The following is a 1,145,692-nucleotide window of genomic DNA, read 5'->3' on the forward strand; positions in this document are numbered from 1 at the left end:
TACCAGACGTATTAACTTGAAATGTTTATAATTGGCTGGGGTAGTTGTGTCCTGTGATGTAGCTTGCACTGGATCATTTTGTGAAGAGTTCCTCATATTTTCTAATATCATATTTAGCCTTGTAAAAGACCTGCAAATAATGAAAATAAAATGATGTATTATACTCTTTCTTTTCCAGCCACTCACTTTCAGACCATACAGTGTATCACTATTGTGTGTCTGAGTAGGAGCCAAATGCAGGGTAGTTTAATTATGGCCGAGGTCATACACAAGTGAGCAATCCAAAAAAACAGAAGCACAAAAAACACGTTTCAAAAAGCCAAAGTCCAAAGATACCGAAATTAGGTCCGATAACTACGAGGCACAACTTGAAACATGAATAAGGCTTTTATTATTATGATACTATTCATTTCATTCTTGCCCCGACCAGGCATTTGTTGAAGTCCACAATCACACACACGCATATCAGGACATTCAGCTCGTCTGTGTAAATTTAGCTCCCTTGTTTCTTTCAGTTCTTCCCGGTCCATTGTTTGTTCATGTCAGTGTCACAGCAGTCATGTTTTGATTCCAGTTGAAGATTTATTGAAGTTTTTCTTTGTTACTTTGTTTAGGTACCTTTTCTTGAGAATGAAATATCGTTTTGAGACTCCTGCACTTCTGCCTTGCCTCCCTCCTCCACATTTTTGGGCTCATCTTCCTTGCTTTCTCTCACCACACCCGTGGCAGATCTTACCCAGAAAAGACAAAATGTCTCATTGCTGCATATGTATTATCATTTTGTGTACTGATCCCAATATGCGATTGTGTACAGTCATTTTGACAGTATGATTCCATAGTGTACAACTGACTGAATTGTGACTCATGACATTTTGGTTATTACTAGTACTAGTAGGCTATTAGATAGTGTGACGCAAACAACATGAGACTGCAGCGCTGCTCCTGAGGGGACGCTAAAGGCCGTGGTCTCCTGGCTTCTAGCTCCCTCAGTGACCAATTTATTTTCATCTTCTTCGCTCTGATAGGTCTGCTGCCTTTCCGTTGCATCATGAAACTGTGCACTCACTGTGGAGTTCTGGAGCAAATTGTGGAAAAAAAAAATCCACTCATGTTGCTGATTGTGGTGATTAAGAGCTATCGAAAAATGTCAGTCCAATCATTCTAAACAAAGGTTTTTTCCAAAAAATCCGGCTCTTCCTATTTTAGATTTATATATTGTCACTATCTAAAAGCATTAGGGAAGAAGTGTTTGGTATTGGGAAAATATCCTTGTTTACACCATCAAGTTCCCTAATAATTGTATTTGATAGGATAAGATTTGTCATAATAATACTTTTGTTCATCTCACTGATTAAAAAAGCACATCTGCGTGAAGTCAGAGCAAGTGTAAGACAACAGAGCATCTTTGTTCATACCACACGATTTGGATTATAATCTTTGAACTGAACAGCCATCCTACAGTTGTGTGTTTTATTGCATTGTCTAGTGTTGTTGTTTAGCCTACTGAGAGCATTTAGTTTCTGCACCACTTCCCAAACAGTTTTCTTTTCAAAGTTTTGACATCCTAAAATGAAAAGCATGCCAAACAACTTCCTGCTGGCATTGTGTGACAGTAGAGAATTTTTAAATTCATTCCTGGGGGGACAAAAGCAGCTCTCGGTTTATCATGTGCACAAGCGAGCATGTTGTTGTTTTTCCCATCAAAATGTGCATCTGTACAAAAATCCAATGCTCTGTTTTTAATATGATAACATTGTTGTTTTATTGTTTTGTAGCACTGTATTTTTATTGATATTTAAAAAAGGTATTGTGTACGTTTTTTTTTTTTTAATTTATAAGAATGCACTGCTTTTGGGAAATCTAAGCTGACAATATTGTTTGGTTCCAAGTCCTCTTGGCATGAAACGATGCACCCTTCCCTGCTTCCCACTCAGTGACAGACAGCCATATATCTCCTTAAACAAATTTAAATTTACAACTGCTGCTGCAAGCTCTGTCTCACGAAGCACATTGATTATCTCCGACACGTCTTAATTCCTCACCAACTGTCTGCTTGAACAGAAACTAATCTTCCTCAAACAAACCTTCAGTCAATTAGAAGTTTTACATTCCAGCTTCATCACTTAGCCTCTCAAAAACTCATAACTCTTAAGCTTCATACAAGTGTCAGGTTTTTTATTGTTCTCAACATTTCTTTTGAATGGCAGTGGTGTCTTTGGATGAATTAAAATAGTAAATTTAAAAGTGTCTTTCTATATTCTTTCATTGGTAGCCCTTATTTCTGATGAATTATTGACTTGGATCAAATTTTCAGGATTGGAGAATGTGTAATCTTGTCCCTTTTTTTCTTATTTGTTTGGTTGGACACCACTCACCCATCCCACTGGCACTTCATATTGCTGCCATCAGGGAGGAGACTGCAGAGCCTTTGGGCCAAAACCAACAAACTCAAAGATAGTTTCTTCCACCAGGCAGTCAGGATGCTCATTTGCCTCTCTGCTTTTCCCCCATTATTGTTATTCCCCCCTGGCGCCCAACAACATTGACTCAAGACCACTTTAAGCACAGTATTTGTCTTGCCCTTGCAGCACTCTGTACATTACCCAACTAATTATTCCGCTACACTGTTGATAAATGTATTTAATTGAATACACTTTCCATAATACTCAACTGTGTACATTGCTGCTCATAATATCAATATCAAACATCTTTGTTTACTGTATATATTTATTTGTCTACTATAGCACTGCAGGTGTGAGAGGAACGCTATTTCAGGTCTGTTGGATGTCATGTATGTATAACACATCTGACAATAAAGTTACTTAAACATGAACTTCATGCCTCGTATGTTTACTTTTTGTGCACCCTCCTATGTTCCTTCTACATGGCCATTTGTTTTTTCGCTCATAGCGTAGCTTTATTTTGTGTTCCTCTTTAAAGCTTTCCTCATCCTCCTACTCACCAGCCTGTCTCTCCGGTGGTATCCTGATGTCAGTTTTTTGAGAGATTTTTGCTCTTTCAACTTTTTCTTTCATCTGTTTTGGATCAAGTGGATAAAAGTCCACCTTCACTTTGTTGGTGGACAAAGTTTTCACTCGAAGAAAAACAAAAACAAAACTATTGTCTTTATTATTGAAGTCGTTAAATCACATTTCTTTTAAACGCCTTGTGAGGAGTCCGTGGAAGATTTGAAGGTAAAAAACAACCCTGCTTGCCAATTGTGTACTGAAGTTGAACTGCAGCCAAGGCGAAATTTTTATTCTGTCTGCGTTGCCAGGGATTTTCAGGAGGATAGAAGATTCAGGCCTTTTTGAATGATAAGGGCGGGGTTCCAATAAATACACTGCCTTTCGCTGTTTTGGCTCAGGGTAATGTCGAGTGGATCTCAACAAAGCCAAAAAAAATTGCCATCCATCCATTTTCCCGGCTTCATTCGCGTCGCGGGTGGGCCAGAGCTTTTCTCAGGTATTTTTGGCCGAGAGGCGGCGTGAACCCTGGACTGCTAACCATACGATTGCAGGAAAATAACAAAAGAAATACTGTATACACATTCATATTCCTACATGGGCAATTAAGAAGAGTCTTCAATCAACATACCATCCATGTTTTCGGAATCCGTGATGAAGCTGGAGAAAACCAACGCAAGTATGTGTGTGGGGGGTGGGTGGGAGGATTGTTGCAACCTCCACACAGGAAAGTGAGTTTTAGTTTAGAGTTACTTTAGATCCCATTTTTACAGCTCAGGAGAAATGATATACTGTAAAATGTTATCAACCACAAACAACGGTGTCATTTGGAAATTCAATTTAATTTGTAAACAGATAGAATGAACGTTTTTTTAATTAAATGTAAAAAAAAAATCAGAATAGTACAGTACAGTACTGCAGTAAGAAATTAACTCAATATTTTCCATACGATTGAAATGTTCTCTTTCCTCCTACTGTTTATAATTCAGAAGCTTTCAATACTGCGATCTGAAGCATAAAATAAATAAACTTAATGACTTGAAGATTTTGCACATGACTGGTAAAGGAAGACTACAAAAGTACAAAACGGCTGCAGACAAGTATGTCATTGAAGCAAACACTGATTAAGAGTCGGGAGCATCTGCTGATAATTGGTGGTAGAAAAACAAAATGTGACCTTTGACCCCAGTTATAACTGAGATTGGATGGAAGCTGATAAAAACAAGTCATAGAACTAGTTGACCTCTGGCCTCAGCTACATCACTGTCAAAATATAGAAATCCCAGAGTGATTACATTCATGTTCTTGAAAAAACAGCAAGCTCGTTTTGCCATGAAGCACTTCCATTATGTGAGTTGCATCTTTCTTTAGCATCAGCAGCAAAATAAAATACAGGAAACATTTAATACAATTTGGTAAAAACTTATTGGAAATAACCTCCAGACAAAAATTATAATTATGTCACTGGCTCTTGTTATGTAATTTGTAGAGAGAGATTAAATGGAAACGTTGCATGATCATCATAGGTTTTGTTGATCATGCTGCTTTCGTGTATGGTAAGATGTACAAGTAGTTAATAGTGAAATATAGTCAGTTGTAGGGATTGTGAGCTACTCCCATCTTAACGGGGATTCTTCTATTTTGGTCGAAATGAATTTTTGGGGCACTTCTATTTATTTACTTATTTATTTTACAAAAATGAATATTGTGATGTCGTTTGGATGCACTCTGATATTTCAATTAGTGCTGTATTACTGTCATGGACTACAGTGATTGTATCATATACTGAGGGTAACCTTTCTGATATCCCAAGCTAATGGAATTAAATCAATTTACTGGCAAACTGTTTTATGAATCCATTTAGGTTGCCATGAGATTAATAGGAAAATCGAGACAGGTGATTTAATTTTAAGAAGTTATGGCCAAGGTCTGGTAAAGAGGAACAAAAGAGAACAGAACTCTGGTGGATTTAAAAAAAAATAGAAATAAAACAAAAACAGTCCAGGAGTAGGATTTTCTCATGATAAAGTAAATATCCTTAAGTAATATCTCCACGAGGAGAAGGCGCATGCACAAATTACACAAAACAGATATTTCACTTCTGACTCACAGCAGCTTGAAATGTAAAATTGAGATCAACATTCATTTTCTCAGAATAAAGTTAATTTATCAAGTGATTTACACAGTTCCACAGAATGCATACAATAGTAGTAATAATAATAATAATGATGATAACAAGTGATTGTGCTTTTCTAACCAAAGTAGAACAAACCATACAAGGACAAGGTGTACATCACTTATAAAACATGAACACTGTCACATCAAATTTCAATTTGAAGCACTTCTGTGGCAGTAAACGAATTTACAAGATGTCTGGAAATGACACGAGCATTTTAGAACACATGAGAAATTCTCATCATGTACAATATTTTCGTAGAGACTCACATCAGCCATGTGCATTTATCTTATGTCACAGGGTGAGCCTTTTGTCCAGGCCCGTGGCAGACGCTCCGCCAAAATATAGTTCACAAACATACGAAACATGAGCACTTTTTTTTTTTTTAAACCAACACTGAGTGAGAAATTAGGGATAGAAAAAGAGCATTTATTGTGCAGTACTTTTCTTTTCTGTGTAGTCCACCTGCACCCCAATGTCCTCCAGTGAAGCAGCTGTAAGATGTTCAAGGTGTCAAAGATTCTCAACTTCTCAGGAACTATTAAAAAAAGAGAGAGAAAACCTCAGGTGTGTTGCAAATATACAAAGTAGTATTTACTTTAGTCTGGATGTGAAATAGCTGTGTACTTTTTACTTCACATTATTTTTATTTTTTTCTAATTAGCAGTTGTATTTATTTGGTGGCGATAATGACATGTTACGGATACACAGTGGAGCCTCAGAACCTTGCACTGATGCAAAATACATTATTTTGGGTGCTGGAACGGCCTTAGTGCATTTCCATTCATTTCAGTGGGAAACATGACCTCAGTTTATAAATGTTTCTGATAACAAACAGTCAAGGAACTAATTGCATTTGACAGCAGATGTTTCACTGTACTATAAGGTGGATTGGATGTTATGGATGTTGGATGTTATATTGTTGTCATGAAGTCTGAAAATGGAGGCTCCCAGGATCCCATCAGGATCCCATCAGCTCACCTCTCTTTGCCAAATGGATCTGGATTCACTGTTGTACAGTACATTGTACATTATCTCTATAATATCTTTGACGGTTTTGTCTATTTTACCTCCCAGCTTACCTCATCTACTCCTGCAGACTGCATTTGTACTGCGTGTTTGATCCTCACGTCTTCAGACGCCATAAAGATGGATACTTTGGAGTCATTGGCCTCACTTTGAGCTGGACCTGATGGGAGAGACGGAGAAGTGTACAGAAGAATGACCCCACGTTCTAATCCACATCAAAATGAAGCATTTAGGGGTCAGAAATCTATCAAATGCACACATTGCAAAGGGAACAACACAACACAATCTCCCCAGTACCTGAGTGCTGTTTGCTTTTGCTGCCTGCTTTCCCCCTGGGTAGAATCTCGTGTATGTCTTGGCTCTCGCCCTCTTCAAATGGAGCCTCTCTGACTCGGTGAGTCCCGGTGCTGCCTCTTCGGCCCCGGGCTTCTCCAGAACCCATCCGGGGTAACGTGGCCCCCCTTACTCTCAAGTCGCTGTGGGATAACTGACCGGGGAAATTCAGAGGCATGAACAAGTCTGGAGCAGAGAGGGGGGATGGGGGACAGAGGAGAACACCCACAAATCCAAATATTTAGATCTCATGTAATATTTGTTGGAGCACATCCTTGTATCAACTTCATGTTTTACCGTCACTGAAGGCATCTTTGGGATGGTAGCTCGGTTGTAGACATTGATTCTGCTTGCACTTTCTGGGCCTTTTCTGCATCATTGCAGGACTCATGTTGCTGTCTGTAGACATGGGACTGCTGGGTCGCTCACCTGAGATTTGAAATGAAAAGAAATAAAGACACTTTCAGATTATTTACAATGTAAAGTACATATCGTCTTAGAAATGTATGTCAAGCTGTTGTTAAGATTCTAAAAAGATCTTTTGTTGACTTATTCTGTAAATGCCCGAGTACGCATGCCAGGCCAGTAGATGGCGGTGTCCTTCTGGGGAGTTCACTGTGCACCTACTTGATTTTCCTGGTCTTATTCATCATCAAGCCACCCAAGCTATATGAACTATTCAGTTTTCTTGTATACGTTGTTCAATATTTCCGATAAATGAATGTAATCATAATCCTTATTAATTCTTATCTTTGTATTAAAGAGATGGGCCAACACTATCTTGCTCAAAGGTACTTCTTCATTGTGCCAAGGAAGGAGGGGATTGAATGCCAAACCCACAACCGCCAGGGTAAGTGACAAAGCCATGTTTGTTTTGACGTGTTGTCTTATTCCTGCAAAAAGCCATCTGGCTAAAATACTTTTGAGCGCCGTGACGTCACCTCACCTGACTCCTCTGGGTATCTGCACATACGCAAGCCTTCTGCCTGGCTGAAATCTCCATCCGTGAAGAATGATCCGTCTGAGGTGCTTACGACACTGGACCTGCCTGATGATAAGTTATCCTCAGATGCAGAGCCCCAGCTGTTAACCATGGACCCTGTGACCGATCTATCCAGCTCCCCCGTGCTGGAGGCGGGGGTCTGTTCCAGCCTGTGGAAGAGCAGCTTGTGCGGGGAGTGGTGAGGTAACTTTTGTTTGTGCTGTTGGGTTTGGTGCAGATGGAGGTGGTTTTGATCGTGCGCTGTCTCCTCCCCTGCGTCCTCGTCTTGCTCGTCAGCGTCCTTGTACATGGGGGTGGAGCTGAGTTTTGGGAGAGAAAGGGAAATGGTGGCCGTCCATTTTGGTAGCTTCAGAGAACATTCATAATTCAAGCACTGAACAGCACCTGCTGTAATTAAGTACATGTGCACTTTCTCCCCATGAGGTTTTTCCAAAACAAAATTATTAGCAACAGTATCCATTGCAGTTCTACAACCACAATAAACAAAAAAGAAAAACACGATCTATCAAAGATTACCACAATTATGCAGTGGCAGAATTGTTTATATGTTTTGTATTGATACTCCTTAGACTCTTTACAGGCTGTATTAAATATGTCTGAAATAGTTTATGCTGTAGGTTTGATGAAAATGGTTACCTGGGGTGCTTGGTTCCATCTTGCAGACCGTTGCTCATGGTGATTCCCTGTGGATGTGTCGTACTTTGGTGACTGTAAGACACGTCGGAGGAAGATGACTCTGCCCCTCGAATTGGTGGAGTCGGGCAGCCATCTGTTCTCCGTTCTGCATCAAAACTGAGAAAAAAAGACATTACAGCGAATTAGATAAAAAAACAAACAATTATATTAATTTCAAATCATTACACAACGCCGAATTGTGAATTAAATTCCTGATTTGGTGGTGGCAAAAGTGAAGTGAAAATAGTTGTCCTGTTGACTGGTAAAACCCGAGTTCATTTACTTTTTAAATCCAGATTTATTTGAATGTACTATTCAATGGAGAGCATACATAGAGACATGTCTTGCACGCTTGTTTTACTCCAGTATTCTTATCTTGACCACAACTGGGCTCGAGAAACGGTCGTTGCATTTCGAAAGGGCAGCAGGCAGATCCGAACGAGGCATTTGTTGATAATTAAAATTCAAGCGCACCTCTTCTCCATGGGGAGGCTGTACTCATCACCGTTCCAGGCAATAGCGTGAGGAGGCGAAAGAGCATCTCCCCAGCTAACAGCAGTATGTTTTGGAGTCTTCATGCCCCGTGGTCCTTTCTTTTGATTTTGACTTCCTAAGAAATTAGTAGAAGAGTCAAAGTTCTGCGGCCTTGGGCTTGACTGGTTTCAAACTAGTGAAGGTGTGACAAGTGAGGCCCTGAGCGTTACCTGAGGTGCTGTTGCTCCCCCTGTCTGAGCTGTAATGCGAGCCTCCCATGCTGTGATCTTGGCTATGGTTGCGGGCGATGGTTTTGTGATGGACTAAGCCTTCATTTACTTGCGGATGATCTGAAGAAAGAGTAGTGTTAAAATATCTAACATCTTATTTTACCCTCGCAGTCTGATTGGATCCTACTTTACCTTTATTTAGAACATTTTGCTCAATGATGTTGTAGTGCATCTGTGTGGCCATCTCTCTTGGCAGCGGAGGAGGGTTTGGAGGCTGATTCCAGCAGGGCACGTCAATTGACTCCAAGGTATGAGCCTTGTTTTTAATACTGGCCTGGATAAGCTGGGTGGTAGCATATGGGATTGGCTCATATGCATCTGATGAATCTCCTCCTGGACTTGCATAGCACAAGTTGGAATTGTTGAACTTTTTGATCTCATTGAGCTTCTCGCCGAGATTCACGTCGGTATAAATAGCTGTCTCCGAGCCATGTTTGTTATCTGGGTGCTTTCCGTAGTTAGCGATGCAATCGGCTGAAGAGAACAAATAACAGCAGTATTAAAATAAAAATGAAAAGGCCAAGTAACGAGCTGTTTTGATGGTATGTCAGAGACGTGACGTGCACTAACCTGGTCGGCTGTATGTTGTCATGTTACTGTCACTGGTGCCGTTGGCATTATTGCAGCAGTTGATGCCGCACTCCTTTTGATTGGCACATGAATTTGGCCAATTGTCTGGCATCCAGAGCGGGTTCATGGGTTCAGCCATGCCGAGAAAGCCAGGTCTGCAACAAGGAGAGGGCCATCACTCAAAACCTGCTCTACTCACAGATCAAATGAGAGCACACAACGCTCAACATTTACAACAGGTAGACAACGCCTCCCAGTGTTTCTACAATGCAGCTGCAATTCCATTGCAAAAGAACCAAAATACCACTTGCCTGCCAGCGCTGCACACAGATTCTCCTCTTTGATATGCAACTGCAAAATAAGGCAGAAAACATTCATTTTTGATGAGCTGTCACAAACAGGAAGTGCCGGGGGCAAAGAACAAAACTGACAGACGGCAAAAGTCGAAAGTTTATACCAACTTGAGTTAGGGTATAACGTCTGACTAGGTTGCCTCAATCGTCGTGGAGGCAGCAGACATGCTTTCAATGTTTTATTTTAATGCCACAATTGAATCTGAAGAACATTTGTGCCTTACATCTATTTTTGATAACTTATTATAATTAGACATTGCATCGATAAAAGCAGAAAGACAAACATGGAAACTTTTTAAGTGTGGACAATTTCAGGACACTTGTTTCTTTCAACGTAAAGTAAAAAATCCTAAATGGAGAAAGGAAAGCCCAATCCTCCAAACCTTTTGGATGAACTAAATCAAAGATTTTGGGTCAGGCCCTCTCTCACTTCCTACATCAGTGACCTCTGACCACACAAAAGCATTTTGAAAGTCTTCTCAGAAGATTGGGAGTTGTTGGAGCAGCAAATGAGAGACGAGAGCAAACACAAATTTTGACTTCTTGAAATTTAAGTCTCAATACTTTTGGCCAGAGTCTATTATAGTCCTATATATGTAATTGTCTTGAACAACAAAGATCCACACAAGCGAGGTAACTAAATTGTACTTACCTGTTGGTGTAAATGTGAAAGACGGCACTGTATGGACACATAAAAAGAGTTTTAGTTCATGCAATTCTATGGCAAACAAGAGCAACAGCTACTCATCTATGCCGTGCTGCGTGCCCACCATCAATATGATGGGTCATCGAAGATTTTAAAAGCATCCTATAAATTGTCAGTATCTGTCATAAACATGTGAAAAGGTTAAACGGAGGCGTGATGGATAAGGGAAATTTAACAGGGATCTTGAAGCAAAGGTAACGACAGCTTGACAAGCTTGTGTGTCCAAACACAGCTGTGAGAAAATGACATGTTAAAGCATCTAAAGGTCAGCCTTTAAATGTCTGCGTTATATGTGCGCAGCCAGTTGTAATTGTGTCTGAAGTCTTTGTGCCTAAAGAATCGTTTGAAAGCGGCATTCACTCCACTTTGACAAAAAAAAAGAAAAAATATCATTAATGTAAGTAGATAAAATGTGGGTACTTATATTTACACTATACACCAGTCATTCCCCATGTACATGGAAAAAGACGACACGCTGTTGCCGACCCCGAACGGGACAAGCCGAAAGGAAAAGAAGACACGAGTCATTCCCCAAGGTTAAATAATTGGAAAATATAGTTATAGTATTACGCCAAACGATGTAAAAAAGAGGAGATCACAGACCCTTGCGGATGCCGGTGTACGTGCTGCTGAGGCCACTTCGCTTCTTACGGTGACGATACAGCCACACGCTGAAAATCATAAGGACCAACCAGCAGGTGGCGCCAATGCCTGCGATAAATGCCGGCTGCTTCACCACGTCGGAAATGTGCGAGAGGGCGTCCTTTGCCCCGCTGAGATCCATCATCTGACCAGCAGAGTCTAGGAAGCATCATACAGTCCACATTGGGCAACATCCACAGACATTTCAGAGTAAGATCGTGTCATTCCCCGTCAATGGCAAGTAAGCTGACTGAATTGATGATGCTTGAAATATGAATTCTCATTTTGTTGATTATGGAGTTTAGCATTGTAAAATGTGCCTGCATGGTACTCAGTGACGCATTGGGGCCGGATAGGGAGTGAAGACCACCCAGATTCACGCACCCACCGAACTCAAAAAGTGAATCAATATGAGCTTGCTCACAATTCTGAGGTTACCCCGGCTTTAATGAAGACTCTAAATTGTCCACTGGTGTCCATGTGAACATGAACACTCATTTGCGTGCGCCCTAAGACTGCCTGTCAACCAATACCCAAAAATGAGCTGGGATGTTATGGCAAGACATTTGACACTAGTATGCTTCCCACTGTGTGGAAATAGTTTCAGAAGGCCCTTTCATTTTTCAGCATTGAGTAGACAAAACAAGCTCCCTAAAAACCTCTGACATTCGAATAGATGAAGAAATTAAAAATACAAATCTGATGCATAGGGACGACCACCTCAAAATCGGACCATGTTCTGTAGGAGTGATAGTGCTGCAAATGCTTTTATGCATACTGTAATTTCTCATGTATGATGTGCAAAGTTTTCCAAAAATATTTTCAAAAAGTCAAGACAGCGCATTATATTTAGGTATAGATTAAAATTAAAAAGAAAAGTACATTGTATAGTTGTAAATGCAGTTTGCCATTTTACGATTGTTAGCGTAGCATATTTGTTGCTACTCCGCCAAACATCAGAAACGGCTGCCCGTGAGTTAGTTTTAACTTAAACTAAGATATAAAATGTCGACTACAAGGGTTAGTTATGCAGCCTCCTGAGGATGTGAGCAACCCCTGAAGGAGCGCGACTGTTCAAAACAACGAGAGCTCAAACAATGTCGAAACGGAATGAGCACATTTAAAAAAAAACAGAGGGCACACACAATTAAAATACTCACTTTTTTTAATCTGCCCATTACACTCGTATCTCCGTAGATTGAGCTCTCGTTGGTTTGATAGCGACCTGACGCCGTAGAAGAGCTGCTGCAGATTGTAGCCAAATGGAGAGCAAGAGGCTGCACCGTAAGTGCTGTGACGCTTCGGCCACAAAGCGCTAACAGTAATGAGGAATAAAGGGAACCAAAACTCTTGGGATTCACAAAGTATTTCCTCACAAACACCATGGATGGCACTGAAGATGCCTTGCTGGGATCACTGCTCATGATGGAATGCAGGAGGCACCAGAACTGGACCAAGTCATCAATGATGTTTTCCACAGCGATGCAGCAAAGGTAGCTACTGTGGATCTTTTTCAGATTGGAGATGAGTCAGATGCTTCTTTTGAAGCCAACCTCAGCCCCAACATCAGGACCCGTTTTATTCTGGGTACTCGTTCTTCACTTGAAGATAAACAGTGCTAAATTATTCAAAACTGTAATATGTGTTATCAACAATATTGATATCCCATGATTGAGAATATATTTTAGTTACAGTAGTTGAGGAATTCTGATCTGACAATTACAGGGACCAGGACAAGCGTGTCTTGCAGCCTTTCCAAGATGTATACTGTATTACGGCCACATATTATTCATGATTGTGATACAGACAATTCTTTGAAAAACAATACAAGTACAAACAATAAAAGTACAAAGAAGTCCAGATCATTCCTAATATTTTGAGCATACAGATAGCAGCAAATTGGCCATGCGCATTGTAATCGGTTGAAGGGTTTTCCTGATTTTTAGGTCAAGTTTGGGGGTGCGCATTATTCTTAGGACGCATTAAACATGAGAAATTACCGATATAGTGTCTAATCACAGTTTGTCTGTAGGACAAACTTAGGATAGAAAATTAGGACCCTTACCAAACTGAAAGAACACTGTTTTGCTCTTGACCCCAGGTCCGGCACCATTGCTTGCCGCGACCTCTACACCGTAGCGAATCCTCGGCGTCAGACCGGCAACAAGCAGCGAGAAGGTGTAGCCGTCGACTGACTGGTTGATGTGGTAGCGACTCTCATTACCCAGACACCAGATCTGTCAGGGGGAGAAGGTGAGGAAAAGACGATGACAGCGATTGCCTTAGGGACGCGTCCGACAGCACCGAGTGGCATCAGTGGGACCTCAAAGCCAGAGTTTAGACTTGAAATGGAATGTAAGTGTGACACCGGGGAGCGAAAGGCTGGGTATCCTTTTCATACCTTGTAATCCTGAATGACTCCTGCCTCCTCCGGGACTGGAGGCGGTTTCCACGATATGAGGACTGCAGTGCCATTGGTATCAACTTTTGTGATTGTAACGTCCCGGGGAGCTTGTTTTGGTGCTGCAGCCATGGGACAGATAGAGATACAGTATGTAAACATACATTATTCAAATAAATGCCATTCACGGTTCAAGATAATACACATTTTATCCTCACATATTCCCAAATTAAAGGCGCCACTTCAAAATCATCATCATATTTGCTAAGGTAGAAATGTTTATGCACCGTTTGAGTTAATACCAAAAGTTGCAAGTTCACCTAATGAAGTGTCTCTGTATACAGAGCAAGTTCTAATTGTGTCGTAGGTATCCAGTCCACAAATAAAAGATCGATCCGCTACGATAACAAGACAGCTAAGGGGAGAGACCTTCGCTACAGAATGAGAAAACGCACCTTCTTCCAACGTTCTGATCACCTTCACTTCACTGTCGGCTCCCTGGAACTCGTCAAAAAAGGGACGCACTTTGAACTCATAAATGGCACCTCTCCTGAGCTGACCGATCACCACTCCGTCCTTATGTGGAGCGCGTACGTCCAGCGCACTCCACTGACCCTCAGGTTGTCCGTGTTCAGCCGAGGGCCTGTACAACAACTTGTAGCCTTGGATGTACAGCGAGTGCTTTTCAACCTGGTGCAGAGAAAGAAAAAAGAAAAAAGTCCGTCAATTCTATTTCACAGCGAACAGACTGCAAATAATACACCTATCAATCCAAATTAATTAAAAGGATCTATGAAAGGGCAATTATTTTTTTAATGAACCTCATGTATTGGATCTCCCGAGACTGTCAAGGTAAGGCCCAAACACTATTCATTTGTTGCTTTTAAGGAGAGTAAAATATGGACAAGCACACGCACAGATGAATTTGCAAGTCTAATTAATTCTCGTTTCTGGCAATAGAGCTTTGTGGGTTTGTGTTGAACTCACCTTTTTGTATTTTGCTGAAAGAATAGTCTACTCAAATGAACAGGAGTAAAATACAGAAAGCAATCACTATTTGGTCAGGAACAGGCCTTGAAAATTTTGAGACAGCTCAACAGTTTCTCAAGGATGGCTTAAAATAAGGAATAACCTTACAAAGAATGCCTTTGAGTATATTTATATTTACATAGTGACCAATAGTGTTTTTAAATGAAATACTGTGTTATACTATAAACCATAGAGACAGACATGTATGGTGATAGAAAATTGGGATGTTGACTGAAGAATTTCAAGATAAATATAAATGATCCTGAATTATTCACAAAATTAATATTCGTCACCATTGTTGCTTTTTCTTTTGGCCGTCACATATTTTCCTCATTGCTTCATTCATGTGTCGTTGAACTGCAAGATGCCTTTCATTGATTCGATTTACTACTTATTACCTGATGTTCTTTTTAGCTGTCTTTGCAACAGAAAGGTTTTTCTTATTCTGCCCAGTGATGTTTTTTTTCCTCTCTCCTATTCGATTTTTGTCATTTTGGAGAAGCTAATTCACACTGAATGACGCTCAAAAATGAGGACCTGATCAAAAAGTAACCCTAGCAACGGAAGACAACACTGAACACATTGTAGGTCAAAGAATAGCCAAAGAAGCTTTCTTTGCTACCCTTCTGTACATCTTCATTCTCAAACAGTGTGAAAATACGTCAGTTCAACTCACCATCCAGTTAAGACGGACCGCGGAGGGCGACACAACCGTGGGTGTGTTTAGGTGGATCACCACATCGCCCAACTCCCTTTGGATGTGATGAGGATCTGTTCCCTCAGCTGTAAAACTGATGTCTTTTGGTACAAATGAGACAAAACACTGGAGTTATGTTCAGATGTGAACTCAAATTGTAGAGTCTGAAAATGGAAGCGGAATGGTCAAACTGGCTGAATTTTATATCAGTTCCAAATCGTATACTTGAAGGTCCTCAATACTCATTTTCTGCTCATGTTAATATAATAGAAATTAAATTTACTGAGACATTGAGTAAAATGTTACAAGAGCTCTGTGTACCAAATTAATATGTGGCAATCGGTTCGCCCCTCACATTCCTTGGGAGAGGCTTGAAATAAGTAAATATTGATCCAACTGACCGAGTGTTCGGATGGAATCTGAGATGGGGCTCGGGTCACTGAGGCCATAAGCGTTGACTGCCCTGATCAGAAAAAGGTAAACGGTGCCCGGCTTCAGGTTCCCCACAACAAAGGTCTGCATCTTCACATGTTCGGCCAGGGTCACCCATCTGCTGCCTAAATTATAACTATAGAAGAAGTGGTAAGGACAAATTGTATAGCATAAAAAAAACATGTTTATAGTGTATGGAGAATGCAAGGACCTAGCCAACATGGGGCATAATCTACACATCTCACCTGAATGCCTCTATGAGATATGAGGTGGGTGTTGCCCCCCCACTGGGGCTGGTTTTCCATGAGAGAGTGACCGAAGTGGGGCTAACGTCAGTTATTTCGGGTTTAGTTGGAGCCCCGGGTAACAGGTCGGGGCCTGAAGGTCGGCTGGTCTGGACCACGACCCCCAACTCTGACGAACACAAAATGCAGAAAACCTCATTAAAAATTGAGTTTTTCATTTAAATGCATTTGATTGCCCAGAACATCACACCCCCCCCACACCCCCCCAAAATTTATTGTTTTCTCACGTGTCCAAATGAAATCCTCCCAGAACCGTTATGGCTTTTTCATTCTTTAACGAAAGGGTACCAGCTGTTTTAGATATGTCTGTGTATAGATAAATTCCCCAACTAAATGGTAACTAAAACGGCCCTTATGCAACCTTTCCATACCCTCCACTTGTAGATGTGCTGACCAGGAGGCCTCTCCATTGGGATTGGAAGCCACACAAGTATAGAAGCCTGTATCTCCGAGCTGTGTAAATACAATAGTCACCAAAAAAAATATCGGTTATCTCGGCTAAGTCAGCATATGATACGCAACTCGATGCCTTGCCTTCGTGTAGCGAATCTCAAGGGAGCCGCTTTCTGCTATGGACAAGCGTGTGTCCGCTGGTGACAACGCCGCACCATCTTTCTTCCAGTGGACCGAAGGAGGTGGCACGCCGGCCGTATGGCAACTCAACACCACGGTGCTGTCCACGGGAACAGTCTGATTGACCGGGCCCTGTCTAATTACAGGGGGAGGCGGTTCTGAGCCGGCTAGGAAAAAAAAATAATTAAGAAAAGCAAGCAAGGACATGAATGCTTATTCAAAGAATTCTGCACATTTAATAGTGAGGAAAGGTTTTCCACTTTTTCCACACAACAGCCACTCTTAATAGCCATTGTTGACACAACAAAAGGCACTCAATTAGTTGATGCTAGTTAATTCATTTTGAAGAACAATATTTTAATATTAATATTTTATTTTGTTGCAACGCGATACACACGCACACACTGAAGGACAATCAAATTTTGAACTTGAACACCTCAATTTTGTTGAACTGTGTGTTGTGTATACCCCTTGTGGGTATCTTTTTGTTTGTTTGTTTGTTTTTACAACAGCCTCAAGAATATCGGTGCTGATGACAATCAGTGACGTATTTGGGGCACTTTGCTCCTCTCCGACTATTCCATCGATCACCTCCGTTCGCGACGAGATCTTGTGTGTTTTTAGTTCCGAGTGATTCTGGGGCAGGTGAGTTCACTGTTTTCTGTTTTAATGTTTACCTGCTTACAGTAAGTTACGTTTGAGGGTTTTTTTTTCCTCCAGTTTGTGTAGTTTCGGCTTGCATTTTTGTATTTTGATTAGTTATAAGACCATCCATCTATTTTAGGTTATATCATTGAATATTTATCTAGATTACACCAATTTTTTGTCTTTTTTTTTGTCCTACCTTTTTTTGATTTTTCCATCTAGGTTTGTATTGGCGGTCATCTTGCTCGTTGATTTAATAAACTGCTTTTGTGCCAGAGTTGAGGTCCACTTGAACACTTGAAATCGGAATAATATTCCTTTTTTCTCTTAAAAAAGTAACCACTTAAAAAAATATGTATTGATTACATCAAATGGCTGAATTTTTAGACATAAAAGATGAAAGTCTTTGGATAATAGTTGTAAAACAGGGAAATGCCAATAAAATTAGAATCCAATGTATGCTGAGAGTTTAAAAAAAAAGAGATATGAAAAATATTTAGAGGAAGCAAAAGAACAATAGAGAGATCTGCAACTCGTGGAGGAAAAAATAAATCAACTTATCCCCTCCAGCAGAGCAACTAATCATTCATTCGACAGTGGGTAGTGATAGTGGAGGCTTCAAGCGCGTTACAAAGATAACGCAGTCCTCTTCACTCCCTGTCTTACATTTTAAAGCCCGGCACAATAGGACAGGGGTTCTAAATAAATAAGACTAACCAAAATAAGTTGATGGAAACATGCCTTCAAAATTGCCAGAGGTAATATCGACCGGTTATTTCCATACAAATGTGGCCATCCAAATCAGGATGAAAGATATCTAGCGGGATGGAGAGACAGTAAAGTCCTAATAGATCACAGCAAAATGGGGTGGGAATTTATTTATTTATTTTTTTTTTTTATTCCCATTACCTCTACTAGCTTTCACGGTGTAGATGCCTCATTTTCTTTTTAAAACCACTGCATCAGTGCTATGAGGAGTGAAAGATGCATTCTATCTCCAAAGTAGCAGTAAATATCAAGAAAACCCCGAGGCAGTCTCTCTCATTAATTTAAAATATATACAAACGTAGAGAGTCATGCACACGTGAGCACATGGGTCATTTAATTGGGAGCCTGTAGATATTGCTGGTGGTGTGTAATCACTTGGGCAATACATTTAAATTGCTTTTTTTCCCCCCTTAGCTCTCTCAAAGATTTTTTTCTTGTATGGAATTATGTGTCGTAGCAATAGTAGTACTATTAGGAGTAGTACGGCATTGCAGTAATTTAATAAATTTGAAATATCAACACATCTTTCCAGAGAAATGTAAATTAGATCAGGATGTACTTTGGTGTGTTGCGTCATCTTAATCATTAAAATGAGGCACTTTTGGCTTAATTCAAAACTGTAATCACTTCGGGACAATGTGTAGGTAGCAGTAAATGTCAGGTGACAAATGTTTAAGCTTTGCAGTTTGACCTTGGCAAAGATTATTATCCTAATTTCAAAGAGACTATTTCTTTGTATCCTTTTTTCAAATGTCGTTTTATTTTAAACTATTTTAGCGGTAGTAAGTCATAGTGGTATTTACGGGGGGTCGCAAATATGCGGCTGTCTATTGAAATGTAAGTCATAAAGTGTCACGCCCATAAAGAGAGGCGTACTGACTGTTTTGACGGTAAGACCACTTTTGATCCTTACATAGAGAATGCATTCAACAGTAAGAAGTGCAGCAGCAGGGCGGATTGCTATGGTGAAAAACCATGAAAACTGGAGAGCTCGTGACTATGACATCATCTTTCCTCACTCACAGTCAGTAACCTCCAACAATGCTTTGGTAATAACGCTGCCGGCGATGCTGAGAGCCTGGCAGCTGTACAAGCCGCCATCGGAACGTTGAACATCGGTGATGGTCAAACTGCCCAGCTGGGAGACAGACACTCGGCTGAAGGGCTGGGGTGCTGAGAACAAGAGACTCTGCACGGAGAGTTAGAATACACGCATGAGACGTATTTATGTTGGTCGACAGAAAAGGTGAAGGTCATTCTCACCTCACTGCCCTCCCTCTGCCAGAAGATAGCAGGCTGCGGGTTGCCAGTGGCCTCACACTGGAAAGTGACGGTCCTGCCGATTGGTGCCACCTGGTTCCTGGGCCGTAAGACAAATGCAGGCGGCACTGCAGATAAGGAAGCGTCACAATTACAACAAACAGCTCAAAACATACAGTGTTCACAAAACTTACACATGCTCAAACATCAAAACAGTAATTATCTACCTTTTTTGGGGGGGCAGAGCTAAACCACAACATACGGTATATAAGGATGACAGACAGCTGCTGGCTGATGGCGGGTGAGAGATGGATGACAAACTTACCGGTGTTGACTATATGGGAGGAAAACAAAAGGAAAAAAAGAGCAATGTGATGACGATTGGAGGTGCAAAACGTCATGTGACGTTCTAACGCGTTACAAATCATCCAAGTACTGTCCATGTGTTAAATTGGGAAGCACAATGCCACTTGAAGAAAACCTGTAATTTAGGTGAAATAAAATGAGAGAGTGCACAACAATGCCGAGGGATTTATTTAGCTAAGCAGAGGGTTGGAGGGATTTTGCATCAGGATACCTACACTTGTCACTCAACATATATATTAGTGGACCCCCACTAATTGAGGGGGGAGCCATCGGACCAGGCCACGAATTGTAATAAAATGATTAACAATGGAGTGGAAAAAAAAGGCCTTTGCTTTCTGTTTTTGCAACCTAAAAATCAGGGATAAGCAGGGATAAACTGCCAGCAAAACTACATTTTAAAAAACTGAATGAGAAAAGAAAAGGAGTAAAAAAAAAAAAAGAAAAGAAAATCCATGGGTGCTGAACTTTGATTATGCAGGGGTCAACTGTACGATGTTTTTTCAGTGACGCAAGGATTTTCACATTGCGATTAAAATGTATTTGATTATGGTAGCAAGTGGATGGATAATCCACGTTTGTAACCTGAGAAAACAGGATTAGTCAGTTCACTCTAGCCCATACACGTTTCTTGTCAATTGTCAACTATTTGTAGTCTAAAAAATGCTGCAACATCAGAATGCTACTGTAGAATCTAAAATACTGGGTCGGAAATAGATGGACTGACCGTGAACAGTAAGCGTGGCAGATGTTTCCGATTTGCCAACCATGTTCTCCACCACACATGTATAGGAACCCTCATCTGAAGACGTCACTTGACGAACAATCAAAGTGTGGTCTTCTAGAATTTCATATCTGCAAGAATCGAGAACGTAGAGGCATCACGTGATGGAAAGGAGAGCTCGGACAGTGGTACCGCTACCTTCATGTATTTTACCTGCCCTTCGGCAGCTCAGAATCCTCTTTCCTCCAGCGAACAGTGGGAACAGGATCACCTTGAACCGCACAGTGGAACTCGGCACTCCCGTCTGCCAATACCACCGCGCTGCTGGGCCGCTTGAGGAAGGTGGGGCGCTCTAGTTGGCAGCAGGCCACCAAACAGTTCAGTTTAATATCAGTGAAATTAAAACGGAAACATGTTCCTCGGTTGCTACCACACTAAAGTCATCTAAGGATGCCCGTCTGGATGTTGCTTGGTGCACTGGGGCGCCTTCCTCAGATCATAGCATTGTCCAAAATATCCGAATGAATTACTGTCAATCAAGTCATCCTACCCATGTCCGAGTCAGACATTATTAGCCGTGTCTCAAAATAGATCAAGTAAGAATACAATGACGCCACTGAGACCCAAAAATACATCGTTGTGAAATTTGGAGAGTATTGGGATTGGAATTATTTTTAAAGTGTCTTTTTATTACTCACTTCCATGTTGCATTGAGCTGGTAAAAGACCTCGATAGCAAAATTATACAGAGCCCTAAATTGGTGATTTCTTATTAAAGCTTCATTTTCAGTTTCATTATGCTATAGAATTTACGTTGCTTTGTATACAACTGTTGATAATCTTCACATTCACACACAATTTATTACTGTCTTTTTAAGAGTCTAGTAATTATCATCGGTCTACCTCAAAGGTCACAAGTGCTGTGCAGCATTCTCAACTACAATGACCTTTGACTGCTTTTTGAAAGCTTATCCGCACAGCCTTGAAAGGCTTCATGCGGCTTTCGCCTGAAGATTCCACAGCAAAAACCAAGGTCATCTCACCGTGATAATGATAAGAGCGCAATTCCGATGGGAAATGTTGGAAAATAGAAGCAGGGGATTTGGGAATTATGGCTGAAGGCTAAACTTTTAGCCGCGGAAGGTAACAAGATGATGATCTTTGAGGCTGAGGTGGTTGCTGCCTGGTTTTTGTTTTACATGCATTGCTATTGCTGTGTACATTTTTAGCTTTGGGAACAGTGCATAATCAATATAACTAGTAACTTCTTATGGCACAGATTTAAAACAGCAACTGAGAGGATATTTAAATGGACTGATGCATGGTAGCAATGGGGGAAATAGGTTTTAAAAGTGCTCTTTTTTACCAAGCACGGTGAGTTCAGCGATTTCACTCTCACGCTCCCCGACCATGTTGGTTCCAACACAAATGTATTTTCCTGCGTCGCTCTTCCTGCTGTTGGTGATCATCAGCTTGCCACTGCGGATCTAAACAAAAGCACAACCAATATTGACACAGCTGTGTTTGCGCAAACACTTAGTAGCATCAGTCCATGCATCATTTGTTAGTCATTTAGTGTGAATAATTTTCCCAGAAATGGAGCCCTTTGTAGTAAAAACGTATTGCATAGCATGGCAATGTATATTCTTGGTCCGTGTGAGATGCACATCATTTTGCGCCTGCGGCTACAAAACATTTACTTGCATATTCATGTTAACAAACACGATAATTAACTTTATTATATGATCATTTACCTGTGTACAACTGTTTGCATCATGTGCATGTGCTCTGCCTTCAGTCTTTACAAAAGGTCAACAGCTATAGAATTACATAATTCATAACGCTGAACAAAGATCCACTGTCTCTTTGTAGAGAGCTCCCTCTGATGTTCTGTCGGCCTACTTTACTTTTAACAAACTTTGAAACTTTTCTCATAGCAGGGCACACGCACACACCTCGTGGTGTTTCCATCCGTTGAATATACTATCCAACCCTGCAACCCCACAGGGCACAGAAGCTGCCTTTATGCTACTTTGAATGTCAGCCTTTGCACAGAAGATAATACCACAACAGCAGTCTTTTACTGCAACATCAACAACCCTCTCTACAAAAATGAGCACTTTGGCTTTTATAATAATGGGTTTTTTTTTCAATTCAAGGACAATCTCTCAGCTTCTGTTAATACTTAGAGGAGGTCAGGTGTTCAAAGGTCAAAGCTGCCTGCAGTCTATACCGGCGAGGGTATTCGGCACCATGTCGAATAGCACCTAGTGACCGCTCAACAGCATATAGGAAGAATTCCTCATGAAATCGATGCTGCAGGGATATATCCAAGTTATACCAGAAAGACCTCCTCAGCCACAACTACAATAATTTTTCACAAAATTATCTGCCAGTGATGCGGTTCTCGCATTTCAAACGTAATAAACTCTGCATGTTTGTAGGCATTATGTGCATCTCCAGTAATTGTAAAGGGTGAACTATGAGAACCGGTATGCAGCGGATTAGTCAAAGATGTTTGCTCTCTTGGAATAAGATACTGTGGCTAAAAAGATTATTACGCAGGTATTTGTGGGAACTAGGATTGCTGAGTCCACAATGTTCAGATGTATGAACCCATTTTCAAATTAGGCGCAGTCCAATGACATCAGTGAACTGGTAAAACCATCTTCGACCAACTTTGGTGGTTTGTTGTACCACTGTACTTTGCAGCTGATTAAAGAGTCAACTTTTTCCACCTCCTGGATTGACCATTTCCCATTTTTAGCTGCAATTTTAGTGCAAGAAAAGTGGTTTGTTGAGCCTTCATCTGCAACCCCATAAACCTCGAAATCCAGTCCTGTCCTTTACAAATAAGTTGTGTAGCTACAAACACACTGTAATACCTTGATAGTGAACATTCAGAAACAACTTATTGTCAACCGCGCAAGTAAGGCCCAACACTAATTAAAAAGATCTGTAAATCACAGTTTTGCGTTTGAGAACCCTGTAAATGTGTTGTAAATACAGTAAATAATGTATCGCTTTTGTTACAAAAATCCTTTTAACACCCACAACGCAGGGGGGGATAAATCACTTTTGGTGGACTCCTCTATTTTCTTTGAAAAGTAAACGAAGTCTTTTAGGTGAACTCTTGTGGCAAAGTCACATTTCCATAGTTAGGGAGGACAAAGACAGCCGCGCAAGGAGTACAAAGCAAAAGAAGCCTTTGTATTTGTCTCACAGGAGCCTCTGCATGGTTCTGATCCCTGCCTCTCCTGAAATCATAGCTAGCTGCTCTGTCCATCACAACCCCCCAGAGAGACGCTACCTGTCACTATGCACTAACTGAGCTTTCAAATATGCAACACATCAGCACACACCACCTTGCCAACAGGTTAAATTAAATGCAGGATTGGCCCACCTTCTGGTGCACAGAACACAACGTGCTAGAATACACTGTATTTACGCGCAATGTGCAAAGTCAAAATCTTCTTCTTCTTCTGTTCCTTTCGGCTTGTCCCGTTAGGGGTCGCCACAGCGTGTCATCTTTTGCTATCTTAGCCTATCTCCTGCATCTTCCTCTCTAACCCCAACTGCCCTCATGTCTTCCCTCACCACATCCATAAACCTTCTCTTTGGTCTTCCTCTCGCTCTTTTGCCTGGGAGCTCCATCCTCAGCATCCTTCTACCAATATACTCACCCTGTCGCCTCTGAACATGTCCAAACCATCGAAGTCTCCTCTCTCGAATCTTGTCTCCAAAACATCCAACATTGGCTGTCCCTCTAAAGAGCTCATTTCTAATCCTATCCAACCTGGTCACTCCGAGCGAGAACCTCAACATCTTCATTTCTCCCACCTCCAGTTCTGCTTCCTGTTGTTTCTTCAGTGACACCGTCTCTTATCCGAACATCATGGCCGGCCTCACCCCTGTTTTGTAAACTTTGCCCTTCATCCTAGCAGAGACTCTTCTGTCACATAACACACCAGACACCTTTCACCAGCTGTTCCAACCTGCTTGGACCCGTTTCTTCACTTCCTTACCACACTCACCATTGCTCTGGTTTGTTGACCGTAAATATTTGAAGTCGTCCACCCTCGCTATCTCTTCTCCCTGTAGCCTCACTCTTCCCCCTCCACTTTTCTCATTCACGCACATATATTCTGTTTTACAAAGTCAAAGTACCATACCGTAATCCGTTCTTCTCTGTCGTCTAAGTTCAAACCATTTTTTCTCCACGAGATTGTGGGCTCAGGATGTCCACGCGGTGGCTGGCACTCCAGCACTGCAGGCTCGCCCACTGCAACCATGACGTCCACCGGGTTCTGTCTGAAGTCATCACGTAAAACTGCAAAAAAAAAAAAAATAATAATAATAATAATCACAATCATAACAAATAAAAGCACCTGTGTATTGTATTTATTGCTTCAAAGATGGGGTGACTGAAATATGCTTAATATTCAACTAACATACACTACTGTGAAAATAATAACAGCAAACAAACAAAATAACAGAACACCGAAACTATCCAGATGCCAGCTCCTATATATCTCTAAAAGTAATACACAGATGAAGGACTACAATCCTACAGTGTATGGCAGAAGCTCCCGTAGGTCCACAAACATTAAACAAATGGTTACCCAACATGGCAGAGAAATTGCTTCAGAACAATACCAATCGGTGAGCTTGAGACAGTTCGCTTGCTAGCAGCGCCAAGTCCAAATGATCACATTTCAACCACAAACAGCCTGGACACAGGAAACGTGCTTGCAGCCAGAAGCTCAACTAGAGACAAAGGAAACTTGTCCAAAGTTGTCCAACAAACGACTGTGATTTGTGGTCGTCATTGGCAGCTCATTCTCAAGCACAATGTACAACACATGTCACAAATCTTACCAAAATACAATCAGCTAAAAGTAAGACATTTGCTGAGTTGAGACAAATGTGCGAGGTGAACTTTAAAAGGGAATCTTAATGTGAAAGGCTCCATATTTGACTTGATTCTTGATACTGATGAGGTGAAGCGTATATGTTAATGCCAGCGCCTGCTTGAGTGACTGAGCTAAAGCATGCACCGTCTTAAATTACACGGGTGGGAAAAAAGACTGAGTTGAGCCGACATACCATCACAGAAACAGCACAAGAGCGGCGGAGTTCTGTTAAGGTGAAAAGACAGAAAACAATAGGGAAAGGCTTAATCACTCCCAGATGGATGCGAGCACCTTCATCCGTGGATTTATTTGTCCATCACGCTGGACTAATGGGGCAGAGATGACTGATGAAGCCCTGGCTATATGGGAGCACAAATTGGGATGGCCTCACAATTGGAACTATTTTGACCTCAGCATTCTTAAGGGATAAATTCTGCTGCTGCGATCCACAGCGCAGCCTTCTGACAGACTGTCTAGTACAGTTGACTGAGTGCTGATTGGAAACAGCTGCCCGAACAGCCCCTTTCCCATCTCCACCAATAGCGCCGTGTCACATGATAAAAAGCATTCCTCGTGGGACACAAAAAAACATGCTTGAGATTACTTCAGACAGGAAGAAAGTGAGACAATCGCAATAGTGCGTACTGCAGTGTGCATCGGTATATGTGTTTGCTGGTTGATTGGGTGATATCTCCTGATGCTCATAGAAATTGGGTTAAACATCTGAAAGATGTGACTAAGCCAAAGATCTATTTTTGGTTTGTAGTGAACTGACTGATGCTAATCTGCACCCGTCCACACTACGGCTCTGCTGACCTTACACCATTTTGCCTGCACACGTGAAAGATGTCTTGTAGTTTGAAGCCTAAAGTCTGGACGTTGTCTGAAAATTGTGGCTCTTGGCCCAACTTAGTTGCCGAATTGTGGGCGGAGAAAATTGCTGTGTGTAGATCGGCAGCACTGTGACATCACAGTGGGCCAAAACTAGAACAGCTTGCTCACAGACGCATTTCTCAAAACGGGCAGTTAAGAAAAGACGCGCTTCATGGGTGGGCAGATGCTCCGCAGACCAAACCATCAGTACAAGCAATTCAAAAGTCAATTTCCATACATAAAGTCATATGTCCCTGTCTTAATGGAAGCCTCTAAAAATGGTGAAACTTCACAGGAAACCATCGCGACCCCCAGGTACATGCAACTTAATCTAGGAATGAGATAAAGGCAATCTGATTGGATATTTATGAATCACAATGACATCACGGTTTAGCGATTGGTTCATGAGGTATACGTTGAGACTAAGATAAGTGCGGCACATTAAAATAATAGCAAACTTGCGGAGACCAACGTGAGAGCCATTAAGTACTTTGCTCTTAGAATAAATTTTAATGTTAAGTAATGGGTTGCTATCAAGCGCAAATAAAATAAGGGAGAAAATAGAGGTTTTATTAGTCAATAAAGCTGGTGTCGATGCTTGTTCTTTAAAAAAAAAAAACGTTAAGTCTGTCTTTTCAATACGCAGTGATGTTTGTAAACATGTCTCCGCAGACAAGACAAATGAAGTATTTGATGTGGACTACATCTGATATTTACTGCTGTAGCTTGTGAAAATGAGAGCATGCTGACAATGAATAAGCGGACAGAGGAGAATGCCACAAATAGCACCAAGCTCGAAATTCTTTGATGTAATAATTACGATTGTCTCTAGTTTATACTCCACTCGAAGCATTTTTACCCAATCGCTTTGGACTTTTCACAGATGCTTTGTTATTCTTCAGCAGCCCGTCACTGCGCCAATCCAGTTTGCCTGTTTAGTTGGAGCTTTGCACCCCTCACTTTCTGCATCTGATCCCCTGCAGATGTGAATCTCATGGCCCACTTCAAAGCAAAGGCCCTTGGCCTCTCTTGGCTGGATCTGACAGCGTCTGACTTGTTAGTCCTCCAGAGCCTGAGCCTACTGCGGGAGAGTGCCAGTAATCCTCTCGGCAACTGGACCAAAGAGCAACGCAATCATATCCAGGGATGGACAGTGCCCACAAACACACACACGCACACAACAAGCTTATCACCTGACATCACTGCATGAGCTTGTCAGAGGAAGCGTTGGTCACCACAACCAAAACTACCCTGGTAATTGCAAATGCGCGCTGTATTCAGAAACAATACCTCACAGTTTTCTCTCTTTTGTCAGGATCTTAGACAAAGAAGCGTGATCAAGTTTAACAAAGCAAAAATCAATTGCTTGTTTGTCCACTTGTTTGTTCGTTATCGCCCTACCTTCTGTGCATAGAGAATTTTGACAGGCTTTTAGAGTCTCAAAAATGGTTGTGTTCCAATAAAGCATTTGGATAGCTCCACTATAGTTTTGTTTTGTGTTTGTTTGTTTGTTTGTTTGTTTTTTACACATTAAGTGTTATTCCCCTACATGTTCGCCACCCCTCCAAAATGTACCGTGGAAATTAACGTGTTCGTTTCGCTTAACCAAATAACATCTAACAAATGCCATCCCACATTTTTGCTGTGGTCATAATGAGAACTAATTCCTTTTTGCGTTTATTGACCCATTTATAACTTTTTACAAAAGTCTGGAGCGTGATTACCAGTAGTCAAAAAGAAGTAACACATATACATATGAGCAACTTCAAGGAGAGTTGTAACTCTCACTCAGAAGCGTGTTAATTAGAACTGATATCAAAGCACATAACCAACATTTGTAATTGAGCGTATTCTGTATTTTGCAACCTGCCATTCACAACAGAAATATTTGAACACAGGTTTGTGTTTATCCCTGCAACAACAATCACTCGAAAGGCAAAGACCAAAAATAGCTTTGGGCGGTGCGTGTACAAAAAAAAGACACTGGCACTTTTGTTCTTCACGTATTATTAAATTTAGAATCTTGGAATGCTGGAAACAATAGCAACCACAAATGAGGAAAGGCGTATTCAAATAAATGCTTTTCGCAAGCAAATTTTTAACTACTGTACTGGTTTATCATCAAGACAGAAGATCCAACTATAAGGCGCTCAAATGTGAGATTCTTGAATCATGATGTGTTCTGAACAGACCAAGGGCTGAAAAACTAGGTCAAAGTCAAAAGATTTTCTGTGTCACAGCTCAGCTAATAGAATTATGAATCTGAAAATATTGTACTGGATTACACATAAATAATAGAGTTTTGTTTTTTTACATGGATTGATCCCAAATATATGTTTCAAAGAATAACAAGTATTAGGTGTTATTCTTTGCTATGCTGTTTTAATGCTTGTTTTTATTTCTCATAAAGATATTTCAGCTCACAGATACAAACCTGTGTTCAGTAAAACATCCCAGAATAGTGAATAGTGAAAAGACAATCAATATTTTGACGCAATAATGAATGTTTCCAGCGTTATGCAGTTTGTGCAGTCCCGGCAGACAAAATCCTGGAATTTATTCTGAAAATGTATTTCCTGACCTTCTACCCTCACCTCAGTGTATGAGCGTCACCCCCCACCTGCCCCCCAACCAGCTCCTCCCCTTCTCCGCTGCCTTGTTCCTGTGGCAAAGCCGTCCAGAGGGACGGAAAGCTGCAGGAGAAACAGCTGCTCTGCAAACAATTCAATGTGTGCAGTCCGTGTGTACTGTCGGTGGTCAGGCAGGCTTGGGGCAGAGACACACACACGTACACGCATGCACACATGCACGTGCATGCACACACGCACACACACTGTTCCTGTATGTCTATATAGCTCCCCTGATCTGATTTCTTAGTCAGGTATAACTTTCAATTCTTGACAGAATTTTTCTTTGTCTCCTATTCTGTTCTGAGGGAAACATTTTATTGACTCAACATGTAAAAATCCCATGTGACGACATTCGACAGGTACAGAGTTTCTAATCAGGTAAAATGAATATTGATTTTCAATTGTCCGATCCGAATTGAATATGATGGAGACTAATCGCTACGTATTCTAACCAATCCAAACAGATGCATTTACATTTCTATGTTATACCACAAAAACCAAATCAGATACAAGTGATAAAAAAAACCACTGTAAATCAAACAATTTCCTTGCCAAAGTCAATATATATATGATGAAGGTTACACAATTGTCTGTACATTTGAAATATTCCAAAAATAGGAACGATCGGGTAGAATAGACTTGACCAACCTAAGAAATAGCAAAGCTCTTTCAGACATTTCACTGTTGAATCCATTGGCTTACCGAATGTTTCAAATATTTAAAATGACATTCAAATAGTTGATTTTGGTGAGGCCAGGCAAAGATTCGTGTTTCCTTTATAAGTCGTACAGTATGTGTGTCTCGAGGAAGCCTGAGTGGATTCAACAAATTTCATGTGCCATCGTTATGAGATGGCAAAGGCTACTGTATCATCATTTGTATGTGTGGGAGCTTTGCTTTTGATTGGATTTACTTGGTTGCACTTGATAAGCTGCTATTTGCTTTTGTGTGTGTGTGTGTGTGTGTGTGTGTGTGTGTGTGTGTGTGTGTGTGTGTGTGTGTGTGTGTGTGTGTGTGTGTGTGTGTGTTCTCCCACTACCACTTATGTGGTTGTACAGCTCAGCCAATCCTGTTTATATATACTCTATATGCAAAACATATTACTGGACAGTCGGCAGACATTAACAGGCAGTTCACAGGATTATAGTACAGTAATTAAAACAGTGAAATCTTATCCTTCTATAAGACAGAAAACAGGTGAGGGTGAGAGTGACTAAGAATGTAGAGAGGGCAGAAGCAGCCAGACGGAGATATGAAGCAGATTAGCAGAATTAGTGAAGTGGTTGTAAAAACTGGGTGAAACAGAGGTTGAACAGCTCTGATAATGTTAAGAAAGTTGTCAATCACACAAATACGTTGTACATGGTTGAGTTTCCCAGTTTCGCTCAAATGATTTATGCAAACAAGGAGTACAGAAAGAGAAAGAAAAAGTTGTGCTCTGTAAATTGTTGCCATGTTATGACAGTGATGAAACTAACAACTTGGCTATTCTTGAATTTGCTCAAATCTCTGTGAAGTATAGCACTTTTTTAAAAAAATCTAAATTCAGAATTTATGCGCTCCATGTACTGGAGTACGGGCAAGTGAAATGAGCAACTCATTTGATTAACGATGCATGTTTAACACATTTTACACATCCAAGTTTACAATAGAATGGAGTGAACATGCCCACCATTTTTTTTTTTATTTGAATCACGAGATGATATACAGGTAGGTAGAACTAACACAAACATTGAATGTTAAAAATATCTCTCTTGTTTGAATTGAATGCAATATGTGAGAGTGGTATGCCAATAGCTGCCCCCACCTCTCAGGAGACACCCTAAAAGGATATCGCAGACATCTGGCCTTCTAGCCCAAATAATGCATTTCATTATTGTACATAAGGCCTGTTCTTGGTGTGACATTTTATCAGAATCCTAAATTAATTGTTGGAATTTGAGGCAGTAGAATAATACAGGAAACACGTCAGTGAGAACTCGAATAATAACGTGGCCAAAACCAAATCAAGTCTATTGTGAGTGGTGGAGAGAGATAAATGTAGCTCTTTCTCTGTGCAGCGTAAAAACACATATTGTCAACCTTTAACCCTCTCATTAGTGTTATCCTGCCAATGCAGGGTAAATTGTCATGAATAAATCCACTTGGAAACAAGGACTTCGACATAGTCGCATTACCATTTCAATAAGCGTGACACACTGGGACTGTTTGAGTAATTGCAAACATTAGTAAGTGCATAAAATATGTAAGAGAAGTGGGCTTCTGTGTCAATTCAAAAAGAGAGAAAAACATTTTTAGATTTTACAGCTGGTAGAGAGAACGAAAATGAATCCGCCTTCCGCGAGACAGACTTGTCTTTGTTTGGGTAAAACAAAAGATGAGCACGCAGCAGTCAGACCTTGAGACAAATGTATTCAGGCATACAACCCCTACACAACCTTTGAGCGCTGTGACCTGAGTGGAGGTGTTTGGGAAAAATGTCCTTGGGCTATAGAAAGTTCTAAGAGTATCTTCCTGAAACTGTACGCAAAGTCTGTTGTTCGCCATCATCATTAGAAGCGTTGCCACAAATGTAACGTGTACGCTTTAAACAAGTGCTATGAAATGAATGTAATTCCGACCTGGCCCGTGTTCGTGAAGAAGTCAAAGAGAGTCTATATCGGAATAATAAAAGAGAAAAGTCGATGAGGGAGTGCACCTGCAGGTCACAAAAAGAGGCGGTGGCGGAGAGGAGGATAAGTATGAGTAGGTGGAGGAGGGCGATGTGTTCTACCATGTAAGCCAGACAAAGACATACTGTACAAGCACAAAGGAGGCAAACAAAGAGTACAGAAAAATGTAACCCAGAACTCTTTTTTTTGTTCCTCACCATGAATAGTTTTGTTCACTTTTACTGTGGCATTCAATTTATCAAGTTTCCATTCAGATTATGAAAATGTTATGATGTCAAAAAAAAAAAAAAGGTATGATGTTAGATTTGCATAGTGATGATCGCAGTGATGATGACTTCATGTGCCACATTGCAAGTAGCGGCAAGACCAGGGTTTTCTTTTGCAAATTTGACGGTGACAACGAAACGTAACTCAAGGAAACACGGTTTACTTGTGTGCTACTAAAAACATCATTTTTGTAATGCACGGTTCTGTGTTGGCAAGCAGAAGAGCAAAGATGAAGATGATCATGTTTTCCCAGTGTACAGTTGAAACCAGCAAAGATGCAATAGTTGCACAGGCCAAATTCACCACATACATCCTGATCAAGGCGGTTTCAAATGTGCTTTTGGATTTAAATGGAAAAAAAAATGAGCAGAGCACCGTTAACAAAGAAGCCTTTTTGTTTGTGTTCTACGGGAAGGTGGTTGTTTGTTGTCCCATAAAAGATGCTCTCATGCAAACAAATCACACATAGAACAGACATTCACAGGTACATCTGCATTGTAATGTACCCTCAAGTGACCTAGTCTTTCCCACTGTCATCAATCTGAGAGACAATTTAAGACCTAAGAGACAAAGGGAGTCCCGGCAGGTATATAATAGTCTTCATGAAGAACTGATACAAAGGAACATCATACAAAACATACAGGACACAAGCACATACACTAGGACATAACTAATAATGAAGTATTTAATCATATCATATTGTTCAGGACAGCAAGTGACACTTCACAACATAAACGGCATTAGTCGACCATGTAAAAGTGCTGAAAGTGCCTGTGCAGATAACAGAAGTGCATGACGGGAGGACATTTAGTGAGGCGGAAACCATCTCGTACGTTATTTTCTCATAGCTGATGGGCATGTAAAGAGGATGCAGAGCACATACCAAACGGTTGAATGATGACTTCTCTCGAGTTACTCGGTGCATGGATGTGTGGACGGTATTAATGTCTTCCATTATGCGCACAGTGATGTAATAAGTGTTCGAAGCGGATATCTTTTTGTTCATTCAATGATAAAGACATCGGGGGGATCTCTGAAAGCAACTTCAGAAAAAAAAAAAAACTTCGTGCATGAGGATTATTTTGCTGTAACCTTTGAACGTCACCAACAGGCTGTTTGATTTAGGGAACGAAATTGTGTTTAATGGCAAGCTTGTTTGGTTTGGACTGGCTGTGCAAAGCGAAGAAAGACCGGCGAGAGAAATCAACAAGGGGTGAAAAGAGAAACTTTAATGATCTCTCTGGGGAGATCGAGTCGTCAGCAGGCACAGCCAAAGGTGCTCGATAAAAACGGAAGCGATGCGAGCCATTGCGGCGAGCAGACTCAATTAAAACAACTTGAAATAATTGGAATAATTCAACGTATACAATTTTGTGTATTAGACGAGTTGTCAAATAGATAACAAGGCAGATGGGAGCTCTTTCGAGGTACAACACACGTCTCCTGTGAGATTGTTGGCTCATCAAACATTGAAAGTCGCAGATGGGAAAGAAGATAGTACCAACAGCTTGAGTACAGGAGGCAGACCTGGAACCGAGGCGCCGCTCAGCCCCATTAATTGGAAAGAAATGGGAGGCCTCTGAATAAACACATGCCACAAGAGGGAGCCTGGCTCATTTTTAACTCCCTCCGCACTTTATCTACTGAGCAGTTCCACAAAGATAACTTCGAGACATGCGCTCTCCACACCACCCTCCATCTTTCGCTGTGTGCCCTTCCGTTGCTGTGATGGCAAACCCCATCTCAGGACTACCAAATGTGACAACATGCTGTGATCCCTCAACTCTAAGCCCGCCACTCTTCACCTCTGCCTCTTTTATATTCGCCTCACTCACTCTCCTGGATTTTTTTTTTTTTCATCCTCTCCCTAATTATCTCACAGGGCTGCAGCGGTAGACCCGACCATCCCCCACAACGTTGCAAACCCGCAAACGGAGAGACCCTGATGAATAATTTCACGTTTCTCTTGCCTCCTTTTCTACATGTTCTCAAATTGATTATTGTACAGAAAGCCCGCTGGGTAATTTGTCTTTCTGACGAACATCGTCAATGTGTAGGTGCGGGGGGGTGGGAGAGACAGAATGCTCAAAGTGATATGCAAAAGCAAGTGTAAAAATATGTGATTATACCAAAAATGGTTGGTTGGATTGGAAGATTTGTGGCTGGTTTTGCTTTTGATTGGTGATTCTGTTTGATGTTGTGGTCTGAGGCGCATGTACTTGTGGAGTGCAGACATTTGTTGAGTGGTATGCAAATAAAAGAAGATCCGTAGAGAAAGGTTGACTCAAGAGCAGGCGTTGGTATGCATAGGAAGGCCCTGACAAAGTAAAGCTATTCCAGCAATGCACAGCACCATTTCTGGCTCTCGAGGTTTATAACTACCCCATAAGGCTATCAAGAAGTTCCCATTCAAACAGACATGACTAGGATCAAGGCGGTATGCAGGTCAGGCAGGGAGGAGGGGAGCCAGTTGACGTTGCACAGTTGGAAGTCATCGGACCGGGTTTTGTTATTGATATGAGAATGGGATGATAGTGAGGCGTCAGGGACCACACCCAGAATCTTAACGTGAAGGGGAGGGGAAAAACAGGAGTGACCTGCTGGGATGGAAAACCTGTTGACGTTGGATCATGTCAATTTCGTACCAAAGAGGAGAATTTCTGTTTTGTCACTCTTTAATTTCATGAAGTTAGAGGCCAACCAGGAGTTCACATCAGATAAGCAAGAGGTGAGAAAGGAGGGTGGAAGTGAGACGCTGGCTTTGCAGGAGAAGAAAGCGAAGTGTCATCCGCAAACAAATTGAATAGAATATTCTTGAATACTATGGTACTTTTATTTTGTATCCAAGGGCCAAAACTTGGAAATTTCCCTGGAGCTCTGTGATGGCTTATTGGACAGTCACACTCAAATATTCACAACATTTTTTTTTTCAAAATGCTTCTGATGAATGCGAAGAGTGACACTCAGTGCGGTTCACTTGACAAGGAAAATACTCAATAAATAAGATGCTCAATTCCAGGAAAGGCAAGCGGATGACGTTCGTTCGGACCATTTTCAACTGTACGAAAAATGAGTGATTGCACCAAATTTGGAACATTTCTCCTGCAAAAAATGTCAAAAACCCCAAATTGTACGGAAACTATTGACATCTAATAGCATTTTGAGCTGTGTGAATACTTTGTCTCAATATTTGATATGATAACCATAAATATACAACTGCGCAATGCGGCTTCATACATTCATCTGTCAGCGTTTGTCCTCCATATAAATATGACTTACTGGATGATGTCAGCCTCCCACCCTGGCAATCGAAACCCAACGATGACAAGAGCAGCGGGAATCTTTTGGGCGCCACAGGAAAGAGAGCGCCTTATCATTAGCAGAAAATATTTGCTGAATAAGCTGTGCTGAAATATAAGTATTTATCCCGAAACAGTCCACTGGTGACTCGCCTGACTAAATAAGAGCAGTCCAAGATGAGGTCAATCACCAACTATTTTGGTTTCGGTACATGCAAAACCAAGAATTTGTGTTGCACTTCAAGTAATCGGATGCTAAAAAGTTCCACATTTGCAATTCTGGTACAAGCTCCACAATCCAGCTTTGAACGTGTCAGCTAAGGGCCCCCCCGTGCCTCCCCGTCCCCACTCTCGATCTCCACCCCCATCTCCTGTATGCACAACTGTACACCCTCATCACTTTCCATTCTCCTTCGTGCTCCCCTGTCTTCAAACTTCAGTCTCAGTGCGCTCTCATCTTCTTTGTTTCCTCCAAGCTATCTCAAAGCTTTGCACCTTCTGTATTCTGCTCTCTCCTTCTTTAAGCTTGCTTTAAAAATTCTTTCAGCATCACTCGATTTCCCTTACTGGTGTGTGTGTGCGTTTGGGGGGGAGGTGCTTTTTTCCCTATTTTACCGATCCTGTTGTGGATTCTCTTGCCACCCCCCCCCCCCCAAGAAAATAATAATAATAATAATAATGGAATCCATGTCAGCAGAATACCAGAGTGGACCACAAAACTGCACTGTGGCTTTATGTCTGTCTTTCTCCGACTGGGTGTCTGCTCCAGAGACACAAAGAATTAAATGGAAGCAAATTGAAGTACCCTCTGTATGTGTTTTACAGTAAAAATGGATCTAAACACTGGAGGCTGCATTAACACAAACTCAGTCCAATTTCAAGTGCATGAAATTTAAGAGGGGAGTTTATTTGGTGAAGGCTCAGTGTTTGGACTGAGATTTAGTTTGTTTGGGTTTCACATGTCCTTAACACACAATACGAGACGATATGTGTATTATGTTCCACATTGAAGCATCTGGGAACCATCCTTACTGGCTACTCCATTAATCTAAAGTATAGCTCATGAAATCTAACTCAAGAGCTACCATACATAAAAATCTGCCATTTTCAAAGACAATAATTGTCAGCTTTGAGCAACTATCAGATAAAGAAGAAACAGTATAGAGTTTGCATGAATTACAGTGTGATACTACAACAAAATGGATTCTTGTTCTAGAAATATTAATAATTATATATTTGGTATCGTCTTTAACTGCAAACTCCTCGTGAATCGCGTTGTGTACACTTGTGATCCAGTGATTGCCCATTTTAGAAACAACAAGCCATCCACTCTCTGTTAAGTATTTGTGAAAAAATTGAGGAAAAGGAAAGGAAAAGGTGTTTTTGTTGCTTTGAGTGTGTGGCCACGTGACGGACGACCTGATAAAGGAGTGAAGGGGACAAAGTGGCACATCGCTGCTCTGCTACAGTCTGCTCGCTCCCAGACAATTACTGACAGTGACAAATTGAGCTGGTTTCCAATTATTTGGCTATCTGTCATTTATGTCACAGAACACATGCTGACACACACCCCCTGTAAATCTTTTATTCCGAATACATAACACCAATCTACTGATAGATTATTCTTCTAAGCAACACAAACAAATCAAGCATGCTGTTACTCAGTGAGTGCCAAGTGTGAAATTACCCTCATACAGCCATTAAGCAGGCACTTATAAAAGTAAGCTCACTCAGTGACATCTGCACACACTTGACAACGCTGTGCAAATCAAATGGAAGAATGCAGAGAAGAGCACCACCTTCACTTATAAAACAATAATCTATTCTGCTCCGTGAATAGCAGGGATAGCCAGGGGGACTGATGGGTTGAAGGCCAAGAAGAGTCACACATTTAAACTCTTGACATGCGATAAGGCAGCGGGAAATGACTGAGAAACGCTTCTTCTACAGAGATGAGCCAGTCGCCTGCCAGTCTGTCGCAGATTTTCCGGACGGCCAGAGATTGACCAAGTGAGGAGCTCTCACATGATACGGGGTCCGCTCCGCTATTAAACATCTGCTGACGCCTCTTGCACGTCTACATCAGCAGATGCCAGACTAAGTGTCCCGTACACAAACCAGAATGACACTTTATAGCAAACACATTGAAGAATTCTCAGTTATGGAAGAATTCGAAAATCAAATTTCCTGCATTTGACCGAATTTGGTGGTTGAGATTACCGCATACTTGGAAGGATAAAAATCACCATAGCTGCCATAAATTCCCTAGGTGGGGATTATTTGCAGTTGCTAAGAAAAGATAAAATTCTACATTTTTACCCATTCTGTATTGTTAACGCATGAGTCAGGCACCAAACACAAAATCGGGGAAATATATTGTTTTTATTAGTTGCAACCGTTCTCGTTAACAAATCTGTATCATCCATCCCACTCACAGATTTTAGCACCCATCCATAAAACCCAGGCTGCTGATTTTGTCAAATCACCAAACACACCACCAACAGCGATGTTGCTTACTGCCAAGGAGCCAGTCGTGAATGACGGAGGTTCTGGATTTAATTAGTGCAGCACCCATGTAGATTTAAAACATATTTAGAAATACAGGTTGGTGCATGTGTGGAGACGCCCATGCACACACATACGCACACCACATTCCTACCTGATGACATGCATGTGCTGCCACACACTGCACGCCTGAGCGGAAAAACGGAAAGGTGGCTCTTTATAATCAGCTTCTTTCGTGCTGTTAATTTAATTGATATAAGCAATGGCGCAAAGCAAACGTCGAGGTTGGCTTCCTGCACCAAGCGCACGAGTGGAGACAGCTGCCTTGATGCGCGGAGGGCAAAATGGGACATATTGCGAGGTAAATTATTTTTCAAATGAGAATGGTTAATAAACATACTGTCATCCTGGAAAGAGGATGATGCAGATGGAAGAAAAGCCAATCACTCTCACTTTGCTCTGTGACTATTTATAGGAGTTATTCATAGCCATTGAGCAAAAAATAAAAAAAAAATAAAAAAACTGACAAGAAAGTATGAAAGCACAACGGCAATCTCACAAAGAGGTGAACAGTTTAGATTAAATATATTTCCCACCCAGGTCTGTCTGACATCTCAGATGCAAAATTCTGGAAGAAATGCATGGTTGTGTCCAAGCATTATTTATACAGTAGCTCGTCCATGAACGATAATATAGTTTGGCTACTCGGAGCGCTTGAAATAAAATAAAATAAATAGTGGCCTTTTGTCTTGGCTGTAAAGAGTAAATAAATGCGTTATGTGAGGGTGCTTAGGGCATTTTCTGTCACTCAGAGCAAAATAAAGAAAGTGTAATCCTGCACTATTATAGACAGATATCTAATAATTAGCTCCCTCTAATCCCTCCAGCTGTCTCCCTCTTAGTAGACTGAGCCTTGTCTGGAACCAAACAAGAAGGGGAAAAAAAAGAAGGAGATGGAAAAAGAAAAATGCTTTTTTTTTTCTCTCTCTCAAAGGAAATCTTTTTGGCAATGGAAAGTCAATGCAAATGATGTCCTTCTGTCTGTGAGTTTTTGGGCTCCAAAGAGGAAGACAATGTTTGGAGTAGATGTTCGGGTCAAGTTAACGTTACTGTCAATTATCATTTCAGGCAAGTGGGGGTTCCAAACACATTCCACTTCCCACACAACACATTGCGGGGCTATCGTTAACTTCCTGTTAATTCTGCTTATGAGATTCACATTGCACCAAGTGTCTAATTGGGTTTGGTAATACACAACTTCTCTTGATGCTAATAATACAGTATAGGGGAATGTAAAGATAACAACAGTAGGGACCACACATGTTGACAGCAGCCATAATAAAAATTACTAGTGAGTTTTCCATGTTCTGATGAGACCTGATTACACCCAGTAGGTGTCGATAATGAAGGTAGGTCATGTTTAATAACATCTATTGAAGCGCGAGGATGATGATGGTCTTTCCTGAGGCCTGTGAGCGAGTAGTTCTGCACACACATCAAATGGGACGACTTTTAAACATGGCAGCAGGCTGTATATACTGTAAACAGCGTACAGCACATTCCCCGCTGTGCGTTCATGGGAGTGTGAAACGCTTCAGCCTCCCTGAAGTAATTTTGTTCGTCTTGGTATGTGCCGTCGAGGAAGCATTTATATTCAGCATGGCGTGATGTTTACTCACAGACACCATACAAGGCTTTGTTTGTGAACACAGTTGGGGGCAAAAAAAAGGGTCTTTTGCCTCAGCAACTACCCCAGTGCGACACGGATGAACACAGCTAAACTATTGATTGAGTCACATCGTGGTTCGTGATCTAGCCTAACAGAGGGACGAAAGAGAGGAAGTGTCGATCGAACTGCGGACATCTTTGTAAGACTGGTACCTACTAGTGTCTTCACCTTTTCCGCTCTTAATATTCTCCACCTACTGAGAAATAGCTTCCAAAAACCAGGGCAGTCCATTTTATTCAAGACGATCACGCCATGTTGTGGTTACATAAAATAATGAAAGGCCTTCTTACTGTATATTCGTACAGCTGGTCGGATTGACTGGCACCAGAAGCGTTCATTATCTCCTGATTTTCCTTATCTACTGTATATATCGATTAAATCTTACATTATTTCAGCAATCGCTACTTATAAATATCGGGACAGAGAGAAACTTGGTAAAAGAGAAAATGTAACGTCCAACTTACTGACTGAACATGCTGCCAATAAAACTCAGCAATATCTGACAAGCGCAGGTTTCCAATGTCAATTAGAGTAAAAAAAATGTCATCAACTGTCAATAAAGAGGGGCCTGTAACTGAACCAGCTGTCAATTAAAATGCTAATCTTTACGCACTCATAATTACAGCGCAGACTGACGGACAGGTAAGTTGCAAGGTTCCTCATCTTTGTGAGGGTGGCTGTGGATATTTTATTGTATGCTGACATTTTGGAGCAAGACCTTTCGCAAGACATTGGATATGACTGGAATATATGGCATGAGACATTTATAATAAGGCCAAAAGATGAAGGGCTACGGAAGATCAGTTCATGCTATGTGCAACAACAAAAAAAAAGTTAGTTTTTTTGTTTTCAGTACACCGTCATGGATTTTGTTGAGAACCTGGGAAAAACAAGTTGACAAGAAATGACAAAACCCCCATAAAGGATTTAAGAAAATACACACAAATTCACTTGCTCAAATATTTGCTATGGGACATTTATTCTCCACTGGGTTAACTCTCATTAAAATGTCAACACTGCCGGCTTAGATAAGTGAATATTTATATGAAAGAATCCACAGATTTGTTCCAGTCGACGATCGCCCGCCAATTTTTTCACTCTGACTCTGAATTCCACAGAATTGCTCTGTTCTGATAATAAGAAATGTGGTGTCGTTCTACAGCTGCTCTTAAAGATAACAGATGGAGACATGACACTGATCTAGCACCAGAATGCAGCATGAAAAAAATGGAGCAGCATCAGGTTTAGATTTGCATTACCTGCGAGTCGTGTACGTGAAAGTGAGTTTTGGATGGGATTAACTGGATGATTTAGAAGTGCTCCAGGCTATATCGCCATGAAGATCCATTTAATGATCTCTTGTCTCTCTTCAGTGTCTTCTAGCTTTAATTTACTTCTCTGGTATATGTTGTGCTTTGGAGAGCAAAGTGTAATCTCTTGCTGTATTTATTTGTTGAGCTGCATTGTTGTATCCTGAAAATAGCTTCGGGGTTTCTGCCATGATTGGTGAAGCAGACTTCCAGTGAGAAAATTGTGGGATTGTGCAAACACAAAGGGGGTTGCTTCATGAAATGTACTGTCGCTTGATAATTGGTGATATAAGTGAATGGATAATGTACATGTAAGCATATTTTACTTTTGTTGGTACACAGACCATAACCCTGCTCATGAAGAGAAACTGATCCTGATTTTGTTTCCAGGTACAACTGCCTCCACCCACATTTCAAAAACACGAATGTTGAGTTCTTCAAAGATTGTAAATGTCTTTTGTGTCAATTTGGGAGTTAAAAATAAGTGAATTCAATTAAATTGCTGAGGAACATAAGGTCACCCATCTTATTTACTCTCTCATAATGAAAATGAGACCTTGAAAATGTGCATTAATGGGGTGGAGGGGAGAAACTCTGTTTGTGGATGTGATGGAATGCTCCACGCTTGACAAACACTGAGGATGAGTATAATGAATTATGATTATAATTACGCATGTAAATTAATGGAAAAAATAATGAAATTCCTTCTCCTGCAATGTCAACAGGACACAATATTTGAGAGATATGATCCTTAAAAAGCAATAAAGGTGAAAACAAACGGATAGGTCCTATTTGGGATGTACTCGTGTTTACAGTATTGCATTTGTGTCCACACATGCCGACTAAGTTTCAAGTCGACAATGTAGCTGAACATCCAAGTGAAATATATTTTGCAAATAATGCATATTTCGTTTCAGGGGGTGAAATTTTCCTAATGGGAGACGCATCACTGGTCACCAAAGCTTGAAGCCAGTACTATTGGTAAATCAGCCACAACAGAAGCTCCATCTCCAACCTGTCTACAACATTCGGAAGTATTCTCATGGGAGAAAGCTGAAGCAATGTTCTGCAAACAGGAGGACGGGAAATAAGCTGGAAAGACAGGAGGCTGAGCTGACAGCCAGGTAAGAACAGTAATGGCTGTGCTGCTTTGGAAATGTTCCCCTCATTATTCACAATTCCACTGAGGAAGCACTCCTCTTTCTAACTCTTTGTTCCGTATGTTGCTTCATGTTATAAACCTCCACATATACGCAGCCAATTAAAGACGACAGCTTTGACGTTAAGCAGTAGGAACTAGACAGCACCCAATATGTATAAACATTTAATGCTTCCATAATATTGTGCTGTTTTTCTGTCAATTATTCACTGAGGACTGGATCACATATAATGTCCATCCATCCATTTTCTTAGCCGCTTATCCTCACCGGGGTCCCGGGAGCGCTGGAGCCAATCCCAGCCGTCAACAGGCAGAAGGCAGGGTACTCCCTGAACTGGTTGCCTGCCGATCGCAGGGCACATAGAGACAGAAAACAGTCGCACTCACAATAACAGAGAGGGTAATTCAGAGTGTCCAATTAATGTTGAATGTTTTTGGGATGTTGGAGGAAACCGGAGTCCCCGGAGAAAACCCACGCCAGCACGGGGAGAACATGCAAACTCCCCACAGGTGGGCCAGGATTTGAACCCCAGTCCTCAGAACTGTGAGGCCAATCCTGTGCCACTGTGGCCATCCTCACATCTGTTTTTTTGTTTTGTTTTGTTTTTTCAGACAAACCTAATGGTACATTTGAGCAGTCTTTATTTAAACGATAATCAGATAAACTACGACAAGCATTCCCAGATTTCATTGGTGAAAACTAGAGATACAATATATTGTCGTTTTGTTGCCCCACACGAGGGCTGTGCCGAACCTGAGGGCTTCCTCAGCACGCGTGAGCGAAAATTAGTATGTTAAGGTGGAAAAAGGTTACTTGAGTTTCTCAATTCAGACGAGACTTCACAGATTTGATGGGCTCTGATTTAATGCACAAGTTCAGGCAGTAGGTTCTCGGCAGTCAGTGTCGCTTTTAATCTAGCGAATATTGCTGGCGGCATATGTTCAAAAAAATTGTTTTGAGATGTGGGCTCGCAAAGTTCAATTATAGAAGACTTCTTTGGTGTAGCTGCCGTATATATCCTGTCTGTCAGGAGCCAATTCCAAGTCGAAGTGCTTCAATTTGGCCTTGAAAAGAGACAGACTGGGAGAGAGGGGGTGCGAGAGGTGGGGGTGATTTTCAGGGTTATTTACATAATGTTACACAAATAATACAATCCCAAAACTGCTTTCTCTCAATTCAACTCATTTTAATAGCTGATGTAAAAGATTAATAGAATGAATTTCCATCTGTCAATATGGATAAAAACACTATCATGATAATGCTGAGTTGGATTTGTTTGTTTTAGAGATTGTGAGCATGCAGATGGAACTCACACATAGCATGTTGCTGGAAATTAGTCTAGGTGTAATGACGTAATATAGAGCCACACTCAGATGGAAGACACGCCAACATTCAGCAAGCCTCATGAATTTAGAGGAAAAATATTGGGCCTGTGACAAAACGATTTTGAATTTTGGGGAGGCAAATCATTGTTTTCCTCATGAATGAATTGCACCGTATGCGATTGAAACGCCTCCAAAACTAAACAAGTGTATTTTTGTGTGTATGTGTTCAGTAGCCCTCTTGGTAACAGTTTGCCACACTAAATAATTTAAAAAAAGAGTGACAATATGACTTTGGACTGACTCAGCATGCATGGAGTTCTATTGGAACCAGACCAAATCCAAGTCTCAGCAAAGACATTCAAACAGAATTTGCATGTGAGACAGAGGAATGGGGATTTTTGCATTTGACCAAACACTGTTCCTCCAAACAATTACACAAAAATACACAAACCATCAGAAATTATACTGAACACAATTTGGCAAGAGGAGTAGTGGAATAACGTTGCACATACAGAAGCACACTAAATTGGCCTCTTCAAATCTATCTTTGACAGACATTTGAGGGATTGAAACCACCATGCTGTTCTTTTTTTCCCTACTGTGGAACAACTGTCTGTCCTTGTCAGCAACTTGTTCTCCAAAGATAAGCGGCACAAAGAGAGAAAAAGGGAGAAAACATGCACGAACTCAACAAGGCAAAGAAAGATGTTGGCGCATGTGACAGTGTGCCTCCTGTGAGGCAACCATTAACAGTTAAACTCCAGAACTCCTTCCATCTTACAATTACAACTCGGCACGTTTTGGTTTTCATGTCAGGGCAATAATACAGTTTTGTTTTTTTTGGGTTTTTTTTGCAAGAGCGAGCTCATTTCATCGCAGTGGGTACCATGCGATCCACTTCTAGCAGATCGTATAATTTAATAATACTGCAAATAAATCACTTGAACACCAGACTTTTCATGCAACTGCCTTTCTACACATGCCCTCAATATGGAGATATTGTGCCATGCAAAAGTGTGACTCAAATAGATTCTATTTGATTTGTTTTATTTAATAGAGGAAAAAGAAGTGCTGAGGAAGCAAACCGCATCACATAAAATTAGCTCAAATAGACAAAAATAATAATTGAAACAGTCACATGTATGCAAAAACAACAAGAAAAGTGTTTCATAGGTGAGAAAGCCTCAGTTGCAAAAAATTTGAAGACAATGCTGTACAATTTGTATATAGCACAGACATGAACCATGTGTTCCTTGTCAGAAGCTCTCGTCTCCCCTGTCCCCCCGCCCTCCACTTTTTTTTTTCTTCAGTAAGCTCCAGTCTAAACAAACTCTTCCCATTCGCCCTGACACCTTGGCACAAATCTGGTTCTTGGAAACACTTATCGGGGATCAAGCAAGTAAAATTGTTTGGATGACGATCCCTGCACAATAAACAGAATCCAGCTGTTTTCTGGCATACAATTTGCTGAGTGATCAAACCGCATTGCAATGGTAGAAAACAGGATGAAGAGCATGCAAGCATTCCCAATGTGAAATCAAGACTGATTTCTGCTTTGTGGCTTTGGCTCAAGGACATGAATTTGTCAATCACACAATATCACTCCTTACCAACATGGGAGGAAAAGAATTTTCCTCAGAGATAACGCTTTTGACGACGACTTAAGACTTTGATTGCATTTATCCGGAGAGCCGAGAGTTTGGATGTTGTCAGTGACAGTGACAGTTATTTGAAGTGGGAAGTCATTAGTTAATGGAGGGGCTGGCAAAAGAGGGAACCCTGACCTCGAAGAATCCTCTTCGCTCTTCGCCGCCTTCATTCGCTCGCTCATTGACGCCGAAAGATTCCAATCAAAGAGGAGCGGACGGGGAGGCGGGCCGGGGGTCCCGCCGCACGCTGTCAAACTCGCAGTCTGACTGAGCCCACGATCCACTTCACAGAGCGTCTTCACTTCACTGAACATGTCCATCATCTTAATGCATTTGCCTAATTATCAGGATGTTTTCTTCCTGCCTTCATCTGAAGACTGAAAGGCTACTTTCAGGGTGTTCAGAAATAAATTGCATGGAAAATGAGCTGGAGTCTGCCCTAAGTATCATTTACACTAGCCAGTAGTCATATATTTAAAATCGTTGTCATGAATCAATTCTTATAATAAACCGTACCAAGTATTCAAATTTTTGTCGTTGTGAACTGATGATTCTGTATTTGTCACAAACGAGCTAAAACAGTGGACCAGGATGCAATTGTGAATCACATCATGTTCATTATTGCCCAGGCTTGACAACTCATAAGACAAACATTATTATTTAAAAATATTGTAGCTCTGAAAGGATGAGATCTTGTGACGCTCTCCCTCGTGTTCTACACAAGTTGTAGCCCATTAAACTAAATGGGGGAACCTCGCCCGTGTTCCAGGTTGATCTATAAATTTATAAGCTCCTCCTCAGGGGTTCATTGACAAATGGGGAGCAGTCAGCCAGGCACGTGGCAGCGCCACAGTTGGGTCAACAGCCTCCCTATGTGGCACCAGGTGTTCCATGTCCATTTCATCCTCATCCATCCAGCTAGCCGACATTTCCACTCACATTCACAGATATGTGCAAATCTCCAATTAGCCAAACATGCACATGTGTCGGGAGGTTTTTTTTTTGTTTTTGTTTTTTTGTTTTTCCAGCCAGGAAATATGGCAAGTAGATAAAAACAGTCTGGTAATTGGATGTGAAAACATCACTTATATGAGTTGTTCTGCAATGCTGTTCGCTTTGTGGAGAATGTAGTAAACAAGCTTAGAGATAGCAGAGTACAGCGGAGAGTGCCAGAAAGCGTACATAAAAAGCAGCAGCCACTCAAAGATGAGACCTACACAACGGTTGTTGTCTGCATGTGAACGTGCAAGAAGAATTGAAACTTGTACCAGAAGTTGCAGTTTAAAATTCAGTGAAGACTTTGCGTAAATAAGCAGGAATTCGTTTCGAGTGACTTTTGTTTCCACCTCTTATGTTTTATCTTGTTTGAATTTCAAATGTTGGTGCTATTTTCATTGTTTGAGTCATTTGGTTTCGAATGGTCTCATTTATTGGTACAGTTTATATGGGTAGAATTCTGTAAGATTCACTTCTCAAAGGGAGCCTGTTACCAAGGAAACTCCATCCATCTATTTTCTTCCAGTTCTCTGGAACCTAATCAGGGAGGCCCATACAGCCATCTCCCTAGCCACTTCATCCACGCCCCACAGCTCGTGACTGTAGATGAGGGTAAGAACGTAGATCGACCAGTAAATCGAGCACAAGAAAATGCCACTATTTCTTCTTGTTACTTTTAACAGGGGACAACTTATTTAAACTTTGTCGGAAGATACTGGGTTTTGGAAGATTGTGTGAAAGCCTTGTTCTTGCAGTATAAATACAATAAAATAAATTCCAATATTTATATACTATAAATAAAGAGACAAACCTGATGTAGCGAGGAACTACTATATTGAGGCATCTTTCTCAATGTTAGAAGGTTGGCTTTCTTGGGGCTCATTAGTGTACTCGAGAGTTGTGCCTTGACCTTCATCCATGCCATGAGCCACACTTTCTTCAAGCAAATGGCAATGTCCAATTAGTTTAAGAATAGCATTTATTCCTCTCGCTTACTGAACCTAAAACAGGTCCGCTATCCAATAACCTTTAGAGTACACAGGCTGTGACTTTGGTTTCACCTCAATAAAGCGCCGCGTGATTGAATCAAGTGGCTGAGGTCAATAGGACATATGTTCATTTCCCAGGGTCTTCTGGGGTCCCTGCAGGCAGAAAAAATGTGCTGAGTGTCGTCTGTGACATTTATAGGCTAGGAACTGAGTTATATGTCTTCCCTCCTTTTTACTCATTCAATTCCAGTTTTCAGGGAGGGCTCCTTTCCGTGTGTGTATGTTTGCTTACGGAGCATTTCAAGCCGTTGGTCACGCTTCAGGCTCGGGCACGTTCAACATCTGTCACTATCTCGACCACGTCACCTCAATTTTCTGCAAACAACTTTCACTTCCTACGCCTTGAAGGAAAGACAACACTTGGCCCTTTCGCTCGTCTGCTTTTGTTTTCCTCTGTCACTTCTTTCCCGCTGTCGCTGTTTTATAGTTGTCAGAATCATATGCTGACTTTTCTTAGCCGCCATCCCCAATTGTCAGAGGACTATATTTCAAAAAGGAAAATAAAATGTGACTATTTTGACTTTACTCTGTATAAGCTCGGGTTTCGGACTCTAATTATGATTTAACCTACACAGTTGCTGCAACTGAATCTAAAGAATTAAATCCGACTGAAAATAAAACATGAATGTTTAATTATGACGGAGACTGATAATTCAGTTGACTTGACATTCGGTCTCTATGTACATACACTTGTAAGATATTTAAGCACTTAAACTGCCATAGCTCAATGAAAAATGACTGCTCAAGTTGTCTATTGACAGAGGAAGTAGCCGGGTCAATCCTGACTGAAATTCCCCACTGATTCATATTCTCGTCTTAAAAACCCCTTACCTCTGCAGAATTTGCTAAAAGGCATTTTGTGTTATACTTACCCACTCCCATGGTGACCCGTGAATCTGTGTGACCTCTACGGCATGAGACAAGGAGACATAACTCATCCAGGCAGCTTCAACAAGTCCTCACTGTGTTGTAGCTCAGCCTTGGAAGCTGGCAGTAAATTTAGTCAACTCTACAAGTAATGAACTCTCACCCTTGGGGCTTTGCTTCTCTGGGTTGAAGTGCTGACCGAGAATTATCCTGATACCGTTTGACCCTCTCTTTCATTATAATTCAAAAGGGGGAAGCTGACATGAGGCTGGCATTCTTATTCTCAAACCCTGGAGACATAGCATGATTAGAGGTGTGCAAGCTGACACAGCTGAGAAGATCAGGGGATAGACAATATAGAATGAGAAGCTTTCAAGCATGTGAGGTCTGCGAGTGTTAAAATCTCATCACGTTCATTGCATCTTTACGTTTGTTGATTCTAAAGCGGGTCCAGAGTTAAAGAGACCGAGATCCTTTGAGACACACCATCTGGCTTTACCCTTTCGTATGGTCGTAAGATCTTTTTCCCTTTGCCCACTTGCTGCTCTAAAGGTTTCACTCCATCACTGCTGCTCGTGTGCGTAGTCAAACACACAAACACACATTTGACTGGTAGATTCCTTTGTCAGACGTCTACAACGGGGAAAAGCTGTTTAGAGCCGCAACAGCACACACTTGACTCTGCAAGTCGACACTGTCACCTGTTAGAACACACACAGGGATTGTTCAAACCTGCAGACTGGAGCTGACACACAGCTGCTGCATGGGCGACAGCTGTGTTGCGCAGTCACCTCCCAGGTCTTTCGATCTATAAAGTCACCTTCAGAGCCTGGGTCTTTCAACCAGGTAGGGGAAAAAAAGGCAAGCATTGAGATCACAAGATGACTTTTTTTTAAAATTATTATTATATTCTGGAAAGGATCACCTATCCCTAACCCTTTTCAAATGGCTGAAGTCAGTGAAGAAAACATTTTGTGTTGTTTTTTTAGTATGAAACTCAAGTAATGTAATTTTCAAGATATTCTACATTAATCACTTCTTGTATTAAAAGTATCACGAAGGGGTTTGAATTCACCGTCTATATCCTGATTGATTATTAAGCTTGACAAAAATGAATGACTTTCAAATTGAAAACACATCATTACTCCTTGTACAATTCTGAAATAAAGATATGTCATTGTTCAAGAAACAAATAAAATCAAAGTGATTATTTGAAAACTATCTACTGAACTGGAAAAAATAGATTTGCATGTTTTGGCGGCCACTTCTCGCTCTGAAAACATTTTTCTTTTTGGTTTAAAAAGGCTTATTTTAACCAGGATCGATTGCTGTACCATGGCCAAAAATACAATACGGGTTGGTTTTGCGTAAATCTTCGCCGGCTGGGACCAGCTGCCTCCTTTCCCCTTTCCCTTTGGAGTTATAACAACATCCACAGCTTGGGGAAAGGTTTCCACAAAATGGGGGTGTTTGTGAGTGAGAGTTTGCGTCCATCCAAATGTGTTTGACGAAATTTGGAAAAGCAACCCTCTCCAAAATGTTCAAAGAATTGGCAAAAAAATGTCTGTTGCATGAAGTCTTGAAATTGGCACCAGTGGAGAAGTGTGAGTGTGTGTGTGTTCCATATTTCTTTAGTACTGTATCGAAAAAGCAACACGGTGTACGAAAGGAAAGCGTGAGAACTTACTGGCTACTTCCAGTGATGCATTGTGACTGATTGCCTGGCCCAGGTAGTTACGGGCCACGCACACGTAGCTGCCATCGTCGGGCTTGCTCCTCCGTCCGTGGACGATGCGTAGGAAGAAGAGAGAGCCGCTAGGCAAGAGCATGCGGTGCGAGCGAGGGTTGTCTCGGTCGGTCTCCACACGCTCCCCGTCCTTGTACCATTCTACCGTAGGGGCTGGACGGCCCTCTGCCTTACAGTTGAGAGTGGCTGGTTCCCCCTTGGACACAATCAGGTCAGAGGGGTGCTCAACAATGCGGGGAGGGGAGTCTTCCTGGCGAAGACGAGACCCTGAGGGAAGAATACAACTTGGTTAAGCATTACACGCCACGAGGGTTCCATTGTAATCACTCTTATAATGATGAAAACAATGGTAAGATCTATCAAAATGAGTAAAGCATTGTAGTAGTAGAGTATTTAAATGCAGCAGCTCTGAATGTATTACACAAGGCATATAATTATTGTTTTGCAAGTATTAACAATATTCTAGTTTGACAAGGTGATGATGACACAATCTGCACCGCTCATGAAGAGCTTTCTTTCATTTTCATATGATGAAGCCCACTTGGCATTCTTTTTTTTTTTTTAATCAATGCTAAATTTGGAAATAATCAGGCTGTCTTTCAATTTCTAGAATTGTATTTTTTTTTAAGATTTCATCCAAACTCATCACACACAAACAGGATAACTGAGTTTGTTGTGGATTACACTTTTTTTCTGATGATTATAAAGATTTTACTGTATTTTACAGTTTTCATTACCCAACTAAACACCAAGTCCAATGGAAGCAGAATAGAAAGTGAATGAATGACTGAATGAATGAATGGACGGATGGTTTTCCGTCACCACAGCATTGATAACCATTAAGTCAGTCTGAGCAGTTCACTAGAACTATGAACTATAAAAGCACCTATCATACCTCAGAGAGACACTGCAAAAAAGTGTCAATCCTCCTTCTCTTCTGTAGATACCAAGTGACAATGAGTTCCTGTGAGGCAGAACCTCCCTAATGTGGCCCACCTTCAGCTGGGCTGCATGTCTTCCTCAAAACCTCTCGACATCAACATTTCGCCCACCCTTCTTCCAACAATGGGCAAAACACAAACCCAAAACCCTTCAGTATGAAGTAAAAATGGGAAGTATGATCTAGTTTTGGGTAGAGATTCTTGATGACCACTTGATTCAAAAATGTTCTATATCAACTGTAAGTGACACAGCTGGTGCATGGGCTGAAGTAGAACAGGGGTTTTTTTTGTCCTTAATGGCCAAATAGGGATATAGTTCATGTTATTTTTTTGAATCGGATAGCTTCTGAATGCACATCTCCCAATGCAACTGCAGAGTAAATAGACAAATTGAATGTGCTTTGTCAATGTGAGCCCGATGTCATCCACCAACACCGTTCAATATTGTACTCACATGAAACAACGCACCTGCCTTCAAGGACAGTGGAAGTATGCTCTGAATGTGTGTATTTTGTTTAAGATTGTTCATGCTGTTTATGCTCTTTACGATGTTAACTAGAGAAATTCTACACTATACATTACTCAAAACGTTCATTTTTTTAATGTAAACTTAAGCCATGAAGTGTAAAAAGCCTTTTATTGCAAATGTGGTGTAAAGATAGCTGAAAAAAATAAGACAAAATTAGGAACAATTCAAAAGAGTTGTCTATTAATGGGAGAAGCCAAACAAAATGGGGTTCTCCTTAGCTGTTATGTTTTCTACCCCATCCCGGGCACTGGTCCCAACAATGGAATAAAGAAGGCTTCCATTATGGTCTCCAGTCCCTATTTACAGCATACGTGCATCTTTCCTCGTTCTGAATTTTGCTGGGCTGCTGCCTGTGGGTTTTAGCAGCACCCTAAGCTCTCTTGGCAACACAGACAGACAATATCAGCCTGTCGCAAGCGAGGCCTCACAAGATCAGGCCTTATCTGTAAAGGGCCAGCAGCAAAAGAAATACAGTATGCAAAAAAATGTGCACACAAATGCACAATTGTGCACACACACACACACAAAACTAAGGTCATTTGTAATACCTGTGCTCCTACAAGTACAGTATGCAGTTTCTTTTCCGGTCAGGCCATGCCTGAGGCAATGCTGCTGGCTTGAAGTTTTCAGGAGAGGCAAGAAAAGAAGAGTAACAAGAAGAGCAGTTTCAACAGTGGGGAAAGAAATGAGGAGACCCACAAGAGACTCAAAGGAATGCTGATGTATGATAAAATATACAACTACATTTCACATTTCATTTGTGTACGCTTGATAAATATTGGGGATGTGGGGAGGGGGTGAAATGAACACTGAGATCATGCTAATAACATGGGACAAATGTTAATGTAATTTTCTACCATGTTGGTGGTCTTGGCTGGACTCACCAGCAGCGAAACTTTGAAAATAACACTGCATGTATTTATGTATGGAAGCAGAGTGTGATGACTGCATCCAAGTCAAATTGAAGCTATTGCTTTGAGGTCACAAAAGCTGTCAGCTCGGGATGAAGAATCCCACAAGGCATAACCCTTCAGACGTGCTGTCTGACACGGATGCATGCAATAGTCCAAAATAACCCGTTTTACAGCTCGTGGTTTTTCCAAACATGCGAGAAGAGCGCTCTGAAAATGCTGGCTCCTGGAAACTTAAAGCTTTACAGATCAGTGTGGCCCCAAGAACTGTATAGGCAGCAGAGCCCCACTTGTGGGAATGATAAAATCCCAACCTGGGGCAGTGTCAAATTATTACCTGAACTCAAGTACCATCCTGGAGCACTTCGAATCAGGCAGCCAATAAATCCAGGCACTTGTTCCAAGATTCTTAAGCAATAGCAATGAGCCATGTCTCGTTAAAGACATTTCAGTTTGGCTCGGGAGATGTAATTTAATTGTCTTTTCTGGGAACAATGGGATCTAATTTGGATCAATGTCCATTTTTTTTAACAGTAAGACAGATATGTTTCGAGAGGTGGAGATGCTTGTTTTGTCTCATCACCACCATTATAAAACTGGCAATCAATTTTTGTTGGGGGGAAAGCATAAAGAGGATGATGATGACATTTAGTTAATGACAACCTCTTCATAGGCAAAATGTATATCATAGAGTATAGAATAGAACAGTATACCGCATAGCACACAACTGCATCATCTTTAGTATGTCATGGCACAAAATTCACAAGAGAATTTAGTACAATAATTTTATGATAATGGGGCTCATCAACATAATGAAACTGAATGTTTTTTTCAATGAATTGTCTTGAAATATTATTCCTCAATACCATTTTCCAAATCCTAGTGAAATATAATGCGGCAGGAATGTGTGTTAAAAAATGACAAATGCAGGAGACGGACGTGCAGCAGATTAAAGACTTCCAAATGCATGTGTCATGGCTATAATACTTTTTTTTTTGTCAATTTAAGAGAAAAATCATACTTCTACAGATTTGAAATACAATATTTAGAGTGACAGCTGACATAGTATGACTTTTAAGATCCCTTGAGGGATTCGGTTGAGAAGACTGACACCACTGGACAGCTTGATAAAGATAAACCTACAGCCAGAGGGCGCTTGGACTGGCTCCGCTTCTGTCCGGCCGTGTCCGACACCAAATCCTTTATAAAATCTTGATTTGCTGTTGCACTCGAGATTAGTGTTGAATAAACAAGTGATCGATATTGATCTTGAGAGATGCTGCAAGGCAGCTTTTCTTGCCTCTGGGAAGGGGCCAGCCTCTGTTTAACAGTCATGGCCTGTGTTGTGTTAACACGTTAATAAATGTAGGAATCCCCACTGTTCCATAAAAGTAGAAAACATACGAACACGAACTTCTCGCTTTCCTCAAACCTTGCAGACAGACACACTCTCCAATTTGTGAGGGGAGTGAAGGGGAAGCCAATAAATTCCAGACGTTTTTTCTCAGGTTGTATAAATGGCGATGAAGTGGAATGATTAAACACCATCATTCACAAATATCCAAGAGAAGGAAGAGCCTTCTGCACCCACACTCTCTCACGACATTTGATCCTCCTAAAATTACATTTGAGGAAGGACTTTGTCAATATTTCTCTCCACTGCCATGCAGATTTCGAACAACACAAAGGCCAACTACAGACGTTCCTGGAGATGAAAGCCAAGTTCATGGATAAAATACTAACTTTCATGAAGGTATTGCAAAACCAGATGTTGAGAAGAAGCCAAGCCAAGTGAACAAGCAACCACAAATCATATGCAAGATGGGCATAGTGTAGATAGAACAACTGATTGAACAAAAATAAAAGTGAATGGTTTCCAACAAAGTTTTGATGTGCTCATGACTATGATAAAAGAAAATAAAGTCTTCAATAAAAAAAAGCATATCTTGGGAGAGCCAGCCCAAAACATAACTGATTCAGAGCAATTTTCTAAGGAATAAACACGCAGACTCAACATCCCAAAAATGACCAATTTTTACTTGCATTGCCATCTGCTAAATGTTCACTAAGCAGGTAACGTCTATTTAAGTCCCCAGGGCAGAACCACACAAGAACATTGCTAATACGTGATACAAATCAGAATTAATTAGGTCAACAGAAAAAAATCCATCACCTGTATTAGTTTTTCCAATATACATAAAATTCCTTCGCCAATCTGGACAAACACGATACAGGGGCTGCATAGCTGATGTCCTTCTCCTCGTTCCATTACATGTACAACAGAAAGTCCAATCTCAGTAATTCATCTGAACTAAAATTCACAATTCCAGTGAAGAAAGCGGACATTGAAGTGGCCCAGGAGCTGTTGGTCATTATGAAGTAAAGTAGTGCAATATACAGGACATTCATGTATTGCATGACTTATGAGTACCATTCCTGTATATACACTCGGAATTTCAAAATCAACTGCAAAGTATTTACAATAACCTTCAATTGGGTAGAGCAAATTCATCAAGATGTAGTCTCTGCGACTAGGCACACAAATAAATGCCACATATACATTTGACATTTACAATATACAGTAAAGAACATACAGACAAGCCTTTCTTCAACATTGAGTAGTTTCATCTCCAACTAATTATTACATCAAATGTGTACCAATTTCATGTCAACTACATTCTCTTGGACTCATCCCTACTCCATAATTATTCCTGGAATTTGAAAAGCATAAGGAAAAAAAAAATAGACCAAGCTGAGCCCGTTTATACAACTACAAACGTGTTATTGCAAATATTACAATACATACCACACGAAATTTGTGACAGAAAGTTTGACAGCCCACTAAAATGAGTAGAATAGTCCAAGGTCAGGGTGGATGTTCCAGACAGGTGCCAAATGGAAATTTGTGGACAGGGAATTCAGTTTAATTGCATGCATGATGTGACTTGACCGCCAGGAGTGTGTTTGGGTCATCTTCCCATCCGCACTGTTTGAATAAGAGTTTCTTCACTCATTCAATTTAATACAGATTGCTTTTTTTTCATTATTAGATTTAAATGGTGTCATTGTGTGACGTACAGTTTGTGAACATCTGGATGACCTAAATTCGTTTATTGACTGAATTAAGCCTCTGGTATAAGAAGCCCAGATGTGAGCTAATTTTCATGACTCAATAGAAAGAGACTTTGCTCAGTAGATCTGACTGTTGATTTTGATCCGGATTTCCCATTTCGTTTATTTATGTTGGAATACATATTTCATTAATTGCTTCAATTAACAGTAATTTTGGTTTGGGGGGGTGGGGTCTTCTTTTTTTTTAACTCACTCCTCATTATACTGCTTGCTCTTGAGGTGTTTATTTGGTTTACTTACTTGTGAGGAGGATGCTTCTAGACATACAGTATAAATAGCATGTTCTCCCCGTGTCTGCGTGGGTTTTCTCCGGGCGCTGCGGTTTCCTCCCACATCCCATAAAACATGCAACATTAATTGAAACTCTAGATTGGCCCTAGGTGTGATTGTGAGTGCGACTGTTGTCTGTCTCCATGTGCCCTGTGATTGGCTTGCAACCCGTTCAGAGTGTACCCCACCTCCTGCTTGTTGACAGCTGGGATAGGCTCCAGCACACCCCGCGACCCTTGTGAGGATAAGCGTCAATGAAATTGAATGGATGGACAGATGTGCTTGTGTGTGTGTGTGTGTGTGTGTGTGGTGTGTGTGTGTGTGTGTGCGTGCGTGTGTGTGAAAAATATAACTCAACTCTACTGATTGTGCAGTTTTGATCACGTGGTTCAGCACTACTCAATAAGTTGTTAATATTAAAAATCCTCTCTATATTGTTTTTTTGTAAAAAGTAAAAAAAGAATCTTTTAACTAATTTCTAAAGATTACATTACATGCAAAACCATATCAATCAATCAATTCATCATAGAAATCACACAACTCTTTATTGCACCATGGCAGGTTAAAGGTTTGTGTTGAAATATATTCCGACTAGATGAGTCATTCCATCTTTCTGCCAGGAGCTTCAATTTTAAGCGGCATACAGAATGGGGGATAAAAAAAAAAGAAAAGAAAAGCTTCACAACCTCCTGATTACCTTTTGGAAGAAGAAGCAATGCTGCCACAGCAATAAAGTTGTGCAGCAGAAACCAATGTCAGAGTTCAGCAAGGATGAGAAATGGCTGCTGGAAGTCTATAATATCCTGACCTTTTCCCACCCACAACAAACCCGCTTGTGTCAGTCAGCTCCACTGAGCAAATAGTCTTCAAAATGTGAACTTGACAAATTGCTTTGCACTCCCCCGTATGCTCTGATTGAAAAGATCTTTTTTCTCTCTTTTTACAGGAAAGACCACAATCATTTCGTCCAATGAGGTTTCAAACCATTACCATTAGCACTCTCAACTTTGAAAAAGGTCTACAAGATGGTGATAAAAAAATAATATATATATATATATATATATATATATACATATTTAGAGTTAGTAATCTGAAAATGTAATATGGTTTTGTGGTTTAATGTGTTTTATTTGGATGTACTGGTTTCGGGGGAATATTAATATTAGAGGTTCTGAAGAATGCAGGACGGTAGTTGCTGACCAAATGGAAAAAGTGAAGAAAATAATATGGTAATAATAATGAAAAAAATACTTGTGCAATAAAAATGTGAATCCTAAACCAATAGAGATCAGTCAACAGAAGCACTTAAATGAATGTTACTTTCCCATGTTAACACTTTAGCCACGGCCACACGCATTAACACGAGACTGACTATAATAGATGCATTGTGTAGTTAACAGGACTAAAGAAATAATTTGCCCTCAAATGCATATGTAGAGTTCTTGTGGAGAAGTGAAAACATCTTGGGCATTTTATGGCACAGTAGAAAAATGGGTTCAATTAGCAACATGGCTCTTACTTGGTTTCAATTGGTAGCTTTGGTTCCTTGGTACTCCAGAATACAAAGTCCAGTTATTTTGTGTTGTCAACATTCTAAAAAGAGATTCTGTCCGTGAATGACTGCTGGATGGCCCGCTGCCAGCGGTTATCACTTTGATGCAGTGACGTGATAAGTGCCCCAAGCACAATGATAATCTAAATTTGCCGAGATTGGCAGCAGGGCCCAGATGGACCCCGAGGGACTCTCGAGTAAGAGCTCCAAAACTTTGATTGCGATTTGAAAATCTGCTGATTTGATTCTTTTGTATCTTAAACGTAACTGAAGGATTGCGTTAATTACAAGCTGTGGGCATATTTTAATGAATCGGAGAGACAAATCAACACACGGCGGAAAGGGCTTTAAACACAACTGAAAAGCGAAATTACTGCGAGGTATTTTAGATGATTGTGGGTGACCATTTCTGTGGTGAAATAAACTGTCGGCGCAAAAGGTTGAGGCGATTAATGACTGCCTGGAGTTTCCGTTTTAATCTCTGCGTTCGTACCTTAAAAATCTGTCCAAGAGTTAATTACAATGTTTCCAAAATATAACTGCTACGTACGCGTATCGGAGGCTCATCCACTCATTGCCGCAATCCCAATGTGTCTTCTTTTCCAATTTGCCCCCCTCATTAACCTGCAGCAGTTTATTTCAATCATATGAAATGTTAATTGCAAGAGTTCTTAGCTGAATGGACATCAGACAGAGAGCTTTTGGCTATATTGCACTCCAATCAAACAGCAGAGAAATGAGATTGAAAACAAGGAAATTAGCTTTGGGAATCAACAAGATTTCATCTTTTTGTTCTTTGATCTAAATGTCAAAAGAATGAGTACATGTCAAGAGTGGAGACATCGTAGATATTGCGTTTTGTTTATGAGTGGATATTTATGAAATGAGTCACTGTCCGGGTCTTCGCGAACATTTTACACCAACCTCCACCACCTCAAAAAATGTTCAAGTGCAACTATTATGACTCAAATTGTAACGTATTATACACAACAAAATGACTTTAGGAGCCACACCATTGTTATGAGATTTGTCACTTGTTTTTTTAACATATGATTCGTATTTACTGTAAACCTGGGTAAAATAATTGGTTTGCAAGATGTCTGGTTGGAGGAAAAATTGATTCCTTTTTTGGAAAAGAGCTCTTCAGTCGTTCATCAGTTGAAAAACAGCGTACAGATTTGAAGATTTGAAGCTCTCGCCCTTGTTCAACAAAATGAATCCACAATCATAAATCCATAAGCTTGAGTCTGGCCCATGGATTGATAGGTAAACTCAAAGCAATACCATCTAATAATGCTGTAGATCTAATTAAATGCATTAATGTTATTCTCTCTGTGAGAGAAGCTCTGGTGGGAAAAGACTCTTTCTGCTGCAATCATGGCGCAGAGGGCTTTGAACATTGTCAGTAATGACAGACGAATGAAGGGGAAAGATGGAGGAGACGGCGAAGAGATGACTTGCACCACTCATGTTCCCTTTATCATAATGATCCATTTGGGTTGTTGTTTTTTTTTTTTTCTGTTTTTTTGCAATTTATGTGTGCATCTGATGTGAGAATTTGTCCTCTCTGGGCGTGAAAGTGAAAATACTGTGGAAGATTCCCCACAAAAGCATTATTGATGGTATTGATTATAAAACGCCCCCACTGGCGAGGAGACGGCTCAAGCAGATGCAACCTCAAGAAGCATCTCTCGGAGGTCATACTATTTCCATGACCTTTTAAGCTCTTTTTTGAAAATATGAAGTCACCCGGTGACTGTTAAACCCACCTGATAGGCAGAACGCATTCCTTCTGAAAGCACTTCAATCATCGCCAGATTCTCTTCCATCGTACGTGAACAAGTTGCAGGGTCACAGGGGTAAAACATTTTGTTTCATTTTGGCGAATAACCACACATTAAAGATCTTACAAGTATCTTAAATTATTTAAGAACACGTGGATAGGAAAGACCTCCACAAATTGTAAAAGTGGAAATACCGTATGAATCTATTCAGGAATGAAAAGCCTTCATCAGTTGCTATAAAAGGTGTAATATAAGGGATACTAAGTTTTACCATTATATTAAACACTTGAGTGACAAGACAGAATGTTGAAAAGTGGGATAAGTGAGGTGCACGATTCAAATTGTGTATTATTTGTTAAGCACTTTAAAGTGTTGTGTTATGTAGAAATACTCCATGGTAGATATCCCTTTCTTGTTCTTTCAGAGACAAATGACGGACACAGATGAGATGCTACAGCTGTGGGAGGTTCCTTAAGGCGAGGAACCTGCAACCCTGAGCATGGCAGGCAGTAATTGATCCCCTTCGAAATTAGGAGTTATGCGTGTGTCTTGGAGTGCATGTGCATGCTTGTGTGGAAGTGTGATGACCTGTGAACTTCAACACCCACCCCCTCACTCCCCCAAGGGTTGGTAACCGTGCTCAGACTCCACAAAGCACTGCAGGAAATCGGTGAGTAAACAAGGGAAGCAATCATGAATCACAGATTTCAGCACAGCAGTCAAAAACACACTTGGATAACAAGCTTAGGCTAACACCATTACAAATGTATGAATGCATATTCATTCAGAAACAAACACTGGCCAAAATCTTCTCTGGAGTATGCAAACTCTGAGACATTATTTGGATAATAACAAAATCCAACATTGATTATTTTGTGATATTCTGTTTCTTTCCCTGTGTGGAGGCATACATTCACCAGCCACAATAGTCGATGAAAAAATATACATTTAAAAAACTAGTAACAGCGAGGTACATTTTGTTTTGTAAATGATTGGGCAACACGCAAGTTGGTGGTGACTCGAACTGGGATTTCAGTGAGCATGGAAAACCGAATAAAAATTTTTGGACTTGAATCGGAACAAATCTTAAAATACCATTTTACTTTATTCTGACAGGAGCTGCTACTGCTGCCATATCTCATTTACTTCAAACTCATCTTGTTAAGTTCCAACAATTGAATGTTTGAGGGAAAAAAATCCCTCTAATATAATTGGTTTCCAGTGAAGCCTATTAAATCCAGTATTTGTCGGGAGGGACTGAAGGAATCCGACAAATCCATCTGATCGAAAAAATGAGACCACACCACATTGGTGTACAAAGATGTCCCATCAGCCCCATCATCCATGGCGAAAAAAGGCCTCATTAGCCGAGAGCCTCAGCTCATCACTGTCAACTTCGGGAGGACCCCAGAGAGTTGTGTTAGCTTGAGAGAAGCCGCGATGAGCTAGCTCCCGCCAATCAAGCCAGCTTTGCCCAAGGTATAACGTTCTGTAACAAGTGTCTGTCAGAATTTTGGGGTACACAACTGAGAGTGCCACACGCCGAAAAAACACGAGTAAACCCATATAAACCCTAACCTCTTTGCTACCGATACTAGCAGCTCTGCGAGATGTCCTTTGCGGAGCTTGAGCACAAACCAGCAATCGAATAATACCCCCAAACTCTTCTTTTCTCCTCCGACATTGCTAAAAGTCGCGCACGCCACGCCGCTGTCAGCGGTCGCGTTCCAGGTCTGCACAGCGATAATACCTTAACGATGAGACAGTTTATCGCTGAGGTTGATTTATTGCTTTTCTTTAATCCCTACTGCATATTGACTTCAAAATGTTGGTCATTTTCTGGAGTAAAGTCAAAATAAGATGATTAAAAAGATCAAATGTCCTGCTGAGAAAGCACTTACTCATCCATTCAGATGCTGTTCCACATTAATCAGTTTGAACCCCTTATTCATTTGTTGCTTTGTCCTTTTCGCTCAATGACCGCGTCTAATTAGTAGCACACAAATTTGGAGGTAACTCCAATTCCTCCCAACAAAGAGCTGTCTGCAAGGATAACACACGCTAGCACATTCATTTCCCACCATGACTCCGTGATTAAAACCAATGTTTACAGACCATCCACACAAAGCAAGTAAGAATGGCAAGGCGAGTAGCAGCATTCCTCCAGGGATGCATAATTAAGGTGCGCGGGACAAAGCCACATAGACAAGTGCATGTTTTTAATGATGGGCGTTTATGTATCATCTGGCATCCATTACTGGTGGCAGCTTTATCAAGCCACGGATTAAACTCCCAAAGTAATTCCAGGTGGCCGGTCACAGCACAATTGAATTACTTAGCCTAAAATTTAAAGAGCTCAGTGTTTAAATGATCATGGGTTTTATGCTGGAAGTCTAAAATACAATCGAAGCGTTACATTTCTAACCCAATGTTAGTAGAAGCAATCATTTTTAAGTAGAGATGGCACTCACCAGTCATAACATTAATATCGGGGGTCTTTCGTTTCAGTATACTGCACCTTGTTTAACTACATTAAACAAGTAAAACACCTCTTGACATGATTCAGTTATGTTTTATCTTGTAAATTCTGACAGGTGAATAAAGATAGGTACTGCTTCAAGTACCCTATTCCTGTTTCCTAGTCAATCAGTGAGTTTTTGCGATACCGCAAATGCTTTATTCCAAAGACGAATCTCCCGAGAAGCAAAGATGTTAGTTTATTCCTTGTTCGATATTATTGAGTCATTCCTGAAGGGCAAGCCTTTCTTGTCAGGAATCTTCTGCTGAATAAATCAATGAAATTTGCTGCTTGTTACAGACATTTTCTTTAATTTTGAAGTATCTGCATCTTCAAGCCACGCTGAAAGTCAGCCTGAGGCCTTTTTCTAGTGTAAAAGACAGAAAGGGGAAACCTTTTAACAAGAGCGCCTGTAAAAGTCTGGGGTCAAAGTGGTCAGACCAAGTTTATTTGTTTTGGATTTGTAAGAACAACAAGGCAGAAACCTGTTGTTGTGATGTTTATTTTTGAGCTCTAGATGTGGAGAAGGTTTGCATTTAAGTGTGTGGCTATATTTGAGCCAAAAACAAAGAAGATCAGAAAAGATCAACTCAAGCTCACCACTGCGGTAGAGGAGCTATCGTTAGTTTTTAATTAAGTTATGTTATGCAAATAAAACCATTATTGAGCAATCCAATCAATTCTGAAGTTGATAAATCCCCTCAGCCCTAAAAATGCTGCACTAAATAAAGCCGTCACTCAGTGATGACATTTACAGTGAATGTTTGTGCATGCAGACTGATTGAGGCAGGTGCCAACAGAAGATGGGAATTTTTTTTTTCTCCCACCCTACTTTTGCCTTGTGGTTCACCACAAAACTTGAGGCAAACACCAGATTCAATTGTTAATCACTAACACATCGGTTTCCATCCACAAGTGGTCCCACTCCTTGTGAAACTTGAAAACAACCAAAAATTTCATTTATCTGAGTTGCATAAGTCGTTGGAGCATCTGGTTAGAGCATTGACCGGAGTTCAAATCCTGGCCCTGCCTGTGTTGAGTATGCATGTTCTCCCAATGCCTGCGTGGCTTTTCTCCAGGCGCCCCAGTTTCCTCCCACATCCCTAAAAAATTGCATTGATTAGATACTCTAAATTGTCCCTCAGTGTGATTGTGAGTGCGACTGTTGTCTGTCTCCATTTGGCCTGCGATTGGCTGGCAACCGGTTCAGGGTGTAACCCGCCTCCTGCCCGATGACTGCTGGGATAGGCTCCAGCACGTGTGAGGATAAGCAGCTAAGAAAATAGATGGATGGATATTGCAATATTATGACCAATTCTCCAATTAATATAACACCAATGGTGTGACTTTTCACTCTCTTATATCATTTACACCACACAAAGGTGACACACCCATTCTGCATTGCAACAGTATGAAGCACAATCCAGCCTCAAAGAATGAGCTAACAACCTTGTTTTATTGTTAAACGCCCTTAAGGAGAGACCCTTGAAGGTTTGAAGTGCTTTTTAGTAATTCGGCCACTCAGCGGATCAGCAATGACAGTGCACAGGGGCCTGATTTCCTGCCCTGTTAAAGTAGCACAAATGTAGTACTTTGACTGGTGCAAAGGGACGTACCATTCCAATGCAGTCGCGCTTATTAACCAGCAGCAGCTCTTGTGCCCACTGAGAATTGAAGATAGTAAGGCAGCCGCACACAGGCCAATGCTCTTACACTTTTACATAATCTTCTTCCCCTATTCTGACACCTTTTATGCAATTAAACTTCCTCTGGTGAGATAAGAGCTGAACAAAGCAGTTTTGCAAAAAAAAAAAAAAAACAACCACAAAAAAAGCTATGTGGATATTAGGGGGTGCATACTGATGCCTGCATAGCCCCAAAGAAAGCACAAAAAAAGGTAATGTGGAAACGTTCCATCCAAACTTGTACCCTGAGCAGTACAATGACTTTTTAGTGAGGTGGTACCAAGGAACGGTCTGCTTAGAAAGAGTGACTTTTTTTTGTATGTGCATATTGTGCACCAAACTATATCACTCTCATCTTTTTCCAAGGAAATGACTTGTCTGGAAATATAAAACACTAACAGTGACAACATGCACCATCCCCTTGCAGTCCTCATCTCATCACTAATCACTTTTCACACTGCCAAAAAAAAAAGAAAACCTTAAAAGTCTCAAACATGCATGTCGTAGATACCTGAACAAAGGTGCAAAACCCCCAACAGATAGTAAATCCCCTTGAAGCAGGCAGGCATCATTCAAAGGAGCCGCAATCGGAGTATTCCACACTTTGAAGGCGTGTTGCTTTGCAGCTAGTTCATCTAAATCCCAATTTGCGCGGCCGGGTTGCTGTCAGGCGGGGGTCGAGTCGAATCAAATAACGCGACAATGAACCTCAGAGCGGCTCCACGCAGATGAAGATGCTCGCTCAGTCTTAAAGTTCAGATGAATTCCCGGTCGAGTATCCCACTCGAGACAAAATGGGTTTTCTCCTCTCGTCTTTAAGTCCTCACTTCCCAGTGGCGACAGCAGCTTGACTGCATCCATTGCCCGACTCCAATCGTCATTTCGCACAGGAAGGAAACGATCTCCTGGCAATCTAGTTGCATCTACTTTTTCTTTATTTATTTCTTTATTTTCGGAGCGTGGGTTGACTGCGGAGTGTGGAGCGAGCCCACGCGAGACTGCTGCGAAAGTGGAAGCGGCTGCCGCTTGGATTGGATGAGCGGCTGCACGTCGGCGTCGTCAGTGCGCACACGAGGCTTTTGCTGTTGCTCAGGACAAGAGATTCTTTTCTGAACCACAGATGGGTTCCAAAGGCATCTCCGCCGCCGCCCCCATACCCCCCTCCCCCTCGGAAAATATTTAAGTTATTTAACAATTTCTCAAAGGATCTATCATGATCACCCTGAACAGCTACTTGGTGCTAGCATAAAGGATGTATCTTAATGCATGAAAAATAAGATACAAAAATGAAATGGACATTACGAGTAATTTTGAGTATCTTTCATTTTCAGCAGTGACATCATTTACTACTACTTTGAATTTAAGAGTTATGTTGTCATTAGTTTATAGAATGAAGCTAAAATTTTAATTGTACTTTAAAGATATACCTTTAAATTGCAAAACGGGACAAACTAGAAGTGATATCTTTTTTATTTTTTTATTTTTTGGGGGGTGGGGTGGGGGAGGTCACATGGAGCTCCATTTCAAAGCAACGAGGACCAGCTCAAGATGTACTGTAACAGGAAAAGGGGGCATTGTGTTTCTCAAGATGACCAAAAATCGATTCATGTTCTCACCCCTGACCTCTCAGCATGCCCTTGGGGAAATTAGATATGATTGGAATTGCATTAGAGTTCTATCGCTGAACATATTGTTCCTCAACATGACACATGTTGACAAAATCGCCACACGTGTTTGAATGAATTCAATAAAGCGCATACTAAAATGAGGGAAGTTCCCCCCTGAAATTATAATTGGATGCTTTGGTCACCAAGCTGTAGCTTCAAGAATTTTTTTTTTTGTCGAGATGTAAGCACTCCCCCTACAGGTTGAAGAGCCTCAGTGAAGACAGTTTTTTTTTTATCATGTTCATCAAACACACCTCATCTGAAGGCTGTATATCTAAAAAGATGTATTTTTTGGGGGGGATGGGGTAGTACCTGGAGAAAATCCACATATCAAACTCCACACAGTAAGTGATAGTCTGATGTTGCCAAATTAAACGCTAACACAAAAACATCCAGCATTTTCATTTTTTTGTTGTTGTTAAATTGTTGACTGTGAATGGCTTTCTGGCATGTTTACGTTGGAGACATGCAGCTCCGTAATTAATCTCATTCCACAAGAGCAAAAGAACAGGTCCACCAAAGCGCAAATAACGAGAGGATGTCTTTGTTGCCATGCCGCCTCAACAACAGGTGTCCTACCGAAACAAGGCCTCATGAATTTGGACAAATATTTTACACCATTCGTCACATTCCAAAGCTTTGGAATGTTTTTTTCTGTGAACAGAGGCAGAAAATAGAGAAGACACAAAGACATGTTTGTCTTCATGGCAACACAAAGTGGCAAAGATTTTGAGGAGATCGTGCCAGGGACAGAGACAGAGAGAGAGTTTTTCATTTCAAAGTAAATGTCAGGAAGAGAAAAATTTCACAGTTATGTTCGAATAAACCAATGTGCATTGTTCCATAAATAGTTTTGTGAACATAATATGTAGCCCATTGATTGCAGACTTTCAGGATGATAATAATTCATTGAGAGCACTCGCTAACAGCATTTCTCACTTGGTTTTTTTTTTTTTTCATATTCATGTTCCCCCTGCCTCATATCCACCTATTTCTCATCTATGACAGCTTGTTGGCGTTTTCTCCTTCCTTCACTCAATTATATCTTTGCCTGTTTGTCACTGCACATCACTGCAGTTGCTTCGGGTCATACAAAGCATTGAAGCAAAATGGGAACGAACCTTCACATTCCTCCTCACCCAGATCACAGCAGGGGATTCTCATGCAATAGCTGCATCTCTTCTCTTCTCTCTGTGTCTTTCTTGCTAAATGAGCAGAATGGTAGCCAGTCTCATTCCACTCTTTAAAGAATGAAAAGCCTTTCAAGTTCTTACAGACTCGCTGTTATATTTATTTATTTTTTCTGGCTGCAGCATAAAGACTCACAGCTTTAAAAAAAATGTTTTTCATCTTTAGAGGAGAAAAGAGGAGATCAAAACTGTTTCATCCACCATGAAAAATAGCTGGTATAAGCTCCAATTTAGTTGCTGTTTATGCTGTAGACACAACATTGGCTGTGTCCAGTTCCTATTTTTTTAATAACTGGGATTATTTTCAGTCACCACAGGAAAACAAAGTCCTGTTCCTGGAAATTAGTCATTATTATATTTTTAAGCATTCATTTAGCCCAACCTGAAGCAACACCGTGTCTGGGCATGTTTTGTGATGATTTATTTCAAAATAAAATAAGCCCTTAGTGATCAACCAGAACTAATAATCAATTCGACAATGAGCGCTAATCAAAATCATCTGTCATAGGTCATAGGTCATTTGTCGAGGATGATACGCTGCAACACCATACCTTTGTATCCAAAGCTGCTGTCTTGGTCTGCTGCAGGTTCCAATTCGGGTTTTGGAGTGATTACATCATTGTGTCTTCTGTATTGATCTGTTTGAAAGGTACAAAAACGAAAATCAATGACATGGTCACTCTGCCTCATTTTTACATACGTGCCTCTTTGTGTGTGTAAGTGTTGAAATGAATCTGCAGCAAAGCAAGAAATGATCAGAAATGAATGAGGAACATTAATTTTTAAATAAATAAATGCATAAATAAATTGCAAACCCACTTCAGAGTGTAACATTGTCTGCACAGAAAATCTGAAGTGCTACGCTAGACAGACACCTCTAAAATATTGTAATATGTTTTTGTGTTAAGGTTATGTACCAGGTATAACCTCACTGGACACAACATTAGGTTCTCCACATTAGATGTACTTGTATAAGAGCTGGATCAAAAATATCCTGCCTTTCTGTAATGAAGATTTGACACAGTGTGTTATTTTGTCCACTTAAAGGTGGTGGAGAATTGGAAAAAAATATATATGTTAGTGTCCTATTGGCAATTTTAGGATGTAAAAGAGCATTTTGGAATCAAGGAGACACTCTAAATTGCCCATAGGTGTGATTGTGAGTGCGACTGTTATCTTTCAGGAACAGTACTGGGTCTTGCTTTACCTTATTAGTCCGCAAGAGGTCAGTGAAACTGCGTCGACAAAAAGCTGTTCTGCTGTTCCGAGTCTGAACATTGATGAACATCGTTAAATAAATACCTCTCTGGACGTATCAATCCAAACAAATAATTCCTATAATTTATTATCTTCAATTGCTTCTAATTCAAATGTATATGTGTACAGAAGCTGGTGCTGGGGTCTGAATTTATTTTGTTTTCTGAAGAAACACTTATTTTCAGCCATATATGAGAGCGCCACTTTTTTTTTTTTTTTTTTGGGATGATAAATGAATGATTAAAATGTAGCAAACTGAGTAGAGCAGTTTGGTGATACACGAGCACATGTGCTGGCTCCTTGTACATTTTCTGACCTGACAAAATGTTCACGGCATGGCCGCGCTCCAATCGCTCGGCAGCAAGCAGGCTGATGAGAACCAATGTGGTGGGAAAAGCCGGCATGCTTCTTGGCTGGCCAATTTAATTGGGGCTTAGTAGACCTGCAACAACAACAACAACAACAAAAAAAAAAACTTTCGACTAGGGTATAATCAATAATATAAGAAATAGAAGCTGTAGTCTATGTGATTGTTGCTGAACACATTTTCGAATATGTAAAGAATTTGTTTTTTTCAAGTCATTGCTATAGTCACATGTTGGCAACTCTTGACGCCAGCCGTCCTGCTGCCTTGCACCATACAAAGTCAGGCTCCTTGAGACAGAGCAATGGACTTGCTTCTAAATCCTGCACGGAGTCAAACTGTAATTCTTTCTTCTTCAGTCTGATCACGTCCTGACAGAGTGAAGAAATGCAGATTACCACAGCTTCACTCTTGCTTATCTTTCCATGTCCCCACCCAAGTACACCATAAATCTGCTCAATCAAGCATACTCTGGACATTTGGTCTCTTATTGTAATAACATATGTACGTTTATACCTAGAGTACAGTGACCCACCAACTAATTCGATACATATGCATGATCTATTAAGAGCAAATACAAGCGCTGCTTTTACAATGTTATTGAACTAAAGAAAAGATGTGATTAGAGGACATCATGAAGGGAGGCACTGCTGTTCAACAGCGCCAGTGGCATACTATTTTGAGATGAAAGATGAAATTAACGTTGAGTTGCTTGGAACTAACGAACAAGATGATGTTTGGGAAGACAAAAACAGGCACACGACACCAACATCAGAAGCTCATGCCAACTGTGTATGGCGGAGGAGGCATCATCGTCTGTGACTGTTTTGCCACCTCATGGCCTGGATGCATTTCTCTCCTCGACAGAAACTGAATATGCAGTTTTAGCAAGAGATTTTGGGTTGAGTTTATTGTTGCCAAAGGAGTCTCAACCAGTTATTCAACGGAAACGTTTGCCTTTCTCCACTTTTTTCTTACCCGCAATGTGGCGTTTTTTTTTTTTTTTTTTTTTTTTTGTGTTCAGTAAAAGGACAACATAGAAACGAACTGTAGTTGTCTGTGTGGCACTAGTTTAAGAACGTGTCAATCGTTGTGACTTATATGAGGGTGACATAACATTTTATGACCATTTTATACAGTAATCCAGGTCATTCCAAAGAGTTCCCATACTTTTTCTTGAAACTGTATATTTCCAGGCACTCCGAAATGCAGGATCATTGAGGAGAGAAATGGACAGCTAGTGGCAGCAGAAATAATCAGTCAGTTCTACTGATCAGCCATCTGTGCTCCAAAAAAGCTTCGCATCTCATCCCGTCTGTCTGATGGACAGCCAGATTCCCGGCATGTCTTGGCGCCCACCGCCCACCATCATCATGTGCCACTTTTATTGTTCTGCAAAATCAACGTCGGACGCCAGAACTACAAATACTCTATGCCAAAACACTTTAGCAAGTGTCCACCCATTCTAAGACACTACCCAGAGAAGTGTCCATCCATCGAGGTGTAGGGACTGTGACTGTTTGTTAGTGTAAATCAAAGCCACCAAGTAGCTGCATGTTATTACTATAGATGTAAAGTTGTTGCGTACATCAAAAGCAAGAGCATCTCACAAATATGATATAGTCTAGTTCATGAAATTGTGAGGAATCTTGTCAACAAATGTAGCAGCATGGCATATCAGCATGCTCGACACATCAATCGAAAAAAAATCTCATAAAGATGCTTTGAGGCAGAAAGAATAATATCCTACAGCTATTCTATATTCAGTATGAATGATATTAATATTCAGCAATACTGTCTCGAAAATCTTCATATAAAGATAATATTTGAGCAAGGGAAATTGCATTTTGGACACTGGTGAAAATTAAATGTGACTGGTAGTAACGCCATTGCATTATTTAGTCAGCTCAAGCACACGTCTTATAAGAAGCATAGACAGAAAAATGTCAGAATTTTGTCAAAATAAACCCAAAATGGAATTTGTCTGAATATCTGTGACTGACAAATGAGTGGGGGGAGTGGGGGGAACTCCACATAAATGAAGTTGGAAAGTTCATTTAATTGAAGAGGGAATATGTCATGCAAATTAAGTAACAGTACTTATATACAAAAAAAAAATTAACACTTCCACAAACATATTACGTTCTTGTTTTTTTTTTCTTCTTTTAACTCAACTTACATATACCTAAGCCGCACAACCTAAATAAATTCCACATTCAGTAGCAGGCCTTCCACTTTTACAAAGTTTGGTCCCACTCTCGCATGAAATCTTATTGGATTGTGCAGGGCTACCTAATAAAGTAGCCGGTAAATATATTGTGCAGTAGAGCCTTTCCTGCAAGTATACTACAAAGGCTCCCTCGTGAACAATAGAACAAAATATCTGTTCGACTGATCTTCTCGAGCACTGAACCGAGGGCGGATTCTTCTGATCAAAGGTGGCGGGAGAGCTGATTTAGTTCCTCCCTCCCTTCGACAGCTGGGGAATAATCACAGCTCACCATCTAACATATTGTCAATAAGAAAGAGCAGGAGCTCCCCACGTAGCGCCCAGTACACATCACAATACTCCAGCAAGCACCAGAGCGTGACCAGCATCAGTTTTCGGAAGCACCTCAACCCCCTTGTCCAACCTCCGTAACGACCGATAGCCCATCTTTACTCGCCTAAATCATCCGTTTGTATGGAAACAAACAAACAAAAATAAACAAAAAATTTTTAGACAGATTCTAACATCTGATGTGAATTAAATTTACGTGCATATGTCAAGGCCTGCTGCCAATCAAGACACTGAAAAAGAAAATATATAGACACCAGGCTCCTGTCAGTACTTTGTACCAATCCATGTTATTTTATTGGTCCATCCATCCATCCATCCATTTTCTGAGCTGCTTATCCTTACGAGGGTCAATTGAGTGCTGGAGCCTATCCCAGCTATGTACTGTATGCCGACTCTGTATCCTTGACTGTGCACATTAAGAATTTTACATTTGTAAAACTCATGTACAGTACACCCCCACCCCCCAAAAAAGTCACAAAGAGTATGACTTTTGAAATAATTATATTTACTTATGCTTTGTGTGGTATCTTTGATTGAACCCGATGATGGTACACTCTGTTAGATGAATGGTAACAGGTGGATACACACATTTATTATACCTTCTGCCATCTTGTGGAAAAAAATGAAATTGTTCTCCCCATCAGTATAGTCACGGGCATAGATCGATGAGCAAAGACGTTTGTAATCATCCATCCATCAATCCATCGATTGAACCCAGGTCCTCAGAACTGTGACGTCAACGCTTTCCAACTGTGCCATTGTGCCGCCCTTTTTATGTATTTATTTGTTTATTCATTTATTTATTTGTCGTATTGTATTGTGAGGTGGGGGAGTGATTGGGCTCGACAGATAAACGTTTTCATCACTGTCACTCCACGTATTACGAGGACTATCGGAGCAAGACAACCGGTTTTCAAAGAATGATAGCTTACATCTGGAGCTTTGTCAATGCTCATAGTAACAAGTCCCACTCAGCTAAGGGGCCATTTTGGGGGAGGGAATCTAGCCCGAGGGGTAAGGGATGATCCCCCGAAAGCAGCCTCAAGCTCTGCTGACCTCTGGTCCCAGAAGATGAATGACCCAATATGTCGGATCCTAGCACAAATAAAATATGCTGTTAGATGTGTCTGATGTTGAAATTCACTCAAAATGCACACGAGATACTTGAAAGTTCAGTCGTTATATATCAGTAAACAATGACCACACGCAATCTGCCTTTTAGCACAAAATATCAGTTATTTCTTGGTAAAAAAAAAAAAAAAAAAAAAAAAAAGATTGGCAATCTAATATTTACAGTTGTGGATTCATGAGTCAACAGTTGTATGCGTGTGTTTGAAGTGGGGGAGGGGGGGTGTAGGACGTGATCCGAGGAGTCTGGATTACTTTGAATGCAATTCCTACATATCCAAAAGCCTAATCCCTTTTGGGTTTTCAAGACCACTTAAGGGTTTTCTGGATCAGAAGCCGAAAAAAGGAACTGAATAATAACCCTAAAAGTAAGGGGCAGCTGTAAAGCAATGGCCTCACAGTTCTGAGGTCCAGGGTTCAATCCTGATCCCGAATGGGTAGAGTTTGCATGTCCTCCCCATCCCTGCGTGGGTTTTCTCCAGGCACTCCGGTTTCTTCCCACATCCCAAAAACATGCAACACTCTAAATTGCCCATAGGTGTGAATACGAGTGCGGCTGTTTGTCTGTCTCCTCTGGCCCTGCGACTGGCTGGCAACCAGTTCAGGGTGTACCCCATCTCCTGCCCGTTGACAGCTGGGATAGGCTCCAGCACTCCCTGCGACCCTTGTGAGGATAAGCGGCTAAGAAAATTGATGGATGGATGGATGGATGGATGGATGGATGGATGGATGGACCATTCAATGACTCAAAATTAATTTGACAAATTTTTAACTTTTAATATGTACACGTTATGGCTCATTCCTAATATCTCCTAATTCTTTCACATTCTTTGAAAATAAATCCATCTTGGTTCCTGTAGAAACGTATTGATTTAAAAAATCCTGGCGTAGTAAAGCATCCCTCCTTCTACCCATTCTCAATTGCGCTTATCCTGTTCAAGAATCTATCGCAGCTGACTACGGGCAACCCTGAATGGGTCGCCGGTCAATCACAAGGCAACATAGTAAAACAGAATATCACAAATTATTTTAGAAGCATGCTAATTACTGTAAATTTGTTTTGTAACTTTCTAAATAAAATAATGAATCTAAATGAATAAGCAGGAAAAGGGATGATATCACCTCATCATCAACACGCCTACAAGAGGAAACTCTAATAAGATACCAAGCAAGACTTGCAACTTCTCAACTTACCCTCACAGGTGATCCCTCCGATATGACCACTCCGTTTAGTGGTATTGACAAATCTGCCGGTGTGCTTCTTTCAGGCATTTGAGCATTTAACAATGAGAGTTGAAGGAGAAAAAGAAGGTGCAGTGTGGACCTGCAAAAAGAGGAGTCACAAAATCAAAAGATGCTGCACCATACTGAAGGGAAAATCCTTCATAATCCATCTGTGATCCAAGAGGCGCTATCAGATGGGGTGCATACAAATTGCAAACCTACCTCTGCAGCAACCTAGGTCCACTTTTTCCTCAGGGTCCTAAGGCTGCACAATTACAGAGGAACTTACACAGTTTGGCGCTTGAAACATGTCAGCTTTTGCTGTGGATTCACTATTTTTGTATTCTAATTTCATTGAAAATAAACAAATATCAAGCATTTGTAACATTCTTATTTTGTCATTTTTGCCTCATCATGGACTTGACAATCAATATTTTCCATATTGGTATTCATCCATAGATAAATCCAGGTATATTGTTCTTTGTTTTTTGTTTTTTTTTTTTATATAGTTTCCTGTAGAGACTGTTTTAATGTGGACAACCACCACTGTAGAGACTGCAGAAATGCATCTTACTGCGTCCTGCAGCAAAACAAGATTGCCTCTGTCTCTTTCACTGAATGAAACTGAATTAATTTTCCTCTCTCACTTCTTCTTATCGAAGTTCAGACTGGGGAGGGGAGCAAGAAGCCAGCATGCACAAGCCACAATGTAGAAACCCCACTTCATCATGGAGAAGAAATATACATTTCGTCGTTTGTGTTCAAACCCACGTCTGTGGTTCAAAAAGTCAATAAAAGCTGTCTTTTTATCTATTGTGCCCCCTTCAGCATAACCTCAGTATATATATACATATAATAACACCCAGTGTTCCAAAATTGATTGAATCACTTTATAATTGATTATGGGTATTCTCCTAATTTGATTTATTGAAGAAAAACATGGCCACAATAAATGATAAATAGAGTCTTTGCTGTGTGTAATGATGTGTGCAACAAAGAGGGAAAAATTGATTTGAAAACGCAGTTGAATCTAACCCTACAGACACGCACACACATGCGTGAGGGCTCAAATAGGAAGAATCCTCTTTTTATTCTTTTGCGTGTTGCGTCACATTCACATCAGCTACTGAGCAATTAAAATCCAGTTAGACCTCCTTGTTGTCCAGATTTAAGTCGAGCTTTTTATCGGAACAGAAGGTTGAGAACCATTCAACAGCTCCAGGGTACATACTGTAGATTCATACACTATAACAGAAAATAACAGTATTCAACACATGCCCACTCAGGTTTGATATTTTTTTCAAAATCATTGTTATTCAGTTTCACTGGCAAAATTATGAAAATATTTCAAGACTGATTTTGAAAAAAAAAAAAAAAAAAAGCAATTTGTTACAGCGAAGACCGAGTATGAACAGATCTCTTATTAAATTCCTTCACCTCAGTCACCGGTGCAGTTTTGAATTAACCTGAAGTCAATAGCACGGCCATCTATCATTCTTGCGGGAGCCGACTTGGGAGTGTGCTCTTGCACAGATAATGATCTCCTGAGGAAACAAGCTTTCCTCTTGCAAGAATCTTGCTTAACGGCTCGGAATTGTATGAGCAGTGCAGTTTGATCACAGGTCAAAAACCAACACTTTCTTGCAGTTTAACGTTGTTTCATTGTTGCATAAATGGAAATCACCTTGATAGCAAGAAAACCTAAATCTATGACAGTGATTCCCAGCCAGAGCGGTCATGTGGTGTAAAGCATCTTCAGGGTAGATCAGGAAATCAGCCAATATCACTTAGTTTGCCAGAAATATTTATATTTACTGATTAGAAACAGGGCGGCATGGTGAAGCAGCTGTAAAGCGTTGGCCTCACAGTTCTGAGGACCGAGGTTTGAATCTCCAGGGTCTTGACTTCCTGTGTGGAATTTTGATGTTTTCTCCGGGCAGTCCGGCTTCCTCCCACATCCCAAAAACATGCAACATTAATTGGAGACTCTAAATTGCCCCTAGGTGTGATTGTGAGTGTGACTGTTGTCTGTCTCCATGTGCTCTGCGATTGCCTGGCAACCAGTTCCGTGTGTACCCCACGTCCTACCCAATAATAGCTGGGATTAGCGCCAGCACTCTCGCGACCTTTGTCAGGATAAGCGGCTCAGAAAATGGATTGATGGATGGATGAACCTATCGTGCAAGTTTTTGGAAGATGGGAGGAAGCCAGAGTACCCACAGAAAACCCACTGGGAGAATTTGCAAACTCCACACAGGAAGGCCAGGTGGGTGTGTTAACCAGTAGGCCACAATCTGGTCAGGAAAATTATTAGGTAGTTAGATTTGAGGGGAGATAGCTGTGGAAGTGTAACAGATGTGCTTTTCAATTGGGTTACTGTAATTTTCTCACTACATTAATGCAATAAAAGTATTGAATGTTGTGTTAATAAAACAAGCACACTAATGTCATACTGATGGCACTGATACGCCAATAATTTTGTGATCCTTTGCTTTTTCTTAATTTCTTGTTTTGTTTTTTTCTTCTAAGTAACAAATATAATTTGCTGGTTTGTCTACACAATAGTGACTGTACCAATTTAGCATGTGAAGTTGCTTTCATGAGGGGGAAAAGTTTTTTTCGCTAAACTGATGTGTGAGCCTTCTCTTATAGTTCAACTCTGATTTGCGTTCATATTTATATGATAATATTCAAATCCCCATTTCCATCTGCTTTGGTTTGTGTTGAGTGACACTTCTGCAAAGACTCAAGAAGCCAAACAAAGCTATTTTTACGGATGGGCCATTATATAAGAGCTGCATGGGGAATCTGTAAGAATGCAATTCAGGTGTCATTGCCCTTTTGTCATGTGTCTCGTCGTCAGGAATTCATTTTCTCTGCAGCTTCACTTCAAAATGGCATTCTGACACCATTTACATGGAAATCATTTCGCCTCTTCATCGGTAATATTGGTCTATGTGCAGACAGGACCTCAGAGACCCGGGCTATTAATGAGGGGACAACAAAAGAAAGAGAGGGATGCATGTTCCAAGGTAGAAGTTAAGGTTAGGGCTTGAGTACTTAGGATGAAGAAAGAATTAAAACGTTTCTTTCTTTCTTTTCTTTCACTATCTTTTCTCAATCACACACCTGTGAGCATGATCACGCGCGTACACGGAATAAAGAACAGGAAAAAGTGTTTTATAGAATATTCTGTCCGTATACATTTGCATTAAGAGAGGGACTGCGGAACTGGCTCTTTGATCAGTGTTTAAGGAGATTTTGTACATTCTATGAATATGATTGTTTGACGTGAGGGATGTTTTTTTTAAATATCGAAGGAAAAAAAATGTCTGGATTAATACTGCCTCCACATGGCATGACTGCAGCACTACTCAGTAGGAAAAAATGAGATTTAAGTCATTGATCACATTATGACTGAGCATGAGGTATGGTTTAATCAACATCTTTGAATTTACCCCCCAAACTACAGCAGAAATGCAAGTCCAACCCACGTGTTTTGTTTAAATACCCCCCCCCAAAAAAGTGTAAATGCAAAGAGCCCATCAGTTCCCCTCTTCTTGAAAAGCAAGACTTTAAAAAAAAAAAAACACACAGCTATTTCAGTTTCACATCCTGTGCAAATGATTTAAATGTATGCAATAATGTTTTTCCATGTGAAAAACGAAATGTGACTAAATGCAACAATTAAGTGCATCCATCCATTTTCTGAGCCGCTTATCCTCACGAGGGTCGCAGGAGTGCTGGAGCCCACCCAGCCATCTTTGGGCAGGATGCGTGGACATACACCCTGAAGTGGTTGCTATAATTAATAATTACATATAATTCAGTAGACTGCTTTTCATTCGTCTTTTAAAGATAAGTCACCAAGCTACTGGAACATATTAATTATTTTTTATGTGTTAGTGTTAAGGCAAGGTTGTACAAATTAGAAAACATGGAAAGCATGTGAAGATTCTGGTTTTGTCTCAGTAAAGGTTTCCAATGAGTAAAATGGGATTGTCATAAAGCTCAAAGGCGTATTGTCACATTTAGTTTTTCATTCGTATATTTTTGGAAATGCCTACAAAACTAAAATCAGATAATAATAATTAATGATGTTCCCTGCGATTGGGTGGCAACCAGTTCAGGGTGGACCCTCCCTCCTGGTCATTGGCAGCTGGGATAAGTTCCAGCACTCCCGAGACCCTGGTGAGGATAAACGGCTACGAAAATGGATGATGATGATGATGATGATGATTATTATTATTATTTTAATTATTATTATTATTACTGCCAAACGGTCATGCGCAGTTGCGACGTATGGGTCGACGGCGTGACGTCATGAAGCACATCGTATGCGTGACGTGCGAAAAAGGATAAACAAAAAGGACGGAAGCCTCCGGCTACACAATCGCGGTAAAATCGGTTCAAAAATTAGCTCCTGAGCTACGTTTAGCTACTACGTGCGCCCTTTTGTTGTCTCGCTGGGCAGCATTTGGTGTGAGCAATCATGGACGATGCCATCATATTTCGTATGAGTGCGTTTTCCGAGCAAGGCGGGAGGAAATATATGGAGGATGTTGTCGAGATAAGAATTGAATACGAGCCGACGTCGTCGGCGGCTAGCGACGACTACGCAAAGTCACAGAGACACGGGGGACAGGACACCGCCGAGAGGGACTCGTCCAAAGCCGCTGAAAGCGAGCTTCAAGCGGTAGACGCGGCTCCCGAGCCCGGCCCGGGGTCTGCGATGTGGCTTGAGAGCCTGGACAGCGACGACACCGGCGATCGCAGCGCGTCGCTATCCGGCCAAAAAGTCGACGAGCGCATTGTGGACACTCGGAGGTCCGTAGCGTTTTTCGCCGTGTTTGACGGCCACGGGGGCCGGGAAGCAGCCCATTTCGCTAGGGAACATTTGTGGGATTTATTAAAGAGACAGAGGGGCTTTTGGTCCAAGGATCACTTAGAAGTGTGCGCTGCTCTACGGAAAGGATTCATCGCCTGCCACCACGCGATGTGGAAACAACTACGTAAGCTTCTCCTTACAAGTTTTATGTGGTCAGTCACGCCTGTATAACATATTGGGCAACTGTGTAATATGTCTTGGGCGTGTTTTAATGGCGAGAGAAGGTCTACACACCGGCCAAAAGAGAGAACGATACAACGCTAAAAGGTATTTGGCAGTTTGCCTTTACTCAGGTACAGACAGAGGTGGCAAAGTTACTAACAATCTCACCCAAGTATATCCTAGTGTGTATAAATAAACGGGAAAAAGCACGGATTCAGTTGAAAACTGAAATATTTATGTATTGTAACTGGCAAAACACACAATATTTTTCCTCTGTTATCGACTTAAATAACTGCAAGTTTTTAGAATCATATAAAAATTCCTTGTTGTTTTGAACCAAGCGCTAGCTAAATAGCTAGCTAGCTAGTGGTGGTGCCACATCTGTGCTACCAAAACAATGTGTACTTCTATCTTAAACCTGTGCTTTACAAACACAGGAGTAAAGTGCGACCATCATTTAAATACAATTGCATAGTAGGTCGAAGTGTTGTAAAAAAAAAAAAAATGCTTTTTCATTCCTAAAGTCAATTTTATATGACCCACTGTGACATTATGCAGTTTGAATATCAACCCTGCACTTAAATGTAAAATAGTAAAAAAACAAAAACAACTGTAATCATTGTTTTAATGTAAAATAATGATTCGATTAAAAAAAAGAATTCCACACAAAAGTTAAATTAAAATTCTACCCAAATCTAAGTTTTAAAACAACCAGGTTTTACAGATTAAATGCAAGCGTTGTGTTCTAAAAAAAAAATAATAATAAATGTATCACCAGAGGGTGTCTAAAGTTACGCTTGTCACTCAAAAACTCAGGAACTCATTCTTCAAGTCCATGGGAAGGTGGTCACCCTGCACGGTCCAAGCCTAAACCCATTTACCCACCATACCTTGAGGTGAGAATTGAGTGCGCGCATCTAACCAGAAAGTTAAAAGTCCTGGCTGCGAATCCACTAGCTGCCGCTACTCTTAAGGTTTGAATAACATACTTCTGCACAAAGCACGCGAAACAGTAACAGTCGCCCCGTCAGTATGTCATCCCTGGACTCCTCTCTCAAGGCCACTGCACTTAGGCTTGACTGTGGGTTTCTTGGTCATGCCTGAAGAGTCAGGCACAAGGATGACATGATAGAAATTAGATTGTTGTTTTGCTGCTGTCTCAGAAACCACATTTGTGTAGCAATTGAGCGAACATAATAGCCCACACATCAATAAACAATATAAACAACAGAGTGAAGATGTGTGTGAATAACTGGCTCTTTTAAATGTTTTGATACAAGGTGGCTTAATGAAGTAGTTGTTGACAGAAAATAACATCAAACATTTATCAAGCAGCAGCACACGTTCCAAAGCCTTGCCCAAATGTGAGAAACGCAAAGGACCCCATCATAATGTTACAGGTTGGGAAGGAGGGAGGGAAGTAGAGAACGTGCCGGCAACCGTTTTGAGCTGGGGCTCAGAATCTCCGTCCTCCACGGCCAGTCACAGATAGACCAAAAGTTGGAGGTCCCTTTAAAATGGAGGAAAAAATGATAAGAAAACTGCTCAGGGAGGCCGCAGAAAGGCTGACAGAAACATTGAAGGAGCTTCAGGAGTTTCTGGCAAGTACTGGCTGGTTAGTAAGGTTTGACAGAAAATCCTACTAGAACAGTTGAGTTCATTACCGGTAGAATGTAATGACTTCAACTACTTGTGAAGGATTTCAGTTTTCTTCATTTTCTACAAGTCAATATTATGATTTGAAAAAGTTCATCTTGGTCTTGTTTTTTTTATATCACAAAAAGATTGCGTATGAGAAGATTTGTCGACATTTTGTGCATCTGTGTGTTCATCAGTCGCAGTATTGCCAGTGTAAAAACTCGGTGTTTGTGTTCTGTTACTTTAAAAACAAAAAATACCAATATTTATTGTGTACTATGTGATATTAGCAGTCATCACCGTTTCTGATGCCGCACTTAACCCTTGCTCATTATTTCTGCCAATATCATGTTAAGTAATTGATTATAGAAATATCTTGAACTGTACAGATTTTTTGCTACATCTACATTGCAATGACGAGATGAACATTTGTTCTACATTTTTTCCCCCAGCAACTTTGACCATATTGAATTACGCGGTTTTGTTCCTTGTTTGGTTTTCTTTGCAGCGGAGTGGCCTAAAACAATTACAGGCCTGCCCAGCACATCAGGTACCACAGCGAGCGTGATTGTGATCCGTGGCGTTCACATGTATGTTGCTCATGTGGGAGATTCTGCAGTGGTGGTTGGAGTGAAGGAAAATGAATCGGACATCACGCTTCAAGCACTTGAAGTCACACAAGACCATAAACCTGAACTTCCCAAAGAGAAGGAAAGAATCGAGCGACTGGGTGGTAGGTGAGTATTGAAAACAACTGTATTGGATTCCATGTGAGGACTTTGGTTTAAAATCCTGACTTCACTTTCCATGACATGTCTTGATGTCATCAGATTAAAAGTGTAAGTTGATTCCGGTTGTGACAATAGCCAAAATTGGTTTAAAATTCAGGAACTATTATTGTTATTTTGATGTAAGTTGTTTGAATGTAACTATATTAATTATCATGATCTCCGACCAGTCACATCGATGAATCATTGCCATCCATGAATAGTCTGTATCATATATGAAATTCTGTTGTTTACTGCAGTGTAATGAAGAAATCAGGGGTGAACCGTGTAGTGTGGAAGAGACCCCGACTTACCCACAACGGACCTGTGAGGAGGAGCACAGTCATCGACCAGATCCCCTTCTTAGCGGTGGCGCGATCTCTTGGTAAAGACAGTTACTAACTTACCACAAAAGTAATACTGCTTATCTGTACTGCAATTTGGTTTCTGACAAATTTTGTACACTGTTGAAAGGTGATTTGTGGAGCTACGACTTCTACAGCGGAGAGTTTGTAGTGTCGCCTGAGCCCGATACCACAGTGATGACCCTTGACCCCAAACGACATCGCTACATTATCCTTGGCAGTGATGGTCTATGGAACATGATGCCTCCAAAGAATGCGGTCAACATGTGTCATAGCCATGACAAAATGGTGGTGCGTAATTCATAAACAACACTGTATGACAAAACATATTTTTGGCTTCTGGGATTACAGTTCAGGGGCAAAAATCCAGATCATATCGTGATTTCTCTTTTTCAATTTAGGGACCGAAAGGAATGTCTTGCGCTTGCCGGTTGGGCTGTACTGCGCTACTTTTTTGGAAAGAGCGCATGCTTCGCGCAGATAACACAACAGTCATTGTACTGGCGCTACAGGAGCGCGGCGGCCCGACGATCCCGATGCATCGAGATGAGATTGTGGTGGACATGGCTCAGGGGATTGACCACATTCCTTTCCCGGGGACCCAGTGTAACACATATGAGATTCCGCAGGTCAGTGTCACACTTTTTAATTCATCTTGACCTCAATCTGGGATTGTTTTTTTAAGGATGAACCACTGAGACCGAGAAGCAGAGGAGGTTGTCAACGACAAGACAGATCTATCGCTAGAACATTAAGAACATCAGATTTTTTTTTTTTTTTTTTAAAGACTGTTTAGTCTCAAAACAAATGCTAATATGTTCACGTGTTGAAATGTGGAGGTTCACAGAACCAAGTTCAAAGGGCATTTTGACCAGTGGCCCAGTGGTTCATCATATCGTTCTTTTGTTTTCGGGGTCAACAGGCGGAGCGTGAGGATGGCATGTTTAATGAAGAAGATGAGATATATGGAGAAGAACATGAGGGATGGACATGCCTGGAGTGGTAGTCAGGTGACTGCTCATAAAAATGTGTCAAACTATCAGATAGATTAGTCATTTGCTTTTGTTTTTATTTTATTAAGTTGAAATGCATTGTCCTTCCAGATGATTTACCTCTCAAATTACAAAAACAAAAAACTCATTAGCATATTACAGGACTGAATAGGAATAATAGTGATAATTGTGGTCAGATCACCCAATTAAAAATATAATCCTGAATTCCAGATTTCCCCCTGGAACCCCTTTATTTCTTTTGTTTGACTGAGACATTTTGAACACTTCAAGACTATGTCCCGGTCCACATAGCAAGGCTCATATAAAGGCAAGACTTTGGTGAGGAAGAACTTGCTGTAGCCTGAACATGATTTCAAGTTCCAATAGATGCCCAAGAAAGTCTTTTTGAGATGAATGGAAGCTCTTCTGTCATTCCATAATTCTTCATCTTATATTTGTTCATTCTTTTTTTTCTTTTAAACTTTGTATCCAGTTCAGGGTCGTGGGTGAGATCGAGCCAATCCCAAGTAACTGTACTTCTTAGTCACTAGTCTAGAGCCCAAGTCCTCTTACTTTTTGATTGTTCATATAGCAATGCCATATATAGTACTTCGCACCCTCAAATGTTCCTTTTTTAATATTGTTCGCATAGTTACCAATTTGGCTGCCGAGTGATTAAAATTGGTGTACAGTATAAAGAAAAAACTGATATCATTGCTCTGAAAAGAATGTGTGCCGCATCAAACGCTTGTTTCCTAGTGAGACTTTCAGAAATGTTGAGATACGTGAAAGTGAACGTTTGCGATTTGCTAATGTAAACCAATTGAGTACATCTAAATCGATAAGGTTTGATTTGTTGTTGTTGGACTGTTTATGTTCTCCAATTGAGTCTGTTCATTTGTAATGGCTTCCATTTGTCTCATTGCTGTTTTATATTTGAATAATTTGAAGATTGGAATTCTCCATTGTTTTTAACGATCATTTAATTGTTGCTTTTTATTTTCCAGCGGCAAGAAGCCGAGAATGCCTCCTCTCTCCTGAAACAACGTTCTAAGACTCTGGAGCAGGCATTCGGGGTGTATGAAGCAGCTTTCTGTGCCACAGCGCACGTCTTGCCCGATGTCGATTCTGCGGGCTCTCCGGACTCTACGCTGTCCTCTCCCTTAGACGGACCACTGAATGTGTTCCAAAAGCCAGACTCTGCAATTCGAGTGGACTGGACTTCTGAGTCGTCTTCTCCGTTGAAAAGGTCTCAGCGCTCTCCACACATTGGCCCCGAAGGTCATCAGCGTGGTCAGTCCCCAGACAAAAGTTTGCCTCATAAGACACCTCGCGGAAAAAGTGAACAATTGTGTGAAAATCACAAGCAGGAGAGCGACAACACAGCCGTACAGCAGCAGCGCAAAGCTTTCTTGTGCGTGTACTGAGTACGAGAACCACAAGCCTCCTTCGAGATATTTTGACTTTATTTGTATAAAGTCGCTCGTTTGTAAATATCTGGCGAATGTTGATACTTTGTTGTTACATATTCCTCATTTTACTACACATCCAGCCCCATCTTCAGATTTTAGTTTTTACGGAAATTATTGAGTTATTCATTGTGAGCTATTTTCCTACAAACTCAATTTCAATGAAGTTGGTACATTGTGTGAAACATGACTAAAAATGGAATACGATTATTTGCAAACCATGTTCAACCTATATTTAATTTATTCCACTACAAGCACAAGATATTTAATTTTGAAAATGCTAAACTGAATAAACTGTTTTCAAGCACATCATCATAAACTTTGAATTTTATGGCTGCAGTACATTCCAAAAAAGCTGGGACAAGGTCACGTTCACCACTGTTGCATCACCTTTCCTTCGAGGCGTCTTTTCTCCGGGATGTTCCAAACACGTGTTTGATGAGCATCCCTCAACTTGCTTTTTTGCCATATCTCCCAGCTTTTATGGAACGTGTTGAAGCCATAAAATTCAAAGTTAATTGTTATTTAATAAATTTAGCAATTTGAACATATTTTCAATTAAATATAGGTTGAACATGATTTGCAAATCATTGTGTTCAGTTTTTTATTTGCTTAACACAATGTCCCACCTTCATTTGAATTGGGCTTGTACTTATACACAAATATAATGACAATAGTCGATATCGAAAGGATATTTTGAAGGCTAAAAATGTCACTAGTTCCTTTAGCAGTTTGGAATAATTTTCCTCTTTAGAAATTAAAGTCCATTTTACCTGCAAATATTCTCTTTAATCCGGGTCATTTGACTCTCAGGACACTGAATCGATCGGAACAGGATTCTCTGTAGTAGTTCTGTCCTAACTAAGCCTCGTTCCACGGAACGAGGAAGCCTGCTTTGAAGGGAAGCGAATCGTCTTCGAGGACAACAACAGTCCTTTGACGATCGATTCACTGCCTTCAGAACAAAGACTGCTTTAACATTGTTTGGATTTTATCAATTTTTCTCAAATGCATCCAAGTTTCAGACAAGTCCTGAGCAACAACTACATTTATAGCTGTTTTTAAAATAAATTATTTTATTGTATTTGTCCCTCTGTTGTTTGTAAAGCTGTTGACATTCTCTCTTGAGGTCTGTGAAGGTGGAAAATGTCACCCAAATCTCACCTTCAGGGTGTCTCTATACAATTAGGAGTGTGTTGAGTAGCTCTAACTGATAGGACCTACCTCCCGACTACCACAATCGCATATGAATTTAGAAGCTAACCGTACAAAAAGTTGAGCAGTATATTGCCTTCTGCCGTTGTCTTTGATCAACATTCAACAGTAAAAATACTATATTAGCCACAAAAAAAGGTTTCCATAATTTGATTACAGTAACAGTATTCAGTTGGAATGAGTCCCCATCATTGCATCGATTTTGACTTGTTGATGTGGTGGCAGAGCTACGGTTGAAGTTGATTAGGTTGCCTTTTTTTTGTTACATAAATTGTTGCCTTAGCATAATCAAGAGGGTGCTTTTCATACAAGGGAACCAGATCTTGAAGAATTTCCCGGATGCTTCGACCTGTGTGGTTAAACTTTCTTTATGTATCATGCACCTTCAGTTTTCTCTCGCCAAGGTCATAGGAGAGGAACTCACCCTGTGACGTGGAATCCACACTACAGTTGCAGCCATTTTGTTTATTTTGTACAGTACATCATTATGCAATAGCATTTTGTACAGTAGATTATTATGCAAATTAATCTGGTTTCCAGAAGTCTGGCATGCTCAGATCTACTCTGTGTTGTGAAGTTTCCAGAGCCAATGGATGTTAATGGACGTGCTGTGTTTTGACCATTGCAACACTTGAGTTTCGTATCACCGCCACTTCTCAGGACTAACTGTATGCGGTACATTCTTTGAAAGTGACTATACATACACTGTCTGTGTTGTAATAAAGTTTCCATTTTACAGTGAGTGCTTTCGTAGCTGCAGGACACTTGCAATGATGTCATTTGTCGGTAGATGGCAGCAAAATTGATGGATTTAAAAAAAAGGTCACCACTGTTTTCAGAATGTTGCTGTCATCTCATTTTATTGTGAGGGAGGACTCCATTAACTCCCCACACATGACATGCAGTACACACTTGTGTTGCATTTTGACTTATTATTCTTGTGCCGGCGGAGCAACTGGTTAGAGCACTGGCCTCACAGTTCTGAGGACTGGGGTTCAAATCCTGGCCCCACCTGTGTGAAGTTTGCATGTTCTCCCCGTGCCTGCGTGGGTTTTCTCTGGCCACTCTGGGTTCCTCCCACATAATAATAATGTCTACAAACGGATTCGGGGATTACCGCCACGACGGCCACGGCCCTCCCACAGGTGGTGAGTTAATGGGAAGGGGGACCTAAGTTACCCTTTGGGGCTGTGCCCGGCCAGGCCCCAAATGCATTCAACTTTGAGACCCACCTCCATGAGAGGGGGCCGCTGTGACTTGCGTCCAGGCAAGTGAAACCTACATCCAATTATTTTATTCATCATAGTGGTCTTAAGCCGTGCTTTGTCTGGCCTCTGGTGACCCTCCCAGGGTTGAGAAGCCCCAGATAACTTTGCTCCAGCAATCATTGGGACACACAAACCCATGCGATAATATGACGGCTCAAGGAGGGGGTGTTTTTAAACCTTGAGTTGAAATTGTTTTGAAATGTTTACCATTTACTTCTATTGCAAACATACGGGCAAAGATGACAAAAGTGATGATCGCGGTGTCTTGGCCTGAATATTTCATTGTGTGTCAGCCCAACATCTGCTGACCTACCTCGCACGCAACTTCCCACTCTTGCTGCGTACACTGTCACTTTGCATTAGCCGGCACATCATCACTAGTGTCTCCCACTTGTCTCTCGACTCGTCTGCTCTTATTCCCAACAAACATGCATCTACAGCAAACCCAGCGGGAGTTAGTTTAACACTTAATGTTTTTTTTTGTTCTTCATCCATAACGTCATTCCCACCTGCTTTGGACCACTACTCTCAACATTTCTGTGCAGCTTCCCACTTTCCTCTCTGCGCCATATCTTTCGGTGGAGCCTCTGTTCTCCTCGCGTCTGCTGCCCTCCTTCTGACAGTATCAGTGGTGTTTCAACAGGGTTTTAATGGTCTGTCGTCTGGCACTCTTGGGAGGCTGTGGGGTAAATACTAAAAGGAGGAGGTCCTCTCAGGATAATGGGAGATGACATGACCTCGTTTCCTCTCCTGCATATCAGCGATGTGATCGAAATGGTCTTCTTGATTTCATGCACCCTCATCAAATATAATAATACATAAAAGATTGCTCTTTCACTCTTGTAAAGGAATACCCCCCCCCCAAAAAAAAAAAAAAGAAAAAGTTTTGAGCTTGTGTCAGTGGTAATTTTGTCTTGCTTATCTCCAGCTTCATGGGCCTGACTTTTATGGGCATTCTGTGAGTGCTGATCTGACGATAACAGCAAATAAGGGGCAACTTGTTGTGCAACAATGGGTCATGGGCTCTGGCTCCATGCTTAACACATCCAAACTGTGTAGTCTGTACTCTCTCCGCATTATCACATGGAAGTGTATGGGATAATATTCAAGCGATGCGTCCTCTTTACAAAAGAGTCCCCGCCCACGCTTTAACCCGAAGGGCAGAAACTTCCAGTAACTTCCGTGACAAACCCACACACCCATGAAAACTAAACACAATTATAAACTGACTGTCTCTGTCAAAACTGAGCATCATTATCTGGTAGGAGCCAATTATGGTTGTGAGTGGAAAAGTGTGGAAACTTCTTTGCCCATGGGAGCATCATGTAGACTTGGGATCAGTGTAATAAGCTAACTGAATTAGAGCTCAGTGGGTGAGAGTTCCCTTTTAGTGTTTGTGCTGGCTGTGAATCAATCTTTAAAATGCCAGCGAGCTCTACTGGTCACTATTTAAAAGTTTTGTGGCTATGGGTAAACAGAAAACCCATCCTTTTTTTTTAAATTCATCATTATTTAAGTAAATTAAAGGACTTGCAAACCACACAATTACATTCATAACATTAATGGAACAAATCTGAAATGTAACTTGTGTCCTTTGTTGTTATCATTCCCTCAATTTTCCCACGATCGCATTAAGGCCTTTTCTATAACATTTAAATATTCTTGTTTGCTGTATAGAGAGAGCAGACATTCAACATTTCACAATATTTCTGTACACGTTGGAATGAATGCCAAAAAAAAAGTCATGTTAGGTTTCACACTGATGAAAATCTCAGTAAAAGTTCAGTTGACTTTGATCATGCACTTTATGAATTTTGATGCACTCAAGTGGGAAAGATATGGATGACCTGAAGTGTTTTTTTTTTTTTTTATTGTTGTTGATTTTGTGTGTGTGTGTTTTTTTTTAAGCACCAGCTTCTGAATGTGCATTTGCCTTTCCAAGAATCACTCTCATTGTTTCCCTCCTCACCTGTAGATTCATTCAATTCCATTTCTTGCGCCAAGTCAAAATATTCATAGCGACAAAGGTTTTTGGAGCACGATGCCTGTGGAAATTCTTGCTGTGGTAAATATGTTGTTCCGTGTAATGAGACCTGACTGATTTTGCAACTGGATTTAAAGGGTTCCTCGGGTTAAGATTCTTATCGGTCTTTAAATCGCTTCAAACAGATAGCCGTCCAGTGAGTGAAATGGTTTGAGTTGCACTTTTATGTCCACGATAGAGTTCATCAAGCAACGTTGGGCATGGTTTATTTGTCAGTTGATTATGGAGTACCATAATTAGTGAAAGCTCTGTTTTTGTAATATGTCGATTCAATGTCGACAGTGGTGAAAAAGAAACCGATACTGCAAATGTTTGTAAACTCAAGCACCTGAGCGTGAACCAAGTTATTTACAGTTACAGGGGGGAAGGTCATAATATTGATGTGAGCGACGGTGGAGACTTTCCAAGGATAAGTGAGTAACGTTTTTTGCACTGCCGTTTTGTCTTACTGTAAATGTCTTTGTGAGAAGGTTATGGTGTGTGTTTGAAATAGTTGTGTTATGGCAGTTGTATTCGCATGCACAACCATGGCAGGATCATGATTAATCCGCAGCCATCGTCTTGTTCCCGTCTGACCTCCAGTAGTTTCTAATGCTCTTACTCCAACCAAACCTTTGAATCCTGGATTGAAATGTCATAGCGGGCCATGATGTGATCCAAGGGTGAGAAGTGTTATGCAGGTAGATTCCAAAACTGAGACCTGTGTTTTATTAAAAGGTCTGGCTGACCCACTTAACTGGATTCTGGTTGTCTACGCTTTGAACTTGACTGACTAAACGATTAATCCGTGTGAAACAAGTATATTTCATTTAATAAGAATATCCCCAGACTCCATTATGTCCGTCCGCATTGCTTAAATGATCAGAGGGGAATGGGGTGTTTTGACATTTTGGTCGGGTGGATTGCAGTGTTGCAAAGTAACAACAACAAAGTAAAATTAGTTGATTACATTTTTCAGCTATGCGTACTCTTTAATATTTATTTTACTGACAACTCTTTTACTCCCTATTTTTTGAAGACATATGGTACGCACTTTCTACTCCTTTGTCAAAATAGACTACTATTTCCAACCACTGCAAATGACAACAAGTGATTAAAAGGAAAAAAAATCAAATAGAGGAAAAGTTAACATCAGTTGGGATCTTGATTGATGGCGATGTTATGGGGTGGAGAAAACGGGGAAAACAACTATATGGAGGAACGGAATTTTGAGAAGTAAAAATATTCCCTCTCTATGGCCTTAATGAAGAAGTTGCTATAATAAGATGTATTTATTGTTCAGCGTTTTTTTTATTTTTGTTGTGCTAACTTATTAAAATGAGTCTGGTGTATAACTACATGACATGAAACATTTTTTACATTTTTGTACTTGAGTTTTCAGTCTTTACTTTTTTTTTTAACTTTTACTGAAGACAGGGTGTTGAATCAGTAGATTTACTTTTACCAGAGTCCTATTTTATACAAGTAGATGTACTTCTACTTAAGTTAACAGTGTGAAAGCACCTTTGGCATGTCTATTAGCTTGTGAGTTATTTACTTAAGCGCATCACAAAACCACATAATCAATTTCCACAAAAGACTTTGTTGGTGGAAGATGCCAAGGAAGGACCTTATCCATTTTAGAGCAGATGTGAAAATATGTAACCATCGTAACTGTTGTAACCATCAGATAGAAAGACGGGCAGTAGTGAATCTACATACGATAGGGGACAATAAGAAAAGTCGGTCTCCTTTTGTGTTATTAGACTACGATGGAATAATCCCAGACATTTTTAAAGTGCACCCATCACAAATGCTCAACTAAATTATGACATTACAGTATTATTTGTGCGCAAAACATTGCTCAGGGACTTGAGGGTGGAGTCGTTTAATTTAAGTTGTGCACACATTTAAAGATGCTCAAGAATGCAATGACAAGCAAATAAAGATATGTACAGTACAGCGCTTTAAAAATGATAAAGGATTGGATTGTTAACAATTGATTTAAGTCTGTTGTATCTAGTTTTTGCTTTTCTTTATGGTTATCCTTTAAGAGCATTGTGCAAAAAGGGATGGTTCAAGTAAGGCTTAAAACAGCATTGTCTAACGTTGTGGTTGTGGATGAAAAGGTAATCGTTGGACAGATTTAAACATTAATTACCTGAACCTAAACATACCTTTGAAACCATCCAATTGCTTTTGTACTCGGCTTGGTGTCAGCAGTTATCACATTAATGTGACGATGTGATAAATGATAGAGAGCCTGCTGGGGTGCGTCATGTTGAACATCCAGAGGATTCTGTCCCGTCAGTATGTGTGAATTTCTTGACACAGCTCCCGACCAAAATAGACTTTAAACATGCATTTTTAACCGAGCACAGTGAAGGGTCCACTTTTGGGACTCCTCTGAAAGTGTGGCACTTCTTGTGGAATCATTGTGATTTTTTTTTTTTTTTTTTTCAGAGTGGCCACATCGCAGTGAGAATGTATTTGAGATGGACTTAGTCAGATTAAGAAAAAGAATAAAGAGAGAAAGCAGTACTTTTTGGCGTTAGCATACTTTGTTGTTGTTGTTGGAAAATATATAGTAGTAGCATAGCATAAATATTCCGTTTCGCTGTGCACCGTGCCCACCCAACCACAACATTTTGTGGAAATAAATTTTTCAGTAGATTTTTTTCCTAACCTTTTACAAGTAAACAAAAGGGAATATAAAGAAATAATGCTCGGAGGTGGACTAAGACATTTGCACAGTATAGTTTGTCATTCAAAAATGTTAGCATTGCTATTTTCTTGGAGGCAGTTTTTTTGTTTTGTTTTTTTTGTTTTATCCTGCACTTGCATTGATTGTGCACGGCTACCTATTGAATGAATGAGTGAATACTGTGTTGGTCCCAATGACAAGTGATAAATCATTTTATTCACGTGGTTCCTTTTCCTTGGGAAAATGTTTACGTTGAAGCAATAAATCAGAGGGGAAGATGGTCAAGGCCAGTTTTAGACCTCTCAATGGAATGACAGTCATCTGCTATATCGTTCAGATCCGAGTGAGGTTTTGCCTTCTTTCGCGCTCCAAATCTTTTGGCCGTCTGCAGCTTTTGATGGGGATGGTCGTCATAAAGTTATAATGATGATACAATCCCACATGCCTGGAGCCCGCAAAGTGCACTCAAGCCTAGACTTTTGGTTTAGTGGATATTTCCATGCAACACTCCACATTGATGTAACGGCACACATGCACTTACTGTACAGTGCACGTTTGTGCAAGTCTTGTGCAACTTTTTAATGACAACACCAAAACAAAATGTATGAGCCTTTATTTAATCATGGGAGGTTTCACTAAATGGTTGGTATATCGCCACCCAATCCACCATATCATTAAAACATTTCTGCAAATTCATGATAAGAATCTCTCGGAATAACCGACACTGAACGCCTGTGACATTCGATCCCTCAGGCAGCGCTGCATTAAAGTCCATCATGAGTCTCGACGGGATGTGCAGACACTTTGGAGACACATTGTCAGCAAACAGAACAGAGCAGAAATGGTGTTGAGATAGTCTTACAGACTGCTGTGACCTGAAAGGTGGATATTTTTTAAATTCTTTATGATAATCTAGGGAAATGATCATCTCGACTTTTCTGCAAAGGTGGTTATGGAGAAGCACTTACTGCCATCCAGCAAGGCATGAAAAACCTGGTTACGCATGTGTTTTTTTTTTTCTACTATTGAATATGCAGCGATTTGTATTTATTCCGGATTTTGTGACGAATCAAATGATTTGAAAACAGAGAATGCAAGCATAAAACAGTTTTGAGAAAAGAAATAAAACCTTTGTGTTTTACCCACAACAGTTGCAGTAGCACTGCTGTCAGTGTCAACCATGGAGAATACTAGAAGAGATGAACTTGATAGGGAACGCAGGTTTTCACGCTTTTCATCGCAATACTCAGATATGAGTATTAAAGTGGTCACAATGGTAAACTATTACATTTTAATTGTTAAAGTAAAATTGTTGAAATAATTCCCTTTTCAGAAAATAACCCTCAAAATGGGGTTTTAAGGACTTTAGTTCAGGGATTATGATAATTTTCTTAAATTGGCAAATTCTTTTTAGTTGTTGATAAATGTATTTTATACTTGACAGCTTTCATTCCTGCACATGAGAAGAAAGCATGTTACATAGGGGCAAAACTGCACTACTGCATGCTACCACTCCCATTTATGACTTCATAAACGTTAAATACAGTCATTTGGGCCGTGCGTAGTACAAGTCGATGTCCACTAGTGCACAGTTTTGCATCAGTACAACTAGTATGCCCCAGTCACTTTCCTAGTGTGTAATAATAATCCATCCATCCATTTTCTGAGCCGCTTATCCTCACTAGGGTCGCGGGAGCGCTGCAGCCAATCCCACTTGTCGTCGGGCAGGAAGCAGGGTACACCTGGTTACCTGCTAATAATAGTAGTAATAATAATAATAATAATAATTGTAATACAGAAGTAAAGGTAGTAGTGAGGAAAACCCATCATAGGAATACAATCGTTCTACTAGTGTGTCCTCGTCATTCTACAACTTGCTGCATTGTTTTACCAGTGAGAACAAAGAGTAATAGTCCATGCATGAACAATTCAGAACACCAGGAGGAAATCGCAAGAAAAAAGCTCCAGAAATGTCTTTCCATAACCACCCGTGCGTGCGTGCGTGCGTGCGTGTGTGTGTGTGTGTGTGTGTGTGTGTGTGTGTGTGTGGTGTGTGTGTGTGTGTGTGTGTGTGTGTGTGTGTGGATAAGCATTTTGGAGAAAAAAAAAAAAGAGTGACACAATCATCGTGAATAATACATTCCCCAAGCAAGTCTCCAAAGTCTTGAAGTGCCTGCAGTCCAGGCAGCTAAACTCCGCCCATACAAGCACACAACTTCAGTTTCTGGAGCTATTTCAGTGTTTAGTCAACTGTGCTGTCCTCGCTGGAGCTTCTCTGGAGTTTATTAACAATCGCCTTCCTGGATTTTACGAACTCGTGGATGTTTTTTCCCCCCATCTCTCTCTCTGTGTCTCTTTCTCTCCAAACAACCCCACTTTTGGGGCGTATGCGGCAACGTGCGTCCTGGGCAGGCGGCCCGAACCACGATTGCCCCGTTTGATGGAGGCAAACCTTAATGCACGCTGGCCATGGCTTATTATCCTTTCCAAGTTCAGCGATCGGCTGCTTTGCCCCTTCCAGCCTTTCTGTCGGCCGCACAACCCTGCCCCCCCGCTGAGGTCGAGCCCGAGCGTCAGGTGGGCTCCGAGGAGGGGCTGCACGCAGCACTCACCCGCCAGCAGCAGCAGCAGCACCAGCACCAGCAGCAGGCAGCCCACTTACGCTCCCTGAAAAACCTTCAGTCTCCGGACCTCTTGTGCGACGAGCCTAAAGTCACGCTGGAATCGCAGGATTTATGGAACGAGTTCCACAAAATGGGCACGGAAATGGTTATTACCAAATCTGGAAGGTGAGAGGTGCAAAGTGGTCAAGAGGAGATTAATCCGATGTAATTCATGAGAAGCGGGAAATCTGATATGAATGGCAATTTAATGATTTGACCTATTCAATTGCATCAAAACGCGAGCTCTGTGGAAATATTTGGCTTCCCTCATTTTCATGCCAGCCTAAAAATATTCATGCCGCAGTTTAAACTCGCCGCAAACTCCAGTCACTATACTCAACATTGTTGTCAACCAAAACGGATTATTATTATTTGTTTGTTCTGCAGGCTAAATCATAATGTTGGAGCTGATCAAATAACCGATCGATAACTTTCAAAACATCATCCGTCAAAAAAAGTTCTGTTTAATGGGAATAAAAGAGGAGAAACAAAAAGTGCCAAACCAAGTAAGAAGACTGTGACAAATACGTGACACAAGCGCAGACAGGGTGACAGAGATGACAATAAAATCTCACGCCAAATTTAAATTATGGAATTAAAAAAATCTTCTTAAATGTAATTTAACAATATTTACTGAAGTTTTGTAATTACTTTTTCCATTAAAAAAAATGTTTACTCATCATCTCTTACAGGAGGATGTTCCCACCCTTCAAAGTGAAGGTTGATGGCCTCGATAAAACGTCCAAATACATCCTGCTAATGGACATTGTTGCAGTTGATGACTTCCGTTACAAGTTCCACAACTCCCACTGGATAGTAGCCGGAAAAGCCGACCCAGAGATGCCAAAGCGCATGTACATTCATCCCGACAGTCCGTCCAAGGGAGAACAGTGGATGAGCAAGCCGGTTGCCTTCCACAAACTCAAACTCACCAACAATATATCGGATAAACATGGATTTGTAAGTAGACGCTTGTAATGTTCACATAAAGAACCAATGACTGGAATCAGGTTTAAAATGGCTTTCTTTGTCTTGACATTCCTAGACAATTCTAAATTCCATGCATAAATACCAGCCCAGGTTTCACATTGTGAGAGCCAACGACATCATGAAACTTCCATACAGCACATTTTTGACCTACGTTTTCCCGGAGACGGAGTTTGTTGCCGTCACCGCGTATCAAAATGAGAAGGTACGACACGCAAGTCGTCACATTGTTCTGAGCAGTTCAAAGATTGCGGACTTCATGCAACCTGTATTTTGTGTGTGTTCTGATATTCCAAATGAATAACTAGCAATTTGTCATATGTTCTGCAAGATTACACAGCTAAAAATTGACAACAACCCATTTGCCAAAGGATTCAGGGACACGGGAAATGGAAGACGGGAAAAAAGGTAGGCCGACTTGTATCGGTGCAAAAGCCTCGGTTGTCCTCACGGAGACCTCATCTCAGTTTGCGATCCGCAGGAACAATCCTTTAAATATCTCTGCGCCGGATGAGAACAAAGCAGACTGCGCTGATTCGGATGATTCATGGGAACAGCCCAGAACCGGTGACCCGTTTCGCTCTCCTGGGGAATCATGGCCTGTGACATCCACGCCAAACTGTGAAGGTGACACAATGACAGTTTTGTTTCTGAGCAGGGTTGTTGTGTGAATTTTTGCACGACACACTAATGTGTTATGAACACAAAGTCGCTCAGCCACTGATTAATTTATAAATAGTATGCAAGACATGAATAAGTCACTGAATTTGCATCCTTCAGTTGCGGATTATTGTTACCATGCATGTTGCCCTAAATAGGTCCGTTGTAGGTCAGTGCATGGATATTTTTTCAAATGGCAGCAGCAGTACCAGATTGTTCTTAAATCCTGTTACGAGGACCAAACTCATATTTGACAGACTAAAGATGCCCACAGAATTTCCTGATAGCATGTGAAGAACAGTTTCCCATAGTTTGCCATGTTTTTGTTCATTTCGACCACGTGAAACTGAATCCACAGCACCTATTCTCATTTTTGCCTTTGTTGCTTCAAGACAATTCATTTCACAGAATAGACTGAATCACTCCATCAGTCTTGCGATAATACAATGTCCATCCCGTCTCTGAACTTTTAATTACCTTCACTGTAGAATTTGGTAAGACAAAGACAACAAAAAAAGATTTCTTAATTTGTTTAGAATGTTTCAAATTCATGGTAATATTCTTTCCTTCACTGGATATGTGTCATTTTCACACGTGGGCTAGGAGGCGATAGCTGAAGGCATCGCGTGCAACGCGAGTCTGGCCCGGTGTCAACAAGTGTGTTTGCAGTAACATGAATGATTTAGTTTTTGGGGCCAGTAAGATGAAGAGCACAACACAAGGAGAAAATTGTTCAAACGCAGACCTCAACAACAAATGGGATTCAATTTGAAGGGCCCAAGCTGTAAATCTGGCGCCTTGAATTTAATCGCACACTTGTCTCGTTCTTTTCTCCAAAACATTTCACTGACTGTACGCACTCTGACCGAGCCGCAATTAAATCAACACAGGCTGAAATGTGCTGCAACTATTTTACTCGCGATCACTCCCAACAGATGAGAACAACACTGGAAGCGATTCAGATATGGATCGACAAGGTGAGGATGCCGGGGAAACCTGCGGCTCTCGGGTTGCATCTTCATCTCGGCGGATGGCGAAGAGGGACAAGAAGGAGCCAGCGACGTCACGTGAGAAGTTCTTCATGGAGAACGAATCCTCCCAAAGGTGCAAGAGTCAAACAAAAGATGGCACACCCCCTATGTTAGTGGAAACACAGAGCTCATCGTCGCTTCAGACTGCGGCTCTCTCAAACAGCCAGCAGTGTCTTGAGCTTGGACCACCTTTGCTGTTTCACCAGGGACAGTTGTCAGTGAAGACAGGTGCTATTCACTCCACATCTATGGGACATCTGTTTTCCTCTTGCTTGGGATTAAATGAGTCAGAACACGCAGGTGTATCTTCTCAAAACATCACCTCACCATCTCCGTTCATGTTTCACCTGTCACAGCATGTGTTGGTGCCACAGGTACGTTGACGATGGTACCCTCTTGCTACCATTCAAGTATGGATTGAATATTGACATAACGCCACGTTTGTTCAAAAGCAGATCACACAAATAGTTGAAAGGGATAAGAATCTACTCAGATATTTCAGAAATTCCCAAGGTGTAGATGAATGCTAGAAATCCATCTTTATCAGATTCAAGGTGTGTTGGAAACATTCGGGTACTGGTGTGAAAAAAGATTTTCAAAACTGAACTACAAACTACACGTTTCCCCCTTCAATTTGGGCTATACGATAAAGCAGCACACAAAAGAGATCCCGTGGCGTTTGCTTCGTTCAAAGCGTGACAAGAGGCGAGAGTTGTGCCACTGCTTCACCATGACAACACTTGCTCACGGTGCCCTGTTGCTGGCCAAGAAGAGCACTGAAGAGACCTCCCGACTTACCTGACATGGGTCCATGTGATGTCCTCCCCACCCCCCTTCGCAAGCTCAAAGAGGTCATCAAGGAGCCCCCCATTTTGTAGATAGGGAAGACATCAAGATGGGCGTAAAGATCCTGGAAGAATTCTTCCAGGATTGCCCGGCGCCTGGGAACGTGTCTTTGACTCTAGGAGCATTACTTTGAACGGGAAAACATGCAGTTTGGATTTGAAGCACGCACTTTGTTTATATTTGACTACACCAGTCCTGGGACTTTTCTCACGCATCTTGAACTCGAATTATTATTTATAGCGCTGTGAGCAATGAATGTTTAAAGTTAAAAAGAGATACTTTGGCTGAACAATCTTTTTTTTTTTGAATGATAAGACTTTCAAATGGTAATTTGTAACTTTTATTTCAATAAACAGGGGCTGTCACTACCACCCTTTGGAGGGTTGCTCACATACCCATGGAGCTACTTGACATCACCTGCTGCAATGACTGCGGCTCTCCCAACTGGTTCGACGACATCAGCGTTCCTGAGAAATCGCACTTTTCACAGCTCCCTGCCGTGGTTGCGGATGAGCCCCTATCAGATCCCAGCTGCTGCCATATCGGGCCAAAAGCCGCCGACAGCGACTTCTAACTCGACTAAATTTGAGCAGTACAAGCTGTACAGCCAAGAGCCCAGTCCGATGTCTGATAATCACAACAATAACAAGGCCAGAAGCGAGCAGACTGTTTCACTTAAAAATGGTCACGTTTCCTCTGATGGACTCCAAAGCTTACAAAATGTTATGTTTGATAAATCACTTTCTTTATAACTTCTAAACACCTCTGAATGTTTCAAGTCATGAAAACCTGTTGAGATCTGCATTGCATATTTCATTGAAAATCCAGGTCAACAAATCATTCCAAATTAAACATCACAATATAATCACAAGCACTAGTTTATCATAAAAACGTTCTACAAGATCATTGCGTGTCTCCCGTGGGAATGTTTGTTAAAATATCACAGTGAGAAATAACCTGATTGATATTTAATGGCACATTTCTCATGAAGAATGTTTTGTTTCGCTGAGGTCAAGGCTGTTTATAGCACTCCACAAATATTTTCACATGATTTGATTATTTTCTAGCAATCACTGATGGGGAATATGGGGACTATTTGTAGTACAGTGATATTGCTATTCCTAATTTTAATGACACGGTTGAAACCTACCTATTCATGTAAATATTGATTTTTGCCTTTTGCTTTTGTTTTGAAATTCCACATTGTAATATGATTTTGTAAGGAACGTTTCAAACGTTTTCTGTTAGTCACCGTTATTAAAACTGCCAAAGTTGTGAGGACATTTTTTCACCTGTTTCACCTGTACACGTTTGCATTTTTTTTTTTTAATGTAGCTCAGCAGCGCTATGCACTCATAGGCAAACTCAGGATTCTCGTGTTTTCACCAATAAAATAAAAACACTCACATACAGTATCATGTTGTTGTCTACAAAAGCACTGCTGCCTTCTGGCAAATTACGTAATGAAGGCACCACTACATATGCAGTAACGTTCATTTGACATACACAATTATTGCCTGTTTGAAAATATAGAAGTAGAAATGGCGATATGTGCACTTCGTTAATAATTTATAGTATCTGTTATGAAAGTGCACACGTTTTGTTGTGCCTCTTGTTCAAGTTGGGACAGAATATTCATGGAGGCATCACACACAATTGGAGTCCTTGGCGCCAAGAGGTCAGGTAGTCCCCCAAGAGGAAAATTGAACTGGAAACACTCCCTTGCATGTACTGTTGTGTGAATTTTCTTCTTGACTGAGCAGGGCTACAAACTGAGAGAACATGTCCACTGGCTCGGAAGACGTGGCAAGCAGGTCAACAGCCAAGTTTGATCGTCAGCACAAAACTTTTACAGTTCTGGGGAGATTTGGTGGGTTTTAAGGTGTAAGGGGATTGGAGAGGCCTACAGTTAACGTACACCTGGTGTTCCAGGACTCTAGGATCAAAACAAAAGACTCGGGGCTGAAATTGGTGATGGCTTTTCCAACTGTGCACTCACCGTAAAAACCTGACAGAGGGATGGAATGAAATCATGTCTTTCATCTGTCCTCTGTTTGGACAAAACCACTTTGTGCAAACACCAGCCATAAAATTAGATATAATTCTGCCTTTATATAAAACAATAGAACAGCCCACTACTGATTTTACTTGACTTTGATATATATATATATATATATATATATATATATATATATAATATATATATATATATATATAAAATGTACGCTTAGCCTGACTTTTGTGCAGTCAGCATTTATTTAGTTCCCACTTATGTGACGGGGTAAAAACGAGGGTGAATGGTTGTCTGTGTTTCCTGCTGACTGCCGATCAGTCCAGGCTAGGGTGTAGTTTGCCTTTTGCCAAAAGTCAGCAAGGATACAGTCTGCAGATGTGCATTACGCTGAGGAGGATTTCAAATATTTTGCTGACTTAATTCAGATATATGAGAATTATAATATCAGAAGTATGCTTTAGCTGGGATAGCCTCCAGCACTCCAGAAACCCTTGTGAGGATAAGCGGCCTAGGAAAAATGAACTCTACTAAAAACCCAATCTGAATGTTGTTGTTGTTCTGAACTTTAAAGCCATCTAGTGGATTACAAAAGTACTGACGCTGTGCAGACCTGTAAAACACGAGGTTACGTGTCAGGCAATAAATGCGTTTTATTTTTCTCAATAACAATGTTTTAATATAAAATTTAATAATCACCATAAACTCTGGTTCTTGTTACTAAATGATAAAATATTATCTGGGCTCTTATTAACTCCGTTTTACGACTTTAAGAATTTTACATTTCCTTGACAAAATAATTTTGTGAGAGTCCGATTCCCATTGTACCCAGGCTGTTATAAAATATAGTGTTTCTACTTTAACTCAGTGAAACGTTTTGTTTTGTTTTGTTTTGTTTTGTTTTGTTTTTGTAGCGTTTTTATGGCTTTGTTCCGGCACGTGCTGCCACCACTTCCGGGAGAGCCTCTCTGAAGTCTTCCTATCCCCGCCCATAGGAACACTTCTCATATTTCATTGGTTCTCGGAATGAACACTTTCTAGAGCTAGAAAATATAGATCTGGCTACAGCGTCATTGCACGAATTGCAAGCGGAATACAGTAAACTCATCTCTTTTTTAAATTAGAATGAAAAAGATTTTGATGGATCTTCTTGAGGAAATAATTGAGTTGTATTGTTGTCTTTACCATGTTCTCAGGTTACAGGTGTTGTCCTGTTTTGGGTAAATATTTTAACGTGGTATTTTTTTTTAGTTTGTATAGCATATATAATTATTGGAAACCCCATTATGACAAAATATACTGTACAGTAGTGCCAAAGAAATGATCTTACTATTGTTTTCATACCCGCACGCGGAATTCTAGCAGCCATGTTGGATGTGGAGCGATTGCTTTTTCTATCACACGCGTTTCTATGTCGGAAGTTGGGGTTAGAGGGGAATGCACAGAAGTAACCTGGTTGTGTCTCGTCGTCACATCACCCCATACTCTGCTGTTCAAAGCCACTGAACGGGCAACTGTGACCTCATCATGACGTGATTTTCACTACGGACATAGACTTGTCTTCCAGACTACAGTCATGAATTGAGCTCTTCAACTGAACTGTTCAGAATTGCGTGCCGATTCATCTCCTCCGGTGAGTGGACGTTAAAGAGTTTTTAAAATGTTGTCGGACCTGCCATGACCGTCATTCATCATCTCCCGAATGCGTCTAGAAAATACCTTTCGCAGTACACCGGCTGTTAAAATGAGCTTTTGTCGGCTAGCTAGCAAGTTTATAGCCCAAATGTGCTTTTGTGTCTTGCAAAAGAATGCAAAGATGAGCTACTATACCAGAGATGACAGTTTGGACAAAAGCTACCTGACAGGTTGTCCTTTTTTTTTTTTTTTTTTTTTTTTTAAACTTCGTTTGGTTTTGCTAATTCCGTGCATATTTGAATGGTCTTCGGAATCTCGGGGATGTTTCCCTCGGTTTGATAACAAGTCTGTGTGGTTAGCAGTGCTCTGCTCGTTTTTCTGGTCCTTCCAGCAGCCTGGTTGCAGGGAAGGGAAAGGAAGTTCTGACTTCAGTTGGAGACCACCGATGGCCACAAGTTCCCACAAAATTACATGTGGAGTCCACGTGTATGAATAGCGTATAAAATATGTTTAGCAATTTATATAGTAAAGTAGGGTTTCTTTGGGAACCGTTGCAACTGTCGTTTGCAGGTGGAAAGCATCAGTACCCGTGTGCATCAATGCTTTTACTACAACGTTATTTGCTATTTTATAAGCAATGTTGTTTCCTGAGACTATTTAAAAAATATATATATGTTTCAGTGGGCTATAATCAACGTTATTCATTCTTTTTCTCCCAAGGGGTGTGAAAAAATATCAAAAAATGCAAGAGTCACTTTGGCATTCTTCCTGTTACATTTTGGTTTATTACATGCTAAAACCAATCCGTCAGTGTAGGTAGATATGCAAAACAAATACGTTCTTTCTTCTTCATGACATGTTCATTTGTTTAAAATACAGCCTGGTGATAAAGTCAAGAGGATTTCTCTGGATTTCTGGGCCTCCGACTTGAATGATCCTCATCAGAATTTAGCAGAAGCAGAATAACATTTCCACATGCAGAACTGATACGAGAGTCAACTCTACTAAGATAATCTTGATAGCCAAGCAAACGGGTGTCAAACGATTGTGATTCGCGCAACTTGCTGCTGTGTCTGATATGTTATAGAAATTTTGCAACTAGTTTTAGCGTTATGTGATTGTGGAAACAAGGATGTAAGTGATGAAAACAAATTCATTTCTGCTCTTCTCTTGCCTTGCCACTCTTTGTAGTAAATTAAGAGTATAATACAAATGACGCAGGCTGTCAATTCTGAATTTTAACATACGCAATGGACTGTTGAAAGCGTAGACGGTGAAGAAAAATAACCCCTCGTCTACATGGATTGAAGTAAAGTTGGACGCCAGTCAGACGATCCATGTCTGGGTTATGGTGTTGCAACAACTATTGCGTTATCATTGTACTGTCTTTTTTTTTTTTGACCAGACAAACAGCATGTCATGCCAGCCAACTGTATGCCGATGTTCAGACTCCTGACTGTCATTGATAACTTGTGCTGCCCTCTTCCATGTCCAGTAGTTGCAGCCTGTGCGTGTCACCCAGCAATGGCACAGCCGGAAGACGCTGCCAAAAAGCCCCCAGTTATAGCGGCAGCACACCCCCACTTCATTGTGGGATCGGTGTCTGAGGATAATTCTGAAGATGAAGTTCAAGGGAAGCCGGATGTGCAGATGGAGGAGAAGGAGGGACGCTCTTTGTCACCATCATCTGGGAGCTCTGATAGCACAAATGACATGAGCTTTGAGCACCTTGATGGTTCCATGCACAACAATCTGAGGTTAGAAACCACAACTTTCTTTCGGCTTGTCCCTTTCTGATACTGGTTATAAATAATCCACTTTATTTTGTTTTGAATACTGGTCAGATTTTTTTGAAACTTTTCTATTTCTCAATTTGATTTATTTGTAACAACATTCAAGAAAATGTTTTTTTTTTCCAAGCAAGAACATTAATCATGATCATTTAAATCCGAGAGCCCTGTTGATATTGTTTATCAGATTTCATTCTGGTTGGATTCTCCTATTATATAGTATAGAAACTGTTTTGGTCTTTATGGTATAATTGCTAAAACAGTTAAACTAGTGCTGGCATAGAAATACATATTCTATTTCAATTTTTGAAGGTGTCATTAAAATCAATTACGGTTTGAGGACGTGTTGCCATTATTATTCCTCAGTTTCCTGTAATTGCTTCACTCTGCACTAAGCAGCCTGGAATAATTTGGGCTCTATTTACAGTACCAGTGTGAGAATTAAAATCCAGCCTCCAGCTTCCAACATAAGATCTTTAGTGAGGGCTCACTCGGGAGTTTCACGCCTGTGGTCTGCTCGATTTGGAGTATGTGTGAAAAATGTGGTTTCACTGGCTACTCGCTGCTGAAAAGAGTCTCTCTGTATTCCCTTAGTTGGAAAGTTGGGGTAGACTTCTTGAATCTTGGTTGAGAAAACATCTATGAATGTTCCATCTGCTTTGTTAATGGTGCTACTCATTTTGATAAGCAAACGGCTCTTTATGTTCTGATAGTTATTTTAGCACCTGTGGTTGAATTCCCTTTAGTGCCTTGGTCTTTAGAGTTAGATTTCACATCTCGGTAGAATGACCAGTTTTGTTTCGTGGAGGCACTATTAGGGAAATGCAACTGCAATAAAAAGTGGAAATAGTGGTGTTGCCTTCTCCCACATCTTGATTTTCACTCTCAGTACAACATCTTTTGCTCCTCAGTTGGCCTTAAATAACAGTTAATACAGCAGGAGTGTTTTGTTCTTCTGCTGGTAACTTTGAGTGTTGCAATCATGCAAAAAAGATCAGACCACAAAATCCAGCCAGCCAAACGGGCTCAGGCGCTGGAACACCCTCCAGTTCAGTGTAACGTCCCTCCCCCTGTACAAACCCCTTTTTGGGTGGAGCTTGAGGCAAAGAACTGGTTTATTTTGAAGAGTTTTATAAATATGGTGTCGCTGATCAGTGTTGTCCATAAAATGAAGCTCCCTCTTGTTAAGAAGATCCTATTTTTCACCCATTTTGTTTTCACCATCTGTTGATTGTACAACAGTAGTACCCCCCCAAAAAAATATATATATAAAAACTTTCCAAGAATGTGGAATGTGTCACTGAAGTGTGGCTGCTGTTGAAACTGTTGAACGAAGTAACTATCACAAGTATGTGGTAGTGATTACGTGACGCGATGGCTGTTGAGGATCGTGCACAATGTGGATTGTTGATCAAGCAAACACCAACTTTTACTTTAGTCTGCTGGATCCAAATGCCAGTGGTTCAAATCCTGTGTCCACAAACGTGGCTGTGGACGTACTTGAAAACAGCAGTGCACACCTGGTGAAGACCAATTGGAGAACATTGGCATTGAGCATTTTTTTTCTGTTCCATGCGTAGTTAATTTATATATTACCATTAACGTATGTTTTTACTTCTCTAAACAGGCCAAGCATGTCTGGGCTGCACTTGATAAAGCAAAATCGCGATCGCCGGCGTATCGATCTGCAGAGGGACTTCACTGTGGCATCTCCTGCTGAGTTTGTCACACGGTTTGGTGGCAACAAGGTCATTGAGAAGGTAATTGTCGTGGTTATATGTTGCAAAAAAACAATAACGCCATCTTATGATGCTTGTCTTACTCGTTCGAAACACTTGAAATTTGTACCCTTTGTCATGTAAGATGATTGACTACTTCTTTGACACCAACCTAGAACAGTACTGTTTTGCTTCTCCAGGTGCTTATCGCTAACAATGGGATCGCCGCAGTCAAGTGCATGCGTTCTATTCGCCGCTGGGCTTACGAGATGTTTCGAAACGAACGGGCAATCCGATTTGTGGTGATGGTGACTCCGGAGGACCTGAAAGCCAATGCTGGTGAGGATTGCCCAAACCATCCCTAAACTTAAAATACATTTTATTCAAGAGAAAGTTACTTTGATATCAGATAGCACAGCAAAACATGCGTGACAAATTCAATTAACATCTAAGTTTTATCTGAGAAATTAATCCAAACGAGGCTTGAGGGCTGTAATGCTATCGTAACTTGACAACATATTTTAAGAATCCCTAGAAATCATGCAAAGATGGTCTCCAGAGGTTGTGGTAAAGCTATTTGACTTTAATATTTGTTTTCTCTGCCCTCAGAGTACATAAAAATGGCTGATCATTATGTGCCTGTGCCTGGAGGGACTAATAATAACAATTATGCCAACGTGGAGCTGATTCTGGACATTGCCAAACGAATACCTGTGCAGGTAACACCATCCATTTAATAAAACTATTAGCACTGCAATGGATAAAGTTGCTTCTTGATCAATGCTGCCTTCCTGGCTGTTTGGTGTGAAGTTTCTAATTGCTTATATTTTTACAGGCTGTTTGGGCTGGATGGGGCCATGCCTCAGAGAACCCCAAACTGCCAGAGCTGCTCCATAAGAATGGCATTGCTTTCATGGGTAAGATATGTTTGTTTGTGTGTGTGTCATAACGCAGATTTTATTTCTCTGCTGTATTTTCTTTTGTTCTACTGCCTACTTCTTCCTCAGGTCCTCCTAGCCAGGCAATGTGGGCATTAGGAGATAAGATTGCTTCATCTATTGTGGCTCAAACAGCTGGCATCCCCACCTTACCATGGAGTGGAAGTGGTATGCTTTGCTCTGAATCCCATTCATATTTACAAAAACATGATTTCTGCTAGAATCTGTTCTTTGAAAATCATTTTTGTGTATTATTCGCGCATCTCCTCAGATGCATACATAATGGGGAACACTGAGGCATACACATTCAGTTTTTCACAACATGCACGCTGATATCACAGCATTTGCTAAAAGAGCTTAGTATTAATATATGTAATATGGCTTGACATATAGGCCCAATATACTTCTTGTTTGTTTCTCCCAGGCCTGACAGTCAAATGGTCCGAAGTCAATCAAAAGAAACACATTATCAATGTTCCTCATGACCTTTATGAGCTGGGCTGCATCCAGGATGTAGACGATGGCCTGAAGGTAAGCGTGATGTCAAATTAAACATTTAGGGCCTCCGATGAACTTTTTTTTAATCTACCGACAGGCTTCTGAGAAGATCGGCTATCCTGTTATGGTGAAGGCCTCAGAAGGAGGGGGAGGTAAAGGCATCCGTAAAGTCAATTGCGCTGAAGATTTCCCAAACCTTTTCAGACAAGTACGTTCAAATTAAGGAGAATGTTTAGGTTTCAATTCATGATTGAATTAGCGTAGTAAATATTTTTTACTGCATGCGGCAGGTCCAGGCAGAGGTTCCAGGTTCCCCTGTGTTCATCATGCAGCTGGCCAAACATGCCCGCCACTTGGAGGTCCAAATCTTGGCAGATCAGTACGGCAATGCCATTTCCTTGTTTGGCAGAGACTGTTCAGTGCAGCGGCGACATCAGAAAATTATAGAGGAGGCGCCAGCTACCATTGCCACATCTGACGTTTTTGAGGATATGGAAAGGGTACAAACCTTTATTAAACAAGACCACCTAATAGGGGACAGACCTCCCCTAAACCCAACAATAATGCTGGATTGCTGTCTTGTGGTATACCTTTCATGATTTGCAGTTGATAATATTCCACTCATGTAAGTGCTGATAATGCCATGTTAGACCTTCAGAATCTTGTGAATCTTCTTTGGCCTGTCTTTATCAAAAGACAAACCAGTCAGTTGTGTAAAACAACAAAAAAACCTGTGGTTTACCTGAAATACATATCCTTCCTTGTACTTGTTGGAAGTAATTTTACAAACATGAAGAATTAATGAAACACTGGGATAAGCTCATGCTCAGTCCACAAGACTGTAAGCAATATAAATAAAGTATAAAAATGGATAGATGCTTGATGCATGTTAAATGTTTACTCTATCCAGTGTGCTGTGAAGCTGGCAAAGATGGTGGGCTATGTGAGTGCAGGCACGGTGGAATACCTCTACAGCCAAGACGGCAGCTTCTACTTCCTGGAGCTCAACCCTCGTCTCCAGGTTGAACACCCCTGCACGGAGATGGTGGCTGATGTCAACTTGCCCGCAGCCCAGCTGCAAGTGAGTTCCCTGGGGAAAAAAAAAAGAAAAAGACAAGCTGTACACCAACAACAATCTGTTGGGCATTGCTGACCGTCAGATAGCAGACAGTATTTATGCTTGAGTGCATCCAATACTCTAAGTTAGATATGGCCTCCATCTCCATGGCAACTAACTGCCCAAGAGAGACCTCATTGTTGCCGAGGGAGTGGTTGAAGCTGCAATTGGTCACATGGTGTGCACTCGTTGTGTTCAGGATTGTGCGTGTATTTAGGTCAGTGGCAGTCAAGCTGAAGGGCATTGTAGGGAAAGCCGTCACTTTTGAGCTGATCGGCCATCTTTGTCAGGATTGACTCATTTTTAGTGAGAAAGTAGCGTAGTTGACTCATGTCTGCAGGGGAGATAAACGTCATATTTCCCCCCCCAAATCTTCCTGCCTTACTTTATTGTGTTCATGATTGAGATATTAGGTGACATTTCAAACGGCAGTCACTCCAAAAACGCAACATGAATTCGCCCAACGTTCCAGGGGTGCACTTCAGCTACACAATCATCAGTACCTGTATAAGATTTGATTTGCTTTCCTTTTTTTTCTTTTTTTGCAAGACTATTTAAAACGTATGAGCAGTATGTACTGTATATTGTCAAGCAATGCAATGTCAGAGAGAGAGGGGAAAAAAAACCTGGAGTCAACTGCCTTCATTGGGTGTATTCTATACCTCACTGTAGATTGCAATGGGCATCCCCCTTTACCGAATCAAAGACGTCAGGATGCTTTATGGGATGCAGCCATGGGGTGACTCCCCCATCGACTTTGCAGTTCTATCCACAGCCGCCTCCCCACGTGGACATGTCATTGCAGCTCGCATCACCAGTGAAAATCCAGACGAGGTATGTTTCTTGCTCATTGAATTGTGTCTTTGCCAAAGTTTCTTGCCATAGTTTCTGGATGTTCTTACAAGATTTTCATCACTTACGATTGCAGGGTTTCAAGCCGAGCTCTGGAACAGTGCAAGAGCTGAACTTTCGCAGCAATAAAAATGTGTGGGGCTACTTTAGTGTTGCAGCTGCTGGCGGACTGCATGAGTTTGCCGACTCCCAATTTGGACACTGTTTTTCTTGGGGAGAGAACCGCGAAGAAGCCATCTCGTGGGTGTATTTTTTGTTGTTACTCCATTAAGAAACTAAAATGTGGAGTACTTGCAGTGCAGTATTTTCATAGGGGAATTTGTGATTTTCTAGGAACATGGTGGTAGCTTTGAAGGAATTGTCTATCAGAGGAGACTTTCGGACTACAGTGGAATACCTCATCAAGCTGCTGGAAACAGAAAGCTTTCAGCACAACAGCATAGACACGGGCTGGCTGGATAGGCTCATCTCTGAGAAGATGCAGGTATGCACAGATGATCTTTCCTCAACCACTGAGTGCTTCTCCCCAAATGATTGAGGGAGACAGCATTAGGTATACAGTTCACATGCTCAGGCCACAAAATTGTTGAAAGTCGAGTGAGGTAAATTGTTGATATGGCGGAATTGTGTCTCATTGACTTGTGGAGTTGTGCTTAATGAGGTGTGTTCTTAGGTTGTAAAGACTATCGACATAAATGAGCCACAATACAGCGCGTGATGTTTTTCTTGTACTGTGCTGTTCTAAAAGTGTCTGTTTCATTCAGGCTGAGCGTCCCGACACGATGCTGGGTCTCGTGAGTGGAGCTCTTCATGTCGCAGATGTTAATTTAAGGAACAGTGTGTCCATTTTCCTGCATTCTCTGGAGAGGTAAGTGTGTGGCCATCATATTTGTCCATTTCACATGAAACACTGGACCTTCAGGACTCAACCACAATCCACAAATTACATGTTGATGTTGCTTGTTTGATTTGTTTGGAGACACTGAAGGAGTTTTCCCCATTAGGAAATGATAGAAATGGATAGAATTAAACAGTTCCATGGGTCAGTAGTTCTGGCACTGTACAGCTTTTAAATAACAGATGAGTAGCTAGTTAGATATTGCATTAAAATAATATGCAAAAAGGATTTCTAAATGTAACTGATAATCCCTAACTATGGATTTCTGTTTTGCAATTTTTTTGTCGGGCAGATTTCGGATTCTCATTTTACCTCTTTACTTCATTTTCTTTTTAATTTTAGGTTCAATTCTTAGTTCAAGTCCAAAGTGTTGACTTTGATTACAAAAAAAGACACTGCTCATAGATTCTGTGTATTGTGATCCAGAGGGCAGGTGCTGCCAGCGCACACACTTCTCAACACGGTGGATGTAGAGCTGATCTATGAAGGCATTAAGTACGTCCTGACTGTGACTCGCCAGTCACCCAACTCTTATGTGCTCATCATGAACAACTCCACAGTCGAAGTCGATGTCCATCGGCTCAGTGACGGAGGTTTGTTGCTATCCTATGACGGCAGCAGCTACACTACCTACATGAAGGAAGAGGTAGACAGGTGAGATAAATATATCCATTGGCACTTTAGCTGCACCACTGCAAGATATGCTGCATGTACTTATAATGTCAACTGATGATATCCTCAAAAGGTATCGCATCACCATAGGGAACAAGACCTGTGTTTTCGAAAAGGAGAACGACCCGTCGCTGCTGCGATCGCCCTCAGCGGGAAAAATCATCCAGTACACAGTGGAAGATGGCGGTCATGTGTTTTCTGGCCAGTGTTATGCTGAAATAGAGGTACGCTTTTTTTTTTTTTTTTTTTTTTTTTTTTCGCCTACAGAATGTACACATTGTCTGCATTTGTCAAGTGGACTGTATTGATGTCAACTGCAGGTAATGAAGATGGTGATGACTCTCACCGCTGCTGAGTCTGGTTGTATTCACTATGTGAAGAGGGCTGGAGCATCACTAGAGCCCGGTTGCGTCATTGCCAAACTTCAACTGGATGACCCTACGCGAGTACAGCAGGTCAGGGAGATGGCTATCTTGAGAAGATCAGCCTTCATCTCAGGATTGTTAGCACTTTAACCTATATATTATTGCCTAGCCCAATGTAATTTTACCATTTCATGTTTTTTTTTAACTTTGTTTTGTTTGCCCGCCAGGATCTGTTGCCTCCTTTTAATTTAAGATCAGACTATTGTTACTTCATCAGCATTTCTCTAAAATGTCAACAAGATGCAGAACAAGTAAAAAATTTCCTGCGTGTTTGCCAATGATTTTTGTTTGTTTTCCAGGCTGAGCTGCATACAGGTACCTTGCCCTCTACCCAGGCTGTTGCTTTACGCGGGGAGAAACTACACAGAGTTTTCCACAACACACTGGATCACCTTGTTCACGTCATGAATGGCTACTGTCTCCCTGAGCCTTTCTTTGGCGCCAAGGTGAAATCTCGTACAACACCTGGAAAAAATAAACAAAGAGCAACACAGAATGTAGGATGTTCCTTGAATACACAACTTTTGTATTACTAGTTGAAAGAATGGGTGGAAAGGCTAATGAAAACCATGCGTGACCCTTCGCTGCCACTTCTGGAGCTTCAAGATATTATGACTAGCGTCTCGGGTCGCATCCCCCCTGCTGTGGAGAAAGCCATCAAGAAGGAAATGGCTCAGTATGCTAGCAACATCACCTCGGTGCTCTGCCAGTTCCCCAGTCAGCAGGTGTTCCACTCTACACACACGTACACAATTGCAAAACCACACCCTTCCCTGTTTAAAGGATGGGCATAATAAAAACATTTGTTTTATCATTGACCGTTTTGTCAATCATGTACATGGATCTAATATCTACATCAATACGAAAAATGTTTTGCTTCTGAGGCGATGAGCCAGGCTGTCTCATTTAACATCAATGTGTGACCGCACGAACGTGGAAAAGTAGTCAAAAATCCCCCACACACACTCCTAAACCTTGTTGAGCGCCTTTTCAGAAGAATTGAAACTATTATAGTGGTAAAGGGTGGATCGACATCATATTAAACCATATTGTATGTGAGTTTTTCAGTTTGCAATGGAGCGTAGGTTCCAAAAAAATAAATGAATTCACAAATACTGAATGATGACAATATAGGGGTTTACTGTATTGTAGGAAATTGGAAGTCTTGCAAGCTCAAGTGTTTCTAGGCTAAACTTCATTGAATGTGAAGACTTAAAACTTAGAAACTAGGGCAAACCTGGAAACTCTTCAGAATGCCTCCGGAAGAGCTGGACGAAGTGGCTGGGGAGAGGAAAATCTGGGGTTCCCTGCTTAAGCGATTCACCCTGCGAAACCCGACCTTTGATAAGCATAGAAAAATGGATGGCTAATTGGTTATTGAATGTATACCGTGAATAATTATTCTAAAAAGTAATTCATATTCCTAATAGGTCAATCAGTAAACATTTTTCATTGATTCTACAAATGAACATATTTAAAAGTAGATTATTGGTATTTTTCAATGTAAGGCTGTCAATCGCCACCTCTGCTTCTTTAAATTGAAAAATTAGGTCAATAGAAATATATCATTGTTGGTGGGCTTGGATGCTTACATTGGTTATTTCCTGACTTTCCAGATTGCAAACATCCTGGATAGCCATGCGGCGACTCTCAATAAGAAGTCTGAAAGAGAAGTCTTCTTCATGAACACGCAAAGCATTGTTCAGCTGGTGCAGAAGTGAGTGCTGTAGTCTTTTGCTCAGCTCGTCAAGATAAGTCAAACATTGACATTATACCCAAAAATTAACCATCTGTCGTTGATTTGTCTTGCAGATATCGCAGTGGGATCCGAGGTTACATGAAGGCAGTAGTAATTGATTTGCTCCGACAATACCTGAAAGTAGAGATCCAGTTTCAGAATGGTGAGAAATTCTAGTAAAGTACCATTACTAGCAAGAGCCATACTGGAAGATACAATACTACTTCTCTCCATTGGATGGCGCTCATAAACAACAAACATCTCTGTGGCTGAAGTTTCTCAGTATTTTGTGGTCCATATGTGTTTGCTTTTTTGATAGGACACTATGACAAGTGTGTGTTTGCCCTGCGTGAAGAAAACAAAGGTGACATGGCTAATGTGCTCAACTACATCTTCTCCCATGCGCAAGTCACCAAGAAGAACCTGCTGGTTACAATGCTAATTGTAAGTGTACATCGTATTTTGCAGATTTGTGGATGAAAGTATTTTCTCGTATTCACATATAATCCACCAAGGTGTCATTTATTTGGTGAAATGGCTTTTTTTTTTTTTTTTACAATTGCACTGCACTTAGGCTCGTGCATTTATTGAAGCATTTGTGTTGTGCATCCTCTCTTCAGGACCAGTTATGTGGCCGAGATCCCACACTGACAGAAGAACTGATGGCCATGTTGACTGAATTCACCCAGCTCAGCAAAACAACCAATGCGAAGGTGGCACTTCGTGCACGCCAGGTTGGTTCTTCACTTTTAAACAAAATGACAATGCAGAAATAACTCAAATATATGGGAAGACATTCGGGAATGACTGTTATTATTGGTAACAACGTGCAACATTAATATACAGTTATTGGCCAAATTGTGTATTTTCCATGATATACACCATACTTATTTTTGGAACAAATGAATTTGTGAGGGGGGAAGAAAAACTTGTGCACAAAATAGAAGAAGAAAAATCCTATTTGTATTATTGTAGGCCATAGAAAATATCGATTGTGAAAGGAAACTTAATGTTTTCTAAGAAAGCTGTTGGGTTTACTCATTTATGTTGAGCACTGTATGAACATAAAAAATCAAATGTGCGACGATCATAAAATTCAATGAGGTATGAAATCATTCAGAAATTCATTCTCTGCAGGTGTTGATAGCGTCTCACCTTCCCTCTTATGAGCTTCGCCACAACCAGGTGGAGTCCATCTTCCTCTCTGCTATTGATATGTATGGCCACCAATTCTGCATTGAGAACCTACAGGTAGGCAAGATGGGCTGTAGATTTGATTTACACCTGCAGAGTAAGCATTTACGAATGTTGGTTTGTCTTCCAGAAACTTATCCTTTCCGAAACATCAATATTTGATGTCTTGCCCAACTTCTTCTACCACAGTAATCAGGTTGTCCGAATGGCCGCCCTTGAGGTGAAATCATCATTTCTCTCCGTCGGCCGACGCCTTTGCCCTAATTTATTTTTAATGCAGAGTACTCACAAATCTACTGATAATTACGTCCGCCTTCATATGCTCATAACTGCAGGTTTATGTGCGCCGAGCATACATTGCTTATGAGCTCAACAGTGTGCAGCATCGCCAGTTGAAGGACAACACTTGTATAGTAGAGTTCCAGTTCATGCTCCCCACCTCGCACCCAAACAGGTATCACACATGCCCAAAGGCTAACAGTAATTTGCCTCACTTTGCCTCCTACTTTTCTCTGCACACACAAGTCAAAATGTCTAATTGTGATGCTAAGTGAGTTTTATATCGTCATCTTAAGCACAAAATTATTTGTCTCCTCCCTCTCAATTTCATTTGGTGCATTGCCTTCTTTCATACATCTGTTTTCCTGAAGGATGTTTTTTTTTTTTTGTCACATAGTCTTATGGTGGCATAATAAATTTCAACATGACCAACTAAGAATTGAAATAACGTCACGTGGAAGATAGTGAAGTTGCACAGTTTCATAAGTCAAGATGCTCATGGGTGGATGTTTCTATTTTGTTCATCCACTGTGATGCTCAGGTTACTCATGCCGTTATTTTCCCCGAGCTGTGGCCCATTGTTTACGTGTAAATACTCCTTGTTTGGAAAGGAAGTATATTGCAAGACTGGACTGGTTCATCACAGTTTTCCCACTTGCAGTACCTTATGTCATCTTGTCTTCCTCGGAGGGCACTGTTGCCATAGATTGGTGGGAGAAATTTGAGGATTGTCCTTGCATGTTCAGCATTTAACATCCTCGTAGTGTGGAATCAGGATATTTCTGTTGCATATGTTAGCCCGGTGTGTGATTGTGTGTATGAACAAATATATTTTTTGTCTGCTTGTTATCACTGTGCACAGCTAGTCTGGGAGTTAATTGAAGGAGGCCATCGGTGTTCGCATACCAGCCACAATATTAGGGACACATGCATACTTTTGAGCGGCAAGATTTTTTTTATTTCTTTTGTTTTGAAAAGTAAAATTAATCTACCAGTTTTATGGATTATTGTTTTATACACAGTTGTATAAATTTGTACACCTCTTATCAAGCAAATTCTTAATCTGGATGGAAAAAAATACTGTGAAGGATTATCTCAGACAGTGTTGAGCAGACGTGAGCATGAAAAACTAACTTGTGATTCAACTCCTATTGGATTGAGATGGCTTTTGCTGGCATACTTATTGTTGTCACCAGGATATGTGCGTCCTGCATGTTTGTGTGCACTTCATGTTCATGTGTCATGATTCTGAAATAACCACAATGTTTTACTCGTTTCTAAGAATAGCATGAAGGTGAGGCTCTGCCTGTGTTGAGCTCAACAGAGACAGCCTAAAGAGCTCATGATGCATGTTGTACAGGGAGCAGTCAAGAAGTGACATGTGTGCGCAACCTTTTGCCACCCGGCCGGGTGCATTCATTTGGATATTGAGCAGTGCATAGTAAACTGTTTTTTGAGATGGACAAACACATTGCTCCTACTTGACTGTCTTCCTCTCCTGATGCCTGCCACTAACCTCATAGTAATCAGTGTCGTTTGATTGCAGAGGGAACATCCCCACTCTAAACAGGTATTGTAAACATTCTTTTTATTGCGTAGACCACATGCATAGACTATTAGCGTAGCTGCATGGCCAAACCACAAATTCACATGACGAGTAATGTTTCAGTTAATCAAGTTTGGTGCTCTTTCAAATTTCACAAATATAATGATACTGTTGGTCTTACTGGAGAGTTACTAAATACAGCATTTATTAATTTCATTGACGTCAGCACACCCCTTGCCTTAGAGTCTCTCTACGTTATGCTTTTTAGTGTCTGTGTGTGAAAATTTGTGATATACTAAACAGTTGTGTGTATGTGTGTGTCTGTGTACTTTGATGTTATCGAGATTTTGAATAACAATGTAATTGTCCTACTAGGAAAATGTCTGCTCCTTCAATCCTGGACATTATAAAAGGCCCAAATGGCACAAATTTGGAATCGCTGGGCAGGTTTGATGCAAAACCCCTGAAGTCCTCTCATTGGGTGTAAAATTTGGGATATCATACATTAAAGAATTCCTACTTAAATGTCCTTCTTGGTGTTTTTGCAATTTTTTTGTTTTGAGGGAATTTTGGTGTTGTGTCTGAGCGGCAAGTGAGATGGAAAAAAATGAACTTTGGCTTCAATGCGTTGTACTCTCGGTTGTTTTGATCATGATTTGGGCACACTCCAAATCTACAAAATTAGCCCTGGATATCTGTGTAAGAATACTTCTATGACTTTATTTGACCCATTTGTCCAGTGGAGCCTAGGTCAAAGATCAACAGATCATGTTCATTTTCAATTTTGCAACTTTTTTTCAAATTTCTTGGATTTTGATTTGTCAGAGCAAGAACCCATTTCATTCTGAATTGTATTAGGCTAAAATGTTTGGCTTAACTGTGGCCAAAAGTCATTTTTTTCATCACTCTGTATGCAATGTTCAGTGCATTTCCCCCACTAATACTCAGCGATTACTCTGTGGGGGCTCCATGGGGAATTTTTGGGTGCTCCAATTGGACTGACAAGCAGTCTATCAAATATTCCTTCTACTCACTCTATGCAGCCGCTTCATTGTGCAGAAATATAATGACAAAATATTTTACTATCAACCTTTTATTATTTAAGCATCATTTAATTTAAGGAATGGGAAACAAAGAGGCCGTCCTCAACAGCGTTAAATTTAAGCTTGGTTTCAAACCTCTTCCACTTGTCTCTTTGAAGGTGGATGGTAAACTGTCTTGTGGAGGAATAAATTCTTATTCAGATTGCTTTCACCACAGGATGTCATTCTCATCAAATCTGAACCACTATGGAATGGTGCACATGGCTAGCGTGAGTGATGTTTTGTTGGACACATCCTTTACGCCCCCCTGTCAGCGGATGGGCGCCATGGTCTCCTTCCGCTCATTCCAGGAGTTCACCAAGTCAGTGTGTACTATTTGAAATCATTCAAAACAGAAATGGGAATATACTGTGTGACTAAAGTAAGGTTGACTGTTGTTTCAGGAACATAACAGATGTGTTGAGTTGCTTCACAGACTCTCCTCCCCCAAGCCCGACCTTCCCCGAGGGAGGTAACCCCGTCCTGTATGGTGAAGAGGACAACAAGGTAACAAAAGCATATTGTCGTACATTGATTACTTGCAATGTCACTGGAAATGCTGATTTTAATTTTAAAAAAAATCCCCAAAAATCCTCATGCAGAGCATCCAAGAGGAACCCATTCATATACTGAATGTGGCTATAAAGACCGACAGTGACATGGACGATGATGGCCTGGCATCCATGTTTCGGGATTTCACCCAATCAAAGGTTAGAACGTTCCGCAAGAAGGCTGTTGTCAATTTAACCAACTTATTATGGGACTGATTATGACGTTCTTTTTTTTAATTATTATTTCTTTTTCAATCAATCTCAGAAATCTCTGCTGTTTGAACACGGAATCCGTCGCTTGACTTTCCTTGTGGCTCAGAAGGTAAGACGTTCTGCATGTCTTTCTCTAGTTTTATATCTGTTTTCTTTACCTTGCATGTCATCCATAATTGTATAAATGGCTGCTATTAATGTTCACTATTTGTCCAAAACTCTTTTTGTATATCACTAATATTACTGTAATGATTTTTCATATAAACTTAGTTTATGTTGTTCTTGAAATAATTTGAAGTAATTCGCACTTTAAATTCAGCCTTGTCTCTCCTGTATCTCCTTTTGCATGCCTTGCTTTCGCTACACTTATGATGACAGGATTTCAGAAAGCAAATCAACTGTGAGGTGGACCAAAGGTTTCACGTAAGTAGAGACAAAGGGGACTGAGGGCAGCAGGCTAAATGATTTTTTTTAAATAACTGCCAAAAGTAGTTTGCCTTGGGGGGGGTTAATCCGCTGTCTAAAGAAAAACAATTACAGGCCATGTATACTATAATCTCATAATAACCGTAGCATTGAGTACACCTGAACAATTGTCAATTTCCAGTAATTTGATTGCTGGTGATTCGTTATTTTGTTAGGCAGGTGTCTCTCTGATTCAGTGCATTTCAACACTACTGTAGCTTACAATAATGAAGTGTAAAATACAGTACCATGTCATCTTTAACTTTCTCTTTTTAAGGCAAATTTATGTTTTGTATTCAATTACTTTAGAATTGACAGATCTGTAACATAAAAAAAATAAGTGTTGGGACAGTTATATGTGTGTCCCAACACCAGTATTATTGTGATTACTGCAATAATGAGGACATATGTGAAAAATGTCCTGCCTTTTACCCTGATATTGTTTGAACAATAGGCTTTGATTTTTTTTTTTTTTTTTTTTTTTCATAGGGCCTTGTGCGCCTGCTAACAAATTATACTCAGTGGTGTCAGTGCCATTTGGAGGCCCTCGTTACATGGATTTCTTTTTTTTTTTTGGGGGGGGGGCGCTCCGCTTCAAAAATATTTTCCTCCACTGACTATTTACTCAACGGCATGTGTAATCAGTGTTAAATTGTGTCAGTGAAGCTTTCAGGTTGTGTGCAATTGCTGGCCTGTTGTTATCATGTAGCATGTGAGATGAGAAGGGCATCTCCAATCGGGCTGGCATTGTTGTGGGACACTTCATCTGATATCATTCAACTGGGCAACCAAGCATTTCCAGAATCAAGAGGCTCTGAGAGAGAATTATGTTTTATTCATTCAAAAAGGGAACCTCTAGGTTTCTACAGAAATTAAAAAAATGCAATGCATTTCCACTACAAATAGCTTTAGCTCGTTGGGGTTATATTGTGCATAATTGACTACTGTTTTTGTTGTGAAATAACATGTTTTATTGTTCTCCTTTCTTTCTTTCATTTCCTACACAGAGAGAGTTCCCCAAATTTTTCACATTCCGTGCCAGGGATAAAGTAGGTGCCTTTTATGATAAACTTCTGTTTTGCAACATGATTATGGTTCAGGAATTTTGGGAATTAGGGATCAGCTAACCTATTTCACCAGTTTACCACCAGCTCTTTACATTATAGTAACTATTTTTAGGTAGATTGTCAAAACATTTTTGTGGTGTGTTTTTTAACCACGGGGTGCATCAGATTTCTTCCATTGCAGACATTTGATGTCTCCTCCTCTCTTACCCCTGATAGTTTGACTACAATGACACGAGCAAAACTCATTAAAGTAATGAACTCTTTAATTATGTCTCCCATTTAAGAGAAATGACACCCATTAGCGGCTCTCTGAGAATGAGATTGCCCACGATTTCATTTACTTAATGCTGTGTGTAGCTCTTAGGCATCTTTCTACTTTCATTGGGGGCCAGTGTTCTTGAAACTGCCATTGATATCATCTTGGTTTATTGCGGTATTACCTCATATTTACGTTTGTGTGGAAAAAATGTAACATTGTTTAAAAGAGTTTGTTGCATTTTTGTTTGATGATGTCCCGTCACTTTCTCACCAGTTTGTGGAAGACAGGATCTACCGCCACTTAGAGCCGGCTTTAGCTTTCCAGCTGGAGCTCAACCGCATGCGCAATTTTGCCCTGACAGCCATTCCTTGTGCCAACCACAAGATGCACCTCTATCTGGGTGCGGCACGTGTGGAAGTGGGAGCAGAAGTTACAGACTACCGTTTTTTTGTGCGAGCCATTATCCGCCATTCTGATTTAGTTACAAAGGTGAGAAATAGAGAATGTATCCTCTATGTGCCGTTCCACAATTCCACAAAGGAATTCTACTTAATCCTCATTGATTGTTTTTTTTCTTCTTCCTTTTCCTTGACTAGGAGGCTTCTTTTGAGTACCTTCACAATGAGGCTGAGCGCTTGCTTCTTGAGGCCATGGATGAGCTTGAGGTTGCTTTCAACAACACAACTGTGCGTACCGACTGTAACCACATATTCCTCAATTTTGTCCCCACAGTCATCATGGACCCTTCAAAGGTATGGGATGCCAAACCCTTCTAAAATAAGAATAAGAATTCAGGTTCTCTTTGTGTTTAGCATCGGTTTCTAACTAATATGCCTCTATCATCAGATAGAGGAGTCAGTGCGGTCCATGGTGATGCGCTATGGCAGCCGGCTGTGGAAGCTACGCGTCCTGCAAGCTGAACTGAAAATTAACATCCGCCTGACTCCAACAGGAAAGCAAATCCCCATTCGCTTGTTCCTCACAAATGAATCTGGTTACTACCTGGACATCAGCCTCTACAAGGAGGTCACTGACGCCCGAACGGGACAGGTGGGGCCCAAAGACCGCCAGGTGGGGCACTTATACATTTTCCATGTCATCCGCTTGTCAACTAGTCACTGGAAAAGTGCTTCTGTTTCATCTTGGATCCCTTGTCCTCCAAATTTAACAGCCTTTTAGTTTGAGGTTTTGGGACACACAGCAGAACATTTCTGGTTTTAACATATTTTGATATGGACAGTAAGGCCTGTATAGGGCCTACCCTTGTTGACGTTCTTTCCAGTCACGTACAGGTACATCTAAAAAAATTTGAATACTGTACTATGAACAGGTTCAATATTTTTTGTCACTCTTTTCAGAAAGAGAAACCCATACATTATTTAGATTCATTAAACTCAGAGTGAAATAATAATGGCCTTTATTTCTTGCTAGTTGATCATTACAGCTTACAGATCATGCGAGCACATTTTTTGATGTCTCAGAAAATGTTAATATTGTGTAATAGTACAATATTGGAAAGTCAAAGTTGTCACCCCATAATCAGCCAATTGACCCTAAGAACCTGCTAAGTTTTCCTTAGCCTCTAAATGGTCATGTGTAGTAGACTACACAATCGTTTGGAGGTCTGCTGGCTTGAGAGGTACACAAGATGTTCACTGACACCTCCACAAGGAGGAGGGTGAGCCACTAAACCACATTGCTAAAGATGCTGGCTGTTTACAAAGTGCTGTATGTGTGTGTGAGTTACATTCAGAAAGTTGAGCTCTGGCATAATAAATAAACGTGGTTGGAACATCCCTAGTTGTTACATCTGGGTTTTCCTCTTGAAATGAGTGTCAAAAAAAATTTGAGGTTTTTCATTAAATTCAAATTTTTCAAGATGCCTGTATGCGTCACGTCATCTGATGAGGTAAGTTATACTTGCAGCCTCTTTTCATCATCACACTCATCCCTTAGGTAGTTTATATGATGATTTTGTATCAGAAAATAGAAAAACACAAAGGTCACACTTACCTTCGCATCTATGAGCAATTTCAAGTCTTCAATGCAATGCATGTTTTTTTGGGGGGGTTTGGGGGAAATGTTCGAACCCACAAGCTCTGAAAGTGAAACATTTTGCCCCACTTTATACACATTTTCATTTCAACTTGGAATATTTGAATTTAAAAAACGACATTCAATATGCGTACAGCCAAAGCCATTAAGTGGATGACGGTGGAATACCTGTTGCAGCTTTTAGAGAAAAAAAAATCTTGTGTGTGAGGACAAGACATCATTCCATTCATTACATGAACTAGCTGCTTTGTGTTTCAGAAATGTTCATTGTCACCCAGTCCCCATTCTCATGAAATGAATCAACTAAATGTCAAGATGGACTAAGAGGCTGGTGTATCTTTAGTTACTTTGCCTCCCTTTTTGTGCAGATCATGTTCCAGGCATATGGAGACAAGCAGGGTCCTTTGCACGGCATGCTCATCAACACACCTTACGTCACCAAAGACCTGCTGCAGTCAAAGCGCTTTCAGGCACAGTCACTGGGCACGACTTATGTCTATGACTTTCCAGAAATGTTTAGACAGGTACACAACCAATCTACGCTTTTCTCAGTTCACTTTTTTTTTTTTTTTATATATTTGTGTTCAAGCACCAGCATTTGAATTTAAATTCATGGTGATGCTAGACTGGGTGAGAATAAGAAACGTCAAGCATGATTCACTGACTTCCCTGAAGCAGTAGGGACACCTGATGTCATTGTAGCGCTAGCATATGGATTACATTTAATTGTTCATGGCTGCTTTTGATGCAGTAAATTTACCTGATGGACTATTGTACCTCTTTACCCAGGCTCTGAAAAAGTTGTGGCACTCAAGCCAAGCATATGCTTCCATACCCAAGTGCCCTCTTCCCTCTGAGTTGCTGACCTTCACTGAGCTGGTACTGGACGCCCAAGGTCAACTTGTCCAGATGAACCGACTGCCAGGTGGCAATGAGGTTTGTTATTGTGTTGATGCATTAGTTAATGATACATGTATTCCTCAAACATGTGAGGCAATGTGTCCTGATACACCATGGTCTATACTATCTTTGAGTTAAAATATAACAGGCAAAAATTTCAGTTTTCACTCCTACGTTGTGAGGTAGTATAAGTCGGTCTGTATCCATTTTGTTTCTTTTCATCTAGATTGGTATGGTGGCGTGGCGGATGAGCCTCCATACACCAGAATATCCAGCAGGACGTGAGATCATCGTCATCAGTAATGATATCACACACAAGATCGGTTCATTCGGGCCTCAGGAGGATTTACTGTTTCTGCGTGCCTCGGAGATGGCCCGAGAGTGCGGGATCCCTCGTATCTATATCGCGGCCAACAGCGGTGCCCGCATTGGCTTGGCTGAGGAAATCCGACATATGTTTCACGTGGCCTGGCAAGATCCAACTGACCCATACAAGGTCAGTTACGTCGCATTCCGGTCCTGCTTCAATTTTTCAGACTGCAATTTTGAGCAAACTGTAAAATGCCATTTGACATCAGATGTCACCAGTATCGCTGAGCTGTCTTCATATTCCTCTCTGCAGGGTTTCAAGTATCTTTACCTCACACCTCAGGATTATAAGAAGGTCTCAGCCCTGAACTCTGTCCATTGCGAACATGTGGAGGATGAGGGAGAATCCAGGTATGTTTCTTGATTGCCTATCTGTATACATGGTGGTGTTAGGAAAGGATTATGAAAGCTGTTCTTAGATCAGTCAAGTGTGTATAATATTGAAGATAACAAGGGCAAAAGTAGATTGCGAGGCTATTGCTGGGTCACCCCTTGGATAAAATGTGAACCACATTATTTGTTGTCATACAGGTACAAGATCACCGACATCATTGGAAAGGACGACGGGCTGGGTGTGGAGAATCTGAAAGGGTCCGGCATGATCGCTGGAGAATCTTCTGTGGCTTACGAGGAGATCATTACAATGAACCTGGTAAGAGCACGTTTGTGCAAAATCCGAATGGCTTTTCGCTGTCAACAGGATATCAAGGACCCTTAATGTCCATCGTTTCGCTCAAAAGGTAACGTGCCGAGCCATTGGAATTGGAGCCTATCTCGTGAGACTCGGTCAAAGAACCATTCAGGTGGACAACTCACACATCATCCTTACTGGAGCTGGAGCACTTAACAAGGTACAACAATGCCAAAATCAATGTTACATATCAATATTTCAATTGCATCTTAACCATTACCGTTCCCTTCTGATGCTCTTGTCACCTGGTTAATCGGAGGAGAGAAGGCATATACATATATCTAAAATAAAATGTGTAATGGATTTTTTTTTCAATATATTCTAAAATCTCTAAGACTATTTATATATTCCAATAATATCAGAACAATGTAGGGGGAGCCATTCATCATTTTATTTAGTTGGTTAAAAGAAATTGTTATAGTTATTTTATATTGTGAAACAAATTACCCAATGTTGGAAAGAATTTTACAGAATACAACAGTAATTGTCGTGTGTAAGAATACTGGAGCTTTTGTCTGTAAACGCTTCCTTCTAAATTATTATGTTCCACTAGGATACCCCCGCAATCCCAGACCCCCTACCTTCATCGTTAAATAATTGAAAGGGAGCCATGAAGTTATATTTGCTTTGCTGGAGGCTGCAAAGCAGGACATCCGTATGATTTGTTTTCCATCAAAATGAATGTTTTGCAGTGACAGGTTTTGTGCTTGTTGTTGATTGGTGTGAGTGCTCATGTTTGAGCCTGCACACTTTACTACATCTCCCATTTTCCCCATTTCTCCTCCCATTCCCTCTCCCTGTCAGTGTAATAAGATGTCTCCATTTGAATTTAATTGACAGGCTGCAACATGAGAAATCACTCAAATGGCAGGTTGATGACACACCTATTTCCTGAAGACTCTGTTGTTTTTAGACAGCTCCACTGTTTTTCTGTTTGTGAAAAGACAGGTTATTATTAACGTATCCACATCGCAGGTAATGCCTAAACGCTCTAGGTTTAAACAGAAGATGTGATTGTATTTTTTTTTTTCATAAGATCTTCAGCAGAGATTGCCTCTCCCCTCCATTCTTCACGTGACTTCCGGGCTATTAACTGAAACTTAATTGAGAGCAGGAGGCTGCCACCCCAAGATCATCATTTAATTAGCCTCTAGAAAGCTTCCATATTTTCATGGGCTCTGGATAGTAACGACTAGCACAAATACCCCAATGAGCTGTTCCATCGACTTGGCCTCCCTTTTCTCTCTCCTGGCGATCTCCCTCCGTTTCTGCTCCTACATCCCCTTCCCGTCTCTGCGCAGCGGAATCTTAATGAAGCCGGGATGGCCGGAGGCTCAGAGGCTTTGTGTGTGTCAAGGTGACTGCAATCTTTCTTGGGGCCGCAGGCTTTCCTGACAGCTTTAGGAGAGCGCCCTAGATTTGTAGCCAGATACATAACCATTAATGGTAATAAAGAAAGTAAATGATGGCTGAAAAGGTGAAACCCAAGGCTAGGAAGTGAGCGCTTCTGATTTTTACTGAGCCATGTCAGGCCCCAGCCACCTGTTCCTGCCTGCTTATCAAAATAGGGTGTGCTCAGGTTAAGTTTTTATAGCGTTAGGTTGGTTCAGCGTCACTTTGCTAGGTAAAAGTAATTTGGTTGATTGTATTGATTGCACAGTCATGGCAAGTTATTGCAGTTTTAGTTGTTTTTTTTTCCCCCTTTCTCCTGTGGCATGTCCACCATGGTCATCAAATGTGCTGTTGTGGGATTTGTGTGCATAGTGTACATGCACAGCTCAAGTAGGCAATGTAACACTGTTGGTGAAAAATTCTGGTGCCTAAATGTTTTTCATGATTGTCTGTGTATGTCCACATTGCCAGGTGCTGGGCAGAGAGGTTTACACATCAAATAACCAGCTGGGTGGAATCCAAATTATGCACAACAATGGTGTGACGCACAACACAGTTTGTGATGACTTTGAGGGAGTCTTCTCTCTTCTGCAGTGGCTCTCTTACATGCCAAAGGTAGGATTCAAATATTTTTTACTTCAAAGGATTTCCACTGCATGATAAGCTTAATTGAAGCTTTAAAAGAATTAATAATACTGATAATAATTATAATATTTTCAGTGCAAGTTTAGTCCAGTGCCCATTCTGAGTGCCAAGGACCCAATCGATAGACCAGTTGACTTTGTGCCAACAAAGGCACCCTATGACCCTCGTTGGATGTTAGCTGGTCGTCCAAGCCAGAGTGAGTGCCTTTTGATGTGTCTTTCTGCAACATGCTGATATGGCTGTATTTCTTTTTTTTTTTTTATTAGTTTTGATCAATAAAAACCCGCAAAGCACTGAAGCCTCAAATAGTGAAGCGCAAAGTAGCGAGGAAACCTTTTTCGTGTATTCACAGGGTAGGCTAAGTTCATGGCGTACATACAGGTCATGACAACGGTTTCTTTATGTTAGTGAAAGTCAATATAAAGATTTATCATGTCCTGCAAATGTGACTGACATGAGTGAGAAGTTGCAATTATTCATTTCAAAAGAGCCTCTGGGTAACCACTAAGAGAGAAACTGTTAAGTCTGCTATCATGCTGTAAGAGACAAGATCAAGATAGTAGCAAAATGGATGTGGCTGTGTTTCCCCTACTGCAAGCTAGGACTGCAGGTCCTGTAACAGTGTAATTATAGCTTGAGACCACTGAGATATTAGAAGATTGTGCAGAAAGAGGCACATGCTGGTCGGGATGAGCGGCAAAACTTAATTGAACAGCAACCTTTAAGTCTATGGCGTGTTTCTCAGGGTTAGCAAGTGGAAAAACAGCATCACAAGCCTTTTGTATCCAACCATCCATCATGTTTTCTCCCAGGATTACTGATACAGAGCTAAAACGCGCACACATTTTCCCATTGTGTTAAGAAGAATCTCATGAAAAGTAACAAAGAAAAAAACTTTTTATGACTAGTGATTCAAGTTTAAATTTGATACAAATGATCCTCTCTGTTCATTTTAATCCCTACAAAACTCCTGTCATTTTATATGAAGGTCCAAAAGGCTCCTGGCAGAGTGGCTTCTTTGACCATGGCTCCTTTATGGAGATAATGCAGCCATGGGCTCAGAGTGTGGTGGTGGGCAGAGCTCGGTAAGCCCTAAAGAAATACAAAACCAAACATGAGAATTGATTTCTTATGTTCGAGTTGGGTTTCCTCACTGCCAGTGTGCTGGATGTCAGTTCTTAATAAAGTATATCCACAGACTGGGTGGGATACCTACCGGAGTGGTGGCTGTGGAAACAAGGTCAGTGGAGCTGTCAATCCCAGCTGATCCAGCTAATTTGGACTCTGAGGCCAAGGTGAGGCAGGTCACTCGCTGCATATACCCAAGTATGAGCTAAGTGTCTACACGTGGCGTGATTGTGTTGTTGCGGTGTGTGTGTGTGTGTGTGTGTGTGTGTGTGTGTGTGTGTGTGTGTGTGTGTGTTCAGATCATCCAGCAGGCGGGGCAAGTGTGGTTCCCCGATTCGGCTTTCAAAACAGCCCAAGCTATTAAGGACCTGAACCGAGAGGGGTTGCCTCTCTTTGTGTTTGCCAATTGGAGGGGCTTTTCTGGAGGAATGAAAGGTATCTGACAAGTTAATAACACCCAGAACCTGCATGGATAGGCATAATGTTAAGGGTCCAAAGTTATAGGATTTTCTTTACTATGATTTGAATTCCATAACGCTTGAGACCTTGTGTACTGTAATACCAAGTGCATTACTCACTGTCTTTCAAGAAGAACATTTCCTAAATTTCTTTCAAGTTTTATTTACTAACAGCATTTCTAACAATTGAAATACTGTACAGTGCAGTCTATGGATAATTGTGAAGCCTACCTAATATATCTATAAACAGATTTATTATTAAGGAAATATTGCAAAGTAGCCATATCGGAATACAAAAAGCAATACTAAGAATGTTTTGTGTGTGTGTGTGTGTATTCTTTTTTTGCATTATCACAACACTTAAAAATGTGAATGTTACAACCAAAGTTGTACTGCATTGATTTAATTTTGCCGACTACAGCAATTACACTTAATTTTTGAACGGAAGTCAACTTTATAATTTTGTAATCCTGATTTCATTTTTAAATGCACCCTTTTTAGACATGTATGACCAGGTATTGAAGTTTGGGGCCTACATTGTGGACGGGCTGCGGGAGTATAAGCAGCCCGTGCTGGTTTACATCCCCCCACAAGCCGAGCTGCGGGGAGGATCCTGGGTGGTCATAGATCCCACCATCAACCCCCGACATATGGAGATGTATGCTGACAAGGACAGCCGGTAAATTGGTTCGAAACGAGGTTAGATTTACGTTGGCCTTCACACTTTGCCCACTCAAACCATTTGCGTGCTCAGCGGTGGAGTGCTGGAGCCCGAGGGAACCGTGGAGATCAAGTTTAGGAGAAAGGACCTGGTAAAGACCATGAGACGAGTCGATCCAGTCTACATGAGCTTGGCAGAAAGATTGGGTCAGTCATCATCTTCAGTTCCAAGTAACGTTCTTTAGCGGTCGCAGCCGACTTAATTTGTAGTCTTTCTCCCTCCCATTCCTTGTCAGTTCGAAGCAGAGGATGGTGGGGGCTGTTTACCTTCACTCTTCTTCATTTGTGGATAGTATCATCTTTGCTGCGCTCCCCTGAGAGACGTGTCAATCACAGCTGGCTTGGATCAATTATCAGCTCTCCTGTCTCCCCGGCAGAGCTTATTGATTCAAGTCACAGCTCACAGGAACTGTGATCCGATGCTGCTTGCGTTTGCCACTTTGGGCAAACTGGTGCAGTGTTATTGAGGAGGGTTTGAGAGAAACAGATCGGAATTGACAGAACTCAGTCAGCAGTGGGAAACTTCAGTGAGACAAAAAAATGAAGTGTGTTTTTGAACAGTTTATGGAAAGTTCTGGCTTCAAGAATATTTGTATATGATGTATATGTATATGTATATATTAGTGTATTTGTGTTAAAACTCCTTGTTCTTCCCCAAAGGAACTCCAGAGTTGAGCCCTCCTGAGCGCAAGGAGCTGGAAATGAAGCTAAAAGAGCGAGAAGAGTTTCTGTTGCCTATCTATCACCAGGTGGCTGTTCAGTTTGCGGACCTGCACGACACTCCCGGTCGCATGCAGGAGAAGGGCGTCATCACGGTAGGTGCTTTTCTAAACTAAGGCATTTCGACCCGGTTTGGAGCAATATATGTGCCTGCAAAGCCCACGTGGGAGTCTCGCTGCTGCACCTGCCCACATCACCGGGCTGTGAGTTGTCCAAATGATTTATATTGTGATGATGCAAGTGAATCGCTTTGAAAAATACAAATCGGACTTGATAGGCTTGCTCCAGTTCTATGCCTTTGGTCTTTGGCGTTTCATCTCAAGCACACATGCAGTCTTGACAGAATTTTGGGAGGACTGTGGCCGCAATGTTAACTATAGATTCAGTCTTGCCTAACCACCTCACTGGAAAACTAGACGGAACTGCTGCATTTTTATCTGAAAAGCCAATGCAGAATTTTACTGTGTCATAATCAGATTTGAATTACACTGGTTTTAATGACAGTTGGACCATCGCTGTTTTTATGTAGCATCAAATTTCACAATAATTTTAACAATCCTGTTGGTGACGTTAAATGTCTACATTGTTTTGTTCACAATATGTTTGTCTTATAACTCTGTCAGGATATCCTGGAGTGGCAAACATCGCGGCATTTCTTCTACTGGCGCTTGCGCCGCCTCCTCCTGGAGGAAACAGTAAAGAGAAAGATCCAAGCGGCCAATAGCGAGCTGACAGACGGGCAAGTTCAGGCGATGCTGCGCCGCTGGTTTGTCGAGGCGGAAGGTGCCGTCAAGGTAACACTTTGCTGTGCATTTTTACTGTGAAATGGTTACGTTGGTTTAAGATTGTGAATATAATGGGACCTTCCATTTTAAAGTACAAAAGCAATACGATCACCTTCTTGTAATAATTGTTAGGTTATTGCTAACATTTTTTTGCTAGCAATTCATTTTGGGTTTTTTTCCCCATTTACTTTCAGAAAAAATGAAACAATGGGAATTGTGATAAAGCATTAACAACATATTTGTCATTCTCACCAGGTGTTATTCAATATAATTTAGCAACTGTTTATTCAAGGTTTTTAGTTGTTGCAGTGCTAGCTAACTTGCAAAACTTTTGTTCCAAGCCTCATGTCATCAGCCAGTAGTTATGCTTGTGTCAGCTTGCGTTGAGGACTACAGAAGTCTAGGTCTAATATTTACTGTCGAGAGGCTGAAATTCAGAGGATTAAGATAAATTTAAGTTAATCTCTATTTCCATAATCAGTGACCAAAATTGTTCACATTTGATATTGTTTAAATAATCAACTAGTTATTGATTAATTGGTGCACCTTCACATAGATTTAATTTCAATTCTTCAAGCAGTTTGAATCTGTTTCATAAAACTTTTTTTTTTCCATCATTCACATATGTTTTAGTTGTCTACAACTAGGTATTTGTCGTAGGTTGATGTCATTTCTCTTGACTTAAAATGCTCATTTAAAATCTTGATCCATAAAGTAGTGATTAAAAATAACATGAAACGAAGTTCCTCCAGGCCCAGCCTCAGCGGAGCAGCAGGCAGGAGCTGTCAGGAGCCATGTTCCCTTCCAAGTGGCCTTCCCGTCTGTTAGAACGCTAACCCCATCAGAACTCACTGTCTTAAGCCACAATTAATCAGAGCCCTGGCACGTGCTGATAGGAGAGCAACATGCTGTCTCTTAATTAAAAGCAAACAGATTAAAAATGATTAATAAGGGCATTAAATGTTCTTGTGGACCTCAAGCAAGGCTATTCATATAAAGGCAAGGGCCTATTAAACCCCTCCACCCTCCAATCTTTAAGCCCCTCCAGCCTGGCTTTGTTTGGGATCAGAGATGCTGGTACTCATGAATACTAATATTTCTATCGGGCCCAAATCAACAAGAGACATCATCCGTCCACTTTGTGCTGGTCCACTTTTGTTTGTGTTGATATTGATTTGTCCTCACTCAGCGGGGTACAATTTTGGAGGCTTGATCATTTTTGTCGTGATCACCACAATGGTTTATCCATGATAATGACATCGCGCAGGCCTATCTGTGGGACAACAACGAAGAGGTGGTGGGATGGCTGGAGAGGCAGCTCGCCGAAGACGAGGGAGCGAGGTCGGTCGTCGACGAGAACATCAAGTACATTCGGCGCGATCACATCCTCAAGCAGATTCGCAGGTGATTCACAAGCGCAACAACAGTTTTGCAGAGAACTGGGCAATACGGACAAAAAGTCAAATCTTCCAATGTAGTTATTTTTATTGATTTTATTATTATTTTTTTTAACAACACTTCATCCTGAAGCAAGTCCAAAATTATCCTGACAAATAAGCTTAAATTTCACTTCATGAAGAAATGTCATCATAGTTGACACACTTGACATGTTTTGTTGATGTTGTTTTTGATCTTTTTCTTCCAGCTTTGTTCAAGCTAACCCAGAAGTGGCTATGGATTCCATAGTGCACATGACCCAGCACATCTCGCCCACACAGAGAGCTGAGGTGGTGCGTATATTGTCCACTATGGAGACCTCAGCCTCGTCCTAGGGCTGAGGCCACAGCCGCCTGGCTCGGGTTCCGGGCTGGCAAGTATGGTTGGGAGGAGCCAACACGAGTGCCCCTCGGCAGCCGCCAGGGAACCGATGAATCGTTGGTAATGACTCTCGGATTTCTCGTAATTTGTCTTAACAATCAGTTTGTGTAAAAGTACATATTTCGTGTTCACGTTCCATCAACTGCAAATGACTAATACGAAGTATGACCTGGTGTGGGCCTTGAACCAATGCAGAACTGAACTAATGAACTGGAATGTTGTCATATTCCAATACATACTGCTTTCTGGCAACATGTTATTAAAGTAATTTGAGGACATCGTCTGCAGCCTTGGCAAGAGAAGGTCTTTTAAACTACCAACAAGGGTGCACTTAGTTACTGAGCAGAAAAATAGCAGGAGTGTGATAACCCATTTGGACAGAGGAGCACAGCAGGGAGTAAAAGGAGGCCTTTTTCACCCCGACTGCTTCCCAGTTGTCCTGCCGTGAGCACAAAACTACAGCTGTCCCTTCACGCTGCTCCACATGCACTTTATACTCCTTTGCTGTTCACATTGCATACACAACCAAACTTGCTCTCTCTGTAAATGTAGTATTCATTAGTCGTGCACACTGTTACGACCGTGCACACACACACACACACACACATGGGTGAACATATTGAAATTTAACGGGATATAGTAGTTACCACACAGAGTTGATATTAGCATGTTTTTTTTCCACATTTATTTTTTGTCATCTCTTGCTGTCCAAAACAATCATTGAAAATAACTGTATTATTAATTTTGTAATAGAAAATATTTTTAAATGCATGATGAGATCACCTCAGTTCAATGATTCATGTCAAGTCAGCAAATGTTTCATCGTAATCCATGGTAACTGTTTTATTTATATTGTTTTGTACTAAATGTTGCTTATTTTTAATAATTGTATCCTCAATTGCAGATTTCCTTTCCTGATTTTTCTTTCAAAGGGTACCTTGTGAGAACTATGTGGCACAAATACATAGACGCTACATTAAGTGACAATGAGTAAACAGCACTGTCATGTTGAACTCAGTCCTTGACATCACTGCCTCATTATGTTGATCTGACAATGTGAAAACAGCTTTGTGCTCAGTGCTGTGCCCCCCCCCCCCCCGCACTGACGTGTACTGACGTGCCGGCCAGTTGCTTTTGAACGCACTGGTTGTAACCTTAAAATGATGGTGAAAGAATGACGTTAGCAATCCAAATAAAGCATAACCCGTTTAAATTGTTTGCCGTGTTTTTTTAAGAGGTCTAAAAAAATATGGACTTCAACTACATTAGCTTTTTTTTCTTTTTCTTTTTATATACGTGATGATCTCCAGGACAGATACTTGCATCACTGAAAGCCTAGTTAAATAGTAGCAGTCAGAACGGGGAGCATTACACTTGGGAGACATTTTGTGATTACTCGAAAATGATACTCTTCGCATTCCTTAACCCAAAGACGATTAAAGTGGCTTTTTTTCACCCCCTTGCCTTTTAAACTTCAACAGTCTTAAGAAGGATGAAAACGGATCAAACAAATACTGAGGGAGCTATCTCACCCTTTTATTTATTTAATTTTGTCTTATTTCATTGGTATCATCCCCTTGGCTCTGTCAACTTTGTTATCATGCCACCAACAAATATGTAAGACAAATTGAGTTGCATGTGCCCAATACCCACAACAATTACGAGCAGTCCAAGAAGAAGAAAGTCATTTGGTGTTATAATTGGAAATGTGTGTTGCGTTGTCCCCCTTGTCTCCCACAGGGTTTTGCTCATTTGTGGTGGTGTGCACGGCGGGATAATTCTTTTGATCAGTCACAAAATGCAGATTCATTTTCTTTCTTCCTCCGTCACTCGAGTGGAGGAAATGGCATTGTTTAGGAGAACTTTCACCAAACCAAAGCGTTTCTTTTACATTGTTAGAATTTTTTTTGTGTGAGGGGTAAAAAAAAAAAAAAAAAAGCAGAAACAAAACCAGATTAACCTCAGTGTTATTTAGCCAGAAACGTACATATTGTTCCAGTATGTTTAAAACTAGTGATTTGCACTTTTGCTTCAGACTACATTGGTCCTGATTTCAAATCCTGGCTCAGGCTTTTCTTGGGATGTTATATGTCTGCATTTGTCTTTGCTTTCAACAGTGGTGTCCACCTTGGTCATCTCTCTTGAAGTCCACGTTTGCTTAAGCAACGAAGGATGGTGCAATCTCACAATGGATCTGGCTTGACCTTGGAATTCACCTTAAATTTCTTTGGAGATTGTTCTGAGCTCTGCAGTATAATCTATCTCCAATTTGAAATCCTCTTGGATGACATCTTGGGAAATTGGCTCAGGGCCAGTGAAAAATGTGTAACTATAGTTACAAGAACATCAAGCTGCTTGGTGATGTTCATTTGGCCTTTACGATTAACATGCTTGTCTATCATTTTGTTTCTTTAAAATGTGTGTGATCAAATGATCGTCAGCCTGCAATTTCCTGCAGAATTTTTGTTTTCTTTGAGAAACTTGCAGTAGAATTTGGTTGCAGACAGTGCATTACTGTTGTCAACAAAGATGAATAAGGCTCTGACAAAGATTTTAGCAGCCTTTCCATGTGATGTACTATACATGGTGTATCGTAAGTCTACTGTACATATATCATGATTGTGATTAGCTTTTTTCCTTCAGAAACCTGACTGGAAAAAAATAGTTCTGGAAAAAGATGCCTGCAAAGAGATTGAAATGGAGGAATTACGATAGCTCAGTGGGGAGACTCAATCGTGCATCTAGGGAGAACCATAATTCCACATTCATGTGTCTCAATGGCTCGACAGCACTTGAGAGACAATACATCTGACCCAGATGCAGGATTCCAATTAGTCGGCTGTATGCAACAGTTGAGATGAAACGCGAACAGGGTCTTTACGGAGCCCCTGGGCTGACTGATTACTGCCTGAAAACAAAAAGTCTTTTGCCCACGATTAAGAGTCGACTGACACACGGGGAGTGTGAGGCTCCAGCCGTTCTCTGTCTCTCTCCAGGCTGAGAGTCTGGAAAGGAAAGTGCCTCTCAGCTTGCCTGACTGCCTTTTTATGTTGGGACTACATTCCAAAGTGTACAGTGGCTCGTTCGCACTAAGATGGTTTTCAGATCTGTTTTATAAATTGAATAACTCGTCTCAGCTTCATTGTTCGCTATTTGCAAATACACATTTGCTGGTTTTTGGGAAGGGGAACCTATTTTCTATCATTTCCCCAAAAACCCACCTATATGCTGCTTCCCGCCCGCCTCAGACCATTGTTGTTAAAGTATTGCTTTGCTGACACCTTGTGGCGATTTATTGCTAAGGAACTATGATGAAGTGAGTTCAGCAGCTTTATTTTGATAGAGTATACCCCGGCTTGCTCAACAGCTAAATACTGGACACGTAGATAAACAAAATTCACTCACGCATTCACAGTTCATCTTCATTCAAGAGTGAAAAATCCTAAGCAAGCATACGGGGGAACCTCCACTCTTAATCTCGACCTGGGATTCAAACCCAGAACCTCAGAATTGTGAGGAAAGTGTACCATTTTTGGAATATGTATAGTACTATAGTACTTCCGCTTTAGTTCACTCCTGAACCTTAATGGTCTGTATTGTACCGAGTGATGTTTTCCAAATGATCTTGAATTTGAAAAAAAGACTATGCAAGTCCCTGGGAAACACCGTACATACCGATCTTAAATAAAAACCATCAGATTTACTGTGCACCGCTGTCAATAAATGTATTGAAAGAATAAACGAGCAGAGTCATGAATAATTTGGATTACGAATGAATCCTTAATTTCAACCGAGATGCGTGGCCATCAACAATGTCCAAGCACATCTGAAAAGCAGCTTACGTTCCACTGGAGAGCAAAAAGGGTATTAGTGTCCCAGTGTTCTTGCAGAGAGGGAGCGAGGATGTGAATCTCTTTGGGGGCAGCCTGTCAGCCAGCTGCACCACGGGCTTAATCCCCAATCCATGTTTAAAATGTGTCACCGGGGTCAAAGATTTCAACACCCGGTGATCATCACCCACATAATGCACACATTGTCATTCCGCCAGGGCTTGGTAAACATTGGACGAGAGCTTGTGACTCAGGAAAGATGGGGACCGGGCCCAGGCGCACCTGCTTTAGCCGGGAAGGAGACAGGAGAACAGCAGATTTTTCATTTAATCTCCCTCCCTGAAGGTGCGTCACAGTAAATCACGGTCTTTCAATATAAAACCATGAAATCCACAATGTATAATTAGCAGATAAGATGTTTTCAAAGAAAATTTGAAAGAAAAATGGCAAACAGGTCCACACTGGAAAATGTGAATGTGCCTGACACAACAAGAGAATGTGTTTCCTATACACTGCGGCTCCTCCTCCCCTCCCTCCCCTCACACGTCTGACATTAACATTCATGGAGCCAGTGAAGTGTGGCGAGCCGTTGACGAGATGTGTGGAGGAGGAGAGAAAAGGTGCCGGTGGAAGTGGGGTGGGGGTGCTGGCTGGATACGAAGAGGGATGAAGCGTTGAGGCCCTGACTTAGCTTAGTGGGGGGAGAAATAAAAACAGGCATGCTAGTGAAGAATTGTAGGAAAGGTCAGCAAGCAAGGTGGTGCATCTTGGGCCATAGATCACCATTATTACTGTGGGTCATTGTCTGCTACAGAAATTATAAGGGCAGGGTAGACCGTCTGCGTGGCAGGTGGAAAAGTGGGCAAGGCCAAGAGGAAATTATTGGGAAGTGATGCTGTGTCTCTGCACCCCCCAGAAAAATCATGACAGGTTCGGATTCAAACCTGTCATTTTGTTGGATAGTAGTTATGAGTTTTTTTTTTTTTTTTTTACATTTCAATGTATATTGTAAACAATCCTGTAAGTGAATTTGCAGGTGAACTAATTATACTATTCTTGTGGCATATTATGGTTATTAGAGCATTTTTTTTTTGTAAATGTTGCGGGAAATTGGACCAAAAGTTAACACATTCAACCAGACACATGCACAGATAGCCCCAAAGTGGTGATTAAGCACCAGCCCTTTTGGCCAAGATGAAGAAAGCGAACCCAGCCCAACCCGTCACCCCGACAAGCTCCCCTGTCAACAAACACTTTTTAATCGGTAAAGTTTGTCAACACCAAGCCCCAGCTTTCCTCCAATCAGATTACATTTTCTCTATAATGTCTGTGCACGTGCCTGCCTTCAACATATCACGCTCCACAAACATGGCTTACTTTTCCACTAAAAACACGATACGTTGCCATTGAATTGCATAAAAAGTGCAACCAAAAGAGTGTCGATTTACTGCAAATTCAACAGAACTCACAAAATCCTCCAAAATCTTTATGAAAACTGGTTACAAAAACAGCTGCCATTGTCACTTTATCTATAAAACATGTGAAGCTCCCACAGTTTTAAAGCCTTTTTGTATATTTTTAACATGACATATTCATACTTTGGCATTGTCATTGCTAGTTTTTTTGTCATGAACAGAAAGCTCGATATGAAATCAATAACACCAATTTCATAATCCTGCCTTTACAACAACAAATAATAAGAGTAGTAATGATTATCTAATATTTACCAAAAAACATGAAACGGTAAAGTGAAAATATTTATGACTAATATATTAAATTTACTAAACACACATGGCTACAGTGTGGCTGACAATGATTTCTGCATGAAGTTAAATGCAAACAGTTCAGACCCGCAGACGTGCAGCAGTCTTCTTTGAAAGGACGGCGCTATTAAAATGCATACATTACGGCATATCAGTGGTCCGTGTAAAGCCATCTCCCTATGGAAATGTTGGGTTACACTTCCTCATGGGGTCTGTACAATGGTTGCATGTGTGACCAATGTCCTCTGGGCCTGAAGGACAAAGACAACCCGCCGGGGGGTGGGGTGGGGGGGGGGATGTTGCAGCAGCCGCTAATGTGCCACTTTTTAAAATAGACATGAGATGTTTCAACCTTGAAAAGTGAGAAGTAGTAGTAAAAAGTGACAGGTCTTTATATATATATATATATATATATATATATATATATGTAAATGTTTATGTGCTGAAAGTACATTGAAATTATGTAGAAATTGTGGGTGCTATCAGTGTAGGACTTCACTCCCCTCAAAGCGATACAGACAGCAAAAATATAGACTTGGCGACCACCTCCAACCTCCACCAGGCCACACACGCACACACATGCACATTTTCTACCGAGCAGACTCTTTTCCCATGGATCAGTGGTCCCCAACCCCCGGGCCGCGGACCGCTACCAGTCCGTGGATCAATTGGTACCCAGCCGCCACTTGGGTAATGATTATCCAAGTCTGAACAATCTTTTGTTTTGAAAAATGACCGGATCCTCTTGGTTACATCTCGGTCACTTCAGCGCCAAATTTTTACCCCCACAACCTGGCAAAATGAGTAAAAAAAACACATCCTTGGAAAGTTTCTTTTCAAAGGGGAAAAAGCTCAGTGAAGAGACAAAAGAAGAGTCTGCAACTTCCAAGAAAAGAAAGTTATCAACAACATCAAAGCGCCCGCCCTTCACTCGTGAATTTTTGAGGAGCTTTTTGGACGCGGCGTACACACGTCTTCTGTTAAACACGGAAATGGGAAGTTGTCCAGAGCAAAATCGCTAGCAAGAGTGTTTAATCACAAGAGCCGCTGCAAAGATTTCTCTCAGAAAAAGAAGTCGCCAGCGGCAGCACATTCATTCTCCCAGCTGGTGCACGATCACCTTTCTTTGCAATTAAAAGAGTCGAGCGCTACTTCCCAACCAAAAAGCACCCGCAAACTGCCATTTATCAACAAACGAGGTGAATCCAGCATGTCTGCGCAACAAGAAGATCAACTGCTGGTGATGGCAAACGACGGTGGCTTTAAAGGCATTTTCGAGACAACAACTCTGCCCGTGTTCTGGATTAAAGCCATGGCAGAATACCCGGAGATGGCCACCAAAGCACTGAAAACCGTGTTGCCATTTCCGACATCTTATCTGTGTGAAGCGGAGTTTTCTGGAACGACAGCAACTAAAACAAAACGGGAATAAACTGGACATAAGCAACACATTTCGGGTGTCATTGTCTCCCATTACCCGCAGATGCGACTATCTCGTTGCTGAGAAACAAGCTCAGGTGTTGCGATTTGGCGAGTTAAAACTTTCATGCACTTTAAATTCATTTTTGTGGCGTATCTATCTTATTTTGAAGGCATGTTGTTAGGACGACCAGTCAGAGCGTTGTGGTCGCCAACAGAGTGAAATGAGGCAGAGGGGAGAGGAGAGGAGAGGAGATGGTTCAAACTGACCAATTTGTTCAATCTGTTGAAAAATGCAGTGTTTAGCCAGCCAGCCATTTTCTTTGCCGCTAATCCTCACAAGTGTCGCAGGGACTGCTGGAGTCTATCCCAGCTGTCAACGGGCAGGAGATGGGGTACACCCCGAACTGGTTGCCAGCCAATCGCAGGGCACATCGAGACAAAAAGCTGCACTCACAACCACACCTAGGGGCAATTTAGAGTGTCCAAGTAATGTTGCATGTTTTGGGGATGTGGCGGAGGAAAGCCCCGCAGGCACGGGGAGAACATCCAAACTCCACACAGGTGAGGCCGGGATCGAACGGCGAGGGCAACGCTTTACCAGCTGAGTGTGACTGTTTTCTGTCTCCATGCGCCCTGCGATTGGCTGGCAACCGGTTCAGGGCGTACCCCGCCTCCTGCCTGAAGACGGCTGGGATAGGCTCTGACACTCGTGAGGATGAGCAGCTCAGAAAATGGATGGATGGATGGATACAAATATTCTCAACAATATACACCCCAGTAAAATAACGGTGCAAAGATGTAAGCGACATCAAGCGGTTCACAAATTTGTTTGTGAGCGAGCCCGTAGCACCTTCCTGGTTTTAGCACTAACATTTTGATTCTGGGGCTTGTTCCACTGCAGCTGTGCTGGTTTAAAAAATAAAAAAAATCCATCCATTCGTGACACCTATTTAAAAACATTACACTGAAAAAGGCCAATTAAAACACAAGTGACTTATATATATATATCGTGTTTAGATCATCTTTTGCCCAAAGCAAAATCCAATTTCACAGGTTTCTACTTCTATTTTCGCATGGCTATAACAAAACACTGTCGGAGGGTGTCGTTTTTTTCCATTCCAACCGTGGAGTGTCGATGTCTAAGTCAATAATACTTCAGTCTGCTGATGTCAGTGTAGCCCGAAATTTAATCCATTGTCTTTATAATCTCTAAAAATGTAGCGCAAGTGATATGGCGATTAAAGTTGTAACAAGCGTATCTGCCTCGACTTTTGTGAGCAAATGACTTGTCAATAGACATAACACGCTCTTACATCTTGTCAGCCCTTGGCCTTCCAGATGGAAGCAGCATACAGAAAGGGAGAAAGTAGGAGGGGAACACTTAGGATTCTGTCTTCTTCAACTTTAATCAAAAGTACACTGACGTGCTGCAGCTCCCTCCCTCTCTGTCATAATAATGGGCCGCTAAAAATTCAGGAGGCAGGCTCCACATCAATCACTCGCCAGATTTGAGACCAATGCAATAAATATGTAAATGAGGAGAAGCCAATGTCTCGTAGCTTTGAGATCAGCACAAGAAGGGGAAGAAGGGGGGGAGGGGGGGAACTGTATTAATTGCCCGTGGCCAGAGGAATCCTATTACTGTGGGCATTGATTATAAAATTGTATGTGTGAGTGATTTTCATGCAGAAAGTGGACTAGCAAGCCCAAAGCCAAAAGTAAAGAAAGGGTCAAATTACCAAATTGAACCAGATTGTCCAAGTGACTCAAAGGAAGCTGCAATGACAGAAAGGCCAAATCAAAATTCACCTAAGATTGCAATTTGAATTTAAAAAAAAAAAGAAGAAAAAAAGCACCCATCAAATTAGAAAAAGACGTCTGCAATCTCTACAGTGAGAAAGTGTCAACATTTGTAAATGTGACTCCATTTAAGATCTTATTTCAAGCGCTTTGATGGTATCCTATCAGCGTACAGTTCAAGAAAAAATATGTAAACCCTCTGGCACATGCTTACATCGCTGTTGACAAATCCATGAGAGGTAAAAACATTCAGCAAGAATTCATTTGAGACGGGGCACCCAAGTTTGTTGACTTTTGGACTTGGGGGATGTTTGAATGTGAAACAACGTTAGTCAGAAGCTCCTTTTTGCGCTATAATTCTACAGCGGGAGTCATTGTGCTTTTGATTGTTCGGTGCAACCTTTCATCTAAATCACGGGTGTCAAACTCATTTTTGTTACAGGCCAGATTGTAGTCACAGTTTCCGACAGCGGGCCGTTATGACTGTGAAACCATAAAAAAAAACTTTAATCACCTCATATTTACACAGGCAATTTACGAACTATTTTGGAAATCAGAAATCAAAGGAAATGTTTTTTTTCAAAGATTGTTTTATGCTTGGTAATAAAAAAATGTTTTTAATATCTCACTGATATTTATGACATATGACAATTTGAAATATTGGTACAGATTTTCACAGGAATCATGGAAGTCGAGACACGTTATTTGCCTTCGCGGCCCAAATAAAATCATGTGATGGGCCGGATTTGGCCCCCAGGCCTTGTGTTTGACACTGATCTAAATGATACAGTTTGAGACCCCCCCTCACTCCCAAACAAAAAAGTGCAAAGTAGAAAAAAGATGATTATAAAAGGATAGTTGCATTTAAAGCTATACTAAAACGACACCCGTCTGACTTGGGCGCTCGCAGTGTGTTTCAGTTTCCACTCAGCGAGTGTAAATCAGGGGCGCTCGATGTGTCGATCGCGTGACGTCGGCCCATCATCCATCTCGTCGCTTGATTCAGGTGTGGCCAATTCGTCAATCGCATGCACATAAAGGCGTGTTCTCGCAAGCTGGCCTCGTATTTACGGTCTTTCTTTTGCTTTCTCCATGGCTGTCGCGCCGATGCGCACGTTCCCGCATCCCCCAGCCCCCGTCGGTAGACCGTGAGAGGCTGGCTGCTTGAAAAGTAGATCTTGGGGTAAACAAGTCTGGGCACCCCTGGTATAAATGGTTGTCTGTCTGTCACGATATGTGCCTTGTGACTGACTGATGACCAGTCCTGGGTCTCCCTTTCACTCCAAAGTCAGATGGGAGAGGAATCAATTCTCCGTGACCCAGAACGCGATACACAGTATAAAAAAAAAAAAAAAACTCGGTGAATGGTTTATCAATATGGTTACACCTCCAATCTGCACATAAACCTGAAAAATAACACATAGACAAAACAAAACAAAACAAAACAAAAAACCGAGAAACACAGAGAGCACTGTATATGTACTAGCTGGTTATACTGAAACAAACAAAAGTATTTGATAGATAATATTTTATGCCTCTGAAGAAAATGTCAATTTAAATGTGTAATACATGGTACGCATTTATACTTTTAAAGTGGAAATCTGAAATATAATTTATGTAGAAAATAATAAAAAGACAAAAATATATTTGTTGTCATAGCTCTGGCTGGAGCATCCAACGTATTCAGCATCCAATCATGAGCAAACATACGTGAGCATTCCAATTAACGGCAAATAAAGTTCAAAAGATCGCGTCTGATTTCCCCGGAACATCGTCGGAAACGCTCATTTGAATTTCAATCTGTACACAAAGCTTCACCAAATGCTTGTTTCTGAATAATATCAGCGAGTTCCAGAGCAAAGCAAAAGTTCCAAAGCGGGATCAGCAACGTTTATTGTCCAAATACGGCGCTCAAGGTTTATCCGACTGTTACTATAAGCACAGTCAGCTTGCTGTAAATTGATTTGCTGCTCTCGTGTTTGACTTGCAAATCTCTCTCTTAATCAAGGCATTTTGCTCAGATAAACAGGGATTAGTTTGATTAACAGCGTCGCATAATCTCCTACCAGGGAATAGAACCATAGATGACTTTCCATTGTGCTTAATTCACAGAAAATAAAAACTATTCGAATAGCAGTTCGGGTTGCTTTACTTTTATTTTTGTCAGGAGTTCTTCTCCTTCAGGATAAAATCGGCTCCTATTTCGCAATTGCACTTTGGCTTTGTTGTTCTACTGATCAAAATGGAGGCTGTTTTCTGTTCTTTGTGCATTTGGCAATAAAGACGTTCCATTTGATTCACGAGATGGTGAAAAACGAGTAAGGTGCACCACACGCAGGACGTATTACGGCAAACATTGATATGTAGGGAGGAACTAATTGGTGATACGATGACACCCGCACATGCAAAAATAATTGGCAAACTTGATCAAATCCATTTTGTGACTTTGTAAAAGGTTTGCCTTTGCACTCACATACAGTATACTCCATATTTGAGAATTGATCATTGCAGAGCATTGCTATATAGAATAAGCTTCTGGGATATTGCTCAAAAATACTGAAATAGTTTTTTTTTAAGTTGAATTTATTGTTCTTGGCCGTTCAAACGGTTTATGAAAATAATATCTAACTCAGGATGGCACCGTGACGCAGTTGTAGCGCATTGGCCTCACAGTTCCAAGGACCCGGGTTCAATCCCGGCCTTCCCAAAAACACGCTTTGCTTTCATTGGAGACACTAAATTGCCCATAGGTGGGATAGTGAGTCCGACTATTGTCTGTCTCCACGTGCCCTGCGATTGGCTGGCAACCAGTTCAGGATCTACCCCGCCTCCTGCCCAATGATAACTGGGATTGACTCCAGCTCTCCCGTGATCCTCGTGAGGATAAGCGGCTCAGATAATGGATGGAATATCTAACTCCCCAAGCTACTTAAAAATGGTGTTTTAGTGTTGGAAAAAATAATCGCCATGTTCGTGGAATACTATGTGGCATTGTGGCATGCCTCACCATTTGTTGTGTTTTAGTTAGTTTTAAAAAAAATGTTAGTGTAGAATAAAAGCTTCTTTTTTGTATGATTTCCGACTCAGTTCTCTACTCTACTTAGGGAAACATGATTTCTCCTTTCTCCTTTGTATGATTTCCCGCTAAATATCGTCAGAACTGATAATGTAACTAAGAAGTTGATGTTATCATCGATGTATCCATACACCAACCTATTGTGTTCTTTTTATTTTATACACCAAAACCTAAAAAAATGACACGTGTTTTCGATAGATACAATTCCTGATGGTCCAAAACAAAACGCAGTTTTTCTTTCCTCTGCAAAGGAGCACAAGTCGCCAGCCGGGCGATGCGGTTGCCAGACAACATTAGCAAAGTCGAGCAGAAGCGTCGTTCTCTCCTGTCAATATCGAAACAACAACGTCCGCGGTTTGCTTTTTATGCCTGTGTGTAATATCAATGTATGTGTTTCTCCAACTGTGAAATTATACACTTCACCGGTTCTACTGATTACATGCCACGATTGATTTTCCTCACCTTTGTTTGACAAAAATATACATATTTTGGCTCGATTAGGTCTTTTTCTCATGCCGATATACCACAAATATTGTCTGTGCATCCAATTTGGTTACGAGGCGTGCGAGGTTGGACACGTTTCGTGAGGAACTCGCAAATGAAAGTGACTTTGCACTTGTTTGGATTTCCCCGACATAATGCGCAGCCTCCATTCACCAGCACAGTGTCGCCATTTCACAGCCTCCGCCCGGCTTGCCTTGCCGCAGTCGTTTGCAGACGTATGTACCCCCCCCCCATTCCCCCTTGACCTCATCTGGATTGTGCGAGCAACACATTGGAGGAGAAAATGAATCTTAAAAATGTCCCCTCGGTGAACGCTTCCTTGCAGTTTATAGTTTACAACCCTCCGGGCTTTCTGCCTCCCCCTTCACCGTCCCCCTTTCCTCCTCCCCGACAGTTCCACGGCCTCACTGGTTCCACTCAGTGGTCTTTTCTGCGGCCTTTATGGTTCAGATATTGACTTTTGGCATCAGACAATCAGAGACGCTTTAATGCGGCTGTCAGGTCGTATTTGCAGATGTCAAAGCGTCTTTACAGAAACTACGACGACGTAGTGGTAAATTGTATCCTGGAAGGCCATTTTTGATTACATCATCTCCAACAACAAAAGAATCTGCTTCCAATAAGATGTTCAGTAGCGGTTTCCATTGATATTCTTCATGTTTGATTTTCAACTCTTATTTGCAGCGACATTGATGTGGGTCGTCGCCGGAGATCCACCTTCTGATAGGTTAAAAATACTTTGACGCCAAAAACATTATTAACGGTCAAACACTCAAAAGTGTAGGACAAGTACCAGGAGTAGTGTCCAGACTCCCTCTAGTGCTATGCAAAGGAATCACTGAAATGAACACAATTTTAAAAATTTGAATGGAAAATTTAATCAGACATTACATTGAAGGTTATAGCTATGTGTACTCCCCCTGTTTTAAATATTTCGGAGTACATTTTTTACTTTTGAAGTACAATATAGTTTTGCTTCAGTTCAGTTGTACCTACAGTCATGTTTAAGTACAAGACTTTTTAATTTAATCAAACCGGTTTTAAGATTTTATTGATATTTTTCATATCGGCAATGCATTTTTATTTGAATCATTTAGGTGGTTTTGCACATTTTATTGCGTAAACAATGAATTAAGAAAGTAATAAATGGATAAATCTCTGGAAATGATCGCCTGTACCCAATTGGAAGGAAATCACAATGACCCGTCTCTGGTGAGCTATTTTTAGAATTGGCCCAAAAGGGACACGTGGGCTGCGTCTATCTGCTGGCCACGGCCTCCATGTTGGTGTAACGCAACAACCCAAAATCAAAATTCAGCAACTAAATGAAGTTGTTTTTTTTAGGGGGCGGGGGGCAAAATGCATTTTCCACATTGTTTGCACACGTCATCCACAACCCAGTAAATATTTGAGTGTGTGGGTGTGTGTCAACAGAAGAGAAACGGGAGCTGCTAACCTTTTTCTGTGCGATGCCATTTGTTTGCTTTCATTTTAAGATTCATGCGAGTCGCTCTCCAAAGAAAAATAGCAGGCGGGCAAATATAAATTGTTTTTGGACGCAGTTCAGCTTCCTCACAAAGATGTTTTTTTTCCTTCATATTGCAGAATAATGAAGTAACTTGACTCAAAGTGTTAGCTTGATGGCTGCACGGTTGCTTCTGCCTCACAACTGAGAGGTTCTGGGTTTGAATTTTGTCTCAGGCTTGAATTTAGGATTGAGATCAGAAGTTAGAGGTTGACTGAACTCTTCCAACAGTTGTCTTCTCACAGTTTGGGCAATCACTTTCTATTCTGTGCATGTTGACGTTTCGTCAGTTCGTCCCTCGGTTGGCCCAAAAAAAATAGTCCGACATTCATGTTATGGGCAGGTCCCGCTAAAAGGAATATTTACGTTCCATCCGATCCACATCATTTTATTTGACTTCATATTTAAAATGACACAGTAAAACATACAAAACTATTCCCAAAACATGTTGACATACTGTATGTACTGCAAATGCGAGTGTTTGAAAGGGATTCCAGTTGGGCTTTGAATTAGGGGAGCTGCTTGCATCTCAAGTCAATTTCTACAAAATAACAATAACCAGAATGCATTTTATCATACAGTTAATGGTCAAAAACATCTGTCTCAGCCTAATTTCAACAATCATCTCATGACAAACATCAGCTACTCCTGGCATTATGCATACAAATGTGTGTCTTGGATGTGTTTATTTGTTTGTTTGACTGTAAACATCGTCATGAATTAGCCACAATTTCACGAGTTGTGTTGTTGAACACTGGTTTTGTGTGCGTGTATGCGTGTGTGTGTGTGTGTGCATATTTCCAATTACAAACTAGCACAGCGAGCAATCACAAACATAGTTACCGAGGTTTAGTTCGTCCGTGCGCTCTGGAATCCATTTCCACAATCACTCAGCTTTTACACAGTGTTATTTAAATTGTGGGGACTCAAAGTAAACAGTTGACTGCCCTTCACTAATATTCTTTTATTTATAAGCGTGAACTCATCGTCTTCATGAAAGCGCGATCAGCCCCTATACAAATGCGTTCTTTTCGAAATCTCATGTCCTTTTGAAGGCAAACCCGTTTGGACACAACTGACAAATGCAAAGCTTAGACAGTCCTGAGAGAGCTTTTTGGTCAAAAGCAATAATGAACTTCACAATCTCAATCTAAACCCTTGTAGTCACCATTAGCTGTTTTTTTTTCAAAGTAATTTCGAAAAGATAACCAAAAGAAAAAAAAAAAAAGTACAAAAGACCATGGATGCATGAATGGACTTACATGCATCACATAGATATTGATATGAGATGGCATACATTTCTGTATGTATGTTTATTGCTCCATCAAAGAGGTTCGGCACAATCCAGCACTTAGTACTAGTGAGTCCCATTGGAATACTATCAACTGTAGACACGCATGGAATCACACTCAAGAATGGAGATTGTATAAACAAATAAATAAATGACTGAACAAATCAAATAAATAAATAATTAAATAAATACTGTTATAAGTGGTGATCTGCCTTCACTGTGGTTGGCGTTACCATACAGTTCCTTCGCTCACCTCGGACGAGGGCTGCGACAGTTGGTTGGTGTAGCCGCTGTCGCCGAGGGCGACGGTGGCGAAAGGCGTGCTGGGCCCGCACATCTCGCTGGAGATGCTGTGCATGGAGCTCGGTCCGTTGGGCTCCGGGCTGGGGGAGTTCACCGGGTGGTGCGACGGCACCTCGGGGTAACACTGCACCTCTCCGCCGGGGCAGTGGTGCCCCGGGTGGCGGTGCTCCATGGCGCCTAAGGGCGTGCCGGCAGGGATTGCGGAGGGCACGAAGCCCAAGTCTGCTGGCGTCTGCGCCTGGGACGACGGTGGACCTTGGTAGTACTCATAATTGCCACCTGGGCCATAGTATTCACCAGGATAATCTGCATTTGGTCAAAAGGTACAAGGAGAGAAATTAGACATCCAGGTCCAACTTTTAGTGCACATGCACTGAAAAAAAACCCACCAACAAAATCTCTCCTTATTTTTAGTCACAACTCACCTGATTACACTTGAAGTAAGACTCATCACCTAAAATGTGTTTCGAACAATTCTCACTTTTTTTTAAAGAACTTCCGCCAATTGGCAACATTCTTTCCACTCATTCCAAGTGAAATTGTGCTTGAAAGAAGTGAACATTTTACTAAAGTCAAATCAATCGAGTTTGACCAGCGATAAGACAAACACTGCAACCCTCGTGAGGATAAGCAGCACAGATAATGATTGGGCGGATAAGACATATTCTCGGTAAGATTCTGAGTATTTACATTTGCCGTGTGCACTCCGAAATTATCATGATGCTCTGCTTTCAATGACAAGTTCAGAGAAGTATTAACATTGCAGGAAACAGTAGATGGCCACTAGATTAGGTACAGTATTTGAACGCTCTCATTCCATTTCAAGAACTGACCCACGTGCTCGACTGTTGGTGAGGGACTACTTTTGAACAATTATTGATTTAATTTTCTTAGCTGCATCTTATGGACAGGAATTTTCACATTTTGAAGACCACAATATAGAAATACCTGATCAACTTCAATCAAAACAACAATTGTCGAACAGTGGGAATCACTATAGTTTTGTCTTTATGAAGGAATTTGCAAGTCAGCTTTACTGTGAAACATGCAAAGACCCGATAGGAAAATAAGCATTAAACCGATCTATAGTGTAAAATATTCACACGTATCCAAAAAAAAAAAAAAAAAAAAGATTAACAAATGTGAAATGGAATGCAATTATACAAAGTCAGGTCCAATGTGACCATGACTCCTAAAAAATGATCTACAGTATATTTGCATCGTGCACAATTGCTGGAGCTCACCTCCATAGTAGGAGAAGTGGCCCAGCTCCGCGGTGTCCATCCTCTCCCCGAGAGCTCGCATCCTTCTCGGGCTGCGGAAGAACATGTGCCGCCTGGCGCTGAGCGCGCTCAGCTGCTTCATGCGCCTCTCTTTGGACCGCCGGTTTTGGAACCACACCTACAAATAAATCAAATCAATACACAAAGAAATAATAGGTGACACAAATGCATCGGGACCATATTTCAGTAGACCGGCTGCACCATAATAATAATTATAATAATAACCATCATAGTAATGACCGGGATTTTCATTCCGCATTTGCAATGGAATAATGGTCATCTTGCGTTAAAAATGAAAAAAAAAAAAGTGGGCTGCAGATTTTACTGCGTAGAGTTTTTAGAAAATGTGACATTTGACTTGTGGCAATATAAAGAATTACGTGCGTAAAAACGGGTGTTTGCGCGCAAAGATCGTTGAGGGGGGAAAAATAACAATAATAATAATAATAATAATAATGGATTATTTACCTGGATGACTCTCATGTTGAGGCCGGTCTCCCGCGAAAGCTGCTCCCGGATGTGTCTGGTGGGCTTCGGCGTGGCGGCGAAAGCCGCTTTCAGGGTCTCCAGCTGCTTGGCCTTGATGGTGGTCCGAGGCCCGCGTCGCTTGCCCACCGCGCCCTGCTCGTCGCTCTCGTTGGGGCACAAGTCTTTGTCCGACAAATGGCCCGCTTCCGAGTCCTTGCAGTCGTCCTGCTGCAGGTCCTGCGAGTCCGGAGACAAACTGGGCTCGCTGCACGTCGTCACTGGCAGAAGACGAAAAAAATAAATAAATACAAAATTAAAAAAAAGGCCGCACCTGTGCCAACTCATCTGCATATTGACTCTTACGTTATATATGAAATATGCTACATTCGTCACGTGATGGTTTTATCCTGATCCAAGAGGAAGTTTTGGTTGCAAGGTGCAGTATTTGTGTTTAACACTAATGTACCCGATATTTACACAGACGTGACTGAAGTCGAACATTATTTTTAAATTGCTGCTAAAATTAGCGGCATAAAACATTTTCATAGCCAATATTTGCTTTACATGCTTAATATTTTCGTGTCGTAATTTGAGTTGCAGAGGCTTATTATTTCAAACTGGAATACTTTTTTATATGACTGTCTATTATGCGCGAATTAAACCCAAAGTATATGTCAATGACCTTAGAAGACTGGACTGTGATGTATCAAAATCGTAGACAGAAGTAAAGGAAAAAAAAAAGAAAAACCGAAGAATTAAAAATATATATCAGGTGATGTTAGTGTGTAAATTGTTTTTTTAAACTGAAAATTATAACAAGTGCATTAAAATAATTCAAGCAACATCCTACATCGATAAGAAATGTGATGCGAATGTGGTGTTACAATTACTACAATAATAGTAATGATAAATGCTAAATAATAATAATTATTATTATTATTATTATTATTATTATTATTGGACTTACCTGAGAGGTGAATGGTGTCTTTGCCGTTGTTGTTGTTGTGGTAGTCCTCCTTACAAACGAACTTGAATTCGTCCAGGATGTAAAGCTCCTCGCCGGTGGACAGTTGCTTGTTGCACATCACGCAAGTGAAGCAGTTGAGGTGGAACACTTTGCTCTTGGCCCTGCGGACCAGATCGCTGGGCAGAATCCCCTGGGAGCAACCTCCGCACTTGGTCCCAAATCTCCTGTGGCGAGCAACAACACACTTATTCGGAAATGAACCCATTTATTATTATTATTATAATTATTAATTATTACAACAAACTGCTATTACGTGGTTTAAAGCCTTAAAAACAGAAAACAGGTGTAGTATATTACATTTAAAGGCAAACTGAAAACATCTAATATCCAACATGAAAATACATTATACGTTGGCTATCAATTTGAAATGCAATTTTATATTCGTTTACATCCAGCATTCTTTTATAAAAAATTATAATAATGATGAAGTATTGTCACCTCTTTTTTCCAGTTTATGACACCTAACGTTAATTTACATCACATAGATAGATAGATAGATTTTTATTTTTTTACCTAAAGAAGTCATTCTTGCAGTAAAGTCTTCCTTCTCGCGAGAAGCACTTTTCCGTCAAAGTGCACTTGCATTCGCAGCATTGCACGCATTGAACGTGCCACGGTCGGTCCAGAACTTTCAGCAAGAACCGATCGACAATGGGTTTTTCGCAGTTGGCGCACTGGATCATTGTGCAGAGTTGATTCCAAATAAATAAATGTGTGTATATATATTTACACACAGTGCTTTGGGGGGTTTATTCCGGCGAGTCACCTCGGCGTTTTTTTTTTCCTCCCCTCCAATTTATCCAGAGATCCCCGTGCGTCCAAGTCAATGTGAATAACGACGAGGATTATCCAAAGGATTTAAACATGTCAAAACAATCCACAGAAGACCAACAGCTCCAAACAACTGGTCATCTGTTGAGAAAAGACTGGTACACAACATTTCTGTCAGCAAACACGAAAACACAGTGGGCCAATCAAGATGATCTCAGAGAAATGGCGGAGAGTCAAAAAAAAAAATCAAGCTACGCCTGCGAGTCTTTAAATCCTGGATTGAGTCAAGAAGATGGCGAAAAATAACCAGGGCGTCTGTCAGCGTGTCCAACCTTGCCATTTGGCTCCCATTTTCCCCTCTGTTGTAATGTCAAGATGCAGAGGGGAACTAATCAGCTCGACGCTCAGCAAGCGGCCAATCACCTACCGTGACACCTGTGACGTCACGAAGACCAAACCCAAATAAGAACTCGACTCCAGTATTGAAATTAGTCTTAATTGAAGTCAACGACTATTTAAAGTATCTTAAATTAATTAATAATCATAAAGGTAAATTAATTATTGATATACATTCAGAACTAATTGAAATCGAGAAACCCATTTGTTAGCTTCATTTTTTTTATTTAAATTATATTAATTTCATTTTATTTACAGTATTTATTTTATTGATTGTTTGTACATTATACGGTTGTATGCTCGATGTTCAATAAAAAATAATAATTAAACAAAGCCTATAATTGCCATCCCTCTCAGGGAAAACACCGTTTATATTAATTGACATGAAGCTTGAATATTTTGTCAGAGTGCATGAAATTTTTGACCAAATGCAAATTGTTTTCCATTTCATTAAAGTGATTCTACAAATTGAAATAGCACATGACAAAAGGAGCAAATAAAATAAATGACCCCACTTATTTTATATGCAGTCTACAAAAAATAAAAAAAATAAAAAGTGGTATTAGTGTAAAATTGAATGTATCCAATGGGCAATCTTTTCTACAAGCATGTTTTATACTTTTAATGCACGTCATATGTTGTATATGATGACGCTGTCTCCAAAGTCCGCGTCGGTATCAGTGCTGAATGACAACATTTGAACCTACACTGTGATCCTTCCACTAGTCGTGATTTGCTTTCAAAGAACAAGACTGATTAGCAATAATCTTTAAATTTACATTTTTGATGTGATCTTACTGCTTACATGGGTATGGCAATTGCATGTTTGATACTAAAAAAAAAAGTCAACTTTGTAGTTTTCATTCCATAGACAGGATATGTTTTTACACAATCAATAGTCTGCTCAGTACAGTTCTACAGGCAGATTATTAATGCTTTTAATTATTTTTTTTTACATTCCATAGATTAGAAATTGTTGGTTGGTACTTATGGTTGATTCCACAGTATATATGGCCAAAAATGTATTTATGAGGTCTAACGCTGCCAAAAGAGTGAAGTGACACCTCTATGGTGAGATTCATCATGTGTTTTAAAAGAGCACAAAGACGATTTGTCTTTTGTGCAGCAAATAAAGTGTTTGCATGCCACTGTATAGTGGTAAAGAGTCAACCAGGAGGAATAAAGCAAGGATTCCATTTGCGTTCCAAGGGCCAAGCGTGTTTTCTTGCGTCAGGTGTTGATGTGCCACCGTGGCCGCGTGGTTTCTCTCAAGCACTGGAATTTGGCACGGCGCACACTTTTTTTTGTTTTGAACAAAGAGTGGGTGAGGGTGGGCATGTCATTAGTGTTTGTTAATTGCTGCTAATTGGCCTCAACAATATGATGAGCCCACCCACTGGGACCACTCATACGAACAAATAAAAACAAAATGATTTAGCAAACGCTAACAGGATTGGGTTCAAGCACAAATCAAAACGATATTAAGAGGATAAATGACAGAACCTCATGAAGAAAGTCACGTAAACACAATACATCCATCCATTTTCTTAGCCGCTCATCCTCACAAGAGTCGCGGGAGTGCTGGAGCCAATCCATGCTGTAAACGGGCAGGAGGTAGGGGACACCCTGAACTGGTTGCCAGCCAATCGGAGGGCACATATAGACAAACAGAAACCCCACGCAGGCACGGGGAGAACATGCAAACTCCACACAAGGAGGGCCGGGATTGAACCCGGGTCCTGAGAACTGTGAGGCCAACGCTTTCCAGCTGTGTCACCGTGCTGAGTGCGTACTCTAACACATACTGTGTAAAGCCATCATTTATGGAAAAATAAATTCCATTATTGACAGTTTACTGGCTGACTTCAAAGCCTTCAACATCTCCTGGATTTGAATGGGGTGTGCAGGAATAGAATAGGACAACCTGACATTTCCAACATCGTTTTCTGCATAAAATAATGGATATATTGCTTTTGAGCAACACTATGCTTATACAAAAACCTGGCAGAATGAAGAGCGGCAAGAAAAGATACAGCCGTTTAAGGAAAAATACATTTTCATGCATTTCATAGTTACACATTTCACTATAGCAGCTTTGATTGTGGTGAGGTTAGAAAACAAAATTTTAAATATCAAAAGGTTAAAGGATTAGGAAATGGAATTGTGGGAATAGTTTAGGAGTGGTTGTTGCCCGTTTCGGCACAGCAGCACACAAATCCGCAAAGGTCTGCTGCGAGAAGTTTGGTGTTAAAAAAAACAACACAAAACAAAAAAACTGGGGCCCTCACCTCAACAACACAAAACACGTTCGGACTGAACCGGGGAAGGCGTCGCGATACTTTGGAAAATGGCGCAGGCATCCACAAATTTGGTTTGGTGGCGTTGTGGGAACTGTGGGAAGAACAACAACAACAATCAGGAGACCAAACTCAGGGCGATGACAAAGAAGAACGAAGGATTTATTTGCAGATGTCCCATCTGAACACTCCAAACTTGAGGCAGACTGATAATCGGCAGTTAAAAGTTTGTGAGATTGTTCAGATTCTGGGAATGCCCTGAACTTTTTGTTCTCAGTGGAACTTAAAACAAAGATACGTGAAAGATTAATACTTTGGTGAAATTCAGAAAAACTTTTGTTTACCGAAGGAAACATAAGGCAGCTCTATATTTATTTAATTTTTCAGTTACATCAAAAAAAGATGGCAATGAGCGGTCCTTGCACTTTTTGTTAGGATTTTAACATGAATATTTCTATTTCCTAAAACAAATAAACAACAATAAAACTTTAACATGTTGCAAATTTGAAAATCCGTTTATTAAACATGCTTAAAAGCATTTAAATAATGCTGGGAGTTTGTATGATTATACATGATGTCACCAATAATCTCCTTTTTGCAGCATGTGATTATCAGCTCCAAATATTATCGGCCTCCGCACTCACTGCCATTGACGGCCATAGAAGTCAAAAATCTCTGTTAACTTAGAAGGCTGGCAGTGAATGAGTTTTACCAAAGACAACTATTTTGTTCCAGTTTTTTCCCACTTCAAACATTGAGTGCTGATCACGTTACATAATATGCTTGAGAATGGGTCTTTTCCACACTCAAACAACAAAGATCAATACACGTCCGTGTTGTCATGGAAGTCTTTTAGTTCCGCCTATTTGTAGCGAGGCCCTTTATGATAGTTTAGGCTCTTTATACTCCTCTTTTGAGCCAATCGGGCCCCATGGCCTGAAAGATTAAAGGCTGTATACTTCATGACTGTAACCGTTACCCAGCACTGGGTGGATGTGGACTGGTTCCAAGAGCGGGAAGGCCGTGTGAGGGCCAAGAGAGTGATGCGCCCGAGGGGCCGTTCTCTGAGAGGGCCCAAGGGATGCAGGGCCTTCAGCCTCCTGGTGATGATGGTGATTGATGCAGACACAATTCAGACACCCCAGACGTTACAGCAAATTAAAAGGCTATTTTGTAAAGTTATAAAGGAGCAGAATGGCAGGGCGGGGCCAAATGGGAAGGAGGGGGGGGGGGGGTCCTTTCCACGCTGCCCCGAGCTCTGTCACACCATCAGCTTCTGTTTAGCTTCCTCAGTGTCATGTGTCCCTCAGGGATGCTGTCACAAGCCTTTCACACTGACGGTGCGTACGCCAGTGCCGCTTGTGCACAGATGGGAGTTTGTGTGCGTGATGAAAGGATATGGATCCGTCCGCCAAAGCTAAGACTGTACTGGAAACCGGTGGGCAAACATTGCTGATTGTTGACTGTCTGCCGTATTCCGACAAGTGTTGCAACGACACGTTGCTGATGTCATGGTGTCTGTGTGCTTTTTCTTACTTTTAGGATGAATAAAGTTCTCGTTAGCACACAGTTGTTGTCCATTACCGGATATAATGATCTGGCAATGCAGTTTCTCTATCCGTGGCTGTCCTCGCTGCCATTCTGTAGTCTGTGAGCTTTGTTAACTTGAGACCCACTTCTATAGTGTGTGATGCAGTTTTTCCTTTAGTCATCACAACATCCTGTCTTGCCCAAGAAGTATTTTGGTCAAAAAAATGAAATTTGGGCCAGCATCGGTAGGTAGGTTAACATTGGACCCTGCGTCGAAACATAACATTAACAACTGTCTGTACAGTACTCACGACAAATTGTTGCATTTTCTTGGATCAGCATGATGACATCTTCTGGACGTTGGAGGATGACCATGTCGGGGAACCTTGTGTTTCAAACAGCGTACAAATAAAATTCCTCAATCTGTTTTTTTTTTTTTTAACCCATATCATTGCTAAACCTCAACAGCTTTTCCATCACCACATTTGCCAGCCCCATTGTGAAAATGGGTCATTCTCGCAACTAACAATCACACAAAATACAAAATAGTCCTCATGTATTGTTTTGCATCAGTTATATGCTTTTGGAAAGTGACTTTGTGTCTTTCCAAATAATGTGCCTAAAGACAAAGCAGAAATATGGCCTCCCACTCCAATGTATTAGGTCCTTATCTATGTGGTTTACGAATCATTTATCTTCAATTTGAATGTAATTGACCCGGCTGACCTGAGGATGCGCACGTTGCTGGAGGTGCGCCCTGCCCCGGAGCGGGCGTGCGTGGGGAGAGGAGATACGAAGCCAGACTGCGTGAGGCGAGGCAGAGCAGCCTGCAGGGTGGACAAGTCGCACAGCTCAGGTCAAAGTAGTGTCAAGTGGGGACTGAGGCCAGCTGAGCTCGCCATGCCGCACACATTGTGCTCGTCAACGCAGCTGCCGCCGGTTATCGGAAGTGCCGGCAAAAAGGGGAGGCCCGCTTGGCCTGGGGGGGGGGGGGGGGGTTCTCCAGTGTCGCCGTGTTCATGCTTGGGGGAAATCAAAGAGGTGGGGGATTGTTGGACCCTGCAGACATATGGTTCTGCTTGCAGGAAAAGAAGAAGAAGAAGAAGAAAATGAAAGGCTTTTCCACAGAACACATGATAAGTCTTTTACGAGCAACTCCCCTGTTTCCCATTTGTCAAGAGGAGACCAAACAAACATTTGTAGTTAATATTCTACTTTTTTTTAATATTGGCTCTTTACGTATATTACTGTGGAAGTATGTTTCATGCAAATGAGCGTTTGATATTACAAGTAAAATCAGACCAGTCACAAAATCACACGAACGAACAAGAGCCAATGCGAAGGGTTCAGACTGCCAGAGAGCAAATCGTTTCAAAAACGAGAGATTTTTTCCACTTTTAGTTTTACCCCTGAAACCTAGACCGGTGTACAAAGGGTGGCGGAGTTGGGGGGAGTGTCATGCACCTTGGGGGTCATCCAAATGGGTTTCACAAGCCTCTATCTCTCCGGCGTCGGTTTCAAATCCAGTTTTGCATAGGACGCTGTATACTGACTTTTTAACCAGATGCATATATCCAGAATTAATCACTGGCAAAAAGACTCACAGATTCATTTTGAAAATTATGTGTGTGCGTGTGTGTGTGGAGGGGCGGGGTTGCACCACTCTGATGTACACTCATCGCGCTACGTAGGCCTTTGCATGTTGCACCAGCGTGACTTTTTTCTTTTTCCCATCCCTCCAGCAAGGTCGTGGCAGCTCAATGAAGATTTGGGTCCCCTCAATCTAAAAAGAATTACCCCAAAGCCCCTTGAAATTGTTCATGCCTTAGCGATGAAGAACTTAACATTACTTTTTCCCAAGATAAACATATATACTATGATCAAATAGAATACAACTAAAAATTAAGTTCATGGCGATGGGTCTGATGCTCCAGAAAGATTGATGAAGGCACGATTGGAAGTGTTTGGTGTGAGAGTGCTTAAGAACCCTGACATCAAGCCAATCGAACACATTTTTTGGATAAAACATAACAGACATTGTGAGATATCAACTCTCCCAAGTAGAGTTTTAGTAGCATGTGACCTCGGGAACATTCTTTAGGATAAACTGACCAAAATCTTTAACACGCATTAACATCTTGTAGAAGATCTTCACTGAAGATTTGTTAGACCTTTGATTTTGGTGTCATCATTTGTCTTTTGTCCACTGGCGACAACGCAAGGGGGGAGCCAACTGTATGAATCGATCTACTCCCGCGCGATAAGTCACGGAGGATGTGTGATATGTACACTAGCGAGTCGATGGGACATATTAGTCAAACAGATTAAGAGAGCACAAAAGTGAGGTACACCGACGGTCGGCGTGCGTTTGTGCATCTGTCATACGCACGTCCCGGGCTGCTTTTCGTCTGTGTCAGCAGCTGTCAGTCTCTGATCTCCAAGTCGTATGCAAGCGGGGGAGTCACGGATTCAACATAAGAATACAAGTGGACCGCACAAGTGTCACAGACAGACTGCGTCCCGTTGCCGCCGCCCACCCTCGTCTTTTCAGCTGGGCCTTCTCATGCTCGCCCTTTTATCAGGGCCAGCTCTTTGGGACTGGGCTTTTCTCAATGCGCAAAACAGATGGATGTCTTACAAAAGGGACTGGCTTCTTTGCAAGCTGGTGTCCTACATGGCTGATTACACCTAAATACCAAAACCAGAATTGATACAGTGACTCGTGCTCATTTTATGCAATGAGCTTTGGAGGGCAGGCAGAGGGGAAAATCAAACCAACTTCTATTGTAGGAAAATGTCAATAAATAATCTAAATTACAGTACATGCTGTGAGATGGATCATCTACCAACCACCATGATAATATTAATTCGTACAAAAACGGTATGTATCATGTACTAAGTAGCTGACATTGGTATTAGAAAGCTCTCACAATGATGGGGTTCAATTCAAAATCATTTCACACCAAATTTCACAATCATCAATACTGTTCAACTATTTAAACAAACCTAGGTGCTTGTGTTCATCAAATGCGACTGTTTAAGAAACAGTATGCATAAATATAAAACGGCATGTACAGATGGTGAGATTATTAAATCTTAATGAAGCAGTATTGTCCCATTTGTTCATGAAATCTGTTAAAAAATCATGGTGATGTTACGATGTTGTTATGTTATACTGCAGTTTTCAGAGTCAGTGAGAAAGTGAACCCTCGAATACTCATAGTTCAGGGCCAGAAGATTCATTTTTTTTTGTGGGATTTTCTTGGGGGTGGAAATGATCCCGTAAACACTTAACGGTAGTTTCTCCGTCCTCATTTAAGAATTTCTTTTTTTTTTTTTCGGGTAAAGAACACTCCCCTCCACACCCCCAGCTATTCGTGGCCCTGCACGGTTCCTAGCCCCCATGAGTAGCTGGGGTCCACTGTATTATGACAGAAGGAAAGCTTTACTTTCGGACCTATTTCAATCAACAGAAAAGAAAAAAAATAAGCATCAACAACAACGACGACAAAAACCTTGCGGACTTGTTATCAGCAGCTGCGTCCTTCCCCTCTCTCTTTCTGGCTGCCCTCCCATCCCTGTCTGGCCTCCCAGATATGCTAATTGCTATGTAAGAATATCCTGTTAGATAATTAGCATATATTACCCTGCGTTCATCTCCGGATTAATTCTTCGTGTGCATAATCGCATTTGCGCTTCTTTTCCAGCCCTGTGTTATAGGTGAGACGCGGGTAAATACGATTTCGACTTCGTAGTGTGGTATGCATTAATGGCTCTCGGAACTCCTCGAGGACATTGTCTGCAGACTGGCAAGACTGAATGAAGACAATTATCTCGCCAGTAATAAAATGATTGCCGGGCAGTTTATTAGTGGGGTTGCAATCCAACCGAGGAAGATTCCATTGTGAAGATCCAGATCCATGCATTAAATTTTATCGATCACCGGTTGTTTGTTGATTTTGATGCTGAATTTGGGGCCGTTTTCTTCCACAGCGAAACAGCAAACTGCACTTTTGCTGTTCTCCCAGCAAAGTATTTATATTTACTGCATTGCTTGGAATATCATTTTAAATCTCAGTTATTCACTAAGGTATCAGGTATGACACAAATTCATTTATTGCATTTTGGAAAAGAGCTCTTCATTTATAATATATTAATGATATCGAGGCCAAATAAAACTGAGCTGCGAATTCTGTTTGTTGTCTCTCGAGTTTGAGTCTTTTGAAAAATGGCAAAACTATCCGCCACCATTAAAATACTAAATACTGTACTTTTCATTGGATTCCAAAATCAATCTGGATGCTGTTCTCTGAGCTTTGAGTTAATTTTAAACATTTCTTGACCTATACTTGCATAGGATTTCTGTGGTGTGTGATTTTCTGCATCTTAAAAGAAAACTAATAATGTTGTCTGGTTCATTGTAAGAGTTTGAATTGCTGAGAACGTGTGGCCAATTGGCATTTGAATCATATCGCACAAGAACCATGCATGTATTGATAGCCACCCTTACTTTTATTTATCTCATTTGAATATATTGAGTCAGGCCATCTGTAAGCCATTTATCTACATCCAAAAGCCGTTAGAAGTGCTCTGTCCTCCCCCCTGGCCCTGCCTCCAGCCTTAGAGGTGCATACAAATCAACATGCATGTGTTACAACATGTGAACAGACTCATGCGTGCACACCTTTAGAAAACACGCCTGCAAAAAAAAAAATCAGAAAAAGAAGAAGCTGCACTATCAGCTAATTTCATCTTCCATTCCCCCCCCCCCAAAGGAAGGGAGACATTTTCTATTTGAACCGCCTAAGTGAAGCTCCAGCGTTTGCACATGTGCCCAACACTGATAATTAGTTTTATTGGTGGACTTCAGCGGCTGTTTTTAATATGTCGCTCCCGGTGACTTCCCCTTCAGCAAAGACCCACTGAGGTTGTCACATGTGAGAAGAGTAATGGGCAAATTTAACACTTCGCCGTGGCACACCAGAACGCTGGACCTGGCTCGTTTATTTCCACAGACGATTCAACATTTATGCTACGTGCTGGAACTTTACTGGCAGTCAATAAACCTGCAGTGAGAGAGAAGATTTTGAAGGATGTCATATGTGACAACGGAAAGGAAGGGAGTGCAGACATTTATGTTAATTCTGCAACCTTTATGGTTCATAGATTGTGTACATTAAATTCACACTTCTGTTTGGTGGGAGATATTAAAATGTCTCCCAACAGAGTCTGAGGCAGGACAGGGGGGTCTTCATTTACTCCCTTCGCGAACTGGATGTGTGGCCCACACTCGACCATCACAGAAGGAGCCGCTTCCTGCTTTACCGAGGGGTGAACAAGGAAAGTTCACACACACACACACACACACACACACACACACACACACACACACACACACACACACACACTCACACACACACACACACACACACACACACACACACACACACACACATCGTTATAAAAGAATGTGCCTTTTGCAAACTTGCTTGCTACCCCCTCCCCGTTGACCTTGTGTACTTTGCGAAATAAAAAAAAAAGTGAGAACACGGAGGCTGATTCACAACAAGGTTGCAGATTGTAACTGTCCTGTCTCTCACGTTCTCCTCATGAGCTTTGAAAAGCCATTTCCTCGTCTCTTTATTTTGCATATTATTCCAGCAGTTAGGTGACAAACCCGACAATGGAAAAACCAAATAAGTCATTCCTCTTATTTTGGGATGTTTACTGGAAAAGGTTTCTGTAACACAAGCTCCTCTGAAATTGTGATATTTAAATTAAAATGACTGTAGACTGAGCGAAGATCGTGGAGCCGGCAGGGTTCAAGCTGATGATGTTTCTCGTATACATGGAAAGAAATGCAACGTGACGTTTTGACACATTTAGGGTCCAAATCAACAACGCTAACCCGTTCTATGGTGTTTTTCTGTCATTCCTACCTGCAATCGCTGCACTGCTGTGGATAAAAGCGCAAACAGCCAATCATCTGCTGCTTTTGTCACATTCCGCCCATCAAGCATGTGACATGCGGCAAGAATAGCACCCGTCCCCACGCCCATTCCCCACCGCAGCCGAGATTCTGGCAAATTCTGTGTCAAAAATAAATCCAAATACCACAGTCTTGAAACGAATAGTCTTTGTCATGTAAACTCTTAGTCGATCCCGTCTGCTTGCTTCGTGGCACTTTTAGTGCAACGTCAGTTGTGGTATTGCTAGATGAAGTACCAATAGCTAATTCACACTTGACAAGCACCATGCTTGGGAACCACAATGTTTTTGTCACCAGTAATTGGGAAAATAGGAAGTCATGGTTTTAGGGAGGGCTCCCAAACAGTAGCGCAACACACCTTTTGTCAACGAAGTGAAGTGACAATTTGTCAAAATGTAGAATACCTCTCAAGGGGGAAAAAAGTACATGCTCTCAATTACACATGGCATTTTTTTTTCTACAATGCCGGAGAGAAGGACCTCATGAATCGGATGTGGATCCTCACCCACTGAGCTGCGAGCGTGTCGTGTCTGTGGGGAAGTGGATGGCGAGCGTCGGGGGAACGTATAGAGTGAAGTGCTAATGGAGCAGCTGATCTCACCCTGAGCGTCTGCCAGTCCCAACGCTCTGTGACTCTTGACTAAGACATATGCTCATGACAAAACATGTCGGCGGCTCCAGCTTTGGCACCCCTGCTGCTCTTTATTCAAGCCCCCCATTAAACCTCTGCAGGTTCCAGTCCACACTCCCGGTTGCAAATTTCTGCTTCACTTCCAGGAAAACAACTGAAAGAAGGTAGCGAAATGTCTTCAAGCGCTTTGACATCACAGAAGACCGTTTTGCGCACGTCAACGTGTCGCATCTGAAATGTTTGTTGAAACTGCTTCATCAACACAGATGTTACCATTGCCATGTCAATAAAGCTATTTGGAGGCGACCACACATGTGACTCGTGTGCGCGCAAATCACAGAGCTGGAGCAGCAGAAGGAGCAAGACTCATTGATTCGTCACGTGACCTCAGATAATAACGCCGGACCGCTGATCAGCTCTCCACTGCGCCTTGCCGCTCTAAATGGTTTGGCTCTACCCTCCAGAGATGCAGAGAGATGTGAATGTGAACGGTCACCACACTCCTCTATCAGGAGTGGTCAGAGATCAGCATTGCTCCCCCGCTCCCATCTTCCAGGGGAGTGACTCCCTCCAATTGCCATGTCAGTTTTGATTCACTCGCTCTTTGACTTTCACCAAGACCATTACACGGTGCCTTTTCTGTTCAAGGAGGAAGGAGATGATCAAGCAAAAGCCGAGATCCCTTCTTTCCTTACTTGCGGTCATCCCCATTGTGGCTGACAGAGAGGATTTTTGTCTTTGCTGAACAAAGGTTTCTTTTTTTTTTGAAGGAATGGAGATGGGGAGATCAATTTCTCCCATTACTCTCAGTCACAAAGAATGAATAACGTGTGGGCCTTATCCTCTAAGCCGTGGTGCGGTGGACAATCATTGAATATTGTCATTTGGGCCTCAATCACCGAAGACTTGTGGGCTGTGGTCAAAGGGTTTGTGTTATGTATTGATCATCTTCATCCACTCTGTCTCCTCTGTGTGGAAACGAGGTAAATTGCACTCAAAGTGAGGGAGGCAGATGTATGCAAATGGGCTGCGTTGTTGATAGATACAGTCAAAAATGAATGAGCCCGACTGAATTTAAAGTGCTGCTTTCTGAAGTTTGCACAGTTTCTGGTTTCAATATTTGTTTGAAAGATTTTTCTTTATTTCTTTTCCGTTTTATTCATGCCTGTCCTCTTCCTGTCGGCCTTTTTGGAAATAGCGTCATTGTTGGTTGGCAGAGAGCAAAGAGTGAAGATGCGTACGGGGTGCAGGTAATGTCATCGATGATGATGCACGATGCTGATGTCATCAAAAAACCTCGCGCATCTCCCTAGGATGAACTGGCTGAGGATGACCTGCCCCTTCTTTGTTTCTCAAAGTCAACACTTGTTCTGCACCTTTCGATCTTGGACACCCAGTTTTTGATGCCGTATTGCAGCTTCCCCATAAATTTGTGGCAAACCTTTGAAAAAGTTTAGTTGATCTACGGGTGCCTGGATAGCTAGGGCAGGTATTGAGTTGTGGAAAATTGTGGCATAATTTAGACTATTGTCTTTTTTCCAAAAAATAAAATGTGTTTATGACGATAGTGTTAAATTCAGCAGAGTGGCTGAACATTAAATCACATCCAAATTATTTTATGCATGCCTACAAATATAAAATACAAATCTGGTGGATGCTTTTTAATTTTCCTTTAATAGCTATTCTGTTTTGAGCATTATTTAAAATCAATTGAATCCACCGTTAATCCGTGGTCGGCACAGTGTGATCCACTAATGCGTCACGTGAACGGAATGTAAATGACATCTTTCTTATGAAACATTCAATATTCATGGTGTTAACTGCCTGCAAGTCTCAGTCAAATCTGCTCCTGGTAAAGCAAATACTTTGTGATGGAGGATATCACTCACACTGGGCTTTGCATTCGACAGGTTTTACGCCCCATTACTTTCACTATTCGGATGCCGAGCTACTCTGAGATATGTAAATAATAGACCAGAAGAATACCAAGTGTGTGCGCCACAGCTGAATAACTTTAGACTTGGGGAAAAAGAAGTCTCGGTAAGGAGCGGCAGGACCCAGCCTCCAAACACATAAATAATTTCAAATACTGCGCTATGTTGAATTACAAGTGGCCTAACTTGTGATTTATTTATTTTTTAAGTTGTGAGATGAATGTTGAGTCATTGATGGTGTAGCGGTTGTTGTTGGGTTCAATTCCCGCTCAGTGATGGTGTTGTTATGTGGCCTGCGACCGACTGGTGACCAGTTCAGGGTGTAGTCTGCCTTTTGCCGGAAATTAGCTGGGATAGGCTCCAACACTCCCACAATCCTTGTGAGGATAAGCGTCTTGGAAAATGGATGGAGATGTACCTTACTCAAGCTTTTGCTTTGTGTGGTGAGACCAAATGGGACATTTATGAGCGAGATTAATATATGAGTGTAGCTAAATGCAAAGGATAGCCGCACTTGTCGATGAAGTTGCAGTCGTTTCTTGTACGGGATGAATGAAAATACTCGCAAAGAGCGTTGAGAAGACGCAACCGCTCAACTAAGCACCTGGTAAAAGACCAAGTCGACTGGCTCGAGCTGCCCCATTGAATTAATACTGTTGTAGGAGCGCACACACACACACTACAGTATGTGACTTCCACGTTGAATACACTTTACAAAACCATTTTATTCTTTAACATTGTCTCGTTTTTTTTATTGTTGAGCTTTTACAAGACATTACAAAAAGGTGAAGGGTGTGGAAGGGATTTAACGCATTTTAATTCATTTCAATGGGGAAGATTGAAAACCAGTTGGAACCCAGTTGTTCCAAGTTTTTTTTCTGTTGTTGTTGTTTTCGCAACTGGGAATCCTGTGGAAGAACTTGTTCTGTACGTAACAGGATGTATTATTAATGTGATTATGATGTCATGATTAAAACAAATTCACTGATAGTGTGGTGTTTTTCAATCTTTTTGGTGAAAAAGCACATTAAGTCCTGTCTACTGATAACTTCGCAAATTACTCACAGATTGACTTTGTACGGAATGTAGCCTGGTTTACTAGAACACAAAAGTCATTGTATTCACAGGAAGTCATGACTTATTCTGCTGTATGAATGGCAACACGTGTATTCAACAGGTTAATTCTATCTTCTGCCACCTAGTGGAATCGCATTTAACTGCCATCCTTGTACGTCACTGGCAGAGACAGATAAGAAAATGTATTTGTAGAAATAATTTTCAGACCAGTTCAGTGATACTGGATTATTTCCCAAGGTACATCTGACGATCGCTGACGGTATACTAAAGTGCCGCGGTACAGTTCAGGGAAAACCGCTGCTACCTTTCATGCAGATGGTGCGAGTTCAATTCCTGCCTACTGCCGGTCCCAGGCTATTTTATGATGCACATTTCTTTCATCTCGGGGCTTATGCAAAGAATTCAAGTTGCGAATATAAAGCACCGGTGAGCTGAGAGACAAGCGACAGACAATGCAAAGGGTAAAATGGGACAATCTGTCACAACTTGGGATGAATGGAAATTGACCTCCGTCTCCATCCAGCAGCACAGCAGTATCCTCCACCACCATGGATGACATTTCTCTCATCAGTCATGTTCTATACATCTGCAGCAAATTACTCCATCAGACTTAGCTTGCACCTGTCTGTCAGACAAATGGAACAGCTGATGTCTCCTAGACAGGTGAGTGACGAGAACGAATGTGGAAGGGGGAGGGGGCGGGGGATATCCAGAAGCAATAGTGCGAGAGGGAAGATGGGGATGGAAATGAAAGAATTGGGCGTGAGGTTGTGGGCCGCAGAGCCCATTTCAACTTGTATTCCCTGTGTTGGAGTCCGGTATCAGTCAATCTGAGGTTAATTCACGTTAGAGAGGTTTGAGAGGACAGCCGGTCGAGTAGAAATGATGCTAGAGCACACACGTGAACAAATGTAAGGCCTACTAAAATGAGTTACCCCTTGCTTCCATTCATCCATCTTCTGAACCGCTTATCCTCACAAGGGTTGTGGGCGGACTTCACCCTGAACTGGTCAGTCAGTCGCAGGGCACCCCCTGCTTGCTCTAATATTCAAATATGTTAAAGTTAACTCGAAATTGTAGTCTAAAAAAGGGATTATTAACTCTACCCTGGTAAATAAAGCATAGCCACACCACCTGCTACCATGCAAATAAGCCATTCAAGCCGTGTTGTCGTGTTTGGAACGTCGCAAGAAGAACACCAGAAATTCACCAAAACAATTTATTATTTTCTATCTTGGAACAATAAATATTTGTGACAAGAAAAATGTATTTTTTTTTTTTTTAATAACCATCTTGTGTCTATAAACAGTGACAAAGGAGCTGACTGGAGGTGCACCAGGTTTATCCGGAGCAGGAAGTGGAGAAGGTCGAACAGATGGCGAGATTTGGGCTTCTGCGGGGAGTGCATAATGTGCCGTGAGGTGGCAATGTCTAAATTAATATGATCTGTTCACCTTTGATATATAAGAGGATTATAGCTAATGTTCAAACATGGAATTGTGAATAGCCTCGGATGAGAAGTGACACTGAGTGGAATAGTATTAGCTGCCCCTGAAGGACTCATTGTTAACTTCTTGCCTAATCCTTATTAGGACTCGCAGGTCTAAGGGAAGGGTCCGTGGCCACGGGGACATGTGCCCCCTTTGTGCCGCTGATGGTTAATCATGCTGTCATGGCAGGAGGAGGGGAACGCCAGTGAAAGAGAATGAAGGATCAAGAAAGTATATAAAGGCCCCCCGCCCTTAATGGGTGTTACTGAGTCCTGCCGAGCGCTGATCCGCCTTCGTGGCCTTCAGGGTGGAGTGCGGATCGCGGCCAGCCACATTACGCTCAGCATGTGCAAGTCAGACACCAACAATAGAGTCATCATAAGGTACAGATGGCATCAACGCATATCCCGGCCCATCAATTCACTTGAAATGACTTTTAACAAATTATCAAATGCAACTTTTTTTTTTTTTTTTTTGGTTTCATCTCTCCGCATCATTCGCACATTTGTTGTTGTATCTGTATTACTGCGCTACTTTTTGTCACTTAAGGAGTGTGTGGTTTTGTTTACTGTATGTCTTGAGTGTATATTTTGTGATGGCGGCCTGTTTGCCGTACACTAACAGAAGGGGAGCAACTATCAGAGACAAATTTGTTTGTGTTTTCACATGCTAGATTTAGAATATGCCAATAATTCTAAAACTAAGGCCAAGTGATCATACTGGACAGAATATAATGAAGCACATTTCCCTGTATTTTTATACATTCTGCCCCACATCTTGTTGGGAATGGTACGACCTTTTCTTCCTCTGGGTGCGCTCGTTCCGATAACCTCTGCCCCCCCCACACTTGTCGCGCCATAGTTCAGCAGTCTGACCCTGCAACGAGGCGGCAGGGACAATGTGGCAACTCTATCATGTAAATGAAAGCGTTTGGAGTACCGCTGTAAGATCAGAGAGGACACTTCGAGAGCACCTCTGCATTGTGGCATCACAAAGAGCAGCTGTGGCATTCCCGGAGACAGACCAAAGGTCAACATGGCTACAAAGAGAGGTGCACGCATAGAAAGCAAATCAGACGTTCATAGTGAAAGAGGAAAGGTGAAGAGTTTTATGTATTTTTTTTACTCCCAAGAAATACTGCCACATTATCCTTTCTTGCTAACAATCGCCCTTTGTCAGCCAGGGGAAAAAAAGTATGCAATACCGTATTGTGTGTCTGTAGAAAGCAAATTTCTTTGAAAGACAAAACACTTGATTGTTGGGCAAATGGACTTTATAATGCATTATCTACGCTGCACCCATAGTAGAGACGGCACAACTGTGGCAGCACCATCCGACTGATAATTCCAGCGCCTGCAGAGCCAGCAATCAAAATACGATTAAATTATGAAGTGACACACACTGAGCTTGTTGCGAAACCCGCGCTTGTTTGTTTTGCCGTCATTAGAGGCCGAGAGCTGGCAATTGTCAACGCAAACAGAGCTGCGCTTCTTGTATGTTGCCTGTCTCCCCACCCCCCGCCACCAGCTTCGCTCCCCCTGCCTAACGGCGCATAAAGCGGAGATGAACTAGAACACCAGAAAAGGTGAAGATGCACTCTCCCTACACAGTCCTCAATGATTAGCAGAGAAAGGCTGAAAGAAAAAGACTGACTATCGGTTTTGAAGGTGCTAAATCTTCAATCAGCACAACCCTGCCCCTCCCCCCAATATTACAGCAATTTACTGAGCAATCGTAGCCGGAGAAGAAAAAAATCTAACCTTTGTGGCTTGTGTCAGGATTACTGGATTACAGTGTCTTGGCTCTTGGTGCCCAACATAGGCCCACTTGAAGGAGCAGCCCAATAAATTGGATTGCGACATCAAATCATGGCACATGGTTTAATTCTTTACTCAACTACAATATTATATACTACTGTTTTTTATTTTTAATTTATGATTGTTATTATGATGATGATATATTTAAAGCATCAAGAGATGCTTTTGCCATATAAGCTCTTTAATGTACAGTATCTGGGTATGCTGTAGCAGCGGATAATTGGTTGAAAAATGATTACTAATACTGAAATGCAAAGATTTGGTGGACAGTTTTGACCTGCAGATGGGTCAAAGCGGACCAGGTAGTGGGTGAATGTTTCCAACTCGGGCGACCTCAACAATGACCTTTTCCCAACCAATCTATTTCCTGTTGTTGGCTTTTTTTCACCTGTCTGTGTCAGGCCTTTGTTTGGAGTGATGCAGCACTCTGCCCCCCAGCTTTTGTTTATACTCACAAAATTGGGCCTGTTAAAGAACAGAATCCAGCGCCAATCTAACCAACAATTCATCTGCGCCCTTTCGTTTACTGAAAAGAAATAGGCCTATATTGTTCCCATTAAATGTGTTGTACAGTACCTCGAAATAAATAGCATGATTGCAGTAGTTAGATGGGTAAACGCTCTGTAAACTGCCATTCGAGGCTAGAAGACAGCGCACAGACAGCAGACACGTGCTGTAACCACCTCCAATTATCCATAATAGCGGCTCCATTTGCTAACAGCGCCCGGCTACCGCCAAGTATTATTTAAACAGTTTGTGGAGTTTGATGGGAAGTCATTTTGTCATTAAACTGCTCCATTACGTTTCAAAGTCCATCAAAAAAATAAAATGTTGAACCTTGCTTGACTTCATGAGGTGAACTTTTTGGGAGAAATGTTGTTTTGGAGTGTGGCAAATAATGCTGCTTGTAATATCACCTTTGGCTAGAAAGATAGACTGAGAAGGCGCAGCGTACGTCGCATCCCAATCGATTCCTCCTTGATTACCAGTAAGAGCTTCTCAATGGAACTGCATCACAAGTGTTCGAAGGAGCGCGATGAGACCTCTCCGAGCCACTTCATGCTCAAACCACGATGAATGTGCGGTCGGTGTGTAACTTGCTCAATGCCACCAGTTGGGCCTTGACTCATGACACTAATGTATTAATATTCTCAGCTTCCGCTCCTATTATCTCTGTTGTAAATTTGAAAGCATTCAATCTTCAACATTTCTAAATATATGATCGACATGCTTTATATTTCATGACTTTTCCTATTTTAATGGGAAAATGTGGTTCAACATGAAATGAAAACGATGATCTGTTTTCATAGTTTTTTTACAGGCTCATTGAGGTGAGCTGAGACATTGCCATGCTTCGTTCAGATAGACACCGTTACAGTGTTTGCTATCAAATAAAAAATTGCATTCTTTTTGGTAACATTTTTCACTGAAAATGTAATTGTAATCCAGGATGCGTTAGGCCAAAAATGAAAGTCATGCGCGCATGCCTCTATGTATGCAGCCGGCATGTTACCTACCGGTAGTTGCAATATGTCAAAAAAGATTCTCTACTGATGTACTAGATGTAAAAGTTTGTTTGGGTTTTATCATTAGGAAAAATCATTTGTCTTTATTAATAATCCAGGGAAAATGTATTTGGGCCTCAAACCTCAACCTCATGAAACGGGCAGTAATTTTTTTGCATAATAATTATATTCATTTCTATGTGTGTATTTAATTATGTTTGACTTAAAGAATTGCCCGTAGTGGTCATGAACATGACTAGCTCCAATAACAAAATATGACTGAAAATGTTCTAATACATCAGCGGGTGTGAAATCGGGTCGAAATGTATGGATGTTATGTTTGTGCCAGTAATTACCAGGATTACTCTGATTAACGTATAAATCTGAGGAAAAGTAGTCCAGATCACTGGAGCAGCACTGCATGAACTCAAAATGAATCAAAAATACCATCCAAGATTACATTAGCCTGTTCATGAAGTAAGGCCAGAGAGAACATCAATAGTCAAAATGAATTCATATGTTTGTCCAACTAGTTGACAGTGATGTGTTTTAGCAATTAAACTAATGTTTACAAATGACGCTAATCACAGAATTTTTTTGTATATTTGTGTATAACGTTACAGGAAGGCAACGCTACAAAACCTTTCATTGTATTTTCCTCCTCTGTATACTTGATGAGAAATACATGTTCTCTTTTTATGGAAAGTACACGCTCATTTTTGCTGCGGTTAAAACCGAAAGGGACTAATGACAGTCATTTGGAAATACATTTGCTGTAAAGCGATCAATCAAATCACATGGTTAACATATTAATGCGTTAATATTTTATGTTTAATTAGAATGAAATATTTATCAGCTTTTGGTTGCAGGTGCTGATAATCATTCTTATTTCTTATGATACATCGGCTCTCTGGCACCCTCTAAAGAAAAACTACGAATCTCTGTCTTTATCGGCTCCCTCAATTGAATCTTTCTCGATGGATTTTAGTTTATTCAATCCTCAATTAGTTCATGCATCAGCAAATGCTAAATTTGCCAAATTAATTTAACAAGCTGTCAAATTTCATGTTAATAATCTACGTTAATATCCCGCGGCTGTAATGATATTGAGGAAAACCAAATGCATTTTCAAAAATTGTTTCCTTGTGTTTAAATTTCAAAGCAGCTTTTTGTGTTTATGCACCACAGCAGCAAATATTTTCAGTTTTGGATGCGATGAGCCAAAACATATGTAAGTGCTTGTTCATGATAATCATTGTTTTCTTTCAATTTCCTGCTGCTTATGATTCTCTCTGGTGGTCTCAAATAAAATGGGGAGGAAAAAAAGATGCATACGCGTAAGCTTTGCAAACTGTGCGTTGTTTACTCCTCTTTGCATCTCATGCATCCAAATTATGCAGCAACACACACTTTAGCTGCCACCCTAGAAGCCCTCAAATCAGGAACTTCCGATAATGACAATGCGTTACGGTGGAGCGATAAAATATGGAAGGCACAAAAACAAATACACACAAATGAAAAAAAATAATGTAAGCAGGCTGCTGTTCCTCTCACGGCACCGCAGATCTTAAAAGGAGAAATCGTGATTTATGTCAGTGGTGGGAGCAACGCTGACTTGAGCAAGGGATGAAGGTACAAGTCAATAATGATAAATTCCCCCTTTCTCTCACAGCGGCCAACCCCCACTATTCACACTGAAAAGAATTCAGCGCCACTTTTATCATCAGAATTTCCCTTCTACGCTTGTATTTTACTTGAAGAGCCTTCTAGAGTATTTCTTTGTTTTTGTTTGTTATTGTGCATGATTTGTATATTTGGAAATCAGGCGCAGTGTTCATGATGGATTCCAATGATCCAGAGCTTGAAGCCGAGCCTGAGCAATCTGTCTATGTCAGCCGTCTCCCATCAGCAGTGTACAACGTGGGCCACACAGAGGACACGGAGAGAAGAAAGGGCTGCCGCGTAGAAGTCGAGCATGTGCACCATCTCATCACATATTCAAGAAGAGAGATATGCATAAGAGAAAACAACAAGCGCATGAGAATGTTTCAATTATTTTCCATTTGTTGGTCTGCGTGGACCTCGTTTTGGTTGGCAAACAACTTTTGTCGTGAAGGACGGTTCAAGGCATTACAATTAATCGGGCAGAGCGCGTCTGGTGCTTGGAATTCTGCGGGCGACGTCACTGATATGGAATTGTAACCACCAAAAATATGGAAGAAACGCTTATTTGACTCATCAGCCACTTCTTTTCAAAGTATTGTAAAGTCATTTGATTCGTAGGCGTGGGTAAATCGCATCGAGACTCCGAATGGCAAAAAGAGATTGTATTGGCACCTTCACCACCTTTTTTTTTCCAGTTCTGTCACTGTATTAGTCTTTAATTGAGTAGTGACAGTAAGTGGATCCAATTTTGTTTGCTTGACATTTCTACTCTCCGTAATGATCTCGCTCTAATTGCTATTGAATTTGGCATCAATGGCAGCTTGATTCTTTATAGAATTATTGAACTGGCCATCAGTGAAATATCAGATGAAAGTGAGCGTGGCGATATCAACGTTCATTAGTCACCCATCATCAGTGGGGATGAGCAATGGCAATGATTTTCTACCAACGAGACCTGGGAAATGTACAAAGAAATGATCCTGACTTGAGGTGGCAACCTCACTTGTTCTAAAATGTTTGAACACACACACACACACACAAAAAAAAACAATTTATTCTGGAATGGGATTGGGCAACAACAGTTAGTATAAGATAATAAGCCCTGTTATTGATTGTCCTATCTTAAGTATATAGACATGGAAATGGCCTTTTTTGAACTCATCATTCTATCATTCCCGATCATTCATTGGGGATCCATCAATGTCAGGCCGGATTTCTTCTAGGGCAGACACTGAGGGCTCCATTTTCTTGCTTCGCCCAAATCCAGAGCTGTGTTTGCCGTACAGTCGTTTTTCTACTTGCATGTGCAACGACCAGCTGGCTCTCCTGTGCGTAGTTCTCCTTTCTACTCGAGCAGAACCCGCGCAGAACAATCGCGAGAGATGAGCTTTGTGGCTTTCCCCGCGCAGTAACTTTTTTGGGACGAGTGGACGGCAAGCCACGCAAAAGTTGTGAGCGGGATTGTGAGAATATAAAGTGGCCTTTGGTTTCGCCAACTCGGTGGGGCGGCGTACTCCAGACGCTTTTAAAACTCTGGCGTCTACGTCATAACGGCCAACTTCAGTCCCGTCCAACCGAAGCAGCTTCTCTCATTGCCTTCAAAAAGTGTCACAACAGACTTGCATTCGGAACAGGGCACAGCTATACGTGCGTGAATCAACGTTCCACCACTGACTACTTAAATGTGTCGGTTGACCTCATATTAGCTATCCTCTCCAATGATCATGATTGTTTTTTAATTTTGGGGACAGTCTCAGACTGTTTTTTTTTTTTTTTCAGTACTACTACTTGGTCATTTCCCGTATTTGGGCTGGCAATGGTTATTGAACTGCTGCGGTGACACGGGACTGACTTTGTTAATTCAACTACTGTTGGATTACTGGGAATGTGGCTGAATCATTTCACATCTTTGAGGGCACCAACTACAAATGTCAGTAGACATACTAAATTCTCTTCTATTTTGTATTTCACACACCGAATTCATATAATAATGCCAAAGGTGAAATCACTATGTAGACAGTCTGGTTTTCCAGGTAGAGATAAACATAATTTCACTTGTCATGCATGTATGTATAAAAAGAAAGTCATTTACTTGATTGGCAAATAAGACGGAACCTGCTTAATATGCCGAAGTGCTTAAGTCAATAATTGTGCCATGAATAAGTCCCACTGGCCGTTTTATGTTTGCAATGCGGAACACACACATTCTTTAGTCTTAAGCCTCGAGCAAACAGGACAGGGTGCTTGACGTTTAGGCTGAATAAATTATGATGCAATTTAGATTGTGTTCTTAGATGAATTCAGATTATTCAGATTTTTTTTTATATAAGCCTATTGTAATTTCTTTCACAATGCTGTTGATTTAATCACTAGTTATTATTGTACAGTAAATATAGTATAAATGTGTGCTAAAACAAGTAATAATAATTCATTTTTTATTCCTGGGTACCTTTGTGGATGATCAAGAAGATCATACAATTGGTAAGTGCCAAACAAATTGAGGCGCGGTGATATTGGGCTACGATTAGCTTTTTAAGAGCTGGAGAAGAACGAGAAAAGGTAGCTGACAAAAAGGAGCAGGAGCATGTTGAAAATACTAATCAAACATCATTTACAACATGCTTTTATTGAGGCTCCTTAGAGAGCGGCTCATCCCGCTTCTTCGCCATGGTAACCAGGGATTCATTTCAGAGGTGTCATGCTGCATTATCATCTCACCGGTTCATCCGCTCCCCTCCGCCCTCCGGCTTGCTTGCTTTTGTCCGCCCTCTGTTCAGAGCCCTCAATCTCAAACCTGCTCAGCGTCCTGGAAGGAAAACATCTCGTATAAAGCTCCATCTCGCTTCATGTGCCCCCGCCCCCCTCTACACACACACACACACACACACACACACACACACGCGTACACACAAATACACTCGGATGCCGATCTCCTATTCCAGCATGTAATCTTGTTTTAATAAGCCTTTAAAAAAACAAAAAGGCACTTACAAACATTTTTGCAGGGTCATGTTTCTTTCCATCGGTCCACGAAGATTGACAGTTTCGTTGTATTATTTCACTATTGTATAATCTATGTTGTCCGAAGTTCTATATTTGCAGCAACTTGAGGGTAATCGCTTTTGTTCTTGCTCTGTGCAAAAAAAGGAAAATGGAAAAAAAATGTACTTTTTGTTCCAACTCCTACTAAAATTTTGTGAGAACAAGAACTCTGTTATGTTCTTTGACGTAATAGACGAGCCTGAAAACATTGTCTAACTAACATCTAACTGCAATCGTGATGAGTTATAGAACTTTCAGAGAAAATATAATATTGACGCACGCACACACACACACACACACACACACACACACACGCGTACACACAAATACACTCGGATGCCGATCTCCTATTCCAGCATGTAATCTTGTTTTAATAAGCCTTTAAAAAAACAAAAAGGCACTTACAAACATTTTTGCAGGGTCATGTTTCTTTCCATCGGTCCACGAAGATTGACAGTTTCGTTGTATTATTTCACTATTGTATAATCTATGTTGTCCGAAGTTCTATATTTGCAGCAACTTGAGGGTAATCGCTTTTGTTCTTGCTCTGTGCAAAAAAAGGAAAATGGAAAAAAAATGTACTTTTTGTTCCAACTCCTACTAAAATTTTGTGAGAACAAGAACTCTGTTATGTTCTTTGACGTAATAGACGAGCCTGAAAACATTGTCTAACTAACATCTAACTGCAATCGTGATGAGTTATAGAACTTTCAGAGAAAATATAATATTGACGCACGCACACACACACACACACATGTGCTGTGCATATTAAATGACACACAATTCACATAAAAACAACATACACTTTGCATGTGCAAGTGTTTTCATTTGTCGTCTTGATAGCTAATATCGATAGTTCTATTTCTAAAAGTGGAGTCCTGTGTCCTTTCACAGGTCGGTGCAAATTCTATAAGATTGCTTTCCATCTTTATTTTACAGTGCTCAACATGAGTACACCTGTGGTTAAAGTAACTTGCTTTCAGATCAATTTTGCAGTGAGCACAAGTAGACTTTTTTAATTGTATTTTTTTGATGATGATTATTAACTTACTGTACATGCGGTTGAAAGGTCTTGCGGGGTTAAGGTTTTGTACTATATACAGTACGTGTACTTAGATGAGATGGATCTTCATACAACTGTTTTTCTGGTGTCCTTTCGCCAGTCAGTGAATTGGGCAATTCGATGATTAAAAAAATACGTACATTATGAATGAATAAATCTATGTGGATGCAGTAATACATCCAGAATACTGAATACAAAAATAATATCATGATCACACTTCACAGTTATGTGTTACTGGGCCATCATTTTGTTCAGATGTGTTGATATTTTTTTCTTTTTGTAACAAAGAAACTCACCATGAATTCAGCATTTGCTCGGAGACAAGCAAAGCCCTAAATACGCCTCCAATGTACATACATGCAGAATACTGAAGACAAAAACTGTCATAATCACACTTCACAGTTGTGTGTTACTTGGCCATCATTTTGTTCAGATGCGTTGATAGTTTTTCTTTTTGTAACAAAGGAACTCACCATGAATTCAGCATTTGCTTGGAGACAAACAAATCCCTAAATCCGCCTCCAATGTTTTGCTCCATCAACACATTTGCCCTGATTTTGCCACTGCTTGTAATGAATTTTACACACAGACGCAGGCACTTTTGCTAAATACTACTTTTGAACGAGTCATTAGCCCCAATTAAACGGTGTCTCATGAAATGTATCCCACAGTGCACGGAACGTGTACTGTCTGCGCCCCGCAGGCTGCGCACACTTAGCGGGAGGTCTAATGGTCTACTGTATGAAGTGCCATGCCCCCGTGGTCCCCACTAGATTGTGAGCTGCTCTCATTAGAATTGTGAGCCCCCGTGAACAACGTGAGGCCCTCATCTACGGTTCCGTACTCATCAGACCACATGAGCCATGCACGTGCATGATATTTGCTGCGACTAGTGGCTGCCCTTGCAAGGATACTTCAATCGGTTGTAGACTGCCACCTGCTGGTACAGACTGGCAATGCTTAAAGTCCCGTAAGCAGGGATGTCCAAACTTTTTCCTTCGTGAGTTGCCCTAACAGAAAAATGGAAGGAAGCAAGGACCACTTTTATATTCTTTTCCTTTTTAGGTGTTTACTGTAATAAGGAAGTCCCTGCAACCTTGGCTGGGGTGGTAAACATGCTCACATTTGGTACTTAAGTAAACATACAGATAGTAATGAAAAAAAAAAAAGAATTAAAAAAAAAAACTCAGGTACAAGTCGTCTGTCAACTCTAACTCCAGTAAGAATTAAAAACTACAGACTGAAATGTCCTTGAGTACAAATGTAAAAAGCAAACTGGATTTTTTTTTTCATGGTGCTGTTTTTATAACTTGGCACAGGGTAGGAAAAATAACTTGTCTACGCACAAAATAGTTTAAGTGTTTCATTAATTTAGTGTAGAGACAAATAAAAAATTGTCACTGCACCCAGTACAAAAGCACACGTTCCCATAGCTTTGCTAACATCGTAAAATGAGTAATAAAGATTTTTAATTACCTTGGTAATACATTTCACCTGTATGTTTTTGTTTAATTGATATATTTCATTTTGTCCCTCATGGAAATTAATATGGTGGCCACTGTCAGTGGCAGTGCGGCGCCCTGACGCCCTCTATTGGTCACCCTCTATTGCTAGCTAGATGTTTATTTATCTATCCATCCATCCGTTTCCTGAGCTGCTTATCCTCATAAGGGTCGTAGAGGGGCCGGGATGTGATTGACTGACAACCACTCCAGGATGTACCCCGCCTCCTCCTCGATGACAGCTGGGATAAGGTCCAGCACTCCCTTGTGAGGATAAGCAGCTCCAAAAATGGATGGATGGATATTTCTCTTGTTTGCTGAACCTCAGATTAGCAAAAACAAATAAGGTCATTTTAAAATGTATGAATTGTTGTTGTTGTCTCAACTACTGCACCAGTGAATGTATGTCACATTATTTGGCCCTCTGAACTAAGTATTCCACTCGTGTTCAAAATAACATCACATCCGACAAACTTTTTTGGACCACTTGTCGCATGACTGGTAACGGAATGGTATGACATCACATGTGCGAGAAGATGGTTCAGTAAGATTTGTGTGGTTATAGTCAAGCAGGACACAAGTATTGGACAGGCAGTTTATTTACAAAGAGCAGATCCAGACACGCAAAGAAAATACAGTAATATTGCAAAGTTGACAAAGAAAGCTTGATGGTAGGAATGTGGAACGAACAAATTTCATAAGCCCCCTCCCCCGCAAGGTCTGCTACTGAGTTAGGGCATCAAAAAATACAGAAAAATCAAGTGATCACCTTCTGTCATCAGCAATTTAGTTTATAAAAATACCACCATGGTGATCCACAGATTCACAGAGTTGAACTTGGAAAGACATATTTACAATATCCTCAAAGAATAAGATGAACAGTGCAGAGGCAGATCCCAAAAGGCAAAGCTTGAGCAATTCAAGGTCTCTAAATTGAATCTTTTTTTTTTTTTTTTCATTTGTCCTGTAAAGACCAGACAGACAAATCAGTCAAAGGGCAGTTGATATAATCTGTGAAACATTTGTATATACATATTTGTAGGGCATACAAAGACTATGCCTTGAGATGGAATACTGTATACAAAGGCCAAGTATTATGCCAGCGGAGATATCTGTATATGCCACCGTGCTCACATACTCTATGTGGAAAGACTATTACTCAATCTAAAGTACAGGTATAACCAAACAATATCACAATCAGAATTTGAAAATAAATACACAGATAGTTTGTACGGTGAGTTGATTATTTGCTTTATTTGCATGTTCCATATGTTTAATCTACATGTTCTGCAAACTGTTGACATGTGATATTGGACGCCATACAAGTAGCAGTATTGTTATCCTTGTTATTGCGTGTATCGGTGGCTTTCAATTTGATTGCGGTGCGTGAGTTTTGGGCCCACACGGAACCCACACGTGGCGGCCACTTTAATAGGCACACCTGCACATGTATGATGGATGGAGGGCATTTTAAACCACTGCCAACTATAACCAAAAGTGATCATAAAACATTTAATTTGACGTCTCATTGAAAACTGAATTTTTTGTTAATGTGGTTCTTGTATTGCCTGTTATAAGACTGTAGGAGTATACCTAATAAAGTGGATATTGAGTGGAAAAAAAATGTAAAAATCTCTCCCTCAGCCACTTGCCGTTATCGTAATATTCTTTGTAACTACTGTATACAAATTCTATATAGCAGAATACTGTCTGTACTTTGCAGGGACATTAGTAATTTGTTATTGAAGGCTTTTATAAAATATGTGCTGTATATAGTTCAAAGATATTGTTGAGTATTTTAGGCAGATCGTATATGTGGTACAGCTGCGTTTCTCTAAAAGGGGGACATGATGTTACCCAGCAGTACTTTGCATTCTGAAGCCAGCAAAAAGTATTCCTAAACAAGACTCTGAAAGGGCGTGACAGGTTGGACGAGGTAGTCAAAATGATGGTCTGGTGGCTCAGGTGACAGTGAGTAACAGTAGATGTGCTCTCAGCAACGGGCGGAGATCTCACCTCATAGTTGTTGCGAAGTGGAGCCAACGTGAACATAGTGACAGGCTGACAGCGTTAGTATCTACAATGTACCTGCCAGTGCTGAAGGAGAAGAGGATAGGAGTGGAGGAGACGATGCTTTAGAAGCAGTCAACAAAAAGCGGAGAAAGAAAAAAAAAATACAATTCAGTCATGCATTCCGCGGCGATGGGTGAAATCATGGAGGTAAATGAAGGGACGCTTTTAAAAAAATAATGGGGGAGACGATTATGTCATAAAAGGACCAAAATTGCGCAAAAAAAAAAAAAACCTCGTTTGTCATTTTAACATTTGTGACATGATGGATGAATAATAATAATAATCATGCTTCCACACGTGTGAGCGACTATCCCGCAGTGCCCAAAAGTGTGTGGAAGAAATTGTCCAACAACATTGGGATGCAATAGGAAAGAAATCTTGAGCCAGAAAATCCTCTCATCGAACAACAGCAGCCTCAGACAATGCCAAAGTTTTGAGCTACATTTGATGCGGACAACCACACGCAAATGGATTTGAAATTTAAATTGGAATTGAAAAAGGTGACAGAGGGCAAGTCAGTAATTCTCCAAATGTGGGACGTGGGCTCCCTCCAGTGGTACGAGAAAAAACATCACTGCCCATGTACTGTTAAACTGTCTTAATATTAGAGTATACTCAGTCCACACACACGTGTACAGTAGCATGTAATGTTTTTAAACTCATTCAGGAATTTAGGTTGTCAAAACTTGAGTGCTTTATATTTTAAATAAATATTTTTTTCAAGTACATACAGGTTTCTCTCTTGCACTTCAGTGGAATTCACACTGTGCAAAATGTTAAAAATACCTTGAATTAAGATTAAGTCCACATTTTGGAAATTAACCTCTTATGAAAATTCATACTTTTTTTTATCTTTAGGTGTATTACTTTTCTGTAATGTTGGTCGTGCAGGTGGTGTGTGTTTGAAAATCACCCTGATAAATGATTCTGTTTTCTCCAAGTGTAAAAGAGACCCCCGTAATCCCAGCAGTGACGTTCTCTCTCCACATTGTCGTTATTATTGTATAGGCACGTACAGTAAATACCACTTGCCCTCCATTGCTTGCTGCTGGAAATGGAAATGGAAATGGCGAGGGGAAGGTGAGTTGTGGGCGCCCTCTTCTGGTGAAACATGCAATGTCAACAAGATGGCCGGCCAGACAGGAGACGATTCAGGACAGCACGCTGGTGTTTTGAGAGTCCACGGCTCGCATAGTCATCACATCTGTACTTACGCCTCTGTCATAGATTGGGTTGTCGAAAGCGGACTCCTCTGCCATGTTGTCGTACGGCGGCGATGACGCTGGCACGCTGATAGACTTCCCTTGGAGTCTGGACGACGGCCACGGCGGGAAACAACGTGTTACCGTCGTTGGCAAAGGTCATGCGTGAAACGTTGAGTGCGGCCACTTACTTTGCTGCACAAACATAAATCCCAAGAACAGCCACCAATATAATTGCAGTTGGGATGAAGACAGCCAGAGTAATATTGGTTCCCTCGATGCCATAATCTGGATTGACAGCTGTAGTGTCAGAACACACAAAAACAAGAACAGATCATTACTACAAAAGATCAAAATATTTTGTAGTGATGCATCAGTGTTGCATTTTTCAAAGCATCACTCACCGCCCAGCCTGTGTTCATTCACATATTGACTCGAGGAAGCTGCAAAGAGACAATTAGTCAGCATTGTCGTCTTTTTGCTGTCGCTGCACAAAGCGCACGTCACACTCGAGCAGAAGCTCGCGAAAGCGCGTTCTCTCGTTATGGCCCTCACCTCGACAAGCAGGCGGCGTGCCGTTCCACTGCGACGGATGTCCGGGCATGCAGTAGATGGCGGCCTGGCCCTGCAGCTCGTAGCCGGCGTGGCAGGAGAATGTCAGCGTCTCGCCTGCTTGGTAAAACGCCTTCTCGGAACTTTGCGCACTGGTGGAGGGCGCGCCGGGGTTCCTGCATGGCTCGTACTTTTCAGCTGAAGGCAGAACAGAACGCTGGGAAGTACCGATGTGGTTCGCAGCAATGGATCGGGTCAACTTTGACTCAGGTGTAAAGAAACCAAGCAGGCCTTCTTTATCTAGCCTTGAACTTACGAAGACACTTGGGCAGCCGATCACTCCACTTGGGTTTGGCCGAGTCCCGGTTGTAGCAGGTGAGGAGGCTGCTGCCCGACAGGACGTAACCCTTATTGCAGAAAAACTGCACCGAGGAGCCAACGGCAAAGCGGGCGCCGCTGTTCGCCCGCCGGCTGTGCGCCACGTTTCCGGGGTCCTGACATGTCATCACTGGTGTGTGAAAAAGGGAAAATATCAGCAGTTATTTTTCAACAATTTGCTAATCCTTTTGGAGTTGGACATGATGCTATAAATCAGACTCAGAACGCAACCCTTTCTCAGCAAGAAAACTATTACCGCGATTTTGCTGACTGGAGCAAGAAGCTTTTTTTCAGGGACAACCGAGGTAGATTTTTTTTTCTTCTTTTACCACCATAACGTGTCATAGTATATAGTATGCAGTGGTGTTATTCTATTAATTTCTGCATTTCGGGTAAAAATCATTGCCAGGCTGATCAAAGAGAAGGAACATGTACTCTATGTACTGATGTGACCACTTTGCTTGCTGTTTGGTGTACTGGAGATTACATTCTGGGTACCTTGGCTAGCATGCAGGATAAAATAAAAGATTAAAAATGTTCTTGTTTTGAAAAAGAAAAATAATCGCTGAAAGGAAAGCCGGCAAGCAAGTAGCGGTGTCAGACAATAACTTTGCGATGTTTCTCACCTTCCTGACATTTGGGCAGATCGCCGCTCCAACTGAGATCCCACTGGCACATGAGGATCTCGGAACCGGCCATCTCAAATCCAGGGTAGCACTGGTACGTGACTACCGTGCCGTGGATGAGGTCAGGGTGGGACGTGCTCTTCCAGCCGTTGGCGATCTCGGGCAGCTCGGAGCAGGTGTCGTTCCTCGGGACCTCTGCGGACATTGCCCGTGAAATAGGAAGCGTGCCGAGCGGATAACGGCATATTCAAAATTCAAAATCTGTATGTTGGACCGGGTACTATTACAAACACTACCATTCCCAGTAATACTGAGTAGTGTCGGGACAAAATATCGTTATAGCAATGTAATCTTTTGTTCTCTTTTCTGACACAATATCGATACACTGTAATCAAGTATCAATATTGTTACAGTCTAATGAAAACTTTTGGAGAAAGATTTTTTTTTTTACACTTTTACAGTTTTCAGTATGGTACTTTTTATTTATTTTATTTGGTGAGAAGAAGCTGTTTCCTTCCTCAACAATTATCGTGAATATTTTCGAGGATTTACTTCCATCATTGTGCAATTCCTGTATCGTAACGTGAATTGCAGTATTGCAAAATACTGCACTAATAACATCGGGGACTCAGTCTATGTTTTTCACTTCTTGTGTCAACTTGGGCTTTAACTAAAGAGAGAAAATAGAGAAAATTAGTTAATTTAATTTAACAGTTAAAAAAAACTGGAAAATCATCCACTGTATATAGTGATATAAGATTTTGTGTACATCGCATAGCAGTATGCAAAAAAACTCATTAATATCACTGTATCATATATATATATATATATCATAATAATAATGAGTTAAATATTTGTATTTTTTCACTTCATCATCCAAAGAGAATTGTTCAGACAATGGATGAGCAGCAATAGTAATTGCTCTCTTCTGATGAGCTCGCATCCCTGTTGGGTCAAGCAGTTTTTCACGATCACTCTAATTTAGATAAAGAAGACTCTCAGTGACGTCACAATTGTGATGCTTTCTCGCTCGGTTAAAGCATCTCTCAGAAATGACATGCTAGAATTTCATTGCTAGGTCCTAACCGACATTCGCCTGTACACTATGTAAATCTTTTTAAAAGAAGAGAAAGGTGATCCTTCTTTAAGCGTGTGGGGGGAACAACAACAACAACAACAAAAAACCCCATCATGTAACAGCAGGGGAGAGGAATGCAATATTTTCTATGTGAACAGAACAGGAGCGTTTTGGGAGGCAGATGTAAACAAAAGCTGGAGATGTTTGCCGGCAGGAACGCAGCAGGCGGCTCTGCGCCAGTTGACGCACGGCGACGCGCGACAAAGAACACAAAGCCGCCGACAATTAAGTGTACCCAATTACTGTGTTCCTGTTTGTCACCGTTATCGAAGGCGGCGCACCTGCGATGAGACAGGCAAACAGCTACAGCAAAGAAACAATGCAACAGGAGGAAAATTCAGGCCATTCAGACCCCCCCAGAATCAATACCCACATGATCAACTTGCTGTGTTTCGGGGCTGCTAAAATCTTACCAAAAAAATGGACCACAAAGCCGTTGTTGTAGCCGTAGATGTTGGTGGCGGGGTCGGACTGGAACTGTACGGTGACGTCAGCCATGGACGTGTAGAGCTTGAAGTGAGGACGTTTGCCGCTGTACTGGCCAAGAATGTTGGCCGACAGGTCGTCGCCATCGTAGAAGGTCAACAGGTCATTTTTCCCCAAATTGAGTCTATGACGCACATGGAAACGGGGATTATTTCTCCATGAAATTGATTCCATTGATGACATAAGTGTGGTGCCTTAAATGGGACGTTAACTATCAATATCAATATTAGCATCTCTGGCATGCTTGCCCATCCATCAAATGTGACGTTAAACATCCATCTTTCCATTTTCCCCATTTCTTACTTTGTTCAGGGTCATGGGAAGCTGTAGTTCATCCCAGCTGACTTTAGGTGGACAAAATCCAGAATTGCTCTCCAGCCGAATCAAAGGGCACGTTGAGAAACATATTTACAACTAATCAAACTCACAATGACGTCATAAGTGGCAACTGAAGCCATGCTGCCTCCAACTAAGTCTGAAGCACATTTGAATATTAAAAGTTTGCTTTTATTTATTCAATGTGTCAGTTCAAAATACACGTCATGCATTACAAAAACTTGTCAAGGATCGCTTTTAAAGTCAGGTTTATTTTCACCAGGGTCCTTGATGTAATCATAAACAGGAATTCTACAAAATTACATCTATTCAATTTATTTAAATCGGCCGCGACACACTTCATAGCTCACTTAAACTTAAATCTGTTATTTGGACACAGAAGGACCAGACTATTTGTGTGTCCTTGAATACAAACCTCTTTTTCTCTTAAAATTGAAACCATATTTGCGTAGAGTTGTGTAAGTACAGTCAGAAGGAAACAAATAAACTCCCCACATTCATATTCACAACTTCATCCACATAATTTCTCATCTCCTTCCACAACACGCTTGAACGAAAATCAGCAGGATGCACCACTTCATCTTTATTTGCATGTTTCATGGTTCTGTATCCCAAAGCTGGGAGGTGGGGGGTTGAAATACTGTGAAACATGCTGCCAGTCCAAATTGAAAAATAACACCAGCAATACTTCAGTCAATTTGAAACACAAAACAAATATCCCTCCCCCCCCCCCAAAAAAAAGAGCACAAAGGGCTCTATATCTTCCATAGTTGTGACCAGTAACAGTGAATTCAAACGATAGCGTCGTATATATCTATCCATCCATTATCTGAGCCGCTTATCCTTAGGAGGGTCGCGTGAGCGTTGGAGCCAATGCCAGCAGTCATCGGGCAGGAGGCGATCAGGGTACACCCTGAACTGCTTGCCAGCCAATGGCAGGGCACATGGAGACAAACAGCCGCACTCCCAATCACACCTCGGGGCAATTTAGTGTGTCCAATTAATGTGGAATGTTTTGGGGATGTGGGAGGAAACCGGAGTGCCAGGAGAAAAGCCACGCAGGCACGGGGAGAACATGCAAACCCCAAACAGGGGAGGCCGGGATTTGGACCCGGGTCCTACGAGTCTTTCATAGAAGCACAGCGTCAGAGTCACTGACTTCAATTCCCTTGTATTAATTGTGTCACTGAATTTCGTGGACGAGAGGCACCAGCAGTCCATCTTCAAAACATAAACGGCTCAAAGCTAACTTCAATCCATACTGCACACTAGTATAAATGTTGTTGCAGCCGCATTGTTTCCCCCCCCCCCCCCCCAGACATTCTTTCAGTTCAAGGTGTGGTGTGTGTCGACCACTGGCCATGTTAACAAAGCTTCAATGCATAAAGGAACCTTATCAAGCACCAAAGGTCTCACAACAATCAGACGGCTGCAGACAATTTTGTTTATCTTCCAGTCAACCATCTTATCTGGTGTGATTGGCTTCAGCCTCTCAGGATCTCAAACATGCGGCTGCTGTGTTTACCTCGTTCTTCTTCCGTGTGGATCGTTCAGCACTTTTTTTTCTGTTTCCTTTACACACACACACACACACACACACACACACACCCAAATGATGTTTTTCTCACTTATTTTAGTCTACTTCATTCATTTAAGCAACACTGGCTTTTCTCCGGGCATTCAGGTTTCCCCCCCACATCTCCAAAACATGCATTAATTGGAGACTCTAGGTGTGATTGTGAGTCCGACTGATGTCCATCTCCTTGTGCCTTGCGATTGCCTGGGAACCAATTCCGGGTGTACCCGGCCTCCTACTCAATGACAGCTGGAATTTGCTCCTGCACTCCCACGTTAAGATAAGCGAATGAGAAAATGGATGGATGGATTTGGATGGGGAAAAGGTGTATTCTGGAATATGACGTTTGTGCCAACTGTCCTGGATCTTTTCAAAGACACCCTAAACTTCAGGGTTTGCCTTGCAGCTATAGGTGGCAAAAGGCTGTGAGGCGTACGTGCTAACCGGTATTTGTACTTCATTACTTCCCAGCACTGCTAATAAGGAAGTGCACTGCCACAGCTCAGCAAATTGACCAACAGATTCATCATTAACTCCTCCCACACACGACAGCAGGTTCTTAATGAGAGAAACAAGTGAGAGCTAAAGTTAAATAAACAACTGGAGAAAGTTGTGCTGCCTGCAACATTGTCCCTCATGACCTGTTCGACAATGTGTCGGTTCTGGTCTGGGGATGCCATGCACGGTAACGGTGTTGCTGTTAGGTTGCCAAGATAAGATGCTCAGGTAGAATCTCGGACCACAGGCTATTTCCATGTCAGCGGTTCTACGATGGCAGAGGTGTTCAGTTTATTGTCTCCTCCTGAATGCAAATCAGATCTGAATCAGCAACATGCATGGGTACGCTCTTTTAACAATTTTTAGGAACTGATCCCGGCATCATCTGTCCTCACACATATAAGACACTTCCTCATGTGTGGACAGACAGCAGTTCACATTGGGCAATTTAGTCTTAGCCAGGCATGAATGTTTGTGAAAAGCATTAGGAAGTCGGAGTACCTGGAGGGAAACCCAGGCAAGCTCGAAGAATGACTTTCAAGATACGCAGTGAACGACCAGAGTAGATTATTCAAGCCAAGAACCTCTCAGCTGTGAAGCAGACATGCTCAGCACTACCCTTAAAATTTCAGCAAACTATAGAATAATAAAATAATGTGATTGTGAATGCAGTTCAGTTCAAAATGCTCACGATTTTTCTTTCATCATTTTTACATGATTTGTCTCTCTCCAGGAATCAATATCGATTATCAAATGGAATATTTCATTTGGCAAAATGGGATTTCTGTTTTCCCTTCATTTTTGAACACTATGACAGACCTAATCATTGCTTTAAAGTTTCACACCAGTATAAGTAAGTAAGTTCAAATTTCCTTTCCGTTTTCCTTTTCCTGTCCATTAAAATTTTAGCACATATCAATTAAGTCATTAAAAAAAAACACTAATCTCGAGCTTTCACAGGACAAGACAAGTGACGATGACAACAAGTATTTTGATTGCTCCTTCTACACCTTAATAGAAGGAGCTTGGTACCTCACCTTAGTCAGACAAATTATTGTCATCTTGGTTTTGCAATTCCAGACAGCACAGACACGAGTCCGGAAAGCAAAGCGTCCTTCAGCCAAGACGTGCACCATTCAGGAATTTGGGACTACATCATTACATCTTCTCACTTGTAACGACAGCTTAGCGTCATGCAGCGCCGACCGATTTTCCTAAAAGCTTTGTATTCTGCCTTCAGCAGTGCGCTTGGTTTTTGCGTATTCAGCTTTTGGAAAAAGAAAAGGCATAAATGGTTGCATGACAATGGCATCGGCTGAACGGTGTACATCAATGAGCCTTTTGAATCTGACCTGCCAAGTCTAAAAAGCTCCAACATTATCCTGAAAGAATCTAAATTGCTTTCAGTGTCATGCTTTGAAAAGGAAATATTGTAATTTTTCCTTATATTTGACAGCTAAATTGCTGGCTTCTATTTCAAATAAAATCTCAGCAGGTTTCAAGTGGTTGTGTAGTACCGCCAGCGTCCACAAGAGGACCCCCCAAAGCCAATCCAGTGTACATAATGAAACAGCACCCCGTTGTGTAATACGGTACCGTGAAACATTTTCTTAAGCCCATGTGCAGGTGCAAATCAGCTGCAACCTCTCGTCTGCCGCCCTGCTAATTAGTGAGGAGCCAACCCTCCTGTTTGGCCTAAATTAATCAGTCCTCATTATGCACGCTGCTCCTCTGTCATTTTCAGCACAAGCGCGGTGATGAATGATAATATGGAAAATGTTCTCATTAAATTGAGGGGGTGTGGACCACATTCGCCCTCCCTTTCTCGTTGCAACAATGAGACTGCACTCATCCACGAGAGCCTCATGTCAACTCACACCCGTGTGACAGAAGCAAACATGTATAACCAAAAAACAAAACCAAAGTCGTTTTCTGCAATTGTAAAGATAAGCAAACGCTGTAAATTCCAGACAATTTCAACCTGAAGTGCTCTGGATGAAAACAAGATTACCACTCGTTTACTTTTCAGGTTTTTTTTTCCCCCCACCAAGGTGAAGTGGTTGACTTTGAACATTGGATATTAAACACTCATAATCACAGCAGCAAGTTGCATTTAAGTCACCCAGACCGACATTCTTCAGTATGAGAGACAACAACTGCCTCGTTTCACTTCTATGTGAAATTTAACACGGGAAACTTGCAAAGGTGAAAACAAAATGGTGGGCCAGGACTTGTGGACCTTATCGGAATGTGAAGATTTTTACTTTGTCTGAATTTGTGCTAAACTTTGACCAAGATGCACGTTTTACTTGGCAAATGAGAATATGTACAGTATTGTCGTATGTAGGAATCTATCAATAAAGTCTATACTATTCATCTATCCACTTTCTTTGCCACTTATCCTCACAAGAGTCATGGGAGGGATGGAGCCATTCCCAGTTGTCATAGGGCAGGAGGCGGGGTACACCCTGAACTGGTTGCCAGCCAGTCTCAGGGCACAGGGAGACAGACGACGATCAAGTTCACAACCACAGCAAAGGGCAATTTAGAGTCTCCAATGAATCCAAACACATTTTGGGGATGTGGGAGGAAACCGGCAATCTCCACACAGATTCGAACTCCAGTCCTCAAAACTGTGAGGCCAACGCTCCCGCTAGTTGCTCCACCGTGCTGCAAGTCTATCCTATATGGAACAGAATTGCATGAATGTCTAGGTGTGTACAGACGACTAGCATGCCCAATAACCGACAATAGCCTGTGATAGGGATTGTCTGTGAGTCAATTTTTCTACAGCCTGCAGCAGCAGTCCCGCTGGTTTAAATTTAACCTCCCTGTGCCCTCCTGTGTGCAAGTGCTTCAGGCAATAACAGCATCACTTATACATTATTATTATTTTTTTTTTTTTTGCCGTATATGGCAGCACCAAAGGAGAATCATTCTGATGAAGAATCACTTGTTTGTGCTTTGCCCATGGAGCGCAAGAATATGAGGAACATGTTTTACGATGTGGTCTTTAAACACTGTTTGGTATTATCGCGACGAGGGGAGAATGTGTTGGAGGGGACGTTAGTGTAAGAGTAATAGCTCAGGGAGGAACAATGTGCGCCCGTGCTGATGTGCGCCTGTCGAAAGTTGACATCTGTGTGCATGTGTGTTGAGTTCCAGTTGGGAGGGCTGGATAAGTGGCTCAGGGTAGTTCACTGCCAGAGCATATTCATTTCAAAGCCAACTCTGAGACACACCAGGGAAACGAGAGTAGGAAGGCTTACTGGCTAATCTGGTTGGAGAACGAGCTGGAAGCAAGGCAGAATGCTTAATGTAGAGGATGAAAAAAAAAATCTAATTAGCAACTGCAACTACAGAAACACTTTCCCATGTGCCCGTCATAGTGCGTCGGCGTGATCGGGGGTGGGAGAAAGTGAAGCGGAAGAGATGGCATGTGTTTGTGATGACGCGTTTAACGTCTGGAGGTCAGCGTGACCCCTGAGACCGCTCTGTGTGAGTTTCCGCCCGTACGCCCAGTGCCCAGCGCCTCACACTTGAATATCGAGCATGATCCTCTTGTCCTCTTCCACATGGATACCCCAGATGCAGTCCTGCCCCTTGTCGTAGGCCTCGGGCCAGTTAGGAGACAGCACCACACCGGCAGAGTCGGTGATCTCGCCGCTGCAAACGGCTGCGGCACAAAAGACGCATGCGTTAACAAGGCAGGTGAAGTCACCACTCGAGTTATAAGACAAATAATCTCACTTTTAAAACATTAAAAAGCACGACCAAGAAGTAAAACCAGGAATATAAATTATCCTATGCAAAGCTTAACCTGAAGTAAAACATGACAATTACACGCGGGCTTCTTCACATTGGGAAAAAAAAACCTAAAAAAATTCTGCCAGTAAACCACCAGGTGACCGTGACCCAAGAGGGTCCAAGTGATTTTTTTTCTCATTATCTAGGGCCCAGCTTTACAGGAGAGCTTTTCAATTTTGCTGTGCGGCAAAATGAACATGCAGCCTACACTAGCTTGCGATAAGGTCAGTGTAGATCGTGTGTGCGTGCGTGTGTGGAAATTTGCTATGGATGACATAGTCTGGTTCACACACTGCGTGTCCTTCAGGACCGTAGTTAACATGACTAATGTGCATTTTCATCAAAAAGACAAAAAGAATGAAATTATGGTTGTGTTTCTCAGCTTTCTTTTTAAATCCTGCAGTGATAAAGTACAAAATGAAAGGTTTTGGTCATCGGGTGGATTTAATTGCCTCAGAAAGAGTCCAAAAGGTTAAATCAGATAGCTCACCCCGACAGGCTGGCTCGGTCTCGTTCCACTGAGCGTTATCGGCATCTACGCACTCGATGACCACAGAGCCTTGCTCCAGCGTGTAACCCGGGTCGCACGAGAACTCCACCACAGCACCCACGTTATAGGTGGAGTCACTGCTGCTGAAATTGCCGTACTTCACAAAGGGCTCATAGCACATTCCTTTTGCAAAAGCTAAACGGGGGCACAAAAAAACAAAACAAAAAAAGGCTCAGTGGTTAGTAGACGATGCAACAGTTTTATTGGCAAACCGCACAAGAAACTCACCTTCGTATCTGATGGCTGCACCAGTGGAGGTCAGAGTCCCGTCTGTGGAAAACTCTACGAACAGATAACGTCCTGTGCTCAGAACTCCCTCGATGGGCAAATACTCTACTTCGTAGGAGTCGTACACTGGAGGGGAATCAATATTGTTGCCGTTCCTAATCAGCAATCTACAAAAGAGAAGGGATGATGAAAATAGATGAACGTTACCCTTGAGTGTTCAGAGATGCATAAAAGATGTGGAGCTGTGATAATTCTACAATAACATTGTCTGCCACCTCATAATGAGGTGAATGGCCATATATGTCATGACAGCAATTTATGCTTCCAACTTCTCACTTCTCTCTGTTGTAAATATATATATATATATAGTGTATATTTGCAAGACAGGGCACAGAGGGAAAACGACCACATGTATTGCAAAGGTGTTAAAGAAACCTTCTGACCTCAGATGTTTATTTTTTTTTGACAATAGAGAAGTGTGACCGTGATGCCGAAGAAGAAGAAAAAAATGTAATGATGAGCTAAGAACAGGAAATGGAACTGGGAAAAAAAAATTGCAACGTAGGAAAGTGGTCCAAGTATCTGTTTTGAGTGCTCAATACAATAAGGAATGTACGTGACAAGAAGAAAAAAAACTACAAAGAATAGAAAGAAAAGTGTTCATCTGGATATTTGTGATATGATAATAATAAGTTTGGGAGAGCCTATCCATTATGTTCGAAAAACTCACCTATTTGCATTTTTTTTAATCTCAGGTCAAAGCACTGTGCAATATACAAGTATTGCTTTGCTGCCACCTTGTGGCATCTTCAAGAGAGGGGAGGCGCTTCATCGCTGCCAGCCTTCCCAGTTAACATGGACAATTGACTTCTCAAGCTGTCAATGGCAGTGAATGTGTTAAACACCCACTAATTCAATAAAAAAGTAGTGATTTGATGTGGTCTCATGGCCTCTACGGACCATTATGAACCTTTTTTTTGTGTGTGTGTTTTTCAAATACTTGCAGACTTTCACGATATACGACAGGGCTCAATTTTTATCACACTGTTCACTGGAACGTGGGCAGCATAAAGATTAAACTATACAAAGCAAACGGCCTTCAAAGCTTTGTCACATGTTTTGCCTGCGTTGGCCTTGGAGGATTTAATTGTCTCTTTATCCTGTCGCCTTTCTCAGAAAAATATCTGCAAAGTAACTACAGGCATGCGGAAACCACATGCGGACCGGCCGGCTGGAGAGTGTGCGCATGTGCATGTGTATTTTATCCACCTGTCATCATCCTCTGCCAGAGCGACCTTCTCAAAGTGAATGTGCAGCCGTTGGTCCTCGGGGGCCTCCAGCACCCAGTGGCATGTCAGGTTGTTGCTGTAGTTGCCAGGAAATCCAGGAGAAACGATGCGACCGTGGGTGGCGTTTTTGATCATTCCGCCACACGACGCTGTATGGGAGTGTGGGAAGGAAAAGGACCAAATGAGCCACAGGAACCACACAAGCTGGAAGGTTCGGAGCAAACGTCTTCGGACAGAATGCGCGGACCTCCGGCTGACTGTGCGCCCGGTCCCCATTCAAAGTTTGATGGAGATTGGAGGACTCCGTGTGAGGGATTTGTTCAAAATGGCAGCAGCGCCGGCGCTATCGTTTCAGAGCAGCTGTACCAGACGCCGAGTAAGTCCGGATTTGGTCGATGAGCTTTTTTTTTTTTTTTTTACCACCGGGACAGGGAAAATCATGCAACCCAGTTCTAATTAAGGCGGCCAGGTGCTAAGTGCCTGCAGACAATAACTGCCTGTGCTGCTAATCGTATGAAAACACACTCATTTGGCCCCGGATTGTACACTAATCAACACAGTAGAAATGGAGCAAGCCAACACCTTTTGTTCATCAGAATTTTTTCTTTCCTTAAGAGATTCTCATGAGCAGGAATTTTAAATGAAATGGCATTGGATACGAATAAAGACTGCAACATGGTATTTGCGTGCAAATATTGTATATAGTTTACAGAGTATTATCATATTGTAAAGGCATGTCGTGGTAGATTTAACTGCGATTGTCGCAGTCAGATCGGGGCAGTTCCCACACAGGGACCACGTGAATGTGAGGGTTGTCCAGTCCTAGGCGTAGTCCGCTTTTCTTCAGTTTTCACCTCTCCGTGATCTTGAACCAGATCAGCTCCACAGGCAATCGAAGGCTGTGTGTGTGTTTTTTAAATGCACTGTATTTTTCATCCCCAGTATGTATTGCCTTACCAATGCATTGTGGCTCCTTCCCTCCCCAGTAAGGCGTGGTGGCGTTGCGGCAGGTGAGCATCTTGAGACCTTTCAAGCGGTAGCCAGTGAAGCAGTTAAAGTACGCTTCCCCACCAGCATAAAGGTGCGTCACGGAAACTTCTCCGCCGGCAGGCTCCTTGGGCGATGAACAGCTCAGTACAAAGGCTGAAGAAAGGGATGGGATGCAGAAAACATTTGTGGATATTGTGCGATTTTGAGGTTAAAAAGAAAATGCTGCAAATGAAAGTTGGATTTAATGCTAAAAAAAAAAAACATACAGTAGTTCTGATGAATATAGATATATATATAAAGCAATAATCACACAATAATGACACATGCAGCCAACAAAATGACAAATGCATATTCATAATATTCATAATTCCAGCTGTTTTCATCGAGTACCGCAAATATGTAGTCAGACAAGGCAATTTAGAAAAGTCAAGTCTTTAAGACGAACACTGTACAATGAATCCTGATTGCAAATGTGATATTTGAAAGATGAACATCCTGTGTATGTTGTCGTAGTCATGGTTCCCCCAGGTTAAGCCAAGACCCGATTGTGCCTCTTTGAAAATAAACGAAGAATAAGCAAGAGGACGAAGCTCTCTGGTGGGAACCAAGTCTAATGGAAGCTATTAAACAACTTCTCTTCCCGTCTAATAACCACACGGTTCGACCTCATTAGCGTCAGCCTTTTAATGACAGCACTACAACTTTTAAAGTCTGGGAAATGTGTGCGCACCAGAACAAGTAAACATAATTAGACCCGCAATGGCTTTGGACAATAAACGCTATTGTGTAGCAAGCAAAATTACAGAAATAGTTCCAACGTTGCACATACTTTCAGTACAACGACTTTATGCTTAATGAGCTGCTCCAAATAATTAATGACAGCTAGTATAATGGCGACAAAAAAAAAAGGGAACATTGAAAGATAAAAGATCTGCATGACTGCGCTCCTAAAGTTAAGATACAGTGGAATTTCCATACTTCACGGTCATTAAGTTGCAATTCACTATTATAGTCAAAGTCAATCGTAAACAACCTTCAAAAACATTTATGGCTGCATTTTAAACATTAACATACATCGTGTGCAAAGTCCAAAATAAATAAGGCCACAAAATCACATATTTCTCTGAGGTGACAAAACAATGTTATTTCTTTAGATATCGGTCTTTTGACTTGCCGTCCACCAGAATCATTTAATGCTAAGATGATTCGCGGTGTGTGTATTTGTAGAATGGCTACGTGGATGTTGCAGTTGGGCTCGATCCAGTCGCGCTGAAGTATATTACGTGCTTGCACTGAGAGCTTCTCCAGTGATTTGATTGACGGATTATGACAAATGTGGCTTTTCTCAAGACAAATATGGCAAATTCGAGTCCATCCATTCATGAGGGAAGCTGAGTGTTGCTGGACCGTCACATTGGAACACCTCAATCGCATCGATTGCCTGCATGCTTGCATACTCAAGTGATGATTGCTAAACTGCACAAAAGATGATTTTCTTTCCAGACACTCATTTAGGAGATGAAAACTTCATTTTATGAGACATATAACTTGGTATTAAACATGCCCGTCTCTGAAATGAACCTCAAGGGAAAATAGCCGTGAGTGCCTAATGGCCATAAAGCGCTTGTAAAAGTGCCGCTATCCCTTGTTTTAATTGAATGACTTATGTTTTTCTTTTACACAAAGCATTTCTTTTCCACCACTAATAAAGCTGCAGCCACCAGCAGCAAATCGGCAAGGCGCACCGGCCTTGGGTCGTCCGTTCAATTTGTCGTTTATCACTAGCTCCAATGAGCCTAGTTATTGCTATTATCTTAGAAGCATTTACATCCCTATTGAGCGAGCAGTGGAAGAGCTGCGGGCAAAACTTGAAGAGCCAATTCCAGAAGTATTAAATTTGGCGCCGCTTCCATTCCGCTAGATGCGGGGGCCATAAAGCGTGATTATTTAGCTATTACAAATAATAGCTGTACCGCACGGGCTGCCTGCGAGATTAGCCGGAGGAAGCGTTTGGGCCACAGGAAACAAAAGTACGGCTCCGCATTTCCAGGAACGGATTCGTTTGAGAGGAGGTCACCGAATCAGATCGGGTTCACTAAAGGTCGGCCTTTATTCCACAAAAAAAAAAAAAAAAAAAGAAATTCATCATTTTCTGTACGGTCGAAATGTGGGTCCACTGCATATGTAGATTATTTTTGTGAAATCTGCAAAATAGTCATCTTTTCTTTCATTATTATATCTGATTCAACATTAAAGCATTTCAGTCAATCGAAAAATTATTTGGATAAATGTCAGAAAATTTTCTTGAGTTTAAAATTGTATCCACCCTATTTGTAGTCTAAAATGTTTTTTGAGTAAATTTTGAAAAATTCTTTTATTTTGCTTCATTTTTCTATCTGATTAAACAGCAACGCATTTACATCATTTTCAAACTTTTTGGGTAAAACATTCTATTTTTTTTACATTCATGCACATAGTTTGTTATTGTTAGTCATTCATGAATGAGATTCTGCAGCCTCTCATAACATACTTTTAATTTTAAACAAATTGTTACAATTGATGGAATTTAACGTACAATTTGGCCATTATCAGAAATTATTAAAAAATATTAAACAACTGTGTTTGTATTTAATACAATGACTTGGAACAACAAAGCAGTGTGTAGAATCTTCAGAACTTGTAATGGCCAAGATGTGGCGTAATTATTTCAGTTCATTTCATTCATTTTCATTCCCTCCAAATTGTCATGATCCTGCCGCTCCAGCACGAGCTGTGCGGGTGTCCACGCAGGTGAGCCGATTGGGATGTGCACACCTGCGCCTCATGCAGCCTGATTATGCTGTGGATTTATATGACCGCGATGACAACTGGCCGGCGCCAGTTCGTTGATCTTCATATCCCGTTCGTGTGCTCCGGTATCCCTGATTGAACCTGTGTGTACCGACCTTCGTCCGTTCTCCGACCAACCTTGTAAGCCTGACTCCTTCGTTACTTCTGCCTGCTTCGATTGTTCTCCTGTGTACCGACTCCTGCCTGTCCGCTCACCTGCTCTCTTCGCCCGACGTCCCAACTACCGCTGCTGCACCGGACTGCCTGCTCGATCCCCTACCTCTGCATATAATAAAGGTGTCTCCTTGAACTACCTTGCATCTTCCGAGTCCTGCATTTGGGTCCTACTCTCGTTCCGATGGGACGTGACACAAATGAAGTTAAAATGCTGCAAAAGTCATATTCAATCAAAGATGACCCCGCAAAAAATGAAGCAGAGTCTAATTTGGTAGGGCAGATTTTAATATTTCACAGACAAGGCGCAAAAAGACTTCAGTAAAGGATATAATAGTTCACCAATGATTGCGTCCTTCTGAGCTGCTCAGAGCACATCTCCAATGGAAGATGACAGAGATTTTCAATTGCTTTTTTTTTTTTTAAATTTACATCTGCCAACAACTCACGATGCATTATGTTGTCAAAACAAATCCTGTTGAAGCTTAACGTTCCTGAACTTAAAAAAAAAAAAAAAAAAAAATCTTGCTACTGCCCTGTGTAAAGTGGAAAAATGAGTCACATGAACGTCAGATAAGCTGACGCATGGAGTCGTTGAGAGTGTGTGGGTCAAACTTTGTAGGTGTCCGTTTAAAAAGATGAGGTGGAGGCAATGTGAGCTCAAATGGTTCTGCTTTTAACGTTAGCACATTTATGCTGTTATACTGCAGATTTTCGCAGATTCAAAAATCAATTTCAATTGCAAATATTGTTGCCCAAAATATCTTATGCCAATTCAAAATATGAACAAGCTGAAAAATATTAATCAAAATCCTGGCTCCGCCCCTGGCCAGAAGGTTCTGGGCGAGAGACCGCAACGGGGAGTGTGGGGTACTGCTCTAGGTCCACAAGTGAGTTAATAAAGATTTGAGATGGGTTCAGACATTGCTGTTCCTGCTTTGTTTGAGCAAGAAACCAACATAACAACCAAAAATGAGTAATAAATACATTTGCTGGTTCACAAAGGAAAAAAAAATGCAAGTGGTTATACAGAGAGTTGTTTGGTTTTGCAGTGTTAGAAAATCCAACATCAAATGATGCCGTGGTAGCGTCAGACATGGTTCTTTATGAATTAAGCCATTTATATATGTATACTGTCTAAAAACTTGACCTTTAACATGGAAGTCCTTCTCTCTCTCTTTCTCTCTCACGCACACACACACACACATGCAGAGCGGTCTTAGCAGTGGAGTATCACAACAAAGTTATAAAGGCATCCATCAGTCGGTCGCAGGCGGTGCCGATGCTGCAGCGGATATTAATTACTCCGAGCCGAGCTGGGAGCAACACGGCACAACTCTGTCCGCCCGCTTCTTCCATGCTTGTCCAATCACATTTCTCACAGCCGATTATAAAGGACAAGGTGTCGCCCAAGCTCGGTGGGGAGATGAAGACAAATTGATATATATGCCGTGTCTCCGGTCCGTGCACCCTCCCCATTTAAAATCAGCGCAACAAAGTTTGCTTTCATGTGGTTAGATTTGATTTAAGTTTGACGTTGAAAGACACACATGAGCGGTGCTGACCTCTGGCAAGGTTGAAGCGTTCTAATTTAGACCAACAACAGACTGTGCCAATAAATCCAACTCAGGATTCAGGCAACTCACGGAGAAATTAAGAAATTTGTCGAAACATCCCTCACGATAAAAAGACTAATTAATTCTTGGATGTGCTTATCTAGATTTGCACAGGCAGTAATTCCTTCTCCCAGACATTGTTGCTACTTTTTAATGGAGTCTCAAGACTTACCTGTTCTGTTTGGCGTTTAACCGATTCCTTTATTACTCACTTAGACAATTATTTTATCAGCTCATTTGCTTATTCACCGTTGTTGCTCAGGAAATATTAAGAATGACGGCAACAGATTCGAAGAAGCATCCGGGGCCATTGGCGTCAGAAAAACTGTCTAATCTGATAAAAAAAAAACATGCGAATAAGGGCCATTCTTTCATTTATCAATAGCTAATTAATTTCAGTTCACAGCATGAGAGGAGCCATGGAAATAAGTTGTTTTGACAACACTTGTTTTCTCTGAATAAGAAAGAAAAAGTGACATCTGTAACATTTTTTTTCTTTGGCTTTCAGTTTGAATATTTAAATTAATAAAAGACGAAATTTGTGTAGGTTTTTTTTTTTTAGGTAAATGAAAAATTAAGTATTGGCTCAGATGACATACTGTAAATGTGGTTGCTTGGATTTTTACTTGTCAATCAAGTATTTACCTAAAAAAAATAAAATTGACACACAAAAAGTCCACCAAGTTTGGAGAGAACCACTCTCACAACACTTCTAAAATGACTGAAATGTATTAATTCGTTATCTACCATTTAGCCTCTTCTGGGGTAAAGAGTGAGCTAGAGTTCAAAGGTGACTTGTTCACCATGGACTGGTCACCACAAATAGACAAACATTCACACTCAAATTCCCACCAATTGGCAAATTAGAGTCGGCAGCCATGCAAGATGGGAGAAAGACTGGACATGGACGATGCAAACTCCACATAATGAAGACCAAACCAGGATCCAAACAAAATCTCACATGTCCAACTGGACAGGTCATTCCCCTGAAATGTATTGGAGAACCGATGGAGAACAATACATCGTCGAAATGCGACGAGCCATATCGTAACTGGACTGACCCCTCAATGTTATCATCAGGTCTGAACACACACAGCAACCAGCAGAGATGAGCTGATTTAGATCCCGTAGTCAGCAATGTTTTGCGCGATGCCTTTCATTTTAGAGCTGATGAAAGACTTGCCGTAATGTGCCGGAATGAATGTTTTGTTGACCGGCTCCACCATCAACCCAAATCGATGGGCCACGTAATTGGCGGCCACTTTGCGCGAGTGCTAGGATAAACAGACATTGTCGTAGAGATGGAAGATCAATGTCGGGCACGCACGCAAAGACACACACGCTTGGCAAGCTAAAGACAAATTTATGAGCCGTCATACGATATATGCTGCCAACGATTTATTCCAAGAGCTTTTTCTTGCTGTCACTAGTTCTTATTTAAGCACATTTAAAGACTTCTGTGTCGTTGAAGTGAATGAAAAACCTCCCTGAGGCAGTGCAATAATTGCAGCAACATGTGATATTCATTAGTAATTATTGTTCGACTACGGGTGTCGTGTTGAATTTCACTTTTGAAAATCTAAGAAGGCGAGCTCACAATATGCATCCAAAGATGTCTACTTTATGGCAATGTAGGGCATACTTTGGAGCAAAACAACAAGGTAATACTAATTGCACAATCTTGTAGTAATCATACTATAGTCCACCCAACGCGTGTAATTATGAGAAATTATAATAGCATCTGACCATTTCGTCATAGATGACATCGTGCACCATTGTCTCACCTTGGTAATGGAGCTGAAGGACTCCCGAGTTATGCTGTCGGTCGCTACGGAAACGGATGGAGATCTGGTTGCTCCGACTGAGCAGCACAAGCCCTCGAATTAAGACAGACTCATTGGCAAGAAGGAAGGCTTCTCGGCCACCCGTGTCCTCCACAGTCACTTGCTCCCCCTCCGACACGCTTGCATTCAGAACCTAAAATAAACCACAGAACATGGCTACACGTGGAAAAACCTTCCGATTGTTTGCATTTCACTGGTGTGCAATTCAACCATGCACATCCTCAGTCATTTGTCCCTTTTAAATGGATATATTTTCACCCATGAACCAGAAGAAAATCTGTTCATGTTACAGTAATTGTTAGACACATCATATGAAATCCCCGATCTCTGAACACATATTTTTTGCACAAAAGAAATTGATTTATCTGTCAGTATTGCACCACGGCCAAATGGTGTTATGTTTCTCAGCATATTGGTGAATACGTACACATTTTTCTGAATATTTCAATATAACTAACTTGTACTATTTTACTATTTATGTTTACTATAACTGGCTGGCTTTTCCCATACACACACACAACACACCTACAAACATATTTTATATATACATATATATAAACATCTGCTTTTATCACTTTGGAAACACAAATGTGCCATCTTGCAGAGAAGCCCACTTCATGCTCTGAAAGCCAATGGAGTCATTGTGAGCTCAGGTTTTGCCACGAGCTGAAAACGTGTCGTCAGCCAAGCGAGTTGTGCACTGGAGTGTCAGTGAGGTAGAAAGACTGAAAGAGTTGAGACAGTGGGCAGCGTGAGCAGCGGAAACCGTTGTGGAATGCTGACAAACGATCACGGGGGCTGGATGCCGTGCTGACAATAAGCGCAGAGAGGCTAATGGACTCTTCAAGAACTGAGTTTGGAGGTGACTTCTGGAATCATCCATAAGGTCAGACACTGAGATTGATTTGATTTTTATCACGGGCCACCATGACACTGCTCTCTGCTCAACTGCTGGTCTTCAAACCGCCAAACGAGGACAACATTTAATCATTGATTACAAAATAACCTCGAACAGGCATAGTGACTTCAAAAGGGAAAAAAAATGCAATAAGTCTCCACATTTTTTTTTTTAAGTTAAGTAATTTGGGTTGGAAGTTGAACCAAATTTTGTGACTCCGATTCCGTTATCATAACTGTTTATCGATCTGATTCCTTTGATTCCAATGGGTAAATAAGGAAAATGACAATATAAATCATAAAAATATTATTACCATTAGGTGTATTTTGTGATACAGTAACACAAAAGGTGATTCTGCAAATATTCAGATACTACTAAAAGCAACTTGCATTACCCGTCCTGCTGTGTTTGTGCTTAAAATATGATTTTATAACAAGAGATCACAACATCATCTGGCATTGCTGCCAAATACTGTATAAATAATCCGTTTGCCAGATCATTCTATGCATCTGATCAATGAAGGGGGGCACAGCTGCTAGAGTAATTTCTGTGACCTTTTTCACAGTCAGAGCTTTGACCGTCACAGCCATCAGCATCATTCATGATGGTTAAATAGCGTGATAGCTTGACCGGGTCTGATACCCAGTTATAAACGAGTGGAACAAATTGAGGGGATTTCTCAATCATTTATTGTGAAAGCAAATTTATAAAGCTAATAGACAGTAACATTTGAAATTATTGGCTGCTGAGGAGAGATGTCTTTAATGTTGTGCCGGCATGCATTCAATTAAATGTTGCTCTATTTGAGTGTCTTCCTGGGGGGTTTTAACATATTTGACATATCCTGTCAATTATCAAAAAAACAAAAAACCAGCAAAGATGACAAGAAAATGTGAGCACTTGGTTGAAAGAGACAAGGGAGGCTTACGAAGGACGCAGAGGGATGCAGCCAGCATGGAACATTTGGACTGCGCCCTCGAGGGCCCTGTCATCCGTCACCTTCGCTGGGACCTGTCACTGCAGCCGGCAACAGCTGTCCTGCTTCAATTATGAATCATTGGCCATGTCGGGCGACATCACACTGCCTTAAATTCGCTGGTACTCCAACCAAATGCCCAGAGGGACAGCTCTCTTGCTCACCTGTCCATTCTCTCACTGCCTATGTGGGTTCCTCTGCGCATTTTACTGCCTGACTTCTCCTTCGACACGATTGGTGGAGCTTGGATGACAATCAACATTTATGCGATGCGGGGCGAGTTCCAAATTGTTCGGTTGGAGGATTCATTGCTTCCATTTGAATGGAATTTTAGCGTAGTCATGGAAAGAATCAAACTTATACGTTAAGATTCTGTGGAATTACTGATAATTGATATTTTGGGACAACAGTTTTTTTTTTTTTTTAATACCCATGTATGTAGGCATATTGTAGCATTGCGTCGTATAATCTGTGTGTTGTGCTCCGGCAGTAATGTAGTTATTCCTTTTAAATCACATTCACTAGTTTGCTAGAATTTAATGATGTTGTTAATGCAGAATAATGCATTACTACCATGGACATTTTGTGCATAGAAGGCAAGTAGATGAATGGATTTTGTTCATATAAATTGTGTTGTTTTGACTGCAACAAGCTTTTACAGATATTATATTGCTTGGAATTCATGCAGTCTGTTATCACGGCTTTTACTTTAATTACCAGAGGTGGTCCGTATACTGTCATTAGTTAAATGATCTGCACTTTGCAACACGTGATTCATGTGCACTTAAAAAAAAAAATACAAATTCAAATGGATAGCACAAACACTTCTCATGGCCCCTGCCTCTTTGAAAGAAACAATATGTTTAACGCATCGCATGTTCGTGCGTAACGTGTAATTTGTAAGTAAACACTCTATGAATTAACTTTGCTAAGAGGCTGAGGCCCACCGATAATTTATTGTTCAAAAACATCTGCTGGGGCTCCATAATGAACATTTACAGTGACTCACAGGAGCCATCGCTGATGCTGAAATGAGGAGTATGTAATCAAACTCATCCCACTATACATGGAAATTAAATGACCCTGCGGCAGGGGAGGAGGGGCGGAAGGGGGGATAAATCAACATCTTTTGGATTCAGCAGCTGCGAAGACCTCATTACTATGACGAAACCTACTGACCGTTACACTGACGCGTTCATGAAGGGTACCCGCCTCGCCGCCCTCTAGTTTACGTGTTCATTTCTAAGCCACCTTCGGGTGCGGTTTTGTGAATGTCTTGATAAATTCATTGGGAAAAAAAAAAAAAAGACTCATTCCAGTGCTCAGTACGTGAAAAACATTATCTCAATCGAACAGTTACCTCCATACAAATAAGCCAGGGCCATTCCTCGTTTTACTAAAACAATGATTCCTTACCAACCTGCCAAAGCCCGAGTGCTAATGAGAATATGCCAGAGCCTGTGGCTGAATTCAAGAACAAATTGCTTGTTTTGACTCATTTCACATTTTGGCTGACATATGTATTCACTTGTGACAAAACCCCAACACCATATTCTTACCATGCTTTCAAACAGCGTATTCTGAAGTTTTCTTCCGTCCAGATAGTGAAAGAATAGAACCAATCATGCAGTACCACGAGGTTGTTTCTATTCTACATTATACTGTGTTTAGATTTTGTCCTGTGGTGCAGCTCCCATGCTAAGAGATGAGATTGTATTTGCCTTCATAACAATTGGGAGTTATATCGTTGCTTATTGTCAAAGCAAAGAGTCAGACGATACCGCGCTCTCTGCTGCTCCTGGTTGGGAATGATGCAATGGGTTAACCCTCCTTGTGAAAGCAGAAAGACAGAAGCCGACCCGACATCAATCTTCCACCTGAGATGAGCTCCTTACTTTCCAATAAACTGTCCCCGCTTTCTTCAATGCCTCTCCAGCCATGACATTTGAGTTTATTTACAGCAGGGTGCACTTCTCCATAGACTTCCATCCTTGCCACACGGATTACTTTTTGTATTTTCAAAGCGTGCATCTTTACTCTCCTTTCTCCATGGTGACACTGTGTGTTTGCGAGAACACAAGCCCTCTGCCAGGCCTCGCCCTCGCCTTTATGACAGCTTGATGGGTGCAGCGGCAATTAGTGTCACCTGAAGAGCATTCCCCTCAAAGATGGCTCGGCCTCATGAAAACTCATCTTGCCAAAGCCCTGACGCCCCTAAAAGCTCATCAAGATCAAACCCATCTTTACGTCCTGACTCACTCCCGAAAGGCACAACATGAAGAAGGCTTTCCTTCTACAGCCCCGTCATCTCCTTCCAAAACGGATTAACACAAGCGGTCGCCGGCTCTATTGCAAAGTGTCACCTTCTCATGAACAAATCTATTGTGTACTCCAGGCTGCAGTCAGTATATTCTCCTTTTTTAAGGCACCTGGGTTTGCACACTTTTCCTCTTTGCGTATTCTCCTGTCCAGAAACCTGTCGTGTGTAGCCTGGCTCCGTCTTGAGTTATTTTCAGAGAAGTGAAAATTTGCAAGTTACAATGACTACTTTATTACACAATGTAGCACTGTGTCATACATCCTCAGTGTTTTCTCATGAAAAGGTATGCAGAATAGTGAGAATATATATACAAAAACATAAGTGGTCTACATGTGAGATATTTTATACAGCATATACTGTACTGTATAATGTAGAGTTACGTATGCATTTTATTGATGCATTCAGATGTTATAAAAAATTGTTTATTGCCAGTATTGCTTGTAATTTCATTCAAATTTCCCTTTAAATGTCCTCACACCTTAACTATGTAAAACTTTAGAGCAGACTAAATGGAATAGTACAGAACAAACTTTATTCAGCATACCATAAGTTATCATAATTTTAGGCATTTTCAGAACTTCACAAAAATTATGGAAAATGTTCATCACTGAATTCTAAATAAAAGCTGTCAAAAGTCTCTTTTGCGTTTACATCAGGCATACCTCAATGTTTTGCCTAGTGTGTGTGTGTGTGTGTGTGTGTACTGTATCTTGAGTCGAGAGACGCGTTCATTGCTGTCCTGCTCATGTGACGAGAGCGCTTGTCATCAATTAACAGCAACAAAAGCAAAGTAATTCCCCGCCTCATCAGTCACGCTCAAGCAGGGTCAATGATGTGGTCATTTTTTTTTTTCCCCTTTGGTAAATATACACTGAAATTAAAGTGAGCGTGCTCGGATCGATGTGGCTATTCACCCGGATCTGTGAAGAGGCTGTGTTAAGTGTTAGTGCTGCTTATTAAAATGATTATTGATCGGAGTCAGAAGCGCCTTGTCACCGACGTAGCAACACCAAACAATTGTTAAACCTCTAAAGGGTTAGCTGTAAACATACAACATGCTTCATACACTGATGCACCTTGAGTTTAATTCCTGAAGGCCGACCGCATACCAAGCAGTGCGTTAAAACCAAGTATTCAGTACATCTATTTTCTATACTCCTCACAGTCTGGACAAAACGGCATTCCGACACTTCCTAAATCATTTTAGAGCAACACTGATGTGTTGTATTGGTTTTCTTTTAAAATTGCTTTTCCGGTATTGTCATATCATGCAATTGGCTACAATTATGTTGAGGTCAAACCGGATGAAGAAAAAAGCCGTCTTGGGTTGAATTAATCATCTGGAACTGTTGAGTCCCATTCATTCATGAATGCACTGGCTGAAAGTGCTGAGTCAAAACAACATGCATGTTTGATGCTGATGGGCCAAGAACAATCGGAGATTACATATTTAATTCAAAGGTCGAAAGAGCCAAGACTATTCAGCGTTGAAAGTTTTCCACTAGACCTGATGCTGATTGAGGCATTGAAATAGGCGGACAAATGGGAAAGCTGTGACATTAGTATGGAAATGGGAAACAAAGAAAAGAATTGAAGTAGAAATGGGATTCACAGTATTGACCACAAAATCTATCCCCACCATCTTCTTGAATGCTGCTGCCTTAAGCCTGTCAGAAAATGGAAACACTCCTCCAATCATGCTTTGTGGCAGTGGGAGAAATTGCCCGCCTGGGCTCCTAACCCCCTTAAATCTATCAAACTCTCTGAGCCCCACAGAATTTATTCTTTTCCCCAAGAATGCAGACTTCCATGAACCAGACCTGGGAGGACAATGTGCACACAGAGATGCGAGGACCTTGAGGCAGAGACCCGTAGACGCTGTAAGTGAGCAGAGGATAGCCAATTGGAACAAATGGCTGACAAAAAGGTGACAACCAGCTCATCGACAGGATTCATGTGGCCAAATTAGACGCAACTTTCCAACTCCCGTAAACCTCCAGCTGTCCACCAAAACGGTTTTTCCAAAATTGATGCACTGCAGAAAAGGTGCACGATATCAAGGATGAAAAAACGAATAGGATAATACTTAATGTAAAGATAGGCGTATTATGTTTAAATGATAAAATATATTGATTTGGTTGATGTGTTAACTACCTAACATAGAGCATGTTCTCCTCGTGCCTGTGCTGGTTTTCTCCGCTTTCCTCCTAAATCCCAAAAACTCACATGGTATGTTGATTGTAAATGTTGAATTGTAAATGTGTGTCTGAATTATGGTTTGTCTCTATGTGCCCTGCGATTGGCTGGCGACCAGTTCAGGGTGTACCCCACCTCCTGTCTAAAGATGGCTGGGATTGGCTCCAGCATTCCCATGACCCTCGGGAGGATAAGCGGCTAAGAAAAGGGATGGATGCACATTTTTAGTAAAACACTTTGCATTAAAGGCCAATAAGAATGTACATTCACAAATAAATGAATGCCATTGTCTTTTGTATTTTGAAGTTTCCATGTTGTTTGTTGCTGATCTCTTTGATGTGAAATAGCTTCCAAACGTGTCTGAATTTTATATTGAAAAATAATCATAAAGTGGCCATCAGAGCAGATGGGAAAAGCCATGAAATGCTGTGAGCTGCGGGAACAGAGATCCAACAGTTGGTCGGGCAAAATGACAAAAAACATTGTCTTGATACATTTCACTCATGACATTCTGAAAGTGTTACAAAAAAAAAAAGAGGTCACATTTATTCCTTTTATGTGACTGTCTGACTCTGATTTTTGGGCAGCAACTGACTCACTAATTAATGCAGCAGTGTGAATTGATAATATAAGAGTAATGAGAAAAAACATGTCCTTGAAATTGGCTCACTCGCATAATTTGCGTCATGCAGATTTTCTGATGAGCGCCCTTCACAAGAGTGGCAAGTTGCCAAAACACTTCCTTGCACCAAGACGATTCTCCGCTAGAGGTTGCGGCCTTATGTCTTGTGTATCAAGTATGATTCTATTTTTGTGTCGGTTAAATTCTGCCAAGTCCCACTGGTTAGAGTTGACGTGAGAGGGAAGTATTTGGTGTTGCATTTCAACCTTCCATCTGATTCCGGAACGTTTCCGCAGTTGTGCAGAATCCACGCATGGAAACGAGCGTTGATGTGGGGTGCGGGAGTCCTCCAGCGATGGTTGGGAGAAAATGGCAAATAAACTCATCAGGAAAGTGAAAGCAATCAATTTACTCGCTCCACTGACAGTTCATGGCATCGTTCTTTCCTTATTGGATACTGTGATTAAAGGGAGATTAGTATCATCAAAATGACTTTGCACAGCACGGTGAAAAGTGGAACTCTTGAGATGAAAGGAAAACACATCTAAATAGAAGTGCCCAATAGATCCATTGAATGAAACAAAGGACGAGATTTGTCGTTGTCATGGCATCAATAATTACTCACAGCTGTGAAAATGTTGCAAATATGAAGTTCCTCTGCATTTCTGCAGGAAAAACTAAGGAACAATAACGAGAAAATGTGTAATCCGAGCCTGCCACGAGTACGCCAAGAGACACGGATTGCCTCCAGGCGGAAGGAGATGACTGCCGGTGACTTGCTGCAATGCACGCGTGCCTTCAATGTGACATTTCAAAAGAAACGGAGACCGTGGCTTCATTTGGTCGTGTCATGCGCTGGTCAACGCAGTTCAGCCTTTGCAATCAATTCATCAGGATGGAGGACAGAAGCTCCCTTTCCTTCGCTGCCGACTTGAATGCATCCAGTGAATATTTTGTCAAAAAATGCACTGGAAAGTCTGTGATGGTTCACAGCTATGACATCAAACGTTGTGAAGTCTTTGCTCAGGTTTGCCTGTGTGGATATGTGCAGGTAAGAGTCTCTGTGGTACTCTCTTCAGAAAGTGTATACTCAGTCAAGACTTATCTTAGCTCTCCAGAGGCAGGGAGACAAAGCTCGCATATAGTTTCAAGTCTCCGGTGGTAAATTAACTGTTTGATGAAATTGCAAATGCCAGGCAGCACACACACATATAAACACAGAAAATTAATTCTTATAACCTTTATAAAAAAGACTTTCTGTACAAACATTGAACCTGAGACTTTCCCTTATCCTCCCACACACCCAAGCAATTTTCTGGCTGTCTATCTTCATCAACCCACACACGACCAGCAAATATTCTAAAAGCTAACACCAAATATGTCAGTGCACTTTACTGGATTAACCCATGCGCCCTTATTTCATTTGTTTGTTCATTGTGAGTGTTTTATAATGCAAACATTAACAGTTATTAGGCCTATTATGAACAATAACAGTCAGACACAATTTATAATAAGCAACAATATCGAGCCACTAGTAAATAAAAAGGGTCACTTGCATTTACAAAGTGATAGCTCCGCAGTAATTAGATTTGAGTTTCTGTCCACAATTTGGAGCCGAATGTAAGGTCATATTTTGCTTTGATGCACACAAGTTGAGTCAGGTAAAAGCATAAACGTGCAAGATGAGAGAGCTACAGTAGCAATTTGAGGTCAGTAATGTCTTTTTTGGTGCAAGGTATGAGCTATTCACCACATGAATTATTTCTCTAGTACGTTGTACTATGTTTTCAATGTCTATCCATTATCTATCCATGAAAAATTAAACACACAAATGTTAGAGAAGCACTAAGGGTCAGTTTGGTACCAAATTCTGCCTACTTCAGGAGGGCAAAAGATGCTTACACAACTTAATCACTTAATCAAAATCCTGGGTAATATATCCGATGCTCACAATACTGACATGGGGTCTTGAGCACTGACCTGAACCTCGATGCCGTACCCCAAGTAGACGGTAATCAAGTAGTTGCACTCCATTGCAGTGTCAGGCCGCTGCAGGATTTCAACGTTGCCCTCGGGGTCAGTGAAATTTAGGCCGCACGGTTCTGTGGGAGAGAGCGAAAAGACGTGTGATTTCCTTTTCCTGACTGACTGACTCCTGCTGACAGCCCACCTGTGTCTCTGTGGCCATGTTAGCTCAAACTATCTGTGGATTGGTCCTCCAGCTACGGCATAGTACAGGCGGGACAAATCAGATCGTCTTAGACACATGAGCACCTCTGTTATCCCAAGTGGAGGGTTAAAAAGCTGTATGCGGCATGGAAAATGAACAGAAAGGATGCTGGAATCTGGCGCTTAATTTTCTTCTCTTCTGAGATGCGTGTGTCAAATCACAACAGGGAGATATTCAAAACTTTGAATTTCCTTTGGGGTTTGGATTACTGTGACATGGCCGATACTTATTTCACAGTCATCTGAACGCCCTTCTGTTTTCCTCAATGTAATCTCCGAAATTAAGAGTCAAAAGAATTGAGTAATACTCTCACCAGATGTTTGCACCGTGGTGATGGTTGTCGTCGTGATCACGGAGGTTGACGTGGCAGAACCCTCCGCTGGGGACGATGAAGTTAGGCTTGGGAGAAGCTTCTTGAGACTGCTTCTGTCATTCAGTGGCGTTACCTTCGGCTCCCCTTTCCCCAGCAACGCAGAAGAGGGCGCGAGGTCCGCCTGGTCAGAAAATGCCCTCCGAGTGTGACGGTGATCTTGTTGCATTGATAAGGAAGCGGCGGCTGTGTTGTCTGGATTCGGTGTCGCTTGTGTTGTCAGGGACTGTGTGGTCGGCTCAAGCTCGCCTCCTCCTTGCTTTATTTCCTCAGAGGACTTCTGGAGGAGAGGCATCAGAGGTCTCGGTGTTGGAGTGAACGTGGTAAGTGGCGAGGTGCCAGCTGCAGTTGCGGTCGATGCGATGTCGGAGAAGGCAGGAGCATCCTCGTGGGGAACAACTCGAGTGGCAGGGTGCGCCGCATCTGAGGCTGACACGGGGCCCGGTCTGGTAGGATACGCCGCCGCAGAGCCGTCGCTCCTGAAAAAGTGCTGGTCTCCCTCAAAGTCCCTCAAGAGAAGGTGCTCATGAAGCATCAAGGCTCTAAGGACGGGCCGGTGGTCTGGGCTGTTAATAGGCAAGGCGGTGGTGACCTGGATAACCTCACCCTCTCTGTCTCCCATTGAAGGGTGTGACACGTGACCCCTGTTCAAATCTCCAGTCCTCCACCTGGAGCCGTCGCTCTCATTTGGACCTAAAAATAAAAACAATTCTATCAATGGTTTCCAGCAAATATTCCGAGCAAAGCAAAGCACATTTCAGACACAAGGTATTTGAAAATTAAAGGGAATAATACAATATATCTTAAAAATAAAGAAAAAGGTCACATTTTACACCACGCTATACATATCGACCCGCCACAATAATACTCAGTACAATTTGAAATGATTATATCTTCTCTGTCTTATTTCTTCTGTATGTGTGTGTGTGTGTAGATTGGGAATACTGTAGCTGTGTTGATTAAGTACAATGACATCATCCCTGCGCTCCAGTGTCACCAACCCATGAATCAACTGGAACATAACGCAGTAAACAAAGGCGCACAGTGGAGAACAGCATTTTTGCTCTTTGTTCTTGTAGATTACAAGACGACGAGCTTTGTCTGCATAAAGAAAAAAAATGTTTTGCCTTCCTCCCATTTTCCCACAGAAGTGGCGTACGGCTGTCAGCCACGAGTTTGACATCTCGACAGCCTTTTGGTTGCCGCACAACTGTGTGACATGACAGGGAAATAACGTTGATGCAATTGTGTTCCTCTACATCCGTTAGATACAAACGTTTCTATGTAGCCAAAAAAGTGTCAATTGATGAAAGATGAAACTGATGTTTAATTCAGTGAGTATTAGAGCATTTAGTAGTCTTTAACTCTTGTATAGTTTATCCAAGCGTTTAATGTCTAATTTTTGGACAAATTGTTAAGAGTCACAACAGAAATGTGACGCAGTGCCAAAACAAAATATGTACTCCTCATGGACTTGTAGTATGCTGATATTTTCCCCCTAACAATGACAATCTTTCCATTTAATTAAACACAATTGAACTTAAGTCAGAAAATAATCACCAACCTCTCAATAAAGCAGTCAATTAATGTTTCATTAAAAAAAAAAAAAACCTTTGATAAATCAAGGCAGTCATTTAATACGCGAAAAGTAAACAACACATGCCTGACGGGATTATTGTTGCACATTTGACTTACATCTGTTAAGGTAACATCTGAAATTGGCGGACATTGTAATCACTACCAGTTAAGTGGCAGCTCATGCCACATAATTAAATTGTGTCTCCACAAAGTATCTTCGCCCAACACACCCATACACACCCACTGTTTGTCCGAGGAGTTCTGACAAATAGATGATTTACCAAACCCTGCTAATATTCATGTCCTCGGTAGCTTTGACAGGAACAAATCAATAATTATCCAGATTTTAAAAAGTCCTACATTGAAATGGAAATGGTGGCTTGTTTTTCTTCACATCACATTATGGAGACAGGACTTCAATTATCCTTGTAAAGTGAAGAAGAAATATAATGTGCGTAAAGTGAAGTTGTGTTTTGTTTTGGTATATTTTCTCTGGCTAAGACAAATACCACTGAGTGCCTTTAAGTCTGGAGGTCAGTTTTCCATCAGTAGAGTTTTTATGCATGGTCGCACTGAAATTGCATTTGCTTTTCCTGCATAGGAAGTAGAAGAAAGCGAGCAAATATTTGCTCTGGAAATATGACTGGTACGTCATTGATCTTCCGAGGGCTTTGAAGATCAACCTTGCATCCAAATGTCATACGGGACACATGCCTTAGCTAATATAAAATAGACCACCAGAGAAGCTCCGATCTGCCTCAAAAACTTCATTTTGAGAGCACAGTCATGTTCAAGAGGAAACATTAGTGCTGAGAGTTACTGTACGCAATATTATGATTGGGCTTTTGAAGTATATTTGATTGATGCAGGGCGAACAAACAGAAACGTGGTCGCCTCGTTTCATAGACTTCCTCAATGAGCTGGAGAGAAGAGCCTTGTTCGACCTTGACTCACCAAAAAGTCTAAAGACAGATTTACTGGAAACGTATGCAGCAGGCCTCTAACAATCACCACATGCAGAAATAAAGAATAGCCAACTACTTTAGAAAGACACAAAAGAACAGCCATTTGTCATGATAGTTATTGCTATTGTCCTACTTATTTTTGGCTCCTCTCTCTTCACGTCACTAGCGCTGCGTTTTAAACTTTTGACCGTCAAGCAGGCTCCAAGCAGTCAGAATATCGAGTGGTGTGGAAAGATGTAGTGGGGAACTAGGTTAAAGCAGAGTTTCTCATACAGAGATCAATACAAAATCAATGTGTACAGGTTGGAGACCCCACTGTGGTGATTACTGCTACCACAATGTTCTCTGAACTCTAATTGGATGTTTGCGGTAGAAGTTTCAAACAGTAAGAGCTGAAATCTTGTTTTGTTTTCTCCTGCACTTTTCCTACTTTCGCAATGTAAATGCAATTCCGTGAAAAACACCAATTCCACAAAAACTGTTATGAAAGTCACTGTTTCAAATCAATACTGCGCTACATATTTGTATAGGTGAGGAGAAGTCCAGCAGAAGAAAACTGCAAAGCTTGCACGGCTTGGAGGTTTCATACTTGTCAAAATGTTACTTGAAATGCCAGTCAACACAACGAACAGACAAATTTTAAATCTTCTTTAGTCCAAGGTTATTCCCATTCCACCCCCCCCCTAAAAAAAAATTATAGGCAGATACTTTTAAATGAAACTTATCAGTTAATGGGAGAGAGGTTTCCTCAGTAGCAGACCAAACAAAAGCGTTGAAGAGATATGATGGGAAACGTTGAGATAATACTGTTTTGACACAAATTTGAAGACTATTTTTGATCAGGTTTTATGTCAGCGATATCACACAAAAACATTCACCATAAAAGTCACTCTTTTCCGACACACGCACACAAAAAAAGTCAAGATTCCGGGTGCATTGTTCTCTCGTTGGTGTGCCCATTTTCAGGTTTTGAAAAGTGTTGTCGAAGTCACTGAAAGTTTGTTGAGTACAGAATATTTGGCTTTGAATGCAATGCAGACTTCCATTACAATTAATACTCGCAAAGTGTAATTCTGCCAAAGATTACTGACTCCTATTCCCAAAGCACGGAAGGGCCCCTCTGACACTCAGTTCAATCCAAAAATGGAACATCTCACTCTATTGCCAGCCAATTTAAATTCATTGCGCTTGAAGGACTCCAATCAAGTGTAGATGTACTGTAATACGCTGCTTTAAGCATCGGAGTGTCTGAACAAGGTGATCTTCATGGGCTCTGTCAGCTTCACAAGATGGGCGTACCGCCATCATATTTAATGATCCAGCGATCGATGGCTGAAAACCCCAGAGTGACGATTGATGTTTTCTTTTGGGAAACTTCGATGAAAAACACATTTTTAACTGCTACTGGTTCACAACGCGACACCGCTGAAGCTCTGCATAAGTGCCGACGATATTGAGGATGAGTACACTCGCGGGCGTGTGCTCATTTACTGTAGTAGAGCTCCGGAAGCTAAAAGTAGATCCCTGAGCTGAAACACTTAAGAGGTTATTTGTGCAACTACATTAAGTCACATGACACGAAGGTTTGTTAATTAGAGCGTGTTCATAAATTAAAGGTGGTGACAGCCATGGCAGAATGAGATTACTCTTTTCGTACTGCTTAGTGTTCTTATTCAGAGTAGTGGCACTAATACAATAAGATGCAATTTATTGTATATGGGAAAATTTAGGTGGTGAAACGAAAAATTCATTTTCACTTTTATCGGGTCTCGCGGGTAGATATCGACTTTAAAATAGTGCGGGAAGAATTAAGCTTTCATGAGACATGAATGGGACAAAGAGTGCAAACTGAGAGCGTTCAGGAGGAAAAAAAATAAACAATTCTTTCATCAAAGGTGTGTCCTGATGGAAAACGACAGGTACAAGTCCTTGTGATCTCTGGTGAGCTGGTGGGTTATGATTGCTTTCATATGGAACTCAACCAACTCACTCAAATTGAAAGTTGTATTTACTCTGAGCTTAACGAAAAAAATTAAGTGTTACAATAGACATCCAAAACAATCTAACATTTCTCCTCACCATGTTTGGATTGGTTTTCTTTGCGCACCCGGGATTCCTACCGTATCCCGAACATATGTCTGATTCCTGGAAGACTCGAAATTGTCCGTAGGTATGAATTTAAGTACAATTGATGGTTTGAGTATATGGGCCATGTAGCTGAATATCATCCAGTACAGCATTGCAAAGATATAATAGGACTACATTAAAATATATAAATAAAAAGATCTCCTGTAGTTACTTGATGTTGAGAGAAAAAATGCGTTATCATAATTATAAGCGGCCTTAATACTGGAAGCACAAGCTGTGATACATCTCCATATCCATGACAATCTTTGTGACTGTCTTCACCAACTACAGCAACAGAGTGAGCAATCACGAGGGACTCCTCCTTAAGATGGCAAGAGACAAGCTCCTCTCTTCAGTTGCATATCAATGGAGTCATCAGAGAACACTCAGTGCATGGAGAGCGCGTTAATAAGATGGGACAAGCCGCACTTGAGGCGGGCTGCTGATCGACATCAATCTCCTTTATATCCAGCGGCTTTATTTCCTTATTTTTACACAGAGCCTCGAGACAAGCGAATCAATCGACAACTTCCACCGGGCTCACGTTCGCATCTTCCAGAAGTCGCGGCGCAAATCCTCGGTAGAGGTTTCCATCAGGAAATGAAAATGTCCTCGCTTTGGCACGTGCCCCATACCTGTAGCGTTTGTTTGGACTATCGCGAAATAGAACGACGACGGGACATAATGAGCTGAATCTGATAAATGATTCCATTAGTCGACTTAATGAATTGATAATTTAATAAGGCTTGTGGGTGTCACAGGTGCACGGAAGTGGAAATAAATAAAGTGTCGGGAGGAAAATGCAGAAAATTCAATTAAGAGAGTGCCGGCTGGGTGAACAAGGTAGCTTTTTTCTTTCCTTCTTTTTTTTTTTTTGTTTTTTTGGAGAGAAAATAAAGAATATTGGGTTAAGTCTAACTCAACGATAGCCCAGGTGACCTTGCGTAATCTGATTTTAAAACATCATATTGATTCATTTTCAATACACAGTATCTGGCTGGTGACTTGTGAAAATAATAGCATCATACAACAAACTCTCCCTCTCCTTTTGCCCTTTGACTTCATTGAGCGGAACCCTAACTTTCTCTGTCATTTATTTTGTTTCGGTTCAATGAGCTTCGTCCTTCCGGCTCCAAACAAACTGTCCTAATAGAAGCTCATAAGACCTGACCTTTAGCCGGAGCAGAATAAAAACAGACCTGCACAGTCCACTTATTTGCATGAGACACACAGTATAGCTGCAAAATGGAAATGGGCCACTCAGCATGCATAGCAAAAAAAGCTTTTATGTGGTTTGTATTATGTCGAGTTGTGAATATGCCATTCAATTTCTTCCATGCATATTTAGCTTATCTTTATCAAGCACAAGTGAACCAATGAGAGTACATCTTGTTGCCTCCTGTTAGCAACCCACGTCTCACATAGAAGGATTTTATTTTTCCTTTCTTGTAATTCAATTTTCCAATGTTGCTCATTCGAGAAAGTACTCGTAGAAAATGTCTCTTACACACTTCATTTCCTTCCATTACTGTCATTTATCTTTTCATTTTCTTCTCATTTACTCCATGCTAGAGTCAATTAAGAATAGAGCTCGGGGTGAAACGAGAACCACAACTTTAAAATGGATTATTGTAATGAGTTACATTTAAAATACAACATGCTTCGGAATAACAATTACATACAAATTACTTTTTTTCCCTCAAAAATTTTTTATGTTTAAATGACAAGTAAACGGTGAGTGACCTTCAAAACTCTGTATTCAGCATTTGAATCAGAAATTTGGAACATGTTTTGGTGATTATGAAAGCTGTTTATGGTAAATTATGTTCACGCACTCTTTAAAATCCAATGAAGTTCAATTTATGGAGAAGGCGCTGCATCCTTTAAGAAATCATTCATGAATTGATGTTAGTGCTTCTATCTAACGGCACAAAAGAAAATATTTGTTGCCCAAATCCAAATGAGGTCCGCTTCACCATTGGTCTGCAGTCCAAACTGATGAACTCTATATTTACAATTATCACTTACAATCTGCATGCTGCTTTCTAGAGCTAATTTTGAAGACACTTCAGGGAACTCAAACAAAAACAACAGGGATGGATGAAAGGACAAAACTAACGAAGCACTTTGTCCTCGTTTTAAGGCATTCCAGTGAAAAATATTTTAATATCCGTCCTGAAACTCTAAACAAACAAGAGGCAGTGGGGTGATGAAATTGTGATAGACTTCAGGGCAGACATTTATATGCTGACCGTGTGTAATTTTGAAATGGGTTTTGTTTGTTTTGGCAGCAAGGTGTCAGAGAGCAAATCCAGGTGAGTCGAAAAACATAAACCCTGTAAACCAGAACGCAAGCAGCCCGTGGGGAGGCACAGGATAACAAATAATAACGCTGACAGTGATATATGACGCTGCTCCCCGTGGCACTCTGAGGCATACATGGCTTGTTTCTGAGTGGAGAAGGCACCATGGTCTTGATTAAAATGTGTACTTTCCCCATGGCTCGTCAAGTCAAACGTGCCTTCACTTTTTTGGGAGATGGATACATTAATTGATGAAGCAAGATCCTCCCTTTTGACTGAACGTAGTGGCGAGGGCAATAGCAAAAAAAAAAAAAAAAAAGCTGTAGATGATACATCACAAAAATACAAGTGAAAATACTCATAATAATACAATTAAACAGGGTTTAATTCCCAAACATCCAAATTTTGCATCGAAACTAAGCTTCACTGTAAAAGTCAAATGCTTTCAAAGCAAAGTGGGAGTTTTTCCTCTGTTTTTTTTTTTTTTTTAACACTCTGTCCTTTTGTGTAAACAAGTCATTTGACATATTTGTCCCCCGGTGTGGCTTGTGTATATCAAGCTGACACCGAAAAGTGCAGCTGCAGCTCTAGAGGACAATAAAGTGTGCATGGCGCTTAATCACGGAGAGCTGGCAAATGTGTTTTAAACATGCAAAATAAGATACAGTGGCAAATTCATCAAATTCTGGCAATGGGGCAGTAAAAATAACTTCATAGACATGCAGATTAAAGTATACAGATGCATTTTCCCTACGGTGACCGGTCGGATACCGTTTGGGATGATCTAAAAATAAACAAACAATAAAACATCAAAATCATGATCAGGAGATAAACAAGGAGACAGTGGGAAAGTCTTATTTCTCATTTGCAATTTTTATTATTTATTTCTTTGCATCTCAACAGTCCCCATGAGGTCTTTATAGACAGCAGGTGGTGACAACGCCCACACCAACACTCACTTTTAGAAGCACTGCTCAAGACTTAACGTGAATATTCACATCTGCATGTTGGTTTATAACAAGCAAGTGGTTAATTTCAACATATTTTCTCTTGATGCAAGTCATATTTATTCCAGTATTACTTTAAAGTAGGGTGAATGCTGTATATGTTCTCAACTGTGTCCAGGCCATTTATGGGCTCTAAAAACTACAACAGTTTGAAAATAACGGATCTCAAAAAGGGAAATTGCATTTCTTTTTCTCCCAGATAATGGCAAACCCGATAGAGGACTACAGTTGCTTACGCTATTAGTTGCTTGTGTGAGGGGCTCAGTGTCGAGCCGCTGCTCCTCTGCATTGAGAGGAGCCACATGATGTGGTTGAGCTGGGGCACCTGATTGGGATGCTTCCCAGACGCCTCCACGGTCAGGTGTTCCGGGCACGTCCCACCGGGAGGAGACCCAGGACACACTGGAGAGGCTAAGTCTCTCAGCTTGCTTGGGAACGCTTCAGGTTGAGGATTTTGAGGCTAAAGTAAAGCTACTTTTACAACTTCCTGCGTTGTCAACAGCCGAAGATGCATACTAAGTAGAACAAACTAAATTAATTTACATAAAGCAATTTATAGATTAGATGTCAAGTGATGATAATTAAACAGCTTATCAGCATTTATCATTTGGCTTCTGGCTGGTTCCGCAAACTTGACCCAAATACTTCTGTTTTCAAAGTAATGCGGCCTGACAGCAGCAGTATCATGCATGAAGCCAGACTGAATAATTCAATGTGTTTTTTAAAAAGGACAAAAGACTAAGGGAGAGTGACAACTTGTCAGCGGCTGATAAACTGGGCGAATGAATAAGAGATGAAGACACTTTGCTGGCAGATGTTGGCAACACCGCATCACCCACACCTTTTTGTTTTCAAACCAAGCATTTATCCCAGAAAGAGCACAACTAAGCATGTAAACGAAACAAACAGGTGCTGCAAGGGAATGAGGACGTAAGACTGGGGCAGTTCAAAATGGGGCCACGGAGATAGGTGAGGTTAAAAAATAAATAGATAAAAAGTTTCATGTTGACTAACATCGGCTGCAAATGCCTTCGGCCACAATGTGACTCACTGCGGCTCCTGTCAAAGTGAACTCTGACCATGTGTGTCCAAAATGGCAGCCACGCTGAAGGGGAGTTACATGGGCGAGTGAGAGGGTGCGAAGCGTAACCAGGAGCAACCAGCAGCCACACTCTGCCATGATTTGACAGTTTATGGTCAGTGCGTTTATCACAAATGTCAGCCTTTATCACCGCTCGCCTCGATCACATGTGGGCTGCGCACACTCAACGTGGGCAACGTGGCACATGGACGGAGAAAGTCATCAGGTCTTCAGCTGGATCTCGAGATAGTCAACGCGGCATGTACAAAGTACATGCGGGAAGCGATACTTTTCTTAAACACCTAGAAAACTCCAATTTTTGGAAAGCACTTGTGTGAATAAACACTTTGTTTATTTGAGAAGAGCACCATTTTCACGACTTCCATTCAAGTATCATCCATTGATATTAAAGAGTTATACAGTTGCAGGCTGCAACATTTGTCTAGTTAAACCAAGTGGAAACGTCTTCAAAGTACCAAGGACCCATGAAATGGAAACAAATCCAATGTGACTCCTTTGCTGTTATATTAACAGCTTTAAAAGGAAAGTTCCAATGCCTGACAGACTCAATCTTTCAATCACGCCTACACTGATTTGTTTTTCCCGCTAACCATTTGGGGCTTGTGATTTGCATTTAATAAATGCATATTCACTGATATGGAATAGATTTGTCCTGTGACCTTAGGATTGAAAGGATTTTCCATAATAGGTTTAGCTGGGGGGTTATTAATGAAAAAAAGACAGTTGAATACATGTACAGTATATAATCAAATCCACATCTCTCTTAAAAATGAATTGCAAGCACTTTGCTCTCTACTTTGATAATGTCCTTTGAAAAATGTGTGTGAATCCAAATGATGACCCTAACCATCTCCTTTTTTAAATTTTTAAATTACCATAAGGAGTCAACTTTAGGAACGATTTTCTTTTCATGCTTTTCTCTGTATTGCGTGATTCAAATACACCATAAGGAATTACTGGAAGTAATGGGCCGTACATACGCGTCATTACGCAAAGTTACAGTACACAGTGTGAAATTTATTTTTCATTATTGTGAAAAGAACATTAATAAGATTTCTAACGGGCATCAGGAATGCATGTGACATTTGCCTTATGGTTTTGATGGATGTCTTTTTACATGGAATGTCAATTCTTTGCTCAGTTACTAGATGTTTTATCATGGTGTCTGTTTTCTCTATGTCCTATGAGAAAAAGTATTTCAGAATCCAAACAAACTTCAGATCACTCAACATGTCGTATTTACTGTATGATTTAGATTCCGCCAATAGGGATTCGGCTCCGTTTACATTTACGATCCTTGAAAATACAGCGGCTCACTTTGCTTTCAATGGCAAGGATTTCGGTGTTTTGCCCTTCTTTTCCTTTATGTTTCAAGTCTCCTGAAGTTTTGTCACGGTCTAACACAGTGTCTGTGACGGCCCGTGTGGGGGGACGGTGCTGACGAGACCAGAGGTTTAAAGGCGCAATACGGTTCGCCCCGCTGCTGAACGGGGATGTTAATTCCTTACGTCCAATCCCATTCGCATTCTGATGAGGTCTCTCAACATTTGTCACGTTCATGGATGAAACGTGCACGCGGGGCCTCTCGTTTGTTGCCAGGCAGCATCGAATGATGCTCCCCTAACACTGGTACGGCTCCGGAGTCGGCGCTGTTTCAGGACCGCGCCGTTTTGTTCACGGTGGCCTGAAATGGGACTGCCGGGGGCAAAAAAAATAAAAGTGTTGAAGTTGAGCGTGACTTGTGGATATCTCAAGCAGTTTAAACACCAAATAATATATTCATGCATCAGAGATACGTACATATTGTCGGGCCATGTATTTACCGTGGAGTAACTTCTTACACAAACTCAAACTCAGACAGAAAAATGTGTACATCTTCTAGTTAATCTGATGCGGTGGGGGTGAGGAGGGGGGATTCTTGTCACAGTGGGTCAGGGTTAAGCAGTCTGCAGCATCATAGAAAATATAACTGCTCTAATCCTTTAACTCTTGGAATATACCAGCTCAGAGGACAAGGGGGGGAAAAAACGAGATCCAGCATCACGGGAAAGGGCGTCGCCGTCATACATATTGCTTTTTTGTTTTGTTTACATTTGAGTATTTTGGTCTCATTTGCAAATAGCGTTCCCATTCGCTCACTCGAGATTTCTTTTGGCAGGAGTGCTTGAAATGCATGTCGTTACAACCATAATTTCTATCCTCTCTTGGTTTTAATTAGGAAATATCCTGGCCACATTTGAATTGCCATTACATGCATAAGTAAACATCCAGCATTTATATTTAATGACAGATGATTTTTGCAGTCAGGTGTTTAAACAGGCCTGTACCATACTTAAAACAGACGCTATCATCACAACAAAGTCACCAAGCATCCCCCCCTCGATTCCCGCTACCTGTCAGCTTGCTTCTGCGAGGAGAGCGGGGAGTACAGCGCTTGTGGGGCACTGATGCGGGGGTTGAGTAAGCAAAGCAACCCGACACATCAGAACGTCAGCGCTGCAAGCGCTGCCAACCGCAAGGTTGAAAAGACAGCGACCTTTACGCACGGCTGTTCAGCGAGGTTATGTAAAATGGGATGTCAATTCAGCCCATAAGGTAGCAGCAGATAATCGCGGCTCCGTATTGTTCGCCAACGATGAACAAAAACAACAAAATGGGAAATGAGATCAGATGATTACCTAATTTAAAATTGGCAGTACTGAAATTCTAGACAGAGAGGAGACAAAACATAATGAGCAAATTGACGTAGTAGTGCATAAACTAGTGACTCCGCGAGTGGAAATTCTTTGGTCTTTCCAATCATTTTTTTTTCTTCCCTATATTCTGATCTCCAATTAAGTATGAAGCGGTGAAAGCCTCTTTTGTTCAGTCTCCTAACATCCAACGCACAACACGCTTGGGTGACAGAATTGAGGTCTCACGTCACCTGAGTTCCACTCGTCGCCATTTTCCCTATTTGACTTTCGCAAGAGACGCTTGTAAAACGCAAGGATTTCCTTTGGCATTTTCCTAAGCCAGAAGCCAACTGTTCACTGAAGTACACTTAAGTTCTCTGCCAGCCTGCATCCAGCACACTCATTAAATAGCAGCGTTGCTGATGACTGACTTTCTGGATCAAGACAGGCAAATGCCCGGGAGACTTTTGATACTTTTGCGCTTTCTGCTATCATGATAGTAATTCTCATCCATAAGTGCTTATTATCCAAGTGCTAATTTTTGCTATTTGACATTCCGCACACAAGACTCTACAGCAGCGGCCGTAACCTGCCAACAGGCTTGTAACACGCTCTCTCTTATCAGCATGTGTTGTCCAGTAGCGTCTTTTACAGATAAAACTATTTATCTTTCTACGACTCACGGCTAAGGGCAGAAGGTTTCATGTTGCTGGTACAGAGGGAAAAGAACCGATGAGTCGATTCCCCTACAATGCTGTAAAGATTGGCAAAGACGTTGTTTATGGCTCACAAAAGGTCACCGGGGCCATAAACAAAAGTGGGTGCAGATGGAGCTCTGGGGTAATAAAATGACTGAAAGGGTGACATTTCAGGCAATGAGTGACAAAAAACAAGAAAATCTGAAATAAAATGGAGTGAGGTGGGGGAGGGGAGGGGGGACATTATAAAGTCAAAATGGCAACTTTTTGGTCATTTTATGAACTGTACTGAACTGATTATGTTTTCAGCAGATATTTCAAAAGAATTGTGTTGTGAGTTTAAGGTGATGATGCGTCAACTAATATTCTAAAAAAAAAATTATAATCCCCTCCTACTCCAACAACCAAATCAAATGAATCATTGGAACATGTTTTTTATTTTTTCATACCCTAGCCATGAACTATAATTATCATTACACAATGTGTCTGGCACGACTCACATGTTAGTGGAGTGCAGTGCATTTTTTTTTTTTTTTGCAACATTCTTAAAGCGCGAGCTACAAATGAGGTTGTCATAATATCTAAAGTCTTTGTTTTTCTCTTGTTAGATTTAAACAAGACAAAGCTGCACAATATACAAGACAGTCATCTGCCCACTGTAAATCTCTTAGTGTATTATGTATTATCACTCATTGTCAGACTAAGATAGACTGCATGGCTACAATGAAATATCTTGCAACAGTCCTTTATAGATTTCCAAGAATTAAAAATCAAAATGAAGGTACTGTTTCTTCTCAGAGAAAAAGGTGATGGTGACAGATTGACAGAAGGTCATCCATCGGTCTCTCAGGTGTTACTTGAGTAAGAAATAAGAATTCAGAAGGAATAAACTAGAGACTGGCACTGCCTTTGCATACTGCTGATGCTGCAGCAAGATGTGCAATGGTTTTTCATTTTGTCTGTGATTGAATGCAATTGTCAAGATAGGAGCAGAGAAGTCATAAAATGCATGCATACCAGCAAAGCAATCTCAGACAGGCATATTTGTCTTTTTTTTTCCGCAGAAATTTTTTTTTTTTCAGACAGGTGCCCATATGCTGAATGCTGAAGCCTGTTTGGTGGAAAATGGATATGATGAGGTCATTTTCGTTTATTTGCAAAGTGTATACATATATATATATATATATATATATATATATATATATATATATATATATATATATATGTGTGGGGGGTGGGGGGGGGGTTTAAGATACATTGTTTATTAGAGCAGGAAGGCTATTTGTACTCTGTATAGATGTTGCTTTCACTCCTGAAATTGCTGAAACCCTAATTGATTAAAACCTTTGAGGAGGACAAAAGGACAACAAAGGAGAGTGACAGTCAGACAGACAGCAAGTGATGTTTAGAGGAGACGGCAGGAGAAACTCCGGCCATCCTGCAGAATTTTAATTACTGCGCACGGCAGCACTTCTCACAGACTAATCTCCTCCACAGTAGGATTTATGGCCACTACTGATGCTGACAAAGTGATCGCTCGAGGAGAGATGAAATATTACAAAATAAAGCATGAAACCGTATATGGGTAACACTTCCTCCTCCGGCAAAGTTGTTTAATGTTTATTACACTAAATTGAATTGCTTATCCACATATTGCTGTTGTGTAATATTGTTGTGTGCGTGTGTGCGGGTGTGTGCGTTTTAATCACTGTATTGTGGAGAAAATGTTGCACTTATCTTATCTTAGTTTTGGGCCTATTCTGTAAACGGAGTATCCAAAACAAATTGTGTGTGGGGGGGTGTTTATTTAAGGTTTCGCACTGCGCACAAACTAAATTAAAAGTGTTGCTTTGCATTCATTAGTAATACTTTAAAAGAGCCTCCAATTTAATTAAAAACAAGGGCCTGACAAGTGCTGACAAATGGCAGGCATACGGCATTCTTTAAGATGTTTTACTCTGCCTGTGGGGAACGTGGATGGGGGATGAAGAAGACAACGTCACAGGGAACGTGTTTTCAAGCAACATCTGGCGAGACTGTCCGCCACAGCATGGAGTGAATGATGATGAAAAATGGTCGACTTCATACTGTTTTCAATTCCAAAAGGCAGGGGAGTGACAGTTGTGTGAGTGAGTGGACAGCGACGCAGAGGACACGCTTCATCTTCTACCACAGGTGATGGTTGAAAAGATGATTTAAAATTTCTTTTGTTGTCTAGCGCTATTACATGAAAAACTACAGGGGCATTACATTTTGTGGAGTGTTCAATAATGAGGCAAGGAACAACCTGTCTGACTCGTCAACGAATCGACTTCGCTTGAAGTTAGCCTGAAGTCGACTAATTGCCAATCACGTGTTTTGGACACATAGGCTTCGCTGAAATCAACAGCTTGGGTGTTTGGCATAGAAAACTATGCCGGTGCCTCAAAGTGAGGGAATATTTTACTAAAAATGAGACTGGTAGCATGCTCACTTGTAAAAAAAAAAAAAAAAAACGCTAAATCATGATCAAATATAAGAAAAGCACAAGTGCTTTGAAGGCCCATCTGAAAAGGCTAACACTAATGGTAGCTGACGAAGAGCCTTCAATCTTCACGTCAGCATATTCACAAAACTGTGACGGGAGAAAAATAGTAGTATTTGCCTACGCAATGAAAAAGGGACAAGCCATGGTCCATCAACAACCACTTCATTGTGGTTAATGTGTCAAAGAAACCATCCAAAGCAGAAATGATGGATTCCCCACCGCTGTGTGATTTCCAAGACCTGCAGTCAGGACATCCGCCTCCCCCCTGTTTTCACTTCTTGACATTTCTATTATTGAGAGGCAGAAACTGTAAGATAGCGTGCCTCTGCAAGCGCACAATATCCGCTCCGACTTAATCCGACTGGCATTTCACTAGCCTTCTCGCTGTTCTCACACACACCAAAATATTTGATTTGTAATCCATTTTGGATTGGATTACCACAGTGTGCCTGCTTGAAAATGTTGGTCTCATCAGTAGTTATCATCCATGCCATGTTTTTTTTTTTTTCTTTTTTGGGAGGGGAGTCTCTTAAATGGATTAAAAAAGGCTTGCTTTGCTTGTTGGGTATGAAGAGCCATCGTTAAGAGATCTGCTAGGAAATTTCCAAGTCATTGATGTTAGTCAATCTCCCACTCCTCTTTTTTTCCTCAGTCACGCCCCATCAGACCTGCTTGAGACCATCAAGGGCATTAATTGAATTGCAGTACAGTTTTCCCCGCCTCCAAACAAATCAGAGTCACAAGCAGTCAGCGTTGCTTTTAATTTCACACTCCAAAGTCAATTTCACAGCTCATGATCCTCATATGTTTACATGCAAAGTATATCATCTCTGTTATTAGTGACACCTTCTGGCTACCGCACAATGAAAACACACCCACAACTTTTAAGGATGGGAAGAAATGTGAGCTCTAGATTTCATGACTTCTTATACAATAGAGGACCGTCTAAATGTTGTGAGAATGAGCGACTTATTTCAAAGCGGAACCACCAAGTAATATTGCTGATTGGAGCGGAGAAATTAAGAGAAGTCACATTGGAGTTGATTTTCTTAAACCGAACGTTGTACAAATTGTATAATCTCAAACAAGCGCCGATGGGATAATGCTCCAAGTAAATTCCACTGTATATGCTGTATATCCTTTTCACCTTTCTTTTCAATCATTTGAGTTCCAGCCAAAGGGATTCCTGCTCTCAATTTGACAAATGGGAAGGAAAAGTATAATTACTGGAAAAATCAGAATACATACTGTAGTTGTGTGACCAAAATAAAAGACCAGCAGCCCCTTTGGTGGTGTGCCTACCTAAGAACGGAAGCAAAAACATCTGCTCACGCAACTTGTGAACTAAAAAGTGTGCGGAATCCAATACAAGCACAATTGAAGAAGGCTGCACTGAACCACTAAATTGTTAACAGGTTAAAATTGTTCATCACTAAAACCGAGTTCTGATCGGTTCTGTGTCCAAACTGTCGATTGCAAGTTGAAACATCAGTTTTGTTTTATTTCCACACGAGCACTCTGCGCTCAACTGTATGGGCTGCTGCGACGTGCGTGGCAAAGACAATGAAAGGGGAAAATATAATTACAACATTTATACAGTAAGTCACCTCTGACAGACGGCGGTGATTGGTGGGTAGGGGTGTCCGTGGTCCGACTGTCTGGGGCTCACGGGGGTTAGTGTCTATGAACACCCCTGACAGTAAGTACTAGTGCTGCCAAGTTGAGAAGCTGAATCCAAATAGCGGTGTGTACAGCTGCACTAACAGCATGTTTCACCATTCGGGGAGAGGTTTGGCGACATCCGCAAAGAAGGGAGCCATTGACTAGAAGTAGGACAGCTTGTTGTGATGTTGTTGTTGTTGTTTTTTTCTCTTCCTTGTTCATTGCGGTCCAAGTTGTTGTTAATCTTAACCAGTGAACCATCAGGGTTATCGCACTCGAAGTTTTGTCTTCACTGATGTTGTGTACGACTCATATCCAATTTGAGGATGGACGAGTGTCTCAGTACCCAAGATGCATCTGCAGGAATCCAATTTGATTCACATTTCAAACCACCTCCACACATAGTTAGGCTCTGTTTTGCAATTTAATGGGATTTTTTTTCTGCTTCGGACTTCAGGTAAGGTTGATATGGCTAACACATGAGTCGATTTCAGACTGGCAGTTTGTAAATAAGGACTTGACAGGCGCAATGCATTTTTAACATGTTCTTGTTACTATATACGATTTATAATACAATATAATGTCTGGAACAATCGGGATGGTCGGTCCGAGGCCTGCCGGACTTTTCACACACTATTCAAACAATCCCTAACTTTACCCATATCGCTCTTCGCCTTGCCGCAATTCTCTGGGTTGGACCTCATTATTGCCCCAGATACAGTCTTCCTGCTCATCTTGCTAGATAAACTGACACACTTGAGCAATTTTTAAATAAACACATTACCATACCGGTACTTTACGTAACTGCTTTGTGCATGATATTGGGATTCAGTACCTCAGGCATGTCCTTTGTGCATCATCAAATCCATCCCAGAGCAATCATAAAACATAACAACCCTGGAACATTTGCGAAGAGTTCCTGGAGTCTCTTCAAAATGTTACTTCTTTCAGCACTGCATCAAAAGCAGATTTGCTTGTATGACAGAGAACTATTTATTTCGTGGGATGAACCTAGCTTCTGGTTCCAGAAAAAGTTACTCCGAAACCCGGGGTGCTTTGACATTAATGTGTAACATTTTTTGTGGTTAGAATAGGCAGCCCTCAAGCTAATTTATAAATTGCATGAACTGTTATTCCCTCGATGACATTTTGCCTCCAGGTTGAAAATAAATGCGGGCTATACCTCAATGTACCTGGAAGCAATAAGACAAACATTCACAATCCACAATAATTGCTGTCATGAAAATAATGAATAATGAAACCAAAATGAGCTGTTTATATTGGGCTTGTTCCATTTTACACACTCCATGCCGCTGTAGAAAACATTCAACTCCATTGTCTTTAAAACGCCTGAAGCAGGGATTACTGTGCTTCTTGCATTGTGGCCTATTCCTAATCCCCTTTGCTTCCCTTAAATGTAGTGCCACTGCTCCATAATGGAAACAAGGTGAAGGAAGAAGCCCATATTTTCAACAAGAAAAAAACAGCAGGGACGGGTTCATCCTGAGGGATCGTCTCACTGATTTCCCTCCAGCCCTCGCGGACGGCTTTGCGAGCCGCAAGGCGAGTTTTGAGGGCTCTCATTACAGCTGCGTCCATGTAAAGCTGTTCACAGCCGCCTGAAGCTGTCTGCCGAAGAAGCCAAAATCAAGAGCGACAGAAAGAATGATGGATAACCTTGTCTTGGCTACAGATGGCTCCTGCAGGGGATGTCCCCTCGAGAAGGGTCCCCCGAGTTCCGGGCCACATGTTGACGGGCCGCTTTCCTGACGAATAACATACGGCGGCACGGAGCTGTCTGTAAAAAGGCCACGGACGAAGCAAGACAACGCGCAAAAATCGTATAATCAATTAAATGAGGCATCTGGCCAATACTCAAAGGTACATTTTTTTAACAATCCTTAAAAATAAATAACAAGGCCACACTCATGGCACTGTTTTGGTTGGTGCGTTTGGATCACTGGGCAAACTAGCACTCGGGTCTTTATGAAATACAAGCCATGCATTAACATTATTACTTATGATGAAATTTAACTCTGAAGAGTATTGTCCAACCTGAAATCTGGATTCTACTGTACAGAGTGGATCAGAAAATTGAGTAATTGCAGCTATTTTAAAGTATATATGTTCTAGATTTTCCAATCAAACTCACTCCTACCGCTTACAATCATCTGTCATACCAATAAAGACATACAATTTGTACTTCTAGGAAAACGCGGCGTTTAGTCAGCTTTCTTCAAAATGTGCAGCTCCATTTTTTCCCATCACATAATCTGCTTTTAAAGCATACTACATCCATTTACAGTGCATATGTAACATTCGCAATTCATGAAGTCTAGTACTCTGAGTTTTGCAGGAGTAAAAATTATCCATTTTTGCTAACCTTAATTATGCAAGTGGTCGCTGGTTGGCTAACCCAGCTGAGATTGGACAAGATCCAGGGTACGCTCTTAACACAATGCTATTCCGGTGTTGGACCTCTGAAACCACAATAATAAGTATATCCTCAAACTAGGACCTCCCTGACAGTGACAATATGAAGCAAGCGTCATTACATTCGTACATGTTTGACGCACCTTTTTTACTGGATCTCATTCAACTGCACAGATGCAACAAATAACCTGTATAGCTCGTGAAGTATAACTTTTGGAGATTGTTCATTGGTTTTCACAGTTGCGGCATGCTAGATCATTTCAAATATATTTTACTGTTAGTATATTTGTTTACATTGTGTTGCGACCCAATGTATTGTCTGCTTACAATCTGAAACGCTATGTCTTTGTCTGCCTGGGATTGGCCGCCACCTCAGACAATCCCTCAGTGATTGGCGCCCCATTCCTCTGAAATGACCCCCATGGGCTCAGCAAATTGGCCTCCTACTCAGTCAGATGATTGGATGCTAGGATCCCTGTCCACGAATCAGCTGCATCCGTTACACACCGCACGATTCGCTTGCCTTTTGTCAGGGCCAACTATTATTTAATGTGAGCTGTCAGTCACGGCACCTCTTGGTTGTTGTCACACCTCCAAAGTGATATGAGCTTGGATAAATATTTTAATTGCGTGTTGCATGCTTGTATTGGCACTTGTGTGTGTGGGTATGTGTGTATTTTTATTATATTTAATTAAATTTGATGTACTTTCATTTTGCCGCACCCAATGACCAGAAAATATGTTCCTGATAAAATGACTCTTGTTTCAACTATAGTAATTTTTTTTGTAAAATCTTCTAAGAAATGTTGTTCAAAGACTTGTCATTTATAATACATGAAACAACTCCGATGGTTTACTGACCATTGTCTTTTTGTTTACTAAACTGTAGCTGGACTTACATAGCACAGTTCTAGCAAAACCGTACCGATTTATTTTGCACCCTTCTAAGACAGTTCTGAAAAGCATTGCATTATAGCTAAAAGAAAGAGACAACTGTAATCAAATGTGAATAAGTCCTTCATTATATCTGGATTAAAATCAGACACGAGTCAATATATCTGCCGATGCAACTTTGCCAGAACTGGACAAAGCAAATCTATCTTTTAAATGCAAGCCTGACATCATCAAAATGGGCCATTAAAGACCTGCAACACAAAGTTCCAAGCGAGTGGCAGATCAACAACAAAAATAACCAGAGGGTTAAACATGACCTAAACAAGCCGTTACCATTAACTAAACAAAAACAATTATCAGTGGTGTTTTGTATGAGGTATTATTCTATTGCAGTTTCCAGCAGTCAAACCTACAGGGGTGGGCATGCGGTTGTTTATTTGCCTTTCGGGCGTGTGCAAGTGCAGCTGTTCAGTAAATGTAAACACAGGGCTACAAATCACTTGAAAATCAATGACAGTAGATACTGACATAAAAAAAAGGAGCTAAGCGCTAATGCTAACTAACACAGCCTTGTTCTTAATGGTTTGGAGGTTTGTTTTCAATGCACCGGGGCTCGCTCCTACAACTTAAACGGCCCTCACTGAAGCATGCCGAATGTCGAGGGCAACAAGACGACACGTATTTTCTGCACATGAATTGATATATCCAAATGAAAACACACCGTGGGACCACTAGTGATAATTCAGGGCTGCCCTAAATAAATTTTCATTGCGAGTGGCTCAATGGCCTCAAGAGGACATGCACTGTATGTCACTTTGATTGCAGGGGCTGGAGGGCGGCCGCTAATAGAGTGCACACGTTTGATGAAGGCTTTAAGGTCAGGTGTCTTTGAGTCCTGCCCTTTGAATAAGCCTCGCCTTGCTAGCCCGGGCTGGCTCGTTGTTTCAGGTACGGCTAATCAGAGACGTTGGCATTGGGTCCATGCAGTGAGACCTGAATAAAACATGAAGTAAAAAATGCAATCAAGGTGAGGGCATCGGCGGCTGTCTCTGGCTGCTGGTACGACCACTCCGACTATTCACCACATGTGTCCTCATACTAATGACAAGCCTAAAAGGAGGCAGAGGGCAACCTCTTCTCATAATCAAAGTGTTTTTATTCATGACATGTCTATTAATTAGTTTGGAATAGTCAGCACTATGTGCTCAGGAGAATTTAAATTGGCTGAAAAGGATTTGCCCTATCTCAGTCGAGCCAATGATTTCTTGGCACGCCTTTCGAAACAGAGAGGGACAAAGAGTTGGTCGGGGGTGTAGATGAGGAGACAAGGACAGAGAAAGGGGCAGGCGTCTGTCTGTCTGTTTTCCTGGCTGGCTGGCTGGCCTCTCTCGCTCTTTCACAGGGACGGACTCGGAGACCTTATAAATCACCAGGCCCAGTGAAATTGAAACTGTCACTGGCATTGCTCCAGTAACGACACACAGCATGCACTGTAAATATATTTTTTTAAACTATATACACTGTTATTGTATACAAGCACGATGCACGGTCACATCATGCTAGTCGGTAGCCACCTTAGCCGTCTCCGTTAGAGGAACAAACATGCATTCACTATTGTCAGTGATGATTTTGAAAGGTCACTTCCAATATGAGGCTATTTCCACTTCGGGTAGGACTTAGATAATTATACGTCTTGCACGACAGATTAATCTCTGTCCTTTGTCACTCACCTCCACAGATAAAAGATGATTAATATATCCTCATGTCTGCTGTCATTAGTGCGGTATTCCTGACAATAGTACCTGAGCCAGCGTGTCATTTTTCTCAGTCAAACTGTGTCAAATCTGACACACAAACAAAAGAGCTTTATGATTACGGCGAAAAATAGACACGTCTTATTGACACTTGTCAAGACATGATCTACAGTGATATTTTAGTCACGCTAGATGAAGAAACAGGAGACTAATTGTTTGCTAAATCTCATTTCATACTCCCAATGTGAAATCAGGCAGGCACGGAGAGCAACATGCAACAATGGCCTGGCTCACTGCGTAACATGAAATTATCTTTCCTCGGGCTTAATTATTCATTAAGGAAACATAATTAATTTAAGACGCTTCTCTCGCACGGAGGTTTAAAAGAAAGGCCAAGAAGGACAGCTTTATGCTCAATGATCAACTGAACGTAATATACAGCCAATATGCTGCAAAGGTCAGGAGCTTTTAGTCAATACCATACCATACAAATCCTTGCCAACAATTATTTGAGGCTCAAAAAATGTACTACCACTATTACTACTTGAATGTCATTTAAGTCATTTAACTCATAGGTCTACATTTGAACGTGCACGTTTTTACACTGCTTTCTTGAAATTACCTCAAAGACAGCAAATTCAGATCATTAAGAGGATCCGGCTTCATTTTCCAGCCTGCAGTTGAACACTTCATTTAGCAAAGCCCACTTACTGAGTTTTAAAGGGCTGGGGGGTTTGGGGAATCCACACAAAATCTAACAGTGAACCTTCTCATCCATTGCATCTCCAGGTCTCACACAATTACCGGGAACGAAGGCTAATTACGCACAGTGAGCACACAGACACCAACTTTGCCCTCTGTTGTCCTCCTTCATCTTCCCATCCCTCCCTCGATCTTCAGCCCTCGAACGAGAGCATCTTAGCGAGACAGCGTGGGCTTTGATCTGTCTTCTCCTCGATGCTGAGCTTTCAGATGCATGGCGGGTTTGTCTTCGCTAACAATTCCGCGGGGAACCCGAGACAAAGAGCAAACATACCAGAAAGTGCCTTTTGAGATCCATTTGCAGTAATGACACAGCTGTCTTTCGGCTGAATTCATGGATTGACCCTTTTTCATGTTTCATCTTTTGTGCTACTCTATTGTAAAAAATATATATATATATTATGGTCTTCTTTCTGTCATGCATCTTTACTGTTGTCATCATGCTGCTTAATATTTTGGATCTTCGCATTTCTACTCACCTAACAATTTGTGTTCACGCTTTATTTTATTTTTCCATGAAAATTATTTGAAGCATTCCGTGCATTACCTGCATTACCATGGAAACAATCCTTTTTTTTCTTATTTTGCTAGGTGTATCAACACGACAAATCTTTTTGCAAACATCTTTGGTTTTACTGGAGTACATAATAAACTATAACACGGGATTACATTGAGTTTTGGGATGATTGTGCGATGTGAAAATTATATTTATATGCTACATGACAGAATATTGAACAAGAGCTAAAAGCTTTGCAATGTGTATTTTACCCCCGCTCCTTCATATTATAGCCTAAAACCATCATTAAAAGAAAAATAAATCAGTCAATGAGAAAAAGTTGACTTCATTATTTCAGTGCCAGCTGTTTATTTTCCTGTAAGTGGGATTTTTGCAAGACATTAATTTTTTTTTTTTTGTGGGGGAAGAGCCTGTAGTGGCATTTTATGGGAAATCAGTCAGAATAAAAGGCATGCGTAGACCTTTCAGAATAGTATGAACGCCTGCCTTTCAATTTTAATTTCAAATCAATTTTAAACCAACAAGCTTGTACTGTGAAACGTGAGCTTGCACATTGAAATCTTTCTCTAGATTTTATTAAGTAGATTCAGTGAATATTAAAGAGGGAGGGAGTCCAGAGAGTAGCAAGACAGTATATTACAGCAGACAATTACTGTATATACATGGACAATATTCCATAGCTGCTAGATAGAGTCTAGTCTATTATTTTTGTAGTTACTGTTCTTGTTTGTTTTTGTGTAACATTTTTCCTTGAACTATGAGGACTATTAAGAGCAAGGATAACTGTATATAGAAGGCTGGACACACACATCTATATGAACATAGAGCTGTCTGTCCCCTGGAACCCGCGTATTACGTTTCGTCACTACCCTTAAATGTGGGTCCACGCGAACAGCCGGCGTTCGTGGCTCTGAGCCAGGAATCGTCCCTGCAGCCTCTCAGCCGAAGCGGCTTTGTCAAACTCAGTTAGCCGCCTCCGAGGGGAAACACCTCCCTTCGCAGTCATTCTCAAACTATTCACATCGTGCCCCTGCCTCTGCCTGAGCCACCTCATCAATCCACGTTTCAACAAAGGTAAACAGCCTCACACCTTCCAGATTGGCCTTTGCTGTTTTGTTGACACGACGTATGTGCGAACCACCCACACCTCTGGCGAGCGACTCTCAGGACACAATGTGCTTCATTTACAGAAGGTAATTGCACTGGAGCCAAGTGGTGAAGATATATATATATATATATATGTTCACTTTCCTCAAACCCAGTGGAAGAAAGTGACACATAATAAACAGAAGCATTATCTGAGCGTGAAAACAGTCACTGATTTTGGCCTCATGATTGCCAAAGTCATTTTTGCGCAAGCTTGAAAACATCGCATGGACTAGAAAAGAAAATGTGCATTGAAATGGCTTTTTAGACTGAAGTTTGAATCATTTTGTTTTGCAGACTTGCGGTTTTGCCTTAGGTTCAAGATCCACTGGTAAAACTGGCGATTCTTCTGCCCGCATTACATTGTACAATTTTATACTTTTGAGGGAACAATCAACCATTGTCGCTCATGAGCGGTCTTTGTACATCTCACAGTGAGACTGGAGCAAAGATGAAAGATAGGGCCATCGTGCAGCCAAAGACGGGCCGCCGTGTCAGCTATTCAGCGATGTCTCTTGATCCCGTCACTGACAGCGGGTCAACCGATACCAACGCTACGAGAGGATGTGAATGTCACCGCGTCCGCGTAGTCACAGGCACTATCACCTGCGCTGAACACAAAATCAATGGAGGACAAACAAACGTTGGATACAAAACTACAACGTGGCCGAGCGGGCTAAAGCTAACGCTAAGAGGTTTTAATAACGCGAGTTATGTGTGGAATCCTACGTTGGCTCCTTTTCTTCAGCCACTCCTTTTTCCTCCTATTCTTTCTTTTCTTTCGGAGGCACAAAAACACCACTATGGGGAGCTCTAAATTTTCAGCTTGGTGTTGCTATGACAACAACCAGCGGCGAACACACACCTGTGATTTCAATAGTGCTGTGTTCGGAGCAAGAAATTCACTGTTAAACCGCACTACATGTTTCATTGTACTGTGTGGTTCAGTAAATGAATGGTCGATATGTCAGGTTATGTCGCGCAGTGTGTCGGGCTTTCATTTTAAAAAAGTACGACCAAAAAAAAAAAAAAAAATCAAACTGTGTTAAACACGTGGCTTTGTCTGTTTGACTCTGACCTGTTGGGTCTTCCTGGCCTTTATGTGGGTGGTAAGTTATTCAGAAAACAGTATATCAAGTGTGACTGATAGGAGAAAAAAAAAGAGAAAGTTTTTTTCTCCTTTTTCATGTCAGCGCTGTTCTACTTTCGCAAAGTCAACTTTGAACCTTTTATTCAACAATACACGTGCGCTGCTAATTACGGCGCGCGGGAAGAAATAATAAATTGTCAAACTACAAATGAAAAGCAGTCAGCACTAGTGTTGAGTAAAAAGGGATATGAATGTATAATATATCTCCACTTTTTTTCAAGGTTGCCTGCTGTTAAATCATTTTCTTTCATTACTGAATCAAGTCCTGTGATTGTGCCGCTTATATTTTTTGTAGACTAAAAGGGGATTATCAGATCAAATTGGTTGCTTCTTCTGAAATTTTTCACACCACTGATTAAAAAAAGGGGCAAAAACCTTTGTTTCATTGTGTCTAAAGATGCAAATGGTATGTATTATATTCTATTTCATCAAAATATAAGTATCATGGTTTTAAACATAGGGAAGAGGAGTGAGCATTGTCTTCATGGTTAAAACAAACATTCATCCATTTTCTGAGCTGCTGAGCCCCACAAGGGTCGCTGAGAGAGCCAATTCCAGCTGTCAACAGGCAGGAAGCGGGGTACACCCTAAACTGCTTGCCAGCCAATCGCGGAGCATATGGAGATAGACGACATTCGCACTCTCAATCACACCGAGGGGCAATTTAGAGTCTCCAATGATTGTGGATGTGGGAGGAAACCGGAGTGCCCACCCAGAGAAAAGCCACGCAGACACGGGGAAAACATGGAAAATCCAAACAGGCGGGGCCTGCTGCGTTTCCGTGGCGCCGTAAAAAAGAAAAAGGCTAGTTTTTTTAACATATTATTTTTAAATGTCTATTTTCAAACCAAAAAGTAATATGTAATATCTTTTTCTGCACTCCATTTGAAGAGTATTTTGTTGCGACATATTAAATATTAAATACTGACGTCGGGTAAACCTGTCAAAGTAGTTGCGATCTGGCAGCGCCTCTGCAGGTTGTAGCAAGTAATACATGCCATTGTTCAAAATTGATTCAAAGACACGATTGCCCAAAAATCAATCAATAATAATTAACAACCACAGTCAATTTGTGATTGGTTGATTTGGGCAAGTTAACCAGGGTTGGTGAGAATTTGTGACAATTATAAGCAAATAAAACGTTAAAACAAACCAATCACTGAGCAGGTTGTGTTGTGGTACATCCGGCTGCCTTTTGTGCAAACAGTACGAGTTCCTTTTCCTGCCAGGATTTAAAAAAACAAAAAAACTGGGTGGGCTATGTCAAAAAGAGCATCTGGCGTAAAAATTGTGCCAAACAAATCATACGAGTGACTCGTCGTGGTGAACCCTGATTAGACAATGTGAACGTCACAGCAACAACAATGAAGGTGCATCTTGCGGAAATGGTAACACCCGTGCTGCATGTGAGTGAGCGTGTGTTGTGCAAATAGACATAGAAAAATGAAATCTTTTTCATTGCCTCATCATTTGCATAGATGATTTTATTTTACATGGTTTGTGCATTATATTGTTGAGATGGCCCAGCAATTTACCCCTCCCCCTTTTGGAGTTCAACCATTTTGCCTCCATTTAAAGCGTGACCTTTACAGTTTGCTGTTAAGAGAATCACACGAGGGAGCATTAAATTGATATAAAACATTTGTCCCAGTCTCCGTTTACTGTGGCCGTGCTGCGTGAAAGGCCGTGTCCTTGGCAAGAATCAGCTCTTACTGTCACAATCCCTTTTCCTCTGTTTGCCTTTATAATTCACATGTGATCCCAGCACACGCACACACACACACACACACACACACACACAAACAGCCGGCTTTATGAATGGAATATACTGTATGCTCCTTCTGGCAAGATGCTGAGCCATGTTTAGTTAGTGATGTCTGGATTAAATAAGTCAAACAGGGACTGGAAATATTATACAATAATTAGCACGTATTTAACATCATATTCCACATGTGTTCTCCCCCCCCCCTCAGATGGACTGAGAGCATATTATAAAAAAGTTTTTGTGTATTTTTTTTATTTTACTGGAATAAACAATTGATCATTGTCATCATCTTTCCCATCACATTGCGCAATGCAAAAATTATTTTACGTGTAGTTGAGTCCATTAGTACACTATTATTTTAAAAAACTCATGTCAGCCCAACTCGGGGGGGGAGGGGGGGGACTGTAAGTCATCCACATACAAAGCCTTTAAAACAATCTCTCTGTTCACATGAAAACTCATTGGCAGCCTGTTAAGTGAAGTCAGAAACGCAAGCGCAACTGCACATTTTGAATTCCGCTCCCAAATGCAGTGATTACATTGAAATGTCCAAATGTATGCATTTCATTTTATCCTAAAATGATTTGTTTTCAATCAGTCAATTACCCGTCCACTGAAACTTTGCATGCAAGGTGGATGCTTATTGGGCAGGCAGTGTCGTTACATGATATGACATCAAACAATATTTATGAATTGCTAATATACAGTATTGTAATCTAACACATGTAACGATTGTAAAAATATGTAAAGATTATGAATTCAATCTGAAAAACGGGCTTTCTGCTCTGACACCCTCTGAAAACCTCAAAATGTTTATCAACTTGGCACTAGGCTCCGGCCATATTAGGTGCTTCTGATTGGAGCTCCTTTTGGCCAATTCCCCAGGGGGATTTTTTCGAATTTAAAACCCTGGATTTCGCTCAAGACTTCCCAGAAAAATAGATGACTTCTGCTTCAAAATCAGCCCTTGAGTCTTTTTTATGCCTTTTGGGGGTCTCTTCATGTGTGGATAGGCGAAGTTGGTATGTTGAACATCTTAAATAGATATTTTCATTAGATTCATTTGACACTTGCAAAATCTTTTGTGTTTTAAGGCATGGCATGGCCTCCAAAAAGACAGTCATCGGAAGAAGAATAATAAACAGCAATTACAAGACAGCTTGGTGCTCAGGCCGTAATGATAATGACAATGCAGCTCTTTTATTGACTCTCATTACAATCAGTTGTGGCCTGTAAGATTGGCCATGAAGCAAATTATTGAAAAAAAAAACAAAATGCTAAATTCCTGCTGCCGTCCTGCGTTGTCAGAGGATGAAGGCCAGAGGTTTTGATGTCATTCCAATTGACGCTATCACTCTGCACATCACATCATCACTCTAATGGCAGTGAAGCTGTTTCAGATTCTATGTGTAGCTGTGACGACGGAGGTTGAAACTTAATGCAGCCGGTCTCGAGTGCTGTTTGGCCAGTCCGCTTTTGAACGTCAGCCTTTGTTTACTTCACAAGATAAAACGTAAAAAAGGCAGATTCAAGCACAAAAGCCCATTCCACATAAATGTCACGATGTCGCCGTCATCAATGTTCGAACATACCGCGAGCTCGACCTGCATGAGCGACCTCTTTGACGGTGTCATTTGAAACAGAAGATTATTGTCGAGGCAAAATTAGTCTGCTGTTTTTATCCGCGTCACTTCTGAGAAGTGTGAAGTTTGTGTCATCATAAGCACAGAATCTGCTCAGCGGTGAGTGCTGCTGTCCACCTGCGTCGCAGCTGTTCCCTCGCTCTGTGATCTGTTCTTTAACGGTGAGTATTCTTCTTCAAAGGCATCTTGCTACGCTGACATATGGAAACCATGACAAAGGGTCAGCTTTCCATTACCACGAGAGGCACACAAGTCTCGATCGCAACCGACAGACAATTGCCTGACCACGCAGCAGTCGCACCAAGTGACAACGTTCGATATTTTTCAAGATAGGGGTCGATGTTTGAACTTTTAAATTACACAAAAGGCTCCCCAGGGGCCTTATTTCAATACATCTCTCCAAAGAGCGACTTAAAGACATCGCAGCCTGACTACTCTCTCGGCTTCGTGCAGACTAAAAAAAAAAAAAAACTCCATCTGGAACATCGAACTGAAATGGATGTGCTTTCAGTCACAAAGGCCTCCAAAAATACGTCGTCTCCAACAGTTTCAGCACACACCGGAAAAATATTCATTTCTATTTTGTATATTTGCGGGTGTACGCACTTGTGGGGTGGAACTCATTTCGCACACCGAGATGACTTAATTTAAAGACAAAATGTAATGATTGATTTATTATGGTAATCCATTACATTCCTCAGATATATGTTGTAATTGAATTTCAGTTGCTTTTGGAAATTACAACTTGAGTTAAATTTGAAGGTTAGCTGTAAAAGGTTTTTTTGTAATTGGCTTCCTCTGGTCACGTGACAGTCTATTGCCGTCTCAAACATGACGTATTTTTTCAAAATATGACCTTGAATCCATCGCTTTGTCTGACATTTTGAAAAGGATACACTCAGTCACACTTGAACACATAAAAGAACATTCATCTTTAAAATTTTTAACTTTTTTAATGGATTGTTCACTTATATAGGTTCTTATATAAAATAATATTGTACGTCATCCTCAGTTAGGAATTCAGAATTCAATCCAAAGTAACTGTCACATTTGCTAAATCCTTACAACTAACAAACCATTCGGCCACACCTCCCACATGCATACATGTGCAATGAAAACATTTTAGAGCGACTTTCTTTCTCGTAATCATTTTAAAATAAGCAGCAACACCTCTTTTAAGGCATACCTGTTTGGTACTGGATCGTATCAGCCGGTTGTAAAATGGTTTGTCGTTTTCCCAAAGTAATACATCACAGTAAATCTGATGGAAACAGATGTGAGCACAAAGAGTGGAGTGGAGAAGGTGGGGGGGGGGGGCATTTAAATTAAAAGTTTCTCCAGGCCGTGCGCACTTTCCTCTCTTGTTTGTCTTAACTATTTTCAATTACTCTCCGCGATACAATTCTCTTCTTTGATCTATCCACAACAGTGTTATCTTTCTCTACTACTTATAATATGTTTACTCATCCCAATGAATTCAATTACATCTTTTCAGAGGAAATTACTGCGGGGGTGGCACCACCCGCCAGAGGTCAGGACTAACTGTGAATACTAAAAGTACTCCCCCAAACGCATTACACAGCCTATTACCTGCTGCTTTCCACACAGTGCTGAGCCACCCCACTTGCGCCTTCCCGCCGCCACAGATGAAATGCTTTCTAGATGGAATCTGGCATCGAGAAGAGGGGAAGAGTGCCGGTGCTGTCCCCGAGCCTAATCGTTTCCGAGAGGCATCCCCATTGCAGCCACAATGCACGCCCGTCTAGATTAAGGAGGTGTGTTCACAGACCGGCTGAGCGTGAAAGGTGCCGAAAGAAGCCTCGGCCTGGGGAGGGGATGGGGGCGCCTACTCCCTTTTCTTTTTACGTGGCCGGCCGGCGCGATTGATCGGGTGCCAGACCAAAGGCGATGTAGGGAGAAAGTAAGCTTGTGATGTGCTCCCTCGACAAAGTGGCAGAGATCTCTTAATTTAAAATAGTTGTTATTTTTTAGCTCAAAATAATCATTTGAAACATGGGCACCCAAGCGACGTGGCCGAGCGGTTTCTGAGTCCATTACGCTACCTGCGGGAGGTCCTGCTCCTCTATGCTCTTGTCGTTTTGCCAGGAAAACGTCATAAATGAAGCAGCTCCTGTGGCCTGCTGCAAATTCCATCCACCCCATGTGGTTTATCATTATTAGCGTTTCAGGGGTGGGGGAACACCTTGGACGGATGGCAAGGCGAGCATACAGTATATTGACAAACGAGCATTGATGCTCAAATTCAAATTTACAGACATTTACAGTCTTTAATCCAGCAAAGATGCGTCTTTTGGGGTTGTAGAAGGAAGTCGGAGTACAGAGAAAAAAAGCATTGGCAAAACCTGGCTTCAGATTCAAACCCAGAACCTCTGGACTATGGAGGAGATGTGGTCATCACAAAACCTTCCAAATCATTTTTTTTTTTAATTATATTCTCACAGAATTATTTAAAAGTCAATTCTAGCCCATCCAATCCGTGATGCTGATTATACAAACGGGGAGGGAAACGCTTTTGGGGAAAATCCAGCAGCAGCAGCAGCAGCATCAAATCATCATTATCATCATTACAATCTAGATTTAGAGATTATCAAATACACTCTAGATTTACTTGACGAGCGGAAATGGGAAAAGAGAGCTGAAGTTATATGAAAACTGTACACTGGTGTTTCCAGACCTGCATTTTGATGACGTTGCCTTTATACGGGTCTTCCTGCCATTACTTGTGTCTGGAGTACATGGCACGAGCGCTCTACTGAATTGACCTCAAGCAATTGGCCTGGTCAGTGAACCCCACGTGGAGTAAAACCACCATTAAAGTCTACGCTCCAAAACATTCATCGTTTAATTTCAAACCCGCAAAAGGGGTGTGCAAAGGCAAAATCCTAAAACTTTGCCATTGTCCAAATACTTCTAGATCTAACTGGACAAATATAAACGACAACAAACGTGAACTGTACGTGCTTGTGTTTTTTTTTTTTTTTAATTTAGGAAAGATTAGGAAATTGCAATAAACTCATTCAACATCGTACTTCAAGCGCCTTCAGTGCTTAATCTCCATTAAGATTGAGCAATTAGATGACTGATGTTGATTGCGACTATCTGCCACCGGCCACGTGATCCTAAAACAGAAGTACTGTATACTTTGCTTTCTGACAAATAAATGTTCACACTTTTTAGGGAGCAAAACATGCGGCTGGGACTCAAATTAGGATGCATGCAACATTCTGCTGGGGCGAGAGAGGCATTTGCACATGAAGAGATGAAAATGAACCGCATTCAGTCAAGCCGTGAGCTCCACCTCGGAGGCGGCGAAAGAGACGGGGACGGGCACGGGCACAGAAAGGGCCCCAGCAAGGCGTGCGCCGCAGTCTTGAAGGGTGCGGAAGGGGGCTTCCTGCTTTAATGACTCTCATTTAGAAGTGACAGGGCTGGCTAGAATTAAAACTAATTATGACTCCGCACAGATGCTGAATAGCCCGTGATGATGTTAATCACCAGCAATGCTACAAACAGGTGTTGCGTGATTTCTATTACTTCCTCTGAAATTACGGGCGACGCCGCTTGCAGCAACAATCTGTCCCAATCTCGCGCGGTCCCCACACGTCGGCACATTTTTAAGAATATTTTGGACCATGAGCAAGCCCTGAAATGCAAGAAAATGAGAAACTAGTCTTTGACACAGACATTGAGTTAAAATGTACACGTGCAGTATTTGGTTTCTGATTTTCCCCCCAGTATTGTACCAAGTTCCCATACATGGAACATATTAGTTAAGTGCCAGGAAGTGTTCCTCCCATGGTTGGTACAAACTCATTTGAAATTATATGTTAACGTACTGTACATGTTTTTGCACATTTTTTTGAACAAAGGTGTGATTCTTCAAGAAAAGTGGGTTGTGACACTGCGACAAAAATGTGAGTCACCGGGTGACAACAGCTGACACCCTGTAATACCTCAACATGGGTAGAAGGGAAACAGAAATACTTGAAGGCAATATTAAGTGGGAATTTCACCTGTTTTAAATAATTGCTTGAAAATCATTGTATGTTTGCCTGCTTGTGATAAAGGGAATAAAAATTCACTAATACAGCCCCAGATGACGTACTTTTGCGTTCTATGGTATTGGGAGACCAGGGTTAAACCATAAAGGGAATTAAAAGAGAACCTCGGGCGTTCATAAATGCACATTTACCACTGTTGATTTAAATTTAGCACAGTGATTGAAAAAAAAATACATTTCTGTGCAAGTACAGCCCTGGAGAAAACAGTTTCTCCCCCTTCCCCTAATATGAATATGCGCAAATATTGAATAACCTTTGCAAATCTTCTAATGTCTCATCCAGTATGAGGAACTCGTTTCTGCCCTTAGACAACTAAGTCGGAAGTTATTATTAGCACGTGAATTCCAAGGCTCCATCTCGGACACATTTTTCATACCTTGAGTGGGATGTCATGGAGCGCGCCGCCAACTGCTCATAACTCATTTAATGAGCTTTAGGTAACATAAAAGATGTCTTTACTCTCTGACTCCCAGCACACAGCTGATCATTGTTAACTGGAGGTGATAACGCAGCAGCATAAAGACAATAGGCCCAGTTGTACAGTATGTCGTTAAAAAATTTAAAACTCTAAAAGTGTATCACCAGGGCTGACAAAAACTCAACATTCTCCCCCCGCCTCCCAAACTATTGGAACGGGTCAAAAGATAATTTTGTGCTCAGCAGGCTTTTAAAACCTATAAAACAAGTGTGCACTCTGGAAACATTGTTGACAAAATAATGATGTGATGGTTACATTTTAATGATTGCTTGTAACTTTTGGTTCATATTTTTGTCCTAGTGAAAACCATTTACAAGAAGCAGCGAGCTATTGAATCAATACATTGTAAATCTTAGATAATCACATGAAATGAATATGGAACACAATGTTTGTATGCAATGGGTAGAATGTTTGTTTGTCCTTTGACAACAGTTCCAGTTTCTCACATGGCCCCCTTTGGAACATAAATTGGGCAACCCTGCAATTCCGCCTGCACTTTGGAATGAAAATATCATTTAGCATTAATAATTGCAATGGTACGAGGCAGAGTCTAAGTGAGCAGATGTCACACTTTGTTAAAAGTTTCAAACTAATTATTTATGTGTTCTGCATGTCGTGTTGTCACAGAGGGTTTCGGTTATCAAGCTCATTAAGCAATCTCGGCAAAGCTTGGGCAAAGCAATCAAGTAAAAAAGAAAATACATTACAGATGAATATCTTGTTCTTTCTGCGTTGCAAATAAAAATGTCATGTCCTGACTTTGAACAAAAACAACCCAAAGCAAAACCAACTGCTTAACAAAGGAATACGAAAGTGTGCTTGTCTGTCCGACTGTACAATCCAAGTCAACGTAATCTAACGACAAATACATTTATAAACCAGCCATATTATTGCATCCGATACCATTACTGAAGATTGGCGTGAAAAACCCTGAACAAGAAAAGCAGCATTATCTCACCAATAAAATACAAGTTGGGTAGGAAAGAAAATGGGAAAGCAACCTTTCTTGACAGTCATGCATGACATCTGCAGTATGAGCCCATCATTACAAAGATGCCCCTGCAACTGAAATCCTCAACAACAAGTGACATCTCAAATTCCAGCCGCTGATGTGCGCAACTCATCTTGGCAAAGGAATGTCTTGTGTGTGCTTCTCAAAGCGGTGAAAGACGGCGTGGGGTCCCTGTCGGGCAGCAAATTGATTAAAAAATAAAGAAAGAAAAACAACGATGGGACGATGGCAACGGGCAGCAGCGCAAGCTCCAGCATGCACGCGGCTCGACCCTCACAAAACATCCAAACCTCAATGATTAAAAATTGAAAAACTATGAGCAAGTGTTTGCTGGCTAAGCAGCAAATTCACTAATGGAAGCTGTAAAGTTTCATTTTGCCGCTAAAAATAGTCGTTGCCTGCTGCATTTTCCTTCTCCCTGGAGTTTTGAGCACTGAGCACACGGTGCAGGTGTGTTGTTGGGGATGAAAACACTCAATTATTTCTACGTCTTTCTCAACAGCCGTTGAGCGCTCTGCATTAGCGTTTACTCAATCAAACATTCATGGAACCAAAAATGTCGGAGCACATTCGCTCCACCTGATATTCAATCAGTGGGTGCTTGGGTTTGGTTTGGCGATACCGTGGCCAGCACTGCACTAGAATTGCACCTCGTTTTCGTTGGGCCCGGTTAGGGCAAATGAAAGAGGATACACAATATGAGAACCTTTTCACACTTCTTGTTTTGTTTCGTGTTGTACCCATTTTTCCTTTTTCCATTTTCTACATGAACCGTGCAAGGCGGCACTTGCACAGGATACCAAAAAAAGTCTTTCAAAAAATCTTTTCACTCAGTCGTTGGCCACAGGAGCACACGCGCACAATATATTGCCATTCAATAACGAACACAAATAACAAAAATGTGGATTATCATCATCGTCTGCAGTGATTTTTCCAATATGCCCTCTGTGATATGCCACCCTTTTAAGATTGATGCACAGAAATGCTACCGCTAACATTCTTGGGTTTTAGACGATTTCCTCATTTTAGAAGCAAATGATGACATTCTCATGCTGCATTATAGAGTATTTGAAACTTGTAATCATGCATGCAGCTGAAGTTGAGAAGTCAGCTGGAAGGAGGAAGGAGAGGGCAGATGGGCAAGACCAAAATAATTAGGACAAGGCCACTGTGCAGGAATCCATGGCCACTTCCCGCAAGCACTCAACTGTGCCAAACAGCTCGGTCAATAATCTTCAGCAATTCCTAAGGATTACAGTCTTATTACTAAACACCGTCTGTCACACAGACCTCAGCGTCCAAATAAGTCCGTCTCTGGCTGCGTGTTTCTTTCTTTCTTTCTTTCTTTCTTTCTTTCTTTTCACTCCCATCATATAACAAGCACCCCATGCATGTCAAATTGATCACATGGCAAGGATGAACACAATAGTCTGCTGGATTGATTTTTACACAATTAAAATGAGTTTCTCAGTGTGGTACGCTTTGTTAGAGAGTCTGCGTGCGGGGTTTTTTTATTTTATTTTATTTTATTTTTTTTTTTTTTTTGATCGGACCAGCAGTAACTGAATGTACATTTCCTTGTAGTTGTAGATCAGTTTGTGATGAGTAATACTCTGCTTGCAATGAAGAGCCTGCACAATTTAGGAGGTTTGCATTGTGATGATAGTGATTCACTGATTGCTGTGTGTATTTTTAAATAAGATGATTGGTTATTTCAGGAAAAAAATGTCAAATGCTAATGTTGTATTGTTTGTTCCTAATTGCTTTATATAGTCCCCCCCCCCCCCATTAATCTTAGTTCTTAATTAGCCATTAAGTTTGTGGAATCAGTCACTGTATGATTTTAAAACACACGTTTAGCTTTGTCATTTAGTTTCATTTGCTCCTATCCTTGCCGAGTGAACACAATAGTTTACGCTATGTCTAGTTGTTTAATTAATATCTGTTTGTGATTAAAATGATGAAGTTTCTCAAACGGGTCACTGGATGACTTCAACACAAAGATTTAGCTCCTCCTTATTGGTTTCATTATCCCAGATACTTGCTTATTTTTCCATTTTCCAAAGCAAAATGATTTTCTTTTCTTTTTTGCGGATTTTGCTCCCAAAATCAAATAATGAGACGTTACAGAGAGCAGGCACAGTTGCACACCTTAGCGCCGAATCACACAGCGGCTGCTGAGTTTGACGCACGCACAACAAACCGAAAGAAAGTGCACGCAAGTTCCTTACCTCGCCCGTGGCTCGTGGCCACGGCAGCTGCGAGAAGCCACAACGCCAGCATGCTCGCCAACGCGCAGTCTGCTCTTGTAGGATTCATCGCTCCTGAAGTCGAGGTCGCGCCGCCTCAAAATCGCGTCCTTGTGTCGGAGGAGCGGGCGGAGAGGGGGAGAAAAAAAAACAGCAAACGGTGAGATTTGAACGTCCGTAAAAATGCAAAGTTGAATCCCTGACGTTTTCTCCCCCCGCTGTGAGACGACAGCCGAGAATAATCAAGCGCAACGCGGAGGGTCCCGCTTCGATTGGGGACGCTCGGTAAGCGGATTGTGGCTGCTGTGGGGAGCTGGCGGCACGTTGGACCGAGACCGACGAGCGAGGCGTCAGCACCGAGGACAGCGCTCGCTCCTAGCGTCGGAAAACGGAACAACGTGCCCGCGTGTCATGTGACACCCACTGGACACTACATTAGGTACACCTGGCTGAACCGGCTAATGACGTCCGATAGCCAGCCCGCTAGCTTTGTCGTTTTATTGCCTCTTTTAATGAGCCGTTCTACACCAAGTCATTTATCAGTAAATGGGGACGAGTCATGCATTAACATCACAGTTCAATTCCACTTAGAGGGACAGGCAACTTTACATTAAATTTACTTGCAATGCCTATTTAGGCCTTATCAAAATCCACACGTAGTTATACTATAGTTTTGTTTGAAATACGGAAGCACAGAAAAAAAAAAATAACTCCATCCATCCATTTTCTATCTCCATCGATCTCAGCTGACTTTGGATGATTTTCGAGGCAGCAAGATAAAACCATGTAAACAAAAACGAGCATTCATAAAACTCACATTGGCATCTGTGCCATACATATTTTGGAAATGTGGGTCCAAGCTGGAGTACCAACAGAGCAAAAAAAAAAAAAAAAAAAAAAAAAAACATTAAAATCACACAATGGAAGCCAGAAGTCTGGACTCAAACCCCCAACCTCAGAAGTGTGAAGTGTATAGGCTAACCACTGCCCTACCATTAAAATAAATCCATCCATCCATGCATTTCCTGAGCCGCTTATCCTCATGAGGGTCGCGGGAGTGCTGTTGCCTATCCCAGCTATCAGGGGGGGGGGGGGGGGGAAATACACCCTGAACTGGTTGCCAGCCAATCGCAGGGCACATAGATACAGAAAACAGTCGCATGCATAATCACATCTAGGGGCAATTTAGAGTCTCCAGTTAATGTTGCATGTTTTCGGCATGTGGAAGGAAAACGGAGTGCCCGGAGAAAGCCAACACAGCCACGGGGAGAACGTGTAAACTCAATACAGGCAGGGCAGGGATTTGAAGCCCGGTCATCAGAACTGTGAGGCCAACGCTCTACAGCTGTTCCAAGTTGCCGCCCCATTAAAATAAATTTTACATAAAAAATTTAATCTTGCTGGAATTAGTAACTTTGTATGCGTTACAATTTAATTATTTCAAATACGTTATGCAGTCATACCAGCATGGTTCCCAGCTAAGTGATTAGCATGTCTGGGGTTGAGGGTTCAAATCCAGGCTCTGTCCTTTCTATGTAGTGTTTCCCTTTCAAAGGGTCACATTTGCTGTCATGTTTTACATGCTCCCTCCATGGCTGAGCAGCACGGACAAAAGTGTGTTACCTCGTATTTTACTTGAGTTACAGCTACACATCCAGAAATAAAGTAAGCAAAGCAAGCAAATCCCTACGGGACATTGAGTCTTTTTGACTTTTGACCTCCCAGTCAAGCCAGGGAAAACGACACAACGGCTTCTCCCGAGAAATCAATATTACCAACTGTATGACAACAGTTGTCAAATGTTATTTGTGGAAGACTCGTTAGCTTTTTTGCGCTGCCACACAGCACTTGGGGCCAAGGCTGTGCAGTTTTTATTGCGTGGCCTGCTGTAACGCTCAAAACATATGGATTGTCCATGAGCCACGTTTCTTTCACCGGACTTTTTTTGTAACAAATGAGTGCACTCTTTATCATTATTATGATTATTATCATTAGATTTTATGGATGGTACACAACGCACTTTACCAAGATTGCGTCCCCGTTGCATTATCGTGGTCGTAGTTTGAAGCCCAGTAGAAGTGCACGCCAATATACTGAGTAGTGTTTCTAAATTTTGCTCCTCGCGTAGCTAAAAATATCACTAAAATACTAATACAGTACCTCCTTCTGATCTGACAGCTCCAATTACAACACTGTATTGTCGTGTTATTTGCAGAGGCAGAAGTTCAAATGTAATGAAGGCTGTAGTAAGTGCATTTTCCGCTGCTACCTTGAAAAGGAGCTCATTATTGTCAGTAAATGATTATTAGCATTTATCATTGAATAAATGTCATCTCAACTGGAAGTATAATTCAGGACAACTACTGGACGGGTAGACAAACTCGACCTGAATCACTCAAGCACATTTTGTGTTTTGTCACTTGAACAACACGTCATACCCTTGTGTTGTGCATTCTGAAAACCAAAATGCAAGCAAATTAAGAGACGAGAGCAGCGAGGAAGAATAAGGATGTGAATAAAAGCACTGGAGAGAACTTATTCAAGGTACCAAAATAGTATCAGCAAGCAGATGTCATGTTAAAAATAGACCCTCGTTATAACAAATCATGTATTACGTGGATGAGTAAAACACACACCTCACTTTTGAGTTTTTACACCTTAAGCCAAGATGGATGATGGATGAATCTCAAACTATATGTTTACACCAAGTTTCATCAGGCTCTGATTAACACATTTCTCCCCCACCCCCCCTTTTATTTCAGGTTCTTTTTGACTGTCTCTCCTTGATAATGGCACCAATATATTGCGTCTTTATCCAGTATGACACAACTAAGATGACATCTTCGCGTTGAATGAAGCATATTGAAGCCTTGAAGCAGCTCTAAGGTCTAGCTGGCAGCCATACGGTCGCAGGCGAGCTTTCATTCTGCTAATGGGTCGAAGGGGGGGGTGGGGGTGGCGGGGTGGAGGGGAGCAGTTAATGAAAATCAGACCCTTGAAATAAAATGACCAATGTCCCAAGGTAATGAGGCACACTGCGGCAGTGAGCCTTTACAAGCATTAAGGTAATTTCATATGGCAGGATTATGTAAAAACATCTAATGATGCTGATTAAGCCGCAAAGGACTGACTGATTATTACATGCTCAGCTAACGAATACACTGACTACTGACTCAGAGCGATGACTGTGATATTCAGATGGACCACTGATGCGATTGCTTGCCAAATGCTATCAGTTGGGTCTCGTCCCGCACAGCGTCGCGAGCTTCAAATTACAGCCCGCGGTAATGTTGCACAATATCACAGTCACAAGACTCGCAAATGCATGCCGGGCTAATCATGGCGCATTACATTCAGGAGTAGAGCGTTGTGACCTCTTTTATCCCGCAATCAAAATTATTGTCCTAAAATCGGTCCTTACCTTGCTGCTGTAACAGCTGCTTTAAATGACAGCTGCCTTATTCAAGAGGTAACCATGACAGATTTTTTTGTTTGTGTTAATGATGGTTCTTAGAAAATAATACATGAATGCTGTGGCGGCTTAGTTCTATATTTGATGAGATGAAGCAATCATTCCCTTTGTGAAGAGATCGCCCGCTACGTCACCAGGAGTCAAAAACGCTGCAAGAACGGCCTTCCTTCTTGTAAAATAGCGAGCGTGAAAACCACACATAACAGTCAAGAGGAGGAAAGCCAGTTTACATTTTACCAGAAACTTTGCACAGATAAAACCAAGGTCCATTTTTTGTTATGAGATGAACAACTCATAATCTAAAGGATGTCTCAAACGTGGTAGCGGTAGTGTTATTGCACGGAATGTCATCCAAATGCTACCCAACTGACAGGACAGCGCTTCACAGCACAGATGGATGATGAGCCTGAAACAGAGGAGCCAAAAATTTGACTCGAGTTGTCACATGCGCACTCTGCGTGGAGCGACGCTAAAACGCGACCCTTCCTTGTCAAATCTTGTCGCGACAGAGGCTGTAGGTAAATCCCAAAAAATCTGACTGCACTTCAAGTTGATATTAAAAGAAAAAAAGAGGAATATATTATAAAAGGAAAGAGGCTGAACAAATGTATATATTGAGATAACCAAAGAGGGGCTCTGAGTTGGCTATTATAGCGCTTTAATCGTGATATTTTTGGTTGAGAAGATTGGCGGTAGTCACGGGTTGTTTTTTTTGTTTTGTTTTTTTTAACTACATAAGTGTAAGGTGTAAGTTACCGTCAAACATTGCGTCAGCCAGGGTGGGGCTTCCACTATGAACAGCAACTACTTTCATCATGATGGCACAGTGTTAAACGGTATATTTAAGCATATTTTTTCCATTGTTTCTATGGCAATTTGTCAAAATATGTCTATGCTAAAGTAACTCCATGGTGCAAAATATTTGAGACGTGCTCTGTAGAACGTAGGAGAATAAAAACACAGTTAGGCAGTGGCTCAGTTGTGACTTTGCAATTTCATCTCCAGCCATGGCGGACAATCAAAGTACAAAACGGAAAACAATTTTAACGAGAATGAATACTCACAAATTTGGCTATTTCAAGTAAACATCAATACTGGCAAAACATTTCTTTTTATGGAACTCGGAACAAGGCATCCTCTCAAAATACAAAGTGACATGAAATTATGTTTTCCCATTAAGAGAAATTGTGCTTGATTGTCAAAGTTATTCTCTTGAATATGGCGACAGTGATGGATCTCGGAAAAAACGTGTTTCCAGGCAGGATTCATATACTATACTGTGCAAGTGTTTTATTTATACAATCCATAATTCTGTTGAGGGGAGGCAGTCTTATGAAAGAATAAAAACAAGAGAAGGCCGGTGTAGAATTGACTCATTTTGCTGACTGCTGTTTTTTTACCTTTTCCTTGGGCAGAAATACCTCTAGGCTTTTGCTTATTTAATTCACAATATTGGAAAATGCGACTATAGAACAATAAGGAAGGTAATGAAACATAATTGCACTGTTATATGGTACTATGAACCTTGTTTTTTTTTTTTTTTTTTTTTTTTTACTTTTTGGCTTTCTAGTGCGTTTAGATTTGATGCATGTGAGTCAACACAAATGTCGAACAAAGCAAAGAAACAAATCGAGATTGAATAGATAATCATAGCAGGCAGTCAAGAATACCATACAAAAGCACTAAATATGGAACATCAGTGTGTCCGTTATTAAAGTGTCAAAAGAATGGCTGCAATAATAGCCTGAATGTGTTATTTTGGCGCATCTTTGCACAGGAGATGCTCACCTCATCACTCATGCGTGCGAAGGCCTCATAAATATTGTTTGTGCAAATGTGCAAATTGGCAATACAGTATTAAAAAAAACAAAAAGAATTCCATGTTTACCGATGAGGATCGAAAACCACTCTTTAATTAAGTGTTGTTTTTATTTCTTATCCGCCACACGCTGGCCATTATTGTGATGAGCCAGCCCATTTCCACTTTGATGTCAAATCTTTCCTTTTTTTTCCATTACTGTAATGACCCCGTTTTCATGTCATTTTAATGTCGAATGTCTTTTTTTTTTTTTTTTTTTTTTTTTTTTACTCAAACTGGGCTTCCTGAAGACATCAGATCAGGTTGTACATTAAGTGCATATTGTGTTCCCTCCATGTGTTGGAACCTCGTTAATTGCACTTATCAGCATGTACGGCATTTGGGGGGCAAAGCAACCTCTCGGGCAGGTTTGCTGCTCACATGCCAGCATCTATTTTCTGAGGGTGTGAGGCTCCACTTGAACTTTGACCTAAAACATTTCACATCTGCTCGGTGGTTTTTGTAACCGTCAATAAGACGAGTGCTCAGGAGACATGCTGCTGGGAGGAACGTCATCTCGTGCATTTTCTTATTTTTGTCGTTGTGGGTCCTGGCTGAGGCTGCGACCCAGAAGCGCTTCGTCAACCCCCGCCTCTCCCGATCATTACTCCTCCCTGACGGCTCGGGAGCAGCACCAGTCGCGCCCATGCGGAGCCGTGCCAATACATTCAGAAGACTATGGTAATGAGCCCAAAAGGATTTCTGTGCTCCATGCTGTCACTTTAATGACTCCAAAATTAACACTGTGCAGGAAATGCTCAACACCTGCTGTAATAACGTTCAAGATAGAAGAAATATGTCAACAGTAATACGGTTACAAGAAAATGTGTGTAACCCTTCTTGTCACGTGTAATTAGAACCATGGAGCGCCAGATACGGCACAATGAATTACTTTGTATTTTAAAATGCTGAAGCTCAAAATTTTGTTGCTTTGGTAATAATTAGGTCACTGATGATAGTATCACCAGGTACCTGGTGTAATTCTGGGCCCTATTTTTTTGGGGAAGGCGGGTTGGTCATTTCGTCGAAAAACGCAGCCCATCGAATGCGTTGGTGGGTGCGTTTACAGCAAGCAAGCACACTTATAAAATGCAGAATGAGCTGTTGATCATCACTGGAAGCTTAAATGTGCCTCCATCAAATTCACCAAAATCGCCATGGACCAGCAGTGTACTTTGCGCCAAGCTTTGACGTGGTCTGAGGAGGTCTGAATTCACAGCGACTTCCTCGATGCGCCTGAAAGCCGAGCTAGGATCAGACCCGTCTTTCAAATTGACAAACACTGACAGTAAGCCTTGGACTTGTATGAAAACCAGGACTGCGCCAGCATTTGCTCCCGACCACAGATGCACTTAAAAAAAAAAACAGAGCCCTCTAAGTCCATTTTTATAAACAGAATGAGCAAGAAAATTGGGAATGGTGTATTTACACAAAGGTTTCACACATACTGTGGATAGCATGGACACACACAGCAAGAAATTGCCATCCCTAGTGTCAACCTTTTGACAGAAGCTTTGACATGTTGTCCCGACTTGAACATACACGTCGCCGTTGACTTTCGCTATCCCGCAGTGCACCCCTCCCTCTCCTTGACCTTCTCTTTTGATTAGTCAGAGCGTGTCCCGCGCTTCTGAGCATGCTGATATTGCACGGCTCCAAGGCTGCATTTATCATGATGATAAAGCACTCAAAGGCAACAAGCCCAGCATCTCAAGGCTAGCGGAAGCAATGCCTGACAAGTGACAAGCCACACAAACCGCCTTCGCTTTCTTGGTCCGCCCACACCAGGTGGCACCTGCACACTACGTTGCACTCTGGTCGGTCACAGGTTGTCGATTTATGTCACACGATCTCTTAATGAGGAGTGAAAAGAAGGGAGGCGGGTGGGCTTGTGCGAGACAGCCGATCTCCCACACATTAATGTACAGTACTTCTGTTGCACCGAGTTAAGCAGTGTCGCAGTAAATGTCAAAAGGTGACTTAAGACATGAAAGGACCCAAAATTCTGCTACTTTAGTGGCATATATTTAACAGACTGAAAATGTTAAATAACACAATTTTAAGACACAGCAGCACTCTGGATGCATCGTCCAGAGTTCTGAGGTTCGAATCTCACCTGCTGCCTGTGGGCCACACCTCGAAAAACGCACACAAGCATTACAACTGTTGTTGTGTTGCATTGTCCCAACATACAGTAATCACACTTGGGTCAAAATAATGCAAAGACGCAGTATGGGTTTATGATTTTGTTTGATTTTTACGCAGTACAGTTCTATTTGACCAACTGAAAATGGCATTCGGTAGTGGGGTGAAGCATATTAATGGCTTTTCAATTGATTTGGATGGGGAGTATTGATTTGAAATAGGAGTAAACGGAGTTACAAGCTTGGTCATGATAATGAATAATGCTAATTGCGCTCTACATATAGAAAATATTCAACATGTTTTTAATAAATCTTCATTTATTGAACTGAAGGAGTATATTGTTGGTTTTTAGAGGAACTACAAAACATTTTTACCCGTTTTCATAATTTATGTACATACGGTTGTATGGCTGCAGTAATGAGATTTTCCCGACTCTAGAACTAATAAAGGATTACTTTATCTTAACTTGTATCATATGTTTTGATAACTAATACCTCCACAAAGCCATTTTATCTGCCATTCCAGTTGTAGTGTTATGTTATTAGCAGTTGCGACAACAAGAGACAATGGTCGATTAGACGTTTATTTTTCCGGCTACACTTTTTGAGTCCATGCAGAATATAAATTCTGTGAAATTAAGCGACTACAATACTGAAGAACATTTGACTGGAATTCTGAAGTGCGTCGCTGATGGAAATTAAAAGGCTCAGACGGCAATATTACTTTATAGCTCCAGGGTTTAATTTTATTTCTGTACTTCCAGCACACTTATTATTCAGTGCCGCTTCAGAATGACACCGAGGCAAGATTCAAGGGGAAGTCATGGAAGCTTTTCAACATATCAACCTTGTACGTGTTCCATTCTGCTCTTTCATCAACATGAACTGGTTTCGGGAGGTTTGCATTTGTACAGTATTTCTGTACATCAACCAATAAACTGATTTACCAATGACGTTGGTTTGACTTTGTTTGATTCGATTTCTAGGAGACAATCGAGCTCATATTTTCCATTTTTAGACAAGAGGAGAATACACTCTGACGCATTTTTTTTTAGCTTATCCCCCTTAAATATAATGAATAGTTAAGTGAGAAAAAGTGGTCTGTGAGAATCAGCAATCATTCATTTCTATCCATACTAATTGTTGTAAAAGGCAACTAATTAGCTGAAATGTGAGCTTTGCTGATGGTGAGATGACTCGGTCTTTTCACTATTTAGTGTTTAGTGTCAAAGGACAAAGCACTCAACAGAGTAAAGATGATGAGTTCGGAGTGATTTTTCAATGATGACTGTGGTATTTTATTTCACCTTCAAATGTCAAGAAGCATAAATGGTGTTTCCATAATTAAAATTTAATTTAAGTTGTTGGGCTTTATTGTTCCACTGATCATGTCGTTTGGATTGGATCCAGAAATAGCATGAATTGTAGATATTAGCAATCAAATCACATCATGGAAACTTTGATTGTCTGTAAAAGCTGACGGACAAGATTAAAGTTACCACTGAATAAAAACATCTATATTTGTCCCATGTAGTAATCATCAATAATAATAATAATAATCATTGTTCATATTCATATGTAGTAGCCATTGAACATTGTTGAAGATCCCACATATAAGTTCCTTTATCAGTAATAAAATATCACTAAGATGCACGGGGGGGGGATAGAGGCGACGATAATGATTCCTGGGTTAGTAAAAGTCATAAAACGGCATGCCCAAAATAGCAAAAGTATAAAGCATAAGTTAAATATCTATCTATCTATCTATCTATCTATCTATCTATCTATCTATCTATCTATCTATCTATCTGCTGTATCTGTCCTGTATATATTTTCCTCTTGAGTCCTCACTAATTAGATTGTTTCTGTATTCCAGATCATATCTCCTTGTAGATGCTTAAAACTCACCTTTGTCAGAATGCCTCCTTATCGATCATTAAATCCAAAACGATGAAAGCTTCTCATCAGCAGCTCCAGAGAAGCAACTGATCTCAAGAAACCACTGTGTTTCCATCACATGCGTGATTGGTAACATTGTTGATGGAACATTATGATTGCGGCGTGATGACTCTAGACACAAATCGGGTGACAAGCACGTCTTCCGAGAGGTCAGAATTAAATGTAAAAGAGCTCTGTGGGCTGCTGAATTATTGAATATTTTATCAGCTGTGCACGTCCCTTTTACATTGTATCCATCCAATCCATTACAAAACATTTCCAAAAGTAAACAATATTGAGACATTTTCCCAAAACTGCATGGAAAGTTAATTTGATCTGTAAACATTTGCAGTGAATGGGTTTTTTTTGTGTGTGTGTGTTTGTAGGTTTGTTGTGCTGATTTCCACAGAGGTTTCATCTCAGATGTGAAATTTTTGCATTCTACCCTGTTATTGTCTAACCGTAGCAACATCTCAGCAGCATTACTGGAGCTGATTCTAAAGACGATATGATAGGTCCAACAGAATAATGCAATACCAGGGTGACTGGTGTAAAAAAAAAGAAAAGAAAAAAGAAAAGATTATATATATCAACGCTTTTTGAACTTTAAAAAGGAATGTATCAGGGAAAAGAATCTTGTGCAAAAAACAAAAAAACAAAATTGAATATCCCGACCAACCAAACTGTTTTTGTTCAAAACAACCAAATGCATTCATGCACAAATGCTTTTAGTCTGTTTATTCAGATGCAATTGTGATTTTAGTGGAATTGGAGGGAACAGGGGGCGGGGGGGATCTTCAGACGGATGATTGTGATTTTTTTTTTTACCTTTCATCACAATAGAGCGTTATTCATCCACATTTTAAAAATGAAAAAAAATGGTCACCGCAGTCTAAGTAGAGTTCAACTATTTCGATGTACTAATATACGAGCACCGATTCGAGACTTGAGCATTCTTATGAAAAATTGCCAGAACCTGGGTGACTACCAGTCGCCTAAGTTGAAACAATGTAAAAAAAAAATAAATAAATGAACGGATATCTCCCCAAAACTTTTGTTTTTGTCCTGAAAAAAATCTAAATCAATCCAGAGAAACCTATGGGTGATAAGGTTAGCAAATAGGTGACGGAGTAGCCGCTTCTAAAGGGACAGACAAGGACCCAAACCTCAACTATTGGGTTCAAATTTAAGAATGATATGTGTGAAGTTTGATGTGACTTTTGATGAATACTTACCTAACTGATAAGCCTTCAGTGTGTTATCCCTTTTGCCTTCCAAAGACCACGTCAGCGCCATTCATCTGAGCGACAGAAAAAACAAGTTCAAGCGATGGCAAGCTTTTTGAGAACAGGTAAATAGACCAAAGACTACATTTGAAAAGATTGGAAATCAAACAGGATCAGTCAACAAATGGTACGCAATGCTAACATGCTACCCTTTAGGTGAAATCTAGCATGATCAAAGTGATTGCATTGCCAAAAAAAAAAAAAAAAAAAAAAAGAAGGGCTCATTTAGTGATTTTACCATCAGAGAACACACCGCCTTTTCCCACCCGGAAAAAAATTGCCAATGTCCGAGTGGATTGGTCAAGAAGAAATGACACGTTTGTTTTGCTTCACTTTTGCCTTCCTCCCACTTGTAAAAAGTAAATACTGTAGTACTTTTTCTGTTGCTACCTTATTAAATGCGATTGACCTGTTGCAGTTGTGACCTCGTCTGGAGATAGATGATGTCTGTTGTTTGTTTAGGAAAACTGCTTACAGCCATGTTCTGACCTTACCCGAACTCACTCGCAAGTGCAAGGCCTAACTTTAAGGCATACATACTTTTACCTTGCTCAAGGTTTATCAGTTGTTGTTTCCAAACTAGTAAAATAATGATAAAGAAACTTTTTATCATTTTGAAGGTGAAAACTTAGTCACGCAATTGTTGTTGACCAATTCTTTGCAAATATTATTAGTTTGAAATGCTCTAATTGGCTGGCAACAAGTTTCGAAGGTAGCCCAAAGTCAACTGGGATAGCCTCGAGCCTGCCTGCAATTTTCATCTGGACGTGTGGGATAAAAAAAAAAAGGATTGATGGATTGTTTTAGGTGGTCAAACTTGTCATCGTGTTTGCATTGGTTTTCCTTGGGCACTCCATCTTGCATTAACATTCATTTGTGAGAGCTAGCTAGCAAGAAAGGCAGGTACCAGGAAGAAAGGAGGCGGCATGTTCCAGCTAGTGAAGGTTTAAGGCATCGAGATGGGTGCGAAACTGAGCCGTGTTCTACCTTTGGCCACAGATCCTGGTTAAAATAAGCCATCTTAAACTAAAAACAGAAACTTTTCAAGAGGGAGAAGCGGCAGCAAACTGTGTAAACATCATCTATTTCTGGTTCAATAGTTTTCATGTAATCAGACTGGATCAATTTTCAAGCAATCAGATGGTTTAATTAGTCGGAATGTGACATCCTATTTCGGAATAGTACAATCGATACTGATTGGGAAGTCACTTGTTACCGTCATTACATTACATTGAAGAACAGTTTCATTACTTTGAAGGGTGATATTGAGCAGAATTTCAATTTCAATTTCCACACGATTCTTTCTGTTACTGAATTTTTTTGTTTTGCCTTTTGCAGGAGTGACTTTCTCCAGATTTTGATGGGCCAAAACAGTTACCCAATTTTTAAACAGCTCAGGGTTACAGCACGACCTGTCGTCTCGGCATTCACAAAGCCTGAGAACATGAGTTGTCTCGATGTAGATTTTTTTATTTTTATTTTTTAAGAGTGGTGTGGGGGGGACAGGAGTCCTGACAGTTACTATTTTCAGGCCATTTGGAAAAAGCACGCGCAATAAAGATTGGCATTTTGGAGCTGGGGGCTTTAACATCGGCTGGCTGTGCAACCAGGAGCTGAGGGGTGAGATGTATGCGGGCGGAATAAAGTGACCTGGAGGCAGGAGCAGAGAAGAGTGATAATAAGAATCCATATGACTGCCACAAAGTGATGGGCTTACCTGGCTATGAATATTTCAGACAGCACTGAGGTATGTTATTACAACCCAGCAGGAGCACTCACAGCACGGGCCAAGACACGTGTGCCATGACGAGGTAGGATGGAGCACAGGTACGCATAAAAAAGCAGTAATCAAAAGGAACACCATTTCAATCGAAGAGCAAATTGTTGACAATGATCAAACATCATTTCCATCATCGAAAACTCATCTATAGTTACGTATTATTGGAAGGGGAATCGGAGATGTGCATTATTTGACTTTGACTTCAGGCAGAACACATGTCCAATGTTTGGTTTACATATTGGCTGCAAACGACTACAGCAAATCAATTTTACTGGGCTCGCTTCCAATAAAGAGTGCATTTTGATATATATCCTATATGAGTTTAACAGCAGCTCAGTCTCAGGGTACGATCTATTTTAAATGAGATTGTCAGCACCAACAATGACAGAGGAGACGCCTCAAACACACTAATTATGACTCTTCATGCGGGAAGAAAAAGTCGTTGGCAATGTCGGAAAACAACCAAGAATAATTTTGAACTAAAACTAACACTACTTTAGGCAAACATAAATTTTGCATTTCTGTATATGAGGTCCAGGAGAAATCCCTTCAAATTGCGGCTCGCAACATCTCGAGACGCATGCAAAGCTCCAAGCAAGGAACAGCCGGTCTAATGCATTAAACATCGGCCTTTAGTCATTCATCAGAAAAGACAGGTATTAACCTGTATATGACCTGGAGCGCAACATTAATATTCAGCAGAATGTGCTGTTTGGTTGAATGTGTCCAAAACACTTGGCACCTTAAGTATGTGACAAGTGATTAAAAGCTGCCCGTTTTATGACCCTGCGGCCTAAACATTCTCGGTTCTTGTGGACAATTTGGATATCGTTCATTCCCTAGATCAGCATTTTCTATCGCGCTTGTCCTCACGTCACGGATTAGCAAGAGACACTCCCAACTGACTGTGGCCAAAAGGCAGAGTACATCCTAAATTGACTACAGAGCAAGAACCATTCACAACTATGGACTAGCTAAATTTCAAATAATATCAGTTAACCTAAAATGTTGTCCGTTTTTTTTTTTTGTTTGTTTGTTTTATGTGCGTAAAAACAGTTGATAGTTTTCAAGCAAAATCCAAATAAGCATGGGCAGCACATACAAACTCCACACAGGGAGGCTGGAGACGTCATTAAACCTTTTTGTTTAGGGAAAAAGACAAGCTGCGCTTGTAGCACATTTTCAGAAAATAGCCAAGCAAATGAGCTGGTTAGGGTCAAGATTCTGATTCTCTTGCACAGTTGGGCATAAACCAGCCAGCGGCAATTTAACTGTGATTTTTTTGCTTTGAGTTGCCATAAGTTTCTTTGCTAAATACATTTGGCAAGCATTTTCTGTACTTACTGAAATAAATGGACTATATGCACATATGTATTATGTAGCGTATGATTTATGACATATATAAGATGAGATTCTCCACAGAAAGCTTGGGAAGGAAACCCATTTGGACCGCTTGAATTCCCGATCTTGTTCTTTCTCGTGGCAATAGCTAAGGGAGGAAACTGACACACATGCCTTTTGACCTCCCACTCGTGAACACCACCCCCCAAGATAGTTGAAAATCTCCACTTGCAAAAGCCACTGCGGTCCCTGAATCGGAGATTCGACATCCCGATGGAGCCACATTTCCAGAAGTCCTGAATAGATCTTACCTGGGAGTCTGAGGAGTGTGAACCCCCGGAGTTGGAACGCAACCCTTCGTATGCAGCGATTAATGAATCTTCCTCAGATGATTCGAGAAACCTCAGAAAACCAGGACAGTCTCCATCCATCCATTTTCTTAGTCGCTTATCCTCACAAGGGTCGCGGGAGTGCTGGATCCTATCACAGCTGTCAACGGGCAGGAAGCAGTTGCCAGCCAATCGCAGGGCACGTAGAGACAAACAGCCGCACTCGCAATCACACCTAGGGGCAATTTAGCGTGTACAATTAATGTTGCCTGTTTTTGGGATGTGGGAGGAAACCGGAGGCACAAGGAGAACATGCAAACTCCAGACAGGGAGGGCTGGGATCGAACCTTGGTCCTCAGAACTGTGAGGCCAACCCTTTCCAGCTGCTCCGCCGTGCCGCCCCAGGACAGTCTCATTGGATATATTTTCATTGTTTCAATTGTAATTCAATAAAATAAAATTAATTTTTTTTGGATCCATCTTTGACGAGTCTGTTGTTGTGAAAAAACAGAATCCATCAGGGTCTGCGTTGAATTATGTATAAAAAAAAAACTAAAAGATTACTGTATATTTGTACTTTCAAAGAATATTATGAAGAGCGTGTTGTCAATGAAGGAGAGTCGACTGGTAAACGAGGTTTTGACCTTTTTAGTTCATGCCAAGAAAGTTGGAGTCTGAAAAGTTAAATGGGGTTCTAACCAATAAGGAAAATGCGAAAGAAGCTCCAATCTTTTTTGGAGAGCATCTCTCAATCTGCTTGGCTGTTTTGTAGAAGACACAAAAAAAAAAACCTGTGAATACTTTGAATGCACTTTTATTCTTCTCTTTAAGTAATATTTTCATGTTTAAATGAATAACTTTGCATTTTAATAACAACTTTGTATCTTGTTTTGGTCATAATTCACCCTGTGGAGGGGGTGAACACCTGAATATTGTTTGTTCAGGGATAAAAGATGGAATAGGTTTACCATTTACCGAGTGATTCAAATGAATTATCTCGCGTCGAGACCTTCTAAAAGATTGCTCAGTTTGCGAATGTGATGCATTTGTGTTCAGCTTGGCCACACGCACATTTTGAAACACGACCGACCTGATAAATCCTCAAATATCTTTAAGGGTATGGAGCTGCCGTAGCGGCTATTTGTATTTTCATACATCTTACAGAAATATTTATGTATCTGGAAAGGCCAAAGTCAATATTTCTCCTGGTGAATTCAATTATTCATTGTATTTTTCATCAGGATAAAAATGCCAGAGCAACAAATAAATAAATAAGTGTGAAACTTAATGAGTCTCACCTGCCTGGTGGAGATACAATTCAGATTCTGTTAGCTTTTGAATTAACATTATTAGCGTTCTATCTTGCTGATGGGCACGGAACTAATTCGTGCAAGGCTCCCTGGAGGACATTCCCTCGGAAGAAGTCGTCCTGCAAAATGGCCAAGCAGGTGTACACTAAACCTTTTGTGGTGTGCTCAAGCAGAGCAGGTTTTAACACCTCTTGGAGACTCGGCAGGAAGCCAAATGTACTGTGTACGTGGATGTGTGCGCGTGTACATAAAAATGAAAAAGACAATGGATTTCATGCATTCCCTGGTCGTGAAGTAAATGTAAATGAATCAAACATTTGTTAAGTTAATCAACTGTATTATTCGTGGTCATTGACAATGGAGTTTTTCCACATATTTCCATGAAAGTCCTTTTCGGAATTGCACCTTGTTTGACCATTCTGTCTTTCGCACTTAGTTGATTGCCTACAGTGACAGGTGCAAAACAACAAAAACAAAAAGGGGTGGAAAGATGGATTGAACTTTCATGACTAGGTAAATATTTTAGCGTTGTTACTGGTACTATAAAATTTTTCACTGTTTTGAAAAAGAAAACTGCTTCATAGAAAAAAATTTGGGATTTGCTCCTCTTTTTGTTGCCAAATGTGTGAATTGTATCAAGAAAACACATTGATACGTGGTTATTTTGGTGTATAATCCACATGCTGATAATTATTGATTTTTTTTGACAAAATAAATTCTCAGATCTTCAAACTGGACATGTATGTTGGTCAGTGAGTATAATTGCTGAAGAAATGCAGGTTGATGAGTGATGGATTTTATTCTTTGAAATCTGAGACTTTTAATCATGTGAATTATAAGGATTGCATTGGTTTGTTTGCCTTGCTTAGATATCGTTCACATGATATTACAAATTTGTCGATCCCTCCCTTCTGAAAGTTGACACCTGAAACCTTCAAAAAAAAAAAAAAGAAAAGAAAAAAAAAAGGCTTTTAGCCGTTCTCAGTACAAAAAGTCTTCGTCAGCACCAACGCGAAGCCAATGGTTTTCACACAAGGCGATTACTTGTCAGGACTCGTTTGTTACCCAGAGAAGCTGAAGGTCATCTATCAATCACGTTGAAGTGGATAAATGGAGACCTTTTGTAGAGTGGAATTTGGCGAGAGCGGGCGATTGAGTGGAAGTGATTGGTGTCTGAAGTGAAAAAGAAAGTCCGACCCAAGCGCGTACAACCGTGATGATCGTACCCGATCAGTCACTGCGATGCTCCACTGTGAAACACTATTAGACAAATTAAACAAGTGAGCAGGGACAGTAAAACTGGGAACAGAAATCCAGATATTGCTGCTGATGACAAGTGCGGCAATGACTTGCTGATGATTTCTACTGTGTGTCATTCTTGAATTTTCAGGTTCAGTGGGTTTCACAAACCTGATTTATCTGGTTTCTTTTGCCTCGGGTTCCCTGGGCCAGCTCACATGTTGTACCTGTACCATGTTGTCGATGATGAAAACTCAGGTCATCATAATAGCAGATTCATGTTTATGTCTTGATTAATAGAAGAGTGGAGGCTTTATTGGTTGTACACTAATAAAGGAAATGATGTAACGCATACTGTAGCCAATATAGCAGATGTTTTAAATTATGAATGAAGAAAATATTGGGGTATAGATCCTCTTGTTAGAGCTAACACTGCATATTGTTTAGGTGACCAGGTGTTCCAGGCTGCTGTAGAACGCCTTTACACTGGCTTCCAGTCAGTTTGAGAATAGATTTTAAAGTTCTGCTACTGGTCTATAAATCACTAAATGGTTTAGGTCCTGAATACATGAAAGAGATACTAAGAAAATACAAACCAAGTCGGGCTCTGAGATCGACTGACTCTGGTCTGATAATGGAGTGCAGAGTCCAAAGGAAACATGGTGAAGCAGCATTTAGCTATTATGCTGAAAAAAATGGAATAAATTTCCAACAGAGGTGATGTCAGCCCCAAGTGTGATTGTTTTCAAATCCAGATTAAAAACTATTCTTTTTTTCATGTGTTTTTTTGGTGTACTTCCACTTTTCAGTCATATTTCTTGCACTAAAAGCTGTTTAAATTGTACTTTTTCTAATGTTTTTATTGATGTATTTCAATGTTTTCATCATGTAAAGCGCATTGAGTTACCTTGTGAATGAAATGCACAATTCAAATACATTTGCTTTGCTTTTAGTCCCATCACAACTACAAACCCTGCAAACAGTCATTTGGTCGATCTCCACGCAGCACCAGTTGTAATCGTTCACCGTGTATGTCGGTCATTACACACCGCGTGTATCTGTCTAGAAGAATAGCTATCTCGCTGTTTTCCCTGTTTTATGATTGTTCGATTCCACCGTGCGTTCTACCCAAGTCAGACTCATTCAGCACTTGAAAATTCAAGTAGGAATCATTTGAGCAGCACCTAAGCATGAAGAAGTGCGAGAGTTGAATGACGGTCTCCTTTAGTTTGCTGTCGGCTGCTATGGGAGATGCAGCGGACATACATGAATAATCTGGAAGTCCTGTGAACGGGAGATTATCCCTCGGCGGTGCCATCAGCTCAAGGCCAAGTTGGAATTGAGGCTAAAGCCGGCACAACTGGAGAAAAAGAAGCAAAGTTCTTTCCCCAACTTGAAATCAGCTTTGGTGTTTTTGCTTGATGCCTTCCATCTTTCACATTAGAGTGACCCGCCAGTGCATTGTTTACCCAAAGAGAAAGTATAGGTTTTCAAAGGTCCAATTCAGATGCCAACCTTCATGCCTTTTCGACTAATAAAGGGTTGTTTTCACCACCCATCGCATGAAAAGCTTTGAGGGAATTGCTATGCGCCGCACCGCCACACTTTATTGTAAATGAAGTGTTGATTCTGAGCTAAATAAATAAATAAATGCAATAAAATAAACGCATGCTGTCCCAAAGTTGCAGATTCCCCGAGGGGGGAACTGAATGACCTGCCAAATCTAATTTCTCAGTGTGTCTATTAGCCAGAGTAGCTCTCATGGAGAGGGAAATGTATTGTGTCAGCGTCTGGTGAGTCGTTTGGTTATGGCGGTTCGGCGAGTCATTGTTTAGTGGAGTGATTTGCACGCCATAGAAGAGGAGAAATAGCAGAAAAAAAGAAAATGACATTATGGGATAGTTAGAAATTAGATATTTGACTCCAGGATTGAACCAACTGCCTCCACGGTTTGCACCCAATAAAAGGTAATGAGGTGTGCTGATGGAATTCCAAAACTCGGAGCCATAAGTGGACACAAGAACTTGACTACACGCTGAAGTCATTTGCAAACGATTCAGTAATTCTGGTCAGGAGGAATCTCCTGTACAATACGTTCCTTCCTAACTCCTGGGGAGGTGAAAATAACATAGATACCCGTACATCATGCTGCACACATTATAACAATATAGATTTTTTTTTTTTCTGGGCGAGCAGACATAATAAGATAGCTGTGCCAAATATATTATGTCATCCTTTCATGGTACTGTACGTTTCAAATCATTGAAATACATGTTACTATGGTAATCCCATGAACGGCAATGGGGGGGCACCACAGCTTTCAATGAAAGCTTAGGAAAGTCACAAAAACATGCGCCAAAATCATCAGGAGGTTTTTGTGAATTTCGTGGCATTGGTTCTCAAAGTCGATTCAGACTGGAGAGCGTTTGTAAATGGAATTAACGTTCATATTCATCCTCAATCAGTTTGTTTGGATAAAAACAGGACAGCTAGGTATATCCCAACGATACGTTTGCTTTGATCTGAACGGGGCTGCATGGAAGGGGAAAAGAAATAGCATTAAGTGAATCACACAGTGTAAACACCGCCTAAAGACGTGCGTGCTTCGTATTTTCCTTGTCCTTCCTGAGGTCAGCTTAATGAAGGAACAGCCTTTTGTCATTTTGGAAAATTAGCAGCATAATGTCTTATCTATGAATTAATTATCTATATCGCTGTCATCCCTATCCCGAGGTATTCCAGTGATAATCCGGAAAGGGTGAAATCGAGGCACTGGACGTTTCTCATTTGTTAAGGATGTTTCACATTTAATTTTATGAGGGACTCCCAATTTATGCCTTGGTGTGCGTGCCCCCTGGGGGGTGGTCACAATAGCGTGTTGTTCTTGGCCGCCATTCTTTGGAAACAACCGTCCTGCATTCCAAACACCCAATCACTCAGCCGGTGGCAAAACATTAGGTGATTGGAGATGCTTCAAACCCCTTGCAAGTTTCGACCTCTCGTCTGCATATAAAAATGTCTGGCCATTCCTACCCACAATGATTGGCTTACTTTACCGGAAGAATGGCCATAACCAGCTGTTTTGCCACCAAGTGAGGGAACGAGTCATTCACAAGCCACACCGAGTCCAAACAAACCCTAGGGGGCATTAATAGAGAGATTCCAAATGTAAAATTTGAAACGAGAAAAATGCAGTAACCTCAACTCAACAAATCTTGACATGGATAACTATGAAGAAAGGGATAAGGGAAATTTCCTTCGATTGTGATCCTGACCACAATCTTTTGGTTTTGGTTCAAATACTCTATGATTCTCTGATAAATGCTATAATAAATGCTGATAATTTGTGTTAAAAATGTCTTTTACTTAAAGTGAGAATAAAGTGCAGTACAATGCATTAGACGTCAACAGTTGAAACAAATCTGGAAGCTTTACTCAGCCTTGTTCTAAGACTCGGATTCCGCCGTGCTCTGTCATGGATCATATTTACACTCGGACAGCAGATTAAGACTCGGGGGATGAACAAGAGGCTGAGGTCACTTGACCAAACACAACCTGTAAAGACCTGTGGGAAGAAGCCAGCAGCCACATATCATGTCAGAGGCCATTCATCAGCCGGGTCGCTCCATTTTGTGGTGGCCACTTTCAGAGCTCTCATGCGGTCCCTTGAGGCGGGGCTTCCTTCAGATCCACTTCACTTCTCATAAAGTCGACACTTGGATCATCGCACGCAGAATGCATCCACACAGACATCTGATTATAAAATGTTGCAGATGTAAACTTGAATTTTGGTTTGGATCTAATCATATCTGCAACAATGTGTCATTGTCTACAATCCAGTAGTGACAGAGCCAAGTATTAAAAAAAATGAAATAAAATTTACGAAGCAATCAGAAGATGTCTGGCATTGTAAAAGTGTTGCAGAGGAAGTGTCATATATTTTTTCTTAATGGAAATGATCTGTGACCATAAATATTGAACAGCTCTAACATTTATGATAGTGGGCCTTGACTGTTTTCCAAGCAAATCGGCTAGAAAATAATCTCCTTTAATATAATAATAATAATAATCACTCAGCAATTTTCTAGACACATTGAAAATATGGTCTTTGCTAAATTTGAACGTAAGAGAGCAAACATGCTCAAATTTGGGCTGATCGTCAGTCCAATTTTTTTTTTTTTTTTCTTTGTGACTGTGTTTTAACGTTATCTGTAAATGTCATTCATTGGCGGACAGGAAGATTTCTCCATGTCAGGGCGTCAAACAGGGTGAAGCGGACACCTCTGAATACGCTGTACTTTATGACCAAATGCTTCTAGATCTTTTTAAGGTGGAATTGACAAACATTGGTATTTGTCCAGCAATATAATTTGTGACTTAATCAGTGATTTTCGATTGGCTGGCAACCAGTTCAGGGTGTGCCCCGCCTGCTCCCCGTTGACAGCTGGGATAGGCTCCAGCACTCCCGCGACATTCGTGAGGATAAGTGGCGAAGAAAATGGATGGATCGATTGATGTAGAGTAGTAAGTTCCTTTTTTCAAATCACAGTTTCCATCCATTTTTTGAGCCCTTTATCCTCACAAGGGTCGCAGGGATGCTGGAGCCAGCCAATCGCAGGGCTCATAGAGACCGACAACAGTCGCACTTACAATCGCACCTAGGGACAATTTGGAGTATCCAGTTGGTGCATGATTCTGAGGATGCGTGAGGAAACCGGAACGCTCGGGGAAAAGCCACGTAGGCACGGGGAGAACGTGCCAAGTTCGCACAGGCGGTGCTGGGATTTGAACCCCGGTCCTCAGAACTGTGAGACAAACACTCTAACCAGTTGTTCCACCGTGCCGCTTCACAGCTTCCAATTAATGTAAAATGTGACCGACTTGTAATAAGGGGAAGAGCGTTTACATTATTACCACGGTGACCTTGGAAGTGTCGACGATGACACAGAGGAGGATTTCCAATGCAGCAAAAACCCCAATTATTCCCTTATTCTGTTGCCTTAATGAAATTGAATGTTGAAGGCAGAGTAGCGTGCGCGTGTGAAGTAACGTGCGACTTATTATTCCAGAAAAATATCAAAGTTACATGCTCAGTCACACTTCAGTGCTGGAGATTGCAAATGTCCGCATCTCATCCCTCATACTCGCACGCGCAATGAGACGGAGACTCCAAAAAGAAACGGGCCATGTTAGCTTACTCACCAGCACCGCGCTCACTTGATTACATCATTGTCTAACTGTCAAGCTGTGCCAAGGTTTAACAAACTACTTCAACACTTTATACGTTTTAGAATGTCCGTTCAGCTTTTAATCATTTCTATACAATACCTTGCCGCTGGTTGGGTTTTTTCAACTAGCTGATGCTTCAAGGATCAGATGTTGGTAAAAATCCTGAAAAAAACATTTAAGAAACAACGTTACATCAAATAAATAGCTAAAACAATAACAATATTGGCTTTGGTCATAAGATGACTTTCACTGGATGTTTTTTAACACTTGTGCAGATCTACAGAATGTAAACAAGGCAACTGGTGACCAAAATATTTAGTCTGATGAAGTGTTTCCCCAAATGTATTCATCTCAAGACCCAAATTATTAAATATGATCTCTCATGCCACCCAAGACAATAACAAAACCCGAATCAGATAATTTGCCCCAGAAGCAATGTATCTGCTTGATGATCAAACTGAGTAGGTATTTGACTTTTTGGCAACCTCTTTTGGATCTCGACCCTAGATTGGGAACTGGGACATCCTGGTGGAGTGTGTCATCGCGGTGTTTGGAGCGATGCCAAACATGCCATCTGCTGGAGGAGATGTGCTTGTGAATTCTGCAGTAAAACGCATTGTTAACTCCTACTATCTTCGCTTTTACGGCTGTGATACTTGCTAGTGCTAGAATTTTGGTGGCAAAGACCAGCAGGCTGCCAAAAACTTGGCTCCAACTCAGGAACCTGCGCCAGTTTTACTCATTGATGAAGTAATTTGTCATTTATTTAAAAAAAAAAAAAAAAAAATCACATTTTTCGGTTAGTCAACAACATAACCCAGATGAGCAGTGTTCTGTTGGCCGTTCAAAGCAGTCACCTGATAGCAACGCGCAGAATGCGTAATGAAGCACAACTGGAAGTTTGGCAACATTTCTCAACAACAGCATGACTCACAAATTGGAATTGGGAGCTGGAGATTCAAGGATCATTGGAAATACAGTTAGAGTGCAGCAGTGGAGTGTAGGAAATAATGAATGTCAGTGAATACAAAACGGCAGTTCAAATGAGAGTTTTAGTACTTGGCATTGAACTAATACACAACATAATAGTAATCAGCTTTGGATAAAACACAAATGACATTGCTGCACTTTAGTTATTTCCTGTTTATTATCTGTTTTCGGTATAATTGCTTAGCACTTGGGTTACTCAAAACAATACATGCTGCTTCTATACACCATTGCAACAGGGGGGAAGGTCTCCAGTTAACTTTTATGCTTTATAAATCACAAAGTTCCTCTGTCTTCACGGAGTCAAAGGCATTTTATTACTTCATGACAAATGTAAAAGCAGATAATGGTCTGACATTGATATATCGAGTTTGTTGAGTTCCCTGGAAGTAACACTACATGCAGCCAGCCCGGGGAGCTCCCGCTGCAAGTGTGGGCCATCATTAGGCTGAATTAACATGAATGCAGAACTCTACAAGCGGATTCTTTGGACGGATTACACTAATGTTCACATGGAGAATGGAGTATAGTATACTCACGGCTCCTAATCCAAAACAATGATATGGAACCTGGTAGGGGCTCGTGATTAATAGTATAACTTGGCTTCAGTTGCATTTGTGACCATTTTGTAGGATTTTCTGTGTTACAATTTCAAAGCACAACTCCTCATAGGCTACTTGTCTGTCCTAGAATGTTCCGAAAGCAAAAGTCCTGATAAGTTGCTTGAATGTACTTCTTAAGAATACTTTCCCCAAAATAATAGTGTATGCCGTAACTAAAGCAGGCTTTGTGCTCGTGGAAAATGTTCACACACATGACCAATCACTGCCTAATATATAGCTTTTTGAACAGAAAATAACATTCTTGCAGCTTAATGAATGATTTAAATAGTGAGTTATGTCCAATCTTCCAAATTAAAATAATAGAATTCGGCACAAACAAATAGCAACCAAGTGTAAATTTCCCTGAAATTTTCGGAACAACTTCTTTTGTGAACCGTGTGACAGATTGGTTTTATACTTTAACACTGAGAGGAACTTGAAAGAACAGCAATTTTCACCCTCCTGCGATTGCCCTAACTGCGGACTAGCATCTATTCTTAAGTCTTCAATTGTTGCAAGACAGCAACATAAAGCAGTGACAAGAAGCAGTAACAGTGTTTTTGCAGAAATGACGAAATGAAGACATTACATCGAGATTTTTTTTCCAACCTTGGTTCATTGTGACGCTGCAGAGCAATGAATTCAACATTGAAGTCTTCCCTCCACAGCATTTCAGCTATTTGTTTTCAAGATTCACATTGTGTTTCGGCACGAGTAGGTGCAGACAGCAAAATATATCAAAGATTTGCCACAGCTGAAGTTGTGATTCACTTTTATGGTAGCTTCCACACAGAGCGAGGAAAATGATTGCATTGTCCCCCAGGCTCTGCAAAGGCCTATGCAAAATGTAAACACTGTTTGAGGCTAGCTTTTTGAGCCTCGTTACAAGGGCTTGCTACTGTGCAGTGCTCATTAGAGTGGAAATGATATGTGCAAACAAAGGGAAGCACCCAAGCGGTGCACTCGGCAGCATGTTTCCCCCCATCTTAGAATTGCAAATGAAGGCAGCCACCTCACCTGCTCCCCGCAGACAGCATCCCAACGCCTCCAATCATCGCCTTTTTGGTGGCAGGTATCCATCAAAGCATGATCGAGCCTAATAATAAAGGGGAATAACTGCTTAAACACATCCTCTCCGTTGACTAGACCCCCACTAATCCTTCCCGCCTCCAACCAAGGTCACAATATGGAGATGCTTGGCAAATAGAGCTGTTTTGCAACAACTGCTGTTATATTAAAATCTGACTGGTTTTGGCCTCTCTCCAGCTTCTTTGTTATTCTAAAAGGTGCATATTTGTCCAGAGTTGAGCAGGGTCTTATTGGAGGAGACAAGTAATTTCCATTCATGTCAGGGAAGAACACAGCTGCATGTAAATTACACATGACATGTAAAGCATGTGCGGGAACCAAATAGTCCAGTGTTGTACTTAAAATTGAAATGATGTATTATGTAAAATAATGCTGTACGGCACCACTGCTCACGCAATGGAGAAGTAAGAGTGACCAAACAACCCAATTGGCGGGGAAAAAATGGATAGAAAAAGGATACATACCTTTGTATGTTAAAAAAAAAAAAAAACTAGATCATTTTTAACCTTTTTACCTTCCATGTGACCTATCTCTCAAATGGAGAGAAGAACAAAGATTAAACAAATGAGATAATGTGGTACACAAACTTTCTTGAAACTAGGAAATTGCTCATATTCAAAAGGTATGTTAAACAGGAGTAAGGACACACCTGCCAAATTTAATGTGTCTGATTAACCCCAAATAAAATTCACATGTTCTGGTAGGCTTTTTCTGGCATTTTGTTGCTTTCAGGCTCATGCTTGAAATATTTGCGCTAACACTGACTTCTATTTGGAATTGTTTAACTCGTTCATTGCCACTATTGGCCACATACGTTGGGGAAAGGGTGTTATGGCTTGGATGTTTGTATTTGTAAGCTAAGGTATGGAGTGATGACAATATTATCTGTTTGATGACTGTCTTCAGTGCTTTCATGGTATTTTCAATGCTTTGGGGAAACGTGTGCAGCCATTTCCCGGCTAATACGGTAGCTTTGAACAATGAGAGTTCTCTCATGCTTGGGAATCTCTCTGTGGATCGTGCCTTGGGGAGTGAAATGTGACAAAAAATGCCTGGAAAAGCATACTAGAACAGATTTTTATGCTTATGCGGTAATTAATCAGAAACAATTGTAATGATGGTAGGTGGCCACTGACTACCATTTAACAGGTTTCAATGTAACTAGTCAATTCTAAACACAGCCGCATCTCCAGTTGTAAAAGGGTGTGCATACTTGTGCAACCACATTATGTCTGTCATTCTTATGTCCCCTCTCTAAAAGTATTGGTCACATAATTGTGGAAAAAGTTTGTAAAGATGTTTTAAAAACAAAATGAAATGTGAGCCGGGGTGTCTACACTTTCTATACTATATGAGAAGGCGTTTCCTCCATAAACACAAACTTGCTCAACTCTGCCAGTCTAATGACTTCCTGCTCCAGCGGTTTGGGAAAGTGTTAGAAAGCAAAATAAGTCAAATCAGAAGCCGAATTTAATCTGCCACTAAATGGAAAGCCTTTAAGCAGCCACCCAGAGGGTGCACACAAGCGGGGTGAAATTGCATCAAAAGCTCTCGGGCAGAGTGAAGGACAGGTTGTGTGTCAGGACGGGGATTATAGATTGGTTGGATAAATAAGGATTTTTTTTATTTTGCTCCAGCAAAACATACTGAACGTGACTATCCAGCAAAGTGGTGGTTCTAGAAAGCATCAATCCATTTCAGTCAACCTTCTGTATTTACCGCATAAGGATGGAGATTGACGGGGAGGAGGATCACTTTGCTTTCTTTAAAAGGCCTCCAGCTTAGTTTGCACCTTGGAGTTGTGCAGTATACATATTGAAATGTTCAGCGATAACGTGAGCAACAGCATCAGGCTGCATTCCCTGCAGCTCGGCTTCATTCATTTCCGTGAATTGTTTGTTTCCTCCCGTCTCTCTGGAGAAGCTGGCGGCTGCGCTGAGAAAATACTCAGGGGTCGGGGTTAAATTTAATTAGACGCATCCAATTGGTGGAAATGAATTTCCGACCTGTGAATGAATGTGAGGGAATCAAAATTGGTGTGATGCCTAAATCACAGGACGTTGTCATTGATTTTGTAACAGATGCATTTATTTCCTTGAAAAAGCTCATTTTATAAATAGTGATACATTAAAAAAAAAAAACTGACTCCTCAAGCACTATGTGTAACGGCAGCAATAAATGTTTTCATTTAAACTTATTTGGGCTCACTGACATCAAAGCTGTCTGCGTTTCTATATTTATTATTCATGTGTGGCGCAAAGAGAAGATGGAAGAAGAAAAAAAAAGCAAAAATAAGACATGAAATGCAAATTAGCTTCTGCTAGGAAGCAATGCTAATAGCAAGTCACACGGGGCATTTGTTTACACGGGTGCCGACTGCAGGCCACATGCACGATACGAGTCTGCTTGCTGGGACATCGCTCCAAATCATAAGTTTACAATCATCATAAGGCCCAAAATAGAGTGTCCAAACAATCACATCTGTAGTTGTACTAAATATAATATGCAGTCTCCCAATAAGTATATTTGACTGCATTCTATGAATAATAATTCATACAAATTCTGTATGATAATAATGTATATGGTTGACTATAGTTTTACTCCTACAAAATGAGTAAAAAAAAAAAAGAAAAAAGTCAACATAAGCAATCTGACAAATTAGAAAATAACAACCATTTCCTCATCTTGAGGACTCTGTAATGGCCAAAATCAACAAATTACACAAATTTGATTCTCACATCACAAGAACAAAAATATTCTGCAGGTTACTGGAAATATTCACAACTTACATAAACTATGAAACAAGTAGAAACTTCTCTTTTATATAAAGACATTTCAATCTTGCATGTGACTTCATAACAGATGGTAAATTATTCTATGTCCAAAGGTGGACTACGGTTTGGTGATGTTCCAATCTTCTGCAGGTATTAACATTGAAGACAGCTGCAAAAAAATACAAATCAATTACATGTAAATGAAGAACTTATGCTAATTAATTTAAAGAGGACCTAATTCTTCCTATTGAGCTCGCCCCCATTAACAGGACAAGAGATAAGGGGAGTCTTAGGAGTTGGTCAGACTTTCTTGGAGAAGTCCATCCAGAGCAGGCTTATCTAAATCCTCTTGGCAGGGCTGAATAGACAGGAAGTGCAGAGGAACGCTTAAATTTGCCTGAAGAGCAGCCCTTTTAAAATATACAAGTGGCAAGAACCGCCCTCCCCTGGCCCCTAAATATCTCGGCTTCTCTTAACTTTTTCAAGGATCACATAAAAGGTAAGCAGACATAAGCTTCAGAAGCAAAGCGGCTTTCGTGAGGATGAACAAATATGACAGAATCCCCAAATTAAACAAACCCGATGCGTTTTTTTTTTCCCCCCAATGGGATGGAATCCCTCCTGCGTATTTTTGGTTTTGTCTTGCGAGCGCAAAGTGACCCGAGTTTTGCGTTACGACGTGCACTCGCCGTGGCTCGGCCTCAGCAGCTGCCTGTCGGTGTTTAAGTCCGCTTCGTTGTCCTCGTCAGATCTCCCGGGGGTTGTGTGTCGCCTGGACAAGGACGGGCTGTGAAGGTCAACACATACGGGGACGCGTGACTCTCTCGCATACTGGCAATGCAGAACAAATGAGATGTTACAGCTCCCATGCGTGAGCACCACGGCAAATGGGAAATCATTTTTCTTTTGCCTACCCTACAGAACAGGGTTATTAATTATTCTCAAAAAAGTCCGTGAATATTTAAGGGCAGCGCAATTCAATGCAGCAATTTTATCATGTCACGATTTTTTTTTTTTTTTTTTTTTTTAAGTTTGAAATCCCCTGTTTGCAAGCTTTTGATGTCGTCCATTCAACGCCGCAAAATGATGGCACAGTGACACTTTGTGAAAGAAAAATAGCAAGATACGAATTGGTAGAAATATAAATGCTTTATTATTATTGGATTTTATTACTTTTAATATTTTTCTATTTACCTAATAGAAAGTGAATACACTGTATGTTACTACATGATATTGTACAATTAAGGCTAACTTTTGCATAGTTTTACCCATGTCTGAATATGTCCATACAGTAAACCCCATCTGTATCGTGGCCCCAATAATTTGCTTTTTACAGGTATTACAATTATTACCATTTTTTTAGACTGTTTGTACAGTATTTTTGTATTATTCATTGTTCTTGTTCGCCATCGCCTTCTCAATATATTACTTTCAAATGTGCTTGTATTGTTTTAAAAGTGTTTATAGACCTTAAAAACATGCAAGTATTGTAAATGTTATTAAAAACATGTCAAGGGTGTAAACATACAGTGCGGTGGAACAGACAGTAAACCACTCAATGGAAAGAATAGTGGAATAACACTCCAAATAACGATTGTTACAGTCATCAAACATACGTGGTTATTTTTCACCTGTAAAAGCTCCACGCTCCTTAGACATTATTAAATCAATAAAAGACGGCACAGCATAAAAGTTCCCAAGCTTTGCTGATGCCTTTTAAAACTAAGAAATATAGAAATGGAATAATGTAAAATTGATTTGAAAGGGACAGCTGAGATTCCAAGGTGTTGATTGCTTCTCTGGTTTAACTGTTGCTGGAAAAAAAAAACAAGTGCGACATGTTGGCCAACGTGCGTTCACTTTCCTTTCGGTAACAAGGAACAAAGTAATGACGATGGCGACCGTGGAAGCGTGTCTGCTTGAACAAAGGGACCAAAATGACCGCATGATGCGTTTTAATTATTCTGCAAAATCGATCGAAAAGGCAGGGGCATAGGAGGAATGCTGCGCATGTCATCACAGCATGTGACTCAAACGGGTCAATCACGAGAGATGAGCTCCGCAGCTTTCTCCATGCAGCAACCTTTTTTGGACGTGCGCGCAATAAGCTACGCAGAGCTGCTCCATCGGGCAGTGCGTGGGTCAGGTGATGCAATTTGGGCGTCGTTGGCCACGGGACTGCAGGAATATAAAGTAGCCTTGCAGGTTTAAGAAACAAAATAACCAATGAAATCACACAGCAAATGTGTTTCCATATGAGAAGAAATAGGACAGGAGTTAGTCGGTTAGTTGGCTCAGTGAGTGATCCAGGACGTGTTTCAGCCTCCGGGGTTATTGTCATGCCAAGCAGATCACCTTCATTTGTTGCCATCAGTCACTGTCGGGCCTGTAGAGGTACTTCATCATCAGGTTATCCATCTTCTTCTGTTTCCTCTTGCTATTCTTCTTCCTGGGTGTTCCGCCGCTCACATTTCCCTTTTCGTCTTCAGATGGCAGTTTCGGGCTCTTTTTAACACTGTTCGAGCTGCGGTAAGAGACTGTGGAGTCTGACGAGGACGATTCAGATGATTCTGATGACGAAGAGGAATCTTCAGACTCACTTTCTTTTTTCTTGGATCTCTTCTTCTGCTTTTTACCCTTCTTTCTTCTTGAGCTTTTCCTTCTGTGATGGTCGTCAGAAGAAGAGTCATCCGACTGAGTGAGCTTCCTGTTTTTCTCTTTGCGACTTGTACCAAAGGTGCTTGATGGCCGAGTGGAATAGTCCAGAGCAGAACTGGATGCAGAGCGGAGCAAGCTGGATTTACCGCACCCAAGCCTTTCATCCTTCCTTCCGTCCTTGCTCGCCAGGCCCTTCTCATCTGCTTCTTCATCACTGGACTCAAGCTTGCTACGCTTGAACTTGATGGGTTTGAAGCTGAGCACCTCATTGATGGCGGCCTCCAAATCAGGGTCTAAATAATTTCTATGTGTGACCGGCTTGATGTCAGACGTATCTGGTGGGTTGCCATCGGAAGAGCGCGGTCGGGCCGGGGTAGAGAAACTACGGGGTGTGGAACGAGGACTATAACGGGAAGTCCCTCGTTCAGGAAGAACTACACTTCGGCCATCCTCATTGTCATCATCATCTACATGTACACCGAACTCACTCAGGCCGCAGCTGCGAGCGAGAGACAGGCGAGAACTGCTGCGCTTGTCGTCTTTCCAGGAGTTACTACGGTGCAATGATCCTGGGCTAGAACGACTCGCGCTGCTGAAGGTGGACTTGATGTCGTCATCATCCAACATCGCCCTTCTGGTGGACATCCTGCTCGGAGCCGCAGAAGAGATAGTGGAGTCCTTATCAAACTCAGGGCTGCTTCGTGAGGTCCAGCGTGACTCCAAACCTTTCCTCGCTCTGCTGGTGGCCTCAGAATAGGCCATAGAAATGACAGAGCCTTTGTCATCAAAGTCTTCCTGTGCTTGGCTCTTCTTCCAGTCCTCCTGGAGATCTCCAGATTTGGATTTGCTTATACGGATTGAGCTACGGTCAGAGGTGTCCGGATTTTCTTTTAGCGCATTAAAGAGGGAGCTCTCGTCACCTGTCCCGCCGATGGAGTCTTTAAGGTTTGAACGCTTTCGATAGCTCAGGGAGCTCATGACAGACAAGGATCTGTTCTGATCTACGTCTTTGCCATCTGGACTTCCATCACTCGTTTTTTCCTTAACCTCTTTCACATCTTTGGCATCTGCATTTGCAGCATATCTACAGGGTGTCAAAACATACGATTAAACCAATAAACGATGCATTTCCGTTTCAGGCAAAGAGACAAATTTCATGTGCAGCATATTGTTCCTAGAGTTGGTGTCCTGGTGCTAATCTGTGATGTCGGATGGAACTCAAAATTTGTCACGTTCATTTTGTCCTTTGCAGGTTGATGGCAAGGGAGTGCCCCCTCCCTCTGGCCATTGCTTTTTATGTACATCAAGCATTGTGGGCAGTGTGGGAGTCAACAAGTGAGAAGATCTATGGAAGCAGAGGCATCATTTAGCAGACGCGCCAACTGGCCACAGGCCACTTCAATAAATTTGACAGCAGCCTCTTCGCTATTCCGCCTGCTGTCATTAGACAAATTAGTGGAAAGGACAGCAATGACACCTAATCGCATAAATTAGCTGTCCTTTTTTCTTCCCTCCAGGTAATGTTGAGCCTTTTTAAGATTAGTTATCTCTCTAGGAATTTATTTTTGGGTGTAATTGGTTTCTCTGCATGTCAACAGGATTCTCCATCGAGGACGGCTGGGAACCCATTCATGGCATATTTTTTTCACAGACGTATATTTTACATTGTCGTGCAAAAGTCTCAGACCACTAGCTTTCTTTTAATTAGCTTTTACATGGCCTTCATTTTTGACATACTCAAATGGTAAATAGTGAGACATGTACAGTTTGGAGCAATATATTAAATAGAAAGGCCACGGAAGAACTCCAGAGGCGTGATCTGTCATCCTCCATGACCTAGAAAGTAGGTGCCCGTGAATATTCTCATTCATCCAGGTCATTTCATTCTCCGAGCAATGAAATCGATTGCAACTGGACTGTTCCAGTTGTCTTAGAAGACAGTTTTACCTCTCATATGGGCAGGCTTCAGCAGTTGTTGCAACTACACTTGTAAGTAAGGTCGCCTCATCATCAAAAAGATGGAAAAACATTTTTTTTTTTCTGTGAGAATTCGATTGAACATCATCGTTGCTAAAACATATTGACTGATGGCCAAAGATTTATGCATACTACTTTATAAAGGGCATGACAGAGTAAGCAAAGGAACTCCTCAATTTAGCCCTTATCGGAAGGGGTCCATGTGGTTATCTCTGATGAGGCAAAGAGGATGAGAGGAGGAGGAGGAAGCACTAACCTGGCACTCTTCAGACTTCCGTCATCCGACTGGGCCTTAGAGGAAGCTTTGTTCTTTGAGAGCCAAGACTTGACCCCATCCACACGCTCCTCCACCTCAGAATCTGTATCTGTCTCTTGACCACTGCCAGCACAAAGAGGTTTGTTATTGGGAAGTGCCAGACAACGAAAAAAAAAAAAAAATTGCAAAACTAACATTCATTCCAACAAGTCCTGTTCTTATTCACACTTCTTGAACAATTACTGTATTTAACAAATTAGTCGAGACGATTTCTGCCCTTTTGCTGCTTTACTTCAAAGAGACAGGTTTGAAATATTTCCCCAAGTAAAAGCCCGAATGAATATGAATGAAATGAATATGTAGCAGTCTAAGTTGATGAATTACGCAATACTGTATATGAAATGCTCACATTGTAATAGGAAGTTATGGTGATGCATTGCAGTGCAGACAGAGGAAGCATAAATCTCATGCCATTACTCAACATGCATTAAAGGACATGTATCATTATTTAGGGAGAATGCAGATGAAGCCCTTGGCGGAATAATCATCTTGTTTGGCTCCTGGCTGTTAGCATCTGTGTGCCACGTCACCCGATCCCGCTGCTTATAATGGAGCACAGCCATGAGCACCCAAAGGCCCCGAACGCTTGACATAACAATCAATATAGAGACCTGTGGATCAAAGTTGGGGGGGGGACTACAGATTCCACCTGCTCAGACTTCATCTTCTTATGCATGCCTATAGATTCAATGGGGAATTTTCAGTGGGGCTCACAATTTGTATTGCTAACGTAGTTGCACTTTCTGAATATAAATTGTTGTTCTGTATGTCGTACCAGGGAAGCACAGACTGCTGGAGAGAAATTCTTTTTGTGTTCTACGGATTCGGCCATTAAAGATGATTGTGATTCATAGGATGCAACTATTTAAGATGTGCATCTTCCAGCAATAACAGTGATAGAGTCAGATTGTTAAAAAAAAGAAAATTAAAAAGTGGAAAAAAAAAAGTTTCTGTGGTTATTTGGAATATTATTGAGGATTATAATAATCCTCAATGGTGGCCACGGCTCTAATAAACGGAATAAAAATGAATTACTTTTCAGAGTGCATTGCAATTATAACACTGAAGCGACAATTCTACAAACCTCAGCCTGTGACGCAACAATTTTACGCAAACATTTGTACCCCTCCAGGGCTCCTCAAAAATTAAGACACCCTACTAGAACCAAACAACCAACAAACTCGACTCTTGAGAATGCTGGTCACTCATAAGGTCATGCGATTTTTTTCAGTTGATAATTGATCTTACTTGGCTTTACCCCACACTCAGAATTAGTGATGAGGTAGGGCAGTAAGTCAATATAAGATATTGTTATCTTGGGTATCCAATACTAAAATGGTTAAGATTCAAAAATGCCAAACATGTATTGTCTTCCAAGCGTAAAATGTATGACTGTATACTTTTTTAATGGCTGCTCGGAGAAAGGTTTGATGAATGGTTTCATCTTCATATCATCTCTTCATATCATTCACAGCCAGAGATGATGTGTCTCATCCAGGGAAAATGTCTTGTTCTCACTAAATGCTGGTATAATTCATCCACAGTCTACAGACGCCTAACTATCAATAAAAGTGACAAGATCATCCATCTTGGCGTATTTGCTGATTACGAGGAAAAAAACTTTATTCATGACGGTGCAAAGTGATAACTGTGCTGGTAAGCTTTATCAGGTGTCCTCATACAAAAAAAATCATCACCAGTGTCACCATGGCCGCTGTCACATATTCGCTCATTTTCCCCTTTCAGAACAAACTGTTCCATCTCGATTGCGAGGGAGGATCTGTGCTGAAAAGCTCTTCTCCTAATGCTGAAGTGAACGAGCCAAATTACGAGGTCAAATTAATTTAAAATGTTTTACAAATATATATATATTTTTTTTTCCCCCTCATGCCAATTAAAATAAATTGAGCCCCAACCCCAAAAATAAGATGATTAGCGCAACATCACAAATAACCCTGAAACGCATCCAGAACGAAATCCCTCGCTGGCTTCCCACTGTAAAACACAAACCGCTGTGAAATAAAAGGTGGCTTGCAATTGAATGCTGTGCAAATGGTGTCAGAACCAATTTGTCCTTGGCCCTGCACTCCTTGCTAAGTGCTCCCGAGGCCTGCAGATACAAGCAAGCCTGAAGAATTTGAAAGCAAATGTTAACGGCTTCTGACAATCAGCCTTGGCTGGTTGTAAATCTTTGTCACAATGACTCAAACTCAGCCCCAAATCACATATGGCTCAATGTTACAGCTTCAGCACCGCACATTTTAAAAGTCAATTACCAGACAGATTGACAAGTCTATTTACATTCAATAGTGTCTCTTGCACGTCGTACAGTTTCTTCACCTTGCCTGTAATGCGAATCCCCTTCAGAAATTCAACTCCAAAGTATTGATGCTTCATTTTGATTGAGATTAACAGACTGTTTGTTACTGTAGTTAGTTGTCAGTGGAGTAGAAATGCACCAAGAGTCATTTCGCGTCATGCGACCGGAAAAGCCTTGGAAACACCTCTCCACACGATGCGGTGCATTTGTAGACACTACAAGACTGCACCAAAAGCACCGCAAAAATTAACTTCATTTGGATAATCCACTTGAAAATTGGAGCAAAAATCAGACTCCTCAGGCACACGGTAAATGTCACAACTATGCAATTAAGCAATTAATTTCTCTTCAAAAGAACAAAAAAATAAAAAACATCTTGTAAATGGAAAATGGCAGGTCGATTTAGTAGATTTTTTTTTTATGTTTTAATGCAGATTATTTTTTGCAAAGCTGTGTCCGCACTTTTCACTTCACACACACACACACACAACACACACACACACACACACACACACACACACAACACAGAATAATGTTAAGGACAATACCAAGTGAAACAAACAAATAACGGCAGTTGATGAAGATGAAGGAGAAAAAAAATACAGACGATAACAATGCAGTATTACAGTCAACCTGCTATAGTTTTCATTGTGTGGGTTTCATTTTTCCACAGCTTGGGGAATAAAGAATGATTCCAATAAGTATTTGAGCTGTTGTTCCCCCAAATGCTATCTACATATTTTGCAATAAATTAAAATGGGCTGCAAACTGCAACACAGTATATTTGCACATGAATATGAGTGAATTAATTTATCAAGCTGTTAATGTTATTTAGAACGGCAATTCCCAAAAATACTGCACTGTTGTCTCAAAAAAAAAAACTGCAAAAACAACCACCATGACAAACACAAAGAACGCATTTTCCGCTCTCACGTTTTGTTCTTTCTTTTCTGATACTTTGTCACCATGTCTTGCAAACTGCGGGGAGAGTGTGGACGACACCAAAACGGGGAAACAGAGAAAAACAACAGGTGAGATATGCTCACGACATATTACAACGCTAACATTCTTCTACGAACACACTGAATCATTATCTACAATAAATCAGTATGTGGCCTTCCTTCTCGAACACTTTACATGTTTTTTTTTTTTTAAAACATTTTTTGCCTTGCAAAAGGTGCATATTACGTAATCTGACTCACACCTATACAAAAGATCGCCAGCAGACAACGGTGTAAAACCGTGTCAGAGATGAAGGAGCGACGAAAGATCCGGAATTACAAATTCAGTTAAAAAGAACTCACTGCTGGAGAAAAAGAAGTCATGATTGACAGGCTGCAAAAGAAAATCAAAACGAAAAAAAAAGGTGCGCTCATTAGAAAGCCTCTTTTTCAACAGAATGTTCCACTAGAGTGTTGTGCTTCCTCTCTGAATGTAACAAGGTGATTTGGTTTCAGAATCCAAATGAAGCAGTTTCTCGTACCTGTTGATTAAGTCGTCGTTGTCGTCGCTCTCCATTTCGTCCTCGATGGCAGCCTGCAGGTCGCCTATCCTCTTGAAGGCCAGTTTGAGATCCACTTGTAAGCTCTGATTTGCCGCCTCTAAGCTCTCAATGTCCATTTCCTGGTCAGCAGATCGGAAAAAGAAGTCATTCGCGTTCATGTTCTGACTACAATCAGATTATCCCACCCCGGCCCGACACTTACCAGCTCGTGTTTCTTTCGGCTCGCCTCAGCTTCCTTCTTGGACACGTCAGCCATTTCTTCCTTGATATCCCTTATTTGTCTCTGCATCCTTTTATTCTGCTCCTTCTCTCTAGACTCTGCGGCAATGTGTTGGTTTCTTTCATCGGACGTCTTCTCCAGGTTCTCCTTCAGACGACCCACCAGGTTCTATTGGAAAATTTGAGTTGCGGTTAAGCAAGGAAACGATTAAAAAAAAGGAACCTCCTTGGTTGACTAAGTCAATGACAAAAACTGAGCATGAATTATCTTTTGCAAAGCTGTTGTATTGGCACTCATCAGTCACCTAATAATACGGCTGCCCCTCCATATGAACAACATCCAAATGTCATGTTGGATTTGTCTTTCCTCTAAAGAACATTCTTCTACATTTGAAAGACACAAGGATCGCCTGACCTCCAAACGTTTGATCTGTGTCCTCTCATACTCCAGCTTGGTTTCCAGCTCACGGATCTTGGCCTCCTGACGGCTCACAAGAGACTTTTCCACCATGGATTGTTCCTGAAATTCCAGCTGACTCTGCAGCGAATGAAGCTTTGGGAAGGACACAGACACACACTTTTCTGACTGAAAATCCCTGCCCCCACACGTACGCACCCACGCACGGACACGTGCACACTCAAGTCCACAAACCGCTCTCAATGCAAATTTTTGATCTTGGCTTTCTTGTTTTAAATGAGAACTTGAGAAAAATCAAATATTGTGGTATGTGTACATTGAATTAATGTTAACGTTTTCCCTTGTTAAGTAAATGTCACATGTCAAGTGTGAGTAATGAGTTGTAGATAAGCTCTTAGTCTATGACAGATGTTGAAGGGGAAAAAAAAGAAGCTTGGAGTTTGGTCTACTACTGAGAACCAGGCATTCACACAATGTGAAAATTCCAAATCTTAGAGCATTCCCCACCCAACAGATTCAAACGGGAAGAACAAAATGTGCAGCTTGGGTGGAACGACTCAGCTACCATCTTTGTCAGCATGAACATTTTAACGGTTCCGACACGAGAGACTTTTTCCAAAGAATACAAAGGAGAGATTATGCACACGAAGCTAATAATGCACTAATGCATCGTATTGTAGGCAAATGGTAGCACAAGCAGTATTTTGCTTTCTTGTGCATGAAACACAAGCTGCAAGTGTACATATTTGCATCACGTCTTACCATTGCTATGAAATGCTGTAATGTACTAATCTGCATTACAGTCATCGCATATTTTGCATTTTGGTTTTTGGTCGCGGCAACAACTTCCCGTTTTGGGATGTAGAACATCTAAATGAAGTCATTTTTTTTTTTTTTAATATTAGCGTAATGGCTGCAGGGCAAGTCACTTAAAAAGCCCAATCAAGGTTCAGGTCTTTCACTCGACTCATTTTGATGGAGAAAAGAAGAAAAGAGACCTCACAATGAAAGCCAAAAGGCACATTAGCATTTAATGAGTGACTTTGCATCGTTTTTGAGTTCTCCTTTGATTTCACTGAAGAAGCCCGACTGCGGTTTTACTGGGGAGAGATAAACATGTCAAGGTCACAGGCTTAAAATGGCGACCGGTGCCTCTGGCATGGGCTGAACAACGGCTCGCAGCTCCTGGCCAAAACGGTTGTCATGGGAGGGCCTTGAGATAGACCTTGATTGTTATTCAGTGGGTCTCAAATTGTGCTAGGCTGTCTAAGCACCGTTCAGTTGTATTTCACTTTTTTTTTTTTGTACAATACATTCGCATTTAATCTTGAAGACTTATTTTTCAACTTTTATATACATTACACGGATGATGAGCATTATGAGTTCAGTTTTTTCCCATACATTTAAATAAAGTTTTAACATTGAAACTGTGCATAATATAGTGTCGTATAGTAATGTTCAAAAATTATTAATTAAAAAAAATAAAACTTAATTATTTAGGAACACTTGGGCCTACCTTGCTACTGTGTTTTTAGGTACCTAACAAGTCACGTATTTTTCAGGTTGTCTTGCCTCTAACTCGTTTGACAAGAACACATCTACAGACCTGTTGCGTGGCAGCAGCACAAACTCAGTTGAGAGCGAATCCGGCTTCATTTCATGTGTGTCACTGCCTTATCGGAAGATGATAATTGACTTTTCTGTGGCGTGTCTGGGCGGCATTACGATGCAAAGCACAAATTGATAAAAATGTACGTGTGACCAATGGCGTGCTAGAATGCAGGGACTGTATTTGGAAAAAAAATCACCATAATGCACTGTTGTTATGATTGTTTGTTTTACAGTAATTTGAATTTGTCTCTTACTAAGCAGCCAGTCAGGTGTGCGTACCTTTTCTTGAATCTCCTGTTTCTCCTTAGTGGCCTCCTCCAGGTGGGCCTGCAGGTCACTGATCTGGGCTAAATCTCTGGCAGACTAATGGACACACACAATCACAAAATGATCCACTAGCTTGGGGAGGGATGATTATACCACAAATACAACAAATAAAAATGTGATGTACAACCTCATTTAAAGCGCACGCACATGGAGAGACCAGACTGTCTGTCTGTGTCATTGATGGATTTTGGCCAGCTGAGGTGCGGCTCGGTTACCTGAGCGACGGCAGCTTTGTGTTTCTTCATCAGTTCGTTCATGTCCTCCTGGTCTTCGTCTGTGCGAGTCTGCATGTCGTTCTTCTCTCGCTGAAGGCGGCTCACCTGCTCCTCTAACTGATCCGGCACAACAGAAAAGGACAGGCGTCGAGACGGGATTTATTCATTTATTCAAGAGCCGCAACAAATGCTCATAATTGGATACGGAAGTAGTACTGGGAGAATGATGAGACCAATGGAAGATGGAATCAATGAGCTCATTTAGAGAAGGAAATGTACAGCTACAGAAGATAGCTGCCAATGTCCAAGAGTTCATCAGCGCGGGGGGGGGGGGGGTGTTGGTGTCATCTCTCCAAATGCTCTCATGAATGAGGCATTTCACAGAAACGCCCTTGACATATACGCTGCAATTAACAAGCACCCCCAGAGACACAAACAGTCTCAGTCGTCAATAAGTTGGAAACAGCCATTAATGAGCAGATTGCAAGGGAAAAAGGCCATTTTTACCCATTAGTACAAATTATAAAAATGAAACATATGCCAAAGGGCACGCAGTATTCTAAAATCCAACCAAGATGTGATGACGCAAGCATAATAAGGTGTCGGCTCAACTGCAAATGAGGTCAAGTTCTTGCATTTGCATTTGACTTTTTAAAATGGACAAAGTCAATTCGGGTTAGGCTTTCATTTAAGTCATTTGAAGTCATTCGCACATTTAAAAAGTGTATTTTTTTTTATTGTTGTAAAAAATATATACATATCAAATGAAATATATTGACAGTAGCTAAATATGTGCTACTTAATAATAATGTTACAATTGTATATCTGGGATCTTGCCCAATTCAGCAAATTTATATTGTGCTAAAATCTTAACATTAAGATATTGCAGGCAATTTTTGTTACAAACCTTTTTTCAAATAAGTTGAAACGATTTTTCTCCTATTTCAAATATCTATCAATTTGCTGTGCGCATGTGATAAAATGTTGAGGCCTACAATGTGGCTGGTGACTCCGCCTTACTGAAGGACAATTCAGTTTGCACTTTGCCTTTCAAGTGCAATCACCACCTACTAGTACTGCACCCATTGTGAGGTGAAACTCGAGATGGGTATTCAAATCAGAGAGCAATTGCAATCCAATGAATGAAGCAGCCTCAGGTTGCGTGGGGCACTCACCGACAGTTTGGCCTTGGCCACGTCCTCCATTTGAATGTGCAAGTCCTCCATCTCCAACTCGATGCTCTTCCGGGCCTTCACCGCCGCCGCACAAGTGAACTCGGACTCCTCCAGCTGTGAGATGCGAGAAGGAGGTGAGAGACAAATGCAAGAGGGTCACGGATTTTGTTTAGGCTTTGCCGAGGATTTGAGTTTTATCTGCCAATGCGTGAAAGAGTGACATACTTGATTTTTGAACTGGGCGATCTCTCTCTTGCTAGGGGCGTTGCTCTTCAGGTGGTCCAGCATAATCTGAGCATCAGCCAGCAGGACTTTGGTTCTCTTCAGGTCTTTCCTCAGCCTCTTCTCACTCTCCACGTCCCTGTGGCTCACCTGAATGACAAATCATTCCTGTCCAGCCAGTGTGGATTAACATGCTCTCCTTTAATCACAACTCTCAACACCTGATGAGATTCAGCAGTGAATTAAAATGTGGGTGCGAACACACACACACACACACACACACACACACACAGTTTTGTGTTGACAGGGTGAAGATGAGACAAATGGGGCTACCTGGTCCTGTGCGCTCAGCAGTTTGGACTCCAGCTCACGCCTCTCGCGCAGCACTTTTTGCTTATCGTCGTATTCTTCCTCCAGCTGCACCTCCATCTGTTTCAACTAAGGGATGCATGGTCGGAGTGTCAGGGTGCCAAGACGCACACACGACAGACAAAAATAAAAAAAATAAATAAATAAATAAAAACAAAAAAAAAAATCAAGCGTGCGCGGTATTGTCGACCATCAATTTGTTTGTGTACTATTTCATAATTGGGATTGACCTATAATGTTATTATATTTATAGCCTGGTGAGATGGAGTCCTTATGCCAAAGATTATATTTGTGCTTTTACACTTAAAGTGAATGAATAGTTTCACGCTACAAACACACTACTAACCACTGGAGAAAAAAAAAAATGCATGTACAGTAGAAGCGTAAATGACAGAGGCGGGATAAAAAATAACTTTAAATGACTTAGATTAAGATGGCTACTTGATCAATAATGGTCAACAGTACAGTAATTTCTAATTTCAAAATTGTCACCCACCAAATTAGGATTTGGACTCATACTGTATACTCCATATATATCTTCGCCATGTTGTGTCAACGCATATAAAAAATGTCCAATAAAACATTGTTAAATTTTGTCTGCTACTGTTCATTTTGTCACAAAGAAGAGCAAAGTCATGAAATGCTCAATTTTTCATCACCACATTTTCTACCAATTTAGTGATGATTTGTACTATGACTGGTGTCTTGCATTAATACAGGAAAGTGGAACTTATTAGGTGGTGTAGTTACTGAGACATGTGAAAGTTTAAATAAAACATTTTTAAAAATATTGTTTAGACTATTTACAGCTCCTCCTATCTGATTGAACACAGTCAGTGCACCAAATGTGTCATGAAATGTGAGGATATAAAATGTATAACGCAGAGTTCTCCAACCACGGACTGATCCCGTTTGATACCAGGCCACACACGAGAAACTGAACAAGAAATACCGTATTGATCGTTACAGTCCGAATGAGGGTTTATTTGAAAAATATGTTGACTTCTTCGCCTGTTCGCCTCTACACATCAAAATGCTTGTTTCAGTCAGTTCAAGAGATTGTAAAAGCCCCAAAAGACAGCAGAAATGAGTTTGGGTTTGGAGAGCCTCACCTAAAATGGGCAAATGATGAGACGAAAAGGATATCTTCTAAGGAAAAAGTAAGCTTTTAAAAGACTATATCAGCGATCCCGCTGAAATGATGTTGCCACAGGTGATTCTCACGCACCGAGCCAGTTCGGGTAATATGTCGTGAGGATCATAAAGGTAGCAATGAAGCCTTCAAAACTGCTCAAAAAGCATTTAACACCTTGCTTCCATTTCCAAACATCCAATCTTTGCAAAGTGTTATTTTCCACAATGACAGCGAGCAAAAGTGTGGACAGGACACACAGCACGGTAGAGGCCACACTTTGTGTGTTATTGTAGCCCATTACCCCAAGATTTGACTGTTTCCGTGAAGAGAAACTCATCACCACAGCTACAATCAGGGTAACGGTGAGTTCTAGTTATGATCATTTTTCTGGTCTGTCAAAATATTGCTTGGCTTGAAACCAGTCGGCGGCACAAAAGAGATTGTGTACTGAAATGAGGCTACATTCAAATATTACTGGCAGTTTGAAAAGTTGCATTTTGTCTGTTTCAGGCAACCTCCTTAGTGTTGCATTGCTGAGCCTTATTTGAGAAATTGAGTTACCTTCTTACTGCAGGACCGTCTGATCTCGTCCACCTCCTCATCCTTGCTCTCGATGTCTTTCGAGTGGCTCTGTCGCTGCCTTTCCATCTCCATCTCGAGCCGTAGCTTAGCCTGCGTTCATGAAGAGAAGGCACCCATAGAATAAAAATGTCAAAAAAAAAAAAAAAAAGTCATTTGGCACAAAGGTTTCCATGATGAGTTGCGAGGCTTTGGACTCTTATCGTGTACCTGCTCCAGCATCTGGATGGTTCCGGCCTGCTCGTCCAGCTCCTCCTCTTGGTCTTTCACCTTAGCCTCAAGGTCACGAAGCTGCTTCTTGACCTTGGCCAGCGATGCTTCATCCTTGGACTCCTGTGAAGAGAGATCCTGCAGTTCGGCCTCCAGCTGCTGCACCTTGATGTTGGCAGCGCACAAGTCAGCGTCCTTTTCCTGTGGTCCGATGACAGAACAGAAAATGGATCAGTGTCCCGGACAAAGAGGGAGAGGGCAAACATTTTCTGGAAACCTGAAGCTGCTGCTGGATGTTGAATATCTCAGTTGCCATTATGTCTTTCTCTCGAGCCAACTTCTCCCTCAGACTCCTTTCTCTTTGTACCTCAGACTGGGCCTGGTTCTGCTCAAGATCAAATCTGCCTCACACATACACACACGGAGGAACCATTACACCAATTATCAGCAACTCAGTTCGACAATGAGGGAACCTGAAAAAATATGAAAGGACAACATTGTACATAAGAAAAGTGGCAAATTTTTAATAAATCAAACCTCTAAAGTTTTTAATTTTGCTCTAACTATTTCAAGTACCTTTTTATGGTGGCTTTTCAATCCAAGCCCACCCCCCCCCCACCCCCCAACTGTTCTCTACTTTCCTTCGTGTGGTGTTTTGGTACTTGGTTGCGACAATGTGCACGATGTTTTCTTCAGTTGTAGAGGGAAGAAACACTTATGGTTAGTGAACGTAAAAGCTAAGTGTTTCATGTTGTCAACTTGCCTCGTTGTAATTTTTCCCCCGGTGAAGCGCAACTGAAAATAATTTCACCCACAGAGCATCTTCAATTAGCCGCAGGGGATGACTTCCCGAGTGCTTTAAGTCTGAGTCATTTTCTGTGCTAATGGAATTCTCGCAGATTCCGGAGCAAGTTTGCCACTATTCAGATGAAGGGGAAGTGCAGTGTTTGGGTGGGGTCGGCATCCTGACTTGCAAGGAGAAGAGAACACGCAGTGCGGTGAGGTGCTTAGCGATGTCACCTGGAATCGCCATACTGTAAACATACATTTGATTCTAACGTGAGTGTGAATGGCTCTCCAGTATATCTGTATGTGTAAAACCAAACAAATGAATTGAGAGAAAAGCAAAGGATGACAATGAAGGACATCGTGTGTTCTTTTTCTGTGGCAATTGGAATTTGCATGAGAAAAAGACCCATTTTGCATTTATCCGTCAAAATAAAAAACATGTCTTAGTAGAGGTGCGTATGGATGTAGCTCAACTTTCTATGACTTTTGACCAGAAACTACTTACCGTAAGTGAATCAACGGTGCCTCTGGTGGTTCCATACAAGTACTGCATTGCATTTGCATCACAGGCTCTTTGCACAGAGCGGCATCTTCATTGTGGATACTACGGTTCACCCTCTTCTAGTTTGGCCAACTTTGACGGTAGTGTAAATCTCGTTTAAACAGCCCAGTATAAGCCTTATAAAAGAGCATTGTTTCCCACCCCCACCACCCACCTCCATTCAATGCAATGCGGGAGATTATCTGCAAAGAGCCCATTGCAATGAATCCAGCAATTTACAGAACATTATACATTGAACATTGTAGAACTAAAACGTAGAAGAGATCAGTTTTCTCAGAGCATGAATGACTCAGCACGGAATCGGCAATATGGGTAATGGCTAGATAAAAGTGTGCATGGGATGTTGTCAATTGTGCGTCTGTGTTGTCGAGACCGAGAGAAATAAAGTGAGGTTGGGTGAGGTTAAACTGACTTCCTCTGCTTCTTTTCCAAATCGTGGTTGCGGCTCTGGAGGCCCTCCAGATGACGTCGGGTATCCTGCAGTTCAGCCGTCATTTTCTGGCACTTCTTCTTCAGCTGCTGCACAGAGTGCTGCACATCCTCATTGTCTGTCTTCAAATCGGCCATCTGCAGCAAGTGCGTTATCGTTTGATTCAAACATACAAAGCTGAGGCAATCAAATATTCAATACTGCCTTTCTGAAAGATTGACTATGACAAAGTGTCTTGCCCTTCTCTCAAGATGTCTTTTGCTCTGCTGCTCCGTTTCCATCTTGTCATCAAACTCTTGCTGGAGTTTCTTTTTGGTGAACTCCATTTCCCGAATGGCTCTGTTGTATTTTATGCGCCACTCACCCCCTGAAGAGGAAAATGTTGAGAAGAAATATATATATATATATATATATTTTTTTTTTTTTTGGGGGGGGGGCATTTAGGCATCTCCTGTTTTGAATGCAGGCCATGTGGCATACAGAGAAGAAAGGGCTCAAAAGCTTAGCGATGACTGATGCTATGGATTGTGTGGCATATTGCACAGGCTAGGCTGTTTACTACATTGAAGGACTGGAATAAAATAATCCAATATGAAATAAAGCCACTTCTCGTCAAATTGTGACCTTTTGAGGTCAAACTATTTACCCGGAAGACTACAAAACGGCCCTTACATTCGACTGTAATCTCAGCTCAACCTGAGCTCCGCAAGGCCGAGCACACAACAATGGCCGTTAGAGGAAGACGTGGCTGAGTGGCTCTTTGCATGCCTCTTATTCAACCCTAATTCTGGAGCTGTCAGTGGCTATCAGAACCTTGACAGTGTCCAGGCAGCCATTCAGGTTTAGGTTCATTTCCGAGCCTTATCGTTTTTTTTTTAGGCTGTCTGTGTCTCCTTCACATGGCAACATCGTCTCCTCAGTCAGCACTCCTCATTAGCATATATATAGCATAATGACAACTTGCAAGGCCACCGGCTCTGATCCCAATGATTATTTTCTCATTCATCGAAGAATTCTGATATGCTCTGTAATGGCTTGTCTGCGGAGGTTGGTTTGAGGGTACGTGCAAGCACGGGGCAGCATCAGAACAAAGAAAAAAAGAAAAGACTGCCTCACGGACAATGCTCTCTCAGTGGGAGCTCACTTTCTCAGTTGGTGATGACCAATCAGCGGCCGGCATTACTCGTATGCCTGGAAAAGAACATTATAATCCCCTGTTGTGGAATCCCAAATTTGGAGAACACACTTAATAGCATTATGCAATTTGTCTAACTGTCACATCGCCTGCTGAAACAGTCGACGAAAGCCATTGTATCCCACGGCGACAATTAGAATAAGTGAAGTTTTTCAAGCTGTCAAGCCATAATACACTCCCCGGACACTTAATTAGGTACCCCTGCACAATCTCCCCGGCATGTGCTGGTGTTGAATGATATACAGGAGATGGCTGTACAACCTGCTGCTGATCTCGCCGTTTTCACTAGTGTACAACTGAAAATTGCTCATGTTTTGCCTTCCTCCTGTGCACTAGCTAAAAAGCTGAAACCTTGGAAACAGCTCTTATTGAGTTCATAAATGACTTCCTTTTATCGTAAGACTGGGGCCATGCTTTAACTGGATCAGCTAACCGGAATCATCGTCGTCGTCGTCGTCGCGCTCCCCGTTGAGCTCTGATGTTTTCATCAACCGAGCTTCCATCACCTCCATCTCCTGTGCCTCCATTTGTTTCTTCATAGCGTCGAACTTTTCCTGAATCAAACGGTTCCACATGCAACTCGTGTGTAGGGCTGGATTTTGAAGAGGTGATATCAAAACTACAGTATTTGTAATGTCGCTGCGTGTATATTTGCCTGCAGCTCTTTAATGTCCTTCTCCAAGCGTAGTCTCTCAGCTGTCTCGCTCTCCAGCAGCTGGGATGCTGAGTCACTAGTGCTCCTCTCATCAGTGAGTTCTGCCAACAAGTCTGCAATCTGTCCACATATACGATAATAGAAAACAACTTCCCTGTATCACAGATACAAGATGGATTACAGATTTTTCAGCCCTCTTTTTAATGGGTTTTTACACTACACGGGCAAATCCGAATTATTTCTCAATTAAATTGTACGCATACAGCACCTATTTGCAACTGAAGGCAAATCACTTTACACAGTGTATGGAGCAGGTCCAGAACTGCACCCCTCACACATTTACAGACCAAATGAATTCAGACTTGCGCCTTTTCAGTGTAGTAGCACATTGCGCCACAACATGCCCACAAGCACTGAGCTCATCTGGATGCAGATGCAGCATAATCCAGAGCAATAAAAAGAAGCAGAGCGGTTACAGCAGTCACCGTTGATCCCATAGAACACAAAGTAATATTGGATGCTATATTTCTATGTGTTGCTGTATGTATGGGAAAGTAACAAGGGTTATAATTGTCACACCATCTATGGTAATTTTCAGTAGCCCGTCTGAGGTCATTTGAATAAGGTGTTAGCATTGAGCTCGCAAACTGGTTAGACAAAATATGGTTTGGTTGGCTACTTTCGTGTTTCAAACAAACGAGGGATACTTCTTTTATTCTGTTGTCACTTTTATGGTAGTATTATATCTGTATAATAACAAGACCAATGTAAAACGCCATGCTCCCAACCCACCCTGCTCTCCAGTCGATCTGTGTTGAGTCTCAGCTCGTTACGCTCTTTCTCCACCTTCTCCAACTTTAACTTCTGCATTTGGATCTCCTCCTGAAGTCATGATGAAACATTACGTGGACTGTCAAGTATTAAACTAATACAAAAGAGAGGGGAGTGTGTCACATTGTTGATGCGGATTCGAATTAGCTCACATCTTTGCTCCGCATCTGGTCCTCAGTGAGCTGCACTTTAATGAGTGGCTGGACTGTCGTGAACAGCTTCCACCATGGCCAGTCTTTGACGCCACGATTTTTCTGGATGTTCTTCTGGATGCAACGAATTGCTAGATCCTGAATCTGGTGGGATTAAAAGGAGTCCATAGAGAAACATGTCAATAAAAGTATGATTACTAAATGCAATATGTACAATATGACAATGGTTTTATGCTGTTTTGTACGTTTGCTTTCAATTGGTCTGGCTGTTGGGGAAGGATAAGAACATGAATTAGCTTTAATATGTAAGTGATGGCTTTCACAGTGTACTTTCCTATATCTGGCCACTCATTTTCGCCATAGGACACCACACGGCATAAGACTAGCTTTCTTGCTTTGAAATAAACTGAAGCTCAAAGTGACTGCAGCTGATTGCAAAGGAGCATGTACTGATTTTGCCTTTTCCACGACTGCCTCGATTCATTTTGAATGCATCAACTGACTGATGTGAAGCAATGTCCCCTTACGATTCAAAATGATTGGCTGGAAATTGCGGGAAAAGTACAAAGCTGATTATGAGTGGACCCGTGCCGCATTCTATGTATTTCAGTCATTTTACCACAATGACGCACAACGTCAAAATGAAATTGCAGCAAACTATTCTGAATGTATTGTCAGAAAGTCGAATGCGTTTTGAGGGATGTGCGCAAATGCTTTGCCTATTTGTTGCGTCTAGCACCTGCTGCTATCCTTAATGCTAACAAGCACTACACGAGAAACATTTCATGAATCAGGCCTGTGCTTTATTGCTGTTGTATGGGTAAGCAGCTATCCAAGGGCTTGCCAGCCTCCTACTGAGAATTTCAGCCAAGTGTGTTCCAAGGCTGCAAGCTAATTTCTGATTAATTAAATCAAACACGTTGGCAGCTCATTCGAAGTATTACACGATTTCCATGCCGCTTATGCATGAGGCTCTTTCGCAGCAGCAGATTACGGGGCAAACCCAATTAGAGCAACACAATTCTCAGCATCAGGTACATAGCGCCCTGAAGGTATTCCCTATGACCAATTAGGATTCGTCACACTAAGAACACCTCACAAGGAGGACAATGCAGCCAATTCCTGACACAAGTCTCACTTGTCAGAGTGAGTCAGATATGATTGGAAAACAAACAAATAATTGTACTACACGAGTACTGAGTATAAACACTTTAGCAACCATAATACATTAAGACAGTGTGACAACCGTGAAGGCAAATTACGACACAAATGCATTAGAGCTAAAGATGTGTTGGGGCTTTGTGTGCATACAGCCATGTTTATATGCGTATCAAACACCTAAGAGCTCACACTGCTGACACCTTAATCTCATTAGTGAGATTAGTATATTCATATTTTTAAGGATTAGCGCCACATGCTGATGTTGGACAAAAGGGCCCGGTTGACGATGTCTGTTGTAGTTGATTTAAAACGTGTTTGATCAGGTTGAGGTCAGGGTTCTCGAGTCCTTCCGCACCCCAATTCTCAAAGCAATCAGAATCAGCTTTAATGGGAAAGTATGTAACAACACACAAGGAATTTGTCTCCGGCAGTCGGTGCCGCCCTGGTACGACATTCAGAACAAACAAAGAACAAACAAACGAACAAGAGCAAACAATAAGAGACATTCAATTAATGGGAATTATTTCCTCGCCGCGTGGATTGTTCAAACACAAGCACGAAGCGTTGGAGGCACTATCAATATTACCAAAATGATATTGGTTTAACAGCAAGGGTACAAGTGAGGATTATTAAAAGATTGTTCAGCAACACAGATTTGAAATCACTTCATGACGGGAAGAATATCAAACGCGCTCAATAATCCACCACCGCTCTGATTGTGTTCCAGTGATCTGCTGTCATCTAACTAAATCGGGGTTAATATATGTGGTACAATATGAATGCCCTTTAGGTATTAATATTGTCTCCAAATGCAAGATTTAAGGTGCATGAATGCAATATACCGAGGTTGTCTTAGCAGCAGTGTTTTCAAATTCCACACAGGTGGAATCGTCGTTGAGAGTCTTTGCAAATGCAAATCACACCAAAGTTGTTGTTGATCATTGGCAACTTATCTTCCGCCCACTCAACTTGCACGCACACACACACACACACACACACACTCTTTGCAACTGTGATCTCATTACACTGCTTATTGAAGAACTCGGGATGGATAACACCACTGGCAATTACATGCTCACACTGTACATAAATATAATTTTATGCACTCCATCAATTCATTAGAGCCGATTGATTCTATGGAAGAACACGGGTGTCTTCTCCGTGTAAAGCTTACCTTTTTTTATTAGCGAAAATAAGAATGACCATGAAAGACAAATTCAATAAGATGGCGATGAGAGAAACCTATAGATGTGATTTGTAGTCCCTGCCTGAGCATCCTGCATGTATATGATTGCATTTTTCCCCACATACTATATAGGATCAAAGTGAATCTATAAGACAACACCACCATCATAAGATAAAATAATAGAATGTCTTATCTTCCTATTACATATAGTGTGCATTTTCAGAGGATATGTTCCATATGGGATCAGAGGAAACTGAACTAGACACTTTGCAAATTGATTTTATAATTGCGCAGTTGCCAAGCAATTTCATATCACTTCTTGCTGCTGAAGTTCTAGAAGATTTTTTTTTTTTTTTTTTTTAAAGCATCAGGCTCTATGCCCACTTCACACTGTGAATAATGTCCTTTGAAACACTGAAGTGTAAATAGACGGAAATGTTATACTGGATGACGATTAAGAATTTGGAATTATGCTGCGGCTGGGTTAGTAATCATGTCGAAAAGGAGTGCATAAAAGGATAAAAGGACTGCATACATAATACGGATGACGTGCATAGACGTAGCTCAATCGTTTGTTTGTGTGCGCGCGATATAACTAACAATAATGGACATGACATTGGACACACCTACACAATCTAATTAGAGGTGATGACAAGGAGAGAACAAGAAGCGCAGATTTGTTCGGCAGCATTAGAGAGGAATTTCTTAAACCACATCTTATTTCATTTGTAGACCGCAGCTCTGCATCATAAAACAGTAACATAACTGTACTTAATGGCAAACGGACCAGAGTACAGTACTGCCGTGTTTGGACTTAATAGAACAAAAAATGGTTTATTGCTCTGTGAGTTTTAGTGGAAGTGGAAGAGCTGCCAGCCCTCCCTGTGGGACCTTCACCTATTGCTCGCCGTCTCGCTCATCCTCTGGAATTTTGTCCCTTTGGTTTATTTGTACCATTCTGAAAGCCGCTTTTCATTCGGCATGTCAGCCATTTCAATTCCACCAGTGTTCACTGGCGTTCGCTGGAGCCATTCGGTTCAGTGTCCTTGAGCAATTCAGAAGAAATACCATTTTGTTGAGTTGTTCCATTCTTGCCACTATCCATCCACAGACGCAGCATAATCAAATATGACCTTGACAAGCTGATTGGATTTGTCATATTAAAGATGAGCAGTTATAGCTAGCGATATTTGTAATATCTTGTAGACTTACAGCAAAGCTGCTCAGCTTTACTGAAAGTACAAAGCAAACAGACACTAAAATAAAGTGAGAAAAAAATAGGTCTGGAGAGCAATTCTCACTGCACTCCCAGTTGACAAGCTCTCAACAGCTCACACTGTTTGCAAGTTTGGGACCACTAATCGTGTATTGCTTTTGATCGCGTTGCTTTGTGATCTGAATGCTAATTTGCCTGAAACAAGCATTATGTTTTACATCAGTCTTCCCACTCAGGATGATCCTGATAAGCGTGAGGTCGGGTTTTTTTGCTTACCTTTCTCTTTTTAAAGGCTTGTCGTGCCAGATAACCTCTGCAAGCACCTTGGAATAGGATTAGATTACGCTTTGTTTGCTCATCCCGCTGTTCCTCCAAATTAGCCAAGATTCCAGATTTGAAGAACAACTAAAACGGGGGGGGGGGGGAGATGCAAGACAAACAATCACATTTTTAACTTATTCACAAAAGAAAAAAATTCTGAGTTGTGGAAAATCAGACACCCTGATTTAGAACACAAAATACAAAACTAATATAGTGAGTTTAATGTAAAGAAGAATCCAATCAGTAGGAAACTGTTTAATCCACAGACGTGTTTTATTTTAGGAAGTAAGGTTTATTCAGTTAATATCACAGACAATGAGCCTTGTCTGTTTTCAATCTGCACTGAAGGTAACAAAACATACATATTGTATACATCGAACTGAAGGAAAAAAAAAGCATGTAAACAGCTCAATTTTTTTTATGTTTTCAAACGTGAAACCAAACTGCACCGGAATTACTGTAACGTAGCCATTCCACAGAAATATGGCGTAATGAGAACCCTGAATATTGCAAAAAAAAAAAAAAAAAAAAAAAAAGAGTCATACGAATAATACATTATTTGGATATCAAGAAGACGCTTTTAAAATCACAAATCATGATATTCATGTATGTGACATATTTAAAACCAGACTTAAATTCATGAAGAAATACATTTAGAATGTAATAATACATATGAGGTTACATATTCAGTGTGGGAATGGCTTTGTGTATTTGTGACAGTGATGGAATTAATGAGCTGCAATGTTGGATTTTTTTTTTGTGTGTGTGCAAATAAGTCACAGCTCAAAGTCAGGGTTTTGCTCATATCTGTTCCCGCTTCAAAAGTGTTACTTTCTATTGTTGTTGGATACTGATTATTTCTTATTTGTTTGCTTTGTATGTATCTATAATTAAAATGGTCGAAAGAAAGAAAGACAACAGGGACCTCGAGATGTCTAAGAACACCAATTTGGCGGTTTTGAATATTACCGAGTCGTCTGATTTCCCTCTCGGCTGATGGCCGCGCTCCTGCTAGGATTAGACCTCAGAGCTCAAAGTGGTGTTTACTGCCACTCTTTTTCAAGTCGCACTACAAAACAAAAGCAGACATCCGTTTGGACGACTTTGCACTCGTGACCCGAGAAGAGGGAATTGCGGCTTGAAGATAGCCAGCCACATCAGACGCCTGCGTGCCTTTGGGGCTGCGAATCTCGCAAAGACGAGAGGAATGAGGGCGGAGGTTGGCAACTTTCCAACATCAAGCACTTCTCAAAAAGGGACAGGTGGACACCATCGCACACTCAAAGATGCAGAGAGTAAGGAGAGGCGTGTGCGTGTATGTGTGTAACTTTAACAGAGGTGGAAAAGGCACCGTTGCAAAAGGGAAGCTTTATTTCATCATTTAAAAGGTGCTTATTTGTTCTGGATGTGGAGTCGTTACTCACCCTGCTCACACCCATGTGGTACTTGCTCTTCTCCAAATCCAAGGACTCCAGAAGCTCCTCCACTGCCTAAATTAATGAACGCACCGACACACACACAGGAGCAAATAGGATTAACCTATGCATGAGGAAAAAGGACCTAACCCTGCGTATGTACACAGTGTTGTCAGGCTTGAGCCAGAAAGACCACAACTTGATGATACCAGAGCCTTGCAAAAAGCACTGAGGAGCTTTTGTTTGGAAGTTTCCACAGAAATTCAGCCCGAGTACAGGGGGAGGAAAGTACTTTCCTCTGCTTTAAATCTATTCTTCAGCTTTCTCACAAGCAAACATTGTTCGTCTGCCTGCTGCACTTTAACTGAATTCTTTTGTGGAAAGAACAGTGCTTTTTTTTTTTTTTTTTTTTAAACTTACCCTGCGTCATTTTAAAGCTTTTGTGTGTGTTTTTTGCAAATTGCAGCAGAAATGCGACGTGCATCTTTCAAAACGCTCCAACAGAAGAAATGAGCACTTATGAAAGAATGACATCAGCGCAACTTGAATGAATGTTAATGAACTGCTATGATCTCAAGATAATATGCATAGCATCATAGCACCACCATAATTATTTGTAGGTATTATGGCTGGATCACAGTCATGTGAAATATGCTTCAACCCAAAGCAAATGATGAAAATACAGAAACTTTTGATAACGCTACAAATTGATTTGGATTATTCTGAGAAATATCACCTGAAAGCAAATTCAACTCTGTTACCCTGTTCGAACGATTCACTAGCACAGTCTGAAAATGTGCAACAAAACAAATCTGTACATTATAGGTTGCTATTCCGTGATCGACCCGTGTAATTTTAAACCTGTCCGATTTGTTCACTGAGCAATTACTCCAAGGCAATAATTTATTTGAAATGTTTTTCACCCATAATTACGGAGACTAAACAGAGGACACCTCATGAAATTGTTCCCTGAACAAAACAATCTTGTGTATTACATAATAACCTCCACGGGGAGCGCGACCAGTAAAGAAATGTCATCAAAAATCTAATTGGGCACTTACTCAGTGCTCTCACATCAAATTGTTGTTTTGTTTTGTTTTTGTCTTTGAGTATCAGAAGATATATAAAAAGTGAATTTATAGTGTTGGTTTTGGCAGCCGTAACTTTTGTTTCTTCAAATTGAGTCCACGAAAGAATGGCTCTACTGTAAAGATTAATAGGAAAACATTTTATTTGCATGCATTGCCTTTGGTGACACACAGTCACATTACCATGCATCATTAGTTTAATATTTGTCACCTCCCGAAAGATTATAACTGTGTTTAGATCTAGATTCTGATTCAGTTTTGCTGGTCATGAATGTGTTTTTTTGGGGGGGAAATGCCATTCCAAAGAGTTTCACTTGCACTGGCCTTATTCCCTCACCCTAATCTTTTTTAAGCACTTTCGTACAGTCCATGGATTTCTGGTTTCTTTTTCTCTCAGAGAAAATGTTTGGCCCTCTCCCAGCACGGATACGCCGACACTATGAATGCAGCGAGGCTCTTCCTCAGCCCGACTTCCGACCTGCCTCTTTAGCAGGCCCCATACAAATGTGGTCAAGTTGATTAGATCGTGACAACAGCGCTTGATGGATGAAGGCTTACTTCTCCGTCAGACGGCTGCTGACAAATCAGGGGCAGATGTAATGAAGCTCCCCTCTCACAACATTAATCTTAACTTTTTTGGCCAGCAGCAGCGCTCTCTCCCTGATTGACTCACTCTCTGCTCGTCCTTCACAATGTAATTCCGCCCGTGCTTCTTGGTGAGGTGCGGCGCCAGCACATCGAAACGCCGGCGAAACTCCGCGAACACCATGTGGTCGGGGTATCCTGTGTGAAGGTCAATGGACAGCAACATCTCATTTGTTGGAAAGATGCTAAGAAAGAAATGCTTGGAAATAGACTTTGTAGGGGAAAGGGCGTATAGCTCCTGAGGTTGCATAGCAACCGTCTTGCCTTGTCTATGGATCCGGAGAGCGTCAAGGAGTTTGGATCCACGCAGTTGAGCACGGAGCAAAGGTACATCCAGCTGCATTAAAGCACATTCTCCACCCTCCCCGTGAGTCTCGATTTCGACACCTTTGAAGAAGGATCCACTCAGAGGCTTAAGAGCATCCGCCTTGGGCAATATGCAGTGAACAAAGTGAATTCTGGACCTCCGCACCATGTCAAGCAGAGCATCCTGGGAAGCACAGTTAAGGACTGAACTCAGTAACATTCCGTTGTCAAATGTAACAAGCATGAGAGCTAGGAAGTCCAAAGTACTCTATTGCAAACAACATCAGTGCTGACACAGGGTGCGTGTCATTAATTATTCTTAGTTTTGCACAACGTTTAACTACGTAAAATGTGTGCTATTCTTTATCCCAATGATACAAAGTTGATTTTCAGACGTTATTCGTGGTCTAAGGCTTAAACTCACTCCTCTTACCACAACACATTACACCCTTTGAAATGTTTTGGGGACAATTCCACAAATCACACATCACCCACAGGAAGTAGATGGACGGCATTTTTATGACAACTTTCCGTAATAACCATAAATGTTTCCTTCCCATGTAATGGCAGAATTGCTTTCTCGATTGTATTATAGAGCCAAAAACCAAAAACATTTTGAGTTTTGACTTTCACGCTCACCACTTGGAGCTTTATTTGTATGCACACGGACTTCTTCTTGATAGCAGCCACTCCTGAAGTGAAGGTCTTCCTCAAACTGGAGGCCCGTCGCAAAGACAGCTGCGAAACGCCCTCAAGACCTGCGATGGAACCTGACAGAACGGTGGCTCCACCTGCTCGGCGGCTCATGAACAAAGAGCTGATGATCTTCCTGCGAGACGCACACGGCGTCAGCCCGAGGTTTTAATCTTAAAAGGCATGACGAAAGATCGCTGACACTTACTTCTGGGAGTCCTGCAGGAGGCGTGTCGCATTGGTCGAGGCGGGATTTTGCTTGGCGTAGTTAAGCCACCCACGGGCATCGTACTCTACCCAGTCAGTCCCGTGACTGTGGCCCAGCAGGAAGTGATTATCTTTTTCGCTCTTCAGGAGGAAAGTGTGACCTGATATCGACGCAGGAAGGAGTGTAAGATTTCATTGTTCTATTTTGCGGCACATAAGGATAGGTGATAAAAATAAACAGCTTCCCGTGGGACTGGAAGAAAATGTGTCTCCAGTCTCTCTGCAGGTTTTATAAATGCCGGCGTACTGTGCTAATTAACAGGGGCTGAATAAAGCTACTCTGTATGCACAATTAGTGATACATCATTTATTTAAGAAAAAATACTAAATTTCATTCATTTGAAGAAGTTGTGAGCTCAACTAATCCAGTTTTGGTGTTAAAAGCCATAAAGGTGTCCAATAAATAATATCAAGATGGGACTCAAGGGTTGCATGTCAGAGAGCTGAGAGTGATGAAGTCAGGAGAAAAGCTTGAAATCTTGCCTTTTTTAAAAAAAAGGGTATAAATGAGTTGCTTTCAAAGGTTCTCTTTGACGAGGGGGAAGGAAAAAAAATGCTTCACGCCTTCAGTTGCTCTGAGTGCTCCTGGGAGAGCACTCCGCATGGGCTGTAACCATGGCAACTATGGGAGAACAACAATAACGCAGCAAGGACTTTTGTGGCTGGTCAATCGGTATGATGGAATTTTGTGTCGTCTATTAATGTTTGCGTCCTGTGGCGTTAAATTTTAGAACATAGCAAGACAAGAAGCAGAATATCCTTCACACACCTGACCCTTAATTAGGCACCCCTCCGCAGAAATGAAATGGAATCTAGATTCTAATCTTCAAAAAAAAAAAAAAATTGCAATTGTAAAAACCTGATAACTAGATTAATTATTATTTGATTACAGCGTGAAAGCTTCATCTGGCTATGAATGTGGACAATGCCAGTATTTTGAGCCCAATTTAAAAAAAAAAAAAAAACTTAGTTAAAAAAGTATGATGTATGAACTATGAACTTAACTAGCTTATTTTTGGAACACTAAACTGAACTGGAATCCAGTTTGTGTAGAAAATGACAGTTCCCAATACTGAAGAGGTGTTACTGACATCTTGGTGAGCTTTAAATTTAAAACGTGAGAAACAAATGGATGAAGCATTCAAGCTGTACATCCCTTTAGTCATGTTGACGAAACTTTTGTTCAAACAACTGCAACCAGACCTGAGCATTGTCATTTATTGTTTTTTAGCAGGATTTCGCAAAAAGGACAAATGTGATTTGTATGCAATTTGGTACCGTCCAAACACTATGTGCAAATAAATTGCTCGCGCAGGCACACCAAATGTTGTGGCCGTCAGGCATATTCATTCATGCCATATATAGCCAAAAGCGCTGATTTTGCCGGATGCTCGGCTCACCTTTGATCTCGCCTTCACCGGGGCCGTAGTAGCTAAAAAGGCGACCCAGTAAGTTTTCCTCTGACGCCCCAGGCTGCAGAACCTCCTCCTCCATCAGCCACAGGAGCCCGCGGGCCTCGTCTGTCCGGCCGCTGCGCACCTGTTCAATTGGACAGCGCACACAGACAAACAAACTCCCAACTGCAATCCTTCATCGTTTGGTCATTCAGAATTGAAAAATAAATAAATATATAAATAATACGCAACATCACATTCCCAGATGATTGCTAAAAAATGGCCACTTTCGTGGGAAGAATCATAAATAGGTGGGACATTTTAACCTTTGTTTATATATTTTTTTTAAAGTAAGGTGATCCCTGAAAGGACACCAGAAGTTTAACGTGACACTGGTAATTAAAAGTTTAAAAAAAGAAACCTGTACTCTGCCGTGTTGATATTAGCATAACCAGTTCTGCTGTTTTTGCCTGAAACAGAAAGAAATATGTTCATATACTGTAAAAAAGAGTCACTAAGTTTGGTACGGTGGATTAAAGACTTTTGCATGCAAGCTTTGTACTTTAATGTTATAAATCCATCCATTTTCTTGACAATTTATACTCCACAGGGTTGCAGGTGAGCTGCAGACTATCGCAGCTGACTCCAAACAAGAAGCCCAAAACCCGAGATGCCGACCTCGGACCATGCGGCAGACATCCTAACCGCTCATACACTGTGCCGCAAATGAAGATGGCAAATTCTCATAATTTTCAGCTGAATATCTGCACTTTCTGACAAAACACTTCTACCAAGGTTAACCTTGTCTAGCTGAATAGGAACCAAATGTCCCTGATTTCGCTCCCCAGCGCTGTCAACAGAAATCTCGAAATGTTAAGGTTACAGTGAAAAATAAATTCTCCCCCTTTGTCCAGTATGGCACCACAATCTAATGGGTTGGTCACCATGCATATTTCCACAAGATTTCTTCAAAATTGGACCAGCGGGTTTTTTTCCCGCACAGTCGTCGCTGACAGTTCGAGAGATAAACAAAAGCAACAGGCGCAGAAGAAAATAAAACCGCTGCTTTTGTTGTGTGGATAAAAATGAGAAGCAGAGATAATGATCACCAGACACTGCGGCGTTATGTCTGCAGCCCAAATGCTCCCTGGAAGAAACCAAAGCCACCAAACTAAAAATCGGTTTCGGCACCTATCAGAAAGTGACATCCTTATCAGCAGTGTATGCTACACTGACGGCAACACAAAGTATCAGTCTGGAGGAGACGGGCGACAACTATGTGGCGTCCATTGAATGCAGGGGGGAAAAAAAAAAAAAAAGATAGAATTGGAGGGGTTAGGGCGGGAAAAATACCTTTCATCACCAAACCACGGGGCAACTCAAAATAGGAATAGAGGAGGAGTTGTTTTTCCTCAAGTGTCGTTCGACGGTCCATTGCCTCTAATCACGATCCTGTTAGATTGTGGACCGATTAAAGTGTAAAAGCACTCAAATCAAATGCATTGGAATAATACCAACATGATCTATGACTCTCTAAACTCTCGTAATTTCTGTTTCCATGGTGCGTGCAGATCACAGCCAGCCAAACATTGATTCTTCTCCTTTTGAAGTCAATGCTCTAACCTTTTTATCCCTCTCTACGCCTACATTCCTTTCCACAAAACCTCTGCCAAACAACTAATTTCAGTCGTTGAAAAAAATCTCATGCCGAGAGATATTTATTTCTGAATTGGGAGCAGAAGCAGCAGCAGCAGCAATGAAGTGCAAAGAGATGACAGACCTTGAAAGGTGACTAAAGTCTTAAAAAGGCGAGAAGATAAAGGCTTAAACTTACAAGTGCTTGGCTTGATGCTTGATCCACCACTGCCACAGTCAAAGATGTGTTTGGTTCCGTGTCATCGAGGGCAACGTCGATGTTTTCCTGGAGGTACAGACACATGCAAAATGCAATTCCCTTCTTGACAGTAAATACAACATGATCATATTGAACAATTGTCTCCTTCTAAAATGTATCCGAGACACATCCAAGCATCCCAAATGTATGTTTGAAAACTGCTAGAGGCCAAGTTACAGCATGAGCGTACCGTATACGGCTCCCCATTGCATTTGCTTTCTGGTGTTTATTGATGTGATCGCTGGCAGAAGCAGCAACACGAGGCGTCTATTCTCTGCTCTCGTTCAGCCAAATGCTCCAAAACTGATAGAATGGCACCGTCACATTGCAGCTGGGCCAAACTGTAATTTGGAATGGCAATATGGGGCACATACGGTATAGAATAAAAGAAAGCCAAACTTTTTCTCCTTTTATGGCCATTCTACTGGATGTTCTTTGAGGAGTATATAACAGCTCACCCACCGTTTGTGACTAGTCCAGATTCTTACTGCCAAGTGCAGAGAAGAAGCTTACAATATCTTGCCAGCAAAGCACGAGTTCATAGATTTTTCCGACATACTGTGTCAGAATCAAGGATATCATCCTGATTTTCAAAATTGCTCGAGTTATCTCTGCAACCTGAAGTGAAACAAGCCACAGCAATGGACAAGAACACTCATGATGTAAATGCGTAATGTCTGTCAGCTCACTTTTGTGCTTTCTCTGGAATCGTGTTCAGTATTTGCATCATTTAGAGTAGCATCTTATTAACTACTGTGAAAATTTAAGTGTAACACCACAAAAAATTCCCATTTATCTGCTTCCCTCTTTGGCCCATATATCAGTTTCTGAACTTTTGGCTCGATAACACCAAACCCAGTTTAAAAAAAAACAACAACAAAAAAAAAAAAAACCCTCTGTTCTCGACCACACTACGTTCCAGAAGGCGGTTCGAGAAGTGATTTGTACGAAATCCGAATCGATATATCCCATTACAATTAATGGAAAAGGAAATAATCCGTTCCCAAGCCACATAAATGGGCGTTTTTAAGCGTTTTTTTACCTTCTCCTGATAATAAACTGCATAGTGGAAATACATGTAAAGTTTAAATAGTTTATATAATAAAATAATTTAAGAAATATATTTATTTATTGCTTAAAATGCTACTTTAGTAGTAGAGGGAGTGCATTGCCGTATCTGTAACGCTTCGCCCCCCAGCCTTGAAAACTTTTATCAAAAAAAAAGCAGAATAACTTTAAACAAACCATAAAGAGGGGGGGGGGGTAAAAAGCAAAGGTTTTTTTTGTAATTGTTTTAAAAAGTAAAAGTTCAAAAACATTAACTCATAACTCGAGTTAACGAAACCTTTGAAACAAAACAAAAATGCAGAAATACTAATGGAACAGAGGATTATTAAAGTTCGCAAGAAAAAAAGCAATGCAAAACTATCAACAATCAAATCTCTTGGGTGGGGGTGACTCGCCCCCTGAAAGTTCTTTTCTTTTCCCAAAGAAATTATCTAGTGTCACTTCTTTGGAGCCATGATTGGGGGTTAATAGTCCTCAATAGGAAGAAAAAACAGTCAGTAAATGCAGCTGTCGGAACACGCACGTTATGTTATTTCCAGGAGTACTGGATTTTCATTTTAAATCAGAAGCAAAAAAATCTCTAGTTTTTCGTTCGAAATCCGATTTGTTCGAGAACGGGGAGAGAACCGAGTATTCACTGCACATGAAAATCATGACTGTCCACGCCACAGAAAATTTTAGATGCATCTCACACAGCAAGGGCTTGGAGTGACAAAACATGGAGGGCACACAAAGTCTGGAACATCAACATCACCCTGCGCACTCGCCCATTCCACTACATAAGATATTATGAAGTGCGAATAAAGGAAAGAAAAGCCATAAACTCCAAGCTACTGAATGCCAGCGTGAGATATTTCTGAAGTCGCAAGAGGAGTGACTTGACTTTGCAGTCACCTTTAGACTAGACGACTGTTTTGCGGCACCCTGATATTGTCGAACGCTCCATCGCCAAATGTATCGGCTTGATGATCACGTCTGAAAGGCAGACACGTGATTACAGGTCACTCGAGTGTCACATTTGCTCACAGCAGAACACTGGACAAAAGCTTAACAGTACACAGGTACTGTCAATAGGAATTATAAAGACCGTCAGGATTGTAATTATAAGGACTTATGGTTGTTAAATCAATTAGGTACAAATTGTCTGGGACTTTCATTAAAATTTCAGAGACGTATGATGACAATCAAAATGTAATTAAGATATAAGATGGTAAACTCACACAGAATGTAACGTTCTCCCTGCTCTCAATTATTCTTACTTTAATTGCATTCTCTAGTACCGCAGTTTGAATGGATGAAGATTGTTAGCATTATTGTTATAGCCTCACTTCCCCAGAAAATCCATGATAAATTACCCACATTCACAAGCAATGAACAGAACACGCTAGAGCAATGAAGGAGGGGGGGGGGGGGCTCATCCAATTCTGCAGGAGTGCTTGGAGACATGGCCTCCATGTGACCCTGGATCCCCAAATGAATGTCGAGTGTCACTTTCTGAAGGAATGTCAAAAATCTGGATTTCAAAACAAAAGCGCTCTGATCCAGCTATACTTTGCAAATATTGCCACAACCAGTAATCAAATTCATTCAAGAAAATCCTCTCTCGCATATATTTCATTATCTTGCTAGCTTTGAGAAATTAAAGCGGCCTTTTCAAATGATATCTGGCTGCTACTTATTGTTGTGTGACATCCACTCATCCATCCGTTTTCCGAGCCGCTAATCCTCACGAGGGTCGCGGAAGTGCTGGAGACAATCCCGGCTGTCATCGGGTATCGCAGCAGCAACAGTAGCACTCACAATCAGACCTTGGGGTAATTTAGATTTGAACCTCGGTCCTCAGAGCGCTCTAACCAGTTGCATGACATCCTTTAAAAAAAAAAAAAAATCTCTAAGAGTAGTAGTGGTTGTTGAAGTATACAATCTGAGCAATATCATCTTTGTGGTCTCATTATATCCTCAATGTTATTGCGAGTGAGTGTACAAACCGCAGTTCCACAAACGCTGAACAGGTTTTGCATTTTCTGAAATGTCTTCTGGAAAAGGAAAAGGCTAAAATGTTGAGGGTGTAATTTCTGCAGCAGATGCTAACATTTCAAGGATCGCGTGGAGTCAAGTAATGATAAATTACCTTGTCTAGTGCGGAAAAAAAAAGAAAGAAATGCCAACACACAGACAAGCAGCTCACAGGCTGTACTGGCAATGTGGGGAAAATGTTTGCAGGGCTAATAGTGCGCGCATGACAGATGCCAGTGTTCAAGTTGACTGTGTGTGTGATGTAGCTTAAATGATTTTCTTCTCTACTGTGGAGATGCAATATGCAGGAAGAATACAAAAGAAAATTCAGTCAGCTGCGGTATGCGACAGCTTGGAATTCTTTAAGTACAAAGTCCATTGTGCGCGTCACTTTTAAACCTGCCCGTCACTGCAATTACTGATACTGAGAGGAGTTTGACCCAGTTCTCTCTGACACTTTCACGGCTCCTTATAGTCTGAAATGCACTGACAAAAGAGAATTATGCTACTTCCAGACATATGCACGATTTCATTTTGCTCCCCGTATTTGTCACCCGGGCAGGAGATGAGGAAGGTAAACTGGATGGGAAATTTAAGCTTGCATGTTCACATTAGTCAGTGAGTTGCGGTTAAGTGTGCTGCGTTTTGAAAAGAGCCCATTTGGAAGGTACGACCTCAAACAAAAACAATCCTATTACACTTAACAGTAACAACATTCCAGTAAGTATTCTTGCTTTATGTAATCAATACAAAGAAAGCTGCACATCAATTCTGCCTTCACAATAATAATGTTTTATGACACCAAGGTATTTATTTTGCAATATGTTATGTATTATTAATGTAGTTTGCCGTTAGCTACATTAGAGAAGGAAAATATTAAACATATCTTGGTATCATCAACACTATTATGAAGCTAAAACTTACGATGGGAACACGGAGAGAGAAGATAAATCCATTCAGGATTTTTATGATATGGCGGATATCTCACAGCGTTAGAACAGGGAGCTCAAAGTCAAAAGTCAAAGTTAAATTCTTATCAATATTAAATGTCAGGGACGGTCTGTCATGGTAGATTTTTTTTTTTTAATTAACCGGCTAATAAGCTGACTGGATAAATCATTATCAGCATTATCATTATTATGATCGTTGAATATTGTACAACAAAACATTTTTAGGTCAAGATGATGACCCTGAAAATGAAAAAAAAAAAATTAAAGTCATTGTTATACTGCTCATGGGGGGGATGAAAATTGAACATCAAAGATTAAGGCTTTTACTTGATAGCAAAGACATTGCTCGGCAATTTCTGATACTATTTTTTTAATTCCTTCAAGAGAATGTGGCGATTTTCTTCAGCAATTGCAATCTTTGTCCCCACATACGCGGCATCCTTCAGTTTTCCCTTTACAAAGAAAGTTTATTTGCCGTCGATGCTGAGTGACGTCACGACATTGACGCTTGACCAACATATCTTGCGATAGAAAAGACCCTTGCCCTCTTTCATTTCCAACAGCTGAAATTTGATTCATTCAATTTTTTTTAACCTCCTCTCCTCTTGGAGAAAAAGTCAAAGTGGTGCGTTCATTCGGTATTGTACTCTAGTACCACTATCTTCCTGTCCAGGTGGAAATAATATTTTTGAAAATCACAAAAACTAATCAAAGAAGTGGCTGCTCCCCCCAAAAATGGAACACCAGGAGATTTGCGGGTGTGTTGACAGAGAAGAGCCAAGCTAGTCAACGCGTTCATTTGAAGTGGGCCGATTGAGCTCATCATAACATTTGGTGTGCAGTCGCCAAATCCAAGATTACTGTGGCTTTTTCCCCCAATCAAGACATGTTTATGAGCGAGTTATTTTTGTAAATGCAGAACTGTCATCAGATGGGCAGTTGTTGCGGGCAGTGAGTGCGTTCAACTTTGCAGTAAGCCTTCTTCACCCGAGACGATCGCGAGCATAACAAAGTCCTTTAAATAATACAAAGAGAGCCAACGAGAACAACAGCCTCCTCACAATGGAATGATAATACTGTGAAGTACTGCCAGTGGGCGTGTGCCGCGAGTGTCTATACTTTGATCTCTGCAGAAGAGGTGAAGCCTGGCATCGCTAATGAGGAGGTCTAAAACACGAACCACTTTGGCTTGTCTCATCTCGTGACAGGTGGGACAGACGGAGAATGTGATGCGTGAAAGCCTGCCACACCGGGGTTGACGTATAATGTGAGCCAATGAGCAGACATAGCGGAGAGAAGGAAAACGGAGAAGATTAAGGCTGAGCGAAAAGCGTTCACATGCTCCCACCTCTTGTATCTCTCCAGCTCCTGAACGAAGGTGCGCTGGTAAAAGAGCGTCTGCAGACGTTCTTGAGTGTAGTTGTGGCACAAGTCGTCGAACGTGGCGCCGCGATCGAGCTTTACCAGCCGAGGGTTTTGAAAGCCCGGCGTGTCCACAACGAGCAAAGAGCACAAGGGAAGCTGGCTGGATTTCAAGGCCCTGGAGCAAGGAGAGAAAACAATACTTTAGACGATGTTTTATTGATAACGTGCACCAAATCACCCCGACTTGCAACCCTGGCTCGCTCCACTCCATCCCAGCCCTTCCTAAACTTTATCCTGATAGCTGAAGTCTTATGTGATTTAAATTCAGTAATGAGTAAAATCTCAAATCCTGGCTCCATCCTCTCTTCAAAAAGATTCTGAAGTCAATGAATAAGGATTAAATGATATGCCAGCCGTTCGGATTGCATTATAGAACAGTCAAACGTATCTTTTTTTTTTTTTTTTTTTTTTTAAAGTACAATACCGCTTCAAGACTAGAGAAGGAATACTAACCGGTTTATTAAATAAATGAGGATAGTGAAGAGTTCAGAGTACAGTGCAGTGGCCATTGCCTCTAAACATTCCATGGCTGAAGCTTTGGAACCTACTGGGAAAAGCAGCATTAAATTAAGGCAATTAAATGTGGGAGAAAAAAAACAAAACAATTATCAACATAATTCAATGAGTTCAATTATGTGAAGTAAAACCTTTTCCACAGTAAATGTGTGATACAGCCTCTATATTTGCACGGAAATGGTCATAATACCATCATTTTTTAGGATATTGCACCCAACGACATGAAGTACAGTATTCAAATTGTTTCCGAAATGATCTCAGTGAAACTGGGCCTCGGGTGCTCCTGAATTAGGTGAATCAAAGAGTGTTGGTGCAAAAAAAAAAAAAAAAAAAGAATTGTCACATGTTAAGTTATTGTAATAGACTCCACCAGCTCAACAAATGGTGAGTTTTATTGTGCTCGGGATATATTTTCAAGTGCGCTAATACATCCAAGATTGGGAGGTCAGGCTGAAGTGGGGCTGATACAGGAAGGTGAACCTGAGGTCTGTTCTGACCTACCCTGTATTCAAGCCCCCTTCAAAGTGTTGCAAAGGCTCTGCTGCTAAGCATACGTGGGGGGGGGGGGGGAATCAATGTGTGACAATTATGATTTCAAGGACAATGAATGAGGAGAGGATCCAAAATTGCTTGTCCTCACGTAAGAGTGCGTACTTATCCGTCAATAGCCATTGTTAAGCTGCAATATTCATTACGGAGATAAGATTTCCTTGCTCCGGAGCGTACATATTCCTTCAGGTGAGGGGAAGATGGCATGCTTGTGTTGGCTGGGAGAATGTCAGCGACAAAGGATGCACGACGGGGATACCTGCATCCGCTGTGCCATTTTCGGCCGAAGTCTGGCGGAGGCTGGCGGCTCTGGGCAGGGTGCCCTTGGCCTGGTGCTTGAAGATGGAGGAGGAGAGCTCCTCCAGGGTACAACCCAGCAGGTAGGCCGCCTTCTGGGCCCACTCGTGGCGTGCAAATTGTTTCCTGCCAGCTGAGAAGCACGCATGAAGACCTTCATTAGCCATTCTGCCAACCGCACGTTTGCACATGGATGGCCTTATAGTTGTGATAATTCTGTCTCTGACACTGCCGATAATGTCTCTGGTCAGAAGGAGACAGTTTTGGGGAGCGTGCAATAAATGTATTCAAATACAGTAGCCACATTTGAAACGTAAACATGTCAGCCGTCATCTTCAATCAACATAGTTTTACATGATGATTGCCCTTGACTGAGTGTGGGAGCACACATTTACTTTAGATATTTATGAAAAAGACTTCAGAAAATATAACAACAATAACTTTTACTGTAACTACAAGACCAGACAAGTGTTGCTGATATTTGTGCAAGCGTCAGTTTTAATGGGCTGTGAATTTATCTTGTAAGACTTAAGAGAGGCACTGGGAGAATTCACACAGAGCGCGAGCAGTAGTTGCGGTGCAAGTGGATTTTATCCAGCTGACAGATCCCCTGCAGGGTTAGTAATAAGCAGGAGGGTTGCACGGACATGAAAAGATATAACATATCTGGAGATGCCGCAATTGGGCATATTTGCTTTGATAAATTCTTTCTAACAATTATTTTGAATTTGGTAAAATAACAAGGTGTGGAAATTTTATTTGGCAGATTAGACAAGTGTTTTGGGGTGGAAAAAAAAATGAAGCAAAGCTGTACTGATTATACATTATAATGTTTTTTATTCATGTAGAGTTCCTTTGAATTCGTTAGCAGATCAGAGATCATTGCTGACCCCTTGTGCTATTTTTCTGAACTGCAACTCTGCACAAAATACAAAGGCTCAGTTTTAATGGTTATCTTGGGGGGAAAAAAGACAGTTCCTTCAGGAATTAAGTCCAAATGAATAAAGTCCTCTCTTGCAATGGAACAAAAACTTAAATTATACATTTGTTCCTATATATTAAAAAAAAAAAAAAAGAGACAACGGCACTATCTGAACAAAGATTAAATCGCCCACGAATTGCTTGAAAACATATTACAAGAGGGGTTTGATTTTGTTTTGTTTTTTTTAAACAAACAGAGGGCTGAACAAAAAACTACAAATTCAATTTCATGAGAAAAATTAACATTCCAATTGAATGAAAACTGGTTTCCAATGAGTATGTCTTTTATTCTCTTACAGAAACAACTGTCTTGCCCTCATTTACATCATAAAATATAGTTTCAAAAGGCAAAAGCAGAACCCGGAGTGAAATGGAATGCTTCTCCCAAGGTCCATTTGTATTACAAGATGTATTACAAGAAACCCAAGTCCATATGTACATTTTTTTTAAATATACATGCTGCAATAGCCTATCCAGATTTTTAGTGTTTTCATTATATGGTACGTACTAGTTATTATTGACAATCATGAAGATCCAATGGAATACACGTTTGGGTCAGGAAAATCATTATATTCAAAATTTTAGCCTGGACTATGCAATCCAGAGCACTTGAGGGTTCAGATGTTAAAATACATTAGTATGATGGATAGCAATAAAATTGTGACAATGTTCATAAAGGGTTTTGAAGATTAACATTTCCAGTGGATGTCACGCTTAATACGTGTGTGCAAGAAAGGCTTCCCCCCCCCTCTTATCTAGGGCACATTAAAAGTGCCTTGAATCCTCAAACACACATCTTGTAATGATGTTGTGTTTCAGAAAATGTACCTTTAGTTGCCCCTGCAGCTCCCAGGTGGTAGATGGCCCCAAGGACTAGCCAAAGAGCTCTTTGTTCATCACTACTAACTCCCAGAACCTTCATGGCTGCTTGCAGCTTGGAAAACTGTTGGGATGCCCGCTGCTTGTCCTCCACCTGGTGGACATCACATCACAAATCACTGAAGGGAATCTTTCTTTAAGTTGAGTGAAGAGCAAACAAGTCGTCTGGCTTGACCGAAGGGCCACTCAGTTGTTATCACATGTTGTGAGCCTCAATATTTTGTAGCTTATGAAGTTTCAAGAAGTATAACTTGATGGGAGGAAGAATGAAAGTATTGGCGACACGCATGTCAAAAGTTTGGTTTGGATGAATATGCCAAATGTGCCAAAATGCGTGAAAAGGGCAGCAGTAGCTCATCTGGAAGTAATTGTGAGTGAACCAACTTCTTGGCCAAAATGAATATTGGAGAAATATGAATCTGCTTCTTGGTAACTGTTGAGCTTCCGTTGAGCAAGGCAGATTGAAAACTCTTGATTCAGGAATTATAATCAGTAAAATTGAAACAAAAAAAGTTCAAGATATCTTCTTCATGTATAACAAGAAGAATATTTCAGGGGAAAAAAAAAAAACAGTCTCCAGTAAGTAATCTACCTTTGTCTGAGGTATGATCCCAAAAGCATTGTTTTCAGCAAAGTGGTTCAGGTGCAGCTCAGTTCTTAATGGAAAAAAAAAGAAAAACAGAATAACAAAAATGTTAGCTTGTCTCAAATTAATGCCATACACTTGGAGAATTAGGTGTAACAGCACAATCTAATGAAAGCTCTGTATTTAAAAGTCTGCATTCACAAAGATAATCATGCTTAGTTAGATAAAAGATATATTAGAAATGAAAAATCAGTGGTGTCAAAAGCTTTCCAAAGGCAAACAGATCCTCAACTGAATGGACTCATGAGATTGACCAAGTGTACTTTATGTTGTGTCTGGTGAGTGTACATCAACATGATTGATAAGACGTAGTCTGGCGCTATGGGAGACGACGGCGCGCTGTGTGTTAAACTGGCCAGTCAGTCGCAATCCATACCTAAGAGAGCTGTCGACACCGGCCATTAGGTAGTAAAACACGTGAAAAGTGGATTCGCCCTCTGGTCTTCTTGTCACCCTCATCTTCTCCAGGAGCATTGTCTGCAAAGCCACAGCACACATAACAAGACACAGAAGGAGGGAAAACGTAGACTGACACTAAACAAATGCATAAATAAAAGGAATACCTGGATAGAAGCTGAGGTCACCAGGCCTGACTGGTCGAAATCCAAAGCAACAACATGGGAGAAGCGGCTGGCATTGACGTTCATGCAGCTGGACGCGTTCCCGAATGCCTCTAAAACGGTGTACACCGCCTGCCATTTCTCCACTGCAACCAAAACAGAGTATTGTAAATAACATGGTGACGTACTTCTTTCATAGGCTGGATCATTTCCAACCTACTGGAGAAGGTTTTGTTGGTGCTGCCAGCAATGGTGACCAGGTATTGAATGATGTGCTGACAGTTTGTCGTCTTGCCGCTGCCGCTCTTGCCCAGTAAGACTACGGCCTGATCCTGGCGAGTGGTCAAGAGCTTCCTATAGGCAGACTGAGCCATGCTGTAAATATGGGGGGCGGTGTCCTCACTTCTGCAGCCTTTAAAGATTTGCATCACCTGGACGAAGACAGACACGATTTTTTGGATGTAAAGGTTGAGAATAGCTCTATTTGGCAAGCTTTTCAGTGCATGCAGATTCACTAGAATCGACAAATGTGTTGAGCTTAATCATGTGATTCACTCCCATTTCGAGGGCTCAGGAAATCAACGTCCACGCCACGGAGGCTGCCCGTACAAATATTTGCCGAGGAACGGCTCCTTGCAAAGAGCTGACCATGTGTGTCCGTATCTGACATGTCTTCTCTTCGAGATGTTTCGCGGTAAACTGTGTGGGGTATCGTCACAAAGCCGATGCATTTCCGAAAAGCAACATTGCGGAGCCCTGAGGAATCAAACGCTCTGATGAATTCAGAACTGTGGAGTTCCAAACTTTCGAGGGTATTAAAGCAGATCAAAAACTGCCTGAAATTACATGGTGTCGAGGCACAGCTGCTGAATGAAAGGCATCTACAAGCTTGAGTGCAGCCACGGAACGGTCCTAGAATTTTGTTGACAAACTGATGAGTTCGCTAATCCTTTTCCACTAGATCCTTCGATTTGTGGGTCAGTCATCCACCTATCAACCCTTCCACTGATCTACTGTATACCATTGACATGATGATAATTACAAAGACACAGCAGACGTGAATTGAAACAAAAATTTGAGGAATCCTAATCCAGAACAGTGCGGTCCCATGGACGCCGGCTGCAGCTCACCTTCTCAGAGTACATGGAAGGAGCACTAACGGGGTTAATGACCAGCATGTTGGGCCCAGCGTGGGTGTGCACCAGGTTGCCGCCGTATCTCTGCCGCAGGGTGTGCATCACGCTGGACTCGTTCAAGTAGTGAAGAGAGGCCAGGTCCTCCGCTCGCTCAAACAACGGTGGGTTCGCCTGACATTCAAAGTCAGAACAGGTTTCAGCCGGCATGGGCGCAGTGCTGATTTTTATGATTTATTACCTTCTCGATGTCATCTTCATCTACGTCTAATAAAGATCCGTCACTCTCCAGGCGTATTTTCACCTTCCCCTCGGGCAGACTGCCTGCTTCTGTCTTCAAGAGTGTGGCTGCGTGAACACAACATTAATTCATCTTCTGAGGAGAAGCATACGCATCTTAAAAATATACCGCAAAGGACAGAGAACCTGTTACAGATTTCACTCACCCAAAGAAAACCCATCCTTGTGGACGAGCCACACTTTTTCCGTGTGGTACCAAGCTCTCTCGGCTGCAATGTTCTCTTCATTCTTTGCCTGTTTAAAAAGGCCGCAAATCAGATTGAAGAGAACCTGATACAAAGCGTGATGACATAGAACCCATTGCGTGAAAAATAAAGGACTTGCAAAGGATCCTTGATAGAAATGCTCAACCCCACGGAGAAAAGCAGCTGTCTAGTATGAGTTTGGGGTTTTTTTTCCCCCTCTCAATCAACATCTTTTTTTTTCTGCATAACACAGACCCTTATTTGGAAGAACCTTTTTCAAAGCACTTTCCTCAGCAAACAAATGGGACTCTGGAACCATTTGGGAGTCCATGCAACATATTCATTAAAACATGTCTCAGATTGATGTTTCATCAAAAGGAATAGAAAATGTGTTTGCAGCCAACACAGGAAGCAGGTATATAGGTATGACAAGCACTTCATAAGATCTACAAAAGGAAAATATTAGCAAGCATCAAAACTCGTTGAAGGTGCACATGGAGAAGGGGTTTTCTTGTATATTGGATTCTTCTCCAGGTGATGAATAAATACATTTTTTTTCCCCCGACACAAAAGTGTCCAACCTTTGCTGCCAAATGTGATGTCTGAAGAATGGCGACGGCGTCCTCAGAAAGCTTGGGCTGGACAAGAGAAAGAATAGATGCAAAGCAACAAATCAGAAACATATTTTCTCAACAAAAAAATAAAATGTTAAAACACTGCATCGGTTGTCATTCATCAATCATATGTAAGATAAGAATTAAAAGTGTAGATCTCACCCGGTTGATATGATTAGTTGCACACCTCATAAAAATGTCTCCAAAAGGAGGAATACTGGAACAAGGAAGATGTTTGCTAAATTTACTCACAAACTGAAGTCTGGACCTGAGTAAAAAGGTTTCCCCACCACTGATCTAATCTGTTTCTGTGCATGCAAGCTCTACAAACACAAGAAGCCTTCAAAGATGTCCAAGTTATTCACTCTGATGCAAACAGTAAATCGCAGCATCAGTATGCAGGAATTGGTGGGGGGTGGGGAGTATCTTTTGTGGGGGGGAAATGTCAGGCAACCAGGATTATCCAAAGACAATCATGGAGGAAAAAAAAGATAGCATGCATGTGCAGACAAAGTAGTGTATAAAAACAAAAGACCCAAAGCTTTGATCTCCGGTCAAAATCGGAAGGAGGGGTGGGGGGGGGGGGGGGGCAGACAGCATCACCCTTGCAGTGACACAGGTCGTACCTGAGAGGATTCCTGGCCTCTCGCACGCTAGCGATATAAGAATCAAAGAGGACAGCAGGATGTCCACATCCAATGACCCAGAGGGAAGCAGAGAGCAGAAATAACCAGACAATGTCATCGTCACATAAAATAACAGCGGGCAAAGTTTAGCACCTCCGCACCTTTTCAACTATAACAAAGCAACACAACAGAAGCGCTCAGAGGAAGACAAGAAATGCTTGACTGAATAAGATCAATTCCTTCCGAGGCGTTCATCTTGCTGCAATTTGAAATTTGGAAGAAAATCATAAGTATGGACAATCAAGCATTATGTACATTTGAGCATCACAGTGCCTCCTCAAGCTCTCCAAAAAAGGGTTGCGTCGAGCAAACAAGCGGAGCATGCGTCGCTATCATTTCCATGCTTTAACAATGTAACATTTATCTGTAATACATTCAAAAATCCTACATTATTTGTATTTGTTTTGGGTTTTTTCCCCAAGTCAGACATACCTTTTCTCTTCAACCAGTGAAACGTTTTCACTTTCATATTTTCAGGGATCCCGGTAATTAAAAATTTCTCTGTCGGTGGTGGATTTTTGGACAACGTAGTGGGCAAATTTGAGTAAATGTATTGTATTCCTCAGAGTACTGCGACGGACTGCAAGACTTAAGGAAAGTGTGGCAGGCGCAACGCAAGCATCGTGAGGACGCGAGCGCTTACATCATTGCTCGTGATGGTGAAGATCCTTTTCACACGCATGTAATCTTCCTCAGTGGGAAAGATCTCCGGGACCTGCGAGTGCAGTACCGGCAAGTCCGTGCGTTGGAAATGCATTAAATGAAATGTGCTTTGGAATGCAGAAAATGGAAAGATGACCGCACACATGCACACAAACACACCTGCTCACTTGATGAAGAGCGAGTCTGGATGGACGCGACGTGGGATGGTTTGCCATTGGGGGCCACGGTCGGACATGGGGTCTCCTTTACGTGACAACATGCACACAGAGAGGCATCATGGATTCATGGGTGGGCAGTGACCTGTTAAAGGATGTCATTTGACATCACGGTGTAAGTATATTGCATGCAGAACCGGGTATGAGTGACACAACTACTGAACAGTCAAAGGTTCAAAGTTGGAATCTCAGCTCGGACCGTTTCTGTGCAGTGCATACATGCTCACATTGTGCCTATGAGGATTTGCTCAGGGTACTCCAGTTCAGTCCCACATTCATGCGCGTTACATTAATTCAAAAGTCTACATTCCCAAGATGACAATGAACATTTCAGCATCCACACAATTTTTTTGCTTTTTTGCAAAGGAAGGATCTCACCCCAACTGACTCGGCATCCCGGAATCAGACAATCACGGCAGATGCACGACAACGTCGACAAAATGTCGGTTGGCCGACTTCAATAACTGCTAATCACAAATCTTTTGAGAATATCTCCAGATGGCCTGCTAACATGCATTACAAAATGATGTAAAAACATTATCCTTCCAAGGCCATGCCTCACTGAGGGTTCCCCTGGCACAAATGTAATGCAAACTAGCAAAGAGTGACACTAATGAGTCACAGCTCAGTGCCTAATTACTTACATTCATTGACTGGAGTGGGCAACGAGAACGCCATTATACCCACTGATGAGGTCTGGACTGATCCTAAACAGCTTTGTGCACTCAATGAACATTAATTCAAGAAGCCTTCATTATATATATATAAATATATATTTCTTTGTCAGATACAATTATAGTGTTTAGAGGAAATGTTATTACAAAGCTGAGAAAAGTGGAATGCAGCCATGAACTTGGAGCTGGCTCATACAGGATCCATTATCAGGTGACATGTCCTTTGTGGGTAAATATTGTGAGGTGTATTATCATGGTTATTATCACCCAGCATGCTCCGCTCAGGGGTTAAGTGACAAACGTGCAGTTCTTTCACTCTGTACCACAAATTTCTTGACTGCTAGTGGGCGAGGTTTTGGGATGAACCCGGCAGGAGGGGCCAGAGGATCTGCCTTTGGGGCGGGGATGAAACCTGCAGGTCTTGCCAGAAAATTGTGTTTTAGGGGGATTGGGCTGGACCTTTTGACGGGTATAAAACCGGGCGGAGCCGTCAAGAGATTCTGCTTGGAGGCGGAGATGAAGCCAGCAGGTGGGGCCAAAAGCTCAGGTTTGGGAGATGGTATAAAGCTGTAAGGTGGCGTGAGGGGGTTTGAATTTGGTGCTGCAGTATTTGGTGATCCACCCTTCAGTGCAGCAGTGGATGTGGAATCCTCAGTTATTTCTACATTCTCCTCCTCTCCTTTAAGATCCTCCTGCTTGAGCTCCGTCATGTCTTCTTTGCGGTCTTGGTTGCGCGTACGAGTCCGGTGTTCCTTGGTTCGTCCTCTGCCCATGAGGCTGGTCAGGCCCATGGAGATGTCATCTTTGTCGTCCCCTGAAGACTTTGGAGCTTTAAGTCCAGCAGTAACTTTGGGAACTTCGGACGTCTGGTTCTGCTCCTGTGTTGCTGTGGGAACGACCCGTCTTACAACTTTTCTCACAACCTTCACCGTTTTACCGGAAGACTTCTGCGCCCCTCCTGCAGCATCTGGGCCATCCATTGCAGCGTTATTATTAGTGTCGTCTGCTGATGATGCACTTCCTGTGTCTAGCCCAGGTTTAGGAACTGCGTGTAGCTGACTAGCATCTACATCAGGCTGGATCCAAATAGATCAAAATGACAAGTTTGTGGATTAATTACTGGAATGACATCTGAACAAAGTATACTGTGAAGATACAGTATCAAGAAGAACAAAATTCGTCAACAGTACAAAAATAGTTTCCAAGTACCATAGCACTTATTTCCACCTTATATTGCCGTGGTAAAGAGTCCCAAAAGAGTGGAGCTAGTCACAATGCAATAATTTTTTTTTGTCAAACAAACACCACGATAAGATTTGCCAAAAATGACATTCTGCCACTAAGAAATCAGGCTGGACCAGCCACTTTCACCAGAGTACAACACAGCAAGATTATTGTGAATCAGATGATGGGTTCTGGCGAGATGGAGCTTTTTGGAGAATGTTTGTTGCTTTTTTTTTTATGTTTGTGTGTGATATTACTCATACAAATTCTGGTCACAAAAAAAAAAAAAAAATTCAGATTGGATTAATAAAGTAAAATTTCCTATTAGCATTTCTCAACATATCTCATCTTTCATTTTTGTCCAATTCTTGGGGGGAACGCATTCTCTGAGTGGCTGAAATTTCGAGCCCTCCACAGGTCAAAATTACTGTGAGGCTTCTCATACTGTCATTTCCCCTAAAAATCTCAATGTTTTTTAACATTAATTGTGAGAAGAGCAGTGTGGCCAGAAGAAAAGGTCATGTACTTCAGCAATCAATTGTTTTGGTGGGGAATTTATATGTTATGGAGAATTTTAGAAACTTGTCACGTTGCTTGTCAAATTAAGTTCAAGCTACAAACAGCCACGTGCAAAAAACTGATAAGATGAGGTATTCAATATTTGCACCCAGAGGTGGGGAAACTGTGCCAAATATATATTTTTTTATTCCTCCCTGGGTCCCCCCCCCAAAAAAAAGTGACCATTGGTAAACCTAACTTAACTGTACTGCTTGACAAAAAGGCGTCGCTAAAGGCCTCAAAAGAAATGCATACACAATAAATCCATTACATGCAGCACTTTTCAGTTAATTGCATTTTCCTGGCAAAGTGATGGCTTCGGGCATCATTTAATTAAATGATTCAGAGAACAATAAAGTGCATTTAGCCGCAACACAAACATTTATGGTATTAGCTCATCATCCTTGAGTTGGCTCGGACAGAGAAGGTTAACCGTTTTGTTTTTTTTTACAATAACTACCCGAGTTTATAAAATGTCCTAAAGTATATACTTATGTTATCCTGTATGAAACAATTATTACTATTATTTCAAATTCAACACGCTGTCTAATGTACCAGAACTGCAGAGCAAAAATAATAATAATAACAATTTGTATAATCGGAGTTCATGTGTGGAAAACATATTGAAAAGAAACTTACATCTGGCTTGTTCTCAACTTTAACCTACACAAAAAGAAGCAACACAACAGATCAAACCACCAGATTGTCACCGGAGTTTTTCTCGATCACAAATGAGTCAAAATGCAGACATGAAACAAAAGGAAAAAAGAACAAGACTTCCCTTTTGTTCCCAAAATGAAAAGCGCGACTTGTAAGCCATGGTGATGGGCCAGAAGTCATGAAACAAGCTGGTGGTGAGGAGAACAAATGTATGCAGTAGTAAAGAAGGTGAAACAGGAGGAGGATATGAGCCGCTCCGTGGTGACGGGAGATGTCAGGGAGACTATCAAGCGGAATTCTGCACACAACAGCCCGTTTACCGACACGGCAGTGGGGCCATGCAGCACTGAGGACAGAAGAGATGATGAAAAAAAACATGAGGAGATGGCAGCTTAGTTTCTACCCGCACTCACAAAAACCCGCAACACGCGGCAATCCCTCAAAATTGACGATGAATAAGTGGAAATCATTACGATTTGCCTCATTTGATGCACAAGACAGGCGTAGTGCGCTTGAAAATCATCTTTCATTGAATGCCATCCTGGGAAAGGACATTTTTTTCTCTGATGCCACTCAGTGGAAAAAAGACTTTGTATGTTAAAAAAAAAATAATAATAATAAATGAAAACAAGTCCAGTGTTAACTGGTTAAAAAAAAAAAAAAAAAAAAAAAAAAAAAAAAAGACTTAAAACTACTACCAGCGTGTCTCCAGACTAGGCAATACTGATAATTACACTTTGAAAATGGGGAAAATTCCAGTTTAAAAACTACACCTTCAGACCAAATAGTTTCTAAATAAATAACTGGATTGACTATTATGTAAGAATGCACTTTGTGGCATTTTTTTGCCCTGGAAAAGCCTTTAAAAAAAGTGTCACAACTAGATCTTTCACCCATCTTACATCAGTCTGCAACTATAAATAGTTTCAGCCATTCTGAGATACCAGCAGAGCCCACTGCTAAGCAGACCACACGCGCCCATGTCGCGGCAAACCGTACTGCCCAGCCAGTCCACCGGAGGCCCAAGTCCATTACCTTCTCTCCAGGCCTGGTCAACCTTCCAATCTTTCCGGGGTTCGGCGAGAGTAAGACAGTCTACCGTGAATTCACAGAGTGAGGAGCATGGGCATTCTGGAGGGCGGTGTCAAAGTGGCACCCACCGGTATTCTCAAGAGTGTGTGTGTGTGTGGGGGGGGGGGGGGGGCGTAATGTGAGGAGCTGGGCAGTGACAGAGAACAGCTGCTGAAACACAGAAAGGCTATGAATAGAGTTTGCGTAATCACACCAAACCAAGACACTCCTGTCACCCTCTTCTCTGCTGACAAACCACCAAAGACGAGGCTTGGGGGTGTGGGGGGGGTGTCTCCCTCATTCATTTACTCAAACTCTCTCTACCTGCCACTTGGTATATTTATGCCACTTCTATTTCCAGGCCCAAAATTGTTTATTTGATTAATTCAATGGCCCATTTAACTCGTGCTGTACATTAACATTTGTCAACACAATTTCTAGTTGTGACCACGAGAGGGAGCCATGAACAAGAGTTAAAATTAAAAAAAAAAAAGTCACAAAATAAATGAGTTTTGCATTCACACTGGACAGACAAGAAAGAGCACAGCTTCATCTAGCCAATCAAGACTAATGACCACAATAAAGTGGTTAGTCATTTTTTTTTCATCAAAATTATTGGCTTTAAAAATAAACAAATCTAACTTCACTGTGCAATATTGGAAGGTGCTCGGCAGAGGAACTTATTCCAGTGGTGCAATGGATTGTAGTTAGTTTACACAAATGCAGGCACGGGGTTGACTCAATGTAAAGAATTTCATCCAAACTTGCAATATTCTCCTTCTTGTTTCCAAATCAAAATGAGTAAAGCAATTATATATATTGGGTGCATCATCATCAACAACTGAAATGGACGCGGACTAATGTCTGTAATATTCTAAAACTCTGGCGTGTAATACATGTTTTTGTTTTTTTTTTTTAGTCCCCACTGATTTGTTTTCCCATTTCAATGTGCCAAAACATGATATCCTGCCATAAGCCCAACAATGTTCCCATATTAGCACTCTGCCAACCCGGGGCCGAGTCGCACCACCATGTACAGTCTGCTAATCCTCAGAGTCAGATAGTGGGACACAACACTGTGGAAACTGCTGGTTGACACAAGCTTAGCGTTCAGCAAAGATTAAAGACTTGTAAAGCATACAAACTGATTTTGACCTAATTCAATCTGACTTGACGATGAAAAATTGTTTTTTGTTTGGGAATAAACGGACTGAAATTACAATATTTTCAGAAATAACGTGCACAAATGTCAATTTATATTGCTGTATCAGAGGTTGATAAGCATAAATGGCTAGAATGAAGGTGTATAATACCTGTATGAATAGGGACATAAAATTAAAATCTCAACGATCAGCATGCAAAATAATGCGCCACTTTTGGGACGGGAATAATGAGATGAGAAAATGGGAAAGTTGTGATGAAATTTGTCTTCCCTGACATATGTGTAAATATTTCGCTAAATAACAAAAATATCTTGGTCTTAATTGGCAAAAGAAGGCTAGATCAAGTCAAATCAAATGACGTCAAGCCTTCCAAAAATAAAATACTGTAATCTTAAGAGTGGAAGACGTGGGGGAAAATATGAAGAGTTTGTTTTCAAAACGCGACATACGCATTTTTTCAGATTTACGAAACTCGCGCCAAAATTATCCAGCTCCGAATGGTAGTTATCGGGATACTCTGATTTTTGTTCAAAGTGCAGCATATCGTTCTATATCAGCCAAGGAAGATCGCGTTTTATTTCAAAATGCGACATATCGAGATCTTATTTAGAACAAAATGCGACATAATTTCGTTCAATCAGCGTGCGCTGCTGAAGCAAGCAGCATCCAATCAGAATTCGTCTCGAGGGAAGTTCCGGTATCTTCCACATCATCATCCAAAATGGCTGCGCCCACCTTTGAGAGAGATGCTAATGCCGAGTTTGATTTTATGTCCGAGAACCCGGAGAGAATGAAGCTGAACTAAGTCTTGTATTTTGTTTATCAATGTTTAATAATATCGAATACTTGAATCAGTGATTGTGCTGGTTTACTTGCAGGCTGTCCCATTGTGAGGGTGCTTTTCCTATTTAATTTTAATTCTTTAAGAAATTATTGCAATTTAATACTTCAGTTCTCATCCAAGTACCATTGTATCTCAATGTAATAAACATACTGTTTTGTCTATGATTGTGTCATGCTTGAATAGTAATTTTGTTGTTCAAAATATTTCACCAACGATCATTAATGAATGAATAAATTTTTATAATTCTATGCAATTTTTTTTTTTTGCCATTTTTTATAAGGAAAGTTATCGGCTATGACTTGAGAAAAGTTGACATTAAAAGGAAATCAACACCCTTGGAGTAGACTCAATTTCTGTCTATGAGCATTATGAATACTGTTATTATTACTACAGAGTTATATCCTATTCTGCAGTGTTCTTTCCCCCGAAAGCGACAGCTATAAATAAAATCAAAAGAAAGCAGACTCAATGAGTCAGATTTCAAACAGTGAATTTGTGAGTTTGAAACTGATTTCATTTTGGAGATGTGTGTATGAGATCGACTACCTATTTTTTTTCTGCCGGTATCCCTCGCAACCCATATTAACCTTGGTAGACTGGTTTGAAGCAGTTTACTTTCTTAATGATCTCACATCAACTTATAAACAAAATTAATCAACTGAGTGACACAATGCCTGCAGATGTCGGATTGCAGAATCGCGTACAGATACACAAAATTACAATGATGTAAACTCAGCCTTTCCAAGACCTCATACTGAACAAACAGTTTCAAAATAACTGAAAAACACCTTTTTAAAAGAAATTCCCATTTTTTCATCTCCTTTTTCAACATCTGACATTAGTGAGCTAATTGTGAAAATTGTGACTGGTGACTGTCCCTTATTTCTGATACCTAACTCTCTAAATGTGGTGGTCATGGTCTTAAATATTATTTTAAAATGCTTGAAATGTTGAAAGGCAAATAGTTTTCATGATTGCCTATCAAAAGCAACTGATTTTTTTTAAAAAAAATACAGCTGCTCCTGAAGGTTTAAGTCGAAATTTGGATATGTCTCACTTTGCCAAGAATAGAATGTTTGGATATGTCTCATTTTGGAGAAAAAATGAAATTTGTCATCAAAAAAACTCGGTGAATATTAAAGCCAATATTTTTTTTGTAGTATGGTGTTTAGTTACTTTTTAGCATCTCTTTCCATCCCCCAATAGTTAGAAACATAAATTGAGTTTATTGTTTTCACTTCAATACCAAGCCCTTTTCTCAAAATGAAAAAAACTGATATGTCTCATTTTGAAAACAAATTCTTCACATATTTCTTTTTCAAGAAATCAGTCCACAATCAAAAATGACAGCTTTATACTGTGAGGTGGCTGCGCTAAAATTCACATTAATAGTGGATGAGTCTTTAAAAAAAAAATAAAAAAAGGTCCTTTTTTGATGACCATAAAGCACCGAACTGTACGCTTTGGAAGCGGAACAACAATCTCACAGCACTGCAGTCGCTGTTGTTGCCAGCTGAGCTGTGGACAATGGCTGCCACCTAACGGACACAAAACAATTGTACTCGGATGGGAATTAATGTGAGCCCCCACAATCCACAATTTAAAGCTGCGGTTATGTTAAATACAGGTTCCTTCCTCGGTGTGGGAGATTTATATACTGTACTTTTTCCCCCATGACAAATTGTTTATAGGTGGAATGTTGATTATGGAACTTAAACCAGACAGAAACCAAAGGGACAGTATAAGCATTCATTTTCCAAGACGCTAATCCTTACAAGGGTCGTGGGAGTGTGTGTGTGTATACATATATAACAGTTATAATCATTACTGGTTGCCTGACAAGCACATGTCACATCGAAGGGGCCATCTATTCCCCCAATACATTATACTTGTATACTAAACCCCTCACGAAATTACTTTAAAAGTAATATCCATACATTCTAAAGTACAAGTGTCCAAATGTGCTATACTTGGGTTATATTCTCAAAAAAAAAGCACTCGACCATCACTTCTCATTCAACTCATGATAAATGGCACACCAAAACTATTGTATTATGAAATATCATAACCTCACAAATAGAGCCATATTCATGCGGCATATGCAGTTTCTACTGCATCTGCTCTAGATGCACAGTCAAGATCTTATAATAACCACCTAGAAATAGTGCCGTTGGTTCTAGGTCACCCTCTCCAGTCCATTTTTGCAGTTTCTTTAAATGACCTGGTCTACTGACGATCATCAAGATCCGTTTAATGTAGGACAGCGAAAGGAGCGAGTGCGAGGATCTTAATCATGCGCATCATTCCAAACCATGCAAATAGAAACACCAGCTGGGATTGTGATTGGATGGTACCATTTTCACAATTTCGGTCTATGTGCGTCTTTATGCCAAAACGTCCACGGAAATGCGCGATCTGATTGTTATCATATTTTAACTACTGTATAATGTTTCTAATGTTTCTAATGTTCCAGAGTCAAAAGTACATTTTTTTTTTCTTCTAAAAACATGTCATGGTGAACTACAGCAAAATGATTAAATTCAGGTGTACTGGTGAATGAAGAGGTATGTTTGACACGCCCCTTCTTGTTACCGATGATAATCCACAACAAAAGAAGTGAATACGCTGCGAACCACCGACCATATGGCCCCCGACTCAAATGCCGTTTGGGTCCGTTGTCTACTTCAGCATCCCTTTGTCTGGTGTCAAAGGCGGTGGGGGGCGGGAGGGGTGGGGGGGATTATATACCGTGTGTGTGTGTGTACACCAGAACACATTCTCCTAAAACACACACACATTCCCCAGTGAATACTAGCACAAAAACACATAGCCATATCTTGATATCTTTACCTCTCTAAGATCAAAGTCCTTCAATCTAAGCTTACTTAAAATAAAAGAATTGGCAGAAAAACACACCAAAAACATGCAAAGTCAACAACTGAACAGCCTCAAATGATACATTTGAGGCAGTCACCGCTACACTTCTTTTGTGTTCTGAAAGAACACGTACTGTTGTACAGACAGACACAGATATTATTGATCAAATCAGTAAGGGTAATAGCTACTTGCGAATTTGGTACATTTTTGGCCGGTTCTTATTGGCAACAACAAGACAAGATGGCATGCAAAACTGAAAATATGTGTGGTCCTTCAGAAGGATTCTTCTTTGCCCCGCAAATGGGGTTTGGCGTTTTTCCTTGCCCGCATGTGAAATCACCGGATGTGCTCGATCATTATCAACTGTAGACCTGTGAAGCCCATTGATACTCTAATACAACTAAAGTGGAATTGAATTAAATATCTACTTTATCTCATAATACGCTAGTTAAATTGTGCTATTCCCACTATAGTAATTATCAGTACTGTGATGCAAAATGACTTGTATTCTTCTTTTAAATACTCTGTGGGGTTGTTGTGATTTAGCCCTATGAAATTTTCCTAGCAACAGGTACCAACACAAACTAAAGTTTCCAGTAACCACCAGCAGAAAGAATCAGAAACAATCGCTGCATCTACTCAATAATGATGGAATTTAAGTTCCAAAGTATAAAGCGGCGATTTTGAAGGTGCATAGATGTTGAGAGAAAATGACTAGAACTTACACTGAAGCCATCGTTGTACGGTGCTTTTGAGGTCATCAGCCAGCTGCGGTTCACCTCGCTGAGCTCCAAAATGGGCTGCACCTTCAGCAACACAGACTCCCCAGATTGACGGATCATCTCCACGATCTCATCCCTGCTCTTGGTCTCAACCTTGATCCCGTTGATCTCCACCAGCCTGTCTCCCGGCAACAGGCCCAGGGCCCGGTCCTTGGCTGCAACGCCGGGCTCGGCAAAGTGGACCACTCTCCGACACACGTCTCCATCGGGCTGCCTGTCCAGCATGGTGGTCCTCCTCAAAGAGAAGCCAAAATCACCTGTGTTGCGACGCTTTAACTTCAGTTCTCTGGGAACCGGTTCTGGGGGAGCGACAAGCACCGGCAACTGTAAGTCGACACCTGGGAAGGTTTTCTCGACTACCTCGGGTATGTGAACCCTTAAAATGTTTTGAGGTCTGCTCCCTTGGCGGAGATATTGCGGCCTTGATTTCTGAACCGAAACTCTGGAAGCATCAAATGTGTAGTTTCTCTGGACGGGGGAAGGATACCTGGAGGCAATCCCAGAAGTTAACTTGGCTAATTCACCAAACTTAGCCGCTCTCTCCTTTACAGAGCTTCGTATGTGGTCCTGGTCGACCGGTATTGTGGCATCTTCACTGCTTCCCGCATCCGGCGCTGAGGTGCTCCAGCTATTGAGGTGCTCAGCATTTACGTCTGTCAGGCTGACATCCAGGTCGCTGACCACCTTAATCGGAATCGGACCAGAGATCTCCAACTTGCACCTTGATTCCTTCTTGGAGCTCCCTCGATTGAGGTGGAAGAAGCCTCGGCGAATGCTCATTTCTTCCAGACTCTTCAATTCCGCCGGGGACATACGCTCTTTCTTGTCTTTCTTCTCCTTTTCTTTCTCTTTCTTAATCAGATGAAACATGTTGAACTCTTTCTACAGCCTCCTGACCAGAATTGTTTACATAGAATTGATGTGCTCCATCAAGTACCTGAGAGCACAGGAGATAGCGAAAAAAAAATAGAAAAATTCATTGAGACCACAAAAAAACTTCACTTTTTAGTTCATAATATATTGGCACATAATAAAAAAAGATTTGCAAAATACTAAATAATAGTGTTATGTTAGTAAACAGATTCACAAAGAACCGATGCATCATGCCCTGAAAAATGGAAATCAGCGCCGACTGTTTGTGAATCTGCTTTTATCGTCACGGTCCTAGTCATTTGCATAGATTTAATATTAGATGCACACAAATTTTCCAAGTTAGTCAAAATTAGAGCTGTATGGAAAAGCCAATTCTGGCAATATCTTTACCATTGTGGATGTAGTTTAAAGAGAATTAGAGTTCTATAATCCATTGACTATCTTGAGTAGCTTCATCCAGAAACGTCACCAACATATTAGAACCACTCTGGGGGTCACTCACAGTGTTGTGGTTCTTTCGTCTGACTTGTCGGCCAAGCACTGCGGGTTCAGTTCCCACCCAGTGGTGCTGTGAACTGTTATTTCGTCTACCACAGTGGTTCCATTATTGGATTACAGAATTATATTTCACTATCGAAAAATATCACAGCACACCACCAAACAAAAATGCAACCAAAAAGTATTATACATGACATTGAATGCTGACACAGTGGTTTACTTTTCTCACATTTCCTCACAAATTTACTGTGGTATGAGTGGCATCAGGTGAATATGCGGCAATTTGCACCTAAATGTAGACCATTAATTGCCCTGCTTGTCACAAAAATATTACAATAACTGATCTATTGTTAAATGAATACCTCACTGACAATGCCAATCAAAATTAATGTGCTACAGATCTTTTTTTATTATTATTATTCCATCGGCTTGTGAAAGTGTACCTAATGTCCTTGTCATCAGGCGCCCTACATAGAATTTAAAAGCGCCGATGCACTCGATATAATGTACAACATGTGTCGATATCCTCGTGTCCTGCAAATACGACCCAGGATAAGAGCATTCTCCGTCACCAGCACTCAATGTTTAATTCATGTACAGCATATACTTGCCTTGCTGATGTATGCATCATCTCCTCTCGTCATTGTTTTGGCGTCAAAACCAAATTCACACGGCGTCCTCACGTCTCCTAAAACCAGTGAGGCAGCAGTGAGCCAGCAAAAAAAAAATATTTAAAAAAAATACAAAAAACTGAAAGTGCCATTTTTTTTCCCAAATCTAGTTGAATCAAGTTTTCGCCGTGTTTTATGTTTTAAAGTTTTTAGTCGTAGCGAATTGAGTGCATGCTGCCAAAGTGTGTCTACTGTGGTGCAGCTACGACATGCCCAGTCAGTGCTCGGATATAATTCTAAGCTGCTTTGGCCTCATTAAAAACCTGATGGCCTCAGGGAATGATGTCAATGGTGGCTGTATAAATATAGTACAGTATAACGGTCTACAGTACAAACAATAAACGACATCCTACCTGAATGTGTTCGCAGGTGGCTGTGACTACTTCAACTTTTCTGCATCTGCTTCCTTGAAATTGCCAAAGGTGAGATGCGGTATTCGTGATGCCTTAAGTGGTCACAACCAGGTTAGGATTTCTTAATGATCTTCCATACCTGACTGGAGTGAGAAATTGTTCCTAAAACTAAAACATATGTGTTTTAGTGGGAGCCATCCATGAAAAATAAAATAAAAGAAATTTATAAGTTAAGTGTTTTTGTACTCATTGAGAAGACCAATTTATTGAATATTTGAGGCGGAGGTTTCAAACGTTTGCATGGTGTTTGAAGAGCTCTTTGAAATTCTGAGTGTACCTTAACATAACACAAGGGTGAATTGGGAAGCAGTGACCCCTACTGTACACTTTGAGCATCGCGTAAATTTTGATTAAAAACAAGCAACCTACATTATTTCCACAAATTACTGTGGCCTAGTTTGGCTACAGTTTGACGTTTTAATGAACTGTTATCATTATTAGCTTGCTTGAACACAAATGAGTTAAAGTAAGTCAAATTTAGTACTCCACCTTTTCCCACATTAAAAAAGCACTTTGTTTGGTTAAATCAGTGGTTCCCAAAGTGGGGTCCACGGACCCCAACGAGGTGAAACACATCTTTCCAGGGGGTCCGTGATGTGAAGACGAAAAAAGGAAATTGTCTGGAAGCTAATCATGATGTGAGAATTGCCCTTTCCAGTGTTGAACCACGTTTTGAATTATTGTGCAAAAATAAAAAAGCAAGAGCACGTGAGCTACTAAAATTGAGTATTTCTTTGTACCAGAATGGCATAGCTGTGTCCAGCACTACATTATAGGCGAAAGTTGAAGTTGGGGGCCCGGGAGCTTTTTGAACGACTCACTGGGGGTCCGGGCCCAGGTTGACTTTGGGAACCACTGGGTTAAATACGAAATTGTCCATATGAGTGCAAATGGTCAAGGGTGCACGGAGACAGCCAACAGTTACACTCACAATCACACCTCGGGGGCAATTTAGAGTCGCCAATGAATGCAAGCATGTTTTTGGAAGGTGGGAGGAAACCGGAGTGCCTGGAGAAAACCCACACAGGCCTGGGGAGAACATGTAAACTCTTCACAGGTGGGGCCAGGGTTGAATCCCGGTCCTCAGAACAGCTGCTCCACTGTGCCGCCGATGTGAAACATACATCCAGTAAATAATACTTAATTGGCTGGATACCATCCATGTTGTTTCCTCTTCAAACTTACTTGTTGCATTCCAGCTGCAGTGAAGAGCAAGTAAACCTTGACTGCTCATGATTATGGCCAGAATCACCACCCAGGTTGAGTTTTGCTTTATGGAAATATTGGGTCAAAGAATGCAATCTGCAAAGATATTTGTTGTGTGTTTATTTTGACATATCGCACCACATGAATAAACTGTGTACAATCAATGGATGAAGGATTTGAGTCTAAAACGCAAACATGCGGAACATGTTACTCAGATCTGTTAGAATTGCAGACATGATTTATTGTATTTCAATGTATAATATGCATTCAATGTATAACATGCAATATCACGCTCGCAGAGCAACAAAGAAAATTGTGAGCATGGAGTACACCTAATATTTGATATGAGCGAGTGTACATTGCATGTCGTGCACAACCGTATGTCGTGCACAACCGAGTTCGTTCATTCATCCCCGTTCTATGAATGAAAATGAACGGCAATCCACGCGGGAGTCCCGGTGCTCGGTGGACAAGAAAATACATTTAATCGGCAGAAAGGAAAGTATAAAATGATTGGTATAAATAGAGCGAAACTATTTGCGGTCTGTTTTGTGCTTTTTTTATTTATTTATTGACGGCCTGGTATGAATAAAACACAACCATTAGCAGTCACACACTACAAGAAGATATTCGATTAAAAATGTCACTATCCGAATCAACCAGAAAATATAAGGTAGGGTGGTGTATGAAGAAAATATTAATCACAGAACCGCATGGGGGAGAAATAATTACTTTGGTCATTTATGGATTAATAATAAGAGTATATCACTGTATACTTTGGATGCTATGCAAATTTTATTGTTGAAAAATGGGAAAATCTAAAATAATTGGAACGAGTTGCACCCTTGTTATTCGTAAAATGGTACAACCCTAAAGGTTACCGGAAGTTGTTTCAGCTGCCATGTTTGGTTGCTTTGTTGTAGGCTTCGACTCGGTTTCCTACACAATTACCAAGAGTGGAAATGGAGGCAAGCTGGAGTACGTTTCTGTTCCAAGTAAGTTTGCTCTTTCGGGATCGGGGGAGGTGATGTTTTCGGCCGCGCGTGCAAAGGCTAAAACCCGAACCACTGAGTCTTTTGGCGGGTAAAAGCAGTTTTTTTAAACGAGTAGCGCGAAGAATAAGTAAGCAAGCAAAACAATGGTAAATGAATCCGTGGCTTCCAGCTGTGAGACTCGAGATTGACACTTGAAGAAGAACAACAACAAAAAAACATCTTCAACGAGTATTTTTTTTAATCTGCGGAGTATTCGGAGAAGCAGAATGCTTTCGTGAATGTATTTTCGGAAGTTTGTTTTCCCCGAAGTCGACGCCAGTAAAACATGCGGGATCATTTCAAGTGAGCCGCTGTACCGTTACAATCCACCCGCACACGCACACACACACCAGTTTTAGCCCATCATTTCTTCGGACGCCCTGATAATATATAAATACATGTTTTTTTTTCTTTCCCCCTCGGCTTTGATCGACGAGTAATTGTGTGCTCGTGAACAAAAGGGAAAAATCTCAGCAGTTGGCCAGGGCGGTTCGCGGCCAACTTTCCTCCTTGTTCACTAGCCAAGTTAGCTAACGCTGTTTCGGAAAGCTCCATCACGTTCACCGAGAGCTCCGCCGAAGTCAATCCCCGCCAGGTATGGTAGTCGTTGCGGCAACTTCGTGGCAACTCGAAAGGCTGCGGCTCCGGCCGTCTATTTTGTCTGATTACTCTGCCGATCATGAAAAGAAATCAAACTATGCACGCATCACCGGCTAACACTAGCTACCAGTAGGCTAATGCGCTTTCATTTCTTGTTTTGGGGATACTTGGAGTCCCGAGGACCCCTGAAATTAAAAGATTTAATTGAAAATGCAGTTAACCACGTGATTAGATTCGGATGACGTTGCCATAACAATTGAAGGCAGCATTTTGTTCCGCGTTTTTTTTTTTAAATCAAAACATATTAATTCTTTCTCATGCTGTGGATTTTGCAGAGTGCAATGCGTTAGTCCAGTTAAGAATTCCCTAAAATGATACATGGGTAAAGATAAGTGTTGTTCCTGACCGAAATGAATTTAGGACTGTATAACGTTTTGTAATAGAAATACCCGGATTAGGATCCAAAAATGCAGAGTGCCCCTGAGCAACACTGGGGGGTTAAAATCTGAGTGGACCGACATCATTTTGTGAACACAAACGAGTAACAGCTCACCCTTGCGCTTAAGTTTTGTTCTTGCGCCATGAAAAAAATGGTGATGCTGCCACTTGTCATTAGACAATTTGTTGATGCGTAATATAGGTACAGTAACACACCCTCCATCTAAATTGATTTACTACAGAAAACTATGAGCCAAGATGTGCATAAGGGTTTCCTGAGTGCATTCAAAAAACTCAAGTGAATGTTGCATTACTTGTTTAATTTACACTTATTTACCTTTTATGTAATTATTTGCAGTAGTACAACTGATGATTATGATAAGTAGTTGGGTCTAAAAATGGTTGTGCTGGGACGGTCTATATCTTCGAATTCACAAACTGATTAATTTTTGCACCTTGTATTTTAGTGTCAGTTTTACATTTGCTTGTTTTTTCTGTCATTTAAAGGTCTAAAGCATGTAACGCTTGCAACAAGGAGTACTTTCTCTTTTGCTTTGTATTGATGTATTCTTTCTATGGGCTCATGCTTCCTGTTGGAGACTTTTTGTGTTTCAAGTACTTTACCGTTTGGCGAATGAAGACAGATGGACAGTGCAGTTTGTTTTAAAATTTCTGGCAACCTGCCAGGCACTCGTATTCACACTTGTATCACATACCTCACACTGTTACTTTGTCTTTTAGGGTTTTGTAGATGTTAAGACTCTTGTTGTAAGAGGAGCAACACTTCAGTCGCCGTGTAATGCTTTAGAACTTTTTTTAATTTTTGTTATATTAATTAGCAATCTGTTTATCCCATCTTAAAATATCTAATCATTTTAAATATGTGTTGGCAAAAGCTATGTGTGTCTTTTCTGAGCCGGAATTTAAAATCTGCAATCAGAAACCTTCATTATAGTAAGAAACATTTTCTGATTTCAAACTAGTGTCTACCCTCAGTACTTGCTCAACTTTGCTAAGTCAGCTATGAATCAAAGTTGAAAGAAAAGACTCTGTTAGACAAAGTACTTTTTACCTGAATATCCAATTGAAATTTGTAATTTTGCAAAACGGCACAAAACTACATCTGTTGTAAAACTTTCCGATAGTCCTGCAGAAGTTTGAAGTTGAGGGAAAGGGTCTAGTGTGTGAAAGGGCCTTAAGTCTGTCGGTCCAATTCTACAGAAAGGAAAGCATACAGCCTCTTTTGTCAGCTTTCCATTTTGTGTGTGTATGCGTTCACGTTTGTGTGCATGTGTGTAAAACAAGAATTGAACTGTTTATACGGTATATTAATGACTGCTGCAGTGACACCTGTACCAAACCTTGGAATTTAGTGTCATTCAAGCAAGGTGTTTTCACAAGGATGGGCACTCAATCAGGGGACAGTGCTCAGGCTGTATGTGTCTGGTTAATAACTGTGAATAATGCATTCAGAGTCGTGTCTTCACTTTCGGGTCTGGTGTTTTTTGTTTTTTTTTGGGGGGCGGTGGTTTGGGGTGAAGGTCATAGAGAACATTTTCTTTGGTCAGGACAGCCGAGTAGTTGTTTTGATTATGGCATGAGCCTGTTTTCTTTTCTTTCTTCTTCTTTTTTTTTTTTTTTTTTTTTTTTTTAGATCAAATCATTTAGTCTGCAAACAAATCCCAACATGTTTACACAATATTTCAAAAGATGTCAAAATAAGGTCTGGTTACTCCACTTCAGGTGCATAGTTGAGGTTCATTTGTACAGTAGCGCTGGTTCAAATATGTTTGGATTTTTGAACTAATATTGTGTGTTAAAAGCTTGGATTGTTCAACTGTTTACTGACGTTATGGCTGCTGTGATCCAGGAGCAAGTACTCTGTGTCACATTTCGAAAGCAGACCTGCTTTAGCATTTTCTTACATTTTATGTATAAAGGGAATTGGATTCTCTTGCCAGAAGGCTTCATTTGTGGAAATGTGATGTTTTCAATTATATCGTCACATCCATGCTACGCTGACAAACGATAACGGTTTTCCTCAGACACAATATCACTTTTCTTGAATAAATCATGTAATATGTTCACTCAGATGTCGTTGATATGAACTTCTTCCAACAAAATTGCATGGTGATTTTAGCCAGACTCGTCATGTTGGAATTTCATTGAACCAAAAAAAAAAAAAACAAATGAAAATCAGGCCTCTTGTGTGCTAGTGTCTGGGTTTGTAAAATTGATCTGCTTATGTCAGCTCCTGTGTTTTGGAAAGTACTGTACAATATTGCAATTTAGAGTCAATATTCATAATGATATTTTGCCCTAAAATCAGTAGCTTTGTCAGGTGATTGTGGGTTTTATAGTTTATTTGGCAATATAATTTAGGTAAGAATTGAAGACCATAAACTTGACACACTTTTTATTCGTAAAATAAAATCATAATTTATATAAAAGTGTTTTCTGCAGCTTGTTTCCCACCTCTCTCCCTCTTTCATCAGTTTTTACATGGTCTTTGTTTTGGTCCAAAATGGGATTATGCCAAGCAGCTGTATAGTGAGACACAAAAGATGGAGGGTAGACGGTGCATAATCGGACTCAGACTGTGAGTGGCGTTCAAGTCTACAGTGGCCCGTGGAGCCATCAGGACGCTCCCTCCATTTTGATGTTATTTATGAGCGAGCAGCCACACTTGTCAGAGCGCATTTGTGTCAAAATGGTCATAGCTGCATGAAAGAACAGCAGCCATTACGGGCCTACGCACCTCTGCATCAGTCCCAAGCACTGCGCGATGTTTGCACTGCATACGGTTCACCGGTGTTGCCCCGCCACCCAAAACGGCCGCCTCACGGCCAGTGTGTCAGCGGAGGGCAGGATAGCATCGTATTATGTTGCGTAATCCTGGATGGCGACATGTGTGAACAGGTGCATTGGTGGCAAGCGCCACGAGTTCTTAGGTTCCCTTACACGGCGGCAAACTGCGGCTAGCTTCAGTGAGCGGTGTGTGGATAAACAATGTCCCCGGCTCATGAATAGATGAGCCAAATCAATGAAGATGAGCACACAAAGCACCCCTGCTGTGGCCCTAGTGCATCACTGCTCAGATTTGTGTCTTTCACAATAGGCTAGATGACATAAGGAGGACATTGTGTGGTTCATTTTTCTTCCCGAGCCCCAACCCTTCACTCTTGCAACTTCTTTCTTGGCTGGGCTTCTTCGATGGATGATTGAACCTCAAAGGGAAAGGTCAAGCATTTCACCTTGGCCTTTCTTGTCACCGGTCAACAACAGTTTTCTTCTTTAGTCAGTCCATTTTACTTAGCAAACAGCATTGCTTAGTTGGACATTCCAAAAAAAATTTATTACACTTAAAACTATAATCCACAACAATTTTTGTTTGAAACAAATACATAAATACAAGAGTAGTTCAGGTGAGGATAAAGCCTATCAACTTCTGACACATCACTCTATATTTTTCAATATTTTTTTTTAGATTTAGTGACTATCCAATACATTTCCACCACAGATCAGTTGGTGGCACAGAAATGATGTATTTTACCCACAAATGGGAAGCCTCGATATGGACAGTGCACAGGTTGACTGGACCATAGACGAATGCAAAAGTATGCTGGGTTGGAAGTGCCTGGCTCTAATATTTTGAATGTATTTCACGTTTTAAATATTGTACATTTTGTCTAATTCAGTTCTTATTTTGCATATCACTAGAGGGGGCATGTCCAGTAATTCCTTGGAGCTTGGCTAGTTTACCAATTGTTGCAGTAAAGTCCTTCAGTCTTCCATCAACTTTGGTTCGTTCTTTTTTTGAAACTCTTGAACCTGTTTTGGCATACAGGTGACAGTTCAGAATTCATTGTGGTGGTAGCTCAAATGAGGACAGTTTTGTGTTCATATAGCCACCCTCAGTAAAACCAGAATTAACAATTTTGACCAAAATGTCTGATCAAGTGAAGAAAATGATGTTCACCGTGGCATCAAGTGTGAAGTCGATACGGACAAGGCCACAAATCTTTGCCTTGCTGTTCCACTTTTCATATCACTTTGTAACCTACATATGTTTTTTTTTTCTTTCGATTTTTATTGACCTGAAAATTAGTTGCTGTTCGATTGCAAAACTAATGGTCTGCTCTTTCGAAGCTTTCTGGCAGCACGCTACAATCTGTTATGCCACTAGTTTGGAATGCTTGTTTCACAGTCACAGGATCAATCAGCAGGGTCACAATTAGATTTTTTTTCAATTAATCCAGTGTTGGATTCTTTTGTGGCGTCAGCGTCTACTGTCCATTTAGCTCCCAGACTTGCCAAATTAGGCACAACCGTTGGCCTGAATTGAAGCAATGTTGCCTTTGACATTCTGCGGGTTTGGAAATTTTTACATCTGCATGGTGCCACTAATCTCTTGAAGTACAACAGTTCACTTTTGCTATTCAGTTTCCATTTAAGTGAAGGATTTCATTCATGTGACTTTTTTTGATTAAATAATAATTCAAAGTTTAATTTGACCCCAAGTAATATATTATTTGTAATTGCTGTTGTGTCTCTCCAATGATTTCTTTTCTGTGGAAGAACTAAAAATGCTTATTCGGTAAGATGATAACAGGCTACTTCAACACAAGGGCTGCATCCAATAGATTGACTACTTTGATTTAATGTGTAACCACAAAATTCAATAATGCCAACCCAATTTTCAAAGACCTTTTTAGGTTTTTCAATAAGGCCACATTGAGTTTTAGAAAGATACTTGCAGTACATACTTATGTCATTAGGATCATGTCCTTTTGAACGGAAAAGCGTGAAACTTCATTTCATGCTTAGACCTGTCATTGACTGCTTTGGATGCCACCACTTCTTTCTAATGTTTAATCTTCACTGCAGTACTTTTTTTTTTTTTTTAATATATTTTTTTATTCCCCCAGCAGGCCAATGAAGCCCTCCACCACCAGCACCAGGTGGCCCAAAACAGCCTGCTGCCCCTTCTTAACGCAGGAACTGAGCCAATCGACCAAAAGCCCGTGCTGCCCATCCAAATTGACCAGAAGAACCCCTCCCTTGCGCTGGATCTCCTTAAAGACAATGTGACCAGCGGAGGAGGTGGACGGCCACCAGCGCCCGTGATAAAGAAGGAGCACAAAGGCAAAACGCCATTCGTTTGTGGCTACTGCAACAAAGCCTTCCGCGACAGCTACCACCTGCGACGCCACGAGTCCAGCCACACTGGTATCAAAATGGTGTCGAGGCCAAAGAAGGTTGCTCAGACGGCCCCGCCGACCATGGTGCCTATGATCTCCACGATGCATCGAGAGAACAACGGAAACATCTCCTACATCTCTACGGCGGCAGGCCTCCTCTCCACGGCGACCACTTCGGTCTCGTCCGGCGCGAGCATCATGACCTCCGCAATGGGCAACATGTCGCACCACCAGCAGACTCTCCCCAAGAAACCTGCCAAACCTGTCAAGAAAAACCACGGGTGCGAGATGTGCGGCAAGGCCTTCCGTGACGTTTATCACCTGAATCGCCACAAGTTGTCCCATTCCGACGAAAAGCCCTTTGAGTGCCCCATTTGCCACCAACGCTTTAAAAGGAAGGACCGGATGACCTACCATGTCCGGTCTCATGATGGAGGAGTCCATAAGCCCTATGTGTGCTCCGTCTGTGGGAAAGGTTTTTCCAGGTAAGAAGCTGGAGATGTTTTTTGGCAATCACACATGCACAACTGGTGTTATAAACAACTTGATAAAGCACAACTTATCAGAACGAAAGAGGGACGTTATAGAACTACTCTGTCGATGTGCCCACAGGCTATCCAAAGCGTTATAAAACGTGAGAGCTAGAAATGGGTAGTAGGGGGTGGAGTGTTTCTGACTAGGCCGTAGACAGATCAGTGGTTATTTGAATTGAGATTTGAGTGGGCCTGAAAAGCAATCATTGAATCAGAATTTTTGGACTCTGATCAGAACGAATCTTATACCATACTATTGCAACTTTTTAGTCTGTTTATGGCTGATGCCATTTTCATTTAGTGTGCGTAAATGATCATCATCAATGAGCGAGAGTGGGCACTGAAGAAAAAGCCCACTGAGTTACTGCCACTCAGATCGATCTGCTGGCATCCACTGGACTCAACTGTGTCTGCTCCTCTTGAATCGGGACCAAAAATGCACAAAAAAAAAGTTCCGGTTCACAAGGCTGAGAAGCTTCAGCATGACTCGTCATTTGTATGGATATGCAATTTAAAAAAAAAAATCCATTGGAATGAAACTTTCCGGTTCGCTGGCGGCTGCCAACACACTCGCCCTTACCCCACTAACATGATTCAACTCACAGCGTCACCAGAACTATCCAGCTGTCCGTGGTGGAGCCACGCCAAAATGAGATCATGAATGGGAGAGAGAGACTCACCGTTAAAGGTCAACGGGCAGAAATCTACCAAGTGAACATCACTTTAACACATCCATTGCCAGTAACTGATGTCACCAGAGTATTTTTAGATATTTTTTTGTTTTGTTTTGTTTAGTTTGTAATCGGACTATTGTCATCTGAAAAAGGTATTTTGATGGAAATAATTATTTAAGCTTTCCCCTTCCCATCATGTGTAAACTAAATGTTGTTTTAGATTATTCTTTCCATAAAAGTATACTTCACGTACTTTTCATCATGAAATAAAAAAGGGGTTTAGTCTTGAAAGTCTTTCACTAATAAACATGCTTTGATTTGTCAGACATCCAACATTTCAACCGGGGCCAGCCCTAATAAAGTCGAACTGACTTTGTGGCCTACATTTTCTGTTAGTCCCGAGAGAGATGCTGTGCAAATTTAGCACTGGACTTTTGCGGCAAACTGCGTGCTAACACCTTCAATGCTTGCATGACATTAGTATTCACTTTTAGTTTATTTCGGCAAATACGTGACTATAAGCTGTGCCAGCGTCAACCGCCACTTTACTGACAGTAAACAAGTGTCCAATATAATGGTGTACCATCTCAGTGTGGTGCTTCCTGAAACTAGGCCAAACCAAATCACGCATGATTGATTGTGGAGAATCAACCGCCACTGACGCAACTTTTAAGGATTTACACAAGCCATTCATTCTCACAGCAAGCACACGACATCCGGATTTGAGCAATGCAGTAAATATATATAAATGTAGTAAGAAACGTCATTCAGCATTGAATTAAATATTCATTGTGGTGGTAAGAACACTAATAAAATTATAGAAAGGGCAGTCAGTCTCCATTTGAGTAACCCATTCCATGTTATTAATCATTTGAAAGTGGAACAGTAAACAAGCTGAGGTCATTTCTGGCTTGTCTGTACTTGCGCTCCAGTCTGTGCCGGTCTGCATCAGGACATGTCTGAATTCAAATGCTGCAGCTCATTTCCTTTTTGAACAGTGACACAATTAAAATTTTTTTTTTTTGATATTCCAGGCCTGACCACTTGAGTTGTCATGTGAAGCATGTTCATTCATCAGAGCGGCCATTTAAATGTCAAGTGACGGTACGTCTATACGAACGACTGAAGATTAGGACTACCAAAATGATTGTTTTTGCCGTCATGTTTTCGTGACACCCAACCCCCCACCCACCCTTACCTTTCACCTGGTGTGCCTCGCGCATTTTCAGGCATGTACCTCTGCGTTTGCCACCAAAGATCGACTCCGTTCTCACATGATCAGACACGAGGGAAAGGTGACCTGCAGCATCTGTGGGAAGATGCTGAGTGCGGCTTACATCACCAGTCACCTGAAGACTCACGGACAAAGCAGTTTCAACTCTTGTAATAAAGGTATTGATCCCTTGTGGAAGAAAAAAAAAAAAAACAGATAAATAGTTAAACCCTTCTTTTTCTTTGTTTTCTTGTCGCACCCCACGTGTTAATTGGAAGCATTTTTTCCTGCTTATTTATTTAGTTTGACGCCCGTATTGTCGTCCAAAGGGCCCTTGAAAGTTTCAAGTGCTTGTCTTTGATAATGAAGATGAGAAACACAATTGCGTTATATTTCTACGGGAAATTTGGGAAGCTTCAGTTCTCATGCAGTTTGAGTTTAGTCAGACTATTTGGAACGGGGCGGCACAGTGGAGCAGCTGGAAAGCATTGGCCTCACAGTTCTGAGGACCCGGGTTCAATCCCAGGCCTCCCTGTGTGGAGTTTGCATGTTGTCCTCATGCCTGCGTGGGTTTCCTCCCACATCCTCATAACATGCTTGCATTCAATGGACACTCCAAATTGCCCCGAGGTGTGATTGTGAGTGCAGCTGGTTGTCTTTCTGTGGCCTGCAATTGGCTGGTTACCAGTTCAGGGTATACCCAGCCTCCTACCCATTGACAGGTGGGATTGGCTCCAGCACTCCTGTGACCCTTTTGAGGATAAGCAGCTAAAAAAATGTATGGGTGGATGTATATTTGGAACGCATTCATCACAAAAGGAAATCCTTGTTCAAGTCGAATGTTTTCAAAATCATGGTTCAGTAGTGAGTATTGTAGTCTTTAGGTTTTGTTTTGTTTTTTTTTTTAGGTCCTGAAGACCTACTTTTTTTTTTTTTTTTAACTTCCTAGTCCAGGTAGTTCTCTTTTTTTTTTATGACATAGTTCCATTCGTACATCTCAAGCGTAATCCGAATTTGTACGCAAGTCGGAAAAGGTACATGTAAAAAATTTATCAAATCAAAATACCTTCATTGTAATATTCAAAGCAAACATTTGACAACTGTTCCTTGTCCCTTTCCAGATGAAGTTTGCAACTCTGTCTCAGCAACACCCGTGACTGTTTCGGCTCCCATCACCACCGCGATGAACCGGGGCAACTCCAACAATAACAACAACGCTGTCACCATAGCGGCGCAAATGAACATCAGCACCAACACGGTCAACATCACGTCGCCGGTCAGCCTTCAGCACCCGCTCACCATCACCGGGCCCGTCAACATTGCATCTGTCAACATCCCTGCCAGCGCGTCCATGAATATTGCCCACCCGGTCGCAATAACCACTCCCATGCCCATGAATATCGCCGGCCCGCTTAACATTGCCATGAGGCCAGTGGATAGTATGCCTTTCTTGTCCCAAGTCTTGCCGTCTTCCCCACCTTGGTAAAAAGAAATAAAAGGAGAAAAGAGCATTGAACTGGCCAGGCAGAAAAGGAAAAAGTCAATTGAGACTCATCTCACAATTAGCTCCTAAGGCCCAGCTCTTTTTTTTTTTTTTTTTTTTTGTCTGTTTTTAACCCTCCAAACTTTCATTCCTCACACCTCTAATTGGGTGTGCTGGATTCACGAGCTGCGCCGCCAGGGGGCGCTCGCCAAGTCTTAGCCGCATCTCAGTTCATGCTACAGATGATGCACAACACTTGAGTAGAAACCAAGTAGGACCGTCCTTGAAATAAGGACGCATTTAGGACTTAGCTTAGTCTGTTAATGATGAAACTAATCTGTAATGACTGAAGTGTGGTGACTCCTCCGACATCATGATGGACTGTCACAGAAGATTTTTTTTTTTATTTTTTATTTTTTTTTAACCATAGAAGAGACATGGACTGACCTCTCCTCCACAGCCTCAGGCTGTTGCTTTGTACGTTAACTATAGGTTTGATATTCCATATTTAATGTAGGAAGAAAAAGCAAAGTAAAAGGGACAGCGGCTTCCATGTGCATGGAAGGATATTTTTTCACTTTACTATAGCTTTTCCATTTTGTTTTCAGACAGTAGTTAACTACACTCTTAAGGTACAGCTAACATGTAAATACGACAGTCTGCATTTTTGAGTTTTTTTTACATCTCCAAAAGTGTCTGCCTGATGATGAAATGTTTGTATTTTTATATTAGTATGGACTTATGAAGAAATGTTTTTGTCCTGTGGTCGGTTTTAACCCCAGTTTAGGTAGAGTGGCTTGAGTCTTGCACTGAACGTACGTCCTCCACAGTATTAAAGGTCAAGCTGATGTGCCGGTCCACGCCAGTGGCTTCACAGTGACTAAACTGGAAAGGCACAAGTCTATTTTGAAGCGTATTGTGCTGTTTTTGTTATAAGAGTCTGATGTGATGTCTTACTCCTCTACAAACCTTCTTCCTCCACCCTCCATTCATCTCCAACTGCCCCCAAAAGACTCGCTCAGGAAACACGCACCTTTGAAAGAATACGTCTGTACGTATTCATTCTGGCTTGTCTGTGTTTTTTCCTTTTTTTTTTTTTTTTTTTTTAAATTCGTTTTCAAAAATCTTTTGGTACTTAAGGAGATTTTTGTCAGAACACAACTGGCAATTACCAGTGTTACGACCATGAGGAGCTCCTCTATAGGCTTCAAGGGCAAATTTTTTTCATTTAAAACGAAACGGTTAGTGGCTCTCAACACAGAATTTTTTACGAACTTAGATTTTTCTTTTTGTAATTGATTTCACTGGATTGTGATACTGGTGGAGCTCAAGTAGTTTGAATAATTTTGAAATGTCATCACGTGTCTAACTCTGCCAATATATTGCAGTACCTACCATCGTCTCCAAAAAACATGATTTTAAAGTGAGGTTATGTGTAAATCAGCACCTCACCTTGATGATTTGAATGTTTATTTTTGTATTTATAGTTTTTTATTCCCTTTGCCCTAATAGTGATCGGCAGATGTTGCATGAAGGATCATCTCAAGTCTTTGGTTGCCTACAGATCTTCCTGCTTTATCAGGGACAAGAATAGTAATAGTTTCAAACCATAACTGTTCACTGAGTTACTATTCAATGGCATATCTACTGTACATTTTATTTTTACTTTGAAAGTGTCAGGCTGTGAAATCTTCTGACCAGGGACTGATGTTGTGATTTAAAAAAAAAAAATAATAATAATAATGTAATGAAAATATCGGGACAAGACTGACATTGCATGACCCCAAACACTAACTGTTGAACTTTACATTTTTTTTTTTTTTTTTTATGAATGCATTGTTGACTGACAATGTTGCAAGTCTTGGAGACTTTCAGTTGACAGTGGAAAAAAAAATGCAATGTGCATGATTGTCATTGGTTTTTTTTTGTTGTTGTTTTTTTAAACAAAATAGTGGTGTTATTTTCGTATGTACGTATTGCATAGATGAACTATAAAAGATTGCCAAATTTGATACAGTGATAATGTGATGATTTTTGTTCTTTTAGTCGGGTGGGGGATGTTGTTGTGGTTGTTGAAGGGAACATCTCTTTATTTTCTAGTATAAGTATGAAATGGAAATTCCATGAGCATTGTGAAAGCAGTTTGAATGTATATCTTTGTACAAAATTTTAGGTCTGTGTATATGGTAGTCAAGATAGATGAAATATAAAATAGCCTTTTTTTAAAAAAAATAAAACTTTTGTATTAGAAAACTGGTTATTTTGTATGTACAGGAAAATAGGCTTTCAAATTAGATCAAACATTCCTGCATTTGTTATTGTTTTTTTATGTTTTGGGGGGTCAAATTATTACATGAACATGCATCATGTTGTGTGCCTCATATTTGGGTTGTCTAAATAAAAGAAAACATTACGTAGTTTGTATTTATCAAATGATCTTCGCTTTTAATCATTGTAAAATTCAGACCCCTCCCAGGAGCCTATCCCAGCCATCTGCAGGCAGGAGGTGTTCCCCGCCTCCTGCCCAAAGATGGCTGGGATCAGCTCCAGCACTTTCGCAACCCCTGTGAGGATAAGCGGCCCAAAAGATAGTTATGTTTCCCCAAGGCTTGAGTGCCAAATATTGAAAACGTGGCACATTTTTGGAAATAGGCAGATGCCAACAGTTAAACTTTCCACACTTGTTGGATGGCCAGGTTCTCCAAACACAACAACTATTTATAAACAAACGTAAAGCAATTTGTCAATAGTATTTCCGCTAAAAAAAAAAAAGAAAAGAAAAAAAAAGACTCAAGTGTTGTTGACGTAATTTTGAGAATTGATGGCTGGGCTCAGCCCCAGCTTGAATGTGTCATTTTCTACAGTTGTCCAGTAGATGGCGACCATTAATCGTAATTAAATGTTAATACAGCCTGTGTTGAAACAGTTGCTGCGTGCGTTAGTGTTGCCATGAATCAAAATTTGTCAAAGTAAACAAATGTGCGTTGACGTAAAATAAATAAATACAATATATGAATCAAATTACAGGATAACAATGAAATCAAATTATTTGCTGGACTTCTGACTGCAGCTGAATATAATTTAATAGTCATCATGGGCCCACATTTTGAAATAAAACTCTGGGAGGAATCCCAACTTGAAAGTTTCCTTGATGGGAATCCTCTGGCAAGAAAGACGATGGCTGCAGACTGATCCCATTTAGACTGAAGTTAGCTGCATGCTAAGTGGTGCCACCTGGCTGGCCCTTTAAACGGCTTAAGAAGGCACTGATGGACAGTAACTCACAAGCTTTCTTTCTGAGTCCTGTCTGTTGTTAGACTCTTTTAGTGTTCACGCTTTTGTCCAATGAACAATAATGACGTTTGTATTTTAGAGCGCCATGCTTTTGGATGGGAAATCTGCAAAGAGGGAGAAGAAGAAGCAAAGCAAGAAATGGTGAGAATCCTGTTTATTCTTTTTTCATGCTGCAATCGAAGCACTTAAAGTTCCATTGGCAAGATAATCCAAAATGTGTCAAATTAAATGTATTTTTACACGCTAGTCATGTGTGCCAGTTGTCCAAGTGGCGACAAGACAGACATGTAGTGTGAACGATAAGACCAAAACGCTTCTCTTTCCTTCCTGTGTGAAGCAACGTGACTGTTTACCAACATCAATAGCTACATTTCAACTCACTGTTCTTCCTCAAATGTGCCTCCTGCGACCCGAACCGAAAGTTGTATCGTGCTGTATGCCTTTAAAAGCATAATATTTCTCATTTTCATATCATGATTGTACTTTGCAGCTGTACTTTAATGCCTGCAATAATGCAGCATTTGCTAATAGTGTTTTTTGCCTCTCTCATATTTTAAAATACATTCCAATTAACCACCTATCATGTAGTATAATGGAGTACATCGGTACACCACTGTATACTACAACCATTAGTACATCCATCCATTTACTTAGTCGCCTATCCTCACGAGGGTTGCGGGAGTGCTGGAGCCAATCCCAGCTGTCAACAGGCAGGAGGTGGGGCACACCCTGAACTAGTTGCCAGCCAATCGTAGGGCACATGGAGACAGACAACAGGCACACTCAGAATCACACCTAGGGGCAATTTAGAGTGTCCACTGAATGTTGCATGTTTTTGGGATGTGGGAGGAAACCGGAGTGCCCGATGAAAACCCACACAGGCACGGGGAGAACATGCAAACTCCACAAAGGCGGGGCCGGGATTGAACCCGGATCCTCAGAACTGTGAGGCCAACGCTTTACAGCCGCTCGGCCGTGCCACCACCATTTGTACAATATTTCATATTCTGACCGGTTGAGGGTTATCTTCATCAAGGCATAACTGCCTTTGTTATTTATCTCATTACATTATATTTTAAGTTTCCCTAATATTGTGGCCAGTGAGTGCATCATATCATATCATATCATTGGATTTAGCTATCATTTATCAGGGAATGAAAAGCCTACAGTAAAATATCACAACTAAGCTTTATTGTCTACTTGTTCGAAGAACTTTGGAACTTTCGAGGGACACAATGTGCTGCTGGCTGGGAACCATCTAGTCTGTGCTGTTAGAACAGTACGACATAATTCAAACCAGAAATTGCATAATCACAAAACCAAAATGACACCAAAAAAAAAAAAAAATCCAGCAAAAACAAAAGTGCTTATGCTTCATTTTAAGCGGGTTACAGTACACATGTAGCCTACTTATAATCTGATTTTCAGCCATGTTCCCCACTTCGGAACAAGGACAGCAAAAGTCAGCAAAGCTCAATTTTCAGATGTTTTTTTTTTGGTCCCACCCAAAGTGAGCCGTTTTGTTTAGAGCGACTCTTCCTCCCCAATCAGCCCAGAAATCATCTGACAATCATAATTGAAACCTATTCAATATTCACGATCGCTAAATCTTAAATGTGTGATCAACACGGACTTTGGCTGAGCCGACTTCTCTATAATTGTGATTATTGATCATATAGATGGGGAAAAAAATGCACCACAAGTGCACATGTATGTTGTCAAACAATAAGAACGCTTCCGTTTGTTGTTGAGCACTTTTTAAGAGCCATGCAGCAGACCGAAGACTCGCCATTGCAACCCAGGCTCAACTTAGCTCCTCCCCAACACGCAAGGACATTAGACCAGTCAAGATAAATGATTTGCTCACAAATGACTACTTCCCTATTTGTCGGCACTTTGGCGACATTAAAGAAAGAGCACAAAAAAATGCGACAAATGTGTTTTTCAACAAAAAGTCAAAATTTACTCATAGGTGAAGTCATGTATTGTATCAAAGAGTTTCACTGCACCTTTGGGTCCAATATTCGATGGACATAAAAGAATTTCTCCTCATAATCTACATGAGTGTTTTTAATCACGCTGTGGAACAAAGCTGATGCAATGAGAAGAGAAAATTATCGAGAGACGGAGGCTGGGACCACACGGTTGCTTGAGTAGTGACTCACGTTCTATTGTACAATCGGCCTCTGTTAAAAGAAGGAACATCGCACCCTCATGGCACCAAGGAGATGGCGTGTGACAAAATTGCAGCCTCTTCCTCAGCTGCTTGCAATCAAATGGTCATTTGTGACATTTCTAAACATTCAGTCGCTCCCTTCCAAAGTGGAAGCAAGTGTGAGTAGGAGGAAGGAGTGATGGTGCTGAGCACCACCTGTTGAGACTTGTGCACAGTCCCATTCTGTGTGTAAAAAAAAAAAAAAAAAAAAAAAAAATTCCTTTCTTCATGCTTTGTCGCAATATAACAGTGCATTTGGGGAAGATTTATTTGTTTATTATAACAGCCCCACCATAGGATGTCATTTGGCTTTCTTGCAACTGTAGTTGAATAATGACATCCAGCTGGAGCTAAGCGGCTAAAAATAAAGCCTGCGACTGAGGCAGCCAAAGGCAGGATTCCCCCATCACAGTTGAGGTGCCCTTGTGGCGGGTGCCCAGACATCGAAGAAGCTCTGCCCTGGCTCTCCACGGCGCCGGAAAGCTGTCTTCCGCACCGGTGTGTCACTTGTCTAGTGATGTGCACCGGGCTCTTGATTACTGAGAAATGGTAACCGGGAAGATGACATTTGTTATGAGTGAAATAAGAAAAATTTGCCGCTCAGCACACAAATACTTCCAATTATTCTTCTTTCTTTTCCAGTTCAGCATTTCCACCGATATTTGGCCGATTAGTGCGTCCAACTTTTATTGAGCCGAGGCCCCCGTTTTACATTCCAAAAACCTCACTGCACACTACCACTAAATAAAAATGTCACAAATATTATGAAGTAACAATGAGGATGTCATCTCAGTGTACTCACAAATTGACAATAAAACCAACGCTAATACACTTCACTTGCTGTGTTGCATGAACAGCACCGTTTAGTCTACCTTCTACCGATATTTACATTCAATAATTTTCTGACAAATTAATTGAACCTGGGAAATTCCCCACAGCATCTGTGACCATCTCTCACAGCACAAACATCCACAACTAGCTTTATTTTTTCCATTTTTGCCAATGAATATTGAATTACTTTTAATTTACTCTCTCTCGGCTGGATCAGCTCGTAAAGCGTTGGCCTCACAGTTCTGAGGACGCGGGTTCGATCCTGGCCCCGCCTATGAGGCGTTTACATTGTTCTCCCTGTGCCTGCGTGAGTTTTCTCTGGGCACTCCGGTTTCCTCCCACATCCCAAAAACATGCAACATTCAGTGGACACTCTAAATTGCCCGTAAGTGTGATTGCAAGTGCAACTGTTGTCTGTCTCCATGTGGCCTGCGATTGGCTGGCCACCAGTTCAGGGCGTAGCCCGCCTCCTGCCCGTTGACTCCTGGGATAGGCTCCAGCACTCCCCGCGACCCTTTTTGAGGATAAGCGGCAAAGAAAATGGGTCGTTGGAGGGTCTCGGCTGAAGTGGCCACTTTAACATGTAAAGACTGTAGAGTCCAAAAAACGGTTCCTTTTTTTTCTTTTGGTCACAAAAGGACTGGGGCACACCCTGTAGACTACATGTCCCAGAATGCAGCGCGTGCCCCATGATGTTCCTAACAGCTGACAGACTGAAAGCCACTAGCGGAGGGCTGTTAGTGTTGGAGGGGACAAGACTGTTGTCGCTAAACAGCGGGCCTAAACGTCAAGTCGAGGGACTTTTTAACAACCTTCCTGCATCGAGGATATTGATTGGATTAAAAGCAAAGAAGCTCTATTGGCCTTTGAAGATCGTCCGCTTGGAGAGCTGGGGATATTTGCGCGGTCAGGTGCTTCTTTTCACAATACTGTAGTTGTGTCGGGCTGCCGAAGCATATGTCGGATTTGAGCCATTAACGCTTCGACTCCAGCCCTCCCAGCCCAGCCCAAATGCCGAGGGATGGATAGTGTGTCTGCTATCGGCGGGACCATGGTCGAGAGTGGCGAGAAGCCGGAGAGGGACGGCGGCGGCGGCGGCGGCGCAGGCGACGCGGCCATGGCCGCGCTCCACCAGTGCGAACTGATCCAGAACATGATAGATATCTCCATCTCCAGCTTGCAGGGGCTCAGGACCAAATGCGCCGCGTCCAACGACCTCACGCAGCAAGAAATCCGCACGCTGGAGGTAAATTGGACGTGTCTGTGACAAAAAAGCCGATGAGAGTCTTATCACAAACTGCGGAGTCATGAAACCGCGACGTCCTCTCTTTCGCGTAGGGTTTGTGTTTGTGTGCGTGTGTGTGTGTGTGTGGTGGGGGGCCTTGAAGGCACCCGCAAAAAATGTTATTTAGCTATTGTTATGATTAAAAGTATTATTCATCTGCACCTCAAAGATGCTCGAAAACCTGTGTGACTCCACTTCCTCCCCCGCCAAGAAGCTCCCATTGCTGAGTTCATAGCACAATTCATCTCGGCTTAATATCGAATAATCTGCTTTTATTTATAGAACTGCATGAGCGGCACATGCTATAGTGTGCTTGTAATGTTGCCTGCACTCCCAGAGGCCCGCACGGCTGTGAAACAAACGAAGGGGGGGGGGGGGGTTTGACGAATTGCACAACATGTTCCTGTTTTTTTTTTTTTTTTTTTTTTTAATGCCATGCTCAGTTTAAGCTATCCTACAACTGGATGCAGCGCCGGAATGACCTGATATTGCTTGCTTGGCGCAGGGCCTCTCGACACTATGCCCTCTCCTGCTATGTGCCACAATATGCACGCATGTTATATAGTAAGATCAGGTTTGCTTATGGAACAAAATTCTCAACGATTCATCGTAATCAATCTGCTGTACTCCCTTTAAGCTAATTGACATTTCACAATGTTCAGATGACCAAAAAAATGCAACATAGGTCTTATGTTAGCCACCTTCCCTCATGTGATAAACTGCTTAATTCACGCAACTGTGAGGCAGATGTACTATTTTTATAATACAGTATACGTCGCTGTGCATAGAACTTAGTCCACTCATTAATTAATTTAAACTGTTGTAACAATGCTATAATGACTCACTAGAATGTCAATCAGTAGAGCACATTCCTCTGCTGGGCCTGAACGGTTTATAAAAGTGAAACAACATGAATAGAGCCACCGTCTTTGTTTCTTTGTTTCCATATTAATTACAGTCGTTGGGCAGCTACTTCCTGGTTTATGGAGGATTATGAAAAAACGGGAGGCGCCGTTGTGATTCACAGAGTCGGATGAGTTGTGCTGATGCAATATATGTATACTACAACATATTCCTTTTTCCATCCCTTTATCGGGGGGGGGGCAAGATGAGGAAAAACGTGTGGCAGTCGTCACTGGTGAACTGAGGAATGAGGACTTTCATTCAAGGCTTGCTTGATGTATGTTCACGTACTTATCGTACAATACGGCTTGAGAGCAGGATACAAAATGTTATGTAGCTGACCAAGTTAGTGCTAGTACTACGAGTTGTACATAAACTTGCTGGCGTTCTGTCAAATCATCCTCTAAAGCTTCAGTAAACATTGGTTTGTGGCCTTCACTAAATGTTGACAACGATATACCTGCGAGGCAACATGCCGGTCACAATGTTGAATTTTGAAGATGTGCACAACATCGAGAGCCCGTGACAGCAGAGCTGTGAAGGATCCCGAAATCCTTCCAAAAGTACATGAAGGTGTGGCGAAAGAGAAGGCTGGAAAAGTGCATTGGACACCAGGAGGATTACTTCAAGCGGTTTGAATTTGAAATAATGCTCTCATGACGCTATACAAAACAAAACTGTAATACATGAAAGCCTCTGCCTCTTCACTATTTGACGGGCAGCATTTGTGGTACATCTGGTGATTAATTATGAGGAACATCTATTCCAGCAGTGGCGGCAATTTGAGGACGTACCTCCCCAGTCTCACAATCATGCCAATCTTAAGGCATCTACAGACGCGTTTTCAAAAAATGTCCTACATTCTCTATCAAAGAACCCCCACACCCACTTTATGCTCCCAACTTTTCCCTTATTTGCATTATTCTTCTCACCCTCAATATATTTCCACCCATGGAATGAATAGTTTTATTCTATCCAGAGAACCATATACTAATTCCTGAATCTCTTGCAACTATGCGGAGTATTTCTTCATAATGCCCATGTGATCACCCTCCAGGGTCGCTTCTCTCCGAGACGTCCACGGGATCTGCTTATGCTCTCTGCTCATTTGTTTTTTTTCCCTTGCAACCATTTAAGCCGCAAGATGACTGGAGCAATCCTGCCGTGGACAGTATCGAGGTTTTCGGAACAATGTCACAGCATTTGATGAGAGGCTGTAATGTGCAGGCATTTTATGTGGATTTAAATGTTTTTAATTATTTAGCTGCACAAATATTTTCTTGACTCTAACCCAGGTAGCACGGTGGAGCGGCAGCCAACAGGTGTTTGCATCTTCTCCCTGTGCTTGCATGGGTTTTCTCCGGGTGCTCCTGCCTCCCTTCCACATTCTAAAAACGTACGTTAGGTTCGAAAGTTCCTAAAGTATTATTTCTAAAAGCACTGACCATATCATTTCAGTTTGATTGTGATAGTATGTAGCGCCAGTGTCTAGACTGGTTTTTACTGTTGTGTCCATGAGCATGATGGCCATTTTTTTTTACCCCCAAAAAAGCCAATCCCTAGTTCCTGTCAATGTTATGCTAAAAGTCTCCCATCTTTCAGCAGACGTGCACATAGTGAATGCCAAAGGGTTGGTTATGCTTTTTGTGTCATTTTTGAAAGTCTCTTACGCCAAGTGGCCAGTCTGCAGTAAGTCTCACTTCCCGATAGTTGTCTGCAAGAGCAATATTAGTTTATCCATCTGTTGATTGGGTTTCCTGAGATTGCTGCAGTTTACCTAAATTCTTTCAATTCAAAATTTATAGAAGGCTTCACTTTCTCTTGAGCACTTTGTCGGAGCTGTGCGGTGTGATCCGATGAGGGATCTTGTTGTCTCACATTGAGCAAGTGAGCCCAATGTTCAGGTGGTCTTCCAGCACTTGCGGCAGCACTACAGCTAACTTCCTTTGTCTTTTCTGGCACTATTTTGACATCACTTCTTACCATCGTGTCACTTTCATTTCTTGTTTGAGGTATGATTGTGATTTCACATTCTAAATGCCCAAATGACGTATTTGAGCATTGCCTTCGGAGCTCATTTTCAATGCTCTCCTACATAATGAAATGTCTCTTATGTGGCTTGTAAATTTTCCACCAGAATACTGGAATTATGTGGTTTGATTTCTTAAGAATGCTAAATTAATTCAATAATATCAGTCTGCCACAAATTGAACGTGAAATGTTATCGCCTACTGCTTTCAGTTATGGCTTTACAGACTTGATAGCATCAAAATATCACAAAATTATCATTCTTTTATACATAATTCTTTTACTGAAGTCACTTTCATGCTATTTAAGTTTATTAAATCCCTCTTTGGACTCATTTTTCATTCATTTGCTTGACACTCCCACGCACCCATGAGATGGATGAGCAGTACCTGCTAAATGTTGCAGCTGTCCATTTATTCAGTTGGGGAGGGGGGGATGCATTCTTAATTAATTCAACCACCTTTTTTCACTTCTTCAGTACATGATGTACACTCAAGAGAAAGATTTTGAGAAACTATTGCAAAAGAAAGGGGAAAGAAGGGTCACCAAATTTGACTGATCCTCCATACTATGGGGCCTAATTAGGCATTTCAGTGTAGTAGTAGTAGTAGTACATCAGCAGATATGAGAAAATATGTTCTACCTTTCTGTACTCTGTGAGGATTGGGTACATATTTGCATACCAGCTGTTTGCATGTCAGCCTTCAAACCATTCTTTTTCAAAGTAATACTATGGGACAAAATGAAAATACTCATCAATGTACCTCAGTATTTTCTCCACTCAGATGTATATATATTGCGAGATGTTACACTAACAATACTCAGTGCTTTCGTCGCTCTGATTGCCATCTTCTTAGGGTTACTATGTGAGCATTTGATATATTTTCCTTCACACAGTTACAGCTATCCTTTCCAATCTCTGTGTTTTCTGTTTCTAGCTGTCATAATTTAATCAATTGGAAGGGCTGTTTATAGGCTCATCTTGCTTCCCTCGTCATTGTGCTGAAACCTCAAATAAACGCCATCGTATATTGCAGATGACAAGAAAACTGGCGGACCCGACATATAGTGTTTCTCTAAGTGATTGGTGGTACTCGTTTGTTTAGATGAACTTTGTGACAAGCTTGGGAAGGCGTGGCTAGCTACACCCGCTAACAGCCGATCAGACGCTAAGTGGGGAGTCGCAAATAATTAGTCATGAAAGATGACATCCCTGCTTGAGTTTTAAAGCAACTGAGTGAATGAACAGCGTGAGGTCAGAGTTGCGCTTGCACAGGTGGCGCAAAGTGGCCTTGCTTCAATATTGCACTGGAGTGTAATCAAGAGTGACTCCAATTCACTTTACATGCTCATTGAGACAGCTTTATTATTCCACTTGAACTGTGTGTTGTTCTGCCTTGCCAGTGAGAGGATAATGATACCGGCCTCTCCACATTGAGTGCTAACCGCTACTTCACTTTACGCATGTTAATCCCACTCATTCTGGCCTCTGTCTGCCTCTTGTACTGCCTACTTTCTACTTTTTCTGTGGCTCTTTATAGATTTTCTGATTTTGGCTCCATCATATCCACTTTGCACTGCCTTTGGAGCCCGTCTGTTCTTTTTAAAGCTGGTCAAAATGTCTGCGCAGGTTGTGCGTATGCAGCAAGAACTGATTTTTGTCCGTGATCTATGCCGTTTTTAAATGCACCTATTACCCCACCCCCAAAAAAATCCCTAGCCTCTCTTTTTAATTATGGTGTTGTGCACGGTGATCATCAAGCAGCATGGCATCACTGTTTTTGTCTCCTCTCTGTGCGGGAGAGAGCCTTTTCTGTGCGCATGTAGCGTGAGCTCTTTTGGTTGCATCTATATTTAGACATCTTCTCTTCCTACGCATTTTCAGGGTAGGTTGTTAAATAAGAAAATCAAATGACGCGCAAAGAGGCTGGAAGAGCAGAGAGGAAAGGGGAGGGCAGAATCAAAGCTAATCGACAGCGCTGCTGCTTATGACATGACAAGTGTGTGTGTGTGTGTGTGTGTGTGTGTGTGTGGTGTGTGTGTGTGTGTGTGTGTGTGTGTGTGTGTGTGTGTGTGCGTGTGTGTGTGTGTGTGTGTGTGGAGAAAACAATAGAGAATGTGGCTCACATGCGAGTACTGAGGAAGCGCGACGTTAGCGATTGGAGCAACAGTGACCCTGTCTCTATTTCCGTTTCGAGCCGCAGTGTGTGATGTGAACCTGTAAAAGAGTGGAAACACGGGTTGTGGAACTGTGTAGGAAGGCCTTGATCTATTCTTAAATCCGCCCAGGATTAGTTGCATCTTGTAATTCTGCGGTATGAAGGAGTAGGTGTTCGTATTTCTGCTCTATTTGCCCCGTTAAAAGGCCATCTGTCCCCAAATGTTTGTTCAATAAAATAAGCATACGTGGAATAACTCACTGTTCATTTTGTTTAACGGTGACTGCTGACGTGTTGGCTCAGATGTGCATGTGTAAACAAGGACAACCCCCCCCCCCCCCCCACCACCACCAAAAGCTTAGGAGCTCAGCAAGCCCAGGAGATAACAATGACTGAGGAGGAGGGGCAGCAAGCAGTCCATTGTCCAAGACTATCAGGCCTATATGTGGCCCCTAAAGGTCATGTGACCTGGGTTCTGCCTATCGTGGCCTCCCTGCCTGCACTATTTTTATCTCCTGACGCATTTTCTTAGCTCGGCTCCAAACTGTGCATCGTTATTTGCTCCCAAAATGTGCCATCTGTCATGGAAAGCAGTACAGTATTCGGATTACTGTAAAGTCTGCTTCTGCTCGCTGGAAGACGCGGCTAGTAATGAAAAGGATACATTGAAGTGACGACAACAAGGATTATTTAAAATATACCATCTCATGTAAGTTTTATATGGTTGCCGATGTTAGTTGATGTCCATTCATCAATTTTCCATATTGCTTGTCATGATCTGTCTCGCTAGTGATCAAACAAAAACTCAATAAAATTGGCTACAGTAAGGGGAGGAAATTCAAAACGCGTCTTTTGTTGTCAAAAAACTTGCATTAATTGGAGACTATAAATTGCCCCTTGGTGTGATTGTGAGTGTGACTGTTGTCTGTCTCATGGTGCCCCGCGATTGGCCGGCAACCAGTTTAGGGTGGACTCCGCATCCTGCCCGTTGACAGCTGGGATAGGCTCCAGCACTCCCGCAGCCCCCGTGAGGATAAGCTGCTCAGAAAATGGATGGCTGTCTTTTGTGTAAACACATTTAATGAGATTTAAAATTAAAACTCAATAGTATGACATTTCTTACTGCTTCAGTGGCATCTGAAGAACCCTGAGCGAGTCTGCTTAAAGGCTCCTGGATTTTGGGTTTTTACCACTGTTTTTCCTCATGCCACACTTATTTTCACATTGGCGCGATGCCATTTCAAATCAGTTAACAGGTTTGACGTTTTGTCTCATGCACGTCACTAGCCTTGCACTGCTGCTCTGTATTTGTTTACAGAGCAGACGTGTGGTTGGAGTGCGAGGCAGTTGCACTTCATTGCCCCCCCCCCTTCTATTGCATAAGGGCCCACGCATTTGATTATCATTTTTGTGATGAATAACTAGTCATGAGGCAAGCTTTCATGTGCCACATAAAAAATAACATTTCGGCCCTTGTTTTGCCACCAGGCGCCTGGATGCTTGTGCCTCAGGAGCATTCAACTTTAAAGGTTTCACTGTGTGCTGGAGATGGGGGTCGATGAAAGTGTGGGTTTTTTGCTCTCCTCATAGAGATGGATTATCATGAGAATGTATTTATCTTCCTGTATAAATATCCCATCTTTGGACAGTACTTTGTTTGTCATTTTTGCATGAGGGCCCCACCCCCACTTGGCAAGTGCCATAATGTGGCTGTATCTATCAGCCAGGAGCAGGAACAATTGGAGCTGCGGTGGGTCGTGCTGGGCTGACTCTGCTGTGGCAGACGGATTCTCTCTCTTTGCTCTGCTCGTCTGTCCTGGCTGGCATGCTGGCTGCCAGTCACCCCCTCACAGCATTAGACCGTTGCTATGGTGTCATGGGCCTTTGCTGACAGGTGTGCCGTGACGCCATTTCTCTCCCCACAAGTGCCACCTAACTCCAGGCCACTTGTCAATACTGTAGCTGCTTTTGTTTCACTGCACTAAAACTATGAAGGAGGCCTCGAAATGCCACCTCAATGATATTAATGAGGGACTAGGGGACGTCTCACTTGTGTTATTTAGCAAGATAACGGATGAGTCAAATTCTCCATAAGGTGCCTACCCTGTTCTTTTGCTCTGCCGAGCCGCGTGGTGACATTTATACGCGGGTTTGCATTTTGTCAGTGTTCAGTTTTCACATGCATGGGGAAAATCCCACTGAAATGTTGCTGACGACTCAGAAGGCAGGTTGCTAGGTAACTTGACGTCACAGGCCGCAGTAGAGCGCAGGGAGGCAAAACGGGGCTAGCTTGTTAGCCACATCAAGTGAGTTCTTGTTCTCCGCTGGTCTACGTGTTTCATCCAGATCGCAAGAGACACAATTAGTGTGCTTTATTTTGCATACATTGTCAAAATATGTAGTGCCATCCTGTGAAAGAATGGGGAAGTAAGAGTAAGAAGCTGCCTTTTTCTTCACCCTATTAAGGGAGATTTTTTTTTTTACTTGTTGGCCCTTTGTCATGCATGCATCTACGTTGAAGTCACTTCAAATGATTTGTCAGATTGTTGATTTGGAATATGAGCCAATTTCCTCTTGATAGCAACTTCAATCTGTGAATAATTCAGTAAGAGAGTTTGTTCATTTTTTTTAATCGGCATCCCTTTATTCAACAACAGGACGTTTTAAAATTGACAGTCCTGAAAATACCCAAACAGATGATTACAATTGTTGCTGGTGTGGTCAAAAAAAAAGACTGAGTATTGTTTTCTAGCATAAAAGCAGTTGTTTACAAATGTCTTATTTGAATGCAGAGATTGAACGCAAAGATAATCAGTCTGCATTCATGGAAAAGACATCAGAAATTGAGAATATATACTTTTATGAGATTGAAATTATGAGGATTTTGACAGTTGTAAATTAAACGATGATATTGATGATCGAAATAAATGTAGATTAATTCAGTAATTAATTTGTTTTCAGTTAATCAATTATTTGTTGTACGTTCAAATCAATGTTAACTTGCTCTCTGGATATTAAACTGCACTGCATCATACTGAGATGAGGTTTTTGTAGTACTGTACAGAATATTGAATATGGTTGTGCAGGTGTGTCTAATTTAAGCAGGGTGATTTAAAAAAAATAACTGTCTAATTTCCCCTCATTTGTGTGTTTTGTGTGAAGATTTTTAGAGTCATTAGAAATGTCTCTCAAAACTTCAAGGCAATTTGTAAAATAACATTTAAACCCTTAGCTTCATTGAGATTTCCATTTGATACAAAATCTTTTGCTGAATTGTAGCAGATGGCTTTTGTTCAATGAGTCTGACCTCCACTAAAGATGCTTTTTGTACGCTGCCACAAAGTCTGTAGTGTTTTTTTTTATTTTTATCTCAAGGCCACTCTTTCCCAAAGCATCATCTGCGTGAGTTTTTATCTTTGCCTATCAGCGAGTGAATTGAATGAGCGGAGAAAGACGTGCGCTCCTATTCAATGCTGAGGCACTTGAGGTGTTTTGCTGGTTGAGAGGTAGATGGTGTTGCAGAGCTCATCTGAAGCTGCCGCATGCTGTAATGGACCCATGCAGATAGACCGCTTGATAAGGGGACACACAATCCGGCACACAACTTGGCCCGCAAACCCATACGATGGTGTTCATTGTAATGCATACAATTCTTCCTCATAGGACCACTGCACTTTCCATTTCCATTTATTTTTCCATTTATCCATGTTTTAAGTCTGTTTTAATGTAACTTTAAAAACTCACTGTATGGTATTTATGGAATAATTATCATTATCATTTGCCACATTGTTTTATCCAAAGTGAATACTGAAAGTTGTAGTCTGCTCAACGTAATGTAATATAACTCTTACATCACACCAATTACAGCCCGCTGATTTACAAACACCAAAACATCCATACATCCATTTTCTTTTACTGCTTATCCTCATGAGGGTCACGGGGAATGCTGGAGCCTATCCCAACTGTCAACGGGCAGGAGGCGGGGTACACCCTGAACTGGTCGCCAGTCAATCGCAGGGCACATAAAGACAAACAGGCGCACTCACAATCACACCTAGGGACAATTTAGAGTGTCCTTATATGGTGCATGTTTTTGGGATGTGGGAGGAAACCGGAGTGCCTGGAAAAAAAACCCACGCAGGCACGGGGAGAACATGCAAATTCCACACGGGCAGGGCCGGGATCGAACCCAGGACCTCAGTACTCTAAAGTCGGCGCTTCACCAGCTGCTCCACCGTGCCGCCTTCGCCGAAAACAATCGCTTTTTTTCTTGCTTCACTAATGAAAAAAGTAAATGACAAATACATAATTCAAAACAAGTTTTGCTGTTTGTTTGTTTGTTTTATCTTTGGGAATTTGCTGTAATTGTCCTGATACCACGCAAGCTTTTAACCATTGTTTTACTTGTAAGTTCTTTTTAGCATGTAGCAAGTGTTAACGTCCACTGAAATTCTGAAATATTTAACAATGTTCTGTGCAGATGATAATAAAAGTCAGTTTCCCCCCCCCCCCCAAACTTGTATGTAAACATCATACTTGCTAAATTAACATTTTATATGTTCAACAATGCAATGTAAAATGAGCCTTTGAACCGCTTGGGTCACAGTGTAACGTTGCACACTGTCCAACGCTCTCTGCTGGCCTTTTATTTTGTAGCGCTGTGAAGGTGTTTTGAAAAAAAAATGTTGCATGCTCGAAGCACATACCTCAGGTAAAAAATGTCCCAAAATGTCGATAAATTGCTGCTTTACAAGTCATGAATGAGCACCATGTCTTTGACAATGTTCAACGTGATTGACTCCACCATTGTCTCCCCCGGGGTTCCTTTCCTGTCATATGAAACACAATGTGAAAATTATTCCCCTCATGTTGTCTGTTTCTTAGCAGGAAATAAGGTTGCAAGTTGCTTTAGGGAGGGGTCAGGGGTGGAGGTTTGCTAGAGTTGAAATTGACTAAATGCAGCGACAGGTGATCATTTTTTGTCACATTGACTGCTTTGCAGAAGCTGGAAGAAAAAAAAATCACAAAAAATTCAAATGAATCCACCAATTTGATTGTCTAGCGCCACGGGTGTCAAACTCACTCACTCACTCACTCACTCACTCACTCACTCACTCACTCACTCACTCACTCACTCACTCACTCACTCACTCACTCACTCACTCACTCACTCACTCACTCACTCACTCACTCACTCACGCTGTGGTTACGATTTCCCTCCGAGGGCCGGTCTGACTGTGAAACCATAGAAATGGTTCATCACCTCATATCTGTGCATATGCACAACAAATACTGAAGATGTATAACCAATTCTGAAATCAGATTCAGGATTCCGTTACTGCAAAAAAAAAAAAAAATGCTTGAGATAATTTATTACGTACGACTAATTTAAATTTCAGAATACCGAAGATCACAGGTATTCATGCACATGATTTGCTTCCGTGGGCCACATAAAATAATGTGGTCGGCCGGATATAGCCCCCGGCCTTGAGTTTGACACCTAACACCTAACCGCGAGCAGGTATTGAAAGTATAAAGAAAATACATTTCAATTTTCAAACCAAAACTATGCTGCATCATACTGATGTTTGTCTAATGTGACCTTTTTAAAAAAAAATTTCATGTTGTCGTGCCTGTTACTAACAGTAACAATCAAAACAGAGCATTATTATCTTATGAACTGTAACTTTTTATTTATTTTTTTTCAAATTTAGCAACATTACATTGTGTACTTGTGAGGGTAGTTATTCGAAAGGTGTCTTGCACACTGGGGACACTGTGGAACTGGGTCAAACACACACTGCAGGTTTGTCGAGTTGTGTTGTTACAGCATATTTGTTGGGTTAATAATGGAAAAGCTAATGCACTACGCATTGGCGATATCCTGCTAGCGAGCCGCAGCTTCTTCAGTGGCTGTCTTTCCCCTCGTGAGTCATGTCCTCTATTGCTCCCCGCAGGTGAAGCTTGTGAAATACATCTGTAAACAGCTGCAGTGCAAGCTAAAAGTGCCAGAGACCGAGAGGCCCGACAACCTGGACAGCTATCCTCACTTGCGAGACTGGCTCCGCACCATCAATTTACCACCAGAACTCATCCAGGTAAGCCACGCTGGGCTTTAGAACTCAAAATGGTTTCACATTACTACAACAAACTGTGATGCGAAAGTTGTGACCTCTGGGGAAAAAAAAAATAGTATGATTTAAAAAAAAAAAAAAAAATCTAAATATTTTCACTGTTTTAAAGTGTTAATGACACTTGTAGATATATTGTGGCTCGGGAAGTTGAGTTCAGAAATTCAGTTACTCAATTGAGGTCCACTGCCATCTCTAATTAAATTCATTGTTTTGTTTTGTTTTATTGTGAAAAGCTCTTTGAGTGTGACTTCATTCCACAGGAAAACGTTGAACCCAGGCTGACTGCTGACGTACGGTCACAAATCTCATGTAGTTCATGTTTCCTTTGAACCACGTGTTGATTGTTGACTTGGTAGCACATCAAATTCTAAATTGCACGACCTCATGAGTGTTTAGTGTGGAGGATGGCTTTTGCTGTAAGGCAATAGTAGGTTGTTTCCAAGAGTCCTCCTTTGCGTCAACTCATGTTGATGGACGTTGTATTTTGGTGGTAGATTTGCTACTGAAATAACGTTTCACCAATACAGTATATTCTAATTGTAAGTTGTTATCTTACGATCCAAGAGGAACAAGCAGTGTTTTGCTCTTTTAAAGTCACTGAGGTAAATTTGAAATGAGCCAAAATGCCACGTAAAAGTATGTGCCTGTGTTGCATAATGGGGTCCCTCTCAGGTGCACGACATACTGTCTGATGCCTAAAATGAAAAGCCCTGACTACTGAGTAAAAAAACATTTAGCCGATTCTGACATTATGGCGGCGGCATCTGTCTTAAAAGCAAGATATCCTGCTGCTAAATTCCTTATTAACTTGCATTCTTGTAGCACCCGACAGGACATAAACCTGACATTCATCATTGGTTTTTGCTTTCTTTTCTGGCAAGTTCCGTGTAGCTGTCATTCCTCCACATATTTGTTCGTCACATTTTAGTGCATTTTTTTCTTCCCTTTTCTTGCTTTCCTTCCTGTACAGCTGCAAACTTTCAGCTACTGTATGTTTTTCTTGTCCTTGTTTGCTTTTGTGTTGTGACCTCACGGTAAAATGATTATTGAGGATGTTTCTCTTGCTTGTTGTGCCTAATTACATCCCACTCCACTTTGATGATTTTTTTATTTTACCAATTTTTAGTATTGTTTTATTTTTAATTTTAATTTTGCTAATTCAGACTCACTCTGTTTTACTTCGTGCAAATGTTCAAAACCCCTTTAAATACTTTTGGAAAAACTATAAATATTAAAATTAGTTACATGAAACAACAAGTTAAATCATCACAGCATGCAAGCGAGCTACAATAATCTCTTGCTCGGCATTTTGCCTTTAACGTGGTTCTTGTAATTGGCGCGGTTTGTTTACGTGCTTGAAAAGAAAAGAATGAGAATTCAGTCTTCTTTATTAGTTTGTACAATCAACCCATCTATAGTGCAACAGGAACAATGAAGGAAAAGGATAAATGTGCCTATGCATACACATATAGTATATATAAATACATCCATCCATCAATTTCCTTCGCCATTTATCCTCACAAGGGTCGCCGGAGTGCTGGAGCCTATCCCAGCAGTCAACGGACAGGAGGTGGAGTACACCCTGAACCGGTTGCCAGCCAATCGCAGGGCACATGGAGACAGAGAACAGCCGCACTCACAATCACACCTAGGGGCAATTTAGAATGCCCAATGAATGCATGATTTTGGGATGTGGGAGGAAACCGGAATGCCCGCAGAAAACCCACGGGGATGACATGCAAACTCCACACAGGTGCGACCGGGATCGAACCCGGGTCCTCAGAACTGTGAGGCCAACGCTTTCCACCGTGCCGCCTCCGTACAAATATAGACACACAGAAAAACGGTAATATCTCATTGCATCGCAACGACCACAACAAGTGACAGCACAGCAGGACATGCAGAATGAATGACTGCTTCTCCATTTATTTCCTATTTTGTGTGTACCATTGCACTGCATCATACTTAGGAGGCCTCATCAAGCTCCCCCCCACCCCCATCTAATTGAGTTCTACATGCACACATTATGCAATTCTCCAGAGGAGGACTAAAGCTCAACTCATTTGGAATTGCACAATTGAGAGATTTGATTTTGTTTACCTTATTCAGTGACCCAGGCTTTGGTTTGCCGCCATGTCGAGCAAGTTGCTGTGTGTTGGTATTTGGGAAACGGAAAGCTTAGCGCTGGCTCACTTCAATGTCCCGCGTAGCAAAAGTCACATAACAGACAAAAGCAGCCAACCTTGTCATTTCAACTACTGCATTGCACAAAACTAAAACAACTCCCAAGTCTTTGTCATTCCCACTGAGAAACAACCAAAAGAGGTATTTGTTTGCATTGTTTTATTCTTGGATGGTGGTAATAAAAAACGTAAATATTATATTTTTCCCTCTAAAAATAGTCTAAATACTTTATTGAAGTAAACCTGTTGCCTTGGTACGGACTTGACAGTTGTGTAACTTGTGTGATGTTACCAATTAGACACATCTTGTTAAGATTGGCAAATTGTGTATGTCTGCCACATTCACCCAAAAATCTCTTCTTGTGGCTTCTTTTGCCTGTTTGTGCACTTCCCTTTGGTTACAGTGGACACATGAGTGTAAAACACTGGCCTTGCTTTCTGATCACTGTTTGCCCCGTCAAAGCACAGCTTCGACCTGACTGATAAGCAATTGCGCACTTCCCATGTCCAAGAACAACATAACAAACTCTCTGGGCTTGCTCTCATTTCCTTTTGATTCATAAATTATTCTATCCGGTCATCTCTCTCTTCCCTGTCAGAATTTTTTTTTTTGGAGGTGTTTATTATTCCCATCCATTAAAATGCAGAAAAAGGCTTCTATCGAGCTTTTCTAATTTAGTAAGTCATGAATATTAGCCAAATCTCAGCCACCCTGAGCAATATTAAACCACGTTTCTGGGCTTTCTGAAAGTGATCTATTGTTTTCCATTTAAGTCTCTCTCTCTCTCTCTCTCTCTCTCTTTCTCTCTCTCTCTCTCTCTCTCCTCTCTCTCTCTCTCTCTCTCTCCCCCCCCCCTGACTTTGCTTCTGTCCAGGCAGTGGAAGCGAAGTTCTCCCTGGATGCCTTACTGCAGATGACAGGTGCTCAGGTGAGGGACATAATGCGCAGGCTTGGCTTCACTTCAGAAGAATGTGTCCGACTAAATGCTGCCCTCTCCTGCCTAAAGAGTGCAACTGAAGCCGGTATGTGGCTTGTCAACATCTGCCATGTTTTTTTTTTTTTAATTCATTCTTCATAGATGCAGACCGTATTATTCCACTTTTTTGTGTTGTCCAGGGGGTGAACTGAAGGAAGACTGTACAACTTGGTTGTCTGACCCCACCAGGAGGGACAGTGGCTCTCTCCTGACTGCAGATCAGCTTTCCGGCCTGGGAAATCCGCTCCGGCCGCACAGTCCCTCGCCTCTCGCCCGCCCATCCACCATCCATTCAACTCCCTCCACTCCGTGCGCTACTTTTCCTCATCCCCGCTCGGGCTCGGTGTCAGCGGTCTCCACTCCCGAAGCGCAGACGCCGCACTTCTACGGTGAAAGCCCCCTCACCAGTGCGTTCCCCGCGTCCTTGGCCCGCTCCGTCCAGCTCCACGGGCGCACTTCCACACCACCTATAACGCCACCGTCAAAGCGGCGTCACCGCCTGAAGCCTCCGTGCACCCCGCCCCCTCCTTCAAGGAAAGTCCTGCATCTGCTCCCAAACATCACCCTCACGCGCAGCAAAAGTCATGAATCGCAGTTGGGCAACCGTATAGAAGACTCGCTCACCAACAGGTAAGCATTCAGAACCCTGGAAGATTGCCATAGATGCATTTTTCATTTTCTTTTTGCTTTGGTAGATGGGACATGACTTATGCTGTGTTCTTTGCGTTGCCAAAGGAAGGGTTATGGTCACCAGAGTCATGACCCTTGCTGGAATCTGATTGGGCCCCCCTTGGAGAACTGTCTTGTTATTGAATACCAGTAATTTGTTTTCACTCAGGCCCGCTAACTGGTTCATACAGCGTGACATTGAACTCTCTGCAGACCATAGCTTGTTCTATAAGATATGACTGAAAAAAAATGCCATGAAAAACCCACAAGAACCTCTGAATTTAAAAATGAATTGAAATGATGAGAAGGGTGTCCTGATGCCCAATTAACTGAAGTTTGAGTGCATGGTTTGTTACTTCTGGATTCAGCCACACTCCTAGTTTTATAAGGCCTTTATATCTTTTTTTTTTTTACTTGTAGAGGTTTTGTCACACTAATAGGGGATTTTTTTTTTTAATTATTCATCTTTTTTTCTTTTAACCACAGGAATCTCTGATAGCATTTAAACTGGGGTTTGTAGATTTTTTTAGGGGGGGATGAGTATTTACAACCCATTTTATTTTATGTCAGTTTGCCTTCCAGTACACTTGTATTCTTTCCGTCATACACACCCTCCTTACTCTGAATGTTCGGTCAGGGCTAATCCTCACAGATTCCCAGAGATTATGAGTCATGTCCAAACAGGAAGTATTTCCTCAGACTAATGCTCGAAGGTGACGAGTCAAGTTCAGTCACATGCACACGCACACATACAGGCAGGATCTGTCTCCCGTTTATTTGCTGTTCTCTGCTTCGATGGGATGGCCGAACAAGTGCCATGTTTATCCATCATATCCTGTCTGTGTTCCGGGAGCCTTAACTTTTTTTTTTCCCAAGGCTCAAATAAAGACGACTGACCGATTTAACACGCACTCTGATGACCTTGTAAGATATCAGTGTGAATTGGGTCTCAGTTTTAATATAACACGATTCCATTTGCTGTTTTTGCTTGTTGTGGTTTCTCACATGTGGACGTGCGACCTTGAGATTTTGGTCTGGCTGCCAGGGACGTCTTCCCTGAATGTCCCATGCCAGTCATTTTTAACTCCTCAAATATCCCACTGGTAAATCCTTGTTGCGTAACCTGCCTCAAATGTTTGAAGCTATGCGGTGAACGTTCTGTCTTTAACCTAAAAGGAAAGTACATTTCTGGGCTCAAGGGGGGCATTTGGATTTCTAAAAGTGACAGTTCAGGTAATGATGAGAAAAGCTTCATGTATATGCAGTCAGTATAAAGTTTATTTTATAACATATTTGATTATTTTGGATATTTTTTTTATTGCAATTTGGATCAATATTTTCCTTCAGTAAAGCAAAAATAGCCATGGGTCATTGTGACCCGCTGTATGTTTTACAATTTATTTAATTAAGCGCAGAAAGAAATATATAATCATTGCAACAAAGTAAGTGTTGTAAATGAGACATTTATAAACACACACAGGACAAAGGTATTGTACGCAAATATAAAAAAAAAAAAAAAAAAGCTTGAAAAAATTTTACATTTTGTCCAAAATTACCACACCATTGTGCTTGGCCATCGTGACATGGTTGATATACAGTACAGTACTCTTGATAAGTGAGTTGCTTTATTGAGAATTGAGGAATTAGTGTGCTTCTTAGTTTCAAATCTGTTGCCAAAGGCAAACGGCTTGAAAAAAAAAATGACTCGACCAAAAATAACTCCAAAGACTTGTGTGTTGTACTTAACACCTGTTTATACTCTTGTTTCGCTGTGTTTGCAATACACAACAGATGTAACCATTGCCCTTCTATTCCTCATATTCATCATGGCACCAACCTTGGCACAGGAGCCACGTCTTTTGGAACTGCCTGCATCAAACCACAGGCCAAGGAGACAACATCGGCCAATTTTGGAACCAACAAACTTTGTCAAAAGCATTTTACGTAACAAATGGAAACTCTTTTGGGACACATTGTTCAGTCTCGACAGTCTGTTTTGTTGAAAATCTGTTATATTGTTGTCAGTTTTATTTGGGTTCCACTGTTATGACTTGAGTCCTGATACTGTATGAAATGATCAGTAGCCTAGATTGAAGAGCCACAGGCTATACTTTTCCCCACCTTGCTCTTTTATTACCTCTACCAAGGAGGTTATATACTAGGTTGGTTCCTTTGTTTTTGCTATACAAATTTGGCATTTTTTTAATGACATAGACCAATCTCTCTACGTTTTGTTCCCGTAGTGCCAGTGAATGGAACTTAACCCCATTTGAATCTTAGTTTGATGCCGTTCACTGATTGATTCATAACAGATTTTCGCTTTTCCCTACTTCCAGATGTGTCAAAAAGAACAAAATCCTTTTGAATATGCAAGTCAACGGCAATGGACACGAGGAGACGCCTTCTCGCTACCCCGGTGTTCCTGTCCGAACCCCCGGCGTGCCCTCTGCTGCGACCACCAGGCCTTACACCCTCCCTGGTACACCCACCCTGTTGGAAGAACATAGGGTCATTAAGAGTGAGTTGTGATTGGGAATGATCACATTTTTGTTCCAATTCCCCTACTCTTAGTCTCCTCTGACACCACTACAAAGTACAACTTTGATCGTGTTCATCAACACTGAGGAGAATTTTTAATACATTTTATCTGAGCATTTACTGACAAATTGTCATCTCTCAACTGCATGAAATATTCCTCCCCTTCTTGTTCTCCCTTTTCTTTTTTAGACAACAAACCAATTCACCGCAGCTCTCCGCAAGCAGTGAGGAGGGACATAGGCCTTGCAGTCACACACAGGTTCCTTTTGTTTTCTATAAAACACACTTTTATTTGTGTTTATAATCGCCCAGCGGAATGCATCGTGAAAAGTAGTGAATGAGGGTGATGTGCAATGTTTTTGCAGGTTCTCCACGAAGTCGTGGCTCTCCCAGACATGTCAGGTGTGTCAGAAGAACATGATGTTTGGGGTTAAGTGCAAACACTGTCGGTGAGTTGAGTACTTTAATACCATGAACTCGAAAAGATGGTTAAGTTGAGTATTTAGTCAGTCAGATATGTTAACAAGTTTGCTTTTGTTCTCTCATGTATGCAGATTAAAGTGCCATAACAAATGCACAAAGGAAGCTCCATCCTGCAGAATTTCTTTCCTTCCAAGTAAGATTCCTTTTTTTTTTGGTTCCATCAACGACTGCTTGACGAGGAAAATGCACAAGCAAGGACGTCAATGTTCTGTTCTAGTTGCCAAAATTCGGAGGACAGAGTCCGTGCCATCCGATATAAACAACCCAGTGGACCGTCCTCCTGAACCGCCGCAGTTTGGTACACTCCCAAAGGCCATCACCAAAAAGGTAAAATGCGTGGCTCTCACTTCACTCTTTTGATCGCTAAGACATCCAAGTGCCAGACCAGACTTTCTTGTCTAGCACTTAAGTGTTAAATGTTTGAAAATTCTGATGATATTGGCCCACATTTCCGCTGTCTGGCTCTTCCAGTTTTGGTTGCTTGAGTGTGAAAGACAAACCATTCTGCAGGTGATTTTTGCCATCTGACGTCTGCTCACTTCCTGCTGCTTTGTGAACATCGATCAAGATGATCGTTATCCTAGTTTTCGGAGATGGTATTGAGTTGAAGTTAATTACTGAAATAAACCTTTGTACGGTATTTTAATTTATTGAGATGTGGACACAGCAATAGTTACACCTGTACAATCTAATGAGATAAAAAAATGGTGCATTTATGGGAAATGCATCGTATTGATTGAGTACCAGAGTTCTTCGATTCTGTGACAAGAAGTTGTGATGCAGTTCTTGGAATAGAAAAGCCTTGGACTGGGCAGGTGTACCCGATAAAGTGTCCGGTGAGTGTAACGTGAGGCTGATTTCTAACGGAGTGGCGTGTGGCAGCAGGATCATCCTCCAGTCCTGAACCAGCTCGACTCCAGCAGTAATCCGTCCTCCACGACCTCGTCCACGCCCTCCTCCCCGGCTCCCTTCCAGCAGAGTAACCCTCCCAGCGCCACGCCGCCGCCCAACCCCTCGCCCAAAGGCCATCGGGACACCCGCTTCAACTTCCCAGGTGAGCCTCAAGGACGGCAGAACAGGCGCGGCCACTTTAAATGCAAGTCCAAAAGTGCACGCTAGCATGAAGAAGTACTGTATATTAATAAATTCCTCATCCAGAATTTTCCTCCATTAATAAGCAAAAGACCCCTTTTAGCCTCCATAGAGTTAACACAATAAATCTGTATTAGTTGCGCATTGTGAAGGTTCTTCTTTCAAAAAAAAAAAAAAAAAACCCTTCTCTAACTGAGTCTTTCTCCCTCTGCCATGCTTGCTGGCCTTTCTGACTTTTTTCCCCCCACCCCTCTTGAAAGCTGCCTGCTATTTTCAGCATAGACAGCAGTTTATCTTCCCTGGTGAGTCCCGACTTGTCAGAGTGCATTGTCATCTTCTTATAATTTCGCCGTCCAAATCTGAGATACCCCGCAGCTACTGCTGCTCTCTTCATGTCATTGGTCTGCCATTTCGCACAGTCATACGTATGTGTGCCAGCGCCCCTAATCCGTGCAGAGAAAGTAATGGTTTCTACCCACCTGGTGGTGATATTGGGAAACTGCATGTCAATGTTTTACGTTTGTACGTTGGACAAGATCAAGAGATTATGTTTTTGAATCCTGTTTTTATGTTTTTTTTGCTTCTTCACAGATGTCTCCAGCCCTGCTACTTTACATCCTGATATTCTCCAAGATACTGTGTAGGACTTTTTCTTCCTCTGTTCCTAAACTTATTCATATATCGCTGGTGTTGCACCGAAACCTGCTAATATAAAAATTTGGTCAGTTTGCATATAAAAGTGTTGCTCTCTTTGGTGATGCAATGTTAACAGCTCAACTAAATATGCCGTTTTGGGCGGTTTCCTGAAAGTGGTGATTTTGGAGATGCAAGGTTTCTGGACAATGGCAGCGATATGTTGTTTTTCATCTGTCGTGTAGAATTATGAAAATTAGATTTTGTCCATGAATTACAGCAGTGAGATTGAACAAACGGTGGAGGACGGACATGCTGATCGAGTTGAAGATGAAGATCAAGAGGTATGACAAACTTTAAGTGAAAAGAAAATGCAAAAAATCCTGATCATCCAATTAATGGTTTAAAATCGCAGTTGTAGGGCTGCACTAAAAGTTTAGTCTGTGAAAATTTTGCCTTAAAATAACATATATTGTTATTGTATTTAATGATGATTAAAAAAATACATTACTTTTAAATAAGGGAACTGGTCCTAGGCCCAGAAATGGTGTGCCTGCTTGAAGATTATTAAATTAGCTGACATTATTTATTAGGTCTTCTTTTCCTTTCGGCTTGTCCCGTTAGGGGTCGCCACAGCGTGTCATCTTTTGCCATCTTAGCCTATCTCCTGCATCTTCCTCTCGAACCCCAACTGCCCTCATGTCTTCCCTCACCACATCCATAAACCTTCTCTTTGGTCTTCCTCTCGCCCTTTTGCCTGGGAGCTCCATCCTCAGCATCCTTCTACCAATATACTCACTCTCTCGCCTCTGAACATGTCCAAACCATCGAAGTCTGCTCTCTCGAATCTTGTCTCCAAAACATCCAGCTTTGGCTGTCCCTCTAATGAGCTCATTTCTAATCCTATCCAACCTGGTCACTCCGAGCGAGAACCTCAACATCTTCATTTCTGCCACCTCCAGTTCAGCTTCCTGTTGTTTCTTCAGTGCCACCGTCTCTAATCCGTACATCATGGCCGGCCTCACCACTGTTTTGTAAACTTTGCCCTTCATCCTAGCAGACACTCTTCTGTCACATAACACACCAGACACCTTTCGCCAGCTGTTCCAACCTGCTTGGACCCGTTTCTTCACTTCCTGACCACACTCTCCATTGCTCTGGATTGTTGACCCCAAGTATTTGAAGTCGTCCACCCTCGTTATCTCTTCTCCCTGTAGCCTCACTCTTCCCCCTCTACTTTTCTCATTCACGTACATATATTCTGTTTTACTTCGGCTAATCTTCATTCCTCTCCTTTCCAGTGCATGTCTCCATCTTTCCAATTGTTCCTCTGCGTGCTCCCTGCTTTCACTGCATATGACAATATCATCTGTGAACATCATGGTCCAAGGGGATTCCAGTCTAACCTCATCTGTCAGCCTATCCATTACCACTGCAAACAGGAAGGGGCTCAGAGATGATCCCTGATGCAGTCCCACCTCCACCTTAAATTCCTCTGTCACACCTAAGGCACACCTCACCATTGTTCTGCTGCCATCATACATGTCCTGTACTATTTTAACATACTTCTCTGCCACACCAGACTTACGCATGCAGTACCACAGTTCCTCTCTTGGTACTCTGTCATAGGCTTTCTCTAGATCCACAAAGACACAATGTAGCTCCTTCTGACCTTCTCTGTACTTTTCCACGAGCATCCTCAAGGCAAATAATGCATCTGTGGTACTCTTTCTAGGCATGAAACCATACTGTTGCTCGCAGATACTTACTTCTGTCCTGAGTCTAGCCTCCACTACTCTTTCCCATAACTTCATTGTGTGGCTCATCAACTTTATTCCTCTATAGTTCCCACAGCTCTGAACATCCCCTTTGTTCTTAAAAATGGGAACTAGAACACTTTTCCTCCATTCTTCAGGCATCTTTTCGCCCGCTAGTATTCTGTTGAATAAGTTGGTCAAAAACTCCACAGCCATCTCTCCAAATTGCTTCCATACCTCTACCGGTATGTCATCAGGACCAACTGCCTTTCCATTTTTCATCCTTTGTAGTGCCTTTCTGACTTCCCCCTTAGTAATCATTTCCACTTCCTGGTCCTTCACTCTTGCCTCTTCAACTCTTCCTTCTCTCTCATTTTCTTCATTCATCAACTTCTCAAAGTATTCTTTCCATCTATTTAGTACACTACCGGCACCAGTCAACACATTTCCATCTCTATCCTTAATCACCCTGACCTGCTGCACATCCTTCCCATCTCTATCCCTCTGTCTGGCCAACCTGTAGAGATCCTTTTCTCCTTCTTTCGTGTCCAACCTGGTGTACATGTCTTCATATGCCTCTTGTTTAGCCTTTGCCACCTCTACCTTTGCCCTACGTCGCATCTCGATGTACTCCTTTCGCCTCTCCTCAGTCCACTCAGTATCCCACTTCTTCTTCGCTAATCTCTTTCCTTGTATGACTCCCTGTATTTTGGGGTTCCACCACCAAGTCTCCTTCTCCCCTTTCCTACCAGATGACACACCAAGTACTCTCCTGCCTGTCTCTCTGATCACCTTGGCTGTCGTCGTCCAGTCTTCCGGGAGCTTCGGTTGTCCATCGAGAGTCTGTCTCACCTCTTTCCGGAAGGCCGCACGACATTCTTCCTTTCTCAGCTTCCACCACATGGTTCTCTGCTCTACCTTTGTCTTCTTAATCTTCCTACCCACCACCAGAATCATCCTACATACTACCATCCTATGCTGTCGAGCTACACTCTCCCCTACCACTACTTTACAGTCAGTAACCTCCTTCAGATTACATCGTCTGCACAAAATATAATCTACCTGCGTGGTTCTACCTCCGCTCTTGTAGGTCACTATATGTTCCTCCCTCTTCTGGAAATAAGTGTTCACTACAGCCATCTCCATCCTTTTTGCAAAGTCCACCACCATCTGCCCTTCAAAGTTCCTTTCCTGGATGCCGTACTTACCCATCACTTCTTCATCGCCCCTGTTTCCTTTACCAATATGTCCATTACAATCTGCACCAATCACAACTCTCTCGCTGTCTGGGATGCTCAGAACTACTTCATCTAGTTCCTTCCAGAATTTCTCTTTCAACTCTAGGTCACATCCTACCTGTGGTGCATAGCCGCTAACCACATTATACATAACACCCTCAATTTCAAATTTTAGTCTCATCACTCGATCTGATACTCTTTTTACCTCCAAGACATTCTTAGCCAGCTCTTCCTTTAAAATAACCCCTACTCCATTTCTCTTCCCATCTACTCCGTGGTAGAATAATTTAAACCCTGCTCCCAAACTTCTAGCCTTACTACCTTTCCACCTGCTCTCTTGGATGCACAGAATATCAACCTTTCTCCTAATCATCATGTCAACCAACTCCTGTGCTTTTCCTGTCATAGTCCCAACATTCAAAGTCCCTACACTCAGTTGTAGGCTCTGTGCATTCCTCTTTTTCTTCTGACGCTGGATCCGGTTTCCTCCTCTTCTTTGTCTTCGACCCACAGTAGCTGAATTTCCACCGACCCCCTGTAGGTTAGCAGTGCCGGGGGCGGGCGTTGTTAACCCGGGCCACGACCGATCCGGTATGGGATTCTTTAGATGAACGCTCATATTTGTTTGGCACAGTTTTTACGCCGGATGCCCTTCCTGACGCAACCCTCTGCATTTATCCGGGCTTGGGACCGGCCTACAGATTGCACTGGTTTGTGCCCCCATAGGGCTGCATTTGCCCCCATAGGGCTGCATTTAGAAGAAGAAGAAGATTTATTAGGTGACATAATGTAACAATAAAGACACAAAGTGGGCTCTGACCCAAAGTTTGGTGAAATCCGATTTAAATGATTCCAAAGAGAGAGCAAAGTGCGGTTTTCTTGTAGGAAGGAGAGGACGACATTGAGGTCGAAGACGAAGACCCTGAATTGGACGAGTACAACGAGGAGGAGGAGGAGGATGTTTGTGATGAAGGTGAGGAAGAGGAGGACAGCGAGGAGATCCGGATGAACGTGGGCTCTGACGGAGAGTGTGAAGGTGACAAGCTGGACGATCTGCCCTGCTCGCGGGGGAACCAGTGGAAGGTCCCCATCTCCCGCAAAGCCAGCCAGACCAGCGTCTATCTGCAGGAGTGGGACATCCCTTTTGAGCAGCTGGACCTTGGAGAACTCATAGGAAAGGTGAGAATTCAGCTCACAGAATACATTTTTAGGTACAGCTTTATTAGTTACTGTACACTTGCTTGGGTTACCGTTTTGGTACCGTTTCTTATACTCATCATATAGTATGTATGTAATGTACATTTGTGGCCAATGGACGCGTTTGTCGATCCAGGGCCGCTGGGGGAAGGTTCATAAAGGCCGGTGGCACGGCGAGGTGGCGATTCGACTCCTGGAGATCGACGGCAACAATCAGGACCACCTGAAGCTCTTCAAAAAGGAAGTGATGAACTACAGGCAGACCAGACATGAGAACGTGGTGCTTTTCATGGGGGCTTGCATGGCTCCGCCCCACTTAGCCATCATTACGAGGTGAGTACTTGAACATCACACCGCACCGCTGAGGCTGCAGGCCCAGGTTTCCATTTTTTGATTTAATCTACAACTTTTAGAGGCTTACATGCAAACTCTAGCAGCACAAACCAATCAGACAAGAAGTGATTTTTTTTTTTTCAAGATATCTCTCACCGATTGTTAGCTCACATTGACGGGATATATCACATCTGTGCGTCATGCTGCAGTCGTATTGGTGCATCTGATACGTTATAGATTTGCATCCACATTTAGGCGAGGCCTGATTTTCATCTTGAATAGATTCAATTCCTGGACTTACGTTGTCACGATATCCTTATTATGTCAGTTGAGAGCAAAAATATTGAAATTGTCAAGTGAACAATGCTGTGTAATTGCCACCAATACTATCCCACTAAAGTAAAATATAAGTAACTAAAAAGATGTGGGTTTTTTTCATTTTGTTCACAGTTTCTGTAAAGGGAGGACGCTGTATTCAGTTGTCAGGGATACTAAAAACACTTTGGACATCAACAAGACAAGACAAATCGCTCAAGAGATTGTCAAGGTGAGTCCTTGTTGAGTCACTGGCTTTTAAATACCTTGTCGCTAGTCAATAAATATGCACCATTATCAGTCTTTATGATAAATGTAAGGACTTTATCAGTTTAGAAAAACTAGCTCTTGTTAGCATGAAACGAAATTTTATGTTGATACGTTATAACGAACTGTCTCTCAATTCAGGGAATGGGATATTTGCATGCGAAAGGCATTGTCCACAAAGACTTGAAGTCGAAGAATGTCTTTCACGATACCAACAAGGTCGTGATTACGGACTTTGGGCTTTTCGGGATCTCTGGTGTGGTTCAGGAAGGGAGGTAAGCTGTCTCACTAGTCAGCTGAAGCCAGACGCACACCGAGCGACGCAACAGTCCCAACGATGAATGGCCCGCGTAGCGTGCGGGCTTCCGCAAACTACTTTTAATCAGTTGGCGACCGTCTGCAACTATTTTATTCTAAATGTTCAATCGCAAATGAGTTATTGAATTGTGGCACACATTTAACAGCAGAAATTGAATTTGCAGGTAACCATCAACATTCAGCAAGCTGTAACAATTATTATTATTTTGATTCTCAACCGTTTATATTTTCGTGCATAACTGTGGCTCAAAAGTTAGTCATTATGGAAGTTCTTTCTGCCGCCGAAAGAGATGAACAGATTCAGTTTTTATGTGGTGAATCAATCAGGAATCCTGGAGAAATTTGCAAAGGATGCACAAAGCTTTTTTTTTTTTTGGGTAGGTGCGCCAGGCTCAGTCGCCGTTACTAATGAGTTCTGATTGTCCAGTTCCAGTAAGTCTACTTCATTCACGTCACTTGGTGTGCAGCTGGCTGGAGGTGCTGTTTTTGGTGGAGTCGGCCCATTTCGATTGTTGTTCCGGTCCCCCAGACATTTTTCTCCAATGACATGATATCTTTTTGTCCATGTTGACTGAAGTAAGTTAATGCTTTTGTTCCATATTTTGCTTCATTAATCCTCGCAGGCGAGAGAATCAACTCAAACTTCCGCACGGCTGGATTTGTTACCTCGCCCCGGAAATAGTCCGCAAGATGAGTCCGGGTAACAACGAGGACAGACTTCCTTTCTCCACTGCGGCAGACGTGTACGCCTTCGGGTAAGCTGTGCTCCGTGCGCCTGTGCCGGGGCCGCATGTCCCAAACGTGACGGAGTAATCCAGCGTCGGTTCCTCTCGCCATCTTTTTGTAGCACCATTTGGTACGAGCTCCAAGTAAGGGACTGGCCGATCACAAACCAGCCAGTAGAAGCAACAATCTGGCAGGTTGGCAGTGGAGAAGGAATAAAAAAGATCCTGTCGGAGGTCAGCCTGGGGAAGGAGGTCACGGTGAGTCCCAGTCAATGGTGAGCTTCACTGCATGTTCTACTATCGGGGCGGGTAAACTTTGGTGCTCAAGGGTCAGGTTTGGTTTTGAAAACTTACAGATGGGCCAGATGACTTGTAGATGAGAGTAAAAAAATTCAATACCGTGCTCTATTTTAATATTTTCTCATTTTATTGTGTTTTTTGAAGTTTTATTTTCACTCTTCAACCAAATAATTCTTTTTATTATGTACATTCATTAACTGGACAATGAATAAATTCATGTTATCTAAGCAGTTCTAGTGGGGAAAAAAATGCAAAATGAAAGCAACAAATGTTAAAAGGATCTTGATCTTATAAATGCTTTGTGGGCCAGATAAAAGAAGGCCATAGTTTTCCCAGCCCTGTTGCGGCACGAGCTTTGTGAGGTTGTTCTGAGCCGACGCGTCTTCTGGGTCTCAGGAGATCCTGTCGGCCTGCTGGGCTTACGACCTCCGGGAGCGGCCGCCTTTCACCCAGCTGGCCGAGATGCTGGAGAAGTTGCCCAAACTCAACCGCAGGCTGTCTCACCCAGGACACTTCTGGAAGTCAGCAGAGTAGGTATCCCGCAGTTCAGCGGGGCCACATCAACGCTCTGGACATGGGGGGTGGTGGTGTGGTGTGGAACGTATGTTTCTTAGCTGAATTGGCTCCGTAACAACATTATCCTTGCCTTCCATGTCTAAGAGAAGCTTTTAAAATTGAATGACTGCACGATGCCAACGTTGTTGTTTTGACAATCCAGATTAGAGATGCTTGAGGTTGAGGTCGGCGGGAAAATAAACGCTTGGTTGCACTGTGGCCACATTTTGAGTTAAAAGTATATTTTATTTGGTGGATGAATATTTAGGACAAAACAAACACATTAAGATAATGTGACGACATAGCAATTTGTGTTTGTTTTTGTGATGAAATCTCCCATGTCAAATCGTCTTTTATTTATATGCTAACAGAACATGCATATCAAACGCCTTGCAATGTTGATTGACTGGGATTGGACACGATCCTTTAAAATTGTTCTCCAAAATTTTAAGAATAGGAAAAAAAAATTTGATAAAATACAGTTGAAACCAGATTTTAACATCCACTTGACATCAATTTTTTTAGAGGCACAATAAGCTTACTGGATGTAAATGTCATGAGTTTTGATTTTGGAAAAAGTCATGCAAAATGGACCCCCTCTCATTCTGTTTTTTAAGCAAATGGAAATCCTTTCATATAGTTATCTGCATATACTGTATGTAATCTGATTTCAGATGTACAATTAAGAATGGTCAGCACAGGCGATTGCCACGTTTAGCCCGGTGTTAATGAGGTTTCGAGTTAAAATTTTTGCTTCCCCCTTCCTGTGTGAAATTTGTGAGGTATTAATTAATATCTTTAACAAAATTTTGCCACTTTCAGATCTTAGCATAAGTAAATTTAGAAAGGAACATTCACTCAACATGTAGCCAAGGTATGAATAATTTGGGGCTGAACTGCATAGCTTGTAAAAGCCCGTTTTCACCAGAATTTAGTATGACATTGCACAAACTTGAAAGCACTGTAATAACTAGCAAAAACAATTTGGTAAAATATCTGTACAAATTGCACCAAAGGTAATGAATGCATAGTAATTAGTACAAATATTGACATAATTGAGGTGGCATTCTTATATATTGCTAACCATGGTGTTCACCACCAGAATTTGGGACAACACAAAATGTAATGCCCTCTAATATGTGCAAAGAACTTTTTTTGGTTTTATATATGTATATTTAAAATATGTATGCATTATATTATTTTTTGTTTTTAGATTGCACACATGCAAAAGCATCACATCCAAACAATTTAACAATTTTTTTTGAGTTTTACAAAAAGCAGCATCTTTTTTTCAACTTTTTTCCCCCCTCTCTCAAATTTAGTAGTATTTTGCGAGAAATGTGGCAACTTTTTGGATGAACTTTTTAGTCTATCACTTTTTTTTTTGCCACATTTTGTTGCCACAGCTAACATTCAACAGCACTATATAAAAAAAAAAAAAATATATATATATATATATATATATGTGTGTGTATATATATATATATATATATGTATATATATATATGTATATATATATATGTATATGTATATATGTATATGTATATATGTATATATATATGTATATGTATATGTATATATATATATATATGTATATATATGTATATATATATATGTATATATATGTATATGTATATATGTATATATGTGTATATATATATGTATATGTATATCTGTATATGTATATATGTATATATATATATGTATATGTATATATATATGTATATGTATGTATATGTATATCTGTATATGTATATGTATATGTATATGTATATGTATATCTGTATATGTATATATATATGTATATATGTGTATATATATATATGTGTATATATATATATGTGTATATATATATATGTATATATGTATATGCAAACGGCACACAAATGAAGTAATGTAGGTCGGAGATGAACTAATACATTCATTGCAATCTATAATTGTGTGCGTACTGGCCTGCTTCTTTTTACAAACTGCTCTTTCCAATCTGTGCCTTTTAACAAATTGACTAACAGTCTATTAATCATTGCCTCCCCCTTCTCTCTCTCTCACTCTCACTTTTTCTCTCGTCTCCTGTTGCCCTCCAGGTTGTAGCGGCAAATCTAAGCAATGCAACACAAAGTCTGGGTCTGCCTTGCATGCATCCGAATCCTTAACACCTGCAGGATTGTTCTAAGCATTGCCTCCAACGCTCTCTACTTACACACACACACACACACACACACACACACACACACACACACGTAGATACATATTCATTTTCTCTGTCCACCCACTACTCTTGTTTGAAAAGTAAGTGACAGTGGGCTGAGGTGTAGCACTATTTTTCGCTTCCTCTTCCCTTCCCTTTGTACGTGTCCGGTTGCAGTTATTGTGGTTTTGACCACATGACTGACGCACACGCCACAGGATGTTTTAAATGCACCCATGAAATCGCAAAGCGATCTCCCCAAGGTTTGACACACGCTAGGCAGACCGCTTGCGTGATGTGCTCAAAGTGTCCCCGTTCATGAGGTTTCCTTTTTTATCAGTGATTGCATGTCTTTTGCAAAATGTCCTTTTTTTGCAGGGTTTTTAAAAAACATTTATTTTTGTTTACATTTACTTGATTTTTGCTCTTTGCTGAGCCTTTCATTGCAGTGTTTTGCAGCAAGAAAAACTACATTTTTCTTTTTATTCTGTACTAATTTGGTGACCAGTCCATACTGGCTCATTGATTTATTTTTTCATTATTATTTTTCTTAATTAATGACATATCCCCTCCCACCCTCTTCTTCACTTCCAGGGAAAGATAAACATGCTGGATTTTTTTTTTCAAAGCTGTCAAGTGCACCTTATAAGAATATAATTTTTTCAAGCAACAAATTGATTTCAGGAAAAAAAACAACAACAGAGAAATCAGGAACGTGGTGCAGTTGTCCTCTCTCTTCCTCAAACGCTCGCTCATGTTTTTTTTTTTAAAAGTTCTACTTGGAAAGTGTTTCTGTGTGTATGTTTGAGTGTTGGAAAATGCTGAGTTAATTTCTGTTCATTTTGTGTTGCAAATCTGTCAAGTACTGTGAATGAATTATTTAATGTACAGCAATTTCTGATGAACTAATATTTGTACAAACATTTTTTTATGTAAAAAGGATCACTCCCTCTCCCCTCTTTTTTTTTTTTTTTTAATACGGCCCACTTCCGCCGAAACAGATGTGTATATATATTTATATTTTTGTCATGTATAAAGGCTGGACATTTTTTTAAATGGGCCAAAATGTGTTGTTTTTTTTTTATGTTGTAAAAAATGAATATTTTTGTATTGCATGTGAAGACCATTCTGTACTCGCAGGTTCTGTTTTCATCCATGGAAGACAATAAAATGAGGCTCATCATGTAACTCTTGTAACTTGTAAAGTTAGGCCGTTTTGGACAACATTATCATTCTTGAATTGAGGGGTGGCGCTTCAATCTGTCAGGCCACACCCCATTGTCAAAAGAAACAACGTACTTTGCAGCCATTTTGTGGCATCCATAGCCAATTTCCTCTTGGAGTAATCTTCGAATATTGCCTCACTTCAAATTTCTCCAGATGTTTATATAGAAAATTGCAACATACAGCAAAGGCATTCCCACCCAAAAAAAATGTCAGAAATTTGTAGAAATGCTACCATTTTTTTAAACATATTTTTCTCTACCGTAAAGGAAAAAGAATTGAAAATGAGCTAAATGTTCTGCCTGGAATTTATTATGATTGGAACTAGAAAGTACATTTGACTTTGTTCTATTTTTCTACTTTCACTTGAGGGGGCTGAATGGGTACTGCTTTTACCACAGTATTATATCATTTTCCACAAGAATCTGTACAGTAGAACGTGTGTACTTTTTTCCACCTTTGCAGTATTTGCAAGGGCAGTCTACTCAATCATTAAATGGAAGAAAATGCAAAAGGACAATTTGTGATTTGTCACGGTCGAGTGGAGAAAGAGGACATTTCATGTCTACTCTAAGATCTCCCCGTCAAGGTCACGTGACCGACTAGCGCCTGCTCCTGATCCGTGGAGTGTGCAAATTTCCCTCCCTCCCTTCTTATCGGTCAATGTTTCTCATTTTACTGACACTCTTGATTGATTCCTGGCCAAAATAACTGTCGAAGCGGCAAGGTGAAACGCAAAGTCTTTTTGTTTTGTTGCCGGTGAAGCTTTAAAGTTTTGTCTGAAAAGGAGATGATGACCACCAAGTGCTGCAGATTACGACACCCTGATAAATGTGCCATTCTGAAATGTCCAATCGATATTTGGATGCCCCAATTGCAACCTGCCCTCTGCTCTTGGGTTTTTGTGCCACCTATAGTCGGACACAGCCGTGCTTTCATCTTGTATTCTCGGGTTAGTTATGTTTACATGAATTTTTACATGTCAATAAACAAGGTTTAGACTGGAGGCATGTGATTGTATGGGGCTGTGTTCGTCCCAGTGGCGTGGGTAACGTACACATGTGTGAAGGCGCTATTAACGCAGAAAGGTACACACAGGTTTTGGAGAAACATATGCTGCCATCCAAGCAACTTCTTTTTACACAGACACACCTGCTTATTCCAAAAAGAAAACACCAAACTACATTCTGCACGTATTACAACAGTGTGGCTTTGTGGAAGCAGAGTGGCGGTACTAGACTGGCCCGACTGCAGTCCAGACCTCTCTCCCATTGAAAATGTGTGGCGCATTACAAACAGTTGGGTTTCTACTTAATTTCAAAAGTCAAAAGGATTTGTAGTGTCAAGTCACATACAACACCTGCTTTGGGTTGGGGCGGAGAACAAACACACAAAAAGAAAACACTCACTTCTCTTTGTCGCATGCTTTGGGACCGTGACGACTCTCATTTCCTTTCACATTTTCTGTATTTACCATAACAGTAATGCGAAAGTGAAATACTGTACCTCTTTTAGTTCAACGCCATGCTGCTCTAAAATATTTCAAAATAAATCTACATTTCGGATGAGAAGGGGGGTGGGGGGATATGGTATGGTACGACTATATTTTAGAAGCATAATGCATTGATTTTCTTTGCAGTTCGACTCTCGTTGCGTGATAAAGTGTCTTCAATTTTTAAGAAGGCATCTAGCATAATCTTCCTTGCAGGCTTGCGTTGTATGCAAAGCAAGCGCTTCCTTTTCTTACGAGAGCCCAAATGAAGAAGTACACCCCAGACGGCTTTTTTTTTTTTCACGCCACTGATTTGGTCCTTTCCATGCTCGTCTTCGGTGCTTCTCCTTTTTTCGACAAGCAACTTTCTCATCTTCAATCAATCACTTCCATCGTAAGTGACTTTTATTTTATTTTTTTCTTACAAAAATGCTATTATTATTATTATTTCCCCCATGTTAGTGAGGCAGATTCATTTATATTTCTAAAGCACTTTACTTATTGTATTCTTATTAATTCTATTATTATTTCATACGTATACCGCTAAATCTGGTTATACTTGCATAGTTGCTAATTTGATTACTTACTTTCTTGTTGAATCCGTACCATCCTACCAAGCTAGTTAATAATTGCTTAAATATCGTTAACAATGACTTAAATATAAAGTAAGCAAATTTCATTCATTCAATATTTACTACTATACATCTTCCGTGCGTGACATACTTAATTGGATACTCGTTATAACTTTTTTAATAGTGTACTCAGTCTTCTATACTCATATGACTTCTTCCCCACTTTTTCTAGCTTATTTACCCAATTGTACATCTTGTTGGTAATTGTATTCCAGTCTTTGATATTCTAATTTTTGATATTTGTAATTTACCTGCAGAGATGACTTCATATTGTTGTTTTCTACCACATTTGTGACTTATTACTTACTGACATATTACATTGCTTCCTATCAAAGCAGTTACTGACAGCTTACAGTACATGCTCCCTCACTTATTGTATATAAATTTTTCTGTGCAATACATACCTATAGTAACTTTCATACATGTTTTTTTATTTGCATCCTTGTTTTGTAACTTTGTTTTGCTCTAGTTACTCATAACTTAAGTTCTTACGCATTTCATCTACTTCTGCGCTCACTAATTTACATAAATGCCCCCTTTATAACTTGCCCATGAGTCCATATTTTTGTATCAAACCTGTTCTTATTGGTTCCATAATTATTCATACATAGTATACTGTACTTGGAAACTTTAAGTTGAAGATCCTTTTTTAAAACTTATTTTCTACTGCAGTATTTTCATGAATTTTTATTTGTTCTTTTTGTCTTCACCTTTAGTGATCTTACATACATCTCTTCTTTCAATATGCTAATTATTGTACAGTAGTACCATCCTTGAAGCTACATGTACTGTACTTGATTTGTTTACTTGTTTAATACTTTTTTGTAACTAACCTCCACATGCACCTTATCATTTATACCAAAGGTGTCAAACTCAAGGCCCAGGGGCCAGATCCAACCCCGTGAAGACGAATCATGCGTATCCGCTTTCACGATTAATGTCCAAATCTGTACCAAAATTTCAAATTGTCGTATCGTAAATGATGACGTTGATATATTGCAAGCATTTTTGTGTTACCAAATATCAACAAGAGTTGAAATAAAAAACATTTACCCTTCATTTCTGATTTCAAAACTAGTTGATAACTTTGTGTAAATAATGTGGGTCAGTTCAAGATTTCATAATATATTTATATATAAAATCATAATAGCCCTCTGACAGAAACCATAACTACAATGTGGCCTACGATAAAAATTAGTTTGACACCCCTGATTTATACCTACCTCACCGCAGTCGACTCACGCAGGCCTTCTTCATTCATATTTTATGTGCAGCCAATTTCTGTAGTGTTTACGCTCATTAGGGTCAAGGGTGAGTCACTGGTCGCCCGGCAGCAACGGTGCACGAGGAGTATCGACAAACATTGACACAAAGTATTCTCGGGGCCGTGAATGTTGCAGTACCTGGAGAGGATCTGCAGTACGGAAGCTCATGCAAATTGTGTACGGGGAGGCTGGAATTAAGTTTTGAACCCTTGACCTTGGAAGTCTGAGGTCGAAATGCTAACCTTTTTATTTGTGTAGTCATCACGAGCTTCTTCATGATATTTTTTTTTGCTTGATTTTTTTTTTTTTTTTTTAGTTAGCTAACCGCTGCTAACTGACTTGTTCTCACTCGCTTCTTTTCAGCTACATTAGCAACCATGAAGGGCCCCGCAATCCGTCTGCTGTTATGTGGCGTAATTCTACTCGGGGGCCTGCTGTGTGGCGCTCAAAACAACTCATCCACTGTGTCTTCTGTGTGGCTCTCGACTCGACCAAAGGAAAATTCCTCAGCCAGCACTAATTCCCCGGTTCTGACGACTCCAGCCGCCACCCCACGGCTCACGTCGGCGGTCTGGAGCACCTCGAAACGGAACACGACGCCGAGCGACGCCGCCCCACCCGTCGGCGTGCTGGACAGGAGAGAACTCTTGGTGCTAACGGGAGGCCTGGTCCTGGTCTGCGTCATTCTGCTGCTGTCCACTTTAATGCTGACCTGTAAAGTGTGCCAGATGAGCCGACACATCAAGATGCTGGCCGGCGACTCCGTGAAGCTGACCGCGTCGAAGGGGCAACACAAAAGTAACCCGGAGACGGACGCCAAAGAGACTAGCATGGTCTTGACGAATTTGAGTAAAACACAGGAGGAGGTGGACCGTCGTAACTCCAGAGAGGAAGGCCAGAAGGTGCATGAGAATGGAGAAACAGAAGACGGGAAGCAGGAGGCTGAAGAGGTTTGTAAAAGCCAACAAGCCGGTGATGTCACCCCAGTGGATGATTCATGCTTGCTTACGCAGGAAAAACATCTTGATGCCCCCTGTGCCAACGCTTCGGCTGCCCCCTCCCCTGGTGCCACGGAGGAACAAAAAAATGTGGTTTAGTGCTGTCGGAGGGAGGGGGGTTTCCTGTTAACTGCCTGTCTTAGGGTACCTTTTTTTCATTTCCATAGCACAGCTTTTCATTTACAGCAGGGGTACTAGTGTATTTTTTTTTTTTTTTGTCGTTTTTACGCCGCAAAATATTCCACACACACATACACACACACATTCACCATCCGGTATTTGCAAATTAACGTACAATATTTGTTGATTATTATTTTAGAACTGTTTGCTAAAAACAAAACTATTTGCTGTTTTTATGCTGAGGCCACAGTAATAAAATGACTCAATTTGCTTGTTGTTATGAAGGAACTAAGTTGACATGGGTGAAGGAGTTTCATTTGGACAAACTGTTTGAGTTAATGAGTAATGGATGGACGGATGGATCGATGAAGGGACGTTTTGTTGCCATCTTGTGAATTGTTGGTGTCAAGGAATTTTGTTTAAAATAAGTTGAGGCGTTTCATTGAGACAAAAATTGTACTTTGAAGACCTCTTGTGGCCTCTTGGTATCAAGGATCTATGCTAAAGTGAGTTGTGAAGGCTTATTTAGACAAAAACAGTGCTTCAGCGCCATCTTAATGTCGTGGAACTATGTTTAAATGAGTTGAGGGGTTGCTATAAGAAAAAAATAGTGCTTCACCACCATCTTGTGGCATCTCGTCACTTATGTTGAACTGAATTGAGGTGTTTCATTTCAACAAAAATAGAGCTTTCACTTTAAATGAGTACTGCAAAAAATGCTCATGTTTTTTTGCCATTGAATTTAAACAACGAAACTGCACATGCACCCCTCCACATAAAATCTACAATAACATTCAATGTGTACCCATCGGCAACCGTGACAAAAACAAAATATGACATATCAGCATTTAAAAGCGCTTCAGTGAAAATGTATCAATCATCCGCGTGTTGTACATCTAAAAACAAACAAACGAACAAACCAAAACCTACGCTGCTTAAATACTTTCGAAATATAGTTTTAGCATGACGAGTGAATTAAGTTTGAGGAACGTCTTGGTGGAGCCCTGAGAGAGAAACGTTTGGACAGTAAAATGTGCCCAAAATGTCCAAATTATAACGTGGTACATAACAAAGCTTTGTGCCGCTTGTTTATAAACATTCACACGCTTTCTGCGCCAACGCGGTGCAAGTGGCAGGCAAATAAAGATCGCAAACGCATGAGCAGCAATTTTTTTTCCACGTTTCCAACTCTCACCATTATCATCCCGAATGAAAATAAAAAGTGATTTACAGAAGAAGAATTAGATGCATGCCTTGTTTGCCATGTGTGTTCCTGTCGTACCAATGAGATGTTCCAAAAAAAAAAAAAATTCCTTACTGTTAGGTGAGCAAAATTTGAGATTACCGGTGATTTGATTTTTAATTCCACACGAATACATCGAAATAATTAATAATTATACAAGAATATCAATTGCAATGAAGCGATTTAAGCACATGATGGCACTATTTATTCAAGTACTACTCACTCTGAACTCCCGAATGCAGCTTGAAAATGCAACTGGGCCATTGCAATTCTACATCCAGTATGTTATGATTCGGAATTTCAACTTTTCTCTTTTTACTCCCAACAAATGGATGCATTTATTTGACTTGTGAGCTGACCTCTTCAGTCTCTCTGTTTCAGGCAACTTTTTTTTAATTTTAATGAGGAATGCTGAGCATCGTGGTCATTTGTTGCAGAGCGTTTTTCGGCATTTTTGTGGCTGAAGATGAATGAACAAGTCGATTTTTCAAAAAAAGCACGTTGTATCCAGTCAACGTTCAGCAGCCGATATCCGAATAAGGTTATGCACATATCCTTGCCTTTGTTTTGTCCCGTTGGTGTCAAAACCTCTTTTCTGAAGACCTTGTTGTGCTTCGCGCTATACAACCGGACGCGGCGTTTTTATTCCAACACAGTATGATGAATTATTCAGCAACTACATCTCCCATGAGTAAGCATACTAAGTAAGCAAAAGAAAAAGAAAAAAAGAAGAGCATTTATCCCAGTCAGGCTTTTCTTCACACTTAATCACAGTTGACAACTACCTACTACAAGCACAGCTTTGAAAGGTAATCATAGAACAATATCTCTGAAATGTAAGCAGGTTATTTGAAGAAAAATGTTTGGAAAATGCACAAATGGAGACAGAAAATGAACACATCTGAGGCCTGGCCAATGGTGTTGGGACGTCGTGTCAGACAAAAAAACGGAATACAATGGCTGGTACGACGTCGATGGCCGGGAAACGCATACTTTAATGTGTGGAGACGTTTTACTTAATGTTTAATTATTTGTGGGACACGTTCATTCTTTCACAAAAAGTTTTGAAATGTCACGAGCACCAATCTGGTCATCTGCTTGCTGCTCACGACCCAAAAGTGGCCTTCAAATGTAGGAGAATGTCCCAGTGAGAGCGTTATTTTGTTTGTAAACGGATTTTCACACTTCTTTGCAGAAAGCAATTCATCAAACACAAAAAAAATATGATATTGCTGTGACAGAAGATGGGAATGAGCTTTGATTTGTATCTTTCTATGCCACTCGCAAATGAAAAACACTGCAGTTGTTGTGGGGAATTGTAATTAAATACAATGATGTTGCATTCAAATTGATGCATTTTTCAGCCTTAAAAAAAAAAAAGAACTTCTCCATCACCGATTTTGCCAGCACCTTTTCAGCTCCAGAACTTTCTGACAACCTCTTCAAAGTAATGTACCGTAGGAGGTAGAGTGCTGCCTCATGCTAGCCAATTATTTTTGTTTCTCCAGACAACACAAAGTGCTGTCAGATTTCTTTTCTCCTAATAACTGACAAAGTGTAGGAAGCTTGTATCATTTACTGCTTCTGTTGGCTCCCTTTCTTCATCTCTCTGTCTGGGCTTGTTTGCTTGGAGTGGACGGCCGCTTTCCCTTTTACGGCACTAAAACGGCGACTATTACGCTTTATGTCTCTGTAAGGGGCACATATCGCCACCCTTTTCATGTTTGATTTCATTCAAAGAATCTACTCAAATTCCACAACAGGCATTTGTTACACGTATCACCCCTTAAATGTCCCATGTGGTCAAACGAAACAAACACCAAACAGCCATTTTTTTCTCTCACTGCTGCTGTATTTCCTTGGTCACCAATAGCAAGTATGTTAGCAGAGATTTAAACTATAGGCTACATAGAATTTTAATCTAATCAAAAGTTCAGTGTTTCCCGGCCTATAGTGCGCACCTGGTTATAAGCCTCACCCAGTACATTTGTAAAGGAAATACCATTTGGTACATACATACACCACAGCTGTGTAAAAGCCACAAGTGCCCACATTGAAACACGAGATATTTACAAAGACAGTACACAGAAAGAGTTTAACGCTAGCGTAGCGCTAACAGAGCTGGTTGGGGGGAAAAAACTTATCGGTAAGACACGCCAGCAACACAGCAGCAACACGCTAGCACGATGCTAACACCAGCACAGCACTAACATGGCCTGTAAAAGTCACTTCCTCGGCACATATATTCCGGTCACTCTTACCTTTTCCGGTCGAGTGCCCCTTTGACCGTTAGGAAAAAATGCACAAATTAGCCGCATTACTGCATAAATCGCAGGGTTGAAAGCATGTGAAAAAAGTCAAATTACGGTCAATATATTAGCAGAAAGTTAAACTTGCAAGCAACGGAATTATTTTACCCTATTGACCTTTAAAAGGACCTTTCGTGTAAAGCTACTTAAGGTATCATTATTAGAGTGGCCCATCACCTAAATGAAGTGAAAGGAAATAACAAGCCGCCTTTGAGCTTGCTGCACCGTCGCAATATCAACGGTAACCCCGAATAAGGCCGTTACCCGACCAAAGGACGCGGCAATGTTGCACATAAACTCGATCTGATAAAAGCTAATCTGTATTGACAGCTTGCGTCTACATGCCAAGAGGCTCTCCGCCTCTCTCGGCCAACAGCGACGTTTCCCGTCTGGGCGCTGATCAACTCGAAAGGGGAAACGTGTCGGAATTCGGAAATAACGAGGCGTGCTCCGGCCCGTGTTGAGAGACGACGAGAGGGGCAAAATTCAAGCCTTCAAGTTTAGTTGGCGGTGGTGGTGGTGGTGGTGGTGGGGGGGTTTGCTTCGTGTCTCCATGGCGCAGACAAGCCAAGGTCGGTGTCGAGGTCATCGTCTGCACCGTCAGAGTAGAAAGGACGATGGCAGTCAGTTAGCAGGGAAAAGAAACCAGAAAGGATGGAAAAGAAAAGGCAGCCTCAAGTCAAACACCAACAATAACGTGGAGACGCTACGTGGAGCTCACAAAAGCTGCCTTCAATTACTTGCCGGTGGAGATCTGATTGGATCGTGTGCTCTCATGTGAAGATAGCAAAAGCATCATATTATGCACACGTGCATGAAAAGAGATTGCGCTTCAATTGTAAAGCAAAAATGTGGACATTCATCTTGGGTATGTACAGGTATGGATTCGGGGGGGGAGTCGGACTCAAACCCCCAACCTTAAACGTGGGAGGCTCTATATCGTCAGTATAAGATCAAAAAATGTTTTAGAAAGCAGTTACAATCATGAGAAAATGTATATTTTATTGTAAAATGCAAACGTTGCACAAAGAAAAGGAGCACTAATTAATGCTAGATTGCGTGTTCCACATCTGCGGGATTATATTTTTATGTAGAATAACTAAAAAACTGAATGAAGATACATAATTAAGATTCATAAATATGCAAACATGCATGAGAACTGCACATTTGAGTGTAGAAATACAATTTGAATAGGAATAGAGTGGCCCAAACGTGCACGTCGGCTACGTCAGCTGGACTCGCGTTTGATGTACGGAGCTTTTGTGTGCATCGCCTTCTTCAATCTCCACCTTGGCCCCCGCGGCAGGGCTCGAACACGCTTCCCCGACATGTGCCGGACGCAGGTCCTCGTCGGAGGCTCGGCGGGGGCCCGCTACTTATCTCCTGGCCCAGTGGAGCAGGTAAATGATGTCATCGTCACCCACTGCTAACGGAGCTGCGTTGGACTAAAGAGCTCCACGTCTTTATGCTTTTTTTTTTTTTTAATACAAGCTCCAAATTACGTGATAGTGACAGGTTCATCATTTGATTTGAAAACAAAGAGCCTGTAAAATTTCACGGTAACTGAATACTTACAAAGGGAAATAAATCACCTTCACTGAGTGCAATAGGTGTTTTATGAAAAACAATTGGGGGGCGGGGAGTGGTTGAACATACAGACGACAAATTTGTTTTTAATTGATTACTACAGTCCGAAAGAAGGGTTAGGCACATGATACGATATATTAAAAACTTTGCCCCCAGTAGTGAAAAGAAAAGAAAAAAACAGATTGGGGACCATGCATCAATTTGCAAAAACATTGTATCGTGTATTCAAGTCTTCAAAACAAAATTATTATCTCCCCGTTTCAACTGCCGGTCAGCGCAATGTGCTCGGACGAGCGACCTCCGTGTCGTGGGGAGTTGAACCTCGGCAGAGGCCGGGGCGCTCCCGAGCGCCATTCTAGTTTAAGAAACATGATCCTAGCGAGAGCCGCAAAGATTTTCGATCGAGTGGAAAGCGCTGAAGGGGAAACCCGATCCCTGCACTTACACGTTTTCCTCCAAGTTGGTTGAGTTACTATTTTCTTCCTCATTGCATATCATGCAAAGTGAGTTAAGAAAGTACACAAAGTATGTCTCTTTAAGTAAAAATTTATCCAACATGGGCGGCACGGTGGGCTCAGCTGGAAAGCTTTGGCTTCACAGTTCTGAAGACTTGGGTTCAATCCCGGACCCGCCTGTGTGGCGTTTGCATGTTCTGCCCGTGCCTGCGTGGATTTTCTCCGGGTGTGCACTCCGATTTCCTCCCACGTCCCAAAAAACATGCAACATTATTAATTGGACACTCTAAATTGCCCCTAGGTGTTATTGTGAGTGCGGCTGTTTGTCTCCATGTGCCCTGCGATTGGCTGGCGACCAGTTCAGGGCGTACCCCGCCTCCTGCCCGTTGACAGCTGGGATAGTTCTCTCGTGAGGATAAGTGGCTAAGAAAATGCATGGATGGATACTCAACAGGGTTGGTTGTGAAATTAAAAAATATAATTTAAAAAAAAAACACCTTCTTTGGAGGGGGTCAATTTCATGTTCGCCATGAAATGAATTTAACTACGCAATCGATATTTAAAGGTAGGCTCATTTTTCCATTCACAATAATTTCCATTTCCGGTCTCATGGGGATCATCTCAACATCAACATTACGCTTTCATTTCTTCGTAACATGATCAAACGTATGCGTATCGCGGCATCTATGCGGAATGTTAGCGTGTAGCCCGTGGCACAGATTAATTAACTCATCTGTGTCGTTAAAGCAGGAATAATGAAAGAAATCATTTATCAGCAGAACATTCTCCCCGCTGATCTCGCCTTCAAATTCTTCCACTATTGCAACAAAGCTACGCGTACAATAAGCACCATTTGGAAAACAAACACAGTGAGGATGAAAACAAGGATCGTTCATTCACTCCAGCAGTTGCAGCAACTGATCATTTATGGCCCAAACGGGCTTTTTAAGTGAGATGAAAGGGCTGACAGACTGCAGTTTGGTGGGTGGCTAATTCCTGAAATAGGACAGTCAATTATGCATGTTACGGCCTGGCTTCCTCCCTGCAGCCTTGCTCGCATCAGTTCAACAGAGGGGGAAAGACACTAGAGGGAGACACTCTGTGCACATCTGCAGCAGCATTTCACTATCCCCCCACCCCCCCACCCCCCATAATAGGCCCTCCAGAGAAAAGCATGATGACTCAATCCATACTGATCAATAGAAAATCATCTGTTAACTCCAAAGGATAACATCCTGTTAGATTCAAATCCCAAGCAATTTTGCTAATTCATGTCAGTGAAAGAAGAGGGTCTTTCTTTCTTTCTTTCTTTCTTTCTTTCTTTCTTTCTTTCTTTCTTTCTTTGGACTGTGTGTGTGTGTGTGTGGTGTGTGTGTGTGTGCGCACAGTGTGGAGAACATTTGCAACAATTCCAGCAATTACATTCATCAATGCGAAATCTCCAAAATGCGAGTTTCGTGCCTATCGCGCCCAAATCCGAAACGGGAACAAGCGCAGACAAAGGCGGCCCCGCGTGATCCGAGCACAATTTGGCCAAGGTCAAGGGGAATATTGTGAGGCTTCCAAATGATCGCTGCGACAGGAAATAGAAGGCGTGCGCTCCTGAACGCCACCCCATAACTCTGTGACTTCTCTGGCTTTCTTTCCCCTCTGAGTTCTTTTCACACACTATCCAATGTGACTCCTCCGGAAAGCCTCAAATCCTCCAGTGTTCATGCAAAGGGTCGATTAGTTCTGAGCGCTTCTCCGTGCCGGGTTCCCCCCTCTTTTGAAAAGAGGTTCATCTTTTTTTTTTTGCTATTGAACTGCGGGATGCATTTACACCGACACAACTATGCTTTCAGAAATCCCTGCAATCCCAAAATATGTCTTGTAAATGTTTCATTACGGTTCCGCACAGATCGGTTCATAGAATTCCGTCGGAAAAACTGGCGCGCTGCATATTTTCCCCGCGAGATGCCTTCAAAGCTGTCATGATATAACATAATTGAATCTTTTTTTCCCTCGTACCAGGTTATGAAATAAGGCCATTATGACATGCGAGCTGGCGCTGACGCTTTGAAAAGCTCAGCCAAATATTGAGAGATGTCACAGTTGCCGCGTCGTTTCCGTCACCTTTGACCTTTGACCTTTGAATCAAAAGAAAGTTCGTTGGAAAAATGAAACCGAATCAGTCGACCCTGAAATGGGAGATTATTTTGCGTCGAAAAACAAAGATGCTGCCCTAGTAGTCAAGCCAAACATGGAACATTTTGTAAATAATTGTAATGATGTCACCAAATGGCGCAGGAGAGAACGACGTGGTGAGAAAAGTTGACTTTCCTTTCACAGAAGAAGACTGGCAAACGCAACCCTCGTGAGGATAAGCGGCAATGAAAATGGATGGATGTTTTTGGCAGATATGTACTTCACTCAATTGCCACTCCCCCCGCGCATCAATACACGGGCGGGTGAAGTGCGGCCACCTGGCTGGAGATTTATGCTGAAATTCACAAAAATGATCAAAGTCATTGTTTGCAAAACATGCTGCCAGGCCAGATAAGGAACCCTCGCTGGTTCTGGTCCTGGTGGGCAACGGGCCCACTCGCCAAAAGTTCTCTGAACGTGAAAGCGAGCAAAACGGATCAGTTGTCACGTTTCGGCGCTGAAGCTTGCGATGCTGAAGTCCAAATATTCAAAAGATATCACGCCTTTATTTACAACTGTCCGGCGGGTGACAAAGTTGCGCAATGGGCACATGCGACGTATCGAGATTGAGGATTAATTTCAAACATTACACACGCGAGTTGAACAAAGCGAATGGAGAGATTTGTGTCTGAATGAAAGAAAGAGAATTGCTGAAAAGGTGCAAAGACCGAGCAGCCCAAATGTACATTTCCCCTTTGCAGGACAGCACTCTTGTGGGGCTCCTTTAGAGCGCCTCGTCGTTGGGCCTTCCATTCAATTATTAATAACAATATTGAAACGGTTTCTTCTGATTTTAAAAATGGATAATTAAAAAAAAATGATTGCATAAATGTCTACGCCCCAAATTGAAATTTAATGACCACATTCAGCCCTTTGGAGAAATCTCGATGTGGTCATATTCACCCCCCCACCTCCCACTTCCTTCGCAAGCGTGCTTCAATATGTGTTTGACATTATGAACATAATAAGCTGATGTATGTAGATACAATATCCATCCCCGTGGGAAAACACTCCCATAATGAATATAGATGTGAAAGGCCGCGCCTCGGGGTCGGCAGGAAGGATTTGGACCTTTTTGTGCACTTGCAACCCGCTTGTGTAAAGGTTTAATGGCTCAGGAGACTTACGCCGATAATCAGATAACCCGCCAAACCAAGAACGGCGAAGATTTCGGAATTTGTGCAGACTCAGCTCTCCGGCATATTGTTGGCAGCTTTTGAAGTGTAGCCATTTGCTGCATTGATTTCCTGACGTAAACATGTTTTTAATTTCATCATGTTACACGGCTTGGTTAATAAATACAGGCGAGCTTGTGTGAATGAATTTTCCGGTCCATGTTTGAAGCCCATTTGTGTTCCTACTGATTGACAAAATTCAAACTCACTAACCACAAATCATCCACTAATAGCAGCATTTCTTAATGTTTAGACATACATTAAATCAAGGCACCGTTAAAATTGAGTTGCAATTTATTTGCCTTTCCCCCTGTCACACTTTTTTTTCTTTTTTTTTTTCCTCAAAGCGCTTCTTTCCCTCAGATTGGAAAAGAGAAGCACCTCGAAACATCTCTGTGGCGTCCCAAGTATTTGGGCACCCAATGGCGGTTGACTCGTGAACACACAACTGTGATGTGAAAGTGATGACGAGGGGCCTCAAAGTGTTTTCATTTTGCAGCATGGACGTGCTAAAGATATGAATCTAAAATGATTTGTCACACATGTTTGCCGGCCACAGAAAAAATGTTGCAAGCCACCAAAGTTGAACGATATCAAAGACAAGACCCACCATTGTTGGAAATGTGGTCGGGGTCCTCGTTTGGGACACACCTCGTACGTCTGGTCAGGGGGTTTACATGTAATAATTTCAGGTTTTGTACCTTGCGCAATTAAATATTTTGCACTGCGCAAGAAGACAGACTCGGTTGATGCGGTACCTTTCATCGGATTGTTTTATTATTTATGGTGCAGGACAGAGGACTAGCGGTAAACCACGTCAACTTCACAACTTTCAAAATTAGACTCTCAATTGAGGCACGGCTGGTAAAGCGTTGGCCTCACAGTTCGGAGGTCCCGGGTTCGATCCCGGCCCCGCCTGTGTGGAAGTTGCATGTTCTCCCCGTGCCTTCGAGGCTTTTCTCCGGGTGGGCACTCCGGTTTCCTCCCACATCCCAAAAACATGCAACTTTAATTGGACACTCTAAATTGCCCCAAGGTGTTATTGTGAGTGCGGCTGTTTATCTCCATGTGCCCTGCGATTGGCTGGCAAGCAGTTCAGGGTGTACGCCGCCTCCTGCCTGTTGACAGCTGGGATAGGCTCCAGCACTCCCGCCACCCTCGTGAGAATAAGCGGCAAAGAAAATGAATGGATGCATATATTGTCAGGAGTAGCACAATATCCCTTGAATTGAAGCAAGACATGTAGCAAAAAAATTACGTTCTGTTTTGAGACTTTTGTTGATTTTGATTTTATTTGTACTTTTTTTTTACATTTATGGATTTTTTTTTTTTTACAAAACAAAATTGTCATCAAACATGCAAACAATTCATATTTCTATATAAGAAAAGCGATTTCATTTAAACGCAAGTGGAAGTTTTGTTTTCAAAAATTGGAACCAAAATGTAGGAAACGATTTCGAACACGAGTCCGTCGACGGACGGCGGACTTTCTCGCCTTCACTGAAACGCCAAACGGGATCGTCGCGGTGCGGATTGCCCGAGTTGACGTCAAAGGGATTGGTTCGGTGACAGCGCGAGGCCACGCCCCCCGCGGGCCGAAGTAGAGCGTTCTGCGTGGAGAGAGGGGGAGGAGGAGGGGAGGGGAGGGGAGCGAGGGGGCTGAGCTGATCCGATCCCACGTGTGACGCTGTCGTTCCCGGCTCAGTAATATTCTCATAGCGGGGCTTTGCATATCTCCTGGCCTGCCTGCGCGCGTCCCTTGTCCCTGTTTAAGTGTCGTCCCAGCCGATCCAAGTTCGGAATCGCTATGGAAGCAGACGGGAGTCCAGCCACATCCGGAAGCCTCAACGACTCGCAACATGACCCGGGGTAAGAATGTCGCAGCTTTCGCGTTTCGTGCATGTTTGCAACATCTTGGAGAGGACTTGTACCGGCGGGTGCCGGATTGGCAACGGGAGCAGTTTTCGAGAGCTTTTTTTTTTTTTTTTTAAAGCGAGAGCTGTGTCCTCCCCCTTTTTGTCGAACGCCGAGCCAGACTCGATCAGTCTGCCTTGATCCTTTAAGGTCGCTTTTACAAGTAGTTAGTCGTCAAAATGGCCGAACTGACATCTGGACTCACTTGTGTTGTGTTTCCCCCTCACAGTAAAATGTTTATCGGCGGCCTCAGCTGGCAAACCTCACCAGGTGAGACTGTAAATTCTGTCCGACTGCCTCGTCCTTGTGCGTTTTGCTGTTTTGTTGGCTTTTTTTTTTTTTTTTGTGTGCTGTTTTGTCGGTGGCGTGCGAATGCGTGCGAGCGCGCGTGCGTGCGCGACTGTCGGCGGCGTTCTTTCCCGATCTTCGTCCATCTCAAGTCCTCTATTCGACCCCTATATGCGCATCGCGGCGGTGGTACCGGCGGAGGGGGATCGGGGGTGGGCGGGTGAGGGTGAATGGGGGGTGTTATGTATATGTTTTTATTTATTTATTTATTTATTTATTTTTATTCATGACTCTCCGTTGCGTGTCTAATGACCCGATGTCCCCCCCCCCCTGTGCCCGCAGACAGCCTTAGAGACTATTTTAGTAAATTCGGAGAGATCAGAGAATGTATGGTGATGCGAGACCCCACGACGAAACGCTCAAGGTAAATAAAATCGCCTGACTTTTGTTTCTTGGTGAATCCACTGTGTGTGTGTGTGTGTGTGTGTGTGTGTGTGTGTGTGTGTGTGTGTGTGAGAGAGAGAGAGAGAGAGAGAGCTTGCACGCGCACGGCCGCGCGCGCGCGCCTGCGTGTGGCTTCGCAGCGAGTCAGATAAGCTTTAAACTGCTGGCTGCTGTAAAGCTGCGACCGAATGCAATTTGACATTGACTTTGTGACTGCAGCGGCGGCGGCGGTGTGGCCAGCATAACGTGCTCACTTTCAGTTTGTGCCACAGGACGTCCGCAATCTGGATGATAAACACATTGCGTGCGCCGTAGCGCGACCGACTTGACAAGAAAACAAGTGTATAGATACTGAGGTCAAAGCAAATGTGACGTCCTGTGCAACTGTACGACAGCGCCCCCCCCCCCCCCTTTAGGTTTTAGATTCTAAACAACCGCGAGTTGCTTTGCTTATTTTTTTTTTTTGCATGCATGCATTTTAACACTGTTGTTTGTTTGTGTCTCTTTGCTTCTGCAGAGGATTTGGGTTTGTTACATTCACAGATGCTGCCAGCGTAGAAAAGGTCTTAGCTCAGCAACACCACGAATTAGACTCAAAGACGGTGAGTTAATTTCCTTTGACATTTTTTTGCAAGAACTTTTTTTTTTTTGAATGTCTGAGACTGTGAATGTGTTTTCACTGCCCCCCCACCCCACACACTCCACCCCCCACCCCGTTCTGCTCAAGGTCATGAAAAAAGGGGCTGAATGCATGATGGGCCTTTCAGCGGTAATCCTGCTAATAAACCGCAAGTCCACTGTGAATATGATGTGTGCACGTTCCCTTCTCTGGATGAATGGGAAGACACGCCCCCCTCTTGACTGCCTCTTCATACGCACAAGCAGACACACACACACACACACACACACACACAAAGTACACTCGTCGGCCACTGTTGGAGCCCGCGTGTGTCGTCACACGTTTGTAAAGAGAGCAAAAAAAAAAGGTTCAAAGCACTTCCCTCCAAACGTCCTGTGATAGTTTTTTTTTTTTTTTTAAATATTAGTGAGGACACTTGGGGGAGGGCGGGTGTTAATGTTCATATATGAAGTGAATTTGCAAGTGCCAGTTCAAACAAATAAACACACATTCATAAGTGCTGCGTTGCTGTCATACTTCTTGCGGTTTGAACATTTGTTCGTAGATGAATAATTAAACAGGCGAGTCATTTTTGAAAGATTATCTGTATAGCGACTGAGTTGGGTTTTTTTTTTTTTTTTTCCCACATGATAATTTACACACTGGGAGTTTCTTCAATAAATTTTGCACTCTGAGAAAAGCGTTAGCCAGGTAAGACTCTTTGTTATTATTATTATGTTTTAAAAATATATTTCACAAACGATAAATACGGATAAGATGCCGCCAGCTTTTTAGACTCCCGTGGGCGGAGATTCGGTCTCTCGCTTTACACCTGGAATATTCCGAAACGTAGTTTCACTGAATGTCAGCCGGCGTTCGGACTCCCGATTAGCCGCTTCCGCTTTGCGACGCTCGTTGGCCTCCTGTCATGTCTTGTAGCTCAATTGCCTGGAGCTCCGTTTATGTACTATTGAGCATGAGGGCGATAAGATCACACTTTGTTCCATATGTTTCCAATTAGGAGTCACGGAGAGAAAAGACAGAAGTTCTTGAAAGCTAAATGAGCAGAAAGTTACGACTGATGTTATCGCAGAACTGTAAAATAGTGCAGATTTAAAGGGCGCCTGAAGAGACAAGGTATTTTATATCTTGCGTAAAATATTGAACAGACTTGTGGCTGCAGAGTTGACGCTGTTAAAACTTTTTTTTTTGCTTTTGTTTTGGATTTGTTTGAGCTCAGGGTCACTGTAGACCTGCAGCGGAATTCCAGGAAGGAGTTAAATTCCTTGTGCTCTTTTTAATTATTCTATTAAGCTCTTCATAGGATTGAACCTGAGGACCTTGTTGAGCTCATTCAGTACACAAAACCTTCCAGCTGATTTAATGTCATAACTGGCCCAACAGTGAAAATGCACTTTTCTTGGACTAAAGGACCACAACCAAGACCAGTTCTCATCGCGTCTACATTAGGAATTTTTTTTTTTTTGGGGGGGGGGAGAGGGGGTTACTTGAAATAGATAAAAGCTGCGTGGCTTTATTCTTCTGGTGACGCATGACGACAATGTTCGAAAATGATCGCTCCCAAGACTCGAACACGTTAGCTGTGAAGTCGGAGGACGACGTAGTCAAAAGAGTCATCGTGGAACGCCGCTTTGTCCTTTGAACACGTCTTCATTAAATAACCGGCGGAGAGTCAAGTTTGTTTAGCAAAACGAGTCTCAACGTAAATTCAAAGGATGCTTTTGCCTGGGTGAACAAGTAGTTGATATACACACGTTCTGTTTATTTGCATAGTGATATGCATATTCCAAAAATGTCATTTCCACCCCTCCTCCCACTGCTGTATTTTTCACCAATTTTTTTTTTCTGTAACCATGTGTGACACAACAAAAGATGCAATTTGTCACTCTTCAGACGTTGGAATCAATACATCGTGACACGAACGTATCAATGAAAGTCAGGAATAACAACACATTCAATGTGTAGACATGAATTCAGTCTTTAGTGTTTTATTTGCTATGAATAATAAAATAAAGACTACATGGTGTCGGGTCCCTACTGTATGCGTTAGGTCATATTTTGCAGACCTGTGGTACATCGCACAAAAGCCGGTCTGCTCTATTCAAGGTGTCCTACACACCGAATGCATTTTCCAAATCTTCAGCAGTTATTGTTGAATCTTGGCGATTATTGACACTTTGATTACATTTGTGCGCGTGTGTGCTTTTATACACTTGAAAAGAAACGAAAGTAGGACATTGTCCTTGTGTGTGTGTGTGTGTGTGTGTGTGTGGGTGGGGGGGACATGCTGGGAACGAGAGGAGAGAGGCTCAGCTGGACTCAAAAAGGGAAACATTGTGATTACACGGTCAACGTCCTAAACTGCTCTTCCACTGGGAAGCTTCAAATTAATTGTTTATAATGACTATTATCTCGGTCTTTTATGCCGACTTTTTTTTCCTTCTTCTCTCGATAGAGTCGCCATTTTAAAAAGGCAACTTTACTTGCAGTTCTGGGAAATATAATGTAGCATTCACGATATTTACATTCTGCAGTACTTTACCCTTGTAAAAATGACCTTAGCGAATGGGCGAATAGGTTTTCGACAGAACAAAATGATATTACAGTAATTATCCCAAGCAAAATAGTGAACATTTTAATCAGCAGTTGCTTTGGTAATCCATTAAACCATTCAAAAAAGGAAAAAAGAAAGTAGAATTCCACCAAAGTGATACATGGTGGACGTGGAGGTAATGCTAAGATGACAAAAGTGGATATTCACATTGATATTAAATTATTTTTATTTGTATGAAAAATGGCCACCAAAAAAAGCAGCTATTTATTTATTTAAATATGAGAGTTATGTATTACATTTTTGCTACACACTTTCCAAGTCTGCATCCTGTCAAGACTTGGTGAAGATGATGAAGTGTTTTTATGGTGCTATTCACACCATGATTGGGGGGGCAGGTGGGCATGGGGGGGGGTGATACATTACCGTGATGTAGAGATTTAAATGTATGGAGCTCAGCTCTCATTATTCAGACGAATGTTTGACTGCGTGATTGACACGCTAGCCTCGCGACGGGATCGTGATGACTCAGAACACATTCAGAAATGGATATTTCCCAGCTGCTAATGTGTCTGTCGAAACGTGCTACGGAATAGAACAAACCCGAGGCGGCTGTCTGCGGGCTCTTCCTCGCCATTAGTCACCGGCCGCTCTCCCGCTCTCCTGTTAGCTCAACAATCGTCGCCATCACGATGCGTTACGATCCGTCATATCGCTCGTCGCGTTGCTCAGCACAAATCAAAGGCGAAGAGCGGACTTGCAAACGGTCCCGATATGCGCGCAGATGTTTGATTGGCTGGAAGCCTCGGACGTTACGCGGCCGTCCGACGCATCCTTCCTGTGGCGGGTCACCTTGAACGGGCTGCTTGTCTGTCCGAGGCCGCAGGGGCCGTGACTGCGAACGAGCTGAGTCATATTCCAAGCCTCGGTAGAGGGAATTTACTTTTGTCAAAAGATATAATTAGATCTGTGAGTTTATTAAGTGAGCTTAGCAAACACCTTTTCAGCTTTGTCATCAGGCACTCCAGAATCAATCTTAAAGCAAAATTCAGGATAAATCTAGTCTGCGCCACAATCCTCGTGTTATTCTTTACAGTATATTATTTTGGTTTTTTGTGCTCCTGTTTTTCCCGACCGGTTATGAAAACACTTGGATGAAGATATGAACGAGACATATGGGGAAGCACAGCCTCGGGCTGCACAACACACATGCTGGTAATTCGCAACATATTTCTCATTTCCCCCATTGCTTTGTTGGAAATACGTTTGCCCCTGACGATGTTTGGCGCTCAGGCGGGCATGAACACTTGAAGATGTAGCACTTTACAAGGCAGCAGATTTTTATTTTTTTCTTGCTGGAAGATCGATTGCACATTAATTGCTATTTTATACCAAATGTCGTAGATATAAAAAGTCTGCACACCCCTCTTCAAATGCCAGATATATATATATATATATATATATATATATATATAAAACATAGGGTGGGGAAAGGGAAAATTGGTCGTCCCTGCTAAACCTGCAGCCCCTGAGACCTGACCTCAGATAAGTGGTGGAAAATGGATGGATGGTGTCAAATGATAGCTTTTTCCACCTAGGGCTGCAAATTATTTTAATAATTAATCTGTTGATTTTTTTTTTTTTAAATTAGATTTGTTTTTTGTTTAAATTTCCATTGTCTTATTCAAAAACATGACTTTATTTCAAATTGACTGTACAGAAAAAATGCAGACATTTATGATTCTGGTTTGGTCCATGAGATAGAAAATAGGCAACTTGTTTATAAGAAAAAAAATAATTTTGTGAAATGTTACGATAACTTATATAATTATTGCCATTAATGATATGTTATTGTAATACATATAATTCATATTTACCGGTGAGAGGCCGAAATTTGCAGGCTTAGGAATATTTTAAGTCAAACAAGGTTTTTAATCGATTGTCAAAAACCACTTTCGATTAATTTGATTAGTTGTCGATTCATTGTTTTCATTCGATTTCTTAAAGAGGAAAATCTTTTGAAGGTTTACTTGATTCATTTCTGACATCTGGGACTTGTTTGCTCAGGTTTGGGTCAAAAAAAATGAATTTAAAGAAAAATTTCGCATTCCCGTTTAAACCGGTAAGAAAAACTGAAGTCCGCCTTTGCACATGACACTGGATGACTTCATGTTTTTTTCACCGATGGCTTAATACATGAGTTCAGCAGTGAATAATCATAAATTATTTACAAATAAATGTCTAGTCCAAGGCGACACGGTGGATCAGCTGGGAAGCGTTGGCCTCACTGTTCTGCGGTCCCGGTTCAATCCGGGACTTGCCTGTGTGGAGTTTGCATGTTCTCCCCGTGCCTGCGTGGGTTTCCCCCGGGCACTCCGGTTTCCTCCCACATTCGGAAAACATGCAACATTAATTGGACACTCTAAATCGCCCGTAGGTGTGATTGTGAGTGCAACTGTTTGTCTCCGTGTGCCCTGTGATTGGCTGGCGACCAGTTCAGGGCGTACCCTGCCTCTTGCCCGTTGACAGCTGGGATAGGCTCCAGAACTCCCCCGACCCTGGTGAGGATAAGCGGCTAAGAAAATGGATGGATGGATGGATGGATGTCTAGTCCGTCCACCCCTGTTCCCACTCTATTAGGACATAGCTTGTCATTGCAGATGTGTAATAGCTTTTGCACCAATGAATAGAAAACATCGTGGTGCATACATTTTGGAAAGGTCAATGTGTTTGTTGTCTTTGACTTTGGTGAAATTCTTATTGATTTAGAAGCATAACAAACGGGCTCTTATTCATCTGTCGAGATCAGGAAAGATTGACATCCCTGATATGAATCATTTACGCTTTAATTTGGTGTCCATTCTGCTTGCTATCACACGCAAACACCTGCAGAGCTCCTCGCAGCCCCAAATTGGGAGAAGCTGCGCACTTCGATAAGGCCTTTCCTTTAAGCTTCAACACCGTGCCGTTGTGTGAGGCCAGATATGTGTTCATCAGGAGTTTGCCCAAGAGCTGCATTGATATACAGACACTATTTTATTTTATTTGTATTTCATTGTTCGTGTAAGATTTCTCCGGTACGTTTTGCTGAACTCACTCGGTAGCAGCCTGTCGAGACCTCGTTGTAAAAGGCTGCCTAAGATAAAAAAAAAAAAAGTGCCGGGCTGGTGGCTGTGGGGAGGTCGTGACCTCTCGGTCCGTTCTCATTTTTATTACTTTGACATGGTTGGCTGCGATAATGTCCCGAGGGGACCCACTTTTGTTCCATGTGTGGCATCGTTTATACAAAGCGCAAGTGTGAATTCAGCAAGTCATATAGGCGGGGGTGAAATCATCTGTGTAATCTACATTGGACTTTGTTTATTTATTTTTTTGTGTGGGGTGAAAGGAAAATGGAAGAACACACACCTTAGCATCCAGTATTCAAGTACAACAACATGAAAATACTGCTTGTGTATCATAAGACGTGACCTCTGTCTGTAATTAACATGATTGTGCCTTTTGTAATTCGCTAAATTTCTTTCTCACTGAACCTTCAGTCAGTCAAGGTCTGATAGTTTTGTAGAATGTGTCCACAACAACTTGGAGGTACGCTACACATGCCCCCCCCACCCCCAAATATAGCGGAGTTAACATAATTCAATGACCTTCACACTTCCACAGGTGGAAAAGAATAAACAGAAGGTAAATGGCAGTTGTTAAGCCTCTTAATAGCACAACTTGCCCATATTTGTGCAGCTAATCCTGTAACCAGTAAAACCCATCATGTTCCAAGATGGAAGAACATTCCCATTTGCAACATATTATTCCTTTTTATAAGTATCTTGTTCTACTGGAATTATTTAGGATGTTTTAATGGTACATTTTGGTCAGCATTACCCTCTCCACACATGTTCATGACTGCTTGTTTTTGCAATCTATTTAAATGATTTGCAAAAGAGGCTTAACTATCCTGACATTTGTTTTTTTTTTATTCAGCTGGATCTGTCCATTTTTCTCCCAAACCATAAAAAGTCAGCGGGCCAAAATATTAGTAAATGACGAATATGTAAATGATGACAAAGATCATCCAGGTGAAAGCGAGACGATGTAATTTGTGGCACTCCGGTTATCCGGTGCAAAGGGGGCAGTGCGCATTTTTTTGCACCGTGGCCTCAGGGGCGCCGACAGTTTTGAACCACAAAATCACATATGCATGAGTATGTAAAAGCACGGGAAACAATCGCCGCACCTCACCTACCCTTGATTTCACATTCCTCAAAGGAGTCATTCATCATACGTTGTGACCTAAAAAGGTACTGCTGCAGTATTTCTCCAAAGGATTGGATCGTCGGTTCTCCTCGTTTATACAGCTCTGATGGTATCACGTTATTAATAGTTTTTTCTACTCCTGTTGGAAACTATGTGAACTGGGAAGCTTTATCCTTTTGTCTTTACACAGTTTTTTAACACAGCCCAAGTACGATAGCGATATAAATCAAATTAATAATCACAGTAATACGTGGCCCTTGACCTAAAACTGAAGATGCAGTCGGTCGGCAAGCGCCGGAATTCGGTATTCCGAGCCTGCCGTGTTGTCTTGGCGCAAACAAGGCAGACGCACAGTAATTGAGTTTCAATTGGCTAAGCCTGAGGCTAAATGCTAAAGCAAATCTTTAAATGAAATTCATTACAAGCAGGGTTTCCATTCTCGGGTGTTTTTGAATTCATTTCTCATTTTGACCTGATTTAGAGAGATAACAGTAATAACTGAGACTGGCAGAAATGATGGCAGTGACAAAGCGCATCATGGTTTCTCTTCAAACCCATTAAAGCCTCGTCAGTCTCCTCGGCTTAATTGAGCCGTACGGATGCTTCTCGCATTTCTCAAACGGATCCATCCACACCGAAGGACCAACTTTTATGGAGGGTTACAGTTGCCGTCCGTAACTGCAAGTACAGTCGTTGCAAACGTGAAAATGGCCATGAAATGAATGGCTTACAGTATATCTCGTCGAAATTCATTGGTATGGATTTAGGATGACATTGCTGTGTGATTTATTATAAGTGCGAGGTTGATGAAATCCCCGCCCCTCCCCCACCGTGACATACCTTCATACAAGTGAAATTAATGGGGAAAATTAAGCTAATAACATAACAAGCAGGCGGCGGGCAAGCATGCATCTTGCATTTGGAGGCGTCACCGGCCTGGGATTCTCATTTTCTCCCTGTCATATTCAATCAGCCATTCCCGGTCTAAGTAACGGCGACTCTCCACCATAATGCCGACACCAAGTCAAACCTTGGCTGCTGCGGCTCATCTCCTTGTTTGTTTCTTTCTTTTTTTATTCTTACCGGAACATTTTGTATGTAATGACGTCAACTGCCAAGCCTAGCATTATTTACTGTCCAGCGCAACGATGGGCATTTGCGCGGATCAATGATGGGAAATTAATTGATTGTTGTTGTTTTAATGTTGAATGTTTTCGGTGACACGGTTATTAACATGGAATTGTGTTCAGACTGCCAAGTAGATGATATTGAAGGAACAGAGCCTCTGCTGGTTGCAGCCAAGTAGTGCACCCCAACTTGCCTAAATTGTCACAATCACTCAACAATCAATTCCACACAATCAACCAAGTTCTTAGCTGTCAATTTAATCGATATTCGACCCATCCATTGTTCGGATATTGTTCAACACTGATCGGCAGTAATGAATCTGATTCTCCTAATGGATCATTGCCCAGTCAAATTAATTTATTTTATGCCTTGAATGTGTCAAAGGAGCGCCATCAATTGAGCGTTGACGAGGCCAGCAATTAGGGAGACTTGTCCTGCAAATGATCTGGATAAAAGAGCGCACGAGGCAGCAAATAGTTCTCACAATACATAAGCTTATGCAGGTCATGTGTCACAACTCCAAAGGAAATAAGTTTGTTCAGTTCTCGGGTCCAAGAAATTGGAGGATTGCTTCATTTGCATTTATGTTGTGACAGGGTTCAGTCGTTGCCCGGTGCATTCGATGTTTGCCATTTGAATCGCAAACCTAGTTTGAGCCATCACATAATCGTTCATACATGAGTTATCATTTTATTGTTTGACATTTGGTGCAGATTTTCACTCTTTTAACCACTTAACCAAAATCAACAAGGAAAGGAATATGTATGTCGGCATTTTAAGAATTCACGTAGTCATTTAATTAAGCCTTACCTTCAGCAGATTGGACAAAACAAGAGAATTGGTGATGTCTTTATTTATGAAATTTGTGTTTGAAAAAAAAAATCTCTGTGGTTTTGTCCTTCATGTGCACTTAATTTGTGATTGCACTAATCCCACTTTGAATGCAGCTTTAGTTTTTTTCCCCCCTTTTAAAAGCACACAGCATTTCTCCATTGATGGACCTTTTTAAATGCTTTGATTAGTTATCATTGCTGGTAAAAAAAAAAAAAGTCACATTTGGATCTAGTGCATAATTAATCTGTCACTTTAAGAGGCCAACTTTTATTCTTCCGTAAACAGGATTCAGTCATAATATTCCATGTAATGCTTTTCAAATATCTTGACATCTATGTGTTCTCTCTCTCTTTTTTTTTCCCTCCTTTCCCTCAGATTGATCCTAAGGTTGCCTTTCCACGTCGCGCCCAGCCTAAGGTAAGAAAAATAAATTGGTCACCAGGCCTCTTTGGAGGAAATGATTATGTCTGGTGTCAGCACCGTACCTAATTTTCTGCGGCCACACAGCAGATTCAAAGAGGCAGGGCTTGTCTGTTTGCTTTAGAGAAATACCTCGTCTGGCTCCATTGTTTGCACATTGTTTCTGCTCGGCACATTTAAAAATATCTCTTCTTTTATCGTCGCCGTTTTCACGCTCCTCCTCGCGCTATTGTATAGAAATGAAAGCGTCGCGGCAAATGGATTTATTTGCATTTTGGAGACTAACGTGCAACTTTGTTGTGACAGAAAGCTGTAGAAAGAAGAGTCTAGACAATGTCCTGCCGGAGGTGGGCAACATTGGTGGAGCACAGCCTTGTGGAATTTGTGATTACATGATGCTATGCCCTGCTATTTAGTCATTTTTTTTTTAATATGCGAGAAATCGTCGTCCTCGCTGACAAATGTGTTTACTGTCTCACTCGAAGGGGCTAGATTGACATAAGTGATTTAGAAATATCTTCATTTGGCAGCCGCCGCGTATCAAACGTCCCAATTAGCATGGAGACAAAGCTCCAATCACATTGTGGCTGTTGTTCGTGATGCATATTATTTTCTCTTGATCGCTGGTCTTAAGTATCTCTATTGATGATTAAATATGCGACGTCGTACAGATGGTGCCGCCAGCGCAGTCAAGGGCTTTGTTGACATGCCCTCTCACCCCACCGCCCCTCATGTAGCGTGCTAGAGTGTAGTGGAGCGCTTGTACGTTTGACTATGGGGACTCCAAGTGCAGTTTCAAATTTCTTGGCGATTTCATTGAGACGTCACGTGTGGTGCCGTCAGCGTAGAAACCTTCAAAGCCAGAGCAAATTCAATGATTGAATGAGAAATCAGTGACGGCACCAAGTCAGATTCATTAGCATCTTCTCAGAGGTTGGAGTTATTCTATGCTTTTCAAAAACATGAAATCATCATTCTTATCTAATCTTAATTATTGTTGTTCGATTTTTGTGATGGTGGTCTTCAAAAAAAAAAGTGTTTTTGTTTGTTTGTTTGTTTTCCATTGCTCTTGCTGTCTGTCAGTAGATAAGTATATGTGTTCAAATGTTTTGTAAGGTATTTAAAGGCCATAACTTTATATATTTTTTGAAGCACCATAAACGTTATAAAAGCATTTAAATAGGCTATTTCTATTTCGCTGTTTACACGTATTGCTATGGGTGGGCACGTAATGCTATGTACTGTATCTGCATCTACAAGTTATGCAGATGGTTATATATTATACTTGTGTGTGTATTTATTTAAAAAAAAAGCCATGTAATTAGCTTTTGAAATTTCAATTCAATCGTCCTTTTTGCCCGTACGCTCTCTTGGTGGCTGCCTACTTTGCTGCTCACTCACAGCTTTGTTTGGAATTGACCCCGTTCGAGTTTAAAGGAGCGCAGCTCAGCTCAGCTCGGCCGGCGCGCGAGCACCACGGGCTTCGGAAATCAAACGGCGACGCGTCCAATCAGCACTAAATGTTCTCACGGATAACAGTGACCTCATCGGCAAACCTGACAATGACCCTTTCGCCGGCGAACGCCGCAGTAGGGTAAAACCGCCGCATTATGTACGGCACGTAGGCTAATGCTGGAAACAGACAGGAAGTGAAGGTGAACACAGAGGACATTTGGCTGTAAACAAGTGAAGGTGTTTGCACCGGGATGACAGGATCACAAGAAAAACAACTTGTATCAGACGGCATTGCTCCCCGTGGCCAAACACAGAGACACAGACAAAAGCTATTTGGCAGCAACTGTTGTGAAGAAAACTTACAACTATCTACTTTAGACTGGAAGGAAAACAGAACGGAAGAAAAAGTTTTAAGGGCATAACTGTACGAAAGGGTTAAGAATGACAAATCGGTCAAAGCACGCACACGGGCGTCTGCGCCTCTCCGTGCATTGGTGGCTCGTGGACGTTTGATTTCATCCGTCTCCCTTATTTAATGTGACTATCGGCGTATTTAAGTCTCGGGAGAGGTGAAAAAGGTGAAACAAGCCCAGACTGTACACATTATAGAAAACATGCTTAAGAAATGCAAGCTGTTGTCCATGTTACAAGGAACCTGTCACGGGGCTGCTGTTGATCTGGACGATTCCAGCTCGGAAAGGCAGGACAAATATATTTATAGACTTTGAGATCCTGGGATGAGGTTCCCTCTGAGAATTATTGACGTTTGTCTGTCCTTATATTACATAAAGTGTTTGTGTCTATAAACCTGAGGGTTCAGCTAGGGAGCTAAAAGTAGCCTCTACTTTTAAATTTTGTTGTCTTGCTGCATTGATTATAATTTATCCTCCTTTAAATTAGGGCTCGCACAAATTCCAATTTTTTTCGAGTCGGCACGTGTGATAAATACGAGACAAATGTTTTTTTCGGGACACTATTTCCATGCTGCATGTGGCCTTCACTAACTTTTGTTTGTCATTTATTCAATTTAAATTTGCCACCATTTTTTTCTGTTTTGCAAAAAGCCCAAAGTTTAAAATTGTCGTCTCAAATTATTAGCAAAAACTTAGGACTGGGTAATGTAAGCTGATTGTTTTGTTCACTCACTTTGGCTTGGCGGACGGCCGAGGCGGCCGTTGGGTGACGCGACATCGCTGACATACGAGGCGGTCGCCCTCCCTCAAAGCCGCAAACGGCCCAAACTCCGTTGATGAAGTCATATTTTCTAGTTTTGCATCACATGATGTGGTTGACAGCCTTAAATATATATTGCGCTAGCTCGAGGTGCTACAAGCAGGAACTGCACGCACCTCCGGTTGTTTTCCGAGACACGAGCGTGTGATTCGTGCAATGTCTGTATAATATCAGTTTTTATTCACTCGTAGAAAGTATAAATAAGAGCAATTTGCTCTGAGGATTTTATGTAGGACGCTGCAGCTCCCATACGTAGTTATCGACTGTAATGTTGTGCCCCTTTATTAATTATGGCAAATTATTTTGTGGATCTCTGGGAGTTAGAAAATCCCAACAGAAGCCAGTAAGTTGCTCCCGTCTTTTTGTACAGAATGGAAAGTCATTGTCAACGCTGCAATGCGCTTGCACATTTTGTCTGCATGTGCGTGCACTTACAGCATTTATGTACTTGTCACTTGCAATACTGTCAATATTGCATTATAATTTGTATCGCACATTACTTTTTTCTATGGCACATTGATTGCACCTCTATGCGACTCCTTTTTCTGTTCCGTCAAAATTATCTAATAATCAGTTGGGCTCAAAACTGCCATCAAGTCCTGACAGATGAGCGACTGCTGATTTCAAATCATGCATTAGTCATTGAGTAAATAAGTACTCTCATGAAAAATCTTAAAATGTGACACAAACGTCAGGTTTGTGTTCTCTGCTCAAAATTTGAAATCATTTTGGGATTCAGTAATAATTACGAGCACCCCAAAAGCAATGTCAGCCCGATCATCTTTTGTGCCGTATGGCCTTGCTTGAGCTTTCCCAGAAAGTCTGACGGTGAATGATGTAACAAGCCCTGTTGTGTTTCTTGGAGAAATCAAAGCCAGCCTTCCACGCACTGATGTTGCTCAAAATTCAGCGTTGGACGGCCGGTGTCGTGGCTGCTTGTCGTCGCCGCTTCTGTTTCCCACGGCGGAGTCGCGCGCCCAATTTAATTGCCACTGGGACCGTGGCCACTTCAGTCGGAGATGAGTTGTCGCGGCTTGTTATAAAATCTAAAGGACATCGCGGCGTCTTACGGGCGTAACTCTTTCCTCGCACCCCAGGATGGGATTTGCGTTCTGGGCGTCCCTCCTGCTCGGGTTGTTGTTGTCTCATGTGCACAAATAAATATGACCTTAATAGTGACAACACTCACCAAAGTCATTTTTTTTTTTAATCTCATTTGTTAACTTGTATGTTGTTAATGTCTGTGAAGAAAAAGGCTCAGCGTGATTGAGGTAATTCAATGATATAACGTCAAAACGCTGTCCTCTATTTCACTTGAGGCTGACACCTGTGACTGTGGCTTCCCTTTTAACGGCCGACTGTCAAAGCCGCGTTGCTGGCAGCTATGTCTTAGTTCTCCTTTTTCGTTCCACACATACTAGCGGCTTTTTATCCATTTCATTTCCCCTCTCTGGTGCGCACATTTTCTACGAATGGCAAATTGACTAGTCTCCTCGCTCTGCTCTCTAGGACGGTTTCCTTTAAATGATTGATTTTTGACATTTCAATCAAGGCAAAAAAATAAAATAAAAAAAAAAAAGGACTATCCAATGTATTCCAGTTCATGAGGTCCAAACGTTACAATTTAATACATTGCAATAACAATGCTGCGTTAAGTAAATTATAGCTCCTGGGTTGCTATTTTACACAAAGCCGCATGTGTATGTACAGTTACATATTTCATATACCACTTTAATGTTCGTGTCTTACTTGAGTTTTCAATAGCTTACTTCTTTTCAGATTACCCTGCCTTGTAAATCCAGTTTTACACCTTGCTCTGTTATTTGATCTAGATTTAGCATTAATATATACCGTAGCACATCTTAAAATGATCCTTATTTTAAATGACACGGCTCACCGCTGGGTAAATGAAACCTCAGTCGGTGCCGGGCTCTTTGCATGTCTCGGAGTTTATTAAAAGAACCAGCTTCCGTGTTCCGAGTCTCCACAGCTGCACAAGTCTGAAAGAATAATCAAGGACAAAAGTCCTCAGTGAAGAACAGAGTGCTATATCAGTATCTTTTGTTCGGCTTGACAATGAGCCCTCCCAGATATTTGCCATTTGAAGCAGGATATTTGATAATTTAGACCTTCCATATTCCGGGATATTTACGCTGCACATATGTACACAGCTCAAGAAAATGAATGGGATGCTATATTTCATACAAATCTGACATCACATTTCAGACGATGTGGCACACTACTGGATGTTGCCAATAACCAACACATCCCGTAGAATAGACATTGGTGGTTGTTTTTTTTCCAGGATAAATGGGATTTGAAATGGGTTTTACAGTCTATTGTAACCAGGAGGCAGTGCATAGTGAGGAAAGACTTGCCAAACACAATCCGGTGGTTTGTCATGCCCTTCTTGCAAACACATGCACAGCTATTGTCTGTAATTTCTCCGTGAGATGAAGGATGAAACTACTGTGTGAGTGTGACTTCATGGGGAAAAAAATAAAAAAACCCAAAACAGTTATTGTTAAGACTTCAGAAGCACACTGATAGGGCACACGTTTTGCTGTACTGTCATCGCCCAGCATCGTTGTACAGTAATGCAGTGTTGGAGAGTATTAGTTGAACAGTGTGGGCTTTGTATCGATGAGTGTAGTACTCCGTTTCCTGGATAGCATTTACATTTAGCCACGGCGGGGCATAATAATCAATTAATTGTGTCATTAAATCTGTAGAATTCATTGTTAAGGAATTGCATCTTGAAGCCGTTCAGGTAAATGGAGTGCTGCGGATTCCACCAAGTATTTCAAAGGTCTAAAGAGGAGCATCATGTCAGCGAAATATGCCATAAAGGTGATTGAGCCAGACTGATTGGCCAAATATGATACTGGAATCAAAACAGGAGTTCAGAACATTCAGACGGATGCTTCCATTCCATTAAACCAATCCAAAAATTACACAGCAGTGTTTTTCCACCTCTCTTCAAATATGTGTAGATTACCATCCATCTATCCTCACACACACAGATTCACACACTAAGAGGACTCGGACAGCATTGTCAGCAGATGGAAAATTTACTAGGTCCTGTATTTTGGCTGTTTAGGCCTGCATAGAGTGACTCGCTAAGATAGACTGAGTATAACGGTGTCACTTTTATTTCAAAACAAGACAAAACCTCGGTTTTACCATCTGAATGGGTAGAAAAAAGCCCCGCTGACAGCTACTCCTATTTTTCCCCAATTTTGACTGAGTGCCCTCTTTCTTCTGATTGGTCTCCTCTCAATCTGATCCACTACACAGTACATTACTCGGGTGGCTTGCTCGGTTTCAAGTTCAAAGTTATAATGTTAGCAACTGCGGAAAGCCCCGATCAGTCGTTTGAGGCATACTACCGTGTTGTAACGTATGCTATGCTAATGCTAGACGCAGCCTTCCTCTTGCTTGTAGTTTTAGCTACCGTGTCAAAGTGTTGCCTTTAAGTCCCTGACCTGTCAGCTCTTCTGTGTTCATTTGCCTTGGTCGAAGTGTTCCAGATGAAAAATGGGCCAAAGCGCAAACAAATGAACGACTGTTTGGTGGTCAAACACAATTGCCAACAGAGTGACCCAGTTAACGAGTCGTCAAAGCACTTGATTCATGCATGCTCTTTTTGTTTGTTTTCTCAGTATATTACTTTCTTTCCCAGCATTTATACCTCCATCGAGAGGTAAATAATGTTCAAATTGTGAACGCTAGTTACTGTTTCTTGTATGAATAATTGCCAGTTCTCTTGTCAGTCGAGTGCACATTTGTGTGATTCCTCTTTCTCCAGCCTCCATTCTGCTCCGGTCTCCTTGGTTGCTGGTGGAGAGTAATTAGGTTTTCTAGGGGAATGAGGAGTTCTTACAATGCTCACCAATGGCAGCAGTCAGGCAGGCAAGTGCTGGCAGGCCAGAGAGGACAGAGGGCTGTGCAGGAGCCTGGCACTGCTAAACCTGATGCTGACTGACAGTAATGAGGACAGTGATCCAGCCAGGATCGAGGGCCGAGCAGTCCACAAGAGGACGTAGCTTTGAAGGACCTCTTTTCGAGAGCTTTTTTTGATTTGTTTCCTTGTATGTCACTTAAATGCAGCAACGTAACATAGGCATTGAATGACAAGCTTAAGGATTCTTGGAAAACCTGAGCAGATGCTTTCCTGGGATGTCTTTCAGTCTTGTTTATATTCAAAGCTGTTGCTTCTAGTACAGCGGTACCTCTACTTAGTACCGTGAATTTTTGGTAAGTGGAAGCGCATTTTACATGACAGAGCGCACCGGATTATAAGCCTCACCCAGTACATTCGTAAAGGAAATACCATTTGGTACATACATAAGCCGTAAGTGCACACATTGAAACACGAGGTATTTTCAAAGAAAGATGGTACACAGAAACTGTTTTCAAAGTTTTAATACCTTAGCTTAGCTTTACATAGCAACAACACGGTCGCACAAACAGGGATTGTTAAAAAAAAAAAAAACAACATACTGGTTAAAAAAAAAAAAAAAGCCACGGTAGCACAGCACAAACAGAGCCGGTTAAAAACAAACAAAACATACCTACATCACTGACACACTGCAGAAACACACTAGCGCAGCGCTAACAGGGCCGGTTAAAAAAAACATACCAGTAAAAATAACAGAAACGTGGCAGTAACACAGCAGCAACCTGCTAGCACAGCGCTAACAGGACAGTTTAAAGAAAAAAAACAAAACAAACATACCGGTAAAAATCACTGACACACAGCAGCAACACGCTAGCACAGCGCTAACACCAGCGCAGCGCTAACAGGGCCGGTTAAAAAAAACAAAACAAAACGGTAAAAGTCACTTCCTTGGCACATATATTCCACCGGTCTCACTCTTACCTTTTCCGCTCGAGTCCCCCCTTGCGGCCGTTAGAAAAAATGCACAAATTAGCCGCATTATCGCATAAGTCGCAGGGTTAAAAGCGTGTGGAAAAAGTCGCGGCTTATAGGCCGGAAATTACGGTAAATATTCTATATTGTGCTTAGTCCCATATTTAAGTGGTAGACGACCGAGCTCTGTGCAGTCAGACATTGTTTAATGGCTTCCAAACTGTCCCAATGACAGTGCACGAGCATCGACTTGTTAGTCAGAAGCAGCCAAGGCCCGAGATGTAACGGAAGTAGGTGGGAAGGACATGCAAGCGTCCGGAGCGCCGTGTTCCTTCGCATTTGACGAGGACACCCTCACCAATGCCGTCCCCTCAGCATGCGCTGTGGTGTTTTCACCTCCACACAAATGGAAACAAAAATCTTTTTCCAAACACATGTTGCGCGTCACTTTATGATAAAAATGATATATGATGCAAAAGAGACTTAATAGCGTATTACTGGCTCAACGCAGGGCATTAAAGAGCTCGGCTGTTTCCCGACATAATGTTGCGGTCCTCATCTGTGACCTTTATCTTCCACACATCACTCACTATTTTACTGCTGACATGTTGGCTCATGCCAATAATTTTTCATTGGAGGCAATGTCAACCACATCATATTTTATCATCTGTACACATTTGTGTCATGTTGTTACGTTGCCTTGCCTGTAATTTGTATTTGTCCGTTTGCTCGTCCCGGAGATGGGATCCTTGCATTTAATCGAACTCTGAAATAAAATTTCCAATTTGGACACAGCCTGGAAGCTTTGGGGAAAAGACATTGAAGTAAATGAGTTGTATAGGATGTAACACAACTTAATACACGCGAGAGTATTAATACAATCACAATTGACCCCTCCGTGGATATTGCGCAATCCACGTCACTGACCAATCAGAGGCCAGAAATCTGTATAAACCAAAGCCCGTTTTTGCTCCCGCCATTTTCTCAGACAACATTGCATGGTCCAGTATAGGTTTAGTTAGCGTTTTATCGCGTATTTGGGTTATTTAACAAAGAATATGGTTAAGAGGTGTAGTCACGGACTTTGTAATAGTGACGACAGGTATCCTGAAAGGCTAGTTGGTGGAGTTTGATTCGTACCCTTTCCAAAACCGAAGACCCAGTACGAAAAATGCCTTCGATGGATCAAACTTTGTGGAAGACCGTATCGTCAACTAAATCCATCTAATATCAACCGGAACACATATGTTTGCACGAAGGTATGCCCTATATTTGATTTTCAATACGCGTCTCGTATAAATGAATGAGACGTTCTTCGCTAGCATAACACTGCTACGTGTGAACGATTGACACTTGATCTGTGTTGAGCAATATTTAGCAATCATCGGACTGCACAAACGTGTCGCTTTCTTGCTGGCTCGCGGCCGAAGCATAACCAGACTGTGTTTGCACGAAGATATGCCCTACATTTGATTTTTAATACGCGTCTCGTTTAATGAATGAGACGTTTTCCGCCAGCATAACATTGCTACGTGTGAACGATTGACGCACTTATTCTTTGTTGAGCGATATCTAGACAAATATTGTGATGTACACGGTCAAAGAAAAATTAACAGAAGCTGCTGTGAATGAAACCCACTCTTAACTTGAAGTCAATTTTTGTTAGTGAAATGTTTCATATTCTCCCAAATGTCTTTCATACTCAATGCGTCAGAGTTTCAGCTAATTGTGTTTCCAGAAAAGAACAAACTGGACCAAAGCATGACTGCCTGTTGTTTGATTTTGATTTTGAGAATTAGGCTACATTTGACTGTGTTGTTCTTTAGCTGTAAAAGCAACGTGTTTATGCACAACAGGCTGGTAGGTGATGCTTAATTACTGAATTAGCAGTATTTATCATGGACAAACAAATACATTCTACATTTCCTCAATGGCAGATTTAAACCAGCGCCAGCTAATGTGTAACCATGCCAATTATAATCTAAAACCATTTATTCTAAATGCCAGGCGCAATGTTCAACAAAAAATGTTCTCTGCACTGTGAGACTTCAATGCACTCATTTTAATTGAAGCAAATTCAAAAATGAAGTAATTATGGCACATTATCCATTCCAAGTAACATGATTTAACCTTGAAATTAGATATCCTTTGACTTGCCGGCACAGTTTCATCATCTTACATTCTCCACTCAAAACTGTGCTCGTCAACATTTAAATAATTTTTTTCCCCGCTCGTCCGTTGTTAGGTTTTTACAAGGCAGGCCGGTTTGGACTCATTTATGGTGAAACTGTCTGTGCCACACGGTCGAGAGCTCGTTGCTTTTAAAGTGAGATGATGAAATTTAATTGACCGTGATTGACACCAGACCCTTCCGCATCGACTGGTAATACATTCTTGTCAATCTTGAAAATATATTATTTTTATGATGACACTGCAGGTGTGCTTCAGCTATGGCATCATTTTTGCCTACAAAATGGCTGGTGGGACATCACATGCTTCCAGTGCAGGCCTTCCCCGAGACTTGCTAATAGAAAATGTCTTGTAATTTGCCCCAATTGACAAACATACCCACAAAGAGCCTCATATCTGGATTACTACTGAAAAGTGGAGGATAATAGGAAATATTCAAACAGACATAATGCATAAGCAAGACGAGTGTATCTCGTAACAGCTTTTTTTTTTGCAACTTCATTTTCTTTGTTAGCAGACAATAATGAAATGTGTTGACAGATTCATTTCCTGGCTGCTACTGGCCAACGCCATCTCGTGATTCCTAATTGATTGCTACATGCAGCAATTTTACAGCGCCAGACAATTTTATAGCACTTTTAATTAGTCCAACTTTGACCTTATGGGCTCTTTGCATTTATATTGGTGCAAATTACGTTCACCTTCTTTCCTCATTATTTTTTATTTTAAATGGATGTAACCTAATCCGCATATGCACTACATGGACTTTGATTAGCTGATGTGAATATGTCATCTTAGTTCGGCGGTCAGGTCATACGGAACATAAAAACATCTCTAATTGTTGAGGACTAAAAACCTTTATATTAGATGAGTTCATTTCTCATGGAATGGAATTCATAAACACCAAAGTGTTTGGTTTTCAGTGCACAAGGAATTTGCTTCACAGGAATATTATAGAAAAGATGGAGTTGGTAAGTGCGACGATTTGGTGACAGAGTAAAGATATAACACAATGGCAAAAACCTGCGTGTTTATTGTGAAATAGGCTTTTGCATTTCGAGAGAAAAGAAGAAAACTCATACATGCTGTGTGCCAATCTATAGCACCAATTTAACACTTTTACTCGTATCTGCAATTATATTCCTTCCATTGCTTTCTGAGGTCAGGTAAGAGCAGCAAATTGAAGTTGTGATCGTCAGTAATTTTGCCGTTTTCATACCGTTTAAAGACTATTGGGTGTCGTTGGGCTGTGTAGCGGCAGTTCCTTTTTTTTCGGTGAACTGACAAGAAGTGGACCGAGATCCACCTCTCCCAGTTGTCTCGACCTGATTGGTTGGTCCGGATGGTGGTCACGCATGATCAAATGATTGAACAATCAGAGAAGTCTTACCAGTTGGGTTTTAATGGTGTGAAAAATGTCATACAGTCTGAATTTCACATAGTATACATTTGCAAACTTGCATGTTGTTTTCTACCGGTTAAATTTTTACGGGTGACCTGGACAATTTGGCTGATTGTTTCCTTTACTGAACCAGGAAAACTTTCACATTTTGGAAAAAATATAGACAACCATTGACTCTCACTTTCACACCTCTGGACAAATGAGTCTTCATTTAAACTTACGTGCATGCGCCTGTCCAAAAACAAACAAACAAACAAACAAACAAACATGGAAGCAGATTGAAATCATCTGAAGTCCACACGCCTTGCCCCATGCTGTGTGATGTGGATACTATGTTGTTGTATTTTACACATTTGTGAGAATAAATTTGTGTTCCTCCCTCATCTTTCTACCACTCCCAACGTATTAAAGTCTTTATCTACTGAGTTGATTTTTATAACTGTAGCAGTTGTCTAATATCCTTACCTTAATTGGAATTCACATCTCTTTCTCCTTGCACATCTGCCGGCGGTGTGTCTACGTGTGTGTGTGTGTGTGTGTGTGTGTGTGTGTGTGTGTTTGACTGGCGGATATTAGTAGAGATGTATTTTCATTCTAAAAGTGCCAAGTGATGGACAGAATCATCCGGACAATGGCACCCTTCGCCGCCCCTCAATCTTTTTGTCTGCTGCACCTGTCTTTCAGATATCTTTCAACCTTTACTCTGCATTTTTCCTTGCAGGGACCTGATAAATCTGAGGCTAAATTTAGAGACACATTTCTGGGACTAGAAAGGGGGGGGGGGGAACCAGGCCATTGGGTACTAAAATCCATATTTATCATCTTTTATTTAGCTCTCCACAAACCGTGAGGTCATCTGAGAGTTTCTCGTTTCCCCTTTTGTCTCTTTTACTGGCATGGCTATTGCCGTTCTCAGTTCTATTATCCATTAAATGTCAGTGGCCAAACTCTTTTCTCTGAAGACTGAATTTAAACAGTCTCTGCATATTTTCATCATATCATTTCAGCCCATCGGGGTTGTGCTTCGTGAGATTAGGAGCTTGTTGTGTGCGGAGCAATAAAACATCTTGGCCACCGCGGAGAAATTTCCGCTGCAACTTCTTCTCACTTTGGAGTCGCGGTGTGGCATGTCATCAGATATACGGCAGCACCGAAACGTAAAACACAGATGTACAAAAACTCTCTGAAGCACCATTGTGCTGTATGATATGTATTTTACACTTTTGTGTCTGGGAAAGAAGGCCTCGAGCTTTCTCAGCTCATTGTTTGCATCTGCTACTGGAAGCCGCTGGAACACGGATCTCACAAAATATAATACAAGAGCTGGGAGGGCTGAGGTTTATTCTGATATTAGTGTTCAATCGACTCTGAAAACCCATCTTCACTGGGGAGGAATATTAGATACTTTAAAGAAGTATTGGCCAAATGCTCTGCTAACTATTCCCCGCATGGTTTTACAGTATATTGCTTCTAACAAAATGTGGTACGGAGCGCAGATGATGGATGAAGATCTGTCAAGTGTAAAACATACTTTCTTGCGGGGATTTGTTATTAAAATGCAGTCTCTCCACCTTGTTGTGTGCGATCTACTGATGGATCAATTTACCGAACAATACTCGCACTGGTCCTTCTGGTGTTTGCAACAGGAAGGTAATGGCTTGGACAGAATACCACTCTTTCTATTTCTCTTTTTCCTGTCTCACTCTCTCTCTCTCTCTCTCTCTCTCTCTCTCTCTCTCTCTCTCCCTCACTTGTCTTCTTATCTGCCTGTTGCCAGTAATATTGCTCATTTATCCTCTGCATCCCCTCATTTGCCTCTTGCTACTGTTGAATATGAAGGGTGGAATAGTGAAGTGGCATCCAGCAGTGCCCCTCCACTGCTGCACTGCACATTTTTCACAGATGGGGGGTAATTAGTTAGCTCGCCGCATGGATTCACAGTGCAGCTATCTGCTGCATGGTCAGTCCTTCTGATATCCCCCCCACCCTGCGTAAAAGCATAGAAAAGCCTTTGTGCTGAATACAATGCAATTTTGTCTTTCTGCATTCTGCATCGACAGCTCATATTCAAGAGAAGAAAATCGTTCACACTCCTCACTTGCTTTTTTTGGGTCAAAACATTCTAGAGAGAGAAACTTCTACTGCGGAGTTGTTAAAATCAACTAGTGCTTGTCCACCGAATTTGGATTCGCACAGCAACTCTTTGTGACCATTTCTGATTAGGTTTTATATCTAATTTTTACATACTCTCAAGTCACCGATATCAGCCTTGTCTAAAGGCTGATTCAGCCTGAAACACCCCGCGTGTAGGGTTAGGCAATTATGTAAAAACCGAGTACGATTATTTTGGCTGAAAATGAAATCCCGATTTAATATTCACGATTATTCGTTGATTTTCAAAATTTGCTCATGCTGCACATCTTGGTGATTTGGTCTGGACAAGTGTTGTAGGATAATCTCGGCATTACTCCGCTCGTCTCTGTCAGCAATCACTTTCCCTATTTAACGCTCAGTGCAGAACACATTAAACAGTAGTTGACTGTAGTTTTATCTTGGACAGAAGTACATGTGCGTACATGCCATTAATCACCATCCTCCTATGACGTCAGGATAGAATTTACGTCAGAACAGTTGACACAACACCGTTTGCTTATGACTGCATTCAACTGCTAATAGTTTACAAAAGGGAGATCTGAGCATTTTGGATGGAAACCTTGAGAAGTCTGGCAACGTGTTACTATTACTGCAATAACTGATGAGGTTCCCATCATCATTTGTTTCAGAAACACTTATCTGAGCTAGGTGAACTTTTTTAATTCTTATGTTATGAAATAAGCAGCTGCTTATTTTTGCACCCCCCCCCATCCTAATTGGACAAGTAACAATGAATGCCTTCTTATTCATAGCACTGTTACTGATGGGTAGCTCTCGCAGGCGTGAAGGTTGCATTGAAAACTCGCCTTGTACTTGACGTTTGGCATTTCCCAGTCGTTGATCGATGAGCTTTCTGTCGGCTCCTTCTCTCCGTCACGGAGGACTTGAGAAAGATTGTGGAGTTTGCGCCTACTTTCCCCTCAAGATACTTCATGAATAGCCCTTGGGCTCTGTGGAAAGCTGGGAACTCAAAATAATTTGAAACAGGACACTGAATTACTGTGTTGACCAAGATTTAGAGTGAACAAATGATTTAATGCCACTTCATCATCATTGATTTAATCATCAATTGAAAACACAGTCACCATAAACATCATTGACAATAAAATATTGAAATACTTAAGCCAATGCTCAGGCTGTTTAAAGAATATGACAGCGGATAGGACAATTCAGGAGTGAATCTTAATAGTACTCATGATTTCCGTTTTATTTTTTTCAAAGGATTTTGTCCTGGGAAGAACCCGTCTCAATTCAGTGAGGGAAAAGTGTGGATTTTATCACGTGCCATCAGCCTTTCTAGTGTTAGTCTTAATTATCTTAACTAAGTAGAATAATTGCCGCTTTGCATTTTTATTTTTGTCATCAGAAAAATATATTGTGAAAACTCACTCGAATAGGAATTCTGCGTGGTACGAGCAGGCGCAAAAACAATAACATCAATCTATTCACCGTTCTGTAACCGCAACTTCTCACGATATTAATCACAGATTAAACATTAGAATCCAGACCTTAGCTGCCATCTTGCCCGTGGTGACGAAATGGATTTTGCTTTGCGGAACAGAGGCGCTAACTGACATGTACAAAATGAAATACTCCTGCCCACCGTCATGTTACCGTTTTTCAATTCTTCTCCCGGACTGGGGGGGAAATATTGTATCGTGTCGCTCGATCTGTGTGGTTAGTCTGTTTGTGTGTGTTTGGATCCAAATGTATGCAAGTGAATATAGAGGTTGACTGTTCTCGCAGTCAAAAATAATCCAAGTTTACAGGCAGGAACCTCGCAGTAAATAAACATCAGCTTCGGCCCCCACAATGGACAAAGGGACAGGAAGTTGTCACATCGGCTTCTCTTTTTTTGCAATATTGTTTCCATAACGTGGGAAGAGGGAGGCAGCTGAAAAAGCAAAGATGATTTCTTTCAGGCTCCTGTGCAGGTTTTGAGGCCTTGAGGATGAAACGGGGTGGGGGGAAGTAAATGCCAGCCCCCCGCAGTGCAGCAGGCATGGAGCCCTTTTGGCTCGGTTGCCATGTAACTGGCCTTTGGTCACAGGTATCCTCTCCCTCAGGCTTACAAACACAGACCGGGGAGGACCGGAGAAGAAAAGCGCAAAGTCGACGCCACTTTTAGAGCGCAGAAAGAGGAGGAAAGGGGTCGATTCGTGGGGTCTGTTGAAGATTTGGGTCTTGGACCCGTTTTTCTTTCTGGTATCTGTGGAGTGATAATATTCCAGCAATTGAAACCACATACACTTTTGCCCCTTTCACCCCTCAGTGATTTTCCTGCTTGAAGGCACTAAATCGGGGAATTTTGTCATGAGGATGAGCTTCTTCGGTCAAACCCCCAAACATAACAATTAAGGCTATTGTTCCTTTTGTTTCAACTTAAAATACATTTGAATATTGGAGCGTGATGTTTAAAAGGTTGCGCTACACACAGGAAGCTCGACTCTGCGCGCAGGAATGGTTCTCATTGATTTCTGAATCTGTAAACACGTGGAAAGTGTGACGAGGGTTAGTCTGAAGCAGACGTGTGAGTACATGCGTGTCAATATTGAAATGAATTGACATTGCGGTTAGCTTGACAGATATAGTATTACCATTTTTTTTTCATTTTGTATTTTTTGCCTGGAGGGGAATGAAATTGACAATCCAGGATAGATTGAATCGGTTGTCACGGTTACCTGTGCCTTATTGTTCTTGACATTGACCTGCCCACAAAGGACCAGTTCGACATCGCACAAACTTTGTACGAACTTCCTGGCTCGATGAAGCCCCCACAATATCACTTATTGTCATAAGAGCAAGCATGATAAGATTAATAATGTACACGAGGTGAAATTTGCTTACTGCGATTTGAAAACAAAGTCGAAATAGTCATGGGTAATAGATAAAGCAACGTGGACAGTGAACAGGGTTTCAGGCTCATTATCCTGTTTTCGACGTTATCGTGTTCTCCTAATTAATGTCATTTGTTTGTTATTGTCAAGCCCATTAAAAGTGTTTGTTTTTCTAATATGTAGGCGTGTTTATGTCATTGAACTGCATTTGTAGCGTCAGTAATTGGACTTGGTAGCTGTTATCCCAAAATAGAAATTGTAATGGCCTTTAAAGCAATTCAATAATTAAATCTTTTATTTAAACACAGCCTATTGCTATGAAAACAGTACCATTAAACTTAACTGTATATTAGTAATCTCGTGTAACATTCATATTTTTTTTTGGTTTGGATTCATTTTCAGTTCTTTGCGATTCACGAGTGGCTTTCTAAAATCACTTGGTACGTTCTCTCTGGCACAAACGTCATATTGTATTCATCTGATTATGTGAGGAGGGGATGTTTTCGAGGGTCACACTAATACATTCACTTTGGTATTAAACAGATTCTCCTTCAGTGGCGAAATCTTATGTGGAGTACTTTTTTAAATATTGACTTGCCACCTTTGTAAATGTCAAGCAGCAGGGGAGCAGGTTGAGCTTTAGAAATGTTTAACCTGTAAATATTTTATTTACACTTGGGCCAGAGACCTCAGAAAGAATAAATGCTGCAGATATGAATATTAACGTGACCAGAACAAATTTACTGTTCGCCTTCAGGTACTCAAACACGCATGCTTCCCATACAATGTTGACAGTGTGTCAATCAACCAGTTAAAGAGCAAAATTCCCAATTTTTTTTTTCCCCTTTTCTCTTCAGATGCGACTTCTCTTGGGAACAAATAAAGGTGCAAATTTGGCTAATTAAATGGAGAAAAGTTGAATGAAATGAAATCGCCCGCAGGTGTGCGTGCAAATGGCTGTTTTCTGTGCGTGTAGCGTGAAGATGGCTGCGATAGGCGGAACCAAAGATGAATAAATACATTCAATCATGAAGTCAAATAAGTAAATAATACTTGACCTACTTTTGTAATCCTAACAATTTATTGCAACCTTTTGTGAAATGCTGCATGTAGTCGCTTGCGTCTTCAATTTGTATCAACAAAAAAAGTGAGATTTTCCATTCATATTCATTGGTTTATGTTATATTGTTAAATACGATGGTGAAGTTCGCACTTCTTTTTTTATTTAATTTTTAATAAATGAAGCGCAAGCATACAATGTTGCTGACAGGGTGGACGTTTCATCATATTTGCATTCAATGAGGACACGGTGGATCGTCACTTAGCAACATGATTTACTTAGCAAGCTGACTGTGTCCTGTTATATCCTGGATTTCAACTTTTTGAAAGGTTTTAATATCAATTAACATGCCAGTATGCCAGAGTGGACGTTAACATGCACCTTACACACGTGATGAAAGTTGCGAAACAGAAGTGTAAATATTTACTCTGCAACCAGCCATGCTTCAGCCTCCATTCAAGGAAAACCAAATGGTGCTCATTAAAATAAAATCTGCCGTGTTTTATTATTTTTTTTAAGGGGCAGTTCACCCCTTAATGACAGGGTGGACAGCAATGTCAGGGACACATGCAAAATGTTCATTATTATCATGAAAATGTAAGCTATAGGATCAGAATGACTTGTGGATGGTTGATGATATTGAACATATTTAGTGTAGCTGGCAGAGCAGTGGGTGGGACATACCTAGGCCGTATGTATATATTCAAAGAATAGGAAATGGATATAAAAAAAAACAAAGAAAACACATTTTCAGAGACTATCATTTGTTGCATGTTCACTTGAGTTTTATAAAACCTCAGAGTTCCGTTCTTCTGTTCCAATTTCAATACGACCGATCATTGCGATATTGATACATCCGATGTGAACTTTTAAATTTCAAACAAAACTGCAAAGCACCAATGGCAAAGCTAAAATATGATATTTTGGGTGGATATGAAAACCCAAATTGATCTTAACCAGATAATCATGAATAAGGTGTTCTGAAGTAATCTTGCTCTCTCTTTTAATATATATATATATATATATATATATATATATATATATATATATATTTGCTTCAATAGTGCCCCAGTGGGTTGTGTAAGAAGACAATACTGCTGTTCCGAAATGTTTTCCATTTCATGCAGTGGAGTGGCCATTCGCCGCTATATTTTTCATTGCGTACTACTGCAGTCTGTCAATAAAGATGTAGGTTGTCTTGTTCGTTTCAGGGCCAAAGCGAAGAGGAACATTAACCCAGACGGTGTGTTTGTCTCTAACCTTCACCCTGCCCTTATGTCTGCCAAACCGATGAATTAAATAAAGCAACCTTTTCTTTTTGTGTATTCACGCGGCATCGCTTTGATTATTCATGTGATGCGTGTACGAGTGTCGGTTTTGTTGATGTATGTATGTTTGCTGCCTCTTGGAAGGAATTAGATGCACAATAGAGGCTGGAGAGTGATTCTTTTCGGGTCTGTTTGAGAGAATAATGCTGACTGCTGATGACGGGCCTTTTGAGCTATAACCTACTGGAAGTGTAAAATCATACATGCTAGGCATTTCTTTTGGTAATGCCGTCGTAACTGAATTCCATTTCTTTTGTTGTCCCCCCCCCCACACCTCTTGACAAATTTCACGTCGGAATGGCTCTGAAGGGGATTTTTCACACTGCTTTTTCCAAATTTTGTTTACTGTTACGCTGCGGCTTGCGGCCCAAATTTTTCTCTCAACCTTGATTTTCGCTCCTGATTGACCGCTGATTTTATACATTTCTTCTTTCAGTATTGCATGCTTTTTATTTTAGGTAACAACTTTTTAACAAGCTCCAGTACGTGAACGCTTAGCGTTTTACCTCATATCATCCTCGGGACTAAGCTGGGCTTCTCTGGGAGTATTTAGTGCTCTGCTGTACTTGTTGGAATTATCACCGCAGCGCAGTGTTCTGGATTTCCCGGGTTAGGGGGAGAGTAAAAACAGAGGGAGAACGACGAGATAGGTGCGAGGAAGAGGGAGTCCTGTGTTGTTGGCAACCACAGGCTATATCCAAGCTGTCTGCAGAGACAGGCGGCGCTTTGTCTCCAGCGTCATTTTGCCGCTTAAACAAACAGGTGTGATGCAAGAGCCTCTCAAACAAACACGCTGCCGCTCTTTGAATGGTAGACGAGTGGGGGGGGGTTAGGAATTAATGGAGGAGGTGTATGAGCAGTCCAGACAAAGGCAGAGAATAATCTGTTTCAACCTTTTCTTGTTTGGAGGTGTGTTATATTTTCTTGGTCTTCACATTCACAGTTTAGAAAATAGATTGGCCTTTCTTCTTTTTTGCACCTTCACTACAATGCCGGTTTTGTCTTGCGTTCAGTGTGGTGTTGACAGCCTTTTACCTTCTCTACCGCTTCATCACACCTCTCTCGCCGGCGAAGCGAAGTAACTGGGGTCCTTGGCATGTCTGCCGTCGGAGACCTTTTACCGCTACTGTCTACGAAGCATTCGTTCGGGCTGAGTTTTGCTCGGCCGAACTTACCCGCCGACCGGCACCTCTATAATCCTCGACTTTTTGAACCCTTTCGCGTCCAAACTGCTGAGTCATTTGTATTATGTAATGGGCTTACTTTACAGTTACACTCACTCGAACTCTGCTTGCTTGCTTGCTTTCTTACTGATGGCTTACTTTTCACTTCAAAATATAAATAAGATGTGTCATATTGCACCTGAATACACTGGAACGTCAAGGCTAAAAGAGCTGTTCGATCACATTTACAGATATTTTTTTGAATGTACCAATTTATACACTTGTGAGGTATGCTAATGTTTCACTGAATGTCAGGTAAAAAAAAAAAGAAAAAGCTACCTTTTGTAATAATTACTGCAAAAAAAAAGTGTTTTGGATGTTATGATTCTCACTGACCTGAGATCCCTGAAGAACAAATCACATTTTGATGCGCATTTTTCCGCAAAATGTTGGCCATAATCAAATTGGACCTACTCAAGGAAGTTTTACTTAGCGAAACAGAATCCCGATATCATAAACTGTTCTATCTGTCTTCTTTGATAAACCTGACATTGTTCAGGACCTGCATGGTAGCATGAGACTTTCCTCAAATGTGCACATAGAAACAAAGGAAAGTCATAAAATAGCTCATCGGTGCGCCATGAAAATTAAAATTCCAGTGAGGCCAGGGGTGGCATACCTCATCTATGGAATGAGTAGGAGTGTTGACTTACTGGATGTGTACTGTACTGCATACTGTAAACAAGCAGCGAAAACAATATACTGTACTGAGGGTCTTAATGTAGCAAGTGTCAGCTCACCCATTCAGTTATCATTAGGAGGATGTCCTCATTTTGCAGACACTCGCTACATCATAGTCAAGATTTACTTGACTGTGGCGATGTCGTATGTTATTATTACTCATCGTGAGCGTTCTATCAAAAAAAAAAAAAAAAAACTCCAAACAATGAAACACCATTGCAGCTGTAATTAACACAATGCCGAGGCATTGCCATGCAGGTGCACAAAGATGGAATCCCCTGTTTTTGTAAGTGCTATGTTCTTCGACTCCAGGTAATTTTAGTGTCACCATAAGATATAATGAGACGTCAGTGAGCTCTGCTGGGACAAAGAGGGTGGAAAAAAAAAAGTAGTGTGGTAGAGCAGCGGGCTGATTTATGGCCGGGATAAACGATGCAGTGGGTGTCTGCCTGTGTAATAGCGCTGGGCTGTGCACACCTCACTTTCACTCAGCTGTAGTTTATACGCTGATATGTGACGGGGATAAATGTCAGCTTGGCTTACCTCAGAAGATCTGATGTGACTTTTAGCTCTTCTCAAACACTGTGGCATTTATGCAAAGGGGGGGGGGGGGGGGGGGAATTAATAGCGTAATGTCAGAACCGATCTAACAATATGTGTGCACGGTGCCGCAACACAAAAATCCAGTTATTTTGAAAAGATGCAATGTGAAAATATGTTGACCTATAAATAAAATCTTTGAAATGTTGATGACTGGCTTTTAATATTATTATTAGTTGTGGTAAAGCAACCTTTTTATGCAACTTTAGAGGTGCATTTTTGTCCAGTCCCAAATTGTTTCACTTCAAACGCATTCAACTTTTGAGGTTGCTATATAAAACATTTTGTTTAATAGATATGAATGAAGGCAGATGGGGAAGGAGGTAAACTAGAAAATATGACAACATTCATCTTTGGTTTGGTGTATTTACTGGTTTTACTCTGCGGATGGTGACCACAAACCGCATCAGTTACGTCAAAACCCACCGCGATTCTCTGAGGTTTATGCACGAGACAATGTGCAATTTCTTTATTGATGTGAGTAATGCAAGAACTAATTTGTCTATGTTATGACAGCAAGTTTACTGCAAATTTTCAACACTGCGAGCTTAATTGCGAACAGTCATGATGAAATTTGCCAGTAACAAACGGCATATAAACCCCACTGTCGGCTTTTATGCAATGCTAAAGAACATTTGTCAGTAAATGTCAGACTTTGTGCTCCATTTCTTGATGTAAAAAAAAAACAACAAAAAAAACACTCACTTGGTTTAGATTTTTACACTTGCCAGTTGTCAACATAGAGGGGAAACTGTGTACCGACTTTATTGGCACTGTCGTGAACCAAGCAGCATTATTTGTTGTTTTTATGGAGGACATTAGTTTTGTAATCCTCTCCTCTTGGGGTGTTTGTGCCGTAATACTCCAATCAAAATCTGTGAGAGCCAAACAAGGCAGATGACCTGGTTGGTTTGCTTTCCTTGCAGTTCTGCGCGCTAATTTCTCTTCCTTGGCCTCCCTCATGCATCTTGGTAATGAGAAAATGCAATGTTGTCTTTGTTTACTGAGCCAGCCTGTCTCGCTGCAGCTCTTCACATTGTTTGCATATAAACAGGAGCAAAATTACTCGCTCACTTGGAGTGTTTTCTGCTCGTTCCATCAGCGCACACCATGTCAGGGAAAGCATTGCTTTTTGTATAGGGCATATATGCAGTTTGCACCTAGTCGGGAGATTATTAATTGCTGTAATCAGGCCAAATGCAAAAATCGAGATGATCCTTGCAGTAAAGCGTCTGACGTCTGAGATAACTGCTTGTGTTTGCTTTCTTTTGTGTACGTGCGTGCGTGCGTGTGTGTGTTGTTGATTGTCAGCAATAATGAAAGCCCCTCAAATTGCACACTAAACACTCTTGATAGCTGTGGTCTTAAAGGGAAAAAAATATATTTGAGGTTGAGACCAAATGGCTTTGACACTATTTTCAAGTCAATCTTTTTTTGAAATTGTTTTTCTGTCCTTATTGATCTTTTATAAATATGTCAAGCACAAATTGAGAGTCATCTCATGCTAGATTTAGTGCCAAGATAAACACTCGGAGCAGCCTTTTCAAGGAAATTGCTGACTTAAGATTTAGGTTTTTAATCATTTTGCAACTTTCCAATGCCTTTGCATGCCTCATTATGAATAAAGTTCACTCGTTTGAGCGGATATTTGCCTGTCAAGATGATATCATTTAACAAAAAGGCTGCAGTATATTTATGCTCGACTTTATTAGGTTTATCATTATACGACACCTTGAAAATGAAAAGTTTTTCATACAAGCGCAGATTTCTCTTTTCTTAAAAGAAGCTGAGCTTGACCAAAGATGCGCTTCTTGACTGGGGGTTTTCTGGCCTGTCAGATTTGCTGAGCCAGCAAGCATGACTTTGAAAGGACTACTTACAAAGTCACGGGTCCTTTCTTTAACTTTTATCTGCAACAAAAAGTATATATTTGAGCGTGAGAGCCGCATGAAACTTTTTCAGCATTCAAATACCGCAGTGCAAAGATGAAAATGTTTTAAATGCAATGTCTGGATTCCTCATGTTTTCAAACATGCCTCACACAGTAGTAGGGAGCGATCCGCGTCCCGAATAGCGCAAAAACCCGGAGTAACTGACACGCCCTTAAAAGTTTTTAAACTTTGCTATATTAATAATGGTAAAATGTACCCAAACCTGTGATCCCAGAACAGTCTCCTTTCATTTCAAATGAATCGTGCGACATTGCTCTGCAAAATAAATGGCTTATGGATAATTCGATTTCTTCTTTTGGCCGGGGGAACCCCTGTAAATTATGCATGTCCATCCAAGTGCCAAACGCTTCACAACTCCCATGAACAGCCCAGGCTAAACCTCGCTCTTTCTCAACACACAAAATTTGTTTCTCAGCCGACGTGTGTCACTTCAGCAGACTACTGGACAGCAAAGTATTGTACGACGCCCTTATTTTGACGGGGTTTGTGCATCTCACACAAAACAGTGAGTAGGTGTGAGTATTTCAGCGTACATCGAGGGTTAGCGTCCAATCGGGGGAAAAAAGGGAAGACCAGAGTGAACCGTGAATATGTTGGGGACTATTGTAATCCAAATCCCAAACGCCCATAATGATTGTGGTTCTCATGATCACAATATTGTTACAAATATTGTACAAAACTGCAACTCTGTATGCGTTTTTTTTTTTTTTTTTTGTAGACACCCAGAAGGAATTTTCATGCATGCAAGAAACCAACAAAACTTTGGACGCTCGTCATAAAAGGTCAAATTAATTCATTGTAGCTTTTTAGATTTAATCAAATGATTTCAATAGATTGGAGTCAACTAATGGACAAAACCATAAACATCAACCACAAAGTTTAACAATATTTGTTCCATCAGACTACTGCACATAGGCAAACTGATTCAAATTTAACTGATAAACTGCAATTCCAGGATTATGACGTCAAGATGAGGGTTCGAACTTTTGAACTGAAGCACTTTTTTTTCTCCACCGTACCGCGAGCAGAACAGATTTTTTTATGTTTTTGTTATTTTTTGCAGTCCAATTCTGCGAGACTGCATCCCAAAGTCCAAAGTGCAGGTGAGGTCTGAAACCTGGAACTTTAAGCCTTTCTGTACTTTTTTCCGTTTCACGATCCCAACGTGAGTCTCGTCAACATCACAACGAAGATGAGACGGCTTGGTGAGTGGAAGAAAATCCGTTTAGAGTTCACTTAGTTTTTGCTGCAACAGATTGATGCTCTGTCGAAGTATATCAAGAGCATTAGACATGGGAATATTGTATTCTAACACCACATTGATTTTATTTTGGTCCTGATGAACACCCTGATGTGCAAGTAGAATGAGGAGGTAAATGAATCACCCAGTGGCTCTGAAAGGTCCATCTCACCGATTTTCAATGAGAAAACCATCATTTGCCCCACACGCGCAAATCCACAAATCTCCACTAGCGATATTACTTCTTTGCCTTTTTCCCCGTACTTACATAAAGCTTATGCTTTGTCTCAAACGTAAGTTAGCGTTAAGTGCTTTCTCTCGAGTACAAATTGGCTGCAGCTGCTTTGTTTTTTCATAGTGTCATCTGTTACTTTCTCCCATTAAATGTCCTTTACGAATATAAATTTGATGTAACCCTTGAAAATTTGTTGCACATTTGAAATAAAATGTAGACACCGATTGAGTAACCCCCCCCAAAAAAAAAAAAAAAACTTGATTGATATTTTTAAATATATGCTCAAGGCATCGTGGTGACCATTGAGTGGGAACAAGGGTGAGTGTTGATGACCTTTTTATTGTTTTAGCTGCACTGTACTTTTGCTTTTTATTTTTTCAATCACACATTTGGAGGAACTTTCCTGAAGGGATACGAAAAGAAATGCGGTGCGCCTTGCATGTGGTTGCAGTTTCCTTTGCTTTGATTATTTCTTATGACAAAAAGATCTTTTGTCCTCCCGTTGAAAGTAAACATCTGACATTCGTGCTTGATCTTTCTCGGGCTGCTCTTTTCAAGTTGCAGCATGACGAGCCTTTTATTAAATTCTGTGAAACTTTCTCTGTGCACCCGAATACATTGATGGACGTTGCACTCTTAGTCTTTATACATTGAAATGCTTGTTATAATTCCCACTTGAGCTTTAAAATTTAATGTTGTCATCATTAAATCAAAGAACCATCTTTTTTGTTTTTATAGCTAATATGGTTGAAGTCAAAGGTCACATTGACGCGCACATTCCCGAACAATCCTGATGGAGCACAATATTCCACCTGCCTGTTAACTCTCAGCAATTACCGTTTTAGGAGTTGTTATTTTAACCCAGGATCTCTTTTGTTCAAGGATGCAATCTGCCATTTTTTTTTCTTTTTACATCCTGTGGAGTCTTTTTCCGTTTCATTGGTTGATTCATTTTTATGACAGATGCTCTCATGCGTGGGGTGGAGAACCAGGGGGAGCAGTGCAGCTGAACGCCACCTGTGGTGTGACTTTGTTATTTGAAGCCGTTGATCTAGAGTTCCCTTTCTGCCCTTCTCATCAGCACTCACTGCTGACCCTTGCTGGTCACGTCCTCACACTGGTTCCATTAAAAAGAAGCCACTTGAATTCGCTTAGCGGCTTTTTGAGGGGATTGTCAATTGTTGTGAGGAAATGCAATCTTTTTCCCTATTCTAAAGGTTCCTTATAACTTTGAGTTTTATGTTAAGCATTCAGTATGTGTGGATCCTTTCCATTCTCCATTCCTTTCCATTCTTTAAAAAAGTACCGTTAAGACTAACTAAACTAAAACTAAAGATCTCCTGAGGAAAGTCTAGACTTCTAAAGGGTTCCTTGATGATTTTTTTTTTAAACTTCCTGGACTTAATAAAAACAATAGTGAGAATATTTGAAGGGCTTCGAGCAAAGACTGAGCTGGCCAAATAACTACAAGGAAACCTAACCGAAAGAATTGCTCGATCACAGTTTGTAGAAAGGTTCTGTATAGTAATTTTGGTGTGCGCTTGTTAGATGGATATAAGAGACCTCATTTACAAAGCGTATAGGTGAGAGTTATTTATTAGTGTTTTGTTTTTTTTCAAGATACTTTGGTTTGGTACGTGGCAGTGAAGAACCGATTAAACCTGGATGCAGCTAGCAAATATCTAAATTGAAATGTGTCCAAGAAGTGGATTGGCAAAAATTTCAAATTTGTTCTATTTTGCTATCTTAAAAATTGAACTCAAAATTTTCCCATCCTAATATATTCCTGTATTTCAACAAGTAAAAAAAAAAAGTTTCTCCACAGTGCTATATATAGCCCGAGGTTGAACGTAGGCATGTGTTCAAAGTACCGGACGGCGTTCCGCTTGGCGTGCGACATGGGTGAACCTGGTCTGCCGCAAAGACGGTTGTTCCTTTGCCGCCGGGTGAGCTGTTAATGTAATGCCCTTATTCCCCTTAGGGCCCCTGATGGATTCTCGCCCTCCGTGTATTTCCGAATGATGGAGTACCGGAGCCGGTGTACAGTGCGAGCTACGTTACTGCAGCAATAGCAAGCAGTCCTCGTTTGCACCATCAGCCGCCGCTCTGTAATCTCAGCGCTTCAAGGCTCCTTATTGTCCTTGCCCACATAACCTCAAAGTCACTTAACTTCATGAGTCATCCCATTCGGCCTCCTGATGGAATTCCTGCCGTATGTTATCTTTTCCCACTTCCTCTGCTTTCACTGTTTATTTACACACAACTGGGGCACCAAGACTGCACCTAGATAAGAGCAATTTTTTTAGGACATAGTATTTGCATTTTTACAGAGCCCAGGGAATGCATTTTTCTAGTATTTTCCATTCACTTTTTGCAGACTTTTTAACAGCACAGGGCAGTCAGCATTTTATTAGTCAGCACTTAACTTTTTTTTTTTTTTTTGATGACTATAAATATTGACTCAAAAGCTTTTAAGTTGGAGAGCATCAAGGCCAACGGAGACAACGGCTCTTTAAGCCTCAAATATACGCTCACAATTTCTACAGTAAGCTGCGGTGTTGTTCTTCCTCCTGTCCAACCTTATTTGTTAAGCGTATGTTTTCAAAAGGTTTAATGCAAAACCAAAAGAGTAATTACATCTTTTTGGGAACCTTGAAAAGTACACGCTATTAAAAGAGACTCTTCAAAGTCGCAGACAGTGTAGGTGTACCGGGAATTCCAATGATGTAGTCATCGTCAACACTGCTTCATGGTGCCAAATCAACTGGGCCGCTCGAAGACAAATAAAGCTCGAGCTGATTGTGTTAATTAAGTGTGTGGGCAGGGTGGTTTGTTTAAATGGCCCCGTTAATTGCAGGTCCCTGGCTGGTGTGAATCGGCGGCAATATGTTGCGCTACCTGGGGCACAACTGGCTGCGGTCGCGTAGACTGGAGAACATTCATTCCAAAAGACTGGCTTGGGAGAGTTGATTCAGGTTGTCACATACAGTCTCTGAAGGCATTAAAAAGGGAAACGTGGATTGCACCAAAACACATGCATTAACTGTTTCATGGTATTACATGTGTACACAAACATGGTTTGTATTGTATTATTAAAGGCAGATTGTGAGGGGAAATTGGCATCATGTTGAACCAGGATTGTCAATGGCTTTGTCTTGAGAGCAAAAATGTTTTGGGTATTATGTAAGTGCTTGTAAACACAACAACAACTCGGTCAATGCAGGAAGTCATCAATTCCCCCAGACCTGCAAAAATGTCTGAAAACGTTTGAATTTGCATGTTGTGCCAGTAGTTTGCAAAAGACAATGTGACTACAGTGAACCCACGGCACACTGGAGTAGCATTACACGGACACTACAATCCATTTTTTTTTTTTTTTTTTTTTACTTGCTTTGTATTTGTGCAGGTTTTAGCATTCGGACAGAAGCGGCTTCAATATTCAGGTTTTCTCTTAGGAACAGTCCTGTCATGTAACATTCTTATACGATCTGCTGTTTTTGATGATGGTCTTGTGTAATCTGTACAAAAAGGGCTATGAGAGCAGTTCTTCCATCTGTGTCAATAAAGTGATGTAACTGAACACGTTCTCATCCACTGATGCATGTACTGTATTTCACTGCTTGGTCAGTTGACTTGTTCACCATCAACATTGAGAAGATTATGCAGTCATCATTCAGAGCATTTCGCATGTTTGAAATGTTCCAATCTGCATTGTTTGGAGGTTGTTGCCCGTGTTGATTTAGCCGGCATTTAGAATAGAAAGCTCCTCCGGCTAGAACTCCTCTGAACTCTGCCCCACAAATGGCCTCGCCATGGAAAAAGCGCTATATATAGAAAGTGCGAGTGAGGCTGGTCACTCTCATGCCAGTAAGAGCTGCATTTCTGTCTAAAAGCCACCTGCTTACTCCCAAGAATAACACCTGCACATCCACTGGGGCACCTAAGAAAAATACTTGCTTGTGAACAGTGGCATCATACCCAACTTTTGTCTCAGATCCAACCTCAACCAACACATCACAGGAATTCTTTTTTTTTTTTTTTTTTTTTGCCATAAATGGCTCACGGTGCACTGTAGAGGTTGTCTGTGTCAGGAGGCCTAATTATGCCATCTAAGACTCATCGTGTTAGATAAATGAATCTTTCTGGCCTCTGCAGCCAGTCCATTCTGTATCTTTTCTTTTTCTTTTTTGCTGGGAAAAGCACAGTTTTCTGTGACCCTTTCTCTGTAGTTACAGTCTAATGGGACTATAAGCTCTCATAGCCAGTACAGTGGGTCTCATCATTCATCACAAACCAATGGACAGAGTCCTTTTGCAGCCTCTAACTGGAGTTGATCCTACGGGATTCATCGCACTTTTAAAAATCCTGTCACGGAGCATTTAATATAGTCTCATTGTCTACCTCGCAACATTAAAAGCTGTGGTGACCTTCCAGGGTTCAGGCACTAAGTGGGTGTATTTTATTTTCTTATAGTCTAGCTTGAACTGACACTTTTGGTTTTAATGACCTGTTATCCTATTTTTTTCCCCCCCAACTTTGGACAACGGCTATCTGTCGTGGAACTCCACTTTCTAAAAATAACGTGGGCATAGTCAATGTCTGAAGCGCTGTGTTTTGCGGTGAAAGAAATAGTTCTATATAAGGGAGCGAAAAGTGGAAATATGCGAGGGAGGAAGGGAAGAGAGCATTTGCAGGTGAAAGTCAAACTCTCGCCAGCGTTTCTGCCTCATGCCTTCTGACTCCTTGTGCAGTCCTCTTCTGATGTCATCTGATCTCATTTACCTTTAGTGCTGATTGATTATTTCACGGCAAGCTTTTCCCGGCAGAACACCTTCACCTTTGACTTGTTTTCGCTCGAAAACATTATAAGCTTTCGAGACAACACATTTTTTTTCTTGAGAATCGTCCCCAAGCAGACTGTAAGTGAAGCGTGCGTGTTGCTGCTCTTTGAGGGTAGAACGTGACAGTAGAAATTGGAATACCAAATAACACTGTTAAAACAAAGACACCTCAGATGTGTTCTTTCGTCTTATGAAAAGCGGAATCGTGTTAAAAGGAAACGAAAAGAAGCAGCGTTGAATTTGTTCCTTAACATTGCTCTAGCTTTGGAGTTCAAATCTGCTTATTACGCTGCTGACTGGCTGTTTTGTTTTGTTTTTGTTTGCAGCACGACTCTAACAAACTACGGCTTAGTTTTTGAGCCTGTTCGTATGTTAGAAGGATGAGGGGTTAGGGTTATTAGACTTTAAAAAAAATATATTTGATCATTTGACTTTGTTTTCAGCTGGTCTCTGTAAATGTACCCTTAAAACAATATTAAATACACCCTTGGAGGTGGACTTTATAGTGATATGATTTCCTGGCTTCAGTAACATGCGCTATCGATATATATTTATATTATATATATTTTTTCTCAAGGTGATACTGCATCACGGCAATGTGGAGTAGAGGCAGTTTTAGCAGATAGATGTGCTTAGCGCTACACCACTGAATGTTTCTTCCAGACCTGTCACCAATCTCGTTTTACCCAAAGCTCATGAGCATAGGTGAGTGATGGCATGGAAATTGAACGTTAAAGAAGTCAGCATTTCTGTCTGTCTTCGAAAAGGAGAACGCCGCTTGCCCTGATGGGCTCAGAAATCTGAAACATGAGCTTATTTACGTCTGCCGGGATTGCATCTTGTTTTGTAATTTTAACAAAACTTGGTGTATTAAGTACATTTACTGCAACTGGGGCGAAAGCTAGAGAATCCAGTTGATTTAAAAATAAACAGGACACCCCCTCCCCCATAAAAAAAAAACCCTAAAGTCAGCTGCATTCGCCGCAGCTATAAATACAAAGAATTATGCAATAATTAAATCTGCTGTCACAGAACAGGGCTTATATAGTTTGCTTGCTCATCCAACCACGCGGTGATTGACTGTGCCTTGTAGAAGGTGTTGTCGTCTGAAAATAGACCACTCTAATCAGGTTGCTGAGACCTGACTGGAGGGCAAAGATGACCCAGCAGAGAGGTTTTATATTTACACCAGACCCCCCTAAATAGATCATGGAAAACTCCACTTTGGACCCTTGAAGCATTGCCAGACCTCAAGTTTCAAAACACTTTGTCCCCTAATGCGAAGCGAGGCAAAAATGCTAAACAAGTGCAGCTAAAATTGCAGAAATGGGGGGTGGGGGGTGGGGATGGGGGAATAGGCGGCAGCTGCAGGCGAGGCTGTGCAGCTGAGAGCTCTCTGACATGATGATGCTATTTATTAAGAGTTATTTATGCAAGACTGAAGAGGTGATAGATAACAAGAGCACTGCCAAGGCTCTCCTTTGTTTGCACGGTAAGTACGTGTTCCATCGGAACCATATTGGTTGGTCAGCCCCATCTGTAGAGATGGAGGGAAAATGACAGTGAGTGCAAATGTACACTCACCCAATGTTTGAGGTTTTATGTATTTCTTTTTTGGATGTGTGTTATCTGCAACAGGGCAACGTCTACCCTTTGGAACACGTTGGACTGTGAAGATTTTGCGGGAGGTCCAAAATCCTTGACCCAATTCAAATATTCGCCTATTAGGCGTGCTGAACTGCAAGGGAGCCCCAGCGTGTTATTAATAAATGCAGCCTGCAGGCGTATTACTGCATAAAATAATATAACCTGGCCAAGTAAAATGGAGGAATATTTATGAAGGTTAACTATTTGTGCAAAACATCTCTGTTCTGCGGACATCACCACTAATTACCACCCATGAGTGATCATTTATTACCAATCAGATGAATTCTTGTTTGAATTGACCTTAAAATTAAGCGAAGCAAAGGAAATATATTTGTACAGCGCATTTCATACACAAAGCAACTCAATGTGCTTTATATGATGAAAAGCATGTGAATCCGAAGAAATAATAAAATCACATCAGTATATATATATATATATATATATATATATATATATATATATATATATAAATGGGGAAAAAAAGAGAGGTTTTCAACCTGGATTTAAAAAAATTTATACTTGATACTGACCTCCCCTCTGCTGGCAACTTCTTCCATATGTGTGCAGCACAATAGCTAAAATGCTCCTTCACCATGTTTACCTTGAACTCTTCACTCCACAATTTGACCTGAGTCTGTCGATGTCAGAACTCTACTGGATTTGGATTCCGTAAGCATTTCTTTCATATATTCAGGACCTAAACCATTTAGTGATTTATAGACCAGTAGCGGAACTTTAAAACCAGTTCTAAAGCTGACCGGAAGCCAATGACCTCTTTGTTCTGGTCAGAATCCGAGCTGCAGCATTCTGAATGAGCTGCAGCTGTTTAATACCCTTTTTGGGGAGTCCAGTCAGAAGACCATTACAGTAGTCAAGTCTACTTGAGATAAAATGTATAAAATAGTTTTTGCCAACAAAAAGGTAAAATCATCAAATAGAAACATAATGCATTTAAAAAAATCCAATTATAAAATACTACAGGATATTTCAAGTGTCCGATTTATAATTCTATCGTCAAGCAGAATTCAAGTGAATTGCAATATATCCACCAGAGTAAAATGTTGAAAGTTACATACTGTGCTGTGAAAGAGCACAGAACTCTTGAGTGTCCCCTTTTTCACCTGCATCATTTAAAAACGTGAACCTTTTTGAGGAAGCAAATATGATCAAATCAAATATTTGGCCTATGATGTTTCCCTCAATGAAACACAGTTCACTTAAATAATAGCCTCTCCTTTTCACTTTTAGGAAATAAATAACAGGCCATTCCACGCAGGTGTACAGTAGTTTGAATTCCCTCTAAGGTAGCATCATGTTCGCCAATTTATTTTGCCACACGGCATCGACTTAGTGAATATCTCCACTTAGGAAACACAGTATGTGCTCGGCACAACCCGGCTGACATAAATTCTGCTACTGCCGTTGCTTTCAATTTAATAGCTCGAGTATTTATATATATATATATATATATATATATATATATATATATATATATATGTAAAATTCATCAACATGTTGCGTTTAGGTTATATCACGGGGAATTCGTCCAAAATAGTCTATTCTGTCTCAGGGACATGGTATTCTATAAATACCCCTCACATCTATCTTTCTCTTTGTCTGGGGAATGGGATATTCTGGCGGTGTGAGGTGCAGGTGTGTTCAGTTGTGATCGTCAGAAATTGGATATGAAGGGGACTGCCAGCTCCAAGTATGACCTCATTAATTACATCTGTCAGTGATTCCCTGCAGATCTGTCTCTTGCTCTTCACATGCTGCCACTCAGCCAGCCAAGCAGTCAGTCAGGAAATTCTCTGCCCGGGGTTAGACAACCTGCCGGGCGTCTGCCCATAACGCTGGCAGGTGGGAGCGAGGGGGAAGAGTGAGCGGGAAACGTTAAGGCGGGCGGGAGGGTGGGGGGGGGGGGGGGGGGTTAGGTGGGGCGTCGCGGCGATGGACTGCGAAGGAAACCGAAACGAATGAGCACATTCGCCCAAACTCACTCGGGCCAGGCACCTCGGCGCAAGCGCTGCCGGAAGAACTTAATCTTTGTTTAAATTCCGAAATTATATCTGATTAAAAATTCATAGAAAGGCGTTGATCTGAAAGCTGGGTGCTGTGCAGGCCGCGCTGTGATGTCTTAATTGGTCTGAAGGTTGCCAGCCCTTTGAACAAGGCCGCACGGAGAGTTGCGACTGACTGTGCTGAGAATGAAGATGTTTACCACCCACCTACCCTTCACCCTGCTCTTTTTTTCATCCCCTAATACGCAAAGACTGTTCAACCTCAGCAGTTCCCGCACAGTTGCACTTTGCACATACACTCTGCAAAAGCACATTTTTTTTGGGTCTCACTGTCTGAAGTCAAATCGAACGAAACCTCTCCTTTTTCACGTCAGACAGAACACCAAAATTATTTCATTTTGTTAAGTGCCACAATAATGAATGCGAGAATGTCTTCTCTAACGCAAAAAGTACCATGTCTTCAAAGGACATGGGCAAACCCAAATAATGAGGTAATGGCTTTGAAAGCTACTGATAGGTTAACTGACATGTGAGTTAATCGACGGCACACCAGGAGATGTATTTCAGGGCTCACCGCAAACACTCTGCTTCATTTTGAAAATCAAAAGAAATCAGCCATGAAATCAGAGACCGAATCGTGGAGCACTGCAAATCTGGCTCATCCTTGGGTACAATTTCCACATGCTTGAAGGTGCCACATTCATCTGCTGAAATAATTATGCGCAAGTATAAACATCATGGGAATATCCCGCCATTAGACTACTCAGAAAGGAGGCGTTGGGTGATCAAGGCAACCAACAAACCTGGCTCAGTAACAACTGTGATGTCAGAAGCTTGTTGGTTACCTAAAACGTTTGACCCAAGTCTTCCAGTTCAAAGGAAATGATACTCAGTCTTCTTCTTTTGCTTTCGGCTTGTCCCGTCAGGGCTCGCCACAGCGTATCATCTTAGATGAACGCGGCATATTTGTTTGGCACAGCTTTACGCCGGATGCCCTTCCTGACGCGACCCCTCTTTGTCTGATTTGACTTAAGACAGTGAGACAAAAAGGAAATGTTTTGCACGGTGTATGTAAAATTCTGCCTTCAAGTGTGTGTGTATACATGTGTGTGCATATATATATATATATATATATATATATATATATATATATATGCACACACACATTTTCGAGAGCACTCGCTTTAGCTTGAGGCCCACTTCAGTTTCCTTTAAGATGCTCGGTGTGTATTTTGTGGTTTCAGGATTATTATTTGAAGTAGTGCTGAATTGCAAAGCCATTTTCTTTTGTATTTTTTTTTTTTGGGGGGGGGGGTGGTATAGAAAATGCTTTTTGAGGTTCCACCGCTGGAGGTCCACTGTAGCCGATTGTATGAGAAGCCCCATTTTATTCCCCGGTCCTCATTGCCGTTAGACACGCGTACGTAGACACAAATGAGCACGCACGAAGACGCACACTTATGCCACTCAGTGGCCGGGCCCTCCCGCTGCCCCAAAGCATGGAATACGACATTTGTTTGTTTATGCCTCGTTTTCCTACCCTGAACTCTATTAACATTTATATTGCAGCTGAAAGTGTTGGAAGTCCCTCCTGCAGTGGAGGGAAACTCAGCTTAGATGGGAATGAGGTTCGGTCAAACCTTCCTTGGCATACTTGTGTGTTTATATTAAAACGATCCAGCTACAGTATTCCCCAACTCTCTCTTTTTCTGTCTTGGTAGCTTTTTTCTTCATATCACCTATTCCTCAGCGTGCCTCTTATGTGACTCTTTAAAGCTTTATCTCTCTCCAAGGTAAATTGATTGCTTGGGAAAAAAAAAAAATGGAGAATGTGGTGGGAAATAGTTTGGGATTGGGCAGCCTGATTGTGCATTAGCATATGAATAGAAGAGCGACTGCTCATCATGTTGGAGGAAAGAGAAGCTTTTTGAGAAACATCTGCAAGACATCTGTGTTTCAAATGTTGCTCAGTTACTTTTGAAGACACTTCCTGTTGCTTGGGTATTTCGTCCCCACCTTTGAGAGTCTGAGTCTGAAGCCTCTCTATTCGTGCAGTATTTCTGCTCCAATCTGTACTTTCACTTTGATGACATGGAAAATGTGCAGTACAATACGTCGTGGTTTTATAACCTTACTTGTTAGGGACATGCTTTACCTGTATCAATTTGAATAATCAGATGTGTGAAGACGTCGGTGTCAGAATCTGGTGTGTCGCACGGTGACACACCAGATTGCCTCCAAAAAAGGGTATGCTCGGTCAACTTTCCAGCCCAGATCTGGGATTGCGGAATACCCCTCGACACAGGGGGCATCCTACCACGGTTATGGCAAAGGTGTGAAATTGCCCGTCCTCCCGATGCTCTCACAGTGAAATGAGACGGGAGGAAGAAGGTGGGGAAAATGGCGGCTTTTGCGGGCACGTAAAAGTGTTGATTGTGGTGTTTTACAGCCCGATAAAAGGTGACAACAGGCTTACTGTGCGTGCGCAATCTAGACGTAATCAAAGTCACTCGATCCATACATTTGCAATATGATGCCTAAATTGAGCAAATTAAAACGACGTCATTTCCTCCCATTTCTGTTATTTTTTAAATTGATGAGCAGCGCCGAGCATTGGATCAAAATGGCTTATTTGGTTTTTTTTTTTTTTTTTGGTACTCGTGCTTGGGTGCTCCTGTGACTGTCTTGTCACACTGTCACGGTCTTAGCTCGTTCTCAGCAGACCTACACAGCAGTTAAGAGCTAGTTTACATGCATAATTAGCGCACACTGCATGCAGCCTGAGCTGTATGATAGCAAAGGTATAGCCAAGGTGTCGCAGTGTAACTAACGGCACCGCGTTGGGAAGGTGACAGGTGGGTTTGCAGTGTGTGTGCATCGTAGCTTAACAGCTAGACATGGATTTAAAAAAAAAAACCAACTGTGTATTGATTCACCCGGGAATAAAGTGTAATCAAAATGATCTAGCAAGCTATTGATTGTCAATAAGAGTAAAGAGATGTGAAAATATTTGTAAATAAATGCTGTAACATTTTTTTTTAATTATAATCGACATGGAATTAAAAAAAAAAGCACAAACTGTTGTCGCAATGAATTGACTAGAACTCGGAACTTCCGCTTGGATGCTTTCCCTGGTTGTATGTATGACTGCGCAATGTTGTGATATTCAATACAGCATCTGTTTTGAATTTGACATTGCTGTTCAACTGCACCACATCACACAAAGAAGCCATTGTATTGTATACTATTATTAATTCAAATAGGACAACAACTAATCTCTGGTTGGCTGTAAATAAATGAACGGATTTTGCCTCACTTGAAGCAAGAGTTTGTTATATATATATATAAATATATATATAGTATATACCCTGTGTGGAGTTTGCAGGTTTTCCTGCGTGGGTTTTCTCTGAGTAAATTTATACAGTGCAACATTTATTGATTGGACATTCAAAATTGCCCCAAGGTGTAGTTGTGACTGCGACTGTTGTCTGTCTCCATGTGCCCTGCGATTGGCTCGCGATCAATTCAGGTTATACCCCGACTCCTCCCCAATGACAGCTTGGATTGGCTAAAGCGCTCCCGCGACCCTCATGAGGATAAGCGGCTAAGAAAATAGATGGATAGATGGATGGATAGAATCTTGAAGCTATCAAGTGACTTTTGACTTTAAACTTGCAAACAATTGCTATTCATCTTTCATCTTCATAATGAAGTCTAACTTAACATTTTAATATGCGGAGATTGAAGTTAACTCTCAAGCTAATGTCAGCGGTCTTGGGCGGCTTAATACATTAACAAAAGAGAGCCTGGAGGAATGTGGGCATGCATCTATTAACACAAACTCTACCATGCTCATATATTTTCTGGCCTCTGCACTTGGAGTACGTGCGCTCTGATAAAGTCAGAAGTTTGCCCGCAGCCTCATTTTTCCTTTTTACAACGACGCCACAATCCTAAAGCATCGACAAGATTTTGTTAGCAGACGTAAAAGTGTAATATTTCGTCATTGTTGATTTCCAAATGAGTCTCACGTCTACTTCTGGCCGTATGCTCGCCTTCAGTGTGTTCAGCTTGTATCCACATGCACACACACTGTACATAAATGCATATGAATGAATATCGCCTGACTTTGAAGAAACTTTTGGGGGTAATACATTGCACCCCCTGAAAAAAAGTGGATTTTTTTTCCCTTCTCTCTCCCCCGCAACTCCCCACTCCGTGTCATCACCACCAGCTGTCCCTGTATCCTCGAGAATTCACACTGAGAAGGGTCTTGTGCCATCAGGCAACTTGTGGTTTGTTCTGCACTCGGCTTCACTGGGTGCACATAAAGGAGAGCATACCGAGAGCCAATTTTTGTGTTTTTCCCGACTGCACGATGCAACATTTTGCATGATGACTTCCTACAGCCAGCAGCAAAGTGTCACTTTCCTTCGATTTGCTAATTTGCATGAGTTCCCTTCCCCAGCATGATTCTGGGCATCCGTGCCCACAAGCTGAATGTCAGTGTCTCCTCCCAGAATACAAATATCCCCTTGATATTGTATGTCATGTGTACTCCTGGACATCTCTAACATTTGATAATACCCTTGATATTTTGGAATATCAAAAAATGTTGTGTTAAATACCACCGTGAATGCTAAGTGTGTCTTTCTTCAAGAAAGAAATTTCCTCCGTGTAACCGCGATTAATACTGGCCAGTTCCACTTAAATCATTAACAACATAATTGTGGATTTTTCAATGCTGAAAAATATTTACTTTGTTCCATTATGAATGAAAAGCGAATGATTTAAATGCATCGATGTGAGGTGTCCCAAAATTCCCGTCTTGGGGATTTGACGGCAGCTCGAGACTGAGCAGTATAGGTGATCTGCCATGGCCTCATCTAATCTGATTTGCATGCCAGAGAGAATTATGTAATTGGCATTTATGCAGAACAAAGAAGGATCAGCTCATGGAAAAGAAGGGTTTTCGTGCAGAGCTGTGTTTCTAAGCCTGTTTTCTACAGATCTGCGCTGCCTACGGTTGGCAAATGAGCACAGACATGAAATTGTGTGTGTGTGTGTGTGTGTGACAGAGAGAGAAAAAGAAAGAAATAGTAATACAGTAAATGATGTATTTGTACATCATATAATAATTATAATAGTTTAAATGGCTGCCTTTCTCAGTACTGACTGACACCGTAGAAAGCATCAATAAAGAAGCAACATTACAACGAATGAAAAGGTCAATTACTGTAAAACGATTGATAAACAAACAAGTTAAAGTGAACAAAGATAAAAGTCCACGAGCAGATGAAGCCTTAAATGGAGTACGCCGTGTTTAATAGATGTGTTGCCAGTCTACATCGGACAAGACCAAATGAGTATCAGTATTGAAAAAAGTGTTAATTTCCTGAAAAAAAAAAAAAAAAAAAAAAAAAAAAGGCTTACTAGCCCCCCAAATTTTGTTGAAGTAACCCAGCGTTGCTCAGTTACCTTACCCTACCTTTTTAACAAATACTAATAACATAAATGTAATGTTATTTACTATTACTATTTACTTTAAAAAAAACAATCTTGAGTTCTGAACAGTAAAAAAAAAAAAAAAATAAATCTTGAGCAGACCACAGAAGCCCAAAGTGTTTGCCATTGAAACCTTTTATTATGATTGTCCTGGTATTGTAATTATCTTTTATTAATTTCATACCAATTATCTCATTTCATATGCATAAGGAAATGAATTTCATCAAGACACTTTTGCAAATTAAATATTGCAAATGGCCCTGAGGAAAAGATGGAAATGTACTTTTTTTTTTTTTTTTTGCCAACCTGACCACCCATCATTTGTGTGTGTGTGCCCTCTCTATATATAGTCTATGGTGTGTTTTAAAAATATCTATTCATTCATATTCATTGTTGTTAAGATTTGCTCTGTTGCTGTCAGTGTCAGTGAAGCAAGAACAGAGGCATGACTTGTGAAGCAGGATTGATAAGCTTTCTAACTGCGCTGAGTAACACCTGGAACTTCCCCAAATCTGGAACATGGCCCGAGGCCAAATCTCCCACAGTGAGTGGAAGATTTGTGCAATGGACTCTAATCCGACACACTCTCACCGCACCTCCTATTTCTCATGCCCGGAACTGTTGATGTTTGTGTTGGCGCCCTTGCGCGCACGAGTCAATTCAGAACTAGAATTTACAAAGCGAGCTGTCAGAAGCCAACTGGACTGTTATTAGGTGGCCTGCCTCAAGTGTGTGTTCAACTGCCTTGTGCGTTTATGGAAATGGGAATGATGTTATCCCGCTCAGCTTTAGGGGGCTTACCCAAAAAGAATGCAAAGATGTGGTGCATTCATAAATAAGAGGACAGTAGTTGATACTTTGCCATAACTGTGCTGTCTCCACGACTCCTTTCTGTAAAGGTCAAACTATTTGTTGGACGAAGGGGCTATTTTTAAGCGCTAAGAACAGATGAATGCTGTGCTAAAATGCCGATAAGATTTCATGACGCTGTAAAAATGCGGCTTCGGTCGCATTTGTTGTAATATTCCTGGATGTTAAGTCTTGGGGGGGACACTGTGGTGGCCATTCCCTTAATGGCTGACGTAATCACAGGAGACAGTCTGTCTCGTCCTCGCAAATATATAATGCATACTTTGTAATGGTAAAATTTGTTGGAATTAGTCTGAACATTTGAATAATTCAAAGTTGAATGCATAAATATGAAATGATTATAAAAAAGTCTTTTGGTTTGTATCATGATACCTCAGTAACTGTTTTTTTATTTATTCTTTAAAAATGTTGAAACAAAATGCACACAGGTCAAAGCAAATTCCAGTCGAAAATATTTGACATTTTCTGCACTTCCATAGTGCAGTGCTTGGGATCAAAGAGCAATGCAAAATTGTCTGTGTTTCATGAACTGGTATTTGAAAAGTGTCAGTATAAAATTATTATTATTTTTTTAAGCGTGTATTAGCTGACTGCTAAAACAGGAATGGAAGTCGACAGACAAGTAAGACATGCTAGAGGAAGACCTCTGAGATCGACAAGCAAAAATGTCACGTAAAAACAAATAAAGTGGCCTCTCGTTGAGAAGTGAGCATACCAACATAAACGTAGGATAGTCCAGCAAATGTAAACACACGGTTGAAGTCGAGCAAAAATATCCCCAGGATAACTTTTCCAGCAAGTGTGCTCAACGCGTAGTGTTGCAACTGAAGGATGCGCAAATGTTTCCCAGAATGTTCCGAGATCCTCTTGCCATGGATGTAGCAATCAATTTCACGCAGTCATGAGGATTATTAAGGACTCATCAATCAACTCATTCACTGATGGCTCACAAAATCATAACCTTCCCTAATGCATTAAATACAGAAGCTTGGCTGTCACTCAAAAAGGTTGGCGGTCGTATAAACCTTGGAGGCCCCGAGCCACGTTTTGGGGTTGTTTGTGAGGCTTTGAATTGAAAGAGAAAATACTCTGACCTGTTGTGAGAAAGTGCCCCTTAAATGAAAGATAGTGCTTAACCTTTCGAAGGATTTACCTCTAAACACTCCGTGATGCATGCTGCGATAGCACACATTGATTTGAAGTGCCCTCAGTGTGGGGTTTTGCACCAATATTTTCACTGCGCCCACCAAAACCAAAAATAGTGCTCATAGTGCACTATTTTGCATGTGACAAATGTATTTGAACGGTGTTCTACTAAATTATCACGTGACCGCTTCCGAAATGGTTTATTTTTGGGTGGTCGACACAACAGCGCGATTGAATATATCCTTCCTTAAAACCCATCACCATCATCACCCAGTCAGTGTTTGATTTCTCTGCCGCGCGTTGCACGGACTGGCGGCAAAACTGCTGAAGCTATGAACTTGTGTTGATCCCTTATTGCTCTTTAAAATGCTGAGCTGTCAGCATGAGGCAGGTGAGGCACTCTGTTGTGCTCACGACTGAATAGACATAATAGGTCAGGAGTGAATGACGGGCCGAGCGGTGGGGTCAAGCCTACCATCCAGCTTTAGCTGAAGAGTGAATTACGCTGTAGGTGGGGCAGCTGGCCCGAGCCAAGGCTGCGTGTTGAGTCCCAGCAGCTTGTTACTCGCGGTGTGCCCGTGGATGGTCTGTAGGAATCCATATTCTTAATGGTGTCACACTGTTCCTTCTCTACCAATAAGTATGTTTCATGTAGTCTCGGGCAATCTAAGATTTGGGCGGTGTATCCTTGAAGGATTACGACTAAAGCTCATCAAAGAAAAAGTGTGCCGTGTCTCACATGCTGCTTTCAAAAAAAAAAAAAAAAAAAGACTGAATATTCAAAGCCATTGCTCTTCCTGGGAGGAAATGAAACTTGCACAACAAATGGAGAGTGGGAGGATTTTGTTGGTCTCATCCACTGCCCAGGGGGCAGAGATGGAAGATTTGGAGATACGGTGGAGATTGTTTTCGGAGAGAGGCATTTCGGGGCCCAGTTCACTCCGCAGCTGTGGCCTCCACTAGCCACAAGGAGTTTATCTAATTCCCGAGAAAATATCTTCAACCCCTTCAAAGTCAAGATTTTGCGCACTACTCTCCTCTGCTTTGCTCCAATCACCTGCTGACAGCTTGAGCTCGCCACGTCAAGGACAGGAGACGCACCGAAGCCTCGGCACACACAGTCAGCCCGCAGTGTAAACAGCCGCTTTTACATGACATCCAGTCAGGATGATTGCGCTTGCTCTACCATGCATCACCTGCTACTAAATGATTTTGTATTATACAGCGGCGATGCAAGCAGGGTCTCCTTGTAACTGGACAATCGTCGAGACGGGATTTGCCCGGTAGCGCTGGAGCCCGGCCGCAGTGAAAGACAAAGTTGAGCCCCGCTGCCGAGTTATTCTGAGCGTGCTGAAGAGCTGCGAATTATTCCGCTCATTTCTGGGTTCCCGTGGAGCATGACAAAAAAACTCAAGTGCTTCATGCTCTCACAGTTTCCCTCCTGAGAGAAGCCAAGAGACTCTGGTTTAAAGTTGTTCAGCAAACACGCGACTTGATGAGTATTAATTACAGCAATTAAGTCGACCCTGGCTATTGTCTGAGGTGAGTAAAGAACACAATGACGTAAAAGCACAGAGCTGACGCTGAACGTTACTACGTTTGTCAGTGTCAAAAGGAGTCAATGTCAACCTTTTAAAATGTAAAATCACTTTGAGGAGGATATCAAAGTAACGGATAACGGTACAAGCCAAATCAATTGTTTTTGCAGTCTTGAGGGTGTGGATTGAAATGTGGAACGCCACCATTCACATTATTTCAGTGGTAGCAACGGGTAAAGCCTGATCGGTCTTGTGTGGTTCTCTACTGGAGCACTTTGTGATAAGGCAAAAAGGGAAAACATAAAACACAAGAAGCATACTGTTCCAAAATATCTACTGCACTTCTATTATGGCACTTTTCAGTTCCACTCACCTCATTATGGAGCAGTCTGTAGCACATGCAGGAAACTACAAAAGCCCCACATAGTCGGTCAAAACGATACATTCTATGAAAGAATAACGCTTTTCCTTTATGTGACCACCTTAAGAGAGACATTTTATTCGTGAGGACACTGAGGGCAGCAAGAAAACAGACAGTCACAGCAAAGTGGACATTCTGGAGTGTAGTAATGTGGAATCCCGTCGGAACAACCAAATGTGACAAGAGAGCAAAAGTTCAATTTTAGTTTTAGGGCTATTCTGCCGAGTTGTGGTTAGAGATTCCACTCCTTTTGATGCCGTGTTTGGTGGAACTAGCGTGAGTCAATGAATCTTCTGTCCATAAAACATTTAGCTTTTCATAAATGTGGTTACAATGGGTCCCTTTTTCTTTCATTAAAAAAAAAAAAAAAGATTCTCAGTGGTGCTTGCGTTTCTCATCCACTGAGCAGATGACACCATGTTGTGTTGACCTTCCATTTGAAAATCTCAGAGGTGAACTATTGAAAGCACAAGCATATTAAAAATAATAATAATAAAAAGAATAAGCCTGCGATGCAGCTGAAGGCAAGTTGAAATCCTTTTTGTCGGGACGCTGAATGATTGATGACCTTGGCTGCAACGTATAATGATGCACACTTAACCGTTTATTTTTGGAACACAATGATCCGCATAATTAACTTTGTAGTACAATAAATCGTGCTTCCATCATCCTGGCACTTGCCTGAAGTTTGTTTTACTTCTAAACGATTAAGAAGGTCTGGTCATATACTGTACGTTACATCAACAAAGATGCCTTTTTCATTCTAATGGGGAATTTGCCTTGGCCTATGGAGGTTTAAATGGTTGCTGTTGTGCCGCTTTTGCCAAATAAAGAGGAAAGTAATTAAATAAAACGACTAGATTATGACTTCAAAGTGCCAATAAAGCATGGTGGTAATTTTGAAAACGTCTTCACTAGTCCATCCGCTTTATTCCGCTGCAAGCAAGCTAGTGTTGTTCAGCTGGTGGCAGAATACAACATCACTGCGTTGCATTTGGGAAACCGAGTGTTGCTCTACAATCATACAAATAAATTACAATACATTTGTTCTCTTGAAAAATATAATTTAAGGAAATCACATATTTTGGCATCATACACAAAAGGGACCCATTCAGCTAGAAATGCAACAGTATAACAACAGTGACAATGTGTCTGGATGGGCTTGTATTTGGGGAGTGCACCTTTATACGAGGCATAAAAAAAAAAAAAGGGAAACAAAGGGATTCTTTTATATGACCTTACCCTCTCCTGTTTATCTCTCCACAGCTTATCTCCTATTCCTCCTTTTGTTGCTGTGTCACTCACACGACCACAATTGCAAAGATGGAAGATCCAGGATCATTAGTTGCATTGTGTACGTGTGCGTGTGTGTGTGTGTGGTGTGTGTGTGTGTGTGGTGTGTGTGTGTGTGTGTGTGTGTGGTGTGTGTGTGTGTGTGTGTGTGCTTATCAGGGAAGGGGTGGAAGGGAGAGAGATAGAAAGAGAGAGAGAATTTTATGTGTAAACTGCATTGTTGTTGTAGTGCCTGTCAAAAAGCCATTAATGTAATTGGAACTTAAAATCCCATTTGTTTACCCCCCTCTAGTGCTTTACTGTCAGTACACAAGTGTAGGACTTGTGTTGAAAATCAACTTTTGTTATCAATATCAGGCGTCATGGAAGAGAGCGTCATCTTATTGAAAATACTGCCACTCAAATGCTGCCGCTGAGGCATGAGAGATTTTGAGAATTGTGAAATGTTTCTAAAGCGCCACTGCTGCGGTGACATTTGCGTTTTGCAATATTCTTTTTTCCCTGTAGCCAAATATTATTTAGAACGAATAATAATTGAATTGGTATGCTTTCAACATTTGCACTTCTCAACGTGAGCGTTTCATTCCTTCCTGCAGCCTACACTTTTGCACTTCCTGTGCTTACCCAACCTCCTCCACTGCAGTCGTATATAGAAAAGTTTCTAATATTTTTGGGAGTCCTGCTTGGCTCCACAGGGAAAAAATATTGCAAATACCTCTCAGTACTCTGTCCTACAATTCTACAGCCTCTGACTACAATAATGAAAACCTGTCAATATCTAATCTTAATTACATTATTCCAGCAAGAAAATTAGTGAGGCAAGCTGCGATGATTTGGTGTGCGTTAATTAGTGGTGTTAAGCAAAAGTTCCAGTGTGTGTAGATATTTGTGTCTTTGGCTCATATGCCAGGGAAAAGTCCATTACATTTTGGATTAAAAATTCAGGGAGGGGGGGGGGCAGGTGTAGTAGTGGAAAGGAGGCATGTTTACGGATTACTCAACATTGGGAGCAGGGTGGGGGTCTGCATATTGCTGAGCACCATTGTAGATATCTCCCCGCAGTTCGAAATGTAGTCTGGTTGTGATGTCACTTTTGGGTTCTGACTTCTTGTTGTGATCTTCTGAACTTTAAAGGAGGATCAAGCTGTGGAAGTGCTCAGCGCTAATGCAGTTTAAAAGGTCAGAGAGCCTGCGCAGGCTCTCTCATCCTTTATTTATATACACCTGTTACAATGACACAGATTATTTGTATTTAGCTTGAATGCTATCAAAATGCTACTCTACTGTATGGCTCTACAAGCTCTTCAGACAAAGATAATGTATGGAATGAAAAATGCAAAATAGATGGATCATACGATTGATTAAACAGTCTGCTAGACTTTAGAACAAAAGTAAAAAATAGGAACTACACAATTTTGCAAATCTGCCCCCCCCAATATATATATATATATATATATATATATTTGTGTGTGTGTTCCATGTCCGCCCCTACACAAAGTTTTGGCCTTTAATTGGATGTTGTATTTTCCTATGAACAAACAGCCATAAAAATATGCCCTTCCAAGTTGTGTTATGCTCCAGCACGATTCCATTCCTAAATTTTATAGGTTCCATTCAACAAAACAGATTCAGATGAATGTGCATTCTGCTAGCGCGTTGAGTTACATCCTAAATTTAAGCTCGTTCTGATGTCGGCGTAACACAATCAGAAAGAGCTTCATGTTACTTTCCACTATGGTAAATCGAGCTTCTCAATATCATGAAGCTACGCCGAGTCTAACCCTGCATCGGTTTTCAAAAAGGCCCAGATATGTTGGCCAGAGCGTGCTTGCTCAACTGTACCAGAGCGGGCCAGAAGCTTGCATCTAATTAGCATAATCTTTTTGTGTTTAAGAGCACTCCCGGCGTCGTCCGTTTCGCATTTGCCTCGTATTGCTGTAACGTTTGCTTAATGCCCGGCCTGCGCCTAGCGACGGCATGCTGCGCTCATTGTGAATGCAGCGTGAATGTGCAGTTTGGGTATGGGCCCGTGCATCTCTAGGGCCGTATAATCAGCTCTAAGCGGCTTCTATCAATCTTCATAACGGTAGTGGGCTGAGGAGGGAAGTGCAGCTAATCACGTCTAACTGGCCCCATGTTCAGGCTGGCTGTCGGCGTTGCGGCGAGGCCATATGCAAACGGTGTCCTTACACGCGTGTCCCTGACTCGCATCTTGGCCGTCTGGCCGGGCCGGTCCACAGGTGGTCGGTATCGGCGGGAACGGGCCGGTGACTTTGCCTGAGTGGCTTCTAGTGTGGGTTAATATGGGAGTGGTGGCCCTGCGGCAGTAGCAATCACAGCTCTGATCAGAGCGGCGCTTCAAAGATGTCTGTGCTAGTTGAAGCCGGAGTTGTCATTAGCTTCTGCCCTGTGCTTGACAGCCTCTCCCTTCCCCCATTCTTGCTCTCTCTCTCTCTCCCTCACTCTTTCTGTCATTCTCTCGCTCTTTTCGCTCTCATATTCTCCCCGTGTGCAAATGGCTACTGTAATCCTGTCTGCTTGCTTGGGCCCGTCACTCCACATTTGCACTAAGCATCTTTCCTTCCCTCATCTCCTTTGCTCTAATTGTATTGTAATAAGCAATTAGAGATCTATTTATGCACACCAGAGCTGAGATTGGGCCACTTTTTGAAAGGACGCGTGGAGGAGCGGAACCGGACCAGGCCGTGGCCCTCGTCTTGAACTTGTTGCTCTTAATCACTCAGCTTCCTCTTTTTCCTCTGGCTGATGTTCTAATTCTGCTCTGCCATCATGCACTCCTTGCGTTCTGTTTTCACTCTTGTGCACAGAGTCCTCCAAAGCAGACATGATTGTGCCGGTGTTTGTCATTTATTGGCTGTGTTTTCTCTTGGTGGGCCTGTTCTCGTGATGCAAATGAGCGATGGCAGTGTTTACCTGGCCATGTTTTGCCTGCACACGCGCGAACGCCTGCACGACGTCTCCGGCTTTGATCATGCCGCAATGCATTGACAGATGCTCTCTGGTGCTTTCCGCGACAGACAGGATCTGAATGCCACTAATTATATCAGCGCACTCGAACCATAACAATCGGGGCTCCTAGGACAAAGTGTGATGGCTTTTTGCTATCTGTCCCATTATTTTTAGATATGAGAAACGACATTGAAATCCCCAGCCCGGTTTGGGCGCTGTGTTTACAGCCATTTATGACCCCCGAATGTGGAAGAGGTGAGGGCTGTGATAAAGGCTTACACCTTGTAATCAGAGCTTGATGTGCATCCTCAACAACGCAGCTTCCTGAGGGCTGAAGCATTCGGGAACAACACCGTAGCGAGTTAATGAGGAACACTAAGAACATCTTCGCTGTACTAATGTCTAACTAGTTCACACAATGACTTTACCCTTGCTAATCATTTTTTATTTTTGTGCTCGGTCAAACTTGTCGTAAGTTCTACATTTGTATGTGATAATTAGAAACCAGCACCTAGTACAGCACTGAGCTGACAGCCTTAGTAAAGAAGAGGAAGAGACAGAACCAACTGGTAACTGTTGTAGGAGAGAGACTTTAATCCGCAGAGAGCTAAATGACAATTGTTGTTTGGGGGGGGGGGGGGGGCAATATTGCTCAGTCTTGAGTAGCTGTTTTAGTGGGCTTTTGTGACTGAGGCTAATTTAATCTGTAAATGCAAGTCCCTTAGACGTTGTGCTTGGTTTTGCAAAGATATAATCTCCTCATCCTGTTCTTTAAAGCAACCTTTTAGGAAGAATTGCCACAAAGACCAATCGGTACGAAGACAAGGGTTGGCATCTTGCAATTTTCTTTTGTCAAGCTTCAGCCACATTGATTTAACCGTGAATCACAACGAACAAAAGCATAGAGAGAGTACACGAGGCTGTATTCGAGGTCCATACGGCTTCAAATAGGAGAAACAATTGCCAGTGGTTTGCAGTGATGGAATGCTCAGCTTACCTCTACATTACTGCCATAACATTTTCTAAATTGAGGCAAAACTAAATACGAAATAATGTCAAGAAATTTTATTAATCAAGATGTTTAAATATTTTCTTGTACGCAACGTAAATACAGCATTTGAGTCCTCTATCTACCGGACGGAAGGTTTCTTGGCCTTAGTCAGATTGCGGCGATGGATTTTTGAACATGGCACTTTGGTCGAAGGACATGTTTGAAACGGTGATTAAAAAATAAAAGGGAGGACATTCATGTGGCTTCTCCAAATAAATACTGTATATTCAGTCTTCTCCCTTCCCACCATAAATGGTGTCATCTTACACCTTTGCCAGTAAAACTGCTAAATGTCTTTCTCACCATCTGCCAGTCAAGCATGTGGCCCCGAATGGAGTTTAAAAGACAACATACTGCTGGTGCTTGAGTGTAAAACTCAAGATCTTCAGAAATATGTTGCATCTTTTTGTTTTTTTCTGAAGCCTTCTGTCTTACATTTTATTTTGTTTCACACTATAATCATCTTGTCTCATCCTTCTTGGGGAGTTAATAACATTCACAGCTTCCCTTTGCGCTTTCTGTTCTCCATGTTCGGAACACTAATAGCTTTTTGTTGGCGCATCATGAAGGCTCTTTGAATTTTGTTTGGTACCACAGGTCGAGGTACTGAATTTCTACAAATAGTAATATTATAGCATGTTGCAATATCAGCTGCAGGCTTATCTTTTTCATCTTCCTCGGCACCCACAGTCGTTCTACCCCGCTGTTATTAAACACAGCCGAACCAGCAGCTCAATATTCTAAGGATGTAAAATGTAGTGCATTATTTACACACATCTTAAATAGTCAATAAGCGCCAGTGCTGTCACCGCGCTTACAGTTTTCATTCAGGAGCTCCGGTCGGATACTTTGAAACCCTTTACAATCGAAACACAAAATGTGTATTGTCTCACTTGGTGGAAACGTGGCTTTGTGGCGGACCCTTTAAGAGATTACCTTGGAATGTCCATGAAAATGTACGTGCGTTTTTACCCCCCAGACTTTGCTTTTGCTGTTCGAAAAGAGAAATGACCGATTGCCTAATTCCGAACAGAAAGTCTGCTGAAGAAACTGTTGACCTGTCTTCCAGTCATGTTGACCACCTATAAACCGTTCCAAGGCCATGAAGTCATTCATTTCACAAACATCTGTGATGCCACTGCTGCAGCCAGCAAGTCATCGGGGGTCACCAAGTCTTAACCCTAACCATATTCATAAAATAAGTACAAGTGTTTAAGTGTCGTCGTCGATACGCACGTTGTTGTTGAACGACAAAGTATTGATGTTGTCAGTAGGGCAGGCGGGCAATTCTCTCCGGACAATGTTTGCACGGCAAATATATTGAATTACTTGAATTTTTTAAATATATTTATTTGTTTGACATGGCATGACAACTACAACAATATGGGACAAAACGGAAAGAAATTTACGCTTGGTAAATTCTTATTTGTGACAATGCTTCTCAGCAATGAATCTCAAAGTGCTGGGAAACATTTTACCCTTTTAAATGGCGCCATATTTTTAAGAATAATACATTTTTGGGATGCGCAGCAGAGCTGAGTGCAGTATGTGGGTTGCCAGATTTCAGTCTCTGCCTGTGTCAAACGGATTATTTCGCTGTTGTCATTGACTCTTTTTTTTTGGAATTTGATCAATAGGAGGAAGAAGAATCATCTTTCAATCATCATTATGATGACATGAATGCATTAGATGCATACCTGCATATTTATGAAATTTGACTTCTGCTTTTCAAACATGGTTATAGCAACAAATAGTTTAGTGTGTGATACCGTTTGTACAGGAAATAAAAATGATTTCCAATGCTAAATGTTTTGCTGCCATGAAGCATATTTACAAAAAAATAATCTCTTAAACCCAAGTTGCTTTCATTTTACTTTTGTGTCATTGCTGGAGAATAGGTTGCCACTCTCCCCCCACCCCAGTGATATCAAATATTTCACACACACACACACACACACACACACACACACACACACACACACACACACACACACACACACCTCTTTACCGTCTCTTTAGTGGGTGCAAAAATAGATGAATGTTTCAAAAATTGTGTTATTAAAAAAAAAAAAAAAACTTTGTTAAGGACCTGTCCATTTATAAATGTTATTGAAATGCTTCCGTGTTTTGATTGCATTTTTTTTTTTTAACTCTAAAATGATTATTAATGAATTATTTCCCTTAATGAAGCGAGTACTACTGGAGTTAATCAGATTAAAAAGCAGCTGTTATATTTGTGCAAAAATTCAAAAACAATTAGCGGGACTTGAAACGTGGACAAAAAGAAGCCTCCCCGTTTAGATTTATAGTATGGAGCCATGAGCCGTATAATGTCTTCGGTCACCATGGGAACCAAAAAAACAGGACAAGTAATTGTGTTATACCGGGAGTCAGCAATGTCATCAGCTTCTCAGGAGAGAGACAAGGCTGAAAACTTGACAGGCTGGAACGGGCTTGATGGAACAAGATGGAAAGATGACCAGGGAACGGGCGTCCTGGAAGGGAAATGGGACAAAGAGCTGACGTAGCCAAGCGGGCCAACATGAGCATTGGCTTGTTTATTTATCTATTTCTTGATTTTCACCTTGATTTGCAAAGATAAAAGTGAGTGGCGATGATAAATATTCGCAGAGCCAGCTTATCAGCAGCTGTCTGGCCCGGGGTTGCCGGCAGTGGCGTCCAAGGCTGATAACCCCCAAGGTCTGAGGGATGATGTTGGCAAGGAGGAGGGGAGAGGAGGAGGATGCAGCTGCCGGCTCTGTTCTCGTATATACGACCCGCCGCCAGCCAGTTCATCATTTGGCATGTTGATGTATCGCAAAGGAGGGGCAAAACAGAACAGCGGTTCGCTTCGCTGAGGCTGTCCCATTTCAGAAACTTGACTAACACCACACGATGATACCGATGTTACATTCGAAGTGAGGAAGCCATTTTCTCCAACCACAGATGATACGAACTGCGTAGCATCATTTGTAAAGGATTGGCTTCACTTTGAGACTGTTTGTGTATTCCGTGAAGATGAAAATCATCGTCCGTGCCTTTTGGATATCTGACGTCATGCTGCGGCTTGGGTTCGTCTGGACCGGTCGTTCTTAAACTTTTTACACCTCTTACCGCTTAAAAAGAAAAAAACGATTACTCCAAGTACCATCGTAATGACCAACAAAATATATTAACGTACTAGTAGGCCCAAGTGTTTATCAAATATGAATTAAACAGTCAAATGTTTCAGCACACAGTCATTCAATGTTTTTAAGTAACGTATCTGTATATATTAAAATGACACACATATATTTCATCTATTTATTACAATCAGCATTTTATCTCATCCTCTGCTTTTTTTTTTTTTTTTGACACTCATCGGGCCAATAAAAACTGACCCAGGAAGTGTTTGTTACCAACCTGACAAATTAAATGACTCATTGTTTTCATTTCTTGAGCAAATCTAATTCGTTGGTCTTTTACGGGCTCAAAAGTATGAAAGTAGGATACATGTAGCATGTGACAAGTGAGGAGTCATGTGTGGCAGCGCGTGTTCGTACAGTTTGGTGCACGGTTTTGTGCCTCTGAGACTGTGACTCCACCTGGGGGGAGAAAAATCCCTGACAGATGCGACCTCAGCTCCGGCTGAATCTCGCTTCTTTTCATCGTCGTTCAACCAGTCTTTGAAAGGGAAACCCAGTCAGCGTGATGATCAAGATAGTTTCTTTCAACCTTTCAGCTCTGTGGCTGCGTTATTCTAAAGAATAATCAAGGTGACATTGTTTATTTTTTGGTTGCCTCTGGTGATTTCCTTGGGTTATCGCTCCATCCAAACGTAAAGAATGATTACTTACTTACTTGCTTCGACCTCAAATAGGAAAAGCACGGATTTAAGAATTCCTTGAAAAACAATGGCTCTAGAAATAATTCACTCCGGACAGTAAATGTTAAACTTGAATAATTGTTTTGTTTTACGAATGGCCTGAGAATTTTTTTCCGATGTCATTTAGAAGTTGGTAAAATTTTTCAGATGACCTAATTAATGAATCATGTTTTTGATTTTTTTTTTTTTTTTTTTTTCAAACACATGATTGTTGTGTGAATGTGCAGGTTCTTGTCCTTAGTTTGTCTGTAATACAAAGATTTGTTTTTGTGGTCCTTTTCAATCTTGCGGGTGATAATCCTTCATGTTGTCGCTGTTTGCGATTCAAGGAGGCTTTAATGAACTTCCATCTCCACTCCTGAATTTGCTTGTGTTGCCTGGTAAATTGCTTCGAGTTTGAGAAAGTAAACTTTTTGAGGATGAGGTGAAAGACGATCACAGAACTGTGTTTATTCTTTTCTCTCCCCCCCCCCCCGTCAAATCATTCGGCCTTGTGACCTTGCTTGCTACGAATAGAGAATTTCAAACGGTGGTCTGTTACTTTTTATTGGGTGCATATATTCAAGAGCGTCTGTGTCCTCTTCATTAAATGCGCTGCCCATTAAAGTTTTATCTTACTAATCATTCCCTCGTTTTCCTTTCAGATGGTCACAAGAACGAAGAAAATATTTGTGGGTGGCCTTTCAGCCAACACAGTAGTGGAAGATGTCAAGCAGTATTTTGAACAGTTTGGGAAGGTAAGGCTGTTTTTTTTTTTGGTTTTTTTTGTTTGTTTCTTTTAAATCTGCACTTTACCTTTCTACTGATTACATTCTGTTGATTTGAACACATGATAATGAAACTGAAATCTGAAGAAGAATCTGAATGAAGAAAGGATGGGAAATATGACTAGTTCTGATTCTGTTGACAACATGCAAAAGTTGAACACAATCTGTTGAGTGACTGTGATCAAACTCGAAATTTTACTCATATTTTAAAGCTAGATTTTCCATTAAATTAAAAAAATATATAACAAAAAATATATGATATATATAATAATTATAATCAAAAATAGTAATATTAGTATATATATATATTTTTTTTTTTTGGGGGGGTGTATATTTTCTATTGTGAATTTTATGTTGAGTAGTCCACACTTCACTGAATTGGCGAGTGATTTTTAACATTAACCGTCATACAAGAATATACAGAAGTTAACCAGAGTAATATCATTTCATTAGAAGTAATGAAACGAGCAAGGCAACAAACTTAATGGAGGGTTGATAAGTGTGGCATTATGTAAAAAAATAAAAAATAAAAATTCACAACTGAAATAGGTGGCATCAGTCGTAGGATATCCAAATTAGCGTCCTTTGTTTACCAAAAATCAGTTCAGCACCAGCTTTGACGGCGAGTTCCATCAAGCCATGGTAAATGGAAACAAAAAAGGAAGTAGACAACTTGAAGGAGAGCTCAATCTTCTTCTTCTTCTTCTTCTTCTTTTCCTTTCGGCTTGTCCCATTAGGCGTCGCCAGAGCGTCTTATCTTTTTCCATCTCCATAAGAGCTCACAAATTGCATAAGGCTAAGAGCCGTCATCTTCAAATTTAATGGCACTGTAACATAGAAACACGGGATAAGTGTGCGCAGCCGGAAATCCTTTCTACTTCGGATATCGGCCCATTTACTTCAAGGTAGTATTTTTAGCGTCGTCTCACGCAAATCCTGAGTGGAAAAACAAAGCATAAATGCAGAAATAGTTAATCGGAATCCAGATTTTACAAACTTTAAAGAGCTGGCGGGACCTTTGGAAGTTCCACCGTACAGGTTGCGATGAAAATGAAAGTATTCTTGCTGTGTGGTCTTGATGAAAAGTTATGTGCAGCATGTTTGTCGTATGGTGCAGTACATTGTTGTCAGACCAAATACCTCCAGCTGAGTGAGGCATATTTTGGCGCCCTTTAATACAAGGACACGCGTGCCACACACCCCCCACACACGCACACAAACAGGCTTTGATACAGTGGCAGCATTTCCCAGATAATTTCCTCACACTGAGTGGAGATCCATTTCCCTCATGTCATATTCCACATCAGTCAAGGTCACCTTCATCTGATACAGTCTCTGTAACGTCAGCACTTGACCTTGAGTTTAAACGGCTTCCGCGAGGATGGATTTTTCATGGGCACATAATGCACCGTGTCCTCAAGGAGACAAAAGAGCTGTTATGAAATAATGGAAACAGTTATTTTTGGTTCAGACCCAGTATGCAAAGGGGAGCATTGTTTTGCGGGGCTTGCGAGTGAGTTGAGCAAGGTGAATGACTTTGTTTGGCTCCTCTCGCGTTGAGGATGCTTGGAAGGCCCGAGCGTGGCCCGGATGGTCCATTTTGCACAACAGAACCCGCCGAGCGAATATGCAAGCGCGGCTTTGCAATCAATGGATCTGAGAAAGGGCTCCAAATGATTTTCGACTTGATTGAATGACATAATTGACTTGATTATACAAAGTGTTTTTTTCCCCCCCTCCTTGAGGAATCCTCAAATGCTTAGGAGGAAACAAACAAATCACACTGATTGAGCGAGATCTTCTACATGTTTTCTGGCTGTGGTTTTCAGGCCTACTTGTCCATGCCTCCATGCGTCTGCATTTCTGCTCTCGCTTTGCGTGAGCGTTCCAGCGATTGAGTGTATTTATACAGAGGCGTGCGCGCACATGTGTGTGTGTGTGTGGGGGGGGGATATTGCCTAATGAAAAATCTGATGAGGTATTGAGGGCAATACCTGTAAAGCAAATATTTAAGCAATTTTTTGACATTTTACATTCTCAACATTAATAAAACCTGTTTTTATTTTTTTCAAACATATTGAATATATCTTGTGGATTCCTCAAAACTGAAATATAATATATAGTGGACCCCTGCATACTTCGGTGTACATATTTTCCTGTTTTTCCCCTCTACCCCCCTTTTTTTTTTGGGGGGGGGGGAACCAACACTGTAATTGTTGGAGAATTTGTTTGTTAAAAAGAAATGCAGTACATTTATTTTTATGCAATTATAATCTTCAGTTATCCGGGCACTACACATCGCAAATAGTGTAAGTCCACTGCAGCGTGTCAATATACTGTATATCAGTAGCCCCTGTGATCCAACTTGATGGAGGGGCTGCTCGATGTATATTCACATACATACATACATACAGTTAAGTCAAGAATTATTCATACTACGACAATATTTTGAGATCAAGTGAATTGTATACTAAGGAAATCTAGCAGGAAATGACAGGAAAGTCACGTGATGAAATAAATGAATGTGAAATGTAAATAACATAATCCTTCATTTCTCACGGGGATGAGGTAACGGACCAGGCCCGCAATAGGTGGAATCTGTGAAGTAGTGATCGCATATTATTGTAAATACATCATTCCAAGATATTGTGGATCTTTTAAGAGAAAGGTGAGCCTGTATTATTTGTGCATACACACGGTCTGAAGAAATTCAAAGTTTGTCCGCAGAGTATGAGCAAGGCCCATTGAATCACAATTTGTACATTTGTATCATTGAAACAGATCTACGAGTACGTCGGGCCCATTTTTTTACTACGGTTGTGCCCTGTAGGCAGGCCCCTTAAATGACGAGTCTTTAAAAATATAATAGTACAGTTAAATTTGAGCTGTCAGGGAGGTATAATGTAACAATATAGTGATTTAACAACGTGGCCATCGCGTGGTGTGGAACTAGGGCGGTCGTATCCTGAGAGCTGCGCTACTATAACAAAATGTATTGTAAAATGAATACTTCCCTGACAGTCTACATCAATACCAAAGTGTTGTCATAACAAAGGCTACTTTTTTATTTAGCTCTCCTATTGGATGTCACAAGTGTTACTCTTCACACGCGCACAAGCAATAGTTCTTCCTCACAGAGAATAAGTCCTCTCGCTGGGATGTAGAAATAGTTGTGTGTGTGTGTGTGTGTGTGTGTGTGTGTGTGTGTGTGTGCGCGGCACCTTAAGCCAATTAGCAGAATATGGTCTGCAGAGGTGTCGGGGGTTGGGAAGCAGCGGAGGGCAAACAGCTTGTGTGGCCACAACTGGGTCACGGGTTCTGTCGGTAACCTCGGCACCTCACCTCAGCTCCCCTTGCTGCCACCTCGCTCTCTCTCTCTCTCCAGGCTGTCTGGGGGTGCGTGCGTGGCTGGGGGAGGGGGGCGGGTGACATCGCTCCACCACATCAGTCTCCCCAGCTGTCACCTTTAGGACACAGCACGAGCCTACACCTGACACAATTTCCCAACCCTCGCCGCTTCTTTGTTGCCTTCATTCCGTGCTGAAGGCATATATTGGAAGTGATTGCATTTAAGTGGAAGTGTGCTGGCGTTTGACTGATTATAATGCATCTCAGATGGATCCCATTACCTGGCTAATAGTTGCCTCATCCTGCCACCTATTTTTATTTTCAGGGTATCGCGCACACTGCGCATTAGCCGTGCGAGCCAGTTGAGAAAATCTTATCGTTTCTTTATATTCAAGGACTCGTACCCAGAGGCTGCTCCCGCTTCAGTTTCACGTTCAAGTCAAATTAATCAGTGCTGTGCTCGGGCTGTTATTTGCATCTGTGCAGGCTCGTATGTTGCAAGTGAATAGAATGCTACCATTGAAAGATTAGTTGGGCTTTTTTTTTTTTCCTACACTCCCGTTTGGTTCTCAAAATTCAACTTTGACTATTTTCAAACATTCTTCGTGATTAAGAGCAAAAGGCGGAGGTCACGCTACAATGCCTGATCCCAAATCAGCTTTTACAAAAGTCAGCATTGCCAAGCACCACGCTCTTAATGGTTTGGTCCCGTTTCTTACAAGTAATCAACTAAATGGCAATTTCCGTCCATTTATTAACATTTAATAAATTGTGTAGATCATTGAAAAGATTTAGAGTTTTGTGACACAAATTCCTTTGGTTCTATGGTTGAAAAATAGTTGTTAGTAGTGAATCAGTGCTAGATGTATTTATTTTTATTTGTTTTCAGGCAAGTCAGTTTTCAAGCAATTGTTGTTATCCGAAGGCTAATGGCGACATGGCGCTTTATTTTGCAAAGAAACAAACACCTTTTGGCGCCACACTCCCCTTCCCGGCCTCCACCGAAAGGTTCCAGTGAGGCAAGCGCTTGATTAGGCTCCGAATTCGGTGTGAAGACGCCTTGTAAATTTGGATGTGACGTAGCAGCTGAGCCCCTGCCCTGGCATGAAGAGAACGCTCCACAGTGCTAAAGGCATAATTAGATGGGGTGACTAATGCTTTGGTCCTCTGGTTTATTTTGATCAGCTTTGAGTGCAACCCACACTGGTCTCGTTCAGCCCGACAGAAACGAGTCCCGTTCTGGGAATCAGTCCGCCTCCACTTCAGTCACTTGGCTGGGCTTTGCAGCGCAGCCCTCAAGCAGACTTTTATTTTCACCAGAGCTACTTGCTTCCATGTCACTCGGCACCCACAATCGTTTCTTTATGTCCCGGCCGTGCCGATTCTCATGCTCCGCTGGTCCCGAGCCAGCTTCTGGAGGTGTAACTGAATGGGTGGAGGAAGAGGAGGAGCTTATCCAGTTCACTGCTAGCGGGCTTACGAGGGATAAAGTTGGATCCAAAGGTCATCACTGAGTCAGACAAGCAGAGCAGTGCAGTGAGTCCTGGAAGATGTCAGTGATATGATTTAAGTTAAATAAATATCAATTGAAGAATGTGAGTGTAATAGAGAAGGGGGAAACGTCATATATATATGATGGAAACCAGTCGGTCAGAGCACGTATTCACATGTTCTTGCAAACACCCAAATTGAAGCAAATGGGGCAATGAAGCGAAATTATACAAGCATCAGAAACAGTTTCAATGATTTGTGTGACATTTGTTCTGGGGCTTCGCTAATCCAATACCACGGCTGACATTTTGCATGGTCTTGGACTTTGTAAATGGCACCAAAATAACTCTGCCGGACCATCTGTGAAGATCCTGTGATCTCACTTTCCGTACCTGCCCAGCTTACATTTATATCTAAAACTATTGGTGCAGTTGGTCAAATAAGAGTTGCATCGGTTATATGATTTCACAAGTTGTCATGATTTATTGAGCATCTGAAATTGGTGCAGACCATCGCAAAATTGTCATCGCGGATCATTACGGGCAGCACGGTGGGAGCAGCTGTAGAGCGTTGACCTCACAGTTCTGAGGAGCGGTGTTCAAATCCCAGCCAGTCTGTGTGGAGTTTGCATGTTCTCCCCATGCCTGCGTGGGTTTTCTCCGGGCACTCTGATTTCCTCTCACATCCCAAAAACATGAATTAATTGGAGACTAAAATTGCCCCATGGTGTGATTGTGAGTGCCACTGTTCTCTGTCTCCATGTGCCCTGCGATTGGCTGGCAACCAGTGCAGGTGTGTATCCCGCCTCCTGCCCGTTGACAGCTGGGATAGGCTCCAGTACTCCCCGCGACCCTTGTGAGGATAAGCGACTCAGAACATGGATGGATGGATTCTTTTGTTGGAAAATATTGCATTGCTTCTTCAGAAGCAATATTATGTTTACAAATGAAATGTTATGAGAATTTCGTTTCCCAATTTCAACAAGCATACAATTTGAAATGATAACACGCTTTCAAATTTAATCGCAGTTAATGGCTAAACCTCGAGTGATTCAAACTTAGTTTTATTGAAAAGTTTTGGAAAAATCAACCAGTGGTGATTCCATTTCACAAAATTGCATGAGCAAGAGGTATTGTTTTGATCACGGTTTCGGGGTTTATTGTTATTTTAATTTCTCGGTTACAAGGGTGCAGTGTAAACTCCACAATAGTTTTCCATTTTTCAATTTTGTGGAGGTGTGTCACATGCCAAGGAAGAGAGCTGAATGGAAGTGTGGAGCTTCGTTATTTGAGATTGCAATAATCAATTACCTTCTCTCCGTCTGAATGACAAACTACTTTGCGAATGTGCACTTTAACAGACTGAAGTGACGGGCTCGATGAGGAGAGCCTCTGACATGATGGGGCGCTAAAGCAGAAAAAAAAAAAAACCCAGCATGATTAATGCAGAAAAAAATGCACTTTAAAAGAGGCAAAGGAAGCTAATCAAAAGGCCACAGTCCTTCATCCCACTTCCTCAGCTGGCGCAGGTGCACATTTGCATGCCATTTACATGGCAGCTCACAGTGACCGCGAGCACTCCGACGTTTCGGTGTCCATCATCGGCTGACGTCCTGTGATTGTTTTTCCTCGCTGCTGCAACTGACCTAATCAGTTGGGGGATATTGTCTGGTTCCAGTGATTATAAGGAGTGATCAGAGCAGCCATGATGGAGCTTGCGCCTCTCCGTCCCGATTTAGCCAGAGGCTTCAATCTCATTGCAGTCACTTGTAGTTAGTGAGTGAGATTTGGCGAGAGAAGGGCAGAGCAATATAAATGAATTGGCTATGAATGTGGGTATGCTAGTGCTGCTGCAGGGACACACGAGGGGAAAAGGGCCGGTTAGACAAACCATTTTAAACACCCCCTGACCTTTATCTGCCCAGTGGCCTAGCAACATTTCAAACAGCTTTTTAAATGGCCGCTGAAGAATTAAGCTGCGGTATTCACCACCTTCATCTTTGCGTGTGTGTGTTTGATTTCATGTGAGAAACCAGGTCGTTGGTCTATTAGTTTATTTTTACCTAGAGGGGCGCAACTTGAATTGGAGAGAGATTTTGGATTCCCCGGAAATACCCATTACACACATTCTGTTTTTGGAGGCTGTGCTCTATAGATGGCTCACAAAGAGAGCTTCAGATCCGAGGAGATTGACAGCTTTCTGGAGCTCTCTAGTCTCATCTCTCAGCTGTCGTTCCTGAAATGGCTCCCTTCGGATAAGCCCGGATTGGCTTGATTGTGTTATCGGTGACTGATCGAGTGATTGCATGACGAAATTTTGAGCCTGCTGCTTCAAGAATGAAATGTTTCAAGAAGATTGATTGTGATTGGATCAGATTGGGCACCTGCTCAAAGGGGGTTAATCAGGTGGCGGCAGGAGACTACGGCACCATTGTGACTAGAAGCGGCTCTGTTAACGCCCAGGTCAGGCTTTATTATTGGCGGCGGTAGACAAGGCCCCGTGGATGCCGTTCACCAGGGGAACATTTGAAAAATGTCAGGGGAGGAAGTGTCAGGAGTCATTTGCAGCAGTCTTAAACACGAGATTAGTGCGGAGGCGTCCGTATCCACGCGTCCACCTTCGCCTTGGCAACACCTCGGAGCAGTTCACTTTTGTGGGAATTGCGAATCAAAGGAAACATATTTTGCTGATGGATGTGTTGAGATACGCTGCATGTGTGTTCTCATGATTGGCATGAAATGCAGAATTTGAAGGTCGAGAGCTTGGCAGAACATGAATGGAAGGAGAGCCAAGAGAATACTAAGCTAAAGACATGCTTTAGTAGGAACTTTATCTGTTTTCCTCAATTTAGTAATTACAATTGTTACATAATTGAGAGAATTTGCCTTCTAATTGGACGGCACAGTGTCAGAGCTCTCGGACCGAGGTTCAAATCCTGGCCCCGCCTTTGTGGTGTTTTTCTGGAGTCTTTCTGTGTTCTCCCCATGCCTGGGTGGCACCCACATCCCAAAAACATGCAACATGAATTGGACACTCTAAATTGCCCCAAGGTGTGAGTGTGATTGTTTGTATGCCTCTGTGTGGCCTGCGATTGGCTGGCGACCAGTTCAGGGTGTGCCCTGCCTCCTGCCCGATGACGGCTGGGATTGGCTCCACCACTCCTGTGACCCTTGTGAGGATAAGCGAGTCAGACAATGGATCTATGGATGGATGGATGCTCTCTAATTGTGTGCAATTTATTTTCTTGAATGACATTAATTCCAACTATAAATTAACACTTTTCATGCCCTAACGCTTTGTTGAGCTTTTTTATTTTTCACTGAATACAACTGTCAATCAATACCAATCTCTGAATCGCGCTAAATTACGGGTAGACAGAGAGAATACCCATTCATGCAACTGTGGCTCAAATGGAAGTCCTTAAGTTGCTTAGACGTGCATACTTGAGTTGAGATCCACGGCGAACGATAGCAGTGCGTGAATGACAGAACTTTTGTCTGTGTGTCACAGCCAAATGAGAAACACGGTGGTGTCAGATTTCTAAAAAAAAAAAAAAAAAAAAATCTTGTCTGACAGGCTTTCAGGGACAAAGGGAATGTGTTTTTCACTCTGGATAACCCTTTTTCATCAAAAATTCCACATCTGAAGTGAGTTCTCTGAATGTTTCAACCCCCTCCTCGGTCTCTTTGTTTGGACCATGACTCAGCAGCACTTGGAGGGAAGGAATTTTTCTGCAAGGAAGCCACACTACTACACTCACATCCACCTGTGCTGTCGGAAGCTGGGATATTTTCTGCAATATTTTTGTTCTTGTCCCAGAGTGACCACAAAAAATAGCTGAAGTTTTCTCTCTCTATCATTTTTCGAGATAAATAGCAAACAAGATATAATGTACCTGACCAGAAAGGTTTTTTTTTTTTTCGTTTGTTTGTTTTTATTATTATTGCACTTTTGGTCACTGACACACAAAAAATAAAAACACATTTCCAAGATCAGTGACACCAGCAGTTACATCTTGCAAAATTCAACCATGTATGGAAGCACAGTATTAAGAGGACAGTTTTGGTTGTTTTTTTTTGTTTGTTTTTGTTTTTTTGCTTTACAAACTGCAAAAGAGAACAAAATATACAGGCTTCTGAGAATCTTCCACTAAATCAGTATCCATCTGAATAGTTTCCATATGTACTTAAAGCTGTGTTGGCTGGTCAAAAGTTGCAATGCAGCAGCAACAAGGAAAGAAAAGAAAAACAAGATGAAATCATAGTTTCTCACTAGTGTTTGCGGTAAGTGTTGAAGTGTCGAAAAATCTCAATCAGTAGCCTGCTGGTTCTCTTTAGCCTCTCACAGCCGTGTGACCAGATCCATAGGCGCCGACAGCTCAAGCTCTGAATCGGAGTGCCTCCTACGCATGCAATCGCTTTTCTGAAATCACTGCTAAAATGCTCTGGCATGGAAATGTGCACTACGTGCTCGAGTTTAATGTGAAGGGCTAACGACATCTCACAAGTTTCACTTATCTGAATCGCTGCAATGCTCACACTCGCGTGCATGAGTGCATGTCTGCATCGCCTCAGGTCTGGCAAAACTATTAGAGTCTTCAAGAAATCTACTATGATAAATTCAGTTGTTAGTAACTGCTTGTTAGGTTTTATTTGCTGTAACAGTGGAGAGCAACATTGGTCGTGACAGGCTCATTGCATCCAGACATATTTCACTGGGAGAGAGAGAAGGTAGGTCAAATAAAATGCAGCGCATGTAAAAAGATGACATTGCAGGTCCTCCCACTTTTTTGTCTCTAGTCACTTTTTTTCCCTGAAACTTTCTACTTCAGTTTGCTGGTGTTGCTTCCTTTTTTTATTTATCTTTCTTTCAATTTATTCGATGTTTACATCCTTGTAGTATCACCGTTCTTTGAAGATTTCGTGTGGAAAGTGGAAACCAACAGGGCTGTGTGCTAAAGTCAGGGGCCCATATGTGTGCTGGTGCAACCATTACCTTGCTTTAGCACTGCCAAACTAATTAGACATCTAGTGAATCTGCCCCTTGCCTGCATATACGTCACCATCGCGATTTTCCAATATGGTGGTGAACATACACTTGTATAGTAAATAGATATGACCTTGCTATCAGTATATAACCGTGAATGGTATGTGTAAATGTAATCTCATCTAATAGCCTCTGGACTTGTTCAATTGCACTTAAGTGATGTTAATACAAGCATGCAGAAGTGGACAAATATCACTTGGAACTATCACAGGACATCAACATTTTTATCGCCTAAAATGATGTCATGGAGAGAAACGCAAAGGTTAATTAAACGTGGTATCGACTGTCAACACTTAAAAGCCTTAAAAACTGCTCAAGTGATCTGTAATCATGCTGCTTTCATAAGTTGTAATAAGAGAAAGTAACTTTATTGGGTTCTGAGTAGTCAGAGGTGGAGATTCTGAAGCACGAGTTGCATCGTCTTATGGGATGTTTGTTGAATCAATAATTCAAATAAAATGATAGTTTCTATTTTACAGTTTTAGCCTTCCTTTGCCTCACAGAGAAGAATAATGCATCAGCAGACATGGCTGGCAGCGTGCGACAGACTGACAGCCGATCTATTCTGAAATGTTCTCTCACGGCTTCGCTTGAATCGTCGAAAAAATCTAAATAAGTCAGTTTGATTGAAACAGTGGCACCGGGCCGAGATGTGGCATCAAGTCTCGCAGTCGAGTCTTTTGGTCACAGACAGATTGACCACACGCACACATCCGCCCACTCTAGTCACTTCCTGATCGGGAAGCTTTGAACCCAACATGTGGCCCATAAGTCCCATCCACAGGTAATTAGGTTTGATGGTTAGTTGAGCAGAAGCGTGGATGTTATCCTTTTTCCAGACTTGCCACCTGGAGGCTTTCCTCGAGTTGTTTTTTGAGCCCCACTGCCAGCCCAGCATCCCCTCTTCCAGCTCAGCACACATTGTAAAAGCCACCAAGGAGCACTTAATTCCCTTTGAAGATGAATTAGCCACTAAAGTAACACGATGGAAAGGGAATATTACTTTAAATCCGTATTAAATAAACAGCATCTTGCATCTCACCGATCCCAAACAATCGGTGCAACATCGCCGGGCCTCAATAAACCTAACGTCACGGTACACGTGACGGCAAAAAAAAGAAAAATGACCGCCGGTTTTATTGTAAACAGCGTTGCATTTCATTGAGTTAAAGTACAATTTGTATGTGACGCACTCGCACGGAGAGGCGGATTGCGTTTAATCATTTGCCAGCAGGTCTTCCAGCTGCCAACGCACCGTGTTTAATGACATGATATTCAGCGGAGAAGGTTTGCATTCATGAGAAAAAGACGAGGGAAGAAAAGGTAATTTTTGTGGTCATTTGTATGCTAAAAACAAAGCGCATTCGTGGGATTTTTAGAACTCACAGTACTTAAAAAGACCTGTGGGGTCAACCCGTCACTTGTCTTGTGTACTCAACAATGACAAGGTGGCTCCTGGAATAATGGGCTATCAGGTACAAAATACAGGCCGTCTCAGGAGTACTTGACTTGTTGAATGGTAGTTAGATGCAGCCTGATATTTTCAGGAGCAGAAACATATGTGGTCAGCAGTGACAGGGCATTCGCTGCAGCGAAGGAACAACAAACTTTAACGGTGAAGTTTGTTGTTTGTGCCGGGTATTTAGGACCTTCGTAGGACTGAGTGCATCCTAGATCTTTATTCGGGTCAGAAATGACTATTTTCTACTTTGGGGTTTTACGTGGAACTGGAATGGTGTCAATTTCAAAGAAGCACATTGCTTTTGATGATGTTTTTCTCCCAAACAGCCAATAAGGCACCTGCTGTAGCTTGAAAGAATGCAGACTGTCGCCCATTAGATGCAAATTACAAAGCAATGAAATTAAACATAAAAGTGGGGAAGTACGGTGTTTTTAAGTGGTATAGTTGTCAGTTTTGGGCATTAAAGTGGCTTTCAAGTCAGCGGCAGCCGTCCTAATTGAAAAGCTTACTGTGGTGTATGCTGGTTCAGGATATTGTATATCTCATTACATTATGATTATCCTGGGCCGAGGTGGAATGTTTTGTAATGTTTCGAGATTTGTTCAAGTATTTTTGCCTTAAACAACTCATTCGGAATAATTCTTAAGCTTCATAAGAGCAAAACAAAAGGAGTGGGATGGGTTTTGCTTTATTGCTTATGCTCAACCAGTGGTGTTCCTCTTAATTAGGAATAATTTAACTAAATTGCCCCATTACCATCTGGTTAGCACATAAACCACATGCAACTGAGACACAATCCCTCTTGTCTAAAAGAAATTAGTCAGTTTTATGAAGTTTTAGAAGTCATGTCACTGATAAAGTTCTGTTTTACTTTCAAGCAGACAGAAGCTCTCCAATCAGGTGATAGAATATAGACATCTTCGCTCATATTAACTATCGCAACTAATTATTGCATTGTGACAATACCATTTTCTGTCATCAAAGCAGCATTACATTCATTTCCAGTGGAGAAAATAAATCAAGTTGTTGATTGTGCAGCCCGGTGGATCTCTCCCTTCTCGCCTGCCTGGCTGACGGCCTGGCTGGATGCCCGTTCATTGGCAGGTTGCACATGTGGCCCGGCTCTAAATCAGATTCAGACTTTCCATTGAAGTGCCCAACTCAAGGGACCGAACTGGACTGGACCAGACTGACCTTCAGTCTGACCTTGTGGCACTTTCTATGAGCTTAGTAAAGAGCAACGCTGAGTAGATAACGCTGCACCAAATTGAACACTAATGTCTCCCTTACATTTGATTAAATCTGACCTTATGACATTTGAGGTAATTTGACCATCTTTGGCACGTACTGTATTTTCAGTTTATCTTTCCGTCTACACGCTAAATCATCCACACCGTCATCTCGTGTGTTTATAGTGTGGTCGATTTTGATTTAACTCCAGCGGAATGCAGACTTGTGCTGTTGTCTCGAGGGAAGGCGGGGCCCATCTTTTTGGTCTTTGTGCTCCACACAGTGGAAGATTTTGGCACACCTTGAGCTCCTCCGCCCTCTTCTTCATCTTCGCTCTTCCCTTCCCATCACACCTGATTGCATTTGACAAATGCCCCTACTGGCTCTGTATCATCAGGTGCAATCGAGGCAGCCTATGACTATATTACTCTGGCCATATAACACATCTGTTCTGCATTTTGCATGGTTGCCACACCTGTGTCTGCTCTGCAGGGCTTAACTAAGGCCAGGACTTCCTCTGTGGTTCGGCTCCAAGAGTCGGCAATGGATGCTACCTCTGCTGATTTTTAAAAAGTAGCTCAGCTTTCAAAATTTGCTTCCTTGTTTATTTGTATCGTCGCATTATCTTCTGGTACACTGCTCCAGTGGGAACACAAAAAACAAGACACAAAAAAAAATCATGTACCTTGTCTGATGTCACCCACTGGATTTCACTCCCCCCTGTGTCCCAAAAAGAATAGCAGCTAGATGTTGAAGCTACGGTAGTCTGCATCCTGACAACTGTTTAGGTGCTTATGAGCAAGTGTCAGCTCGGGAGTCAGCTGCCATTTGCACAGCCCGTCACTCTTGACATCTCTCCTTGCACGTCCCTAACACGTATGAGGTGCAGCTAAAAATATAGGGCAGCATGTCAGATTTAAAAAAACAAACAAACAAAAAAAGATATATATATATATATATATATATATATATATATATATATATATATATATACACAAAAAATTGAATTTCTCGAGTATGCAACTGACTTCAGAGTTCTGACTTTATCAGCTTGTCATGTTGTGGACTTTCAAGCAAACCATTTATTTATTTTTTAATTGCTCCGAAATGGTCCACAATAGCGGCAAGTATTATACGGTGACTGGTAGTTTTAAAGCGAAAACACCTTTGGGGGGGGATTTAAACGGGAAAAGAACAAAACAATGGCGGGCCACCGGCTAGGGAGAATCTGATCGGCTGTCATAGCCGCAGTCTCATCAGCATGAATGCAAGGACGGTTGGCTCAGCTGTCTCCACGTGGCGGCAAGGTGAAGTCATATCATATTCTGGTCATCCCGATAAAAGTACATGCTCAAAGAAACAACCGCATGCAGTAATTTTACCTGAAGAGAACAGGTTCAAAGACATTTTCACTGGAGGCATGGCTGAGAATGACATCAGTAGTCACTTTTATCCCCTCCTTAAGTGGTTACATGTAGTTAACCTAACCCAGTAGAATCTAATTTTACTACAAAAATGTTGGGGGAACATTTTGTTTAGGAAAAATATAAACAATAGACAGCACAACTGAAAGATGGCTAGGGGCCTTGAATCTTCTCGGTTGTTCATGCGAGTCACGCGTTCTCACGAGTCGACCGGAAGCTTGCACTGCTGTGTGGTAATTGACGGGCTTCTTGGGAGAGGTGTCCGCGGTTCTACTTTGCCTCTGGGTCATCCTCACCAGTCTGTGCCAGTTCTAATTGGCACAGCACATTGCTTTTTGAACTCATAGTGTGATTTTTCTTCAACGGCTGGGATCATAAAAATCGATGAATGATTAAGCCCCCTAAGGAGACTTCAAACTAATCCAAAATAATAGTTGAGTATTTCATGCATTCAAAGCATGCTGGGAGCATGTAAATAGCGTTTAAAGTGTGTGTCTTGTGTCAATTATTGTGTGAGCCATTCTTTTATTTGTTTTAGTATTTGCTAGTTATGCTATTCTGTTTGCTGTGGTATGATCATTTTAGTTTTGATGTGACACGGTGAGTGAGTACAACATCGTCAGCAATGACCTGCCAGTCAGTTTGAGGGCCAATGTAAACATCTTCTGCTTATAGATGTGAAATGCAATCATGCCATTATACGCTAGCTTACATACACGCTAAAACACTTGCTGGCATGGGTCCGAACAGTGTAACGAATTTTCTTCTTTGTTGGTCAAGTCACACAACAACATTTTCAAATGTTGGAACTCAGTGTGAACATCAGGTGCACTACATTGTAAGGCGCCATGATTAATGAGGTGCCTCGTCTATTTAGAAGACAATTTAAGACATTTACAATCGTGGAAAAAAACCCAAAAAAACGTGGAGACCAAAATCCGTGAATATGCGGGGCCAACGGTTAAATATTAAGCTTGAATAATTCCTGACCTTTCAAAGACGTCCAGTGAGGTAGCTCAAATTCGACTGTGTAAAAATATGAATTTGATTTGGAATTTGTCTTTGTCATCTCCAGCGCTCTAAAATTTGAAGCATTCACGGTCAACCGCTTCTTTTACGACCATTTGAATACTGTGTGATCGGATGAAAGAAAAAAATGCATTTCGTGCTACAATAGCACAATTGTCGTTGGTATTTCTCACAACCCTCACATCTAGTCCAAATGGGTAGTTGGGTGGGGGGGGGGGGGGTGCAGGGGCGCCATATGGCAGGTCCTTGACTGTGACAGACTGACACATTAGTCATTGATGGCTCATAGCCTCTGAAATGATAAGCAGTAGTTGAGAAGCTGACCTACAAAGACACTCACACATGCCCAACACACACACACACTGAATTGATCCTTGAAGCACTGGCATGGGGTGTGCAGGCATTTTCAACGGAGGCCGGCTTGTGACAGTGTGTGCAGAAAATGGTGACCGAACACCGAAGAACATCACGGGCCAAAAGTCTTGATAACTTTGAAAATCAGTCACAATTCATCAGTAGTCCTTTTTATTTTCTCCTAGTTTTTACTTTGTGTGACAAGGGCAGAGATGACCTCCAGCTCAGGTGGCCTCCAGCAGCATATAAGCTTACAGTTGGGATGACTTGTGCAAAGGTGGATTTGATTGACGTCCCCCCTCAGAGAGCTTTAAGCCGTTTCTCTCGGCTCTACTTCCAAGTCACCTCAACAGCAGACTGGATGCTTGCACTTCCCATTTCAAATGTGTCATCAGCTGTCCTGCCAGGTACGTCCTCACACAAACCTCTCAGGTGACAGCGCTTCTTGTGTGAAAAGGTCATTGTAGGAGCGGGTTAAATGTTCCCTAAAGCCTCACAGGATTTTGATTTGTGTGCATGTGTGTGTGTGTGTGTGTGTGTGTGTGTGTGTGTGTGTGTGTGTGTGTGTGTGTGTCATTTTTTTCGTGCCGAAGCTGAGCGCTTCTGAATGACCTTGACCGATTACACACCCGCGGTTTAACTTGGAAGTCACTCTTTGGGAAAAGCCACCATGCACCAAATGTGCCACTAGTCATTAGTCACTGTGTGATTGCTAATTTGAAGACATTTAAAAAAAAAAAAAAAAAGGGCCGGGGATGGGAAGCGGTCATTAGAGGTCAAGTCATCAGAGCAACAACACATAAAACATCGTCTTTTGTTTTGGTTTAATCCAACTTCGACACCCACTGAAACTTTGGGTGCTTTCAGGCAAGCTTGGTTTAACTTTCTCGAGTGGAATCTGAGGAAAATTTTTCAGAAACAATGTTGACGGTCACCTACGTCTACCTGTCATTCCGCCTCCCGCAAGGAAGGGTCGGTCATCTTCCGCACGTTTCGCCTCAGTGCAACAGATGAGATGATGACTGCGATTTTCCCTCTTTAGTCATATTCACGCTGCAAAAATAGAAGTGGCGCCATGAGCGCGGCTACCCTGATTGCAGTCAGCAAGATGCGGCGCTTCGGCAGCCCAGTGGTCAGACCCGATCAGCCGAGGTCACTTGCTGATTTGCGCCCCTCAAGTATGAATTACTTCTTGGTATTTTTGCTCATGATGATGATGATGATGATGATGATGATGATAATGATTATTATGTTTTGTGCCACTCGACTATGTGTTAGTTCTAGGTATTTGTGTTTGTGATAATGATCCTTGTTAGATTCATTTAGAGCAATTGAGCGATTCTCCAGTCCTGGAGGAAATATGATTTTAAATGACAATGAAAGCCAAAGCGGTGATTATTGCGAACGCGCTTCTTTTGTCCAATGTCTTATTTTCGTAATATATCTTCTGGGTCATTGCGTGTAATGTCTTTGCGGGCTCCTCTGGTTTACAAAGATGCCGTTTGGAATTCATGACAAGAACTGGATATGCAGATTTGGCAAGGCTTTGATTAGAGCTTTAACAAGCACTTGATGGTTGAGGATATCGCATTTCCTTTTGTTTTAATGCACCCTCTTAGGCTCACTCACAGTTAATAAGTCACAATCAATCTACCTGCTGTACGCAGCGAGGCTTTGTAAGAGCTTAACAGGACCCCTGAGAGATGAAATAATTTCACTTCTATAACAGACTTGCAGAGCGAGCGCATACATTGATGGTTGTGTCTGTGTGGGAGTGTAACCGCTTCCTTTGTGTACATTTCTGCGTCCCCCTACGAGGGTGGAAGGGAGCGCTGTCAGCTAGTGAGAGACTGCGAGACAGGTGCAGTATGCTGTCTCCTCTCTGTCTTCACTTGAAAGAGTGGGTGCAGTTGCCTCGAGCTATTCTATCATATTTGATGACCTCAGAAGCAGCTCCAATATTGTCCGGGTCATTCCATCTCGTCGAACAGCGGTCCCCAACTTTATTTTGTTTGATAGAACAGTTTTATGCAAGGAAATGTTTTGACGGAGCAGCAGGGAAACAAGTAAAAACGCTATTAAAAACCCAACTCGCCATGATGCCGAATGCAGTCGTCGTAATTAGGGGGCGCCCTGCCCTTTTTGGCAAAAAACAGCGCGGTCCCATCTTGGAATAATGGGTGACAATGACTCCTGAAGTACGTTACTTGTTTTACTAGTGGGGTGGGTTAGGGCTATGGGGTTAGCGCTAGGGTTAGGGTTTAAGACTCAAGGGCACCTCTCTAGTACCCTTTGAGCAAAACAGTCACCCTTCTCTCCAAGCCGGTCCCATCTCGAGAACTGCAGTGTTGTAATTGTGTCCAGTTAGTTGTTTTATTTTGCTCGCCATCATTGCAGAAAATGCCGCTTCACAAACTTTGGATTTTGGAAATGCTAGCGAGGTATTCAATGCTTTTTGGGCCATTTCGAAGGCTTCATTTCCAATTTGCGAGCCCGTCACCGCATTTTACTCACAGTGGGAGCGATATCACCTGTAGTGATGAAACATTTTATGTGGGACTGCTGATATTGTCTCTGAAAAACATCATTTTCTAGGAAGTTGTTAGCTCTTTTATAGCTGTCTCATTATTTGGGTTTTGGCCTGTTCTGAAGATGCATAAACGTGTTTTTGTAATAAATTTTGCTAACTTGTGAGCTCACTTTTTATTGACATATCACGTGATTTTGACAGGTCGTTTGACGTGCAAAGAGCCACAGGCGGAATCATTCTTTTTTTATCAATGTAGTTTCTTATAGTCATGTTTTCATGATTTTATTATTCAGAGTTTCTTTCTATTTTCGTATTAATAGGCATTTCCTGGTAGTTTTTGAATTGTGTAGTAATTTTATTTTTCGGGGGGTGTTGTCTTTGTAATTTAATCAAAACATTTATTCATGGGTACACTTAGTGCTTAATTGAAAAGGAGAATGGATTATAATTGGAACAAACACTTTAATGCTGTCATTTATTTGGATTGTTTTGTTTTACCAAGACAAAGAAAAGTGTCATGTAAAGTGTAATTATTACACGGTTGATGGTTAAACATTTTAGGAGTCATATTCAAAGTTCTTGTGCAATCTGCAAAGAAAAAGTATTGTTCTGACAGTCGAGATACAGTCCTAATTAACTGTGCATCGGTGTACAATTATCCCATGATAACCGTTGCCAGCGTCTCAGACAAACGCGAGACTCTTTGCCGTTTAACAAGCAAGCACAACTACTGCGGGCGTGATTGATTCCGGTCTCTAATTGAGGCCATGTCCGCAAAAGCATTGGTATTTTTCAAACTGGAATGCGCGCCGCATTAGCTGTCAGTCGATCACGGACCACTTATGGAGACAGACATCCTTTCACGTTCACATCCACTCCCGCCACCAGTGGGAATCCAACCCACGCTGGCTGCATAAAAGTCAGCCGATTGGGGTGACTTGTGGGGCCTGACCCTCGTAGCCACACAGGGAGGGTTTCAAACCTCCCTGTTGCAAAACAGCTGTTCCAACGTACAAAAGTTCATGCACCTGTACAGGATTGGTTTGGGGGGGGGGGAGACAGCTGATTTTTCAGTCACCCTCCTTGATAACCCATTGTTGCTGTTGCACTTTGTTCCATTTTTTTTTTTTTTATTGGCGTTCATGCTACGACATGCAAATGCATTTCCCGCAATATTGTTTCAAATCCTATCTATCTGTGTTGAGACTGATCATTTGAACAGAAACTGGGGAGAAACCCCTTTTGTGAAAATGTAAATAGACATCGACCAATAGCATTTTTGTTTTCTTGTGTTCATCACAGAGCTCTCCCCGAGCGCTCCGTGCCTCTGGTGACTAACACCAAACAGTGCCGGTCCGTGTTTTTGTACATCACACACACCTTACCCTGATGACTGCACTCCGTTCTCACACGTTCGCTTCACACCTGTAAATAACTTTCCATCCGCGACAAGTGCGTATCGCCGCTGGATGCAATCTCCCCGGTGTTCGGAAGTAGGATTTCATCCATTTACACTTCTAGTGTTGTGTCAAACAATAAAACTGTTTGCGGATCAAGTTCAACGAGGGGATGTTTTTGTTCAGCATCTTGCATAGTTCTACTTTTCAGAAGTTCTTGTCTGATCCTTCACACAAGACACAAAGCAGCCAAATGCAACATTGGGCTGGATTTCTGCAGTCCTGTCAGAGGGAGATTAGAGGAGGATGGGATCTTTTGTGGGGGCTCACATCATTACTTCAGTAATGGTTGAGCAACACTTGAGTAGATAAATGAGACGGTGAGATGGATGCCGTTTGTTGGGCTAGTCAGCACGGACCTAATTCTCACAACTAAAGCGCGCACAATAATGGGATTTCCTCACGGAAAATGAAAGCAGATACATTATTTTTCCTTTCTTCGGAATCTCCTGAGACGTTGCTTTCCTCTTTCAAGATGAACCCTGCCTCTGTGCCTGTGTTATTGAGAGAGTTGATGTCGCAGCTACAGTGAGGAAGAAGGCTCCTTTGATTTCCAGAAAAGGTTTGGTGACAATTTGACAGAGGCTGAGAGGACATGAAAGCAAATCCTTTGATAGTGACTGTTGACAAAAGGCTGCTGCCACATACAAATAGCAATTTATCCTCTTCTATTCATCGTCTCTCCTCTTCTCATATTACTACCAAATGTTGCCGCTGCTGGGCTCATCTTCTCAATTTGCCGGCCACATCAAACTTGTGCGGCGGCGACCTGTGGCATGTTGTGTCCATGTTGACTGTAAACTAGACTTGATGGGTACCGTTATAGAGGTCAGTCCAAAACCTGCAGCAACTAATCTCCTCACTACTGAAAGAATCTTTGTGCATATTCCATGCGAACATTTTAATACTTTATGTCACAAATAAATGCTTATTTGGAAATCCCTGAATGTTGGCCCTTTTATTTAGTGTTAAATTGTTCCATTATCTTGAGCTGTGTGTGACAAAGATCAATGCTGTGATGCGAGGGGGGAGGGCGGAGAAAAATTTTGGATCTTAAATCAGGATCTGGCTCACACAAAAGGAAGTATATTTCTCAAGGGATAAATTCAAGACATCTATAAAGTCTTATTGATGGTAACTCGAGCTTGATTTTGTCAAGAAGAATTAAGGGGAAAAAAAGGATATTTTGGATTCTCCCATCCCTCGGGGTGTCCTCATTTACGACCAGTTAATTGTACCCTAATTAAAGAGACCTAGAGCAGAAATTCCTCCCGAAATTCTCACACCAAGCTTTGTCTTTCAAACGAAAATAGACTTTTAGGAACAAGAAACTAAGACAGCGTCAATAATTCAGACTCTTCTCTTAAAGCTGTTGCATGTTTGCAGGAAGTTATGTTGATTGGCCTTTTTGTGAGACGGAGGAACATGCAAATGCATGCTTTTGAGTCAGTGATCATATAAAGTGTTTTAATTTGTTATGAGGAAGCTGTCAACTTTTAGAAATTTACACCCTCTGTATAAAATTGCTAAGACACAACATCACTCAAGTGACAACAGGCATTAAAATGAAGCATAATGTGCAGGCATGCACGCCAATCTGGATTGCTTGACTTCCCTGGCCCCAAAATCTTTAAAACAATGAATATAATGTTGAGCAAAATAATCCATAAAGTCAAAAAGATGTCTTGTCAGGGAGTGACGCCGTTCTTTAGTTGAAGCACGTTAAGATATACAGTAATTGGCGCAGTGTAGCAGAACTGGTCCTTTGCACATCCCCCAGTCTCTTACGGCGCAGTAGCATGGTAACATTGTGCAGGTCTACCGCTGTTTGTGGACTGAAAGAATCGAGAGCCCGTTCCGCAGATTATCACCGCCTGTCAACCTGCCCGCTGGACCCTCGTAGAAAATTAGCTAATCGGCGCATCACTCGCTGTCTGGGAAGAGCAGACGCTTCTGTGTCGCTCATATACGGACCCGAGGGACTCTGCGGTGCGGTTACCGATACGTCGCCATCACATACGAAGCCCTCCCGGCATGCTGTGCAGGCGTCTTCGTGTTCGTTGTGGACAATAACAATCTGTGCCAATGAACTTTGTATATACCCATTTACATTTACATTTCAATCTGCTATTTAGGACCTCTGACATGTCTTTATTTATTTATTTGTTTGTTTAAATATATATTTTTTTATTCATGACCAAAATCAGTGTGGGGCAAGCCTTTGTTATCCAGGGCCACATTTGAGTTTGAAAACAGATGGGAGGGCTGTGTCATTCATAGATGTTTAAAAAAAAAAAAAAAAATAGATAAAAGATTTTTGTTTTTAAAATAGGTACAAAAGTAACGTGTACTACAATGTAAATGTAAAATATTTCAGTATAATTGAAACCCTTGTTTTAATATGGTAAAGGCATTTTAAAAAATGGGTAAATATATTTTGATTTTTCACATTTTATGAATAATGGATAAAAACTCTTGATACCGCAGGCTGTACTTTGCCCACCAAATGCTAGATTCATTAAAAAAGCTGCATGTGAGTGTTTTTATTTTCCAGTAAATAGTAATAATCCTAAAAAAAAAAAAAAAAAAAATGAAGGCATACAATATGGTGAAGGGGGGCGGGCAAAGTTTTGAAGTAACCAACATCACAATCGGCCTTGGCGGAGGTCAGTGCTTTGACCGCTGTTCCCTTTTCAAATAATTTCTTCTGTGTTTTTTCATGTTTTTCTCAGGACCGGACAAGTTAATCTCAGCAGCAATTTTGCGATGTGAACCTCCCATCAGTACTCTCAGAGCTGTTGCTTTGCTTGTATTCCATGTAGACTGTATGATCTCTGATAGTAGCAAGAATCCTTTAAACTCGCAGATTACATCTTACTTTGTTAAATCTTACTTTCAATGAGTGGAACATTTTGGAAGAGTGATGGGGATTTGTGTATGAAACCACACTTGAAGATTTTCTGTCTTTTTAAGAATTCTTTCAACTCCCCCAATGCCTGCTCGGATTGCGGTGTGATTACATTGGGCTGTGCAGAAATGGCTGAATTGGAATCTTATCTTCTTCCATCTTTCCCATTACGGGCAGATTGAAAGCCCTGCAGCGGTGCTCTGCCTCGGTCCCCAGTCAAGACTGCTTTTTAGACTGTAATTTGACAGCTTCTAATAATGTCACATTTTGTTGTTGGGATGCACTGCCAAGCACTTGAGCCATGCATGCTGTGGCATCAGCACCATTCCACTTGTGAAGCGTCGCTGACCTTCGCTTCACTCCTGGGCATCACCCCTGCCACTGCCTGTCTCCTGATGTCGCTATGACATTATGAACTCGAAGAGCCGGATGTGTTACCGCTGGGCATAATGCGACGTTCTCTGGCTTTCGGTGCATTCTAAACAATTCTGTCCAGTGCGAGTGCCGAAGGAAGAAATCCAAATCTGCCTCATATACACGATTATGTCCAGATCCCGTCGATTAAACGTTGAACAGTTGGTTCGTTTTAACATGAATATGCAACCTTTCCCTTTATTTTCATTTTTAGTGAGTGCGCATCATGATGAATTCATCGTAGCTCCTTTTGGTGTATGTTAATCGGCCACTGGGGGGAAAGATTATACAGTCATGCGGCCAAATGAAGAAGAGTTTCACAACTACTGTGGCTCAGTAGGCTGCAGAAATATTAGTTTTCCCATAAACAATGAATGCCCATGAAGATTGCTGTTTGTATTTAGAGACCCTTTGTTTTAAAATATTGCGACACCCCCGTGTAGATGCTCTACTTTAGTCCCTCAATGTTAGAATGTATGTGTTCCAAACACACGTGCAATTCCCTATTTTATGTTTATCTTGACAAAATTAATCTGGTCATGGTATTCAACAGTTTGAAGCCTTTCTTTTTTTTTTTACAAATAATTTTTCGGTAGTTGCCGCGTTGCTGCTTGCGGTTCCCCATTCACTCCCCACTATTTTTTCCCTTTTACATTAAAAGGCAAAGGTGCTTATGAAATGTGTGTGCACATCATTTGTAGGGCAGATGTCCATCTCTCTGGTTTAGTCACTCAGAGGGACGTATGGTCCAAAACTGCATCTTAGACACACTCAGGGGGCCAAGACTTCAGTGACACGGGAAGTGTTAGGGGGCCCCTGCTGTCTACCATCTGGGCAAATGGAAGGGTTTTTATTTTATTTATTTATTTTTTTAATGCCCAAATGGTAACCACTGAGGAAAGAGGGCACCGGGGCATAGCGGGTGCCTCTGAAGACAGACAGAGGGGGCATTTTCAGACACAGGTCATTCTCCCTCAGAAAAAGAGACGCTCAGTAACACCTGTGCCCACTCCCCTCTGCCCCGCTTAAGATGTACTGTCAGAAAGCCCGTGCTCAGCACAAATAAGGCCTCCAAACAAAAAAAGACGTTGCAGACTCGGCAGTGGGAACGTAGGTGCATGACAATAACCGCTTGTTCAGTTATTCATATATTCATATTTGTGCTCAAATTTAGCCTCGGTTGTGAGGGCGATGAGCAGTGTCGGCTGAGTCGGTGACCCGCTGACAGCGGGAAACTGACTCGGTTTTGTGTGAAGTAATCTCTGTCAAGTGAGAGATTGACTGGTCAAGGAGTCTTTTGTGAGTCTTGCCTTGGCCAAGTGTCTTACTAAAGAACAAAGCAAGAATAAAAAAAATCAGTACTTAATGAGGAAAGCGTAACACTTACAGAGTCTTGCAAGGTCCTTATTTGTGACTGCTATATTAGCCACTGAATGCTAATACACCCTGTCAGTTGACAGGCTGCAGTTACCAAAAAGCGAATATCTATTCAAACCGTATTTGTTACGTCGAGACCCGCCTTACCGATCCTGTTAAGCGTTGCGTTCAGCCTCGCACTACGATCTTTACCGTGCTCTGGGCTCCATCCAATACTTTGGATCGCTGTAAGGCTGGACTGGAGATGGGCGCACTGTAACAAAAAGATCCATTCCTTTAAAGCAGAATATATAGCGTGAGCAGCTGTGTCAGGTGAAAATGTAAATGGGCCGTGCCGTGAAGCGATCAGGCCGCCTGGATCAAGGAGTATGTAAGCACGAGATAGCATTTAGCCCCAGTTTTAACTAAAGCGCTCTCTTCTGTGCAGCCCTGTAATTCCCTCTGAGTGGTCGGTGTGAGCGTGAAGCACCATTATCAACCTCTACCAAATGTGTTAGATCTCCTTTTAGCTCCTGAAAAGGACCATCTTGTTGTAGATCATTCCCACCACACGGAATGGATGTAAACCAGGATTGTGGAGTTTACCGTCCGCCAATAATTGGTGAACTCGCCAGCTTAATATGCCGTCTTTTATTTTGAACTAAAGGAAATGTACCGCTGTCAGTGACGACAGATGAGATAAATGGTCTCACCTGATGTCAGCTGGAGTAATAATAAATGGTGATGACGCAGCTGAATTCAGGACCACTTGGCACTTTTTCTGCATGGCATGTGAGGAATGGCCAAGGTTGCATATTTTTTTTTTTTTTTTCAGTGCAGTGAGCCAGAATAACTGGAGGTACTTTAATGGGACTGGTGTTCTAGTGTCATATTTTATAACATGTATTAACAAACGTTTTCACCTGCATTTTTGTTTTCTGCGTGCAAGCAAGTCTAAAATTAGCACAAAATCTGCTTGATTGTAAATTTGTCAGGGTGTTACATATTGAATATTTGTCAAAAAAGCTGACGACAATGGATATGTGAGCTCAAGTCCAGTTGAAGGTTGTGCTCAGTCACGGCAACGTCCAGATAAGTTTTCAATGGAGCTGTCACTCTGTGTCTATGGAGCCGTTTGATTTGCATGAACTAAATTGACAACCTGCTAAAGTGGGGGGGATGGGTGGGGGCTCATTTTCTCTTTTGTAAAAGTTGACAACGATAAAATTGGATTGCAGCAATAATGGCTGCCATGGATCAACACCTAGAAATATTTCACTCTGCTGATGTGGACATGAATGAGATCCAAAGTCGTGTCTCCCTCTGGCTGACTGCCAAGACCTTCACAGGAGCTTTAATAAATGGTTTGTACCAACAGACGGTCCTTGGCCTGTGCGTGCGCGCCTGTGTGTGCGTGCGTGCGTGCAGATGTCATTGTGTGTTTATGTGCTGTAGGAATTTTAATAAGGACTAAGTGCACAAGAACCCTCCAGGGAAAGAGAGGGAGACCAATAACCTACAGTAGTGCATTGTACTACTAAAAGGGTTTGAAGAACACGAAAGGGGAGGAAGCAGAGGTGTATTAGCTATTTATTCATAGCAATGGGGTGCACATGAATAATTCAAAGTGACATTCATTCATAATTAACTTTTAATGGATAAATAAATAGACAAAATTGTAGCAAAGGACTGGTATAGACGTGACTTAAAGTCATATTTAATGACACAACCGAAGGGTGACTTTAATGAGGGGAAAACCATAGTCTGTGCTAAGCTAATGTATAAAACAAAGCCGCATGAGAGGGCCGGGTTAGTGACGCTGAGCTTGGCGACGAAGGAGGAATCAGTTCAGTAGGTGGGCTGCCTCAGGGACAGAGCGCCAGTGCTGGAATTACTCACAAGTGTATGCAAGCCCCGAGGTATTGCTCTGCCAAGACCTTCAACTGAAGCGCAAAGCTGTGTCGAGATGCGTGTTTTGACAACAATATACCTATTTTCATCTCATTAGCGCATTCGAAAACATTTCACACCAATATGGATCATATAGCCTTGATTTAAACATTTTAACATTTATGCTAATTTACTGCCTTTCTTTCCAATACGAACATGATCGTGAAATGGGGATTTTATTATAGGCTGGCATTATTATATGTACACATTGTCATTTGGGCCTTGAAATTCTGGGCACCTCCACTTTATAAACGTGTTTAACAATTTGAATGTATTTGTACAACGTGACGAACACTACCGTGCAGTGACTTTTGCGAGAACATACAGTTGCAATTCTGGTGTGTAGTAATTGTTGCTGTTTAAAAAGCTTGACTGTAAAATGTCTTTTTTTTTTATTGCTCCTGGAATGAAGTGACATACATAAGTACATTTATGAATATGAATATCGCTGTCTTAGAATAAGAGCTCTGTGCTATTTAGTCTGCGACGGGTGTGCAGGATTTCAGTGCTGGAAATTGACTTCTACACGACAACACCGCCAAGTGATCGCTTAACTGCGGTTACGTTCTTATCAGGGAAAACCGTTAACGTGTCAGGGAAATGAGCCTGCTGGGCGGGGAGTTGGGCAGGTGTTTGGGCTCCTTCGGGAGCTGGAGGTCACATTACCATACAAAAGCCGCTCTGCTGGGTAACCTTTCCGGGCTCTGCTCCCTAGTCGGGGGGCCGGCGGTCACACACTGGCACTGCCACAAGTGTCTCATCACCCAGCCGCAGACTCAGCCACTGATGTGCACAGATCTCTCATATTCAGCCCCCCCACATCCTCTGTGACTGAAACATTGCTTGTATAGTGACATGATATATTTGTCCACAGGGAACATAAATCACCAGGGACAGCTCTAAAAGCAAAACAAATACTATGATATGGTCCATTGCCATCATAATGCACACTAAAGGGAAAGGCATTCATGTGGAATTTAGAGGCAAAGCCCAACATTTTATCTTTCCTTGCTGTCTTTCGCACAAATCAGTACCTTTCTCCTCCCTAAATCCCCGCAGAAGAAGGGCTGTTGTCATTTAAGCTCCTCTCTATTTACAACTCCGACATGATGCGTGCAAGGCTCAACAGTGAGGAATGGGAGCAGCGCGTTTGATACGGGTCGTACAAGGGAGACGAGATGTGCATCGACTCGGTCTGGTAGCATGTGGCGCTTTTCCTGGTTGAGAGGAGGGAGAAGTGAAGCGAGAAAGAAAGACTGGAAAGTGGAGGCAAGTGCTCGATGGGCTGCTGCGGAGGTGCTGTCGATATAAAAGGGGGTCGGGCCGACAATAACAAGCGGTCGTATCGATGGGCGGCAACGCATGCACGATGAGTGACTGTTAAAGAAAACGGATGTCATGAAAATGCTTTGCGACGACTGTGTTGGCGAGGCACCTGCCGCAGTAAAAAGTTAAATTTCAATTGTCTGCTATGCAAAGACGAATCTATCGACGGGATGATTGACACGACTCACGCTGTGCCTTCCTGTTGTTGTTTATTTCCAGTCCTGCAGGTGGCAGTAATGCACATTTTACACTGGCTGGCAACAACCCAAACGAATCAAGATGACCGCAAACTTTTCCGTCGCCGTTGACTTTTTACTCGACGATTGCTAATGACGACAATGTTTCATGTCATCATGAGAAGAAATTATTTCCAATAGAATTTTGTCATAAAAGACCTAGCTAGCATTCATGATGAAATTCTTCAATTAAATCAAGTTTTGGCGAGAATATGAAAGGATGGAGACACCCATTAAGTAGTTTACGACATCTCACATTTTAGCTTTTTATGTTTGGACAAGTTGGCGCAAACCTTGTTAAATTATGAAAATCATTCAAAAGAAATGGCCGTGAAGATGAAGCACCACTCGTGCTGATTTAGACTGACAGGTCACGGATTAAAATAAATAAATAGATGTGCGCTCACTTCCATGTGTGTGAACGCGGGCGATGCGAGCCCACAGGTAACACATGCTCACCACATAATTACAGTCATTACACGGCAGGCTGTGGATCAGGATAATACGATAGTCGACACTAGAAAAAAAAAAAAAAATACCTGGATTGTTGACAGCCTCGTGGCACTGTAGCCGCGACAGTCAACCGCATTGTTTATGCTGCAATTACCAAGCCTGAATTCAATCAGTCAGGCCAATACACGTTTTTATTGCAATTATGCAAAAGACCTTACAGCTCGGCCTGTGGCGAGGGGGTGGTGTGCGTAAGCTTGTATTTATTACTGTATTTGTAAAATTAAGTCAAGACGTCCCTGTCACTCAGCCCTCGTGGCGTCCTATGGACGTCCTCCCATATATATATATATATATATATATATATATATATATATATATATATATATATATATATATATACCTATATGGAAACAGCTCTTTAATGTAATTGATGCAACAATAAGGGAAACCATCTAATCAAATGAAGTAGTCATTGCCAAGCTGTAATTAAACAGTTTGAAGCAAGTGATTACCCACCCTTATAGAGAAAAGCAATTGGTAATGGTGATGTTATGAAAATACTAATACTCCCATAGCGCTCATTGCAAAGCGTTTTGCTCTTGCGATTGGCTCGTGTCAGTGCTATCGCCGCATTGACCACAATGAGGCGGGAGAGAACACGGCTACGGCAAGATTAAGCTCTGCTCCACTTTGTTATGCTCCAGCACACTTTCTAATGTTAACAGTGGGGCCCCGCAGTCCGACCGAGCTAACGGGGTGCCATCCTATCAGGCCGTGCGCCCAACCAGAACATTCAGATAGATTGTCCACATCAAACCTTTTGCAAAATCACCCGGCACATATTAGACTGTGGCATTGTACCCCAGCTGTCTAAATACTAATACAGTATATGCTTAGTGACCAGTGAATGCTGAGTGAATTTAACCAGGACCGGAATGCCTGAAATTCTGTTGCAATCGCACACACAAATTAGAGGTTAGGTTCCAATCAGAATAATCCAACACCTGCAGTTAATTTAGTCAGTACAGTATTTGGAAAAACAAAGTATTTCGGTGGACATAGCCATGGATAGACATAACTTCCTTGATCCACGCTGCCGAAATGTCACAACAGACAAACGGGGCTGAATTATGTCATAACACTTACGATCTAACACCTGACTGCACTCCAAACTTTATTGAACCAAAAGGTAATTCGAGTGAAAATTAGAATTTAAGAGACGTGCCGCAGCTGTGCCACGAGCAGCAAATGACGGGCCGTGCGGTTAGTGCCAGTTGTCATTGGTCACATTTGATGAGAAAATTGACCTGCAAGGTAATGAGCTTCACAGAGATTACATTTGGGCCTTAGTCTACGGAATAGTCCTACTTGCTCGTATCAACTTCCCCCTTAAAATGTTTGGGTTTATTTGCTTTCTGTTCTCCGGCCTGCCCCTTTGAAGTACTTGGATACGGTTATTCATGCGATAGAACAATTTGAATAATTTCAGCGCTCATTAATAATAATAATAATGTTCTTATTGGATCTTTATCATGTCACATTTGAAACAGTCCATGCCAAAAACACGACGACGGCATCAATACCTATGATCTATGTTGCTGTACATTCCACAACCTTCCGCTCTCGTGTTTATGGCTATGATGCGCATCGACAGCGTAGGTGTGGGCAGCGCCGTTCGCAACTGGGAGTGCTTGCAGATCAGCAGAGGATCACAGAGCGAGAGTTTTTACATGATACAAGGCTTGCGCGAGCTCGGGATTTTCTCGCCTTTTGTTGTAGAGCGCCGTTTGCGGAATAGCAGATCAAAGCTTTGCTCAGCGCGCCTCACGTAACATCATTTACACATCTGTGAAATCTACAATCGCGCCCAAGACTATAGAACCTCTCCTGCATTTATGAACTTTGACTGGAGACAAAGGTTAGGCAGTGAACAGAAACGGTCCCGCTTTTTCCGAGCAGCATTCAGTGGATAATTTCAGCGTTCAAAACCGCTAATTAATTCCATTTCTACTTTACGTATTGGCCGCTTGCTTTCTTCTTTTCACACGCGCAAGATATTCATTAGTTGATCCAGTTTTGATGAATGTAGATTTTCATTGGCGAGTCCACAACTCATGAAATATGCATCCGTAGAAAAGATGTTCATTTCGGCAGCTGTTTTTGTCATGATGAAGCCGAGGTCTGTTTTCTGCCCCCGACTGTCAGTCAAGGACAAATCCTTGCTGATGTTTTTGCGCTCGTTGATTGTTGTGTTGATTTTATAAAAGAAAAAGCTGTGGTGTGCTGCGTGAACAGCGGATTTACCCCAGGGTGTATTTTGGTGTCAGGGATAACTTTTCTAATTTCACACTGCATTTTGACAGATAAGGTTTGAAAAATAAATAAATGTAAACAAAACGAAAAAATGCTAATTACATACCAGCACAACAGGTGTAGGATCCTATCTGAAATTAAATGACCACATTTTTGGAAGTCATTGTGAGGCCAGAACACCAATAAAGCTGTTTATTAGATCATTAGCATTAATTTTCGAGCTGGAATTGCTGACTGCCCCTGTCATGGTTCGTGTGGACAAACAGCAGAGTTTCTTTTTCTTTTTGTTTTAACGGCTCATCTGACGAAGATGAATGACTGCGGTCTCTCTGTGGTTGATTTTAATTTAGTTGAAATAAACAAATTCAGGTCGAAATGGAAACAGAGAAAATCTATGATCTTAATCTATGAAGGCCTTGAGGGCTTCGATCCGGATTACGGAGATTATTTTGCTGTGTGGTCGCAGTAACACTTTAGTCTTATCCCTAGACTCCATTTTCCATATTTATATATTGTTTTGGGAGACAATTAATGACTGACAGCAAAGCATCATATGATGCGACTAACTCAAAATTGATACAAATGTTTTTTTTGTTTCATCATTTTGTGGTTTAACTTGCAGCTAAGCTTCAATAGCGGGCATCAGGACAGGCAATTAAATGAATTGATTTATTGGTTAAAGATGTAAAAAAGCATGTGCAAGAAAAGATATTCACATTACTGTGTCCAGTCCTTTTAGAGATACTCCACAAGAGCTATTTTGCTATTCATTGTAGTAAATCTACTCCTTGCTAGCTAAATTCATATCTTCTTCCAGCGCTTGACATGCAGACCTCATGCATCGGTAGCCGATGACAAGGACCAAGTGCATCGACTGTTAAGTCTACACGCCCGTGTTCAAAGAATGCCGAGATTTTGTGATATTTAAGAAAAAAAAGAAAATAGACTCCTTTTTTCCGCTATTAATGGTAGCTATAACCAATGCATTTCATAAGTAACATTAAATATTTTAGAGAGAGGAAGTATAAACAAAGAATTGCGGTTGGACAATTGTGGACACTGACTTATAACTCGGTACATAGCTCATCAAATGGGAGTGAGCAGACACACCTGCCAACATTGAAAGTGCCTCTGATACACTATCCATTCATTGTCTGAGCCGCTCATCCTCACGAGGGACGCGGGGAGTGCTGGAGCCTATCCCAGCTATCTTTGGGCAGGAGTCGGGGTACAACCCTGAACTGATTGCCTGCCAATCGCGTGGCACATGGAGTCAGACAACCGTCGCACTCACAATCACAGCGACGGGGGAATTTAGTCTCCAATGAATGCAAGCATGTTTTTGGGATGTGGGAGGAAACCAGAGTGGCCAGAGAAAAGCTACGCAGGCACTGGGAGAACATGCAAACTCCACACAGGGAAGGCCGGGATTTGAAGCCCGGTCATCAGAATTGATGCTGTAACCAGTTGTGCCACTATGGCTCCCTCTAATACACCTTAAATCAAATTCAAGTGTTCTAGTACCCCCTACAAAAAGCTTGGGTTCATTTTACCCAAGATCACATCAAGAAAACTAACATACAGCAGTTCAGCTGTTGCTATATTTTCCCCTGCCAATGTACATCAGGTTATTCTGCCAATTCACTTTTACAAAAGGAAGCCTGAGTGAAGGGGCTCATGTCAGTGCGGTTGTCTTTTTGTGCCCTGGTACATCTCGCCATATGTACACAGAGGCAGGGCCGTGCACTTTCCATGTCTTTGGTTGTCTGTCTTTATTGTGCTCCCACTGTGCTCTTTCTCTCGGTCTCCTCTCTATTTCATCGCCGTTTCCAGCCCTTTACGCTCTTATTACCTCACCTTACCCATACCAGGCTTGTTATGTCCTGAGAAATCCCCTCTTGTTCTTGAAAGACGACGTATCTAAATGTTTCAAATGCTATGATTAGCTAACATGATGAGTTTCCAGCGCAAAGCTACTTATGGGAAAAAGATAAATCCATGCAGTATATTGATCTGCTCAAATCCTTCTTGCTTGTGACAGCAGAAAAGAGACATTGGTGGGTCTAAGTTGCCCCTTTCCTGCCGTATTTAATATGAATTTAAAGCATAAGCGAATTGACGGCGCTGTCCTGCGTCCTCCGCCCTCTTGATCAAACCAAATATTATGCAGCTAATGTTGATTTATGTAGATGCCAGTGTTATTTTTACTTTGCTGTGGAAGCACATTTGGTGTCCTTTTTTAAAATAAAACACCAGCTTGATTCAGTGGAGGTGCTGTACCACTTTGAATGGCTGCAAGTCGTGTTTGGATGAATTCAGTTTTGGTTCGACGGGGAAGAACATATTTTGTCCTCGTGACATCATGTTCTTGGGCAAAGAAAATTAACACCTTCTCCACATATTGGTGAAAATGATAGACTAGCCATACAATATATGCACGAGTTAAATATACTGTGTATTATAGTTAATGAGTTTGTTTTGGCGTAGCCTGAACCAATTTCCTCCATTAATTCATTTTATTAAAACCTTTGGGGAAAAAAAAAATAGATCATTTATTATTCTGCACCCAGTCCAGCTGCTGCAGCAGCTGTCACTGAGGTTGAAAGAACTTAATGTCGTCTGGTCCCGCACATTTGGTTTGGAAATTGCAACCACCCGGCACCACCCTTGAAAATTTAGATGACTATCTCAGACTCAGCCCGTTTTAGCATCTCTTACGCGCTTACCCGTTTTTTTGTATCATCCTTGACATCATCATGGGACTTGTATGCTTGATGAGTCGTTTTTGAAATACAGAAGATGCAGGTTTTGCTACATTGATCCACAAATTATGTATTACTCATCTGGATTTTATTGATAGCCGAAGCCGCAAAATATGAGAGAACAAGGGATACGGTGTTGTTTTAGAAACCAAGTGTTTGCAAATATGATAAATCAGCATGTTATGAAGAGGAAGAAAGAAGCAACCTCACCAGACCTCTGCAGCCTGGTTCTATTATTCTCATTGAAAATATATTAACTGCTACATTACCTGGCAAAATGTCAATGATTTTTATTCCGGCAGACTGTAAAGACTGAGGGGAAAAAAAAAAATCTATTTTAACGAAGCTCGTCACGAGCACAGCTGAAGAGTGCGAAAAGTGTTGAAGTACTCTTTGAAGCTATACAGCAGGAAAATGTTGAGCAAGAATTATGCGACGGTGGCAAGTCAACAGCTGCAGCTGGCTATGAGAATGCCAAGTCATAATGTATCAAAATCTGCTCTTGCAGCCAACTCAGATTGTGCTCGGAAAGATGCGGAGTAACATTTCCAACAAAGTGTTTATTGCATTTTAGATTTGTTGAAAAGAAATGAATCGCAATTAGAATCGATGCACAGAACATTAATCACAGTCAAGATTGATACGATCTAAATGGCATCCTGTTACCGATAAGTACATCTTAGTAAATGAATACAGAAGGGCTGCAGACGATGGGATTTTTACGCTGTCGAGCGCATTTGGCGAGCTTGTGTGTACGCACACTTGTGCATTTATTTGTGCTTTTTCCTGTTTTACGTGCGTGCATGCTCCCAGCGGGGAAACAAGCAGTGTGGGGTGTTATCTGCTTCTGCAGAGGGTGACAGCTAATCACCAGCCCTGACAAACACGAGGGGAGAGGGGAGGGAGGAGAGATGACAAACGAGAGCGAGAGGGGGAGATGGCAGCGGGCAGGGCGATTGACATTCAAATTCCACGGAGGAACCGCAGAGTGCCTCGTATCCTGTCATCACGTTGCCCGTAGAAGTTTGCATCCAGCGGTGGACAACCGCAGAGCCCCCAACCTGGCCCACCGACAACTAATAAACCCCCGTCATTGCTGAACCGCACCGAGACGGAATGCCACTAAAAAACTGTGATGCGTTAAATAAATCTTCGTGTTTGCCAAGTCTGTCAGCACAAGCTTTGATCTCCTACCTGCTGCTCGTAAAGTCCCACCCAGGAGAAAATCTTGGTAGCTGCTACCAAAGTCACCTTACGCAGTGTTACCTTGTCAGGTGAGCGTATAGTCGACTAACCCTTGTGCTCGCTCAATCTGTTTGTATGAAGTGTGCCTTGCAGAAGGGCTGTATTCGTGTGAGATCACAGAGCGCCGGAAAGATGACTGGCACCGAGGCAGGAAGTCAGGAGATAAGGCAAGATGATTTTAGGAGCGCTCCTAACATCAGTTGTCATCGTAGAGAAAGGGGGAATAGCTTATTCCCGTGAAACCATGAATAGTTGCGGTTGTGCGATCAGCGGTAGGAGCTCTGTATCATCGTTAAATATTTGCTTAATGGACATTAATGACTGCTGAGTTTGATTAACAATAGCCAGACTGAAATATCAGTCTTCTCCTGGTGGTTCATTGGCTTCTGGTCTCCATATGGTTTCTGGGCTGCATCCCAGAGCCAGAGTGGGTGGCATTATCCGGACAACTGGCGTCTGTCTGGGTAGCTGTGATGGGTGTCATGCTGAGGGCCTCCATACGGAGAGACCCTCATCTGCTCACACAGTCGCACCTCTCACCACTTTGCTCCCTCTATCTGACCCTGTCACCGAGGCACAGAGTGACAGATTTAGCAAGAGAGAAATCGCGCCAGGAACTGAGAGAGCGGTCGACGGATCTTTTCAGATGCAGACGCTGCTAAAATCCTTTCTAAATAAAATCAGAGATAACTGTCAGATGCGTTTACTGTGCACGCTGCTTGAGTGCATGCAAATCGCGCTATCAGTGAACAAGTCAGAGGCCCAATGCAATTCCAGAATTGAACTTGTCATCCATTTCTTTAAGCTTTAGTGTTAGCCATGTGTTAAACAGTCCCACCTTCCAAAAGCCGTACACGACAGATCGGATTGCACCATCACTCAGTGTTTCCTGGCAGGGTTGGAAGGGGGACATTTTGTAATCGAATATCTTATCTACAGATGGTTTGCGGCGCTTCGGTACTGGTGGCCACCTATCATCTACGTTTGAGTGCATGCACATCTACATCTGTGTACTTGCTTGGTGTTGGGCGCTAATGACTGTTGGCATTTGGCCGCTATCAGTAGATTGTTAATTAGTATTGAGAGGTTTGGGGGAGATGCACGGATTCCCTTCTCTCTGAAACAGATGCGAGTTTGATCCTCTAACCCCGCTCACAAGTCTATTCTCTACATTCTAAAAGTTTTTGTTTGTTGGCACTGAAATTTTTAATGCCAATAATATTCACTGCCACGTGAAATTATGCTGCGGTTGTCCCATTTATTCAATCATTGAAACTGCATTGGTTTGACTGATGCAAAAAAATCAATACATCAGTAACGTAGGTCAACGATAGGGAAAATGTCTGCTCATTTTTATTTCTTTTTTTTTATGGGATGGGAGAATACCAACCAAAAAACTTTGCATTATTAGATGAAACAAGAGTGCTCGAGCAGCTCATCCTAAATAAAGATAAAATAATATCTTTAAAAAAGGTTGAACTGAGGCAATTTACCTTTTCCCGTTCATGCAGTTGCCTTTATTCAACCTTTGTGCTTGTCCTGGATAACTGAAAAACTACGCAGGTCCATTAATATGCCACTTCCTAATTAGTACCCAATGGCAATTAGATTGGAACTTTCTAAATAGTACAATTAGAACATTTGAAAAAAGCACATTTGCTTTGCATATGAGGAGTATTGAACTGTTTCCTGACGTGAGTCGGGTTCTCGGCTACCGTCGAGGTGCCCTTGAGCAAGGGCTTCGGGACTGCACTCCATGCCACTTAGCTTTGACATCCGCCCTCGCATACCTGCGTTTGTGTTCTCCGTGTGGAACACAATACATGACACAATATACACAGCAAAGTGCACGTTGGAGTTCCCTTTGAGGAAATTCTGATTAGCAGAAATGAATAAAATAAATTAAGGCTGACGTGATATGTAAACCCCCAGATAAGGCGGCCCTTGGACGCAGTGGAAATTCTTTTCAAATTGTAACTGAAGGCAAGATGTGACAGCCATTGTTTTGTAGAACTACATTGCAGCAATGAAAATAAAGTTGGGCAGTTTACGATATCCTTTTAAATGTTCCCAGTAATTAATGTTCTTTGTGAATCTTACACCATAGAAAAGAAAGCGAGAAACACAATTAGAAAGATTTCCATGTATTCAAAGCCAACCTTTAACAAATCTCTACAAACTCAGAGACACAGAGCTAAAATATTCCTCTTGCACTCTCTAATGTCAGATCTTTTGTCTTTTCAGTTAATTGTAGAATAGATGTCCTGATGGAATTGCTCCGTGACCTTTTAGTATTTTTATTTCTTCAGCCCGTATATTTGCTAAGTGATGGTATTCCGGCTGATTAGCGCACCGCCGCCCTCCAGATACACACATGGATACACACACTATTACCAAACACAATGTATTCACTCCCAGAACCCTTCTCCCATTGTTCTGCTTTATAACACTGGGAAAGGAGCATCAGTCAAGTATATTAGCTGGATCCTATTACTGTCACAAGATTGCCTCTCTGAGCCATCTTAAAGAGCCCCCAGACAAAACTTCCTGTCATGTTAATCCAAGCTTTAATAAATAGAGGGATGTGTAACCATATTCAAATAGGGTCTCCCATATTTGTGCTGACAAAGAGAGACAGGCTATCGCAAAATAACAGATGAAAGTGTTTTGCATGAAAAGAAGAAAAAGTTTTCTATCATTGCTCCTTCTATTCAAATCTTGGGAGAAATGACAGATTATTGAAATGTCCTTCAAGATTCAGCCTAATCTAAGTGAAACACTATGAATTAGCAATGCTGCCCATTGTGCGTAAAATGAATTGTTTTTGTTCAACTAGCAGATCATTTCATCCCTGGTGTTCACCTGTTGAAATCCTCATAGAAACCTTGCCTCCAAAGAGGTTTATACTCAAGAACCGAGCCGCGAGTGAGTAGATTCCATCGATTCGGGAATACAGTACAATAAATAACTCTTACTTCTCGATGGAGGTTCGGCGCCAGCTGCAAAAGGCACAATAGAAACCCCCATGATTCGAGGCCACACGGAGAGTCACGATTTTCCACAAAATAGACCAAAACACAGAACTTTAGGCTCCCTTCCAGACTTGTTCAACTTTCAGCTAATTGTTCCTTTCTGCTAAAGAAAACCAAGTCACGCAAATGCTTTTCACAACCGTGTTTTTACCGTTGTTGTGCATTTTACAAATCATGAAGCAAATAACGGTGTTCCCTTAAAAGTATTTGTTTCATATGGAGATTTATTAACTAAACACCAGAGGTCTTATTTTGACTGACATTTTTAATCACAATGACAAAAAAACTAATGCTACCTAAAGTAGTTGAGAGAGAATCGACAGCTCTTCCACAGTTTGGAGCGAAGTAGCGCATTTCATTTTGTCACAATGACTTCAAAACCTGATGAATCAATTATTATTTCCCAACAGCCATCAAAATTCTCAACAATAGCCGTTATAATGCCCATCCCTGCTATTGAGGAAACTAGGATAGATGGGAATTGGTCATTCGAGAGCTCAACGCAATCTTCCTCAGTGCCTGCATTGTCATTTCTACACTGACTAATAATCATATTTATCCATCCGTCTGTGCTCTATAGATGAACACCATTCACACCTAACAAGAATTTTGATTTGTTTGATTTGGAGAAGGCCCACCCAGCCGCAAGAAGAACACGCAAACTCCACACAGGAAGGCAGGACTCAATCCTCCATCCTGCTCATCGAAGCATTTTTGTTGTTGTTGTGTGTGTGTGGGGGGGACGGAAATGATTAAAGGGGCAGGTGTAAATGGCCAGAAAATAATTCTTTTCTCACTTAGTCAATTTGATCAATAATGCATTGCCTCCCCACACCACAGTGGCTATTTGGAGTGTCAGTCCTCGTGTCCGATGCAACCTTCCCGTCCGTCTCATTTTACTATTCAAAGTAACCGCCGCACTTCAGGTATCAATTGCTACAACTGGATTGTGGTTTTGCACCGTATCCCTCATCATATCATAGAGTCATCTGAGCTTTGCCCCTGATTCATTTCTGCCACTAGTTATTTTTACGTTAACAAGTGAAAAAGGTGCATCATTTTGTAGAATCTGTGTTTGTGTGTGTGTCTATATTTCATTGTGTGTGCTTGCGCGTGTAAAAAAAAAAAAAAAAAAAGAAAAAAATCAGATTGGCTATGCAGGGAAGAAGAAAATCATTTTAAATAGGTCTTCTGTGTTAAACTGTTTGCTCTGGGGCTTAAGGATTGCTCACCTCTCCAAATACTATTTTAGCTTGAAAGCAAAATATTTCCCTGGCTGAGCTTTCACATGGGAGAATGAGGGAAAGCCCCAGCACTGTAGTTTCATGGAGGTGGCTTGCAGGCATACTCTGTTCTGACAGAAAGAGGAGGCACTCTGTAAGAGAGTGGCAGAGAGGAAAGGAGCCCTATTAATAAAATGACTCCATAATGGGCAGTTCCTCCAGCTTGGCAAAGGAAGACACGAAGATTGATGGCACGGGCCAAGGCCTACATCCTCAAACATACGGAGTTCAAGTATGAGAAGATGACCGTGGAAGGCCAAACGTGGGACCGAGTGCCACGCCAAGCTGAGGTGCCATTCATTCCGGAAGGCGTGACCTTCAAAGCGATGTCCAGATTTTTATTCAAGGGTCAGAGGTAGTTTCAAACAAGCTTGCTTTCCATATCATAAAGTGTTTCCCGGACAAACTATAGTGCGTTCCATTGTGGTGGTTGCCATGGCGGCCATGTCTCATGCATGCTTTGTACCACAAGATCATTTTCATATGAAATTACCCATTGTGAAAACAACACCTATGTCAATAAACATGATACAGCAGACATTTTGAATGTGTAATTGGGATTACTTCAGGGTTAAAGTGCCCATAAATTTACATTCTTGAAAAAAAACTTTTTTTTTTTTCAACTGCATTATATTTTTCCGAAGGCTGTCTTATAATGAAATAATATTTTCCCAAAACAATGTTATGGCCTCTCCCTAAAAATGTGGACTTCTCCTACAGATATCCTTCTTTCAGAACATTTCTTTTCCAGCCGAGTGTTGCCAAATGTGCCCCTCAGCATGACTGTCTTTTTAATTGTGAGCTGCGCAGAGCCTCTGCGCTTGGATCTGCAGAAGCTCTCCACAAGAACATCACTTTGCATCACCATAGCGACCTCTTTGCATGCAGAGCAGGGGACCTCATAAATATGTAATTGTGACAGATTTGAGAAATTGTCTTCCTCAAGTGTTTTTCTCGAGCCGTTTTGTTAATGTCAACATGACGGAAACTTCTTTGAATAAGTGTTGACATTCAGCCCATGGTGTATATAATTAATAATTACACAAAAATTGTCATCAACCGACTGCTGGAAAACATCATTTTTTTCCCCACAATTGTCATTTAACAGTAAAAAAAAAATACATGTATATTCTGTGATGCCCCCAAAACATGATTTCCAGTTCTGATTTTAAACTTTGCAACGCAATAAAACTGTAACTCCCAAGCAGTGATGATACATATTTTTATACTTAGTGTGGCACTTTTTAAACCCGCAAACACCAAAAAATCTGCATCCAACTCGTTAGCGCTTTTCCTGATCAAATAAAATCAAAACCGACTCGCGGATGTCCCCTGAAATTAGCAAATGGTTTCTTTTGCCTGGAACGAGGAAAGCGGCAATGAGATGGGTGGGAGGAGTCGGCAACAATACTCACGTCGGTGGACTTGAAAATAGCAAATGTGAATTTCCGTACCAGAGTACAAGACTGCCGGTCAAACCCCTCCTGCAGAAAGTCGTGACGACTGTAGCGGCGCGAGAAAGGACGCTGCGTCTTCAATGTTAACGCCCCCCGGCCTTGTGCAGTTGATGCTCACAAGACCCTTCTAATTCCTTAACTGTGCCGTGTTATTCTCTGCAGCCTGAGTTCCCCGTTGCGTGACCAAAAGCCACCCATAGGCTAACAATTAAGAATCTTCCCCCTAAAATGTGTAAATTACAAGAGCTGAAAGGAAGTAAAAATGGTGCCCTCTACTCTTTGTGAAACCAGCACTTGTAAAAGCGCTCAAGCGCGGATGCAGCGCTGTGCGCAATTCAACATCCTCTGACAATGATATAGACTCCCTCTACAAAAGAACAATTGAAAGGGTTGTTACAAATTTGTCCATTGTCACTGGGCGGCTATCATTTCTCTCTTAATTGTCGTCACTGAAATGGAATATGAGACGATCCGCTCAGCAAAGGGAGCGTTGATGAAGGGGCAGTGCCAGCTGAGCTTTCTCCTTGACCGTGACCCTTATTTGTCATAACGGTAATGATCCTAATGATCTGATACTTCATTGAGCTCTGTAGGGAGTTCCGTCAACGCCCTTTGAAAGGCTACATTGCAGCAAAAATCCCAAGACAGTCTGGGGACTCGTTCTCCTGAACAATGACTCCCAAGGAAGGTGGATGCTTGCAAGATTGTCTTTTTTGCAATTTCTTCACGACATGGTTTCCTCTCCGGTGAGCTAATATTAATTGCCAGAACCAGCTGTGACGTCATACACCAAAACGTCAACACAAGCGATCCCAGGTCAGCGAATGTGGTTGTGACCCGACTTTATTTGCCATGCCATCAGCTATCATCCGTGTCAGTGTCACCCTAAATTGCAGAAAAAACTCTGCTGGCTTTGCTGCCATGAGTTGAATGTAAATGTGGAGGTGACCCATCTAAATCGCTGTCATAATTCATTTCCAGAGCTCTTAAATCTCTCCCTGTCACCTGGCACTTCTGCTGTTTTCCAATCCAAACACATCACATTAGCCCTTATTGATGCCTTTGTCCTTTGATACATAATTCATCACTCACAGACCTTTTACTTTTTTCACGTATTTGTCTTTAGTGATTGATTTTTTTTGGGGTGTGTGTGTAAAATGTTTTATATTTTTTTTACTGTATGCTCATTTATTCGCTGGTATTTTGGAGGACCAACGTGACCAAACCAGACAGTTGTACAAGTGAAGACAATTATAATGTTGATATATGCAAATAATTGGGTCACAGACATAAACTGCTGGAACGTATAAAAGGAAACAAAATACCGGATTCCTGAGGAATTGGATTGGAGAGACATTCATTCTCACACAAGCGGGTCAGGGTTTATGGAGAAACGAAAAAACTAAAAATGGGCGGAGTCCAAATCACTGTGATATCAGCCTATGTTTGGGGTTTCATCAGATTTCAAATTAATCTTAATGTCATTTTCCATGCAGTTGAACATGCGTTGGCTAAAGGGTTTTTTTGGGCAACTTTAGTGTTGCTAATTAGCCACAAACTGTTGGCCACAAATGGAAAAACACCTCTTCAGACTAAAAAGTGTAATTTGGACTCTTGAAGGAAGTTTTGATGCTGAATTTGGAGTTGAGTTGTGAGAGAATCACAGGAGCGATTACTTCTAATCAATGCCTCCCCCCGCCCCCCATTATTTGTTCACCTCTGCCCCAGCTTCTGGTGTCACTGCTATTTCTTCTCCTGTCCTCTTTTGCTCCCCTTTTCGAACTACGTCGTGTATTGTGCAGTATAAGGTCAGCACTGCTGGACTACAGTCAAAGAAACTCGGTTTGTTGGGTTTCTTCACAAGTGTGTTGGTGGCATTTGCATTAAGATTTAAGAAGACAAATCAGCGGACGGCTCATGTCCTGGAAACACCTGTTGCCCTTGTTTGGAGTTATTTGCTGTAGGTTTAGTTAAAGAGCCGCCTGGCCTCCTGCCCCCTCAACTGCCTCACAGCGCTCTCCAAATTTTAAGTGGCCGTGGATGGTTCCAGTGCATTATAGCGCCGCGAAATAGACTTTTGCTCTTTTCTTCATTGTCACAAAAGGCCAGCCACTTCGCTGGAGTTCCCTTTCCCCTTTTACATAGTGATAAGACAGCCATTATCCTTTGAACCTTTCTTTTCACCAAGCCAGGAGAAAAGGGAAGAGTGAAAGCAGAAAGAGGAGGAGGATGGAGAAAGATTTCTTCCCTGAGGTGAGCCTGGCCTCACCTCTGTGTGGCGGGCTTTTTTGTGAGCAGTGAAGAGGTCCTTAACCTTCTATCAGATGGAGGCACACAGTTGTGTTCTGCTTGAATAACTACATTGAAAAGCCCTCCAGCACAGGAGATGGTTCTATAGACTCTGCTGGCGCCGGAGAGAGCGGACGGGAGAGCCCGACTCAGAGTGACGAGGTGGAGAGAGGCGACATTGCGTGACCTGCCGGCGTGACCCTCACGTGGTGTCCACATTCGCTGTTAAAATGCCCATCAGTACTTCGCTATGAATCAGTGTTGCTCATATGACACGATGGTTCTCCTCTCAAAATGTCACAGCAACATACATTTAGATGATACACTTCCTTCAACAGATCTTCGGTCTGTGCTTTGGGCTCTCAAAGGTCTCAATTGTATCCGTCACAGCAGAAATTGTACAATACATTTCTGGCTTCTACCAATGCCGACTGGTTGTTTATAGCGTGATGTCGTTACATAATTCAAGCAGTCAGTCAGATTTTCACTACTCTGATGCGTGATGTGGTAAATTCGGGAACATTTCCGCTTGATGAAGTCGTATTCTGTTTTTCTCTGATCACTTCCCACCAACATTGGCTTTTAAAATTACAGTCGGAGAACAGCCTCTCCTGTCTGTCAGTTTTACAATTTAGGACATACTGTCATGTCAAACTTTGTCTAGTGTGAAAAATAAAGACTGCATATTTTCTCACATTTAATTTGATGACAGCATGTTCACTGCCTTCGTACTTCTAAAATGTGTTCCTTCAAAGCAATTTTTTTTTTCCTTCATTGTTCTTTTGTACAAAGGCAATGATGATAGAATCCTGTGAACTACAAACTGCAGTTATAACACTTTCTCTCACTGTAATGTGATTTCTGGGGGGAGATATCATAAGAAGTAAGGACAGATGATATGAAATCTGCTGTTGAGGTTGTTGCTGCTAGTATCATTGTTTAGTACTAACGTTTTATGTTGTCCCGTCATACTATAATAATTATTCCTTCTTAACCTTTCTTATTCTAGCGAAGTTACGGCACGAAGGCATGCAGTCTATTTGCATGTCAACTTTATTTACAGTCATGTAAGTGTGGCTACCTTTTTCCCCTGTTGATGAAAGTTTGTTCGGAAGACAAAGCCAAATATTGAAAACAACAAATCTGTGAACAATGTTGCTTTTTTGGCCTACTGTGGCTCTCTCACTCTTGTATTACAGTTATGACAGTTGCTAATGACAAACGTACAAATCACAAAAAGTTGGAAAACTAATTGCAGATTTCTGTTTAACAGCTTGTCCGTTGCACAATAGCAGCGCGGTGTTTCTCATCTCGGTGAATAAAACTGTCTTCCACTTGAAAATAGAACCGCAGGAAACTGCAGAACATGTCCCATGTTGAACGCAACAGTCGCAATGACACACACGACGTGACAGCAAACAGAGGGCAACAAGGATCTAACTTGAGCCCTATTTAGTTCTCAGTTGCTTTTGGCTGCAACAAGGAAAAACATTTTATTCGAGTGAAAAACTGCTGCAGTAAATTGTAGACTGTGGGGTAAAATACTACAGCATTCTAGTGTTGAGGCACAGCAACAGGCTAGCATGTGGAGTTGTCTGGTGGATTGTACAAAACCTCATTTAAGCTAGACAATCCTGATTGAATATGACTGTAAGACCGAGCTCTTCCCTAGTCATCAGCTATCAGTGCTTTTCTCCACCTGTCTGATGTGACCAAAGACAATAGTCAGAAATGTAATTGCAGATGTTTGAAATAATTTGTGTCAGAAACCTTCTCCAAACGAGAATCCCATTTGCATTTCTTTAGCAGCGGTGCACACAAAACTACAAAATCCCAAAGAGCTGCGTGTGGTTGGTGAGCTGTGCTGGAAATAAGCAGGTTCCACGCGCCATGCCTGCATCTTGCCTGGCAACGTCAACATCTGTGCCAAATGTGTAGTGAGAGTGTGGCAAGAGAAGTGTGCCAGTGTGAGTCTGCCTGGCTGCCAGGGACTACTTTTTATCCAATCAGACAGTTCTGCTTGACTGAGACCCCCATTCTTGTCTCGTTCCATCTTCTCCCAAAGCTTTTCCAGCCTCCCATGAAAAACACAGACACAGGCCTGTGCGCACGCATTTCCCCTGCACGGCATAAAGCCTTGGAGGTACATCGTTACACTTACCTAGAAACCATAACCAGGAAGCCAGCGGTGCAGCGTTCGCATAACCCCCCCCCCCACCCACACACACACACACACACACACACACACACACACACACAAGCCACCCCCACCCTTCCCCCGTCTGCCGCTGTTCCCTGACTCTCTGTCCTTTTTATATTCCCCCCGAAGACAAAATTACGGAGTGAATGAGCATGCCTCACTCTGTTTTTAAAAGCAGTTCTTCAAAGATATAAAAATCACAGGTTGTCTGTGGGTAGGAGATGCGTGAAGGAAAAATGCAGCCCTGACTGTCTGTGTGTGGCTTTATTGGACATGATGAGGGATGATATTATGGTGGATGCTCCTGCTGCTGCGCCTGGGAGATGAGGACGGATGGCCATTTGTCTCACTTTCGCTTAGTGTAATGCATTTATCCGTCTCCTTCCCCAAGAATGGACATTGGTGTTCATCAAACAAATTGTCCAAACAGTTCTCCATTTTCCCCCAGTGCTTGTCATTATTGTCATTTTCTGCCACTTTTCACTCACATATCTGTGTTGCAGAATCAGAAAGCGAAACGGTCTCCCGATGACAATGCAAGCGTGGTTATTTGTGAAAATGACACAAGACACTTATTAAAAAAAGGCATAATCTCTCTTCTCTTTCAGGTTGATGATGCCATGCTTATGTTTGATAAGACTACAAACAGACATAGAGGTGAGTACACAGTAAACTGCAAACATCGTCATTTTATGTCCTTTCCGGGTGCGATAACACGGAACAGTTCCGTCGGACGTGATATTAGATTTCCCATCTGTTGAACAATGAGAGCGCGTCAAACTGATCAATAAGATGGGAACGGCGTTTCGAACGTTTCAGCGTCGCCCTGCGTGTATGTGTGCGCGCCACGGTGTTGGCGTGCTTCAGAGATGCGCTTAAAAGGCTGTAAGATTGTCAGATGGTGGGTGCTGTGCAGTCAGATAACAGTGTCAGATAACGCCCAGGAGAAGCACTGACTTTATCGCACGCTCATCGCCATCTTATCTTTAGATGAGGGAACATTTCTCTCTCGAGCAGAGGACTTTCCAAAGGCAGGTTTCCTCCTTGCGCCAGAAGCCAGCACCGCGCGTTTAAGCCTAACAGCACACTCAAAGGCCGGATTTAACCACTGGTTATCACACGTAGGGCTGTCGTTTTATCTGGGCGGCTTCTATTGGCTGGTAGGGTACTTAAAAGTAACAGCATGCCTCGCTATATGTGTGTGTGTTTGTTTCTTTCCGTTCTCCTTGATCATTGTATTATTGGTGTGTAGTCGACAGGCACTGACGGCTATTTCCACGAGAAGAAAGCATGTTTTTCCTGTCACATCACTCGGTTTTACCGTTAGTTTGTCACACCTTCGCACGGAACTGTGCCATATTGAAGAGTATTAGTCTACAGGGTTTCGTCCTCTCCAACTTTAGGCGGACATGAAATATATGTTAATTTGACCAATTAGGGCACTGGAGGGTCGAAGGTATGAAGCTTGTCATGCACATATTGAGATTGTGGTAGGTACGTGAACTATGTCAATAACATAGCATGATAGCAACATCTAATCATAATAGTGATACACACGGTAAGCAAAGGACATCAATGGAGACAATTTAGCGTTTGGAATTTAGCCAGCGTTTTCTCGAGCTCTGTGGAATGAGGGCCGTAATGTGCTTTTCAGTCCCTCTCCCTCTTCTCTCCTCTTGTCTCTTGTGTGAATATGCTGTGCACACAAACTCTTTGAGCCTGGTAAACATTTTCCAAGTCTGGAATACGTGGACTATAGTGGAGAGATCTATGGCTCTAAGGGGATTTTGATCTGTCATGACAGGACCCAGTGTGGGGTCTTTGAGACAAAGGCGTTTTCTCCCTCCGGCTTCCTCCCGTCTGCTGCACGGTCAGCCCTCACTGAGAGAGAATGGAAACTCCGCTCTGGGACTTTTTTCTTTTTAGACATGTGCCTTTGGGCAGCAAAATGCCCTTCAAATGAAGACAATGACAAAGAAAATCTCTCCTTGGTGATCTTTTTTTTTTTTTTTTTTTTTTTGATGACAACAGCCGTATTTATATTGAGTGTGACAATGAGGCAGGAGGCAGGTGCAGTTAGTTTCTTCGCTCACTGGTTCTCTTAATAGCATTTTGATATTTTGTTCCAGTGGGAATTTGAAACAGTAGACATTTACCGTTTTTTTTTATCTCGAGACAACAGGTCTCCAAGATGAAACGCATTGAATATTACAGACCCATAAGAACATTTTAATAATTCATCGGCGCCAGTGATGTGGTTGTGTAATATTAATGACTCAACTGCTCCATGACCACAAAGGAAAGGGCATTAAATATACAGTATTAGAAGTGAAACCAGTGCCTTGGTCCACTGGCTGCACAGCTAGCTGCTTGCAGTCCAAATCAATTTCCCACCTGTGTAGATTTTTATCCTACAGATTGAGTCATGAAAAAATAATTCCAGTTTTTGCTGTGGTATTAAAAAATAGGATCAGCAATACCACATTTCTCTCCGTCTAAATCCATTATGCCGATTTATCACGTTCTTTAGCTCCCCAATACAACTTTTTTTTTCAGGGCGCGGCGCGGTGGCGCAGCTGCATAGCACATCCCAAAAACGTGCATTGATTGGACGCTTTAAATTGCCTCCAGGTGTGATTCTGAGTGCGACTCTTGCCTGTCTCCGCGTGCGTTGCGATTGGCTGGCAACGGGTTCAGTTCAGGGTGTACCCCCGCTTCCTGTCCGATGATTGCTGGGATTGGCTCCGGCACTCCCACGACCCCCGTGAGGATAAGTGGTTCAGAAATTGAATGAAACTCTTTTTCATCGTAGATTTGTCAACACTGCAAAGCACGTTTTCTAACAGGTTGTCATGATCATAATGCGTTAAAACTGAAAACAGCAAATATAATGCCGAAACGGTTATTGGGGGGAAAAAAAAGTAGTAATTGCTAATTACTGTATAAGTGAGTTAAAAGTGATTGGTTAGAAGATACACCCGATTTCTGTGGGGTCGCGCTGGATCGGATAGCACAAATGTCACACTCGGCTGGTAGCAGCATTGTCCTTCAGATGCTCTCTAACAAATCTCAGCGACATTCTCTCGCTTTTCCATTTTCTCTCTTTTCTGCTCTTTCCCTCACTATCTCCTGCTGTCTGATTCCTCTCCTTGCCCCACATCCTGCCCGACTTCGCCACCTCTCGTCTTTTTCCCGTCGTGTCGCCTGCTTAGAGGACAATCGCCATAAGCAAAGCCCCCGACAAAGGGACGTGCAGACCACCATCTCCTTGGCATTTAAAGGAGTAGAATACTGCCGATTGTGTTGGAAATTGAACTCTCCAAAGCCGCTCGTGCCTCAGCAGACGTTCATTGTGGATGACTTCAATGCCTTTGGTGAGCAGCTTGGATCGTCCAGGGGTTGATGCCAGAGGGCGCCCATTGTTCCGTGTTTTACCGCACGAGCCTCGCTGCTCCGCCTCCAGTCCACCTTCTCTTTTCTCCCGAAACCCATTTAGTACCGAGATATAACAAAGTAGGTATCTGTATGTTTGTAAATACATTCTTTATAGGGTTCTCTTTCGGCTTACTTCTGTATGCTTTAATATTTTCAGGCGGCACGGTGGAGCAAACTGGTTAGGGTGTTGGCCTCGTAGTTCTGAGGACCGGGTTTCGAATCCCAGGCCTGCCTGTGTGGTGTTTGCATGTTCTCCCCATGCCTCCGTGGGTTTTCTCTGGGCACTCCGGTTTCTTCCCACATCCCAAAATCATGCATTCATTGGACACTCTAAATCCACCGTTGGTGTGATTGTGAGTGCGGCTGTTGTCGGTCTCCATGTGCCCAGCGATTGGCTGGCAACCAGTCATCTGCCCGATGACAGAGGGGAGAGGGTCCAGCACTCCCGTGACCCTTGTGAGGATAAGTGGCTCAGAAAATGAACGAAAATTCAATGGTGAAAATATATGCTGTGGGTTCATTTGACAGTTATAACAAGATTATAAGATTACGCAAGGAGTCTGCCAACATGTTTGCGAGATTTGGTCATGTGACGTACAAAGCCGTTGCAAGGGTACCTTGTAATGTTAATTTCCGTCACCTACAGAGGGTGATATTGGCCAGAATGACCAGCCCCGGAGATTGAGGGAGAGTGATGATTGCATCCATCCATTTTCAATGCCGCTTATCCTCACGAGGGTCACGGGGAGTGCTGGAACCCATCCCAGCTGTCAAAGGGCAGGAGGCAGGGTACACTCTGAACTGGCTTCCAGCCAATCGCAGGGCACATATAGACAAACAGCCCCACTCTTAATCACAGCTAGGGGCAATTTAGAGTGTCCAATTGATGTTGCATGTTTTTGGGATGTGGGAGGAAACCGGCGTGCCCAGAGGAAACCCACTCAGGCACAGGGAGAACACGCAAACTCCACACAGGCGGGTCCGGGATTGAATCCGGGTAATCAGAACTGTGAGGCCACCGTGCCGCCAGAGTGATTATTATTATCAACGTATTCCCAATACAGCAATTACGTCAAACTACATCCAAAAAAAAAAAATAAATGGCTCGCACCAGTTCTACCGAACCTTTTCTCAGCCCTTTAAGTGTGTCGACATTTAATATAAATGAATGTGTATTTATTTAAGTGATTGTATTTGTCTTATTGAAGTGTTTAAATATATTTTCAGTCATTCAGTAGCTCTTTAAAAGTACATCAGTCCTAAACTTTTCCCTATGGTTTGACCTAATTTCCTTGTTTTCAGAGGTGCAAGTTAAGATATTTAAGGTGGCACCTCTGTTTATTCCCACACCTTGTCTCTCCCATTTTTTAATGACACTGTTGCTAAAGTGATGAAATCCATGTGTAAGTTTCTTAACTATTGCTCGGTAGAAGTTGGCACGCGACCAGGATCCATTAGTGTAGCTTTAATTGTGTGACTGATTGCAAGCCAAATTCCCTACTTTTGCTTTGAATGATGCAAGTGCAAGTAACGTGAAAGAGATTTGGGGACCGGGATAAACGTTTGTATCTCTGTTGTCCATATTAGAAGCCATGTTCCTGGAGAAGAAAATGATTCATGGCGTTGTGTGAGGAATACCTTCATTTGTGTTTAAACCCCCCCGCCCATCCCACACAAACACACACACACACACACCACACACACACACACAACACACACACACACACCACACACACACACACACACACACACACTCTGGTCGTAAAGGGTTGTTTTTTTTCCATCTGGCACAGGAACAGAAGATGGCATGGTGTGTGTCTGTAATCTCTTTACCTGAATTGGCAGAAAAGCTTGCAAGTGCAGCTCCCAGTGGGGAGTTGGCAGGAAAAGTCAATGTCACACTGAGCGAGCTGCCTTCCAAACAATCCAAAACTGTTTGATTGTGTGTATTTTATAGGCGAGTGCGACTCTGCCTGCGTCGGGATGAAACCGTCTATGGCTTACTAATAAAGTTTTAGACCGTTTTACCGTGAACATTTTTGTTCATCATTACGCTCTTACTTTTGAAAGTAGGAGTTGTCTTTTGGCTCCTCCCATCTGGTGCGCACTGCAACAGCCAGCAGCGGTCCTTGCATTTTGGATCTTGGGCCCCAGTGACATAATACAATATAATAATGTATAAAACGGAATATAGCATTACATGAGAGAGAGCGTTTGCCTATTTGAGGATGAATACCGTTATTAAAGCTTTGTCATCTTTCGTTATCACCTCCAAACAAGTCTAAAAGCGCCTTTATTGTACTGCGCAATCCATTTTTTTTAATCTAATGACGTGACGTAAAAATAAAACCTTTCATGTAGAGAACGTGGGGGGGGGGTGTCATTGTGAAGGAGGGCAACCTGTCAAATCTTTGGAGTCGTCTGTGGTCCACGCCCATAAATGAACATCAAGGCGGGTGCGTTGTCACAGTAATTTGAAATATATTTTAGTGACCGTGTCAGTGATTTCTTTTTTCAGGGGTGTGGGGGCTTGTTTAGCAACAACACAATACTGTATTGATAACTGAAATGATTTCGGTAGCTATAATCACGACGTGATTTCATACCATTTTCACGTCTACTCCAAAGCAATCAACACTTTAGTTCTGTCCAAAGCAGTGAATATTCCACAATGTCAAATGAATCCTTACTGTTTGTATTATTATGAAATGACTATTTGACATATATTTTTGCCTTTCGCCCCACTTGGTGTGAAGAAAACTCTAATTGGCTTCATTATCCTTCATCTCTTTGACGTCTTCCATTCATTATACAAAGGCTGCCACAGTTTGAGTCCAGCAACCCGGGAAGCGGAGCTGCGCCTCCACAGGTTAACCGTCGTTCCCAGAAAAAACCTTAGCGTTTGACGTCACCACAATGCCTCATCAGCCGCCGGTGTTAGGGATTGAACATGGCCGACTGAGCAGAGGATGTCTGGCTGCAAAGTGATTGCTGGCTCATTGACTGCGTAGGAGCGGAGGGGAACGGGTGGAGTGGGGAACACGTGCTGTTTGAAAAGAAAAACGGGAAGTAGAGAGAAGAAAATGGAAAGAAGTGAGACTGGGAACAAGGAGAGGTATAAAGATGTCATGGTGAGGAGAAGAGGAGGAGGACATAAAGAAAAAGGCAAGTGTCTCAATGGGGAGCCTCCCCTCGCTAACTCCTCTGGTTGGAAAATGCTGCCGATGCCTTCAAAAGAACGCCAGGCGACCTAGGCCGCCGCTTCTAGCAATTAGAGATCACTCCAGCGGATGTCTCCCGGCCAGCCTGCAAATCCCTCAAAAAATACCCCCTGATTACTGCTGCAGGACACAGGCTGTTTACCAAATGGATCTCACAATGGCGACAGGGAAGCTTGATAATGTCTTCTTTTTGTTCAGGCGAGAGACGGAGACGGCTCATTTGAGTTTTAAAGATGGCGCGACTTAAGACGTGAATTGTCCTCCGAGAGAGAGAGTTAAGTTAACCAATTCTCGCCCAAGTAGCTGCGCCAGCAAACGGCCGGCGCTGCTGTCATTACAGGAGCATAAAACCTATTTGGAGGGAGCTCAAACAATATCTTTTCACGAAGGCACGTCCACGAGCTCCACTTTGATTGGGAATATCCTCCGCCGGCAATCCCTTTCCAAACAAAACCAATCCCTGCTGGTCGCACAGGAATTGTCGTGTTTGCCGATGGGCATTGCTCTTTGCTCTGAGTACTGTATGGCTTCGCTGATTCCGTGCAAACAATCAGCCGCCGAACGCGAACGAAGGCCACTGAACGTTCGTGCAGAGTTCGCCAAACAGTTTCCACGAGTGGCCGACTGTCGCCCACCCGTTTTTGCTGCGATTCGAAATTTAATTTCGCCAGCGAGTGGTGCAATAGCAACAAAAAAAATAGTATAAAATTGTTATGCAGTAATACTTACTATATTTATAATGTACCGTTGGCTGATAAACATGTACAAAGGCATGACTGCTTTTACAAAACACATTTTCCGTGTACGAAGTGACATCATTTATATTTTCAGATACACCCGTGGAAATGCGTGAGTACAAGTCAATGAACGGGGCCAACTGTCTCTGAAATATCCACGCTCGCTTTTCTTGCGCGTTTCGTCTTTGTATTGTTATAGCGACAGTGGCCAGAACAAACCACTTCTCCCTTGACATTTGTCTCAAAACGTCGTTTCCCGATGCGTGAGGACCAAATTCGCTCATGTGCCGCAGGGGAGTGGCCGAGTTGAGCCGCGTTCAGCTACGTTACCCGACGCGCGTCTGGCGTTTGCCGATTGACGCGTCGTTCGCATTGACGACAAACCGAGATCTCGGCACTTTCCCTTGTGCTGAATTGACTCACCTTCACAGACCCAATATTGCCACGGAGTGTGAATGTCATTTAAATGGCAGAGCTAATCGTACGCTTTGGATCTCCTGCCACCTGGGGGGGCTCCGGACGTGGCTTAATCGCAGTGACAAAGGAAATGAAGTGTTTAGCCACTCTTAATAACAGCTCCAGATCATCAGCTTCTGGCTGGCGAGCTGGTGTGGTGACCACATTCACAAGCCAGCAGAGCTGGGACACTTTCATAGTACCGGTCATTTTTTGGAATGAGTTGATGGTGTTTTTTTTCTACTGTCCGTTTCTCCCTCGTCACACATTTAAGTCTTCAGGAATATTTGCAAACTGGTGAAGAAAACTGCACTTCTGAATACAAAATTAAGCAAAATTCGCCTTGATTTAAGACAAAACAACTGTTTCGACTCAGCCTTCATCTCCCTCCACTTAATTTTTAGGCGTTGTCCGTGTGACTGAAATCAGACCTTCTCCATAAAATAATGACTTACTCTACTAGCCAAACAGCACCACTCACGAGACGTATAAACAGATCCTCGTATGAATTGAGTGACTGCCACTTGGATTGCTACCTGAGCAGTACTTAAGATGATCTGACTTCCATGGGGATGGTTTTGTTTCCAGTGAATTCCAGTCACCGAGTGTTTTGTACAGTATGTTTCACATTTTTGTCTATGTGCCTTCACATTAGTTCTGCCAAGTCTGCCTCTGCCTTCTCTAAAAAAAATTACATCTCTTATACGCCTAATAGACATCTCAACCTCTCTGGAGTTGAGTAAATAGTTTATTAAATGAGGAAATGCTCCAATAATCTAAACAATGTAACGGGCTGCAATCTGCCAGCAAACAGTCCGGTCATTATCTTCATCACAAGGTGAAGTGCCGCCATCAGATGGCTTTGCAAAACACGACGGCGAGTATTGAAACTGGATGGCGACACGCCGACCGCGTACATGCTCGACCGAAGACGTGCTCGGTAAACAGCGGGTCTCGTTGCGTATGAGTTGATGTGTTTATCGCCCTGTTGGATCAAATTGAGGTTGGGTCCGGTTCTCATTCCATTCATAACCGCGCCGTGATCTTGGTAAGCTTCCAAACATTTGAGTTGGTCCACATGAGAATTTTAACTACTTGACCAAGCCAACCAACCCAAGAAAATTATTTTGACCACTGTCTTAAATGCATAAGAACCTTTTCGGACCTTGCGTATTTTAAGAATCTACCTGCGCATGACGTCACCGGCAGTCGGAGCTCGGCTCTGCCTCATCGTGCACTCGTGTCCGGTTTTGAATTGGATTTAGCTATGACCACTGCACAGGAAGGAGGATGGAGGCAAGAGATTGTGGAAGAAAGCCTGGGGTTTTAATCTCTTCCCTATGTTTATCTCTCCACCAGGAGACAAACCATGTGCCATTAAAAACATCAGCTGCTCCCACTGCTTCGCCACACAGCTGCACCCTAGAAGACGTTTGAAGGACAAAATGGAAAGAGACAAAACGAGAGAGGAAAAAAAGACCAGAAAGGCACATTTGTGTATCGGAGGAGTAGTCTGATTTTATGCTTATGTAGAAATTGGAACGCAATATTGATTTGAATTTTCTTTGGCTGTGCCGCATATGAATGGGAAAGCTTTTATTTTACATGCCCAGAATTCGTACCGCATACAGTAGTTGCGGTATGCGTTCTCGAGCTGAGGCAGAGAGAGGTTTATTTGAAGCAAAACAAGCAAAAGTAAACATTGCCGGCTGCCAAGAGGAACTGGTCTCTTCAGGAAATAAAAATGCCATCTTAAAATTGTCATATATTGGGAGTTACCCAGCCTTTGACCTTGTAATACCACCGTAGCTTCTCCATTTGAGACCCGCCGGATGCTCCTGGAAAGTGAAACCAATGGGGAGGATCTTGTGCTCACATCATCATTCTCGGGAAAACCTAATCGTGGATTTACCAAGGTCAAATCTCCAGTGGGATTGACCCAGAATGCACAAGTTTACTTCGACTGCCCCGCAAATATGCACACATGCAAAAAAAAATAAAAATTAAAAAAAAAAGATAAGATCCGCCAGTCACACTGACTTGCTTGAAATAATATTTTGTATTGAAAAGTGCTTCTTAATCTGGCCAATATATATTTATCCTTTATTGTGTCAAAGTCAAGACACGAACGCATGTTATTATTTAGGGAACATTGTTCATATGACACAAGTGCAAGCTGCTCTTGGCGGTGTTCTCTGTATTTACAGCTTGATTGGTGCTTAGCCAGCCGTCTTACAGCTGAGTGAGGGAATTGCCCAAATGTCTGCCGCACCGCAGCCGTAAACTATTGTATTTTCCTTTGTTACATGTGTAAAAAAAAAAAATAATAATAATACATGCACAACACACCGACGAAGGTGCTCCATTAATGCAGCGTGTGCTCTCTGGAGAATGAATGAAAATGTTAAACTATACCTGGAACATTTTGCCGAAATATGAAATTTTCTTAGTGAGAGAGCAACAGGTAAACTGCACATGCACAAGCTAATAATCAAAATATGAATACAAAATATCTGCTCATCCTCAAATATAAAATGTCCAGTTCTTCAGTTATTTTATTTCATTTTTTTGGTATTCTATTTTAGGTGTCAAGACGTTTTATCAATTTTACAGTCCTAATTATGCCCAAAAACGTGTTCCACACTGGCAAAACATTGAATTGGATGATTTTGTACTCGTTTGTTTGCTTGTCACTTCTAGGATAAGAACAAGCATTATAATGAACCATAAATTTAGAATAGGTTATTTCTGTATATGAAAAAAAAATATGAATGATAATGGACATTTGAGATTGAACAAATGTGAACAAATTTAATGTACCAGAGAATCTCTCGTGTTGGGCTGGTTTGACCCACAGGGCAGGTGAAGAAAAGGATGTTGGGGGAAAAAAATGCACTTAGGTTTTACCTGCATCACCTTCGTAACATTTTGACCCATGTGAATTGGTAAATAAATACAAAGTTTATAGTATTTAAAACGTGCAATTGTATGATTTTTTTTGCTGATTGCCATCAACACGCGATATCGTGCTCACCTGAACGAGCGGTAAATTTGCATACGTTCCAAACACGGCGCTTCGAGTGAAGTTCTTTTCCGCCTCCTCTTCAGTGCAATGGCGGTCCGAAGCCACACGGCTGAAAATCGCAATCAGCGGCTGAGCCAAGGCAATCACCTCTCAAAGAGCGATTACATCACCACTAGTCCAAACATCTAATCTTAGATTAAACGCATTGAGGGACAGCAATTTCTGCTTTCTTACATCTTTTTTCTTTTTTGTGCTATTTTTTCCCCCCACAATGGGCTTCAAACTGGGTGTCTTACAGAATGACATGCCGTGCAATTTAATCAAGCGGCGTCCGCGTTCGAAAGCTGCTTCCATTCTCACCTGGCGCTGTCATGTCATTGGATGTTTATTGGGCCAACTCTTGCCATTGTTGCTCCAACTTGCAGCTGATTGGCATCCCACAGTCTTGCCTGGCTGGTTTACCACTTAAGCACTTGTAGCAAGCCTCTTTTTATTTCCCAAGTAAAGATTTTTTTTTTTTTTTTAAGACCAAACAATCATCATAACACTGCAGGGTACATCCCGGCATGTTGCTGCGCAAGGTACTTGATTTTGTGCTTTTACAAGGGAAAAACTCACAATAGCATAATTGAACAAGTCTAGAGCAATAATATATATATATATATATATATATATATATATATATATATATATATATATATATATATATATCCATCCATTTTCTTTGCTGCTTATCCTCTTGAGGGTCGCGGGGAGTGCCGGAACGGACAGGAAGCGGGGTACACCCTGAACTGGTTGCCAGAAAATCGCAGGGCACATACAGACAAACAGCCGCACTCACAATCACACCTAGTGGCAATTTAGAGTGTCCAATTAATGTTGCATGTTTTTGGGATGTGGGAGGAAACCAGAGTGTCCAAAGAAAACCCACGCAGGGACGGGAAGAACATGCAAACTCCACACAGGCGGGGATGGGATCGAACCCGGGTCCTCAGAATTGTGAGGCCAATGCTTTACCAGCTGATTCCACTGTGCTGCCTACATGAATGTGTGTGTGTGTGTGTGTGTGTGTGTGTGTGGTGTGTGTGTGTGTGTGTGTGTGTGTGTGTGTATATAGTAGTAGTACCTCTACTTACAAAATGAATCTGTTCAAGAAGTCGTTTGTAAATAACCTAATCCGTTCCAAGTCCCCCCCCCCAACCCCACTCCCTCGGCCCCCACCAGAAATAAACATTTATAGTGCAATAGTGCATAATATAAAGACTAATAGAAATTATGTTCATTTATTTTTGCCGTTGAGAGACTATGCTTGAAGGGAAGGGTGAGTGACAAGCAAAAGGCATCGTGGAGGATGGAGGACGAGGTAAACTTTGACAATCGAGAAAAAACTGACGCACGAACGCAACTTAATTCCACTAAAGTTTCTTGGAGCCTGTGGTGAAGAAAGATGAATCAACTTGCAAAAACATAAACGAAAAAGTTGTATTTTGTATTTGTGCTTGCGTGTGAAAGTGCTAGCGTGATACAGTGACTGTCAAGTGTCCAAATGAAACAAAAATCCTCATGGGTAAAGACTGACGTCCCTCCTAGCCAAAGGGATGCTAGGAAGATGCTACGGTGATAGCCAATGGGATAGCAGCTTAATTGCACCACACAAATCAAGGTACAGGAAGTGCATCATGGGTATAAATTGACATCCCTCCTAGTCAATGGTATGCCAGGAGCCAAATGCTAGAGCAATAACCAATGGGAGAGCAGCTCCATTGCGCCACACAAACCAAGATAGAGTTTACGTTTGGAATTTGAGGGCTACGAATCCAGCGCCCATTTTTCTTTTCGTATCTTGAAGTTTCCTTCGTAACTAGAGACAATATTTTTCAGGCGTTTTGTAACCTGAATTTTTTGTTACGAGAGACATTCATAAGTAGAGGTACCACCGCATATAACCATCTACTCGGGGGGGCTGGTCGATGGTGTCTGTCACCATGTTCACAGGGGGTCTGTGCGCTTCTCATGCATTTGTCGGGAACTTCCTGTGACTGCCACCCAAACACACTGAAACGTCACAGTACAATTGCGGGGTGACAACAAAGAAGGAGCGGTACTTTGATTTGGCAATCACGAGCAGCAAGGGACGTTTCACGCGCCCCATGAAACAGATTTTGAAATGGCCCGTTTGTGCGCGCGTGCGCACCACCACTCGGTAATAAGGGTTGCCTAGCCAAGCGTAAGTGTCAGGGTGGAGACGCTTGGTTCATTAGGTTCCGTGGCAGGGTAATGTATGAACAGAATTCTCAAATGTGGGCACAGGTGAGAGGAAGAGAAAGAATGAGCAGGAAATAGGCATGCAGCCATTGTTCTTCCCCCGTCTCTTATTTCTGTCACTATTCTCCGCCACCTTGGCCTCAGCATCCCCGCTGCCGGTTTCTTCTGGTGTGCGCACACGTAGGCTCCCGGGTCACATTATGCCCTGCTCGGTGATGCAGAGCTCATTGGGTTGATGCCATTAATTCATCAATTAATTTATTTATCGGTTTATTAGATTCCATTTATTGCATCTGGCGCGCCGCTTGTTTGGCGGCTATGCGGCTGGATTGACAGCTCGCTAGTCATGCTAAGATTCCAGATCCCATCAGCGTCACGCGGCAGCACGTTGCTAATTGAGTTGAATGCGTCGCTCGTCTCTCCTCAGTGACTCCATCTGTCGGCGTCTTGTCATCAGTTTGTTCGCACTTGACAGCTTCCAAGTCAGCCTTTGTGTGTTTCAATGTGCGCCTCTGTGGAGATGTGCTGGGAGGGGGTTCATGTGGTTTGTTTTTTTTTTCTTTTTCTTTTAATGGAAGTATGTATTTTTGTCTAAAGCGTATCCAAGATCTGTTGAATGCAGAATCATTGATTGAGCGCCCTAGGACCTTATGAAACAACCCTAATAGTGTAAGTGTAAAACGCTTCTTTGTTGAATTTACATGCTAAATCGGGATCACAAACGCATGAAATGAAATTAAATGGCCATACATTTCAACACCTTCTTCGCACTCGCCATTAACGTCTGAAAAAGTTCCCTCGTAATGTTGTGGCAAAACTGTCAATTTTACACATCTATGTACCGTATTTTCTGCACTATAAGGCGCACCTAAAAGCCTTAAACTTCCTCAAAAGCAGGGGTTGCGACTTATAATCCAGTGCGCCTTATACATGGATCAATATTGAGCCTTTCGTGCAGCTCCATCTAATGGATGCATAACGTAACCCCAGCCTCTACTGTAGCGTCTATTCCATGCACCTTATAATGTGGTGCGCCTGATATATGAAAAATGATTTGAAATAGGTCATTCATTGAAGGTGCGCCTTACAGTGCGGAAAATACGGTACATGTTATTACTGTCTATACTCGTTGTAGCCTCATCACTTTCTCGTGAGATTCTTGTTGTATTCATTATTGTAGTTTTGTCACTGCGTTATTTTTCCATAACTGCTATTGTTTGAGGGCTCTGCATCATTTACGTCGTTAAATTATATCAGTTATTACCACACGACTGGACACCTCTTTGCGTACGTGTTTGTCGTAAATCTATATTTTCATGCAGCGTAGTGTTTGCTGTCCTAGTAGAGTGGCTCCAACTACAGGAAACAAATTTCTTGTGTGGTTTAGGCATTCTTGGCCATGGAAGACGAAACCCTGAAAAGGATTCAGACCCCCCCACAGGCATGACAAATTATTTTCAAGATGATATGAGCGGTGCGATTTGAAATGTACAATTGAATGGCAATTGCAAATCTAGGTTGGTCGGTTTAAAAAAAACAAAAAAAACAAATCCAGAGGGGGTGGGGGGACTGCTGTGATGTTCTGTGGCCCCGTGGAATCTGTCCTGAAGTGTTCACCCCGCCTCAACAGGTCGAGCTCGCAGCCTGTGTCCTCACATGGGTACCGTACGTTCATAAAGACCCGCAATAAATCAGAGTTTGCAAAATGATCGGGGTCAGGGTTGGCGTCTGTCGGCATCACGTTCTGTTTTTGGCTGATGTGAAAGGCTCCCAGCTATAAGGGGCGTTGATATGGCAACTCATCAATAGTTCACGGGGTTATTTCAGGAAATGCATATGGGGTGATTAAGAGTGATTAATCAGCCTTGTGTGCGGTGGCCTTTATTTGGCCCGGGTCTGCATAGAATTGGCAACACAAGTCCGAAGGGATGGAAGGTGCGCGTCTATCCACACGGCATCGGAAATAGTGTAGGCGCGTCTGTGGTCTTGACTGGCTGGCGATGAAAGAGGCGGGACTTAAAAGACGGCGTGTGATGTGTTTGTAGATAGGAAAACTTCAACTTTTGCAGACCGGAGCTTTACCTCTGCCAGCTTCTCTTTTTGTGTCCCGTCTCTGTTCTTTTAAGGTTTGTTTACACGGGCACTGTTTTGAACTGGAAGGATTCTAAAACTGACATGTTGCCCAGTTGCAAACATTCAAAAGCAGAGGTGGAAGTTTGAAAAAAAAAAAAAAAAAAAAAAAAGTAAAAATACAGAACGCGGTCATTCAAATTCTTTTCAAGGACAAAACCCTTTTGTTGTGTGTATGGATGATGATGTTTGGAAGTACCCGTCTTGGTGTGGAAAAGGTGTGTTCAGACTGCTTTACATTCGTCACATTTCATCCAAATAACGGCAACAAATCTGTCTGTCGAACAAACTCCGTCGGTGAAGTCTCTTCGAGTCTTTGTTGAGCTCTCTGGCTTTTTTTTTTTGTTTGCGTACCCCGATCAATCGCCTTCCGACAAAATGAGCGTCTGCCTTACCATCGAGACCTGTCTTTTCGCGCTTGTGTGAACGTCACCGTAACAGATCCATAAGCTCGACCGGTCGCTCAAATGTGGGCATGGCCTTATGCATAGGCGCGCACCCACACAAACTCAACGTGCGCGAGCGTGCCACAGGTGAAGCGGGACAGCGTCAAAGGCAGATTTTATCTCCAGCTCTCATCTTTTCTTTGTTTACTTTCTCACCTTTGTCACTTCACAGATTTCTGTATCCCGGTTTCCCTTATGCATCGTCCTATTCTCTTTTTTTTCTTTTTTTTTTGCCAAACCAATCGCTTACTCACCGTTGTCTGTCTCTGCTCCAGTTACCCGTATTCAAAAAGGCGTTACATTTATTTACTTTTTAAATTTGTATTTTTATATTGGTTTATATTCATCTCTTATTTCTGGGGAATAGATTTTTTTTTTAAGGGGGTAAAAATGCTGCCTCAAAAGGATCCCTATCACATGGTGTTCACTGTCCGCTAAGTTCGGAAAATTCCGCCGAATCGTCCACGAGCCTTGCCAAGTCCTGTCATTTCTCATGAATGAGTCTTACCTGTCACCCACTTTCTTCTTTTGTTTCTTGCGGTTACTCATTCCATTCTCCACATGGCCTCTCCTGCCTTTCCATCTCTCTCTGGTCCTCGCATTTCATTTTTCTTCCTACACATGCCACAGAGCAGTCCCTTAAGAAATGTCATTTCTGTCTTCACTTTTTGTTCTGTAATTTCTCCGTGTCCCTCCTTTTCACCTGGGAATTCGTTTATCGTCCGCGCTGTTCTTCTGTCCCCGGCCCTCTGATCTCTCTCTCTCTCTCTCTCTGGTTCTACCGCTCTCTGTCTTTGTCCCCGGCGCTCCTCCGCTCCATTTCTCTTTTCTATTTTCTCACACGTTCACATCTCAGCCTCCTTTCTCGCCTGTCAATTTGGGGCCTTTTCTGAAATGCCACGATAGCATGAATAATATTAGATCATGTGCTACGGGCCACATTATCATTATTTCACAAAAGAAATATTGAAAGTGTTGCCATAAATATGTGAAAATCTTTGTTTCGCAGACTTTCTTTTTCTCTCCTATGTGTCCTTTTGAGTAATTGTGTGACTCCGTCTTGCTTTAATTCAGACGACAGACATTATGACAGTTTTCACTCCTCCCATTTGCCTTAAGCGTCCTTATTTAACATATCAATTGTTGGCAAGTGTTGCATTCTCTTTTCCAGCTTTGTTACCGCATTTTGCATTTTGTAGTTAATTTTCACAAAACAGCCAATGAATTAACATCACACAAATAAAAGTAGCAGAATCGACTCTTCAGTGGTGAATCTCAGCTCAAAGTCTTCATTTAAGAACACTTTTCATGCACACCGGCATGTGTGTTCCATTAAAATGCAAATATTATGTTTTGCAATATCTAGAACAATATTATTGGCGTGCTAATTGGTGCAAAATTCTGTTCCTCGCTGCCTACCCCACTCTGCAGTTATTTTTAATTGCAGTTGCTGTAATAAACTCGTGCACTTGACAACTTGTGCAATGATCAATGTTTCCTGAGTGAGCTGATAGTTTTGCTTTTATTTGGTTTAGTTGGGTTGTTTCGATGAATGCTAAGTAAGCGCAAGCCCTCAAGAAGAGAGGGGAACACCCCCACCCCCCCCACCACCCCCCGACCCACCCACCCCGGTTGCATGCGGAATAGTGTACTCTAGTCATCACACCACGTCTGGAGAAGAGGCATCATCATACGTGTACTGAGGAGAAAGAATGATAAGAATGGAACGATGGCATAGAAAGATGTGAATTGAGAAGTCTAAAAATCCATTCGTGTGAAGGGGAAAATCCCATTTTTTGAAAAAAAAAAAAAAAAAAAAAATCCCTCTTCAAATTGTCAAATTAACTTTTTTTTTCTGCAGCAGTGAGAAAGGATAATTAATAGGTCCTATTTGGGTTCTTTGGGGTTTTTTCTGGCTGCCTTCAAAGTGATAATTCTCGTCGGCTGTTGCCTCCGGGGACCGCTCCATCTTATTAACTTGTCTTTCCAGACAGCAGGGATGGAGAGGAAGTGCTAAGTCCTCCTCTGACTTCTCTTGCCCTGTACAAGCACTGCTCACTGCCCATGCTTGTGAAAATGGCCGAGACGATGAGAACAAGACGGCAAAATCACAATTAACCTGACCAATATTTTCACGATTATCGGCGTTGACGTGATATTAGAAATAAAAATGCAGGTTGAAAGCATGAACAATGGTGCGCCACAATAGAGCTCAATCGAGACGTTGTTTACTGTTGTTGTTCTTGTGGAGAGTAAACTGTTGACTCAAATGCTGTGTAACTCCACAGAAGTTTTAGTTTAAGTACAGAATGTATTTAAAAAAAAAAATATGACAGCGATATGTTGACTAGTCCTGGCACTCTTTAAACAGTACAATTAATCAGAGCTTTTCTCATTCAATCAATTCAATCGGATAAACATATGACGTTCTTCACGTCAAATGCACTTGGTCGAGGAATAAACACCAATAAGTAGCTAGCTAGCTAGATTGATTTGTACGATTTTTAACAAAGTGCATTTGTAGGAGTTAGCATCTGAACCGACTAATCGAAACATCGCTAAGTCGCGCATTTTGACGACACGCCGAAATCATCAGGTGGTGCCTCTGCGTGACTAGCAAGCAGCAGTGCCTCCGGCGTGTGGTAATATTTGAGAAAAAATGAGACACGCTAGCATGGCCACTTGCAAAATATGCATGCTTATCCTCAAATCAAACAAAGCAAATGCATTGGATGTCAGCAAATTCACCGAGCGCCCTCGTGGAATAGTGTAAAGACGTGATATATTGTGGTCGTCGTGCAAAAACCTCTTTATTGTAAAATGAAACACTTAAAGGTAAGTTGAGCATATCTGTTAGTGTGTATCGAATTGCATTAATCAGTGGCCAAGATGTAGCTGTAAAAGTTCTGTGACCTCTGATGTACAAGTTATACAACGATGTAAAGTACCGTCGCCGACTCACCGCATAACTCAACTTGAGGCTTTTTCAGGTCATGGAAAAAGATGACTTCATAAGCCAAATGGCACAAGCATTTGGCCATAAAAATGAGACACAAAATGAGTCACATACTTCAAAGCGGTTGACAATAGTGTGTAGGTTTTCATGAAATTTAACAGTAAAATATCAAACCTTAAAATCAAGCAGCAACGCAAATGTGTGGCTGGGTGCGCTCCATACAATGTGTGATGAAAGCAGTCTGACACATCGAGGTGCTCGAATTGATTTCTTCAAGTGAAACAACACTAAAGTAGAATCACACGCAGAAATAAATCTTGGCTAAACACAGCAGGTAAACAACTGAGTAAAGCTCCAGTTCATCTTTTCCCTCGAAATCGATGGATGAATTGATGGCGTCTCCAGTTAGTCTGAGTAGGCCTCGAGCCTTGCTGTACATTTTCTGGCACGCCTTCTTTCAGGCATTCCTCTTGTCCTTAGGGGGACAAAAAAAAACAATAATAATGACACCTACTGTTTCACTGATGTACAGTATAGGCTGTCAAACAAAATTTGTGAGCCTGCATTACATTTTACTCACAAAATAAGCTCGCTAGAGGATCCTTTCAGCAAACAATAAAGCGCTTTCGTAATTGTGAGACACATGTTGGAAGTTGTGTCTCCACGGTTTTTGCAGCCGGCTTGCAACGGAGCGGAAGGACTCGATTTGTCCTCGGTGCCTCCGGAGCTTATCTGACCATTGGACAAAACGTGGCGCTCGCTCTCCATCACTCTCGTCTGGTGTAAAAAGATGCCTTCACGCCGCACTGTGGCATTTTGTAAGCCGTTGTCACGGCTGGGGGGGCTTGAATGTACAGGGAATAGGATTGGCACAGACAAGCAACATGACACATGAGTAGAGAATCATTCAAGACACCTGGACAAAAAAAAAAGAAAAGCTTTATGCCAAACGCCAGAGCTAAAATGTGGATGGAATAACGGTTTTATTCTTACCCTGTGGGTAAGACGTTATTAAGATTTTGGGGTTAGTTTTACCACATTAAAATATAGTCATACAATGAAAGGCCAAGGAATATTGTCAGAAATAGGATACGGTCTTTATTTTATTTTGGATTTGTGTTGCTTTTTGATGATTTCCTGTAAAACCCTTGGAGATGTTTTGAGATGTCTCCCGTTGCCCGATACAAACTCGCCTGGCACACGGGTCGGCGTAAAACTCGCATACTGTCGTGCCATTTTCAGACGTGAACGCAAAAAGTAGTTTGGTGCAAAAAGAACCTCTGTTTATTCTCGGCGAAGCTTTGAGTTTTTCTTTGCGGAGAAAAGACACTCCAAATTAGTCATCCTAAATTAGCCAGTGCATATTCATTATGCCAATCTCTGCAGTCTCTTTATCGTTTAACTGCGCTATCATAAACATAATCATGTCTTGAAGTCTCTGGTGGTGATAAAGCCTCTCCACTCTCTCACAGTTTATACAAATATGCAATGTTATCAACCTTTATGTATGAAGAAATGATTAGTTTACTTGTGAATGTGAACCAAGATAACCATTTATTTTAATTAGCTCACGTTAGCCTTCACTCCGTCTTTTGATTTTATTTATTTTTTTCAAGCCACTTCTTATTCTGCTTGTGTTCATCCGCCGTGTTATTGTCCTGTCTTTCATGCATCAATAGAGGGATTATTATACATTCTTATTTGTAATTGGAGGGCAGGTTAGACAAGGGGATAATTAAAATAGTGTGTGTCGCTACTCCCATCTATTTTCTGTTTGCGTCTCTTGGCGGCGTGTTTGTGTGCCCTGCTTCGTCCTCCAAGTTAATGCAGATAATGTGCCACTTAGTGTGGACGCTAACAAACACATGCACACACTTGCACTGTTGCACATGGTTGAGGGCGTCGATAAACCACGACGTGCAGCGTACAAAAACTCCAAATATAAGGTTTAGATTTAAGGGCGGAGTTATTGACAAATGTTTGTGGTCACATTGTTGAGATATGTTAACTGAACTATTTGAGGGTTTATTTTTGTAGTCGTAGTAAGTGGAAGAATGGCCTCCAGCAGGGGCAAAATTGGAGGAACTGTGGCAGTCTTGGAGCCAACAAAGCAAGTATTGTTATTGTCTTTGGGTCTCGAGACCGGCGCTCATCACAGTGGCTGGTAAAATATTAGAGTTCATCTGATTCTGTCACCATGAATTGTGGAGAGCAGTTGTGACAGCAGGGTGAAGGCGGGCTTGATTATGATGGATGATGACAACGGGCCCGGCTCCCGTTTTTTTGTTTGTGTATTTTTTGCCCGTGCCAAAGTGTACGTTCGGCGCAGTGGCTCGATGCCGTTGCGCCGTAAATAAAGATTTCTGAGAGGTGTGTGTTCAAATGTTATTTAAAATGATGTTGCAGTCTTTCAACGCGGCAAGAACTATTCATTACCCGGCCGTTGCTTTGCGTGACAGCTCCGAAAGCTGTTATGAAACGGTCGCCGTGGTCTGATTTAATTTTGAACAGGAGGAAAAAAGACAAAGCAAACATTTCAACAACGTTGTTGCAATGCAGGTAAATCACCTCAAATTATACTCTAGTTACTTCCACTTTGTTTTCTTTCATGTACATGAAAAGTTCATTTGGCGAGTGAAATCTTAATTAGGTTGATTGAAGAAAACGTCTCTGCAATCTCTCAAAGCCTTTTCATTCCAGATCACAAAATACAACGGAAAGGAAACTTTGGCCAAGAAATATCAATGTATCGAAAAAGTTGTCATCCAGACCGTACCGGCTTTCCAGCTTTGCGAGTGTAATGATATCTCTGTGAAATTCTTGGAGGTTAAACGCGCGGTAGAGGTTGTTTTCACTGTGTGCCAATTCTGTGCTCACATCACTGAAGAAAGCGGCGCCCTTCACTGTAGATTGAAAGTTGTTGGAATTAATAGGTTGCTAATGTGTCATATTGATGTTGGCTCACATCAAATCTGCGCGCTCACAGAAGTGCGGAATTGTCGAAGGGGATGTTTACACAACATTTAGTAAACAGGATTGATTTCCCTTTGGGTTTTCGAAAGGTTTCGTGTACATGCGCCACTGTTAGGAGGGCCTCCATAAACAATGAAAACGCTTTCATGTCCGTGCCAAGCCGGCGTTTGGCAACGTAAGGAAACGCCGCGTGCATTCAAGCAAGCGCTTGTCCTTCCAAAACGCTCCTTTGATTGTGAGTCGTGGGCATATGTGTGGCTTTTAGAACTTGACGCGTTTAACTAAAGCAAAATAGCATTGTCAAATCAACCAGTACGCAAACGACAACAAGTTTGTATCCGGTTTCAGTTCAAACGGAACTCGGGTCACGGAGTTCTAAGCAAATCAACATCATGTGACGACGGACAAGCATCAGACAGTTGAAACGTAAATACAAACAATTTGGGACAAATTGGAGCTTTCTTTTTTTTTTTGTCTTTGTCTTCATCTCGGTGACCATGTGTTGATCCGTTCTCACATTGCAGACTCAAAATATGACTCAGTTGCGATTCCGAGTTTTGCTTTGAGGAGCAGATGGAAGAAGGAGAACACTTCATCCGCAGGATTTTGTCTCCTCTGGCTTCCTCCGGCAGAGCCAACCGGTCCCAATGTGCGCATCGGAAGATCTGGGTTCTCGCCTGCGATCCTCCCCTCCTGTCTCGCCTCCAAACACTGACTCATTCAGTCCTTCCCAGTCTTTCATTCACTCTCCTCCTCCTGATTTGGCCACCAGGGAGGTACGTGGCAAGCGAGCAAGCATCATTGATGGAGCATCTGTTTCGACACGGTGCAGGGTCTGCGACATGTGGCCGAGCATCTGGGGGCTTGAGCGTGGGGCACATTACATCGTATCGCGTATCTCGACATGTACGTACTGTACTGGGCCATTTCACAAGCACGCCCACTCCTGCAGATTCCACTGGTCCCACCAAGATTACCGTTGTTCTCCTCCAGCTGGTTCTATGGAAGCATCGCATTAATAATGCGCTCGTTGTTGAATACGCCTCCCGTGCGGCAATGTCCATTTTAAACACGCACTCAGACGGGAAGAGAACGTCTTTTGGGATCGTGAACGCATCGGGGGACGCCAAACAGATAGGAGAGAGACCCTATCCAAATAATCACCACGCATTTTTTTTCTCGATGGCCACAACTTGTCAAAGCTCATCGAGACACTCTGCCAATAGACTTTCACCCTTGGCAGCAGGCAAGATGAGACGTTTTATTACCCAAAGTGCTCCATTTACACACAGTTGTGATCAAGTGGCAAAATGTTTATCAGTAATGCACTTTCTTTATGGTTTTTATTGGAATGTGTTTGCGCGCGTGCAGATCTTGTGGGATATCCTCGAGGTAACCGCAGGCGATACGCTGGAATACCTGTTTGACTCTTAAAATGTGTTTATTCAATTGACCAGGCAAATTGTTACACACAGCCAAAAGGGAAAAATGTGTCTTTTTGAGGGGGGCTGCGAATGTTACCGAATGAATCAGACTGTTGATAGAAAGTGGTAATAAAATCTAAACACCCCCTTAGGTGCTTTCCCTCAATAAACATTTATGGCTGAATGGCTAAATTAAACATAACTTGTATCCCCTCCCCTCTCCCCCTCTTTCAAGACAAGAGACAGTCTTTGTTACGGTAATTTCCATCATATCGCTTTGCAAAATTTCAGTCAGGTTTTGTCGCATCTGGTAGACCATCCTGAATTTTGAATATTTCTGCGCAGTTTGAGTATGTAAACGGGTTCGTTGCTCACCTGATCTCTGCTTGGAGTGGCAGAGATCAGGTGTGCACAATCATAGTGAAAAGCTTTTGGTCTTTTTAAACAGATGTAGTTTTAAAAAAAAAAAAAAAAGGTGCAGGTGCAGGGTTCTCCCCCCCCTTTTTTTTTGCACAAAAATCTTTTACAGCAGCAAATATCCTATTTTTGTGTGATATGTACATGCTAACAGCTACATGATAGGAAAACATTTCCTTCTCCGATGTTCCGTACAGCATTACCATGTTAAAGACTATCCATAATGCATTCCTATTTTGATTCCCACAAAATATGAATCGTCCAAACATTATATCCCACATGTTTTTGATTATATATGTTTACATAAAGTCTTTCAGCACTGTGTACATTTTTTTCAACAAATTTTATTCTAAATTAAAAGGCTATTTTAAATCAATTTTCAATATTTTTTTCATTTTTTTCAATTTTATTTTGAAATAATTTTGAATTTGTTAATAAATGATATCTCTGTCAAAGGAATAAATTTGAGAAAACAGATCAAATGTTTTACGAATTTCGGAAACTGAAGTGTTGTTACCTGTCGACCAAATTCTAATATGAGCAAAATCGAGCTGAATCTGGTGGGATACAATTATCAAAAAAGTTATGACAGTATCTTTAAATAAACGTATGTTCACCAATGCAAGACCAAAACATCATCCACCATCTGCTACTGTTGAGGATCTTGTAAAGCAGTCATTATTCTCTTTTGTCCATGATCAGCTGATGGTGCACAGGCAAAAACTGCACTGACTATCATTGAACTCATTAATTTTACAAGTCTATGTCTGAGACGAAAAGTAAAATAATAAATTTAAGAATTTTATTAATAGGCGGTTATTAGTGACCATGGCTGATGAAGACATGCCTAATTACAATTAACAGTATAATATCCATCCATCTATTTTCCATACCGCTTATTCATTTAATTGTATTTATTGATCATTCGGCTCATATGCTGGATCTCTTTTTGATCGTGCATGTGGTCATAATGGTGTGGCAGTTTGTTCCGTATTACAAAACAAAACAGCGTACATCACCGCTTTCCTTCTGCGCACGTCTACAGGTGACAAGGCCAAATAGTTTAAGATTTATGGATGGCCCGTGGGCCCGAATCCCACGGGAACAGAAGTGCCACTGCACTGAGCAGAATGTCCTGAAGCAAACCAGCAACTGCACCCAGCAGACGATCATTAAAGCAGTCTGACCCCGAGGTTGAGCAAAAACCTGATCAAATGATCATGATTCATCGGATCTGCTTCTGTCATTGAATATTTTTTTTATTTATCTGGGCGTTATGAATCGATATTCGGTGTGATGTTCTTAATGGGTTTGTAATTAATGTAACCAAATTTTACTGTATCTGAAAATGAATTTTAGTCATATTTTTGCAGCTAATTTACACAAAGTAAATCCTGTGCACAGCAAAACTTTCAAGCAACATTTCTTATCTTTTGTTACATACCTGAAGCTAAAATTAAAAAAAAATAATAAGATTCTTCTATTTTCTCAGTGCATATTATACTTGCGACTCTATTGAGACTCTTTGACTGGATTTTCACTTCAGGTCCAAGGGCCCAGTTCTAATTTCAGCGCCTACATCGGATTTTTGGACTGCCTATAATTAGATGTACGTTTCCTTCTTTGAGAATGACTTCACAATTAGTGTGAAAATTGCATAGCATGGTTCAAGTGACACGATTCCCTTTTTTTTTTTTTTTTGCTCTCAAGTGACAAAATTTGTGTATGCATGGCAGCTTAGGGGAGGGAGAGGGAAAGCAGAAATATCAAAAGATATCTTTTTCTTTTTTTTTTTTTTTAATGCGTCCTGTTGGCCCTTTGTCACGTACTCTTTTGTGTATTAAACAGTGACACTTTCTCTTGATTTAAGGGATTAATTTTTCCCCAGTGCGGCTGGAACATTGTTTCACGAGTGACTCCACGGCCGCTACTCTCGAATGATGGCCTTCTTAGAAATGCGCCACCCAGTGTTATGCGTAAGAAGTACAGCGCAGACAGGTGTGGGGCTTATTACAAAAAAAAAAGAAATGTGCCAAAAAAAAAAAAACGGACTTTTCCATCTGTAGACGCACTTTGTGGTCAGTCGGTCAAGATTATGCCAATGACGGGACAAAAGTGTTTTCTGTGGCCTTTGTTCTGCCTGACCTTTAAGATGATGAAGTGTAGGGAGAATGACCCCGGCCAGATTGTTCAAAGAGCATCCTCTCGAGAATGGGGGTCCAGAGGCTGGCAGCGTGCTGGGGGATTGATCCGCCCCCTCCCTCAAAGGCCAAATACAGGAAGTTTAGCCAGAGGAGGAAGCTATGCATCCTTTCCTTTTGAAGCTCTTTCCAATACCGCCGTGCTATCCTTGCCTGGCTAAATGGGGCATGTCAACCGTCTAGTTCGAGAAGGTGGACAAGCTCCAGGCCGCTCACCCTCTTCCCGAGCTTCTTGCACCTCTTGCTCGAGAGTTCCCCGCGCCGTAGCCCTGTTGCGCAGGATTAAATCTACTCATTTAGAGCTCACATTGCTTCCACAGATGTCAGCTTTGAGATTGAAATGAGCTGCCGCCTCTGCAAAGGAGCCGGCTTGAAAGGGGGAACTTCTGAGAAAAACTAAACAGAGACGCAAAGTCCTTTAAGTTGCCCAAGTGGAGCCCAAGTGGGACTTTACATGTGTGTTAGTGTGTGCGGTTCTAAAGAGTTGTGTTTATTCCATTTGATAACTGAAGCAGTCATGTGGTACAGCATTTAGTGTTTTGTCTTCAATCATGTCATCTGTACCAAGACATGAGTTATTGTTATAGTGACGTGTGATTACTTATTCAATGTTTTCATGTCCAGCACTGTTGGATCGTGATGTTGCCTTCAGCTTTCTTGGGGTTTTTGTCGAATGAGGTCGACCCATCTTTTCATCTTTTAAGTAAAGCGTTTTAACGGCCGTCCAAGGAGCTTTCTCATCTCCTCTAATTACTTCCCAAAAGCACTGATGAAAGAACATTAAGTTATGAGAATGCGCTGCTGCGTTGACTTGAACAGGTTGTTGGATGTCGAGTTAAATAAGCAATTAAAGGCAACCCGGGTGGTGTGATCGGCTTCTTTTTGGAACCGAAGCTTCGGTTTTGTTCCGGCACGTGAAGGCCTTGGTTTTGATGAAAAGGGGCAGAGTTCAGCCGCGAGATGAGATGACGTGACATCATCATCACGGTCCATGATGGGTTGATGATGTTACGATCCGAGCTCGTCCTCAGATGCCGTAGACTACTTGAGACCGTCGTGCTTTTTCTTTACCATCATGTAGCAACATTTGCAACACGCATGCAGTGTTTTCATCTGGAAGCTCGCTAAAAAGGCATTAGCGCTAAATGTAAATGACCACCAAAGTGCGAGCATTATTTGTGCCTCAGTTCAGATGAACTCTGTGTGTCTTGCTTTTGTTATACAAAGGGGGAAAGAAGCACTATGGCAATTTTTGGTCTAATTGACATTTATCGACTCCATTTTACATCCAGTGTTAAAACCGTTGGAAGAACCCCGCCTGCAGTTTTGGTCTTTGCTTGTAGTCTTCCCAGGCTGATTCTGATTCTGATTCTGACATCTTCTTGTCCATTCAGTCTTAAAGCCTTCCACACTTTTGCCGTAATCTTCTACCTTCACTTTATATCGTTTCCATCGCTGCATTCACGTATTGGCCACCTATTCTTCCCGTTGTCTGATTTTCCACATTTACGTGGGTCAAGAAATGAAATGAAATTTTATGAAACAGTGACCGTAGCTACGGTATATTAAATGGCCAAAAAACACAAAAGGTGGATAAGTGTTTCATTTCATCCGAGTCCCTCATTGCTTCACGTCTCAAATGAAATTCATCCGAAGGAATCAAAGGATTTTAGGAAAAAAAAGAAAAATGGTGCCACCTTTCCCCTCCAAAGGTTCTTCCAGTACGTGATAGAAATGGAGACGCCTTTTAGGCCGGGATTATTGCTTGGCATCTAACAGAAAGGAAGCTGATATTCATAAACGACGCATCCTCTTCTGCTCTAAATCATCATATTTCATTTCAGTCTGCTAAAGCAAGGCTCCCCAACTGTTGGGCCGTGGAGTGGTGCTGGTCCCCAGGCTGTTTGGTACTGGGGTGCACAAAGAGGCTGAACCAAAAAAAAAAATTGTTTATTGATCATTTCAGTCTGAATGACATTTTATGCTGGAAATCACAGCGGCTTCTGTCAAAACGCTCATCCCAATCATATGATAAACAAAAAAGGCTAGTGGGAATGGTGTTTGGAGAGCTTCTTTGAAAATAATGAGACAGAAGTTCTTCTGTCTTCCGACTTCCAAGAGAAAAAGCTATACTGTATTTCAAAGCCAATATAAGAAGTCCAGTTTAAGATTTATCGCTACAAGAGATTTGCACTCACTAAACCCGCTCTGCCGGATGTGTGGCGACAAGCTCACAAATGATGCAAGAAAACTATCAAAAGTGCTTTGGTGTACTAGAGATACAAATACATTCAATGTAATGGTGAGTTGTAGTTTTAGTAAAGATTGACATCCCTCCTCGCCAATGGTATGCCAGGAAGATGTTCCGGTGATAGCCAACAGGAGAACAGCTCTATCTTACCACACAAGGCAAGATACAGGATGTTTACATTTGGTGGAATTTGGGAAATCCGGCGCCTATTTTTTCCTTTCGCATCGTAAGCGCTCGTAAATAGAGGTACCGCTGTATAGTATTTTATCCTACAGCCAATTATCATGTTTTTTTTACTCTGTAAATCTATAATTACAGTCCCGATATACCAGTGTAATATACATTTCTATCTGGGAGAAATCTGCAACTTTTTATCTGAGTTTGTAAAGGTTCTATTGAAGAAGTGCTCCGTAAAGACACAGCTCATTTCTAGGGCAGCTAAGTAAAATTCCATCCCGACTCATCTCCTTTCCAAGCAAATTGTCTCCAGCGTGAGCCCGGATGATCTCAAGGAATTTTTGAGGAATGTAAACCACGTCAGGCCGTTCACGTTTGCGTTAAACGAGCCGATCGTCCTTTCCCGACCTCACCTCCAGAGTTCCCCTGTGGAAACTTGCGAGACGCTTCATCTGCTCTGACTACTTCTAATGTTCTTGTTTATTAAAAGTGAATTTGCCCACATCTCCAAGTGCTCCCTTTAGCCCTTTAAGTCGGGTTGCTTTTAGTTTGCTGTGTGGGTGCCAGGGAGCAAAGGGGTACACGGTCACCTTCTCCACGGATAATTGCTTCCGTTCAGTCGATGCTCGCAGTCCTCTGATCATGCGGCGGACAGAAATAAACTTTTAGACATATATTGTTTGGCACTAATGAGGCCCTTTCTTAGGTAGGGAAATGTTTTTTAAAGTGTATAGAGGTCGGTGGAGAGAAACTTATTTCCCAGATGCACTCGCCGTGTTGCTATTTAGACGCACATTACTGCTGACCACTGCAGCTAGGAATACATTTGCTGCCTAAATGTGTGTTCAACAACAATGTCGTTGCTGTCAAACCAACAATTAGGCAAACTTAACGTGAATACAAATATCAGCAATGAAAATAGAAATAAAGGCAATGCCACGAGTCGGGCTTCGAGTCGTTAAATGTAATACAAATGTTTATGTGTGTATATCGAGGCGGGACACCTTTTAAAGTAGGACAGTCGAAATTGATGGCCAACTCTGAAAGTTGACCTACTTACAAGCACAGACAAACTACTTTCCTCAGCATGCATGCTGAGCCAAGCCGCTGTGCAAGAAATGCAACGAAAGTACACGTCTTGGAAACATACAGTACGTTTCGTATCACTTTAGCCAGTCGGTCACAAATTGCTGGTTATTTAATTTAGGTTATGTATGTTGAAAACTTGTACATTGCAAATCACCATTAATCCATGCAGGCGATATTTTTCTGTCATTCATTGGAACCTCGAGTTACGTGCAACCAGGTTGACAAACTGTTTGGTTTTAGAAGAAAAATTTTGGAAGAAAAATTACTAAAGTTAAACTGTTCTACCGAAGAAGGCTCAAACCTGCTTTTTCTCGTGCTGTGCAAAAACTAATTCCTCCCCATGCTCCAAATTATAGGTATCATTAGTTTTTAGTTTTTTGTTTTTTGTTTTGTTTTTCTTTTTTGCTCTAAATTAGCCGTGAGTATTGTTTCCGATGGGAGTGGAAAAATGCCAGTGATGGTTATGCGGAATAGTAAATGTATTACTTTTTTTTTTTTAATGTGAGGAAATAATAGCCAGTTAGAATGGTGTTTTTATTTATATCACTGTGCAGTTTGGTTTGGTGAAATCTAATCTAAATAATAATAATTGGTAATGATAATCATCCAATTTCAAAATCAAAACGGACAATTATTGGGGGTACTAGCGGTAATTGTGTTCATCTGGCTTTATGGTTAATGTTTCCCGTTTTCACACATGACTACACAGCATTGTTTGTGTGGATAGATGTTGCTAGCCCAAAATGGCGCAACACTGTTTTAAAATCATTCATTACTCTTGTGGCGACCCTCGGCGGGACGACCCGAAAGATGCGGCGACAAGCGGAAAGGCTGAGATGTTACACAGTGATTTGATGATAAACAAAAAATGTTTTCACTCGTTTCTGTATTGGACTATATCTACAGTATTCATAACCACACACAGATGATGCAACTTTGTTCTGTGTTTGGAACAGATTAATTGCATTTCTATTCACTTCAATGGGAAACGTTACCTCGGTTTGGGAACATTTCAATTTGTGAATGTTTACATGGAATAAATTTGGGGAATTCAGGTTCCACTGTAGGTTGTTTTTTGTGACACTGAAGGCCCTGTTATGTAGTTTCAGTTTGTTGCAATGGTGAGTATTTCTAAAACATACTGGGATGACCAAAGTTTTAGGTAAATGTGTTCGTTTAGGAGAGCAAGTCTTCCGTGATCAAGTGTTGCAGGCTCTGCTCTTAAAATGGTGTTTTCCGCCAAGTCTTCCATCACCTGGAGCTTTCACCGGCCACCTACACATAATCATCACCTTTATGTCTCGTCAAATTGAGCGTTGACATTGTTCACACTGTGCAATCTGAAATTAGAATATCAGTCGACCACATTCACACCTCCACCGTCGCATATTGTTTTATTCGCGCCGGTTTCTTTGTGTGCATTTCATCTTGCTGGACTCTGGTCCGTATTGTCTATTTTATTATGATTTTTTGATTCTTCAGTTTAATATTTAACCAAGAAGGGAAGCAAGGAAATGTATTGGCAACTGATCAATAAATAAACTGAGTTTACTTCCCTGTTTAAGTTGAAGCCATGAGCACTTTAAAACCCAAGAGGAATTTACATGATTAACATGAGCCAAGTCTTTATTATCCCCTTTTTTTTTTGTGGCTGTGTTGCCAACCAATTGCTCTTTTACTAAACTATAGATTTGGTAGTTAAAAAAAAAAATCCAAAATATTGTTAATAGTGGCAGCAGTGATCATATTCCAAACGGCCGGATGTTTTTTTCTCTTTATATTTTGTCCTATGCCCTTTGAGAGTTCATGGCATTAACTGTATTAAACAGAGGATTAATTGTCGGGGCTCCAGAGCTGCAATAATTGCACGCAAAAATACTGATCAAAGGCATTAAACTGCGCCGCGGATGTCGGCTTCCCGCAGTACTGAAGGGTCGGACATGAGAGGCCAGGTCACGCGCAGCAACAGTTCAGTGCCGAAGCTTACTCTTGTCTGCCTGCTGATTGGACAGGTGCGGGTGTGATTACCCAGAATTATTCTGCCGTTTCCAGCCTGGTGAAGAAGAGGATGATTAGTTCTAAGCGCAGCTGGTTTGCAAATATATTCTTAACGCTTCATTCAAGACTTTATTATGGGATTGTACAGGGGGAGCACGTCAATCCGTCGGTGTGGACTTGCAATGTCCGCAAGAAAAATCTTGTCCTGTCATGATGCAAAATGGCTGCAATTTGTGCACCGGCTACAAAAAAAAAACATTTAAACTATTGATAAGTCGTGTGACCGTATCTGAACTCTCACAAACTTTAAGACCAGCCACAAAGATGCATCCAAAGAAAAGGAGTCGCTGAAATGCAGAAATAGTCTGTCTACCTTTCATTTCCATTTCCATTTCCTTTTGTGGATTTGAATCCCGACACGAAGATAACTGGAATGGGATTTTTCAAGTATTGAATCGGGTATTCTGTTTGGTTGTTTTAATGTAGTATGTCAGAGTGGGAAAAACAAAAAGGGGCGTGTGTTTTCGCAAGGTTGTCTGTGTTTATGTTCAAATTTTTTACCTTCTTTCAGCATTCTGAACACTACAAAGCTAGAAATTCAGATAAGCAACCGTGAAGTGTAGTGGGAATTATTCAGGCTGTCTGTTTTGTATGTAGTATACTGGAATACAGTATGTGCGTCAATATTGGTATTGGTGATTTCATTTTTATGTTATGTATATTTTTAAAAGGCATAGTTTCAGTGACAGGTCCTATTTCTGTATACAACACATATGCCACACTGTATTATTGGGCGCAGGACCGGTAAAACAGACGCTATCTTTAAAAAAAAAAAAAAAAAAAAAAAAGCTAATGAGGCACTAAGGAAAGAGGCACTAAGGAAAGATTGGACTTTTACTTTTGGAAGCGGAAGAACGAGTTGAACATTCCCCCGCACAATGACAGGTGTAGCGAGTCATTAGTCAACATGACATGCACATTCGCGATGTCATATTGAAATTAAAATGATCACACCAGCGCAAATAGAATAATAATAAAACAAATGAGCCAATGACTGAAGAAATCATTGACACGAGACATGCACTTTAGACGCTATTTACATCCTTAGTGCAGCAAAACAGCGACGCTACATTATTGTATGATTTCAAAGAGGGACACCAAAAAGCTCATCTTGACAGTAAGTGATTTTCATTTGACTTTGTAGCTCTTAAATCTTAAAACCATAACCTGTTATCCTGCTTTAGCCTCCCTTTCACCCACGTGCCTGATTTAACACCGAGATTATGCATCGCCGCGCTAGCGACTTCAGATGAAATAAACGCCCCACCACGTTTGAGACGATCGCAGTGGGCGGTGAAGCCGGTAAAAGGCTGTGAACGTTGCATCACCGCCAATCCCGCCGAGCATGGCGACGAGGCCGAGCGCGGCGCCGGCTAATAAGTGCTAGCGAGGGCGGTCGGATCCTCAGCCCGCCGGCAGCCCCGCAACACCTATTATTACCCGTCCTATCAGACAAGCGTGCGTTTCCATTTGCAGGCTACTGTTTTTAAGCTGTAGGAGGCGGTTCATTGTGAGCATGATGACACCTCTCCTCGCATCTGTCAGGCCCGACACCTCTTTAATAGTCTCGTGGAGGTCATCGTCGCGCCATGTGTGGTTGGGGGCGAGGGGGCCGGCGAGGTGACACAACACGTGAAGACAATTGATGCCATTTTGTGCCTGTTATTGTCTATATCGTGTGGAAAATGAGATCGCTCTGCGCAGGACTGTATTGTAACGGCAGGTCCAGACGTTTAGAGAATGCTTAGGGGAGCGACGAAAAAGGTGTGTGCCGAGCCAAGGACCGAATAAAATGAGATGTATGCATGCGTGTGTGTGTCTGTGAGCATACTGTGGTTTACACCACAGCAAAGTGTCTCCTGATTCTTTTAAACACATCCAGTCATGTGCAGAAGGGCCCGCCTGGTGGTATCTATGTTGATGTGGCTCCGGCCTGACCCAAGTGGATATAATGGCGCAGTCGAAAATGTCCTGTCAGTTGATGGAGGAGCCGCCCGTAGCTGCGGGAAGGAGTGTGACGGCGGGGCCACGCGCGCTAACCTCTCCCCCTGTCACTTTTCCTGTCTCGTTCCCTCTCCTTTCATTTCCACCTTTTTCCCCCCTCTTTCTCTTCCACGTTGGCCTCAGCTACGTATCCCTCCTCCCTCCCCCTCCCCAGACTCTGCTCCCTCCACCCACAACCCTCTGTGACAAATTACTCCTGGCGGTTGATTTGTTGGTTGTCAAAAGTGCTCCGTGCGCTGGCATGAAGGTGGGGCGAGCGGGAGAAGAATCTTCCTCCTGTTCCTGCCTCTCGTCATCAGCGTTCCCTCATCCGCTCCATCAACCCCTCGCCCCCACCCCACCAACCCACCCCCACACTCACACAAATGCGCGCTCGGCTCTCACCGCTGCAGCTCGGCGTACAGGTGCCTCGGTGGAAAACGACGTTCAGTCTCTTAAGATCTCATTAGATTAAATGTTGTCCGTGTTTAATCAGCTCACACGTTACTCTTTTGACAAAGCTGTTTTGATAGATTTTAAGGTGAGCTCAACGGAGGAGCGGCTTTGTTTATCACCATGGGAAGAGGAGAATGAGCAACAAAAAAGGCAAAAATACGACTGAGGCTTTATGACAGAACTATAAAAGCCATTACATTACTCGTGGAATATCCACACCATCAAAATATGTGAGCAAGTATGAAAATGCAAGCAAACCTAGGTTTTTCCCAGCCCTAGATATACAGTATATTATATATATATATATATATATATATATATAATATATATATATATCAACACCCGCACATGTCAAAACCAAATTTTTTTTAGTGGCTCTGATTACACTGTGCTAGTGTAGCGTACTCGTGTCCAGTTAAGTTTCCAGCTATCATTTTCACACTGAATAGATTTCGCCTCTCATTACCCCATGCAACATCCCACGTTCAGAATTTGATGGCGTTACGCGTCGAGCGCGCCACTCGGACCGCCGGCGCGTTGACTGCGAAAGCTCCAACCGAGTTGGTTTGATTTCATCGTCTGGCCTCGGCCTCGCTGAAAAGAAACTCATCTCTTTTCACTTTCTCTTGCTGCTTTACCCACTAACTGTTTCCCCTTTTGTGCCATTTGCTCTTTTGCAAAAGTAATAGAACGTCGGTTTTCCTTTCAACCCCTGCTGTAGAGAAGCCAGATTGCTTTGTGAATCACCATCAAAACACAAGAGGAGAGCATCGCATTCCACTTGTGTTCATGAGCCGCAAACCATCATGACTCTCCCCCTCGTGTTAAAAGAAGGGTTGTGCTTTTGTACTATAAATACGGCATGAAAATCCCGCTGTAAGTGACGAGGATAGGCTGCGTTAACACGAGGACAATGTCTGCTTTTGCAGTCAGATTTCAATAACAGAGTAAAAAAAACACACACACACACAGACACAAAATACACTTAATGAAATTCAGATGCTGAACCCTGGCCTCCTGAATCTCATTAAATGAGCTTTGTGCAGGTTTCCCCATCTTCTCTTTGCGGGAGAGGTTCTTGGGTGCCCTTAATAATGTGGCAGTTTTCATCACCCTCTTGATGTAAAGAGGACAATGTCTTATTCCTTTGCGAGCCCACTCCCCACAAAGATACGCTCGCAGAGTCCGTGGCTGTGGCCTTGCTATAGCGGTCTACCTGGTTGTGTATTTCCCCTGAAGTTCCTACTAACTTCTTGTCCCCTTTTTCTCCCTCCCTCCCATCTGCTTCTCTCCCGCACAGGATTCGGTTTCATAACTTTTGAGAGTGAAGACATCGTTGAGAAAGTCTGTGAAATTCATTTTCATGAAATCAATAATAAAATGGTAAGTCCACTCTTCTTTTTTTCAATTCCAGGTGGGCTTTGAGGGATTAATATTTGATTTATTTATTTGCCCCAAAGTATTAATGGCAATGCGTGTGTGTGTGTGTGTGTGCACGAGACCCGCTCACACGTGTGCGCACCCCCTGTGGTTCTGTGGGTTTCAGCGAAGGGAAAAGTAGCGGTGTGCAATGGCCACAAAGCGTGAAATTGTGCGACTGAGTTGTGCCTGTCAGGATGAGAGACAGGAGACTGGAGCCGGTCCCCGGTCTTCCGGAATCCCAAACACACACACACACACACACACGCACGCACACGTTCAGAGTGACACAACAAGGTGAAAATGTCCATAGATGGTGCTAGCAGAAGCTGAGTTCATTAGTCGGGGATTAGCGCCTTCCGCAGGCTCCTGTGGCGCTTGTTTTATTTACACTGGGAGCTCGGTCATCTCCGAGTCCTCAAAAGCACTCTTGTCTTGTCGTTAAAAGGATGATTTAGAGTAACTCATCCTCTGCATCGTGACTGTGAGTCCGCCACGCCGCCGCGCAAGCCTTGGAGAAATATTCTGTATTCCAGTGGAAGCTCTAAAGACGAGCACAATCCGTATCCGAGCGCACGTCTCTCCTGAGTGTGTCATTTGAATGATCCCGTTTCAGCCTCATGTCGCCATCATCAAATCTTGAATCTGTACTTCTGATTTCAGTGTTGAAGTGACATACAAGGGCTATGAGAAATAAAACACTCTGTAGTGTAAGTAAAATAAAGAAAGTTATTCTTCTGTCTGACTGAAACGAGGGATGCAAATGCTTCCAATCCACTATATAATGTCGATTTGCCAACAGAGTAATTCGCATTTGCCAGAAATTTCCGTAACTCTTTAGCCAACGTGGTGGTATTCGGAGCTGTGTTCTTTCATCATCTTTACACAATAGCCTCTCCACAGAAGAGTAAACACAATCCTGAACTCGATCCATTTATTGACAGTCCGTTTTACCGGGGACTGATTAAGGCTTTTCGCCATCATTTTGTGACCTGTTCCAGTGTCGTGCAAATTAACGGGTTTTATTTTTAGGTCTTCTGACAGGTTTTTTTGTTGCCAGGCGTGGTTCACATTTGCGGGCAACGCTTGTTTAGAACAGAAAACTCATCACTGCTCTTTAGTTTTTTGTTTTTTTTTAATAGGGGCAGGTCAGCTTTCTCCATCACCTCCAAACCGGTTTCATTGATTTATCATTCGGTCGGCCGATTTTTTCGCTTCTTTGATCATCGTCACACTCGCGGAGTTCATTCTTTGAAGAGCCCTTGAAGTGAAGTCACCCTTTTTAAGTTTGCGAGCGGAATATTTTTCTCGAAACATTTGATTGAAATCCAAATTGCCGGACCATTGTGGGTCCACTGTACTGGCGCACTTGCATGGTTTGTGATTGACGGAAGGGAATTCTTCCTGCCTTCCAGTGTGGCACATCTCCAAGTGTCCCACCCCTCTCTTGCATCTCCCCCTCTCTGGCCTTTTCCACAACTTGACAGACTGACTGGCCGTCTGACAGACAGGACCAGTGTAGTAGAACCTTGTTCACCAGGGACCAGCTCGAGTCACACATGACCCCGGCATGCACCCCTCTATGCTTGAGTGCTGCATCCAATTCTGGGCTCGGGCGTATTTCTAAAGTGTTACTGAAATTATTGTATGAAAGATATTCTGTCACATCCTGTGACATTTAGTAGGAGCACACTGTTGACATTTTTATACATCTACTCTCAAGGCTTGACTCTAAATGGCAAAAAAAACAAAAAAAACGAAAAAATTGCGTAAGATAGTAAGCAAAGGGTGTGCGGTTTTTCCGCTTACCCGTGCTTAATGCAATATACAATATTGATCATCCCGTGTTTCCAGCAGTGGATTTGAGGATCTGTTTTTGAGGATTGCTAATAAAGTAACAATTGTATCATAATAATTACAGTCATTAGTTATAAAAATGCATAATTTTCCATTTGCCACAATGGCTAATAATAATTGGCTTTGGAAAGGTTATGGAAAAATTTTGCAAATGCATTCAGGTGCTTGAACAATACCCACAACCACACAGATTGATAGTTCTTTATATGATAACTCAAATGTTTTTTTTTTTACAGAACTAATATGGTACAAAAGATGGTACAGATCTTCGAGCTCTGTAAATGTTGTCACATTGGCTCATTCGTAGTTATTAAAAACATCTCAGGTCATACCATATATTGTGCATCCTGTAGATGTGCCTTCATAAAAGAGAATTTTCCCAGAAGTGGTTGGAAAGTTTTGTCGTAGCAATCTTACATGTTCATCTTTGAGGAGATGCACCCTGGTGGACCTGTTCAGCAGGAAGCGCTTCAACCTCAACGTGTATTGCGCGAGGGGGCACCCGTCAAAGAACGGCCCCAGACTTTGGGCCTTCTGGATGCTTTTGCCACCTTTGTAAGAGGTCCTCTTGATAACACTGAAGATAAATGTCTTCGTTTGCAGGAAATAAGCACGGCCCTCGCATCTGCAAAGTGCTGACATGTGGGAATGTGTGCAAAAACGAAAGGATGTGGAGAGGTTTGAGAGCATTTTTCAAAGACCCTTCGGTGTTGCCTTGGTTGCAAAGAGTCGCAGAGGAGAGTGCCGGTTATTCGCTTTCTTGAAGCACCAGCACATAAAATAAAAAATGCTTCCTGTCTTCATCTTTATGAAGTACTATACAGAAATAGACCTCATCCATCCTCTCTGTGAGTGTTATCTAAGATGGTCTTTGAATAATTGATGCAGACAGAAATTCACCCAGGTCGTCAGGGCGACGCATGTGCAGGGCCAGCCCACCTTCCCCCTGCGTCGTCCTCTCACGGGCCGTGCAGGTGCAGAAGGTCGATGCCGCCTCGGATATGAACGCGTGACCAATAGCGTGGCGGTCAACCACCCGCTATCACCTTATGTGCATGTAGCGACCAAGCTTGACTCTCCGGAGCTCTCCTTCTCTGTCCCTTTGTGTCCTCATTTATAATTAAAACCAGGGTGCCACTCAGCAAGCCGCTCGCAACCTTCTCTGTTGTCCACTTAAGACTTACCTCTGCGGACCAAACCTGCGTCATCCTCTGCTCTTCAGATGCCCAAGCCACACTGTATTATCCTGTAAGCAGGGACTAAACAGCACGTCTCCGGTTTCCGTGTCGTCTATGTCATAATTAGACGGCCTTTAAGGGAGAATTTGGAGCAGTCGCGGCATCCCGGTGTGACTTGGGTCATGAAGAGAGAACGATATTGGATTAAAAATTGACTTAACTTTTGGTATTCACTGAGAGGTTTGTCTTTTTTTTATTCATACTTATGCACACAAAAGGAGCGAGGGTGTGAATTTTGTTTTTGTCATCAGCTTTCTACTCAGATTTCCCGACACGACCTCCCAATTACTGCTCTGAGGAGACAAACGAGATGATACATCTCAAGGGGTTCATCCTAATAAAATTGTACTTACAAATAAACTCTGACTGACCCGCTCATCGTGGAAATTGAGACGTATTCATGTGAAGTGACACGGAAAATACTCAAGGCCGTTCACAAAAAAATAAACATCATAGAAAAAGGTAACTTTCTCCTATTGTGGAATGAATTCACGAAGATAATGCTACTCCACAAGCTCAAAACATTTTGGAAGGGAGAAAAATGATTTCTGTTTTACTATTTTGGAATCTTTTCATTCACAGCATGTTTTCTGCGAAGCTGTAAATATTTCTTCTTGTTATTCCTGCACAAAATCTTGTTACTGACACAGTTGGACTCAAAATATCGTCCTGTTCCTACTACACACATAAGGAACTTTAAATATGTTGACTACTCTTATTAACTAAATAAACCTCATATATATAAATCAATAAAAGTAGAATTATGTTTTAGTTTTAAAAGAGAAGAGCTACCCAGACATGGAAATGACCGAAAAGTGTCCGTGTTCTCCATTTTATAGTCGTGAGAATGACATTTGAAGTCTAGGTGCTTCACAAGACCGTCACTTTGAACATAATATCCACATGAAATGATCTTTCCTCAAACATCCCTCATCAGACCAAATGTAGAACCGCAAAATGCAAATTGTTTTGATCCGCCTCTTGGCTGCTGTTTCCCACGGCTTTGATAATCAAGAGGCATTACTGATCAAGCTATGCGCAGTTTTCGTAAAGCCCCTAAACCACCGGTAAAACCAGTTGTTGTCTGAGCAAACCTAGTCGCTTTTAATTAGTCGCATCCGCGCAAATTCTCGGTTGCCAGCTGGACTGGTTGCGCAGTTGCTCGTGAACCCTGCAAACCAATCTGTCACGCTGCCGCTGAACATTATAGATAAGAAGCACTTAAAGTACACATCATGAATCGTGTGTGTGTGTGTGTGTGTGTGTGTGTGTGTGTGTGTGTGTGTGTGTGTGTGTGTGTGTGGTGTGTGTGTGTGTGTGTGTGTTGAAAGCCTTCCGAGATTTGTAAAAATGTCCTTTGGAGTTTAATCATTAATGCCATAGACTTAATGTATTATTACTATTTTCATCTGAAGACCATTTTTTACAAAATGAGCTCTGCGTGTTGTTGAAAAATACATCGTGTATGTTTTGGAGGAAAATGGAAGCGTTCAGCGTGTTTGTACATCATGTACCTAATGAGGGAGAAGGGGGCCTTGTTTGGAGGGTCGCCTTGCAAATTCTGGCCTGTAAGTAATGGCGTGTTTACACTTGAAGAAGAAGAAGAAGAAGCTATGAGGCGTCCACCGCACTCTTTGCTCGGGACATTTGAGGAGGGCTCAAACAGGGCTCGGATCTGCAAGCGATGGGAGCCATTTGATGATGGCCTCGCATTGAATTTGTCTCTCTGTTTGTGTAGCGACATTATCATCTCGGAATATGGAAGCACCACAGGGAGCGCGTGTTCCTTGAAATGACCTCATATTCCTCAGCTTTTATATAGACCACACAGAGCAAACATCTGATCTAATGACTCCTGTGAGATTCTAAACACTAAAGGGGTTTTGCATTATCCAAATGTTAACTCATCCAAAAGTAGGGCACGTCACTATTAATATTCCGTGTCCCATTGCTCAGCCGTTTTAATGATCTTATTGATCAACACTGCAGGATGTGCACTAAACAAACGTTTTGTATCTACAATATTTTTTTGGGGGGGGGGGACAAACATTCAACCTGATGCAGGGACTCAGATGAAGGCAGTCAATTGAAGAAAAACATCCTTTTCCTGAAAAAACTTGGAAATTAACACGTACAGTATGTTTGTCTTGCAAATGCGACCGTCTCGAAGAGTTTGGTCCCTCCCGACTATAAACCTCGGAATGATTTTCAGTTGGACGGCCTTTCGAGAGTGGAGGTGCTCTCATGCTCATCCAGCAGTCTTCCTTTTCTCTTCTTGAGTACCGTCAAAAAAACGTTGTCAGAAGTGTTGGGACTGGATGTGAAAATGATTCCAAATGAATTACATTTCCGACGGTTTCGATGATTAACTATAAATGGAATGAAACGATGAGTGACAGAAGTCCTTCACTAAAACCTGGCCGTCTTCTGATGCCGACGGAAGCTACCAACCCCCAACACGCGCACTCAAAATTACAAAGAACAAACACACCCACAACACTTGTCCCAGAAGGACAGTCATTTGCAGTCCAGCTCACCCCCACGCCTTTTGCAGTTAATATGTATGAGAGACGTATTGAAAGGTCATAACTGGTCATAACTTTTTCTATTCTGTTTGCTCATGGAAAAAAACAAAAGGCTTTTATGATACCGATTCAAGGAACGTGTACAGTATTGTTTTGGCGGGCAACAGTAGTCTGCAAACGAGTGGGGATCAGATAAATATCTAATATATGTGCGCGTGTGTGTACAACAGAGTGGGAATTTAATTTCCATGTTAGCGATCCCAATTTTATACATTTAAAGAAATACATTGTGTCACGGGTTTAAGTTGGATTGTACACCAAAGTATTGGAAGTTTGACAGACAAGTAGTATTGCTTTTATTCAATATTCATCCAGTTGGATTCACCATTGACACAAGACTAGAAAACCTAAGACTACTTTTAGTCGAAGCTTACGCCATCGTCACTGTAATTCAACTAAGACTTTAATGCGATTGAATCAAGCTGGTGTGTCAAGCGTCGACAGACGTTCTCGCTTCAGCCGTCATGAGTTCGAGATTGAACAGTAGCAACGCTAAAGTCACATCTTGCGACCGTGTTAAACATTTATACAGTGTGTGATTTTGTCTCCTCTTTACTTGAACATTATGTTCCTGGGGGGGGGCAGGTTGTTCAAAGGCATTGGTTAAATAGCCAACATCGAAATGATACTAGCATACTTTTGAAAATGTAAAAACAGTGCCTCCTTTCATGACTTCAAGAGCTGCTGAAAATATCAGAAAGCCATCATTTGGGACAAGACAAAAAGTTCCATTTGGTTATTTGATTCCATGAGGGCAGCAAGGAAAAATATGAATCTCCGAGTTCACAACCGCCGCACCCTTGTGTTACTTTATCATCATGTTCAGACTTGACTTTTCATTCAATCTGTCCTCCTCTATTTTCACCTTCTTTGACTCAGTTCTTTCTTGAAAGCTCCCAGCTCCCTCCATCACATACTCGTGAGCGTTTGAAGCAGGCGAACACCCACACGCTCACACCACAGCAGATCCTGGCTCCTGGCTGCTTTTGAATCCATGACAAGGAGCCCTCTCTTTGAATGTCAAAGACCTGTGTCTGAGAGCATGTAGGCATGATTCACACCGGGCTCAGTCTTTCTTGCAGCGGGCAACCTGAGCATTCAGCCCACTGGATGTGATGGGGGGGGGGGGGGGGGTTACTGGAGAACACGGTCAGGTCTGCTGTTGTGTGGGCAGAGCGTGGCTGGGTTTGTCAACGATCTGAAAAATGCAGCAATGCGTTGACATTTCTTCCAGGCAGTGTTTGTCCCTAGCAGGTTCAGACATCCACGGCAAACGCCGGTGACTTTTTCGGCATTATGTCAAAGCATGGTGGCGGCCAGAGTTGCTGTGACGGCGCCAAAGTGGCTTAAGGAACTTTGTTCTTCAGCTGCTGTGGTTCAGATATAAAAAAAGGGATTCTCAAAGTAACCAATCCGAGCTCTGCAATCCAGCAACTTTTGAAGAAAGTTTCATGTTGAGCTTCCTTACGACTCCGTCTGTGTGGACTGTGGTGGCCCAATTTGAAAGGCTTCTTTAATCCATGTTTTTGGTTGTATGGAATATTGTAGATCAAGCGTTTGCCTCGAGGAGGCTACGTTGTGTAATCAGATCTGCCCTTGAGTCAGTAGAAGCAAAATGAAGTTGTCGACAACCAGCAAAAGGCATTATTGATTCCGTTTCACTGTTTTCTGGCTAAAAAGGTTGCTGGGCACTGTTAATCGACACATCGGTGTCCGTGCATCCTTAAAAAGTATTCAATTGTGATTTCCAAAATGATCTTAATCATCCTTCCAGTCACTTTTATAAGATCTTAAAATGTCACTTGTGTCAAACCAGTTAACAAGAACAATTAGAAATCCAGTCACTATTTCATTTTTGTTGAGGTAAGAAAAGGCAATAAAAATCTGTTGCAACCATTTTCACCTCCTGGACTGAATGCTAATATTCGCAACAAATTTATATATTTTTTAGATAGTTTCATTTGGCTTGAAGAGGTTCAGTTCCTCATAAAGTTAACCTCATGCTACGTTCCCTTGGCTAATGATCTAACCTTCTTTTAATTATTCTTGTTTACATTTTTATTCACACCTGCTCTAACTCTATATTAAAAGATGCTGTATATTTAAGCATTTCTGGTTGAGTCAGCATACACTGTACATACACATGTGCAAATGAGGTTTTTTTTGTTTTGTTTTTTTTTTTGGTGCGTATGTGAAGTCAAAATTCGCTGGCCTGTCAAGAGTCGGCCGCTTATTTGTATGGATGCGGCGCTGTATTTTAGTGAGGCCGCGCGTGGCGCGGGCGCTCTCGCCTGTCTTGCGCAGCCGGCCGGGTTGACACGCGAACCGCAGCAGCCGAGGAAGCCCCATTTGAGTGGAGGCGGTCGGGAGAAGCCAGGAGGCAAACGGGCAAACATATGGACAGGCTGATGCCAAGTAGGCAATGGAGCGAATAGACTGTGCAGCGCTGGCGCACGCTGACGGGCTGCCGAAGAGCGACCGGCGAGCGAGCGAGCCCCTCGTCGGCCACTCTTGCCTTTACATAATTCATTGCGGTGGGGATACATACTGTACGTGGCAAATAGGACTCTCATCTTCCTCTCCTCTTGTCATCTGCCCTTGTCACATCCCTCATTTGTTATGTGTGACGTTGGGGGAAAGGAATGTCGTTCGTGCGGGATGGAAAATGAACAAAGCCGCACGTTAGCTCTGCCGTGAGAGGGAGAAAAAAAAATGCAGAAGAGAGACGAGCACGCTGGGTGGAATTGGGCAGTGGGACTCAGCAAGCTCACACAAGAACTTCTTCTTCTTCTTCTTCTTTCAGCTTGTCCCGTTAGGGGTCGCCATAGCGTGTCATCTTTTTTCATCTAAGCCTATCTTGTGCATGTTCCTCTCTAACGCCCGCTGTCCTCATGTCCTCCCTCACAAAATCCATCAACCTTTTCTTTGGTCTTCCTGTCTCTCGCTCTTTTGCCTGGAAGTTCCATCCTCAGCACCCGCCTACCAATTTCCTCACTCTCTGGCCTCTGGACATGTCCAAACCATCGGAGTCTGCTCTCTCTAACCTTGTCTCCATAACATCCAACTTGGGCCGTCCCTCTACTGAGCTCATTTCTCATCCTACCCAACTCCGAGCGAGAACCTCAACAATATTCATTTCTGCCACCTCCAGTTCTGCTTCCTCTTGTTTCTTCAGACCCACCGTCTCATCATGGCCGGCCTCAGCGGAGACTTTTCTGTCACATAGAACACCAGACACCTTCTGCCAACTGTTCCACCGCGCTTGGACCCGTTTCTTCACTTCCATTGCACTGTATTGTTAACCTCAAGTATTTGAAGTCACCCACCCTCGCCATCTCTTCTCCCTGGAGCTTCACTCTTCCCCCTCCGCCCCTCACATTCACGCACATATATTCTGTTTTGCTTCAGCTAATCTTCATTCCTCTCCTTTCCAGTGCGTTCCTCCATCTTTCTAATTGTTCCTCCGTCCTGCTCCCTGCTTTCACTGCAGATCACAATATCATCTGCGAACATCGCGGTCCAAGGGGATTCCAGTCTAACCACATCTGTCAGCCTATCCGTGTTGCACGACGCGTAAGGCTAATGGATAATACGTGAGTTTGATTGTTCGGATAACAGATTAAAAGTAGCTTTCATACGGCGATGTCATTGGAAAAGAGAGGCTCTTCCAAAATCTTTGGTTTCGTGTTTAGTTTGTATTTCCCTCAAGCATTTTGCCCACCAGAGCAATACCCTTTGCTTGAAAGCAGCCAGAGCATGATTGTACGTTTTTCCGCGGGGACTTTGCTGGAAAATGTGAGGTGCTTGGATTGACTATGTCTTGTTTTTTCTCTGTGGAACACGCGGCGGGCTCTGCAAGTCAAATAGAAAACTACCTTAAAGAGCTCAGACAGCCCTGTCAGATCTGTCGGCCTGTGTGCCTGCACAGTCTAATAGTTTACGTGTGTGCGGGTGTGTGTTTCTGTGCGTGCGTGCGTGCGTGTGTGCGTGTGTGTGTGTGTCTTTGTCTGTCTACATAGGTAGAATGTAAGAAGGCCCAGCCCAAGGAGGTGATGTTCCCGCCTGGAACAAGAGGGCGAGCCAGGGGTCTGCCCTACACCATGGATGCCTTCATGCTCGGGATGGGCATGCTGAGTAAGTCTTATTCTCCTTTATATGAACACACAATCATGCAAATACGTGAAATAATGTGTCCATTGAAGAACAACTTGGCAATGTTCTCTTTTCTTTTTCAAAATGTTACCTTCAGACGCACAGTCTTGTTCGTCCTCCTTAAAGCAGGAAAGTGTACGAAAGCCGTCGATACAGTTCGAAAGGCAGCTGATGAATTTGTCACCCGTTATTTGAAAATGCTTTTTGCGGGTTTCTTTTGTGTTGACAATGACATGAGCAAACGTTATCGAGCTTTTTTCCAATGAGAATTTAGGTGGCGTGCTTGGAAAAGCAGCTTGCGGAAAAAAAAATATGCCATAACAACCGAGCCAATTTCCAATTATGACCCGATGGATTTTTGTCTTGGCAAATATTACATTTTCTCTGTGACATGTTTGTGTGGATTGCGGGAGCCCCTCGCAATTTTGGGAGGGTCGCGGCGTGACTCGTGTTGGCTGAAAAATAGTCAATTTCTGAAAGCAATTTACCGCTTAAATGTTTGTACGGCGTCCAACGGTATTCTCCCGGGATCGACCGAACGCGTCACATTTAAATGATTTCATTTTTGAGGACGAACTGAGCAAATGTCTCTGGTTTGGTCATCCATTTCTACCTGCGAAGAAAAAGAGTCAAGCGAGGCAAGCTCGTGTCAAGAAAGCCCCATTAGTTGAGCACCGGCCCTAATTAGGCGGCTTGAAGGTGTGCCACCAGTGGCCACTGTGGTCTATTTCTGGTGAAGTCTGGTACAGACAGCCCCTGGCCATATAGGAGTAGACCAGCACATTAGCAGGCTAAATGAAGAGGAAAATTGGTGTAATGTCATATTAAGGATTCATCACTGTGCCCCCCTTAATGGGTAATGAAGGGGACACACATGTCAGGGAGAGATCTCATCTACAGGGACCTCAGCTGCTGGTCTACCCCTCTTCATTACCATCCTGACCATGCCTGTGGCCCCCTTTTTATTTAACACTATTTTTCACTCTCTCCCTTCCTGTCTCTCCATCCTTCCACATCTCTCTTCCTTTCTCTCCCCCCGCCGTTCCCATGCATATCATTTGTATGTGCGACCCGCCCAAATGGATTTGCCCTCACATAAAAGATTTATTTTTCATTCAAACGCAAAAGAAACATGCTGCTGATTGCATGAGACTCGTTTTGCTGTGCGGGTAGAACCCCCCCCACCACCAGCACCACCGCTACTGCTGTAACAAACCCCACTTCCTCCTCGTACAGCAGGTGCACACTGTGCCATATTCATGCATTTTTATCTGCACCAGGTAACACAAAGTTTGAAGCACTCGAGAAAGTGGATTGCGTTCAAATGTAGCTAAAGAACCTATCCATCCATTTTCTGAGCCGCTTATCCCCACGAGCGGCCCAGGAGTGCTGGAGCCGATCCCGGCTGTCATCGGGCAGGAGGGGGGCAGGGTACACCCTGAACTGGTTGCCAGCCAATCGCACTCACAATCACACTTAGAGGCAATTTAGAGTCTCCAGTCTGCATGTTTTGGGGATGTGGGAGGAAACCGGAGTGCCCTGAGAAAACCCACGCAGGCGGGGCCGGGATTTGAACCCCGGTCCTCAGAACTGTGAGGCCAACGGTCTACGGCTGCGTCACCGTGGCACCAGAACTTATCCAAGATCTAAATATGGCTAAATATTTGTGATAGATGAATAGATGTAAGATTTATCACCACTTGAATCCGGTAGCACGGGGGGTTGGGGGGGGGGGGGTGGTTAGCACAGTCGCTCACAGATTTGCGGTTGGGGGTTCAAATTTGGGGTCTGGCTCTCTCTTGTGAGGTCTGAATGTTCTCTCTGTGCTTGCGTTGGTTTTCTTTAGCTACTCTGGCTTCCTCCCACATTCCCAAAACGTTCATGTTGGGTTGATTCATTGAAGACTCTAAATTATTAATTATAGGTGTGAGTGTGAAGGTTTTTATGTGCCCTCGATTGCATTTCAGAGGCCAGTAGTAGTTAACCAATGAACAGCCACTTTTCTACGTCGTAACCGGTTGCATTTCCAGTGCTGTGTGGTGTTCACACTCCGGCACAAAGAGAAAAATCGCTTCCGTCGATCATTCAGACGCTCACTGATCTGAAGTCTCACTAAATTTGCTTGACTCCATGAGCGGCAGCGGTTTAAATTTGGGGGTTTTATTCAGCTTTGAACTTTCCTTAAAGTGCAGTCATGTCAAACTTTACTTCTTGTCAGTCATTTCCGTATCTTCCAAAAGCACGGGGAGCGTTCCAGAACTTGTCACGCACTAATGTGTCCATGGAGGAGAGCACTCTTCTCCTCCGCTGGGACGAAGCAGACAGGCAGCCAGCGACGTGCTCGTGTCGAATTTGAGCAGCCGACTTGTTTAGCGACACCCTTATCTAAATGAAATTGGAACAAGGGCAGCGAAACATTCCTTTATATAATTTGCATTTAGAAAAAAAAACAAAACCCTTGGCTCATTATTTAAGAAAGTGTAAGCTTCTTTTGTGCCAAATCTCATTAAAGCTTTCCCTCGCTCCTTTGTTTACTGCCTCTAATCGAGGCATTTATCTTTATTGTGCCGTGCCGATGTATGTTTGTTGAAATAAATAGACATTTGAGCCTGAGCAAGATATGGCTGAGCCAGATGGATAATTGATTTTAAAGTGAATCAGAGCTGTTGAGCCATAAAATAGGTGCATTAGCATGCATATTAATAAGAGCAGGCGAAGAGGCCGCCGTCGGGCCAAACACAATGGCAGGCTTCGTTTAATGGAATAGGTCGCATTTCTCACTCCCACCCGCCACTTGTTTTTCCTCAAACTTCTAAGTGCGCACGGTACGAGATGTGCGTCTCGCTCCAGTCCCCCAAAAACCAGAAATGCATCTCTTCCCCCCCCCCCCCCACCCCAAAGTCCTTGGGCAGCCCTTTGTGGGGCAAATTCGGTAACGGGAGCAGAGTTGAGACGCATCAGCTTCGAAGAATGGATTCGCCGTTTAAGCCAAGCAATTTTGGCAAGGCATTTCTTCTGTTTGACAATATCAACCACATAATATCCCATTTTTGGTGTTCCGTAATGGCTTTTCATTGTATCACATCTCGGTTCTTTTCAGCCCAAACAAACAATGAGGGCTTTTGTGAAAGCCATCCATCTGTGGCTTCCAGGTGATGACTTCTCATCAGAAGCTAATGAAGATTTTCTTTTTCTTCTTCTTCTTTTTTCATGCATTCATCCACACCGGGTTAGAGTTTCTCTCATCCTTCTCTGAGTCGCTTTTTTTTTTTTTTTTTTTGTCTGCGAGCGAGATGAAGATGGCAGGGGCAGACACATTTTCCCATTGGGTCAGGAATAAATTGATCTTTTTCATGGACAGCAAACACTGATTAGATATTTATGACCAAGGTCAACCTTTCTGATTCCGAGTGACACGCGGCTCTGAGGCATACAGAGCGGAATCCATACACAAAATGCGAACACGCACGCACACGCGGAAACGTGCATGCATGCAAAATACCGTACGTTATGCCGTATAATGTGCGTGAGGCAATTTCCGGCACCATATTTCATCTCACTTGGCTTTGTTTGAAAATGTCCGTTTTCATTGCTCTGGCGACCAGTTCAGGGTGTAACCCGCCTCCCGCCAGTTGACAGCTGGGATAGCCTCCAGCACTCCTGCGACCCTTGTGAGGATAAGCGGGTAAGAAGATGGACGGGTGTCTGTTTTCCTGTATTGATTCCTACAAAGTGTATTATTTTAGACATCCTCATGGCAACCGCTTACCAGGTTTATAAAGTCAATTTATCCACCGTGAGACAAATTTGTTTTTGTATGGCAAAATTTCCGAGTTTTTGATCCACAGATTGAAGTATGAGTTATGACATGATCTGTCCTGTCCTGAAGTACTTCTTTTTATTTATGCTTGGTCGCTTGCAATAGTTTGTGAAAAACAGATAAAGACTGAGACATATAGTGTAATTAGAGGGTTAATTATGTTTATATTACCCTTGATGGTACTTAAATTCTCACTGACTCACATGTTGGCCCACACGCTCACCCACCCACTCTCCTCGTGTTATTTTTTTCTGAGAGGCGGGGGGGGGGGGGGAGTCTGCTTTGGTCGCAGCTCCCTCGCATGGTTGTCTCAATATGTTGGCCGCAGCTGCTTCGGCCTCAACCTGTCGAGCTAATTAACTGCGGATTGTGCGACGTGCGATATTGTGACAGCGGATCGATAACGCATCTGGCACTTTTAAATATTCCGAATGACATTCCGTCCTCTTTGTCGCGCATAGTAACCATACTATACACCTGGCGAAAGATTGTGCGATCCTTGAGAGCGAAGCAAAGTGTGTATGGATTTGAATCTGAAATGCCACAGAAAAAAGGATTTGAATTTGCAATGCAAAGTGATCACATTTTCAATAGTTGTGTTTCAGTGTAACTTTTCAGTGTTAACAATTCAACCGGCTACAATTCGCCGTCTAAAATTCACCGGCAGGGTTACTTCAGGTCAGTACCAAACAGCCAGCCAATCCAGTTACGCTTTCTTACTATGTGACGTCACGTGACTAAAAAAGCGTGACTGCGATTGGCTGGGTGTCCGGTTCTGACCTGAAGTAACCCTGCCGTGTGGCACAGACGGTGAATTTCAGACAGCGAATTGTAGCAACTATTGAAAATGTGATGACTTTACATTTCAAATTCAAATCCTGGTGGCACTAATTTACTTCCATAAGTGTGTACCTTCTTTCACGTCGTGAAACGATTCTCAGCATGCATGTGTCATTTCTGTGAATTCTGAATTCTCTTGTTAAACGTAAGTTACAAGTATCGGTTTCTCGTTTGGGCGGCACGGTGGGGCAGCCTCCTGCCCGTTGACAGCTGGGATAGGCTCCAGACAAATAAAATGACCAGATGAATGGTTTCTAGTTTGTATTTATTATGATTGGTCTTATTCAAGTATGGATCATCAGTCTTTCTTCAAACTAACTACTAACTTAAATGTCATTATATTGTGAATTTTGTATTTCACGTAAGTCATTAAGTGTATAAACCACATTCAAGAGGAATAATGGTGAACATTTGATGATTAAAAAGTGTCAAATGTCCTCAATCTCAGCACACGAGCTTCCAATAATTGGAAAAAAGCCATTCATACTCTGGTGGCTCGGCTAAGGGCTACAGACGAAGAAATAAGGAGTCCAATTCTAAGTCATATCGAAGCAACTTTATCCGGCCGGTGAACCCGGCAAGGTCGGTATATGAAGCTGTCCGCTCAGTCCACAGAACATAAAGTACGGCAACAGTGTCACTGGTGGGCGTCTAACAATGCTCCCAAGAGCGCTATAAATGTTATTACTTTCTCTTATAAAAATGCATCCACATTTTGGGTCAATAAAAAGGACTGCGAGCCAAGAGGAGAACGCGCAAGTGTTCACGTTGCTGAAGGGCTTCTAAGTAGTTGCTAACTTTCTTCAAGCGGAATTAGCCGAAAGCCATCCGCAGTGTCGGATGGATTACGACGGCGGCGAGACCGGCTCGATCAAAATTAGCGGCTAATCGAATTAAGAGAGTCGAGCATTGATTTCGGGGTGGTACTTGTCCTCACTCTGCCGACGCGGTGAATGTTTTTCACTTGACAGTCAGGTGGACACGTGATGGAGCACGAATACATGTCACCTCATTTTATTAGGCTGGAAGCAAGCAAGTAAATTACTTCTACGTCGCCATTTTTCAAATACACGAAATGAGGCTACGACATGATACATATTAGGCTGTCTGCGTGATAAAAGATTCTTTCATAATCTCATGCTATTTAGAGGATCACATTTGATCTCTTCCTGTGTGGGGGTGTTCAGGAAGAGAACAATTTCTTTCTCTGTATTATGTGACGCTAAATTGTATTGTAATGGGTGTCACTGCTCTTTTGTGAAGTACAGTATATTCCGTTCTGGTCATTGCCACTGAGCTCTTTTCAATGTTCCCTTCAAGGTTACCCGAATATTGTGGCAACGTATGGCCGTGGATACACCGGATTCACACCCAGCTACAGCTACCAGTTCCCTGGTGAGTCACGAGCTTTTATATATATATATATATATATATATATATATATATATATATATATTTTTTTTTTTTTTTTTTTTTTGCCACACACAATAACGCAGCCATAAATGCTCATCAGCATACACGTCAGTCAGCGAATCACCCGCGGGGTATTAAGAATGTGACGTGTCCAGATTGCTGAAGCAGCTATATTGTAAAGCGACAAATAGTGAAGTCAATTATGTTGTGGCGTACTCGAACGCTGCCATGACCAAATGACAAAAATGGGATCAGGTCTTCATTTTCCATCGGCCGATGATTGCAAAGTCCACCGTGAAGAAGGGAAAAAATATGCTCTCAGAATGCCAAAAGGAGGAATTTCTGCATTAAAAGTCTCGACTTGAAGTGTAAAGGCACTTTAATGGGAGTCCAAGCTGCAGGTTTTGGCCAGTGAGCAGGTGTAGCGGAACACTGCAACAGGCCTCGCAGGGATCCCTTCCATTTCATGCTTTATTTAGGGACTTTACACATACTTTGTTTGTTGTGCCAGACATCCCTCCTGCCACTGATAAGACGGAATGGGAAATGTCTGACAGCGGCTCAAATCTCTGTAATATCTTTGTGAAATGGATCCAGGAATGGTACCGCGGCAGGTCCAGCTGAGACCACCTGCAGATCAGATGTGTACAAGATTTGCACCTAACAGCAACCATGTATAGCAGAGACTACGTTTTCCTTAGAAATGGCACTGACCGATCCATAATAGATGTCAATATTAAAAAAAACAAAAAAAAGGCTTTGTTTTTATGTGCCGTTGAAAAGCCTAATTTAAACTCTATCCATCATTCATATCTGCAGAAGCAATCTTAGAAAGATGCTCACGAGACTCATAGACAAGCAACTGTCAATTTATTCAATGAATCCAGCGAAACGTGGATTTTTTTTCAAATGTTTACTGTTTTGGGGCAAATTAAGTGATATCACCTTCCCCACGGCGGAATACATTATCCTTTCCATGTTAAACTCAATTTAAGGAGTTTGATAAAGCTGTATGATTAAAACGGTGTCCTCTGGACTCGCTCAGCTCTTGACAGGGTAATTGGAATTTTTTTTTTTATGTATAAATCAGACCCCATGTCCAAATTAAATAACCCCAGGACAAATATTGACTGGTGTCCTTCATTGCTAAACTAGTGGAAGCATCCTCATTTTTGAATTTCTCCCTCTCTCTCTCTCTCACTGTACATAACCTCACTGAAACACACAAACAAACCGCAGACCAAATCCAAGAGGCATAAATTATGGGCTGGAGTGCAAAGGGTTTTTTTTTTTGTTTTTGTTTTTTTTTTATAACACCCAGCAAACCCCGTTCGGTTGTCAGGATAAAGCATTGCTAAAACAATGATCGGTGATGAAACGCTGAATTGAGTGAGATACCAGTGAGAGGAAACTCACAGGAAGAACAAACTCCAGCCGGCGTTCAAACGACACAAGTGGAGACCCAAAAAAAAAAAAAAAAAATCGGAACTGGCAGTAAACAACCTGAAAAAGATTTTGAAAAAAAAAAAAAAAAACAAACAGCCTCAACCGTCCGAGTGCATTTTATCTCATGATAATGTAGTGCGTGTCTGTGTGTTCGTCGTATGTGTGCAGTTAGCTCAAGTATCAAATATGACTGCTAAATTTGATCAAATTAGTGGCTCACGTTGAATTGAATGGAAAACTTTTGGATCCAAGACAGAATGTTCCAGGCCACCTGTCAGCCACCAATTTCTTTGGGTTTCCAAACTATATTTCACCACCTTAATTTTAAATATGAGGACATTAGTCAATGTCTTGTGAAGATCGGTGACGCATGAGTTTTTGTAGTTGTATTTTTCATTTTGTTCAAATTTTGGATAGAAACTCAACCCAAGAACAAAATGCACGTAGACGTCGTTTAATGGACAGCTGAACGTGAACATGTTCTCTGCCAAATGCATATTAGTTGCAGAATATGAGACTAAATGTGAAAAGTGACAAAATTGATTTTCCCAAACTCTATCATGTCAAAATTCAATTATCTTATTTAATCATCAAACCAAGCCAATTTGTTAACAGGAGAAAATCTATGTTTGCAAAAAAAAAAAAAAAAAAGCTATGGTTTGGTCAATAATGGTAATTTTTCTCAGAATATTATATGTGGATGTTTACTGTTTTGGAAAAGAGCTCTTCTTCATTTATTGTCTCAAGTCAAGAAGAAATAACACGGGAATGATGTCGTGGCATTGCATTAAAGCACTTTAAGTGCCCAATCAGACTGCTTCGATGTCATCCCCAATGCTTCACATACACTCGGATGATGGTTCTTCTCTCCCCCGACCCCCACGCCCACCATTAGTCCCAGCAATAGCGTCTTCCAGCAGTCTCACACAGCATTTGCGTGACAATTTCAATTTGCAGTTAATGAATTCATTGAAGATACAAATCTGTGGCGATGTTTGTCTGGCATAGCTGCTGTAGTTATAGTTTAATTAGGTGATTAGAATAAAATACAATTAAAATAATTTAAAAAAAAAGGCTGGGACACACTCCCAAGGTTTTAACCACCAGCGGGTCAACATATTCCTTTGGGTTAGCGTTAGTCATCCGTTGTGTAAATAGAGTTCAGTGAAATGTGCACTTTGAGCTCGGAGGAGGACGCGGGATTCCGCGCAGGCGGCGTATCTGCTAAGTGTAAAAAGCAATAATGGAATAATGCGTCGCGAAAAGAGGGAACGGACAAGACGGCTAATAAGAACAAGCGTTTTATGACACTGGGAATGATTTTTTTTTTTTTTTTTTTTTACTGCACACAGTCAATTTACAAAGGAAAAGACAGGAAACAAAGCCCCTGCGCACGAAAAGAATCCCTTCACGCGTTTGATTCAAATCCGATCACATGTTGTGTTGCTTTCTGAGCTTCCTACGTGCATTTTATGTGCAATCAGAGTGATTGCCTTGTAGCAGCACCTTTTGGGCTTAATGCCTGAATTGAGTGATTTGCAAATGATAATCAAGACGAGAGAAAAGTGAGGTGCAAAATTGTTGTTGTTTTTTACTTTTATGCTCCGATGTTTTTGTCAGTTGTGACTGAATATATTCGTGTTTTAGTATTTGCCACCTCCTTTTTGTGTTGGTGAGGGATTCACTCTTATACTTTGATTACAATCCCAGTTATATTTTTTAACTAGAAGCCGATTGTTTGTTATCTTCCATCTATCCGTTCTCCTGGTCCTCACAAGGGCCGCAGGAGTGCCGGGGCCAATCCCGGCGAAGAGTTCATGATTAAAGTTGGATGTCATTTAGATTCAGTGAAGGTAGTGGGGAAGTCTGATGAAGCTCTTCTGCTTCAGCAGTTTGCATTTGAGGCAGCTCCAGATTCGACTTTAAACTTGACAATTAGGCATCAAGCCATGAGTGAAGTTTGGGCTGAGCAAACTATATTACAGAAATGATCTGAATTTGTTAAAAGTCTTTCTGCAAGCTTTTTTTTTTTTGCTGGCGGTATCGTGAAGATTGGCACAATCAGGTGCGTCATCGCTTCTTGAGGTTGACCAACAACGCTTTGGCTAATTTGTTTATGAGCAAATGTCTCCCATTTTGACTATGTAAATTCACAACAATACAGAGGCATGACAATTGATATACAACCATGGAACACGTGAAGACAATCATCATCTTGTGCATAAAATATAGTGCAGCAGTGACATTGCCAAGAACAGGACAGCCCGGATACAAGCGGACGAAATGAGTTTCCTCCGGGGGGTTTCCGGGCTCTCCCTTAGAGATAAGGTGAGAAGCGAGGTCATCCGGGAGGGGCTCAGAGTCGAGCCGCTGCTCCTCCGCATTGAGAGGAGCCAGATGAGGTGGCTGGGGCATCTGATTCGGATGCCTCCCTGGTGAGGTGTTTCGGGCATGTCCCACCGGAACGACCGGTAACGACCGAGGACACACAAGAGAGACTATGTCTCTCGGCTGGCTTGGGAATGCCTTGGGATCCCTCTGGAAGAGCTGGAAGAAGTGGTCTGGGAAAGGGAAGTCTGGGTAGCCATGCTGAAGCTACTTCCCCCGAGACCCGACCCGGAAAAACGGCTGATAATGGATGGATGGACAGACAGCAAAAGCAAAAGTGATGAAGTGACGTCAAGAAAACTGGTCACAGAAGGCTGCCGAGAGGCAAGCAGGAATTTCTGGCAAGTATTGGAGCCTCTCCCTTCAGTCTTCTTCAGATATTGTGCAGCATCTTATAAGGGAAAAGCACCCAAGTTTGACTACATCTTTTTCTTAAACACACGTGAGCTCTCCTAAACAGCTAGGATGTATAATGTGAAAAACAGTGTCGGAGAAGTTATATCAGTTCTTAATTTTTTTTCTCTTGACCTCTTAAAGACATTTTCATTCAAGTTGTATAGGTTATAGGTGACATTAATGGTGGGGAAAAAATGAAATTTGGTCTCCCCCCCCCTCCCCCCCATTTCACATGAACCTGACATTTGAACTGGGGTGTGTAGACTTTCGAGATCCAAGTAATTGAAGACGTCTTGCACTTACTTTCCGACAATGAGACATTAAACAGGACCTCACCATCCTAAACAAGACTAATAAAACCGTTTGGACAGTTCAGCTGCTCTGATTTTTGTTGTTTTTAGGGAAGAGCTTTTTAAGAACAAATCAAGATAAAACATTTGTCTCCTCACATTGAAAGTGGCGTGAGAAAGTAATCCGATTACTCGGTGTGATTAACTGACAACATCAAAGAGCAGCATTGCGGCTCCTTTGGCTGGGTGAATGTTTCCATGCGGGATGCGGCGTAATGCGTCCTCGCCATCAGTCGGCTATACGGTGCATTTTCTCTAATAACACGTAGGAGTGTAATGCTGCAAATGGACAAAGTAGAAGATCCCAACGCGAACGCCACATTACTGTACATTTGCGTTTCCATGCAACAGTCTCATTAGCATTATTTAAATGTCTTATCGTATTGTTCAGCTTGCACTGCCCAGGAGAGTTCTGTAGCGTGTGCATTTTGTGCTCAAAGTACATAGTTTGAAGGGAACCAGCATCCATTTTAACGGCCGGACTACGTGGAACAGAACCGCACTCAACTCTGCACGTTTCTCAATCGAGATTATTTTGTCCTATGTTTTAAATTAATTTGGACGTGCAACTGTGTTCTAGTTGATGTTGCGTATGCACAGTTGACATTCATTTAATCTACATCTTCATCTACCCGGAACTAAATAGAAAAAAACAAAAAAAAAAAAAACAATGTATCTCATCATTCATAAAGGTTAATACGTTCTATCCGTTTGCAGTGAGATGTCGCAGGAAACGCCACAAACGTATTGTTAGACGCTTTGCAATCGTCTATTGTGCGAACGGTATTGTGCCGTGTGTATGATGAATAAGACACTAATGATAATGACGATGATTAAATGCGCATTTTGTCTGTGAATAAACCGTAGAAGACAAGAAGGCAAGGCACAAAAGCTGCACACGCCATTTATGGAATCGTTCCATTGTTGACGAGCCTTGCATCGACTGCTTCCTTGGCACACACATGAATACGCAGTTAATTGCGCTCACGCAGCACACGGATAAAGACCACATTCATAAGGAGAATTAGATTCAGGAGACGTGCATGATGGGAAGAGGTGGAAGTGGAGGGACTTAACCGGGAGCTTCACTCGGCTCTCTCGTCGTCTTGTGCAACTTGCTTGCCTCCACAGCTGTGCCCTCGGAGCCTCCCCCAGCATAAATGACCATTATGCTTCCATTAGAGCTGCTACTCGGAGGTCATTATGCTTCTCTGGGAAAAAAAAAAAAAGCAGGGATGAAGATGTTAGTAAGCTCCCATCAGGACAGAGAGACAGACTGTGTAAGAGAGACGCATTACAATCAGTCATTCAGCGACTCCAGATGTCGTGACAGACAAACAGCAATATGCGTCCTCTGAGTCAGCCTTTTAAAGAAGTTAAAAAAAATAATATTAATAAAGGATGGAAACCATGATTAAGATGGGGAGAGCCAGTTTAACTGCAGGTCATTTTCGGAGTGCAGGTTCCCTTTATACCGTGCGTACCTATGATTGCTTTTACAGTACCAAAAAAAAAATGTGCGTTCTAACACCTCTGGATGTGCATGTTCACTACACTCACTGCACAATCTTGGTTTGGAATTTCAGATTCTCACACAGAGGTGTCATATCGTTTTCTTCCCACAAATCTGAGAATTTTAGCATTCTGGTAGTTTTCTTCATCCGTTCATATACCAGCCCGCGTGCCAAGTTGCACAAACGCCAACTGAAAGCCCTTTTGGGACTTAATTCTATCGAAGCGATTAAGGGATGGGCACGTGATGAAACTTCCCAGCCATCCACAACGTCGATTCGCCTGGTCAACATTGGGGTAGCAGGTGTGCTGGAATTTTTACATAATAGCTCTGCATTTGTACTTAAAGAAGAAAGAAAATTCCCAAGCCTTCTTTCCAGGAAGTGCTTACATTCTATTCAGTTTGCGAGTTCCTTGTGTTTCCCCTGCAGGGCTTGCTGGCAGGGTGGCAATCGTGACGTCAACTACGTACTGTAAATAGCAGCGAGACGGCGTGAAACTCACCACTGAATTCAAATCTCCGTTTTGTAACACAGAATTGACAATCCTTTGTTCCCTCAATAAACAGACGCCATTGTTTCTTGCGTCAGCCCTTATCCTCTGACTGAGACCGGTTCCCCTGCAAAAGTGGGATAGTACTGGTCTATTCTTTTGAGACCGTTTACAAATTGAGCTGAAGTGCTTGGTAGAAATGTGGCTTTTTTGTTGGTTTATTTTTCATACTATTTCCAAGATGTTACGTGGGTCAGAACTATAGGTGGTGTTGAGGTGCAGTCCGTATCGACTAAAAGGACTGTAATTCACATTGCCCGGGGGAAGAACAGCTGTCTTCTCAGCGCGGAGCATATAGGGAAAGAGTCGGTGACCTGTGAGTCTGGCATGATGGTTCCTGAGGGTTGCATGTCCCTTTAAACTGGGGCAGAAGCAACCAAGCGTGTGAAAAATGCACAACAGGTCACTGCAAAGCGTTGGCCTGAAACAGCAGGTAGCCTCCCAGGGTTCTGCACCTGTCTGCTGCCGAGAGACGGAAAGGTGCTGACATGGGCTATATAGAGCCTTCCCCGTTTTTGAAGTAAAGGTTGCACATGCAATGTTAATGGATTAGGACAGAGGCGAGATGTACGATTGCGCACATGAATTGTGTTTTTTTTTTTTTAGCTTGTACAGCGTGTGGACTTTCATCCAAAACCAGATGTGTTTTTCCAAGATGTCATGTGACCTCAAGGCATTTTTTTTTTTAAATCAACATTCTTTCAGACTGTCTTTGACGAATAAAGACAAGAGAATTCCACTCATTAAAAGTACGTAGGATTTGCTTGAAAAGGTTATTTTTCCAATTGATCTGACCTCCTGCGAGCTGTGAATTCCGGTGTGGATAGGGTTGTAATTTGGGACACCGTGTGCAGTCATCAACCGCATGTCCAGAGTTTTTCCTCAATGCTCAGACAACCGCTCTCCCGCTTGTCGGTACAATAACTGCCCAATTTCTTGGCAACACTTTTGGAACAGGTGGGCAAAGTCAGTGGTCTGGAGCTGATGAGGAGGTTGCCAGTGTCACGCCTGTGTGCAACAATGTGCTCCGGAACAGAGGTCCCTATGTGCACATGCAGCAGCGCCGTCCGTCGAGTCTCGGCTGAACTTGAGCCGGGCGGCAGATTGTTCTTTGGATCCTGTGACCATCCCGCTGCAAGCTGGGTGAGCTGTGACCCCGGCAAGTGGTCCCACAGGCCAGAATAAGTGCTACTGGGCTGGAAGCAGATGGCCCTCCTGATGCCACTCTGACTCACAGATAGGTTTTAATTGCCAAGGCTGATCATTAGCCCAATGGCTCTGTAGAGGCCAGAGCTCTTCGTGAGTTGCGAGCCTTAAAATAGGACCTGACAACGAGCGTTGTGAGCTCATACACTTGACTGACCGTGCCCGTCGCGTCTCGTTCCCATGCACGCGCAGGCATAAAACAGACACAATCGAAGAGTCTTCAACGCCCGGGACGGAGGCACTTTACCAGAGGCCTCTCTCCTCTCCTGTCCGTCCGACTCACTTTCTCCAAAGCAATGCTGACCGCACGCACTCACACGTAAGCAAACAGTGAGCTTCTCGGGCCGTGACTCCGTTCCCACTGACAGCTGCGAGTATGCTGCTGTGACGTCACTGGATGTCACGCCTCGTCTGCTTCCGCGTGCGCGTTCACGGAGCTGCGTCGCTCCCAGATTAGCTCTGCCATCCATTAATCACCCTCGACTGCATTTTGTACGTTGTGTTTTGAGGGCCTGGTCCACTAAAACTTTGTGGGCGCAAAAACGGAAACACGCTTGCAGGCAAAAGGATGTGGAAGCTAATCGGCTAACCAGCTGCACCCGAGTTTGCATCTGACAAAATAGCTGCGCAGTTCGGTTTATGGAAACACTAGATGCAAATAAATTCATTTTTCACATGCTCCTTTTTATTTTTTCACCATTTTCCTTTGTGGCTGGCAGTCATTTGCAGGGTGGTTGTAACACTGAGCAGGAATCAAGTCTGAAAATTATGTGAACCACTACACGAATAATGGATTGGATCATAGGACGCAATGTAGATGTGATAGTTATTCTATATCGGAGTACAGTTTATTGCCGTTTTAGATTAAAATGGTTTGGCAATTCTGAAGAGGAGACACGGTTTAGAATATCCATTCCACTGAACCTCATTCGAGTTTGTCGTTGTTTGGGTCCTGGATTTTATTTCCAAATGCTGCCTGCGTGCTCCCATGTCCAGTGGCGAGCGAGCATAAATCTCTGTTTGTGCGTAGGCAGCTGTCTGTGCAGAGTGCACAGATAATAAAAAGTCAGTTATTTTTTTTTCAAAGCACAAAAGGAAGAAAAAAAAAAGGCCATTGTGATCTGGCCAAACTCGGCTCACCTCAGGACGTTACCGCCGATGCTGACGTGGGAGGAGATGGTCTGCCACGACGGCGCTCTCCTGAGAGGTAACGTGGCAATAATTATTTCTTAAATGCTGAACTGAACCTCGAGGAAAGGCTTCCTGCTCGATGAGTGCTACCTTTGGACGCCGCTGGAGATCAGATGGAGATGAAAAAAGGAGGATCGGCATGGAAATAGAATGGAATATTTGTGCGGTCGGGTGTGCGTGCTCTGTCTCGACCGTTGTTTTGATGCCACCCACTGTTCCGAAGCTCCGGGCCCAGGGAGTTTTGTACTTGCGAGATCTCTACCCAGTTGGCCCGTCCTTTCCATCTAGCCTGCCGGCCCTCCCTCCTGCTGACTGTGCTAATAGCTCTCCAGTTGCTCCCATCACTCACGTCCCCAGTGGACGGACAAGTGCAGACGTATACTCGCACCTATGCAAATATTCATGGAGATAGCTCATAACCCTCTGCATGCCTTCGCTCTACCTGAAAACAGCATCTACATCGCTCACTGGAAGAACATGTGAATATGTGTTTTGTGCACCACGCTATGGTTCACCTTTTGCTCCCAGAGCGGTGCTCGACTGTGCTTTAGTGCTCTGGCGTACGGCGGATACCTGCGAGCTATAAAAATGTAGCGTGAACATGCGGTATTATTTCAATTTTCATCAATCATCTCTGCAAAAGCAGTTTTTTTTTTTTTTTGCTGATCAACATAAATCCACAAGCACACATTTTCTCCGGATGAAGTGAGGTTTAATACACTTGCGAGCACAAAAATCACCAGCCTTCATCAGTCATCCGTCGCCCCCACCGCCGCTGTCAGAGCTCGGTGACGGGCATTAAAATGCATATAAAATTAAGGCTGTTTACTTGGAGACTAATGAGAGGAGGCTTAAGTAGTCCTGTTTAATTAGTTTGATTGGCTCCATTGGGACCACGCAGCTGATTCACTGACGGCAAGTATCACAAGGGATGTCCGAGGAGAGTGGATTGCAGCGACGTGTTGCCTTTTCTGAGGCCGCGATGAGAAGCCGCTCGACAGTCCAATGCACTTGAAGCGGACCATTACATAAGAACCACCGCAAGGCCAGACGTCTTTTTTCTTCTTATCTGTCTTAATCTGTTAAAGTCACCTAATAAACCGCCGCTGGTCAGCTTTAAGGGTTATGATCCAAAACCACATCCTCTTCACAGTCTTCGCGTTGTGCAATCAAAATGAATTGAAATGCTTTGGCCTTATCTGGGGTGTAATACATTTTTTGCACTCCTCCGTAGTTCTCGGCCCTTCTCTTCCTCTTTCATCTTGACCAGCTGTTGGAAAGTAACTGAGAATAGGCCTAATATTGATTATTGTGTCGAAGCAGATGTGTTGCGATGTTAAGATGGGTTCCGCCGCACGGGGGAAAGAAGTTTCCTTTTTACCTAAGTGCATGAGAAGGAGTACAAAGGCGAGGTCGAAAGTGCAGCTCCACTTCAATAAAGAGCCTTGTTTGTCCTCTTTGATGCTGCCTTGCAACTCAGCTACAAAGAAGCAACGCGCTCTTGTCACTTCCAAGTGCCGTAACAGACAGCGCTCTTCAAAACATCACGCGCTCACTGTGCGCAGCTGTACGGAGTGAGGATTGGAACTGCCATTTTTGGAGGCTGGCGATCCCCTTATTCTTTAGTCAACACGACATTTTTGTCATGCATAAAATATCCTTTCAGCAGGCGACGGAATCATGACAATAAACTGAAATGCAGGAGCAGTCACCTGTTTGTGATCTGCTCATTGCTGGCACTGAAAAAAATGTTGGGTTTTTTTTGGGTGCGCTCTATATAGGTTGTGCTTAGATACCACAAAATGGCACCAAATCCCTGAAGTAGTTATTTGTGTCAAAGAAGCGTATTGCTATAATAAATCTGATCTGTATGATGTATTCCAGGGGTGGCCAGACTTTTTTTACCCCAAGATTTACTTTGATGATGATGATGCTCCCAAACTGTTTTAAGGTTAATGTTATGTTGCCTCCTATATTTAAAATACAGAATTAGCTTTTTGTGCACTGTATTGTCTGTGCTTTCATCCCGGATCAGGCTGTGCCAAGGTGGAATTTTAAAATTACACACCATCTCACCCTGCACTTTCTATTTTGGCTTCAGACCAGACGTTTCCCACTCCAAAAGAGAAAATCTCGTCCAGTTTCACCACTTTTTCTTCGATTGTTCACATACTCCGACAGGCATTGCATCGTAAAACAACAGCATTTCTTTTTTTAACTTTCTCCGTTAATATCGAAAGTAAACATAAGCAGCATGTCTAGTTCATCTTTGCTCTACGTTGCCCAGACTGTGTTGCTAACTAAAGCAGCGGTGGTGGACGCTTTCATTATAAAACGCATTGATGGGCTGCGTAAGTACTGTAACATTTGTAATTATGTGTACATCTTTAAGAGCGGGGATGAGGGTGGGTGTAAGGTAAAGTAGGAAAAATAAAGTGTGCCGGAGCAGCGGTCGTTGTTAGAGAAAGTTCCGTGTGCTGCCTGAAAGAAACCAGTGGCTTCTTCTTTTCATTTTTTACAGTACGTATGTGAATTGTGCCATCGGATGTAAAAACCAATCATCCCTCACACATTGAATCACATTTCAAAATGACACAAACTGAATAGCTGGATGTTATACTTTCAATTTGCATCGGACTTTTTTGCACACAATGCAGAATATTGCATTGACGCATTGAGCATCCCCGATGTATACGTACCTGTATGATGGGGAGGAGCCAAGTTTAGCCTGGGCCGTTAGTAGAAGTTACGGTGTTGGCTGCTTGTGCATGCACATGGAAACATGTTAGCATTAAGCAAAGACGAAGGTATTTTGTCGTTTTAGATATCCTGCAGTCAGCAGTCCCGATTCGGCGTGACAGATGACATTTTAGTGTGGAAATTGGTCGACACTTGAAAAGCTGCAGGTCAAGCCTTCTCGTCTCGTTCCTTCGGCAATTCACTGCGTTCCTTACAAGCTCCGGCGAGGATGCGCTGCAGTTCACCCTGGCCTCACATTTGACCTCGGGGAGAACAGCCTCACAATTTCTTTGGTTGGATCCCTCGAGACCGCACCGGCAGAGATTCAGCATGCTTAGTAATCTATACATCGCCATTCAAGCTTGTCCGCCAAACTTAAGCCTGTAAATAACTGGTCGGGTCTTGTGAAAGGACACAGTAGTTCCTCAGTAGCATGTTTTTTTTGTGCACCGGGGAGGATTCCCATTTCCGATTTCACCTGTGTAAAGGTATAACATTTCAGGCACAATTACTGCCATAAACCCCGTTTTTTGTTTTTTTTTTTTTGTATTTATTTATTTATTTATTTTGCCAGGCTCCGGTGCTCTACTCCTCTGTAATTGACTTTTTCTATTTCCAATCACAGACAGCAAAGTCGTAAATGCTTTCCTTACGCGAAAACGCCCAGGTGGCATGCACGTCACGTGATAAATAAACTCACACCGACACACGAAATCGCTTAGTTTAAACGTTCACGATGATACAATTAACCACGCTTGTGTGAATCATGCGATGGAAAAATAGCCATAAATTGATTTAAACAGACTTTTCGGAGTAAATTAAGATTGAGAAGCTCTTTTTTTCCTTCTTCATTTTGTTGTCCTCAATATATTACACACTTATCGTGAAGAACGCTGCAGCATTTCATGAGCTGCGTCTAAAAGTTGCTTTTGTGGCTTGCCTGAAACTCATTACACGTGCAGCCGTTTCTACCGTGTGATAAACTGCTATTACCTTAAGAATGTAACTGTTACCTACATCTATGTGTTATATGGGTGCAATATTGGGAGATTAGGGCTACAGACGGGTAAAAATAAAAAAGTTTTATTGCGGTGGAATCGCAGTCAAGCAGATGTGAGCGTCGGAAAAATAACAGGTGTTTGTCAAAAGCTATTAGACAGATATCCAGAATGACTCTCAGTAGTGCACAGACCTCATCCGTGGCAAAAAAACAAAAACAAAGTTGCATTGCAGTACTATAGATGGCTCAAATATTTTTTAAATTTTGATTTTATTTATCCAGTATGGATTATAAAGTGAGTTATCACCACCTCATTTGGCACCAGTGCACATCGCAAAAAGTAAGAAATAGATTTTTCAAACTGCACCTGCTTTTATATTGACAGACTGAAAGAGATGACATATTAGTAGTACACAAGGAAACACACCCCAATTTTATTGTTTTTTTTTTTACATTTTGTAAACCAGCACTGGAGATAATCAATTAAAGAATAAAAACTGATCCTATGAGTACAAATTAAGCCCAAAAAGTCACACACGCGCAGTTGAGTACATTTATGAATTATCTTTCCTGCTGCATTTCTTAAATGGAACTCCCCAGCATTTACATCTCTTCAAAAGAACCAATTCAATAAATACCGCACATGGTGACGTGCAGCCGCACCGACTAGCCACAGCTCAGCAGAAGCCGCCGCAACAGCGACGCTTTCCAGCGTCTCTTAATAGCGCAGCCAATTCCACGTTTCACTTTCTTGGAGGGGGGGGGGGGATCACGCTGAGGGCTATTTTCTGGCAACAATCTACAAAAACCCTGACAAAGGTGACGCGTGCGAATACGCACAAGTGAGCGCTACGTGTAGATTTCGACTGACATACTGCGTGAATTCACGATATTTCCCTGAAAATTTATTTCCATAACAATTTTAGTGAACCATTCATAACTCAAGACATGGGGGAGAGGGGGGGAGTAAACTGGATTAAAACAGCACTAGAGCTGACAGATGCATCTTTAGAGTTAGTGTCAAAAAGTGAGCGTTATTTTATCTTCGATGCAGCTCTTGCGATGGCTCTCACGAGATTGGGGTGGCGTACCTCGTGTCATCCAATGCTCGATTTGCGTTTTTTTTAGTCGCACTTTATCCTCAGCGTGTCCTCCTGCCGGCCGTGTGAGCGCGTTGAGCTGCGTGCGTCGAATCCAAAGAGACAGAAAGCAGACAAACACATAGCAAGGTTAATTTCACTGACTGACAAGCACCCCGGCTATCTTAATCAAGTTCTGCTCTCTCCGATTAGGACTCGAACGTGATGAAGATAACCCGGTGAAGGTGTTTACACAAGATTTGCAATAATATTCACATTGGATTAGCCCGCTTATAATTGAATTATTAGATGGCGTGTAAATGTTCTTTGTCTCCCTCGCCGGCTGCGTCTGCCGTTCTCCGCCGGGCGCATGTTTCGGCGTGCGGCGCTCGGAGGAAAGGTGAGACGAGAGCATCTGTGCGGCAGTTCATATGAAAGCCACCTGGCTCTCTTCAGTTCTGTGATTTATGCCTTTGATAGCGACGAACCCGAGATGCTTTCAGCAACAACAAAGTAGCGCTGAGAGATGACAACAATGGGATACTTGTCAGTCTGCAGATGAAAAGATTCCTTGCTAGGTGGCCCTTTTTTTTTTGTTATATACATAATTGTTCTTTTGTTTTGTTAATTTGTCTCCGTGTGTTTCTCTGTACGCTATCTGGGGTTCTAAATGGGACACAATGTGAAGTGGTGTCATGGTTTCCCCAGTGTGACAGGATGCCCTCCTCCTCCTGTGAAGAGGCGGCAGTGTGCTTCGACGCTTCCGCTGTGACTTATCAACAGACTTATTTCTGCTTGCTTGTCCCTCTTACTGTCATACACTGACAGGGAAATATATGAAGCTACTGGATGAAATATGCTCCAATATGATGGCGCATTACTGCATTTGCAAACAAATCTACACCAAAAATACTACTGACAAAAGCATCCGTCACAATCACCACCGCAATGCAACATTTGATAGCTGCATTATTTTATCCCATTGCATTTTATGCGCGTAGAACACAGTTCAGCCTTTTATTTGGATGAACTACACGTTTTTTAGATTTGTCTCAACATTCTCAAAGGGCCATCACTTTCTTTGCGTGGCATTTATTCTCTTACACCCAATCCCATTCCCAAGTATGATTAATAAAAGCTTGTACTGATAGAGTATCAGAAATACAGTACAGCCTCGGTTTTTCTGCTTCTGTTTTCGAACGAAAATCGGCACTCGAACGTCCCCAACAAAACCCGGAAATAACAGAACGCGCGCGGCCCCGACCAGTTGACCCACGACTCTCTTTGTTGTGAATTCCCACCCGCCAAAACAAACCCGGAAATAACAGAACGGGCACGGCGGTTGATTCGCTTTTCGAACAAATCGGTTTTCGGAGCGCCTTCTAGAACGGATTGTGCTCGAGAACCGAGGCTCTACTGTAAATGGAGGATGCCCAGTGGGATCCGTTGTGATTGACTCTAACTATACATTTCTAGTTATTCCAGCCATTCTCTGACCTTTTCCCAGGGTAGTACTGTAAAACACATGCGTGTATTTAATGGTGCGTTAAATACTGCGCTCTAATGGTGCTGTGGCTATTTTTATCCGCCGCCTTGGAGAATTCCACCAAAGTGTATTGGACACTGGTGTTCCGGCCTTATTTTTTGTGTCATTTCCACTCTTTGTCTTCCTTGGCCACTGATATGTCTGTTGGCCTCCTCTGTTCATCTGTTCTTCCCGTCTCCGCTGCTCACACTTCATCCGTCTCACTCCATCTTTCTGGCCTCCGAAATGGACCGGAGCGGCACGCTTGAAAGACTTGTTTCACCGATCACCAGCTTCCATCTCTGAACAAAAACAAAAAAAATCACTCGCATCACCTGTACGCTCCATTTGGTGGATTTGTCGTTGTTTGTCTATCATTTCTAATCAATAGTGTTGGCTACTCGAGTAGAGATCAATAATCCCTGAAAGTTGTATGATTAATTGGAAACAAAGCAGAAAAGGGACTTTTCTAACATGTCCCGAGTTGACATATGCAGCCCATTCATCTTGTTTATGATATCATCTACAATGCAGTTATGACAATGTCACAAAAAAGACAATCGTTGTGTCAGTCAGCACGTTTAGAATGGAAGGATTTAAAAAATATACTTCTCCAAAGATCGCAATGCTAATGTCGCCACTATTTCGAAATTTCTTACATTTTTTTTTTTTTACTCAACTGTGAGCACAAATATGGAGATGAGAGGAAGGCTTATTTTTGGACTCGTGCTGCTGTGGTCGACCGACGTTTCCTACGCTGGCCTTGTTGCATTTTCACACCTCAAACTTGGAGTGTCAAATTTCATCTTACTTCATGCTAATATCGACTCAGATGACAATGAATTTCGCAAGAACAACGTGAACATGCTAAAAGTGAAAGTGAAAGAGTTTTTGGGGGGTTTTTTGCCCCCTTCTCGGTTTGGACGTGTGGGGTTCGTGTTTCTGCACAAAGCTGGTAGGTAAAATCAAAATATTGCTCTGTGACCAGGCACACGTGTGAAAATTGTGAAAAACACGACGCATACTACAAAGCTCTCTTGACTTTTGACAAACGTAACAGTAGCTGCATTGGAGGGAGGGGATTAAAAAACAAAACTCCCTTTGCAAAAATAGCAGTTTTGACTGGCGCTGACAGGCAGGTACTAATCTGATATTTGTATGAAAGTTTTTTTTTTTTTTATGGTTTTGAATGCACAACCCATTCAGATGCCTTCCGCGAGTTAGATGGTCTCCACCTTTGCACGATACTGAAAGTATGTAAGTGGAAATATTTTCAACTTTTTGAACTTTTCAGGCAAACGCCATTACGCGCGAGGCGGTTAAGCGATGCCGATGCCGGAGCCCTGAGCGTCAATTCGGGCCGGACATATGAGCCCTCAGACGGCGAGCTCGCGCTGGTTCACTGCGCTGCCAAGACGTTGCTAAATGTGGCGAAAGCTCCGAGACTGCGCTAATAAAAGTGCGCCTTCCCGTCGGAGTTGGTCTCACAGCACGCTGGCAAAACTCACAGCGCTCCCTCGATGTCTTGTCATCTAACTGCGGCCGTGAGCTCAATCAGTCTGCATTTTGGCCGGCACAGGTCAAGTTTGTCGAGCCGTGAATGCATCGCTGCCGCGGTGCACTCGCACCACTGTGAGTAAAAAGCACGAGTAGCAGCAATCCAGATGCTAACGAGTAATTGTGGTTAATAGTGTGGCCAAGCCTTCCTCCATCTCTTTCAGCCAGCTGTCAAGACCCAGCCAGAGGCTACTTGATCCATAGAGCCTGCACAGAAATCCCAGCTGTCCCCGAGCTCGCCCGATGTGTTAGACCGTTGACAGTCTTCCTAAAGCAGAAGCACGCGGAGTGCTCCGTGACCGATGGAGTTCCATTGTCAATGACGGCTGAGCTGCTGCTGGCAGTTTTGGGCCAAAAGAACAGTGCCGATTACATTAACATCAGTCAAGCTATTGTCACGGCACAAAAGGAGAACTGTATTGATGCATAAGGAAGCCAGTTTGCATCGTGAGGTGTCTGAGGACAAAGAGTGGAAAGCTACCTAGAAGAGCAGTGGTTAGAAGGGTCAACAAAAGGAGACACATTTTCTCTTTGTCTGCTGCTACGGACGGACTGAACTCGAAAAACTGCCAAAATGCTAACAAATGTCACAACTTTTCTTTTGCAATTTAGTGGATGGATGACATCATAAGGTTGGGAATGATTCCATTATGACTCATTTTAATCTGGATTTTCACCAAAACCTGATTACTTCCTGAAACTCAGCTATCCCCAACATATATATATTTTTTTTCCCCCATAGACCCCTGCTAAAAAAAAAAAAAAAAAAACGCCCAATCGAAACATTACATTTCACCCTTGCCCTTTTGTGCGTGGGAATAAGTAAATTCGATGACATTGTTTCATCGCCCTTTGAGGCGATTTGTATCGCACAGCTATACTTTTTAATCTAAGTACGGCGTGAAATGCTGACTTGAGCGGCCATGTCATCAATCACCTCATTTTCACATTTTGACACGAAAAGCTCTGGCGCTTTGGAAAACAAAGCAACGGACTTGGAGTCTGTTTAGACAGGCAGCAAAACATCCAGAAAAGTCTTGACACCAGAAACGCTTTGATCACCGGCGACCAAGCCTGCCGCTCGCTGCGCTACACACGGACTGGCAAATTCATGCGCTGGCAAGAAGAGACGGCGCCTGCCCGGAAGGAAAAACGTTTTGGCCGTAAAGCCTGCTGTCATTGTCACGAATACTGAGTTGTATGTGCACAAAGTGTACTTTGTGCTGCTATGTGCGTCTGACCTTTCACTGCTTTGCCAAATGAATTTTTACTTTGGCTTCAGGCTTTGAGCGGGGAATGAGGGAAGGATATGGATATCGGCTGTGTACTATAGAGTGACAGTTTTGGTCCTGTTTTTCACTCTGCTCAGTTTTAGTTCAAAGGATGTTGACTGTTGGTTTCAGCTGCTGTTTGCGGTGGTGTGCAACTGCCTTGCTTTATGATGACAATAGCTCATATTTTTGTAATGCTTAGCTACATTAGCGGTGCCAATGATCACAATCACCTTTTGTGTGGGTTTTTTTTTTTTTTTTTTTTTTTTTTTTTTTTACCTTTTTGTGTGACGCTGTGGAATTTTCCACCAATCTTTCTGACACTGTTAACCCTCTCTGGACCAAATAAAATTTTGCAGAGAGAAAAATACTTTCAGAAAATGATACTCTGGACTTAAAATGGACTTAAAATTTTCAATTATATTAAACCTCAAATTTGCAACCCCTGTTAAGAAAGGTCATATTTTTCTTCTAGCGGGCCAAAATATCGCCAAGAGTTCAACCAACTATTATTATGTTTGTTTGTTATGATTATGTTTGGGGATTGGAGGTTGTACAATACACTCGAATTCCATCCATCCATTTTCCGAGCCGCTTATCCTCACGAGAGTGGCGGTAGTGCCGGAGCCAATCCCAGCTATCATTGGGCAGGAGGCGGCGCACACCCTGAACTGGTTGCCAGCCCATCGCAGGGCACACGGAGACAGACAACAGTCGCACTCGCAATCACACCTATGGGCAATTTCTTCTTCTTTTCCTTTCGGCTTGTCCCGTTAGGGGTCGCCACAGCGTGTCATCTTTTGCCATCTTAGCCTATCTCCTGCATCTTCCTCTCTAACCCCAACTGCCCTCATGTCTTCCCTCACCACATCCATAAACCTTCTCTTTGGTCTTCCTCTCGCTCTTTTGCCTGGGAGCGCCATCCTCAGCATCCTTCTACCAATATACTCACTCTCTCGCCTCTGAACATGTCCAAACCATCGAAGTCTGCTCTCTCGAATCTTGTCTCCAAAACATCCAGCTTTGGCCGTCCCTCGAATGAGCTCATTTCTAATCCTATCCAACCTGGTCACTCCGAGCGAGAACCTCAACATCTTCATTTCTGCCACCTCCAGTTCAGCTTCCTGTTGTTTCTTCAGTGCCACCGTCTCTAATCCGTACATCATGGCCGGCCTCACCACTGTTTTGTAAACTTTGCCCTTCATCCTAGCAGACACTCTTCTGTCACATAACACACCAGACACCTTTCGCCAGCTGTTCCAACCTGCTTGGACCCGTTTCTTCACTTCCTGACCACACTCTCCATTGCTCTGTATTGTTGTCCCCAAGTATTTGAAGTCACCCACCCTCGCCATCTCTTCTCCCTAAAGCTTCACTCTTCCTCCTCCGCCTCTCTCATTCACGCACATATATTCTGTTTTACTTCGGCTAATCTTCATTCCTCTCCTTTCCAGTGCATGTCTCCATCTTTCCAATTGTTCCTCTGCATGCTCCCTGCTTTCACTGCATATGACAATATCATCTGCGAACATCATGGTCCAAGGGGATTCCAGTCTAACCTCATCTGTCAGCCTATCCATTACCACTGCAAACAGGAAGGGGCTCAGAGCTGATCCCTGATGCAGTCCCACCTCCACCTTAAATTCCTCTGTCACCTATGGGCAATTTAGAGTCTCCAATTAATGTTGCATGTTTTTAGGGATGTGGGAGAAAACCGGAGTGCCCACCCAGAGAAAACCCATACAGGCACGGGGAGAACATGAAACCCCGTATCTTCAGAACTGTTTTTTTTTTTAAGCATAAATATGGGTTTGTTTCTCATTAGCCTGTGAAGGTTTTCGGTGGACGTATTTGGAATCATCAGAAAATGATGTCACCGAGGTTGTTTTCAGCATAGGTCATAAATGCCTGCCGCTAAATAACACATTAGACTTTGGTTGTGTACCAGGCCATTCCTCTCCTTTTTTTTTTTTTTTTTTTTCCCAAACCTAAAAATCCACGCGGCGTTCCTGATTGACGTGCACTTTCTGTAAAGTAGCAGCCGGCCGGCTACCTTTGGTATTTATGGACTCCCTGCGAGTTGTTCATGAGAACGTCAAGAGGGGCTTTGACACTGGCTCTCCATCACTGTCGTTTTCAAACCATAAAAATGAGTTGCTCTTCAATAAACCTTTTAGTGTAGGACCCCGACGCTGCAGCGCCGAGTCACTCACATGATGTCACCAATAATAAAACATAATTACGTTTAGTCAGCCGTTTATTGGCTTACATTACGCCTTTCTATTTCGGTTGTATATCTGTAATTCCCGTCAAATTTTTGTGTTTTTTGTGTACCGCGCTCAACATAAATGAGCGCAACCTCTTTGAAAGGGAAGCTATCAATTGTAATTCTTATAGTTACAACTGTAATATAATTATTCATTAATTAATAGTAATAAATGTTGACTTTATGTTGACTTTGTTGAGTGAAGCTCATAACGTAATAATGTCCAGTAATGTAATAAAAGTCCGAAACTTGTAGCATAACTTTTGGCTAACAACATTGATTATTACATTATTGGCCTGATTTTAAAAAATTAAAAATAACTTAAAAAAGCATTCTAAAATTTAATAGTCGAGCCCATAATCCATCCATCCATTTTCCATGCTGCTTAACCTCACAAGTGTCTCAGGACTACTAAAGCCTATCCCAGCTAACTTCGGGCGACAGGCGGACTTCACCCTGAGCTGCTCGCATGTAATTTAGTATTGCGTTCCATTTCAAAATGGGGAAAATTTGTAACATTGTGAGCCAACATCTACAAAAGTCCATAACGTAATAACAGTATATTTGAGTACATAATATTAATATTTTATGACATTTATTTACTTTACCGGGCCAATAACGTGATTCTTTTGGTTTGGTTTTTGTTAAACTGTTCTATTCAACTGCGTGGGCATGCAAAAAAATGGATCTACAGTTTTGCAATTTGCTCTTGGTATTGAACAGGAGCGTTTCAAATACAGCCGGACAGAAAAGCGTTTCAGCAAAGCAACGTAAATTTATTTGTATAGCGCATTTCATACACAAGGCGAGTCAATGCCCTTTGCATGATTAAAAGCATTTAAATATAGATATAAAAACATGTGGAAAAAAATGTAATTAAGACAGCCTTTAGCGCAAGAAGTATCACTGAAAAGCGGAAGTACCCTAAAACGCACGAGAGTACAAGTTTTAGACATTCATTGACTCCTGATAGTAACGTGAACATTGAGGCAATGTACGTTTTTTTTTTTTTTTTTTTAATCCTCACGTGCTCCAAATCATGATGAACTGTGACAGCCATAACTAATCTTGCTTTGTTCCCGTGCACCACATCTTCCGCGTACTCATTTCTGGATGAGTGCATTCTGATTAGCCTACAGTGCTTCTTTAGCCGTATTTACCATTTGTTTATGATGCTCATTATTAAACAAGTCCTGATTGCAAAAGCGCTAATTAGATTTCAGTCATTGTTCTGTCAGCTACGGCTCTCCCATTTTACATGAAATTAGCAAAGCGCTCACTTTGTCCCGCCTCGTTCCAGTGATTAATGGTACACTATTTGCATTGCTTCCTCCACCTATGCCGTGCACTGAAGTGCCATAAAGGTTGTTTTTTTCCCATTGCAGCAGATGCCGTGTTTAATAAATGAAAATATTCCTTTGGCTTTTTCACGTTCCTCCTGGCAGGGAAACATTTCACTTGTAGAAAAGAAGGTTGTTAAAATTTGACACTGTTCCTGTCTTTTAGTTAGGCCCTTGTTTTTTTTCTTCTTCTTCTTCTTCTTCTTCTTCTTCTTCACTTCCGTGACACTCCTGATGATTGCCGAATTTCTGCGCCGGGAGGCTGGTGGAGAGAAAGAGCCGAGGACGGTTCCCCTGAGTCCGGACACCAAGGCCCCCGGGCCCGCACAGCTCATAAACAGATGTGTCCTTGTCCCCAGCCAAGTGCAACCACTCAAGTGGCAAAGCAGGGGCCCAATAATTGTGAAGAATTGAAAGCTAAATATTGGCTTTATCTCCTCAGTAATAAAAGGGCCATGAAATTGATTTAATGCCGCAGCGCTTCTCTTGGGTGGCTTCTTACAGCGTGAGCACAAAACAATGAGCAGCAGCCATCTATTAATTAACCCACCTAATCCTGGAAAGTTAATCTCTCACCACAACTTTGCTCACAACTAACTTCCAAGCCAGTGAGTCCATTGGGGTGTCGTGACAGTGGCGGGGGGGATGGGGTGGGGGCTGCCTTGAAACATTGTTCTGTACAGCATAGACATGGAAGCAGCAATGTAAGGGTGCGTTAGGAAAAGTGAAAAGCGATGGACGTCCTCTTTTGAGCCGTTTCAGTGGCATTCAAGTGGCAGATTTCCGTGGCTTTTTTGTGATTATCTTTTTATGATTGTTTTACTTCTTTACTCGCCGTGCCGCTTTTATTACATTATTCTCTCCTGAGCCGCGTGTGAAAATTGTATTTCTCTCTCTCTTCTCGGCCATCTTGCCGGTCGCAGCGCGGCGCCATCTCGCACCCAACACGCGCAGTCACGGTCACGTTGCGTCGAGCGACTTGTGAATTGCCTCCTTCTCGGCCCTCTAATGAAAATCTGTGTGTTCTTTGGCTGGTCTACCCCCCCCCCACCCCCCACGTCGTCATTCTTTTGTGCGAGCGCCTCTTCGTGGAATCGCGCTCGGAGGCCGCCTCGGAAATAGGTCACCTGCTGCCTCTCCCCTCACCTCGGCAGCTCGGGGGAAAAACCACCGCGTCCCGTCCGAGTCGCCGCGTTCGGAGGAGGGCGGCGTGCGCACCTTCATTTGGAAAAAAAATCAGCAACCGCTCCAATTGAGAGGATTTCAAGCTCATTTCTTTGCAAGAGAGGCAAGCATATCCTGTGGAGATAATTTTAGGAGGCTGATTAGGCGACGACGGCGTGGAGCCCAGAGTGAGGAATCTCATCACCGGTGCTAATGACATGCCATTCCTGTGTTGAAAGAAGAGCCCGGGCCCTGGGCATGGACCAGCTTCTGTCACCCACCTCTTGCTACTATGTTCATTAAGTCCCTACAATGTAATTACAATTCGCTGATACTGCTTCGGATTAATTACAGGCTGATTACCAGGCTGATATTTGTTATGAATAATTAGATCCCAAAGAATCACATTCATATTTACACCCTATTGATGTCTTTACGTCATTAGGGCGCTCTAAACATCGGAACAATAGACGACTTGTGAAAGTGAAATGTTCTTCACGGCGTCATTCACGGGCTCAAATACGAGGCAACAAAAGGCCAGATTTGAATGTGTTCATCGTGACAAATCATACGGCAGATGTCTCCATCTGTTCACGCGCCACAAAACTACAAACGATCTCCCACCTGATGAGCTCGAAAAAAGCCGCAATGTTTTGCCTCGTGTGTTCCAGTGTTTGATTGAAAGCTGTCAGAACTTTGCCATTAATTGGGTGTGGGTAGGGGGCGGGGGCACTCCAGAACAAAAATGCACGTTTGTGCCCAGAGGTAGGGCTATCACGCACACGCACGCACACGGCCGTGCAGCTCACAGCTAGTTGTTAATCTTTCATACAAGCCTAGTGACATAAACACCCCCCCAGAGCTGCGTTATTCCACTAATCTAATCAGCCACGTGCAATTTACAAACCTACCTAAAGCCGCTTTATTCGCAGATTTGTCGCGGGTAAGAATTTGAACATTTTTTTTTTCGCTTTGACAGGGATCTGCTTTGAAGGGAGACGTGACGATGCGCTTATCCATTTCATATCTTAATTACTGGAAATTGCTGTCGTTCATTTCTACTGGGCGTTCATTAGGTACAGCCGCGCCGGGTGACGTGCGATACGCTCGCCATCTCAAAAATGGGCCTCTCCGGGGGAAAAAAAACAAAAAAACGAGGCTTTGTTTTCATTTCATTAAACAATAAGTTTATTATTGTAGTTTGCAGTGATGTGGAACTGCACTGCATTACTGACGGCTGTTTCTCAAATGTTGCTTTTCCAGCAGCTACATAAAGTATACGAAATTGCCACATTGTGCTCAGGATGATGATAGTAATTCATATTGACCATCATTGTCTTTGCAGAAGCAACATTTTTGAGCGAGCCCTTGAATTGGCTCTCATTAGTTTCCCAACCTCTGTCGGACCAAAACACATATTTTACAACATATTACATACCGACAATCTTGTGTGAATTTTACTGCAAATGTACTTCCTCTATGGCAGGGGTCGGGAACCTTTTCGACTGAGAGAGAAATGACAAATATTTTAAACCTTTATATGTAGAACCAACTCTTTTAGAGTACAATAAAGTGTCTGAATTCTTTTAGATAACATTGTGATGTTAATGGCGTTAATGCAACTTCTTGTGCTTCCTGGTTTTGCTAATGACTTGATAGTCTGTTTCGTACATCGTCAGGTTAAGCTTCACGCAGGCGTTGAGATTTCCATCCGTGAATCGTGAACGTAATTCAATTTGATTTTCCATCATGCTGCTAGGATGGTGAACAGTTCTTGCTGACAATTTATTCGTTTGATTATCTTGTCTTTACGCGAAGTTGGCAAAATGTTGATTGGCAACGTCGAGTCCGAATGCTTTGGCATACTCTCCATCTGTGAATTTCAACACACAGCAGAACCCTTCATCTCTTCTAAGGCCGTCAATTCTTGTTGAAAACTTCGGTGCGCCTCATATTTTTTTTTTTTTTTCTATGAGCGACCTTTGTCAAAAGCGTTTCCATCATTAGTTGTTCCGACACAATCAGCGCTAGACCCTTCTGCGCCTCTGGACATCAACTACCACGCAAAAACAACGGCAACCCACTAGGCCAAACTTTCTCTATGTCATAGGCGTTGCCTCCCACACCTAACTACGACAACCTTCTTCTTCTTCTTCTTTTCCTTTCGGCTTGTCCCGTACGGGGTCACCGCCTATCACCTACACCCACAGTCTTCATGTCCTCCCTCACCACATCCATCAACCTTGTCTTTGGTCTCTTCCCCGGTAGCTCCATCCTTACCACCCTCCTACCAATTTCCTCACTCTCTCACCTCTGGACATGTCCAAACCATCGGAGTCTGCTCTCTCTAACCTTGTCTCCAAAACATCCAACTTTGGCCGTCCCTCAAATGAGCTCATTTCCAATCCTATCCAACCTGCTCACTCCAAGCGACAACCTCAACATCTTCATTTCTGCTACCTCAAGTTCTGCTTCCTGTTGCCACCGTCTCTAATCCGTACATCATGGCCGGCCTCACCACTTTTTTAAAAACTTTGCCCTTCATCCTAGCGGAGACTCCTCTTTTGCTTAGAACACCAGACACCTTATGCCATCTGTTTGCACCATTTCTTTACCACACTCTCCATTGCTCTCTACCGTTGACCCCAAATACAGCAACCCCACTAGGACAAACCTTCTCTGCATGACAGGAATGAGGGCTCCGCGAGCTATATGCAACCACCTAAAGAGCCAGGTATGGCTCGCGAGGCATAGGTTCCCGACCCCTGCTCTATGGGAACTGTGGACCTGTTTAACGCAGCATCGATTCACAAGTCAATCGTCCCTATTTCTATCTCACGATATGTTGTCGACGTGAATTGATAAAGAAAGAAACATTCAGTCGCAAATAAAGGATCCTTTTCTTACCAGTGAAGTGGAAAAAACTGTAAAATATTTTGAAGCTGATTAGACAATCGCTTGCGCGATATTAAGTGAGTTGCTCCAGGCTGTTTTTCACGCCGCGTGTGGACATTTGGGTCAGCGGCGTTTTTGGAATCTGCCGGTAGGAATGGCACTGACACGAACCCCTGCCTCTGACAGCGAGTTTCATCCCGCAGCTCAGTCCTGTTGTCAACAATCTCCCATAGCTCTGGGATACACTCGTCCATACAAAGAAAATAATGCATGTGTGTGTGTGTGTGTCTGTGCGCCCGCAGGCTTCCCAGCGACGGCATACGGACCGGTGGCGGCGGCGGCGGTCGTAGCAGCGCGTGGCTCAGGTAGGGGGGCCCGTGGAAGAGGCGGCTACTTGGCGTACCCACAGAGCACAGGGCCAGGTAAACGCTCTGTCCACGTTCCGTGTGGCTGCTGCTCTCTCCGACTTCTGCTCTGCTCGCTCCCATAGACGTAGTCGCCCAAGCTCCCCCCCCCGCAACCCCCCGGCGCGCTCTCACAAACGTTTCTCTGTGTCCTAATCCGGTCTGATAAGTGCATTTATTTGGCTAAAAGTCTACCGCTACACATATCGGACGTGATCGCTTCTCATCACACAAAGAATGAAGGGAGGGCCAATGGTTAGGGGGGGGCTTGAAGTGACTTCATGGGACTGAGGAAAAATAACCTGAATTTAATTTGATGAATCCAACATCGTAATGTCACCAAATTCATTTGCCCAACATTAAAATGTTTAAAAAAAAAAAGTCATCTGTACACAAATGTTCTTGACCTTAAAAACAAAAGGTTCCAATTAATTCAAATTGTGCGATGCGGGAGTTAATTTAGTCACGATAGAAGTTTTCTGGATTCAACTTTTCAATGTGCTTCAGTCAGGAAAAAATAAAAAAAGGTCCAAACTGAAGGAGCTCACCAGGGAAGGGAAAATTCCATTGTTAGACTCGTTTTGAAATACAGTGGAACCTAAACTCGAACACAATTGAAAAGGAAAGTGCAGCTGTGTTCAATGTATTCACTCCATAAATGTATATATGTCATTTTGGCATATTAGTGTCATACCCAAAATGGGAAAGTACTTTTATATTATATTTTGACGAGTGACAAATGAGTACTTGAGAGGTGGGTCATTTCACATAAAAAAAAACCAAATGCATCCCACTTTCTAGTGCACAAACGGTTCTTCTCGTTTTGTTAGTTTTTGATTTATGGACGATATTCTGCTAATCTGGAGTCTCGCAAGATTGCGTAGGTCTCCGATGACCTTATGCATGACAGCCGTTAGAGCTTGCTTCTTTAAAGCGAATTCCCGAATTCCCCCTCCCCACAAACATTTTTGTGTTGCGCTCCAAGTGTGTTCAACTGAGGGACGTTCCACTGTAATCTTCGTGTCTGTGATGGGATGATAACCATTTGTGTCCATTACCCTTGTTGTATTGTTTTGACACCTTTTAACAAAAAAAAAGTCCACAAAATGTCCAACTCTGCTTTTGGTACTAGTTTGTGTAGTGTTCGGAGTAAAAGTTGGGCCTGCTTCCATGTCCTCCTGCCATTGCTGATGTGTTCGTACCTGGCCTTAGTTTGTGTCCTCCACTTGTGAGCTCAAGTCTGCTGACGAAAACAGCAGAAGGCAGCCATGCGCTAGTGTGGCATGTACAGTATAGTACACACGTTCTTAAAATTACAAAAAAATATATTAATTTTTGGAGATCATGCTCCCACGGCATCCCTTTTATGCTGGCAGGGGAAAGCAACGTTGTTGAAATCTGTATGAAAAACTGCGACTGGATTTCTCATCACTCCGCTTGGGAGCAGGCGACTCTTGTTTCTTAACAAGAGCTTAAGTGTACCGAGGGCGGCTCTTAACTAAACAAAAGCCAACAGATTCTGGAACTAGCGGGCCGGCCGTTCCCAGCCCATTTGCACAATGAAGACATGTTAGACACCGATTTGCACGTTGATAACGGGGACCTGTTGTGTGGCTGCTTTCTATGTAGTATGACTCAAATGTAAAAAAAATAATAATAATAGGGCAAAACAACTATACGATGAGGAGAACAGCTACTCAGATGAGTGCACACTCAATGCCAAATAATTCTGTGAATGACACAGTCATGACTAAAAATGTTTTTAACCATGACGCAATTTCCTTTTTTATATATATGGCGGCACGGTGGAGCAGCTGTTAATTTTGGCCTCACGGTTCTAAAGTCCAGCGTTCGATTCCGGCTCCGCCTGTGTGGAGTTTGCATGTCTTTCCCGTGCCTGGGTGGGTTTTCTCCGGCCACTCCGGTTTCCTCCCACATCCCAAAAACATGCAACATAAATTGGAGACTCTAAATTGCCCCGAGGTGTGACTGTGAGTGCGACTGTTATCGGTCTCCATGCGCCCTGCGATTGGCTGGCGACCGGTTCAGGGTGTACCCCACCTCCTGCCTGATGACAGCCGGCATAGGCTCCAGCACTACCATGACCCTTGTGAGGATAAGCAGCTAAGATATATAGATGTATAGTCCCCCTGTTATTTAGCAAGTAGAAATACTACTGGGTGCCCCTGTGTTTTCTTTCGGCTTGCCCCGTTCAGGGCCTTTCCACCATTGGCAAACCTCACGGCCCTAAAACAGGATTTCACGTCAAACGCTCAAGTCTCTTTTTATACCGATTTTTTTTTTTTTTTTTTTTTTTTTTTAATTCAGTTACTTCCGAAGCCTGTCCATAATACGAGTAATAGCTCCATGACTTGAGTGGTTCCGGTGCATCCAATAAATAATATCTACGACGTAGAGGACGTGCCAAAGCAACTCGTAGAACAGGAAAGGGAGCACATTGACAACACCGAGAAAACAAAAGGACTAAGTCACTTTTTTCTTGATTTAGGAGATGCACCATGTTATGAATAGAACAAAAGAGAATCATCTGGCAAAGGCCAAAAACGTACTTTAATGTCTGTCCTAAGGAGACAAGCCGTGAAAAGGCCAAAACGCTTCGCAAACTTGACAAAATTGGGTTTTTTTATAGTTTGCTTTTTAAAGTACCGTATAAAATGCGGGTGTCCATTAGGTCGATTACACCGTTCATGTAGATGATATTGTTTAAATATGCTGGTAGAACATCAACTAGGAGACTAGCTCCGAAAAGCAGATGGAAGTTTCTCTCATTCGGTGCGAGAGTTTCTCCTCGCGTTTAACGCAGCATCGATTGACTTGTCGGCTTCATTTAAACGGCTTGCTTTTTCCACCTTTACAACTGTAGATCATTCGATAGCTGTCAATAGTCACTCCCCTGACTGAACACGCAGCCTGCAGACAAGTGAGGAGCCCCTTTCCCTAAGCGGACATACTGTACCGTAAGAAGCTTACGGCGGAAAATTGCTTTTAATTGCAGCTGGGATGTTGTCTGCTCGGCGACTCCCATGTGTAAATGTCATATACGGCGCCAAAGTGCAGCGAGCGAGCGAAGGCGGCGTGCGCGTGCGGTTCAAACTTCATTTAAATCAACATTACTGTGTGAGATGCACCGTCCTTCGCATCAAAACAAACCATTTGCGCAACCATCATTGCAATGCACGTCATTAAGAAGCCGGAATGTTGATTGGGGTTTGGCGGCGGCCTGAAAGTAAATGACGTGATGGCGGCCATCACGCCCGGTTTATTTCTGACAGCTGCAAATGGAAGCGACATCAGTATCATTATGGAGAGGGCTGATAAAATGTGACATCATGGGGTGTTTTTTTTTTTTTTTTTTTTTTTTTTTTTGGTCTGGACTACTTAAGAGTGTCGGGGATTTTTTGGTGTATGATCATCAAATGACAATCATGGAATATATGCAATATGAGCTCAACTTTCAGGAAGAAGTGGCCATTAGCCAAAGTGGCTTGTGCCCAAACTTGTAGATGCAGCTATGTCATGACTTACCGTGTTTGAGATCACGCTACTCGGAACATGTTTTAGCACATCCAGGTGCCTCCTTTTTTTTTTTGGGAGGGGGAGGGAAAAACACGGTGATTCAGCGTAACCCCTTGCTGTGCCCATTTGTGGCAATATCTCTTTTTGGTCTTTGTTTTTGTTTCGGCTCCAGTTTTGACCAAATGACACAACTCTTACCTGTGCCGTACGTGTGGATTCTTTGTGCTTTGACTCCACCTAGAGCTCCCACAGAGCACCACAGTCAAGTCCGCTTTTTGAGGCCTGTTCCCACCCAGCAGCTACAGTTCGGCGCTGGGATATCAAGTCTTTACGATATAGCTAAGACAAAGAATCCCCGCATGGCACCGGTTCTGCCGTTTCAAACGGTGCCGTGCAAGATGAAAGGTTTTTGCTAGGCGAAAACACGGCTTTCGACCCAAGTGTGTACAAGCTCATCTGCTCGCACTCCAAAACCAAAGCTGACGTGAAAGCTTTAAACGACATACAACATCTCAAATAAACCGGCGGTGCCTCGTCATGTCTGTGTGGAGACTGATAAGTGAATATTGTTGGATTGACAATATTTTGCGTCCACGACACGGGCCGTTTGATCCGACGCTCCGGTGACGACACGACGGCATGCTCACTTCACCAATCTTTGACAGAAGGATGGTTTTGACGAGCTGTGTTTGAAGCGCTCGCCCTCGAGATGAGCGTTGGGGAGCAAAACAAGAAAAGTTTTGGACTCTGCCACGCCGTTCAAGGAGGGTCAAACTTGAGGCAACTGGAGGTGTTTGTAGGCACTTCAAGATCTTTTTGAGGTGCTTGTTTATTGTGGTGTGCGATCCTGCAAGGTTTGGACAGGGTCCATTACCATGTGCAGTAAATACCAGATCATTATTCCGTATCATATCTTTGTTAATGTATTGCATTTCTCTCATCCCATTCTCCCTATGGGCAGCTTGTTTTTTTGTTTTTTTCCAGCCAGTGATTTTTCTTAAAGGTTGGAAGTGTTTTGTTTCCTCAATATTTTAAGTCGGCTACTTTACGTCTTGGACAAAACAGCAGGAACGCGTACAAGAGATCACGTGACATTGATGTCGATCAATAGCGACAGCTACATTAGTACGGATATTAACAGTATTTGGGACACTCCAATTTAACGATGTTGCATATTAATGCACACGTAGGAAAATATTCCCCACTGCATTTATTAGATCCTCAGCTAATGAAATATGTTTTGTCTCTCCATTAAATTTATAGAAACCGCCTTTGCTTTTGGGGTTGTCGGAGAGAAGGAGGGCAAAATACAAAGAATGAAGAAGGTTCCGGCGGGTCCCAGGCTGCTTTGTTAAGTCTTTTCTTGATCCCTTCGGAGCTTCCTGCTAAGCTCAAATGTCGGCCTCAGATCTCGGCTTCACCTCCAGTGTTCAGCAAAATGCCGTTCAGGTGTCAGCGCTCGCTTACCCACAGGAAGTCTCGTGAGACCGCGTTGGCAACTGCAAAAATACCGTGGCATTATAAACAAATATGAGCGTTCATCTGAGATGTTACGCCGTGGCGACCCCTGACGGGACGAGCCAAAACAAAAATTTAATGATGAAATCTAGACGTTCTCATGATAAATCAAGATTCTCCTTGCATTAATCTTGCGTCTTTGTTACAGGACTTATATTAGTAGTACTAGTAGTAGTATGCATTCCCCCCTCCCCTAACTTACTTCGAACAAAAGGGGGAGAACTTATGTGAGGGTCATTCCTGGGAGATGATCTCCATGAAATTGCTCCCAAGTAATTTTGTGATCTCCACGCTGGCTCCGAGAATTCGAGGCGTGAATGGCTTTGTGTTGTGGCCTCAATCAATCCGGGGTCCATTTGATGCACACGTTAATCCGCGGAGCTCAAGCCCGGTGCCAGGAGCCCTCTCCACGTATTCGCTGCCCGGGTTTAACATGAGCAGGCTTGCTGAGACAAAGTTGTGACACATGGGGAGAGGGCAAAACGTCCCTTTGCGCTTTTGCCGCGCAGCGTCGGCTGCGGCAGCTGCGGGCAGCAGATGCTCAGAGGTTACGGGCACATCCCATTTGGGACGTGGCGGCTTTGCCCTCCCGGGTGTGCATGCATCACGCTCCCTTCAAAGGAAGCACGGATGAAGGTTCAGTGGCACAGCGAGGACACTTGTTTGTTTTTCTGCTCCCTTGCTCCCCCTGCAGTTGTAACACTCGTGGGCCGCTGCGGTTGCTACAAATAAACAGCGGCAAGCAGAAGTTTGCTAATTAGCTGACTGAGGTACATTTGGTTTAATATCGGACAGACGTTCAAGTCCAAGCGATATTGTGCTCTGCAAATCTTCCATAATTAATTTAGTGGGGAAAATGGGCCCACTATTTGAGTAACTTTTAGCTCCACCAGCAGACATGCTTTGGTGCCAAACAAGATAAGCCAAAGAATTTGCACGCTATAAAAGTAAAAGTGATTTTGTGTGTACATTCCAGTCTTTTTCTGTGATTGTTTTCATCTTTTTTATTGGCTGCAAGCATATTGAACTGAGCAGCAACAATTGAGACAACTTGCTGCAGTACTGCTGTCACAAGTCCCATTTCTGTTTCTAAGTTCCATTTAAGTCCTTCATTGGGCTTTTCTCCTGTGGAATCAGAGGTGCCCTTCTGCGATTGCATCATCAAAAAAAAAAGAAAAATGCTGACAGTTAATCCTTTAGACCGGGGGGGGGTCACCTTAATGGAGCCCATGGGCACAAGATTGCCCCCAAGGCTCACAACCTGCAGGCCGGTTCTAAAAAAAATAAAAAAAATAAAAATAGCTCACCAGCTTTGGGACGTTGTGAATGTTGCTGAAGTGCTCGTTTGAAAATGTTAAACATTTGCAGGGATTTTTTTTTCATAATAATTTAATTTAATTTTGACAAACTCCGCAGTAACACCGACACTAGTGCTGAGACAATTTAGCTGAACTAGCTGGTGCACTTTTACGATACATTTGATTACGTGATGTCAAAAAAGAGATTTTTTTTTGGGGGGGTGTGGGGGTTCCTTACTACTTATTAAAGAGCATTTTAGGCATTATTGTAAGAAATCTACATCTGTTCAATAAAATCTCGTCAATAATGAGCTTTGTATATACTCTAATTTCATTTTTGCAATCGCTAACTCTCACTGCTTTACAGTACATGGCCAATAACCTTTGGTAAAAAGAAAAAGCGACTTTGCATCCCAAACGAGTTCACGTGAAGATGAGCGGAAAGACGGAAACTATTCTGAGACTGAGGTTCATGGCTGTCACCTCTCGGTTTACTTTCTCCGTCACTAGCAGAACATATCGCAGACGCCTTCACTGTTCATTACCAACAGTTTAGTGGGGCCCGCGTGGGCAGCAGCTAGTCTGCACGCAGTGTTACACATTTCCCTCTTCCGCTAAATATCAGTCAGGAGCTCCGATGAGTTTGCTCATTACTGGAAATAGCGCTATGAAAGGAGAAAAGGTATAAACTGAGTAGGAACAAAAGACGGGCACGAGTATGAGTGAGTAAATGCAAGAAGAAATCATCTGTTAAAATTCATTAGCCAAGCTTCTCTGAACATAAAATGACAAGACATTAAATATGTATTATTTATGAAATGTCTGTGCTCTCTGAAAAGGCTGTCTAGTGCTGTTAATTACTCAGCCGTTGGTTCAGAAAAGATTATTTCAAATGGAAAGTGAAAGCAAGGCAAGACAGCAAAAAGAGCTGTTAGTTTATATCACGGGGCTTTTAAATGACATTGGTGGAAATGGAAAAGCTAATTACGGGAACCCGACAATACAATGCTAATTTGAGAAGCAGCGTGTCAGGTTTATTGACATCTTTTGTCGGCTGATGTGGTTTGATGGCCACCAAGGAATCTGACTGGCACTGCGACAAAGGCGGAGGAGTGAGCGCCTTCCTCGCAGAAAGGAGCAGAGCTGCTTGATAGTCACAAGCGAACATACGCAGGTGAGCCTCCGCACAAGCCCATCAACTCTGCGTGCAAATAATCGTTTACATGAGCGTTACACAGCCGCGAGGCGTCCTTTTTTATTTAAAAAGCAAAAATATACAGGCGCCAAAAATGATGTTGATCTCGTCCTCGTTTACTCGTAAATGGGCTACTTATGGCTTACTCAGAAAGGTTAAAATGCGGGCCTCCTAATTGAACACGAAGCTGATATTGTCGGGGGAAGCCACGATTTATTCTGTTACCTGAATGGCAACAGGTGGATACACGCGTTTATTTTACCATATGCTATCTCACGCCCTGTAAAGTGAGTTCATATAGTTTTGTTATAAATTCATTATCCACGTTTGAGAATAGTTGCTGAAAATATGTGCACAGCCTGAGAACTATCTAGTGCTCAATTGCAGAGACAGAGTCTTAAACCTTTTTTTCACTTGGGGCGTGGCTAATTTATGGCCCCTTTCCGCACCTTGGCCCCGCCCTTAGTTGCCCTTGGCTCCCGATTTAAGAACTTGGGCACGTTCCCTCGCATTCAGCAGTTATCGGACGTGATTGCGACATGCAGTTTAGTAGCTAGCCATACCTGCACAACAAAAACTGCATTTTCCCTTCGGATAGCTAACTGGCACTGCCGATTTAGAGTGCCTCATTGTCAGCCATGAGTGCTTGCACGTCACACATAGATGGTTGAGGAGGAGTGGAGAATTTCTTTTTCCCCTCTATGGCAGAGACCGTTGACGTGTAAGCCATTGATTTGTTTTATGTTTTATTTGCACTATTTGTCTTTTGTTCTATGCACTCAGTCACTGTTATCTTACCCTCAGGTTCCTCTAGATTATAATTTGTGCCCTTGCCGTGGCCAATAGCTACATGCCGAGACATAAATATGGGAGACTATTGTCGTCCCCTCCCCCCACCCAATTGTTCTTTGTTGCTATCTTATCTTCTTCCGACTGACACATTCAATGTGGTGTCGTTTGCCGCAAAATGGATTTTGAGATTTGAGGTTTTGAAGCGGAAAACCAACCCTGAAAAACCAGCGCGAAAAGAAATGTCCAATATTTGCAGTTGTACACCACTGTAAAGCGCGACCACAATAATAATCCATCCATTGTCTATGGTGCTTGTCTTCATTGCGGTGGTGGGTGAACTGGAGACGATCCCAGATGACTTCTGGCCCGGTCGCCAGCCAATTCCAGTCCACATGGAGACAGGAAAAAAAAAAGAAAAAACCTAAATACTTGCATTCAAATCGACGGACACTCTTCAATTAACCAAATGTGTGTTTTGGGGATGTGGGAGGAATCTTAAATAGAGACGAGGAACTCTTCACCACTGTGAAGCAATCACTCCTCCACTCTGCTGTTGTAATGATCATCGTATTTTTAAATATCTCAAACAGTGGCCATCAACGGGAGCATAAATGTCTTTGTACATGATGAATGTTTGTTGCTACTCTTGGATGGGATGTGATTGTGCAAGTGTACCCAATGTCACCGGTGAGTGTATATCAATCATAGTTGGGATAATAATATTCCTCCGATTGATTAGTCATGCACGCCAAGAGGAAAAAAAAACGTGCGGTCAAAATGTAACTTTACGGTGAATCTGCAATCAGCGCTGATTGCAGCGGTATATGACAAAATTACAAGTAGGGGTTGCGGTGCCCGCGTTAAGAGGCCCCGTCAATCAGTTTGGAGAGTACGGCGGCTCCTAATGGGTCTGCTGATGCAGCTTTCAGAACACGCTGGAAAAGTCAACTTGCTGAAGTCCTCAGGGGAAAGCGGCTGGTTGTAGATGCTGTTATATTTTATCATCAGCGTGATTAGTTTCGTGTTCCAACTAGCGAGGAACAAAAAGGGCCGCAGTGCTTTCAAGGTTGATGATTCCTCCTTAAAGGCAGTCACCTGGCAAAGTGGCAAGCAGAGCAGGACATTTATCCACTTGGAGAGCGCCACCCTGATGATGTCAGAAACAGATGACTGCAGGACACCCCCCGCCCCCTCCCACCCTCCGCCCACTCCTCATCGCCTCTCAGCTAGTTTTGCCTCGCTGAGGGTAGGAGGGAAAAATGGCGGAGGGGTTGTGGAGGCGAGATAATTATCAGTATAAATGAAGCCCTGTGAATGATTCGCACTGCTGGGTCCCCTGATCTAGTCTCCAAGGCAACCTCAGCACGCTCATTTGTTTTGTAGATGAGTAATTACATCCAATTAGTGGCCACTGGAAAAAAAAAGAGCCCAAGAAAGGCCCATTGTTCTGGATAGATTGTGTGAATATTAATAATGGGACGGTCCGTGGCTCCCTGATATGATCGGTGATACTTATGCAGCTGTGGGGACAATCTGCCCGGTCTCGTCCTGCATAACGGATCAGATAGCAACTGATGAAAATATATGGCTCTGAGAATGAGCCGGCATGTTTGTGCATGAGTGTCTGAGAAGCACTTTTGTCCGGCAGCCTGTGGACGACCAACAAAAGACTGCTGAGCCCTTGCGAGGTGCGACTACGGATGCTGGATTGTCTCCCGATGTTTTTGTTGTCATGGGCTGGATATTTTTTTTTTTAATTAAAAAGACAAAAAGCAGAGGTTGTACAATTACTATTTGTAGTGTATCCGGGGGGTTCGTTGAATTTTTGGGTTCCGCCAGCTGTCGTGAGTCTACTCAAATCTCAATGACATTCATTTGAGTTGCCGTTTTTGGAATGTGATTGTTTTGTTGAATTGAGGCGATCTGGAGTAACAGTCAAACGTTTCCAGACACTTTGGCATTCAATCGCACGAGAAAGTGTATCCAAACATGACACGTTAGTGGTTTAGCCAAGTAGTCAACGAGTCACCTATACCGCATCGTGTCGGCACTTAAATGTTGGTGTAATCGCTTTATGGCATCTTGTCTTGCAATCAGACAGTTTACAGAGGACTTTAGAGTCGACCCAACGAGGCGACGCAGCACAGCCATCCAAATAAGTTTGTGGCTGAGAATAGCCGTTCGCGATGATAGCTTCAGCTATTCTGATCGCCGCTAGTCTTGACATATTCATACGCTAAGTGAAGCGTCATCATCGTTGCCAAAATGTTACATGCTCACGGGAATTTTTCCTCGTACAAAGTACGATATGACAAGCATCAACATTAGGAGGACACTTGTGCCGCTTCACAGCAAAGTGACAGCACACAGTAGTGTATAAAGCACTGATAATAATTCAATCAAACTCAAAGAAGATAATTCTTCCTCACTTGTCTTCGAACATACAGCCTTGTGTTTGTTGATAATGTTCACATTTAGTTGTCTTCTGCAAAGCCTTAATCCATCGTAGACACTTGGTCAACTGCGTTTTAGGCTTTGGAAAACGAATCAACCTGACTGGATATCTTTCATCAGAATTGCACATCCCCCAAGCGCATCTGAGGACCATTTTCTTTGCAACATTAACTTTTCCAAGCGCACGCTACTGACAACCAGCATTGCTTGTGGGACAGCATGGCGGCAGGGGCGACAATGCGACTATCTGATTGGCTATTATTGTAACGAGCGATTGACGGGTCGGAAAGGTCCATTGCACATTGGTCGTACACGCTGTCAGTGATTTAAATCCCACGATCGGTGAGTTGAATCAGTCCAAACTGCATCCGATTCACTTGGGATCCCCCAACTCAAGGGCCAAAGTTTTAGGCATAGTAAGTGCGTATCGGTACCGACAAACAATGAGGAACTTTGCACACGTGTCCGTGTGAAAAGAAGAACGCTTTGGGACATATTTGCTATTCCATACATAATCCCACTAACAGTTTTTTTTTTTTTTCCCCTATCGTCAAATACTTTCACCCTCCATTAAAATGGCTCCATTGATCCCGTTTGCCCTCATTAGCAAGGCCAATCAATTTTCTGTGACATTTTTTCAAAGCGTACTAAATGTAATGATCGGCTCTTGAGCTTTGTTCAATGTGTCAGGCATTACTCGACGTACGTGGGAAGCCTGCTGCATTTGGATCCTATAATTTGACGAGTGGGCCGACAGCCCACAAGTGGCCGGATCAGAGTGCTAGAAAGCACTGGCGGGAGATGCACGGCGGCTGCTCGCGTTCCATTTGGCACAAGTGGACTTTATCATTGCGAGTGGGTAGAGGTGAAGTGGCTTCCGATGGCTGCTCGCTCCGCGGGCCAAATAAAAACACAAACACGCGTCGAGGGAGGGCGGCGACGGAAGGGAGTCGCTGTCGCCGGGGCTGAGTCCCTCCTGAGTAGATTAAAGCTGCTATCTAAAAAAGAGGCGTGAGGAGGACGTTCGCTTTAATTGCCCTCTTTCCATGAGCAGCTTGTCTCCGATTAAGAGGACATGCAATAAATGTCAGCACGACTTACTGCTGAATGACATTTTCTAAACTGTTGATAATCCACCATCTGTGTCGGAGGGAGCGTTATTCGAAGGAGGTGGAGGGGTGGGGGGGTTACGTGTTTGGATCACGTCGGGAACGCGCGGCGTCCGTCAACGCCGATGCATTTGTATCTCGTGCGCATAGGCGCGCGGCCTTATCATCTCGCGCTCGCTGGTCAAAGAGGAGCCATTAAATTAATTATTGATTGGCGCGCTTTGTGTTTCTTTCATTCGGGGCTTCCTTCAGGTACGTCAACGGAGAGTTGTCCCGTTCGAAATGAGAATGTATTGACCTGTGTTTTAATGATTGCTCAGTTTCATCTCACTCTGTAATGATTGCGCGCACCAAAAAAAAAAAAAAAAACACACATGCAAACCTTGGGCAATTCTACTAAAAATAAATAAATAAACTCAAGAAACAGATGAAAAAAATAAATGTCAGGGCTACAAGAGGAATAATTGTGGCGACGTTTAGGATGCAGCCGAGTGTGTCGGACGTGGGAGGGGGAGCGGGACCAGGTTGTGTGTGTGTGGGGGGGGGGGGGTGCATTTACACACACGAGGAGAAGCCGCTCGGCAATCTGGACGTTGACTTTGACATTGACAAAGTTGAATTTCCACAATGATGGAGTCCCCTCCCCACCTTTACTGTATCTCCCAGGCCTCCCCGATTATGGGTTTTACTCCGCGCCCGGTGACCAAAGGGGGGGGCCCTGCTCCTTTGCTGACTATGGCTCCCTGGGGCCCCAGGCGGCTCAGATGCTGCACAGTGAGCATGCCACCTCCGCCTGCAACTCCCCCCTCCAGCACCTACACAGCCCGGATCAGTTTAAGAACACAGGTTTGTATCTGCGTATCTATCTTCCCCCTTTTTTTTTTCTTCCGGACTTTTCACTTTGATTCATGACATTACTCCATGCAGATGGCAGATCTTTCACTTTTTACTTTCGTTGTTTTTTTCCCTCCTGCACTTGTCAATATATCAATCTCTCTATCCCATTTTAAAAAAAAAAAAAAAAGAGAAAATCAATGTCTTGCTGAGACTGCATGTTTCCCTCTTTTTTTTTTCTTTTTTTTTTGAAAACTTGACCTTGATTGCCTGTTTCTTTGCCACGCTGTATTGGGCCTGACACAACGTCATCCACCACTTGCATGTGAGCCGTGCAACCACGATGACATCATAAAGGACGCTTAGCTCTTCAAAAATGGTATTTCTTTCAAGTGATGGATGGATTTGAATTGCTGATCTGTAACGGACAAGCCGAAAGGAAAAAGTTTGTGATCAAGGGTTAACCTTTACATGTTTTCCCTCATTTAAATGTGACGTTTAGATGTATACTTTCACACAAAGTCGACAGCAAAGTGACATTTCACTGCTCGGGTCACGGTGTCAAACTGAAGGCCTGTGGGGCAGAACTGGCCCACCACAACATTATATGTGACCCATGCAAGCAAATAATTTTCTTCATGTTCCTTGCAAAAAAATTGTTTTTTCCTTTCTGGCAGAAGTTTTTTTACCAAATTGGCTTATTTTTAACAGATATTACAACCATTTTTTCCCACAATGTACATGTAATAAATTGGTGATGTAATTCCACATTTATGTGATTGATCGTATACGATCATATCATATGTCATATCATCCCTCGGACAAAAGGGATACCCCTGGTCAGTGTGTAAATGTTGAATTTAGTTTCTTTGATGAGCATATTTTCAGATATGAAAGAATAGTTGTACAATGGTAGCCTAATTTATTTATCTATTTGTCCGTTGTCACCGCCGTCAGGGAGTGTGATTTACTGAACTTGTCGGTGACAGGGTTGACCCGGTGGTGCTTAACTGCCACCTCTCTGGTGACTCATATGCACTTGCTTGCTTTGTTACTCTCCAAAGACTCAAAAGTTGTGTCTTCACCTTCGCTAGCAGAAGTGAAAGGAGGAAGAAAGCTGAGAAAGGGAAGCGTGGCCTTCTCAGACTGGAGGACAAGTCCGAAAATTGCTCGAATAGCACGTTGGCCAGCTGCCTCGGGCAGATGTTGGCATTTACTGCAGCCGGTCGGGACAAAACGGAGCTCAGCAAACACTAGAAATGCACAGACGGGCTGTGCGGCGTCAAGTCCGGTGGTGTGATGGGAGTTCGGAACCTGCGCTACGTCATATTATAGACAACACGCATTATCACAGCTTCCTTTGCTCCCTATAGAGCGTTTTCTTTTTCATTTGACGTGGATGAGCAGGGTGCGGATTGCTTCCACTGAATGCACACATTGCATGCACTGACTGTGTCTACAGTGAGTTATGTGGTGGCTTTATTCGAGCGTAGAGTGAAGTGGTCTTATTTAGGGCGAAAAAATACCATTTAAATAAACGCTCTGTGAAAAGTGTGTGTATCACCTTTTTCAGGCTTGCCTGCACCGGAGCAGGCAATCAACATAGCTAGCTTGATCACATGATCACCCATTTTCATGAATAAAATGTGAAGTTCAGAAACTGTTTGCATTTGAGGCGGCGTCATGTGAATTTCTTGACAATAACGATGGACTCTAGTAAGTTGAAATCCGTTTCTAGTTTGTCTCCATGTGGCCTGCAACTGGCTGGCGACCAGTTCAGGGTGTACCCCGCCTCCTGCCCGTTGACAGCTGGGATAGGCTCCAGCATTCCCCGCGACCTTCGTGAGGATAAGCGGCAAAGAAAATGGATGGATGATGTTACTTTTTGGTGGAAAATAGTCCAGTTCATCTGAAATATAGCATTCGAGTGATGAACTGTTTCCCCCATTAGGAAGTGTTTTTACTTCTTCCTGAGTACTGAATAATTAAGGAAGCTAATTTTTAGATAGATATCTTTTGGAAAAGCGTGTACTCAGTGTATGTTGCTCTAATGATAAATAAAAAAGGCGATGACATTTCATATTTAGTTTAGTCTTGGTTCTGCCCTCCGTTTGCAGTCTTTGCATTAACAATATTAAAAATATGAGATGACTTCCCACTGGGTTGTTTGGAGACAAGATAATAGCACTAGCGGTTCTACCTGTTTAAAGCGCTTGCACTTAATCAGAGGCAATTTGTAGCATCGCTGCATTTAGTCGCAGACGTTCCCATTTTTCACTCTCGTCAGCCGTCTTTCAACCCACCCTTCCCTCCTAAAGTCCCGCCGTTACAACCCTTTAGTATTAGTCTGGATTGTCAAAAAACTTTTCATCAGTCTGACTTGCTCTTTACTCGGAGGGCCAAAGGTGGTGAGAAGTCGTGTAAAGTGTTTTGTTTTGTTTTGTTTTGGGTTCCCTGAGTTTGGACCCGCAAATGAATGCAGGTCAAGCTTATACAGGGAGTCCTCGGGTTAAGATGGTCTCGACTTTACAACGCCCAACCCCCTTCCGCCATTTTGTCTGGCTAATGCTTGTCCGTGCTTGTGTGCCGGGAATATCTTCGCATTTTTCGCCCTCCTTTTTAGACATTATCGCCCCAAAGACAAAGCTGTGTCTTTTAGCAATGCTTCTGCAGATCGAAGGAAAATCCATTACCATGTGAAGGAAGCTCAAGATCATAAAAAGATTGGAGAAAGGAGAGACACCCACACCACCGAGGCTTCAATCGGTCGACCATGGTGACAATTATTAAAGATAAAGCCCGCATCTTAGCACTTGTGAAGGGTTCCGTTCCTATGTCAGGTACAATGATCACGAAACAAGGTTCTTTGATACTCATGGAGATGGAGAGGGTTGAGGACTAGGTTCCTTGGCAATCGCTAAGCACAGCCTCCCCTTCTTCTTCTCCATCCACCTCTCAGCAGTAATGCTACGTACATCATTTTGTTTATTTCAATATACCTTTTTTTTTTATACAAAGTATTTTGATGTGGATTCTGACTTTAATGGTGGAATCCGACTTAAGTCGAGTTAAGTCGCTACTGTAGGAACGGATCTCAGTCGTAGAGCGAGGACTCCCCGTATATTTCCCCCCCGATACCTTCCTATGGGTTGTCCAACGCATGTTTTGACTGTGACGTTACTGCAAAGGACTGACAAGTTGGCACACGGTTCCAGGTTTTTTCAGAAGCAACAGCCGTGTTTTTGAAGTCGCTGCATGTCGTGATCTCTCGTATAATAAAAGAGAGGCAATAAACGTTGCTGCTCAGTTGGGCGGGGACAAAAAAATTATCCAGCGGCGTATCACTCTGTTGACAAGTATCCCTTCTCATTATGCATATAAGCATTTACACAGCAACCGTACTTGAACTTGCAAAGCATGCTGGGAATTTCTGGCATTGTTCTTGGTTTGTGTTGTGCATGATTTGAAGTAGATTTTTTGAATGATACGACACAGCATGTTGCTCCAACGAGAATAGAATGTCATACTGGATTCCATCTTCATTTGATGTCAATTGAAAAGAAAATCGGGCAAGAGTTGGCCGTGATGCGATTCTCGTGAATCCAGTCACGAGTTCTATTGGTTGAACGGAGCGTAAGCAGTCCGCCGTCGATAACGAGGAGGTTCTGAGCTGCCCCGCTCTGCATTGTGTTTTCATGCAGGCGGCAACCCGTCGAGGCCCGGCGCATTCCACGGCACCAGCAGCCCGGGGCCCGTGGCCGACATTTACGGACCCAGCAGCCAGGAGTCGGCCGTGGGCAACTTCATCAGCGCCGCCAGCCCACAGCCCGGTTCCGGGTTCGGCCCCAGCATCACCGTGAGTAGGCGATCTTTGCCTATGTCTGTCTGTCCGCCTTGGCCTCGGTTGCGTTCAAACGTCCACCCACTTTACTGACATTGTATTGCAAACTACTCATTTTGTGTCATTTATCTCAGCAAGGCGGTGTTCATGGACTTTTATTGAAAAAGTGCCCGTACTCGAATCCACACGGGTGACAATTCAGCAACCTGCGCGGCCGTCAGGCTGAACCTAATCTTAGCTTTTAAAGTGATTTGTGACAAATGCTAATGTTTATTGCCCTCAGCAGTAGCAGCAATTACCTCACTTCACCTCATGCGTCACCCCTGCAGAAAAAAAAAAATTGCATGTTATTTTTAGGGAGGCCAGCTGTCCCAAGGCTTGGGTTCACCTCGCTGCCAAGCACTTTTTGTCTGAATCTAGAGTCCTTGTCCAATTTGCGCTGCTGGACACACTTCCACTTTCGGTGAGTAGTTAGCCACCGCTTCCTGTCCTGCGTCGAATTAAAAATGTAGAACGAGCAGGACTGTCGGAGATCTGACTACCGTAATTCTCGGGCTATATAGCGCACCTGGTTATAACCCTCACCCAGTACAATTGTAAAGGAAATACCATTTGGTACATACATATGCCGCAGATGTGGAAAAGCTGAAAGTGCCCACATTGAAACACGAGATATTTTCAAAGAAAGACGGTACACAGAGAGTTTAATGCTAACAGGGCCGGTTAAAATAAAAAAAATAAAAAAAACATACTGGTAAAAATCACTGAGAGACAGCAGTAACAGGGCTGTATGGGTAAAAGTCACTTCCTCGGCACATATATTCCCCCGGTCTCACGCTTACCTTTTCCGCTCGAGTGCCCCCTTGCGGACGTTAGAAAGAATGCACAAATTAGCCGCATCATCTCGTAAACCGCAGAATTGAAAGCGTGTGGGGAAAAAAGTCGCAAAGGCCTGAAATTATGTAATATTTTAGTTCGTCAAAAGGAGAAGCTGAATTTCCGTACACGCAAATATATTAATTGGCATTAAAAAGTCAACCATCGAAAAAGCTTTTAGGTGATTTGAAATCAGATTTTAAAAGTAATTTTCATTTCCTATCGTGCTTGTCCTCATTAGTGTCACAAGTGAGCTGGACTGTATGCAAGCTGATTTTGGACTGTCCTTAACTGATCGCATTCTAATCGCATCCTTAATCTTACTTTGTAATCGACACTTGGGCCTCAAAACAATCATCCCGTAGCTTTTTTTTTCCCCATCCTAGATATGATAAATCATACCAATCAGAACAAAACAAGTCACAATGACTTGGCAAAATAGAATTCTGGCTGAGGCAATGAAATCGCAGTTCCAAAAAGTGGAAACGGGCCTTTGAGGTTAAGTAGGAACAGTGTGAAACGAGCCCAACGTGCTGCTCAAGGTAGTCTGTGACTTTTATTTATTCTGTGTTAAAAATGCACTCCCATTATTTGTGCTATTCAACGTGGCGGCCCGGCAAACGCACTCCTGCCCGGGCCCGGCTGTCGATGCGGACGCCGGGCGAATCCTTTGTTTTGCTTGGCATTTCTTCTCTCTTGGACCTCACTGAGTATTTCATCTGGTTTTTATGGCCCTAGCACGGTGAAGCACGGCTGAGCTTCTGCACTGGCGCTCGGCTTGTTGGGGCATGTTTTTAATAGTTCTACACGATTAAACTGACGCGGGGAGAAGAGGCCATGCAAATAACACCTGCTTTGTGGGAATAAAAAGTAATTAGCATACGGGTGGAGGCGGGATCATGAAGAGCCTACTAGTCCTGCAGGACTACTGATAGTGACGTAAACTTTATAGTACACATCATGATACTGAATCCCGCTAACCAGAAAGCAAAGGTTGACTCCGACTCCGTTAAAAGCGACCGTTTAGGTTTGTGTGCGACCATCTCGCATGATTTCCATCGAAGCAAGTACAAATAAATAATGATATCCAAACAAAAAGCTTTTTTTTTTTTTTTTTTGTTATTGACTTCCAAAGCGGCACCTCTTTTCATTGTTTTAGGTCCACTGGCTAGCAGCCATAATCAGCTGGCATCGGTTTTGGGGACAAAATATTTGTCGGGGAAAGATCGGGCTGGCTCGTTTTCAAGGCAGATTAACCAACAGTGAATTCACCGACGGAAATGAAGCGTTTGTATTCTTTTCCATTTGTTGCTTCGGTGGATAATATTGAGCAGGTCGTTTAAAAGCATGTGCTAAATAAGCAGGGTTTTGCTGTTTTGTTTTGTTTTTTTTTGTTGTTTTTTTTTTTAGATTTGAAGCAACTGTTAAAAAGAATTGATTTGTTTTTATTTTTTGAGTTCCGGATTCCCTCGATGGTAGCGAAATACATTTGACATTGGGTCATCAAATCAATAAAAACATTGTCAGAAGGCCGAGAAGCCGAGTCAATCTATGTTTATGCTTTACATTGAGACGTTTTATCCCTCCAGCCATCCATTTTTGTCACACTTATCTGTAGCTCAGTTTATAACATTATTTGAAAAAATAACATTGAATTGGGCGGCACGGTGGAGCAGCTGGTCAAGCATTGGCCTAACAGTTCTGAGGACATGGGTTCGATCTCGGCCCCGCCTGTGTGGAGTTTGCATGTTTTCTCCGTGCCTGCGTGGGTTTTCTCCGGGCACTCCGGTTTCCTCCCACATCCCAAAAACGTGCAACATTAATTGGAGACTCTAAATTGCCCCGAGGTGTGATTGTGGGTGCGGCTGTTTGTCTCCATGTTCCCTGCGATTGGCTGGCGACCAGTTCAGGGTGTACCCCACCTCCTGCCCGTCGACAGCTGGGATAGTTTCCAGCACTCCCTGCGACCCTTGTGAGGTTAAACGGCAAAGAAAATGGATGGATGGATGAAAATTGAAATATTCCAGTTCACATCTGAGCCTAATGAGGTCAAGCAATATCAAAAATGGATGGATGCTTAATAATTTCATTTTATTCAAAAGTAAAATTAGCACTGACGGTCCACCGTTCACAAAACAGTTTTTATTCTGGCCGGTCCAGAGTAGGTGATCCATGGTTGCCATAGCAATGTTGCTGTTTCCACTTACAGTAAGCCAATCAGAATCGTTTTGATGACTATTAGAGCTAAAATCGTGAGATATTTTGCCTTTCTGTTGCCGAACGCAACAGAAGCTGCGTTGCCAGCGTCCCCGGTGTTTTTTCCCCCAATACATCAGCATTATTAAATCATCTCTTCACAATCAGGCAGCAAACCGGAATGCTGATGGGGTCCTCGTCGTCAGCGTCGCACACGACTTCCGAGTCATGCTCCGCTGCTTTTATTAATCCCTTTAGCCACTATCAAAATAGCGGCTGCAAAGAAGCCGTAATGATTTCAACTGTTTTTATATGCAAGACAATTAGAACGCAATTAGCTGATTGAGGCGATAGCAGCGGCTAATCACAGCTGAAAGGCCCGCTCCTTCCTTTGCTTGTGATTTCAACCGACCTGTCGGCAGCCGCTCCGACGCCAGCCTGATTAGCTGAGCGCCGTCGTCGTCTTATTCTGGGATGTTTATGATCTCGCCGTGCGCTCATATCTAATCACGAGTGTGTGTGTGCATACGTGCATATGAGGGTTGTTGTCGTTTTTTTTTTTGTTTTTTTGGGGGTTTTTTTGTTTTTTGTTTTTTTTCCCAAAATTGTATGATTTAGATTAGATGGTGTTTTGTGTGACATACTTGATTTGGAAAAGCGTGCATTTTCTCCTTTGTAATAATAATAATAATACGATTGTATTCAAATATTCTGATTTATAAAGGGTGTGTCCCCCAAAAAAGGCATTATTTCTATTAACAAAATCTTTTGAATGTCTATATTCAGCAGGTAGGTTTTTAAATTTGAGTTTTTAAACCGCTGCAGATGGCGACCCTTGAGAGCATGACAGCTTTTGAGTAGAAGATAAAGATTAGAGCGTTAATATCATCTCGCCACTCGACATTGTGTCGGGCAGAGTCGGTATTTGTCCGTGGCATGACCGGAATATGCGCGGCTGTAAGTCGTAGAAGCAGTCCATGCGATCAAGCGCCGTGTGAAAAACGACCGATGTTCAACGCCAACAATGCTCACGGGATGTTTCCTGTTTGTATGTCTGTGATGAAGTTATTGTTTTCTCACCACAAGATCTTTCACAGCCTTGTTGTTGTTTTATCTTCTGAAGGCTGAGTAAAGCAAAATATATTAGCATCGACGCTGAGTTTAATTTCATAATAATAAGGTCATGTTGGCAGGTGTTTTGCTGCTGCTAAATACTACACACACACAAAAAATGAAAAAAGCTGGAAACAAACTTTTTCTAGTGAAAGAAGTGCCCTCTTTCGTTTGATGTGTTGGCTGCTGATATTGTCCATAACCCGGTATGCTGGAGGTGATGGGGGGTAGAAAATATATATTTCTAAATATACATTTTTAGATCAGTTTTAATCAAAGTCTGTCATTTTGGGGATTTTGATAAATAAATGTTTTGTTTTGTAACACGATGTGAATTTTAATCTTGTTTGCTGAGGAAATGTTACTCAGTGATATTTAAAATGATGTCAGTTTTTGGGGGGGCGACACCCTTTTCTACTCTATCTGGTTACAGTAAGCGAGGGTGGACCAAATGGTCCGACTGAATTTCAATTGAGACCTCGTAGCAGGAAAAGATGTGCTACTCACTTTTCTTTCCTTGAAATGCATACTGACAAAAGCACTAACTGTACACTTTTAGGGCCCCTTGATTGCGACAGCTTTTACAAATGGATACCATTGAGCAGGTGGCCCACTTGCCATCTCATCAGAGGTATTGCATTTTATTTACAGTCCTGTGCATTTTTCTCCGCCTCCTCTTCACTATTTGTCCGCCGCACCGGTCGTCGCCCTCCTCCACAAAACCGAGCAGCAGCGGGTGAAGCCTGAGTGCGACTGGAATTGGACGTATGCGGTCGCGCGGCAACCTGATGGACCTTTCCGATGGCGATCTTAAGCTCCGCCCCCTTAGCCATGACCCACAAGCTTCTAAAATGGCGACTGAGCAGAACATGTTTGAAGTCGATTCTCTCTCTCGTGTTCCAAATAATATTGGGGTATGTTTTTCACCAAATGCTTCAGACTTGTCCAAGAGAGTTCTACAGAGAGGTCTCAACAATTTCACGCAAAGATATGTAAACAGAATTGAGATTTTGGACGGAGCAGGACGCAATGTCAGAGTTACAGCGAAATGTTGGCGATCGATGCAAAAAAGTTTGACGCCTCACAATCGTCATATTGAAATGCAAGAGGATAAAATGGTGGAATCGTGCTGCGCATGTAAAGCAGGGTGAGTACTTTTTACTTGGAAAGATCACGAGTATTATCATTGTAGTCTCTAGAAGTGAGTTAGTGTATTCATTTGACTTAGCTCGTAATGGAACCCAGTGCTATGTCTTAAACGTCCGATGCGATACAAATGGGCAAATAGACATTTCTCTTCCATGTATGTATTATTGACCCGATTCTTCGGCATAAAACATGACGCACTTCCTTCAGCAAGTCAGTGATACACTAACAAAGTGAAAGTTGTTCTCCTGCACTGATCGTAATTCAATCAAACTCAAGAGAAAATACTTCTCCCTCACTTACCATCGAACACACATCCTTGTGTTTGTTGATATTGTCCACATTTAGTTGTACGTGCGCCCTTCTGCAAGCCTTCATCCATCGTAGACACTTCCTCAACTGTGTTTTAGGCTTTGGAAAATGAATCAAGCGGGCCCCTTGTAACATAGTTGGATATCTTTCGTCAGAATTGCACCTTCCACAAGCGCATCTGAGGTCCATTTTCTTCGTAACATTAACTTTTCCAAGCGCACGCTACTGACAACTAGCATTGCTTGTGGGACAACATGGCGGCAGGGGCGTGTCAAGACAATGCGACTATCTGATTAGCTAATATTGTATAAGTGATTGACAGGTTGGGAAGGTCCATTGTAAAAAAAAAAAAAAAAAAAAAAAAAAAAAGTGACAAAAGTACTAGCGATCTGAAGCGCACTCCTTGGTGGAAACAAGGCTACCGAATCTCAACTATAAGGCTCATATTGTTTGGATCATATCATATATGAGTCATGTGTTAAAGGTTGCTCACGCAGTGGCTCGATGACTCAGACACTCAAACTGCACTCCAGCTCTGCCAAGTTGCTTTCCTCATCCGATTATGAGCATTTCTATCAGAATCTCAGCTACAGACCCTCCATCTCGCATTCACCTTCCGTCACGGAATTAGATTCATCAGTGAGGTGAAAATACTTAATGCGCAGTTTTCAGCATGTGCGCATAACTGCCTCGCACGAAGGCTTGTTGCTTGTCCGTCACGTCGGTGCTGTTCTTGCACTTGATTGACTGCCTTTCTCGCCGTCCTCTCCTCTCTCCGGCAGAGTTTGTCCGGCGGCCCGGGAAAGACGGGACCGAATTTCTAATTGGCTTTGTGTGCAGGTGGCGCTGCTGAGGCACACTGGACAGGCTAAAAAGAGCACGCAAGGGGTAACCGTGTGAAGAAGAAGAAGAAGAAGAAGAAAAGAAACTCATGAGTCATCTCAGAGAACGAACAACTGCTGTACTATATTCCAAACCTCCTATAACGTCAGCGTCAGCGTTTGGTTTGATGTTTCTCATCTCTTTTCAACCCGCCTCTTTTCTTTTCATGTGCTTGGGTTACTCTTGTCAGTTGAGTTCCACACGACGTTTGTGTCTTTTTTTTTGTTTTGTTTTTTTCGTTTTGTTTTCTTCTGCTCTTTAAACTGTGGCCGTTCAGGCCCAACAGACGCGCGCACAAAGCGAGAAAGTCGCTGTGCAAGATTCTCAGATTTGGGAAAAAAAAAATAATAATAATCATCTATTTTAGGGCAAATCGGATACGAGGGTAACAAAATGATCATTCTTAGTAGCGCTTTTTATTTCTCGTGATGTCTCATTGTTAACCATAATGACCTATTTTTGGGCAATACAAAGAGGACTCCAATATTTTTATGGTCCTTTTTTTATAAGTGTTGTTTTTGTTGTTTAGAAAAAAAAAAGAAATATATATATACACACACAGTATACGTATATATACACTGTATATACTGTGTGTATATATATATATGTGTATATATATATATATATATATATATATATATATATATACACCGTGTGTGTGTGTGTGTGTGGTGTGTGTGTGTGTGTGTGTGTGTGTGGTGTGTGTGTGTGTATATATATATATATATATATATATATATATAGATATATATATATATATATATACACACACTATATAAATGCTATAATAAATTTCATATAACAACATTGTGAATTCAAACTTGTGAAAAAGAAATGTAGCTGTACATATTATTCCAGTCACTGCATATAATCAACTCAGTGAGAGAATAGCATATTTTTGTGATGGTGTGTCAAAGAATATGTTATAGTGTGTGAATAGAAGAAAAAGCTGTAAACACTTATGATTCTGATTATTATACTTTTATTTTCTCCCCCTGCTGAAAGTTAACAACCCTGAGACCAACACACACTTGTTGCTCTGTAAATAGTCGAAGCTGAATCGTGTCAAACCAGCAAACTTACAAATGGTGTGTGAAGTCACTCGAGTTTTGTGACACTTAGAACAAGAAAAATAACAATAACAACAACAACAACCACAAAAAAAGATCCGAATTGGTATCTTTTGTTAAGCTGTTCAAATGAAGTGGAAGAAGAAAAAAAAAAAAGATGATTTTAATCCAAAGCACACTGTACTTTTAGATTGCATTTTGTGCATATGCGGACACTTTTGTACTCTACTCGGTTTTCTCTTATTGTTTGTATCATCCTGCTCCTTCCCAAATTCTTTTGGGGGAAAAAAAAAAAAAACAATGTATGGGCTCTGTGCGCGAGCCCGCTTCGTTTTTAGTTTCTTGGAATGAATTAGGAAAGGTTTTTTGATACCATACCTCAGCCGTGTGAATTCTGTTGTGGAATCGCTGGCAGGTTTAATTTATTCTCACGCTAATGAAAACACTGAATGATTTAAATAGATCTATTAAAAAAAAATACGTTTTAAAAATGACAAGAGTTAGAGAAGAAGACAAAATCATTGCACTGTGAGTAGTGACGTACAGGCCATTTCCTATTTGCACATTTACATGTTGGCTTTTTAAAAGGCGGCCCTGTGCTTTGGGATTAGTGTGAAGGAATTTTTGGGGGGGGATTCATGTATTCTAAATAATTTAAAAAAAAAAAAAAAGAAAAAATGCCTCCGAATTGTGAGGTGACTAAACAACTTGCTAAATATTCGTAGTATGTTTGACCTTTGCTTTTATTCGACCCATGGCTCATCTGAACCTATTTATTTCAGGGTCACACACTGAATTACTTGCAATCAAACCGTAAACATTTCACAAATAATAACAATAATAACGATACGCTCCCAGAGTGTCATCGGCTATTTCAAGGTCATCTTGCAGTTAGGATGGTGTGCATTCTGCTGCATAATAATTTTATGTACTGTTTTTTTTTTGTTGTTGTTTTTGTTTTGTTCCACCCACTTGCATTTCCAAACAACCAGGTAAAGAAATATGCTGGATAGTTTTAACGTCAAAGGTATGGAGTTGTGATCGAGTAATAATTTAAAATGGGAAAAAAAAATGTTCAGATGTAAAAGAAAATACAAAACTATCAAAAAAAAAAAAAAAAACCCAGACGCTTCTTTGCTGATTTCCAGTTCAATTTTGTTGTGGTTTCTATATGAATAATAATTGTACTATACTATTAAAATGTACTGTGCATCCATTGCTTTTCTCTCTTTCCATCCTCGGAAGATCTTTTGTTACTCATTCATGTATTCCATGGGTGTGTAAAGAAATAACTTGTAAACACAGTGCTGTCTTTGCTCCCAGTCTAGTGCTTCATTGTTGTTCTCCCTCTGCTCTTCCTCCTCCTCCTCCCTCCTCCCTCCTCCTCCTCCTCCATTCCTTCCTCCTTCCTCTAAGTACAAGTAGATGTTCTATAGAACTCATTAATATGATAGCTGTAGTGACTGTAGTAGACTTAGGACCAGTCAAGATATACACTAGACCTTTCTCTCGGTGACCATGTTAGTCTCACATTTTCAAACTTGGACCTTTTAGTTCTTTTTTTTTTTCTTTTCTTTTTTTTCCTATTCTTCTTCTGTTGGCGTCACCTCTCTCGTGCGGTTTTCAGCGAACCAAAGCTCTCGTGGATGGACAATAGAGAGAAACACTTGCTGGGAGGTGGAACCAACCGTACACAAGGCATTATTTAGCTATCCCACCCTTGAATGTTTTTAAAGGGGTGCGCCATCCTACCTTAAATGCTAACGCTAGATATGCAAAACGTGTATATTCATTCGATTTGCTTTGCCAGAGGGGATACGTGCGATCGTCGCGTTCAACGTCGCCGCTCACGTGGCGGCGGAGTCGTTTCTATCGAATGTGCGCGCACGTCATCACCGACTCTTTTAAAAGGAGTGTCGCACAATTATGCAGTTCGGATCTACTTGAGATTGAAATGATCGAAGTCCAATTCCAATTGCCCTGCAGTTATTTGATGAAAATAAACATTTTGGTGTCCAAAAGGGTGAAGGGAAATCGACGCCAGCTCGAAAATGCGACCGAGAAAACCGTCAACGCGAAAAAATGTTGCTGAGACTTTCTATTACCATCGTGAGGGCTTAAATTGAAATATCGTCGTATCGTAATTCCTCAAATAGTGACAACGACCAGTATTTACACTCAACTGCAGCGAGTACCAAACACTTTTTTTTGCTGGAAGGCCTTGCTCCTTTCGTTGTTGGGTCCTCTCAATAACACCTTTTAAAAAAAAAATTAAAATAAAAAGCGCCTTGCAACAGCTGCAACGATCTACAACCGCACCAATGTGCATTTTTTCGTGTTATTTTACGAACTAATCTTTCTTTTTTAAAACAATATCGCCGCCATTGTAGTATTTTATACGAGACAAAAGTGCAATTGAAAGAATACCATAGGATGGTACGATACTAGATAATATAACCACATTACTGTACATTTACGTTTTTCTTTTGTTTTTTTTGCCCAAATCCGTCTTTAGTGTGCCAGACCAAACAGGAGCAGTTTGCTGGAAAGATGACAATAGTAAAGGTATCTCCCCATCAACCTGTCATTTATAATTTTTTAAGGGAGGGAGGGGGGGGGCACTATTTGAGGAAATACTTTCTGAATAAATAACGCCATTTGATTTTCTCGAGACTGTTATTCAACAAGTAAGCATAACTTCACAACAAATCACAGAGACGAGGGAGGAGGCGGCGCTGGCTCAAGCTTAAAATGATGAATGATGATCAAAACTGAAGACATTTCAACCTATATATATTTTTTTTTGCTATTTAGCTTTCAATCCAACAGGGTAAAAGAAAGTGTTCCATCGAGTTAGTTTAGCTTTAGTTCGCCACTTGTTTTGCTTCGAAAAGATATAGCATTAGCACCACGTTCGAATGAACGGAACAACCACAAAGAAAAAAAAAAAAAAAAGACTTGAACTTTCTTTGCCACCAATGGCCTCCGTAGCGTATAGCGAGCGTAGTGATGCAGTAGCTTGGACTTTAAGGTAGCATGGCTCTTTGGCTCTCATTTCATTTTGATCGCAAACTGACAGCGCTTTGCAGCTGATGAATGTTACTCATTGGAGTCTACTCATCTTCTCCATTTAAGGAGAGGGGAGGGGGACTTGGTTTAAGAAAAAGAAAAAAAATAGACAAAAAAAAAAACGAGAAAAAAAAAAGTCCACCTGGAAGGTGTTGACGTTTGTGTACAACCGTATCCATTGAAACTTGAATCTCGAGGCAAGTGCTAGGCAATGGCCACACTTCACTTAGCTGACTTTTCTGTCATTTTTTTTGCCCGCCAGAAAAGCGGCAGCTCCAATTCCGCTCTTGAATGTTCTCCATCATCGCCACCCCGAAAGAGGCTCGACGAGGCCGCCCTTATCGCCTTCCATCTTAAGTGAAGGAGTCCACTCCATCACAGTGGCCGCAAAGTTAGTCCTGTTTTCTTTTTTTTTCTGTTTTTTTTTTTTTTGAAGCACTATTCACATGCGACATCAAAGCTTTCAAGATGGCAGGAAAGAGAGTCCATTTCCAGTTGAAAGCGTCACCACCTCCCATGCAATAGACATATATTTCCAAGTATATGCGTGTCTTCATTAGGTAGGAGCCGTCCGCAGACTTGTGCTCATGTCGTAGGGCCGTCCTGTCACTGTTCCATTGTTGGAGTCCATCCCAGGTACATTGCGGGCCGCGTTTGTCGCGTCGCTCTCGGGCCATTCCTAACACTTGCCCCCCTTTTTCCGTTTTTTATTCCGTTAACCGACTTTTTATGGCGAGAGACGGACAGACAGACTCGACTGACCTGATCTGAAAGCATCTTTCAGGTTACCATATAGGCTTGCTTAAGCCCCGTTGTAAAATATATGGAAAATAATAATGGATGGATGGATGGGGGTCTCTCACATATCAAATGTGGAAAGTCTAATTTTATATTTGTATTTTCAAATAATAATATTGACAAAAAATGTCTGTGAAAGGTTTCCATCCTCTACTGTGGTCCAGAAATTGATGTGTCTGTCTGGAAAATAAATACAATAAACTGAATTGTTATATGACTTGTTTTTGTTTTTTGGTTTTCAATGGAGTTCTAGTCGGCCGCCGACATGCCAGATCAAAATCATGAGGTTGTTACCATTTTTTTACTTTATAATTCGTGTTTAAATCCATTCGCACACGTCAGATATCAATTTGTAGTTAGGCGATATTGAAAGTCGTTAAATAAATCAAGGTTGTTCAACAACGGTCGAACTAGTGATGTTGCGGAATTCTGCTTCCCCCTGGCGGACATATACTGTACTAAGTGTGCCGGCAAGAAAATGAGCCAATCAACTACGAGGTTTTTTTTTTTTTCTCATCAGCATCATTGTGAAGAGCATCAATATCAGCTAGGGCTCACTGACTAAATGGTTGGAGATGGAATAAGAGCATGAGAAAAAAAACTAATCTCACACACATACATAAATTGAGGTTAATCACGGTTGAAAGTCAGTAATGTCATCATCATTCACATTACGTTCACTCATGTTAAGAGGCGATATGTCACTTTTCCAAGATGCAAAACGCTGCGACTCCATCAGTCTTCCTGACAAGCCGATCGATCGGCTTAGCTCCCGAAGCATGTTGGCGCTTACATCGCCGGGGGGACCTCAATGGAGCCCCTGGGGCGAGAAGAACTACGGAACCCCCTCCCCACAAAGGAAAAAACAAAACGGGATGATGGATAAGCAAACATTTCCTTCATTAAGGAATCGACATAAACCCTACTTAAAGTCAACAAGCTAGCTAGTCGGAGATTCCCAATTTTCAAGCAAACATATCCTCCATTATTCACTGAAAAACTCACCCATTTACTAGTTTTTTATTCTGTCCTAACCAAAGCAATTCCGTTATGACTTTGGCACAGTTTTGTGGCATTTTTGTGCCGAGGAATTGTCGAAGTGAACTGCGGAGCTTCATTTATACAAAAGTATGCTCTGCTGCCATCTTGCAGTGTCTGTAGGCAATTACAGGCAGCACATCAATGACTTGCTGATACAGTAAAGCCTCGGTTCTCAAATGTCCCCGTTTTCAAACAAATCGGTTTTCGAACAATTTTTTTGCTTCTGTTTTCGAAAGAAAATCTGTATTTGAACGCCCTCAAAAAAAAACGGAAATAACATAATGCGTGCGGCGCAACCAGCACACTTTTGTTTATTCTGTGTAACGCAGCCACTGTACACAGACGTGTCCCGGAAGTGACTGTTGGTTTTCTTCTTCTCGAGGACGACCGTATGAACCCCCAATCATGGCTCCAAAGAAGGCAAGTTGCTTGTTTAAAGTTTCTATTCTGCACGTTTGTTAATAAAAAAAAAAGTTTGACAAGGCTGGGGGCGGAGTTGCTACAGATACGGCAACGCACTCCCAGCCTAGCGTACTCTATTGCTAAAGCATACATTTTAAGCAAAAAAAAATAAATATATTTCTTAAATTACATTATTATATAAAGGATTTAAACTGTACATGTATTTCTACTATGCAGTTTATTATCAGGAGAAGTTAAATGCTTTAAAAAGCAAAATTTTTAAGGCTTGGAATGCATTATTTCTTTATCCATTCATTGTAATGGGAAACATGGATTCGGTTTTCGAACAAATCACTTCTCGAACTATTTTCCGGAACGTATTGTGGTCGAGAACCGAGGCATCACTGTATTTCCAATTTGAGAAAGGCCGCCGTCCCGATGCCTGCAAATTGTGAGGCTTCCGTCAAGGGTTTTCTATCCATCTTGGAGCCCATCCCAGCCCCCTAGACAAAAACTCTGATCAGCAGCCAATCGAAGGGCACGTACAGTCTAAGCAAACAACATTTCACATTCACACAAATGGACAATTCTGAGACTTAAAACGTTGAACTTTAGAATGCGGGGGAGCACGCTGTCACCGCAGAGGCTTGAGACAAGATTCAAACCCTGACCCGCAGAACCACAAGGCAGCTGTACAAACCACCATTTGCACGTTGCGCCATCTATCGTGTTTAATGAGCATCAGAAATAACGTGCAATGGGTTCTGAGGATCCTTTGGCTGTCCATCCTTACCTGGTTGACCTTTTCGCTCTGGCTGCTTTTAATGAAGGCCCAATTAAAAGTGGCATTAAGATCTGCAGGAGGGACTCTTGGAGGTCTACAAAGGCTTGGAAGGGGGACATATTGTGTCAAATTGGACTGTTTAATTGCCTGTTTACAAACAGATGTGGCTACCGGCCGTCAAGTGGGGAACTGCTTTTAGTTTTAAATCTTTTTTTGTGTGTGTCTGCCTGTTTATGAAGATGTCTCAAAACATTATTTATATACAGGGTACATCTAACAAAAAAATTGGACTATTGTCAAAATCTCAGATAGTTCAATTCGAAAAGAGAGACTCAATACAGTCAGTAGCCAATGATAGTTTTTGTTGTTATTTTAATTATTCTTGCTTACAGAAAACAAAAATTCAAAATTCATCGAGAATATTGCATCACTAAAAATTAGGAAGCAATGAAAAAGATTTCTAAATGTAGGAAATCGGGCAGGTGTTTCCCCTCTGAAAAGTATTTTACAAGTGTTGAATGAATCTATGAGCACGGAAATACTTTTTATTTTCTACCCTGTTCTGAATTTGTTGAGAGTAACGCATGAGGATCACGTTTGTTGCCATAACAACAAAATTGGACCCTTGCCACTGAACACTTTCTTCTGCTGGTCGACGGCTAAGAGTGAAACTGCGCCCCCCGGTGGCGATACTGCCCGCGCTGTGTTTCAGCGCGACTTGGCAGCTCGGCTGGGCGAAGATCCGCACTAACACTTTGTGGTCGCGGTTGGACCGAAGGTATACAGTGATGTAGCTGCCATAAGTGTCAGTTATAATACGTGAGTTAATTGTATTGTTTATTTGCATTAAACTGTGAATTATAGCAAGGGAGAATTTATGTTCTTGAGAGAATTATTTTCGTTAGTTCATTTTTATATAGAGGAACCTTGTTCATCAATGTTGTTGGTGTCAGGACGCTTATTTTGGGGTACTTCCTCTACTAAACTATAATGGCGGCAAAGATTCGATTGGTGTTAGCTAGAAAGAGCAAGAGAAGCAAGAAGAATAACTCTTTTTGGTCAGAAGGTCAACGAGGTGTGTTTATTATTGTTTGTGTTTTGTCATTTATTTGTGTAATATGAATTTTAATGTGTATTTATTTTCTTCTGCATGTAGTTCTTACGGCATCTTTGACATATGTGGGATATTAGCTTGTTGACGGGCTGATAAAGGCCTGTGAAAAAGAGCAACTTGTCCGGAGTGACCGAACCGGAGTTCCAGGTGAGGTGTTCTGGTGCACAGGTTTGTCGGAGAGACACACGTGATGAAGTGATGCCTCAACCTATGAAAATTCATTTATAGTGGATCGCTGCATACTCAATATTTTTCTAATTGCTTCTTTTTCCCCCTTTTTTTCCCCTCCCCTCCCCACCCAAAAAAATAATTTAATCCTCTGAACCGTGCTGCAAACTGTTTTGAATGTGACGCCCCCCCCCCCCAACCCCTTTAACCCCCACCCCCCACCCCCGGCACCCTGGCGACGCAGTCGGCGGTCCGGTTCACGGTGGACCGGTCGGTTTCCACCTGCGAGAGTGTCGAGCGCGCTCCGAGGACGCCGTGGCAATGCATATTTATGATTGCAGGACACGCGCGTCTCAGCATTTATTAACGGTAATTAAAAGCTGCTCACAGACGCCGGCACGCTTAATTGTCAATTACAGGTATTGGTGAAAATGACAGCAATTTATATATCACGCTGCAGTTTTATCTTGAAAACGGTCCGGGAAGTGTCCACACAAACCCGTTGTCGGAGGAATCCCCTTTAAAATGTGCAGCGTCCAATGCGCTCTGTTTTATGTGCGTCGCTAAATTATCTCCCCTCGCAGCCTCGTAATGGTTGTTCCTCATTGGCAGCGGAACATTTTTTTGACAGGGAAGCGTAATGGACTCCATGGCTGCACACTTTTGTGTGTGTGCGCGTGGAGATGAGGCACTCAGGTGGAGGCCGCCTCCCAGAATGCACCTCTAATTTGGAGAGCGCCATGCAAATTGACGTGACATTGATGGGCACTCTCTCACCGGCGCCCGCGCGCACGCTCCTTTCGCTAATAATTGCTGATTAAAAACCACTTAGGAGTCCATGACAACTCAAATGTGCATTAACCACATGACCTTGTACCAACACAAATAGTCGCCCACGCGAGAGTAAAGTAGAGACGGAAAGCCAAAGCAAACAAACTTGGGTGAGGTGGGAATTGTTTGGTTACATACGGGCACAAACCGAAAGCTAGCAGAGGCTATGCGATGGACCTTTCCGACTGGCGATCTTGAGCTCCCCCCCTCCTCCCTCTCCTTAGCTACATCTGCCGGGTCCCGCAAGCTTCCAAAATGGCGACTGAACAGAACAGGTTTGAAGTCGACTCTCTAATGCGTATTCCAAATAATACTGCGGTATGTTTTTTTGCCAAATGCGTCAGACTTGTCCGAGGGAGTTCTACAGCGAGGTCTCAATTATTTCACGGAAGGATATGTACACGGAATTAAGATTTTGGACGGAGCAGGACGCAATGTCAAGAGTTACAGCGAAATGTCGGCGATCGATGCAATAAAGTTTGACGCCTCATAAACTTCATTTTGAAATCCAACAGGATAAAATAGTGGAATCGTACTGCGCATGTAAAGCAGGGGTGAGTACTTTTTACTTAGAAAGATCACGAGTAATATCATTGTAGTCTTTAGAAGTGAGTTAGCTTCGATTTTCTACATTCAAACAGTGGTGATTAACTCAGTCAGTACCGTAGTCACCAGATGAAAAAGTTTGACTTGGCTCGTAACGGAACCCAGCGCTCTGTCTTAAAAGTCTGATGTGTTACAAAAAGGCAAATAGACATTTCTTTTGCATGACATGGCGCATTTACGTATCCCTAACCCAACTGTTCGCTATAAAACATGACACCCTTCGTTCAGCAGGTCACTGATACGCTAACAAAGTGAAAGTTGTTATCCTGCACTGATAATAATTCAATCAAACTCAGAAAAGATACTTCTCCCTCACTCTACCTTCGTACATACAGCCTTGTGTTTGTTGATATTGTCCACATTTAGTTGTACGTGCGCTCTTCCGCGAGCCTTCATCCATCGTAGACACTTCCTCAACTGTGTTTTAGGCTTTGGAAAATGAATCAAGGGGGCGCCTTGTAACCTAGCAGGATAACTCATCAGAATTGCACCCATCTGAGGACCATTAACTTTTCCAAGCGCACGCTACTGACAACCAGCATTGCTTGTGGGACAACATGGCGACAGGGGCGTGTCAAGACAATGCGGCTATCTGATTGGCTATTATTGTACGAGTGATTGACAGGTCGGAAAGGTCCATTGTTTGAAGAACGCAACACTTTGTTTAATGTTTACGTTGACGATCACCTTCACATGTGACTTCCTTTCCTTTCCCTTTCTATTTTTAGCGTACAACAATAATCTGTTGCCATTTTCCACGTAGAAAGATGCTCCAAGAAATGAGTGAGGACGACCTTCGTCACGTACGCGGATGTGAAAGGTGACCTTCGGTTAAAGCCCGCGTTTGTTCATATCGAATGAAAGGTCATTTGTGGGAGATAGCAAGTCGTTTGTCACAATATTGGCGAGCGTAAAATACACAGTGGGGAACCGGCTTCCATTTCTCAAGCGAGGACACGAGGCAAGGTCAAATGTGGCGTAACTCATGAACGATAATTAAACTGCGCTGAAACACAATAACGGACATGACTACATAGTTGAAGCACATATTGTTTTTTTTTTCCTCTTTTTCAGAACCTCTGCTATCTCATGTTTCATTTTTTTTTCTGTGCATGTGTGTGCGCGCACGCGTTTCATTCAACAAATAGCCTTATCAATCTGTGCACGGTAACACAAAACAATTTGCTCATGTTTGTCCAACGGCCGCGCTCTCCCTTGCCGCACATTCGCAGATGTATGCACAATTTCATAAACACAATCGGCGCGCCGAATGGATGCACAGATACTCTGCAAGGAAAGAAAACTCATTATTATTCTTTAGCTATAGAAAAGCAGTCAATGGCGCGTGTATCGCACAGAATGACGCCCCTCCAACCCGACCCCACCCCCCCCACCCCCACCAACAAAACCTGACTCTCTCCCAAGCACAAAGCTTAATTCCACCAGGCAGCAAACAATGTGTACCAGCATTAAAAAAAAAAAAATCAATTTCTACTAATGTCACTCATCTACATTCGGTCGTCTTTATTGCACGCACAGCTCGTCCACGTTTTTCGCTCTGGTACAAAGTGAGCAAGGAGCAAGTAAAATGGCCCACGGGCAAGCTTATTATAGTAAATGAGTCAAGAGGAAAAATCAGTCAGAGCACACTTTGCCCTAGTTTCCGTCTTGCTGGGGAGGACAGAAATGGAAATACGCAGGGTATACAAAACATACGGTGTTAGCGGGATATAGTTGCAGGAAATTATTATCACATTGCTGTGACATTGTTAGGTCGTGTTTAAGGTTTTTAGAAAGAAAGCGACGAGAGCAAAAAGTTCTGATGAACAAAGCGGCGTCAGTATAAGGCCCCACGCTGACGGGTTACAAGTCACGTCCACACGCAAATGGACTGCACAGAGGGTGTGGGCAAAGTATGGCGCGCAGGCCGCATGGGGCACCGCGTGGTTTCGAAAGGTTCGGCCCAGCTTTTACACGGCAGGTGTCAAAATTTAAGGTCGGGGACACAGCATGTCAATTGGCCCTTAAAATCTTAAAACTGTTTTTGAGTCCAACTTTGAAACCCAAACCCCATTTTGAAACACAAACCTCGTTTTGAAACCCTCATTCTAAATTATCACCTCGAAACCCCAATTACTTTGAAAACCTAAACCTGTTTTCAAAAATATATTTTAAAAAGGGTGTTGGGAATTCAAAACAGGCTGCCTTTCACCCAAAGCTAGCTGGGATAGGTTCCAGCTTGCTTTTAATTTCTTTCAGAAACTAGAGCTATTTTATATGGTGGCTTGGGAAATGTTAGTGTTTCGTCTTTTGTTGTGGTTTAGTTTTTTTGTTTCGCACTTCCAAGCCACCGTAGTTTTAACAGAAATTTCTACATAACATTTTCCATACTGTGACAGACCTGGAAAACTATCCATGTATGGAATAAAATGTACGCTTCCATATTTGCGTAGGAATCCTGTTGCGTTTCAACTGCACTTGATTTCATATACAGGAATGTAGTTTTAGTTATGTGCAGTAAGGCTTTAACTCCACAAGGGGGCGTTGGTTGACCAAAAGGTTTGGAGAGGCTTCATATGGAGAGAGGGAGAGACAGAGGACGCAGAAAAATATAAATTTAACATTTTAATGGAAACTGAAATTGACATCGGAATACTTTTTATTCTCTAACATTGTTTGGAATCGTCATGCTAAAACAATGGCAACCATTTTGTTCAAACCAAAACAAAATGAGAACCAATTTTAAAGACTTAAATGTCAACATGTAAGACATTTGAGAGAAATTCTCCTGCCTTAGGTTTTAGGGCATGATGGGAGGAGCAAGAAAAGAAAAATTGAACAAGACAAAACTGAGGAATCAATGATCGACAATGCGACGTTCATGACACTCCCCAGAAATTAATAAAACAATTCTACATGATGCTGTTGGTTTCCATCATTCCCACATATTTAACGAAATCCACTGTTAGTGACTTCAAACAGCATATAAACATTGTTGCTCCAGGCAAAAAAAAAAAAAAAATTTAAAAAGTGAAATGTAAAAACAAAAACATCTTGATCTTCGGTGTCATTTATTCCTTTTAAATCTCATCCTATTAGTGCACCTTCAGATGAGTTAGTTCAGAGCTTGAAAATAAAAACTCTTAAACGTTAAAATTACTTGTTAAAATTAGCAATGTCCTAGTTCAGGCACAAACTTGACAAAAAAAAAAGAAAAAAAAGGAACGCACAACATCCACGTTCGATTTGAGTTTGGCATTCCCTCACCCATGAACCGAACACAAGCCCTCCATAATTTATTCTATCTACAAAATATGTAAAATACTCATTGCTTTCAGCAGCATCCATATCCCTTAGAAAAAATTTTTGAACAGCTAAGCAAAGAATGAGTGTGGTGGGGCAAGAAAAAAAATGAAAAAATTGGCACAGATATACACTGGAACCAGATGTGAAAAATCTAAATTTCTGTAAAAGTTGATTTCTTTTCATACAGGCACCTGAACGTTAAACAGGGGGTGCAGTTTTGAAGAACTTGCATAATAATAATAATAAACAACAGGAATAATTGAGTAGGGGTTATGTTGCCTGTGGTAATGCGAAGCCTGCATCGGCATCCCGGAGGTGATTTCACATCCTGATAAGTGGAGGGTTCAACTCCACATGGTCAGGCCTGAAAATACAACGCTGACAAACACACACACGCGCACACACATCACTACAAGAAGCTGTTTTTGGTTTGCAGGCTGCACTACTCATAGTTCTACTCTCTCCATGGATACTCTACACAGGAAACTTTTCTTTATTTTTACTCCTGTAAGTGCTTGGACAAGGAGGGTGAGTATCTACTCCCATCCCTTTAAAAAAAATGAATAAAAAAGTAGTCACAAAAAAGGGAATCATTGCAAAACTATCAATCAAGCCATTTACTCATTCTTGATCACCCTGTTTTGACTCGCAGAAACCTAAAGATGCCCAAAGATAACCTGATAGCGTCACCTCATGCGGCGATCAATGCGCAACATAAATGACCCCCACCCGGAGACATGTGAGTAAACATTTTTTTTTCTTTTGACGGCATTGTATTTGTTACACAAAAATTTACAGGGAAGGATTCTGACGTGCAACAGAAGCCAAAATAAAAGAATTTAACAAAGCTTTAAAAAAAAAAATGTCAAGTTAACGTGCAGAAAAGGAAAAAAAATAAAATAAATCGGGTGCCTGTGTAATGATGTCTGATCAGGCCACAGCAGCAAGAACAGTACTTTGAAAGGGAGCAGTGGTGCTCACTCACAGAAAAAAATAAAATAAAATAGTGTGAGAGAGAGAGAGAAAAAGCAATAGTTAAGGATCTAACAAACTTACACATTAAAGGCCAGTATATGTTAAGACCAAAAAAAAAAAAAAAAAAAAAAAGTAGTACAGATAACATACATGCTTTTAAAATCAAGGTTTTCCCAAATGAAGTCCAGCTTGATCGATGACACCGAAAGGGCTTCCACTAAAAACTCATATTTGGTGTTTAGTCCAGTGGTAAACCCCACCCCACCCCACCCGTCATGACACCGTACCCCGCCGCAAAACCTAAGGTTTAGTCAATTCCTCTTTAATTAATGATGTTGCAAATTGATTCCAATTCTGCATTTGCAAATTAGAGGGCATGGGGGACATTGGGTCTTTTGGCATTAAAAAAAAAAATAAACCCCAAAAAAAAAAAAAAAGGGAACATAGTCATGGCTTTATCAACACTACCTGAGTTACATTTAATAATTTTGTTTATTCTGAGAAGTAACAGCCCAGAGCCATTCTTTCATTTAGGGAGGAGTTTGTGTCAATAGAGCTCTTACAACTAACAAAAAAAGCAATTAGTGTACATAAAGTGCTAACAATCCACATTAAACAAACCATAGCTTTTAGAAAACCTTAAAAGGTCCTTTATGTTCAATACATCAATACTGATTTGGAGAAAGTGATGAAAATGACATCACAGTGGGAAAATTTGGGTTTCCTAGACTTAATTACAGCTTTCAACACATCAGCAAAAACACTTCCGAACTGAAGAAGCGCCTCAGATCACTCGACGTTGGCCATCTTGCAACAACGCAGCCATTACCTAACTGCAGTGACACGTGACCGACAACTCAGCTTCACATTTTAACAACTTGACAAAAGGCGTCAGCGCAACCTTTGTAGATGAATTCCACCGGTCAACATCCAGGAAAAGACAACAGAAAAGGCTGAGTCAGGTTTGCTAAAGTTCAACAGCGCGCGACGCACGTTACTTATGACAGGAGAAAGTCGACTTCCGACCCTCGCCCTGCCATCGACACACACAAAAAGACAATGAGTGTACTGAGTCCTGGAAGCAATAATCTTGAACATTCCAACTAAAAACAGACTGAAAGAGAGCGAGAAAACTTGGCAATTTGGTTGAGGATGCATTACCACCTGAAGCTTGCCCGTAAAGAGCCCCCGACAAGGCGCTCTCCAAGTGAAGACGCTCATGTGAAATGGGGGGTTGCTCTGAGTTGCTCTGAGTTGCCCTGCAGATTTTTTAAGACAAGATTCCGGCCTTTCTCACTAATGTAGACAATTTGATTAAGTTGAGCCATGTGAAGGCATTCGCTTCAAACTGTGTTCTCCAGTCGGTCCAGCCTGTGCGCGTACGTTTACGTAGGACTCATTTGAAAGCGTCAGTGGTGTTTCTTCTGCAGTTTGACGGACGGCCGGTGCGGCGAACGCAATAAAGGCTTTAGGCGTCGAAGTTCGCTCATGACACCTTCTCTTCGCAAACGTCATCCGCCGCGGTGGTCGCAGACCGTCCGCTCGTCGTGTTGTAGAGGCACCGGTCGATCTCCTTTATCGTGCCCCCCCCCAGAGTGTCCGCATACTAGTCCGACACCCTCAAAGAAGTTAACGTGCTGAAACGAGCAAGTGTTTTCACAGTTGGCCAGCTTCTTCAACCCCAACACAGTCTAAGGATTTCCAAAGGAGAATCACCGCAGCACCCAGAGAAGATGGAGCCAAGTACTGCTGACGTCCACTTCACTGATCACGTCCATCCTTGGTCTCGTCATAAACCAATACTCGATTTGGATCTGAGGAAGAAACAATGCGACAGGATTAAAAGTTTGCAACGCTCGAGGCATGACGATGCAGTACGCACGCTTTATACTCTCTACAGCAGTGGTGAGTCTTGGAGGCCTGAAAGAAGGCCCAAAACACTTCTAGAATCAATGAACTCCAACCCCAATTCCAATGAAGTTGGGACATGGTAAATAATAATAATGATACAATGATTTGCAAACCATGTTCAACTTATACTTAATTGAATACACTATAAAGACAAGATATTTAATGTTCACACTGATAAACTGTTATCTGACGACCTGTCATACATTGAATAGTTCTGAGAAAATATTGATCTTTTTTGCTATTTCAATTGTATTTATTTTTTGTTTTGGCACTAGATTGCCATAGATTTCATGATGATGTGAGTTTTATTTACAGCATATATCAGGTTAAATGCTCCTTTAGTAAAGGTAAATGAAAGTTAAAATAAGCTATAATGTAATTGTGAGAACATTTAGTGTGCATCTCTAAAAAACCAATCAAAACTCGGGGCTCTTGTGCAAATAACATTGTAAAATTCTCTCACTCAAACAATGCAGTATGAATCCGACCTATGAGAAAAAGCATCAATACTTTTATCAATATTGTTAATCCCTATATCAGCTTGTTCTTGATATAGAACCTTTAGTTTCAGGGGGAAAAAAAAATATCACTAGTGTTTTCTGTTACCGTGGTGAAAAAAAAAACGTGACTCACATTGTTTTTGCAAGCTGAAAATGTATTCCATTTCTGTTGGAGAAAAAAAAAAAAAAGTTAATCGGCATGAAACATTTCAACAGTTTGAGACATGGACACTTTCACTGCAAACCTCCGTTTTACATGTACACAAATCATTTGAGACAGTTACCTTCAGTGTGATAAGTGACAGCAGCTTTGATGTCAAAAGACCCCCAGCTACACCTTCTGCAGACATCTTTAGACAAGGCCTGTTCTTTCGACGTCCCAAACAACACAGTGTTTGTGTAGCCCTGTGCAGGCGTAGCACCATTGTCCTTAAAAGCAGAATCGACGCAAGTCTTGTCTCTGTTCTCCTCCTCGGCCAAGACGCAGAGATGAGAACAAGCGGGCAAAATAATTGAAGTACTTTTCGCTGCGTCTTGACTCAAAGTTCCGGGCTCAAAGAAGAAAGGGCCTTCGTTGAAGCACGGATGGCCAGCTTTGGCCTGACACTGGTGCAGACTTGCGTTGTCCTCAGCGGGCACCGGCCTGCTTCCGTCTTCTGGCCCCAAGTTGGGATCATTAATGAATGAAAGACCCCATTTATTCTGGAAGATTTCACCCAAGGCTTTCTGATTTGTCTGAGCAGCCGACGGGTTGAGGTGGCGGGCACTGGGGAGCGTGGGTTGCATATTTAAAGGGTAAATTAAGAGAGAACACTTTCTGGGTTCATACACCTCTCCCTCAATCGGGCTGCTTGTTGAGCTACAGTTACTTTCCAAAGGAGATGCTACATTGTCACCACTTCCTGAAGCAGCAGAAGCAAAGAAGGTACCCACTGATGGGCAGCCGTTAGCAGACACTGGCCCATTAGTCAAGCTAGCTGACGTGATGGTTTTCATAGCGGACATGGGGACTTGGGACAGAATCGCAGGTGGAGGCAGTGCTTCTCCTCCGCCTTGAGCTACTTTATTGAGGTTTTCTTTCACTTTACTTGCATAACTGATCTTGGGAACAATTTTAGCGCTGCTATTGTCCACAGGAAACACTGGAGGGGGCTTGAACAAAGTCCATGAGTCCTCTTTTGAAGGTGAGCAAACCTTGGCTTTGTGCCGCTCCTCTGCCTTTTTTCCAACTGTTTTCCCATCAGAGTTCTTCCTCTGAGACTCCCCCGCGAAGGGCTCAGAGGCCGCCACCACCCGTCTTGGGGCTGTCTGAGTCTCTGCTTTGTGTGTAGCTCTTAAGCAGTCCAGCCTAGAAGTTCCTCCCTTTGTGGTTGCTTCAGTATCAAAAGTCCTGGGCTCATGTGTAGTGTTGCCCTGCTGCATGTCGTTCTCTCTCATTGCATTGTCAGTGTTCTTCAAGTTGCTACATCTGGCCTTGCGTTTCTTCGGCATGGTATATCCACCCTCGTATCCAGTGCAGTCATTTTCTTTGCACGAATAGCCATTTATAATCAAGCCGCAGTGTATGACACCATTTTGGACCAACACGGAGTCAGTCTTATCCTCGCGACAGTTCAAGTCAACAACAACCTTATCATTTTTAAGGTCCGTAGCCTTTTTGTAGTCTAGTCCTTTGTTGCTCGCTTTTGGAGCCGTTGAGTACAGCCGCTGCACTGACTTCTGCTTCACATTTGCGTTACTTGTATGTCTGTTTCCATTGCTGGGATGCAACGAATGTGTATTCTTTGGCACCTCCTCTTCACAGACACTCACTTTTGTGTTGCCTGGAAGGGAGACAGAAACTGTTAATGCGGCAATGAATACAAATATGTCAATTACTAAATGGATTGCAAGAGAAATTGTTACTTATAAAATGACTTCAACAGGTTTGTCAACTGTGGTGAGGGTTTTTAATATTTCAAAACTGAAAAATCAACGAGCCTCGAGTTTTCATTATCACTAAATCTGACTGAGTACCTCACCTAAATAGGACCTAGCAGTTTTCTGTTACCAGAGCAATGCAAACAAAGCTGTCAAAGACCAATTCAGCACACTATTCCATTATTACCCACAGCATAGGTCAAAGTTCACAAACACTGCTGATGTTATCGCGGTTTTAACTCAACAACAGAAGGCCAACTCATGATGCTGCTGGTTTAAACATGAACCTTAACCCAAAAATACATGACTGACACATCCAATAATGAGCGGTGTGTGTTCCATTACAGGCATGTGAAAATCCAGCACTACAGATCTGTCAAAGGTTGATTCTTCAAAGTGGGCAGAATTTAAAAAAAAAAAAAAAGAATGACTAGTGAAAAATATAGATTCAAGTCACCATTTAAGCCCACATCTAGGCTAGCCATGAACCATAAAATCTCTACTCTGAGCAATGAACTGCTATGTCAACGAAGGACTTCACATTCAAAGTCCAGTTAACTCTCAGCAAGCTAGCGAAAAACAAACATATCACATGTTGACGTTTAACGTGTGTTGGACACTCGGATTCGTGCTATTATTTGTCACGGAGTTGTTACGTCTTCTCCGCCCTGAACATGCAACAGGCCTGTCAAACCTGGCTAGTTACAAGCTAACGACTACTAGCTTAGCTGCTCGGCTATACCAACGACTAAACATTGCCATTTAACGAAACCAACTCTTTGGGGGGGGGAGACTGAAATACGTGTAACAGTGGAAGCATGTCGTTGTAAGATTTAAAAAAAAAAAAAAAAAAAAAAAAAAACTTAACCGGCAAACTATAGCCTAAATCCTTTAGTTATGGTCTAAAATGGACGACAGGAAATGGCACCTCAGAACATTCCAGTGGAGCCGGCTCCTTTCCCTAAACGGGGCGGCAGCACAAGCGTGCTGGGAAGAGCTAAGCTCAATCATAAAGACAACCACTTGTATTAGTGTGCACGGAAAGGTTAACAGTTCGAGAAGACCCAGGCGGCTTTCCACGGAGGAGCGTTGGCCCAGGGAAAAAGTGGGCAAGGGGACTCTGGCGAACAAGGTCAATCCCCGATATGTCAAACCACCGCGAGCCAGAACTGTCACGCAATGTCAGATAGCCATTAAGCTACATAACCAACGGTGTCTCCGCAGACTAGCAGCCGAGTAACGAGTACAATTTTAATTAATAAACAGCTATTTCTGTTGCAAGTAATACTCAACCGTAGAGCAAGCAGCCTGCGTGAATGTTTCAATCAAGTTGGTTAGCTTGGCGCCCGGTGGGAGCTAGTTGACATTAGCTGACTAAGGCTAGCAAGTGTTAGCTAACTTTGACGGCTCTCCAAACCTGTTTTCTTCGCGTTCGTTTCCTGATGCTGGCACTGGTGGAAGTGGCTCTGGTCATGTTTCACACAAGCGCTCCACCGAGAAGGGCTCGCGTCGTCTCCGCGGTGCTGATTTCCGCTGTCCCGTGCCCGATCTTTGGGCTGCGCCTCCATTGAAGTAGAGAATGTGCGACTTGTTTTACTGGGCGCTTATGCTAGCTCGCCTGGGTGAGGGAGGAAAACGAAAAAAGTACAGACCAGTCCAATCACTGCCAGAGCGAAAACGGAAGCTATTTCAGGACTGGAAACGTCAGCACTTAAACGGCAACGTCTAAAAATGGTTTGTCGCCCTTACTGGGTTCCACGTTGAGTGTTTATGCGAAGTTATACAGCGGACATGACCACTTGGGTCGTTTACACGAATCCAAGGCAACGGGGATATTGTTGAGAAATATCAGATGGGGCTTGCTGTTTGGGTTCATATCATAAGACGGAAGGCGTTGCCACGTCTCCAACATATTTCAGTGGAGGGTCCCGGTGGAGTGAACTGGACCCCCTTTTTTCCATAAAATACTCTCTAGATACTCAAGTAAAAAATACAGTTTTTTTTTTTAAATGGTAAAAATAGAATTACAGATTAACTCAAGTAAATGTCATGCGACAAACTACAAACTAAAAATGTATTTTACTGTCGGTTACATACATTATTTTGATATCTTGGGTAAAAAAAAATGCAAACGAAATAGTTTCCCTCTTATTCTTTTGAATTATATGCTCACACTAAGAAAGGATCACTGAACATGCCATAAAAACGTCACAAAGAAAAATGATAAATTAGGTAATAATTATTGTTGAAAAATATAACTTACATTTATGCAGAGGTGGGTAAAGAGCAGTCAAAATTTGTTCTCAAATAAAAACCAATCATATACTATGACTGACTTGAGTAGAAAATATAAAGTAGTCCACCAAATAATTACATGAATATATAGTATTCAGTTGGGGGTGGAGGGGGAACCCGACTCAAATAGGATATTGAGTGACTGTAACGTCTAACAAAATTAGCACAACACACCTGACTAAGCAACATTTTATGGCCTCATGCACATGGATTGAAGGGCCCAGTCCTGTTCAGTCCTGGACAACACGGTGGCACCCGTATAGGCATCTCAATAGAACATTCCAGTAGCGCTCAGAAATGGTGTCAAGGCTCAGTGGGATGGATAGACACATGAAATGTTGGTCATATAACACCTAGAGTTGAACCAACAAAGTACATCACCGACATTTTCCCTGTCAAACTGCTTGAAAACTGCTCGATGCCGAGTCCCTCAATAGAGCTCAAAAGCGGTCGAATTTATGCCCACGCTGGACAACAACCTAAAGCTCCCCAAAGCGCGGATCTTTACGTTCAACGATGCAGGTGATGCTTTTCTACAACGTATATTGGAGAGAGAAAGCAAAGCAAATGTATTTGTTTCCCGCAGTTTGTACACAAGGTAACTCAATGTGCTTTACATGATTAAATGCATTTTTCCAACAATTTGGGACTCTGCAGGACAGGTAGTGATGACTGAAGCTCACTTTCAATGCATCTGTGGCCCCCAGCAATTGATCAGTGGAAACCTCACAATCTTTTGTCTGGACTCTGAGCTGTTGAACCAATAGTTGATGACATACCGATTGTTGGCTGCGGAGACACCGATGCAGAAGCTGAGGCCGATCACGACGCTAAACCAAGGAGGTGAAGTTCTGCAAAGACTTTCTGACAAGGGACCTAAAGATCAGGCCGGCACGGGATATGCCCTGCCGATGCTAAGGCAGTCCAGAAATTGGTGGGATTTGTGTCCTAACTTGCAAAGTTTTTGCCCCGCGTATCAGAGGTGTGCGAAGCTTTGCGACGACTGCTGGAAACGGACGTGCTACAGGGTTCAGCTTTGCCAGTACGTACATCAAATGGCTGGTCGCTGCGGCACCGGTCTTGAGGTACTATAACATGACAAGAGTGATTCTGGCTTAAATGGACCGGGTTGCGTCCTCCTGCAAGAGGGGACATCAGTGGTATTTGCATCCCGTGCACTGACCCAGACTGAGCAGAAGTATGCACAAATTGGGAAGGATTGCTTGAGCACATTCCAACTCTTTCGCTGTTACTCACACGGTAGGGAAGAAATATCTGAAACAGGCCCATCAGCTGCAGAACATGTTCCTCACATTGCAAGACTACAATATCAAAATAATTTACAAACCTGGGTCTGACATGCACATTTGCAACATTTGAGAGCCACTGTACATCCCAATAAATCTGAGGTTGCATAAATGGTGTGCAGCCTGAAGAGGGCACAAGAGACCACTGACCGCCGAATACATGTCAAAATTGACTGGCCAATGACTGACCCAGACAAGAAAGCACACAGCGGAGTCTTACAAGGGTGGCCTGACACAAAAGATGATCAACTTTGTCCGTACTTATATCTTGTGTCTTACTTACACCAAATTGGTACTACATTTCTACTCCTTTGTTCATCATCTTGTTTCATACTCTGGATGTAAATATGACTCTTTCTCCTTCCTGCCTGCTTCTCTGAACTCAAACACTGGCTGCCATCCAACCTTCTAGAACCCAACGGTGATCAAAATGAAACACTACTCAAACCTCACAAGTCCATGCAAGCTAAAACTGACCGTTTTGTTCATTAATTTAATAGTTCCTTTGTCACCCCCATCAGATTATGAGTCTGGCTGTCGTGTCAGGCACAAAGATTTACAAGTATGGACAATGAAGACTCCACAGTGAAGATGCATGAATTAAAATGGAGGAGGAAGCCGGAATACCTGGGGAAAAAAAAAACTCCAACCGTGGGGAGAACATGCAAAGTCCAAACGGAAAGGCCATAGTCCAGATTTGAACCCCCAACCTCAGGTGTCTCTGTTAACCACTATCCTCATGGACACGATGGTGTGCAATTTGATATCGCATAAAGGGTTTGTGTTTGCTGCTTGACTGTACAGTCATTGTCAGTTATGATGATTTCATGAAGTTGATTATTGTGTAACGGGGTCATGAACAGAGTGACGTCAGGTCTGTTTTGAAAAAAAATAGCTCAGTAGCGATAGGATATTGTGATTTCCAAGGAGTTTCGTAGAAATAAAGCATTGCAAATTGGTATTTAACTTTTCATACTTTGTTAAATCAAAATTATTTATTGTTGACCACTTTACATTTCAAATTCAAATCCTGTTTTCTGTGGCATTTCAAACTCAAATCCTATTTCAGTTTCCATTTCAAATTCAAATCCCGGTGGCACTCATCTCCTTCCACATTATTACGTTATTTCAGAAGTGTGTATCAATTAACCAGTGCCCAATTCATTTTTTTTTTTACTTTTGTCCTTAAATCCATTTCAAGGTATGCACATTTTTTAGTTTGACTGAAAGGAGATGAATTGGGATTTCTACATTCACCCCTTTTAATCCAAGTATCCGTACTTGTGGTTAATTACAGATTGTGAGAACTGTACTTCGGCTGACTCTGTTGATTTGGGCAAGGAACAGACGCTCGTGGGGTTGAAAGTGACAGGAGTTGAGACCACACGACGGGGTCGGCTCCCAGCGGCGTGGCTTCCCCTCTTCCACTCAGCCGCAGTGGATCGAAGAGCCGGGCAAACCCACACAGCGAGCTTGCAGCAGCACCAATGCTTAGCAGCTCCGGCGTGCTTCGCTCCCACACAAATATTTTCATATCCACGCGCCCCCGGAAAGCTCCGTGACGTGAAAACCAAGCCCACCAATGGCCACTCGTCTTCTATTAGGACAATGAAAAGGCCGCAGCCAATCGGCGGGGCGCCAAGCCGCGCGCCGACCAATCGCCTGCGAGCTCCGTCCAGAGTAATGTTAGAGAACGGAGGAGTGAAGACGCTGCGTATCCCTCACACAACAGCCATTGCCGAGCATTAAAAGCCCGACCACAGTCGTTTGGTAAGTGCCACACACGGCGTCATTTCGAGTCTTTAAAACCACGATGACCGGAGCGACCCAGGAGATCTCGCGACCCTCGCGTCTTTGATAGCTCTTTGCCATTTTGTCGTCTCGAAATGGCCGGGAAAAAAGACAGAAATGCAGGCGGCTGAGGTTAAAGAGTGACTGGCGAGTCGCGGTGGTAATTGTAAACAAATTCAAATATTCGCGTCGGGAAAACTCGACGGCGAAACTCGGATTTGACCAAGGGGAAAAAATTTCAATATTTTTCTGCTGTTGTTTGTACAAAATGGAGTATGGATGTCAAGCGGTTACCTCGTCAAAAATCCGAGAAAGGCGTCTCGTCAGCGGCGACAATGGTAGTAGATTCGCCGTTAAGGTTAGCCCAGAGCCGCAAGTCATGGCATAAAAACATGACGGAAATGTGTGTAAAGTGTAGAAAAAGCAAGAAAGACGTGGAAAAAGACACCGGGTTGTGTTTTTGTCTACTCGTTTGGCCTCCAAATGTGTTTTTTTTTTTTTTTTTTAAGCCGAGCCTCGTAGCCTCTTAACTGTAATGGCTGACTGTAGTCGCATTGGAAACAAGGCGAACGGCGACGAACAACTTTTTTCGAGCGGCTTTTCTCGCCCGCGGAGCCCGCGACGGAGGCGTCCGACGGCGTCGAAGGCTAGACCGGACCCTCGCCGTCCCGACGGTGCCTCGCGGGTCTTCGTGCGGCGTTGCCGGACCGCGTTACGGGTGTCCGAAGCCGAGCGACTCGGGCTGCACCCTGCGCCTCCCCACACAAAGAGAAGGGAGCCATATCCTCCATGAAGACGAGAGCGGCCATTAGGAGCTCATAGAGAGCCGTTCAAGTGCGAGTCAATGGAAGCCAATGGTAGCCAATGGAATACGCTGCGAGCTATGGAAGAGCTGCGGGACAACAGCGGACGGCTCGCCGGAGCTTTCGGCGGGACCCCGAAAGCTCGCAGCGGGCCCGAAGGAGCAATTTGAGGGGCACTTTCTTTCATGGCGAGGCCCTTCTCACAAAATGGAAGAAGAAATATTGCTGTCGTCGTCGTCGTTGTTGTTGCGTGACCTCCTTTTCCGACACAAGCCGGAGCGCCTGGATGAGCGCCGAACTACTCGCCGAGCACTATTTTTACTCTTTCCAGCAACTTTCCGCCGCTTTTAAAGGCGGTATTTCAACATTAATAATAAATAAAAAAATATATATACATTTTTTTTGAAAATGTCATTTTGTCAACTGGTGTAACAACGCTTTATAAATTTGTTTTGTAATAAATACAACCCTTGATGTGTGATTTTGTGTGTTTGATGTTATCAACAACCAGACCGCGTGTTCCTTTTTCATTTTTTTTTTTTTTTTACATTTTTTTGATCGTAGCTTCCCGACGTCAACGTAAAGAAGTTGCCAGCATCACAAAGTGTGTTTGTGTGCGCGCTTTGTCCCGCGACATAATGAACACGTCGCCCGCATTAATTAATACATGTTTACATTTATCACAGTAGTTGTGCATCAACTTCCACTCCACATGATATCTTTTTTATTTGACCGTTCTTCGAGGTCGTTTTAGTGAATATTTCGCTCCCTTCTAACCCTGATTATTGGATTGCAGATATTGTTTGGCTTCAGGTGTTTTCCACGCCAGGATGAGGAAAGATCCGGCAAAGCCCAGGGGCAAGATGTCCTCCTACGCCTACTTTGTGCAGACCTGCAGAGAGGAGCACAAGAAGAAGCATCCCGAGGCCTCGGTCAACTTTTCCGAATTCTCCAAGAAGTGCTCCGAGAGATGGAAGGTAAAACGCCGGTCGGGTCAAATCCAAACATGCTGGCTAAATAAATGATTGACGGTTGTTTTGATTCTTAGTTAACAACTTGTCCCAACATTTAAACGGGAACGATGATTTTTAAGAGGACTTTATAATAGCTTTTTTTAAAATTCTGGACACATCTATTTTTGTTTTTTTTTTTTAAGTTTGATCCGATTATTATTTTTTTGTTTTAATAAAGCGTGTATTTAGTATATTTAGGTAGTCAACAAAGTAATTAAAACAAACATTTGTCTTCAATTAGAATTGCGGACCTGGACTGAGGTAAAAATGACCTGCAAGAATACAATTTCAGGTGTCTGCTGGGTTAATGTCTCAAAATTAATTCAATTTTCATACTTAATGATGGGGAAAAACTAGGATTTGATCATATTTTAGATTTGCTATTTTTTTTTCAATGTCCTCTGTGTATGTCTGTGCTATCATTGGTGTCAATTTGACATGAGAGCTGTTTTGAGTTGTCATTAAAAATATAATAGTATATTTATATTGAGGAATATGATGGCAGTCAGCAAATAACTAACACAAACGTGGATGTTTATTATCATTGGGAAAGCTTTAATTGTTTGGGTCAATTTCACCCAGGGCTGCTTTTAAGTAGTACAACATGTAAAATTTTTAACCTCTGCACTCGGGTATCAAGCTTTATTCTGCGGGTTTTAATTGCTTGGGGTCGTTTTGTTTTCACTTGTATGAAACCTTTAAAACAACGTTGGGATTATGTATTCTCTCAAAAGCGTTCAGAATTGCTCAGGTCAATTTAACCCAGGTTTGTTTCAGATATATTGAACATAAATGAGTACGTCGTCAATTCTGTAACCAACACAGATTTGGGTACTTGTTTTAATGGATTGCATCAATTTGACCCAGCCGTTTTTCCAACTGTATTGAACCGAAAATAAATATTGTGTATTTAGGGGTACTTTGGTAACCAACACACTTTTACTGGAGGATTGGGTCACTTTGAACCATGGGATAAAAGTAGTAATTGGTTAATTTGATGGGATCGGTCGGGTTCACAATGTACACCCCACCCCCCCCCTCCCACTGCGCAGACCATGTCCGCAAAGGAGAAGGGCAAGTTTGAGGACCTGGCCAAGCAGGATAAGGCCCGTTATGAACGGGAAATGATGAACTACGTGCCAGCCCGCGGAGGGAAGAATAAGAAGTTCAAGGACCCCAATGCTCCCAAGAGGCCCCCGTAAGTGTGTCTGGACCCCCTCACCCGAGAACAAGTCGACACTTAAAAATAAATAAATACTAACAATAACGAAAAACTGTTTTGGTGCAGGTCTGCCTTCTTCATCTTCTGCTCTGAGTACCGTCCCAAGGTGAAGGGTGAGACTCCAGGACTGACCATCGGGGACGTGGCCAAGAAGCTCGGGGAGATGTGGAACAGAACCTCGGCCGAGAGCAGGGTGCCCTTCGAGAAGAAAGCAGACAAGCTGAAGGAGAAGTACAAGAAGGTGAGACTTGGCAAAACTCCCTCTGGGGAAAAAAGAAAAATACCATCCATCCATTTTCTTAGCCGGTTATCCTCACAAAGGGTCCCAGCTGTCACCGGTAGGTGTGAGGGTACACCCCGAACTGGTTTCCAGGCAATTTCAGGGCAGATACAAACAAAAAAACAGTTGCACTCGCAATCACACCTACGAGCAATTTAGAGTCTCCAATCGAGGCGTGTTTTGGGGGATGTGGGAGGAAACCGGAGTGCCCACCTGGAGAAAACCCACCCAGGCATGGGGAAAACATGGCAATCTCCACACTGACAGGGCTGGGACTTGAACCCCAACTGTGTAATTGCATTACTTTTTTTTTTTTCTTTTCCTCAGATGCTACCTGATAAATACATATATAAGAAATCAAATTCTGTAATATTTGCCTTTTTTAATCTCGAGATGATAAGTGACGAAAAAATGCTGCTGCCAAATACATCGGGACAAATGACTGGAGTTGATTTGGAGCCGAGCCCGACCGTGACCGTGTCTGTCGTGTTGTGTGTTTAGGACGTGGCAGCATACCGCGCCAAGGGCAAGGCGGGCGGCGGCAGCGCCCCAGTGGCCAAAGCGGCGGCTAAGGCGGCGAAGGATGACGACGACGACGAGGACGACGACGAAGACGAGGAGGACGACGAGGAGGACGAGGATGACGAGGACGATGACGACGAGTAATCGGTTCGTCCTGGTCAGTCCCGATCGTGTGGCGGCGGCGGTGGTGGTGATGTTTTTTTGTAAAGCATTTAAGACGCCCCTTGTACACACTTACAAACGCAAATCCATTTAGTCGCATGTGAGGGGCGGAAGGTTGGGTAGGGGTGTTAAAAAAAAAAAAAATGCAGAAAAAGGCTGTGTATATCACTTGTTTTTATGCTGTACAGTTTGTTTCTCCTTTTTGTATAGTTAACACTACACACGTCTGGTGTTCATGTCCTCTTCCAGTATTTAGCCTAGCGAGATGTGCACAGCACATAAAAAAACGAAAAATATTAGATCTTATGAGTGTTTCTCTGTTCTTTCGTTTCATTGCTGTTGAACGTATCCTTTTATTGATCTTTACGTACCACTGTCCTAGCAACACAATGGGGTAGGGGGGGAGCTTCCTTTATTGTTAAAGATTAAATTGCTTCTGATGTCAATAAACATTTTTGTAATATGTCATGTGTTTTTATTTATGTGGTGTGTGTGTGTATCAAGCAATGTGGCTGACAAAAGACATGTATTGTGGATTTGGGGGATATACTACATGTATGAATATGCTTATTAAAACAAATATTTCAATTTGGAATGTATAGTTAAAATCTAAAACTGTATATAAATAATTGACACAGATTTAACATTGTATTTTTAGACCCAAATAAATGCCGCCTTGGGGGTACATCTAGTAGACAAGCTACAATAGCATTGTACAGTACAAATTACAAAACTAAAACAATTTTCAATTTGGAATGTATAGTTAAAATATAAAACTATGTATAAATAATTGACAAATTCATTTAACTATATTTTTACACCCAAATAAATGCCGCCTTCGGGGTACATCTAGTAGACAAGCTACAATAGCATTGTACAGTACACTACAGTGTGTCCTGTAATATCACATCCATCCACTAGATGTTGCTGTGGTGCAAGCAAAACAGCACGAGTAATGAGTTGAAGAGAAGAGATGAGAAGCCATGGATTGAAGTAAAGTAAGTTTCTTTCGGCTTGTCCCTTTCGGGGTCGCCACAGCGTGTCCTCTCAGATGAACGCACATGTTTGTTTGGCACAATTTTTACGCCGGATGGCCTTCCTGACGCAAACCTTCTCAGGGAGTGGAGACCCCGGTGGGATACGAACCCACAACCCCTGGTTTACTAAACCAATGCTCTAACCACTGGTAAGTGGTGAAGGTAAATTAAACAGTAAATGGAGTTAACCAGGATGGATATGAGTGAAGTCTTGAAGGAATAAAGTCAAGAAGGGCATCGTACTCGGTTGGACGGACAACTGGTTCTCGGACTACATCTCCCGGGAAAAAAAAAGTGTATACCTTGGACTTGGACTTGTTGGGTAGTGGTGAGGAAAAGAGTCAAGCAGCTAAAATAAAATGCATCCACCAGAAAGCGGAGCAGTCTTGACTTCAAAATTAAAAAAAAACTGCATCTGATCATAACGATAATTATACACGTTACAAATATCTGTTAAACTACTGAAATAGTGACCCGGTCGTTCTGGGTTAAGACTTGAACGGTTTGGTGACGCGGATTTAGAAAGCGCGAGGAGGAACAATTTATGCTGAAAACAAAAAAGGATGTGGCTCGTGTGGTCACACGGGTATTGACGGCTACCAGGCTAACAAACGAACTCCCCAATCAAGTCGCCGTCTGTCGAAGCGGTGACGTCGTCGCTCCGTCCGTGACGACGCCGACGATCGAGGGCCAGGAACTGCGACCACCTTTTTTTTTTTTTTTTGTCGTTCCCTTTCCACGTCTTTTGTCAACCCGTTTCCCCTCAAATCCTCTTACGTCGTTTGACATTTGAAAGATTGTCCTTGTGCTTGTTTAGCTTCGGCATGGCGTAGGTTTCTCTTCCTTGTTGTCATTCCTTCGTCGTCGTCTTCCTTCTTCGCACGGCGGAACGGTGTTCGAGTTTAAGGTGGGAGCGGGTGGACGAGCAGGACGGCGGTGGTTCACGGGGTAAAAGCGTCGGGGGAAAAAGGGGGTTGCTTTACGGGCCGACTTGGCGGCAGACATGTTGTCGAAGCTTGCTTTCCTTCCGAGCTAGTGAACAGAAATGTCGGCGCAATAAAGGACGAAACTGGACCGAGCTGGACGTACCTGGACGTACCTGGACGGACGCAATCTGGCTCGGTGTGCCGGTACTGCCTGAGTCTAGTCGACGCTGACAACTTAAGATCAGTCACCCTGCCCCCTCCAAAAATAAACTCACAAATAAATCAATAATAATTAAAAAAAAAAAAAAACTTGCTGACAATCTCAGGCAGTGGCCGGTTTTGACCCGAGGTTCCCGAAGTTGGATGTTTGGGTTGGAACGACCTGCAAGATGACATCCAGCACGCCAGCAGACATGGTGAGCCTTATTTCTCTTTAAAAAGAAGAAAACACAGGTTTGCATGATTACACCATCCAGCCTTAAGTGTTTAACACGTTTTTATCATCTTGCTGAACATTAAACATAAATTACAATTCAAATTATACTAAGTGAAATCAGAAATGAAAGTAATGCCCCCACATTTTGGATTGTATTAAGTCAAATGCACGCTATAGAAATATCTTTTTTAAATACTGTACACCCTAGGCATATTTTAGAAGCATTTGCAGCACTCATATTTTGAAAAGGTTTTTAAATAAATGGAAATACAGTAAGCGAGGGCAAGAGCAATGGCTAACATTGTACAACAATATAACAAGTAACAACTATAATAAACAAATCTCTGAGCAGACTTCATCCCTTCATTCAATAAGACTGTTGAGATGTGCCAGCCAGGTTTTGTGTGAAGAACACAACTATTTATTCTCCATTTTAGGGGTGTTCCCCACACCACATATGGAATCTTTTTTTCTTTTTAAAGCAAAAAAAGAGCGAAAGGTGAGGCCATTGTTTGTCCACAATGTCCAAATTCCCTCATTTATATTCCATGTTGTTGTAAAGTGCGTGCTGAGTACACACGATAATGAAGAATGTTGTGCATCTTTGACATTTTGACTCTTGTTACTAAGGGAATTGGACGCAGGCTCCCGCTTCCCCGAACTCGCATCGCACCCGTGCATCCGTTTCCGTCGGCCTCTTTGAGCGGTGCGGTCTCGATAGGGTCAACTCTTGCCCTCCTGCGGGTTGTGAAGCGGGTCTTCGGGGGAAAAACGTCAGGTCCATAATCCACACGAGTGGAAGCTAATTGGCGAGGGGACTGCGACATACACACTCAACACACACAGGAGGCTCACGCACAACTCAAGTGTCTAAAATAGCACAACAGCATGGATTATAGCTATAATCACAAGTCTTGTTCTGACATCTAAAGTACAAGATGAATCCTCAAAGGCGTTCATAGACGTTTGGCGTTATTGCGGTCGGCGTGTTGTAATGGCAGCTAACAGGAAACCAATGTGTCTTTGATGTTTTGACTCACTACACAAACTGAGTTGCGCGTCGATATTTCGGTTTGATTTGAGGTTTTGATTTTAATTTTGTGAAGGGGGTTATGTGTCTTTGGTTTTGACTGGTACAAAGGCAGTTGTGGGTCTCGGGATCTTTCGGTTAACGTTCTTAACTTAAAGGGAGTTTCCGTATTTTAGGTTGTGCGTCTTTGTGTTTTCGAGCGGTCCCTTGTCGATTGTGATTGACGCATTTTTGGGAGAGTGAAAAGAACCCGACGTGTGGGTCTTAGCCAGAAGGGTGGAGTGGGGTCGCAGAACGCGTGCGTGTGTTTTCACGGCCCTGCTGACATGCGCGTGACATCATCTCAACCCAGCCCAACGCTTCACGTGCCGTCACGCGTGTGAATTCCCGTATTGACGGACAAGTACGCTTCTCAGTCATTGGTTTTGATTGCGCAACTGATTGTGTAGTCGTGATCACGTGCGATGAATAACGAGATCCTGGAGTTGGACGCTTCCTCTTGACACGTCTACCGACGCTCCTGCTGTCCCTTTGGCATTCCGTTTGTAACAGAACCAGCAACTTGTGGGTGTTTGTGTGTGCATGTTTTTTTTTTTTAAAGCGGAAAATCTCCATCTGAGCGATTGTTGGCAGGTTTACCTCAGTGGGGCGAGTCCAAAGAATGTTTGACTCGTTGATCTTTTTGGAGGGATGTGGGGCTGGGAGATCAGTTTTTAGGAGAAACCTGTGGTCTCCTTTCGCCATTATTCTGACTCTGACCTGTCTGGACCTGCAAAAACACGTGTGTTTTATTTTTATAGTGATGAAAACACGGCACGCAGCACGGTAGGGCAACTGGTTAGATTGTTGGCCTCACAGTTCTGAGGACCAGGGTTTAATCCCAGCCCAACCTGTGTGGAGTTTGCATGTTCTCCCCGTGCCTGCGTGGATTTTCCCCAGGCATTCCGGTTTCCTCCCACATAGCCAAAACATGCATTCAATTGGACACTTTAAATTGCGCCAAGGTGTGATTGTGAGTGCGGTTGTTTGTCTTGATGTGCCCTGCGATTGGGTACCAACCAGTTCACCGTGTACCCCACCTCCTGCCCAACGATAGCTGGCATAGGCTCCAGCGCTCCCACTACCCCTTGTGAGGATAAGCATCTCAGAAAAATGGATGCATGGAAACTCACGGTGCACAATCACTCTGAGTGAGAGTCTGCACCGAGCTGAATCAGAACGTGTTTGAGACAATCTGATGCGTGTGTGCGTCTATGAACGTGTATGAAAGTTTTTGTGCATATCTTTTGTATTTCTGAGAGAGTTTTAGATGCGTGTTTTTTTCCTGAGAGTTCTCCTATGTGTCTATGGCGCACGTGCATGTTTGTGGCATCTGGTAAATTCCAGCACAGGGCATTTTTGCTTGCCTGCAATCGAGCTCACACACATTGAACAATGTCCTTAAAAATCAGCGCCGTGGATGCAATGGTTGACTCGGGGCCACTCTTCCTCACTCACGTGTGCGTTTGCCCTTTAAATGTCCGCGTCTGCCTGTTGGTAGCTCTGAAAAAACAAAACTTTGCACGAGTGTCGAAGGCGGAAATTCTTTTGAAGTCACTGAGAATATTGAACATCAAATATCTTGATTAGTTCTCGCTTCAGACCCCAGCATTGTTTTCCCAATTTAATTGCATATTTCAAATTTACATCATATTGAATGTTGACACCTTCAGTGTGGCAAACGTATTGGTTTGAGAAATTGACATCACATTTAATGTCAACACCTTCAATGTGGCAAACGTATTGGTTCGAGAGAGACTCCTCGTGAGGATGCTCGTAAACAGTGTTAGCGTGTGCTAGCCTGTAGGATGCTAAGGCAGAAGGAAGTGACAGCGACTCTGTGAGAAGGAACTTGTTTTTTTAGCATTTGCACCACCGGTTTTTGTAAGAAACAAAGTCCAATCTGTACTCTTCGGTTATCCAAGTGTATGACATGATGTAGTGTAGCGCTTCTTACCTGACAATTTACGATGGTGTCACTTCACAATAAGTGTATGACTGTATTTTGTGGACGACAAGCCGCTACTTTTTTTCTGGGTCTGTGAGCACTGCGGCTAAAATGTAGATTTTTATTTTTTTGTCGACTGTGATAGAGGTAAACATTACCGATTGGATGAGAGCTGTGGAGAAACGTCTCAGCAGGTCTTGCAACAGGCCGTGCTTCCTCAAAAGCCGCAAGAAGTCCATCCTTTTTTGGGCTTTTTTTTAAATGAAGATTTAGTTGATGTTCGTCTCCTACTTCAGGTTCTGTAAGACTGTAAATCCCAAGGACTTGAAGGTCTTGACGGTTGAAACAAGACAGTTGAACAGCCTGAGGGGCAGCTGTGGTGAAGGATGTCTCCCGAAGTCCATAATCATGTACATTTACAATGTAACAGCAAGTTTTGATATCTACAGTTCAGTTCCGCTATATTAAGGACATTTGAATTTGTGTCAGTGTTGTGTGTTTCTCATTTCTGCGTTCAAATTAAAGGTTCACCACAAGGTTAGGATTTCAAGCTAAGTTTACGGTTTCAAATTGCGTCTACGATTTCAAAATAGTGATCGGGACTGGGTTAGGTTTTCAAAGCGCGGTGTCGTGCTTCAAATTCAAATTTGGGATTCATTGCAAGATTAGTGTTAGTGAAAATCAGGTTGGGCTTTTCAAGGAAGGCCGATGCAGATCTCCAGACACGACGGTACGTATGGCCAATGTGGCTTTAGACTGCCACGTCTCCAGGAGACTAGAAAAGGAAGTCATTAGCATCTTGCTCCATAGGAAGCGGTCAGAGACTTTCACATCAGCCCATCTCGTGGTTAATGCTTGACAGGGTCGGGCAGAGTACAGGAAGTGCAGTCACAATTGATCTGCAATAAATGCTCAGACTCACCAGTCGCAAACATCAATATTAGCTTTAGCTCACTGAACAGCAGTCAGTCATGTTGTTTCCTTTTACTCTGTCTGTGCGCAAAACATGCACGCACACAATGAAGTAGCCGGGGTGAAAGTTCCGTGTTTTGTACTTGCGTTACATCAGCGGTGATGACATCGACAGAGAATCAGTGACGATGTCACCACAATTGGCCACTGGGTGGACGCAGGCGACCACGCACATGCTGTGTGTTTGCATTCACGTGTGAATGCATGACACCCCGCGGGAGTTGACTGTTGACTCAAACCCATTTGGAACATTATTCATAACTTGTGAAAGAAGCTAAAACGACCTCCGAAGAGGGAACGCAAGTTAACACAGACTGACACAGGCACAAAGTTTGTGAGCTCACATGTGCTCATGGGAACTACTACAAGCTAACACAATTTTGTAGGAGTTGACACAAGCTAACAGTTCCTTATAGGAGCTAACGTAAGAACATCAATGATAACACAAGCTAACGTTAGTTCATAGATCTTAATACAGGCTAATATTAACATATACAGGAGCTATCACAAACTAACTAGATCATAGGAGCTACCCCAAGATAACGAGCTCATAGGAACTAATAAAATCAACACACACTCATAGGTGCTAACACAAGCTCTTAAGAGGTAACACAAGTTAACAGACTGACGCAGGCACAATGTTTATGTGAGCTCACACATGCTCATGGGAACTACAACAAGCTAACAAAATTTTGTAGGAGTTGACAGAAGCTAACACTACCTTCATAGGAGCTAACGCAAGAACATCGATGATAACACAAGCTAACGTTAGTTCATAGATCCTAATACAAGCTAATATTAACATATACAGGAGTTATCACAAGATAACTAGATCATAGGAACAAATAAAATCAACACACACTCATAGGAGCTAATACAAGCTAACACAACTATGAACTAACACAATCTCAGGCACTAACACAAGTTTAGTAGCTCATTGGAGATGACATAAGTTAACTAGATCATGGAAGAGAGCGCAAGATAGCTAGCTCATAGAAGACAACAGGCTTATAGGAGCTGACACAAGATATAGCACAGAATATAATACACGTTTATGGGAGCTAACACAACCAACACACACTAATAGGAGCTAACACGAGCAATAAGTGACACAGAAAATGGATGGATGGAATATGTTCTATTTATTGTCGATCTGTTCTCTGTGTATGTTTGTCCACGTTTTCAGATTAATCTGCGACTCATCCTGGTCAGCGGGAAGACTAAAGAGTTTCTGTTCTCTCCCGACGACTCTGCAGCGGACATCGCGAAACACGTTTATGACAACTGGCCAATGGGTGAGCTGGTAACCCCGACCTGCGTTACAAGACTCCTTCAGCTGTCTTTAAACGGGCAAACGACGCTGTTTTGTGCAAATATTGCTGTTTTGTTTTTTATTTACTGCAACAGCATTTGTCTCATGTGGCAAAAGTCACAGGAATGAATGAAAGAAAGAAAATGTGCACATGCGTGTTTGATGTTTGCAGACTGGGAGGAAGAGCAAGTCAGCAGTCCCAACATCCTCAGGCTCATCTACCAGGGACGCTTCCTGCATGGCAACGTGACGCTCGGAGGTATATGCACACCCACACATGGACGCTCTCACACACTATCAGTCACACTTCTACACACTTTGCACACACACTCTTCCCAGCGCCCACACACACTCATTCATTGTCACTCACTCACTCACTCTGACACCGATCTTACTCTCTCAAAGACTCACACAGAACACAAAAACTCACACATCCTTTGTTCCACACACACTCTTCTGCATACTCATTGTCTCTCACACACTAACCCTTTCTCACATTCACTCTCTCATCGTCTCGAACCTACGCAGACTCCGACTCAGGCGCGCAGGTACACACACACACACACACCCTCACAAACAGATGCACACTTATGTATGCATATTTTGTCACACTATTTCAAACAAAGGCTAACACACACGTAAGCAAGCGCGCGCGCGCACACGGTGTTGTTGGAAAGCTCTTTGCTGTGTGGTGTGTGTGTGTTTTTTTTTTTTTTTTTTTTTTTTTTTTTTTTTTTTTTTTTTTTTTTCCTCCCCCGAGCAGCAGAACAGAGGAAGCTTAGTGCTCATGACAAGCGTCCTTTGAGCCAGACAGGAAGTGGAGCGGGGGGAAAAAAAGAGAGCGAGTCGGGAACACACAATCCAGAGTTGATTTTGGGTGTCATGGCAGACGCTTCCTTCCTAATATTTATCCAGAACTGCAACAAAAAAAGTATTTACTGGTGCAATGGCAAACAAAGACTTTCCATGTCAGTGTTTGGATTAAATACTATTGTTTTGTTCATAATAACAGTGAATGTTACCCCTGAAATAATAGCTTGCCATTCAACTTTTATATTTCGTGTCAATGTATACATATTTTTCCCGTTAGTACATCAGCACAAATTGGAATACGTTTCTTTTAAAACACTAAAATATGCCAGTAGTAACCAAATAAACGCGTCACAAGCGCGTTCATACTTGAGCCACGCTCTCATTGGCCGACTCCCACGTCACTCAACAGCCCCGGAGGAGTGCAGTTTTGCTGAGGGTGAGGATGGCGTTGCCAAGTGGACAAAAATAATACCTGCACCTCACATAGATATGTATTTGTGTCATCCATCCATCCATTCATTTTCTGACCCGGTTAGAGCATTGGCCTCACAGTTCTGAGGACCGGGGTTCAAATCCCGGCCCCACCTGTGTGGAGATTGCATGTTCCCCCCGTGCCTGTGTGGATTTTTTTCCAGGTTCTCCACTTTCCGCCCACATCCCAAAAAACACGCACCATTCATTGGACACTCTGAAATTGCCCCTAGGTGTGCTTGTGAGCGTGAATGTTGTCTGTCTTCGCGGGGCCCTGCGATCGACTGGCGACCAGTTCAAGGTGGACTCCGCCTCCTGCCCGATGACAACTGGGACGGGCTCCAGTACTCCTTGCGACCTTTGTGAGGATAAGTGGCTAAGAAAATGGATGGATAAATAAATTGAAAATTTTGCCATGAAAACAGTAAACTCCATTTGAACATGATGTGAATTTTTGAATATTGTGTTCATCCACAATAATGAATAATGAAAGACACAAAAATGCTCCGTTTAGCCTGCCAATAGTATATTTTACCCCAAAAATGCTCGATTTGGTCTCATAATGTACGCTGTATCTTTTTAATGAAAACGCTTTTTTTGGCGTTAACCACGTTTGTGTTTTTTTTGACCGCGCGGCAGGCCTGAAGCTTCCGCTGGGCAAGACCACCGTCATGCATTTAGTGGCCAGAGAGACGCTGCCTGAGCCCAACTCTCAAGGTAATATTATATTATTGCATATTAGTTTTTCATACACAGCAACCGTATTGGCACTTATTTGCGTCGAAAACACATTAGTCATTTTGGGGATTTTCGTTTCCACTTTTTAAGAGGAAAGCATCCAAAGGTCTTGATGCTTTCATTCAAAATCTAGAAAAGTGATCAAATGTGATCAGTTATGTTACTTTTGGAATAGATACATTACTATTACATTTTCAACGATATGTATTTTATTACTGTGTGTCATCATTTTTTACGTGTGTGTGTGTGTGTGTCCTATCGTGACAAGTGGATTTTTTTTTGTGTTCAGGTCAAAGGAACCGGGAGAAGAGCGGGGAGAGTAACTGCTGTGTCATCCTGTAAATGGGACCCTTTAAAAGCTCCCAAGTCGTCGTCCGGACCCCCCTCCCCCCGACCGCCACCCTGCCTTATTGGGTCCACCCCCACTATCTCGTCACAACAACACATTGGGCCGCTAAACTGGAGGGTTTTTTTTTTTCTTCTTCTTCTTCTTCCTCAACACTGTAAGCCTACATACCCAGACGCATTGTGTAACTGGCTGTGAGCTGGTTGCCACGGTGACGATGCCTTGTTTTTCTTTTTGGATTCTAACAACTGCACTAAAATGCCAACGCACGTGCGTGCGCTCACACGCACGCACGCCGGTGGCCATCTTGTTGCCAAGAGGAAGAGAGACCCTCCACAACAGTGTTGTCCTCAATTTGGTCTTTTTCCTCTGTGAATATTCATATTTCTCTGATTATCATGAATTATTAATGATGTCCATTTTGCACAACACAATTGTGTGCTACTTCGGCACACTCAATATGTGTATGTATAAGTACTATGTATGTATGTTATTTGTATGTAAGATTTCTGCATGTACTGTATGTGTGATTCCCTTTTGACCTCATCATGATTGATTGATGTATTTTAACGTGGGCTTATGTTTTTTTTTTTTTTAAATTGTCATTAATTGACAGAATCATTAATTGCAATCAGATGTGTATGTGAAATCACCTTCCAGTTAGAAATAGTCCCCCCCACACACACACACACACACACCTGTAAACTAAATAAAGCTTTTTGAAATGTCGTGAAGGACGACTCGTTCATTTGCTGATCCAAGTTCAGATTTAAAAGGTGTGTAAACCTCGTGGCTTTTACTGCGTTGGCTAAACGTGACCTCGCGTGTTGTGTAAGATTAACAGGAGCGGCCATGACGGGTGTTTTCAGTACGCGCAATGATTACACGCTATGTACGTACACTTGTCAACGGTTAGCAATTGGGCAAGATGGCTGCCGTCGCAACAGATTTGAACTGAGTCATTGAATCCAATGGGAATAGATTAGGAGCAGAGACGTGGGGGGTGTCCACAGCATCGATAGAGTTAAATTCCAAACTGTTGTCACCGAGAAATACTGCAAGTATTGACGAGGAATGGGCGGGTACCGATACCGGGCTTCGCTAAGGGCCGATACTGGCTTCGTTTCAAGCTGTCTGGTATGCGGCAGGGCAGGAGCGATGCGGCGGGGCCTCCTTCAACAAAGCGGAGTGCCACTGCTCCGAACTGAAAAATGAGTAGCCAAATATTCAGGGCATTTTTGAATGACTTGAAGAACATACAGTATTACATAATTCAGTGAAAAAAAAAGTTTTTGTACTGTCTGGCTAATGCTTATCCGTTTGTATCTTTGCAATTTTTGCCCTCCTTTTTAGACATTATTGCCCCCAAAGAAGAAAGCTGTGTCTTTAAGCAATGCTTCTGCAGCCAAAAGAAATTCCATCACTGTGGAAACGAAGCTCAAAATCATAAAAAGATTGAGAAAGGAGAGACAAGAACAACACCAAGGCTTCAGTCGGTGATGACAATTATTAAAGGCAAACCCCGTATTTTAGCGCATGTGAAGGGTTCCGTTCATATGTCGGATACAATGATCACAAAACAAGGACCAGGTTCCTTCGCAATAGCTAAGCGCAGCCTCCCTTTCTTCTTCTCCATCCACCTCTCAGCAGTAATGGTAAGTACATCATCTTTTTTACTTCAATGTATTTTTTTTTTTTTTAATGTAAATTCTGACTTTGATGGTGGAATCCGACTTAAGTCGAAATGTCGCTACTCTAGGAACGGATCTCAGTCGTAGACCGAGGACTCCCTGTATTCATACCTGTCAACTCGTACGATTTCGCCGTAGTTCATACGGATTTTGCGGTGAATCTTACAGCCGTACATCACAAATCATACGGATAATGAAAATTCAGCATTTAGAGTTGGTGAAGAAAGTTACACATGAATACAATTCTGAACACAGTTAATGCCACTAAATAGACTTTGATAACTTCAGATATTATCATTATGGAGATCTACGATGAAAATCATTGAAAAATTTTGGGGTTTTTCCCCTCCGTTATTTTGACATAATTTGTTTCGGTATGTTCTAAAGATTTTTTGATCTCTATAAGGATTTTTGGGGTATTTTATACAGGTTGGCGCTCCGAAAAGTTGACAGGTGTGTGTATTTCTGTGTGTAAGGGAGCCTGTTGCACTGGAAAACAACATTAAAAAAAAAAAAAACAGATATGCACCCATTTTGTTCATTTTTAAAATGATATTTTTGCCATCTTTCTGTTCAGGAAATGTGTGGTTCTATGCGGCCTCCTGATAGAGCTGCCCCCCCCCCCCAAATAAAAAGGGTGGCCCTTTACGCTATTTAAATTGCCTTTTCTTGAACTAGATTATTACTCGAGAGATGTAAACTTTGTCGCTACAGTCAATGAGTTCGGTGAGGGTAAAATGTAGTCAACTAAAAGAGAAGACTTCTGTTTCACAAAGTAGATAGTTACTAGTACTTTTTAGTAAGAACGGAAGTCGCTAGATACTGGTAACTAGTTAATACAAGACAGGTATACACAACTTTGTAGTCACAATGAGTAAAGTGTGACCAAGTGTGTGTGTTGTAATGTCATTTAAACTGATAACTATTATGCTACCACCCTTTCGTCAAAACGTGGAACTGCAAGGAAAGCAAACTTTACTATTTTTTATTTTATTTTTTTTTTTTATACAGTATTGAAATTACATAAGCGTATTGCCTTCCGTATCAAAGGACAACAGTATCCAGACGGCCTAATAGCCTTTATGCTGTTCATGTTAGTGGCATAACCTATCGTTTTACAAAACCAAGCAACATAATTTGCGTGCATAATTTTAGGGATATTTCTTTGTTTACCGTGGAGCAGACAAAGGTTGATTTTTGAAGGATTTAAATGACCGTGTACTACCGCATAGCTTTTAGCAGAATGTTACCATTTTGTTTAGCATTCTTTCAGCTACAGGTGTATCATTTGATCTTTGGAAAATGTTTTCGCCGCAGCACGTTGAAAGTTTGCCACTTAATTATAATGTCAATTTCAAAACAAAACAAACGATGAGACTATTAAGTGTGTGTGTGTGTTGTGTGTGTGTGTGTGTGTGTGTGTGGTGTGTGTGTGTGTGTGTGTGTGTGTGTGTCACCAGAGTCTCAATTAGTGAAGTCGTGAAAGGCCAGAGGGAGCGCAGGTGGAAAAACAAGCCTCCGTCTCTGGAGTGACTCTCTGCCACATTTGTTTGTTTACTCTCATGACTTGCTTCGTCACTAAAATATATTTTTAAATGCTGTTGATGACATATTAATTCTGCAGAAGCTGCTTATTCATGTTTAAAATAAACATTTTGAATACAGTTGATTTATAAATCATTTCACTGTAATACAATCAATGAATTATTTACATTTGAAAAAAAATGTAGTGCAGGTCAACGTATTTTACTATACAGTTTACCTCAATGATGATAAATCAATTTACCAATGTTTTAAAATGAAAAAAGATTGCACATATGTGTAAAATGGTTGGTTTTACAAATATTGTATTGGATTTTTTTTGAAGAAATGAACTATCCATTTATTCAAAAGATAGATGTTCAATATGCAAAATTGTAAACATCCAAAATATCCATCCATTTTTCCTTTGGTTTAGCCGCTTATCCTCACAAGGGTCACGGGGCGTGCTGGAGCCTATCCTGGCTATCAAGGGGCAGGAGGCGGGGTACACCCTGAACTGGTTGCCAGCCAATCACAGGGCACATCGAGACAGACAACAGTTTGACTCCCAATCACACCTACGGGCAATTTAAAATGTCCAATTAATGTTGCATATTTTTGGGATGTGGGAGGAAACTGGAGTGCCCACCCAGAGAAAAGCCACGCAGCCACTGGGAGAACATGTAAACTCCACACAGGCGGGCCCGGGATTGAACCCGGGTCCTCAGAACTGTGAGGTCAACGCTCCACAGGCTGATTCACCGTAACGCGCATTTTTTTATTATATTAACTTTTTTTTAGATATAAATTAACCATTTATTTAAAAAAATGTGTGATATACAGTTTCTGTGTAGAAATATTTCACAATTTTTACATTTATAATGGGGTGGAATAGTGGATGACTATTTATCACATCTGCCTTGCAGATCTGAGGACCCGGGTTCAAATCCAAATCCAAATAATTGAAATTGCCCGGAGGTGTTAATGTGAGTTTCTATGTGCCCCGTGAATGGCTGGTGACCAGTTCAGGATCAAATCTGCTTTTTCATATCTGTTTAAATATGTTGTTGCCGTTTTGTAACAAGTTGCCATTTATTTTGTAAGGAGACTGTCATGAAAAAAATATTATATTACAGCGAACTAAAACACTATATGGTCACTTAATTAGAAACACCATCCAAACGTGAATCATTTTTCTCTTTTAACGGAAGACGTTTATTATGCTGCCTGCCGTTTCTAACGTTTCATTTGGAGCGTGTCACAATTTTAGAAGCAGCTGGCAGTGCACTTGCAAATCTCTCCGGGAATGCTAATTATTAATGATAACCCCCCTAATAATAAGTCCCGTGGCATCGCAGGCAAGTTTGTTGTCTCGGGCGACCTTTTAAGAATTAAGCGTCACAATTGCAAGAAACAATTTGGGGCGTTCCGCTGAATTGCCGCCATTTGAGTCCCATGGAAATAAAATGTCAAATTGCACAATAAAATGAACAGTTTTTTTTTTTTTTTTTTTAACTCAGCAAAATGTCCTGACTTCATATTCACAATAATAATTTAAATTGCCTTGAACACTTGTAAAGACAAAAAAAGATTTACATCCTTTAGAATGTCTTCATTATTATTATTACTATTATTAAAATTACACCTTGAGCTTATCATATTCCAAATGAACAATTTAGTTTAAATTAACATTTTGTCGGTGTGCACGGCTTTTCACCCCGTCGACACTCTACCCCCCTTTGGAAAATGTGGACTATTCCACAAGTGAGCTGGCCCACAGGAACTCATCCAATTCCTCTTTAATTATTTTTCTGTATTGATTATATTTCAAGTATGACTGGGATTGTTGAAATCTCCTCACAATAGTCACCTAATAACTTTTTTTTAAAGTGAATGGATGATTTTTTTTTTTTAGGTAGTTTTGAGTTTTTCTTTTTGTTGAACTGCTGCTGACTCATGTCAATAAGCTGTTAGCATAAATGCCATATGGCTATATTTCATATAATGTACTTTAAAAAAAAGAAGAAGAAGTTGTTAAAATGTAGTCAGTGTACATTTTGCATAGTAAAAAAAAAATCTGACAGACAGGAATATAAGTTTTTTTTGGCAGGGATACAAGACCCACATGGCATCAATTCAGTTGTGTGGTGCAAAAATTTTCGTGAGAAAATGTGCCAAATCATGCATTCTTCATATACAGTACAAATATGATATGTACTGTGACAGACAATACCGTACAATGTTCTCTTGGTTGCTGCTAGGACAAGGCAACAATTTGTGTGTCTGTGTGTTTGTCAGCCCCGCTAAGATTTGGTGCTTAAGTTTAGCGTTAGCATTAGCAATTAATTTGGAGTTTAGGGAAGTGCTCATTACAACTTGAGGGCTGATTGTTGTCTCTTGTTTTTCTCATCAAGTCACTCAACCATGTTTGTTGTAAAATGGTCGCCAAGGTTACGGTGGGCAGATCTCGCCGTGGGATTAAAAACTTGATTTTGTTGACTTGAACTAATGTTGTTTATGTGCGGGGCGGGCGTGTCTCAACCCGGGGGGAAGGGGTGGTGGTGGGGGCGGTTCAGGCCTCCGGCATCCTCTGTTATAGGCTGTACGCTGGAGTCAAGATCCAGTTGGGGACCATGAACCTGTTCAATCCGGCAGAGGACGAGAACGTGTCCATGGTGCACCCCGAGTACTTCATCATCAGCGGCCTATCCGGTGTCCCTCACATCAAGCTGTACTACGTCTTCCTGTTTGTGGTCTACACGTTGTCCGTGCTGGCCAACGGCACCGTGATGACCGTCATCTGCCTAGACCGCCGGCTCCAGACCCCCAAGTACGTGGCGGTCTTCAACCTGGCCTTCGTGGACCTGTTCGGGAGCTCGGCTCTGGTCCCCAAGCTCCTGGACGTGTTCCTGTTAGGCAACCGCCGCGTCCCCTTCCGCAGCTGCCTGGCTTTGCTGTTCTTCTGCTACACCTGCTTGTCGATGCAGTCCTTCAACTTGGTTGCGCTGGCCTACGACCGCCTCCTGGCCATCATCTTCCCCCTGCACTACCAGGTGAGGAGCAGAAACCGCAGCTTCGTATCAGATTTGAACTTTCGTTCAACAACGCGCACCAAACAAATTGAGTGGCAAGACGCAAGCATACTTGAAGTGCCTTGCAAGGATCGGTCATCGCTCTTTTTTTTTTTTTTTATCAGGATGAGCGGTACCATGTGTCCACCGCTGCGTCGCCAGCAATCTGTAACTGGAAGTGGTGCGCTTTGTCTTTCAGAGTAAGAGCATAGCACAAGTTCTGTTGTATGTTCACTGTCCAATCGTAGAAACTCGTCGTTACTATACGTGGTGCGTTCAAAGAGATGCAATCCTGGCAGAATGGTAAAAGTGAAAAGCTCTCCTTTAACTTTTCTCAGTCTCAGTGTTTAAAGTTGTTGTATCAGTTGGGCTTAATTTTTTTTTTCCATTTTTTCCAGATTTATCAGAGTGGACTTGGAAAAGTGGTTATTTAAAAAGTGCTCTCTGAATACAGCTGATTTGAGAAATGACCAAGGCACTCTGATATCTTGTAAGTTGGGCAAAAAATGGAATTGAGTTTTTTTTTTTTTGGTTCCTTGAGGCAGCACGGTGGAGCAGCTGTAAAGCCTCGCAGTTCTGAAGGTCGGTGTTCAAATCCCGGCCCCGCCTGTGTGGAGTTTGCATGTTCTCCCCTTGGCTGCGTGGCTTTTCTCCGGGCGCTCCGGTTTCCCCCCACATCCCAAAAACACGCAACATGAATTGGACACTCTAAATTGCCCCAAGGTGTTATTGCGTGTGCGACTGTCGTCTGTCTCGATGTGCCCTGCGATTGGCGGGCAACCGGTTCAGGGTGTACCCCGCCTCCTGCCCATGACAGCTCGGATTGGCTCCATCCCTCCAGTGACTCTCGTGAGTATAAGCGGCTCAGAAAACGGATGGATGGATGGATGGATGGATGGATGGATGGATGGATGGATGGTTTCTCGACGTACGTAGATCGTGTGAACTTCCTCCCTCCCAACCAGGTGAGGATGACGCACCGCTTCATGTTATCGCTGATCCTGGGCTTCTGGCTGCTGGTGGCGGTCCTGGTCGCGGTGGCCACGGGCCTGCTGACCCGACTGTCGTTCTGCAAGTCGGTGGTGATCAACAGCTACTTCTGCGACCACGGCCAGATCTACCGGCTGGCGTGCAACAGCCACTACCCCAACTACGTGGTGAGCTGCGTGTACCCGGTGGTGATTTTCTGGCTGCCGCTGGCCTTCATCCTGCTCAGCTACGTGGCCATCGGCTGCACCCTGGCCAAGGTGGCCGCCGTCCAGGAGCGCCTCAAGGCCTTCCGCACCTGCGCCGCGCACCTCTCGCTGGTGGCCATCTACTTCATCCCGCTGCTCATCACCTTCACGCTGATGGAGAACATCCACCCGGACGGCCGCATTGTCAACCTGTCGCTCACCTCCGTCTTCCCCCCCGTGCTCAACCCGGTCATCTACACGCTGCAGACGCAGGAGATTAAAGAGTCGCTGAGCAGGCTCGTCAGGAGCGCGCGACGCGGCAAACAGGTCGGACGCTCAAAAGTGTGGACGGCAACCAAATAGGAAGTACCGTCGTAGCTCAACTTACGAGTGACCTGACTCGGGAGTTTTTCGAGGTGGGGAGCATCGCTTCTTTGCGATCGGCGCCAGCGACACAAACTCAATTTGTGAGGAAGTGAACATCCTGTTCGTTAACCTGTTTATTGCCACTTCTTGTTCAAAAACATTGAAAAAAATCTACGAAAATAGAGAATGATATCATTATTAATATTTTTATCCGTTCACGCCTGAAGGTCCGTTAGCATAAAATGCTGACATACAATTAAGAAAGGCATAGACGGCTAAGCAAACTAGCTTGGATATCGCGGTATGCTTCAATTTTAGGTGATGCATATTTGAACACAAACGGTTGCAACAAATCATATTCACAGCCATTTTTTTTCTTTATCCTCTGTGAAGACTGACAAATTTTACTGGGGTTTCGTGAGCAGTTGTGTGAGCATTTTCTTTTATATCCGGCCGCATATGAATGTATATTGCTCATGTATGAAACTCAGAAATGACACAGTTTAAACATTTGTTGTTTCACTGAACATGTATCTACATTGATACTTTCAAATCAGAATTGTTCATTGTTTGTGGTATGTTCAATGTGCTTTTCAGAGTGATTTTGGAGCTAGAAGGTGGAAAACCAGGTATGAAAAATAACTGATCCAAATTCCTCATTTATACACAATGAGCATGTTGCTACATTGATAATCATAAAGTCACTTTTTTTTTTATTGCGTTTAAAGTATCTGAAGGTGTTTGCATACAACCAAGTTTAATACAGATCGGACCCAGATTATACAGAAATGAGGTCCGGGCTCAGGTGGACGTGGTCTTGCCCGTCCGCCGGCCCTGGCTCAAGAGTTCCTGCCGTGCCTTGTGGTAGTCGCTCATGCATTTTTTGAAGGCTCCCACGTGGCTCTGGCACACTCGCCAGTCCTGATGCTCGGCCATGCAGTCCTGCAGCGCCTCGTGCAATTCAGCGCACCCCGTGCGAGAGATCATTCGCTCCACCGGGTCTTCGGCCTCCCCGTCGTCATCGCTGGCGCCCGTCGTCATCTTCTTCTTCGCACTTCGGTCGTGAGCAGGGGGTGACGTCATGCTACGCAGGAATGTGACGTTGAATATTTGTTGCAGTTTCATAATCCCATTTATGTATAGTTTCCTCCTGTGTTAATCGTCATTTCTATGGTTAAAAATTTATCAAATTTGTCTGTGTACCAAATGTGGTGAACAATAATTCTAACGTCAAACTTGCTGAGGCGGTTGATTGACTTTTAGAAGTCACCAACATGCGACGTTTGTTTGTTCGTTAAATCCATATTCTCGTACCTCTTATCTTTTCCTTCATTGGCTCCGCGTTTCCAATAATCGAAGAAAAAAATTATATGGATACACAATCGTGAACTTTTGATCAGAAAAGAAAAGAAAGGGTTATGGTTAACAGTTTGTAGGGGGACACATTTAGGCGTAGGACCGAGTGTAACAGTCAAATCTTTCCTACGTGGTTGCTCAGTAAAATGTCTTTATCTAAATGTGCTGTGTTGTGATTTCGTTATATATTTCATAGAACTGTTAATGTGATTTTCGTTGAATAATTGTGTATTTTAGAAGAAACAAGCTCGAGACTTGGTTCAGTTGTCAAAACGTCCCCTTAAAACACAGCTGCTTCCTGGTTTGAAAATTAGAATTTTACTGGTACTATGCCATAAACAAAACAAAAAATAACTAAAGCTCATGATATCTTAGTATTAGTTAGGGATGGAGATTCAATCAATTTAATTTAATCAATCACTGTTACTGGGCTTAAATGATTCGCTGTATTTAGCATTTTACACATTCAGAAAGAGCGCCATCTGCTGGCTAAACCGGTGGGCGAATAAAGATGATTCTGATTCATTTTAGGTGTCCGGTGAGTGCAGTGTATGTAAATGTCCACCAAGGGGCAGCACGCAGCCATTGAAGAAACGTGCAAAGGAAAAGTGCGCGGTTCCTCGTGCGCAACATTCTTTATAAAAATATCTTCATGTGAAATCAGTCATCAGAATAATTGATCCTCATTAGCAAGCAAAAAAAAAAAAAAAAAATCTTCCCAGACCTGAAGCTAATGCGCCGATCTCTAATTAGCCTGGAGTGTGTGGATCGCTTTATTACATCTGTATTAGTCTTGTTTTTCTTTCTTTCTGTGTGTCGCGGGTCTGTCATTGGGTGACTCTTTTAAACCGAAATGAAGTCTTAATGAAAGCAGGATGCTGATCCAGGATCAATGTAGACTAGATTCAAAAAGACAAAAGAAACTCCCAAGAGGCTTGCATGGGAGGGGGATCCAGCAGGTCACCTCCACAACTGCGCCGACACTCCTCAGCACAAGATTTGCATTTAAAAAAAAAAAAAAGTTTGTTTTTTTTAAGTCATTTGGTGCCGTGCATGTTTATATTGAACCGGAATCCAAGCTTTTAATGCCACTGACGTATATACTCACTAAGTACGCTCGGAACAGGGTCTGTTTGTCTGAAATTCCCCAAATTTGTAAAACACAAAATGATCAATAGGTTCCCATAGATCAGGGGTGTCAAATTCATTTTTGTCCTGGGCCACGTCGTAGTCACAGTTTCTTGCAAAGGGTCGTTATGACAAAAAGCATATAGTAAGTTTCTTTCGGCTTGTCCCTTTCGGGGTCGCCACAGCGTGTCATCTCAGATGAACGCACATATGTTTGGCACAATTTTTACGCCGGATGCCCTTCCTGACGCAACCCTTCTCAGGGAGTGGAGGCCCCAGTGGGATACGAACCCACAACCCCTGGTTTATCAAACCAGTGCTCTAACCACTGAGCTACAGCATGAAAATCATTAATTGCTTCATCATATTTACACGTGAAATTTATGAACTAGTTTTGGAATTGGAAATCAAGGGTAATGCGTTTTTTGGAAACACAAAAATGCTTGCAATCTCTCATCATCAGTTAAGATATGGCAATTGGAGATTTTGATCAATTTTAACAAAAAAAATAATAATCATGCACATGATTTGCCTTCGCGGGCCACATAAAATCACGTGGCGGGCCGGAACTGGCACCTGCGCCGTGGATGGCGGCGTATGGGTTTGGATTTGAGATCAGCACAGATTTTGATTAGAAGATAAAGACTAGGTGGGGAATCTTCCCTCGACACGTTTCTTCGTTGTAAATAAATAATCATATTGCCTTGAAAAGTCTTTGGTTTCAAATGTCACAAAAATAAAGAAATGTCACTCTTTTGCTTGACAGAAGCTTGTTTTTTTATGCTTTTGGATCAGAAATATTATTTCGGGTGGAAGTAGAAGAAGAAGACGCTCCCCAATTTAACACATTTTGATCAGGAATGTTTTCGCAACGCTCTTGTGAGCTCTCGGCTTAATGAGTTTTCTCGATGACGCCGGCAGCTTTTTAATCAGCACCTTTGCTGCCCTCCAGTCTTAATTGCAACACAAAGATGAGATTAACGAGGCTTAGCCGCGAACGCGACCTTTTGTTTGTTTGCGCGCAAGGTCGGACGGCTCCACGTCGGCTCGCTCGATCGCTACGACAGACTGAAGGAGAAGCGTACCCAATGATGTCATTAATTGCAGCTTCTTTTTTTTTATTATAAAATCATTTGTGTTCAAATACACAAAGCAATCAATTTTTTTTTGTATTATGTTATTCCGTCCATTTTAATTTTCACGTCCAGTAATGCCTTCGCTTATCGCGCGGGATTAATATTTGTGATTTTTTTTGTGTGATTTTAGTGATACTTGAGAGAGGTGTAGATGTTCCATTTGTCCACTGGGGGTCGCCATTCACACAGTACTGTAGAAAATATGGGCCAGTGACTGGGCGACGTCGTCAGCAGCTAGTTTGAGGGGGAAATGATTCAGGGCCGCTTGACTGCTGTCTTGTTGTGTTCCTTCTAAGCAAATCTCAGACGTGCATTGAAAAAAAAAAGACAATTTTGATTTCAGATACAGAAAATTTGAGGCTGTTTGACACGTGGCGCTCGTCTTCATCATTTAAAAGCTGTGTTGACGTGTTTGTGATGCCGTTGTTGGTTCCTAAAGCTCGCCAACGCTCATTTGTTCCACTTGCAGAACTTAAAGGAGAATTTAGGTGTCCGCTGAGGGGATGATGATGATGATGACAAATTATCTGTTCTAAAAATACAAATATTCAAATGGATTCTTCTTCTTCTTCTTTTCTTTTCGGCTTGCCCCGTTAGGGGTCGCCACAGCGTGTCATCTCAGAAGAACGCATACTTTTCTTTTTGGTACAGTTTTACGCCGGTTACCATTCCTGAGGCAACCCCTCTATGGATATTAAAAATATTAAAAGGAGGGCGGAACAGTGGTTCAGGTGGAATGATTTAGCCTCACAGTTCTGAGGTACTGGGTTCAATCCCGGACCAGCCTGTGTGGAGTTTGCATGTTCTCCCCGGTGCCTGTGTGGCTTTTCTCCGGGTGGGCACTCCGGTTTCCTCCCACATCCCAAAAACATGCAACAATGAATTGGACACTAAATTGCTCGTAGGTGTGATTGTGAGTCTAGCTGTTTGTCTCGATGTGCCCTGCGATTGGCTGGCGACCAGTTCAGGGTGTACCCCGCCCCCTGCTCGTTGACAGCTGGGATAGGCTCCGGCACTCCTCGCATCTCTCGTGAGGATAAGTGGCTAAGAAAATTGACGGATGGATTAAAAGGAAAATTGGGGGAGAAAATATTTGTATGGGGTGGCACGGTGGGGCAGCTGGTAAAGTGTTGGCTCACAGTTCTGAGAACCCAGGTTCGATCCCAGCCCCACCTGTGTGAAGTTTACATGTTTTTGTGGGTTTTCTCCGGGCACTCCGTTTTCCTCCCACACCCCAAAAACATGCACCATTAATTGGACACTCTAAATTGCCCATAGGTGTGATTGTGAGTGCGACCGTTGTCTGTCTCCACGTGCCCTGTGATTGGCTGGCGTCCAATCGAGGGTGTACCCAGCCTCCTGCCCGTTGACAGCTGGGATAGGCTCCAGCACTCCCCACGACCCTTGTGAGGATAAGCAGCAAAGAAAATGGATATTTGTTTGGAGTTTTTTTTTTTTTTTTACAAAGACAAACATTAAAAAAATATATTAAGTTCAAATTTGTACCTCATTCATGGATTCATGGATCGGTAGATTTAAATTAGTAATTAAAATAAAAAAGTACTGCGCACATGTCCGCTAGAGATGAACTTGAAATAATTTTGATGGAAGTCGCCATTTTCCTTGGCGTCAAAGTCACCTTTGTGGACCGGGCTGGTCCGCCGCCTTGCGGGCGGCAGCTGCGCTCCAATTAAACTGTGAAATATGCAAAATGAGTAAAATGCGTGTGTGTGCTAAGTGCATTAGTTCGCGTGTGCGTGCGCGCGCACGAGTGTGAGGCGTGTGTACGCTTCTCCGAGATGAAGGTTACCCCATCATCATCCTCGACAAGTCAGCAACTTGCACACACACTCGCTCATGAAATGTTCTCACAACATATTGAAATATGTATATCAGTGGTGTGCGTGTTTTTTTCAGAGCTGTGTGAGAGGGTCAGTGATATATGTGAGAGCGTTTTGATTTTGATTGCATCACTTTAAGATCATTTTCGTAGTGTGTGAGAGCAGTTTTGATTAAAAATGAGCCCCACAGTGCCACCCAGTGGCCAGTTGTCGCGTGTGTGTGTGATCACGTGTTACGACGTCATGAGCACGAAGCTGATAGATCACTTGATTGGAACAGGTGCGTTTGTTTGAAGGGAAAGTTTGGACAAGAAACAATGTCTGCAGCACTCCCGCCACCCTTGTGAGGATAGGCGGCTCGGAAAATGGACATGGACACTCGCCTGTGAGTTAATGAATGTTGACAAATCGTCGAGCTTTATTCGTTTGGGGAGGAAAGACAGACAAAAAGGGTTTCAGTTGTGCGTTAGCATTTAGCGCTTTTAATAGTCGAGTGACATCGTCACCCGTTCACGGATGAAAACAAGACTTTCCACTCTGGTTTAGCCCCCCCGAGAGCACTTTTACGTGGCACTCTTTCTTTCTTTTTTTTACGTGGCACTCTTTCTTTCTTTTTTTTACGTGAGAGCCGGTAAAACGGGGTGATGCTAAGCGGCTAATGCTAACACCGCTTTGCAATTCGAATGAAGAAAATGGCGGCGATGACGTCACCATGTTGAGGTGGATTTGAAGAAAACAAGAAAACAAAGAGAAGGCTTTAATGGTACATTTGCAAAGCATAAAGTGCGTCTGGGCCTCTACAAACGTAAGTAAAAATCCATTTTTCACAAATTCTTGATATGAAGTATGACTGTTGCTATGTTCGGAAATATTGTTAGTCAGGCTGTACCAAGTTGATGGACGTTGATATATTTTGTTTTGATAAATCTTTACAGGCTGCATCTTAGTTTCTGTGCTGTAGGAAAAGCCTCACAAAGGAAATAATTATTATTAATACGGGTCACTTCAGCATTGTTCCTTGACACCGGGATCCCACAAGCAATACTTTCGAATTCTTCGGCGTGAGCCCAAAGAGAGTGACGATTTGCTATGTTGTTCATTTATGAGACACTAGCAGAAGATAGTTTTGGAAAATAAAGAAATCTGTCAACTTGCAGTTTTGCGACTGCGTACGCAATACGATTTTAAATAATAGTCATAATCATCATCATCGTCGTCCTTCCTCGACTGCTGGGTCAGCAAACCAAGTTCACCTTCTTTGGAAATTGCTGTTTCAGTTTCTTATGCTCTATTTGCTGATGCAGACATCCAAGTTATATATGGATATGATATTGAAAAATTGTATTTCATGCACATGTCAAAACTATTAAAAGGCCCCGAGTTGTATTGATGGCACATTTTTATTCATTTGTAGCCGCTAATGTGTATTCTGTGAACATGTTATCCTTGTTTTGTGCCCTGAAAATGTTCTGTCAACATAATTGTGATGTCGTGGCATCACGCGATAGTTGACGGTTGTATTTCTTACACGTGGCATCGCAATTTTGCCACCAGCATTGTGGCCGCAAAATACAAATATGAAACCTAGAAATGATTCAATTTGATTTCAAACGGACCTTAAACCCATTTTGTGGCCACGAACTGATATATTATGGCCGAAATGTAGTTCAGTAATCTCTCGTTTATCACGGGGGAGGTACAGCAGCACCCCCGCAATAGGTGAAATGTGTGAAGTAGCAACCACCTTCTTTGGATACAAATTTAAAAACTGTATGAACCTCCTTGTGAATATTAATCTTGGCAACACTCCTATTAAGCTCTCTCTTTTCAACACCTTTTGATCACTTTAACATAAAGTCATAATACACAGCATACAATGTACATTTTATTCCTCATGTTTTAAGTATTTTTACAGCCTAGGAAGTGTTTATTTTACTATTAAAAATAAGTAAAACACATACTTAAAAATTTTGTCAAAGGGCAGAGAATGTTTGATATGCACAAAATCCGCAATATTTGAACCTCCATATGGTGAGGAAACATTAGCGTCGCTGTATTTTTATGACTTTTAATTGGTATTTTGTTAGCTTGTTGTAGCTACTGTATGGTCACAATTAGCATCCCATGCGCACATTATTGTCATTTTGTGGCCCCAATGCAGTATTTTGTTTGCATGGTAAACTTTAGTAAGTATATGGATTCCATGGCCACAAATTCTAGTACAGTTAGTATAAAGTATAAGTGTTGGTGAAGACTATCAGGCTTTTAGTCTTTGGCCGTGCGAAAAGGTTTTAGCAGTTTTGGCACTCAGACAGCCACATTGGCGAGCCGCGGGTCCGAGTCCTGCTCGTAGCGGTAGTGGTAGACCTCCATCTGGTCCCGGCAGGCCTCGCGGATGTTGTTGAGCCAGCGCTTGATACCTCCACGGTTCAGGTACAGTACCATGAGGAACACCAGTCCGATCAGGGCCAGCACGATGCCCAGGAACACGTAGGAGACCGCCTCCAGGTTCTCGTTCAGGCAGTCCACGTCTTCGGCGCGCAGCCGCTCCACCGGGACCCCGTGCCGGGCCTCGGGTTCGGCGCAGCGCAGCAGTGAGGGGTCAGCACACTGCGAGCCGTTCTTCAGCCACCAGTAGAACACCTCCAACTCGCACGTGCAGCGGAACGGATTCTGCGCCAGGTAGACCTGCGTGCGCCTGTGCCGCTCCAGACTGCTAACGTTCTCTCGGCCCAGACTCTGGATGGAGTTGTTGACCAGAACCAGCTGGTGCAGCTGTCTGAACGGGTCCAGTCCAGCCAGGGGAACGCTCCTGAGCCGGTTCCCCGCCAGCTCCAGACGGCGGAGGTTGCGCAGATCGCCGGCGGCGAGCGCAGCCGAGAGCTGCGAGGCCGCCTCGGGCACGATGGACTCGTTGAGACACAGAGTGCGCAGTTCCCAGAGCCCCTTGAACGCACCGTCGGACAAGAGCTCCACACGGTTGTGGCTCAGGTCGAGCACGCGCAGGTGGGGGAATCCCGCAAAGGCGTCCGACTCCACCGCGCGGATCATGTTTGCGGAGAGAGACAGCGTGAACGCCGCGTCCAATGCGCTGCCGTTGGCCGTGAACGCACCGCGCCGCAGCGTCGTCACGTTCCCGCCGTGCAGGATCAGCGAGGACGTCCACGCCGGGAGCGGCGCCGGCGGCCCCGCCGCTGCCCTTTCCCCGTCGGGGACGCAGCTCACCGTGCCCGAGTCCCGGGTGCACGTGCACGTCGGCGGGCACTCTTCTTCCGCGCACGCCGCCAAGGCTGCCCAGCCGCACCACCACCACCAGCACCACCACCGCCACCGCATCTCGGCTCCGGTGTGAGAGTCCGCGAGGCGAGCGCCGGCACTTATCTGCTCCCTCGTGCATGCGCGCCCCGCCTCCGCGGCTCCTCATCACGGACTCGCGTGCACGCGCCGCTCCACGGCAGGACTCGCTAAATTTTTGCTGCCAAAAGTTGCTCCACGCGTTTGGCGACGTCGCTGCGTAAATACGTGGACCAAATATTAATTTGATAACAAATGTTCCTTTGGTAAATCTGAAGCCAAAATCGTTCCTGGTTTATTTATGGCTGCCCCGTTCGTGGTACGTTCTGGGAGGAACTTGAGAAGTAAATGCCATCCAAAACCAAATACCTGAAGATGATTCCATCTGATCGGGGGAAGGAAGAAGTTTCACAGTCACAAATGGTTTCCGTGGCGCGATAGAGCCGCTCTCCCATTGGCTATCACCGTCGCATCTTCCTGGCATCTCATTGGGTGGGAGGGACGTCACTCTTTACGTTTTGATTCTTTTCGTTTACCTTTGCCACTCGAGCGTCGCGGAATCACACACGATCGCTTTCACAAGCTTTGTCACACGCTTGCGCACATTGGTAAAGTGCAAGTTTTTTGTTGTTTTTCCCTGTTTTTTTTTTTTTTGTAACTTTATTCATCTTTTTCATGGTGGGTCCCAAGAGACTTTAGTGGAATTAAGTTGTGCGTTTGTACATCCGTAATTCTCTTTTCTCTGTTGCCAAACGTTTGGTTGTGCGGCTGTTTCCCTGTCTCCATCTGCCCTGCGATTGGCTGGCAACCAGTTCAGGGTATACTCCGCCCCCTGCCCATTGAGATAGGCTCCAGCAATCCCCGTGACCCTCGTGAGGATAAGCGGCAAAAGAAAATGGATGGATGAAAGTAAAGACCGTTAGCAATTTTGGCATTTTAACACGACACATGATTTTGACGCACATGTAAATGATGCGGCGGGCTGGATCTGGCCCCCGGGCCTCGTGTTTAACACCCAGTAAATGATTTGCAAATAAATGACTAAAAATGGCATATAATAAAATAAATATCAATACTATTCAACATAAAAATATTGCATCTTTATTTTAAGAAAGTGCAGCATCAGGAGGTTTTCTTCTGTTTGGGTAACAAACGACGCTGACGAGAATCCACGTTCATCCCCCCCAAAAAATTGACACCCTTGAAAAATGCTTTTGTGCGACAATGAAAACATTGCCCACACGGATTTGAGCATGTTTATTTGTATGCCGTCTGTGTCGTCCTACGGCAAAACGGAGATCCAAGAAGATTCCCTAACGCGGAGCTTTACTGTCTTATTCGCGAAGGAACAACAAAGCTTCGGCTGACTTTGGTTTTATTTACCTTGTTGCCGCACAGATTCCACAAAGATTAGCATCCAATTATTGTCTGGCTATGACCACGAGCTCTTCTTTGTCTTTGCAGGACAAAAAAAAAAGGGTGAAATGACACCTTCATTTGTGAGGACAATCGGGAAAATACATAGTCTACACACCCCTGTTTGAAAGCAAGGATATGCTGAAGCCTTCATGTCATTCAGTGTTGATTATAAACTAATACATTTTTAAAAAATGAGGAAGCAAAAACTGTCAGGAAAAGCCTGCTGGAATATTTGAACTTCATTTGGGCATAATCGAGGGAACTTTAACTGAATTAAATCAAGCCAGCAGGGCTCTTAAAAGCGTGTTGTGCGCCCTCTAGTGGTACACAGATGAATCACTGACTCAGCACAGTTCAGTTGTATTTAACTTCTCCGTACATTTGCTTTTAATCTTTAGGTATTGTTAAACTTTTAATCTGGCACAATTTATTTGGTATGTGCAATACTATAACTGAATTATGATTGAAGCATTTTTTAAAAATAATTATCCTCGTATTCAAGCAGAGTGTTGTCGCATGTGGTGACAGTGCCTTGCATTTTTCAGGCATGAAAACAAATTTATTTTGACGTTGCATTTTTTTTTTTGCGCGTATGTTCTGGGCAATTGTATTTTGACGTGACAAAGGCCATTTTTATTTATTTATGTATTTTTTGTGCGTGTAGGTGATGGATCGATTATTGCCGTGGGGTCTCGGTCCACTGTTCACACACGAGGTTGTCGCGTAAGATAAGGACGCGCGTTGGCGTGTCTGGACGCTTCTGATAAGCGCCATAAAACGGCATCGAGCGCCGTAAAGCCCGCGGCCGTGACAACGCCTCGTTGTGCCCCGTCCAAACACACGAGGACCACCTTCTCGGGAGCTCGGCTGATTTAGTGGGCCCCCGCCTCGCCTGGCCCATCACGCAACCGCAACCCGACTCCTCGGCTGCTTAATTGATTTCCTCGGCGAAGGCCAGCGGGTAACATCCCTGACCTTGGCCGTCGTGTCTGCCGGCTTTGCTCCGCTCTGCTGGCTAAGCGCCGAATTCTCACTTTTTGCGAGCAAGTGGTTTTATCGCTCGCTTTTTGGTCGACGCGTATTCCCCCGTCCGCCACCGAAGAAAACATCAAAGAGGTGTGACCGGCAAAAGGAGGTCAATGCCAATGAAATTTTTTTGCAAAACATGAAAATGTATACTCGCACTTTAAAACCTGTGTCGACATTTATTGACAATTACAAACTTTTTGGTGGCCATCAGGTCTGCACCAATACGCGTCAGGGTTTGGTCCCTCTCGCTATACACCTTGGGTGTCAAACTCGCGGCCCACACTCTTGTTCCGGTTTCCCCTCAGAGGGCCGTTATGACTGTGGAAAAAAAAAAAAATCATTCATGATATATGATAAAAATAGAAATTTTTGGTACAGATTTTTTTTACTAGAATCCTTGAGTTTGACACCTGTGCTGTATGCCTTCATTTCATAGTTGTACTTTATCATACATGATATACCTGTCATCGTTACAATATTACGATATCTTGATACTTTATAGCACAGGTGTCAAACCCAAGGCCCGGGAGCCAGAGCCGACCCGCCACATGAGTTTATGTGGCCCGCAAAGCCAAATCTAGGGTGTCAATTTCAATGATTCTAGTAAAAAAATCTGTACCAAAAATTTCTATTTTTATCATATATCATGAATGATAAAGTTCAGAGATTACAAGCATTTTTTTTTGTGTTATCAAATGTGAATAGTTAAACACATTAGCCTTGATTTCTGATTCCAAAACTGGTTTGTAGATTGATGATGTAAATATGATGAGATGATTAAATATTTTTGTTCCACAGTCATAACGGCCCTCGGAGGGAAGCTGGAACAACAGTGTGGCCCGCGACAAAAATGAGTTTGACACCCCTGCTTTATAGCGTTATTATTTATGTAGATCAGGGGTGTCAAACTCATTTTTGTCGTGGGCCACACTGTTGTTCCAGCTTCCCTCCGAGGGCCGTTACGACTGTTGAACAATCATCTTTGACCGCCTCATCATATTTACACATGAAATTTATGAACTAGTTTTGGAATCAGAAATCAAGGGCATTGTGTGTTTCCAACTATTGTTGTTAGGGAACACAAAAATGCTTATAATATCTCAACATTATCATTTATGATATGCCAATTTGAAATTTTTGTCCAGATTTTCACAAAAAATATCATGGAAGTTGTTACACATGATTTGCCTCCGCGGACCACATAAAATCACCTGGCGGCCCGGATCTGCCCCACAGGCCTCGAGTTTGACACCCATGATGTAGATCAATACATCATTACATACATTATCCATCCATAGTATCATCATCCTTAAATCATGATATCACATTCTTATGTGACTTGAAAGATTCCATGGGATATTTTATTTATTGGGCCGCTGATGATGAAGATAATTTTAGCTCCACATCTTAAAAGGGGAAAAAAAAAAAAAAAAAAAAAAAGTGTTCCGCTAATAAATCGCAGATCTCCTTCTCCTCGTCGATCTCCACAAATGTTCCTTCGCTAATGGCCGAGTATTTTCAGCAACGTGAACGATGCGCCGCCCGTCGTACTTCATCACACTTTACGGGCCCGCGACATTGCCGGCGTCGGCCCGAGGCTTTCAAGGGCGCTCTCAACGTGGCTGAAGGTGTCACATCCAAGGCGACAACAAAGTTGTTTTCTGCCGAGTTCCGTAAATGACGCGCGGTGTCACGTTAGCATTTTGTCACGATTAGCATTTAGCATCGTTTAGCATCAATGAACTTGTCAATCAATCGGTGAGCAGTGACGTCACAAACAAGCTAACAGAACCGTTAGCTGTGTCTCGGGCTCTACACGCACACACATTAGCCCAATCGTAGCATTTCGCGTTGCATGGTGGCGTAAAGCTCATCGACACAAAATGGTTTGGAACATTTTGCTGTTTCAATCTGCAGCGTTAAATTCTATTTTTGTTTGTCTGTGATATAGTAAACCTCAAACGGGCGTGGCAAAGATATTTATACTGCGTCAATGTCTCCGTATAAACGGGGGTTCACCGTCGACACAAATCAGTCAGCGCTTGTAAATAAAACAAAGTGTTTTCTTCCCCCCGAGTTGGAGTGGAAGGAAAAATCCTCACTCAATCTGCACTTTGGAACTCGATCCGGATCCGGACGTTGTTTAAAAGCGATCACCCGCCGTCTCCAGTCTCGCGCTGGCTGGCCCACGTGTCACTGATACGTTTGCCCGTCCCCCCGGCGCCGCGTCGCCGTTTTGTCATAAGACCCGCCGAGGGAAACTGAGGGTCAAGAAGGCGCCGCCCCCACTCCGAAAATAAGATAATGAAGTGTTGACTTGAGATACTGATTTTAGTTTGTTCCGTGACGAACCCTCATAAATCTCCTTCCCCCGTAGAAATAAATGGAAATGACATTGATCCCCTTCAGCCTTCTCCCCGAAAATTCTCAAAAAAATGTAATAATTTTGAGGAAAAATAGTAATCCGTAATATTGTACTTTATAAAAAACAGTAACGAAATCATTCAACTTTGTTAAAGAGAACTGATCAATTGTCACATTCCGGCTCGTCAGTACGGCACTAATAGTCATTCTACGCAGAGGTTAGAGAATTGAGTGAGTACCATTATCGTCTGTCTACATGTTTTGCTCCGTTTGTCATCAATCAGTCTCTCGTATTTTTTTTTTTAATAAAAGCTTTATTTTCCACGAGCTTGATGCAGTAATTGTTTGGTTTTGCAGTGTGAGTAAATGTAACAAATCGCGCTCTAATTTTCTAATTTTTATCTTATTTTTTCAAAACGACACGACAACTTTTGTATTTGAACTCTTCAATTGTCTCAGGAACTTTCAAGTCTGCAAGGCGGATGAATAAAAAGAATCTTAAAAAAAAAGAAGACTTATGAATCTTCATAAACATTCTTCATCCTGTCTCGTGAGATGGAGTTTTAACTTTTCATGACGGTCGGAATATTTTCAGGCGAGAGGGATGGGGAAAATGGAATATTAGATGACAGTCACGTCGTTACGTATGGAGGCATGATTAAAAGATCGGACAATAGAGACACGCTTGACGCTTCCGGAATTTTGGGGACGCTTTTGACGGATGACTCCAATCGGTGAGGCTTAGCTGAGAGTGAATGGCCGCGTTTGTCCGGGCGTCCACCCAGATGACTTATTGATAGTGGACGGACAGGTGACACCGGCTCCTGCCGATCCATTTCGAATGCCCGCTAACACTACGTCTCCCCCCCACACCTCTCGCCCAACCCACCCGTCCTCCATCTTCCTTTCCTCCGCCCGCCTTCCCCCGGGAGGCGGTGACAGGTCAGCCCCATGGTCGTCCGCTCATGTCTTATTCATGCCGATGTTAATAAGATGAAGAAGAAGAAGGATGGGGGGGACACCCAAGGCAGTCAGTGAGAGCAAATGGGACAGCGGAATGCAAATATTTGCGTTATGATAACAAATAAATCATCAGCTTTCTGCAAAAATCACAAATGACTGGTGTGCAAACATACAATTGTTGACCGCTGTGAAAATAAACATATTGTTACAATTATACACTTGTTCACTTTTTACATAGTTGTTTACCTTGTGATCACAGTCATTTCTCCCAAAAGTCACCTTTTTCATATGTATACCACTTTTAATGGCCTAGATTAAAATATTGAAAAGGTACTTTTTCTTTTTTTTTTTTAAATGAATATTTTTTCCACATTCCTGGAAAATGTAGTTTTGTCTAGAAAGTAACCATCTGAAAAAATTTAAAATAATCTATTGTAAGGCTATGAATTGGAATTATGATTTTTTTAATGTCCTAATTTTTGTTTGAAATATTCTATTTTGTCACAAAAACCTTTACACCAGACTTTAATCTGGATGTATTAATTTTTAAGGAAAGTGTAGAACATTTATCTCCAATATCCTATGTTACTGTCAAAAATACACTTGCCTCCAAAGAAACACCCATTTTAATATGTAAATTTTTATGCAAATACTCCAGGAAACGGCTGGCAAAATATAACTAGTCTCTCCCCACCCCACCATCCAAATACACCCCAGAACTGATGATGTTACACATTTTAATAGCAAAAAAAAAAAAAAAAAAAACATCCCCAGGGCACTTTTTTTCCTTTATATATTTTCTATAATGATTTATTTTTATTATTTTATTTTTTTGTGTCACCTTTCATTATTGCTTTCTCCTCCTTGCAGGGAGCATTAGCGGCAATATCCTGCCTGTTGTGGAGGCGAGCCAGTAAATAGAGCAGCGGCGAGTGCACGTGTGACAAAATGAGAAAAAAAAAAGATTTGCTGAGTCACAAGGTGAGCGCCCGAGGCCGCCGACCGTCACGTGTAGCCAATCACGTGCGGCCACCTCGGCGACGTAAGCGTCGCTGCTGTCCTTTTCGCCCAAGAGGAAGATGACGTTTTGTGGCGCGCGCGTCACATTTTGTTTTAAAACCCTGTTAAACACGCAATTTATGTCATTGGTTGGTGTAGAACACGGGTGTCAAATTCATTTTTCTCACGGGCCACATTGTTGGTCCGGCTTCCCTCTGACTTCCCATTATGACTGTGGAACAAAAATATTTCATCTATTCATGTTTGATAACACAAAAATGCTAGTAATATCTCTCTCATTTATGATATATGACAATTAGAAATTTTCATGGAAATTGACACTCTAGATTTGGCTTGGTGGGCCACAAACTCGCACGGCGGGCCAGATCTGGCGCCGGGGCCTCGAATTTGACACCTGTGTTCTAGAATAACCTCAGGCACCTTGAGGCACATGCTGCTTCACCTCTGCTCCCTGGCCACAAGTAGCCGCCCTCAAACAGAAGCCTTGTCAAAGTCCAATGATGAAGTGCACGCGGCGTTAGCACGTGTAGCATCCGCCTGCCTGCGTGTGGCGTTTCCTCGGGTTTTCATCGCAATGATGGACGAGTCCTGTCGTTGCATTCACGCTCGACATCCATCAGGAGATTCTGGAGCACGGTGGGAGGGAAGGTCGTCATCTTTTACAAAATTTGCATGATTAACGTTTCTTTAAAAAAAAAAAAGGAAAAGACCATATTTAAATGGAAAATGCATCAAGTGCAAAGCTTTTTTTTTTCCAGAGGGGGGTGAGGAAAACTCATTCATAACCCTCGAAGATGATTAATTTAGAGGTTAAAAAATGTATTATGTCTTTGGACCAGAAAATGCAAAAATCCAAGTCTTGGATGTTATGCCAGTGTGAAGTTTGTTCATTATAATTTTAAATATTTGATGATAAAAATTGTGACATGAAAACACACACAAAAAAAAGTTTGATTTTGAAAATGAAACTGTTTGTTGAGGAGAAAAACACATTCCAAAACCAGGATGTCAGCATAAATCTTGTGTGCTATGATTTTGAACACTTTATCCAAAATTTTTACATGTTAAAAACCTTTGAAATCTAAGAATTAAAATTTATTTAAAAAAAAAAAAGGGGCAGGGGGAATGAAAATTTTGATTAAAACCCCTTAAATGAGGAGTTTAGAGTTTGACATTTTAAACCATAAATTCCTTTTATATCATATCTCATTTGAGATAAATTCACCATGATTTTAACCAGTTATCAAAATCTTAATGAGGAAAAAAGTTTCCCAGTGGATGCTTGAATGTTTCCTTCCTCAAAACGGGAGGGGGCCTTGGCGCCGCATCTTGCCGGGGGGGGGGGGGGGGGGGGGGGGGGGGGGCACGCTCGCTCTCAAGCGCGAAATTACACGGGCTTTCGCGGGTCGGGTGCTGCCACCTAAAGGTCACGCCGTCGTCGTCGTAAGGCGGCGCCGGGAAGCTGCCGGTCGAGTGGCAAATTGGAATTATTGGCGGAGAACATACAAAGCGCGTGGGGTCGAGTGCCAATGATGCTGCATGTCTGTGGGGGTTAAAAAATTAAAATAAATCAGCTCTTCGGTCATAAAATCATTTAGTTTTATTGCGTCAACAGAGCTGGCCGCTCCTTTAATATTTCTGGAACCGACGAACCCAAAACGTACGGCAGGGGATTCTGGTTCAAATAAAAATGCTTCCTTTATTCAATATTTGTTTACGTTTTAGGACTTTATTTTGTCTTTAGAAATTATGTAGCTTGTTGAATTTCACAGTCATGTTTTAAGAGGGCTTTTCAAGCAAAACATGTATGTTCCAAGAATAAATTAAGAAAAGAAAAAAAATAATCGCATTTTAAAAAAGTTAAGAAAATTTTACAAGAATTTTTCACTCATGCTGTCAAGGAAAACTAGTATTGAGTTTTTTGTTTTTTTTGGGGGGGATTTTTACAAGAAAAATTATACATAGCCCAATAAAACATACAAAATATATTTCAAATATGGATGGATATATGTAATACATAAATTACCAATTACGTAAACAATCCTCCATGGCCTGCAGCTCCTGGACTTCAGGACAGAGGGCGCCACAGTGCAGGCTCAGAAGGCGTCGAGCCTCCGGGATGACTGACAGGGCCGATGCTCTCGAACCGCTGCGGGAAGCATTAAAACAAACAAACAAACAAAAAAAAAAAGATAATCCATAAAAATACACATCTGAGGGGGCCAAGGGTTAGGATTAGGGACTTGACTAACGCGTTGAAGTGCAGCTGGGCCAACTTTGCCAGCTGTCGAGCCATCTCCACGCTGTCTGATCCGAAGCGGGCGATCACGCCAACGTTGCTGCGCTCCAAGTGCAAAGCCGCACGGGACCAATTGCCTGCGCGCAACAAGGAAAAAGAGTGCTCAAGGGCGGCAGAGAAAATTAAGGAGAAACTGTCCAAAATTTGGACTAGTGGTGCCTTTGTATTTTAAAGTAACATTCTTTACTTTCATTTATTTAAAAAAAATGGTATTGATTCTAAATATATTTTTTTGTAACAAAAACAAAAAAAATTGGGTAATTTCAATTTTTTTTTTTTGTTTACGTAATTGATAAAATAGGTCATGCTTATGTTGGAATTCTAAGTTATTTCTGTATTTTATAGAACACAATTGCTAATAAAATTTTGTTTAGTTTGCATGATTAACAATAGTTTGGTCATTTTTGGGAGGTTCAGTATTTGAGAAGATTTTGCTTATGAGATACAGCCTCGGTTCTCGAACATCCCCACCCGTTTTCGAACACATCGGTTTTTGAACGAAAATTTTTAGATTTTTTTTTTTTGCTTCTGTTTTCAAACAAAAATCGGTATTCGAATGCCCCCGAAAAAAGCCAGAAATAACATAATGCGCGCGGCGCAACCAGCGCACTTTTGTTTATTCTGTGTAACGCAGTCTCTGTACACAGACGTGTCCCGGTAGTGACTGTTGTTTTTCTTCTTATGGAGGACTACCGTATGAACCCCCAAACATGGCTCCAAAGAAGGCAAGTAGCTTGTTTAAAGTTATTCTGCATTTTTGTTAATAAAAAAAAAAAAAAAGTTGGGGGCCGCGTTGCTACAGATACGGCAATTCACTCCCAGCCTAGCGTACTCTACTACTAAAGCACACATTTTAAGGAAAAAATAAATATTTCATTATGTAAAGTATTTAAACTATACATGTATTCCTACTATGCAGTTTATTATCAGGAAAAGCTAAAAAAAAATGCTTTAAAAGGCCAATTTTTTTTAGGCTTGGAACGCATTATTTCTTTTTCCATTCATTGTAACGGGAAACATTGATTCGGTTTTCGAACAAATCACTTCTCGAACCGTTTTCTGGAACGGATTGTGGTCGAGAACAGAGACATCACTGTACTTTGCTAACCACTCAAAAAGAAATAAAACAAAACTATGAATATGAGTCGTCAATGTGGAACGTAGCAATTTTGGGAAAGAGGCCCCCCACCGTTGGTGGCGTGCGCTCTGGCCAAAGTGTCATCCATGCGGCCCTGAAGCTCGTGGGTGTGTGGCAGCGTCGCACCCGCGCAACGCCCGCTTCTCTCCAGCAGGGCGAGGGCCTCGCCTGACGAAATGGGAAATTAAAAAAAAAAAAAAAAAAAAAACGCTTTCGACATCAGGATCGGACGAAGGGAGAGGAGCGCTCACTCACCGGGTTCTCCTTTCTCCAGGAGCTCCACGGCCTGGTCCAAATCTCGCCGGACGTCCCGCAGCCTCTCGGCGAGATCGGCACGGGACGCCGCAAAACCGCACGATCGGCACTCCAGGTCGCCTACGCTGGAGGATGCCTTGACGTGACATAAGCCACAAGTTGGGAGAGATGTGCAAGGGTTAACCTGTTTAGTGCTCAAGGGCGCTGGAATCCAACACGCTACCTTCACAACCTCTTTTGTATTTCATAAGGATTAAACATTTAACGAGAGTCAATGGGAAATTGTTGATGTGCTCTAAACTGGAAGTTGCCATAAAATCAGAAACAAACTGCACTCATTAAGTGTATATGATCTCTTGAATCTAAAAATTATATATATATATATATATATATATATATATATATATATATATATATATATATATATATATATCATTTGTACTAGTTATCTATTTTCATGATTTCACTTTTGTCCTCTTCCAAGGTTGACTGTGGTGTGGCGGCACCTTAGCGCCCTCTACTGACCAGCCGCCGCCAGAATATGATGCTGATGCAGTGAAACGTTAGCAAAATGAAATTATTTTTCTGTTGCAGAAGCTCCTCGGAAACCAGATGCCACATAACGGGAAGTGGTCCGATCACTTTAGGGGTGTCAGGATCCAATCATTTCAGAATCTATTATCTTACAGGTACTTACAGGTTCACTCATATACGTCAAATTATCGCTACATTACACATTGAATAGTGTTTTATAATCCCACTGATCTTTAAAAAAAAAAAAAAAAAAGATGGCTCATTGGCCACGAAAACTGTAGGGTTAGGGTTACTTCACTCTCTGCTTCACCTTTATAGGCCGACGGTTTTTATATTTTTCAATATTTTCCCACTTCAGCAGTGGGATAAGCAAGAAATCACATTGATTTTTTTTTTTTTTGATGAATTTCATAATACAGAACTCTGCAAATTGAATTTGATTTTCAAATGCGAGGAAACAAGGTGAAGGTTTAGATCAGTGTATACTCCATTACAGATGGTCTCCTGTCGTCTAACAGTGGCTCAGCAAAGTTATTAGGAAATTTTCCTCACCCCCGCCATAGATCACTTACAAGTGAAGCGTGGCAATCGGCGCACAGAAGTCCAGATCCTCCATCTCTGCTAATTCCCGGCGCCCCCTCTTCCTCACAGGCCTCGCATCGACACAGGAAAAAGTACTGTTCCTGCAGGAGGCCCCGGCGCTCCCCGGCGGCCATCCTGCCAACGTGAGGACCTGAAAGAAAACCGTCCGTGACGTTGACACCCCTCGCACCCCGGCCGGGAATCGATCGGTCTCACCGTAGCAGTGCAGGACCTCTTGCCCGGCGTTCACGTCGCGGGACGCACGCACTGTGACGACGCCGCCGTCGCCGAATGTCAGGCTGGTGTTGGGTCGGCACGAGTGGTTGAACAGACTCAACGTCGGAAAGATGGCCGTCGCGACCCTTCTTTCCTGGCTGGACAGCACGACGGCATCCGACGAACCTGTCGTACAAAGCATCGATGGAACGGCGACCAATCGAACGTTCGTGGCCGATTCATAATTTTCTAGTTCTTCTGTCTGTTTTGGGGGAAAGTTGAATAAATAAGGTTTGAAATGAATGAATAACTGTGACTTTAATAACAATCCAATGTTGTAATTATTTGTCCATAATCCCCCAGCCCTTATGTGGCGATGTGCCCCGGAGCGGCTGGCGTGGATCGGTTTGTGGTCACCTTGCTCCTCCAGCATGACGACAGCCTGCGCGTTGCACCGCAGCTGCAGCAGATGCCTCAGCGCCGCGCCACCCAGCAGCCGCCACCCTTGATCTTCGACGGCGCGGTCCCGCACGGCGTCGACCTGTCGTCCCGCCTCGCTGAGCTCCAGACACAGCGTCGCCATGGTGATTGCGGACAGAAAGCGCATGCTGGCGCTCTGCCGGTCCGAGTGGTGCAGCAGGCAGGAGACTCTCTCATACACGGGGCCCGAAGGGTCCGGCGGGATCTCGGCGCCGGCTCCGGAGGCGTGGCGGATGCTCTTCGGGCCAGCTTTCAGTGCCACTCTCAGAGCCAAATGTGACATGACGCCCAAAACTGTCAAGTGGGCACTGAGCGGGCATTCCCAACGGTGGTGCTCCTCCCAGGCGTGGTCCTTGCAATTGGCGGTGCAGTAGCGGGCGTATGAGCACCCGTCGCACGGGACTGGTCGCCACATCAGCTTCAAACACGCGTGGCAGCGCCGGTGCTCCGACCCAAACGCGCTTCCGCTGCTGCTCGGAACCAAGACCAAGCCGTACGGCCTCTCGCTTAGGATCACCTCGCCGGCCTGGATCGTTTCCGACGCTACCACGTGGCGACCTTTCTCAAGGCTGAAGCGAACGGTCACTTTAGGAGACATTCCCGACCGGGCGCCTTCCTCTTGGCCTGCACGGAGCTCCGAGGAAGAGAGCCGCGCCAGGCATTGCGTGCGACGCTTCTCCAGCTTGTGGGCGAGAGCGGACGGGTAGTTGTTCCTCTCTGCTTCTGCTGCGTCATCAAGAGCCTCCTGATGCGACAAACAATAGTGTCGAAAAACTTGAATTGTTCGAAAAAGGACTTTCTGCAAACCATACTTCCCTCAAGGTGTAAGCTAAACTGAAAATATAATACCCTTACCTGGTAGCGATGCAGGTGGTAGAGAGCCGCAGAGCGGTTGGCGTAGCACAACGACAGTTCCACAGAACTTTGGGGGGCCAAACAAACGCCCTGTCATAGTTTGGATAAGATTAATACATATTAAACGGTGTGTATGCAATTTTTTTTTAAAAAAGTGACCTGTGAGTAGTGCAGGGCCGCCTCAGTGTACTTCCTGCTTTTGAAGCTGGCGTTTCCTCGTTCCCTGCATGCGGCCGCCGCCTCTGCATCCTTTCTTGTGTGATGATGATGTACTCCTGCAGAGATACGCTGCAAATACTTCACATCATCCTGCCTGGAAACAGCAAAACCCAACAGAAAAGTCCATGGTGGGGGTTGGACTATGTGACGCTAATAAGAGTAGAACCACTCGATGCTGGAAGAAAACTTAACAAAAAGCAGAATTTCGGAAGATTAAGTGCCAAAGAGTTTATTGTAACTACTGGTTAAAAATTTAAAAAGTCAAACTAATGTATTTTGTGTACTGAACAAAACGTCATCACTTCCCCAAACGTCTGCTAGCTTAATGCTAGCATATAATGAGAAACGTCAGAGATGGTCTAATGAAGTACTTCAACTTAGAAAACTAGCATCAGTGTGCCTTTAAACGACCTATATCTGGACATAAACATGCAAAACATGCAGATAATGTATAGCAAACATCAACGTATTTTTTATTCTCGTGAAATAAAAGGACAAAAATGACTGTAGTTTAGTGGCGATGTTATGAGTTTCATCACTGTTAAATCTACGCGTAGTGTGTGCATGTATTATATATATTTTTTACCCCGGTGGGCAAGGCACGTACAACTTGCAATTACGATACACAAACACCATTTACACTTTTAGTTACGCATCCCAAGGAGGCGCCATCAAGGTACTCACGTTATCAGACCCAGCCCGCTTTCGAAGACATCTTTTAGTTCAAGAAGGGACTGAAAACGCTCCCTGAGCTCGGGTTCGAGTCCGGCCCATTTCCGAGCAACGTGCTCTTGCCACGGGACGCACGGAAGATCCATTTCACAAACTAAAATCTTATTTTCGGCCGGCAAAATCAAGGAGCGGCGGAGTCACGTGACACTTTCGAGTAAAACGGACCATTCAAAATAAATACTTTCCGCCTCCTTCGGCGTCAATCCCATAATCTGGTTTATGAATGATGGTGATTTGTGAATTGTATGTATACATTACTCATTAAAATGTTAGCAATTTTTTATAGGAGTCATACTTCCGTTATATTTTTATTATAATTGATTTAATTTGAAAGCCAAATTCATCACATGCGGACTGCTTGTTGCCCACTAACAATTTTGTCACATGACGTTTCCGGGTAAGACTAAGACTATGCCTTCACATTTAGGACCCATATGCCGTCATTTTCGTTTTCTGTTCTACCATTTAGTATCTATATGTGTATGAATTGAACTTTAATCGAACATTCATATGATATGTATGCCGTTAAAAGAATCACAGTTCCTCTTAATTCTCTTTGTTGGCGACGTTTAAGCTTTGTTTTGAAAGTATAACAACACACTATCTGGTCCAGTTTGTCACATCGCCACAAGCTTTCAGGGAGTGGAATTGAAGTCACTTTGAAAGAAGTCTTGGTGTTAATTACGGACACTTTAGCAAGGATATGAGCGTTAACCTTACGGCAGGGGCGATTGAGGTAAGAAATAAGAGTCGAAGAATAATAGGAGGAATTGTTATTTACTTGTTAACAGGTACCCCGTGACCGTATTAGCCTCAAATTCGCTTTCAGTTTTCACGACGGCTGGAATTGTCTTCCATTTACATTCTACTTTTGTGTGTGTGATTTATTATTATTTTTTTTTAATCATTTGACCTACGCAGGTTATCCGATTTATGTGGCACCCTTTGAACTCGCGCGCGTTCGAATTTGACACGCACGCCAGAACTGCAAGTGTTTTGGCCGTGTGACGTCACTACCTCTGACCCTTTTACTGTTACTTTTGTGTCCCAGGCCCTGTTTAACGAGTGTCCGGTCGAAAATCCAGTTCTGCAAGTTATGGTGAGCGAGACCAAATGAAATTCTACTGTCTATTAAACGCGTCGTATTCTGAAACTGTGATTTTATTGTACAGAAATGCTGTAGTTGTCAATAAATGTGCCTCCTTTATCTGTCAATGGGAGATCCCCGGAAAGCATGTTAGCGTTCCCTTTCTCCGCCCTACTAGAACATCCGTGAGTACCCTCCCGGCAAACAAGGGCACACCAGATACCGCCTGAAACTAAGCGATGGCGTGCGCAGTTTGTCCTGTGAGTGCCGTCAAGCGTGCGTCCCATCGCTTAGCGTCGTTAGCTGCGACCGTGTTTGTTTGCGTAGGCTTCCTGTTGGCATCACAGCTGAACCACCTGAAGGAAGCGGAGCTACTGGAGCCCAATTGCGTGTGCATGCTCAAGAAGACCATCTCCTCGTATTTGGCCAAAAAGTGCGTGTGAGCGTGCGTGAAAGAAGTCTCCATGCGTGCTTGTTCCTGTCCGTGTGTGTTGCAGACGGGTTCTGGTGGTGTTGGACATGGATGTGTTGCAGACCGCTGCGGATGTGGGAGGAAAGATCGGGAATCCCGCACAGTTAACCGGTGAGGCACGGAACATCCATCAATCCATTTTCTTAGCCGCTTATAAATGAATGGGACTGGACTCTTTTTAATGGCCCAAGCCTCGCTAACGCTGATTGGTTTGTTTGCCCCGCAGATAAAACCGCAGATCAGCAGGAGGCGCACCGGAGCACCTCAAGTTCCGATGAAATACCTGGACCCTCTGGATACGACACAAGGAGCAGTAAGTCGTGGCCCCATTCAACCCGACGACTTGTTTGAAAGGTACCCGTGGGGGGGTCAAAGTCCATCCATCCATTTTCTCTGCCGCTTATCCTCACGAGGGTTGCAGGAAGTGCCGGCGCCTATCCCAGCTGTCAACGGGCAGCCAATCACATGGCACATAGGGACAAACAATCACACCTAGGGGCAATTTAGAGTGTCCAATTAATGTTGCATGTTTTTCGGGATGTGGGAGGAAACTGGAGTGCCCACCCGGAGAAAAGCCACGCAGGCACGGGGGGGGAACGTGCAAAATCCACACAGGCGATTGGAAAGTTGATTTTCCCTCAAGGGCACGGATCAAGGACGGAAAGAGACCCCAGGGACGACCTGGGACACATTGGAGAGACCGTGTCTCTGCTGGCCTGCGAAGCGGCTGGAGAAAGGGAACTCTGGGTGTCCCCGCTGAAGCTCGTCCACCTCGGATAGGTGGTAGAAGACGGATGAATGGATCTGAATAGCGATGTTTGTCAGTACGAACACCAGGTGGTGCCATATATCCATTTAAGAAAGACGCTGAGTGCTTGCCTGCCCTCCCTTTTAAAAAAAAATAAAAAAAAGGGAGGGGGGGAGAGAACCAGACTTTCTGCAGGCTGTACACATTCTGTTGGGTTCGTATGAACATAACGTGTAAAAAGTGAATTGCTTGTACACATTTTGGCAACAATGACCACGAGCTTCTCTCTTTAATCCACAGTCATCTGCATACTTTACTTACCCTCTTAATACCTGAAAATGACGTGATGCCGTTCATCTGAGTGAAGTCTTTTTAAGGAGCTCCCACATCTGGACACTTGCAGTAATGCTTGTAAAACATTACATTGTGCCTGTACGTGTCGCAGCTCGTCTTCTCACGTTTTAGGGGCGCAGATGGAGATTGAACGCAGCGATGTCGCGTTAAGCGGTTGATGGGCCCGTTTCCTCGTTAAAGGCTCGGATTTGTGTCGCCGCCATGTTGCGGCGCTCTCGTCGGCTCATTGACTGGCAGCTGTTTGCGAAGCAGAGTTCCATGTTTTGCCAGCTGTTTTGACGATCTTTTGAAACCCAGAGAAGATTTTTTTTCTGTGCCAAAGTATCAATTACTGAACCTACCATAAGAAAAATGTACTTTATCCAGAAAGCAGAATAAGACTAAGAATTTTTCTCTAATTATCAGCACGAGAATGTGGGTCGGTTTCACCAAAAACACCAACCTGAACAAAAAGTGGCAAAACAATTTATTGACAGACGTACATCGGAAAAGCGTGCTGTGAGCGAGATGGATTCACCACATGGTTGGCCGCGTCTGATGGCTAAATATGTTCGATTTTCAACGTGTTGCCATTTCTCTCTCGTATATCAATGTCAGAAGCTCAAGATTCACCCTCGAATTTTTATCTTTAACTCAAAAGCTGCAATGATCATACGTCTGTTCGTCGTTGAGGTTTTGTCCATCCATCCATTCTTCCACCACTTCTCCGGGTCGGATCGCGGGTTAAGTATTTTCAGCAGGGATCCCTTCCCCAGCCACTTCTTCCAGCTCTTCCGGAGGGATCCCGAGGCGTTCACGAACCAGCCGAGAGACGTACTCTCTCCAGCGTGTTCTGGGTCCTCCTCGAGGTCTCTTTTCCGGAAAAACCTCACCACGGGGGCGTCCGGTAGGCATCCGAATCAGATGCCCCAGCCACCTCATCTGGCTCCTCCCGATGCGGAGGAGCAGCGGCTCGACACTGAGCCCCTCCCTGATGACCGAGGGTAGGAACGTAGAGCGACTGGTAAATTGAGATCTTCGACTTCGCTCCCTCTTTACCACAGCGGACCGATACAAAGTCCGCATCACGACAGACTCTTCACCGATCTGTCTGTCGATTTTGAAGTTCTGGAGACTCTTGAAATTTACAGACAACCCTCTTCCACGCGTACCCTTCGAAAAACTTCATGTATATAAACATCCGCGGCAGAAAGTGGTTGGATTATTACAATTGATGAATAGAAATGTTCATGGCAGTGAATGAGTTAAACACGTTACAAAAGTCTTAAATATCTGCGTAGATTAATTTTCATGATGTAACATTCACATTTCATGAAATATCGTTGGTAGTAGTGAATCTGTATAATATGTGATTCACTTGATTTCAATTCAGCTTTCCATATTCATATTTGAGCTGCACGTGGACTTCTGAAAATGCCCATTTTTATTTCTTCTGCCGCGGAATCCCTTTAATGGCCGACGGCTCAGTATGGCCAGCGGCCCGTGCCAGGCCTTGAGGTGTTGCGTCCGCTGAGTCACGCGCTGGTCGCCGTCCAGCCGAGAGGGAGGTGAGTTCACAGCGGGTGGGGAAAAACAAAACAACTTTGCGCGTTTGGCCATCGTGTCGATTACATCACCGGGACGTCCTGCCAAGAAACAGCAAAACTTTTATCAAGTGAATGGCAAACTAAAAGTGCTCCACAACGTTAGGGGGACGGAGGCGGAGCCCTGCTGCACAGAGCGCAAACTCGCCATTGATCGGCGCCACCTGTCCAAAGGTTTATTCTTGGTACATTTGGTCCTTTGAGATAAGAGTGACCCGTTGTGGAACGGATTTTTTGCTTTGACCCATTAGGACATTTATGGTGGCGGTGAACTTGACTCGGAAAACGAGCAGCATACATGTATTCATTATACTTTAGCATACATTTTATAATGTTACTGCCATCTTACTGAGTCAATTGTGAAACTCTTCTGCATGCGTTTCTTTCTGTATTACGATACAGTACTACATTACTGCTCAGAAGTGGCACAGAGGCACGCACCAGGAGCTGCACAATGTCCATTGAATTGAAGCAAAAATATTTATTTAGTCTATTAAATTATAGTATTACATTTTTTTTGATTGAAGAAACATTACAAACTTTTGTTGGTCTTTCTTTGGGGTGTGGGGGGCTGGAATGGATTTTCATTCAATGTAGTGTATAATTTGAGACGAGTAATTTTCAGGCCTCACAGTTACGAGGTCTGGGGTTCGAATCCCGGCGCTTCCTGTGTGGAGTTTTCATAATCTCCCTGTGCCTCTATGGGTTTTTTTTTCTTCCGGGCACTCCGGTTTCCTCGCACAACCCAAAAACATGCATTCAGTGGCCGCCCTAAATTGGCCCCTCGGTGTGATTGCGAGTACGACCACGTGCCCTGCGATTGGCCGACAACCAGTTCAGGTTGTACCCCGCCTACTGACCATTGACAGCAAGGATAGGCTCCCACGACCCTCGTGAGGATAAGCATTTCAGAAAATATATGGATGGATTTTAAATTCGTATCTCAAGGCGCCGCTGTAGTGAGTCGGGAATGAGTGAACCGTTACAAAACCAGCCAAAAATTGCTTTGTTCTGCCTAAAGCTGCTTTCCTTTTCTCCTTATCAAGGTTGTGAAAACTCCGGAATCAAGAGTTCCCTGATGAAAAGTTCTTGGAAAGGTTCTCCCGTGAAGGGTCCTGGGATGCCACCCCCCATGAAGGCGTCGCCCGTGAAGGGTCCTGGGATGCCACCCCCCATGCAGGCGTCGCCCGTGAAGGCTTTTGGGATGGCGTCGCCCGTGAAGCGTTCCGGGATGCCGTCCCCCATGCCGGCGTCTCCCTCTCCCGGTCCTTCCCAGAGTCCAACCAAATTGACCCCGATAGACGATCTCAACCCGTACGTCAGCAAGTGAGTTGATGCCGAAATCCTTTTTTCTTGACTCCCCTCCAGACCTCCATTTTATTCCTTCCTCAATTCCTGTTGTTGAAAAGCAACCAATCGTCGTGTTCCTGACACTCGCAGGACTTGGCAGATGTAGGACGTACCTCGTTGGCTCTTTGAAAAGCAACTTTGTCTTCTTCTTCTTCTTCTTCTTCCATGTTTTAAAAGACATCCGAGTCCTTCATGGCGTTACCCTGGGAATTGCTCAGTCTTGCTTTGGCGCCTGATGTGAACGGTCAGGATGCTCATTAGGTCAAAAGCGGCTCTGCCTTTGGCGCCTTTTAAATGTTTTTTTTTTTTTTTTTAATGTTTGTGCGGACCGCCGCGTTGATTGTGAGTGCAGCTGTTTGTCTCGATGTGCCCTGCGATTTGCTGGCAACCAGTTCAAGGTGTACCCCGCCGCCTGCCCGTTGAGAGCTGGGATAGGTTCCAGCACTCCCTTGACCCTCATGAGGATAAGCGCCGACGTAAATGGATGGATTTATTAGCAGCATGAAATTTTGCTAGGCGTGTCTGACATGACTGGACCTGGGGGGAAAAATGTCTCAAGATGCCACAGCTAAAAAGAAACGGGACATTTTACATTTTTGGGTCAATAACAAAACTCCATAAAGTCTTTAGCAAATGTCTAGAAAATTAGACAGTTTCATTTTGCACTATGAAATTATGTAAGCATTTCTGTAAGCACACAAAAAGTCTCAAAAAGACAGGAACTCAGCCAATTTGCTTTCAGGCAGGCATTTTACTGATTTTCAGTGTTTCTTCAAGAGCTTTGTATGGGATAGCTTTAATCATAATTAAGAAGACATTGCATTTAATAATTATATCGATGTCTTAGGTTAAAAATATCAGATCCATAATATCACCACACAGGAGCAGATGGGGATGTATTTCAATCACCATATGGACCACAATATCCGGACATGTGGCCTATATGCCTGTAGAAAATGATGATAATGTACATTTACTCATATATATATATATATATACACACATTTAAAGAAAAAATAATAATAATAACCTGAACAATTATTTGTGTCCCAGTTGGACCGTCAGAGCCCGAGTGACCAACAAGTCTGACGTCTGCAATTGGAGCAACTCGAGGGGAGAGGGGAAGCTCTTCAGCTTCGAGGTCATGGACGAGAGTGTGAGTCCCGGCGAACATGCCTGCACGCTCGTCACTTGACATGTCGCACGTCTCCTTGAATGTCGCGGTGCGTTCGACGTGCGCAGGGAGAAATCAGGATCACGGCCTTCAACAGTGAAGTGGACAAGTTTTTCTCCCTGGTGGAGCAAAACAAGGTGAGCCCCTCCATTTTTCTGAGTGACGTTTTGATAAAGGCTGGTTTGATTCATTGATTTGATGAGATGGGTCAATTTGACCGGAGGATTGAAAAATAAATACCGTAATTTTCGGCCGTGAAGCCGCAAATTTTTTTCACACGCTTTCAACCCTGCGGTTTCTGTGGCGATGCGGCTAATTTCTGAATTTTTTCTAACGGCCGCAAGGGGGCACTCGAGCGGAAAAGGTAAGAGTGAGACCGGTGGAATATATGTGCCGAGGAAGTGACTTTTACAGTTTTTTTTTTTTTTTTCAACCGGCCCTGTTAGCGCTGCGTTAGCGATGTGCTAGCATGTTGCTGCTGTGTTACTGCTGTTCCTGAGATTTTTATCAGTGTTTTTTTTTTTTTTAAACTGGCTCAGTTAGTGCTTTGCCAGTGTGTTGCTGCCGTGTTACTGCCGTGTCTGTGATTTTTACTGGTATGTTTTTTTTATTTTTTTAACTGGCTTTGTTAGTGCTTTGCCAGTGTGTTGCTGCTGTGTTACTGCCGTGTCTGTGATTTTTACCGGTATGTTTTTTTTTTTTTTAACTGGCTTTGTTAGTGTTTTGCTAGTGTGTTGCTGTTGTGTTACTGCCGCATCTCAGTGATTTTTACTGGTGTGTGTGTGTGTGTATATATTTTTTTCTTTAACCGGCCCTGTTAGCACCCCGCAAGCGTGTTTCTCCTGTGTTACTGCTGCATATCCGCGATTTAGGTGTTTTTTTTTTAGCGCCATACTAGCGTGTTTTCCCTGTTACTGCTGCGTCTGTGATTAAAGTTTTTTTTTTTTGTTTTTAAACCAGCCCTGTTCATGCTACCTGTTCTATTAAGTTAAGCTAAGGTATTAAAAGTTCGAAAACTCTTTCTGTCTCCCGTCTTTGTAACTACCTCGTGTTTCAATGTGTGCACTTGCGGCTTTTACACCGGTGCGGCTTATGTATGTACCAAATGGTATTTCCTTGACAAATGTACTGGGTGAGGCTTATAATCTGGTGCGCTCTGTAGGCCGTAAATTACTGTAAATAAATAAATAAATATAGGGACCTCAGAGTTTATCGCACATTATAGAGTAATAATACATAACTGCAAAAAAAAAAAGTCCACTTTTAATTCCCATCTTGTTTTTTTTTCATGTGGAAAAACAGCTTGGAAAATAGATGGCTGTATGTTTTTGAGTGTGGCAAATGAAGTCAAAGATGGGCGAGTGAAGATTTGACGTCGCAGGTCTATCTGATCTCCAAATGCTCGGTGAAGCTGCCCATCAAGCGGTTCACGTCGCTGAAGAACGACTACGAGATCACGCTGGGCGCCAACTCTCGTATCGTGCCCTGCGACGACGACCATGACGTGCCCACCGTGCACTACGACTTTGTGCCCATCTCGCAGTTGGAGGCCAAAGACCCCGAATCCATCATTAGTGAGGATAGCACTCAAAATATGACTTTATCGCCCGTTTTTTTTTTATTTTGCTGGCATGATGCGTCCCGTTTGATGCTGCAGACGTGATTGGTGTGTGCGAGGAGGCCGGGGAAGTGTCCCTGATCACCACGAAGGCCGGGAAACCGCTCTTCAAGAGGGCGCTCGAGCTGACCGACGCTAGCGGGAAGACGGTGACGCTCACATTGTGGGGAGACAAGGTTCATATTCTTTTTTTTTTTTTTTTTTTTTTTTAAAGTGTTTTTCTTTTTTATGGTGAGTCACCTGACTTTACCGCCATGAAGGACCTCTTGAAATAGCTAAAATGGCTACTTCAAACCAAAATGGTCAATGTCATCTCTTTTCACGTTGCTAAGTGAAATCGGCAATCGGGGCTGAATTTTGCAGACGTTTCCTCAAGTTCTGACCTTGCAGATTTAGCTGTTGACCCTAAAACATTGACGTGGTTTGTGTCCAGGCTCAGAGGTTTGACGCCTCCTGTCACCCGGTGGTGGCCGTCAAAGGGGCTCGCGTGTCGGCCTTCGGCGGCCGCTCGCTGTCTGCGCCCTTCAGCTCCACGCTGATGGTCAACCCCGACATCCCCGAGGCCTTTGAGCTCAGAGCCTGGTGAGCGGCAATCTCATACACTGAATGCAACACTATTGAATTGTGAGTTCAAAACTATTAAAGTATGACTATTTTGTCCAAAATCCTCCCAATCCCAACCTTAACTCTCGGGAGTGGACGGTCCACTTCCACTCTTGTCCAATCCCGTCATTAATAGTGAAATTCATTACCAACCCACAGGACCCGGTGGGAATCCCAAACATGTAAACGCCACACAGGAAAACCAGAGCGCAGGTTGGAGCTTCGGCCCTCAGAACTCAACCTATTGGCTCAGAACCGTCAGGCAGATGCGCTAACCCACCTGCGTCGCCCGCAACACATGAAAGCACAAACCAGTCTTGTGTCTTTCAAATGTTGGTATGAAATTCGACTGTTCCCAAGAAAGCGACTGACGTGCATATGCTGCTTTCTCCTCTGCCGCCCCGACGGGACACGCAGTGACGCCGGAGAGCGGCCATATTTGCACGCGCGTGAGCAGATGGGGCGCTCCAACGCAGAGCTTATTATTCGGCGTGTGGTGCGCGGATGTGAAGCGGTGACTCATCTCGCCATTAAGGCTCCATGTGAGGGAATAGGAATGCTTTTGTTTGCTCTACCCACATGTGTTCTCCCTCCATGTGTGGTGTTGGGGTGGGGGTGGGGTGAGAGTGCTAGCGTAGCTTAGCAGCAAGTCAGATTTCATACTTTCATAAGACTTTCCATGTGTCTTAATGTTAATCTTGAGTTTTATACATTTAAAGCAAAACCAAAACTGAGCCTGTGTGTTTTTTTTTTTTTTTTTTAATACATCCACAGGTACAACCAGGTAGGCCACGGCCTGTGCAGTCAGTCCTTGACGGAGGTCCGGTCCCCAAATGGCGAATTCAGGACCAACTGGAAGTCTCTGAGCGACGTCAAGACAGAACAACTGGGACATGACGGGAAGGTGAAACGCATGCATACGCGCACACAAGTGGGGGAGGAAAGTGTACTTCGTGATATTTTTTGATATGTTGGAGCGTTTTACTTTTTTTTTTTTTTTTTTTTTCGTTCTCTTAACTTGTTTTTATTTATTTATTTATTTATTTATTTATTTATTGCTGTAAGTCCTAAATCCCCCTCAAAGGTTCAATAATTTCCTTTTTTTTTAAAGGGAGTTCTTCCATGGATGATAACAATCACATTGTCATAAATGTCAAGAATTTTTGTAAAATTTTCTTTTACTGTTATTTTATTTTTTTATTCGTTCTGTTAACTTGTATTTTTTTTTTTGTTGCTTAAATTCCCCCTTAAACGTTCAATAATTTACTTTTTTTTTTTTGAAAGGGAATTCTTCCATGGATAATAATTGTCATTAATGTCAAGAATTTTTATAAAATTCTCTTCTAACATTCTTGTATTTTTTTTAATTATTATTAGCATTATGTGGAGGTTTACGTATAAATGTGTCAATCATTTTTGACATTTTGTATGGCATATTTTGTAATGTCTTAACAAACTTATTACATGAGCCAAGTATAATTCAATATAGACTGAATAGTAATAATCTGCAAATAATTGACGCTCTTCCCCCCCTCAAAAAAAAAAACATGAATAAGCGGGGCAGAAATATACCTCAAATTGGGGGCTTGGGGGGTGGTCCACTATTTTTGAACACTTTGTCTCCTACTGTGCTACTTAAAGTTCACCATGATGATTGTACCTGGAGTGTTAAGATCTTTTTTTTTTTTTTTTTTAAACGGGGTGGTTGGTATTTTCTATTTTTGGCACAATCTCCACAAAGTTTTGTCTGCTTCGAGATGGGCAGAATGAGCCAGGCGAAGTCGAGTTCACCTCTTTTTTTTTGTTTTTTATATCTCTGAAGTATTCCAAAACATGTTGGCATCTGAGCTGCTTAGCATGCCCCCCCCCCCACCAGTCCACCCTGCAGCTGGCCACATGCACAAAGACCCCCACCCCTCGCCCCCCAGAGAGGCTGCTCTGAGAAATGTGACAAGGGAGGCGGATGCGTGGCTGCGGGGGCTTGATGGACGTCTAATTAACAACGGGGCTTTTACTTAGATGGGGGCTGGCATGTTTAGGGCAGTGAGTCACTGGTCACTGAGAGTGGGGAAGCGTCGTAGACTTGAAACAAAAGTCATTACATCTGTTGCCCCAAAAAAATCACTAGATTCAAGGCAACAAGGAGCAAAGTTTTTTTTTTTTTTCTCAAAATTTGGCCTACAGAGAGCGCCTGGTTATAAGCCTCGATACACAGCTTGATGCTAGCGTGGCGCTAATGCTAGCATGGCGCTAACGCCACATCACCGCATAAACCGCAGGGTTGAAAGCGTGCAGGGCGGGAATTACGGTACTAGTTTTTTTTGTTGTTGTTGTCACTTTTTAGAAAAAAAAAAGCAATACATGTTTCTTTTTTTGTTGTATTTTCTTTTAAATCTCATTTTATTTGTTGCTGGTCACTTTAAAATAGTCGCTAATTTTGTCGCTAACAGAAGAACGTCTCCTAATTCCCAAGGATGCTTTTGGCAGATGAAAGGTTGCCAGCAGGGTGAAGGCATTAGTTTGGAGGATCTCCTTGGCACGCTGGGAACATCACTTTGGATCCTGGTCCTCTTTGGGGCGTGGTATTTTTGTGTTTTCACATTTGAACGGTGGAAGAAATGCCAGGATAGAATAGTTCAACCTGCCCGTGTACTACGTGTTTGTACTCGCACGTCCCAGGGGCGACGTGACGCATTTTTGCCTCCTCCCACCCAGACGAGGTCTCGATCACGCGTCTGTGGGATGCTTTGGTCAAGATACCCCAAGAATTAGACAGATTCTTATGTATTTATTTTGGCCGTGGTGAAATGGGCTTGTTGCCATGACAACCGGGGATGTCTCGAAAGGGGTTGGATGGCAAACCGGAGGCTTTGTATTTTTGGAAACAGAGTGCAGAGTTTGATAAACATGAACGAGACAACGAAAGTAAAGAACAAGAAAGCTTGTTGCATTTTTTTTTTTAAATCTTCTTCTTTTCCTTTCGGCTTGTCCCGTTAGGGGTCACTACATCGTGTCATCTTAGATGAACGCATATTTGTTTGGCACAGTTTTACGCCGGATGCCCTTCCCGACATGAATGTTGCGAATAGCTTTTCTTAGCTATAGCTACTAGATTAGTTGATTAGTTATCCACCCATCCATTTTCTTTGCTGCTTATCCTCACAAGGGTCGCGGGGAGTGCTGGAGCCTATCCCAGCTCTCAACAGGGCAGGAGGCGGGGCACACCCTGAACTGGTTGCCAGCTAATCGCAGGGCACATCGAGACAAACAGCCACACCCACAATCACACCTTGGGGTAATTTAGTGCCCAATTAATGATGCATGTTTTTGGGATGTATTTGATAGTTTAAAAAAAATATGATTGGCACTAAATTTGTTGCTTTTTATGGAAAGATTTGTTGATCTTCGTATCTTGAAAAAAAAAAGTCACTATGTTTTGAACAATAGCTGCTAGATTTGTTCCTAGTTGCTTTAAGTTGCTTGTCTGGCTCTGTTGCTTGCGTCCATCCATTTTCTTAGCCGATTATCCTCACAAGGGTCGAGGGAGTGCTGGAGCGTAACCTAGCGGTCAACGGGCAAGTGGCGGGCTACACCCTGAACTGGTTGCCAGCCAATCGCAGGGCACATAGAGACAAACAGCCGCACTCACAATCACACCTTTGGGCAATTTAGAGGAAAACCGGAGTGCCTGGGAAAAAAAAAACCACGCAGTCACGGGGAAAACATGCAAACTCCACACAGGCGGGTCTGGGATTGAACCCGGGAATCCGGAACTGTGAGGCCAGTACTTTCCAGCCAAGCCACACCGTGCCGCTCGCTTGTAATTTTCGCTCGTAGATGCAGCACTTCATATGCTTAAATCTTTATGATATCTGATACCGGTATCGCACGGTCCAATGAACTTTCGCTGCTGAACGGGCGTTCCGTCACAAATTTTTCGGGCATTTTGTTACATCGGGCGCACTTTGTGCAACAGAAGAGCTTCACAGATGCGAGCTAGCGGAGCGCGTCAACGTGACTTTTGATTGCGTCGGCAGCTGGCCCGGCATCTTGGCAACATTTTTCCTACCGTGAAGCCAACTTTTGATCCAGTGTTTTATTTATTTGTTTTTTTGTTTGTTTGTTTTTTTTCCAAATTGGACTTTGCCGTTTGTTGTCTCAGGCCCAGCTGCTTGTCGGTCCGACGATAATGCCAGAAAACACACACACGCGGTGCTATATTTGCGTGGATTTGATCTCAGAAACGAAACTGTTTACCGATTTTCAAATGGTTCGTAGTCTCCTCATATTCAACCTCTTTTCTATCGCATTTAGCATCACATTTTGAACCAAGATCACGATTTGTGATGATTCGATTATCGTTTTGGATTTGAATGATCATTACTACCATATTTACCGTAAAGCATGCTAAAATTACTAAGGAGTCGTGTGCTCAACTCTGATAAAATGTCAACGTTTGTATTGCCATTGCAGATTTAAATCATACAACCATATTTAGTGTTTGGTAACATTTCAAGCGGCAGCAAAGCTTTGGCCTCACAGTTCTGAGGTCCCGGGTTTGATCCCGGACCCGCCTGTGTGGAGTTTGCATGTTCTCCCTGTGCCCGCGTGGATTTGGTTTCTTCCCACATCCCAGAAAACATGCAACATTCATTGGAGACTCTAAATTGCCCGTAGGTGTGATTATGATTGTGGCTGTTTGTCTCAATGTGCCCTGCGATTGGCTGGCGACCAGTTCAGGGTGTACCTTGCCCGCCTCCTGCCCGTTGACAGCTGGGATAGGCTCCAGCACTCCCCGCGACCCTTGTGAGGATAAGCGGCAAAGAAAATGGATGGTTGGATGGATACCATTTCAAACGATTTATATTGCCCTTTCAAGTTTTAAATCAGCAATACTGTATCAGCGTAATATTACAAAATGATACTTTCAGTAAAGATAGATAAATACTAGACTGAAATGTCACATTTTGTCTTACTTTTTTTTTTTTTAAGCATTATCATATTTTTTTTTCCATATACAAAATCAATTGTTGCAATGCATTTGATGCTTTTTGTGTGGCATTTCAAGTGTAGTGGAGATTACTTACTGTATCATATTATTTCGAAGATAACGATTGCTTGTTGTTTGCCCGCAGGCGTACTACTTCAGCAGCGTGGCGACGGTTGTGTACGCCTGCAAGGAGAACGCCCTCTACCGGGCGTGCCCCGCCGGGTCCTGCTACAAGAAGGTCCAGGAGCGGGACGACGGACGCTACCACTGCGACAAATGCGGCAAGGACTACCCCGTTTTTAAGTACCGTTTCATGCTCTCTGTGAGTAGACTTTTTTTTTTGCTAGGATATTGTCTTAAAATGAAATCTGCATGTTTTTTAACAAAAATCTGAATTCTGATTCACTTGTGGGGGAAAAAACAAAACAAAAGATGACACAAGTTTGGCTAGCGGCACGGTGGCTGAACTGGAAAGCGTCGGCCTCACAGTTCTGGGGACCCGGGTTCAATCCCGGGCCTGCCTTTGTAGAGTTTGCATGTTCTCCCCGTGCCTGTGTGGGCACATCCCAAAAACATGCAACATCAATTGGACACTCTAAATTGCCCCAAGGTGCGATTGTGAGTGCGGCTGTTATGGCACCATGTGCCCTGCGATTGGCTGGCGACCTGTTCAGGGTGTACGTTGACAGCCGGGATAGGCTCCGGCACTCCTTGCGACCCTTGTGAGGATAAGCAGCTAAGAAAAATGGATGGATGAATGGATAAGTTTAGCTTCTCCTCTCCTGACATTATGAAATGTGGAAATAAAGGTTTCCTCTGAGGGGAAACAAAAGTTCTTTTTGTCAAAACATCATCCTCATCATGTGACGTGTTCAGGTGAACTTGGCCGACTTTGGGGACAACATGTGGGCCACGTGCTTCCAGGAAACGGCCGAGACCTTGTTGGGTCTCAACGCTGAGCAACTGGGACACCTGAAGGACACCGTAAGAGACGCACACAGAAGACGCCTTGAGGGAATTTGTCAACTCGTCGACTTTACTAATCTGCACCTTTACTGTTGCTCTTGTCAGTCTTTTTGGGAAACTGGTCCGTGACGCCCAAAGTCTGGGATCGCTGTAGTGACGGGTGGGGGAGTACCGTAATTTCCAGCCTACAAGCCGCGACTTTTTTCACACGCTATCAACCCTGCGGTTTATGCGGTGATGCGGCTAATTTGTGCATTTTTTCCAACGGCCACAAGGGGCGCTCGAGCGGAAAGGGTAACGAGTGACCGGAATAGATGTGCCGAGTACGTGGCTTTTACCAGCCCTGTCAGCGCTGCACTAGCGTTAGCGCTGTGCTAGCGTGTTGCCGCTGTGTTATTGGCGTTTCTGTTAGCATTAGCGCTAGCGTGAAACTCTTTCTGTTTGCAGTTCTTTGTAAATATCTCGTGTTTCAATGTGGGCAGTTGCGGCTCTTACAAGGCTGCGGTGTATGTACGTGCCAAATGGTATTTCCTTGACAAATGTACTCGGGGCTTTTAAGCAGTTGCGCTCCGTAGGCCGGGAATTACGGTAATCGACCTGCCGTCGGGTTCTTTGACTACAAAAGAATTCTGAATCGGTGCCGTGTTAATACCAGCATGCTTTTGTGCGTCAGGATGAGGACGCGTTCAATGAGGTTTTCCAAAAAGTCTACTTCAGCTCGCACATCTTCAGGAACAGAGTCAAGCTGGAGATGTACAACGTGAGCGCACACGCACACTCCTGTCCACAAATGGTTTCAAAAATGAGGATTTTTCGTGGAAAAATTACAAAAAAAATGTTTGGGGAAAAAAAACATCACATCAATTCAATTTATTTAACATTTTTTTACAGATTATAAATGTTTTTAAAAATGTGCTTTTCGACGTAATAGTAATCAATGTAACTGTTTGCTAGTGAGTCGTTTTGATCCATTTTGATCTTTAACACGAGCATTTTTTTCTGATTTACAAAAATGTAATACGTCACAAAATATATTTGCTTTTTTTAAAATTATGCCTCAAAAATGAAAAAAATAAAATCTTTGCTTGTGAAATTAAAAAAAATTGTACTTCTATTGTTTGATAAAATATTTTAATGGTCAAAAAGTAATTTAAATTTACAATATACATGACATAAAAAATGGTATATATGTCTGTAAATCATCAAAGCACAACTTTTTTTTTTTAATGCGGAAAAAAAATACAAATCAAGAAAGGAAGAAAAATGAACTTTCAGACGCTGGAAGTTTCTTGACTTGTCATTTTTCGTTGTTGTTCAGGACGAATGTCGCATGAGGGTGACCGTGATGGACGTCCTCCCGCTGGACCACCGGCAGTACAGCAGGAGGCTCCTGAACAGCGTCCGAGCGCTGGCCCGGGATAACTGAGGGCCACTTGAGTCCAAACGCCTAACGAGAAGGAAATGACGCTAAATATAAATTGTTTATTTTTTTCAATTTGATTTGGACTTGATTTGTGTGTGTGGACTTTGTTTTGTAATCATCTAATGCAGAAGGTATTTTTTTTTGTGTGTGTGACTCATATTGTGTGTTTGTTGTGCATATGTGGGTTGTTTTAAAAAAAAAATTTAATTCACTCTTGATTCGTGACCTGTGGGGGGGGGGGGGGCTTTGTTAAGACAACCACACACACAAAAAAGTGTTTAAAAGAGTTTGTTAACGTCATACTTTTTTGTTTGTTTTTTAATGAGTGACTCGATGGATGTATGCGACATACAAAGATTTGCAGCCAGCGTTCAGTTTAGCACTTCGGACTGGACCACCCAGACCGGCCCGTAGACTTCATAAGTGCTACACCAACTTGATTATCTTATGAACTTTTTTTTTCCATAGTTGGAGGCCGGAGATTTCCATTTCCCAGTTTCCCAAAATGCACTTTTTTCAGTTGTAGGTGGAAAGTCGACTTTTTGATGTTGCAGGTAAAGTCGTCTCATTCGAACAGGTTGGAAACGTGGGTAGGACTAAATGGAACAGTCCTAAAATTTGGTTCAGGTCCTACCTTCTGGATGAAATGATTTCATTTCTAAATTTACTGTAATGCACTTTTCCTCAATTGAGACCAGAAATGTCCCAGAGGAATAATTCCCATTTTCTGGGAATATGATTTTTTCTCGTCGAATATAGGAAATGTTAAACTTAAGTTTCCGAACTGCACTTTTGCCTTTTTTGAGCTCCCAATTTTTCTGGAATGCACTTTTCGTAGTTGGAGTTGTTGGGAATGAGATGCGATGCGATTCCTGGAATGGCCTTGAGTTTGGACTTTTTTTTTTTTCCCCCATCTGCCTGCCCAGTGAAAATTAATTTTTGTAGTTGCAAAATGTCCTGGAATGCAAAGTAGAAATTATAAAGTACATTTCCTTGACCTTCTCAAATTTGTTTGGACGCTTTGTATATATTTCATATTTCGCCAGTTTGAGTTCAATTTCCCACTTTGCTGGCATAAACTTCCAATTCTTTTTTTTTCTTCTTCTTTTTTTGGGGAGGAGAGGTTGGAAATGCCAATTTCCTGTTGTCTTTGAATGTAGCTTGAAAGAGGGAAACAGCTGATGGGCACTTCCAAATGGATTCATTTCAGTCCCCCCCCCACCCCCGATCCCCCCATGTTGCTCAAGCCAAGACTTACTTAATATGTCTTTATTTAGTGGAGCGGTATTACATAACTCCAGTGTGTGTTTTGGACGACATTGTAAGAGCAGCTGAGCTTTTCAAATTAAGCCTGCAGATGTACTTCACATTTAGATTTCAAATAAATAATAATAATGTCAGGCATATCGGGGATGTGATTGATTGCATAAGTGAGGAGGTTTGATTGACGGGCGGGTGACGATGAGGCGCGACGGTGCCGGGTCGGAGGCGTGAGGAGGCTCCCGTACAGAATGGGGGGGGGGGGGGAATGATTGATGTGTGTTGGATGGGGAGGCGAGAGGTGTGGTTGCCATGGTGACAATAGCCAAGTCAAAAGATGGGAGTGATGGGAAGAAATGGAATGTGGAGATTTTGAGGGGAAGCAGATGAAATGTCTTTCTACATTAAAATGCGATTAATCTGTCTTCCCCCCCCCCCAAAAAAAAAAATGACAAGTTTGGGTGATGTAGTTTTCTTGATTTAAAAACAGGACTAATAATACTAGAACATAAAAATTTAATGGCGAGAGCCTGGGATACACAGTGAAGCAACTGATTAGAGCATTGGCCTCACTGTTCTGAGGATCGGGGTTCAAATCCTGGCCCCGCCTATGTGGAGTTTGCATGTTCTCTCTCTGCCTGTGTGGCTTTTCTCCATGTGGGCACTCTGCTCCCCAAAAACATGCCTGCATTTATTGGAGACTCTAAATTGCCATGAAGTGTTCGGTGCGCCCTGCGATTGGCTGGCGACCAGTTCGGGGTGACCCCCAATTCCTGCCTGAAGATAGCTTGAGGTGGCTCTAGCACTCCCGTGACCTTCGTGAGGATCAGTGGCTTGAAAAATGGGTGGATGGATGAATTAAATATCTTTTTTTTTTGTCCCTATAACGTTTAAAAATGAATTCCAGGCAGAACATTTGACTGTTTTACAATATGGGGGGCGTGGGGGGGGGGGCTAAAATGGACACAAATTCCTCCTCTGAAAGCCAGAGTAATATTCCAGTCATTCTTCGCTGAGGATGAAGAATATCTGACCGTTGTGGCATTGTTTATCTACGTGTCTTGCTGCACCGTTTGTGTTGAAAAACGCCACCACGTACAGTGGATCCGATTCATTCGGACGTCCGTGACCGCGGTCTTCTTTGCGTGTTCGTCGCTTTCCTTTGATGGACAAGCAGGAAGTCTGCAGGCTTTAATTGAAAGCCTTAACGAGAACATGGCCGCTGCCTCCCGAGGACTGCTCCAGTTTCTCCGTCTCTCACGCACGCACGGAGCGATAAGAAAGATTATGAAAAGTATTCATCTGGTGAAGGGATCTTGTTAAATGTTTTAGTTCAGTGAGATCGAGCTTGATGGGAATGTCCGACTGAAAAAAAATCCTGCAAAGTCACGTCATGATCCAAGACGGTTATCCTCACAAGGGTTGCAGGAAAGCCGGCGCCCATCCCGGCTAGCTTCGGTCGAAAGGGGGACTTCACCCTGAACTGGTCGCCAGTCAGTCGCAGGGCAGATATCGACCCCACGCTGCCCGCACCAAAGGCGGGCGTGTGTACCACTACACCATCGGTGACCTGTCGCTTGAAATTGAACTCTTGATACCTGTTGCAGTCTATTATCATTGCCTTCTCTTCTTTTGCCATCTCTTCATCCGCCGCCCATCCTTTCTCCAACTCTACATCTTCCTCCGCCGTCCTCCTACTTTTTCCACTGCCATCGCCCTCCGTCTCTCCCTCCCACCGGACCGCCGGGCCTCCTCATACCCCGCGAAGAAAGTAACGGCGGAACGCTAACATTGCTAATGCTAACATCCTTTGACATGACACCCCCCCTCACCACTAATACGCCCTGACAACAACACGTGAGTGTTCTGTGTGTGCGCGTGCGGGTGTGAGTCTGCTGCATATTTGATATGACAGCGAAAGTAGGACACCAGAGAGGCCCAAATACTTCTTTCTCTTCTTTTTTTTTGCCAATTATTTTCTCTCTTTGGCTTATTACCAATGTGCCTCGGGTCTCATTTATTAGCAGGGCTATTATACACAAACACACAGCAGGACGCAGTCGTTTGAGGACACCTGTTTATTTTTTATTTAGAAACAACGTGTACTTGCGTCTGTGTACGGGTGGAGGGAGAAGAGAGGAGGTGACGGTGGAGGTAAGAAGGGAACACAGAGGGAGGGAGGTGGGGACGGTTGACATGGAGGAAAATGGAGGTGGTGAAACGAGAAGATAGGAGAGGAAGACGGTGGAGAAAGGAAGAGCGGAAAATATGATGCTCGAGGACATGGAACGGGAGGAACATCCATCCGTCCATCTATTTTCTTTGCCGCTTATCCTCACAAGGGTGGCGGGGAGTGCCGGAGCCTATCCCAGCTGTCAACGGGCAGGAAGCGGGGTACACCCTGAACTGGTCGCCAGCCAATCGCAGGGCACATAGAGACAAACAATCACACCTAGGGCCAATTTAGAGTGTCCGATTGCATGTTTTTGGAATGTGGGAGGAAACCAAAATGCCCCGAGGAAACCCACGCGGGCACGGGGAGAACACGTGAACGCCACGCAGGCGGGTAAGGGATCAAACCCGGGACCTGAGAACTGTGAGGCCAACGCTTTACCAGCTGAAAGGGAGGAAACAAAAGATTGGGAGAGGAAGTTAAACTGGAGAAGATGGGAAGTGAAAGCGGAGGATGGTAATAAGGGGGAAGGTGAAGACGGAGGATGGTGAGTAACAGCGGTGACAGCCGGTGGTCCGACGGGAGAAGATGGAGAGAACAGGGTGACGTGGAAAAGAAAAGGTGGAGGTGGAGAGGAGCAGGACAGGACGAAGAAGGGAGCGAAAATCAAAAGAGAGATGGAGGAGATGAGGGGAGAGTACAGGTGAAAAGAGGGAGGAGAAACGAGAACAGGATTTCGTCTTTTGCAAACTCCTCCTGATAGGAAAGAAGGTCCAAGCGAGATGATCACACATCACCGCAAGCGTCCCAGATGACCTCCAGCGTTCTTCTCAACATTAATGAACAAACGCACAAAATCTTTGAGCTCGTAATCAAAGAGCAAAAACCAGGCCCAAGACCTACGTCCGAAACCGTGGACCGTAACCACGATCGACAGGCAAGACCGTGACTCTGGCCAGGACCATGACAACAACCAGGAATATGACCTGGGCCAGGAACCAAGGTCCCAAGAAATTAAATGTGGCTAAGCAGTCCATTCGTGGTTCCAGCGTCCAAGATCTGGGGTTTAGGAAAGCCTTTTTGAGAACTTTGACGTGAGTCTCCAAGCTTGAGGTCCTTGTTAGGCACTCCCACTGGACAGCACGAGTCCTTTGTGCACCGCGAAATCGTACTCCGCAAAAGTTGAATCAAGGAAGCTGGGTTTTTGTTTTTGTTCAAAGGATTCTTCAGTTCTAAATCTTCAATGTGGACTCTCACAATTTCGTAGTGTTGTTTTCGTCGCCAGTTATGGCTGGCGCAGGACAGCCACAAGAGCCATTTTTAGGGAAACGCCACCCCTAAAATAAAGAACTGAAGAAGCATTTTGGAGGAAAGCTGAAACAAGAACAGGTCCGCTGGCCTCCATTCAACCTTTGTGGGTGACCTAAATGACGTCGGACGTCGTAGGAGTCCTTTATTTTCCCTGACTGAGACACGTCCAAAATGAAAATCGGACAAATTCCGGACTGTGCACGGTACACGTTTTGGGCCTTTGTACTCTCCACAATAGACTTGTGAGTTCCTCTCACAAGGTTCGAACAAAGAAGTCCGAGTCTTGGGTCAGTGCAGAGTTAGCAGCGACGCTAGCAGAGCTAAACAGAAAAAGGCCCCAGCAGAGGGTGTCGAAACCGCGTTAGTGGCCCTCTGGACCCCACTGGGCGGCCCCACCGAAGTTCTCGGCAAACACTTGTTCTTCCTCTTGGCTCCGATCAACCCGTCACGTTTCCCCCCAAAGTCTTTCCCCCTCCTCTCGCCGAGCGGCCGCACTTCATTGGGCCCCGCTTTGGCCTTGCGCCCCCGCCTGGTGCAGTTCCCACGGCCCCCCTTGGGTGGTCGTGGCAAGGTCGAGGGCGGCGGCACGTTGTGCTGGTCACCGTGGGGCAGGTACGGTCGCTGGTGTTGGTTGTGACGGTTCCGGTGACGATTGAGGTGGTTCAACGAATCGGCGCCGGCGGCGACGCCGCCTTCCCCGTCCTCTCCCTTTAGACAAGTGGGCAGCTCCTCCTTCCTCAGCATCTTCAGGTCTTTCCCCTCCAACTCCGGAGGCGAAACGCAGACCAATGAAGAACTGGAGCCTCGGAAGTTCCGCAGCCAGTCCCAAAGAGGCAGCGCCCCGCAGTCGCAGTCCCAAGGGTTGTCGTTGAGACGGAGATACTCGAGGGAAGCCAGGAGAGCTAAGCTCTCCGCCGACATCTCCGTCAGCGAGTTGTTGAACAAGTAGAGCGTGGTGAGCCGCCCCAGGTCGTGAAAAGCCTGCCGATCCACCCACTGGATGCGGTTCTGGTGGAGGAGCAGGCGGTCCAAGGCGCCCAGGCCCCGGAAGGTGTTCCGGTGGAGGCTCCACAGGCGGTTGCCGTGCAGGAACAGATGGCTCAGGTTCAGCAGGTCGATGAACAGGTCGTCCTCCAGGAACTCCAACTGGTTGTCCTGAGAAGGAAGCACAACGTTAGGTTAGGGGCTGGGGGTGTGGGGGGGGATCTGGACTCTTCCTTATTCATGATCCGGTTTCTCTTTCTGACCAATCTCACTTTCCGGTGCTTTTGTTCCAGAATCAAATCATCTGTAAATCGCGACCATCTTTACATTATTAATGTCGGCATTTCTAACGCTTCTTGAAGTGGTGTCAGTTACTCGTTTTAGTGCTTTTTTTTGGGGGGGGGGCGGTATTCCCGGCTGGGAGAATAGCGAGGGATTGCCGTAGCCCACGAAAATTTTTTCCCATTTATGGTCGGATTTATTACACATAATCCTCCGGATACAGGATGGAGATGGATTATTCCTGGTGACTTCTGCAGCATTTTCTGCACATTCTTTGGCAGACTTCCTCAGCCAGATGCCCGTTTTTTAAAAGCTGCTCCCTAAATGGATTGACGTTCAATCGGTGACAAATGTTTGTTGTTTTTTTTTTCATTCACGCCGTGAGGACTTGGGAGAGGTTTTTATTATCTGGGGGGGGGGGGGGGGGGGACAAACCATAAAGTAGATTTTTTTTTTCCAGTTGTTACATGAGCTAATTTAATGTACATTTGTTAGCCTGTTGATGACGTTAGTAAGTCGTTTTGATAGCTAACGTTGACTTTTATGAGTCTGTACTTTCTGTATTTTTACCCAAAAAAAGTTGAAAGCAGTATTTCCATTTTGACATTTTTTTAGTATACTAAATTTCTAATAATTATAATAAATAATTTATAATTTATTTAGTATATTTTTTTACTCGTGACCCGACTCCCAATTTCTTCGATACAAGCCGTCGCACGGCTGGTATCTATCGAAAACAGTTCACGTTTACTGTAAAATTAAATTGTCTTTCTTCATTGAATTTAATGAAGAAGCCACTAATCTGTTGCAAACCCCCCAGAACTAAAATGGCACTCTATTGTATTGTATTTATTAAAAAAAAGCATAATAATTAAATAAAATGTAGATAATAAAGAGTTTTGATATTTTGTAGGTTAAATCAAATGAAATTGTGCTGCTCTTTCTGGTGCTCGTGCGTTGGACACCAGGGGGCGGTATAGTACAGACAACGATATAGTGGACATGGACGGTCACAGCTCAGTAAAGTGCAGTAATAGTCCTTTTTGTCAAGAGAGGGTTAGAACATCAATGAAATGATGTAGTACATATTACAGTATTACAAATGAATAAATGATAAATAATCAATATAAATTACAGTACTAATTTAGTTAGTTTGTCTATGGCGTTTTACATCGTGTATTAGTGTTAAGGTAGTGGATTTTTAAGTTATATACTTCTTTTAAATACACTGTAATTGTCTTTCTTTTGTATATTATAATGCTTGAACTGTTTTATTCTCTACATTATTTTATACTGATTAATATTTGATGCTTGTGTTAACTTCAGGGAACTATTTATTTGCTGCTTTTAATTTTTGTTTTTTTCTTTATAATACATACTCCTGACTTTGACAACTCCCTCTATTTTTACTTATTTGAAAGAATAACTTGTTTTTTGACAACTTTATTTCCCATAAAAAAATTTTTTGGGGAGCATTATATTTGTTTGTTTTCATTTAATAAGACATGCCGCTGAGCCAGCCCGGGCGCGCCCTGCACTTTTTGTCTAGCGTTTAAAAATACTTGAACCTGTTTGTTGTTTGTCTTTTTCAAAATTTGGATGCCGAAATTTTTCCTTTTTCAATAAATCAATATCGGCTCTAGGTATTGGTTATCGGCCTCCTTGACTACTATGTCATTATCCAAGCAGCTTATCCTCACAAAGGTTGCAGGAAAGCTGGAGCCTTTGCAAGCGAGGTTCGGGCGAAAGGCGGACTACACCCTGAACGGGTTGCCAGTCAGTCGCAGGCCAGATATCGACACCATCAGTGAGCGGGAATCGATCCCACGCTGCCCGCACCAAAGGCAGGCGTGTGTACCACTACAGCATCAGTGACTCTCGTGGACTACTAATAATCGGCAATGGGTATTGGCCATGAAAAAAAAAATGGTTTTAGTGATTTTTTTAAATTTTGGAACCGATTAACAGCATTTCCATTGATTTCAATGGGGAAAGATGATTTGAAGATACACGTGTACAGAGTACTCGAACCAAGCACTTTTGCGTACCTGCAGGTAGAGATACTTGAGGTCGTGGAGGTCGGCGAAGACGCCCGGCGGCAGGCTGAGCAGACCGCAGCGGTACAGGTGCAAGGCGCGGAGTCGGTCCAGGCCCCGGAAGGTGTCGGCGGCGACCGCCTTCAGGTGGCGGTTGTCTCCCAGGTCCAGTTCCTCCAGCAGCCGGAAGCCGTGGAAGGCGGACGGCTGAATGTAGGAGATGTTGTTGGAGTACAGCCACAGCATGGCCACGCCCGGCGGGAAGTGCCCGCGCAACAGCCGCCCGATCTTGTTGTTCTGCAGGAAGAGACGCCGGCTGTCCGCCGGGATGCCCTCGGGCACGGCCCGGAAGTTGTGCGCCTGGCACGACACGGTGCTGGGCGACGTGTAGCAGATGCAGTGGCGCGGGCACGGCAGCGAGGCGTCCAGCCCGCACAGAACCAGCAGCAGCTCGGCACCGCCGCAACCTGGACGGGACGCGAAAACGGGATTGTCAACCCAGACAGTAAAAATGTATATTTACAAAAAAAAAAAAAAGCACGTAGTCGTGATCTGTGAGTAGCAAACGAGTGACAGGAAGAGAGAGAAGAAAAGAAAAAAATGATACCATGGTAGCGTTCTACCACTTCCTGTTTGCCTGTATGTCATTTATTTGTGTATGTTTGTGTGTGCGCACATATCATATATATAACTTTGTGTTTCTGTCTACGCTTGTGTTTCATATTTCTTTGTTTTTTTGTGTGCACGTGAGTCATGTGATATTTGTATTCCTTTTTTTTTTTTTGGAGTGTGTCCGCACCCACGTGTGCAATTCTTTGTGAGTTTGTGACTCGTTTGTACATGTCACGTTATTTATTCATGAACGCGCGAGTGGGTGAATGTCCTGTTGTGTAACGTCCCTCCACGTTTGTCATTTGTGTGTGGTATTCATGTTGTTTGTTGCAAGTGTGTGTTTGTGTGCGTTAGCATTACTAATGTACATCTGTGTGTGTGTGTCCTGGTTCAATTAGCATCCGTACGCCAAAAAAGCCCGCAGCTCCCCGTGTGCAGCTTTGAAGTCGACTCGATTAAAAAAAAAACAAAAAAACACACTTTTGGAAAAGCCCAACTCACGCGCACCCGCACACGCAAAACTACAACACAAGCGCTGTGCATTTAAACGCTACAGATACATATTTTATTTACAGTTTCACACAAGAATGTGGCGTTATCATTGAGTGTGTGTGTGTGGGGGGGGGGGGGTTCTGCTTAGCAACAGATGACACTCGAAGAGCAACGGCTCAAAACGCTCGCCGGACTCAATAATAGATGGCCGCCACACTAAGTTCTCCTTTCCGCCGTCTTCTTCGCTCTTCGTACTTTGCGTCCTGGCTAAATATAACGCGAGCCTCGCGGACGGGACGCCACGTGATATTTTCCATTGTGACAGTGAACGCAACGCGTGTTTTCACTGTGGCAGTGAACGGAGTGCAGTGTGTAATTTCGGCGCAACGGTGAATGCGACACAGTTTGATTGCATCCATCCGGCCATCCATTTTTTTTTTGCTGCTCATCCTCACAAGGGTCGCGGGAAGTTTGATTGCAGTGCAGGATATCAGGATTTTCCATGCACGTGCTGCTTCTTAACGTATGAACATTTATGACGTACATCTATCCGTTTCCTTAGCCGCTTATCCTCAGAAGGGTCGAGGGAGTGCTGGAGCCTATCGCAGCTGTCAACGGGCAGGAGGCGGCGTACACCCTGAACTGGTCGCCAGCCAGTCACAGGGCACATGGAGATAGATACCAGCCGCACTCACAATCACACCTAGGGACAATTTAGAGTGTTCAATTGATGTTGCATGTTATTGGGATGTGGGCGGAAACCGGAGTGCCCACCCAGAGGAAAACCCACGCAGGCGCGGGGAGAACATGCAAACTCCACACAGATGGGCCCGGGATTGAACCCGGGATCTCAGAACTGCGAGCCCAATGCTTTCCAGGTGATTCACCGTGCCGCCCTTATGACATGCATATTATTATTATATTATTATTATATTATTACAAAATGTGTACTCACCACTCACTTTTCTGAGCCACTTATCCTGACAAGGGTCGAGGGACTCCTACTCACCAAAGATGCTGATTATTCTGATTATTATTATTATATGTATTCCAGTGCTTTGCTTTGACTGAAAAATGCTGATTCGAGGGCCGATTCGATTGATATGGCACACAGGCTGAGGCCTCACAGTTCTGAGGATCTGGGTTCGATCCCTGCCCCGCCTGTCTGGAGTTTGCATGTTCTCCCCGTCCCTGTGTGGGTTTTCTCCGGGCACTCCGGTTTCCTCCCACACCCCAAAAACATGCAACATTAATTGGACACTCTAAAATTGCCCCTAGGTGTGATTGTGAGTGCGACTGTTTGTCTCCATGTGCCCTGTGATCGGCCGGCGACCAGTTCAGGGTGTACCTCGCCTCCTGCCCGTTGACAGCTGGGGTCGGCACCAGCACTCCTCGCGACCCTCGTGAGGATAAGCGGCAAAGAAAATGGATGGATGGATGTTCACTGTCCCACTGCACAAAGTGTGTTGCGTTCACTGTCGCAATGACACACATTATGAACAGATAGCTTGCTACCTTCACCGTGTGATGAGGACACTTCCCTTGGGGACGGGCGCGTGGAGTCCCACTGTCGCCGGGGACACCCGAATGCCTCCTCCCCCGCACACCTACGCCATGTTGCTAAGCTAACACGCTAACAAACCGCACGAGGCGTTTGTTTAGCACGACAACAGACAGTACGTGTTCATATTCGAATACTCAACCACCGAGCTCGTACTGCCATACAATCGCTCCAATGAGCCACATGCTGCTTCACCAAGTCCCAAACTGGGCCAAACGTACCAACGAGCAAGTAGCAAATAATGAAAGCAAATTGAAAAAGTCCTTTCATTCCCCCCCCCATGCCGGTTAAACTTTGGACTCGTCACATCGGCTTGCGTGCGTGTCCCAACTTATGTAAACAAATGTCACGTGCGCAACAGTTTTACATAAAGTTGCGCACGCTTTCTGCCAAACCACAGTCGCCATGGCAACGCAGCCTTCGTAGCCCGCTCCGCGGTATTGATTTTGCCCTCCGGCTCTTCATTTGAAAGTCATACATTCTTATGTCTCCCGCTCATTTGAATATGCAAATGAGCCGAGTCTCCTTTTATCGAATCAAACAAAAGTGAACGTATTACATGAACGCGTGCGTGTTTTCAAGCCGCTCGCTGCGGGCTATTTACGAAGCCGTCGATCGATTTCGACAAAACGGTCAATCAACGTTTCTGAAGCTGTCAATCAAGCTGCTGTGTAGAAAATATGCCGACAAGTACGAAATGTTTTATTTTAAATAGTTTGCAAACAATGAGCAATCAAATTTGTCAACGTGAGTCCATCTGATGTTTGTTTTTTTTTATCTTCCCGCGAATGAATAATTTCCTGGCTTCCGATTGGCCGAAAGTTTTCCCCCTCCCCTAAATGAGGCGTTTCAACAGCGAGAAAACAACACTTTAGTGTTTGCGTGTTGATATGCAAAAGTGGGACGGGACGGGGAGCGGTGGGGGGGGGGTCTCGAGGGAGCCATTGAGGAGCTCGTTAAAAGTCGCTAATTAGCAGCTGGCCTGGCACCATAACGAGCCTACCTGGGAGCCCGAAAGGGGCGGGGCCACAGCCACCAGATGCATACTAATAAAGGACAAGGCTTTAACGTACACATGGAAATCCACAGCATGTAAATTAGTCGGTTGTTTTTGTATTTATTTGGCTACGATTAGTTTGTAGCTGGTTGGTTACTTGTTTTTTGTTGTTGTTGTTTTTGGTTAGTTGGTTCATTATTTGATTGATTTTTCAATTAGTAAATTTGTTGGTTATTTATTTGATTTGTTACTTTGTTTATTTGGTTGATTTTTTTTTCCATTTGTTTCTTTTGTTTTCAATACAGCCTCTATGCTTTGACACTTGCTGAACTGTACCACTGATCTAAAAAAATAAGACTCGATAACTCATTGGCTACCAAAAGTGACGTCGCCATCCGCCATCTTGATACTCCCAAAACAACCACGCCGACATGTGCGTTGATCGCCAGTTTCGTGGCTGTGAGAAAACATTCCACAGGTAAGTTGGAAAGATTTACTTTGACACTGTTAAAGTTTGTTTGTAAAGTTTTTTTTTTCTGATGAGCTTAATTCACTTGAACAAAGTTTTGTTTCTAGCTGTTGTTGTTCACTCTTCACTCTCTGCTTCACTTTTACAGGCTGACGGTTTTTCGCGGAAAATATCAATTATGTCAATATTTTCCCAAACTTCATCAGCGGATAAGCAAGAAAACACATTTTCTGTGATATTTTTTATGTATTTCATAATACAGAACTCTGCAAATTGAATTTGATTTTCAAATGCAAGGAAACAAGCTGAAATTTTCTGTCTGAAATAGGACGTTGCAGAGACAACAAATGAACTTTTAGCGTTTAGCATGTATTTTCCCATTGCGAGTCCTTATTTCCATATATATATATCTGATTGACTGAAAATGTTATGTTTTTATGACTAAAAAATGCTTAGTTTTTTGCTATGTTATGATGATAGTGCTTCACAGCGTATTTTGGGAAAAGTTAAGGCGTCACTGAAATCGGGCCCTCGGTTATATGCGAGGTTTTTTGCTAGTCACGGTGTTCCATGTTCTTTCCTTTGCACTTCGCCTTTTTTGGCTTACCAAGCCGAATCAAACCAGAATTGAAAAAATGTCAAGCTCACACGAGCAGTTTTAATTCTACATGCCAAACTTTGAGGAAAACCCCCGCCATAATCCAAACTGTAAACCATGTCCGCCACAGGTTCTGGGAGTACCAAGATGGCGGCCAACTGGCTTCAACCAATCGACACGTTACTAAATATGTATGCGCAATACAGTCTTTTTTTATTTTTAGATCAGTGAACTTAACCAGAAGGTTGTTGATGTTACAACACAGGTGTCAAACTCAAGCCCCGGGGGGCCAGATTCGGCCCTCCACGTGATTTTATGTGGCCCGCGGAGCCAAATCTAGAGTGTCAATTTTTATGATTCTTGCAAAATCTGTACCAAAATTTCAAATTGTCATAATCACAAATGATGAAGTTGAGATATTCCAAGCATTTGTGTGTTACCAGTTGAAAAACACAATGCCCTTGATTTCTGATTCCAAAAGTGGTTGATAAATTGATGTAAATAGGATGAAACAAATATTTTTAATTTTTCACAGTCACAACGGCCCTCTGAGGGAAGCCGGAACTACAATGTGGCCGGCGACAAAAATTGAGTTTGACACCCCTGCATTACAGTAATTGTGTGTGTGCGTGTGTAAAATGTGTTTATTTGGTTTACGGGTTGGTCACACGAACACACGGCAGCAAAGAACACAAGCATAGCGATTGTAGAGCGGACAGAAAGTGCCCGCTAAGCGTCTTTCCTCACGCGCTAATTGAAGCTGATGTCGAAGACGACGACGAGGATGATGAGGATCATCATGATGATGAAGCTCTCACCAGTGCGCTGAGCTCGACGGAGCGAAAGGGAACGACAAGCCGCTGTGGACTTTGCGTGACGCGGCAACGGCTTAAGGAGATTAATGTCGGCCGGTTTCCAGGCTGACAGCCTCGGAGGGCTCAGTGCCCGAAACTCCCCGCGAATATTCCACTGGGACACTTGGGAACACAAAATGATCAAACTACAGAGTATGTTTGCTCATGGTAAAGTCGTTCAGTTACTTTTTTGGTTGCTTGTCAGTCAGTCATTTATTATTTAGTTGGCTGCTTTGTCAGTCCATTGGTACGTTATTTAGTTCGGGCTGGTTAGTTTGTTACATAGTTGTTACACAGTTATTACTGTATATCACTCAATCGGGCTGTCAGTTAGTTAAACACACTTCCACATGAAGCTAATGATCTCATTAAAACAATTTTCAGTTGTTATTCGCTGCTGCGAAGACATAAAAACAATTGGTGGCTGCTCAGTAAGGTTTGTAATTGCTCATAGAAGCCAGAAGATGGCGGCAAAGCACTCTCTTTCAATTAAACAATGCTAAGGCCTGACTAAACGAAAGCTCAAAGTTCCTTTCCACCAAGATGCCACAAGATGGCTTTATGTTAGACGCGGCCTTGGCCTGAGCACAAAAATTGATACATGTATTTCGGACGGACGTGCGCGCACACACAAATGCACGTTTTTTTTTTTCATCTTCTTCTCCTAATTTGTTGCGCTTCCTGTGATGCGCCAGCATCTATTTTTAGCCGGCTGGTGCACCTCCACAAGTCGCTGTGCTTTACAGGATAAATGACGACTTGAGCACCTCCTCAAGTGTGTACGTGTGTGTGTGTGAGAGAGCGAGTGAGGAGAGACTTGACGCCTCAAAAAAAAAAAAAATAATAATAATAATAATACTGTATATGCATAGAAAATTCCAACAATCTGCTCTGAGCTATTTTCTACCATGGGAGATAATGCAAAAACAGAAATGGTCTCTTCCGGGGTCGAACTGCGGCCATCTTAAAGCCTCAAGTCAATTGCTAAGTTGTCATACAGTTTAAAAAAAAAAAAGTGGTGGGTTGAATGTGATGTCACTTCCTGTTGTGTGTGTGGGTGTGCGTTTGAGTGATGATGATCGTCATAGAAGCACAATTCGACCCTTGGACAGACTATTTCTATTTTTAAGCAAGTCTCAAAAGATATTAAACAGAAAAATCTATTAAGCAGAATGTATATATTTTTTTTTTTTCTGGAGCGGCAACTTTTAGTTTCTGGTACAAGAAATCTGTTTGGCCCTGCAGACCTCATCCGAAAAGGACCGGGACTTTTTGGAAGCACAAGCCCCATCAGCGGTGTCTTACTGTGATCTTGCTAAACATTGCCTCTGCGGTCTAGCTACAAAAACAGTCCCCCATAAGTTTTTGGTTCCACTTGAAGTTCCAGGAACTTTGAGTTCTTTGAAAAAGGCCCGCTGCCACCGTTCCTGGACCTATTGGAAGTGCCACAAGCAGGGCCTTCTTTTGACCTCTGTAAATGAGCCTCAAACCAAATTTAGATCATAGTTCCTTTAAACAACTTTCTAGTTCTACCTCAAGTTCCAGGAACGTTTTGTTTTGGTACTAAGATACTCCAATGAAATACATGAATCCTCGAAGAGTCATACACCTCTCAAAACTACTCCCGCCACAATCAGGCACTTCATTTTACCCTAGAACTGCATTTAGACAACAATCCCCTTGGTCCAAACACACAAAGGTGATGCAAAAAGTTCCCAGGTCTGGGGGTAAAGACCCCGCCGAGTGACGATGTCATTAGCGCTGACAGGAGGGGCGTGGCCCGGTCACCTCCGGCACTCGTCAGAGATGTTGCGCATTCGGCACGTCGATTGACCAAGTATTTATGGTGGAGTTTTCGACACGCGGATTTGCCAGTTCATCGAGTTTGCACCGGGTTCTGAAATAAAAACCCGCTCTACATTATGCCTTTGCCTCGGGGTCCTGCATTTGGGTCCTCCCCCGCACCGATGGCTCGTTACAGAAGAGTACTTCGGAAAGTTCAAAGAACTCTTAGTCAGTTAGTCCGCACAGGCTTGTTTTAAAAAGGAGTAATTTAGTTTGTTAGTTAGCCGGTATACACGAGGAGTCCGGCTGCGAACTTGTTTTTCCAGATTTGGTCACCTGACGTTCGCAACACAAGCGCGACAGAAATCTCGGTCGACAGCAGAGGGCGATATTACCCATTGTGGCGGCCCACGAGATGGATGACAATTGAATTGATCTCTTAGTTCTGCTTTAAGTGGTCAGCGCACCCTTTGGTAGATAAAATTAGAAATGGCAGTTGTCTTTACTGAAAATACAGCAACAGCAAATTGGATGCCTCTGGCTGTGGGTCAATTGTGGCCCGCGAGCCGTACGTTTGACACCTGGCCTAAAGTGATCCGGCGCGCACCAAAACACAACATACACACACACACACACAGAGTGTTCGTAGCGGGACTTACGGCGTGTGAACATTCTAGAATGTTGGTCCGCACGGGAGCAGCATGCTCCTCCTTCCCTCGTCGGTGAAAGTGAAGCGATGGCGCCGTCCGCCGCCTCCGAGTGACTTTTTTGGGGGAAATTTCTCCCGACAAACGGCAAACGGCGGGACTTTATGTGATGAAGTGCGCCGCCGCCAGCGTCATCCTCCTCAGCTTCTTCGTCCTCTCGTGCGGACTCTCGGCGCGCCAGCTGCTGCGCCACTCCTCCCTCATCCATCCATCCCTCCCTCTCTCCTTCTCTCTCTCTCTCTCTCTCTCCGTCCCTACCTCTCCTGTTGTTTTCGTCAAACCGGTGGCCACATTATTAAGCACACCATCTCGGAACACCCGATGTCAAAATGCAGTCACTGCCGTTCCTAATATTCTGACCCTCTGATCATTCCTCATTATTATTATTTTTTTTTAAATTGGTGGTCACTTATTAGGTACTCCATCCACTGTGTAAATTCAAACAAAGTTGATCGTCTGTTCCTAATATTTTGGCTTGCTCCTCCCTCCCTCCCCGCCCCTTTCTCTTTATTAGGTACACCGCCGCACGACATCGAAGCGCTTTATCGTTGAGGCGGACAAGTGGTTAGCAAGTGTGCCTCGCAGTTCTTAGCTCAAATCTGGGCACAAGCCTTTCTGTGTAGAATAACGTCAACATAATAATCATTTCAACCGTTGAAGAATTTAGTAAAGTCTCTTGTTTGACTTTATATATTCTAGCTGCTGCTTGATCTGGTCCGGTCCTCAGAACTGTGAGGCCAACGCTTTACAGCTGCTCCACGGTGCCGCAAATAAATGATTTGAACATGAAATAATGCTTGGCCATAATTAGACGAACAGAAATCAACATCAAGAGAATTAAACGCATATTTGAATCCAGAATGTTCAAACAAACCATATACGGTGACGCCTTGGTTCTCGACCACGAACCGTTTTCTGGAACGGAGGTGAATTGTTCGAAAACCAAATTGATGTTTCCCATTTCAATGAAGGGAAAAAGAAATATTGCATTCCAAGCCTACAAAATTGGGCTTTTTAAAGCTTTTTATTTAGCTTTTCCTGATAATAAACTGCATAGTAGGAATACATGTATAGTTTAAATACTTTACATAATGAAATATCTTTATTTTTTCCTTAAAATGTGTGCTTTAGCAGTAGATTACGCTAGGCTGGGAGTGCGTTGCCGTATCTGTAGAGACTCGGCCCCCAGCCTTGTAAACTTTTTTTTTAAGTAACAAAAGTGCAGAATAACTTTAAACAAGCAACTTGCCTTCTTTGGAGTCGTGATTGGGGGGGGTCATGCGGTCGTCCTCCATAAGAAGAAAAACACTTTGTAACCTGTTATTTCCGCGTTTTTTCGGGGTGCGTTCGAATAGACAATAACAAAGCGCGTCGTGGGTCAGGTGGTCTGGCAATGTTATTTCCGGATTTTGTCGGGGGCATTCGAGTACCGATTTTCGTTCCAAAACAGAAACAAAAAAATCTTGAAATTTTCGTTTGAAAACGGGGATGTTCAAAAACTGAGGTTTTACTGGATTGGAAAAGGAGGTCTGCTACCTTGCTGCTAAAATTTAATGCGAAATGTCAATTTGCATCACTGTTGTGGATGTGATTAACCAACAAAACGGATTCAAACGTATATTCAAACGACAAATGTCGCAGATGAATGACTGACGGGCCGCGCGACCTCCACAACCTTTTGACGACCTTTAGAGCAACCGATTGGTGTACGGCTGGGCACGGCCGACATTTCCGGCGAAGAGGTTCTGCGGTCGCGTCGCTTCCCTGCACCGCGGTCGGCAGAACCGATCAACCAGACTGTTTGCCACTTGAGGATTTCAACACAATTAGCACGACCACAACTGGTTGGTTCTCACAGTTTAACAATCCCCCCCACCCCAACCCCATTCTCCCTTTCTAAATCATCTCATAATTTGTTATCAACTAATGAGTGTGAGTAATATAGAAGATGCGGCTAATTGCCTCACTAATCTACCTACTTTCATCGACACACACACACACACACCAGTTGGTCTTGTTGAGGGGACAAAAAAAGTTTGAAATAATTTTTATCTTGGAGATTTTTTTCAGCACGGTCACGTAAAACAAATTACTGTTTATTTATGTTAATATTATATTAGTAGATTTTTTCTGCACTGCTCTGAGATGCCACAAATTGGCACCAAAGACAGGAAAATTGTAATTGGTGTCTTGGAAGTATGTCAAACTGGCACATTTTCACTGCGATCTGACGGTCTTTAAATGTTGGGAATTGGATAAGTTTAGCTTGGGTTGTTAGCAGGAGTTATGGAGAGTCTCCACCCCATGTGAATGTACATATAAGTTTCCAGTGTTTTTTTGGGGGGGAAGAAAATCCTCAGTCACACGTTTTTTTTTAGGCCTAATGTAAAATGAGTTTGAAATAGTAGCAAAGTGTTTTGGGATCATATTTTATGGTTGAGACGCATGCAGAATACTCTTTGGTGCACACCTCCACCTTGTGGACAATGTGGGAAATGCAAACGGTTCATTGACAGTGACAACTTTTCCTCGAGCAATTACAAAACACACAATCATGTCCATTAGTTATTTATAGGCGGCACGTTGGCCTCACAGTTCTGAGGACCGGGGTTCAAATCCCAGCCTCACCAGTGTGGGTTTTCGCCGGGAACTCCGGTTTCCTCCCACCTTCCAAAAACATTAATTGGAGACTCTAAATTGCCCGTAGGTGTGATTGTGAGTGCGCCTGTTGTCCGTCTCGATGTGCCCTGTGATTGGCTGGCAACCAGTTCAGGGTGTATGCTGTCACCTGCCCACCTGGGGTAGAGTCCAGCATTCCCGTGACCCTTGTGAGGATAAGCGGCTAATAAAATGGCTGGATAGTTGTTTATAATAGAAGAATATCAGTGGTACAAAGTTAACAAGTAGAAATACTTGTTGACTTGAGAAGTTTTTTTCACGCATCTTGATTTTACTTGAGTATTTTTTTTTATCCATCTATCCATTTTCTTACCCGCTTATCCTCACAAGGGTTACGGGACAGATGGAGCCTATCCCGGCTGTCAACGGGCAGGAGGCATGGTACGCCCTGAAGTGGTTGCCAGCCAATCGCAGGGCACAGAGAGACAAACAGCCGCACTCGCAATCACACCTAGTGGTAATTTAGAGTCTCCAATTAATATTGCATGTTTTTGGGATGTGGGAGGAAACCGGAGCACCCGGGGAAAACCCACGCAGACACGGGGAGAACATGCAAACTCCACACGGGTGGGGCCGGGATCAAACCCGGGTCCTCAGAACTGTGAGGCCGACGCTTTGCAGCTTCTACTTTCGAAATATTCACATCATCAAACTTCTTCCGGAACAGATTAATTTCGTAAATCGAGGTACCACTACCAAACCAAATTGATTAAGACAAATAGCACTAAATTGCATAAAAACCATAATATGACATAATTAAAGTGAATATAAGGAAATAAATGTGCAATTACCTTAGAACAAGTCAATCGTCGCAACAACAAGTTGCGCATGACAACACTGAACTGAGTCAACTTGGCGTCACGTCGGTGAACTCGCACCGTCCAGCAGCTGCCACTGAGTGTCGCTAAGCAGCCGGTAGTTGCGCTTCCGGTAGTCGTCGGGGTGAAGCCGCCGCTGCCGCCACACATCCTCGTACAGGCTGCGCACCACCGGAGGCGGCGGCGAGAAGCCGCCATCGCTGGCCAGCAGGGCGAGGTAATCCCACTGGTCGCCGCCCAACACCAGCAGGTGGCGCCGCGCCACGCCGCCGTCCTCCTTCTTCTGCCGCGCAAGCCGCACTTCCGCTGCCATCTGAGATTGGGACGGCAGCGACACCGAGCCGGACAGCACCGCCAGGGCGAACAGGACCTGAAAACGACAACTATTACATAGATAATAGATACGACCATTGCGCTCGACTTTCACCTACGACCGCCGCACATGACTATTACTCGTCAACTAATTACTGATAAATAATTCAACTCTGGCCCCGCCTCCTGCTCACCTGGCAATGGAAGTTGGGGAAGGGGCAGATAAGCTTGCAGAGTCCAACGAAAAACAGCGAGGGGAACGTGGGCGGCATCATGAAGCGGTAGAGCGGCGCCACCAGCTGGTCGTCCATCTCCATGCCCAGCTGATCGCCGTCCAGGAACGGGAAGCTGAACTTGTACCCCGTGCAGAACAGCAGCACGTCGGCGGAATGGACCGAACCGTCCTGGAATGCCACAAGCAGTGTTTTCGGAAACGCGCATCGTCATTTCCTTCTCCCGAATTTAATACAGTGGACCTAGCGAGATCCTTGAGTCGGGATTTAGGGAATCAGCCATCGTTCCCTTCTCCTTACGTATCGTGGGTTCTATGATTGTGCACCTTCCAGATGCGTGGCCTTGATTCTTTTTGATCCTGAAGTGGCTGTAAAAATATGCGCTTGTGAAACTTCTTCGCTCACCCGGAAGCGAATTCGGCCGTCGTCCTCGACCGCCACAGGCGGACTCGACTGGCGGATCTCGGGCGGAAGGCAGGCGCTCAAAGGGTGACCGCGGTAACACAACGTCACCTGTAGATGGAGAAAAATGCTACCAAAAGTAGAAGAGCGTCTTCTCTGCTAAGGTGGCAGCAGTCCTGTTCCAGGGATCCATCCAGAGTTCTTTTTTCTGTGAAGTTTTCACCTGCGCACCCACTTTGACCAATTCCAAGGAGATGTCTATTCCGGACGCTTTGGCTCCCAGGACCACCACGGAGCGAGACGAGAAGGGTTCCGCGCTCCGATATGCGTGACTGTGGAGAACCTGTCCTACACGGAGTCAGTGAAGGAAGTGTCTAACTTTAGGAAATTAATAATTCTGATTCACAGATTACATATGACTATATACACTTACACACACGACTATTACATGGTATCTCTCATGACGACTTTTACGAGCGTTAGCGGTGTTGAAAGTTCAAAGATTACCTTTGAAGTTCTCAATGCCGGGTAACGCGGGGATGTTGGGCTCCGAGTAATGCCTGCCACACAAATGACAAGTTGAGCGACACCTCCAGGCGGCCAAGAGCTGACGTCTGTCATTAGCGTCTCATTAGCATCTCTCGTCAGCGTATCGTCTCACCCGGAACACACGAAGACCGCGTCGAAGGTGTCGGTGGTCCGGCATCCTGAGCCGTCGCGCACTGTCACCTCCCAGGTGGTTGACGTCGTCTTGTCGTCGTCTGTTGTCACGACAACGGGCCTCACCTCCTCCACTGTGCTATGGAACTGACACCACAAAAGCATCCTCTACTCGCAGCACGAACACTAAGAGGACTAGACTGGAATAACCCAACCAGACAAAACTAGATCTAGGAACCAGTAGTAAAACCAGATCTAGTACCACAACAAGATCTCAACCAGACAATGTGCCGGGAATGATAGCCATGACTAGAGTAGAACAAACAGAAGTTCTGGGGGAAAACGCAAATCAAGATTAGCAACAAAAACCAGAAACAGGCCTGGGATTGGAAGAGTACCAGAGCTGAAACCGTGAATACAATTTTAAAAATCTAAAACAGCACCAAATCTAAAAGTAAAATGTAGAGGCAGAACCAGAAGAGGCCCTTGACAAAACTAGAGTTAGGCACTAAAGCAGAAGCAGACTGGGATTATAAGCAATACTACGACCATAAGTGGAGTACTGCATACTTAACCAAGCAATAGAACCAGATCTAGAACCATAATAAAACCACAACTAGACCTAGAACCAGAATCAGATCAGGAACAAGCGATATACAGTCTTAACTACAAAAGATATAGAACCAGATGGAGACCAGAAGATCTATAATCGGAACTATTACCAGAAACGGGTTCAGAACCAGACTGTACCAGAGCTGAAACAACGATAATAGATATGTAAATAGCAACAGATACAGACAGCATTTGATCTAATCTCAGAACTAGAAGATGAAATTATTCGAGTATCAGAAAAATAGGTGGTGTAGATTTAGAATTACAACACAAACATAGAACCAGATCTACAGTCTTAACTATTATAGAATTAGAAACAGATCTTGACCAAAAAAAAGGTTTAGAATCACTCCTACAATAACACCAGATCGAATATCAGAACCAGAAGCAGAATGAAATCTTGGGCCAGAAGTAGAACCAAACTTAGATCTAGACTTCACCAATCATCAACCGTCTTGAGCTCGTTTGCGCTGGCGGTGGGCGAGCTCACCCTGATGTGGGGGCCGATTCTGTAGTGGCGACAGTAGTCCTCAAGGTAGTGCTGCACCTCCTGGTGCGTCAGGAAGCTGCTGAGCTGCTGATCGAAGGGAAAGTCCGGGAACATCATCACCTCTTTGGGGAGGTTGGTCCTGTTTCCCGGGGAACAGGATTGCACGTGTCTTGTGATCATTGCCAACGTTGAAAAATCTCATCCTCTCGTGATTTTCTTACATTTGTCAAGCTCCCAAGCCATCATTTTCTTTCTAATCTTTAATATCCTTTTATTGGCTTCGCCAGATAATTTGGTTAATTACTCCGACAATGTCAAACTTAAACCATTATCACAATTTTTATGATAAGCATGAATCCGAACCGAATTTAGACCAGAAAAGGTCTAAAAATCAACAGTACTAGAACAGTATCAGATCTAAAACCATAACTGAACCAGCACCAGATCCCGAAACTGAACGAGAAGCACAGTTAGATCCGGTACCCAAGCTTGATCTAAGAAAAAAGAAGCCGATGCAGTGATGAAAACCTTGGTTCTCACTTGAGGTTCTTGTACATGCTGCATCGCACATCTGGTCCGACCCGCTCCTGGTAGCACCAAGTTCCACCCACATTGGCGGCCAGCTCGAAGACGACCGGAGGGGCGAACCGCTCCGGTCTGGAGAGCACGTGTCGGGCGGCGCAAAGTCCGGCTGCTCCCGCGCCGATCACCGCCACACGCAGTAATGATACCGTTGCCATGGAAATCGACAACCGTGAGCCTGAAATCTTCAACGGCATCAAATAATTAAGAGGACTTTGAAAAAAAAAAAAAAAACGGGTAAGGGAGAGAATATCACAAAAACTATACTCGAAAAATAATTTTCCTTAATTGGAATAACAATATTAATAAAAAGGTTCTTTACCTGCGTGTATTATACAAAACCCGGTCTTCTAAAAACCTTTGAAAAATTAAGTGAATTTGAAAGGCAAAATGTTAAAATAAAAACAAAAACTTGTGGAAAAATCCCAAAGTGCTCAAAACCTGGGCAGGGGTTTGGTCAAATTGAATTTGCACCTACAAGTTTTACACGGAGGAGGGGTTTAGGGCCACAAAGGGAACGTGTACTTTTGGTCTTTTCTTGGCTTTTTAAAGTTTTTCACGTTCTTTTCAATGCTTCTTCGACGTTGTGTACATGCACCCGAGCCTGCTCTTATCTACTACTTTCTCGCCATTAAAAACATGTCGGAGTGACAAAATGATACACAAACACACGACTTTTGAGTTACTTTATAATATTGAATGATCAATCCACATTCGACTTCCGTCCCACTGTAGCTACCAACTGAATCATTATTTCGTTTCAAATCTTTGACGAGTAACGTCACCTACCAGTCTTTCGGCGGCCAAAGCCGGTGAAAACGTCAACGTCGTTATTAATTTTCCCGTTGTTGTTGTTTTTTTTTTTTTTTGACTCAGTACATTGGCGACTTTTTACCAGGAAGTTAAGTTTCAGAAAAATAACCTTCCCACACTTCCGACCGTGTTACTTCAAAATAAAACTACTTTTATTCTGACGGGTACCCGACGTAGCATTGAAAGGAATAGGAATGAACGGCTATTCAAACATTACCAACTGCGCTAACGCTGCAGCTCTGCTTACCTGACCGCAGCATTAAAATCCTTCCTTCTAGAACTTTGCTGTCCACTTTTATTTAATCACTTTCCCATATTCAAAAGAACTGCAAGGCAATTAAAACGTTTTGTGATATTTTTACTAAAAAAAAAAAATGCAGTATAGCATACAAACAGGATAAAGAAATAAACTTTTACAATTGGTAAGTACTGTACATCGTGTAGTACACACATTGGATGTTGGACTATCGAGTGACACCAGAAGCCGGAGTCCGGTCGGCCGGTGAGCCTGCGTGTGAGCGCCTGGGTGTGAGTTGTGACTCACAGGAGCTGCTTACAACTTGCGAGTTATCTCATTTTGCATTTGTGCGTGACTTTTCCCACTTCATTTTATTTCAGTCCCCTCCCAAAAAAATTCACATTTTGGGCTTGTTACTACAAAGCAAAAAAAAAAAAAAAAGTCTGACTCAAGGTACGGTATCCGGATTTTTCTAGGCAAACATTTTCCCCCAGCCAGGCGGATCAAGGAGAGGAACACACAACTGATTGGTCGGTCACTTGGCGGCGGGGTTGGCGTGCGTCGGCGCCTGCTGCTGCTGCGGCGGCTGCTGCTCGGCGAGCGCCTGCTGCAGCCGCGTGCGCTTCCTGGAGTAGTGCTGCCAGTGCAGCAGCTGCTGCTCGTCGATGAACTTGGCGCACTGCGCGTTCACCAGCTCCTTGCGGAAGTGCTCGTACTGCAGGAGCTCCAGCATGTGCAGGCAGTGGGGGTACCTGAACGCGCGGGTCGGGAGGGGGTCAATTATCGTGCGCGCGTCTTAGAGCAATTTTTTTAAACATAACTGGATCTTCCTAGATCAAAAGTACAACATTGACATTCGGCTCTTTGTCTCTCCCGTTGGTACACGAGTCTTATTTTTGTACGCACCTGTCAAAATATCTTCCAATTTTTTCATTTTTTTTTTATTGCATCACTCATGGCATAAATGTTTGTAATAAGGGACGTGACTACAGTCAAGTTAGCGTTTAAAGCCTTGTGACCTGCTCGGGGCTCGGCTCCAGTACGGACTTTGAACGACAGCGACGGGTTCGTTCATGTTTGACGAGCTGCCGATGAGCTCAAATGCGAAGTTAGCGTCGCTTACCCGTCTTGGTGTTTGTTTTTTTTTTTTTTTTGTGATAAATGAAGTTACAAGGTGTACCTCTTCAGTCTTGTCTTGGAACTACAAATTTTTCAATTACCATGAGGAAAATGCCCATGGGCCGAGTCGATAAAAATATATATATTTCTTCAATTATATTATTATATAAAGTATTTAAACTATACATGTATTTCTACCATGCAGTTTATTATCAGGAAAAACTAAAAAAAATGCTTTGAAAAGCTAATTTTTTTTAAGCTTGGAACGTATTATTTCTTTTTCCATACATTGTAATGGGAAACATCGATTCCGTTTTCAAACAAATCCCTTCTCGTACTGTTTTTTTGGTATTTTGTGGTTGAGAACAGAGGCATCACTGTATATATAAGTTTTGTGATAGTATGCTATTATTTATAACTCCAAGCAAACCGCAGAAAATCAAAAGTCACAGGTATAGTCAATAATTGCCAGCAGCCTCTTAAAATATCTTCTCGCTCTCTCCTTTATTTTTGCCAGTTTCCTCTTCTTTGTGGCCATCTGCTTGACAATTGCACCATGTTTTTGTGGTTCAGTAAAAAAAAAAATGAATAAAGTAAATCATATTGGGGGCGGCACAGTGACACAGCTGTAGAGTTCTGAGGACTAGGTTTCAAATCCCGGCCCTGCCTGTATGGAGTTTGCATGTTCTCAACGTGCCTCTGTTTTCCTTTCTCCGGGCAGTCCGGTTTCCTCCCACATCAAAATCCAAAATTGTGCATTAATTAGAGATTCTAAATTGCCCCTAGGTCTGATTGTGAGTGCACCTGTTGTCTGTCTCTGTGTGCCCTGCGATTGGCTGGCAACCAGTTCAGGGTGTACCCCGCCTCCTGCCCAATGACAGCTGGGATTGGCTCCAGCACTCCCACGACCCACATGAGGATAAGCAGCTCAGAAAATGAATGGATAGCCTTCGAATTGTGCGTGGAGGCTCAAAACCTGATAATGGGTGGCAGGTTTTTTTTGTTTTTCACAATGCATCAACTGATGTATGGTGCTCAAATCGCTTCATCTTGTATCTTTTAATAGATGCAAATAGTCTTTTGATCGTTTAATCTCTAGAGAAAAAATAATCAATTAAAATGACAAGATGGTGGTCTTACTTGAGAAACTTGGCATAGTCGGGCTCCTTCCAGTACAGCAAATATTTGAGGTAGTTGATAAAAGGTCTCTCCCTCAGAAAGCCCCTCTGAGCCAGGACTACACAAACACACAGAGCGGTTTCAGTTGTTTGTTATTGTAAAGTGTTATATAATATCATACAGGTCGTCACTCACAGTTGAGATAGTTCGGGTTGGCCAAACATTGGATGAACTCCAGCTCGGACTGGAAGCGGTTCCTTGCCTGCTCCTCTAACAAGTAAATATTCACACTTTGGAATTTGGATTGCAACCTGATTGACATTACACAAACAACATTGATATTTCAGGCGGTATAAAATGTAAAAAATTATGACTCGTATTAGCAAACCCACCGTCGACTAGCTTTAGCTTGCTAGCACGAACGGAGCTCGGAGAAACTTCAAAGCTGACCAACCTGTTTCCATGACGGCCTCGAGTTGTGACGAAAAGACAATGGAGTTGCTCATTTCGAGGAGGAATGGCTGCCGGAGGATCAAATAGGCGAAGAAAATCCTCCGTTTGCTGCTTTGTGTTGTCGTTCAACCCCAAGAAACCGTGGACATTGTTTGCCGGAAATGAACGGAAGTTCGCGGACTTTCCCGACAGTTGACGTCACATTACGGTAGCTGTTGTTTGTAAAAGTTGCGCTTGATGTCAACATTTTACAACCATATGCAACGTTTTTATTTACCTGTACTTTCTCCCCCCCCCTCCATATTATATCAAATTACACTTTAATTAGTAATCATTTAGTTAATTTTACGAATTATCTTTTTAAAAAAAACAAACAAACAAACAGTATACATGTATTGAGTTAATTATTCTCTCCAGATAAAAGTTTTTTTTTCGTTTGAGCACATTTCAATTTTGCTCCTTTAAATATTTGTAGTGTAATTCAAGCCCTATAGTTGACGTCAGAGGATTACTGATCGAAAGCAGCCACCGTTATGTGTGAAATATTTATTCAAAGGTCATAAAATTGTTGGGATGTTACATATGTACAACAATGTAAAGCAATGACAAAATGTCAACATTTTTTTTAACAAAACAACAATAAACAAAAAAACAATAATAAGGAGTCTAAAGGAGAAAATATAATGTGAATGAATGTGTTAAATATGAATTTATAATATTATTGTTGATTTTTTTTTTCCCCCCAAATAAAATATTTTAAAAAAGCACGACAATGAAGGAACTTGGGGGGGCTAAATGGGCGTGGTGGCATTGGCCCACTCGGGGAAAGAGTCCAGCGAGAACAAGACGCGGCCCCAAGTGTTGATGGCCACGCTGATGCACGCGATGCCGATGACGTTCATCACCACGCCGGTTTTCGCCTAAAGGGGGCGCACAGGAGCAGCATTGGTTACTGGCATGTGGAGGCTGATATTACCAAGCAGCTATCTTCATGTTTATCAGTATATTTGCCCGTGTTGTCGAAAGAAACGTTGTAATTTTAAGTCCTACTCTTGCAAAAATTAAATAGAATATTTGCTCTGGTCAATATATATATTTTTTTCAAAGAATATTATGAGAACATGTTCTCACCTAAAAAGTTGTATTTAAAAAAAAAGTATTTTTTTGAAAAAAAAAAAATTATAATCTGACAAGAATAAAATTTTAATTTCGAAGGTGTATTTTGTCCCAAAAATAAAGTCTTATTTTTGTGTCCAAGAATATAATGTTTCCTCGTATGGTTTTTTTTTATTTAAATAAGTAAGAAAAAAAATCACAAAAAAGCAAACATTTGCTTAAAAATTAAGTATTTTTTCGTCTGTTTGTTTTTAGGAGGTACAAATCATTTTATGACTAACAGGTCAGAGTTTTAGAGAAAAAAAATGTGATATTTGTGAGACAGAAAGTTATATAGTGTGGAGAAAATAAATCATATAAAAAAAATCAAAACATTTTTTGGGGGAAAGTCACTTTTGTATAGAAGCCAAGAATAACACATTTTTCTCCCTCTTTTTGGTAACATGTTTCGCAGTGTGGCTAATTTAGCATTTGTCCCATACGATAAGTTTACGAGCTCATTTTCAAAGGATGGCTAAAAATTAGCATGTGGCTAATTTTCCAAGTTTACGCGACCATTCGCAAAGTGGAGCTTATAATTAGCACTTTGATAATGTCAACTTTTATCAGTGTATTTTCCAGGTTGGACCGCATGCTTAACAATGTGGCTAACAATTAACACGTGGCTGATTGTACATGTTGTGACGGTTATTATTATTTTAGCCAACGTTTATGAGCGCGTGGCTACAAAAACACGTTTATTTGAGCATGGTGTGTGATGAGCACAGCAGACTCGCCATGTCGGCCACTTTGAGGTAGCCCGAGGAGAAGACGATGGCGTTCGGGGGCGTGGCCACGGGCAGCATGAAGGCGAAGGAGGCACTCAGGGTACACGGGATCATCACATACAGAGGATTCACACTGATGGACTGAGACTGTGTACACACCAAACGCAACAACAACAACAGAAGAAGAAGGATGAGTGGTTACCAGAAATGTACATATACTGTATCCACAACATATGAAACTTTTAATCTGATGATCATGAATGTTTAAAAGAAAATAGAGTGACACAAGGTTCTTGGAAGAGAAGTTCTTGTCCCAAGAGAAGGGGCTAGTTATGAGAGAAGATTGTAGTCTCAAGGAAGAAGGTAGAAGTCCAGAGAGAAAGTTGTGGTTGAAAAAGTAAGATCTGGTCCTCAGAACTGGTTCTAGTAGCCAGAGAATATTGCTATAGAGAGGGATGATCCATGTCCTGAGAGAAGGTACAAGTCTTGAGAGAAGGTTCTGGTCTTGTGGGAAGAAGTTACTTACCACAAGAGATTCTACTCTGGAGAAAAAGTTCCACTCTCACAAGAAGATACTATTCTTGAGAAAGCGTACTAGTCCAGAGAGAAGGCTTTATTGCCAGAGGAACTTCTAGGTCAAGAGAGGGCACTCGTCCCAAGGGACGGCTGTAGTCCCAACAGAGAACTGTAGTTCAAATAGTCGTGAAAGAAGGTATTAGTCTAGAGAAAAAGTACTAGTCCCAAAAGAACAGTCTATTCCCAAATGAAGGTTCTGGTCCTGAGAAAAGGTGTAGTCCCAGAGGAAGTTTTAGTCACAGGAGAAGGTTCTAGTCCTGAAGGAAGGTAATTGTCCCAAGAGAAGATTTGGGGTCTCAACAGAAGATTTTTGTTGCGACAGAAGGTCCTACCCCCAAGTGAAGTCATTATTAGTGGTTACCATGGAGGCCAGGATAGGCAGTAATAGCGTCGCTGTGGCGACATTGCTGGCGCATTCTGTGAAGGTGGCGGTGAGGAGGCACAGAACCACGGTGATGGCCCACGGCGGGATGGAATGAAGCGGCGTCATCTGGGAGCCCAACCAGCGCGACAGGCCCGACTCCTGAACGACACGCTGACTGAATCAAAACCGACTCCCGAATCGTCATTTGGGGATACCGATACAGTAAAACCCGCCAGCCACCACGTCCTCTGTCCGACCCGCTTCACCTCGCTGCCTTTGGCCAGCGCAAATCCTCCGCCCAGCAGCAGTACGATGTTCCAGGGAATCTTTGCCTGCGCCACCTTCCAGGTCAGCAACGGAGGGGCGGGGCCTCGGGACACCTGCCCATCTAATAGGATGAAAACAAAAAGGTGACACCACGCCACTCAATATCTGGGAACAACACGGAAGAAAGAAAGTTTCTAGAGTTTTTTTTTTTTTTTTTTCCGAGAAAAAAAAAATCATTTTTGGGGTGTGCCGGACGGTCGCATCCATTGGAGACTCTAAACACGACGCGATTGGCTGGCAACCAGTTCACGGCGTACCCTGCCTCCTGCCCGAAGATAGCTGGGATAGGCTCCGGCGCTCCCGTGAACCTTGTAAGGATAAGCAGCTCAGAAAATGAATGGAATCTGTCCGTATTTGTAAGAAGAAAAAAAAACATTTATTTTCTATCTATCTATCTATCTATCTATCTATCTATCTATCTATCTATCTATCTATCTATCTATCTATCTATCTATCTATCTATCTATCTATCTATCTATCTATCTATCTATCTATCTATCTATCTATCTATCTATCTATCTATCTATCTATCTATCCTGTATATGTTTTCCTCCTGAGTCATCAGTAATTTGATTGCTTCTGTATTCCAGATCATATCTCCTTTTAGATGCTTAAAACTCACCTTTGTCAGGATGCCTCTTTATCAGTCATTATCTATCTATTTATTTAATATTTATGTATTTATCATTATTATTTTAAGTATTTTATTGACCAAAAGAGTCCTGTATTGACAAAAATGTCTGAGTGTGTATGTCACTGACCTGGGTCCGAGTTGGGCCTCCAGCAGCAGAGGTACCTGGGCGGCCGGGAAGGCAGAACGAACAGCAAGAGCGCCACCATGAGGGCGACAGTGGCATCGGTGACGAACCTGCAGAGCGCGACGCCTTTCACTCACAGGCAAAATCTCATTTGTTGATGTCCGAGCTCCCCGAGGAGAAAGGAAGCAGGGAAAATTTGGGGACAAACGAGAGATTCTGCGCTGCAATTTGACACAATATCGTTCGTTTTGGGAAACGACATTTAATAGCTCACTAGGAAATCATTTTGATTTGAAGAAATGGACGCTGCCTTGAGAACGACTAATGAGCGTATTAGACAAAGGACAACAAAAACGTGTTACTGAGGATAAATAAAACATTTGCGGTTGAGTTTGTTTTCCAACCTTCGCATTGCGCAAGTCACCTGAAATTTTCCCTGCTAGAACATAAAAATTACCGCGCCATACAGGCTGTTGTTGTTTTTGGCCGAGGGCCCGAGAAGGTCATGTTCACTTCCTGTCGCGGCGCATCCCAAATATTGAAACGACGCGCACACGCGCGCGGACACGCGCCACGCGGCTGCTCTTTGGCGTTTACACAGAGTGCAGGTGAAAGGTCATCTGACGGCGTGGTCGCGCAACCTGGCAGCCGTTCCATCAATGAAACTGAATGGCTCTTGACCGGGGGCGTCAAACTCGTGTTTGTTGCGGGGGCGCTTTGTAGTTAGGGTTTCCCCTCAAAGGGCCGCTATGAACATGAAATGATTAAAAAACCTAAATCACTTTGTCATAGTTACACACGAAAAGTATGAATGAGTTTTGGAGTCAGAAATCAAGGGAAATGAGTTTTTCAACAATTGTTGTTTGGTTGTTTGTTGGTAATAGTTCAACGTATTCATTTATGGTAAACTCAAGGCCCGGGGGCCAGATCTGGCTCGGCATGCGGTTTTATGTGGCCCGCCAAGGCAAATCGTGTGTGTCAACTTCCACGATTTTTGTTAAAATTTCAAATTGCCACGTCATAAATGACAACTTTGCGATATTGCAAGCATTTTTGTGTTACCAAACGTGAGCAATAGTCAAAAAACCCTTGATTCCAAAACTAGTTCATATTTCGCACGTGTAAATATAATGAGGCGATTAAAAATTTTGATCGATCATCACGGCCCTCTGAGGGAAACCACAACTACAACGTGGCCCGCGGCAAACATGAGTTTGACACCCCTGATTTATGGTATACGTATGACAATTTGAAATTTTGGGACCAATTTTCACAAGAATCGTGAAAGTTAGCATGATTTGCTTTTGCGGGTCAGATAAAATAATTCGGTGGGCCGGATTCGGCCCCTGAACCTTGAGTTTGACACCAGTGCTCGGATAGGACCGCCCCCGCTGGAGGATTATTGTGTCTGCGTTTATGTCCATATATCTAGGCAAGGTGGACTCACTCGGCTTCAGCGTTGAAGAGTCGCGAGGCCCAGCCGTCCACGAAGCGCGGCTCGCGGGTGAACCACAGCGCCACCATGAGGAGGAAGAGCGCCATCACGCTGGCCTCACCGTAAGTCATGTGACCCAAGCGCCGGTGCTCCTCAGCGATGACGGCGCGGGCGGCTCGCTCCTTTGCCGCCCGGCCCCCGCCGCAGGACCACGCCTCCCGCGGGCTGACAATCACACGGGTGTAGACGTATTGAGATAGATAGGAGGGATTATATATGTAGTTCATGTAGATAGGAAGTCGCACAGATTAATAGGAGGCAGTATAGGTGCAGTATATGAAGTACAACTCGATAACAGGTAGTATATGATTCATATAGATTAGAGGTAGCATCGATGTAGTCAAGGTAGATAGGAGTTAATACAGAGGAATTCAGCTTGATATGAAGTAGTATATATATATATATATATATATATATATATATATATATATAATATATATATATATATACAGCGAGAGAGAGAGAGAGAGAGAGAGAGAGAGAAGCTCATATAGATGTATTAGAGATAGAAATGATGATAAACAAATGTGGTAAATATGGATAAGAACCTGGGATGGGCTTCAGCACACGCGTGACCCTGATGAGGATCAGCGGCTCGGAGAATGGATGGACTGGTGTTATTCTAGATAAGTTAGATATGTTGTAATAGAAGCCGTCCCCATAGGCAAGAAGATAGATTGATATGTGCTAGCAGTGGAGACGGATAAGAGGTTGTATAGCTGTAGAACAGATAGATCCATAGCCGGTAGTATAGATGTTTAACAGGCAGATAGGATTTTGTAAAGATGTAACAGAGGTAGAGAGAAGGTTGTGTGGATGTTGTAGGCAATCATAGGCAGGTTGGACAAAGTAGACATAGATAGGATGTTGAATAGATATATAGGAATTAACATAGATGTACTAGAGATAGACTAGAGATGTGGTATTAATGTGGTAGACATGGGAAGTCATATCGATGTGCTTTCCGTAGATAAGATAGATAGCATGCGTGGCTGACCTGCGTCCTATGAAGACCTGATGCAGCAGGATCCAGGCCATCAGGAGCATCATCATCATGGTGGGGAAGGCGAAGACGAACCAGGACGCCGAGTTGATGACGCCGCCGCTCTGGGGGAACAGCCTGTGGGACGGCGGACGGCAGGCGCGCGCGCGGTGAGAGGGCCGCCTCGGTTAGCGTGTTACCCGGCGGTGCTGCACCCACTGGCTCATCTGGCCCAGCAGGACCAGGTTTGGTCCGGTTCCCGTCAGTGTGGCGATGCCGCCGATGCTGGCCGCGTAGCACACGCTCAGCAGCAGGCCCTTGCTCAAGCGCCGGCGCTCGTCGTCCACGCCCTCGGCCTCCTCCACCTCCAACGCGCACACCACGCTCGACGCGCTCGCTGGAGGCAGGCACGCGTTGCAAAAGTATTCACACCCTGTCGCCGTAAATGTCGAGCCCTGAACATGTGAGGGCCGCGTCACCTCAGACCTTTTGGTGCAGACGGAGGTTTGTCTTGTGGCGGCGGTTTGAGCGATGACATTATCCCATCATTGGGCGCTGTTGCTGTTACATCGCCCTCACGGGTTCTTTCTCCAGACTCGCCTGCGGGAGAGAGAACCCATGAAAGAACAACTTCCTGTTTCCTGCTCTATCCACCGTGCCCGTGAATCTCCAATTGGTGACCAGTAGCATTGGGAACACGAGTAGATAAGGTAGTACAAATGAAGTACAGTTCAATAATAAGTAGTATACAAAGTCTGACCGGTCCTTCCGGAAACAGGTTCAGGCACCGCGACCGCGACGTCGCTCTGCGTCGCGGGGGCCGGGTTCCCGTCTTGGCTCCCCTTCAGGCGTCCCTCCTCCATGTCGTCGTGGCGATGCAGTTGGTCCAGCACGGCGTGCACGATGGGGACCATCATGGCGGCCGTGGCCGTGTTGCTGATCCACATGGACAGGAAGGCCGTCACGCCCATGAAGCCCAGCATCAGCCTGGCACGGGACGCCCGACACCGGAATCGTCATGCGTGTCGGTTCATTATTGAAGTTTTATGTTTTAAAAGTATTGGCGGTATCAGTACTCAATATTACTCGTACTGGTATTGTGCTATTGAATATCTTTCCCATGAATCTGCTTAGTCAGCACATTTGATTTTAGACCTTAGACTTTTCATAGCAAGATAATGTTGGCGCTATGTTGTCACATGACTGGAATTTAGCAATTTTTTTTCCCCCGGGTTAAATTCCCATCTGAACATGACTTTCGTCACCGAGTGCACGTCCGAACTCACAGCGCAGGCCTGACGCCGACCACCAGGAGAACTTTGAGTGCGATGCGCTTGTGGAGGTTCCAGTGCTCCACGGCCACCGCCACCATCAGCCCGCCCACGAACAGCATGTTGCTGTCTCGCAGGTACTGCATGCACACCTGCCGCGACAGCCGCTGCAGCGTTCATTTCACATACTAATGTGCTGAAACTTCTTACTCATAACTTTCTTCGTGTATGCGCGCATAACTGAGTGTACGCCTACGTCTTTGGACTGCATGATGCCGAGTACAGGAAACAAGATGGTAGGCAGCAGCGCCGTCACGGCCAGCGGCAGGACCTCTGTGCACCAGTACAGCGCCATCAGCAGGATTACGTATGCACACGCAGACTCCTGCGCACACACGGTATAGATGCAATTCACATAAATCGGGTGTGACGTCATTTAACAGAGGTGTACACATAGGTGATCAAGTTCTATAAATGTACTCCAGAAAGGACTTACTATACTGTAGATGCAGTATGCATACATGGGATATGGTAATATATTTATGTATATATGTAGTACATGTGAATAGTAGCCAGAATAACTGTAGTACACAGATAGAAGGTAGTACAGATAAAGAGGACATACATTGGATGGTTTCAGGTGCCCGTGTCAATACTCAAAGGGGGGGGGGGGGGTGTTTGGATGGAAAATCCGACACTTGTTGGTTTAAACTCCGACTGAGATCTTTTTTTTAACCTTGTTTTTCATGTTCTTTTGTTTGGTTTTCTTCCGTGGTCGCGTGAAGGAAAAACGACCCAAAGCAAGAGATCGCATAGCGCATGTCAAACTCGAGTATCTGGCAGAAAAAAAAAAAAAACTGTTCCGAAAGGTCCATTTGCAATCGGGAACTTTTCTATCACAAAAAAAAAAAAAAAAAAATGCATTTGATGATGCCAGCGGAACGATGCTTAAATATTTGGCTGCAACCTTGACTCCTGATCTCAAATTCAATTTAAATAAACTTTACGGTACTTGAAAATTTCTTATTATTGAAAGAAACCCCCCGCCCACACACACACACACACACACAGACAATAAAAATAACATTAGATTAACCAGAAATACAGTCAAGATAAGAGATTCTTGAAGTGCGGATTGGAAAGACCCACTGCTCAGGTACTGTTGGGTTATATTTTACATTTTTCATCCATCCATCCATGTTCTTAGCCGCTTATCCTCACAAGGGTCACGGGGAGTGCTGGATCCTATCCCGGCTGTCAATGGGTACACCCTGAACTGGTTACCAGCCAATCAGAGGGCACATCGAGACAAACAGCCGCACTCACAATCGCACCTCGGGGCAATTTAGAGTGTCCGATTAATGTTTTTGGGATGTGGGAGGAAACCGGAGTGCCCACCTGGAGAAAACCCACGCAGCCACAGGGAGAACGTGCAAACTCCAAACTGGCGGGGCCGAGATTGAACCCCGGACCTCAGAACTGTGATTGCAACTGTTTTACCAGCTGAGCCACTGTGCCGCCGGCTAAAATACATGAGATATAATAATTCTGGTTTGAGGTTTACTTTGACAGTAAACTTCAGCCAGGATCGGGCAATAACCCAAACTCCCGGAGTTGATCGGAATTAATTTTTTTTTGCTCACAGCTCAAAGCAAAAAAAGAGTCCACACATATGATCCAAACGGGTTTGACACCACCCTGTTGGATGGGAACGATGAAGAGGAAGGCGAGCAGGAGCGTGAGAACGCACCAGCAAGGGCTGCCGGGAGGCCTGCGGAACCCACTGAGCGGGTAAACACCCCCACTTTGGTTCTGTTCGCCAGCATGTGTGCACGCACACAAACACATGCAGGTAGATACACATGCTTGTGCACGTGCGCACACACGTGCACGAGCTGGCACGGGTGGTGCTGGAGAGGAAGCACAATATTGATGAATGGAAAGGTCGCCACGGCGAGCCCTGAACTTGGACCCCGTGTGCTGGTCAATGACTGACAGCTGGGACGGTCTCCAGAAACGTTGGGAATACACGTTTGGAAATGAAAATTATGAAATTCGTCAAGGCCATCCAAAAAATAAATCAAAAATTCATCGGATTTCAAATTCAAACTATATAAAACACGTTATCATATGGGGTCGGGGTAACAGTATGTAATGTGTTTAGAAATAAAATCTAAACTGAATAAAACACATTTAAAAAGGAATATTAAATTCCATAAAACGTGGAACGCTTACGATGATCCGAACACCTTCACAAACGAAAGACAAAAGTTTGTAAAACACAAATAAATGAAAAATTCTAAATATGACAATATATTATAAATGAAAAATAACAACTGATATACCAAATGTAATAGAAAAAAACCCAATAAAACAGGTTTAGGAATGGTAAATGTACATTCACAAATTATTATTATTATTATTACAACATTTTAATGATTATAGAATATTTAGTGAAAAGTAAATGTACATTTCTGATAATCAAAATATTAGTAGCTCAGTTAGTGACGTAAAACAGCACTAAAACAATTATGAAGACACACACAATTGAAATCATTAAAAGATGTTTAGAAATGTTTTCAACCAAAACATGTTAAAAAAGCTAAATATGAATTACAACACATGAATAAATTTAATAACTAAGAGAAAATGAGATGAACCTGGTTAGAAAAATGTACAATAATTTTACATTTACAAATGAAAAAGAGAGGGGGGAATGGAAAAAAAGGTATTTCACGCAAGATACATATTAATGAATATTTTGATCTCAATAGAATTAAAAACACATGAAGAAATTAAGCCAATAATAAATAATGAAACTCATAAACTCAAGAGCACATTTTTCCCCGATCTAGCGTGTCCAAATCAAATAAGCTTTTGTTAACATTCCCGCTAAGGCAAAAATAAAAAATACAATGATCATAACATCAAGTCATCAGTCGCCTTCGTTGTGAATTGTAACTTTAGAGGACCCCCCCCCCCCCCAAGAAGAAGTCAACACGTGTGTCGAAGCAAGGGTCGCGCGGTCGGGCTCTCACCTTGGTGCTGAGGGCGAGCGGCAGCAGGACCAACGGACCCGACGCCACGATGAAGACGCTCTTCGCACGCCACACCACCCGAAACATTCGCACCCGCAGCGGAAGGACCGCCATCGCGGACTGTGGACCAAAGTGCCGAAGGATGAAGGAAGAGGGGGGAGAAGAAGATGACACGGACCGGCGGACAAACGGACGGACGGATGGATGGATGGATGGATGGATGGATGGATGGATGGATGGATAGTCGGCGATCTACGGCTCCGAGTCTCTCTCTGCCTTGAACGCGCTCGCCATTCACTCTAAATATTAACCTGACACGCGCACGCGCGCGCACGGACCTAAGAGAGAACGAGGGAAAGTCATGCGTGTATATTTCCTGTCCAGTCAATGAAGGCGTGATGGAGTGAATGGACGATCACTGAATGAAGCGACGAATGAGCGAAGGACAAATGACTGAATGAATGATAAATATGAGAACGAGGCGAGAATGAAAAGATTAAGGAATGCATGAGGACAAAAGTGAATCTCAAGTGAAGGAAAGACGGGATAGATCAGTAAATGTTTGGATTTCATGACAATGGGGAGTGAATAAATTGTTGGATGATGAATGAATGAATGCGCCTGTGAATGAATCATGGACAAATTAATTGAATGAATGAATATTGAATAATGGATTAATAAATGAATGCAGGCAGACAGAAATAACAAATGAATGAATGAATGAATGAATGTATGAATGAATGATCACAGGACAAATGGCACATCTGTGAACGAATGAAGTGAATGAATGACAAATAAACGATTGGTGCTTAAATGATGATAGAAATACTGAGTGAATTAATAAGGAATCATACATGAGCGAAAGTGCCCAGCGACTGACCGGCGACCCATTCAGGGTGCACGGAGTCCACCTTTTACTCAAAGTCAGCTGGGTCAGGGTCCTGCGCCCCGTAACCCTCGAACCGGGATGCGCGGTGTTGAAATTGGAAAATGGGCGTGAATGGATGAATGCATATGCGAGAGAAATAATGATTGACTCCACTAATTAGTGAATGAAGCAATGAACGTACGAACGAATAAAAATAATAAGCGAATGAATGGTGAGTGAATAAAGGATGAGGGAGTGGATGAACAATGAATGAATGAAAGAAAGAAAGACTCACTATGAAGGAATGAATAATCACATTCCGCAAAGAAATCAAGTTCTGGTGTGAGTCTGCTGACACCCAGTGGACACTCCCGGTACGGTTACACTTAAGTCCTCCTGTCTTGTCTCGTCCTCATGCTCACAATTCAAAGTCAGAATTGAAAATCTGCAGTTTCGTAACCTGAATACGAACAACGGACACACACTTTTGCACGACACGACGGATGATGCACTTGCAGAGTGACGGCGAATGTTTGTGGTGGCCATTTCCGACGTGGATTGGGGATCGGTCCCGGCTGCGCGCCCCCGATCGGGAGCGAGACGGCCAGGAGCGCGCGCCACGCTGTTACGCGCGGCGACGTGGAGCGTGCGGCCCGCGAGGAGCAACGCTGCAGCTGCGAGGTGAGTGCGCATCCGTCACTTCTTTCCTTCGGTGCCGTCGCCATTTTTGCTTTTTATTGATTGTTTTTGCCTGTTTTCTGAACCAACGTCGGCCAGACAATCAAACCAAGTCCAAATGGGTCCACTTTTGTCGCGCTGACGTACTCAGGGGGCTCTTTTTTGAGGGGAGGGGGTGGGGTGGGCGTCACCTATAAACGTGACCTGTGGCAAAAGTATTGATTCAACTCGAAAACTAAAGTACTCTAAAATACGCATTGGGGTTCCCCCCCCCCCCACATTACACATTCACATTAACTGGGAAACCACGTCATCACTACATCAATGCCTGAAATAAAGTGAAGTATGTAACTCAAAAGTAAAATTCTATTTTTACCGTCAATTATGTAATCACGCCGTCATTCCCCCGAGGTTGAGAAACTTAACTGGCCTATTTGGATAAAGTGAGGTTTCCAAAAACGCGCATCTATTTTTAATGTAGGGAGTAAAAAGTCATACATATTGAGAAACAAAGTATTTGTACTTTTACTTGCTTTGCTACCTGTCTGGTGGTGCATGCGTGCATGCGTGCGCGCACTTTGACCCTTTTGGCAACATCCTGCTGACCAAGTCGCGTGGCCCGAGGGGCACGCAAACATGTTTTTAATTCTGGCCTTGACTTTGAAATCTCCCACTTTTGTTCCCAAATCTAAATGCATATGCGTGTGCGTCAAGGTTGTTACAGATAACCAAAAAAACAGACGTTGTTGTTTTTTTTTTGTTCACCGGAATAGAAATTTAGATAAGGGCGATGAAAACTAATCTCAAAGGAAGCATAATAAAAGAATGAAAACCGCTAAAAACATCAAAATGAAACAGACAAAGTCGTGAACAATCGAATAATTATCCTAACCTTTGTGTGTGCTGCAGGATGAAGTGGTCAACACCCCTACTGCTTTTGGGCCTGGTGGTCTTGGTCGTGGTTCAGGTATCGTCGACATGGTGAATTTACCGGATGATGAAAGCATTTCACGACAAATATTCGTACAAAAAGTAGACTTGTTCAGAATCATTCACTAATCACCACTCAGGCAGAGTTAATTATGTCAGTTCTGTAGCACAATTACCCGGACGCCTCCCTGGTGAGGTGTTCCGGGCATGTCCCACCGGAAAGAGACCCTGGGGATGACCCAGGACACGCCGGAGAGACTTATGTCTCTCGCTTGGCGTGGGAACGCCTCGGGATCCCTCCGGAAGACCTGGAAGAAGTGGCCGGGGAAAGGGAAGTCTGGGTATCCCTGCTGAAGCTACTTTCCCCGCGACCCAACCCAGAGAACTGGTAGAAAACTGATGGATGTATGGCTGTAGCACTATTACGACATTCTAGATGAACGTCAGTAGGGGAGGAACAAATGACTCCTGAGGGTGTCTCCAGGGTGTATTCAGGAAATCTTCTGCGTATCTCTCTAGACTCCATTCAGGACAGTGATTAGTTTTTCTCAAGAGTATGTTTTGGGTGGTTCTTAGGGTGTCCCCAGATGATCTTTTAGGGTGGGTCTTTGAGTGTCTCCAAGTTACTTTTAGGGTGGGACCTATGATTTATCCCAGCTAGGTCTTGGGCTGGTTCTCAGTATCTTTTGAGTGGGTCTTGGGGTGTCTTCAGGTTGACTTTTGAGTTGGTCTTAAGGTCTCTCTGGGTTGATCCTTCGGGTCTTTTAAAAGTGTCTATAGGGTGATTCCTAGGGTGTCTTGGGGTGTTTCCAGGATATCTTTAGGGAGGTACCAGTGTTGTCCACTACTTTTTAAGATTCATGGAAGGATACAGTAAGGGCACTGTATAACCGATAACATTTTCTCACCACAAATTCGAACAGCACTACAAAATGGTCAACTCACTATATAGGGCACGATATAACGGAAAGGGAGTTATTCCCAACACACCTCATATTTCCTGATTCGACAGTCACCATCTTATCCCTTCTACGCGTTAGAGTGACGGCTGTCTTCCAATACGATGCAGGGACAGACAGAGGACGAGCCGGCGGGCAGCGAGGATGAACAAGCGGAACATGTGGAGCTCTTCACTACACCCACCACCAAGATGGCAGCCGCCACCTCGGACTTTGGATACAACCTTTTCCGTGCCCTGGCATCCCACCAGAGCAATGCCAACGTCTTCCTTGCGCCCATCAGCGTCTCTGCAGTCCTCACCCAGTTGGCCATGGGTGAGTACACAGGATTAAATATAAACCCGAGACAGTAACTCTAGACTGCCTTTAAAGGGGTCTGAGAATGTCTCCAGTGTCTCTTTATGGTGGGTCTTAGGATGTCTCCACGTTGGCTCTCAGGATGGATCAAAGGTGTGTCTTAGCTGCATTTAGGGTGGGCCTTAGGGTGTATCCAGGGTGTCCTTGCAGTCTTTTAAGGGTGCCTGTGCTATATTTAGTATGGGTCTTGGGTTGTCTCCAGGATATCTTTAGAGTTGGTCTTGAGAGGTCATCAGGGGGCATCTTAAGGGTGGATCATGGGGTGTATCATAGGTGTTCTTAGGGAGGATCTTACTTTGCCTCCGGGGCGTCTTCAGGGTGTTTCTCGGCTGCATTCAGGGTCGGTCTTGTAGTTTTTCCAGGAGGTCTTCAGGGCAGGTCTTGGGGTTTATTTGTGCTCTCTTTAGAATAAGCGGACTTTGTCCTTGTTCCGGGCTCACGCTGTTGGTTCCACAGGTGCTTCTGAAAATGCCCAGAGGCAGCTCTTCCGGGCCTTGAGGTATCACACACTGCAGGACCCTCAGCTCCACAACACTCTGCGAGATCTACTTAGCTCCATCAAGACGAGTAACAAAGGACTGAGTGCCGCTGCCCGCATCTACCTGGCCAGACGTCAGTCCTCACAAACCTGACTCCATCAAATGTGCACCTTTTGACACCACAGTTCCCATGATGCAATGCAACATTTTCTCTCAGGTCTGCGTCTCAAGCAGGAATTTTTCACAGCTGTGGAACAGCAGTACGGTATTCGACCGAAAGCCCTGCAGGGTGGAACTCGGGACAACAAGGACGTCAACGACTGGGTTGCGACGGAGACGGGCAACAAAGTGCAGCGCCTCCTGACCAAGCCGTTACCCCGAACAGCTGGAGTCAACGCTGTGGCCGGCGCCTACTTTAAAGGTCGGAATAAAAACAATAACAATAATGTTACAGTATCCATCCATCCATCCAGCCATCCATCCATCCATCCATCCATCCATCCATCCATCCATCCATCCATCCATCCATCCATCCATCCATCCAACCATCCGATATTAAGACAACAACAGTAATAACAATCCCATGAATGAAAACGACAATGACATCATCATCAACAACAACAAATGGAAATGGCACCAAACAGGGAAGTGGGCGACGGCGTTCCAACCTCAGTCGCAGCAGAACTTCCAACAAGAGGGTAAAGCGCCTGTCCGGGTTCCCATGATCCAAGAGAACAACTACCCCATCAAGATGGGCGTGGACTCTGACCTGAGCTGCACGGTGCGTGGGATGGGCGGCGTGTCCGCTCGAGTGATGTCACGGTGGCCACGCCCACCAACTTTCCTTTGTTATGTTTCTCTCCCAGATCGCACAGATCCTCCTGCAGAACCAAGTGAGCATGTTCGTGTTTCTCCCTCAAGAAGTTACGTCCAACCTGACAGCCCTAGAGGAAACGCTGACTGCGGAGTTCGTGCAAGACCTGGGCAGCACGCTGCACGCGACACACGTCACTCTCACCATGCCCGTCCTCAAGTTCAGCTACGCCACAGACCTCATGACGCTGCTCCCTGACGTGGGTGAGTCCACACCCAGGACTCATATAAGGTGGATCTTGGGGTGTATTTAGGGTGGCTCTTTGTGTGCCTCCAGAGTGCATTTCTGATGGATTTCCGGGGTGTTTTTAGTCTGCATTTCGAGTAGGTTCTCTTGCGGGTGTTTTCAAGCTGGAAGTTCGTGCGCTTCCAGGATATATTTAGGGGTGGTGTGCAGAATGTCTTTAGGGTAGGTCTCAGGGAGTCATTAGGCGGCATTTAGGGTGGTTCTTCGGGTGTCTCCAGGCTGCATATTTAAGGGTTTCATTAGTGTAGATCTTGGGTAGATGTTCTCTGTGGTGGAGTTGAGGTAGATCTTAATGGGTGCATCCAGAGTGTCTTCAGACAGTCTCTAGGCTGTATTTAGAGTTGTCTCAAGGGGTTCTTCAGGTGGAATTTAATGTCTCCAGGTTGTGTTAAGGGATGGTTAGTCTCAGGGATTCATTAGGTTAGGTCTTAGGGTCTCTCCAGGATATCTCTAGTCTGTATTTTCTATGGGTCTCAGGGTGTCTTTAGGGTGTATCCAGTGTTTATTTAGGGCCGACCTTTTGTCTTTATGTTGGGTTTCAGGTCTCGTCTGTATTTTGAATGAGTGTCAGGGTATCTCGTGTCTTTAGTTTCGATCTGAGGGTGTCTCTGAGGTTTATTTCGGGTTGGTCTTCCGGTGATGTCATTAGGCTGCATTTACAGCAGAATGAGTGTTAGCGTGTCCCCAAGCCACAATCAGTTATTAGTGGCATTTTGAGGTGGTCTTATGGTGTTTCCTCTGTGTCATTGGTAGGAGCTAGAGGGTAGAACCTTCGGTCTTAAAGGCGAAATTCCAATTGTCTACCTGCAATCTTCTCTTTTCTCACTCCTCTATTCACATTTTCTCCTCCAGCCAAAGGTTTTACGAGTGACGATTTTGATTTTCGCAAGTGTTTGGAACCTCGTCAGTGCTTATTCCTCCGAATAGAAATGCTCTCTAACATGGCGACGTGAAAACCGGCTGCGGTTGGACCGTCAAGGAGCGAGAATATCGACATGAAATGAAACGAGATCCTCCCCTAAGTCGTCTGTTCTGTTTTGTCTCCTCTTGCGACGCGCCGCCCCCTCCTTGCAGGGCTCACCGATTGGCTGGCTAACCAGGACTTGGAGAAGATCGCGGCGCAGCCCGCCAGGCTGGTCACCGTCAATCACAAGGTCGTCATGGAGACAGGGCCCGAGGGCGACCAGTCGGCGCCCGCCACCTCCGCCACCAGTCACCTGACCTACCGCGTGGACCGCCCTTTCGTCTTCCTCATTCGCGACGAAGCCTCGGGGGCCCTGCTCCTCATCGGCAGAGTCATCAACCCCAAAGACCTGTAACACACACACATGCACACACGCAAGCATGTATATACACACACACAACAAGCACGCACACACACATGCACACTCGCACAGGCACACACACTCTTAGCAGGTCCTAGGAGGACAATGAGGATGAAAGAGGATTTTTAAGCCAAAAGATTTTTTTTTATCACAAACATTGTCACTTGTCACAGTGTTGTTACATTTGTGTGACGTGGCAAAATAAACATGATCATGAAACAAAATGTTCGCATCGAATTTTCACATCTCTTCCCCACTGAGGACTTTTTTTTTTAGTCATCTTTGACCCCTAGCACATTTCAACAACGGGAAAACGGCAACGTGAAAATAGTTTGACACTCGCGTTCGTCCATACAATCTTCCCATGTGGATCATATCATACACTCACATTCCACATATGAGTTCACAATATGAGTGTGTGCGTGTGTTTACCATGTGGTTTTGATTTTGTCATCAAATTCCTGAGGTTTGTCCAGTGTTGGAAGGAAAAAAAGAAAACATTTCCTAGTCTCCTTCTTAATTCAACCCGTCGGGGAAAACTCAAAAAGAACAAAAAAGAAAGAAAAGAACATTTGTCTTAACACACACACAGAAACCACATCGGCAAAATTATAAGACAAAGAGAACAAAGAAAGGGTTTAGAGGCTAAACATTAGTGCGGAAACATCTGCAAAGACACGCACACACACACACATGCACACACCCAGTGATGCACACAAACGCACACATGCACAAACAATCACAAAAGCACACTCGTCTGCTCACACACAACCACAGACACCCGTGTAGACATAAACCGAGTCACTCACATAGACACACACACACAAGGAGTAGACCACAGACACACAAACCAACAAAAACACACATGTGCAGACACAACCACAGGCGCGCAAACGCGAGAACACAGACAAACGCACACACATCTGCCAGACACATGACCATGTGCACATTAATACCAGGTAGGAAGGAACTTTGGACACAAGATGGCGGCATGGAAACTGCGCTACATCATCGCATATTTTCGCAGAGTGCAAGGAAACTGCCAGGTTGTACAACAGTGACGTGACTTTCCCTTGTGGACGTAAGAGGAATTGCGCTTGTCGCGCGTAACGAAGCGGAAGTGGACCCAAAAAGTCAAATCTGTCTCAGCATCCTGTCCTTTGCTCAGCCTTTTAAGCATTTATTCCATATCTTTGATATCCATCTTAAGGTTGGGGTTTGGGTATGGTATGGGACCTTACACTGGATAGCAATGCTGTGGAATAAAGGGTCAAAGGTCTTTCCCCAGTGTTCTCTTGAGCCTCCTCAGGTCTGGGGTGGGATCGCTTCCCGACCCTTGCTGTGCTCGTCCACCAGCTCATAGACGTTCTGATTTGGAACCTCCGGGGGCGCAAGCCCCTCCCTCCTCATGTGCAGCACCTGCACGGTCAAGAAGAAGCACAGCAGACCCCCGCAGAGGAAGACCCCCTGGACACCCAAAAACCTGCAAAATCACACATAGTCCCTCTTTGAAACACAAACACACACATTCACGTGCATATTGTATGCTACAGTATTGGTGGACACACTTTTGATACATGGGTGTGATCATTTGAAGATGATGCGCAAAAAATAGTTATACAATTAAAATTGATTCATAACCGATTAATGAAAAACACATTTAAAAATTTTCTATAGTGTGTTTCTTTAAAAAAAAAAAAAATCTTATTGTACCTGTAGAACATTGTACAAACATACAATAATGACAGGAATGTAAAGAATGAAAGTTTTTATGCACATTTTTTTTTTGTTTCAATTCAATACACATTGTGCTGCTCCTTCTGGTGTGTGCACCTCGGCCACTGGGGGCAGTACATTACAGACAGATACACCGTACACGGAGGTGCCAAGTTACTACTACTCAGCGGGCCACATTATTTATAGCTGTGACACAGCAAAATATCAAATTGACTGTAACTTGCAAGGGTGCACTGAATTTGACCTTTTGTGAACTTTTGATGTCCTACTTATGAAGGTTTCAGCACTTCGACAGCAAGGAGCTCAGCAACAAAATTCACATGCTACATGGTAAAAGGCTACATGCCAAACGATACAACAAAAGGGACAGTGACTGGCCTGTGTCTGAAGCGGTCCAAGTCGTAGTAGAGACAGGAAGTCTGCTTGCCGCACTTCCTGTCCCACAGGACGCACGTGGTGTCGATGACGGCGCCGTAGAGGACCGGGCAGGGCATGAAGGCTGCACACACGCCAGCAATATCGCCGACTCAGAACCCGCCTCACTTCCTGTCTGGTCACACGACCGCCATTGTATCACCAAACTCACCGAGGACCCTGAAGACCATATATTGGACGCCCACTGCCAACGACTTTTCTTGCGCTGACACCGTCCTGTAACACAGACACACAAACGTAAGCGGGCATATTGACAAGAACAGTTTGGTGGCTGTTCTGGATTTTTGTGCCTGAGGATGATGACAAAGGACGGCGTCTGGCACAAGGACGCGATGAGACAGCTGGCGGCCATCAGGACAACAAAAGGCAACAGGAAGCGGCCGCACCCACTCCCGCAGGTTCCGGGTGTTGCCGAGCCACCGGCCTCGCCCACGCACCGACACTCTGTGAAGTTCTTTATGGAAAGACGTTCGAGGATTAATTCGATAGGGGGGCGTAACATCAGTGCCCGCCCTCGGGCTGCAAGAGTGTTTGTATTTTTAAAATTTTCCTTACGATGACTTTTTTGGCGCTGTACATTTCCACAGAGACACAGCCGGCACGACACGGAGACGTGAACTCGACACCGTCAGAACCGCACACCGGATTAAACGATTCCGGGACACATTGACATGCCGAGCTGCACCATGGTGCCGTACTCCTGGCACACACCCGCACACAAACACACACGGTGCGGTTCCAGTGTCGGTACGGTTTTGGTATCACTTTGGTTGTGGTGTTACGTCTGTTATTTCTGTACTATGTTCTCGTGTTGATCGTGGTGTTATTATTCTGTGTTTATTCTTGTCTTGGTTCAGGTTTCAGTTCTGGTAATGGGTATGGTGCTGGTTGTGGTTGTTTTCTGAGTGTTTCGGTCGTGGTAATGGTTGTGGTTGTGGTTGCAGTGTCCTCACACATTTTGGTTTTGGTTCTGGTTCTTGTTTTGAATTAAGTGTTTGTTGTGGTTTTAGATCAGGCATTTGTTGTGTTGGTTATTCTGTTGTTGGTTTTGATGGTGTTACTTCTTTTGGTCCTCTGGTTGGTCATGGTTTAGGTTCTTTCTGGGACGCATTGTCACTGGTTTTGGTTCAGATTTTCGTTGTGATGTTGGTTCAGGAGTTATTTGTGTTGTTGGTTGCTGTGTTGTTACTTATGGTTGCGGGGCTGTTACCGAGGCGGGAAGACCCCGTCGATCTTTTGCGTGGGGCAGCCCATGAGGACGAGAGGGAAAGCACAGAGAAGGCTGAGCAAGATGGCGGTGGTGCAGAACTTGCTGGCGCCTGTGACACCAAGAGTCCAGCGCCGCATCAGGACTCCGCCGAGCATGGTGCCGAGCACACCCAGAGGGATGCACAGGCCACCTTGGAGGAAGACAAGAAGGTCTGAAAATCTAGGCCAGCAGAAGGGCCCATGTTGGCACGTGCACATACGGGCACCCATGTCACACATACACTACTCGCACCAATCATGACGGCAGAGAAGTCCGCCGTCTGGCTGAATTGTTTCTCAATGAACTTGGCCGTGAAGGTGGCGAGGCCGGACACCATGGCGGCCAGGTTGACCTGCGCCAGGACCACCAGGAGGTAGACGGGACGCCGCAGGGTCCGACACAACATGCTTGGAAAACCTAAAAGGAGACCCACATGATCGAGCCCACGTCCAGACTAGACAAGACCGGAAGTGAAAGGAAGTAGAACATGAAATAAATGCTGACTTTTAAGGAAGTGAACAAGGCTGACTTCCTGGAAAGTATCCAGCTGCTGTTGCTTTTTGTCTGCTTGCGACTCATCCTGCATAAATACATAAACGTGACATGACCGCACATATATTGTAAATCACACACACACTGTCCACCTGACCTCCGGGGGGATGTCCCTGGGGAAGAAGAAGTATGGCAAGGCGGCCATGAAGAGAAGACAGGACGCCACCAGGAAGCCGAGCCACCAGGCGCCAACCCAGCGCAGGTCTTTGCGATCCAGTTCCACCTCATCTGATACATACAGAAATAATGTATCCATATGGACAGGCGATTAACCTGCACCGATTGACGTGTAAAATTGTAAATGGACAGGCGGCTGTGGATCACTTGGTACAACTATTCGTCCGCTGACAGAAGTATTGACAGTTCGAATCTAGGCTCAGATTGTCTGCTGCAGAAATGTCTTTGGGCAAACCACTGAACCCTTAAATTTCTCCCAGTAGGCCTTGGTATGAGTACAGTGTATACAGACTTACAGCTAGCTCTATGGATTGTTTTTTTTTTATGCATACTGTTTATGGATGTATAAGTAAACATATAGATAAATCTAAAAATGTACAGACCTGCAGATATTTTGTCAAAGTCGACGTAGAGTCGCAACAGAAATGCCCCGCTGAGGAAACCAAAGGCGGGTCCAATGGCGGTGACGGCCAATAGGATGCCTGACACAAACGCCAATGTCACCAACCACAAGACTTTATGAAGGACATATGACTTCATAGTACGATGGCGGCTGCATACCCAGGTAGAGCGGAGAGTTCTTCTTGCTGGCATGGTCGTCAATGTAAGAGATGCCAAAAGGGTGCATGGGCACAGAGCCCACGCCCAGCAGCAGCTGAGCAAATAGCAGCAGAGTGTAGATACCGTCGTGGGTGGAGCTTTCCTGCTCGCTGCAGCTCTGATTGGATGACGGAGCGGTGGAGTTGGCGAGGTGAACGCTTTGGACGTAGCAGAGGCCGGAGCTGTTCCAGCTGGCTGCAGAGAAACGCAAGTAAATACACTCGTGTTTGAGTACACGCCAATGAGTGGGTTGGGACTCACAGTCGCCATTCCGGTACCGCTGGTTGTCGTAGCGGTACGGCCCGCTCAGGAAGTGCGGCAGCGCCATCAGCAGCGAGGCCAAACACGCGAGCAGAGCGCCAAAGCCAATCATGCGAGGGCGGTGAACACGACTCCCGAGGAAGCTGACGAACACGATCAGCACCGTGTTGCCCACCTGGTAGACCGAAAGATAGACGCATGCAAAGTATGCGCAGATATAGACGTGGACATACAGTACAAGTGTGTATTCTAAATACATTGGTCACATCTCCGTTTCAGCTTTTGCTTAAAATAGACGGAGAGTCAATATTTTATATACGTTGGACTTAAGTAGCCATGACGGAAAATAATGGCGATGACCTCGTTGAAGGCGGCCAGCAGGCCCGACTTCTGACTGGAGAGACCGTAACGCCGCTCGATGGTGGAGATGGAGCTCTTCATGTAGCCCGACACCAGGAGCTGTGACAACTGCAGCACACTCTGACACGCCACGAACACCTGCGCCCCCCCCCAAAAAAAAACACCACTGCACACTTCAAACGTCAAATGCAAGCGGCTCCGAGCACCTGATGGTGCACAGAACTTCTAGGAATCAAAGTATTCCGTGGTGTTCTTCAGCCCTAGACACCAGTTTCACCAATCAATATGAAATTAGCTATACGTGTCTACCGTAAAAGAGAAAAAGTAAAAAAAAAAAAAAAAAGTCTTAAAGACCCATAAGCATCAAGTCGGCCATTTTAGTGTGAAGTTTCGTTTTTGCACCAATACCAAAGACCCAAAATTAGAGGGAAAAAAAGCTCCCCAAACCGGTTCCATCATCAGATATAAAAGTGGGAGTGTACGTATGTTTGGGTGTAGATGTGGGTATGCATGAAAAGTCACAAGAAGCCACGAACAGAATTTTGGTTTTAATTGACCTTGATGGACAAATTCATGAGCTTGAAAGTCAGATAAAACAAAATGAGATCAAAAAACAAGTTTCACCTATCAGTATGAAATCAGGTGTACACGTCACTAACAGGATGGGACGGAAAAGTCTTAAGGGACATGGCACGAAACTGCCTTCTCGGTTAAATTCCAAACTTTGAAAGTTCATAATGGACATGTCCACCAACAACCTTGATTATTTCTTTTGTAACTTTTTCACAATCACATTTTACAGTGGTACCTCGACTTACAAACGTCTCTTGGAACAAAAAAATCCGCTTACAAAACAACTCTTGGGAAAAATACTCTCGTTAAGGAAAATTCAGGTTATAAAAGGCAAAAACTTGCAGCCTGGCCTTTTCCTCGTCAGAGTTCATTGAACCCTTTGCGGTACAGGCCCTGGAATTTGTCTGAAATTGCCGTTTCAACCCAAAATTGCAGACTTCCTGTTTAGTTTCACTCTTGGCTCTCAGACTTTTCTGTACATCCTCTTATAATTGCCACGCACACCCAACATTGGGTCGGATCGTAGCAATTGTTTTCCGAGTAGCGTTGTTGTTGTTACCTTGACGCTGCTGAAGACGCTCCTGCTCCTCACTTTCGCCTCCATAACGCTAAGGAGCAAAAAGGAGGTCCGACGTTACGAGATCTTCACACCTCACACGATCTTTACATGAATGCTGATTTGCACCACAATAAAACGTGGCACATATTAGGGAGGCAGGAAGGAAAGACCCAGCTCATCAGCGGTGCAATGTCAACATGCACTGTTGCTCCATCTTGTATGACAGCAAAAAAAAAAAAAAATCAATGATCGCAGTGAAAATTTGCAACACCTTCATCGTTATCTCGATCGTGTGACTGGACGAAGTGAAGCAAGTTCTGGGAAAGAGAGGAAAAGAAAGGAAAAATCACAGAAACTCACTGTAGCGGTGATGACGACGGTGGTGGTGGTGGTGATGAAGAGCAGCAGCTTGTTTCCGTAAAGACAAGAGGAAGACCAGGAGATTTGGAAGGAGGGCCGAGGAGGAGGTGGGGGGGGGGGAGGAGCCATTTGGAATTTGAACCTCGAAGCCTGCAGAAACTGTGAGAGGGAGGGACGGGAAGTGGATGAGTGAGCACATGTCAGATGTTGTTCAAGTTAAGTCAGCACGCAGAAGCTCGTCCAGTGGAATGCGGCCCACCGCTGAGGACTCTGCAAGCTCCGTCGTGACCTGCCGGAGGCGCCAGATGAAAGCATCCAAAGTGACACCGCTCATCCAAAAGAGTCAAGGTCATCACATACAAAACAAAAAAAACCTCATTACTGTACACTGTACTGTACTGTTTGCTTTATTTCCTTTTGTATCATTAAATAGTTTTATGAAATGATATTTGGAAGGTTATGTAAACATGCCGTGATGCAGAGCACCTCAAGTCAGGCAGCGTAGCGACGAGTTATTGGGAGATCAACTTGCGTGGCTTGTGATCTGGCGAATAAAACTTCAAAACGTGGACATGTTCGCTACAGTCGCCAAGAGGAAATCATGGATGGAAAAAGTTTGAGAACCGATGCACGGCATGCAACTGTCAATCATTTTGGAAGGTGTGTAAGAGAAGAGGAAGAAACGATCGGGAAGTAAAGGCGCATGTTTAATGTGACGTGTGACTTCTTGATACATTTGGCACGCACGCACACAATTTGCTTTTGATGCTCAACTTTGGTGCCAATGGAAAGAAGACGAGTCCTGCATCCCAGCTGGAGCCACGGCGGTCGGGTCTCTCCACGGTGCCACGGAGCAGCGGTGAAGGTCCAGAATGTCAGACGACGGCACGAAGCAATAACGTTGACGGGGGTGTGGGCGGATGGCGAGTACAGCGGTACCTTGACTTAAGAGTTGAATTCCTTCTGTGACGAAGGCCAGAACGCAATTCAATTGCACTGACTAATTATCACCATGCTGGATCAAAATAAAACATTTGAAAAGACAACGATCAACATTTTTGCCCATTTTCTGACATGCTATGGACCGAACCACTGACTGAATTATAATCAATTTATGTTTGTGCTTTTTCTTCAGTCAAGTTGAAATAGTCTTGTTTTTTAATAAAGGGATGAAAATTTGAAATGTTTTAATGCAATTCGATTAGTCAAAGAAAAGGAATTGGCAAATCAATCCATCGTTAGAATAATCGCTAGTTGCAGCCTAGGCGTGAGGGGATGACAGCACCTTTTCACTTCACTCCGGCGGGTATCTGAAACTCGCTTGTGACTCCAATTTTTGGCTCGCAACGCAAAGCAAAAACCTCCGAATGATAAACGGCTCAAAGCTCGAAAAGCTGGTAAGTTGGGGCGCTCAAAAGTCAAGGTACCGGTGCCGCGGCGCCGATCAGACGGCCTTCCCCAGGATCAGGAGGCTCATGATGAAGACCATGATGAAGAAGAGCCACATGAAGAAGCGATCCATGACCTTGGCGAGCTTCCTCCATTCTCCCACGCGCAGCTGGGCGTCACGTTGGTCCTGGTAGGCGTTGGCGATGTACTCCACGTTCCTGCGCAGACCTTGGTGATGACGGCAATCGCACGCCTCCTTCCTGCTATCCGCGTCGCCTCCTCCCGACCGCTCGCCCTCTGTGGTATCTTCACCCACGTCCACGTGGTCCAGCGTGCCGAAGGTGTCCTCCTTCCGGCCGCTCTTGTCGAGGCACGGCGGCTCGCCGTTGCACTTGTTCCCGTCGGATTCCGGCCGTTTACTGGCGGATGGCGCGCCGAAGCGCTCGTCCGTCGGTTCGTAAACGAAGCACACGCGGGCCAAATATTTGAGGATGAAGCGTTCGGCCCAAGCCGGCACGGGTTGTCCGTCTGGGCCGCAGTGGTGGATGTTCATGATGAAAATGGTGAGCGCCGTGGACGCCGTCACCATCGTCATGGTGGCGATGTAGTACTTTCCTGCCCGGCGACACACAACAAAGGACAACAACATTATTAAAATATTAAAAAAAAACAACAACAACCAAACATTGAGGTGTTGAATGTAGCAGATGCAAATTCAGCTCACTTATTTGACCTCTGATGGGTCACATATGAAACTGCCATGAAACATTCAAAAGGCCTCCTTGAACGTGCCGAACCAGCAGGCGGACTCACCAGTTTACGTGGACTCACCGATGAGTGGGACGCTCTCAGAGGGCGGCATGCTCTCAGCAACCAGCAGCTGGAAGACGGTCAGGGCCAGCAGGACGGTGACGCCCAGCGAGACCTTCTCGCCGGAGTCGGCCGGCAGGTAGAATCCCAGCGGGGCCAGGAAGGAGATCATCATGCAAGGAAGGAGCAGGTTGAAGATGTAGAAGGAGGACCTCCTCTTCAAATGGAGGGTGAAGGTGATGTCCGGGTACGGATCTGAGCAGCAGCCATAAAGGATCACGTTCTTCTTGGCAGGCATTCCCAGGATCTGCCGAAGGAACATTGAAGCGGAGAACCCCGAGTCAACTAGGTCATGGTAATCTGCAAACATTGAATAGACGCAATTGGATTCTTCTTGGAATCCAGACGTTTCTCAGAGATTCCTCAGAAGCAAAGAAAAGTATTTGATTTTCTTGGTTGTTGATGACATTTCACCTTTAACCCAAGAAGAGTTCCGTTACCTAAATTCAACTTTTGCGTTAGTATCATCGAAGACAATGAGAGAAGCTTGGGTCTCCTCAAGAAACTCCTCGAAAAGCCTAATGACGGCTCACCTCCCACTCCACGTTGGGGATGAAGTCTGCCAGATCGGCGCTGTCCAACGCGTTGAACAAGTCCATCTGGTTGCCGTTGTGAGTCCAGGAGCCGAACGTGAGGTGACACTGCTGGACGTCGAAGGGGAAGAAGGCCACGTCCACGGAGCACGAGCTCTTGGTGATTGCCGGCTGGTCCCACATCACCTGGCCGTCGTGTCTCAGGACCACGTTGGTTTCCATGGAGCTGGAAAACTCGTCGTCGGCACTGCAGTGGACAAGGAGTACTCAGCGGGCCTGATTTGTTAAGTTCCAAAAAAAGCTTTCTGCTCACCACGCATACCACCACCAGAACACTACATTCCAGCAGTTTGATTAAAATCTTCATTTCCACAATCTGCACAAATTTTGGTTGATCTTTTTTTTTTTTTTTTGGGAGGGGGGGCACCAAATGACTGGAACGCCCTCCAACAAATAATAAATCTCACCTGTTGTATAGGACGATATCGGGCCGCCACACGTAGCTGCTGGGGATGCGGATGGTGTCTAGCCCGTCGTAGTCGTCCTTCTTCCAGGCCAGGAAGGCGTCCATCCACACCTGCCGCACCCACAGGTAGGTGGTCAGAATCTGGTTCCTCTCGTCCTGAAGGACCACGCACACACACGTACACACAGACCTTAGCACGAACTGTACACATCCACGCAGAACGTCGAGTGCGAGCGTTCCGATCACCATGTCGATGATCTGTGACAGCGTGACCTGAAGCGTCACGTTGATGACGTGGTCCGTGTCCGCCACCGGGCGCAGGGCGTTAGTGTAGTTGGCAAACAAGTCAACCAGGAGCTTCTGGGCGTAGCGGCCGTGCGCTGACTGACATGCTGCAACCCACACAGGAAGTGATGTCAGGGTTAGGTAACAGGGTATGACTTTCAGGTTTTTAAATCGTTCATTTGGGATGAGTACCAACTTTAGGAACAAGAATCTTCTCTTGACCCTGCGACCCTAACCAGGATAAGCGGTGTTGAAAATGGATGGATGGATGGATCTTCTCTTGGGACTAGAACCTTCTCTGGAGTTTAAAATCATCCCGTGGGACTAGCACCAGCTCTCTGGACTAGTAAATTCTCTCAGGACGAGAAACTTCTCTCACAATCGGAATCTCTTTATTGTCATTGTAGCATCGAGCCGGGCCAAGAACCTTCTCTTAGGACTAGAACTTTCTTTCAGGGTTTACAAGTTTTCTGTGGACTAGAAGCTTCTCTCAGGTTTAAAAGCAACTATTAGGACAAGTGCCTACTCTCACTACTAGTACATTCCCTCAAGACTAGATCCTTCTCTTTTGGGATTGGAAATTCCCTTGGGACTAGAACTCAAAATCAATCAATCAATCAATCAATCTATCTATCTATCTATCTATCTATCTATCTATCTATCTATCTATCTATCTATCTATCTATCTATCTATCTATCTATCTATCTATCTATCTATCTATCTATCTATCTATCTATCTATCTATCTATCTATCTATCTATCTATCTATCTATCTATCTATCTATCTATCTATCTATCTATCCGTCTACACGCATCTGTGTGTGTGAGACATCACGTGGAGTTGTTGGTTGTTCTGGCATCGTTGCACATACAAGGCAGTGAGCTCACTTCAAGGACCTTCAGAAAAAACTCGACAACTGACTCGAGGTCGTTAGCACCTCATGTACAAACATGGACATAAGGGGGGGCCACACGCACCATCCTCCATCCCACAATGACAAACACCCAAATAATCTACCAGACATTTATTTCCCTGTGACTGAAATTTATAGACAATAGTAGTGCATCTTTGTGAGCATCCTCTTGACAAGCATTTTATTTCTTTCCATTTTTTTTTCCAGGGATAGCTCACAATTAAAAACAATTGGACCACCATTGGCCAACAGCTAATTTGCATATGTTGCTGTTTACAAAACAACAACAACAACCACAGAAAAAAAATTACAACGTTAAAATCTGGACATACTCGGGCAAGGTCATTTATAAGCATTCCGCACAAAATGGGTCGTAAAAGTGACCCTTGAGGGACCCCAGTTCTGTAACTGAGAATTTTCAAACATTTCTCAATCATTTTTTACCCAGTTTAGCTAGGATTCATTATACACCAGGGCATTAGCAGGTAAAATAAATTTATCAGCTGTTGAAAGAAGAACATTACAATGTACAAACGTTTTGGGGACGTGTAAAAGATCTTTGTGCACCACGAGAAGACAATCTCAAAAACAGCAAAAACATGGAGAACAAAAAAAGAAGCTGTTCACAATGAAAGGGTGAAAGGCATCAAAGCAAATTTTGTCTTACCTGGAAGACAAAGGAGAAGAAAAACAACGCAGGAGTTACACGCCATCTTCATCGTCATCTTTATCTTCTTCCTCCTCCGCCCGCCGACAGGAAGAGCTGCTGTGAGAGAGGACAAGTCGCTGATGCTTCAGGAGGTCGCAAGCGTTCTCCTGCTCCTCCTCCCCGTGAAGACGAGAAGGTCCAGCCTCATCTTAAAAAACGGGCAAAATGATTCATTCAAACGGGTCCTCTTTGGTGATAAGAAGACCCAACAGAGGCCGTTGGGACCCCCTGACGCCAGACGAGGTGTCGCACCTGACCCCTCGACAACTCAAGAGAGGACAGCGGCATTCCGTACAAACGGGAACAACACAACAAAAGAGAGAAAATACACAATATTTATAAATAAAATGTCATTAAACACCACAACAGAACAGTACAACATACAAAAAACACCGTGTCCATTGTTTTTATTATTCTTGCTTTTCTATTGCTCTCTTTTGGTATTGTTCCCCTTCCGAGCGGCTGTGTGACCCGGAGTGTGACCCAGCGACACCTTGAGGAGCGACGCACCCCCCTTGCTGACTTCCAAGAAGATACTCCTCAACGCCATTGTTAGAAATGTTTTAGTATTCGTCTTTGTATCGGTATTGCCATCTGTTCCTCCATTTGAATTTGTAACCTTGTGATCTTTCGTCCTCAGAAACTAATAAAAAGGTGGGACACCGGTAAGGCTGACTCAGAACGGGTTTTGGGAGGTGCAGCTGGTCAGCCAAACCAGTTTCTCCACATACAGGACGAATTGAAGACCTCTTCTGTCCCTTCATTTGCATATTTAGTCCAGCGGTTGGGTTTAAACCTGACACACTGAAAATAGTACAGAAAAGCAACAAAATAGAACACAATAAAGTACAACACAATGGAACACGAAAAAAAAAAACACAAGGAAGCATTAAAAAACACATTATGACACAATAGAACACTGCCTGCTAAAAAAATTCTATAGAAATTCTATAGAATGTGTACAGAAAATCTTGTTCTATAGAACTTTGGCTGTGATTTTCTATAGAATTTCTACAAAACAATAAAATTTCTATATAAATTCTATAGGACTTGGGTCCTAAAAGTTCTATAGTTCTTTGGAAATTCTTTAGAAATGTTTTATAGGACATTTTTTGGACATCAGCACTCAATACAAAATAAAATAATACAACAGAATGGAACTAAATAGCACACAATAAATCGACCAAAACAGAAATGCATTGAACATAAGACTGCAACACAATACAAAACAACAGAAGACATCAGAAAATGCTACGAGAACATAACAGGATAAACGAGAACGTAGAACACAATAGAACATCATCAAAGATGAGAACGTAGAACACAATAGAACATCATCAAAGACAATTGAACACAAGAAAAGAAAACAAAGGGACACAATAAGTCATAACTGAACACAAACTAGATGTATAATTCGCATCAAGCTAAACATACAAGTGTACGTTCTACGTGTAGTGTAGAGGCAAACGTGGCTTCCGGTGCGGGACTTTCACGCGACCTCGGCGGCTCCCGATGCAAGATGACCTTCATCAAGGGGTCTTCCTCTTTCAAATTAATCCTAAATAACAAACTTTGAAAAGTAGAGATTAAGGGATTAGTGTTAAATGATTGGGTACTCTTGGGGCAAAAGGGAAAATGCACTTTACTTTTCGTGTGCTTCGTTTTTTTGTGGTGGTGGTACGGGGCGGGGTCGAGGGGGGTGGTAATAAGCTAGAGCAACTATTCTTAGTGTGGTAAGTGTAACAGCGCCCTCCAGTGGTATCTGAAAGAATTACTGCCCAAGAATAGTTGTTGTATTTCACTCTGAAATTCACATTTTCATTCACGAAAAAAAAAAAAAATTAAAAGAATTGTGCATATTTAAATATTGATTTAGGTGCAATTTTTAACAACTCACTTTTATGTGTAATACATTATAATTGATATTGGCTGGCAACCAGTCCAGGGTGTGCCCCTCCCCTCCTGCCCGATGACAGCTGGGATTGGCTCCAGCACTCCCAAAACCCTCGTGAGAATAAGCCGTTCAGAAAAAGGATGGATGCACATAATGCGCCCTGCTACTGCCTGCCTGGGATATCCTCCGGCACTCCCGTGACCCTTGTGAGGATAAGCAGCTTGGAGAGATGGACAGATGGATGGACATTATCATTGCATCATTAAATGCAGTTTTTTTTAATTTCCCTATATGTAAACAATGTTGACGTTCAAACGGCTATTATTAATACTGTTTAACGATATAATTACTTTCCTCATAACTTCTTGCTGATGAACACTTGGGTCGACTACCAAATGATGGTGGTACTTCGGGTGAAGAACTTGACAACAACTCATCTAAAACTTTCATTACATCTTTACCAAATTAAAAAAAAAAACATTCATTAAAAGTGACCCAATTCATTTTTTCATTAAAAATGTTGAAGAAAATTGAAATACATCTAATCAATCCTAACCGCAATATCTATACACACAAATCCAAGACGGGCGCTGCTCGTGTCGTCACAAATTCCAACAACTTTAAGCCATAGGATGATTATGAATGCTTTCGAAAGTGACCACAACAATAAATTTTGCATGGGTTTAATCTTTTTTTTTTTGGTTTAAAAAAAAAAAAAAAAAAGTAAAACATTGTTAACATATTTCAACCACAATTAACAAAGATACACTAAAGAATAATCCACAAAACCAAAAATGACCCACATATACACCATGGTCACCTTCTGTATCTCTCCTGCTCTCCTCGTCGTTTACCCTCATCTCGTCTTCTTGTGTCATTTCCTCGTCTTCTCTCCTCATCTGGTCCTTTTCTCTCCTCGTCTCCTCGGCGTCTCTCTTCGTCCCCTCGTCTCCTGTCCTCCTTGACTGGCGCCCTCCTCTGTTCGTACTTGTCATAAGCCATGTCCTCCTTCTCCTCTTTGACTCGGACGGCGGCAGGAGGAGAAGACGACGACGACGACGAAGGAGATGCTCGGCTCTTTTTCTTCTTCTTGTCTTTCTTTTTTTCCTTCTCTTTCTTTTTCTTCTTCTCTCTCTTATCTGCTGGAGGAGGAAGTAGCAACGATGATCGCGTGACATCACACAAAAGGTGCGTGAACAGGAACCGGGCGCACCTTTCTTGCTCTTCTTTGGGGGCACGTCGTCCTCCTCGGCCGAGGACAGGGATTCCGGTGGCGTGTGATTCACGGAGGGAGCGCATCCTTCCTCCCTGAGGCGCCGGGTCACATCGTCAATGTCTTCGTGGTCTTTGGGGGGGCGGTAGTCTCGGACGTGGTCCACGCGGATGGTGCGCCCTTTGATCTGACATGGGAGAACAAAGTGGGTCAGGCCACTCGTGTACATATGAAACACACCGTGAGCAATGTTGCGTTTTTTTTCCCCTAACATGAAGTTCCTCTATTTTTTTCACGACCACGGCACATTTTCTACTACCTAGTGCAAGACATACTCTGCTTTCAACTCTGCAGCTTATGCGGTGATGCGGCTAATTTGTGCATTTTTTTCTAACGGCTGCAAAGGGGCACTCGAGGGGAAAAGGTAAGAGTGAGACCGGTGGAATATATGCGCCAAGGAAGTGACTTTTACCTGTACGTTTTTTTTAAACCGGCCCTGTTAGCGCCGCTAGCGTTACCATCGCGTTAGCATGTTGCTGCTGTGTTACTGCTGTGTCTCAGTGATTTTTACCGGTATGTTTTTTATAACCGGCCTTGTTGTTCTGAAAATGTTACAAACTGACAAGTAATTTTGCAATGAGCCTTACGATTTGCTTTTTATATCAGCAAAGGGGGAAAAGAAATCAATTGATACCAATTTTTTTTTAGATTATGGCCCTGCCTTAATGGTAATAAGAACGTTGTTTCACCTTGATGCCGTTGAAGTTATCCACTGCTAAGATGGTGCTCCTCTGGTCCTCGTAGCACAGGAAGCAGAAGCCTTTGGACTTGCCCGTCTTCTTGTCACGCACCAGGTTGATGTTGACGACCTCTCCGTACCTGAGAGAACCAAAACGCTCAATGTTAGTTGCAGTGGAGCAGCTGAAAACAAAATTACAAGCTTGCAAATAAACGTACTGCGAGAAGACGCAGATGATGTCGCCTTCGCTCAGCTCATACGGAAAACCCCCTGCAAGGAATGAGAAGACCGTGAGACCTTGCCGCTGCTTAGCTTTTTCTTTATCATCATCTGCTTAGTATTCGTACCGATGAATACCCAGGCGCTGTCTTTGTACTCGCTGTGCCACGAAGCCTTCTCGTTGATCCCCAGGTTAGCTTCCCGCTCATTCAGCTCATTGATCAGCTTCACTTTGGTCAGTGGACTAAGAAATACAAACACACACACACACACACACACACCACACACACACACACACACACACACACAAAATATTTAACCCTGTGGGCTTCATGCTGGCCAACAGTATCTAGTATTTTTTTTTTTTAAATGAAACTGAAATTGACACACAGCGCTGAGCAACAAAAACATTTATTTCTGAATTTGTTGTTGTTTTGTTTTTGAGTAATTATTTAATTCTAATAGGTGACCCTCGGGGGAAAATTAAACTCCTACTGATGCATACACACATTAACAAGGTCTGAAAGATACTGTAGTGCTCAAAAACGACTCGCGAACGCGTGATTTGATGTGTCTTATCAGATCCTTTGTCATTTTTACTTTTAACGACGACGCTACATTATTTACAGGTAATATTTCATCCACTTTACTCGTAGCCACGTTAGCTATTAGCAACGGTTCGCCGTTGAGTATGGAATAACGGCGAATATTTTCACAAGACAACCAAACAACCTCCAGCCACGAACCACGAGGGAAAAAAAACAGCTTATATCATGGAAATATGTATTAGAATAAGTGGTCAGACTTACTTCATTGTGTTTGGGGATCTCAGCGACGTAATAAAAGATTACTTCCGGGTGAAGGTCCGCGCCTGTGCTGCCACCTGCTGCTTGGAAGTCTTTACTGCCGCATACTTTCACATATCCATCCATTCATTATTCAAGCCACTTCTTATTAATTTATTAATTTATATATTTTAGACGTAAAGCAGACAAAGGGGGTGTTAATTAATAAATGCATGCATCAATATCCAACTACTTTTAGTTCCACGTTTGTTTAAGTACTCACTCAGAATATAAATAAACAAGGGAAGGGTCAGCCTGATCGGCAGGTGGCGTTGTGCGATGTGTCGACTTCCGCTAAGCGTTTTGTCAACAAACAGCCACTAAGCTAGGGTTAGCGTTCATGTTAGGAATTAGGATCCACTACATTGCTCGGTGAATAAACCTTTAACGTGTATAATTACGTTGCTATTTGGTCGCTTTGTAATCGGATGTTGCTGGAATACTAATTAGATGTTTACAATTATGCAATATTTACCTAGTCTCGTTAACAACACGGAAATAATGATCATCACGATAGCTGCATGCTAGCTAGCATGCCATGAACAATTTAGACAACATTTGGGAAAAGCGGTAAGTGGAGACATGGACAGACAGACGGGCATATAAATGTATATCACGCCTCAAATGTTTGCTTGTGCGTGTATGTGTGTTTATTTATGCTTTGGCAACAGGGTGATCTCGCAAGGATGATCTCGCAAGTCTTCATCTTGTCCTCCAAAGGCGACCGCCTCGTCTACAAAGACTGTATCCCTTCAAAGCAACAAAATACGTATTTATGAGCCACCAAGCACCATTTTTCTCACATTGCCGGAGAGTTGTTGATAGGTTTTTGGGTGAAATATGGGATCTTAATATGGTAGTGGTCACGTTTCCTGGAGACTTGTTTTTAGTATGGAAACTGTGATTTTCCTCACATTTAGGCATTTTGCTAAACCATTTTAGACTCTTGCATGTTTGATCATTACTGGTTCCCAGTGTTTCAAAATATGGAAAATTTCCTTTTAAATGTTTGTAAAGTGTACCTTGATTATTGTTATTATTTTTACTTTAATCAGTTCCGTGACCAAGCTCGTAACACATTTTACTTGTACATCTATATGGTGTTATGGTAATAATGCATGCAAAGTTGTCAACTTGACCACGCCACCATCCCTCAGTCCGAGGAGACATCGGAAGCGACGCTGTTAGCCTTTTTTATGACAAAGTGACGGCACTGACAGGAGACAAGCCTCCTGTTGTCATGGTAACGTGCAGCGTGTCCAAGCTGTGCTTGTATGTGGGGGACTGGAGTCATATGGCTCAATACGAATTGAGGACATGGTACTGGGAGGCGGATAATTGATATTTGGAGGCCGATATTTATTTGCAGTAATGGAAAAATATTGAATGTTGAAGAATAGAAACTCCCAATACATACATTTGTTTAAATGGCTTCACGAGTTTTTAAAAAACGTCTTAGACAAGCGATGTATTTGTTTTCCAACTGTAACAAAAAGTGTAGCGACCTCCTAGTTCGAACAGCATGTTAAATAAAAACTCAAAAAAATGGCTCCCCAAAGATTTTGTACAGTCAAAAAAGTCTTCCAAAATTTTAATAAAACTAAAATGGTCATCTTTCACCTTTCTATTTTAATTCCCAGCATCTCCTAAAGTTAACTGAAGATTAAAAACAACAACAAAAATGTTTCCATAAGTTGACCTGGTTTTAAATTGATCGCTAATCAGCAATTTTTTTTTATGATTAATTTTTTGCGTCAAAATTGGTCCAGTTGAATCAGTCTATCCTTACTTGTGTCCACAGACGCACAAATGCATCCACTTTGTGCACGTGTGGCAGGGAGGCCTGTACCTGGTCGCCACCACCACTGCAGCAGACTCCTCCCCCTTCGCCATCATCGAATTCCTCAACAGGTATGGCGTGCCGCCGTGGTGACAGGCGGCGCGCGTCTGCAGGAAGTGAAGGTGCGTGCGCGTACGTGTGTTGCCAGGTTGGCGGCGCTCATCAAAGATTACTGCGGTGCGCTCTCGGAGAAGACGGTGCAGATGAATTTTGCACTCATCTACGAACTTCTTGATGAGATGCTGGTGAGTTATGTGTGTGTGTGTGTGTGTGTGTGTGTGTGTGTGTACAGTAAAGCCTCGGTTTTCGAACGTCCCTGTTTTCTAAAAAATCGGTTTTCGAATGAAAATTTAGAGATTTGTTTTTTTTTTTTGCTTCAGTTTTCGAACAAAAACCGGTTCTCAAACGTCCCCAACAAACCCGGAAATAACAAATGACGCGCTTTGTTAATGTTAGGCATTATTTCTTTTTCCATTCATTGTAGTGGGAACCATCGATTCGGTTTTTGAACAATTCACTTTTCGAACCGTTTTCTGGAACGGATTGTGGTCGAGAACCGTCGCATCACTGTATTTACATATAGTGTAGACGTGTATATATATATACCTATATTAATTTGCATACACACTGGCGGCATCTGTATGTACACACAAGTAGATATTCGCATTCTTCTATCCTTATCTGCATATGTACTGCATGTACACTAATATTTGGTCGAAAAAACACATCTTTGCAAAGCAAACTGGTGTCTTGGCCTGGTGCAGGATTACGGTTACGTGCAGTCCGCGTCATGTGACGTCCTGAAGAACTTCATCCAGATGGAGGCGATCTCGTCGCGACCCTTCAGTCTCTTCGACCTCGCCAACGTGGGCCTGGTGTGTGGGCACCGCCGCGAGCACGTACGTCGACGTCGCTGCCCGCTTGACCCGCCTCACCCGCTTGTTGTCCCCGTTGTCCTTGTCCCGCGTTAGTTTGGAGCCGACACGCAACAAAGCAAAGTGGCGCCCAGTTCTGCCGCCACCAGGCCGATGCAGGTAATGCGCCCGATGACTTCCTTTTTTTACCGGCAAACTAGTTGGGCAGTTTATTTTATTTTACGGCCGCGTTGCCCGGCCCTACCTCTGTGTTTGTGTTTTCAGGGAGGGAAGAGCGAAATTTTTGTGGATGTCATCGAGAGGATGTCTGTAGTGATGGGCGCCAACGTGAGTGTGATTGACAGCGGGGCCCGTGGGTGTGTGCTGAGGCATGTTTTCTCCGTGCAGGGCATACTGATGAAAGCGGAGGTGGAAGGCGAGGTCAAGGTCAAGTGCTTCCTGCCCAGCTGCTCGGGTAGGCTGCGGTCGACCCGCAATTATTAGAGAGCTTGTCAAAAATATTATTGGTGATCTGAAACTGAAACCATAGCAAAAAAAAATGTTTGCCGGCGCTTATAATCTTGTTGACGCCGCTTTACTCTGCTGCAGAGATTCGCATCGGCCTCAACGAGGACTTCAGTGTCGGCGACTCACAGCTCACAGGTCGGCTTGCTGGCCGCCCTTCAAAATAAAAGCACGGCAAATAGGAAGCAGGCTGACGGCATTTCCTCGAGCAGGTTACGGGGCGGCGGTCCGCGTGGACGAGTGCAACTTCCACCCGGCTGTCCGACTGGACGACTTTGAGGCTCACCGGATTCTGCGACTCAGCCCGAGCCAGGGGGAGGTAAGGCCCCGCCCGTGCAATGCACGACGAGGGCGATGCCCTCACGCGTTAACCTCTGACCCCCTCTGAAGCAAAGCATCATGCAGTACCGATTGGCCGACCAGCTGCCTTTGGCCCCGCCCTTCCGACTCTTTCCTGCAATTGAGAAGGACAATGCAGGAAGGTAACCAACTAATTCCAAGTTTTTCTCTTCATTTATGAAAAGTAACTCAAAGTCACTCTAACTATAGCTCTTCATTAAAGGTCCACTGTCATGAAATGCATGATTTAGTATGTTATTAATGAAAACAACAACAGCGGGTATGGGCCCATCCGTTTTTTTTTTTCACCACAAACCATGATTTTGACGTATATGGCTTTTTGTAACTCCCGCCATGAAAATCCTCTTGAGGGCTTTGTTTTCGAGAAGAAACAGGAAGTGACGTACAGGGCTGTAGCGCACTCAAGCGGTCTCGTATGTTTATACTAGTTTAACCTGCTAGAAGGTAGCTCGCTGTATTGCTGGATATTGCTCGAACACCCGGGAGGATGGATTTGCTCTTCATACTTTTCCAAAAGACCCGGTTCATTGCGAAAAATGAATTGCACGGGCACAAAGGACGAGACCTTCATGGGTTCCAAATGACAGTTAGCTGTGTATACAGCTACTAAAAAAGACAATAGTTGGGGGAGGGGGACGTAATTCATTCTGATGGAATTAATGTCATGTGACTGAACCTGGATGCACATGCAGGGAGTCTGTGAACCTGTGGTTAGTTGACGCCTTGTGTGTGTCGCTGTTGCCGACGTGAGAATTCATACAGCATTTTAGCAAAATCAGGTTCAAACTAAAACTAATGTAACTATGTCACTCTAACTATCTCCCAATTAAATCTGAATAGTTTATGTACCTTCTACGCACCTTGTGAGGATAAGCAGCTCAGGTAATGGATGGATGGATGGTCTATGTAGCTCTAAATAACCAAGTCAATCTCCAAATAATGCCACTTTCTGGTGTCAGTCTGTAGACAGACAGGAAGTGGAAGAGGTTAGGCGGTGACTTCCTGTTGTTTTTAGTTTTCTCACGTGACTTTTTGCCTCGCAGGCTGCTGATGTTCTTCAAGCTACGCTGCGACCTGCCTCCTAAAAGGTCACTTCCTGTCGCACAATAAAGCACGCACACATGCACAGATAACACAAATTGACAAAATCATGTACACAGATGCCCACGCAGTACTTTCTCACGTGCACACACTAACAGGCACAGACACACACAGACAAATCCACACCCATGCAAACACAAGCTTACTAACCAGCATAGACACACACATTAACTTACACACAATCATACAAACACTTGTGTGCAAATGCACGCACACAAACACACATACATTAAGACAGACGCACACACATAAAGACTCATACGTGCATACCAACTAGCGCACAAACAAAAGCATTCACACACACACACGTGCACACTAACACTGACTAAGACAGACAAAAGCACGTGCACGTTCGACGTTCCTGTTGTGACGACTCGGTTGCGGTTGTGTGCGTGCAGCGCGGCGGTCAACGTGAGCGCCAACATCCGCGTCCCCAAAGGTTGCGTCAGGTAAGCAAATTTTTTCCCATTCGAATGAGTCGCATTTGACTGACAGCTGCTTTGTTTACCATTGAGTGAAAGTGAAAAGAGCGTCATGTGCACGCTACGGTACGAGTTCGACATATCACCAGCGCGCCCTGTCTCCGTGGTAATAACGCTAACCAAGGAGTGGGCATCAAATAACATTTCAGATGACTTTTTTTTTTTTTTTTTACAAAAATCTGAATTCCCATGATGATAGATTCTTCTGCTCACTCCTCCACTTTCTAAAAAATATGCTACTCTAAAATCGATTTATTGCTAGTTCCAAAAGACTGTAAAGGTATTCCGTTTCAGCTTTGATTTTTATTTTTATTTTTTTCGCACTTTCTGCTAGTTTGTCGCAGGAGCTCAGCAGCCCGGATCAGAACGCCGAGCTGCAGGCGCAAAACCGAGCCGTAGTCTGGAACATTCCGCGCTTCCCCGGGGGAACGCAACTTTCCGCTGTCTTCAAGGTACACAAAAAAAATGCGGGTTCCGAACGAGCTTCGGCTACGTTAATGCTTGGATGAAGTGGGGTGGGGGTGGGGGGGGGGATGGAGCAGGTAAAGTACTGCGATGTCCTGACTGGTGTCAAAGTAGAAGAGTGGAGTCTCGCATAATCACAATTGCAATTTGCAAATTGACACGTTTGAGGATATCTATATATTTTTTATCTATCGAAAGCTTTTTTTTTTAACCCAATCTGTTGGTCATTTTCTCTCCTTTTTATTTTGCATGTTATGTTTATGGTTGATATTTGTTGTCGTTTTCTTGTGCTGCATTGTTTTCCCTCAGCTGGATGTTCCCGCCCTAAGCTCCGCCTCCATGATGGAGGTGGGTCCGGTGGGTTTGACCTTCGAACTGCCCAAGGTCACGGCGAGTGGCCTCCACGTACGCTTCCTGCGGCTGGCGCCCGCGCAGCATCGGGGACCCGCCCAGCGCTGGGTGCGCTACGTCACGCACTCTGACTCGTATGCCATCCGCATTTGAGGCAATGGCGCCCCCGCAGGCGGCAGATGGAACAGCTTTTATTTGATATGCCATCAAAACACATGTACAAAGATTGATTTTTAATTATTGATGAAATTACATAAACACATTATGAGCTGTGTGACTTTTTAATAAAATACTATGCAGCACAGTACACAACAATATACACTAAAAAAATGATTCATTACAATATTACACTCATTATACTACGCATTACAAAACCGTATACTACACTATACGACTAATCCAATCCAACCTGCAATGTGAGTCCAAGCTCACTAGAGGGTTCTAAAAGGTTCTAGAAACTCAGTAATGGGTCTAGAACACAGGTGTCAAAGTCGAGGCCCAGGGGCCAGATCCGGCCCACCGCATGATTTAATGTGGCCCCTCGAAGCTAAATCATGTGTATTAATTTCTGTGACGTTTGTTCAAATCTGTACCAAAATTTCAAATTGCCACCTCATTAATGATAACTGAGGTATTGTAACCATTTTTTTTGTGTTCCCAAACAACAATAGTTGAAAAAAACACATTCCCCTTGATTTCTGATTCCAAACCTAGTTCATAAATTCCATGTGGAAGTCACAACGGCCCGATGAGGGAAACCGGAATTCCAATATGATCCGTGACAAAAATGAGTTTGACACCCCTGGTCTAGAAGTTTGACGTAGATGTCTACAGGATTTTATCGAAAGTCACGATAGGGTTTTAGACTCGCGTACGAGGTGACTAGTTTGAGCTAGGGTCTTTTTGGAAGAGCTGGTAGGTTCTAGAATTCATTAGGGTAACAACACAGTTTGAGAAACTTTTTCTGGAAGTTGACTAGTAGGTTATGGAGTCACTTATGGTGTAGTGGTACACATGCCTGACTTGAGTGCGAACAGCGTGGGATCAATTCCTGCTCAGTGATGGTGTCGATATCTGACTGGCGACCAGTTCAGGGTCTTTCACCTGAAGCTCACTCTCTTCTGACTCTTGTGAGGATAAGTGGCTTGCATAATGGATGGATGGATGGACTCTGTCCTTAAAAACCCTCATCTAGTGATCGATTATGCTGCTGTAGAGGGTTCTTGGAGGATTTAGTTTTTTTTTTTTTTTATTGCATTGCCATTCATTTCAATGGGGAAAGACGATTTGGGAACGAAGGTGATCACGGAACGATTTAAACTTGTATATCGAGGCAATCATGCATTTTACTCCAGTGTTGTACTGTGCTACGGTACCCTCCGTCACACGTAAAAAAAAAAAGTCGTTGTGTTGACGTCGTGCGCGTGCGTGCCTCGAGTTTGGCGCAACGTGATCATCTGCAGCCGCGGCACGCGCACGTATCGGCGTGCGCGCGAGCGTGCACACAACAGCAGCCCTTGCGGAAGTGGCAGCAGCAGCAACAGCAGCTGAGGCGGCGCTACGTGAAATTAGCATACCCGCTTAGCGGTTCGCCCAGGCGGATGGAAGGCTGAGACGCGGCCCGCTGGGATAGAAAAAGATAATTTTCTCCAGCCAAACGACGCAACCGAGCACGGGCTCGTCTCTTTCGGTCCTTCTTGACGTCCGCCAGCCGCGGAGATGGGCGATAAGGCGGGGACGAGGTAAACTAAGGGCTAGTTAGCATCACGCACTTTGCTAACGCGAGCCGAGCGTTTTCGTCGAGCCGCCCCGTTGACTTGTGTGTTATTTAAGCATTTGTCGATTGAATTCAATTTTTGTTAATTTTTTTTACGTGGTGTTGAGTTTTTTTCCTGCGGGGTTCACTGTGCCGTTGTACGGCATCAGGGTGGGGTTAGCTAGCGGGCTAGCTAATAGCTACGAAGCTGCGTCTCTCAACGCTTGGACAACAAATGTTTTCGTCGTTTTCTTGGATTATTGATGAAGTCTTTGAAACGTTCTTTCTTAATTCAGATATTTAACAGTAATGCATTGTGCGGTTTTTTTTAAAGTGCCGTCGTTGTCGTCCTGGGCGCATAATATGAAACAAAATTCCCAAGGTGGATGTTGGTCAACATTTGTCGTTTTTCACGAGAAAGTCTCAAAAAATGCGAAATTGAAATGGATTTCACGTCTGTTTGCGTGTTTGTTTGCATTGTAACATTGACAAATGAGTCATCCGATGGGGGAAAAACCTGCTTCCAATTGTTCATTCTGGTGTTTTCTTAAAACGAAACGTTGCAGCAATCCCCCGTGGCGTGTTTGCTCTATTAATGTTTGACTTTGAGACTTTGGAATAAATTCACCTGCTCCACCCGATATGTCAGCATTGGGCGCGTGCGACAGGTGAATTGCTGCACGTCCTGCTGAAAATCATTTTGAATCTTAGAAGCATTCATAATTTCAAGTAAACAATAGGAGAACTGGACACATCATTGAATGTTAATCAAGAAGCAGCTAGATAAGCATAAAATCTGTCGTACACTTCTGCTTTGACACAGCCACTTCCTGTTTGCTGTGAGAAAGGAAATGATTGGTCGTTGTGAGTGCTGCATTGACCCTGCCCCCCAATCAAATCCCCAAATGTCGAAAAGTGCCTTCCTGTTTTATGTTAAAAAAAAACAAAACAAAAAACCTTCCTCTTAGCTAACAGGAAGAAGTCAGCAGAGTGATAGCTTTCCATTTCCTCTTCCTGTAGCAGCATTTCCTGTCAAATGACTACACACTGATTTTGTCTTCTTCTTGTCTGCTTCTAGAGTTTTCAAGAAGTCCAGTCCAAACTGTAAGGTGAGTCCAAGAAACTAGAGGGTTCTTGAAGGTGACTAGTGCGTTCTAAAAGCTCAGTGAAGAGTCTATGGGGCTTTAGTAGGTTCTGGAAGCCCACTAGGTTCCAGATTTGTGTATTTTGGGTGACTAGTAGGATCTAGAAGCTCACTAGAGGGCTCTTCTAGAAGGCTTTATACGGTGAGAAGTCGGTACTACAAGCTCAACTGGTCTCTGTGGTTAAAAAAAGAGAAGGTTCTAAATGCCAAGTAGGTGACTAATAGGTTCTAGAAGGTCACCCAAGGGATCTCAAATAGCTAAATCGAAGTTAGTGGAAGACTAGAATATGACTAAAGGTTGTGGAAAGTTGTCAGTTGTCTTTGTACAAGGTGAGTAGAAAGTGACTAAAATGTTCTAGAAAACCAGTAGTCGTTTGACTAGTAGCTCTAAAGACTCACTAGAGAGTTCTAGAATTTGAATATGTTTTTAGAAGCACTGTAGTTGACGAGGAGATTGCAGATAAGTGGTTGTAGAAGGCAGTGACAAAGTCAGTCGAAGGTGACTAGAAAAGTCAGCGAATGTTTTAGAAAGTTGCGTAAGCTTGTGATGCAAGTGCTGCTTTGTGCGTATAGGTGACGGTCTACCTGGGCAAGAGGGACTTTGTGGACCACCTTGACCACGTGGATCCAGTTGGTGAGCACATATCCTGCGTCGCGCTCGGGTCCAGCACCACAATTGCTGCCATTTTTCTCTCCCTGTGGACAGATGGTGTGATCCTGGTGGACCCCGAATACCTGAAGGACAGGAAAGGTAGGATTGTAAATTTCTTTCTCGCTCATCTTCAAGGTTTCACGGCTGCGTTGGTTCTTCCTGCGCGCAGTCTTCGTCACGCTGACGTGTGCATTCCGTTATGGCCGTGAGGATTTGGACGTGTTGGGACTGTCCTTCCGGAAGGACTTGTACATCTCCACTTTCCAGGTAGCAGACGCAAAGCCGCCCTTCCAGGCTTGCGCCACGCTCATGTGATGTGATTTCCTGTTCTAGGCTTTCCCGCCCATCCCCGAGGAGCGCAAAGCCAACAGTCGACTGCAGGAGCGGCTCCTCAAGAAGTTGGGGCAGCACGCACACCCTTTCTACTTCACTGTGAGTACACACACAAATACGTGCACGCTCACATTCACGAGTGGTTGGCTTGGTGATGTAATGGCGTCAGGAGCAAGCCGTGCCGTGTGTGATTGTGTGCGTGCGTATGACCGAAGTGAGTGTGTGTATTGGTCACTGTTTGTGTGTAGGAGTCACAAAAGCGTCTGTGTGCCCACGGGCACCTGTGTGTGAGTGAAGGGATCACTGAATTGTGTGTGAGTTTGTGAAAGTGTGTGAAGCTGTCACTAAAGTGAGAGTGTGTGTGTGTGTGTGTGTGTGTGTGTGTTGTAGATCCCTCAGAACCTTCCATGTTCCGTCACATTGCAACCGGGACCTGAAGACACTGGAAAGGTAAAGCTCAAAGGTTGAAGTTCATTTGATAAGGTCAAAGTCCAAAAGTGCCATTATAAGTGATCGAGGCATCGGTTGCTTTATGGGAACGTACAGATAAGGAAAATGAATCGTCACCTAATTGATTGCGGTGTCAAATATGACCTGTAACTGTGGTGATGGTTGAGGCAACAGCGCCTCAACTGGTCGCAGGCAGTACCCCGTTTCTTCATTTTTTTTTTTTCTATCCGCCCATGATGGGTGAACTCAAACTGGTATGTCTGCACAGGCGTGCGGTGTAGACTTTGAGATTCGAGCCTTCTGTGCCAAAAACATGGAGGAGAAGATCCACAAGAGGTGAAACCTCCTCTCCTATTGTCTTACGCCTTCACTCACTCACTCACTCACTCACTCACTCACTCACTCACTCACTCACTCACTCACTCACTCACTCACTCACTCACTCACTCTCAATGACTGTCACTCATATCTGAACTTGCATTCCTTACACATGACCTCAGTTCTCACTCTTTGACTTTTTCACTCTTCTCACCTTTTTTTTTTTTTTGCTCACTCGGTCTGACTACTTCTGTCATACTCACTCCCACTTCACTGGATAAACCTCTTCTTCATTCTGCTGTGGTGACCATCAACCTTGATGATGTCTCCTTTTCAGCCTGTTGCACTGGCGTGAATATCTGTGCAACTCCTCAAGGCTCGGCTAACGGACGCCTCCATCCCCTTCCTTTTTTTTTTTAACTATATGTGCCTCTGGGTGAAGCTACTCTGCGTGTATATGTACAAAACACATACAGTAATTCCAAATGGCCTTTGATATAAGTAAAGGTGAAATCATTTGCGCGGTATGGCGAATCTTGTCAGATGTTAGTAGTATGTTATTTTGAATGTATGTACGTTCGTTCCTTTTTTTGGTGGGGGGGGCAGACTAATCCCAATTCGAGTCACCAACGATTTTGTGTGTTGCCCGAAAATAATTGCACTTTTAAACTTATACGTTCCTGTTCTCAAGTGACACACGCATTGACATGTTACTCAATTTCCGGTTTCAGATGTGACCGCGTGTGGCAGTGTATTATTTTCTCTCCAGACCACTGAAAACTGCACTTCCTCACTGTTCTTTAATGAACTCAGTCACTCTTTAATTTTGCGTCTAATTTTTCTTCCTCATTTACAATCATACTCACGCACTCATTTCTGCCTTTCATCCATCTCACTCTGTCGTCGGTGACTTGCCCTTGACTCCTCTCTTTCACTGAGTCACCTCTCACTCTGCGCACGCACAGGAACTCTGTGCGCTTGGTAATCCGCAAGGTGCAGTACGCTCCGGAGAAAGCCGGGCCTCAACCCATGGTGGAGACCACCCGCAGCTTCCTGATGTCGGACAGGTCGCTGCACTTGGAGGCGTCGCTGGACAAGGAGGTACGCGTGCACGAGCCGGGTGAAGTAGCGCATGTGAAGTGACGTGTGTGTGTGTGTTGTCAGCTGTACTACCACGGCGAGCCCATCAGTGTCAACGTGCATGTGACCAACAACTCCACCAAGACCGTCAAGAGGGTCAAGATTTCAGGTCAGTCTGTGAACCACTTCTTATATTTATGTGACAAAAATGTGTGAGAGCTGGAGGGATTGCAGGATTACTCTTACTTACATTATCCCATGCGTGTTAAATTTGCATGTGGTGAAAACTCCGCTAACAACCCAGGCTAGGCTCGGCTCCTGCCTAAAATACTCAACATACTTTCTTTTAATTATCGAGTAATCTGTCAGGTTTTTTTTCCCCCCTTCCCAGTTAATGGATGAACTAAATGAAACCTTTTTAATTTTCATCCCTTTTTGAAAAGATGACATTATTTCAAATTAACAGTGCGTAAAATGCAGAAACATGAATTGAATTTGATTCAGTTACGGGTTTGGTTGGATAGGCAAAAATGCTGATTGTTGTTTTCCAAAGTTAAAGCATGTATTTGGAAATGTTTTGATGAAACAGTCGGCTTTCATGGAGGACTGTGGAAATTTAAGAACCAGACGTGATTTTTCCGTTTATAGGCGGAATTCCGTCTTTTTAAATTGCATTGATCAAAAAAAAATATATATACAGTATATATTCTCTGTGTTTCTGCAATATTCTGACCGTAACCAGTGCCAGAATCTACACTTGTTAATTTTCCGGTCCGACTTTTGGAAGATTAGGTAGGCGTCAGTCGATTTGGTCGAATGTGTTCCTCATGACCAACGAAAGCACTTGTTGTATACGAGGCGGTTCTTGCGTCCATTTTCAAGTCAACACGATGGCGGCTCTCACAAGGAAAGACGCCTCTCGAGTGAGAGAAATTGATAGAAATGTCCAAAATAAGTTTCGATGGGATTGGATGGAACGAGAAATCCTCGGTACCGTTAGAAAAAAGGAAGTTGCCATGCTCTCGATCGACCTGGTAAAGCATTGGACATGTGGGGTCGGGATACTATTGACTATGGATCAAGACGTTTCAAAGAATTGGAAGTTCACGCAAAACGACAAAAACATGTCAAACAACTGGAAGCAATGAAAACAAACTTTTCCATAGCTGCTACATTAAGAGGTCAGAGTTCAGAAGCAATTAAAATGTCCGTATTATTTACTGATAACGAAACATGACGTTAATAATTGTCAAATTCATGCTAATCAATCATATACAAAAACAAGAAATTAAAATGTTTTTGAATGAACACGATATACACGCTATGAAAGTCCGCTTGCATGCCATGATCCAAATGTGAATTCAATTTAGTAGTTTACATAGTTGAATTTGGGTAAAAATATGCACCTAAATAATGAACGATCATATTGTGTACATTTTGAAAACAGAATAGGGTTTATTTATAGATGTAGTAGATATATTTAATTCATAATACAATTTATAAAACGTGCAGGTTAAAATTGCTGATCATCCTTTGATCGTGCTTGCAGCCCCCGGCTATTTTTCATTCTTTTTCATTCAGTCAAATCACGTTCCATTGAGAGCCTGAAATTCTGAGGATTTTAATTTTGAATAACTTTCCAAGTGGTTTAGCAAAATTGTGGGTTGATATATATATATATATATATATATATATATATATATATATATATATATATATTTTTTTTCCCAGTCATGCAATTAATTGTAGCGCCACTTCCTATTTACCCAATGCTTTGGTGGCATGTTGTACCATTTAACGGCACGGTGCATAAAAAAAAGATAATTTTTCTGTGGAAGTTGATGCAATTTAACTGTGAGGGGGGGGGATTTAATCAAAAAGCAAAACTTACATTTGATAACGTCATTCTCATTTGATTTTTTTTTTTTTTCTATAAACATTGTGGAGGGAAGAAATAAACAATTTCCAGCCGTATTGTTGGGCTCTACTTTTGACCATTTTTGTGTGTGTGTGTGTGTGTGTGTGTGTGTGTGTGTGTGTGTGTGTCACCTTTTCCCCGCAGTGCGTCAGTACGCTGACATCTGTTTGTTCAGCACGGCGCAGTACAAATGTCCTGTGGCACAGCTGGAGGCTGAGTAAGTACACGTGTGTGTAAAATAGCACATAAAATGTAAGCGTCCTTCAGGCCAGTGTTACACCGTCGCATCGGTGATTTTGTATAGAGGATACGTTTGAGGGAGAAGTGAAAGCACCACTGTATTCAGGAAAGAGCGACCCAAATTTGATGATGTGCCGGGGAAATTTGATTGACAGGCGCGTTTGATGTGTGTGCACGTGTGGCAGTGACCAGGTGTCGTCGAGCTCCACGTTCTGCAAAGTGTACACACTGACACCCACCCTGGACAAGAACCGCGAGAAGCGAGGCCTGGCGCTGGACGGGAAGCTCAAACACGAAGACACCAACCTGGCTTCCTCCACCATGTAACGTGCATGCTCGCGCGCGCATGCGCTTTGTCACGTGACGCTGATCTGTGTGTGTCTGGGTGTGTATTTCAGCGTCAAGGACGTGACCAACAAGGAGGTGTTGGGGATCCTGGTGTCCTACAGGGTCAAAGTCAAGCTAGTGGTCTCACGCGGAGGGTAGCGTATAAATATTCATGTGTCAAGTCACAAAAATGTTTACGTATGTGTGTGGAGTCACAAAGTTGAATAAGTCCCTAAAACGTGTGCGTGAAGCAAGGAGTGACTAAAGTGTGAGAGTGGGAATCACTCGCGTTTGCGTGTGTCATCCTCCCTCCTATTTTTGTGTCCCTGCCGTCTGTCAGAGATGTGTCGGTAGAGTTGCCGTTCATCCTCATGCACCCCAAACCGGCCGAGCCCCCCGGGTCCCGCCCGCAGTCAGGTGAGTTGCGCAGGACCTCGCCGGTGTGACGGTATGAGCGCTCCCCCCGTGCTGAAAAGTCTCTTTGTGATGCATGCGCACGCGTTACTAACGGGGGAACTCTGGGTACGTAGCAGACGTTTACTGGGAAATCCCCCGGTCTCATAGTTCCCCTTCTTCTACATAGAGGGAGCTAACATATGTCATAACCTAACCTTAAAACAAAAGTTGATCAAATCAGACATCCATAGTGAACATGAGCACTCGGCGACAAGTTGTGGAATGGCACATGTTGAAGCACGGATGGGGATGTTTCAGACTACAAAATAAGCTCGCATGCGTGTTAAACACAAGAAGACTTTTCAGCAGCGGGAGCGCCGGCGCCTCACATACTAACCCGTTTTCTGCGCGTGCGCACGTCAGCTGTGCCAGAGTCGGACCCTCCCATCGACACTAACCTGATCGAGTTCGACACCAAGTGAGTATCTCCTCGTTAGTCACGCGCGTGGACGTGCTGTAGCAAAAAAAAAAAAGTTTTAACGGCGCTTCGTGGCGGTCTCCTTAGCAGCGTCTCCCAGGATGACGATTTTGTCTTCGAGGACTTCGCTCGCCTGCGTCTCAAAGGGGTTGTGGACGACAAAGACGAGGACTGCTAGGAGCGAGCTGCGAGCCGCCCGCCCGCCGCCTGCCCGCCTCAACACACACGTTACATTACATTCCCAGGCAGAGGGATGGATGCTGCCAAATTTGGGCATCGCCTCGGCGTTCCTTTGTGCCACCGCCGCCATCTTGTGTTTGGTTTGATTGAAGGATCTTCATACTGACTTATTAACGACATTGTGAAGGTTCTTTGTATACAACATTCAAGTGAGGTTTTTAATTGTTACGTTTTAATTTTCCCGTAACAGTTTTGGCAAACAACCGTTATTGAAATTAAGTTAACTTTTCTTTGGATCACTGACTGAATTCAAACCTCTTTACTGTCAACTAGGGATGTAACAATATTAATATCATTGCCAACTTAAAAAGTGCCTCTATCATGGTGGTCTTGTCGCGGTACAAAATAACGAGCCGTTGTGCTTAAACTTTTGTTTTGGACCGGATATTTGCAGACAGCCGTTTTGCCAGACTGTGACAGCGCTGTGCGTCCTCGTTAAGAATATAAATTGCATCATTTATGTGACCGCGTGGGGGGGGGGGGGTTACCCAGATAGTTGCGAAGCCATTTTGAACGTCGCAAAATTGTCCACATTCCAAATTAAAACATAATACACAGCCTGCTTTGAAATAAATCATTTTGCAATATCACTAAGTGGAAGAAAAGAGACGAGTTTCCATACTTTTAAGTGTTCCTGCATTTATGACAAAATTTTTTGACTCATGGAAATCGCTGTTAGAAGGCAGGATCAAATGTTATAGATGTATTTTTTAAAAAAAAAAGAAAAAGGTAAATACTATTGAATTAATGAACAGACAATTTCTCAATGGACTGTTATTGTGAGCATGGCATTATTATTGCTGCAGCGGTAATATTTGTTCTGGGCGTACAGGATACGAATGTAAACATTGCATGAACAAGGATAGAAGTGCACATTATGTTTTAAAAATGTCTTTCATTAAAAAAAAAAAAACCTGTGGGGGATAACAGCTGTACCATGGACTATCCTGCAATGTGAGTTTTATTGCAATACCATGAGCTTTCCCACGGTATCGCAATAAATATTGTACTGTATTAATATTGTATTAGTACTGTGATTAAAACTAAACGGTGAGACATATTTTTACATCCCTATTGTTAACTACTGTTGTTTGCCAAAACTGGGCTTGACGGGTTTTTCGGCAAACAATGGTGGTTTGGAAATGATGAGGTCAATTAAAACATGACCCAAAAACATCGAGTACATAAAAAGGGTCCTTTGATGTCAACTACCATTTTCCAACAATTTCTATGAATTATATTAAAGCCTTTCTTTATTGTGAACTTCAGTTGTTTGGTGGAAAAATACCTTCAGCCAAAACTGGTTTTAGTTTACCTTTACATTTTTAACAACATTGGTAGTTGACCGAAAACTAAATACCTCGTTCAAAACACGAAGTAAATCAAAACATATTTTCATAGTCACCTTAGATGTTTTTTTTTTTTTGGCCGATTAATTGAAAGTTAAATTAAAAGCTGTTTTGACAAACAATTGTAGTTTGCTGCCACCATCTAAATGATTTAAAACTTCTTCACTGTCAACTACGATTGTGACCCAAAAGAGGTTTTCCATTTTCCTTTTCTAGCAAACAGAAGGTTGCCCAAAAAAATGTTAAAACCTGTTGACAAAAATATGAAAGATTAGTGCTACCGGGATTTGAATTTGAAATGTAAAGCGATCACATTTTTAACAGTTGGATTTTAGTGTAACTTTTCAATGTTAACACTGTCTGAAATCTGATTTCATTTTACATTTCAAATTCAAATCCTGGTCTACTTCCATACAAAAACAGTTCCCGGTCGCAGCTCGGAAGTTTTTAATTGTTCCTAAAAACTTAGTGTTTGCTAAAACTTGTAATAAATTAATGTACAATGCTCATTAATGGCAAGTAAGGTCTAGGATTTGTTTTTTTCCCCCGTGGCCGTTAGCCACTGTTATTTGCCCAAAATTTCATTTTGGCAACTGTTAGTTCACAGCAAAGAAAATGTTTCTTTGCTGTTGGCAGAAGTTGCGTTTATTATGGAACCGGTTTTAAATTTACCTTGGATTTTTTTTTTTTTTTGGGGGGGGGGGGCGATTTTTAGTTGACGTTTCTTTGCTACCGACTAGTTTGCTGAAACATTTTGTAAATTAAAAGTTGTTTCAGCAAACAGTGGTCGTTAAAAGCAAGGAAATGTTCTGCCTTACATTTTTTTTGGTCAACTGCTAGTGTTTGAAAAATGTAAGGTAAGTTAATAGTTTGCCAAAATAAGGTTTTAATTTACCACAGTTTTGTCAAATTACTATCTACTGCATTGAGAGGTATTTACCGTAATATTTTTTTTTTCAGCAAAAATGTAATTGACCTTACTTTTCATGTAAGATAATTCCAACTTTTTTGTTTGGTGTAGTCTACAAATACACGTCTCACGAGCCCTTGAAGGATGTAAAGCAAAAAGGAAGCAAAATGCAACCATCTCTTGCTTTGATTTTGAAATCCTTTTGAATGTTTTTTTTTTCCTTTTCTTCCTTCCTGTGGTGGCGATGGAATCTTGTACAGAATTGTTGATTTTCAAACGGCGTTGAAACCGTGCGGTCGGGGAGGGACCGCGCTCCGCATCGCTCGTGACATTCCCACGCCTAACTTTTCTCCCCCTCCCAAGTTTTAAGTGGCCGGCGGCGTTCGCCGCCTCGCTTCTCGACTCCGCCTCATTTTCATTTAAGAGAAATTTTAAAATATAGAAAAGAAATCTTTATTTTGAAAGGTTAAAAGTGCCATGATCCGGTTTTGCCAGGAAGAAGTGTGCGTTTCCTGTGGCATCAGATGCATCATGGGGGGAAAACAAAAACAAAACACTTCAGCTTAGTTTTTTGCGTCATTTGCTTTCAATCTTTTGGCTCCGTGCAGTGGTTGCCGAACACCCCTGAAGGGAAATAGGCGGAGCATGTTCTTTGCAGTGCCGTAATTGGTCGTCGTGGTTGTTTTAGTCGTGCATGTGGGCTTTACTTTTTCGTGATGCGTGTCGAAATGTGTACGCCACCTTTTGCCACAAACAGGAAGTGACTTTGATGCTTGGTTATTATCAAAAAATATTTTTTTTTTTGAAATTGTTTTTAGGATTAAAGAGGAACAGTAAACCGATGCAGTCATTTTGTCATCACTGTTGACAGTTTGAATAGTCCGGGGGCTGTGTGTGTGTTTGCGTTGTGTGGGTCACAAGGCGTCGTAGTCGTCATCGTCCTGGTGTTTCCTCTTCAGGACTCGCCGCCGCCGGTGCTCTGAGCTGCCATGTTGGTAGTAATGAGGATGTTCTTGGAGCCAATCAACGACGGGTTGATGAGCACGCTGGAGGCGGTGGGCGTGGTCAACGGGGCTAAGAATACGGTTGACAGTCGATTGATTTGTCTGTAACACTGATTGATTCCCTCCACTGTTCTGCGAGGCTGCCGATTCACCCGTTTGTCCGCTTACCGCTTTTGGTGCCGCTGCTCTGCAACGGAGGCGGGATCTGAACGGCAAACCTCTGACCTGTCAGTGACACCGGCTGTCCAACCTTGGTGCCGCCCATGGACTGAACGGACGAGTTTCCTGCGAGGACAGCGCCGGGGAGAACCATGAGCAGGTACCGGCCTCCTTTACCAAACTAACTATTCGGGGATTTATATATAGTGGAGCGAGAGTGTCACTAAAAAAATCCTGCGGTAGCGCGCAGGGAATGATTTGAAATGGAATCTGGATAATTCTGAACACACACTCGTTCCCTACTTCCAGATCACTGTAGTTTTCCAGCCATCCACCCATTTTCTTTGCTGCTTATCCTCACAAGGGTTGCGGGGGAGTGCTGGAGCCAATCCCAGCTGTCAACGGGAAGGAGGCGGGCTACAGCCGGAACTGCTTGCCGGCCAATCGCAGGACACATCGAGACAAACAAAACAATCACACCTAGGGGCAATTTAGAGTGTCCAATTAATGTTGCATGCTTTTAGGATGTGGGAGGAAATGTATATAGGTGGCACGGTGGTTCAGCTGCTAAAGTGTTGGCTTCACAGTTCTGAGGTCCTGGGTTCAATCCCGGACCCACCTGTGTGCATGTTCTCGCCGTGCCTGCATGGGTTTCCTCTGGGCACTCCGGTTTCCTCCCAAATCCCAAAAACATGCACCATTAATTGGACCCTCTAAATTGTCCCGAGGTGTGATTGCAAGTGTGGCTCTTTGTCTCCAGGTGCCCTGCGATTGGCTGACAACCAGTTCAGGGTGTACCCCGCCTCCTGCCTGTTGACAGCTGGGTTTCAGCTTGCCCCGGGACCCTTGTGAGGATAAGCAGCTAAAAAAAATGGATGGATGGATGAATACGCACACTGGTATAGAGGGTGTTTCCAAACGGAGGCAAGGACTCACCAAGCGTAGGTGTGGCTGGCCTGCTGGAGACTGCACCAACACTGAGGCGCGGCGCCGATATCCTGCCGGCCGACGCCACCTTTTTGGGGAGGAACTTGAGGCGGTAGTTGGGTGCGGTCAGGCAGTAGCGGTCCGGAGGCAGGCGGGGCCCTGTATATGGTTTAATGAGGGGGAGCGGCGTCTGGTTCTTCTGCCTGGCGACCTCCAAGAGGAACTGATCAAGACGCAAAACGCCGTTAGTCACGTCAGTGCCTCTCAATGCACGCACACAACTAAACATCTAAACCATGCACACTTGTCTACGAATATGTGTGAATAGGTAAATCTTAGACTTTGTACAGTGCTTTGGGCACTGCGGTAGTGTAGATAAAGCGCTATATAATCGCAGTCCATGCCTTCACACACGCAAACTTAAACCTGCACACGTGGCGAACACACACACAGTGCGTTCTTACATCTCTTGGCGGCGGTGACGTAAAAGACTGGTCCATGCGGCACTGGATGGCCAGTTTGATGTCATCGGCGTCCACGTTGGACTTCTTGGCGTGTGTGGCGTAGATCTTGGCATCTTCGATGATGCTCGTCACGTATCCTGAGGAGATGAGGCGGCGTGATAAAAGATGACAGCAGAGCATGGTGGAAACATGACAGAGGCATGATGCGTTTTTTTAAGGTAGCAACAACTTACTGTACGTGAACTCCAACATCTGGTTGATGACACGGGGCTCATACTCGGTCACGCCCATGTCCTTCAGGATCTGGATCATCACCTAAACACAAACGCCACAGACTTACGTTTACACTTTCACATCTACACACCTTTAAAAATTTGACAATATTTATTTTGTAGTTTTGATTTAATGACAGTTACCTTTAAAACAATTCTTAAAAAACATTGTATACGCTTGCACCTTGAAAATATAATTTTACCCACATTTACACCTTAAAATCATTTTATACACATTTCACCTTCGTCTTACACAGAATTTATGCTTCCATCGTAAAATAATTCTTCAATATCAACACCTTTTTACAGTTAATATATCTATACTGTATTATAAAACATAATAAACAGTCATTAAATAAGTACTACACTTTTACAATTTGCTCCACTACTTATTGTTACTTACGGATTACTTTTAAAGGTTGTTGGACCAAAACGAAGGTTTTTAAGTGGCACAGCGAAAGACGCAGACAAAATTAGTTCACTTTTAGATTTATGTAACTTTAACCACACGCGGATTAGACTTTTGTTAATACTACAATAATTTTTACTAGACTGCATTGACGATAGCGGTCCAGCTACCATTCGTTAAGCTAACGAGATTGTTGTTGTTGTCAGCGGGAATGGTAACACGATAGAAACGCGTTACGGCATTTAAAAGTTGGCAATTTTGGTAGTTTAAAAGCAAAAAGAAAATACCTGAGCATCTTTCGGGATGGTTTTGGGAGCAGACATTTCAAACGTCCTCACAGGCGTTATCCGCCTCCGAGTCTTCTACGCTTACGCTAAGTCTTCTTCTACGTATTTTATTTTTACTCACACGGGCGCTACCTGGCGGACCGGAAGGCCACTCGCTCCGAACACCCTCGTGCGTAGACAGCATACCCAATCATTATCGAACACATTAGATTTAAAGTAGAAAGCAGAAATTATTATTATTTTTTATTTCAAGGAAACATAAATCAGTTGTCACCCTCGGGAAGCATTACCGTGACGTCACTTACCTCTGGACAGTCCCGGGGCCGCCATGTTGGAGGTCGGTATAGACTTTTTTTTACCACATGACGTCACACACCTTCCGATTTAGAACGCGGGCGCCATTTTGGTTAGGTGAATTCGCGTAAACAAACCGTAACTAAGCAGGTATCGTTTCAGAAAGGCGAATAAATGGAGGCGCACTGCAGTGTTTATGGTTGCTCAAACGACAGTGGGTGTTGTAAAGCGTCTTTCTTTCGACTGCTACCTGTGACCAAGAACCAGTGCGAGAAAACGGAGCAGTTAGCAACCAAACGGCGACAACTGTGGCTGTCTCGTATTAGCAGAGCCGATCTAGCAGCCAAGTCATTCGCTTATGTCCGAGTTTGCTCGGAGCATTTTGTTCTTGGTAAGTATTGGATACCTTTTAGAATTTCACACCTACTTAGCAATAACCAAGTATTTTTGAGGGCCAAGGGCGTACATATTACTCGTGTGTGAATGCAATGCATGTCTCAGAAAATCTGTATTTTCTGTTTTATTATAATAAGTTTGCAAAAACGAGTTACCGCACTGCTAGCTGTTTTGTGTGTTGAGTTATAAGTATAGCCGGGGAAGTGGATAAAAAGGTGCGGGCTCCACACAGGAAGGGCCAGGATTGAACCCAGCTCCTCAGAACTGTGAGGCCACTGTGCTGCCCTTTAAAAATATATATATATATATTTTATGGAATTTTTACTACGAGTATTTTTAATCTTTTAATGTCATTATTTTAAATAATTTGCATTCATGACGTGTATTTTTATGATTGTGTCTCTTCATTTTTTTTTATATAGTTCTGGGTGTAGTCCGCCTTTTTTCCACAAAGTTAGCTGGGATAGGCTCCAGCATTCCTGTGACCCATGTGAGGATAAGCGTTTTGGAAAAGGCATGGATGAATAACAGAATATATATATTTGACAAAATGATATATTTTATTTGTCTTATTTAATTGAAAACATCAAAAGGAATTATTGATATATGATTTTTACCACCGCAATTTCATATCCATCCATTCTTCCACTTGTAATATTATTAATTGCTAATCTTTTTAAAAATATATATTACTGTATTGCTTTTTTTTTTAAAGCAGAATGCCTTCTCCACTGGATGCAGTCACCATGGCAACATGCGTGTGCACATACATGCACGCATCATCCTAGAGTGTCTTTTTCCAGGCGCACATGAGGAATTCCGAAAACACCAAAAAAAAAAAATCACTTCTTTGTTGCCGTCTCTCCTCCAGGCCTCATCTTGTCTACCATTGGTCCATCCCGTCCCCACCCATTCCCGTTCCGACCAATCAGCTGGTAGGCTCCCTCTCCCCGACACGTTTAAAGACGTATACACACACACACACACACACGCTTCTAACACGCCTGTCCCGTATTCCCGAGGCGTTTTAGGGAATGTCTTGGTGGTGTTTGACGTGCGGGTGTCATCGCCCCCCCACGGAGGAGGAGAGAGCGCCGCTGACTGAGACGTCTCCTTGGAAGTCTCCTGTGACGTGATCGTAAGTCTCCCGTCCATCCGTGATGCCGCAGGGGATGTGCCCCAACATCGCCTCCTCCGATGGCGCCCGGATGACGGAGTGGGTTTGTTTTTTAATTTTGGTTCCGCATGCAAACGTGTGTGTAAAATAGCTGTGTTCAGAAGGGAAACCTAGGAGTGTCGAGGGAGGGAGGACGGAGGGGGGGGGTGGGGAGGTGGAAGTGGAAAGCGGAATGTCCAGCTGGCATGGCAGGAATGTGAAGGAGGGCAAGGTTGGGGGTGAACATCCTGGAGTCACGATGAACTCAAATCGAAATTGGGCTTATTATTTTTTTCCAGACAACTGAGTCTCGTTACAGCTACCAGTTCTTTTTTTTGGTGTTCTATTTAGTAAAGTTCAGTTGAGGTTTTGAGGGTGCTGATTTAGCAGGTTCCAGCCATCCATTTTCTTTGCCGCTTATCCTCACAACGGTCGCGGAGAGTGCCGGAGCCTATCCCATGCTGTCAACGGGCAGGGGGGGGGTACACACCCTGAACTGGTCGCCAGCCAATCGCAGGGCGCATGGAGACAGACAACAGCCGCACTCACAGTCACACCTTGGGGCAATTTAGAGTGTCCAATTAATTGTTGCATGTTTTTGGGGATGTGGGAGGAAACCGGAGCGCCCATCCGGAGAAAAGCCGTGCAGGGACTGCAAACTCCACAAAGGCGGGTCTGGGATCGAACCCGGATCCGCAGAACTGTGAGGCCAATATTTTGCAGCTGATCCGCCTTGTTTGAATTATTCAATGAAAATTTTCATTAAGTCAAATATAACTGTAATGTTATATTAAATTATTCAGTGGTCTGTTTTATATATTTAATGGGAATTAAATTCATATCGTTATTAAAGGGGTTAGGGGTATTTTCCTTTGCAATTTTCATTTATTTGATATAGTAAAAACTGAATTTGTTTCACAGCATTTTAATAATATAGTTGATAGAAGTTGTAATTATTCAATGTTTTGTGTAATAGCAGTGCATAATTGTTTCATTACTTTAATTTTTATTTGCTTTTACGGAAGCATCGCAGCAAGTTTCTTCTGAATCTGATCTGGTTTCCACTTTTTCGACAAATGTGTATAAAATACGACTAACAAGTAATAAATACATTGAAAGCATTACACGTGCTAAAATTAATCATATTACAACAATCAAATCACATTATCTGTTGAAGTTCATCAGATTGTTTATAGTGGGCAAATGTTAAATGGAACACGAGGCAACCTTGAACTGGATCTGATGTCGAGATTTCATATTGGAGCAACGTAAACATGTTTAATGAAATATTTGGACATTTGTCAAATTCGGCTCCCATTGTGTTTATCCAGGATACTTATAAACATGCAATATAGATGGCTGCATTCAAATATGAATTCCCTGCGGATCGAAAGCCAACTGAATGTAAACGCCGCACGTTCACAGGCGCCACGTTTCTCTCTCCGATGCCTTCACTGACCTTCGTTGCCCCGTCGCACAATGACTAATAAATCCACCCTGTCGGAAATAAACGCATACATGAACCGACTCTTACGCAACGCGCACGTGATTCCCGCGCCTTACTCGCAATCTTTGCTCCGTGTGGGGGGGTGCGCAGGGGATAGCGAAGGAGGTGGTGGGGGGGATTCTACGCCGCAGGGTTGAGCTGCCCATCCTGAAATAATTTGTTCCTTTAAATATCCCAGCTGAGCGGCAGCTAACCGGGACGTGACGTCACGAAAATGAAACTCTCCGCCGCTAACGTGCCGCCGCGTGTTGCGCAACACTGCGCGCTGACGCTCATTTGTAAAGAACCGGAGGAGCTTTGGACCCGCCAGCGTTAAGTTATTCGGGTCTGTGGCGATTAAACTTCTCGGCAATGGTCTGTCCAAACAGCAATGGTTACATTTTGCCATCTTTCTAGTATACAAGGTTCAAATTTGACAGCAATTGGACAAAATCGGTCTGACAAGTTCTTCTGGAAATGGCCCGGATTGAACTTAAAATGGCTGCTACAAAGCTTATTGGCGGAATTTCCCGTCTGTCAACTGACTTCAGGGACTGACTTTTCTAGACGACTGAAAGATGAACCGAAAAGGGTCGATTCAAACTCAAGTGTCAGACTTCCTGTAGAGCTCATGCACCTGCGTCATCAAATCCCATCGCTGGCCGGAAGTGCCGGTCAAACAAAGCATTCTTCAATGCTAAGTCGGTTGGAGATGACGCGAAAATACCTTTACAGCACGACGCCCAGAGTTTTGTCCGATAGCGTTAGAGATTTAGAAGGTGATAATAAATGAAGGTACGTGGAAAAAATGAGAGAGACTCAGCATAGAAGAACCATATTTAATGCCGAAATCAACGTTTTCGCCGATAAGAAATTGGACTGTTAATTCGCTTCCTCTTGTCTTTGACAACTGGATCTACACATGGATCTGGTGAGTCAGTCGTCCAGATTTACACGGAAAAGTTTGAAAGCGTAGAAAAGTCTGGACGCATACAAATACTTCTTTGCTGAATCGGTTCACAATCAGTAATAAATCCCACATAGTGACGTTTTGACGGCTAGTGAACGCGGAAGCGTGTTCGGCCACACATTGACCTTTGCCGGAATCCATCGATCTTTTCTGCTAGTATTCAATACAAATACCAATATTTAAATAAATGACCCCTAGTTTTACACAAACTCGCATTCATTAACTATGATTGGAAAAACAAAAAGAGGATGGAGTCGTCTCCTTGGAACGTAGACGGCATTATAAATACTTCTTGGTAATTTTAGATTGAGAAGAATAATTCCAGGTGTGTGCGTATTTTGGTCGGGCACCATCCATTGCGTTTAATTGCCAAAATCCATCCATCTTTTCTGGTCTTTTCAGCTGGACAACCAACAGCACAACAGGTCTCGGGTATTGTAAATGTTCTCCTCCGGTTCAATGTCGAGCAGCTCTTTTTGACCGACAATATGGCGCCGGACAGCTGGTGAAGCGTTGACCTTGCAGTTCAATCCCAGACCCGCCGGTGTGGAGTTTGCGTGTTCTCCCCGTGCCTGCGTGGCTTTTCTCCGGGTGGGCACTCCGGTTTCCTCCAATATCCCAAAAACATGCACAATTAATTGGACACTCTAAATTGTGTCATTGTGACTGTGGCTGTTTGTCTCTATGTGCCCTGCGATTGGCTGGCAACCAGTTCAGGGTGTGCACCGCCGCCTGCCCGTTGACAGCTGGGATAGGCTCCGGCACTCCCCGTGAACCTCGTGAGGATAAGCGGCAAAGAAAAGGGATGGATGGATGGATGGATGGATGGATATTCACGCATGGGGACTGACCACAAGTATGGATTTGAGGGAAAAAAAAAAATCTGACATTGAGAAAATGCGGACATGCGACATGGCAGTCTGAGTGTGCCTTTTAATTCTTAGTGGATGATCCGCGTCTTCCTATTTCCCACCTCCCGGCATCCTCTCCCGCCAGCAGTGAGTTAAACTTCCCCGGGCCAACTAACAAATTGTTGGTCCGTGATGCAAGGACCCCTCCCCCCCCCGATCCTCCCCACCCCCCGAAACTACCTCCACTTTCCCTTCCTCGCTTCACTGGGGGAGGGGCTTCCCATTAGTGTGTGTGCGTGCGATTGCGTGAAGGGGAAAAGTGAGGGAGCGGTCCGGAGGGTCGGGAACTTGTGGACGTGCGAGCGAGCGAATGAACGGGGCTCAAATGCGTGCTCATACGTCGTTGCACTGATTCAACTCGAAACCGCCAAGAATGACCCAACTTCACTTAGCCCACTGTAGGTATCACGTGTCCTCTGTGTGTGTGTGTTCACGATGGTTGATATGTATACAGTATTTGATGTGTATTATGAAGTCATCTGTTTTTCGGCCTCTGGACAGCAAAACAGGAAGTGGGAAGCAGGAAGTACTCAGATTCCATTTCCTTCTGTGAGTGGATGATGGCAAATGTTTCATGGAGTGTCTGAATTCGCTAACGGTGCGTTCAAAACAAGTGGGATTTATGAAGTTTGGGACTAGTAAACGCGCAAATTGATGTACGTCAACTTCACACAACAGTGGCAGCACCCAACAAAAGGATTATTATTATTTTTTTTTTTATACGAGTAAGCTTCACATGTGGCAGATTTCCCAGAGGCATTAAATGCACCAACCTAACTATACTCCCTGGTATATTTTGGTCAGCTGACGAGTTGACAGGCTTCTTAAATGTAGATCGTCGCCATTACATTAGCGTAGCATAGCAAAGCGTTAAGGTTTGCGTGTTTATTATTTCGATGTTTTGAAACTTCTCCCTCGCACCAAACTTATTTTAGCGTCCTGGTCTCGCCGCTCAAGCACGCAACTAAATTTAGACCAACGTCATTGCACTGTGATGACGTGTGTGTGTAAACAGAACTAACAATTTTTGATTCTGTATGTGGTTTTTTTTTTTTTATTATTATTTAATTTTTTTTTTGCAACGGTTCAAAATTCAGGTCTGGTCGCCGACATAAGCCTTTCGCTGCTCCTATTCGGCGTGCTTGTGTGTCAAGTCACAGCAGGCGGCCATTAAATCCAGCAGTGACAGATGTGCCCACATTTTGGATTAGGTGCTGTACCTAATAAAGTGGACGCTTTCCCTGGTGTCTTGTCAGGCATTGCTGGACTCGTTTTGCTCGGGCAGAAAATGTTGCAGGGCCAAATGATCATCTGTCCATCCATTTTCTTAGCCGTTTATCCTCACAAGGGTCGCGGGGAATGCCGGAGGCTATCCCGGCTGTCGACGGGCAGGAGGCGGGGTACACCCAGAACTGGTCGCCGGCCAATCGCAGGGCACACGGAGACAAACAGCGGCACTCACAATCACACCTAGGGGCAATTTAGAGTGTCCAATTAATGTTGCATGTTTGTGGGATGTGGGAGGAAACCGAAGTGCCCACCCAGAGGAAAACCCACCCAGGCGCAGGGAGAACACGCAAACTCCACACAAGTGGGTCCGTGATCGAACCCGGGACCTCATGACTGTGAGGCCAACGCTTTACTAGCTGAGCCCACCGTGCCACCAACCAAATGATCCAAGATCATCAAAGACAACCTCCCCATAATTGATACGCTAGCGCCCCCCAACAGGACAATAAAGAATAATTGTTCCCCAACGCGATTTCCACAGATTGATCGCAAATTGGACGACTTGACTTGATGCTTTTTCCCCAGTTTTTGATTGATTCTTGACTGAATGATGACTATTTTTTAATACTATTTTGTCCTTGTTTATTTGTTGCTCTTCCTCAGTTTTTGACCATTTTTGTCTTGCTTTTTTGACCTGGTAGTGGCTAAAAAGGAAGTCCAAAAAAATGATCCAGGCTCAATTTCAGAACAAGTCAAGAATCAATCAAGAAACACGCAAAAAACCAAGACAAAAACAACAAACGGCAAGAAAAACAATAAAATTGTAAATTGATTAGATCTTGTTTTTGATGTTTTGGATTAATTATTTTATTTTATTTTATCTGGACTTGTTTGTTGTGACAGTTTTGACCTTGTTTTACTTGTGCTTGACTTTTTTGGGAGTCATTCTTGACTTCTTTTTTTTCACGTTCATGCTTTATGACTATGAAGAAATGGTTCACTGTGTTTTCCCTCTTTTGCCCCCCCCCACCTTCGCCCCCCCATCCCATTGCTGCCGTATTAATCCCCCAACAACAATGAAGACTTTTTATCCCTACTCAAGGAATTAGTCCGTTTTGTTCCTGGTGCAGCTTGAACTTTCCCATTTGTTTTTGTTTTGTTTTTGCAGGACTTGAGGCGAGCCGGCCGGGGGCCCCGAGCGTCGGTCATGGCCAAGCGAGAGTCGGGCGGGACCGCCAGTCCTGTGGTGCGTCAGATCGACAAGCAGTTTTTGGTGTGCAGCATCTGTCTGGACCACTACCGCAACCCCAAAGTGCTGCCCTGTCTGCACACTTTCTGCGAAAGGTGACGCCCCCTCATTTGCACAATATTTTGTGAGGCGCACTGGCATTGCTCAGTGGTCAGCGCATTGGTTTGGTAAACACGGGTTGGTGAGTTCGTATCTCACTGGGGCCTCTGCTCCCCAAGAGGGGCTTGGCGTCTGTGCCAAACAAATACGAGCGTTCGTCTGAGATGTCGCGCCGTGGCGACCCCTAACGGGACAAGCCGAAAGAAACTTCCTTTTACTTGGCGCCGTGAGGTTTTGGTGTCAGAAACCCGAGCCCACCGGAACCACGCCAGGTGTTCCCCCTCCGTGAATAATTGTGTGCGCGGCATTACAGCGGCGTTAATCCTCCCTTTTGAGATGGCGGCCGTGCGATTTCGTCGCCCTGCTGTGGCGAACGCATTTTTGTCCGGGTGCCGCAAACGTTGGATGCTGGGATGATTCCATATTGTCAAAGAAATGAGTTTAGTTTTTGTGGAACCATGTGATGATCAGGGACTTGGGTTTTGACTTGGTTTTTAAATTGGTGCTTGAGGACTTGGTTGAACTTAAAAAAAAAAACAATTGTGTGGTTCTTGATGTGGTTCTAGGCGTAGTTTTTGACTTTCTTTTAGTTCTTTTTGACCGTTTGTTGTCAGTTTTTTGTCTTTGCTTGCTTTCAACTGCTCCCGCACGACTGCAAAAACTCCAAATTCCACTCAAATGTGCCCCCTTCCCACACATCCACCTCTTAATAAAACAAAATGGCGTCAGTTTTCCGAGTGTGCGCAAGAAGACACTAAAGGACTGCGCTTACCTCGGCATTCTCACGGAATTAGCCAGCTGTTGAGTGCCCCCCCCCAATCACTCCCAGACCCAATCACATTGGGCTGAATTTTGTGTGTGTGTGTTATTGCCTTCACCAAGGATGTCGTGTTTACATTGGCATGTTTTTTACATCCTGCGTTGCTTTATGATCATTTTCTTTCTTTGTTTTCTACGGTAATGAATCCAGACGTGATCCAGATTGTGCATTTGCGTGCCGTGCAAATCGAGCACGAATATCCTATTTGTATGCGTTCAGCTGCCTTTGAGCCCACGGAACGTGTGGTCGAAACAGTTATAATGTTAGCGTGCTTTTAATTTGAAGGGCAGACTGTTGACAGGATGTAGGATGTTACACCGGCGTTTTGCTGAGCAGAGTTGGAGGCTTGTTATTGGCTTGAGTTGTTATAATAGTGAAACGTCTGTAAAGGTAAAAGTAATCATAGATATTCATTTACAGTCTTCATTAGTCAGTTGTTGCCATTTCACACTTTTTTCTGTATGAAAAGCTATAGCTATTGTCAATACATTTTTTTTTCAATTTGATTTACATTTATTCCTATGGGTAATATTGCTTTGGTTTTTATACGATTTGCTTTTAGTTCAACTATGTGGAACGGATAAATAATGGCTACTGTATTTTATGTATTGCAATGCTTGCAAGAACGCAGTTTAGTCTCCCCTTTCTGTCAGCTTTCCAGTGAAATATGACCGTAGACAACAATACTCAGCAAGCTCTCTGTCTCACTGTCCGTCCAGCTGCCTGCAGAACTACATTCCGCCCGAGTCTCTGACGCTGTCATGCCCAGTATGTCGGCAGACGTCCATCCTGCCCGAGAAAGGCGTGTGCGCTCTGCAGAACAACTTCTTCATCACCAACCTGATGGAGGTGTGACCCCGGCTGTATTGTCAATCGTGATTTGTTGACTGCGAGAGATCCCACAAGGGCTTATTTGGGAGTTCCGATCCAAGTTTGGGGGTTGGGGGGGGTGTCAGTTTATCTCCTGGAATAGCTCATTGACAACGAAACCGGACCCCGCGGTTGACTTAACCAGAGCCAAAACGTCAACTGACGACATTTCAACCCATACCAGGCAGCTAGCGGCTAATAGCGCCACCTTGTTGGGCCTTTTTACTTTTCAAATTGCAAGCAGAAACAGTGACATCAAAGCAAATTGAACAATCGACACTTATTGTATTGGTGCAGAAGAGCATGCCATTATGCTGAGTTGTTGACGCTCACGAAAAGAGCTAAATAAGGAATTTCATTTCATATTTAAGTAAATTGCATTTAATTTATTATAATTTTCATCTAACTACTTTTTTTTGTCTTTTTAAGCCAAGTGGTGGCAGATCATAAGAAACCCTTGTCATCTAGTTAATACAAAAAAGACATTCAATTTATTGAAATTTTGAAATTTTATTGTACTGCATCAGTTTTTTTTTTCTTTTGTCCGTGGTAGAATTTTTAATGCAATACTTGTAATGGTATTTTTATTTTTTGTCGTTTAATTTTAAACCATTTAAATTGTGTTTGATGAATTTTTGGTTTGTTGATTTAGTTTTTATTTCTTAGCAAATTCTTGTACTATTTTTCCTATTAAAATAGCTATATTGAATAAGTGTGTCAATTATGTAGATGTATTATATTTATTCAGTTTACATATATAATTCTTTCCCTTGTGAGGACGACCTAAAAGAAATGAGGAGGGGCAGAGTGATGAGGGGAGCGTGACGGCTTAATCTGGCCGACTCCAAATTCTAAAATCCTCCGTATTTACTAATCAGGCAAGAAAAATTGCAGCGTTTTCTTGTTCCCCCGTTAAGTGAATGTAAAGCTAAATGATTTTGCTTTGTGCTTAGGTCCTCCAACGAGAGCCCGAGTGTTCGAGACCCGAGTCCTGCAGCGTCCTGGAGTCGGTTAGCGCCGCGGTGGCGGGAAAACCGCTCAGCTGCCCCAACCATGAGGGGAAGGTATATCGAGGACCACAAATCACATCGCACTCGCCGGAGATGCTAATTATGAAATACATTCGTGTGGGCAAATCACTACAGAGTAAACATTGATTTATAATTTTTTTGCGCTGAGCAACCAATCAGAGGAAGGAAAAATGCTGACCTCATCTAAGGCAAAATATCCTCACGTCAGATATAAAATTATTGCTTTAGTGCCATCTGGTGACAAACTATGTTGGACTGAGGACAAGAGCTTCATTTAGTCATGCCATAGCCTTGTCTAATAGCAAAAATTGCTTTGCCACCACCTTGTGGAATGGACCGGCGATAATATTGTGAGCCTCATAGTGTTTATGCTTTATGATCCTCTTCATTTTAAGTACTTTGCCGCCAACTTGTGGCATCTATAAAATATTACGAACCCCAGAATAATGAGGCCTCAATATAAAGATTAAATGAATATAATTTGATGGTACAAATATATTACAAGTTAGGTTGTGCTTCCGCCACTAACCACGCAGCATCCTGATGACGCTTTGTCTCCCCCCGCAGGTCATGGAGTTCTACTGCGAGTCGTGCGAGACCGCCATGTGCCTGGAGTGCACGGAAGGCGAGCACCGCGAACACGTCACCGTCCCGCTGCGCGACGTCGTGGAGCAGCACAAGGCGGCACTCAAGAGCCAGCTGGACGCCATCCGCAGCAGGTGAGTGGCATCGGCTCTACGGCCTCAAGCGTTATTTTTTTTTTTTTTTTTTGTCACTCCCAGTTGAAGTTGACTGACTTGTAAAACAAAAGAGAAGGAAACATTTTATGTTTAATCACCAACATGTTTATTATATCTTCTTTTATGAAATAAAGATACCCACGAATGGGTAAATTTGCAAATGCGGAGCTGCAAACCTGCAGGGTTTCACTGTATAGAAATTGGAACGAAAATCCCTGCGGCGCCCCCCGCAGGTTGCCCCAGCTCACGGCCGCCATCGAGCTGGTGAACGAGATCTCCCGCCAGCTGACCGAACGCAAGAACGGGGCAGTGGCGGACATAACGAGCGCTTTCCAGGAGCTGGAGCGAGCGCTAGAGCAGCGCAAGACGGCGTTGGTGGCCGACCTGGAGAACATCTGCGGCGCCAAGCAGAAGGTCCTTGAGGCCCAGCTGGCGGCCCTCCTCCAAGGCAGGGACCACATCCAGAGCAGCTGCAGCTTCACCGAGCAAGCGCTGAATCACGGCAGCGCCACGGAGGTAAGCTGCAAAAGTTCAAAAGGTGAAAATCTGTAAACAATGGATGCCTCCCGAAAGGTTTATTACTGCCTATAGATCAGAGGTTCTAAAACCTGGGTTGGATTGAAACCCAGGGATTCCTCGAGGCAGTCTCGGGGTTTGGTGGAGTGGTTTCAGAGTTCTAACAGCAATACACCGACATGAAAAGAAGACCAGATATGTTAAGAAACGTGGTGGGGGCAATTTTCCGACAAAAAGTGCAACCCCCCCCCCAAAAGCTTCAATCTATACATTTCTCACATGCTACTACAGTAAAGCCTTGGTTCTCGAACGTGCCAGTTTTCGAACAAAAAATGTGAGATTTTTTTTTTTTGCTTCTGTTATCGAACGAAAATCAGTACTCGAACGTCCCCAACAAAAACCCAGACTAGCTAAGCCGCAACGCGCTTTGTTGTGAATTCCCACGCCGCTGAAAAATAACATAATGTGCACGCCGCAAGCAGCTGACCCACCCACGACGCGCTTTGTTATTGTCAATTCGAATGCCCCCCGAAAAAAAAAAAAAAACCCGGAATGACATAACGTGTGCGGTGCTGCACTTTTGTTAATAACAAAAGTTTACAAGGCTTGGGTCCGAGTCGCTACAGATACGGGCAATGCGCTCCCAGCCTAGTGTACTCTACTACTAAAGCATACATCTTGAGCAAAAAATAAATATATTTCTTAATTTTTTTTCAGTTATTATATAAAGTATTTAAACATACATGTATTTCTATTATGCAGTTTATTATCAGGAAAAGCTAAAAAAACTTTTTAGGCCTGGAACGCATTATTTCTTTTTCCATTCATTGTAATGGGTAACACCGATTCGGTTTTCGAACAAATCACTTCTGGAACCATTTTCTAGAACGGATTGTGGTCGAGAACCGAGGCATCACTGTACTAGAGAACAGTTGAAAAATATTTATGGCAGGTTATTCCCTGTTTTCTTGATGTGATTGTTGAGCATTGTGGGCAACCTCTTGCAGCACAATGCGCTGGCATCCTTGTTATGTTGCTTTTCAAAAACATGGAATGCTGACACTTTGCCCCTACTAGCTTAGCATCGCCTTAAACTTTGCACCGACACCTATTGTCTATCGATCTATGACAGCGACAGATCAACAAAGTGGGAAAGGCATCTATGCTACTTTGTGGTTGTCCGCTTCGGAAGCACTTTCAAATACGGGGCAAGCTTGCACCGCCGTGACGGCGTTCAGAATAATTCACTCATTCCGTACTCCAGAATCCTGACATACTCTAGTGATATTCTAGTGGACTACGTTCCAAAAAAAATAAAAAAAAAATCACACATCTGATTTGTGTGTTGTGTTCAGGTTCTGCTTGTCCAGAAGCAAATGAGTGAGCGCGTGACGGCCCTGGCAAGACACGATTTCCCAGAGAGACCGCATCAGAACGCGCACCTGGACTGTCAGGTACACTTTTAAGCGCTTCTGGTTTTTTTTTGGTTCCGTGATCTCAAACTCGAACTGAAACTTCTCGGGATTCAGGTGGAGACCGAAGGTCTGCGCCGATCCATCCAGAATCTCGGCGTCCTTCTGACCACGCCGGCGGTGGCTCACACGTCGGTGGCCACGGGCGAGGGCCTCCGCCACGCCACCACCGGCCAGCACCACAGCGTCACCGTCACCACCAAAGACAAAGTAAAAATATTGATATGCGATCATTCATACGCCGAATATTATAAACCCATTAAAGCAGAGATAACTCGGGCGAGGCTGGAAGTCTAAATCTTGTGAGAAGCTAAAAATGATCCGAATGTGGATGTGGCTTGTTTCTCCTACTGAATAGACATAATAATAATAATAATATTTATGTGACATGGGTTACCACTAGTGTACATGCTTGAAGCATGGTGCTGATACTTTACGATCCTTTCATGTCACCATCGTGTCCAACAAAAATCACGTTTTTGTTTTTCTTTTTCCCTCCCAGGACGGCGAACTCGTGAGGACGGGTAACGCAGTTTTGAAAGCGGAGATCACGTCGGCGGGCGACGGCGGCCGGGCCGCCAAAGCCGAGATAACGGACAACAAGAACGGCACGTACGAAGTGGGGTACACGCTGCGCGGAGAGGGCGAGTACGCCCTGGCGCTGAGCCTGTACGGGCAGCCGGTGCGCGGCAGCCCCTTCCGCCTGCGCGCCGTCAAGCCCTGCGACGTGCCGCCCTCGCCCGACGACCTCAAACGCCGCGTCAAGTCGCCCGGCGGCACCGGCGGCCACGTGCGGCAGAAGGCGGTCAGGCGGCCCTCCAGCATGTACAGCACCGTCAGGAAGAAGGAGAACCCCATCGAGGACGAGCTCATCTACAGAGTCGGTGAGGCCGGGCGAGGGTTGATCGTCGCGACGCGTCATGCAGGTCAAAATGAGGGCGTGTGTTGTTCCTGCGTCGCAACGCACGCTAATTTCATGTGAAAGTTGTGATTTTAGAAAAATCAAGTCTTCGTCTTACATGAAAAAAGTTGAGATTATTGAACAGTTGTTAGTTTTCATATTACAAGGCTGGCCATAATATTTTAATTTAACCGGAATAAAGTCACGATAGCAAGAATAAAGTCTTCATCTCAAAATAAAACAAATTTTTAAGAAGGTGGTCTTAATATTCTTTCCATCACAATTTGACAAGATGAAAGTTATTTTATTTATCGACGTACTGTTAAGGAAAAAAGCTTGCATTTTGCATTTTAAACAAGTCTTCATATTACATTTAAGTTTATTCTTGTGCAAAAGAAAGTTTCTCGTCATGGCGTGTTCTCGCGTGTCGTGCCGTCTTCTATGTACCGCGTAGCTCGTCCTGATTTTTTTGTTTTTTTTTGTTGTTGCCAGGATCGCGAGGGCGAGAGCGAGGCGAGTTCACCAACCTCCAGGGCATCTCGGCGTCCAGCAACGGGCGAGTGGTGGTGGCGGACAGCAACAATCAATGCATCCAGGTGGGTGTCGAGCAACCCCGTCGCCCCCCGCCAATCCTCGCCGCGCTCACCGCCCGAAGTGTCGCGCTCAGATCTTTTCCAACGACGGCCAGTTCAAGATGCGCTTCGGGGTCCGCGGCCGCTCGCCGGGCCAGCTGCAGCGCCCCACCGGCGTCGGCGTGGACTCCAACGGAGACATCGTGGTGGCCGATTACGACAACCGCTGGGTCAGCATCTTCTCCCCGGACGGCAAGTTCAAGGTGGCTGGAAATTCCGGTTCGTCCACGCTTTACGATGATGACGCCGGACTCACGGTGACGCCAACGTGCTTTTCGTCATCGTTGTTGCGGCGGCGCAGAACAAGATCGGGTCGGGCCGCCTGATGGGTCCCAAGGGCGTGGCCGTGGACAAGAACGGCCACATCATCACCGTGGACAACAAGGCGTGCTGCGTCTTCATCTTCCAGGCCAACGGGAAGCTCGTCAGCAAGTTCGGAGGGCGCGGCGTCTCCGACCGACAATTTGCAGGTCGGTCGCACGCTCTCGCCAAGCGCACGCGCGCGGAACCGTTACCCGATAGGACGCGAATGTCATCAGAATTGTACAGAAAAAAGTTATATTTTACAAGGTTTGTCAAAATGTATTTTATATATATATATATTTATTATTTACATGTATTTTATTATAAGTTTAACAGTTTAAATTATACAACAGTAAAGTGATAATATAACCAAGTTTTAATTTTACAGAATTAAAGTCAGAATTTTTATAGGGGGAAAAAATAGTTGTAATTTTACAGGAATAAAGTCATTTTTATGTCATGTAAAAATTATTTTAGCTGGAAAGAGGCCAATTTTGTGTACAAAAAAAGTTTGAATTTTACTGGAATAAAGTCATAATTTTCATGTAATACAATTTCAATTTTATAAGAAAAAAAGTCATCATTATACTTTTAAAAAGAAGGAATTACGATGAGGAAAAAAAAATTCAAACGTTTAAATCCTATAAAAAATACGAAATATTTATTTATATACATATTTTGGGGGGGAAAGAAAGCAAATTTTACATAATCATAAATTTTTCAAAATTCCCCAAGAAAAAAACACATTTTTTGGGGAGGGGGGACGATAATATGATCATGTGGCACATCGTGTCGTTTTCTTATGTTGCTGTTTTCTTTTGTGCTTGTGTTGTTGCGCGTTTGTTTGTTCTCCACTCAGACAAACTTCTTCCAAACGTAACTAAGTCGGGCTCGGTGTTCAGTAAGTACTTTGCAGCCGTGTGGAGTGGACTTGTTGTCTTGCGCCGTTTCTCCTCGTCCTTGTCGTCTTCCTCCTCCTCCTCTTTCTTCTCCTCCTCACTCGCCCTCCTCGTCATCACTTCCCGTTCCCTGTGTTGATTTCTGTGCCGTGCTCCAAACTAACCACTAGAGGGGGTCAGCGATCCCCACGGTAGAGTGCATGACGGGTCCGAGTTCCCACCAAGCCACGTCTAGCGGCAAAGTAGCGCTTCGGTGCCGTATCGGGGAACTGTGTTGAGGTGAAAGGAGACGCTTCTATTAGACGGGTTGGAAATTAATGCTTTGGCCCCATCTTGTGGCCCTGACAGGCAATTTTAAACCTTCCAAGTTGAAATGTCAAAATGAAAAGTTGGAATTCATCCATCCATTTTCTTAGCTGCTTATCCTCAAAAAGGTCGCGGGGAGTGCTGGAGCTTATCCCAGCTGTCGACGGGCAGGGTTTGGGCAGGGTACACCCTGAACTGGTTGCCAGCCAATCGCAGGGCACATCAAGACAAACAGTCGCACAACTCCACACAGGCCTCAGAACTGTGAGGCCAACGCGCTCCGGCCGTCCCACCGTGCTGCCCGAAAGATAATCGATTTGTGGTTTTGCGGGTGAAAAATTACTTTCACAAGTTGTGGCTTGTATGAGAAAAATGGGGGAATCAGAAATGATGTGGAAATAGTTTAAATTTTCAGTGGAAAAAAAATTGAAGTCAAATTCTTCTTCTTCTTCTTCTTCAAAAAAAAAAAAACGTGAAATTTTACAAGAAGTTTAAAAAAAAATCTCAGGAGAAGTTCGTATTTGGAAAAGTCATCATTAACAAGAATTGAATATGTGGCTAAAAAATTGGTCATTTTTTGTGAGAAATTCAACTTTCAGGGTGGAATCAGAAATGTCTCTGATTAAAAAGTTGAAATTTTAATAAAAATGTTAAAATGACAGAGGGAAAAAAAGTCAAGATGCAGTTTTGTTGCAAGGAACTACCGCTAGTAGTATTACAAGACCCCCCCGTCCCCACAATTGGAAATTTTCACGGAAAATATGTAAATCTTTCATGACTGGTTATTTTCCAAAGCAAATGAAAGCGTGGCGCTTGGTGGCTCACGGACTCACGTGACGTCGCTCTCAGCCAATCGCAGCAGGCCGACAAAGTTTGATCTCGCGCTTGAGCTGCTCGCTCTGCTTGTCAGGTCCTCACTTCGTGGCCGTCAACAACAAAAACGAAATCGTCGTCACCGACTTCCACAACCACTCGGTCAAGGTACGACTCTTCGTCTCCGTGACGACGACCCCCCCCCCGGTGACCTTTCTTCCCGAGTCGGTTTAAATCCTTTCCCCACTTTGTCAGGTTTACAGCGCCGACGGCGAGTTCCTGTTCAAGTTCGGCTCTCACGGCGAAGGCAACGGTCAGTTCAACGCGCCCACCGGCGTCGCCGTCGACGCCAACGGCAACATCATCGTCGCCGACTGGGGGAACAGCAGGATTCAGGTGACCCGCAAAAGCAACAACACCGCCAATGGCGTCGAGTAAAAAACTTGACTGCGCGCTCTGCATCTGTTATGTCTGCCGCCGTGGTCAATAGGCTCTGACTTCCGGTCAGGGCAAAAAGCACAGCGAACATGCACGTGTTGTTATGGAAAACGATGCGATAAATCTAAATACTTTTTAGTTTTGGATCGATAAGAGATACGAATATAATCTAAACATTTGCAGGAAGGTTTGAAGATAAGATACATTGACCCATACATATGTAATAGGAGGTACAGGACTTCATATTATCATCCATGCCAAATATGTCAACTGCCACGTCCAGCTCTCGTCTTAGTGTAGCGTTTTCGAGCCATCGCAGGTCACAGAAACGGACGTTCATTCGCAGTCACAATCGCATCTTCGTGTTGTTCGTATTCGGGGTGGGGTGGGGGGTGCGGGGTTACCCAGGAGGCCGGCCGGCCCGGGATTCGAACCCCGGTCCTCAGAAGTGCGACGCCGTCGCCGTCAGAATCACAAGATACAACAAAATCAAATTAAGTGCAAAAAATAATATGAAGAGGATGTCATTTATTCATACAAAATTCCAACAAAAAAATTTAATTGCGTTTGAGCAGATTTCTAATCTCACGTGAAAAAAAAAATAAGGAAACGTCAACAAAAGAAAACAAGAATTTTATGTGGGGGGGGGGGGGGACTAATTTGGCTCCAAAACCTCATACACAAAGTCATAAAAGGAGGAGGTGAACGTTTTCGCACAAAGAAAATGATATTGGGGAAAATATAATTTCAAATAAGAATTTGCATGAAAAAATTGCTAATATGAGTCAGAAAAAAAAATTGTAGTCCAGGTGTGCTCTTAACTGTTGTGGTCGGCGGTGTCAGAATCACAAGATACAACAAAATCATTTCAACTGCAAAAAAATAATATGAAAGGAAAGTGTCATGTATTCATACAAAATCCAACAAAAAAATAAAATTTAGATTGAGTTTGAGCAAATTTGTAATATGAAAGTCAACACAAGAAAAAAAACGAGAATTTTATGAGGGGGGAAAAAAAAAACAAATTTGGCTCCAAAACTCCATGCTCAGTCATAAAAGGAGTAGGTGAACATAATTATATTGAGGAAAATATCATTTCAAATCCGAATTTACGTGAAAAAAAATTGCTAGTATGAGTCGGCGGGGGTGTAGTCCGGGTGTGCTCTTAACTGTTGTGGTCGTCGGTGTCAGGTTTTCGACAGCACGGGCTCGTTCCTGTCGTACATCAACACGTCGGCCGACCCGCTTTACGGCCCTCAGGGACTCGCCCTCACCTCGGACGGGGACGTGGCCGTGGCCGACTCGGGGAACCACTGCTTCAAGGTCTACCGATACCTGCAGTGAGGAGCCGAGGAGCCGCTGCCGCAACATCCGGTCAAAATGGAACGGAAATTCGCAATTCTCTCACATGGTCAAAGTCCCAACAGTACTGCAGGGAAAAGTTTTTTTTGCTACCTTTTTTTTCAAATTCCAGAGAATTCTGGGAAAATCTTAATGACTCAAAGATATTGAGCAGGAACAATTATTCAAGTTTCCGAGTTTTATTTATCTTTTTTTTACACGACAAAAAAGAAATATTCTAATGTTTTGACGTCGCGGAAAAGAAATTGCAGTATTCAGAAAAATTAGTTGAGAAAAAAAAATCTGTAACATTTAAGGAAAAGGTTGCAATAATGTGTGGCCAAGTTTGATGAGAAAAAGGAAATTTTTTTTATCAAAATAAAGTTCCACTGTGTTCTTGGAAAGAGATGAACTTAAATAACATCAAAATCTTTCAACCCAAAAATCTCAAGAATTTTTACAGTAAAATGTATAATTCTTTCCGGAATAAAGTTACGACATTTTTTTTTTTTTTTACATTCACACGTATAAAATGTAATTTTTCACAAAAGCTTTTATGGGAAAAATAGAATACACAGAGAGGAAAAACGCAAATTTTACAAAAATAAAGACATGATCTAAATAACTTGAAATTTTACTAGGCCGACATTTTGGATAGCAACTTTTTTTTTTAATACAAAATTCATATTATATGATGAGTGCATAATAAACATGCACAAAAATAATAGTGGTAATGTCATGAAGAAAAAAAATTTGGTGGTCAAATTTTACTGACGAAAAATAAATTTTGTGAATAATTTAAAGGAAAAGTAAATGTTTTCATCCTCCAGCGTGAACTCCTTTTTTTCCCCCCGTTATCTAAAACTCAAACTAATTTATTATTAACGAAGCTCAACGAGCACAACGTTAGCGTTTGTAGTCGACTCCCCCGTAAGAATATTTTTATAATTCTGCTGAAACATTGAACGCAAACTCCTTCTGCCAGAACATTTCTTGTACCGCAAGTGTATAGCAAGAGTAATATATTGAAATGTACGTGTATATTTATGTTTTGTGTGTGTGTTCCTGCGTGAATGAAATAGCAGCTGACACCAAACATGACAAATCACGTTTCATTGTAAATAAAAAAAAAAAAAAAAAAACAATTTCCAAAAAGCATTGTGGTCATGAAAACTCATCAAATGAGCATTTTTGTTGTGTTTGATGTGGTTGAAAGATTGACGACGGCAGCAACACGTGCGAACCTCCATTTTGAAACCGTCATTTGAAAACTTGGAAGCCTCGTTTTTTTAAAAAAACCGTAATCTGAGACCCTAATCCTGATTTGAATCTCTTTAAATCATAATTTGAAACCTTCCTCAAAAACCTGAACACCCGTTTTGAAACCACATCCCCATTTCAAACCACTAATTTGAGACATTACACCGGTTTTGAAACCTTACTTTGAAATCCTGACCCAGTTTTGAAAACCTAAAACTCTCTTTAAACACTAACTCAGTTTTGGGACCCCTAACCCAATATTGAAGGCCAACTTTGATACCCTGAAGCGCTCTATAAAAACCCAACCATATTTTCAGACCCCAACTCTGTTCCGAAGCCATCATTTGAAACCCGAACCCCGGTTTAGAACTCTCATCGGGTTCTTGTAACGTTTGCTCCGACGAGTGAGCTGGGTATTAATTTTGACTCAATAGAATGACGTCTTTGAACAACTTGTAGGCGTGATCGACTGATCACTCGCACTAATGGAATTTTCGAAAGAAAGATGTATAAAATGCCACCAATGGTGTAGTGGTACACATAACCGACTTTGGTGCGGACAGCGTGGGTTCGAATCCCGCTCAGTGATGGTGTCAATATTTGCCCTGTGACTGACGGGCGACCAGTTCAGGGTGTGGTCTGGAGTTAGCTGGGATGGGCTCCAGCTTTGTGACGATGAGTGACTTGGATCATGGATGGAGATCTGTACAGTTTTCCAGACAGACCTGGAAATTTATGAAATACGATTCCAAACTCTTCTATTCCTGTATAGGAATGAAAGAGATTCATAATAATATTAATAAAACAAAATTTGTAGCAGAAAACCCTGAATCATGATTTTTACTTTTGGGGGCGGGGGGTAAACACACATGACAAATGATACATTTGGGAGCTAACTAAAAAAATAAAATTGAATATTTTTACAATTCATTCTTAGAGAAAAAAAAAAACTAGCTCCGGCAAGTACATCAAAAAGAAGTTAAAACTATGAAAAATAAAACTTTACACACAATTTGCACATGAATTCTGTATAACACGACATTGCTAATTGGGGGGAAAAAATATGCGTAAAACCACAAAACGTCGAACAGAAAACTGAATGAAGATTTTGACATAAAAATGAGCAGCCCATCAAGTCGGTTTCACATCAAAGAAAACATCATAAGAAATTGGTCTTGAAACCATTTTAAAAGTCTTTTTTTTTTGGGGGGGCAACCAACTCGAACGGAGGATCTCGGCGTTCAGTAGTAGTGGCAGATACAAAGTCGGCTGCCCGGGTCGTTTTTGCCGGGGCTGAAGAACGGGTACACGGGCTCGATGAAAAAGGTGTCGAACATGTACAGGCGCTTCATGGTGACGGCGTCGTAGAAGCTGAGGCACCCGCGGTCGTAGTCCAGGTAGACGCCCACGCGCGGCGAGTTCCAGTAGTCTGCCACGGGCACGCGGCCGTCCTCGTCGTTGGCGTACAGCCGGTCCTGCAGGCAGAGGCTCCAGTAGCCGGCGGAGGGCGCCAGGCTGACGAAGCCCTTGCGGTTGCTGCCCTCGGTGGTGACGCCCAAGTACCACACGCCCTTGTCGCGCACGTCCACCTCCCAGTAGTGCTGCCCGCCGCAGTACTGCGCCGTGGCCAGCACGCCGCAGAAGCGCGTGAAGCGCACGGGCAGGTCGGGCTCCTGGCTGCGGGTGCGCAGCTCCTCCACTTTGGTGTCGAAGTCGGAGATGTGGAGGTTGGGGTGCGCCGTGTCCGGGTCCAGGGTCAGGTTCTGGGGCACTGGACGCACGGGACACAACAAGCCGGTTCTTCTTCCGATCGTCGGGACCAAAATGCATTTTGCGTTATTGAACGCGACGCGAGGCGAAGACCGGATTTTTGTCCGCTTGCTCTCTCCGTGGTTTACGTTCTCCCGCAGTTATCTGTGACCGAGCGAGTCGCTGGTCTGCGCCGCAAAAACTCAAATCCGTTTTCCGAGCCGCTTATCCTCGGGGGAGCGCTGGAGCCAATCCCAGCTGTCGTCGGCCGGGGTACACTCTGAACCGCTCGCCGGCCAATCGCGGGACACATAAGAGACGCCGTCGCCGGGCGGGAATCGAACCCGAGCTGCCTGCATCGAAGGCAGGTAAGTAGATCCACTACAGCAAGCTCAAAACCTTCCAAAGAATATTCTCATCAAAACACGTACAATACACCCATCCATTTTCTCTGCCGATTGTCCTCACGAGGGTCGCGGGGAATGCCGGAGCCTATCCCAGCTGTCAACGGGCAGGAGGTGGGCGGGGTACACCCTGAACTGGTCGCCAGCCAATCGCAGGGCACATAGTGACAAACAATCACACCTTGGGGCAATTTAGAGTGTCCAATGAACGTTGCATGTTTTTGGGATGTGAGGGGAAACTCACTCAGCCACGAGGAGAACATGCAAACTCCACACAGGCGGGACTGGGATCGAACCCGGGTTTCCTTCCTTTGTTGCGCGCTCATTTCTACTTCAAATAAGTAAAAAAAAATAAAAATAAATGCTCCACTCAAGTTACATTTCAAAAGAAAACCCTTCATATGAAGTGTAATCAGATTACTTTTGAGTTTTTTGCAGTGCGATGAGTGACGACGGCACCGGCCAATCAAGAGTCGAGAAATGTGCTGGACGTTTGTTTTATAAAGCTGCTGACGAGTTGACTAAAAAGGATTCAAAAAATGATTTCCTACATCATAAATGGGATCGTTTACCTAGTAAGTCAAATGAAAAAATAGTTCTAGGACGCCGCTCGAATGGTGTTTAATAACGTCGCAAAATGAAGTCCGAGTCATCCAATTGAATTATTAAGTCAAAACGTTTTATATAAAAAGCGGCAGTGAAAAAAATTTGCAGAATGTTAAAAAGTTAACATTGTTAAGTCGTTATTTCTGTATTTCGACTCCACTTGATCCAATTTTTTACCTCCATTTTGATCGAAGCTATCCGAGTCAGATTTTTTTTTTTTAAATATGTAGATATCGTCACGTTTAAACGATACACAAATGGCAGTCGCGTCACGTCAAAACGGAGGCCGTAAGCGACTCACTGGTGTGCAGCACGTGCATCATCTTCTTCCACATGATGAGCTGGAACGGGCCCGAGAAGTCCGCGAACTCGGTGGGACTGCCGACCGCCTCCACCTCGGGGAACGGCTTGTTGTCCATCGCCCTGACGCAAACGCAAACTCAGCGACATCATTCCAGACAACAAACCCCGATTTCCGTGAGCCGGAACGAAAAGCCGCAAAAATGGAGGAAAAATGGCAGACTTACTCGTCGTAGGTCTCGAGCAGGCTCTGATGGAAGACGGTCCAAAAAAAAAAAGAAAAAAAAATTAACATCTGTGAAACGCTTGACAACAAAGAGTCACGTCATGATTTTATAATTCTACTTGCAATGAATATAATATGTGAATCCTAAGACTACGGGGGGAGGGGCGGGAATCGTGACCTCGAAGGTGGTCCCCCCGTCGATGTGCGCGTGGATGTCGCCGATGCACTTGGTGACGGCGGCCGCCTCGGCGCCGACGCTCTTCAGGTTGTCGTCCACCACGGCCACGGCCGCCACCTCCTCGGCCTCCAGGCTGTCCAGCAGGAAGTCGCGCTCGTCCAGGAGGAACTGGACCAGCGCCCCCACGTCCGACTCCACCTTCTCCTTCAGTCGCTGCTTCTTCATCTGACGTCGCCGACACAAGCGCACAATTAATTTTTTTCTCCCTCCGGAACGTACGGACCGGACGTTTCCGACCTTGACGTCCATTATGGTGCGCTCGTCGGCCGAGATGACTTTCAGGCATTGAGACTTGTGCCAGTTGAGCTCCATCAGGCGCAGATGCAGCTCCACCTGAAACCACGGCAACGGGAAACAGACGTCGTCAAACACGCGAGGCGACAACAATGATGCAAAAACGTGACCGGTAAAATGAGAAAGCGGAAAAAAACCCATAAATTTCCATTATTTTAATTCCATTTAAAACAAAAAGCACAGATTCATTTTTTCATATCGTGGCCTCATTCTCAAAGCCGACGCTTCTGATTGGTCTTCTTAAACATGCGCTATTCCTGTTGTCATATGACAAAAAAAAAACCCATTTTTTTAGATATGTTTAATATATGAGTTTTCCTCAAATATTTAAGACGTGATCTTTTTTGTGTACTTATTTTGAAATAAAGACTTAATGAAAATGTGTGGCTCAGCTGGTAAAGCGTTGGCCTCACAGTTCTGAGGTCTCGGGTTCAATCCCGGCCCCACCTGTGTGGAGTTGGCATGTTCTCCTCATGCCTGCGTGGCTTTTCTCCGGGTGAGCGTCCCTGTTTCCTCCCAAATCCCCCCAAAAACATCCAACATTAATTGGACACTCTCAATTGCCCCCCAGGTGCGATTGTTTGTCTCGATGTGCCCTGCGATTGGCTGGCGACCAGTTCAGGGTGCGCCCGCCCTCCTGCCCGTTGACAGCTGGGATAGGCTCCAGCACTCCCCGCGGCCCTCGTGAGGATAAGCGACAGAGAAAATGGATGGATGGATAATGAAAATGTAACTACATTTGCTGTATTACTCTGAGAAAGTAATTTGAAAGTTACACTATTAAGTGGAGGAGGAATCACAAACATTATCGTCACGATACGACGATGTCATCTTTGTGTTCTTTCAAGATGAAATCAGATCAGATTAAATTAAAATAAATCAATAAATAGATACCTTCATGTCATGGACAACTTCCGCGACTGGTGCCACCTTATGATGTCTGAAACACAAAAAGAACAAAAGTTCCCGCCTTTAAATGCAACACACTGCAATCATCATCATTCCCACGATGTGACATTTACGTTTCACGTGTTGGCTGCCATGGCAACAGTAAACACCACATTCATGTACAATCCATGCAGTAACATATTTACATGCCACGATTCAGTTGAATTAGCCCTTCTAAAATTGGCATAAATTGGGGCTTCTTTTGGTCACAATTTGAGACAAATATGTTGGGGCGGGGGTTGATTTTTTTTCTTCTTGCTGTTGTGAAGTGACACTCATACAAAAAGACAAATTATTGTATTGCAGTCACATTCTGCATGTAATTCATCATTATTGTTGGAAGCGTTAAAGGACCCAAAACGTTCCCTTTTTTTTTTTTTTAAACTAATGTTCAGAAACATTTTCCATACCATGTTGGTACGTTGAGTAAAGCAGCGATGGATCGATGTGTTTCTTTTTAGGGCCAGTACCGATTATTAATAGTCGTGGGGGGAGCGACGACCGGTAACTGGAGCCAATATTAGTTTTGCGGTAAAAATGAAAATATTGCTGACAAGTTTGACAATAAAATAACAACCAACTCCTCACTTCAATGACACACCTTTACAGTAAACAGCTTGATCTTTCTTGTTTAAAAAAAAATAAATAAATCTGTTTTCTTCCATCCATCCATTTTCTTCACCGCTTATCCTCACGAGAGTCGCGGGGAGTGCTGGAGCCTATCCAAGCTGTCATCGGGCATGAGGCGGGGTGAACCCTGAACTGGTCGCCAGCCAATCGCAGGGCACATAGAGACAAACAGCCACACTCACAATCACACCTGGTGGCAATTTAGAGTATCCAATGAATGTTGCATGTTTTTGGGATGTGGGAGGAAACCGGGGTGCCCGGAGGAAACCCACGCGGGCATGGCTGGGATTGAACCCGGGACCTCAGAACTGTGAGGCAAACGCTCAACCATCTAAGATGAGGTGCCGCCATCTGTTTTGATATTAAATGAAAATTGCAGGCATCAGTCGGTCGACCGTGCCGATTATTAGTATGGACAAAGCCCATATTTTGGCGCACGTGAAGGGTTTCGCCCCTACGACGCACCTTCCTGCACTTGCTTCCTTAGCAACAACTAAGCGCAGCCTCCCGTCATTCTTCTCCATCCACCTCTCGCAGAAATGGTGACGCATTTTTTTTATGCAGTTTTATTTTTTTTTTTATACAAAACCCGCACCCACCCATTTTCTTCACCGCTTATCCTCACGAGCGTCGCGGGAGTGGCGGAGCCAATCCCAGCCCCCATCGTAAATTTGGACTAACGGTCAAATCCGACTCACGCGGAAATACCGAGGACTCCCTGTGTATACGCGTATTTATCCATATATGCGGTCGAAGCCAGAAGTTTACATACACTGTGCAAAAAGGCATTTCAGTCATCAAAAGAAAGAACATGACACAGAGATATTAAGTCAATGAAGCGCTGCTGGCAAGAGAAGTCCCTTTACCTGTGAACCCGCGACTCCCTGCACACCACGCAGATGGGCCTCTTGTCCGTCCGACAGTACAACTTGAGCTCCTCGCTGTGCAGTTCGCACTTGCTGTTCACTTTGAGCGGCTTGGAAGGCGTCTGGCTGGAACCCAAGCACTCCAGGTCGTCCATCTTGGCGACGAGGTTCTGCACCAGGTAGTTCTTGGTGAAGGTCCTCTTGTTGAACACCTGAATGGGACGTTGGAAAATAATAAATCTTCCGGGCTTATTTATTCAACGTAGACATCTTGCTTTGACTCAGAAAAAGCGATAAGAGAACAACAAGAACGAGGCCACTTCCTTATCTCGGTACGCGACAACCCGACCGTTCATTGGATCTGCCTGTGCCTGTAAGTATATATTTTTTCTTAAGTACTTCATTTATGTTTTTATGTACTTATTGATACATAAGTGAAATATGAAGGCGATATGACCGCTTGCGCTGTTTTTTAACCCTAGCAAAAATGTTGGTCGCATTGCAAAATCGGATTTGTTGCTTTGTATGCATTTATAATGGGAAAAAAAGTGCAAATGATAATGCTTTAGTCAAGCTGCCATCACTGAAATTTCATGAAAATCCGTTGAGAAACAAACACAAAAACAAAAAGTTATGACATTTTGAAGATTCTAAATAACCGGGAAGGTCACATCTGTTTTTGTCCATATTCCCAATCTTTAAATGGTCATAACTGTTACATTGTTTGAACTATTGAGATAATTTAATTCATATTTTTAAAGGGTTTTCATTTTCAACGTTGTATCCAATGATTGCAGAGTTTTTTTTCAATTCCCTGAGTTTGAAATTTTATGGAAAATACCTAAAATTCGTTGAGTGACTTCGTATGGAGGGAAAAAAAATGAACTTTTTTCTTTCAAGATGCTAGGGAAGGCGTGCTAACGCCTGCTAGCACGATAAACTTAAAAGCAAGTTCGCCCCAAAAAAAAACAACAGAAAAATAAAGACGTAAACAAATCGAAATTGAAAGGCTTTACTGTTCGACACTGGGGGCACTGGTAGCCGTAGTCTCCGCCATTTTCGTCCCAGTGCATGGAGATGCAGAAGCGGCAGAAATTGTGTCCGCACTTGAGGATGACCGGGTCCTTGAAGAAGTCCAAACAGATGGCGCAGGTCAGTTCCTTCCTCACGTCGTCACCGGTCGACGCGGCAGTGGCCATGTTGTCGTCGTTCGCTTGCAAATTTTGACTTTTGTTTGGTTTCAAACGAGCCAGGCGAGACAAGCTGCAACGGAAGCCGGAAAAGAAGCACGCCGGAAGTGAACGGGAAAACAACCGTGCTTTCGTCATTTCGCTCGGCCAATCAAAAACCGGACGCTCGTTTGGTTGGGCGTGGCCAAGTTTGCAAAAATTAGCCCCCAAAATATCTTTTCAGTTTTTACTTGTACCTAAAGTTTCTTTGCGGAGTACAATGACATCAACCGCCCTGGGAGCAAAGCGTCTAAATTTATTCTATGAAATTTTCAATAAAAAAAAAAAAAACATAAAAAGACAAAATGAATACGAAGTTTGATTGTGACTGCAGTGTTCACGGGAAGCGTGGCTACAATGTCGTAAACATTACGTGACATTGCATAGCTTGGATTTGGATGGGCGAGGGTTACAGTACACAGTTGGAGAGTAGTCCTGTTCATCATGAGACAAAAAAAACAAAAAATAGGAACAAGCAATATGATATGAGTTATAACGTTCACAGTGACCGTACAGCAGCTTCTTCTTGTGTGCGTTTACAGTTCAAGTCTACATAGTGATAATGATGTGATGAGAATACATCGCTGGAAAATAATGAAAGGAAAAACTCTGTAGTCGTAGGACACAATCCACACAAAATGTAAACAAGAGATTCAAAGTAATAACTGATGAAAGGTTTTTACGCTGTTTGTTATACATGTATTACATGTTATAATAAATGCAGTCCATGCGGCATGTCGAGGTTTAAAATTCAAATTCAAAAGAAAAAGTTCTCGTGTCCTTGTTAAAAAGGTGTACAGTACTTTGTGAAAGTTTGGGTCCACTCTCTCTTTGTATTGCATGAGAAACCCAAACTTTTGAATGGGATTGTAAAACTCTTGGAAAAGAATTTTATGTCTTCTAAAAGGGAGACTAAAATATTTTGACAACTTCAATCTTGTAATTTTCTGACTGTAATTTGGGGTAAAAAAAAATACAGCTGTGATTTCATGCCCCATTTTTTAATCTAAAAAAAAACCTAAACGTTCTCCTCTTATGATTATGACTTTTTTTCTGTAAAAAAAAAAATACTCAAAATTTTCAATATTTATTATATATATTTTGTGTGGGGAAAAAAAGTAATTTTTCTATAAGATTTTTACTTTGATCGTGTAATATTCAATTTTTTTGTTTTGACTTGGGATTACAAAATCTTACAAAATTTCCCATAAAATATTGACTTAAATGTGGTAGTATTTACACTTTTACTACCCCCCCCCCCCATGGAACGTCGTACTTTTTGGGTTGTTGTAATGTTAATTATTTTAGGTAAAAGACTGACTTCATGCTGCAAAAAAATGAAATAAGTTGCCAACAGAGGTGACGTCAGCCCCAAGTGTGAGTGTTTTCAAATCCAGATTAAAAAATATTATTTTATTTTATGCATTTATGACTACTTCCACTTTTCAGTGTTGTTTCTTGCACTAAAAGCTGTTTCAATTGTACTTTTTAAAAATGTTTAATGTATACATTGGAATGCTTTTAATCGTGTAAAGCGCACTGAGTTATCTTGTGTATGAAATGCTTTATACAAATGAGTTTGCTTTGTAATTTTTTGACTAATCAGCATGATTTTAATCATGTAATAAATACATTTCCCCAAATATATAGATGTTTTTTTTCCAAACAGGGTAATTATTATTAATATTTTAAAAAACAAAACTTTAGAGCACGGCATAGTCATTTTTCCCCTTGTTGCGTGGTCATCATACGCTTCTGTCCCAGCATTCCATAGTATAAAAAAATGGTCCATAAAAGAAATAAAAATCAGATGATCAAGTATATCGATGGCATCTATTTGCGACGTGTCAGACGTCGGAGCTGTTGCGACCGTTTTGCATCCTGACCACCAAGATGGGCTCTAAGCTAAGCGAACCTTTGATGGCTTCCCGCACGCCATCCCGCCCTCCTCGCTCCCGGCCGCCGTCCTTGCGTCTGAAGCGCAGCGCCAACGCCAGGACACCGCCTATCAGTGCCATCAGCAGGACGCCCGCCAGGGCCCCGGCCACCGCCCTCTCTTCCCACCGGTCGCCGATCAGCTTGCCGGCCTCCCGGTGGGCGTACCCCGCGGCCGCCGGACGTTTGGCGCGGTCCAGAGCGACGTGGATGATGTTTGTACCGCGGTTGGCACGTGCTCCGATATTCTCAAGGAGGGGGGTCGAAGCGGACCTCCTGGCCCAATCGCGGTTACCGCCCGTGGAGGTGAAGGCGTGGCGGCGGTGGTGGTGAGATTCCGGACTGCGGTTCCTGATGCCTCTTTTGGCACCTTCCCTGGAGCGTACCATGTAGATGGTGTGAATGTACCACTCGCGACCCGATGCAACCTGAACCAAACACACACAAATTTGCATTATCATATATATATATTTAAAAAAATATATATATATATCAGGTACATTTTTAATTTAAAAAAACAACTATGAATATGACAAAGATTCAATAGAACAAAAAAATATATAACAATTTAAAAGAACATAGCCATTTAAATAAAAAAAAAGTAACAAAAACTTGAAAAAAAAAACAATAAAACAAACACAAAAATAAAATGAACAAAGCCACCGAGGAAAATATTTGTTTTGTTGGGAAATTGTATATAATTTTTCTTCATGAGAAAACGTACAATCCGGTCTCCTCCCACATCCCAAAAATATGCAACATCAATTGGACACTAAATTGCCCCGTCGGTGTGATTGTGAGTGGAAATGGTTGTTTGTCTCCATGTGCTTTGTGATTGGCTGGCAACCACTTCAGGGTGAACCCCGCCTCCTGCCCGATATAGCTGGGATAGGCTCGGGCGCTCCCGCGACCCTTGTGAGGATAAGTGGATCAGAAACTGGATGGATGGTGACTAGGCTAACCGGTGCCAAACGAATAGCGAATAGGTGGCGGAACAGTACCTGGAACATGGGCCTGGAATCCATCTTGAATCCGTCAGATCCGGGCTGCATGACAAGTGGCGAGGCCGAAGGGTCCTCCGTCGCCAGCATGGCGTTAAAATCCACATCACCGAAAACTCGCGCCTGAGTCTCTGGCTGTTCTTTGTCCTGCAAGGCAAGAAAATGTTCCAAAACACTTCAAGACTTGAAACGGTCAAATAAATTTGCTCACGATGATTTTGAATCTGTAGAGGAGCAAGGGCGAATCAGCCAGGCAGCCAAATTCCAAGTTGGTGGGGTTGTATTTGGGAACGTAGCCATCGGCTCCGGCGCACAGGAAAACTTTCTCGATGCTGCAGAAGAAAGAATCTCCAAGGTTCTGCACTGGGTCCACCATCACCCGACCATATACAATGTCGCCTGTGGAGGGCAGCAGAGGAAACACAAACACCATCGTGATCGGAGTTGGGGTAACTTTTTACATTGCTTTAGGATTGAAGTGAATCGAATTGCAATTGGAGTAAACCATATCAAATAATTTCCCATCGCATGTTAATTGGACGGAATTGTATTGAGTCATCTCAAATTGAATTGTAAGTTGAAATGAATCATGTTGAATCTTACCATATTATGATTTGAGTGCATCGTGGCGTTGGAGTGAATCATATCATAATCAACTGAACCAGATGGTCTCATATCAAACTGCACCGCAAATGAGTGAACAGTATCAAACTGAATCATATGTCATGACTGGAGTCATTGGTATTGCAATTGGAGTAAATTCCCTCATAAGTGGACTAAATTGTATCGCATACCATATGGAGTGAATCACATCGCGATCGCAGTGAATCGTACCGTATGACTTCAGGAATAGCTATCCAGTTCAAAAGTGGATCTAAAACGGAGCCTTGTGGGACACCACGACTCTACTTACTTTCCGAAAAGACAACATCGCTCTCTTGGCTTAAATTGACAGAGCCGTCAGAGAGCCACAGGCTTCTTTTCGACAGAAGGAACATTTGAGTGTTCAGACTGAACTCGACAGCCACAGGATCGCTAACCTGAACACAGACGATAAAACTTAGCATATCGAGTCAGGACAAACTCGCCTCAAAAGTTTCCAGTCAGCCTTACTAACTTGCTGAATTCGAATATCCACATCAAAGACAACCAGTTCTCTTGGGCTGCACACGGGTGGCGCCGAGGACTCCGTGATCCGTGAGGCGGTACAGGGGACCAGCTTGACGGTGTAGGTCCCCGAGTAGTCTTGCACCTGCGACCGATCGCATTTCATCAGCACGTCGAGCGCCCCCCGGGTACGTCTCTCACACTTACGGCAAAGTCGGAGGTGAAGGTCCACTGCTGCACGGGCTGGTTCAAGGTGGGCTCGCTCCTCACTAAGCTCAGGTTGAACGTCAGGGCGGGATGAGTTGCGCTCGTCACCGTCGACAGCTCAGACGTCCCCAACAACACTTGAGAGCCCGGAACGCGGCCCGTGGCGCGCGACTGGACGAACAAACCCCTGAAGCGAGCTTCGGTGCGAAAGCTCACCACCAAGCGTCCGTGCGGGTCGATGCGCACGCTGTTGGGGTACAGCCAGCCTGGACGACAAACCACAAGACATTGCATGAAGCGGGAACGGCGCAAAACGGTAACCGCACACATCGAAAAATAAATTGAGATCCTGTGCGTCAGTGTCGCTGGGATACCGAACGTAGGAAAGTGGGGGAAGATGCCTCATCCGGTTAAAATCATTTGTCATCCATGTACTAAAACAATCTTTGTCCTCACTAGTAAAACAATTCAGCACACAAGTTGAATGACTGTCTTACTAGTAACGTCCCCCCCACTACTGCCTTCCGCTGCTAGTGCCACCTTAAAGTCTAAAGCAGGGGTGTCAATCCCGTTTTTGTCGTGGGCCACATTGGAGTTCCGGTTTCCCTCCTTGGGCCATTATGACTGTGAAACTATCATAATATTTGACCGCCTCATCATAATTGAAAATTTTGGCACAGATTTCAACAAAAATCTCAGAAGTTCATACACATGATTTAGCTTCGCGGGCCTCATAAAATCATGCGGTGGGCCGGATCTGGCCCCCGGGGCCTTGAGTTTGACACCTGTGGTCTAAAGCCATCTTTTCCATGGCAGCTCTCGTACCCTGCAGCTCGGCCTGCGTCTGGCTTCCGATTCCCTCCGTCCACGGGAAGGCGGTTTCGTACGCAAAGGTCAGCCGCGGCTCGGAGCGGAGGTCAAAGTGCTGCCAACTGCCCACTGGTGAGAGGAAGACGTAGGACACGTAGAGGGGCACGCGCAGAGTCACGTATGACTGCGCCAAATTCTGGACCTGAACACATAATCACAGTTTGCCTCCTGTACAGTGAAAGCAAGGCAGCAACGAGGGAATGCACGCCTTTTCTGTCTTTTGCGATTGGACCATTGAGTTGTTTTTGCCCATGTCTGAAATGTTGAGAAATTTACAACTACGATTATTTTAAATAGATACAATTAATGATAATAATACAATTCAAGAAATGTATTTATTTAATACATCAAATTAAATGAAATGAATATTTCAATTTTACCCACTGAAAATGAACAATACCAGAATCAACAAAAGTTATAAAATTCATTAAAAAAACATTATTGGAAATGTTAATCCCTACCACTACTACTAATAATAATAATACAAGAAACCGTTAAATAAAATACAATTTGAAACTAAAAGCAAACAGTTGGCACCTGTCCGTCGGTGCCGATGGTGCCCCCACAGTCGGTGAGCAGCTCGGACATGCGGTAGTAGCCGCTGAACTCCCACAGGCAGGCATCCAGGTCGAGGTGGCGGTAGAAGTGTCGCGTGGCATTCCCGCGGAGAGAAAGGCTGAACGGGTAGGGCGCCGAGCGCCCCGCCGTCAGAAAACCGTGGCCCGCGCTCACCTCCTCGTGGTCCGGCAGGTTGGAGCAGCGGTGGTCGCCGTCCGGGCTCAGGGTCAGCTCGAAATTGTTAAGTGGACGTGTTGAAATGATAGGAAGCATGCCTGCCGAAGGATGGAATCCATGTTGTCTACATTTTTACATGTTTACACGTACGACATCTCACGAATACCACGTACCATCCACGTGCGGCATGGTGACAGTCACTTTGACGAGGTTGGAATGTTTGGGGTCATCCGTCCCCGTGTAGCGCAGCTTGGCCGAGAAAGGCTCTGGGCCCACGTTGTCCATCTTGCGGGACTGGCACATACCTTGATAGAGAAAGCAATACAATGTTTATGAGGTTTGTTTGCAAGTCTGGTTTACACCATAAACCCTAGAACCTTTTACATTTATTACAACCTCGACCTTCACCCTAAAATCCACCAAAACCCCAACCCTAATGCCAATGTCGGTTTCCAGACCATGTCTAACACAAATGCTAACACTTGCAATGAGCTGCTGTAGGCCACAACTCACACCCAGACGCTCACGTACAGAAGAACTAGTTAAACTGGGCCGACCTAATGGCGGCTCCTGACGTCACCAACCGGGACACGCCCCTGAACCTCAGCCAAGACAAAAAGATTTATATTTTACATTTCTTTTTGGGCAGTTATTTGAGATAGAACCGGCAAATGCGCTCTCGGGCCACTGGAATGTAGCACCGCCGCGTCAGTGGTGGGGCATCATCCTCGTGTCCTCGATGGACCAGCCGCCACTTCCCCAACCCTAACTATATTCGTAAACAACACAGACCCAAATACTAATCTCAAACCTCATTCCAACCCATAAACCTTGACTCGAAAGCTTTCTTTTTTTTGTACTGCTCCATGTTCCAAAGATCCCGAAAAAAAATGTGCACCTGACCTTCCGTGCGGCTGATGGTGACGATGGGGCTGCTGAGATCTTGGCCCTCGTCCCCGTTGGAGTTGACAGGCCGGGCGATGCACTGGACCCGCGAGCCTGCCTGGAAGTAGATCGAGTCCAGCGTGACGGCCTTGGAGGACGTAAAGAAGGTGTCGAAGTCCAGCTCGCGCATGGGGCCGGTGACGCCATCGGGACTGGCGGGGGCGGCGACGAGCCACCGGTAGCGCGCCAGGTTGTCATTGATGTGCTCGCAGATGGAGCCCGCCTTGTCGTAGTCCGGGTGACGGGTGTTGCAGGCCTGCAGGAGAGAAGGCAGGATGACGTTTGTTGCCAGGAATACTTTACAGAACAACCTGAAGTGTGAAAATCCACACTCTCGAGAAACCATAACCTTTTTTTGGGTCTATAGCAGGGGTCGGGAACCTTTTAGGCTAAGAGAGCCGTAAACGGCAAAAATTTTAAAATGTAATTCCAAAAGGACTATCCAATATTTTTAAAATTAAATACAAGTGTATTTGTGCATTTTATGTAAGAGCAAAACTTTAAGAGTACAATAAGTCTCTAAATTCATTTAAATAACATTATACTGTTGCGAAACCAAACATTTTCAGTACAGCAATATTCACACGCCGCAGTGTGCGGTATATGACAAGAAGTGCGTTCCAAGTTTTCTGCAGGTTGAAATTTTTTCATTTGTCCCGACTTGCGTGCCCTCACCCACAATGCTTGCCGACAGTGGCGTGTCTTCATGTAAAAAAAAAAAAAATTCTGGTGGCGGGCCGCACGTAAGCACACTGTCATCATAAACCCCATTGATGGTCTCCGTAAGGACCGTAACATTTGCATTTATGAGTGTACCCCTTTAAGAGCGGTGTAAGGTAAACTAGGAAGAAGAGTGTGTGGCCGTCTTTGGAGGCCGTGCACCAGGTCGTTGTTAGAGAAAGTTACGTGTGGTGCCAAAACGTTAAAAAAAAAAAAAAAAAAAAAAAAAGAAGCCAGGCTGACATCTTTTTTTTTTCGGGCCACGCAGTCACGCGATCGACCAGAAATTCCTTGCGATCGCGATGGACACATAAAGTCGTTATGAGAGCTTTGCGGGCCATACGCAACCACCAAAAGAGACAGGTGTGGCTCGCGAGCCAGAGGTTCCCGACCCCTGGTCTATAGTTTATCATTGTAAATTTGAACACTCGCTTGCTTAAAAATCCACAATATAGCAAACAAAGCGCGAAATAATGGGATGGGAAAAGAGGGACGCCTATTTGCCACGTTTTTAGGGGTCTATATTTAGAAAAGCTGTCAACGTGGCTCAGAAGCTCTCTGAGGCCTGCAGGTGAAACATTCAGAACCTCCATTCTGACAAGACCCGTTCATTTGCGCTTTTGGGGGGGAGGGGGGGGGGGCTCACACACAAAATAGTCAGACTGACACACGCACACACACTTACTAAAGCACTTTCATTCATTCACTCACATACACACACGTCCAAACATGTCCATTGTGTTATTGCAGGTAAACTCACGGTGACACAGACGACGGGGTAACCGGCAGGCGGATGCGAATCCCACGTGCGGGCGGCTCGGTGGTCATAGTGGAGCAACGAGATCACGTGAGGGGGGGAGGGGAAGGTGACGTCGGCCGTGCTGTCGGCCTCCTCGATGTACACAGTGGCTGTGGTGTTCTGGGTCCCCGTCACCGTGTTGTCGACGGGCTTCAGGCGCAACGTGAAGGCTTCTCTCGTCTCCGGCAAGTTGTCGAAGAGAACCTCAACGATGACAATGTGCTCCTTGTCTCCCTGCTTGAACACAATGTCTGGACACACACACAGGGTTTCAATTTACTAAGAGAGCATTGAACTTCAATTAAATACTACTTGACCCCTCTGGTGGAATCGATCAGACGTTACTGTTCCGGTCCAGCTCAGGAGTAAATGAGAAGTCAAGTGAATAAATTGATGTTCATTAATTTCCACATTCCCGGAAGAGAATCTCATTTCACAAGTATAAACTTTTTTCCCATTAGCGGAGGAGGGAGAAATTTTACTCAATCTTTAAAAAAAAAAAAAAAAAAAAAAGAAAACCCAAAAGGCCCTGAAAGTTTTTTTTTAAACTTTTACAGCTGACCTCCCCTTAGTGAGGTGCAATGCACATCAAAAACAAAATGCCCGATTTACCACAGAAATCAGGAGGTTTCCAAATTTTTGACGGTCTAACAACTACCAGGTTTATCAGCAGGCTTAGTGACCCCCGAGAAGACTCACCTTGGGACACAGGGTGGTAGTCCTCCCCCGACACGGCCGACGCGTCTTCGGTGTGAACGCGGACGACCGACGCCATAGAGGTGGCGCCCAGTCGCACCACAGGGATCAGCACACTGGCCACGTCGCCCACCGCTTTGGGCTCGCTGGCGCTGAACTTGGTCTCAGAGAACTGGATGACGGGCCCTAAAAGGAGGATCACGGGAGGAAATACCACGTCAGAGAAGTCACCTAACTCTGATTCAAGGTCTCTTGACCTGACTTACTGTCTGCGGAGTCCTTGATTTCCACCAAGGTCTCCTTCAGGGCACCCAGTGTGGCGCCAAACTGCGAGTCACTCTTCGGGCTCCCGAGGACCAAACGGAGTTCTTCCGCTTCCTCGTAGAGCGAGTCGTCCACTAGCCGCAGGACACAGGGCTTTTCCGTCTCACCTAGAAAAAAAATGTCTGTGGCATCAGAAGGAAAGTAAACGAGGTGAAGGGTTTTATCCAAAGTGCCGGGCTGATCCGTTGGATGCCCCGACTGGGTCGGACGGGCGACTAATCCAGGCATGTACATGCGTAGGCTTGGCGCCAAAATCTGGACTACTGCTATTTGTTGTCATTGCTTTTTGGTGACAAAGCAAATAATTCCAGCCCTTCCCAAAGCAGGTCATACCAGCCAAGAAGGTGATTGCAGATGCGTCGGTGTTGGGCCGCTCATCAAAGTCAGCGGCGACCCGCGCCGAGCTCTGCTGGGTGTAGCATCGCACGCTCAACGCGAAGCGCAGGTCACCGCTGCGGTAAACCATGGCCACCACCTGACCCTGGTGCTCCTCTCCGGAGTGGACCGCCTCGTGGAACTGCACCTTGGGTACTGTCAAATTCAGTCAGGGCTTTAGCACAGGGGTGGGTCTGGGGGGGGGGAATCTCATTTTCAGAAGCTAAGCCCGACCTTTTCAACCCTAACATAACCCAAATTTTCCCCGATTCTCCTAACCCCAGACTAGATTCTTCTTCTTTGGTGACTTACAGTCAGACGAGGAGTCGTTGATGGAAACTGTCACTTTGCTCGGCTCTCCCAGGATGCCATTCACCGGCATGCCAAGGACCAGATCAAAAATCTCTGATCCTTCGAGTACAGGTCTTTCCAGATCGTCCAGTATGTTGACCCGGAAGGTCAACGCGCTCACGCCCGGGGCAAAATTCAGGTTCCAACTGATGCCCACGTAGTCCAGTCCGGCTGTGGAAGTTGACAAAATGATTGAAAAAGTGGGGTGAAAAAAAAACGAGTTGACAATCTTCACCTCGATCTCACCTTCCGCCGAGACGGGCTCGGATTCACGAGAGCGGACGGTCACGGTGCCGGATTTGGAGAGGTCGCCGCCGGTGCGGAACACTTTGACTTCCAGAAAACCGTCGCTCTCGTCCACGTGACGGTGCTCCTCGCCAAAATAAAATATGGGAGCTGGGATGACACAAACATAATTGTTACATTGTCTATCTGTCCATCCATGTGTGCACGCTTTTGATATCAGCGCATCAAATGTGCTTGGCGCGCGTGCACACACGTACACACACAGACAGCGCCCCCTCCAGACTGTTCAAAGATCTTTTTTTGAAGTGACAGTTTCCTGAGGCTGCGATTTCATCTTGTGCAACGCTTTCAAGTGGGGGGGGGGAAGAAAAAAGTGACAAGAGGAAAAGTTTATCGTTTCTCTCTCTCTCTCGCTTATTCTTCAAAATCAGACATCATTCCAAAAATATCTCCCTCCCTCTCTTTCTCTCTTCTTCATCGCTTCTCTTTCCCCGTCCTTGTCAGCATCAAGCACTCCGGATTGTTTTCCACGCAACACTTTTTTGGTGGTAATTTTTCACTGTATAAGTCGGCCATGCAGTGAAGTGACGATCTGTTACGCTATCAGTTTTTAGTCAATCACATCAATTAAAACTTCTCTTTAGATATTTATTACAGGCGGCACGGTGGATCAGCATCACCTCCATGATGCCAGTGGACACCAGGGGCGAACGTCATCCAAGTAAAAAAACAGATGACAGAGACAAAAATTCTGATGGACGTTGGGAGATCATCACAGATTAAAGCAAAACCTTTTTGTAATTTCTCAATTTCAACGTCAAATTAGTGCGGGAAAAACAGGAAGTAAGACGTCGATGCCCGACCGTCGTCTTGATCCTCGAGGATGGTGACTTTGACGGAGCGGTGGCGCAGGCCCAGACGGCCCCCCACGGGCGCCGAGAGGGTGACGTTGAAATTCTCCGGTGGCTCGTACAGCGCGTCGTCGATGACAACCACCCGGCACGCCTTCTCCCGCTCGCCCTTGTCAAAGCGAAGCACGCTGTCGCGGTTTTCCGGCCGGGAAATGTAGTCCGAGCGGGACAGGACGGCGGGGTCCATCGTACCCGTGGCGGACCCTTCGAGCACAGGAGGAGACAGAAGCTGGAGTCAATAGAAATTTGAACAGAAAATGATGTTTGTCTCTTGGTGTTTCCCAGCGTTTATGTCAGTAGATACGGAAAAATATTGTCATAACATTAAGGAAAAACATCCAAATGACAGCTGGTGTACAAGTAGTAAGTTCATCTCCATATTGATCATGTCATAATGATGATGATGCCTAGTACAGGAATATGCTAACAACAAAATGTCACGCTTGATGAGGAGCGCCGCAGTAACGGAATGCTTTGCTAATCCGCCCACTGTGAACGGTAATGACCTTTCAGTGGCTTTTAATGCAAAATCACAGTCTCGCTATTTCTCCTGCCTGCGTTTGGATCGCTCGGCGCTGCCCGCATTTTAAGCAGGCTTCAGACCGACATATGACGTGCACCCCAACCTACAATTAACGTGAATGCGTTTGCATTTCATTAAAAACATTTCCTTTCTTCCTTTCGGTTGATGGCGCTATCAAATATCATAAAAAATGTACATAGTTATTGATGAATTATTCTTGCATGACTGTGTGTGCGTGAGCGACAGAGCTGCCCCCAAATCTCATAATGAGGGAAATGCTAAAGCTTAAAAGCCATTTGTATGAAAATGTCTACACAACCTGCAGGATGTCTTACTTTTTATTGCATCCATTTTTCAATCATTTGAAAGAATTTCGGATTTTATTAAACATTCTTTCTTTGAAGAAACTGACTCAAAAATATACGTTTTTCTACTATTTATGTACATATTTTTTTGCACAAAATCTTATTAAATTTAGATTAAAAAATAGACTCATATATTAAATAAAAAATAATAAAATAATAATAAAATAAAATATGTTCATTTATGGCGGCACGGTGACTCAGGTGGAAAGAACTCGGGTTCAATCTCAGCCCTCCCTGTGTGGAGTTTGCATGTTCTCCCCCGTGCGTTTTCTTTCTCCCAAATCCCAAAAACATGCAACATTGATTGGACACAGTAAATTTCCCCGAGGTGTGATTATGAGTGCGGCTGTTTGTCTCGATGTGCCCTGTGATCTGGTGGCAACCAGTTCAGGGTGTACCCCGCCACCTGCCCGTTGACAGCTGGGATAGGCTCCAGCACTCCCCGTGACCCCTGTAAGGATAAGCGGCTAAGAAAATGGATGGATGGATGTTAATTTATATTACGATTTGACAGTATGTATTATGAAAAGAGTTGTCTATAACAAATTAAAAGTGCCGCTGTGCTGCTTTTGTAACGAGACCTATGGCATAGTAAAACTAAACTTATTTGAGGTGAGGTATTCATGTCAGCAAGTGGGCAACTCACTTGGGTCGCGTGTTGAGTTAAGTGAGCACCTCGCCTCTAGGATGAAATGTTGTCGTAAGTGCGGGTGAAATTGGTAATACTGAATACGAGCTCAGGCGAGGCGTTACGAGTGAGTCCGTACCCTGCTGCGTGTAGCAGAGCACCGTCAGCTCCTCGCCGACGTCGCCGCTGCGATGGACGGGGATGGACAAATGGCCCACGTCCTCCGCCACCGACAGCAGAGCCTCGGTGAAGAAGACGCGCGATTCTGAAAGGAAGACAAAATCAATTTCTTTGGGGTCATATTGAATAGGAAATAAGAGTGAAAGTGGATTTGCAACATGACTGAGTGAAGGGGGAGGAGTGGAGGGAGCTGGGGGGGGGGGCACGGAAAAGGCAGGAGTGCTGGAGGGGTGAGGTATTCTGTCGTCACCCCTCCCCCCCTAGGGGGTTTCACACACGCACACACAATGCTGCTTTTTAGCCAAGTGGGTCAAGTTCAACGATGTCACTAAATATTTCACGAGGGTGAAAGAAAGGGAGCAAAGGGGGCACATTTACACTCGCCGCAAAACCTGAAGACAGCCTTTATGCCTTCATATCATGTTCAAACTTTTTTTTTTATTAGGATGAGTGACCTGTGCTAAAAGCTAATGAGTAAAAAAAAAACACCACCTAAATTAAATCAAAGTAGGCCGAACACGCAGACGCAAAGTGCGCAATAAGGAAACATTTGTGGGTGATGAGGAGGTTTTGTCCCCCCCCCCCCATATGTCAATGGCGCTGACATTTACAAGAACAAGTCCCATTTGGCCCGTCAGCCTTAATTTATTCATCATTGTAAAGAAAAAGAAAAACAAACAAAAAAATAACAACAGCAGCAGCAGCACACACAGCTCTTTATATCACTGCCAGCGCATCATAAAAAAAAATAAATAATTTTTGGTCTCATATGACAGTAACTTATCACATAAAACTACATTTATGCAGGTATATGTCGACCTGATTGCAGAAAACAGAATAAAACAAAAAATAAAATTAGATTGCCCTGCATGAATAAAGACTTTAAGAACAAAAGGCAGATCATAACACGAATAAAATCATTTTCTTTCCAAGAACAAAGGGTGTATTTTTCATGGAATACAGACCCATTTTCATGAAATGATGAATGTTATTTTTTTAGAACAAAATAAAACATATAGCAATAGGGGAATAAAGTTTTTCAACAACAAAATGAATATTTATTCCAAAATGTATTTCCTTTCTTTTTCTTTTTGTACACAGTAAAATGTGTACAGGACCAAACTGCCAAACTTTTTTTCCAGAACAAAAAATTTGATTTTCAAGAATTTGGTCCTCCTCTATCTAAAGAAAAGGAATTTTTTTTTAAAAAAATAATATCATCCTATTTTTTTATATCGTTTTTTTAAGAGAACAAAAGGTGTATAATTAAATCCCTATTTTTCCAAACAAAAGATGCAATTTTAAGAATCTTTTTCATGAGAATGTAGACATTTTTTAGACACTAAAGTTGCTAAATTAACTTTCCTCTCTCGTTAAACTTTTATTTGAATATTACAACTTTACCTTGGATGAGGAAGATAAATTTGAACGCTGTCAAAATCCATGTTTGCTCCTGTAAACATTACAGGATTGTTTTCTTGGAAAAAAAAAAGACTTTCCATTAAAATTTTGGGAGGAAAAAAAATGAAGTCGTTGACAAGGCCTTTTTTTCCATCCCACATTTGAATTTGTATGGCATTCAAGGGTACAGGTGGTAATTATGTTTAATTGATGTCAGGATTCTGAGGGGGTCTTTGAAAAGGTTCTCCTGGGACCAACAATGACAACTTGAAACATTTCACCATGTTGCCTCCCTCAGCCTCCAACGTTAGCGTTTGTGTTTTTTCCTTTTTTCCCCCCTCTCTGCGCTCGGAGCACAAAGTTCAAACGTCCTCAATGCCTCAATGCAAGCCTGCCGTACTTCATCTTTTTCCTTCTCTCTCTCTCTCTCTCTCTCTCTCTCTCTCGTGGAGTGTTTTATTTTTGATTTTTTTTTAGTGGGCCATAAAACGAGCTTGCGTTCCATGCCGTTGACACGGGCTCTCATCATCATCCTTCTGGTGTCCAACTTTGTCTCCCATGTGACATCATTACCCGCTGGCCTGTGAAGATTGTCTAATATGACGGCGACGCGTCACTCTGAGCTTTGGCTTTTGAGGCATTGATGCGTGCACATGTCTGGAAGGCAGCCAGAGCTTCGTCTCGACCCGAAACGTAACAACTTCCAGCTTCTATGCCCCTTTTTTTTTTTTTTGTATGTCTTCAAGTGTAAAACTCAACTAGTTTTTGTCTATCTTACTGTGTGATATACTTTTTATGGTAATGTGCAAAACTGCACTGGGAAACTTTTAGGCTGTGTAGAGAATTTCTCTATAGCTGCTACGTCGTACCCTATATACAGTTTTACAGTGGCCGAGACAAAGTCACAAAAACTCCAAAACTACTCCTCTCACACACTTTTAAACTGCTTGAAATGACTTAAAATTTATGCGCGAATAAACCTAACTTGCAAAGCAATGACCTCTGTTCGCTTGGGACTGACTGCTTTGATTTCAATTAGTTTTCAACCCAGTTAGCGTTTTGTCTCTGCGGGATTTTACCCCAGTCAGCGGTAAACATCATTTCGCTTTCACTCAGTCGCTCTTGATTAGCTTGACAGCACTTAGCGTTCAACTCGCCAGGTGTTTATTTTGCGCAGCTGTTAGATTTAAACTCACTTTGCTGCGATGTCAATAATAAATTTTAGCGCAGTTAATTTTATCTCATCCGGCTTTGGCTAAGTTTTTACGTCAGCTTCCGTTTCACTGGACTTTGATCGAAATTAGCATTCAGTTACGCTTAAATCACAAAGCTGTTACTTTAGTCAGTGTTCACGTTTACTTTGAGTGGCAGGTAGATCAGTTAAGCTTTACCCACAGTTAACGTTTAACTTACTTTGTTGTCATCTCGGGTTTTACGCATAGTACGCTTGCATCTCACCTAGCTTTTAAGGTACTACTCAATTTTGATCGAAATAGACTTTCAGCGCATTGAACACCTCTTAACTCGGTTACCCAAGACTTTTGTTAGCTCTCAATCTGGTTAGCGTTTAACATGGCAAGACAGCTTTACGTTATTTAGCTAATTTAGCTTAACTTTTAATAGCTTGACCCTCAGCTCGATATTACACCACAACTTCCTTTAGTTAGCTTCCAGTAGCTAATTTCTGTCATTGTTTTATGTTAGCTAGCTCTCACCTCAGTCAGCTTCTAGTAAGCATCTCTGTTTGCATTTTGTAATAGTTTCTTGCTTTATTTCTAACCATCGTTGGGGTCCAGGATTTCCACGGTGGCGGCAGCCGGGTATTCCAACACGGCCATGACGGGCTCCGACAGAAGGATCTGGAAAGTTTCAGCCCGCTCGTACTTGCCGTCGCTGAGGATCTGGATCCGCCAGGAGGCCACAGTTTGGCCCGGGCTGAACTGGACCTGCTTCTGGGACTTGCCCCTGAAGTCCTGCTCATTTTTGGCACTACCGTCCTGAGTACCGATGCCTGAAAGAAATATCATGACGAGAAGATTTAAGACTTGTTCTCACTTTGTCAGCCCCGTCAAGTGTAGGCGCTAGCGGTAGGAATCAAAAGAGTACACCGCTAAGATGGCCAACATTTCCACAATTAGCAAACGTGTTGTCGCTCATTAACATCAATCTTCATTAAGGGTGGATGAAGGAAGGCCACCGAATGGTCGAGAACTCAATTAAAGCCAAAGAGTGCACTAATTAATGGATTAATGACTGTGTGGAGAAATTAGAATTTTTTTTTTTTTTTTTTTGCTAACCTACAAAGGAAGTCTCCCCCAGGTAGCCCCTCCGCCTGAGAACCACTTCCAGGAAGGCTTCGGCGCCATCCTCCTCCTGATCCCCCTCGTCCACCACGTAGAACTCCTTCTCCATCGAGATCCAACACCAGTCCAGGCGGAACTCCTGGTCAGTCCGCTTGTTGCCGCCTGACACAAACACGCCATTTCAAAACAATGAACAACTTGAATTTGACACTAACCTAACCTAACTGTATGAGTTGTGCAAATATACACGCATTGAGCCGCAGGCTGCCGTTTATAGTAGCATTTAAGTCGCACGAAATCAAGGTGGAAAACTCCGGATCAAAGATTGGGTACGCGCGTTTGCTACAAGTAGGCACTCAGCCTTGAAGTGAGCACATTTTCTGCTGAAATTCTCTGTTGCGCTTTCTGGCACCTCGCAGTCACACAGTTGAACTTCTCACCTCATGACAACATTTTCTTTTTTTTTTTTTGCTTTCCTTTCTCTTTATCCAAGATGTAACCCTTCAGACAGGTCAAGTGGAATTTTTTGTTATACATAATGGAAGCATGTAGGTCGCACGCATTCATTATTCATCATGTTAGAGCTTCAAAAATTGATGACTTAAGTCTCGCCCCCCCAACTTCTTTTTTTAATATATATCCAAAACTATAAATGTGCTTTGATGATTTACAAAATGTTTGGTTATAATATACTTGAAACATGTCTACAATAAGACTATTATTTACATTACTTAAGCTTCACAGAACAGATTGAAGCCGAAGTGAACACTTTAAAAACAAATACATTTAACCTCAATGAAGACTTTAAATGTTGGTTTTCTATGGATGACATTTTCTTTCATATTTAGAGTAATGTGAATGTTTACAGTAAAATGTACCTTAGCCTCATTGATGGCTTCTTTATGAAAACACAGACGTACGAGATAATGTGTGCATAAGAAAAAATAAACATTTACATAAATGACAATTACAAAAGACTTCAAATGGTTTTGGGTGGCTGAAAAAAGATTTCCCTTAATGCGCTGAAAAATGTGTACCGTAATTTCCAGGGCGACTTTTTTCACACGCTTTCAACCCTGTGGTTTATGCGGTGATGGAGCTAATTTGTGCATTTTTTCTAACGGCACTCGAGCGGAAGAGGTAAGAGTGAGACCGGTGGAATATATGTGCCGAGGAAGTGACTTTTACCGGTCTGTTTTTCTTTTTCTTTTAAACCACCCCTGTTAGTGCTGTGCTACTGTGTAGCTGCCGCAGCTGTTTTTTTTTAAACCACTATTTTTTAAATTTTTTTTTTTAAAAAACAGCCCTGTTCGTGCTACCAGGTGCGGCTTATGTATGTACCAAATGGTATTTCCTTTACAGATGTACTGGGTGAGGCTTATAACCAGGTGCACTCTGTAGGCCGGGGATTACGGTAGGTTTGTTTTGGGAAAGCCATTTGAAATTGTCGTTGAGGTTTACAAAAAAATAACACTATTACATCCATTGGAAAAAGTATTACATACCTTTACAAAAACAGATTAGACGATACACAGTCTCGGTCGTTTAAAAAAAAGTTATGTTCTAATTTGTGAAAGACTTGAAAATGTTTTGATTTGCAAACCATTTTTTTCTTGTGTTCTAAAAGAGTAAATTACAATTTACACAAAAATGTACACTTACAATGATACATACTGACTTTCAATTTTTAAATAAACGACATTTATGACAACACATTCATTAGCTTCAGTGAAAATTTTAAATTGTCTTATGACTTACCAAAATGCATACATTAGATGTGACTTTTTTTCATGAAAAAGATTTTGCTTTAAGAAAATAGTCTCGTACAAATTTATGTACGTTGCCTGAATCTTAACATCTGCGTTGAGCTCATTAGCATCGTTGGAGGGGGAAAGGAAAAAAAAAAAAATCAGCGGCACAATTTGTGTTATTGCGGCACGTTTTTGTGTTATCCGGATGTTTTTGGTGCCTTGCAGGCGTGCATGTCCCCCCTAGGGACACCGCACTGATTAAATCCTCACGTCCTGGAGAGGCGAACAAAGTCGTTGTGAGGCGTTAGACGCTCAGGTGTTAGTAGCACTGCGAGCGTGGCTCACGGGGACCGCAAACGCTCCCTCAGGTGTGCGAGTGCGAGTCTGTACAATAACACTGAAAGGCTGCAGGCTGACATTTCTGCATATGCGCCGCTGTTAACGCTATAATATTCCTCTAAAATCCTTTGATAGAACTAAAAATTAAAAAAAATAAAAACATGGTTGGTCTTTTTTTCTCTTCGGATGCCATAAAAGTGCATCCTGCGTCACTGTAGCAGATTGGTGGTTTTCATTAAGATCTGCACGAAAAATGTAAAGTTGGCATACATTTCCTGCAGGGCAATTTCTTTTTTTTTTTCCACCTTACAGTGAGGAGAGGAGGTGTTGTGCAAACGAGCGATAACTTAGTCACACGTTTGGAATGAAATATGAATTAAAGATGTACCTCAAATGAAATGGCAGGCAAATATGAATTATTGCTGGAGATCTTCTGTTGTTTATGTGCCACTATTGGATTTTAGACACAATTGTTATGTCTTTTCTTTGATGTTTGTAGGGAAGAAAAGGACGTCAACAACTAAATTATCTTTACATAAACACGCATGTTACAGTCGCTGTTCAGGACGACAGCATGTTAATGTTTTTTTCTTGTAAATTATATTCTTTGATGTGCGAAGAAACAGTTTATTTTGAGGTGTATGAAGACATGTCAAACTAAATTGTCTTTGATATTTACAAATACATATGCTAATGAAGTCATTTGAGTGCAATTTCTGTAACGCAAACTTGGGACATAAAACGTATCAATTTTGCCCAACTTAAAATTGTATATGATGTTTATTTATTTACTTGTTTTTTAAACCGCCATTTCCATCAAATTCATCCAAGACTAAATTTTCTTTAATAAAAGATGAAGTTCGTCATAAAAGACACGGTCACAGATTGTGTAGTGGACAGGTGTCAAACTCAAGGCCCGGGGCGCAAGATCTGGCCCCCCACATGATTTTATGTGGCCCGCGAAGCCAAATCTAGAGTGTGAATTTCCATGTTTGTTGTAAAAAATCTCTACCAAAATTTCAAATTGTCATATATCATAAATGATTAAGTTGAGATATTAGGAGCATTTTTGTGTTACTATACGTCAATAGTTGAAAAACACATTTCCCTTGATTTCCGATTCCAAAACTAGGTCACAAATTGATGATCTAAATATGATGAGATGATTAAATACTTTTGTTCCACAGTCATAACAGCCCTCTGAAGGAAACTGGAACAACAATGTGGCCCCCAAGAAAAATGTGTTTGACACCCCTGGTGTAGTGGCACACACTCCTGACTTTGGTGCATGCATTGTGGGATCGATTCCCGATGAGTGACGGTGTCGATATGTGCACTGCGACTGACTGGTGACCAGTTTAGGGCGTAGCTGGGATAGGCTCCGGCACTCCCGTGACCCTCGTGAGGATACGCGGCTTGGAAATTGGAAGGACTTTATAAAACAAACTACGAAATAAAACGACACCGAGAAAAAAAGTCTGATGATTCCAAAAATCAAAGATTTAAGATTTGAGATTTTCATAAGTTAGAATCAACAGAAACTCTTAATTGTGGAAGTTCAAGTTTGCAAAATTTTCATTTTTGATTTTCAGGAAAAAACTTCAAACGGTCCTTAATGATGATTACGAAGAACACGTCAGGTTTGCCAAAAATGTAACCTTTCACTGCATATCAGTTTTTTTTTTTTTTTTTGTCCTTAGAATTGGAGGGTGAAGTCGCTCTTGCCAACTGGTACCCGGAGGCACCAGAGACGCGTTTAAAAGTGGCGAGCTCCGGCGGCGTTGCGACTAATGACAGCCAGAGGAGAAGAAGAGGGCGACGCTGCAGGCCCAAGCTCGTAATTTCTTCACGTGATTACAGGCGGGTGGCAACTGGGAAGCGGGTCAAAACCAGCAGAGTGTTAAACTGGGGCAGGGGCCGGAATACCACAATTTGCTTTTTGACAGAATCCGACAAAAACGACGCGCACATTTGTTAGTATTAGCTGTTGAAAAGCAACTGTCTGAAAGGCAATAGAGGAAAAAAAATCCATTTTCTGAGCCGCTTATCCTCACAAGGGTCATGGGAGTGCTTGAAACTATCTATCCCAGCTAACTTCGGGAGAAAGGTGGACTGGTCGCCAGTTTTATATATATACACACACACACACACACACACACTTGTTTTTAAAACTGTACATAGTTCATTTTAACCTGGACAGCAGTTTTCCCATATTTTGGATTTTTATTCTCCCAAAATTCAAAATTTATTCTCCTGAAATGATTTTTTTTTCTTAAAAATGAAATGCTTTCTCACCAGATTATGAATGTTCATTCCATAAAGTATCATTTCAATCTCAGATTACAACTTTTTAGCAAAATAAAAAAGCACAGATGTTCAGGTTTTCATTTTTAAAAAAAAATCTCTTAATTATAAAGATTATATAAAGACATTTTATCTAAAAACAAAAAGATCCTGCATCCATCAGAAAAAAAGACTTCATTTTTTTAAAGCTAAAAAATAATTTATTCTCATGATATAACTTTCTCTCAGAGAATAGCAACTTCTTTCTCTTATGATTGCAACATTCTGCCTTCTAAACACTGATCTAAAAACATACAAATATATTATCATGAAATTATCAGTTGAAATCTCCAAGTACAGTAATTGGCTGTGCAAATGACATTTGATCGTCATTTAAAATCCGAAACGCCATCTTACCGTTATCTTCCACGCTGAAGCGGAAGACGTCCGATGTGGCGTTTTCTTCTTTCCGCAGGAAGTACCAGATGTTCAGATCGTCGATATCGGCTACAAGAAAGAAAAGAAAACACGAGAAAGCGAATACACGTGGACAAAAGTATTGGGACACCTCCAAAATGATTTTGAGTCATTGTTGGATATTTTAGAATCCATTGGAATTTGGCGCAGTACACCACTGCCACCAGCGCAGGCGCTGCTGAATGAATTGCTTGAGAAAGTGCGTCTCGATACTTTTGCACTGATGAGAAAATTATGCAGAATTTTGTCCTTCCAAATCATAATCAATCCTTTATTTATCCTCAGTTGCATCATTAAAAAAAAATATTTCATATGAGGTAAAAACCAAACATATACACACATTTTTTCTCTTCTTTTTTGCATGCAATATCGATAGTACAGTATTATGAAGATAAAGGAGTATTTTGAGGATCAGGATAAAATATCCGTTTGGTGATCAAAGTCCACTGACTGTATGTGCCAATACTTTTGATCCCATTAATCTGAGCATCTTGGGAGACAGCAAAGGACGTTACATGGTGAAAATATTAAAATAAATAAACAAAAAATACATTAATGTATTGCGAGCACATCAAGAGGAAACACGATTTTACTTTCACCCCAATGACTCAGTGACGAGATGCCGCAGAAGCTCCTCAACCCCCAACCTGCCCAGAGAAAAGCCACGCAGGCACGGGGAGAACATGCAAACTCCACCGAGGTGGGGTCGGGATTTGAACCCCGGTCCACAGAACTGTCAGGCTCACGCTCGAACCAGTAGCACCACTCTATGTGTGAGTAAAGCAGCTCAGAAAAAAAAATATATATAGTTTTTTTATTGTTTAATTATCAAATGACACCAAAAGGCAAACGGCTGAGAGTGACCAAAAAGGTAAAAAAAAAAATTTAAAAAATGAAGGGTAGATGCATGCTTTGGAACACTTCTCAGTCGTCATCATGATTCTTATAACATTCAAAGAGCAGTAAAAGCTTTCCTTTAAATAATAAAATCACCTCCTTTTGGGATTTTCTACATTATTTACAAACTTTCAAAATTAATGCAAATACGATATGACAAAAGAGCCTCGAAAATTGGAGACGGGCATTTGATATTTATTACAAATGTATTTTTTACTATGAGCATTGGTTGATTTGTTGTAATATTTGTATTACAGTTAAACACGTTTTTAAAATGGTCTTCTGTATTTTGTTAATAAAGCCGATTGCATGTCGGTTTCTCATTACCATTATTTTTCTCAAGAGTATATCTAAATATAAAAGATACAGTTTAAGAAAAACTTGATTCTCATAAAATTCTTCTGATCATTATTATTCTTTGGAGGCAAATTAGTTTTTATTTTTAGAAATATGACTTTTATCATAAGATTAATTCTAGTTTTAATAAAATGTGAATACGATTTACAAAAAAAAGGTTTATTTACTTTACCTCTACAGTATTGTGATGTCTAAAAACATTTGAATTTATTCACAAACGGTTAAAATTTAGCTATCCAACAAAAATAATTTGTCTAAAATGGGATGCTATTTTTATGATATTAAACTTTTTTTTAAAACACGTTGATACATTCTATTAAAAATACTTTTAAATGTCATCTGTAAAATATTTTTGTAAAACTATTTTTATTAGCACATTTCTATCTCCAAAAATGACAACTTCAATCTGCAGAATTTAGATTTTTTTTCAGATTTTAAAAGTTAAAAAATGGATTCCATATTGACTTGTTATTCTAAAACGATGACAGAAATAGACATGAAGTGAAGTTCGATTAAAACAATAAAAACGATCTCTTATCTTACCTTGACTGAAGCTGTCCACCGAGGTGTTTCCGAGGCCCAGGTTCACCAGGTACCCATGCCTGGGAGGCGTTGTGACCTGGAATAGCAGAACCGGCGGTGTCCTCAGGTGCTCTGTTTCAATAAGGTGCCCCAGCTGCCCTGTGGGTAGAGTCTTCAGGGTGAGAAGGCCCTTGCTCACAACTATCTGGGGGACGCTGTTGTCCACAGGTACCACGGAGATCTTCAGGGTCTGCGGGCGGCGTGTCTCCAAGACTGTGTCCGGGAACACATAAAAATCTGAGTGGGTGCCGTCTGTCACTGTGAAGGAGAAGGAGTCCTCAAGAGATTCTGTGCCATCATGTTTGTAGCTGATGAGGTTTTCGTTGAGGTCCTGCTTAGTAAAGATGCTGACCGGTTTGGATTTGTTGTACAGGAGCATTCCGTGGACCGGAAGCTGGGTGACAATAAACTTGATCAACTTCTCCGTGGTGTCCTGGTCCTCAGCGGTGAGCTCGAAGGGTGTGATGATCTTACTGTGGCCCTTGGTCACCCAAAGACTGTTAACCGTCACCATAGGTTTTTTGTTGTCCACATCTTGGATGGAGATCTGAAAGGTTCTGAGGATTGGATTGTAGCCATCTGTGACTTCAAACTCAATGCTGTCCATCTTTACCTCATCATCTGTGGAGATGTAGTAGATCTGGCTTCTGGCTAATTGGAGGTGTGTGAAGGAAGTGACAGGAATCCCGGGGGTGTCCGTGCACTCCAGGTGGCCCCGCACAGGCGTCCTGGTGATGGTGAAGACTAGGTTCTCATCTGGACTGTTGAGGTCAGTGGTGCTGAGGAGCTCAGTGGTCAGCGTAATGTGGTTGCCTTCCTTGAGGGACACGCCCTTGTTGACCACATCTGGGAAGACGACATTGATGTCGCTTATGGTGATGTAGAAGTAGCAGCCAATCAGCGGGTTGATCCCATCTGTCACATCAAACTTGATCAAGTCTCGGATGCCTTCCTGGCCATTGTGTGTATAAAACACACGTCTGGCATTCAGTTCTATTTGCGTGAAGTTCAAGCCCGATGTAATATTCTCCATAGAGCCAAGAGGGTTTATCTTCTGCAGGAGACCCTGACTGGGCCCGAAACTGATTATGTAGGTGAGTGAGTTGTCATCCGAATCCAAATCTGTGGCTTTGAGGACTTTGCTGTCAACATTTTTGGTCTCGCCGACTTCCACCGCCAAACCGTTGTTAATTTGCATCCTGGGGGTCTCGTCATCAACGGCGATGATAGTCACCACTGCAGACTTCCGCACCGAAAACTTCCCATCGGTCAGAAGGAGCTCGAAGCTGTCCTCCGTCGTTTCCGAGTCATCGTGTTCGTAGACTATGCTTGACGCCGCTCGGATTGCCTGCAGCGTGAAGTTGCTCACTAAGATGGATCCGGTGGGCAGATGGCTCATTATGACGCCATGTCTGGGCAGCCTGGAGATGATAAACATCAGCTCCTGGGCCGGCACATCAGCATCATGGCCGTTCACCATGGTTGTGTCCAATACCACATTCATGCCCTCCATCACCATGATCTCCCTCAAGATAATTTCCGGCAACTCATCATTGGTGGGGACGATTAAGATGGGAAAGAAGATCTTTTCAGAGAAGTTGATGCCATCCGAGCACGTAAAGGTGAACCAGTCCTCCACTGGCTCCACACCTTTCCAGATGCTCTGCACATAGAATATATTCCCCAACCTGACGTCACCGATAGAAAAGGCGCTGATAGCTGTGCCCGACCTAGACTTTTCCGAACCAGGAGTGGGCGAAATGTTCTCCACATACCCTGCGTTTGGTTGCACTATGATCGTGCACAGGATGTCTTCAACTGGGGTGTCGATGTCATGGACATTCAAGTGCTGAATTCCAATGATGTTTTTGTCCCCTTCCAGAACACGGAATTGCACCCCGACTCCGACCTCAGGGGACTCGCTGTCAACAGGGAGTATGGTGACTTCCACATGCACCACGTGGACCCAGTTTCTGCCCACCGTCCAATCGTCAGACATGTCCGTGAGGGTCAGGTTGAAGCTATCCTGGTGAGAAGTGAGCCCGATCTCACCACCGGTGTGGGCGTAGACAACCACACCATTAATCACATCTGTCTCTGTGAACCTGCTGGCGGGTAGGCCTTCCACCAGGATCTCCCCCATTGCCGGCGGGTCCTCCAGGATGAAAGTCAGCTGAAGATCGTCTGTGCCATTGTCACGGCCTGGGATAACATTGGCAGTGATCTCTGCAGCGCCGTTTTCCAGAACATCCATATGAAAGCCGACGGTGCCAGCGGGAAGCCTGAGAGTCGGGGCCTCATCATCAATCGGCTTCACGTGGACTTTGACCGTTACAGTAACCTGGTGAACACTGTCGCTGATGTCCACCTGAAAGTCATCACTAGCCGTTCCCTCCCCACGATGGTTGTATGAAATCCTGCTTTCTGAGAGGTCCTGGAGACTGAACACAGCTTTTTCCGGCAAGCTGGCAAATGCCACCTGGATGGTTCCATGTTTGGGTGGCTGACTGAGCCTGAAGGTAATGGTTTGATTCTCTGTGTGATCATCTACAGCCTCAAGCTCACCGAGGCTGAGGATGTGCAAGCCACCCTCCGTCACCGCAAAACCAGTGTTGGTGATCTGTGGGGGCATGTTGTTGATCGGCTGGAGGTAGATTGTGAATACCCCTTCCACATTGTTCCTTGCCATGTCTTCAACGCTATACCGAAACTGCAACATATGCGCCGTGACACCCAGCTTTGTGTTCGGCGGGCTGTAGGCGATCTTGTGGTGGTTCACTTGAGTTTGAGTGAACTCGGTCACCTCAACATCAGGGTTGTCTGTCAGAACCAAAGAACCAAAGACCACCGGGTGGTTTTTGTCTGTATCTGTAGGGGGTAGCAACAATGTGTATCTAAGGTCACGGTCTTCAGAGTCCAGATCAGTGTAGCGCAGGACTTCTTTACTGAACGGAGTCAGCTTGTATTCCTCCACTGTCATCTGCAGGGCAGTCCCAGGATACACCTCAGGTGGGACATTGTCAACAGGCAAAACCTGGATTACAAATGTAGCCTGGCCTGACTCATTTGGGGGGTCATTGTCATCCTGGACTGTGAAGACTAATTGGTCCATAATGGTGTTGATGTTACGAGGTCCCACATGCTTGTAAAACAACTTTCCATCGGTGATATCCTTCTGCAACCAGTTGCGCACCTCTTTCTCGTAGACCTCATCCTTTGAGTTGAATTTCCACGAGGAAGGGTCCTCCGGGGCATCCGACTGCCTCAGCATGATCACGCCGATTGCGGGAAAGGGCGGCAGCATTGTGAACATAACAGTGGAATCTTCTGAGTCGATGTCTGCAGCACTAAGAGTGAGAGGCGACACGGGCATCATCTGATGCGTAAACAGCACCAGGCCGGTGTTGGTGTTGACAATGGGCGGCTCGTCGTCAATGGGCACCACAGTGACAGGGAAGAGGAACTCCACATGGTGTTTGCCGTCCGTCATCTTGAACAGGATATTGTCGCTATGCGTGTCGCTGCCATCGTGCTGGTACACCACTGTGCCTGCAGCTAGGTCGGCAGCAGTGAAGCTGTCGCTGCGGGAACCCAGCACCAACAAGAGGCCGTGGCGCAAACCCTTCGCCACCTTGAAGCTCAGCGCCTCAAGGTTGTTCTCGTTGCTGATCTCCAGGTTGTGGCCTGTTACCAGGGGACGCGACTGACCCTCATACAGGAGCTGGCCGGCGTTTTTGGTCACCGCCGGCGCCAACGAGTTCATGGGCTTCACCACAATCGTGAAGGCAAAGGGATCAGACACAGCCCCCTCCGGGTCCATAACTTCAAATTCCAGCTGGAAGATCCTCTCAGTGTCGGCGTCCAGCGATGGCGGCTTGTAGGCGATCTTGAGGTCTTGCAGGTCCCGTTGGTAAAATGAGCTAATAGGCAGGTTCTGGTCGTCGGTGCTGACAATATAACCCTCTTCGTAGGACAGCGGGGACGTGATGTTGAAAACCAGCTCGCCTGGTTCCGACTCAGCATCATCTGATGCAAGCATTTCGGGAGTGAACGCTGTTATGACGAACTGGCTGACTTCCATCATCATCATAGCGATGAAGCTGGGCCTGGGCGCCATGTTTTCCTGGCCCCCGTGGATTTGGACCATCAAGTGGAAATGCTCCTGCTTCACCAGGTTGCCTTCTCGGTCCCGGAGCTCCACCACCATGGGGATGTAGTCCCGGTCGGATGACACTCCCTGGAACGTGTGATCATAGCGGATATCGGCCAGCGTCAACTCGTCACAGTTCATTGTCTGGGACAGCTTTCCACCATCTAGCAACCGCCCGTAGCGGGGCAGAGCGCTCCTGCCTGCCAAAGACCTTACCCTGCACTTATACACTTCCGAGTCGAAGGTAAAGTCCAAGATCTTGTGGTCTATGGCGTCGCTGGTGCCCCTCAGGTGGGTGACAGTGAGGGGAATGTTCTTGGTGAGCAGCTCCAGCTGCGTAAAGACCACCTCAATCTCCATCACAAAGGGGATGACGACCGTCTCGGCGTGCGTGTCGTGACGCAGCTGCAGCCGCACCCGATCCCGGCCTGGACTCCTTGACCCATAGTGGGTGTACGTGACATCACTGGGGCCAAAGTCACAGGGGAACTTTTTAGGTGAGAGGCGGCCGAGGCGCTCCGCGAGCGGGTCGTTGTCCAGAACGGTCACGCTGCAGCGGTTGCCCGACTGCGTCTGAATCACCAGGTCATTGACCGGGTCCACGAACACAGCCCGGCCCAGGGGCACGTGGATGCGGTTGTTGGCAACCAGGATGGCATCTTCAGAGAGCTCAGAGCGCTGTGCGTCAAGTGGCGGGTGTGCAGAAAGCTGCTGCTGCGCATAAAGCTGAATGTGCACCTCTGAGAGGCAGAGGACAAAAAACATGCACAGCATGTCAGTGGATATAAAAACTACACTCACACGCGCAAGAAAGCCTCCAGGCGTGCAGATGGTGTGCATCCACGCCAGCTGACGTCCTGGAACTGCCAGTGTGCGAGTGGCGCGCACCACTTTTAACTTGAGGGGCTCAGGAGTACGGGGATGAGTAGGCGTGCGGCCGAGCCCACCCCCCTCTGAGCAAGCATTGGAGGGGCAAGGGGGGCTTCCCTGCCAGCCTATTGGCCGAGTGTGGCTTTCACTCACAAACGGGAGGTGTGGTTACTCATATCATTTATAATTAAATCCAATATGGTACAACAGCTCGAACTCAATGAGGGCATTTAGAAATATTGTCAACCTTGTGAATGAATAAATTAAAAGACTTTAGACAATTATTACGATTTATAGTTCAGGTTGTACCTCGCTTCTCACCCGAAGATAGCTGGGATGGATTTCACTAACACATATCCAGCGTAAGCCCTTCACTCAAGAAGTAATAGTGTCACAAGACACACAACCTGCAATTAAGATCAACACGTACACACACAGTGGACTCACATCTGTCGTCGCTTTCCTTCCCGTGGACAAGACCAACAAAACCCGCAAAGTAACACAACAAAACAACAACAACGACGACGCGTCTTTAATGAACCTGCTCCCATCAGGACTCAGTAACTCATCGTGGGCAAATACAGCAGGACTATAAAGGGGAATTTAACATTTATCCAAAACTGTTGTTTTTAAATTGTGTGTAAACTTTTGGCTTGTACGGTAAGTCCAGTTTTGAGGTACACATCTGAGATAACTGATGTCTTATTACCATTACAAAAAATTAAAAGGACCATTTTCCTCAGTCACTAGCCATGATAAATGCTTAAATGTTTTCATTTTAAGGTTATTACACAGAAAAGATTCAATTTCAAAAGATCCAGATTCTGCATTGCTGGTGGAAATCTTGTGTATTATTATTATTTTTTTACGTATTTTTTTATTTTCAATTACTTTGATTAAGAATTCCATAAGGGGAAGTTCACTATTTTAACTTGGAAGAATTTTTTTGTTTTTTTTTTGCTCCCACGTTTACGAAGAAAAAAAAATACAGGTGGTCTCTTAAGATATGTCAAAATATTAGGAGCACCAATAAAATAAAACCAAGTGAGGATTATCTTCATCAAAGTCAGAAATGTACGGGGTGTAATTAGATGGGGGATGGATGTCAATACCTGCGTGTTATTGACTTTTTGCTTAATGATCTGGAACCCTCTGCTGGATATCACTGGCAACACATAAAAATATCACTTTCATAAGCACTGTATAATGCAGTAGAGGTTAAATAAAGTAAAACTACTCACCCTTTTTTGAAGGCATCCATCTCAAACGGAGGAAGTTTTTTTTTTTTTTTTTTGCAAAGCAATACTGCCACCTAACGGTGCTGTCTGTACTAACACGCAAGAAAAATTTCCACTGTTTGAATCAGTCATAAAGATGTGGGAGGGAGATTATATTTAAAGTATAGTTGGAGAATTTTACAGTGAAATTATTGCAGGAATTTGAGCGATGTGAAGAATTCTTTAGATGCACTGAACGATGAACAGCATGAAGGTGGATTGGGAAAGGATCGGTAATACGGTGTGGAAAATGTGCGAGGGAAAACTGACAATTTGGAGGGGAGTGGGGAAAACAAGCCCAAATGTTTTGAATTTTGTGGATATTGGATGAGAAAAGTTGGAGGAAGTTGGTACAGAATCTCTCTTGCTGAGGGTTTTATTGTGAAAATGAGGGAATTTTGCCTGAAAACACTCGTGTATCTTCTACATCCACCTGCCTCCATAAAACAAGATGTTAGTTCATTAATGCAAACAAAACAATATTCCGTAAATGTGTTTTTATTTTATTTCAACCTCAAATACTTTTCAACCCCCCACCCCCACCCCCCTCTCACCGACAAAATAACTTGGCACATAAAATGGCGGCCACCGCTTTACGTCCGAGCATTTATTCCATAACCTTGAGATGTGGATTTCGGCCTGTTTTACTGCCACTTCTCTGAAAGGCAATAGTGGCAGACGTGACTTGAGGTCCGTGTACGACGGGCATTTCAACTGTGTGAAAAGTACTTTTAGCTAGCTAGGAGAGGTGGAAGTGTGTCAACTACGTGCTACTAGTGTGGCAAAACTGTGCACTTGTTGACAAGTGTGTGCTACTATTACAACTACTGAATGTAAAAGTATAAAAATGATCGTACCACTTAGCACACACTTCTGCCTCACAAGTCACGCATAGTTGTCCAGCTAGTGTAAAGCAATGTAGCAAAGCTACGGAATAAAATTTCCAGCTTAAAGTTCTACTGACTGGTACACCCAAAGAGACACTAGTATTTGAAAAGTATTTCAAGAGTCATTCTACCAGAGTGAGCGCAAAAAGTGGATTCTCGTCCATGAACCTTAAGCTGGTGATAAAGGCTGTTGAATAAATGCTCAAATGTCTTTTTGGAAAAGTAGCCAGTACGTCAATTCACTGTACTACTTGAAAGACTGTCTTACTTGCACCCCCCCCCCCCCCCCCGTTACTGTTCGATATTTCTGCACTACATGACAACTCCATGGTACTAGCAAGGCAAGACTGTACTCATTGACATTTCTGGACTAATGGTGAAGTGCTAGATATTACCTTTTTACTCTATTAGTACTAGGAGGACAACTACATGTTACTAGTGAGGGAAAACTACGACTGGGCATGTTAGGGGTATTAGCTACTAGCTAGCCTAGAAGTGCTACTATTGCAGCACAGCAGTTTACAAGTCAGGTCCATATTGTGTACCAGTAGTCAAAAAGTGGTGGTACGAGTAATGGGGGAAAAACAGGATAAGTAAGACAGTCATTCCATTTTAGTCATGCTCACGGCTTTCGGGTGGCAGCTACCACAGGCTTGTGTCATAATATCGTAAGCGGCGCCTCCGTGTGGAAAAGCAGGCCGGTACAAGCACGCGGTCTAGAGTAAAAAAAAAAAAAAAAGAAAAACAATATTGTCTTCTGAGTGGCTTGCAAGTCAAATCAGTCTTTCCTCTGACTAGCTAGTCACTCTTAATCGGAGGCTGCAGCTTCCAGGCTCCCATCAGGTAGCGCAGACGGATGAAGACCAGGTCCCGGCCCATCTGGAGCCAACTCCAGAACGGAACCAGTTTGGAGCCTGAGGATGCGCAAACCAACAAATTAGTTTTATGGTTTGTTTTTTTTCTGGCCTTGCTGTACTGCGTGAAAGGTACCAATTAGGACAATGGAAGGTTGAAGTTGACGTCAATTTCCCATCTCAATAGCGGAATGTGTGACGCTTAACAATCGAGACTTGCTGGTCTTGTCCCCTTTGCATTTATCAGCATCAATGTGACATGTCCACGGGCCCATTTTTTTCTGTAAACCTCCAAACGTTTTGTTTTTTTAATTTTTTACACACTTTCATACAACTACCATCGAGACTTTTTGCATTTCACTTTCACGCGGCCCTCATTCCACCCAACTCATCTCCACGATTCAACCTCATCCCGGTTTCCGTGTCGGAAGGTTTTTGGAGCAGGAATGTGGCGAACGACGTTTACCTTCGATCTCGGTCCAGTTGACGGCCACCTCCGCGATGGGGATCTTCAAGCACTGCGCGATGAACAAAAGCTCCACATCGAAAGCCCTGCGAGGGAAAACGTCAAAACGACGGTTTTGGAAAACCAACACTTTTTTTGGCTCTGATTGGCTGCTGAAGTACAGTCATTATTATGAATGTTGATTATGGAATATGGGTATAGATTTTTGCAGAAACGACTGAAGTTGACATACATGATTTGCTTTTGCGGGCCACATAAAATGATGCGGCGGGCCACATCCGGTCCCCGCACCTCGAGTTTGACACTATGAATTCGTGGGACGGGGGCTCCTTCGAGCGCCAAGTACGGAATGACTGAATAAAATTCTCAAACCGTGCATCGGGAATTTTTAGTAATCCGATACAGTAAATTTGTTATAATACAGTACAGTTCAGTTGCATTGAACTTTTTTGTACATTATCATTTCATCTATGACAACATTTTTTTCAAATTTTACTTCAACCCAAGGCATTTCATCCTCATCATTTCTGCTCACCACCGTTCCACGTGCAGCGAGGAGAAGGTCCGCAGCGCCGCTTCACGCGTGAACACCTTGAAGCCGCACTGCGTGTCGCGGACGCCGCGCACGCACAGGAACCAGACCAGGAAGTGGAAGCCGCGCATGAGGATGTTGCGGAAGAAGGAGCGCTGAGGTGGGGACGCAACGACCGTCGTTTGAAGACAGGCGGCACCGTAATGGTCGGGTTAAGCGAGCGGATCCGGTCGGGTTACCTGAGCGAGCGCCTCCTGCTCCAGGTGAGCTCTGGAACCGCACGAGATGCCCAAGTTGCCCTGGAAACAGGAAACATTGATTCAAAAGAGACATATTGAGCAAAAGGAACTTCTCTATTTAAAAAAAAAAAAAAAAAAAAAAACTGTAGACAAATAGAGTAGGACAAAGATCTACACTTCCTTCAATCCTTCCTTAAGTCTTCCTTTCTCCCTCCCTGTCCTTTTTACCTTCCATAATTCCTCTTTCCTCATCCATCCATCCTTCCTTCTTCCTCACCCATTCTTACCATCCCTCTTTCATTTATTGTCCATCCCTCATTCCTTGCTCACCGACTATCATTCTTTCTTCCTTCAACATCCTTGCCTCCCTTCTTCCCTTCTGTCATCCCTCCCTTCCATCCGTCCATCCTCCATTCAGGAGATTCCAATCGTCCTCCCGAACTTTCTTCATTCCTACCTCACTTCATCGTATCTTCCTCACTCTTACCCCCCCCTCACTTCTACCCAGCAAACATTCCTTCCTCCATCCCTCCTTTATCTTCCTTTCAGAGAACTCCGTATTTCATTTGCCTTCCTTCTTTTTTTCCCCCCTTCCTTTCTCAGACCCTTCATTTCCTCTCTCTGGCAGTTTTCATTTTTCCTCCCTTCCACCCTCCCTACTTGCCTTGCATAACTCCATCGCTCCTTCCTTCCATTCTTCCTACCATCCATCCTCCCTTCTCTTCTTTCATACCTTCCAAACATCCTTCCTCCCATCCATCGTTCCTTGCTTTTAAGATTCAAATTTTTGTCTCGTCACTTTTTGGGCGTGAAAAATAACTGCTTGAACGCGTGGAAAATTCCGGCGCCACAGAGTATCCTTTGCCTCTTCACAACACCCTGGCTCTGGCCCGGTCGTCATGGTAACAAAAGCAGGAGTCCGCATTTGCATGAGACGCGACGGCCCTCCAAATACAACGCTATTTCAGGCAGAGTCTGACAAATGCATAAACTTCCCGCGTGTCCAGCCCGTCGTGACTTATTATTTTTTAATAATATAGAAATAAAAGCTTAATTCTTACCTTCTTGAGATTGAGAGCTTTAAGGCCCGCTTCCACCTTTTCAACGTCAGCAAACTTTGTGGCTCCGTCCGCGTCCGCCATGAGAATAAGGCGCCCCCTGGAGCTCAGCGTTCCCTTCAGGGTGACGCACGCAAATGTTAACACTGAGGCGAGCGTCCGCTGCTGGCGCCACGGTAACGTCTCTCACCATGCGCACAGCACCGCCTTTTCCCCGGTTCTTCACCAGAGTCAGAACCCGCACTTTTTCGGCGCTGTACTTCTTGGTGTATCGCAGCGCCACCTGGTGATTGCTCAAAAAGTGAATTCCACAGCATCACGTTTTATGACATTATTGTGTGAATTTTCAGCAAAATGTGAGAGAAAATCCCATCTGCCCTGAAAATGTTCAAATTCATTGATCAGAAACTGCACACAAAGTTGCCAATATTAACGTCCATCGTTAAACTTTTTTTTGTAATTGGCAGCATTGATGTGTTCAATTATATGAACATTTGAAAAGGAAGATATCAACAACTTATACAAAAAATGTAGGTTAGTTAAATGGTTTGGTTACGTTATCGATATAGTTAGACAAATGTTTGTCAACGGCATTTAACCATTCATTATACGACAGTGTATTAAATCATTCTCACCAAAATTTATCGAACATTGACTCAAAAAAGAACAAAAACACAAGTTTACATATCAAAAACAGTATTGGAGAGTTGCAAAAAAGTCCACAACATCAAAAATTCATGACATTATTCAAATGTTATTACATCATTACATGTGTGCATTCTCACCCAAATGTGAACTGACCTTCCTTTGATGAAGAACACCAACCCATCCTTTTTTTTTCCCTATGCCACTCATCCTCACGAGTGTCGCATGAGTGCTGGAGCCAATCCCAGCAGTCAAGGGGCAGGAGGTGGGGTACACTCCGAATTGGTTGCCAGCCAATCGCAGGGCACGTATATACGGACAACAGTCGCACTCACATTTACACCTAGGGGCAATTTAGAGTCCCCAATTAATGCATGTTTTGGGGAGGATACCGAAGTGCCTTCATAAAGTTGCATGAAAATCTTAAATATAAAATACTACTACTAACACTCTCTAAATTGCCCCGAAGTGTGACTGTGAGTGTGGATGTTTGTCTCCATGTGCCCTGCGATTAGCTGGCAACCAGTTCAGGGTGTTCCCCGCTGCCTGCCCCTTGACAGCACTCCCCCGCAACACTCGTGAGGATAAGTGGCAAAGATATTGGATGGATGTAATACTACTACTACTACTACTACTACTACTACTGATAATAATAACCTAACATGTGGTCAATAATCGAGGCACTTACCTCTGTGGTCTTGTCTTTGCTGCCATCGTCCACCACAATGACCTCGTAGGTGAAAGCCGCATTTCCTCTCTGTTAAGTATGAAAACTGTTAAATGCCGCCCCCCCGCTGACACTTTTAAGAACAGCATGCAGCAACATGAAAGGATTTGTTTTTTTTTTTTATAGTATGCTAAATAAATGTACAAACCTCCCTGTTCTCCAAATATGCCATGGCTTCATTCAGCATCACAGGAACTGAAACAACAGAGCATTGTTGTCATCTATGAGCACACGTTTTACTTTTACACGTTTGACAGATAGAGTGCTGAGCTGCCTTGACTTACGAGTGCCAATAACGACTTTTTAGAGTTGGGAGCAGTTGCGGGGTCATTTATTCATTTATTAACAGTTGTATGGCATAACAGTCGTCTGTAAAATATGTACGTTTTTTTTTTTTTTTAAATAACGAGTGCAAAAAGTGAAAGTAACCCAACGTTGTAGGCTTGTTTTTGTCAATTGTAAAAATGCCTCATTGAAGAAGAAAGCCCATCCAGATGAGGAAAATGCTTGAAGATTAACTTCTGATTCTTTACAGGCCTTTTGTCAACTCAATCTAGTAGTGATTGTGTCAATATAATGCCTCTTAAAAACTTAGGAGTTTTTATTAATGTATTTACAAGGACAAAAACAAAAACAAAGGCTCGCACTCCTAAAAACTTTGGAGCCCAGGGGATAGCTCTCTCTCTCTCTCTCTCTCTCTCTCACACACACACACACACACACACACACACACACACACACACACCACACACACACACACACACACACACACACACACACACACACACACACACACACACACGCACGCATATATCCATCCATCCATTTTCTGAGCCGCTTATCCTCACAAGGGCCGCAGAACCCCAAAACATGCACTAAGTGGACGCTCTAAATCAGTGATTTCCAACCTTTATAACGCCAAGGCAGATATTTTACAATTGAAAAATCTCACAGCACACCAACAAAAGTAAATGTCACCAAAAATGGATCGATTAATTAATTAATGTATGTACTTCCTGTCATCTAATAGTAGAGGATTTTTTTGTTCTGTCTGTCATTGTGCTTCACTGGCATAAATGGATGAATACAGACAATATTTCTTGGAATATTTTTTTTTTTTTTAGCAATTACACAAAATTGGATAACTTCCCACAACACACCTGAAGAGCACTCAGAGCGCACTAATGTACCCCGGCACACTGTTTGGGAATCAGTGTTCTAAATTGCCCCGAGGTGTGATTGTGAGTGCAACTGTTTTCTGTCTCCATGTGCCCTGCGATTGGCCGGCGACCAGTTCAGGGTGTACCCTGCCCGGCCTCCTGCCCGATGACAGCTGGGATTGGCTCCAGCACTCCTGCGACCCTTATGTGGATAAGCGGCTCAGAAAACGGATGGGGGAAAACAAGGGGTGGAGGCCGTTGGGGTTGTCACTCACGCCGCAGCTCCTCGTTGTAGGCCGGGACCACCACCGAGAGTTCTATGGAGGGGGGATCGTGGAGACTGGGAAACGGCTCTGTGTTCCCAGCTGTAGTGAGGAAGCATTTCTCCTTGTTGGCCCGCGTCAGGTTCACCTCACTGGCCGTGACGTACGCCACCGTGACGAACTGAGGAAACCGAGATAGTTGTCAGATTCATACAGTTTGCACACGGGATGCTAACTCATTTTTAGCGTGGGCCACACACATTGTAGTGATGGGTTCCTTCCGAGGGGGTTATGACTGCGAACGCACATGTGAAAGTTATTACATTTTTGCAAGAACTTCATGGAGAAGTAGGTTTGAAGTTAGAAGCCAGTAAAATAACATTTGTTCAACTATAATTCAGTTTATTCTAAAATGCGGTCTGGTCGCCAACAATGCTTCCAAAACCTCAACGTTACCTGCAGGCAATTTCCAATTTTAGGATTCCCGCAAGAAATATGAAGTCATCGCTCAAGACTTTCTGACGCAGGCAGTGCTGGATATGGCCCTTGGGGCCTTGAGTTTGACACCTTGCCCACCAGCTCTCAAACTGAGAATGCTGATTGTGCGTGTTCAAGGTCACGGCTTGTTGGACTACCGCAGAGAACTATACGTATATAAAGTTATATGAGCATTGTTCTTTGATGGAATTTCCGGTGGGAGGAACTATCATGTAAATAGAGGACCGAGGACGTAGAACCTAGTAACTGGAAAGTGTCTTTCGACACCCCTACCTGTACTCAGGTTGTTGTCAATAAAAATAAAAAAAAAAAAAAAAAAAAAAGAACCAATGTTGACCTTAGTGTTACAATTTCAAAACTACCAAAATAACACGTTATAATAATACCTAGTTGAATAGGGTACGCTGAATATTTGGATGATGTAAAATTGTGTTGGTAACATTTTTGAAGATGAAAAGTAACTATTTCAATCTCCCAAAATAATATGTAATAACAAAAATACTAAGTTGAATAGGCTACATTGAATATTTTGACTATAAAAAAAATATTTGGTCAGAACACTAGAATTTTTGATGACAACAAACTTTGAATATTTAGATTGTAAAAAAACTGTTAGTATGAGGTGGCACAATACTTCCAAATCCATTTATTCACTGCTTCGGAAAACCTGAATTTCGCCTTGCCGACATTGACGCGAAAATGTGTTTACTTACCACAATTACTGCTACAATCGCCAACATCAGCAAAGCTTCAAGTATTTCACAGATCCAATCCATTTTGCGGACAAGCGCACTGGGTGGATTCGCCGTTAGCTCTCACGGCAGCCTAGCCGCGGAGCTAGTTGACGTTCTTGTAATTGTATTTCTCTGGGTTTCGAGGACATTGACCACCGAAAGGTCCGTAAACTCCACAAGCTCGGACTAAAAGAAGAGCATATTTGCGCAATTGTGTAAGTAGTTCATTAATCTCCTCTCGCTTCCAATCACAGGTGAACACAGTGACAAAACGGAAGTCATCGTTTCGGCTTGACACGTCATTGCTTGTGACAAACCCGACATGCACAGTGAAGCCTACAGTGACCCCTGTAGCCCAGGAGGGGTGTATGACAAGCTCATCATAGCTGCCTTCATGTAAAAACTGACTACATATATTTTAACATGTATAATAATAATAATGTGATTGTAGGATTTATTATGCTAAACTCGGTGGATTATTTGCAATTAAAACAACTAGCACGAATGGCGAAATGACCCGTTTCCTCTTCCCAGATGTAAAATAAAAGCAATGGGTCTTTTTTGTCATTAACTGTCTAGATTTAAACGGCCAGTTGAACTATTACCTACATTATTTACCACACTAAAGTCATTGTGTTTATCTTTAACTGCATTACTTGTAAGAAGGCAAAATGATGAGCGAGCGCAACAAATTGCCTTTCGTATCCCTCTCCCGACTTCCGTAGTTCAACTCTGAACCCACGTGGTCAACCAAAACATCATGGCGGCTGGATTTAAGTAAGACCGCTCATAAATTCACAATTTCTTTCGCCTTTTTCTATCTCATTTACGCGTATTGACGTCTTAAATCACCCATCCAATGAAGCTTTTGTATACCTGTTACTGCACGTATACAATTCAACTTGGTGAATTCGAGTGCTTATTTGTAGTTTGGAAGTCAATGAAAATATAAAATTCGATGCTAGCGTGAGTCTTGCAGTTTTATTTGTATTTAATTTTGGATTTGTTTTGGTTGTGTTCAGGACGGCTGAACCTTTAGAATACCACCGAAGCTTTCTGGTGGGTGACATTAAAGTGGTTGATGTAGATACTGCAATGATTATGATCAATCACATTACCCTTACACAGTTTTACTTTTATTATTATTACTTGCAGAAAGAAAACTGTCGACCGGATGGACGCGAACTGTCAGAATTCCGAACCACGACCATCAACATTGGTGAGTTGCAGGGAGGGAATATCCCCTATTTCCCCATAGCCACACTTTTCCAGCCATTTCAACACCAAAATTCCCTTTGAACCAGCCTTTTGCACATAAATATTGAGTTAAAATGTATTTTTTAATGAATGTTCTGTCCTCAGGGTCGATTAGCACAGCAGAAGGCTCGGCGCTGGTGAAGTTAGGGAACACCACCGTCATCTGCGGGGTCAAAGCGGTAAATGAGCTTCAAGATAGAAGAAAAAGCACCAGATTCTGATGTGAATGAATCAATATCACCCAGTAAGTTGTTGTTGTGACCCACGTTATTATTTTTTGTTGTTGTTGTTGTTCTTGTTCAGGAGCTGGCCAACCCGCCAGTCGAGGCACCAGAAAAAGGTTTCATTGGTGAGTTGTAGATTAGAGACTAGAAGTCATGTATGAATTTATTTATACAATTTTTTTTTTTGATGCATGAACACATTTCCAGTGCCCAATGTGGACCTGCCACCGCTGTGCTCCTCACAGTTCCGACCTGGGCCACCTGGGGAGCAGGCCCAGGCTGCCAGTCAGTTCATGGCTGACGTCATCGAAAGGTGTGTTCAAGTTTAAAAAAAAAAACAAAAAAAGAGAGAGATCTATTTTAACACCCATTTCTCTTACATCTGGACATTTTATTTTTTGTCACTGCAGCTCAGAAGTGTTGCAGATGGAGGATTTGTGCATCGAAAGAGGCAAGGTCAGACATAGCGGGGGTAAAGGTCACGAATCGCTTGATAAGGAAGCAATTATAAAATTTGGTTGCTAAAATAGACAAGCAAATTCATCAGTTACTTCTTTTTAGCATGTTTTTGTCCTTGTAAATTCCCTTTTGTTCATTTAAACATACGAAGTCCGTCAAATGTTAATCATATTTGTTGTTGTCAGCGTAAAAGGACCAAAAAATGTCAGGCTTTTGGTTACAGAGATTTTTAGATTAATCGGTTTGTTGTCATGTTGTTTCGATAGCTGTGCTGGTCATTATACTGCGACCTGATGTGTCTGGACTACGACGGCAACGTGTTGGACGCGTGTGTCTCGGCCCTGCTTGCCGCCCTGAAGAACAGTGCGTACCTCTAAATCCGTTCATTCCGTCACCGTCGGCTCTTCGTTGACATCTTCGCCCCAAACAGCTGCACTCCCAGAGGTCTCCTTCAGCGCCGAGACCGGTACGCCGGAGGTGGACCTGGAAAAGCGACGCGGGTTGAAGATTCTTAAGCATCCCGTCGCGGCCTCTTTCTGTGTCTTTGACAAGTGAGTCCGACCTTTTCTTTCCGTTGAAATGTTGCCATCAGTCCTCAAGCGCGTCCACTTTGTGTCGCAGCTCCATCTTCATGGCGGACCCCACGGCCGAGGAGGAGCAACTGGCCACCGCTCGCCTCACTGTGGTGACGGACGAGGAAGGGCATCTGTGCTCTGTGCACAAACCAGGTCGGGATGGGAGCTTGGGACAACCTCGGAATCTCGGCACATACCAGCTCCTGGTGGACATTTTTAACTGAAAAACATCAGCTAATTGGAAAAGGGAATATCAGACAAAACAAACATTTGAGGAAATATCGAGAAATAGTTTGTTAGTTTTGGTCTAATTTTAAAAGCTTTTTCCCTAATACCAGAATTTCTTGCAGTGATATCACAAAAATGTTCCCCAAAAGACACCTAAAAACTCGTTCTCTGCAATCCATCATCCATTTTTCAAAATTTTTGGTGCCTTGAATCTGGTCAAGTTGCTGGAAGATTTTAAGTGTGTTGGGTTCATTATTATTGTAGGTAAGAGCGACCTGCTTCTTTGAGAAGGACGGGACTGTCTGCAAATGTCATTTTACGACCGATTTTTCATTTTTCTGTAGGCGGGACGTCTTTGTCCGCGGAGAAGCTCCAGGAGTTGATCAGCAAAGCGACGATCCGGCAGAAAGAAATCCATAAACTCATCGGCAAAGTCATTAAAAGCATCACATAAAACAGAACACCTTTTTTTTATATATATCTAAAAGCTGTATTTTCACTGTCAATATATAATCTTTTTTTTTAATAACAATAAAACAGGTGGCAAAGACCGCTTAAAAAAAGTGAAGTGTCCAGAACGGTGTCAACAGGTCACAGCTCCAAATCCAGCGCCGGCGTACAAAAGTTGCTTGAGAGGTAGACGCCCCCCCCAGGATCAGATTATTTTGCGGGAAGATGTGCGGTGAGGAATCCTCTCAAGACCCCCCCCCCCCAAGCCACGGAGGAAAAGCCTTTTGGGAAGTGTGGGGGGGGGGTGTTCAGCTACAAGGAATTTCTTTTTGATTCTAACTAATAGCCAGACCACACTTCCTCTTTGTCTTCAGTTGTATGGCCGGGTTCTCGACCCTCGTCCTGCGTGCTTGTCTCGTCCTTCCCTCGCAGGTGCGGCGCTACAGGTTCATGCAACGATCCATATTTAATGTTTCCTCGTTGGAGATATGCAATGGTTGACTTTACCCACCCGGTTTACAATTACCGCCTCGTCTTTGTCTCTCTAACCCCCCCCCCCCCCTAGAAACTGTTCGGTTCGACTCTTGAATCTCAATAAACTTCAATTATAAAACTAAGAAACCACAGAGGAAGCTTAAAAACTCCGCCGTGACACAGTAAAACTGTTCAGGCATAAAAGGGATGCAGATTCTCCACTCTGCGTGCTCTAACAGCCGAACCGGAACAAAAAAAAAAAAGCACAGTGTGGATCATTCGGGTCTCGGCGTGGCATGGGGCAAAGTTTCTGCAGCCTGGCGAGGTTTGGGGAGCGGCTGTGGCGTGCTCCTTTTCCTCCTATTTCTTGCTTGGTTGACGGTATGCTGCTGGCCCCCCGCCGCTCCCCCCACTTGGGGTGCCGCCGCCATAGCCATTTGCTGCTGCTGTATTTGGTGCTGCAAGAATTGCAACTGGATGAGGGAACAAAAAAAAAAAAAAAAAGAGAGAGACGCACATCAGACAGCCGGGATGTGAGCATTGTTGTCGTGGTGATGGCAGCGGGATGATGTCACAAGCATGTGGAAAGCTGTTTGAGCATTTAGTCCGGGAGAAGTCCCAAGTCCACATCAGAAGGTTAGGAGGAAGACATCAAAAAGATATCACAATCATTTTAAATAAAAAAGTTTTTTTCAAGTTGAATATTACAAGATCCATCCATCCATTTTATTTTGCTGCTCATCCTCACAAGGGTCGCAGGGAGTGCTGGAGCCTATCCCAGCAGTCAACGGGCAGGAGGTGGTGTACACCATGAACCGGTCGCCAGCCAATCGCAGGGCACAGAGAGAAACAGTCGCAGTCACAATCACACCTTGGGGCAATTTAGAGTGTCCGATTAATGTTGGATGTTTTTGGTGATGGAGGAAACCGGAGTGCTCACCCGGAGAAAACCCACGCAGGCACGTGGAGAACATGCAAACTCCACACAGACAGGGCCGGGATTGAACCCGGGACCTCAGAACTGTGAGGCCAACGCTTTACGAGCTGATACACTGCGCCGCCCTATAGGTTGAATGAAACTATTAATTTCTTACTTTAAAAGTGTTTTATTCCACCCTATCCTTTATTACAATAAAAGAAAACATGGCCCACATAAAAAAATGTTGAAAGATAATTTCACAAATATAAAAAAATAAGGTACTTTAAATATTATTTTAAGTCTAAGTTATTACACAAATTATTTTTTTTAAGAACTAAATCATTGCACATCACTGAACATCACAAATGTAATAGTACCCTCAGTCCCCCCCCCAGTGGAAAAAAGTATGGACATCCCTGAATTAGTCCATGGACGGATATCAAGGACCTGGAATAAATGTTTAAACAGCTTTCCAAAAAAGCGAGCATGTTAGTAAAGCTCCAGCAAAGCAAGAAATGACGGGCGCGAAACTCCGGGTGGGGAACTTTGGGATATTTGGCAGAATGTGACGACAAATTTGCGATCCGGCAACTTTCAGCGAAACGGAACAAGGCAAAACTTGGTCTGTTGAAAGAAAGTAACGCCGATCTACTCCTTAACAGTTGTAGTGACTTTGCCCCTTTTTCAATGTGATCACAAATATATTGGGGAAGAGGGGTGGGCATCCATGATACACATTGATGCGATATATGAGTAAACAAACAAAAGAAATGTTAAAACTCTTGCTTTGTTCAAACAAACGGCACCATCTCCATTCTCAACTGGGTCCCGAACCCTCCTTGTCAGTGCAATAATCAATAAATTGGATTGACTAGTAAATCGAAAATTTGTGGTCTTCCCACTTGATGGTGTTATCATTTCGCAATTTGTCACGTGATACTCTGTACGAGAAACATTGCGCCTCCCTTGAGTCACCAGCTTACGGTGGCGGAGGTGTTTGTGTGTCCCCGTGATCCGAAGAGCTACGTTGTCTGGGGATTTATGCCCCCTCTGGCAACCGGGTCCGGGGTGAGGGACCAGACAAAGCAAAGACAAAAGTCCTTGTCTTTCGTTTGCAGTGAGGGTTGGACTCCGCAAAGTCACTGAACAGAATTTCCAAGACCAGTTGAGGCATCAAAGGGTCCAGTTTGGCGAACTTCAAGATTGTGTCTCTGTTTTTACCAGATGATGTGGTTGTTGGCTTCATCAAGCAAGCGATCATTAACTCTCACTGGAGTGTTTTGCTGCAGTGCGAAACGGGTTGGAAGAAAAATCAGCAGCTCCCGATCCGAGGCCGTGGTCCTCGGCTGGAAAAGGACGGCGTGCCAATCTAGTTCACAAGTGAGGGCGGAAAGGACCGGGAGAGCGACAGGCGGATCGGCACACCGCCTGCGGTCATGCGGACCCTGTAGCCGTCAGACTTCGGGACCCCCCCCCACTCCCCTGAAGATGACAATCATCCAAGGTCACCGTGACAACCACAACACGCATGCAGCCAACCAGACGGCGCTTTTGTACCATGCTTGGCGTGGTAGCGGCCAATCACAATGCTTGACATACAACACAGATGGAGTGATTTCTACAAAAAAATTGGCAGTAAAATGGCTCATCGCACGGGCCAATTCAATTTTATCCAATTGTATATCATTTGTCATTTCTTATTTGTCCCTTGTGCACATGTATGTGTATGTCCATGTCACAGTTACTTGGATCTGAGGCTGGTGCTGCTGCTGAAGCCTTGGAGAAGGCAGGGGGGGCCCAGACCCGTCCAGCCCACAGCCCAACTGGGACAGCACTAAAGGTGGGGAGGGGGGTAGAGGGATGGGGGAGGAGGATATGTGTGTGTGTGTGTGTATGTGTGTGTGAAGGGGGGGGGGAGATCCCCAGAGAGGGAAATATTCCATGAGGAGATGCAATGGAAAAGAAGGAAAGAAAAGAGGAGGATGAGGAGGGGTCGGGGAAAGGGGGGAGGGGTCGATAAAACAAAGTAACGTAGCAGAGAAGAAAGGGAAGTTGAGTACAACTACCATGTTTTGGCTACAAAGTCAACTACAACATGTTAGCAAACTAGTGGTACTTGAGGCGGCGGTTACATGGAGGAGGAAAATTTTGTTTGCGGTAGAATTATTTGGGTGTGTGTTTTGGGGGTGGGGTGGGGTGGGGGGGTGGGGGGCTCATCGTACCTGCCGCCTGCGGAGACATGAAGCCACCCACACCCAAGTTGATGACCGCCGTTTGCTGGTTGCCTAAACTCGGCTCGACGCTCTGATCACCCTGCAAGACCACAAACGTTTGATGTTTATCTTAATTTTACAGGCGATCGAGGGGGAGATGCAAACAAATCCAGAGTACGGGGGTACAATTTTTAAAGGGTGGGGTCTCAAAACTAAGGCACCGCACTGCCAGTTTTGTGGCTGTGAGAAAATATTCCACAGGTAAGTCAGAAAGATTTACTTTGACACGGTTAAAGTTGGTTTGTAAAGGGTTTTTTTAAATTTCTGTTGAGCTTAATTCACTTGAACAAAGTTTTGTTCAAAGTTGTTGTTGTTGACTGTTCACTCTCTGCTTCAACTTTATAGGCCGACGTTTTTTTTTACGAAAAAACCATGTCAATATTTTCCCAAACTTCATCAGTGGATAAGCGAGAAAACACAATTTCTGTGAAATTTTTCACGAATTTCATTATCCAGAACTCGGCAAATTGAATTTGATTTTCAAATGTGAGGAAACAAGTTGAAATTTTCTGTCTGAAATCGGACATCACAGAGACAAACTTTGAGGAAAAACCCCGCCATAATCCAACCTGTAAACCATGTCCTCCACACGTTTTGGGAGTACCAAGATGGCAGCCAACTGGCTTCAACCAATCGACACGTTACTAAATATGTATGCGCTATACAGTCTTTTTTTTTTAGGTCAGTGGTGCAGCACCTCTGCGTAGCTTGAGCATAGCCTGCCGCGCAACACGTCAAAAAAAATGCTGTGCGGCGAGAGGTCCACTTGTTCAAGCAGACGTGCTTGCACGGTCGCCACTGATGTTATTTTCTTCCTTGTTACGGGGGAAAAAAAGGTTCCCGAAAATGACCAAAATGTGCTGAGGAAACGTCACACTGTGTCGTCCTATCCAAGACCAGCCGTAGCGACAAGTCTGACTAGAAGAACCGCAGTCCATTTTCAAAACTGAGTGCATGGATTGCGTATAAAGCCAACTACCGCACAGGAGACCCGCAGTGACGCCAGCGCAGTCACCGCACGTGCAATTATAAAGAAGCCTTAACATCGCATCATCCGGAGTCTAACATAAGATAACCAAAGTTAAGGCACAGCAACCCAGTAAGACGCTATGAGCACGTGTGTAGAGGAAAAAAAGTGATTTTTACAGGAGACTGAGGGCAGTTGCAGCCAAGTGGAGACGAAAGAGCACAGCACAGAAGACGAGCGACTCACCGTGTCCCCCTGCTGCTGAGGGCTGGAAGTGGCCGACTGGCTCTGCGGGGAGAACTGGGATAGCTGCTGCTGCTGCACGGGGTTGAAGATGAGCGGCCCGGTCGGGATCTAAGCGTGTAAATAAACACATGCGTGTGTTAACGTGAAGGAGAGGACGCCGGAAGACGAAATGTGGCTAACTTTTTTTTTTTTTTTACTTGGAGCAAATTGAGCGGTCGCAGGCCAGCACTGCTATTCAGGCCAAAGTGACTCCCTGGAAGGAAAAAAAAAAAAATAAAAATTTAAAAAAAAAAGAACCTCCACCAAGGTATTTGCATCTTAAATGGTTTGTGCAAAACTTACTGTGAACATGTTTTATACATGGTTATCTTATTAATTGATTTATTGCAAATATTAAAATACATTAATGTTTCCATTCAAATTATATTAAACAATAGGATCTGTAAATATAAATAAAATGAATAAAAAAATAAATATAAAAAAATGTGAATTGTTTCATTAACATAACCCTGACTCATTTTACATATTTCTATTCAACTTTAGGCGGCACAGTGGTGCCACTGGTTTGAGTATTGGCCTCACAATTCTGAGGATCGGGGTTAAAATCGCGGCCCCATCTGTGTTGAGTTTGCATGTTCTCCCCTCCCTGCGCGGGATTTCTCTGGGTGGGCACTCCGGTCTCCTCCCACATCCCAAAAACATGTAACATTAATTGGACACACTAAATTGCCCCGAGGTGTGATTGTGAGTGCAAATGTTCGTCTCTTTGTGCTCTGCGATTGGTTAGGAATGAGTTCAGGGTCTACCCCGCCTCCAGCCTGTTGACAGCTGGGATAGGCTCCAGCACTCCCGTGGCCCTCGTGAGGATAAGCAGCTCGGAAAATGGAAGGATTACATTACATTTTCACTTTTGTATCTTATCGAATAATTAGTTAACTCAAATGCATGCATTTTAAAATTTTTATGAGCAAAAACGAAATAAAAAATTATAAAAATGTTATTTATGCAAACATTTTATTTTTATTTCAAATAATTCTATTTCATCAGAATTAAATTTGTTATAAATAATACAAAAAATGATGATTTTAAGGTTAGAATAAACTACATACAAATTTGAAGGGTCATTTACAAATCGGAAATAACATTTAAAAACGTGAATTTAGTATTATTATATACGAGTTAAAAGTTATAATTATTTTTTAATTGTGCTGTCATTCCTTATCCACAATAAATTGCCACTCTGGGAGTTTGTTTATTATTCTACTGACCGGTCTGCACAGCAGGCTGCATTGAGGGTATGAGACCTCCAGATGGCAGGATTCCACTCAGGTTCAGTCCGGGACCGAGCATGGTGTTGGAGCCGCTCATCAGCGTCTGTGGGTTGCTGCAAAAAACATCACAAAAATGTCATCATATGCTCTCCCAATTCAGATTGTGTTTATTTATCTTTTAAGGTAGATAAAGGGGCACCTGCAGCCAAGTGGAGACTGCGGCGCATAATACAAAAGCTTCAGGAGCTTAGTTTCACCAATTGGCACTTACCAGACAGAGCTGACCACATTGATGAAGTTGAGGCCAGCCGGGTTGGGCATGACCGGTGAGGAAGTAGTGCCTGTGCTGATGGATGTACCCACGGTGGGCAGCGGTATGGTCATGACGGGCACCGTCTGGTTGAGGGCCAGCTGCTGCTGGGCGAATGGCGTCAGCAGTGCGGGCTGCGCCGGGGCCTCCGGGGGAGTGGGCGTCCCTGACAACGGCCCCAATGAGTCGGCGGGGTGCGGCGTCGAACACGGTGTGTTGGAGGGGGTGGAGGGCTTCGGGGTACCCGATCCTTGGGGGGTGGGGGGTGACACAGGCAATTTTAAAATGCTGAATGTTTATGATTTCAGTCGGTCGAGGAATGTTACATTTGATTTGAATCAATTACATTTCTCCATCCACTTAAATGCCTCAGGATTTTTTCCCTTACTAATTTGGGAATTTTCTAATGGAAAAAGTGAACTTCTTCAAAACGTAGGAATATTTGCAATGTTGAATTTGTGGATTTTGAATTTGAAAAAAAATGGAGAATTCTTTAAACCGAAAGACTTGATTACTGGACAAGCCGCTACTTTTTTTCCAGGTACTGTGAACTCTGCAGTATATTTAACACACATCCATACATTTTGTGAGCCGCTTATCCTCACGACAGTGTTTTCCTTTTTTTGTCGCTAGTGGCTACAAGTTGAAAAGTACAACAAAATCGGTCTGAACGAAATGGTTAAAACATGTCCGTTCCCAATGATGCACTTGGGTTTGGGCATGTGCAGATGCCTCCAATGTATATGAGAAAACTTTACATTCAGTGGAGGTAGAAGAAGAATCTACGTCAATTATGCGTTGAAGAAGAATCTACCGCAATTGCGTGTAAAAGAAGAAGACCGTACCTTAATTGCGCGCAGAAGACGACAAAGCTACCTCGAGCATGTGTAGAAAATGACGGCACTAGTTTTTGGTGGCCTCAAAGCAGGACGCAAAACGCCACGCACAAATGCAAAATATATATTTTAAATTTAATTGATTTTAAATCTTTCACAAAAATTGGCTGCATGGGAAGGTCTACCTTTTCTGGGTACTGCCGGGGGATTTTAAACACGTGGGGCAGCGTGAAAGAATCTATTATCGCCAATAGATTAAAAGGCTGGACTGCTACATGAGGAGAAGAGCAAAACCTCAGCGGTAATTCGAGATGAAAATGATAGTGAACGCGATAGAGAGACTGAAATGAGGTTCTTCAATTCCGATACCGAAGACGACGACTTCTGCGCTCTCAGTGGACGGGAGATAAATAAAAACAAGAACTTTTCTGTGATGCTTGAGCTGTATTACTACCATGTTACAGTCACTGTTTGGAAAGAAGGTATGTAAATAAACATTTAAAAAGTCTTTCTGTGTGAATATCGAATTTCAAGACGTACCAGTACGTACGGTATATATTCGCGCCGTATGGTCAAGCGCGGCTCATCTATGCTACACAAAGCAGGTGCGGCTTATTATCCGGTGCGCACTGTCGTCCGGAAAATGTATTTAAAATGTTCATACAGTTTCATCTATAACCAGTGAAGAGCGTACATCATTGAAAGTTGCACTCACTCTGCGTGGAGCTCATGGGCGAAAGCGAGGCAGGGGACAGCAGGCCCACTTGTCCCAGCTCCATAGAGTGTTTCCTGTTCAGAGGCTGCTGACCTTTGGCGGGGGGCGGCGGCGGCGGCGTAGGACACTTGAGGAGACCACTTGCGGTTTGGGAGCTATATGGATTACCTAAAAGGAGACGGAACAGGACACTTTCACGAGGTCCAGGAACCTTTGATCTGCAGAACCTGAACTGACAATCTTTTTACTGCCAGGCACTACAGGAAGCCCACCCAGATCCAAATAAATTAGGAAGGACTTTGGACAAATCCAATTTTGGGCTCAGGTCCACAACTGGAATGTTTGGAACCTTTTAGATCCAGGAACTACTAGTACTAAAAATTAAAAAAGTTCCAGGAACTTTTAGGTAAATAAACACTGGTCCCGTATTCCCAGTTAACCAAAGACGTCAGGCTATACCTGAGGAGCTGCTGCCTGATCCTGGCGGCATTTTGATGGGCTGCGGCCGGTGCTTCACACCTTTGCCCAACATGGACGTCTGGACCAGCGAAGAAAAGCCGTTACTCTGCCAGTAAGAGAGAACGGGAACACACAAACACGTTTAAATCTCACACCACACACACAGCGAGCAGCAATGACGATAATGATGATGATAAAGCCCACCTCATCCTTGCCGGGGGAGTGGGGCGCCGGTGCCAGGCTGCCTGAGTTGTGGGACATCTTGACCTGACACTTGGCATCTCGCTCGTAAACGCATTTGTACTGTGCAAGGAACCTGACACACACAACAAAAACACAGTCAATGCTCGGTTATTTGCGATTCACCGTTTGTCAAATTTTGTTGTAAAACAACTTGAATAACTACTGGCTGAGAACCAACTATCCGGACCAATTGGCGTATTTCTGGGCTCTTTCCGTAACACCACGAGAGAAGTATATTTATTTTTAAGGGTTTGAAATTGACTCGTGGTTTGTGGTTCCTTCACACAGGCAGGTCTAAAAAATGTCGACATTATCTACAAATGTTTATTTATGTTGATTCTTGGTCCCTAACTCCCCAAATAATCAAGGGTTTACTGGACCATGAGACCAGTCCTCTTCATAAAAAGTCCTTTTAAACATGTTGACTAACCGTTCGGCGTCCATCTTTGAGCCAATGAGGAACCTGAAGAAAAAAAGAGAGCTTGGTAATCAAGAGTTTTGCTCAGAGTTTCTTAGCGCAGGTGAACCTGGAGGTCTTACGGCGGATGCGTGAGCTTCAGGTCTGTGCCGTCCTGCTCGGCCTTGCTGTCTTTGGTGCAGTAGATCTTGCCGTACACCAGAGGGTCACCCAGTGACTGGAAGATGGACACCTTCGTCCTCTCGGCCGGACCGGCCACCTCGCACTCGAAGGTGTAATCGTCCACGACCTCCTGTGCGGGGAAAAGCGGGGTTTGAAAAACTGAGATGATGTACAATATCCCATTGCGACAGTTTATGATGCATGATTTTGGAATGTGGGAGGAAGCCCAAGAAAAAGCCATAAGAAAAGCCACATTAGCATGGGAAGAAAAACGAAACTCGAACTCAGACCCCAACGATTTGTGAGGCACAAGTGATAACCACTCGGCTATTTCCCCTGTTCATCATCCGAAATTGCCGGCGTTTCGAAAGTTAAATTGCCAAATGCCCTTACCTGAGCGGGCCAGATCACAGTGGTGGGCTGAGAATCTTCCAACTGTAGCGATTTCTCCACCACGGCATATTTCTCCACCTGCAAGCAAACACAGCTACATCACCTTAGCTTCTTTCCTGGGGAAATCGCGTGCAAGATTTCGCACTTACATCGATTTCTTTGGGCGCACTTAGCTGGCAGCTGTTCTGTCGCCACATGTCCACGCACTTTGGGATAACCGCCAAAAAACATAGAAATATTTATGAATTGACATTGATCCAATTCCATAGCCTATAAAATTACTGTCTTTTACATCACATTACGTCCTCCTCGTTCCAGAAACTACAAATAACCTAGACCTAAAAAATCTGCTGGAATGACTTGTAAATGCTAGCGAGACTGCTTACATTTCCAATCTTGGAGATTTTCAGGTCAATGATGGGCGTGGCTTTCCTCTCCTTCCTCTTCTGTAGGTAGTCGTAGAGGCGCAGCTGGCATGGCGTAGGAAGCTGCGACAGCTCCTGCTGGCGGTTCAGCGAAGCCCGAGAGTGCCTCTTGAAGCACCTTTAGCACATAAAGCAACAAAACAACGAGTTAGCGTTTCTTAACAGGATCCTGTCATAGATAAGTGGCCGGTGTCGAGGTACCGTTTCATAGCGCGGGTGTTCATTTTTTGCTTGTTGTAGAGCAGCCGGTTGGCGGCGCAAGTGACGGAGATGGAAGGATCCAGGCACAAAGGCTCAGCCGTGGCCAAGATCAGCTGGCTCTCCAGCTGCAACTTGTCATCCTGAGGGCAGAGACAAATAGGTTGCCTTGGAAACCGTGTTTGTGTGTATGGGTTTAGTGTATTACTGGTTTTAGTCAGACTTTCTGAAATTGATCAATTATTAAAACTGACATTCTAGTATAAAAACTGTCAAAATGAAAAATATCACACATTATCCGGACACATGCAGTTATCATTCAAGCAGCAAGGCAACGTAACAGAAAACAGTTGTAATATTGCTTCATGTCTTGAATGGGAAAATGTAGCACCATCTAAACTGAGTAGACCAAATTAAAACATTAACAAAAGGATTGCAATAGTTTATGTTAAGGCACTCACATATTATACAATCGTGACAATGCTATCATTTAAGTTGGGAGGCACCTTGACAGAAAACATTTAAAGTGCATGGAATTATAATACATGCTTTGAATGACGGAAAAAAAAAGAAGTAGCACTCTTGTAGACAATAATAAAACTCACACTTGACGTGTACATTTTGTAAAAAAAAGAGGACATTTTTAAATCAATATGATACTTTCTCTGACAAAAACAAAGATGATCATTAATCCATTCGTGGGCAGCGTCCCATTTTTGGGACATCATGATTTTCACGCATTATATCCTTCAGTATATCAAAATATTTAAGTGTTTTAATCTGAAGCCATAATTTGGTATCAGGAGAGGATAACTCATCGGTCAAAGTTGGCACAGAGTTATTTCCCTTTCCTTCCTGACCCAACATGGCTGCCTCAGGTTAACATGGAGCGTTTTCCAAGAGAAGAAAGGGAGAAAGGTCAGTATGCAACTAAGTTTGTGTTCAAAATGCTAATCCATCAGTGTTATTAATGCGTAAGTGTCGTTCTAGAATAAGAATTAATGAATAAACATATCTTTATCAGAACTGATAACATAGCCGTCCCAGTTTTGGGACGCTGCCCATAAGAGGGTACATCTTTTTTGCGTTGAACGAAAAAGAAGTGTTATTTCCTTGATTGTGGCCTGCTAGGAGACTTTTATCTCAATAAGGCAGAAAATTGCCACCCTATCCATGAATGGGTTAAAATGTTTGAAAAAGAGCAAGTGGAAAAAAAATGGAATTAAAAAAGTATGACCACCCTGACTTTAGTATGCCCTAAACAAAATTTCTGCGTTCATGTGCGTGAGAGAGAAGCCACATTCAAAAAAGAAAAAGATGATTTCTGCTAATTATTTGAGACCGCTTACCTGCGTCCACTTGTGGTGGTCACTGGTCATAGCGTGGACGTCACAAACGAGAGTCTGCATGGTGGGCCTGAGCAGCACGTGTCTGCTCTGGTACGAGGGCATCTTGGTGTTGGCGCACTGCCTGTAGTCTCGCACCTCCACCAAGACGCAGCCGCAGTGGAAGATGTTCACCTGTGACTTTTCTAACAGGTCAACCAGAACGGGCGGCAGCTCCTCAGCATCCAAATACTCCAGCAGCTCTCCTTCTTCGTAAGGCAGTCGGATCGTTTCAGAATCTGCGTGACGGCGAAATAAAAAATAAAAAAAAAATACAACAAAACAAAGATTGAGGACATTGCACCCAGTCAGCTTGAACCATCTGGGCTGCGTGTTCTCCTCACCGGAACCATTCTTGCCCCTGAGCATGAGCGAGTAGCCGTCGTTGCCGGCGTACAAGTTGACCACCAGACACGACACAGACTCCTGGGAGAGCAACTTGTCCAGCAGCTTCACGTTCCTCCTGAAATTCTACACACGCAAGAAAGAGACGCATACGTGTAACCATGACGACCGACTGGAAGACCACCAATAGGCTGACGTGACCCACCTTCAACTCTGGCTCTTTCTCACATTCTTCGATGTAGAGCTCATAAAGCTTCTGATACAAACTCTTTCTGCCACCAGATGAAAGACGCCTCCTGGCAGGACGCTGGCGAGCACTTTCCACAATGTACTGAAGAACACAGTTGTGGGAAAACAATTACGCTGACTTGAAATGGAAAGAATTCACATTAAAGCATGATTTATTACGGGTGGTCAAATACATTTGTTGAGGGAGCTATTGTGTGTGAGGATGAAAATCTCTTAATATAACCTAATATTGTCTACCCAATGTTGTGTCTGGTGAATGCATCAGTATATGGAAAACTGAAAGTATCTCCGTATGGAAAGCATGGAAAATAGCCTCAATATTAGGTGTATGTAATGTTATGTCCAGTTATCACACGTGACACCAAATGTTTTTAAGATGGAATTTTTATTTGCTATCTTATTTTCTCAACTTAGATTTATTAGATATTGCAAGAGTCTGTATTAAAGCACATCATTACACAATCTTCATGAAATGTGGTATTATTAATTTGATAATCTGAATAACACCTTAATTTTAAAAAATGGAATTTTAGGTTCACCTTATTTTGTGTTTAATTACTGTGGATATGAGAATGTTTGCATGACAGCAATTGCATAAGGCTCTCTTTACAATAGGTGTTTTAATAAACTCGACACATTTGTGAATGTAATAGCCCTAATAAAAGGTGTACCTAAAGTCTCCTTTTAAGAAATAATAATCACAATTCCTGAAATAGAAATGGTCAGCATTAGAGCACGTTAGGGGAGAAAAGCAGGAAAATCACAACTCACCTCAGCTCGATCTAATGCATATTCCAAAACTTGTTGCTGTGGGTTTGGGGGGGGGGGTGGACACACATAGATCAATGAACAGGTGAAGATGTAACCCTAGTGGCACTTTTTATATAATATTTCTTACACAAGGTAATGGGTATGGATTATGATCATTGTCACCATCATCAGTTCCTGAACTTAACTTACCATTGTGGTGAGCCGCCAGCTACAAGGTGACAGTAGAGGATGCTGCCGCCCTGGCTGCCTCCCACCGTCGCCCTCCTAAAGCGAAGATTCACGCCCTGTGTGGGCACAATATTTAAGAAAACATTCACAGTAAAGCCAACTGTCTGGGGGGGCAGCTGAGTCAGTGTGATTCATACCCAACGGGTGAAAAAAAAATGACTCACGAGCAAGCTACGGTCAGCAAACTTGTCTGTGTTGCGCCCGAATATGATTTGAATGCGCCTTATTGATCAAACCAACTGTAGGATACTTCCGACCCCGGCTATTTGAAAATATGGGAAACGCATGGCCGTGGAGCTCATCTCTTGACGCTAACGTTAGCATGCTAGCCCGTCGCTTGGAGGGAGAAGGAGCTGAAGGGGGCTTTTTTTGGTTTTGTTTTAAGTTTGCAACGACAGAAAACGGAGGCCCCGGGACGAAACGCTCGGTGAGGAGGGTGTACTCGCCTTGAGGGTTGCATAGTGGCCAACCGCGGCTCCAATGCAGCACGACGAAACCAAAGGCAAACATCAGGGTCTTCATTGAAAATAAGTAGAAGCGGTTGCCATCTTGTTCCAGTGTAACAACAACAGCCCAACATCCGGTTTGGGGCGGAGGTGGGCGGGGTTAACTGGCGTGACGTACACGAGAAGAAGCGGCTTCAATAAAAAGAAAAAAAATAGAGGTTAAAAATTACAAACAAAAAAACATACATAGTTATTCTACGTATTCAAGTTTCACTCTCATCTTGTTTTTTTTTTAAATATTTTTGTACCTCCCTTCCAACTTTCCAAACGACATTTCAGTAGAAGACGATAAAAGTCCTTTCATCTTATCATTTTGTTTCTGCTCACTCATCTGTCATTCTTATATATATTACATATCGGCTGTATTTGTGTACCTTGCTTAAAGGTAGGGGTTGCTGTAAATTATTCAAATAATGGCCGGACGGATAGTTTGATGGCACACAGCCTGGGGAGGAATAAAATCCCTTTTAACACACCCTACAAGTCACAGAATAATCGCTCAGGCCCATCTTTCAAAGACTGAAGGGCAAAAATGCTCAAAATTGTGCTGATCATCGTAGTTTTTTTCCTCGGTGGCAAGTGAGTGTTCAATCCCAGTGTCCGTCCCATTAGTGTGCACCAGGGGGAGCAGCAGGCCTGGAGTTCCACTTCAAGGCCCGCTATCAAAATCAGTGCTGGAACAAGAATGTACAGTAAATGAAAAAAATTCATTGGATCTGCTTTATGACTTCACGCAGCAATCTGGAGGTGTAAAGGCAGCTTTTGTCCCTCAGCACTCACTTAAAAACCGCTCGTTGGGTGTTTGCACTTTTAAGAAAACAATCCGGTTCTTAGTGGCTCACAAACGACCACTGTGCTGGATTCAAACTTACTGACCTCGGCTGCTACGCCGTGTCAAGTACTTCCAAAAGTAAGAGTCGTAAAAAAAAAAAAAATCAGGTTTGCATGTGTATTCTTGCTCTAACTGGTGAACGGTTATGAAATAGCTGTCGCAGTCGTCATTTTATTTCCACAACATTGACGATTGTTGTGAGGGTCTCTCAACACTCTCTTGAAAGGAGCCGTGTCAACATCGGAGTGGGGATAAGAGATTCCTTTATGAGGGCACAAGTGTTCTGGGTGTGGTTCAGTTCTAACACGCACACATGGCCCCCTTTTCTCTGGAAAGCTCAAAGTCTACAGACATGAACGAGCTTGCAGAAGGTCAAGTCGGGCGTACGGTGGCAACGCTTTCCCTCCTTTCAATCAGCTCTCTTTTTGTATGTTTACATGACAACAACCTCGTCGGATTACGGCGTCGTACTGCAGCGAGTGGGTTGACATGGATGAGTGACTACAGTGCAGAGTGATTTAGATACTCCATCGTAGACCCTTGTATGCATCTGACGGATTTACAGCGGATGCCAGTCGTCTATTGTTTCAGTCTTGACATCCTTGCGCATCCTTGCACGTGACGTCCAATTTCAAGGATGACCATTTTAACGATTGATGTTTTAATGTAGATTGTGTTACTCCCCCCACCCACCCAAATATCCATTCTGAGACACAATTTTAGCCTCCAAAATGCTGCAGTTTCCTGAGATCACGATCATAACTTTGACTTATCACGCTTTACTCTTTTAAAGTTAAAGTTAAAAATTTTGCCGGGTCTTGAATGGAAAAAAAACATTCTTTGCTTTTTTTGCTGTTTATGATTTTTAATGTGCCGCTCACAATGTGATTAGAATGGCATTCTCCTCCTGGTCAGCATATTAGAAAGCATATTTCTTCTGCTATTGTACGGATAAAAGTTCATTTTAGTTGTTGCAGTTTCCGATTTCTAATTTGTTCAGAAGTTTACTGTTGTCATGGAGATTTTCAGGCAAATTTTGTGGTGTCTTGCAAGCATGGAAATTCACTTTTATTGTTGCCGTTTACAATTTCTCATGCTGCAATCTTAATAGAACCTTTTATGCCTATATCTGTGATTTTTGTTGATGTTGACATTTCTTTTATCAATATTATGATAATACTGCTAGCCATGATTATTTTGGTTGCAATGGAACGAAACCTTCATCATGTTTCCTCTCTCGTTGTTACGTAAACAAAGAGCAGACGAAAACCCCTTTCCTTTGTTTCCAGTTCGATCACATTCAGACATGCGGAGCCATTGGCGACATCGCGGGACTGTGATTAAAGTCTCGTAATTAAAAAAACGATGCGCTTCAGGTAGCGCTTTATTGATCCTCCTCGGAGGGGACATGGCGGCGTAAAGGCGAACCCCTTTTAAAGGGGTGTTGGCCCCATGCCTTGGTTCTATCAGTCATTTCTCCCAACAAAACATCAGTCATGGGACACCGCTCAAAGGTCCCGGCTGACGGGGCCGAGTCCTCAAGCCAAATATAACAGGGCGTCCTCTGGCCTCAGTTTCAACTCCGCTTTATTAAAAATCGAACAAAGAATAGCCGCATTGTCGGAGAATAACGGTGAGAAAGAAGCATTCTGTCCAGTTCCGATCAGTCGGGAAGAGCATGGTAACGGAGTGACAGACAGGAGAAGGAAGTTCAGATGATTATCCAAAAGAAACACCGGTCCATGGCGGTGATGTACCATCAGCGAAGGCCAAAAGTCCACCATCATTTAGTTCACGGACCTCCATGCAGTGACACTTCATAAACACGTGAAAAAAAATAATAATTCAGAAGCAACAGTTCCTCCCTTTTGGGGTCAAAAACATCAACAATCACATCACCCGCCCGGAATTTCCCCGATCTCCCTATTCCCAGAAAATGGAAGAATTCCAAGCTGCACATCCTGTCTTCTGCTGTATTTCTTCATTCTAATCGAATGAGGTGCCATTTTTTCAGGGCTTCTGCAGAATCTGAAACTCGCCAAAATTTGCAGGTGAAAATTTACACCCGTTAGGGGTGATGGCTGAAGACACCCAAAAATTAGCTCAGTAGCGGGAGGCCCTCCGCCCTTGTGGAGCTGAGTTACGGCCTTTCTATTTTATGGTGAGTCATCAATCTTCGACATCATCTTCCGCCCACACACAGCCACGGAAAGTCATGTTTTTCGCCATTTGGCTCCACCCATCTGTCTGCTAGATCATCTTAACATTTGATAATATTCTGAGAAAATCTCTCGGATGAATTTGTCTTTGTAAATAACCCTGGTAATGGACAAATGGGTGTCAAATGGTCGGATGCATGAGTTTTCAGGTATGCCTGTGTGAGACTTTTTTTTTTTTTTTGTAGGACTAACCCTTAAAGACATGCCTACCAAATTTCATGCTGCTAAATCAAACCCAGCACGAGGGGCTGAATTTTTCAAAATTCCCAGAATAATAAAGCAACCACGAAGGCATTCCTCAAAGAAAATGGCCAGCGTCCCTCTCAGCTTGGCATCTAAACGGTGTGACTTCATCAACTGTGCGCCTCTCTGCTGGATGGCGCATCATTAAAAAAAAAAAAAAAAAAAAAAGTTTGACAGTCACAGGCCAGCAGGCAGTGAGTCACTTTTTTAAACGTTTCCACAAAAGGACCTCCTGCTCAAACACAGCGGCGTCCCAAAACGTCCCGGCTGGGTCAAGCTCCATCGCATCGCTATTGGCTTCAAGTCTTCACGGGAAGGAGACGCAAAACACGGCAGCCTCCAAGCGTTTCTGCTTTGACGAGGTCTTTGGAGTGTGACCGAGCTAATGTTTATTTCAATTTCTTCTTCTCTCGCAATCAACAGAAATACACAAACACTGAGCGGGGGTCCACAAAGGACAACTCAAAGGGAAACAGAATGCACTCAGCGAACCGCTGCCGCTGTTTGATTGGTAACACACACACAACCATCACCCACCACACACACGCCAAAAAAAAAAAAAAAAACTCATAAATGTATTCCGTCACACGGCTGCATCCTGGGGGCTTGTGGCAGTTTGTGCAATCACTCGCGAGTGCTCTGGCAATAATGATGCAGTCAAGGGCCATCAATGGACCTTTTCCGACCTGTCAATCACTCGTACAATAATAGCCAATCAGATAGCTGCATTGTCTTGACACGCCCCTGCCGCCATGTTGTCCCACAAGCAACGCTGGTTGTCAGTAGCGTGCGCTTGGAAAAGTTAATGTTACAAAGACAATGGTCCTCAGATGCGCTTGGGGGACGTGCAATTCTGATATCCTGTGTTTGAATGAATTATTATCAGTGCTTTATACATTGCAGGAGAACAACTTTCACTTTGTTAGTGTATCATTGATCTGCTGAAAGAAGTGTGTCATGTTTTATGCCGAAAAGTGGGGTTAATAATACGTAAATGCACCACTTCGTGCAAGAGAAATGTCTATTTGCCTATTTGTATCACATCGGACTTTTACACGGGACAGAGCACTGGGTATTACGAGCCAAGTTAAATGAAAACACCCAATCACTTGTAAAGACTACAATGATATTACTCGTGATCTTTCCAAGTAAAAAGTACTCACCCTCCTTTACATGCGCAGTACGATTCCACCATTTTATCCTCTAGCATTTCAATATGAAGTTTGTGAGGCGTCGAACTTTTTTGCATTGATCGGCAACATTTCGCAGAAACTCCGTCATTGCATCCTGCTCCGTCCAAAATCTCAATTCATTGTACATATCTTCGCGTGAAATAGTTGAGACCTCTCTGTAGAACTCTCTTGGACAAGTCTGACGCATTTGGCGAAAAAAACATACCCCAATATTATCTGGAATACGCGATAGAGAATCGACTTCAAACATGTTGTGTTCAGTCACCATTTTAGAAGCTTGTGGGACATGGCTAAGGGGGCGGAGCTTAAAATCGCCATCGGAAAGCTCCGTTAACACCCGGTGCAACATCACGACTTGGTACCGACAATCATGTTCCTGGTCCAGTTTGACAGGTGCGTTGTCCGATTACGATCAATTAAACGACTACGATCGGTTAAAGCGTCAGAAATTATCAGACAGGGAAGATTTATATCTCATTATTATTTCAGTTACTAAGAATATGCATCAGGATTTAGCGCAATACGTCTACAGACAATCGTTTTCATCACCACAAGGAGATGAAGAAGAAAAAGGAAACAGGCGGCTCAGTCCGCGCTCTCATCTCGGTGTGCAAATTACAACCAATTATAATGTCAACGGCTTGAAATGATTCCACGCTGAAGGCAAAAATGTGTCATCATCGTTTCAGTTATTAAAAGTCAGCCGGCAACAAGTTCGGTTTTGATCTGTTCATCGTTAGCCGGTTGACATCACAATCATGCCGTGTGCATGCAACCAGGTCTGATCCAGAATCAGAATCTTCTGGAATGGTTTGGTGACTTGGAGGTAAATACCGTATTGTGGTTTATGTTCGTTTCACACGTGAGGATCACGGTTGTCTGCCGAGGACACCGCCGATGGCAAACGTGCGCTGCGACATTGTTTGCTGAGCAATTTGACGATGACGTCATCTTCTCACAGCCCAACATGGCCTCTCTTCACTCGCGCGCGAGAGGAAAGTGGAAAGTCCGCTTTTCCAAATATAATTAAAGGTGCAAGCAGCACTGACTGCGCCCTTGTGCCCAATTTTTTTTTTTTTTGGGGTGGGGGGCCTTCAAACCAAAATGGCTGACTTTGTCCATTTTCCGGCACGGGTCTGAGACTTGGATGTACACTTTGCACAACCGTAGGCAAAGCAAGCTTGGAAATTTCGAGTCACCCGGCGGTCTTGCGTACCTGCTTTCCAATTGGAACCGCTCCGCTTGGAACATTTTCACTCTGGAAAAAATATCACAAATGGAAATCTCTTTCATCAAATCCACCGAGCTTTTTCGTGATCAAGAGTTCTGTATGTTCTTTTTTTTAACGTGGTTAATTTAATTGATTCATTTTTAGTGCTTAATCTAATTGAATAATTGGTTGATTGAGTTTGAAATTTTTTTTGTTCATCACTATTGTTTTTCTAGTCATTTATTTTCACTCCTTTCTGTCATTTAAAACATTTTTTTTGGGTTCATTTTAATCAATTTGTCTCATTCAGGATTTTGTTAATTGATTTCTTGTAAATGATCAACAATTATTTGATCATTGAAATAATATTAGATAAGATTTCAACATGACAACATGTACATTAAACATTTTTAAACCAAATAACTGATTAATGGATTAGTAAAAAATTATGAGAAACTAAAATAGTACATAAAATATATGAAGTCATTTTTATTAATTTATTGCATTGATTATTTTTATTCATTTATTGTAAATTAATAAGATAAAATATTGGTAAAAGATATCTGTATACGCATATCCTTTTTTTTTTTTTTTTTTTTTTACCCATTCCATTCCATTTTCCAAGCCGCTTATCCTCGCAAGCGACGCGGGAATGCTGGAGCCAATCCCAACTAATTTATTTTTTTAAAAATTGTAATTTCATCATTGCAATTGTTGTTCTAGTGCTATATAAAGAAAGTGGGGCGATTAATTCAATTAAACCTTTCTTTCTGTCTTTTTATAAAATTTGTTTTATGAATGAGCTGACTCATTTGTCGGTATTTAAAGCACAAGAGTGTGCCCACCCCTACCCTGATGGAGACTCTGCGGTCTAAAAGTCTGCAGACTTTGTTGTGGACGCGTTTTGACCGTAAATGAGCTGCAGCCACCCACAGAGATTGTTTCCATAAAACTGGACTTCCGCGACAGAAGCTATACCCTTGTTTATTATGCTCACAAGGAGCCGCGCTCAGATAAATCTCCGAACCCGAGTGAAAACCAGCAAGATGTGAACAAAAGCAGGCGGCAGTAACGAGGAGAGTCTGTTTGCAAAGTCAACAAACGACAACGCTTTCATGTGCTCGCATGGGTCCGCATGACCTCAGTGGACGAGAATGGGAAAGACGGACGAGCGTGTTTGTCGCGCTGGAAAACAAACGGCAACCGCGTGCAATACTTTTGGATCGACAAAATGGTGTCACGGCAACGCTAACGCTGATCGAAGCTTACGATGTATACATCTGACAAAAAAATATATATATATAAAAATGACCACATTGAAATTATCTGATGAATCGCTGCTCATCTGTTTGGTATAAAAGTTTTCAATTTGGATGAAATTAGACGGAATCTCTCAGATGTTTTCTTTGAAGAATCCTAAACCACATTTAGTGACATCGTAATACTTTTACTTTACTACTTTAATATGGCTGCAAAATGGCATGTTACCATAGTCATCTGAATTTGGGTGCTGAATCCCCCCAACACCACCACCACCAAAAAAATCATGGTTCATGGTGAGTCGTCGAACTTCTCTGGCATGTTTTTAGACAAAATGGCCCACTTCCTGTGGCTTTTCTGGCATGGCATGGCCTTTTTTTGGGTCTATACTACAGAAGCGTATTACTGCCACACCAAAAAAAAGGTCGCATTTCAGATAATTATGTGAAACTTATCACATAATAATGTGAAACTTATCACATTATCATGTGAATCACTTAGATCATTCCAAGGTGGCATACAGAAAGACAGGTAGAAGTGGATTCTCATTGAGTGTTGCACAAAACGTGGATTTGGTGAGCTTTTTTACGGAGTCGTGGTGTACCTGAAGATTGCGTCTTACGCACGGAGCAAGAATATGTAAGTTTATTCTTGTCATCATATAGTTTTGTGCTCTTTTCTGCTAGCTACCCAACACATGTTAACACAAGTAATACCAGGGTAACTCCGGATGCTACTGGACGCTAATTATGTGAAATGTATCACATAATTATGTGAAACATTTCACAAAATTATGTGAAAAGTTTATGCGAAAAGTTTCACATTATTATATGAAATGCGACCTTTTTTTTTTTTTTTTTTGGGTGTGGCAGTAATTTGCTTCCGTAGGTCTATGAATGGTAAAAATGTCCACCGAATATCATATAGATATGTTAAACTGACTTTGGTGTCTGAAAGGAAACAATCCATCCATCCAGGCATCCATCAATTTTCTCAGCCGCTTATCCTCACGAAGTGCTGGAGCCTATCCCAGTTGTCAACAGGCAGGAGGCAGCGTACATTGAGACAAACAGCCGCACTCGCAGTCACACCTAAGGGCAATTTAGAGTGTCCAATTGCAATAAATGCGTCATTTAGAATGTTTAGCATCACCGTTTGGGGTTGCAGCGCCACCTGCTGCTTCGGGCATGGCTTGCACAGCCTGCTCGTGCATTTCAACGCGAACATACAAGCGCATTATTGCACGAGTTCGCCGACTGTACCTTGTGCAATGTACACAAATCCTAGACCCAAACGATTTTTGAATAAAACCCAGCAGTGTTCGGCGGCGTCGTGTTTATACAGTGAAGTCATACGGAATCAAAGGTGCAAATGTTTAAGCTCGCCCCAAAACGTTGCAAAAGTGTCCGTAAACCCCCCTCGATGCTACCGCAGAGGTGGGATACTATCCCTGACTTCTATTCCCTGGGATAAGCTCCAATAAAAGTATGTATGTATTATTTCCATATCTATTCAAACAGTTTGCATTCTGATCACGTCAACGACGCCAAGATTAATAAAAGCAGAGATAAAGTATTCTACTTCTCCAGACGACATTGTGGAAATGAAAAGCGCATCTGTCATCGGGCTGGAGGAGGCGACCCATCATCATAGCAAGCACAGCATCAGATCCATCCATCCATCCATCCATTTTCTTTGCCGCTTATCCTCACAAGGGTTACGGGAGCCCTAGAGCCTATCCCAGCAATCATCAGAGCAGAACCAGAAGGTATGAAACTGGAGGAAAAAGAAAAGTTTTAAAAGCAGAACCAAAGCTATGGGTCGAAGCCCCCTGCCTGGAAATGCAGCGGGGTGGGGGGAGACTCCCACACATTCCACGCCGAAAATAAGCTTGAAGAGCAGCGCGCATTTCACTTTTGTCAAAAAAACGTCCACGTGGCCCTCCATTCATCCGGAACGCCCGTCTCGAGCCGTTCCACGACAGACTGACAGGTGGAAGGCCATGTTGGAAAGACTGAGGAAACCGCAAGAATGAGGGGAGAGTTGGATGAAGTCGTGTACATGTTCGTTCAGATTACATCTGGGCGATGACATCACCTTCGAGTGTGCCGTGTATGTCGGATTATTTCATTTGCAGATATTTGGGCTGCACCGGCAAACTTGCTGTTCGGAAATCTGACTCTCTTTTACACTGATAAATGAGATTTTTAAATCAAGAAGAAGAAGAAGAATTTAAGGTGGGGGTGGGACTGCATCAGGGATCCGCGCTGAGGTCCTTCCTGTTGGCGGTAAACTGACAGACGAGGTTAGACTGGAATCCCCTTGGACCATGATGTTCCCAGATGATACTGTGATCTCCAGTGAAAGCAGGGAGCAGGCGGGGGAACAATTAGAAAGATGGAGGTACGCACTGGAAAGGAGAGGAATGAAGATTAGCCGAAGTAAAACAGAATATATGTGCGTGAATGAGAGAGGCGGAGGAGGAAGAGTGAAGCTTTAGGGAGAAGAGATGGCGAGGGTGGGTGACTTCAAATACTTGGGGACAACAATACAGACCAATGGAGAGTGTGGTAAGGAAGTGAAGAAACGGGTCCAAGCGGAAGGTGGCTGGTGTTCTATGTGACAGAAGGGAATCCGCCAGGGTGAAGGGCAAAGTTTGGAAAACAGTGGTGAGGCCGGCCATGGTGTACGGATCAGAGACGGTGGCAACAGGAAGCAGAACTTGAGGTAGCAGAAATGAAGATGTTGAGGTTCTCGCTCAGAGTGAGCAGGTTAGATAGGATTAGAAATGAGCTCAGTAGAGGGACGGCACAAATTGGATGTTTTGGAGACAAGGTTCGAGAGAGCAGACTCCGGTGGCTTGGACATGTCCAGAGGTGAGAGAGTGAGGAAGTTGGTAGGAGGATGGTAAAGATGGAGCTACCAGGGAAGAGAGTGAGAGAGAGGAAGACCAACGAAAAGGTTGATGGATGTTGTGAGGGAAGACATGAGGGCAGCTGGGGTTAGAGAGGAGGATGCACGAGATAGGCTTCGATGGAAAAATATGACACGCTGTGGTGACCCCATACAGGACAATCCGAAAGGAAAAGAAGAAGAAATTACACTTTTAAATTGATTGGAGAAAATGTATGCATCCTGACATAACCATAACAAAAATAGTTGAGCGCCGAGCGGTCATACCCCGAACTCGTCATTGAAGCAAAATCCACTTACAATATGAAATCTGAAGCTCGTTTTTTCCCACACTCTATGCTCCACTTCCGCACGTAGCTGCCGCTCGCCTAGTCGTAACGCCTGAGCTCAGTCACCATCGAACAAAAAATGTATTTATGAAAAATGAAGCTCTTTTTTTTCCCCTACACACAGCCACTTTGGGCTCCACACTTCCCCGAGGAGAAAGCGCTCACCCGGTCCCAACGCCCTCGCTCCGCTCATCCGGATAACAAAAACAAGCATAAAAGTCTCCTTTTATGTATGCTAGGCAGTTCAACGACATCTTAATAAACTCGTAGAAGGTGAGAAACGCGCTGAACGTTTTGGCTTCTGTAGCGTCGGGATTTTTTTTTTTTTAATGTTGACTCTCCTAACGAGGAGGAAACAGCTCCCTGGCTCGTGTCCAAGCTGGGAGAATCGAACAGCGTTTGGGAAGGGATCCAGTCGGTGTCGTCATGTGGACTACGTCGGTTTTAGTGGGAACTGGCGTTGTAGTCGAGAATGGGTGGGCGAGAGTAAGATAGCAGGAAGTGAAAAGTATCTGTTTTGGATTAATGTCAGTCCACGTTGGGTCTACGCGGTCTTTGTAAAAACCTTTGCGAGTCTTTCATGTTCAGAGAGCAATTTGTTCACCTCCACCAAGCAACAATCCCCAAGAGGTTCTTGTTTTGTAGCGCTTCCGTTGAAAGCAGATTTTTCAGGCAAATTCCCTTTCTTGGAATTTTCCAAATAATTTACCGCAGACACAGTTTCACTGATAATGTGAATTTTGGTGAACAAATAAAGTGTCTCGGACCTATGCCTGAAATTGAACCCAAAGTCAACCATTTTGGTTTGACGTAAGCAACCTAGACTATAGGCGAGCACCGCCACCTTCCGCACGCCGTTGTTTACCAAGTCTACCCAACCAGGCCTTGGCGGAGGTCGGTGTGTGTTTTCCCAAGACGGGCGAGGGGCTCAGTTTTTCCCTCACCTCGAGGAAGACTCGTTCCGGCTCCAGACCACCTACGGGGTTTGAACGAAGACAGCTTCCACGCCTGGTTCTCACGGCCTGTCAACATAAATTGTCATAAAAGTCATAAAGTGCGCGTGAGCGAACGTGTGTATCTGAGTGTGCGTTTCACACACGACAGCGGGACCCTTTGGAATGTTTGCGTTGAGGCCGCGGTGCCCAAAAGGATTGTTGTAAAAGTCAACACACCTTTTACACACTGGCACAATGGCTGACTCATGTGCGTGTGTGTCTGTCAGTGCAAGATGTAGAACATTCTTTACATTTTCTTGTCTGTCTCGCTGTTCCCTACGATTGGCTTGCAACCAGTTCAGGGTTTACTCCGCCTCCTGCACGTTGACAGCTGGGATAGGCTCCAGGACTCCCGCGACCCTCGTGAGGATAAGCGGTGAAGAAAATGGATGGATGGATAATATACAAAGAAGAAATGAAATGACAACTGGACTGGAAGATTGGACCTTAGACATCAACTACTTTAGAACTACGGATGATGACTTGTTGCATTTCATTTTTCGGTTCATATTTTTCTTTACCTTTAAAAAAACTACATGGACAAGCTGTTAGATCTTGATTCTATTTCAGATACCTTGAATAATCTCCAAAGGGATTTTTTTTCCCAAGACATTATATGTACTTGAAGATAATTGTGTATCAAGACTGATGCAGGACTGAATTGTGGAGATGTGATCCACTCGAGCATCCGGCATGAAAAATAACTTGCATCAATCGTTATCAGCTATTATGTGTTCCATCATGTGGGCAATAAACGGGGGTTCATTTTACTCATTTCTCAATCTTTTCGGTCCTCCAACATGAGCTGGACACTCCGGTAAGCTAAACGGGCCTTAAAACGTGAACATACGAGTGTCGAGCGGTTGGAACACAAGTGTTTTTATTGGATTGCTGTCATGTTAACGTACTGACATCATCCACGTTTCGAATACATCTATGGAGTTATTTGGCGAGCGTGTACCTGCTCGCTGACAATGGAAACGAGACGGCCAGGAATGCGCGAGCGCACGATTGATGTGCCTTCCGACGAACTTAGCGCTCCCGCTGAGGTTCGTCCGAACATCACTCATACTTTTTGGACAAGTTCAGGCACTCGTTTTGAACGCAACGTCATCTTCTTCAAGGTCTTTTCCAAATGAGTCATCACCGGGTGTCAAGTCAAAGCCCCCCCAGAGGCTCCCATTGTCGTGGCGAATGTTCCATTCATCATTGATTCCTTGCCCAGCGAGTAGCCCTTGCCCTGCCCTGTAGCTATTGTTAGCACTAATGCTAATCCCCGGGTGGAAAAGCAGCAAAATTTGGCTGACATGACTGAGAATTTTCCAGCCGAGACAATTAGAGGTTCTCGCTTTGCTAAATCGGAAGTAACTTCTTCATGTTGACATTTTCCAAGTCCACATTATCTGTGGATGTATTTTAGTGGGTTTTCCAGCCCCTCCCCCCCCCCCCCCCAAAAAAAAAAACACTGACCCACATGAAATTTGGTGGACATGTCCATCATGTCAGGACATAAAAAAAAGTTTCAAGGATCCATGCCTGAAGTTAAACAGGAAGTCGACCATTTTGGTTTAAAGTAGACATTTTAGCCAAATCCCTTCTGTAAAGCTTTCATAATTAGATATATCATTTAAAAATGGCTGAGGTAGTGTGTTCAGGTGAACATATGAAAAAAACATCGAAATAAATCAACGTTTTTGTTTTCTGTTTAAACCTAATTTTTTTCCAAGCAATCAAAGTTTTATGGATTATTCCAAGAGGCCGTTAGCTAGTAGGCGGCTTTGTAGGCGGGATTTTCTCTCTGCATTCCCGTTTACAGTTTTCAGGCAAAAGTGGGTGATGGGGTGAGCGTCCCATCCCGCCACCCGACGCCGGTTTCCATGTGCTCATCATCCTGTCCAGACCCAGGTTGAAAAAAAAAAACATTGGCTTTATTTGTTCAGGCTAATGTAGCGGACCTGGCCGGACGCATCTGAGATTTAAGGCTATTTGCGTCAAGCGATGAACTACATAAACGATACTCCGCTGATGCGGCAGAGTGTTGGAGTTCCCTGATAAAGCAGCAGACAGGAAGGAGGAAACACCTGGAAAACCTGAAAAAGGGAGCAGTTTCCTAAATACCAAGAAAGAAAGCTATTGTTCATTTCATACTCATGCTTTAAAATCTACATACATAAACTAATGTGTTAAATACTACCTCGAAAATTACTGATCAACCTTCGACAGTGTCTTATAATTGAAATAAAATCAAACGTCAAGGTAGAGTCTGGTTGAGGTCCGTTAGTAGGCCGCAGGGCACATTCCGGAATATCCCCTCAGAACAAGGAAGTGGGGAAATAGGTGTGGGAAACCAAAGGCATCCATGTTGAACAGTAAAGTTTTAAAATGCGCATCTTTATGGATTTGTTTTGCTTTGTCGTTAAATGTGTAAGTCACTTCGTAATTGAAGTTATGACATGCTAGCTCACTGCAGTGATGACATGCAGTGAGCTAGCTCACCAGCTATGCACACACCCTGAAAATTGATCTTCACTTTGGATATTCCGCTGACTGTTTTAGAGCGCCTCAGTGTCGGCCCTGAGTGTAAGTCACGAAAGAAAACCAGGGAATTTCTACTTCAATGAGATGAACCAGTAACTGCTGATGATAAAATCCCGTCATTCTGAAATGGCGCCACCCAAAAAATATTGCGCTATACGGTACAATGGCCAACTTTTCGAGCGCCTCTTTGAAGTGACTATGGCGGTCACGTGACTCGTGTTGTAATCTTGGCGTTTGACCCAACAACGAACGTACACCTGTGACTCGAGTTTGAAGTCCAAACATTCAGATAACACGCTGCTAACCCGTTGCCATAGCTGCTGCGAACCTGCACCATGGGTACGTCCAATTTGTATATTATACTGTATAACGTGCGATATTGGGCTTCAGGCCAAGCCTCAAATGTGCACGTTACGGCTGAACTTTGCTTGACCTTCTGTAAACCTTTGAACGCGCACGTGAATCGAAGCTTGACTGTCCAAATGTTTCTACGTTTCAGTGCTTTTACATCTGCAAAGGTTGCGGTGCATTTTAGTTCATCCCCCAAAGCCTAATGTCACAAACCTTTTCTGAATATTGTACATACGTTTCTATCAAGCAGGAATGGGTTATGTGTATTATGAGAAAGAAAAAAAAACAAATGTAACCCTAAAGAACAATGTTTTCAATTTTACCCATTGGCGATGATTTTTTGTTTTCACTATAAGTGGATAACAATGGCGACAAAAAGTTTGTGTTTTACTTTAGGATGCCAATCGCTTGCGTTTTTGTTGCTGGTCCTGCTGGTTTTTTCTCGGGCTCCGCCCGGGACCGACGGAGGCCACATCCTGGTGTTCCCGGTGGACGGGAGCCACTGGATCAACATGAAGGTTCTTCTGGAGGAGCTCCACCTGCGAGGACACCGGCTGACGGTTATCCGAGCCTCCAACAGTGTCTATGTGCCTCGGAACTCGTCGCTCTACGCCGCCGTCACCGTCGACGTGGCCGGAGAATGGGAGGAATTTTTTGAATTTCTACAAGATCTTATTAAGGTAACGACCTAGATTTGACCACATTTGAAATAATGGGAAAAAAACTCAAGGAATATCATTTTTCAAACTTTGTCATCACGAGTGATGTAAAACAACTCAAAGGCTTAGCAGTGCCATTATTTGTTAAAAGTGTTTAAGTATCCATCCATTTTCTGAGCCGCTTATCCTCACAAGAGTTGCGGGGAGTGCTGGAGCCTATCCCAGCTGTCATCGGGCAGGAGATAGGGTACACCCAGAACTGGTCACCAGCCAATCGCGGGGCACAAAGAGACAGACAACAGTCGCACTCATAATCACAGGTCGGGGCAATTCAGAGAGTCCAATTAATGTTGCACGTTTTTGGGATGCGGGAGGAAAGCGGAGTGCCCGCCCAGAGAAAACCCAGGCAGGCACGGGGAGAAAATGAAACCTCTACACAGGCGGGACCGGAATTTGAATCCCGTTCCGCAGAACTGTGAAGTCAACGATCTAACCAGATGTGTCACCGCGCTGCATCAACAGTGAAGTGAACAACTTAAAAAATGGTTAGTCATGCAAGGGTCAGTCAAACGAGCGCGATTGAAATCAGCAAAATGGATTTTAGCAACATTTGTGTTTGTCAAACCTTATCGTCACAAGTCAAGTTTGACTGAATTGAACAAAGTGAATGCTACGAAATGTTACAATTTGTCAAACTTAATCATCCGTCAAGAATGAACAATATGAAGGCTGAGGAAGTTATTAGCCTTTGTCAAACTCAACGAACTGAAGATTCTGCAATTTTATCATTTGTTACTTTATTGTGACCAGTCAAGTTTGACTGAAGTAAACAAAACAAAGTCTTGGGAATGTTAGCATCTGTCAAACAACAGAACTTACCTTTTCCCAGGGCCTCCGAAAGGGGCGCACCATGCACCGCGAGTTCACCAACATGATCTACGAGGCCCACTCCGTGTGGGGCGCCTCCCTCTCGGCCTTCTTGGAGAACCGGGAGATGGTCCAGAGCTTGAGAGACTCCCACTTCGACATGGTCCTGACCGACCCGGCCATTCCCATTGGGGTGGTGCTGGCCAAGTTCCTGGATCTTCCTCTGGTGCTCAACGTCCGCTGGATCCATGGCGGCGAGGGCCACTTCGCCATGGCCCCCTCACCGCTCTCCTACGTCCCTGTACCGGGTTCGGGCCTGACGGACAAGATGGACTTCTTCCAGAGGGTGAAGAATGTCTTCTTCTACGCCTTGGTCATCCTCCAGCAAAGAATCCTAATTGAGCCCATCTATAGCGCCCTCTGCAGGAAACACATCCACGGCGGCTGCGACATCAACTCCCTCCTTCAACAGGCCGACATTTGGCTCTTCCGCACTGATTTCGTCTTTGACTTCCCACGGCCCACCATGCCAAACGTCATCTACATCGGCGGCTTCCAGTGCCGGGCTGCCCGCCCGCTGCCTGGACACCTGGAGGACTTTGTCCAGACCGCCGGGGAGCACGGTGTGGTTGTCATGAGTCTTGGCACTCTGGTCGACGCTATGCCCGAGTCCGACGCAAAGGAAATCGCTGCCGTCTTTGCCAGGTTGCCGCAGAAGGTGATGGATGGTTAAATTCTTCACATTATTCACATTTCTTTATTACCCTATGTTTTATAAGATAAGATATTATTGGGGTTTTTTGTTATTAAAAACACAAGCATGATTTTTCTGTTTCTTTTGGGTATGGGGCTGGAACAAATTAATGCTTTTCCATTCATTTAAATGGGGAAAGACGATTTGAGATACAGAATTCGACTTGTGTCTTCTTCAACTTTCCCATTTTAGGTGATTTGGCGTTACAAAGGTCCTCGACCATCCACGCTGGGCAACAACACGATGATGGTGGACTGGATGCCTCAAAAGGATCTCCTGGGCCACCCACAGACCAAAGTCTTTGTAGCCCACGGGGGCACCAATGGACTCCAGGAGGCCATCTTCTATGGCGTCCCAGTCCTGGGAATCCCGCTTTTCTTCGACCAGTTTGACAACCTGGTGCGCTTGGAGCACAGGGGAGCCGCCAAGATTGTAGACCTGGTAGATCTCACCCGGGACTTCGAGGCTGGCCTCAACGAGGTCCTGAGCCAGGATAGCTACCGGCGCAACATGAGGAGGTTGTCGGACCTGCACCGGGATCAGCCCATGACGGCCATGGATCGGGCCATCTTTTGGGTAGAGTACGTGATGCGGCACAAGGGGGCGCCGCATCTGCGCACCGGGGCCTACGAGATGCCCTGGTACGCTTACTACGGTGTCGACGTAGCGGTGCTGCTCTTGGCCATTGGAGCTGTGCTTTCGTTGGCGGCCGTGGCTCTCGTCAGGTTCCTCTGCTGCAAAACGCCGAGAAAAAACAAAACAAAACAACAATAGAAATTAACCACATTCAGGATAAATACAAACCTTTTCTTGACATTTCTTGACCCTTATCTCATAAGTTTAAAAATTTCAAAGTGAAGGGTTCAAATGAGTGTCCAAAGCCAAACCAGGGTCACGGGTTTTCAGATGAGGTTTAGGTTTCAAACTGTGGGTCCAAGTAAACGTTAAGGTTTCGAATTAGGGTTGACGAAAAAATTGAGGTTTTCAAACAAGGATTATGGTTTGAAATTAGGGTTGCAAGGCAAGTTTAATGTTTCCAACGAGGGTTCGAAGGTCAGAGTTTCCAACTTGTATAAACACGAGTTAAGTTTCAAGCTTTTTAAACATTTAAAACAAATTGGACTCAACAAACCTAAAGTACACCTTTTCTAAAATAAGAAAGTATCAAACTGATTTTCAAGTTTTTTTCCCTGTACACGTTAACTGCGTACTGTGAACCGTTATGCTGGTCCAAAGCTTTGGATGGAAAAAGCTCCCAGTGGTCCGTGTGGGGATGATGATGTCACTCTGGCTGGGAATGCAGAGGAGACGTTGTGTTGACTGCCCAAAATACATCCCTGCTCACAATCAAACATCATCATCATCATCACATTAGTGTTTCGCACGTGTTTTCACGCGTGCTGCTTCCAAGGACATTTTGGTCCCCGTGACCACACCCCTTTCTCCTAGATATCCACTGCGCTAGTTGATGGCTGCATGACAACACGACACAACAATTTAATTACTGATACGTTTTATGAGCGTCTAAGGCAATTTAGAGTCTTCAAGGAATTCAAACATGATCTAGAGTCATTTGACACTTTTTTGTAAATATCTTCGATGATTTATTCTTCAAAGAAAATCATAAACATTGAAGGCAATTTAGTCCTCGAATAACCTAACGTGGCCATTTTGGTAAACCCGTTAAGACAATTTTGAGACTTGAAAGAAACAGCAATTGTGAAACAATCGAATTTTCGTCAACGTCGAAGGCGAAGGTGATATTTTTTTAACATCTACAATGAAGCAATTTGTCTTCAAGTCGTAATTAGGATTAAGAGTCATCAAGATGCTTTTTTTTTGTAACCATCTTAAAACATGTAAACATGTCAAACAGTTGTCTTCAAATAACTTAACATTCTATATAAACATGTAAAATGATTTCGTCCTGAAAGAACCCAATCTGGACTTTTTTTTGGGGAACATCTGAGATGATTCAGTCTTCAATTTTTCCCCATGTACACTTTTCGTAAAACTTCAAGACTAGAATCTTCCCTGACACTAAAATGTCATTTTTGTAAACGTCTACTCACTCTTTCTATGCTTTGAAGAGCAATAAAATATTGGCAATTGATTTTTCTACCGATACAGCCACGTATTAGCCTTTTTTAATTGGACTTGTAAGGATTTTTCTTTCCTCTTGCCGATAAAACAGGTTCAAACATGACTTGCCTTGGAGTCGGAGTGGCACATTTCTCGTGGTACTGCGTAATGGTTCACTTGACGAGTCCCAACCCAGCCGAAGCAGATGTGGCCTCTGTGGCTTCATCTGCTGCTGATTTCGCCAGCTGGACGGACGGACCGACGGACCGCCGAGCCGTCTGGCAGCCCCGTCGGGAAGAGAGGAGATCGGGGGGGTGTTGGTGGCTTTTGGCTCCGACGCCGGGAGGAGACCTGAAGCGTCCCGAGTGCGGCAACATGAAATGATGCTTCATAAACAGAAAACTTTTCAAGGCTGAGCGACGTCCTTCGGTGATGGATTTGCTGTAATACGTCAAAGACTGTTCAGAAATTATGCTCGGTTCCAAAAAAAGAATCAGACGGGGGGGATCCTGAAAACTCCTCGTTTTCTTGACCATCAGAGACGACATAGACAATGAAATTATTCAACGGATTTTTTTCCAGATGCATTTTCTTAAACATTAGAGCTTTTAAATTCATTAACATCAATGGCGATTTAGACTCTTCAGTGATCGTAATATACTGTAGGTAACCGTAAAACAAGGACTTGTGCAGATTCTTCCTGAAAACACGTCTGTCTGTCTCGGTTCAAGTCTACTACAAGAGCGACTTGATCGTGTCGGTTGAGTTCAAGCCTCGTCCTGCGTTGTGAACACGCCTCATAAAACAACATTTGTCTTTTTTCGGCCTTTGTCATTGACGCCAGGCCAGGTGTTCTTGCGCTAACTCCAGACGGCCCGAGGCGCTAATAAGTACCACAGATCATTTTAAGGACACGGCACCACCCAATAATCCATCTAGACATTATTTTAACCCCAATTTTCCATTTATACAGCCCAGCAGATCTATTTTTGGAAACATCAAAGACAATATTGATCTCTTTCCGAAATGTCAAAGGCAATTTGGGCTTCAATAACCCGACAATAGCCATTTTTCAAAATAAAACCAATTTAGACTACAACTGACCAAATCGGTTATTGTCAACATCAAAGACAATTTAGCCTCTCTCAGAAACATAAAGGACAATTCTTCAACAAACCTGCAGTTGCAGTTTCATCAAAATCACTGACAATTTAGATAATAACGAATAAAACGGTACATGTTTTTGTCAGGACTTAAGATCATTTTAATTTAATTTGTATTTAATTTTAATGTTAACAAATCTAATGCACCTGTATTTGGAAACACAGGTGATCTAAATTTGGTCTTCAAAAATATTACTCTAGGACATCAGACAATTTAAATTTATTTTTTTTGTAAAAAAAGATAATCTAGACTCCATGTATTTATAAAATGTACTTTATTGAGATAATTTACAGAGTGAATTTAATTCTTGCAAAAAAGAAAAAAAATTCCAAGCGTCCATTGTAGTGAATGCAAGCACCATCGAAAGCAATGAAAAGATAATCGTGAATCATTCATCACCTTTTCATCGCAGCAAATGTTCATCGCAATCACGTGGCAGTATTCATGCACAGCAATCTTTGTTTTTCTTGGTATGAAAATATAAAAATAGAACCGAGATGAACAGATTTTGTTTGTTGTCTGTCGCTCCACAATTGAATCGGTCAATCGGCGTCGGCCGCCCCGGCGTTCCTCACTGGGGCGTGGCCTTGCGCTGACGCCTCACCAAGCGCATCCTCCTCCTCCTCATGCCCGCTGACAACGAAGACCACAAGGGGACGGGAACTCAACAACAAGTCAAGGTCGAGATGTTGGGGTGGTGTACTAAGGGTTTTTTGTCGTGGTCGTCGTTTTACCTGGAGTGTTCCTGGCGGCAGCAAACTTCCCGCCGTCTGCAACACGGACACAATCGTGATCATCGGTATTGAACACGGCGCAAACGTACGCGGCGAAACGCAGACGTTCGACTCGATTTAGCTAACAGCTACGCTACAGATTTTGAAGAACGATTGGAGTCTTTAACAAAGCTGATATACACATTTCGGAAACATCAAAAAAACTTAGAGTATGTATTTTCTTTAACATCAATGATTAAAAAAAAAAATAATTGATGCATTTTTGGAAACATCAACAACAATTCACTATTCAGTTAATCTAACTTTAGTTGAATATACAATATAAATATTTGCTGGGATTGTGCAAGATTCATTTCTTGACATTTCCAGATTGAACTATAATCAAATTCCCAATGTTGTAACATTGTAGTTTCCACAAATGTACAATTAAAAACACCTAAATAATGGGTGGAAAAAAAAACCTAAACAAACCAACCTTTGATGAGTTTGGTAATCCTCTCGGATTCCTGTTCGATCAAATTGGGGTTTCCGTGGATGGTCGTGATCCTGGAGAAGTCCGGTCCTGTGTGGGCCAAACATGGCGCGTCAAAAACTTGTTTAAAAAAAAAAAAAAAAAAAAAAAACAACAAGAAAAAAAGAAAAACAAATGCACTCATATTTTTTTTTCTTTCACATCAAATCAACAGAATCCAAAGACTCCTTTTGCTTTTTCAAAATGTAAGCGGAGTCCCTACCCTCAATGATATGCGGCTCGATCTCCATGGGGAGAGCTCCACCTTGGGAGGTTGTCGAGAGTCAATCCATTAATTCGTGACACCAGACAGACGGACGGACAGACGGACAGGCAGGCAGACAGACAGACAAACAGATGCCGCTGCCGCCACTTCCACCACATACGACACCAAACAGACAAACATAGACATAGAGACACAGATACCTCATTGAACCGCTTTAGGGACTAGACTCTTCATTTGGGATAAGACCATTCCATGGGGACTAAAGTCTTCTCTCAAGACTAGCAAATTCACTTGAGACAAAATCCATACCTTGGGACTAGATCCTTCATCTGAGACTCGACCTCTCTCTGGGAGTAGAGCAATATCTCAGAATTGAAGCTTAACAGTCTGATTTTTTCTCGGGAATAGTACAATCTCTCGAGAATAGAAACTTCTCACAAGACTAGAACCTTCTCTGAGGAACAACATCTCTTAGAAATAGAACCTCTTCTCAAGACAAGAACCTTCTCTCAAGACTTTTCCTTTTGTCCAAGGACAAGAACTTTCAATTGGACAAAAAACTTTATCTCGGGACGAACACCTTCAAGTGGAACCTTCTCTTGCTCTCAAGACAACAATCTTCTCTTAAGACTATAAACTTCTCGAAAGAACAATATATTCTCTTTGGACAAGAATCTTATCCCTGGATGAGAACCTTATCTTGGTAGTAAATCCTTCTCTAGGGACTAAAATCTTCTCTCAGGACCAGAATCATCATTTGGGATAAGAACAGTACTGTGAAACTCCAACCTTCTCTCAGGACTAGGACATTCACTTGGGACTAAAATCTCTCAACCAGTTCAATGAAGCGTCTATGTTTTATGTCTATGTGGGCAGACATCCAGAAGTCATGGTGTTGCAACCAGCTGCTTCTACAGGAAAAACAACTTTGACTCAAATTGTTCTTTCCAAAAGATCCGCTAGCCGACTCACAAGTCCGTCAGCAATGTTATTTAGGACTTCAGCAGAACAACTGATTTATTGTTTTCATTTATTGCTTTTCGACTTATGAGCAGTCTGCCTTGAAGGAAGAATGCCTTGTCATAAACAGTAATTGAAAGTCTAGGTCAATAAACATAAAAAACACGTTTTCGGGAACACTGGAGAGGATTCAGTCTTCAACAAAAGTGGCGTAACTATCGTGTGTTTTTTTTTTTTTTTTTTTTTGTCCAGAAATGGTTTTGAGCAACATTATCCTTTTTGTAGGAGATGAAAAGTCGATTCACGCTTTGAGAAGCCGAACATTTTTAGAAACATCATCAAATATTCTTGGATCCTAAATCATGCATTTCCATCCTAAAGTATCCTATGTAAAGCTCGGTCATCTTTTTCCACAAACATCAGAACCGATTAAGTCTTCGCACCTTAAAATGGAGCAAAATTAGGCTTTAAGGAAACCCACCAGACACTTTTTTTTCCCAGACAAACCAGAAATTATTTGAAGTTTTCAGCTAAACTCGTGAACAAGCCGAAAGAAACTTTGCCATGGCTTACCTACGTATTTTCTTAAACATCGAGGACAAATCAGTCGTTAATGAATCTTTTGCCATCATTATCGAGGAGATGATTTAAGCTTCAATGAAACTTAAGTTGCCATTTTTAGTGATATCAGTCACATCAGTGAATTTTTTCCAGAAACATCAAAGATGATTTCATCTTCAGCTAGCGTCCTTCACACAATTGTGTGAACATCGCAGCCAATTCAGTATCCAACGAACCTTTATATAATTTTTTTTATTTACATAAACATTGGGAATGTTTTTGCCCTCAACAAAACTGCATTTTCCCCATAACCTAATACAGTGCATGCGTTTTTGTAAAAACCGAAGTTTATATATAATAATGTTTGATTTTGAATGCAATATCTGGTGTGCACCATGAGAATGATGTCTGAGGAGCACCAAGGTCAGTTGCAATGATGACGAGGATGTTTCTGTTAGACACATAAAAAAAAAAAACCATCCTTGGAGGACAAGATACTGACCTGCGTTTGTCTTGTCTTCCGACTCCCCTTGTCCACCTAAAATTTCACACGCCGTTGATTATCTCTCAGCATTGCGAGGCCAGAATTGCAGAAACTGCATCCCTTCATCTCTTACCCTTGATGACTCTGGTCACCTTGGTTAAGCCGGGCTCCCCGATCACCCTGGTTACCTTGGTAACCGAGGGAACCCTCTCGACGACGCTGGTTACCTCAGTGAGCACAGGCTCACCCTGCACCACCACCCGGGTGACTGTCGGTTCAGTTTCGATCACCTGTGTTACCTCGGTTAAGCTTGGCTTGCCCTCCGCCACGCTCGCGATGGATGGTTGTTCTTCGATAACGCTGATCATTTCGGTTTGCCCGGGGACTGCGGGGGAATTAGTGGTTGCATCAATACCAGCAAAGGCACATTTACATTCTTCAGGGGCCACTTTACTTGTGTCGACTCACTCACTAAGCATGTCCATTTTTTCAGTCCTTTTCGGGTGACTGTACCGCCCAAAATAAATCTAATCATAGGGTGTTGAGACACTGTCGGGGTTTTAGTTCAGGCTTTTCAGCAGGGTAGTAGTTTCAAAATAGGGTTTCAATTCTGGGTAAGCGTTTCATTCAAGTATTTGCCTTTTAAATTAGGGTTTCAGGACAAGGTTTTGCGTTTTAAATTGGGGTTTTTCCTCCGGGGCTTACGGTTTCAAATTTGGGCTTCATTACAGAGTTTGTGTTTCAAAGTAGGGTTTCAAATCAGGGTAAGGGTTTCAATTTCAAGTGGGATTTCAAGAAATAGTTCCAAGATTCTTTTTCACGCCATGGTTCGTGTTCCAAACTGGAGTTTCGGTTCAGAGATAAAGTTTCAACGTTGGGTTTCAAGCAGGACTAGAGTTTCAAGACAGGGTTAGGATGTTAAAAATTGGGCTTTCCAAAAAGGATTGCCACATGACTGTATTTTTTCTTCACACACAAAAACATCGTATAATCATTTTTATATAATGATCATAAAAATTTCCTGGATCCTGTAAGGAGCTCCTACTTTAGCTCTTCTATGTTACTCAATACGCAGAGGCATGCATCTATCTAAGGAGAAGTTCACTCCAGGACTGACAAGCTAATGAGCTCATTGCGAAATGCCAGGATTTGGTATGCCGACAGCTCCCGACGGAATTTAAGAGCGGATGATGACAGGAAGCATGTACATAATCAGGGTCTGGAACCTTGGAAGTTGGGAGGATTGCATTAATGATTACTTCCAAAAATTCCACTTAGGATCTTCCAAGATCACAACGCAAATCCAATAAGAGCCCGTTAAGGAAATGTGCTAAGACCTTAACGTCACTTTTGGGTATACACATTAACAGTGAGAGATCTGACCAAGAATGAAAAAGTTCAGCCGACAATGTAGCTTGCACTCTTCTGGGGCAACTTTGGGCTGTGTCTGTGAGAATTTTGCCTATTCATACAATTTTTGTTCATGCCAAAGTTTGCTCTGGAAAAAAAGGCCATCAAACATTGTCTTTTTCTTCCACATCAAACTCATCCTTTCATCCCCTTAAAGACCTGCGCCACAAACAGGTGGATCCAAGCGTGTCTTCACCTCAAATTGTTTAACACAATCACTTCTTCACTTCAAACGGGTCCATTAAACTCTCTCATCCTAAATCGACGGAGCCGAGAACGGCAAACTGGTTGATCGAAATACTTCTTTATGTGAAACAGATCCCTACGAGAACTTAGTCACCACAACAAGACCCGTCCAAGCTCTCATTCATCACAAACAGATGGATCTGACCACTCATTTACCCCAAATAGGTCATTACAAGTACGCGTTTATCACAAACAGATCCATCTCAGCACATCCCTGCCTCAAACCAATCCACAATTCTCTATCCAAGCAATAATTGATCATAACCCGATGCACCAGAGCACACTTTCCCCGCAAACATATCCATCCAAAACACTTTTTTTTTTTTAAAGTGACATCCTAACAAAATGTTTGATCCAAACAAAAAGATTGAACCAAGCATAGATCGACCTCTACCCGATCCACCTTGGCTCTTTTACGTCACAAACGGATGCATCCAAGCTTACCATTCTCAGTGTACTTTGTCGTCGTGATGGTCCTTCCTACGGGCAAAAAATCAGCTTTAGCTTTAGCATATTTGGTACATGAAGTTCAGTATCAGGAAACGAAAGAGACTTACTGACAAAAGTGAGCGGGATCTCGGCGTAAGAGAATCCTGACACAAACTGTGGAACACAAAACCAGAACAAGGGTCACAAAGAATCCCTGAACCGGAATCTAACGATGGCGGTTTAGTTCCCAGTCTGTCCCTTTAAAATGAGCTACTAGACCACCAGGGAGTCTCGCAATCTTCTCCGTACAACTATCTATGGCATCCACTCAATTTTTCCTCTATAACTTGGATTTTTTTTTTTTTTTTTTTTTATTCAGAACTTGAAAAAAAAAACCTCGAGCATTTGGGATATATCTAGTGTGGTGACACCAAAAATAAGTTCTCGTCGTTGTTTCAGTTGGGTTCAGCATTGTTCTGCCACCTGGAAGTATCCTGGTGATTCTCGTTTGCAAACATGATCAAATGGTTTCTCTCTGCTGGGTGAGTTTTCCCCTACCTTGATCTTGATGTACTTGATGATCTTCCTGAGGAGGAGCAGCAGGTCCTGGCGTCCCACAGGGAGATCTGCAAGGAAACATCAGGGAACATCACATTGGGACACCGGCAAAAAACAAGGCTGTACATTTTTTTTATTTCTAGAAGAGTGCCAACCTGCTGGATAGAGAAGGTTGTTGACTACATGGATTACGCCATTGGTGGCCATGAGGTCACTGTCAGGTACATTGACGGAGTTGACATGAATGGAGTTGTTCACCTGGACAAACACACAGGAAGACTCTTTGGTAACGTCGAGTGACTATGACAACGATCGCGTTGACACCAGAGCAACGGTAAACCCCTCATTCGAAATCCTAAATCTCTCCATTTACGTCAAATCCTGACCCTAAAACCTAACCTTAACCTCGGTCCTAAATCACAGTCCCCCAATTCCCTAATCTTAACAAGCTAAAAGCCTGACCCTAACTAAACAATAACAACAATCTTCACCCATAGCCATAGCATTTCTTTGTAGACGTTCTGATTGATTCCCCAGCCTGCGCTGACCCATTGCTTGAAGTTTGGGTTTAAAATCTATCTTTTGTAACACCTTTGTGACACACCTCATGAAGTATGTTTTATGCCCATATTTAGTCATGACTCCATCATTTCCTCATGTCCTCATTGGGGCTCTGCTCTGCAGCCAGATTTGTCCTTGAGCGCATCTCTGCACGTAGGCTAACCTTGATGGACTGCATACTGGACGCTTTGTAATAATCCATTCCCAGCTAGAACCGGTTGAGACACAAACCCTTTGTGTAAGTGGAAAGCTCCGATGCCATGCCACAGTTTTGATACCGCCCTTCTGACAAGATAAAGGATGTGTGCTTTCTCTGTACCTTCGCACTTGCGATCTGCTCTTACAGCCATTATCTGTAACTCATAAGTGCCCGGAATATTCTGTAATAATATTCTTCGAAGGAAATGTTCATCATCTCCATAACCAACATACTCACTACCCGAAATCAAACGAACACGCGGAAGAAAAAAAAAAGCATCCTCCAACACTCATAAGCCAACAATTTGTAGATATCAGTGAAAAGAAAGTCAAGATGTCAGCCATGAGAATGATATTTAACGCCGCTGCCCACTAAGAAAATCATTGAAATCTCGTGTTTGTTACCATATTTGGACAAGACAAGAAGTTACTTCCTGGAGTTAACTTTGAACTTTGAGACTTTCTCGAGAAAGGAAGCCCATCTGCTTGATGACGGCGCTTCCTGCAATCAAGAAGCCCGGCTGAGTCACTTGGGGGGATCGGTTTCCCCTCCTCCACAGCACTTTGTGTCTGACGCTTCCAGAACCCACGCTAAATGTCATCGCACGCGGTAGCCTGGTGGGCTGAGTGGGAGCTCGGGTGTCGCAAGAGAGCCGTACTTGATGGAAATGACGGCGGCCGGCTCCTTCATATGTCTGGAACGCCTCCAGAGATCATATCCGGGCGTCCGGTTGGGGGCTGTTGCTCAAGGGGCATATTTGATTAAAAAAAAAAAAAAAAAGACTGGCCAGGTCATTCACAGACGAAAAATGTTTTGTTTGGTTCAACTAAAAAAGTTTTTAATAATGTAACTGGGGTTTTTCATATAAAATAATGCATTCATGTTTTAATTTTACTTTTTGTAATTAATTCATTACTGCGAATAAACAAATATATGTATGTAATGTGAATGTAAAATACCTAATAATAAAATAATTCTAAATTACTATTTATAATACATTCAATTGTGACTACAAATTATTTAATGCATTTTTATAATAAGTTACATGTAAATTAATTCTTTGATGCCAAAGCTAAGCAAGAACGTCTGGTTGCCGTGTGTTCACGGTCACGTGGTACAGGTAGAGGTGAATTTTACAGCTGGATGGATGGATGGATGGATGGACAGACTTACAGACAGAACTTGCAGGTTCCTGCCCTGCAGGGTCTTCAGGAGATTGGTCACGCCCCCTTCCAGGCCGCCATTGATAAAAACGCCCTGGCCGACGTGGTAGAGCAGGATGGTCCTCAGCGCGGTCAGGTCGCCTGCAAGAAGGCAAACCGATTCGGCGTTGGGATATCGGCAACTCCGTCGAGCGGTACTAACGAAGCGGCGCTCAGGTGCGGCCTGGCGACGGACTTTTCAGCAGCCTCATGTCGTCTTTGTCAAGGTCGGAGAAGGCTTCGTCCGACGGCGCGAAGATGGTGAACGAGCCCTCCTGCTTCAGCAGGTCGGTCAGACTGGCCGTCTCCATCAGTGACAGGAAAATTCTGGATTGGGGACAAGCGGAACACTTGTTACACACTTGGCCAATAAAGCTGATTCTAAAAACAGATCATTTTGGGTGGTTGGACGTGAGAAGCATTCTTAGTCGATGCCAAAATCGTGTTCTTGTTGAAAATACAGCAATAATCAGCAAAAGAACGGCAAATTTGGCAGACTTGTGAACAAAAATCGCACACGGATCTCAAATTTACGCGACGTTTTTGGCTTCATCTTAGCGCGCCTTTCAAAGGCCTCACTTGAAGCGCCCGTCAGCCTTGAGGATGTCGTAGGTGGTCCGCTCCGAGGGTCTGATGATGGTTCTGATGAGGTGGAGGACGCCGTTGCTCCCTTGCTTGCTGCCGCGGACCATGCAGGCGTTCTCGATGCACACCGCCTAAAAGGCGCCACACACCTTAAAGCCTTCCAATGTATTTTCTTTAAAATAAAAATTGAACTTCGTTATCGTAACTGAGTTCTTTTTTCCCTTGAAAATAGGCAACGTTTTAATTCCTAAGGCAACATGAGGTGCACGTGGTACAGGGCTAGCTTGACAACACCAACTCACAAGTTTTCTGGTACAAAACGCCGCTCAGTCGATTTTTGAAGGGTTTTGAAGGCACAAGTGACCTTCAGGTACACAGTAAATTCCGGAAAACCACGGCGCTGTCCCACAATTTTAGTGTCAATTTTAATTTCGCATTGGAAAATGGATGGATTATGAAGTGGTCCTGAGAAAAACGTCTCCCCTGTGAAGTCTTCCCCGAACCCGAATAGTTCGACAACGCCTGCTTTGGAAATCAGGGCGCCAAGTCTTTCTGCTCGTCACGTTTGATTGCAATCAACAGCAATTCAGTTAGGCAAAGCAAACCCAGATGATATTCTCACAAAAAGAGGGAACAACACGGATCGTCCGCCAGGGTTTTATGGAATTTGAAAAGAATTTGGCGGATAAGTGTAATTCATTTGTACTTTCCCGGACAGCCCTCGTCCGACGGCGTTCTCACCGTGCGGTAGATGAAGACTCGCAGAAGCTTTCCGGCCAGCGTCTCCAGCAGCTGGCCGTTGTAGAGCTCGTTCAGCGTGACCTTCAGCTTCAAGATGTGGTTTTCCAGGAGGTACCTCAGCAGCGTCTGGTCGGTCGCCATCACCTCGTCTGACAAACGCAATCAGCAAAACGGAGAGGAATGGTGGAGGCTTCGGATGCGTGAGCGAGGTCAGGTTTTTTCTCCCCCCCCCGCCCATCAGTTTCTGACTCGTTTGTAAAACGCTGGGAGGTGCGCCAGTCGGAAGATTTAATATGAGGATTCAGAGTGTGGAGGAAATTGTGATGTCAAGAGTTGATTTATTGCAGCCTGGTCACGCTCTGACTTCAATTTACGAGAACACGCAATGACGGACTGTCAGGTTCTTCGCAATTGAACGCCGTCCATCTTTCTCATATATGAGGTTCAAATCTGGTTTAAAAAAAATGGATAAATAAATAAACCACAGACTCTTTAGGACAATGACTGTTGAAAAAGAGCCAAATTGAGAGTCTAAAATGGCAGACTTCCCGTGTTTTTAACAGGGATTAATTTTTGCGACTTTTTTATGGGTCTACTCGCGATATACAAGCCTACCAAAGCTCATTTTGGCAGATAAAACTGCCTTCGGGGGCTGATTGCTTTATTGCCTGGTAAAAACCCTCGAGTTCAATTTCTTTTGGCACGAGAAACACGAGGACTTTCAAAGCTTTCGCACGTTTTCTAACGAGCGTCGCAAAAAGGGCGGATGGACTCACTGGTGAAGGCGGAGTTGAGGGGAGCCAGGAGGGTGTACTCGGTCTTGGGGCCCAAGGCGGAGGCCAGGCCCAGTTCTGACACCATGTCGCGGAAAGTGCTCTGGTCCTTGCCCATCAGTTCCATCACGTCCTTGGCTGAAAAACACAGAACGTGGCCGCAGATATCAGAATATTTATTTTTTTTCCAACACTTAAAATTGCTGAGTAAGAGCCGACTGATTGGCCGGGATACTTTTGTCCAGCAGCGGCGCTCGGTCTTACCCGAATTGGGCACCAGAACCTGGTCAATGAGGTGGATGACCCCATTGGTGGTGACGATGTCCTTCTTGAGCACCATCTTGACGCCGTTGACCGTCAGACTGTCGCCGTCGCAGCCGACCTCCACGCTGCTGCCTTCCTCCGTCTCGTACGACGAGCCCGCCATGATGGCCTCCGAGCACTGGACGCTCTTCAGCAGGTGGTAGTTCACCAGGGCTGCGACACACCCACGAAGTAAGCAACTGAGCGCAGTTTATGTGACAATTATAACCACATATAAGTTTTTGCCACCAACCACCACCACTAAAAAAATTTATTTTTGTTATTATTCTGCCAATTTTCGGAATTCCATTCCGTTTTCAAGCCTCTCATTTGACGTTTTCAACAATTCAATCCACTGAATTTCAATTCACTCTATGTAATATTATGGGATGGGGGACTATGAATCATATTTTTCAATATTTTCACCATTAAAATAATCTTTTCACATATTGTAGTCACATTGAAACTTTTTTTAATCACACTTCTTAAACATTTCACTGCTAAAGAATTACACATAAAAAAGTATTCAAGATTTCTAATATGTATTTGAACCCATCTATCCATTTTCTTCGCCACTTATCCTCACAAGGATCACATGAGTGCCGTAGCCTATTCCACCTGTCAACGGGCAGGAGGCGGGGTGGACCCTGGACTGGTCGCCAGCCAAATCGAAGGGCACATCGAGACAGACACAATCACACCTACGAGCAATTTCGAGTGTCAAATGAATGCGTGTTTTTTTTTGGGATGTGGGTGGAAAGCGGAGTGCCCGGAAAAAACCCACACAGGCATGGAGAGAACATGCAAACTCCACACAGGCGGGGGCCGGGATCGAACCCGGATCCTTGAAAATGTGAGACCAACGCTTTGCAGCTGCTCCACCGTGCCTACTAATTTTAACTCGTAATAATTGCTAATATCGTTCTCACAAACTTTTGTGCGATCGCATAATGACTGCTACATGCTTCATTGGGATGTCCAGCTTGAGGAGTTTACAAAAGGTGGACCGCAAAGAATGTCATAATGGGACCATTGTTCAGTATTTATGTATAAAATGACATCAGCGGTCGTACAAGTAAGCAAAGCAAAGAGGCTTCTCGTCACAGAAGTGTTCACATCATAAAAACCACGTTCCACATCCGAGGTTACTTTTTGGCCAGAAGCGAGCGAATGGTCCGCAGAGGACCGGCAGAACTTGGGCTCCGGCTTGCTTGGCTGACCGACGACCGCGTGACTAAAGTCGTTGGTCGTCCGCCACCGCGGACTAAGCTCATAAATCTGCCTCCTTCGGCCCACTTCGTCCACGCTTGCGCGACATTGTACGTACTGAACACTTTCCCACGGCAAAACAAAGCGACGGGTCGCTGGCGCGTCACCCAGTGACTGTCGTGGGGAGCGGCCACCGGCCCAACGGACCGCAAACCCGTCCGTGGTTTCCGGAAGTCCTAACAATTCAGTCTGTCGCCGCTACGGCGTCGTACCTGCGATGACGTCCTTGTCGCCCATGAGGCGCTCCAGGTGGCCCGGCCCCAGCCGGTCGAAGGCGGCATTGGTGGGGGCGAACAACGTGTAGTGCCCCGGCCGGTCCAGCTTGTCCATCACACCCGAGGCCAGCGCCGCCGCCTGGTAGCGGCGAGGTCACAATAGTTTGGCATTTTTTAACAATGCGATATTTTGCTCGCTGTCATTAACTTTGACAACTATAATCAGTGCAGAGTTGTTTTTTTTTTAAAACACATTTTGTGACTGAACAACACTGTTGACATAAGTTAGGTCGATATTTTTTTCTTTCAATTATTGTTTTTGTATTTATTTCAGGTCTTTTTCTCCCAATCGTAGTTATTCATTCACTGTCGTGGTTAGGCCAGAGCGCGTCGCTCGTTGATCTTTTGCCATTAGCCTGCGCTAAGGAAGTTAGCATTATGGCGGCCTCGCGAGATGAGAGCGCTTACGCTGAACGAGGAGAGCTCGTCCTCCACGTCCAGGACGCCTTTGAGGGTGTTGGTGACGGCGCCGATGACGCGGTCGATGACGTGGACCACGCCGTTGGTGGCCACCTGGTTGGCGTGGACGATCCTGGCGCAGTTCACCGTCACCACCTTCAAAACGGCCACACGGGTTTTACATGCCCTTCAAGGCTGCAGGTTATTGTTATACTTGTTATTATTTTAAATGTGTGCAGTCGTTTGAGATCGAGGGGCAACAGTTTTATTTTTGTGGGTTAAGTCAATCATGTTGCAGAAGCGCTCGTTATCTCGTCGCGTGCGCATCATATCATGACAATAAAGGCTTTTGATTTGATACATGAAGTAAAAATAAATGAACACATTCATCAAATAATAACATAATAATATTAATGTCCAATTAATTACAATTGTTATCCTAATAGAGTAATAATTAATCAATTAATAACTCCATTTAATTGTAATAAAAATGTTTAGAAAAAAATACACGTACTCTTAATTTACAATTATGTCATCATTTTTGCACTACCCTTTTAATATTCGCATTTAACTCTTGTCAATATTTTTTTATTTTATTGTGTCTAATTTATTTTATTATGTATAATTGTTTAATTAACTAAATGAGTTCATAAAATAGAATCAAAGCTAATTCTTCTTATTTTGTTCATGTAAGTAATTTCATTTTTTCTGTTAAAAAACTCCTTTTACTTCGCTTTTTCCATTTTATGCAAAATTGCTTATTTTGATAATACAATACCTCATTCTGTTTTTAGAAATGGATTATATCCCATTAATTTTATTACACTTCATTAACCATTTACTGAATACAATAAAAATGATATAAAATCGTTTATTTGAAGAATATTTTTTATACTGTATGCAAAATATATATAAAAAAATAAATTGTCATTTAAAATAAAAAAAAAACCTTTTTTTTACTTAACAAAACAAAAATACAAAACATGTTTGGTTTATTTTAACACTTTTGCATTTTATGCCAGTTGGGGTTTTTTTTTCCATTATGATGACTCAATACACAAATTATTCATATAGATAAACGAATAACAAATAAATAAAAAGGGTACTTAGATTTTAAGGATGCAATTTTAGGGGAGGGCGGCAAAGTGAACGCAAGCGCTGTTTGCGGGACTCAGAAAAAAAAGCCTAAATGGATTTTGTGGAGGGGGTTGAGGGTGGGGGCGACTCACCCCGTTGGAGTAGTGGTTGATGTGCAGGCCCATGTCGTCGTACATGGACGTGACCGTCATGCCGTCCTTCATGTCCTTGGTCAGCAGGCGCGAGTCGAGCATGTGGAAGCGCAAAGCGTTGTACAGCTCCTTGTTGACGTTGTTCACCAGCGCCGAGCGGATGCTCTGCCAAAAGAAAACAACCGTTAAGGCGCCGCTTCTCTTTTTTTGGGGGGGTCGGGTGCATTTGTGCGATCTCACGTCGTCCAGCTGGTCCCAGGCGTCATTGCTGGGAGCGAAGACGGTGAAGGAGCCCCTGCCCTCGACCTCCTCCCTCAGCTTGGCGATGTCGGCGTATCGCTGCGTCTGCGTCGCCTTCACCAGGCCCAGCGTGCCGTAAACGTGGTCGATCGGAGCCACTTTGGTTGGTTTTGTTTTTGACCGAAGGTAGAAAACAAACACTTGAACGGGGTGAACGGGCAAACCGTGTAAAGTAGGGCTTCTTAAACTTTTGGGGTGCACGAAGAAGATAAACACAGACCTGCAGGACATCCTTTCATGCCTTCCAGGCGCATGTAGCCGGGGCAGCACTCGTACACCACCATGCTGCGATGGAGGCCCGGGGGGGGGGGGGGGGGGTTACAGACGGAGAGGAAGGAGAAAAAAACAACAACTTATCAGACTGTAGACGTCTTTCAGGCCCGCACGAACATCTTTAACAAACACCTCGACCTGCCGAGACTGCCGGTAAAAGGCCGCTGTTGTCGCATATATTGAACTCTCGGCATTCATGGTGTAAACGATCGATTCTCAGCATCCCTCCAATCAATAGTGTTAATTGGCAACGAGTCTCACATCTCTCAGCATCTGCACCAGGGGTGTCAAACTCATTTTTGTCGCGGGCCACATTGTACTTGCGGTTTCCCCACAGAGGGCCGCTGTGCCTCTGAAACCATAAAAAATCTTTAATAACTGCCTCATCGTATTTACACATTAAATTTATCAACTAGTTTTGCAATCAGAAATCCATGGTAATGGCTGGTAATTTCTCAACGTTTAGCATTTATGATGGGACAATTTGAAATTTCGGTATAGATTTGAACAAAAAAAAAAAAAAAATCATGGGCCACATAAAATCATGCCGGATCTGGCCCCGGGGCCTTGATTTTGACACCGGTGCTCCACATGGGTCCCTCACGGCGGGCAAACAATTGAACGCGACACTCTTTCAGCATCGAAACGCTCAAAGTTGGAGCGTTCCAAACCATTTGGTCGTCCCTCGCGGTGCGTTCATGTCTAACGGGTCGGGCCGAGTAATACACGGCAGAACTTGTTGACCTGTTTGTGTTGTTTCTCTCCATAACAACTTTCCCTCACTCACACTCACACACACGCGGTGTCGAGTTTGTGAATAATCCGCACGCGCAGCTGGACATCGGGACGCCATGATGTCATCACCTGCTGACGGGATAACAGATGCGCTCCACATGTGCGCAAATGAAACGCACCTGGCCAAAGTCATGGGTCTCGTGGTTTTTTTTTTTTTTGAGGGGGGGGTCCCAAAAGCCGCTCAGCGGCGCCCCCTGGAAAATTGGAGGAAATGAATTCGCCCCAGCAAAAAAAAAAAAAAACAGCTTCCACAAGCTTCCAGAAGTCAGTTACATTGACCAACACAAAATAAAGTAGACATGTAATCATATCATATATCAACATATCATAACAGAACAGATGAAAAAATTTCCGACTCAGACATTTCAGGCAAATTCCGTAGCAACAAAGTTACATGATCATTTAGAGCAGGGGCGTCAAAATCATTTTTGTCGCGGGCCACATTGTACTTGCGGTTTCCCCCAAAGGACCGTTATGGTTGTGAAATGATAAGAATCGTGAACCGCCTCATCATATTTACACGTGAAATTTATGAACTACTTTTGGAATCAGAAATCAAGGGTAATGTGTTTTTCCAAGTATTATTGTTTGGTAACACAAGAATGATTGTAATAGATTATCATTTATGATAAGACAATTTGAAATTTTTGTACAGATTTGAACAAAAAAAATCACAGAAGTTGAGACTCATGATTTGCCGCCACGGGCCGGATATGGCCCCCGGGCCTTGAGTTTGACACCTGTGATTTAGAGAATTTGTTTCCTGTAACATCCATTCATTTTAATAGCCGCTTATCCTCACGAGGGTCGCGGGGAGTGCCGGAGCCTTTCCCAGCTGTCAATGGGCAGGAGGCGGGCGGGGTACACCCTGAACTGGTCGCCAGCCAATCGCAGGGCACCTATGGGCAATTTAGAGTGTCCAATTAATGTTGCATGTTTTTGGGATGTGGGAGCGGCCACCTGGAGAAAACCCAGACACGCAGACACGGGGAGAACATGCAAACTCCACACAGGCGAGGCCCGGATTCAACCCTGGACCCCTGAACTGTGAGCCCAATGCTTTCCAACTGACCCACTGTGCTGCCATGAAACCTTCCAATTTTCTGGAAAGGTATCCCCGGAAGCTGCTTCCGTCCATCGACCGCAAAATTAGGCTCGAGGATCCGTACGAGAAACTGAACGGAAGCTCAGCCATTTTGGACCAAGTCCGCAGCTTCGGAGTTTGACGATCGTTTTGAGGATGTGCCGAGAGAAATGCGTCGAATTGTGGGAAAGGTGACGGAAGTTTCGATTTGGAATATAAAATTGTGTCGACGAGTTCGTCGTGAGCTCAAATAGCAGCCTTAAAAAAATAAATACATAAATAAATAAATTGAGCACGGAGGTCGCTGGATGCGTTGAAAGGAAAAGGAAGGCGGCCATTTTGCTTTGAAGCAGCTGCATCATGCTGACAGCTGTTGCTAATATTTTGACAACTTTACAAGTCAACATATATGACACACGCACACGCAAAAAGTGTCTGGCAGCAGTTAAGTATCCCCAGCATGCGAAGTACGTAATGGAGAAGCTCCCCCGTGGCCTCATCAAGCCGCAATTTGCGTTTTCCTTCCTGCGTTTATGTTCAAAGGTAACGCTCAAGTTTGTCGTTTCTTTTGCGTTATTGTCGGATTGTTAGCTTGTCCGCAAACGAACGCACGTGTTTGTCTCCGAGGCCTTTTGTCTTTGCTGTAAATGACTTCCATGCCGGCGTCGCTCCTTTGTTGTCAAAACAAGGCAGAAACGGTACCGGCGGATCCTCGGGCTGCCTTTTAGTTACACGTTTGGATTCTCATCGGGTGAGTTTGTTTATTTTAAAAACAAATGGAATGTATTTCACGGTCGTGACCCACCAAAGGTTGGCGAGGTCACGCTCGCTGGAGAATTCGGTACCAGGAGCCCGTTTTTGTCAGCAACTCGCCCAGTTTGGTGGACATGTCCACCCGCAAAAAATGTCTCCAAAAAGTCGTGCCAGAAAATGGACAGGAAATCTGCCGTCGTGCCTTGAATGAATTCTTTTCCTGGCAAAATCCTGGATGGACCTTTTTAAAAACCAGTTTCATTTTCCATCATGGAAATTGGAATATGTGTCTATCATGAGTTGACCCACCAAAAAAGACGTGTCGGTTTTCAAGCAACCATCAAGCCATCCATTTTCTTAGCCGCTTATCCTCACAAGGGTCACGTGGCGTGCTGGAGCCTATCGCAGCTGTCAACGGGCAGCAGGTGGAGTACACCCTGAACTGGTCGCCAGCCAATCGCAGGGCACATAGAGACAAACAGCCGCACTCACAATCACACCTAGGGGCAGTTTAGAGAGTCCAATTAATGTTGCACGTTTTTGGGATGCGGGAGGAAAGCGGAGTGCCCGCCCGGAGAAAAGCCACACAGGCACGAGGAGAAAATGAAACCTCTACACAGGCGGGACCGGAATTTGAATCCCGTTCCCTAACCATCCATTTTCCAGCATTTTTCATGAAAAAAAGAACTCTACTTTTCAACTGCTTTAAAAGGCACACGTGTACCTAATATTGTGTGTGACAGTTCTTGTCAGAGTTTAAAAAAAAAAGGAGGGGGGGGGCTGGGGGGGGGGTCGTGACACTTACGCCTTCTTTCCGCAGATGGCGCCTTTATACCAGTTCCTGCACGTGCTGAAGTATTTCTTCTTGGTGCCCAGAACCTGCTGCAGGGCACACACGTTGGGCCTTGGGGGGGGGGGGGGGGGGGGTCAGAAAAGGGAGAAAGTGTTGAGTGATGGGACACAACGTGCAGAAACATGGCGGCTCGTCACACTGAAGGAGACGCGCACACGTCAAAACATTTTGTCTGACTGATGACAGATTTTTGGATTTTGAGGAAGAAAACCGATCGCTTAAATCAATGCCGCGTCTATTTCCTTTTTAACCTTAAAAACATACATTCAAAATGAAATCAAAATCTTTTTATATGTAAAAAAACATCTTATTGGAAGCATTTGATTTCATTGTTAAAAGTATAGCAACACATAATATAATAAACAATAAAATAAAACAGAATTAAAATTTGATAAATTGAGGTCATTGAAATGTACATAAAAACTCCACAACATGCACTCTTTCAACATTGATTTTGTATTTTTGTATTGAATGAAAAGTTTTTTTTTTTAAATATACACCTAAAGACATATTTCATCTACTCTATTTTAAAATAGTACACACAAAAATACAGACCCAAAACCCCTGTCGTTGGTAAAAATCAATAATATACATTTTTTTATGAATGGGATGCATTTAAAACAAATAAAACATTTGTTTTAAATATTTACAAGTTTAACATATTGAGATAAAATATGAATACACATGAAACATGCTTTGCAGTAAAAATGTAAATATCTGTTTAGATATTTTTTTTCCTGCTAAAATATGCAATATTGTATTTCATGAATTTTCATGTATTTCATCCCAGAAAATATGTCAGACTTTTTTTCTCAAATAATCCCCCAACCCCAAACATTTTTTCAATATTTTAAATGATTTAAAAAAATACTCATCTCTTAAATAAAATTTTATCTCATAAAGTTACCACCATTTTTTTTCCAAATACATGCCTGTATATTCTATATATATTTTCCCCATAACAATAACTTGCCTTTTTATCAAAAATTGATGTATTTTTCCTTTAAATTGTACACGTTTACCCACCCCCCACCCCTAAAATAGATTTTTAAAAATGGGGTAGAATGACTTGAAAATCTTTTTGTGGTTTTTTGTCTTTTCTATTTCTTTGCTTTTGTGTTCACAATGCACCCCAAAACAAAACAAAAAAATAAATAAATAAATTATATATATATATATATATATATATATATATATATATATATATATATATAATTATTATATTATTAATTATACAATTATTTAAAAAAATATATATATTTTTTTAAATAATTGTTTGTTTGTTTTTTTTCCTTACCCCTCGTTTCTGGCCCGGATGCGGCTGTGGCTGACGATTTTGTCGTAGGCCGACGCGTCCACGGCGGTCAGCGAGCACAGCGCCGCCAACAGGAAGGTCGCCGTCATCACCTGATGCATCCTGGGAGTTGCGGCGGTCCACATGCGTGTGCACTTCAAGTCGGAGCGGAACACACTTGTTGAGCTGTGTGAGCCCCACCGGGCCGGGCCACTCTTTTATACCGACACACACACACACACACACACAGCCGAGCCCCCCCCTCGACCCCCACCCCCAGCTCCCCGGCCCCCCCTCCCGGAGGCCCCCACCCATCAACCCCCCCCCCCCCCCCCAACTAACTAATGACTCAGCTCCAGCGGGTCGCCGCCCCACCCTCGCCGGTTCACACCTCCATCCCATCCCGGAGCACCCGAGACGCCCTCGCCGGTTACGAGCGCTCGGAAAAGACGCGCAACAAGCGCAAGATTCGAACACGCGCGCGCAAACGCGACTTTCAAGGAAAGTTCCGCGTCATTACGGCGTCCCCGGAGTTCGCAGGTGTCAAACTCAAGGCCCGGGGGCAGATCCGGGGCCCGCCGGATGATTTTAGGTGGCCCGTGGCGGCAACTCATGTGGACCAAAATTTCAAATTGTCTTATCATAAATGACAACGCTGAGATATTACAAGCATTTTTGTGTTACCAAACCACAATAGTTGGAAAAAACCATTACCCTTGAGTTCTGATTGATTCAAAAACTATTTTTAGATTTTTATCGTTTGACAACCATAACAGCCGTTCGAGGGAAACCACAAGGCCACAAAAATGAGTTTCACGCCCCTGCCGTAGGTGCTCTAACGTGTGTTCAGCAGTCCTCTTTCTGTGCATTTAGGGAGGGAGGGAGCAGTTCTCTGCCATATTTTATATTAAATACAGAGCATTATGTCCATAAATGTGACCCACAAATCCCATTGAATGGCTTTTTTTTTTTTTTTCCAATCCGAATGATTACTGCCAGGCTCGGCTGGTAAAGCGTTGGCCTCACATTTCTGAGGACCCGCGTTCGATCCCGGCCCCGCCTGTGTGGAGTTTGCATGTTCTCCCCCGTGCCTGCGTGGCTTTTCTCCGGGTGGGCACTCCGGTTTCCTCCCACATCCCCAAAACATGCAAAACTAATTATTAGACACTCTAAAATTGCCCAAAGGTGTGATTGTGAGTGCTTGTCTTGATGTGCCCTGCGATTGGCTGGCGACTAGTTCCGGGTGTACCCCGCCCGCCTCCTGCCCTTTGACAGCTGGGATAAACTCCCTTGTGAGGATAAGCGGTAAGACAATGGATGGATAATGTGATAATTATGTGCATCATATCGTACTGAGGCATTAGTCGGCCGTTCAAGATCATTGATGATTGATTTTCGAGAGCACACACGCACACACACTTTGAGGTGTGAAATAAAAGCGAATAAATGTTATACAATATAAAAAATTACAAGCGTTTGGCACTTGAGTGCATTTTTATGATTTGGTGCCTTCAGGGCACCGATCATCTGCTCATTACTTGGACTTTATGACTTTTATCTTTCCCTTTTATGACCTTTTTATCCTTGGACTTTTATGACTTGAAAAAAAAAAGATGTATATTTTGCCCTTAGACTTTTATGAGCAGGATCTATCATTTCTATATTCTCCTGAAAACTTAAAAGTCTCCCAAGCAATTATAATGGAGAATGGATATATTTGGGGGATAAATACTTTTTGTGACGGTCAATCCAAATAAGTTTTTCTGTTAAGTACACGACTTTATGGTTGAAAACCATTTGCGTGACCTTTGCTTGGCCTTCCTGCTACGACGTCACCCCCTAGAGGCGAATAGTTGTCAGTGCAATTCCCTGGGAAGTCCAAAAATTCCATTCAAAGATGGGAGTCATTGTGTATTTGAGAGAATAACTTTAAGGATTAAAAATATAGATAGATAGATAGATAGATAGATAGATAGATAGATAGATAGATAGATAGATAGATAGATAGATAGATAGATAGATAGATAGATAGATAGATAGATAGATAGATAGATAGATAGATAGATAGATAGATAGATAGATAGATAGATAGATAGATAGATAAAACATTACAAACTATCAGATTTTGGGGCTTCCCAAATATATTTCTTTCTATAAATATTTTTGAAATTTTCTAGTGTGTGACTTTTTTTTCCATCTTAAAAATTTCCCTTTTTAGGGGAAATATTTTTTATGAAAAATATAAAATATATAATCGATACAAAGAACAAAACAAAAATTATTTTTTTAAAATACAAACTGAAATGTCTGACTAAAATATTAGTTTTTCTTAAAAAACATTTTATTGAAAACGTGCATTTTCTGAAAAAATGTTTGTATGTTTTAATTGGAAACAATACACCTTTTTTCTTTTATAAACGTGTTGCTTTTTATCTCGGATATATAAATTTTTTTCTCACCCCAAAAAATCTTTGAAAATATACAGCTGTATTCCTCCAAAATTCAAAATTTATTAATGACAATTATATATATATATATATATATATATATATATATTATATATATATACACACAACTAGAATGTGTGGCATTTTTAGGGTGGAGAATGCATTTTTTGACTGAAATATTTAACTTAAATGCCTGAATATTTTAATCCAAAAAATGAAAAAAAAACTCCCCCACAAAAAATATATATATATAATTTTTTGGGTGGGGGAGTATATATCTTTTCTTCAAATTAAATTTTTTTCTTGAAATATTGTTTTCCTTGAAAAGATAACATTTTCTCCTAAATACACATTTTTGTTTTCTTTCCCAAAGAAGTATTTTTTGCCTGAAAATGATATTTTTTCTCTCTAAAATTTGAAGATTTTCTGCAAATTAAACTTTTTCATTTTTTATTTCCAAAGTTAAAGTAGGAGCCCCCGCAACCCCTCAGAAATATTTAAAGTTTTTTGCTGAAAGTTTCACAGGAATGTCCTTTTCTTCAAACACCAGTGCGTGGCTTTTATTGTTCTCTCAAAAGTACATGTATTTTACTCCCTCTGAAATATTTTGGGGGATCCTTGCCTTTTTTTTTTTCATTTTATTTTCCAGGTCAGGACATTGATCATCCGGAAGATGATGGAGAGGAGCCAGATTTGAGGCGGCCGGGGTCTCGGATTCAGTGGCCTCCCGGATTATCCTCGCTAATCAGGTGTTCCGGGCCCGTCCAACCGGTAGGAGACCCCGGCGGATGTCACAGGACACACAGGACACACGGGAAAGACTCCGTCTCTCGGGTGGCCCGGGAACGCCTCGGGATCTCCCTGGAAGAGGTGGATGAAGTGGCTGGGGGAATGGAAGTCTGGGCGACCCTGCTAAAGCTACCGCCCCCGTGGTCTGACTGTAGAAATTTGCCGTGACATTTTTCTTGAAAATGTAAATTTTGCCATTTGTAAATGTTCCTTTTTATTGACTTTTCACCAAGGAGTCCGAACAAAAATCAATAATCGTCTTTGCGTCACGTTTGTGAAAGGTCGCCCCCCCGTGTGGAGGGCGTGGAAACCTTTGATCTTTTTGTTGCATAGAAACCAGCGATGGACAATGATCGGCGTCACTGCAGTAAAGTGCACAAAAAACGAAGCGCGACGGGATAACTTTTAAGCCTCTCTAGCGCCGTGTTAGCATTTTAGCTAACGCTTGCTTCACTGGAGTTTAAAAACGATGTGGCCGGCCGCACAGCTTCAACTGTAGCTCGGCGCGTACGCCAGCGTTAGTTTTGCGTTTTTGGGAATGTCGCAAACAGATAACCACGTGGCGCCTGATTGAGAATCGAGAATAGAGATTGGACATTTCCGAGCGTCGCAAATGGCCGCCGCGTCCTCGAGGCTCTCGCTGAAGGTCAATCCACTTCGATTGACAACGGGTCAAAGTTCAGGCGACGCTCTCGTCTTCCTTATCGCCTTTGACATCCGGAGCGGTTCCACCCTGTTCTTCCTCCTCCGCCTCCTCCGATAAAGAGTACATTTGTCTGGAAAGTTCTGCAGGTCCGGCCCGGTGGGCGCCGCACTCCCGGCGGTGGGCGCCCCCGCAGTGGTGGCATTTGTGAAACAGAGCAAAGTCGCCGCCGTCTTTAGGGAAGGGGGGTACGTCGCCGCCACCCGGCGAGGGGGCCGTGCCGTTGGGGAGCCCGTTGGAGGCTTCAGGGGTCCTGGTCCCCAACGCCACCCGGTGGAGGAGGGAGGCCGCCATCTTGAAGCGATTGACCTTGCACTTGGGAGGAGAACAGGCGGCCACCTTGAGAGACGCGTTGGGGTAAGCCAGGGCGGACTCCGACGGGGCGACGGCGCCCCAGGCCACGGCGCCGTCCGCCCCGCTCGGCAGGACGGGTCTCGCCGTCTTCATCATGCCCATGACCTCGTAGCGGAAGCTCGAGATGTCCTGTTTCAGCTCCTGTCACACAAGCATTTTTGGGTTTTGGGTCAGACAATTTCGTAGCCCACTTCTCTTCTGCTCTGTGTTTTATTTTCAGGCTACTGCGCCTCTTTGTCAGATTGTTGTTCAGGACATTTTGTCCCAAGATCTTGGATCTCTCCCTCTCTGACTTTTCCAGAAGGTCAACATCGTGCTTCTTCTTCTTCAGCCTTTTGTGCAGCGCGCTACTGCGACTCTCTTTCCGTATTTCTTTATAAGACCTCTTGTGACGTGATCTCCACCTTTACCTATTTTTCAAGTATTTGAGTCGCAGACTCCGAGTCTGTGCCTCTCTATCGGACTTTTGAGTCACACGGAATCTGCCGACCTAACCCGACTCCTGTTCGATATTAGCGGCCGTTCTCGTTCACCTTAAAGTTGTCTTCCGTCAGGCCCTCCTCCGTCTTGGCGTCTCGGATCATGGCGGCGACGTAGCGCTTGACCAGGTTCCTCAGCACCTCCTGCGCGCGCGCACACACACCCGTCGGAGAGGCAATCAGCAACTTTTCAACTCGGCGCCGCTCGTCTCCGTGGAAACGTCACGGCCCGTTGAGCGGGAGAGCAACGGCGAGGGAGAAGAAAACGATGAGTCCCCCCCCACGGAAATGCACAAATAGAAGTGCGTACCCCACTGAGCGGCGCCATGACTCATCACTAATGTCTTCCAGCGGCAGATGGAAACGCACAAATATAGACACGCACATACAGTACGCACAAATAGTGCAGGGCTCACCTGGTACTGATGGTTTATTCTCAGGTTCTCCGCAGCTCGTTTCTGCACAGGAGACAAACACATTTCCTTTTGTATTGACATCACAAGCGGCGCCTGGAGGTACGAGTGACCCCACTTGGGAGTTATTCCAGATGCGAGCTGTCATTCGGCCAATTCCTTGCTTCGATTGACAAAGGAGAATTTGAAAAGACAATGGATAGGTTTCCGATCACCCGTCACGCCTTGTGACGGGTGCCGAACGTAGGTGTACGGTGACACGTGAATTTTATTTTCTATCGTTAATTTTTCCGTTTGGTGTAAAAGTTACGACGTCGTTTAAAGCAAATGCAAACGTAGCGGACAAAAGCACGTTTGACGCTTTAAGCAGAGCCAGATACTCAGAGAAATTGAAGGACGTCGGCGGGAAAGATCCATCGCGACTGGACTGACGATGCGGAAGGCTACCCTGACGTTACACATCCGATATCGTTAATTATGACGTGAATTCTGGAGCGCATGTCTCCTTGATGAACTATCGGCTTATAAGTCTCTGGAAGCCGGCAATGACTTTGTAAGTGGGTGGGTTCAATATCTACGGCGACGGGTGATCGGTAATCGGTGTGTAATGGCGGCTCGAGTAAGACATTCTCAGAGGTCTACCGATCCACTACTGCGTCCCCGGATCATATCCCGAAAAGATGGCTGCGTTCTCTCCGGTCTTTGCACCTGCATGACCGGTCTTGGAGAAGTGTGGTCACGCGTGGCTGCCCTTCTTTTTGCAGTAAAATTACGGGATAGCAAGACACTTCTAGAAGGGAAGTCTTACTGGTTACCGCCCGCTGCAGTTAAAAATGTAAGTCGATTTTTTTCCTCTTAAAGATTTCTCCGTCATACCTTTGTGTAGAATACACACATTTATTCATTCCCCGTCGCCTCAAGTATTTAATTGAAAACGTTACGTGGTAAGAAGTTATCCGATGAAAATTTATCGTGTCTCTTTGTTGGATCAGGAAGAAATCCTGCTCGGTTGATCGTCGAGAACCATACGTTCCGTCTATCTGTCGACAGTCGCTTAGTTTTACTTCCCCGGTTGACGAGCTTTGGAATATCAAAATACTAGACCTCGTTTGGCCAGATTCAGGGCGGTTAGTACAGCCCCAAACTACGCATGTGTGGCCCATGTCGTCAGACGAAAGGGGCTTTCTTGCTTTGTTGACATAGACGCTAGCTTGCTTCAGACACTCAAAATGGCAGACAAGGGACTCCTGGGACTGTGGTGACGTCATCGGAAACCTATCCATAGAACAGCATCCGTAGCTGCGTTGTTGTAACGCTTTAAGCAACCGATTTTTGAACTACAAACAAAATGTGACTTTTACTTTTCTGGATAACAGTCCTGAAAAACATTTGCGGGCAGTCAAGAGTTGCCACCGGTGGCCATCATCGGATTCCCAGTCGAGCCGTCGGTTACCCCGAGCGTGCCGATGGTGTCGCGGCGCGCGTCGCCGTCCGGCCGGCACACCCGCGTCTTGACCCAGCGGACGAGGTACCAGAAGGACTTGGGGCTGGGGATGATGTTGAAGGGCGGGGGCAGGGTGGCCCCCTCCTCGAAGTAACTCATCCACAGCTTCGTCCTGGCGAACTTCCACTCGATGTCGGCGTGGTCCTGCCGGAAAACGTTTGCGTGGATTTTTTTTTTTTTAACTCTGGGAATGACTTCGCGAGTGGTTCGTTTTTTGTTTCTCACCGCGATGTGCTGGTAGGAGTTGTTCATCATGGCGATCAGCATGTTGAGCAGAACCACCAGAGAGATGATGTTGTACGTGCCGAACATGGTGGCGCCCACGAACTCGGTGAACTGGTGGTCGGGGTCCACGTTGGTCACGTACAAGCTGATCAGGCCGAAGATGGACCAGAACAGAGACTGGAGAGTCTCGAAAAGGCTGAACGAGATGTTTGAAATTATGAAGTCGGGTTGTGACGGGGACGCAGGTCGAAGTTTCTCAACTCACGTGGAGAAGGCGTTGTTCTGCTCCACGCACCGGATGCCCTTGCACTTGTCCCTCTCGTCCGAGGCTTTGGTTTCGTAGTAGAAGTAGAGCTGGTTGAGGCCATTGGCGAAGGCCAGCAGGACCTGTAAGGAGGGGGGTCAGATTTCGCTACTTAATCTGTCTCCGTAATCTACGAGCGGGACAGTGGCGCTACCAGGCAGTAGATGAAGAGGAACTTGAGGATGTCCAGCAGCATACGGCCCAGGGAGATCTGCAGGGGTCCGAGGTGGGAGTTGGCCGTGAAGAGCGAGATGAGACGCAGGGAGCTGAAGATGTTGGCGATGGCGAACACGGCCTCGGCGACCAGCGTGGGGTGCCACATTTCCCACTGGTTCCGTGGCTTACTGCCGCTGTACTGAAAGAAGAAGCGGGACGAGATGCCATCAACCGATGAGAGGAACCTCAACCGTGGACCTGGGCGAGCGCGTACCTTGGTGTAGGCTACGATCTTGAGGGAGATGGTGGCCAGGTACAAAGAGTTCATGACAAAGTCCATCAGGTTCCACCAGTCATGGACGTAATCCTGCAAACCGCCGTCCCACATTTGCTTGATTTCGGCCCAGATGAAGCCTTCAAAAATGCACGGAAAAACGGCGGATGAGGTCATGAGATGAGGGGACGGCTTTGAGCTCGTCATGTTAGGAGGATTTGAAGTTGGAGATGATAATTCCATGAGGTTATGCTGCTGATTATGAAGAGTTTGTCAAATTCGGATATTCTGTGGTTGATTCTCCGTAGTTTGGGGGGTAATGATATAAAACCACAAATTCCGGTTATGAGGTCATGAGATGATGAGGATACAACATCGGATGATGGCAATGGGAGATTTGACATTTGTGATGCTGTGGTGTGAAGATCTCATAAGGTTATGAGGCTGTACTCATGCTAGTTGATGTTAAATTATGAGATTATGAGTTTGTATTCTGAGACTGTGAGGTTGTCATGATTTCATGAAATTATTTAGTCATTTTATTTAGTCATTTTAGGGTATGAGTTCGTGTGATTCTGAGGTGACGGCGTCAACAACAGGATTTTGTGAGGTTGAGAGTTTGTGAGATTAAGACAACATGAGAAAATGAGATTAGGAGTTGTGAGATGGAGTTTATGAAGTATGAAGAATGTGAAGTCACATCATACTTTGTGAAGATATAACATGGGATTATGGCATCATGGGTTATCATACGAGCCTCTCCCAACGTTATCCCGGACTCACCCAGCACCCAAGGCAGGATCATCCACTCCACGGTAGTGGGCGCCGGGCCCTGACGGTCCTGCTCGGTTGTGACGATGTGCTGCGAGGCGAGCAGCAGCAGGAACAAGAAAGTCAGGTAGGACGCGGTGTGGCAGATGAACTTGATGAAGGGTTTGCGGATGAAGAGCCCGTAGCGGCTCTTGGGGGCCGTGAGGTAGCACAGGGCGAACGCCGGGTACAGGAACCCGATGAAGACGCACGTCAGGAACTTGCCGGCCCAGTGGCGCCGCCGCCAGCCTGGGAATTCGTCATACCAGCGCGACGCCAACAGCTGCTGGCAGTTTGGCTGAGCTACAAACTGAAAACACATCAGGACACCGTAACGTTCAATCTGCTGTTTGGCGACCCCTATAGGACTGGAGAGGAACAGTAATGGCCAACACGTAATTTTCAACCAAACCAGTCGATTTTAGTTCAGATCTAGTGGGTGGGAACTTTGTTTATTGCCACCTACTGGACTGGAGTCAAACATTGTGACCCAGCAGGTTGAGATTTTTGCAACCAAACCATCAAGAGTAAGAATAAACCTCAATGCCAATCTCTCCAAGATTGGGAGTAGAGCAGGATAACGTGGTACTTTTTTCCCCACCAGTCAATTTGAGTGCAATTCAGGTGGAAAAACTGTTGTTTTCTGCCCCCTACAGGACTGGAGTGGAAAAGCATCGCCCGGCAGGTTGTGATTTTTCAACCAGTTTGTGCGTTATAGTCCACTTGCACGGCGGCCAAGTGGTGGGTGCACTGACCCGCCAGATCCGGGCTGTGGTGACAAAACCTCAGATGTTTACCGCCACCCACAGGACCGGAGTGGAACACCGCGACTTGGAACGTCGCAATTTGGACGCCTTGGCGGAGGTCTGCTCTTGCCCGAGTAACGTCGTGCTTCGAGATGGCAGAAGGTTGAGAAATGTGCACAAGCACACACAGTGAAGTTGAGCCACAAGATCAGAGCCACAAAGCGTCCACCCGCATCGTCTGGAGCCAGCTCTACAGCCCGGTTACCATGGCAACAAGGGCTCCTAATTCGTGTGTGCGTGAACGCAAGTGGAGTGACTCACATTTCTAGACGTAAAAAAGTCAAAGGAACACAAAAAAAGTCGTGAAGTGAAAAGCCAAAATGTCTCAGCGGTGCCGCGGAAAAAAAAGTGTTTGAAGCGCGACATGTCAGTCACCACGTTTACTCAAAAATTAGGATGGGCTCGAATTATGCGGCGATGATAAAAGGTTATGTTGCGTGAAGTTATGACGACACGTTGTTGGTTTGTGAAATTGGGTGGCTGTTGCTTCACGTTACGGAGTCCTGTTACTATTTTTGATGCCATAAAGATGTGAGATGATGAGGTCACATTGTGGGATTATGAGACCATGGAAGTTGCATATGTATTTATGAGACTTGGTGATGATTTTTGTGCGAGAATATGAGATTCTAATCATGAGAGAGAGGCGCGTGATGCGAATTTACAATCACGTTGTAAAATCCTGACGGGGTTATGAGATCATGAGCGTGTACATTTATGAGGTTGGGACGTTATGACAATATTAGGCGACGCTTAAAATGAGAATATGAGATTAGCATTTAAATTCTGTGCGGTTTGGAAAACGGATGGATGTGCACTGCATGCACTAAAAAGACCGCAAGGCTTTGTTACTGCCCAAAGATGAAAGAGGAAATGTGACAAGTTTGCTGTGACGTCACACCGAAAACTCCCTTTAGTGGTCATCTTCCGCATACATAACAAAATGGACTAGAATAATTAATAATAGAATGAGGTTCCCCAGGTTCTGCTGCGGTAAAAACGGTAGCAGAACATGAGAAAAGATAATGTAAGGCCGGGTTGTCCGCACAGACGTGTGTGCACTTGGCGGAAGCAGTGAAAAAAAAAAAAGATCAAATCAGCGTAAAAAGAGCAGATTATCGCTTGTCTCGTCCCTCGGGGGGCCTCGCTGGGATTGCTTCCATTTGCGTTTGATGGAGTGCAGATGTGCGCCGCATGCGGATGTTGGCGATGGCTCCGTTTTGGGACGTTTCCCTCTTTTTTTTTTAAGGAGCCCTGCAAGGTTGTCGCTTTGATATTCCGTTGCTCTTTTGCGCCCTCACGAATCCGGAGGAGTTGCGCACCCGCTGATGACACGTCGTCGTGAACTCGGAACCTCATAAGCACTTACTTAAGGCTCATATTCTCATATTCTCAAATGGTTTTAACCACACAAATATCGTCAGGACTTTGCGGTGATGGTGGAAAAATGGGGAAGGAAACCGGGGCGGGGGGAAGCAAGGCGGGATTCATCTCAACAAAAGCATTTCTTTAAAAAAAAAAAAAAAACGGAAAAATGCAACACAGCCACACGAAGAAATTTAAATAAAATGAAGTTCTAGAAGGCGGCACGGTGATGTAGGTGGTAAAGCGTTGGCCTCGCAGTTCTGAGGACCCGGGTTCGATCGATTTGATTACTTTGCATAAACTCCCCGTCTCTATGTGCCTAGCTGTGATTGGCTGGCAACCAGTTAGGAGTGTACCCCGCCTGCTGCCCGTTGACACCTGGGATGGGCTCCAGCACTACCCGTGATCCTCCTGAGGATAAGCGGCAAAGAAACTGGATGGATGGAAGCTCCAGAAATACACGTTCAAGGAAAAAAAAAAACGAAAGGCGACTTGCAAAAAATGTGATCCAGACCGGACTGAACAAACCCCGGGAACGAAAACCAGACAACGAGGCACACCTGGACAAGACGTGAGTAACTGGAGAGAGCTGATTGGTTGATACAAGATATTGCGCTCTGATGAGACCAATCAAAAGAGCAGAAGAGACATTACAAAACATGAAAAAAACCAAAAACGATTAGAATCCAAAAGTCCAGAATCCAAGTCAATGAAAAAACAGATTATGATCATAAATAATCAATTTGTATCATCAACCTCATGGCGTCATCATCTCAGATTTTGTAATCTCAATCTCATGAGCTCATAACATGAACGCCTGAAACTGTCATAACAAGACCTCATAATTTTGAAAAATAAAAACCTAAAACTTTGATACACTCAATCTAATGATGTCATAACATCATGAAATGAGAACTTCATGGATTTGTAATAAAACCCCAAACGCACCTGCGCTCACAGCGTCCTCATCTCATATTCTCATGTCGCTTCGACCATACGAAATATTCACTTCATAAAATCAACCTCACGGCATCATAAACTGAGAACTCATCGAATCAATCGCATCACTTGATCTCTCTCGTGATCATAGAAGTGCGAGATTATTTTACAACTCATTATTTCATATTCTCATATCATCCATCATCTCATAAAATCATAACCTCAAAATCTCATCGATAGCAATGGGAATCAATAGCCTTAATCTCATATTGTCATCCGAGCCGTTTCCATTTCCTGCATGCACCCTCAACACAATTTTGTCTCTTTCTGTTTACTTCCTGCACGTGGGGTAAAAATGAATATGAGTATGAATTGAAGTATTTTGAGTTCAGTACGTCGCGGCGGCCTTCACCGGCTTTGCGTTTTAGGTCACGTTTCTCATTGCGCGACATCGGCACGAAACGTTCCACAGCGACGATCCGAGTAATCAATTTGTCTCGCTTCTCCGCCATTTGAGTGTTTTCCAGAAGGTCATCAGCGATCTCCTCGTGACTCACTTTGACATTTTCAATTCTGGCCCAGGCAAAAAGTGTACGCGACTGAGAAAATGCTTTTTATTTGCCCCTGCGAGAGTCCCGGATGATTTACCGCAGAGCAGACCTCAGCGTGCGTCCAGAGACTTTCGCCGTGGCGACGCGTTTTTCGCTTGTGCAGTGGAAGTTTGCGAAATGAATGATGAGGTTATGAGGAAATGAGTTGCTATCATGAGGTGCGAGTTGATGACATCACGAGGCTGTCGTCGTACCTCTTTTTGGTGGTACTTGATGGCCAACTTGAGTCTGGCCAGGTCTCCGTTGCCCTCCTCCTCCAGCAGGTTGACGTCATCTCTGTAGTTGAGGATCATCTCCAGTTCTCGAGAGCTTCTGGTCTGATCCAGGAGGTCCTTGGCGAACTCCTTACACTGCTGAGACAGCTCCTCGTACTCGGACTTGAACTCGTTCTCCACCTGAAACCGGAAAGCCCGCCATTGCTAAAGGCGGTACCTCGGGCTTTCCCTTCTGGCTGTAAAAGCGGGACTCGGACGCGTTCCAGATTGCGGCGGTTACCTTGCTGAGCTCCTGCAGTTCCCAGCTGAGCCTGAAAGCGGTGAGGAAGGGGTCCTCGCTGGAGAGAGCGATGAGGGACGGGCTGGACAGCGCCTTGTAGATGTTGAGACGCGAACGCGAGTGCCGCAGGCTGTCCACGTCCGAGCTGGACACGCACTCCACGCAGTTGCAGCGCACCTACACACACACGTGCAGATTCAAACGTCCAACTTCCATTCCAAGGGTTACCTGTCAATGGACTTTTCCGACACGTCAGTCACTCGTAGAATAATAGCCAATCAGACGGCCGCATTGCCTTAACCCCAGGCTTGCCACGCCCCTGCCGCCATGTTGTCCCACGAGCAATGCTGGTTGTCAGTAGTGTGCGCTTGGAAAAGTTCACCATTGTTTAAATGCACTTGTAGAAAACCGAAGCTAACTCATTTGTTAAGATTACAATGATATTACTCGTGATCTATCCAAGTAAAAAGTACTCACCCTGCTTTACACGCGCAGTACGATTCCACTATTTTATCCCGTCGGATTTTAAAAAGAAGTTTGTCAGGCGTCAAACGTTTTGGCATCGATGGCCACCGTCCTGCAGCCGTCCAAAATCTTAATTCTGTGCACATATCTTTGCGTGAAATAGTTGAGACCTCCCCGTAGAACTCCCTCGAACAAGTCTGACGCATTTGGCAAAAAAACATACTGCAATATTAATCGACTTCAAACATGTTCTTCAGAAGCTTGTGGGACATGGCTAAGGGGGCGGAGCTTAAAATCGCCATCGGAAAGGTCCATTGACCGCCGACGTACTAGAACGGCTCCAGCTACCGCAGACAAATTCCTCGCGTGTTCTGGACATGCTGACCAAATCAAAATGATTCTGATCCTTACCAATGGTTTGACTTGATTTTGCTTTTGATTCAAAGTATTTGCGACTCAAATCCAGCATATCCATAAAACAATTTGATGATTATTTATTGGCTTGTGCAAACTGATGGCAAAAACGTGTTGCCCGCGAGCAACTTTTCCAGCCGTTTGAGCAAATCGAAATGGAAACAGTTCAAGTTACGCCGGGCTCTAAATCGAATCGAAGGTGGGCCAAAGTGCTGACTCCGGGGAGAGGGGGCATGCGGGGGGGGGGGGGGGGGGTTTACACACACCGGCCCCCACCTCGTGCGGTTGCGGCATGGATACGCCCTTCTGCACCAGAAGTTTGATGATCTCGTAGTTGTTGGTGTGCGCTGCCAGGATGATGGGCGTGATGTCGGGCGTGAAGTCCGAGAACTGCTTGTCCAGGAGGATGGGGGGAACCTTTCGGGGACGAGTCGTAACAGGACACTTCATTAGGTACACTTGGGGGGATTTTTTTTTTTTTTTTTTTTTGTTTTTCCCAATTGCTCGCCATCGACCAGGAACTGACAGAATTTCTTCTGGGTTTTAATGATCCCATTCTGAAAACCTTAATTAGCGAGCCCGTTGCTTGCAGCGAGTTCGAGATTGCAATCATAGTTTGTTCTTGCAAAAACTTTTCTCGGGGGTGGGGGAGCTTGTCACATTTTGCTGCATCACCAAAAATTTCCATTGCAAAGCAGGGCCTTTTTCATTATTTTTTCCCCGATCCATAATGCATGAACGCTGATGACAAAATGCCGGCAGTCAGAAGGTGCGAAGCCCACAAAAAGCAGACAATTTGGTCCCGGTCCAAACGATCGACCGCTCTAACGAGCAGGATCCCAATTATTATCTTTGTTAAGGCAGCATTTGTTTTTGCATTCGATCTCATCAGATGGCGTCCCTGGTAAATGGCTCTGCGGATTTAACTTTTAAATACACATGTTGTAGAACTGAAAATGAATCCGTTGCATTTTTCACGCAGTTGTTCCGGTTTTGTGATAAAAATGTCTGAAACGCTTTTTCAAAAAGTGTTTTTTAGACCGTCTTCACACCTCGCCGGCGGGGTCAATACGGCCGTTATTCCCGCGACATCTGGCAAGAACACACGTCCGCTCGCCGCCGCCGCGGCAGGACCACTTAAGCGGCGTTTTATCAGATGGAAGGTGAAAAGGGGGCGAGCGGGAAAGCGTCGGTGAGCTTAATCTGTGCGGCGGATACAAGTGTAAGTTGAGATCGTGACCGAGAGCGACGACGCGGCGGAGGATAGACGACCTGAACCGGCTTTTAGACAACTTTTAAAGGCGGAGTCGGCGCTTCCATCCGCTGCCCCCGCAGGGAAATTTGCTCCTGCGGCTACGTTGAGTTCGCATCATTGAAAAAGCGCCAGCCAAAGTGCATTTTTTCATTATTTATTCATTTTTTTTAATTCATCTGTGCATTTGAGGTCATGACATTTTGCTTGTAACCTTTTTATCTTGTGCGACTTAATAAATACATTTTATATGAGAAAGAAATCATACAAGTTTTCATCAAATGTGACCATTATTTTTATGAAATATTTCGTCGGGTTGAGAATAATGCATTTTATATTCACTAACCTTTTTCCTTTGTGCAATAAAATCTACACTTATAGAAAACAATAATGGGGATGTATAAATAAAAAAAATATATATTTTTTTCAGGTAAGTATTATGTAGGAATTATTCATGCTCTAAATTTTTATTCCCTGGAAATAATTACACTTGAAAAACAAACAACTAGATTGAATAAATATAGTTTTTATTTGAAGTTTTGATTTGGAAAAATTTCCTCATGGTGGAATAAATAATAATAATAATATAATTATAATAATAATAATAAATAAATATATATATATATATATATATATATATTTACAAATAGTCAAATATTACATTTTACATTTTAAAAAGTTCTATTTGGCAAAGCATTATTTTTAACTATTAAATTACACGTGGAGAAAATGTTTACATAGCAATAAGATACAAATATTATTTTACAAAGAATAACAATAGCTGGGATTGGCTTAAACACTCTAGCATCATTTGTGAGGATAAGTGACTGAGAAAATGGATGGATGGATGGATGGACAAAAAGAATTATTTTCATGAAATGTAACCATTATTTTTATAAAATATTTCATCGGGGTGAGAATACTACATTTTATATTCACTAACCTATTTCCTACACGGAAAAAAAATCTACACTTATAGAAAACAATAATGGGGATGTATAAAGAAATGTTTTTTTAGGTAATATATAGGAATTATTATTCATGTTCAAAATTTTTATTCACTGCAAATAATTACACTTGAAAAACAAACAACTAGGATGAATAAATGTAGCTTTTATTCAAAGTTTTGATTTTGAAATATTTCCTCATGGTGGAATTAATAAATAATAATAAATAATAATTATTTATTATATATATATTATTTTTTAACAAATTGTTAAATGTTACATTTTACATTTGAAAAAAATCCCATTTGTCAAAGCATTATTTTTAACTATTAAATTACACATGGAGAAAATGTTTACATAGCAAGAAGATACAAATATTATTTTACGGAGAAAAAAGATAGCTGGGATTGGTTTAAGCACTCTTGCAAGATTTGTGAGGATAAGTGACTCAGAAAATGGAAAGATGGATGGATGGACAAAGAAAAGAATGACACTCAGGGTGAAAACAATACAAATATATTATTATTAATGGTGGGATATATTTCATGAGAATTCTTTGTTATGAAAACACTTCCCTTTTAATTGCTTTGTATCCCGAGCATGAAATACCTCAGCCTCTTTTTTTTTCTGTCAGCCTGCTTTTTATAAGAAATTTAAAATGAAAAATGGCACGCATCCCACCATTGAATGAAAAGAATGTTTTTCCTTTTTTCCCCCCAATGACCCAATTTAGTGTGGAAATGTTTCCCTTACGATGAAATTTATGACGGCCGGCGGCGCTTTTAAAATGGAAAAACTGGTCCGCTACCAGCCACTTAGCAGGCGGATAAGCAGGAAAAACGTGGCATGATTAAATCATAAGTCAAACAGACAGCAAACAAATATTTGGTGATTCATCTCAAAAGTCTTGGCAGGCACTTGTTGCCGGGCAGAATTGGCGGAGGCCATTCATTGGGCAGAGCTGCAAAGCCCAGAAAGGGCTGGAAAGCGTTGGCCTCACAGTTCTTAGGTCCCTGGTTTGATCCCGAACAAGCCTGTGTATTGTTTGCATGTTCTCCCCGTGTCTGCGTGGCGTTTTCTCCAGGTAGGCACTCCGGTTTTCTCCCACATCCCAAAAACACGCAACGTTAATTGGACACTCTAAATTGCCCGTAGGTGTGATTGGAAGTGCCCTCTGATTGGCTGGTAACCAGTTCAGGGTGTACCCGATGACAGCCGGGATAGGCTTTAGCACCCCCACCCCCAGCCCTCGTGAGGATAAGCGGCTAAGAAAATGGATGGATGGATCTACAATCCCATTTGGTCATTTTATCCCTTTTCAACCGGATCCGGCACAAGGTGGTTGCAGCAGCAAACGTCCCGAAAATTCTCAAGAGGTCTTCCTCAAAACCAGCGGCCCTTACTGCGTCGTGTCAGGACAAGAACCTGACTTATTTGGAACGTGGCAAGGTGCTGACAACTTTTCAAAACTCTCTGCAATCCTATTCAGTTTTTGACTGAATCCAGCACAAAGTGGCCGAGGAAGCAAACGTCAGCAGCCGTTTCCACCGACCGTGTCCGGGGGAAAGAACCAAAACTACTCTTTTGAGCGCGTTCGTTTCCATGGGCTGTTTTTAAGCGCTCAATTCCCAGCCTGCGCGATATGAATCCGGCGCAAACAAACGGCTTGACATCTTGCTAATAAAGCAAAAACAACAGAAGCGGCAGATGGTTGCAGAGACAGACGTCGACTCTCATCAATGCGGCGGGCCAGGACCGCGTTGATCTATTTTACTGGCGCGCACGCCTGTTTAGCGTCCAGAGGAAATGTTCTGGCGGGGAGATCACACGGCAAATGTCTGGCCGCCTCAAAGCCGAGCGCGCTCTCTTTTGTCTCTGCGTTCTTTTTTTTTTTTTAATTCCATTCAGGACCACAATGCTTCAAAAAGAACATTTAGAGCTGAAATGGGTCTCCGCCGACGACGGAGGGATTGAGAGACGGAAAAACGTGCGAGCGGCACACGTGCGGCAGATAAGAAACACGCATGGGATATTTTTTTTTTTTTTTGGAAAGCATGACGATACCTCATACGCCGCCAGCTGTTTTTCAAAGCCGAATAACCTGCTTTTCTAATCGTTTTATAACGTTTTGACTGATCTCTTGAGACCGACGCAAGATTCTGTTCTGCGAATATAAGCAGTGAAGCCACCAAAAGAAAGAATAGACTTTCCGCTTTCACCCAAAAAATATTGTTTTTTTTTTTTTTAGTTTTGAGGGTGCCTCCATTGTCCCTCTTGCCAGAGACCCCCATGGGTTCTAGAAACCCTTCTGCATCCGAACCTAGCGCCAACCATTGAATTAAAGCCTCAAATCCCGATACCGTTCAAATTCTTTTGATTCTATTTCGTGGCGTCCGCGGTCGGGATCGACGCCCACCTGCATGCCGCCGCTGGGCTTCTTGTGGTTGAGCAGCAGCTCGACGGCGCCCACCACCTCCTTGCGGATGGCGTGCAGCAGGGCGTCGCCCACGTAGACGCTGAAGCTCAGCAGCAGCTCGATGATCTCCAGGTTCTCGTTCTCGATGGCGATGAGCAGCGCCGTGCGACCCAGCGGGTCGATGCAGTTGATGTTGATCTTGAAGTAGATCTCGGCCTCCTGGAAGGCGACCGATAGTGTACTGGGTTAGGACCACTCTGATTTTTAATAGGCTGCACGACCGGAAAGGTTCAAGGTAGCTGAGATTGTAAAAATGGCCCCTCAAACTGTCATGAGGAAGACCCTTGTGCCTCACCTGGAGGGCCTGCTTGACGCTGGCATAATCTCCCTTCTCCACGGCTCCCAGGTAGGCCTTCTCCAATGCCGACAGCTCCGACTCGGCCCGCACTATCCTCAGCGGGATGCGGTCGCGAAACGACGAGCTGTCCGAGCGCCGGTAGTACAGCTGGGACATGGCCCCGTTCCGGGACCCTCGCCGACACCCGCTAACGGATGCTAACAGCTGGTGCCAGGCCGGAGAGTGTCTACCTAAGGCCAAATAAAAAACAATAACTGATTGATCGCATTTGACTGTTGTGATAAACCTCAAGCTACAGGGAACCAAGCGTCCCAGTCCCATCTAAAGTTCTAGGAAATATTAGTTCTTGACACCTAGCAGTTCTGGGAAATGAAAGGGTCAGAACAACAAAAGTTTGTTTTGATTGTGCCAGTTCCACAAAACAGTTCTTGGAACTTTAGGCGGAAATGCATCAAATGCATCAATTGAAACCGAACACATCGTACTCCAAGAACCAGATAAAAAAACTGAAAGTTCATAAAACTTTGGGTGGATGAGATTGTTGTCAAAATCCTTGAAATTTTAAATGGAAATACATACATGAGAGAAAAGGGGTCCACGGATCAAGTTAAAGAAGTTAAAGTTTCAGGAAACTGTCATTCATAGTTGCTGGAAATAATTGGATTCAAGAATCAAACACAAGATCTCAAAGAACTATCACAAAAAAAGTCAGTAATTTTTCTCTGTTGATGTTTGTACTTCCTGAAAATAAACATCCAAAAGTCTGATAAAATAATGAAATGATCCAGGAACATTTGCTAGAAATGCTAGCGAATAGCTTAGCGGCGCAAAGTCCAACCAGGAAATACAAAATGGGGGAAGACAATAAAGGTTAGCTTAAAAAAAAAAAAGAAAAGTCAAATTGTGCAGAAAAAGAAGTGAACAAACTTTTAAAATATCATAATAAGAAAACACGTTGGATTGTATTTGCTACATCGATATCCAGAAATTTGCCATAAGAAGGCAGTCCCACAAAGCCGAGTGCTTCCTCTTAATCCTTTTTGGTCCATGTCAACAATTGAACTGGCAAGCTAATTCCAATTAGAGGCGCTAGTAATGGCATTAGCGTTAGCCGCCGGAGGCCGCGGGGCAGGGCGCTGATTGACAGCCGGGCCCAGTTCGGCCCGACGTAAACGTCGTTAAGTTTGTTAATTGACTGACAGCGGCTGCGGTTGCCTGGCGACCGCCGCTAAAAAAGCAAAGTTGCTTCGAGCACGTTTGGGTCGTCGCTGCTGCCGTCGTCGTTGTTGCCCTCCCCGGTGGCAAAGTGTCCTAACAAGGAAATGTCTGCGAGGGTAATAAAAGTCTCGGAATCGACAACATCTAGAAAACAAGCGAGTGCATTGCGGGCGCCTTAAACGGCAACAAAAGTGCCACTGTTTTTGTGTTTTGCGTGTGTGTGAGAAGCCTCCTGTCTCTGAAACAGGATTTGTGTCGACAGAAACGTATCTTTTGCTAAAAAAATCAATCCGTGTGGATTGTTCTCAGAAGAACAACATCAATTGACCCCTAATTGGAATCCGATTGGAAACCACCAGTGTCATTTTCAGCTAAAGCTTCTAAAAACCTAGAGTTCTTGAGTCTTGTGTTTCCAGTTAATAAAAAAAAAAAAAACAAAAAAAACTTTTGTTTTAGCTCCCTTGAATAGCACCAAGAAGTAAATCTGCATGAAATATTTGGTGGAAACTGGCATTGGTTAGCTTTAGGGCTATGATTACTTCCTGGAACTAAGAGGTATTGTTTTTTCAGCTCTAATCCCTTTTTTACTTCTCTGATTCTTTGACCGATCCCACCCCACAGAAACTACAAGTGTTGAATCCTGAACAGTCCAGTGAACTTTTGGTGGGAATGATTTGTTTTGATTCTTTCCCTTTGTTTTTTTTTTTTTTTTTTTTTTTCAGGGAGTCCAAATGTTAAGACCTAAAGATCCCTGGAACTTGAATTGGAAATGTGAACTTTTAGCGTTGGTTTACCAAATCTGTAAAGTTGCAGGGACTTGTACCTCTTCGCCTTTGTAGAGTTTTATGAAATAACAAAAAAGAATCAGATGACCGATGTAAAAGTTCCTTGAACTTTTGTTGGTGGTGGTGGAAATACGACTGTCGTAAACAGACTCAGACCAGAGACGCACAGTCGATTGTCTTTGTTAGTTCCAACAACTTTTACAGCTTGACGCTTGTAATTCCTGAAGGGGGGGGTCTGTGGATCTCATTTTTGCTACTGTTAGCTGTCAGTAAAAAATACCACAAAGGTGCCAGGAAGCAATTGTGACTTCAGTCTACTCTTAATCTAATTGAATACCATGAATTTACTGGATTTATTTCTCATCATTCTTGAAAAGTGTGCTGACTCCACATCGGATTCAAAATTTGTCCAAAACGATCGATGCAAATGCTGCGTGTGCAATTGGACACAGCCGACCTTTTCCCCGTAGCATAATGATATTAATGCACTTATGGCAGACACGCTGTGGAGAAACGGCGCTGCGCGTTACCGCAGTATCTGCATTGTTTCATCCTGCAGACCCCCCCCCCCCCCCCAATCCATCCCTCTGGTGGAAAGGGTCTACCTCCACAAATAATCATGACACTTTACTGGGCTCACTGTGGAATTATGCAAACAGCTGCTGCAGTCAAGATGGAAGAAAAACACAAATCATAAAAATGCCCATTTTTTTTTTATTTGTCAAAGTTGTCCACGCGTGCGCGTGTGCCACTTTGTTTATGCGCATTTTTTTTTTTTTTTTAATGGCACGTGTCACCATGAGAGTAAATTAAGCAGAATCGTAGCCACGAGAAGGAGATGGATGAGGAGGGGGGGGCACCCACCGTGAAGATGTTGCACATGGAAACTTCGTCCAGGAGCAGATCTATAGCCACTGCGAGGACGTCTTTTAACGCGGCGTCGCTCACGCGCCCGCGCATCGCCGCCTCGTCCTCATGGTCTTCAGGCACTTGGACGGGAGTAGCGAACACGTTCGCCGACGCGTCCGCCAACTCCGCCGGACCTCCGCGCCTCGATCGCGGACGACTTTGGATGGGGAAGCGCAGGGGAAACGCAGAGAGCTGGAGAGAGAGAGAGAGAGAGAGAGAGAGAGAGAGACAGAGAGATAGAGAGAGAGAGAGAGAGAGAGAGACAGAGAGAGAGAGAGAGAGAGAGAGAGAGAGAGAGAGAGAGAGAGAGACGCAGTGCCCACCTCAACCCTCTCTAAGTGCGCCTGTCAGCGTCGCAGCCACTTGTTGCCAGGAAGAAGGCAACGATTGGAACACTTTGTGATGATCTGCTCTTGAGTACTCACCAATACCAAGACCGGGTACTGATACTGCGGTGAACGAAAACCCTTCTGATGATGACGACGATGATGAATTCAATTGATATTGCGCTCCTCCCTCTGGGGTGGGCTCCTTTCTCACCGGGGGGACCGTGTGATGTCATTAAAAAGTCATTGGTCGTCCTTTTTTGTTTGTTTGTTTGTTTGTTTTTTTGTTGTTTCAGTAGTCGATAGGGGTGTCTGAAAAGTCAGTCTGTTGAAAAAAAGTGACTCGGCTTTCGCGAACTACCTCCGCTTTGTTCACATTTGCAAAAACGAGCCAAAATAATTGGCAGAGGTCTTGAGGAGAGATGCTAAAACGGATGCCTGTTCGATGTGACCTCGGGCAAGGCGTCAAATCAATCGGATTGCTTGTTGTGGGGAGCCTGAAGGGAACAGCAATCGTTCCAGTTCCCTTGGGATCCTCGGGCATCGTTTGAACTGGGGTTTAAAATAGTGCTGTTGATGCTCGTGGAAAAGTACAGAGAAGGTCAGAAGGAGCTACATTGTGTTTTTGTAGATCGAGAGAAGGCTAATGAGAGAGTACCAAGAGATGAACTGTGGTACTGCATGCGTAATTCGGGTGTGGCGGAGAAATATGTTAGAATAGTAGAAGACGTGTATGTGGGCAGCAGAAGAGCGGTGAGATGTGCTGTAGGTGTGTCAGAAGAATTTAAGGTGGAGGTGGGACTGCATCAGGGATCCGCTCTGAGCCCCTTCCTGTTTGCGGTGGTAATGGATAGGCTGACAGATGAGGTTAGACTGGAATCCCCTTGGACCATGATGTTCGCAGATGATATTGTGATCTGCAGTGAAAGCAGAGAGCAGGCGGAGGAACAATTAGAAAGATGGAGGTACGCACTGGAAAGGAGAGGAAGGAAGATTAGCCGAAGTAAAACGGAATATATGTGCGTGAATGAGAGGGGCAGAGGAGGAAGAGTGAAGCTCCAGGGAGAAGAGATGGCGAGGGTGGGTGACTTCAAATACTTGGGGACAACAATACAGAGCGATGGTGACTGTGGTAAGGAAGTGACGAAACGGGTCCAAGCGGGGTGGAGCAGTCAGCGGAAGGTGTCTGGTGTTTTATGTGACAGAAGAGAATCCACCAGGATGACGGGCAAAGTTTATAAAACAGTGGTGAGGCTGGTCATGATGGACGGATTAGAGACCGTGGCAAGCAGAACTTGAGGTAGCAGAAATGAAGATGTTGAGGTTCTCGCTCGGCGTGAGCAGGTCGGATAGGATTAGAAATGAGCTCATTAGAGGGACGGCATAAATTGGATGTTTTGGAGACAAGGTTCGAGAGAGCAGACTCCGGTGGCTTGGACATGTCCAGAGGTGAGAGAGTGAGGAAATTGGTAGGAGGGTGGTAAGGGATGGAGCTACCGGGGAAGAGACCAAAGAAAAGGTTGATGGATGTTGTGAGGGAGGACATGAGGACCGTGGGTGTTAGAGAGGAGGATCTACGAGATAGGCTTAGATGGGAAAAGATGACATGCTATGGCGACCCCTAAATGGACAAGCCGAAAGAAAAAGAAGAAGTTGTTATGGTGGTGACACATTTTTTTTTTTATATAAAGAGCTATGGATACTCTTTGACCAGTCAGGTAGTTTTTCAATATCAGTAGTATTGAGCAATAATCCTTCTGAATTGCTTTGGCCATCTTTGTGTCCCAATTTGACCATCTTGTGATGTTTATCGATACAGCAGAGTAGCTTGTCAGATCGCATATAAAAATTTCCAAAATGCTTGTATTGATATTAAAAAAAAAAAAAACAATCCTGTAAAAGTCTGCAAAAGTCCTGGTTTGCTCACGCTCATCCATCACTGAAAAGAAAGCGTTCTTGCTCCCACTCTGTCAAATTCCAATCATCGCTCAACACCAAATGTCATCCTCGCGCCCATTTGTTGTCAGTGATTTATTTTGGCGCGGGATTCACCGTCCGCCTGGCACGCAACGACGCATTCGCTGTCGCCTGCCGTGTTTACAGTCTGCGGGCGGACCAGACCAGAGGATGAGAGTAAAACAGTTCAAGATCAAAACTTTGCAGCGGAGTTCGGAGAGCTTCGCGTTTTGCGTGTCGAGCGCTGCCCGCTTGCCGTGCCAAAAACCCGCAAATTTCATAGCCTTTCATCGCACGTTTATCCATCTAGAACGGTGCTGCCTTGAGATATGAGTTTAATGTGTTCCAAAACCACGCTCACGACTCAAAACACTCAAATCATACTTCCCCCATGGACACGAACGGAAATGGCGTTAATCCCTTTCAGCGTCCCCAAAACTAAAATAGCGTTCCGTAATATTCTTTATAAAAACATACTGTAACGGAATAATTAATTATTGAGGTGGTCTGGATGAGCCATCGTCTTTATGGTTGGTTACAGGAGTAAGTCTGCCGGAACATGCAAAAGACGGACAGTGAACGATAAAGTGCCGAGCATCAATCCCTGCGTAACGCTGTAGTTGGCATTAACAACGCTCAAAGGTCACATCGCCACGAATTACGCAATTTTTCTTGCGTAGGTAAGTTGTAAACTAGGAAAATGCAAAGCCTTTCCCAGTAATACATATTTCAAAGCGTTCTCGCAGTATAGGCGATAACACCATTAGCGAAGTTTTTGTGTCCATCATCGGTCACATTTGTGAGGATGGTCTCAGTAGGGGGATCTGCCCAGATTTTGGACTAAAATAGATCAAATGGATTGCAAGAGGCATTTTCTTGCGGACCCCTCAAAGAAGTTGAGTGAGTAAGAACCAACAAAGCGGCTTCAGTGGACTCAAGGAAATGAATCATGTCAGAAAAAAAGTCATTTGTGAACTCCTGATTGCTCCTAGCGGTGAATCACGTCCATGATAATCAATAGTCAATTATGTTAAACTTATATCAATAATACACAAGCAGCTTTGCATAAGGTCGCTCGCCTCATGGGAGTTATTTGCGTTCTCATAACAGCCGATATGTGTGCGCACGTGTGTGTAGCTGGAAGAAGAAAAAAAAAATCACGATTGATTCTAAAAATAGCCCCGAAGCTAATTCTTCTCCCGTAAAAGGCGATTGATCGCGGCGCAAATTTAAACAAGCGACGTTGTTTGCTCGACCCGCTTTTTGTGACGCTGCCTCGAAAAATTGAGCTCGGGCGTCGGGGTGGGACGGGATTTTCCAGGGAATCGGTACCGCACGCTTCATTTCAAAACGTGGATTTATCATGACTACTGATTAACCCAACCATCCATTTTCTTGGCCGCTTATCCTCACCAGGGTTCGTGCTGGAGACTATGCAAGCTGTCAACGGGCAGGAGGCAGGCCGGGTACACCCTGAACTGGTCGCCAGCCAATCGCAGGGCACATAGAGACAGACAACAGTCGCACTCGCAATCACACCTTGGGGCAATTTAGAGTGTCCGATTAATGTTGCATGTTTTTGGGATGTGGGAGGAAAGCGGAGTGCCCACCTGGAGAAAACCCACGCAGGCACGGTGAGAACATGCAAACTCCACCCTCCACCTCAGAACTGTGAGATAGAACAGAGCTTTATCTTTAAAACTATTAGCTGACAACTAGTTGAGGGTGTACCCCACCTCTTGCCCGGAGATAGCCAGGACAGGCTCCAGCACTCCAGTGATCCTTATGAGGATAAGCGGCCCATAAAACGGATGGATAGTTGAGAAGTAATACGTGCTGTACTGAATTGGACATTTTTTTTAAAGCATTGTAACATCACGAATAATTTTGAATATTGCACAATTTTTTTTAAAACTACCTTATTAAAAATTCTATTAAAATGTATTACACATAAATTATAGCTCCATTAATATTTTAAAATGAAACAGTACAGTATAGTACTTGAAATGTTGAAAAAAAAATGTAAAAATGAAAATAAATGAATAGTGAAAACAGAACAGTGAACGAGAACAGCAGCAAGAATATTCAGCAACATGATTTTCACACCAAAAATACAAAATCATCACTAAATAAATCCATATGCTGTAGAAGCAGTTTACAAGCGTCTTTTCTTTGGGGCGGGGGCAAGCAGTGGGGGTGGGGCTGGGGGGGTCTTATCTGCGTCCTTCGCTCTCACTGTCGCAGGTTGAAGCCCCTCACGTTGAAAGAGTTGACGTCCTGAGGTTGCGCTCTGACCCAGTCGGGTTGCCTCATCGCCATGGCAACATAGCCACCCCCCCCCTCCCCCCCAGCATGATGAAGCTCCTCAAGAGGTAATATTGTGAATATATAACGTGTGTTTAATTGGGGGGAGTGAGGGGGGGGGGGAAATCAGCCCCCCCCCCCACCCTTTAGTCGCTACACCATGAGACGCAACAGGCTAATTAAAATTGATCGGCCGGCGTCCTCTGGAGAACCGCAGAAGTGGGCCGAGACCACCGCGAGCCGCAATGAGCGGGCGGCTTTTCTTTCCCGCCGAGGCGCATAAAGCAATACGCGGATGGCGCTAGTGGTCGCCGTGACAACCACCAGAGGAGGACACGCCGCGAGGGCACGACGGCGCTGCGCTCTCAGGCGGGGAAATTCACGCCATGCTGTCCAACTCGTCACCAACTGACTCACGGACGACTGACAAAGATCCAACGAGCATCGCGGGTTAGGGAGTGACTTTTATTACCGTAATTTCCGGCCTTTAAACCGCGACTTTTTTCCCCCCACACACGCTTTCAACCCTGCGCTTTATGCGGTGATGCGGCTAATTTGTGTATTTTTTTCTAACGGCCGCAAGCGAGCGGAAAAGGTAAAAGTGAGACCGATGGAATATATGTGCCGAGGAAGTGACTTTTACCGGCCTGCTTCTTTTTTTTTTTTTAACCGCCCCTGTTAGCGCTGCGGTAGCATTAGCGCTGTGCTAGCGCGTTGCTGCTGTGTTACTGCCGTGTCTCCGTGATTTTTACCATTATGTTTTTTTTAACCGGCCCTGTTAGCACCGCGGTAGCATTAGCACCACGTTCGCGTTAGTGCCGCGCAAGCGATAGGGTTAGCGTCTTGCTGCTGTGTTACTGCCTTGTCTCCGTGATTATTACCAGTATGTTTTTTTTAACCGGCCCTGTTAGCACCGCGCTAGCGTTAGCACCACGCTAGCGTTAGTGCCGCACTAGCGTCAGTGTGTTGCTGCTGTGTTACTGCCGTGCCTCCATGATTTTTACCAGTATGTTTTTTTAAACCAGCCCTATTAGCACGGCACTAGCGTTGCTGCTGTGCTAGCGTCGCGATAGCGTTAGCGTGTTGCTGCTGGGTCCCAGTGATTTAGGTATGTTTTTTTTCAAACCAGCCTTGCTAGTGCTGTGTTACCGTGTGGCTACTGTGTAGTTACCGTGGCTGTTTTTTTTTTTTTTTTTTTACTGGTATGTTGTTGTTTTTTTCACCAGCCCTATTCGTGCTAACATGTTGTTGCTATGTTAAGCTAAGCTAAGGTATTAAAACATTGAAAATTCTTTCTGCGTATAGTCTTTCTTTGTAAACATCTCGCATTTCAATGTGGGCACTTGCGGCTTTTAGACAGGCGCGGCTTATGTGTGTACCAAATGGTATTTCCTTTACAAATGTAGCAGGCGAGGCTTGTAAACAGGTACGCTCGGTAGGCCCGGAAATTGCAGTACAAGTGACAATTGACTAAGTGGGTTAGTCGATTAGATTCATTGCGCGTGGTCTGACAGCCAGTCCAATCAGGATGTAAGCGCAAGCTAATAGAAGCCACTCGAGACCAGTCGAGCTCTTTAGCTTCCTCTTTGTTTCTGCCCAAACCCACAAGAGCCAATAGAATCCAATTAGACTATTAGCCACAAATGCATCGATTGTGTCCTTTTCCTCCGGGCCCGTTAAAATAGAAGGCGGGCGGGAGTTACCACCGAAGGCCGTCCGCACCTTTTCATTACGTTCGTCGTACGGGCGTGAAACGGCGAATCGCCGCGCGAGCGTGCGGGTCGCGCTCAGCGATAACAAGACTCCTCTCGAAAAGGACTGACAGAGAAATCCAATGAATGAAAAATGTCAAACACGCGTGTGCTGGATGACAGTCGTTGCATTATGGCCCGACGGCTGCTTGTCTCATTCAGGGTGGCCCATAAGTCGCCATATATTGGAAAAGTGTGAGTGGGGCGTCTTGAGTGTCGGTGGCATAATCCACAACCAATTATTTACAGTGAGGCTTAATACATAATACGGGGTGTTAACGTTTTGGGGAAAAGAAAAAGGATGTTGGATATCGCACACACACACATTTCAATCTCAAGGTCTGCCGGCAGAAAACGAGAAGAAAAGAAAAATATGTACTGTAGACCAAATTCGATTGTCGATGTTGGTTGAGTTGAAATAAAGTCTGGGAAGTCAGGGAAGAAGATTCGTATTTTTCAAGGTTTTCGACGACGAAGTAGGTCAGGTCGAGTGTATGATTTATTGATCTTGAGTTATGGAATGAACCAGTTAAGTAACTTCTTTGCCAATGGCCGACCGAACAGGGTTGGAAAGGTACTTGAGTCATATCGAAGAAAATTCTGAATATTAACGAACAGACAATTAACTGATGACGACAGTAATTGGTGACTGCCAACACGCTCATGACCAACTAGCCAACGACTAACTGACTATGAATTGTCAACAATCTGACAACTATTGACTAGTTGTCAACTAAATCGATAAACTGACGAACCAACTAACTGAATAACCGAGTACTAGCTAACTACTAGCTGAAGACTGACGAAACTGACTGACTGAATGACAACTGATTGATCGCTAAGTTAAAATATTGACTTCCTACCTAACTAACTCATGGTAAGAGACAGGTATGGAAGGTTAGGGATAGGAAGATACTCTATTGATGCCAAAGAAAATTCTGGAAACTTAAACCAACGCTTTACTGACTCAAAAGGAACAAAGTTTCCGGAAATTTCCCGTGAAATCTCCACCCCCTTTGAGTCCCCGTTTTCAACTGAACTGTGGTCATCCGAATAGGACCGAGAAGGTATGTTGTGGTTCTCCTTTCATCTCGAGTGCCCGCTAACCGGATTATCCCACCCCAGATGAAGGACGGCAAGAAACCCGAGCCCCAACGTGTCCGAGCCGGGAATTAGATCAGACACGGCGTCGTCTTTTGCCAGTATCACAGGAAGTCCAGACGTCAACTCCGACGCCAAGGCGGTGAACGAAGAAATTTCCTTGAATTTTTGGAAATGTTAAACCAAAACAAATCAGCCTCTGTGCTAATGGACATGCTGAGGCAGAGAATGAGACCTGCTGGCAACGTTTGCATCCGAACAGACGCTGAGGTGGAGGACGTTGACACCAAATGTCCCCTCGGTGCCTGGTGAGCATCCTGCAGGGCGGGGGCACACACCCTGCCTCGCCGAGCATCAAAATGACGACGCCGCAGCTCACGCTCCTTCCCCTCGGAACTCATCACCGGGAAAATGAATGTGGCTCTCCATCATTGGACTCGCTTTCTCGCTAACGTGCTAAGGAGAATGGCCGCACGGTTAGGATTGGGTCCTCAATTGTATTTAATTATTTTCTCCCCAGAATGCTGTTGACAATTTACTTTTGATGGGCTTGGGGTTGCGCCCCCTGAAATGAAAATGCGACCCTAGAAGGCCGTTTCTTTCATTCAGCAACCTAAATTTTCAAAGTGTCACCATTTTGACCGGACTTTAACTGAGTGCTGACTCCCCGGGACAGGTTGCTTCTTTGCCCCCCGGGGCATCGAAAGAAACATCACTGCAGACTCTTCACCGATCCGTCCGTCGATCGCCCGCTCCATTCTTCCCTCACTCGTGACCAAGACCCCGAGATACTTGAACTCCTCCACTTACGGCAGGATCTGATCCCCGACCCGGAGAGGGCACATCACCCTTATTCCGACTGAGGACCACGGTCTCAGATCTCAGAGAGTTTGAGGATTCGCCAAGTCAACTTCACTAGATAGCCAAGGTGTACCTAATGAAGTGACGAAGAAAATGTGTTCACGACAGTACTCACTGCAGTCCAGCTGGATCCTGTCGCATTGCTCCCTTAATGTTCTTTTCAAAATTAATGTCCCACGTGTCCCCCCCGCCCCACCCGCATCCCCACGTAGAAAATAGAAAAATGCTTACAGCAAAAAACTCACTTCAATAACTGCATGCAGTTCCTTTGAGTAACTTTAAGATTGTTAGTCAGGCTTACTTTGGGCAAAATCCGCCGTGCCGAGTCCCGCTTTGTGTGATTCTGGGCAGCCAATGAAAGGCCCCCCGCGCGTCGCGCGTCGCGCATCGATTCCCCATCAAGTTCATCTGCTTCAACGGGAAGCAAAACAAAACAGCGGTTGCAAACTTTGCTCCGCTATCGATCCTGCACGCTGCCTTCAATCATGAGAAATGATTGCGTGCGAGGCGCCTGCCGCGGTTCAAATGCGCCCGCTCTTCTTTTATCAAATATAATCACGAAAAACATCCACCTGTGTCACATTCGCACTTTTCAAATACGAAATAGATGGCCGCTAGAACCCATTTTGGATGCCCGCGCCCCAGGTGGATGCCCCTCGCCCACTTTTCTACACCACTCTACTGTGTGCTAAGGATTCAAAACTGTCCCCACAGTTAAATGAGACAATAGAGTGGCTTCAATAAGATACAGTAACTCTATTATTACCGTAATTCCCGGCCTACAGAGCGCACCTGGTCATAAGCCTCGGTACACAGAAAGAGTTTAATGATAGCGCCGCGCTAACGCTAGCGTCCCCTAACGCTAACGCGGCACCGCATAAACCGCAGGGTTGAAAGCTTGTGGGAAAAAAGTCGCGGCTTTTAGGCCGGGAATTACGGTATTCTGTTTTATTTAGGCATAGAACAATATAAAACATACTAATATTATTTCATTTGCACTGTATGGTCCTTTTAAGTCTTAACTTTACCTTTTTTTAAAAAAAACTTAACTTGAACTTTTAATTCCCATCTGTTTACCTACAGCGTGTTTCTTTAAAATTTAAAAATAGGTATTTTTTTAAATTCTTTTTCACCAATGTATTGGTAATAAATGTTTCTTTCAAAAATGTTGGGCTTTATAGGTAATGTGTATTTATTAATTAACCCGAATACACATTAAATTCTTTTAATTATTTTATCATAATTCATTATTTTAATTTATTCTAAATGAATATTTTAAATGGTAGCTTTAATTTGAAATCTAATTTGAACGTACCTTTTATTCATTTTGAACTAAACTTACAACGTTAACTGCGATTCAAATTATCACAATTCTGAATGTTATTGTCGTTTTTCATTGCATCTTTTACATTTTACTCCATTTCATTTACTTTTCTCCACGTCCGAGGAGAGGGCGATTTGGTCCCGCAGCGCAAAAGACGTAGCGCTAACTTTCAAAAATCCATCAAACGAGTGGGGCGTGGAACGCCAAACGACTGTTCTGTACTCACTGCTGCTGTTGTTGTTGTTGTTTTTGTTGTTGTTCTCCTTGCCGTGTTTTGCGGTCGACAGAAACCAGCGTGTTCCTCCGTCCTCGGGCGTTAAAAATATGCGCGAGGAAAATGATCTTCTGGCTAATTGCGGCCGTGGGCCTCGTTTGCAGGCACGTGTGAGCTTGACCTTTACGTGGATAACGAGACGGATGCGAGGGTGAGGAGGGTGACGGTTAGATGGAGGAAGACGAATGGGAAAATGAAAGTTGTTAAAGTGAGAAAGTGTTTGTTTGTTTTTTTTGCTCTAATTGGACACGCCCACTTCGCCTGGCCTCAGCCAATCGTTATCCAGCCTGTCTTCAAGTGAATACCAGTCTACCAATCAACTGAGCAACCTAGCTACACCTAGCAATGCGTCATAAACGTTTATGTCTTACTTATAACAACATCCACCTCCCTGCTTTCTGATCGGCCAATTTATGGAGCTTTCCGACTGGTGATCTTAAGCCCCGCCCCCTTTTCTACAGTTACCATGTCCCACAAGTTTCCAAAATGGCGACCGAACAGAACAGGTTTGAAGTCGATACTCCATCGGGTATTCCAGATAATATTGCAGCATTGCTTGTGGGACAACATGGCGAAAGAGGCGTGTCAAGACAATGCGGCTATCTGATTGGCTATTATTGTACGAGTGATTGACAGGTCGGAAAGGTCCATTACCGACTGTACTTAGATATACTCCTACCCGTCCTACATACATAAATACTATACTGTACCTGCCTACATGCCAATGATTCCAATGTCACCGCCAAAAGAGAGAAAGACGGACTCTACTTGTGAGCCTTTTTGTCATACGGTCAACGGGGAGGGTTGGGGATGGGGGGGGGCGGTTTATCAGCTAAGCCTTAAATCCGGCCTTATCTCTAACCTTCATGCTCTCTCTTCAGTAGCGGAAAGGTAATGAGTTCCCTGGTTTAGCATTCATTATAAAAACGCGTCGGCTCCATCCAGCGACTCGCGACTGCATAACATTTGAAGGAGACTCAAATATGTTTTATGATTGGGGGCCGGGAGGGGGGGGGTGCTGTCAGCGGTGATGATTATCAATTAAATTACAGAAAGGCATTCGCGGCACTTCATTTTTTCAACCTTTTTGGTTGACTGCCTCGTTCCAAAATGAATCAAATTCATGTTTTGTTTTGTTTTTTTAAAATTGGTAAATTATCAAAAAGTGAAATGTTGCAAATACAATCCAGACGCAATATGTGCAAGTCTGCTTTGAAAACAACTGCCAGTGAAGGAGTTCATTGGCCCAGTGTTGCAGTACAGAAGAGTAATTGGTTTATTACAACCTCATATGTGGCTATGCACTTTATGAAATGATGTAACTACATAAGCTCCAGGGGTCCGCTGCTGTAAATAGATTTCGGAAGTCCCTGGTCCAAGCAGGGCTGCTTGAGTCCACGTCCGCGCAATGTCAGCATTTGCTGTAATTACCATATTTTCCCCGATGGATGGGCACCGTGGCGACGGAAGGGCGTGACTAAGCGTTTGTGTCAATATGAGCGTTAATCTATATAATATAATCTGGCTGCAAGTGTTCGGAAGCCCAACAAGTGCACACGCGCACATCAGCTTTGCGTTGGCACTGACTGCAGTGGCCACGACGAAAGTGACATTTTTCCCTCACTGCGAAAGCTTTCGCCGTGCTAATGAGCTCTTTTTCACTGAGCGCCATATTTAGCATCCCAAACGGCCGCACACACACACACACACACACTGGCAGGATGAAAGCAGCCCGTTTCATCATTTCCGATTTGTTTGGGTGGTTTTTTTGTGCTAACTTTATTTACTTGTAAGCTCCTTATGACGCCAGCCACCGCCCACACATCCCCCTCTTTTCATCAAAAAGTGAACGCGTGTTTTCTGTTTTTTTTTTTTTCTTTATGAGTTGGGCTTCACTCGGCGGCTTTTTCAGGGCCAAAGCTTGCAGAAAATGCGCTTTAGCGTCTGCGTCGAAACTCTGAGTCATCAAATGTCCGTCAGTCCGCTCCCGTTTCGCTTTCTTTGCCGCTGCGGCTGATGGCAAGAAGACTTTCGTAGATGCTCAAATGCTTGCGGGCCATATATTGGAGCGGGTCGTTCTTTTTTTTTTAATTGAATCTTTCCATCCATCCATTTTCTGACCGCTTATCCTCATGAGGGTCGTAGAAGTGCTGGAGCCAATCCCACATGTCATTAGGCAGGAGGCCGGTTGCAGCCTGAACTGGTCGCCAGCCAATCGCAGGGCACATAGAGACAAACAGTCGCACTCATAATCACACCTGGGGGGCAATTTAGAGTGTCCGATTAATGTTGCATGTTTTGGGGATGTGGGAGGAACCCGGAGTGCCCACCCGGAGAAAAGCCACGCAGCCACGGGGAGAACGTGCAAACTCCACACAGGCGGGGCTGGGATTTGAACCCCAGTCCTCAGAACTGTGCCACCAACACTTTACAGCTGGCAACCAGTTCAGGGTTTACCCCGCCTCCTGCCCTTTGACTGCTGGGATAGGCTCTAAGCGCTCCTCGCAACCCTTGTGAGGATAAGCGGCTAAGAAAATGGATGGATGGATATACCAAAAGACGGTAGCAAAGCATTTTTTCTTCTATTAGAAAAATCTGACCTGATTAAATGGAGCTCCTCCACACAGGTCAACATAGGTACTTGGCACCAAAATGCCACCAGATGGCGCCAAAATATTTTCTATAATCAGTATTAATAAGGGAAGACTGGGTATCCCTCCTGAAGCTCCCTCGAACCGACCCGGAGAAGCGGTAGAAGATGGATGGATGGATGGATGGATGGATGGAGTAGTCATAATAATAGTTGTCACAGAGGATAAAGAATACATGCCTAGATATATATGCCTTATATCTTCTGTGTGCTGTCTATATGTGTTCAAATATCCACTGCTCAAAGGGTGATAAAACCGCAACTATTGATGATGAGTACACGTACAGCATTTTGTATTGCTTGTTAGCATAATGCTAAACAGCCAACGCTATCTGCTATATCTGGATGTTTGAAATGCACAGGATGCAATTCTCCTTATTGCATGCTTAGTTTGACAGTAAATGCAACCGTAAGGGAACAAGCGCTAGCGTCTATTACACTGTTATTCTCCAAAATTAGCAAACCGGGGTCATAACCGGAGGTGCGCAGTTTATCCGGCCGTGCCTTTCACACGTGGCGCACCCGGCGGCCCGAGCGCTCAATAATGCGACGCTTTACGATCGAAGTTGGCAGATGAAAGAAGAGCCCGCAGATGTCGCGCGGAAAACAACCCATTTGTGTCACATTGAAATAGACTAAATAATGGATGGAGGAGAAGTCAGACGAGAGGAGATGTCAGATGCACAAAGAGGAGTGCCGCAGTCACGCGGCATTTTCCACAAATGTGGTGCCAATCCAATAATTAATAGCTGTCAGAATTGAACTTACATTTGACAATAAACTGGATCAAATTATTGACTTCAATAAATTCTCATTGGATGTATTTATTATGCATTTTATTTTTAGAGAAATACATGCATATTCTAAAATCATATTTTAAATGCAATATCTTTGAGCTCAGCAAAAAAATCAAATATAGTAAAAATATTTTCGCAAAATGGTAAACATGTTTAATGTAAATACATTTTGACAAACAAAAATTTCGATAGGAAATACAGTGATGAATTAATTTGAATCCACATTTTTTAATTTAAAACGTTATCTTTTAATTTTAAGGAAGCCAGATAAGGGGGACAACATTGAACCTGCTGTGATCAAAAGGTTTGAAAAAAAAAAAAAGATAAAAATCTGAATTTTGATTGACAATAGGCGGCACAGTGGCTCAGCTGGTCAAGCGTTGGCCTCACAGTTCTGAGGTCCCAAGTTTGATCCCGGACCCCCCTGTGTTGAGTTTCCATGTTCTCCCCGTCCCTGCGTGGGTTTATTCCGGTTTCCTCCCACATCCCAAAAACATGCAACATTAATTGGACACTTTAAATTGCCCATAGGTGTGATTGTGAGTGCGATTGTTGTCTGTCTCGATGTGGCTGGCAACCAGTTCAGGGTGTACCCCGCCCGCCTCCTGCCCGATGACAGCTGGGATAGGCTCCAGCACTCCCCGCCACCCTTGTGAGGATAAGGGCCAAAGAAAATGGATCGAAGGATGGATTGACAATGTGCAACTGTAGTTGGTTTTGCAAGTGTACCTAATGTTCTGGAAAGTACTTAACGATTGCTGTCTAACCCTCTGCTGCCCCCTGTTGTCCACCACGTGAATACTCATAAAATGGCTTGTCCAATTCAATTGACCCCTCCGTACAGGGCACTTAACCACGCCTCCTGAAGTGACGTCACGCCACGTGCGCTGACGTAAGACAAACAGTAAAAATGGCAAATACAATACAATACATTCTGAACTGAGACAGACTCCATGCTTCTGATTTCATTCAAATCAACGATATATTATAGATTCTAAATACAATACATTCTTAACTGAGAGAGACGCCATGCTTCTGATTTCATTCAATCATTCACACGTAGCAATGTTATGCTAGCGCAGAACGTTTCATTCATTTATAGGAGACGTGTATTAAAAATCTAATTTAGGGCATATCTTCGTGCAAACACAGTCTGGTTAACTTTCGGCCGCGAGCCAGCAAGAAATCAATATTTTTGTGCAGTCCGATCATCGCTAAATATCGCTCAACAAAGAATAAGTGTGGCAATCGTTCGCACGCAGCAATGTTATGCTAGCGAAGAACTTCGAATTCATTTATACGAGACATGTATTGAAAATCAAATATAGGGCATACCTTCGTGCAAACATATGTGTTCCGGTTGATATTAGATTGATTAAGTTGATGATGCGGTCTTCCACAAAGTTTGATCCATCGAAGGCATTTTTCGTACTGGGTCTTCGGTTTTGGAAAGGGTACGAATCGAACTCCACCAAACTAGCGTTTCAGGATACCTGTCGTCACTATTGCAAAGTCCGTGACTACACCTCTTAACCATATTTTTTGTTAAATAACCCAAATACGCGATAAAACGCTAACTAAACCTATACTGGACCATTCAATGTTGTCAGAGAAAATGGCGGGAGCAAAAACGGGCTTTGGTCTATGCAGATCTCTGGCCTCTGATTGGTCAGTGATGCGGATTGCGCAATATCCACGGAGGGGTCAATTGAAGACATAGTGATATACATGCGTATTAATAATATTTATCACAGATTGTAATCATAAACAGAAAAAGACCAAGAGAGTTTTTTAACTGCTGCAAGTTGTCTGGGATGATGTTTTCCCCTGCCGACAGAGCGCCAAATAGCACAAATTTGCTCTTTTTCCACCCCCTCAATCACCGGCCGAGTCTGATGTTGCACTGTCGTGGGCGTGAAATGTTATTTTGATCGAGCAGGTGCGCGGCGGCGGCGTTTCATTTGCACGGGCGACGAGTCGGAAAGATTATTTTTCTCCACCTCGACAGGGGCTTAACGGTGACAGGCGTAGATACAGGTACAAATCATTTTCAAGTACTACCAGGACAAAATTGTTGTTGTTTTTTACTTGGGGGGGGGTGTATTTGAATCAACTTGGCAGGATATCTTTCATCAGAATTGCACACATCTGAGGACCATTTTCTTCGTAACATGAACTTTTCCAAGCGCACGCTACTGACAACCAGCGTTGCTTGTGGGACAATACGGAGAGAGGGGCGTGTCAAGACAATGCGGCTATCTGATTGGCTATTATTGTACGAGTGATTGGCAGGTCGGAAAGGTCCATTGAAAGCAATGTTGGTAGGTTGCTTAATACCACTGCAGTCCTGTATTTATATTAATTATAAATGGTAGTTACGTTTATGATTTTCTTTTGCTATAAATGCATTTTCTTTCATTCGTATTTTATATTTTCTCGCAAAGAAAAAAAGGATTACTTTATTTTTATTTTTATTTTATTTTTTTAACTTTATTTATTTATTATCTCTGATTGGTCAATTGTGACCACGCGGCAAGGTCGACTCGGGTGACATGTGACTTGAGATTTACGGAAATACTTCGCACTGTTCCGTGGCAGTCTTTTCACCGTAAATGACGTCACAAATAGTTTTTGGCTTATTTTGGAACGAATCGTTAACTGTTTATCATATTTCGCGGGGAGATTGTCTTATTTGTGGGTTTTAATTTGATATGATGAAGTGTGTCTCAACAAAAACGCTCCAGAGCGGGGCGATAGCAAAATTATGTTTTATTTTGAAGGAAGCTCACATACTTAGTCTTAGTGAATTTGTGCAAGATTTTGCACGCTGCCATCAAATTACTTATTTGTACTGCACCAAACCAAACAATGTTTTTTTTTTTATTTGCAAGTTAACCTTCGAGCTGCGATCTAGTTAAGCGATGTCAACGTGGCGCAGCTTGGGTGCAAATGTGCGGACGCTGCGGGTTCTGCTCACCTTCAGACGGGTCGCACCTGACCACGGACGGCCGCGTGGACACGGAGCGTCATGCCGGAGCCTGAGCGCCGGGACACCGCTCCGGAATGACTTCTTTAAAGGTGGGGGGCACCGCCGAAAGCTCCGAGGCGATCGTTGACACTAACTGGAGAAAAATAAAGCGGGTTTGGGGTTAACATAGGAACGTTAGTTGACTTAAACCTGCGCCGAATTTTACAGCACGTTCAAAACATTCAGCAGAACGACCGAAAATGAATGCTTAAGTTTTGTAATTGTAACTTAAAACAAGGTTTTGCTAAAATGTCGCCATTTCCCCCCGGAGATCTGGAGGCCCAGCTGGCCGCCTCGAGGAAGAAGGCGGCGGACGCCCTGCCGGGCAGCGACTGGTTCCCCTTGTACATCAACCCCGGCTTGCCTCCGGAGAGGACCGACATCGTGATTATCGGGGGCGGCGTGGTGGGCTGGTCCGTTGCCTACTGGCTCAAGAAGAAGGAGGGCATCCGCGGGGGGCTCCAAATCGTCGTGGTCGAGAAGGACATGACGGTCAGTAGCAGAAGCCCAACGACCGGTGACACTGCTGCAGACTGCACTTTGTTGTTCGAACTGGTGGATGCACGGTTTATTACACCAACTATACATTATTCATATTTACATTTAATTTTTTTAAAGAAAAACTACAACTGCAAACATATGATATCATTATAGTATAGTCTTAAAAATCCCAAATTACTAAAATAACGATGGTGCTCCACCAGACAGGTAACAACAACAGATGATAATTTGAGGATCAGGGGAAAAAAAAAAAAGAAATATTGACAAATAAATGGATTTCCCGGTATACAGATGTTTTTGAATGCTCCTCCCATAGCCCAAACGTAAAGTCAAGTGAAAATATTCCTGATGATTTGAAGGGGACTGTGCAAAAAAAAAAAGACAGTTTTACCTCTACCTTATTCTCAAGCACTATTTATTGTTTAATTGTTTTTTTAAAATTCAATTAAATGATAATCAGTTGTGAAATCTTTTTTATATAATTCAAAAAAAAAATTAAACCTTATTTTGAAATATGAAAGTAAAATGTGCTTTACACTTGATTGATAATTCATTTTTACATCAGGAATAAAACAAGTTATTTAACTAATTTGCACAATTCCTTTTTTAAAATTTATCATCATCATCATGATCATCAGTACTCGCGGGCGTCCACGGTGCTGTCCGCCGGTGGGATCCGCCAGCAGTTCTCCCTGCCGGAAAACATCAGCCTGTCCATGGCGTCCGCCGACTTCCTGAGGAACATCAACGTAGGTCCGCAATCGCAGTGGCCGATCGAGTGAGTCAATGAGTGAAGGACAAAGCGGGTTCCGTTCATCAGGACCACTTGGGGGTGCTGAACGAGGACGCGGTGGACCTGCAGTTCAACCAGGCGGGATATTTGTTCCTGGCCGGCGACAAGGCGGCGCACATCATGGAGGACAACTACCGCACCCAGCGGTTCGTTCTTGTGTTTGCCGTCCGCGCTAAAAGACGACCCAAAGTCACGCAAATGTTCATCCGCCTTTTTTTTTTTTTTTTTTGTGTTTCTGAAGGGCGGCCGGAGCCCAAGTTTCACTTCTGTCGCCGACGCAACTAAAAGAGAAATTTCCCTGGATGAACACCGAAGATGTAGCGCTTGCTTCCTACGGTGAGGATATTGCTTTTGGAATAGATTTAATCGTTTTTGACATAAAAATTACTTTTATCGGTATAACAGCAACGGCAGCACACTGAGTGGCTGCTTAGCACATCTGCCCCGCAGTTCTGAGGGGTTCAAATCCGGCGTTTGCGTGTTCTCCCGGTGTCCGCGTTGGTTTCCTCCGGGTATTCCGTTTTTCGACCAGTTCAGGGTGTTTGTATTTATCTGCGCAACTAAGAGCGCCTATCGGCGCCGATGTCCGTCCAGGTTTGGAAAATGAGGGCTGGTTCGACCCGTGGATGTTGCTGAACGCCTTTCGGAGGAAGGCCATGTCCATGGGCGTCATCCAGTGCTGCGGAGAAGTCACCGGTGGTTACGCGTTCGTCTGCCCGCCGCAATATTTCAACATCACGTTAATATGTCACGGAACGGCGTCGTGTCTCGTCGTCAGGTTTTAAATATTCGTCCAACGAGGTCGTGACGGAGGACGGCGAACCTTTGGAGCTGAGGAGGATCAAATCCGTGAAGGTAAATGGGAGCGGGAGACCTTGAACCCTTTCAACGCCGTTTTAACCGGAGGAAAACACACTTTAACCGGTTGAAGGACTTTTAAAAGTATCGTGTTGTCTGTACACGCACAGATATTTTCTCTTCATATTTTACTGCTCAAGTCGAAACAATAAAAGTAACGTGATTGAAAGTATTGCTCTGGTACCGAGGAGCTATGTTCAAGGGATATGTGGCGCTTCATTTAGACAAAAGTAAGGCTTTGGTGCACAGGTGTCAAACTCAAGGTCCGGGGGGCCAGATCCGGCCCGCCACGTGATTTTGTGTGGCCCGCGAAGGCAAGTCGTGTACGTCGACCTCCGTGATTTTTGTTCAAATTTCAAATTGTTACATCCAAAATCATAATGCGGAGGTATTGCAAGCGTTTTTATGTTAGCAAACATCAACAATAGTTGAAAAACCCGTCACCCTTGATTTCTGGTTCCAAAAGTAATTCATAAATTTCACGTGTCAATATGATGAGGCATTAAACGATTTCACAGTCATAACGGCCCTCTGAGGGAAACCGGAACTACAATGTGGCCCGCGACAAAAATGAGTTCAACACCCCTGCGTTAGTGTCTTCTAGCGGCATCTCGGTCTCAAGGAACTACGTGGAATTGAGTTGAGAAGCTTCAATTAGACAAAAGTAGTGCTTCAGTGACGGCGCGAAACTGTAAATTTGGACTTGCCTTTGCGCTGTAAGAACCTGGAAACAAAAGATTGCCGAGAAATGAGTACAAAAGCTCAACGGCAACGTCGAAATGGCTTCACTGTACCGTTGGGTTTTCTATCGGTGGGCTCAGGTGCAGATGCCCAGCAGTTTGGAGTACCAGCCCGTGGAGTGCGCCGTGGTGGTGAACGCGGCCGGGGCCTTCTCGGCAAAACTGGCCCACATGCTGGGAGCGGGACTCGGACCCGAGGACACCCTGGCCGGAATCCCGATCCCTGTCGAGCCGAGGAAAAGGTAAAAAGAAAATCATAATAATAATAATCAAGTTTCATACAGTTGTCAAGTAGTTTTTCTTCACCAGTGACATGGAATTGTCCTCGCTGGATCCTTCAGTTGTCATCCATGTCATGCAGTGTGATCGTGTTTCAGGTTCATCTACGTTTTCCACTGTCCCGACGGACCCGGTCTGGACACGCCCTTCCTTATCGACCACTCGGGCGTGTACTTCAGGAGGGAGGGCCTCGGAGGGAACTACATTGCGGGCAGGTCGCCGGACCAGGTTTGGATAAGACCGTTATCAGACCGTCTATCGTGACGTGAAAAAGTCTCAAGGACTGAAGCCCAAAAGTGCACAGGAAGTGGGCCATTTGGGTTTGAAGTCACCATGTCCCAAATTGTTGTGCCAGGGAGAGGAGCCAGATGCGGCCAATCTGGATGTGGACCACCAGTTTTTCCAGGACAAGATTTGGCCCGAGCTGGCGCACCGTGTTCCCGCATTTGAAAAACTGAAGGTAAGTTTAGCTCGACGCGGAACGCGTTCCGCTGACGCCGGAACGACCGCCGGGTGTGGTTTCGCGGCAGGTGACGAGCGCCTGGGCGGGCTATTACGACTACAACACGCTGGACCAGAACGGCATCGTGGGCGCGCACCCGCTGGTCAGCAACATGTACTTCGCCACGGGCTTCAGCGGCCACGGCCTGCAGCACTCACCCGCCGTGGGCCGCGCGACCGCCGAGCTCATCCTAGACGGCGGTTTCACCACGCTGGACCTGAGCCGGCTCGGCTTCCGCCGCATCGCCGACCACGAGCCCATGCTGGAGAGGATCATTCTGTAGACGCCGGAACCTTCTTTTCCTCCTCGCTGGGATTCGGGAAAGACGGCAAATCGGTTCGCTTCAGAAACTGAGAAATGTGACTCCAATCTGTTTTTTTTCTGTGATTTACTGACTGGGATCCAACTCAGTACTTCAGTTTTTATGTAGAACTGCGAGCAATATCATCAGAATGAATATCCAACATCCCAAAGTCAGACAATAACCGTTTTGGTAAAAACGAGTACAGTGTTCCCTCGCTACAATGTGGTTCACTTTACGCTGATTCGCTATTACACAGATTTGTATGTGTGTATTTTTTTTTTAATACGGTTTAGTGGGCTTTTAAAAAAAAAATTGCAGCATATGAATGCGCAATGTGTTCTGAATCCTGATTCAATTCGGGGAAACCCTGCATCGTGTTCTGGATCCCGTTTCTCTAAGGGACTGCAGACCATTGTCAACCACCCGAAGTACCGGACCACCACTGCGACTCTTTTTCATTTGATATGAAAACACTTAAGTGAAAGAAAATGGATGGAGGGGTGTGCATATATTTCTCAAATGTTTTGGGCTCAAAAAGGTTTTAATCTTTGGCTTCATTCTTCGAAGGTTTGAAATTGGTTTAAATGGGAAATGTGAGAAAATGTTAATGCCTGTCTGAGAAAAGTTTGTAAAGTGTGCTGTCAGACGTTTAACAGCCTTAAAAACCTAAAAAAAAATGGCATGGGGGGGACGTTGTAAACAAAAAAAATGTCCACTGTAAACAAAATAAAAAATATCTTGGAAAAATATATTATGAAGGGAAAAAAGAGAGAAAAACTTCTGCTACACGGGTTTCACGGGGCAATGTAACTTTTGTGTTAACCGAGGGAACACTGTTTCCAGATGAAGTAGCAATTGAAATACATTTCCCAAAAATCAATATTGCAGCCAAACACTTTGGTAATCCCTCTCGTGCAAAATGACAAAAACGGAGTTGGGCCACCGGAGTTCGCCTTGGCTCGATTCCAAATAGCAGCTCCTTTTGTTTTGTTGTTGTTGTCATGCTAATGTGGGGGGGGGGGCAGACTTGTCGAGGAGACTCAAAGGGGGCGTGTCCGTGGCGCAATTGAGGGGTTTCTTTTATGACGTCCTCCATGCAAAACCGCCAATTAAAGCCATTTGGGGGTCCCTTGTATGGGAAAAGGGGGTCGGGTGACCTTGAATTTATTAAAATATTTTAAAACGGATCCACCGTTTCTATGACATTACATTATTTTAAGTGATAATTATTGGCATGATTGATGATGCGGCAGGGGAAGGGCGGGAGGATGATGGTGGATGGGTAGGAGGGACACGCCCCCCCCCCCCCCCCCCTCCGCCACTGGGACTGTTGTGCGTCTACTGGGTCCAGTATACACGCTGCTGGCATGTGGCTGGGATTAGGACATTTCACTGTGGATTAAACTCTTTGCCCAGTGGCCATTTGTTGGATGAAACGCAGTCAGGCCGCCAGAACCAGCAGAAGAGTGACTCTGGACCCAGGTACTCGGAGCCGAACTTTTTCTGTACGCAAAAGTGTTTTTTTTTTTTTTTTCATCTTCCATATTTGCTAAATTTGATTTTAGCCACAGTACAGTACAGTACCGCATCAAGTACAATTTATAATTAGAGGGAACTCGCTCAATTGTTGTCATTTATAGACTGTATCACGTCTTTAATAATCGGTAATATATTAATCACATTTTCTTTTTTAAGATAATTCACCAATGAAATATACGTCAGGGTTTTGTTTGTGACGTTCTGATAAACGTAATTTTCATATAAAGCTGCTCCAAAACGTCATATTATTGCGTTCCAAACACGTTTAGCAACAATTGGTTGATCATAATTTCTTTTTGGGAAAGGGGAGCCCCCCCCCCGAAAAAAAAAACTGCGCGGTGCATTCAGGGAACCTCGCCGTTCTTAGAACTTCATAAAATTTGGGCGCTACGTTGCGTTTTTTTTTTAAACATTATCCGTGACGCGGATACATGAAAGTCAAACAAAGCCGCAAAGCCGTCGACACTTTCAAGTCGTCTTTCATATTTTTGCAATGAAAGTGACCCGCTTTCTGTGTATGACTCCCAGTCCAGGGCCTCCGTACTCGGATCAAGGAAGGTCGCATTCGAGGTAAACTTGTGTTTTCCCATTCTATTCTGAACTTCACTTGAGCAATGATAACTGTAAATTTCACAGAAATAATAACAAAGCTGTCGTTCACACCTTAAAAACACCCATTAAAAATTTCCCGCACGCGTCCCAAAACCATTCGGTCATGTTCTGAGCTACTTATCCTCACGAGGGTCGCGGGGGTGCCGGAGCCAATCCCAGCTATCTTGCGAACTCCACTCGGACGTCTGCAGAACAGCGAAGCCAACACTCCAGAACCAGTTGATCCACTGTGCCGCCAGGAAAAAATAAATATTTGTAACATTATCCAGGAGTTGAACATTAACACTGTGCTTAAATATTGGATATATTTTTTTAAAAAATTGGTTTCAATTGTGATTTGGGTGTGCATGTACCAGAGGTATCGGGCCAGTATCGTCGTCCTTCAAGGTACCAGGAACTTGTGACGGCTGCACGATATCGGCGACCGATACCTAATAAAACTAGACGTACCGTTTCGAATTTCCGTCATTTATACTTGCGAACTAAGACCGCCGCCGTCCTCAGTTGTTCCAGGATGTTCCAGGATGTTTCCGTGCAGCCGAAGGGCCACGCGGGTTCCAAAAGCCGCCTGGTGACCAAAGACGGGCGCTGCAACATCGAGTTCGGCAACGTGGAGTCGGGCAACCACCTGGCCTACCTGGTGGACGTGTGGACCACCTTCGTGGAGATCCGCTGGCGCTTCGTGCTGCTCCTGTTCGTGGTGTCCTTCACGGGGAGCTGGTTCATCTTCAGCCTGCTGTGGTACTGGATCGCCAGGAGCAACGGCGACATGTCGGCGCGCAACCGTACCGAGGCTCACGTCATGTGCATCGCCAACGTCAACAGCCTGACCACGGCCTTCCTCTACTCCCTGGAGACGCAGACCACCATCGGCTACGGCGGCCGAGCCCCGACCGGCCAGTGCGGCGGGACGGTGGCCATCCTCATCCTCCAGTCCATGGCGGGCGTCTTCATCAACAGCTTCATGTGCGGCGTCATCCTGGCCAAAATCTCCCTCCCCAAGCGGCGGGCCAAGACGGTGAGCTTCAGCGACACGGCCGTCATCTGCTTGCAGAACAGCAAACTCTGCCTCCTGATCCGCGTGGCCAACCTGCGCAAGACGCTCCTGATCGGGAGCCAGATCTACGGAAAGCTGATGAAGACCACCACCACCCCGGACGGCGAGACCTTGATCCTGGACCAGCTGGACATTCATTTCACGGTGGACTCGGGGAAGGATAACCTGTTCTTTGTTTGCCCGCTGACGCTCTACCACGTGATCAACCGGGCCAGCCCCTTCTACGAAATCTCCGCCGACACGCTGCCCCAGCAGGACTTCGAGCTGGTGGTCTTCCTGGACGGCACGGCCGAGTCCACCAGCTCCTCCTGCCAAGTGCGGACTTCCTACATTCCCCAGGAGATCCAGTGGGGGCGCAGCTTCCTTCCGATCATCTCGCGGACCAAGACGGGCAAGTACAGCGTGGACTTCTCCAACTTTTCCAAAAGCGTGCGGGTGGCCACGCCGCACTGCGCCCGTTGCTTCGAGGGCACCGTGGACCCCGGCCACCAGAACCGGCACGAGAAGAAAGACAACCAGAAGAACCAGAAGAAGATGGGGATCCGGAACTTGGCTTTCCAAGTCACTGACATTCACGACATCATGGACGTCACCAAGATGTGAACCGAGATGTTTCTCGTCCACTACGGTGCAACCGCCAAAAGGTCCAAAACCATCCGTCAGTAGACCAAATGTTCAGATTTAGAATCCGGGGTTTGAACGTGCCGCGACCGTTTTGTAGAAATATTTAAACATTCTCAAGTGTGACATAAACGTTCAGTGAAATTCATAACCAGAATCGACAATGTAGAAGTCGCGTGAGAGTTAACAGCGAAGTCTTTCCAGATTGGTCGTTATTTTGTTTTGTTCCGATTTGGAAATCGAGGCCAGAACTGAACGAAACTGGGAAAAGTTTAAAGTAGAGAAGCTACAAATATAAACGTCAACTACGATCAAGTCACACAAGACTTGCGGTGGCATAACCTAATTAAAAAATATATTTTTTTTTTAAATGAAAGTTGTCAATCTTAACTTTTGATATCGAGGGATGTAACATTTCATGCTCAACCTCCCGTTTTGTTTTCCTCAAAAGTTTTAAATTTTGGACATTTTCTATCATGCAAGACAACAGAATGACTTTTTTTTGTCAGTTCGAGGTCACGAAAGAGATTTCGTGTGACTTTGAAGGCGCAACCCCCCCCAAATAAATCTGCGGTGGACTTGGCGAGCGGCCCATTTTAGTGTCCCGACTGTACTCCGAAGGACGTTTCAAGTGCGTTGCAATGAAAAGGGGCATTAACAGTGAATGGCACAGCGGGTACCTCTTGAGAAGATTAACGTCTGAGTCTGATTTAATGAAAAACTACACTCTGTGGGGGTGGGGGGCTGGGGGGGGGTCTCTTTACTGCCACTACAATACTAACTCATACTGATAGAAACACTCGTATGCCTTCGTGATGTGCAAGAAGGTGCTAAATGTTAGCTTGTCCCACTGAATGGAACTCAGGGAAGTTTCCCAAGTCTTTATTGCCACAATGAAATGTATTTTTTTTTTAATGTGGAAACTGGTTCGAGCGTTGGCCTCACAGTTCTGAGGACCGGGGTTCAAATCCCGGTGCATGTCCTCACTGTGCCTGCGTGGGTTTTCTCCGGGCACTCCGGTTTCCTCCCACATCCCCAAAAGCACGCTTGCATTCATTTGAGATGCTAAATTGCCCATCGGTGTGATTGTGAGTGCGACTGTCTGTCTCACTGTGCCCAGCGATTGGCTGGCGACCAGTTCAGGGTGTACCCCGCTTCATGCACGTTAACAGCTGGGATAGGCTCCGGCACTCCCGCGATCCTTGTGAGGATAAGCGGCTAAGAATATGTATGGATGGATGAACTAACCAATTATTTCTTTAGGTAAATAAATACAGAGTACAAATACATTTAAGCAGTTTTAGTGGGGTAAAACTGCTAAATTAACACAGTAAATGGAGGACTAGGTGGCCCATACGTACTTTGCGTACTCATGATCACTAAATATGAAAATATAAAAACATTAAAGTCCGTACAGTAGTCGGAACATGTTGGAGTGGTGGCCGCTAGGGAGCAGCAGAGTGCTGTTATGACTTCACACGACTCGCCAGCTAACATAATAAACAAAATTCTTTCCTCCAGCTGCTGCCTCATATTGGCGCGTTATCCTACTTCTGCGGGCTGTGCAAATAAATGATATTTAATTGTCGTGCATTGTTTTTGAATGACAACTAGTGGGAAGTGTTGCAGCCCCCAAAAATTTAAAAGATAAAAAATAAAAAAACAGAATCAGTGGCGTATCAACCCGTCGTTTGCATTTGGAGTCCAAGTAACAAATGTGCTTTATTGACAACTCTTTGAGAGGCAGATGGAAAAATGAGGTCACCTGTAAACATGTTTTGTGTAAGGTCACTTGAATCGCGTGTTGATAGGAGAAAAGATTCCAACGATGAATTTTGGCGGGTTTTTTTTTTCTTTGTACATTTTGACTCCGGCATACACAATTTTCCCCAGCAGCCTTCATTTTAAAACTCCGCAAGTGTGTTTTGCACGTTCGCTGGCTGGTCGTAAAAGAGGGAAGCGAGTCATGGTAGACGTGTTATGAAAGATGGTTTCTCGCTACAATGACGGCAATACAGCGAAGAGAAAAATGGCATACTAAAAGGAATCTTGAGAAATATTTTAAAACTTTCACGCAAGAAATAGCTCAGCTTCCAAAGGCAGAGAAAAACCCCTCAGCCTCTATTTCAAGTATTATTGTATTTTTAAGTTTAAAAAAATACTCATTTTAAATAACACTACAATAGTATAATAATTACTTTGTATTTCTGCTCATTTACATTTTTACAAATATTTTATTAATACAAATAAAACCGTTTTTTTTTCAATAAAATGCTGATGCTAATTAAAGTGGGGATGTCACCAATGTTTTATTTTTACTACAGTAGTTATTATTATAATTAAAGACTTCAGCCTTTTAATATGTTAAATATATGTATATTTTCACAAATATTTAATATTATTACATTGTGCTGTATAACAACAATAACTCTCTCTTTTGTTATATTTTTACAAATATTTTTCAATTTTTTGGGTGTGCGCGTGCATATGTTTCAAATAAAAATGAACCACAGATGCTACCGCTAAGGGCTAACAATAGCGTGACCGTGACAGTGACCTGAACCAGATTCCCGCTTCCTTTTGTTTTTACTTCAGAGGCAGAGTAAATTTACCGAATTCAGATAAGTACCGAGTTTACGTAGCCATTTCCATTTATTTCCTGTAATTTAGCTTTACGCCAAAAAGCGCTTCCTCGTCTTATCAGTCAAGGACAACAATGACCGTCCTATGCTAGCTGCACCATTTTATTATTAGCGCTGTGGATTGGGATCCACATGATGCGGAGAGACAGCCCGCCTGCCATCTCAGCTCCCGACGTTCACTCGCAACGCGAGATTGATGTCGACTTGACACGCGACGTGCGCTCAAGTGGCCGTGCTAACGTCCTGCAGAGTCCAAACTCTTTTGAAAAGACTGCTGGGGAAGTGTTTGTCCTAAGATCCGGGTTCTAGTAGGCTCTTTGTTCGGAGTAGGAAGACAAACCAGCACAAAAGTAGTACAACTAAGATGGACCAGTAGAAAGACTTGTCTTGACATTTTTACCACTGCTGTATGACAAGGAGCACTAGTTAACTAGTAGAATGTCATAATAGAACTAGTTCTTACTACGTCAATTAGAGAACGCATTTGCCTCACGAGTAACATAGTTGTCCTATTAATATGCCAAACGTGTCCTACTAGTTTCAACAGTGTGCTGGTACGTAACCTTTTGCTGGATGTCAAGGATTGATTTTTTTTTTTAAATTATTTGTGTGATAACAGCTGCAAATAAGTATTTGAACACCGGAGAAAACCAATGTTAATATTTGGTACAATAGACTTTGTTTGCAATTACAGAAGTCAAATGTTTCCTGTAGTTGTTCACCAGGTTTGCACACACTGCAGGAGGGATTTTGGCCCACTCCTGCGCACAGGTCTTCTCTAGATCAGTCTGGTTTCTGGGCTGTCGCTGGGAAACACGAAGTTTCAGCTCCCTCCAAAGATTTTCTATTGGGTTTAGGTCTGCCAGAACCTTGATATGCTTCTTACGGAGCCACTCTTTGGTTTTCCTGGCTGTGTGCGTGGGGTCATTGTCATGTTGAAAGACCCAGCCATGACCCATCTTCAATGCTCTGACAGAGGGAAAGAGGTCGTTTCCCAAAATCCCCCAATACATGGCCGCAGTCATCCTCTCCTTAATACACTACAGTCGTCTTGTCCCATGTGGAGAAAAACACCCCCAAAGCATGATGCTACCACCCCCATTCTCCAAAGTAGGGACGGTGTTCTTGGGATGAAACTCATCATTCGTCTTCCTCCAAACACGGTTAGTGGAATTATGACCAAAAAGTTCAATTTTTGGTCTCATCTGACCACAAAGCTTTCTCCCGTGACTCCTCTCTTATCATCCAAATGGTCATTGGCAAACTCAAGACGGGCCTTGACATGTGCTGGTTCAAGCAGGGCAACCTTCCGTGCCATGCATGATTTCAAACCATGACGTCTTAGTGAATTACCAACCATGGTCCCAGCTCTTTTCAGGTCACTGACCATGTCCTGTCGTGTAGTCCTGGGCTGATTCCTCACCTTTCTAAGGATCACTGAGACCCCACGAGGTGATATCTCGCACGGGGCTCCGCTCCGATTTGAGATTGACCGTCATGTTTAGCTTCTTCCATTTTCTAATGATTGCGCCAACAGTGGACCTTTTTTTCACCAAGCTGCTTGGCAATTTCTCCGTAGCCCTTTCCAGGCGTGTGGAGTTGTACAATTTTGTCTCTGGTGTCTTGGGACAGCTCTTTGGTCTTGGTCACGTTACAAGTTTGAGTCTTACTGATTGTATGGGGCGGACGGGTGTCTTTATGCAGCTAACAACCCCACACGGGTGCATCTTGATTCATGATAATACATGGAGTGGAGGTGGACTTTTAAAGGCGGACTAACAGGTCTTTGAGGGTCAGAATTCTAGCTGATAGACAGGTGTTCAAATACTTATTTGCAGCTGTATCACACAAATAAATCGTTGCAAAATCATACATTGTGATTTCTGGATTTTTTCTTTTTAAATGATCTCTTGCAGTGGACATGCACCTACGATAAAAATTTCAGACCCATCCATGATTTATAAGTGGGAGAACTTGCAGTATACGTAGCAGGGTGTTCAAATACTTATTTGCTTCACTGTACTAGCGGGCATTTTGGTGCTACCGGTAGAGTCTAGGAGGCTACTAACGTATGACACATGCCTACTAGTAGGCCCGCATGGCATTACTAGTACAGTAATGCCAATTGTGCAATTGTGTAATGCAATTGTGGTCCAAAGTGGCACTAGTGCACTGAATCATCTTACTAGTGAGGACAAAGTGTACTAGTACATGAACCTTCAGCTGAATAGCAAGAATATGGATTAAATGCTCAAATGGCTTTTTAGAAGCATCAAGTATTAGAGGGGCAAAAAAAAAAAACTCATACTTATTTGTCACTTGAGATACTTCAACCAAACAAATGCATGTGTTGTAGCCGCACGTGATCTCAAATACTGCAGACAAAAATTGAGCTTTTCGTTTTCTGAGCGGACACGAAAGTGCATGTCCGGCCACCAGCGCTCGTCGGAGGCGTCGCCTTCATGTCGACTTGTTCTAGTACCTCTTGGAAACCCACAAAGATCAGGAAAAAGGCCCATTTCCTCAAATCGTGGCCACGCAACTACAGTAAACATGCAGTACGAGTACAAGTTAACAAGTTACAAGTACGAGACATTTCTCATCAAGGGTACATCCAGAAATCCGTTGCTTTCCCATTCTTTTTCAAACATATTTTTACAACAAAAACTCCCGCGTTATTATAGAAGACCTTTATTTTTAAGTTATTAAAAATGTATCAAGAAATGGAAAAAAAAAACATCTTTTCAAAGATTAAAAAAATATGACTGCAGATTGCGTCCTAACAATTATATGATTGTCTAATAAAAAACCCAATTTTTTAATTGCACCCTTCTTTTTTAATCATGTTTCAAAGACCCTTTCAAAAATATTACAATGTATATAGTTTAAAAAAAAATAATATATATATATATATATATATATACAAATATATATATATATATATATATATAATAATTGTTGACACTTTGTGGGGGACTGCAAGAAATATATAAAAATGACAATGGGCAAATTACATTATTAGGCAAATGATATGAGGTGATATTTTTAAAATACACTGATATCAATTTGGAAAAAAAAAGAAGAGAAACGAAACATCACCTTTTCCAATGGAAAATATTTTTTTGAAGTCAGCCATGTCAACTGAGGAACGCCATCTATTAAGAGCAGAGGCCACTATTTGAGGAAATACCATATTAGATATTAAATTGAAGTTAGACAGTGTGGGTCTATTGGTCCTGATCCTTTAATCGTCTGCAGATTTGAGCGTCTTTTGCCACAATATGAAATAATATTTCCCTTGTTAAGCACGGTGAGAATCCACCGCTTGAGTATCTCGGTCGCATTTTTTGTGCAGTATTAATTTTTGAGGGCATTTTCAAGAGGGTCTAAAATAACACGAGGAACTCTTCTGCAGCGGCATTCGCTCCTGCGGGGACTCATAAGAAGGAGACGACGACGACTCACAATTAAGAGAGCTGACGGATCCGACTGGGCACTGGCCGCCGAAAGGCACCCCCCCCCCCAATGCAGTAGTTCGTCAAAAAAACGTAAACATTCTCTGATCGCTTGCTGGTCTAGGGGCGTAATAATTACAGAATTATTATAATTCCAACAAAGCGAGGACGGCGTCTCCTCCCGTCGCGCTTAAATCCTCCAGCGCTGCGGTCAGTCTGAGAACTATTCTGAACGTGAAGCCAGCCATTCAAAAAACAGGATTTACGCAAATAAATACACACACACAGAACAAAAAAAAAGGACACTGGAGATGAAATCCACAAGTACGTACTTGAGAATTTTCCATCCATTTTTTATACTTATGGAAGCGAAAGAGGTCCCGGCTGAGTTTGTTGGAAAGAACTGGGGCACATCCTTGGACTGATCGCGCGACAAACAAGCATCCATACTCACATTCTCGGCTCAGGACAATTTTGAGTCTTCAATTAATCCAACACGCGTGCTTTGCAAGTTTGGGTGGGAATCTCGAGTACCCGCAGAACAGAGATTCACACCGGGATGTCTTTGAGTGTGAGGCAAACAGGCTAATCACTAGTCTTCCGTGCCCTTGAGAGAATTTTCTTCTGTTAAATCAAAATTTCTACCAAGTTAAAACATCCGGCCATCTTGGGAGGGATGCTGCGCTGTCTTGCCGTCGAGTCCATTTTCCCGGAACACCCCGAGCTGAGAACTTTTGCCCCGCCTACTTCCTATTCCCGACCTATCGGAAGGGCGGCTGGGGCTGTTGGGGGTTGGGCCTGTAGAGCTGCTGGAGTCGGACCGGCCGCCCGTTAGCCGGCCAGCCCCCGGGCAGCTGTCCAATCACCCTGAGTCCCACGGGGTGGAGGGGCGCGCTTGGCCCGAGGACGTGTCCCTGCGGGTGGGGTTCGGGAGGAGGAGTCCTGGCCTGATGGGCCGGGCCTGAGGCCGAGGGGGAAATGGGGTAATGCGGCAACAGGATGGCCGGCGTGAGGCCGTAGCGTACCTGGAAGACCCGGAGGGGCCCCTGCGCCAGGTAGCCGTTGGGGCGCGAGGGATCCGTGTGGCGCTCGGAATCCGCTTTCCCCTCCTCGGGGACTTTGCCGATCGTGTCCTTGCCGTCTCCGCCTACTTTGCCGGCGTGCCTTTTGCTCAAGTCCTGCATCTTCTCTACCTGCGCTCGCCGGATGTGGTAAGTCCTCCTGGAGCTGTGGAAGGAGTCCAAGAAGTCCTCCAGGCTCACGTTCCCCTCCATGAACTTGTCCAGCAGCTCCTGTGAAGACGACGCCAAAAGACTTAACGGTTGCAACGTTTCTGGAACATTCCCGTGAGAAACTTAAGAGGGGAGTTTGCAATCACTTTTTTTTGGTCACATTTGTTAAAACTGTCAGTACGATCTACCAGTAGTATATGAGGAAAATTATCTGTAAATTAATAAGCAGGCAACATATAGGCCCTGTATCAGATTCTAACAGTATGAAAACAAATGCACAATCTGGCAATTACAGCTATAAAATGTGTGTATTATTGTGAAATCATCGGGTATCCCCCCCCCCCCATAAAACACACTTCATATCTACATTAGTTAACAAGAAAAAACTAAATTGTTTTTTTAAATAAAATCCAAATCTGGCGCTAAAATATTCCCTAACTATATTTAAGTTGCCCTATTAAGAGTGAATTCTGTACATTCCTGATATATTCTCATAAATTCCTGTGGTTTCTAACTGGTTTCCAAATTTCTAACCGTGAAAAATACCTCGACTTCTCCAAGCCTACAGTGGACAAAGACGGTCGCACAAGTGGACGTGGATCCCGCCCGTCAAACAAAGGAGGAGAAAGAAATTAAGTGCAGAGGATGTTTACGTGTGAACTTTGGCCCGCTTTGTCAGATGGAATAATTGACTGTACGGAACTCGTAGACGGCGAACAAAAGGTCCCCGAGCGCGGCAAGTGTTGCGTTTGGCACCGTGTGAAAGCCCAGCGCTCCCCGTCCGGACGGTGTTCCCAGGATGGGAGTTTGAGTCCCATCAAGTCGCCATCTGTCACGGGTTTGCATCAAATGCTTACGAGTCCTCCGACATGAGATGCCGCTGAATGTTTTGACGGCTCTCACGGGGTACGATTTAAGAAATGCTCAAAACGAAAACGACAGAGCGAGAGAAAGAGATTATGAGTTTTCCGAACTGGCTGGCATGGATGTGAACTCGGCAACGGGAGAAGTATGTGGGAAGATTGCCGCGGCCATTATGCAGCTTTAATAACAGCGCGAGCCGCTTCATCTCGCACAGCTGAGATCAGACCAAATAGCCACAGGACACAAGATATTAACATCCACAGCATCCGTTCTAGCCACGGAATCCTCCGGAAAATGAAGAAAAGGCGCGGGGAGAACAGTGTGTTATTTGCTGCCCGGCTTGCAGCAATCAATCAGGAAGTGATTCCGGATTGATCAGAGCGTCGCTTGGGGGGGGTTGAAGGATGTGGCGTGTGTAAATCACTCCTTTTGTTCGTAAAAAGAATCTTCAACTCAATTTTTTTTTACCTCGGAATTCTCCTCGGCACGTTCCACCTCTTCTTGCAGGAGGTTCTGGGCGCTCTGCAAGGTGTGCTTCTGGACTCGAGTTCCTGCCGGGGTAAAGACGGAGTGAAAATGAAGGCCCGGGGCACGATGACTTGGCCCCACCCTCCCCTCGCCGACTCACAGGGAAACCCAAAAGAGGGGAAAATTTGTTCTTCACATCACAGTGGAGTGGGGAGTCACTTTCATGCCATCTGTTCATTGACACCCCCGCCCCACCTCCCCCCAACCACGTAAGCATGCATGCACAGTAAACACCGTAAAAAGTTAGTTTTACATTATGTTCCCTTTGCAATGATTGAAAACAGTAGTCTCTAAAAATGTCTTCAATTGTAAAAAATATTTCCATCTTCTCACTAGAATACACCAGTGAAAATTTCCATCCAAATTTCTGACCGCAATAGGAAACAAATGCTCGTCTTTAATCGGGTAAAATGACCCGATAAAATTTGAAATACAAATTAGAGGTTTTAATGATGGGGAGTCGCTCACCACAGGGGAGGCAGGCTTTGTGTTGTGTTAGAGTCGATTAAAGTGACCTTTATTTGCACTCCCCCGCCTCGAAAGATCCCTCCCCCGGTCGGCGATGATCCCAGTCTGACCCGCGGGACTTAAACGTGGACGTCACGACGCCCCTTCGAGGGACAAGAGACGTCTTCCGCTCAGCTGGGCCGCGTGTGTTCACGTCAAGCAATCCGGTACCGCGTCTCATCAGGATGAGTCATATTATTGTGTACCGATTGGAAGACATTTTGATGCAAAAAAAATATATATATATCAAACTGTGTGTGCGAACGTCCAGGAAACCACACCCCGAAAAGCTCCAAAGGCCGCCCCCGCCGCTCTGCCCAGTGACGCGACGGACAAACTGTTTTCAGGGCGAGCGTGATTTGTGAGCAGATGCCTTGCTTGTCTTTTAGCTGTGGCTCACTGCATATTTACTGTATTAGAGATGAACATAAATTATTCACATTTATAGTACTATGGGTGTGAGGGACTGAGCGCGCATGAACACAAAGCTGTCAGGCCTCGTCAACCGGCCAGACCTCGAAATTCAAAATACTATAACAATAATATTAATATCAAGCTTGTAACTCAACTCATACAGTTGACCCCCAGAATTTGCAGAGAATAATTCGAATTAATGTCCCCCACCCATCCAAATATTTCTTAAATAAATGAGAATAAAAGTGCCAATTGGAGCTTTTAGGGTTGCTTTACCCCAATTAAAAGAATAAAAAAAATACTTAAAAAAAAAAATCTGGGGACGGATAAATCTCTCTCTCAATCTTTATCTGTATTTTATATATATATATATATATATATACACACACATATATAATTAATATATAATATAATTCCTCTTTACCCCAATAAAATGAAAAAAAGTACTCAAAAAAGTACGCAAAAAACTGGGGACAGATCTCTCTCTCTCTCTCTCTATCGAGAGAGAGAGAGAGAGCGAGAGAGAGAGAGAGCGAGAGAGAGAGAGAGCGAGAGAGAGAGAGAGAGAGAGAGGAGAGAGAGGAGAGAGAGAGAGAGAGAGAGAGAGAGAGAGAGAGAGAGAGAGAGAGGAGAGAGAGAGAGAGATCTCTCTCTCTCTCTCGCTCTCTCTCTCTCTCTCTCTTCTCTCTCTCTCTCTATCTCTCTCTCTCTCTCTCTCTCTCTATATATATATATATATATATAATTAATATCTAATAATATAATTCCTCTTACCCCAATAAAAAGAGTGAATACAATACTTTTAAAAAATCTGGGGACAGATAAATCTCTCTATCTCCAGCACTCCCTGCGACCCTCGTGAGGATAAGCGGCAAAGAGAATGGATATATATATCTGTAAATGCACAGTAGCTCAGCTGTAAAGTGTTGGCCTCACAATTCTGTGGTCCAGGGTTCGATCCCGGCACTGCTTGTTAGTCTGTTCTTCTACATCTTCTTCATCCCACTTCCTTTGAAAATGTGTTCTGCGCAACGGTCGCGCTCTCTCTTAACACCCTCGCCTCTGAATAATCCATGGTGTCACATCACATCCACCGTAGGTCGGAAAAGCGAGCAGGCGTGCATGAAAACGGTAGCACCCTTGTCCAACAACCGTACGTTGCGGACGTTTCATTTCGAAACAAAAGATGTAAATGCGAGTTGGCAGCCGGGGAAAACAAACACTCCTACGGCAGCTGGAAAGTGACCTACATTCGGCACGGGAAGGGAATTGGACCTGGGGGGAGGCCGGTGCGCGCATCATGGTGTCACACTTAGCTATTTGTTTGCGGTCCTGATGAAGTCTTTCTGTCAGGAAAATGATATCAAGCAAATTTGAGAAATGAAATAGAGAAATGGAGGGGGGTGGGGGGGTTGTGTGAAATGCGGAGGCAGCGTTCAATGAGCAGGTAGGCTTAAAGCTGCCAGAAAAAGCTCCCTTTATCTTTCACTCTCACAACCAACACAATCACAAATAGCAAGAAGACTACGATGAACTTATGAAGCTGGCGATATATACTTCTGTACAATTGACAGCCACATTAAGCGTAATTTAAAATCATTAAGAATTTTGTTTACAGTAAGAAATTTGACAGTTTGCATACAAATACGGAGGTGCCTTTTGATACAAGTTGAATCCGTCACATCACGCTTCCCCGTTGAACAGGATGGCCTTTGTCAATCAATAAAAAAAATTGGTCATGTGTTTTGAATAAGAAAAATAGCACTCTGTAATACTGTAATCTATAAAACCATACATAAAAGACGAATAAAAAGATTTTTTCTTTGCTTCAATTGACTATGCATTACACACCTTCATGATCTAGGGGTTAGGATATTACAAACACAGACACGAACAAAAGAAGAGTTTCACCATTTAGTCAGTCAGCAGCAGTGATATAGTAATTCTGTCTGCCTATATGTTTTGCTTCACCGTTTGTGTACATGTATTCATTGCCTAAATGGTTATTAGGTAGATGCATTTTGTTCCCTTTCCATGGCCTTGTTTTTAATCATAGAGCTAAACGAACTAATTTTGTTTAGTTAGGATAGATAACTAGAAGCCTCTGGTGAACTTTGGCCTTTGCGAAGGTAGTTAGCTGACTCAAATTTTTGCTTGCAAGTCAAAGAAAAAAATGAGGCCTTGTATCTTAAAAAAAAAAAAAACAACTACTAACCAGGGTCACTCGTAATCTCGAGGTACCACTGTTGTTAGGTCTCTGGAGTGGCCATATATGGTTGCATTAGCAGGTGATGGAGTTTCACAAGGTAAGCAGAGCTGCACTGAGTTTTGCTGGATGCTAATGTTAGCTTCGAATCAGCTACAATTTACATGGGGTGGGGTATACGGTCACTCGCTTACATGAGACGTGCGCGTCGCAGGTAGGAGTAACACTGTAATAACGGATCGAGTTATGTCAGCGTCTTCTCTTTCAACACAAAAGTGGAAAAAAAAGTGGATGTGATTTCATGATATTTTATGACGTTGTGAAATCGTGCCAGCTGGAAACTGCATGAGACAGAAACGCCTCCATTTTAATGACACATACAATTCTCCCATTGCCCCATAAAAGCTGACAACTTTACTGTAGCGTCTGAGAGGAATCAAGAAATAATTGAACATTCCGGTGATGGAGCTGAAGCGGATTCTCCACAAATAGGTGATGAGAAATACCGCTACACATAATCAATGATCAGAATTTGCCGAGCACGGGAATGACTGACTTAAATGGTTTAAAAAAAAAAAAAAAGACTATGGAAACCCTGACAATTTTGCACACTAGTAGATGTGTCTCTCCAAATGTTTTGTTCCACGACTACTGCATGACATTTCTGAACACTTAAAACGAATAACAACGATAGGGAATATATTCTCAAACGACCGAATGAAAAGCATTTGTTCGATATGAAAGTTATCCAACTTGATGTCATACAAGTAGGGAAAAAGTGGCACTAGTAGTAGTCACCAAGACGGTTGTTGTGCTACTGTGCTGAACTGTCATAATAGTGAGGACAAAGAGCATACAAGTAGTCTGTGGATCTTGAGAAGGACATCAAGGAAATGAAATAAATGATCATTCCATATATGACAGTAATCCGGCAGTGATTTCCACGTCTGAAGCGTTGCCGCCGCATGTTCATTGCTGCCTTCAAGAAAAGCAACAGTCTGCTGCTTTGAGTCATTCTCATATGAATGCCGCACTGGAAAAATAATGTTGAAAATGTCACGCCGTCTTGTTTTTTTCCCCCCTTCTCAACCAACATCTGTTCTCTAGCTACGCCTCATCCTCTCAATCAAACAATGAGAGCGATGCCATGACATCCACGTTTCAGCCGATCTTTCAGCCACGTTGGACTGGTGGAATGCTTGACAGAATAATGACGACTCGACTGGTGGCTTCAAGTTGTGCTTGCGCCGCAACAACCAAGTAACAAGCGAATGAAACAATTAATGTACACAGTAACGTTGTCAGAGCAATATACCGTTTTGACTTGAAAAGCTTGTATTATGCATGCCTGGCAAGTCGTATTATGCTGCTTTGGTGTCGTCGCCTTAAAATACACACGACATAAAAAATAAAAATAAAAAAACCCACGTCCAAACAAGTAAAAAAATAGACATTTATAAAGTTCATGCTGAAACAATTAAACATGGCAGACATTAAAACAGGTTTCTATCCGGGCATGACGGGATATTTTTAGAATCAATTAATCAAAACAGATAAAAACGGGCTCCTTGGAGGAGGTAACAACGATTTGTAATTGCTACTACCAACAGTGTTAAGGCTAAAACGGTGCCTTAAGTCAACGAGCTAAAATTCTTAACAGCAAAAGGGGGGCAAGGGCTGATAAGGCAAGGTGGGGAAGATTGATTATTGTCAGACGTGTATTTCCATAGCGCTTACTTCCTCTGGCTCTCGTCAGCTTCCTGTTGCTGCACAAAGCTCTCAACTCAAGACTTGGGGGGTGTTTCTGAATGTGTTGAGGAAATCAATTTTCTGACACTAGCAATTTGTCTCTACAAGACTGAAATATTGTAATTGGGAGCAAACTCTCCAGTGAATAGCAAAAAATAATTCTAATAGCCTAGATTGCTTAATCCATCCAAACCAGGACCCCAACACACTTTAATGTCATTTTAAACTCGTTCTCATGAAATTCTTCTGAAATATAAATGGCTTACAGATAATTTGATTTGAAAAAAATAATAATAATTTGCCATCCCTGCAGGTTGTGAAAACTCTCAATAACAACCCTGGTTAAATTTACTTCCTCCTTGACATACAAGGCCCATCTTGCAGTTGAGACTTCTAAGTAAGTATTAACATACTTCCTTGATACTGTTTACTGTACAGTGTGGCTCCAGTGGCTAGTATATAACCCACGGGTCATCCCAGGGCTTTTCGACACTGTGACAACAAGGCGCTCGATACTGCGCCCATGGAAGCCCACAGTCCCTATTCACTCTATGGCTATCACGTTGGGCCTTAAAACAAAACAAAAAATGCTGACATATCTCACTATGATTACATCCCGCTCAAGCAACCTCCTGGCAAACACTGAACCACTTCATTAGTGGACATCTTGAATTTGTTAACATTTGCATCAGAGTGTATGAAGCTGTTGTGAAATCGAGAAAGTCCTGAACAATATGTAACACTGTACTGCGGTCACAAGAATTCTTGTTTCTCAGAAGCAACAACCAGGAAAAAAAAAATAAAAAAATAAAAAAATTCAATGACGTGTGTGATGATGGTTCCAAACAGATCACCACATCCAGCTTCACAAGTCCAGTTGATGGCTGTTTTAGATCTTTTGGTCTAGTTAGCTTTGCGCTAACCTAATTGCGACCGCATTGTTTCTGTCACGAGGAGATCATTTGCTCCTATTGAGCGGCTGGGAGACATTGGCACGGGGATTAAAGGAGATTAAAAGGAAAGCTGGAAACGATGTGCCGACTCGCTGTCATCGCGAGGCTGCAGTCGTCACGCAGCCGAAAACATTTCAAACATATCAAACGTTAGTACAGTCCACCGACAAAACGTAACGCTGCCGAGCTTCCAGTAACTAAAGATAAATAAGTAACAAGCGAAGGATGATTCAGCTCAAATTGGCTCAGCGATCTTGTTATATCATAGAAAAAAATGTCAAGGCGAATTTATTGAAGTGGAGGTGACTTAAGCCTGGATCCATGTGCGGCAGCTGTGCGTGGAACAGCAAACAGAGACTGAAAGACAGAAGACGCTACAGACACATGAGTCACAGGACCAAAAGCAAGAGTCTTATCTGACAAGCTCCCAGTGTTTCGCTCCAGGCACACAAAAAAACTGATACCTGATCTTGAAAATGACAATTCAGGGGTATCGTGCTTGTGTTTGATGACCACTTCTTGAAAGGCTTTGCTGTCTAAAGCAGTGTTTCCCAACCTTTATTGCGCCTAGAAACCCGTTTTACATTTGAAAATTCTCACGGGACAGCAACAAAGAAAAATGTGACAAAACGTATGAATGCTCTCTGTACTGATGAGGATCTGGTCTCAATTTACGTACAAATTTGGATCGGTTCAACTGAACATAAAGTTGGTATGAGGCCAAGATTGATCAAAACTGACAAAAGGCCTAAATGTCTGATGTCTGGGAAAGATTATCCCGAGAGAAAAGCCTTTGGTGTGGGGTGTGTTATGAGTGGTTCTTCCTCTAGGATCTCCTCGGAAAACCGTCAAGGAGGATGATCGTAAATGTTAAAATCCTGAGCGATTATCCTGTGGGGTGGGATGTAAGACAGATTGTTTTACTCCTGATCTGCTCAGAAAACAATGCTAGTCAGGAAAATCTTCCAGAAACATGACACATGCATGCATCCATTTTCTGAGCTGCTTATCCTCAGAATGGTCGCGGTAGTGATGGAGCCAATTCAACCTATCATCGGACAGGAGACGGGGTACACCCTGAACTGGTTGCCAGCCAATCGCAGGGCACATGAGAGACAAACAACAGTCGCAATCACGCCTAGGGGCAATTTCGAGTCGTGTTTTATGCATGTATTTGGGATGTGGGAAGAAACCGCAGTGCCCGGAGAAAACCCACGCAGGCACGGGGAGAACGTGCAAACTTCGCAGAGGCGGGGCCGGGATTTGAATCCCTGTCCTCTGAACCATGAGGCCAAAGTTTGAACCAGTTGCAATCTAAAGTCAAATTCAGCCTAATTCTCATCTTCCCATGAAAGTCAGAATTTTGGACATCCACAGCATCATATCACTAGCCCAGATTTCCTTGTCCTTCTCCAGTCTGACACCCTTTTTCCGCAAATTAGATTCAGATGTTTTGCAGAGGAAGGATGGACCCTTCTCTCATATTGCCAGGTGGGACTGTGTCTACATAATGAACTCTCTCTCTCTCACACATAGATACACATCGGAAGCTCAAGAAATCTGCCAAACTTTTCATTATTGGCTGGAAGATATGAAAATAATATTTTCATGAGAGAAGTAAAAAAAATTAAAAAAACTTTGTGCGGATTTTTCAAGGCTAATACATAAATAGAATTGAAAAGTTCCACTGCAAAAGAAGCAGTAAGGATTTAGTTTATCAACTGCTGTTAGCGTGGTTCCTACACTGACGAGATTTTCTCCGGTGTTTCCACAAGGCTTAGAATTTAGGAATGAAGCTGGAGGAGCACATCATCTGGAGCTGCCCCGGCAAAAGTGAAATGAGGCCCCTTTTCACCTTGTAAATTCCTTGACAACTGTGGCAGGCTCCCCCGCTGGTTATTTGATATGCACCATTTGGTTCCCATGACCAAAATCCAGAGTCACGCTGAGGCTTTTTGACCGGCTATTGACGACTCATCGCAAAGTCCGAGCTTTTCTCAAAGGCTGACGAGAGACTTCCACTTTTGCCAAATGCACAGTCAGGGTGTCACGGTCCCACGTCAAAAGGGATTCCATTCAACTTTGTCATATGCAGGTGCGTAAAACACAAGTCACAAATGTACAGCAGTTAAATTGTAGCTAACGTTAACCCTGTGCTTTTTGCAGTCACGGAAGCTCCAAATTCGTTAGTCGCTATAGGACATTACACCAGGACGTCAGTTACCGAAAGCGCCGCTGACTCACCGTGCGCCACGAACTGAACATGAGGGGCTTTTTTTTTTTTAATTTGCCGTTCAACATTCAGTCTATGAACTGCATCATCCTTACTCACAATCACAAACCACACCTTTTCCGACATAGTGCAACACATAGTGTTTGTAAGAAACAGACGTGTGTACTCTGTAAGGTCCCTAAATTGGTCTGGCATTTCTCTCCCTCATTATTGACATGACATGACATTCGCATCTCTAATCTTTATCGTCTACTAACAAATTGTGCTGATCTAAAATGCAAAGAAATGTAACACCAACATCGGTAAGGAACTGTTACTCAATACAGTGGTTTACAAACAGGCAAGTTGGGCAAGACCCTTTTTCAATTCTTCTACCCATTGAAAAATGTACAGTAGTTGCTGAATATTTTAATTATGGGAATAAGCAGCTAGATTCCATCTGACGGACATTGATCTCCACGGCAGTGGATGTGTTGGAAACATTTTGGGTTGTCTGAATAAAATGCATAGAACTCCTTTAGCATCCATTTTTACCAGAATTGCACATTTAATGAACTCCACAGCATTCATATTGTTTTTCAATTGTCATTTTAGCTTACAACTTCAAGCATATTTGCCCATTCCGTCCTGGGACTTCAACCCACGTCCTGTCTGTCTGTCATTGGTCTCTGGGCCCCGGGTTAAACTCACCAAGCTGACTCTGTTTTTCCCAGCACATCGTTGCCAGGTTGGACAGCTCGCGATATTTCTCCGCCAACTGGAGTCTGCCGTTATCGAGGCGGGGCTGCTGGGCCAGGCTGTCCTCGGCCAGGCTGCGATTGGCGGCCAGCATCATCTCCCGATCCACTTGAAGCTCCTGAAACTAGAAGCACGGCACAAGTGGTCGTCGTCGTTACGGTTTTGTTTCACGACAGGTTCTAGCTTCATAACTGAGAATGTGTAAAAAATACAAAATAAAAATGGAATTTCCCTAGATTGAACTCAATTTAAATGGCTTTCACGACAATGAATTGAAGTGTCTTACATGGAAAGCTTAGTACTAGTACATGGACCTCGCATTGGACATGAATACGGAATCATGGCTCAGAGAGCCTTCCATAAATAAGGCGCACGTTTTCTTGTGTGCGTGTCAGAGTCACCGGGAGCTGCCTGAACTGATCACTGTTACCAGTGGGATTACCTTGGTTGGCCGCGAGTACCCACAACGCCGTGACAATATTTTCGTGAGGTCAACGCCGCCCTGGGTGATATTTGTTTCCCCACACCCCAGAGAATCGCACGCCATATTATTACTTCCAGCAAATTTATAACCTTTTTATTAGGCTGGATAACAGCAATCCTAAAAAGATGGGTTGTACTTTGGTGCTGGCTTTATTTTGACCAACTGGGCTCGCCGGCTTTGCGCTTCACGTCAGGCAGGAGATGGAAATGGTGTTTTGACCAAAGGACACGCGTGACGTATGGGAAGGAGGGCTTTGATGTCTTCCAAAATAGTCAGGACATTCCATGTCATGCTGTTTGCTAAAATGAAAGGAGACGTTTTGTCAGGAAACAAGCGGCATCCATTTGTTCGTCAGAGCTTGGAACAAAGGAAACCGACGACAAAGGCCACTGACTGCAATACTTTCTTGTAGCAACATCCGGCACCCTGATTGCTCCATGAAGTGACACTCCAGCGCACCAAGTATTTAAATGGTCAAGAGTCCGGCCCCATTTGTTGTTGTTGTTTAATGTAGCTGTATTTTGTCAGTATTCTCTCTTTCCTCCTGGTTTGCCAACCTCTTTCTCTTCAGTCTGGTACGTCAAATTCTTCAAGTTTTTCGATTAATCGTTGCAGCACTAGCGCATACTAGCGCGTTAATGGATATCTGGGGGTTTATCTCTGCAAGGCAACAGCATGAATTATTAAAACGCATTCACTTTATGGTGGTACAATGCAGTCCTGAATGCCGTTATAATAAAACTACTTAGTGTCTAACTCATTATATCAGTCTCACACGATTTCTTTCCGAAGAGTCACAAGAACGCCGTAGGCAGTTTCTGGAGAGACACAGCACATCTGCCATGTGTTGTTTTTTTGTTGTTGTTTTTTTTTTTTTTTTTTAAACAGGTCACCAAAAGGGTGAATGAAATAATTTCAAAAGCTGCAGAATTCAGACAACATTTTGGAGTTTCTTCTCAACTTCCCCAACGTGGAGAAAGATAAACGCATCTCGGTTCATCACGCAATTCATGCTGGGGCTTATCTGACTATAACTGCCTGTGGAGTTTTGTTTGGATTTAGCAAACTCTGAAAGATGACACCCAGAGGGATCCTGGCAGCCTACCGGGATGATAACGACGAGGCCGCATTGCTGCAGTCCGTGGACATTTAAGTAGTCCGTCTTGTCTTTGAAACAACCATAGATAATCGTCTCTGAAAATTGTCTCGAGGAGATAAAGAGCTTCTTTTTGAAAATGTTTACCCGCAGCACCCACCTGCTTGTCTAGAAGTCAATCTTTCAAGCCTCAGTGAGACACAAAAAAAAAAAAAAGACTTGAACACAATATAATTTCAGACAATTACCAGACTGGACGAATTTATCGCACCAAAGTTGGGTACACACAAGGGCTGAAGCTATCAAATATTATTATTACTTATTAATATTATTAGCCACCAGTGAATCACTCGAAAAACACTCGCAGTTATTTATTTGGTCCATTTTGGGTCGCCATTACCACTTTGTCTATTGTAGTATCTGTAATATTGAGTGTGTGTGGCTTTAAAAGGCGGGGCATGCCCTGGTGAGTGACGTGTAGGTCAGCGAATGAGAGTGCAGGTAGTTGTTGTTGGCTCAGGTTAGCACTTAGACGTGAACTGGCTAACTGTTAGGCCAGTCCGCGTGTTGAATGCCTTGGTGGAAGTTGCGGTTGTAGCAGCTTGTGTGTGGATTGCTTATTACATGTTTATTTTGGACTGGTCATTAAAGCGATTGAAAGTGCAACAGCGACTGTGTCAATGTTTGACGACTTGCGGGAGCATTTCAAGACGTTCTAACTAGCATTGGTAGGCTATATTAAATTAGCTAACGGCAAAACCTTGTGCTGGTGATCATAGACTCAAATTTTGGACTTGATCTTTTACAAACTCTTAGTTCCTGGCTGGCAGCCAGCGTGCCAAATTTAACTCAACATAGAGTGATGCAAGAGTATGCGGTAACATCAGTCCACGTGGAAAAATTATCCCTGCATAATTTATTCATCTTATTCCATGAATCATTTCCTCCCTGCTGATCATCAGGAGTACACCACAATAAGAGTAGTGAGCATGATTTTTCCCATCAGGATTACTCATATTTTAAAAATCAGTAGGGGTGTTCAAATGGTGGGGGTAGCGGGCTTAAGGGGGGGACCATACTTAATAAAAGCAGCCTCTTTCTTGAGGTTTGTAGCTAGTCCATTGGGGCTTCACATAATTAAAGATTTGGGTTATTATATAACAGCACAGTTGGTTTTCAATACAGCTAAAAGAAAAAAAAGGAGGCAATGATTCATCATCGTGAATCATAATGACCGAGTCACTTTGCATAATGCTATTATCTGCAGATAAACGAAGCGTGCCACTTGCCTAGATCAAGTGGATTTGAAATTAGTCGTAGAAAACTTGTACTTTTAGCCTGTTTGTGCTCAAATGTCAAATAGATGGGGAAAGAAATACAGCAGCTCAGTTACTGAGGACTTTGCTTTCAGGACTTTGTCTTTTGGGATCAAGAAAAAGGCAGGTTCAATTGCAGTTATTTAATCAAACAAAGCAGAAAAACACTTGTGTCACGATAAATTGCTCTAAAATCACAGGCAATATGGGTAACTCTGCTTTTAAAGCCACCGGTTGGATTAAAATTGTTCCCCCCACCACTTCATTCGAGCACTGCTGTATGTTGAACACCTAAAACAAAAAAAAAAATAAAAAATAAAGCAGCCACTCATAGTTTGAAAAACTTTTGAGGCACCACAGTACTAATATAACCAGAGCTGCTCAGTCATTAAGCACTTGGCTTAAAGCATTTAGTCCTGGGAAACAGAAGAGGTGCAATAAAAAAAAAAAACGAATGAAGAAGAATTTGTGTTTTGAGTAACTGTCGGACAAGTTGGACCTAGAAGCAAGCACGCAAGTCGAGCTCTTCAAAAGAAGCCCAAGAAGCTCCGCAGATGAACCCATGCATGCTTGTGGCTTCGCCTGCCAGACCACACACAAAGACGCAACATGGTGGAAGGGCACCATTAACGTGTACTTGTTATCCGGGGCCGGTCCAACTGGTGCTGCTGTATGCCGACAAAAGGCTAGCGGGTCACGCCAAACACCCTGGGGGGGGGTGTAGGACTAAATTTACATCACAGGCATCTATCTCGCTGACTTTTGCGTGTTTGGACGGACACCAACAATGTCTGAGGTCCACATTCACTGGAATCCTCTTGGCGGCCTGGTGTCAAATGTCACATCCGTTCAGTAAAAAAAGGCCAAGGATTTAACAAACAAATGACAGCTTTTGCGGTAAACTCGGCACTTTGGTCTTAATTATTAATGCGTCTTCGGGGCTAAATCGATTTAATCCACCCAAAAGACCTGTGGAGTGAATTCAAAGATTTGCTTCTAAATACAGTCTACGTTTGAATAATGGCTAGAAAGTGTAAAGGCTGATAACTGCGCAATATTGAATTGTGGAGATGCAGTATTTTACCATTTCAGTTTTCCTGATTTTGGGACTTGACTAAAATGACGCACTGGAGTCATCCCTGCCCCACGATGTAAAAATCAAGCGCCTTTATTCATATCAGCGGTTATCCAGAGCAATGTCAGCGTTCAGACATTTTATGTTTACATCATAAAAATGCAACTTTCGTTTGGATATTCCGGCAGTGTGGCCGCTTTTGAGTGTGCGAGAAGGTGGGAGAGCCAAGGGGAAAAATAATCTCTTTCATGACAGCCAGCGTGTGAATTGGTGCGGCCACTAAAGTGACAGCACCTCGTTGTTGTGGCGTGCGAATCTGGCGTGATATATATTTTAGCCACCAGACTTTGAGCAGATACATTTTCACACCAAGTTCACACATGTAGTTCTGTGCAGCCATAAGAAAGATGCTAGATGAAGTCGCATCCATTTTCTGCGTTGTAACAGTGATAGTTGACAGCTATCAAGTAAGCGGGAAAAGGTTTCCCCTCGTTCGAGAGCAGAGACAACACCCTGATTTTCAACGTTCAGGGTGTTCATGTGACCTGCGACCCCAGTGAGGATAGGTGGGATGCAAAAATGAATAAATGGAGTTGTAACAGTGTTCTCAGGGGAGGTCGATACAATCATGAGAACTGCGTATAATTCCACCACATTTGCGTAGCTTTGCAGAAACATGCACCTGGTCTCCAAAACTGTCAATATAGTTGAACATAATACAAAAAAATACACTTTCCCTTTTCTGAAACATTGATCAAGGATTAATCACTCATCAGACCGGATATTAAAACATTTGAAAAAAGACGTGTTTACAATTTCAAATACAGACAATTTTGAGGATACTCTTGGAACATGAACTGTATGCAGTCGTCACCTTGGTGAAATAATGCAGTGTGTACATGACAAAGAGATCCGTGGACGCCAGTAAGGTCATCAAAAACCAGCCCGCTCTCTGGCATGTGCCGCAATGCGCGCCGCACTCCGTTGACAAACTGTACGTTTTGTTAATTAATCGCATTAGGCTGCAAAGCTACGCAAAGGCTTTCATCCAAATAAGGGGAGATGTAAACAGTTCAAACAACGCTGTTTAATTCGGCATGGGTGCGATGCATCATGACGAGACACAACGCCGACTAAGCACACTTTTAAAGCGTTTCCTTACACCGCTCTGGGTCATGTATGAGGGGGCCAGCGTGCATCTCTGAAAGTTGAAATTTCGATCGAAATCAAACGTATGAAAGATTTGAAACAATGCCGAATTGTATAATAGATCCCAAAAGGCGCGTTTCTTGAAATGTGTGTCATATTTGTCGAAAGGACATACGAGAAATAAAGGGGTCCAAAATGTAGAGACGTTCGAAACAGTGTTAGGCATTAAGTCACAAAGACGAGGTAAAGGGGTTACCACCAATGCAACATACAACATGGGGGTTTCCAGGTAGGTGTGATAAATCAACAAGAATGCTCGGGGGGGACACGGAAATCCGATTAATCATATCTGCTAATTCATTACTTCATTTGGTGTGTACGTTATTGAAAATAAATTTTTTTAAAAAACGACCGCCCGCCACGCAGACAATCATCGACGAGCCGTGTAAAGCGGTTTGCTGCAACAAAACGTTTAGGGGGAAAGAAAAAAAAATAATCATACTTGTTGTCAAAAACAAATAACGCAAAAAAAAAAAAAAAAAAAACATTGGTGGAGCTACTTTTAGTAGGGAAGCTGTGACTGATATGTACCCACCTTCTCATTGAGTCGAATGATTTGCTCCATTTTGTCGTCGCTTTGTAAAAGCTCCCTCAGCTCGCCGGTGCTGAGAGCCCTATACCCATCAGGGGAAGCCATAAACTCCATCTCGGAGGTTATTCTTTTTTTTTTTCCAAGTCTTTCAAAATGTGACTAAAGGCGTTTTTTTTGGGAAGGCAGAAAGTCCCCCGCGCGCGGCCGGCTCACATCTCGCTGTTGACTCAGGTTGGAATGCGAACGCGACACCCGAAACATGTCATCCCAGAAAAGTTAGCGCGGATGGAAGGCAGGGTGCACCACTTCCGGTTAGCTTCCGCCAAAGTAAGTTCGCGCGGCGGAAATGTGTACTCGGAAAAATAAAAGGTTTATTTCTTGTTGAAAGTGTGATTATGGATGTGATTTAAGACCCTTTTCAATTTTTACAATTAAAAAAAAAGACCATTAATGTGTTCAATTCAATTCAGACTCATTTTTGCTACATTTGAATCGTTGCACACACACATACTTGTAGATTAAAAAAATGTTTGCATCTTTTATTTTATGTTATTTTCTTCTTTTATTTGGATTCTATATGTCTCTGAATTTATTGGACTATTGGACCATGTTGTGTAGACGTGTCTCGTTATGACAAATAAATTCCTTGAATCCTCGAAAGTTAATCTGATAAATTTCATTTGTGCCACGCTCATAACTCGCCCGCTCATAACTCATTTCTCAAATTATTGTTTAGCAGAGAAATGAATCAACTAACACCAACAAAAATGTCAACTTTTTTTTTTCAATGCCACAAATAGTGCTCTATGCCAGCGTAATCAAAACATAAAATAATAACATATTTTACCGGAACAGCTTGTGCATTGTGATATCTCAATGGGCATTGTGCTGCTCATTCTGGTGTTCACCACTAGGCCACCACGCCACGATATAATATTTACAGAAAATAGACATGAAGATTTGATGATTAAAACAGACAACTGTCTCAATTAAACTTGCTATAATCGAAAGAAATACATCCATACAAGAATGGATAAATAATATAGACAATAACACAAAAGTAGAGACAAATTCCTTGTGTGTCTTGTAATAAACTCGCCCAAAGCTGATTCTGATATGTGTGTGAGTAATATTGAGTGCGCTGCATTTATGGGTTGCTACTGCTTGTGCTAAATTTAGAAGGTGTGAAAAGGTTTATGATTATCCCAACATCGATGACTGTTTAATGTATGTTATCATTAAGCTGGCTGACTTCCAATAAGTTACCACCTTTTGGTTTTATGCACAATTCAACTCACCTCAAATGTATTTATAAAGCATTCAAAATATCAGTTTTTGTTTTGTTTTCATATATATATATTTTTTTAAATAATTGTTGCCTATCTGGCAAACATCTGCTTGTTGTAAAGTTTGCTGCGACTTTGTAACTAGATTTTTGTTCACGACTCAAGACAGAAAAAAAAATTGTCCAAGCAATGGTTCATATCTAGAAAAAAAGTCAGGTGGGTCACTTGTAAATTGCGGTACCGCTGTAAAAATTATGCCCACCGCTGCTCTTCATGCTAGACCCAAATTTCTTTTGCATGTCTTGCATTTTTCTCTCGAAATGTCATTTACAGCCTCAGTTCAGCCGCGTTTAATAATACTGCAAAGCCGCCACTCGCATCCATTAAAGCTCTTAAGTCCCAGCGAAGGACTGACTACAGTATTATGATGAGGCGGTTAGCGCAAGAGATATGTTTTCCTTCTTTCAGCTGTGCCGTCACCGTGCGGAAAGAGGCAGCCTGAGGCAAGCAGTTTGCCACTGCGAAGACAGCTCAGATCCCCGTTGTCACAACGGAGGACCTGCTCACAATTTGTCTTTTACTTTTTGTCATCATTTCATATTTAGCCTTCACATACAAGCTGCAGAGCTCATGCACCTACGTCATAAAATCACGTGACTTTGGTGTACGTCGCCATACTGCCGGTCTAACAAAGCATTGTTCAATGCTAAGTCAGTTGGAGACGACACGAAAATATGTCTTATAGCACGACGTCCAGAGTCTTGTCCGATACCGTTGGACATTTGGAAGGTGAAAATAAATGACGGTACTTGGAAAAACTACATAAACTCGGCATAGAGGACACGGATTTAATCCCAAAGTCGATGTTTTCGCCGATAAGAAATCGGACTATTAATTTGCTTCTTGGACAATTGTTTCTGCACGTGGATCTGGTGAGTAAATCGTTAAGATTTACAGGGAAGAGTTTGAAGGTGTAGAAAAATCTGGATGCGTACAAATACTTTGTTTCTGGATCTGTTCTCAATCAGGAATAGATCCCACATAGTGACGGGTTTCACAGCTTGTGAACACGGAAGCGTTCGGCCACCACACATTAACCTTAGCCGGAATCCATCGATCTTTTCAGCTAGTATGAAATGAAGCGATCGCTACACAGGCGTGGGTGTATTTTGGTTGGTCTTTGAATATCTGTCTCGTCTGTTGTGATAACCAACAGCACAACAGGTCTCGGGTATTGTAAATATTCTCCTCCGGTTCAATGTCTCCCACAGTGTCGATCAGCTGTGTTTGACCGGCAAATATGGCGCCGTGAAAATGATGACATCACGTGCACGAGCTTTATAGGGGAACCTCCGAGGTCAAACACAATCCATAACGTATCATTAAAAGTTAAGCATAAAAAGAAAGGAATGACTAACGTACCGCTAACAGATGATGTTAGTGGTCAGCCACACAAATCAGACTCCTCGTAAAGCTCCCGACGTTGCATTGTCTCACAACTGAGCAAACAAAATTGCCTCACCTCCCTGAAACGCCACCTTTAAAGAAATACCAAGTGGCAAACTCTATTGAGGTTTCTTGGATTTATAGTATTAGCCTAGCATTCGCCCCTGAACGAAACCCAACAGAGTGAATAGTTTAATACGTCCAGAATAGACTCAAACAACGTCATCATAGCACTCCTCATCCTGGTCTTTTTCGTCGATGTCGTCATAATCCTCTGTGTCTTCTGACAGATCAAGGGTTTTTTCATGCGACAGAACCAGGGGTAAGACTTCTTCCTCTTGGTCCTCTAGCTCCACGTAGTCTGACTGCTCATCTGGAATCTCCTCGTAGTCAGTGTCTTGGTCGTGGAGGGTGCCCAGATTCTGCTCTTGGTTAGTGAGATTGCTCAGGTAGTGGTCTTGGATACCCAAGCGGGTCAAGGACTGATCTCGGTTATGGAGGTTCAAATTTTGGTTGTGGTGGTTGGTCAGCTTCTGATCTTGGTTGTGGAGGTTGGAAGAGGTCGGATCTTTGTACAGGTTCTGGTCACGCCAAAACTGCTGATCCCGGATCTGCGTATGTCCAGGAAGAGCAGCCTCGTTCTTCCGATTGTTATGTAGGTCATGGGACATTGTTTTTGGTTCGTCGTCGGGAAGCTTTGCAAAGTTCTCATAGCTCTGGGCCTCTATTTAGAAGAAAAATAAATATAGTACATTTTTAGAAGAAATCTGTATGATAATAATGCATTTTACTGGTTAAATATGTTGTTTGTATAAAACCGTGGGTATTTTGACAACTGAGAACAGAAGGAAGATTCATTGAAAGTAAAGTATTTCACCTGCGTACAGGAACTGGGTGCGAGGAGGTAAGGGCGGAGTATCCTGCGCCCACTCTTGGGGTTTCCTTTCCCTTACAGATGCGGTGGACCAAAAAAAGATGAAGTAAATATTTTGTAGTCAAGAAAATGTCATTCAAAGGAATATGTCTGGAAGTTTTTCTGAAAAATATTTGGGGACAATGTCGGTGACTTCTAGGTGGCAGTTAGCTGCGTTAGCGTACATAATCAGCTAGAAATGCTACTCAAACAAATATCTATAAAGATTGCGATTCCTTGAAAATAGTTCTACCCATCCATTTTCCAAGCCGCTTATCCTGACAAGGTTCGCGGGAGTGCTGGAGCCTATCCCAGTCAACTTCGGGTAAAAGGCGGACTACACCCTGAACTTGTCACCACTTGATCGCAGGGCAGATATCAACGCAGTCACTTAACGGGAATTGAACCCACACTGTCTGCACCAAAGTCAGCCATGTTTACCCCTACACCATCAGTGACTCATAAACATTTGGAATTATTATAATTTAAAATATGTGTTTATATCTTGAAGTAATTTTCTACATAGAATATCAGTTTTCCCCTTAAATACGAGGCAGCTAGCTGCTACGTAGCAAGATTAGCATCAAAAATTAGCAAGCACTGCTTTCTAAAAAAAAAAACTCATATAATTTTGACAATTTTCTCAAAAATATTTAACTAAGATGTCATGAAAATTTTGCCATTTTATGAAAAATCTACCTATAATAATACAATTGTTTTTAATCCAACAATTTATGACAAACAAACATGACATCTTTATTACTTGTCTTCGGAGTCTCTGTGATCCTGTAAGATTCGGTGTTTTCCTGTGAAAACAAACACAAACAAACAAAAAAACACACAATAATAAGCAAGCAAAAGAAGAATTAAAAACTAAATCAGCATTTGAATAACTTTATTATTCTTTTTCTCAGTTCTGGGTGACCAAGTACAGACGCCGCTGTGACAACATTGTGTCGCTCGGTTTGCCCAAAGCGATCGTTAAACTTTCATCTGAGTGAATCAAATGCAGACGTTAATAATAGAAATCGAAGTATGATAATAATGTACTGGTGTCGAGTCAAAGTGAAAAAGACACCCTTTGTGTTTCCTTCCTGTTTTGCTCTGCGGTTGCATGAAACAGTCAGTAACTCATAATGAGGAATAAAATTCTACTGATTTCATTCCATTAGATGCTACTATGATTCCAATAAAATGACGATCATGTCATTATTCTTTATTTCTATCGTTAGCCAGGCGTGCTCTCTTTGTCCTCGTTTTTATTGGCATTCGCCACTGAATGATTCTGCCGAGAAATTTTGCCGCCCTACGTCGGCGTTCCTACTGGCGAGTTAAGATTTTCTTTTAGTTTTGACGGAGTATATTATAATGCATCGCAAATGATTTATGTTGTGGCTGAGGTTCAGTACATTCAATTTGTAAGATATATTGGGTTTAAAAACTTTTGGGCAGCAACCATGAAGAGGGAGTAGGACAGTTCGCCACCATTTTCTTTCTTAGAAAAACATCACGCAGATATTGAAACTAAAATAGACGCTGAATTGAGAAATAAACCCAGGGCGGATTTTTGGTGGGGAAAATAACTTGCAGAAAAGTGCGGTGTCATGATGTCTGAAAATGGCCATCAGAGTTTAGCTTGGAACGTGAGACGGTGTTTGGATGTGGAACCAGAATTCCTGGGAAAAAACTCAATTGAGGTCTGTGGGTTTTTTTTTTTCACGCTAACCGGGTCATGTTTTCGGTGGGGTTCACCGCACTATGTATTAAATACAGCGGCCGCTTTCAGCACATTTCAGTAAAACAACTCTCCAAAATCAAGTTTCTATTCATACAGTGCTGTCATACTGTTCATACTGATATTTACATTTTGAATGTTTTTTTTTCTTTTTTTTGTGGTGAGTCAAAGTACAGACAACCTGTCACTATAATATCACACTGTTTTAATTACGTTTTGCAATTTTAATTACATTTTTATCATTAAATGAAATCATCAACTAACACTTAAAAGTACATTTACTTTAAAAACAAGATTGATTGAGATTGTTAACAATAAAATAAAAAATAAATTAAATTATGCATTACTTTTGTGAAAAGGAATAATATTTTCAAAATACTGAACATTGTAAATAATAATCAAAATGTAACTGTATTATGGTAAAAAATTAAAGTAAATTACATTTTACATTTCATTTTAATGTAAATTATTTATAACATTTTATTGTATCTTAGAAATAGTTATTCAATAAAAGATTCTTTTAAAATGAATGAAAACAATAATAATAAATACTAAAAGTTTAAAAGAATATTGATTGAGATGGTTAACAATAAAATAAAAACTAAGCTAAGTTATGCATTACTTTTGGAAAACAAATGGAATAAATATTTTTAAAATACTGAACATTGTAAATAATAATCAAAATTAAACTGTATTATGTTAAAAGAAATTAAAGTCAATTACATTTTGCATTTCATTTTAATGTAAATTATTCACGACATTTTATTGTAGCTTGGGAATAGTTATTCAATAAGATATTATTTTAAAATGAATGAATACAATGATAATAAATGTGAAAACATTGAACCAAGCAAATATAATATACATCAGAACATTAAAAAAAATCATCTCCAATACTAAATGTCATTAAAATCCATAGTTGTTAGTTGAGATCATAAAAGAAAACCAAAAAAAAACCAACAGAAATGTCACTTGCACAGTGCCTTTGCTAATATTTAAATAAGAAGTTGAATGTTGTCAAAAATGTGTTTGTCGGACCAACCTTTCTTCAGGATGCACATGTTGATGAAGACGAAAATGACGGCAATGAGCAAACACACAAAAATGATCACGACAATCAGCCCCAGCCAGAAGTACTGCTGGAGAAGAGCCATTGGAAATCAAATGGTTGAAGAAGAAGAAGAAGAGCCACTGCTGTTTTGCGTGAGAAAAAAAAAAAAGTAGCAAAGTTCACTGGAAAGAAGAGCATCAGCCTCTTCCCCTTTTTTTTAAAAAACTTTGACTCATGTGGCGCAGCAGACAAGCAAATGTGGCATCTCTTGGGACTTGTGACGAAGTGAAGTTCCTGCAGTGGCAAGCAGCACAAATGACGCTGGTTTCGAGCTTTTACTGTCCAGAAATATAGTTTGGGGAAAATATGGACAGAAGAAGATGCACATATCTATGCTAACTCTCCCGTGAGCCTAATAAATAGACAAGAATACATATTTATCTTTATCTCCAATTCGCAGCTTCCCTTCAGCTTCCCACTGACAATGACACATCATGTGGTCTATTCTTAGAATTGGCGACATGAAACATGACTTTTATCTCCAGTATTTAGTATAATAGGCAAACTGAAAATGATTACATTTTATTTGTAATTTAGCTAATAACTACATTTTAAAATGTGTTTTTAAATACTGACGACTGCAAATAAAATGCACTTGAATTTAAATGAAAAATGATGAATTAAAAAATTCATACAATTAGGAATGACATTAAAACATGTCTTTTGCATTAATTTAAGAATATTTTTAAATCTTAAATAAATTACAAATGAAATGATAAATATACCCATTGATCTTCTGAGACACTTATCCTCACAAGGGTTGCGGGAGTGCCGGAACCAATCCCAGGGGTCGTCGGGCAAGAGGCAGGGTACACCTCTGGTACTGGTCGCCAGCCAATCGCAGGGCACATAGAAACGAGCAACCAATCGCACTCACAATCACACCTATGGGCAATTTAGTGTCCAATTAATGTTGCATGTTTTTGGGATGTGGGAGGAAGCCCAAGTGCCCGGAGAAAACCCACACAGGGGCGAGGAGAACATGCAGACTACACCCTGGCTGGGCCGGGATTTGAACCCTGGTCCTCAGAACTGCGAGACCAATGCTCTGAAGCTCCTCCACCCTGCTTGCACACAACAAACTATTATTTATTATTATCATTATTCCAGATTAATTCATAAAGTGATGGTTTTGCTAACAAGGCTCTCATTTGAAAAGTGATGGTTTGCCTACGGGGCTCGCATGTGAACTGTATTTTGAAAGGAAAAGCAGGAACTCTCGAAATAGTTTGCTTAAACGCCCCAATTAGCCAAAAAAGAGGGCTTCAGGAAGTAAAAAAATATTTATTATTATTATTTTGAAGTACTATGTATTTACTGTACCTTCATTTAATGCACACAATACGGCTAAAGGCGCTGTATACATATTTACTTTGAAGCCTCAACCGGAGGTGCTTTTTTTGTTTTGTTTTTTCGCACCGCAATCTTGACAATTAGCTGTCATGTTGTTAGCCAGTTTTTTGGAACACTCCTAGCTCGGATCCCACTCCCCATCGTCAGGTCCCCCCCACCCGACGAAACCATGGCCGAACAGGCCGCCGGACCCCCACCGTCGTCCCAGCATGACGGTAACATTACATCTGTGCTTTTGTCTCGTTTTATGGCGCTTTTGTGTTGGAACGCTGGCCGAAGCTCCAACCCTCACCCTGAAGATGAGTTAGCGGCCTCGGCATCTTTTTTTTTTGACAACATTAGCTTGTTAGCGGCTACGTGACACGCACACACACAAAGAAGATGTCATGTCGTTGCTATATATTGAAGTTAACTGTTACAAAAAAAAAAAAAAAAAAAAAACAAGTGACAGCCCTGCATTACTCGTTCGTCTGCATTATTTTTTATTGGCTAAGGTGGCTAAACGGAGCGTGTTGTGCTAACTTGCTAATAAGTGTCTTATATGTAGCGTAAAGGGCATAAACGTCTAATTATAGCTAATTATTATCAGTATTGTTACACACATAAACGGGAATGTCCTTATGCACCGAATATAAATAGTGTTAATATAATTCCGCTAGTTATCACATCACCAAAATCTCCATTTTATTCAAATTTAATTGAAAAATATTGAACTCATTCATTTTGAGAATTATTGGTCATGGTCCCGATATTTTCACAAAATTCCAAATGGAGTCTTTTGACATATTTACTGCCTTCTTTCAAACCATTTCAATTTCATAATATTTACCTAATTAATTTAAAAATCTACCTTTTCCCCTCATTTTTACAATGAGCATTTTAGAGCATTTCATTTTTACAAGCATTTTAGAGGATTTACCATTCTGAAATTATCTTTCTTCCGTTGTATTTTTTAAAACAAATTTAGCTTCCTTGTTTTTAATTATTTTTAAAATATACCTTCATTTTCTGTACTTTGTTTTGTCTTTTTCCGTTTTTAAAAAATGTTTTTAATTTTGTAAAGCACATTGCGTTATATGTGAAATGCGCTATTAAAATAACACTTCCAGGCCTATCATAAAAAGAGGTGATATATTCCAAAATTCAAATTTAACTCATCTCGACATATTTTACAAATAATTCAACCGGTGGAAGCCATTTCAACTTCAAAGTTTCCAATGACAAACTTTATTACCTAATAACATCTTCCTTTCACATTTCTTGACTGGTTTAACCAATTTCAATTTCACAATACAGTTTTCCTCTCATTTTTGACTTCTAGTGATCTATTTATCACATTCCCCAAACTCCCAAAAGTTCACAATAAATATTTTCACGCATTCTGACGTAATGTCAAAGCCTCAAACAGTAAATGGTTGTGCCCATAGCTGTCTTAAAGCCTTTTTAAAGCCACCATTTTTCCATTTTTTTTTTTCCGTCATTGTTCTCTAAAAACAACACTGACTCAAAATTTAATGTGGATGGTTCCTTCTTCTGAGATTGCGTCAGATCTCGACGTTTTGTTTTGCGTTTTCAGATGCGCTCCAGCAGCGGGTGGAGGCTCTGGAGCGGGAGAGGGCCGAGTTCGGCAAAATCAAGCAGCAGTTGGAGGCTGAGTTCAACCAGAAGCGAGCCAAATTCAAAGACCTCTATTTGGCCAAAGAGGGTAAGAGGGCTATATCTAAATCTGAAAAAAAATCTAAATCTAAAATCTACATCTAAAGCTTGACTTACCGGTATGTCCCCCCCCCCCCACCCCCCTTCCATTTTCCACCCATCTCCCTTTAATCCAGAGGATCTGAAGAGGCAGTCGTCAGCACTGGAATCGTCTCAGGCGGAGCTGAGCTCTGTCCAGCTCCAACTGGCCCAGGCCCGCTCCGAGATCGAGACCATTAAAGCGGTGGCCACCGTGTCGGAGAACACCAAGCAGGAGGCCATCGACCAGGTCCGTGGCCAATGGCAGGAGGAGGTGGCCTCGCTGCAGGCCATCATGAAAGGTACGTCTTGAATAAACTTGTAATAACACTTTATTCCCAAGAGAATACAGAATCATGTAAATGTTCACATAACATTAAAACTGACATAAAACAGTGGATCAGATGGAAAGTGTTGGCCTCACAATTCTGAGGTCTCGGGTTCAATCCCGGACCCGCCTGTGTGGGGTTTGCATGTTCTCCCCGTGCCTGTGTGGGTTTCCTACCACATCCCAAAAACATGCAACATTAATTGGACACTCTGAATTGCCCCTAGGTGTGATTGTGAGTGCAGTTGTTGTCTGTCTCCATGTGCCCTGTGATTGGCTGGCAACTGTTGACAGCTGGGATGGGCTCCAGCACTCCCGCGACCCTCGTGAGGATAAGCAGCTAAGAAAATAGATGGACGGATGTTCCCTTACATGCTTGTTTTGTACTACGTACGTCGCGTCCTGCCTCAGAAACGGTTCGCGAGTACGAGGTCCAGTTCCACCAGCGTCTGGAGCAGGAGCGAGCCCAGTGGGGGCAGTACCGTGAGGCCATGGAGAGGGAGGTGGGAGACCTCCGGCGGCGTCTCACCGAAGGCCAAGAGGAGCAAAACCTGGAGGACGATATGAAAAAGGTGCGTTGCGTGCTGCCAGCCTTGCTTGTTAAAATGCATATTTCGCATACATAGCTGTCAGTGGCTGCACTTGAGGACCACAAAAACTGCAAAAATGTGACACACAGATCAAACGAAATTCGTTACTTTATAAATTCTTGATTCAAAGGCTCAGGAGGATGCGGAGAAGCTCCGTTCGGTGGTGATGCCCATGGAGCAGGAGATTTCCTCGCTCAAAGCCAAACTGTCCGTGGCCGAGGACAGGGTCAAAGAACTTGAGGCATCCAAGGTAGCTTTTGACAGTCAAAAACATTTTTTAAAACATTAGAAAAGTAACTTTATTCAACATGGAATTCAACTAACATGTTGTCATATTACAACAAAAAGTAGTAAGGCTACCATCATTGGGACATAGAAATGCTTTTATTTAACTAAATAAAGTTATCGTGTCGCGGGGAAAAGTCAATTTTGCAATAATAAAATTGAACTACAAGGGGACGAAAAGTCCCAACATTTTACACGAATCCAATAGAAATATTTCCAGGGAAAAAATGACTTTGGACTGATGACTACTTTTTTATCAATCCTGTAATAAATGAATCGATACAAAACCAGAATAAAATCAGGTCCTCTGACAGGTGAAGGAGCTCAATCATGTTCTGGAGGCCGAGAAGTCGTGTCGCACCGACTTGGAAATGTACGTTGCCGTGCTCAACACGCAGAAATCCGTCCTTCAGGAGGATGCTGAGAAACTACGCAGGGAGCTTCACGAAGGTACTTACTCATCAAGTAAAAAAAATCATTGATATGGTAGGTGTTTTATTCAGTTATTCAAATCGCATAAAGCAACCAGACCCTTTCATTTAAAATAATTCAGTTTGTGGAAAAAAGTACGAATACTCGAGTAAAAAGGTTTAATGTCATAAGTTGTAAGGTAGAATATCACCAGGAAAGCTATAAGGTAGTAACATATAAGAACATCGTACAAGAAACCTTCACCCTTCAAAAAAAGTTGTAATATTACAATATTGAAGTCATAATATTCCCAATAAATTAGTCGTAATATAACAAAAATCTTAATTTTGCACGAATGAAGTTGTTAATAGTACAAGAAAGAACACAAAATATTATGAGAAAAGAATAAGGTCACAATTGTACAAGAATACATTTCTAATGCGACAAGAATAACTTGTAGTATTACAAACAAGTTAATTTTACAAGAAAAAAAGTGATTTTACAAAGGTAACACACACACTGCAAAAATAAAGTTGAAATATTAGTTAAAAGGTCATACTATTGGTATGGAATAATTTGAGACTTGAACCATAGTCTCCTTCCTTTTTTGTTGTTGTTTTGTTTTGTTTTTGTTTTTTTAAACAAACTTTGGTTGCATCCAGTCTGTCACAAACTGGAGCTGGAGCGGCAGCAGCACAACCAGCTGAAGCACACGTGGCAGCGAGCCAACGACCAATTCCTGGAGTCTCAGCGCCTCCTCATGAGGGACATGCAGAGGATCGAGAGTGTGCTCTCCTCCGAGCAGCTGCGGCAGGTGGAGGAGATGAAGAAGAAAGACCAGGTGAACACCCATCCATCCATTTTCTGAGCCGCTTGTCCTCACAAGGGAGTGCCGGAGCCTATCCCACTTCTCTTTGGGCAGGAGGCGGGGTACACTCTTACCTGGTTGCCAGCCAATCGCAGGGCACATCGAGACAAACCGAAGCACTCACAATCACACCTAGGGGCAATTTAGAGTGGCCAATTAATGGTGCATGTTTTTGGAATGTGGGAGGAAACCGGAGTGCCCGGAGAAAACCCACACAGGAACACTGATAAGATTAACATTCAAAAAACTGTGTGAAATAAATGACTAATGAGAAATTGATAAATGAACATGACGCATTGCCCACCAGTCTGCTGGCGACCAGTTCAGGGCGCACCCCGCCTCCTGCACGATGGCAGCTGGAATAGGCTCAAGCAACTCAAGCAACCCTTGTGAGGATAAGCGGCTCAGAAAACGGATGCCTGGAACGTTTTAGAATGTCTTAGTTGGAACATGTAAGAAGCATAAATGTACCAAATTTGAAGATTGGCCCTTGGGGATGGATTTTAGCACAGTCTCCACTCATGCAAGCAATTTTTGTTTTTATATAATGTTGCAACTTTATTCTTGTAACAGCACCACCTTGTACCAGCAGAATGTTGTTATATCCTGACTTTATTCTATTAATAGCTTTTTAAAATTATTTTATGACACAGTAAATACTGAGCATCATTCCTGTGTAATTTTGCGCTTACCTCAAATATTACTTTTGGCTTCCAGGAGGAGGACGAGAAGGAGAGGTTGAGTCAAGTGAAGGATCTGCACGAGGAAGACAGCGCAGACAACACTGAGCCCTTGGAAGACATTTTCCTGGGGCTGAGCATCGAGGAGGTACGGCGGACGCGTTTAGGGGGATTGGACACCAGATTGACGTCATTCAATTTTGCCTCGGAGTCGTGTCGTCGTCAAACAGGCGGCGTGTCGTTCATTATCTCTGATCGCTCATACATTTTTAGGCGGCACAGTGGATCAGCCGGTAAATTGTTGGCCTCACAGTTCTGAGGACCCGGGTTCGATCCTGGCCCTGCCTGTGTGGAGTTTGCATGTTCTCCCCTTACCTGCGTGGGTTTCCGCCGGGCGCTCCGGTTTCCTCCCACATCCCAAAAACAACATTAATTGGACACTCTAAATTGCCCCTAGGTGTGATTGTGAGTGCGGCTGTTTGTCTCCATGTGCCCTGCGATTGGCTGGCGACCTGTTCAGGGTGTACCCCACCTCCTGCCCGTTGACGGCTGGGATAGGCTCCGGCACTCCCGCGACTCTCGTGAGGATAAGCGGCTAAGAAAATGGATGTAAATAGCATTTAACACTCACATTTTTAGTGGTACTAGAAAAAGTTACAATATTGTGACTTTATCACAATGTTACGAAGTTGTAATATTTGAATTTTGTTTTGTTTTGTTCTGATTTAAATTGTGAAGTTACAATAATTTGTCCTAATGTTAGCCGGAATAGTATAAGACTTTTCTTGTAATATTACAAAAAAATGTGATCGTATTCTCACGGATAATTTTGGGATTATTATGTATTATTGAAGGTTTCTTTTGTCCTAATATTAGTCTTTTTCCTCCCCAGCCGCCGACCAACCACAGCGCCCACGGCTCCATACACTCCCTGGACACCGACGTGGTGACGGGCGGCTCGTCGGACCCCTACAAGGAGAACCTGCGGAGGGTCCAGTCCACGGACAGCCTGGGCTCCTCTCTGTCCGTCCAGCAGGGCTTGAACCACAAGGCCAAGTCGGCCGGCTACTTGGACGAGTCGGACTTTGGGCCCCTGGTGGGGGCCGACTGTGGCGCGGCGGACGCCAGCTTGGGGGAGGCGTGGTCCGTCAACTCAATCAAGCTGACGGCCAGCCACTTCCTGCTCACCAAAGACCAGGAGAAGGCCATTAAAGCCATGACGCCTGAGCAGGAGGAGACGGCGTCGCTGCTGTCCAGCATCTCGCAAGCTCCCGACACCGCTTACTTACCCCCAGCGGGCTACCGACTGGTTAGTGACAGCGAATGGAACCTGCTGCAACAGGAGGTATAGTAATAGGGACAGAACAGTGGAAAAACATTTTTTTTAATTGTGTCTTGAGAAATGGGTTTCATACCTCAGCAATTGATTGTTCCTTGTGGCGTTAGCCACCTGGGGGCACCATAAGACAGACGGGGATATAACTGTTAAGGAGCAGTTATTATAATCCCCTCCTGCATCACTACATGCAACATCACTGTACTCATTCATATATTCTTTATCTTTTGCGTGTCATGAAAAATTTTATCTGTGCTGTAGTGATAATCTGATGAGGTGACACTCGTCACACAGCTCATCAGTGCGCCGCTAATATTCAGAGTTCTATGCAAAGGCTAACAATTGTAGCACTTTGATTGTGATATTGACTCCACACGCTGTTGCTGCGTTTTTCCATCGACGCCCGAGCTGAGTGAGAGTTGGGAGCATTTCTCACGGGCTTGTTCCCGACCTCAGGTGAAGAACGCGGGCAGGAAGCTGGGTCGCCGCTGTGACATGTGCTCCAATTACGAGAAGCAGCTACAGGCCATCCAGGGACAGGAGGCCGACACTCGAGATCAGGTCCCCGCCTTCCCGTTGTCGTATTTCTCGTACGTTTCGGACAGTTGAACTCGTGCAGTGTTGACTTTCCGGTTTGGTCCGCAGCTGAAGAAACTGCAGGCGATGTTGCGTCAGGCCAATGATCACATGGAGAAGACCACGGCGGAGAAGCTAAATCTGGAAGATTCCATCAAGCTGGGCAATGAGGAAACTGCTGCTAAGGTAAATTCATTTTTTTGCAGAAATACAAACGTTTGACCTCAAAGGAGGTCACACGTGTCTTGTTATATGTTTGCATATATTAGTAAATAAGTGGAACCTCCACAAGTCACTTCCAGAAATCGCAAAGTTCTGCTGATGTAATGTGAGCCAAATTTTTCTTGAACATTTTGTTTGGAATGTAAGTTGTGCTGCTCGTATCGGTGTTCATTAAATGCTCTTCAACTTCTGGAGGTTCCACAGTTTAACTTAAAATGAACAAATATTGAGAACCTTCAGAATTTGAAGCTAAATGGTACATTGAGAATAGTTATCTAATATTTCGCGGTAACAACTTCATTTACGTTTTGCGCGGCAGGTGTCGGCTCTAATTCAACGCGTCCAGGAGTCGGAAACGCTGCTCGGCGTGCTCCAGGAGGCCTTCGGTGAAGCGAAGAGGAACACGCAGGCACAGATGGTGAGCATTGGTCACGGCATCAGACCGAGAGGAGGAGGCCTTCCTAATGTTTTTGTTTCGGCGTTAAGGCTATACTGGTTCATTCACGGGAACAAGTTGCAGACGAGCTGAGCCGACTCCAGCGGGACAACGAGAGCCTGCAGGGGAAGCACCGTCTGCACACAGAACTGCTGCAGCAAGAGGGCTTCACCATGCCCGACACTGCAGAAGTATGTGCTCCCCATTACCTGCGTAATATATTTGGACCATTCATCTCACGATGCAGGAGCCAATCATATTGCAGCGGGGTGTCCTACCCACAAGATGGGTGTGGAGGGGTCCAAAAAACACGTTTGGGACTGTCACCACCTCGTCTTCTTGCGCTTAATTACACCGAATGTCTTCCAGTAAAGCTCAGTCCTGCTTGGCGTATTGTGGCACACACCATGTGCAACTCTCAAGTCAGACTTGCGTATGTATTTTAATAGCCCATAAGAAAGTATTACTTTAAATCCCTCTATCAGTGTTAATTTTTTTTGTACAGTCGCTACGCCTTCACACAGGTTTTTTTTACCCTCCAACATTGCGGGCCTGTGTTTTTGTGGAGGAGGTACCTTGGATGGTATTTTCAACTCATCGGGGGTTAAACAAGCTGCTGAGAAACATCCTTTTGAAATCCCAGCTGAAGTACTGACACTGTTCACCTCTTTAGCATTGTGAAAGTGTGAAACGGACCACGTTTATAACTCATTTATTCCTCTCAAAATTTAAAAAAAATTCTAAGTCGTCTTTAAAAGGGAACTAATTTGAATCATTTGGAAAGTATTCCCATCATTTCACTTTTCCCACATTAGATCATTTTACAGCCTCAATCCCAAACTTTTTTTTTTTAGGATCAAAATTCTACTCAGCTCTCTGCTGCAAACGTTTCCATATTGTAATGAAGCAAAGTATATAATTCATAACATTCTATTTATTATTACTATATGTTTTTATAAATTACAGTATTATAGACTGCTGTCAACATACCAGATACGTGTGCTCTCACAAGTTGGTCTTCTTCACGGAGGCGACCAGTCAGCGGAGACGGGGGAGGTCTGAGCTAAATATGGACAAAGGAGATTAAAAACTGGGGCAAAACTATTTGCTCTCAGAGGGGCTTTTCTTTTTTTTTTTTTTTTTTTAATGAAAATGACACTTATATATTAATTATTGTATATTCATCGTGGGCAGCATGGTGGGTCAGCTGGAAAGTGTTTGCTTCACAGTGCTGAGGTCCCGGGTTTGATCCCAGACCCGCCTGTGTGGAGTTTGCATGTTCTCCCCATGCTTGTGTGGTTTTTTTATCCGGGCACTCCGGTTTCCTCCCACATTACAAAATCGTGCAACATTAATTGGACACTCTAAATTACCCCTAGGTGTGATTGCGGGTGTGAATGGTGGTCTGGCTCCATGTGCCCCGCGATTGGCTGGCGACCAATTCAGGGTGTACCCCGCCTCCTGCCTGTTGACAGCTTGGATAGCCTCCGGCACTCCCCCGTGACCCTCGTGAGGATAAGCGGCTAAGAAAATGGATGGATGGATGGCTGGATCTAGTCATCGTCATATACGTTGTGGGTCTGCTCAGGAGCTCCAGGCGACAGTATTGCAGCTGCGAGAGAGCACGGTGGAGCTACGGACGTCTGCAGAGCACATGGAGGAGAAGCTCAAGGCGGAGATCCTTTTCCTCAAGGAGCAGATCCAAGCAGAGCAGTGCCTCAAGGAGAACCTGGAGGACACCCTGCAGATGGAGATCGAGGGCTGCAAGGAGGAGATCGGTAAGACTCCTCCGCACTTCCACACTTTGAACGTTACATGTGGGTGTGTGAGTGTGAGTATACGTAGTACGCTTGAGCATATACGAGTGTGTGTGTGTGTGTCCCTTTAACTGCACTAAGACAGTGAAACAAGTCATCCATTTTCCAAGCCCCTTATCCTCACAAGGATCGCAGGAGTGCTGGAGCCAATCCCAGCTCAATTCAACCCAAAAGTCAAAAGCATTAAAACGTGTCCTGTGCCGTCAATGAAGTTTTAAACCCTGCGGCCAATTAATAGACGTTACATAATTTCCTATGTTTTTTTTTTTTGCATTTAGAAGAAATTGTAAGTCCACAAATGTCACAGATTGGATTGTGCGCCACTGCACTAATGTGCTTGGATGTAATCTCGAAATCTTGATTTTACACCACTTTTATCGATCAGATCGGAACTGGCCGATAATTTTATCCTGATGGGCTGATATATATTGCAATTAAGTACACGAGTATATTATAAGTCATTTTTCATCGAAATCCAATTCCTGATTTCAATCAGATTTTTTTTTTTTTAATTCGCCTTGATTCAAAATGAGTTTGGTTTCAAGACGAATGTCATGATTTTGTGTCACATTTTATTGATGGATTTTGGACTCACAGTCTCACCTAGGGCTCATCCATGTGGCTGTACGATAAATCAGATTTTTTTTTTTAAAACCCTATTTCATCAAATTGGTTCCCCCCCTTCTGCGATTTCCTTTATTTCTCCTGATTCCACATCCCCTTGTTAACTCTTTTCGAGGGTGTAATGAGTCTCACTTAAGAGTTATGAATGCCGAAATTGCATTCTCTTGTAATCTTTACAGAATTTGCTGCTTTACTTTGCTGCTCACATTGCCCGACATGGCTTCTTGTTTAATATTAGCATCAGAGTCAATGAACTATTTATCTGTTTTCTTTTCAGTCCCCCCCACAGTTTAGTGTGAGAAACATATGTTTCGTGGCATTAGTCACGGATTAATCACACCGGTGTTTTGACACCAGGATGAGTCATTATTCATTTTGGAAGCCTTTTCATATTCCTCTGATCTTGTCATACTTTCTCTTCTCAAACAGCTTCTTTCTCCAGTTTGAAGACGGAACTGGAACGGATGAAGGCTGAGAAGGATCAGGTTTGTGGATCAAATCACGCTTTGGGCATAAAGAGGTAGAATAGTATTACTGATGCACTAGATGTTAACTTGTAGTATTTTATATTGTCACTACATTTATGCCAAACGTGTCCTACTTGTGTGCAGAATTGTTATACAGTAGAGGAAGGCAGAAATGGAAAAAAACATTACTAGTATAACATTCTACTTGTGCGCCTTAGTTCTGCCACAGAACAAAGTGTATACTAAGGCTGTATCGATCAAATATTTAAGTACTTTAACATGAGTATCAAGGATATTCAATAAATACCGAAATGACTTTCCATAAAGCTATTTTGGAATTTATTTGATGAAGCTACTAGCGCATGACACATTGGTGTTACTGGTGCAGCACAGTAGTTTACTAGTGAGGTTTAATTGCAAACTAGAATGCTGAATGTGACACTTGAATTGGGAGAAAAATATTATTAGTAAGACTTAGTTGTCCGACTAGCACTCTGAAAGGTCTCTCTAGTGAGGCAAAAGAGTTTAGTAGTGCATGGACCTGAAGCTGGACGTCAAGAATGTGTTTACCCATTGTTGTTGTACTGTACGCTTGTGTGTGTAGTTGCAGAGCAGTTTAACACAAAAGACGGAGACACTGGAAAGCATCCAGTCCTTGAGGATCAGTCTGGAGCAGCAGCTAAAAGAGCTCAACGCAACCAAGGTTGTTTTCGTGCATGCAAATGTAGAGCACCATATCATGCAATGCACTTTGGTTTAGTATCGGGGACCTAGCAACATATCATGCACTCTCATTTCTTATTAAAGGTTTAAAACTCTACAATGGAGTCTCGTTTAGTATTAGTAGCATTGCAGCATATCATGCGCTGTCATTTATTATGAAATTAATGTCAGCTGACGCAGCACTCTTGTTTGGAGTTGGAGAACCGGCAGCCTATCATGCCCTCTTGTTAAGTGTCGCAGAATGTCACGAAATATCATTTAGAAGTGGAAATGTGGCAGTATATCGTGCGTTCTCATTTAGTCCGTATAGTTGTAATTATTCCTCGTTCAATGTATTTCTCCCACTCCGTCTATGTCTGTGCTCTAGAGTGCGCTAGAGAGTCAGGTGTTGGAAGAGAAAGACAAAGCCCAGCGCTTGCAAACAGAATTGGACGTCAGCGAGCAGGTCCAGAAGGACTTTGTCAAGCTTTCGCAGACACTTCAGGTAACAACTCATTCCAATAGTTACTATACATTGTTTTTTTTGTTTTTTTTTTACTTTTTTTAAGAACACAAATGTCCTTCAGCTGAAGTGTTGAAAATACGGAAGCAATTCACATTTTCTCATTTCAAGAGACAATATTCAGGACAAAAACTCCCACTTCTGCCTCAAGTGCCCCACACAAGTTTGATTACAGAAGTTTTAATTTTTTTTTTTTTTTTAAACACACTGAACGTGCATTTGCTTCATTCGTGGCACATTGATACGCTCCTCAGCAGAAGACGCAGTTAACCACAGGGGAGCAATACAGTTGAGAATGATCACATTATACGCTCATGTTACTTTCGAGCACAATTGCAACTATATTAGCAACAAGTTTATGAAGAATCCAGACGCAGACATGTTTGAGGACAAGTGTGCCGACCTAAATACGTATGACATACACGTTGACTTGAAAGATGTCATCGACCTCTGCAATAAAATGGAAGTTGTCAGTTTCTGAAATAAAACATTTATTTTCAGTTAGTTTTATGAGTTAGGAAATACAACGTCCAACAATACAATCATAATCTATTTGAAAGCTGGGGCTCTATTTTTTTTTCTCCTAAATGACCTTTGTCGGCTTTCGCGTTAGAACTTGTCTATGTATCACATTTCCTTGAATGTACATATTTCAACCATCACTCTCACATTCTACTATTCAACAATTCAGTTATTAAATTCTACAACATTTCAGGGCAGTGGCGGTTTCTAAACAAATTCCATTCTGTAGCCGACTGGTGTTTTTGTCGACAGGTGCAGCTGGAGCGAATACGGCAGGCGGACTCTTTGGAGCGAATCAGACTTATTCTCAACGACACCAACTTGACTGACATCAACCAGCTTCCGGATACATGATAGAGTGCCCGTGGAGAAAAGTGCCTCCTTCCTTCTTTCTCCATCCCTGTAACATTATCGGTCCCCCTCGTCCTCCTCATAACCGTCACGGAAGAAGGGAAGGCAGGTCAGGTAGGAAGGAGCAGCGGCCTTTTCGTCTCCATTCAGTTGTGGAACCGTGATGAAGAACACTACTAAAAACATGACAAATGTGCATACGGATAGATTATGGTGGGGAAATCCCATCTTGCCTGTGGATGTCTTGTTCCTACTGTAGATAGAACTGTATTAATTCCATTTGGAAAAAAAAGTCTAATTAGCTTTAAACACCTATAAAAAGGTTTGTTGTGGTCTCCAAGCACTTTTTCCTTACCAGGTAACAACTTGGATGCTTCCCTCCTCCCCCACCCAAAGATTGGTCACTAATTCTCCATCCCACGTGTTGGTTGTCCCGCCCATTCTGTCTTTTATTTTTTTTTTTTTTTACAACAAGGTTTCTCAAACTGAAGTCTAGGTCTCAGGGGTACACGTAATAATTTGCAAATAAAAATTGTCCTACCTCATATAACCGATCAATCCATAAAACTAATAGAATAAACCAATTACTCTTGACCTACCTTAGCTTTGGGCCAATTAAAGGTTCTGTTATGATTGTGACATCATCATGTCAATCTTATTTCTCTGCAAGAATAAAAAAAATTAGTCCCAATTTTTCGAGATGAAGGTGAGTTTTCCAAAATAAAATGCGTAATATTACGAGATTTACGACTGCATATTCTTTCTTCGTTGACCATTGACTTGAATTTCTGAATATAAAAAAAAATATCTTAACAAAAATACTTCAAAATCTAGTCAAAACCTTTCTTGTGAAGATTAAACGTTATTTTCTTGAAGGACTTTATTCTCTTTACAATAAAAGTAATTTCTTTCAATTATCGTAACATTGAAAACTCCCCCCACTCCTCCCCATATAGGGGTACATATAGCAGTTATGTTTAATTGGCATTAGGATTACGAAAGGTTCGGGAAAAATGTGTCCCCGATAATGCCAACAGGTTTGAGAACCCTTGTATTTTTTTGCACCCTACAACAAAGACATGAGATGAAGGAATTCGTAGAATTTTTGCACATCAATCCAATCCAAAAGCCAACGCGACTTTGTCTCCATTTTTATTTTATTTTTTTTAATATGCAGAAGTTCAGTGAAGAAATGTATGCGATGTGGGTTTTATTATTGTCCACAGGTAAGTGTGTGCGTGTGTGTGTCGATGCAGTGGAACGTCCAATGTGAAACCCCATCCAAAATGGGTTTTCATTTAAAAACCCATAAGAAAATTCATGTGTTCCTTGACAAACTTATTCACTGCCGTGGATCTTTTAAATCCGTCAATTTGAATCCAACCGTTACGTGCCACCGACAAATCTATACGCCAAGCAAGATTTTCAACAGGTCGGCGTGGATGAGTGTCTGGTCCCAAGCTTGCCTGTGAAATGAAGGTTTGTAAATCACTAATGACTAACAGATCCCCGCAGACAGCGGCGTCGCATTGGATTTGATCAGCACAGCTGTTGGGTCGTGGACAAAAGATTTGGCAGGGAGTCTCATCCCGTCACGTCAATTATGGGGGAGAAAAATGCTAACACGTTGCACGTTAGGGGTGCCAGGAAGTAATAGAAAATGCGTGTCACGATCATGGGGGAAAATGATGCAGTTCAGGAAGTTAAAGAGAAACAAAAGCCACTGATGTTCGATTTGAGCCATGCGGTAAGTCAGTTTTCCTCACAACGTGTTTCTTACTTGTTTCTGTAAATAAATTGTTTTACCATCAAAAGCCCTCACAATCTTGTATTTTGTTTGTTTATGTAGTTTGAGGTGTCACAAAATTGAGACACAGTTCTGCCTGGGGGGAGGGCAGGGGTGCTTTTTGGTCATCCTTCTGGCTAAACCAGCCCAAGTTTTACTGTTGATGAATAAATATTGGGAAAACAATTGAAACTTTGTTTTTTTTCTGATGATGAGAGTCTTTTAGCAGGTTCAGTGCCATATGATATGGGTCGAGGGGGGAAAAACTGTCAAAATGCCATAAAACGGGCTGCAATGTGGGAAATATTGGAAAATGGTTGACAGTTAATGAGTGCTGCATATTAAAATGAAGTAAAACTCAACATTTGAAGATGCAGGAGATGTAATGGTATAGGGTTAAGTTAGTCAGGAAGGTCTTTAGTATGTTAAGAAAAAAAATCCAAAATATAAACAAATATAGAGTAAAATTGATGATGATGCACTTTTTGAGTGGAACTCCAGAATTTTTGGAGTGTTCTGCTTTGGGCTTTTCATAATTTTTTTTTTTTTTTTTAAAGAGTTGGCGGAACTATTCATTTGAAAGCTTCCAGTCAATAAAAAAAAGACTTAAAAGCTGTTGCTCATCATCAAAATCCCAGTGTAGATGTTATTAAAATATGACTATAAATTGGTGTGCACTAATGCTTCCTGTGATTGAACACGGTTGTCTGTGTGTTTGTGTATATATTTATACATAGGTACACGCACACATTAATTGCATTATCTGGTCATTAATGTGTGCATAAAAGCCTCATTAGGTCATTAAAAATAACTAAGTGTGCAAAACGTTCAATGTTTGTACTGTTTGCGAAGACATTCACGCAAAATATTGTAATGTTTTTCACAGGTATTGAATTTGTTTTTCTTTAAACGTTAACACGACTAAAGTGGAGCATTTAACAATATTATAAATGGGTATAATGTACTGTATTATATATTCACCAATTTTCTGAGCCGCATATCCTCACAAGGGTCGTGGGAGTGCTGCACCCTCAACTGGTTGCCAAGTTACTGTCAGTTATTTAGTCAGTCTATTTTTTTGAGGGGGGGGTGATAAACAAGCTGTTAAGGGTTAAATTTATTTTTTTTTTCTTCAGTGGTTTAACATTGAGATCTTTCCTGTGATATTAATAAATCAAAGGACTTGATCTGTTTTGGAGCGAGCTTGTCTTTGAGGATTTTTATTACAAAAACAAAGACGTATTTGCAAAGAGAGGAAAAGGTACAAGTCTTATGAGTTGTCACCCTTTGGAAGCCCATGCACAAAGTTGACGTACTTTGTTACTATAGTTAAATCGATTTTTTTAGGTGGTTTCAAACTTTAATTTTACTCCATACAGTTGAAAACGTGTCTTTTCGTCTTTTTTTATTTTAATGGTTTTGTATTTTTGTCTTTTTTATATGAATAGATTTTATTCGTGTAAGTAATAGACGTTTACATGTATAAATAAGTGTTTGAGTGGGTGTGGGTAGATGAAGGCTGCTTTCATATTTCATATTTTCTACCGTGGAGGCAAGGCGGGCTTGTTGTTTACTGGTGCAATACATACGTTGGCCGACAGGGAGGCGACAGCGTGCGAGTCGTCCCTCGCGCGACCGTCTCAACTAAGTCGCGAAGAAGACGACACATCTTTGATGAGGGTGGGGAAACAAAAAATCACTAACTGCCCTTTTTTGAAACACCACAATGGATTACAAACGACACGCTAATCTTCCCACGCGTGTTTTACTAGCTGGGTTTGTGGTGCTCATTCTTTCAGGTGAGTGCAATTTGATTTGGAAATTATTTTTTTTTCACCCCCGACCCCGAGTGGGTTGTGATTTCAGGACACTCGACGACGTTGTCTCAAGTGTCACGTACGGGCATCGTAAACCCTTTTCGCTCGACACCTTTCCAATTTCGCTGATTTATTTCCCCTTTTTTTCTGCTCACACCCCCCCACAGCCGAACGCCCCCCTTTCCCCGGAGCCGGTTCGCTTTCGTCGAGTCATCGTATCCACCCGACGTGGGCTAGTTGAAGGTTACGGAGAAAAGCAAAGTAAAACACAAACAAGCGAAGCGCCGTTGGCCGATCCTCACCGACACCGTCGGGCCGCACAATTCGACCACACCGCTCGAAATTCCCGATTTAAAACAACATTTGCTGGTGTTTTAGTTGAGTTGGTAACCTTAGAGAAACATTGTGGTTGGGGAAAAAAACGGAAGTAAGACCAGAAAAAGAAGACAGCTCTGTTGCGAGTGGTAGCTTGTCGAGCAGCTCCTTGTTGTGCGTGATAGTTTTCAACTGTAGTTTTTGTTGATACCGTGAACAGTAAATATTAATTTACTGCTTTTCTGTACTATAGTAGTAAATATCCCATGTTGATGACTGAAGTATCAGAAACGAACGATTGTTTACGAACACGTTCATCTTATTCTTGTTTGAATTGTCCTTTAAACATCGCAATGGCACATTGCCATGACAAAATGTTGTGTATACTTTTTTTTTATAAAAGGCTCACTTCCTATTTTTTTTTTTTTTTAGCTGAGCATCGACATCCTGAAATCTCTCGCCTCTCCCAACAACCTGACACCATAGTCTTCATCTCGATACGTCTTGTTCGACAATTTGACTATGAGATCTATTGACACAAAACCAATCAATCAAAAGCCTTTGTCATTATATGACACTCAACAAGGTGCTTGAAACAAATAAAATAGATCATCTTAAATATGAGGTAAAATAACTGAAATATTTACAATCTGCATCCGGCGTAAAAATTGTGCCAAAAAATATAAGTGCGTTCATCTGAGATGACACGCTGTGGCGACCCCGAAAGGGACAAGCCGAAAGAAGCAACAACAAGCCGCAGTTATTGCTACAAGAACTTTAGAAATTAGTCTCATAAAAACTGTATTTTTTCTGTATTATTCCCCATGTCCAAACATTGGTAATATTATTACACATTTGTACTCCACCGTTGCTTAGAGAATTTATGTATTTATGACAATATTGTAGATTAAGGCTCCGTATTAAAGAGTTGGGAACGGCAATACAATATTATCCCAACTGTACCGTTAAGCTGTAGATTTCGACATTGGAATCTCAGAATACGGCACGGTATGAAATTATGTTTTTAACAATACAAGGTACTGTAGTACCACAGAGATCGTGATCGGCATAGTGTTTCTATCCTTGATATCGTCACATCTGTATAGCGATATTTTATATAGATTTCTGAAAAGCACGACAAATTCAACAAATGAGGAGTCCGGTTTTCTCGATTCCATCTTAGCGTATTTTCATGACCTCAAAATTGTGAAATCACAATGACGCCGAAAGAAAAACGGTGCGCTGTTGTGTTGAAAGCAGTTGTAATCGCAAATCTGCTGTAGTATGGTATTCCCTTACAGGTCTGTGTTTCACTACTTCTAAATGCACCCGTTCATTTTTTTTTTGAGGGGGTGTGTCTGAATTTATCCTCCATAAACTTTGCTCCTTCCTGACATACAAATTTGAGATGAATCAGTTCAACATACTTCATTGACACCATTTGGTGCTGCTTTAAGTCTCTGATGCCACTTTGTGGCATCTTCGTGTGACAAAAAAGGGCATTAAAATGGTAATGTTTTATGTATTTATTTATTTTTTACAATTAAATCTGCCCCATCTTTCAGCCTCGACGCTGGCCGTCGAAATCTTCACTAAGTCTGAGGTAGTGGTGGAGAACGGGACGGCCTGCGTGCTCCCTTGCACCTTCAAGTCCAGCCAGGTGGTCAGCAGCCACATCACCGTTGCCTGGAGCTTCCATTCCAGTCAGCCTGACACGCAGTTCTCCAAGGCGCCGGATGGGGTGAGTCGGGTGGACCTACCCAAAAGTCCTTCCCACAAGTTCAGACGAGTGCTACCGACAGACGCCTTGTATGGTGCTGTGCGCCGCAAAGCAATTCTCTTTGTGGGTGAATGAGCAACAGGACGCAGGTTCTGCATTTTGCCTCGGCCACGTGCTTCAAGCCGGCCGGGTGGGTCAAGAAACTGTCGTTTGCAGAGATCAGTCATGTCAGCCGTGGGAAAAGATCGCCGGTTTCTGTTTGTCCTTAAGACGACAGGAGGAATGTTTTGCAGCCTCGTTCAACCGTGACGGTTGCTTATCCAGGTTAGGCAGTTGGCAACAGATTATTTGATATATAAAATTAAAGACAATTCAGTATAGTATATTTACTTATCACCAACATTTTCATCGAATGAATGTCTTTTTGAAAAGTCGAAGTACCACTTTATATGCATCTAGAAAATAGAGTATCTATATATCTGTCAATGACAATTGTAAAAGTAGTAATTGGTACATGATGCAATCATCCATTTTTTTGTGAAACAAATTATCGTGGGTAATTCTGTAATATGAGTTTGATGTGATAAACTGGGATTTTATTTTCATCTTTTTGTGAATTATAGTTCCTGTTTAAACTAATACAGGCGAGCGGCACGGTGGATCAGCTGGTAAAACGTTGACCTCACAGTTCTGAGTTCCCGGGTTCAATCCCGGACCTGCCTGTGTGGTTTCTCCACCGGGCACTCCGGTTTCCTCCGACATCCCAAAAACATGCAACATTAATTGGACCCTTTAAATTGCCCCTAGCTGTGATTGTTTGTCTATATGTGCCCTGAGATTGGCTGGCAACCAGTTCAGGGTGCACCCGCGTTGACAGCTGGGATCGGCTCCAGCATGCCCAGCCACCCTTGTGAGGATAAGTGGCAAAGAAAATGTATGGATGATGGACTAATACAGGCAATTATAAAATCAGGAAACTAGGTTTCCACCACGGCATTGGCGGTACCAAGCGGATTGGTTCAGTTTGAAACAGTAAATATGTAGGTGGGGGACCAAAAAAATTGCGTTGCATCTTGTTTCTTCTAAGAAACAATGTTGATGTGAAGTGAGGCGCTTCAGTACGACGAAAGTAATGCTTGCCCACCACCTTGTGGCATCTTTTTGCCGAGTAACTGTTGGAGGTGAATTGAAGAGCTTCATTGAGACCGGAATTCTTGTTTCATGTTTCCAGGGATGTATGTTGAAGTAAATTGAGGCGCTTCACTTAGACAGTAGTAGCGCATTGCTGCCATCTTGTGGCATCTTGGTGCCAAGCATTTATGTGTAAGTGAGTTGAGGAGATTGGGACACATTTGGTTCTTTGCCACCGTTTTCTTGTGGCCTCTTGCCAAGGAGCAAAAAAAATAAAACGTACACTTCTTTGGGGGCTGTCAGCAAATAGCGAGGCAGTGCTGCGGATGATGAAATATCCTCAACTTTTCCTTCCTTCCTTTCGTCCTTCTTTGTTTCTTTCCTGTTGTGGCAGATTTTTTACTTTTACAACGGGAAGCTGGCCCCGGTTGTGGAAGAGTTCAAAGACCGCTTGGAGTTCATCGGTGACATCAACAAGAGGGACGTGTCCATAAGACTCAACCCGGCACATTTCAGCGACAACGGCACCTACTTTTGCGACGTGAAGAATCCGCCCGACTTCAAGGGCACGTCGGCTCGAACGGAATTGCGCGTGGTCTTGAGAGGTAAAATTGCCTTTTTTTGTGTGTGTGTGTGTGTGTGTGTGTGTGGGGGGGGTCAACTATTCAAAAGTGTGTGGTTGCATGTGGGGGCTTGCTTGCTTCACCATTCAACATTAAAACCATCCAATCATACCTAATCGGAAGTTGACAGAATCCACTTTTGATTTATTTTGCTCTCTACAATAATGGTGCCACAAGATGGCCCTTAGGAGAGAAATGATCATAAAATACCAAAACCATCCATCGATCATGCACACAGTCATGAACCCATGTGACATAAATGACTGTATTCAATTATTTAACAAAACCAGATCACCTTCAGTTGAGGCTGTATTATTGTATTATTATCAGATGTATTAGCTCGTATATGAGGCTAAATAACGTGTTCGCACAAACTGACATGACCTCTGTGGGCAAACAAATGTGCGTGCTAGCACGTAAAAAACAAAAAAAAAACTTAAATTATGTTGAAGTAAATTGAGGAGCTTCACTTAGACAGTAGTAGTGCATTGACGCCACCTTCACCAACCTTAAGACATTACTAATTTTTGTATTATTTATAATATATATGATATATAATATAATATCATAATTGTTATTTTATAACTATTAAAACATTGAGCTCACCTTTTGGCGTTTTCCTAGAGTAATAAATACAGTAGAGGTTGAAGTGATTAGTTGACGAAGGGTTGACTTTTCTATTATCTGTATTATAATTATTTTTTTTTATTCATTTTGATGCCGCTCTGTCAAAATGTCTACAGGAAATTGGTCCATGGCGCAAAAAAAAGTCAGGGACAGATGTACCCTCTGGAAAAAAAATGATTAATTGACTTCAACTCGACTTTTATCACATTATAGTCCATCTATCCACCCATCCATTTTATTAGCCGCTTATCCTCATGAGGCTCAGGGGAGCGCCGGAGCCGATCGCAGCTGTCAATGGGCAGGCGGCAGGGTACACCCTGAACTGGTCGCCAGCCAATCGCAGGGCACATAGAGACAAACAGCCGCACTCACAGTCACACCTAGGGGCAATTTAGAGTGTCCAATTAATGTTGCGTGTTTTTTGGGATGTGGGAGGAAACCAGAGAAAACCCACGCAGGCACAGGGAGAACATGCAAACTCCACACAGGCGGGGCCGGGATTGAACCCGGGACCTCAGAACTGTGAGGCCAACGCTTTCCAGCTGATACACTGTGCCGCCCACATTTTCGTCGACTTGAAAAAAATTCTTCAGTTGTTCAGCACCACTTACATAAGAACTGTATTCGGGAGTTGAATGAGTCAATACAAACAAACCATCTCAACACGCGGCTCATAAATAGTACAAAACGCAAATAGGTCCAAATTATTGTTGAATAAACTGCACAATAGCATTCCACAAGATAGCACAGAAATGATCATTTATTGCTTTGATTTGATCTTTGGAATGAAGGAACGGTTCTTCTATCTGCGCAGGATCTCTTCCTCGGGACAGCACGACTGTCATCGTGGGAGCCGTTTGCGGCGTTTTGGCCCTGCTGGTGCTCATCCTCGTGGGCGTCTGTGTTGTCATGAAGGTGCTTCATAACCGCCACGATTACGAAGGGTAGGTCGCCCGTCTTCTCGCCCCATCCATTACAATCCGTACCTTCACTACCGACCACATTCATACTACGTTTGACACGTATTTCATTGACCCCCGTTTGGATTTTGCACAAATGAGCTGCCCCTTACCGCAACCGCCTGGACGCTACGTACGCCAAAAATGACGAAAATTGGGCTTTACAGTGAAGTTATAGGAAACGATTTAACTCCACTTAAACTTTTACAAGTGAACGTAATTTCCGTCTGTGCTTATGATGGTGGTCGAAACTCCGAGAGAACAGCAAGTTGTGCGAAACTACAACTCCAACGTGTTCACTCAAAAGTTTCAAAGAAGGTCAAATTAAGTGAGCGCGTGAAGTTTATGAGCGCTTTATATGTGACGTGATTCATGATTAATACAGCTGTTTTAACAGTCTATGTAAGTGTTTTGTATGCCTTTTAACACATTGCATGGCTGCTGGGTTCCATTTTTTTTTAATCATTAACATTTTTCTCCGGGTTAACCCATCCAAACCGAACCGAACCGAACTGAACTGAACTGGACGGTGACTTGAAATCTTTGACGGAATTTAATCTGCAAGTTTGAGAAGTGCGTCACGATCATCCAAAGTTGTTGTTCTTGTTTATCTTTGGGGTTGCTGTTTGCCCTGGTGCCGCTTGCTTTCATCAATTTTTTTTTTTTTTGTTTGTTTTGGTGTCACGGCGTCATTGTTTGTCCCCCCTTTTTCCGCAGCACTAACCCGCTTGCACACTAACTTGAGCTAACCGGGCAGGGAAACATGTTGTCGTTGCTTTTAAATCAAAGCTCTTTTAAGTGAGCTCCACTCATACCGACCGCAACTTTTTTTTTTTTTTTTTTCACACCACATAATAAATATGTCAGGGCCGCGGTTCACAGAGTTTGGTCGGGTGTTTGACAGCAGCCTCGGGAGGCGGCGGGGTGGCCGTGTGCGCTGATTACGTTGTGTGTGAAGCTGTTTTTCACGCCACTTGTTGCCAGATCGTTGTGTGTTCACGAGCGTCAGCTAGCGTAACTGCCTCGTCCTGTGTCGCAGCGTTACTGAGTCATATCAATTCAAGTTTTCATGTTTTGCCACGTTCGATTTTTGACAGTTACATGTTTTTTGTACCGTCGCCGTTTCGGACTGCCTTGACATCTGCCTGGCAATAAACCTTCGTAAAATCCACACTTATTCCTCGACTTACTGCATCTGGGTCCTAACCTCCGCCATGTTCGTGACACAATCAAGTTTATTTATCATCTTTGCTAATATTCCGGTGTTTCGCAATGCGAGACGCCATCATGAGTTTTGATCTCGTTGTGCACGAGAGAGCCACTGACCTAAAAAAAAAAAAAAAAAAAAAAAAGACTGCATAGCGGATACACATCGAGCGGTGTGTTGATTGGTTGAAGCCAGTTGGCCGCCATCTTGGTACTCCCAAAACGTGTGGAGGACATGGTTTACAGGTTGGATTATGGCGGGGTTTTTCTCAAAGTTTAGCATTTACCATTAAAACAGGTTGTTTGAGCTTGACATTTTTTCTGGTACCATGAAGGATTTTTATTTCGATTTGGTCAGCCAAAAAAGGTGAAGTGCAAAGGAATGACATAGAACACCGTGACTAGCAAGAAACCTTCCGATTTCCGTGACATGTTAACTTTTCCCAAAATACGCTGTGAAGCACTATCATCATAACATAGCAAAAAAACTAAGCATTTTTTGTCCTAAAATCATGAAATTTTAAGTCAATCAGTTCGATATATTTTTGGAAATGAGGACTGGCAATGGGAAAATACATGATATACGCATTGTTCATTTGTTGTCTCTGCGAGGTCCAATTTCAGACAGAAAATTTCAACTTGTTGGCTCGCATTTGAAGATCAAATTCAATTCGCAGAGTTCTGTACTGTGAAATTCATCAAAAATTTCACAGAAAATGTGTTTTCTTGCTTATCCACTGATGAAGTTTGGGAAAATATTTACATCGCTTTTTCGCAAAAAACCGTCGGCCTATAAAGGTGAAGCAGGTAGTGAACATCAACAACCATGAACAAAACTTTGTTCAAGTCCATTAAATTCATCAGAAAATTAAAAAAATTTACAAACAAACTTTAACAGTTTCAAAGTAAATCTTTCTGACTTACCTGTGGAATGTTTTCTCACAGCCACGAAACTGGCGATTAACGCGCAGGTCGGCGTGGTTGCTTTGGGAGTATCAAGATGGCGACTTCAATTTTGGTGGAAAAATAAGCCATCCAGTCTTTTTTTTTTTTTTTAAGGTCAGTGGCGAGAGCGTGCATAATGAAAACTGACAAGAAAATGGCGGAACCACGTGCTGGAGATGGAGTAAAATATATTTTGTAAAAAAAAAAAAAATAATAATAAAAAATGCCTACCGACCCTAGTTTTCAAATGTAGGAACCACAATTTTTTTTCTTTTCTGATTAATCATTAAAAAAAAGCTTTGAAAACCAGGAAGGTCTATCCATCTGTAAATTATTTTTATGTATCGTTTAACCTCGTTTGGGAACATTAGAAAAGGGAATACTGTACAGCGAACATCCACTTCTCTGAAAACATTTGCGATATTTCACTTTTAGGTGCAAAAATGGCAGTACTTTATGAAGTGCACAAAATGTATTTATTGTGTGTCTGCTCACCTGCTCATCACTCATTCTCATTTGTCTCTGTTTTTCTTTTTGTGTCATTATTTTTTTTGTGTGTGTGTGTGTGTGTGTCCATCTTGCGTCGGTCTCATCATTGTGTGGCGACACCACGGCAAAACCGTAACCCCAAACGCCCGTAAAGCTGTATAAACTTGGAAAACGCGCGCGCCCCGCCTCCCCAGCCCATAAAGAAGCCGGAGCCCAAGGCCGAGGCCCCCACGAGTACCAGCCCCCCGGGCCAAGTGCAGGTAGGCGGCGAGGAGCCCCCCCCACCCGGCGTACCCGAGGGAACAAAGTGATTTGCGAGCGTCGGGCTTTGCGGCGGCGTCTGCGGCGGTGTGATGACGTCAGCTGTTGTGTTTGCGGCAGGGCCCGGTGATATACGTCCAGCTGGACCACTCGGGCAGCAAAAACTCCTTCCACAAGATGGAGCCCGTGGTCTACGCCGACATCCGCAAAAACTGACACGGACCGACGGGGGGAGCCGCACACAACAACAAAAGAAAAAAAACTCTCAAACACGCAAGAAGTGTAAAGTATCAGACCTCTCATATCAGCTGCTCTCGGGAACGCTGGCTTCTTTTTACAGGGACGGACGGACGGACGGACGCTTTTCCTTTATTTATTTTTTGCTTCTCAGCCATCACGTCCACACTTACAAGGTAAATATTGGATCCTTCGCAACAGCCTCGCATCAACTCAAAACATAGGCAGAAATTTCCAGAAGCTTTTGACATTCCTTCCTCGGCTACCGAGATTTATAATTATTATTATTATTATTATTAAAAGTGACTACAGTTTAAATACTGACAAATAACATCTGGTGAACCTTTGGGGTCGATCTCATCGGGGTGGCTTTTTGAGCAAATTCAAATTAATTTTACAATGACTGTATAGGGGAAAAAAAATCCCCAATCACGTCTTTTTACAATTTTTCCACAAAGAAGGAATTTTTTTTCCTGCAATTCCCCACAATAAAAAAAAAAATCAAACGGGCTTTTAAAAAAAATCTAATTATTAACATTTTGAGATTCTTGCTGTAAAATTAGCAATCTTTTTTTTAATTATTATTTAATTGGGGAAATAATGACAAAAATCTGATAAAATCGTAAAATGCCTGATGTGAAGTATGAAAATAAAATGAAGCAAAACTATTCACTCTATGACAAAAAAAAAAAAGAAAATTATTTTGTTGCCATCATAAATGTTTTACCATATTGTACGGGTAAGAGATCTGTTTTTGTAGTAATGATGCAACAATACTACGCAAATACTACAATGCCTTTTTTGCAAAATGAAAATAGAGTATTACCACAACACAAGACTTCAATTTTGTCTATTTCCAAAGCCACTTATCCTCACAAGGGCCGCTGGAGCCTATCCCAGCTAACTCCGGCCACAAAGTGGGCCTCACCCTGAACTGGTCGCCAAATTAGGATGCAACTTCTCCATCAGAAATTGTCCATTTTTTTTTTTTTTTTTTTCATTATAAAATATGTAGAAAATGTGCAGATGGTATTTTACATAACATTTGGAAATCCTCAACTGGTGTAAAATTGGAAAAACACGTAAACTTACAAAGTAAGTAAAGTGCTCACCCTTTGACGGGCATGATGACGTGAAATACATTTTGCTTAAAAAAATTTAAGCAATATCACTTTTTTTTTTTCAATCTGAAAAAAATATTTTGTCACTCCTTTTTCATTTTAAATGACGCAATTTTTCAGTAGGTTATGCAAATGAATTTGTGTCAAACGTTTTACATTGGAAAAATGTCAAAGTAAAATAGAGCGTAACATGGCTGCTGACTTTTTGGGGAGGTTCCACGATGTTGTTTTTGTCAGACGGGGTGCCCCCCCCCCCCTCCACTCACCCCATTTTGCATGAAGCCTCGCTGCTAACGGCGGACTGGCTAACTAACGTGACTGTGAAAGCATGTTGGTGTCGTCCTTCTGCTCCTCACCAGAACATTTGACAACAAAAAGCATCTGCAAAATTCTACATGCAATTTTTTTTTTTTTTTTTGGACATAAGCGACCCTCCGCCCCCTCCGGCATGTTCCGGAAAAAAAAAAAGACTATAAAAAAATGTCCTTCTGAGGTGGAACACTGTTTGCATGCGATCTACTAACGTGAATCCTATTACAGAAAAAAAAATACTTGTTGAAGTGTTTAAATTTATTTAACAGTGAAATAATGGGCCAAATATCATTGTCATCATCATCATCATCTGTGTTTTAGCTTTAAAATGCATTTTTCTTTGTCAAAACCTTCGGGCCAAATTGAGTTTGTGAAAGTTGTCATCCCCTCCCCCACTACAGTTTGTATTTGTATAGAATAATACAGACGTGTACGTATGTGCGTACTTTAATGTGTGGTGCTGTTTACTGTAAGTGCATTCCAGTGTAATAAGCGCTTTACTTTTTTTTTTCATACTCTTAATTATTTTTTGTGGCGAGCAATGTGCCTGCAGGAGTGATATGTAGTGACTAAAATTAGTCACCAGTGGTCAGTAGAGGCCACCAATACCAATTAAGCTAGCTAGCTAACAAGAAGACTTACCTCCAAGACTTTGTAATGTTCCATTCTTTAAAACGACGACCTAAGACTTGAATCATTGTCATTTTGTGAAATGTTTTCCTTAAGCTAAATTGACAATTCACCATCGTATGTTCCCCAAAATATTTATGTAGCCACTTAACATGCTATCTAATCAGTTAAAAAAAGTTTGAAAAAATATTTGGGTTCTTTCCAGGAAAATTTTTTTTGTTTTTTTTTTTAACGTCAATTTGGAAAAAAAAATTAAAAGCATTCTACTTTTGCGCGGTTTCTACATTGAGTAAAAATCTATGAATCTGATATTCAACGCGATGTCCTACGTTTGTTCGCCGAGCATGTTAGCACTCGGTTGTAGGCACGGCGCTCGCCCGGCTCGCTTTTGTTTGAACGCGTTCACGGCAAGCTAAAAGTCTTGACCAAAAAAAATACCAAACTTGTACGATAGCTAGCCGCTTTTCTTGTTTGTTTTTTTTTTTTTCTTTTTTAAATCAGTTGTGGTTTTGAGCTGCTGGGGGCTGCGTGAATGTGCGCACGCGCATGTGTATTGCTGTCGTCCACACGGTGATGTAAAGTATAAAACACGATCCTAGCTGCGCTTTTCGGCTTTCTCTGTGTGCTAAATAGTTGTTCTATTCGATAGCGTCTTGTAAAAAGGAAAAAAAAAGTGCACTACGTCTTGACTAAGGAAGACAAAAACTTGCCCTGTGATTTTTTTTTTAATTTTATTATTATTACTCATCTCTGAATGACTTTGGCCTCGTTTTATGAAAAGAAAAAACATAAAAACTGGAATGTTGTACATTTAGTGCCTTTTACATTTCATCAGCTAAGTTGAACATCTGCTGAAGAAAGAAAAGATTCATTTATTTTTTTCCCTTTTATTGTATGTATTTTTTTATATGCATAATAGCCTGTTCTGTATCCACTTGTTCAAATTTTATATATATAAAAAACTTATTTCTGGCCAAATGCTGTCTGCATCTTCATTTTAAAGATGTTTTAGCGAGTTTCTCAATGGAATCATTATTTTTATTTTTTTTTTTAACGCCTGCACATTTAAGCATGAATGAAATATATTGGGAGTACTGTCACCACAAATTAAATTTTTCTCTCGTTACCACAAAAAAATAGAAATATTGTAATTCAACATTTTGAGACAATTTGAGAACTACATTACCAGCAATCACAAATTTAAACACTTTACGGACATTAATTCACATCAAAAGCACAATTATCTAACTATTTTAAAATTCTCTGAAAAATGTATTCTTAGCATTTTAGCTCAGGAAAATATATATTTTTTTACTTTGTACAGTTATGATTACATTCTTTGAATACAAAAAAGTGATATTACTATTGTTTTAATTTGATTTTTTTTCTGAAATCAGGGATGAGAATTTTCCCGTGAAATGAGTCACAGCTGTGATAGCGGAAAACGGCATTGCTACGTGTTTTACGGCATTGCTACCTGTTTGCATTAAATTTGGTGTTTAGAATAACGACAACATTCCGATTTCCGGCAGCATTTTGGCGGTATTTCGTCGGTATTTTCACGCCGATATTAATATTTCTTAAGAGAAGTATTCAGTTTAATACGGCATAGATATACATTATAGACATACGTACGCATATGTTATCGAGCGGTCTGCACGTTTGGTGCGAAAAGATGAAGAACGTGCCAGGGAAATAGATAAAAACCACGACTTGAAAAAAGGATCGAAAACTGGTATCAACATGTCGAACCGAAAACATGAAAAAAGTGGACGTCCCGGCAAAGTTCTGTGCGCTTATCCAGGACTATCTCCAAAACCAGGAAACACAAAGGTAAGCTGGACGTCAATTATTCAAATATTATATAATTAACGTTTCACAGGATTGTGTAACGTTTCCAAAAGATAATGTAACATTTCTATTTAAAAAAAAAAAAAAAAGCTCGTAATAATTGTGTGGCATTTAACAAAATGCAATAATTTGAGTGATCCTGACTGACCTGAAACAGCAACGATTTCATCTTCTGATCAGACAGTGAGACAAAAAATAAGAATATAAAAGATATTAGTGCACAGTGAATGACAAATGTAGACCTCTGCCATCAACTGCCACTCATACATCCTTTATCCTTTCTTCTGGCCTCATTCATCCGTCATTTCTTGCCTTCCCTCCATCCTTTCCCCCTTGTCTTCCTCCTTTCATTTATTATGCACTTTCCTGCTGCTTAATATCCCTTTCACTTCCATTTCCCATCCATCCTTCCTTTCCTGACCACATCTATCCCACTTCAATTCTTTATTCCTACTCTTCATTTCTTCCATCTTTCCTTCCTTCCCTCCCTCCCTTTTCATCCACCCGTCTTTCCTTTAGTTCATCCTTCCCTTTCTGAACTTTTGAGCACCATTCCTGCCATTTATCCTTTCTTCCTGCCTTGCACCCTTTTGTCTTTTCTTCCATTGCTGTATTCGCCCTCTTTTCTTAACTCTACTTTTTACCCCATTATCCTTTCCTTCTTTTTCATGCCATCCTGTTTTTTTATTCCTTCCATTTCCATCCTTCCTACCTACCGTGCTCACACCCCTTTCCTTCCAGCCTCCTTTTTTTCATTCATTTCACACTTCATTCTTTCCATCCTTTTCTTTTAGTTGAGACTTCCCCCCTTTCTTCCTTCTTTCCTCACCATCTTCTCTCCCTTTTCATCCTTTCCCTTCATTTTCTACTCTTTTCTTAATTTAATACCTTTTCCCCATTATCCTTTCCTTCTTTCATTTCTTCCATCTTTCTTTCCTTCCCTTTTGATCCACCCATCTTTCCTTTAGTTCATCCTTCCCTTTCTCAACTTTCATCCTTTCTTCCTGCCTTGCACCCTGTCTTGTTTTCTTCCATTGCTGTATTCACCCTCTTTCTTTTCTTTTCTCTTTTCTTAATTTTTCACTTCCTCCCCTTCATCCTTTCCTTCTTTTTTATGCCTACTCTTCTCTTCCATCCTGTTTTTATTCCTTTATCTCCATCCTTCCTACCTACCATGCTCGCACCCCTTTCCTTCCATTTAGCCAGAGCCTCCTTTTTGCATTCATTTTACACTTCTTCCTTTCCATCCTTTTAATTCAGACTTCCACCGTTCTTTCCTCACTATCTTCTCTCCCTTTTCATCCTTTCCCTTCATGGACCCCATTGAGGAATTCTAGTTTCACATAATTATGTGTAACGTGACCTTTTTTTTCCTGGTGTGGCAGTAATACGCTTCCGTATTTAACAGTGTGATTTATAAAAAAAAAATCACCCCCCCCTCCCCACAGGCTGACATTTTCGGTGTTTTTCTCATCCCTGTGAAATTCATGTATTAACTTTTTGGGGGAACTTCTTTTTCTAAAAAGAAAATCCTGTAATATTGCAGCTTTTTTTTTTAACTGAGTAATTTGTACCCCAAAAAACAGAACATGATTCATATAATACTAACTAAACGATCAGATTCTTTCCCCAAACATTTAAATGTTCAGTACTGAAGAATCAAGAGCCAAAAAAAATATCCTTGTCTTTTTATTTAACAGGAGATGATTTACATTGCACAGAGAAAAATAAATATGACATGATAAACAACTAAAAGATGATTAATACTGCGTGTCTTATTAGCGTCTTTTTGCGTTACAATATGAATACCTGATAGAAAAAATTCTCATCTTAAGTTAATTTACAAGATTTAACCACAATTTTGTTCAAAGGTTTACATGTTTTTTTTTTTTTTCGTCACATGCAGTCTTACAGCTTGTTAGTTTTATTTTTAATAGCAATAATGTACCCAAAGCTAGAGAAAAATTTAGCATGGAGTTGCATCCGCGAGGTTTTGTACTTGGCAAGTGTCCAGTGTAAGAAAAATAAAAAATAATAAAAGAACTGCAGTGGTATTGTCCACAGTGAATATTATCACGTGACTTCAGTGTTTGGTAGCTTGACAGCAGTGAGAGAGGGAAAATAAAAAATAAAAAAATATTGCATTCAGGACCCAAAAAGTGGCAGAAAAACAGCAAGGTTGTCCTTAATGAAGCCCGTCTGAAAAGCATTCACAAAGCGTTAAAGATGAAAAACGTGACGTTTAAAGGGTGTCAAGTGAAACGCACCGTTGTCCGAGTCCGTCGGCGTGTCAGTCGGTGTCCCTTTCACCTCTTTGTACTTCAGCTCCACTTCCTGGAAGGACAGCTTAAATTAGATTTAGAAGCGTCCGTTAACATCCAAAAGAAAAAGTTTCTCGTGTTATGAACGCGACTTCACATCCGATCCACAAACTAAGGGCGCATCTTATTTCTAGATTTCAAAATTCCTTAGTTCGGAGTGTACCCCGCCCCGCCTCCTGCCCGGCGACAGCCGGGGATAGGCTGCGGCCCTCCGCGCCCTTCGTGAGGATAAGCGGCTCAGAAAATGGACGGACGGATGACGAAAACAGAAGATTAGCTTTAACTCGAAGTTCTGCTCTGTTCACGATCCATCTGGTCGACCGCCCATTTTCAAACGTCGGCATCGGGGAGCTAACGGACTTCGTCCCTGGATGTAAGATGGCTCCTCGACGCTCCTTCTTCGCCCCTCGGTTGGCGTTGACGACACTTGAGGTGCTCCTTAATGTAGCACCGAGACAACAACTTCCTCAGTGTTTTGCGGCGACTTTTTAAGAGACTTGAGATATTTTATTTTGCCTACATTCCATAAAATCACTAATTTGTCATGCTCTGTTCAAATCACAAATTTGACTTTCTTCGTCCCAAAACACATTTGATGGTTTCTTGAAGTCCCAAACATTTGAAAGTACCTTCATGTGGACACCAACAATTTGGCAGCGGTGTTCCAAATCCAAATCCAAGGGTGCCTAATCACGTACCTTGAGGTACTGCAGGTCAGCCTGGAGGAGGCGCAGGTGCGTCATGAGGCGTCTGCTGAGGTTGGGTCTGCCGCCGTTCTCTGACGACAGGAGCTTGCTCATGTCCATCCCGTCAGCGCTGTCCTCCGCCTCGCCCTCCTCGCAACCCCCGCCCGGATTGAGAGCCCCTGCGGTACAAGATGCGGTTTCAAACCAAAAACTACTAAAGCTACTGCACCGTCATTCAAATTTGGAGTACTCACAAATTGTACTTTGGGTTTAAATAAACACATTTGTAGTTTTTCGAATGCCACTTTCAAAAAAAAAAATTCAACACGACCTACTCGAAAGCCTTACCGTTACGTTCGGATTGGCTGTCGTACTTTGGGAAGCTTTGGCACGAGCCGCCGTCGACGCGAGCGTCGGGCCGACACGGGGGCGGCGTCTTTTTCGTCACCTCCTTGTCCGAGTCGTCCATCATGTGGTTGAAAAGCAGCTGCTTCAGCATCACCACTGGCACAACACATATAACACTCAAAAACACATTTGGAGCATTCTTCAAAGGAAAGGAAAGTTGAAAGTTGGTCGTAAGCGACGGCCCTGAAGCTGCAAACGTTCTCAACTTACACGTCCTGAGAGCTTCTTCAGCCTTGGACAACGAGGACGATGCGTCTGCCTCTGCCTCCTCGTCCTCATCCTCTTCCAGCTGAGCATCCAGGAAGGCCTCCAGCTCTTCCTCATCCACCTCTCCCTCCTCCCGTCTTTCCGCTCCAGATTCCGCGGCCTCCTCCGGCTCCCGCTCCGCCTCCTCTTCGGCCTCCTCCTCGTCCTCCGACTTGCTGCGTTAAACGGGTTTGTCGCGGGCTTGGCCAGAATGTCCGACGATTCTGAAAAGACGGGTTTGCGTTTTTGTTTTCACGCCGTGGAACTAGTAGCCATTCGGGTGTGTAAAAGGTCAAGTGTCATCCCTATAAACATTCTAAAATAGATAGTGTAATGAAAAATACACGTGACATTATTCACTTCAATGTCTCTACGAAAAAATAAATATGAGCGGAGAGATTAAAAATAATAATGTATCGTATGAAAGTCGTGGAATGTAAAATGAAGTCCGCTACCTGAAATGTCGCCGTCTTTGCTGGGCTTGTCCATCTCACAATTTATGATTTCAATGGCATCCTGGTCACCTCTGGGCGGGAGGGGGGTGGGGTGTAATTTGTCATTTGAACACAAAAAACTAAACATACAGACTTATTGTAAATGCGCACACACGTAAAAAAAAAAAAAGACAACAAAGAGACTAAAAGTATTGTCCCGCTCACTGGCTTGGCGTCGTCGGCAGGTCGCTGCTCTGAGAATTGGCCTTGATGGCGTCGGCGCATTGCGTGATCAGACACTGCCACCTGCGGGGGTAAGAAAGCGGGATGAGGCCGTCGTTACGGCAACGCGGCGGCCGGAACTCACGTCCTCTGGTCGGACACGCTCTGAGCCGTCAGCTCGTAGATCTGCGCCCCGTTTTCTGACATGGACAGCACGAAGAAGGACTTTTTGTCTGAAGACACGGAAAGAGGACACCGAGAGGATCGTACGGCACCGATAGCGCGCATCCAGCATGTACACGCTCATGTTACATAAATGACGATTTGCTAGTTGGGTTATTCCAGAATATTCTCATCTGAGGCTCAGGATCAGTGAACATATTTGTGCCAAAATAAGAAAAATGTCCTTCATAGGTAGGTCAATAAATATGTGGGTCGATTACTGGTGGCGACGGGTCGGACGAGCACGGTGCTGAGTCTGATGACGGGGCTGAAGCTGAGCTTGGAGTCGGCGGCGCTGGTCGCCACATTCTTGCTGTGGAACTTGAGCAGCAGACGCTCGTCCTGCTTCTGCAGCAGCACCAGAATGTCCTCCAGCAGGAGCGTGTACAGATCTGCGCACGCCCCCCCCAAAAAATGAACCCTCAAAGTGAAGGCATCCGGAAAATAGAACACGTCGCTTCACTTTGAAAGGTTTTTACGTTCACGAGCGCTTGACTTCTCGAGACTTAATTCGATCCAGTGTAAATCTCCCCGTACCGATTCTCTTGTCTTTGTTGACTTTCCATGAAAGCGGTCCCTCGTGGACCATCTTCCTCTTGGTCAGGTCCAGATTCTAGAGGATGAGCAGCAGTTCGTCAGTCGTAGAAATGGAAACGTTGTCGGTGTTTCATTTCCGAGCGCTTTTCCTACCCGCAGCTCCAAGATCAGCGGGTTCTCGTTGGGTTTTAGTGACGAGATGTCCAACCTTTTCTGATAGTCCACCAGCCTCTGTTGTAGTGGTTGGAGAGAGTGCATGTTTACACATAACTTAATAATATCCATCCATCCATCCATTTTCTTCGCCGCTGATCCTCACGAGGGTCATGGGAGTGCTGGAGCCTATCCCAGCTGTCAACGGGCAGGAGGCGGCGTACACCCTGAACTGGTTCCCGGCCAATTACAGGGAACATGGAGACAAACAGCCACACTCACAATCACACCTATGGGCAATTTAGAGTGTCCAATGAATGTTGCATGTTTTTCGGGATGTGGGAGGAAATCGGAGTGCCCACCCGGAGAAAAGCCTCACAGGCACGGGGAGAACATGCAACCTCCACACAGGCGGGGCCGGGATCGAACCCGGGACCTCCGAACTGTGAGGCCAACGCTTTCCAGTTGTTCCACCGCCCTAACATATACCGTAATTTCCGGCCTATAAGCCGCGACTTTGTTCACACGCTTTCAACCCTGCGGTTTATCCGGTGATGTGGGTAATTTGTGCATTTTTTTTCTAATGGCCACAAGGGGGCACTTGAGCGGAAAAGGTAAGAGTAAAACCGGTGGAATATATGTGCCGAAGAGGTGACTTTAACCGGTCCAGCCCTGTTAGCGCTGCGCTAGCGTGTTACTGCGGTGTGTCTCAGTTATTTTTAAAGGTATGTTTTTATTTTTTTTTTTTTTAACCGGCCCTGTTCGCATTAGCATTAAACTCTCTGTGTACCGTCTTTCTTTGTAAATATCTCATGTTTCAATGTGGGCACTTGCGGCTTCCTTTACAATGTACTGGGTGAGGCTTCTATCTGTAGGCCGGGAATTACGGTATAAAAATATTTTGCTGCCAACTTGAAAATATTTGGCAGTAAAAGGCAAATGTCTGCACACCCTACCTGCTTGTTCTCAGCCTCTTTGACTGCCTGGTTGACATGGTTGAGGATTTGCCTGCAGCATTCTCCCGCTTTTTTCACCTTCTCTGCCTCCTCCTCATCCTCTGAAGACATTTCCCAAAGTTGCGCAAGGAAAAAAAGACGACATTTGATCCTCCAAAAGTTGGAAAAGGTGTGTGTCAAAAGAACAGGAGCAAAATTAACCCAAAATGTGTCGAGGCTAAAATCCTCCAAAAGTGGCAACTGTTAAAAGTTAGCATGAATGATAACATAAGCCAAGGGTCTCAAACAGGTGGCCCGCGGGCCATTTGCGACAATATTTTGTGGCCCCCACCTTGAAATGGCAGTGCGGCCCTCGAGTTGTATATGGATGGCACTTTTACAGTGTTGTGTGCAAAGCTCATGAACCAACCAATCACGGCGGGGTTGATGGCTATCGTGCGCTATCGACGGGCTTGATGCTAGCAGAGAAACAATTTTCAATGAGGAAGTTACAGCGGCGTTGCCATGGAGTTTTTTTTTTCTTTTTTTGTAGTTGTAAACCCTAGGGTTTTTCTTCATCTTATTTCGAGTTTAAAAAAAAAGTATATATGTTTGAGAAGATGGAATTGTTTTCAACTCTACATAAGTCCATGTGGGCCCGGGCTCAGCCAGACTCCGTCTCCAGCGGCCCCAAGGTAAATTGAGTTTGAGACCCCTTATGCCATAAGCTGTCCCAAATTGAGCGTCTGTCTGTAGCCCCTTCAAGTTGTACAGACTACCTGTGTACTTGGCAATCTTCTCCAAGAGGAGCGGGTACTTGGTGGCTCGCTGCATTTCCACGGGAATGATGTCCTTCAGCTGCAGACGACGACACAGGCGGTTGCTCTCGGCCGCCTGGACGGAAACGAAAAGCCGACGCGGCGGCCGTGCGTGACGCAGTTGAAAATTCGCGCTGTCGTGTGCGCGTCCATCTGTCTCTGACCTGCATGAACAAAGTGAATCTCTGGTCCTTCTTCTTCTTGCTCTTGATGAGCTCCAGCGCAGACGGTTGGTTGCTGCAAAAAGTTGCCACCGCACGTCTTATCTTCTCCTCTTCCTCGCCGCTGAACTGCAATTTACACAAATGTAACAGTTTCTGTCACGATTACGGCGTATATTAGAATGATCCGGATGTATCTTAGTGTTATTTTTCATTTCATATTTGTTTGATTTGTGTCTTATCTTTGGAAGGCTGTACATGAGCTCCCCTTTTGCTCTCATTACCCAGGCCAAGAGATCCTCTCCGATGTGACCAATGACGGACGTCTCGCTCCTCTTCCTGATCGCCGCCATTTGCTCCGTGAAGGAAACTGAGGAAAAAACAGCAGAGGTCAGCCAGGTTTCGCTTTTTAACATGCACCACGTGTACCCTGTGCGTTATGAAGTTTATTATACATCATAAAACTTAAACTGTGTAAAAGCCGCAAGTGCCCACATTGAAACACGAGGTATTTACAAACAAAGACGGTACACACAGACTTTAACGCTAGTGCAAGCACTTTAAGGCTAATGCTAGTGGTACTGAGCTAACGCTAGCGCCACGCTAACAGAACCGGTTAAAAAAAAAAACATACTGGTAAAAATCACTGAGACACGGCAGTCACGCGTTAGCGCAGCGCTAACAGGCTGAACCGATAAAAGTCACTTCGTTGGCACATGCATTCCACTGGTCTCACCCTTACCTTTTCTGCTCGAGTGCCCCCTTGTGGCCGATAGAAAAAAAATGCCCAAATTAGCCTCATCACCGCATAAAACCGTGTGGAAAATAGTCGAGGCTTATCGGCCGGAAATTACGGTATGTTGATTGTGTTCGTTTAGCATTCTCACAAAAAAAAAAATAATAACTCAATACAGTTATGAAGAATAAGCATTTAAACAAACTATTCGACGTGCACATTTCAACTGCAACAAAAGGCCGAGGTTTGCCCTCCCAAGTCTCGGGTGTGTCGAGTCACCGTGCAGCTGAATGATGTCGTCGAGGTTGGCGAAGATGCTCTTTACGTCGTCCGGGGGTAGGATGGCGTCCCTGCTCAGCCGCTGATAGAACACGCCGTCCAAAACCTTCAGCATGCGCAAGTGGGCCCGCTCCGTGTAGAACAACTCTTCAGAAGGAAAATTAGAAAACTGAAAACTCACTCCAGGGGCATATCATATTGTTCTGTCATAATCTGGAGTGTTCCCTCACTTTCTGCGGTCCCGCTGTTACACAGAATTTTTCTTTTTTTTTTTGTGTACATCATTTTTACAGTGTAGCAGGCTTTTCTTTTTACAGCGTTATGCACATTTGTGTTCTGTATCCTGATTCGCTAAGAGAAAAAGCCTTCTGCGTCCCGATTGGCCAAGGCACAGGTGTCAAAGTCAAGGCCCAGGGGCCAGATACGGCCCACCGCATGATTTTATGTGGCCCGCAAAGTCAAATCATGGTGAAATCTGATGAAAATCTGTACTAAAATTTCAAATTGTCATATCATAAATGAAAATGTTAAGATATTGCAAGCATGTTGGTGTTACCAACATGAACGACGGTTGAAAACCCCATTAGCCTTGACTTCTGATTTACAAACGAGTTAATAAATTTCACACGTAAATATGATGAGGCGATTTTTATGGTTTCAGTCATAACGGCCCACTTAGGGGAAACCGTAACTACAATGTGGCCCGCGACAAAAAATGATTTTGACAACCAAGGGCTAAGGGAAAATCGACCATTGTCAACAGTCTTCTCCACGCCAAGTATCTTGTACAGTACAAAATGCGTTAAGCTTGCCCAATTTACATCATTTGCCCGATTACAAGACGATACGAGTATTGAGAAAGAGGAGGAGGATGCACAAACAGCTTGACAACTGTGGGAATTGAACTTCAGCCAACTGCACAAGAATGGGAAACGTTGTTTCGTTTATTACCGTCCTAAAACATACTCCAAGCTGGCATGTAACGAAAAAAATAAACATTGAACAAAAACGCAAAAAAAATGAAGATTTTTTTTTTTTCCCCGGAAGGTAACCATCACGTTAAACGATTGCACGAGAGCTAACCGCAGACGCCTCACCGTTGATGACTTCCTGCCGCTTGATCTCCTGCGGCGTGAGCACGGCCAGCAGGTCGTGGCTCACCAGGCGCTGCCAGTTGAGCGGGTCGTCCTCGCCCGCCGCCTCGCACGTCTGCTCGTCCTCGCTCGGGACGTCCGCCGCGCTCGCCGCGCACTGCACTTCCATCCTATTAAAAAAATCAGTTTGGGCCGGTAAAAAAAGGAATTCAATTATTTTATGTATCAGCACCAAACAGTCTGCTAGCTGCATGCTAACATACAATGCGGAAATACCATACATGGCTGAATGGGGATTAGAATACTTTTTTTTTTTTTGCGTTGTTAGTATTAACTAAATTTAAGTGAGTTAAGTTCGCTCCCGTTATACAGCACTTGTATCATTTTGGGTTTTTTTGCTCACAACTCAAAGCAAAAACAATGTACAAAAGTACAAAAAAAAGTACAGTCACTGGTATCTGAAGTCACCATTTCTACCTGTAGGCGTCATGGTCTCCCTCCTCCTGTAAGTGCTCCAGGTTGGAAGGGCTGAAGTCAAACTGCATTGTGGCGGGGCTGCAGACGCCATCTTGGTTGTCGCCGCACGCCAAAACCTCGCCCAATCGGGGTTGGGTGCAGAACGGGGACACATCTGGAGGGGAGTCGGAAAACGGGGGGGGGGGGGGGGGGGTTTAGTCATCATCGGCGAGGATCCAGAACGCCTCCGGGTGTTTCTTACTGGTGTCCGAGTCTTGCCCGCTGGTGTCCGAGGTCAACGTGGTGGGCGAGCTGTGAGTGGACGAGGCGCTCAAAACGTCGGAACCCTCGCCGGGTTGATTGGCGCGGATCCTTCCGGAGTTTGAGGGGGACGAGTCGGGCGGATCGGGAATGCCGAAAGCTGCTTGTGAGAGGAGCTTTGGGGAACGCTGCCTGTTCACCTCCATGGCTTTGCCCACTGCCAACACAAAACACACTTTAATATGAAATCCATCCATCCATTTTCCCAGTCGCTTATCCTCACGAGGGTCACGGCACACGTTAATATTTCCTTTTTAAATAGTTGTATAATTTGTAACAATTTTCACCCCAAAATTGCAAACATGGAATTGTTGTGTAATGTTGATTAATACACTTTACGTTTGCAAACGTTCTTGTTTTTGAACAAGTCGGTTTTCGAATGAAAGTTTTTGGGGTTTTTTTTTTTTTTTGCTTTTCGAATGAAAATCGGTACACGAACACCCCCGACAAAACCTGGAAATAACCTTTTGCGCCTAGCGAGACAAGCTGACCCACGAGTTTGAAAAACAATAAAAATAACTTCGTTTGTATTGTGAATTTCCGACAGCCCAGTTTATTTTACATAAAATATCATTTGACAACATACGCGCACGTTCAGACAAATAAGTGAAGATGTAAACACCCCCCCCCCCCCCCCCCCATGAAAGGATCCACTGACGGCGGATTTTCGCTCCTCACCTGAAGTGGAGTCGACTCTGCTCAGACGACGTTGCGGCACGAGTATGTTGGGAAAACGAGGCTTTTTCACCTTCTCTTCACCTTCCTTGTCGGCCTTGATGCTCTTCTAATCGTAGAAGGGGGGAAAAAAAAACAACACATTTTGGGTGACTCCGTCGGTCGTATGAGGGTCACGGAGGTTCGTGCGCACACCTTAATCTTGGGCAGGAAGTTGATGCGCGCTCGTTTCTGTTCCAGGCCGCGAGGCTCCTTGACTTTCACACCCAGATGTTTCATGTAGGTGAGGATGACGTACTGCATCGTTTGGCTGCGACAAACGCACAAAACATTCAGAAAGGGACACTCTTCACAAAGAAGTGCGGAAAACGTACCATTTTTCCTCCTCGGTGGGCTGAGATGTTAACCTGCAAGAGGCAACTCGGCGTGAGCATCATGATGATCACAATATGACAACTTTAAAAAAAAAAAAATTAAAATCCGAATAGGATTCAGCATTAACAATTTTTAAATATTTGCCCATTTCTTATTTTAAATACTTATATTATTAGTATTTTACTCTCGATAGATTCAAATTTGATCATTGTGCAGTAGGTTTACTTTTATTTTAAAGTGTTTGTAAAAATAAAATAAATGAATTCTAAATGACTTTCAAAAATAGCAAAATGTGACACCATTTCCAAAATATTTTATGAATGTTTTTAAAAAGTTATATGAATGTAATTAGAACATTGTACATGATTGTAAAACATTTGAATTAATTTATTTTTAAATACTTGCATAAATTACAAAAATAAAACCCTGATTAAAATATTTTTAAAAAACCTCTGTGAAATGAATGCGACAGTATTTTTATTATTATAAAATGAACCTTTTTTAAAAAAAATACAATTACGATTGCTCCACAAGCCTTGGCATGTTTGAGCAAAAGTTTAAAAAAGGTTAACCAGAAAGTGCAAGACTATATTTTTCCCTACAAGACTGAAAATAGTAATTGTGGCGTTTGCGTGCGTGCGCGTCTCACAGGATGTCCTCAATCTTGGAGAGAATGTGCTCGGCACACGAGCATTCCCTCTCCCAGCACAGCGGCTCTTTCCCGACGTCCGCGTCCAGCCTGGAGAGCTCGTCCTCGGCCAGCGTAAGCCCCATGCTGCGCTTCTGCCTGCGGCCCCAAGCGATGTGTTCATCACATCACATCACATCACGTCACGTCACATCGGGCGGCGGCGTCTTCTTTCTACGCGGCGTTGACACCGACCTGAAGTCGTCCAGGTTCTTGTGCAAGTCCGGCATCAGCGAGTCCTGTAAGGTTTGCGTGCACTGTCTGCACACCTCTTCTGGAATTAAGTCCAATCTGCGCTTCTCTGTTCATAACACGCACACACACGGACACTTTTATTCACTACTAATGCATTACACACACTGGACAGTTCATTCGACACACTTGCAGAACAGTGCCGGCAGGTCAGTTGCATTTTTAATAAATAAATTAATTATTTTTTTTACCAAGCTCTGCTGCGACTGTGTCTGGCATTGGGACTTTAAGATTCTAGAAAGAAAGCACATACAGAGGGATAATTTAAATTTTAATCATAATAAATAAAAACTAAATATATATATATATATATATATATATATATATATATATATATATATATATATATATATATATATATATGGAGAGAGAGAGATTTATCTGTCCCTAGATTTTTTTCAAGTATTTTTTTTCCATTCTTTTTATTGGGGTAAAGAGGAATTATATACATATATATAATACATCATAAACAAAGAGAGATAAAAGTGCAATTACAAAAAAGTATTTGAATAAAACTAACAATAAAATTACAAGATGATAAAATAAGCCCCAAAATAAAATTACAAAAAAATTTAAAATGCTTAACATTTTACAGAATGCAAACCAAGCACATTTTGATAAATGCAATTTATCATTTTTAAATTAAGAATATAAAATCAAATTCATTGATAAATAATAAATTACAAATAAAATAAAATGGGATATTCATCCATCCATCCATTTTCTGTGCTGCTTATCCTCGCGAGGGTCGCGGGGTACACCCTGAACTGGTCGCCAGCCAATCGCAGGGCACATGGAGACAAACAGTCGCACTCATAATCACACCTAGGGACAATTTAGAGTGTCCAATTAATGTTGCGTGTTTTTGGGATGTGGGAGAAAACCCACGTAGCCACGGGGAGAACATGCAAGCTCTACACAGGCGGATCCGGGATTGAACACGGGACCTCAGAACTGTGATGCCAGCGCTTTACCAGCTGCTCCACCGTGCCAAAATGGGATATTACCACAAAAAAAAGAAATTAAACACGTACACCTAAGGTAAAGCTAAAATGCACTTACTGCTGTGCGATCAAGAAAGAGGGAGTGAAATTCCATGAAGAATCGTCGGCTTTCTTTGGCGCTGGTTTGCTTGTGGATGTCGGCGTACAGGAAACACAGCTAAGAATATATAAGCAACTATTAAGAAAAATGAGCGTGGCATCCACAGGGCCTTCCCTCAAAAGTGTCCCGTCAACGCGTCACTACCAAGGGAGCGGGGTCAAACTGCGAGACGACGTGATGGAGGAACACGGCGAGGTGCGCAGGCCGACACTTGAGCGCGTCGATGCTCTGGAAGCAACTGCACTGCCCGCTGATCTGAAACAAATATCCACACGTGTATTTTGTGTACCGTAAAAGCAGAATAAAAGCAAAACACTTTTCTGAGTACCTGCTCCTGTTGCGAGTCAAAGTAGTCGTCTTCTGCCCCGATGATCTGTCGGTTGAGGAGATACGGTGGGCTACCCACAATGCACGGGGGGCTGGCGTCCTGAGTTATGCGCGGTCAAAGTGAAATCACGAAATGCAGAAAGAAATTTTCTAAATAATAATCAGATAGTAGTGTCATTTTTGAATAATTTGCGATTATGTTTAAGTGAAGTGACAGCTTTTAAAGCCATCCATTTTCTTAGCCGCTCATCTTCGAAGGTGCAAACTCCACACAGGCAGGGGGGCTGGGATTGAACCCGGGACTTCAGAACTGTGAGGCCAACGTTTTCCAGCTCACCCACCGTGCCGGCTTTTAAATATGTAACATTTAAAAAATACTAAAAACAAAAAGTGGTTAAAAAAAAACAGAAGTAATGTTCAGAAAAATAAAATTTTTGGGCAATAAATAGTAAAAATTAACCATGTAAAGAAACAACCATGCTTTATGAAGCGTAATTAATGTATGTACTGTAATATTTGTGCACCTTTAAGGGGCGGGGCCTAGTCAATGACATTTGGGGCAGGTGTAGGTCGGGTTAGCCGGTTAATCCATGCGTGAGTGGACGACTGTCAGTCGAGGGTTCCATGATTTTGTAACTTCGATACATGTGCACCCGCACGTGTTAAGCGCATCGGGGGCATCGTTGGGTGGCAAACGGGCGTCGGTGGCATGCTGGGGCGCGGTCTTTCTCACCCCCCCCCGAGTGAGGCGGCGGCCGCTCAGCTAATCCAAACACAGACGGGACACGGCGCAACAATTAACCTAAATTGATTGTTTAGTCTAGGAGGGGAAATCCGGGGATTTTTCAAAGCGGGGGCGTTCGGCGGCTATTTAAAGACGGTAGCGATGAGAACATTGTTACTAAAGAGCAGCGGGTGCAGACACTTCCTGTTTTGATCTGATGAGATATTAGTTACTCTTTGTCCTTAGTCGCGGGACAACTCTATATTACTAGTGTGGAAACAAACTCGGCACTCGTTGACAACTCTGCTCAAGGTACTACTCTTAAAATGACAAAATTATACTAGTGAATAGGGCGGCATGGTGATCAGCTGGTAAAGTGTTGGCCTCACAGTTCTGGAGACCCGGGTTCGATCCCGGCACCGCCTGTGTGGAGTTTGCATGTTCTCCCCGTGCCTGAGTGAGTTTTCTCCGGGCACTCCGGTTTCCTCCCACATGCCAAAAACATGCAACATTAATTGGACACTCTAAATTGCCCCGAGGTGTGATTGGGAGTGTGAATGATTGTTCATCTGTATGTGCCCTGCGATTGGCTGGCAACCAGTTCAGGGTTTTCCCCACCTCCTGCCCGTTGACAGCTGGGCTAGGCTCCAGCACTCCCCGCGACCATTGTGAGGATAAGCGGCAAAGAAAATAGATGGATAGTTAATATCTCATGCTTCACGAGTACTCCTAGCACCACGTAGATATCAATCTGTGCATTATGCAGAAATGTCACATGGGTGGAAGGTAGTATTGGACAATATATGGCAACTACCTACTAGGCGGGACTGGAACTACCGTAATTCCCTGCCTACAGAGCGCACCTGGTGCTAGCGCCGTGCTCGCATTAAACTCATTCTGTGTACCGAGGCTTATAACCAGGTTCGCTAACGCTAGCACCGCGCTAACACTGGCGCCGCATCACCGCATAAACCGCAGGGTTAAAATCGTGTGGAAAAAAGTCACGGCCTGTAGGCCGGAAATTACGGTAGTTCTTCTTTCCATGCGAGTAACGCAAAAGTGGCATGAGTTGTGGAATTTTTTTTTTTTTTTTTTAGTTATAAGAATATCCATCCATCCATTTTCTGGGACACTTATCCTCATGAGGGTCGTGGGAGTGCTGGAGCCAATCCCAGCTTTCATTGGGCAGGAGGCGGGATACACTCTGAATTGGTTCCCAGCCAATCACAGGGCACAGAGACAGAAAAATCACACCTATGGACAATTTAGAATCTCCAATCAATGGTAATAAGAATAATATTAAATAATCGTGAGTATAAAGAGCATTTCGATCGATGGGCCTTAAGCTTTGAAACTGGAAAAAAACGTGCAAATGGCTTCCCATAGCAGGCCGTTTAAAAAAAAAATCAAAAATAAATCCACGCAAATGAGCCTACCGATGTACCGTTGCCACCCATCCTGTCGCCAAAGGCGCCCCCTTGTGAGCACACGGTTCCATCCCGCTCCTCAGCTTCCATGTTCCTGCCGTCCGTTGATCCATCCTGGATGCAAAAAGAAAATAAATACAAAATAAGAGAAAATACAGCCAAGTTTAATTTGTTTAGTGACCACATCTTTAGCTCAGAACAAGTAGTTTTGTTAGCCCGTCTATGGCGTTTCTCTGTGAGCGTTAACACACCTTTCTAAAAAGTTTGCCATTATGACGTTTGCTGCTGCCAAATAGTGATAACTCCAAATTGTGCTGGTGAGAAAGCAATAAAATAAATCAATAAAGTAATAAAGTACCCTGTCAAGGAGGGAGGAGTGGGGGAGCACCACCGGGCTGCAGGAGGCGCAGCCTCGTCGGTCCTCGCCCGGCGAGTTCCGCACCGACTGCCGGCCATCGCCGTCTTCCTCATCCACCGTGTCGTCCTCGTGCTCCTCCAAGTGGATCTGTGGGAGACCGGGAGGCCTCCCCAACACTGTGAGCGCCACGTAGGACCCGGCTAAGTGCGGCAAATACACATATTATTTCATACTTTCATACTTACCGCCTCGACATCAACGCGTGTACTTACATTTGATCAGCTTCACGACTTCCGTGTGGTTTGAATGTGTGACTAAGGTCCCGTTAACCTAAAACACAAGAAATACAAACAGCGGACCCCAACGGAATATGAGTGAATAAATGGTGGATGGCAATCAAATATGTTCAATTTTATTGTACTGTAAATAATTCACCTTAATGATTCTATCTCCAGTCTGGACGCCTGCCCGCATTGCAGCGCCATCTATGAAGCGTTACACGCACACACACACACACACACACACACACACACACATACACACAACGGTGTTTTTCTGCATAAGCGTGTAGATCAATGTGTATGTGTTTGTGTGTGCGCGATAGTGAGAGAGCTCTCCTCACCTTCCTTGACCAGCTGCACAAACACCGGGTTGTCTCCGCTCACCGTCAACCCAAAACCATTTTCATCTCTCTGGATTATCACACACCGCTGGACAAGGCCTGTCATTAACACACGCACGCACATCAGACACTCTGCGCGGTACTCATCCCGATCATAATCGTGATAATGAGGCGAGCTGCAAGCGGAGCACGTGGAAATGATCCCGAGCGCCACTAAACGTTAGGGGCTTCGAAAGCATGCTCATATTTCACAAGCTTTTGCCGCATTGGTGGGAAACATTGTTCACACAGGAAGTGAAGGATCAAGGGGTCCAGAAGAGAAATGGCTTTTCAAAGGCAGTTTGTCCCCAACAATCGACTATATGCAACACAGTTTAAAATTAACAGTCAAACTTCAAAATGCACAATTTGGAATTTGGGGGGAAAAACAAAAATATGGCGTTGCACAAGGTTCTCTACTCAGCCCCGTGGCATTGTGAATGTTACTTTAACGGACATAAGAATGGACAAATGCACAGTCAGGAGTTTGACTTCATCTGTTTCGAATCAGTCACATGATGTTTATCAACTCTTCCACTCCTCTCTCAACACCGCTCGCAATATGAAAAAAAAAATTAGACAGGATAAGTGCCCCCCCCACACTCTTCAATGTCGCTAAAGCCCTCTGACTCACACTTGGCCCCCGTCGCGCCGTTTTCCGACTTCAAACAAATGAACCGAGCAGCTCGTGATTTGGCCTCGAGATTGCGGGGCGAGAGCAAGATGAATCGCCGCAAAAAAAAAAAAAATCAACAAAAGTACAACGTGGCTTACCTCACTCTGAGCCACAAAACCTTTAAGCAAAAAGAATGACTCAACGGGAATTTCTCACCAGTGGGGTCGAACTCGTGTTTGAGCAAGACGCATTTGTCGTTCTTCAGCTTCCTCTCTGGAGGATCCTTGTTGAGAATGCTTGGTGTCCTGAGGAACAAAACAGTTCCCATTATAAGTAAAATAACACGACGGGCAGGGGTTGCAAATTTGCAACAGGTTTAATCGAAAATTTGAAGTCCAGAGTATCATTTTATGAAAGTATCAGATTTTTCTCTCTGCAAAATTTTATTTGGTCCAGAGAGGGTTACAAGTAAAATAACACTAGTGCCTTTTTTGTCGTTACTTTTCATTTGTTTGTGACATGGCCCACCTGTCAAATTTTAAACATCAATATGGCCCCCGAACCAAAAAGTTTGCCCATCCCCTGTGTATCCGATTACATTGAGTATTCAAAGAATAAATGGCGCTGAATCTCGGTCCACTGGTTCAGATTTGGTTTTTGTCTCTGAATTTATACTGCATTAGTCGAGTAAATAACAATGAAATCCCAAAGTATCAATGGTTTTAAAATAGCAACAGATTAAAGGAAAAAATATACGGATAATTGTTTCCAAATACATTCGCTGTTTGAAGAAAATAACAACTATGTGGTGCTCAATTATGGAGGAAAAAAAAAATTTAATGCGACAGCCGGCATAGCAATATGGGAGTCGCGCTCTCTTGACCGCTTTGGAATGCATTGCTGTTGGAGAGGGCCAAAGGTGGGCTATACATATATCCATCCATCCATTTTCTTAGCCGCTTATCCTCACAAGGGTCGCAGGGAGTGCTGGAGCCCATCCCAGCTGTCAACAGGCAGGAGGCGGGGTACACCCTGAACTGGTTGGCAGCCAATCGCAGGGCACATCAAAACAAACAGCCGCACTCTCAACGGGCAATTTACAGGGTCCAATTAATTTTGTGTGTTTTTGGGGGTGTGGGAGGAAACCAGGAAAGAAGGAGTCAACTCTTAAATCCAGGGTCCACTGCATAAACGGTTCCCTAATGACCCCTTGCAACCTCTGCCAAAATCATCTACAGCTAATCGAATTATGCATGCTCTAAAATTCAAGTAATAAAAAAATAAATAGAAAAATGACAGGCTTAAAAGACTTAAAAGTTTGTACATGAACAGCAAAGTTTGACCGCTTCTACGTATTAAGCCGGGACGGGGGGGCTTTGTTTAGACTGCCGTGACAATGGGGAGGCCCTGGGCTTTTCAACAATGGCCACCACGTCACGGGAGGGGGGGCTTGGAGGGGCACATTCCCGGAAAGCGAGAGACAGGAGGAAGCTTTTTTGGCTCCGCTCGAGACTCCCGAATGTGGGAGGAGGCTGGGAAAGGCGCGGAGGAGTTGCACAAGCGTCTTTGAGGGAAGCGAGATGCACTTTATCTGAGGGGAGATTCTTTTAGCGGGACACTAATTAGCGCTTTTGCGTTTTTTAGCCGGAAAAATTGTTGAGATTAAAGATGACCGTCATTACTTTGCAACAAGTAACAGAAAAAAAACTCAGAAAGTAATATCAAGAACAGAGCAATTCCTTATTACTTTGTATTAATAACCACAAGTGTCAGCAAGCCTACAAAAACAAAATAATAAATATACAGCTCATGTGAAGCAAGGCCTCGACGCTGTGTCAAGAATGGAGATGATCGTTGTTACTTTTTCATAAACTAAGTCACAATAACCTTGCCTTGAATGTGAAACTTCAAGCAAATGATGCGTTGAATTATTCTGATATGAGTGCAAAATTGCAAAGCCAATGCTGATTGTTACTATATTAAACCAAGAGTGGACAACCACGGAATTGCCATTATAGTTATTAAAATATACAATTTTGACATTCCTACTGCACCGGCCCAAAAAAACAAATCTTGGTTAAAAGGAAGCGTGCGAGCCTTCGCCATGTTGAGCCGATGCGATGCCCGATGTCAGCCAGGAAGGACATTGTTTGAACGTGACGTCACCCCTTCCCGTCCGGGAGAGGAGGCGGGCTTTTGTCCGGGAGCAAAAGTGCTGGGCAAAGACCAAATGCGCAGGATTGAAGAAGGGGGAGAACCTGCATTATCGAACTGGACCGTGCGTGAGCCATATCTAGTTGTAGAAATGCGACAATCAATGAATCTGGCTTTTTCTGTCTCCACATTTGCAACTATCCCCATCCATCCGTTATCCTCACAAGGGTCACGGGAAAGCCGGAGCCTATCCCAGCTAGCTTCGGGCGAAAGGCAGACTACACCCTCAACTGGCCGCTCGTCAGCCGCACGGGGCAGATATCGACACCATCACTGAGCGGGAATCGATCCCACGCTACCCGCACAGGAGGCAGGCGTTGTGTACCACAACACCATCAGTGACGGAGAAATGATCTCATGATTAATTAAAACATAACCCAGATTACAGGCCAATCGCTTTTCCCCATCAGGAACAAAAACATAGATAACGGGTCAGCTAGTTAACAGCTAACCGACTCTGCATTCTCATTCGCTGACACCGCTGTCATTCACCAGGGCAGGCCCCGCCTCTTAAAGCCATGCACACTCAAAGTCACAGATACTACAGTAGAACGTGACAATGGCGAGCTGTTTTTTTAAAAATGTGTTTTGTTTTGCACATTTGTCACAATTTTCATCAAATAAATGTAATTAGTCAAAGATAAGTAAACACAAAATTGAGTTTTTAAATGAAGTTTTTAGGAAGAAAACAAATCCAAAGCTAATGTGATACACTTTTCCCGCACCATCACAATCAATACTCGGCTCATTTGCTGACTGTCATTGGAACTAATGGAGAAGATTCAAATTTGTCTTTAGATATCAACATAATGTGTAAATCATGTCTGCTTTGTTTCTAGATGTTTTTCCTCTTCATTTAAGTCATTATTATTTTCTTTCAACCATACTTTGGCTTGACACACAGTAAGTGCATCGTGGTATTTGCAGCAATATTGCATAATATTGTCGGAATAGCCGCTATCCTTGAGATTAGAGCGAGAACACTGGACTGAGCTCATGTTTATTTTTCTTCTTTTTCTTGCAGACTATTTTTAGAACAGCTGCCTTGCTTTCCAAATCTCGTCAATTACGTAGCGGCTTGCAGTGTTGTTGCACTGACAGGAGCCTCGGCGGGTCTGCAGTGTGTGTGTGTGTGTGTGTGTGTGTGTGTGTGTGTGTGTGGAGGGCTGGGGGGGGCACTCAAGTGTTTTTGTCAAGTTTGTTCTGGGTCAGTAAAAATATCACAGATGCAGAGTTGGCAAAAGTGCACACCCTCTGTACCCAAGTAGAAGCACAGATATTTGTTTAAAAAACAAACAAAACAAAACAAAAAAAAAGTACAAATCCAACTCGTCGAGTAAAAGTGAAAAATAAGTATTGACTGAATTGTACCGAAGAACAAAAGTAAATATAATGTTGAACTGTCTCATGTCTGCAATATTAATTTTGTCAACTTGGCACAACAATTTAAAAACAAAACAAAAAAAAACCTATTAGCTAATGCACAGATGTCAAACCCAAGGCCCGGGGGGCCAGATCCGGCCTGCCGTATGAATTTATGTGGCCCGCGAAGGCAAGTCATATATATCAACAAATCTCTACCAAAATTTCAAATTCTCACATCATAAATGACAAAGGTGATCTATTGCAATCATTTTCGTGTTACCAAACATGAACACTAGTTGGAAAAACCCATTACGCTTGATTTTTTTTTTTATTCCAAAACTACTTCATCAATTTCACGTTGTGAAAGATTTTCATGGTTTCACAGTCATGACGTCCCCTCTGAGGGAAACCGTAACTACAATGCGGCCCACGACAAAAACGAGTTTGACACCCCTGCGCTAATGGCAAGTAAAAAAGACAAAGCGCAGATGTCTGTTTTAAAATGCAGGCAGTAAAAGTAAAAAAAAATGTTGTCAACAAATACTGAAGTACAGCACAGAAATATGAAAATTCAACTTAAATACAGTCAAGCATTTATACTTGGTTACTTCCCACCACTGCACAGATGTTAGCAACGAGCCGCTGTCCCGGGGCAGATTCTTTCCTCTGAGAAACACTTGGAAAGAAATGAAAAGGGAAGAAAGAAAAAGAAAGAAAGACGTTGGCAGCACCGTTGCCAGGCAACTCAACCTTTTCCTGCTCTTCCTGCTTGAGATAATAGAACACAAATGAGGCCAAACTTCAGCAAGATGTGGAAAAGAAAAAAAAAAATCTACCACATGGAATGCACACAAGGTTGCGGGTAAGAAATGTATTTTTTCCATGTAGACACTTTTCATTTGTTATACAATTTTACCAACAAATGAAAGCACATTTTGTGCTGTTTTTTTTCTGGACTGCTGCCAACACAGATGGGCCCGCCACAGAACAGGAAATGGAACTTAAAACGTGCGCCAAAAACGACTGAGTCACGTCACAACTGGCTGCCCAGTAAAATTTCGCTAAAGCGGTGATATTTAAAGAGTATTACTAATCGTACTATTAACAGTTGTGTATTTTCATACTTTTAAAACAAAGTGTTACTAAAGTTTTGCTTTAATTGTGAATGAAGTTAGTGAAATTAGCTAATGACAGTCGCTAATACGCTCGCTAACCCAACGCTAAAGATAAACTCGAGTGCTTCCATAAGTATACAATGCTAACAAATATGCTAATAATGCTCACGGTTGCCATTGAAGCTAAAAGTAGCCACTGGTGGCTAAGAGTCACCAATAAACATCTAAGTCGCTGTAATATTGATAAAAAAAGATGAACTCACAGCTAACTCGTGCTAACTCATAGCTCACCCACTTCTAAACTTTCAATTTAAGAATGCTGTTAAGTTTTTATGTTGTTACAAAGGCGCGAGGACACAATTGACGGTTAACTTGCGATGGCCAGCTTTTCATGATGTTTGGAACATATTAATTCACTAGATCAGCTCCAGAGAGTTGTTTTGTTATCATGACCTTGTACGACATGAAGCTATTCACTGTTATGAATGTGAGACTGCGGGAAAAAGGTAAAAAAAAATCAAATGAGCGATTGTTTTGATGCTCCATCGCCGTCATGCGTGAGTTTTAGTTCGTTTTTTTTTTTTTTTTTGGGGGGGGGGGTGGTGGTGGTGGGGAGAAACCCTGAAAACTGAGCTTTAAATTGACAGCTTTGACTCTTTGACATCGGTCGTATTTGGATTACTTTCGTGACAGTACAGAGGTGTATGAAGTTCTCAAATGGAACATATTAGACAAGGAGGCATTGTTGAAAGAATCTGTCGAGATTTCCGGCTTCTGCAGGCTGTTTTGCACATGTGATAATGTCCACTTCATACGTCTGGGTGGCAAAACAGAAGCTTTATCTATGTAAAGTCTCACAAAACACGTGGGGACATGTTTTAGGGTCCCACGAACCAACGTTGAAAGTTTATATCTGATGCAAACACACCGCTGCTCATATCCAAAAGAGCATCTAGTGTAAAAGCTATGAAATTGTAATATTTGTAATATTCCAACATTGTACAACTGATGAGTTGATCCTGCCTATGGTTGAGTGAACATCATGCTATATTTTAGTGTTTTAATATATTCAGAACTGTCTTGGAAAAGGGGAATTTAAAGTTTCCCCATCGATCTCGACAAAATGACTCCAACTTTACAGTGTTTTTACTCTTCCTCGGGTCGATAACTACCTTCTCGTTCCATCGGCGTGTACATACATGTGCACAAAACATAAGACATAATCTGATAAATGAACTTTCAAAGTCAGATCGCATGCAAAGACGGCATGTCGGGAGCTTACCTATCAGTGAGCGTTGTCTGTGTCCCACTCATTGGGCTTCCCTTACTATTATTCAACTTTTTTTTTAGCCAAATAACATGATTCTAAATCCTTTTTAGTGTAATTAAAAATAGTCCGTGCTGGATTGCTTTAAAGCATCGACTCAGAGTCTGTTATATTCTCCTTGGGAGTGTTTCCAGAAGGGGGGGTTAAAAAAAAATCACATCTGCCGCTGCTCAGCAAGCTTTTTTTGCATTAAGTATGTTCCATTTTTTCCAAACTCTTTGTGTCCCGTGAAAAAAAAACGCTCCAGCGGAGTGTACTTTCCTTAGGACTCCGAGACGAGTGATATCTTTTTTTTCAATTTTCCGTGGGAAAAGTGTTCAGTCATGACACCGTTGTGTCATGGAAGAGGGGAGAGGGGGGGCTGTGTCAAACTTCAGCCGGATAAAAATCCCGAATCCAAAGTTATCCCTGGTGTCCCTTCGCGTCCGCTGTTATTGGCGTCGTCCCTCTCTCGTTCGGTCGAAGGCGATTGTGTGTGTTGTTTTTTTTTCCCCAGACTTCACATGGATGTAAAATTGAAGGAAATTCTTTCGCTTGTGCCCTCTTTTCCCCTCGCCTCGGTCAGACCCAGTGTAGGGAACAATGTTGCATTCAAATGCTCATCGGAATCCTCTCGACTCACTGATTTAACTCACGATTTATGTTGGGAAATCTGTGTTGTTATTTTTTTAACTCCCTGTTGTTGAGGATTGAAGTGTTATGAAACGATCAACACACCGACTTGTGGTCGCAATAAATTACAATAAAGTCGTGTAGATGTGTTTTCAGCTCGACGTGTGTCTATTTGAACGGCGCACGCCATGATTGTTTGAATTGAAAAAAAATGCACTGTGTCGTCGATAGGTGGCAGCACTGAAATAAATCGTGGACGAAAACGTCCTTCCAAAAAATCACGAAGAAGCAAACTCCATCCATCGGGCTAATCTCAGCTAGCAGACAACGTAAACATTAGCTCAACCTTTGACTTTTTAGCTGCTTTATCGGGTGTTTTGTTTGTCTCGTTCATCAGGGGATCCTACCGCCATGCAGTGGATTAAATAAAAAATAACCGTCAACCATGGGTGTTTGGGTTTGTGCATTTTTAACGCTGCCGAGGCCTTGAGTTTGTCCTGCTAACGGAAGGTAAGACAGAACCTTAGCAGAGCTTATATCGTCAGTCATTTCAGGGGTTTTTCCACCCCTCCCAAATATCGCTTTCAGTATATGGGGCAATGCTGCAAAACTGTCACCTTTATCGATACGTTGTCGTTTTCGAACCTGAACGGGGGACGTTTGTGTTTCGAAAAAAGATCCGATAATGTGCACACCCGTTGTCCACAAGCTATTTCCCGTTATTTTCTTGGAGCAGAAGCCTTAACAAACGAGACAAGCGCAGCCGAATACTAGATATTTTCATCGTGTTACTTTTATTCTCAAGCTTCAATATTATGTATTACTTGTGGAAAAAAATACACTTTTTTTTTTTTTTTAGGGCGGTGCACTGCACAATGCATTTTGAGGACTGTAATGTTGCTATTATTCTTGTGATTTTAGCTCATGATTCAGCTGGAGAAACCGGTGCTGACTGGGACCATGCCGGTGGTCTGGCCCACCATCCTTGACCTGGGCAGAGATGAGTGCAAAAGGATACTCCGCAAACTGGGTGTGCTTTAAGTTGGTATCGCTTGTCAAAACAGCTGTGTGAAAATCAAACTAAGATTTTCAAAATACTCTTAAAAGTCATTCACTGCCATTGACTGCTTTCGAAGTCATATATCCATGTTAACTGGGAGGGCTGGCAATAAATTAATGAAAAATAAGACAAATAATACTACACAATGTGGTCCTGTGTTCCACAACAGTTGACTGATAAATGGTGTACAGTAAAACCTTAAAACGTAAGACGAACAGAGGAGTCAACATGAAATCCAAGTCACGGAAGATTAATTTCAAAGTAGTTTGTTCATAAAAAACTGATTTCAAATAACTCACTGATGAAAAGATTAAAGTGGAACGGTAGAAGACTGCTAATAGCGTCTGGCTCACAGGCCTGAGGATCGGGGTGCAAATCCAAGTCTCTCCTGTGTGGAGTTTGCATGTTCTCCCGTACCTGCGTGGGTTTTCTCCAGGCACTCCGCTTTCCTCCCACATTCCCAAAACCTGCAACATTAATTGGACACTCTAAATTGCCCCTAGGTGTCATTGTGACTGCGAATGTTTGTCTCCGTGTGCCCTGCGATTGGCTGGTAACCAGGGTGTGCCCTATCACCCGAGATAGCTAGGATAGGCTCCAGCACCCCGTGACCCTTGTGAGGATAAGCGGCTCAGTTAATGAGAAGCTGTTCGAAAAGTTAAAGTAGCAGTTTTTGTCATGTTGAAGTTTGTTCATTTAAAAAAAAAATGCCTGATACTGACTTACTCACTTTGACTGGAATTTAGGAGGATGCCAACCTAGCTTATTGCGCTACAGCTACATGTGTGATTTAAAACAAAAAAAAAGTTTTGTATGTGTGCTGTGGTTTATTTTACAATAGTATTTTGCACAAAAAAAAAGCTATTTAATATGAGCACTGCCTAAGAGTCCCATCAAAACTGTAAATGAGAACAAAACCAGGGTTCATCTATCCCTCCTGGCTGAAAGAAGGTCGAGGGTCAATTTATAGGATACTTTTAACTTTACGGAGTAAAGTGATGCTTTCGTCACATTGTTCCAGAAAGTTCAGGTCAAGGTGCTTTTGTGGTGTTGGAGCTCCCACAACATCAACATGCATGTTCTCTTGTCTCCAGAGCTGGAGGCGTACGCCAGCGTCATCAGCGCCTTACGGGCCCAAGGAGACCTGACCAAGGACAAGAAGGATCTCCTGGGAGAGCTCACCAAAATCCTCGGGTAATGCTAGCGTGCGCCCCCTTTTCTGTAAAGCCCGAACCCTTTTCTGTCCGACATTGACAAAATTCCCCCTTTTCCCATAATTTGAAATTTTCCATGAAGAAAACTTCTTCTTATTCATGATACATTGGAAATGATTTTTACATCCGATTCCGTTTTTGTTGGTAGTATTTAAATTTTTTGAGGACAACATTCCTGAATTATTGGCAAAATTCGACTTCAAACTATTTCTCATCAGTCATTAAGTGTTGTACACGCAGTAAGTCCGCTCGCCTGTTTTCCAGGTTTGGTCACGTGACGTTCCACATACATCGCTTTGTTCATCTTGTAGAGATCTGTTTCCCATTTTGTGATTACTGATTTGCTGTTATGTTAGCAAACCTGCGATGAGGATGTTAGGATTATGAAAATTCCCAGTAGGAGTAGGACATAAAATACCAAGCAAGATCAATCGCTATAAATCTGTGCAGTTGTCATTATATTTGTATTGTAATTCTGCAAATAAATAATTCTCCACACATATTCCATATATATTTTCAGACAATTTCTACAGAAATTGCATTCTACAATTTTCTTATGTCACTTTTAGACGGCTGAAATTTTTTGCTACTTTATTTTGATGTCATAATTTGGGCTCCGAGAAAGACATTTACCCTGCCTCGCAGTCGTGCACATACATCCATTCATTTTCTTTGCTGCTTATCCTCACAAGGGTCACGGGAAGTGCTGGAGCCTATCCCAGCTGTCAACGGGCAGTAGGCGGGGTACACCCAGAAGTGGTCGCCAGCCAATCGCAGGGCACATCGAGACAGACAGCCACACTCACAACCACACACCTAGGGGCAATTTAGTGTAGCCAATTAATGTTGCATGTTTGTGGGATGTGGGAGGAAACCGGAGTGCCTGGAGAAAACCCACGCAGGCACGGGGAGATCATGCAAACTCCACACAGGCGGGGCCGGGATCGAACCCAGGTCCTCAGAACTGTGAGGCCAACGCTAGTTTATTTTAAAGAATGGTTGTGGGTGTGGCTGTTGTCTGTCTCCATGTGCCCTGCGATTGGCTGGCAACCAGTTCAGGGTCTACCCTCCCTTCTGCCCGATGATAGCTGGGATAGGCTCCAGCACACTGGTGACCCTCGTGAGGATAAGCTGATCAGAAAATGGATGGATGGTGTTCATATAGTTTTTTGTGTCTTTTGATGTATCGGTGTAAATATAAGATGCCCAATAAAGTTATTTAAAAAAAAAAAAAAAGTTGCATTGAGAGAGACAAGGCGGATGCGTGACAAGATTTATTGCGTGGATCTGACTATAAGACAAATTTGCTCTTTCACAATTGCACTACGCCAGACTACTGCAGTCAAAAGCTGTATTCCAATACCGCCGCATCATCTTTTTTATGATCATTGGGCTTTATCTTGTCAAGCAAGGTACGACATGACTCCACTTGTTACCGTGGGGACGACAACACGTGAATCGCGTTGATTGCGTTTCAAGAAAATGAGAGAAACAAAACGTGCGTTGGTAGTCACAGAACTTCTTTGTGTAAGGCTTGCTTGTGGTTTAAAACAACGCGGCTTGCAAGCCATCGAAACGTTACGTAACCTAGCGAGCTAATTCACGGTCGTTTGTAACGATGTGGTCGTTCCGTTGAACGCGTGATACTGACCAGAGCAGCCAATTCCAACCTTTTTGGAGCCGAGGTAGATCCATTAAAATAGAAAAATCTCAGGGCACACCAGCATACCAAAATGTCAAAAAAAGTCTATTCCATCGTCCATTTTCCAAGCCGCTTACCCGGACAAGGGAGATTAATTATTGTATGTACTTACTGCCATTTAATAATAGACAATTAATTTGTTCTGTCACTTTGCCTCACTGGCATAAATAGATGAAAAAAAGCAAATATCTGTACATTAAATGAATATTTCATTTAAATAGACTTATCACTCCATCTTGCAATCGGATCGGTGATCTTTTTTTTAAACTCCCTAATGGGTGATCGGCCACAAAAATCCTGATCGCGTAAAGCCGACTTCGCTTCCTCTCCTCAGCATCTCAACTGAGCGCCACCGCGCCGAAGTCCGTCGCGCGGTCAATGACGAACGCCTCTGCACCATCGCCTACCAGTGAGTAGTTCACCGTTTGGCGAGCAGTTCGCTTGAAATCAAGTTCGCCTCACCTTTCGTGTCCCCGCAGCATGGCCGGTCAGAACAGCTCGTCCGAGTGGTCCATCGAAGGCCGCCGTCTGGTCCCGCTGATGCCGAGGCTGGTCCCGCAAACGGCGTTCACCGCTACGGCCAACGCGGTCGCCAGCGCCGCTGCCACTCACAATGCCACCTTGCTGTTGCCGGCTGAGACGGGGAACAAGGAAGGTGTGTGTGGGGAGAGAAGGTTGACGGGCGCGGCGAAGGAAGACGAGGGCGGTCGGCGTTCGAGAGGAGGATGCAGACGTTGGGCTTACGTGGAAATGGACGATGTGTTGTGGCGGCCTCCAATGGGACGAACGTGATTCACGCGCCATTTATATGGCGGCCTATGACTTTCGGCATTGAACTGCGTGAAATTTGCCACCTTCTTAGCCACCACACCTCAATGATCTCTATTTTTAGATCAGTCCGTTTCATCGGTAGCTGAAATGAACGAAAACCATCCGGCGTTAAATTTTCAAGAGAAAGAACCATAATAATGCTGTTGTGACACAAAGCTGACCACATACCCAAAGCTCCACTCGGCTATTCCTCCTTCAGTTTTCGCTTGCGTGTTCTCACTGAAGTCTCAACTAACACCAAAGAGAACAGAGGAGGACTTTATACTCTGTGACATCACTTTTCAAGGCTCTTTGATCCGGGTTTGCAGTCGTGACATGGGGTCGCAATAGTGTCACAACAAAGGGAAGTACAGTGGCATTTTTAAAAAGTTCTTTTGCTCAGAAATACAATCAAATTGCCATTATGATAAAATGTATGGTAGTGATGACAAGTAATTCAAATCTAGGCTCTGGCCTTCCCTTGTGGAGTTTGAATGTTCGGCGTAGGCCAAATTGCTATTTGTTGTGAACCTCACCGCCACCACTGCAGTGCTCAACGCACAAATTTTCTGCCACAACTGAAATACATAAAATTGACCACACGATGGCGCTAAACTAAATAAACCGATAAGTCAGATGACTCACATTGAAGTACTGAAGCTATGACGTAAGATCAGATTTCACTTCAAACTTCGTACTCTTGAAAATAAGTGCTTTACAGATTATTTGATTTTCAAGAAAAAAATGCACCCCAAATGCACATGCAGAGAAAAGTTTCCACAACAACCCAAGCTAAATTAATCTTCTGCCAGTTATTCAAAGCTTGTTTCTCCGTTGAGAAGCATCGCTACGACAGTAGTGGTGCTAGTTTATTTAGGCGTGACTTTGGCACCATCTCGTTGCATGTTATGCCATTTTTTTTTTTTTTTTTTTTTTTTTTTTTTTTTTAAGGAAGAGCAAGAAAAAAAAACGTGAATTTGTGAATCGTGGACCAAGAGTGAATAGTGGGCTGTCTGCACGCATTTAGTAAGGAAAACTCTCCCCCTCTTCATGGCAGTGGTGGTGTGTTATTCCTACACAAGCACGACGGGGACGTCCACCAGCTCCACGGCGACAAGCTGCGCCGTGGGAACGGCCACCAAGTCCCCGCGGCCGCCAAGCCCGTCGTCCAGCGTGGTGGTGTTGCCCAGCGGGAGCACTGTCTACGTGAAAAGTCGGTGAAATCGCACCAAGTCGAGCACTTTGCGAGTCCTCGTTATGGAAAGGGTGAGATGCGTAAAATTCACTTGACTTTCTCCCCCCGCAGGCGTGAGCTGCTCCGACGAGGACGAGAAGCCACGCAAGCGACGGCGTACCAACTCGTCCAGCTCGTCGCCGGTGTTGCTGAAGGAGGTGGCCAAATTGTCGCCACCTGTGGCCAAGCACATGGCGGCGGCGGCGGCGCCAATGGTGAGCGGCAGCCCCAAGATGAGCAACATCATGCAGAGCATCGCCAACTCGCTGCCGCCGCACCTGTCGCCTGTCAAGATTACCTTCACCAAACCCACCATCCAGACCACCAGCACCGCCACCCAAAAGGTGGGCGCCACCTATTCATGTACGTCTGATCCTAATGGTAATAAAATTCCGGCGGGTTCCCTTGCAGGTGATTATCGTGACGACGTCGCCCAGCTCCAACTTTGTGCCCAACATCTTGTCCAAGTCCCACAACAACGCCGGAGTGTCCAAGCAAGCCTCCAGCACCATTCTGACCACGCCCACCCAGAAGCAGACAGTCGTCTTTCCAGCAGCCAATTCCAGCCCCTCGGCCACGCCCGCCGTCACCAACGTGGTCTCCTCGACGCCCTCGGCTGTCATGTCCACTGTGTCCACGTGTAAGTGGCGTCGTCAAGTTCTCCACTTTGTGTGTGTTTGACCTCGATACCGATACTGAAATGGTACCGTGGCAATAATCTAATCAGTCAAAGGCAGCAGACTCATTCGTGACAAAACACGTCCTTGTTTCGCGCTTCAGGCGCCTCCTCGGCAGGCGTCAAGGTTGCCTCTGCCAGGTTGCCCTCTCCGAAGACCCTGGTGGGCTCCCCCACGCAAATCCTGAGCCAGTTTCCTAAGCAGCAGTCGCCCAAACAGCTGCAAGCGTCGACCGTCGGGGTGTCCGGGGTCGGCCAGGCCCAGACCGTCGCTGTCACTGCCGCTGCCAGCTCGCCGGGCCCCAAGCCCACCATTCAGATCAAGCAAGAGTCTGGTGAGAAAAATAGAATAGATAATAATATGTCTATTATAGTAGAGTCAATTATAGTCCCACCTTCCAACAACAACAAAAACGTCCAAATTAAAATTCAAACAAATTTACCTTAAACTTAATATTTGTCAACCGATCCAAATCCCTCCAATGTTGAAATGTTCAGGACATCCTAGGATCTGTTTTTCACATTTTCATAATCACTATTTTTTTTTTTTATTATCCTGCATTTTTCCCCCAAAAAAATCCTTTGACTCGATGGAGAAATGTAATAAATTGACCTCTTCCTTAACCTCTCTCGTCAGATTCAAAACATTGTCATTTATAGAATTTACAACATTCCAAACATTCCTACTTTTTAAAGAATTCCACATTTTCATTGGGGGAAAAAAAAGTCTCCCCCAAAGGTTTAAAAAAATTAACTTCACCTCGAAAATCAACATTTGTGTAAACCAATTTCAATCATTCTGTCAAAATTTTGAACTTATTCAGGAAATCCTGGATTTTTTCCCCTACACACTCAGGATTCCTGCTTAAACCGTAATTCCATTTTTGTTCCCCACAAGAAACGAAGCATTCCACATTTGTTCTAAAATTCCAACATTTTTGACCTTTGTTGAAAAATTGAAAAATCATTCCAACTTGTTCACCGTACCAAACATTTCAAAATTTTTGACAGAGTCCACTTTTTCTATGAGAAAGGTCCCAAATTATTAGAGAAATTCAACATATTCACGCCGCCATTACCAATTTGAGCCATTCCAACATCAAAATATATTCCACTTATTCAGGACCTCCTGGGAATGATCTTGACGTATTCAGCGTTCTTTTTTTTTTTTTTTTTTCCTCGAGATTCCATATTTGTATCAACAGGAAACACACATTTGAATTTGACATTTTTTGGAATGTATCAATTTTACTAATTCACACGATTTTGGCTTCAAAATGGTCACCGTTGCAAGCACATTTTCCATGAAAACATATTGCAAAGTAGCGGAGTAAAATTACATTGTTTCCAAATGTACCTTGAACCTCTGAATCCGCATTTTTCTATATCATATTTCTAATTCCATTTGCAGCAAGTCAGTTCAGCGTCAGCTCTCCGTTTTCCACTCTTTTCGGTCGTGTTGGTCTTTTACGGACGCATTTTGATAAGATGGTGTGTGCGCAGGGGTGAAGATCATCACGCAGCAGGTCCAGCCCAGCAAAATCCTGCCCAAGCCGTCGTCGGTGGCTCTGTCCAGCAGCAGCTCCTCCCCCATCATGGTGGTCAGCAGCAACGGGGGCATCATGACCACCAAGCTGGTCACTCAGCCCACAGGTTGGCAGCCTTTCAAATAAATCCTTCTGGGAAAGAATAAGTTGCTTGGAAAATGGATCGCCTATGAATGGCGACGCATGAAGCTATTCAACTTGCTTCAACATAGTTTCTCGGTAGCAAAGCAATACTTGGACTCTCCGTTATACGAGGGTACTGTGCTTAAGGTCAACGCGCGACATTGTGCTTGCAGCCACCCAGACGACCTACACACGGCCCACCGTCACTCCGAACCTCGGCGCCCGGATCTCGGCCTCGGCCGGGGGCGCCACCTATGTAAAGACCACGAGTGGCAGCATCATCACGGTGGTGCCCAAGTCCTTGGCCACGCTGGGGGGGAAGATCATCAGCAGCAACATTGTGTCCGGTAGGTGTATTTGCGAGTACGTCTTGGGATTGGGGTACGCCAAGAGGAGAGGGACTAAATGGTCGCGTGGGTTTATCTCGCGACACAACCCCAAAACACAAGTTTTTGTCATGGTTTTCAGTTTGGGTCAGGGATGATCATGACATTCTTCTACCCAGAAGTATTGTTTACAAACATTATAAATTGGTGTACAGAATATAATATTGATGGATAACTATGTTGTTGTGTCCACAGGCACCACCACAAAGATCACCACCATTCCCATGTCGTCCAAACCCAATGTGATCGTGGTCCAGAAAACCAGCGGCAAAGGGGCCACCATCCAAGGGCTGCCGGGCAAGAACGTAGTCACCACGCTGTTGAACGCGGGGGTCAGTCGCACGCCATAGAGACCTTTTCGGGGGGGGAGGTGGGGTCAGGGTTCTTGAAGGTGCGAGAACGTGAAGGGCTGCCGCTGAGTTGAACTGAAATCAGGACAAAAACCTTGTTGTGATTTTTCCGAAAAGGTTTGGATTTTTATTTTTTAATTTATTCAATTTTGAATTTGGTCCAGCGAAACCTGTGGGTGAGGAGGAAAGAATGGGCAAGTCCTGTGACATCTTCTTTTGGACTTAAACGTCACACATTTAAATGATGGCTATAATTCATTTAGTATCTCTCGCCGACTCTGACTTGCTCTAGACGTTCACTCGCGGTGCCGTCATGCTGAAATCGTCTGCTCCCACCACGCGCGATGATGACGATACGATGAATCTACTCAATAACTGCTTTCCACTTGCGGTCAGGGTGAGAAGAGCCTGCAGGCCGTCCCGGGGGCCAAGCCGGCCATCATCACCACCACCAGGCCCATCACCAAGATGATCGTCACGCAGCCCAAAGGCCTGAGCGCCGCCTCCCCGTCCGCTGCCACCAAAATCATCCCGACCAAGATTGTTTACGGCCAGCAGGGCAAGACGCAGGTCAGACTCGACTGTGAGCTGGAGCCGATCTCGCCGTTTTTGATATTAGATCAATTAGAATTAAGTTACCAGTTTACTTGAAGCAATAAATATATGTATCCATGTTTTTCATTCGCTATTTACAATAAATTAACCCAATGTAGATTTTTTTTTATAGTATTGATAATAAATTAACCTATAAACACGTTCTTAAAATCCATCCATTTTCTTTGCTGCTTATCCTCACGAGAGTCGCTGGGAGTGCTGGGGCCTATCTCAGCTGTCAACGAGCAGGAGGCGGGGTACACCCTGAACTGGTCACCAGCCAATCGCAGGGCACATTCACACCTATGGGCAATTTAGAGTCTCCAATGAATGCAGGCATGTTTTTGGGATGTGGGAGGAAACCGGAGTGCCCACCCGGCGAAAACCCACGCAGTCACGGGGAGAGCATGCAAACTCCACACAGGCGGGGTCGGGATTTTAACCCGTGTCCTCAGAACTGTGAGGCCAATGAGTTACCCAGATTCACCACCGTGCCGTGCCGGCCATTTTTAAAATGACAAATGTAAAAGTGAAATTCATTTTATTAGTATTTTTCATTTTCTTATTTACAATAAATCACAAACAAATTAATGAGATACAGTGAATGAGTAGTAAAACTGTTTACTTACTAATAAGTTTTTCTCTCTGATTTTAATAAGAACACCTGGTTAAATAAAAGTTAAGATAAGATAACATTTTAAAAATTGCACAACTGTCATGACGACAATTCTGTGCGCGGCACGCTCACTCCGCTTTTCTGCTCCAGGTGCTCATCAAGCCCAAACCGGTGTTCCAAACGGCCGTGGTGAGCGAACAGACCCGGCAGCTGGTCACCGAGACCCTGCAGCAGGTGACCCGCTCGGCCGAGGCGGGCCACGTCGCCGCTCAAGAAGGCTCCGCCAAGGACGAATACGGGGGCGTCCTGGAAACCAGCGCGTCGGCCGGCGAAACATTGCACGGTACGAATGAGCTGGTCCCTACGTGCGCCTCGTTTGTGGTGGAGGGAGAGTACTCACACTCTGTACTCAAGTAGAAGTATAGATACTGCAAAGAGTCCCAAGGTACTTATTTGACTCCTTGGGTAAAATTATTAAAGTACAGACTGTGTTAATGTATTATAAGGGGCGCCCTGGTGTGGTTAATTGATTTCAGAGTCAGCGAATAAGATTGGGGAGATGACTCGTTTCAAGCCCTCATTTTCGACTGCAAGGGAGTAAAATGATCGTTAAACGTTGTCTTCCACTCACCCCCCCAGACCCCCAGCCCGTGATGCACGTGCTGTCCTCCAGGGAGAACGAGTGGACGGAGCAGGAGGTGTCGGTGGAGTCGGCCCCAACTATCATCTACCAGGAGGTGACGGCCGGGGAATCCCAGTCGGCCGCATCCACCATTAAAGCTCTGCTGGAACTGCAGCAGACTTCAGGTCAGGCTCGAGGGGACCTGCTCGTTTGGGGATTTTGATCAATGCGGAACTGAAACATGGTAGGACGCACAGGAATGGAAAAGTCTTCCGAGACACTGAACCACCGTATAGTCCCGGTTGAGTATTTGCAAATTTAACGCTTATTCTGGTTTTGTGCTCAGGCCAAAGCAATAAAAGTACAGTGAATACTCGCTTCTCGAACACATCGGTGCTTCTGTTTACAAACGAAAATCGGTACTCTTAACGCCTGCGACAAAACCCGGAAATAACATATCGTGCGCGGTCCGACCAGCTGACCCGCCAACACGGGTTGGTATTGTGTGTAACGCAGCCTTCTGTACGCAGACGTGGGAAATACCAATTCGGTTTTCGAACAAACTTGTTCTCGAGCGGATTGTGGTCGAGAACTGAGGTGGTACTCTATTGCCTTGCCGCCATGTTGTGGCATCTTTGGGCAATTCCCACTCAACTGACTCCAAAATGCGTACTTGACCCCACGATGCCACTCGATGGCTTTATTGCTTTGGTCTGAGCACAGAACCGGCAGTCAGTTTGTTTCTGTAAAAAAGTTTGTATGCCAAATTGCAAGTATTCTGGGATTTCATCTATATATCATGTGTATACATATATGTATGTAGTGAAGGAGAAGGGTGAGTCCAAACCCGTGCAGCACACCCACATTGACCTGAGCCAGATGGCGGTGCCCATCCAGCTGGCGCAGGAGAAGAAGATCGTCCCGGAATCATCCAGGCCGCCCGCCTCTGAGGGCGAAGCGGTCACCGCCCCCGACGCCCCGGCGACGGGTACGCTCCGGCCGCCACCTCGTCGGACTTGCCGACGTCGCTAACAAAACGGCCGACGTTTCTCTCAAAGGTCAAATGAGCAGAGCAGGCGCGTTGGCAGAGGACAACGCGGCTGCGCCCGTGTCCTCCGCTGACCCCCAGAAAGGTGTCGGCCAGGTCACCGTGGTAACAAAGCAGGTCGCCGCCCCACCTGTAACCGCGGTGGCGCACATCAGCCTCAAGGTGAGGAGAACGCTCAGCACCGGTCCAGTATAAAAATGGACGACACGCAGACGTCATCCTTTGTCAGCGGTTTCACCAACTGAGCCCAAATCGGGCGAACGTGTCGATTGTGACGGGACACCCGACAATTTCTCAATGATTTGTGCCCCGTTTTGGGCCCATTTCTGATGTCCTTCTTTGTGTTGTAGCCTTCTGATGCTAAAACCGAGTCGGCGCTGGAGGTGAGCGAGGTGGAAGGCGACACCCTGGACCCGCAGACGGGCTTGTTCTACCGCTCCACCAGCCAGACGGACGCCCCCAAGCAAGCCCCCTACTCTTCTCCTCAGCCCCCCGCTGCCACCCAATCAGAGACTTCTGCTCCTCCTCCTCCTCCTCCTCCTCCACAACTGCAGAGTAAACCTCAGATCAGCCAGCCTCCTTCATCATCCTCCTCTTCCTCCTCGCCGGCCAAGAAGCTCCCTAAACTACGAGAGCAGAGTCAGGCCAAGCTTCCGGGCGCCACCGCCGCCGCCACATCGCCCGTCACGCCGCAGCTGCCGAAACTGCAGCAGGCGCCCACGTCCCACCACAGGCCGCTGCATGCGCCCATGTCGCACCCGCCGCCGCTGCAGGCGCACCACCCAGTCGGCACGGACAAGGGCGCGCCAGGACAGGTCATTGAGTCAATTTTTGTTGTTTCACAATATATATCCACATTTTTTTTTGTTGCTGTCACAAATGTATAAATATGTCCTAAACACAAACAAAACAACAACAAAAACTACTTCCATTTTTTTTTTTTACCCAAAAGTTTTATTTCCCAAATCCAAAATTAAATTTTAAATAAATTTTTGATTTTTTTTTTAAATTCTTTTTTTTGTATTTTATTCTTATTTTTTATCTTATTCAACAAGAAAACAAAATCCGCTATAATATATATGTATCTGAGTTTGACTTACTTTAGAAATCCAAAATGTCAAAACTGACATTTGGACTACAGGTTGGCTCTGTGACCAACCAGTTACCACATCTGCCTCACAGTTTGCAGGATCCGGGTTCAAATCCGGGCTTGGGCCGTGTGGCAGTGTAGAAAATGGGTGGAAGGCTGAATTTGAGCTCAGGCCACACTGGCCACTTGCACTGAACCTTTTCAAATTAAACTACAGCTAATGATGAAATATTATTTGTCACATAGCAGCCAATCATCACGCAGAGCGCCACCGTCACCAAGATCACCTTCGGCGGCCCCCACCACCAGCCCGCCCACGTCTCGCCCGTCCTGAGCGGCTGTGAGGCCGAGCTGGCGGACGAGTCGGGCTCGGGGCCCCCGGGCGATGAGGCGTCCGTTTCAGACATCCTAAAGATTTCAATGATGGAAGCCCAAATTGACCCCAGCACCGAGCCCATGGTGGTGGACTCGTCGTCCGACCGGCCCCCCCTGGCCCAGTCCCTGGAGGCGCAGGCCGCCGCGGACGCCGATGGCTTCGTCGGCGGCGCCGCGGTCAAGACGCAACAACATTTTGGCAATGAACGCCTGGAGGTCATCGAGGTATGTGACCAAAATGAGTACGACACATCTATGAAATGATCTTGATAGCCGGCGTTGGTGTTTTTGCACGTAGGTGATCCCTCAGTACTCGATCGTGCCGGACTCCAGCCAGTCCAACGTGGTGGTGGAGCCCAGCGGCTTCCTGGAGATCACCAACTACACTAGCCAGCAGCTGGACGACGACGAGGGCGACGGCGCCGCCGACCACGAGGTGGACAGCGGCAACGACGCCGGCCCCCCGACACCGTAGATCGGCCCAAATGGTATGCCCGACACCCGCTTCATGACGGTGCACACCGGACTTTCTGGCCGATCGCTTTTTAAACCTACTCTCACAGACTTTTTATAGGAGGGACAAAAAATAGTATTTCAAAAGAAGGAATAGATAGATGTATATGTTTTGGGATTTCTTATTTTGTAAAATACAATACCACAAATTCATCTGTTTCAATTTTTCCTTTTATACCTTTTTCAAAGTTGTCCACAGGATTGGTGTAATCTCCAGAATAAATGATCTGACTAGAAAGGGTTCTGTGTGTCACTTGAGGGGGAGCAAATCCGTTTTTCAACTTTCGATGACTGAAGCGTCAAAAGCGAGCCCACCTAAAATTTATTCGGATCTTCAATTTACCCGCCAAAGACACGATTTTCAAACTGGGGCCACCATTCTTCTTCCAATCTTTTAATATTGTCACGAACCAAAAAAAAAAGGTTTTTTAAAGGGCTATGCTTTTTTTTTCATTACATTTTTCTATTGGAATGTGTCACCAAATTCTCTTGTATATTTTTAATCCTAAAATTGTTGAGGAAATTGCATCCCTACATTGTTTTGAATTACAGCTATGCAATTATTAAGGAATTTTTTTTATTATAATTTGTAAACATGATTCTCCAAATGTGTAGTTTTTACAAAAGGTATATCCACTCCCCAAAATTTTAGTCAAGGTTACAGTATTTTCCACATTGAAAAAAAATGGATTTCCAAATGGTCTTTCTACAGGAAAAAGTAATTAAAAAAAAAACATTTTGCATTTTGATTGGATCTAAATGGGGAAGGAAAATATGCAATTTCAAATATTGTTTAAATACCCCCCCAAATAACTTTTTTTTTTCCTAAAGGGAAAACGACATTGCAATTTTGTGATACAGCCTTACCCGAACAAATTTATATTCATGATAAATTGAAAAATAAGTAGCGTATTCGTCACGCGCGAGTGTAAAATGAATTTTAACTGCGGGGAGGGGGAACCACTCGTGTCTTTGCGGTGTTGTGCACAAACTCGACAAAATCCTCTTAAACACATTTAAATGTAAATTGATGCACAATCTGGGAAAGTGAAAAATGTACAATTGCATTGATTTATATTATGGCGTGGCGTAATCGACACATTTGCTCTGACGCGTAAAGAAAACTAAGCAACACAAGATTGATGTTAAAGCCTCTTATTCATTTCAAACATTTATCATCATTCTTATTACACATTTATGATGCAAACAACAACACCAGCCTTGCTTTTGGATTGCAGTCAGCACCTGCTGCTGGAATGAAGACACACGCAAAAGAACTGAATGTGTGCGTGTTAATATGGTCTCCCTCCGCCCGTCCCTCCCTCCCCCAAAAAAAGAATTTTGGCATCTCTCTATCTCTGGTCATAATAATCATCAAAACTGTCGTCGTCATAATAAAGGGGTGGTTATAGCTGAAAAAGAACAAGGCATGCATAATAGTGTGTGGTAATGCACATGAAGGATACAACATCAATGTACCATATTTGTTGTACATTTCATACATTATTAATATGGAGCCATTAAGCTACTTTTTTCATGTTACTATCAAAATATGTAAAAATAAAAAGCTAATCGGGATGTTTAATTTTTAGCAAGTTTTTTTTTTTTTGAAGGGTGGGCAAGGCAAGGAAGGGTTGTTGGTCCTTTCGATTTACTAATGAGATCATAAAAATAATGATTGAATAGAAATGCCACGGATAGAATGACGGGGGCGTCGTCGAAGCTCCCGAATGGACGCCGGTGTAAACCCACCCCCACCCCCAAAAAATGAAAAAGACTCGTCCATTTTGAGCTATGACAGAGGGACAAACGTGTGAGTGTGTATATGTGTGTGTGTGTGCGCGTTTGTAAGTGCAGAACCCAAAGAACCAATAAAAGTCTATTGGGATCGAGTTGTTGTTGTCGTCGTCGTCTTGGTGTTGGGTCGGCAAGCCCGCTGTTTCTCCTGCTGTTTTGTCGTTGTTGTTGCTGCCGCAGCGAGGGCGGCGCCGTTTTCAGTCGATGTACTGGGAGAGCCAACGGAATCCCTCGCCGTAGCCTTGGCGCTTGAGCACGCTGCACATGAACACCTCCAGTGGTCTTGTGTTCAGCTCCTTCAGGGGGACGGTGCCCTGAGGAACAAAATAGGCATCGATAATATCGATATATATATATTGGAGACTATCTTGTATCGGCGCACGACTGCTCATCCTCACCTTGCCTGTCGTCTGTCCGTACAACCCAAATATTTCCCTCAGCCGCTCCTCGCTGATGGCCTCCGGTCGGTCGATCTTGTTGCCCAGGATGAGGATGGGCACGTTTCCGATGGTCTCGTCCGTCATTAACCCCTGAACACGAGCCAATGTACTTTGTAAAATCAAATATTGCCACGTTGTTTTTTTCCTTCAATTCATTGAACATTGTGCTGCTCCTCCTGGTGCATACAACTCTTTGATGAGAATAGAATACATTTTGCATGGATTGTTAGCAACTACGTTGCAGTTTGAAATACACTTTTGTGTTTAGTCTGAGAGTAAACTTGAAGGATTGGGTGTCTGTATTTCAAGGGATCACTGGATCTGGATTGGAAGCTATTCAGTTCCAGGACTTCCAAATTACCAAGATGTGAAATTTCCTCAGGTGGAAATGAGAGTCACTCACGTCAAGCTCTGCTTTGGATTCCGCCAATCTGAGGCTGTCCGCACAGTCCACGAGAAAGACGATGCCGTTTATGGCGGGGAGGTAGTGTTTCCACACTCGGCGGGCTGGTGGCAGAACGCACAGCGACGGGTTATTAGGAGGAGGACAATCCCCGCCTCAACATTTCTCCCATTAATACGGCATACCTTGTGCGTGGCCTCCAAGGTCAAAAGTGGTGAATGTCATGCCGGCGATCGTCAGCTCTTCTGAGGCTGTCCGGGGGTGAGAAGAAATCGTAAGTGTCAGTGATCGGGAAGCCAACGCGCTAGAGAAAGTGATTGATTGCGGTACTAACTGGGATGTAAAGTGGGGACATGCTGTCCCAGTCTGTCATCTTTGAGCATGTGCAGTAGCGTGGTTTTGCCGGCATTGTCCAGGCCGAGGAACACGAGTTTGCCCGACTTCTTGTACAGTCCTGAGAAGAAACGAGTCCAAATGATACAGAACACAAATGGAGAAGTCATTCCTGGTGGAGAAACCTCAAAAAAAATAATAATTGCATCATTGTCAGCATTTTATCCCTTGTTGGTTTGAGGGCCACGTGGGGTCAATTTGTGTTACTTTTCCAAGTCCCTTTTATTACCCAGCGGGTTCGTTAAGACTTTTGTGGATGATGACAGTACCATTAAGTGCAGCAAGTTATTGATTTTTTTATTTTTTTTTTAAATCTGACTATCTCTGCAATTCCAGAGTTACTCTATTTATTTTTTTTTTTTTTTTTTTTAGTTAAAAATACTCATACAAAAGATGTGCAGGCCAGGCTTTCTTTTTCCCGTCCACTTGGGGTCGCTATAATCACATTCCACACTAGTAGCTGACTGAATGATAATTAAATGGAATATTCTATTTAATTACATGATTGTTAATCGGACATCTTTACTGAATATGCTTCTTTGAGCCTACACGGGAGTGTGTGTGTGTGTGTCGATGTTCAAAGATACCAATTTGAGTTGGGAAAACCCCCGTAATGGAAATGCCTGCTGACGTCAGCATGATTTTGACCGTTACTGCATATTTTTATTCCGGGGTGGTGACTCAAAAAGACGTCAAAAATAATTTCATGGGAATCGTTACACATTTTTGTCAGGACGCACACCAAAATCTAATGCCACGTTCCGCATAATCATTAACAGAAAATGACTTTTGGTGCTCTTGAATGAGGGCCAGGATGGTGTCACTACAGTCTTTTATAAATCAACCCTGTAAGTGTTTCTTTGGGAACGTGTTGTACTGAAAAAGTCTGTTTACCCTCCCGTGAGTCAGCATGTGGCAACCCACATCACTTCTGACTCATCACTCCTCAACTTGCGGTGGCTTTGACTGACAACATGAGACCTGCACGACAGGGATGACAGGACCGACTGCCCCAACTTTCAAAAAAGATTGGTCGCTAGGTGGCTACGGGTTTTCTACGCGTTCCAAACAAGGAAGTAGTAACGAGGATGCGGAACCGCGTTCCGTCTTTTCAAACAAGGAGTTGTGGAGTAGCTAACACTCGCGTATTGCTCGGTGGTGGGGGTAGTAGCGTAGCAGCAGGGCCTGGTTTTTGATACTCACCTAAAAACTGTAGTACGCTATTGAACCCACTATAAATCCAGTCAAATATGAATGACATATCCAGAGCTCTTTAATCCTGTAAAAGAAAACACGTCAAAGAATTATACTGGATACTGAATAAAATGCATAGTTACATGTGGTACAATTTCACTGGGGGGGCAACAGATGCGATAGTGTTGTACATAGAAAATTAATGTTATTAAATTAACCTATGTCTAAAATAGCTGTGACTTCTTTTAAAGTAAAAATACACTTAGACTATAAGTATATATTTTAGAACTGTCTTAATTAAACATACAATGATGACTCAGTGTAGCCCAAAAAAGTCATCGTTTGCAATCAGTTGGGAACAAGTTTGTTTGTTACAAAATAAATCAGAATTATTAAGACTTCTCATGAGGAAAGTCGTTCAAAAGCATTGCGTTGCTCTGAACTGTGCCCCGGTGCCGCTCGCCCAGCGAGTTGTTTTGCAGCCTGTCACTGCTGCGGTTTGTTTGGCTTTGCAGAGGTTGTATTTTCAGTTTGTAAGCGAACTAATCTCAATTCCAACGGTCACCTTTTTGGTTTTCATATCTGCTCCCCCTCAAATCAGGATAACTAACAACAACAAAAATAAAAATGACACGGAAACACTCAGGCAGCACTTCCCTCGTGTCTTTCGACCAAATTGACAGTCCTAATGTTGGACCACCTGTCGCTTCACCAGCAGCCTGTTAGTGGTCTCCCAGTAAGCTGTGACAAACGCACCCATTCACACCTTTCCGCCTCTTTCTTTGCTCTTTGTGTAATGATCTAACACACCCTCGCTTCTTCCGCGGCATTACGTTAGCGGAGGAATAGCTAGTGGCCAGCCAGCTTGGCTGCGAACGGCAGCGTTATAGGTAATTCCAGCAGTCAACTTTACAATACAATGCAGAGACAGGACAACCTTTCCAGGTTGCGAACTTTGTTTTATATTTATGGCCTACAAATTCAAGTTATGTTAGTGTCGCAATGTAAAAGTTTGGGTGCCCCCCCCCCCCCCCCCAGCCCCGTTCTCGAGCACCTGAGCTCGAGTCGCGACCTCTCCTATACATACATACCTAGTGATGTAACAACTCAGGGGATAAAGTGTAATGGAGCCAAAGGTCACGACCACGTCAACTCAGCTGAGCCACGTGACGCCAAGCCATAGCGCCGGCTCCCTTATTACTGTCACAGCAAGGAACTGGCATCGCATTGTGCTCATAACACCAAACCTTTCTGAGCCGCTTATCCTCACAAGGGAGTGCCGGAGACATATAGCCACATAGAGACAGACAACCAATCGCACTCACAATCACACCTAAGGGCAATTTAGAGTCTCCAATGAATGCAGGTTTTTGGGGACGTGGAAGGAAACCAAATTGCCCAGAGAAAACCCATGCGGGCACGATGAGAGCAGGATTGAACCCCGGTCAAACGCTCTTACCAGTCGCGCCACCGTGCCGCCTAACTGCACCAAAGCAACCCCAAGAGGAGATCTACTGAGGCTAATTAAAATGTGAATTACCTTTTTGTAAGCTGCCAAAACATGCATGATATCAGGAGAGGCAATTACTAGGACTTGAACAAAGTTAGTTGGTCGATACAAATATTTGAGGGGAAATTCTGACAAAGGGGGTTGGTAGTTTACCTTTTACCTTTTCTTTCCCCCAAGGTAGCCAACTGTACCCAGTCAGCTGGTTTATTTTAGGAGTACTAGTTTATTTTAAGAGTACATTTCTTTTTGCAGGTTCACAATCAACCACGCATAATTACAGTAATTATGATATTTTATGGTTAGGAACAACGCGCAATGTAACGTCTTAAAGAGAGGACTCCCTTGAACAAGAGAGATTTTCGAAAAACTGCCATTCACACTGTCACTGAGTGGGATTTGAGCACACATTCGCAGTAGTCAGGCAAGTCTAGTAAATGTAATTAAAAAAGAAAAAAGATTAAATTTGGAAATATACTTGAGTCCCTGAAGGGACATGGAAGAAAAAATAAACTATTCGCATTCTAAAGATTTCTCATTTTAACAAAAACGTTTTGCATTCAAATGAGAACCATCTGAGAGTGGTCGCTTATTCCTACACACACAAACTAGCCAATATATTTCATTTAATGCCACAAAAATGAGAGGGAGTATTTTCATATTTCCTTCCAGGTCAATAGTTTACATGCATTTCCTTTGAGCTGACTGAACTGACAAACATTTTGCGTAACCTTCCACAAGCTTCTGACAGTACTCTGCTGGAATCCTGGCCCATTTCTCCTGACAGAACTAGTGTAACTGAATCGGGTTTGTGGGTTTTTTCCCTCCCACGTGCCTTTTCAGATCTGCCCACAAATTTGAGCGAGGATTCAGATCAGGGCTTTGTGATGGCCACTCCCAAAATATTTGTCATTCTCAAGCGACTTTTAACCATTTTGGCAGAAGGGTATTTGCCCAATTGGAAGACCCATTTGTGCCAGAGTTTTAGCTTCCTGGCCGACGTCTTGTGACGTGACCTTAATATCTCCATTTACGCAATGTTTTCTTCATGACTCCGTCTATTTTATAAAGACCACCAGTTCGTACTGCAGCAAAATAGCCCCGCAACACGATGCTGCCACCTCCATGCTTCACAGTTGGGACGGTGTTCTCAGGTCTACAAGCCTTTTTCCTCCAGATGTAACATTGGTCATTATGGCCAAACAGCTCCTCTTTAGTTTCAACAGACCACACATAGGACATGTCTAATCTGTTTTTTTTTTTTTTTTTTTTTAATGTTTCAGAGTAATGGCTTCATTCTCGGTGAATGGCCTTTCAGCCCATGTCGGTGAAGGATTCGTTTCACTGTGGAGAATGGCACTTTCTTAGTAGCGTCATCCAGCATATTCACAAGGTTTTTAGCATTATCAAACGGTGGTGAGGCCAGCCATGATGTACAGATTAGAGATGGCGGCACTGCAGAAACAACAGGAAGCAGAACTGGAGGAAGCAGAAATGAAAATGCTGAGGTTCGCGCTCAGAGTGAACAGGTTGGATAGGATGAGCTCATTAGAGGGACAAGTTGGATGTTTTGGAGACAAGGGTAGAGAGCAGACTTTGATGGTTTCGACATGTCCAGAGGTGAGAGCGTGAGTATATTGATAGAAGGGTGCTGAGGATGGAGCTGCCAGGCAAAAGAGCGAGAGGAAAACCAAAGAAAAGGTTGATGGATGTTGTGAGGGAGGACAGTGGGTGTTAAGAGAGGAAGATGCACGAGATAGGCTTAGATGAAAAAAGATGACATGTTGTGGCAACCCCTAACGGAACAAGCCCAAAGGAAAAGAAGTAATTTGGGGGTTAATTCCCACATTTTGGACCAAAACACATTAATCTCTGGAACACAGAGACCGTTGCCTTCCTGAGGGGTGTTACGGCTGGAAAAATCCATGTTTATACTTCTGCATAATTGTTTGAACAGATGAACAAGGCACCTTCAACCATCTGGAAATTGCCCCCAAGGATGAGCCAGACTGGTGGAGCTCCAGGATTCTCTCTGATTTCCTGCCTTATTTTGCCATAATTTCAAGCAAGGAAGCAGTGTTTGAGTTGTGCTGTTAATTAACTCACATGTTGTCAGTTAAAGACATCATCAGGGCTTCCCCATTTTCTTTAAGGACATAGTGCTTTTTGCCTACATAAGCGTTTCACCAAAAGAAAAAAAATTCCAAGAAATTCTGTCATTACTGTGGCATTTAACGAAATTAAATAATTTGGGTGATCTTGATTGACCTGATTGTGGATAAACGATCACTGCAAAGCTTTGCATTAGATTATGTGTGTGAAACTATTTTTTTTTGTAATCAATTAATTGAACTCTGTCCAGGACATAGTGTTTGAAAGATGCTTGTTTTCTATTTATTGTGAAGTGTTCATATTTAATCCTCCATCACATTCTCAATGTAAAATGAAAGTGTCAACATTAGCTCTAGAAAACCAATTATGTGTATTTAAAAATTAAGTGACTCAAAGTGGGGTTTACATTCTTTACCTCATCACATTCACGCTTTTATACTCATAGTTGAAATATTTTTTTGACTCATACACATTTCGAAGTATATTATACATGTTTGTATGTGATCGAAGTTACGAACATAACTCGGCAGTTTCCTGTGTGAGGGCCGGAAAAAAAAGTCACTTTTGAATACATAATGAACAGAACAATCCAGGCTTAAACTTGGGCGGGCGTCAGATTTAATGAGTCCTGTTGTCAACACAGGAGCGGAGTTAGCAGACATTCAGGAAGGGAAATTGTCTTCCCAACAGTAATATTCCCGATTAAACTAATAAGTATAGTTTAAAAACAAACAAGGAGCTACTGGAAAGCATCCCGTTTTCGTCAGAGACGCTGTACAAAGCTGTTTTAAACGTTACGTGCTACACAACCATCGTGTTCGTATTTAATGCGCTGCCACGTCACCTCGAGGTTTGGGTTGTCTAAAAAAAAAAAGTCTTTATTTAACCATACGATACACGAAAATGGCAGTTTGAAGCGTGCTTGAGAGGACCTAACAAAAAGATTAAGCTGGCGGCTAACAGAAAACCTAGCAGGAAGCTACTAGTTACGTGTCATTTTGGCCAAACGGCTACGTTGCATCAACAAGCCACAAAACCCATTAGCATCGAGCTAATACGAAATACATGTTCCAATAAAAAGCAGGACAGAGATTACATTTTTCCCCCAAAATGTAATTTCTATTTGACAAGTAATCGTCGGGTGGGGGGGGGGGGCGAAGTTAGCCCAACTTAGCATGTTGACCAACCGGGCTCGCCGCGATGGCGACCGTTCGGTGTTAAGACGGCCGAGAAACTGCCATCACCCCCCCGGCGAACTTACTCGTTATTCAAGCGTGGAATCGGTTGCCGAGTGTATTGGCTCGTCTGCTCATGTGAATGTGGCTCGCGGAAAAAAATAGAGAGATTCCGCTGACAGCCAGCTCGCCCTCGGTCACCTGTCTCCTTTTTTTTCCCTCCCTGTTTTGTTAACTGAGCCACGACACCGCAATGGCTTCTTGCGCTTTCTCTTCTTCTATTAGTTTACCAACCGGCAGGCGAACGATAGCAGCACACTACTGCCACCCATTGAGTTGTAATGATTACTGCTTCGGTGTTCAGATTTGAAGTTTATTGCATTTAGCTGTAATTTGTTGTTTTGTTGTTGTCGTTCTGTTTATACGGAAGCGTATTACTGCCACACCCCCCCAAAAAACAAAAAACATATCACATAATTATGTGTAACGTTTCACATAATAATCTGAAACGTTACACATAATTATGCGAATCATTTCACATAATTCTGTGTGAAACATATCACATAATTATGCATAATTATGTAATTGTGTGTAAAATATATACGGCAGCGTTTCCACGTCGTCAGACACGTTTATTGAAATTATGTCATGTGGGGATTTTTTTTTTAAAATGACAATAGGTCAGCTCTGTGTAAACATGACTTATCTTAAACAGGTAGGTTTGTGCAAAACACCACAATACAGTACTTGTGATAGGTGATCTTGCAACCCCACACGTACACACACAAAACATTTGAACAGGGTTGTGTATACTTTATACCCACAATAGGTTCCCTTCAGCTGAGTTAACAAGTTTACCATTGATGGTCATGGTGGAACAGCTGTAAAGCGTCGGCCCTCACAGTTCTGAGGACCGGGGTTCGAATCCCGGCCCTGCCTGTGTTAAGTTTGCATGTTCTCCGCGTTCCTGAGTGGGTTTTCTCCGGGTGGTTTCCTCCCACATCCCAAAAACATGCAATATTAATTGAAGCCTCTAAATTGCCCCTAGGTGTGATTGTGAGTGCGACTGTTGTCTGTCTCTAGGTGCCTTGTGATTGGCTGGCAACCAGTTCAGGGTGTACCCCGCCTCCTGCCTGATGACAGCTGGATTTGGCGTCAGCACCCCCCACGACCCTCGTGAGGATTAGCGGCTCAGAAAATAGATTGATGTGGATTATATTAATGGAAATCTACCATTTTTTTTATCCTTGATTTAATTGCATTTATAACATTGGGGGCAACATTGTAATGTATAATGTTGGGTGCTAACGTATGATCCGTCGCTTGAATGTTGGAAGTCAATATAGGCTAATATTGAAGCAAACGTTGATGCCAACTAGTTAAATGTATTATTTCGAAAAAACATCCGAAGCTAATGAAGGTAATATTGGAAAATGATGTTTGATAACCCATGCTTCAACCATTTAAGATTAGCATAGTTGGATCATTTTAGGTAACGTTCTCCAATACTAATCACTTTGCTGAACCATTGGCGACGTTAGTGACTATTTTACCACTTCCCATAAAATAAAATAACATACACAGGACTGCAAATAAACAAATGAAAGGCATTTTGAGAGCGGAGAATACTTTCACTCTCAACAGCGCTTGTTTCTCGTAGACTGCAAAATTGAGAGCACCGGAGGAAATGCCACGTGTACACACTGCGCATGCCCGACAATTTCTACGTTGATCCTTGTTGGGTGATCCCAGTTTCCGGTTGGTCCACGATCGCTCGACGAGGCCTTGCCATAGGCACGCCGCCGCCGTAGTGTCACTCGAACTGGGGCTTTTTCGCTCCCCAGCTATGGCCGTGTGATCGAAACAGCCAGCCGGTCGAATTGTCAAGACAAACGCAGCCTACCGAGACGGACATTTTCTACCCCCCCCCCCCGCCCCACGACTTGTTTCACAGTTGGTGTGCCGTAAGAACGAGAAGAGGCTAATCGCTCGCTCAAGCTAGCACTGCTCCGAATCGGAACCCGGTGTCCGTTTTCAAGATGTCAACGGCGGGCTTCAACGCTCAAAACGGAACGGGACAGCCGTACGCCAATGGTAAAGTAACGCCCGGCGAAATATCACAACAAATGAGAGGATGACACGGGCTGGTGGGGAAGTTGTTTTGCCGTGAACGCTTGCTAAACTGTTAGCTCGCTGACTCTCCTTAGTAATAATAAAAAAAAAGAAAAAAAAACGGAAATAACTGCCGTGAATTCGTCAAGACTGTCGAGTCCACTTGGCACAAACTCGGCTCTGATGTCTAACGAAACACTCGTGTGTGCGTGACAATGTTTATGTGACAAGTGGCTAAAAAAGCTCGGGCCGGAGTGGCAAACTTGTTTTTAAAAGTAACCTCCTGTCATCTTTCCCGGTTGTTAATTTTTATAACATTCCATGGACAACCCTCGTCATGTGTTCTCAAGCTTCTGGAAGTTTTTCCTAATGTTGTTTCTACGCCAGTAACGACGTCCTCCCGTTGCCATGACAATTAGGTTATCATGATATTTATTATGCTAGCTTTAAACATCTCATTCTCACTGTATATGTGGCACATTGGACCTGATCCAGTTGGAAGGACTCAACTCTTTTGCTCAAGTTGACTGTTATCGCCCCCTCCAGCAGTTTTTTTTAATGTGCAAAGGCACTTATGATTTAATGTGAGATTTTTTGTGCTAATTTATAATACAGGTTTCCTTGCGAAAAAAGCCAGTGTAGGAATGAATGGTTCATTCCATGCTGCTTGATTTCTAGACAAAGCAGTTTCCCATCTTTTTTTTTTTATTTTTTTTTTTTTTTTTTGCCAATACGCATATTTTGCAATACACCACCATACCAAAATGTTACGTTGCCTCAATTTACTCACAAATTGACTTACTCAGTCTGTCATGGGCCCGTTGCACAAAATTTTTTATTAATTTGTATGAATGGCAACAGATGGATACACAGGTTAATGATACCTTCTGTTGTTTATTTGGAGCATATTTAATTGTTCTGCCTGTTACTGGATATTTTTGGCATAGCTAAATGAAGCATTTTTTTTGTTTTGTAGGAAGATTAAATTGTCAGGCCAAGCAACTCATTTTCTGACAACTGTTTTCAAAGCAGTTGCCTCCATTGCCATCTGAACCCACAGAATCATTTTCTGTGACAGTATAAGCACTTGACTAAACCTACCAAATAAAAGGTAGTTTCTCTTCATTCTGACCAATACAAAATCTGACGGTGAATTTTTTTATTTTTTTTAAAAAACAAACCTAGCACATGTGCAAAACAATGAAATCAAACTGAGAAGATTTTTTGACATTAAAACTTAATTTTACAGATATACACCCACAATATTTGCAGCGACACGCATATTTCTTTGTATTCCAAAAATGTATACTGTATCTAAAATATTTTTTGTTCTGTCTGACTTCACAAGGTAGTGATTCTTTCATCTATTGTTGGAGGAAGCCCTCATACCTCTCTGATAATTTAAATACCGTTCACACCCTGAACTGCTTTGTCCTTCTTGACGATCACACTAAACCCTCTACGAACTACAGCCAGACTCTGTTCAAGAGTTAGCGGCGTAAACTTGTCTGACTCCCACGGTATATGCATATCTCTCATCTGTATTCAAGCGAGAGTTGCCTCTTAATCGTTATCATATAATCAAAAACGGTGCCTCTGAATATTATCATTCATCCAGGTCATTTCATTGTATCGATTGCAATCAAAACAGTCCAGTTCCGATCAATTCAGTGCTCTGACGATCAAAAGATGCGCCTTCGTCAAATCCAAAGGGATGCAATGCCGCCAACTGCAAGGATCGGTTCCTCGTTGCAATAGTTTATAAACCTGAATTTCGCAGACAAGCTGGGTCATTTTGGTGTTAGGAGTCATTCCACTAAAGAATGTTTCCAGTTCTTTCCATTGATCTTTAATTCATCCGACACGAGTAAGTCAGAAAATCCTGATTTATAAAGTCGATTCGATTCACATTTCTGTTCCGTTTGTGGGGGTATCACATTTTCCAGTTTCCTCCGGGGCATTGTCTTATTTTTCCTTACTTTTCATTAATCAAATTTGAGCTCGAGATACAAATTAATTTGGGCCTAAAATGCAGCGGTTGAAATACTTTTTTTTTTTTTTTTTCAGTGGATGAGCCGCCTCGGTCGTTCATCCCATTGAATAGAGCACTTTTCTAACACATTACCATGGGCTGTTTCAAGCTTTATTATTATGCAATGGAGGGCAACGTGTAACATTTAATAAAAAGTTTGACTTGAAATTACAGTGAATATTCTTGCAGTCAGCGGCACGGTGGATTAGCCGGTAAAGCCTTGGCCTCAAAGTTTTGAGCCCCCGGGTTCAATCCCGGACCCGCGTGTGTGGAGTTTGCATGTTCTCCCCGTGCCTGCGTGGGTTTTCTCCGGGTGGGCACTCCAGTTTCCTCCCACACCCAAAAACATGCAACATTAATTGGACACTCTAAATTGCCCGTAGGTGTGATTGTGAGTGTGGCTGTTTGTCTCTGTGCCCTATAGTTGGTTGGCAACCACTTCAGGGTGTACCCCGCCTCCTGCCCGTTGACAGCTGGGATAGGCTCCAGCACTCCCCGCGACCCTCGTGAGGATAAGCGGTGAAGAAAATGGACGGATTCTTGCAGTGTTTTTTTTTTCATTTCTTGAATGAAAGAACAGCAATTAATCGTCGGCCTGCTGGTTAATACAAGCTCCCCCTTGTCGAGATGTCTTATCTGCAAAAGCTTCTCTTTATTGGTGATATTTTACTGATCATGTGAGTCAGCAAAATGAACAACTCGCCCAGAGGCAGGCCGAGGGCAAATCAAGATTAAGGTAAACAGATTACACGCGCGCCGTTTGTTCATTGGTCATTTGGTGTCACGGTGTGCTTTTCATCGCCAGTTAGGATCTGCTCACCTTCAAGGTTGCGTTCACGAGTGCGTCGCCTCGGGTTGAAAAGGAAAGAAATGTTTGTGCGGTTTATTTGCTCATCCTGTCATTCAAACCCTGGCGGCAAGACCGGTAGGGAAGGTGTTTCTCGGTCCACTTGTTGGTAAAATGGAAAGTAGTAGTGTAAATCGAGGGAATGTCATGAAGCAATTCAATGGCACGAGTGATCTGAAATGAATTTTTTTGAGGGGAGATGAGTTCTAAATTATTTATTTTTGTATTGCGTTACGAGCAGAATTAGAGCGATGAAAACGACACGGTGGCAGCACCCCTCAGAACAAAAGGCAGGTAGCGCTACGATCAAATTGGTGCTAAATCTAATTCATTCACAATTTTCAGATTTGAATGGAAATGAATAAAAGCATTATGTATTTCCTTATTTGTGCAATTAGCACATTGCCTTCCACAGTACCTTCCAAATTCAGTTTTTTATCATGAATCACGGCTGTACATAGAAACGGGTGCTGCCAGTCAGCTTGGATTTACACCAGCGTGAAACAGACTGTCAACACAATATTGTGAAGGATTCTGGTTAAAGTGAGTTGATTTTAAACTAAAAGTTTTTTTTTTCTTGTTGTGAAAGCGTTTGCTAAAGTGCGCCAGGCAGAATCGATCCTTTGGGTTTTATGGTGTTCTGCGACCATATAGCAAAATATATATATATATTTTTAATGCAGATCCATTTTCTCCTGTGCCCCACTTGAATTGATTTTGGTTTGGTCCCTTTTGATGGTGCATGAACATGTTCGATGTGACTCGGCAAAGTTTTTAACGGGAAATAGTCTTGTCGAGTCAACCTCGTGATTTGCGTCTTTGTTCTCCACCAGGTAGCCAAAATGCTCCCTTAACTGCTGCCCTGAATGAGCTTGAAGTGTCCCCAATTTCAAGATTTTTTTTTTTGTGATGTCGGCCATGTTTCTTCCTCTCTTCTGGTCCGCTTCGTGCAGTTGAGCAGGCCTAGCGTTAACGTTGCCCACAGTTTTGCTCATTCCGGGTCAGGTGATCGTCACTGGAAAAAGTAGTCGCATCATATGTTTTTAATTGCATTTTTCTTTTCAATACTGTATAGGTTTACATAATCTATAACAATTTGTATGTGATGATAATGTGGCTTCGGCTTGTAACTGTTTTTTTCCAGGTCCTTCACAGAATCCGGTTGGTGTGCAGCAGCTGCCGGCCGTCAATTACGGCGTGATGCCCCAACCCGGCTACAACCCGATGCAGGCCAAGGCTCCAGCGCCACAAGGTCCTGGACTTTATCCCTCTGGGCCGTACCAGCATATCCCCCCGGTCAGCTCCTACCAACCTGGCGTGCCACCCGCATCCTATCCAGCTCCGCCAGGCCAACCTCACCTCACTCGACCCCCGCTGGGCGGCCCCACCCCTCCTCACTCTGCCAGTCCCAGTCCTGGTCCCAGGCTGCCCCCTCCGCAGGGCACACCTCCTCCACCCATTGCATCTACTAGCGGCTACTACCCGAACCCTCAACATCAGCAGCCTCCCCTCATGGCTCCGGCGTGGCAGTACAACTCTGCTCCTCCCCCCATGGGACCCCCCGGGCCTATGAGCACGCAACTACGGGGCCCAGCGACGAACCACGTGACCCCACCTGCACCTTACAGCTCGACACGCTCACCCTCAATGTCCCATAATGCCGTGCAGCCCCCCACCTCTCAACAAGGATACGGGCAGCCAGGTAGGAACATCAAAATGCACTTCAAGGTACTCTTGGGAAGGAAGGACGATAAATAAGCCGCGTGATGATTAAAATTGGGCTTTACATGATCATGATTTTGATAAGCTAAAAAAAAAAAAAAGAATCGATTACAAGATGCCACTGAGTCTATTTAAAAGAAGTGTTCAATTACTGTATACACTTGTCTACTTAATTGTTCAAAAAATATATATTTACTATAAATACTGTATCTTCATCTACTTATGCCAGTGATTCATAGTGACAGATAGAAGAAAGTGATGGGATTCTATTAGATTGCAGCAAGTACATACAGCAATTAATGGTTCTACATTTTTTGACATACTTTTTTTGTTGGTGTGCTGTGAGATTTTTCAACTGTAAAAATGTGTGTTGCCTCCAAAAAGGTTGAAATGTGCTGCGCTGGTCAATATCAAGTCCATCAGCAAAAAAAAGCCAATCATCAGCCAATCCGATCAAGCCAAACAAATCGGAGTAAAGTCTTGTTAAAATGATCTGATAAAATGCCAAAATGTGGCTAGATCTATAAAAATGGTGCAACCTGTGATGTTAAAATCAGATCAGTGATAAACTATGTTGATTAATTTGAGATGTCATACCTCGCTGTAAAGATTATACTATTTAAAAAAAAAAAAAAAAAAAAACAACTCCCAACTGGATTTGCTTTATTAATGTTGTCTGCATTTGCTACCTTAAATGAATGTAATTGGTGACATAAGGACGTATCTGCAGGGTTGATCTGTTGGAGGAGGACCTTGCCCTCCGCTCCTGCCTTGAAAAAAAGTTGACACACACGATTCACTCTGAATCTGTTCAAGGTTCAACACCACACAGTGACAGAAATCCTGCTGCTAGAGTCGGCCCGATCCAGTCGCCTGATCAGAAATTGGCACAATAATGGGATTTTTAGCCGATCAGTGTCAGCTGAAGAAGTGAATTTTTTTTTACATTTCTCTATTATTTATTTTTATGACCTTATTTTTGTAAATGTTACAAAATAATCCTGGCATATGATGTTCTTGCCAAATACAACATTATCTTTGGGGTTTTTAAAGAGTTACCATAACATGCTTTTCTACAGCCACCCACAGTGATATCTGTAGTAGATGGCCTCTCACTTAAAGCATCATTCCTCACAGTGTGTTCAGGGGAAGAAGGACATGACCACGAGCTTTTTATGAAGAAAAAAAAAAAAAAAAGTGGCACTGTGTGAGATCTGGAAACTTTTTGCGAACTGTTACGACAAGCCAAAAGATTCTACAATCTTTAGTCAGTGTCGTCAGAGTTGAAAAGACAACAGGTTAGCAAATGTGACTCATGGACTGACTTGCCTTCAAATAAGTCTAAATGAGCATCCATTACTTTGCAAAGAAAACTGGTTTTGATGAGTCTGTTAAACTGTTGTCCCTAGATGAGTTCAGTCGAGCACTTTGCGACCAACGAAGATTCTGCATTGACTCGTGCATTTAAAACACGGGCTTCCAAATAATGTACAGTGAATGTATCGTTAATATGGATCCCGAACTGCTGGATGTGTTAAAGGAATCAAAATGCACGCCAGTTTATGCATCTTGACTTTGAAGCAAGTCTGTCGGTAGTTGTAGGAACAATTGGACAGTTTGAGTTTATTGCTTAGGACTATTCCAAAAAATTTCCACCATCACTGACTTGGAAATGGCCGCGAAAAGAGAGGAACTCATTTCCAAAAGCCGTCAGTGTTGGTAAGTCGCAACCCCTCTAGCAACTTTTTTTCTTCTTTTTTTATTTAAGGGCAGCTGTGGATCAGCGGGTAGAGCAGGTCATCGTGTGACCGAAGATTCCCCGGTATTAATCCTGGCTATGACTGTGCATGTCGCAGTGCCTTTGGGCAAGAAAGTGAACCTTAATTTAAGTGGGTCTTGCAGTGCCTTACATGGTAGCAGTTGGCTGTGTGAGAGGGAGATGTGGTTAGCTTCCGTATGAGGCTTTATAAAGCACTTCGAGCACTTTGATAGTGTAGATAAGCACTATATGCTGTCCATTTACCATTTAATTTGTGCTTAAAAAAAAATCAAGACAAGCAGAATCATTGTCAATTTGTTTTGCGCGTAACAAGGAAGGAGGCCAGTGGAAGTCACTCGTCAATTGCCAAAAGGTTTTTATTTCTTTATGTTCCAAAAGCATCATTTGAATAATTAGGTCAGTAATTGGAAAACAAAAGTTCTTATGCATTCTTAATCTTGCCTTCCCCTCGTAATAAAAATGGACCCAATTACAGTACATTGCATTATTCCACCAGGTGGCGCTCCTCCGCCAATGAATCCAGCAGCTTCACACCAATACCACGGAAGTGGAGCTCCTTATGGGACCGCTACCACCATGAAACCTGCTGCGCCGCCGCCGATGGTCAATGACACACCTCAACCGCCAAAAGCAGATGGTAAGCCTTTCTGGCCTACGGTGGTGTTCTTGTGCATGGGTGGTGAAGTCTTTTTTTTTTTTTTCTCTCTATTTCAAACAGCAGGAAATCCCAATATGTGAACTTTTTTTTTTTTTTCATATTGTTTTCTACGGTTTCCCCTCCTTCCAAATGCCAGCTCAGTGTGGGAAAGGGAGCGCGCTCCCCCTCACTAAGGCCGACGAAGAGGATGTTGAATGTCCAGGTGTGGTTAAGTCTGTCGATTAGCTGCGCAGACTTTTTTTGTGACATTTCTTCTTTCCTCCTCTGGCCAAGAAATGATCCAGACCCAGTGTCTATACAAACGTCACAGAGAAGGTTCCAGCAGCAATTATATCCTTATTAAAATTCACTGCTTGTAAAAATTTAGGGACACTGGAGACAGTTAATAGCCAGCCGCTAACCAATACTCATTTGGTGACTCTCACGTTACTCACCAAGCCAAGCCCACCTTTAAACAGAACAGACACGGATAGTAAGGAATGTGAGGATGACAACCCCATGAGGAGAACTTCACATTTTGTGAAATAGTGCAATTTTTAAAATTTGATTAATCTCATGATAATCCATCCTAAAAATATTCCTTTGATATGACCTGTTGTTCTAGAGACATTAGATAATTGGGCCTTTGTTGCCTTTAAGACTACAAGGAGAGGGGAAATTGTCATCTGCTCCGATTGCCACGGGCGAAAAAAACGCCACAAAATCCTTAATCAACTTCCACAAGAACCCTAGGATGGCCATAAATAAATAGCCCTTTATTAGAGAGACAAACTTGACTGTGTTGTCATTAATCACATTGGAATGCATGATACAATCCACAAGATATACAGGGTAATACATTCCAACCGTGTCTTTTATTTTTTCTTTTCTTTTTTTTTGTAATTTGCTATTCAATGGTGCAGGTGGATACACAAAACAAAGCTGCTCAAGTGAATCGCTCCACATTTAAATGCACAAGTCACCTTAAGCAATATGAATACAGTCCAGCAGGCTGATTCTTGTTGATAAAGCTCGTCAACACACACTCAGTCCAAGGCAAAAGGGTAGAAATGTCCTCTGTGTGTACATTTTTTATGGCATCTTGCTCCGTCTAATCACTGCTTGTTGATGGCATTTACAAGTTTAAGCTCATGTTTACAAAAAAAAAAACGGAATGGTCACCCGTTCTTAACGGGTGTACAATAAATTGGGTTAATTGGAGTAAAAGGTAAACATGGAATAACCTCAATTCGCTCTCGTTGCTTTTTTTTTTTTTCCCCCCCTCCTCCCCAGCCGGTCCACCTCAGCCCGGCCCGCCGGGTCGGCACTTGGGCCACTATCCCTCCCTCCCGCCGAGGTACCAGCACCCCGCATCTCCCCACGGCGGACCCTCAACCACGCACCCAGCAATTCAGAGCGCCACGCAGCCTTACACTCGGCCACCTCAGCCATACCAGCAGGTGAGAAGGGGCGCAGATGTGCTGACTCGGCATTCTTTTTTTTTTTTTGTTGTTCTTATTGACATCCGTGTGTGCGTGCATGTCTCAGTACGTAGTTCTCAATATCTTTGTTTGTATTTCTGCTTGCGTCTGACTGACTGCCTCATTGTCAATCTTTGTCACTTTGTCTGTGTTTTGTGTGTCTTTGTCTGTCTGCAAGTGCGTGTTTATGTAACCGCTCGCTTGTCATGCATTTGCTTTCCACTTTCCTTCAACAAGTGTCAACTCCCTCCCAAGTTTGCAACTGAGCGTGTGTTTGTGTAACAACATCCTCTCCCACTTGGCATGCACTCACTTTGCATGAGTAAACTCATTCTCAAGTTAAGATGCAGGCTTTTTATTCATTTTGCAAATCGACTTCTTCAGTCAAACTACCGACTACCGGCATGATAGTCATTTGGTCAATGTGGCCAAACTCCGTGTGTTTCGCCTCCACAGCCACCTCCTGGGCCTGGGCCAGCCCAGCTCAGCCCGTCTCTGGCTACCATGAGTCTGCAGTCCGGCACCCCCGAGACCCTGCGAGTAGTCAACCTGCTCCAAGAGCGGAACCTGCTCCCCTCTGGGCCGGTCTCAGCCCCCACCCCTTGCCTACCCCAAGACCTGCAGAAGGTGAACTGCAGCCCAGAGTAAGGACACTTGAACATGCTTCAATCATTAGGTGCACCTACACAACACAATGACATTTAACTCATTCACTGGCAGTTGTTTTCAGAGCAGAGTTCCAATATTGGGTTGATGTTACCCAAAAGAAATTGGTTTCTGAAAATACCTCTGGCTTGATCTCGGAAATCACCCACACTAAAAAAATAAATAAAATCAGGCCATCAAAGGGGCTAAAATCTCATGCTCAAGTAACAAGGTCCACACAGCAGTATATTGTTTAAACTCTTGTACTCAAATACAGGAATACTAATATTGAGATTTGTAAAAGTGCAGCTTGATCAATAACAAAAGAATAGTCTTATGAAGGTGCTTGGATATGTACTACAGCATAACTATGCATGAAAAAGAATTTTGACTTCATGTCCGGCTGCAGACCTATCGGGCTCAGTATGAGTATTATTTAAATAGGGTTAGACTTCACACAAATATGAGCATAGTTTAATTTCTATCTAAGCTGTTGCACAGTCTCCAAAAAATACGTAGAGGGTAAAAAGAAAAACGTGCTGTTTTTCACCTCATTAGAATGCTAACTTGTTTTTCCCCCCACATTGTAGACTACAGAGCTGTAAAAAAGCATTGGCACCTTCTTAAATTCTTAGTTTTTTATAGTTTCCCCACACTAATCTTTATCATCAAATAAAAAAAATATCAGATAAAGATAACCTGAGTAAACAAAATGCAATTTTGAAATTGTGATTTTAGTTATGAAAGAAAAAAAAAAGCTAACTGGCCTTGTGTGGCAAACGTAATGCCTCCCCCCCCCCAAAAAAAAAAAAAAAGCCTAAAAACTCGTTGGGCTGCCCTCTGTTGCAACGACTGAATTGAAGCGTTTTCTATGACCGACAATGAATGTTTCTCGCCTCTGTGAGATATTTTGACCCACTATTCCTTGCAGAAATGTTTGAATTCAGCAACACTCTTTTCAAGCATTGACGATCTGATTCAAGTGCAGACTTTATCTAGGCAACTCCAAAACGTTTAGGGAACCAAGTCGTCCAGGTCCTGAAGGAGAAAAGCAGCCCCCGACCATCAGATTACCACCACCATGTTTGACTCTTTCCATATTCTCTTTCTGAAATGCTGTTTCATTTACGGCATATAAGAGACACACACCTTCCAAAAATGTCAACTTTTGTATTGTCTGTCCATAAAATCATTTTCCAAAAGTCTCGGGAATCAATCACATCCCCCCTGATTCTATCATATGTATATATATTTTGTCTCCAGAGTCTTTCGTTGCACGCTGACCAGCATCCCTCAGACGCAGTCTCTGCTAAATAAAGCCAAGATGCCGCTCGGCCTGCTGCTGCACCCGTTCAAAGACCTCTCAGTAAGCCCAACTCCATATTAAGCGCTCATCCTCTTTTCTCCCCTCATCACATAATTTTGCTTAATGTAAGCAATGTTAGAAGGCCACCCCCACTCAAGGCTCAGCACATTCTTGTTAAAATGTTTTCTTTCCGGTGATAATGTAATTCTCTTCCATTTTTCTTCATTTCCGTTCCACAGGCTTGAAAGGATTTGAATGTTACGCTTGTTTTTTGTGGCTTCTCCGCCAACACATTTCATTTGACAAGCAGTTTTTGTAAGAATTTTCCTTCATTCTTGAGGTTTTGTTACTGGTTATGAATAAGTTTGACTTAATACAATGATTCTATAATTTGAGGTAGTAAAAATGCACTTAAGGTGTGTGTGTGTGTGTTTTTTTTTTTTTTTTTTTTTTTTTTTATAATGTGAAGTATGTTTAACTTTAGAAACGGCCACTGTTGTAATGGCAGATTTGGACGATATTTTTACATACATTTTTATATTCCTCATTTTGTTACCTTTTTTTTTTAAGATAATTTTTGGGAGTACTGTTGAGTCATTTTTATTAGCAATTTTTATATAAATCATATGCTCGTTTGGTGCAGTTTGCAAGCCTCCTGGAAGCATTTGTTTCATCATCATCAAACATGCTGAGCTCCCATATTGTTTGTTCCGCTTCAAGTAGTTTTGCCTACCTGCAGAGGAAATATTACAAGTAATTCCTATTGTCAAAGTTTGTCCCTGCCTCTTTTAATCTCTCATTCACACTTCCAGCAACTTCCTGTGGTGACGTCCAGCACCATCGTCAGGTGTCGCTCTTGCCGGACCTACATCAACCCCTTCGTGTCCTTCTTGGACCAGAGGAGGTGGAAGTGCAACCTGTGCTATCGGGTCAACGATGGTACGAACAGGCGAAGGCTGCGATGCGCAAAGACTATGCAAAAGATCGTTTTAATTCCGCTCCATCACTTTACACACATTTAAACCAATTAAAACCCACAAGTAAAAGTTAAAAGTATTGGTTGACGCCTATTTGCAATCTCTCGGGTGGGAGACTTCTGGTGCCACATCACTTTGAGTTAAGCACTCTTGCTTCCAGTGCTCCAAAATAAGACTCATAACGTGCTTGCCTTCAAGCTGTTTACATGGCACTCCCTGTTATTGTTTCCTGTAAAACTGAAACGAATAATGAGAATTGAATATGGCATATTTTAAATAATGTTCAACTGCAGCGGAATAAATGTCATCTAATAAAAGTAAAGCTTAATAAAATAATGCAAAAGCATTTGCATAGTGATGACAAACCTTAAAACTTTAACACATAAGCAGCAGCAACATTGACATTAAGCATTTGCTCTCAATTGAAAGAAGCGACAGTACAATAAATATATATATTATACACTATTTTGTCATGAAAATAAAGCTAATTTTCATATTTTTGTGTGACTTTAAAAGATGACAGCAGAAGAATTTTCAAGTTTGAGTTACAGGCTTGTTCATGGAACCAAGAAAATATAATATACTATAATAGTTATACATTTTCATTATGTGGCTTTTGCATCCGAAGTTGCTGCCTCTGGTAAAGATTTGTTTTATTTAAGGTTTTCTGCTCTGTGTGTGTTTGAGAAGTTCCTGAGGAGTTTATGTACAATCCAGTCAGTCGATCCTACGGAGAACCACACAAGAGACCCGAAGTACAGAACGCAACCATCGAGTTCATCGCTCCTTCAGAATACATGGTGGGGATCAGTTGTTGGGCCAAGTTTGAAATGAATATTTAAAAAAAAAAAAAAAAAAAAAAACCAAATAAACTGAGATGAGTTGTTCTGAATCCCCGTGGATAGCTGAGGCCACCGCAGCCGGCCGTGTACCTCTTTGTCATGGACGTGTCCCACAACGCGGTGGAGACGGGCTACCTGAAGGTGTTTTGTCAGTCGGTGCTGGACAACATCAACCTGTATGTGAACAAGGACTTATTTGAGTCACATTTCAATTCCCTTCCACCTTGTACTGACAGCGCATTTGTTTCTGCACATCTGTGCCAAAGGCTGCCCGGAGACTCTCGGACAAAAATCGGCTTCATCACCTTCGACAGCACCGTGCATTTCTACAACCTTCAGGAGGGACTTTCCCAGCCTCAGATGCTCATCGTCTCAGACATCGAAGGTGAGACAATCAATTAAGCCGCGTTCTATTATTCGATAATGGGCCTATTTCATCCGTGTTGGGAACCTCTGTTATGAGCCGAAAAAGTAAGATTTACGTTTTTGTGCTTAGTCCAAAGCTATGTCTAATATAAGCTTCTTTTGTCGGCATCTTGTGGGGTCTTCTTGAGATATGAGTGGCCAGACTTTTTTTTTTTTAAAGTACTAGTAGATGTTTGGCCCATGTTTGCTTTGACATAGAAGAAATTTGCTATGTGATTGCTGCATGTTGGTTGTGAATATACTGTTGAAGCCTGAAGTTTACATACACTGTGCAAAAACACATTTTTTTTTCCTCACTGTCTCAAGTCACATCAGACTAAACCTCTCCTGTTTCAGTTCAGTCAGGCTTGCCAAAATGATTTAATTTTGTTAAATTCCACAATAATTAATGAGAGATAATTTTATATGATTTTCTTGTACGCCAAATACTGTAAAAACTGTATTTTCTGGATGACAGCCCGCACAGATTAATAGACCGTGCCCACTCTGTGTAATGTTTTGTGTTCTCCAAGAAGTTCTGTCATTATTGTGGGGTTTAACAAAATTGAATGATTTTGGAGATCCTGACGTGAGAAATGAGAGGTTTAGTCTGATTTGATTTCAGACAGTGAGACAAAAAATGAAATCTAAACTTCTGGCTTCATGTGTATGTCAAGTCAGCAATTCTTCTTCCCAAAAAAATTTCAAGCTTTATTGCCATGCCCAGATGAAGTTTACTGTCAAACTCCCAAAAAGCTAGGAGGGTTTGTTTAAAAACTTTTGAAACAGTTTTGCCTTGAATATAGTTATGCCTAAAATTGATTACTTTGCTACCAGAGAGATCATCAACATTTTTGTGTGAGCGTCAGTTAGATGTGGTTTTTGTCTTCTGTGGCAGGCTTCTTCAACTAGCAGAGGAACATTTTTTTTGTATTTTATGTCCTGTATTATGCTTTTGTGTCCCATAGATATCTTTTTACCGACACCAGACAGCCTTTTAGTGAACCTCAGTGAGAGAAAAGAGGTAAGAAATTAGTTTCATCATTAGGAAACACCTTTTCAAAATGTCAGTGGTTCCTTAAAAAGCTTTTTCAAATTTTTCCAAAATATGTAATTACAAATGACATAATCCTTAAGTCCACCATTCAAAGCCTGTAAAAATTGAGAATAAGGATTTCATAATAACGCACACGACTGATATCTAAATACTGACTCCATTAGTCAATATTTAATTTTGTTTCGGGACCTTCAGTTTTATAGCAGTAACTGTATTATCGGATTTATTTCACAGACAAACCTGAAAAAAACCCTCTTTCACAATTTATGAAATGAACTTCACATAATAGTTAAACTAATTATTTGTATTAAACCAGAACTGTTTGTCTATTTGTGCGTCAAATGCCTGTTGTGAATTTTGCCTTTCAGTTCCTTGTCCAGTTGTTCAAAAAGTCCTGAATCAAGAAACACACAAACATTTGGGCACGTACATTGAAAAGTTTAAAGAAAAGTGATATTCACATGGTTATTTTGTATTTTATGTTTGGTAAAGTTCAGGTCCAATACTTCTAACTTTCTGAGTAGTGTACTTGGTAAACTAAAATGCTTCTCAGCCGTGATTTAACAATAACGTGCCTTCCAGCTTGTGCAAGATCTTCTGAAGAGCTTGCCCACGTTATTTGAGAAGACCATGGAGACGCAATCGGCGCTGGGCTCGGCCCTGCAGGCCGCCTTTAAGCTGCTGTCGCCCACCGGTGGGCGCTTGTCCGTCTTCCAGACGCAGCTCCCCAACCTGGGCGTCGGGGCGCTCCAGTCCAGGGAGGACCCCAACCAAAGAGCATCGGCCAAGGTGCAACATTGACCAATTCAGGTCAGAAAGTTGACGATGATCACATCCTCACAAACTTGTGTTTTCCCCTTTCAGGACATTCAGCACTTATCCCCGGCGACAGACTTCTACAAGAAGCTGGCGCTGGACTGCTCGGGCCAGCAGGTGGCTGTCGACCTTTTCCTGCTCAGCTCTCAGTACTGCGACTTGGCATCTCTCGGTGAGTCCGGGTGGGGTGGTTTAGTGCTCCAGAGCCACATGGAACAGTTTTTGAAAACCATCCAAACTGTTCAGTTTGACAGTCTGGGTTGCTCCGCAGGTGTCCCATTTGCTTTGTAATGTGAAATGTTTTTTCATTTACTGTTGATGTAAAGTGTACAGTAGCGCTAATGCTAGCAAAGATGGCGGCACAGGGCTCCATCTTTGCGTTGACTCCTGCTAGGCAGGGCACACCATTTACGTCATGCTCTTTCGGAGACACAACAGCCAATCATCCTGCCTAGTACTTGAGTGGGATTCATTATCACTCTGCAGTCGTATACGTCTCTTCTTGCTGGTACTATTTCCTCACTCGTTCATGGTTCTGCGAACATTCGCTACACTCGCCAGGACCTTGAAAGAACCTGCCAACCGGCACCAGAGACCTTTTTCAAGTCGCTATCACTATTGGCATAACATGGCATTTGAACATGAGCTCACTGTACTGAGCACTATCACTGGTGCACTATCACTGGTGCACTGGTGCAAGTCGCCAAAAACGAACCATGAATTTTGTGAACTGTTCCACTGTCCCAGCATAGTTATGCTTTTAAAATATACACACATTTATTCTTGTCTTGAAAAAATGCACTCATTTTAAATTGTATGTATAAACAACCAATTATTTAGTCATAAAGTGTTATTGAATATGTATGGAAAAGAAAAAAAACTCGAAGCAATTAAGAGAATATTTTATTGCGAAGGTCTTTCAAAGAGGCCTTTGTCATTTCATCGCAAAACCAGACGCCAAGAAAATAATTTCAAAAACAGGTTAGTCGAAATTTTTACATTACTATAAAATTCCGTTATATTTTGTGAACAATGTTTGACAGGTGAGTGGACTAAATATTCAGTCTGAACTAACCCTTAATCTTAATTTCTTCAAAGGGAGCAATGAGTCATATTGCTTGGAGATAATTTTTTCATTTTGGTTCACCAACAAAAGAGGGGCAAAACCAGCAAAATTAATGGAACCGTTATTACGGGATTTTTACCATAAAGTAGGCGCTCATTGGGCTGGATCATAGCAAGAAGCACCCCACATGAATGAATATTAAAGAGAGGAGGGTACAAGTGTAACAAGAGAGTCCTCCTTCCTTCTCTTTGCCAGGCTGCATATCGCGGTACTCTGCCGGGAGCATCTACTACTTCCCTTCCTACCACCACCAACACAACCCTGCCCAGGTGGAGCGCTTCCAGAAGGACCTGAAACGATACCTGACGAGGAAGATCGGCTTCGAGGCCGTCATGAGGATACGCTGCACCAAAGGCAAGCTGGAAACCAGCCTTTAACACATACACGCACACATCATCTTGGCCAAACACCTCTTAACTGTAAATAATCAGAAAAGAATGTAACAGCATACAAGGAATTTGTCTCCGGCATTCGGTGCCGCCCTGCTATGACATCACCGACATATAATTTAATTTCACACTTGATTGTGGGCAAAAATTCCAGAGAATTATTTGTATACAATACATGAAAAAGTCACTTTTCTCTAACACAAAGCATGAGAATGAGCTTGGTGGGTAATTTTTTTTTTTGTTTTTTTTCCTGCAGGTCTGTCCATTCACACGTTCCACGGCAACTTCTTCGTGCGGTCCACAGACCTGCTGTCACTGCCCAATGTGAACCCAGACGCCGGCTTTGCCGTGCAAATGTCCATCGAGGAGAACCTGGACGACATGCAGGTGGTCTCCTTCCAGGCTGCGTTGCTCTACACCTCCAGCAAAGGTAGAATCACACGCTTTTTAAAAAACAATAATTTAAATCAACCAATAGAGCAGAGGTGTCAAACTCGTTTTTGTCGCGTGCCACATTGTACTTGCGTTTCCCTTCAAAAGGCCGTTATGGCTGCGAAACGCTAAAAATCTTTAACCACGTCATCATATTTACACATGAAAATTATGAAGTAGTTTTGGAATCAGAAATCAAGGGTGATGGTTTTTTTCCAATTATTGTTGTTTGGCAACACGAAAAATGCTTGTAATATCTCAACGTTATCATTTATGATGGGACAATTTGAAATTTTGGCACAGATTTGAACAAAAAAATCACGGAAGTTGATACACACACACACACACACACAGCTGTAGAAAGATAGATTTGTAATCAATCAACAGAGCAGTGACAGTGAAATGGAATAATTCTTGGCAATGGTTGAGACTCACTTTTGTTCCGGGTTTAAATCTCCGCTTTCAACAGGCGAGAGGAGGATCCGCGTGCACACCTTGTGCCTCCCGGTGGTGCACTCTCTTTCAGACATCTTTGCCGGCGCTGATGTTCAAGCCATGGCCGGCCTCCTCAGTTGCATGGGTGAGGACCACACTTTCGTCAGTAACAGTCACAATATTTTTGACTTCGTTCAAAATCTTAGGCCAGCCCCCCCCCCCACCCCCCAGAAAAAAAAAAATTCATGTTATTTCTAGACTGTCGAGTATGACAAAGCAGCAGGTGGCACTTTCAGATGCACTGACAGCTGCTCATAAGTGGCAGCAGATGTGGTTGCCTAGCAACCACCACATACTGACCACTCAAATCTTTTATCAGTCGTAAAATTGTAATAAGTGAAAATGTAATTAAAAGGAGAAAATACCCCTCCAAAGGAAGGTCTTGTACATAATTTGAGGGTTGCACGTTTGTTTTTGACCTCACGTATGTAAAGTTCTCCTCTCATTTCAGCCGTGGACCGCTCGGTGACGGCCAGCCTGAGCGACGCCAGGGATGCCATGACCAATGCCGCCATCGACTCGCTCTCATCATACCGCCAGTCCGTGCTTACCATCCAACAGCCGGGTCTGCTGGCCCCAGCCTGTCTCAGACTCTTCCCCCTCTACATCCTCGCTCTGCTCAAGCAGGTCTGCCGCCATTACAGCACCTGTTGTTGTTATTATTATTATTATTGTCGAATGTTTATCCACCTCTGTATTTCTTCCAGAAAGCATTCAGGACAGGAACCAGCACCAGGCTAGATGACCGGGTGGCCTCTATGTGCCAACTCAAGTACCAGCCGCTAGCCTACGCCATGCTGATGATCCACCCCGCATTGTACCGTGTGGACGACCTGACCGACGAGGTGAGGACAATAATCGCGGCAGACTCCATATTTAAGATTGCTGGACAAAATCGATTTATTCCCACCGGTTTTCGGAAGCGTAGTTTTTTTTGAAGTCATTGTGGTCTTTGTGATCCCAGGGCGCTTTGAACGTCAGCGAGCGGACCGTCCCTCAGCCGAGGCTGCTGCAGCTGTCTGTGGAAAAGTTGAGCAGGGAGGGAGCCTTCCTCATGGATGCTGGAACGGTGCAGATCAACATTTCGTTTAACGTGACAATCGCTTACTGCGAAAAAATTACGTAAATACAAAAAAGTACTTTCGGGAAAAAGTCAAGTCGCTAAATACACCTTGTCAGGGGACTTGCATTTCCAGCTGTTTTTTTTTTTTTTTTTTTTTTTTTTAAATTTCATTTTTGTCTCCTATGTTGCAAAAGATCATGTATCTGTGGATCGGACGCAACTGCAACCCCAACTTCTTCACGCAAGTCCTTGGTGTTCCTGACTACGCCGCCGTGCCTGAAAACCTTGTAGGATTTTATTTATTTATTTTTAAATCCGCCATCCTAATGGTCACAATGCTAATGCTAACAATGTCATCCTTGTGCTAGTATCTGCTGCCAGAGCTGGACACTGCCGAGTCGCAGAGGACCAGAGCATTCGTGGGCTGGCTGAGGGAGCAGAGGCCCTTCTTCCCCTCGTTGCACGTCATCAGGTGGGCAGGAAACGAAACACTTTTTTGACAACGGCACGAAGTTCTGATACACATTGAAAATATTTGCTATCAATACACCCACTCCGCCAAAAAAGGCTTTGGATTGCCAGGTTACTACACTGTTCGACATCTGTGAATTGGCCAATCTTCCACTTTTGTGCTATCACCTAGCATCGCGAGGCCAAGGAACTATGTTGGGGTGAGGGGAGGAGTTTTATTTATGCCAGGCCTTGGCCTTTTCTAGCGCTTTCTTGCAAGCTTGTGATATCGAAAGGCAATTCCCAACATTTTTGCATGGGTGTTCATTATACATATTTTTTCCCCCCAATTCTAGGGTAGGGCTCAGTCCCATAAAGGAACCTTTCCTGCATCTGGGACCTCTGCCAGAATCTTTCATCAGGCAAACTGTCATGTAGCTCCTATTGTTTTCTTATATTTTTCTCTTCTCTCACCCCCCACCCCACCCTCCTTCCAGAGACGAGAGCCAGCTGAAAGTCCCGTTCATGCAGAACATGATCGAGGACCGCACCGAGTCGGCGCTGTCCTACTACGAGTTCCTGCTTCACCTGCAGCAGCAGATTTCAAAATGATCCGTTTGCGTGCAAAAGAGCCGACGCTTGTGATGGACGCTTTTCATTTAGCCTTGGAGGTGGTTTAACAAAACAAAAACAAAAAACGCACACACACACACACACACACACACACACACACATATATATGTAAAAGATGGAAAGTATCAGTGTTTATTCTCATAGAACAATAATGTCCAAAGTTGGGGGTATGGCTCAGATGTGAGCTCGCTGATGGCAAAAGCACAGACTCCTTTACTCAAATACGTCACGTATGCAAGTGTGTGTGCGAGCGTGTGTTAAAGGCTAACTGGGGTGTCTGACTGTTAATCTGAAGTATTTTACACAGCCATCACTTTTTTTTCCTTTTATTATTTTTGGAGGGAGGGGGACGGCGGTATCCATCTTTCAGTGTCTAACAAATGTCAAAAGAAAAAAAGAAAGCAAGCTTCGGGCACCGCCTTGAATGATGTGGAATCGCAGTCTCGTCTTTTTTTTTTTTTTTTTTTGCTCCTCCTCCTTTGTTTAATTTATGAGCCTCCCAATGTAATTAAAATTCAATGATTGCCTTGAACGGGGCTATACTTTTACTACTAAGCCTCCTGTCGAAACGTAGACTATATGAAATATTTTAATATAATAGCAAATGAGGTTGTTTTTGTTTTGTTTATTAAAACGACACATAGAAAAAGCCATTGTGATCTTTTAATCATGCTTATTGATACTTGTATATTGAAAAATACTGCATTATATCAGTGGTGGAGAGATGCTAATGAATTTTAGTATGACCGTTTAGGTAAACTGTCAAAAATAAATTGGGACTTTTTAAATGTAGTGTTGTTTTTTTGTGTGTGTGGCAATGAGTTAACAGCTGGAAGAATGTGGACCAAACCAGGCACTTTTTCTTCTATCGCCAAGTGTGATTTGCCAATTTGTAATTGATGTATTATAAGGGGGGGTGGGGGGGACTAATTGTATTTAGAAAACTGACAAGGTCCAAATTGTCTTGAAAATAAAGAATACACTGCTTATTCAAAGGTTGCATACATTGTCAAGTGACTTTAATCTTCAAACATTGCCGCTATAGCACAAAAAAATGGGTTTATAAATACGGCGTAATGCAACACGAACTCAAAATTTTATTTTTTAGGAGAACACTCATGCAAGAGCTGCTGTCGGCCAAAAGTCATGCACACACTGACGCAGCCTTGCAGACGTCATATGACGGGGCACCTCTTAAAGCTGCATGGCTACCTGTAACTAAAACTGATTTACATTTTTACATATTTACATTTCATGCTTGTAATGTTTTGCTTTCAAATACGGTTATGTCTGAACTCATGTTAATTTAAGATGGTGCCAAAGCAATACTTAAGCCTGACAACAAAACGAAAAAAATACGTGTCAAAAATTGCGTTTTTATGCTGTTTTAGCTGCTGAGTGCTAATTGTGCAAACAATTTAAGATTATCTTGAATAGCACGATAAATTTGAACTTATTGCATGACTCGTACTTATTTCATATTACCAAGTATTGCAATTACGAGGTAATATTTAATTTTAAATGCATAGTAATCGTTCCCGTTGTGTCCCCCTGTTGGCGACGTCATCACTGTGCGCCATTTGGGGCGGTGAATTCCTTGTTGAGCGTGATATTATTCAGCCGTGTCCACTTCGAGTTATCCCCGTGCTATTTGCTACCTTCGTGACATTTGTCTATTTTTTTGTTTTGATTTTTTTCTTTTCTGTTGACGCAGGCCAAATATTTTGAACATGGACCCTACGGAGGCCGCCGCCGAAGAGAAAACGACGACGGCGGGCTCCTCGCTGTCGGCGGCGCAAAGGCGAGCGGAGATCCGCAGAAGGAAGCTCCTCATGAATTCCGAGGACAGGATGAACCGAATTGTGGGCTTCGCCAAGAACGAGGATGACAGCAACGGTATGTTGACTTTGGAGGGCTGCATCTGGAGCTAGCTGGATCTGCTCTCGCCGATATGATGATGTCGAGTGACGTCACAAAATGCCCTTTTAAGAGTTCGCAATATAAACGACTGAACAAAAATTTAGATTTTCAATTTCTGGTTTGTACTTCCCATTTATAAGGCTCGCTTGTGGGTTGTGACAAGCACTTTAAAAAAAGAATGGGTACCAGCTTTGTTTTTCCCAAAAGCAAAATGGCCGCTACACAATTACGTCATCGTCACGGTAAACGTCACGTATGGAAATTGCCTTTTTTTTTTTTTTTTACTCCTGCATATTCTCCGGATGTTTATTGATTTTGATTTTATGTTTTCTTTTGGAAGCAGATCCTCCCTTGTTTCCTCAAATTCACCTATTAGCTCAACACTGTTACTTACGCGACACTCAGTGGATTTTGGTGTCAAGAAAGTGTGTCAAATTGTGTTGCATTTTCATTTAGATGCAAGTAGTGCTTTGCTACCGTCTTGAGCAACTCTAACATTTTAGGTGGTGGGGTATCAATTACTCAAGGATTTTGATATTTTACTGTTAGTGCTCATTCACTTTGCGGCAATTTCTGCTGGCTTGTGTATGACATTTCACACTATATTTTTGTACTGAGCTCGTATTCTTGTCTGGGTTAGTTGAATATTTTAGTGTTTTAAAGTAAACAATATTTAACTTTCAAGTAGGTGTGGCATACCAAACAAGGAGACACGCTTGGCAACTTGCATCTTCTTTTGGTTTCCTCGGCGATGTTATACGAGTGTCCCGTTCTTTTTGAGAACGACACGGAACAGGTGCTGAGGAATACTTTTTAAAAGTGTATTTTCACACGTCTAAATGTGTTGAAAGTACGTGGGGTGGGGGACTATATATTGGTGTTCAGTGTATTACTTTTTGGAAAAGGGCTGTAGCGTGAGAAAATGTGGTGCGAGTGCGGTGCATCCAGGAAGTGCATCATTTTGAAATATATTCCTTGTCATCATCTGTAGGAGGGTCCCCACGACGTCCGAGAGAACCCCGTTTCCACCTGGACCTCGACCGGACGGAGGCGTGGTCGCCCTCGCAACCCTCCCCGAGACACTCCCCCTTCCTGCCGGAGTCAGTCAGCCTATCCCGCGGTGCCACCCCGGAGAGGAGGGACTCGCCCCTGCTGGGCGACGCGGCCGACGGCCTCCTCCGGGGCGCCCGGCAGAGGCCCAAGGCGGAGCCGGCGGCGGGCGGGGACGACGCCGGCGCCCTCCACCAATACCTGTCGCGCTTTGACGACGCCATGAAGCTGAGGGGCCAGCTGTCCAACGAGAAGCCGGCGCAGGACGGGCAGACGGACGGCGAGGAATTTGACCCCTTCAACGCCTTCAGGCTCATCTGCAGCGTCCTCCTCGCTCTTTTTGTCAGAGTGTTTGTCTGCAAGTATTTGGTGAGACATCGCGTGGTCTTTATTTTTGTAGAAGTGATAACAATGAATGATGTGATGTCCATTTTTAACTTTTTTTTTTTTTTTTTTTTAGTCAATATTTGCTCCATTTTTGACACTGGAACTGGCCTTCATGGGCTTGTCCAAATACTTTCCTAAGGTGAGTCTGCACACACAATATTAACCTGCTTTAATTATAGGGCCATTGTCCGCAAAAATATTAATTGCGCGTTTTCCCCATCTTTGTCCGCTGTCGTCGCAGGTGGAGAAGAAGGCGCAGACGACGGTGCTCACCGCCGCCCTGCTGCTGTCGGGCATCCCCGGCGAGGTCATCAACCGCTCCATGGACACGTACCGGCGCATGGGCGACGTCTTTGCCGACCTCTGCGTCTACTTCTTCACCTTTGTCTTCTCGCACCAAGTCTTGCTGCTGTTGGGGTCCGAGGCGGGCGAGGCAGGAGGCGGGGCCTCAGCGGCGGCGGTAAAGCCTCAGTGACTGAACCGAACCGCGTCCTCGGACACCCGTCTTGCCAGTCGGACCTTGGTGGCGCAATTGAGTGTTTTCAAATGCACTAAAGTGGACGTTATGAGATTGTTTGGATGTGCCTCGTACGTCAAGGTATCGGCGTACTTGCAGCAATCGTTTTTGCATATTGGGTGGAATGATTGCGCTTTTGTGTCGTGCTTCCGCCTTAAGTGTTTTTATTAACTCGCCTAAGCTTCTTTAATATCCTCTCCGTTAATTTATTATTGTGACTTTCCCCCCCACCCACCAACAGGCCAGTCCCATTATCTTGATCTGTCATCATGTGTACTGCATTTTTCCCTTGAAAATACATATATATACATGTCAAATAATTATGTTGATGTGGTACAAACTTTAAAGCAGTCCTGCCAAATAAATTCTGGTTAGTCGTCTCCTTTTAGTTGTTTATTCTTTACATTTTTATACTGTATATACTAAGTTGCTATCGAGAAAAGTCAGTGAATTACAAGAGGTTTTGAGAAAATTGACTTTTTTTTATTATTCAGGGAAAATGAAAAAATACATTTTTCATCAACTATAATTTAGTAAAAAATGGAAAAAAAACTTTTTTAATAAATTGTTGCTGGACACTTTTTAGTAAAAGTCTTTTATGCATGTTTTTTTTTCATTTTATTTTTTTTAGATCATTGGCTCGCAGTTCTGAGGATGGGGGTTTGCATGTTCTCCCCGTGCCTGTGTGGCTTTTCTCCGGGCACTTCGGTTTCCTCTAAAGTCTCTAAATTGCCCCTAAGTGTGATTGCGAGTGTGACTCTTGTCTGTCTCCATGTGCCCTGCGATTGCCTGGCAAACAGTTCAGGGTGTGGCCAGCCTCCTGCGTGATGACAGCTTGGATAGACTCCAGCACTCCCGTGACCCTCGTGAAGATAAGTGTCTGGGAGGAAAATGTTTTATGATCATAAAACATCCATATAATGATTTATTCTAATATTTACCATAATTTAACATTATTTAAAATATGGCTGAATAAATCCGAAGAAAGAGAATTTTGATTTTAATATTTAAATATTTGGTATTTCATTAAAATAGTTATTTGTTCATTATTGATGTAATCATAAATAAATGCAGAATGTGAATGTAAAATGCTTCACTCACCTTATTTTTAAATGAATCCGTAATCGTTAAGATGGTCTCGTACATTTAAAAAAAACATTTTAGTGTGACTTTTTAAGGACAACAATCCATCATTCGTGTTCGTTGAAACCTCCCGCCGCTTGGTGGCGCTCTCACAGCTGGTGCAGCCACATTTCCACAGCAAGTGTCGCTTTCTTGTGACGTAAGTGTCTTAAACAGAAGCAAGCGTTCTCCGTTTAAGCGCCACACCGACGTCAAGAACTAGTTGGAAACTCATTGGACTTTTTTTTCACGACTCACCTTCGTCTTGTTATAAATGGGTCGAGAGTCGCGGTACGTACAAACGCGTTTTTGTTCATCAATATCTATTTTTTCAAGTGACTTATTATAGTTCGACGGTGCTCTTAAACGAGATCATTTACATGCTAACGTTAGCATGCTAACTACGCTGTTGTACTGGTACGTCACCAAAACATTGCCGGACGAGTTTCGTTCCCGTATTCACGTCGATTTCCCACCCACATTTCAGCCATAAAATTGATACTATGTTGTTCTTCAGACATTACAGGAAGCGATCGGCTTCGCCTCGGCGCTCCGGCAGCCGCTCGAGGAGTCGCTCCCCGGACAAACGCTCCAAGAAAGATGACCGGGATCGAAGCCGGAGGGACCGCTCTAGAAGCCGGGATCGGCGTAGGTCCCGGTCTCGCTCTCGAGACAGAAAGCGGGTCAGGTGAGTCACGTAAAAAACAAAAAAAAAAAGACCACCTCTGCATGAGAGACGTTTACATTTTCCAGCCAGCAGTCCATTCATAATTTGATCTAATTATAAAATAATGCACGTCTTATCAATGTATACATTCACAGAATGTCCGACCAGTGCGTGTGGCGCATGCAGTGTAAACATCACCGAACATTTGCTCAATCAGACGGATTTGTGTATAGGCAATTTGCAAGAGATTTACTTGGTTAATTTCAGACTTGATGTGTGTGCAGGCTTTCCACAGATCCTTCCCTTTGGATCGAAAAGATGTGGAAGTCACTTTTCTGTTACACGTTGTCTTTTAATGAAAGTTTTTCTTCTCCATAGACGCTCCAGGAGCAGGGAGAGGAGAAGGTCGAGAAGCCGAGAACGGAAGCGGTCGGGCAGCAGGGGCCGAGGCAGGAGGTCCCGCTCGGCCAGCCCCGTAAAGAGCAAGAAAACTGATGAAAAGTCAGCCCCTGTCCTCATCTCAAATGTTGCTATAGCATGCCAATGAACTTGAATTTAGTGGAGTGGTTTTTTTTCTTCTTCTTCTGTGCAGGTCAAAAAGTAAAGAGAGGGAAAACCTTGATGTTGTACCTGAGAAGAAGAAGGTTAAGGAGGAGAAGGAAGAGGAGAAAGTTGAAGATGTAAGGTGTTGTACTAAAGAAAATTAGAATCAGATTTATGTTCTAATTCACTTATTCCTTACAAAAATGTCAATGAAATACAGGACAATCTGATTACATAGGATGTAAGGGACAAAAAGTGTAATTGTCTCTAATGCTTGAGTTAGGCCTGTCACAATACATTTATGAGCATGTTATATCCCCCCCCCCCAAACTATCAAGATAAACACTAGTATTGTTTTTTTTGATGCCACTGATATAATGACATTACAACTTAAATGGTCGAACATATGAATTCAAGATAAATAAAACGGACTCAGGCTCCAAAATTGTTCTTGTACTGCACTGTGGTGTAGAGAAACTTTGTCTTAACAGGCAAGTGGACAAAATTAATGCTTGCACCTCACATGCGTGTTATTATATCTAATTAAGGAAAAAATTGTTTTACTATGTTACTCAATTAATTGATGAGATAATCAGTTTAATAAATGAAAAATATTCGATTGCTACAGCCCTCAATGCTAAGGTGGACATCCTGGTTTTGACATGTGCCTCCAGCAGCAGGACTTTGACCAGAACAAGCTGGAGGAGGAGATGAGGAAGCGGAAGGAACGTGTAGAGAAGTGGCGCGAAGAGCAGCGGAAGAAGGCCATCGAGAACATTGGCGAGATCAAGAAGGAGCTGGAGGAGATGAAGCAGGGCAAGAAGTGGAGTCTGGAGGACGACGACGGTGAGCGGACCCAACGCAAAACGCGTACTCAACACTTTGTCGGATCGTAACACGGGCGCCCCCCCCTTACAGACGACGACGAGGACACGCCTGTCCCGATGGAGGCGGATGACGACGACGAGGACGGCGAAGGCAAAGTGGAGGCCAATGAGGGGGAGGCCGAAGAGGAGAAGATGGAAGAGGGCGAGAAGGACACAAGCGCCGCGCCCGCTGAGAAGAAGGACGACGAAGACGACGTCGACCCGTTGGATGCCTACATGGAGGAGGTGAAGCAGGAGGTGAAGAAGTTCAACATGGGAGGCGTGAAAGGAAACGACAAGGTAGGAAAACCTTTTTGAGCTCACGTCGTTCCCCCCCCCCGCCCGGGAAGTTGGTACAATTCAGCTCCTGACATCAATTTTGCCAGTTGACATCAACTCAAAATGCATATCATAACAGAACGCATGGAAAAAGTCAGAGCCGCGTACCAAATTGAAGAGGAAGTTGCCCATTTTAGGTTAATTCTGTTCATCACACTCCTCCTAGGAAATTCACCAACATTCTTTCCTTTTTTTTTTGCCGACACCTTCAAATGTAGTCAAAGATGGGATGCGAGGGTTTTCTTATCGCTGGTTGCTGCTATATTTTTGTTTCTTCGTCACTGTCGACAGAAGGGAGCAACCGTAACCAAAGTCGTGACAGTGGTTAAAACCAAAAAAGGGCCTCACACTCACAAGAAGAAGGGTGAGCTGATGGAGAATGACCAAGATGCAATGGAGGTAAAGTGATGTCTTCTGTTTGGCAATTTTTGTGTGGAGATAAAATTAAGATGACGAATCCTTCCAACGTGTCACGCAGTACTCGTCGGAAGAGGAGGAAGTAGACTTGCAGACGGCGCTGACGGGCTTCCAGACCAAGCAGAGGAAGATCCTGGAGCCCGTCGACCACGAAAAGATCGAGTACGAGCCCTATCGCAAGAACTTCTACGTGGAGGTGCCTGATCTGGCCAGGATGTCTGTTGAGGGTCTGTTTGTCGCGCAATGTACATTTTAAGTTTTGGAAGAAGGAAAAAAAACGCGTTTCTCCGTTCTAACACGTTGGCGATCCGTTCCAGAAGTGAACGCCTACCGGATGGAAATGGAGGGAATAACGGTGAAGGGGAAAGGCTGCCCCAAGCCCATCAAGACTTGGGTGCAGTGTGGCGTGTCCATGAAGATCCTCAATGCCCTCAAGAAGTGAGTATAGACAATCTTATTAATCGATACTCTAACGTTAAGCGTGGGGAAGATTATTGATCAATATCATTTTAGCGAGTCCTTTTAATTGATTCAGCCTCTGGTAAGTGGATGGTGCAAAAATGTACTTGTGCACATTTAATAGCCAAAAATTTTAATATATAAATATTGTGTGTGTGTGTATTGGGGGTGAAGTTGCACGCAATTTTGTGGTAAGAAATGTAGCTGAAGTTATGTTAATGGAATGTTACTCGCTTCTTAAAACATTGTACCTTCCTTTCCCTCTCCTCCACTCTTTTGTGGGTTGTGGCCCAACCACTTGGTCGGTTCCGCTTCACGACGATAGACCGACTTGATTCTGTCAGGACTGAATACGTTCTTGATTTGAACCGGTCTGGGCGCAATAACCCTGGGGTGCGATCGGTGGAAATGAAGCAAAAATTCTGATTAGCCACGATTTATTCAAGCTTTAACAAAGGGAAGTCTTTTTTTTTTTTTTTTTTTTTCCCTCCGCGCAGGGCAGGTAACTTTGAAGTGTGTTTCTTTAATAACTAAAATCGCCATTTCAAAGAAGCATTAGAAGCTCATTTGTATTTGTCTGACATTTACATTTGTTTGATCTTAAAGTGGGGCACAGTGTAAAAATACTTGTTAGCAGTAGTGTACCATCCGTCCATTTTCTTTGCCGCTCATCCTCATGAGTCGCCGGGAGTGCTGGAGCCTATCCCAGCTGTCGAGGGCAGGAGACAGAGTACACCCCGAACTGGTCGCCAGACAATCGCAGGGCACATGGAGACAGACAGCCGCACTCACAATCACACCTAGGGGCAATTTAGAGTGTCCAATTAATGTTGCGTGTTTTTGTGATGTGGGAGGAAGCCGGAGTGCCCGGAGAAAACCCACGGAGGGACGGGGAGAACATGCAAACTCCACACAGGCGGGTCTGGGATTGAACGAGGGACCTCAGAACTGTGAGGCCAACGGTTTACCAGCTGATCCACCGTGCCGCCCTGTACCTTTCTTATAATGAGAAATCTGTCCATCCCAACGAGCAGGGGAAATAACTCGACTTGCTTGAAAACAGACTTTCTGAACGTTTTCAACCCACGTTGTCTTGCAAACCCGATTAAAAAGACATTAATGATGAAAAATATTTGTAAAAATTGTAACGGAAGGGTGCCTATCATCATTACAGGCAGAGCTACGAGAAGCCCACCCCCATCCAGGCACAGGCCATCCCCGCCATCATGTCAGGCAGAGACCTCATCGGCATCGCCAAGACGGGCAGTGGCAAAACCATCGCCTTCCTCCTGCCCATGTTCAGACACATCATGGACCAGAGGCCACTGGAGGAGTCCGAGGGACCCATTTGTAAGTTTTTACAGTTTTACCCCCAAAAAAGGCCAAGTGGGATGGAAAATGGTGGAAAGAAGCCTTGTGTGTGGTTGTTTTCCTTTAGCCGTAATCATGACACCCACCAGAGAGCTGGCCCTGCAGATCACCAAAGAGTGCAAGAAGTTCTCCAAATCGCTGGGACTCAGGGTGGTGTGCGTGTACGGGGGAACGGGTATCAGTGAACAGGTAAACGTCCGGGCTACGATCGCGCTACAAACAAACTGATCCGCAGTCATGAATGAGTTGGCGGTACCTTTCCTGCTAGATTGCGGAGCTGAAGCGAGGGGCGGAGATCATCGTGTGCACGCCGGGGAGAATGATCGACATGTTGGGTGCCAACAGCGGTGAGTGTGCCCACGCTTTGATGGTTGATCGGGAGCCAGGTCTAGTGTGGCGACTTTGTTTGTCGTTTACGGGGAAAAGTATCGCCTGTTTTGTCAGTAGATGCTCAAAAAAAAAAAAAAAAAGTACATTTTATTTCCCCCCCAAAAAAGACAAGACCAGATGTTACAGGTGTATTTCCTCACATCGTGGTGTCAACTTTAATGGACGCTGTGCCTCAAATAATCCGCGGGTGTGGCATCTTTCATTACTTTTTGGATAATTTCATGATGGCCACAGTATAAATTATTGATATACAGTCCAAATTATTATTACAATGCTTTTATTAGCTGTTAAAGGTGAATTTCATTTTTATTACTACAAACGGTATATCATTTATGATAACAGTGTTCAATTAAAAGGAAGTACGTATCTTTTTTTTATTTAATAAAAATATAGAAAAAGTTTTCAAAAAGAAAAACAGTATTTGAATATCCATGCTTTATATAGGCTATATTATATTTGCACACATTATATTTTATACTGTATTATATATTTACTTTTTTTTCTAATCACTTGTTTTGTTTTGGGGGTCATTTTTAGTACATTTACAATATGTTTTATCATAACGTATGTTATGCTATGTTCTATGTTGTTATTTGGGAATAAATGTCACAAAGTTGTGGATATAAGTGCAATTCATTATAAAAATGAATTTGTACAAATAATCTCACTTCCAATTAAAGCCTTGTAGTTGCAGTCATAAGAGGAAATACGGCGATTGCACCAAACGCGACCATATTCGCGGGAATGATGGAACAAGCGCACACACTAAACCCCTTGTATGCCTTTCTGATTGGTCATCTTGCATATTATATTTGATGAAGTCGGCACCTCCTTACTAAACTGTTTGAACACCTTTTGAGATGAGTGGTCTCAACAAGCCTGTGATGTTTCCCGAAGATCGGGGCAAAGGCAGGTAGGTGGACCCGGTGCCTTTTGACAGCCAGCGATGTAAAACCACTTTCATGAGTGTCGCTGTATTGTAGGGCTGCAGCGATTCAATTCATTTGAATATTATCACAGAATAAACATTTATCTACTGACACTCAAGAGGTAGAACTTTTCATTCTCGTTCGCCATCGCACAGGCCCCAGTTTTTGAAATTACATCCAAAGTCCCAGATGCTACAGTTCAGAACATGAGGCTGGTTGCTCCAAGTGGACAAAAATAAAACCTGCGCCCAATGTGCATATTTCACATTGCTATTGTTCCTTTCAACGTTGCAAAATCAATTTTGATCCGATTACTCAACTAATTGACGGGAGAATCCGTAGATGAATCCATTCTGGAAATATTGAAGTGCAGCCCTACTGTATTGCAAAATGTTTACACATGAATGTGCATATTTTTCAAAAGTGTATTGAGCACAAGCGGTTTGCAGGCGGTTCTGTGGCTTCCACACATGCGAGGTAATCTGCAATATGTTTTTTCCCCTTCTTTAGGTGAAAAGGCGTACGGTCAGATAATGCTTGAATGGGGCTGGCTCCATCTCTTGTTTTGTATCTTGAGGCTGTTTTCTGACTTTTACAGGTCCATCACCAAGATGGTACGCAAGACCTGAGATAGCCAAATATGAGCCACACGTTACAGTTTTAAAACTAGCCACCTTAAAGTCATCCACAGTGCAATGTTATGTGCATATCGATCTTGAACAGTATTAATGAGCTTCGCTGCTTGGCTGTTCAGACTTGACCGATGCGTCTTCTACCTTGACGTGCAGGTCGCGTCACCAACCTCCGCAGAGCGACGTACGTGGTGCTGGACGAGGCAGACAGGATGTTCGACATGGGCTTCGAGCCGCAGGTGGGCACGCTACAGACCCGAATGCAAATCTTTTATGCTCGATTTCCAATGTGACGCCGTGGTTCCTCCGCCAAGGTCATGCGCATTGTGGACAACGTTCGTCCGGACCGGCAGACGGTGATGTTCTCCGCCACCTTCCCCAGAGCCATGGAGGCACTGGCTCGGAGGATCCTGGTCAAGCCCCTGGAGATCCAGGTGGGCGGACGCAGCGTGGTCTGCTCCGACGTGGAGCAACATGTGGTGAGTTTCTGCGGTGAGCCAAGCCCGAAAGGGTGGGGGACTTGGTTGGTTTGTACTTTTATTAAAAACTTGTAAAAATAAAAATAAATGGGGATTCTGTAGTACACGGGTCTCTAACCAAAGTCCTGTAGCCCGCCACATGATTTTACGTGGTCCGCGAAGGCAAATCGTCTGTCAGCTTTCATGCACCAAAATTGTCGTATATCATAAGTCACATTGAGATGAGCAATTTTGTCCTACCAAACATGAACAGCGGTTAAAAAAAAAAACTGATTACCCTTGATTTCTGATTCCAAAACTAGTTCATAAATTTCATTTGTAAATATGATGAGACGGTTCAAGATTTTTAATGGATTGATATGGTCAGCGCGGCCCTCTACAATGTGGCCCACGACAAAAAATGAGTTTGACATCTACATTCACGTGAATCACTTATTGAGTGACCCGAAAGTCTGCTGCAGTTGATAAATTGATGTTTTGTTCCTGCAGCTGGTGATTGAGGAGGACAAAAAGTTCCTGAAGCTGCTTGAGATCCTTGGCCACTATCAGGAGAAGGGCTCAGTTATCATCTTCGTGGACAAGCAGGAGCACGCCGACGGTCTCCTCAAAGACCTCATGAAGGCCTCGTACCCCTGCATGTCGCTTCACGGAGGTACCGGAACCGCCTCTGCAAAGCTCCCTTCTCACCACTCCTGATTTGATTCCAATGCTTCGGCTTCATTTGCAGGTATTGACCAGTACGACCGAGACAGCATCATCAACGACTTCAAGAACGGGGCCTGCCGCCTGATGGTGGCCACGTCGGTGGCTGCGCGAGGCCTGGACGTCAAGCAACTCATCCTGGTGGTCAACTACAACTGCCCCAACCACTACGAGGACTACGTGCACAGGGCCGGACGCACGGGCCGAGCGGGCAACAAGGTTCGTTCCCAGTAATAACGTCGTCTCTTGTCATTTGCCGGAGATGGGGCTCAAGCCGTTTGCACGTGCCACAAGATGCTGGCAAAGCACTACTTTAGCGCAGCGCTAACAGGGCCGATTTAAAAAAAAAAAAAAAAAAAAAAAAAACACATACCTGTAAAAGTCACTTCCTCGGCACATATATTCCACCGGTTTCACTCTTACCTTTTCCGCTCGAGTGCCCCCTTGCGGCTGTTAGGAAAAAATGCACAAATGAACAGCATCACCGCGTAAGCCGCAGGGTTGAAAGCGTGTGGAAAAATGTAAAATTTTACAGTTTTTTTCTTTACAGAGTCCATGAACTAATGTATGCATGTACTAATCATAAAGAATTTTATTGTAAGTTTTATGCTCTTTCATTTTTATTTATTTATTCCGCGTGTTATTTTAGGATTCCCAATAGCATCAGGCAAAAGGACTGCGACGAAAAGTTGTCTTTTCGCTTCACTGTACACTTTTGGATTCTGTGTAATTGTCTTGGATTATAGCGGATTTTGGTCTCATTCATTTTAGGGATATGCCTACACCTTTATCACCGAGGACCAGGTCCGATACGCCGGCGACATCATCAAAGCCCTGGAGCTTTCCGGATCTCCCGTCCCGGCCGACTTGGAACAGCTTTGGGCCTCCTTCAAAGACCAGCAGAAAGCGGTAAGATGGGGGGGGGGTTCCCTCCCCGTATTTGCCATTTATTCATCCGTCGTCATTCCAGGAGGGCAAGACCATCAAGAGCAGCAGCGGCTTCTCGGGAAAAGGCTTCAAGTTCGACGAGACCGAGCACGCGCTCGCCAACGAGAGGAAGAAGCTGCAGAAGGCGGCGCTTGGCCTGCAGGATTCCGACGACGAGGATGGGGCCCTTGATGTGAGGAACTCCATTTTTTTTTTTTTTTTTTTGAAGTGGGATACTCAAGGCTATTATTAACAATCTGTACCTCGCTAAACAACAAATTGTCTCTTACTCTGCTTGCGGTTTCTGCAATATCTCATATTTCGATGCTCCTTTCAGATTGAGGAGCAGATCGAAAGCATGTTCAACTCCAAGAAGCGCGTCAAGGATCTGACGGCGCCCGGAGCGGCGGCGGGCGGAGGCGGCTCCTCGGGCGCCTCTGCGGGCTCGCTGAGTGGGCTCTCGGGTCTGGGACCCACGTCTGCCGGAAATATCCAGAAGCTGGAGATGGCCAAGCGACTGGCACTCAAGATTAACGCACAGAAGAATCTCGGAGCTGAAGCTCAGGTATGTTGTGAAGTCGACGTTGCTGTTATCGAGTCGGTGATCTGGTGACACCAGCCCGAACGGTGTTGCGATCGGGTCGATCTCGCTGGGGGTTTTCCCCAAGTACGAACGGTCCTTCCCCACCCCCGGTAGGACGTGATGCAGCAGGCGACCAACGCTATCCTGCGCGGTGGCACCATTATGACGCCCTCGGTGTCGGCCAAGACCATCGCCGAGCAGCTGGCCGAGAAGATCAACGCCAAGCTCAACTACACCCCGGTGGAGAAACTGGAGGAGGAGCGGCAGGCGGCCGAGCAGTCAGAGACTGTCAAGCGGTACGAGGAGGAGCTGGAGATCAACGACTTCCCGCAGGTCGGACGCATGCCGCCGTCTTCCTCAAATTTATGGAGAATTCCTAAATGGCGCTTTTTTTTTTTTTAATACATTTCGCTGGTGCGACATGCTTTTCAAATGTCCCCAAATGAGCCTGTTTTAAAATGTGACATTATTTTCCAAAATATGACCCCCACCCCCAATTGCGCTCTACCGCAGACGGCCAGGTGGAAGGTGACATCCAAGGAAGCCCTGCAGAGGATCGGCGAGTACTCTGAAGCCGCCATCACCATCAGAGGAACCTACTTCCCTCCCGGGAAGGAGCCCAAGGAAGGGGAGCGCAAGATCTACTTAGCCATTGAAAGTATGTATTTTTCCGTCAGAGAGGCTTGGAGATTACTTGATGATTTTGATTCCAAAACAATGTTGAATCAAACATTTTATTTTTAAGACCCAGCCCTACTTTCAACATGAGGTGTTTTTTTTTTTTTTTTTTTTTTTTTTAACTCATAATTGTGGATTATTTCCAGGTGCAAACGAGTTGGCTGTGACCAAAGCCAAAACGGAGATTACACGTCTTATCAAAGAAGAACTCATCAGATTAGTAAGTTTGGTTTTAATTAATAGTTGTTTTTTAAAAACAAAACTTTATTTAGATGAAAATCTTCCTCTCTTTTGCAGCAAAACTCCTACCAGCCGACCAGCAAAGGACGATACAAAGTGTTGTAAAGATGTGCTTGTCATTAAAAATTTTTATCTTATTTGGTTTTCCCATAATGCTCTCTTACCCGCCTCCGTTTTTGCAGGTTTTCCAATGTTGTTCATTTTTGTTTATATTCACACACACCTTCTTGTTAGAAATGAGGACACTGAACCCATCCGTGATTTTTCAAGTTTCACCTTTTTGTATAAAAAAAAAACAATCATTTGATGTGGAAGTGTGCTTTTTAATCCACCCACCCTTAATAAATCATATGGGTGAGGATTTTTTTTAAATTATATTAATATATGTGGCTGCATTGCAGACTGCGTTTTACATTATTTAATAGTCCACTTTGTATATTATTCATCAGTGGTGGGGTTGCTGCAGTGGGTTCAATACAAGTCATAGAAACCAGGATTGCCGTGACAATATAACAAATAGGCTGATAGGAGAACGAAATAGTTTTGAGTCTGTGTTCCTAATTGTTAATATTTGACAGAATGGACGTTTTCTGGCAACGAAATCGGCATCGACATGACGGAAGGAGGGGGGGCGAGAAAGCAGGGAAGACTCCTTCCGAGGGGCACAGTTGCGCGCACGCGCAGTCGGCTGCGCTCGCGCCTCTATTAATTTTTTATGGAAAATGGCTGCGTTTTTCATCCATAGCCGCGGAGCCACAAGATTAAAAAAAGGAACATAAAATAACTTTATTTTTACGGGGTATATTTGGCGTTTTGATGTTTGATGAAAAGTCGGCTGCGGGATGTGGTGACCCCCCCCCCTCCCCGAGAAGCAAGAAAGCGAGGAAAGGAAAAAAAATTGACCCGTTTGCGCTCCGAGGGATGAAAGATCTTTTTTTTTTATTTTTTATGAGCGGGGGTGTGGGGAGCTCCCTGACTCCTTCCGCGCCGTCGCCAGCCGACCATTAAGCAAAGGTAACAATCTCAGCCTTCAAGCAAGTGCTTATTGTTAACACGGGGCTTGTTTCGTGCTTTTAAATGTTAGCATCGATGCTAACGCAGAAAACAAAACAAAACCACAAAAAAAAAAAAAAACAGCCATTGTCCGCGACTCGCGGTTTCGTCATACAAAAAGATCCCAGGTTCGTGACCGATGAGGGGTGTACACGCAATTAAGATGTATGAATTATTTGTATATTTATTTTTGTGAATGAGTGTCACCCACACACAAATTAGTTGCGTTCAACCCGCTCACTATGCTTGTTTTTACGTTGCTACTAAAGTTATAAACAAGGCCATTATGTCTACGTCTGCTAGTAGGTGAAAAATACTCGCAGAAAATTTAAAAATGACGAATTTTTCCTTGCTGTCCTAATCTTGATATCGGTGATTCCAAATTAATTTCCTAACCTTTATTGCGTAAAGACATTTCTCACTGCACATCACCAAAATATATATATTAGAACAATAATATTTATTGACAAGGCTAAAATGACGTGGCAACAGAAAAGCAAAGATACGTTATATGTAGCTTTTTTTTTTTTTTTTTACAAAAAAACAGTTGAATGTTTAATGTGGTTGATTTCACTGGCTTAGTACTTAGTGTACCTGCTATTTATATTGTATGTCTTGTCATACTATATTTCTCATGATCATATAGGCTGCTGAGGAATTTTTTTTTAAATGTCACAAAAAAAACATTCATTTTGCAGCAAAAATGAACAACAAAATGAATCAATCTGAGTGTTCCTGATTGATTTAATAGGAAAACATTGTCAATGAGTCGTGCCCGTCTAACGAGCTCTCCTCACCCCCCACCCCGAAGATGATGCGCCAGGTGTCGAGCGGCGACTTCTGCATGAACGCGCGGCCGTCTTGCTTGGCCGAGGACGCCCACCACCCAGCTGCGCACTTTGACCTGTGCCCGTCGCAGCCCAACAAGTTCTACCCGCCTCCTCCGGCGCCTCCGCCCCCATCCCTCCAGATGACGCTGGCCCCCATGGCGCTGCCCGGCCCCGGGCTCAAGCCTATGCTATGCCCTCGACAGGAAGCCCTCGGCTCCGCCAAGCTCCCGGCCGATAAAAGCGGCAACCCGTCGGCCGCACCGAACGACTGTAAGAAGAAGAGCAAAGGCGCCGGGAAGACGGGGCGTCGCGGGCGCCCCCTGGGTACCACTAAGTTGGCGGGATATCGGACCAGCACGGGGCGCCCGCTGGGCACCACCCGCGCCGCCGGTTTCAAAACGAGCCCCGGGCGGCCGCTGGGCACCACCAGGGCGGCGGGCTACAAGGTGAGCCCCGGGCGGCCCCCCGGTAGCGTCAAGGGCCTCTCCCGCCTCAACAAACTGGCATTCGGGGGCACGTGCAGCGGGGCTTCTTTCCCGTACCCGTTGGCCCACAAGGAGATACTCTGCGAACCCTCCAGCAAGGACAAGACCCCCGCAGAGGGAGGTAACCCCACCTTTAGTCCCAATGAGGGATGATGGTTTTTTTTTTGTTTTGTTTTGTGTTTTTTAAATCAGCCTTTTCTATAATCTCACAAACAATATTTCCTCACGCTTCAGACGGCGTTTTAAACTTATTCCTTGGGGGGAAAAAAAGACTTTGTGGTGCCGCCACGAATGTTGGATTCAACAGTTTAGGACACTCAGAAACTTTTTTTTTTGGGAGGGGGGAGGAATCCCGTTCAGATGTTGACTAAGGTAGCAAGATGTGACTGGAAGTTAGCTACATGGACATGGGATGTAGCTTTTTTTTTTTTTTTTTTTTTTTTTTGGGAGGAAGGTTGTGGGGGGGTTCTCTGGTCCAGTGTGTGTGTTTGTATAATAATACAGTATTCCCCCATATATTTGTATTATTTATTTTTTTGTAGAGGCGGTGGCCTATCCTCTATTATTTGCTGATAAACTCATTCAATGTTTTTGTGCTCAGGCCAAAGTCCTCTCTGATGGGAAAAAAAAAACATTGTTTTGTCACCGAAATGAAGTGAGGACCTTCATTTTGACAGAAAACAAAGTAGTACTTTGGCACCACCTTATGACAGGTGGGTATTCACGGACAGCTTTTCAGGCTACAATTTAGGCGGCCCAAACAACAGAATTTACATTTAAGTTAGCGTGACGCGATAGGAAGGAACTGAACGGGTGTGCCGACGTGTAGCATTTTGTTTTCGATACCTTTTACGTGTTTCCAATAACAATGCAAGAATGCATGCGGGAGGTGTTACTCGAGCAAAATAGTGGTAGAAATACTAATAAATCTGTTACATCATAATCAATGTCACTATAACCCCACGGACCACCGCTTGCACATGTCGGATTATTATTATTATTATTATTGTTATTATTATCTGTTTGGCCAGTAAACAGTCATCCGGTCAATCAAAATCAGACGGGATTGGCTACACCTCTCTGATGTGCGACTTTATCTGGAATGACTCAAAATTGGTCGTTGCGATGATGATGCAATGTTGTGAGAAGGCTACAAGTTACAAAAACTTTTTTTTAAAATTCTATACCTTAAAAGGAATTTAAATTGTATTTTTTTCATTTGGAAAAACATGTTTTGTAACTATTATTACTAATCTGTGATATAATAGGCGGCATGGTAGCGCAGTTTTAGAGTGTAGGCCTCACAGTTCTGAGGACCGGGGTCCAAATCCCGCCCCCCGCCTATGTGGACTTTGCATGTCCTCCCCGTGCCTGCGTGGGTTTTCTCCGGGCACTCAAAAAAAAAAAAAAAAACATGCGCCATTGATTGGACACTCTAAATTGCCCCTCGCTGCGACTGCGACTGTTTGTCTCAATGTACCCTGCGATTGGATGGCGACCAGTTCAGGGTGTACCCCACCCGCCCCCTGCCCGTTGACAGCTGGGATAGGCTCCAGCACTTCCCGCGACCCTCGTGAGAATAAGTGGCTCAGTAAATGGACGGACGGATGTTATATAATAGAAAGTATTTTTTCTTTTCAATCCATTTTCAGTTCACTTTTTATTATAATAACCTATTATGAGTATTATAAGAATGAATTGATTGTTAATAAAAAAAATGTCATTCAGTTTTTCAGATTTTTTTTTTTTATTCTTACTTTCTTTGACTGCAAGGATGTTTTTTTTATCAGTATGATTGAAATTGTTACATAGCAAATTATTTCATTAATTTATTCTTGTACTTTATTATTTCTAGTCCTTTGGAATTTTTTTTATTTAATTTTTTTAAATTTGTTTTTTTCCCAGAGCTCTGTTCCACCACATGCGCATGCGCAAATATGAGCTGTTTTTTTATTTTTTAAACGCTCCACTTAGGCAAGCTGAAAGCGTTGAACTGACGAGTCGATTTTATTCTCTTCTGGAAAGCTCGAAACTGACTAGTCGCTGGTGACTTGTTTTTGGCGTCTAGTTTTCTACCAAAAGCATACATGCAATATTATACAGTAGTCGATTATGATGTCATTGTTCATGTTCATTTTTTTTTTTTTTTTATGTTGCTTTGAAAAGTCAAACAGCTGACACGATGACATAAGAAAGCAAAAAAGGCTCTCCAATTTGGCCCCGTTTGTGTTGGTACGCACTCCAGAAGTGTTCATCTTGGTGCAGTAATCTTGTCTTACGTATTGTACTGTAATACCTTTTGATGGTAGACATTTTTAGCGTTATTATTACACCAGTGTTTTGATAAACGTGTACGCTGCGTGCGTGCGTCTGTGCGGCTCGCCTGGACCAAAGAATATGGACAATGTCGTCGTCGTGCCACATGAGCTTCATTTCCGCGCGTTTATTTTTCGTAGAAAATAAAAAGATAGCAAAAAGCACTTAAAGCGTGGCATCATCCCGTTGAAGCTGCGCGTGATATTCACTTTTAGCCACCATAATTTCACGTACTGAGGGTACAAAAATGTAAACACAATGTTCACGCTAGATTAGTTTTTATTGTTTTTTCAAAATATAAGTGATGGTTATGTAGCCACATTTAAGTAATGTTTTTTTTAAAAAGGTAATAAATAACCTGTTTCACGTTGCAAATTTAACCCACAAATACTTATACTGTACAAGTGCATCTTAATAAATTTGAATACAGTTAAAAGCTGAAGCTGGTATATTTTCAGAAGATGCTTTCCAAAAGGCCAATTGCTACCTAAATTCTATCCTTCAAGCTCACCAAAATTATCCAAAACAAAATTGCGAAACGTGTACATGGATTTTTACGCTATGCACTTTTCAGCCGGGACAAGAGTAAACCACAAATGCGACGGCGCGAGTCCTGATGTCTGCCGCAGCTCACGTCCAGTCATTCACACGTAGACTCGTTGATGTCACACGGCACCCTTCCAGGCCCCGCCTCTTAAAGGCACATGCACATTCACGGACACAAATGAATTTACAGTATTTTCTGTACGTTTCATTTTTTTTTTCAAAATACATTTCCAAGGTATTATAAAACATTTGAAAAGGTTTAAATGTGTTTAAAGTATGCGGAAGGGGTCAAACTTGTAAATGTTTGTGATGTGGCCTCTTTATCGTGGTTATTTACATATTGCGGGTGAGTCTGGTAATGATCCCCCACACAATATATTAATTTATTCAGGTACATACAAAAAGTGGTCCGCCCCATGGTTTGGAAAATACAATAGTCAAAAGTCCTTGTCATGCATTAAAAAATCAACAAAAGTCATTCAAGAATTTTTCTTTTTTTTTTTAATGTCTGGAAGTTGCAAGAAATTAGCTGTTCATTTTCTTGTATCACGATGTAATACACGCAAGCCAAAAAACGGGGGCCTGTTTTGTCATTAAGGTCATGATTACATACTGAAATGTCACAAAGCATGGAAAATGAATAGACTGTGCTCGGTTTGAAGTTATTTCCTCTTGCTGCCTTCATCAGTATCACGTCAAGACCTGTATATACTGTCGACCAGGTAAAGTGTGAATGGTAACGTTAAAAAAAAAAAAATCTTTGTATAGATATTGTTCATTTTACTCCTGCATGTTTGTTGTGCAATGTCCCAAGAGTTCTAGAATAAAAAACAAAAGTGGGAAAAAAACGAAAACAATTCACTGTCCTTGTATTTTTAAAAAATTGAATATTACATGGTAGAAAATTATTTGTTCAAATAAAAAAAAATCACTAAAGAATTATAAGAGTCAAACTAGGTTGGATTAAAAACTTCATGTACTGTATATGTATATATATATATATATATATATATATATATTATATATACATTCTGGTTTATGGTTTGTATGCATATTGAGAACATTTCATTAAAAAAATAATTATTTCCAGTTGTTTTCAAAGGTATTTATAGATTAAAGTAATATAAAATTGGAATAATTTGATATTTTTCAATTTTGTAAGGATTAATTTTAAGTGTTATATATATATACATATATTATAATATAATAATTCTTATAATCTCATGTTTCATTTTATTAATTTTCGGTTATATTAATTTGTCTTATGACTGTTTAAATATAAGAATTTGGGGTTGTATATCCTTTCATGTATATTTATTAATTGTGTTTTGGAAAATAATTTTATCTTCGATCATTTTTCTTCGATCTTACATTGAAAGGGGTTTGGTAAAATGGAGACTAGAAAATGTAAAATATTTTTTACAGTTATTCTATGGTTATTGATTCTAATTCTAGGCATTTCTGACATATATGAGTCTAGTTTTCTTAGAACTTTGAATAATTGCACTTAAAATGAGTGTTTTGCGAAGAAATCCTATTAAAATCTGAGATTATTATATTAAATGCATGGATTGTCTTTTTAAAGGAAACAAACGGAAGCAGAATGCCGGTGTCTCATTTTAAACTGTCCGTCATTCAGTCTGTGAAGTTCTGTTCTGTTCCGTTCCATTATACCTGGACGTCAACCGATTAAAACATGTCTTAACGGTTGCTGTATGCAATTGATATTTTGTTTTAGGGGGAAAAATATGTTGGGGGTTATTTTAAATACTCTCAAACCATTTTATATTTTACGATTCATCTTTGTGTTGAGCTTTTTGTCGGTGACAGCGGACGGTAAGTTACGGCTAGCTTAGCGGGCGTCCTGATAGCAAAACATTCGGCTTATTAGGAGCAGCGGCTACCGATCTCTTTTTACAAATATATGATATGGTAAACCCTAATTTGAATGATATCTCAAAACAGGGTTGTGTTAATTAATCCTTTTAAAAAGGCAATTAATTGGCTCATAATAGCGGAAAGCGATTCTTTTATTTCAGACATAAAACAGTAAATTATGGAAATTTTTTTTTTTTACAATTGACTAAGTAATTAACACCCCCTAATAATGTTAAAATTTTCTTATCCTAACACATTAAACTGTAAATATATCACAAACGATAATCCCCAAACACTTGAGCATTATTTCAAACAAATACAAAATGACCCTCTAAAAATAGCTTACAGATTTGATATTAAAAACAACAAACCTGTAATTACTTGAACAACCAGGCTAACCTTTATTTCTCATCCGTATACAAAAATTGTCTATCCGTTGAGATTGATCAATTTTAACATACTTTCTTGAAGATGAGTTTTGGTTCAATCTTGTTACTGAATATAGGCTCGAAAAAGGAAAAAAAGTGTACATTTTTAAATAATGAATCACAAATAGGCAAGGGATTGAATCTGTTATTTGTGGTATAAATGATATAAAACCATAACTAATTGACATCCACCCAAAAAAAAGTTTGTCATTCCCATAAATGACACAAGATGGCTGAAAAGAACTTAAAAAATTATTAATAATAGGATAAGATAAGCTGCTACCTTCACTTCAACATAATTCCTTTGCCGCAAGATTGCCCAAAAGCAGTCCATTTATATTTTCTTCTCCAGAGCACAATGAATTATTGCTGTCCGAAGAAGAAGAGAGAGTGACGTCACGCTCCGAGGGCGTCCCTGAGTTCCCCGAGGCCGAGGACCCGAAGCCGCTCAAGCGCCAGTTCAAGACCGCCGAGATCGCCGACGCCGTGATGGGCACCGAGGCCCCCGTCGACCCGTCCGACATGGAGTCTCTCTTCCCCAAGGACGTCGAGGACTTCCAGGCGGGCTTCTCGCCGCCGTGCGACGACCGCGACGCCGGCGAGCGTCCCGCTCTGGTCGCCGAGGATGACGGCGAGGAGACGTCCCAGCAGGTAAGCGAAGGTGTGAGTCGGTTGTATGTTAAAGGCGTGTTCTGAACAACGTATTGGTCGGCGGTTTAGGTGATGTTGGACATGGTCCACGCTCCCGCCGCCGAGGAGAAAATCACGGAGGCCGCCAAGACCTTCAAGGTCAACTGCGACCAGAGGAACGTCAGCGACGTGGACGCCTTGGCCGTCAACGTGCTCAACGCATCGCAGGTTACACCCCTTCACCACATTTCATTAAGGTAGATACAGTTGATGTCAAAAGTCTACACACCCCAGTTCAAACGCCAGGTGTGATATTCCCCCCCCCCCCCCAAAAAAAAAAAAAAATCCCACTATTCCCGTAACCGCTGCGTAATTCAAATGGGGAAATGACATCATTTCGAGGGGGAGTTAAAATCCACAACTGAGATGTTGATGCACAATTCTGCACACCCTCTTAAAAATGGGGTCTAAGTTCAGTTTTTCTACTTCTATTTTTCTCGTTTTATTTATTTATATTTTTAAAGCAGGAGCTGGAAGGTTTTCTGCTAACACTAACTGCAATGTTGGGGTGCATGAGACATGTTGAAAGAGGTAAAAAAAACAACAAAAAAATGTCAAGGAATGGCTACAAGAACATCGAGCTTTATTCAGTTAATTGAAGGCGATTTAAATGTCTGTTGAGCTTGAACGTGAGAGATTCACTTTGAACACAGGCACATCTTCAGTTGTCAGAGGGTGTGCACACTTTTGCAACCGCATTACAGCCACGCCTCGGTTCTCGACCGCAATCCGTTCCGGAAAACGGTTCGAGAAGTGATTTGTTTGAAAACTGAATCGATGTTTCCCATTACGATGAATGGAAAAAGAAATAATGCGCTCCAAGCCTAAAAAAAATTGGGCTTTTTAAAGCTTTTCGTGATAATAAACTGGATAGTAGAAATAAATGTATAGTTTAAATACTTTATATAATAAAATAATTTGATAAATGTGTATTTTTTTTTTTCCTTAAAATGTATGCTTTAGTAGTAGAGTACCCGAGGCTGGGAGTGGGTTTTTTTCGAAGTGCGTTCCAATTGTCGTGGGCGGGTCAACTGCATTATGTTATTTTTGTTTTTTTCGACGGCGTGGGAATTCACATCAAAGCGTGTTGTGGGTCAGCTGGTCTGGCCGCGCGCAATTCGTTATTTCCGGGTTTTGTCGGGGGCGTTCGAAATGCCGATTTTCGTTCGATAACATGCAGAAAAATCTCTAAACTTTTTTCGGAAAACCGATTTGTTCGAAAACCGAGGCTTTACTGTACGTCAGTTATGTTTTCTTACCCTCTTGAAAAGATTTTTAGCCTAACTGCATTTTGCATAATTCAACACGACCCAAACAGTCGCTGCATTGCTTGCATAATGAGTCAGGGCGGTGTTCACCCGTCAGGACCTGATGGAGTTCCTGAACGCCAACGGCACCGAGTGCTCCGTGGTGCTGTTCTTCACAGCTTGGTGCAAGTTCTCGGCCGGGCTGGCGCCCCATTTCAACGCCTTGCCTCGGGTCTTCCCCGCCGTGCACTTCCTGGCCCTGGACGCCTCGCAGCACAGCAGGTGAGCGCACGCCGCGCCGACGCGCCGCAAATGTCCAGGAGAACGCGGCGTGTCAAGCGCAGACTACAGCTAAATAGCGATCCAAACAAGAGTAAAACCGTCTCCACCAGTCTGTCGACCCGATTCGGGACAGTGGCGGTCCCCAACATCCTCCTCTTCCAAGGAGCCAAACCGATGGCTCGCTTCAACCACACCGAGAGAACCCTGGACATGCTCGCCTCCTTCATCGCCAACCAGACGGGTGAATATGAAATATATATATTTTTGGGAAATATACAATCGTACTAATTGACACGATAAAAATGTGAAGGACTGGAGGCGGGGCCGGAGATGAACGTGACGGCCGGCGACCGCCTGGGCCCCCTGGCCGGCGTGCCGGTGAAGAGCATCGACTGGTTGCTCGTCTTCTCGGTGCTCTTCATCGCCGCCTTCACCACCTACGGGATCCTCCGCACCGACAGCGTCCGCTGGCTCATCCCGGGCCAGGAGCACGAACATCAGGACTGAAAGCGGCCGAGTGAACGGATTTGTCGTGACGCTTAAGCGACATAAGCGTTCTAAAATCGGGTTGCTGAGTTCATAACAAAAAATGTCGCAGCTCCTCCGCGGCTACTGCTAAATCTTTAGTTTGAAGCGATCTGATGTTCAACAAACTGTATTTCATTGTCAAACTTTGATGCACCAGTGATTTGATTCGTGAATTTTGTAAATGTTGCATCAGCAGTCTTGGAAAGTAACTCTTTGAATTGAACGACTAGATTTGATTTCATGGCCAAATTTGTCCTTATAATTCATTGCATTACTGGGAGAAACTGTTTAATAAGTGATTAATAAGATGGCTGAATAAGCGATTGGCTGGCGACCAGCTCAGGGTGTGCCCCGCCTCCTGCCCGTTGACAGCTGGGATAGGCTCCCCGCGACCCTTGTGAGGATAAGCGGCAAAAGAAAATGGATGGATGGATGGATGGATGGACTGTTCAATGAATTACAGTTGTTTTGGGAAATGTCCCTAATTCCAACATTAGGTCCATTTGAAAAATAGCCGTGAAATTTGGGATTTTTGTTTGTTTTCGTATATTTCTGAAAGGCAATTCTTGTGATTGGTTGTCTCTGGTCATGTGCCATCCTGCCACAGCCTCAAACATGACCAATTTTCATAATTTAATCTCCAAGTGTCACCTTGCTGTGCAGACTCAGTTTGTGGTTTGCCAAAGGTTATAGACTCACACTTATGAACACTTTGCATCCATCCAGTTTCTTTGCCGCTTATCCTCACGAGGGTCGCGGGGAGTGCTGGAGCCTATCCCGGCTGTCAACGAGCAGGAGGCGGAGCATGCCCTGAACTGGCCGCCAGCCAATCGCAGGGCACATAGAGAAAAACAGTCGCTGTCACAATCACACCTAGGGGCAATTTAGAGTGTCCAATTAATGTTGCATGTTTTTGGGATGTGGGATGAAACCGGAGTGCCCGGAGAAAAGCCACACAGGCACGGGGGAGAACATGCAAACTCCACACAGGCGGGGCCGGGATCGAACTTGGGTCCTCAAAACTGTGGGGCCAACACTTTCCAAAGTGATCCACACCGTGCCGCCTTTGAACACTTTAATCTTTATGATTTTGAATCTCTTGGAATATTTGCTTCTCCGGGTTGTCTTGGAGTAAATTATGCTAATTTGTCACATAATGCATCAATCCTTTTAAATGATGTATTTACATTCCATCATATCAGTTTATTTGGGTAAACAGAAACCATCTTGTCAATTCCAAAATAATGAACACGGTTAGCTAGGATAGGTTCGAGCACTCCCGCAACCCGTGTAAGGATAAGCGGCAAGGAAAATGGATGGATGGTTGATGCATTTATGCAGAATTGAGAAAACAAAATAGAGGTGGTAATATTGCTCCGAGGAAGTAGTTGAAACGCTAACAATGCTCAAAAGTTTTGGAACAGAGTAACCAGCAACGTTTCCAAGGCAATTTCCCCCTCCAGTGTTCTTACGTCACCCGGCGCGGAGAAAGTGGCGATTTTAATCAGGCAGCGCGTTGAACAGCTCCAGTGCAGAGTGAGGCGATAAGTAGACGATGTGACATTTTTTTGTGAGGGGGACTGAGAAGGGTTGCGTCAGGAAGGGCATCCGGCGTAAAAATTGTGCCAAACATATGTGCGTTCATCTGAGATGACACGCTGTGGCGACCCCGAAAGGGACAAGCCGAAAGAAACTTACTAGTTGACCTGTGAGCGGAAGGCGGAGGGCAACCTAGCGAACTCCACAATATGTCCCGGTTAATATTTAGCCCGGTATCGAGCAGCCTTTGGCTCCGCGGTTGCAATTTCACTTCCCTCTCCAGAAAGTACTCTTCTAAAATGGTGAGTAAATGATAGCGATGTTGCCTGTGTTTTGTTTCTTTTTAGTCAGTATGCGTCCGCGTGCCAGTCGTGTGACGTACTACTTCCGCCTGACTTCGTCGGTCGGAGTCGTTGAATTAATAAAAACATTGCGGTACTAAAATACTGTAATTCAATCCAAATGTATACTATTTTTGAATATTTTTAGAACGATTTATTTGGACAATGTGATAAAATATATTGTTGTTAACTGACTTATTTAAACTTTAATCTGTGTGACCACTGGCCATGCCTTAAATACGCTCATTTCTATTGCAGTTTTTTAAAAATTGCATCTTTACGACGCCGATTTTAAGAGCGACTCGTCAATTATAAAACACTGAGTTGGTGTGAGATTCAGGTTTTAATTTTAAAAAAATTTATTGTAGATTTTAAGATGAATGTAGCTGCTCATTAGTTCGTTGGTTGCGGCCTGCCAGGCGTGTTGGTTTTCATCATGAGCTACATCACATCGCCGTCTAGTGGATCCAGCAGTCATAGCAATCACAAAACAACCTTTTCATAAATAAGAATGACGTTTTGATTTTCCTACTTGGTAAATGCACAAAAGGATAAAACATGTTTGTGCGTAGTCATCGGACTCTCACTGGCTCAACCCAGCCGACCGAGACCAGCGCGTGATGGAGTTGAGGGCCACAGGCTGGATGGAGGTGGAGGGCCGCGATGCCATCTTCAAGGAGCTTCACTTTAAAACCTTCAACCAGGTGAGTTCACCATGTGCATATTTACAAGGAAAAAGGTCATTGCAAAAGTTGCGTGGGCAGAGGTTATTGCAAAGTTGCAAAATGTTCTGCAGAAATAATGATAGAAATCGATATTTTAACATCACAGGGGTTGCGTCAGGAAGGGTATCCGGCGTAAAACTGTGCCAAAAACATATGCGTTCGTCTGAGATGACACGCCAAAAGGAAAAGAAGATAAAGAAAAAAACTCCTGATGAAATGACCAATTTAGGCAGAAAATTGAAGAAACTCCAAAGGGTTCAAATTCTTTTTTTCTCTCACTGCAAGAAGTTTCTGACTGACAGGATCCGAATGTTGAATCTCATTCTTGTTAAAATTATGGAACCATTTCTATTCTTCAAACAATTTTATGTAGAGTATTGGAGAGGGAGGGGCTTATCACTGGTGTAAAAACAATAAAGCAAGCAAACAATAAAGCTTAATAGGTGACATTTAAAGATGCTCAACAGAAACTATTTCGATTTAAAAAGAAAAAACACACCCAAGTTGTTGTAAAATTTGTTTGGTGCTCTCAAGGCCACTTAGCGGACTTCCTCTAATCCTACCACTTGTTTTACGCGTGCTGTTTTTGCTGTTTTTACACTTGGCCATGTTTGACCAACCGCCTCCTCCTTCCCCCCAACCCCCTCTTACCGCCGCGCGTCGCCCCGCGTTAGACTGACACGAGCCAGGTGGCCGTTCCTTTCGCAAACAAATCAATTTGCTTAAAAAGTTTCATCTGGCCAGGAGAGAAAAAAAAAATGTCATCCTCGCAGGCCTGGTGTTGTTCCAGTCTAGACAAACCTTTTCAAAACATTTGTGGCGAAGCTCATTTTTCATCATTTCTGAAAGAAATCAGACCCACAGAGTGCCATTTTTTTCATGTTTTTATTTTAACCACAAAACAAAAAGAAGTTCTCGTGAAAATGACAATTTGAATTTGGATACTTGGCACAGAAGCACAACACGGGAAAGATGAGTTCCAGCCATGTCCTGCGGGAGGCATTAAATGCGAATTAAACAGGAGTTTAGAACATTTAGAGAGAGCTTGTGGAATCCCTTGAAAAATATGGAACCGCAGATGAATGCTGGGAAAAATAGGTGATGAAAATCTTGGACCATGAAAAAAAAAAAGGCTACGACAGATTTTTCTCACATCCGCCAATAAATAAATATTAATTTCATAGTATTTTTTTCATGTTTACAGTAGCTACAATAAAAATAATTTTAATGGCCATCTAAAACTAACTGAAGCAAAATGTAGAATAAATATGAAATAAACATTTCAGTAATCAATCCATCCATCCATTTTCTGTGTCGTTTATCCTCACTGGAGTAGGTCAAATAATTTATTAAATTCATACATATTAATTGACCAATTTGAAAGAATATAGAATTGAGTCTCCATTTTATAGATTGTGATGACAAATGCACAATTAACACCATTTCCCCCGCTTGCCTTTAGGGGGCGTTGGAGCTGCCCCCACCCTATTTAAAAAAAAAAAAAGAAAAATACACAAAAAAACATTTCCAGCTGGAGTTGCTTTCGCATCCTCGAGTTTATTTTCCTTTGATTAGAGCGGGCAGAAAGTATCGGCGTGTACAACGCCAGTATCCCACTTTTTCCTCATCAGACCCGCTAGCAGCTAACGCGTTTCGAGAGGCGGATTCCGCTTGTATTATTATTATATATATATATTTTTTTATGAATAGATTCATGTTCGTTTTTAGGATTAGCTGCAGTTGTTTGCAGATGCAACCATCTGCTTTGCGTTTGGCTGCGACCTATCCACGTGGATTGGACGCCACACGCGAGATTTCGGGGATTACGCCGCTGTTACCGCGGGACAAGCATACGTTAGTTTTTTTTTGTTTTTTTTTTTTTTTTTTTTTTGAGCGGCAGCAATGTCGAGAATGCCGGCCGTCCGACGCGCCTCCACAAAGCATTCCCGTATTCTTAGAATTGCCGTCATTGTTTCAGTAGCGCCCCCTTGGGAAGTTTGTAACCACCTCTCCCCCCCAGACACCAGCTTCATAGATCAACATGAAATTGGGTGCATGTTTTTTTTTTTTTTTTTTTTTTCCTTATACGGCAGCATGCACAAAGGGCAATCATCCATTTTGTCTTGAAGCAGCCATTTTGAATGAACTCTTCATTTCCAGAAAGTAGGTGAAATACGCAGACGTAATGAAATGACCATCCCAAATATGCGTCACAAAATTTCAAACGAAGATGTTTGTTATGGTTGGGGGTTAACGTGCTTTAAGATGGGTTAGGACGAGGCTGGGTTAGTGGGAAATATTTTTGCCGTTACACACAGTACCGTAATTTCTCAATAATATTAAATTATATTGAGGTATGGATGAAAAATAAAAAATACAATCACATTGTATAGTTGTATCCAGGTACATAGTGGTTTAAAAAAAAAAAGGTATACATATCCATTTAAATATGATATTCTTATGTTACAAATTTATATATATTAAGGTAACGCGCGCCCCCAACCTGAACTCTACGACCTCTTCGGGGAGCTTGCATTTTCCGATCGTTAGCGTAGATCAGAAACGACCGCCCGTGAGTTTAACTTAAACCAAGACAAAAAAAAAATGTGGACTGCGACGGCTAGCTGTGCAGCCGCTTTTAAAAGAAACGTGTCGTGACTCTTGCCGATGACGCCGCCGACCCGGAAGTTGCGCCGCAGTCCGAAACAACGATAGCCTCACCTCAATGGCTTCAGTTTGGTATGAAAAAAACGTGAGCTCAAACTACATAACACAAGCGTCATGAACACATTAAAAAAAAAACCTGAGCGCACACATAATTGAAATGGTCACTTTTTTTGAAACGTGCCCAGTACCCCAATTTCTATGGAGTTTGAATCCCCGTTGTTTTGATAGCCACCTGAACTGTGGCGTCAGGTGGGCGAGAGGCTGCGCTGCAGAACCAAAACTCTTGGGATTCAAAACATGTTTCCCCACAACCGCCACGGATGATATGCGGTGGGAGCAAAATCGGATCACTGTTCATGAATTCAGGAGGTACCAGAACTGGACCGAGTCACCAAAGGTAGCTACGATGGGTATTTTTCATATTGGAGATGAGCCAAATGTTGCTCTTGGCCAAGGATGTGTAATGTAGAGAATAAACGGCACTATGCACAAATATTTAATCCAAAAATGTTTGTTAAACAGCGTTCAATATTTATTTAGGATATTATTTATGTGTTATCAATAGTATTGATAAAATGTTATGCTATCATTGAGCTTTTATTTTAGTTGGTTGAAGGATTCTGTTCTGACAGAGACCAGGACAAGTGTGTCCTATGGCCTATCCCGAGATTATATTGGGGCTACATCAGCATGTGCACAATGATGATGATTATTATTATTATTATTATTATTAATGATACTTGTACAGGCAGTTTTTTGAAAAACAATACAAGTACAAACCTAACACAATATAAATACAGATAATTCCCAATATTTTGAGCATATGGGTAGTAGCAAATTGGTGGAAGGGTTTTCCTAATTTTTTTTAGGTCAACTTTGGCGGTGCGCATTAAACTTGAGAACGCAATATACTCTGGAAATTACGGTACCTCTTTTCCCGTCCGGAACCAGTAGAGGGTGCTCTACTCGGATACAGTGGCCAATCATTGTGCAGCGGCGCATGTGCCGGAGCCAGTAATATTGGAGCAGGGCGTGTCCTACCTGGAAACTACGTAGGAATCGGAGTAAACTTATTTAGTGAGAAGTCTTTTAGCAGTTCCCTCTGGCAAAGTTACAAATATTTGGCCCCACAGTAACCAGTTTCGCTGATTGACTCCAAATTAGAAGTTTTTGACAACAGTACAAGCAAGTGTCCAGGAAATTAGCATTTGGGTTCAAAGCAGCCATTTAAGGCGAATTCCTAAAGTCAGTCAGGCCTCCTGGAAAGTTGGGACGCAAGAGGCGCAGTCCTCGTCGCCGACTTCATCGGCCGCCCCCGTTCGTTCGAGTTGCTCCGAGGGGGGCGTGGCCACGTGCTAATTCATCATTTGGCGTCCCGACAAGAATCCGTACGCACGGCCCGACGAGAGGCAAGGCGCAATCTGCATGCACTTAGTCCTGGCAAGGCAGAGCGGGCGCTGGTCTTAAGCCTCCTTTTCGACGGCGGAAAGCCGATCTGTAAATAACAGACATGTGTTCCTTCCAGGCGGCGGTCGCGGTCGGAGCGTCTCATCCCGTGTTGTGTGACAATCACGCCGTAATAGCTGCAAAATGGCTGATGGGGGCGGAAACCGGTGTGGTTCTGATTATTGGAGGTGGGGGCCTGGGCAGTGTCACGTCAAATTAGCCGGCTTTGACAGCTACACTGGGGGTGAGGGGGGGGGGTGGCACCTGGTCTTTCGTGCGTCTTTTTCACAGAGCGCTTTCTTCTGATTTCTCATTGGCTGGTTTGACGCTGTTTGGTTCACTTCCCACTCGGCCAATGAAATCTGATTTTTGGAAAAGATTTCTTCATTCTCTAAAACGAAAGATTACTCACGTTTTGGCACCTGTGGATTTACCAATTTCAGGATTTTTTTTTGTTTGTTTTTTCTTTTGGGGGGAGGGGGGGCAACTCCCCCAAATACTTATTAGTGGTTTATTCCCGCTTATTCGAGATTTCTTTTGGGATAGAGTAATTTCATTTTTTTTTTTTCAATTCAAATAAAATGGAGAGTCACTGATGGTGTAGCGGTACACGTGCCTGACTTTGGTGTGGGCAGTGTGGGATCGATTCCCACTCAGCGATGGTCTCCATCTGCTCTGCGACTGACCGGTTGCATGTTCAGTTCAGGGTGTGGTCTGCCTTTCGCCCCCAAAGCTAGCTGGGATAGGCTCCAGCTTTCCCGCAACCCTTGTGAGAATAAGCGGCTCGGATAATGACATGACAAATAAAACGGGCACCAGTTCCCCACATTTTTTTTTTTTTTTTTTTTGCAATCTGTGGTCCAGTCCGTTCCCTGTGCCCCCGTGACAAAGCGGGGCTCCACTGCATTCTCCAAAATCTAAAAGTCCCGACAGCAAGTGCCTGGTATCCAGTCCAAGGCGTCGTCTTCCGTTGGTCCAAAGTCAGCTGTGATCGTCTCCAGCTCCTCGCGAGCGGTTTGTCAACAGACGGCGATTCCCCCCCCCTCGTGACAAGACAAACTGGAATGTATCAACTCCACCGGGTGCAGCGGCGCACGCTGGGTAGCCAAAGTATTGACCGGCCGAGTCCTTGACCCCTGTTGACATCGTCCCGTGTCCAAGTGGGGGGTCGTTAGCGGGGTGACCCCCCCCGTCTTACCACTTGGCTGCCATTGTGTCCCACCACTCCTGTTACTGCCCCCGAGGGAGAAGGCCGATCTCTGGCAGCCTCTTTCGACATTCAATTCCCAATCATTTGTACTTTGGGATTAGTGGACCCCCCCACCCCACCCTCAATTTTGTCTCCCAGATCTAGATCTTCTTCTCAGGGTTCATGTTGTGTCCTGCTTCTTCTCCTTTAGTTTCACATTCCACTCCCCTCTAAACCAGAGCTTTGTCCTCACCTACCGCAATGTTAGGTACACCTGTAAAAGTTAACGACCTCAAACATTTTTTAATTTTTACACATTACTTACATAATCACAACCACTTATTGTCATTATGGTGAAAATGAACTAGCAGCGTTCGTAATGCACAGTAAGTGTGACGTACTAATAACGTTGCGGGTTTCGCTAAGGCTAACAAGAAACATACTGCGGAAATTGATGATGAGCTCTATCTGCGAGCTTTGAAGCAAATTGCGACTTTGTCAAATATCCATCATAATTGCAACATTTTTTTTTTCTCCAATGGATCAAATGTAGCTATGATCAAAAGGGCTGCCGCTCGTAACGTAAGCGCAACAGGCTAAATGTGTTGGAAATTTCACGACGGCTAAGAAGAATTGCCGTTTTGTGTTGACGAGCTCGCCGTCTGCTGTCTTACGAGCGAATGACTCCTGCTGTCAAACGTACGTGATAATTTTTTAAAAAATTTTCAATTCGGGCTAACGTTGTTTTTAACGTATGACGCGCTGATTGTGTAGCGGTCTAAGGAAAAGGAGAAATGCACCTTGGAAATTGTTGTCGCTAACTGCAAGTCTGAAGACTAATTAGTGTCAAAGCGTCGTCCCAACTATTTTCCCAATCAGTCAAATTGTGCAGCTCGGCTCATGATTGGCCAACGCTGTTCGTTATGTATGTGCTAACGCCATTAGCCGTTTTGCTAAAGAGAAACCATCAACAAACCCAAACCCCATTGGGCGTTGAGTTTTTTTTTTGGGGGTCCAATTGGACAACAGCTGACACGACGCCAACACAAAGCAGACCCCCTCGGACGCCAAATTGGTGGCAGCCAGGTCAAGTTGCAGGAATATGCCAATTACTTAAATTGATCGGCGGGGCTTGATAACCAATTGGACGATCGGGCCGCCGGCTCGTGTTACGCCTTCGGACTCGGAGCGTGGAATTTTGTCCGTGGGCGGGGGGTGGGGGGGACCTGCCGAACACAATTTCCTGTGCGAGTAATGGTGTTTGGTGATGTCAGGTGGCGCGCAGCGACCGTGTAAACAATGGCCTTTCAGTTGATCTAATTAGGCAGGGAGGAAGTGTTTAGGGGCTTAATTGAGATTGCAGTGGGAAATTGCTCCGAAATGGGACCGGACAGCCAGCCAGCGCTTTCCACGCGGTGGGCAATGACGAGGGATTTCGCTCGGGACTTTGTAGATAATTGCAAGAAGCGTAATGGCTGCATGCGTCCTGATTGGAGAGCGCCACATGCCAAACGCCCAATGTCAACGTGAAGCCCGCGTGCCCGGGCGGGCGCGCGCTCGCCGTTGCCTCTGTCGGGTGCCCTCGTGTTTGTCTCCAAAAAGAAGTTTGGAACAGGAAGTAAGCCAACATGTTTTCAGGAAGGGCTCCTTGTTTTTGTTTTACGGTACATTTCAATTTGCTATGTGCCGACTTGTGAAAAATTTTATTTCTATGTTTTTTGTTTTTTTTTTGGGGGGGGGGGCATTTTTACCTTCTTCTTTTCCTTTTGGCTTGTCCGGTTAGGGGTTTTCACAGCGTGTCATTTTAGATGAACATTCAAATTATTTTTATGACTTCAGAAGCCAATTTTACATATTTAAGTATTTTTTTAATACAGTTGATTCCCAAATATTTGTAGTTTGACTTTCAGAAATTCACCAATTAGTGCATTTTTTTTATGGGGTGGGAACTTAATCATCAATTTATGAAAACATCTTGTTGTGGATTTTTCTTTACAAATCCCCATTTTATTGACATTTTGGTCATTTTTGGGCAATTATAAGAGAATAATTTTGTCATTTTAATTTTAGATATTCAGCATTCATGGTCAGGTATGGCCGCTTTCCGCCACAGATATTGTGCTTAACTTTTTTTTTCCTGGTAATATTTTCAAGATTCAAAATATTGATTTTAATATTTTTTTGCATCTAAATGTTTTATATTTTATAGTAAATATTGTAATTTATACAGTTTCTTTCACTGACTCCATCAAGTGACAGGAATTAAATTGGTTTAGTTTATATTAAAACCTTGTAAACTAAAATAAAATTGTATAAGTTCAATGATATTTTTTAAAGGGTAGTTAAAGGATTTTAATCTATAATTGAGGTGGAAAAAAGGTATGAAAAGTTAACATACTGAAAAAAAATTATAAAAATAAAGAAGAAAATTGCTTTTCCTTAAATTACAGATAGCAAACATTTAAAATCTTTTTAAAAAATTGCAGGTAAGCATGTTTTTTTTCTTTTGTATGGATATACAGCTATGTTGAAATGTGTTGACAATTGTCGTCCTGTTAACATGGCGGCCGTTGTGTTGTTGTTGCTGCGCTTCAGGCGTTCGGCTTCATGTCGCGCGTGGCGCTGCAGGCGGAGAAGATGAACCATCACCCCGAGTGGTTCAACGCTTACAACAAGGTCAACCCCAACACGCACGCACACGTGCGGTCGTGGCGATTTCGAGCACGCGACGCATGACGCCCAAAATGATTAAAATGACACTGCTAGATGTAAATTTGTTTCCGTACTATTGTACCAAACTTAATTTTTGTTCCGCCAAATTAAAAATTATTTCCGGGCAACTGTCTGACCATTTAAGGTACTTTTTCAATGTATTTATTTAGGTTGTTGGTTTTTTTTTTTTTTTTTTTTTTTTTTTTTTTTTGTCATTTTAATTTTTGTGGTGCATTTGTCTTTATGTAAAACTATGTTGTTCATTCTTAACCAATATGAAAGTAATTTCTGGAAAAAGCACATCAACAGCAATGGTAAAACCAGGAAAAATGAAATGCTGTTACAATTGACAGTAAAAGTTAAAAAAAACATATGTTAGTAAAAAGAGAAAATGATTCTGTATTGGCAAATTCTGTGGTTGTCAAATGAAAATCTTTTGTGTGTGTGTGTGTGTGGTGGTGTGTGTGTGTGTGGTGTGTGTGTGTGTGTGTGTGTGTGTGTGTGTGTGTGTGTGGTGTGTGTGTGTGTGTGTGTGTGTGTGTGTGTGTGTGTGTGTGTCTCAGGTGCACATCACGTTGACCACACACGACTGCGGCGGCCTTTCCAAGCGAGACATCAAGATGGCCAAGTTCATCGACAAAGTTGCTCTTTCCATGTAATTTTCTTTGACCATCATTATTCTCTGAATTATTTATTTTTGTGGATGTTGGATGGGGGCTTTTCCCCCCAAAACTTATGAGCAGTGTCGGCATTCCTCCGGTTGCAAGTCATTCGTCTTGTTTTGTACGGAGTCGGCGGATTTGTGCAAATGAATGTGCCAACGTCTTTGATTTTTCCGCCATCGCAACGACACCTTTTGTCAACCTGTCGCCATCTCGCGGGAGGATCGAGGCGAGCTAGTCGAGCTGGTTAGCGGCGCCGACCGGCCTCGTTGGTGTCAGTACCGTCACGTTCGGATTTTGAGTTTAACGGTGACGTGATATTATTTGATGGGTAATATTAGCACGTTGCTCATCTACCGGCATCAATCTTAATGTTTGATGGATTCAAACGACTGCGCGGCCGGCCGCATAGCTTCATCTACCACTGTTATTTTGCAGGTCCGATAATATCTTGGTGCAGAGAAATGTATCTGTAGATTTATCTTTTTTTTTTTTTTTACTTTTTAGACAATTATTTTGCCAATAAAAAAATCTAAGGGAAGCAATTTTTGTCAAAAGCGCATCAAGACGGCAGCCATGTCGCATTCACCATTTTTACAATATTTTATTTCTATGGAACTATTTCATCCATCCATTTTCTGAGCCGCTTATCCACGCGAGGGTCGCAGGAGTGCCGAAGCCAATCCCGGCTGTCGTCGGGCAGGGTGCATTCTGAACTGGTCGCCAGCCAATCGCAGGGCACATGGAGACGGACGACAGTCACGCTCACAATCACACCTTGGGGCAATTTAAAGCGTCCAATCAGTGCATGTTTTTGGGATGTGGGAGGAAACCCGAGTGCACACCCAGAGAAAAGCCACGCAGGCACAGGGAGAACATCCAATTGAAAGAATTTTTTTTTAAATATAGTTTTACCAGTCAGAAACCTGAAGAGACATTTTCTGAAAAGATGATGAATTAGTTAATTGTATCTTTTTTATTTTTTTTTTTTAGAAAAGATGAAAGGAAATACTGGAAAATGTGTATCAAAATGACTTTGCAGACAGAGCACCATTTATTTATTTATTTATTTATTTGTCAGAATATGAAATGTATTTTGTGGGGGAAATGGGCATGACAATGTCTTTGGGGATGAGCACATACCTTTATCCATCCATCAATTTTCCTAACCGCTTATCCTCACAAGGGTCACGGGGCGGGCGGGGTGCACCCCGAACTTGTCGCCGGCACATCGAGACAAACGGCCGCACTCACAATCACAACACATCCCTTTTATCTATTCGTAAATTCACAATCACAAACTAATATTTTACAGGTAGTAGTCATAAGCCCATGGCCTATCTTTAAGCAAATAAAGATGCGGTTATTATTTTTGGCGGCTTCAAGCAGCCACGCGGTCGACCGCATGACTTTATCCCGTGTTTCTCAGACTTCGTTTGAGGGTTTTGGCAGTCTGACGTGAATTGGGGGTGGCGAGGGGAAGATCTGATGTACATTTGTCTCTTGACCCTGACTGAGTCTGAACCAGAAGATCAATCAAGAAGGAGGAGAAGAAGAAGAAGAAGAAGCCACATCAGCAAGACTCAGCTCCAAAGAGAGCTTCTCCAGACGAGAGCGCTCACTCGACTGAAAACCGCTTACTTTGGAAAACAAAAATGCTGATTACCGTGATTGCGAAAGTAATAAAAAAAAAAATACTAATTAGAGGTTTTACCAACACGAAAACCAATGCGCTCTTGAAAATGATGCAAAATATTTCGTGACACGTTAAACTGGGCGGCACGGTGGAGCAGCTGGTAAAGCGTTGGGCTCACAGTTCTGAGGGTCCCGGGTTCAATCCCGGACCCGCCTCTGTGGAGTTTGCATGCTCTCCTAATACCTGCGTGGCTTTTTTCCGGATGAGCGCCCCAGTTTCCCACAAACATGCAACATTAATTGGACCCTCTAAATTGCCCCTAGGTGTGATTGTGAGTGTGACTGTTGTTTGTCTCTATGTGGCCTGCGATTGGCTGCCGACCAGTTCAGGGTGTATGTGTAACCCTGCTCGTTGATGGCTGGGATAGGCTCCAGCACTCCCACCACCCTTGTGAGGATAAGCGGCTAAGAAAATGGATGGATAAACTTGGGGTGACAAGTGGAAGCTTTTACACTGGTCAAGTCAATCCCCAGACACAAACTGTATAGAGTAGGCATTTTGCTTGTTAAAAAAAATTGCAACTTCTGATTTATATGATAGGCATTTGTTTTAATAGTAAAAACGGTTCATTGTAATTTGTTTTATTTTATGTCATGTAATTGTAAGTAAATGTCTACAAAATTAAAAATAGTGATTTAAGGATTTTTACTACTAAAAAAGACCCTTCAATTTACAAGTTACTTTGGTCGTTTGTTGTTCATTCGGTGTCAGGTCGCGGTCCTGAAATCGCAGTCGAGTTTTTGTGTGTTGGGGCTGACGACCCGCTGCCGCAGCGGCAGTAGCTAGTGCGTTCGTCTGCGTCTGAAAATGCGCGAGAGCTTTGTCGCCTGCGCCACTTCAATGTCTCGTCGCTAATAAATCATTTTGACGCAAAAAGCTCATCAGGCGTCCTGATTACAAGCGACCTAAATTATTCTCAGTCGTGAGCATTTACGATTGAAGATGATACATTTTTATGCAACAGACGCGTCATGTAACTACGGTGCAGAAAATGGTGCTTAGTCATCCTGAATTATGATGCGTATGGTGTGATGATATTTTCGCATGTATTAATCACTTTTGTTTTAAATGCTCGAAAATTGCATTACTGGTCGCGTCGTTATGTTTATTTTTATTGACTCACTTGGGCCGACGCTATTCCAAGTGATTTTTTTTTTATCCCCATGCGTGTTATGTCATTTGTATGCTAATGTTTGATTTATGGAAGTGAATAGTTGACTGGGGAGGGGGTGGAGTGGGGGTGAGGGGCGCTGTGGGGTCTCTCTTACCTGTGGATTGGGTGTGTGTGCACCTCAATTTCCCTCATTTTTGTTCCTCAGCCGTACACACGCACACGCGCGCAGTGCAAAAAGGTGCGTTCAAAGGCTGCAGCCCAGCCAGTCAACTCCACTTAATCCCAAAATGACCGTGGGGGGGGGGGGGGGGGGGGCGTGCGCGTGTACATGATATTTTCCCCTGCAAACATTTAATTGGGGCAACTTACACTCTTGTAGGCGGGCCGCGCGACAAGCTCTCAAAAATTGTCCACATTCTACTTTGCAAATCTTTCAGGATAAATCTTTGGGTTCCGTAAAGCGGCGGCGCGGAATTTTGCGTTTGCAGGATGTGGACTGCAGGTCCGAGCAACAGGTGGCGCTGTCACCCTTCGCCGTGAGGTCCACTGAAAGGAAAACCTCGAAGAAAGCTTTCTCTGGAAAAGGCACCGAAAACGTATTTTGTTTTGCTTTATTTATCCATGTGTTTCATGTTTTTTAACTGTTCATTTTCCTATTCAAAAACATTTAATATTTATAAATTGAAATTAAAAAAAGATGATGTTCAAGGATATGCGTCTCATTTTTATGGTGCATTTTTTATGTTATTATTTCTACTGCTGTACACTTATGGATAAAATAAAGAAATGTTTTAATTTCATCTAGTATAATTATATTGTTTTGCGATGGGTGGAAACCAGTTCGGGTGTACCCGGCCTCTCGCCCAATGACAGCTGGGATAGGCTCTGGCACTCCTGTGACCCTTGTGTGGATAAGCGGCTCAGAAAAACGGTTCCATATTCTACGTCATTGGATGGTTCGTTGTATTGCCTTTCATTAAAAAAAAGGTTCATCGTGAGCTTTCAGGTGTTCCGGTCACTGACCGCCGACAGGCACCCCTCGCCCTTGGTCCAAGTTGGTACAAACCAGAAAGTGTACGGAAGGGACCGAGCGATGGAAACAACCAAACTGAGTCACAAGGTAAGACAATGTCCACTTTTCAACACTCTTTAGTGCCGTGCTGTTTTCTCGTTGGGAGCTTCGTGTGCCTCTTCCATCTCTTCCTGGCAGCCATTTTGTAAAAGGAAGGAAATCGGATGCCAATATGTAATCGAATCGCGTTGTATGCATAGGCTCATAATATGACAATGCAAGCTTTTGATTTGAGCTCTTTTAACAACTTGGTTGTAAAATGTTCACTACATTTTTTTTGACAGTGCATCAGCCATGTGACAGATTTGTGAATGTTTTACAGTGGATGAGCATTTGTTAGCAGTTAGCTCAGCGTTTTGTCCACCTGCTTTGGCCCTTAATTGGTTGACGGCGGCCATTTTGTTTGCGTCTTGGATCCTTTTGAAGGGGTGGGGCATAGCAATTTTTTTTTAGATATACTTAAGTGTACGTATCTATTTTATCCATCTGTCCATTTTAAATTAAAACTGTATCGTGGTTTGATGTTACCACTATTAATCTGTAAGTGTATTTTATTTTAGAGGAGTATTATAGGCTTGAAATCGACCACCTTTATGTTGGAATTCTTTTTCCATGAAATTTGGTGCGACAGCTTGGCCCTGGGACCAAATATCCTCACTTATATTTTAGAACTAAAACTCTGAAAGGAGTTTATAATCGTAGTTACACAGAAATAGAACATTGCATGGCGATACTTGTTTAAAATGAGAGTACATACGGAACGCTTGAAGTCAGCCAACTTTAAATTTCCCAATGGACTTTGGTTTGGAAGCACCTTGTAGGCAAAATTCTGGGTTTGGAAGAAGTGCGTTGTGTTCGGACTCTTGGCAACACTCCTGATTTTTGGGCGGCGGGGGGGGGGGGGGGGCTATGCCAATAGGCTAGTTTAAAATAAATATAAACAACCCCGCCCCTCTGCAATCGGAGCAATGGATTAGAGGCTCATCTTGGTATTTAAACATCCTAAAAGACACATTTGGACCCAGTGGTACCAGCATATACAGTACAGTACACCCTACTGTACTGTTGTGTTTGCATGCAGTGGAGCGTTCACACATGAGCACAACAGAACCCGACTTGCTGTCGTCATCACGGTTCTTTTCTGCTCTCAGCGAGGCCCCCCCCCCTGCCTTATTGCCATTTTTCGAGTCATTGTTTTTGAACTTTTGTTGAACAGATATTTTTGTATTTTTAAATATTTGCGTGTCTGTGTACAGTACATACTATGTACTGCACGAATACTATGTATGCGCATTGTGTATATGCTTCTCTATACAGTCTCTGTACATTATGTATATGAATGTTCACATACATTTGAGAGCGTTTTATATATATATATATATATATATATATATATAATTTTTGGATGTGCAGTATAAGTACGTATTCATACATGTAGAAATGTTATTGAACATTGTGGAATGGCTAAAACATCTTCCGCCCCACACACGCTTAGAGTGTTCTCTCCTTTTGAGTAAATAAGTATTTGATCTCAATGTGAAAACTGTACTACCTCTATAAAGATTGCTGTGCACTTAAAAAAAATCCCAATGTGTGGAAATTAGTCATTTTTTTTATGATTAAATTTGACTGTTGGATTGTTGACACGTGTGTTGCATGTGTGTGTTGTAGTCGCCGTGATGCTTTCAGGGACCTGACTTTTTTTTTTTTTTTAACATTTTCAAAGCTGTGGGCACACCCCCCCTCCCTCCCTCCCTCCCTCCTGGTGGGCTCCTCGCGAGTGGCTCGTGCCCCCGATGCAGGCCCCCCAATGGGCGTGCACGCGCGCCGTCACCGCGCCCAGGTCAAGAATGTGACGCAGGCCGTTGTGACTTGTTTCCAAGCACGCGCACAGCCTTTTTGCAAACATGCGCTTTTCGCAGGATTAGGGTTACCCCCCCCCCCCCAAAAAAAAAAAAAATAATAATAAATGGACCCATTTTACTATAGGCTCGGGCTATGTGACATACACCTGGATGCGTAATCTTTTAAAAAGCAACTCAGATGGTTTAAGTGTTATATTAAATTAGCCGCTACATTTATATAAAAAAAAATACACCGATAATATAAAATGTTTTGGTCAGGTTTGATATAATGGTCCATAACCATTAAAATGTTTATGAATGTAGGTAAAATGCTTCGGTAGGTGAGCTTTGTGTAGGTCCATGCAGTTAAGGTCAGTTTTGTATTAAAACAACAACAACAGCGTTTCAGCACGAAATAAAATTCCCCAAGACAAAAAAATAAAACACTAAATCTAAATGTCACTATTAGTGGAAAAGAAAATATCAAACACCAATAGTTTGTGATTTAAGCAATTACAAATATTTTTTGAACTTTTGCATTTTGGATTTGCCTGCTTAGCAGTGATAATTCCAAAATGAAATAAATACACAGTATAGTCAGATTTTGGATTACTCTGTGAACGACACAATTGTATATGAACCCGATCAAAAGTCAATCAAATGATATGCCGGCATTACATTTCAACCATAAAGCCTCTAAAGAGCATCAGCTCACATTTTTATTATAAGTGGCTAATCCCAATTTACACGTTGTTATCAGCTAACTCACACAGTCTCCCTCATCAATATCAGTCTGCAGCTGATAGGCGCCTCGTATCAATCACGCATTGATTAGATTACTTTAGGAGCACCTGGGAAATTGCAAGCCTCGCTCGGCGTATTTTGAACACATTCGAAGTGTCTCCTAAAATTTAAAAATAGTTGAATGCAAATTTCGATTGCGAAATTAAAATTAACGGAGCATCTGAAATGAGATATTCGGCTTGCTTCTTTAAAAAAAAAAAGTACACACACGTAAGTTTGTCTATGCACAATGTTTTTTTTTCGTTTTTTTAATCGTTGAAATTGAAACATTTTAAAGTCCTCTAAAGCGAGCAAGCAAGCACGAAAAGACATTGTATAAGTAAGAGTCTGTATATATGTACATGCGCTGTGAGTACAGCGCGGCGTAACAAGTCTTCATCTTTTTGTTGTTGTTGTTGTTTTCTAAAACATGTTTAAAACAAACGAGGGAAGCGTCAAAACGCACCGGTAAAATCGAAACCCGCACCATCCAACGTCTGAAACGACGATCGCCCCCTAATCCAGTCGAGTTGCGTTTCTGCGCCCCCGCGCACGGTTCGGCCCCGCCCGTGGGGTCAGCTGTTGTACTGGCAGGCGTTGAGGCCGGATCCGGGACTCTGCAGCCCGCCGTAGCCGAACGTAGGGTGGTGCTGCTTGGACTTGAGTCTGAGCGTGGCCAGGCCGGCCGGGTTGCACGTCTCCCGGTACACGCCGTACGGCGAGCCCGGCGCTCCGTAAGGGCACGCCGGGGACGACATGCCGCCGTTGAGGCCCGAGCCGCCGATGGCGTTGAGGTTGCCGATGTTGTTGAGGCCCGGGCCGCCCACGGTCGGCACCCCCGAGTGCGCCATGCCGGCGGACGCCGCCTGCATGCTCATGCCGGAGATGGAGGCGCACGCGGGGGACGACGAGAACACGGACTGCGTGGTGAGGGGGCTCATGGAGTTGAAGAAGGGGAAGTTCTTGGTGGCCAGGGGCGCCGGGCCGTGCAGCCCCTTGTTGGTCCAGTTGTTGTAGGTGTAGGCGGCCGCGGCCGCCGCCGCCGGGTACATGTCGTCGTAGGGCTGCATGAGGCCGCTGAACTGCGGCAGGTACGTGTTCTTGCACAAGTCCATCTGCTGGTTACGCTCGCGCTTGCGCCACTTGGCGCGCCGGTTCTTGAACCAAACCTGCAAGCAGAAACACGGCGTCACTATGCCTGCAAATATCTGCCACTTTTATTATTAGTAGGTTTTTTGTTTTTTGTTTTTTTTGTTTAAGCAATTTTATTGGGTACACTTGCAAATACACACACATGCTGCCTTAGGAGAGGGGAATATAAGTGTATCTATTATATAGCTCATATATATGCTCCCAAAAAGTCTTATTATGCTACTTTAAAAAATGTACAAAATTTGCATTTAACTTTATAGTAACCCCTGCAGACACATTATACCTTAAATAATAATAATAAAAAAAAAACATACCGGTGCCCAAAGTTTTGACTACTGTATAGAAATCAATTGTCACTTTATTATGTACTTAAAAAAAAAACACGTATTTCTATAGATATGCCCTCCAAATGTCATGCTACCTTAAAAAAATAATAAAACAAATATTACTATTTTGTTTTAAATCCGCAGTTAAAGATCTCAATTTTCACATTTTTAATACTTTTGAATGGAATATAATGTATGTTTTTGTAGAAAATGTATTTAAATGTAAATTGTATTTTATCTTCACTTGAAAAATGCAAAAAAAAAATTGTCAGATCATTTTACATTTGCTAAAACCTTTAAATACATTGACAACCTTTAAAACTGAAGCAACAGATTTATAGGCACAAAATAAATTTTAATGCTTGTGTGTACCCTTCAATGACAATAAAAATGTCAAGGTACATAAATACGCGCAACATTTCAAATCAAGTGGCAACACTGCACCTTCATTTGCATCCATTGAAAGTGACTTTAATCCCGACTGCAAATAAATTTCAAAACATTTGAATTTATTTCCCCTCCAGTTTGATGTGATGAAAATGCAGCGGTGCAGTTTTTATTGCCCCCCCCCCCCAACACATAAGTCAGCAATACAACATTAGCCTGTCACCATCACCAATTCATTGGAGCAAGTGAAATGCAATAATGAATTTATTTCTTTACCGTGGAGGACGAAAATCTAACAAATAGGTAAGAAAACTTTTTTTCCCCCAGTCATTAATGGCTCAGTATAACGTATAACATTATAGAGCCGATTAAGTTTTGGTTGTTGTGAAATACAAGCGTGCAGGCTAAAATGAATTTTAAAAAAATAAAAGTATATTTTCCAACTGGCTGCACAAACACAAATGTGGCTTATTGGAAAAAAAAAAAAAGAGAAACGAAAACAAAGTTCCGCGATTGAAATATAGCTGCCGTCTGCTTTTTTTTAACACTTCCATCTGCTGAGAATTACAAACTTGAAAAAAGTATATATAGTTTGAGCTCCTTTTAATGAAACAAGTATGCGTGAAGCAGAAAATAGAACCGAAAAAATAAAAACAAGCGCATTCTAGACGCGTTCGTTTTTCATTATTTCGAAGAACCTTATCTGCGTGGTGACGTCATCGCCCCTGAAAATTGCGCAACGTCAAATGTGAAATATCACATTCATGCATGTGCATATATTTTTTTTCTGCTCCCTGCAGACATATATATAAGGGCATCAGTGTGGCATATTTTGTGCCATATTTGATCTCCATGACAGCAAATGCGCATTCGTGATGTAGCGTACCCAATAAAATGACGCTGGATCTTGTCTTTTAAAAAAATAATTTCACCGCGCCTCACTTTTTTTATTAAAACATATTTTCTTTTATAGACCTGGAAGCGAGACAAACGTCATTTATTGAATTAAGTGTTAAGGATTATGAATGCTATGAATAGTAAACGTTCCCTCCAGAGGGTTCTAAGCCCAACTAAATATACAAATAATATAGTCCTCCCATCATAAACTGATTCGTGACAACAATAATTGAAGATATTTTTTGTTTGCTCCTTTTAAAAAATAAAAATAAAAACTGCCAAGTGCGTTTTAAAGGACCGTCAAAGCACTTGACGAAATCTTGCCGCAGGAAAACGACAACTTATAATTTTGTGAGCATCTGTCGTTTTTTAAACATGTTTTCTCCATATAGCATTCGGATTAGCCTAAATGCACCATATTCAGGATGTTGAGATGGTGCAGATTTTGGAAAAAAAAAAAAAAAACTATTTTTGGAGGGGGTGCAACTGCAGTGTAATTCGACTTGTTCGATGAACGCGTCCTCCCGGCATCTCACCCGCACTCTGGCCTCGGTGAGGTTGGTCCACACGGCGATCTCCTCGCGGGTGCTCATGTCCGGGTAGCGGTTCCGCTGGAAGGTGGCCTCGAGCTCCTGCAGCTGCTGGCTGGTGAAGTGCGTGCGCTGCCGCCGCTGCTTCTTCTTCTTGGGGTCGTCCCCGCCCGCCTCGTCGCTCCTCTGGTCCCCTCCGCCGCCGCCGCCGCCTCCTCCCCCGCCGCAGCAGCCGCGCTCCTTCTCCGCTGCAAGCGCGACACCACAAACTATTCGGCGTCTTCTCCAACAAGTTCCCCAAAATATGTTTTTCAGGCCAGCTTCGCAATCAGCTTGCACTCATTTATTCTCATTTTTGTCTTTTTTCTTGACTTTTCACAACCAGCAGGTATGGTTACTGTTTTATGGCTATATGAAAATTGGAGTCCTGACAAGATCTTCTCAGTGGCAACTCATCCCCAGGGCTGATCGCCCTCCCCCACCAAAAAAAAAAAATGTATCATTTTCATCCTCCCCATCCAAATGAAAGAGAGCTAATTCATTAAAAATATAACTTACTATTTGCTATCAACACATGCAAATGTTATTTACTCCAAACAACACCACAAATAGAATTGGAACATTTTAAGTAAACCCCCCCAAAACAAACGTTTTATTGTCAATGGTTCTGTTTAGAAATGCAAAATGAATAGCTATTTTCTTTTTTTTTAAGAAACTGTTTAATAATGTACTGTAAATTTTCGCATTTGTTTTTTGACAGGTAAAAAAAAAAGATAAAACGACTTAAATAGCTCAACGGTCAACACATTTTAGATGTTAATCACACACGCGAATAAAAACAAATAAATACACCTTGCTTTGCATATGGACTAAAAAAAAGTACTATATTGATTTTGGATTGAGTTTATTTTGAAATTGCTTAAAAGTACTGCAATAAAAATGAAATTCACTTTTTTTGCACTTATGCACATGCAAGACAAATAGTACATTGCTATATATATATATATATATATATATATATATATATATATCGATTTGCCTGTTAGTTTTTTTTGTAGGTGCTGCACAACAAAAATGAATCAAAACTTTCTTTCATATTTTTCAAATGTAGCAAAATGTACATTTACTTACATATGCATAGACACTGGTTTGACTGGCCCATGCTATTTGGAAATTGAGGTCAAATGTGTATTGTATATTCTGGGCACGTGTGGGAGTTATTTTTTTAAAATAAATATACAACAGCATTTACATATTTAATATTAATCTATCCAGTAAGTGTTTCTGAATGCTTTGTAGGATTTTTTTTTTTTTTTTTTTAAAAACCTCCCTTCCAGTCTTTCCCCGCACGCTCCCAAATGTTGCGAATATACTTTATATCTTTTGTTTGTCCCTCAAATTATTTCAAGATGACATTACATATTTACCGATTTACATTTATTCCAGTTTCAATGTTTGGTGAATATGAATGGATGATTAAAAACTTTTTTTTTTAATATTCCCCAAATCTGTCAGGTCCAAGCAGTTGCGTTTGCGACTTTTTACCCACGCACTTTTTTTTTGCACCCCACCGCCCCTTCGGTGTACCTGCCAACTCCGTGTCCGAAGACTCGCTGCTCGAGTGCTCCAAAGTCGCCCCACGAGCGCTCGTGTTGATGGTGGCGCTTCTGGGCTGCAAGTGGAACGCCGGGCCCACGTCGCGTGACGCCTGAGGAGGAGGAGGATTCGCGTGGGCTCGCGCTGCGGCCTCGGAGAGCCTCTCCAAATTCATGACACCTTGGAGGGGAGACAAGGAGGACGGATGCAGACCGGTCAGTCCCGCGAGGCATAAGCCGTGCGTCGGTCCGAGGAAGCCACGCGCAGAGGAGTCCACGCCGAAACGGACACGCGTGGCGACATGGGAGGGAAGGAGAGAGGGAAGGAGATCCGCTACTAGTTCCTTGCAAAAAAAAAAAAAAAAAAAAAAAAAGAAAATGAGGCAAATGTGGCACTCCTCTCTTCTTGCCAGCCTCTTCCACGCGAGTCGTGACCACAGTGAAGGAGGAGAAGGTCGAGCTCCGCTTGCTTGCGTGGGACCAAACTCACAGCAGCGCCGCCCACGTTTGAGCCTGCCCCAAGAAATGACGTCACCAACCAGACCGAAAAGTCTACAACGCTCATATCAGCATTTTTTTTTAATTGAGAAAGTGACGTGGAACATAAACACTCCCACGCAACATTTCGGATTTTTTTTTTTTTTTTTTAATGTGGATTCACCCGCAGAATCCACATAAAAACGTTTTCATTCCAATGCAATGCCGCCCCCCCCCCCCCATCTTGGTCCGTGTAGGCATGTTTGCAATGTGTGCAGGGCGACGGTCCACGCCACGCAGTCATTATGTATATATGCGTGTGTGCTGAGCTGAGCAAACATTTGCCACCCGGCAAACGGGCCTGCCCGGTTGCGGTTTCCCCGAGCCGAACAGGACGTTGAACGCACCAGAATGTGCGGGATCACGCGCGTGCGCGTGTGCGCCTTCCGAGTTGACTTTTTAGGTCCAACAAGTAAACAATCTGCCCCGCAATTATTGATCGCCGTCATTGAATGCATCACTGTTCCGTTTTATGCATATCATTGGGGGATGTTTTCGAGATTGTATGGAAATCTACGAATTCACCACCAGTGATAATTCAAGCGTTGTTTTGATTTGTCTCCACGTTCCCAAATGGCTGCTTTTTTTCTGGTAGAAACTTTCATTTTTCAATTGAAAAAAAAAAAAAAATCACGTAGAAATTCTATAATATGGGTTTTTACTATAAATGTTAATCCATGTCTTTTTTGGTGCTCACATTCAAGTAGCCAAAGGTCCGTTTTGTGTGTGTGTGTGTGTGTGTGTGTGTGTGTGTGTGTGTGTGTGTGTGTGTGTGTGTGTGTGTGTGTGTGTGTGAATTCCTCACTCGACAATTTTCATGAAAACAATTTGAACGATCGTAGTCAACTCCATCAATCCAAACAAGACATTTAAATATACACAATGTTGACATTCAAGTGCACAAATGTCCGATTTTTTACGAACGCACCACTTGCGTAAGTGGTCTTTTGTTGTTATGTGTGTGTGTGTGTGGTGGGGGGGGGGTGTGATGGTCTTTAGCTCAACCCTGTATTGTAACCTCTACGTTTTCATGTAAATGTTGTTCAGTTACTGCACTTGAATGCAGCACTGCAGCCTCATTAATGAGTGCACGTGGTGCTGCTGTTTATATATCGAAAACCACGTGACGCTGGAATGTCCGGCATTATGCAAGGGTCCTCGAATGCATCCACTTCGAGCTGCTTACTGTTTCAACTCATTATGGGCTGAACGCCTCATTGAGTTCATGTTCAATTTATTACGGTCACTGACCTCATCACTGACAGTTTACACGTCCAATTGTATTGCGCCGTCGTTGAATGCACCTCCTCAGAACTTGTTTTTATGACTTTTTATGGCTCCATTGAACTGATCGTGACCTGCTTGAGCTTGGATATTTCCAGTTTTATTGAGCGACCAATGAATGCAACATTTCCATATGACCCTGGTTGTTTTATTTTATTTTTTTCTCGTTTTGACAGTTATCCATCCAGTTTAATCAACCCCCCCCCCCCCCCCGCCGCCGCCTCCTTGAACGCACCGCTTCCTGTAGTTGTACTTTTTATTACTACGCGACATTGAGCTCACCCTCAATTGATGGGTTTTATATGGAGCTGTGTAGGTTTCAGCATTATATTTCCAAATCTCTAGAATGATCGCTGGACGCAACATTTCCGTATGCTTCCCTATTCTTGTTTCTCTATTGAATTTTCACCCGTCTTGAATGAAAATGTTTCAATTTATCGTCTGATGTTGTATTTTGAGGGTTTTTTTTTTTTTTTTTTTTAATGACCTGAACTCTAGACCTCCTGGTACTTTGAGCTTGGATATATCCAATTTTAATTAACTGTCACTGAATGCAGCACGATCTTCTTCTTGATGGGACTCCATCTTCTACTTTTTATGAGCACATTGAACTCACCGAGACTTTTGGCATGTAATGCCAATTCTGAGTTTGTGTATCAGAAGGGTCCCTAAATGCATCGTTTCCATCTAGCTTCCCGTTTGACATGCTCCAACATATAAAATGTTCATTTTCATCTACCACTCATTGAAAGTACCAGCGCCATATGATCTCCATATGAGCACCAAGTGGCCTTTTTTAATTCATACATACATCCACCTATAGCCTAGACATTTGAATCTATGCCAATCCAAGGGTCCTTGAATGCACCCATTGTATAGTTTCCTGGAAAATTAGAAACATTATCTGATCTTTTCACTGCGAATCAAGCAAATTGAGTTGCCATTTTTTTCATGATGACATTGCATCATGCCTCCCCATAATTTTATTATTATTATTTTTAATATATTACTTCATAATTGCATGCCTTGTGCTTCTCTTTGGAATTCTATCTTTATGCGACATTCGGCACAGCAGCCTTTGAACTCACCCTGGTCCTCGTATTCAAGACCACCAGGCGCGCGCGTGTATGTATGTGTGGGGGCGTGCGTGCGCGCGCGTGTGTGTGTGTGTCAATCAGGTCAACGCGCACCGACTCTGGGATTGTCATTGGCGCCACGTTTGCTCTTGTAAGACTTTTTTGACACGAGATCCCATGCAGTCGGACCGGAAAAGTCCCCCCGAAGGCCTTTCGAATAATGCAGAACAAGCTGTCAATAAGCACTTTGCGCCCCTTCCACCACCCAAAACCTTCCCTAATCCACCCGCTTGCCGTATTACATTTGTAATTTAGGATTTCTCTCTCTCTCTCTCGAGACAAATTATCTTTTTTTTTTAAAAATTCAAATCCAAACGTTTATTGTAGATTACGGCAGTTTTGTCTTGATCCATAGGCCTACGTGCATAAAACAAAACCATGGATCAATCAGGTCGAAAACGACTACCGTGAAATTATTTCATTTTTTTTCCACCCCGAGTGGGACATGCAGGTGCAACCGACTCCCGAGTCAAAAATGCCGCGTCCTCACGTACGTCTTAATTGACCGTAAACGTCAGATTTCAGATTCGATTTATTTTATTTTTTGCACATGAACGCATCCTTGCGAGTTTTAGTAGCACTGCCGCTTAATTCATCGCCTTATTAACGCTTCCTCGAGTCGAATTTACAACTCAGTTATTTTATTTTTTTTAAAACCCTTTTTTTCGTTCCAGTAGATATTCCAGGCTGATGGATGGGAGCTAATGTAAATACGTCAGCCTCCCTCCAGTCCTCGCACTCCCGCATCCCACTTCGTGTGTGATGGATGGCTGAAAAAGCCTTTTGCACCCGGCACCGGCGGGTTAAAGGTCAGCCGGCGCTCCGTGCAAAAACGACGAATGTGTTTTTTTCCCCCTTGTAAGCCGAGAAGTGAAAATCAACGCGTTAATGATCAAAAGTGGGCAAAACAAGAGCGACAAGCAGCGGGCTGCAAGTGGAGCCCGCCTGGCGCGTAACACGAGAAGGACACAGCTGATTATTACCTTGGTGATATATTTTTTTAAAAATATAAACAAGCTAACTGCTTTGGCAGCAGGTGGGAAAAGACCCACGGAAACCTCAAAATTGAGCGCAGAAGTGAGCTGTAAAAAAATCCCAATTTAGTTGAAGATTTGAGATTGGGGGTGTAAACATTCTTCTGTTCTATTTACCTTTTTGTTCTATAGCAATTATTTGTTAAAACCTTTATTTTTAAACACGTTTCCAATATTTCCACGGAGAATATAATTGTTTATACAAATAAGTTTGAATTAAATTTCTCCATCGGGCTTCCATTTACGCACAGCTCTTTGCCATAAAATCCAGATAATAAATTGCAATGAAAGGTCGTTGGCTCGGCATTTTTCGTCGTCATATAGCTTGCGCCTGCCAGCAGCGCAAATGTATTATTATTATTTTTCTGAAGCTGCTGACAGTGCAGTGAAAATATCACCAGTATTAATCTCTGTAATGTTTCATTTTTTTAAGTCTCTTTAAATTGTGTGCAGGGATACAAAAATCATACCGAAATGTTCCATATCTATTTTGACTTGTTCTTGGTGAAGCAATATGGTGTTAAGATTTAAATTAAAAGGACGAACAGTGAATGAAGATAATTTTTAATGGAGTTTTGCCCCGGTAAATGACCAGTGAACGCACGCGCGCGTCAAAGATCGTATGTGACCAACAAGATGCTCCTCTCCGTCACACATTTTCCGACAACCCCGATACTGTCAGAAATAATTATTAATAATTTAAGTATTTAATTGTGTCTGGGATGGAGGCTACGTGGACCGTTTTTAATCCGTTTTGTCCTCACCTGTGCTGCGTCCCAGCGGAATCGTCACAACGGAAAACCCAGAGCTCAGTCTTCCTCCATGCGCCCCGGTTAAAATCCACACTGTGCTACCTTCACGTGCATCGAATAGTTGACTTTAGTGGGTCTTTGGTGGCTCGTGGTTTTACTTGGTCCTGCGCGTCCTCTCCGTGGAGTGACGTCACAGACCTGCTCGCCCCGAAGCACCGCTCTCTCTATTCATTCAACTGACAAATGTGTAAAAATGCACATTTACACCTGTTGTTGTGCCACATAATACACTTTTGGGACAAACTGCCCAAGCATTTATGGTTAAATTTTTTTAAATTATTCTTTTTTCAGGTTCAAATGAATCCTAAACCTTTTAATCACCACCACTTTTTTACTTCAGTGGGCAGCCGCACTTTCGTACTGAATAATTATGCATTTACAATTTGCCCCATATTCGTGATCAAAATAATTGTTTTCCCTACGAATTAACTCTCAACAAAAGAAAATGAACTAAAATGACAAGTGGTTCAGATTTTCATTTATTTATTTTTTTTTAAAGTAGTTGGACTTGTGTTGTCTGTATTTTACAAGCTGGAAAAATTGATCAAAACATTTGTCGACATAGAAATATATAAAAAAATACAATTGCATCAGATATTGATAAAAGTGGATTTTAAAAAAATGGTTGTTTTTTGTATTTTGAGCAAGGTCTTGAGGACCCTTTTTGTTGTTGTTATTGTCTTAAGCTGCAGGTTGTGCTTGTTTTGTTTGCTGGCCAAAGATCTTATGTAGCTAACCCATGCACATACAAAACAAACATCCGTCCATCCATTTTTGTTTTTGTTTTTGCCGCTTATCCTCACAAGTGTCGCGGGAGTGCTGGCGCAAATCCCAGCTGTCATCGGGCAGCAGGCAGGATACACCGTGAACTAGCTGCCATGGCACATGTACACAGACAACAGTCACACTCACAATCACACCTACGGGCAATTTAGAGTCACCATTTGATGCGCGTTTTTGGGATGTGGGAGGAAACCGGAGTGCCCACCCGGAGAAAAAAACCCACGCGGGCACGGGGTGAAAATGGAAACCTCCACACAGGCCGGGCTGGGATTTGAACCCCGTTCCTCAGAACTGTGAGGTTAACGCTTCACACCTGCGCCACAGCACGAAACAAACGTCACATTTTTAAAAATGAATTGAATTGAAGCGAGTCGACGAAAGTATTGCAAATGCAATCTCGACGTGATTTAAAATGCGTTGTGTGTGTGTGTGTGTGTGTGTGTGTGTGTGTGTGTGTGTGTGTGTGAACAATGACAGTGGCTGCTCGTTTGCTCTACTCCGGCGGCATCCCGCGTCTACTTGTGAGGCCTGCATTGCTACATAATGACACACGCAAATACACACCGAGGTACTTAGCAGGCAGCTTGAATACTGTGATTACTGTGATAAGTACTACCCCGAAGGTGAGGCCGGCACGTCTGTCCTCTGTGCAAATAGGTGGAGGGATTATTCGGCCCTTTAAGAGCTGTGTCCGTAATTATCACCACATAACACCAGTTTAAACTTTACCAGTGGAAAAAGTGTTCGTTCATTCGTTTGGCTCACTACAAGCGGAAAATACCGAGGAAATTCACCTATGGGAAAGTCCTTTGACTCATATATATATCAGAAAACGTGTAAAAACAGGCCGCATCGGTCGCGTTTTACCCTAGAGGAGACTGTGGAGAACTGCACTGTGAGCTAATTGGATGCTAAAGTTAGCACGCGTGTTTTATTTTAGCATCCTCGTTGGGAAACTGAAGACCACACGACGGCTGTGGAAAAGAGCCTCATTTTATCGATAGTGTGCCTGTGGTCATTTTTATTCAAGATATAAGATTATCGTAGCGAAAGACAGCAATCACCATGGAAACGGACATTTAATCTGATAGGAGACTGAGGGCCGCTCCCGTCGTTTGCTGACTGCGCTGAATAATACTGCAAGCCAACGTTGTGTGTGTGTGTGTGTCTTTGTGATTTCCAGACTGCGAAATCCAGACCCCCCCCTGTTTGAAAAGATCGGTCGTCGTGATATTCTAACAAACGATCCGGACTGGAGGATGAGGATCGGCTCGCCGGATCCAAGAGGATACTGTGGACCACTGCAGCCGCGTGGAGACTGTGGAGTGCAATACTGCAAGCTCACCGTAAGGTAAGACCGTTATTGAATGCAACCGTTCGAGCGAGAGTCCAGAAAAGGCAAAGAACACAATTAGGGAGACTCGTTTCATCCAGGAGGAGAATGCGGGCTTGCCTCCCAGCTAAGTGGAGACTGCGGCGGAGAATCCATCATGCTAAATTTAGCTTGTGTGTTTATTTTTTATTCATTGGTCATTTGAAGATGTGCCTCGAATATCTAACAACGAGCGACCAGCAGTGGTTTACGGACTGGAGATGAACAAATACTTTCAGTCCGGACTTCAATACAAGGACAGGTTCTGCAAATAGAGCTACCGATTGAATTATTATTATTATTTTTTTTTTTTGTAAAAGTCGGGTATAGTCTTTGAAATATACAAAACTGCAACCACATTTTCTTACAACTCGAAAGGTTTCATTCGCGATCGGAGAAGTCTCGCGCCGTCTTCTCGATTCGGCGCGTAATCAAAAGATTTAACGTCAGTACATCCACCGGTTTGTTCCGCATTTAGGAACAAATTCCCAGCAGGATTAAAGTGGACTTTTTTTCTTTTCCTGCCGCTCATTCCGCTCATCCTTTTTCTTTCCACTCTCAAAATTCTTCAGATCGCGCGTTGATGAATTGTTTTTCAACATCTGGACTTCTGCAGAAGCAGAATGTGCCCGAGCGAGATTTATGGAGACGCTTTACGGGGCCGCGTTGCGCAGCGCCGGCCCTTTAAGATAAATCCCTCCCTTTTTGCTTCTCTTCGTGCTGGTCAATATCTTCCATTTTGAAAACTCAGTCAAAATAAGGTCATTCGAAAGTCCCTTTATCGACTTGCCCACTGTAGCATTAGCTTAGGTTGTATTTCGCATCCTAGCAACACAACGAACATCACCTGACTCTGGAACCTTATTTAATGTAATTTTTTTGCATCAACGTTTGCAATCAACTCAACATACTAATAACATCCTGACAAGATTTCCCCCAAATATAAGTCGGTCAAAAATCCTGAATCCGGTCCGAATTGCCAATTCCACTTGACTACAACGCAGCAAGAATTTTTGTTAAATGTATTTTTGGTTCTGGAGAAATTGAATTTGTGTGTGTGTGTTTTGGAAATGGGGCATTTTGGGGGGCATGTGAAATATTACCAATGGAAAATCTGGTTCAAAAACACAACTTTAAATTAGCGTAAAACTTCAGATTGCCTGACCGAGTTTTAGTTGAAATGATCATTAATAAATTCGACAAAATGTTGAGATTTTAAAATAAACCACAGATGCCAGTCACTTGTCGTGTCGCTACGATTAGCTTAATTTAGCTTTGCCTCGTATCTATTAACTTTAGATCTATGTTGCTAGTCCACATGCTAATGAGACACGTTTTTGCTAGCAATCTTGTTTAGCATTAGGTTGTGTTATTCAGCATCATAGCTACACAAATAAAACTTGTCTTGCGAAATGTCCTCTTTAGCATTTTGTGTCTTTTACCATTATGGCAACACAACAAATGTCATCTTACTAATCTTCTTGCTTAGCATTAGCTTGTGTTGTCTACCGTAACAGCTACATACATGCTATTTGACATACCGCTAAGTCACATTTTTACTAGGAGCCTCCCGTCAGTGTAGCTTCTTTTAGTCCTAAAGCTACGTTCAAACCGACATGCTAACAACATACCTAGTCATGTCGAGAGTTGTTTAGCATCACTGCTCAAATACGGACGCCATTTTCTCACGCGCAGTCTCGTGGAGCGTTAACCTTTTATTTGCAGAGCCTCTCTGCTTCCTCATTTCTGGTCTGAAAGTGAACGGGAATGTGTCCAATTTTCCGTCCTTTGAGGCGCATGACTTTACATTACCCCCCCCCCCTCTAACGTGAAAAGTGCAAGTCAGTCAATTTCCTTTCGAGACGACCCGATGAAAGGACTCGTTTTTTTTTTTTTTCCACAAACTTTGTGGCGTGGAGGCGACCGCTCAGCACATTTTTCAACCAATAGCGAGACCGGCGAGCGCATTGCCACGTGGCAGCCATCTTTGCGGACCGTGTTGAGACGTGTTGGTGCACCGGGCCGGCCATTTTTGCGGAAGATGTTACTGTTTGTGTTTCGTGTCGGCCATGTTTGTGGCGTGTTTTGCATTTTTGTAGAAAATGCATGTACCGTTATTCCTGGCCTACAGAGCGCGCTTGGTGATCAGCCTCGACACACAGAGTTTAACGCTAACAGAGTGGCGCTAACTTGACGGTGCTAATGGTAGCGCGGTGGAGCTAAACCGGCGGCTGTGAAAAAAGTCGCGGCTTATAGGCTGGGAATTACGGTAGTAGAATGGCTGCTAAGATCATTTCTATGTGCACTTTGTGGCATTGTTGTTCATCTTTGGCAGAGTTCGTAATACGACTGAACGCTGCAGTTGTCTTTGTTAGGGAAGACGTTTTGTTGTTTTTGTACAGATGTACTTAATTTAACACTTGTATGTGCTAGGATATTTTCCGTTTGCGCACGTTGGCAAAGTTCAACTCGCGTAAGACGTCTCAGAGGTCGCAAAGTCGGGGAGCACCGGAGCCGACCCGGCCAGGTTTCGACCTGCTTTACTCCCTTTTGTGCTCCCCTGACACAAAGATTAATTGTGCAAACATCAGCGTTGCCCAAAATACATATTGAAAGCATTTTCAGGCAAACAGGTGAGACAAAACGAGCGTCGCGCACTTTCACGAGATCGCTGCGGCGACGGGATCGGAGCGTGCGTTCGGAGTCTCGCTTGACGGGTCCTGAAAAGGCGGACGAGGCCGTCACACACACACGCAGAAAGTGGGGAGGAAAAAAAAAAAAGCTGTCTGAGAAAAACAAAACGCAGACAGGAATGATGAAGACGCACCTCCTCTTCCTCCTCCAGCATGGGAAAACGCAGTCGACGCACACACCCCAGTGCAGACGTGTGTTTTGTCATTTTGTCACACATTCTGTGTTTGTGGCGTGAAACACGTCGGCCATGTTTGTGGAGTATTTTCCTGCGCCCGCCATCTTACTGGCAGCATTTCGTTTTGTTTGCAGACAAGCCGAGCTTGCGAAAAGTGGCGCACGGTGTCGGCCATCTTTGCAGAGTTATTTTATTTAATCCCCCCCCCCCCCCACTGTGTTCTCATTTCTTAAAATTTGAATACAAGGCCTTCGTCATGTTATCTATTAAGAGGCTTGTGTCTTTATTTATTTTTTGTTTCACATCAGCCACCGTTGGGCGGGAGGGGGGGGGGGTCATGCGCATAATTCACGTCCACCTTTTGGTTTTCATTTCATCTGGGAAGTTGCCGGACAAAGTCCCGGGCCGGCCCCCGTCCATCACTTCTTAGTACACACGCAGTCTTCATCGCCGCATCCTCCCTCCGAAGCAAAAGTGATGGATGTGTTTTTCAGAAGTCGGCGTCGTGAGCGGAGGGAGGAGGGACGTGGACAACGCCGCACAATTTACTGCGCTTTTCTGGAAATTCCAGCCGCTCGGAACCGTACGGAGGACGCAGAGTGGGGAATTTGCGGGCCTGGCGCTTTTATCTCCGCGCTCAGATCAAAAAACGGAAAAGTCTGCGGGATGAGCAACGGGGGTCAAAGGGCAAGCCACAGGGGCCGCGTTGACAATTATTTTCAAAACATTTTGCTAGCCTAACGGCACTGTTGCCAAAATTGGAGTTGAATAGTTTTGGAAATGAATTAACAATTTTCCTCAAGCGCGTACGTATCCCCACCCCTTACTCCCTTCTTTAAGTTGTAAAGGATGTAATGATTTGCTGGCTGCCGTCTTTGTGGAGTCCAGCGCAACTCGTCAGCCATGTTTGCGGAAATGTTTGTCACGTGTCCGCCATGTTTGAGGAGGGTTTTTTTTTTTTTGCCGCACATCCACCATCTGCGTGGAGTTAGGATCCTTGCGCGGCGGCCATGTCGATACCGTGTTTGCGGAGTCTGGTCCGACGTGTTGCCGCTTGTGGAACGGGTTGAGCCGATCTGCTGTCTCCGTGGAACCTCCTTCACCTCGTTAGCCGTGTTTGTGGCGTGTGCAAATTCACACGTTCCGCGAGAACCACTCTATATTAGGCAACATAAATGCATGTTTTATTGTTGTTTGGAAAAAAAAAAACATAATTGTGAAAGCGAACATTCATGGATGAATGTATGATATTGTAATTCCTATTAAAGATGCGACACTCATTGGCTATGGCATTAGGTACACCTACATAATCCAATACGCTGCCTATAGAGCTCGTGCGCGTGACGTCACCGTATTCACGGCGCCATATTCCAGGTCAAACAGAGCTGCTCGACATTGAACCGGAGGAGAATATTTACAATACCCGAGGCCTGTTGTCACAACAGACAAGACAGATATTCAAAGAGATCATTCTGTGGAATATCAGATGAAAAGATGAGAAAAGATTGATGGATTTTGGCATTTAAACGTGATGGATGGTGCCCAACCAAATACACACGACTGTGTAGCGATCGCTTAATTTCACATAGGAATTACTCTTCTCAAACTCAAATTACCAAGAAGTATTTGTAATGCCATGTATGTTGACTCATTTGAGAACTATGTGTATTAAAAAAAAAAAAAAAACTTTGGTCACAGAGAAGTTTACGGAGGTGTGTTCGTGTGGCCGCAATACCCTTCCGTGTACAGAGAAGATGACTCCCTGTCCTAAATTTTTTTTCCTCAATCATAGTTAATGAATGTGAGTTTGTGTAAAACCAGGCGTCATTTATTTAAATATTGGTATTTGTATTGAAAAAATGAGAAGTGTATAGAGATCGTGCACAACGAAATGCACGCACCTGTGTAGCAATCATTTCAGGTAGGAATTATTCTTTTCAATCTCAAATGATCAAGAAGTATTTATAACGGTTAATTAACTCATTTGAGAATAATGCATATTTAAAAAAAAAAAAAAAAGTTTACGAAGGTAAGCGTGTGCCAGTAATACACTTCTGTGTATGGTGGGAAATTTTTTTTTCCAGTCATAGTTAATGAAATTGTGTAAAACCGGAGTTCATTTATTTAAATATTAATACTTGTATTGAGACAAAATCTGAGTGTCTCCTTTGCTATGTCGGATTTATTCTTTATTGAGAACAGATCCAGCAATAAAGTATTTGTATGCGTCCAGACTTTTCTACACTTTCAAACTCTTCGGTGTAAATCTCGACGAGTTACTCACCAGATCCACGTGCAGATCCAGTTGTCCAAGATAAGCGGAACCGGGCTAGTAGTCTGATTTCTTATCAGAAAAAACATCGACTTCGGCATTAAATACGGGCCCTCTATCCCAAGTGTCTCTCATTTTTCCACGTACCTTTGTTTATTTTCACGTTTTAAACGTCTAACGGTATCGGACAAGACTCTGGGCGTCGTGCTACAAGACATATTTTCGTGTCGTCTCCAACCGACTTAGCATTGAGCAACGCTTTGCTAGACCGGCAATATGTCTACAGTCACGTGACGTAGGTGCACGAGCTCTACATCGCCCCAAAAATCGACGCGCTCGGCATTTTGTGAGCGCAAAACGGTTCAGGCCGGTGACGTCATTGAGAAGCCATGGCGACAGTTATGCGTGACATTCACCGAGTCAGTACAGTTTTATCATCTATGACTTCAAATCTTTTGTACCCACAAACGCAACATTGCTCCACACCTCAACAACATATATTTAGGATATGTTCCCAAAACATTTTAAACACTCTCTTTTGCCATTACTGCCGTTTTTTTTTTTGGTACCCCCCCCCGTGCCCAAGCCGAGCCAGGCACCTAGAAGACATACGCCCAGGTATGCATCAACAAGATACGTATATGCGACGATATACACACGCACTTGTGAGCACGTCCAGGGCCTGTGGAGGAGAGGGAGGACGACTCTGGTTAGCATCATCCAGGTTAAGAGAGTTTTCCCACAGTAGCTCACGTGATAAAATTCGACTCTTAAGTGCGCTCACGTCGGAGTCGAGGACACGTTTATGAAAAACACTCACACACAAAAGCACATTTCTGACTCTCTTAGTCTGTCATTTTTTTAGGAGGTGACATCCAAATAAGGGGCTTTCTAGCACGCGACGTGATTTCTTTTAAAATACATAACTGGTCGTCGTGTTTTAGGTTTAGGTCGCTTTCAAACGAGGAAACCACTTGAAGCCTCGCAGTTGTTCCGTAATTTAGTTAATGAAAAGTTAACTTCACCTCCGCCGTACGGCGTTCCTATTGCAAGAAATTTAAAAGCGAATACTTGGGAAAAATCAATAATGCTATAGAATTAGTTTTATTTGTACCGTGCAGTCGCGCGGCGAGACGCGTACGTCACCTGAGAACTTCCATTGTCCACTTAGCAGTCGGCGCGATTGAGTCACATGTTTGCTCTTGTACACAAACCCGCCCGACAACGAACGCTGCATTGCATTCTGGGTCAGTTTCCAACACACGCAAACACGACATGCACACATGCCGTACGGGCTGTCAGCGTACGCCGAGCTTGAAGACAAACACGGCGTTCGCTCTGCCTTCCGAAGGTGTCCGACGGCCCCGGTGGTCCCAGGAGCTTCGGGGGGGGGGGCTGCACAAAAGCTGACGGGTCAACGAGGCCGTCATGTTCGGGCAGAGCCACCTGAGAGAGGCTCTCAGCCCCGGCCGACGCACCCTCCCCTCCGTCGCCCTTGCCTGGCTCCCGAAAAGCCACCTTTGACCTTTACCCTCAGCCGTCCGAGACGGTTCTCTCCCTAGACCCGGATTGAGAACTTCCCAATATCGATCCGCAAAATATTCTTACTTTTGTCGGACTCTGATTTTCACTCGAGTTTCAAAGTTACATATACACTGTACAGTTCTTCTTGTTTTTTTCCTTTCGGCTTGTCCCGATTAGGGGTCGCCCACAGCGTGTCATCTTTTTCCATCTTCCTCACTTTATGTCCTCCCTCACCACATCCATCCACCATATATACCGTACAGTTAGTCATCCAAAATCAGTTGCTATAGAAAATATGCCAATTTATCGGATAGCCGATATCAGCCTTTTTCAATGTTAGCATGAATTAGCTGATTTATCCCCCCCCCCCCTGTCCACAATATACACTCCTGACATGACTTTTCTCGGGGGTGGGTCTTCCAGGTGCGTTTGTGCACTTCGAAGGCCCGTTTCCTGCTCTCTCACCCGCTCTGACCTTTTGCCATCAAGGTCCAGTAATCCTGCGTGTCAGACCGAGATCTTGTTAATATTGGCGTGACCCCGGGAGGTCAAAAGTCACATAAACACAGCTGGTCCTCTCCTCCTGCTTGACTTACAAAATTCATTTTCTCTTTTGCACGGGAAGAACACGCAAACTCCACACAGGTGGGTCCGGGATCGAACCCGGGACCTCAGAACTGTGAGGCCAATGTTTTTCCCGTTTTTCCGCCCAATATTTTTCCAATGCAAGTATAATAAGCGTCCATTATGCTCTGATATCTGTTGTTGTTGACGATTCGCGCTAACCGTTTTCTCGGACAGCAAAAATTGTTTGAGTGGTCTCACCATTGCTTGAAAATGGCAAATTTTGGACATTTTCCAAATATGACTGTCTTTAAGAAATGACCACGAAAATATAAAAAAAAGAGAATATTTCTGAAAAATCCAACTTTATACTCCACCCAAAGACATTAAAAACTGTTCACAGAAATAAAATCGTGTTGCTGACCGTCGCTGGAAATTCACAAATCTTCAGCAAGCCTATCTGCCAAATCATGGGCGGAGCATTGCTGTGTGGAGGCGGGATGATTGTAAATTAGCCACATTTATGTAAAAACTGAACAAAAAAACCCATGGGCACATTTTCAGAAATGTATAGATAAAAGATGAACTTTTCCTTGATGGGCAATAAAATAATAAATAAAAGCTAATATGAAGTTCAGACATCCCCTTTAACAAAATTAGTTAATAATAATAAAATAATAAAGCTACTAGAAAATATATGAGCAAATTCCCAGAGTGCAGCGCACCACCGCATGGCGCGCTAAAGTCTTCTCGCCTTATTGTTGTGTCGTCCGCCAACGGCGATGAGTTATCTCCCAAAATCGAAACTTTGTCAAAACAAACATTTTGACGCCCGCAATTCAGGCTGCGCCGGCTCGTCGGCGTCTTCCACTCAATGGTAACAAAACAATGGCCGCCAGAGGGGAAAAAATTGCCCTAATGGGGCGGCGCCATCAAGTGTGCCAAGGGCCAACGGTCGGGCGTTCGAGGCTCTCAGCGCTGTTTCAGAGAGAGAGAGAGAGAGAGAGAGAGAGAGAGAGAGAGAGAGAGAGAGAGAGAGAGAGAGAGAAGAGAGAGAGAGAGAGAGAGAGAGAGAGAGAGGAGAGAGAGAGAGAGAGAGAGAGGATATGAAAATATGTTATGAATTGTCGCCATTAAGGAGAAAGCGTTGACGCTCCCTTGTGATCTGGAAGTAGACGTCATTTATTGTCAATCGGTGCCAAGAATTTGAATCCTCACAACTCCTTTCATGTTTGTGCAGAATTGGCGCAATTAAGACAGAATTAATTAAGAAATCAAGAAGAAATATCAGCAAAATGTTTGCAGCCCTGTCGTTCTCATGTCTAAATTATTTTCACACTCTGAACACACATGCCGCGATCCTTAATCCGACATTCCGACGGGAAATCCGTGGAAGCAATTGTAGGAGAACCCTCAAGAACATTTGTGAAGTGACGTTTATGAATAGAAAATATGGACGGAGAGGCGAAAGCAAAGACGCGGTGTGAATTTAGCGTGACTCCCTAAGCCGGCAGCCGACGCCTTCGCGCTCCTGATTTGGGGTGTTAGGAGCCGAGATGTCAAAGTAGCGATGGTTTCGGATTTGGGCGGCCCCCTTCGAGAACCGCGCTGAGATTTGAGTTTGAATTTATAGCCTGATGGCGACACACTTGGCTCCGTCCCCCGCCCCCTGAACCATTTCGCTACTCCTGTTTTATGTAACAAAGACTGGCAAAGTCAAATTGTTTCATCACAAGGTTCTAAAGGTGGGTGGGAGGGGGGGGGGGGTTTCCCAAAGTTTCTGAAGGAATTATCCCCAAATTGCCACTTTATAAACAAATGCCTGACTTCCTGTTCGATTCCGACTGTGGGCCCTTGAGACTTTTTCATCTGTCCTGTTACGATCGACAACGTCCACCCAGTTTGTTGTCAATCGGTGAAAATGATGTCTGTCCTTTGTTTTTTCTAACTCGCCATTCAGGGCTAAATTGAAGGAATTTGGCCAAAATGGCCGACTTCCTGTTCAATTTGCAAGACTGGTCCTGAAGCTTTTTCAAGTGTCTTATGACAGACATGTCAATGCAATTTGGTGTGAATTGTGAAGCTGTTGACATGAATTATTATTATTATTTTTTTTAAGGAATCACGAGTGAAGGATTTTGGCTAAATTGACTACTTAAAACTATTATTGTTCACGTTCTGGTTAAGTTTAGGCGTCGGGTCGAATGTGTGGCCTGTTTTTCTTACACTGTTGATGATGTTTTAGACGCGCACAACCAGCTACATCCATCCATTTTCTTTCCTGCTTATCCTCACAAGAGTGAGCAGGGAGTGCTGGAGCCAATCTCAGCAGGCAGGAGGCGGGGCACACCCTGAACTGGTTGCCAACCAATCGCAGGGCACATAGACACAAACAGTCGCACTCACAATCGCACCTAGGGGCAATTTAGAATGTCTAACTAATGTTGCATGTTTTTGGGATGTGGGAGGAAACCGGAGTGCCCACCCGGAGAAAATCCACGCAGGCACGGGGGTGAACATGCAAACTGCACACAGGGGTGGCCGGGATTGAACCCGGGACATCAGAACTGTGAGGCCAACGCTTTACCGCCCCAACCAGATTACGGTACTTGTGTATTTGCAGAAAGCAATGACGGACACGCACACTCAATTTCAGGCGTACCGTCGCGGCGTGAAACTCTGCAGTAATGACAGTCAGGTCGGCAAGGCATGAGGGTGACTGTCGTCACGGCGCTCCGTCAACACGCCTCATCTGCTTCACTGGCAGGGCTTCAACTCTCTCACGACAGCAGTCAAAACAATACGACGCGCTTCCAAATTGTGGCAACGCATTTGAACTTTCGGCTCACGAGACGTCCCTTTTTTTTGGTTTGTTTTTTTTTGTTTTGTTTTTTGTTTCTCGCTGCCGTTGTGAAATTGTCTGCAAGTCTATTTGGTCAGTCAACATGCATTACTCCTCTCAGTCTGACTTTGGTTTCTGTTCAAGCCTCGCCTTCAGCTCAGTCTGATTTGCGTTAAAAAAAGACCCCCCCCACCCACCTCTCCTACAAAGACAAATCTATTTCAATTCATTTTCAATGGGAAAGATGATCTTGGTTTGCAATCATTACACAAATTCCATTTTTTTTGTGGCATTACTTTGTTTTTCATAAAATGATTTGCAATAGCTTGCAGAACAAATCTCAGAAATCCGCTGTTTGGCAACAAAACCAACGCCGACAGAGGGGGAAAAAAAATTGCCCTAATGGGGGCGGCGCCATCAAGCGTGCCAAAACGGTTGGGCGTTCGAAGCTCTCAGCGCCCGATTCCCTTTTGCAAATGTGCAACAGGTTTAATACAAAGTGAAATTTGAAGTGCAGAGTATCATTTTCTGCAAATTTTTATTTGGTCCAGAGAGGGTAAATAGTCTTAAAAATATTAGTACATTCTTGGGGGGTGGGGCGGGGGACATCGCAGGTATCTGAGTGAAGCCTGTTTTCATGGGTGCGGCCATCTTGGAAGTGGAAGTTGGCCCGGTGTTGCACTGATGAGTCAGAAAAAGTGCTGAGTGCAGTCAAGGACCGCCCTTGATATGCCAAAAATATTCATTTTCTGCACTTCACTTGAAAATGACCACAATGAACTCAGAAGCCAATGCAGCTCTGTTTTATCTTTACATTTCCCAACAGTGACTTTTAAATCTACACGAAAAAAAAGAAGCTTTTCAGCTCAGCCTTTTTGAGACTCCGTGTTAGTGTGAGCGAGCGCAACACGAAGCCAAACAAGATCTTAACCGCACGAAGCCCTTGAGGAGAAATCTGCCACTCAGGCTACTTGTAGGATTTCCACTCTGAAACCTTCAGAGCTCCTTTACACCGTCATTGCGCTCCGATTAAGGGGCAGAGCCTCCGTCGATGTTTCATGACCGCCGATGCCGTAAACGACACGCTCGGTGGGGGGGGGGGGGTACGGCGCGAAGGCCGGCGATGGCGTCACGACGATCCGGCGGCGCGGACCTTGAAAGGCCCACTTTGAACGAGGGCCGGGCTTCAAATAGCATGTCATTTAAGCCGGTTAAGTGGACAAATTCTCGCCGCGCGCCAGCATTTCATGCAGGATCGTGTGTCCCGGCCGCCGTGAGAATGTGAATAAACACGGCTAAACTGGGATAATTTCAGGTTCCGCGGGCGTCGGGCGCGACCGCAAACGTCGGCGAGCGATCGATCGCTTCGCATCTTCGTCACGAAAGGGGGAGAAGGACGCCGAGCTTTACCCAGAGGCAGCTGAAAAAGCACACAAGCCGCAGGGTCCATTAGGGGGCTGGCGGGCGTATTAAAGGGGCCGCTGCGGTCGCCTCGACGCCCTTTGGAGAGACGGGATCCGTGCCGTCGAGGGCGACCAAAGCGGCCCGGCAAATTCGGAATTTGGGGGCATAAACAAACTTGTGAATTGATTACAAAAGCGTTAACGGGCCTCGCGAAAGCTTAGCGCAGACGACGTCACAGTTTGACTTTTTCTTTGGATTTTTGTGGGGAAGGGACACCCTGGAACAGATGTCTTGAATAGTTACGTGATTTTTTTTTTTTTCCTCCTAACTTGAAATGTATTTCAATCTTAGTCTAGCATTTTTTTTTTTAAATTCTCAAACTAGATTTCTTGCTTACGCTGTCCCAGGAAAAAACCCTTTCAAAAAAGATACTTGATTTCATTCTTGTAATATTATCTTAATACGACAATAGAAGAAAACTGTCAAATATGTGGGAACATTTTTTTTTCTCATTTTCATTTAAAATAAAAAACAAATTGTAGTATCATTAAGTATTAATTAAGTATCCTTTTTTTCCTCATTTGAAAAAAAAAAATTCTATTCTGAACTTTTTTCAGTTGAAGCGCCAAAGTATTCATTTGAATTTTTGGGGGGCTTTTTGTGGAAAACGACAAGTTAGAACAATATTTCTTGAATGTTGAGCCTTCCAAAAAATCTTTCTTGAAACAAAACCTTTTATAAAAAAAAAATAAAAAATTGTATCCTCAATTTTTTCTTTAAAAAGAAGAATTTGAGCTAAAAAAAAAAAAACAAACAAACCTTGATTTCAAATTAGGTTTTGATTAAAAAAAAAAAGTCATTTTATTTAAAAAAATCTACATGAGTATAGTATTGACTTTTAATGCAAAAAAATTATACTTTGTCAGTATAAATTAAAAATGAGATATTCTACATCCAAACAAAAAAATTCTAAATCTGGATTTCTCATTGGAAAACAATTTAGAAATGTATTTCCATCTAATAGGTGCAAAAGAGGTAATCAGTGTCACTGTTCATTTTATTTAATGTATTTATTTTCTCTCAGGATTTCCTGTCAGAAAGCGAGCGAAGCCTGCAGGGCGGCCTGTCAATCATCACTGAAACGCTACGAAATGAGCAAGCGTGTTTAAAGTATGCTCTCATACACAGGCACACACACACACACACACACACACGCAAAAGAAATGTGCAGGAACATGCGAGATCTTTTGTACGTGAATGGAAAGAAGAATGACACACCCAACCAAACATCTTTGCTGAGGCATTCAAAGAAACACGGCATGAGCTCCTTTTTGTTCTTAAATGGACCAGAACAGAACCACTGAGAACTAGAGTGGGCCAACTCCTTTTTTTTTTTTTTTTTGTTTTGTTTTGTTTTTGTTAATGAAAGAAAATGGAGAACAAGGCACATGGAAGTTGAGTTGCAATTGTAACCTGTAGGGGGCAGTCCGTTATTGTGCTTTTCCCGATTCATCAGTGCAACAATGGGCCAACGCACAGTTATATAATATCATAAATATCTTCCCAATTCCAAAAATTAAAATGTAACTTATCTCTGTATTGTGTACGAACTTTTATCGAAACAAGTAGCTGAGCATTTTTTTTTTGGGGGGGGGGGGGGGGAATCTGCGTTTTTAAAAGAAGGTGTCGACGAAACGTGGTGTCCAATCCGTTTTATGTCGTCTCCCGGGCCAACGAAAAGTGCCTATCGCCACGTTTTTAAAGCGCGCGTCTTGAACCTGTTGCGGAGCTCTCGTGCCGACATGGACAGTAGCCTGTCAGCCCTTCGCAGGCGCCATCTGCACTTCATCACGCAGACAGATTCTTGTAATAACCCCTCTCGAATATCAGTCTTTTTCTTTTTTTTTCTTCCCTCGCTCCCTCTTTTTTACAGCAGACCGCGAGGCGAGCCGACGTAGTGCGGCCGCGCGGCTTAGAAAAAAGAGCAAAACGTCTCGTGCGGTCGACGTTAACACAAGTCGCGCTGGAGCGATGCCACTTGAGCCTCGTCGGTTTGAAGCGTCTGTAATACAATTTTCTAAGGAGCCCTGTAGTTGTTCCAAATGGAGGCCATTATGATTGGAAAAAAAAAAAAAAAAGAAAATAGAAGCGATGCCGCCCGTGCAATTCGATCTGAGCTTTTGAGTCATGCTTGCGGTATGTAGGCCAGCTATCGATGCTAAAATGGCGCTTACCTTTCCCTCTTCACCTCCACTCTGCCGTCTTCCACCCCATTTGCCCTTTACACGGTGAAGTGGAATGTAAGAATTGAAAAAATATACTTCTTAAACAGTATTTCATCATCATTTTTTTATATTTATACCCATAACCCCTACTGACTTTTTTTTTTCTCAAAAAGGACTTTTCCTGAAATATTTTTTTTATATTGGGTGGAAAAAAACAAAACAAATCGGAAATAGGATGATCTGTGAAATCTAAACTTCTTGTCAGTGTATTGCAAAATAAATAATTAATATCTTATCAATGCTGATTTGGATGCGATTTAGGATTCAGCGTCTTGCTCATGGGGCATTTGGCAGCAGACAGTTGGAGTCAATATTTGAACTGCCAACTCTATTTTCAAGACAACTTGTTATACCAAGTGAGCAACTGTCATCCAAGGTTTAGTAGTGACTTCCATCCATCCATTTTCTGAGCCGCTTATCCTCACGGGTCGCGGGAAGTGCTGGAGCCTATCCCAGGGGTCAACGTGCACCCTGAACTGGTCGCCAGCCAATCGCAGGGCACATAGAGACAAACAGCTACACGTAATCGCACCTCGGGGCAATTTAGAGTGTCCAATTAATGTTGCATGTTTTTGGGATGTGTGTGGAAACCGTAGTACCCAGAGAAAAGCCATGCAGGCACCAAAAACAATTTATGCCAAATTTGTTGTAAACGTCGGTATGACTTGACAGTAGAACGTAGGTAAAATAGTGCCGGGCAGGCATCAGCAGCATTGCGCTTGCTTGTTTCCTTGGGCTGCACTAACTTTTCGGAAAATGTAAAGTTTTTTTTCAGAATGTCCCACCTGCGTGGGGGGGGGGGGGGGGGGTGGCATCTCTTGTTTGGCAACAACTGGGCAGACAAAGACACAAAAGCATAGAAGAAGAGATTTGATAGGAAGCAGAATTAGCCACATTTCTGTTTGAATGGGTAAGACTTTGATTTGATTTTCAATTGATTACACATTCATATTTTGTGTTACAGTAACACTCCGTTAGGAATAAGTCAACGTAGCAGTCAACGTGGTTAACACTAGCTTGTTCACAGCGCTAATCCTAGCTTAGTACCGCTAGTGTTTGTTGAAGCTGCGTCGGCGCGCTCTTTGATTATTTAGCTCGCGTCGCGCTAACAACATTGTTGTCACTTCTTTTGTCGCTATTTCAGCTCGGCGACACTTTTGGCATCCTCTGCTTGTTTGAAAAGTTCCCACCTCCTCTAATTGACTCCTCTTCCAGACGGGAGGCAACATCGACAATCGCGGGATAACGGCCGGCGGGAGACGTGCCGTTGGGTGCCCCCGAGCTGCCTTAGTCGGTCCCGCTACCTCGCTCTGAATAAATTCGAGCGAAGGTGGTAAAACTCGGGGGGGGGGTACTCGACCCAAACTCTGCGTAGCTTTTTAGTTGGCGCATTTGTCCGTGTCTGCGGGGGATTTGCGATGCATATACATGAGCGTGGAGGGCCAGGTTAAGTGGGGAGGAGGCGGCGGCGGCGGCTTGCGGAGGGTCAGGAAGAAGCCAATTTAGGTGTGGTGGGAGGACAAAGGAGAAGAATGGAGATGCCGTTGTTGGGGGGGGGGGGGGGTCTTAATGTAGCGCCCCGCTAACAAGCCCCCATCTCTGGGCTTTAGGGCTGATGTCACCGCCGCGCCGCCTCCACCACTCGCGGCGTCTACGTAATTACTCGCGCCGTGTTCGCCTCCCGCCTAGTTGTCTTCGCAGACCAATTTGGAGTCGGCGACCGTCTTCCCCGCCGCGCTCGGCATCGTTTGCCGAGCCGAAACTTGACAGCTTTTCGGGTTATTTGGTTTTCTTTTTCTGGCAGGTGCTCTGTCGGCAAAAATCTTCAGTGCGTGTCGGGTCTTGGTTCGTTTGTGAGTGGAACGGGCAAAGCAAAAAAAAAAAAAAGAGTCAGGCAGACAGACGGACAGGTGTTTGTTTTTGGGACACTGGACAGGAGTTCTGCAAAGAAGCGCTTCGGAGCCCGTGAGGTTACAGGTCAGATGTTTTACCGCAGGTGCTGTCTACCACAGGAAATGGTTTAAAGTCTACAGCTAGACTGAAGTCCCCCAAAACCCCCCCCCCCCCCCTCGGTCTGATACTGATTATTAGCAGGCAAACAAGCCGATAACCGATATCTGTAGTAAATTTTGGTGTGAAATCACAGACAGTAGAATATTTTTTCTTCTTCATTGACTGCAGGTAAAAATATTTCTGCGACCACGATTATAAAGCGCAGCTATCCACACGTCACATTTTGCTCAAATACTTTGTTTTCCTTCCTGCGTTCAGGCAGCTTATCCTGGACTTCTTGGATACAGAATTTGCAACTTGCCGTCTGAATATATTTTATTCCAGGGATGTTATTTGTCCACACTTTTTGGATGAAAAGTTTTGTTTTTTCAGCGACTCATAGCAACAAGCAGTATATCATGCACTGTCTTGCTTCTTTTGAGAATACTAGCCTAGCCTAGCGTAGCCTCACAGTTCCCAGAATGCAGTCCGGCCTGCTGAGAGTGAAATTTCATCAAATTCACTCGCCGAAAGTCTCCTTTGACCCCGTAAGACTCGTGGAACGGACGCTCTCCTTCGGGGGGGCTCCATCTGCACTTGATCATTCAGCGGACGCTCCGCAAACGCCGCGCTCGTCTCACTGTCAATCAAAAGGCGCCGGGGAGATGAGCGCCTCTCTCAAACGCTGCGCTCCCTCATTGCAAAGCTGAATTTTGATGTTTTTGACATCTGTGTTGAACAAGGTGTCGGACAAATCCGTGCCCCCCCACCCCCCTCTGCGAGGCTTAACGCGGCTACCGAGGGAAATCACGCGCCGTGCCGAGTGCATGTGTGTGTCATACATATCCATGATGTCACCTCCAACTGCACGCCGTCCACGCGCCTCTGCTGCGCTTTGCTGTTTGAGCGACTCGCGGGAGTAATTGGCAGGTTTGGAGCTCCCCGGCCTGGGCCGCTCTCAGGGGGGGCACTTAGAGGCTGACACCAACCCCCCAGACCCCCCCCACCACCACCACCACCCCCTTCCGCGTAGACCTCCACTCGTACAGAATGCATAAAAGCATCTCAGGCGTACGCTGGCATTAATTCCTGTCCAAAGATGCGAGAGTTATTTAGTTATTTAGTCTAAGCCTGTAAATAATTATGGCGGCATCAAATGTAATGTCATTATAACAATCTGATTTTTTTGCTTAAATAGTTTTGATCAGTGTGGAATATCCTCACGAGGGTTAGTGCTGGAGACTATGCAAGCTGTCAACGAGCAAGAGGCAGGCGGGGTACAACCTGAACTGGTCGCCAGCCAATCGCAGGGCATACGGAGACAAACAGCCGCGCTCCCAATCACACCTAGGGGCAATTGATGTTGCATGTTTACGGGGATGTGGGAGGAAACCGGAGTGCCCACCCGGAGAAAACCCACGCAGGCACAGGGAAAACATGCTAACTTCATACCGACGAATCCGGGATCGAACCCGGGACCTCAAAACTGTGAGGCCAACGCTTTGCAGCTGATACACAGTGCCGCCAAGAATGTTCCAAGTGATTTTTTTTTTTTTTTTTGTGTGTGAAAATCCATACATTAAGATTTAAAATCTCTATTATTGTACCACTAAAACAGTTTCAAAGTCAGAAAAATGTATTGTGAAAAATAATCTTTCAAATATTAAGAAAATCAGTACCGTAAATGACTTAAAACAGTCAGCAAAGATTCCCATTGTGAAAATAACGTCACACTATCAGGAAAAATGCTAATAATGGAAAAAATATGATTGCTACTGTTTTTAATGAATAAATTTTTTTAAAATTCCATTTTCAAATCTTATCGGATTTGTTCTTGTAATATGAAACCAAATTCAATGCAAATTTGATCCTGAATGTACATTTGGTGGGAACTTCTTTTTTTACGTTTTGTAAGCCATTCATTCATTTATTTATTTATTTTTGCCATTCAGTGATTGATGCAATAGATGGCAATCGTTTAAAGCCTTTTCGGAGATCTGGCTGACTTCAATATGATTTATGGTTTGTGGAAAAAGTGTGGCCATTTTGTCGAATGAATGCGCAATTGTTGAACGCGAAATCTTTCAGGGCACGGCTCAACTCATCCGCGCCGTCGTCGTTAATAATTCCGTTGTCGTCTCTTTCACGTCCACGTCAGTCGGCGTTTGTGTTTTGCCAATCGCTCGTGGAGAGGCCTTGTTGTCTTCTTGCGGGTCCGCGACGGGACCTCACGCGCAACGGCAAACGGCGCAAAAGTCAACGCCGCAATGAAAACATCACCCGGCGAAACCTCGCGTGACGCGCGGCGACGACGTCGATCGGCGTGGAGCAACCGAGCGTGGGAGATCGCGTGGGAGGCCTTCTTCTATTTCTTCTTCTTCTCCTTCGCCGTTTGGGTTGCCGAGCGGAACCTGATGCAATTTCATAAAAGATTCTTAGTCGCCCTCCCCCGTTGATGCATACACTAATTCCTTTTATCGTGAATGGAATAGAACTTCCCTTGTCGCGTTGCTATTGTGATTTAATTTTTTTTTTTTTTTTTTTTTTTTACCATATTCATATCGATGACTTATGAGTGTAGTTGGAGGGAATTTGATTGCGAGATGAAAATTCAGGAGGCCTTTTTGGATGGGGGGGGGCGGATTCAGCGCCCACAGCATCTGTAATTTGAAAGAACATCTCAGTTCTTGACCATTTGCCTACCATTTCACGTACTTTGCAAATTTATTTCATCATAAAAATTTGCCCAATTTAACAATACGTCATGTGCTATATTTGTATTGTTTTTTTTTTTTTTGTGTGGGGGTGGGGGTGGGGTGAGTTTCCCCGGGCTTCTAAACCAAAACTGACGAGGAAATACCCTGTGTTGACCTTAAGTTGACCTTGAAGGTTGCTTCATCGATTTTATCATTGGCCAAATTCCCAAATCGCGCAACGTGGGCCGGCGCACATGTTGCCTACTTCGTTATCGGGCTCGGTGCAGCCGACCAGGACGCGACGACAGCCGTTGGAGTTCCTCAGGTGTGTCCGCAGGTCGACCGTTCGTTTGTGATAAGCCGCTTCTTGAGAGGAGACGTGTCCCCCCTCCCAAATTTATGAAATGAGTCCAGTGAGAGATTTATGTCCACTCCAGCGCCTTTAAAAACGGACTCATAGTTGGTTATTGTACTTAAGCCCTTTTTTTCCCTGTTATTTCTATTATTATTATTAATTAGACTTCTCTCCTCTTTACCAGATTAGAAATCACTTTTTAAAACACTTCTGTTTTTCCATTATTTATATATTTTATTGAAGTAAAGGTGAATCAAGTACTTCTACCTTTATCTATCTATCTATCTATCTATCTATCTATCTATCTATCTATCTATCTATCTATCTATCTATCTATCTATCTATCTATCTATCTATCTATCTATCTATCTATCTATATCTATCTATCTATCTATCTATCTATCTATCTATCTATCTATCTATCTATCTATCTATCTATCTATCTATCTATCTATCTATCTATCTATCTATCTATCTATCTATCTATCTATCTATCTATCTATCTATCGCTCTCTCTTTTTTTTCCCCCTCCTCAAAACTAGTGTCGAGGAATTTGGACCTGAATTATTCGCTAACCTGCTCAATCGGCGCATCGATTCGTGTTGGACAGACAGACAGACAGAGAAACTTCCCCAGCGCTTTCCCACCGACTGTGGCTTTTGCCGCCGGCGAGGCCGCTTAAAGCACGACGTCGTCAACCGCGATAACGCTCGCGTCACTGAGAGAATGATGAAAATTTTGAAGCGTTGAGAAGCGGGCCGTCGCGTATTAAAGTGAGTAACTTGCTGCTGGAAGGCAAACTGGAAGTAAAAATAAACGCATCAGTACTGTAGTTGATCTACTTTAAATAGTTTGTGCTAACCCTTCCCCTTTTGCATCGTTAGAACCGCAGTGATGATAATCACTGAACGGCGCTGATCGAATCGCATTCTACCGGGCTAGTTTCAGTGCCTCGGTTCCTTTTGGAAGAACAATGGGATGCATCTCCATGCAAGCACGAGGCAGCTTCCTTCTTCCTGCCTGCCCGTCTGGCTGCCAGAACCAGAAATCCAGAACCAAAGTGACGTGCGCACATCTGCAAACCCACAATCAGCCAAAGCAAAACAAACACAAACACTTGAGCAATTTGTAATCGTTGAACGTTCAAAAGAGACGAGCCGCAGGATCAAGATAATGTTTTGTGATCTGCGTCTGCGTGAGGTTTGTTTACCTCGCTCAAGCCCGTGGGGGGGGGGTTCTGTTTTTTTGCCCCCAAAACTCAGATTCCCGAGTAGTTTGGTGACGACACGGGCGGGCGGGCTCTGTTGTGCGTCTGGGCCGGGGAGGTAAACATTGTGTGGCAGCTGCCGCCGCAGGGGGCTTTGGAGCCAAACCACTTCAGAGCTTACGTTTATGAAGTCAACATACGTGATCCACACGGGCATCGTGGATCTAATTCGCTTGCCGAATTTGGGGGTTTTCTTGCTCAACAACACCAAACAATGAGGATCGGCGGTGGATGTCAATCAGTTAGTAGAGCAGGTCTTCGGTCAGCGGTCCCAATCTCAGCTCGGACTGTTGGCTGTCAAAGTGTCCTCCTACGTCCCCCCCCAAACAAAGAAGATCCAACGTATTGTATTGATTTTTTTTAGCAAAATCGTCAGCCATGTTTCTGGACGGTGTGGCAAAGTGTCGGCCATGTTAGTGGGATGCGTTGCAGAGCCTCTGTCGCGTCTGTTTTGGCCTTGCACACCCTTGTCACTTGACTACGTACACGACAGCAGTATGAAAAATTGTACGAAGGTAAATGTTGAGTTTTGATTGACCCTCTCAGAGTGGTACTCATTCAACAAATGTCTTTCGCCACACTTTGCTTGTTGTTCCTGCACTGCATCGCAGAGCGCTTTCTAATATTTGGACGATCCCTTAAGCCCGACTTTCACGCTTGATCGAAGCCCCCTCAGTTGATCTGGCGCATCAGTGTCAAGGACGTTCACGGGCGGCTTGCCGTCAATCCGCGCCGCCGGGAGCGTTCGCTCGTCTTTCGGGGCGTTGGCGCGGAGGCCAAAACCAACTGTGTCGCATTCCAGTGATGCTTCGGCGCTCAAGTAAATCAAACCAATCACGACTTTATTCACATCATAATAAACCGTCGACCAATCAAAGAGATCGCGCCGTCAAACTGGCTGCACACGATGCGCCTTTTAAACCTGACCCGCACCGCGGAGGCCTCTCAAATCAGAAGGCGCGACGTTTTTAATTAGGTACCGTTTTGATAAATAAAAGCAATGACTCGGCGGCACGGTGGATCAACTGGTAAAGCGTTGGCCTCACAGTTCTGAGGTGCAGGGTTCAATCCCGGCCCCGCCTGTGTGGAGCTTGCATGGGTTTTCTCCGGGGGCTGCGGTTTCCTCCCAAGTTCCAAGAACATGAATTCGTTGGAGGCTCTAAATTGCCCAGAAATATGATTGTAAGTATGGCTATTTGTGCCCTGCGATTGGCTGGCGACCACTTCAGGGTGTACCCCGCCTCTTGGCAGTTGACAGCCGGGATAGGCTACACCACTCCCTGCGACGCTCGTGAGGATTAGCGGCAAAGAAAATGGACGGATGGATCATAAATCAAATGCCAACTTCACCTATGAGAGACAACTGAGGCCAATGCATGGATCAAAAGAGCCCTTTTTATTGTCCGTCATGAAATTTTCATTTCACGCTCGAGTTGCATCAGCAATACCTGGCGTCGTACGACAACGTCTCATTCGTTTGACACGTTTGTATTTTTCCCTATTGCATGTTCAAAAGCAAGTACTTTTTTTTTTTTTCATCCGATAAGGGTTAAAAAAAAAATGTACTGTGTAAAAATGAGATTCGATATTTCAAAGAGGCCCACAGTGTCACCGGGCGCCACAAAATCAGTTTTTGTGAGATTTTTGTAAGTGGGTTAGCTCTCGAACGTTAAAAATACGGCATTTGCCGTGGCTCCATTGGGGGTCGGGAAGCCACCCGGCGTATTCACCGGTTCTGCCGCATTGTCCGTACGGAAGCGGTCCGTTCTCGTCGGGCGTCTGTTCAGACATGACTCCGGGATGAAGGCGTGTCGTCGGGGTTGTTACTTCCTGTCCCGCGTTGTCATCGGTGGGAACCTCGCGCGCTCGCTTTGTGTTGGCCCTGCGGCTACCTGCTATTTTGTGTATGTGTCACTCTGCTTTTGAGGTGTCAGTCAAATGTAAATCCCTTGATAAAAGGAAAGGGCTGCGTCTCGGGCCCATCCCAGTTTTATTTCTTACACCAAGGAAGGTAATGCTTATACTTGCTTTTTTGGGGCCCCGACATGAGATTGTGTGCGCATTTCGATCATTCCAGGGCAAAAAAAAAAAGCCCACGACCCATGATTAAAACTTAGAAAGTCAGCCATTTTAGTTTCAAGCAGTCTTTAGGAGGGATTATCGCCTCATAAAAAAAAAAAATTTAAAAAAAATCCAAAAACTTTTTTTGGACCCTGATACCACTTTGGCCTACTAATATGAAATTGGGAGTGCACGTCTATTTTAACAGCATGCACAAAAACCTCTCAAGGACCTCTGGCTGAAACTGAACAGGAAATCGGGCATTTTGATCTGAATCGATGATGTTTGAACACGTTTTACAGCTCGTCCTTTGAGGAGCTTCCACTAGAGAATTTGTCAAGGATTCATCATGCTGCGGGTGTTCAAAATGAATGAATCATCAATTTCTCAAAAATGATTTTCTTATTATTATTCATCTGCCGTAAGTGGAGTAGTTCAAGTATCTTGGGGTTTTGCTCACGAGTGAGGGAAGAATGGAGCGTGAGATCGACAGACAGATCTGCAGTGATGTGGACTTTGCATCGGTCCGTTGTGGTGAGAAGCTCTCAATGTACCAGTCGATCTACGTTCCGACCCTCACTTATGGGCACGAGCTGTGGGTCGTGACCCAAAGAACCAGATCCCGGATACAAGAGTTTCCTCCGCAGGGTCTCTCCCTTAGAGAACGGGCGAGAAGCTCGGTCATTCGGGAGGGGGTCAGTGTCGAGCCGCTAACTCCTCCACATTGAGAGGAGCAAGATGAGGTGGCTGGGGCATCTGATTCGGATGCCTCCCTGGTGAGGCGTTCTGGGTCATTCCCACCGGAAAGAGATCCCGGGGACGACCCAGGACACGCCGGAGGGACTATGTCTCTCGGCTGGCCTGGGAATGCCTCGGGATCCCTCCGGAAGAGCTGGAAGAAGTGGCTGGGGAAAGGGAAGCCTGGGTATCCCTGCTGAAGCTACTTACCCCTCACGATCCGAACCGTAGAAGCGGTAGAAAATAGATGGATGGATGATAAAATTCTACTTCCTTTTTTTGCAAATTATGAATATCTTCAGGTATCTTTCAAGTATCTTCTGGAGTGGCAGTGGATCGATTGCGTCGATCTTGAAAAGAAAGAAATTCCTCTATTTCCTTTTTGTCCAGAAATTTTGTTTGACCGCTTTAGTTATCAAGCAAACAAACGGCGGTCCAAAAAGTACCCGATAGTAGTGGCCGGACACGCTAATGCGGCGCTAACTCACTCGAGTACGAAATCCAAGCGTCACAAGGGCATTCACGTCGTGCGCTCCATACATTAACGTACGTCTAAAATATCCCTGAAAGGTTTGTTGTGCGATGGGGACAAAGAGTGTGCAAAAAGATTCCCGTTGGCACGGTAACCGCGATACACACTACCTGTATATTGTTTAAGGGAGAGGCCCGAGGCGGACAAGTTAATCCTCTCCAGGAAAACCAAATTACTGGATAGACTCACCTGTCGCCCTGTAGCCCCGCCCACACGACCACATCACCATAAAGTGAAGTCTTTATTTATTTGCAACATAAACGTCGGGCAGATGCGGCAGCCGCTAACCTGACGTGAGATTTAAAATCTCGCGTTTTTCCCCGTGTAGGAGGTGAGAAGATATTTAGGATGTGTGCGGGCGTATTTAATACTTTTAATGAGCGGATGCTGACTCATCGTGATGCACACAAAAACGAGGCACCAACCGCATACGCCACGGACTGTATACGAGAGTACTACAATTACTCTCCACTCAAAACCATCCATTTCACGTTTAATCTTTGTTTTTCATCCAAAAATCAAGGGGTTATTTGCAACGCGTAAAGAAAGGAGCGACAAATATAGTTTTGGATTGTAATAACGTGGCTATTACCAGCTAATATTGTCCATATAAATGCATTTTAACGAACGTCCTATGAAAAACTTGCATCTGCAATTTCATTTTTTGTTTTGTAACCGGAGATCTTCCAGAAAATAATTTCATGTAAATCAATTCAATCATTTTTGTCTTAGTTCATTAAAAAAAAAAAAAAACAGGCTAAAAACTTTGACGAATTTGTAAAATTGAACAATACTGCACAAACATTGTAGATTTATTTTTGTCAAGTGTGTTTTGTTGAAAACAGATCATAAAATGTAGACTTGGAAATCAGTTTTGCAGTTCCACAGAGGGCAAAACAAGAAATTTCAGCAGAAATATCAAACTAAATACATAAAAGAAAAATTGTAAAATGATAGCAAAATATGCAGCTTTGCACAATTTGATTTTGATTTTGTTCTTGGAGTGTGTGTGTGGGGGGGGGGAGATACAGTGAAATATGGAAAAATTTATTTTTTGTTTTCTGGAGATAAGATTGTTTTCTGGACAGCAACAATTGAAGAAAATACATCACATTTAAAAACAAAAAGTTGAAACTTCATCATGATTTTGCACTTTTTGCGCCCCCCCCCCAAATCCGAGCGGATGAAGACGCCGGGGGCCCACGGCAGGCCGGGGCTCCGCCGGAACCTGCGAGGCCCCCAATTAGGCTCCCGCTCCTGGGCTAGAGTACACCTCTGGTCAGCCCCCGCTCTCCCCAATCCCTTCCTCCCATCTCTCCCGCAACTGCTGCCTAAACCCCCCGCGGGGATTAAAGGTGGCTGAAGTGCTGCAAAAGAAAAATTTCACCAAGCATGTTGCTCTGTTGTTCTTGTTGTTGTTGTCTCAAGTGTCCGTCGTCGCGAAATGACGCAAGGAAACGGAGGTGGACAAATTGTTGTCGGTCCGTCCCTGAGATGCTAATAAGCCGATGAATGAAGTCTCCAAATCAAAAGTGTGTGTGTGTGTGTGTGTGTGGCTTTATGGACGATGATGCTAATGTCGCTAATCAACAAGCGCAGTTGAACCAAATTCGCCCCCCCCCCCCCCCCAAGAGCAGCAGACATGAGGTCGAGCTCAGCAACTTTGTCTGTAAGCACTTTGGAGTATTACGCAGATAGGGTTACACAGCGACATCCACTTTGTCGTTTATCTTTCCGCTGGATGACATTTGGGGAAAAAAATGTGGAGCAGCAACACATTAATAACAGTGACTATTACAATTGTATATACATTAGTTTAAAAAAAAAATTCCAAAATTTGCAGTTCACGAAGCTAAAACTATTAAATATCCAGGTTAGAATTATTTAATTTATTTAATAATAATAAATGAATGACAAAATGTATCCTAAATGCATCATTAGTCATGAATAATATATGGTTACAATTATCATTTGTACAAATGCATAAATCTAGTTAAAATTGCAAAAAGCAATAGGAATTTAATTTGAAATACTACAAAGGCTGAAAGAGTTTTGATGGGTCGCCAGTTGGTATCCTTGCCCCCCGTGGATGTCGTTACTGAGACAAAGGCCAAAGACACAGATTAATTTTTTTTCTATAATGTCAAAAGAGTTTTTGTATATTCATTTTTCACAAGCTTTATGAAGTAATCCACAAATGTTTTCTACAAATTCAAACAAAATTTTTGTGAGCTTTTTTTTTTTTTTTTTTTAATGCTTACAATTGTCGACATCGCGGATTGAAGTTCCTGTCGTGACAGTTGCCTTGTAGCCTTTAAGAACTTTTAATTTTGCTTGGCTTGCACGTGCGGCTTCACATCGTCTGTATGCTGAACAACCATATGAGATTTGGATGATCCTTCCTGGGGTGGTGAAAAATGTGGCACTGTCAAATGACAACAGAGAGATTGATTTTTGACGTCACCCTGACTTTGTAATTATTGCTGTCACTTATGCAAAATTCAAACTTCCTGCGGTAGCAAGTTACCGCCGTTCCTCGGATGGGTCTGGTAACTCATTAAAGTGGAATGCTTGAGGGGTGTCAGAGATTACGTTTGTCACCCGACTGTTATCCGTGTAGCTTTCATCAGGCTTTTATTATGAAAAAGCTGTTGCATAGATTTGGTGAGCTGGGCTAGCTCCTGGTCAAAGTGGCTTGTCTGAAGAAAGGGATTTTTTTTTTTTTTGTGTAACTCTGAATTGGCATTTAATGACGATCCCATAGACAGAGTTCAAGTGGATTTTTCTATAAAACGGATAAAACATCCCAAGTGTTTTCCTGGTATTGTCTAATACCAGGTAAAACTAGCATGGGTGAGATAATTACTGAAGTTCAGTTTGAATTTTTAGTTGAGTTCCGCTCACTGAGGTTCACTAGGAATTATAGTTAATGACAATCGCAAATACAGATCTCAAATGGGTATTATTGTAAAAATTTGACGTCATAATGTGTTCAAACGTCCTGGTCCTGATCTTCATCCAGTTAGTGTCCAGTTCCAAGAGTGTTACGAGTCAACGGATAACGGAAGTCATAAATGTAAATATCAAATGGCTTGATTTGGGGTTTAAACCTCCTGGGTGCCATCCCAGAATGTATTTCTACTCATCCAAGTATTACTTTTACGCAGTTCAACCAAAATGTCGGGCCAAAAAAAAAAAAAAGTAGTATGTCAGGGATGGTGCCTGACAAAGTCCACACTCAGATCCATTTCGGGCGGGGGGGGGGGGGGCGTCTCAAAGGCTGCAAAGCGATCGGCGTCCGTCCTATCATGTGACGGCGGCCGCGACTCTGGTTACGCGATCGCTTCTGGCCGATACGCGGACGCTCCCGCCTTGTCTTCATTTGTCTGTGAGAACCAAACGGGAGCATCTTTCATCTCGCGCGGCCGCTTCGTATATCCCACTTGGAGATTTATGACTTTTACTGCGTTTTGGGTTGTCGTAGCAACTTGACCTGTCTGTAATATTTTTATGTTGTGGGGGAGGGAATGGTTACTCGAGAAATTGCAATACTTACAAAAAATAACCCACTGAGGCAATTTTTCCCCAGTAAACCCAAATAAACTGACAAAAAATACAATAACAAATGGTACAGTATGAATCCTAATTACAAAAGTTAATGTATTTTACTATAATTTCATTTGTGTAGAAAAAAAATCCAGATTTATTGTTATTACATTGTAATAAAGAAGCCAAATAAGAATTCAAATCTCAAGGCACCACTGGATTATACATCTGGAAAAAAGGATGGATTTTTCATAATTAAAATGATAATGGTTGTTTTGTGAGCCTTCATGAATCATTTTTTTTTTCTATATGTGGCTTGTAGAAAGATTATTTTCGGTTTTGATGACACAAACCTCACTTGAAAAACATCGCCGCCACTTTTCATCTTTTTTTTTCTTGCCGCTGCTGTTCCGCGATAAACTTAGGCCCTTAAATCCCTCTGTAGATTTGACCTTTGAACCCAGCCCTCCCCGTTCCTTCCATTCCCCCTTGCAGTATTTTTAAACAGGGCCGTAATGCGATGGTGGGAAGTCATGGGGGTGGGTGGGGGTGGCACAAGTGGTTTCAGGAGCTCCGCCATGTTTGTTTTGGTTGCTCCCACAGAAACCCCAAAAAATGATGATGATGATGATGTGCTCTTTTTGTGAAGAGTTTGCTTTTTGGAGACTTGATGTTTCTCTTTTATAAAGTCTGGTTGCAATTTGGGGGTCATTCCAGAATGGGAGGGGTCCTTATAGGTCCATTTTTTCCCTCCCTTTCAAAAGTGGTACCATTTACTTTATAATATATTGTTTTCAAGAAAAATATTCGTCCCTCATTTTCGATGTCGTTCAACATATTTGAGCCACTGACAACGACAGTGGGCTAACCCCCCCCCCTATTTTTTTCTCATGACCCCCAAAAAATGAAGCAAATCTAACATTGCTGCATCCAGCTCGACGTCAATGTCGCTGCCGCGCTTTTTGAGATATTTTATTTATTATTATTTATGCCACGTTGAGCCACCGTGGACCATAGTGGTCTAACTCCATTTTCGTCACGATGCCGGCCAGTGATGAGGTTTTATTGCTGGACTAAAATCGGGGAGATTTTATAAAGGCAATGATTACTTCTGTTATAAAAAAAAAAAAAAAATCATGGTTTTCCTCAGGTTTTTGATTTTTTCCGTATGTGATGATTTTGATTTGGATGCGATGGAATGAGACTTTTATCCCCAATGTCGTACTTGTTCTTCAGACGCTTGATTTTTGGGGGCTCAACGTGTCCGTCCGCCTTTCCGCAGCATTTTCATCATCATTTATATGATTTTCATTCCGCAGCTTGCATGTGGTTGAAGTGGCTTGTCGAGAAAATGCCCTTAATTAGCTTTTCCAAATGCGGTTTCGACGCAAACTGTGCTCCCCTGTAGATGACCACAAAAAAAAAAAAAAACTGCAGGACCATGAAAAACTCTTCAAAAGAATCCCAGCGTGAGCGTACCATCGTCATAACGACGACGCTTAGTTTGTTTTCCACGCTGATTAGACGACTAATACACACACTTTTCCTGGTTTTTTTTCTTAAATTTTTTTTTTGTATTTCTACTTTAAAGCACACATTTTTGGGTGCCGTTCAACACTTTGCTTTGTTTTTTTTTTGTTTTTTTGGGACGTCCAAATATTGTGATTTTTTTTTTTTTTTTGGCGTGTGTGTGTGTTTTTACACGCTTCCACCATCATTTTGTTGAATACGTTTTTCAAATTTATATTTCCATTTTTGTTCATGCATTTCCAAACTGCTATTCATGTCATGCATATATTTGCGTGGCTTTGTTGCAAAAACAAATATCTTTTAATCCCAATATATATATATATTCATATTCAGTGACGAACCGGAGCGACCGTTTCCATGTCAGTCACACGTTCAGTTGGCACATGTCAGAGGCCCACTAGCGCCTCCTACTGAGCGCGCACTCCATCCCTCCCCAAGTCATCTCAAGGCCCCTGAAGCTGCAACTTTTTTTTTTTCCCCCATGCAGCAAATTAAGTCAACAGTAGCGCTTTGGCGCAAACACGCGAATTAGGACGGCGGCGGCGCTAATAAAAGCCAAAAAGAAGAAACGGGTCGGTCGCTGCGAGCGGCGATCAGCGTCCGTAAGCCCCGCATGGGAAAACGTTAATCATTTGAGGCTGTCGGGGGGGGGGG

General features: G+C 42.8%; 56 protein-coding genes and 5 long non-coding RNA genes across 125 annotated transcripts in view; 30 read left to right on the forward strand and 31 right to left on the reverse strand.

Moving 5' to 3' along the window:
* Positions 1–3,841: 3,841 nt before the first annotated feature.
* Positions 3,842–65,575, reverse strand: LOC133491942 (roundabout homolog 1-like). 4 transcript variants are annotated; one of them, XM_061803700.1, is made up of 29 exons: positions 65,515–65,575; positions 49,345–49,671; positions 24,586–24,743; positions 21,780–21,900; positions 20,628–20,766; positions 20,418–20,545; positions 19,331–19,455; positions 19,091–19,256; positions 16,616–16,821; positions 16,453–16,534; positions 16,022–16,190; positions 15,746–15,912; positions 15,324–15,445; positions 14,074–14,308; positions 13,619–13,740; positions 13,283–13,454; positions 11,179–11,376; positions 10,522–10,548; positions 9,828–9,867; positions 9,517–9,671; positions 9,079–9,420; positions 8,887–9,006; positions 8,657–8,792; positions 8,144–8,299; positions 7,446–7,806; positions 6,802–6,928; positions 6,469–6,690; positions 6,225–6,331; positions 3,842–5,680 (listed from the first exon to the last, which is right to left on the reverse strand). In XM_061803700.1, exons 1-29 carry the CDS (start codon positions 65,555–65,557, stop codon positions 5,666–5,668), a joined length of 4,488 nt encoding a protein of 1,495 aa, XP_061659684.1. In that variant the 5' UTR covers positions 65,558–65,575; the 3' UTR covers positions 3,842–5,665. The 4 variants fall into 4 exon arrangements, with proteins under 4 accessions (XP_061659684.1, XP_061659683.1, XP_061659686.1 ...); XM_061803699.1 differs by lacking the exon at positions 65,515–65,575 and adding an exon at positions 63,238–63,769; XM_061803702.1 differs by lacking the exons at positions 49,345–49,671; positions 65,515–65,575 and adding an exon at positions 25,520–25,777 and having other exon boundaries at positions 3,843–5,680.
* Positions 65,576–76,449: 10,874 nt separating this feature from the next.
* On the forward strand, positions 76,450–84,348 carry LOC133492149 (protein phosphatase 1D-like). 2 transcript variants are annotated; one of them, XM_061804152.1, is made up of 7 exons: positions 76,450–77,128; positions 79,313–79,541; positions 79,832–79,956; positions 80,046–80,227; positions 80,338–80,565; positions 80,859–80,946; positions 81,936–82,073. In XM_061804152.1, the coding sequence occupies exons 1-6, from the start codon at positions 76,609–76,611 to the stop codon at positions 80,940–80,942; spliced, it is 1,368 nt and encodes a 455-aa protein (XP_061660136.1). In that variant the 5' UTR covers positions 76,450–76,608; the 3' UTR covers positions 80,943–80,946; positions 81,936–82,073. The 2 variants fall into 2 exon arrangements, with proteins under 2 accessions (XP_061660136.1, XP_061660135.1); XM_061804151.1 differs by lacking the exon at positions 80,859–80,946 and having other exon boundaries at positions 81,936–84,348.
* A 7,450-nt stretch (positions 84,349–91,798) lies between these two features.
* LOC133492215 (T-box transcription factor TBX2b-like) lies at positions 91,799–97,190 on the forward strand. Of its 3 annotated transcripts, none has more exons than XM_061804290.1 (7): positions 91,799–92,396; positions 92,963–93,230; positions 93,316–93,462; positions 93,589–93,665; positions 93,739–93,884; positions 94,853–95,021; positions 95,155–95,314. In XM_061804290.1, exons 1-7 carry the CDS (start codon positions 92,077–92,079, stop codon positions 95,168–95,170), a joined length of 1,143 nt encoding a protein of 380 aa, XP_061660274.1. In that variant the 5' UTR covers positions 91,799–92,076; the 3' UTR covers positions 95,171–95,314. The 3 variants fall into 3 exon arrangements, with proteins under 3 accessions (XP_061660274.1, XP_061660273.1, XP_061660272.1); XM_061804288.1 differs by adding an exon at positions 96,151–97,190 and having other exon boundaries at positions 91,801–92,396; positions 94,853–95,322; XM_061804289.1 differs by lacking the exons at positions 94,853–95,021; positions 95,155–95,314 and adding an exon at positions 96,151–96,512.
* A 1,685-nt stretch (positions 97,191–98,875) lies between these two features.
* On the forward strand, positions 98,876–129,625 carry acaca (acetyl-CoA carboxylase alpha). Of its 7 annotated transcripts, XM_061802939.1 has the most exons (55): positions 98,876–99,438; positions 100,936–101,197; positions 102,858–102,990; positions 103,149–103,287; positions 103,558–103,667; positions 103,784–103,865; positions 103,956–104,054; positions 104,311–104,417; positions 104,482–104,592; positions 104,675–104,884; positions 105,295–105,465; positions 106,174–106,335; positions 106,430–106,593; positions 106,687–106,837; positions 107,118–107,221; positions 107,678–107,905; positions 107,997–108,147; positions 108,244–108,378; positions 108,648–108,794; positions 108,885–109,073; positions 109,965–110,065; positions 110,161–110,249; positions 110,406–110,530; positions 110,707–110,820; positions 111,224–111,337; positions 111,411–111,500; positions 111,616–111,734; positions 113,106–113,129; positions 113,481–113,586; positions 114,307–114,509; positions 114,592–114,694; positions 114,790–114,897; positions 115,004–115,060; positions 115,330–115,374; positions 116,424–116,465; positions 117,016–117,231; positions 117,339–117,494; positions 117,589–117,813; positions 119,166–119,321; positions 119,587–119,733; positions 119,924–120,193; positions 120,320–120,417; positions 120,598–120,718; positions 120,807–120,917; positions 122,621–122,764; positions 122,870–122,990; positions 123,783–123,879; positions 123,993–124,089; positions 124,222–124,357; positions 124,882–125,059; positions 125,135–125,247; positions 125,761–125,915; positions 126,444–126,614; positions 127,873–128,009; positions 128,251–129,625. In XM_061802939.1, exons 2-55 carry the CDS (start codon positions 100,965–100,967, stop codon positions 128,375–128,377), a joined length of 7,242 nt encoding a protein of 2,413 aa, XP_061658923.1. In that variant the 5' UTR covers positions 98,876–99,438; positions 100,936–100,964; the 3' UTR covers positions 128,378–129,625. The 7 variants fall into 7 exon arrangements, with proteins under 7 accessions (XP_061658923.1, XP_061658917.1, XP_061658921.1 ...); XM_061802933.1 differs by lacking the exon at positions 113,481–113,586 and having other exon boundaries at positions 98,877–99,438; positions 114,366–114,509; positions 117,589–117,792; XM_061802932.1 differs by lacking the exon at positions 113,481–113,586 and having other exon boundaries at positions 98,878–99,438; positions 114,366–114,509.
* Positions 129,626–142,716: 13,091 nt separating this feature from the next.
* Positions 142,717–147,883, reverse strand: LOC133492225 (LIM/homeobox protein Lhx1-like). Its single transcript, XM_061804303.1, has 6 exons — positions 147,742–147,883; positions 147,229–147,641; positions 146,656–146,879; positions 145,689–145,966; positions 145,182–145,338; positions 142,717–144,243 (listed from the first exon to the last, which is right to left on the reverse strand). Exons 2-6 carry the CDS (start codon positions 147,396–147,398, stop codon positions 143,864–143,866), a joined length of 1,209 nt encoding a protein of 402 aa, XP_061660287.1. The 5' UTR covers positions 147,399–147,641; positions 147,742–147,883; the 3' UTR covers positions 142,717–143,863.
* A 28,740-nt stretch (positions 147,884–176,623) lies between these two features.
* On the reverse strand, positions 176,624–241,827 carry LOC133491755 (seizure protein 6-like). The gene is made up of 16 exons (XM_061803316.1): positions 241,740–241,827; positions 205,172–205,921; positions 204,609–204,730; positions 195,557–195,749; positions 189,121–189,306; positions 188,144–188,312; positions 186,875–187,041; positions 186,587–186,781; positions 185,827–185,965; positions 179,807–180,003; positions 178,256–178,450; positions 177,568–177,759; positions 177,255–177,449; positions 177,104–177,142; positions 176,891–176,999; positions 176,624–176,808 (listed from the first exon to the last, which is right to left on the reverse strand). Exons 1-16 carry the CDS (start codon positions 241,825–241,827, stop codon positions 176,649–176,651), a joined length of 3,096 nt encoding a protein of 1,031 aa, XP_061659300.1. The 3' UTR covers positions 176,624–176,648.
* Positions 241,828–269,980: 28,153 nt separating this feature from the next.
* LOC133491829 (unconventional myosin-XVIIIa-like) lies at positions 269,981–326,623 on the reverse strand. The gene is made up of 42 exons (XM_061803472.1): positions 326,522–326,623; positions 326,109–326,185; positions 324,070–325,063; positions 312,057–312,144; positions 311,852–311,958; positions 311,608–311,784; positions 310,698–310,908; positions 310,481–310,623; positions 310,294–310,394; positions 309,864–309,927; positions 309,221–309,365; positions 307,374–307,544; positions 306,503–306,596; positions 305,963–306,164; positions 300,531–300,617; positions 298,703–298,841; positions 297,244–297,403; positions 296,982–297,171; positions 296,301–296,526; positions 296,065–296,174; positions 294,313–294,378; positions 292,844–292,972; positions 289,005–289,148; positions 288,814–288,903; positions 288,022–288,141; positions 287,800–287,920; positions 286,411–286,538; positions 286,154–286,308; positions 284,668–284,791; positions 284,391–284,591; positions 284,163–284,273; positions 282,431–282,535; positions 282,101–282,247; positions 281,876–281,989; positions 280,701–280,817; positions 280,438–280,521; positions 278,545–278,682; positions 278,113–278,298; positions 277,890–278,029; positions 277,340–277,384; positions 274,027–274,149; positions 269,981–272,877 (listed from the first exon to the last, which is right to left on the reverse strand). The coding sequence occupies exons 3-42, from the start codon at positions 324,994–324,996 to the stop codon at positions 271,506–271,508; spliced, it is 7,302 nt and encodes a 2,433-aa protein (XP_061659456.1). The 5' UTR covers positions 324,997–325,063; positions 326,109–326,185; positions 326,522–326,623; the 3' UTR covers positions 269,981–271,505.
* Positions 315,182–317,702, reverse strand: LOC133491828 (uncharacterized). The gene is made up of 2 exons (XM_061803471.1): positions 317,369–317,702; positions 315,182–316,023 (listed from the first exon to the last, which is right to left on the reverse strand). The coding sequence occupies exon 2, from the start codon at positions 315,925–315,927 to the stop codon at positions 315,229–315,231; it is 699 nt and encodes a 232-aa protein (XP_061659455.1). The 5' UTR covers positions 315,928–316,023; positions 317,369–317,702; the 3' UTR covers positions 315,182–315,228.
* A 2,062-nt stretch (positions 326,624–328,685) lies between the features above and the next one.
* Positions 328,686–340,975, forward strand: LOC133491665 (vascular endothelial zinc finger 1-like). 2 transcript variants are annotated; one of them, XM_061803090.1, is made up of 5 exons: positions 328,686–328,782; positions 334,788–335,545; positions 337,302–337,371; positions 337,497–337,659; positions 338,602–340,975. In XM_061803090.1, exons 1-5 carry the CDS (start codon positions 328,750–328,752, stop codon positions 338,964–338,966), a joined length of 1,389 nt encoding a protein of 462 aa, XP_061659074.1. In that variant the 5' UTR covers positions 328,686–328,749; the 3' UTR covers positions 338,967–340,975. The 2 variants fall into 2 exon arrangements, with proteins under 2 accessions (XP_061659074.1, XP_061659075.1); XM_061803091.1 differs by having other exon boundaries at positions 328,699–328,782; positions 334,791–335,545.
* Positions 340,976–342,225: 1,250 nt separating this feature from the next.
* Positions 342,226–377,746, forward strand: ksr1a (kinase suppressor of ras 1a). Of its 6 annotated transcripts, XM_061803088.1 has the most exons (23): positions 342,272–342,398; positions 345,942–346,214; positions 346,296–346,549; positions 357,636–357,776; positions 360,871–361,018; positions 361,113–361,602; positions 363,978–364,159; positions 364,369–364,438; positions 364,545–364,628; positions 364,734–364,795; positions 364,880–364,989; positions 365,545–365,716; positions 366,015–366,056; positions 366,346–366,394; positions 366,668–366,731; positions 370,268–370,561; positions 370,716–370,912; positions 371,363–371,459; positions 371,636–371,769; positions 372,436–372,567; positions 372,660–372,795; positions 373,234–373,367; positions 376,175–377,746. In XM_061803088.1, exons 3-23 carry the CDS (start codon positions 346,325–346,327, stop codon positions 376,182–376,184), a joined length of 2,973 nt encoding a protein of 990 aa, XP_061659072.1. In that variant the 5' UTR covers positions 342,272–342,398; positions 345,942–346,214; positions 346,296–346,324; the 3' UTR covers positions 376,185–377,746. The 6 variants fall into 6 exon arrangements, with proteins under 6 accessions (XP_061659073.1, XP_061659070.1, XP_061659067.1 ...); XM_061803086.1 differs by lacking the exon at positions 345,942–346,214 and having other exon boundaries at positions 342,251–342,398; positions 375,477–377,746; XM_061803083.1 differs by lacking the exon at positions 345,942–346,214 and having other exon boundaries at positions 342,251–342,398.
* An 867-nt stretch (positions 377,747–378,613) lies between these two features.
* LOC133491892 (uncharacterized) lies at positions 378,614–383,846 on the forward strand. 3 transcript variants are annotated; one of them, XM_061803601.1, is made up of 3 exons: positions 380,203–380,421; positions 380,557–381,143; positions 381,207–383,846. In XM_061803601.1, exons 2-3 carry the CDS (start codon positions 380,571–380,573, stop codon positions 381,288–381,290), a joined length of 657 nt encoding a protein of 218 aa, XP_061659585.1. In that variant the 5' UTR covers positions 380,203–380,421; positions 380,557–380,570; the 3' UTR covers positions 381,291–383,846. The 3 variants fall into 3 exon arrangements, with proteins under 3 accessions (XP_061659584.1, XP_061659585.1, XP_061659583.1); XM_061803600.1 differs by lacking the exon at positions 380,203–380,421 and adding an exon at positions 378,614–378,690 and having other exon boundaries at positions 380,557–383,846; XM_061803599.1 differs by having other exon boundaries at positions 380,557–383,846.
* Positions 383,847–391,804: 7,958 nt separating this feature from the next.
* Positions 391,805–605,276, forward strand: LOC133491387 (RNA-binding protein Musashi homolog 2). Of its 11 annotated transcripts, none has more exons than XM_061802422.1 (15): positions 391,805–392,136; positions 392,261–392,331; positions 392,411–392,451; positions 392,812–392,893; positions 393,431–393,515; positions 402,693–402,734; positions 455,013–455,105; positions 500,339–500,387; positions 534,731–534,813; positions 544,549–544,663; positions 550,662–550,736; positions 576,934–577,053; positions 589,605–589,784; positions 593,474–593,628; positions 604,540–605,276. In XM_061802422.1, exons 3-15 carry the CDS (start codon positions 392,415–392,417, stop codon positions 604,636–604,638), a joined length of 1,215 nt encoding a protein of 404 aa, XP_061658406.1. In that variant the 5' UTR covers positions 391,805–392,136; positions 392,261–392,331; positions 392,411–392,414; the 3' UTR covers positions 604,639–605,276. The 11 variants fall into 11 exon arrangements, with proteins under 11 accessions (XP_061658406.1, XP_061658408.1, XP_061658410.1 ...); XM_061802429.1 differs by lacking the exons at positions 392,261–392,331; positions 604,540–605,276 and adding exons at positions 595,554–595,556; positions 600,039–600,080 and having other exon boundaries at positions 391,810–392,136; XM_061802423.1 differs by lacking the exons at positions 392,261–392,331; positions 604,540–605,276 and adding exons at positions 598,358–598,429; positions 600,097–600,702 and having other exon boundaries at positions 391,811–392,136; positions 576,934–576,996.
* Positions 563,867–577,098, reverse strand: LOC133491388 (uncharacterized). The gene is made up of 3 exons (XR_009792399.1): positions 576,958–577,098; positions 566,111–566,440; positions 563,867–564,713 (listed from the first exon to the last, which is right to left on the reverse strand). It is a non-coding gene; the product is annotated as an uncharacterized LOC133491388 (long non-coding RNA).
* Positions 605,277–612,633: 7,357 nt separating the features above from the next.
* On the reverse strand, positions 612,634–620,619 carry nufip2 (nuclear FMR1 interacting protein 2). The gene is made up of 4 exons (XM_061802352.1): positions 620,051–620,619; positions 616,998–618,536; positions 616,847–616,879; positions 612,634–616,116 (listed from the first exon to the last, which is right to left on the reverse strand). The coding sequence occupies exons 1-4, from the start codon at positions 620,199–620,201 to the stop codon at positions 616,064–616,066; spliced, it is 1,776 nt and encodes a 591-aa protein (XP_061658336.1). The 5' UTR covers positions 620,202–620,619; the 3' UTR covers positions 612,634–616,063.
* Positions 620,620–623,852: 3,233 nt separating this feature from the next.
* hmgb1a (high mobility group box 1a) lies at positions 623,853–628,491 on the forward strand. The gene is made up of 5 exons (XM_061802353.1): positions 623,853–624,005; positions 625,626–625,806; positions 626,895–627,040; positions 627,131–627,305; positions 627,846–628,491. Exons 2-5 carry the CDS (start codon positions 625,660–625,662, stop codon positions 628,008–628,010), a joined length of 633 nt encoding a protein of 210 aa, XP_061658337.1. The 5' UTR covers positions 623,853–624,005; positions 625,626–625,659; the 3' UTR covers positions 628,011–628,491.
* Positions 628,492–628,859: 368 nt separating this feature from the next.
* Positions 628,860–638,824, forward strand: ubl3a (ubiquitin-like 3a). 2 transcript variants are annotated; one of them, XM_061802355.1, is made up of 5 exons: positions 628,860–630,407; positions 635,603–635,711; positions 635,901–635,987; positions 637,652–637,729; positions 638,019–638,824. In XM_061802355.1, the coding sequence occupies exons 1-5, from the start codon at positions 630,381–630,383 to the stop codon at positions 638,090–638,092; spliced, it is 375 nt and encodes a 124-aa protein (XP_061658339.1). In that variant the 5' UTR covers positions 628,860–630,380; the 3' UTR covers positions 638,093–638,824. The 2 variants fall into 2 exon arrangements, with proteins under 2 accessions (XP_061658339.1, XP_061658340.1); XM_061802356.1 differs by having other exon boundaries at positions 628,904–630,407; positions 638,040–638,824.
* A 4,607-nt stretch (positions 638,825–643,431) lies between these two features.
* On the forward strand, positions 643,432–646,464 carry LOC133491773 (olfactory receptor 1E16-like). Its single transcript, XM_061803360.1, has 2 exons — positions 643,432–644,361; positions 645,345–646,464. The coding sequence occupies exons 1-2, from the start codon at positions 643,942–643,944 to the stop codon at positions 645,915–645,917; spliced, it is 993 nt and encodes a 330-aa protein (XP_061659344.1). The 5' UTR covers positions 643,432–643,941; the 3' UTR covers positions 645,918–646,464.
* Positions 646,465–646,610: 146 nt separating this feature from the next.
* Positions 646,611–647,424, reverse strand: LOC133491774 (cytochrome c oxidase assembly factor 4 homolog, mitochondrial). Its single transcript, XM_061803361.1, has 2 exons — positions 647,235–647,424; positions 646,611–647,004 (listed from the first exon to the last, which is right to left on the reverse strand). Exon 2 carries the CDS (start codon positions 647,001–647,003, stop codon positions 646,722–646,724), a length of 282 nt encoding a protein of 93 aa, XP_061659345.1. The 5' UTR covers position 647,004; positions 647,235–647,424; the 3' UTR covers positions 646,611–646,721.
* Positions 647,425–651,614: 4,190 nt separating this feature from the next.
* On the forward strand, positions 651,615–666,326 carry LOC133491775 (uncharacterized). Of its 2 annotated transcripts, XR_009792475.1 has the most exons (5): positions 651,615–652,186; positions 661,321–661,431; positions 665,182–665,277; positions 665,757–665,851; positions 666,193–666,326. It is a non-coding gene; the product is annotated as an uncharacterized LOC133491775 (long non-coding RNA). The 2 variants fall into 2 exon arrangements; XR_009792474.1 differs by lacking the exons at positions 665,757–665,851; positions 666,193–666,326 and having other exon boundaries at positions 651,617–652,186; positions 665,182–665,320.
* On the reverse strand, positions 652,320–655,741 carry waif2 (Wnt-activated inhibitory factor 2). The gene has a single exon (XM_061803359.1). It carries the CDS (start codon positions 654,715–654,717, stop codon positions 653,689–653,691), a length of 1,029 nt encoding a protein of 342 aa, XP_061659343.1. The 5' UTR covers positions 654,718–655,741; the 3' UTR covers positions 652,320–653,688.
* On the reverse strand, positions 661,438–668,944 carry smyd4 (SET and MYND domain containing 4). Of its 3 annotated transcripts, none has more exons than XM_061803357.1 (11): positions 668,733–668,944; positions 667,989–668,142; positions 667,830–667,919; positions 666,912–667,719; positions 666,495–666,680; positions 666,269–666,429; positions 665,163–665,298; positions 664,959–665,075; positions 663,723–663,846; positions 663,497–663,619; positions 661,438–662,096 (listed from the first exon to the last, which is right to left on the reverse strand). In XM_061803357.1, coding segments are annotated over exons 1-11 (2,034 nt in total). In that variant the 5' UTR covers positions 668,867–668,944; the 3' UTR covers positions 661,438–662,095. The 3 variants fall into 3 exon arrangements, with proteins under 3 accessions (XP_061659341.1, XP_061659342.1, XP_061659340.1); XM_061803358.1 differs by lacking the exon at positions 661,438–662,096 and adding an exon at positions 662,828–663,013; XM_061803356.1 differs by lacking the exon at positions 661,438–662,096 and having other exon boundaries at positions 663,073–663,619.
* Positions 668,945–669,189: 245 nt separating this feature from the next.
* On the forward strand, positions 669,190–686,495 carry LOC133492008 (replication protein A 70 kDa DNA-binding subunit-like). Of its 9 annotated transcripts, none has more exons than XR_009792541.1 (18): positions 669,190–669,516; positions 669,832–669,879; positions 670,046–670,127; positions 670,195–670,300; positions 670,365–670,450; positions 670,566–670,652; positions 674,071–674,350; positions 675,428–675,530; positions 675,617–675,685; positions 676,930–677,122; positions 677,206–677,342; positions 677,600–677,748; positions 678,544–678,673; positions 680,936–681,064; positions 682,905–683,040; positions 683,636–683,743; positions 684,399–684,485; positions 685,044–685,097. XR_009792541.1 is itself a non-coding variant. In XM_061803859.1 (18 exons), exons 4-18 carry the CDS (start codon positions 670,263–670,265, stop codon positions 685,149–685,151), a joined length of 1,881 nt encoding a protein of 626 aa, XP_061659843.1. In that variant the 5' UTR covers positions 669,190–669,516; positions 669,832–669,879; positions 669,953–670,127; positions 670,195–670,262; the 3' UTR covers positions 685,152–686,494. The 9 variants fall into 9 exon arrangements, 8 of the variants coding, with proteins under 8 accessions (XP_061659843.1, XP_061659845.1, XP_061659844.1 ...); XM_061803859.1 differs by having other exon boundaries at positions 669,953–670,127; positions 682,905–683,081; positions 685,044–686,494; XM_061803861.1 differs by having other exon boundaries at positions 669,953–670,052; positions 682,905–683,081; positions 685,044–686,494.
* Positions 686,496–688,431: 1,936 nt separating this feature from the next.
* On the reverse strand, positions 688,432–701,299 carry LOC133491819 (reticulon-4 receptor-like 1). Its single transcript, XM_061803447.1, has 3 exons — positions 701,222–701,299; positions 693,207–693,661; positions 688,432–691,047 (listed from the first exon to the last, which is right to left on the reverse strand). The coding sequence occupies exons 1-3, from the start codon at positions 701,232–701,234 to the stop codon at positions 690,181–690,183; spliced, it is 1,335 nt and encodes a 444-aa protein (XP_061659431.1). The 5' UTR covers positions 701,235–701,299; the 3' UTR covers positions 688,432–690,180.
* Positions 701,300–703,682: 2,383 nt separating this feature from the next.
* LOC133492274 (uncharacterized) lies at positions 703,683–708,976 on the reverse strand. Of its 3 annotated transcripts, none has more exons than XM_061804368.1 (10): positions 708,847–708,942; positions 708,380–708,415; positions 708,016–708,242; positions 707,476–707,614; positions 706,375–706,520; positions 706,221–706,273; positions 705,937–706,056; positions 705,717–705,824; positions 705,273–705,482; positions 703,683–705,136 (listed from the first exon to the last, which is right to left on the reverse strand). In XM_061804368.1, the coding sequence occupies exons 3-10, from the start codon at positions 708,213–708,215 to the stop codon at positions 704,853–704,855; spliced, it is 1,260 nt and encodes a 419-aa protein (XP_061660352.1). In that variant the 5' UTR covers positions 708,216–708,242; positions 708,380–708,415; positions 708,847–708,942; the 3' UTR covers positions 703,683–704,852. The 3 variants fall into 3 exon arrangements, with proteins under 3 accessions (XP_061660352.1, XP_061660350.1, XP_061660351.1); XM_061804366.1 differs by having other exon boundaries at positions 705,937–706,061; positions 708,847–708,940; XM_061804367.1 differs by lacking the exon at positions 708,380–708,415 and having other exon boundaries at positions 705,937–706,061; positions 708,847–708,976.
* A 219-nt stretch (positions 708,977–709,195) lies between these two features.
* Positions 709,196–711,942, reverse strand: med31 (mediator complex subunit 31). Its single transcript, XM_061802442.1, has 4 exons — positions 711,801–711,942; positions 711,542–711,616; positions 711,368–711,464; positions 709,196–709,860 (listed from the first exon to the last, which is right to left on the reverse strand). The coding sequence occupies exons 1-4, from the start codon at positions 711,850–711,852 to the stop codon at positions 709,644–709,646; spliced, it is 441 nt and encodes a 146-aa protein (XP_061658426.1). The 5' UTR covers positions 711,853–711,942; the 3' UTR covers positions 709,196–709,643.
* A 177-nt stretch (positions 711,943–712,119) lies between these two features.
* LOC133491392 (Na(+)/citrate cotransporter-like) lies at positions 712,120–723,774 on the reverse strand. The gene is made up of 14 exons (XM_061802438.1): positions 723,657–723,774; positions 722,494–722,613; positions 719,712–719,840; positions 719,471–719,607; positions 718,945–719,171; positions 718,671–718,784; positions 718,404–718,581; positions 718,200–718,322; positions 717,155–717,367; positions 715,711–715,817; positions 714,889–715,010; positions 714,620–714,781; positions 713,692–713,829; positions 712,120–712,719 (listed from the first exon to the last, which is right to left on the reverse strand). Exons 2-14 carry the CDS (start codon positions 722,605–722,607, stop codon positions 712,591–712,593), a joined length of 1,893 nt encoding a protein of 630 aa, XP_061658422.1. The 5' UTR covers positions 722,608–722,613; positions 723,657–723,774; the 3' UTR covers positions 712,120–712,590.
* An 18-nt stretch (positions 723,775–723,792) lies between these two features.
* Positions 723,793–729,210, forward strand: serpinf1 (serpin peptidase inhibitor, clade F (alpha-2 antiplasmin, pigment epithelium derived factor), member 1). Its single transcript, XM_061802440.1, has 8 exons — positions 723,793–724,042; positions 724,949–725,006; positions 726,039–726,243; positions 726,742–726,897; positions 726,982–727,185; positions 727,409–727,545; positions 727,631–727,841; positions 728,959–729,210. Exons 1-8 carry the CDS (start codon positions 723,891–723,893, stop codon positions 729,201–729,203), a joined length of 1,368 nt encoding a protein of 455 aa, XP_061658424.1. The 5' UTR covers positions 723,793–723,890; the 3' UTR covers positions 729,204–729,210.
* A 141-nt stretch (positions 729,211–729,351) lies between these two features.
* Positions 729,352–736,616, reverse strand: slco2b1 (solute carrier organic anion transporter family, member 2B1). Of its 2 annotated transcripts, XM_061802435.1 has the most exons (16): positions 736,332–736,616; positions 736,073–736,231; positions 735,713–735,926; positions 734,581–734,718; positions 734,221–734,395; positions 733,921–734,154; positions 733,743–733,841; positions 733,280–733,410; positions 733,135–733,210; positions 732,883–733,047; positions 732,592–732,781; positions 731,937–732,081; positions 731,672–731,835; positions 731,533–731,597; positions 731,325–731,445; positions 729,352–730,692 (listed from the first exon to the last, which is right to left on the reverse strand). In XM_061802435.1, exons 3-16 carry the CDS (start codon positions 735,755–735,757, stop codon positions 730,515–730,517), a joined length of 1,926 nt encoding a protein of 641 aa, XP_061658419.1. In that variant the 5' UTR covers positions 735,758–735,926; positions 736,073–736,231; positions 736,332–736,616; the 3' UTR covers positions 729,352–730,514. The 2 variants fall into 2 exon arrangements, with proteins under 2 accessions (XP_061658419.1, XP_061658420.1); XM_061802436.1 differs by lacking the exons at positions 735,713–735,926; positions 736,073–736,231; positions 736,332–736,616 and having other exon boundaries at positions 730,499–730,692; positions 733,921–734,141; positions 734,221–734,717.
* Positions 736,617–736,761: 145 nt separating this feature from the next.
* On the reverse strand, positions 736,762–743,065 carry LOC133491393 (neuronal acetylcholine receptor subunit alpha-10-like). The gene is made up of 6 exons (XM_061802439.1): positions 741,198–743,065; positions 739,577–739,722; positions 739,332–739,486; positions 738,865–739,111; positions 738,293–738,578; positions 736,762–738,076 (listed from the first exon to the last, which is right to left on the reverse strand). The coding sequence occupies exons 1-6, from the start codon at positions 741,253–741,255 to the stop codon at positions 737,517–737,519; spliced, it is 1,452 nt and encodes a 483-aa protein (XP_061658423.1). The 5' UTR covers positions 741,256–743,065; the 3' UTR covers positions 736,762–737,516.
* Positions 743,066–743,800: 735 nt separating this feature from the next.
* Positions 743,801–746,224, reverse strand: rbmx2 (RNA binding motif protein X-linked 2). The gene is made up of 6 exons (XM_061802441.1): positions 746,114–746,224; positions 745,433–745,548; positions 745,304–745,355; positions 745,096–745,225; positions 744,347–744,533; positions 743,801–744,272 (listed from the first exon to the last, which is right to left on the reverse strand). The coding sequence occupies exons 1-6, from the start codon at positions 746,116–746,118 to the stop codon at positions 743,950–743,952; spliced, it is 813 nt and encodes a 270-aa protein (XP_061658425.1). The 5' UTR covers positions 746,119–746,224; the 3' UTR covers positions 743,801–743,949.
* Positions 746,225–746,397: 173 nt separating this feature from the next.
* Positions 746,398–752,401, forward strand: ap4m1 (adaptor related protein complex 4 subunit mu 1). Its single transcript, XM_061804285.1, has 17 exons — positions 746,398–746,521; positions 746,629–746,719; positions 746,821–746,893; positions 747,307–747,392; positions 747,951–748,060; positions 748,138–748,234; positions 748,754–748,864; positions 748,961–749,023; positions 749,129–749,191; positions 749,252–749,318; positions 749,453–749,506; positions 749,581–749,687; positions 749,759–749,850; positions 750,772–750,816; positions 751,228–751,278; positions 751,646–751,763; positions 752,086–752,401. Exons 3-17 carry the CDS (start codon positions 746,836–746,838, stop codon positions 752,278–752,280), a joined length of 1,317 nt encoding a protein of 438 aa, XP_061660269.1. The 5' UTR covers positions 746,398–746,521; positions 746,629–746,719; positions 746,821–746,835; the 3' UTR covers positions 752,281–752,401.
* Positions 752,402–753,553: 1,152 nt separating this feature from the next.
* LOC133492137 (arrestin red cell) lies at positions 753,554–762,727 on the forward strand. 2 transcript variants are annotated; one of them, XM_061804129.1, is made up of 16 exons: positions 753,554–753,869; positions 754,962–754,992; positions 755,601–755,661; positions 755,734–755,778; positions 755,849–755,946; positions 756,013–756,111; positions 756,403–756,462; positions 756,731–756,798; positions 757,746–757,881; positions 757,945–758,029; positions 759,923–759,995; positions 760,204–760,341; positions 760,417–760,500; positions 760,686–760,762; positions 761,165–761,219; positions 761,310–762,727. In XM_061804129.1, exons 1-16 carry the CDS (start codon positions 753,847–753,849, stop codon positions 761,395–761,397), a joined length of 1,221 nt encoding a protein of 406 aa, XP_061660113.1. In that variant the 5' UTR covers positions 753,554–753,846; the 3' UTR covers positions 761,398–762,727. The 2 variants fall into 2 exon arrangements, with proteins under 2 accessions (XP_061660113.1, XP_061660112.1); XM_061804128.1 differs by having other exon boundaries at positions 753,556–753,869; positions 761,307–762,727.
* On the reverse strand, positions 762,178–767,364 carry taf9 (TAF9 RNA polymerase II, TATA box binding protein (TBP)-associated factor). Its single transcript, XM_061804131.1, has 6 exons — positions 767,241–767,364; positions 766,506–766,587; positions 766,273–766,409; positions 765,818–766,031; positions 764,891–765,007; positions 762,178–764,792 (listed from the first exon to the last, which is right to left on the reverse strand). The coding sequence occupies exons 1-6, from the start codon at positions 767,274–767,276 to the stop codon at positions 764,674–764,676; spliced, it is 705 nt and encodes a 234-aa protein (XP_061660115.1). The 5' UTR covers positions 767,277–767,364; the 3' UTR covers positions 762,178–764,673.
* A 5,649-nt stretch (positions 767,365–773,013) lies between these two features.
* LOC133492134 (tripartite motif-containing protein 3-like) lies at positions 773,014–788,156 on the forward strand. 3 transcript variants are annotated; one of them, XM_061804124.1, is made up of 16 exons: positions 773,014–773,051; positions 774,852–775,027; positions 776,571–776,700; positions 777,675–777,785; positions 778,320–778,471; positions 778,726–779,008; positions 780,364–780,462; positions 780,538–780,690; positions 780,983–781,364; positions 781,874–781,977; positions 782,049–782,216; positions 782,315–782,483; positions 783,176–783,217; positions 784,432–784,502; positions 784,590–784,730; positions 785,964–788,154. In XM_061804124.1, exons 1-16 carry the CDS (start codon positions 773,028–773,030, stop codon positions 786,114–786,116), a joined length of 2,358 nt encoding a protein of 785 aa, XP_061660108.1. In that variant the 5' UTR covers positions 773,014–773,027; the 3' UTR covers positions 786,117–788,154. The 3 variants fall into 3 exon arrangements, with proteins under 3 accessions (XP_061660108.1, XP_061660109.1, XP_061660110.1); XM_061804125.1 differs by lacking the exon at positions 783,176–783,217 and having other exon boundaries at positions 773,016–773,051; positions 785,964–788,152; XM_061804126.1 differs by lacking the exons at positions 773,014–773,051; positions 774,852–775,027; positions 776,571–776,700 and adding an exon at positions 777,576–777,599 and having other exon boundaries at positions 785,964–788,156.
* Positions 788,157–788,275: 119 nt separating this feature from the next.
* On the reverse strand, positions 788,276–794,949 carry trim47 (tripartite motif containing 47). The gene is made up of 8 exons (XM_061804127.1): positions 794,651–794,949; positions 793,635–793,846; positions 792,085–792,130; positions 791,134–791,229; positions 790,837–791,061; positions 790,660–790,682; positions 790,434–790,555; positions 788,276–789,144 (listed from the first exon to the last, which is right to left on the reverse strand). Exons 1-8 carry the CDS (start codon positions 794,831–794,833, stop codon positions 788,615–788,617), a joined length of 1,437 nt encoding a protein of 478 aa, XP_061660111.1. The 5' UTR covers positions 794,834–794,949; the 3' UTR covers positions 788,276–788,614.
* Positions 794,950–795,095: 146 nt separating this feature from the next.
* Positions 795,096–823,095, reverse strand: LOC133492252 (FRAS1-related extracellular matrix protein 2-like). Its single transcript, XM_061804335.1, has 23 exons — positions 818,133–823,095; positions 816,276–816,365; positions 811,480–811,647; positions 810,963–811,193; positions 807,741–807,866; positions 807,620–807,655; positions 806,038–806,289; positions 805,175–805,324; positions 804,890–805,099; positions 804,536–804,733; positions 804,145–804,309; positions 803,882–804,064; positions 803,144–803,433; positions 801,622–801,919; positions 800,892–801,023; positions 800,521–800,816; positions 799,939–800,125; positions 799,114–799,379; positions 798,917–799,051; positions 798,713–798,839; positions 798,011–798,198; positions 797,800–797,946; positions 795,096–797,226 (listed from the first exon to the last, which is right to left on the reverse strand). The coding sequence occupies exons 1-23, from the start codon at positions 823,093–823,095 to the stop codon at positions 796,711–796,713; spliced, it is 9,354 nt and encodes a 3,117-aa protein (XP_061660319.1). The 3' UTR covers positions 795,096–796,710.
* A 2,533-nt stretch (positions 823,096–825,628) lies between these two features.
* On the reverse strand, positions 825,629–835,171 carry alg5 (ALG5 dolichyl-phosphate beta-glucosyltransferase). 2 transcript variants are annotated; one of them, XM_061802916.1, is made up of 13 exons: positions 835,034–835,171; positions 834,843–834,954; positions 832,511–832,717; positions 831,312–831,480; positions 830,025–830,071; positions 829,838–829,906; positions 828,695–828,787; positions 828,508–828,621; positions 827,447–827,506; positions 827,211–827,362; positions 826,676–826,761; positions 826,162–826,269; positions 825,629–826,071 (listed from the first exon to the last, which is right to left on the reverse strand). In XM_061802916.1, the coding sequence occupies exons 3-13, from the start codon at positions 832,571–832,573 to the stop codon at positions 825,998–826,000; spliced, it is 1,035 nt and encodes a 344-aa protein (XP_061658900.1). In that variant the 5' UTR covers positions 832,574–832,717; positions 834,843–834,954; positions 835,034–835,171; the 3' UTR covers positions 825,629–825,997. The 2 variants fall into 2 exon arrangements, with proteins under 2 accessions (XP_061658900.1, XP_061658901.1); XM_061802917.1 differs by lacking the exons at positions 834,843–834,954; positions 835,034–835,171 and adding an exon at positions 826,346–826,498 and having other exon boundaries at positions 825,629–826,269; positions 832,511–832,883.
* Positions 833,184–835,837, forward strand: exosc8 (exosome component 8). Its single transcript, XM_061802918.1, has 11 exons — positions 833,184–833,308; positions 833,554–833,590; positions 833,687–833,750; positions 833,894–833,967; positions 834,092–834,137; positions 834,220–834,325; positions 834,423–834,468; positions 834,738–834,834; positions 834,902–835,022; positions 835,093–835,199; positions 835,619–835,837. Exons 1-11 carry the CDS (start codon positions 833,292–833,294, stop codon positions 835,726–835,728), a joined length of 825 nt encoding a protein of 274 aa, XP_061658902.1. The 5' UTR covers positions 833,184–833,291; the 3' UTR covers positions 835,729–835,837.
* A 150-nt stretch (positions 835,838–835,987) lies between these two features.
* On the reverse strand, positions 835,988–849,631 carry supt20 (SPT20 homolog, SAGA complex component). 3 transcript variants are annotated; one of them, XM_061802910.1, is made up of 22 exons: positions 849,458–849,631; positions 848,973–849,067; positions 848,784–848,819; positions 847,969–848,094; positions 847,763–847,889; positions 847,383–847,657; positions 846,037–846,176; positions 845,797–845,953; positions 845,560–845,616; positions 845,411–845,488; positions 844,978–845,147; positions 844,868–844,900; positions 844,399–844,510; positions 844,195–844,300; positions 843,736–843,903; positions 842,146–842,434; positions 841,872–841,987; positions 840,801–840,856; positions 840,604–840,711; positions 839,340–839,430; positions 838,863–838,951; positions 835,988–836,671 (listed from the first exon to the last, which is right to left on the reverse strand). In XM_061802910.1, the coding sequence occupies exons 2-22, from the start codon at positions 848,973–848,975 to the stop codon at positions 836,474–836,476; spliced, it is 2,535 nt and encodes an 844-aa protein (XP_061658894.1). In that variant the 5' UTR covers positions 848,976–849,067; positions 849,458–849,631; the 3' UTR covers positions 835,988–836,473. The 3 variants fall into 3 exon arrangements, with proteins under 3 accessions (XP_061658894.1, XP_061658895.1, XP_061658896.1); XM_061802911.1 differs by lacking the exon at positions 838,863–838,951 and having other exon boundaries at positions 849,458–849,629; XM_061802912.1 differs by lacking the exons at positions 838,863–838,951; positions 839,340–839,430.
* A 707-nt stretch (positions 849,632–850,338) lies between these two features.
* Positions 850,339–866,867, forward strand: LOC133491599 (UDP-glucuronosyltransferase 1-2-like). Of its 2 annotated transcripts, XM_061802915.1 has the most exons (5): positions 850,339–850,427; positions 853,235–853,322; positions 863,997–864,280; positions 865,149–865,844; positions 866,073–866,867. In XM_061802915.1, the coding sequence occupies exons 2-5, from the start codon at positions 853,289–853,291 to the stop codon at positions 866,652–866,654; spliced, it is 1,596 nt and encodes a 531-aa protein (XP_061658899.1). In that variant the 5' UTR covers positions 850,339–850,427; positions 853,235–853,288; the 3' UTR covers positions 866,655–866,867. The 2 variants fall into 2 exon arrangements, with proteins under 2 accessions (XP_061658899.1, XP_061658897.1); XM_061802913.1 differs by lacking the exons at positions 850,339–850,427; positions 853,235–853,322 and having other exon boundaries at positions 863,613–864,280.
* LOC133491602 (uncharacterized) lies at positions 852,013–865,279 on the reverse strand. Its single transcript, XR_009792441.1, has 3 exons — positions 865,139–865,279; positions 860,661–860,738; positions 852,013–852,164 (listed from the first exon to the last, which is right to left on the reverse strand). It is a non-coding gene; the product is annotated as an uncharacterized LOC133491602 (long non-coding RNA).
* A 2,522-nt stretch (positions 866,868–869,389) lies between the features above and the next one.
* Positions 869,390–888,335, reverse strand: LOC133491694 (periostin-like). Of its 5 annotated transcripts, XM_061803180.1 has the most exons (23): positions 888,137–888,335; positions 886,792–886,890; positions 883,302–883,366; positions 883,022–883,179; positions 882,782–882,946; positions 881,562–881,708; positions 881,091–881,232; positions 879,571–879,783; positions 879,310–879,444; positions 878,534–878,682; positions 877,787–877,923; positions 877,404–877,534; positions 877,179–877,309; positions 875,401–875,503; positions 875,246–875,313; positions 874,816–874,861; positions 874,703–874,738; positions 872,736–872,987; positions 872,621–872,656; positions 870,595–870,636; positions 870,336–870,422; positions 869,861–869,896; positions 869,390–869,759 (listed from the first exon to the last, which is right to left on the reverse strand). In XM_061803180.1, the coding sequence occupies exons 1-23, from the start codon at positions 888,277–888,279 to the stop codon at positions 869,698–869,700; spliced, it is 2,583 nt and encodes an 860-aa protein (XP_061659164.1). In that variant the 5' UTR covers positions 888,280–888,335; the 3' UTR covers positions 869,390–869,697. The 5 variants fall into 5 exon arrangements, with proteins under 5 accessions (XP_061659164.1, XP_061659165.1, XP_061659168.1 ...); XM_061803181.1 differs by lacking the exon at positions 870,595–870,636; XM_061803184.1 differs by lacking the exons at positions 886,792–886,890; positions 888,137–888,335 and adding an exon at positions 884,142–884,205.
* Positions 888,336–892,029: 3,694 nt separating this feature from the next.
* LOC133491693 (short transient receptor potential channel 4-like) lies at positions 892,030–909,740 on the reverse strand. 2 transcript variants are annotated; one of them, XM_061803179.1, is made up of 15 exons: positions 909,527–909,740; positions 906,657–906,885; positions 906,302–906,520; positions 901,963–902,103; positions 900,808–900,984; positions 900,507–900,707; positions 896,565–896,901; positions 895,782–895,921; positions 895,506–895,706; positions 895,313–895,434; positions 895,048–895,243; positions 894,772–894,966; positions 893,322–893,363; positions 892,960–893,049; positions 892,030–892,567 (listed from the first exon to the last, which is right to left on the reverse strand). In XM_061803179.1, the coding sequence occupies exons 2-15, from the start codon at positions 906,813–906,815 to the stop codon at positions 892,049–892,051; spliced, it is 2,739 nt and encodes a 912-aa protein (XP_061659163.1). In that variant the 5' UTR covers positions 906,816–906,885; positions 909,527–909,740; the 3' UTR covers positions 892,030–892,048. The 2 variants fall into 2 exon arrangements, with proteins under 2 accessions (XP_061659163.1, XP_061659162.1); XM_061803178.1 differs by having other exon boundaries at positions 906,657–906,889.
* Positions 909,741–925,572: 15,832 nt separating this feature from the next.
* Positions 925,573–930,237, forward strand: foxred1 (FAD-dependent oxidoreductase domain containing 1). 2 transcript variants are annotated; one of them, XM_061803333.1, is made up of 11 exons: positions 925,573–925,993; positions 926,215–926,435; positions 927,083–927,193; positions 927,265–927,383; positions 927,479–927,573; positions 927,832–927,933; positions 928,016–928,092; positions 928,917–929,077; positions 929,213–929,342; positions 929,470–929,574; positions 929,645–930,237. In XM_061803333.1, the coding sequence occupies exons 1-11, from the start codon at positions 925,837–925,839 to the stop codon at positions 929,897–929,899; spliced, it is 1,533 nt and encodes a 510-aa protein (XP_061659317.1). In that variant the 5' UTR covers positions 925,573–925,836; the 3' UTR covers positions 929,900–930,237. The 2 variants fall into 2 exon arrangements, with proteins under 2 accessions (XP_061659317.1, XP_061659318.1); XM_061803334.1 differs by lacking the exons at positions 925,573–925,993; positions 926,215–926,435 and having other exon boundaries at positions 927,085–927,197.
* Positions 930,238–930,388: 151 nt separating this feature from the next.
* Positions 930,389–938,261, forward strand: LOC133491763 (ATP-sensitive inward rectifier potassium channel 1-like). Of its 2 annotated transcripts, XM_061803337.1 has the most exons (3): positions 931,254–931,402; positions 931,960–932,029; positions 932,576–938,261. In XM_061803337.1, exons 1-3 carry the CDS (start codon positions 931,351–931,353, stop codon positions 933,729–933,731), a joined length of 1,278 nt encoding a protein of 425 aa, XP_061659321.1. In that variant the 5' UTR covers positions 931,254–931,350; the 3' UTR covers positions 933,732–938,261. The 2 variants fall into 2 exon arrangements, with proteins under 2 accessions (XP_061659320.1, XP_061659321.1); XM_061803336.1 differs by lacking the exon at positions 931,960–932,029 and having other exon boundaries at positions 930,389–931,402.
* An 805-nt stretch (positions 938,262–939,066) lies between these two features.
* On the reverse strand, positions 939,067–957,272 carry vps37d (VPS37D subunit of ESCRT-I). Its single transcript, XM_061803338.1, has 4 exons — positions 956,986–957,272; positions 951,223–951,394; positions 942,411–942,493; positions 939,067–941,138 (listed from the first exon to the last, which is right to left on the reverse strand). The coding sequence occupies exons 1-4, from the start codon at positions 957,094–957,096 to the stop codon at positions 940,608–940,610; spliced, it is 897 nt and encodes a 298-aa protein (XP_061659322.1). The 5' UTR covers positions 957,097–957,272; the 3' UTR covers positions 939,067–940,607.
* A 162-nt stretch (positions 957,273–957,434) lies between these two features.
* LOC133491795 (uncharacterized) lies at positions 957,435–963,713 on the reverse strand. The gene is made up of 4 exons (XM_061803398.1): positions 963,405–963,713; positions 961,391–961,433; positions 960,592–960,662; positions 957,435–960,438 (listed from the first exon to the last, which is right to left on the reverse strand). Exons 1-4 carry the CDS (start codon positions 963,514–963,516, stop codon positions 959,927–959,929), a joined length of 738 nt encoding a protein of 245 aa, XP_061659382.1. The 5' UTR covers positions 963,517–963,713; the 3' UTR covers positions 957,435–959,926.
* Positions 963,714–964,794: 1,081 nt separating this feature from the next.
* On the forward strand, positions 964,795–977,764 carry rabep1 (rabaptin, RAB GTPase binding effector protein 1). The gene is made up of 18 exons (XM_061804038.1): positions 964,795–965,041; positions 966,403–966,531; positions 966,659–966,862; positions 967,300–967,460; positions 967,609–967,728; positions 968,078–968,213; positions 968,837–969,015; positions 969,760–969,870; positions 970,615–971,067; positions 971,515–971,619; positions 971,704–971,820; positions 972,176–972,274; positions 972,343–972,483; positions 973,881–974,070; positions 975,163–975,218; positions 975,805–975,903; positions 976,291–976,407; positions 977,200–977,764. The coding sequence occupies exons 1-18, from the start codon at positions 964,996–964,998 to the stop codon at positions 977,299–977,301; spliced, it is 2,565 nt and encodes an 854-aa protein (XP_061660022.1). The 5' UTR covers positions 964,795–964,995; the 3' UTR covers positions 977,302–977,764.
* A 2,647-nt stretch (positions 977,765–980,411) lies between these two features.
* mpzl1l (myelin protein zero-like 1 like) lies at positions 980,412–990,425 on the forward strand. Its single transcript, XM_061804017.1, has 6 exons — positions 980,412–980,883; positions 982,782–982,957; positions 984,462–984,672; positions 986,132–986,261; positions 989,071–989,176; positions 989,298–990,425. The coding sequence occupies exons 1-6, from the start codon at positions 980,811–980,813 to the stop codon at positions 989,391–989,393; spliced, it is 792 nt and encodes a 263-aa protein (XP_061660001.1). The 5' UTR covers positions 980,412–980,810; the 3' UTR covers positions 989,394–990,425.
* Positions 990,426–994,999: 4,574 nt separating this feature from the next.
* On the reverse strand, positions 995,000–1,017,122 carry LOC133492272 (rho guanine nucleotide exchange factor 12-like). Its single transcript, XM_061804364.1, is given in 36 exon segments — positions 995,000–995,527; positions 995,596–995,662; positions 996,348–996,514; positions 996,684–996,839; positions 996,954–997,082; positions 997,085–997,213; positions 997,445–997,515; positions 997,649–997,729; positions 997,791–997,878; positions 998,089–998,259; positions 998,405–998,480; positions 998,558–998,635; positions 999,514–999,614; positions 1,000,272–1,000,386; positions 1,000,475–1,000,600; positions 1,000,756–1,000,841; positions 1,001,487–1,001,633; positions 1,002,584–1,002,750; positions 1,003,058–1,003,211; positions 1,003,299–1,003,514; positions 1,004,036–1,004,141; positions 1,004,228–1,004,342; positions 1,004,407–1,004,439; positions 1,005,057–1,005,194; positions 1,005,291–1,005,396; positions 1,005,539–1,005,581; positions 1,006,410–1,006,508; positions 1,006,596–1,006,706; positions 1,006,780–1,006,878; positions 1,008,939–1,009,043; positions 1,009,288–1,009,487; positions 1,009,560–1,009,617; positions 1,009,723–1,009,772; positions 1,009,910–1,010,008; positions 1,010,781–1,010,869; positions 1,016,541–1,017,122. Coding segments are annotated over 36 exon segments (3,822 nt in total). The 5' UTR covers positions 1,016,573–1,017,122; the 3' UTR covers positions 995,000–995,513.
* Positions 1,014,632–1,032,935, forward strand: emsy (EMSY transcriptional repressor, BRCA2 interacting). 3 transcript variants are annotated; one of them, XM_061804361.1, is made up of 20 exons: positions 1,014,632–1,015,250; positions 1,018,119–1,018,227; positions 1,019,352–1,019,451; positions 1,021,508–1,021,582; positions 1,021,653–1,021,828; positions 1,023,041–1,023,196; positions 1,023,290–1,023,561; positions 1,023,629–1,023,857; positions 1,023,998–1,024,228; positions 1,025,397–1,025,546; positions 1,025,737–1,025,910; positions 1,026,145–1,026,281; positions 1,026,696–1,026,869; positions 1,027,660–1,027,852; positions 1,028,149–1,028,316; positions 1,028,955–1,029,119; positions 1,029,190–1,029,341; positions 1,029,530–1,029,994; positions 1,030,516–1,030,869; positions 1,030,943–1,032,935. In XM_061804361.1, the coding sequence occupies exons 2-20, from the start codon at positions 1,018,122–1,018,124 to the stop codon at positions 1,031,117–1,031,119; spliced, it is 3,654 nt and encodes a 1,217-aa protein (XP_061660345.1). In that variant the 5' UTR covers positions 1,014,632–1,015,250; positions 1,018,119–1,018,121; the 3' UTR covers positions 1,031,120–1,032,935. The 3 variants fall into 3 exon arrangements, with proteins under 3 accessions (XP_061660345.1, XP_061660344.1, XP_061660346.1); XM_061804360.1 differs by lacking the exon at positions 1,014,632–1,015,250 and adding an exon at positions 1,017,474–1,017,707; XM_061804362.1 differs by lacking the exon at positions 1,014,632–1,015,250 and adding an exon at positions 1,017,474–1,017,707 and having other exon boundaries at positions 1,030,519–1,030,869.
* On the reverse strand, positions 1,018,038–1,022,875 carry LOC133492273 (uncharacterized). Of its 2 annotated transcripts, none has more exons than XR_009792599.1 (4): positions 1,022,173–1,022,875; positions 1,021,918–1,022,086; positions 1,021,636–1,021,807; positions 1,018,038–1,018,187 (listed from the first exon to the last, which is right to left on the reverse strand). It is a non-coding gene; the product is annotated as an uncharacterized LOC133492273 (long non-coding RNA). The 2 variants fall into 2 exon arrangements; XR_009792600.1 differs by lacking the exon at positions 1,018,038–1,018,187 and adding an exon at positions 1,018,808–1,019,401.
* Positions 1,032,832–1,040,479, reverse strand: sar1b (secretion associated, Ras related GTPase 1B). The gene is made up of 7 exons (XM_061804363.1): positions 1,040,265–1,040,479; positions 1,035,394–1,035,469; positions 1,034,132–1,034,251; positions 1,033,983–1,034,048; positions 1,033,798–1,033,901; positions 1,033,353–1,033,484; positions 1,032,832–1,033,268 (listed from the first exon to the last, which is right to left on the reverse strand). Exons 2-7 carry the CDS (start codon positions 1,035,449–1,035,451, stop codon positions 1,033,152–1,033,154), a joined length of 597 nt encoding a protein of 198 aa, XP_061660347.1. The 5' UTR covers positions 1,035,452–1,035,469; positions 1,040,265–1,040,479; the 3' UTR covers positions 1,032,832–1,033,151.
* Positions 1,040,480–1,041,896: 1,417 nt separating this feature from the next.
* sec24a (SEC24 homolog A, COPII coat complex component) lies at positions 1,041,897–1,062,331 on the forward strand. The gene is made up of 22 exons (XM_061803869.1): positions 1,041,897–1,042,272; positions 1,046,314–1,046,871; positions 1,049,168–1,049,308; positions 1,050,602–1,050,768; positions 1,051,246–1,051,433; positions 1,052,698–1,052,800; positions 1,053,553–1,053,679; positions 1,054,408–1,054,517; positions 1,054,623–1,054,735; positions 1,054,826–1,054,944; positions 1,055,933–1,055,988; positions 1,056,604–1,056,810; positions 1,056,886–1,057,009; positions 1,058,159–1,058,317; positions 1,058,609–1,058,782; positions 1,059,254–1,059,364; positions 1,059,731–1,059,906; positions 1,059,987–1,060,124; positions 1,060,244–1,060,348; positions 1,060,537–1,060,629; positions 1,060,711–1,060,814; positions 1,061,290–1,062,331. Exons 1-22 carry the CDS (start codon positions 1,042,218–1,042,220, stop codon positions 1,061,402–1,061,404), a joined length of 3,243 nt encoding a protein of 1,080 aa, XP_061659853.1. The 5' UTR covers positions 1,041,897–1,042,217; the 3' UTR covers positions 1,061,405–1,062,331.
* Positions 1,062,332–1,062,963: 632 nt separating this feature from the next.
* On the forward strand, positions 1,062,964–1,065,679 carry camlg (calcium modulating ligand). Its single transcript, XM_061803382.1, has 4 exons — positions 1,062,964–1,063,321; positions 1,064,337–1,064,764; positions 1,064,856–1,064,921; positions 1,065,024–1,065,679. The coding sequence occupies exons 1-4, from the start codon at positions 1,063,156–1,063,158 to the stop codon at positions 1,065,255–1,065,257; spliced, it is 894 nt and encodes a 297-aa protein (XP_061659366.1). The 5' UTR covers positions 1,062,964–1,063,155; the 3' UTR covers positions 1,065,258–1,065,679.
* An 883-nt stretch (positions 1,065,680–1,066,562) lies between these two features.
* Positions 1,066,563–1,076,780, forward strand: ddx46 (DEAD (Asp-Glu-Ala-Asp) box polypeptide 46). Of its 2 annotated transcripts, none has more exons than XM_061803939.1 (23): positions 1,066,563–1,066,712; positions 1,066,939–1,067,109; positions 1,067,467–1,067,589; positions 1,067,681–1,067,768; positions 1,068,306–1,068,477; positions 1,068,550–1,068,797; positions 1,069,128–1,069,235; positions 1,069,315–1,069,480; positions 1,069,571–1,069,691; positions 1,070,887–1,071,062; positions 1,071,151–1,071,272; positions 1,071,352–1,071,430; positions 1,073,191–1,073,273; positions 1,073,349–1,073,513; positions 1,074,003–1,074,165; positions 1,074,241–1,074,434; positions 1,074,987–1,075,124; positions 1,075,186–1,075,335; positions 1,075,480–1,075,707; positions 1,075,840–1,076,058; positions 1,076,239–1,076,383; positions 1,076,550–1,076,623; positions 1,076,701–1,076,780. In XM_061803939.1, exons 1-23 carry the CDS (start codon positions 1,066,696–1,066,698, stop codon positions 1,076,746–1,076,748), a joined length of 3,198 nt encoding a protein of 1,065 aa, XP_061659923.1. In that variant the 5' UTR covers positions 1,066,563–1,066,695; the 3' UTR covers positions 1,076,749–1,076,780. The 2 variants fall into 2 exon arrangements, with proteins under 2 accessions (XP_061659923.1, XP_061659924.1); XM_061803940.1 differs by having other exon boundaries at positions 1,068,309–1,068,477.
* A 380-nt stretch (positions 1,076,781–1,077,160) lies between these two features.
* On the forward strand, positions 1,077,161–1,082,595 carry c18h5orf24 (chromosome 18 C5orf24 homolog). Its single transcript, XM_061803389.1, has 2 exons — positions 1,077,161–1,077,657; positions 1,078,508–1,082,595. Exon 2 carries the CDS (start codon positions 1,078,508–1,078,510, stop codon positions 1,079,162–1,079,164), a length of 657 nt encoding a protein of 218 aa, XP_061659373.1. The 5' UTR covers positions 1,077,161–1,077,657; the 3' UTR covers positions 1,079,165–1,082,595.
* An 897-nt stretch (positions 1,082,596–1,083,492) lies between these two features.
* Positions 1,083,493–1,087,162, forward strand: txndc15 (thioredoxin domain containing 15). The gene is made up of 6 exons (XM_061803388.1): positions 1,083,493–1,083,709; positions 1,084,532–1,084,830; positions 1,084,900–1,085,037; positions 1,086,235–1,086,398; positions 1,086,509–1,086,639; positions 1,086,709–1,087,162. Exons 1-6 carry the CDS (start codon positions 1,083,589–1,083,591, stop codon positions 1,086,903–1,086,905), a joined length of 1,050 nt encoding a protein of 349 aa, XP_061659372.1. The 5' UTR covers positions 1,083,493–1,083,588; the 3' UTR covers positions 1,086,906–1,087,162.
* A 133-nt stretch (positions 1,087,163–1,087,295) lies between these two features.
* Positions 1,087,296–1,101,087, forward strand: LOC133491793 (pterin-4-alpha-carbinolamine dehydratase 2-like). The gene is made up of 4 exons (XM_061803390.1): positions 1,087,296–1,088,767; positions 1,089,379–1,089,510; positions 1,097,429–1,097,509; positions 1,098,109–1,101,087. The coding sequence occupies exons 1-4, from the start codon at positions 1,088,675–1,088,677 to the stop codon at positions 1,098,202–1,098,204; spliced, it is 402 nt and encodes a 133-aa protein (XP_061659374.1). The 5' UTR covers positions 1,087,296–1,088,674; the 3' UTR covers positions 1,098,205–1,101,087.
* Positions 1,101,088–1,101,340: 253 nt separating this feature from the next.
* Positions 1,101,341–1,145,692, forward strand: part of LOC133492170 (uncharacterized) — a 70,482-nt gene continuing 26,130 nt past the window's right edge. Inside the window, exons 1-2 of the long non-coding RNA XR_009792566.1 lie at positions 1,101,341–1,102,137; positions 1,116,373–1,116,540. This is a non-coding gene — a long non-coding RNA (uncharacterized LOC133492170). The remainder of the gene's footprint in view (positions 1,102,138–1,116,372; positions 1,116,541–1,145,692) is intronic.
* pitx1 (paired-like homeodomain 1) lies at positions 1,104,607–1,114,449 on the reverse strand. 2 transcript variants are annotated; one of them, XM_061804200.1, is made up of 4 exons: positions 1,114,359–1,114,449; positions 1,109,596–1,109,784; positions 1,108,015–1,108,256; positions 1,104,607–1,105,885 (listed from the first exon to the last, which is right to left on the reverse strand). In XM_061804200.1, the coding sequence occupies exons 2-4, from the start codon at positions 1,109,777–1,109,779 to the stop codon at positions 1,105,292–1,105,294; spliced, it is 1,020 nt and encodes a 339-aa protein (XP_061660184.1). In that variant the 5' UTR covers positions 1,109,780–1,109,784; positions 1,114,359–1,114,449; the 3' UTR covers positions 1,104,607–1,105,291. The 2 variants fall into 2 exon arrangements, with proteins under 2 accessions (XP_061660184.1, XP_061660185.1); XM_061804201.1 differs by lacking the exon at positions 1,114,359–1,114,449 and having other exon boundaries at positions 1,108,015–1,108,192; positions 1,109,562–1,110,137.

Source organism: Syngnathoides biaculeatus, chromosome 18 (assembly GCF_019802595.1).
Source record: "Syngnathoides biaculeatus isolate LvHL_M chromosome 18, ASM1980259v1, whole genome shotgun sequence".
Classification (NCBI taxonomy): Eukaryota; Metazoa; Chordata; class Actinopteri; order Syngnathiformes; family Syngnathidae; genus Syngnathoides; species Syngnathoides biaculeatus.

Coding starts and splice junctions, on each gene's coding strand:
- LOC133492137 (XM_061804128.1), top strand. CDS start 753,847: ATGGGCGATAAGGCGGGGACGAG. Junction 755,947..756,012: donor TGTACATCTCCACTTTCCAG/GTAGCAGACGCA, acceptor TTCCTGTTCTAG/GCTTTCCCGCCCATCCCCGA. Junction 756,799..757,745: donor GAGGAGAAGATCCACAAGAG/GTGAAACCTCCT, acceptor GCGCACGCACAG/GAACTCTGTGCGCTTGGTAA.
- LOC133491942 (XM_061803699.1), bottom strand. CDS start 63,298: ATGATGCCTGCCTGCTTCAAGGGGATTTACTATCTGTTGGGGGTTTTG. Junction 15,446..15,745: donor AGATTCCATCCGAACACTCG/GTCAGTTGGATC, acceptor TTGTACCAAAAG/ACATCAGTTTTACAGCTGAG. Junction 6,691..6,801: donor CAAAGATGCCTTCAGTGACG/GTAAAACATGAA, acceptor TCTCTGCTCCAG/ACTTGTTCATGCCTCTGAAT.
- LOC133491828 (XM_061803471.1), bottom strand. CDS start 315,927: ATGGATGGCCCAGATGCTGCAGGAGGGGCGCAGAAGTCTTCCGGTAAA.
- supt20 (XM_061802910.1), bottom strand. Junction 844,511..844,867: donor TCAAAGATGGACGCCGAACG/GTTAGTCAACAT, acceptor TGTGTGTGTCAG/GTTCCTTGCACAGTACAAAT. Junction 838,952..839,339: donor CATGTCTCCGCAGGCGGCAG/GTACGATGAGCC, acceptor CCCCACCTTTAG/TGCTGTCCCAGTTGGGCTGT.
- LOC133492215 (XM_061804288.1), top strand. CDS start 92,077: ATGGCTTATTATCCTTTCCAAGTTCAGCGATCGGCTGCTTTGCCCCTT. Junction 93,231..93,315: donor TATCGGATAAACATGGATTT/GTAAGTAGACGC, acceptor TGACATTCCTAG/ACAATTCTAAATTCCATGCA. Junction 93,463..93,588: donor CCGCGTATCAAAATGAGAAG/GTACGACACGCA, acceptor ATGTTCTGCAAG/ATTACACAGCTAAAAATTGA.
- alg5 (XM_061802916.1), bottom strand. CDS start 832,573: ATGGATTGGATCTGTGAAATACTTGAAGCTTTGCTGATGTTGGCGATT. Junction 829,907..830,024: donor CATATTTGGAGAACAGGGAG/GTTTGTACATTT, acceptor CATACTTAACAG/AGAGGAAATGCGGCTTTCAC. Junction 827,507..828,507: donor AAGCTCTCAATCTCAAGAAG/GTAAGAATTAAG, acceptor TCCTGTTTCCAG/GGCAACTTGGGCATCTCGTG.
- LOC133491774 (XM_061803361.1), bottom strand. CDS start 647,003: ATGACGTCACCCCCTGCTCACGACCGAAGTGCGAAGAAGAAGATGACG.
- acaca (XM_061802939.1), top strand. CDS start 100,965: ATGGCACAGCCGGAAGACGCTGCCAAAAAGCCCCCAGTTATAGCGGCA. Junction 116,466..117,015: donor CATTCCGTGCCAGGGATAAA/GTAGGTGCCTTT, acceptor CTTTCTCACCAG/TTTGTGGAAGACAGGATCTA. Junction 119,734..119,923: donor GACTGCCAGGTGGCAATGAG/GTTTGTTATTGT, acceptor CTTTTCATCTAG/ATTGGTATGGTGGCGTGGCG.
- c18h5orf24 (XM_061803389.1), top strand. CDS start 1,078,508: ATGATGCGCCAGGTGTCGAGCGGCGACTTCTGCATGAACGCGCGGCCG.
- ap4m1 (XM_061804285.1), top strand. CDS start 746,836: ATGATCTCGCAAGTCTTCATCTTGTCCTCCAAAGGCGACCGCCTCGTC. Junction 749,851..750,771: donor GAGAAGGACAATGCAGGAAG/GTAACCAACTAA, acceptor TTTGCCTCGCAG/GCTGCTGATGTTCTTCAAGC. Junction 751,279..751,645: donor GTCCCCAAAGGTTGCGTCAG/GTAAGCAAATTT, acceptor ACTTTCTGCTAG/TTTGTCGCAGGAGCTCAGCA.
- nufip2 (XM_061802352.1), bottom strand. CDS start 620,201: ATGGAGGCGCAGCCCAAAGATCGGGCACGGGACAGCGGAAATCAGCAC. Junction 618,537..620,050: donor AACGAACGCGAAGAAAACAG/GTTTGGAGAGCC, acceptor TCTCCCTTCCAG/GCAACACAAAAGTGAGTGTC. Junction 616,117..616,846: donor TTTCAGCTTGCAAAAACAAT/GTGAGTCACGTT, acceptor TTTCTTCCTCAG/ATCCAAATCGAGTATTGGTT.
- trim47 (XM_061804127.1), bottom strand. CDS start 794,833: ATGGCCACTGCCGCGTCGACCGGTGACGACGTGAGGAAGGAACTGACC. Junction 790,683..790,836: donor ACGGGGGGACCACCTTCGAG/GTCACGATTCCC, acceptor GTCTTCCATCAG/AGCCTGCTCGAGACCTACGA. Junction 790,556..790,659: donor CTGCTCGAGACCTACGACGA/GTAAGTCTGCCA, acceptor CGTTTGCGTCAG/GGCGATGGACAACAAGCCGT.
- ddx46 (XM_061803939.1), top strand. Junction 1,067,769..1,068,305: donor AAGAGGAGAAAGTTGAAGAT/GTAAGGTGTTGT, acceptor ATGTGCCTCCAG/CAGCAGGACTTTGACCAGAA. Junction 1,074,435..1,074,986: donor CGGGCCGAGCGGGCAACAAG/GTTCGTTCCCAG, acceptor CATTCATTTTAG/GGATATGCCTACACCTTTAT.
- camlg (XM_061803382.1), top strand. CDS start 1,063,156: ATGGACCCTACGGAGGCCGCCGCCGAAGAGAAAACGACGACGGCGGGC. Junction 1,063,322..1,064,336: donor GAACGAGGATGACAGCAACG/GTATGTTGACTT, acceptor CATCATCTGTAG/GAGGGTCCCCACGACGTCCG. Junction 1,064,765..1,064,855: donor TGTTTGTCTGCAAGTATTTG/GTGAGACATCGC, acceptor TTTTTTTTTTAG/TCAATATTTGCTCCATTTTT.
- serpinf1 (XM_061802440.1), top strand. CDS start 723,891: ATGTTTGTGGTGGCCATTTCCGACGTGGATTGGGGATCGGTCCCGGCT. Junction 725,007..726,038: donor TGGTCTTGGTCGTGGTTCAG/GTATCGTCGACA, acceptor AATACGATGCAG/GGACAGACAGAGGACGAGCC. Junction 726,244..726,741: donor CCTCACCCAGTTGGCCATGG/GTGAGTACACAG, acceptor TTGGTTCCACAG/GTGCTTCTGAAAATGCCCAG.
- txndc15 (XM_061803388.1), top strand. CDS start 1,083,589: ATGCAATTGATATTTTGTTTTAGGGGGAAAAATATGTTGGGGGTTATT. Junction 1,083,710..1,084,531: donor TTTGTCGGTGACAGCGGACG/GTAAGTTACGGC, acceptor TTTCTTCTCCAG/AGCACAATGAATTATTGCTG. Junction 1,086,399..1,086,508: donor GACGCCTCGCAGCACAGCAG/GTGAGCGCACGC, acceptor CGTCTCCACCAG/TCTGTCGACCCGATTCGGGA.
- rabep1 (XM_061804038.1), top strand. CDS start 964,996: ATGGCCGAACAGGCCGCCGGACCCCCACCGTCGTCCCAGCATGACG. Junction 967,729..968,077: donor AAGAACTTGAGGCATCCAAG/GTAGCTTTTGAC, acceptor GTCCTCTGACAG/GTGAAGGAGCTCAATCATGT. Junction 976,408..977,199: donor AGCTTTCGCAGACACTTCAG/GTAACAACTCAT, acceptor TTTTGTCGACAG/GTGCAGCTGGAGCGAATACG.
- LOC133491829 (XM_061803472.1), bottom strand. CDS start 324,996: ATGTTTCATCTGATTAAGAAAGAGAAAGAAAAGGAGAAGAAAGACAAG. Junction 288,904..289,004: donor ACCAGATGCGGAGCAAAGAT/GTGAGCTAATTC, acceptor TCATGACTTCAG/GAGGAGATCCAAATGCAGAA. Junction 272,878..274,026: donor GGAAGTCTGAAGAGTGCCAG/GTTAGTGCTTCC, acceptor GACACCCTGTAG/ATATGCTGCAAATGCAGATG.
- LOC133492134 (XM_061804124.1), top strand. CDS start 773,028: ATGGAGTGTCTGAATTCGCTAACG. Junction 780,463..780,537: donor ACGCGCACCTGGACTGTCAG/GTACACTTTTAA, acceptor CTCGGGATTCAG/GTGGAGACCGAAGGTCTGCG. Junction 783,218..784,431: donor TAAGTCGGGCTCGGTGTTCA/GTAAGTACTTTG, acceptor TCTGCTTGTCAG/GTCCTCACTTCGTGGCCGTC.
- foxred1 (XM_061803333.1), top strand. CDS start 925,837: ATGTCAACGTGGCGCAGCTTGGGTGCAAATGTGCGGACGCTGCGGGTT. Junction 927,194..927,264: donor ACTTCCTGAGGAACATCAAC/GTAGGTCCGCAA, acceptor TCCGTTCATCAG/GACCACTTGGGGGTGCTGAA. Junction 928,093..928,916: donor GGAGGATCAAATCCGTGAAG/GTAAATGGGAGC, acceptor CGGTGGGCTCAG/GTGCAGATGCCCAGCAGTTT.
- LOC133491773 (XM_061803360.1), top strand. CDS start 643,942: ATGAACCTGTTCAATCCGGCAGAGGACGAGAACGTGTCCATGGTGCAC. Junction 644,362..645,344: donor TCTTCCCCCTGCACTACCAG/GTGAGGAGCAGA, acceptor CCTCCCAACCAG/GTGAGGATGACGCACCGCTT.
- LOC133491393 (XM_061802439.1), bottom strand. CDS start 741,255: ATGACGATGAAGATGGCGTGTAACTCCTGCGTTGTTTTTCTTCTCCTT. Junction 739,112..739,331: donor GATATCGTCCTATACAACAG/GTGAGATTTATT, acceptor TGTCCACTGCAG/TGCCGACGACGAGTTTTCCA. Junction 738,579..738,864: donor TCCCCAACGTGGAGTGGGAG/GTGAGCCGTCAT, acceptor TTCCTTCGGCAG/ATCCTGGGAATGCCTGCCAA.
- hmgb1a (XM_061802353.1), top strand. CDS start 625,660: ATGAGGAAAGATCCGGCAAAGCCCAGGGGCAAGATGTCCTCCTACGCC. Junction 625,807..626,894: donor AGTGCTCCGAGAGATGGAAG/GTAAAACGCCGG, acceptor CCCACTGCGCAG/ACCATGTCCGCAAAGGAGAA. Junction 627,041..627,130: donor AATGCTCCCAAGAGGCCCCC/GTAAGTGTGTCT, acceptor GTTTTGGTGCAG/GTCTGCCTTCTTCATCTTCT.
- vps37d (XM_061803338.1), bottom strand. CDS start 957,096: ATGGAGTTTATGGCTTCCCCTGATGGGTATAGGGCTCTCAGCACCGGC. Junction 951,395..956,985: donor TCATTCGACTCAATGAGAAG/GTGGGTACATAT, acceptor CCGTGCTTCTAG/TTTCAGGAGCTTCAAGTGGA. Junction 942,494..951,222: donor GGAAAAACAGAGTCAGCTTG/GTGAGTTTAACC, acceptor TTACCCCGGCAG/GAACTCGAGTCCAGAAGCAC.
- ubl3a (XM_061802355.1), top strand. CDS start 630,381: ATGACATCCAGCACGCCAGCAGACATG. Junction 630,408..635,602: donor CCAGCACGCCAGCAGACATG/GTGAGCCTTATT, acceptor CCACGTTTTCAG/ATTAATCTGCGACTCATCCT. Junction 635,712..635,900: donor TTATGACAACTGGCCAATGG/GTGAGCTGGTAA, acceptor TGATGTTTGCAG/ACTGGGAGGAAGAGCAAGTC.
- exosc8 (XM_061802918.1), top strand. Junction 834,326..834,422: donor ATGGCTGACGTCATCGAAAG/GTGTGTTCAAGT, acceptor TTGTCACTGCAG/CTCAGAAGTGTTGCAGATGG. Junction 835,023..835,092: donor TCTTTCTGTGTCTTTGACAA/GTGAGTCCGACC, acceptor TTTGTGTCGCAG/CTCCATCTTCATGGCGGACC.
- waif2 (XM_061803359.1), bottom strand. CDS start 654,717: ATGCGGTGGCGGTGGTGGTGCTGGTGGTGGTGGTGCGGCTGGGCAGCC.
- pitx1 (XM_061804200.1), bottom strand. CDS start 1,109,779: ATGAATTTGGAGAGGCTCTCCGAGGCCGCAGCGCGAGCCCACGCGAAT. Junction 1,108,257..1,109,595: donor TTCGGACACGGAGTTGGCAG/GTACACCGAAGG, acceptor TCGCGCTTGCAG/CGGAGAAGGAGCGCGGCTGC. Junction 1,105,886..1,108,014: donor TCACCGAGGCCAGAGTGCGG/GTGAGATGCCGG, acceptor TTCTGCTTGCAG/GTTTGGTTCAAGAACCGGCG.
- slco2b1 (XM_061802435.1), bottom strand. CDS start 735,757: ATGGAGGCGAAAGTGAGGAGCAGGAGCGTCTTCAGCAGCGTCAAG. Junction 734,155..734,220: donor GCGGTACCGGAATGGCGACT/GTGAGTCCCAAC, acceptor GTTTCTCTGCAG/CCAGCTGGAACAGCTCCGGC. Junction 733,211..733,279: donor CCAGGGACATCCCCCCGGAG/GTCAGGTGGACA, acceptor GTATTTATGCAG/GATGAGTCGCAAGCAGACAA.
- rbmx2 (XM_061802441.1), bottom strand. Junction 745,356..745,432: donor CAGCGCCTGGGTATTCATCG/GTACGAATACTA, acceptor CATTCCTTGCAG/GGGGTTTTCCGTATGAGCTG. Junction 744,273..744,346: donor CCCAAAGAAGAGCAAGAAAG/GTGCGCCCGGTT, acceptor CTCCTCCAGCAG/ATAAGAGAGAGAAGAAGAAA.
- med31 (XM_061802442.1), bottom strand. CDS start 711,852: ATGAGCAACTCCATTGTCTTTTCGTCACAACTCGAGGCCGTCATGGAA. Junction 711,465..711,541: donor CAACCCGAACTATCTCAACT/GTGAGTGACGAC, acceptor GTGTTTGTGTAG/TCCTGGCTCAGAGGGGCTTT. Junction 709,861..711,367: donor GACTATGCCAAGTTTCTCAA/GTAAGACCACCA, acceptor CCGCGCGTTCAG/GTACCCCCACTGCCTGCACA.
- LOC133491793 (XM_061803390.1), top strand. CDS start 1,088,675: ATGTCCCGGTTAATATTTAGCCCGGTATCGAGCAGCCTTTGGCTCCGC. Junction 1,088,768..1,089,378: donor GAAAGTACTCTTCTAAAATG/GTGAGTAAATGA, acceptor GTTTGTGCGTAG/TCATCGGACTCTCACTGGCT. Junction 1,089,511..1,097,428: donor ACTTTAAAACCTTCAACCAG/GTGAGTTCACCA, acceptor GCTGCGCTTCAG/GCGTTCGGCTTCATGTCGCG.
- LOC133491795 (XM_061803398.1), bottom strand. CDS start 963,516: ATGGCTCTTCTCCAGCAGTACTTCTGGCTGGGGCTGATTGTCGTGATC. Junction 961,434..963,404: donor CATGTGCATCCTGAAGAAAG/GTTGGTCCGACA, acceptor TTGTTTTCACAG/GAAAACACCGAATCTTACAG. Junction 960,439..960,591: donor CACCCAGTTCCTGTACGCAG/GTGAAATACTTT, acceptor TCTTCTAAATAG/AGGCCCAGAGCTATGAGAAC.
- smyd4 (XM_061803356.1), bottom strand. CDS start 668,866: ATGGATCTTCCGTGCGTCCCGTGGCAAGAGCACGTTGCTCGGAAATGG. Junction 666,430..666,494: donor AGAGGTCCTGCACTGCTACG/GTGAGACCGATC, acceptor GTTTTCTTTCAG/GTCCTCACGTTGGCAGGATG. Junction 665,299..666,268: donor CCGATTGCCACGCTTCACTT/GTAAGTGATCTA, acceptor TGTCACGTCAAG/GCATCCTCCAGCGTAGGCGA.
- LOC133492225 (XM_061804303.1), bottom strand. CDS start 147,398: ATGATCCAGTGCGCCAACTGCGAAAAACCCATTGTCGATCGGTTCTTG. Junction 145,339..145,688: donor TCAACATGAGAGTCATCCAG/GTAAATAATCCA, acceptor ATTTATTTGTAG/GTGTGGTTCCAAAACCGGCG. Junction 144,244..145,181: donor CCACTTCTCCTACTATGGAG/GTGAGCTCCAGC, acceptor GACCAAATGCAG/ATTATCCTGGTGAATACTAT.
- LOC133491387 (XM_061802418.1), top strand. CDS start 392,075: ATGGAAGCAGACGGGAGTCCAGCCACATCCGGAAGCCTCAACGACTCG. Junction 393,516..402,692: donor ACGAATTAGACTCAAAGACG/GTGAGTTAATTT, acceptor CCTTTCCCTCAG/ATTGATCCTAAGGTTGCCTT. Junction 544,664..550,661: donor GCTCGGGATGGGCATGCTGA/GTAAGTCTTATT, acceptor GTTCCCTTCAAG/GTTACCCGAATATTGTGGCA.
- mpzl1l (XM_061804017.1), top strand. CDS start 980,811: ATGGATTACAAACGACACGCTAATCTTCCCACGCGTGTTTTACTAGCT. Junction 982,958..984,461: donor TCTCCAAGGCGCCGGATGGG/GTGAGTCGGGTG, acceptor CTGTTGTGGCAG/ATTTTTTACTTTTACAACGG. Junction 984,673..986,131: donor ATTGCGCGTGGTCTTGAGAG/GTAAAATTGCCT, acceptor CTATCTGCGCAG/GATCTCTTCCTCGGGACAGC.
- LOC133491819 (XM_061803447.1), bottom strand. Junction 691,048..693,206: donor TCAAGTATCTCTACCTGCAG/GTACGCAAAAGT, acceptor CTTCCTTCTCAG/GACAACCAGTTGGAGTTCCT.
- sar1b (XM_061804363.1), bottom strand. CDS start 1,035,451: ATGTCATTCATATTTGACTGGATTTATAGTGGGTTCAATAGCGTACTA. Junction 1,033,902..1,033,982: donor CCTTGGAGGCCACGCACAAG/GTATGCCGTATT, acceptor TTCTGCCACCAG/CCCGCCGAGTGTGGAAACAC. Junction 1,033,269..1,033,352: donor ACGGACAGACGACAGGCAAG/GTGAGGATGAGC, acceptor TTTGTTCCTCAG/GGCACCGTCCCCCTGAAGGA.
- ksr1a (XM_061803083.1), top strand. CDS start 342,353: ATGGGAAATCTGCAAAGAGGGAGAAGAAGAAGCAAAGCAAGAAATG. Junction 366,732..370,267: donor TTGAAGATGAAGATCAAGAG/GTATGACAAACT, acceptor GTTTTCTTGTAG/GAAGGAGAGGACGACATTGA. Junction 371,770..372,435: donor GGTGTGGTTCAGGAAGGGAG/GTAAGCTGTCTC, acceptor TAATCCTCGCAG/GCGAGAGAATCAACTCAAAC.
- sec24a (XM_061803869.1), top strand. CDS start 1,042,218: ATGTCAACGGCGGGCTTCAACGCTCAAAACGGAACGGGACAGCCGTAC. Junction 1,056,811..1,056,885: donor ACCAAAGAGCATCGGCCAAG/GTGCAACATTGA, acceptor TTCCCCTTTCAG/GACATTCAGCACTTATCCCC. Junction 1,059,907..1,059,986: donor TCCTCGCTCTGCTCAAGCAG/GTCTGCCGCCAT, acceptor TATTTCTTCCAG/AAAGCATTCAGGACAGGAAC.
- LOC133491693 (XM_061803179.1), bottom strand. CDS start 906,815: ATGTCCCAGCTGTACTACCGGCGCTCGGACAGCTCGTCGTTTCGCGAC. Junction 896,902..900,506: donor TCAAGTACCACCAAAAAGAG/GTACGACGACAG, acceptor ATGTGTTTTCAG/TTTGTAGCTCAGCCAAACTG. Junction 895,435..895,505: donor TCCTCTTCATCTACTGCCTG/GTAGCGCCACTG, acceptor CCCTCCTTACAG/GTCCTGCTGGCCTTCGCCAA.
- LOC133491763 (XM_061803336.1), top strand. CDS start 931,155: ATGATTGATGATGCGGCAGGGGAAGGGCGGGAGGATGATGGTGGATGG. Junction 931,403..932,575: donor AAGAGTGACTCTGGACCCAG/GTACTCGGAGCC, acceptor CGCCGTCCTCAG/TTGTTCCAGGATGTTCCAGG.
- LOC133491665 (XM_061803090.1), top strand. CDS start 328,750: ATGGAGGCAAGCTGGAGTACGTTTCTGTTCCAA. Junction 328,783..334,787: donor GGAGTACGTTTCTGTTCCAA/GTAAGTTTGCTC, acceptor TTATTCCCCCAG/CAGGCCAATGAAGCCCTCCA. Junction 337,660..338,601: donor TTTCAACTCTTGTAATAAAG/GTATTGATCCCT, acceptor GTCCCTTTCCAG/ATGAAGTTTGCAACTCTGTC.
- LOC133492274 (XM_061804367.1), bottom strand. CDS start 708,215: ATGGCAACGGTATCATTACTGCGTGTGGCGGTGATCGGCGCGGGAGCA. Junction 706,062..706,220: donor CGGCATTGAGAACTTCAAAG/GTAATCTTTGAA, acceptor GACTCCGTGTAG/GACAGGTTCTCCACAGTCAC. Junction 705,137..705,272: donor TCCCCAACTTCCATTGCCAG/GTGAGCAGGAGG, acceptor TGTCGTTTTCAG/GTCCTGTTCGCCCTGGCGGT.
- LOC133492008 (XM_061803856.1), top strand. CDS start 669,484: ATGAGCGTTAACCTTACGGCAGGGGCGATTGAG. Junction 681,065..682,904: donor ACCCACAATCACACCTTGGG/GTAATTTAGTGC, acceptor GTTTGCCCGCAG/GCGTACTACTTCAGCAGCGT. Junction 683,082..683,635: donor AGTACCGTTTCATGCTCTCT/GTGAGTAGACTT, acceptor TGACGTGTTCAG/GTGAACTTGGCCGACTTTGG.
- LOC133492149 (XM_061804151.1), top strand. CDS start 76,609: ATGGACGATGCCATCATATTTCGTATGAGTGCGTTTTCCGAGCAAGGC. Junction 79,542..79,831: donor ATCGAGCGACTGGGTGGTAG/GTGAGTATTGAA, acceptor TGTTTACTGCAG/TGTAATGAAGAAATCAGGGG. Junction 80,566..81,935: donor ACACATATGAGATTCCGCAG/GTCAGTGTCACA, acceptor TTTATTTTCCAG/CGGCAAGAAGCCGAGAATGC.
- LOC133491755 (XM_061803316.1), bottom strand. CDS start 241,827: ATGAATCCTACAAGAGCAGACTGCGCGTTGGCGAGCATGCTGGCGTTG. Junction 189,307..195,556: donor CCTTCAGCTCCATTACCAAG/GTGAGACAATGG, acceptor CCCTTTCTTCAG/CCTTTGTACTGAGCTGTTCA. Junction 188,313..189,120: donor GAAGGAGCCACAATGCATTG/GTAAGGCAATAC, acceptor ACTCCCATACAG/CGTCGTGTGGCGGAATGATC.
- LOC133492252 (XM_061804335.1), bottom strand. CDS start 823,095: ATGCTGTGCATGTTTTTTGTCCTCTGCCTCTCAGAGGTGCACATTCAG. Junction 807,867..810,962: donor AATCCTGGACCCCAACGATG/GTTAGAAATAAA, acceptor TCTTCCTTTCAG/AATCGCGCGTCTTCTTCACC. Junction 807,656..807,740: donor GCTCTGCTACACGCAGCAGG/GTACGGACTCAC, acceptor ATTTCATCCTAG/AGGCGAGGTGCTCACTTAAC.
- LOC133491392 (XM_061802438.1), bottom strand. CDS start 722,607: ATGGCGGTCCTTCCGCTGCGGGTGCGAATGTTTCGGGTGGTGTGGCGT. Junction 719,608..719,711: donor GCATCATGCAGTCCAAAGAC/GTAGGCGTACAC, acceptor CTGTCGCGGCAG/GTGTGCATGCAGTACCTGCG. Junction 718,582..718,670: donor ACCTCCGTCTGCACCAAAAG/GTCTGAGGTGAC, acceptor GCCTGCCTCCAG/CGAGCGCGTCGAGCGTGGTG.
- LOC133491694 (XM_061803180.1), bottom strand. CDS start 888,279: ATGTGGACCGCCGCAACTCCCAGGATGCATCAGGTGATGACGGCGACC. Junction 883,180..883,301: donor CATGAAAGGATGTCCTGCAG/GTCTGTGTTTAT, acceptor AACCAACCAAAG/TGGCTCCGATCGACCACGTT. Junction 877,535..877,786: donor AAGGCTGACGGGCGCTTCAA/GTGAGGCCTTTG, acceptor TCCCCAATCCAG/AATTTTCCTGTCACTGATGG.
- LOC133491892 (XM_061803600.1), top strand. CDS start 380,571: ATGAAGGGCCCCGCAATCCGTCTGCTGTTATGTGGCGTAATTCTACTC.
- LOC133491599 (XM_061802913.1), top strand. CDS start 863,933: ATGATTTTTTGTTTTCACTATAAGTGGATAACAATGGCGACAAAAAGT. Junction 864,281..865,148: donor TTCTACAAGATCTTATTAAG/GTAACGACCTAG, acceptor ACCTTTTCCCAG/GGCCTCCGAAAGGGGCGCAC. Junction 865,845..866,072: donor TTGCCAGGTTGCCGCAGAAG/GTGATGGATGGT, acceptor TTCCCATTTTAG/GTGATTTGGCGTTACAAAGG.
- emsy (XM_061804361.1), top strand. CDS start 1,018,122: ATGATTCAGCTGGAGAAACCGGTGCTGACTGGGACCATGCCGGTGGTC. Junction 1,021,583..1,021,652: donor CTCTGCACCATCGCCTACCA/GTGAGTAGTTCA, acceptor GTGTCCCCGCAG/CATGGCCGGTCAGAACAGCT. Junction 1,026,282..1,026,695: donor CCACGCTGTTGAACGCGGGG/GTCAGTCGCACG, acceptor ACTTGCGGTCAG/GGTGAGAAGAGCCTGCAGGC.
- taf9 (XM_061804131.1), bottom strand. CDS start 767,276: ATGTCTGCTCCCAAAACCATCCCGAAAGATGCTCAG. Junction 766,588..767,240: donor CCATCCCGAAAGATGCTCAG/GTATTTTCTTTT, acceptor GTTTGTGTTTAG/GTGATGATCCAGATCCTGAA. Junction 766,410..766,505: donor GATGTTGGAGTTCACGTACA/GTAAGTTGTTGC, acceptor TCATCTCCTCAG/GATACGTGACGAGCATCATC.